The following is a 1,153,433-nucleotide window of genomic DNA, read 5'->3' as shown; positions in this document are numbered from 1 at the left end:
AGGGTTTTGGTATCTAATGAACAAGACTAATGAATCATTTAACCTGCTATTGAATAAAATTTTAAGCTCTTAGAATTAAATATTAGTTAATACAATGCATTTTTGTTTATAGTACCAAAAAGAAAAATATTACCTACAAGAAATTCTACCTTAAGTCTGACTACCCTTTCCCATGGTTGCTAAGCACGTAAGACAAGTCTGTGAATGACCTAGTATTATCTTTACAATGCTGTGCTATGTGAATTCTGAATGCGTGTAAGAAATACATCAAACCTAGTAACACAGACAAAAATTAGATACTCCTAGTCCATAAACTTTAATTAGAAAGTTTAAATTAGACTGAAGGGGAAATTTTAGCCTGGAGATATCAAATAGAGCTATAGTGGCTTAAAGTGAACTATTACCCTACCCTATAGGAGTCAAGTATTTTGGATGGAGCAAATGTTTAATTTAGCAAGCCATTGTTTTGATGGATTCCTCTGGACTTCAGAATAACAAAGGGAATGTTAAAAAAAAAATGAAAAAAGAAACCACCCTTTATCATTGTTCTTGTCCTCATGCATGCTCTGGTTCTCCCTTTACTGCTGGCGTAGAGGAAGGGGACCCTCTTGCAGGTTTACAGCCTGGTGGGTTTTGGTGCAGAGATGTGATAAAGCTGGTTCTGTCTGCGTATAGTAGTTACTCATGTCAGACTGGGTCAGGTGAGCAGGGAGGCAGAGCTACCGTTTAGCTTCAAATCACAGAGTCATAACTCCCAAATCTGCTCCTCCTCTTCTCTTGAATTTCTGCCTTCTTTCCAGGGAAAATGACAATGAGATGGGATGGGTTTTGACAGAGAAATGGGAGGGAGTGTCCACTGACCTAAGGAAAATACTTCATCTCATGAAAACAGGGTTTCTTTTATATAGAGGCATATAAAAATGCATGTAAACAAGCATTTTTTATTGAACATTAAATTTTATTGGTACAGAGCATGTGTTTTGTTATACTGGTGACTAATGCCTTTTAAAAATGAGATTTTGAAATGCCATTCTGCTTATGTAACTGAGATAAAGAGCTTTTAGGACATTGTTCTGCAGTGAACCCCTATAATAATAGCTGATTAGCAACAAGACAACTTGAGGTGCCAAGCATGTTTTCTGTAGAACCTTCTATTAAGTAGGAAAAGGTTTTGTTTTTTGGAGAGATTATCCAGATGGTTTTGCCTGAGAAACCTCTCTAACTGACCTCAAAAGTAATTAGTTTGCAAATATTAGTGTGCAAAAATATTTATTTGCATGTAGATGCCCTGGTTGGTTCCTATTTTCCTGTCTAATGAGGTCACTAGGAGAGTGATTTATTTTAAAACATCTAGTTAAAAATAAATTTATCCATAAGAGAAACAGGAAGAAATATACATACTAAAAGTTGCTCATTACAAAAAAAAAATCTTTATTTCAACACTGAATTTGTTTTTTGTTTGTTTGTTTGTTTTTTGTTTTTTACTTTAAGTTCTGGGATACATGTGCAGATGTGCAGGTTTGTTACATAGGTATACATGTGCCATGGTGGTTTGCTGCACCTATCAACCCATCATCTATGTTTTAAGTCCCACATGCATTAGGTATTTGTCCTAATGCTCTCCCTCCCCTTGCCCCTCATCCCCCAACAGGCCTCGGTGTGTGATGTTCCCCTCCCTGTGTCCATGTGAACACCGACTGTCTTATAAAGCCTTGATGATGTTCTGTAATCATAATTTTTAAGGAAAGTGCTTTTTTGTCTGCAGTAGATTTCTGGATGTTAGCTGCTATGTCCATAATGACTATCACATTTAGGGGAGTATGCTTGTTTTTGAAAATAACAGGAAAAGCCAAAGAGGCAAAGTAAATAAAAATACTTTCCAAAAAAAAATATTGAAATAATGAATGTGTTGGAAGTGAATATTTTCCCAGGCTGGTGATTTTTCTGTACTATAAAGTGTATGGACAGTTGAGTCCTGGTCACATTCACAGGGGCCTGGCTTCTGAGTTCCCCTGGGCTCCCAAACATGGCATCCTTGCAGAGGTGCATGTCACTGCATCATCCCCAGCTTCCGGAAGACGTGGTCTTAGGTCTTTAGGGAAAATCTTTCTACTTTCAGATGTTTTTTTTCTTTTTTCTTTTCTTTTCTTTTCTTTTTTTTTTTTTTTTTGTGATGGAGTCTCACTCTGTTGCCCAGCTGGAGTGCCAGTGGTGCAATCTCGGCTCTCTGCAACCTCCTCCTCCCAGATTCAAGCGATTCTCCTGCCTCAGCCTCCCAAGTAACTGGGATTACAGGCATCCGCCACCACGCCCAGCTAATTTTTGTACTTTTAGTAGAGACGGGGTTTCATCATGTTGGCCAGGCTGGTCTCAAACTCCTGACCTCAAGTGATCCATCCACCATCGTCCTGCAAAGTGCTGGGATTACAGGCATGAGCCATTGCACCTGGCCAGATTTGCATAAGCGTCCTAAGAGCTGCAGGTTGTGTATACTGAAAAATAAAAATGATTAGCTCTCAAGATCACTCTGCAAACTAGTCCTGGTTCCATGGGAAATAGGGTTTTTGCTCATTTGGCAATTTCTAAAGTTGATGTAATTCAGGGCAACTTTAGTCTCCCCAAATTATCCCTGATTCTCAGCTGAAGTGACCACAGACTCGACTTGTGTTCTGTCCTAAAACAAAACAAAGCAAACTTCCTCAATTTATTGTATGGTAGGAAAGCTTATGGGTTCTGCAACATACTAGCGGTGTAACTTTGGGCACATTTGCCTCAGTTTCCTCACTTGTAAATGTGGAAAATGATACCTGCTCTTCCTGACACTGTGAGGATTAAATGAGATAATATGTGGAAATCATCTGGCACATAATAGAAACCCAAGAAATCTGCATCCTCATCCTCTACACCCCTTTTGGGAAAACCTTTCCAGCTTAGATAAATCCAAACTTCCTAGAGACTGCAGGCTCCTGGTCTGAATATCACCCTCAGGGAAGGCTGAGTCCAGATTGGGAAGTCTCTTTGCTCTCTACCTTCATTTGCAGAGATCCTTTCTCTTCTGCATACATCTCTCCTTCACCCCTGAGCTCCTTCTGGGAGGGGCAAAGGGGCTCCATAAACTCAAGAGGATTCTTCAAAAGGATGTTATTTTAATGGCAGAGTTCCAGGGATGGTGAGTCCAAAGGCAGATGGTTGGAGGAAGGGGCTTTTGAGAAGCAGGGCTTTCCCTGAACCCCACAGATGCCCCCATGCAGTGGGCTGCTTATTCTATCTGAACCCTGGGAGAGCTCCAGCTAAGGGCTCACATAGGCTGTAGCAGAGAGTATAAGAAATACCCATCAGTGACCACAGTTAGGGATCTTGGCCTGGTCAAAGTCAAGGTCATTCATTAACATTTTCTGAGCACCCATTCCCCCAGAATATATATGTTTTGCCCATTGTTTCTCAGCATCCACACTAAAGGACCCATTGTTTAGATGGAGATACTAGTGCAGGGCTCCATGGAGAGGCTTCTGGGGGTGGGTGATTCCCTGAAGCTGTGTGCAAAACAGTATGTGCATATGTTTTTGTGCATTTCTGGGGAGAACATCTAAAACTTTCATTACCTTCTCAGAAAGTTAGGAACCACCTGCTGGTTGTGAACTGAATGTTCTCCCTGTACTCCACTGGGACCGGTAGGAATCTTGGCTCCCAGAGTCCCTCCTGGGCCTCCAGATAGATAAAATGTTATGACAGAGGGTGCAGCCATCATTCCTGGGAGGCCCATGCCCAGTGACTAAGCACTGAGCAATATTTGCTGTACCTCCTTCCAACCACGGCTTCCTGGACCATCACCTCATCAACAGTTGGTCTGCATACAGTGAAAGAAAAATCAGTCATCTGGTACTAAGCCACAGTCTGGGCTACAGCTGTAGAATGAGCGTGGAGCTTGGCCATGGAGGGTGGTGCTCTGGGCTGTTTGGCAACCTTGGCCAGGCTGTTTAAGCCTCAGTTCTCCTACAGAGATATTAGCTCCTGGCTGTAAGGCCACGTCTCCCGCCCTCATTGATGTACCCTGCACAGTTGCTGGTACCCTGAAGGCGCTCAACTCATGTTCATGGAGTTGAAGTGAAGAGGAGCTGATAATCCCTGCCCCAGGCTGGGAGGGGAAATCAGACAACATAAATAATCATGAGAGAATTACAGGTCAGGAACTCAGAGGCTGCAGCTTAGCGGATAGCTGACTTCAGCTCAAGGGCTGGGTGGGCGGATGGGGACTCCGAGAAGTCTTTATGGGGGGTAGGCAGGGGACTTTAGAGATAAGGCTTGGCAGAGTGGTGGAAGGTAGACATGGGGGTGTGCAGACAAAGGGCATTTCTGGGAGGTAAGTGGCCTGAGCAGGACAACACAGGTGCAGATAGGTTCTGGGCTAGAGCAAGCCCCCTGGCTGGGCTGGAACCAAGAGTGCCTAGAAGAGAGGGACCAAACTGGGCTGGAAAGTGGGTAACCACCCACTGCTCTGTGCTCACCTCACCCACGGAGAAGAGGACTGAGCAATGGGCCTGGTGATCCCTCGTGGCTGTGCCACTGGGTCCAGGGACACGCTGGCCCCACGTCCTTTGGGTTCAATGACCAAGGCCCAAAGCCAGGACAACCCAACAAGGCTCAGCGCTGTGCCAGGTTATGCTCTTTACAGCTAAAACCTCACTGGTCTCGGAGGAAAGTTCTCCTGCCTGTCAGTTCCCGGTGCTCACATAGATCACTCTCGAAGGCAGGCAGGAAGCAGATCTCTACTTACTGAGGTAGCTGAGATGCTTTTCCCAGGGGCTCGTGTTTATGCTTATAATGTCATCATTTACAAGTTCCGTTCATCTCTGGTAATGAAACGAAGTAGGGCAGTGTCATTAGACTTGACACAGGACTTTTCTTCTCTCATCCCACTCCACCCCTCTCACTTCCCTTCGCCAAATTTCAGCTTATCTGTCTCCAGCCCATCTCTAGTATTTTCAGTGTTATCTCTTCACCACAGAGGGAACATTCAACGAGACAATAAAAATCGGAATTGTTGCTTAGTAGCCTCTGTGAGATTCAAACCTCCTTCAAAAACTAATTTAAATGTCTTTTCCTCCAGGCAGCCCTCGTGGATTGCCCTTCCCTAAGACTTTGCTTTCTTTATGACGGCCTTGCTATTTATAAAAGTGATTCTCTTCTGTTGCAGCTGGTCCTAAAGAAGCATTGTAAATATTTCAGGCTCTGGACCCTTTAAAGCATCATTTTTTTAAGAAAACAAATTCTGTCCCTCATTTAGACAGGGGACAGAGGGCGTAGGCATTCTGATGCCCTCTCTCAGCCTTTGTGTGGGGATTGTCTTCTCCATTAGCCTGTATGCTTAAGTCTTCCCTCCCTTTCTCCCTGGAGCACATATCCAGGGCTTGCTAGGGGGAAGCGTAGGCTGTGCAGTGGATGGGGTAGATGGTATGTGGGTGTGTATACACGTGTGTGTGTCCGTGTGTGTGTACGCATGTATGTGTGTGAGCCCAGGCCCCTTAGCACACTTTCTTGTAGGAATCCAAGCATCACTGGTTAAGGCAGAGGACACTGCAAGGGTCTGTAGCCTGAAAGTCCCGGGGACTCTTTGTCCCCACAGGGATGCCACCTGTTGCTGTCCTCAGCTCACATGGAGGGCATAATCCCTGAGGGAAGGTATGAAGGCAGAGGGAATGATGTGGTCAGGACAGCTCCGGCAAAGCTGTCACGCAGACATGAAGTCCTGGGTGCCCTTCCCCTCCCACATGCCCCCTCCTGGGTTCTATACATGGCTGGGCCACACCAGTTCCAGGCCCTCCGTGCACACACTGTCCTGGCCAGGAGGGGAAGAGGATTCCAGCGAGCGGAGGGCTAAGCCGAGGCTGAGGCAGCGTGAGCACATTGACAACTACATTTTTTTTTAAATCACGAATTTAAATAGTAATCGCAAAAAGTACAATTTCTGGCATACTGAAAATTTGACAGTTATAAAATTGTAATAATACTCCTTAATGGGTCCACTGAAACATAAATACCGTAACAATGTGTTAGCCACCATCACTTGTTTAAAAATTATGCCAACCAGGTCTTCTTTGACCATCATAACTTTTATATTGTTCTTATTTCTCCTCAAATCTGCATTGCCATCCCACTTCCCCCATAGAATTTTATTCTAATATGTCTTCATGCTTATTATACTCACTGTAATAAAACTGTGTATGTATTGAAATTAACTGAAAACCTCCTGTGATCTTTAGCTATAAGAGTTAAAAAACAATTTCTCTATTATTCATTAAAACAATGTTATATTATTGATCAAAATATCATAATATGAATTTTTTTTTGAGACAGCGTCTTGCTATGTTGCCAGGCTGGAGTGCATTGGCATGATCTCAGCTCACTGCAACCTCTGCCTCCCAGGTTCAAGTGATTCTCCTGCCTCAGCCTCCCGAGTAGCTGGGACTACAGGCACACACCACCAGGCCCAACTAATTTTTGTATTTTTAGCAGAGATGGGGTTTCACCATGTTGGCCAAGTTGGTCTCGATCTGTTGACCTCGTGATGCACCTGCCTCAGCCTCCCAAAGTGCTTGGGATTATAGGCATGAACCACCGCACCCAGCCAATATAATATGAATTTTAATAGATAACAAAAAATGCAATGTTATTGGAAATGCATCTCTTAATGACACGAGAGGGCTTTCTTTTTCCAGCCTTCTTCTCTATATAAGCATGAATATTACTTATTGATAAAACGAGACAGTGCTTAGCTTCAATTCTTCTATTTTTTCTTTCTTATAGATGCACATGCTGAGAAAACATGTTCACAAAATATGATCGAAATAGAAAAAGTTTTGTTATATCAAAGATAATCAATTATTTAAACTCCTTCCCAGTTATATACCCAAATCATATGGTCATCTATCATCAAAACTTATTTTTAATGATCTGTCAGCTGACAATTCAATTAGGTGTTCCATCAATTTGAACTTCTTTGAAGAATGGAGAATCAACTAACTGTGAACATTTATTTTTGGTCATTGCACTCATTCATATTCTCAATTTCTAGAAAGTATATTTAAAAATCTCTTCCATGAAAATTATATTGTGTCACTTTTCCACAAGAAGTGCCTCATTTAATTCTGATATACTCTGAAAGGGTTAGAATAATCAAGATATTAATAATTTTGATATATCTTACTAGTACAATTTTTAAAAAATAAGTTTATACGCACACACACACACAAACAGAGCTGCAGATTTAGCTCATTCACTTATAAATTTTGTCCACCATTTAGCTTAATTAGTAAAGCCAACCTCACCATCAATCAAACTGACTCTCAGTAAGAAAAAGCCTGACTTTTTCTGCATTTTTAAATTCAATCAAACATGTCAACATGCATCCTGGAGTCAACGTTCATCACTTATGAATTTTCTTTCTGGTGGAGTGAAAGATAAGGTACAGCGACTTGCCATGAGTTTGTCACCTGCAGGACGTAGGTGCTGCCACCTTTAGTGTTTCTCCCAGCTCTCCCTTTGGTATGCTTTGCTCTCCCACAGAAAGGAACATTCTTTGACAATACTAGTAAGGGAACGGACTCTTCCATTGTTAAATGAAATACGAGGAGTCTTCAAAAAGTTCATGGAAATGTGTAATATAAGGTAACTACACATGAATTTCAGATTTTTTTTGCACCAAAATAAACCCATGCTAACTTGTTATATCTACACAGGATCTAGTTTGAGGCACTAAGAGGGATAAAACATCAGTTTGAAAAGAGCCCCTATCAGAGAAACATGAATTCTGATAAAATTGAAGCAAAAGAAACCATCAAATTTATGCTAAAGCTTAGGTGGAAGAATGGTAAAATCACTGATGCTTTATGAAATGTTTAGGGGGACAATGCCCCAAAGAAATTATGGCTAACTCATTTTAAGAAGAGTTGAGATGATGTTGAAGATGAAGCCCACCGTGGCAGACCATCCACATCAATTTGCAAGGAAAAAATTAATCTTGTTTGTGCCCTAATCGAAGAGGACCAACAATTAACAGAAATGATAGCCAACACCATAGACACCTCAATTGGTTCAGCTTCCACAATTCTGGCTGAAAAATTAAAGTTGAGCAACCTTTCCACTTGATGAGTGCCAAAACCATTGCACCTAGATCGGCTGCAGAAAAGAGCAGAGCTTCAGTGGAAACTTAAATAAGTGCAATCCAGATCCTGAAGAATTTCTTCAAATAATTGTAGCCCCTTTCAGAGCAATATGGCTTTATCAGTACCATCCTGAAGACGTGGCACAATCAAAGCAATGACTACCAAAAGATAAAGTGGCCTAGTCAAAGCAAAAGCAGACCAGTCAAGAGCAAAGCTCATGGCAACAGTTTTTTGGGATGCTCAAGACATTTTGCCTGTTGACTTTCTGGATGGCGAAAGAATGACATCTGCTTATTATAAGCATGTTTTGAGAAAGTTCACCAAAGTTTTAGCAAAAAAGTGCCTGGGAAATCTTCACCAGAGACTCCTCTACTGTGACAATGCTCCTGCTTCTTATTCTCAGCAAACAAAGGCAATTTTTTGAGAGTTTTGATGGGAAATCATTACGCATCCACCTTACAGTCCTGATTTGGCTTCCTCTGACTTATTTTTGTTTCCTAATCTTAACAAATATTTAAAAGGCATTCATTTTCCTTCAGTTACAAATGAAAGAGACTGCACTGACATGGTTAAACTTCCAGGATCCTCAGTTCTTTAGGGATGAACTCAGTGGCTGGTATATTGCTTACAAAAGTGTCTTGAACTTGACGGAGTTTGTCTTGAGAGATAAAGCTTATATTTTTTATTTTTATCCTTTAATTTTATTTTTTCCACAAATTTTTTAAAGCCCAATTGCATATCTTAATGTGTTCCTTCATTTGATACTCTGGAGGTTTTAGTCTCCTGGGAACAATACACTATACTAATTAAGGCTCAAGACAGTTTAGGGGGATCCCTTTCTTTTGTAAAGTGGAATTGCAAAAGGGAAGTGGGAAAGGAAAACCCACAGAAGCCCTGACCATGAGACATTCTTAGGAAAAATAGTCATAGAAGTTGAATATCTAGAATTAGATTCCCTTAAAATGACCTGTCTTTACATATCTTTTGGGAAGTCTTGGGTTACTCCTGGCCAGGCATCATGCCTTGGTGTGAAGACCATTAACCTAACCCCAAGAGTGGCAGTGTGGCCAGATCTGTAAGAAGACCGCATTGCCTCTCACCTTCCACATATAATGCCATTCACCAAACACTGATTGAGAGCCAGGCTAGATCCTAGGGGGAAAAGTATGCTCTATCCCTTCCTACAAGGAGTTGAGGGAGTTCAGTAATATGCTCAAAATACGCTACTTTGGTTCATTGCTTATCTTGAGCTGAAGGCACTTGAAAAGCAGTACACACAGGGAGAGGCCTTCTCTGAACTCCCTTAATCTGCCTGAAGACAGATGCCCCAAAAGGAACTCAAGTGTCCTAAATCCTTCTGCAGGGGTTTCATAAACTGAGGAAGATTTACCCTTATCACAGGAGCAGAGACTAGAAGTCAACACCACACCCAGACGAACTGCCCTAAGCTAACATATCTACCAGCCATTATTCTAAGGGCCCATTCATCTTTCTTAAAAATCATTTACTCTTTCCAGAGTGGCCTATGTCCTCCCTCTCCTTCCCCTGCTGATGGTATATAAACTCTCAAATGTCATCACTTTTTGGGTATTCAGTTTTTTTCCCCTGTGATGATCCCCTGCGTGTAGCGTTACAAATTAATGAATTTTTATACCTTTGTCCTTTTGACCTACCTGTCATCAGTTTATTTTACAGACCCAGTTATTGAACCCTGCAGAGTGAGGAAAGTCTTCCCTCCCTGATATGGTCTAAATGTTTGTGTTCCCTAAACATTCAGATGTTGAAAACCTAAGCATAAACGTGATGATATTAGGAGGTGGGGTCTTTGGGAGGTGGCTGGATCATGGGGGCACACCCCTCATGAATGAGAATAGTGCCATTTTAAAAGAGGCCTCAGACAGATGCCTTGCTCTTCCACAATGTGAGGATACGGTGAGAGGATGCCCTCACCAGATGCAGCAATTTACCTGTGCCTTGATCTTGGACTTCCCAACCTCCAGAACTGTAAGAAATACATTTCTGTTGTTTATGAGTTACCCAGCTTATGGCATTTTGTTCTAGCAGCCTAAACAGACAAAAACGCACCCCTGTAAGGGTCTATTTGTTGGAAGCAAGTCACTAGGTTCTGCTCACACTTAAGAGGAAGAGATGACATAAGGGCATGAATACCGAGAGGCAGAGATCATTGGTCACCATCTTAAAAATACTTGAAGTTTCTTTGGTCTCGGTTTCGTGTCCTGGTTGCTCTATGAGTTAAGAGGAAAAGTCTCACTCTATATGCAGTGACAGAAATTATAAATGTTTCAAAGAAAGTATGTGTAAAAGTGTTCACTACTATGTTGTTGATAATAAAAAATTAGAAATAGCATACATTGCCTTAAAAGTCTGGGAAGTATCCAGGTAGCATGTATCTCCCCTGAAACACCCATCCTCATCAATCCCTGCTCAGCTGCATCAGTTTAGACCCTGAGGCAGGAGAGGACAAAATGTATAGAGAAAAGCTGTGCATCTATTGACACTCCTGTCCTCCTCCACCTCTCTCCACTTCCCTTTGCCAACAAGAATGTATACAGGCTGGATACAAAGGAAGCAAAACCACAATTGGAGCCCGATGGGCTAGGGGAAGATGAAAACATGAAAAAGACTAGAGTTAACAATGGGGACAGGACAGGTTCTTTAGAAATTACCTTCTGTCAAGTAAAGGGAAAGGGAGATAGCTGCTCTCTCTTATGTGTGCCCACTCCCTGTCTCTCACATACATACATACAGTTCATTTTGTTACACAGTTCATTCTGTTACACAGTTCATTTTGTCCTTTTTTTTTTTTTTTTTTTTGAGACGGAGTCTAGCTCTGTCGCCCAGGCTGGAGTGCAGTGGCGCAATCTTGGCTCACTGCAAGCTCCACCTCCTGGGTTCACATCATTCTTCTGCCTCAGCCTCCCAAGTAGCTGGGACTACAGGCACCCGCCACCACGCCTGGCTAATTTTTTGTATTTTTTAGTAGGGACGGGGTTTCACAGTGTTAGCCAGGTGGTCTCAAACTCCTGACCTCGTGATCCACCCGACTCGGCCTCCCAAAGTGCTGGGATTACAGGCGTGAGCCACCACTCCTGGCCCATTTTGTCGTTTTTAAAAACTAAAAGTAGACATATGTGAATCCATATTTCTTCTAAATACCGGTGCTGAGAATTTTTAAAAATCCTGAAAAGCCACATGTTAGAAGAAGAAATTAATGTTCTTTTATAGTCCTTCCCCAGTAACTGTGGAGGATTGGTTCTAGGACATCCCTCCCCCTACCAAATACTGAAGTCCAAAGTTCCTTATATAAAATAGTGCAGTATTTGCATATAACCTAAGTACATCTTCTCATCTACTTTAAATAATCTCTAGACTGTTCACAATACCTAATACAATGTAGATGCTACGTAAATAGTTGTTATGTTGTATTTTAAAATTTGCATCATTTTATTGTTGCATTATTAGTTTTAATTTTTATTTCTTCCAACAATTTTTGATCCCCAGTTGATTGAATTCAAGGATGTAGAATCCACAGATATGGAGGGCTGACTATACTTCCTTCTACCTCTTCCCATCTATTTATTCTGGATGTGTGTGTGTTGTGTGATTGAGATGTGAGGACCCAATGCATTACTATTAAATAACAAACATTTTACATGACTCATATTCTCTCTCAAAAATTAATTACTATTTACACTGGTTTGAAACTATATTTACAATATTTATTTAAACTTATTGCTATGATTAAATAACTTCGCCACCCACCAACACTCCTTTACATTATGACTTGCCCACTCTGTAGCTCATTTTACTTTACCTCTCCATTGGCTGGCATGGATCTTAGAGCAATTTTCTCAGAAAAGTTACACCTGAGAATATCTAAGACTTTTTTTGAAACATTCATACATGAATGGTAAAATCATCATCTGGCTAAGTTAAAAATGTCTTTCCCTTAAGACCTAAGAGATGTTGTGTAATTGATTTTTGCCATAATGTAGAGATGTTTAAAGGCCAGCTGACTCTGTGTAGCTAAAACTACCTTTTACTGCTTGTGTAATTTTTTTATCCCTCTATTTCCAGAATCTTGCCAGGATATGTCTCCCTATCAGTGTCTTAACTGATTTGTTCTGTATAGTAGGTTGAGTAAAGTCCCTCAAAATTAATGTCCACCAGAACCTCAGAATATGACCTTATTTGAATATAAGTTCTTTGCAGATGGAAGTGGTTAAAAGATCTCAAGAAGAAATCACACTGGTTTCATGGTGGTCCCTAAATCCAATAACTGTGTCCTTCTAAAGAGAGAATGCATCAAGAGACACACAGAGGAGGCCAAGTGAGGATGGAGGCAGAGATTGGAGTAATCCTGCCACAAGCCAAGAAGCTGGAAGAGGCAAGGAAGCTTCCAGAAGCTGGAAGAGGCAAGGAAGTTTCCTCCCTAGAGCCGCTGGAGAAGACATGGCCCGCTGATATGTTGCTTTTGGGCTTCTAGCCTCCAGAACCATAAGAGAATAAATTTCAGTTGTTCTAAGCCACCCAGTTTGTTACAACCGCCCTAGGTGACTAATTCAGTCTGGATAAAGGAGTCCCTTCATCAGACCTTTTTAGGTCGGTACTTAATTGTTCTCATTTCTTCTTCAAATCACCTAGAATTCACAAGTATGATTCTGTTTTCTGTCTTTCATCTTTATGTTCTCTCTAATTATTTTGATCTCTTTGTTCTTTATCTCTGCATTCTGAGAGAGCTTCTCCAATGTCAGGAAACATTGCGAAAAACTGAAATGGGCAAAAGATGACCTGGTCTCTTTTCAGTGGAATGTTGGATGTTGTATAGAGCAGCAGTCCCCAGCTTTTAGGTACCAGGGACAAGTTTCATGGAGGACAGAAGGTGGTGGAGGAGTGGTTTTGGGATGAAATTGTTCCACCTCAGATCACTGGGCATTGGATTCTCCTAAGGAGTGCTCAACCTAGATCCTTCGCTTGTGCAGTTCACAATAGGGTTTGTGCTCCTATGAGAATCAAATCCTGCTGCTGATCTGACAGGAGGTGGAGCTCAGGTGGTAAGGCTCCCTGGTCAGCTGCTCACCTCCTGTTCTGCGGCCTGGTTCCTAACAGGCCATGGACTGGTACTGGTCTGTGGCCCAGGGGTTGGGAACCCATGGTATAGAGAACTATTTGTGGTTATCTGATCCTATAAGGTCCTGAGACTTTCATTATTTATTTTTTCATGGTTGTATTATAAATCTGGAATATGTAGAGACTTGGTAGTAATGGAAATGATTCTTGTCCATAGGAATAGGGAAAGGGAGGAGGGATCCAAGGAGGCAAAAGTGTGGCCTGAGTGCCTGTGGGGATGAAGGGTGCCCAAAAAGAGTGTTCACAGCATCCTACCTTTTCGCTAACTACCATTTTTTTGAAGACTGGCCCCATGCTCAGTGGAGTCCTTAATTTCCCTCCAGCATCTTGATTGTTACTCTTAAATGATTCACTGTGTCTTCGTGTAGCTGAAGCATTTGCCAAAGTGTACAACAAGAAAAAAATGGTTCCTGGAATTTTTGTCCTTTAATCATTGCTCCAGACTGGTTCTGGGAACTGAGAGGCACCATCTGCAAAAGGCTTTTGGAGGAAATGGGGTGGGAAGAGGTGTGGGTGGAGTTGTCAGGGAGAAGAATATGTCCCTAGATCCATTAGAACAGTCTGATTTGCCGCCCCTCTAAGCTGTGCAGCCACTTTGAGGAGAAAACCATTTTGTGGTGTCTTCACCAAGTCTAGATATTTTAACTTCATTTCCAGGCCGATCCTTGCCACTCTTTCCTTGATTTATTTTCTGTTTTCTTGGCTGTTGTAACAGGAAAATCTGTTCCCTTTCCAAACAAACAGCACTGAAAAAGATAGGCCAGGAGAAAGTTCCCACTTACAGCCTTACCTCTAGGCCTCCAGAAGATAAGTTGCTTCCTCCACTCCTTGACCCTGGCTTAGTCCTTACAAGCCTGGGGGCAGATGGGAAGGAAGAGGGGCCTTCCTGTCAGAGATGCGGAGCAGGGTCAAGTTCCACCTTCTCTGTAAAGTCCGCCCTGACCACTCAGTCTTCTGACCCTTTGAACTCCTACTTCATTCACCGTTCTATCCATTTTTACATTGAATGCTAGACTTGGGTGAGTTTTACAAATCATTAACTTTCCAATATGGAATTATTCTTTTTTTCTAGCTATAAACTTCTACTCTAGCTTCTTTTCTGTTTACCACAGTCCTTAGCATGAATCTGGACGCATGGTAGAAGTTTAGCAATTACTTGAGTTGACCTAAATTCAAGCCATCACTCAGCCACTAGCAATATAGTAATAGGAACTTTTCCGAGGTATGCTGGGAGGTGATCAGACCCCCAGCTCTCTAGATGTCCTGCAACGATATCATAGGGAATTATGCCAGTCCCCAGAATGTCACATCCAAAACTCCCTGCAGCACCCTGGTATTAGGGAATTGTCCCACTCCCAGGAAAAAAACAGTTGTCTAACCTACTTTATGTCAGTACATTTGCAGAACCTTTCAGTGTGCTTGGCCATGGTGGCTAGTATTTCTTCCCCACTTCCTCAGCTCCTCCCTCTCTTCAAGCAAAGATTCAACTTTTTATTTGCTCTCTTGTCACACTCTCATCACTCTCTCTTGTGTATTCTCTGGATTTTGGAGACAGCAAATTCTAGCAAGCTTTGTCAAGTATTATCTTCTTGTTCCTTCAAGGAATTCTTTTGCAGCTTCCTTTCCCTAAAAAGTCCTTCCTGTCTGGGTAGAGAAGATAAACTTTTCCTTTTCTTCTTGTGCAAATTATTCTACTCTGTTCAAAGCAACAAATACTGAGTTTAGTTGATGATGCATGTGTTCTTTTATAGATAAAGATATTGATTTAATTTCACTTTAAGTTTAGGTCTTATCTGGGTTCTCTGCTTGAGTGTATGTTTCCAATATCAGGCTAAATGGGGATGATCCTCTTGGAATGGACTCTGTATTAGTACATTTTCACACTGCCGATAAAGACATACCCTAAACTGGGTAATTATAAAGAAAAAGAAGTTTAATGGACTCACCGTTGCACATGGCTAAGGAGGTCTGATAATCACGGCAGAAGGTGAAAGGCATATCTTACGTGGCAGCAGACAAGAGATAATGAGAGCCAAGCAAAAGGGGTTTCCCCTTATAAAAACATCAGATCTTGTGAGACTTAATCACTACTATGAGAACAGTCTGTGGGAAACTGCCTCCATGGTTCGATGATTTCCCACGGGGTCCCTCCCACAACATGTGGGAATGGTGGGAGATATAAGTCAAGATGAGATTTGGGTGGAGACATAGCCAAACTATGTCAGTCTCTCTTGGACTAAGAGCTCTGCAGTGTTGGTTTTCTGTGCCTCCGTTTTCTCTTTTTTTGCCCTGGGTGGCTCACCCTCCCTTGGTGGGGTCTCTGTGCTCCCCTGTTCTTCTCCCCTCTCTTATTCATATTGGCTTCTAAGAAAGGATCTGAGAGGAACTGTACCAAGACCCAAATACATTGCTTACTTCTTCAGTGGGCAGGTAATGGAGAGAGAGGCCAGGTCAAATTAACCAACTAAACCCCATAGAGCAATGCCAGAAACAGACTAAGTCTGCTTGTTGGTAAAGGGCCTCCCTGGTGCCCCAGAAGCTCATCTACATGGCCAAGCATTCTCTTAGGCGCCTTGCCAAGCTGAACTGTCCTGACTTATTTAGAGTGGATGTGGCACTGGCCAAGTCTGGAGTATTTGAACTAACAGTCTTGTAACAGAATCAACCAGAAAATTCTAGAGCTGAAAGCAAGGTTAGACATCCTCTAGCCTGGATGTTTTTGCTGATGAGGAAACTGCAGTCCCAATAGAAATGATGAATCGTCCTTCCATTTGTTAGGGCACAGCTGGGCCTAGAGCCCTGGTTTCTTGATTCTCATTCCAAAGCTTGCTCACTATTTTATGACTATACTTGTTTGTTTATTTTTTAATATGAACTTTATAATCAGCTGTTCTAGTTCCATGAAAAAGGTCCTATAGATGTCTTTATTGTAATCATATTGGATTTACATTATTTGTAAAATAACTGAATAGAAAATTGAAATTTTCATGACGTGGAAGCTCCATATCTAACAATATAATATACCTTTTTATTCTTTCCAAGATCCTTTTGTGTCCCCAGGAGTATTTTAAAGTTTCCTTCACATATTTCTTGAAATTTTTAAGTTATTTTCAGGTATTTTATACTATTGTTGCTATTGAAAATAGAGCCTTTTCTTCTACTATATCTTCTGTTACATATTTATTTCTATAAAGGCTATTGTTTACTATATATTTAATAACTGGATTTATTACAGAATTCTCTTGTTTTCAACAGTTTTTCAATAGGTTCTCTTGGGTTTTCAAGATACACAGTCATGTCATCTACAAATCATGATATTTTTGCCTCTGCTTCTAATATCAGACAAAAAAGTTATTCAGAATGCCATCAAAATTAAAAAGTTTTATGCTTCAAAGGATATCATCAAGAAAGTAAAAAGGCAACACACAGAATGGGAGAAAATTTTTGCAAATCATATCTCTAATAAGGTACTTGTATCTAAAATTTACAAAGAACTCTTGCAACTCAATAATAGAAAGACAAATAAGCCAATCAAAAAGTAAGAAAAGAGCCCAGTGTGGTGACTCATACCTGTAATCCAAGCACTTTGGAAGCCAAGGCAGGAGGATCGCTTGAGTTCAAGAATTTGAGACCAGCCTGGGCAACATGGCGAGACCTTATCTCTACTAAAAGTTAAAAAAATAAAATTAGCCAGGCATGGTGGCATATGCCTGTGGTCCCAGCTATTGGGAGGCTAAGGCATGAGGATCACTTGAGCCCAAGAGGTTGAGGCTGCAGTGTGCCATGCTCACACCACTGCACTCCAGCCTGGGTGACAGAGCAAGACCCTGTCTCAAAAGAAAAAAAAAAAAAAAAAAAAAAAGCAAAGCATTTGAATAGATGTTTCTCTAATGAGGATATACAAATGGCCAAAAAGCATATAAAAAGATGTTCAACATCATTAGCTATTCAGGGAAATGAGATACTATTTCATTCTTGCTGGGATAGCTATAATCAAAAACACAGCTAATAACAGTGTTGGCAAAGATGTAGATAAATGAAACCCTCATATGCTGCTGGTAGAATTTAAAATGGTACAGCTGGTTTGGAAAACATTCTGGCAATTCCTCAAATGGTTCAACATAGAGCTACCACATGACCCAACAATTCCACTCCTTGGCATCAACCCAAGAGAAATGAAAACATACATCCACACAAAAACTTCTACATTAATGTCCATAGCAACATTATTTATAGTATTCAAAAAATGGAGACAATCCAAATGTCCACCAACCTATTAACTGATAAATAAAATTGCTATATTTGTACAGTGGAATAGAAGTCAGCAATAAAAAGAAACAAAATACTGATAACGTGCTACAATATGGATGGACCTTGAAAACAATGCCAAGTGAATGAGCCAGTCACAAAGGACCATATATTATGTAATTCCATCTAAATGAAATGTCCAGCTGAGACAAATTTATAGACAAAAAGTAGACTCGTGTTTGCCAGGGGGTAGGGGTGGGGGTGGGGAAATGGAGAGATTGACGGGTGATGGCTAAGGGGTATAGGGTTTTTTGGGGGGTGGGTAGGAGAATATTCTAAAATTGTGGTGATAGCTGCACATCTCTGAATATACTAAAGGCACTAAATTTTACAGTTTAAATGGATAAATTTTATAGTATGCGAATTCTTTCGTAATAAAATTGTTTAAAATTGTGCATGGGGAAACCAGGGACCAATTCTGGATCTAAAGTGCGTGTCGGGGGTGGGTGCAGGGTAGTTGTTCTAGCATTGGCATAATAGGAGACACGGGTGGAGTAGAGGAGTCTCAGCTCAGCAAGAAGGGAACGGTACTACCAGTCAGAAACTTCTCGAGCTGAAAGCAAGGTTAGACATCCTCCAGCCTGGATGCCTTACTTTGCTGCTTATATTGAGAAGGAATCTGGGGCTGAGGCTGACTGACTAGCAATGTCTGTCTGCCATAACGACAGCCAATATAGATAAAATAGGACCTTTGTGCCAGGCACTGGTTTAAATACTTTATATGCTTCATCCCATTTAATTCTCTTAAATACACAAGGTAGGTAATAGCATCATCTCTAGTTTATAAATGAGGAAAATTCAGCCACAGCTTTGCTCAAGATCCGTGGGCTGGTTAGTGACAGAGTCAAGAGTCAGACCCCAGAAGCGGGACACCAGAGTCCTCTCTGTTAGGCAATAGTGACTCTCCTGAGAGCATGGAAGCCTACACTTGAAATCTGTCATCTGAAAGTGGTCTCCCTTCTTGGGATAAACTAGGCATTTCTCCCAGCTGAGTGGAGTCACAGCTCATCTGCAGACATCTGGGTCACGGGCTACAGGGTGCAGGGGGAATGGAATGCTGCAGAAATGTCTCGGGCATGCTGGGTGGGGAGAGCAAGTCATAGATACACAAAAATCCCCTCCAGCCCCCAGAGTCACAGCCTTTGTCATCTGGCAGTTTTGCCTGAGCCTTTTTGTGTGAGAAGTGTCTAAGGTCCTTTGGGGGCAGGCTAATGCCTCAGGTGGGGGCTACAACTGAACATGAGTGAGGCAGTCTGGGTGTGGTTGTGCTTGGCTTTTCTGGGTGACCTGTATGCAAAATGTCTTGTGCCTTGGTGGGAATGGGCACTTCTCAGTTATTTAACCCTTTTCCTGTTTGCTCTGAGAATACTTGCCAGCTGCACTTGCAGCTGCAACGTTTAGCCCGTGATAACTTTGCCACAAAATATCTCACTGTTATTATTATTTCTGCATCACTCTAGTATGTCTTGACTTTGACAACAAAAGACATCATTCTATTTATAGCATTCTGTTTTTAGTAGTGGTGTTTCCATTTACAATGTATAGCAATTCTCAATTGCCGAAAATGTCAAATCCTTGAAAACGTAGCATTCTCATGAGTGATGTTAACACCGTTCTCGGACAATGTTTGACCAAAGATTCATTTGATGACTCTGATTTTTCTGAAACAGATGCTTCCGGTGTTAGTTGTGTTTAGGAATAACTCCAAGAACAGTTTTTATATTTTGTTTTCACATTGAAAATAAGTCTATTTGCTTCAGCCTCAAAGAGCATGTTGATGTAAAATTAAATGAGGCTGGCAGCGAGCTGCACTTTTGTTTTCTGAACAGAAAAAGTTAAGGCGCAAAGGAAGCTCACTGCCCTGACACTACTCACATAGGAGGTCAGCCAAGACTGGGCAAAACTGGTCACCCACCAGGGCCTAGCACCCCATAGAGTCACCCGGCCAGTCTCCCCGAGGTTCTCCTGGGGACAGTCAACCATCAGCCAGCTGCCTCTGGCCTTGGCAGGCCCCTCAGTGGGGGTGTGGGAGGAGCTGGTCACTTCTGGTCCCCTTTAGTGGAGATCTGGGCCTCTTTCCCCCTCAGCACAGAATGAGGCTTCACAGGCCTTGAGCCCCCTCCGACCCCCAAAGGGATGGGAGGCGTCTTGAGCAGACGCAAGGCAGACGCAAGGCAGACGCAGGGATATCAGTGGAGGAATGAGGCAGGAAGGTGTTGCTTGGATGTAAAACAGGGAAGAAAACACACAACGAATGCAGGGAGAAATGTGAGAAAAGATAAACGTGGAATTTGGAATTTGGCGCCTGGCAGGCACAGGTAGGGTGTGGGCTCCATGCCCTGGTTCGCCTCAGCTTGTTCATAGCCTTTTCAGATTGTCCTCCACCTTCCTCTCTGAGTTCGCTCTCAGCATTACCTGGGTGTGTGTGTCCCCTCCGCCACTCACTACCCGTGGGTCCTGAGGGAATCTGTTCCCTGAGCCTTGGCTGTCTTGCCTGTGAAGTGGGTGGCATGACAGGGGAGCTTCCTTCACAGGGTGGCTGTAAAGGTTAAACGAGGAAGTCTGTAAGTCACTGAGCACAGTAGGGTCTTAGCAACAGCTCAATAAGTGAGATCTATTTTATTATGATATTTTTAATATTTATTTATTTGTTGAGACGGAGTTTGATTCTTGTTGCCCAGGCTGGAGTGCAATGGCACAATCTCAGCTCACTGCAACCTCTGCCTCCTGGGTTCAAGCAATTCTCCTGTCTCAGCCTCCCGAGTAGCTGGGATTATAGGCATGCGCCACTACACCTGGCTAATTTTGTATTTTTTTAGTAGAGACGGGGTTTCACCATGTTGGTCAGGCTGGTCTCGAACTCCCAACCTCAGGTGATCTGCCCACCTTGGCCTCCCAGAGTGTTGGGATTACAGGCATGTGCCACCACACCTGGCTAATTTTGTATTTTTTTAGTAGAGACGGGGTTTCACCATGTTGGTCAGGCTGGTCTCGAACTCCCAACCTCAGGCGATCCGCCCACCTTGGCCTCCCAAAATGTTGGGATTACAGGCATGAGCCATCGCACCTGGCCAAAATTCATTTTTAACGTAACACAGCATTTACAATTTCAACCATTTTTAAGTATACAATTCAGTGGCATTAAGTACATTCGTACTATTGTACAACCATCACCACCATCCATTTCTAGACCTTTTTCATCATCCCAAACAGCAACTCTCTTCCAATTACTCCCCCATCCCTCCTTCTCCCCTGAACCTGATAACCTGATAAGCTATTCTCTGCCTGTATAAATTGGTCTATTTTAGATATTTCATATAAGTAGAATCATACAGTATTGGTTCTTTGTGGCTGGGCATGTTTAACTTAGCTTTATAATATTTTAAAGCTTATAATGTTAAAAGCGCATAAACTTGTAATGTTTTCAAGGTTCATCCATGTTGTAGCATGGATCGGAATTTCATTCCTTTTTAAGGCTGAATAATATTCCACTGAATGTTTTGTTTAGCCATTTGTCTGTTGATGGACATCTGGTTTGTTTGCACCTTTGGCATGTTGTGTCTCTTAGAGGTGTTATATAGTCACTCATCTATGAAGAAGAAGTTAGTCTGGCCTGGGGGGTCAGAGCACAGCCTCTGGAGCACACTGCCTGAGGCCCCGTCCTTTCTCTTACCACCTGGGATGTTGGTACATGTTTTAACCTCTTTCTGCTGCGGTTTCTCATCTGTGAAATGGGGATATGAGGCGTAGGGCTCCTGTGAGGAGGAAATGAGCCAACACAGGTAAAGTAGCTACAGTGGTTTCTGGCACCTGTTCAACTTGCAGGAAGGTTAGCTGTCACTCTTGTGTTGGGAGTGTATGTCTTTACTGAGACCTATCTGGGTGGCCTAGAGTTTTCTAACTTGTAGGAACCGGTGGTCAAAGAGAGAGAATTGCAAACCTGGAAAATGATACAGGTGAAAAAGACTTCAAAGATCACCTACTCAAACTTCTTCCTTTTACCAATGGGGAAACTGAGGCCCAGGGAAGAGTGGGCCAGAGAGACAGAGGCAGAACTGGAGGTAGGCACCTGCCCCCAACCTTTAGACCTCAGCTTCAGCTCCAAGCCTGGCTTCACCATTCCCATCCCCTCGCTAGGTTCCCTTCTCCAAAAATCACAAGTTGGGGGATGGGGGCGACTTCCCTGCTACCATACCCAGGTTAGTAAAACTCCCAAGTGAAAAGCTGATAATAGTGACAAGGCCTGAAACTTCCAAGTTTTCCTAACCTGGGTATGGCAGGGGGAGGATTCCCAGGAGCAGGGTTCTGCTCCCTACCTACCCTTGGACCTTGGCTCAGACACACCGCCAGCTGTTTCTTGCACTCTGCACACCACCTATCCTTTCTTTTACCACCTTCTGGGCTGGGGGCTGCAGGGGGTGGGAGATATCAAAAAGCTTTACTCAGGAGGGTCTTTTCTGGCGGGGCCTGGGAGTAGTCAGGGAGGAACCCAGACCTGGCCAGCCATGGTGGCGAGACTTTGGTTGTTTTAGGATTAGGTACCTGCATTCAGTAAGCACATCTGTTGTTCAGCTGTTTGCATTCTCTTTGTCCATTTCGTTGATTTCCTGTGAGGTTATTCTTAGAGAATTCCAGCCTGTCTGAGCTGTACAAAGGGGGCTGGCGGGCGCAGCCCACACCTGGGCAAGAGAACAAGGCGGACAAGGTGACTTAGTGGCAGTGAGAACAACAAGGCAGTGCCAATGAAGACAGAAACCTAGGGAAGATATGGGACTATCTGTCAAACTGTCCCCTTTCCCTGGAAGAACTTCTCTTTGGAGCACTTTGATGAAAGAATTGTTTGTTTGTTGGTTTGTCTGTTCAAAGCCAAAATTCTATGCACTCACCCATCCCCCTCCTCCTCTAAGGAATTAATCTGACATAAGGAAGTTTTACTAACCTGGGTGTGGCAGGGAGAGAATTTACAGTCCATTAGGGGAGGCGTGATGCGGCGGGGAGGGTGCTTCTGGGAGGATGAGGAAAGGGCAGGGGCGTACCACATGAGTAAAGGACTAGGACAGGAATGGCAAATTTGGGAAAGCTAATGTTTATAGCTTTAGCAGAAATCTTGTTTTCTCCTTCTCTATCATTTTCCTCTCCCTCTCTTTTATCTTTCCTGGTGTGTTAGTCATCACCACAGCAAAGACTCTTTTCTTCAGAGACCTCAATCTGCTGGTAGCAAGGACTGGACGGTCGTGACAAAACCCCTTCCTCACCTCCCAGCTCTCACTCAGGACAGATTCATTCTGGATTGGAACTGGGAGGTGAGAGTTGGATTCCAATTTAGAAGATGTGGGGCAGTGTCTGGGGTGGGTCTGAGCAGACTCTTCTCCAGGACAGGAGACACTCACATCTGCACCTGCGGTGAAAACGAACACCCAGCCATGGGGCAGAGGGAGGAAGGGAAGGCTTCTGCCCCTGATCCAGCAGCTGAAAGTGAGAAGCTGATAATAGCGACAAGGCCTGAAATGCACTCCACAGTAATCGAGCTGCGTCTGGCTCGAGCCCTCTGGGAAAGGAGGCCACATCCGGCCTGCCAGGCTGCACCATGCAGACGTGGGGTGTGGCCGGTCAGTGTCAACAGCATGTTCCCAACTGCCCCCTGGAGTGGGGGGTGGGAGGGAGGTCCACTCTCCAGGCCACAAGGCCAATCCTCTCCTCTGGAGTGAGGATGAGAACATCCAAGGCCACCTTTTCCCAGCCCCAGGTCTGTGCAAGGCTCAACTTTCCTGGAGGTGAAGTCCTCAGGAGCCACTACACTAAGGGTAGTTAACAGCCTGCCCTTACAGTGCACTTCCCAAGTGCCAGCACTGTTGAGAGTTTTTGTCTAACTCATCTCATTGAATCCTTATAACAGCCCTATGAGATGGGGATTATCTCCATTTTTCAGATGGGGAGACTGAGGCATGGAAAGGGGGCAGCGCTGGGATTTGTATATAGCAGTTTGGCTCCAGAGCAGTGCCCTTCACTGTTGGGAGGCACTGCCCCGTGTCTCCGTAGCACAAGCCAGGGTGGAGATTTGGCCTGCATCATGCACCAAGGAACCCAAATGTTCTAGAGATGTGATCTGTGGATGTTTAGTTGGCACAGATGATAGCATGGCATCAGAATCAACCATCACCTCACTTGGAACAGGGTGGGAATCTTGTTCAACCTGACACTCTCCTAAGGTTAGGGCTGCTGGGCCTGCAGAGGTTGCCTGGGGTCATGCAGCTAGAAAATGGCAAAGCAAGGATCAGATTCGAGGTCTCCTGGCAGTATCCTGTCAACTGTTCCATATTTTTTTTTTTTGTCCCTGCCGGCCCCCACAAGCCAAAGGCCCCACAGTGGAAGGCAGGGGTGGTGAGTGGCAGGTGTCTGTTGGAGATTTCCTGGGAGAGAGGGGCCGTGTTGACTGATCGCCAGCCCCTGCCCTGGCTCTGGCTCCTCGGTTTCCCCTCCATCTGGTCTTTACTTCCATCTGGTCCACTGTAAAGAGGACTGAGGAGAACTGGAGAGACGTTTGGGTCCTACTCTCCCTGGGGTGAGGGCTGAGCAGTGACCCTGAGGGCCCTCTGGCCGGCCTGGGAACCAGTTTAGGCAGGTCTCACCTCGGGGCTCTCCCAGAGCTCAGCGTGGATTAGACTGGGACCAAGCACGCGGCCAGGTCCCAAAGGGGAGTCTTTGGCCTGGCACGGAACTACCTGTGGATAAAGGAGCCCACTGGGCTGTCATCACAGGTAGCGGCAAAGGCTCTGGATGAAGTGTCCAAACTGGTTTAACACCCTCTTGGTATGCCTCTTATTTTGTGGGTTTATTTCATTCACCTGTTAAGAACCTTCCCTTCCTTAATCTTTGTTACCTGAAGAATGAATGTCTGGATAGGGGTTTCCTTTGTTTATTTTGTTTGTTTAAGGGCTGTACTTGTGTCTCCTGTTGGGCTCAGCTGGTCTGCACTCTGGGCCCCCAGCCCACAGGCCCCCGGCTGGCAGGCTGGAGTTCTAGTGATGTGTGGACCCAGATGCAGAATCATTTCAGCGGTTAGAATATGAGGCCCACTCTTTAGCCCATGTGTGATTAGGGGAACTTGGGATCAATTCCTTGACCCCAGATATTCCTGACTCCACATGCCTGAGGACCCTAAATGCCACCAGTAGATATAAGGTTCCTTCTTCCATCAACTTCTTTTAGACCATTAGTAACCTATTTGTTTATTGTGGCACAAAAATATATAACATGAAATCTACCTTCTTAAAGTTTTAAGTGCAGTATTGTTAACCAAATGCACACTGTTATACAGTAATAAAGATCTCTAGAACTTTTTCATCCTGCATGACTTAAACTTTGTACCCACTGAACAGTGACTCCCTGCTTTTCCCCCTCCAACCCCTGACAGCTACTTTCTGTTTCCAAGAGTTTGAGTACTTCAGATTCCTCATACAAGTGGAATCATGAAGTATTTGCCATTCAGCAACTAGCTGATTTCACTTAGCATAATGTCCTCAAACTTCATTCACGTTGTAGCATGACAGGATTTCCTTCCTTTTTTAAGACAAAATACAATTCCATTGCATGTATGACCACATTTTCTTTATCCATTCATCTGTTAATGGACATTTAGGTTGTCCTGGGCTGTGGACCAGTACTCTCTGTGGCCTGTTAGGAACCAGGTTGCACAGTAGGAGGTGAGCAGCAGGGGAGCAAGCATTACTGCCCGAGCTCTGCCTCCCATCAGATCATCAGCAGCGTTAGATTCTCATGGGAGCAGGAACCCTTGGCTACTGTGAATACTGCTGCAATGAACATGGGAGTACAAATATCTCTTTGCGATTATGATTTCAATTCTTTTAGATAAATACCCAGAACGAGGATTGCTGCTGTATTAGTTCATTCTCGCACTACTCTAAAGAACTACCTGAGACTGGGTAGTTAATAAAGAAAAGAGGTTTAGGCCAGGCATGGTGGCTCACACCTGTAATCCCAGCACTTTGGGAGGCTGAGGTGGGCAGATCACGAGGTCAGGAGTTCAAGACCAGCCTGACCAACATGGTGAAACTCCGTCTCTACTAAAAATACAAAAAATTAGCCAGGCAAGGTGGTATGCACCTGTCATCCCAGCTACTCAGGAGGCTGAGGCAGGAGAATCGCTTGAACCCTGGAGGCAGAGGTTGCAGTGAGCCGAGATCACACCACTGCATTCTAGCCTGGGTGGCAGAGCAAGACTCTGTCTCAAAAAAAAAAAAAAAAAAAAAAAAAAAAAAAAAAGAAAAGAAAAGAAAAGAAAGAAAAGAGGTTTAATTGACTCGCAGTTCTGCAGGCTATACAGGAGGCATGACTGGGGAAGCCTCAGGAAACTTACAATCATGGCAGAAGGCGAAAGAGAAGCAAGCACATCTTCACATGGCAACAGGAGGAAGAGAGTGAAGGGAGAAGCACTACACACCTTTAAACAACCAGGTCTCGTGAGAAGTCTGTCACAAGACAGCACTAGGGGGATGCTGCTAAAAGATTTGGTACCAACCCCATGATCCAGTCACCTCCCACCAGGCCCCTCCTCCAACACTGAAGATCATAGTTCAGAATGGGATTTGGGTGAAGACACAGAGCCAAACTATATCAGTTGCATCATGTGATAATTCTATTTTTAATTTTTTGAGGAACCTTCATACTATTTTCCACAGCCACTGCACCATTTTACATCCCTACTGACAGTACACAAGGGTTCTAATTTCTCCACATTGTCACCAGCACTTGTTATTTTGGTTGTTTTTTTGTTGTTTTTGTTTTTGTTTTGACAATGGCCATCTTAACAGATACAATGCTCATTGTGGTTTTGATTTGCATTTCCTGAGTGATTAGTGATGTTGGCATCTTTTCATGTACTTGTTGGCCATTTGCATAACTTCTTTGGAGAAAAGTCTATTGAAGTCCTTTGCCTGCTTTTTAATCAGGTTATTTTTACTTTTGTTGTGTGGTTATTGAGTTGTAGGAGTTTTTAAAACTCTATATTTTGCTTATTAAGCCCTTATCAGTTATATGGTTTGAAAATGTTTTCTCTCATTCCATAGGTTGCCTTTTCACTCTATTGATTGTTACCTTTGCTGTGCAGAAACTTTTTCGTTTGATGTTGGCCCACTTGTCTGTTTTTGCTTTTGTTGTCTGTTTTTGGTGTCATAGCCAATAAATCATTGCCAAATCTAATGCCATGAAGGTTTTCCCTTATGTTTTCTTCTAGGAGTTTTATAGTTTCATGTAACTTATGTTTAGAACTTTAATCTGAGTTAATTTTTGTGTATAGTGTAAGATAAAGGTCTAATTTCATTTTTTTGCATGTGGTTATCCAGTTTTCCCAGCACCATTTGTTGAGAAGACTATCCTTTCTCAATGTGTAGCCTTGGTACTTCAGGTAAAATCATTTGACTGTCTATGCATAAGTATATTTTGAGGCTCTCTATTCTGTTCCATTGGTCTATATATGTCTGACCTTATGCTACTACCATACTGTTTTAATTACTGTAGCTTGGAATATGCTTTGAAGTCAAGAAGTGTGAGGCTTCCAGATTTGTTCTTCTTCCTCAAGATTGTTTTAGCTATTCAGGGTCCTTTTTAATTCCATAAATTTTAGGATTTTTGCTATATCTGCAAAACAATGGCATTTGGATTTTGATAAGGATTACATTAAATCTGTAGATCATTTTGGATTATATGCACATTTTAATAATATTAAGTCTTTTAACTCAAGGGTTCCCAACCCCTGGGCTGTGGACCAGTACTGGTTCTTGGTCTGTTAGGAACCTGGCCACACAGATCTAGAGATCTGTAGGAGGTGAGTGAGTCTAGAGAGTGAGTGAGATCCAGAGATCTGTAGGAGGTGAGCAGCAGGCGAGTAAATAGTACTGCCTGAGCTCCGCCTCCAGTCAGATCAGCGGTGGCATTAGATTCTTATAGAAATGCAAACCCTATTGTGAACTGTACACGTGAGAGATCTAGGTTGTGTGCTCCTTACAAAAATCTAATGCCTAGTGATCTGAGATGGAACCATTTCATGCTGAGACCATCTCCACACCCCCACTGCAGTCCATGGAAAAATTGTCCTCCACAAAACCAGTTCCTTGTGCCAAAAAGGTTGGGGACCACTCTTTTAACCTATGAAAGCTGTCTTTGCATTTATTTGTGTCTCTTTAATTTCTTTCAGGAATATTTTATACTTTTCACAGTACAAATCTTTAAGCTTATCCCTAAGTATTTTATTTTAACTTGAACACCCAGGCTGTCTGACTAGAGCCTGCATTCTTAACCTACCTCTGCTGCCTCTGCAGACATGGCCTCTGCCTTGGGGCAGCCAAAGGCCAGCATGGTAGTGGGGAAGGAGAAGGGGCCAGCTATGGCCCAGTGGGGCCACAGGAGAACACAGAAGCCAAATACTTTTCCCCAGGGTGACCTGGATTTGATTATTTGTTCATTTTCACTCAGGTTTTCAAAACAAAAAAAAAATCCTTTCAAAAAAAGCTGTTAGACAAATGCTGAAACTCTGACTTGCCTGCCCCTGCTTAGCAGCCGTCATTGGAACCAGGGGAAGGCTCCGGCTGGCTGCTTCTGGTCAGGCCTGCCAGCCTCCTGGGCTGGCTGAGGACACTCACAGGGGGAGCAGGTTCCTCAAGACAAGCCCCCTTCGCTGGCCCTGGCTTGCTCCCTCCTCCCTCCCTGTCTCTTCCACCTCTATGTCCCCTTCCCTTGGACTGCCTCAGGAAAAGGAAGAAGAACGTATTTTAAAAAAAGAAGTTTAATGAAACCAAACACTTGTATTTCCAACTGTTGACATTGGATTTGTGCTTCTCCAACTCTGCCATTTGGGACAAGTCTTTCTCCTCCTCTCTTCACCCGATGGTGTAATGCAAACAGACCATAAAAAAATAAACTTTCCCCCCAAATATTATCTTAGGCCTCATTTTATCATGCTTCCTTGAGCTGTCTCTGTAAAAGGGAAGAAAAAGAATGTGAGTTTTATTTTGCACCAGGCTGGATGGAGAAGGCCCTATAGCTGGCTCTTCCCAGTGTGGACTCTCTCCTTTGACTTGTAGTCTCCTTCCCAGAGCACTCAATGGCTGTTCCATTTCCATTTGTGCCTCACCTAGGTCCCCCACATCAATTCTCCAGTTCTTGTCCATTCATCTGCAAAATGGGCTAATAACACCTACCTACAAGGTTGCTGCAACACAAAGGGACTCAGAACACAGGGTGGGTACAATGCAAGGGGAGGCGGTGGGCTCTGATCTAACTGCAGAGAATATGCCCCTGCCTATATGCAGTCTTGCTCCACTTAAAAGCAAAACAAACCAACGAGTGAAAACACTCTGTGATGGCCAAAACAAAACACAACTGCAAGGTGAATTTGGGCTCGAAGCTACCTGTTTTCAACTCCACAAGGACTAAGTGAGACAATATTTGAGAGAGAGGCCTTAAAATCCACATTCCCTAGAGTGGAAAATGCCCACAATTTACCTCCCAAGGTGAGTGAGCATGAGGACCTTCCTTCCTTGAAGGTGGGCTCTGATGGGATGGGGAGATGGGAAGAAAAACTGAGATTCACAGGGCCTAGGGTGACCTCTCAGGAGGTCAAAGGACCTGGGGAGAGAAGGCTGGGCCGATGGGGCCCAGGTTGGCCTTTACAACAGTTCGACAACATTCAGATCTTAGCAGCTAGTACCTGGATGTGACAAAGCTTTGAATTCTGAAGAAACAAACAAAAAATCGGCGTTTACCCTGATGGTCCCATTTGAACTGCATCACTGGTAACCAGAGTAGAACGGGAGACATTTCAAATTGGAATTTTGCCATTCTGAAACCCCAAATAAATGAATGGGTCTAGGCTGAATCTTGGAATGAAACATCTATGGTTATTATTAAAATAATAATTATTTTAAAAATGATTACACGTTCTGGAGAACAAAGGCACTACCACCTATGATGTTGTCTTGCCAAAAATAATCAAACCCACATTGGATCAAGCCTATAGATCCAACTAGCAACTTACAGGAAATATAGGGGCCAGAGGAACACATCAACAACACCATGGGGGTGCAAGTGGCAAAATCCACGCTGTGGGAAACTCTACCAATGATCCAGTTCTTATAACACATACATTCACAAGGGGAAAGGAGTGTGGTAAAGGGGAAGTCTGTACATTAAAAGAGACTTTAAAATATTTTAAAAGTAAAACTAAACCACAATGTTGAAGAATGCACATGTGGACTGATAATGGCGTGAGGAAAGGAAGGAGGGTGTTTCCATACAAGGCAAGTAAGTGGTCACCTCTAGAGGGCAAAGAGGGAGGGTGAGGAAACAGTCTTTTTCTATTGCTTATAACAGAATACCTGAAACTGAGTAATTTATAAAGAAAAGGAATTTATTTCTTACAATTACAGAGGCTGAGAAGTTCAGAGTCAAGGCACCACGTCTGGCAAGAGACTTCTTGATGGTAGGCACTTTCTGCAGAGTCCTGAAGTGGTACAGAGCATCGCATGGCAAGGGGGCTAAGTGCTAGCTCAGGTCTCTCTTCTCCTTCTTATAAAGCCACCAGTCCCACTCCCATGATAGCCCATTCACCCATTAAGCCATTGGATAACCTTCACTTTTTAATGATTTATTAAGTTATACATTTCTTTTCTGTGTCTGTGCTAAATTTTTTATCATATAAATATTTTTTTTAAGTACATGCCCCTGATTCTTCCTCTACTCCTAGCCCCACAAATTTGGAGCCCTTTTGACTATCAGCTGCCAATTTCTGGGTTCTAAATTCTGCCCAGCTTTCTATCCTCCTTTTCCTAGATTACCTCCTGATTATATTTTATATCAATCATAATGAGTTGTTATGCTATAGAAACAAATAACCCCAAGATCTCAGTGGCTTAAAACAAAGGTTTACTTCTTGCTTATGCTACATGTCCATCATATCTCAGCAGGGGGCCTCTGCTCACCTTTGTTGCTCAGAGACTTAGGCTAACAGAGCAGCCACCTCCTCTGATATCCTCAGGGTCTAGGACGGGATTGATTGTCCATCAAATGGTTTGGCATGGAACTGACACATGTAACTTCTGCTCACAATCCATTGGCTAGACTGGTCACGTGGAACCATCCAACCACAAGGAGGAGGAAGTGCTGTGTTGTAAATATGCCCAGAAATATTTGGTTGGTATACATTAATAAAGCAGTCCTTGCTTTTTATGGAACTGATGTACACAAGTTTCAGTTTAGTGAAATAATACCAGTTCCCAACAACTAGTTCAAATTTCAGTCACCACAGTATATTAACTATAATTGCATAAAGTACAAACTTCATTGCCTGCTTGCCGGTCCATAAATTATGACATAAATAACAGATGCACATCATGATGAACCAATCACATCACTTCTTTCAAAGCCTGTCCATGATTAGTCATTGCACATCTGTTATTCAGTTCATGCCCAGACAGCAAAATGTGAAGTTGTGTTGCTTCCTTGTCTTCCAGTGATAAATCCATGTGACGAAAATGTTACAAAATTGGATCATTGATAGAGGGTAAGCGAACAAAAATAAAAATGCAACAAAGAAACAGAATGTGATAACGCTGGCAGTAAACTGTATGTGATTAGACTGAAGATTTGAAATTGGCAAGAGCAGAGCAAAGATCAGATGCACCATGGCCTGCATGGAGCTATGGAACAAACTGCACTGGAAAAATCCAATGTGTATTAAAAACAAGGTAATGTTGCTTCATCTTTTAGTTTAAATTACAATACGAACAGAAAGCTGCTTATACTTGGAGAGTTTTCCACTTTGGATTGAAGACTGTAATATTTCAAAATCCGAAGTAGTTTGGCTTGCATCCTGGCCAAGGCATTGATCTTAGTTGCCACATTGAAAGAAAATGGTAATTACAAGGATACTGAAGAAGAATCTTTTACTGCCAGTAAAGGCTTGTTTCCCCATTCCAGAATTTCGCATGAACTGATTGATGTCAAGCTACTAATGAAGCTGCTAGCACAGGTAAGGATGTAGCTGGGAAATTTGCATCCAGATCCCAAGAAAATGAAGATGTCCCAATGGAAGTGGCACTGGCAAAAAACTTCATCTTCAAGGAATTCTTACAGATACTTTATGACATTGCAAGAGCAAAGGATAAAACATCACAAGCTGACTTAGAACTAGACTACACTTAGAACAAAGTACGACAATTCACCAAGGCATAGAAAAGTTGCTCCAGCTGTATCATAAGCTATACAGCAAGGGAAAAAAGGCAAGAACTGAGCAAACGATGTTTGATATGTGTTTTACAAAGAAATAAAACACCTTAATTCTCAATGTTTCTAATGTTTTAAATTACAATGTAATAAATAAATATTAGTTTTGTTAATTTTTCATTTCCCTATGCATTTATAACCAACAGTAAGAGAATGTTTAATGTTTTGACAAAAATGTTTAAAGGTCACAGAACAACTGTAATTCTTCCCACTGATTATTAAGATTGCTTTGCGGGGTTTCAGCTTACACAGTCATTTTAAGGGTCTTGCACTACTATGCAAAATAAGGACTTCCTGTATACATAACTGGTTTATGTGGAATTAGATTCCAATTTCCCCATGTCTGTCTGTGCCAATTCACTTGCATGGAGTGTGAGAAAACTCCTGGAAAAAAGAATTTGAGCCATAGGGTTAGGTAGGAATAGGGATTCCAGGTATAGTTTGGAGGCTATTAAACCCTAACCCGATCCAGCCACCTTGATGGCCTATGTGTGACCCTGAGTGAGAAAGAGCTTTGTAGATAAAATGAGACCAACTGCACCCACATAGAGCCCACCACTCTGCTGTGGGATCCAGAGAGAAGAATGTCTACTATGCAAAGGAATGATGTTTTTTTCATTTACTGTATGGAGGTGGGGTGCATAGATATATCAAGCTACAACCGAAATAAGGACTCAAAACCTGGTTTGGGCTGAGCATCCATGGGACCTCCCGGAGCCATCTAGGCCTTCTGACAAGGGTGAAGCTCCCAGAACCTATCTGATGCCCAAGAGCAACAGTGCTGGTGGGAGCCTCTGCTCCGGGGAACAGAGAGGAGGCCATCAACACTGGGGTATAAGCAGCAGCCTCAGAAGAGGGTGGAGAGCAGTGGCCAAGCAGCAGTGTGATCTGTTGAGAATGTGTGGGCTCCTGATGATCACTCAGGTGTTCTGGGGAGGAAGCAGGGTCAGTGTGGAGAGCCCTGCAAGGGGGCTGAGGTTCTGAAGTTATATTTAGTGGGACCTCTAAGCTCAGGACATTTACACTATGTCAACGTACTATTTTTCATGCTGGCAGTGAGGCCTGGGAACATTAGGACTGTTTATATAGGTAGGGTGGCTATATAATTCATTGTTCAAACTGTGGATATTTTAAAAGTAAAAAGCATTGCTACTAATAATAATTAAATCTCTTGGTAATGAAAGTCACAAATGGACTGTCCCAGCCAAACCAGTCTGTAGGGTCATCTTAGTTACAGATGCCATGCAGGTAATTGTGAATTAGAAGTCAAATCAGAATTAGTAAAAATGAGTGAATTTGCTGGTGTTGCTGCAACTGGTGGTGCAGGCAGAGCTCCCTGGAAGTGGACTCTGAGATAGAGATGAGCGTGCAGGACACTTACTAGACAGTGTACCCAGGATCAACATCTATGGAAGAGAAGGGAGAAAAACAGGATTGGGCAAAAGAAGATGCTGGAATGTCTGTCAGTCTCATCAAAGGCCTTAGCTGACCCCATGGGGAACTCTGGGCCGGGATGACCCGCAGAGCTGCCCCAAGTTGGGGTGAGGCGGATGGGCCTCCATTCTCCACATCAACCAGTCTTGGATTTGGCTGCCCCAAGCTCTCTCTCCAGCGGAGCGTAGGTTTCTGGAGAGTGCTGACAGGTGGCAGGACTCCCAAAAGTCCTGAAGAGGGGTCAGGGTGGTATATCACAGCATCCACAGCCCTAAAGGAGAGGAGGGTCTGAATTAAAAATATTGGTATAAAGGTATGTACTTTAAGGTCAGTCATTAGTCAAATCCTGCCAGAGATCCTGCGGCATCTGTTTTGAAAAAGAGGTGAGAGTTGATGGAATTAGCATGCTAGATGCTTATATGCAAATGGTGTTACCAAAAAGGGGGACTTAGTCTCTCAAATCAGTAAAATAGCACCAGTCTTCTTGGTACTACTTGGAAAACTTTTTCCCTAGGTAAACTTCTCCCCAGCTCTATTTGGTAATATCTCTATTTAAGACATGCACGTCAGGCTTACTATGTTCCAGGCACAGTCTGAAGCACCACGGAAGTATTAATCCACTTCATTCTCATAAGAAAACTATGAAGTAGGCATTACAGACAAGGAAACAGAGACCCCTGCGACCAGGTCATCTGCCTCAAGTGGTGGTGCCAGCATTTGGACCCAACTCTCACATCTCCGGAGACTCTGCTTTTCATCATGCCACGCTGGCTCTCTGGTCCACCATTTAATTTAGTAAGTACTATATCGTTGCAATAAAATGTAACAAGTATCCAACTGACAGCTCCTGTCAGTTGCCATATTCAATCTTTGAAGAAAATAAAAATCTCTGCAGTGATACAAAGAAGTAAAATAATAATAACAGAAATACCTAACGTGTTGAGGTTTGACTCTGTGCCAGGCACTGTACTAGCAGCCATCCATGCAGCACACCTCTTTACTATGCAGAACACTTCTTGCTGGCCTTGAAGGAGATTCTTATTTAATTGGGAAGTGAGACCAGAAACAGTTACATAACCATATGCAAGGCACGTGTGATTAACAGCTCTTACGTGCGAGACAGGCTGCCACTTGGCAAAGTGGTCAGAGAGGGACAGTCTGGGTTCAGATCCAGGGGATTTAGAAACACTGAAAAAAATTATGGGGCGCCCTTCCCCATTATTAAAAATAAGTGATAAACAACAAAATTATAGTAAAGAAGTCCAAGAAAGTTCATGTCTTTCCCATTATGATTATTTCAGTACCTTTAAAAGAAAATTTCTCAGAACAAATTCTTGCCAAACAATGCTTTTAGTTGCTCATGCTTTGCTGGTGCAAGCTCTAGGGTGATTTTCAGTTAGTGTAATTCAGCCCTGAAGAAAGAAGAGCTTACTGTGGACCCATCAAGTCAGAATGCTTCATGGACCTCAAAGACAGCGGGATTAAGAAAGGAGAGAAATGAGGAAAGGGTATGTCCAGAGGGAGGAACAGGGAGGAACTGAGAACGTTGTCCTCGCTGAAACACAGGGAGTGTGCAAGGGTGCACCTAAGCTGGGCAGATGGATTAGGGCCACATTTAAAGGCCTTGATTTTCTGGTCATTATGGGCTTGTAATACGTCCCATAAGCCGTGGAAATCTATGGAAGGGTACTGCAATGTTGTCCCTGCCATTGTCTCTCCTTCTGGTAATCTGAACACCCAGGCAGCCAAGGTGCTCAAAGATCTCTGGAGCAGAGCTCCAAGCAGAAGGGGTCTGGGATCCTTGGCCACCCTGTAGGCAGCTCGCCTATACTGTGGCTCTGACACTGCGGTTACTGTAAATTCAGGAACTTCCTCATTGCTCAGTTGCCCTTCCAAGGGGACCTTACCAACTATAGGCTTTGGGCAGCTGCCTAGAGTTGAGGGCTGACCCTAAGGGGCCCTAGGCCTCCCTCTATCCTACTGCCCAACCATTCTCCTGTGGTCTTGCAAACAGCATTCCATCAGGTATAAGTGCTTCAGCCATCTTGGTTTCATCTTTCCGTCCATCCTCTGCTGAACTGTTAAAGCATTTTATTCCACAAACAAATCTGATCTTGCAACTGCTCTGACCTGAAGCTTGCTGCAAGGCAGAAGAATGGCAGGAATGCACTGGGATCAGTGTTACTGTGGATGCATTGCAAGAGAAGGGCCGGGGCTTGGCTATAGCATCAGATACTGGAGGCAGACCCAAATTCTTAAAGACCCAAGGCAGCAAGGCCATGTCTCCGGCTCTGTTTCTCCCAGGAACAAGAGGAACATGATCGAAGTTCGGGAAGGTGCTTCATAGAGTTTTCCCCTCTGTCAAGGAGTTTTAAGCTGCTGGTTTAAATTGCTGCCCTATGAAGAATTTCCAGATTATTGGTGGGGCTTTCTTTTTCTGAAGAAAAATTTCAAACATTGTTTTTCCACCTTAGTTTTATGCATTCAGGTCAAAGTTTCTGGCTCCTGTTTTTGGTAGAATGAAATATCCCAACCTGGCTGAATTCAGGATGGAAATGTTTGTGGAAATTTTGGCCCGGCCCCGCTAAGTGGAGCATGTGGCTAGAGAGGCCCCCAAAACCCAGAGGAACTGGCTACCGACCACCAGCGGGCTTGGTCATGTGTGCATCTGTCCAGACAGCAATTTTTCCTCCCTGGCTTTAGTTCATGCTTTCTGGTTTCACAATATGTTCCTGTCCCTCAAGCCCTTCCCAGTCCTTTCCATGAAGGCTTCCACAAGCTCCTCCAGGCCACAGTGGCTTGTCTCTGCTCATACAAGAGTTAGACTATGTACAGTACGATCCAGGACTTAGTTGAACATTCTCGCTGCTTACCAGTGAGCCTCCTTTCCCTATGAAGATGGAAAGCATGCTGAAAGCAAAGAGCATGTTTCGTCAGCATTGGGCTAGTATACAGTGTAGGTGCATAAAATATTAATTATACTGATTAAAAGATGGGTCAGTCAAGGCTTTTCCCCAGGATGTTGATCTAACACACACACACACACACACACACACGATGGAAAACATATTTACTGGATTCTTCCCAGAGACGTGAAGGGGAAGCAGTAAACTCTGATCTATCTCATGAGAAGCAAAGTGTGGCTGGGAGAGATGCTCAAGGACTCCCAATAGACAGTTGCAACACATTTTTTCCTAAGGGGTTGGCAAGTTTTGCCCAAAGCCAAACTGATTAGGAAGACAGAATGAAGACTTGGCTACTGTTTCCCTTCACCAGGCAAAGCTCAGCACGACCTTTAAATGCATGTGCCCAGATTTGTTTGAAGAGCATTGTCTTCAGTCTGTTTTAGCTGCTATAACAAAATGCCATAAACTGGGTAGTTTATAAACAGAAGAAATGTATTTCTCACAGTTCTGGAGGCTGGGAAGTTCGAGATCAAGGCATGAGCATGTTTGGTGTATGCTTATGTCGAATAGGAGTGGTGAAAGTAGGCATCGTTGTCTTGTTCTAGTTCTTAGAGGAAAGGCTTTCGGCTTTTCCCCATTCAGCATGATGTTAGCTATGTGTATGTCACACATGGTCTTTATTATGTTGAGGTATGTTCCTTCTATGCCTAATTTGTTGACAGTTTTCATCATGAAGGATGTTGAAAAATATGAAATGATTTTTCGCATCTACTGAGATGGTGGTTTTTGTCCTTAATTCTGTGGATGTGATGTATCACATTTATTGATTTGTATATGTTGAATGAGCCTGGCATCCCTGGGATAAATCCCACTTAATCATTATGTATTATCTTTTTGATGTGCTGTTGGATTTGGTTTGCAAGTGTTTTGTTGAGAATCTGTGCCTCTATGTTCATCAGGATATTGGCTTGTAGTTTTCTTTTGTTGTTGTGTCTGTGTCTAGTTTTGGTATGAGGATAATGCTAGCTTTGTAGAATGAGTTAGGAAGAATTCATTCCTCTTTAATTTTTTGGAATAGTTTGAGGAGAATTGGTGTTAGTTCCTCTTTATAAGTTTGGTAGAATAAAGCTTCATTGCTTTATTCTACCCAGTCCTGGACCTTTCTTTGCTGGGAGACTTTTTCATTACTCCTTATGGTTTGTTCAGGTTTTCTGTTACTTCCAGATTCCATCTTGGTAAGTTGCACGTGTCCAGGAATTTTTCCATTTTATCTAGATTTTCCAGTTTATTATCTTGTAGTTGTTCATAATAGTCTTTGAGGGATTTTTTGTATTTCTGCAGTATCAGTTGTAATATTACCTTATTCATTTCTGATTTATTTTACTTTTTTTGAGTCTTCCCTCTTTTTTCTTGGTTAGTATAGTTCACAGTTCATTAACTTTGTTCATCTTTTCAAAAAACAACTTTTGTTGGTCCTTTTTTTTTAGTCTCTATTTGGTTTAGTTCTGCTCTAATCTTTATTATTTCTTTCTTCATGCAAATTTGGGGTTTGGTTTGTTCTTGCTCTTCTAGTTCTTTGACATGCATCATTGGGTTATTTATTTGAAATCTTTCTACTTTTTTTAATGCAGGCATTTATTACTATAAAGTTCCCTCTTAGCACTGCTTGCTATATCTCACAGGTTTGGGTATGTTATGCTTCCATCTTCATGTATTTAAATATTTTTAAATTTTATTTATAACATCTTCCTTGACCCATTGGTTGTTCAGGAGCATGTTGTTTAATTTCCATGTATTTGTACTGGTCCCAAAGTTCCCCTTTGTTATTGATTTCTAGTTTTGTTCTACCGTAGTCTGAAAAAATACTAGATATGACTTTTGATGTTTAGGAGAATTTTTGAGACTTATTTTGTGGTACAACATATGGTCTATCCTGGAGACTGTTCCATGTGCTGATGAGAAGCATGTGTATTCTGCAACTGTTGAATAAATGTTATGTAGATGTCTGTTAGGTCCATTTGGTTTAAAGTACAGTTTAAATCCAGTATTTCTTGGTTGATTTTCTGTCGAGATCATCTGTCTAATGCTGAGAGTGGAGTACTGAAGTCCCCAACTATTATTGTATTAGAATCTATCTCCCCCTTTAGATCTGATAAGATTTGCTTTCTATATCTGGGTGCTCTGGTATTGGGTGTATATATATTTAGAATTATTAAATCCTCTTGTTGAATTAATCTCTTTATCATTATATAAATGACCTTCTTTATTTATTTTTACTATTTTTGACTTAAAGTCTTTTTTATCTGATGTAGGTATAGCTATGCCTGCCTGGTTTTGGTTTCTATTTGCATGAAATATCACTTTCCATCCTTTCACTTTCAGACTATAAGTATCTTTACAGGTAAAGTGAGTTTCTTGTAGCATATAGTTGGGTCATACCTTTTAAAATTTTAATCCATTCAGCTAGTCTGTATCTTTTTGGTAGAATATCTTATGCTTTTACATTCAAGGTCATTGTTGATATTTGAGGACTTATTTCTGTCATTTTGTTGTTTTCTGGCTGTTCTGTATAACCTTTGTTCCTTTCTCTCATTGTTTATCAATTTGGTTTTGTGTTTTTTTGTGTGTGGTGGTAACATTTGAATTCTTTCTCTTCCTCATTTGTATGTTTGCTCTACCAGTGAGTTTTATACTTCTGTGTGCTTTCATGATGGTAGATATTGTTCTTCTGCTTCCAGGTGATGGACTCCCTTGAATATTTCTTGTAGGGCTGGTCTATGATTTCCCTCAGTTTTGCTTGTCTGGAAAATACGTTATTTCTTCTTTATTTTTGAAGGAAAACTTTGCTGAGTATAGTATTCTTAGCTACTAATGTTTTTCCTTCAGCACTTTGAATATATCATCCCATTCTCTCCTACGCTTTTACTGAGCAATACACTCTTATATGTAACTAGATGCTCTTCTCTTGCTGCTTTTAGAATTCTTCCTTTGTCTTTGACTTTTTGACAATTGACTATAATGTGCTTTGGAGAAGACCTTTTTGGGTTGTATCTATGTGGGATTCCATGAACTTCCTATATCTGGATGTCTAAATTTCTTGATAGACTTAGAAAGTTTTCAGGTATTGTTCTGTTAAATAGGTTTTCTGAGCCTTTGTCCATCTCTTCTCCCTGAGAAAATCCCAAAACATGAATATTTGGTCACTTTATAGTGTTGCTTCATAGATCAGTACTCTTTCTTCATTCTCTTTTATTCTCCTCCTACTTTTTTATTTGGCAGGGGAGGGGTCTGATTGGATTGTTTCAAAAGACCTGTCTTCAAGATCAGAAATTCTTTCTTCTACTTGATCTAGTCTATTTTTGAAGCTCTTAATTGTATTTTTTATTTCATTCATTGAATTCTTCTAGGATTTCTGTTTGGTTCTTTTTTATTGCTATCTCTTTGGTGAATTTCTTATTCATATCCTGAGTTGTTTTCTGCTTTCTTTGTACTATTTATCTGAGTTTTCTTGTATCTCACTGAGCTTCTCTAATATCATTATTTTGAATTCTTTTCTAGGCATTTTATAAATTTCTTTTTCACTGGAATCTGTTACTGCAGAATTATTGTGTTCCTTTGGAAGTGTCATATTTCCTTGCTGTTTCTGTTTCCTGTGTCATTACATTGATATCTGTGCATCTGGTGTAATAATAATTTCTTCCAGTTTTTTGAATTGGCTCTCATGGGGAAGACTCTTTCCTATAGATGTATCGCTGGTGTTGGTTGGGTAGAGTACATTAGCTTTGGTTCTGGGTGCATGCAGGTGTGTATTCTCTGTATGATTTCTTTGGCTGTAAACAGTGTCAGTGATGTCTGTGATTTCCTCAGTGGCTTAGGCTGTGGTTGTTAGCAGAGGCCATCTGAGGCTTTGCTGGAGACTGAGGTGCCAGGTAGGCCAGCTCTCAGGTATACCTGAGTAGTGACAGTAGTGGGCCAAATGTGCCTTTCCTTGAGTTCCCAGGTGGTATACATGGACACCACTGTTAGTGGGCCCAAGTGGGCTGATTCTTGGGCTTTCAGACAGCATATTCAGTTGCCATTAGTGGCAGTGGTGAGCCAGGCAGATGGGAAGGTCCTGCGTCCCCTGGGCAGCATGTGATGGCAATAATGGTGGTGGAACAATCCTGACATTCCCAGGTGGAAGGTGCTGGTGTTAGTAGTGGCAGCAATGGGCTGAGTGGGCCAGTCTCTAAGGCCCCAGGTAGCATGTGTGAGTTGGTGCCAGCAGTGGTGGCAGGCTGGGTGGGCCCATCCTCAGGCCCTAGGAGGAGTGCACAGATCCCCGCAGTGGTGGATGGGGCGAGATGATTCCCAGGTCCCCAGGAAGCATGCTTGGGCACTGAGAGGGGTGGTGCCAAGTGGGATGGGCCTGTCCCCAGGCCTACATGGGTGCAGGCTGTAATGGGCAGGGTAGGGAAATGCCCCTATCCCCAGGCAAAGTGCTTGGATGGTGGCAGCAATGGTGGCAGCGGATGGGAAGAGCCTGTCCTCGGGGTATGTATAAGTGTGTAAGTGTGCTGCAGCCCTGTTGCTGGGGGTTGGGGTTGCTGTCAATGGCAGTGTCCCCAGGCAGGTGACTCTCAGGTGCTAGAGAGCATGACATTCAGTTCCCTTTGTCCTGGGGTAGCCTCCCCAGTGTGCTGCAAAGTGCAGGACACTAGGTGTGCTAGAGTGTTGGTGCCCCTGTCATACTGCTGGGTCCAGCTGGCTTCGTGCCACTGCAATCCTCTGGGTGGATGTAGGATGATGTCAGTGGGGCTCTAGGGATGTGAAGACACAGGAGCTGTTGGACCCCAGGACAGGATGCAGTCTGATGGGGTCTGGGCTCTCAAACTGGTGCTGTGCTGCAGCTGTTTGGTCTTAGGGGTATATGAACTCACCCACCATAAGCTCCCTCTCTAGAGCAATGCCATTGCATGGATTCCAGGCAGCTCCATATACTGGACTCAAGGCCTGCAATGAGTCTTTATTGAAACACACTATGTGCCTAGTCTCAAGGTAGGCACCATAGGAAGGAAAAAAGCAGAGGCAGGAATGGCAGGAAAGGGCCCACACTGTGGATTTCAGTCCTACACCCTGCTCATCCCTCCCTGCGCAAGCTCTCACTGAGGCATAAGCTCTTGCCTAACTGCATTCACTGTAGTATAGCTCCTGGAGTGACACCAGTCGCATGGACAGCCCTTGTTTTCAGCAAGAACAAGTTATCAAGATCGAGCTAGCAAATCTTCAGGGAAGACAACCTGGCCCTAACTTCTGTCATAACATTTTTCTTTGGTGATGAAGCATCGCTGGGTTTGTTGAAAGCTCATTCAGTGTTGCTAATGCTCAAGCACTCAGGCATTCCTCAGGTCCAAGCAGAGGATAGGGTGGGGAGTAGGCAGGCAGTTCTTGGCCAATTAGCTCAGAGGCACAGTTGTGCTGTCGAATTCTATGCTCCCTACACTGTATCTTACAAGTAGAGTTGTATTAGAATAGTATGCATAAAATTGTAGATTCTGGAGTCAGACTGCCCTGAGTTCATTTCTAGGCTCTGCCATTTGCTGGCTATGTGACCTGGGCAAGCCTCAATTTTTAAGCTATTAGTAAAGTGATACTTTGCTTCCTGCTTAACTTGGATAAAGTCCAATTTATCTTACTTTCTTTTGCAGATTGTGTTTTTGGTTTTGCATCTACGAAATATGGCCCAAGGTGTCTTAGTCCAATTTGGGTTGCTATAACAGTATACATGAGATTGGGTAATTTATAAAGAAGAGAAATTTACTTCTTATAGTTCTAGAGACTGGGAAGTCCAAGATCAAGGCAACAACAGGTTTGGTGTCTGGTGAAGGCCTGGTTTCCACTTCAAGATGGTGCCTTGAACACTGTATCCTCCAGTGAAAGGAACATTGTTGCTCACATGGAAGAAGAGTGGAAAAGCAAAGGGAGAGAACCTACCCCCAAGGCCTTTTTCAAGAGGCATTAAACCCATCTATGAGGGTGGAGCCCTCGTGGCCTAATCACCTCTCAAAGGCCCACCTCCCAATACCATTACATTGGCAATAAAATTTCAATCTGAGATTTGAAGGGAATATACATTAAAACCATAACACAAGGTCACAAACAATTTATCCTATATTTCATGCTAGATATTATAGAGTCTAAGGTTTATATTTAGGTCTGTGATCTATTTTTAGTTTTGAATACGCTACAAGGTAAGGAGGGTAGTGAGAGGTTCCTCCTCTCTCTTTTTGTCTTTTTCCTCCCTTTCATTTTTTTCTTTCTTTTTTTTTGAGTATATGAACATGTAATTGTTCCAGTACCATTTATTGAAAAGGACATTCTTTCTTCATTGAATTACCCCTGTACCTTTGTTGAAAGCCAATCAATAGTATATTTATGGATCTATTTTAGGACGCCCTATTCTGTTCTACTGATCTACACATCTGTTCTTTGGTCAAGAAGACTATCAACTTTGTCTTTCTTTATAAAAAATGTATTGGTAACCCTAGGTCATTGGTACTTTCATATACATTTTATAATGGACTTATTAATTGTTACAAAGAGAGCCTACTAAAATTTCACATTGAATCTATAGACAAATTTGGGGAGAACTGACTTCTTGACAACATGGAGTCTTGTAATCTGTGAACACAGTCTATTTCTCCATACATTTATGTCTTCAACTTATTTCAGCAATATTTTGTCATTTTCAGTGTATAGGTCTTGCACATCTTTTGTTAAATTTATACCTAAGTATTTTTGTCATTTTTGTAAATTAATGGTTTCCAATTTCATTTTCTAATTTTTTGCTGCAAACTAATAAAATATAAAATCAATTTTTATATATTCACCGTGTAACATGTGATCTTGCTAAATTCATTCATTAGTTCTAATTGTAGTTTTGTAGATTCTTTAGAATTGTTTGCACAAAAAAATTATCGCCTGCAAATAGACACAATTTTACTTCTGTCTTTCTCATCTTTAAAAGCTTTATTTCTTTTTCTTGCCTTAGTGTAATGGCTGGGACTGATAGTACAATGTTGCATAGAAGTTATAAGAGTGGGCATCCTTGCCTTGTTTCCAAACTTGCTAGGAAACCATTCCATATTTCATCATTAAAGATGCCCTTTATCAGGTTGAAGAAGTTCTTTTCTGTGCTAGATTGCTGAGAGTTTTTATTGTGAACATATATTAAATGTTGTCAAATACTTTTTCTGCATCTATTGAAAAATCGTATGGTTTTTCTACTTTATTCTCTTAATGGGGTATATTATATTAATTTTTTGAATATTAAACCAACCTTGTATTCCCAGGATAAGTCTCCCTTGCTCATGATGTTTTATTCCTTTTAATATATTGTTGGATTTAATCTGCTGATATTTTGTTATAAATTTTAGCATCTATGTTCATGAGGGATGTTGGCCTATAGTGTTCCCTTTTGCAATATCTTTGTCATGCTTTGGTATTAGAGTTTTGCTGGTACCATAAACCAAATTGGGAGGTGTACCCTGTCCTCCTCTAGTTTTTAAAAGTTTGTGAAAGTTTGATATTATCTCTTCTTTAAATGTTTGATAAAATTTATCAGTGAATTACCCGGGCCTATAATTCAGATTCTCTATTTCATCTTGTGTAAATTTTGATGATTTATATTTATATAAATTTGTCCATTTCAACTATTTTGCAGAAATTATTAGTATAAAGTTCCTTAAACTATTCTTATATTCTCTTTTAACATTTTAATATCTGTGATTTCTGTGGTGATAAGTCCTCTTTCATTCCTGATATTAGTAATTTTTGTTCTCCATTTTTCTTACAAAGTCTGAAAATTTATCAGGTTTTATATTCTTTACAAAGAACTAACTTTAGGGTTTACTCATTTTTTTAATTGCTTATCTGTTTCTCATTACATTGACTTCTGCTCTTTATTATTTTCTTTGTTTTACTTACTTTGGTTTACTTTGGATTTGAGGTGGAATTTTAAATCACTGAATTTAAACCTTTCTTCTTTTCTAATGTAAGAAGTCAAAGCCATAAAACTCCCTCTAATCACTGTTTTAGTTTATGTTGTAGTTTCCCTATCATTAAGTTTTAAATATTTTATCATTTCTCTATGATTTCTTCTTTCACCTATGGCTTATTTAGAAGTGCAATATATTTATTTGGATTTGTCCTAGATAACTTGTTTTAATTGTCCTAGATAACTTATTTTAATTGATTCCTAATTTAATTACATTGTGATCAGAGGATCTATCCTACTATTATTTCAATCCTATAATTTATTTTAGGATTTGTCTTATAGCCTGGGATATGGTCCTTGTTGGTGAGTATGTACAGCTGGAAAAAATGTGTATTCTCCAGTTGCTGGGTATAGTGTTCTATAGACATCAATTAGGCTGGGATGTTGATATGGCTGCTCAGATTCCCTATGACTTTACTGAATTTTTTGTCCTGCTTTCTACCAATTGCAGAGAGAGTATTCAAATACCCCACAATAATTGTAAAATGTTCTATTTCTTCTTTTATTCTGTCAAGATTGTCAAGATTTGCTTTATGTATCTTGAGGATCTATTCTTAGGCACATATGCATTTATGATTATGACTTCCTTATTAATTGACTCTGTTTTTAAAGTTCATCTCCTCTAGTCAGCATAGAGTTGGATCTTGCTTTTTAAAGAACAGTCTATTCTGGTAATCTCTGCCCTTTAATTGGGATATTTTGTCCACTACCATTTAATGTAATTATTAATAGGATTATTAATAGACTGCATTTCTTTTTTGCTGTCCACTTTGTTTTTAGTTCCTCTGTTCCCCCTTTCCTACCTTTTAAAATTGTTTGAATACATTTTATAATTTTGTTTTAACTTATTTGTTAGATTTTTAGATCTATCACATTGGATTCGTTTTTAAATGGCTGATCTGATTATCACACAAACATCCTTCTGTTTTCACAGTATATTTAGTTAATATTGCATTTCTTTACATAAAATGTAGAAACCTTGAAACAGCATAAGTCCATATACCACTCCCTCACCACCACTGATAGTCCATAGTCATTTGAGTCATGGCCCCATAAGTGATGGGTCATTTTTCTCTGGGTACTTGCAAGATTTTCTCTTTATCTTTGGTTTTCAGGAAGTTAATTATGATGTGCCTAGATAGGATTTTATTCAAAATTATCCTGTTTGGAATTCACTGTGCTTTTGGATCTATAATTTATATCTTTCAACAAATTTGGAAGTTTTTCAGCCAGTATGTTTTCAGATATATATTTTTTCTGCCCCATTATCTTTGTTATCTACATCTGGGACTGTAATTAACTGCATATGGAACATTTGTATATTGTCCCATATGTCCCTGAAGCTTCTTCATTTTTTCAACTTTTTTTTCCTCTTGTCTTTAGATAATTTCTATTGATCAATCTTCCAGCTCACACACTCAGCCATTCATTAGGAGAGTGGACTTACATTCTACCAGGCCTGTTTTCGGTTTAAATTTGAGGCCACAGCTTAGATGTTAAAGTACAATAGAAGTTTATTATGCTAAGATTTAAGAGCTTAATAGAAGTTAAAAGTTTTAAGTTAAGAGTTTAATAGAAGTTAAACTTTTAAAACTATTTAAAAGTTTAATGGAAATATAAAGTACAATAGAAGTTTATAATGATAAGATTTATTAATATTAACCATGTAATAACATGATTTCAAATAACATGATTCAAAATCTATCCTCACCTTGACTCCTCTTTAAAGAAAAGGCTGAGATTTGGCAATGAGTTTGTAACTAGGAGCTAGGGATCTGGTTAGGAGATAGACACTCAAGCAGAGCATACAACATGGTGTGAGCAGGTGCAAAACTCTAGACATGAACAAAGCACCATGGGAGCACAGAGGTGCACTTTGTTGCCACTACCCCAGGGAGTCAGGGAAAGCCTTCAGAAAGTCGGTATTTTATTAGACAATTTAGATAGCAAGAAAAGCCAGGCTTTGCCAAAAAGAAAGAAGAACACTCTAGGTAGAAGGGCTCTGGGAAAGGCCTGTCATGGTTTGGGAAGAGGGAGAAAAGGGAAGGACATGATGCTCATGTCCCCCAAAAGGGCAGTGATGGTGTAGGAGGCCAGAAGAATAGCCTGTGTCAGGCCGCCCTGCACTGAAGACTAAGCAGAGAAGAAGTATGTGCTTGTTGCATCATATGAAGGTTCTGATGGTGAGGAGTAGTGCTCCTCCTTTATCCTGTGAAGAATAAAATAAGCTCTTTGTTCTCAAAGAACTCTCAAACTGCCTTAAAAAAAAACAAATCAATCTACGTGAAACAAAAAGAAGCAGAACACTCACCACCATTCCAATTCTGGCCACCATCTCTCACTTCGGCTGCAATACCCTCTGAAGGGCCTCCCTGTTATTACCTTTGCCCACCTCCAGTTCATTTCCATATTTGCAGAAAATCACCTTCTTAAGACATAAATCAGAATATGCCCATCCATTGTTAAAATCCATTCAGTGGCTTCCCACTACATGTAGGATGTTCTGTGTCCATGCCACTGCCCAACCTCACTCATCACACTTAGTCACAACAGCCTTCTGGCTGATCCCAGTCAGGCCACACTCTCATGGGCATTAGAGCTTTGTGTTGCCTGTGGCATCTGTCACTGTTGCCACTTTCCTCCCAGCTCTGCATGGGGCTGGCTCCTTCTCTGCCTTTAGATCTAGCATAACTCTTCTCCTCAGATAAACCTTCCCATTAAAGCCCATTCTAATGCTCAATGTATTCCATTCAAAGCATTAACAATTTGTGGCCCTTTCATTTATTTGTTTACCTGATTCATGTCTACCTCCCTTACTGGGATTTAAATGACAATGGCAAGAACTTTGTCTGTCTTGTTCTTCATTAAATCCCCAATGCCTAGTATAATGCCCAGAATATAGTACTCAACAAATATATGTGAATAAATGGTTAAAACTCAATGCTAAGGTGGTGTTATCTACTCTGTGTGTCACAGAGAAGGGAAATGACTGGGGGTAAAGGATCAAAGCCGGGAGAGAAAACCCTATTTGAAGCAGGTGGCCCTAGTTGCCACATGATCTTGCTACGGGTTTTGTAGCTCCTTAGGGAGAAGGAGTAGCTTTGCCTGTTAAAATGATGCTTTGGGTAGACATCTAGCTCTCCTGTTTCCCAGGCACACTCTGTTATGCACAATTCAGGATTCCACACTCTCTAGAAGGCCCCTTGGATGCAAGTTCATTCTACCTTCCCCTCTTCTTGCTTCTAAGCCACGGGATCATTTTGAAGAACTTGCATGCTCCATCTACAACCCAACTCCTGGGAGAGGAAAGCAATTCTGTTTCCTGGGGGTTTACTTCTTACTCTTGAAGACAAGAATAAGAGAAAAGACGTCATTCTTGAATCATTGAGTTGCTGTCTTTAAAAAACCATTGCTATTTGTAAAACTGGAATACATTTTTTGAGCTCTCCTGTCTGAAACCCAGGCTGAGAAATGTAATTAGAAAATGCACACTTACCAAGAGTTGGAAGCCTGGGAGAGTGCCTTCATCCATCCATCCAGTGCACTGGATAGGGAGAGACATAAACAGAGCACATGGTGTTGGCGTGCACTTTTATTGAGTGAGATGTGATGTTCAGAAAGTCTACAGCACATACGTACCCGAGTGGAAATTCCTTCAGTAACGGTGCATTAAACAATCCAGCCCTCTCTTCCCACATACCCCTACCCTACTGCCCCCCATCCCTGCCCAACCCTTTGCTCTTTCTTACACATGGTTTTAGAAGAGCATCTCGCCATGGCTGGGTCAGAGTAGGGTGTCACCTTCTTGAACCCCTCAGGGAATGTTTGCAGTATATTGCTATTTTCTCTGCTGGGTGCACTTGTGGTAACACCACAGAAGCCCGCTCTACCCTGCTGCCTCCTTGGTTTGCAGGGCTCATGTTAGATGCCAAGTCTTAGAATATTAAAATATGACCAACTCCTTCCTCCTTCCTTCTGCCCTCCTTTCTCTTCTCCAAGCAAGTGCTTATCTACAATCTATTGGTAAAGGCTTACTCCCTGGAATGGTGAATTTCTCTTTCTGAATGTGTTCTCCCTGCCTCGGGTTCCCTGGGTCTTTGGCATGAAGAGTACATGTCAAGGGCAGATCAAGGCAGCTGGGGTCAGAGGCAGCTGTGCCCGTCCAGCAAATTTTCAAGCTGCCTGGCTTTGTGCCTGGTGGGTCTCAGAGCAGTTTAGATGACAATATGGGTAGCCCCAGAAAGCATTGGCAGTGGTCTTGCAAAGGGCAACAGAGCTCTGGAGGCCCTTCTGAAACAGGCCAGGAAGCCCTCCTTAGGTCTCACACTGGACAGTAGTGACAGAGGCAGAACCATCACTGAGTCAATGTCACAAAGGTCTGCTACTGCACATCAGTGTAGTTACAAGACCTAAAAATGAACGTGCAGGGAAAGAGCCCCCTCTGTGCCTATCTGCCTCCCACTCCCCACCTCCCACTGTGCAAATGATCCGATGATGCTGATATGGTTTGGCTCTGTGTCCCCTCCCAAATCCCATCTTGTCGCTCCCATAATTCCCATGTGTTGTGGGAGGGACCCAATGGGAGATAAATGAATCACGGGGGTGGGTCTTTCCTGTGCTATTCTCGTGATAGTGAGTCTCACAAGATCTGATGGTTTTAAAAAGGAAGTTTCCCTACACAAGCTTTCTTCTCTTGTCTGCCACCATGTGAGGCATGACTTTCACCTTCCGCCATGATTGTGAGACCTGCCCCAGCCACATGGAACTGTAAGTTTATTAAACCTCTTAAATTGCCCAGTCTCGGGTAGACTTTATCAGCAGCATGAGAATGAACTAATACAGATGCCTCTCTGAAATTTTAGAGGTTTGTATACTTGCTAGGAAAGTTAGAAAAGACAACCAATCTTCCCTTTCCAGATTCTTCCTCTGAGTGGACTGCATGAGGAGATGTCTGTAAGAAATTGTGGGTAGATAGCTCAGACAGAAAAAAAAAAAAAAAATGCACTTTAAATTGACAAATCAGTCCAAACCACGAAGGTTATAACTCTTTTTTTTTTTTTTTTTTCCTTTCCAGAAGAACAGTAAAACAGACTTGTTACTGGCAGCCCATTAGTGCTCAGGAGAGGCGGTCTCCAGCATGACATCAGCCGGCCGCTCGACCCAAATCTAGTATTTCACCAGAGAGCCTTGCGCTGCCGGCTTTCCAACTGTGTGGAAGACGTACATGGGGGAGAGGGAAGAAGGCATAAATAAGATACAGACTGGAGACTTTTTGATGTGTTTAGCACATTTTTGTGATTTCCTTTAATACGATAGGCCTTGCATAATCTCCCATTAGGAGAACAAAAGACAAGCCTGAGATGGGATGGAGAGTGGGTAGAGAGGGGGATCCATGCCATAAAAAGTTCACTTTGACTAATTAGCATTTTTAATCCAAATACTTAAAAGGGGAGGTGAATTGGGAAGAGAAGAATGAATGCCACAGCCGAGTGACTGCAGATATAAAAAGTCCCTTCATTAATTCGGTTGTTTTTTAATTCCTAATTGAACTTAAATAAAGAGGACCTAGAGGCAGCTGTTTCTAATATCGAGTCCCCACCGCACATGAAAGACGCATTTATTCCTGCAGCAGCCTCCCTACCCTTGGGTGTTATCAGCTGAACATGTTTTGAACCTACCTAATGCATTTGAGGTAGCTTGGGTTTATTTTTCTTTCAATAAAATAAATGGTTTTGTAATTAAATTTCTGCACTGCCTCTGCTTAATGGTTACATTGACAAGTGCTAATGTATGGCAAGAGAATGAGTTTGAAATGAAACATGCTGTTTTCGAATCTGCAAGCAATTTTGCAGTGGGGCAATCAAACCCCTCATGCCAGCGAAACATTTTCATTAATCTGCTCACTCCGCCCCTGCCCACTCCGGCCGGGCGAGGACACTTTTTAGCTTCCCCTTTGCCCAACCCCCACCCTTGCCTTTTTCTAAACACACACACTCACGCACACACGCGCGCGCGCACACACAAATAGCATGAAGCCAGCCGTTGTTTGAAACCATTTTGTGGTCCCTGGCTGGCGGGCCTGTGGAAATTCGCTGACTTTACACCGTGAAATGTTGCAGCTGTCTCTCTTCTCCAAAAGGAAGGCCAGCCTCCATGTTTCAATCCCTGGCAGCGAGTCAATAAGAAAATCTGTCCTTCTGTTTTCCTTTCCTTTTTTTTTTTTTTTAAACTTTCCTCCCCCCTTAGCTAAATTTATTTTTGAATAAATCTTCTCATAGAAAATAGCGAACAGCTATTACATATCTGGACTCGGTCTGCGTAAACCACTTCAAGCCACAGCAAAGGAGGCGAACTTCCAGCCTTGAGCCTGTAGAAGGTTCATGAATGGAAACCTGGATGGGTGGGTTGTGGTCTTGGCTGGCTCCACTTCTGCCCACAGCCCAGGAAGGGGGCCCTGTGTCTCCTGCTCAGGCTTGCACAGGTACAGACGGGGGACACAAGACTCTTGGCTCTTTCTCTGCTCCTTCCCTGGAAGCCTGCGTTTCGTCTGACCGCTAGAGGGATGGCTTCCCAGGGTGGCGGCTGTCTGGAGCCTGCGAGGCCCCCTCATCAAAGGCCAAGAAGTGGGTACGAGGCCCGGAGCTGACTGGGGCATGGGGAGATGGAGAGCAGCAGGGGAGCCTCTGGTTCCATGGCTGCCCACAAGGTGTGCGACTCAGCATTTTCTCCCTAGGCTGGGGGAGGAGAGCCAGAGGGCTGACCACATGAGTGCTGACTCACCCGTGGGACGGGCCAGAATCACAGGCTGTCCTCCCCTCCGCATGGCTCCCTCTTGCTGCTTTTAGGACGGTATTTAGGGGAAGGGCTTCTGTGTGGTCCGGGCCTCCCTGAATTTATTGCAGGGCAAGATAAAGGAGAGAGACAGTTGCTTATGGCATTCAAGGAGCAGGAGGAAGGATCTCAGTCCCTCAGAATTCCCCTGCCCATTTCCTAAGTCCTGAATTGCCTTTCCTAGGAGACGATGCCTTTCATTTTATCATTCAAAAAGAAGCTTGGATGCAGAAGTCCTTGGGAAGCAGACATAGAGACTGAGATCTCCACTTAGGTGTACATGACGGGCAAGGCAAAGCCCATCATGAGAGGGAGAAGGAAAAAGAACTTGGATTACCTGGTGTGTTAGTCTGTTCTTGCACTGCTATAAAGAAATACCTGAGACTGGGTAATTTATAAAGAAAAGAGGTTTAATTGACTCATAGTTCTGCAGGCTGTACGGAAAGCAGCAGCTTCTGCCTCTGGGGAGACCTCAGAAAGTTTCCAATCATGCCAAAAGGTGAAGGGGGAGTGAGGCTTCTACATGGTGGGAGCAGGAGCAAGACAGAGTGAGCGGGGAGGTGCTGCACGCTTTTAAACAGCCAAATCTTGTGAGCACTCACTCACTATCATGAGAACAGCACCAAGAGGATGGTGCTAAACCCTCGTGAGGAAGCCGCCCCCGTGATCCAATCACCTCCCGCCAGGCCCCAGCTCCAACACTGGGGATTACAATTTGACATGAGATTTGGTGGGGACACAGATCCAAACCATTTCAGCTAGTATCTGAATGGTAGGAGGGGAAATCTTGGCCAGGGCAGAGGGCAAAGAAGTGGGGGAACAAGTGTTAGGGCTAACAGACAACTTCACAGCAGCCCTGTGAAGGGGGCAAAGTTCCTCTTTTAAACGGCTGAAGATTAATGAAAGTCAAGACTTAATCTTATCCAGAGTAAAGGGGCAGAGAGGTCCAGCCCCAGGAGGAAGAATGGACAGCAGTGGGGAAGGGAAGCTGGGAGGGCTGCTCTGTGGGCCTTGGCAGGGTCTTGGCTATGCTCCTGATAAAACTGAGCTATTAATATGTGAAAGTGCTGTGATCTGCCACTCAGCATACCATGAAAGTTATCATAGTTACTATACCCATAAAACAGTGGAGTACTTCATTCATTCCTTCAGCAAATAATAATTTCACTTCTCACATTCATTCATTCATTCAGCAAATAATAAGTTGCCACTATCAAATAACAATAAGAGCCATATTGCTAGGCTCTTTCAGGATACAGGCATAAAAAAGACAAGGATGAAATAAGTCCTGTGATGGAGAGACAGGCAAAATGCTACCTGACTTCAGAGGAGGAAGAAGTGTGCTGTGCCAGGAGGAACAGGAGAAAGCTTCATGAAAGAGGTGAGCCTTACAAGCCAAATAGGATTTCAAAAGGGGAGGATAATGTTCCAAGGCAAGCAACCAGCGAAACACAAAGGAATAAAAGTAAAAATTGTATCTGGGGAATGATGAGTGGTCCCAAATTAATGGAGGAGAAAGTTAGGCACCTGCGGGGTGTGTGTGGGGTGTGTGTGTGTGTGTGTGAGTGTGTTGGTGGGGGTGGAAAGTGGAATTAGGAGTTTTTAGATGGTTTGTTTTGCAAACTGGAGATAACCCTTAAAGGTTTTAGAGACTTGCGGATGGAGTGAGTGGTGATACAACGCAACCTATATGTTCGTAATTGAACCTGTAAGCCATAAAAAGGACAAGCTGAGAAGGGATGATATTAGAGGCAGGTGGACCAGAGGCTATTTCAGTAACCCAGGTCAGAGAGGAGGACTGGCAAGGCAAAGGCAGTGTTCCTGGAGGGAGGGGATGGGTGCTGGGGAAACTGCAGAAGTCAGGGGCAGCCAATCAGGTGTGGGGGAGGAAGGGAAGTGCCATCAAGTAGTCTGCTCTCTTCAGGGTGCCTGAGAAGGTGACCATGGGCAGGACAGAGACTGGGAACTCTGAGAGAGAAGTGGATTTGGGGAAAGGGAAAACACCAGTTCCAACTGGACACATGGAGTTGGAGTTGGTGGTGGTGACTGTCATGAAGGACTATCCAGGAAATAGTAAACAGATAAATGGAACAAAACAGAAGGAAGGCAGAACTCTGAGGAATGCCCACATCGAGGGAAGCCAGTGCAACAGACAACACCGAATGGCAGGGTTAGTAGGAGACGGGCCATGAGGAAAAGGGAGGGAAGTTCCAAGAAGAAAGGCTGGAAGGTATTTCTGGTGCTTCAAGGAGACCCAAGAAGGGGAGATCGTGAGGCAGTTGGGTTGGGCAATAAAGCAGAAGCTGAGCAGGGTTTGGGAAGTAGAGGCAGAAAGATTTCCCACCTGGCTTTAAAGAATTTTCACCATGATGGCTGCATGGAAAGTTTTCTTTGGGTGATGGGACCTTGATCAATATTTAAAGAGGAATCATAAGGAGAGATTGAAAGGCACCCAAAAGGGGACTCTGATGGAGCAGGATTACAGGAGGGGCAGGAAGGGGTGGAGCAGGTGGGCTTGCAAAGCAGCAGGAAGAAGGTACAATAGACCAGAGAACAGTTAAGGTAAACACAAGGGGTGCGAGGGTGCAGGCAGCCTCCTGGGGAAGGAAACAATGAGATCCTGTGCTGAGTGAGGGGTGGGGACAAAGGTGATGGGAAGAGAGAAGTGGCTTGGAAATTTGAGGCAGGGAGGACACGGAATAGAAAGTCAGGCGGGAATGAATAATAGGGCATTGAGAAGCTGAAGATGGAAGCCTGACTCTGCAACAGCCTGGTCTGCACAGTCATGACATTTGCTCCAGCCTTTCTGGGCAGTCTGGAAGCAGAAACAGAAGCAAAGAAGCTAGTGGCGGGAATGCTCCAGCTATGGACAGCACTGCAGCCGCAGTGGACAGCCAGAGACACAGGACCTTAGATGATGATCAGAGAGAATTTTACAGCAGGAAGCCTTTTTGTTGATATGGGTGACCTTCACCTCCAAGACCGGTACAGCCTTGTCTTGGGTTAAATTTGGAGACCAAATTTGAAAAAGTTTTACATAAAAAATATATACCGGCCAGGAGCGGTGGCTCACACCTGTAATCCCAGCACTTTGGGAGGCCGAGGCGGGTGGATCACGAGGTCAGGAGATCGAGACCATCCTGGCTAACATGGTGAAACCCTGTCTCTACTAAAAATACAAAAAATTAACCAGGCATGGTGGCGGGCACCTGTAGTCCCAGCTACTCAGGAGGCTGAGGCAGAAGAATGGCGTGAACCCGGGAGGCAGAGCTTGCAGTGAACCAAGATTGTGCCACTGCACTCCAGCCTGGGCAACAGAGCGAGACTCCATCTCAAAAATATATATACACACACACACACACACACACACACACACACACACACACACACACATCTTTCCCAGAAAGAATTGTGAACCAGGAATGAGAACAAATTCCTGTTGTAGAAGAAGTTGTTTTTCTTCTTTCCTTTGGCTTTCCTGTGCTGTGTGATCCAAGCAGATGACTTAAACTTTTTACTTATTCCTCCTATCTGCCGGCCTCTGGGACACATTCTGCTGATTTAATAACTTTCTGAAAGAAATTGCTGCCTAATCTAAGGCAATTTCACTAAGAAAGTGGTTTCATTCTATAGAATTCTATAGTGTTTGCCCTCTCCTTACAGCAGTAAAACAAAACAAAAACAAACAAATCCAGTTTAGTCAAAACCTCACTGGTCTTTTGACTTGTTCTTGATGTTCAATGGGGTTGTTGAAGCTAAACAGATATTAAATAAATTCTGCCCAGTTTAGTTTGGGAAATTAAACGCTGTCAGCCGTGGTCAGATCTGCACACTCCATGTGGATAGAGAATGCTAGCATTGGTTACGATTGCCTTAAGTGCTTATTCTCTGATCAAGAGGCAGCATCTTAGCCTCTGCCAGAGTGGAGAAAGGACTGTACCATGGGTACCATCCACCATGACCCACCTTACTGACAAGAGGCAGTCATGCATGGGATCTGTTCTTCCTGTACCCCCTTCGGGCATCTCCACATTCCTCCCCAAAGCCCTAAGGAGACTTTTGAAGCCACTCTTGGTCTCCTATTAACTTAAGGCTTGGGTGCTGGCTGTTAGCAAGCCAGGGTGGGGCAAAGAAGACCAGAGCCCGAGAAAGGCCTCCCTGGCATCAGCAGCCCCGGGGCCTGTCCAGTCTAGAATTCATGACTACTGAGACACTCAGGTGTGGCTTGGGGATGGGACTATGAGGAGCCATTTCCACAACCCCAGAAGGCAGAGCGTGGACTGAACATTCAGAGAAACAGCTATCATGGTGTAGCCAAATACTCCTGTGAGCTCTTCATATTTTTCCCTCAGGGCCACATCGAGGAAGAGTTAATTTCATGAATTGACTTCCTACTGTCTTAAGTGGATATATCTTTCTCTCCTAGCTTCCAATGGAGCCATTTTACTTTTACCAACTCGAATTTGATGACCAACCAAAGTGAGAAAGAAGCAAATGACTACTATGAGGAATCTTTGATGCACCCTTTGCTAAATGTTCACCTTTGCTAAATTGTTTCACTGCATGCCTATTATTTAGGGAGTTTTATCTCCATTTTACAGATGGAGAGGTAGGCTGTAATATTTGCACCACCTAAGTTTGTTCTCCACGTTTTATCTGATTGCCTAGCCTATAATACCATTATATGTTGCCCTATTGCAACTTCTGTCTTTCCAAATTAAAGAATCGATACTCCATGTCGGTGTATGTGGGGAAGAGGGATAGATATCTAAACATATTGGCTGGAAACTACTACATCTTTCATCAAGTATTATTAAGACCTATAATATGCTCAGCACTGTAGGGAACAAGTGGAAAGAGGGCTCTCACCTGCAAAGACACTGCTACCTGTTTTGGGATACACAGAAAAACATGTCCACTTGCCTTCCACTTGTCTTCCTTGCAGCTGAGTCCCAGAGGCACAGGTCGTCATTTCAAGATGCAGAACAAGCATCACAAAATAATTCTAAGGATCCAGTGAGCTCCAAGGAGACTGCTGCCACAGCACCATCCCATACTGCTGAGTCCCAGAGTAGTCTTCTTCTGTGGCGAATGTGCTAGGGGCAGAAGGCACTGTTAGGTCCTCCAACCGACTGCCCCTCACTGTGCTTCCTGGATGACTCCACAGGATCCTGGAGGAAGACAGCTAAAATGAGAAGAGCAAAATGGAAGTGGTCTGGTGAAGAGAAGCAAGTTAGCTGAGCGTGCTGAGGCAGTCTTATGTAGGAGAACTCAGTCTCAATTTATGGAGTATCAGAATTCAGCCTCCCTGTGGCTCTGAACTCTGCTTAAAACTTCCAGGAAGGAAGCTTCACAGAGGAAGGAAGGGGAGAGGGAGGACAGCAAGGACAATTCCCACAGTGAGTGGGTGCCTGGCCTGGGATGGTGGAGGGTGAAACTTGAAGGCTGGCTGCTGAAATGGGCAGGGAGGGCTGGGTGAGTTGGGGCTTATGTGCTCATTATGAGAAATGTCTTAATGACCGTGAGTCCTGAGGGAGGCTGGAGAGCAATGCCTGGCGCCAGCCACGCTTGTACAGGGGCTCCTGTCCAGGTGAAAAACATGTACAGAGTGAGCGAGAAGACAGACGGGACTGCGTGGCTGCTGAAGGTGACTGATGGCCTTGGAATGCAACTCTGACTCCTGTGGGATTGGGTTTTACTGGAATGAGACACAAAGATTAGTGACTTTCAGCTGAGAAGGAATCTTAGTTCTTGGTTTCCAGAACTGAGTTTCTTCACGGTTCTTTGGGAGTTTCATTTGTGTTCTCCACCTCTAGACCTCTGCTCAAGACATTTATTCCTTCTTCCCATGAGTCCATATCCTACTAGGCCAGCCCAGGCCTCACCATTTCCATGAAGTCATCCTTGATGGTCTAACTTGACGCCTCTCTCCTCAAACCTACTGACCTGCCGCGGGCAGAGGTGATGTTAGTGTGAGATTCTCCAACAGGGATATGTGTTTAAGGGGAACATTTGTCTTCACAGAACCTTGAAGTTACTCAAAAATTCTGGGAGAACAAACCAGTAAGATTTAATATATCAAAAGATTTTATGGAGTGACATGCAAAGTTAACAAGCATATTTAAATTAAAGCTGAGACTTCAAAACAATTTCATGAGACTGGAGGGCCACTTTGAGCCATACTCAACTGGGCATCTGCTTGCTGTCGTCTCCATGAGAGAACTTTAGCAGATGAGTTTGAGGAGTAGGCAATGTGATGTCAGGAGGCATAGGAGGGCCTCCTCTTCCTGGAGGCTGGGCAACAGGAAGTTGAAGCCTTGCTAATTGAGAGCAAAAGGAAATTGTTTTATTAAATTGCAGTTAAAAATAACAGCAAATACTATTTATCACATACCTCCTATATGCCAGGTACTGTACTAGTTGCATTAGACGTTTTATTTCAATCAATGCTCATAAGTCAATGAGGTAAATATCACTCCCCATTCTACAGCTGATGAAGTCAAGCCACAGTGAGGCAATATAATGTCCCAAGTCAAATAGCTAGTAAGATCAAGGTCCAGGATATGATCCTGAGTCTAATGGACTCTTAGCTTCTCTGCCATGCTGCTGTGGGTATATCAAGGAAGAAACCTGAAGCTTATGTCTCCACAATGCATCACAGGCATTCCCTAAAGTTTCGTGATTTTTATGTTGGCCCCAAATGTTGACCTCTTCTGTTGCACGTCCAGACTCTAGGTCATATGGAGAGCTCGGTTTGCCCTAGCGGTTCCTCCCCATGCAGGGGATCCTGGACCAGGTGTGTGGAAACCTCACCCCCCTAGCAACATCTGGAAGGTCTTGCTCAGCCCCCAGTTGACTTATCTACCAGAAAAAGAGTGGCTGATCTGGTCTATCCTTGTATAAGTTTGGGAAATCACCAAGTCAGATTTCAACATCAATAAGCGGCCAGGTGTGGTAGCTCACGCCTATAATCCCAACACATTGGGAGGCCGAGGTGGGAGGATCGCTTGAGTCCAGGAGGTGGAGGTTGCAGTAAGCTGATATCATGCCACTATACCCTAGTCTGGGCAAGACTCTATCAAATAAATAAACAAATAAATAATAAATAAATAAATAAAGTCCATATACAAGAGATGAGGATCAGATTTGTGGGCAGCCGGGGGATGGCTGGTTGTGATTCTTTTCTGCATAAGGACGTAAGAAAAACTCAGGGTGAGAAATCAAGGCTGGAGTCCTTTACTGGGACAGTTTATCTGCAAGAACTTTTCCATTCAGTAAGCATCCTGGTTGGTATTTTTCACTGTGGTTGCAGTGAGGAACCCTGGTTATTTTTAATAACATATACACATTCATAGCATTCATTCAGTCCTATAGCATTTTATGATGTGTCTGACTCAGAAAAATGTGTGGCCAGTTTAGGGGGATGGGGACGCTGTGTCTTCATTCTCTGCCCGCTTTTAGCCTTCCCTTTCCTTGGCACTTTCCTGCAGGAAGAGTGGGTTTTGACATCCCAAGCACACTTTTCCACTGTCTCTTGGATATTCCTCATCTCCCAAAAGGCCCATGTAACTTTACACTGCACAAATTCATGTTTCAGGGACTTGCCAAATCTTGTCAAGTCCTAAAGTTTTTCTTGGCAGCGACTGCACCACTCCACGGAAATGGATCGGGTGAATCCATCGGGACTTGGTGCCACTTCTCCCGGTGCCGTGTGCAACTGCTGGGTCTTTCCTGACTCCCTTCCCAGGCTCCGTGAGTACTGGCATACCCTGTGTCCGGCCTCTTCCAAGCCCACTGATTTCCGAGAGCATCAGCAGACATCAGCACCTCCCAGGCCAGGGCTTGCAGGAACATCAGTTAAGCAATTGCTTTATCTTTGTCACCTCTGCCCACTCACCCACCACCCCTTGCCTTCACTGCCCCAACCATCTCTTCTAGTGGCTCCAATCTTTCAAATTAGAGGGGAAAGTCAGTCATCCACTCAACTAGTATTTATACAGAGTATTTATGCAACTCAGTTCCTTGCCTTAGGCACTTAATAGTGAACTTAACAGTGAACCAAACAGACAAGGGCCCTGCCCTCATAGCACTTACATTCTAACACATCTAATAATAAAGTTCTAAAATGAAGTTAGGGTGATGTATTTGCAGCTACTGTTCACTTTTCACTTTCACATGTATGATTGCACTTGTTTCTTTTAATAGCCTTTGAAGTAGGCAAGACATTTCACAGAGGAGAGAACTGAGGTTTCTTTCTATCTTTTGTTCTTTTTTCTTTTTTCTTTTTTTTTTTTTTTTTTTGAGACAAAGTTTTGCTCTGTCGCCCAGGCTGGAGTGCAGTGGTGTGATCTTGGCTCATTGCAACCTCCGCCTCCTGGGTTCAAGCAATGCTCCCCACTCAGCCTCCCAAGTAGCTGGGATTACAAGTGCACGCCACCATGCCTGGCTAATTGATTTTGGTATTTTTCTTAGTAGAGACGGGGTTTCACCATGTTGGCCAGGTTGGTCTCGAACTCCTGACCTTGTGATCCACCCACCTCAGCCTCCCAAAGTGCTGGAATTACAGGCGTGAGCCACTGCGCCCAGCTGAGAACTGAGGCTTCTTTCTAATCATCCTCCTCCCAGGATGCCTGCTTCTTAAAAAGAAGAGTCTGGAGAAGTACAGTGAAACCCAAAAGGAATGAGCACCAGCCAGGAGCAGTGGAGTGTGCCTGTAGTCCCAGCTACTCAGGAGGCTGAGGCAGGAGAATCGCTTGAGCCAAGGTGTTCAAGGCTACAGTGAGCTATGATTGTGCCACTGCACTCCAGCCAGGGCAACAGAGGGTAATACAGCAAGATCTGTCTGACAAAAGAGAAAAGAAGAGAACAGAAGAGAAGAGAAGAGAAGAGAAGAAAAGAGGAGAGGAATGGAGTACTGATGGTGAAACTGATGGTGGAAGTTGGAAATCCAGGTCTCTGTGGAGACAATATTTGGGACTGAGAGACCTCTTTGGTCTTTCAAACCTGTGAGCCAAACCTTGCCCAACACCTGTTTTGTATAATCCACAAGTCAAGAATGGTGTTTATATTTTTAAATACTTGAAAAAAATCAGTAGAAGAATAACATTTTGTGACATGTGAAAATTATATGAAATGCACATTTCAGTGTCCATAAAGTTTTACTGGAACGCAGCCATCCCCATCATTTATACATTGTCTATGGTGGCTTTCACGCCTCAGTGGCGGAGTTAAGTAGTTGTAACAGAAATTGCATGTGGCTTAAAAAAGTTAAAACATTTACTATCCGGACCTTTATAGAAAGTTTACTGACACCAGTTCTAGAATCATGTGGTAGAGACAGCTATTTATATTCCATGTGCATAAAACTGGCCCTGTCAGGCAGGGAGGAATCCCTCTGTCTCATTATGCCTGCGGAAGAGAATCATAAAGTGGACTGAATGTTGCAGGCTGAGAACTAGTCACTGACATCTGTTTTCTCTTCAGCACACAGAGGCAGCCCTTCTGGGAAGTGTTCTGACAAACTAAGATTCCTTCCCAGCAGAATTGTCAATGTTATTTGCCAAGTTCAGGAGCAAACCTTCACCTTCGGAGGTTCTGGGCTCCTAGATGGGGGTCTCTGCAAATTTAAATAATAATATTTATACCTATGGAAAGAACATAGGACTAACAGAGGAAGTGGGTTCAAGTCCCTCCCCTGCCACTTAATAAGTGGTGTGGTATTGAGCAAATCCTTAACCTTAATGAGAAAGAAGCCTCGGTTCTCTCCTCTATGAAATGGCCCACCTTGCCTACTTCAGAAACTATTAAGAGAAACAAGTGCGACCATACGCATGAAGGTGTTTGTAAAGTGAACAGCAGCTGCAAATACATCATTCTCTCCCTTCCTATGAGTGGGCAGTAATATTGTTGAATTCTCTTCCTTCATTCTTCTTTGTCTATGGAGACCCAGTCAGAGGGTCAAGGTGAAGGATTCCTGCAACAACATTCTCCTTCCCTTCAGTCTGGGTTTCCGCCTGCCCTGAACCCCACCTCCCACCCCCTCACTCCAGATTCCACCTACTCTCTGAAATCAGCTTTAGGGATTCTCGACCACATGGTGGGCAACCGACTTCACACAATCAAATGAGAACAGCCCTGCAGTTCTTCCTCCATGGCCACATCTCTTAGTTTGCAGGATGCCACAGCTGCCTTCCTTCAAACAGCCGCAAACCCCCTACAACGTATGATGCAACTACCAGCCACAGCCTCCTTGGCCTATTTAGTTATTTCTCCCTGCCAATCTGTATAACCCTCTCAAAGTGCAGTTCGTTTCTATCCCACTGTGTACCCCTGATGATTCTAAACTTAACTACCACCTTCTTTTCGTAGTTTAGGGTTGGGGAATGTGAAATGTGCAGATAGGAGTGATTTCTAAGTCAAAATCCTAGCTGGGCATGGTGACTCACACCTGTAATCCCAGCACTTTGGGAGGCCAAGGCAGGTGGATCATTTGAGGTCAGAGTTCAAGACCAGCCTGTCCAACATGGCAAAACCCTGTCTCTACTAAAAATACAAAACTTAGCCGGGCATGGTGGCATATGTCTGTAGTCCCAGCTACCTGGGAGGCTGATGAATGAGAATTGCTTGAACCTGGAAGGTGGAGGCTGTAGTGAGCCAAGATCGCACCACTGCACTCCAGCCTGGGCAATAGAGCAAGACTCCATCTCAAAAAAATAAATTAATAAATAAAATTTACAAATAAAAGTTAAAATCTTCCTCCCTCACTGGACCATGAGTACTGTCGGGGCACAGACTCTTTCTGTTCTGCTGCTTTCTGTTGTGTCACCAACAGCCAAATGGTACTGGGCACATGGTGGAGGCTCACAAAATAATTCTCTGAGCCTCATACCATGAATGAATGAATGGTATCTTGGGATTTAATAACAATACCTTGGTCATCCTATGGATACCTTGTATGAGTTTATATACAACCCTTCTGTGATAAACACAGCATTCTACACACAGTAAGTGCCTAATACATGTCAGTGGATGATGACAACAATGAATACGAGGTTGAAAAGTCAGTCCCCCAAATCTCAAAGTCAAATGAAGAGAACAAGACATGTGAATGGGGTCTAAGTTTACTAGAAACCTAAAAACAAACAAATAAAAAAACTTTATATCGCAAGAGGGCTAGTATCTTGTACATCACATTTTGTTCAAGGACTGAGTTGCCATAACTTGGAACTTTGACATGTGCCTTGGGGAGTCTGGGTGCATCACTGGTTGTATCTCCTGAGAAAATTCTCAAACCAGGAAAAAATATCCTCACAGTGAGCCACAAAGGTTGGTATTTATAGCTGCCATCCTCAGTGTTTAGGAGAAATAAGTTTTCATTATGGGACGTGGAACAGATGTCAAATCCCCAGCCATCCTTGTGCTGTTTGCTGTTTGTTATGAGTCACCCTGGAGCTTGTCCATCCCGGCACCAATTTTCATGGGAAGCATCAATGTGGGGCCAGAAGGCCATGCTGATGGATGGGCTCACAAGAGGAGAGCTGGAAGGCTGAGCCTCAGGCTTTTCTTGGCTCAAGTCTTCTTAACTTTTTTGACCACTGCGCTCCCCTTACCCCAAGTCCCCCCTCCATCACCTTCATCCTCCCCTCCCGAGCTGGATTCTCAACTCTGTTGCCAGGCTCCCATGCCAGTTCCTGCAGCACTGGTTTACCAGTACAGAAGTGAAGGCTGCAGAAATACCTCTGTGCAAGGCACACGTTTGTGCCACCCATGGGCAGCCAGAGCTCTAAGAAGTGATAGGCCATTTCCTAGACAGTGGTAGAAGGAGGTGAGTAGCTTTCTCAGTCTTTTCCCCTGGGGCCCCATGAGAGAAATCTTGAACCATCCTGACTTGACCACTCACTCTAGGGCTCCACAGTGTTCCCAGGTATTCTTGCTGACTCAGCCATTTCCACCAGCAGACTGGACTTCTCATTTCCCTTACTATTTTGAACGAAGCAGACAATTCCCCTTCTCCTTTAATTAAACCAATATAATGCTGGGATTTTGGAAAAAAAACAAAAAAACAAAAAAACTTTGCTAGAAATCTAAGGCAAAAAACCCCAAACATTTGAAATAGAGTTTCCTAAGCCTGGCAGACTTCATTAGACAAGATTTCTGGTCCTTCTCCCTGTTCTTATTTAACTGGGCCCCTGGACCAGTCACGCAGGGTTCTTGCCTGATAGGCACATGCTTAGCGTTTGTAGATACAGCTGGTTTCCACTATGACTATGCCATTTTTCATTCCCATCAGCAGTGTGGGAGAGTTCCATTGCTCAATGCTTGCCCACCTTTGGTATTTCAGTCATTTCGTGGGTGTGTATTATTCTGTGGGATTGTGGTTTTAATTTGCATTTCCCTGACGAATCAAGATATTGAGCAACTTTCCCTACACTTATTAGCCATTTGGTTATCTTCTTTTATAAAGTTTGAGTCTTTTGCACATTTTTAACTGGATGCAAGGCCTTCATCAGATACATCTATTGCAAGAATCTTTTGCAAGTTTGTAGCTTGCCCTTGTACTCTCTTCATGCTCATATGGCCCAAGTGAAATCCTTTTGTAATATAAAACCAGAGTCAGGAGTGAATCTACAGTATGGCAGTCTGCTTTTACTTGACTGCATTTCCAAATCACTTTTCAGAAAGTCAATAATATTTATAATTCAGCACCACAGAAGGTGCCCTTGTGTCCTCTCCTAATCAATTCCCCACCCTGCAAAAGTAAATTCTATCCTGACCATTATCACCATAGATTTGTTTTGCCTGTTCTCATCTTTCACATAAATGGAATCATACAGTGTATACTCTTTTACATCTGGCTCCTTTTGCTCTACATTATGACTATATGATTCACCCACTTTGTGTGTAGTGATAGTCCGTTCTTTTTCATTGCTATATCATATTCCCATGTGTAAATATTACTGCAATTTGGGTTCTTTCCAGGTTGATGCTATAGTGAATAAAGTTGATAAATATTTATATAAATGAATATTTACATTTATAAATATATAAAATACATACAGCTATATTCTTGTACCTGTCTTTTGGTGGACAAATCCAATCTTGGGCCTATAACTAAGAATGGAGTTACTGGGTCTTGGGCATTGATTTGTGCTGTTTTAGTAGATACTAAAAGCTTTCCAAAGTGGTTATACTAGTGTACATTCCCACCCACACTTTGTGAGTTTCAGTTGCTCCATATCCTCTCCAACACTTGACATCATGAATTTCTATTGTTTTAGTCCTTCTGCAATGTGTGTATTTGAATGAAGGCTTAATTTGCATGTCCTGATGACTAATGACATTGAGCATCTTTTCAAATGCTTACTGGCCATTTGGATATCCTCTTTGTGAAGTGTCTGTTGAGTCTTTTGTACATTTATAATCTTTGAGTTGTCTGTATTTGTCTTTTGGATTTGTAAGAGCTCTTTATATATTGTGGATATGGTGGATATGAATCTTCTGTCAGATATATGTCTTGAACATTTTCCTCCCAGTATGTGGTTTGCCTTTCCATTTTCTTCAATAATATCTATTGATAAGTGAAAGTTCTTAATTTGAATGAAGTTTAAATGATCAATCGTTATTTTGTCTACTCTTCAGGAAGACACTCCTGCTTGGGCTCTCTCTCTGCTCTCTGCTCCCAGGCTTCAGGCTGTTCTGCCCTGATCTACATGTGCCTCTCCCACCCTTACTGCAGATCCCCTCCTCTCTGGGTATTTGCTCTGTTCGCTTGACGAAGACTCCCTGGATGGAGACTGAAGCTCCCTGGATGGAGGCTGAGCTCCACCCTGGGCTCATTCACCAAGCAGAGGTGATTCACTCATCCTTATCAAGTCCTTTCTGGCTTTGGTTACTACTCTCCTACTTTGACAGGTGATTTTGACACTTCCTCCAGTGTCCTCTTATCAAGGGAATGCTTCTCAAGATCTCAACTCTACAGGATTACAATATAAAGTTACTTTTCATCTTAGGAACAAGATCTTATATCACAGGTTTAATGTTGACACTCCAAACTTGGGCCCGGTGTAATCCAATCAAAATCTACTCATATGGCTGTGACCATCTCATTTCATATCTCTAAGGTACTATTAGAACTGCACCCCTCTTCCTCCTTCTAAGGGGTTCTTCGAGACGAAGAGATTTGCAAGTGCAATCAAGGAAAAGCAGAAGTCCATAAACTTGAATGAAAAACTTACATTTTCCTTACTACCAATCATTATTTAAAAATTAGCATTTCTTTTCATTATGAATGTAGACAACAAGCTACAGATGCATTAGCAATACCTGTGACTTTCTCCCCAATAGAAATCACAGATACCTTCATATCACATCATAGTTGTTGAGGATATTTTGAATTTATCATTAACACTTATCATTGTTTCAATATCACAGAAGTTATTAGACTCACCACTAGATCTTGCATTTGATGTGCTAACAAAGAAACAAATATATTACAAACTTGTTTCTTAAAAATATCTTGATAATTTTATTTCTATATATATATTTATGTATATTTTTTTTTTCTGAGACAGAGTCTTGTTCTGTCAACCAGGCCGGAGTGCAATGGCACGATCTTGGCTCACTGCAACCTCCACACCCCAGGTTTACGCAGTTCTCTTTGCCTCAGCCTCCTAAGTAGCTGGGATTACAGGCACATACCACCATGCCTGGCTAACTTTTGTATTTTTTTAGTAGAGACAGGGTTTCACCATGTTGGCCAGGTTGGTCCCAAACTCCTGACCTCAACTGATCCGCCCACCTCGGCCTCCCAAAGTGCTGGGATTACAGGCATGAACCACCGTGCCTGGCCAATTTCAATATAACTTATATGTTTAAAAACTGAGAAACAGTCTGTACATTTTACAGAACTGCCAAAGGGTCCCACGCAAAAAAAAAAAAAAAAAAAAAAAGATTTAAAAATTCGCATCAACTAAGAGATCCCCTTTAAACCCATAGCAACTTAAAACTATTCATTGACCTATGCTGATAAACTAGCAGCCATGTGTCTGGGTTGGGTGGTGCTGAAATCCACTCTATCTTTGTGTTTCCTTGACACACGGCTGTTGGGGAAGGGTGGTGGATCTCAGTGGACCCAGGCACGTGGCTTCAGTTTTCCTTCCCAGTTTTCCAGTGGGCCTGGGCATGTGGCATTCCAAGGATCCTGAAAGAATAGGGCATCTCTTCTGCAGGTCACAGGAAATGGGTAGCTATCCAGCTAAACAGATTTCATGCTTGACTTCAGTGGAATAACTCAAATGATGATCTGTTTGAGAGACTAAATTAAAGAGGTAAGTGGGCGTGCTGGTTTTATTTGGTTTAACTTTTGCTGGTTCCATTGCTCCCCTAAGCATTTTTTAAAAATATAGACCTCTTCTCCCAGCATCCCCCTCTCTCAAATTCTGGCCAGATCCTGCTTCTCAGGTAGCAGTAACTTTGAATTAGCTTGGAGGGAAGGCCTTACCAGGATCTCCTTTCTCTACAAGATAATGAAAACATGACTACTCTTTTCTCACAACTCCAAATACAGTCCCTCGGTATCCACTGGGGATGGGTTCCAGAACCTTCCAAAGATACCAAAATCCATAGATGTTCAAGTCCCTTATATAAAATGATATGGTATTTGCATATAACCTATGCATATCCTCTTATGTATTGTAATTTAAGCTATCTCTAGATTACTTATAATACCTAATACAATGTAAATGATCTGTAAATAGTTGTTATACTGTATTGCTTAGGGAATAATGACAAGAAAGAAAAGCCTACGATGTGTTCAGTTCAGATGAAAACATCCATTTTTTTTTCTGAATAGTTTCCATCCGAGGTTGGTTGAATCCACAGATGTGGAACCCACAGATATAGAGGGCCAACCATACTGAGCCCCGACTTCACCTATTCCTCCTACCCCCATTTCTCCCGATCCTTAACCTTCCTTGCAATTCTTGGAGCAGAATACTCATGAAGGAGTCAGGGGTTGTCTTCCCTTCCTAGAAGCAATGCTACTATGTTCTCATTCGATGTTGAATAAAACATTAAACAGAAAAGGTTTGATAATATCACATAACTTGGTTCACACCATGAAAACTAGTGAGATCCCCAGTTCCTCAAAATCTGGGAACAATATGCTTCATATTGCTATCTAATATGACCCACCAACCCCATCTTCCACCCTCCACCTTCCCCTTGCATCCTAACCTTCCATTTCATCATGCAAGCTGCTAGAGTCGTGAGTTGTTTCTGAGATGAGTGAAGGACCACTGACATCTATGTCTTCCGTAAAGAGTAGTGTAGACGTGGCTATAACCACCACCTCCTCCTCTCTTCCCCATTAATGTCACCTAAATTTTGAATGTTTGACTGTGTTATTTTCAAAGAAACTGTAGCAGATTCTGCACATGACATGCTTCCAAGGCACTGTAAGTTCTCTGTAAAAAGCTAAGGGTGTCACTTGTTATCAGGACCTCTAGCCAAGTTGTTGAAGTTGACACAGTTTTATTAGCTCTGTTTTTGCAATAGTCTGTCTCATTCTGGAGACAAATGGGGAAACTGCCTTCACGCTGGGTTTGTTTTATAGCTCTTAGATGTGTAATGCAAATGAATGATGTTGAGCCATTTCCAACCTGTGGTGATGGGTGTCAGTTTCTTGGACACCACTAGGAAATCTGTAAAACTGAGCCACGTCATAATGATTCAAAGGCAAGCTGTCCTGGAGACAGGGCTGGACTCTGTGACTCACAATTAGAACTCCATGGTTCTAGTTCTGACCCTTCTTATGACTGTGTGGCCTTGGATAGGTCCTTTCATTTTGGTTCCATTTCCTCATCTATAAAGACAGAGACCTGGATGAGCTCTAAGTCCATTCCAGCTCTGTCATTTTATTATTCTAATAAATGAATCACCAAAAAAGTCGTGAAAACATCCAATCAAGAAAAATAACTGTGATTCTGTTTTATATAGTGTTAAAGATTCCCACTTGACTTTTGAGTCTCTTTACTCAGTATGTGTACCCCAAAGTTCTACTAGATTCCCATAAACTAGTCTTTAAAATTGACCCTGGGCCAGTATAAAATCCTGTCTTATTATAAGGCCCAGATTCTGAGTTGTAAGAAGGTCTGTTTAAAATGGTATGTTTTTCTTGCAGCAATTATTAAGTGGTCAGGTTTTATGATGTTTTAACATTCATTGCCATTCATTATCTAAACACTGTTCTATAATCCAGGGAGTGTGAGGTTAATAAGTAGAATGGAATTCATTCTGGGTTTGATTTCATCTGCTGATTCTAGTGGAAGACTCTTTATATCTGTTCCTTCTTTCTCAACATGTTTAAGCAGAGAAGCTCTGGCTCTCTGTTTATGACCTTAAAGCTCTTTGACTTTGGAGAAGGAAAAAATGTTGCTGTTTTCAGCCCCACGTTTAACAACTGTAAAATGTGGTGCCATGTCATAGAAAGAGAAATCCATTCATCCTCACTACATTTTTGGGTGATTTAAATATTCACCATATTGTCATATCGTGAATATTTAAGTCACTTACGTGCCTTTTTACTTTTAAAACAGAGAATTTTTTCACCTGTATAATGTTCATGAGTTCTAATGTTTTAATGTTACATTAATTCATCTGTTCCATTTTATAATGCTCCAAGAGGGAACAGTGGAGAAAGAAAGCTTCAGAGTACATGATGGACATTTCACAGTCCAGTTGCTTCTCAGGCAAAAGGCAACCATGCTGAACCTGCTTCTAAATGTTCTACTCCACCTATTAAGATTATGGATGCCACAGATGGGTTTCTGGAAGGCTGTGTCGTTTTAACCAAGTCATTCTCCCATTCAACAAGGCACTCACTCTCTTACCTTCCCATTTCTGACTCCACCACCACCGCTCCCTCCTAAGTACACACTAATACTTGGACTACATTCACCAAAACATATAGTTTCATTAACTGATTGCTTTGCTGCACTCCAAATGGCCTAACATTTTGTAGCTGAAGGAGTGTAAATCATGCCTTATGTGGGCTACAGTAGGATGTGATGTTTAGAGAAAGGAAAATATGCTTCCTTATAGAAGCAAGAAGCACTAAGCCATCTGGATTGTAAAGAAAAAAATTTTGGTCATTTATTCTGATGTTTTGTCTGCGTAGTACCAAACATCTGGAAGCTGGGTGACAGAATTTTTCACATCCAGATGTTTTTGCATTATACTGAAACATAGCTATATATTTTTAAGAATTTAAATAGTAAAAGCATAAAAGATGTACTAATTTCACATTTTGAGGTAGAAAAGATAAATGAAACTGAGGCAAACTTTTGGCTGGTTCTTCATGTAATACACTATTTTTTTCAAAAGTCACTTGCTGCAACTAAACTCTTAGAATCAAAATAACTATGAAGAAATAGCCCCAGAAATACTGAATGTCTGTCATTAAAAGCACAATTTAGACTGTTGCTTAATAGCTGCAATGTTCACATAAATTCACTGCAAATTCAGGTAACACTTAGATAGTTAAAAGCAATTATTCTGAAATCTAATTAGTAGTTTAAGAGAGTTTCATTCCAAGTGACTCTGAACCCATTTGTTCCTTCCACACAAATGAGAATGCATGATCAAGGTTCTAATGGGACTTGCAAGGAGACTTTTCAGGCCTTTTCAAGAATCGGTTTTGAGAAATGCTTTTCATGATGCAAAATAAAAAACTAAGATTCCATCTAGTGGAGCCACCTTGAACGCTTGTCACAAGAACACAGGCAGAAAGGAGTATTTAAGCATTCTGTAACACGACCATTTGAAAAAAAGTAAAATATTTTGTGTCGTTTTGAGAACTGCATTTTTCTTGTCCTCTCACATTAAGTGGCCTTGGATCTAAGGCTTGTTGGAAGACATGTTCAGAACCTGTTTCCTTGTATTGGAAGACACAGAAATCTGGCTCTCAACTGCCAACAGGCTTCGTGGGCATTGCTATGCCATGAGAATTCTAATATATTTTTCATTATTTCCACAAAGGCATATAGAGTGTGTGCATTACACACAGCAGTATAATTGAGCTCAACTGGCCTGGTGCCGCGTTTTTGCTGACTCAGCACATGGTTTCTCTTTCCCAGATTACTAAAACAACTTTCCTCTGAGGTAAAAGCTTCGCAGGAAAGCAAAGGGGAATAGAAATACAGAGGGGCCTTATTTTCACCCTTAATTATACCAAGTCCAAAGGCAAATGCAAACTCAGACCGAACTTTTTGAGGCTTCAAAAATAAAAAAGGTCCCCCTTTGCTTCTCTTCCCAACCCCTGCACCCGTGGGAGTCACAGTAAATTAGAACCCAGCTTGTTTTTCAACGATGAATTTGCACCGGGCCTCTTCCGCTTGGAGTGGCGTCCTTGATGCGGACTGCCCGTGCCTTTTTTACGCTTTGTCTACAGTATTTTAAGCGAGACAAGCCAACCTCGTTTTGTATGGACTTGCACCAGCAAACATTTAGGAGTTTCGCATCAAGGATACTGTATATCCCAGACACTGCGTACAAATTTTTAGGACTTGGGGTCACAACACTTATTCCCCTTCTCCGCCCGCTTCAGCGCTAGAGCCTGCAGAGATTTAGGGTCGTGTGTGCGCACTGGCCCACAACATACTACTAAGTGGCAATGGCCGGTTCCCAGACGCATCGAACGTCCTTCAAGTTCGGTTCTCTGCTCCCTGACACACTCAGCCATTAGTGCAGCGGGAATCACTGGGCTCCGATTAGCTCGCAGGACCGACGCAGGCGGAATACCGTGAACCTCCGGTCTTGCCCCCCACTTCACAAGGTCCCCATCTCCCCCATGACCCGCTCGCTAATCAGTGCAAATGCCGTAGGAGGCCAGGCCCGCAACTGGCATTCCAGAGAGCGCGGACCACCAGCCGAGCTTTAAATAAGTGCAGATGTGACAGACAGGGGAGACCCAGGGAGGGCCGCCTCTCCCGCCCAGCACCTCCCTCCGGGCTCAGGCCGGTGCGCCGCGGGCAGCAGCCATGCACACAGGGCGCCCGCGGGCCTTAATATCGCCGGGGACTGGGGCGCATACCAAGTGACGGCAAAGGGAACAGAGGCCCGCGAGTTCGAGGGCAGCGCGGGAATGCTGTGAGCCCTGTCACCCATACCTTCCGTGGCCCCACGGCTTCTTCCTGAAGAGGCTGGGGGATAGCCGCCCACCCTCGCCTCCACCGGTTCGACCGTCGAGAAATCCCGAACCCCGCTGGCTGGAAAGCCGCGAAGGCCTGGCTCTTCCGCCGCAAGGCCTAGCCCCACCGCCGACAGCCGGGAATCGCCCCCACTCCACACGGAAATGCGCCCTTCCCGTTCCCAGCCCCGAGCTGGGCGCCTGGTGAGAAGCGAGGTTGTAGGCGCCCCTGCCTGCGGGCGGCGGTGTGCGGTCCTGGGCGTGCGGGCCGCGGCGCGGGCACAGCTCAACTCCAGGACAGCGCCACGCGACCGCCACCGCGGGGTGGGGCCTAACCCGGGGCGAGAGACCTCCCGCGGAACGGCGACCCTCAGCCTCCGCTCCAGCCCGACTGCTGGCTCCGCATCTACAGGGCTGGTGGGAAAACGGAGAAAAGGAGAAAATGGACCCTGGCGCGCCCCGGTGTTTCGTCTGCCCGGAGCCCGACTCCGACTGTCTTCACAACCACCACCCCCAACTCCCCTACCTCGGGCGGCTCCATTCACCCCAGCCCGGGGCGGGGCTCCCAGCCCGCGCGGCCATTCTCGCCTACGGTCTCACCCTCCAAACCGGGCTTGGCTTCGGGTCCGAGCAAACCCGCTTTCGCCCGTCCCCGCCCGTCTCCGCGGGTGCCATTCCGTTCGCCCGGAGGGTGCAGGGGTTCGAAGCTGCACACCACTTGGCTACTGCCCGCCGCCCTCACCCCACCAGACCCCGTCTCCGCGTCCCCCCGGTTCCCCGGTCCGTGGCACTTCCCTCCCTCCAGTCCGCGCGCCCGTCCGCCGCAGGAGCGGCTCCCCGCCTTAGCCCGCAAGCCGCGAGGTGCACGGCCCTCTCTACCGAGAAGCCTGGCCGCCCCGGGCCTCCCCGTCGGCCTCCAGCGCCGACATCCGTTTCGGCGCCCACTCTTCGTTCTGCGCCCCTAGACGCCCATCGGCTGCGGGAGAGGCTCCCGGGAAGCTCGGCGGGGCCCCGCGCAGAGCCCGCCCGCCGGAGCCGCTGTGCTGCGAGCGTTTCCCCGCGCCACCAGTCAGGCAGGTCGCGGCGCGAAGGGCTCTGGGCGGAAGCCGTCGACACCGGCGGGCGCTGCACCCTACACTCCCCGCCGGCCGTCCTCTGTGCGCAGCGCCCACAGCCACGTGCGCGGAGCCCAGCGGCACCCGGCCCGGGGCCGCCCAGCCCCCGGCGCCGGAAGGGGCCGCCGCGCCCGCCCCGCACCTGCAACCTCCTCTCCCACTTGCCTTTCCATCTGCGCGCGGAAATGCCACGGGCTTAGAACAAACTTTTTTTTTTTTTTTCCAGCGACATTCACGAGAGAGACGAAGAGGACACGGTCATTCGAGTGCCGAGGCGCGGAAGCGCGAACTGCGCGGAGCGACCTGGCTTGGCGCACAGACTCATTTACCAAGCTCGAGAGGCGGCAGCAATGCGTGTGCGGGAAGGGGAGCGGTTCTCAAAATACAAAGTGATAAAACAGCTTCCAGTTGTGTTGAAAAACGATGCAAACCCTCAATTCCTTTTTTTCTTTTTTGGACCTGGCCGGACCTGGAAGTGCCGGTTATAAACAAGAACAAAACCTTGAATTTATTGGTGGAAGTCCTATTAAAAGAGCCCAACACAGGCATATGAGACAAACTGCAAGGTGATCAGACGACCATGCTATACATTGAGGGGACAGTCAAATGAATTTTTCTATTATTTTGTAAAGTGCAAAATTTAGCTAAACAATTTTAGCTAGTGCAAAATTTGCTGTAGGTTTCCCTAGAGCAAACGATCTCAGATAATATGGTTACTTTCCTAATGTAAGAATTCTTGATGATGTATCACCTAAAACAGTACTCACAAGGCTTCTGATCGTGTAACATAAACAGCAGGACATAACCAAGCTAAAGACCTTAGTCTCCTTGTGTAAATACTTAATTCCATCATTCAAAAATAGTTGTTGGTTTGTATATAATTCACCGCAGAGCTAAACATAGCTGCCTTTTCATGAATAGTATCCCAGCTTTCCTCCGACCCCAAAGAAGACAAACTCAGTGTCAGTATTTTGTTCTTTAGTGGGGAATGAATTGCCCTCTTCAGCTGCCTGAGGTGCTCCGGAATGAGATGTTCGAAGCGTTCCTGTAAGGATAGCCTGGGTGATGGTGCAGGTGTGGGCTGATTTAAATTACTTGCTTTTGTGTTTTTCCACAGGGTCAAATGTAGGCACTGGTTTTAGGGAAGGCAGAGAGAGTAAGACTTCCTGAGTTAAAATGCCCATGTGCCCAGCCTCAGATAAAAAAGATAATACAAACCTGACAAGGCATTAGCTGATGCATCAAATGATGTGCCTGTCAGCATGAATGTCATCAATAAAAAAATTTTTTAATATTTGCACTCAATTAGTCAAATGATTCCACCATTTTAAGAATTTTCACACATAAGAAATTAGTAAAATAATCAGTCAAATATTCTACACTCATTTAGTGGTAAATTATCTAGCAGCAGTATACTTATTTAATTTGTTGGCATATTTAATAGGGAATTGGTGTGGTTAAAAATGGGGTGCAAGAATTTCAGTTAATTTTTCTAGACTAGTAGAAAATACTAACAAAATTACTCAAGAATTTTTTTAAAAAATCATTTTGGAACAAAAGACAAACGTCAGGAAACAATATCAGAACAGACTTAACATCTGAAGATATTAGGGAACTGAGTATATGGTTTCTTAAGACAAAACCTCTTAGTGGCTTTTTAAAGTCTCTGCTAAATCACATAAAATGGGCTTTAGGTTATTTTGTCTTAGGTAAGTAGAATTTCTTGTATACCATCATAAGAAACTAAAAGCTCTGTTGGTTTTATTCCCTAAGTATCAGTAATTTAAATTCTCTGAATATAATTGACCTCATTATGTTGAATCATAGGACATAAAAGCTACCGGGGAATCTCTTTATATATAATTATGCAGATCAGTAGAAGTTTTTAAGTTACTAATAACTAGACATATAAATTTTCTGGGTTGAAGGAGTGACTGTAAATCTATCTTATATAATTTTCTAGCCATCTTTTAGTATGAGATAAATTATAGCATATAAACATCCTTGGGATCAGTTTTATTATTTATTATAAGGAAATTATTTTCTTTGCTGTCAGGCATTCCCATGAGGGCAAATTCTTATTATATTTTTGAGAGCTGTTAAATTTGATGATTAAACAAATAACTCCACACCAGTGCTCAGAAAAGTTCCCAGACTATTAATAATATTTTACTTTTGAGAAATGCGTTTAAAAATATAAAATTAGTGGCATTAATATTGAATTTGCATAACCAAGAATCTGTGCATAGAACAGGAAATATGTGCAAATAAAAACCAAATATTGAGGTCCAGGTGGAGAAGGACATTAAAAATTATGCTTGGCAGAAAAATAATCTATTTTACCAACAGTTCTTAAGGTCTGCCCTTTACGATGATGAAACTGCCCAGGCACCCCCTCACCAGCCTCGAACAATTGCAGCTGTGTGTATGTGTTGTGTGGTGTTTTTTTCCCCCCCCCAATTTCAATCTCCACTTAGCCTTTGCAGAGTAAAGAAATAAAGGAAGAATGAAAATCTTGAGCTAGCCTGATACCTATAAGGACTTATAGTTTATTAATTGGAGAATTTAGTTTATCCCCCCTCTCTATTCATCTGAAATTAATTAAGTGTGTAGAATTACAAGGTGGGTGTATCCGAGACAGCAGGCCCTGCTCGGACTAATCAAAAGGGCACATGTTGAATGAGTACAATTTAGTTAAGGTTAATCCAGTGAAGATGATACCTCCCTGGTCTTAATTACTCTAGGTGATAGATTGTGGAATGGGAAAGTAGGAAGGAAAGGAAATTCAGTCCTACTGAATACCAGGATTTTCTAATTTAATTTAGTTCTCTGTTTTCACAGAAGCAAATGGTCTCCATTGAGAGAGCAGGACCACACTCTCTGGGTTCTTGTTTAAGGTGGGTCAAAGAAAAAAAATTATTTGCTTGTATGTTTTTAAGAAAAAGACATGGGAACCAAACATGAAGGTTTCAAAGGTGTTTGTGATAACGCGCCTTTCATTACAGACATGTCAGTTTGAGAATTTTGTCACAGCTCAGTGGATTCTTTGTGATTTCTGCTGGTGGTTGCTTACTTTGTTGAACTCTTCTGAGTGCTGAGACTGGTCAATATGCTGAAATAAATCGACATGTTTCTGTACCTACAAGACTGCATTAAAGAAATGAATATATCCATATTATTAAAAACAATACCATCTGAATATCAATAAATACAGAACTAACCACCATGGATGAATCGCAAACACATAATACTAAAAGAAGCCAGACGCAAGAATACGTACTTTATGCTTCTGTTTATATACAGCTCAAAAACATGCAGTAATCCCTAGTGTTACGCTACCCCCACTATAGTGAGGGTAGTGGTTACCCTCAGAGGAGTAGTCACTGATAATGTTCTGTTACATAGGTGTGTTCGCCTTATGAAAACTCATTGAGCTTACACATTTGTGAACTTAAGGCATGCATTTTTTCTGTATATATGTTTTATTTCAATAAAACACATACTTCACAAAATGAAAATAAGGGAAAAAATACTAAGAAGTAAAGGCATGGAATTGTGAACCAATGTATTTTTAAAAGGCAGAGAGGTTGAAGCTGAGGGCTGAGGATATAATTCCCAAAGAGAAAAAATGTATGAAAACATCTGGCAAAATGTTATTAGCAAGGTTTGAATGTGTTCACTTTGCCATTTTAATATCCACCCACCCTCAAACAGAATACTACTCAGTATTCATTCTTCACCAAATATAGGAATCTTTCTTGTTTCTTTTGCATGTGTTAAAGTCAAAGTCTGGATAAGGTGTTTAAGAATCTTATTCTTTGTCTCTAAGACGCAGCACTCCCTGATCCTAAAAAGCAAAAACAAAAAAAGCTTATTTTCTCCATGCACATGCATTAAAAAATCATCAGATGATTTTCTCATTTTCAGTTTTGTGATATATTTTCTTCTCAAGAGGGGATATCTGTTTCTGATTTATTAGCATTTGATCCCCTAGTTTCCTGCCATTGATCAAGCCTAATACTTAGCTCAGCTGATGAGTTTTATATGAAATCTGATATTTTAGGAAGATGGAAGGTTGAACCCATTTTTAATATTTGTTTGCCCTTCATCTCTTTCAGCGTTTGACGTGCACATGAGGCACCTAACAAAGCCTAAAACTAAATTTATTTTTCACTACATCTCTCTGGTATCAAACTTTTGGAAGTAAAACATGTATTTATCAATAAAACAGATGTTTGCCCAGCATCATCCACATCCTGTCTACTGTATGTATACATTTACACTCTCCCGCCAAAACATGCCTTCACCCCACTCTTGACCGGCTGTCTGCCATTCAATCTCCAGTGAAGTCTTGGTCAATAAGGTCAACTCCCTGGAAACATCTGCATTTGATCAGTTTGTACAAAACGGGGGCCTTCTTAATACTGGACTTCCCTGAAGTCAGTTACGACAATAGTTGATTCACCACTCCTGCCCAGGCCTCCCTCAGGAAACCTTTTTTTTTTTTTTTTTTTTTTTTTTTTTTAAATCCCCCTCAGAGACTGTACAATGCTGAGACTAACTCCTGCTCTAATGAGCGGAGGGGCATTTGCAGCTCTGCGTCTCCCAAGCTGGCTTCACACTGGGGGAAGAATTTCACATTAACTGGAAAGATGTTCTGTCTGTTATTGCTAAAGCTAGGATGACTTGCTGTCCTTGATCCATTTCGGTACTGGGAAAGAGTAACAAATGGAATCTGATCAGAAAGTTGTCAACATGTTGTCAGCGTTTCAACCCTTCCAGACCTGGTAGGGTCAGTTCTCTGCTCCCAGGTGCACATCAGGGAGGGATTAGCATTATCCTGTATGTTGTCTTTTCTCTCTCTTTTTTGATCACATTTTCAGCATTTTGTGGTCAACATGTTATTCCAACAGAAATTCTAAAGGATAACTCTAGAACCTCTTTGTCTTTAAAGCAAAAAATAACTCTTAGGATAATCAGATAGCCAAGATTGTATTTTTATAGGCAGAATATAAATTTTTAAACACTTCAGTAGAATGACAAATACAAAAGAGAAATTGACCAAAAGTCTAGTGTAACCTTTTAAATTAAACACCAAACCTATGACAGAATGAAAAGAGTTTCATTAAAATGTGGGGCATCATTAAATTCATTCTACTGGTATATCATTTAGAAAATCCCCAATCACGTTATTTACAAAATTTGCTTGCCACATTTTTTAAATGTTTGGGGTTTTACCGTCCTTCATTTACAGAGAGGGTAGAACAAGAGACTGAAAAGATTAATCAGCTCCGTTTCCAATGAAGGGTTTTTGAGCTTAGTCATAGGTACCAAGCAGGAGGCAGGAGACCCACAGCACAGACCCGGTCTTCAGGAGCTGTTGGTCTAGTTGAGGGAACAAAACATGAATACCTGAAAATATACATATGGAAAAGCAAGAAGTCTCAGGTAGCCAATAAGTGGTACAGCTACAAACATGCAGATTGTCCATCGTTCCCCATGTGAAACACATCAAAACTTGTTTCTAGTTTAAGCCAAGACTGGCTCTTGGTTTAAGCCGTCTCTGTATGTGGTCCCCTCTCAGATCTCGGTGCTGCCTGTCACTATTGCTTCCCCATCACCCCATCCTCAGCTGTGTATTGGGGTTCAGACCAACCTCCATTATACCCCCAGCAGTGCTGGGCTATAGGGCAAGTTACCGCACCACTCTGTACCCTAGGACCCTTACTCATGAGTAGTAGAACTGTCTCACAAGACAGACTGTCAGGAGGATTAAGTGACACGGTGTATGCAGAGTGCTTAAAGCAATGCCGAGTGTGTACATGGTGCTCGGTGCAGTCAGTGATGACCAGTGTTCATATTTCTGCCGTTGTCCATCCCTCTCACATCAGCCAGTCCTGCTGTGGTCAATATCTACTGATTCTGTTTGAATGAAAATGAATTTGTTCTGAAATACTTCCATAAGCTGTATTTTGAATGTTCCCGGCTTTCATGTCTATTAGCTCTCCTAAACACAACCTTCTTCCCCAGAGATGGAAGACACAGGGTGACTCACATCACTGTGTTTTCCTGGAAGTGCAAAATAACAGACTGTACAAATAAAGGGACAACTTTTCCCACCACAACAGGATTAACTTTCAAAGGTCTTGCAATGGATGTAGAAACCCTTCTTGGCACCAAGGCTGGCATTTGGTCCCAAATGTCACCATTCTGGAAAACTCAATTTCTTGCAGTTTTCACTGGCCTTTATTCACGCAACTCAAATGCTTTTTCTCACGTCAGATTTTCACCTCAATCTAGTCCCACAGTCTCTTAGTCATCCCTGCTTCTGAACTGCCTGATGGCCAAAAGACCCTTGTGACTTTTCTCCAGGATTCTCCCTTCTTACCCCTTGGATGGGGCTCTTTTCTTCCCCATATCTTCTGGGGCTGCCTTTTGCTTTTCAAGATAATGTGCATCCCTTCCCCTGACTCAGCAGCTTTCTCCCTGTGGTCCAAGTTACTCCTCGTTCCTTCTCTCTTGGCAATATGCACTTTCCTGCATCACCAGCCTCTGTAACCAACTGGCTTCCAAATAAAATCCTAGTTGTCACGTTTAGGGTTATAAGCGTTGGCCATCCTGGGAGCTCTTCTTTCTGAAACAGCCTTTCCCAAGTTTCTCCCTCAGGCTTTCTCCTCAAACCAAGCTCACTGTACCCTTGGCCTTGCTCTATCTTCCTTCTCAGGCTTTCTTCATACCTGAGGAAAGGCATACTTGTCTGGCCCTGAGTGAAGGTGTAGGGGGTTTCAGGGACTGAGGAAGGAGAGGCTGGAGCCATGACTCCTGGCCTCCCTTGGTTTGTTATGTCTTCCTCCTTATAACGATCTATTAAAACAGTTCTGGAGCCTGTCGTAACCACCTCCTTCAGAATCTCTCCTGGGACACCTGCCTGCCAGCACCATCCAAAAGCACAGTACTTTCCAGGTGAGTGTGTTGAGACTCTCCCTTCTCTGGCAATGGAAACACCTTCCCTTTTGTGTCATGTCCTCAGGGATGTTTCTTGACAAGAGCTGCACCTAATTCAGTTCTTTGTAGAACCTGGTCTCTTGCTGTCATTGGGTTAAAAGTCTCATTCAGTTATGTTAAAAGCAATTAATTTAAAATGTAAAGATAACTTGGGGTTGCTCTTAGCAGTGAAGGATAAAAAAGAGAGGATACTGAATCTCTGCTGCCACAATGGAAAATGAATGTGATCAAGGGAGGTGTTAGGGTGACCAGCCCTAGAGTGGGGAATTCCCCCAGGAGAATTCAAAGCTTGTTATGTCCCAGCAACTTTGGGAGATGGAAAGAAGTGTTCACAACAACTCCTACCTACTTTGATATGCAATTCACTAATCTTCAAGCAATTAAGATTTTGAAAATATTCACACACTAATGAGTAATTAATTACTCAAAAACATCCACTTAACTAGATTCTCCCTAACAAGTAAACATTTCATGCACACATAAGCAATTAAAGTCTTCACAATTCTAATATATCAAATTCCCCTGATTGTTTTAAATGCCTTAACAAATAAATCGACAATAATTTGATGATTACAAAACTCATCAGTTTACTTACACAATCTGTTATAAAAGGGCTAACACCGCACACTTAAATGTGATTCTTCTTTTTCTTTGTTTTTATTCAGGTCTTCTTTTGTCGAGTTGGGTATGATTTCTGCTCAACTATCCTAATGAGCCATAATTACCTTTTCAACTGAGCTAATGTTGCAAATACAGGTGGATGGTCTTAATTCATGACAAGAGACAAGGGACTGGAGTATGCTTTCCAAAATGCTGTGGTTCAAGGGCAGTGTCACACAGGCTGGGAACTTTGTGACACAGAGACTTTGTTCATTACAGCAGAACTATTCAAACTATAGGCTCTGGCCAAACAGATTTATTTATTTATTTATTTGAGATGCAGTCTTGCTCTGTTGCTCAGGTTGGAGTTCAGTGGTGCGATCTTGGCTCACTGCAACCTCCACCTCCCGAGTTCAAGCAATTTTCCTGCCTCAGCCTCCCAGGTAGCTGGGATTACGAGCATGCTCCACCATGCCTGGCTAATTTTTGTATTTTTAGTAGAGATGGGTTTTCACTGTGTTAGGCAAGCCAGTCTCGAACTCCTGTGATCCTCCCTCCTTGGCCTCCCAAAGTGCTGGGATTACAGGTGTGAGCTATCACACCTGGCCAACAGATATGTTTTTATGGTTTTGATCTCAATATTTTCCCCCAGATAATGCTTGTTCTGAATATCTTCCCTTGCCAAACATATAGTCTGATAGAAGTCAACTTTGTAACTGCTCCCTCTGAGTGTCTTCTCTTTGTTTTACAGCAGGCATAAGCCCATTTTGCAGTTGCTGGTTCCCAATGGGCTCTGTCCTGATTCTATTTTTAATTCAGGTACTTGGTAAATTTGGATTACCAAAACTACAGAGTTGCAGTGTTGATGTTCTGTATTCCATTAACTAACTACAAGACAAGTAGTTAGTTGTCAAATAGTTAGTTAGTGATTTGCCTAGGCAAGTTACTTTCCCTGAGCTCCAGTTTCCTGTCTTAGACACCATCTCTGAAGTCCAGTCACATCTAACCATCTGTGATGCTGATGCTTGAATTCTCAGTGGCAAAGTGTATGCCACATATCACATATGCTGAGGCCGTGGACTTTCAGGGGAGGGTGTAACCAGTGCGAGCTGGAGTTAGAAAAGCCCTGTGATGGAGACCACGGGCCAAGCAGAATCTTGAAGAAGGGTAGAATTAGATTGAAAGAGAAAAAAGGAAAGGACAGTCTAGAGAAGGGGAGAAACATGAGCAAGCGCTGGCAGCAAGAATTAGTTGGCCCCATGGAAGTGGCCTGCAAAGTAAAAATATTCAAGAGGAACCACAGTGGGTGCAATTACCACCAGGATGGATATGCTCATTTAGTGATGTTGAACTTGGACATGTCTCTCCTGGCAGCTCTGTTATCTGTTACCTAACATTCTTCCAACTTCACAATTGCTTGTAAGATTTTCTTTAAGGATATAATTTTAAATCCAGACATACCTTCGTAAAAGGGTGTTGCGTCTATATTCTCTGTGCCAGAGGTTGAAGGGGAAGGCTGCCATCTACCAGACCCTGAGGTTTATGAGTGCCACGGCTCTACCACCTTTCCCTCTTTGTACCCAGCCCCTGTCCTCCTGTTGCAGTTTTCTGTTGTGGCATAAGCAATGCCCCCCAACACACAAGGGCTTAAGACAACAATTCATCATCTCTCATGATTCTGCAGTGTGTCAGAGTTCAGTCAGGTGGTTCTGCTCCACTTAGTATTAAATGTAAATGGGGTCACTCCTTGACTACAGTCAGCTGCTAGATGGGCTGGGCTGGAAGGTTAAGGCAGGCTTCTTGCAATGTCTGGTGCCTTGGTGCTTCTCCATATGGCCCTTCCTTCTGTTTGGCTTTCTTCCCACATGGTGGCTCTTTTAGGGTGGTCAGACTTCTTACTCAGCTGCTGACTTCCAAGAGAAAAGAAGCAAAAGTCTTAAGAAAGAACTGTGGCTGAGGGCGGCAACTCACGCTTGTAATCCCAGCGCTTTGGGAGGCTGAAGCAGGTGGATTGCCTGAGGTCAGGAGTTCAATACCAGCGTGGCCAATATGGTGAAACCTTTGTCTCTACTAAAAATACAAAAATTAGCTGGGTATGGTGGTGTGCACTTATAATCCCAGCTGCTCAGGAGGCTGAAGGGGGAGAATCTCTTGAACCCAGAAGGCAGAAGTTGCAGTTAGCTGAGATCATGCTATTGCACTCCAGCCTGGGCAATAGAAGAAGACTTTGTCAAAAAAAGAGAAAAAAGAAAAAGAAAAGAAAAGAAAGGGAAAAGGAAAAAAGAAAAAAGAAAGAAACTGCATTTGGGAGTTTCAGAATGTCATTTCCACGGCATTCTATTGTTAAAGCAAGTCACGAGGCCAGCCCAGATCAAATAGAGATCTTGATGGGAGGAGAAGTATGCCAGGAAGAATATATATATATATATATTTGTGTGTGGGTGTGTGTGTGACAGGGTCTTGCTCTGTCGCCCAGGCTGGAGTGCAGTGGTGCAATCTCGGCTCACTGCAACCTCCACCTCCTGGCTTCAAGCAATTCTCCTGCCTTAGCCTCCCAAGTAGCTGGGATTACAGACAGGTGCCACCATGCCCAGCTAATTTTTGTATTTTTTGTAGAGACAGGGTTTCGCCATGTTGGCCAAGCTGGTCTCAAACTCCTGGCCTCAAGTGATCCTGATGGTAACCATCTTTGAGGACTGTCTACTCCGTCTCCTCCGACTCCATGGTTGTTCATGCAAGTTGCTAGAATAATTCAAACAGCAGTGGGCAAATAGACCTCAAAGCCAACACCAATCCCCATGCCAGGTGTTGGAATTTCCCATCTGTGACCAATGGCAATAAATGCTGGTGGTCCTGCTCATTTCAACTCTTTACCCTACACCTTTGTTACTGCTCTATTTCTTAAGTATCAGTCTTTCCTCCCCCTAATTAGGCCAAAAGCTCACAGGGGTAGGGGCCACCTGTTCTTCTCTCATATGACTAAATTTACCTCAAGTCAGGATGGTAGGTTCTGAAGGAAGTTGAATTTGTATAAAAGTCCATACATTCATATTTCCTGAGCACTAACTAAAGGTGTAGAGTTTAGTTATAGCAGTGAACAAACAAAACCCCCCACACTCATGTAGCTTACACTGTTATTGAGTAATAATAACAGCAATGATGATAATCATATCTACTATGTATTAAGCACCTATTCTTTCTCTACCAGATATTATGCCTGTTGTTTGACATACATTGTGCTCTTGATCCTCCCAACAGCTCTATTGTTGTCTCCATTTTACTGAAGAAGAAGATGAGACTTAAAAGAGATTATGTAATTTTCCCCCAGGCCACAGAGTTTAGTAGTGACAGAGACAGGATCCAAATCCAGGACTATGAGGCTCTAAAGTGAGGTCCATAACTTCTCTTCTGGTACTAGTTAGCAGAGCAGAATGCTGGGATTCTCAGTGCAGTTTTCAGTTATCCCAAGAACATAATGATATTGCCAAAATAAAAATAGTAGGCAGCACATGCAAGCATGCACGTGTGTGTGTGTTCATGCACATGGGTAAGGTGGTTGGTGTTAGGAAGCCTAACAACTCTAACACTATAAAGCAGTGGTTCCCAAAGTGGTCCATGAGTCAAAACTATCTTCATGACAATACTAAGACATGATTTGCCTTTTTCATTCTCTCATAAGTGTACACTGGCATTTTCCACAGCTCATATGATGTGTTATATCACAACACCCTGGATTCAGAAGCATATATGAGAATCAAGCTGGCTTCTAATAAATAAAAAGATTTTCAAAAATTGAAGTCTGTGCTAGGCTTCTCACTAGATTTTGCTGCTATTTCCGAATATGTAGTTATTTTTCATAAAAGTGTTATTTGTGTTAATACATAATGGGTTTATTATTGTTATTTTTAATGAAGTCATAAATGTTCAATTTTTAATGAAGTCATGAATATTCGATTTTTCTCAGTCTTACTTGCTAATATGGAAATTATTGATAGATATAATTCATATAAGCAAAAGTTCATTGGAATCCTTGGTAATTATTAGAGCACGAAAAGAAGTCCTGAAACCAAAGAGTTTGAAAATGCTGCTGTAATGTGTTGCAACTGGGAGAGAAAAAAGGATGCTAAAGATGTAAGTCTTCTTCCTGAGTTTTGGGGAGCATTTTCAGAGATCCAAAGGAGGTGAAATGAGATTCTTCAGGGTTAAGAGGAGAGAGCTTCCTGGAACCATGAAGAATGCTCTGAAAGTTAGAGTCAAGCTGCATGTTCTGTCCTCTCCTACCCCTGCAGTCCAGAAGCCCTGGCAGAAGCTTAAAGGTGAGACATGCTGTGCCCATTGCAGATTATGGCAGTAGCCATTTGCTAAACAGACTGAAGCTGTCTTTTGTGCTGGAGAGCCAATGCTTTAGAAAACACCACACTGGGGGAGAAGTGCATGGCCCTGACATCTGAGAGTGTTGGGTCAGGGCTGATCTTCATACACCCAATATCTACAAACAGATTTGATTCAGAAAAGAACACAGGCAAAGCAACATCTGCTAATCGTCCTGATTCTCCAGAGCAGTTAATCCTTGGCTCTGAATGAGAACTGGAAAAGCAGAGGCTTGGAAGCCAGATGATACAAATGAGGAAATGCATTGCTTTGTCATTGCTGAATGAACCCCCATCTTTAACTCCAGCTCCCTGCATTTGGGGTAAATAATCTCACTGAGCAACTTGATTAGGTCTAAGCCACACATTTAGTTTTTCCTAAACCTTCTTTGTCACAGCTGTGAAGATGTGAACAAAACATCTACACAAGTGACTAGGTGTACCCAGCCCAGCCTCACCTGATGTGACCTTCATCAGAGAAAGCAGAAGATGACTGCAGACTGGCAATTGCATGGAACCAGCCCCAGGCTAAACAGTGACTGTTTGCTAAAAGGCTGTTAAGTCTGCAAAGGAGCTCGTCCCTGAAGCTGGGATTCCAGGCCCTGAGACAAACTGGAATAAAGTGAGTCCAGGGAGAAAAGATTCATAGCTCATGAGGAACAAATCATTGCTTCCCTGTAGAAAAGGGGCACCATAGTTCTCTTTGCTGTCTCCACCATCAGCATCTCCTTTTCCACTCTTCTTTCCTACTCCTTGCTTGTTTCTTGTTTCACACTCTAATTTCAAGGCCATTTTTAATTTCTTCACTCTTCCTTCCTTTTCTAGGCTTGGGGCCTGGAATTCATGACACTTCTGGAGATATGAAGTACCTTCAGTTTCAGAAAATAAGAAGCACGTGAATCTCATCTTGGGTAGGTTTTCTTTAATTTGGTTAGGATAGTGATACTATCTTTACACAACCCCAGTAACGGAGATGCATGTATCTGAATATTTAGTGTCATGCCAACCACATGTTGAATTGTTGACAACGCTTATCTCAAAGGCTCTTAAGATGACAGGTAGTGCACCTCCAATGGCAGGATCCCAGGCAATGAGACAGAACAGTGTGAGTGACATTCAGGGTAGAGGAGATATTCCAGCCCTTCTGCAGTTACACCAAATGGCCAACCATCTAGTTCAATTATGTAAAAGGCAGCCTGCATCAATGTTCATCTGCATATGAGATTTGCTTGTAAACTACAATGACTTCTGATAAAATTAGCTTCTATAGCCAAGAGATATGGGGCCTTTAAGTTTCACAGTAGTAATCTTTTTTTTTTTTTTTTAATTGAGCATTGCTCCAGCAAAAAGGGACCTCTTAAGCTCTTAAGGACCCATCTGTAAGAATGAGTTGACTGGGGACTTAGCTCCATGAACAAAGAGGTAGAGCAGGATTCATTTATTTATGCAACAAATACTTAATAAAGGGTTGGGGGAACTTTCTGGCAGAATGTAGGGAGGAGGCGGATATTACTAGCTTTATTCACACCAGACTGAGCCTCCTGGGCAGCAGGACCTGCTTTGCAACCACAGCCAGAGTCTCTGAGAGAGGCCTCTCTGCCTCACAGTGAAGAATTAACCTCCAGAAATCAAGAGAAGAGGAAGAGAAGAAGAGCCTAGAGGCTCCATAATGTCAGCTTGCCACTCAGAATGGTACAGCAAGCAAGTCTTCCTTCCCTTGCTTTGCCTTCTAGAATTTGGCAGAAAAGAGCCCTCAGAAGCTCTGCATGAGCATGACTCACTTATCTCTTGAGCAGGTCAAGCGGGAGCCCTCTGCTCTGAGGCTGCTTGGAAGGGAGTTGGAAAGGCCCTTCCAGGCTCGCCCCTCAGCCACTCTCTAATGCTGGCTTACTATCCTGGTCCAAGCACTAGATCAAACCCCACTGGGAAAAGAACCAGATTAAGTCCTGTGCAGGCATTAACCCTCAGTGGGGCAGTGGTGAGGAAGCGGCAGCTGGTAAAAAATAAAAGAGAGAAGGAGGAAAGAAGGAGAAAGAAAAGAAAGAAAAGGAAGAGAGAAAGAGAGAAAGAAAGAAAGAAAAGAAAGAGAGAGAGGGAGAGAAAAGGAAGGGAGAGAAAGGAAGAGAGCGAGAGAAAGAAAAAGAAGAAAGAAAGAGAGAGAAAGGAAGAGAGAAAGTAAAAGAGAGCGAGAGAAAGAAAAGAAAAAGAAGAAAGAGAAAGGAAGAAAGTAAAAGAAAGAAGAAAGAAAAGAAGAAGAAGAAGAAAAGGAAGGAAGGAAGGAAGGAAGGAAGGAAGGAAGGAAGGAAGGGAGGGAGGGAGGGCGGGCAAGGGCAAGTCAGGTATTTAGAATGAGAAGACTTGGATTCAAATCTTAACACTTAGTTGCATGATCTGGGACAGGTCACTTAACCTCTTAGAGAGATGGATATTTATTTCCTTCATTACTGGTGAAACAAGGAGAATAATATCACAGGCTAATGTGAGAATTCAGAGAGAATGTTTGTTAAATACATTTTTCTGTTATAGAAAGTTTGGTTATAGTGGCGGTCATTATTAATTGATTTTATCAGATCTTTCTTTGAGTGACAGCTGGCTGGGAGGAAGTCTGGCAGGAGGCCTGGAGAGGAGGGATGGAGGAGGGGAAGGTGAGGCCTCCCCCATGAGAGTGTGGTCCGAGGCAGGCTGGCCTGCAAGGGCTGCTGGGATCTAGAAGGCACAGGAAGCCACAGGGAAATAGAAGAGGAATAGAGGGGAAAAGGGGGATGTAGAAAAGAAGTGAGAAAGATCCCCAAATCAAAGTACTGATCTGGGGACTCACATGAGACCCTTGGGCTTGGCTTCTGTTGGTGAAACACAGACCATTGAAGATGCAGAAGTGATAAGTAGAGGCCTGGGGCCTGCCCTGTGAAACCGCTCAGGGAGGGGGGAAAGGAAGTCATGGGAACCTCAGGCTTCCATTCTAGGGTGACTTGTAGAGAAACTCTTGGGGTTCTCCATTCTCCGGGTGAGGATCTGCCTTGCGCCTTGCAATGGGTTAGAGAACTCTCTAGGCATTGCTTTGGTGGGAGAGGAGCAGTGGGCAGGCGGTTGGTGGTCAGCCTTAGACATTGGGAACCGGCACTTTGCCCACTCACTGGGAACCTAAAGACCAGGATGAGGTGAGCCATAGGACCCCCAGATTTAGCTCACAGCTGATTAAGAAACCACTTCTAATAAAGACCATTCATTTTCTTCTGTGAAATGGAGACAACAATAGAACTGTTGGGAGGATTAAGAGCACAATGTATGTCAAACAACAGGCATAAAACAGTCTATTAAAGTCTTGGGCATCCCAGGTTATCTAGACTTCTGAGGCATTCACAGTTTTACCCAGGGAAGCATAGCCAGTTCCTTGGGGAGGAGGGAGAACTCCTGAAACTAACTGTAAATTAACTTTAGACTGATTCGTATAGGCCCCAACTATGCTAATGCAGCCTCGAGGGTTGAACAGGTCTCCCCAAACATGAACAACCACAGTAAACGCTCTCAGAGTTCACTCACGCTCCCTGGCCGCCAGGTTCTTACCACATTGTAAACTATACATTTGCAAATCTCACAGCTAATCCACAGTACAGCCTGTGTGCAATCTAATATGGGTCTGAGAGCCCGGAGGCACCCATGTGGCACAAGCAGACCCTGTCTTAAGCCTCACACTGAAAAGTACAACCCGTTAGCCAGACTGCAAAGTATGTAACTTGAAGTCCCCTTGCCATGAGAACCGCGTCTCTGGAATTTCCTGGCTTCGGGAGGGGTGGAGTTCAATTTCTAACCTTTGCTTTATGTTGGTGGAGCCCTTGCATTTTATTCCTGGGGTCGTTTCTGTATTCAGTAGGGAGGTGAGGGGGCAGGGAGAAAGGAATGAAAGAATCTCCCTAGAAAAACGAGGAGCCGGAGGCTGCCGAGAGTGCACCATGGAGCCCCATCCGGGCCTCGCACAGTGAGCTAGTGGACCACGCAATGCAGACACAAGCCGTTGATGTGCTCCTTCTGCCCCCTCCCCACAATGCCAGGGTTTTCCCACAGCCTGGTAATTGTGGCAGAGAGTGAACAGCTGTCGTATCAGAACAAGAAGGCCAGGCTTGGGGTCAGAAAACCTTGCTGCCAGCCCTGATTTTGTCATTTGGTCTCTGAGGGACCTTGGGCAAATCACTTTATCTGAGTTGCAGCTTCCTCCTTGGTAAAGGGGCTAATGGACCCTCACAGTGAACTGGAGGATTGAATGAATTAAATGAGGGAATAGAGGGCACCCAGAAGTCAGTCTAGAGAGTTCTTTGCAATATCTAGATGCAGGAATTCTTCTTCTACAATTGCGTACAGAAATAAATGAAATAATCTCTTGAGCAGCCCCTGTGCTCGGAATACTTTGCTTGGTTATGAGGGTGATGCTGAGGAGAATAAGCAAGGCCACCATGAATGCACCACTGAGTGCTGAGGACAGGCCACCAATGTGCTCAGAAGATGACTGACACAAGAAGGCATCTTTTGCTAACAGTCAATGAATGTTAAAAAGAGCTCAGAGAGAAGAACGAGCACTAAATAAAGCATGATAGTTTTTTTCACAGAGAAAAGAGACTTTGAAAATACTTCATCTTGTTCTCTTTGGCCCCCTGGGAATATTTTTCGTGCCCCAGAAGTCTAGCAAAATGTACCCAAATTCGAACAGTCACAAAATGTCCCCAAATTGGAACACAGTGGCAGCAATATGTTTACAGTGGCTAGCTTTGGGAAAATGATAGGGTGGGTGATTTTTTTTTTCATACTTTTTTATGCAGTGAAAATTGGTCGTTAGAAAAATTCCCAGTAACTATTCATTTAAAAATAAAGCAAAATACGAATTTTTAAAAAATCTTAACCAGGGAGTTTAGTTCTGTATGGTCTTGGGCAGGTTATTTAACCTTTTTTAACACTGGTTCGTTTTCATAAGTGGAAAAACAACAGCAATCCCGCTAACGTCAAAGGATTCTTGTAAGGATTAAATAAAGCAAAGCAGGTAAAGCACTGAAAGGAGCACCTGGTGCTTGGTAAATCTCAATCAAGTTTAGTTATTGTTATCGTTGTATATTATCATAATGATCAGCTAGTTCTTGAAATTAAAAAATAATGGAATGAGGTTGTATTCGTTGTTCTTGCACTGCTATAAAGAAATACCTGAGACTGGGTTAATTTATAAAGAAAAGAGTTTTAATTGGCTTATGGTTCTGCAGGCTATATAGGCAGTATAGTGGCTTCTACCTCTGGGGAGGCCTCAGGAAGCTTCTAATCATGGCAAAAGGTGAAGGGAGAGTGAAGCTTCCACATGGTGGGAGCAGGAGCAAAAGAGAGTGAGTGGGGAGGTGCTGCACACTTTCAAATAACCAGATCTCATGAGAACTCACTCACTATCATGACAACAGCACCAAGAGGATGGTGCTAAACCATCGTGAGGAAGCCGCCCCCGTGATCCGCTCACCTCCTGCCAGGCCTCAGCTCCAACACTGGGGATTATAATTGAGCATGAGATTTGGGTGCGGACACAGATCCAAACCATTTCAGAGGAGTTGGTGTCCTCCTTCCTGGATGGCAAAAGAAGAGGAGTATGAGCAGGCTTAGGCAGAACAAGGAAGAATCCAGTTCTCCTTAACAGGAATAACAAGGTCTATTGTTTCTGAACAGGCAGAGCCAAAGTTTGCTAGGTGAGAAATAGTCCTCCCACCACGTGAGAGTAAGCTGGGCTGCCTTTCCATTTTAAAGACTTGCCTTGGCTAGATGTCTTCAGTTCTTCTGGTAAGTAAAATAGCCAGTCTTTCTTTTTAGGAAGGAAATTGAACTGGAATTGGAGACTCTGCATTCACCCTGATAAGAGCAGAGCACAATCCACCCCTTTGGAGTGTGTGTGACAAGCAAAAGAAAGCCTCGTGAGCATCTGACCCAAGTTCTGCAAGGAACAAGGTGCTAAGGGGCAGTATCTCCTCTTTGTTGGGACAGGATGCTACCGAAGGGAGAACAGAAGTACCTGACTCTGGAAATTTAAGATGGTGGCCGAGATCACTAGTTGCTTCCCAATATCCATCTCTGTTTTTGCTTTAGTAACAGATCCCGGAGTTTTAGCCGGGCACGTGGTGCTCAGATTAAAGGCGACATTTCCCAACTCCCTTGTCTGTCAGTGTTGCCACGTGACTAGGCTTTGGCCACTTGGATGTGAGCAGAAGTAATATGTGCAACTTCTGGGTCGTGTCCCTAGAAGGAGGAGCATGGTCTCCCCTTCTCCCTTCATCCTCCTTCCCCCTGCTAGACTGTAGACATGATGACGGGGAAGCTGGAATGGCTCCTAGATCACAAAAAGGGAGCTGTGTGCTGAGGACTGCAGAGCTGCAAGACAGGAGTCAGGGTTCACACACTGCCAAGATGTCTGATAGCCACAAACTGTTCATGCTCAGACTGTTAAAGAGAGAAACACTCCTACCTTATTTAAGCCATTCTTATTTTGGTCTTTATTACTGGAGCTAGACCTATTTTCTACTTAATATGGAGAATAAGATGAATAAAAGACAAGAAACTAGATTTGGAGGAGAAAAGTTGGAAGAGTGAGAATGTTCATGGGGGACCCTCCTTTCAAAAGTCTAAGCCTGGAAGGGCCACTGGTTCAGAACAAGGAAGAGATTGAGACATTCAGAGATTCAGCCCTTGCCCCTCCCATACTCTGTACAACCTCAGGAAAGAGCCGTGTAGACCTGGGCCTTTTTGGTCTGGTGGGATTTTACAGGACAAGTTGGCCCAGGGAATTTAAGTCTTTTCTGCACTTTTAATAAAGCAGTACTTCTCAAAATGTGAACTGCAGACTGGTGTCAGCCCTAAAACTGTCTGTAACCATGAGATAAGTATACAAATTCAGAGTTAGCATTTAACAACTTCTATAACAATTTGACATTGTTGTGAAATCTGAGCATATGATTATTTTTCTAGTAATTCACTTTTATTGTATTTGACAAAAATGTTATTCTGCAGTGGATTGGAGAGAAAAATACTGGTTCTTTATCACAGATAGTTTGAGAGGGAGAAAAGAGCTAAAAATGCATTGGGAAGGTACTCCAAGTATAAATATTTCTTGATTATTCCCATAGATATTGAGGTATGACAGCTGAAAGAGAAAAATAGGAGGCCCTGCATCCACTGCCATTTGTGAGCTCAGGATTATGCCATCACCAGTGGGGAGAAAGTGAAGCAGAAGTCATCACTAGATGCTCTCAGCTAGCCAAACACACTGACCCTTATACAGAAACAAAATGAGCATGTGTTAAATATTTTGTTTAACACATTAAATTAAAGAGCTAGTAAGATGTGAAAACTGATTCAAAGCAGGATGTAAAGAACGGGTGTGTGTGTATATTTTTAAAAATATTTTTTATTTTCCCATAGGTTATTGGGGTGCAGGTGATGTTCAGTTACATGAGTAAATTCTTTAGTGGTGATTTGTGAGATTTTGGTGCACCCATCACCCAAGCAGTACACACTGAACCCTATTTGTAATCTTTTGTCTGTCGCCCCCCCCCCACAATACCCCCCAAGTCCCCAAAGTCCATCGTATCATTCTAATGTCTTTGTGTCCTCATAGCTTAGCTCCCACATATCGGTGAAAACATACAATGTTTGGTTTTGCATTCCTGAGTTACTTCACTTAGAATAATAGTCTCCAATCTCATCCAGGTCACTGCAAATGCCAGCAATGCATTCCTTTTAATGGCTGAGTAGTAGTCCCTTGTATGTATATACCACAGTTTCTTTATCCATTCATTGATGTTTGGATTGGTTCCATGATTTTGCAATTGTGAATTGTGCTGCTATAAATATGCATGTGCAAGTATCTCTTTTGTATAATGACTTCTTTTCCTCTGGGTAGATACCCAGTAGTGGGATTGCTGGATGAAATGGTAGTTCTACTTTTAGTTCTTTAAGGAATCTCCACACTGTCTTCCACCATGGCTGTAGTAGTTTACATTCCCACCAGCAGTGTAGAAGTATTACTTCATCACTGCATTCATGCCAACATCTACTGTTTTTTTTTTTATTTTTTCATTATGGCCATTCTTGCAGGAGTAAGGTGGTATTGCATTGTGGTTTTGATTTCCATTTCCCTTTCCCTGATCATTAGTGATGTCGAGCATTTTTTCACATGTCTGTTGACCATCTGTATATCTTCTTTTGAGAACTGTCTATTCATGTCCTTAGCCCACTTTTTGATGGGATTGTTTGTTTATTTCTTGCTGATTTGAGTTTGTTGCAGCTTCTGAATATTAGTCCTTTGTCAGATGTATAGATTGTGAAGATTTTTCTCTCACTCTGTGGGTTGTGTGTTTACTCTGGTGACTGTTCCTTTTGCCATGCAAAAGCTCTTTAGTTTAATTAAGTCCTAGCTATTTATCTTTGTTTTTGTTGCATTTGCTTTTGAGTTATTGGTCATAAAATATTTGCCTAAGTCAATGTCTAGAAGAGTTTTTCCAATGTTGTTTTCTAGAATTTTTATAGTTTCTAGTCTTAGATTTAAGTTCTCAATCCATCTTGAGTTGATTTTTGTATAAGGTGAGAGATGAAGATCCAGTTTCATTCTTCTACATGTGGCTAGCCAATTATCCCAGCACCATTTGTTGAAAAGGGTGTCCTTCCCCCACTTTATGTTTTTGTTTGCTGTGTCAAAGATCTGGCTGTAAGTATTTGGGTTTATTTCTGGATTCTCTATTCTGTTCCATTGGTCTATGTGCCTATTTTTATAGCAGTACAATGCTGTTTTGTTGACTGTGGCCTTATAGTATAGTTTGAAATCAGGTAGTGTGATGCCTCCAGACTTGTTCTTTTTGCTTAGTCTTGCTTTGGCTATGCGGGCTCTTTTTTTGTTCCACATGAATTTTAGAATTGCTTTTTCTAATTCTGTCAAGAATGATGGTGGTATTTTGATGGGAACTGGATTGAATTCGTAGATTGCTTTTGGCAGTATGGTCATTTACACAATATTGATTCTACCCATCTATGAACATGGGGTGTGTTTCCATTTGTTTATGTCATCTATGATTTCTTTCAGCAGGATTTTGTAGTTTTCCTTGTAGAGGTCTTTAGAATCCTTCATTAGGTATATTCCTAAGTATTTTATTTTATTTTATTTTTTGGCAGCTGTTTTAAAAGGGGTTGAGTTCTTGATTTGATTCTCTGCTTGGTTGCTGTTGGTGTACAGAAGAGCGACTGATGTGCGTACATTAATCTTGTATCTGGAAACTTTGCTGAATTCTTTTATCAATTTTACGAGCTTTCTGGAGAAGGCTTTAGGGTTTTCAAGGTAAATGATCATATTATCAGCAAAGAGTGACAGTTTGACTTTCTCTTTACCAATTTGGATGCCCTTTATTTCTTTCTCTTGTCTGATTGCTCTGGCTAGGACTTCCAGTACTATGTTGAAGAAGAGTGGTGAGAGTGGGCATCCTTGTTTTGTTCCACTTCTCAGAGGGAATGCTTTCAACTTTTCCCCATTCAGTATTATGTTAGCTGTGGGTTTGTTATAGATGGCTTTTATTACATTGTGTTATGTCCCTTGTATGCCGATTTTGCTGAGAGTTTTAATCATAAAGGGATGCTGGATTTTGTCAAACGCTTTTTCTGCATCTATTGAGATGATCATGCAATTTTTGTTTTTAATTCTGTTTATCTGGTGTATCACATTTATTTATTGACTTGCATATGTTAAGCCATCCCTGCATCCCTGGTATGAAACCCACTTGATCATGGTAAATTATCTTTTTGATATGTTGCTGGATTCAGTTAGCTAGTATTTTGTTAATGATTTTAGCATTTATGTTCATCAGGCCTGTGGTTTTCTCTTTTGGTTATGTCCTTTCCTGGTTTTGATATTAGTGTGATGCTGGCTTCATAGAATGGATTAGGGAGGGTTCCCTCTTTCTCTATCTTGTAGAATATTGTCAAAAGGATTGGTATCAATTCTTATTTGAATGTCTGGTAGAATTCTGCTGTAAATACGTCTGGCCCTGGACTTTTTTGTGTTGGTAATTTTTAAATTACCATTTCAATCTTGCTGCTTGTTATTGGTCTATTCAGGATATCTAATTCTTCCTGATTTAAGCTAGGAGGGTTGTATTTTCCCAGGAATTTATCCATCTCTTCTAGGTTTTCTAGTTTATGTGTGTAAAGGTGTTCATAGTAGTCTTGAATGATCTTTTGTACTTCTGTGGTGTCAGTTGTAACATCTCCCATTTCATTTCTTATTGATGTTATTTGGATTTTTCTCTCTTCTTTTCACTTTTTTTCTTTTCTTGTTTGTAATCTTGCTTATGGTCTATCAGTTTTATTTATCTTTTAAAAGAACCAGCTTTTTCTTTCATTTATCTTTTGTGTGTTTTTTTTCATTTGACAACTTTTTCAACTCATCAAATTGTTTCAATTTCATTTAGTTCTGCTCTGATCTTGGTTATTTCCTTTCTTCTGCTGGGTTTGAATTTGGTTTGTTCTTGTTTCTCTAGTTCCTTGAGATGTGACCTTAGAATGTCAGTTTGTGCTCTTTCAGTCTTTTTGATGTAGGCATTTAGGGCTATGAACTTCCCTCTTAAGGTTTTGATAAGTTTTGTCACTATTGTCATTCACTGTGCCAAATTTTTAAATTTCCATCTTGATTTCAATTTTGACCCAATGATCATCTAGAAGCAGGTTATTTAATTTCCATGTATTTGCATGGTTTTGAAGGTTCCTTTTGGAGTTGATTTCCAGTTTTATTCCACTGTGGTCAGAGAGAGTGCTTGATATAATTTTAATTTTCTTAAATTGATTGAGCCTCCTTTTGTGGCCTATGATATCGTCTATCTTGGAGAAAGTTCCATGTGCTGTTGAATAGAATGTGTATTCTATGTGAGCTGTAGTGACTGTCATCTCTCTTCTGGGTCTAGCCACTCAGCAAGTCTACCAGGCTCTGGGCTGGTACCGGGAGTTGTCTGCACACGGAGTCCTGTGATATGAACTGTCTATGGGTCTCTCAGCCGAGGATACAAGCACCTGTTTTGGTGTAGGTGGCAGTGGGGTGAAATGTACTCTTTGAGTGCTCTTAACCTTGGTGGTTTAATGCTCTATTATTGTGCTGGTTGGCCTCCTACCAAGAGGTGGCACATTCCAGAAAGCATCAGCTGTGAAGAGTATAGAGAGGAATCGCGGTGGGTGGGGCCCTAGAACTCCCAAGAGTATATGCCCTTCGTCTTCAGCTACCAGGGTGGGTAGGGAAGGACCATCAGGTGGGGGCAGGGCTAGGCGTGTCTGAGCTCAGACTCTCCTTGAGTGGGTCTTGCTGTGGCTGCTCTCGGGGATGGGGGTAAGGTTCCCAGGTCGGTGGAGTTGTGTACCTAGGAGGATTATGGCTGCCTTTGCTTAGTCATGCAGGTTGTCAGGGAAGTGGGAGAAAACTGGCAGTCACAGGCTTCACCCAGCTCCCATACAATCCAAAGGGTTGGTCTGACTCCCACCATGCCACCCCTAACAGCACTGAGTCCGTTTGCAGGCAGTGGGCGAGCAGTGCTGAGAACTTGCCCCAGGCTATCCGCCTCCCAGCTGGGAAAGAAAAGGGCTTTAGTTCTCCCGCCTGTAGAGTCTGTACACCAAATTCGTGCCCTCCCCAAAGTTCTGGCCAGGAGGCTTCTGGACCAGTTACAATTGTTACAAAGTTCAGCTGGAGATTTCCTTCTCCCTGTGGCGTCTTCCCCACGCCTCTGGCTGCCCTCCCAAAGGATCCCTGTGATGCTGGGGACGAATGGCCTGCTTGGGTACCCAGCGAGCTCCCAGGGCCTTTCTGGCTGCTTCCTCTGCCCCTGCATTTCACTCGGCTCTCTAAATTGACTCAGCTGCAGGTAAGGTCAGAATCTTCTCCTGCAAACTAGACCTTCAGTTTCCCTAGTCGGGGTGTGTGTTCAGAGGCAGAGGATCCCCCTTTCCCACTTCCACAGTTTGGGCACTCACAATCTTTGGGGCGTCTCCTGGGTTCTGCAGGAGCAGTCTGCTTCCTTCAGAGGGTCTGTGGGTCCTCTCGGGTTTCCTGGTTTATTCCTGCAGTAGTTCTGGAGCAAAAATTCACGATGCAAGCCTCTGCATGCCGCTCTGTCCCTCTGAGTGGGAGCTGCAATCTAGTCCTCCCTCCCGTCTGCCATGACGATCGCTTTCGTCTCCTGCTGTTCTTTATCAAACCTCCCTAAGATGTCTGATGATAAAATGAAGATAAACAGAGGGTTCTTCACACGATAGTATTTATGAAGTTTTCAGGGTGGTATTTTTTGACAGGTTTTGGTCTTATCAAAATGATCAGCATACGGATGATCATTTGTCTTCATTTCAGTTTGCCTCTTTTGGCGGTTCTCTTTTCTACACGGCTCCAGCAGCTGCACCAACCCCTCAGCGCTGGCGCGTTCTGTGTATATGTTGTTATACGCACGCACACACACACGTGAAATCAGAACTCTGAGCCAAATTTGCTAAACATTTGCAAAACTGGTTATTATCCTGTAACACAACAAAGTGTAATGATGTTGGAAATCATTTTATCAACCGAGGAGGGAATAGTCGTTATTGGAAAATTTTTATTTGACTCCTATAGATTCAAATCATTGGCATCTAAAAATTTTTTACCACTTAACTTCTACCTCTACAGAGCTGTTAATCTGAATCAACAGACAGACAAAGGAGCAATCCCCTACTGGGTCAGAGGATCCCTAGATGGTCCACTCAGTTACATGCACTGCCCACTCAAAGGTCACCCAGTCATCTCTTTTGCCCATTTTCAAGTCTAGGACAATTTTTCCTGACACTTAAACTAAACATAAAACAGTTCAAACAAACGAACAACTCCTCTTTTTCAGGTAGAGCTTTCACCCACAGCCTGTACTAGAATGAGAACTCAGGAGTAGCTCCCCTGCCTATTCAGCCTCTGTTGAGAGTGTGTAGAAGATCAGCAGATTCTTTCTTTGATCATGGCTCTTTGGGTAGCCCCATGGGTTGTCCCTCTGTCTATCCTGAGGAACCAAGTCATTACTGTCTATGGAGTCTCTTCACTTTGACTCTTTGTCTCCTAATCCTTGCATCCAACAGCCTCTCCCTAGCTTTGATAAATGCTGTCAGCCTTTCACTTCCATCTCATTCTTTTCCGAGTAGGTTCGGGTCTTTAGCTCATAGAGTTGGAACATCTGCAAGACAACCTGAGCATCATTTTGCTAAAGAACTCCAATTGTCTCATTCCTTGAGTTACGTTACCAAGGGCCCTTTCCACAGTGTGTACCAGGTTCCAAGGTGGGGAGAGATGGAAGCAGCATATGGAGAGTAGAAAAACCCCATCCCATCACAATGGACTTTCATTTCCAGAACCCACCCCCACACCCATGCTCTCTACTACAGCACAATGTATGCTTATGACTTAGGAGCATTTAGCACTCTGTGAGGCTAAACTTCTATTTCTTCTCTCTCCATGTGGGCAAAGCTGTTTGCATATTAGCCCTGAAGCTTGTGCAATGAGGCAGGGTAGAGGAATGGGAACAGCTAGAGCCAGAGAGACCTGCTGGGAATCTGGGCTCAGCCACTTTTTACCTGCATGGTTTCTTGCAAGTCACGTGAAACTTCTCAGGACCTCAACTTCTTCAGATTACTTACCTGCAAAGGATACTGCAAGGATGATCAATCACTCGTGTGTGTAAATTGCCAGGCATACCCTTCATGCTCAATACATGATAATTACTATTATTATGAGAAGAGAGAGTTCAGTGAGAGCCAGGATAGTTCTGTAAGCCAGGGGCTTCAACTAGGCAGTGAAGAAAAGGCAAAGAGTAGAGATGCAGAAGGAAAATGGGGCCAGGTATGGTGGCTCACCCCTGTAATCCCAACACTTTGGGACGTGGGAGGATTGCTTGAGGTCAGGAGTTCAAGACCAGCCTGGGCAACACAGTGAGACCTCATCTCTACAAAAAATCAACAAATTACCTGGGTGTGGTGGTGCATGCCTCTAGTCGTGACTACTCAGAAGGCTGAGACGGGAAGATTGCTTGAACCTAGGAGATTGAGGCTGCAGTGAGCCATATTTGCATCACTACACTCCAGCCTGGGCGACAGAGTGAGATCCTGTCTCAAAAAAAAAAAGAAAAAATAAAAGAAGGAAACTGGGATGAAAGAGGACATTCCAGACAGGGGACACCCCGTGAGCAGAGGCAGGTAAGCAGGAATGAACATGCCCCTCCAGAGGGTGAGTGGGAGAGATAAATGGGATTAAAGGTGGGGCAGACAGAAAGCTGAGGTGAGAGGCTTGAAATTGAGGCAGCAGGAAGAAGGGATCTGTGGAAGATTCTGGTGTTCACGTAGGTCTTGTGTTCTACAGTTGAGTCCCCTTCTAGTCTGTGTGCCCACAGTGTAAATACCAGCATCTGTAAAACACCTCCTGTTATTCTCACTTCCTTCTCCACCAGACAGGGGTCTGGTCAAGTCCTGTTGCTCTTTGGTGTAGAGCTGCGCTCCAGCAGCCAGTCTCCTTGCAACTCCTCTAGGGGAATTTAGGTCATAGTACTATTTCATGGTATTTCTGGGAAGATGGTAAGGTCAAATGAGGCTTATTTCACCAAACTTTGAAAGCTTGAGCCAAAGCTGTCACCATAATTGCTTCTGTGTAACACAAACCTGCAACTATACTCTGTTACCATTTCCACAGCACACCTAATAGAAGTGGCCTCCAGGAAAATGGAATTTTTAGTTTTGACCATCAAATTTGCATGTGTGCTAACATTGACTAACCACTCAGCCACAGATCAAGTTTAAAAAACCATGAAGGGGCCGGGCGCGGTGGCTCACACCTGTAATCCCAACACTTTGGGAGGCAGAGACGGGCAGATCACGAGGTCAAGAGATAGAGAACATCCTGGCTATAACACGGTGAAAACCCGTCTCTTCTAAAGATACAAAAAATTAGCCGGGTGTGGTGGCACACGCCTGTAGTCCCAGCTACTCAGGAGGCTGAGGCAGGAGAATTGCTCGAACCCGAGAGGCGGAGGTTGCAGCGAGCCGAGTTCGCGCCACTGCACTCCAGCCTGGGTGACAGAGCGAGACTCCGTCTCAAAAACAAACAAAAAAACAAAACCATGAAGGTACCTGTGATGTACTCCCTACATGTCAGGTGGAGATCATGAATCTGTTGGCAATAAATTCTTAAATAGAGAAAGTGCTTGCAAATCTGACATCAGCAACAGTGTATGTGTTCAGTAGGCTTTATGGGTGAATTTCTATTTCTGAGAACTATTTTATGTCCCAGCACTTCCTGAAACAATATCAGAGTAGGTGATTTCAAAGATAGCAATGTCAACTTTCAAGCAGATTCATGCAAGAAACGGGAGTTGCATTTTATATTTAATTTTTCTTTGGTGCTCTCTTAATAGTGTTGATAGTGTGAAAACATTCTGATGAAAATGGATAACCTAAGTCAAAACTGCAGATATTTTTGACATTGCTATTTAGCCTATACTATGTGGCACTTTGCACATGAACATGTGACACTGGGCAGTCATTCTCATGTTGCACTTGTAGGTATATTTTATTTATCTCAATAGATTATGATCTCATTGAAAGAAAGAAATGTTTTCTGTTTCCTTTAAATCCCCCTGTTAGTACCCAATACAAGGTCCTTCATCTACTCTGTATATTGTTAATTAGTGGATGCTCTTCATTGGGAGGGATGCTCTTAAAACAAAATGCAAGGCCAGGTGTGGTGGTTATGCCTGTAATCCCAGCACTTTGTGAGGCTGAGGCAGGTGGATCACCTGAGGTCAGGAGTTTGAGACCAGCTTGGGCAACATAACGAAACCCATCTCTACTAAAAATACAAAAAATTAGCCAGGCATGGTGGCACGCGCCTGTAGTCCCAGCTACTCAGGAGGCTGAGGCACGAGAATCACTTGAACCTGGGAGGTGGAGGTTGCAGTGAGCCAAGATGACACCACTGCACTACAGCCTGGGTGACAGAGTGAGACACCATCTCAAACAAAGCCAAACAAACAAAAAAACAAAATGCAAAGCCAAAAGCATCTTGAACAACATGGGCATTTAGGAGTTCACGCAGCAAGAAGTGGAGAGGCAGGGCAGGAGCAGGAGTGGGCACTGCAGAGACTTGGTACAACATCAAAGACCCAGGCTCTTGCCATTTCCCTGCTCCATCATCCTCAGTCTGTGCATTTTCTTAGTCACCATGCTCCACATCCAAGTGTAGGAATTGTCGTTTCCCCTTGCTATTCTTTTGAAGGGGGAAATCTTTCCCAGAAGCCCCAAGCCTACTTCCTCTCAGGTCCCACAACCAGGACTGGGTCACATGTCCAGGCCCAGACTGCTGCATGGAACCTTCATGATGGGAGGTAGGCACTATTCACCAGGATGCAATGGAGGGGGTGATACTGGAGAGGCCACCAAGAGTCTGCTCCTCTTTCTGTATGTAGAGGATATCTCTAATTTGAGATGAGTGATAACAGTGGAGAAAACAAATTTCAGAAGTAGTGGGGTGGGTGGAGGTGGGGGATAGGTTGGGAATTATGGATACTAAGTGCCTTGTTTGAAGAAAATCCCCCAACCCCTCCAAACCTGAAAACTTGTAAGTAAAGTCATGACAGAAAGTAGTAGAGTATCTGCCGGGTGTGGTGTGCGATGGCTCACGCCTGTAATCCCAGCACTTTGGGAGGCCAAGGTGGGAGGATCACTTGAGGTCAGGAGTTTGAGAACAGTCTGGCCAACATGGCAAAACCCCATCTCTACTAAAAATACAAAAATTAGCCGGGCATGGTGGTGCGGGCCTGTAGTCCCAGCTACTCAGGAGGCTGAGGTGGGAGGATTACTTGAGCCTGGGAGGCAGAGGTTGTAGTGAACCGAAATTGTGCCACCGCATCCAGCCTGGGTGATAGAGTGAGACCCTGTCAAAAAAAAAGAGAAAGAGAGAGAGAGAGAGAGACAGAGAGAGACAGAGAGAGAGAGAAAGAAAGAAAGAAAGAAAGAAAGAAAGAAAGAAAGAAAGAAAGAAAGAAAGAAAGAAAGAGAAAGAAAGAGTATCAAGTTGGTCCTGTAGCAAGTTCTGTTTACTACTCAGTTCTGTAAATTGGCTAAAACCATGGAGATGGCTGCGATTGTTGTGGTCACCCCTGAGACACTGGCTGCTGTGCATATGTGTTCCATTACCTGCCCCGTCCGTAAAGACATGAAGTACTTTTCAGCTAATCTTCCTTACAGATGAAATGAGTACTGGTAAGCTATTTGCAAAGATAAAGAGCAAATGATAATCTGTTGACATATGCTGTTATGTAATTGTGTCACCTTAAAATGGGATAGAATGCCTAGTGATCTGATAAAGTCACCAGCTGAAAAACTAAACCTCTCTTCTTCAGTGGGTGCCTGTGACATCAAGGCACTGATCAGGACAGAAGGTATTTGAAACTCTGGAAAAAGGAAATCCAAGTTATCTCTAAGTAACTTAAATCAATGAACTACTATCATATATATTAATATATTTCACATATATACCATATATGTGAAATATATTATTTTATTATATTATATGTGAAATATATTATTAATATATAAGATATACAACATTGACATTTAACACATGACATATATGACAATATATAACATATGTATTACATAGAATAAAATAGTATTTCAATTTATAACAAATTACTTTCTTTGTTATGCCTCCTTTATGTAAGTTAGATATATCAGTTTATGTTATCAAAGTAAAACCTGTACAATAATTCCAATACTGTATGTTGATGGGTTTGACATACAGAAATCACATCAGAGGAAATGTATTGCCACAAAGGGAATAGAAGGGAATAGAATGTGAAGGGAATAGAAGTATCTACATACAGCAAAAGGACATTATGTTTTCTAGGCTCCTGCAAACAGGAGGCTCATCTCCCTGTCTTATGTGGCTTTTTTGGGACATCACCCTCAAAAGCAGAGTTTTCTTAGGTGTTGTGCACTCAAGACAGACTGAATCCTTAAGAAAACCTTGGTGCCTCTGTGGGAACTTCACAAAGCTGTTAAGTGCTTATTCCTCTTAAAGTATTTGGCAAAAGTCAACACCTGAATTCCGGCCAGCAGGGTCTGCCTTGAGGAGCTAAGGATGAATGGGTCTCAGGAAGAGCAGATTCTCCTGGGCCCTGGTCACTCACCACCCTCTAGCCCAACTCCTAAGGCCCAAAGTACTTAGCATAAGAGAGTGACCTCCTGGCCTCCGTTCCTCCCCTCCTCTTCTGTTCTGTAGACTGAGCACCTTCATATGGCCCAGAGGCTGAGGGGCAGAGATGAAAGACAAGGTGTGGACCCTGCTCTCCTCTCAAAGAGCTCAGAGGAGACACAAAACACTCACAAGCTCAATGCTCTTGGGCAGATGGAACGAGCATAAGTATCCTCTTCCCCTCCCCGTTCTTGGACACAGTAAAAGTTTGAAGGTATTGGGTCTCCCTGGGTGTTCTCCCATTGGGGTGCACCCCATTCTTGTTTCAAACCAGAACACTCTCAGTGGACAAAAGAAGCTGCTCCTGAGGGTAAAGATCGAGAAAAATAAAGCCCTGCCATTCTCAGAATGTAGAGCTCCCCAGGGCAACAGTGAAATAAATATTGTCATGGCGAGGCCGATTCCTCCTGCGCACACCCAATGTAGAGTTGCAGGCAGGTCTTAGTCACGCTCTGTGACGATGGGGTGGAATAAACACAGACTGTGTTGAACATTTCCATCCGGGGGTGGTGGGCTTCCCCTGAGGGCACACACTCAAGTCCTGCCAGCAAGCCTTCTTCCCACGCTGCTGTTAGCCTGATGCCTCCCTTCCTCCCCTGTCCCTGAGCCCCAGGTGCACTGAGGAGTTCAGATGTATGAGTGGTGAGTTGATGTGCCATGCGCAAGCTAGGAGGAGATCCTGGATTTGTTGCAGAGCCAGCTTCAAGGACATGAAGCCCGGGCAGTACAGGGCCCCACCCTCAGATGGGCCTGCACTTGGCTTAATGCTCTACAGTCACCATCTTAAAATTCTGAACAATTTTTGGTCAAGGAGCCTCACAGTTTCATTTTGCACCAGGTCCCACAGATTATGCAGCTGGCCTGATCTGCTGTGTAGTTGGTCCTTAAAGAGGTTGGGCTCATATGCAGAAAACTGAAACTGGATCCCTTCCTTATGCTAATTAACTCAAGATGGATTAAAGACTTAAATGTAAAACATAAAATTATTAAAACCCCGGAAAACAACCTAGGCAATACCATTTAGGACATAGGCACGGGCAAAGATTTCATGACGAAGACACATAAAGCAATTGCAACAAAAGCAAAAACTGACAAATGGGATCTAATTAAACTAAAGAGCATCTGCACAGCAGAAGAAACTATTATCAGAGTAAACAGAGAATCTACTGAATGGGAGAAAATTTTTGCAAATGATGCGTCTGACAAAGGTCTAATATCCAGCATCTATAAGGAACTTAAACAAATTTACAAGAAAAACAAACAACCCCATTCAAAAGTGGGCAAAAAACACAAACAGAAGACATACATGTAACCAACAATCATATGAAAAAATGCTCAACATCACTGGTCATTAGAGAAATGGAAATCAAAACCACAATGAGATACCATATCATACCACTTAGAATGGCTACTATTTAAAAAGTCAATAACTAATGGATGCTGGCAAGGTTGTGGAGAAAAAGGAATGCTTATACATTGTTGGTGGGAGTGTAAATTAGTTCCACTATTGTGGAAGACAGTGTGGCGATTCCTCAAAAACCTAAAGACAGAAATACCATTCGACCCAGCAATCCTATTATTGGGTATATACCCAAGGGAATAGAAATAATTTTATTATAAAGACACATGCATGTGTATGTTCATTAGAGGACTCATCACAATAGCGAGACATGGAATCAACCTAAATGTCCATCAATGATAGACTGGATAAAGAAAATGTGGTACATATACACCATGGAATACTATGCAGCCATAGAAAGGAATGAGATCATGTCTTTTGCAGGGACTTGGATGGAGCTGGAGGCCATTATCCTAAGCAAACTAATGCAGGAACAGAACAGCAAATACCACATGTTCTCACTTATAAGTGGGAATTAAATGATGAGAACACATGGACATGTAGAGGGAAACAGCACACACTGGGGCCTATCAGAGGGTGGAAGGTGGGAGGAGGGAGAGGATCAGGAAAAAATAGTGAATGAGTACTAGGCTTAATACCTGGGTGACAAAATAATCTGTATAACAAACCCTCATGACAGATGTTTACCTGTGTAACAAACGTGCACATCCTGCACATGTACTCCTGAACTTAAAATAAAACTTAAAAAGAAAAAGAGGCTCTTTCCTCCCACTGTCTCAAAAAAAGCACCCCTGCCATTTCCAACTTTCATTTTCATAGAACCATGAAGTCACCCAAGACACATTCCCAGGCAGACCCTGTGGGAAGTGGTAAATTCTGTCCAGACTGCCAGTTACAGGGATAAAGGTGAGTTAGGTGCAGGCTCTAGGTATGCAAGCTGCACCCTCACCTCTGGGATATTCCCAGCCCAAGACCTTTAATCCCACCTCCCTAAGAGGTCCCTCCTCTCAATCATTCAGTAGGTTCTTTCTGCTTACAGCTATAGGGAGCCCACTGTGTGAGCAGTAAGACAGGAAAGGATGGTGCTGTACCCTCACGGAAGGGAACGTCTGCCTATGGGGACAAGGGTTGGCAGGTAAAGTCGTGTTACATGCTGAGTGCCAACAAGAGCTAGTGTTAGGTGGTCAAGAAACCAGGGAAGGAAGAGCTCACTGTGGGCTGGGGCAGTCAGAACTTCACAGACAAGGCCATGCTCTCCAACTCCTCCCACAGATCATCCCTTAACCCCAGCCAGCCCTCTCACAAAAGCACTCTCCTAATAAAAAGAAGGAAGGGTGAGCAGGGTTGGGAGAGGATCTGAATACCCCCATCCCTATAAATAAAATAGCCACCAATGTACCCCCTGTTGGTGAAGAGAGATGAAAGGAAGCTCCTTGTTATTACAAATAATTAACTCCTTGGTGTCTCATGAAGATGAGAACAATTAATTCTGGTGAGGAGGAAGTGGGAGCCCACAGATAGGTGGTCCTCTAAAGCGTCCGCTGGGCATAGAGGTCTGCTGACCAATAATGTCTTTGATGTTCAATTCTTTATACTAGCAGCCAACACAAATTTCTGTACTGCACAATTTAGGATTGAATTCATTTATTTAGATAGTGGTGAAAATCTGATTCTCTGGAACTTTCTGCATGAATGTGAATACTTCCCCTCCCCCCACCCACTAATTGTTTTCTAATAACAAACATTTATAGAGCAGTCAGTATATGCCAGAGACTTGCAAAGGGCTTTATATAGCTTATGACTTATGGGCCCTCACCACTGTTTAAGTAGATATTATTATCTTTATTTTACAAATGAGGCAACTGAGGCATGAGCAGGACAGTAACTCTGTATAGTAACCAGGGTCTCGCAGATTCAAGGCAGCAGTTTGACACGGAGCTTGCCTCCTAAGCTATTTGCAGCCCCACTGTCACATCATCTGACTTCAAATTATACTGCAATGCTACATAATAAACATAATACACAATAAACACAGAACACAATAAACCATTCAGCTAGGAAGCTTCCCCCTAACTCACACACCTCCATTTTGCCCAGGTTGTGCATAAAATAAATGCTTTAGATTGATTTGTTCACCTGAGAAATGAAAGACAGTTGGAAATTCAGAACCAGCCTGTGCTGTAAGCCTTTGACCACCCTCTGTAGAAATCTTCTTTTGAAAGTAAGATGAGGGTGGGGCTCACTTCAGGATCTTGAACCTGCCCAGAAACTTTCTGTCTCTTCTACTGTCAGTCAAGTTCAATGTGGGATTTGAAAGATTCCACCAAATGCCAAGCATTTGCAGATGCTAAGAAAGCATTTGCAAATTTCCACCAGCCATGTTGCCTGTTGTTTGCAGATTTATTTGCTCCAGGTAGAATGTTCTTTGGGTAAGGCCAGCCAGCTCAGGACCTTCCCTTCCCTTATTGTCTCAGACTTTCTTCAGCCAGGTTCTCATCTGATGGGTGAGGAAAAAGAGCAATGGAAGAGTCAACAGATCCCTCATGAATGGCTTGGTGCTTCTTGCTCAATTAGTTCCCATGAGAACTGGTTGTTAAGAAGAGACTGGCACCTCCCCGGTCTCAGTCACTTCCTCTCTCTTGCTCTGTCTCTGGACTTCCTGAACCAATATAATCATGAAGGTAGCAACCATTTAGCAGTATCTAACTTTAGCTGCAGACAGCCCTCGATATGCATGGAAGTGGGGGACTGTAAAAATGAAGTATAAGCTGAAACCCTGCAAGACAATCTTAACAATCATGGGGGAGAATTATAACTGTTGTGACCTTTAAAATTTTTGTCAAACATTAAAAACTCTCTTACCCTCAGTTATAAAAGTGTAGTGAAATGAAAACTATAGTTAAACCAATATTTACTCAATACACTATAATTTAAAACATTAAAAACATAAAAATTAAAATGTTTTTTTCTTTGTTTTAAAAAAACCTAGTAAATGTAGACAGTGCTTGCTGGCTTCTCATTGTAGAACTTATGATACAGAGTAAGCCCCTTTTATATGCCTTGCAAACTGTCATGTATTCTCTAAGTTTGGATAAATTTCCAACGTTTTCTTATTTATGCTTTCAATGTTGTAAAGAATCTCTGAGATTTCCTTTCATGGGAAGATTTTTGCTGGTGTCACTTCCTCTGGGACATTGATATAGTTTGGTTTGTTTGACCCCACCACATCTCATGTTGAAATCTGATCCCCAACGTGGGAGGTGGGGCATAATGGGAAGTGTCTGGGTCATGGGGTGGGTCCCTCATGAATGGCTTGGTGCTGTCCTCAAGGTAATGTGTGAGTTCTTCCTCCATTCGTTCCCAGGAGAGCTGGTTGTCAAAAAGAGCCTGGCACTTCCCCTCTCTCCCTCTCTCCCTCTCTCTTTCTTGCTTCCTCTCTCCTGCCAACTGATCTTCATACACCTCCGGCTCCCTTCACCTTCCACCATGAGTGGAAGCAGCCAGAGGCCCTTACCAGAAGCAGATGCTGGTGCAATGCAGAACCATGAGCCTGCAGAACCATGAGCCAAACAAACCTCTTCATAAATTATCCAGCTTCAGGTATTCCATGATAGCAACACAAAATGGACTAAGACAGATATCATCATCCTTTTCATCACAACCACTCTCATTTATGTCACTAAATTCACCTTCACTGAGTTTCTTCAGTTGCATACAGAGTCTTTCAAATAATGGCAAAGTCAATATTCCCATGGTCATTTATTCTATAAACTCCTTCAATGTTGGATTAAATTTTTACTTCCATTATTATAACTTTTTTTCTTTGCTACACTTTCATCTTTCTTGTCCAGTTCTCTCTTTGGAGTATCCTTTTCTGTAAACTATCATGTGAGTTCATTATTGGGACACAAGAGGCAACACAGCTACATGCTTTGCTGTCTGTGCATTAAATGAATAGCAGATGCACAGTAAGTGATATAATTGGTCACTGATCATGATGTGCCTGTGTCATCTACACAGAGATTTGTGGATTGGAGAGCTAGCAGAGAAGTTTGTACACTTATGTGTTTACTCACAGGTAATGCACATGGTTACTGAAATTCGAAGTATGTTGTTGAGGACCAGGGTTATTGAACTAAACCATGATAACTGAAATGCACGCTTATTTGAACTATGCCAAGGGAGACTGCCTGCTTTTTATCTCATTTAATTGTCTTGGTAACTTTACAAAGAATGAAGGTATTGCTATTATTGTACCCATTTATAGATCAAGAGGCTCAGGGAGGCCAACTAACTGGCACCCAGGGGCACACAGCCAGGCAGTGATGGAGCAAAACTTCAAACTCCATTTACCCAATCTAGGAGCCTGCACTTCTGACTGCCACTCCACTGAGTCTGGATTTGGAAGGAGAAAGGTAGTTGTGTCTTTTCCTGGAAAGCACACCTCATCATGCAAAGGGGCTTTTGCAGCTCCTTGCATTTCTTGTCCTTAGGTTACATGGAATCTTCAAATTAGGTCTAATTTTAACTTCCTTCCCTTTCCCCCAATGATTTAGGAATCCCTTGTATACTGCTGATGAATGGGTTGGCTCATCAGTCATGAAGGCAGGTAAGATAAGGACTGCCATGACCATTTGAAATAGGAAGAAATTGAGTGTCAGGGAAAGGAAGAGCCTAGTCCAAGGCAATTCAGGAAATTGGTGTCTGCATGCAGCGCCTGAAGCACCTTTTGCAGCACCACACTGCCTGGTAGAGCTACAGCTGGAAACCTGCATGGCACTGGTGTGACAGGGCTAAGGATATGGCTGCTGCTTTCCTGTGCTCAGCTCCCACCTCCCCACCCCTCACTGGCTCAGCTGCTGGGGATCCTTCACCCCCTCCCAACTGCGGGAAAGCCTCTTCTTACTCACTTGGCCAAGCACAGACAGGAAGAGTGTTTCTCATTAATAGGCTCAGAAAAGGCATCCCTCTAAGAATGAAAGAAAATGTGGCTTTGTCTGCCAAGGTCGCTTCTCTCGAAAGCCCTCCAAAAAGCATACAAAATTGTTAAATTATCAAAACATTAATTAGATTGTTAAATAAGACCAATGCTAATCCTCAAAGCATGTGGGGCAGGCCTTCTGGTGGATCTGGCCTAATGGCTTTAGGGTCCAGCTGAGACTTCTTTTCTAGAAAGTTGCAGTCTTGGAATGAACAGCTGAGAAAAAATGTAGGTGATTGTATAGAGGCACCATCTGCCCTGGCAGTGCCAGACTTGGTAAAACAGGCTAGGGGCTCCTCTGCCACTGCAGCGGGGATAGGGGTCTCCCATCTTTACCCTGCCTCTGTGTCTCTATCTTCCATTCTGCCATTTGAAGCACTTGATTATATCCTATGATTCTAACTCAGATTGAGAAGTGAAGCCAGCTGAACTTCCTGTCAAGTGGGGACTTGGAGAACTTTTCTGTCTTACAAAGGGATTGTAAAACACACCAATCAGCGCTCTGTAGAAACACACCAATCAGCACTTTGTAGCTAGCTAGAGGTTTGTAAAGTGCACCAATCAGGGATCTGTAAAAATCCATCAAATAGCGCTCTATAGCTAGCTAGAGGATTATAAAATGGACCAATCAGCACTCTGTGAAATGGACCAATCAACACTCTGTAAAATAGACCAATCAGCACTCTGTAAAATGGACCAATCAGCAGGACATGGGTAGGGACAAATAAGGGAATAAAAGCTGGGCCACCCCAGCCAGCAGGGGTAACCTGCTTGGGTGCCCTCCCACCTTGTGGAAGCTGTGTTCTTTCGTTCTTCACAATAAATCTTGCTGCTGCTCACTCTTTGGGTCCATGCCATCTTTAAGAACTGTAACGCTCAGCGCGAAGGTCCGTGGCTGCATTCTTGAAGTCAGTGAGTGAGACCACGAACCCACCGGAAGGAACCAACTCTGGACATAAGATTATTAGGTTTCAGTTTCCGGCTTTAATATAAGAATCTTAAGGCAGGGACCAGATGTTATGTGCTTTATTCTCAACAGCATAGACTTTCAACATCGAATTAAAAAGGAACCTTTTATTTCCACTTTTTTCCTTTCTCTGTCTGCCCCAGCTAACACAGAAGGTAACATGACCCGGATATTGCCGCATCTGCCAGTCCATATCCTGGGACAACATTCCCAGATTAGCCCCAGAATCAAATACAAGGCCTGCTGCAAGGATTTTTTGCACTGGAAATAAAGGCAAGAAGATATTGCAAATCAGTCTTTGCAGCTTTGATGATGAAGATGAAGAAAAGTAATGAAGCTGGAGAAAAGTAATCTTTCTGCTTCTCTGCCCCCAAAATTTCTACTTTCATTTCTTAAATGAAAACTCTGGAGATTGTTTGGACCTATTGGAATAGGGCTCATGAAAGAAAAAAAAAACTGCAAAAAAAACCTACGTCAGACAATGTGAATCAACTAATTTTTGTAAAATCATCATCTATTGGATGCCTATGAAGTGTTAGACACTGTGATAATTTTCTCAAGTCTGAAGAGTAATTCTCAATCTATAAATGAGAAAACAGGATCAGAGAGATTACATAATTTCCCCATGTTTAACTAGAAAGTGTAAGAGGGAGGATTTGAATTTGTTCTGATTCATCCCATGGCCTGTCCATTGTTAACCTCATAGCTGCCTCTTTAACCTCTTTGCCTAGCATAAGTGCAGCTTTCATCATGCAGAAGCTCCTTCCTTCTCCTCCATAGTGTAATTCCAATTCAAATTCCCAGCCAATTTATCCCCCTCACCTCATTTCCCAAGGTACCCTCTGCTTAATTCTGTAACAGCATTTAGAATGTTAAGTTCTAACACATGGAGTTCCCTTGACCCTCTCCCCTTCAAGTCTATAAACTCCTTGAACCCAAGAACTATTTCTTACTCATCTTTATGTCTTCAGTGCTTAATGTAGTATCTGTCACTTAGTAGTTCTAGGTCAGAAAAGGCACCTGTAGTCCCAGCTACTCAGGAAGCTAAACCAGGAGGGTCACTTGAGCCCAGGAGTTTGAGGTTGCAGTGAGCTATGATCATGCCATTTCTCTCCAGCCTTGGCAAGAAAAACAGAAAACAAAAAATCTTGCCCTTAGACCAGCCACAATGTTGTGAGGAAGCTCAGGCCACTGTGAAGAGGCTACATGTTGGTGTTCTGATCACAGCCCCAGTTGAGGTCCCCAGTCAAGGCTACTACAGGAAACAAAGATGAGAGATAGTAGTGACTCGGATGTTGGTGGTAGTAATGGAGATGGTATAAAGTGGTTGGATTCTGGATCAATTTTAAAGGCAGAACTGACAGACTTTGCTGGTAATTCATAAGTAAAGAAAGAGCCAGAGAGAGATCAAGAGATCAAGGATGACTCCAAGGCTTTTGGTCTAGATGCTGGAAGGATGGAGTTGCCATTGACTGAGATAGGGAAGGATGGAGGATGCACAGGTTGGCAAGGATGATGGAATCAGAAGCTCTTCTTTGGACACACTAGGTTTGAGTCCTGTTTATATCCAAACGGAGACACTGTGTTTGCAGTTGATATGTGATTCTAGAGTTCTGGGAGTCATCATTATACAGATGATAATTAAAGCTATGAGAGGGGATGAGTGTGGATAGAGAAGAGGTCCAAGAACTTTCCAGTGCTGTGTCACAGCTCAGAGCTTGAGGAGACATAGAGAAACCAGCACAGGGTCTGCGAGGGCGTGACCAACATAGTAAAAGGAAACCAAGTGGAATCCTAGAAGCCAAGTAAAGAAGGGTGGAGTGGTCAGCTGTGTCAAAAGCTGCTGGGACAAGTAAGATGAGGACTGGAAATTGACCAATGGATTTAGCAACATGAGATTCATTGGTAACCTTGACAAGAAAAGTTTTGGTGGAGTGATAAGGACAATAGCCTGGCTGGAGTGAGTTCAGGAGGGGATGGGAGAACAGGCAGCAAGGATAACCTATTCTTGAGAGGAGATTTGCTATAAAATGGAGCAGATAAATGGTGTAGTAGCTGGAGGGGTCATAGAGTCAAGAAAGCATTTTTCAAAATAGAAGAAATATTACAAGTTGTTGATGTGTTGATATAAACCCAGTAGAGAGAGGAAAAAGTGATGATGATGCAGGAGAGAGGAGAGCTTATTAGTGCAGCAGAGGCCGTGTATAGGAAAAAGGGATGGTATCTAATATATAAGTGGAGGGGTTGTTTTTGGATAAGAGCAGGGACAGTTCATCCACCGTAATGGGGGGAAGGCAGCATGTGAGGTACAGAGGCAGATACATGGGTGACGATGGTGCTGTGAGAATGTGGAAGTTCTCTTCTGACTGCTTGTATTCTCTCAGATAAATAAGAAGTGGGTTCTTACTGGGTATCCCGACAGATTGGTGTCTGAGAGAGCAAAAGAGTAGCTAGACCAGGCTTACCAGGCAGAAGTAAGGGTCCACTTAAAGTTAGCTGCCATGAATGGGAATGTAAAATGTGTCTGTTTTATTCCAGCTGTATTCCACTGCATGGGTGCAGGCATGAAGTAGACAGAAGGTTACATTTTAAAAGGAACAACGATTTTGCCAAAGAAGGGAGGAAGGAGCCAGGGAGTTTGAAAGTATATGCAAAGGAGAGATTCTAATCATGGAACACTGAATGTCAGCTAGAAAAGGAGGAAAGGGCATGAGGGGGATGAGGAGATTGGAATGGTAACGAAAGCAATGAGTCATAGGTCCCAGTGGGGCCAAGTCAGAGCTGGCACTAGTCCAGAGTGTCTTGAGTGAAACAGATAAATGCTTCCCGTCTAGGTGATGCAGTCCTGCAGTTGTGCAAAGAAAAAGCTGCCTCTTCCTCTAGGTGGATGAATCCATGAGCCAGGCAGAGAACCAGTGTCATTCCTAGAACTTGAGGTGAGTTTCAGGGCCCACTTGTCCCTTGGCCAAGGACTTTTGTGCAGTACACAAAATGCACAACTGTTCATGACAACTTGAGTCAAAGAACTGTTTGGGCCAGGTACTAGAGGGTTGAGCTATAAGACAGCAGGGGTGACTTTAGAGTGAAGATGAAATTAACATTGGTCATTGGTCATGGATGGTTACAAGGTGTGAGTGTCTGTGATAGCTGGGAGGACAAGGTCATTGGAGGAGAGATGGGTCAAGGAACAGAGAAGTCCATATGTTGGAAGCATCGTCATCATGAATACTGAAGCCACCAAGAAATATAACAGAAGAGCGTGGAACACAGTGCAGTGAGCCAGGGTTCGGTAGATAAATGTAAGGGAGGCTATTGCAGGATTGTAGGCTGATGGCATGTGCTTCAAAGCAGGCTTTTTGCAGAGGGTGGATGGACAATGGTCCCCAAGCAGCACTGAGGTATCAGAGAAGACCCTACCCCAGCCTCAGACTTAGTGGCATGAGGGAAAGAGGAGAGGAAACATCCTCCACTTGAAAGAGCTATAGAGGAAGCAGTATCCTTGCTAGAAAGCCAGCATCTGGTTACAGCAAGAAGGCAGAGGGAGCATTCAGGGGAGGCGGTGGATGCAAGTATTCTACCTCTGATGGACCATGAGATGGACCGTAGATCATGAGATGAAGACTAGGAGCCTCATGGAGTTGTCTGGAGGTGAAAGTTAGGGGGTAAAGGATAATCTGGGAGCCCTGGGCTTCTTGGGGTGATGGACATAAGCAGAATAAAGGGTATGATGGAATAAGCTTTGATGGCCTGCAAAGCCAACTGTGGTCATAAGCCTGGGAGTGTTGGGGTGGGAGTGTCTTGCACAAGCACCCAGAACACTGGGACTCCTCTTTACTCCCGCTGATGGAGGCAGGGGAGGCCAGGGGAGACACTCTGCTACCCTTGGTATATGTCTGACAAATGACCTTATCAGAAAAATGTTATGTCTTCCAATTATTCCAGTTCTGGTGTTCCTTCACCTCAAGGTCTCTATCTTAATGAGAAGGGTTATTCCCTCACTCGGACTGAGCACAAGTCAGTGATGTCCCAGAAGGCCAGGCTGACACTAGATTAAAATTCTGGAATTCCCATCCATGCAGCTGCTCCCAACCGAAAATTCCAACTGGAATGTCCAGCCTGATGGGCCCTCGTCCTGGCTGCTTTGTAATGTACAGGCCCCAGCTGTTCTGTAAACTGTGGAAGCCATCTTCAGCTCACTCTTAACCGGAAGAACTAGATGTGTATCGGGAGAAACCAAAACACTGTTTGATTAATCGCCACCTTACAAGCCAGAGAGTGGCGGCTGGGCACGAAATGTGGTCGTTATCTAAATGGAGTGCCGGCCTGTCCTCGGGATCCCAAACAAATGGACTCCCCTCTATTTATAAACAGCCCTGAAGGATGAGCAGCTCCGTTTATGTTTAGAAGGGACCATCATTCATTTTTATCCATCATACCTGCTTTTAGTGATATTACACATTCTCCCTGCTTCAGCTAGAATCTCAACAACCCGAGAAGTTTATGTGCTTTTAACACCAATTTTGAGGGTCTCTGTGTACATTTCATCATGCAGAGAGTAATGGTGCGCCTGAAACACAGTGTGTGAGCTGATTTCTTCCTCAAAGATTCATGGAGGGTTCATGATGAAGATGAAATTGGATAAACCACTGTTGGCCCCAAGTCTGTGTTTGCGAACGGGAGGTGATTACACGAGGTGAGGAGTGAGCCATTTAGACAACCAGGATTCTCCTGGCAGGAAGAGGATAGAATGGGGCCAGGTAAGGAAGATGCTCTGTGATGCACAGGGAAGCCAAGTGCAGCCTGGCCCATGGGAAGTTTAACATTTACTGAATGGATAGAAGGAGAGAAGGAGGGTGGGAAAGAGCAGAATCCCTCCACTTTGTGAATGCAAATTATTTCACATTAGAATAGCACTTTCGTTTTTTCAAGCTCTCCACAGATATTAATTCTGGTGTTTAAAATAACCCTAAGAAGAGGGCGAGAAATCTTACTTTCACTTTGTAGGTGGAGAATCTGAAATCCAGAGAGGTAAAGCAGCTTTCTCATGTGTTAACTGTCATGTGTGCTAACAGGCCTGTCTCATGATTGCCATGAAATTGGTGCAAAGTCCCAGTTTTCAGATCCCCAGCTCAAGAGTCATTCCAATTACATCCTTAGTGTGACCATACTCTGTTGAGGATGACAAGTCTCTTCCCTCCTTCCACTTTTAACAAGGAAGGAGAGAAAGATGATTTTATGAAACAATTAGAGACTAGGCAGAGATATTGTGGAGGCCTGGTTTAGACAAAATTTGCTATAGGTGCTAAGAGGGAAATTGCAGGCCAAGGAGCAAACCAGGTCATTCCTGAGGATGAGAGGCTAGTGTCCCCACAGGAGCACTGTCCCTTAGTAATATAACATGAGTTACTTATGTCATTTTACATTTTCTAGCAGCTACACCACAAAAAAGTTTTTTTTAAGTTGAAAATAATTTTAATAATGTAATTTAACACAAAATATCCAACTATCATTTCCTTTAAAAAAAAAAATTTGAATAGACACAGAGTCTTGCCATGTTGCCCAGGCTGGTCTTGAATGCCCAGGCTCAAGTGATCCTCATGCCTTGGCCTCCCAAAGTGCTGGGAGCACAGGCATGAGCCTCTGCACCCATCCTTTTTTTTCCTTTGGCTCCTTCTTCTGAGGCACCAACTATGATTTCAACATGTAATTAAAATACAAAACTATTGAGATATTTTAAATTTGTTTATTTTTCATTAACACTGTGAGATTCTGTTGTGTATTTAAAATCTAATACTCATATGCTAAATTTGCATCAGAAAAACTTGATCCGTATGTAGATTTCATAAAATATCCCTTTGAAAAAGTAGATTCACATATGCAGGTTGTTCCACACAGACTTAAAGGTTTTCTAATGACTTCATCAAGCATTAGGTTTTTACATTTAAGCTTAAATGAACTAATATGAAATACATTTGAAATTCACTTCTTCAGTCACACTAGCCACATTTCAAGTACCCAATAGCTATACACACTACAACATTGGAGAGGACTGCTGTAGAGTAGTGATGGCTGCCACAGTGGCAGAAGTTGCTTTATATAGATAGCATCTCAGGCTCTGGAAAGTGGGCCCAGCTTTCTTTTTCCCAGCATGCACCTGACCTGGCATCCTCTTTTCATATGGTATCCTGTCCAGTTTGACAGCTGACAGATAGGACCAGGTCTCAGTCTATGCCCCCCATTAAGGCATGAATGACTTCAGGAGGTCTTAATGGGTGTGGGATCGGCACACTATGCTCTGTCTCCTCTAACGAGGAATCCATGGAGGCAGATGTGATGTTGTCATGGAACACCAGTGCCCTCTCAGGCCCATGGCAGAACAATGATCCTTCCCCATGGCTGTTAACACACATACACATACACACACACAGACACATCACATCACATCTATTCTTCCAAGGTCTCTGAAATTGAGTGAGGAGCAAGAGCTGTCCGTTACACATTGTTAACCCTCAAAAATTAATTTTTGAGTGATAAGTCTTAAGTACGGAACAAGGAGTTAGGAGACCTATGATCTAGTCCTGGTTCTGCTGCCACTGACTGGGTGTAACCTTGAGCAAGACAATTTGCTCCAGTTTCCTATAAAGAGAGGCTAGATCCATCCCAGTTTGATAGTCTTGTCCAGGGTTTGGCACACTGCTGCCCTTGGGTCAAATCTGGCCACATCCATTCATTTACATATTATCTTGTGGCTGCTTTCACCTACAAGTGCAGAGTTGGAGAGCTGGGCCAGAGACCACATGACCCACAAAGTTGAAAATCTGTGCTTTCTGATCCTTGTTAGAAAAAGTTCACTGAGTTTGTTCTCATATGTGGTTCCAGCTCATTTTAATCATCTCTGCACACTGAATATGGTCTTTATTAACACAACAAATATTTGTTGGTTACCATTATTGCACAAAGTATCATGAAAATTGCGATTATGATGGCGACAGTCATTGCCCTCAGATATTTTACGTGCTTGCTTATAAAAGAGGTTGCTTGCTGGGCGTGGTGGCTCCTGCCTGTAATCCCAGCACTTTGGGAGGCTAAGGCCAGTGGATCACAAGGTCAGGAGTTCGAGACCAGCCTGACTAATGTGGTGAAACCCTGTCTCTACTAAAAACACAAAAATTAGCCAGGCATGGTGGCGTGCATCTGTAATTCCAGCTACTTAGGAGGCTGAGGCAGGAGAATCGCTTGAATCTGGAGGCAGAGTTTGCAGTGAGCCAAGATCGTGCCACTGCACTCCAGCCTGGGTAACAGAGGGAGACTCTGTCTCAAAAAAAAAAAAAAAAAAAAAAAAAAAAGAGGGTGCTGGTCCCCAGTGTGATAGAGACTGCTATTGTCCCCAGTATCCGGCTCCACTTCTTCCATAATGTAAAGTTTAATTCCTTTCTTGTATGTGTGATGGTTAATCTTATGTGTCAACTTGGTTAGGCCTTGGGGTGCGCTGATATTTGGTCAAATGTCATTCCAGCTGCTTCTGTGAGGGTGTTTTTGGATGAGATGAACAACATTTAAATCGGTGGAATTTGAATAAAACATATTGCCCTCCATAAGATGGGTGGGCCTCATCCTATCAGTTGAAGGCCTGAATAGAACCAAAAGACCTGCCTCCCCTGAGCAAGAGAGAATTCTCCAGCCGGCCAGCCCACCCTGCGGATTTTAGACTTTCTTACCTGCATAATCATGTAAATCAGTTCCATATAATAAGTCTCTTTCCAAAGACTTGCACGAGCTATTGATTCTGTTCCTCTAGTGAACCCTGATTTACACACATAGTAATCAGAATTTTAGCTGGCAAGCGGCTTTCTGGAATAAAGACTATGTTTCTGTCTCTTGTAGTTAGGCGTGGCATATGACTAAGTTTTGACCAATGGAGTGTAAGCAGAAGTTCATGTGGCACAATCTAAGGACCTTTTTTGTAGTTTTATTTGTTTGTTTATTTAAGATACGGTCTTGCTCTGTCACCCAGGCTGCAGTGCAGTGGCACAAACATGGCTCACTGCATCCTCAAACTCCTAGACTCGAGTGATCGTCTCGCCTTAGCCTCCCGACTATCTGGGACTACAGGCATGCACCACCATGCCCAGCTAACGTTTTATTTTTTGTAACCACAGGGTCTCATGATGTTGCCCAGGCTGGCCTTGAACCCCTGGCCCCAAGCTACCCTCTCTCCTCGGCCTCCCAAAGTTCTGCTTGGCCAGGACCTTCCTTAAGACAAAGCTAGCACATGCCCTGTGCTACTTCTTTCCCTCTTCCTCCTTCCTACTGCTTGAAACTGAGAGCAGTTTCAACAGGTGGAGCTCTGTCTTGGACCACAGGAGGAGGAGGACCACCCCTGAGAATTGGAGTTCCCAAGGCTGGAATGAACACAGCAAAGCCATGGGTTGTTCTAAACTTTGACTCGGGAGAAAAATGAACTTCTTTGTCTAATCTAGTGCTATTTGGATATGTGTTACTAGTAGCAAAATGTAATCCTAAATTATATACCCAAACTTTCCCATGTCCCTCTGCCATGCCTGAGTACAACATCTACTGTAACTAAGGGGACCTGTCACAGAGTCCAGAATATGCTAAATACATGTTGGCAGGTCATGGTTGCACTTACATATCCTGCGGCATTGGTTATGACAAAGTAGGGTTGGGTTCCCAAAAAGTTAAGTTTAAAAAGAAATGAGGGTTGTAACCTAAACATTATAATTTCTCTCATTTCCTTTGAATAGATGATATGTTTAAAAAACAAAACACATATTAAAAATTCAAACAGCCAGTTGAATAAGGTTTGCTTTGTTTCTGATGGAATATGAGGTTTTTTCTCCAACATGACACTAAAGAGTTGAAGTGAGATGTGTAAATTCTTTATCATGTTATTTGGGTATTATTGGGCACAAATATACCTGTGTGTCTTAGACTACGTCACAGTCACTTGGTATTCATTATCAGGTGCTTTCTTCCCATAAAAATAATTTTTTTTCCTTTGAGACAGGGTCTCACTTTGTCGCCCAGGCTGGAGTATGGTGGCATGATTTTGGCTCACTGCAACCTCCACCTTCTGGGTTCCAGTGATTCTCCTGCCTCAGCCTCCCGAGTAGCTGCGACTACAGGCATGTGCCACCACACCTGGCTAATTTTTGTATTTTTTTGTAAAGACAGGGTTTCACTATGTTGGCCAGGCTGGTCTTGAACGCCTGACGTCAAGTGATCCACCTGCCTCGGCCTCCCAGAATTCTGGGATTACAGATGTGAGCTACTGCACCTGGCCAAAAAAAATTTTTTTTTTTTTACATTTGAATAAATGTCAGCTAAACTGGTCAAAACGATGTGTGTAGTCTCACCACAGCCTTCCCTATCAGTGCTGTTCAGAATGATTATTGTAATAGAGATGGCAAGTGGTCCTTGCTTTGTCCACACCCCAACTCATAACCTCTGCTCCTTATATTGTCCACCCCTCTGTGAACTGCCCTCTGGGTGGGTGCCTAACACAAGGGCAACCAAACCATGAGCTGACCAGACCATTAGACCCTGCCCCTCCAAATGATCAAGGCTAGTTGAGCCCTTTATATTTCTCTTAAGAAACTGAGGCTGGGCACATGCCTGTAGTCCCAGCTGCTTAGGAGGCTGAGTCAGGAGAGTCGCTTGAACCTGGGAGGCGGAAGTTGCAGTGAGCCGAGATTGTGCCACCGCACTCCAGCCTGGGTGACACAGCGAGACTCCATCTTAGAAAAAGAAACTGAGAAACAGCCAGATAGCATTGGGGATAGAGGCTAAATGTTGTACAGAGAGTTGCTGAAGTGAAGGAAGCTGGCTGCCGTGATGGGCCCTAGGCAAGGTGAAGTGAAGAATCCATGAGTAAGCAGAGAGAATGAACCAGACAGGCAGACAGACCAAGAGACGTTGGGAAGAGGACTGATCTCCAGGGCTGCCTTGGATTCTTCTAATTTTCTAGTTCCTAGACCATTTCCAGCTCCACTGCACATGTGCCCTGCAACAAATCTTCTACAACTGCAGGGACGCTGAGTGTAGCTCTCTTCTCCTTGCAGCTCAGAGCTGGACCAAAGCAGCTGTCCATCCTTTGCCTCTTTGCACTTTGGAGCCCAGTCCTGATGGGACCAGGTAATCCAGGTCTAGGAGACATTTGTTATGCTCTGGGCTTCTTTAGAGTCAGAGATTGTCTCTGATGGGAACCACATGAAAGAGTTGGGGACACAGAAGAATTACCTTCCACTGAAGTCCACCTTAAAAAGTAGATATCATGCTTTAAACACCCCCAACTTCACCCATCTCCCTTTGGCTGAAGAAGATCAAACCTTTCTGGTTAATCAGAGCTAAACAAAGAAACGGCCTCTGCAGCCTTCTCCTCAATGACCCTCATCCCCACACCAAGCCATCTCAGGACTGAAAGACCCATAAATGTAGGCCTCTGTGGAGAAACTAGTTTTCAGGTCTCTCACTGAAACCCAACCCCCGCCTAGCCATGCAGCATGAGCTCATTCTGCCCCAACTGGGAGAATGAGAAAATGGTCTGTGAATTTCTCTTCCACTCCGTCAAAATAACAGAAAAAACCATGCTTCTGCAAAAAGGTTTTCTTTCAGCTTTTATTTGCACATATTCTGTATAATTATGGTCAGCAAGAGGGCATTTTCCATGGCCACACTGGCAGTATTTTCCACACAAAGGCTTATGCTGGCGGGCAGCCTGCCCTTGAGCTATTTACTTGTGTGGTGGATAGAAAACCATCCGACCTATGGCCAGTTAAACCCAAGCAAAATGTTTTCATTTGGACTTCTCCTGTAACTGGGCATATTATTTTAATTTTCCCTCCACCGCTTATCCCCTTTCCCTAGGTAAAGTGATTCAATATGGTGGAACCACCTTTATGGAGCCAACTCTGTAGTATACCTTCCAGTTAACTGCTAATGTTCACATTTTAAAATGCTGCCTCCTAGCTTTCAAGATCTTAGGAGTTTCTTAGCCAATGTTACTCCTTGGAATTCCATCTCATTCTCTCTCTATCCAAGTAAGCCCTTTGCTTCTCTGGGCCCTCACACACCCAGCCCATTTCTTCCTCCAGGCCATTTTTCTTGCTGTGCTCTATCATCCCAGTCCTGAATGCCTGCCTCCTTCCTTTGGCTCCTCTGAATCCTGCCCACCATTCAACATCCAGTTGCGGCCCCCTCCTCAGTGAAGCCCTCGCTGACTGCTGAAGTTGTCCTGACTCTTCTTTCCTTCACTGAGCCATGAGGCTGTACTGGCTTCTCAGTTGCTGCATATTTTGTAATGAATGAGTCACTAGACAAGTTTATCAAAATGTTGACATTGGTTTCTGCATGAAACCACAACATAAATCAAGTCATTCATTTAGCAAGTATTTACTGAGCACCTAGTCTACAGTCAGCCCTGTAAGCAACATTCCACACCAGAAAACACAGGAATTCATGGGCGAGTTAGGCCTGCCTATCCTACGGGAATTTGAAGAGACTTTGAGAAAACAAGCTACAGGCATGAAAGATAATCCTAGAGCGGACGTCCAAAGGATGATGGTTCTTCAAGGCAACATGAGGTAGACAGAAAGGGGAAGAGGAGCCAACACTATCCACTAGAATGGGACGGGGGTTGAGAGGCAGCTTCAACTGACAAAGAAGTCAACTTTCCACTGCTTATAGGATGCATAGATGCAATAAAGGATAGATGCACACACGCTTGTAAATACAGATGAACCAAAAGATGAGTGGTCCAAAAGGCATCCATCCATCCACCATTAAAGAAACATTTACCCAACACATACTCTGCCCCATTCACAGGGGCTACCCAGATAAGTCAACCTTCAGGGAGACTGTAGTCTAGCCTGGCGGCATGGCAATTCAGTCATAGGGCTACCAACTGTGACTTTAAAAGTTCAAAGAGAAGTCATAATAGCTGCCATTTTTTAAATGTCTACAATATGTTCAGTACTTTTCAAACATTACTGCTACAGTCCCCACTCTGGATGCCAAAGCAAGTTTATAGGGAGATCGTGGGTTAATTTACATTTTTGAGGGAAATATCATGATGCTGAATGTCTGTTAGACACTGTGCAAACTACCAGCTCAAGGTAGTTCACGGTTTCAACATTAGATCATACTGCATTCCTTTTGATGATGTCATATCTTTGTGGACCTATGTAAGTCACTATGTAACAGGAGACGAGGGAAGCAACGTTCAGTCAGATTCCAAGATCTGAGAAGTCGTCCAGTGCCCAGCAGGTGTCTGCATCCCATTAATAAGCAATCATTGCTACTTAAGAATAAAATCAGCCAGGCGCGGTGGCTCATGCCTGTACTCCCAGCACTTTGGGAGGTCGAGGCGGGCAGATCACTTGAGGTCAGCGGTTCGAGACCAACCTGGCCAACATGGTGAAACTTCGTCTCTACCAAAAGTACAAAATCAGTTGGGCGCAGTGGCGCCTGCCCGTAATCCCAGCTACTCGGGAGGCTGAGGCAGGAAAACTGCTTGAATCCAGGAGGCAGAGATTGCGGTGAGCCGAGATCGCACCACTGCACTCCAGCCTGGGTGACAGAGTGAAACTCCTTCTCAAAAAAAAAATAAATAAATAAAATCAAACTATTACTTTTTTCTTTCAATTTATATGTAATTACTTTGTCAGGACATAAATTCCTATTACGTAGTTTGGTTCTAACTTCTTGATAAATGAAACACATTTTTCTTAAGGCCTAGAGACACTGTGAAAAATTACTGAGAGGCTAAAGACACTATGAACCGAGAAAGTTTGGGAGCCTTTGCATTATTGGTAATCCTCCCAGGTTACCCAATGTCACACTGGTAGTAAATTCTAGAGTTGGGGCTTGACCCCCAACTGTTCTAGTGGTCTCTGAAATGCATTACTTTTGCTTATAATACTGATGGGAGCTCAGTGGGCTCATCAGGGGATGGATACATAGGGCAATCTGGTGGGCAGAGGTTGGAGAAAGAGGCAGGACAAACAGATTCATGGAACTGAAAGGCCTTGCTCTGACCTTGAAGGACACACTGCATAGTTACTATTCCCTTTATGCTGAGTTTCCATGAGACCCTGCTGTGATGGGAGGAAGAGAAAACGACTCCTAAGAGGTGTGCAGCAAGCAGGCCTGATGAGTTTTTTTAGTGCCAGGTCACAAGAAGTGGAAGAATGGGTGGGAATATAGAGACCATGGCCAAGGTGTGAGAAATAGGGGCCTGGTCTGCACACATTTTGACGGGGGTCATGTAACTTTTATTGCAGGTGTTTGAAAACCTGAGTGGCTGCTGTCATAATAATATCTCCAAATGACCAGGCTTCTGTCATTTCAGGTGGCAGAGTCCTGCTAAATCTGTGAGAAGGGTGGAAGCAAGTTTCCCTGAGGGGGAAAAAAAAACCCCTCTGGAATTGGGAAAAATTTAGGTCAACATCATTTGAACCTTGACCTTTTGCTCTTTTGTCCCCGGGTGGACATTTCCTTGACCTCCAGAAATTCCTCCATCTCAAAGGAAGACTTCTTGCCCCCCTCACTTCCAGAGGCCTCCAAAGTGGGCTGGGAAGAGATTTAAAGCAGGACCCTGGAAAGCACGGTGAGCCTCTGGAGTGTAGAGAGGCTTCCCTGCAATGCAAAGATCTTCAAAGGCCAAGCCCAAGGCACTGCGACCCCCAGGAGGATCCACTCCAAAGCACGGCAGTGGAGGGAGAGCCTGCATGTCAAGAAGCCCGGACAGCAAGACCCCCTACTGTGGCAGCCAGCCTGCTTGTAGGAGTCCTGAGAAGCCTAATTCAATTACCCTTATCAGAATGCCTCTGAACTTAACAAAGCAGATAATGAGTTCCAGAGACAGATACTGCTTGGGGGGCCAAAATTATTTTGCTTCCCCAAATTGGAGGCTGAAATTTGAGATGTTTGAATAATGGAAAACATAATCCTTCCCTAGGCCCAACCCCCCTCCCAGTACCCACACCTGAGACACTTACCCTTTCAACCAAGGAGGCTGGGATTCAACATCCACACCGTCTCCTCCTGAAGACACCTGGTGATGAACTTGACTTCTTTCCCCCACCATCTTTGTGTCATCGCTGGAACGAAGCTGTGTACAGGATGGAAGTGGGAGGGGAAAGGGATTAACATTTATGGAGCCCTCCCCTCTATGTGTCAGGTGCATAACACGTAGCATTCATTTCAACCACAGAACACGTGTCATTACATTACAGAAGGCAATGGAGAACTGGAAAAGTTAACTTACTGCCTGAAAACCCATCCCCATTTCACCAGCAGCACCCTCAGATTCAGACACAGGTATTCAACTTTGCAACACACTATGCCTCACGGCCTCTCTGCTCAACATCAGAAATCAAATAGAAACTCGCTTATTCTAAGATTCATAGCCATCCTCCAAGATACAGCATAGCAACCTCTCCTCTGTGAATGAGGAAACAGACTGAGAGGCTAACCTAACTCTCCCAAGGTCAGAGTCTCCATTGGGATGTGCAGCGAAGTCAGTCGGCAGTTGAAACAAGGACTGTCTGTGCCATCTCACATCTGAATTGAATTGTTTCCTAGAGACTTCTCACAGCTCTCTAGTCAGGAAATACATCTTCTCACCTTCCCCACTAAGAAAGGCCTCTGTCTGAGCCTCGGTGCTGGGTGGCCAGGATTCCTGCTGAACCATCAGGAGCTTTTCGTCTCCAGAGGTGAGCTCTCAGTTCCTGCTTACCTTAGAACTATAGAACACATAATGTTACCACTGAAAAAGACCTCTCATATAGTTGGATCACACCCTTTACCTATTTATTTAAATGGATTGTTTTAATTATGTAATGTTTGATATGTGCAGGATAATATGTATGCAAATTATAAAGCATAATAATAAAACCTGTGATCCCACCACTCAACCTTAGAACCAGACCATTACAATTGATGTCCCTCCTACTTCCCCCACAGAAATAACCACTATCCTGGATTTTATGTTTATAGCTCCCCCCCAAGGGATTTGTATAGTTTTGCCAAATATGTTAGCATGGTAGATTGCATTCTTGCTCTGAGTTCTTTAAATATCCTTCATTTGACGTATAATTTGGCAGTTCCTCCCATTGGAAGTGAAATACATTTCTCTTCCATGAAAAGAAATGTTAGATTTTCTTTGATCCATAGAATGTTGCAGGCTGTGACAGGGTGAAAATTCTGAGCCCAGGCCTTAAGAGGAATCACCTGTTTCCACGTTCCCCTCTTGTATTTCTGCCTCTGCCATGAGAAAAACGTGCTTCAGGTCACCTGCTGCTCCAAAGAGGATGAGAGACCTGTGGGGAAGATCTGGATCCAATCTGAAGTTAGAACTAAGCCCAGCTGAGCTCAGCCTAGATTAACCAACTAGATTAGCCTAGATTAAGCCAATCCACAGACACCTGAGTAAGAATACATGACTGTTGTCAGCCACTGAGTTTTGGAGTCATTTGTTAGGCAGCATTATTGTGGCAGTGACTGACTGATATACTATGTATCCCTGAACAGCATATTGTTTACTTTTGCTTTTTTTTAGCTTTGAAAGATGGTAATTAATATTGCATGTCATTATCTAATATTTACTTTTCTTTCCCACTCAACATGATATGTCTGAGATCTATGCAGTAGAATATAACACAGCAGTGTAAATGAACTACAGCAGCAGCCCAATCAGTTTAGAGAGGAGGAAAAGCAAAAGACCCAGAGAGTTCATGAAGGGCTGAACTGGCTTGGAAGCCAAGTGTCATTCCTTTACCAAATATTTATTGAACATAAACTGAGCACTCACCTCAGTGCTAAGAATATAAAGGGGAACTGGACACATAAGGTTCTTGTCCTCTTGAGTTATAGAGGTCACTTCATAGAAAGAATGCAAGGCCACATCTGTGCCCCCTATCATATCATTGCCAAAGTTTCCTTATTGCTTCTGCCCTGCCTGCTGTTTCCCCCATTCAGTTCACCACCTCCTGTCCCTGGAGGCAATAATGTAATTAAGGCAATATGTGAGGAGAGCAGGCAGAAACTGGCGTGGATAGCTCTCCTTGGAGATCTGCTGGCAGACTGACTTCCAGGAAAAAGAGCCAAAGTACTTGGGAAATACAGACCCAAAGATTGATCACTTTTGGGAGGTAGGTCTATTTTTCTGCAGATGACACTTGTCTAGAGGGAACTGGCAGTTTTCTGGCTAGAGATGGCCCTGTAGTGGGCTTAGCAGCTCCATGGACTTAGTACCTGGGTGACCACCATCAGCAGTGGAGCATGTTTGGAAGATGGAGAACCAGTGAGGGATGTTTCATACTCTTGAGGAGTTTGCAGTCAAAGAGCAAAGCAGGATAGGCAAACAATGCATGTCCTCAAACCCCAGATAACAAACACAAAACATCATAGATAGAACCAGAGCTGAGGTAGATACACATGGATTCACCATATGCATAAGATGCATATAATCTATGCATCCCTGCATAGATTAGCATGAATGTCAGGCCATCCAGAGTGGCTGAAATGACAGGCCCATACTGTCACTCCATAGACAGGTGTCTATTGTTTCTCTAGAGCATTTCAGTAGTTCCCATGAGTTGCCATTTATTTCGTGCTTTAGAAAAACAGTAAGAATCCCCTCACATTGAAACTAGACTGAACACAACCGCATACTCCCTCAATGATTCAGAAGGTGTTCCAGGGTGTTGCAGGGCCTCAGGGACATCATTAGGAAAATAGGTTACCGTAGAAACTGAAGAAACAGCATCCTGGTAATGAGGTTTCACAGTGATTGGGTCCTGGATAAAGAAGTTGTTTTCAGTAATGAAGGATTAGTAGCTCCTGCCAGATATGAAAATGGCAAAACCAAGAAGAACACGTGGACGCTCCCTGCTCCAGTGCTCAGCTCCAGGGGAGGCTGACAACTGCTCCCCTCCACTCCCAGCACCAAAGCACCTAAAGCAAGTTCTTATTGCTGCAACTGCTCTGGGGCCCCGCCTTCCTCTTCCATTCCAGCTCATAGGGTCAGAGTCAGGCATTTTTGTAAATTCTCTCCTGGATCTCATGGTCCGTTCTCTTCTGGTCAGGGATTGCACCGAGAGTAGCAGCTATGGTCCATCCTTCCTTGAGATGAGGATTGTGTGGGCCTAGAAGGTCTAAGGTCAGGGGGAGTGCACCCTGCTGGGGGACAGAAGTGCTAAGGGCTAGCTTACCTATCTCCCCACCTATTTCCTACTTGAAAATTCCCTTTCTTCTCTGTGTGTGTGTGTGTGTGTGTGTGTGTGTGTGTGTGTTTTAATGCCAGAATAAATTATTATAAAGACATGGTTATATGTGAGGGACCACCCAGGACAGGAAAGCAAAGAGTGGCCTGCAGTGAAGTGGGGAGGTGCCCCTTCATCACCCAGATCTCACACCTTGTGGATGACTGCCAGGCCGGAGGGCAGCAGAGTAGATTGGAAAGAACCAGAAGTTTCGAGGTCAAGTCCTGGTCCTACCACTTCCTAACGGCACCATCTTTGCAATGCGGGACTCCTTTCCTCCCCAAGCCTTGGTCATCCCATCTACAAACAGGGGCTGGGGAGACAGTAGCTTCTGACTGTCTCTTAGCTATAGATACTTTCCACATTCAGGAGCCTATGGAGAAACCAGATACTTCTAGAGATGTGACAACCAGGAAGGAAAAAAATGGCACCAAAGTTGAGAAAATACCAAATGGCTCTTATGCTCTGTTTCATAAAACATGGTATATTTTCTCTCCTGTATTCATTGCTGTTATACATGTGTCTTAGTTTTTTTCCTACAGTCACATTACATGTTTCCTAGGAGAAAGAAAAAGTTTCATAGAACTATTGAATTATAGAGCTGGAGGATTTTCATTATTAAACATTACAAAATTATCCATTTTTTAGTCTCCACGTATTCAATTAGAATAAATATCTGTCAGCTTATGGTATCATTATGGCTATCTCATGTGTTTCTCTATCAATGTTGTCAGATAGGTTGTGTTTCTGTGCCAATTTTACAGATAAGAAAACTGTTGAAAGACTTGTTAAGGTCCACAGAACCAGTAAATGGTAGTGTTGGGACTTGAACCAAAGTCCTCTGACCCAAAACCTCTAGACTTTTCAGAAGTCCTTTGAATCTCTTCTGTATCTCATGCAGCATTCAACACAATGCAAAGTATATGGTAATAAACAATTATGGGTTGACTGACACCATGTAATTGTAAATTGCCCTTAAAGGCTAGAACTGCAACACATGGCTGTGCATGATTTTTTCACTCCCAGGAATACCCTTGAGTCCCTGTGTATGCCCCATGCTGGAGGAGCCACGGCTTTGGCAGGACCCACCTCGACCTGCAAACAGGGCCCTACAAACTGCCCAGCAAAGCCAGCCAGAGAAAAGTCCTCCATTCTGGCCACAGGAACTTCACCAGTGCATCAGCCTGAGCCCAAGGTGCCAGCTCTGTCCATGGGACACACAGAGGTGGTAACCCTGGCCAGGCCAAGCCCCATGGAGTCACTGAATTTAATTTGCCCATCGCGAGACTGGAATAATATTGAAAAGCAAACACCTCATGCGGTTAAGATGGTCATCATAACCACCAAAAAAGACTGGGCATGCGTCCATCCCATCTACTGCAACAGCTGAACTTGGCAACACATTCGTGTACAACTCGCTTGGTGCTAGGTACTTGGTTCTTCTGGGGACATCAGATCTTGATATGGTCACTTTGTTAGTGTAGCCTCTTCTGTGGACTATGTATGAGCGTTCCTCCTTCTCTACTTCCCCCTAATTTGTCATCCTCACAGTAGCCCCTGTCTGGTTCCTCATCCACTAGCCTAGATCTCAGCTCTGAGCCATTTTATCCACCAGCATCATGCTTTCAGCTCCAGCTTCTCAATCACCACTTCCAACCGTCATCCTCTATTTACAAACTTCAAAGACTGCCTAATTCTTATGGTAACAGATTTGGAGCTGGCTTCCCCCTTAGAACCCTGCTAACTGCCTCCTCCAGCCCCCTCACTCCCACCCCTATCCCCTAGCCTTCTCCTGTTTCTCTCGCACACACCTTCTGTCTTACTAGGCTGGGCTCCCCATTGTGGCGACAAATGGCAGACAAATATGATCTCTCCGCCTCTTGTTCACGTAGCTCTCCTCACTTGGAATGCCTTCTCTATACCCTGGGCCTATCCCAATCTCTTCATCCTCCAAGACCCTCTTTCCTGTTGGCATCCATCCCTCTCTTCTCTAAAACCTCCGCAACACGTAATCATATCCTGGATTGCTTTGTGTTAGACTGTTTCACAGCAATCACTATGTGAATAAATATGCTATTTAGTAAATAAATACCTCTCTTAGACCTGGGAACCAGGGCACCTGCACATTAAAAAGCTCTGCTCTGGCCCTCATCTGGCCCTACCCTTCCCAATGGGGTGACGATTCTGTGGGAACAAGTGAACATGCCCATCTTAAGCCTGCATCCTTTCCGTTCCCACTTTTACACCATGCTCCTGATGCCCAGGACCCTGGAATTCCTTCCCAAAAAGCCTTAAGCCTATTTCAGGGCCCATGGAAGCCTCTTCCACAGTCTGCCTTTCTGAGAACAAGGGGAGGCTGTATTCTGGGAGATGGGTTTGTGGCTGGAGCTTGGACACATGTGTTGGAGTGTCCCCATGCATATACACAGGCCTTGTGGTTGGAGGAGAAGTGAGGCTGGGCCTCTGTGGGCTAGGGTCCTTCAGTTATCCTTTTGTCCACCTGTTGGAGGATGAAGCCAAGATAGAAAAAAAAGCAAAGGGAGATTCGGAGACAGACTGAGCATGGATGATGTTGTTGAACCTCTGGATTAAGCCTATGCTTGGACATTTCAGTTAACCAACCCAAACTATTTTCTTTCTTTGCTTAAATTCATTTAAGTTGTGCTTCTGTCACTTGTAACTAAAATTTACTGGTGGATATAATGATGATGATGATGACAGCAATGATGATAGCTGACAGTTATTGGACAACTTGATGTTCCGGGCACTCTGCTTTGTCTGTGTTCGTTCATTTATTCCTCCAACTACTTCATGAGGCAGTAGGTACTATTATCTCAGTCTTCAAGTGAGGAAACAGAGCTCCAGAAAAGCTAAGTAACTTGCCCAAGGTCACCAAGTATTCAAACCCAAGTCTGTCTGGCTCCTAAGACTGTGCTAAGCTTATTTTTCTTGGTCCCCAACAGTGTGAGTTGGACCACATGAAAGGCAGGGGCCTTAGGTGGGTACAGGTAGCTACTATGGGACAACCAAGGCTCTGAAGGAGGAGGTAGTGGCAAGGGCCAAGGTCAGGGTGTACAGGATGCCACTTGTTTAACCAGACACCCACCAATCCTTGTCAAAGAAGAGAGGAGAAAATGATTCTTCTCCAAAATGCATTCTTCTGTACTTCTCCATCTCTACCCCTAGTCAAAGGCTACTCCAGGAAAGCTTTGGAAAGAAAGACAAAATTGTGAGTTCTGGTAGGATATCTTTTAATGTCCCTGCAGAGGTCAGTAGATCATGCTTTTCAGCAAATATTCGCAGTAACTTATACTGTCATTGAGTTAAATCCCAATAATTAAGCACAGATGGTTCTTGATATGGTTTGACTCTGTGTTCCCACCCAAATCTCATCTCAAATTATAATCTTCACATGTTGGGGGAGTGCTCTGGTGGAAGGTGATTGAATCATGGGTGTGGATTTCCCCCTTGCTGTTCTCGTGATAGCATTCTCACGAGATCTGCTTGTTTGATAAGTGTATGGCTCTTACCCTGCTCGCTCTCTCGCTTGCTTTCTTTCTCGCTCTCTCTCTCTCGCTCTCTCTCCCTCCCTCCCTATCCCTCTCTCCCTCTCATCCTTTCCCTCTCATCCCCTCTCCCTCTCCCTCCTTCCTCCCCCTCTCCTCTCCCTCTTCCTCTCCTTCTCTCCTGCCACCATGTAAGATATGCCTTGCTTCCCCTTCACCTTCTGCCATGATTCTAAGTTTCCTGAGACCTCCCCAGCCATGCAGAACTGTGAGTCAATTAAACCTCTTTGTTTACAAGTTACCCAGTTGCAGGTAGTTCTTTATAGCAGTGTGAAGAAGGGCTAACACAGGTCTTAAGGGTGACCAGGCCCAAATTTCCATCATCACCCAATAATCAGTACATCTAAGAAGTCCCAGACACGGTCCATATAGGAGCCCAGCTCACACCCAATGGGTGACTAGAATCACCCAACTTCAAGCTGACCTTTACAAGTGGAGGAGGAAAACGCAAACATCAGAGGACATTAGCTCATGAGTTTTTTATGACCACATACCTAGTTGTGACACTGATCACTGCGTCTCTCCATTAGAGAGAGCCCAATAAGACTAAAAAGATGTACAAATGAGCACAAGAAGGTATATGTGGTGTGCAAGATAGCAGGACTATCATCAGAGGTTCATTGCTGCAAGCACAGGAGAGCTACACGAGACAAACTGCTCTGCTGCATGTGAGAAATGCTCTCATCCCATTGTCACTGCCATAAAATCTTTTTGGAAAAGAGCCCAGACCTCCCCACTGTCAAGCACTCGGTGTCACTCACCAAACACTCATGAAGCACAAAGGGTCTTCCCATTCGCAGGTGTGGGTTTTCAGAATCTTCCAGGAAGGTGAACAGTTTGCAGGATAATCTCCATGGTGCCTCTTGAAAGGAAAGCTCACTGAAATTCAGGCCTCAAGTCCAAATACATTTTATTCTCTATCTATCTTTCTTTAGTAGGAAATATGAATCATAGTAGGCAAGTGCATTTTCTACTGAGCGTCACTATTTCCAAAAATAACACCCATACATGAGCCTGAAACCTACCCCTTATTATGGGGAACTGTTACAATGGTTCCCTGGTTTGCTTATATACTCACCATTTTTTTCTTTTTAATATTTACATTCTAGGGTACATGTGCACAACGTGCAGGTTTGTTATGTATACATGTGCCATGTTGGTGTACTGCACCCATTAACTCATCATTTACATTAGGTATATCTCCTAATGCTATCCCTACCCCCTCCCCCTACCCCACCACAGGCCCCAGTGTGTGATGTTCCCCTTCCTGTGTCCAAGTGTTCTCATTGTTCAATTCCCACCTATGAGTGAGAACATGTGGTGTTTGGTTTTTTGTCCTTGCGATAGTTTTCTGAGAATGATGGTTTCCAGCTTCATCCATGTCCCTACAAAGGACATGAACTCATCCTTTTTTATGGCTGCATAGTATTCCGTGGTGTATATGTGCCACATTTTCTTAATCCAGTCTATCATTGATGGACATTTGGGTTGGTTCCAAGTCTTTGCTATTGTGAATAGTGCCGCAGTAAACACGTGTGCATGTGTCTTTATAGCAGCATGATTTACAATCCTTTGGGTATATACCCAGTAATGGGATGGCTGGGTCAAATGGTATTTCTAGTTCTAGATCCTTGAGGAATTGCCACACTGTCTTCCACAATGGTTGAGCTAGTTTACAGTCCCTCCAACAGTGTAAAACTGTTCCTATTTCTCCACATCTTCTCCAGCACCTGTTGTTTCCTGACTTTTTAATGATCACCATTCTAACTGGTGTATACTCACCAATATTTTTTAGCAGAGGGTTATAGAGGTGAATAGACTGTCATGGAAGTAACAGTGAAGGGGACATGAATGATGCCCATGCATTTAATTACATTTCAATTAATAAATTACATTTGTATTAATGACATTTCAGCCAACACAAGGGGTTGCAGGAAATTTTCAGGGGTCGCAAGAGCATGTAAAGGGGGACAGAAATTAAGCCAGTCCTGGTAGTCAGGAATAAGGGAAGTTTCCCCGTGGAAATGCCATTTAGATGGAGAAATGAGTAGTAATTAAAGCAGCTAAAAAGGTGGGGAAGAACATTCAGCTGAGAACAACAGGCGCAAAGATGCTTGATGCCTCCTTCCTTCTTGAAACACTCTCTTCCATGGACTTCCACAACACCGCAATTACTTCACTCCTTTTCTGGCTGGTGCTCTGTCTCCATCAAAAGCTCATATTCCTCTATGCAGCCTTTAAAGTTGACCAGTCTCAAGCCTTAGTCCTGAATCCTATTCTTTCTCTATATTCTCCCCAGGCAATCTCGCACTCTTACGGCTGAACTACAATTGAGATATCCACAAATTCCAAGCTTGTATCTCTCTCCCAGATCCCTCCTCTTTCTGACCACCGAAAATACATATCCCTGTCTGCTCCTCTTTGCCCTAAGTTAGGCAGAGACAGGGCCCTGTTTGGGGAGGCTGCAGTTGTTGGTTCTGCTTATAAATGAGTGCTCAGTGTGTCTACATCTGGGGCTCGGTGTTGGGAAATCACCTGGTACTAAGCAACTAAGCCATATTTTCCAGTACTGGCTTTATCAGTGATAAAGCTGACAAGAAGATCTTCATCCATATCAATCTGACATCACTGAATATCAACTTGAGCAGAGGAAAGGGACTGTCATTTATTGTACCTCTTCAACACCAACAAGGCATAAGAACAAGAAAGTGCGATTCCCATTTCCAACTCTGGTAAATCAGTGGGTGGTGGTGCCACTTGCTGAATAGGCAACACTGAGAGAAGATCAGACTTTGGTGGAGAAAGAGAAAGCAAAATTTTAGCCTGGGTTATGTCAAATGAGAGGTGCTTTTGAAACCTTCAAGTAGGAAATTCAGAGAAACTCAGAGGAGAGATCTGTGATACAGATAAAAACTTGAGATTGACAGGAACCTCAGTTATAGCTGAAGCTGTAGGAGTCAAAGAGATTGCCCAGGGAAAATGCAGAAAAAGAATAGATTTGGGACCAAAACTTGAGGCCCATCCACTGTTTTGTTTTGTCTTGCTAATATATTAAAACTTTATTGAGATATAATTTGCATACATAAAATTCATTTTTAAGTGTACAATTCAGTATTTTAATATATTCACAGGGTTATGCAGCAATCACTGCTAATTCCAGAATATTTTTGTCACCTCAAAAATGAATCACATAGCCATTAGCATTCATCCCGATTTCATCATCTTCCTCGCCTCTGACAACCACTAATTTACTTTGCGTATCTGTGGATTTGCTTAATCTAGACATTTCATATAAGTAGAATTGTAGAATATGTGACTTCTTATGTCTGATTTCTTAGTATAATGATATTAAGATCCATCCATGTTGTAGCATGTGTTAGTACTTTATTCCTTTTGATCACTAAATAATATTCCATTGTATAGCTATACCACATTTTGTTTATCCATTCATCAATTGATGGACATTGAGTTGTTTCATTTTGTGGTTTTTATGAACAAGGCTGCTATAAACAATGATATACAAGTTTTTGTATGGACATAGGTCTTCAGTTTTCTTATATACCTAGGAGTGGAATTGCTCCCTATGTTCAACTTTTTGAGGAGCTGCCAAACTGTTTTTCCAAAGCAGCTGCATTAATTTTACATTCCTACTAGCAATGTATGAGGTTTAGGTTCTGCATATCCTTATCAACACTTGTTTTTTTATATTCATCCTAGTGGACATGAAGTGACATCTCAGTGCGGTTTTGACTTGCATTTCCCTAACAATGTAAGTATTTTCTCATGTGTTTTTGACCAATTATACATCTTCTTTTGAGAAATGCTTATTCCAATCTTTTGCCCATTTTAAAATTGGATTATTAGTCTTTTTATTGTAGCATTGTGTATACATTTTTTATTCTGGATACAAGTCCCTTGTGAAATGTATGATTTACAAAATTTTTCTCTCATTCTGTGGGTTATCTTTTCACTTTATTGATTATATTCTTTGAAGCACAAAAGTGTTTTATTTTGATGAAGTGCAATTTACATTTTTCTTAGTAACTTGTGCTTTTGGTGTCATGGCTAAGAAACCATTGCCTAATCTGAGGACATGAAGATTCACATCTATATTTTCTTCTAAAAGTTTTGTATTTATAGCTCTCAAGTGAAGGTCTCTGGTCCTTTTCAGTTAACTTCTGTACATAGCGAGATAAGGATCCAAGTTCACCCTTTTGCATGTGGATATCAGTTGTCTCAGCAACATTTGTTGAAATACTATTTCCCCCATGTCAAAATCAATTGACCAAAAATGTAAGAGTTTTTTTTTCTGAATTATCAATTCTATTCCATTGATCTATATGTCTATTTTTATGCCTATACTACACAGTCTTGATCACTATAGCTTTGTGTTTTTAAAGTAGAAAGTGTGAGTCTTCCAAGTTTGTTCTTTTTCAGTATTGTTTTGGTTCCTCCGCGTCCCTTGAATTTGCACATGAATTTTATAATGAGCTTACTAATACCTACAAAAAAGCCATCTGGAATTTTGGTAGGGATTGCCCTGAATCTGTAGATCAATTTGGGGAGTATTGATATCATAACAATATTTTAAATGTTCCAATCAATGGTAATAGAACAACTTTTCATTTTTTAAAGTCTTCTTTAATTTCTTTCAGTGATGTTTTATTGTTTTCAGTGTATATGTCTTGAACTTATTTTAAATTTATTTCTAAATACTTTCTTCTTTTTGATGTCATTATAGATTAAATCATTGTCTTATGTTCTGATTGTTCTTGCTAGTTATAGACATACAATTAATTTTTGCATATTGATCTTGTATCCTGCAACTATTCTGAACACATTTATTATGCCCAATTTTTGTGATTTTCTTAGGATTTACTCTATGCAAGATTATTTCATGTGCAAATAGAGCTAGTTTTACTTTTCCATTCCAATCTGGATGCTTTTTATTTCTTTTTCTCACCTAATTACCATGAATTAGATACCCTGAATTAGATGTTGAATGGAAGTGCTGCGACTAGACATCCTTGTCTTATTCTTGATCTTAAGGGGGAAATATCCTGTCTTTCACCCTTAAGTTGTTGTTAGGTGTGGGTTTTTCATAGACGGCTGTATTATTATACTATATTATTAGAGTTTTTCATAGATGGCTGTATTATAATAGTTTTCTATTGCTTCTTTATGATAAATTGGCTTAAAATGACATAAATTTATTATCTCCCAGTGCAATGGATTCAAAGTCCAACATGGTGTCACCAGGCTAGATTGGAGTGTGTTGTCAGGGATCTGCTCCTTTCTGGAGGCTCTAGGGCAGGTTCCATTTCCTTGCTTTTGTCTAGCTAAGTTCCCTTCTTTTCCTAGTTTATTGAGTGTTTTTAACACGAAAGAATGTTGACTTTTGTTAAATGCTCTTTCTGTGCCTCTTGAGATGACTGTGCGGTTTCTAGTCTGTCAGCATTTAAAGACTGGGTAGAGAGAAATGGGCCTGCAAAAAAACACAGGAGCAGCCAGGAATAGGAGGGAGAAAAAGTGAGTGTGGTGTTATTGAAGTCAAGAGAAAAAAGGGTTTCAAAAAGGAGGAAGTGATCAAAAGCATCAATACTGGTGAGAGGTGAGATGGAAACTGGAAAATGTTCATTTTGTTTGGTTTTGTGGAGGTTGTTTGTGACCTTGGTGATAGCTACTATAGTGGGATGATATGAGGTAAAGACTATTGGGAGTGCAATGACATTACCTAAATTTCAGGCAGTCTAGGGGTAAAAGCTAGAGGACAGTGATTACATTGGAGAGGTTAATATCAGGAGAACTTAATGGGCCTTTGTATAGCAGATTTTTTATACATTTTGGTTGAATCAGAGAGGACTAGAATCATGTCCTCAGTATCTGAGATGCTGGTATAAGATTCTTAGCTTTTTCTAAAATCAAGAAAGGACATCTCCATGCCTCAACTTCAGGAACCAACTCCCAACATTTGAGAAGGCATAGTGAGCTCTTGCCTACTTCGCCCTGTGAATGAAACTGAGTGGAGTGTAGGAGGTTGCCCCATCTTGGTAACACACCAAGGCTTGGCCTCCACAGTTGAAGATGGGATGAAATCTACATATGGTATCTAGTCTTTTGACGACTCTTTAAAATTGAAGTTTTGGGGAGGGGCAGGGGAAGCAGAAATTCCATGCCTTAGGGAGAGACATTTCCCATCAGCAGCAACGTCATCTTCTACAGTGAGAAGAAGCCAGCTCCACCCAGTTCTCTGGTCTCAGCCTTTTTGCTGCACTCCTGGATGAGGCCTCTCAAGTGACAGGACCCAGGAGACCCCAGCGCCCTGCTGCAATGCTCATTTCCTTCTATCTGGCAGTCTCATTCCATTGAATGCTTCCCCGGGATATTTATGTGGAAAGCAAAGAAAATACTCCAGGGTCGTTTTTAATAAGTGCCAATCCCTCCTAGGCTCTTTGCAGCCATAAACATTTACGTCTAATATCCCAAAGAAAATGTTGATGCAGTCTGATGTGGGGGCGACAGCACACAGATTAGTCTAAACAAAAACACAAGGGTGACAGTTAGCTTTTTTCTGCATGAAGCTGCATTCACTCATTTTTGACATAAAAGTGCAATTTGCATATTCTTTCAAGTCTGTTTAGCTGCAAACACATGTGTGTTTGGGGCAGAGAAATTTAAAATTTGTAAATTATTCAGAAACTACTGCCAAATTGTAATCAAGTGGTAGGAAAAACATTCTACACTGAATAGTTGTAAGTACAGAGGGGAGCCTTCTCAGGCTTGGGAAACATTTTTAAATATACTGGTGCTTAATCAACTCAGAGAAAACAGGGGGAGAAATGTTTACTTTCTTAGCAACAATTTAATATAGACGTTAGGCTAGGCGGGTTTTTTCTGTTTATTGAACATTGCAGAATGAAATGATTTTAGTATTGTGACATTAAATAAATAATGTGCCTTCCGACAGAAAACTAAACATTGTGACTAATCCAAGGTAGGAATTGCTAATGCCTCTCTCAAAACCATTATAAACCCAGAACCATAATTACTAGGAAACAATCCAATGTAATTTAATGTGTATATACTATACCTTGCTGATTGTAACACTGAGTGTGTATTGGTTATATCCCATCTTTGATGTTTATGCGTCTTCCATCTCCTCTTTTACTTTGTGCATTTAGCAAGTGTTGTTCCAAAGTTCTACTTTCTGCAAAGCACTACACTGGGACCCTTGGGGTCTAGGGAAATTATAGAGAGAGACGATCATGTACACGGGTGAGTGAGTAAACTATTATGGGAATAGAGGGCTGATAGACATTGGCAGGACTGTTGAGTGCAGACACAGAGTGGGAGCACCTGTCACAATGTAGATGGAGGGGCAATGGGTAGAGAGGTCAGAGCACGTAGATGGTGGATTGAAGCTGCATGATAATTATAACATAACTTCTAGGACCATAACTGTACAATGCATGCATAAAGATTGCTACAACCAAATTTAGTTTTTTTAAAAAGTCAAAATCTAACCTGGCACGGTGGCTCACATCTGTAATCCCAGCACTTTGGGAGGCCGAGGTGAGTAGATCGCCTGAGGTCAGGAGTTCGAGACCAGACTAGCCAATATAGTGAAACCGTCTCTACTAAAGAAAAACACAAAAATTTAGCTGGGCATGGTGATGGGTGCCTGTAATCCCAGCTACTCAGGAAGCTGAGGTAGGAGAATCACTTGAACCCAGGAGGCAGAGGTTGCAGTGAGCTGAGATCGCGTCATTGTACTCCAGCCTGGGTAACAAGAGCAAAACTCTGTCTCAAAAACAAAAAAGTCAAATTCTGTCCAATCTACTTTTTCTAATTCTCTGTTTGACTATTACCAGGGGTAACATCTGAGAAATAGGGTAGACATGGCAGGTGGGGGCAAAGAGATTGTTGCACAATCTTTCAAAACAGTTTATTACAGCTGGGAACATTCCTTTAATGGAAACAAGTTGTAAATGGGAAACCAGATTATCTGAACAGCATATAGAAAACAGCAAATAAGGCCGGGCGTGGTGGCTCACGCCTGTAATCCCAGCACTTTGGGAGGCCGAGGCAGGCAGATCAGAGGTCAGGAGATTGAGACCATCCTGGCTAACACAGTGAAACCCCGTCTCTACTGAAAATACAAAAAAAAAACTAGCCGGGCGTGGTGGCGGGTGCCTGTGGTCCCAGCTACTCAGGAGGCTGAGGCAGGAGAATGACGTGAACCCGGGAGGCGGAGCTTGTAGTGAGCCGAGATTGTGCCACTGCACTCCAGCCTGCGTGACAGAGCAAGACTCCCTCTCAAAAAAAATAAAATAAAATAAAATAAAATAAAATAAAATAAAATAAAATAAAATAAAATAAATTCTAAGTCCAATAGGGTGAGTTATCAAAGAGAACTGAAGATTGGGGCTGAGCTCTCTCATCCACTCATTCATTCTTTTCATTTATTCATGCATTCACTCATTCAAGGAACGTCCATGGAACACCTAATTGGCAAAGTGCAACTTAGAAATAGAAGACAGAGATCCTACCCTTATCTTATGTGTTTATGTGGATAAATATAGGGAAAATTTCTGTCTAAAAAGTCCTGAGACATAAAGAGGCAAAGTTTGATAGAAACGAAGTTTATTCTAAGACTTCTGCATTCAAGCTCTTGAGCATTTTGCGGTAACTCCAAAAGAATTTTCCTTCAGGCAAAGTTATTGGTTTTTGGGGGTTTTTTTTGGTTTGTTTGTTTCTGTGTGTGTGTTTGTTTTTTGCATTTGCTATGAAGGCGATTCACCATGTGGTTGTTAATATACATATTTATTATGTATGTACATTACATACATTTTTGTGTGTAAACATTTTCTATCAACAGGGGCATTCAGTGAGAAATCATATTCAGATCATTGCTTCAATTAAATTATCCAATATTCTTTCCAGAGAAGCCTTCCTTGTCCTGGCACTTTTTATAGCCATTTTACATATGACTTCAATTAGGATCATCAGGCTACAGAGAGAATATTTGGAAGTCCTTTTTAAAGAAAAATAAGAAACCATAAAAAGTAGAAAGGAAAAAGTAAAACTGTCTTTATTTGCAGATGCCCTAATTTTGTATGTAGAAATTCCAAAACATCTATAAAAAAACTATTAGAACTAATAAGTACATTAATACAAACTCAACCTATAAAATTGCATTTCTATAAAATAGCCTCAAACAATTGGCAAGGAAAAATTTTAAAGGTCTATGCCATTACAATGGATTTTAAAAATGTAAAATAGGCCGGGCCCAGAGGCTCATGCCCGTCATCCCAGCACTTTGGGAGGTCAAGGCAGGATGAACACACTTGAGGCCAGGAGTTCAAGACCAGCCTGAGTAGCATACTGAAACCCTGTCTACAAAAATTTAAAAAAAAAAAAATAGCTGGGTATGGTGGTAGTCCCAGCTACTTGGGAGATTGAGGTGAGAGAATGGCTTGAGCTGAGGAGTTCAAGGCTACAGCAAGCTATGGTTATAGTGCACTCTAGACTGGGTGACAGAGTGAGACCCTGTCTCTAAATATATACATAATATTTATAAAAATATATATTTATGAAATACTTGGGAATAAAGTTAACAAAATATGTGCAAGACTTGTATATTGAAAAAACAACAATAACAGCAAAATTACTGGGAGAAATTTAAAAAGAGTTAAATAAATGAGAGACACACATGTTCACAGATTAGATGACTCAATATCATTAAGATATTAATTCTTCCTGAACTGATATATAAGTTCAATGAAATCACAATCAAAATCCCAGAAAGTTTATGGTTGTTGAAATTGACAAGCTGGTTCTGAATTTTACAAGGAAATGCAAGAGACCTAGAATTGCTAAGACAGCCTTGAAGAACAAAATTGGAGAACTGACAGTACAAAATGTTGAGTCTTACAAAAATGATAAAGCTATAGTAACTAAGAAAGCACAGTATTGATGAAGGGATAGATCAGTGTTACAAAATGCAGTGCAGAAATAGACTCACATATATGCTCACCTGATTCACAAAGACAATACCAATGTAATTCAGTGAAGGAAAGAATTATTTTTTCAAAAGCTGGTGCTGAAACTTGAGATATCTACATAGGGCAAAAAAAAAAAAAAAGAAAAAAGAAAAACAACTAAGCATGAACCCCTACCTCCTACAATGCACAGAAATTAATGTGAGATGGATCATAGACTTAAATATGAAAGATAAAACAACAAGGTTTCCAGAGGCAAACATAAGAGAATAGCTTCAATACCTTGGAAGAAGCCAAGATTTCTTAGGACACAATAAACCAGTAGCCCTAAATTTAAAAAACAAAAAACCTGATTAATTGAACTTCACTAAAATTGAAGCCTTCTGTTCATCATCAGAAATAATTAAGAGAATAAAAAAGCAAGTACGAGACAAATACCTTTGTACAGATAAGACAAAGGGCTCATATCTGAAATATATGAACAACTCCTACAAATCAATGAGAAGACAAACCAATTTTAAAATGTGTAAAAATATTTCACTTAAAAAGAGAGAATATCCAAATGGCTAACAAGCATGTGAAAAAATACTGCATATTATACTACTTATCAAGTAAATGCAAACTAAAGCCATAATGAGATGCCACTATACACCCACCAGAATGACTAAAATTTAAAAGCCTGACACTACCGAATGCTAGTGAGGGTAGGAAGCAACTGGATCTTTCAAACATTGACGATGGGGATGTAAAATGTCACAACTACTTTTGAATATCATTTGGTAGCATCTATTAAAGTCAACAGGTGCACACCCCGTGACCCAGCAAATTCACACGCAGTTGTTCACCCAACAGCAAACTGCACATATGGGCACACACAAAATAACATGTACAAGAATATTCATAGTAGCTTTATTTGTAATAGCAAAAAACTAGAAGCAACCCACAGACCCATCAACAGGAGAATGGATACATCAACCACAGAATATAGGTGTGTGTACATAAATATTTGCATGCATGTGTACACACAAATACATACACACATATGCACCCACAAGCATACAATAGAATACTACAAAACAATAAAAGGTACAAAGTACTGATAAGTGCAACAAAATGAGTGAACCTTAAGATATTATATTAAATGGAAGAATCCAAACACTAAAGTGCATACTGCATGATTTGATTGATATTAAGGTCATAAGCAAGCTAACCTATTCCCTGTTGATAGAAATACACACTAGTTACCTCAGGTGTTGGTATGGGTGGAAGTGGAACATGAGGGGGGCTTTTGGGGTACTGGAAAGAGCCATATCTTGACCTGATTATACAGATGCAAAAATTCACCAAGATGAACACATAAGATCAGTACCCTTGCACAGTTTACTGTATGTTATGCCTCAATAAAAATAGTTAAACAGACTGGGCATGGTGGCTCACGCCTGTAATCCCAGGACTTCGGGAGGCCAAGGCAGATGGATTGCCTGAGGTCAGGAGTTCGAGACCAGTCTGGCCAACATGGTGAAACCCCATCTCTACTAAAAATACAAAACCCATCTCTACTAAAAATACAAAAAAATTAGCTGGGCATAGTGGCAGGCGCCTGTAATCCTAGCTACTTGGGAGGCTGAGTCAGGGGAATTGCATGAACCAGGGAGACGGAGGTTGCAGTGAGCTGAGATTACACCATTGCACTCCAGCCTGGGTGACAGAGCAAGACTCCATCTCAACAAAACAAAACAGTCAAATAAAAATAAAGAAAAAGAATCTTAATGCATTACCATGTTTGTGAATTTTTAAAAAGAAAAACCTTGTTAATACTCTATTCATTAAATACAAGGTCAAGACAAGAAAACCTATATATATGATAAAGAGATCTTGTTCAGCAAAACAGTTACTGGAGAGGGATGGAGGAATATCCTTATGAAAAAAATGGACAGAACCTGCATGAAGAAAACTGCAAAACTTTATTGAGAGACATTCATGCCTTGAATAAATGAAAAAGCATGTCATGTTTCTGGGTGGGAAAATCTAAGACCACTTAGAAATCAATTCTTCCCTCAAGTAATACTACATCTTTAACATTATCCCAAATAAAATCCAAACAGAAAATGTTTTAACTTGACAAAATTATCCTATAGTTCATCTAAGTAGAATAGCCAAGATGTCTGGAATAGGGGTGATAATACAGTCTTTTACCTGCAGACGCTAAGACTGAATGAAATAAGGTAAAGCTGAAATAATGTTAAGACTGTACTACCAATGCAAAAACAGACAAGCATGGTGACAGAGCAGAAATACAGCAATGCACCCAAACGTTTGTAATCAGTGGAGGAAGGCTAGGTTATTTAACAAATGAAGGCAATGAGCCAATCATTTGTAAAATAAAGTTAGAAACTTACCTGTTAGCTTAAAACAAAATAAATTCAGCAGGGATGCATTATTTACATTTTTTAAATAAAGCTGCCAATATCATAGACTGAACTGCTGCAGAAAGCTCCCAGGTTCCCTACCCTACCTCCAAACACATGAAAGTTATGCTTTAATATATATATTTAAAAGCCGGGCTCTATGGCTCATGCCTATAATCCCAGCACTTTGGGAGGCTGAAGCAGGCAGATTGATTGAGCCCTGGGGTTCAAAATCAGCCTGGGAAACGTGGCAAAACCCCATCTCCACTAAAAATACAAAAATTAGCTGGGTGTGGTAGCGTGTGCCTGTAGTTTCAGCTACTCAGAAAGCTGAGGTGGAGGGATCGCTTGAGCCTGGGGAGATCGAGGCTGCAGTGAGCCATGATTTTTATATATATGTATGTATACATACATATATATGTGTATATATACATACATATATATGTATACATACATATACTATATATGTGTATATAATTATGTAAATATTATATATTTATTTCTTTATTTATTTAAAAACAATTCATATTTAGCCTATCTCAAAAATATGCAAAAGAAATCCATAAGTACCAGAAAGTAGAAAAAGAAAGCTAATACCAGAGCAGTAAAAGGCAACTAAAAACCAAACTGACCATGAAGTTAGAACCAGATATGTGCTCAAGGCACTGAGGTTTTAATTTAAGTGCTTAGCTTCTTTGCATGTATGTAATTATTGATAAATAATTATCTTTGATTACATCTACTGTCATGTTATTTGTTTCCTATTTATTTCCCCCATTTTTGTTCATTTTTTCTTCTTTTCTTTCTTTGGGTTATTTCTTAGTATTTTATTTTATCTCCTTCATTGGATTTTTAGTTGTGCCTCTTTTTTGTCTGTAGCTCTTACTCTAGAGATTGCAATATGCAACTTTAGTTTTTTACAGACTACAATTTATTAATATTATGCTACTTCACATGTAATAAAAACTGTACAACAATATACTTCATTTAGCTCCTTCTGTACTTTGTAGTGTTATGATTACATATTTTACTTTACATATGTTATAAACCCCATGGTATATTGTTATCATTCATTTGCTTTAAATTGTCAATTGCACATTCAGAAAATTAAGGAAAGAGAAAAAAGCCTTTTCTATTTATCCCCATGCTTACTATTTCTGTAACTCTTTGTTTCTTCCTGGTCATATGTGTTTCTACCTGGCATAGTGTCCCTTAGGTTTGAGGAGCTCCCTTTAGCACTTCTTGTAGTGAAGGTCTACTGGCTGTAAATTCTCTCAATGTTTGCTTATCTGAAAATGTCTTTATTTCACCTTGAATTTTTTTTTTTTTTTTGAGACAAAGTCTCACTCTGTTGCCCAGGCTGGAGTGCAGTGGCACAGTCTCAGCTCACTGCAACCTCCACCTCCTGGGTTCAAGCGATTCTCATGCTTCAGCCTCCCGAGAAGCTGAGATTACAGGTGTGTGGCACCACACTGGTAAATTTTTGTATTTTTTTGTAGCGATGAGGTTTCACCATATTGACCAGGCTGGTCTCAAACTCCTGACCTCAGGTCATCTGCCCACCTCAACCTCCCAAAGTGCTGGAATTACAGGTATGAGCCACTGTGCCTGGTCTTCTTAATTTTTTAAGGATATATCACTTCACTGGCTCTAAGATTTAAGGTTGAAGGTTTTTTTCTTTCGGCAATTTAGAGATGTTTTTCCAATGTCTTCTGGTTTCTGTTGTTTCTAATTTTAAAACCAACAGCAATACAAATACTTGTTACCTTGTATATAGTTTTATTTTTTCCCTCTGGCTCCTTTTAATATTTTCTTCATATCATTTTGAACAATTTGACCATGATGTGCCTAGGTGTCTGTATTTATCCCATTTGGGATTTGTCAAACTTCTTGGATCTGTGTATTGATGTTTTTCATCAAGTTTAAGAAATATTCAGTCATCATTTTTGTTTTCATTTTATTTCTGTCATGTTCTGTCTTCTGTGACTTCAATTACATATGTCAACTACTTGATATTATTCCACATGTCACTAACAGTTTGTTCATTTAAAAAAATATTTTTGTTTTCATTCTGCTTCAGTTTGAATAATTTATTTTGCCCTATCTCCAAGTTCGCAGATCCTTCATTCGGAATACCCCAATGTCCCAGCTGCCATGAATCCCATCCGAAGACATGATTTCAGATATTGTATTTTTCAATTCTAGAATTTTCACTGGGTTTTATAGTAGTGCTTCCATTTCTTTTCTGAAATACTCCCATATAATTCTTTACTCATTCTATCCGTCTTTTTCTACACATTCTCTAACACATTCCTAATAGTTATCCTTGTCTGATTCCAAGCTGCAGAGCATTCATTCTACAAGTTGCAGAGCATTCATTCTACAAATCGCTCAATAGTGCTCTTCAAAGTGTCAAGACTTCCCGGGCGTGGTGGCTCACGCCTGTAATCCTGGCCCTTTGGGAGGCCGAGACAGGCAGATCACTTGAGGTCAGGAGTCCGAGACCAGCCTGGCCAACATATTGAAACCCCATCTTTACTGAAAAATACAAAAATTAGTCCACCTGGCAGCGGCCACCTGTAATCCCAACTACTCAGGACGCTGAGGCACGAGAATTGCTTGAACCCGGGAGGCAGAGTTTGCAGTGAGCCGAGATTGCGCCGCTGCACACCAATCTGGGCGACAGAGTGAGACTTTGTCTCAAAAAGAAAAAAAATAAAAGTGTCAAGGCCATGAAAAGAAAAAAAGACTGAGGAACTAATCCAGATTGGAAGATACTAGGGAGACATGACAATGGAATTCTGAGTGGGAATTCCAGATGGGATTCTGAGCCCTCTTCGTTCCCTGCTGTATATACCCACAGCCGCAGCTGGGAATACACTGGCCCCAGCCACACAACCTCAGGCTAGTAGGCCACTGTCCCCACCCACTCACCTGTAGCTGGCATGGTCACTTCACCAACAATGCCCCTGGTTATGGGCTTTGCCCACTGCTCTAAATCTGGTGAATTCCCTACAATCCTCTCAGAGAAGCTGCCAGTATTCCTAACCTGCCTAGGTCTGGCAAACTTCACATCAGCTAAGCTGGGGAGAGGAGCAGCCTCAGGCCAAGACGTTACAGATTCCCACTGTCCGTACCCGAAGTTCAGCAGTTTTTCAAGCATAAAAGCTTCTCAGGTGGTCTGCCTTTGATCAGTTTCCAAAATACTGAAAGGGTTATTTTTATCCATTTTTGTCTGGCTTCATAGTTGGTTTTATGGGAAGAGAGGTTGGCAGTTTCCTCATTAAGCCATAGCCAGAAGTCCTGCATGAATATTTGTTAAAGAATAACTGGAGAGAGAGAGAAATGTATTAATAAAGTTAGTCTATTAGCAATATTATCATAGATGAGTGAAGGACAGATCATTTGCAATTAATGCACATAAAGACGCCAGTCTTGCTTGGGACGAAGATAGAATTTGTTAAGTTAAATAAGCATATTAAAAATGTAAGAACAATCGCTTAAAAGATAGAAATAGAATATACAATTTCAAACTAATCGAGAGAGAAATAAAACCAAGGGAGAAATAAAGAAAACTCAATGGATCCATTAGAGGACTAAAAAGATGGAAAGAAAAAGAAAGAAGTATTGTAAATTAAAAACGCAAAATTATGTATTGGGACAAAAGTCCCATTATGTCGGTAAATGTAAAAGTGAAAGTAAAAGTAAAAGTAATTGAATTAAGTTTTCTTTTTATGATAGAGTATTCAGATGAGTAAAAAGCCAAAATCTAGATACACATTGATTACAAGATGTAAATCTAAAAAATAAAGACACAGAAATATTAAAATTAAGGAATATAAGAACTATATACTATGCAAATATTAACCAAAAAAGAACTGGTATAGCAATATTAATAAGAATTACTTAACTATAAGGAAAGCAATCCTGTGAGGAAGCATAGCTATTATATTGCTTTCAAGGGATTGTAAATTGCTACAAACTCTGGGAAGTAATTTGTTAATATGCCCCAAAGGCCTTAAAATAGGGTTTTTAAAATATGAAATTCCATTTCTTGGAATTTATCCTAAAGAAATAGTCATATGATGAGCAAAACTACATATAAAATGATGTACCATAAATAGTAATTGTTAAAGCAAAGGGTTTTGGAGTCTAGGCTTTATCTCTGCACCACAGTTTTCTGATTGATGACATTGGCATAATAGTTATACCTATTCCATAGGGGTATTATAAATATTAGATAAGGAAATATACATAGCACATGTAAAAGAGTAGCTGGCACATAATGATAAAAGCTAATGCTTACACGATGTTTAATATATTCAAGTTCTAAGGCATGGTTCTAAGAGAGCTAGACCTTTATACTCGTTTAATTTAATGAGTGTAATATATGAGTGTAGTGATTTAATTGGAATAGAATCTCTTCTGAGATTGTACTAGTAGGTGCTATTGCTATTATCTTCATTTTATGGATTAGGAAACTGAGGCACCAAGAGGTTAGTTAACTTGCCCAAGGTTATACATCTAGTTAGTGCTTCGGTCAGGATTTGAACCCAGGGAGTTTAGCTCCTAAGTCTGTGCTTTTAACACCGTGCTACTATTAGTAAGCTGCAACACTGAAAAGAATACAAATGGGGATTTGGATAAATATTTGATTCATAAAATGGACCACTGTACATCCATCTTAAATGCCAGTATAGAAGTAGAGAAAAAGAGCTACATTGTATTGGATACTTTACTATGTGACAGACACTATTGTAAGCATTTTACGTAGATTATCTCCATTGATCCTTATAAAAACTTCGAAAGGAACTATTATTATTTCCTTCCAGATGAGGAACCTGGGCACAGAGTTTGGGTAACCTGCCCATTATCTCACAGTTGCCCTGGCACAGGCAGGACTAGTACCTTGCTATCTGGCTCTCCCCCATTCTTAACACCACACCAGCGTTATGTAGACAGTGATCACAAACTCCCCAGCCTGCGTTCCTCAGCCTGCCCCACCCTCACTTCATACCACAGTGCTGCCCAGGTTGCAATTCTTCTGAGGGAAAAGCCAGGAAATAATTCTTATAGTTTCCCTCTTTTTCTCATCTCCCACCTTGGATCCACAATTGAGTTTTGTCTGCCTCCAAATTTATCTCAAATCTACCCACAGTTTTCCATGTTCCCGAGCACCACCCCCCGTTCCAGCCATGTCATCTCAGTGACCATTGCAGTAACCTCTCTACAGATCTGATTTACCCGCTTGTCTGCTCAAGTCTACTCTTAACCAGCTGCCAGGAAGATCCTTTAAAAACGTAAAGAAGTTTTTTAAAAAATCATTTTAATCCCCTGCTTAAAGTCATTGAAAGTTTTTGCGTCAGTTTGCATGCGTTCTACACATGCCTTCACACCTCCTGCAAGGTACCCCACAACCTGCTGCCTTTGTCCAAGGCTTCTTTCTGGGCTCACTTCACCTCAAACTGTCTTCCAGTTCCAAGGCCCTCCATGCTCTCCCCTACCTGAATGGCTCCTCCCAATACAGTTCACAGAGCTGATTCCTTCTGATTCTCAAAAACCCATCGAGATGTCACCTCCTCAGAAAAACCATCTCTGACCACCTAGTCTAAAGCAGTCATCCACTAGCTCCAATGTTCTCCCTTAGACATTCCCCCACTCTTTTTCCTCCTAACACCTCATTGTTTCGGCCAACAAGTATTTCTTGAGCATCTACTATGTGTCAGGCATTATTCTAGGTGCAGAGAATACAGCAGTAAACAAAACAAGGCTTACCAGAGCGTGTCATTTTATTTTTATTTACTCCTTTATGCAGTGGGATCAGTCACTTAGATATTAATTTTTGCCTTATTCCCATGGATACAGAAACCCCAGGAAGGAAAATGTAATTTCCCCTCTCCCAATTCTCAAAGCAGCTGAACCTTTGTGTTCTAACCAGTCTAGGCTCTTTGGAAGGGTCATATCTCCCAGGTATTGGTGAGTTTCTGGGGAAGGCGCTAGCACTGGGCAAGGGAAGGAAGGAGTGGAAGCTGGTGTTTTTAAAAAGAATACTGCACCAGGGAACTGAGTAAACTCCTGGGTGCAGAATTCAGTGGGAGCAGGGATTTCCTCTGAGCGTGCAAAGCAGATGTCTCCATGGTGGGAACCCACCTGGGGGTTGATAGAACAGAAGAGGGCTTTGAGCAAGCGTTCTCCAGCCCCCCAGGGAGCAGGTCCACCAAGGATAACCCCAGAAACTGTGATAGCTGTGGGCTGAGGATGTGAGAGCTGCCTCCTATTTTCTGGCCACAAAACCCTAGGATTTTGGTACAATCCATGGGAAAGGAAACGACCCTGGCAGCTAATGTTGAAGTTAGTGCAGACTTTGGCAAGGGTAGAGCTGAGATCCAGATTTGATGGGATTTAGGGAGAAAATTTCACACCTAAGTGACGTGGAACAACTCATAACAGTTTCTCTTGTCTACTGGGTGCCTATCCCTCCATTCTAGAAGCCAGCTTTGTGCAGCGCTATTGTGTTCAGGGCCTACTAGAACACATAGCCCATCGGTAATTCATATATGTTTGTTAAATGAGTGATTTTGGAAAATTATACATAAAAATGTTAACATGACCAACACTGAAGAAGGGATTATAGGTGATTTTAAAATGAAAGTGTAGGTCAGGCACAGTGGCTCATGCCTGTAACCCCAGCACTTTGGGAGGCCAGGGAAGCAGATTGTTTGAGCCCAGGAATTTGAGACCAACCTGGGCAACATGGCAAAACCCCATCTTTACAAAAAACACAAAAATTAGCCAGGTGTGGGAATGTGTGCCTGTAATCCCAGCTACTCAGGAGGCTGGATGGGAGGATCACTTGAATCTTGGAGGCGGAGGTTGCAGCAAGCTGAGATCATGCCACTGCACTCCAGTCTGGTTGAGACAGCAGGACTCTGTCCAAAAAAAAAAAAAACATAAAATAAAATGAAAGTCTAATTCATCACCACTATTACAAATGCTCATATCTTTGACTCTAAAATTTTTTTTTTTTTTGAGACAGTTTCACTCCTGTTGCCCCCGCTGGAGTGCAATGGTGTGATCTCAGCTCACTGCAGCCTCCGCCTCCTGGATTCAAGAGATTCTCCTGACTCAGCCTCCTGAGTCGCTGGGATTACAGGCATGCGCCAACACGCCCGACTAATATTGTAGACTCTAAACTTCTGTTTCAAGGAATTTCTTGTAAGGCAATCCAAGCATGTGTAAGGATATGCATATAAAAGGTACTTCCCTGAAGCCTTTTGGTAATCTTAACACACTGGGAACAGCCCAAATAGCTATCAGTAGGGGACTTACTATATAAATTGCAACAAAATATTAAAGAGCTGAAAAGAAAACTCTTTGTATAGTGAAAGAGAATTGCCCCAGGATATATTGCCAAATGAAAAAACAACAGACAGTGTGTGTGATATAATAGGTAAAAGGGAAAAATAATAGGCAGGAGTGTGTGTTTGCTTATGCACCACATACCTCTGGAAGGGTAAAGACACGGATTGCCTCTGGGGAGGGGAACTGTGTGTTTGTGGAGTGGAGTGGAAGGGAGAGTTTTATTGATTATCTTTCTGACTTTTTTGGCCTTTTAATCATATTAATATGTTTTCTATGTTTAAAAAATAGTTAAATATCCAAATAAAATCCTTGTTTTCTTTTCTGGTTCTTTTTTTAAATTTTCTCATAAATGAAAGACTATTTGCTTTTCTTAATTTTGAAAAAGGAAAAAGAGGGTGGTGACTCCTCAAGGATCTAGAACCAGAAATAGTATTTGACACAGCAACCCCTTTATTGGGTATATACCCAAAGATTATAAATCATTCTACTATAAAGACACATGAACACATATGTTTACTGCAGCACTATTTACAATAGCAAAGACTTGGACCCAATGAAATGCCCATCAGTGATAGACTGGATAAAGAAAATGTGGCACATATACACTATGGAATACTATGCAGCCATAAAAAAGGATGAGTTCATGTCCTTTGCAGGGACATGGGTGAAGTTGGAAACCATCATTCTCAGCAAACTAACACTGGAACAGAAAACAAAACACTGCATGTTCTCACTCATAAGTGGGAGTTGAACATTGAGAACACATGGACACAGGGAGGGTAACATCACATACCAGGGCCGGTCGAGGGGTGGGGTCGACGGGAGGGAGAGCATTAGGACAAATACCTAATGCATGCGGGGCTTAAAACCTAGATGATGAGTTGATGGGTGCAGCAAACCACCATGGCACATGTATACCTATGTAACAAACCTGCACATTCTGCACATGTATCCCAGAACTTAAAGTAAAATAAAATTTAAAAAAAGGAAAAAGAGGTAACAAGGGAAACCCATTGATAGAAAGTAAGGTCTAATTGAAAAGGACAAGAACTCTACACCATTTTTCTCCTGGAAATGTGTTTTGAGGTGCCCCTTTGTATGAAAGATGTCAAGTCAAATGTGGCTGAGCCTTTTCATCAATGAAACTAGTAATATAATAATGTGGGAGGGTGTATTTTCTTAAAACATGTCCTGTGGATTCCTCTAAATAGAAGTGATTTTAAAATTCCGTTACATTGCAGTCTTCTCTTTAGACTTTATTGTCATCAACATCTGTTTTTTAAAAGAAAACAGCTTCTACCCAAGGAAACCGCTGAGCTCTGTCAAAGCTATTTACAGGAGCCAAAAGTGTCTAAGTCTGGGGCCTGAATGTATGCCTGTGTGCAGCTGTGGGGCTGATGCAGAACCGAATGAAGAGCTGGGTACAGATCACATGGGAAATAAAATCAGTGTTGGCAGTGGGTGAGAAACCAAGCACTTTAGAAGCTCGGGGGTTTTAAGCTGTCTTTAGTTTCTTAGCCGAACAAATGAACACCCTAGATGAGATAAGAACCCAAACATCCTCGAAATGTATCTCCCTGTACTTTTCTTATGCCACCTGCCCTCGTGGGGCTTCCAGAATTCAGAGGCACATAATGATGGTCTCCACTGTTTGGGAGCTGCACACTGTAGATGTCCTCACTGGACAATCAACAGGTAACACCTTCTTTAATTAAGTCCCCGCCACACAATGTTTTTGAGCTGGAAGGGCTGTCTCTATCTTTTCTGTTTCCCAAATAAAGAAGCCGAGTCCTAAGGAGTGTAAGTGGTTTGTCTAAGATCACCCAGCAAGTTAACGGCGAGACCTGAGCTCTTGATACAGCACCTCCTTCTATTGTTTGTTGCTGTTGTTGTTACCGTAGCATGGATGCATCTGTAAGAAGCAGATCAGGGTTGGGGACTCCTTTCAAATGCTAGTGGCTGGTGGTGCCGCTAATTTGCTGGGAGACGGTAGACAAGTTCCTTATACTCTCTGAGTCCGTTTCCTTGTCCCAAAACTAAAATAAAACAAGAACAATCTCACAGTTTGATGAAATGGCCTGGCAAAGAGAAGATTTGGGGTAAATACAAGTATCCCATCCCTACTCTTGGTCTCTTCACAGATGGACTCTGTTTCTTTATTTGCAAAATGGAGAAAATGGAGATGTCCCTACGGTCCCCTCCAGCCCAAACATGCTGTGAAAGACCTTTGTACACAGAAGGTGCAGGGAAAAGTGTATTAATTTTAATTGATTGCAGTACTATTTACCCAATTGGTTTCCAGGCTTTTTGTTAGCTCAGAGACTGGAGTTGCTTCCAGTTTTACCCCTGAGCTTTTGTTGGGACTTTTCGGCTGTCTGCTGTGTATTTTCCCTTCCCTGCTGCTCTGGGGTGTGGGCCTGGATTCAACTCATGGACTAGGGGCAGTCAAGGGTTTTCATTTGCCACAGAAAGATCATGGGCAAGTGAGCAGGACCCTGTCCCACATGAAGGACCATAGGTTTTTTAAATTCAGGGCTTGAGCACAAAGATGGCAACCAGGGAAGAATACCCTTTCTCCCTCTTTCCCGGTCCTCCTCCCCAGCCCACCAGCTTTACTGGTTAGTCCGTAGTCATGAACCAGGAAGTGGGGGGCACCAGAAGCCCACCAATCACTTCTACGCTCTGGCCCCTTGGCTCTCCTGCCTGTTCCCATCCATCTGGCACTTGTCTCAAAGGCAACAGTGAAGTCCTGAATATCCCCGGTTCCTTTTTCCCTAAGGAGAGGACAAAACAGTAAACTGAGAGACGAGAAGGGAGGTAGAAGAAGATACATTGAGAGGCAAATGGTTTAAAGCTCACCAACCATTTCAGAAATGACTGAGCCTGTGCTGAACAGCCAGATTCTACTCTCCAGGCTTATACTGAGGAATAAATGAAATTAAATAAGACAGTATATATAAAATACCTGGAACAGTGTCTGGAATGTGGCATAAGCTCAATAAAGGGCAACTGTTATTGTTATTGAGGAAGTCCTGGATTTAAAGCCAGAGACTGAAAGCTGGAAGAATGTGGTGAGAAATTTTAAAAGCCACGCACGTACATCAGAAGAGCTAAAATATAAAATAGTGACACCACTACATGTGGGCACGGATGCAAATCACTCATCCATTGTGGGTGGGAATATAAAATGGCACAGCCATTCTGGAAAAGTTTGATAATTTCTTATAAAACGAAGCATGCAATTACCATATAAACCAGCAATTGTACCCTTGGGGGTTTATCCCAGGAAAATGAAATGTTTTATGTTTACAAAGAAACTCTATATAAATGTTCATAGCAACTTTATTCCTAATAGCCAACAACAGGAAGAACCCCAGATATCCTTCGATGAGTGAATGGTTAAACAAACGGTGGCACATCTGTATCATGAAAGACTACAAAGAAACAAAAAGGAGCAAACTATTGACACATACAACAATCTAGACGAATCTCAAGGGGATTATGCTGATTTCTAAAAATCAAGTTCCAGGAGGTATCATATATTGTATGGTATGGTTCCATTTACATAAGACTCTTGAAAAGACAAAAGTACAGAGAATTAGGACAGATTGCCAAAGTTCCAAGGTTGCCAAAGGTTAGGGACAGGGTAGGGGTGGAGTGGAGGCGGTAGCTGGTGGGTGGGTGAGCAGGGAGGTGGGTGTGGTTACGAAAGGCCAGGAAAAGGGATCCTTGTGATGATGCAACTGTTCTAACTTGACTGTGGTGATGGATGCTACAGCCTCTGTACGTGACAAAACTGCATAGAACTTAATACACGGAAAAGTGGTGAAATCTGAATGAGTTTAGTGGGTTGTATCAACATTAATTTTCTGGTTGTGCTATTATTATACATAGTTTTGCACCCAGTTAGGGAAAACCAGGTAAAGGGTATTATTTCATATAACTGCATGTGAATCTATAATTATCTCAACATAAAATGTTTAATTTAAAAAACAAAACTGTAAAGAATTGTGTGTGTGTGTGAAATACTATTTCTTTTTTTGTTTGTTCGTTTCTTTTTTAAAACATTTTACTTTAAGCACTGGGATTCATGTGCAGAACGTGCAGGTTTGTTATATAGGTATACATGTACCCTAGTGGTTTCCTGCACCTATCAACCCATCATCTAGGTTTTAAGCCTTGCATGCACTAGGTATTTATCCTAATGCTCTCCCTCCCTTTGCCCCTCAACCCCCAACAGGCCTCGGTGTGTGATGTTCCCCTCCTTGCGTCCATGTGTTCTTACTGTTCAACTCCCACTTACGAGTGAGAATATGCGGTGTTTTGTTTTCTGTTCCTGCGTTAGTTTGCTGAGAATGATGGTTTCAGCTTCATCCATGTCCCTGCGAAGGACATGAACTCATTCCTTTTTGTGGCTGCATAGTATTCTGTGGTGTATATGAACCACATTTTCTTTATCCAGTCTATCATTGATGGGCATTTGATTGGTTCCAAATCTTTGCTATTGTGAACAGTGCTGCAGTAAACATATATGTGCATGTGTCTTTACAGTAGAATGATTTATAATCCTTTGGGTATACACCCAGTAGTGGGACTGCTGGGTCAAATGGTATTTGTGGTTCTAGATCTTTGAGGAATCGCCACACTGTCTTTCACAATGATTGAACTAATTTACACTCCCACTAACAGTGTAAAAGCGTTCCTATTTCTCCACATCCTCGCCCGCATCTGTTGTTTCCTGACTTTTTAATGATCGCTGTTCTAACTGGTGTGAGATGGTATCTCATTTTGGTTTTGGTTTGCATGTGAAATGCTATTTCTATGGTAAGAATTCTAGAAGCATATTTACAGTTGCTTAAATATCAGATAATTCATTATAGCACTGCTTGTAATAGCAAAAGACTGGGAGCAACTTAAATATATCTATCAATAGGGTACCAGTTAAATATAATACAACCATGAAACGGAATGCGATGTAATTTTTAAATAAAATGGAAAGGCGTGGCTCACGCTTGTAATCCCAGCACTTTGGGAGGCTGAGGCGGGTGGATCATGAGGTCAGGAAATCGAATCCATTCTGGCTGACATGGTGAAACCCCATCTCTACTAAAAATACAAATTAGCCAGGCGTGGTGGCTGGCGCCTGTAGTTCCAGCTACTCGGGAGGCTGAGGCAGGAGAATGGCGTGAACCCAGGAGGCGGAGCTTGCAGTGACCCGAGATTGTGCCACTGTACTCCAGCCTGGGCGACAGAAGGAAACTCCATCTCCAAATAAATAAATAAATAAATAAATAAATAAATAAATAAAATGAAAAAGCTCTTTATGTACTAATATAGAAAGAGTCCAAGGATATATTGTGGCTCGTGTGGGGAGAAAAGCAAAATGAAGAACAATGGATATGGAATGATATAATTTGTATTTTTAAAAAATTACTTGGATTTATATATATTTTTGAATCTCTAGAAGTATATACAAGAAACTAATAACAGTGGCTACCTGTTTTGTTCTGTTGTTTTTGAGGGGACGTGCACAAATTAAAAAATTAAATGAAGAGAGATTAAGCTTGGAGGGGGGTGGTGAAGAGGGCCTCACTGTATGTCTTTTTCCAGTAGGCAATCAAGAAGGACTTGTTTGAATGAACTTCCTCTCAACCGATGCAACCCCGAAAAAAAAACCCTTGTGTCTTTCACATTCATTTGACAGTTACCACCCTCTAGGATATGCACTTCTGCTATTTCCCTGAATTTTTAATGAACGTTGTGTCTGTGGAGCTGGGACTTGGCTCCTTCACCACCTCACTATGGCTGCCTATCCATCTGCTTCCTTTCATCACCCAGCCTGTGCCTGAGGTCCCCAGGGACAGTCCTCTTCATCTCTTCCTTGCGTGTCCATCCCAGTCCCTTAGGTGAACTGGGCCCTGCTTAGCCTTCAGCTCCTGCCCTGTCCCAGCAGGAACATTCACGTGTATTAGAGCATCGTTTTCATGGTTTAGAATAGGCTCAACCAACTTATACCTCCAGCGGGCCATGCTGTCCCCCTCCACCTTGTACCTTTGCACACATGGCCCTCTCACCCTAGAACCACAATGTAGAGCTCCCTCTCCATTGATTCAGTAGATGTTTTTTAAGCACCTACTATATGTCAGGTACTGTGTAAGAAATGGTATGTACTGGTGAACAAAACAGACAAAAACACCTGTTCTCATTGACTTTATAATAGTTTTAGGCAAAATGTCTGTTTCAGAAAAACTTGACCTCCTGAGCGGTGTGAATGCCCCTCCTCTGTAAATGCTGTGGCCCTGTACTTCCGCATCTCCCTGTGGGACAGGACTCCCTGGGTGGATCTAACTGGGTGACCCTTTCACATCATGGAGGGACCATCCTTCCACATACTGGCCCAGCTGGCAGCCCTGCCCAGGCCCTGGCCAGGAGATTAGCTCATTTCATAGAATTATTTGGAAGATTAAGTGAGATAATTGGTTGCAAACTGACCAGCACAGCGCCTGAGGCCAAGAAGACTAAACTTGTATTCACTGTAGTGTTGTATAGGGATTACGTACAAGGATTTGGAGGTCAGGCAGGGTTCAAATCTTAGCGTATCACTTACTGTGACTTTGTGCAAGCTACTCAATTACTCTAATTCAACTTCCTCATCTATCAAATGGGGACTCATTATAACAGCTAAAACGTTGTTAAAATGCAGTATACACATTTTTAAGCTCATGCATCATCGTCTCTTCAATTCTCAAAAATATCCTGTGACTTAGCATCCCAATTTTACGGTTCTGTGAAGGCACATGCTGAAAATCACATAGCTGGAAATGGTGAACCCAAGCTGCCCAGTAGCAAAGTGTGGGCACTTACAACCTCCACACACGCCAGTCTTTCCAGCAGAATCTACCTCTACAGGCTGTGGTAGGAGTTAGACGAGATGACACATATGAATCACTAGGGCACCATGTCCAGCACGTGGTAAGTGATCCGTAAATGTTCACAGTGCTCGGTACTATTAATGCTATTAATTTGCTTAGTGGTGAAATAGTTTCACCGTCTATTTGGATAAAGATGGATTGATAAAGATTTAATTGAGGGAGTAAAGCCTTTTGTCTTACCCAGTCGGAGCAGAAGAAAGAGCAGCGCAGTGTCAGAGAGCTCTATCAAGGCTGGGTCCAAGGCAATTATTTTTCCACAAATGTTTCCACAGTGGCCTGCACTGTCTGAGACACAAAAGTGGACACAGCAGAACCTTGGTGGATATTTTATCACCTGGGCAGAATGGGATCAATCTGGAACTTTATAAAGCAAGCTGACCTCCTGCATAGGTCATCAGTCCGCCCAACGGCAGGTATTTCCTGAGACCCTCCTAGGCTGCCATGCTGCAGGGAGAAGGGAGAGGAGAGTGGCATGGGTGCTATCATAAGCCTCACAGAAGCATGAATGATAGATGGGCCAGCACTCAGAAACACTCCAGATACCACATGGGTGTGAGATGTTAAATAATGCCACCTGTCATGCGTGCACCTCCAAACCAACCACCAGCTCTGGGGCCTAGCTTGCAGATTCATTTTATCCTTGCTCTCTCTATTCAACCCCACCCTCCACCATGGCCCAACATGCCCCCAAACATGGTGGTGGATGATGTTCAATGTGGCTTCAATTCCTGTGACCATGGGGGAATGCTCTGTGTTTCTGAACTGGTCTCCTTAGTCTAACCATCTAGAAGGAGCTTTTGCCTGATGTGGTGAAGTTTGGCCAAACTCCTTGCTCTAGTCTCCTTCATCACCCAGTTAGTCTTTGCCACTCCCCGAGGTTCACCCAGAAGCAGACAAAGCCAACAGGCAGGCTCAGACAGACGAGGTGTCCTGGGCAGGCTCACATTAGGCATTCCTTGAAACTGGTGGCTTAAGTATTCATTAAACGTCTGGAGGAAACAGCAAGAGCAGTGGGTGAAAGGCAGGGAACACTGCTCAGTCTCACCCCCCACCATTCCACAAATCAACAGATCTGCAGTGAACAGACGCTGCCACCACTGTTCGTAGCCACCATCACCACCCAGAGACAGGATAGCAACCGCCAGCTGCAACTGAAGCACGTGCCTTTTGTGGCTTATCAAACTATTCCTTCTAACTGGTTACGAAGCCTTCCATGAGAGCACTTCCTTCATTCCACAAATATTTATTGATCACCTGCCAGGGGCTGGGAATACTGCAGTGAATCAAATAGTCAGTAGCCCCTTTGAAAAATTTTATTTATTTAACAAACATATGTGACAAGCACCATACTAAATACTCTTCAAGATTCACTTATTTTAGCCTCATTTATGGCCCTTTGAAATCGGTGCTATTATTACTCCCATTTTCCAGATGGAACAACTGAGGGACAAAGTTAAATAACTTAAATGGTAAAGCAGGATTCAGACCTGGGCAATTTGGCTCCTTAGTCTATATGCCAAACCCCAGAAGACAAATATCCTTTTCCCTAGTCCATACCATTTGTTGCCTCTTGTGAATTGGCACCTCTTAACCTAGAAATGCCCTCAGAGCAGGGCTGGGCTCTCAGTTTTCCTCTAAATGAGCAGACAACAGGGCCGGAGCTCCCTCCTCGACCCCCTCCATGCCGACTGGGCAAAGATGGAGCAGGCCTTCGCTTCCACATCTTGTGGGCTCAGTTCTTTCTGGGGAAACTTTGAACTGGGGGGCTAGCATGAAGTGGAAATTCTGGGTACCCACCTGAGTCAGGCTCCATTCCTAGAAATCTGACGTGACTGGGTCCCTGGTCCATACCCTGGCAGGCTCCAGCCCTCCTCAGGTGGCAGAGGGCCCCCCAGGACCTGAGAGGAAGGGGCTTCCCCTCCCCCTGCTCTTGAGGGTGGCCTTCTCCTCCCCCTCTTCTCAGTCTCTACTTCCAGGTCACCTTCTAGCTCCTCTGAGCTCACTGCAGGCCTGGGCGAGCTGACCAAAGCTGGGTTTGGAGAACCTGGCAGTGAGGGGTGTCCTTGGGGTTTGAAATTCATCTCCTCGAACTGCTCAGAGGCATTTCCCCAGACCTTTACCCTAAATGTGTTGTGTCCATGCTGCAGCTCAACCCCACCCCACTCCTGTAGCCACTGCTGACCTCATATCCACAAGTCGCCCATCCTCTCATGCTCTAACACACCTTCCACACTCTGTACTCTTCTCATGTTCCCTCCTTCCACAATACTCTGTTCCTGAACAAAACACACCTTTCTTTTTCCCCAAACCCCATCTTTGGTTTAGTCTATAAAATTTGTCATTTTTTTTCCCCAATAAAAAAAATCCCTCAAGAGCATCAAACGAAATAACAGAGATGGTTTAATTTATTAATAAGCTATTAAGCTAATACCACATTGTGCTCAAGAAACACATGTATCCACTTTGAAGCAACCTGACAGAGGGTATGTGTTTACTAATGAGATATTAAAATAATATTGCATGTGCATAAGTTTTTGTGGTGCTTTTTGTATCTGATTGGCTCATCATAACAGCCTTTTGCAATGTCTGGTATAAATACCATCATCCTCTTTTGATGGATCAGTAAACAGAGGCTCATAAAGGTAGGTTGACTTACCTAGAGTCACATAGTCTCTTCGGGATACTGTGTTCACCAAGTCAGCACGTGGGCTCTGTGGCCTCTTCTCGAATTAAGTCCTAGGTCAAAGAGGGAATGAGGGAAAACTTTATTGTCTAGACTGTTAAGAGGAAAGGACGGGCCTAATATGAGTAGGTAAATCAGAGCCAGACATCTTGAAAGCAGAGGGACAGTGGTCTTGCCTGGCTTGGAGACCACTGCCCAGCCAGTAGGATGTATGGAGGGTCACCAGTTAGAGAATTTCAGTGATCTGCTTAGGTTCATTAGATGGAGAGCTTGGGGCAATCCTCTGTTTCCTTCACCCACTTATTCTGCAAACACCCTGTGCTGTGCTGATGAGGTCCTGTGGTGGAGACATTATTACCACCTTGTGCCAAATCCCTCTTATCCCAGCCCCAGCACAACACTGAGTAAGCAAAGGCTGCCTCCTAAACAGCCATGCCCAGAAGGTACAGCTCTCCAGAATGCACCTAGAGGCAGCAGGAAGGGCAAGGGAGATGGAGACCAGAAGCACTTCTGCAGGGGCACCTGGAGGAGCCCTACTTGTACATTTTTCCTTCAGTTTTTATTCTCTGTGTCTCCAGTTATAACTCTTTCACCATAGGAACAAATTGAGGCAGGAACCAGGCCTTGTGTACCCCAAAAGACCCTAGATGAAGGGGACATCACGGATGGGAGGCCTCTACTGCCCAGCTGAAGTTGTTTTCCTCCCCAGAGACCCCCCACTACCATGGTTACAAATCACACAAGGCCTTTCAGCCCTTTGTCCAGAGTGAAGAGAGCAAGTCACAGAGCCTGCACCTGGGTTCAGAAGCCCTGCACTTTGCCCTTTGTTTTTCTCTACACACGCGATGGGCAAGTCACTTAATGTCCTGAGCCCTCTCTAAGTCTCAGCTGCTATGAAGATCCAAAAGAGATGGTGGCCAGGAAGGCTTCTCATAATAGATAAATGCCAAGGGCTCGGATTATTGTCTTACCATCAATATCTCCAGTAAATACTTGGATTTGTCTGGTCCCTTTCCTCCCTACTAACTCATACTGCATCCCTGGCACCCAGGGCAGCAGCTGGTAGACAGTGAGTACTGGTATGCATTTGTTCTTGAAGGAACAAGCAATTCTCTGTACACACCCGTCCCCACACCACCCTACTTGCCTCCCACCACAATAGAAACAAGCTGAGAATGTTGCCAGAATCTCTGTTCTTGTAAGTTCCTTGTGCCTGAGATTCCTACAGCCAGACACCATTCTCCATGCTAAGTCCTCCCCACAGCAACCTCTAGACCTGCGCTGTCCAACACAGTAGCTGCATATGTCTCCTGAGCACTTGAAATGTGGCTGGTGCACCTGAAGAACTGGAATTTCATTTAATTTTAACTTATTTTACTTTAAAAATTGATACTGGTTTCAGTTACTGGGAAGTTGTATGGCGTAGCTTGGGTATATGGATCTACCTTTTCAACTGTCAATTTGATGAAATCTAAATATGATCAAGTATTTCAGATGGCAATCTAGTGCCTGAATTGAAATGTGCTATAAGTAAGATATACACAGGATTTCAAAGATTAGTAAAAAAAAAAAAAAAAAAAAAAAAAAAAAGACAAAATATCTCTTTCACAAATCTTTGTATTGATTACATATTGAAAGGATGATGTTTTAGAAATATTGAGTTAAGTGGAATATGTAATTAAAATTAATGTTACCTGTTTATTTTTTAATGTGGCTTCTAGGAATTTTTAATTTCATGTGTGTTTTGCATATTTCTATTGGACAGTGCTGATCTAGACCATCTATCTCAGTCCTCTTGGGCTGCTTTAACAAATTACCATGGACTGGGTGGCTTATAAGACAAATATTTATTTCTCACAGTTCTGGAGATTGGGCTTTCAAGATCAGGACGCCAGCACGGCCGGGTTTTGGTGAGAGCCTTCTTCCAGGTTGCCGACTGCTAACTTCTCTGTGCCCTCTCATGGCAGAGGGAGAGCTAGAGAGCTCTCTGGGGTCCCTTTGATACAGGCACTAATCCCATGCATGAAGGCTCCACCCTCATGACCCAGTCACCTCTCAAATGCTCCACCTCCTAATTCTGTCACTTTGGGGGTTAGGATTTCAACATATGAATTTTGGGGGGGACACGAACTTTCAGTCCACAGCCCATGGCACCCTTCTTTCCTCCAAAACAAATAAAAAGGTGGAGGGGAGATTTGGAAAGCAGCAAAAGGAACTCTAGATGAAAGAAAGATCCCAACAGATCTAAGACAGGATCTTTATTCTGTTATAACGCAGCAAGAATGTGCTTGCCATGTGCCAAGCACTGTCGCGAGAACTCACTGAATCCTCACAACAGTTCCATAGAGGAAGTCCATTATTATCTCTGCTTTACATACGAGGGAGATGAGGCACAGACAGGTTGAGTAATTTGCCCAAGGTTACTGGGCTGGTAAGTGGCCGACTCAGAGTTTTTCACCCAGTCTGTCTCTACAGCCTGAGCTCTGAACTCCCCCGTAGACCGCTTCTAATTTTAGGCTATTGCTATCAATCCAATCCTCCTGTGTATCAGTGTCAGGTTGAATTCCACTCTCCCTCTGTCTAAGTATTCATGGCTTCACTTCCCTCTCCCGGTGTCTCCTGTGAGTCTCACTTTCCTCCCCACAGCAGCTGACTCAGTCCCCACGTTGTCTGGGGTCACCCACCAATCCACTCGCCAGGGCACAGCATCCTTGGCATCCCTGAAAGAGCCTTCTGGATGAAGGCTAGGGGCTTTTCTGAGCCCTTCAGAATAAAATGCAATCTGAAAAAATGAATAGCCATGACAAGTCGCATTTAGGGCAGAGAGGGGGTTGGCAAGGGGAGATGAAGGGGAACAGGGGAGAGAGATTCTTTACCACTCACAAAGTATTACAGATGCAGGGGCTGCAAGCTTGTCCTTTGGACAAATGAAGAAGCAGCGGCCAGAACAGTGAGTAAGGGGCCTTCTCTGAGCTCTGTGCTGCAGCATGGGGTAACTCCAGGTGAGCAGGATGGGGCAGGGTCTGTAATTTGGCAAAGTGGACACTATGCTGGGGACGTAACCCCCCAACCAGGTTTACCTGCCAGGACAGAGAGTCACCCTGTGTTAACACACACTTCCCTTCTACTCTGCTCACCCAAATATCTGTTCCTAGGCATCTCGACACCACTCCTTCCCTGCCAGGGCCCCACACCCAAGTTTTATCACCTGTGTCTTCAGGGAGCAGAGCAGGCACACATGATATCCACTTCCACCAGGGAGTCAGATAAGGCAAAGGGATCCCTCGCCAGGAGGTGGCTTGCAAAAACGTCTAAGTGGATGGGTGAGAGACTGGCTGAGGCCTGTTCCCACTCAGGTTCTCCTTCTCCTGCCAAGGGCAGAGGGAGGGCCCTGCCCGACAGGTGTGGCCCAGCCAGCTGCCACAGAGGGGCCAGGATGGGAGATGGGGCTTGGCCAGACACTCTGAACACCACTCAGCTCTGGTTGAGACCACTCAGGCCTTCAACAGGGAAGGTTTCAATGTGCAGAAACTTAGGCAAGATGAACTCCAGCTTGATCGGAAGAGAGGCTTAGAGCTGAGTGGAGCAGTTCCTGGGTGCCTTCCCAGAAGGATCCCTCACTGTTTACTGAGCCACAAAGTCCTGAAGCCTTTGCTCACCCAGGGACAGCAAGCAGTGACCATCATGGGGATAACAGATAGTGTGGCCAGATGACCCTACCAGCTAGAAGTAAGGTTGAAATAGAAATTCAAGTTGGCAAACACAGATTGAGCACGCGCTATGTGCCGAGCTCTGTGACCAAGAACGAGATTTCCCATCATGCAGGGCAGAGCTGAGGGTACTGTTTCTTATAAAAGATACCACACTGGGGAAGAGAGGCAGGAAAGAGACCCTGTGCCTGAGGAGCTGAAATGCCTGTTGTGGAGACAGCATCAGAGTTAGAACTTGGGGAACAGGAGCCTTCCAACAGATGGAGATAAGGAAGGCATTGCAGACAGAGGGAACAGTGCAAGCAAAGGCAGAGAACTGGCAAGTCATGGACACAGGTCAGCAGTGAACAGTCAGTTAGCAGAGATGAGTGGGAGACGCAGCTGGGATGAAAGGTGGACAGAACCTTGTAGGTACCTGCATGTGTCTTACAAAAATCTGAAATTTCTTCTGTGGGAAATACAAGGCATCACAGGTTGATGTGAAGGGGGACTGAGTGTTGAAGGAAGTAGCTAGAGATCAAATAAAGAAAGGTAGGTGAGCAGGGGGAAGAAAGCAGGAAATGATGCCCCCAAGAACTCCCATAGTCACCATCCCTCAGTTAATAGCAATTGGACGAGGCCTCAGATTTCAAATGTTGACATATGTCCTTTGGTGTTCCCTGTATGAGACCTCTCTAAAGGTTCCATATTTTGTGGCACTTGAGCACCTGGCAGGGCTTGGTGCTCTAGCACCGATTCTAGCTTGAGAAAGCTAGAATCAACTCCAACCTGAAGCAGGACCCAACTGTCCTGCCAGGTGGATGGCAGCAGGTGACCCTCGGCACAAACTCTTCACATCCATTGTTCTCCACCAGCTGCATGTAATTCCCCCCAAGTTCCACTGAGCTGGCCTCTGATGGTTCTGACAGCAAAGGTTTGCTGCATGAAGCCCAAATTCAGCCTATTTTAAATAAGGAGGGGAAACAAAAAAAACTACATAGAACCAGAGAGTGAACAGGTCATGCGAAATACTCAGCAGCTCTTGTCATGTTCCTAGTAGACAAAGCCATCATTCTGAAGAAGGAATCAAAGATTTCATGGTTTTGTTTTATTTCAGTTATTCATGTATTTATTTTAGGAAACCGAATGTGAATTCAATGCTAACTTCCCTCAATTCTTCTTTGGTCATTTGCTTTAGGAATACTTTGGAAGAATAAAATAATTCTGCAGTTTGGTTGAGTTAAAAGTTCCCTAGGAGGGCCATTTTCGTCCTCTCCCCTCACTGCGATTTCTAAGCCCACAGCAGCAGGCCTGGGGGAGGAGTTGAGGCATTTGGGCATCTTCTCTTCACGACTAGCACCAGCAGCCAGGGTCCCCCTTTCCCCCCCTTTCCGTTCTGTTCACCGTGAATGGCAGATTCCTCTGTCCAGGTCGGGTTTCCAATCACCATAGAAACAAACTCGAGGCAGTTTCATTAATCATTTAGAGCACAAGAAGTCTAGGTCAGTCTGATTGCAGCATATAGGGTATCATCTCCGGGCCACATGGGACTCAGTCGATTTGAATTAAAAAAGATTAAGCTGCCCTGGGCTGCCTGGCCCCATCAGTTTAAGTTCTCATGTAACAGTGGTCTCCGGAGCCATATGGATTAGTGAGTGAAGCTATGCATTTATGTGGCAGGATTCGGTGAAACATTAGACGGCTGCAGGTGTCTGAGGGGAAGAGGACAGGGATCACATACAGGTTTTTTTTATACTTGTTGCTGTTCTTTTGAAACTGGAAACAATAACTCAGTTTTATTTCTCTAGTGACAGTTACCGCTCTTGCTGACCATGAAATGGTACATTTGTTACCCGGGTGGGGTTTATGGTTCACAACGAAATGGTCTGTGAGGAGCCGGGGATGGCTATGTTCCATTCCTTCTCCAGGGTGGCGGATGAGAATGCTGACTTTTTTTTTTTTTTCTTTTTCTATGGAGTGGCAAGAAATGCATCAAATAAATATTGATGACATTTTAGTTTTGCTCGAATCAAGATTTATGAGCCCCAGGAAATTGACTTAGAGGCAGCTACAAATCAATGTGGCTCTGAAAGAGTTGCGTGGGGACCCCTCAAAATGAGTGCCCCTCATCCAAAGTACCTACCTTATTTATGGGTCTCTCTGGGACTTCAAAGAAGCTCAGTAACTTAGGCCAGACTGTTTTATTGCTTCATGGAGCTAAGATGTTTTAGGAGGAAGATGCGGGTTACAATGTATTAGGAAGCCTCTCTTGGGCGGTGGGCAGGAGCTTTCTGCGTATTGAACTGTCGATCTAAAGCTTATCACACTCTGGCTTCCAGTAGAATCATTACTAAATCTTCTCAGCAGACTCGCCTTGGCCGGAAGTCCCAGGTGATAAGCCCAAAATAGAAAGAACTTTTTTACTCTTCTCCCCCATCCCTCTTTGTTGGAGCAATTGCCTTGGGCTACCAAGGAGGCAGTGGGGCCTGGTAGAAATCAGTTACAGAGTTCTGCGCAGCGTTTCCACAGGCCATCTAGTTACCATTGGGCATTTTGTTTCTTTCTTCCTTGTGACAGTGATGATCCTGAGTGCTTTGCTGAGAATGCCTGAAAGCAGGGACCAGCCTGGAATCTGTGTCCAGCCCATCTGAATGGTCCTTGTTCAGTAGGGACAGCTTATGGTGGTAGAGAAGCCAGGAGTTGGGAAACCCAGGTTCTCAAGCCAGCCATGCTACTGCCACCTGGCTGTGTTCCCTTAGGCAAGTCATGCTGCTTTCTGGGCCTCTATTTTCCTATCTCCGAGTTAAGAAACTTGACCATCTTCTTCCAGTTCTAAGGTTCTAAAATCCCTTCCCGTGTATTGAACACTTGAAGGGTTCTGAAAGAGGAGAAAATATGACTCCAGCCTCTGGAGTCTGTGTGGTGGGAGCAGCGGGGGAGCTGGCATGAGTGCAGACCTTCTCATCCAGCCTCAGTGAACCTTTCCTTCCTCTGAACCCCACAGCACATCCAGACAGGACTCACAAGGCAGTATCCAGTACTCCTCTGTCTGCTGCAATCACCAACATTGCCGTTGGTGATAACCTTGGCTCGCCAAGTGGCCTGCAATCCTGCTGGGGCAGGACCGTGCCCTCAGAACCCCATTCCACCTGGTAGAGGGCTGAGCCCCTAGGAGATCAGAGCTCTATTAACTGCCAGACCTTGTTTAGAGAGAAGAAAGAAAATGGAACACAGGAAACAGGGCAGTAGATTTCCCATGAGAAAGTACCAACAGGGACTCTAGGGAGATGATGTAGTAAACTGATTTAGAACCCACAGGAGGGTGCTGGGATTATGGATTTGACTTGCTAGTGGTGACTTTCAGCAAGCTGTTTAACTACTGCAAGCCTCAGCACAGCAGGAAGATCCCAACTGCTGGGGTCAGATGTCCTGGGTACTAGTCCCATCTCTGTCACCTGCTACTTAGTGCAAGCTTAGTCAAATGGCTTCATGTGGGGGGCTCTCTGATCCCTACAGGATTTTGTTTCAAGAAGGAAGGACTTAAATTTGTAGCCATCAGGAGAGCTGCCTGCAGAAAGTCCTCAGCTGTCAGCCTCCTAGAGGGATTGCCTCAGTCTGAGAGAGTGATTTGCCCAGGGTCAGGCTCCCTTCCAGGACAGCTCGTGTCCAATGAGTGATCAGCACAGGGATCCCCCCATGCCTTGGAACAACTCTGCAAGGCAATCCTAGCTCCAGAGGTCCCTGGGGAGTCAGCTGAGACCCTTATTTGAAATGAATGGAAGCTCAACTTTTCCCTCTGCCCAATCCTGCTTCCATGCCCTCTTCCTTTTTGCAGGTATTAATCCCCCAAAGCACTCTCTAATACACATCCTGCCTACTCATTGCTAATTTCCGTCTCAGAGTTGCTTCACAGGAAACCTAAGCAGTGACATTTTACAACTCCGAGCCATATGTCCTCATCTAGAACACTGAGACAATGATGGTGTCTAGCCCACAGGACTGGGGTGCGGGTTAAATGAGATCATCCACATAAACATTTCACTCATTTCCTGGCATAATGAAGCCGTACTATGGACGAGCTATGTATTTGCCTAATACAAACTATTTTGCAGATAAACTGAACTTGATTTTGAAGAATGATTATGAATCAGAACCTTGATTTTTTGCTGGGCACATGACCACTCAGAATAAAAACCATTTTTGCCAGTTTCTTTGTGTTCATATGATTAAGTTCTGACCAATGAGATATATTTTTAAATGGCATATGTAACTCCCAGAGAATGTCCTTAAAGACAGGAAGCCTGCCATCTATCTTTCCTTTCTCCTTGCTAAAATACGCATGTAATGGCTGCAGCTCCAGCAGCTATCTTGGGTCATAAGGTGACCTTGGAAATGGCAACGAGGCACACCAGAACATCAAGATAGAAGAATCCTGGGTCACTCTTACCAGCCCTGGAGTGCATCTAGACTAGCATATGGGAGAGAAACACACCACTGTCATTTTGAGTTTTTTGTTAACTGGATCCAAACCTAATCCTAACTTTACATAGAGAGACTTCCAAGTGCATAAAAAGACCTGGAGCAAAGTCTCAAATGGTTATGGAGCATTCACAGAGCAGTAAAGAGACTGACCAATGGATAATAACAACAACAATAATAATTCTTTATGTTCACATCGTGCTTTGCAGTTAATGTTCATAGTATGCTTTGAACTTTCAAATTCTTTACCATTTCATCTCCACAATTCCGCAAAGAAAAAGAAATTTATTATCTCCACTTTGCAAATGAGGTCCCAAGGTCACACAAATAGGAGCCAACAGAGTCAAAGCCAGAACTCAGATTTCTGAGGCCAGAGCCTGGGTTTCCCCCAATGCATCAGATATATACCTTTGACAATTCACTCAAACCAATTTAGGTAACAATGCTCTTGCCTAAAACTTGTATCCAGCAAATGTACACTGGTTCATATGCAATAGGATGGTTTACACTGCTTTTAAGGCATCTTGCACTCTTTAACGTTCTGTTACTGACATTAATTGTGCATCTACAATGTGATAGGCACCATGCTTTATCATGCCAAGTGCTGTGACACGTGCTGTTCTCCCGTCTTCCTCAAATTATGTCTTTATCCTACATTTCCAATTTCTGTTTTCTGCCATGCTTCCGCCTCCATAAGTCTTTTCTGGTGGCCTCGAGAAGAATAGATCATTTCTTCATCATGAGGCGAGGCAAGATCATCTCTTGCCTCATGAGGCGGCTCCCAGATGGATTCATACAATACCCCCTTAACCAAATCCAGGTGGGTCCCAGAGAGAAGAAACCAGTGGGTTTCTGAAAGAGTCCCCTGTTTAGGCCAGGAAAAAGAAACATTCTTCTTACAATAAAGTGAATGCGATGGTTAATGCTGAGTGTCAACTTGATTGGATTGAAGGATGCAAAGTATTGATCCTGGGTGTGTCTGTGGGGGCAATGCCTAAGGAGATTAACATTTGACTCAGTGGGCTGGGGAAGGCAGACCCACCCTTAATCTGGCGGGCACAGTCTGATCAGCTGCCAGTGAATATAAAGCAGGCAGAAAAACGTGAAAAGGTGAGACTGGCCTCCCAGCCTACATCTTTCTTCCATGCTGGATGCCTCCTGCCTTCAAACATCAGACTCCAAGTTCTTCAGTTTTGAGACTCGGGCTGGCTCTCCTTGCTCCTCAAGCTTGCAGACAGCCTATTGTGGGACCTTGTGATCATGTAAGTTAACACTTAACATATATATATATGGAGTTTATTAAGTATTTATATACATATATATTGAGTTTATTATTAGTCAGGGTATATGTATATGTATATATACCCTGATTATATGTAAATGTATATATACCCCGACTACTACAGTGAGGGATAGGAAACTGTATTATTTTCCCAGGGCTGCCATAACAAATTACCACAAACCAGGTGACTTACAACAACAGGAATTTATTCTCTCACAGTTCTAGAGGCAAGAAGTCCAAAATAAAGCTGTTGGGTGGGGCAGTTCCATCTGGGTGCTCAAAAGGAGCATCCATCCCATGCCTCTCACCCAGTATGTGGTGGCTGCCAGCAATCTAGGCATTTCTGAGCTTGTAGAGGCATCGCACCAATCTCTGCCTCCATTTCCGCATGGTATTCTCCCTGTGCCGCTGGCTCTGTGTCTAAACATTCTCTCCTTATGAGGACATCAGTGATGGGATTAGGGTTTACCCCCAATCCAGTATGACTGCATCGTAACTTGATTACCTCTGCAAAGACCCTAATTCTGACGAAGGTCACTTTCATAGGTACTAGGATTAAGACTTCAACATTTCTTTTTGGGAGATACAGTTCAACCCACAACAAAAACCTAGCAGAAACTCCGGAGCCGGAGAGATGTGTTTCTAATCCTGCTTGGTCCACCACCCTGAAGACCCTGGGAAACTGAGATAACCTATCTGAAACTCAGGCTCCTTCTCTATGTGGAAAAGCATAACAATACATAGGAGAGATATTGAGAGGCTTAAAAGAAAAAAAAAAATGGTCAAACACCCAGCTCATTGTCTAATATGTATTGAATGTTTTTCCCTCCTTTCTCCAGATGGGTACCAAGAAAGAGCTGGGAGAGGGAGGGAAAAGGGCTAAAGAGACTTTGTGTGATGGGGAGCTGCCACCTTGGTCAACAAGATTAGAGTCATGGCCAAAAATTAGAATCATCCCAGTAAAGCAATGTCAGGGGACCACTTAACCCGAGGGGGACTATGCTGCCTGAAGGACAGTACGGAAGCTGGAAGTGACTGGTTTTCTGCAGCTGAGACAAGCTGGTGAATTCAGAGAAGGTATCATCAAAGTTTGTATACAAAGTCCATGGGAGTTTGTATACAAACTCCAGAAATGAACTAATTCCTCCTGGCCCAAGACTTCTGAGGAAAGGAGGAAAGCAATGTCAGGACAAGGGGAGAAAACCCAGGATCCAGAAGGACAGGCCATGTGAGAGGACATGAGGAAGTGTGTGCTGCTTAGCACTGGGCCACATCAAATGGGCCCAAGGGGCCATCAAAATCAGACCTGTTTAGGCTGAGCCATTCCAGATTCATTCTCCTCACATCTAGGGGGCAACTCCTCAGTGGGGAAGAGCAAGGACCAGTGCTAGGTCAGTCCACAGAGCCTCCCTCTGCTCTCAGCACCACCTGGGTGGGCATCCTGGGTATGCTGGCATTCTGGACGCTTCCCACAGAGCCCCATGGTAAATAACCGAACAAGTCCAGGGTAGACGGTCAGATGTCAGGGAAAGACGGGGCAGGGGAAGCAGAGAATTAGTTATTAATAGATGTCAGGCTGCACCCTCACCTGACCAGACCATACCAGGGTGCATGAGAAACATCAAACATTCCAGGGGCTTGGACAGAAGTTTTTATTGCCATCTTGCTTTGCCTAACCATGGGTGATGCTTGCTCACCCTCAAAAGTCAGCCTAGGCAAACCCTGATCCACTTTCCCCAAAATCATCACCTTTCCTCATCCTTGTCCCCCATCCATCAAACTCCCCACCCCTGCTCAGGCACTCATAGTCCCCAGGCATGGGGCCTTATTGCCATCTTTGAGTCCTCCCCACACTTGCCCACAAGCCCTACACTCCATCACTTTAAACCTTGTGGCTCTGCTGTGCCACTCATGAGCTCCGTGAAGACAAGGACCATGTCTTATTCACCTTCTGTCCCCCACAGGTGTGCCTGACACAAAGGCCTGCCCATAGTAGGTGTTCAATAAAGCAAATGCAACCTCCCAGTTTCCCCAGCCCCCCGCCACAAGACCTCCCCCAAAAGAAAAACAACTCTGTGTACAGGGCAGAATAAGAGGAGTGTTTCCTCACAGGTTGAAGTTGAGGGAAGAGGGGGAAAAAAAAGAAGAGAGGAGGTGGGGAGAAGTGGAAGGCAAGCAACTCAGTGGAAGGAGTTGGCCAGTTTACCCAGGATTCAAACATGTCAGAGTCTTCACAACATATCCTTCTACATCTGAGGGCATGTGTCTTGGTCTGTTTTGTGTTGCTATAAGAAAAAAATTCAAGACTGGGTAATTTATAGTGAACAGAAATTTATTGGCTCACAGTTCTGGAGTTGGCAATTCTGACTCTAAGATGGTGCCTCAAACACTGCATCCTCACGTGGTGGAAGGCAGAAGATCAAAGAAGCAAAAGGGGGCTGAACTTGCCCTTTTATAAAGACATTAATCCCACCCAAGAGGTCAGAGCCCTCATGACTTAATCACCTCTTAAATGTTCCACCTCTTAACACCGTTACTATAGCAATTAAATTTCAACATAAGTCCAGGCAGGCAAGCAGCTCTTGTCTCCCTTGCTTGTAACAGAGTGTGGCATCCAGCCTTTCAAGTTTACTGTGAACAGTCCCCTCCTGGATAAGTCTTATTCCCAGATTGGAGTCATGCCTTCTCTTCATGCCTCAAACACACACACACAAATATGTGCCCACACACAGGTCTACACACACACACACACACACACACACACACACACACCAGATACTCAATTAGCAGGCAATCAAGACAGGTTGATTCATATGTGGTTGTCCCTCAGTATGTGTGGGGGATTGGTTCCAGTACTCCCACATATACCAAAATCCACATATACTCAAGACCTGCAGTCAGCCCTGTGGAACCCAAGTGTGCAGAAAGTCACCCCTTCATATACACAGGTTTATATCCCTCACATACAGTGTTTTCCATTCACGTTTGGTTAAAAAAAATGCATATGATTGGACCCAGGCAATTCAAACCCTGATGTTCAAGGATCCACTGTGCTACCAGACCCCACCATCAGCACAGCAGGCACTGAGTGCAGGGATAATGTAGCTTTATTTTTCATCCCAACGTCCCTCTTCAAAGTCAGGGAGCTGCCCGGAAAACTGTAAGTGGACTCTCTGACCCTCTCCCTCAGATGACACCTCCCCACCCTCACCACCCCACCCCTGTCACACCTCCCAGTCCCAGCGTGGCCAGATTTATGCAACATCTCAGGAGGCCCTGGAAGGCCAGAACAGACTCCATCTCCCTGCCCCAATCTCCCAACCCCTGGTCAATAACAGTGTTTAACCCCAGGATAACACTGTTTGGGGTAAGCATGCCCTTTCTCCAGGAGGTTGTTTCACTGCTTGAGCTCGCCCTGGTAACCCTTGGTGGGACATGTTGAAAAATGTGGTCTCGGGCTCCAGGGCCCTCAGTGCACAGAGCAGGCGCACTTGCCCTCTGGCTACTCTCCCTACCACTTGGTTTTGACACAGTTTTGACCTGATTCCTCTTGCCTAAGGGACCTCCTGACAGCGTAAGAAGTTCAGAGCTCAAAGACTTTAACCTGTGCAAACTTCAGCACTAAGCGGGACAGATTATGCTGTATGACCTTGGGAAAATCACTTCACTTCTTGGCCTCAGTTTCCACACATGTAAAATGGGGATAAAGAAAGAACCCAGCTCCTGGGATCGATATGAAGATTGCATGAGATGATATGCAAGACACCCATAGCACAATGCAGGGCATGCAGTAAGAGCTCAATAAATGCCACCTGCTATTTTTCTATATGTGTGTTTAGCAACATTTTTGAATGGAATCACATTGTGCATTACTTTTTGTAACTTTTTTTCACTCCTTTAGTTTGATCATTTCCCTAGATCATTAAATATTTTTCAAGGCATTTTTAATGGCTGTAATATTTCATCTCAGGAGTTATGGTAATTTATTTAACCACTCTCAGAGAGATTATTCTATAAACTTTTTTTTTAAACTCAGGCTCCCAGGTCAGAGTCACAAGGGTAGGGTGGGGGTGGGGGTGGGTCCTTCGGAGCTCCTGACCCACCTGCCCCTACCCCCAGTCATCATTACCCTCTGCCTGTGCCTGCCTCCCCATCTTCAGCTGGAATTAATCGCGCTCCCTTCCGGCCCTTCCTTCCTGCCTCATAACATCAATCAACCAACAGCCACCACTGTGTGCCCAGCCTAGTGCCAGCAATACCGGAGCATCTGGAAGAAGAGAGGTTGCCCTGCCTTCAAGGACCCTGTTCTCTGTCTGGAGAGGCAAACTATATGCCTATCAGACAATCACAGAACAGAGAGGTAGCCAGAGAGGAAGGCATGGCGGGAACTGGTGTTCCTGGGAGCACTGGCAACAAAGAGGACACTCCAGAGGAGAGAGTCGGTGGGGGCAAGGTGCCCAATGACCGGCTGGACACTGAGTTGGGAGAGTGTGGGGAGGGGGCTGGTTAGAGGTTATAGTTAGACAGGAGCACAGCTGTGAGCCCTTGTGGGGTTACAATCCTGCTGGGGTCTGGGCTGATGGAGCATGCCGGATTGCGGGGCCCCAGCTCGGAACTAATGCCCCCAGTGGCTAGGGGCAATCATTTCAAAATGAAGGTAATGATCCAATTAGTGGTTATCCATCAAGTTCAGTTATCTCTCCTCGGGATGGGGAGCAGAGAAGCTGAGTAAACACGTGCCTTGGACTGTGACATAAAACCAGACTCCCTCGTGCTGGAAAATGAGTTCAAGATGTGGGCTGAGCCACCTCTGGGGCCTGCAGGTTAGCGTCTCTGTGGCCGAAAGAGGCAGGGAAGCCATTGGCACTCATGAGGGGTGGGGTCTCTGAGCCGGCAGCTCCCTCTCTTACCTCCCCCACCTCCCAACCTGGGCCCCTCGCCCAACTGAGAAGTGGGAGAGGCCACCAGTGGCTGCGGGCCTGGGGAAGAGCTCACAAGCACAGTCAGAGTCTGACCTGGCTCCCAATAAGAGGCTTCTGTGCAATTTGGCCTGAGCCCTGAACCCCCAGCCCCCAGCTCAGAGCTTCTGGAAGCCTTCACTGGCCTCCCCAGCTCACCGCCACCACCCCCCAACCCCGCCCGGACATTTACTGTCTATGCAACACATTTACAGACTGGTACGTTCTATCTTGAGCCTCTTTATTTAGATTCCAGGTTCCCTAAAGACAAGGGCTTTGTGCGGCTTCTCACAGGACCAACTCTGTAGTGGGAAGGAACGCAGGGGAGTTACCTATTCCATGTGTCATTTTAAAATGAAGAAACTGAGGCCCAGGGAGGGGAACTGATTGGCCCAATAACACATGGTTAGTTAATGCCTTATTCAGGATCAGAGCCGAAGTCTCCAGCTCAATAACTAGTTTTGAATGCTACTGTGTGCCAGGCACTGCTGTACTGAACGAAAACAGGCAATAATGCCTGCCCTCATGTGGTTCACATCTAGTGGCATGACGCAGGCAATCAGCAAATTAAGTAAGCAAAAATATATAGCACACCACATGCTGAAAAGTGCTACAGAGAAAACTAAAGCAGGGAAGGGGGTGTTAGAAGGAAGGGGGTTTTGGGGGAGACCTTTTGACAACAGATGCTGGGAAGGTCTTCTAGGAAGGTGGCATATGAGCAAAGGCTTTGAGGAGGTGAAAGGGTGAGTGATGTGGCTGAGGTGCAAAAAGGCCCTTAGGCAGGGGAATGCCTGGCAAGCTGCAGAAACACTGAGAAGGCCAGCATGGCCGGAGCAGAGTGAGGAGACACTGTGGGGAGGTCGGGGAGGCTGTGCAGGGCAGGAGTGATCACAGAGTGCACGGCTTCGCAGGTGCCTGAGGACTCTGGCTTTTGCTCTGCATGAGATGATTGCAGGGATGGGGGAAGTTGGGAGTGGGGGGTGTGGAATGGCTTGATCTGACTTAAGTTTTAAAGCAATCACTCTGGCTGTTCTTCCCCCTGTGTCACACAAGGGTGTCCATATGACATGCCTGCCTGATGGAACATAGCAGACATGCTCAATAAATGCCAACTAAATGAACAAAGAGACAGACGGGAATTCTACGCATAGTGAACACGAAGCAACCTTCAGAGTGGCTAGACCTGCAGGCATGTCTACCTGGAGAGCGCTGGCCATCAAGGAGGGCCTGGACACAGGGATAATGGGAAGGGCATGAGTGGGTGGGATGGGAAAGAGAAAAGGACGCAAGGTCTGCCACATCTCCAAGTCAAGAGGGACTTGGGGCTGAGGTCCTTCGAGAAGCCTGAAATACACCTGGAAAAAAAGTCCATGCTTATGTTCTACTCAAAGGACAGGGGATGTGCAGCCCCTCAGGAACTTGAGCCAGGGTGGGGAGTACTCAGGGAACAAGGCTTCTCACCCTCAGGATACCTCTCAAATCTCTTTCACTGGAACATAAGCCATTTATCCTCATCTTCCCCAGAGGAGGGTACCAGCCATCATCTCAGACAACCACTGGCCAATCATCCACACTGGGCAGCCATTCGTGAGCCATTTTCTGATTCTGCCCTTCATGCAGAAGGCCCTGAAATGCTCTTAGCGACATGTTTGGAAGTGGCCTCCAATTTCTTTACCCACTGCTCATGGGACCACCCACCACTGCCCCCTGTCCCCTCAGGCATTTGAAAGGAACACTTCGGGGTTGTCCTGCTCAGTCATTTCCCAATGGAATTTCACACTGTCCTTTATCCCCCAGCCCCTGCCCGCAATGTTCAGAGCTGCCTCAGGAAATTACTTTGCAGAACAGGCTCTACCTCCCATTAACTTGGCTCAGCCTGACCTGGTCACACCAACTCACCTCTTAGTAGCTGGACTTTTATGGGCCATTGAATGAGACACCCCTCTCAGCTTCTGACCTGGAGAGATCAGAGAATGACATTACTAAAGCTAGCACATCCCTGGTTCCACCAGGACACCACCAACCTCTCTGCATTCTATTCTCTACTCTGACCACAAAGAGGCAGGACCCTTCTTCGCATCCTGAAATGGTGAGCCCTTTTTCCGTCCTGGAACCTGCCTATCTGGACATTGCTGGTCCTCAGACTCATCTAGCAGAGGCAGCACACAAGCCCCGCACTGAGGCCTGCCCCCTTCTGTAGCAAGAATGCAGAAATTGAGGCACTGGCCTTCCAGTCTACAGAAGTTTCCTTGGGTATTCCTTGATTCTTCTTCATGGCCTGGGTGAGCACTCAATGACCTTAGGTGACTCTCTCTGCTCTGGGATATACAGGTCTGCTTTCAAATGGGCCAGTTACCCTGTGTGCTCATCTCATGCATAGATCAACAGCATATTAACTACAGTACGTTTTAAACAGTTACCTAGTTCTACCAAAAGACACATTCACTTACAACAGTATTCACAATAGCAAAGACATGGAATCAACCTAGATGCCCATCAATGATGTACTGGATAAAGATAATGTGTGTGTGTGTGTGTGTGTGTGTGTGTGTGTGTGTGTGTGTGTGTGTGTGAGATTTAAAAAGAAAAAAATTGGCCGGGCACGGTGGCTCACGCCTGTAATCCCAGAACTTTGGGAGGCCTAGGCAGGCGGATCACGAGGTCAGGAGATCAAGACCATCATAGCTAACATGGTGAAACCCCGTTTCTACTAAAAAATTAAAAAAAAAAAAAATTAGCCAGGCGTGGTGGCAGGCACCTGTAGTCCCAGCTACTCGGGAGGCTGAGGCAGGAGAATAGCGTGAACCCGGGAGGTGCAGCTTGCAGTGAGCAGAGATCACACCACTGCACTCCAGCCTGGGCGACAGAGCAAGACTCCATTTCAAAAAAAAAAAAAAACCATGTCCTTTGCAGGAACATGAATACAGCTAGAGGCCATTATCCTGAGTGAATTAACACAGGACCAGAAAACCAAATGCCGCATGTTCTCACTTACAAGTGGGAGCTGAACATTGAGCACACATGGACATAAGGATGGGAGCAGTAGACACTGGGAACTCCCAGAGAGGAGAGGAGAGGAGGGGGCAAGGATTGAAAAACTACCTGTCGGGCGCCAGGCTCACTCCCTGGGTGATAGGGTCATTCATACGCCAAGCCTCAGTGTCACACAATATAGCCATATAACAAACCTGCACATGTACCCGCTGAACCTAAAATAAAAATTAAAAGAGAAATAAATTAACAGTTAAATACTTTCCTTTTTTCTGGGTCCTCTTCTGCCCTTCCCTCTACTTCTACCTTGAAAATCCATCATGGTTTCAAAGATGAGTCCCAGCTCTGACACTGACATGCTGTGTGACCCTGAGCAAGTGATTTTTTTTTTTTTTTTTTTTTTTTTTTTTTGAGATGGAGTCTCACTTCTGTTACCCAGGCTGGAGTGCAGTGGCATGATCTCAGTTCACTGCAACCTCTGCCTTCAGGGCTCAAGCAGTTCTCCTATCTCAGCCTCCCAAATAGCTGAGACTACAGGCACACACCACCATGCCTGGCTAACTTTTGTATTTTTAGTAGAGACAGAGTCTCACCACATTTGTCAGGCTGGTCTTGAACTCCTAACCTCTGGAGATCCTCCTGCCTTGGCCTCCCAAAGTGCTGGGATTACAGGTGTGAGCTACTGTGCCTGTCCTGTGCAAGTGATTTAACTCCTCTAAGTCTCAGTTTCTTTACCTGTAAGATGGAAAAAATAACAACTACTGTACCTGAAAATGTTGTTGTCAGCACTGATAAGTTCAAGGGCAGACTAAGTACCTGGCATGGGGCAGGCCCTCTGCTACATGGAAGTGGTTATTATTACTGTTTAAATAATCATATTTCAAGAGCCACCTTTTCCATAATGCCATTTCTCATTCTTCATCCAAAAATATTTTTATCCACTGCACTTTGTATTTTTCTTATGGAACTTCCCTCAGGGTAACGGTCAGTGGGGAAACTAAGGAAATAGGGGAGATGGAAAAATGAATTGTTTAAAGAAGAAAATAAAGAAGGTTATTAAACAATAGCTTGATGATTGAATGAGTATACCTGGGTGGCAAATGGGCTTCATCTTATGTGGTAACATGATTTGGGAAGGGATTGTTTGAAGCACAGGAGAACAGTGCTGTGGTTAATTAGTGGTGTCCAGGGCCTGTCGGGAGGTGGGAGGCAAAAGGAGGGAGAACATTAAGACAAATACCTAATGCATGTGGGGCTTAAAACCTAGATGACGGGTTGATAGGTGCAGTAAACCACCATGGCCCATGTATTCCAATGTAACAAACCTGCACATTCTGCACGTGTATCCCAGAACTTAAAGTAAAATTTTAAAAAAATGAATGGTGTCTGCTACAGATAGTGGACCCTATATAACATATTTGCCTATGATAGAATACACTATAGATTTATAGACTATTATCTTGTCAGAGTCATTTGGTCAAAACTCCTCATTTCATAGGTGAAGAAATTGCCGTGTATGCTAAGGTGGACAGTTGTGTAATATTTATTTACTTATTTTTCATTTGACTATTTCTTTAAATAGCCACAGCCCATAGCAATTAGGATGTAGTAGGTTTTCTAACTCTCAGTGTACAGTTCTTACTGCACTTCATTGTTTCTTCCTCCAGTGAGACCTCAGAACATTCTAGAAACTTGTAGCCTAAAAAGAAGTATGTTGCTCCCAGACATAATGAGTATTTACAGTGCACTCAAGAAAGACAAATTAAGGTATGAAACCATGAAATAAATAAAATGTGTGCTACTTCTACATTTTATTGGAAGAGGGGTAGAAGGAGAGGTTACAAGGGAGGAGAGAATCCTGGCCCATAAAGAATCTAAGGTCCTCCTGCATTGTAGCTGGGAGAAGTCCAATGTCAGCACTCAGTCAGTCAATATCATGACCATGGGTTCAGGGGTGAGGGATGCAGGGTAGCAGTAGGGGACTTCGTTGTCTTGAGTTTGGGTTTCCTTGGGAGTTCAGGAGCTTCCAGAGGCAAGATTGTGTTACAAGAAAGTCATTCACACTTGCCTCCCTAGGCTGAAGCTACCATCTGTCTATGCAGCACTCAGGGATGACCAACACTTTACTGCATTGTCATCTGGACATCCCAACAACTTTCTGCGGTAGATAATATTATTTTCATTTTACCCATAAGGACTGAGGTTTAGCTAAATAAGTTGCACAGGACAACACAGTGGCAAAATCAAGACTTGCACCCAGGACTCCTGACTCCAAATCCTTACACTATTCCACAGCGCTTGATGCTCTAGGTCCTCTTTTCAGGTGTGGAATAGTTTGAACAAAGACCTGCTTCAACTGTGAGCATGGAGTCATCCTCTTGAAGTCTGACCCTCTTTGATCCCGCCGGGGACTGGTTTCTGAGAGTTGCTCTGGCCAGGTCTCTGTGAAGAATGCCGCCACTGCGACTGCTGCTCATTATCACATGGGAGAGCTCCCTGCTCCCTGAGGCAGATGAGAAGAAAACCCTGCTTCTGGCAGGCCGGCCACGGCCCTGGGCAGCAGGCTGTCCACAAGGCGTGAGTGCTGTGGTGCCCCCAGCAAGCCAGCTCTCACTTGTTGACTTTCTGTCAGTATGCATCCTCTGCGGGATCCAACCATATTAAATTGCTTCAAGCAACCTATAAAATAAAGACAATTGCAATGCCATAAGGAATAGCATATCCCCAACCGTAAATAAATTAGGGCTCTAATTCCATCAAGGCATGTGGGCGACATCACACACCGTGAGAGCCGGGCTTGGAAGGGCTGTTCACATCACCGCAAATCTGAGATGGAATTACCACCTTAATTTATTTACATCTTCTGGTGGCCAGGGTGCTGTGACAGATGATTTCTGAAATGTCTGATTCCTCCAGATTATGACCTCGGGTTCTGTTCTTGTCTTTCCTTCCCGCCCACCCCCCGGCCGTGCCTTTCTCACACCCCTGGGCCACATTTCCCTCATCATATTTTGTTTTCTTTGTGTTCCTGGTAAAGAACATAAGAAGGGAAGGCCTGGTACTGAGAAGAAATGGCAAATTCCAGACACCGAAGACAGGCCTAGGAGAAGCGGGGGAGGTACGGGAAGGAGGAGCCCCTCCCGCACCATGATGCCTTGCCCAGGGCCATTCATCCAGGGCCTCTCTGGAGACATATAGCCTTTCCTTGCTGGAAATTTCAACTTAATTAAATCTACTAGGTGTGCTCTTGAATGTCAACCATGTCCTAGGCAACGTGTAGCAGTCAGAACCATATGGAACCAAGGAATTTTAGAGGCAGACAGACCTTCAGAGGTCTCAAGTTAGTTTGACTCATTTTACAAATGAAGGACCCAAGAGAAGGGAAGTGATTTTTCTAAGATCATGTGGCAAATAAATGGCAGGGCCACGTCTAGACTGCAGAAAAAGTGGGAAACATTAACACTGTCCACCAGGGCCTCACACCTTAGTTGGAGAAATAAGACAGATATCTTCAAAAGGGTTATCTAAAACCAGGACGGAGTGTATAATCAGAGCCAAACTGAGGGTTACAAATGCTGAATTCAGGGAAGGACGGCAGCAATACCGGCTGCGAGTTTGGGGCGAATTTCATAGAGGAACCAGTGGAGTTGGATACTGACGTGTGGGTGGGCTCTCACTTGGCAGAGATTAGAGGGGGAGGCATTCTTTACAGGCAGAGAAATGGCCGGAGCAAAGGCCTGGGAGCTGGAATAAGCATGCTGACACAGAAGGTCAGTGAGACCCCAGTGGAAAGAGGGGTCAGTATCTAAGTGCCATTATCTAATGGGGCCACAGGACTCCGCTTAACCCTCAGGTCAGCTGAGGGTACTGTCATTCTTGAATAAAAGCAGTAAATGAAAGCACTTTTTGAACTTGGCTAAACAAACTGTGGTCTGGAGACTACTAATATCAGCTTTACCTCACTTGAGACTTACTGAATCCGAATCTGCATTTTAACTTGACCCTCAGGTGGTGTGACTCATGGGCACATATTAGTATCTGAGAAGCCCTGCTTTAAGAAACCTGGCATAGTTTGAATATCATTTCTTCATTATTCCAGAAGTTGTTCCTTGGTGTTGCTTTTTTTTTTTTTTTTTTTTTCCTGACCAAGAATGACCCCTTAGCCAACATTATTATACTCAGAAATTCTTGCAAAGTGAAATAAACAGCAAATTGTTTTCAAATAGAATGATGTTTTCAAGAATATTAAGTTTAACAATTAATGAAGATGACAGTATTAGATTTTGTAAACACAATTAAGCACGTGTTTATTTCCATTTCGCAGTTCTCTTTTTAAATTTTGAAGCCCATGGACTTTCTTCCAATGATCAGACATTTTTTAAGCCCTTGCAAAGCTCTCGGGCTTTAGTATCTAATGGATAAAACAGGCCATGGTGTGTCTTGCGGCAGCGGGGTCTCCCACATAGCTCAGGGAAACTTCCTAGGGAGGTGGTAAGATCTCAGCAGGGAAAACTGAGAGTCCTTGCCCTATCCAAGACCCCTTCCTCATGCCGTGAGATTTCAAGGGAACGCTCATGCCTGGAGTTTGATTCACTAAGGGTTGGAGGCACTTCCTCTTCTCCAGACACCACATAAACTTCCTAGATCCTCATGCTGCCCAAGGCCAGGTGGTAGGTGGAGCCCATAAGGGATTTCCCACCAGCCCACCGGATAAGGGTTTAGAGTTGGAATTAAGTTGATTTAAAGAAAATATATAAAGTGATTTCTGTGTGTGTGTACCTGAGTTCGCAGATCAAGATGAATACTTGCTATATTTTCTTTAAAAAAAAAATACAAAATTTCTCCTCCCAAGACCTCCACTAAAGGGAGGAGAGGATGTGCGTGTGCTGGAGGTAAAGCCACAAGCAAAGCTGCAAAGCGTCCAGGCAGCCTTTCAAGTCCTCCACACTAGACTAGGGCTGACATGAGCATGGTGCCCTTCCTCCCACCAAACCACAAGCTATGTGCCCCGTCTAGGTCATGGTTTTCTCTTCCAATGCCCATCTTAAAGTGCTTGGGGTGGACTTTCAGAGGCAGGAATTCCCCCCACCCCGTGTGCCCTCTGCCACACTGACATCACTTTGGTCTTCTGGGGACTGTTGCTCAGGGAAGACCTGGCCTCAGGCCTATCTGCCTCTCTTCCCACAGGCCATCTGTGCCAGGGACCTGTCTGTGAATCCCCCTCAGAGTTGCCCCCATCATACCCTACAAAGGGTTACCTTCTTTGAAGCTCTGGGTCCCTGTAGTGTCCCCTCCACTCAGAGGGACATCCACAATAAGGAAATCTCCCACAACAATAGGAACCTTGCTGGGGGCCTCCTCTCTTAACTTTTATAAAATTGTGATTTAATTCATATACCATAAAATTCATCTTTTTACAGAGTACTGTTCAATCGTTTTTAGCATATTCACAAGGTTGTGCAACCATCACCACAATCTCATTCCAGAATATTTTCATCACTCCAAAAAGAAACCCCATACCCACAGCAATCACTCCCTCTCTCCCAGCTTCTGGTAACCACAAATTGGTTTTCTGTCTTTGTGGATTTGCCTATTTTGTGTAAATGGAATTATAGAATATGTGGTCCTTTGTGACTGTCTTTCCTTCTCTTTTATCTTACCACAAGCAGGCTTGCCTCACTAATTTCTTAAGAAGGCCTAGAAGTCACTAGTCTGGGAGAAATGGTAACAGTCCTGGAGCAAATTCTCCTGAGGAAGCCCATTGGTTTCTCTCTTCCTGAGTGTTCCTCCAGTGGCTGGTCCAGGCCCCAAGACCTATGGGGACTCAGCTTTATCAAAGGGAATGGGTCGACGCAAGTAGCTACAGTTTGGTTGCGGACTGTGGTCCAGGCCTGCGCTTACAGTGCAGACCAAGGGCTGGCCACTGCTACAGAAGTCAGTTTTGCTCAAATTATGTCTCACCTGGCTATGGCCATTTCAAATGAAATATCCAAATGGCCTTTCACAGTATACAAGATGCCTTCTCAAATGGTCTACATAACTGCGGAAAGAGAGGATAAAGGACTTGCCCAAGGTTATTCAGGTGGGAAGTAGTAAAGGCAGGACTCAAGTTCAGGGCTTGAACCTAACAGCCTCCACATTCCTTAATGACCCATGCTTGTGGTAGACTATTCTCCTGGGTAGACTATTCTCCCGTACTCTCCTCTTGAAACTTCTCCCTCCAGAAAGCCATTCTGGGTCAGTTGTGAGCAGACATGCAGGCTCTTCCTCCTCTTTCTCCTTCCCCCTGAGCTCCTCTCCTTCCACATCCCACAATGGCCTGAGTGGTCCACTCACACTGCTTATGGTTCTACTAACATTGAAGTTGATGATTTTGTTTTCCGCCTTTCTGACTGTATGATTGTTAGAGACAATGTTGGTGTCCTCCCTCCCAAATTTATATGCTGAAGTCCTAACCCCCATTGTGACAGCATTGAAAATGAGGCCTTTGGGAGGTAATTAGGATTAAATTAAGTCATGGGGGGGGGGGGGGCTGTCAAAATGGGATTAGTTGCCTTGTAAGTAGAGAGAGAGATCACTCGATGAGGAAACTTCATGTAAGCATGGAGCTAGAAGGCAGCTGTCTGCAAACCAGGAAGGGAGCCCTCACCAGGAACCAAATCAGTTGCACCTGATCTTGGACTCCTCAGCTTCCAGAAATAAATGCCTGCAGTTTAAGCCACCTAGTCTATGGTATTTTGTTATGGTAGCCCCTAGCAGATTAAGACAATGATCTTGAGAAAGTCATTGATCCACTTCTTTACTTTTTTTTTTTTTATAAGAGAGGATAATATTAGTACTCACATTTAAGGCCATTGAGAGGATTAACTCTGATATATGTAAGAAGCTTAGAATAGCACCTAGGACACAGAAAGCCTTTATTAAATGTTGGATTTATTGTACTACTGTATATATTTGTATTTCTTATGCTGTTGAATAAAAATTCTATTTATGCATACTCTGACTTACACAAAAGGGATGTTCACAAATATTGGAGGAAGGAAAGAAGTAATGAAGAAAGGAAAAAGAATAAAGGAGGAGAGGAAGAAGGAAGGAAGAAAGGAAGGAAGGACTTTGCAGTCGCTTCTAAATACAGAATAAAGGTTGATCTATAACTATTTGTTTTTTCCTTTTAAAATATCTCCATATACATATTCAGAGAAAATTCAGGCATTGCAAAAAGGAGCAATTCATTGGTAATTTATGAAATTCACTTGAAACTGCAAATGGAAAGGCTAGGATGGTGTCCCTTCTGTTGGTCAACACTGTACTAGTCTTGGAAAATCAATACTCAGCCTTTTAAAATTCATTCTCACATCTAAAGCTATAGGTACTCTTGATTACATCAATTCCCATTTTATTAGATTCTCCTTTCAGTATCCTGAGGGCCTGGCTTCTCTCACTATCTGAACTGGCTAGGAATTGAGTTCATGGCTCTGTCTATCTTCTTTTTCTCTCCTTGTGATCTTCGTAGTGGAGACTGATGTTCTCACTTGTAAAATTCACAGCACTTCCTCACATTAATATTAAGTCTGCTCAGTTTGCTGATTTTCTTCCATCTTGTCCCTCTTTACACATCTCATGTCAGGAAACACTCTGGTGAGGGTGTGTATTGGGGAAAGGAAGATGTGATGTTGTGAGATGATAGAGATTCCGAATGACTAGAAGGTTCTTTCTCTTGACCATTCCTTCATTTACTTCTGCTCTGGTTCCCAACATAGCAGCAAAAGACAGCCCTGGAGGATATCCCCAAACTGGACAGACTCAGTCTCAGAACGCCCGCCACACCCTCAATGCTATTCTGAAAGAAGTTACTTGTGTTATGCATAATCTTTAAGAAGCTACGGTTTTGCACTGAATGACTGGCCCTTTCCATATCTTGAGCCCCGGAATTGCTGATTGGACCAGGGGCAGACACCTAGATCAAGGGCAGTTAATCCCAAAGATGAGCTGTGCCCATCCTAGTCTCTTTCCGAGGTATTTGAACCAAGGTATGCCAAGTGAAGGATGTAATCACCAATGAGGCTAAAACAGAACATTTGTAACAGATGAAGAAACCAGAGAAGCCATGATAATCTAGCAAAAGCCAAAGTTACATGGGAACAGAAATTATTATAAGTAAACAGAAGCTAGACTCAAAGAGTTAGCAGAAGGAGAATGGAAAAAACACACAAAAAGCAGCAGAAACATGGGGATACAAAGAGACCAGGCCACCTACGGGAGAAAACTCTATGCCAGCTTCCTTGGTTCTACATCACATTCTGGTCTGGGCCATCCTCCCTTCTCCTGAAGTTACTTGAGTGAGTCTCCGTTTCTTACAGCCACCAGAACCTAAGGATCATCTTCCTGTTCCTCAGGCCTCTCCAGAGATTGGGAGTCAGGTATAATGGGGACCCCCAAACCAGAAGCAGTGGCAGGGACAAAGTTCAGCTCATCTCAATGCATTGCACTTGAAGTCTGGTATCCAAGTTAATCCAACAAGTATGCAATGTGAGGCCCTGTGCAAGATTTGCAGAGGTAAAAAGTAAAGAAAGAGTAAGAAAGCCCTTGACTTCAAGGAGCGTATTACCTAAATAGGATGTAAGAAACACAACTAAGTCAGTACAAAGCTGAACAAATGTGTGTGTCAAAGAGGAGGAAACACAGTGCTTTGAAGTTTCAGGGAAGTTGTGGTCGTATTAAGATACGGGGTTCAGAAAAGATTGGTCAGCTTTGCTGTGGATGCAAAGGAAAAATGTAAGAAATACTGAGGTTGAAGCTGGGCATGGTGGTACATGCCTGTAGTCCCAGCTACTCAGCAGGCTGAAGCAGGAGGAGCATGTGAGCCCAGCCTCAGCAAATGGAAAGGAAAGGAAAGGAAAGAGAAAGAGAAAGAGAAAGAGAAAGAGAAAGGAAAGGAAGAAAGAAGAGAGACTAAGGAAGGAAGAAAGGAGAGAGGGAGGGAGGGAGAGAGGGAGGGAGGGAGGGAGGGAGGGAGGAAGGAAGGAAGGAAGGAAGGAAGGAAGGAAGGAAGGAAGGAAGGAAGGAAGGAAGGAAGGGAAGATGCACAACTGCTTCTTTTCTTCCTACAGGTTTTATGAGACCAGAGGTAATTCCCTGCCACTGTTTAGGGTTGCTGTGACTAACAATTCCATCCTTCTGAAGTGCCAGCTGGTTGGGGCTCTCTCTCTGGCAACTGATTAGCCCATAAGCCCTGCCTTGCTGATCCTGCAGCGTTCTCCAGTGCAAGTGACTGAAAACATGCCTTTCCCAACAAGGAAAATATGTAAGATTTAGTTCCCAAGTTATGTTTCATGTTTACAACGGTCTTCTCATCATCGTTAGTTGGATTAAATTTAGTGATTACAAAGATTTTTGTTTTTATCAGTAATACCCTTGATCTTGAGAAACAAGAGCAATTTAAACAGACCCAGATGCTCTAAACTCCACCACATGTTTGTTGTATTTCTTTTAATTGCATTGTATTTGAGGCTGTCATTTAAATCAATTAAATATGAACGTTATTCCTATGGCCATGATTCCCTGGCTTCTCATACTAAACCTTTGCTGGTTTTTGTTACTCAATTGCAGAACCTTCAAAGAAAAATGTTTAATATTAATTATTATGTTATCCTCCACTCTTGTGAAATAGGTATGTCCCCTTACCAAAGTCACTGCAGAAGCCAGAATGTAATACCATGGAAAAATTACCCTGGGCCCACAAAGTCATCAGATTTTAAATCACTGCTGTCTATTCCTTTTCAGAAAGACTTTGCCCCCTTTAAAATGGATCATTTAGTGGCATTATTATCTCTACGATTATCAACAACTCTTTCTGTCAATGTCATTCAACCGAGACTTATTGAGTGTTCACTGAGTTTCTGTAAATGTTTTCTCCGTCTGTAAATCAAAGTAGTTCCAAGAACTTTAGTCATGGGACAGTGAATTCTGGGGGAAGAGAGGAGAGAGAAGTGGGGAAGGCAGGCATGAAACAATACAATCTCAGGGTGAGTGTATAAGGTAAAGAGAACAAGGCTTGCCCTCGGTGGACATGAATTGAACCCTAATTTCAACATCAGTCAGTGACTTTGGGCATGTCATTTAACCTCATTTGAATTTTAGTTTTCCAATGAAAGAAACAGGTACCTAAAACCTCTGTGAGAAACTAGCCCTCTGGACTTGGTGGGTAATACTTAGATAGCTGCTGCCTCAACAGCAGACCTGCATGGAGCCGGGGTTGCCTCCAGTCTGTGGGAGACAAAGCCTCCTCTGAAGAGCTGAGGTTTTTCCTGGGGTCCTTCCAACCTTACATACGAAGGGAGAACTTAGTAGGGCTAAGCTGTGCAGGAGAGGCTGCCCGGGTAGGGATGGTGATTTAGTGCCCACTCCCTGGAGAAAGCCCAGAGGAAGCTAAGAAGGAAAGCCAGCAAGCGCCTGCAGAGGTGGCCCAACCCTTTGGGACATGAAGGGAAAAATAGATCTTTTCTTGGGACCCTCTGGGAATAAAACAGGTGGGCAGGAGGTCCCTGTTCTCCTGAAGCCAGTCTGGTTTTTACTCTTCTTCTACTCTGATTTTCTGGGTCCTCCCTTAAGATTTCCAGAAGATTTTGAGAAATTCCTGCTGCCACAGCTGAGCTAAAGGGAGATAAGACAAAGGGTTTGTGCCCGGTTGGACTAGGGCATTGAAAGTGCAGCCTCGGGCTAGGTGCGGTGGGGCACGCCTGTAATCCCAGCACATTGGGAGGCCAAGGCGGGAGGATTGCTTGAGCCCAGGAGTTTGCGATCAGCCTGAGCAGCATAGTAAGATCCTGTCTCTACTAAAAAAAAAAAAAAAAGAAAAAAGAAAAAAACACAGGCATGGTAGCACACATCTGTAGTCCCAGCTACTGAGGAACATCATTTGAGGCCAGGAGTTCCAAGCTGCAGTGAGCCATGATCGTGCCACTGCACTCCAGCCTGGGCAATAGAGCAAGACCCTGTCCCAGAAAAAGAGGAAAAAAAAAAAAAAGAATAAAATAGCAACCTCAGCCACTGGGCCTAGGAAGGTAGCGGAAGCCAAGGGGTGGTAGTGAGGTGGGTGGTGGCAAGCCCCAAGAATGACTAGCATTGACATACAAGGGCCACTTGGTCCCAGTTGTTTTTCCCACATCAAGAAAGCCCTTGCAGAGCTAAATCTACTTGGAGTTTTATTGTATTACAAGCAGCAATATTCTCTCACACTATCTCCAAGTCTCATACCCCAGACACCTCAGTACCTGAAACCCCAGTGGACTAACAACCCCTGCCAAACACTCAGCTAGGGGCAAACATTCTGGACTCTTTCCAGCAGTGGTGAGGGGTTCCATGGAGCCAACCACACTCTCCTCCAGGTGAGAAATACTTTTCCAGGCCGTTGACTGCATCCTCACTGCACATACTGGATGGCTAAAAAGGGGGTACAGTCTATGGCCTAGAAAGTACTTCTTCAGCTTATATCCTCAAGCGTTGACCTCATCAGTTCAGACTCTGCTCCAGTCCACAGAGCTGGCCAGCCCACATGACTGCCCTTTTGATGTAAAGAGCTGGATAATCCAGAATAGACACCAAGCCTGGGACGCTGTTCTAGAAATTAATCTGCTGTCAGAGGTCAAGTGCCTTCCACTGAATGTCAAAAGGCCACTTAAAAATCAGCGTAGCCCCCTTTGTCGTCTGTGTTTGTTATCAATGTGCTACACCAAGCATGGTAAATGGGAACTCCCAGTTCCAGGGAGCCTACTTGCAACCCTTTAAACTCAAATTGTAATATAACAGCAGCTAATGGTTTGGTTTTGTTTTTTTCAGAATGTAATGCATGCCAAGCATAGATTATCTCCAAAAATCTACACAATTAATCTATGCATTGGGGCTTATTTTCGTGATTTTGATAAGGAGACTGGGACTCAGAGAAAAAGCAATGTGCCCAAAGTCACACAGCTGGTGAGTGTGATGGCAAGATTCAAGTGCAGGCTTGGCCTCTTCAGCACTAAGCCATGCTTCAATTGTGGCTGGTATTGGTTAAGGTGATTGTGGTCACTAGTACTGGACACCAACAGTGGTTGGCTAAATAAATAAGAAAATAAACAATCCAGAAGGCAATGAGAATATTTTATATTTACTAGAAGATTTCTAGAAGAACTATCAGAATGCAATAAAAGCTGCACCCCGGGTGAAAAGGAAGCAGGGCAGTGGGGCCTGAGCAGCAGGATTTGTGGACTTTCCAGGGCACCTAGTGCCAACTTATGGCTTCAGTGGATCAAAGTTACAAAACTCCTGGGGAAGAAAAATCAGACTATCCCAGCTTGATTGGGTGTAATCCCAAGGTCAGTCAGCTTGGCCAGCAGGTCAGGGGCAGGAGCAGAGACAAAGATACCAAGAAGGGGCAAGGGAAGAAGTTTCTAGAGAAGGGGGTCATTGAGCCAACAACTACAGCACTTAATCTGCCCCTCACACCTGGTCCTTTCAGCCATATTCTGTACTATTTGCTGTTATTTTCTGTTTCTTGGTCTTCTCCCTTCCAACTAGAATAGATTCTTTGACAGCAAAGACCTTATCTCCTCTTTTTTGTATTCTCCTTATATAACCTAATGCAGGACTAAACCTGATTGTAAAACTAGCCACAAAAATAATAACTATCTTTATATCACCTTTTCAAAGGCTTTCTTGTATATAGTTGCATTTGTACCTCACAGCAACCCAGCACATTTGGAAATGAAGGTATTATACTCCTGACTCTGCTGCATGACATCTGGGCCCTCAGCTAAAAGATGGAGTCCCCTACAGGTTGGTGCCCACTGTCAACTGAGACCTTGGCTGGGCACATTGGCCAGAGCACCTACACATGGCCTCTTCCTGTGGCTTGGGCTTCCCCACAGCACGCCGGCCTCAGGGTATTTGAACTTCTTCCCTGGTGAAGCTCCAAAGGTGAGTATCCCAGAAGAACCAGGGAAAAGCTGTGTGGTCTTTTCTAATTTTAGTCTCTGAGGTCATGCAGTGTCACTTTCAACTGCACTCTATTGGTTTCAAGTGAGTCACTAAGGTTGGCCCACATTCAAGGATGAGGGACATTGACTTCCACCTCTCAATGGCAAGAGTGCCCAAGAATTTGCACAACATATTTTAAAATTGCCATGATTCCCCATTGAACAGATAGAAAAATTGAGGCTTAGAAAGGGTAAGTGAACTTGCCCAAAGTCAGGCAGCTGCCAAGAAAACAGCAAGTCAGAAGTAATCCCAATTTCCTGTGCAGGGTTTACTCTCCTATGTGGCATCTGCTGGGTGATACCTTGATGATTTCTACAGAAAGGTGGCAGCAGGGCCAAGAAGAAGGGAGGTGAGAAGGAGAAGGGACCCTTCCTGGTCCATGTCATCTCTGCTCTGGTGGGCTCCTTGGACCCCTCTAACCATTTTGGGCTCTAAAGACAGTTTGAGAGGTACCTACCCTCTCAGCACTGAGAAATAACTCTCTGTGATAGCTAGGAAGTAAATAAAATGAGGAGATCCGTGTCAGACATGTGTGTTGTATATTAATCAAAACATAGAGAGCAGGTATATCTGTGGCCTATTTCAGGGGGCTAGCCATCCAATCATATAATGGGGCTAGGGGCTGGAGCTAATGCTGGGGCCTAGGACTGGGGGCTGGAGGCAGGGGCCCAGGAGTGGAAGTCTTTGCCCCACTTTCCACTATGATCTGTACTCAACCCAAAGCCTGCACGCCTATTCACACATCTGTTCAGCACTTGCCTGCAATCATTTAGGTTTTATTATTGGACTTGTCACCATATTAATGTAGCTGTACATTTAAATTGATTGTAATTGTACATTTCCTGAAAAACCTTGGGTTTTTTGCAAGTATTAATTAACTGATGCATTTACATTAAAAACAATTATGTAACCACAGACCTACCTTCTTGGCTCTGCATGCCAAAAATGAAGGTTTCATGTAATGCATAAAATAAGTGGATTAATATTTCACAATTAAGGTCAATTTCCATTTGGAAAGGAAAGATAATGAACCGACTCTCACCTGTAATCCCCTGACATGTTTCCATAAGAATTCTAGTCTTCATGAATTTTGTAATCTGGATGTTCAGAGAACATGTTAATAAAGCTGCTGATAAAAGGAAACATTAACAGAATAAATCAGGACCCCTGGCTGCAAAGCTCAGGTGGTATCTGTTTTCATGTTAAGCTAATGAGGCTAGAATTTAGAAAAGCTCTTGCAAAGTCACAGCAGAGTCATTCAGTAGCAAAGAAAAAGAGAAGTAGAATTCTTGTCCTGCCCTGAGATGAGGTCCTCCCACAAGAGTAGAGTCAGGTGCAGGGGCTTCTCTGTGTGACTCTGGGTAAGGAACTTGATCTCTCTGTTTCCTTGTTTATTAGGTGGAAATAGGAAGTAGTATTAGCCTCACACTACTGTTAGAATTATACATAAACTAATATATACAATGTACTTAGCACTATAGCTGCTGTCTGCCGGGACTCAGTAAAAGGGAGATGCTGATTTTTTTAATTTGTTTTGGTTTTGGGGTTTTGTTTGTTGTTTGTTTTGTTTTGTCTTGAGACAGGATGTTGCCCCAGTCTGCAGTGCAGTGGCACGATCATGGCTCACTGCAGCCTCGACCTCCTGGGCTCAAGCAATCCTCCCACCTTAGCCTCCTGAGTAGCTGGGACTACAGGCATGTGCCATCACACCTGGTTAATTTTTTTTTTTTATTTTTGCAGGGACAAGGTCTCATTATTTTGCCCAGGCTGGTCTCAAACTCCTGGCATCAAGCAATCCTCTAGCTTAGGCCTCCCAAAATGCCAGGATTACAGATGTGAGCCACCACACCAGGCCTTGTTGTTATTTTTATTGATTCCAAGAGAGGAAGCTAAGAGAAGGAAATGGGGAACCTCCTCGGACTGAGAAGGAATAGGCCCCATGCTCTGGCTCCCCAACCCGTGAGATGTGCTCTCCAGAAGGTTCACCTCGCAGTGAGTTCAATGGGGTAGGCGGTAAAGCAGTTCTGGGAACTATGTCCGGTGCCACTGGAAGCTGGTGGGGATGGCAGAAGGGGTTCAGCCCTCCCCGTGTGAGATCGCCAGGCCAGCAATGACTCCCAAGCATGAGAAGTAAGAGAAAATTCCCCATCAACTCTTTTCAACTCTAGTCCAGACCTCTTTCCAAGACACATTTGCCTCTCTACTCTCAGCAGACAGCAGCGCTATGAGAAGCAACTGCAGTTGGCTGAGTTCTCATTACCGCAGAGAGAGCTCCCGCTCCACACACTCCTCCCTTCTTTCTCCCCTCCTGGGAGTCATCTACTCACTCTCCTGCATGCCCCCAAAGCAGCTGGGGCACCAAGAAGGACGGTTGGGATTTAAGGGCAAACTCCAAGGGCGGCCCTTCCTCACTCCACCCTAAAACTCATCCTCACACGGTCCCCAAGGAAGCTGTTGCAAGCAATTCCCTCTCCCCAAGGTGAATTTGGGCAGTGAAGAGCTGATGGGGAAAGCCAAGGGCTCCTAGGAGAAGAGCTCCTGCGGTGAGCTAAGCTCCGGGTTCTTTCATTCCTCCTTCAACAAATATGTACTTCGAGCCAACACAGGGCCAGGCCCTTTTCTTGGCATTATGGACACAGATGTGAACAAAACAAGTAAGATCCCTCCCATCATAGAGGTTATATGAGACAGAGAGAGAGAGAGGAGGAGGAAGAAGAAGGAGGAGGAGGAGAGAGAGAGAGAGAAGAAAGAAAAGAAAGAAAGAAAGAAAGAAAGAAAGAAAGAAAGAAAGAAAGAAAGAAAGAAAGAAAGAAAAGAAAGAAAAGAAAGAAAGAAAGAAAGAAAAGAAAGAAAGAAAGAAAGAAAGAAAGAAAGAAAGAAAGAAAGAAAGAAAGAAAGAAAGAAAGAAAGAAAGAAAGAAAGAAAGAAAGAAAGAAAGAAGAGAGAGAAAGAGGGAGAAAGAGAGGGAGGAAGGAAGGAAGGAAGGAAGGAAGGAAGGAAGGAAGGAAGGAAGGAAGGAAGGAAGGAAGGAAGGAAAGAAGGAAAGAAGGAAGGAAGGAAGAAAATATGGAGAAAATGAAACAGGGAAGGTCCTCTGGAATGGGGGATGTGCAATTTTAAATTGAGAAGATCAGAGGTACCCTGATTGAGAAGGTGACATTGGAGCAAAGACTTGAAACAGAGCAGCTTCCAGTTCCAACTTGCACTGGCTCCCTGGGTGAGCTTGGGAAAGTCACTTTCCTTCTCTGAGTTTTCCTGGAAAATAATAAAGTAACTGGGCTGACCTAAATCAGTAACATCCAACTGTCTGTTCACTCTGCACAATCCCTTTAGTCCGATGAAGAATTATGCAGAACCCTATAGGTTAGACTTCCCAGATAAAATGTAAGATACCCGGCCGGGCGCGGTGGCTCAAGCCTGTAATCCCAGCACTTTGGGAGGCCGAGACCATCCTGGCTAACACGGTGAAACCCTGTCTCTACTAAAAAATACAAAAACCTAGCCGGGCAAGGTGGCAGGCACCTATAGTCCCAGCTACTCCCAGGCTGAAGCAGGAGAACGGCGTAAACCCCCAATTCAATTTGAATTTCAAGTAAACCAATGAATAATTTTTTTGAACATAGGTATATCGCAAACATTGCATGGGACATACTTATACTAAAAGGTATTTGTTTATCTGAATTCAAGTTGAACTGGGTGACCTGTATTTTTATTTGCCAAATCTACCACCCTCCTATAGGTGACACAGGAATGGGAGCAGGAGAAGCAGCCCTCAGAGCTCAGGAGCTCTACAACTAGCCCGTCTGAGCCTTGGTGTCCCCAGGGGCAGGGCTGGAAGGCATCTCCGAGAGACTGTGATGGATCCCACTGGGAAAAAGAGTGATTGCTGCGTTCCAAAGTTCAGCCTGAGGTCAATCCAGGGCCAGGTGCCCCCGGATCTCAGGGAGCCTTCAGTTAAATACCTAAGGAGAAGGCAACCAGTTCAGCACCTGGCAGTGATGGGTGCCCAGAAACCGTTTACTGGGGTCTCTCACTGTCCAGACTTTTCAGAGGTAAACTCCTGGTCCATTTAGCTCAGATGGTCCCTCCACCCCATAGGGCCAGGAACAGGTTGACGGAGCATGGTACTGAGTCTGGGCAAAGGGCCCAGGAGGTTTGGTGGTTTTCTCCCCAGAGGTTCATTCATTCCTGGGTTGGAACCTGAGCTTGGCTCAGAAGCTCTTTCACCCTCATTTGTCTCAGAAGGGCTGGCCCTAGGCTCTCCCACCCAGTGAGAGTTAAATTGGAGAAAACAGTGCCTTTTTTAAATGAAAAGGAAAAAACAACCTTCAGAACTAGATAAAGAGCAGAAATGCGAATGGCAACATATCTGAAAGCTCCTGACAGGTGGTGGAGGTAGTCTCTCACCAGCATGAAGTAGAAGCAAAGCCGCCAGCCTCTCCGGAGCCCACAGGTTCAGAGCATGCTGTGAGCAGCTGGGACTTCTCAGCCGGTCACAGAACTTGTATTCTCCCTCGGGTAAAATCAGCAGCCAAGGCAGTCTGCTCTCAATTTTCTGTCTTGTGGCTTATCTGAGCTGGGATAACTCCAGGATGAGGGAGAAGAGAACTGGGGACAGAAGGAAAGGAAAAAGGGGGCCCTGACTAGAGGCAGGACACAGCAGAGAAACCATGGCATGTGTTCGCGCCAGTTCCGGTGTCTATTGCTGTGTAACAATCACCCCCAAAACAGTGGCTTAAAGCAATTTATTTAAATTTCTTAGCCTGGTGCAGTGGCTCATGCCTCTAAACCCAACACTCTGGAAGGCTGAGGTGAGAGGATAGCTTGAGGCCAGGAGTTGAAGACCAGCCTGGAAAACATAGCAAGATCTTGTCTCTACAAAAAAAAAATTTTTTTAAATAGCAAGATCTTGTCTCTACAAAAAAAAAAAAATTTTAATTAGTTGGGTGTGGTGGCACATGCCTTTGGTCCTAGCTACTCAGGAGGCTGAGGCAAGAGGACTGCTTGAGCCCAGGAGTTTGAGTTATGCAGTGAGCTATGATTGTACCACTGCCCTCCAACCTGGGCAGCAGAATTTTAAGAGACCCTGTCTCTTAAAATATTTTTTAATTTTTTCATTTAAAAACAAAATTAAATAAATACATTTCACATGGTTCTGGGGGTTGAATAGGCTCAACTGGGCAGTTCTCACTTTGGGTCTCTTCTGATGTCAGCAGGAGCTGAAGACATCTGAAGCCTCGGTTAGGCTGAGTGTCCCAAAAGGCTTCTTCACTCACATGTCTGGCACCTGGGCAGGGATAGTAGGAACACTAGATGATGGCCCCCACACATCCCACACATTCTTGCCACATGGCTAGTTTGAGCTCCTTCACAATATGGCAGTCCAGAGTAGCAGACTTCTTACACATGATATGGTGGTCTGGAGTATCAGACTTCTTACACAGTAGTGGCTTTTCCCTGAACTCCTGTCCAAGGCTGTCTATGACCCAGTCTCGGAAGTCACAAAGTATTACTTACTTCTGCTGCATTCTGATGATTAAAAGGGCCAGCCCAGATTTAGTGTAGTAGAGATGGGTGTGAATTCTGGGAGGGCTGACCCATGGTTGAGGGGCTTTGGGGGAGACTAGCTACTACAGTGCCCTTGCTGTGTGGCTCAGGCTGTGCCCATCAGCCCAGTTGCCAGGCAAAGCAAAAGCTGAAGCAACAAGGACAGTCACTTTGCTGACTGGTGCAAATGATGCCTTCTAAACATTGGTGGGTAGGGAATGCGGTATAAAGAACCGAGAAACCTAGGGCCTGGCACTGGCTCCGGCTTTCTCGGGCTATGCACTAGTGGGCACTGGTGTCTTCATCTTAAAATTGAGGCAGTTGGATTAAATCACTTAAGTTCCTTCTCCCCTCTGAGTTAAGAACTATAACATGGCTGGGTGCGGTGGCTCCCGCCTGTAATCCCAGCACTTTGGGAGGCCAAGGAGGTTAGATCGCTGGAGGTCAGAATTTCGAGACCAGCCTGGCCAACATGGTGAAACACTGTCTCTACTAAAAATACAAAAAATAGCCAGGCGTTGTGGCACATGCCTGTAATCCCGGCTACTCAGAAAGCTGAGGTAGGAGAATTGCTTAAACCCAGGAAGCAGAGGTTGCAGTGAGCCAAGATAGCGCCACTGCACTCCATCCTGGGCAACAGAGCGAGACTCAGTCTCAAAAAATAATAACAATAGAAGTAAGAAATATAACATGATATATGAGTTCATCACAGAATCCAAGTCTCTCAAGAGGCAAGGGGACCAAGTCCCAGGGCCATTCTCAGAAGCAAGCATGAAAATTAGAAGTGCCAAGTTATCAGCCACCAATCTTTGCCTCTTCTGAAGCAACAAAATCCTTATGGCCGAATGAATATGTTCAATTCAGGGGATCCTGCCCTTCCCTTCCTTACGGTGTGTGCACTTGTGCATATGTGTGCACTCATGCATGTGTGTGCACGTGGGGAGGTGTAAACGTCAGGCAAGTGTCCCACTGCACATTGTGTTTCTGCTCCAGAAAAAAACTGCCAAATCAGTTTATACTGGAGGAAACGCCCAAATACTTCAATTTATATAACTATGTGTTGTACGGTGTTTTAATTTAGCCCTCGTTCCAAATGCATGGCACGTCCTTTTGACACCTTGAAGAAATGCTTCAGATGACAGGCTGGGCACAGCAGCTCGAGGCTGCAAAAGGAAAGCACACAGCCCTGAAAATTAAAAGGGATTTAGGTCCTCCTTGGAAATACCCAGCCTCAGGCTACTCGATGTGGTCATTTATTAAGTGACTTAATCAGGAAAAGGAACTCAGTCTCAGAGCAATTAAGTTGCTTTCTGGGCACTCCTGGATTCTCCCAATTATGAATGGGGTAATGCATTCATACTGGGACTACCAGAAGAGAATTCTATTCCAGAGCTGAATAATGCTTAGCTACTCAGCTATGGAGACTCCGTGTTGCTGAGAAACACATTAACTTGCTGAATTTGGGGAAACTTTCCTTTGATTGAATCCAAGCAGGTTTGTTGGTTTTTGCTTTGTTTTGTTTCTCGTTTCTGAGACTCTGTCTCACTGCAGCCTCGACCTCCCTGGCTCAAGTGATCCTCCTGCCTCTGCCTCCTGTGTAGCCGGGAGCATGGCTGTGCACCATCACACCCAGATAATTTTCTATTTTTTGTAGAGACAGGGTCTCACTTTGTTGCTGAGGCTGGTCTGGAACTCCTGGCCTCAAGCAATCCCCCTGCCTCAGCCTCTCAAAGTGCTGAGATTACAGGTGTGAGCCACCTTGCCTGGCTTCCAAACAGTTTTTTAACATAGTTTTATTTGCCCTATAATGGGAAGGATCAGGGTTATAGAATTATGACCTGTCAGAGTCTGAAGACTCTTAAAGCTCTCTTGTCCCAAGCTTATTCATTTCTGTGCCAAAGAAACAAGGGGAAAATGATAGTGCTCAAGGCCACATACTTTGTCTTTGCAAAACTGAGACTAGCCTCCAAGTCTGCCTTCTCAAAGCTCAAGGCTGTTGTCTAAACTCGTGGGGAAAGGATCTTTCTAGGACTTTGTGGGGAAAGGATCTCTCTAGGACTTTGTTGGGATACTGAAGAAGCATTCTGGGACCCCTCTCAAATAACCAGCTATGGCTCCCCCAAAGAGTAGAGCAGAATGGACTCAATATCCTGTGCAAAGTGTACATGTGTGAGTGAATACTTAGCGAGAGAATTTGCTCAAAAATATTTATTGAGGGCCTACTATGTACCAGGAACAATGCTAGAAACCAGGAATATGGCGGAGAACATAATGTCTCTGCCCTAGAGAAGGATCTTACACTAGAGGCTGGTGAGGAGGAAAATAAGGGAACGAGTGGATGAACAAATAGATGGATGAGTAATTAATAGATGGATAGATAGATTGATAATAAATGAATGGATAGATGGATGGTTGCTACATTTAGAAAGACAGGAGAGCAATAACTCAGGATTAAGTTACGGCTTAGACTCAGAAACCTGGGGAACTGCATCCTCCTGCATGCCTGCTATGCAGCCAAAATCAACTCTATTCAGATATTCTCCTGCTCAAAAGTCTTCGGTGGATATCCAGTCCTCCATAATCCATACCCTACACTGCTCCAGTGTTTGCCATTTACTTCAGTCCTGGTTAATCTCATCACAGTGTCCTTAACACCACTACTAATCCAAATCATTCCTACTCATTTGCTCAGACTATCGGCTTTTCCTGGAATGCCCTCTGCTGTGTCCTCTGCCTCTTCTCCAAGTCCCTCTCCCTTCATCCTGCTCTCCCCACCCTCTCCGGGCCTGCCTGTAACACACACCAGGCACTGAGCACAAACTCTTCGGGAGGTGCACTGTATCTGGTGAGCTACACTTGTCTCCCCTACCCTCAGCTAAATGGTCAGGCCATCTAGGTTAGGAACTGTATTCCCTTTCAGGGCCCCCATAGACAAGCACATGGCTCGGCACACAATAGATGATGAATAAAGACTCTAAGAATAACACAGAATCTGAAGAAAGTAAGTACATGTGGTCCCCAGGACACATGCCTGGCTTGGGCTCACCACTAGGAAACTCTGAAACCCTGGTTTTCCTCCCAGAATCTACTTCATCCAGCCCCGCCCTGCTTTCCCGGAGGCATCCCCTCAGAATTAACAATGGGGCGAGGCCCGAGTGCTGGGCAGGGATGTGGGGAGGGGCCTTTTGGATTGTTTTACAACAAAACCTCCTCTTCTGAGCTGGTGAATGACTCAGCATCTTGGATCCCAAATGAAAAAAAAAAAAGGGAAAAAAAGCCATTTTCATTCTGTCATGTAGGAAGCACAGAGGGTCCAGCTGACTTTGTGATGTCACTGTGCCAGGCTCAGAGCCCAGCCATGTCAAATCTGGGCACCTGAACTGTGAGCTGCTCTGCCAACCTTCTAACCAGTCAGGGATGGAGAAAGAGCACCTCCTGTTGATGGACTTGGCAACCCCATTTTATTGATGAGAAAGTTGAGACCAGATAAATCAAAACCTCTTAGGGTTCCCCAAATTGTCACTCTTTCTCCCTGATGTCTGCCCAGGACCTCTCTGAGCAGGTGAAAGACGAAAATTAATTCTTCCTCAAAACAGCTGCAGCTCTATCTTAAAGGAAGAATCTCCAAATACACAGCTTCTCTCGAGCCCCCACACCACAGGTGGCTGGTGGGGAGCCACCGTGCCTGCTCCCACTCTTGCATCCCGCTGGTTCCTGAGAGCCATGGGCTCTTCAGAGAGGGGCCTTCTTCTCATTTGAATATGTTGGGAAGCAGAGGAAGGTGTAGATAACAGGCCCTGTGACTGCTGGAGGGAGACCTGGGCCAGCAGCTGCAGGAAACATTCAAGAACAGTTCATCCTTACAAAAATATCCTCCCTCTGACACCAACCAGCTCCGGAGATGCAGGAAGGAACACTGGGAAATCAATCTCCGTTCCAGAATGAGCCAGTTCTGCCAGTGAGGCGGTTTCCTTCCTGCCCTGGCTACCACTGATATAGAGTACCAGCAAGGCAGGCCAGGCACGGTGGCTCACACCTGTAATCCCAGCACTTTGGGAGGCCGAGGTGGATGGATCACGAGGTCAGGAGATCAAGACCATCCTGGCTAACATGGTGAAACCCCATCTCTACTAAAAATACAAAAAAATAGCCAGGCGAGGTGGCAGATGCCTGTAGTCCCAACTACTCGGGAGGCTGAGGCAGGAGAATGGCGTCAACCCGGGAGATGGAGCTTGCAGTGAGCCGAGATGGCACCACTGCACTCCAGCCTGGGTGACAGAGCAAGACACCATCTCAAAAAAAAAAAAAAAAAAAGAAAAGAAAAGAATACTAGCAAGACGTCATAACATCCACTCGTCCCTGCATCCCAGATCGGGTGGCCCGAGCTCCAGGACCCGCCAGGAGGAGGGGAGAAGCATCCTGGCCTGGCAGCCTTGTTCAGTCATGTGGGCATCGACTAGCCCACCTGGCCACCAGGCAGCACCTGGATTCCCCCTTCCTCCCTCCTGCTCCTGCCGAATCCAAAGTATCGTCAGTGCATTCAACATGAACTCAACAGTCCTGCTGCTTAGGGTAGCAATACAGGACAGTGGCCACATGCCCAGACTCTGCAAGCAGACCTTGCTTCAACTCCCTTCTCTGTCCCTAGTTTAACCTCCCTGCACCCCTAGTACCCACTTTCCATTATGTAAAATGGACCTAATGGCAGTCTCCACCTTAGAGAGTTGTCAGGGGAGTCATAAATTCTTCTTCTCAAGCCCCTTGTTCAGTGTCATAGTGAACACTCAATAAAAGACAGCTACTATTTATAAATTAATGAAAGGACTTTTTAAAAAGCTTCTGCTGGGTACAAGTTGCCATGCTAGATGCTGGACCATTTCTGTGTTCATTATGGCTGGGCAAGGGAAGGGAGGGAGAAATTATTTAATCCAGTAAATTATGAACAGTTATGAGAGAGGAAAAGTGTTTGATGTCTGAGGAGACCAATAGTATTGACTAAAGGCTAAGAATGGCATCTGCCCTAGATGAGATGGGAGGCCCCTGATGTGGTAGGATGGGGTGAGTGAGTGCAAAGGTTCTTTTCCATTCTCATGCCTGTCATACTAGTGGCTATGAAGGGACACAAACGCCCTGTTCTGGAACCTAAGGGATGCTAGGACTCTCGAGGAAAAAGCAGAAGGCCTTCTACTGGCAGATCCAGGAGCTCTGTCAGCCTGCCCACACCATGGATCCAGGGATGAGTTCAGGGCTGGTGGAGGGACGCTGGGTCTGTGAGTCCCTGCATTGAAGGCCGCCTTTCATGGCTATGCGTGTGTGAGAATTTGCTTGGGAAGACACATTTTCTTCATGTTTTCAATGGGGTCCCTGACCTCAAAAGGTTTAGAACCACTGCTCTATGGATTAACTTCATCCTGTCCAGCGTGATGATATCATCTCAGATGATATTTTGAGCACCAGTCCTCTCTCTTCAACCAGTCTGTATTTGCCATCCGTCACCATCATCTGATATGGCCAGAGTAAATGTGTATGGTTGACTCTGTATATTTCTATATATTTTGGCTTTTCCCAGAAATCTCTCACTTTGGACACCTGGAGGGAGATAGGCAACAAACACAAAGCCAGGAGGCTTTCTCAGGTATGGCTAAGGTAGGTCAGGAAGGCAGCAGTCCCTCCTCACCTGACCCAGGGACTGGAACTGAAGCCTGCAGTCATTTACAAGTCATTGTGCACCCTAATACTGCTAGCCATTCCTTTCTTCAACAAACATTTATTGAGGACCTACTGTGTGCCATGTACTGTTCCAGATGTTGGAGATATAGCCATGAGTCCATCACGCAAAGTCTCTTTTGCCATGCGGTTTATACTCTAAGAATGAAACAATCAACAATAATCGGACAAGCACAATACTTTCAGATGGTGGTAAATGTGAAGATAAAACATAATTATATAGTGGAGAGAGTAGGGGACACTCAAGGTAAAAGCCTAGAGGTGGGAACAAGTTTGGCACATTTGAAGAACAGGAAGGACGCTAGGGCAGCAGAAGCATAATGAGAAAAGAGACAGAGAAAGAGTATCAGAGGCAGTGAGAGAAAGAAGCAGGGGCTGGATCACCTTCGCCCTTGGAGATCTCCGTAGGGAGTTTGTGCTGGGTGCAGTGGGGAACCATCAGATAATTTTAAACATCAAAGTAATGTGACACATTGTGAAAGTCTCTGGGGCTGCGGTGGAGAATTGTGGAGAAGAGAAGAAGCAAGGAAGCCACGTACCAGGTGCCGAGCCAGACCCAGGGCACCCCACGATGAACAAGACAGCCACACACCCTGACCTCATGGAGCTTATAGTCTTAAGTAGGAGACTCTGGGGTTCCCTGTCTCCTTTGATCCAAAGTCAGATGCAAACACAAGGCCAAGATGTGGCTGGTCTCTGAGCTGAGAAAGGAAATAGCATGGTTTCCTCCTGTTCGCCCAGATCCGTTCAGCCTCAGAGGCACACCTCCTCTATCCTAATTCTCCTTGTTTGAACCCCAGACCAAGACCACCTTCCCCATCCAAGAAGCCTTCCTTGCCCACCTAGGCACACCTGTGTCCCAATCATGGTGGTGAGGAGTGATGGGTGGTTCTTGCTCTCTTCTGCTTTACACAGGTGGGTTTTGTTGACCAGTTAGACTTCTCCCCCTGACAGCCTAACACAGAGCTGGGTATAAAGACAGTGTAAATACTTCTCAGATTTATACTGTGGGAAAAGAAGTATATATTTGTCCATTGACTGGAATAGAATGAGATTAGATTGTATTGAATTGCTGGTGGGCATTGTAAGTACTGATGTAGGTGACATATGACCTCCTAGAAACTTCTCAGATTAAATATAGGCTAGAAAGAAGGTAGTAGAAATTATAGATTCCTTGTGAATGACCACAGCCCCAGCCACGTGCTACAGTAGCTACAAAGATTATAATGGATTGAGCTTACAAATTTTCCCAATTAAGAATGCTAGCTATGAAGAAGGGGGAAATAAGTAACTGAGTTTGTTTACTTTTTTTTTTTTTTTTTTTTTTTTTTTTTGAGATGGAGTCTCGCTCTGTCACTAGGCTGGAGTGCAATGGTGCGATCTTGGCTCACTGCAACCTCTGCCTCCCGGGTTCAAGCGATTCTCGTGCCTCAGCCTCCTGAATAGCTGGGATTACAGGCACATGCCACCACACCCAATTAATTTTTGTATTTTTAGTAGAGACGAGATTTCACCATGTTGGCCAGGATGTTCCTTGTGACATCAACTGGGACACCCTGACTGGAGGTGGAGGATCCCCTTTCAAGACAGCTCACTGACATGCCTGGCAAATTGGTGCTGGTGCTTGCTTGAGAGTTCAGGCCTAAGGGGTCTTAATTCTTTTGCACATGGGCCCCTTCACAGGCTATTTGGGCTTCCTTACAGCATGGTGTCTCGTTCTAAGAACAAGTGTCCCAAGAGAACTAGGCCAACACTGCATTGCCTTTCATGACCTAGCCTCAGAAGTCACATTGTGTTACTCCTGCCATATTTACAAGCCCACCCAGATTTAAGGGAAACACACATACACACACACACACACACACACACACACACACCCCTCAACTAGAGCAATGTCAAAGTCACATTAAAAGAAAAGCATGTGGGGCCAGGTGCGGTGGCTCACACCTGTAATCTCAGCACTTTGGGAGGCCGAGGCAGGCTGATCGCTTGAGGCTAGGAGTTTGAGACCTGCCTGGCCAACATGGCAAAACACCATCTCTACTAAAAAATACAAAAATTAGCCAGGTGTGGTGGTGTGTGCCTGTAATCCCAGCTACTTGGGAAGCTGAGGCATGAGAATCGATTGAACCCAGGAGGTGGAGGTTGTAGTGAACTGAGATTGCGCTACTACGCTCCAGCTTGGGTGACAGAGCTAGACTCTGTCTCAAAAAAAAAAAAAGAAAGAAAGAAAAATGGAAAAGAAAAGCACATGGGATGGGAGATGTTGTAGTCATCTTTAGAAAATAAAATCTATCACACAGGTAGAAGATTACTCATACAACTAAGTTCATTCCTTTTTCAACAAATATTTTTTGAGGATTCAACAGGGGAGAAGTGGGGAACGAGAAGGATATAGTCCCTGCCTTCAAGGAGCTCCCAGTCATGGTGCCATCGGGTGTAAAATCAAGGGGTGAGAGCACTGTGACATAAGTCTAATGCTGGGGGTGAGGACAGGAAAGTGCAATGCTGGGGCTGAGGACAGGGAGGTGATATGGGAACTGGAGTAGGGCCATGGCCTGACCTGGGGAAGAAGAATGTCAGGAAAGTTTTCCAGGGAAAGTAACGTCTAATCTGAGTCCTGAAAGATTACGAGACTGGGAAAAGAGGGAGACATTTCCAGGGAGATTTGAGGGGAGAGAGGGAAATACATTACTCAACTTTGCCATATTAACCAACAATCCCCAAACCTCAGAGGTTAAAATCATATACATTATTCCTCTCTCATATTGAATATAGGCTGCAGGGCATCTGTGACTTTGCTTCAGGATGGAGCTCTGTGCCACCTTCCTTTTCATTCTGTGACACAGGCTGGAGCAGCACCTATCTGGGGTATGGAGGACAAAGAAGGAAGCGTCTGGTAGCAACTTGCAATGTCTCTAAAAGCTCCTGCTCATCCACTCACATTTCGTTGATCAAAGCCTGTCACACAACTGAGCCCAGAGTCAATGAGGCTGGGGTTTCTGCTTGTCTACAGGAGCATAGCTAGTGGTGATGCACAACTACAGAAGGGGTGGAAGAGTTCATGAGCTGCAAATTATTCAGGCTGACTGAAGCCTTGAGGAAGAAGTGGGCAGTGAGGAGAGGTAGGCTACTCATATGTGCAAAGTCCAATAGCAAAGGGTCCCATTAGCCATGGTAAGGAGGCTAAATTCCATCCTGAGGTTAATAGGTGCCATTAGAGGAATGTAAAGACAGAGTGGCATAATCTTATCTGTGCCCTAAATTGGTTGCTCTGGCTGATTTGTGATGGGCAACTTGGAAAAGGAGTGACATTAGAGAGTGAGGAGGAAGGGGAAAGAAAGGAAATCAATATTTATTGAATACCTCTTATGTACCAAGCACTAGATTCTCGCATTGATAGCAGACATGAATTGCAGTGGTACAATCACTTCATTCTTCCAAGTCTGGGCTCACAGTCCCTGTTGATTGGGCAGTGGGTCATAGAATCCCTCCCATCCACCCACCTGAATATCACTGATCAGAGTGGGAATCACTGACCCAAGAGGAGCCTATAAGATTCTCTTTCTGTCCACCCCCGTCCCCTCCCTCAGGAATTTGGAACAAGGGCAGAGATTTCTGAGTGCCTCTGGAGTGTCTGAACCAGGAGGACACACAAAGACTAGGGAAGCACCCAGGACAAGTTGCTCTTCAGAGAGAGAAGAACAAAGATGCTTGGAAGGGAACTCAGAAAAGAGACCATTCTCCCATCCACATTTGGGGAAAGTGTGCCTGCCTTGATTTCCAACTATTTCCCAAGTTCTGTTCCACCTCTCTTAAGGACAATGGTGTTCCTTACTCTTGAATGCATGTGCTACCCATGAATCCTTAAAATAAATTTATTTTTGTTTCTCCTGTTTGACTCAGTGGATTTCTATGACTTGTGCTTCAAAGTACCTTGACTAAGACACTCAAATTCTCTGAGTCCCCCAGGCTCACCCCAGGCATAATGGACACCAACTCAATGGGGCCATGAGCATGTCCAGACGTTCCCAGCTGTGGGGCTAAGGATGCTGTACGATGGTTTGCCCTGGTCACATGGGCTTCTTCTCAGCAGGAGAAAACAGGGACTGAAGGTCACCAGTCTCAGAAAATCTCAGGGCCTGGGGGGCTGAGACTTGAGGAGGACAAGGGATGGCATTTCCTAGAACCTAGACCTATCTTCCTGATACCTGGAAGGAACTCTCAAGCATTGGAAGCTGGAAGTGTCTGGGAACCCAAGCTCAGAAAGAGGAATGGCTTTAAGGGTGAAGGAGGAGAACTTGGTAGAAAAATAGGCCCCAGTGCAGTAGGTCAGAGCATGCACTCTGCAGCCAAACGGCCTGGGTTCGAGAACTCAGCTCTGGCATAGCTGCCAGAGTTACACTTTACCTCTATGAGCCCCAGCGTCATCACCTATAAGATGGAGATACTAATCACATCCAGCTCATACCGGTATTTGAGATTAGGTGAAATAGCACAATGCCTAGCACATAATAAGCATTCAGTAACTTCTTTCTATCATTACTTTTGCTATTACAGAGAAATTAAGGGCAGCAAGGCTTACGGTTTACACCATGTGTTCTGGCATCAAAGACTGAAATTCCAGAGGCTCCTAACCAGCTGTATGACTGTGGGCAAGTTGCTTAACCTCTCTGAACCTGTCTCCTCATCTTAAAGACTGATAATATCCACATTACAGGATTATTGTACCCACTCTACCTTAGTATACCATTTTGTGCATAGAAGATACTCTATTAGTGGAAGCTATTTTTTATTTCAACAGATATAGCTGGCTCTATCTCAGGGCTCAGAAGGCTCAGGGTCTGATGAGAATGGAGTTAGGCAAGGGAAGAGGAGTCACTTTGTTTTCTCTTGGTCACAATCACAGTCCACACACACCTACAGAGCCTTCAGTATGAATTCTGCTTTGTATTCAGTCCTGGGAACAAACACAATGGAAGCAGAAAACTTCATCTCAACCCCATCGAAATATGTAATGCCACACTGGTAAGCTGCCTTTTGCTTTCTGAGAATTATTCTAATGTGACCAAAATTCTGGAAATACTATCAGATAATGTAAAACATGATGGCAGCTGAAGTTCTCCAGTTTGTCTCCAAACAGGGAATCCAGCCTTTTCACATACACTGGCTTGATTCCTCTTCTCAAACTCCTGGAAGCAAGGTGTTGGTTACACCTCTTCTTTTTTTTTTTTTTTTTTTTTTTTTTTTTTTTTTTTTTTTTTTTTTGAGACAGAGTCTCGCTTTGTCACTCAGGGTGTGATCTCAGCTCACTGCAACCTCCAACTCCTGGGTTCCAGCAATTCTCAGCCTCCCGAGTAGCTGGGATTACAGGCATGCACCCCCACACCCAGCTAATTTTTGTATTTTTAGCAGAGACGGGGTTTCACCGTATTAGCCAGGCTGGTCTTGAACTCCTGGCTTCAAGTGATCCGCCTGCTTCTGCCTCAGAAAGTTCTGGGATTACAGGCGCAAGCCACCAAACCCTGCCAGTTACATCTACTTTTATTCCCTCTCCCATCTATCAAGACCAGGAAACTGACTCCATAAGATAAAGTCGCTTACCTTTGGTCACACTGTTATTAAGTGGCAGGGACAGTATTTAACCCAGATAGCCTGACTCCAAAGCCCATACTCTCTCCAAGGTTGCTGTGGATGGTGAACCATAGATGCCAAGGTGGTCTCCTGTTGTACCTATTCCTGTCTTTCCAACTGCCCCCAAGGACCTCCAGTCACGTATCTCAGCACTTCCCAGGGTGCTTAGTCCAGGTCTGGGCATATAATACAGTCTTGATAATAATTTTCACCTTGAAAGACCATCTGTTTTTTGACATTGAAGTCAGGTGCTTTCTGAAATAACACTAATTGTATGCAACTCTAAACACACTATCATGATCACAGCCCTAGTGACAATAGTGTCAATTACTGAGGATCTACTACTTACCAGATGTTTCATAAACTTTCTCTCTAATCCCCAAAGTGGTTGTATTCAATTCAACAATCTATTTATTGAATGCTTACTGCGTGCCAAACACTGGGCTCTAAACTCCCCATTTTACAAATGCACAAAATAAGGCTCCAAGATTGAGTAACTTACAAAAGGGGTGGGTCTGGGTCAAGAACCCAGGCCTGCCTCACACCAAACCCCATGTTCTCCACTTTACTCACCCTACCTTTCTCTGTGCGTGTGAGCATTTATAATAGCGTGACTATATTACAAGAGCTGGAACAAAGAGAGCTGACCATACCTGTCACCACAAACCAGAATACCACAGCGCTACCAGAAAGATACCTCTTTGCAGCTCTGACCAGGTCCCACTGCAGCAGGCTCATGCACAGGTTTCCCTGAGCAATCTGCCCGCCCCAGGAGGGCTGTATCTTGTTTCTACCTACTTCATTAGAGTGTTCTCACAGCACTGTGCATAAATTAATTAGCACATATTCTTCTGTAAGAAACAGCCCCTGGGTTTTAGCCTTAATTCAGAGACAACAAAGTAAAGCATTGGATTTCCAAGTTAAGAACAATGCTGGCTTTTTCTAGGTTCCCTTTAAAAATGTAGAACTCAGTAGAAACCCTTCTGTGGCTGCCTCCAATGGCCGGGTGGGAGTGGCCTCTTGCCCAGGCGCTACCCAAATGGGTAGAGCCAACGGCAGTCACCAGCCAGACAGGAGGGGGTATCACTGATGAGTCGGGCTGATGCATTGTAATTAACGGTAATAAAAATAGATACCACAAGAGAGAGAAGTGCAAAGCCAGGAATCCCTATGACAGGATAGAGTTTCTTTCAGGTAATGGAAAGAAGAAGAAGGAAAAAAAAAGTCACTTCTAACAGGAAACCTGATCTACTCGTTGCCTACAGAGGATTTTTGTAAAGTAACTGAGGAAATGCAACGGAAGACGGCAGCCCCAGAAAAATTAGAATAACTCTACTTAGAAAACTTCCTTTAATGCAGAAAGCGGTGGGTCTGGGTCGAGAACCATGGGAACCTGGTGATGCTATAGGCAGTTAGACCTGGAATTTCTAAGGGCAGTGAGTTCAGTCTGTAGCTCCTCGGGCCATGGGGAGACTCCAGCACCCAGGACTCCTGGTTGAAGGAAAGCGTCCACTCTCTGAGACTTAAACCCTCCAAGGAAGGGGAGGCTGGGAGAGAAGAGCAGGAGGAAAGAGGAGGAAGAGGGCCATTCTCCTATTGGCCTGGTCACTTCCCAGCTGTTGCTGTCAGTCAAACCCGATTGGTCATTCAGGCATCCATTCAAACATTTCCTGGGCACCCAGACGTTGCAGGGGAAACGTGAGATGGAGAAAAGCCAGCGTCTATCCCCTGAATAATCCTGTGATCAGACCGTCTGGCAACCTAGTGCACCTCTGGGTTCTGTGTGTTTCTGTCTCCGAGGTCTCGCTCTTCACAGGCGCGCCTAGCTTTTCGAACCCTCCGTGCCAGCACAGGCGGGTCAGTGCTGGGGTGAGGAGGGAAGAACAGCGGGCCCTCTCCCCGTCCTCTCCCTCCTGGGCTACAGGCCTGCGGGGAGCAGAGCGCGCATTCCCTCCGGCCTGAACTCTGGGCCCGCCGCGTGGGGGCGCTGGCTTGAAGACCTGGTGGAGCTACGGGGCCCGGGACGCGCAGCCCCTCCACTGCCCCGCTGCAAAACAACCCGGTGGTGGAGTTCAGGGGCTCCCTGAACCCAAAGCCGCGAGCCCGGCCCCTCGCGCCATGGCCCTGCCCGCCACGCTCGCGCCCCTCCGCACCCGGGCGAAGGGGCCCAGGAAGGGACTCCAGGACTAAGGCGGGACCGCGGGCGGGGACGCAGGGCCGGGGGTCGCAGGAAGGCTGCCAGCGCCCGAACCCAGATACCCGCCCCAAATCCCGCCTGGTCCCGGCGCCGCCCGGGCCGACTCGCCTCTTTGCGGGTCTCCAGGCTGGCCCCGAGCCCCTGTGCTCATTATTTTCGTTTGAACAAGATCCTCCGTGAGCCTGCGGCCTCTAAACCGTTGTATCGTGTGGGTCCTCCAGGCTGCCGTGTGGGTCTCAAGGTAAAGGCCCGGAGGGCAGAGGAGTGACGATGACCCCAAGGGACTCCGTTGCTCCAGCTCTCCGGGCCTGTGACTGCGCCAGCCACGTGCGGCGCGGGCGACGCCGCTGTTCGCGCGGTTCCAGGAGTGCGGCCGCCCCAAGCCCAGCGCCTCGCAACCTTGCCCGGGCTCGGGGCGCCGCGGGGCTCGTTCTCGACTTGGAGAATTCGTGTGAGCCGACTGGCCTCGCCCTGACCTGCCCCTCGTAGGACAACACAGAAAACCGCGGGTGCAGGGTTTGCGAGTCAGACCCCGCAGGTGCGAGGGGCGGGTGGGGAGGCACCGGAGCCTCAGCGCAGCCCCGTCAGGCACCACCTGCCCGCTTTCAACGAAACGCGTCGCCCAGGCCCAGAGAACTCGGGGACTGTCTGGGGATCGCGCCCGGCCCATCCCGGCTGGGGCGCTCGGAGCTAGGAGAGGGCGGAGAGCCTCCACCCAGGCCGGGGCATCCCAGAGCCCGAGGTGCGGAGCTGCATGGACCGCCCGAGGCGGGCGGCGCCAGGGCCGGAGTCTGCCTAGGGGATTTCTGCTGCCTTTATAGGCTGGAAAAATAAAGATAAAAAGCAAAAAAAAAAAACAAAAAAAAAACAAAAAAAAAAACTCTGGTTCCCTGACTTGGCACCGGGCATCCGCCCCCTTCTCTTTTTCCCTCTGTCACAAACAAGGTTTCTGGTTTGCCCAGAACAAAGGCCTTCCCATCCGCTGGCCTTGGAAATAGCCAGAGAGCAGCTCCTTCTTCCTAGATTACCCTATTCTTTCCGAAACGGCCCCATCCCAAAACCAGGGAAGCCCTCGGGTTGCCAGTGGGCTGCCTTCTCCCTTTTCCCAGAAATGCCCCCGGTGGGCGCGGTGTGCCAGCCCTGGGCTGCTCAATGGGCGCCGGACGGTAGGTGCCTTCGGGCTCTGTCCTGGGAGCTTCCTGCCCAACTCCAGGCACAAAGACCCCAAACTGTCCCTGACAATTTATCTGAGACAAAGCTATTCCATCAGCCTGAGATCACTGGGGAGCACCCACCCACCCCTGCTGCTGCTGCTTTCCAGAAACTCTCATCCTCCCAGGGACTTCAGGGAAGCTTGGAGGTGAAAGGAGGCGTTTCAGTAAAGCCCAAATTTCCATGGTTCCGAAAAGGTTTCTCCCCCTAGCCATGGAGTTTTTCCCGTTTGTGCTGGATAAAAAGCAAGTGCAAGCCTCTTGGGAATGGGTCTTGGAACAGGAAGGAGGACAGGGATTCCGGAGATTGGAGTGAGGTAGACCCGAAAGTTTCGGCACCCCGTAGGCCTCTCAGCAACTGCTTTGGGCACTGCAACTAAGGGGCTGAGATTGTCATTGGCTATTAAATCCTCATCCAGACACCTCCCAAGTATTCTGTCCTGTGGCAAAGACTACTGGGGAATGGGCCAGGCAGGGAAGGGGCTGGGGAGTGTGGGGAGACCCTCATTCAGCATGTAACCTTTTTAGGGCAGGCACTCATCTACTGCTGCTACTAAGAGGTTCTGGCCCACACCTGCTGGAACCGGTTTTTTACATACATGGGGGAAGAGGAGAACCAGGGGCATATTGACACACACCCATACATCAGGTAATGGTGCTCCAGGTTTTCAGTGCTTCCTCCGTAATGACTTTTCATATGGCACACACTACGTTATCCACGTGGACACTACGTTATCCACGGTGGCAGGCCCTATGTCTGTTCTGTTCTCCCTGTGCTGCTGAGCGTTGCCTGGAGGCTCTTGGCAGGTCTGACTCGGGCTTAGGGCCCAGAGGCTGCAAAGAGGGCAGCACTTGGAGGAACAGTGAGTCTGAAGCTCCAGAAAAATCTGCTTTCACTGAACATGGGCGGGACCCAGTCCTGGGGGAAGTTTAATCTTAAAGCTCCATGGGTCGGAGGAGTGGCACATTCATGGTGAAGGCTGTGGCTAAGGTTGCAGAGATTGTACGCTTTTTCAAGGTTACTGTTCTTAGACCCACCCCAGCCCAGAACCAGCAGGAACTTAAGAGGTTACCCAGGCTTCAGTCTAATACTGGAAGAGAATGAAGAACAGTGGTCCGGGGACTGGTCCAGGGTCTCAAACCAGGAAGTGACTGCCTGGTCTCACTCACCCACACCAGGCCAGGATGCTCCTCTACAATCCCAGCCTAAGCACGCTAAGATGTAAGATGGCCATTGCCAGGGCTGGGCCCAGCCAGTCAGCTGAATCCTTTTAACCAAGTAGCTGAAGAAGAGGAGCTGAAAAGAGTAAGTTGCACTTTTGTTGGAGGTCAGCAAAGTAGGCTTTGAACCTCATCACAGTCTGGGGTAAATTCTTCTCCATGTCTCCCAGGGTCCTTAGATCCAATTCTGGGGCAGCCCCTGTGCGGCAGTGCACAGGACTCTGGACAGGGTGTCCTGGACACAGCAGACCCCCTCCCAGCCTACAGATGCAGACTTGAAAGATGCCACCTGGATTTCTGCAGAAAGCTGCCCCTTTCTGCACCCGCACTGGCCTTGGACCTACTTCATCAGCCCTGTGGCCTCATTCAACACGCCGGGGTAGGCCCCTGGAAGCTAAAGTCTTAAGGGGAGTCCCAGGGTTCCACTCTCTCATGCCTACAACACTCCCAAAGGACTTCCGGAATGCTGGAGCAGAGGGAAAATTTTTGAAATCTTGCAGAGAAGGAAATAAACACAAAGGAATAAATATATGCCTTACCATAGACACCAAGCAAAGCCAAAAGTTGAACCCAGGGCTCTAGACTCCCATTCCAGTGCTCCTAGCACAAACTCACTAGAAAGTACAAAAGGGTAGGAAAGAAGAAACTGGCCTAGACTCGAGTTACATAGTCCTAGGCTGGCTGAGGGCAGAGCCGAGGATTTGTGCGGGCTTGGGTCTCCGGCACCGAGAATGGCCCTGGGAGCTCCTGGCTTGCAGCAGCTGAGGGGGGAAGAGGAGGAAACTGAAGTGGAAAGGACATGTCCGGGAAGGAGCTAAGCCCCAGGCTTTTCAAAACGTAGAGCAAGAACACACCCACCCTCAGTTCTCCCACCTTTGTGCGAGCCCTTTTCCCACAGGATCAGCACCACATGTTTCCACTGGCTCCCTGACAGAAGCAGAAAAACAGGACCCCCTTTTAAAGCACCTCATTCCAGATTGGCGTGGCCAGGAGCCGAGCTGAGCCCCAGCGGAGAAGCGGGAGGACTGAAAATCTTGCCTCCGTTCTCCTCACCGACCACCCACCGGGGAAGCGCCACTACCGTCCTAGAGTCCCTGCCCTCGCCCCTCTCCCACGCCCCGGTGGGCAGACTGCGGGTCTGCGCCGTCCCACTTTCTGCGTCGCAGCTGCCGGCCGGAGTCAGCTTCCATAGAGGCCACACGGAACCGCCTGGCGCTCCTCGGGCTGTGGGACCCGTGGGGTTAAGTCTGAGTCCCCGCCCGGCAAGCAGCAGAGAGCGCAGAGTTGGGGCGGTACAGGCCACCAGGCAGCCAGCGGGGCTAGGAGAGGGAGGAAAGGCGGGATCCTCCGGGAAGTCGAATCTCCGGCGTCCGCCTGCGGCCACTGCCAAATCTTCCCCACTTCTTTCTTCTACTCCCTCCCCTTTTCCCTCGAGGACCGCTGGGTCCAGAGTTTCTAGGATGGGGGGTGGGGCGCTGTCAGCAGAAAAAACCAAGTCTTTGGGCGGCACCCGAGCACGTCCAAACTCTCCAATCCCACTGGCCTGCGCCAGGGTAGAGTGTGCCCGGTGAACAGAGAGCCTGGGAGGGACGCGGCGACCTGGGGAGAAGAGGAACCCGGCAGGGCCTGGGTGAGGCTGCAGAGCCCTCTCCTAGCGAAAGCTGCCCAAACTTTCTTCCCCTGGAGGGTCCTTCCACCCCTCTCCCTCCCCTTCCTCCCGGACACCCCCTTAAACGGTCTCCGCCTTCCCTGCTCTCCTCTTCCCTCCCCACCTCGACCCACCCCTTTTCGTCTTCGCCCGCTCCCCCCCCCCCCCCCCCCCCGCGCTCTCCTGTCCTCCTCCTCCCTCCCTCTTTGGGCATCCGCCCCGTCAATCTCCGCCGCTGCCGGCCCCAACCCGGCCCCTCTCCGCCTCCCAGGCTCTCAGAGCACCCCAGGCTCCAGTCGAGCCGCCCTCCGTTTTGCGCAGAGCAGGGCGATCTGTCAGCGGAGCCGGCGGGGGGGAGCGGCCCGGCCCGCCGAGGCTCGGGTTACCAGTGACTGACAGCGTCTCTATGGCGAATAATTTGACTCCGACTATTGTCTGGCACTGGCAGGCCCCGGGTCAGATAACCGGACCAATCAGGGCGCGGGCCGCCGCGCCTCATGCCCGCTTAGAATAATATTATTAAAAAAGCTGCGAGCGAGCTAGACCGGAGGGAGAACGAGCGAGAAGCGAGCGAGGGAACGGCCGGCGGGCGCGGAGCATGCGGAGCGGCGCCCCGGGCGGCCCCCGGGCTTGGGCGAGGGCTTGGGCGAGGCGCGCGGGTGGTGGGGGCGCGGAGCTGCGCGGGACCCGCGGCCGGCGCGGGGACGTACGACAGTGACTCGGGGCTCACCGGGGGCCAGCGCCGGGCCACGGGGCCCGCCCCGCCCGCCTCTCGGCCCGGACGGCCCGGCGGGGAAGCTTCCATGCGGGACCGCGCGGCCCGGTGAGGACGCGCGCGGGCGGGCGGGGACGCAGCCGGCACCATGTCCATGCTGCCCACCTTCGGCTTCACGCAGGAGCAAGTGGCGTGCGTGTGCGAGGTGCTGCAGCAGGGCGGCAACATCGAGCGGCTGGGCCGCTTCCTGTGGTCGCTGCCCGCCTGCGAGCACCTCCACAAGAATGAAAGCGTGCTCAAGGCTAAGGCCGTGGTGGCCTTCCACCGCGGCAACTTCCGCGAGCTCTACAAGATCCTGGAGAGCCACCAGTTCTCGCCGCACAACCACGCCAAGCTGCAGCAGCTGTGGCTCAAGGCACACTACATCGAGGCGGAGAAGCTGCGCGGCCGACCCCTGGGCGCCGTGGGCAAATACCGCGTGCGCCGCAAATTCCCGCTGCCGCGCTCCATCTGGGACGGCGAGGAGACCAGCTACTGCTTCAAGGAAAAGAGTCGCAGCGTGCTGCGCGAGTGGTACGCGCACAACCCCTACCCTTCACCCCGCGAGAAGCGCGAGCTTGCGGAGGCCACGGGCCTCACCACCACACAGGTCAGCAACTGGTTCAAGAACCGGCGGCAGCGCGACCGGGCGGCCGAGGCCAAGGAAAGGTACGAGTAAGTAGACCTTCTTCGGCGCCGGCTCACCGGGGCACAAGGGAGGGGTTCGCAGGGCTTCTGCCGGTTCCCCGAAGAGGCCTAAACTGGGCCCCCAGGCCCAGCCACAGCCCAGCTGCAGCCTGGCCTGACTCGGACGATGCTTAGGCCTTTCTATGCCGGAGACCCGGCGAGCAGGGATTTGTCTAAAGCGGGCAGAGCAATTCAGGAAGTTGTCAACTAACCACTCGGTCGCTACAGGAAAAGGGTGGAGAAGCAGAGAGCTTCGGGGCAGCGCAGGACTGTAGGCCTGGATCCCCTGTGAAGCAGGCACAGTAGGTCTGGTCCTCCTCAGAACGGAGGGGTTTGGGCCCAGGTGAAAGCAGATTTTGCAGATTTCTTCCTGGTGGTGCTTCCCGGCATTTCCCCCCAGCCTTACTCAGCTCCAGACCAAAGTGTCATGGGGTTGGGACTGGGACTGGGACTGGAACTTCCCTAGTTTGACCTGGATGGGGAAAAGCCTGGCCATGAATTTTCCTTGTCAGATGTGGGAGTTGATAGCGGGTCCTTTATCCCCTTAGAAAGGATCCAGAGGTGAAAGGGAGGAAGTGTCAGTTCTGGGAGAGAAGAGACGCATGCCGTGTTTTCTGCCTTGCTAGAGATAGCCGCCCTTCCCTGGCACTCCAGGCCCTTGATGCCTCTCTCCTTGGGCCCTACCTCTGGTGGATAGGTCAGAATGTCTGCGGTGAGCTGAGAGCCACAGAGGGGCTGGGAGTTGGATGTCCTCAGGTAAACCAAGACTTCCTGAACCAGCCTAAAGGTTGATCATTAGGCCCTTGCCACTGCCTGTCCTATAACCCCTCAGGACCCCAAATCTGGAGAGGAACTGATTATGGGGAAAGAATCCAGACTGGGGTAAGAGGAAAACAGGACACCTGGGGTTGGTGATATGGGGTGTGTTCCACCCTGAGTTTGAATGATCAGGGTCAGAGGTGGGGGTGCTGAACCAGAAACATCTTAGGGGGAGTGCTGCACGCTCAGATACTCCCAGGTATCTGAGACCCTGAGATTGGAGTATCCACAGTGGTGAGGTCTCAGCTGCCAGCCCTGTGGGAAGTTCCCTCCCAGGAAAGCAGAAAGAAAAGCCCTCCTGGAAGCTGGTGACAAGAGATCATATCCAGGATTTTAAATATCCAAATCTGGGGAGGAGCTGTCAGTCAAAGGCGTAGAAGGAGGTGGGTTCTCTCTGCTGGGTCCCCCTCCATGCAAACTGGCATGTGTTCAGACTCCTGAAAACCTGGGTTCTCAGACCAGGCCCCAGATGAGAGCTGCAGATTCCCGGAGTGGCTGGTTACAATGGAAAAGTCTCGGCCTTCTCCCAGGGGCTGCCCTTTATCCCCCAAGCTTCTGGTCCCCCAGCTGATGTTTTCACTGTACCACTATGGAAAGGGAGTCCTTCATCCTTGGACCCTTGTCTCTAGGTCCAGCAAGGAGAGCCCTCACAGGGCTGCACAGTTTGGAGCTACAGGGAAAGTACGCTTAACCCCAGGATCCTATCTCCCAGCCAGGGCCTCGGGCAGAAAAAGCAAAGGGAAATGAAGGCTTGTGAGAGGCCCTAAATCCCTTGACCTGGGATCCAGGGTTCCTTAACCTCCTAGGCCCACGTCTACTCAGCAAACCTGGCTTGAGGAGCCTAGAGTGATCTGAAAATCCAGGCATCGTCACCTCCTCCCTGCTTACCCCACAACTTCAGGGAACCCTGTTCCCCTGCCCCTCTGTTCCTGAAAAGAAATATTGGGAAGGAGGGAAAGAGGAATACAGAAAAGATATTGATGAGATTGAGAGCATGAGATGTGGGGACGATAAGGGGAGAGGGGCAAGAGAAATTGGGTGTTGAGAGATGAAGAGAATGGGCAGAAAGAACCCAGACCAGATCGAGGAAATGGTAGAAACCGAAAACACCCGCAGGCCACAAGCCTGGGATCTGTCTCCTGAGGCTGGTGGCTGGCTCTGACTGCGACTGAGATGGCTCTGGGTGGTCTCGATGTCCCTGCTGACCCCGCTGCTTTGCTCCCGCACTTGCAGGGAGAACAACGAGAACTCCAATTCTAACAGCCACAACCCGCTGAATGGCAGCGGCAAGTCGGTGTTAGGCAGCTCGGAGGACGAGAAGACTCCATCGGGGACGCCAGACCACTCATCCAGCCCGGCACTGCTGCTCAGCCCGCCGCCACCTGGGCTGCCGTCCCTGCATAGCCTGGGCCACCCTCCGGGACCCAGCGCAGTGCCAGTGCCGGTGCCAGGCGGAGGTGGAGCGGACCCACTGCAACACCACCATGGCCTGCAGGACTCCATCCTTAACCCCATGTCAGCCAACCTCGTGGACCTGGGCTCCTAGAATCCGTTTGCCTTGATGAGCTTGCCTTTTGTGGCTTGACACTGGGGACCTGAGAGTGGCAGTGTCCAGGGGTGCCCCGCCCCTGTGGCCCTACCAGGTACTGAAAGACCCTCAGGCTGAGCGGGTAGAACAACCGGGTAGGGTGGATAGCTGTCTATGTTGGTCCTCGTTTGGGATTTATTTTCAACAAGTTACTTTTGGGATCCTTTTGGGGCTGGAGACTAGGTCTTAAACCACAGAAGGGAATAAATTATATACCACTGTCATTCTCTCTCTCCCTCTGTCTCTTCCTTTCTTTTCCCCTCTCTTGCCTTGCCTTTTCCCCCTTTCCTCTTCCTTTCCCTTCCTTCTCTTTTCCTTTTTCTGCTTTCTCTCCGTCTTTCTCCCTCTCTTTGTATTGCTTGTCTCTTTTCTTCTAGATTTCTGGCTTGCCACCCTTCACTCTCTCCTTCTGTCTCTCCCTTTCTCTCTCCCTCTCTGTTTCTCCCCTCTTCTCTCCTGCCAGTCTCTTGTACTCTGTGTCCTGGTCCCTCCATCTGTACCCCTGTCCTTCTCCTCCTGTCTGGTGGTCTATCTGCCCCTACCTCTGGCCCTCGCTTTACCGGAGTCAGCGGTGGGAGAGGGAAGAGGAGAGAAAAGAAAGGGCCTTTGAACCTAGGCCATCTCCAGAGGCCCTTTCCCTTGCCCTTGTGGGTCAGTGGGAGCTGCAGGTGTCAGCTTTTCGCCTAGTAACTTAAGTGAGAGAGAAAGGGCAGCGCCACAGAAACCCCTAAACGCCCCTCGTCGTCCGCCCCTCGTCCTCCTCTCTTGGCGAGGCCCCGCCACACCGCTCTCTTCCTCCCAGGACTGTGGCCACAGCGCTCCCGGCTGAGCGCGCCCCCCTCCCCCCAGCCGCTGACTTGCCGTCTCCCCGTAATGCCCACATGTGAATGTTCTTCGGGAAATATTTCTGCTTTTATTTTATAATAAAATTAGAAATCATAAATATATAAATTGTTATATGCCACAAGGCCCGCGGGCCAGGAGTGCCGCAGTGTCTGATTTCCCTACCAAAACTTGACACCCTGGGTGGGCCGTTCTGGTTGGCGATGCTCTCTGGTGAGTCCCGAAAACAGCGAGACGCCTTCCCACACACACGACGTATGTTAGTCGCTAGGTGAAGGCACTGAAATTCCTGAAACAACCCCCTCCCTTTTCCTGGCTGGGAAAACTCCCTGCAGAAGCGAGGGGCAGCCTGCTCCCCTCCCCACACCAGCGACGCGCAGAGCCCTTGCCAGCCTCTTTCTTCACCTCGAGGTCGAAGTGGAAGACGAGAGAGCTTGTGCCGAGGGCAGGTAGTGCCTTCGGGGATGCCAAAGCTGGGGAAGAAATTGGGCAGCAGAAGTTTCCTGCCGCTCGTACTCCAAGAGTTGCAGTCTCCGAGACTGGGCGCGATGCGCTGCGCCGATTTGCCGATCCCAGGCTCAGACCCCCAGACCTAAGCTCCAGAGGCGCAGCCCCGGTGCTGCGTGTGGCGGTGGAGCAAAGGTCTTCGAGCTCGCAAACCTGCTTCTGTGGATTTGCAGTGGAACTGAAGGGTCAGGGAAGGAGGGAAGTCGGACTCTGGGCGGCCAGGCCGGCGGGCGCCTCGGTTCTCCTGTTTCTCCCTTTCTCTGTCCCTCTCTGTTTCTCTCCTCTTCTCTCCTGCCAGTCTTTTGTACTCTGTGTCCTGGTCTCTCCATCTGTACCCCTGTCCTTCTCCTCCTGTCTGGTGGTCTATCTGCCTACCTCAGCCCTCGCTTTCCCGGAGTGAGGGGTGGGAGAGGGAAGAGGAGAGAAAAGACAGGGGTCAGACCGAGCTGGCGGTTCCGGCTCCGCCCATGGGGCGCCTAGGTGCTTCGGTGGCTATCAATTAACCTGCAGCGCCCCCTCCTCTCTGGAGTGCCAGCCCCCTGTTTAAACGACGCATCTGAGCCTGTCCGGGCAGATCCGGAGTGGGCAGGACTCCGAGAGGAAGACGTTGAGGCTTTCCCTTCTCGGGTCGCAGTGGCTGTAGGTACTCACCGCGTCCCTCCGCAACCAGGGTACCGCGGCTGGGTGGAAGGGAGGGGATGAGTTGCTCGTGGCGCCCCGAGTTCCCAAAGCACTGTGTCCTCTAGGGGCTTTTCCTTTCAGCGTTTTCTGGTAAAACCGGGATAAAATCAGAACACCCTTTCGCTTGGACTTTGTAAGCAACAAGAATTCCTTCCTAGTTGAGACTGGAGCGGCTGCAGGCTGTTAGGCCGGCTAACTTGGCGCGAGAGCCTGCACCTGGGTCTTGGATCTGTGCAGGCCTGGAGGTCAAGGGGCTACCCGAGAGGCTGGGACTGCACGGAGTGGCTGCAGTCCTCCGCCTGGGGTCGCACAATGTGCCCCTCCACCTTTGCACCCCAAGAGGAATTCCAGTCAAGGCAGCTCCTGCGGCCTCTACTGGAAGCTCTGCTCTCGCGGATAGCTCAGGTCCTCCCGGGTACTGGTCTGTGTTTCTAAGGCCTGAGTGGGCCCAACTTCTGCTGACTGACAGGGTGAATGGCAGGCTACTGCCTGAACGTCCCCAAAGACTCAAGAGATGCCTGAAGCCACCTTGGGACAGCCTAGCCAGTCACACAGGACTTGGTGATGTCCCGTGAGGTGCCAGAGCCAACTCTTCTATGTACTTACTTCTAGGGAGGAAGCAAACAGTAGCCTCTGTATCCTGTCTCACCCCTGCCCATCCCCCGTTTTCCAATCTCACACTCACAGGAAAACAGGCTCTATACCAGCTTTCACAAGAATGGGAACATACACATTTAACATTAATGAAACTCAAGATTCTTGAGATCCTGCTATGTGCCAGGCATGGTAGACAATACCAAATCCCCTCACCCTCTCACACAGCCACCACTCAGGGAAACACACAGACTCTGTCACCCCTGCACACATTAGCACAACAGACCCTCCGCCCATTTTCAGACACACAAACACATCCTGAGGCACTCTCCCACACTGATATATACCAGAGATACCTGCACAAATGAACCCTTCCTCATGCCTGTGCCCCCCTCCACACACACACACACATACACATAATGCTGCTCCACAGAAGCACACAAATCCACAGCCACACACTGGTGCCCTGGCTAAGCAACCAGTCCCTGCCCATCAACCTGCTAGGACAAGACCCAGCTGTGCAGCATGGATTGCTGGGAAGGCCTTGACACCTGGCTGCTTGATCCCAGAGAAAGAGATGGCCCCAGGGCTGAGGTGGCAGCTGCTGAGGGATGCACCCCAGGCACTCTCTCAACCAGCCCAGGTGGGCTCTCAGGAGTCTGCCTGGAGTTTTCACCTGCCAGTAGGGGACAGGGTGCTAGTCCCAGGCTTTACTGTGGAAAATGAATCCCAGCATAGCAGTGCTACTTGTTGCAACTCCCCTCTTTTCCTCCCTCTTGGAAAGCTAACCACAAAAATACTTAAATAAATAAAATTTTTAAAATGTTTAAACGGAGAGGCAGGTACTACGTGGAAGTTCTGAAAATAAATTTGAAAGCTACTCACCCACTGCATAAATCTATACAAGCTGGTCCTCAGTTCCTCACCTGGGAAGACCGAACTGCTATCCTGACCTATTCGCACAGATGTTGCTTGGTGATTACAACCACTCCCTGTCCGGTGTCCCCACTGAGTAGGAGTCCCAGTGGCTTGTCACCTCTCTGCCACCCTCCACCCCCCTCACCCTGTAGCAGTCACAGAAGCCACCAGTTTTGCTCCAGCCACCTCAAGTGACCAAGTGACTGGAAGTGCCCAATCTTGTTTTCTGCTTCTCTGACTGTGTTTGCTACAAGACACCCTTCATTTGTTCCCAACCAGGTCCCATGCCCATGGGGCCCTTCAGGGCAAAACCCCACGAAGAAATAAAATCCAGCCCTAGGGGCAGCTGGCTAGACCAGAGAAGGGAAACCTGCTTGGGGTCATTAAAGCCCCGGGCTACAGGGGGCAGAGGAGAGTATGTGGAGCTTGCAGTGTGTCCTTGTCAGTCTTCTTCCCACCCCGACCCCAGAGCCCTGCTGACCCTCTCCAGGACTCAAATCCCTACCCCAAATTGTACCTTGAGGGAGTGATGCCTGCCTGGGGAGCAGGTGGTGACATCGCATTGCACCAGGAAAAGTTAAACAGAGCCAGGGCAATCTGGTGAGAGAACAGGGCTACTCAATGCTTGGTTATCTTTAGTCGTTGTACCAAATACAATTTTGGCAAATGAAAAAGGCAGGACCAGCATCCTGGGAATTTGGCCTCCACAACCCCCTAGGACCCATCTTCTGCCGAAATCCGCCAAGGCGCTGGGACAGAAGTAAATGTTTTTGTGAGGGATAGTTGAAGAAAAACCGAAGAGGAGAGGACTTTTGACTGGGCCCCTTCCTTTTTCATCGTGCTCCCATCCTAGCACTAAGACTTCAGTCCTCTGGGCCCTCAAAGCTGCCTAGGAAACGCTGGAGGGGCAGGTAGACACAGTGGGTGTGTACTGGAAGATGTGAGCTGACCTGAGAGAAAACACGTGCACCATGAGAGGGTGAAAAAATGCCCCGATGAGCGCCGAGGGGGTGGACGTGCACCTCGGGAGGGCGGCAGTGCTTTAGTACACAGGCGTAAGGGTGAGCCCAGAAGCCCAGGAGCCCATCAAGCGCCCGGCGGAGTCGGGAAAGTCAGGCTGAACCTCTGGGCTCAGGCACCTAGGAGTCGGGAAAGTCAGGCTGAACCTCAGGGCTCAGGCACCTAAGTGAATGCGCCGGGGCTAGAGGAGGACCAGCCTCTGCATTCCTGCCGCCTGAACCCACCCCAGCGCGGGTTGGTGCTTATTCCTGGAGCCGCTGCCGGCGGCCGGCTGGTGAGCAGAAAGGAAAGGAGGAAATCCCGGTCGCGGCGATCGGGGACCAGGTGACTGAGCCGAGACTGGTCCTGAAAGACCTCGCGTCCAGGTGTCAGGGTCAAGGTTCCGAGCGACCTCGCGGGAGTCTCTTTTGGAAACTCCGCGGGTGCCTGTGCGGCTGGAACTCGGAAAGGGTTTCTCCTGGGTTGCAGGATGGAATCGGAGTACGGAGAGGCAGATTGGGTGCCCTCGGATGGGGTGTCTTCCACGTCGTTTCCCCACAATCTCGGCGGCAGGGCAGCTCCCTCGCCTGGCAGATGCCCACCCCAGGCCGCCCTGCAGTGGAGAAAGTCTCTGTAACACCGCTGGCGATGGGTTCGAAGAAGGTCTGTCGCCTCGCCAGACCCGAGAGATGTCCCCAGCTGCCCTAGAGAACTCTTTCTTGGAAGGACCCACAAATCGGAGAGGCTGGTACAAAGGCGGACATGAGGCTAAATCAAGAGCTGGCAGCGGCCCAGCCTACCCTGAGCACGAAGCGCGTCCTCCCTCCTTAAGTACCGGGTACCGACCTCACCGCAGGCCGGCTCCGGGAGGGATGCAGGGCTCCGCCTGCTCTAGGCGACCTAGGCCTCCAAAGACCACAGTGCCGCAACTCCCACTTTCCCCGGCGAGGGCCGCTTTCCAGGGAGAGTAACCAACGCACTGCTGGGGTAATGCGAGGTTCTGGGCCCTGAGGTCAGGGGAGCTTGGGACCTTAGGACTGGTCAGCCCGATTCCCTTCGTCCGTTGAGCCGACGGCCTGGCCGTAGGACAGAGGTTGGGACCCAGGACACTTGAGCCGCCCCGCGGACGACAAAGCCATCTGCAACTCTGTCATTCCCGTGGCCCTTAGGCTCAGAAGACTCCACCACTGCCGATCCAGGGCCCCTAGGCCCACATCCAGGATTCTGTGGTCCCGCGGGGGAGCGCTGTCTGGGCTGCTCCAGCCGGAGATTCAGACTTAAGCTACTCGAGATCCTCTAAAGAGTAACCGGTCTGTGGGGCAGGAGGGTAAGAGCAGCCGCAGGCGGACGTTTCAGAGCGGCCAGCCCTCGATTTCCTTCCTCCAGGGCTTTACCAAGAACCCATGCCTGTCCGCCCAGCAAGGTGCTCTCACTTCCTCAAAAGCTCATTGTCAGCAGGAATTTTCCCAGTAACTTGCCATGGGCCATAAAGACACTGCTCATTGGTGACTTCTGGACCCCCAGAGTAACAGATAGTGACTACCATTTCTTTCTTTTTTGTTAGAGATAGGGTCTTGCTCTATTGCCCAGGCTGAGGTGCAGTGGGTGCAATCATAGCTCACTCAAACTCCTGGGCTCAAATGATCCACCCTGCCTCAGTCTCCCCAGTAGCTAGGACTACTGGCGCGTGACCACGCTTGGCTAATTTTTTTAGTTTTTGTAGAGATGGGGTCTCCTTACATTGCCTACCCTGATCTTGAACTCCTGGGCTCAAACAATCCTCCTGCCGGCCTCCCAAAGTGCTGGGATTATGAGGGTGAGCCACTGCACCTACACTATAACTACCATTTATTGAACATATACTATGTGCATAGAGCACTTTAGACACCTGGTATCTGTTTAATTCTCACAGAGCCCATACAAATAAATTATTATTACCAGTATAAGAAATGAAGGTGCCAGGTTCAGGAACTTGCTGGAGTTACACATTAATTACAAGCAGCAGGGCGGGCATTTGAACTCAGTCTCAGAGTTTGCAGCCACTTTCTTCCCATGATGCTGACTGCCTGTGAGTGAGCCCAGTGCTTGAGATTGGACCCTCACATGGTCCAGGAGCTCTGGATAGCAGGGAGCTATCACCATGTGGTGACTCTCACGGGGCGGTGGAGGTGGGGGGATCAGACAGCTCTTAGGTGTGGGGAGAGAACACAGGGCTACTCAATCCTCAGTCCTTATAGGAAATACAGTTTTGGCCAATGAAAAAGGCAAGGACCAGCAGCTCCGGGGCCATGTGAAATGTAGACCGAGTGGTGGTAACAGAACTCACAGCCTCAGTGATCAGCTTAAATAGCTTAAATCCTGTGAAAGAGTTTATATCCTCAACAATTGACAAAATTACTGTTTCCTCACTTGCCCTCTACTGTGTAGATGTGACTCACGGTCCAGCAGCCCAGAGGTGGTTTCTACCAGTGCTGGCTATTCCAGAGTAAAGGTAGAACCGTGGGACCCCAGGGGCAGCCTGCTGCTGTCTCCCTCTTTGCCCTCCTTCTTCAACCCCTGCCTGGTCTCAGCCACTCAGCTCAGGAAGATGAGGCTGAGGCTGACACAAGGACCCTGAGGGCTGAGACATTAGTTCTTGTGGGATGTCCTCCTCTCCCCACCACACCCCATTAATCCCACACTGGTGGGTTGGGGGCAAAGCTCTCTGTCTGGGGGCCATTATATTAAAGCATCATTCCAGTCACCCTGGTTTACCACTGCAGAGCAAGGAGGCCAGGGAGGGAGGAGGAACCCAGACCCTGCTCTCTAAAGACCAGAACAGAGCTGGCCATCTCTGCTCCCCCAACCTTACACAGGCCCCACTGGAAGCTCTCATCCCGTTCTCCACCTGCAGAGATATTGGTGGTACAAGCTCTCTGATTCCACCAGAGCTAGATGATTCTATCAGTTTTAAAATAAAGTGTATGAAATAGGCTCTTGTCCTGTGAGGCAAAGCTTTTGGTGACCCTGGAAAGCCACTACGAACTGATGAAGGAGGTCACCCATCTAAGTCTAGGGAAGTGAGCTAAACTTAAGGAGATAAACCCAGAAGTATGAGTACTCCTCCTATTTCCTTCCCAGGGAAGAGCCCTGGCCCTGATGGGGTGGGGAAGGTGGCCAGAGGGAATTAGAAAAGCAGAGAAGGTGAAGCTGAATCGTTTCTAAAAGCAAAGTAATATGAATAACTCCTAGCATTCTTTATATGGTACTTTGAAGAATTTCAATGGTTTCACAAAATTCTCATTACTTAATATTCAAATTATATAGGTAGGCAGGAAAGTAATTCTGATCCACGTTTGGCAGATGAGGAACTGAGGCTCAAGACGTTACGTGTGCCTCTCCTGAGGTCCTAGAGCTAATGGAGGCTCTTTCTTCTACACCCTATTGTTGAGGTGACTTGTTAAGTTTTGGGGAAAGAGCAGATACCAAACCAGCCCAACGAATAAAGATTGCTCCCCTGGGATTGGGGGAAGGATGTGGAGAGATGGCAGCCACCATGGAGGTCTAGATGATGCCACAGAGACTTAAAGTAAAAGTGTCTCAAAATCAGAACAATCTGCCTCTGAAATAACTAAAAGGAATGCCTCAGGCCATTTCCATACAAGGGAAGCTTAGGGAAGTGGATAGAACTGAGAACCAGAGCTTTGTTCTGTCACTGGACTCAAGACCTGTCAGTTAAAGCTTTCAGCCAATGAGCTTGGAGCCAGAGATTTTCTTAGAAGGCGAAAGTTTTGTAGGTGATGCCCAAAGAGCTATAGGTTTTGTAACTGGAGAAAACAAGAAGGGACTCAAGGCTTTTGTTTAATCTGAAAGCCTAGACCCTGATTAGACCCTGATGTTGGTCTGGAGCCTTAGGTGTAGAAGTCAAGAATCACTTTTTTTTTTTTTTTTTTTTAAGGCAGAGTCTCACTCTGTCGCCCAGGCTGGAGTATAGTGGTGCAATCTCGGCTCACTGCAACCTCCACCACCTCCTGGGTTCAAACAATTCTCCTGCCTCAGCCCCCTGAGTAGCTGGGATTACAGGCATGCACCACCACGCTCAACTAATTTTTATGTTTTTAGTAGAGATGGGATTTCACCATGTTGGTCAGGCTGGTCTCGAACTCCTGACCTCAGGTAATCCACCCATCTCCACCTCCCAAAGTACTGGGATTACAGGTGTGAGCCACTGTGCCCAGCTGAGAATCACTCTATAATGTATTTATTATTCCTTAAAGGAGTAGGTAAATCAATTGCCCTGAAAGGCGAATAATATCCAATGGCAATGGGAAGGGAATTAGGGACAAGGAATGAGTGAAGATCAGAGTGATGACAAAGGGTGAAGGAGGTGAGAGTCCAGGATATCTGGAGCCAAGACACAAACTTGGAGTCAGGCAGGTGTTAGCCGGCAGCACCTTCCTCCCTAGAGACCAGGAAGGAGCCAGGGAAGGCACAAACGTGTAGCACCACATCCCCTAGAGACAACTAAGATGTGTTGGGCACCAAACCAGAGACCAGGAAAGACTAAAATCCCACCATACCTAGTAGCATGTCAACAAAAACCTATCTAGAACTCAAAATCTGCCCAACACAGGTCAGCTTCCAACCCAGATGCAGCTGAGGCAAAGAACAGGAAAAGAGACTACATAAGGTATCACTGTAACAAATAAATTCCAAAACAAAAGCTTATTTATCACCCACCCAAAAGTTTAAAGGAGTGTTTCCGGTCAGCAGGTGGCTTCCCACAGGGAGATTTGAGGACCCAGGCTCTTACAGCAAATGGTTCCATCCTCACCTACGACCTTAGAATCCTTTGCACTCAGTTACTGGATAAGTAAGGAGTGTGGAGGACAGGCATGGGAGGTGTGAGGTTGGGGCCAGTTTAGAAGTGGTACACTTTACTCTTTTTTTTTTTTTTTTTAACAAAGAATCAACTTTATTGAACATTCAGGGTCAATGTCTCTTCTTGCTCTTGCCTGTGACCTTGGCTGGTGTGAGGACTGGAGCTGCTGCCTGATGCAGAGTGGAGGAGATCTTGTTAATGTAGCACAGACCAACCACGGAGAAGATGAAGCAGGTGGTGACACAGACTCAGTGGCTGAGGCCAGATACAAAGAGAGCCAACAGAAGGAACAGGAGAATCTCAGGAAAGGTCTTTGCTTGGGATCCTTTGCCAAACACAAGATTCTCCAGAATCCTGAAGGCAGTGAGGGAGAACACGAAGAGATGTGAGCCAAGCAGGCTGTCCTGGATGGTAAGCCACTCGGTGGAGGCCAGCTGATGGCTGCACATCTGCATCCCAGTGAAGGGCGACAGGGACAGGAGGCAGGAGATCGCCAGTGAGGTGCCTGTACCCACCACCATCATGCCCTGCATGTGAGTCAAATCGTCGCCTCTGGCCAAGAAAAGGGCACTTTTATTCAACTGGCTGGAGCTTAGTCACATGACCAGCCAACTGCAAGGGAAACTGGAAAATGGAGCTACCTGTGTGACCAAGGAAAAACATCCCAGGAAAAGGATTTACTGAGTGTGTATGAAACATTAGTCAGTTCTCAGTGATTTTAGAACAGAAGCAACTGTGCTCTGTAAATTTCCTTTTTCTATGCATGTGTAGTTATTGGTGTTGCTGTTTTTACTATCATGGTGTTTGCACAGTGTTTGGGGGATTGTATTTTGTTTGTTTTGCTTTGGGGTGGGTTTTTTTTTGTTTCTTATCTTGGTTTTTCTGTAGTGAAGAATGTACGTAGAGGTACTGCATGAGATCCAATTCCTACAAGTGACCACAAGTCATTTCATTTCCTCATTGTTGCATAGGATAATAATTTGGGCAAGTTGCAGCTGGAAGTAATTTTTTTAGAAAAACCCAAATGAGAGGTCTCAAGCAAAATAGAAAATTATTTCTCCCACACATTAAAGTCTAGGTAGGCAATCTAGGCTTGGTGCAAAGTCAAGCTCCTCCTACTTAGTTGCTCCACTGTGTATAACTTCAATCTCATGTCCCAAGATGGCACTAGAAAGGACTGAAGAAAAAGGTAAAGTCACATGCATTGTCTCTTAAGTAAGATTCCTAGAAGCTACTATAAAACATCCCATTGTCCAGAACCTAGCCACAGGATCACACTACACTTACAGGAAGACTGAAATATGGGCTTTATCTGGGACAACCATGTATTAATACAACTGAAGTCCAGCAGTTCTATTGCTGAAGAAGGAAAGAACATTGTGTCTGAACTCATTGGGAATTGAACTTGGTTATCTCCAAGGACCTTTACTGATGTTCTGAGTTTCTATAAAACCAATAACACAAACAACAAAAACAATAGTAAATTGTAAATTTTAAAAAGTTGCTTAAAAAAACAGCACTACGGCCGGGTGTGGTGGCTCAAGCCTGTAATCCCAGCACTTTGAGAGGCCAAGATGGGCGGATCACGAGGTCAGGAGATCGAGACAATCCTGGCTAACACGGTGAAACGCCGTCTCTACTAAAAAATACAAAAAATTAGCCAGGCGAGGTGGCGGGTGCCTGTAGTCCCAGCTACTCGGGAGGCTGAGGCAGGAGAATGGTGTAAACCCGGTAGGCAGAGCTTGCAGTGAGCTGAGATCCAGCCACTGCACTCCAGCCTGGGCGACAGAGCGAGACTCCGTCTCAGACAAAAAAAAAAAAAAACAAAAAAACAAAAAACAGCACTACAGCAATTTGTTAACAATAACCCATGGCTAATTTATTTGTAAAGTTTAAAATCACATCAAAAAGAATATCTCCAAATATATATAATGTAGTTTCAGAATTCTATCCACTGAATTTCCTTAGAGTGGGACAATTGTTAATTATTTTCCCATGCATTCATGTGACAATATTTTCTGCAAATGTGGAGAAATATTGGGGGGATCTGTAACCTCTTTCATTGCTAATAAAATAGTAAAGTCTGCAGAAAAATTCCTGTTAACTAGCTGTGCAACCATGGAAAAATCACCCCACTCCTTCATTCATTTATTCAACCTTTCCCTTGTTCATCTATCCCATAACTTAATAAATATTTTCTAAGTACCTGTCTGCTCAGTACCAGATATGAGGAAATAAACATCATTTTTCCATCTTCACTGGAAACAACTATAGCCTAGCATATGGCTGACCAACTATATGACCTTTCCCAGCCTCTTTTGCTGTTAAGTGTGGCCCTAGGACCATGTTTTTTCTAAAGAAATGTGAGTGGACACAATGTGAGCCACTTCAAGACCCAGCCCATAAGATCTCCAACCTGTGCTTCCCCATACTGTTTTTCCCTTTCCATTTCCTTGTTGAATGGCAAAAACCAGAGTCACCTTGGAAGTCATGCTTCGAAAATGGCAGCACTATCGTCAGCCTGGGTCCCTAAATTACTACATGGAGTAGAGAACTGAGTGACCCCCCTCCCGCAACCTGGGATAGCTGTCCCAGATAAAGGAAGAGACAAACTGCTTTTGTGTTTGAGCCAACATGTTTTGGGATCTATTTGCTACAGTAATTTAGTCTAATTCAATTCCGGAGTATCACCAATCCCAGTAGGCACCATTCACACTGTGCTTTATCTGCCCCTGGAGCACAACAGCCAAATTAATAAACTAGATAAATGTGATGTGCATTCTAGGCAGAGAGTCTCCAACGTAGATAGCTGACTGGATCTGTGTCCTCATTTACAAAGTGGAAAGGCATCCTTTCCAACTCTAACATGTGTGATTCTCTGGGATAGACCACAGCAGGCAGCAGACTCTAAAAGAGTAAACTCTTCTGGAGTCAATGCTTTCAATGAGAATGTTCTTTTCCTGAAAGCCAGAGAGGGTAGCAGCCTGTCAAAGAGTCCTAGGAATTCTTTTCTTCATGATCGATGGAAATGGGGGAGTGCGGTAAAGAGGAAGTGGGTATAGGGAGAGATCAACTGAGGCCAACACTTAAGGCTAATGGAAAAGATGAAATTCTGATTTACTCACAGAGCAACCTGCACACATCTCCCATCTTTATCTCATGGAGAGAGCATTAGATGGGGAACCAGAAGGTCTGGAATTTTACCTCCATCTTCACCTTCCTGTGCAACCTTAAGCAAGTCAGCAAACTCTGTGAACTTCAGTTCCCTGATAATAGTGGGAAAGAGGACTATCATAGCCTCTTATTTCATAGATGTGACAGAGGAAATATGATCACCATGGAAAGCAACCTAAAATCTTTGGAAGAAAGACCTTGAGAATGATCACATGGATAAAAGCATTGGTCCTTTAGAAGTCACATAAGTAGAGCAGTGCTCACACTAACACACTAAATGCTGGGTTGGAGGATAATTAGTTAAACCTACTGTCTTTGAACTGCTGTGCTGGGATTTTAAAATGAGTTTTTTGGGGAAAATCCTCCAGTTTAATGGTAGTGAAAATGGCAGAAAAAGGAATTTCCAAAGCCCACCCTTCCATAAAGGCAAGTTTTTTAATTAGCAAAAACTGTCAGAATCAACCTTTCTAAAACTCTGGAAACTAGATAAAAGCTTGCAGCAACCCAGGTAGCACTTATTCAAGAAGCCAGCTGAATCTCAGTAAGAACAAATAGCTTTGTGGCCTTTTGACTTACCCCTAGTCCCATCCCATGCTCACCATCTCAGCAGTAGTCTTGAAAATAATAACCCACATCTTCAGAACTAATTCAGGAGGGAGCAGACGGACCTCATTTACAAATTGTCCTTAGCTGATGGTGGTGGCTCCCAGAAGTCCTGTTGAAAAGATTTGATTTGATCTTGTCAGCCTGACTAAAAGTTGCCTTATGCCAAAGTCACTACCAAAGGGCATTTATCAATAACAGTTACAGGCAAATGTTTTAGTGTCTGCTGCCTGAGACAATGGATAACAGTTGGGCACACAATAGGGTGACCCAAAATCTTGGGAGGAAAGGCTGGGGAGTAAGATGCTTTGGGAAATAAGAGCTTTGTAAAGATTCAATATATTCTTGGGAATCTAGAAGCCACCCAGAGTTGTGTGCATGCCCAGATAAGACCTGAGGAGGCTCTAAGCTCTTATCTCTGGTTGACTTTGAGGCTGTGCACAAGCAGAATGTAAAGGCAATGTTGTTAAATTCCTATCTGAGTGTTGAAGACATGCCCAACATACACACCTAATCCTTCTGCAAAGACTGGGTGTTTTTGTCATTGCCAGTGTTCCAAGTGTTTAAGGAAATCTCTGTCTAATTAGCTGACTACTAAGCTAATGGAACAGAGACTTCAGTGGCCACATATGACAAAGAATACAGAATTTACTAAATTAGTTTAGAAAAGTCACTGAGCAAACAGCAACAATAGCAAATGCTAGAGAGGGGGTAAAATCTGATTTCCAGAGTTGCCACATAATATTCAAAATATCCAGTTTTAATAAAAAATTACAAGGCACATAAAGAAATAAGAAAAATTTCCCATACACAGAAAAAATAGAATCAATAGAAACTGACCCTGAAGAAGCCCATACATTGGACTTACTAGATAAGGACTTTGAGATCAGTTCAAAGAACTAAAGGAAACTCTGTTTAAAGAACTAAAGGAGGCCAGGGACAGTGGCTCATGCCTATAATCCTAGCACTTTGGAAGCATTGCTTGAACCCAGGAGTTTGAGACCAGTCTGGGCAACATAGTGAGGCTTCATCTCTATAAAAATAAACAAATGAATAAATAAACTTTTTTTAAAAGAAGAACTACAGGAAAGCATGAGAATGATGTATCACCAAAATAGAAAATAGCAATAAAGAAATAGAAACTGTAAAAAGGAACTAAATTGAAATTCTGGAGTTGGCCGGGCATGCATGCCTGTAATCCCAGCACTTTGGGAGGCCGAGGTGGGTGGACCATCTGAGGTCAGGAGTTCGAGAGCAACCTAGCCAACATAGTGAAACCCCGTCTCTACTAAAAATATAAAAAATTAGCTGGGCATGGTGGTGGGCACCTGTAATCCCAGCTACTCAGGAGGCTGATGGCAGGAGAATTGCTTGAACCCAGGAGGCAGAGGTTGCAGTGAGCTGAGATGACGCCACTGCACTCTGACCTGGGCAACAAGAGCAAAACTCTGTCAAAAAAAAAAAAAGAAATTCTGAAGTTGAAAAATGCAGTAACTGAAAAGTTTTGCTAGAGGAATACAGCAGAAGATTTGATCTGGCAGACAAAGGAATGAGCAAACTTGAAGATAGGTCAGTTGAGATTATTTAGTCTAAGCAACAGAAACGAAAAAGAAAGAAGAAAAATTAACAGAACCTATGAGATCTGTGCGACATCATCGAGCATACCAGCATAAGCATAATGATAGTCCCAGAAGGAGAGAAGAGAAAGAAAGGGAAAGAAGGAAAAAAACATTTGATGAAATAATGAACAAAAACTTCCCAAATTTGATGAAAAGCATAAATGTACATATCCAAGAAACTCAATGAATTCCAAGCACGAAAACCTCAAAGAGATCCATGATGATACATATTATAATCAAAGTGTTGCAAGATAAAGAGAATCTTGAAAACATCAACAAAGAAGCAACTCATCATGTACAAGGGACCCTCAATAAGATTAACAGCTGATTTCTGATCAGAAACCATGGAAGCCAACAGACAGTAGGATACATATTCAAAGTGCTAAAAGAAAGAAAAATAAACACTTCTCAACTGAGATTCTACATCTAACAAAACCATCCTTCAGAAATGAAGGAGAAATTAGACATTCCCAGGTAAAGTGAGTTTGCTATCTGACAGTATTCTCAAGTGCTACCAAATGAGCCTCTAGTTTACACTGAATACTATTTTACAAAACCGTGACTCTCCTATCACGATGGGTAAAGGCCATGGGCCTCAGTTTGGTCATTGTCCTGAACTGCCAATTAGTAGTCACTAATCTTCACCTCCACCATTAGAGATGCCACTTTTGCCCCCTCTCACCCCAAATAAAAACAAACCCAGGGCTAGATTCAGAGGGACTGGCCCCTATACTCCTTTCCCAGATGTCCTAAAGGGCCATAAAAGGGCCCTGGAAAAAAACAAACAAACAAACAAACATATAATCCACCTCTCAATTTTTCGGTTGAGAAAGCTAAGGTTCAGAGAGATGAAGTGACTTTCCTGAACCCACCCAGGTGGCTGGTTGTCCTGGCTCCACAGGCATTGTAGACCTCTCCTTCCTCCACCCTCTGTAATCATTTTTTAAATCAAGCTCAAATCTATATAGAAGAGATAGTTTAGTCAGACATCTATGAAATATCAGAAGAAAGATAAAAGGAGATGGAGAGAAGAGAACATGAAGACAGAGAAGGAAAAAACAGAATGACGAGAAATGAAGAGACTAGGACAAAAAAAGGAAAGGAGAAAAGAAAAGGCTTACAGGAAAAAGAAGACAGAAGAGGAATCAAAAGGAATATAAGATAGGAAGGAAAGGAAGATATAGGAGGAGTCAAAGTGAGGAGTCAGGAAGCCCAGGGATACCTGGATTTATCCATAATCAACTCACAGTTTTCCTAAATTGAAGATGCCACATTCCCATACCTCAGAGAAGTTGCAAAGAAATGTCACCTTCTTTTGCACCATGAAATATAGAGGTCAACATGAGAGGTAGAATCTCTTGGTGGCACAGGGTCTTGGCTCACAGAACCCTGGCCACATCCCTCTATACTTTCTTTTGCTGATTAACACTATCATGGTAGCTCCAAGGGCCAATTCAGGGCTTGACACTGGCCCAGCAATAAACTCTATGTTTGTTTTGGTTTTTGGTTTTGCTTCTGTTTTTTTGAGACAGAGTCTTGCCTGGGCTGGAGCACAGTGGCACCAGCACAGATCACTGCAGCCTCCACCTCCAGGGCTCAAGTGATCCTGCCATCACAGCCTTCTAAGTAGCCAGGACTACAGGCACACATCACCATGCCCAGCTAATTTTTTGTATGTTTTTGTAGAGATGAAGTTTTGCCATGTTCCCCAGGCTGGTTTCAAACTCAAGGCGATCCACCTGCCTTGGCCTCCCAAAGTGCTGGGATTACAGACGTTGAGTCACCACGCCCAGCCTTACCCTTGTTCTTATAACACAGCTAAAATTTTGCCAGAACTTCAAAAATGGTTCCTTGCAATATTCCCTGCTACCTTCTTGGTTCTGTGCCCACCTGGCTTCATCCTCCAATCTAGAGCCCTACAGCTGCCTCAGGCCACTACCCTGGTTTCGTTGCTCATCTGGACTTCTTCCCTTCCCACTTGACAGTCCTTTGATTTGAGTAGAACCCAGAAATAAGATACCCTGGTAGGGTCATTTATACCAGATACCATTCCTTGACTTCTATCTCTTCCTAACAGCACACAGATTTTCCTTTGACTACCCATCTCTCCCCCTTGCATAGCGGCCACGTAGGTTTGGCTGGTACTGACCCCAGCCCCAGCTTCAGGGGAGGATCCCGATTGTCTTAATACCAGCAATATGACTCCACCCCTCTTGCCACAGTAATTGCTTAAAAGGATGGTCATGTAACCCAGGCCTAGATCAACATGGCAGTCTGCACGCAGTCATGATTGGTTTAGGTTTGTTAAATCACAGAGAAGTGCAGAACTTATGGACCTAAGTCCATTAAAGGAAGAGAAGATTGCTTTCTCTCTCTGTTTTGACTGAGTGATATGAGGTTTGTGATCTGGAACTGCTGCAGTCATTTTGCTACCTAGAGGGAAGATAGCCTGAGGGCAAGGCCACCACACTGAGGAGGACTACCTTTTGAGAATTCTGGAGAAAGTAAGCCAGAGCCTTGATCCAATTACACTTGAAGGTTGCCCTACCTCTAGATATTGCATGCATGTGAACCAAAAACATTTTCCAATCATTGGATATTCTGTTTCTTGGGACCAAAGGCATTCTACTGACACTACATTCCACTGGCATCAATCCTGTCAGAAATCACAGACCATTACCCCATATTTCCTTTCATCAATGAAAGGGGTGTAATTTACCCAGGCTGACCTCCTGCAGAGTGCTGGGGGTGATGATTCAAATAAATACTAATGGCAAACAGGGAATTTTATCCTAGAACAAGATCACTTGAATTCTTAGCTCTGATGCCTGCCAGCCAGTTTCCTAAGCCTGGAACCCTCCTAGGCAATGCTTCTGCCCCCATGCCCGTTATTTATAAATATCCTACCCACTTCTGGAATGTGCTATAGTCAGATACCATATGATGTGTAATGAGGGCATTGCTTACAAATGAGGACTTGGAAAATCCACATGTGGGATATTTAGTTTCTCAGTAATTGAGCAGGGATAATTACTTTATCTCCAAATCAGGAAAACAGAAGGAGATCTTTGATGAGATAGAAAAAAAGTGACAGAGGCTGGGCACAGTGGTTAATGCCTATAATCCCAGCACTTTGGGAGGCTGAGGCGAGCAGATCACTTGAGGTCAGGAGTTCGAGACCAGCCTGGCCAACATGGTGAAACCCCATCTCTACTAAAAATACAAAAATCAGCTGGCGTGATGGCAGGCACCTGTAATCCCAGCTACTCATGAGGCTGAGGCAGGAGAATTGCTTGAACCCAGGAGGTGGAGGTTGCAGTGAGCCAAGATCATGCCATTGGACTCCAACCTGGGTGACAAGAGTGAAACTCCATTTCAAAAAAAAAAACAAAAAAGAAAAGAAAAAAGTGATAGAGGCTCAGTTATCATAGTGTTCTCTAAGAAGCAATCAGTATTAGCAACATAGTAGTCTGTTTTGCTGCTGTGTTCTATGAAGCTGACCTGGGAAGGACTGTCTTCCTGCATTTCCTAGGCCAGAGTGATGATTGACAGCTGGAGCTAGAGGCTAAGAGGAGGAAGAATTAAGACTTTGAGAGAAAAAGCAGGGTGTAAAAAGATGGGGGGGAGTGGTAATGAGGAGGGAAGAAAATAAAAGATCAGAAAGAAGAAACTTCTTGATGCTCCTCTAAGGTGAATCCAGTATAGACCCATTAGGTGACCCAAGGTGATAGGGTTTGGATCTGTGGCTCTGCCCAAATCTCATGTCAGATTGTAATCCCCAGTGTTGGAGGTGGGGCCTGGTGGGAGGTGCTTGGATCATGGGGGTGGATTTCTGATGAATGGTTTAGCACCATCTCCTTGGTGTTGTTCTCATGGTACTGAATGAGTGAGTTCTCATGAGATCTTCTTGTTTAAAAGTGTGTAGAACCCCCACCCCTCACTCCTGCTCCTGCCATGTGAGACACTTTACTCCCCTTTTGCCTTCTGTCATGATTAGAAACTTCCTGGGACCTCTCCAGAAGTAGAAGCCACTATGCTTCCTGTGCAACCTGCAGAACCGTGAGCCAATTAAACTTATTTTCTTTATACATTACCCAGTCTCAGGTATTTCCTTATAGCAGTGCAAAAATGGATTAATACACAAGGGGGAAAAGCAATAATTTTCATATTTCTTAGTACTTTGTGTATGTGCTTGATAGGCTATTAGTATGACTTTCTTTCTGGCAATGAACTACACTTTCCCACCTCATAGACTGCTGTTAGTCCCCTTTATTTAGTCTCCACTTCTTTCCTAATAATAAAACTTGCAATTTGTAGCTGGGTACAAGCTGCTCAAAATAAAACTGCGTTGTCTAGCCTCCCTTGCAGCTAGATGTACCATGTAACTAAGTTTCAGCTAATAAATATAATTGGAAGTGTCGTATGCAAATTTCTAGAAGTGTTCTTCAAGGAAGGAGATTCCTTTCTTCTCCATTCCTCTCTCCTGATGATAGGAATACAGATATGATGACTGGAGCTTGCACAAACACCTTGGATCATGAGGTAGCATGCTAAAGTTGGTGGAGCAGCCAGACAGAAGGAGCCTGAAACTTACATGGTTTTGAGTAGCTATCTAGCCCTACACTTCTGACTCCAGACTTCATTTAAGTAAAAGAGATAAACTCTGATCTTATTTTAGTTACCAATTTCTTGGGTTTTCTGGCACATGTGCTTGCATCTAATTCTAACTTCAAAACTACTTTTCCATATTCAAAAAGCATAATCTTTATTCCTGGAACCCTACAGTCCTTTTATGTGTGTAATTTGCATTCATTCTCTTAATATTTCCTTGGGGTATAGTATTAAGTCTGACCATTCTTATTTCAAAAAAGGACAGAAAAATTATATGACTCAGTTGAAAGTACAGCCTAAGGCAATGAATGAGCTTAGCCAAGAAGGTGCAGTGCCTCGTTTCCCAGTGCATGCTGTTCCCACCAGAGGGTATTGTGGAAAGGTAAGTTGCAGCAGTACAGCTAGGCACTGGATGCAGGAAGTGTTAAGCCACATAGATCCCCAGATGAATCTGTGTGAACTCAGGAGGCTTCCAGAGATATTCTCACTTTTAGTTCAGATTTTTATCAGGCTGGCTCTCTCAGGAAGAGCCAAGAAGCAGAAGAGGTATGTTTAAAACCCATGGCTGTTTTTTTTTCATAGCTAAGGAGGTGATAAGCTATTGAAAAACAGAGAGAGTTTAATTTTTCCACTTCCCAGCCTATGAATCAGTACCAGAAATATTTTTACCTAATTTTTATAAATAATCTGGAAGAATATGATGAAATCTCCAGATTTTCAGATGACACTATGCTCTTGAGGGAGTGAAGGACCAAAAGGATGTAAACAAATTCAGGAAGATCTCACAAAGCTTTGTGAACAAAAGACTGGTAAACTGAGGTAAGCAATGGCCAGACTGGAGATGGATAATAACTCACCTAAATGTGTGAGTTGGGAACTAAAGGTGAAGGCACAGAGATTATTCTTAGCTATTCTCCAAAGACATTAACTAATGAACTGGTGTAGTCAAGAAGTCCAATGCAATTCAATTGTACAACATTAATCAAGAGCCTATGATGTGCCAGGCATCATACTCTGTGCCAGTTTGCAAATATGTGCATAATGTGGGCTCTGCCATCATGGGGTGCATAGCCTATTTCCAAATATCAACAGGAAGGGGTTTGGAAATACTCTTCTTCCCTGTTCTCTGAAACACTGTGTGAAAAATGGATCACTATGCTCAAAGGAAACCGTAACAGAGCTGGAGAAGGTCCAAATAAGAGGAAGAACAAGAAGGCAAGTGTCTGCCACCATGCACTTATTACATATGTCACCTCCTCTGTGAAGTCCTCCATGATTGATTCCCCCAGGTAGAACTGACTTACTTTTTTTGTTTTTGTTTGTTTGTTTGTTTGAGATGGAGTCTTGCTCTGTCACCCAGCCTGGAGTGCAGTCGTAGGGTCTTGGCTCACTGCAAGCTCTGTCTCCCGGGTTCACACCATACTCCTGTCTCAGCCTCCCAAGTAGCTGGGACTACAGGTGCCCGCCACTGCACCCAGCTAATTTTTTGTATTTTTAGTAGAGACGGGGTTTCATCGTGTTAGCCAGGATGGTCTTGATCTCCTGACCTTGTGATCCACCCGCCTCGGCCTCCCAAAGTGCTGGGATTACAGGTGTGAGCCACCACGCCCAGCCCAAATTGACTTACTTTTACTTGAGTGTTTCACAATACTTTGTGAACAATTCTATTATGACACTTTATTTCAAGTAATTTTATTATTTTATTTTATTATTATTATTATTATTATTTAGATGGAGTCTCACTCTATCACCCAAGCTGGAGTACAGTGGTGTGGTCTTGGCTCACTGAAGCCTCTGCCTGCTGGGTTCCAGCGATTCTCCTGCCTCAGTCTCCAGGGTAGCTGGGATTACAGGTGTGTGCCACCACATCTGGCTAATTTTTGTATTTTTAGTAGAAACGGGATTTCACTATGTTGGACAGGCTAGTCTCGAACCCCTGACATCGGGTGATCCACCCACCTTGGCCTCCCAAAGTGCTGGGATTACAGGTGCGAGCCACCACATCCAGCTGTAATTTTAAAAAAACATATCTTCCAAAATACATGAAGGCAAAGACCTTACTTATTTTTGTATCTTTAATATTTAGTGTATTACATACATTCATATGGTACATGCTTAATAAATATTTGCTAAATTAATGGAAAGATGGAAATAGATTCCATTGGTCTCCAAAGTTTTTGTTCATATGCTGAATCAGAAAGAATATTTGAGCATGACCCATATGTGTATTTTAAATATATAGTATATGATATTATGTACATTATAAACCACATAAAAATTATTAAAATTGAATAAGGTATAAAATTAGCCCTAACATTTTAATATCTTATTTTTAACAGCAATACCAATAGTAGATGTAAATTTAACAGCAATACAATAGTAGATGCAAATTCGTATTTGAAATAACCTCCATAATTTTGAATATTTTTTTGGTCTGGCCTTGTCTGATCTGATCAGGGCATTATTGTTTTCATCTCATAACATGATAGATGAAGTGTCCAAGTCAGGAGGTGAAATGCCCACTCTGTCATTTTTTTCCCCATCGTTTGCTTGTATTAATTGTCTAGTTTTTCAATCTAAAGATTGTTTACAAAAATCCTTGAAAGTTTCTTAACCGTTTGGGGATGGGTAATTTTACTGAAGCTAGATCCCATTGTCTTGGCACCCTTAAACTCAAGCATTTCTGTAACATGAGACACACAAATGGCTCAAGCCCCCACTCGCAATCCTGTTGGGGAACACCCCCTCTTCCCTTGGCATAGCTTGTATATAGCTGGTAACAAATAGCCGCCTGAAACACAGCCTGAAGGTGGGTGCCAGTGTCAAATCTTATATAAAACATTAGTAAAGGCTCACTTTACACTCTATAGGTAAAACTAAAATATGAATGAAAGTTCTGTTATTTTTGTGTCTCGCCCCAAGGCATCACTTTGTGGACTGAGTCATCGACCTTAGGTATCTAGAGAGGCTCCCTTGAACCTTGACAAAAAGGTTTGGAATAGAGAAGACAGACTAGATTTAGAAAGTGTACAGCTAGAGGCTGATACAGAAAAGCTAACTTCAATTAAATAACGTGGTTTCAAAGCATGGCGGCAAAAGTTCTTATACTTGTCACATCAAGAGGCAGAATTTATCTCCCTTCTCTTCCAACCTGGGCAGGCCTCTGACAATTAGGATGTGGTGGAAGTGGTTTTATGTAACTTCCAAGGCTAGGTCATAAAAGGATATGCAGGTTCCACCTCATTTACTAGAACCCTCACTCGCTCACACGGGGAGTTCTGAGCCTCCCTGAGAGAAGCCCAACTGCCCTGAGGCTCATGATGTGCTCTAGTTGATAGTTCCAGCCCAGCCCAACCTTCCAGCCCTCCCTGCCAAGGCACCAGATGTGCAAGAGACACTGTCTTGGACCCTCCAGACCTCACGCACAAAATCATGAGCTATAAGAACAGGGTCGTTGTTTAGGTTTGGGTTTTGGTTTTTTGGGTTTTTTGGTTGTGATTGTTTTTATTTTGAGACAGGGTCTCACTCCATTGCCCAAGCTAGAGTGCAGTGGCGCAATCACGGCTCACTGAAGCTTCAATCTCCTGGACTCAAGCCTCCTACCTCGGCCTTCCAAGTAACTACAGGTGTGTGCCACCACACCTGGCTATTTATTTTATTTTATTTTATTTTATTTTTTTGAGACGGAGTCTCGCTCAGTCACCAGGCTGGAGTGCAGTGGCGTGATCTCGGCTCACTGCAAGCTCTGCCTCCTGGGTTCACGCCATTCTCCTGCCTCAGCCTCCCAAGCAGCTGGGACTACAGGTGCCCACCACCACACCCGGCCACTATTTTTTTTTTTTACTTTTTGTAGAGATACGGTCTCACCATGTTGGCCAGGCTGGTCTCAAACTCCCAGACTCAAGTAACCCTCCCACCTCTGCCTTCCAAAGCTCTGGGATTACAGGTGTGAGCCACTACGCCCAGCCTGTTGTTTTAAATCACTAAGTTTTGGGGTAAGTTGTTATGCAGCAGAGGATTACTAGACAATAAGGAAAGTGTTTCTCAAAACCCGAGCTCTCAAACAGTGGGACACACCACCTTGGGAGGGAGTAATTGTGGCCATTGTGTCAGTATTCAGGAAGAACTGGATGGGCCGGGTGCCGTGGCTCATGCCTGGAATCCCAGCACTTTGGGAGGCTGAGGCAGAAGAATCGCTTGAACCCGGGAGGTGGAGGTTGCAGTGAGCTGAGATGGCGCCACTGCACTCCAGCCTGGGTGACTGAGTGAGACTGTGTCTCCAGAAAAAAAAATATATGTGTGTGTGTGTGTGTGTGTCTGTGTGTGTGTGCGCGCGCACCCTCCAACCGTGTAGGTCCAGATTTCATCTTTCCAAAGACTGTTCAGAGTGAAATCCAGATGAGCATCTGTCTTTCGGCTTTACCTAACCCCTGAGAGGTGAGAGGGTTGGCCAGGCAAGCTACCTTATGATGAGGCTGACAAAGTAAGCAAATCATAGACGCTGCAGATCCTGATGGCAGACCTCTGAGAGAAGGCTGAGGGTCTGGGGACAGTCCCAGAGTGTGGGAGTGGTGGAGAGCATCATTTATGACTTGCCCAAACTCTTCCGCAGTGTTCCAGGTCTGGAAGGACCGTCAGTATTTCTGACATGTTTATGAAGGATTGTTCACGATGCTCAGATAAAGAATCAGAAATGTCGAGGGTTTGAGGAGGAAAGTGGCATGGAGAAGGTCAGTTGGAGAAAAGATGATGTGGGTTTCTATGAGATATTAAAGCCCTAAATATAAAGGAGAGGATTCCCAGACAGCTGCCTCACATCCCTGCTTGCAAACTCAGCTTCCATCACACGCCACGGAGACGCGGAAGGTAAAGTTATGGCGCCACCTGCTGGAGAAATGTAGGCTCGGATTCCCTCCACTTGGAGATTCCGTTCCTCCCTAACACTCAGCCCTAAAGCTCAAGCCTCCAGAGACCCCCAAACCCTCAAGGGTGCCATGTACCAACCAGGTGGAAAACTACTGTCCTGCTTACCAATATGATTTCAGTTTTTCAAAGTTTGTGCTTTGGGGTCTGAAAAATGCAATGTTACAAGCCTAGCCGTCTTTCCCAAAGGAGACTGGGATAGAATAAACACGCTCCAAGCCCCTTAAAAAGGTAGGACCAGAGGAGGTTCACCTATTCGTAAATAATCAGCCCCCCTTGTCAGCCCACCACAGTGAGGGTCCTCGTCCCAGACCAGGGACAGATGCTGCCGAGGTTCCGGGAAGGGTCATGGGTCCATGAGAGATGAACGCCTTTCCTGGCACATGAGTCATCAGAGATCCAAAGCCAGTACAGGCACTGATGAAGTGCAAGCGCTCCACTCTGCGTAGACCGGGTCTGAAGGGCTCCATAATGACCCAATCATGGCAGCAGATGCCCTGAAAATGGCTCCCTCCTATAGGGATCATTAGAAAGCTATTAAGGGTGTCTAATTATTTCCTAGTGCTTATAAAGATGCCAATAAGCCAGGCAAGTTTTCTCACTTTTATGGAGATAATTAGAAGGCCAATTATTTTTTATGTCCATAAAAGAGTGAAACTTTAACCGCTGTCCCAGCAGCTGTATTTTATACCACCCTTATGACAGAAGCTGCTTTGTAGCACTTCATTACGCATTAACAAGGATCGCGGGTTTTTAAACTCCAAACCACAGTCTACCCCAGATTCAGAGTTAGTCTGAAGGAAGCGGAGCAGGAAAATAGGCAATAGATCATTCTCCAGGCCCTTTGGGGGAAGGGGTCATCTTGGCCATGCATTCTGCTTCAGAGGTTGTATCCTACCCAACTCTAAGACAGTGGTTCTCAAACTTGAGCTCATAGCAGACTCACCTGGAGGCTTATTCAAGCACAGATTGCTGGGCCCCACCCCAGAGTTTCTGATTCAGTAAATCTGCTGGGGTGGGGGGCAAGAAGTTACATTTCTGATAGTTTCCCAGATAATGCTAATATTGCTGGTGCTGGAACCACACTGCGAGAAACGCTGTTCTAAAACAAATGCTTTTAACTTGGACTCCACAGACACCCCCTTCCCTTCACCAAGAGATTAATAGGTAGAATTCAAAGGGGTCCATGACTTTGGTTAGGAAAAGGCTTACATCTTTGTCTTCACTAACTTCCAACTGAAATTTAGCTTTTTAAAAAATGATGAATGTAGGTAACAGACCACAGTAGTATTAGCAGTGATAACAGATATTTTCCAATCCCATTACGTAGTGGCAGGTTTCTGCAAATATCATCTATGCTCATCCGTGTTTTAAAAGTGGTTGCTAGTCCTGCCAGTAGATTTTATTCTTTAATCCATTAATGGAGAAGCACATATTACTATATCACTGCTTTAAAAATATTGTGATAACTGTATTTCAAAATGATTGGTTTCCTTTGATGTCCTATGTATTATCTTTTGTGCATTTGAAAGTGTTATTCAGACTGCCTGGGGAGGAGGGGGGAAGGGAAGTGGGACTCATGGCACACAAAAAAGTGTAAAAATCTTGCTCTAAAGGTATTAAATTAATCCTCAAGAAAAACTCAGAACTTCCTTCAAGGAAAAGTTTAAAAGAAGTGATAATGCTTGGATAAGTGAGGAGAGGATGGACAGGGAGGTAGCCTAGAGGCAGGGGGATGGATGACTTGGCCAGATTGTTTTACCTCGGTGATGAATGGAGAGCAAGAAAGGTCCACTTGGTCTTCCCTGTGCTCTTCACAAGAGGTTAGGTCAGGCCTCTTAAAACACCACCCCTCAGCCAGGTGCGGGGGCTCATGCCTGTAATCCCAGCCCTTTGGGAGGCTGAAGGGGGGGGGTGGATCACCTGAGGTCAAGAGTTCGAGACCAGCCTGACTAACATAGTGAAGCCTCATCTCTACTAAAAATACAAAAATTAGGGCAGGGTGTGGTGGCTCACGACTATAAACCCAGCACTTTGGGAGGCTGAGGTGGGTGGATCACCTGAGGTCAGGAGTTCAAGACCAGCCTGGCCAACATAGTGAAACTCCATCTCTACTAAAAATACAAAAAAAAAATAGCTGGGTGTAGTGGTGGGCGCCTGTAATCCCAGCTACTCTGGAGGGAGGCTGAGGCAGGAGAATCACTTGAACCCAGGAGGCAGAGGTTGCCGTGAGCTGAGATCACACCATTGCACTCCAGCCTGGGCCAGAGTGAGACTCCGTCTCAAGAGAAAACAAACAAACAAACAAACACCACCCCTCAATTCTCAATTTGGTGTGAGCAGTGGCAATAGCAACTATAGCATCAATATTTTAAATATGAACTTCTATCAGGAGCCATATGGTTATTAAGGACTTAGGTGTATCATACATTTTCTCTGGGAGATCTGATTTTGTTTGTTTTTTTTTTTTTTGTGAAGCAGGTCATCACTCTGTCACCTGGGCTGGAGTGCAGTGGTGCTATCACAGTTCACTGCAGCCTTGACCTCCTGGGCTCAAGCGATCCTCCCACCTCAACCCCCTCAGTAGCTAGGACTTCAGGTGCATGCCGCCATACCAGGCTAATCTCTGTATTTTTTGTAAAGATGGGGTTTCGCTATGTTGCCCAGGCTGATACCAAAGCCCTGGGCTCAAGTGATCCACTTGCCGCAGCCTCCCGCAGTGCTGGGATTACAGGCATGAGCCACTGCGCCTGGCCTGACAGCGGACATGATTTTATGAAGTGCAGAGATAGAAAGGCTATCCACTCAGTAATTCAGAGATGAACCTGATCTCTTAACTCCAAATCCTGCACTTTCCAGCCAGTTGAAGGAATGGGCGTGTGTGCGTGTGTGTGTGTGTGTGTATGTGTCTGGTGGAGAGAGTTGGGAGAGATGACCCCTGTCATGAAGTCCTTCTTTACCCCTCAGGCAAACAAGCCCTGTTCCTGTGGTCCCTAGACGCAACCCCTAAGTTCTCTTTTATGTGAACAAAGGAAAGAGCCTGGGATCTGCAGTCAGAGAATTGAGTTCCACTGCTAATTCTGCTATTGTGATTCCAGGTGATTTACTCAACCTCCCCTAACCTTAGTCTCTACCTCTGTAAAATGAGTTTACCATCCCCCTGGCATCGCTGTGGTGCTCATTGGGTACTTAGTAAATGCCAGTGGCCATCACTCTTACACCTTCCCCTGCTCCAGTGGCCCCATACCAGCACCGTCTCTCTACTTCCCTGTCAATGCCTGTCATTTTGGCCTGGCCACACTTCTCTTCCCTCCTTTTCCAACTCACCCCAATCTTGCTTACACCTAAATCTCCTAACTCTCCCAGAACTGGGCATCTCAGTATAGCTCACTCGGTATCTCCAGCTATGCAAAAGAGGGCCTGATTATGTCTCCTTTAAAGATTGCTGCTGGTTGTTGCCTGAACAGAGGAGTGAGTGCCTAGTCAGAAGAGAGAGATGGTTTCTTCCAGCAAGGCGTCCCTAGAACAGTTCAAATCTTTCTAGCATATTTCTTAGCCACAAAAAGTCTGGGACTTGTTTTGACTTTGTCCTTCCACTCTCCTGTGTGTGTTGAGACAAGTCCCCTAAACCTGTGGCTTTGAGTGCAACCCCCATACTTCTGCATCTTCCTCCTTCTCAACCCACCCACCCTTTGTGGATGGCGCCAGAGAAGCACACTGACGCTTTGTTTAAGAAGTGGGAGGAACTGGCAGTGTCAACACCTCAATGTCTTGCATTCAAATGTGGTAATCCTTTTATTTGCTCTGCATCCTTAGGCAAGTCGCCTAACCTTTCTGGGCTTAGGATCAACATATCCTGGTGGAGGGAGGGAATGGTTGCTTCATTTTCCTGAGTGTCTAGAAAGAGCAAGAGCAGATTCAGTTTAAGCACCGCAAAGAGGGGTCGTTAAAGTTTAGAGAGAATGATAGCTATGTCACTAGATCCAAGATTCACAGTGTTTCCCCACATTCTGTTTCCTATCCAGCCGTCCTTGATACCTGCCTTGTAAAAGAAACAGAAAGCGTAACCCTTAGGCATTCTGTACAGGGAAGATAGGCTTAAAAACAAAAATGACAGCATATGTGACAAGCACTACCCTGGCCTTATGGAAAAGCACTCCAGGTGCAGGTGAGTGAGTGACTGACTCCTCCTGGAATGGGGTAGCTGGGCCCAGATGTGATTTGCACACTAGCTGAGCACAGTGAGCTGAGGGAAGGGAAGGACATGGAGGGGACGCCATGCATTAGGGGATAGTGTGCCATTCACCAAACTGGGGCATTCAGGAGGAGAAGCAGGTTTGCCTTTTTTTTTTTTTTTTTTTTTTGAGATGGAGTGTCACTCTGTCGCCCAGGCTGGAGTTCAGCGGCACAGTCTCAGCTCACTGCAACCTCCACCTCCTGGGTTTAAGCAATTCTCCTGCCTCAGCCTCCCATGTGGCTGGGACTACAGGTACGTGCCACCACACCTGGCTAATTAGTTTTGTATTTTTAGCAGAGATGGGGTTTTGCCATGTTGGCCAGGCTGATCTCGAACTCCTGACCTCAGGAGATCTGCCTGCCTCGGCCTCCCAAAGTGCTAGGATTATAGGCATGAGCCACCGCACCTGGCCTCCAATGCATTCTTGAGGGAAGTATGTGCCCAAAGGACAAGCAAGAATAATAACCACAATCTTTGTAATAATGATGATGATAACTGCAATAGTAACCTACATTGACTGGGAACTTACTAAGTGCCAGGCACTTTCTCGGTGTTTTGATTTGTTGTTTAATCTTCATAACAAACCCATAAGGTGGATATTGTTGCCTTCATTTTACAGACAGGAAAACTGAAGTACCAAGGGAATGTGTAACAAGCTTATTATCACACATCACTATGTGCCCAAATCCCAACATGGTGCCCTGGCGGGCCAGATGGGCCAGACTCCATTTACTCCCAACTAATGACCACAGCCTTACAAGCCACCATGGGCCAAACAGTCACTATGCCTGTCCTTCCCAAATTGGCTGTGATCTTCAGCAGCTCCAGTGGTGAGAAACAGGTCATCTAGTAAGAAAGAATCAAGGTCCACAGCTGAGCAGGCCCAGGCTGCAGGCCCACGTCCGCCTCACCTGGCCAAGGGTGCGTGAGCAGCTAACAAGCACTGAGGCTGAGGAGGCAGCCGAGAGAGCAGGAGGCGGCCTCTCCCTCATCAGAACTGGCCTGGCTCCTCCCACCCCAATTTCGCTTATTTAGATCCCTCTTCCTACTTGATTAGGGAATTCCATGTCTAGGCCAGGATCCTGACCCACTACTGAAGGGGGATGGAGAAAGGGTAAAGAGGTGGGAACAGAGAAGAGCCTCAACATCCCCCTGCCCCCGGCTACTGCTCTTTCTCCTGTTAAGTCACCGGGTTCAATAGGCAAGCCTGGGAGCCTGACATCACCCCCACTTCCACCTCCCACCTCCAGGGAGGAGTCTTGCTATGCATGTGTGTCTGTGTTTGTGTGTGTAGGGGTCGGGGAGGTCCCCACCACACCTTACCTCTGACTTTCCCTGAGCTCTGGCCCCAGATCAGTTCACAGATATGCTGGACACAGGGCTGAAAGTTAGGCAGCAACCAGGACAGCTGGATCCGGAATCCGGGAGAGGCCAGGTTGAGGCGCTTTCTGCCTCCAGGGCCTGAGAGGCGGGGCTCAGCCAGGGCCGGGGACTGCATAGATCCACAGCAGCCAGGGTCTTGCCCACAGCCCAGCAGCTCTGAAGCACTGGAATCCCTCTCAACCCCTCCCAGCTCAGGAAGTCCCTTAGGTAACTGAATATAAAGACTATCTTCTCCCTCTGCTTTTACCTCCCAGTTTGAGCAAATAGGAAGCTGTTGCTGCTGCTATTAGAAAAGTGATTTTTGTAGCGACTCTTGTTTACACAAAACTTTTGTTAAGCATCCTAGAACCTTAACTTCTTTCAGCCTCATCGGTAAAGTGGGACTAATAGCTTAAATGGGATAATACATGCAAAAAGTTATCTTAGTCCCCTCAGGCTGCTATAACAAAACGCCAACCTTACGAACAACAGAAATGTATTTCTCAGGGTTCTGAAACTGGGAAGTCCAAGATCAAGGCGCTGGCAGATTGACGTCTTGTGAAGGATCCCTTCTGGTTCATCACATGGTGGAAGGGGCAAGAGATCTCTCTGGGGTAACTTTTATAAAAGCACTAATCCCATTTATGAGGGCTCTGTCCTCGTGACCTAATCACCTCCCAAAGTCCCAACTTCTTAATACAATTACACTGGTGATTAGGTTTCCCAGATGAAATTGGGAAGGTCAACCAGGCACCAAGGCTCAAGCCTGTAATCCCAGCACTTTGGGAGGCCAAGGTGGGTGGATCACCTGAGGTCAGGAGTTCAAGTCCAGCCTGGCCAACATGGTGAAACCCCATCTCTACTAAAGCTACAAAAAAAAAAAAAAAATTAGCTAGGCATGGTGGCACGTACCTGTAGTCCCAGCTACTCAGGAGGCTGAGGCAAGAGAATCGTTTGAACCTGGGAGGCAGAGGTTACAGTGAGCCAAGATCGCACCACTGCACTCCAGCCTGGGTGAGAGAGCAAGACTCCATCAAAAAAGAAAAGAAAAGAAAAGAAAAGAAAAGAAAAGAAAGAGAAAAAGAAAGAAAGGAAAGAAAGAAAGAAAGAAGGAAAGAAGGAAGGAAGGAAGGAAGGAAGGAAGGAAGGAAAGAAAGAAAGAAAGAAAGAAAGAAAGAAAGAAAGAAAGAAAGAAAGAAAGAAAGAAAGAAAGAAAGAAAGAAAGAAAGAGAAAGAGAGAAAGAAAGAAACTGGGGAGTTCACAAACATTCAGACCATAGCAAAAGCCTAGCACAGAACATAACTCCACAACTGCCGGCACTCAACAGAGGCTGGTGTTTCTCCCTTCCTCCCCCACACCCTCCTCAGCACTGGGGCTCAGCACTGGGACTAGGAGAGGAGAAGGACCAAGCCACCTCTGGCGAAACAGGCCCCTGTGGCTGTGGCTGTGGCTGGACTGAGATTCTGTGGTCAGGTCTAGGCAAGGGACACCTCAGACCAAAACGCAGTTCTAGAAGGATGATTTTCCAAAGCCAGGATGTTACACTTGGAAAAGAGAATGCCTCAGAGTGACTGAATGCTGGTCTCCAATTCAAGGAGTACCTCACTACTTCTAAGAATGGGATGGGATTCATCCTAAGGAAGCCCCAGGGGTAGATAAGGGACACATAGAGGGCGCTATAGGGAGAGATTTTGAGTCAGGAAGAAAGAACTCTTCATAGGTGAGTCCAGAGATGGCTGGGCTGGTTTGGGAGTGGCGAGTTCCCAGTCACTGGAGATGATCAGGCAGAGGCTGGGTGAGCTCAAGAAGATTTGGGACTGGAAGAGGGACTAGAGTAAATGACTTTCACCTTCCCTAATCTGGGGCTTCTGAGTCTATCAAAATAGGTGGCTACCAAGAGGTATGATTTGAGGACCCTTCACCCCAAATCTCTCTTTTGTCCATTACCGATGCCTGACATTCCCCAGTTATAGATTCATTGCTTTGGGTTAAGACAGTGTCTCTTGCAAAATGCCAGGCTCCCTGGTTGGTGTCACCCTGGTTTATCAGAGACCTGATCTTGGACTTTCCAGCTACCAGAACTGTGAGCCAAATACACAACTTTTCTTTATTTATCACCCAGGCTCAACTATTCTGATATAGCAGCAGAAAACAGACTAAGATAGATATCAAATTTTATGTTGTATATATTTCATGATAAAAAAATTACACCCTCCAGAATTGGGAGATTCAGAGAGGATCAGTGAGGGAGGCTACAGATTCTGTTTCCACAGACACAGCCTGCTGGCCCTTTGCCATGGATACCTGTGCACTGCCCACCCCCTGCCCCAGTGCCTGCAGTTGTGGCCAGGCCCCAGGCCCTATGTTCATGGGGGAAAAGGTGCTAGTAGGGCTTAAGGGAAGGAACTCCAAGGCTTGCTGAGTGAGAGGCTCAAATATCCAGTAGCCCCACTTAGGACTGAACACAGGGGCATGGAGCTATAGAAAGCTAGTTGGAGTGATGGCTGAGTGAAGCAGTGAAGTTGCCAGGAGCCTGAGGGCAAACCAGGGGGAACAGGAAGTGGAGGAGTAGGAAGCTCACTAGGGACAACAATCCTGAAAATATCCTCCCATTAGAAAGGGGCTTCATTGTCCAAGTGGGCATCCTGTGGTCAGTGGCAGCTACAGAGTTCTCGTGGAGCAGGACCTTAGCGTAAGCACTCTTTGGGTACTTAGACAATAGGCTATTTGGCGCCCCCACCTCTCCTGGAAAAAGCCCAGGCTTTGCTCCGTGACGCAAGGAAGAAACAAACAGCAAGCAGACTTCTTCTGAGTCGGTAGAAGGAAGAACTTTCTAACACAGCTGCAAATGGATTGGGCTTCCTTGAAAGGTGATGAGTTTCCCATCCCAAAGGTTTTCCAAGATAAGCTGTCCTCTGCAGATTCAGAGCTCCCGTATGGGAGAGTGGGAGGAGATGCCCTGAAGAGGAGGTATTGTGTAAAGGAGTGGCCGCTGCTTTTCAAAGAAGCCACTAGTCCTCGCGGGAGACTCTCTGGCTCAGGACTCTAGAAAATCCCCAACTGCCATTCTGGAGTTTCCTTCCATCCTGCTTGGCATGAGGGGCCAGGCAGCAGAGCCCACTCCCTGACACTGCCTGGAGAAAGTGCCAGGTGGGGGCACAGAAAGGCTTTCTGTTCCTTTGCCTTAAATGCTAGGGTGGAGAGAAGACTGGCAGGAGGAAGGGCACAGAGAGACATGGCATGTCACCCTCTCCCTCTCAAAGGGCTACTTCAGAACCTAAGAGCTGGTGGCCCTGGACTGGGCTGGGCAGGAGTGGGAGGACTCTGGGATCCCAGAATGTGGCAGGTATGAGGTCAGCCCACCCCACAGGCAGGATGTGTCCTGGCCCAGGTGACCTGGGCAGTTTTTGCAGCCTCTATCCTTGGGGCAGAAGCATGGACTCTCCAGAGAGAGCTGCATTTCTTTTTTCTTTTTTATTTTTTTGAGACACAGTCTAGCTGGCTTGTCAGGCTGGCGTGCAGTGCAGTGGCACAATCTCGGCTCACTGCAACCTCCGCCTCACGGGTTCAAGTGATTCTCCTGCCTCAGCCTCCCAAGTAGCTGGGACTACAGGTGCGTACCACCACACCCAGCTAATTTTTGTGTTTTTAGTAGAGATGGGGTTTCACCATGTTGGCCAGGATGGTCTTGATCTCCCTTTTTTTTTTTTTTTTTTTTTTTTTTTTTGAGACAGAGTCTGACTCTATCACCCAGGCTGGAGTGCAGTGGCGCGATCTCGGCTCACTGCAAGCTCTGCCTCCCGGGTTCATGCCATTCTCCTGCCTCAGCCTCCTGAGTAGCTGGGACTACAAGTAGCTGGGACTGCAGGCACCTGCCAACACACCCGGCTAATTTTTTTTTTTTTAATTTTTAGTAGAGACAGGGTTTCATCGTGTTAGCCAGGATGGTCTCGATCTCCTGACCTCGTGATCCGCCCGCCTCGGCCTCCCAAAGTGCTGGGATTACAGGCGTGAGCCACCGCACCCGCCAGTCTTGGTCTCTTGACCTCGTGATCCGCCCACTCAGTCTCCCAAAGTGCTGGGATTACAGGGGTGAACCACCATGCATTCGTAAGAGGTTCTGGAGAGGACAGCACTCAGCCCCAAAGACTTGAGTGATCCCTCATGGTGGGATTGAAGGTGGGATTGGCAGGTTAGATGAGGACATCTTTGGGGGCAGAGGGGTTTTCTGGCACTTTTTCACCCCACCTTGCTCCCTGTCCCACCTGGGGACTCATTTAGATTACAGGCAGGAAGGTCCGGGTACACTTGAAGGTCCCAAACCGGCTGCACATGAGAATCACCTCCAGGGCATGTTAAAAACACAGACTCTTAACTGTGAAGCTCCCTTGCTTCAAGGAGCATCTCAGTAAAAGCACAAAATCCTATAGCAAGTGAATATATCCAGGAACAACAGCTGAGAGGAGAGAGTGCCGTCTCTGCTGGAGCTTTTGCCTGACAGGGTTAAGGATCCGGTGGCAGTGAAAGTCGTGCTTGCCTGGCTTCATAGGCATCCCACATTGAGCACTTACCGGCATGTGCGAACTGCCCGCAGCCTCGTGAGACAGCCAGCAAACCGTCTGATGATTTCCACAGTTGTCTGGGTCCCAAAAATGGCCCATGAGTCCCCACTGCAGGGTCCCCAGAGCCTGGCAGACAACCACACAGCAGCCAAGCTCCAGAGATGGCCTCAGGGGAGAATGTGACTTTCTGGGAGCGCCTCCCCAGGCGCTGCTGGAACCTTTGCCTCCCCTTGCTTCAGCCGCTCCTCGGTGTCTACGCCCGTCTGAGTGTCTGTGGCTGGGTCACGGCCCAAGCTGATGAGTGTTTAGAAAACCCAACAGGAGCTGTTTTCTCCTGGTGACAGGCAGAGACGAGGGGGAGCTCAAGTGAGCTGTCACCTCAGAGGATGCGCAGACCTGCCTCCAGTCACACGTCACCTGATCCCCAGGTCAAAGGCAGAGGTCAAAAGGGGTCCAGGGAATCATCTGACAGCTCAAACCGGGGAACAATACCCAGCACCAGCAGAATTGTGTCCTGCCTGCAGATTCCCCACCGTGGGGAATGCAGGGGGCTGGAAGGAGCAGAAAGGTCCGGTCCCTAAATCTGGGACCTTTTTCTCAGGGCAGAATTGCTTTAATCTGCGAGTAGCTAAGCAAGGATGCCCCTCTATCAGACTCTGATTGACTGTAGATTCTTAGCCGTGATAATCTGATTAGCAAACAGCTCATTTCTCTGCCAGGCCTTCCACCTTCCTCCACTCACGCAGTACTCACATAATACTACTCATATAGTAATTCAAATAACAACGATGGCTGGGCACAGTGGCTCACACCTGTAATCCTAGCACTTTGGGAGGCCGAAGTGGGAGGATTGAGACCAGCCTGGGCAACATAGTGAGACTCCCATCACTACAAAAAAATTTAAAAATTAGTTGGGTGTGTTGGCACATGCCTGTGGTCCCAGCTACTTGGGAGGCTGAAGCAGGAGGATTGCTTGAGCCCAGGAGGTAAAGACTGCAGTGAGTCGTGATCGCATCACTGCACTCCAGCTTGGGGACAGAGCAAGACACTGTCTCAAAAAAAAAAAAAAAGTTATCACTTGCTGAGTTCTTCATATGTCCAAACCCTGTTAGCCCTGCACGTGCATTCCTGTACATTCATCATGGCAGCCCTCGGCCTTCCTGTACTGCGTTGACTTCTTGGACAACACTCTCTTGGTTTTCCTCCTGCGTCCCCGGTCACGCGTCAGTTTGTTTTGCTGGTTGTTCCTCGTCTCTCTTCTCCCCGGCCCATAACAGTTGGAGTGCCCAGGGCTCCGGTCTTGTTCCTTTTCTCTTCTCCTTCTCCACTCTCCCTTAGTGAGGTCATCCCAATCTGTGGTCTTAAACATCATCTCTATAAAATCTGCCGACAACTCGAACCTGTCCACCTCTTCCGAACTCCTATTCATATACCCAACTGCCCACTCAACCTCTCTATCTGGATGTTTCACAGATGCTCAGACTCAACATGTCCAACCTGAAATCCTGGTTGCTCCTGTTCCTACCCCAAACGTGCCTCACTCTCACCCTCAGCTCTCCCAGTTTCCACCAATGGCAGCTCCCACCTTCCACTTGCTCAGAACTTCCTAGGGTCCCCATTTTCCTTGAGTGTGAGGCAATTCCCTGTGATGACCTGTAGGGCTTGGCAGGACCTGCACCCTGACCCAACGTGGTTTCTGTGCCTTGTGCTTCAACTTACGCTGGCCCCCTTGCTGTTCCTCAAGCACAGCAGGCATATCTTCGGCCTTCACTGTAGCTGTTCTCTCTTCTTGGAACACATCCCTTCCAGATATTTCCTTGGATCACCTTCTTCAAGTTTTTCTCACATCTCACTTTCTAACAGAGGCCTAAACTGACAACTCCATTTCTTGCCACTGCTTTCCCCCACCCCACCCCTCCTGGTCCCCTTACCTGACCTCACTTTTTATTATTGCTTGTTACCTTCAAACACACTACATGTTTTACTTATTGATTTTGTTTCCTTTTCATGTTTCTCTTTAGAGATGAGGACACATCTTTTTTGGGTCCATTGATGTCACTCAAGTTTCTAGAACAATGCCTGATACATAATAGGTGCTTAATAAACAATGCTGAATTGACTCACATAAGCTGCTGAATCTCCTCCAGGCCAATTTGAAGAGCTTCAGAGGCTGCATATCAAACACACTAAAATGTTGCCACGCTCACATTAAGTTTCCTGCTTACAATTTCCTTTCTATAGAATCTTGACACATTTCATTTATGATTGGCTTTGATGTCTCAATCATTAGGCATATTTGGGAAATATGAGATCCTAACTTACAATCTGATTTCAAATATTTTACAAATATTAAATATTTATTTATTTATTAGTGACAGCATTTCGCTCTGTTGCCCAGGCTGTAGTGCAGGGAAGGGATCATGGTTCACTGCACTTGAAACTCCTGGGCTCAAGCAATCCTCCCACTTCTGCCTTCCGAGTAGCTGGGACAACAGGCAAACACAACTGCGCCCAGCTAATTTTTATCTTTATTTTTTGTAAAGATGCAGGGTCTCCCTATGTTGCCCAGGCAGGTCTGAAACTCCTGGCTTCAAGCAATCCTCCGACCTTGGCCTCCAAAAGCACTGAGATTACAGGGGTAAGCCACCACATCCAGCACAAATATTAAATTAACAAACTTTGGTTATGCCAATAAAATGTGTATCAATGGGATTTTTATAGTTGTCATTTCATATTTGAACCCATAATGTATTTTCAAGATCTGAAATATTGTCATAGGCCCCGCGACTCTGGTGCCTACAGGAAAAAGTCTGATGATGTCAGTGGTGGAGTTGAAGAGTGGACAAAACCCACCTGCTAAGAGGACAGCCTTAAAACCTGGTTCCAGAGATGTCCTCAGTCTTGAACGACCTTCTGATTTTTAAACATTCACTCTCCAGTCTCCATGAGGCATGGCTGGGCAGCTTTCCTCAGGTTCCTGGAGGCCCAGCCTTATGATCAAGACTCTTCTTGCGTTCATGTCCATACGCATGCATCCTGTGAAACTTGCTTTCTGGGAAACCATGTGACTCTGTATTCTGAGAAGTCAAAAGAACCCCACCCACCCTCTCTCCAATCTCTAGGTCCTGTTTTCTTTGTCATTTCTGCACATGTGGTTGCTAGATGGATCCTAGTCTCCCTCATTACCTTCTTACCTGGGATCTTTTCAGTCACGAGTGTCTACAGTGGGCAGAGCATACAAGAAGAAGGGCTCTTGTACATAGCTGGTATAAGCCTCTGCAGAGTCACAGTTTAAAGAACCTTTGTTCAGTCTCCTGACTGTAAATAGCTGGGCATGCAAACAACATTAGCCTGTCTCATGAAGCCAGGACATGGCCTGCCCCCACCTTCACTGTATGTTGTCACTCCCTGTCCATGCTGCCTGCACTCACACTGAGTCCCAGGAATGTTGGTGGCCCATTAGTCCCCCATCTGTGTGGTGGCCTTTGGGTTTGCGCTCTGAACTTGCACCTTCACACCTTCAGTTTCGGGGTAACCTGTACTTGCTCTGCAGCTGTCTTGGCCCTCTTAGGGATCCCTCCGGTTTCTGGCTCCTGTTAACAACAACAACAACAACAACAAAAACTCTTTATTCAACACCTCCAGATTCACCAGGCTGTGGACAGACATGTCTCAGCAACCTTGCCGGCACAACATTCCTGCACCAGGATGTTCCTTCCCTCAGACCTCTAGGGAGTCTCATCCTGCCTTCTGTCTGCTCTTTTTCCCCACCCCTAGCCCTTGACATTGGGGCTACACATGGCATGTGGCATAAAAGGAACATGAGCCTGGGAGGTGTTGGTGTTACAGATTTAGTTTCCAATTCTGAATGTGCCACTCTCTATCTCAGTGACCTCAAGTATGTCATTTAGTGCATTATTTAACCTCTGTGACCCTCAGGTTTCCATTAGTCAAATGGGTTTTATAATAATATTTATATCTCAGAAGCTCTTTAAGAATTCACGTCAAGTACCTTGGATAGCGCCCGGTGCAGGGTAAGTACTCACTTAACCTTAGGCTTCCTCTGACTTTGCCTTTCTGCCCTCTAACATCTGTAAGTGCTGTTTTTGAGGGAGGGGGTCTTGCCTTCAGTCTTAATTCATGCCGTCTTCCAACTCGGGCTCACATATGTCAGCATAGGCAATGTGCTGCTTCTCCGTGTCTTCTGTCTTTCGCCAGGCCTTCTTAGAGTTCTGCCTAGTTCCTTAGTGCGATAATGTGCACCAGGGTGGGGGTTGACCTCCGCTATACCAGGGCTCTCTGTGACCCTGTCTGTGCTTGCTTCACAATTCTTCTGAAGTGCCCCCTTTGCTCTCCCCCCACTAGACACGCATTCTGTGGTCAAGAGAAAGAGAGGTGAGAGGCTGGGTCTTTTCATACAGTTTTTGACATTAATCCTGAGTCTTTCAGAAATGGCGAATTTAAAAAGCACTCCGCCTTGATAGGAATGAACACACCACATTTTTCTATTGATGTACTGGGTCTGCATTCATACATCATCTAGGCAGCCCCCTAGATTTCTGCAGAGCCCATCACTTTGCTGGCTCCCCACCACCCTCACTGAGGCACAAATGCTTGCAAAGAATGTTAGTCTCCAGGAGTGTCAGCAATGGCTCTGGCCTCTGAGTCGTCGGATGTCAGATTTCTTTTCGGAGATGATTATTTGTGATGTCATTTATCCCGTGTATGTGGCTCAAATTTTACAATATATGTTACAATATATCCCTCTGTCCTCTGTCCTGACTACCAAGGCCAACTGAAGAAGATGGGCCCATCTCTGAAGACTGGAAGCTGCTCCTCCAGCTGGCTTGGGATATAGGTGGCCTTGTCTGCAAACAGAGAGAGGGATGAAATCAGTGGGTTCTTAGGCTTTTGCAGACCTTGATCTCCTGTGACAGACAAGAGCCTCTCTGCTGCTGCTACAGTTGTCACAGTGGAAACCTCTTCCCCAAAAGGCAAGTTGTCACCAGCCTGGCTGCCCACATGGGGGCCTGGGTGACGAATGTCTTGCAATTATTCTTCAGTTGATGCCAGAAACAAAAAGTATATATCCCACACTCTAGGATTTGAGACCAGCTCCCAGGACCCCTCTTAGCACGGTGAGTCTTGGGGAATGCAGGCTCTGGGCTCATCTCTTACCACATGCCCTTCCCCCACCCCACCCCTATTTCCCTGCAGATGAACCAAATTAAACTGCACAGCCTCAAAGGGAGAGGTTGCCAAAAGACAGTCTGAGGGGAAATGGGAAGAAGCAATCCCCCATTCTGCTTTAGGGCGGGGGACAAAAGGGTTCCTTCTTCCTTGAATACTGTTAATCACAGGCCTTTTGGGGGCCCTGCTGGAGGAGATATCCCATGGGCTGTCCTCTAAATCACATGAGATGACTCGTCTCCACCCACATCAGCCACCCTGCTTTCCACACTGTGGAAATTTCTCTGTTCTTCTCTGACAATTGAATGCCAAAATTTTTGAGGTTCTTTCCTGCCAATAAATTCTGTTTTGTTCCAGGGGAAATAGGAGTCTACCATAAATGCTTTATTTGTATACAGTATTTATAGTGTTCTTCCACCTAAGTATGATCAGTGTTTTCCTTTTCACATCCAGCCAGCCATCCTGGGTCTTCTTGCAGGATGGACAGTCCGGAGGCACTGAAACAGGTGCAAGAGATAGAGAGGATGTCCCCTGGCACTAAGACAGATGGCATTTGACCCCACTGTTCTCTGTCAGTCGATGGGGAAGGCACATTTTAACAAGAGCGGGGATCCCTCTCAGGTTCTTTGAGGTGCCGCCACTCCTGCTCTACCGGCAAACCTAACACCTATTCAATATCATGCCCGTAAGGTATGAACACTGGGGACTAATCGAGAAGAGCAGTGAAGGGGAAACTGAGGCAAGGGCCAAGGCCAGGCCGGTGGGTATTGCTGCTTCCAAGGCAGCTGGGGAGGAGAGATCCCATTTCCTGAGCTAAGCTTGTTCCATTTCAGTTTGAACAGATGGAAATATAGTTCAATGTTTCAACATCATTTGCCTTTCTCGTGCTAAAATATTGATAAGTGCTGCCCGGGCTGATGCCCCCGCAGTTCCGAGCAGTAACTGGAGCATGATGTGTACTGAAGTGAGACATGGCAAAGCCTTTAACGAGTGTTTAAAATTCCTGGAATAATGCTCAACACTGGCTCGGCTCGTTCGGCTCCTGAAAACTGCCCCCCCTCCGGGTCGCCCTCTAATCGGCAGGAGGAGTGCGAGCACAGCCCGGCCCCCCTGCTGGTGGCAATTAGTGCGGCAGCTGCTCGTCTTCAGGACGGGAAACAATGCAGGGGGTGCCTGCATCTGCCCAGGCGGCTGAGCCAGGCAGGGAGGCTGGCGCACCGGGGAGGCGAGGACACAGGGAGCTGGCTCCTCCACCTGCAGGGGGCTGTCATACGGAACTCAGACCCCAGGGAGAGGGAACACTGGGTGGGGCCCTCCAGAAAGGCAGATGAGGGAAGGGCAAGAAAAGAGGGAAGAACACCGGGCACAGTGGCTCACGCCTGTAATCCCAAGACTTTAGGAGGCCGCCATGGGTGGATCACCTGAGGTCAGGAGTTCGAGACCAGCCTGACCAGCCAACATGGTGAAACTCTGTCTCTACTAAAAAAAAAAAAAAAAAAAAAATTAGCTGGGCATGGTGGTGTGTGCCTGTAATCCCAGCTACTCTGGAGGTTGAAGCAGGAGAATTGCTCAAACCCAGGAGGCAGAGGTTGCAGTGAGTCAAGATCATGTCACTGCACTCCAGCCTGGGCGACAGAGTGAGACTCCATCTCAAAAAAAAGAAAGACAGAAGAGAAAATGGAGAAAAAGGGAAAAGAGGAAGATGAAGAGGGTAGGGACTCAAGAAGGAAGGGGAGAGGAGGAAGAGAGGAAGTAGCCAGGAACAGCAAATCCCCTGGGAAGAGCTTGCCAAGCCCCGAAAAGAGAATCCAATGTGTGGCTGTAGAAAGGGAAAAAGAACCCTCAGGAGGGCCTCAGCCAGTCCTAAGACACCTCTTTGCAAGTTGCAGCCATGACAAAGGCCCCCAGACCCAGAGCTGAGAGGAAACCTACAGTGTGGACCTGGGATGTCACTTCAAAGGTTTAGAACAATCCAGGCTTCCCAGGCAAGGCTCTCCCAGGATCACAGTATCCCCCGTGTGGCGATCAGGTGGTCTAATTGTAGAATGTTAAATTTCTCACATACTTTAAGGTGCTGGGTTTTTGGTTCACAATTTTTGAAAACTCTTGGCTGGGTGTGGTGGCTCATGCCTGTAATTCCAGCACTTTGAGAGGCTGAAGTGGGTGGATTACTTGAGGCCAGGAGTTCAGACCAGCCTGGCCAACACGGTGAAACCCCATCTCTACTAAAAATACAAAAATTAGCCGGGCATGGTGGCGGGCACCTGTAGCCCCAGCTACTTGTGAGGCTGAGGCAGGAGGATCACTTTAACCTAGGAAGTGGAGGTTGCAGTGAGCTGAGATCATGCCACTGCACTCCAGCCCGGGTGACAGAAAGAGAATCCAACAACAACAAAAAAAAAACCTCTTTATAGATCTTTGTGAGATTGTTCAGAATAATGTTTTCCAGGAGGCCTACTTGAATCAACAAGGTGATGTCAGCTCTTTTCAACAGTGACATGGTTAAGAGAGAAAGCAAGACTGTGAGAGAAAGCAAGGCTGTGCCCCAGAAAGCTTTGGGGTATCCCCATTGGAAGGAATTCCAGGCTGGTGAGTGTATGGGACTTAAGTCAGTAGAACTCAGAGCCACTAACTGAAAGTATAAGCATTATTATTATACATGATCATAGATTGATTAATATTTACAACAGGAAAGAAAAAATAGGGCCGGGCGCGGTGGCTCACGCCTGTAATCCCAGCACTTTGGGAGGCCGAGGCGGGCGGATCATGAGGTCAGGAGATCAAGACCATCCTGGCTAACATGGTGAAACCCCGTCTCTACTAAAAATACAAAAAATTAGCCGGGCGTGGTGGTGCGTGCCTGTAGTCCCAGCTACTCGGAGGCTGAGGCAGGGGAATGGCGTGAACCCAGGAGGCGGAGCTTGCAGTGAGCTGAGATGGTGCCACTGCACTCCAGCCTAGGCGACAAAGCGAGGCTCCGTCTCAAAAAAAAAAAAAAGAAAAGAAAAAATAAGAAATCTACAACGGGTTGGAAAGCAAGGCCCAATGAACTCATTACTTATGCTCTTACCTCTGCCTTCCACAAAATAAAACTCAATGAAGCAATGTAAATATAACAATCCTATTTTCTGAGACCAAAAAAAAGGGGGGACATGTGATCTGACACACAGGAGGATATTTATGGAAGCAAACAAGGTGCAGTATAAAATGGAAGGAGTCAGGCCAGGAAGGTCTAGGATGTGAATACAGAGAGGCTGGGGCAGACCATGGGCCTCCAGAGGCCCACCTAGGGCCGCTCTGATTGGACAAATCTGCATAGAGGAGGAACTGTCTGGGGCCAGGAAGTGCTATGGGGTCTGGGCGTCTGGGGAAGCTGGCAGCAGCCTCATCTTGTCCTTCATCTGCAAGTCAGGCCAGCTGGGTGGGGAATGCCTGGCCCAGTGGCACAATGATACTTCTATCTATACACATTAGTTCCAGGCATCTTTCCTCACCCCTATGATGTTTTAGCAGCTGGCCCCTGTCCAGCCACCCTAACAAGGCCAGCCCATCACCCAAACCATTTCTACGTGGGCTGTTTCTGGAACCAGCACAGTCCCTCTGGGCTGAGGCCTTGGCAATGGGTCTGTCCCTCTGGGAAGGGGGCTCTGTCTGTGATTATTCTCCAAGTTCTTCTTCAGCATCTGTCCATTGAGTGACTGGGGCATCTGGTTTCCATGACCAGAGGTGGGGGTGGGAAGGAGGGTCTGTGGTTGTGGCCAAGGCGGAGACCCCCCCCCCAGAGGCTGGCCATCTTCTCAAGAGTTTATCTGCAAGAGTTGAAGAGCCCTACCTTCAGGCAGCCAGCCTAAGCACTGCGGCCGGGGCTGGCGGGGAGGTCAGCACCTGTGAGAAGACAGACGTGATAGGGAGTCCTGGGGTGGCCAGAGTGAAAGGAGTAGTAGCCAAGCACAAGGGCCAGACACCAGGGGCAGTCCACATCTCTAAACTTGGTGAAATGTTTCCAGCCCCACATCCAATCTGGTTATCACAACCAGTGCCAACTGTTATTACCACGAATTCAGAGAGGAGCAAGACCAGAGCTCAGATTGCTGGAATAACAGGACCAAGGTTACAAGGCCTGAGTTTTCCCCCAATGCACAGTGTTACCTTGAAGAATTTCGAACCCAGAGACGCCCCGGTTCCTACAAATCACCTGGGATCTTGTTAAAATGCATTTTTCTTTTTCTTTTTCTGAGATGGAGTCATCACACAGGCTGGAGTGCAGTGGTGCAATCTTGGCTCACTGCAGCCTCTGCTTCCCAAATTCAAGCAAATCTCCTGCCTCAGCCTCCCAAGTAGCTGGGACTAGAGGCCAGCACCACCACGCCTGTTAATTTTTGTATTTTTAGTAGAGACGAGGTTTCACCATATTGGCCAGGCTGGTCTCAAACTCTAAAATGCATTTCTAATGAGTCCCCAAGAGATACCAGAGCTTCCAGGACCCCTCCCTCACCCTTGCACTGAAGAACAAGGCCCTCAGGCAGTATTTTCCCATCCTACCTGTTAATAAGAATCACCTCCAGCACCTGGGGATTCCAACGCAATAAGGACTCAGAACTGTGACCGTTTGACGAGAGCCTCAGGTGCCCCTCATGTTCAGATAAGTTTGGGAAACACTGCCCCAGACGTGTGGGAGAGATGTGGCCCCCACTGGGAAGCTTTAGCAGGGCCCCAGGGATGGAGACCTTTTTCACGGGCATCCCGGGTCTCCCAGGGGCCCTTCGCTCCCGCAGGAGAATACCTGCCTTGGCCCTGAGGGTGCTTCAGTGTTCAGCCTTGGCAGGCTTCTTTCCCTCTCTCTGCCTCCACCTTCTCATCTGCATTATGGGAAGCAACATCCAAAGGCCAGGACAGATGGAAGGGGCCACCCAGAGAAAGGGGGCATTTGGAGAAGGGGTCTGCTGGAGCTGCTAGGGACAAGGCAGTGTCCATCCTGTGAGCAGGAGGGAGATGGATAAAAAGACAAGGCAGCAGGAAGGGGGAAGTAGGGGAAGCCAGAGTCGTGCTAGATGTAAAAAAGCGAAGATACCATACATTGCCCCTACCCCTTGGCATTAGAAAAAATGCAACCAAACAACCAAGGAGGAGACTAACGGGCAGGGATGAAAGGGGGACTCCAAGGTGGTCTGCAGAGCCCATCACTGTGGTCTTCTGTGCCACAGAGCAGCAGAGAATCAATGTCTGGGAGGCTTGGTGTGGGACTGGCAACCAGAGAGAATGGCCAGGAATCCTGAAATGAAACGAAGGCAAGGAGAAGGAGCTCATCTACCATGTGGCCAGATAGGAGGAGCCCATGGGCAGGAGAAAGACCCCTGGCTTCCCACTCCCTAGCTCCACCCCCATCCCAGCCACCATCACCCCACTCCACAGCTGCCACCACCAGGCCTGCTTCCTCTCTAGAGGCAGTTGTTGAGCATGTGTCTATGTGGAGAACACGGGAAGGTCAACTTGATCACATCAGTTATTCCTTTTTTTTTTTTTTTTTTTTTAGATGGAGTCTCACTCTGTTGCCCCAAGCTATAGTGTAGTAGCCCGATCTTGGCTCACTGCAACCTCTGCCTCCCAGGTTCAAGCAATTCTCCTGCCTCAGCCTCCTAAGTAGCTGGGATTACAGGTGCCGGCCACTACACATAGCTAATGTTTTGTATTTTTATTGGAGATGGGGTTTCACCGTGCTGGCCAGGCTGGTCTCAAATTCCTGACCTCAAGTGATCCACCCACCTCAGCCTCCCAAAGTGCTGGGATTACATGCATGAGCCATCGTGCCTGGCCTGTTTTTTAATTAAATGCTAGTTCCCTCCACAAAGTTTCCACTCAGAAAAACACCTGCTGCTTCCACAGAGAAATCTTCTAGGCAACTGTCACAACTCTCTTTTCTTTCTACTCAGGGTAGGCCTGTGTTTGCAAGTCAGGCAACTGACTACATCAAGTACCAAGAGAGGGCATGAGCCACCACACCCGGCCCAGTTGTTCCTCTTTACACTGAGATAAATAGACAAGAAGACTCGTGTTCAAATGCTTGATGTTTAAAATCAAAAAGAAGCAGGGAGAGATGGAAGGGTTACTCTAAAGTTTGTCAAAATATGATGAGTACAGATAGCACCAGGGAATAACTTTCAGTACTAGGGTACAAATTGACCCCAGGTGAGAATGTTCTGTCTCAATTCCAAGTGCTTCATGGTGACATCATCACCAAGGCCGCCGTTCTTCCTCTGCAGCATGCAGTGTTCCTCCAGGGCACTGCCTGTTATTCTCCTGCCCTTGCCTGAGTGGTACTCCCCCCTTGTAAGTTCCCTGACTGCTTCCCTTTCAGCTGACCCTAGAGAGTCCTCCTGTTGCTCCAGGCAACAGACAGTCTGCTCAGGTTCTCTCCCATCCCCTCCTTTTAGGTGATTTCCATGGCTCTGGGTTCTGCATGCCCCATCAGGGTCATCTGTAGATTTCTGTAGGCATATTCTGTGGAAGGCTGGTAATGCCTGTTTTTGTTTTTGTTGTTGTTGTTGTTGTTGTTGTTTTGTTTGTTTGTTTTCTTTTCTTTTTGAGATGGAGTCTCACTCTGTCACCTAGGCTGGCATGCAGTGGCATGATCTCAGCTCACTGTAACCTCCGCCTCCTGGATTCAAGTGATTCTCCTGCCTCAACTTCCCAAGTAGCTGGGACTACAGGCACATGCCACCACATCCGGCTAACTTTTTTGTATTTTTAGGAGAGACAGGCTTTCACCGTATTAGCCAGCATGGTCTGCATCTCCTGACCTCGTGATCCACCCACCTCGGCCTCCCAAAGTGCTGGGATTACAGACATGAGCCACTGCGCCCAGCACTGCCTGGTTTTTAAGCCTATGGTGCTTATTCATTCACTCACCCATCCATTCAACAGAGTCTGGCTTTGTGTTAGGTACTGTGGGCAATACAAAGGTGCATTTAACACAGTCCCATCCCCAGTCTAACAGGAGAAATAACCCATGCACCGCAATCACAGTAAAGCCAGGCAGAATGTGGTCTGGGGCTCTCTGGTGGCCAGGATAGCTCCATGAGGGCATCATTTTCTGCACTGTAACTTCCCCCACCACCTGAGGTGCATCCTTCCTCCCGCTACCTGAAAACTCCCAGCTCCCTCTGGCCCATCTGCAGGGTCCCTGTTTCCTCTACTTCTGGACAGGTCATGATGATGCTGGTATCTCTGAGTCACTCTTCCCAGTTCAGCTTACTGTCCCCACCCTGTCTCTAAGCTGTTCTCCAGTGACTCAAGAGCCCAGATGTTCCTGAGGCATGCAGTTCCAAACTCTCATCACTGCAGGTTTTTAGTGTTACAATACTTTAAATAAACATGGAAAACAATACAGCCGACCAGGCGCGGTGGCTCATGCCTGTAATCCCAGCATTTTAGGAGGGCAAGGCAGGCAGATCACTTGAGGTCACGAGTTCAAGACCAGCCTGGCCAACATGGTGAAACCCTGTTTCTGCTAAAAATACAAAAATAAGCTGGGCGTGGTGACGTGCACCTGTAGTCCCAGCTATTCAGGAGGCTGAGGCAGGAGAATCGCTTGAACCCAGGAGGCGGAGGTTGCAGTGAGCCAAGATGGCACCACTGCACTCCAGCCTGGGCGATGGAAGGAGACTCCATCTCAAAAACAACAACAACAATACAGCCAAAGTTCTCACAAAGAGACAAGGCGGGAGTGTTGACACAGAAGGAAGAGCTGAACAGCTGCAGACGGAGGTGAGCCCCACTGGGAAGGGAGCAGCCTTCCCTGGAGGGACAAGGGAATATGTCACCATTCTGTTAGTCTGTGATGGAACTTTGGGAAAGGAGCACCACAGGGTTAGCCTAGATTATCCCACAGAGCTCAGGGCCCCCAGCCACTCCCTTCCAAAGGACCCACATTCTCCCCTCCAACACACACTACCAGGGCTCCAGTTCTCCACTGTCCTGGAAGGTGGAAAAGAGGAAAGCTTGGACTAGAACTCCTTACCCTACTGCGGGGGACTTCAGGGGGAGCAGGAGGGCTAGCAAGGATCCTACAACCTCGCAGGCCCTCAATTCCCTCAACTATAAAAATGAGGATGGAAATACTGATCTCCCAGGATGCTGCAAGGATGAAAAAAAAAAAAAAAAAAAAAAAAAAAAAAAGCTGGTGTAAGAACCTAGGGCACTGCTGGATGCCTAGGAAGCATTCAATCATACATGTTCACTTTCTTCCTCCTTCGCAGCTGTCTCTCTCATGTAAAGTTTTCGCATTTTAGGCACTTACCTGTGGCTTTCTGATAGAGATGGATTTTCCCCCAGGGCTTCCAGGGGATAGAGGGAGCATCTGGCTGCCCCTACCTGACTGATCTGGAGAGGGTGGAGTTAGATGTTCCCTGGGTTTGGAGAAAGGGAGAATTCTAGCATCAAGGGGAGAGTCTGACTCTGGGAGAGAATGGCCATGAAAAAATGCCTGGAGCCAGGATCTTATCTACCTTCTCCAGCTTGTGTAGAAATCTAAGGGCTGGGCACAGTGGCTCATGTCTGTAATCCCAGCACTTTGGGAGGCCAAGGTAGGAGGACTGTTTGAGCCCCGGAGTTTGAGACCAGCTTGAGCAACATAGTGAATCCCCGTCTCTAAAATAATACAAAAATCAGCTGGGCGTGGTGGTGTGCACCTTTTGTCTCAGCTACTCAGGAGGTTGAGGTGGGAGGACTGCTTGAGCCCTGGAGGGTGAGGCTACAGTGAGCTGTGATTATACAACTGCACTACAGCCTGGGTGACAGAGTGAGGCCCTGTCTCAAAAGAAAAAAAGAAATTTAAGACCCTAGGCCCTGAGGCCCTCCAGGATGCCAGCAGCTTTGCTGGGCTGGCCCTGTGACCCTGTCCCACAGCCAACTTGACCTACTCTTTCTGCAAACTACCGATCATGGTTTATCTCATTACATTGTTTAAATTCCCACTCTCTCCTGACTTCCTCTCCCACCACGAACCTCTTTATCAAAAGACAATCCAGGCTCAATCCCAAAGGACCACAATCCCTTTCCAAAAACTTTGAGAAATTCATAGTTTTGGAGATTTTAGAAAGGTAAATATAATGGTCCGTATATTCTGTATTACATGATACCACCCAAGTGGGTCCAGAGCAGTACCTGTAATCCAACACATCAGCATTTCTGCAGTGAAACATCTGATATCTATGCCAAGCAGGATAAATAAAGACTATAAATAGCTTCATGCTGTTTAGGTCAGGTTTGCTGCCAAATAGTTTTGGCAGCAAATATACCAAACAAACAAAAAACCCCAAAGCTTTTAGAATGATTGCATCTGTAGAGAAGAGAGTAAGGGTTAGTATTTATGCTGCCTAAGAGAGAAGCAGGCAAGCAAAACTGTAGCTGAGAAAAGGAAAAGAGCCTGTGATGGCTCCTCTTGCCCCCTCCCCACCACCACCACCTTCCTCTTTCCAGACTGCCTGGCATTGGAACCCAGCCTCCCTTAGGCACCATGGTGGACTTTATAGAGCGATCGGCCCCCTAACTAGCTGTGTACTTAAGGACAGAGACTTAGCCAGAGTCTTGGTTTCCTTGTTTATTTAAATGGGAAAAGAAGCAATTCCAAATATTCCTTTCACGGCTGCCACTTGATACTCTTATCAATACATTCGCCCAAGCTGGCTGGCTATGCTGTCCAGAGCAAAGCAATGTCTTCACCATCAGACTGTGGAGCACCCCAGGAAACAGCTGTCCCTCTCAGCACCCCATGCTCTTTTGTAACCCAAGTGTCTTTGGACACACACTTCCCAGTCCCTTGACTGTCCTTCCCTCCTCACTAGCCTGGAAAACTCATGCTTATCCATCAAGATCTGTTTCAAAGGCCCTCCTCGGGCTCCCACTTTGTCCATACTTCCATATGGCAGCTTCAATGATAATTTGGGTATTGTGTTTCTCTGCTTGCACTAAACTATAATCGCAGGGGCAGGGTCTAGGCTGCCATTGGCTGTCTCCAAGGTGTGGCAGCGTCAGGCACATGGAAGGCCTTCAGCAGACGGTTGTGGAGAGGAGAGGGCGCTAGCGTGGCATGGCTTCCCACGGACAGCCTATCACGGTGGAAGACAGCCCCATACGCCCTCTGTAGGAGATCTGGAGGCATCTATCCGCAAGACAGGAAGTTAATAGTGCAGAAGAAGGGAAATATTAGCATGAGACCTGTTGCAAGTCCAGGTGGACAGCTATGGGATCAAGTAGTAACGCAAGAGAAAGGAGCTAGAAAGGTGACCCTAAATCCCACAGGCCAGGATGGAGGGTCCTACCCACGCAAAATGGTGGACTTTGGCATAAGACAGGGCGCAGTCCATCGCAGACCTCAAGAGGAGAAGGAGGCTATCCTGGTGGAAGAAGTGTTGTGAAAACCCGAGCAGAAAAGGACAGCGCGGCAGGGCAAGGCCCCCCAAACCACCCGCGTACATGGCAAACGCCCGCGGCGCGGAGGGTTCGCATGCTACGCACCACCGCCGCGAGGTGGCAGCAAAAACCCGCCAATGATCCCAGAGCGCGCTGCCTTCCGCCTCCAACCTGCAGTGCTTTGCGCCTGGGTGCGCACAGCCAGCGCCGAGGGGCGTCCGGCCGCGGAACCGCTGGGTCCAAGGCTGAGCACTGCGCCCAGGCTTCGGGGTCCTCGGAGGCCGAAGAGGGGACTTCCCTGGGTCTCTGGCTCTTGAAAGCTCCCCAACCGGCGTCTGGCAACTTCTTGAGGGCATCATGGTATCTAGCTACCCGACCTGCAGCCTTCCTCTGCTCTCCCATCCCCGGGGGAAGTGATCCATTCTCCTGCCTCCCCGCTGGCCCGGCATGCGGGGTCGCATCCTGGACTCTTGCTGGCGCAGAGCCCTTGTCTGTCTCAATCCTTCCTCACATACCTCCTTCTGCTCCTACCCACCGCTCCCGCCAGCACCCGAGAACGGGTCTGGAAGCTGAGGCTTCCTTCCCTGTCCTGCTCCCGAGTACCTGCCACACACGCTCCCACACACTCGGAGACAGTTGCGGGCGTGGAATCACCCAAAGGCCACGCACGCAGACACGCACTGGTGGTCGCACCTACACCCCAAGCTCGCGACGAGCGGATGTGAAAGGCAGCCCAGGGGTGCAATTGAAATGGAAGGATCGCAGGACTAGGGGCCGAGCAACTTGAGTTTGACTTTGACTCATTCCATTTCTCTGGGTCTCTAAACCCTCGCATGTCCAATAACAAGATCGCCAAGCTGCCTGGGAGCCGTCGCCTCCTCTGCGTGGAAGCGCCGCGGCAGCCCGTAAAAGCCTCCCTGAATGTCGCAATAGTGCAAATGGAACATTCCCGCTCTGGGTTGGCTTCATCCCTGGAGCCCGAGGCAAAGAGGTCGCGCGAAAACGATGTGCAGGAGGCTGCGCGCATTGAAGTTTCGCAGAGCCTGCAGCGGCGCTCGGACGAATACTCAGGGTTTCGGAGGCGCGTGCGTCCTGGGTCCCTTGCACCACCTCTGACCCTCGGTACCCTTCTCAAGGGCCACGCTGCCACTCACCCAGTACGCTGCTCTCCTCGGGTCACCCCCGTTACTCCTGGAGGACTTGCAGCCTGGGACTCAAGCTTTCACCGTCCTCCCGCACCCCAGTGCCAGCTGTTATTGTGCAGTAGAACAAAGGCCGAAATGGGTGGGTATGGGAGGAGACCTGGCCCTACAGGACTCCCATTCTGGTAGGGAATGGGTTTTGGAACAAAGTGCATGGGTTTTATTGGTTCGCGGCGTCCACCGACAGACCCCTCTAAGGAGCACGTGTGAGCATGTGAGTTGTGAGCGCACGTGAAGCTGGAGGTCACGATGCTTCTGGAGGAATTGAGGTCAGAGAGTGGAATCTAGGGCCAAGTCACAGATCCTTGAAAAGGGGACAAACACTGAAATCAGGTCATCGGAGGGCAGCCTGTAGGTCTGCAACTGGTCATCAAGTCCTCACCATTTCTCCTTGGAAATGCCTTTAACACATTCTGGTGCCTTAGCTCAGTCCTGCCTATTGGAATAGTTTCCTAAGGGCCTTCCTGTCTACAGCCTCACTGCTCCCAGCTAAAGTCCTTCAGCAGGACGCTGGATATTCCCATTTAAGCTTTCATACAGTTTTTTGTTTGTTTGTTTGTCTGTTTTGAGACAGAGTCTCCCTCTGTCTCCAGTCTGGAGTGCAGTGGAGCAATCTCAGCTCACTGTAACCCCTGCCTCCTGGGTTCAAGTGCTTCTTGTGCCTCAACCTCCCAAATAGCTGCGATTACAGGCATGCGCCACCAGCCCCAGCTAATTTTTGTATTTTTAGTAGAGACAGGGTTTCACCATGTTGGCCAGGATGGGCTCGATCTCCTGACCTCGTGATCCTCCCGCCTCGGCCTCCCAAAGTCCTGGGATTACAGGCGTGAGCCACCGCACCCAACCACTTTCATACAGTTTTGTTTGACTCCCCAGTACCCTTGGGATCAAGGCCACACAACTTGCCTGATCTTGTAATTAATCCCTACTCCCTCTTCCCTTAGAATCAATTAGCAACCTCTCAAAAACTCATAGGCCGCATACTAGGGTACTCTGGGGGCGGGGGGAGCCACACTGCACTGCTCCCCACTGGACCTGACTCCTCCATGCTCCTCCATGCCTTCCCGCCTGCCATTCCTGCCTAGAATCTCCTCCACTCAATCCCATTCATCCTTCTGGGTCAGTGCCATCTACTCAGAGAAGCCCTCTCTATCCCTACCGCCAAAGTTGTAGTAATTAATTGCGAAATTGCCACGCCACCGGGAAACACTGTGTGCAACTCCACGGGGTTGGTTTGTTTTTAAGTGGTGACCTCAACTGTCCCTCCCACTGGCTCATGAGAAACTTGAGGACAGGGCTAAATTGTGCTTGTCCCTCTCCTCTCCATTCTTCGAGAACTTAGTTGATATTTCTGCATCACGCCCACAAGCACTGGACAAGCCCCCAGGCTCATCTGTAGGTAGACGCGTCATCCGTACAAGGTAAACATTTCTCTTGCAATGCATGAGAATCTGCACAACAATCTCACTGCACACTCAACAACGTTCACATGTATCCACACACTTCACATCCTCGATTCCCAGCCCACTGGGAAGCACTGGTGGTTTAAGCGGAGGCCTGTCCGCTGTGGGAGGGGAGGCCCCTGAAATCCCCGCTCTTTCTCCGGCTTGGTAGGGGCACCTGCATGTAGCTGCTTGCTGAGCGCTTCTCTTGGGTCTGGTCCTCCTAGGCAGCGCGAAGGAGGCGCGTTCCCGCAAAGTCCTAGTGCTGGTGGTGGGAGCGATGGCGCGCCCAGAAGGGCAGAGTCTAGGGCCGCCGGCTCCCCACCCTATCCCACTCCCTTCTCCCGCTTTTGCCTCATCTTGCGCGCCCAGAGGGGCATCTCAGAAAAGTATTTCCCCGGCTATCGGGAGCGCACGGCGAGGAAGACAAAGAGGGTCATCGAGTGTGCAGGTGTAGCCGGGTGGAGGTGAAGGTTGGCTGTGTGACAGTGGCCAAATTATGGCCTTCTCTGAACTTCCGTTTCACCTCCCGATATAAGCGGAGCCGCTTCAGCTCAGACACACAGGGGAAAGGCAGCGGTGGCCGGGGCTGAGTTCCGTGCGCCCGCACATGTACACGTGTCCGTCGGTCCTCTGTCCTTCCTCCCAGTCCAGCTTGGCGGGGCGGCGCCAGTGTGTCCTGGGCGAGGTAGGGGCAGGCAGCTGCACCTGTCCAGGGCTGCAGAGGGAGAGGCGCACACGCTGGGAATTAGCAGCGAGTCCAGTCGTTAAGGGGCCTTGCTAAGAAATTTTGTTGAAAGGTCGCAAATTAATTATGATGGTAAGTATCGCAAAATCCAACAAACTAAAGCCAGTGCGGGCCTGTAAGGGCTCCAGGCCGCCCCCAGCCACAGGCCGGGCCATTGCCTGAGGCAGCCCAGCCCCGGGGGACCAGGTTCGGAGAAAGACAGCGCGGCGGGAGGACCAGGGCATCAGGCTGGGAGAGGCCGGAGCTTCGGCCACAGCGCCTCCCAGCGGCTTGAAAGAAGAAAGACGGAGTCCGAGCCCGAGAGGTGGGGACAAAGGCCCAGGGAGAGAGCGCCGCGAAGGCCGGAGGGCGGAGCGGGGACCAAGGGGCGCGCGCCGCACCGGGCCGCGTCCACAGATCCTGGACCCCTGCCCCGGGGACTGCGTCCCCACGCCCCACCGCGCCCCCTTTCGCATCTGAACCCTGCGTCGGTCCCTCAGACCTCCTGTTTCGGTTCCTGGGCCCCGCACACTCTTCCTGCATTCACCTTCAGGGATCCGAGAAGTCCCCAGGGAACTCGCCCCTCTTGCCAAGCCTCATCTTTTCAAAAAGAGAGAGAGAGAGAGAGAGAGAGAGAGAGAGAGAGAGAGAGAACAGCCAGTGCTTGACTGGTCTGTAGCCCCTTCAGCCATACAGCCATTTCCATCCTCAGGCAGAGAGGGGCTCCACCCTGACTGAGCCCGCCGTGAGCAGCCTGGCGGGGTTGGAGTGTAGGCAGAGCCTGGCACATGCGTGTGTGTGTGACTTGCTTGTGCCCTCCTTTCTTGCCAGCACATTCTGTAAAGTCCTCGACGTCTTGACGGGTTAGACTCCTGCAGGTTAAAGTCCTTTTCTTTTCCAGAAAGAGTGTGTGTAGAAACCAGTTAGAGTCGTGGGTTCATTTGTAAAAAGTCGGGAGTTGTTGCTAGGAGTGGAGATGTGCTTCTGTCCCTTACTGCATCCCTGTGCAGAAGGGGGTGGTTGCCTGTGCCCACTGTAGAAGGCAGAGGTGTGTGCGCGCGCGCGCAGAGCGGTGACTATGTGTGTCTTATGAATGGAATTGTATTGGGGGCATCTCTAAGCGTGTGTAGTGTGAGGGGAGAAGCTGCCGCTGAGTCCAGGGAAGGGAGGCATGGGAAGGTGAGTGCTTTCTTGAGTGGGCCTCTTCTGTGCAGAGGAAGCTGCATGACCTCCCCAGCCCACAAGGGGAATGGGTGCTCTTGAGCCCCAAGCTGCTGTGCACCCCCAGTATTCGGCTAACTTCCCAAGTCCAGCCAGCCACAAGTCAATGTGCTCCCCTAGGCACTTTCTTGGAGAAGGAATTGCTCTCCTGCTGCAGTGGCACCCTCTCCCCAACCAGTCTTGACCCGCCCTCACCGAAGCCTGGGAAGCTGTTCCCCATCTTCCCTCAGACCCTTCCGGCTCCCGCCCCTTCCCTGTTCTCTCCTCTCCTCACTTTTTGTTTCAACTCTCCTCTCCTTTCTCTCTGCTTTTCCTTTTTGCCTTTATCCCCACTCTATAATTTATCTCCCTCTTCCTCACTCTCCCTTCTTGCTCTGCAAAACAGCGTATCATGGGCATTTAGGGGTGGATTGTAACACAGAGGCCTCTGTTTACCTGCTCGCTCCCAACAGCAGGCATGCTTCTGTCAAGATGCTTATCTAGTTCCCTACCTATCTTTGGGGACCTAGCCTTGTGTGTGTGTGTGTGTGTGTGTGTGTGCGCGCGCGCGCGCGCGCACACACACACACACGTGTAACGAATGGGTGGTCTCTGAGTCCCTAGAGTCAAACTCTGTAGTTTGGAGGTTGGCATGCCTCTGGGTGACATATCTCATGTCTTTGGGTTGGCTCACAGGTATGTGTGTGTGCCCGAAGCTTTCCTCTGTCTGTCCTCTGTGTGTTTGTGGTGGTGACTGTGTAGTGGCTGTGTTCTCTGACTGGATTTATTGTTCATTTGCTCCCTTTCTTGTGTGTAAACTTTTGGTGAGCCCCAGCACACTGTGTATGTACAACAGGCTGTGCACTAAATGTCTATTGGTGCTAATGCCATTTTATGCAGATGTGTATTTCTATTGTGTGAATCTGGGTAGCTCTGTAGGAGGGTGTGATTGTGAGCCTGGGCATTTTGTGCGTGCGTCTTGCAGATTTGGAGTGCGTGCATCCTGGAGAGTGTGCCTGCAGGAGAGGCAGATGAAGGATTCTTGTGTTTGTATCTGAGGACCGGTGTAGAATCCATAAGGGGGAAATCAGAAAGGCAGGCCTTACGTTGTGTAGGGAAGCAGGTCTGTGGGTGCTGGGAAACTGCTCTGAGGGCAGGTAGGCGCCTGAAGGAACGGACTCGGCTGCGTTTATGATGGCACCGCTGGGGGGTGAGGTGTGATATAACATGGAAGGCATGTTTATGTAGATGAGATGAATTGCACTTACGTGTGTGTGTGTGTAGCCTCTGTCAGCCTGGCTGTGCCTGCCCCCTCCCGCCGAGCCCCGCCCGGCACAGTGGAGCTCAATCAGCCGCTGCATGAATACACTCGAATGGAAAGTTGTGCTCAGCTGACCGGAGAAATCGGAGCCGGACTAGTACTGCTCCCCTCCTCCATGGCTCCCTCTCGCCTGCCCCCGCCCTCCCTCGGGCCAGACGGCCACCGGGGCCCGCACACTGGGGCCAGGGAGCTTCGGCTCAGCTGGGGCCGGAAAGGGCCGGAGCTGTGGGAAGCCGTGGGCGCTTCAGCGCGCCTACCGGGAGGTCGAGCGTCCCGGTGGGCCGGGCATCTCAGCCCCAGCGCTGGAGGGACGGAGAGGACAAGGGAAGGGCCCGGGAAAGCCCGAGGCACAGCCGGTGCTCCAGGTGACGGCCACACAAAGGCTTAGGCGGGACTGACAGGGCCACAGAGGCAGAGGAAGAAGAGAGGGAGAAGAGACTGCTCCAAGAGGCCGAGTGCATCCAGTGCGCCACAGGCCTGGGACTGGGCTTCGAGCTCCGGGGGCCCGGGTGATGCGCTGGGTCGAGAATGTACCAGGCTGTCCCATTCTCCTTGCAGAAGAACCTGAGGGCCACTCCACCATCACAGCCCCCTCGGCAAGCCCAGGCACGGGCCTTCCCACTGCCTCACTGAACCATCTCCACGCCCAAAGTCTCAGGCACCCCCCAGGCTGGCCCTCCGTCTTCAACCCCATTCCCAGCCGGGACTGGCCAGACTCATGTGCCTCCAGCCCCACTATTGATCGGCATCTCCGCCCCGCGCCGTGGCAGCTTCCGGGTCATTTCATTTTAATCAGTTGTGTGTCTCGCCGGGGATAATCAACTGCACTGGCACTGGGCAGTCGATTCCGCAGGATTCAAGGAGGGCAAGAAGAGAGGCCAGGTGGGGGCTCAGGGCCAGGGCTGGGGGCAGGGACGGAAGAGAGCTGGGTGGGGGGACAGTGAGCAAGCCAGAAGGGGTAGATGGGCCTCGTCCCTCAGGCAGGCACTTCTAGGGGTCAAGGATTTTGATACAGATTTGCCCAGTTTCACACCCCATTCTGCCTGTTCAGGTTTCCAATGCAAATCCTGGATTGTCATTATTTTTCTTTGAGAAAACAGCCAAGTTAGCTATTATTCCTCAAGCCTCTCGAAACTTAGGGTAGGTGACTCAGGTACACAGGAGGCTTCAGCACGCAGGGAGGCTCCGAGCCAGAGCACTCCGCTGGGATGCCAGGCAGAAGTGTGCTGCGTGCAGGGTAGTGGGTGAGGACTCACTGGAAGGCCAGAAGCAGAGAAGCCAGCCTACTGGCTGCTGCATGGCCCAGACATAGGGGACAGATGGTTAGCACTTAGGCCTGCATATTGGGCCTGACCCAGGCTCACAAGACCTACGAGAGAGCACACACCAATGCACACATTCTCCTGGCCGAGGCACAACCTGCGACATTCCCAGGAGGTGGGGGCTGTGCACAGTGACTGAGATGGCTTTTCTGCAGGTGGAACTTCAGCCTGGCCTTGCCCTCAAGCTCTGTCTGAGTGGCCTGTAGGGTGTTGACCGCTTTGGCCAGGGCTTTGAGGGACCCAGAAAGAGACTAGGCCAGCAGCTGGTAAAAGGCAAGATCTGGCCAGAAAGGGGCCTCTATTCTCTCACTCCGATGTTTAAAGGAGCAGAGGCCAAATCAACCATAATATCCCCAGTAAATCAAACAGAATAAAGGATGGACTGGGATAGCCAAAGAGCCCAATCCCCCTCTGCCCTCCAGCTGATGAATACCCATTGAGATCCCTTGTGTCTTAAAGGGACAGGAAGGCCTGTTAGAGGTGGGCAGCCTGGCAGTCATATCTAGGGAGAGTCTAGAACAAGGGAACCCACATATGTCTACACTAGAACCAAGACCCACAAGACACATGCCCAAGTACCCTGTAGGTGTATTGGAGCCCCCCAATATGCACTCCTTGCAGAAATAAGGACAGGGAAACTGCCTAAGCCATACACCAATACCTATGTTATGCAATATACATGAAAACATACTGGACACACACCAATGCACTGTACACACATTTATACCAAACATCACACACACATATCCTTTTGTATGCAGACCTTGACTGAGTGTTGAAAGCCCAGCATCCAGAATTGCACACATATACACACCCACAACACACACACGTCTTTCCTGCAGGGAACCTATATGCAAGGTCAGAAAGTACAAAGCATAGAGTATTAGTATTCGTGCAGACCTGGATGGAAACACAGGAGATGAGAGAGTGATACATGATAGATAGCAGGATAGACAGACAACAGGCTGCTGACACGCAGTAAGGCCCAGGCCCTCCAAACTAAAGGCTGCTGTGGAGTCTGATGGACAGTTTCCTGCAATGCAGGAGTGGGCACTGGATGCCCCAATCTGCTTTCTCTGCACTGTGTGTTGAGATAGGAAATCATCTTAACTTCCATGTTTGTCTCCTGTCCCTTAGACAAAGAGGCACCTGCTCCCTGATGTCCTCTATCTAGGCAGGCCCTTCCAGGAGTCACCCTCCAGCAGTGCCACTTCTTGCCTTTCATCCGTCAGTTCTGGTCAGTTGGCTGAGCAGGATCCATCCAGACTCTCCCCACTGAGGCAGGAACTTCTTTGGGCTTCTAGGCCCAAGCTCTGTGTGAAGTATGTGACTGATTATCTAAAAGCAAAGGTGGGTGACAGAGCTCCTCATCCCAGAACAGAGGCTCAAGTTGGGTAGAATCCACACAGTCCTTTTCCCAAATTCCTACCACCTGGGTCAATATTGCCTGAAATGTGGCAGGACAAGGAACATTTTCCTGAGCAGTGAACACACACAGAGATTCTGACACCATGTGCCAGGCCACAGAACTTGGGAGCTCTGAAGGTCAGCTGGATGCTCTGGTTCTAAGTAGGGGCCCGCTCAGGAACCTTCCCTGTCTGGCAAATGCACGCCCCGGACATGCAAGGTCCCACTGGAACACTCAGGGCACCTCTGGGCCAGACAGCCTCTCTGCCCAGCCTGGCCCTCCTAACCCCCCTGGTGCTGCTGGGGATGGGGACAAAAGGAAATCGGAAGTCAAAATTAGTTTGGAAATGGATGCAAAATTCCAGGCACGTTTCCCCCCTAATCCTCCATGCTTTGGAAATTGGCCTTTCAAGTAAAGGCAAGTTTTCTGAAATTACCTCTTTTGCTCCTCCTTGGGTGCAGGCCACCCTGGCCCAGAGCAGCAGAGGCACGGCCAGCCAAGCCATCCCAGGGAATTGTGGGGGCCCTGCCCAGGGCTTGGAGGCCTGGGGCCAGTGGGAACATGGTTAGTAAGAGGTGGTGATTTTTTGGTTTTCATTTTAAAATGTAAACCAACTCTGAAATGTCTTAGGGGCTCAAGAGGTTCCAGCTGAACCCCAAAGATGGAAGGAAATTTCAGGGAGACAGAGAGTCGCAAGGCAAATCACACTGTCACACAGACACACACTCAAGAGGTAAGGAGGGGAGTCCATCCTGATTCCAGGCCCTAAACTCTCAAGAGGCCTCTTCCCTCACTCCTCCTGCCTTCCCCACTCAGGCCACTGTCCCCCGCCCCCACCCCACCCCCAAAAAAGATGACAAAACCTGTCAGCTCTACTCGGGATGGATGCTGGGGTTTGGCGACCTTGTATGTTTCTTCTTTTAAAAAACAAAGCAACAACAACTGAAAGACGCCCAGCACACCCCCAAAGACCCACAGGGTCTTGGCAGGCTACAATTCCGGCTGAATGCATACTGCAGTGAAGTGAGTCTGGCGTCTCACTCTGAAGAAGCTGGCGGTAGCCTCCCGCTCCCAACCCTCGAACCCTCTTTGCTTTTTTGCTCAGGATCCAGCTTTGGCTCCTTTCCGGAGGGTCTGTTCTGATCTTCCCAATGCCCTCAGGGGAAGAAAAAAAAGAAAAAAAAAAAAAAGCTGAGATCCAGCCTTGAAATTCTGCCCCAGCTCAGGTGAGCAGCAGTGGAAGTGAAGGCCGAGCACCCCGCGGCTACGGGCCAGGGGCGGACAAAAACACCAGTCTCTGGGAGTGATAAGAAAATGGAGAATACTGTATTTGCTTTAGAAAGTTTTTACATATAGATAAACACGCAGTTTAAGATAACAGTAAAAGCGCCCTACAGGGAGTGAGAGATACCTCTGAAGCTGCTAAGAAATACTGGAAATAGCTTTTGCATAAGAATACTACAATCTCACTCTCCGCTTTCGCTAGCGATGGGGTCCCTCTTCCTAACCCAGGCCACCATGCCTCTTCTTGACTGCCAAGACGACACCAGGAGCACTGAGTGGGAGGAGAATCCCAAAAAGAAAAGAGACAGGTGAGCAGGGAGGAAGACAGAGAGAGGGACAAGAGAGAAAGAGAAAGGGAGAGGAGAAAAAAGCAATATCATATACAGGCAATTTCTACACATATATTACAAACTGGGAAAATGACCGATCATTAAGATATACATAATTCATATAAAATTTTGAAATAAAAATAAAAATCTGTTACAGTCATAACTATTCTTTTTCCACATTTATAACCAGTACCCACACAGGCAGTGACAGAGTGGAGAGAAAAAGGTGCTTACGAAGAAAATGATTGTCTGCTGAACAAAAAACAGAAGATTGCATTTTGTTTGACCAATACTTGGACTTAAAAACAGAGAGAGGAAGAGAAAGAAAGAGAGTGAGAGAAAAAAAGAGAGAGAGAGCAACAAAAGGCGAGAAACATTTGCTATTTCCCTCTCCAGGAGTTCTTCCCCCCCCCCCTTTTTTTTTTTTTTAACAAATTCGGAACGGAGATGGCGATTTTTTTTTTCTTTTTGTCTGTTTTGCTTTTGTCCTCTTGTCCTCGTGGTGGTGATTGGTTTTTGTATAGTCGACTCTTTAAATCATTTTTAACTAGAGAGAATATTTTCCCAGATACAAATAAATCGTCATGCAGGTGGGGTGCCGGGTCCATGGGAACCGAAAGGAGAAGCCGTGCTTGTCCTAGAAAGTATACAATTGTCACCTCTTTTATGTTGTCTGCCCGCAACATCAGCGTTTGACTGTCTGTTGGCGTCGGGGTCCTTTGGGGTGGCCGTAGTGGTAGATGGTGGTTGGGGGTTGTTGATAGTTTGTGGTTAATTTGTTATTTTCTTGTTTTTTATATATTTTTGACTGGGGTGGGAGTGTGTGTGGACTTGTATGTGTGTATGGTTGGGTATCCTGATTTCGGTTTGTTCTGGGGATGGAGGAGGAGAAGGAAGAGGAGGAAGAGGAGGAGGGCTAGGAGGAGGAGGAGGGGAAGGAGTGGGGGAGGAGGGGAAGGAGGGGGAGGAGGGTGGCCTTGGCTATCATACATCACATTCCGAGTCGCTGGAGGTTACCGAGAGGATGGAGGTGCCGGTGTCCGCGCGCTCCGTCAGGCTGGACACGCTGGTGGTCGGGCTGGCCGCCGTGGACGGCGACTCTGCCGAGCCGTGCGTGGGGCAGCCGGGCTCGGCCAGCGAGCGCATGCCGCTCGGTCCAATGGCCTGGTGCTGGAGCCTGCGGGAGAAAGAGAGCCGCGCCCGCCCTGACACAGAGGCCCGCCACCCGGCTCCCCCGCGCCACCGCTCCCGACTCTGCTTTCGGGAGCGTCCCAAGTCTTCTCAGATAGAGGTTGGCCTCGGAGGAGAGGCAGAACCCGAGCCCGGCCGTCTGGGGAGGCCTGGGTGCAAGCGGCAAAATACTGCAAGCCCTGGAGCAGCAGAAGTCGGAGGAGAGCCAGGCGCTTCTTCCCTCCGCAGTCCCTGGGGCTCTTCAGACTGAGCCGGCTACCCTGCGACCGGTCGAGTTCCCTCAGTAACCCCGTCCCTGATCCCTCAAACACACACCCGGAGCTGCGGGTTCCTCACCGGCCGGCCCGTCTCCGGGTAGAACCGCATACTTTGCTCTCTGGATCCCAGCGCAGAGCGCAGGACCGAGGGTTGAGAAAATAGGAAAGCTGGCGGTGGAAAAGTGGGGAAAGAGCAGGGAGACAGAAAAGGGGCAAAAGAGAAGGCAAGAGAGGAGCACAGAGCAGTCTCCAGCTGCCCCTTTCCTCCACCGGGAACCTTCTGCCTGGACCTGGTGTCTGAAATTCTCTCCACAAGGAGGCCTTGGCTTGACCCTGGGCGCTCCCCTCATCAGACGAAAAGGAGCTCAACAGCAGGGGTGAGAGGGCCATGGGCTCAGGTCCCGGCCGCCTAAACTCAAAACACACCTCCAGAAACTCACACCCACCCCCCACCCACAGGCAGCTGTCAGCAGCTGGGGGGTCCTGCTCCCTGAGGTACACCAGGCCCTGGGCCTTCCTGGCTGGATAGAGACACAGGCTCCACATCAGGGCTTTCACCCAAGTTCCTCTCTTCCTTCTCCCTTCTCCCCCCACTCCTTTCCCCTATCCACTTCTTTCCCTCTGGTTCTTTTTCTCCTTCCCCCAGGCCCAACAACTCCTGTGATGTTGGTCAAGCCCTATACAATTTTGTGACTTTGTGGCCAACTTGCCAGCAACGAGGCTGCTCCTGCCCGCTTCCCAACTTAGAGGACCAAAGGCATTCTCCGTGGCTGGGGCAGGAGGGTGAGTACATGCACACGCCCGTGCACACACACATGCACACGCACACACACTAGGCCTCTCCGCTCCCAGCCCGGCTCTCCTGCTCCCAGTTAGGCAAAGTGCAGTGTTGCGGGAAACAGGCCCGCTGTGCAGTGGCCTCCGGCCTTTTCCCCTTGTGATAGGGACCCAGGTTAATCTTCCTCTCTCTGACGCTCCTGGCTTTCTCTCGGGGTTTTGCAATGCACAGAAATAAGAACCAGATGGCAAGGAGTGCTTTCCTTCCCTCCCTGTCTCCAGGCTCCAGAGGATTGCCGAGCTGGCGACAGGGCTGAGGAGGCAGGCACGGGTGCAGCGCAGGGCTAAGGCTCCCAGGGGCCGGGATCAGGGGCTGCGGGCACTCGGGTCGCAAGCACACACTCTCCACCCTGACGAAAGCCCCTCTTGGTCAAAGCAATCAATACACCCACAGCCCGCCCGCCCCCTCTTCCGCGCGCCCAGGACAAGCGGAAACTTTCTCCAACTGGCCAGGAGTCACGGCTTCCCTGACGCTCAGCGGCCGCTCCGCTAGCCCCTTCTCAACCCCTCTCCCCTTCCCAGGCCTTTGAGGCTGTAGCCAGGCCGCGGACCCCGCCACTAACCTGTTCTTGGCCGCCGCGGCGCGGTCGCGCTGCCGCCGGTTCTTAAACCAGTTGCCTACTTGTGTGGGAGTGAGGCCGGTGGCCTGCGCCAGTTCGCGTTTCTTGCTGGGGTTGGGGTAGGGGTCCTGCAGGTACCACTCCCGCAGCAGGCTCCGAGTCCGCTCCTTGAAGCAATGCGTCTTCTGCTCGCCGTCCCAGATGGTGCGTGGCAGCGGGAACTTCTTGCGCACGCGGTACTTGTCCACCGGGCCGAGTGGGCGGCCGCGCAGCTTCTCGGCCTCCTGGTAGTGCGCTTCGAGCCACATGGCCTGCAGCTTGCCGTGAGACTCCTTGGTGAACTTGTGGTTCTCGAGGATGTGGTAGAGGTCTCGGAAGTTGCCCGTGTGGAAGGCGACCACGGCGCGCGCGCGCAGGATCGACTCGTGTTTGTTGATGGCCTCGCACGCCCCGGGGGCCACGGGCAGCGACCAGAGGAAGCGGCCCAGCCGCTCGATGTCGCCCGTCTCCTCCAGCGTCTCACAGACGCTGGCCACCTGCTCCGGCGAGAAGTTGAGGGTGGGCAGCTGGAACATGGACAACTCTTCCGGGGGGGCCCTGGAGCCGCCGCCGCCGCCGCCTGCTCCGCCAGCACCGCCGCCTCCCGCACCGTTCCCTCCGCCGCTGCCGCCTCCCGCGCCGCCGCCGCCTCCCGCACCGTTCCCGCCGCCGCTACTCGCCAGAAGTATGGAGCGGTGGTGAGAATCGGCGAAGTTTGGCAACAAGAAGTGGGAGGAATAGAGGTCTAGGGGGGAGCGGAATACCATGGACTGACCTGAGAGGAGAGGAGAAAATTCAGGGAGAGGAAGAGAGAGGGGAGGAAGAGGAGGAGAGGGGCGATGAGGACCAGGAGGAGGGAGAGGAGAGGGGGGAGGAGGAGAAGGAAAGGAGGGGGGAGCAGGAGGAGGAGGAGGGGGAGGAGGAAGGGCGTAAAGGACACCCACACCCCACACACATCCACACACACACACACCCGCGCAGCCACATAGAGAGGGAGGAAGGAGAGCGGCCCGGTGCGCGCGCGCAGAGAGAGAACCCGAGACGGAGAGAGAGAGGGAGAGAGGAGAGGGAGAGCCAACCACCGCCGAGTCAAGATTCAGCGATTCCACCGCAATCGCCCTAATGACAACAGCCTCATAATATCTCCCCTAAATCCACAGTGAGTGCAGCATTGAAACATTTTGTTTCGCTTTTCTATTGGTCTGTGGCGTGTCGTTGTGGCGTTGCCACGGCAACCACTGCCAATCACTGTCAGCCCTGCCAATCAATACCGAGAACGTAAGGACGGTTTTACCACTTAGCCAGAGGGCGGGGGGAGGGGGAGAGCAGGGAAGGAGGGAGAAGGGGGGGGATAAAGACATTTTTTTTTATCTTTGCAACTCTTAATCTCGCTACTTCCCCCTCTCTCTCTTCTCTCTTCTTCCTCTCTCACTTCTTTTCTCTACCGCTGTCTCTGAGCCGCCTTCTTCCCTTTTCCCCAAAGAAGTTGATCCAGAAATTCGAAAAGCCCTGGGCACAGAGTTGTTGAATGGGATGTGCAATTAGAGCGGGGATTTTGTTGGGAGGCAAGAGGGTCCCCCAGGCTCCACATAGGCCAGGTCGGCGGGCAAGGAAAGACGGCTGACCAGCCCAGCGGGCGCGGTTTGCACATGGTTTGCACGTCGGGTCGCCTCTTTCTGCCTATGTGAGCACTAATAGTGGCAAGGAAGAAAGGAGAGATGAGATCATGGGGCCCACCAAGCACCGACCTTGGCCCAGCGGGCCATGGCGCCAGCCAGGGATCCCGGATTCCGAGGGTATCTGGCGCCAGGGAGCCTAAGCCCAGTTCCCAGGGTGCGGGAGGCCGCTCTTGCTTCCCCCATCGGTGCCCATGGACCACATTCACCTCAGCTCCCTCTTCATCAGTTAGGCTTCTCTTTACTCCCTCCCCAGCCAAGGAGCCTCGATTTCCCCCACCACCCATTTTAAAATAATAGTCCAAACAGTACAGTTCTTTCCATCTTAAGAAGCAACTCAACTCTTTGTTTCCTCCCAGAATTCAGCAGCCTCTGTGAGGAGTGGTGGAGGAGCTGCGGGAGCCGAGAAGCCCAAGAGCCCTCTGGACCCGGAAAAGTCCCACAGATGCCCACTCCTCACCACACAACAGAAGGATTTCTGGTCCTGCCTGCCAGCCCCAGAGGGCACTCAAACTTTGGAGGCCAGCCACCCGGATGAAGTGAATAAGGCCTGAAATTGCTTGTTTGCTCGTATTGTAAAATAATAATAATTACCATTATTATTTTAAAACTGCCTAATTTCTCTAGGGAAAGTAACATTGAAAGCCTAAAACACACCCCAAAAGGCCCATAGAACACAGAGGGCCCTCTCTGTCTCTGGCCACTACAGCCCCCAGGCCAGGCATGGGTATTTATTCTTAGGTATGTTGCTTTTAAGAAGATGTAATCAGCATCTTGAGCCGGGCCTCCCTTTGTGAGGCTTCTGTAACTATGGAAGTGTGATTTACGCAGATTTGTCGGGGTCAGAGACGTCTTTCCCTGAGCGCTGTGTATATTTAGACAGGACTCGGTTTGGTGTTAAAAAGTGTATATGTTGAATAGATTCACACACAGTAGCCAACAATGACCACATTGTCGGCCCGTGTACAACGCGTATTGAAACGCAGCGCCCAGACTTCAACTAATCTGCCCTCAATAAAGCTGAAATAATTATCCTAAGCTGCCTTTCCAGAAGAAAAATCATTGAGGAATTCAAAACTTTTTTTTTTTTTTTTTAAAAAAGATCTTTTCTGCATTCCGATGCAGATCCGGGGGCAAGGCGCCGGGTCCACACCACTTTGGTGATCTCAATGAGGGAAGAGAGAAAGAGAGGTTGAGAGAGAATTTAAATGGGAAACCTAACGTGACTGGGGCTGCGAGTGTCCCAGCCCCTAAACTCCGAGCTGGAGCCCTGCTTAGGCCTTGACTCCCGCAGTGCCAGGCCTCTGAGGGCCGAGGGGAAGAGCAAGCCGGCAAGTGCAAGCCTCCTTGGAGGCTTCCCGGCGGCAGGGAGGCCCTGGGACCGGCGAGGGGCCAATACTGGCTCACTTAGCCAGAGGCAGCCGTGGGGTAGCAGGTCTTAAACACGACGACTGGGGCAGAAAAATATTCCTCCAAAGGGAAGACCTGCCAAGCCCCATTTCAGTGCTCTCTCCACTCCTGCCAAGCCCCATTTCAGTGCTCTCTCCACTCCACATATATTTCCTCCCCTCCCGGCCATGAGTCCTCCTCCATTGCAGCTGAGAAGCTCTGGGCGGTCGTTCACTGAGGGCCCAGAAAGAGCCCAAAGGTTGGGACTCAAAAACAGACACTTCATGTTTTCTTCCCGATCCCTTTCTCTCGTAGGGGAAGGATTATAGGCTGAAGGGTGGGAGGGGGAAGGGGCAGAGGAGGAAGCGGGGGAGGAAGGAATGAAAAAGGGGAGGGGAGTGGGTATTGTGCCGCGTGTGGGGGGAGAATTCCTACGGGTGGGTTTCCGAATATTGTGTTCAACTTTTTGAAAGCAGCTCGTGACCCCGAAACTGCATCCCCCGGAGCCAGGGACCCAGGCGCCGGGCGGGCGGGTGAACCCGGTCAGTCCCCTCCCCGTCCCCGAAACCCCCGCCTCCGGGTGGGGGCGACCTGGCCTCTCCCTGCCACTGCCGGGCCAGCCCCGGAGGGAGGCTGGGCAGGTGCTGCGGGCTCTGCGAAAGCGCTGAAATCAAAAACCATCGCCACTCAGGGAGAACTGAGGCAAGTGGGGCTGAGACTCTGGCGACACCCCCACTGCCCCCCTCCCAGCCTCTGCCCCAGCGCCTGCCGCCCTGCCGCACCCCGCCTGCTCGGGTGGTGACCGCGGCTCCGGAGCGCCAAGCAGGGCAGAGGGCTGCAGCGAGGCGTGTAGCTTTGTGCGCCGGGACCCGGTGGGGCGGGTGGCATCCCGCGCTGTCCGCGCCTCCCAGCAGAGCCGAGCTCGGCGCCGCCCACCGAGCCCACCGAGCCCACCTCGCGGTCCAGCCGCCGCCAGCGCCTCTCGACTCTGGCCTGAAGCACTACTCCCGCCGCCTGGAGCCGGTAAGTTGAGAGTCCGCAGAGCAGGGCAGGGAGGCGGGGCGGCTGGTCCCAGAGCGGAGGGCCGTACTGGATCCTGGCCGGGCTGTGGGTGCAGGCTCCGTAGGGGTCTGAGTGTGTGTTTGGGTGGGAAGCTGGGCTGTGGAGCGCCAGAGCTTCCCCTCCCAAATTCCCAGGCGCTGGGCACTGGGGAGTGGAGCAGAAGCAGAGGGACCTTGGGTTCCAGGGCCCACGCCGCCTTCCTCGCTGGTCTGGGAACCAAGCAACCTCTAGGGCAGTGCGAGGACTGGGAAGGCACCCTGGGGGACTGCTAGAGGAGGTGGCACGTGGAGGGTGCCCGCATCCTAGGTCGCTCAGAGCGGAGAGTCTCGGGTGGATAGATCAGCTTGCAGATCCCCTACGTCTCTTCTCTGCTCTCTGGCCACTCTGCGGGATCTGGGACTTGGCGCCCGTACAGGCCGGGTCACCTGTGCAGAACAAACTTGCTGCCATCATCCCCGCTTCAATCCTGGCCTCGGGGATCGAAAAGATCGCCTTCAGGTGGGGCAGGGAGAAAAGATGTCTTGGGGGTTTAGAGAGTGTTCTCCTTGTACCCGGACCTACTGGCATTTATTTACAAATGTCAGCCGCAATCCCAGCACTGGGAAAGTCTGAACCACATCTGGAAAACGCCCGAGAGACCTCCCACTCTCTCCTTGTTTTGGGTTACAGGGAAAGCCAACGGGTCTGCAGGCCTCCGGGAGAGGAGGATCCGGAGGGTTGGGGCAGCTGCACCCACTTGGCCTTGCTTGGCTCTAAACAGTCGACCCAGGAGGCCGGGGGAAGGTTTGCCCTGTGGGGGCAACGCCCCTTCCGGCTCCCAGGATGTCGGGAGGCGGGGGCTGGCCGGGTGGCCCATAGTCTGGGCCTCCCCGCAAGCTGCAAACTGAGGCGCTTGGCGCGGGCGGCCTGGGAGGGCGCAGGGGAGCGCAGCACGCAGGCGGGGAGGCCGCGAAGCCCTTCAAGGACCCCGATTACTTTCCTTTGAAAAACAACAACAACAACTGCTCCCTCCCCGCACCCCCGCCCCCGCCTTAGCCTCCGGGGACTGGCGCTCCAAGCAATTGTCGCCCCGGACAGTAAACACAGCTCAGTTGCCTCAACTTTCTCCATGCATAAAAGTTCCTGGCGTGCGGGGAAATTTGAATATTTGATCAGCCCCTTTGAGTGACCCTCATTAGTCCGGCGCCCTGCTAAGGCCGGGCATTGCAAGAAAGCTGCTGGGCTCGGCATTTGTACGCCTTGTTAGCGCAGCTTAATGAAGCCGCCCCGACGGCTCAAAGGCGGCCTCAGGGGCCGGCGGCGCGCACCTCTCCGCACCCTGCTCCGCCTAATGAGCCCCGCCGCCCTCTAAAGGCCCTTCCCCCCGCCCCCCACATTCTCAAACAAGGGAAGTTTGACTCTGTCTTGAACCACGGCACCTCCCACTGCCAGGCCCAGGAAGATGGGCACAAACCCAGACTAGATGCCTGCAGTGACCCAGCCCCAAGAGAGAGGGGCGGGAGACTTGGGAGGTGAGAGCCGTACCGGTTGGGGGAAGTGCGGGGAGGGTGGCTGGTGGCGGGAGAGGCTTTTGCTGTCTAAGGATCCAGCCCAGGGAGTGCACTGTCAACCTTTCCCAGGAGGACCAATTGCAAATCAATCACTCCAGTTCCTTAAAGGTGCATCTGGACTAATGGGGTGGCTGAGGGTCAGCCTTCCATCCTCCTATCACCTCAAGTTTCCTTGGCTTCCACTACCTAGAGGCCACACACTTCTTCCCAAGGTTCCCCTTCTGAACAGCCAGACCTGGTGTGCCAGGACTTGGATTTGAGAAAGGGTGGGCAGCTCCCCTCCCTAACCCATCATTGCCTCCATCATTCACAGAGCCCAGTCACATGTTATGACAAGGGGCAGTAGGGAAGGCAGGGGACCACAGCCTGTCCTGCACTCCCCCTCAACAGAGGTATCCCTTCTTTGGCTTCTAGTGCCAGGGAGGCCTAGCAAAAAAAGTACTATAGGCAGGACCACCCTGCAAGTCTGGCCTGGCAGCCTGGCAGAGAGGCAGAGAGCCAGAGCTCTGGAAGCAAGGGAAACCAAAGCAGTCATCTACTTCACCTTTTCTTAGTGGGGCAGCTGACATGGCTGGCCCGTAAATTTAAGACACCCTCCCTCAGGAAGAGTAGCCTTCCTTCCCTTCCTGTCTCTCCTCTCCTCTGATGCCCTTTTCCCGGAGCGGTTGGAGGTCAAGGTCCTTCACTCCCTCCTTGCATACACAGCTCTTGGACCCTTAAGGGTTACTTTTGGGGGGAATTAATGCTCTGGGCTTGGGAAGCAGGCTGCTCCAGATCCACATTCAGGACTTTCTGGACCCCATCCCCCAACACACAAACACAAACATGCCCAGGATCCTTCAGACATACAGTGGGCCTGGTCAGGTTGGTAACCTCAGGACCCCATGCCAGCTGTGAGCATCTCTGGAGGTCGTGGGAAGGAGCCAAAAGGCCAGGTAGGCCCTAGGATACAGAGGGCCCTCCAAGTGCATCTCGTTTGCTCCTCTTCCTTTTTCTCTCCCTAGCTCCACTAGCATGCCCTGCCCCATTTCCCATCCCATAACCCCCTAACTTAACCCTAAACTAGCAATCTTTAGGCATCACCTCTGAGCTGGGCAAAGGTGGTGCCCGGGGCTTGATCGACCCAGAGGGCTAAAGTAGGGGCGGGGAAGAGAGGGGTGGGCGCTGCTGGTGAGAAAGGGGACCTGAGGCGAGGGTAGAACTCAGCCCTGTGGCCTCGAGGCCAGGCCCACCGGCTGCTCAGGGGAGGAGGCGAGGGGAGGGGGCTGGGAGTCCGCAGGCATCGGTCGGGGCAGCAGGGACCTCAGGCGTCGGCGTGGGGGGCTAGATCCGGAGGAGAGGGGAGGGGAGGCGGGGGTCGGGGGATCGCGCAGGGCGGAGGAGGGGTGCAGCTCTTTAAGAGCCACACGGCTGGCAGGAGAGGCGCGCGGCCCGGTGCTGGTAGAGCACTGACCCCGAAGGGGATTTAGCGGGAAGAGAGTGGCCGGGCTCTGGGGGTTTTGTCCGAGGGGGCCGGGAGAGGCCGAGGCACAAGAATAAGGAGCGGCCGCGGCATGAAAGGCGGCGAGGAGCAGCAGAGCTGCTGCTCTTGACTTCTGAGCAGGGCTTAGAGAGCCTGCCCCGGCTTAAGCCGAGCTGCTGGTGCTGGCCCTGAGCGCCAAGTCCGCGAGCTCTGAGTCCCGACCCTCCCAGCCGTGGAGCAGTGGGATGAGGGGGGCGTTGGGGGACAGGGTAAAGTCGATCTTGGTTGTACAGCCACCCGATCCTAGCGCGGAGCTGAGAGCCTGACGGCCGGTGAGAAAAAGAATTTTCTTTTTCCAACTCCGGCTTTTGGTTTTGTGTGTCCACCTTGCGTAACTCTGGAGCCTGCCGACCCCACATGGATTCTCAACAGGTGGCCGGGTAAGTCCGTTTAAATAATTCTGGTTATAAGGTCAGCCCCACCCCGACCTTCTTCCTTTTCCCCTCCCTCTTTCCCCCTCGGCTGGGCCGGGTTCCCCGTGCTCCTCCCGCAGGCGAAGGCTGGGGTGGTGGTGGGGGAAGAGGCACCCTTCCCCTGGGGGTCTCTGGGCTCCGAGTTGCAGCCCAGGAAGCCTGGCGAGCGGCCCCCAAGGAGTTCCACCCGGTACCCCCAAGTCCCGATCACTCTTAGCTCCTTGGTCTGGGCCCTGGCGCCCTGAGGGAGGGAGAAACAACGCGCCGCAGCACCTCAAAAGCCGAAGTCCCCAGGAAGGGGGACAGGGGACCCGGTGGCCGGGCAGCCTTTGTGTAGGGGTTTACGGCGGAAACAGAACTATTCATCTTGTATGAGAGGCCTGGGATGCGGCCCGGGGGAGCCCGCGCCAGCCGTACAATAGCCGGCAGAAGAGCGCCTCAGCAGCCGGGGTAGGAGTGGGGTAGGGTGGGGTAGACCGGGGTGGGGGAGGGGAGGGCGAGAGAAGGGGGAGGGGAAGCAGAGAAAGGCAAAGGCGAGAAATCCAGGGCGTCCGAGTGAAAAGTCGGAAAATGTTTCCAGAGCGCGCCAGAAACAGGCGCGCTTGCTTGCGGGCGCATAGTCTGTCTCTCTCTCGCATACACACACAAACACACTCTTACATGCTCACGCTCATTCCACACAAGGAGCCCACGCACGCGGTTCCTAGTCGTGCAGGGTCGCATGCCCGGGCACCCAGAGTGAACGCAGAATAGAGCCGCCCTCCCACCCCTACTGACGGAGAGCCCTCCCACCCAGCCACAGGCACCCCGATTGAGGAGCTAGGAGGGCCCCCGGGGCTGGGGCACAGGGAGGATCTTACCTGCAGAAAGGTAAGGGAAGCCGGGAGCACCGAGCAGCGGCGGATAAATATTCATTAGTAAGTCTCTCCTTTTAAGCCGCGCGGTGCGCTCTCTGGCTCCCAGCTCTCTTTCCCTCCCTCCCTCTGTCCTCTCGTGAGGCTCTCTCCCCCTCTCGCTCTGTCTTCCCCCCACCCCTTCCTGCGAAATGCCGGGTGGATCCCAGTATAGCTAACCTGTTGGGAAGCCTGAGTCGCGGGCAGCGCCTCCACAGCTGTTTGCTTTCGCTCTTGGGGCGCGCATTTCCCCATCCTCTCCCCTCTCTCCTTTTGCCCAGCCCCTCTCCCCCTCCTAAATTACTACATCATTAGCTTTATTTGGGGGGGGGGCAGCTCAGCCAAACACACCTCCCTATAGCAGGGTGAAAAGCCGCTGCTCTCCGAGGCAGCACCAACTCCACCCCTACCCCAGCCTCACCCATCTCCTTGTCCCTACCTAGTTTTGTTTATTTTTTCTCTCTTTCCATCTTCACTTCCGTCTTGTACCGACCCAACTCCCTTACCATTCCTCCCTCCCTTGGCACTGCCAATACGGATCCCAGACGGGGTTGGGGCAGGGAGATGCCAAGTGGGTGGGCCCAATATGCCAAGGTCGGGACTCCACCCTGCCATGGACTTGGGGGTAGCTCTCCAGGTCCCCCTTTCCCACGTAGGCTTTCCACCCTGACCCTAAGTGGGCACGGCGCAGCTTGGGCTTTAGGATCAGAGCACCAGGGCGCACAGCAAGGGCCTCAGCGACCTGGGGCCTGGGTCCTCTGACCAGGTCTGGGAGACTGCATGGGGGAGGGGAGGTGGCCTCACTCTATACGTACGAATGCTCATGAGAGACACAACCACCGACCATCGGACTGACATTCTCCCTTTCCAAACAAACTGACCTGAAGTTAGCAGTAAGTCCGCATCATTCTCACGAGAAAACACATCTACAAGATTCTAGAAATGCACAAGGAACCGCTTCCAGTCGCGCGCGAACACGTGCACACACACCACACCCCTCACCCCCACACACCCGTGGCCAGCCTTCCCGCTGGCCTCTGAAACCTGTAGGCGCGCGGCCCCGAAAGGCTAATTCTAGCGGAGGAATACATGGCAAAACCGCCCCCAGGAGAGCCCTGGCCACTCTTGTTGGCCCCCATTCTTCCAGATCCAGGCCCCTAGGATGCCCCAGGGACCCTGAGGGGTGGTGAGGTCCCAGGGTGTTTGGGGGTAGTCCGGGAAGCGCACTCTGGCAGCCCGCTGAGCGCTGCGTGTTGAGGTAGGGGCTGGAGGAGGGGCCAAGGGAGGCGGGCCCAGGCCAATTCCAAGTTACAAATACAGCTGCTCCTGGGAGGCCTAGGAGAGTTTTGCCCCAAAACGTGCATATCATTCGCCTCGAGACGCCATGACCTCCCCAGACAGAGCCCCAGGGCGCACTCGACCTCGAGGTGGCTTGGGTGATGGGGGCAATCGAGAGCAAGGAGGAGACCTCGAGACCTCCGCCCACCCATTCAGCCCAGCCCAGCCACAGTCCACCGGGAGACGTCCTAGATGATGGTCCTATCCTTCCCAAAGGGTGGCAGGGCGCAGGATCGCGGAGGGTCTCCCTCCTTGTTCTGAAAGGTTAAGAAATTGGGCAGATGAAGGTATTTAAGAGGGGCCTAGAGCGCCCTGGGACCGAAAGCCATATCAACCTCACACTCCACCCAAAGTCCCGCATTTGCACGTGTACACCTCCTCCTCCCCATGCAGACATGGGGTCGCACGTTTGAGCTCAGACTCAAGCTGAGTCACCTGACTATGCCTGGAACGTACAGGCAATTGTACCCGAATACACATCGGAGAATTAAAAGAACACTAATAGAGGACTTTGAGGAATAAAGAAGTGTCCACAAGCATAGTTATTTGAATGAACGGGTGCACACCCAGTTGTCCAGATGCAGACAAAAACCACAGTGCCCGTGAGGAGTGACCCCAACCACAAGGGCAGATGTACAGGAAGCCGTGAACGGGGAGAGTTTGCAGAATGAGGACGCAGGCTGCAAGGCCAAGGGGGCTTCCTGCTAGAGGGACGTTGGCTCGGAGGGAGAAACTTTGTTGAGCCGACTGGGGGAAAGGTTTCAGGTCAAGTCCTGGCCACTAGAAAGAACCAAGGCCTTATCCACCCAGAGCCAACCTTTTAGCCTTCCTCTCAGCTCTGTTGGAGATACCCAGAAAACGACAATCCAGGAAAGATTCATTTTGACCGAGATTGTTTTTATTGTTTATTTGTTATTTTTGACCTAGGGGTTTGCATTCTGAAAAAGGATTTGGGTGGAACGCATGCAAGTTCTCACCCACTGCTGGGAGATTCATAATTCTTAATAGGAACATTTAGCTCTAACCATGCCCTGAGAAGCTGAAGGGCCCTTATTTTGCCCCTTTCACCCTTCTTATCCTAAACTTGATCATTCACGCGGATCCACACCCTCCTGCCCCCATCTCCACCCCAGTACCCTGTATGTCAAATACATTTGCAAAAGAACACACTTAAGAGTCAACCAAATTACATAGTTCATTTTAAATTTTTTTTGTGTGATATATCGGGAAGTCCTCACCCCCTGCTGTCTGGTCTCTGGCTGAGCACCTTGTCCAGGGCAGAGGTGGGGGGTTGCAGAGAGGGGTTTCCAGAGTGGCTCTTGGGCAAGGCCTGAGAAACTACTCTACATAGGCTTGTTTTTACTGTGAGCTCCCTTGGCCTAACCAGTTCTAGTGGCCACCTCCGGGTTTCCTGCAGCAGAGGCTGCCTCCCTGGGAGTAGGGGTGCCCTCACTTCCACTTCACCTCCCTTCTCAACTTTCTCTCTTTTGAGCACATCTGAGCCTCCCTCTCTCATCTGAAAGTGGAATGTAAGTCCGAGAAGATTCATTTAGACAAAGAAGGTGGAAGAAAAGGACTTTCTGGGCCAGCAACTCGGATGACCACCCTCCAAGGGGCAGAGGAGGGTCCACTTTGTGAAGAAGAAATGAACCACCCAGAAAACGCCACAAGAGGACATGTTTCTGCAGATGTAGTTGTCCTAGAAACAGAAGAGTATGGGGATGTGAATTTCTTCTCTTTTGGGGGCAAACACTATGTCCTTCTCTTTTTCTAGATAGTTAATTCCTGGACATTTTAGCGAGTTTGTTCCTGTGGATGTTTTGAACAATAAAGAGTGAAAATCACTTTGGAGTCACTTAAATCTTCGTTGGAAGGGCAGTTTCTTCCAGGGCCATTTTCTTTCACCAGATTTGTTTTTCCTTGTTCCCAAATTCCTTGTTTTAAAAATCACAGTCCACCTGCTAACTCACCTGGGAAAGAGACTGTGACAGAAGGAAGAGAAACAAATAGACATCACCCTCAAACTCAAAGTGTAACTTTCATTCCCGGCAGCTGAGATTCAGAACACAAACTCGTTTACCTTGAGTATTTCCCCCGTGTGGGTAATTTATCTAGAGTTTTCCCAACAATCACAACATCCTGAAGTTGGAAATGTTTGCTATTATTTTCAGCCTTACAAGGTTCTTCAAACTCTGCTTCTCTGGTTTTAAAAACTGTTTGCGTCTACATAGCTATGCCTGTTGCAACATTTATCACTCAAGCAGAAAAGCAACTCGTTTTCTCATAGCCCCAAATGCCCCGTGTACAGCCACTGGAGCGAGTTTATTTTTCTCTGTCTTTCCCAAATGCCCTTGTCACTTCTGCCAGGGCCACAAGGCTCGGGGCAAAACTTCGGAGGTTTGAGACCTCTTGAGCGTGGGTCGCTATTATTGTTAGTTTTTTTGTTGGGAGAAATCGTGCTCAGTGATTGCGTGCGGTTCTCTCTCTCTACGCCGACTAGGGTTGCCTGCGCCTTCCTCAGCACAAACTCCTAGATGAAGCTAACCATTTCCGCTGCCCAGGGCAAAGGGCTGAACGGTGGTGTCGGGTCTAGGGTTGGGGTGGGAAAGTGAGGAGGGTATGCGGGTGGGGGAGGGGGCAGTCATCATCTTCAACAATAAATTAAAATAACCTGATACTCCTTTAATCCCTTCCATCAACAGTGTCAACGCGCTATAGAGGCCGTCTCACCTCCAAAGGTATCTTCACTCCGGGAGGGCCCGGGTTACCAGCCACAGTCCCACACTGGGCCCGCGCGCCGGATAGGAGGTGCTCCGACGGCAAAAATCCCATACATTTTTAACTACAGTGATTACTAAATTAATAGCAGGCACTAAGACAGATGTCAAAACGTCTTGAAAATGTTTATCTGTGAATAATTGAGAAGGTGGTGGGACGCATTATCTGATTGTGTAATGAAATATGTATGAGGAACAGCTGTTTGCAACAGTCCCCTCCCGCCGCCTCCTCAACCAAGGCCCTTCTTTAGGAAGCAGGAGTCGTGGCGAAGTTGGTCGCCCACTTCCGTCCACTTGGGAGCCCTATCGGCCCTTCCCCGGCTGCTGGCAGAGTGGTGGCTCCAGCGCGCCCCAGAGTAGCCCGGTTTCCCGACGGACAATAACATAGAGTCCTCCTCAGTCTCGCTCTGTGGGCTCCGTGGCTGGGTGAGGCTCCACCGCCGGCCGCGCTGTCCCTCGCGCCTTCGGGGCGGGCCGTGGGCTCGGCCTATGGGGACCGAGGGGAGCACGGGCCCGGGCGGCCGCGGAGGCCTGGCGTGCGCCCACCGAGCAGTGCGGCCTGCTCGGAAGCGAGGCCTGGGAGCCCCGCGGCTCAGCAGGACGGGCCTGGGGTCACCGAGGGGTGACGAGAGACTCCCGAGAGGGCTTTGTTCGCGCTTTCGCCACACTGCGCACTTCCTTCCAGCCCCCTCGGCCCCCACCCCGAACCTCCGCGCCCCGGCCCTGTTTGTTTTTCCAGCCCCGCGCCCTCCACTCCGGCACGCAAACAGCCCTCGGGGCTGCGTCAGCGGCCCGAGGCCGTGGCCCAGGGCAGGCCTGAGTCCAAATGGGGCCAGCACGGCAAGCCCTGGCCCTGCAGGAAGCGATGTGAGGGGAGAGGGAGCTCCAGGGCCTTCCTGGCGCGAGAGGGGCAGGCTAAGGCCGGCGGGAAGGTGGTCCAATAGGGCGCACGGCCTGGGCGGGCGGCGAAGGCCGGAGGTCTGGGCTCGGAAGGGTGCGGGCGGCCTGCGCGGCTGCCCATCCCCTGCCGCCGTCCCCAGCCCCAGCCGGACAGGGGAGGCGCGGCGGAGTGGGGGTGAGGAGGACGCCCGGAAGGGCCCCATCACCCCTGGGCCTTGAAGGCAGTGTCAGCCACATGCACAAATCCGGTGCCCCGTGCGGGTGTGCGGGTCCCCTCGCCGCCTTCCCTGCGCTTCGTACCGCTCGGAGACCGCGTCCCGGGCGCAGCGCTCCCGAAGCTCCCAGCCGGGCCGTGGCGTGCCCGCACCTTCCGCCTCCACGGCCTCTCAGCCCCTCATCTTCCGCAGTTCCGGGGACCCGTCCCTAGCCCCTGACGCCCGGGAAGCCTGGCTCCAAAACCTTCAGCCGCGTTGGCCCTTCCAGCGCCGCCGTCCTAACCGCTCTGGGGTCGGGGCCGGGAGCGGGAGCGGAGGAACCGAGTCCGGCTTGGCGGCGCCATGGCGCCCTGACACCCTGCGCCTTCCCGGTTTCCCTCGGCTGACTCAGTCGAGATGCGCTCGGGCGTTATGTCTCGAGCGTCGCCCTTTTACCTAATCCCTTATGCTTTTATTCTAATCCTACACATTACAGTTAATCTGTAATGATACCGCTTCGGAGGAACCTGTTGCATACGAGACTCGGCAATTTGTAACCTTGGAAACAATTTTAAATAAAGATTATAAGAGTGATGTCAACTGTGTTTATTCTCCACGCGGGGGGTGGGTTGGGGGCAAGGCGGTGAGGACGGAGTTTCTGGAGAAGGGGGCGAGGGGCGAGGGGCAGGGCCGAGCGGCGGCCGGGGTCGGGGAAGCGGAGGAGCAGCCAGAGCTGGCTCTAAGTGACTCCAACCCGGCGTCTGGCATCTTTTGAGTTTTTCTTTTTGGGAAATCGCGTGGTCTTAAACCGCGAGGCATAGGGAGAGGGAAAAGGATTTGCAAAACTGCGGAAAACTCAGTGAACTTGAGCTCCTGTGTATCCCAAATTAACATTCAGCCGGGCCCTGCGAGCCTGGATCGCTGAAGCTGCGGAGAGAGAATGGGCGGCTTGCAGGACCCTTAGGCTGCAAGAAGGCAGAGCCGCCTCCGTCCGGTTGCTTTGCGCTTCCAGCTTCCTACTCTACTGAACGCACTGGCAACAGCAGCAACAACCAAAAATTGCCGGCACACCAAAAGCAAAATTAAACATAATTGCTTTTATTTATCTATTGCTTTTATATCATTAAAATATTTTTAGTTACATTGTATAAAATGGCATCCACTCTGATTATTACCTGCCATATCTGTTGATCTGCTCCTTGTGTATTCAGCATAGCAATATTAACAATTAAGAAAAAAGCACATCTTATATATTGTATCTGTCAAGATATGTTACAATTTCCATTAACAAAAAAACATTATTCTTGTTGAAGAAGCTATGAAGCATATCTTTCACAAGCACTTTATTAATAATCATAGTTGTCAGAAAGAATTAGATATGCATAGATTGTAGATGCAAAGGAAATATTAGATGCACAGAATAAAATATACAGTGGGATTCAGGCATAACTATTTTTCTTTTTTAAAGTAAATTTTACGGAGGTGAAAAAAAAACCTGTGCTATTAAGCTTACTTAAAAGATGGCTTTGTTGGTTTAATTATACTGTAGTTATTTTATAAATATGTTTCAAAGGAAGCTTGCCATATTGCATGTCAATGAGGACTGTAAAGAAAAGCTCACAAAAGCTAATGCATACCAAATACTAAATTTTAGTCATTAGCATTCCTATTTATTACAAACTAAAGGAACCTATTAACAGACAAGAATTTCTATTTAGCTAGCATTACAATGTTTGGCTATTAAAATAAAAAGGGCAAAGTATATATGTATTTCCCCCCCCTTGGAACTATATGTTCTTTTTTTCCCCCTAAAAGCTTACGGAAAGATTGGGAGATGTTTCTGATTGGGGAAACTCGATTCTCTGATGGGAATGGGCCAGAGGGCCCAGAACACCTCGCTTTAGTGGTGCAGCTTAATGCTATTCATTCGGAAGCTACAACCGTTCGGCGCTGGGACTCTGCAGCCTGCGGAGTGCTGTGTAGTGCCCACAGCCTGTGAGGGGCCCTTTGTCTTTAATTTGTGTCATGAGCATATGCAAATTATTAATTGTTTTTCCTCGAAGGGAGGGAGTGGGTAGTGATGGTAATACTGCTTTTGTTTGGATATTAAATTTTCCTTAAATGCTCCCAAGGCGGGGATACTTCTCCCAATGCGGATTCCCCTAGTAGAAAATCCCACCGCTACAGTGAACAGATGGGTATTAATTCTAGAAACATGCACATATAGATTTGTATCATTTCAAAAACTTTCTTTGAACAAAGGTAGCATTGCTGCTCTCACATCAGAAGTAAATGAATATTGAAATTTATTTTTTCTGAATGTCAATTTAAGAGGGGAAAAAACTTTTCAGCTATCCTTACTTTTAGAAACTTTGTATTTTGCTTCTTAAAATAAAAGCAGATTTTTCCCCCCTAATTGGGCAGGGCAACAATTTAAGGAACTGAAATGAAATATTTGAAATAAGAAAGGGTTACTATGAATTATGTTAAGTGAGTTTTGTGTATTTTTAAGGGAAAAAATAGAGCTTGTTAAACTCTGCGCATTTGCCAAGTGACTCAAAGCACAAGTTCTTCTGGCCTGACATTTGGCTCTGACAGGATGTATTCTGCCTGCTTGGGGGACTCTTTGCATTAAAAGATTGAAACTTTTAAAGATTCTTCCCTGAAAGGCCCACATGAAAATAATTGGCATCACAAGGAAGGAAGGGAATTTCTGAATCCCTGATTTAAAAATGAAAATCTCTTCATCACAAGTCATTAACATGTGCAGATCTCATGCAAAATCTTAGATTTCAATAGCAAAATGGGCTGTGTGGGGTTGGTGAGGCTAGGTATTCTTTCCCCTGTGACTACCTGGGCAGAAACAAGAGAGGGAAGATGTAATGATTCCTACACCAAACTCTTCCCACTGGGAAATAGTATAAGTTACTTTAGTAGGAAATAAGCTCGGATGCCTCAAGGCTGGCAACTGTAGAGCAAAATGTGAATGTTCTCCGTTTCTCTCCCACTATATCTGGATGCGGCGTCACCTCCCAAATCTCTAAAGCATATTTGATACAGAGGTGGGGAAAATGGCTTTGCCAGCAAAGGCTGCATCTACACAATTGTTTGGATAATTCAGCTCCTATTCCTCCAAATTAACCAGTCTGATGTTTCCTGCATGGTACCCAGATTATCCAGATGGACCCATCCGCTTCCTTCCCAACCTACATTGTTGGTACGACCTTCATTGAATACTGAATCCAGACACTATCAGTAGCCAAGGAGGAGAAGGCTGCTTCCCATGTATTCACACCAAAGTGGTTTAGATCTCAGTGTGAGTGAGAGATAACCCAGTTTTCAGCGCCTTAAATCTCATTTTAAAGAGTAGATTAGGAAAGACTATCTCAGTGATGCAGAGATAAGATAGAGACCCTTTTTTCTAGGAACTAACACTTGTTGGGGAGGAAGATGTACCCAGTTCAGGACAGCACAGAACAATGCTGTTTTATGGGTGTCCTGGTTGGGCGCACACAGGGAAGCATGGGAGAAATCTTAGAAGGCTTCCTGGAAGAGATGGGGTTTGAGCTGAGCATAGAGAGTGTGATTCTAGATGGCAAAGAGTATGACTTCTAAACAAACTTGGTATCCAGGTAAGATATTATGTCAGGTCTGACATAAGGTAGGCATTTAAAAGTGCCTACTTGAATGAATATGTTACGTGGAAGTCTGATAATAAATTCCTCTAAACATTTCTCCTTAGGATGGCCTGCCTGCAGCGTTAACCTGAAATTTGCTTATTAATCTCCCACTTTAATGTATCTTTCCACTCTTTCAAGGACAGGGGAGCTCAGTTTGAGATGGGAATGTCTAGAGCCCATTAAATGATGCCCATTGCTACCATGCAGTGGGTGAAGTTTCTTGCTCAGAGGAGACTTTTCCATGGGCAAATGTTCCCTGAACTGATGTCCTGTTTACATTCTTGGAAGAATGAGGGGATTACTGCAATTCTAAGGAGTTTTGTATTTTAACAAATCTTCCTCTTGTGGTAGCAATTTAACATTTTGTTTGAAACATCCCACAATGCAAAATGGTTAAAGGGGGCTTGTTAGGTTTTTAAATAGAGCAGAGAAGAATCCACTGTAAACAGCTTCTGGATTAAAAACAAGGAAACCTGCTACTGCCACTAATTAGTGCGTAAAGTACCTCACCCAAACCAGCTTTGCTTTTTCTCACTGAAAGACAGAGACAATATTGGCTACCCTTGTCTATACGACAAGGTTTTTGTTTTTGTTCTTTAAAGACAAAACAATAGGAAGGTAGGATTTTACATAGCTCTAGCCTCCAGCAATTACAGGATTCGTGTGATATTAATCAATTATGAACAGTTTCTTTTCACACCAGGGAACAGATGCTTATTAGCTTGAGCTTTAAGACACAAATTTTAAAATTACAGCAACTAAGAAAATAAAGAATACTGGCACAATGAGAAATCTGTACCCATATTGTCTGTTCTTTAGAACATGTTTTTATGCTTTAATAGCTTTTTGGGTCTGGGACACAGCAGAGATTTGCTCTTCAGAAAGTGCCTTAACTGAGTAAAGTGTTGCCAGGCTATATTATGGGTCCTGCCTCAAGCAGAACATTGCACATCTCATTCTCCCTGGAGGATCGCTTCCACTTTTCCCTCACCTCCACCGCTGATCCAGAGATCTGACTTTCATCTTCTTCTCCTTTTTTCTCTCCTAAACATGCCACTGTTTCTTCCTAAACTAAACTTGTTGATGTGAAAGTCAACAAGTTGAGGGTAATTCAATTTCAATAATAAGCAGATGGCTTGTGAGTTCCTGAGACCCAAGTAAAGGCCCTTCCATGGGAAGCACCTAATTCGAAAGGAGGAAACACTAAGAATTAAGAACTCTGCAAGGAGTCTGGCTGAAGAGGAGCTAGCTTCCAACCCCTCCTTCCTGTACCATCCCTCCGAGTTCATCTGAGGGAAGCTCACTTTCCCAAGAGCCCATCTTTTCCTGGTTGTAAATGTGTTCATTTCCAATGTACACAGGCTAAACATATGGCAGAACAGTGTGAAGAGGGAAGTGTGTCCATTAGCACATTGAGGGACACAGTCTGAGATGTACATTCAACAAAGAGCTTCTTGTATCTGAGCCCTGTACCACAGCATTGCACCAATGAAAGCTGAATTGACCTCAGTTTGTGTGGGCAGTGTGCATGCATGCGTGTGTGTGTGTGTGTGTGTGTGGTATATTTCACAAGGCCAGACAAATTCAGGCTACTCTGTTAAAGTCTCTTGGTATAATGGAGGAAAAAAGTATTAGATGACCTCGTGTGTGTTAAAGAGGAGAAGGAGCTCCCAGAGATTAGAAAATGAAGAGGGGCTGGAATTTTATTTTAATTAGTCTCACATTCCCTGGAGAGCTTTTCTGAGAATATGATCTTCTTTCCCATTTACTTTTCTGCAGCAAAGTCTGGAGACTCACCAAGCTGAGGAGGAAGAGGGGAACATCTCAACTCAAGCTGAATTCTGAAGAACACTTGGCCCCACCTTCCAGAAATCCTAAATCACATAGAGGGAAAGTTTCGGCCAGGTCACCAAGAATGAACCAGAAGCTGAGTCCATTACTCCAATTTTCACATTAACCAGGAGACACATTGAAAATTATTTTCTTGAGTGAGAGACTGAAATTTTGGCTCAAGGGTGTTTCTGTTGGGTCTTCTCTTGATATGGCACGTGAGGACTGCATCCCAGGTCACATCTGCAGCCACTCCCAGATTACACTGCAAGGGAGGGTAGATTAGGAGTAGATAGGGAGTAGAGGGGTCTGCAGACACAGTGAAAGCAGCAAGCTGGTGTAGGAAAACCCGGAAAATATGTCTCAGAGACAGCCAGTGGCTGCACATACAAAAGGAAGGCACCTACCTGGAAAAGAAGGGGTTATGAAGTTCTGCCCAGAGTCACAGCGCGGACGTCCTCAGAAGGTCTCCAGGCTTCTGTAGCAATCTATAGTATGCGTCAGTATGGTTGAAAAAGCTTCTTCTATCAAGTTTAACAACTTTCTGGTGTAACTTCTGAGAGGGCTGATTGCTTATTCATGCGGAAGCAGGACGCCCAGTTCATTTTGCCCGTTTTTGCTACTCTTTGTTGGGTTTGGGAGGCTGTTATGGTAGCTGCAAATGGCTTCTCAAGTGACATTTGCTGACATTCAGTGAAGTACATTTATCAGTATTCGCCAGCTCACCTCTCTACACATGCAATCCATTTTGTTTTGTTCTTCATAGCAAACTCCTTCCCAACACCCGTGCCCTGAAAATGATAAATGGCAAGGTGGCATATTTCTCAAGCTGCACTCAAATGTCACTGTGAAAAATCTTTAATGGACTAAGTGTAGCTTTTCACGTTACAACTTGTCAGGTACTGAGAAATTCTAGAGTTTCTCTTTAATCCACAAGTCTTTGGAACCACACATCTGCAAGCAGAGACTAATTATAAGCTGCACCAGTCAGACCTGGGCAAGCAGAAACCAAGGAGAAAACATCTGATATCAGCTAATTCTTTATTATTATTATTACTATTATTATCATCCTCATCATCATTCCATTTTTGCTCCTTCCTTTCCTACTCAGGATATTTGAGGTATGAGCAATCTGTGACCAGGCCACCATGCAGGCCTATCATCTTCTCATACACCCAGCTTTCTCCATAATGGCTTTATTCTTTTCCTCCAAGGTTCAAAATCACCATGACTTCTCCCCCGCGGAGCGGGGGTGGCGGGGGACTGACTCTGAATCATAAATCCTGACTCCCAAATATTGGCCATAATTGGGAAGGTGAGAGGTATCTCGTATGTCTGGGTGGAAGAGTCTCCTTTCTCCCTGGTGATTCATTTTCAGAACACATGTCCATCTTTCCAACGGCTTTGAGTTTCACATCACCACTGGAAAGACCTGCCAGTTTCTTCCTGTGTGCCTGTCCACTGCCATGCTACTCACAGGATTGTGGCTTATGGGCACTCACTCACCCTTCAACATGACTTGTTCACTCCAGTTCTCCCTTTCCAAATGTTCTCAATCCCCTGGTCCATGCCCCAAGGGGGATTCGGCCTTTGCCCACCAGCTATGTTCTGAATGTTTGTGTCTTCCCCAAATTAATATGTTGAAACTTAATCACAAATGTGATGGTGTAAGAAGGTGGGGACTTTGGGACTTTATTAGGTCATGGAGGGAGAACCTCATAAAAGAGGCTGCCTTGCCCCCTCCATCATGTGAAGCATCATCTGTGAACCAGGAAATGGGCCCTCACCAGACAGTGATCCTGCTGGTTCCTTGATCTCGGACTTTTCGGTATCCAGAACTGTGGGATACACATTGCTGTTGTTTATGAGCCACCCAGTTTAAGGTATTTTGTTATAGCAGTCCAAATGGACTAGGCCACCACCATAGTCAGGGAAGAGCTGGCTGATTTGTGCATGTCTGTGCTGTGTCCCAATGAAAGCACAATAATTAATGAACACTGATTCTGCAATCGATGTTTGAAGGTCAAAGGAGTTGGGAAAGGGGGTCTCCTGAAGCCAAAGAAAAGCATTGTACTCCCCAAAACTGTGCCAGCCAGGTTTACCTTTCACAAGATGCTACAGATTGAGATGCATTGGTTTTACTTCTGGCTCTTTAAGCCCCACTCAAGCTCTAATTTTGATATCTCCTTCAAGACGCTTTAGTTTGGGCCCCTCCCAGGCTCCCTTCTGTTTTTGTTCTTTTTTTCTAACATCATCCTTGGCTTTTCTTCTCTTTTAGGTTTGACCTCCTGTCTCTTGGGTTGAGAAACCGTCCGCTCTGACTCCTGGCCTGCTGTGACCCCTCCAGAGCCCCCTGTACAGGTCTTTGGTCACACAGAGACTCAACAATCTAATAATCTAAAATTGTAAATGCCACAATTTGTGTGTGTGTTTATTGTGTCTCAGTTTTGAGTTCTTTTTGAAATCTTTTAGTGATTCCAGAAGGGATATGATAAAGAAAAGAAATCAGTTATACTCCCAGTGGCCAGGCATGGTAGGGCAGAAAGAGTGTTGATGTTCGCTACCCCTGCAAGGGCAGAGGGCAGAGGACCCTAGGTTAACTACCTAGAGATGAGACGGATCCTGGATTAACTCAGGCCCTGGGATACCTGCACCAATTGTTCTCAGCAGGTCGAGACATCACAGAAGAAGAGAAGACATGTCAACTCTCTACCATAGTGTCTTAGCCCTGGAGATACTATTGGAGAGTGACAAGAGGCAGCAAACAGGGTTCTATTCATAGTGGCCATGGTTTCCCCAAGCAGAGACCATATTCAACCAAAGGGACTTCAGTGAAGCTTTTCCTAATCTGTGCTCTGAAATGGCTAAGTAAAAGAGAGCTGTCTAGAGTGTATGAGAATGTCTTTAAAGGCAACCTTGCATTAACTATTGCATGCAGACTGTAATTATGGGCTAAAAATGAAGGCTGTTTTATTTGTTGGGTGAGACCCTTCCAGAGCACCCCCTGCACATGTACACACACACTCTCTCTCACACACACACACCACACACACACACAAAACCAACCCTATCCCAGGGAACCGAACAGTCACAGATCTCATCTGGAGTCCAACCCCTAATCCAGGTGTTGTGATCATCACGTGAGAGATAGCAGAATCTCCACCAATTTTGGAAAGAACTGCTCAAGTGTTTTTTAAAAGAAATAATGGAAAAAATTAAACAGCCAATTGAACAGCCAATAATAAAAATAGGACACGGCTATCTCCTATATTTTGCCATTTATATCCAAAATAACTTATGGACATGCACAAAACATTCATGAAAATAAAAACATATTTGTTATAGCAGCCCAAATGGACTAGGCCACCGCCGTAGTCAGGGAAGAGCTGGCTGATTTGTGCGTGTCTGTGCTGTGACCCAATGAAAGCACAATAATCAATGAACATTGATTCTGCAATCGATGTCCGAAGGTCAAAAATCACCCTGGACCCTGTACATTCTCACCTCCCTCCCTGCCAGCTATCTGGCTCACTGAAGTCTTGACCTCCTGGGCTCAAGTGATCCTCCCTCCTCAGCCTCCTGACTAGCTGGGACCACAGGCACATGCCACCACGACTGGCTAATTTTTTTTATTATCTGTGGAGGCATGGTCTCACTATGTTGCCCAGGTTGGTCTCAAAGTCCTAGGCTCAAGCAGTCTGCCACGTGGGCCTCCCAAAGTGCTAGGATTACAGGCGTGAGCCACCGCACCCAGCCTCCATCATAATTTTGTCGACAGAGCACATGGTTGTTAAACCCAGTAACAGGCTACATACTATACTTGATTAGGCAAACTATGGCTCATGGAACAAATTCATTCTCATGCTACCTGTTTTGTAAATAAAGTCTTATTGGGTCAGAGCCATGGCCATTCATTTATACACATTATCCATAGCTGCTTTCCTGCTACAACCACAAAGCCGATCGACAGAGACCGTGTGGCCCATCAAGCCTGAAATGTTTACTATCTGGCCCTTTACAGAGTTTGCTAATTCCTGTTTGAGATTATAGGGGATGTTTGAATGGTCCAGTAGAGATGACAAACTGATGATTCTAGTGCTAGAGGGGCAAGGCGGGGACGGCAGGAAAGAAATCCACCGGGAGGAAGCAGGCAACAGGTTCCAGAACACAAATGAAGGAATGGGTCTTCACTAGTGAGGACACTTCATCCACTGTAATAAGCAGCAAAGCAGAAAATGAGAACAAATGCAGGCAGGAAAAGGATGGCATTTCTACCTCCTACCTTTTTTTTTTTTTTTTTTTTTAAGACTAAGTCTCACTCTTGTCACCCAGGCTGGAGTGCAATGACACCATCTCAGCTCACTGCAACCTCTGCTTCCCAGGTTCAAGTGATTCTTCTGCCTCAGCCTCCCGAATAGCTGGGATTCAGGCATGTGCCACCATACCCAGCTAATTTTTGTATTTTTAGTAGAGATGGGGCTTCACCGTGTTGGCCAGGCTGGTCTCGAACTCCTGACCTTGGGTGATACGCCCGCCTCGGCCTCCCAAAGTGCTAGGATTACAGACGTGAGCCACTGCACTCGGTTTCCTACCCATTGTTTCTATTAGCTTTGTCTTAATGAAGTGTGAAACAAGCTAAAAGTTTCGGTGGGGAGTAATGGAGATTTAAGGACCAAGGGGAAATCGTAGAGAGTGGAGAAATGAGCAAACGAGGACATTTTGTTAGGATGCTTGGGCAGTGCTGTGGTCATGAATTTAACGCGCATGCAGTGAGCAGCACCATGGTGTGACATTCTTCATCAATGTTTGTGGGCTCTGGTGCAAGCATAGAGTGAGTCAGAGGTTGGGTTTAATCATTGCTGGGGTTTTGCCAGGCAAGTACGATAAAGGGAGAGAGAGGTAGTGGACTTAAGTGGGCAAGGGGTGACTAATGATAATGGTGAGTCATGAAATCGAAGCTGGTGAGAAGGGTAATAACGAAAGAGGAAGGTGAAGGACAGTGGGAGAATGTGGTGGAGTCAATGAATGGATTGCAGGTCTCCCTAAGAACAAAGCATTTTCGGAGAATAAGAGAGCTCAAAAGATAGGAGCTCAGACAGTGAGGTGCCTGCTGTCCAGATTCCAGAGGTGGGGCAGTTTCTGGTAATGGCATGGTCTGGGGGCAGGACTGTGGGAGAGGAAGGCTGAGATAAGTGAGGGAGTCAAGGGGGCTAAGACACTGGGAGGCCACCCAGATTGTGACGGTCTATACCATGGAGAGGAAGTGATTCAGGTCTAGGTCCTCAAAAGCTAAGGACTCTGAAGGAGAGAGGAGATTGGTCTTGAAGTAGTAATGGGAACAAGACAGCCCCATTGCACCTCCAGACCCACTGGTTTAGGAGATGTGGGAGATAAAATAACCTCCACCTGACAGGGTGGCAAGTCCTCAGAGCAAATGGGCTTCAGTTATGTGAGAAGAGGAGAAAAGCATGCAGGGAAGTTGCTGAAGCAATAGGAGCTGTGTTGATTTCCAGTGTGCCTAAGTGGAAGGGTTTGGAGGGTTGGAAGACATGGGTAGAACCTAAGCCAGGTTAGGATGTACATAGCTGTGTCAGGTGAGATCTGGGAAAGGGACTGTGTGGCTTGAACTCCTGGGGTTGACCAGGTTGGTAAGGACATGTAGACATAATGGGATTCAGCTGGGAAAGTCTCGGCAGAGAGCAGGCTGGAAGGACTGGGGCTCCAAGACGACCCCAGTATCTACTGCAGCCCAAGATGGTGTGCAGTCAACACGAATTGGGGGTTGAGAGTCTTCTCTGAGTGTCTGCCAGCATAGGCAGCATGCAGGGATGAAGGAGCAGTAGGTGGGGGTCTTTGTCAGTTGCCTGGCCCTTCTGCAGAGGGTAGGAGGGTCACGGTTGGGATTTCTCACATAGGAATGTTTACTGATCATCCCTATCAACATCCAACCCGCTTCCATAAAAATACACAAAACCTGGCCAGCTGCGCTCGTTCATGCCTGTAATCCTAGCACTTTGGGACACTGAGGCGGGCGGATCACTTGAGGTCGGGAGTTTGAGACCAGCCTTACCAACATGGTGAAACCCCGTCTCGACTAAAAATACAAAATTAGCCAGGTGTGGTGATGCATGCCCGTAATCCCAGCTACTTGGGAGGCTGAGGCAGGAGAATCACTTGAACCCGAAAGGCAGCAATTGTGGTGAGCCAAGATCGTACCATTGCACTCCAGCCTGGGCAACAAGAATGAAACGCTATCTCAAAAAAAAAAAAAAAAAAAGCCCACACACAAACCAGATCACCACAACAGATTCCTCCCTTGATGACCCCCTCCAGTTTCCAGCCCATTTACCTGCTTCCCTTCATCATAAAACAATTCCAGAGAACTAAGGATGTCGTCACAGTCTGCCACCTGCCCCCAACCCTCCCCTAAGATTGTTCTTCTCAAGGACACGCACATCTAGCCACACAGGCCTCTGTTTCTGAACACACTAAGTCCACCTCTGACTCCAGAGCTTTACCCAGGCCCTTCTCTCAGACGGAATGCTCTTCCCTCACATTCCAGAGCTGGCTCCTTCCTGTTCAGTTAGCTCAAATGGCACCTCCTTAGAGAGGCTCTCCCTGAGGAACACATCTAACTTGGCTCCTAAAGTCACTCTACTTCAGATCACCCAGCACTTCTTGCCTTTGGAAATTATGTTCTTCACTTATTTGTTAACTTGTTTATTTTCCATTTTCTTGATCTACAATGTAAACCTAGGGATGCAGGAACCTCATCTGTCTTTTTCACCGTTAGCATCTAGAACATTGCCTTGCCCCAGTAGGCACCCAATAATTTTCTGTTAGTAAAGTTATCCTTTACAATAGAACTCTTTAACTCAAGAACACATAAAGTAAGAATCTGTCTGCAACTAGAAATCTCTTTATCCCTCTACTGGGAGCCCCAAAGAGCATGATAAAAATACAAAATATGCAGGGCCCAGAGAAGAAGGTGTGGGTTAGTCAACCACAAGTTAGGAATTAACAGCTAGCACTAAGGTACGAAATCATCAGCTTAAATCTTCCAAGGGGGTGGAAATCGCAGCTTTTACTGGTATCTACCACCTGTAAGTGAATGAGTTTATCAAGTTCTTTCCTAAGGATAGGTCTCAAGGAGGTGTGGCAATAACTGTGAAGGCATTGAGTATCCAAAGAGTTTGCTATCAGCATTGGAAAGATCACCCTGCTCTTCTGTGGGGTCTACAGGCAAGTAGACAATCAAAGATAAGGGACTTGGGTAGCTGTATGGCATGAGAGCCATTTGAACTTGAGGTTCAAAGAACATAAGCTCCTTTAGTGGTTGGATCTATGTGGATTGATACTTTCAGTTGCTTGCTTAGTTCATAGAATGTAACAGGATCAGGGACCCAGGAACTTTCTCAGAAGCCTGTTACTCATGCCCTGGGAGATTTCCTTTTTTGTTTAAAAACTCTTGAACACTGTTTGCCTTCCCCTTCTTCTCATTTCAGAAAGGGTCAGCAGGCCGGGGCTGGGGCACCGAGGCAGCCAGGGTTACTTCACCCAGATCCAGGCAACATGGCTTTACACGTCTGCAAATGCAATCTTTGAGGACCGACTCTCTCTCTCTCTCTCTCTCTCTCTCTCTCTCTCTCTCTCTCTATCTCCTCTCTCCCTCTCTCTCTCCCTCCCCCCACCCCCACTTCCATGGCTTCATAGGACCTAGTAACCGAACCTGAAGACCCACCTTCCTAGGACCCTCGCCTTAGAAATCTCTTTTTCGATGAATTGGATCTCACTTGAATTCTCCCCATTCACACTCTGAGCTGAGCTTATTAGTCACGGAATCTAAGACCCAGGCAGGGAGCCTGATTATGCCTCACACAATGACAGGATCTATGAAAGCAGCAGACACAATTCCTAGTGGGGCATGGGCTTGGTGAAACCACTGGTGAAGGGACAGTGAACCAGACTGGTCCATGGCTCGGGAGCAAGATCGTAGGGGTAGAGCTGCCATCCTCCAACAGGACAGGCCACAGACACAATGTTTCAAGCCTCTTACAAAGCAAGAACCAAGAAACAGTTCTTCCCCCATGCCTCCATCCTTCCCTGGGGCAAGAGAAAGCTCTGGTGGAGTGAGTTAGGATTCAGAGATGTTGTTTCTAGTTCTGGCTTATTCATTCCCTTATTCATTTATTCAGCAAAGATTTACTGAGTGCTTACCACAAGCCAGGCCCTGTGCTGAACTTGGGGGATGCACAATGAGTGAAACAGGCACAGTTCCTGCTGTGACCAGAAGCATAGACTCTTGCCAGGCCCCAGTTTCCTCATTTGTAAAATGGAATGCTTGAACTAGATCAGTGGTTCTCAAATTTCAGCCTCCATCAGAGCCACCTGAAGAGTTTGTCAAAATGCAGGTTGCTGGGCCCTACCGCCAGAGCTTCTGATTCAGTAGGCCTGAGAATATGCATTTCTGACAAGTTCCCAGGTGTGGCCGATGCTTCCGGCCCAGGAATACACTTTGAGAACTACCGACCTAGATGATCTCTCAGGCCCCTTTCAGCTGGGACAATTTGTGATGCAGACCGATGGGCAGTTGCTGGAGTAGCCCACGCAGAAAGGGATTGTGGGGATCCAGGGCTGGATGCATAAAAGTCCCGTGAGTTTCCCAAGCTTAGGGGCAAATGGATCAGAGATAAAGCCCAACAGAGCCACTAAAGCATTTGCCTCATTATTTTTTAAAAAATGATTAAAAAGTAATTCCCCAACATGAAAGTTCAATCAGATGCTGGAGAAATTACTTCAACTTTCCATAGGGGAAAAAAAAGGCTCCACTAAAAAGCTACCAGGGTATTGATGTCTATTAAATATTTGCTTTTCTCCCTAGCCCACACTAGACTGAGTAATTTGTATTTGGCAGAAACCAGCTGCAATTACATTAGTCAATCCAAAAGCCCAACTTGCTCATACAAAATGCAAACAAATTAGTTAAAATGGCCTAATTAGTGGACTGTAAAAATACAAACTGAGGCTGGCAGCCTGATGTGTATTAGACAAGGGTACTGTCTCCCCTCACAGGGAGGCCTGGAGCCGAGCAGGCCATGGGACCCAGCTCACACCTGACTGTGGGTCTTCGGACCTTTAATAGCCAGTGGTGCAGCTGAACCCAGTGGTTTTGCCTTAGGTAACACTGTCTTCTCCTGGCCAAGTCATGGCCCTAGCTTTGGCCAAGTGGGTATAATGGAAAGAACATGGGGTTTGGATCCAGAACCTGAGCTTGAATCTCAGCCCTAGTTCACCAATTACTGCTTTATTAAAGTTGCTTAACCCTCCTGAACCCCTTGTTTCCTTTGTAGTTTGAAAATAATATAACCTGTCTTGGAAGGTGGTTGTAAGGATTAGCAATTATAGATGTATGTGCCTGGTACATAGCAGTTGTTCAGTTATTAGTTTAGGTCTGGTTTTCCTGTGCCTTAAAACACCAGAGTGACCTTATAAGTCAGGATTCTGACTCTGGTTAGGGGCACCAGAGGGCAATTCTGTAGAGATTGAGGGGGTCTGGGATACTGACTCTCAGAATGTTGACCAAAGTGAGTGCATTGTGTTCACAGCATATGTGGTGTGACTCACACAACTCATCTTGCTGCATCCCAACGGGTTACAGGCTGCAGCCTTCTAGATACGTGGGTCACAGAATCAGAGAACTGGAAAGGACCGCAGATATCCCCCAGGCTGGGGTTTTGAGCCCTGGCCATGCATCAGAATCCACTGGGGAGCTTATAAAAAATACCAGAGCCAGGGCCCCTCACCCAGAGATTCTGATTCAACCAGCCTGGAAGGGGCCCAGGTGACAGTGCATTTGAATGCCTCTCGGGTGATTGTAAATGAAGTGGAATTTAAGAATTATTCCTCTGATCCAAATGCTTTATTTTTATGGAGAAAGGGGATAAACATAAACAACAACAACAAAACAAATAAGCAAAACAACTGCAACTCAGAGACTCAGAGGGATGTGAATTCTTTCAGGTCACAAAGAATTACATTTTCCTAACTTCACTCCTTTTTCAAATTGTTGGATCAGACCATTGGGTCTGACAGGAAGGAATGTTTGCAGGACACCAGGAGAGAGTTGGGGCTTTCTGCCAGGCTCCCAAAGGAGGCTAGGCTTTGGTGACGAACAGCATCATGGTTTTTGTTTGCTTTTTGTTTTCTGTCTTTTAATTTTGTTTTGAGATAGAATCTCTCTTTGTTGCCCAGGCTGGAGTGCAGTGGCATGATCTCAGCTCACTGCAACCTCCGCCACCTCCACCTCCCGGGTTCAATTGATTCTCATGTCTCAGCCTCCCAAGTAGCAGGGACTACAGGTGCACACCACCACGCACAGCTATTTTTTTTTCAATTTTTAGTACAGACGGGGTTTTGCATGTTGCTCAGGCTAGTCTCGAACTCCTGAACTCAGGCAATCTGCCTGCCTTGGCCTATCAAAGTGCTAAGATTACAGGCATGAGCCACCGAGCCTGGCCAGCATCCTGTATTTCATAAACCTTCCCAGCAAAGCACATTTCCAGCTCAATTATAGTTACAACATCAGCCAGACTGAGACTGGGAGTCCCAGGGAAGTGTTGCAATTTGTTTCAAGATCACATGGTCAATCAGTGTCAGACACAAGACTTAGGAGCCCAGGGGAGTGGGTGTTAAACAAATAGCCTCCATCAACTCTCACCACCAGACGTTGTGAGTTACGTCAGGATGATTCCCATCCACTCGTGGATTCCCTCCAAAGGCAGACAGTAAAGTCACATCCTTCTTTAGAAAGGACCAGAGATAGATCGATGTTTTCTTGAGTGTAGTGAAAAGATGTTTAGTTTCCTTACGTGCAATCCTTATCTCAAAAAGGAAATTTCACCCTTTAGGAACTGTGCCTCATTTATATTTGTACCCTGCATTCAGGGAGTGTTCTGAATCATTCTGCCTCCACTCTCACGGGCCTCTGCTGGCTCCTGCAGAGCGGGACACCTGGACTCAGGGAGGCCAGGACACAGGCAGAATCTAAGGGCCCCTCACCCTGAGGGAAGAGCAAGAGAGTTCTACTTCTGCCCCCATTTTTCAAGTTCAGGTTCTCCTTATGTCCATCCTTGCCACTCCAGTTCCCAGAACCAAAATGTTTGGGAACATGAAAATACAGTGTCATCTCTTACTGTGTGGGCTTCCATCAGTTTGTCACTACTTATGCTCCAACCCCTCTAAGTACTCTCAGACATAGTTATCTCAGATTGTGGCAAGGACTCAGGCTGAAGTCAGATCCATTGCTTTGCCCACCTCCTTGAGTCAGATCCTTAGCTCATTTCTAGTATGATCATTTCAGGTTAGAATTTTCCTCCTAAGAACTACCTTGGCTGTGTCTCACAATTTTTGAGACGTAGAAGTTTATCTTTCAGGATTTTCTAATTTTTCTTAGTGAGATTCTGTTGAAATAAAAATTAGTTTGTCTGGAAATGCATTGAAATATACTTTTTCTAAGTATAGACTTTCAGGTTGCCAAGTGTTTTCTTTCAGCACATTGAAGGTATTTTTTCCACTATCTTCTGGCTTCCATTGTTGCTGCTGGGAAGGCAGTCACTACTCTAATTATCATTCCTTTGAAAATAATACTTTTTTCTCTCTGGCTGCTTTTTGTTTGAGACAGAGTCTTGCTCTGTCGCCCAGGCTGGAGTGCACTGGTGCAATCTCGGCTCACTGCAAACTCCGCCTTCTAGGTTCAAGCAATTCTCCTGTCTCAGCCTCCCAAGTAGCTGGGATTACAGGTGTGCACCACTATGGCCAGCTAATTTTTGTATTTTTAGTAGAGACTGGGTTTCACCATGTTGGCCAGGTTGGTCTGAAACTCTTGACCTGAGGTGATCTGCCCTCCTTGGCCTCCCAAAGTGCTGGGATTAAAGGCATGAGCCACTGCACCCAGCCTTCTCTGGCTGCGTTTCAGATTTTCTCTTTGTCTTTTATGTTCTGCAATTGCACTGTGATGTGTATGGGCATGTACATGGCCCCTGAATTGAAGACATCAGCAGTGGGTTCAAATTGGTAGAAAAACCAGACGTGTACATCACACAGATAATTCAGATGAGGTTTGCTTATCTATATGATACAGATAGGGGTCAGCATAGTGAGAGTACACAGCAGAGAAAGACAGAGGTGTAAGCTTCTGTGATGTGGTTGGGCTCTGGGTCCTCACCCAAATCTCAGGTTGAATTGTAATTCCCTGTGTTGAGGGAGGGACCTGGTAGGAGGTGATTGGGTCATGTGGGCAGATTTCCCCCATGCTGTTCTTATGATAGGGAATGAGTTCTCATAAGATCTGATGGTTTAAAAGTGTATGGCACTTCCCTTGCCCCTCCTGCTACCATGTGAAGACACTGCTTGCTTCCCCTTTGCCTTTCCACCATGACTGTAAGTTTCCTGAGGTCTCCCAGTCACGCTTCCTGTTAAACCTATGGGACTGTGAGTCAATTAAACCTCTTTTCTTAATAAATTATGCAGTCTCAGGTAGAGAACAGACTAATACTTTCTGGAACCAAATTTTCACAAAGGAGTACACTGCTGTGGATGACAATTTCTAAGTGAGCAAAGGTCATATTAGACTTTCTAGAAAACCATCTTCCCCTTCTAAGACCAATTTTGTGTACAATCTTGGTGCTATACAATATGTAATATGACCACAAAGTTCAGTACAGTATAATATAGTCTTCTTGTGCATGAACACAATTCTTATTCATCACTCCCAGCTTGGTCTTAAATGTGATGTGAGACTTGAACAAGGTCAGAACCCAGATATCTCTGGAAGTCATACTAATTTGTAGAGCCTACTCTGCCATCTAATTTCATCTTTCATTTATCCTTCTTGGCATTTTGGAGGCTTTAGAATCTGTGAAAAATTCTTGTTTTTAAAACATCACCTCTGCCCTATTCTTCCTCTCCTCTCCTCTGTAATTTTCTTGAGATGCATGTAAGATATGTTCACTGTATTCTACATGCTTCTTAACATTTCTTTCACATTTTCCCTCTCTTTGTCTTTCTGTGAGTGGCATTCTGGATTTTTTTTCAGATCTAGTTCATTATCCTTTCAGTATGTCCAATCTTCTGTTGAAGCCATCTATTGACTTTTTAATTTCAATGATCATATATTTTTTATTGATGAAAGCTCCATTTGAATCATTTCCCAATCTCCTTGGGAGACTATTCTTACACCTATCACTATTTTTTTTTTATCTTTCCCCGCTCCCCCTTTTTGTGGAGAACGGGGTCTCACTATATTGCCCAGGCAGGTCTCAAACTCCTGGGCTCAAGCTATCCTCCCACCTCTGCCTCCCTAAGAGCTGGGATTACAGGTGTGAGCCACTGCACCCAGCTCAATAGACTTTTCTTATTCATAGTTTTAATCCTTTTATTTCTTTAAATTTGTTTTAAACATATTATTTTATATTTATATCTGATACTTTCAATACCTGACATTACTGTGGATCCAGTTCTGCTGTCTGCTGGCTCTTGCTCATGGTGCTTTGCTTCCTTGAGTGCTTTAGGATATTTGACTATGAGTTCATATCTTTGAAATTTTATCTGTGGGAACTCTTTGAGGTTTGGATTAAAGTTCCTTCAGAGAGATAGCACCTTATCCCCTAGGTACCTGGGCCTACTATTAACTTAGAGATTCACTTTCTCAAATTCTTAATTTGAGGCCTCTTGGACCCAGGGAGTATGAATTTGAGTGCAATCCCATGGAAGGGCTGGTGTATGGTTATAAACTGTCAGAATAATTTATTTAGGGTGAAAGTCGGAGAGGCATGATTTTCTTTATAATCCCTGTCATGAGAGTACAGTCTGGTTTATTTCTCCTCCATCTTTACATTGATAGTGCAATAACTTTGGATGTCAGCTTTATTTTTATCATTTATTTTTATTTTATTTATTTATTTTTTTGAAACAGGGTTTTGTTTTGTTTTGTTTTTTGAGATAGAGTTTTGCTCTTGTTGCCCAGGCCGGAGTGCAATGGCACGATCTCGGCTCACTGCAACCTCCACCTCCTGGGTTCAAGTGATTCTCCTGCCTCAGCCTCCCTAGTAGCTGGGATTACAGGTGTCTGCCACCACACCCAGCTAATTTTTTGTATTTTTAGTGGAGACGGGGTTTCACTATGTTGGCCAGGCTGGTCTCAAACTCCTGACCTCAGACAATCCACCTGCCTTAGCCTCCCAAAGTGCTAGGATTACAGGCCTGAGCCACTGCACCTGGCCGACAGGGTCTTGCCTCATCCCTCAGGATGGAGTTCAGTGACGCTAACATGGCTCACTGCAGCCTCAACCTCCCAGACTCAAGTGATCCTCCCACTTCAGCCTCCCAAGTAGCTGGAACTACAGGTGCATGCCACCAAGTCTGTCTAATTTTTGTATTTTTTGTAGAGAGGGTAGTCTCCCTATATTGCCCAGGCTGGTCTCAAACTCCTGAGCTCAAGCTATGCTCCCACCTTTGCCTCCCAAAGTGCTGGGATTATAGGTATGAGCCACCATGCCTGGTCAGTGTCAGCTTTATGGATAGGGAATATCAGCTATACTCCCCACCTTGGGTATGTACTAGGCTTTTTCTCCTTTCCCTCTGGCCTTGTGAACTTGTGAAAACTAAAAACTAAAGTTTACCTGGTTTGGCAAATATCCTCAAGACCAAGGTGAACTTTAGTGCTCCACTTATTTCTGTGGATTTTCACTTTCATCTAGCTTCTGGATTCTGAGTATTTCTTAGTTTCTTTCCAATTTATTAGTACATTTAAAAATGTTCTTTCACCTACTATGTTTCTGACCCTGGGCAAACAATTGATCTCTCCAAACCTCAGTCTTCTCACCTATAAAACTGTCTATTTTGGAGGGTCATTTGAGGATCAATTGAGATGCTCTATGCGAAAGTTTTTTTTTAATTGTTTATTTTTATTTATTTATTTTTGAGATGGAGTCTTTCTCTGTTGCCCAGGCTGGGGTGCAGTGGTGCGATCTTGGCTCACTGCAACCTCCAGCTCCCGGGTTCAAGCGATTCTCCTGCCTCAGCCTCCTGAGTAGCTGGGATTGCAAGCGTCCGCCACCACGCCTGGCTAATTTTTGTATTTTTAGTAGAGACGGGTTTAACCATGTTGGTCAGGCTGGTCTTGAACTCCTGACTTCATGATCCGCCCACCTCAGCCTCCCAAAGGAAAGATCTTTTGAACTAAAAAGTATAGCAGTATACCAATATTAGAGCATTTTGTGAAACTGTGTCATGTTAAAATATATTTTCTTCGTCATTAAGATGAGTGAAAAAAGCCAGCAAAGGCGATTTATAATTCAGGTCAATATTCAGCCATTCTTTCAACAAGAATTTGCCAAGCACCTTCTATGTGGCACTTCCCTAGCCTGGGGTTACTTGGTTCAATTGTTTCCAAAGGTGTTGAAGACAAAATTATGGTTTATTTAAATTTAAAAAAATAAATCTTGTGCTGTTTGCTTATACAGCCTTTTTCTTCTAAAGGATTGACATAAAACTAACGTATATTTTCTTTCTTTTTTTATTTATTTTTTTTGAGACGGAGTCTCGCTCTGTCGCCCAGGTTGGAGTGCAGTGGCGTGATCTCCGCTCACTGCAAGCTCCACCTCCTGGGTTCACGGCATTCTCCTGCCTCAGCCTCCCGAGTAGCTGGGACTACAGGCGCCCGCCACCACACCCGGCTAATTTTGTTTTGTATTTTTTAGTAGAGACAGGTTTTCACTGTGTTAGCCAGGATGGCCTCGATCTCCTGACCTTGTGATCCGCCCGCCTCAGCCTCCCAAAGTGCTGGGATTACAGACGTGAGCCACCATGCCCAGCCTCTAACGTATATTTTCTAGCACATCCTCATTTCCCTTGCTGGTTAAAAAAGCCTTAGTTCCTTTAGCATTTTTAAACAGCCTAGACTGACAGTTAGGAAACCTATGTTCTAATTCCCCTCTCCACTTGGATATCTGAGCTTGGGAAAGTCACTCCCCTCAGCTCCAAAGACCACACATCCTATTTCTATAAAGCAGGAATACTAATCACAGGAGTGTTGTGAGGGTCAGGTGAGGTAATGCAGATGAGAATAATGTGGAAATTTGGAAACTTTTATAATTTGTGGGCAGGGAATTATTATTGCCCAGTATTAGAAATGATTTATTCTCGGCCAGGCATGGTGGCTCATGCCTGTAATCCAGGCACTTTGGGAGGCCGAGGTGGGTGGCTCATCTGAGGTCAGGAGTTCGAGACCAGCCTGGCCAACATAGTGAAACCCTGTCTCTACTAAAAATAAAAATAAAAATAAAAAAAATTAGCCGGGCATGGTGGTGGGCACCTGTAATCCCAGCTACTCAGAAGACTGAGGCAGGAGAATCAGTTGAATCCAGGAGGCGAAGGTTGCAGTGAGCCGAGATCGCGCCCCTGCACTCCAGCCTAGGCAAAAGAGCGAAACCCCGTCTCAAAAAGAAAAAGAAATGATTTATTCTCAACCTCTCCCCAACTCATGATATCCCAGGCCAGAAAAAAAAAGTGCAGGGATTATTCTCTCGGAAGCCACGGTCTGAGAATGCTCAAAACTGTGTGTCATCACAGGACACATCCCTGTTTGGCGGCAGGCTCTGGCTTCAGGGAAGAATCGCATTCCTGCCGTCTCTGGCTGCAGCACCTGTGTCCTTGCACCTCCTTAGCTGGGCTGCCTGCCTTGCTGGGGCTTCAGCTCCCTGGAGAGGAGAGCAGCCCTCCCACGGCGCCGAGGAGACCTGCCCCTCTGTGCTGGGTGCAAAGTGCCAGGGCTGGCTGCTCTGCAAAGGGCTGAGGCATCAGGGGTCAGTGTCAGGACGTGCTGACTGCAGAGGACACAGTGACAGGCTGAGCTGGGGCAGTAATTAGACAGTGAGAGCTTCCTCCAGCAAGCTACAATCAATAGGTCCGCTTACCGAGGAAAAAAGATTAAAGTAAAGCAGATGGCGGAAGATAATAACATCTCCCACTTAACTTGCATTTTCACTTGTCAAAGTACTTTCACCACCATTTTCTCATTTGGTCCTCAGAACCTCTTTTCTCAGATCCTCTGCTGGGTCCGATTTTACAGGCAAGAAAGCTGAGGCACAGACTGGCTGCTGGCTTCCTCGCCGTAGCAGCTGGGACACACACTTCCCTTCTCTTTTCACTGACCCTCCTGTCATCGGCATCTCAGAGAGTATGAACATACTAAATAATTTAACAGATTTTCACTGGGCATCTACTATGTACCAGCTATTTGTGGATACAGCAGTGAATGAGACGAAGTCCTAATCTTGTAGTGGTTTCCTTTTCTTTTTTTCCTTTTCTTTTCTCTTATTTTCTTCTTTCTTTCATTGTTGTTGTTTTGTTTGTTTGTTTGCTTGTATGTTTTTGAGACAGGGCCTCACTCTGTCACCCAGGTTGGAGTGCAGTGCTGCAGTCTCAGCTCAGTGCAGCCTTGACCTCCTGGGCTCAAGCAATCCTCTCACCTCAGCCTCCTGAGTAGCTGGAATTACAGGCATGCACCACCACATCTGATTAATTTTTGCATTTTTTGTAAAGACGGGATTTCACCATGTTTCCCAGGCTTGTCTCAAACTCCTGAGCTCAAGTGATCCCCCAGCCTCTGCCTCCCAAAGTGGTGGGATTATGGATGTGAGCCACCATGCCCAGCCATGAGGTTCCATTTTCTTAGGAGAAGAAAACAGTACCCAAGTAAATGGACAAGATAACTTCAGACAATAGTGTGTGCTCTGGAAACAATAAAACAGAATGATTTGATAGAAAGAAACCAGGAAGGCTAATTGAATCTGCAAACAGGTGAGCAGGTGATATCTGAGCTAAGCTAAGACCTGAATATCAAGAAATTGCTTGAATGTCAAGAAGAGGCAGAAGAATGAAGGAAGAGCTAGGTGCAAATGTAAAACGACAGCAAGTTAATAGTGCTGTAGGTCTTTCTGGTCTCCGGGGATTGAAAAAAAGGAGCTAAGGAAGAAGTTGTTCTCTTGTGAAGCACGGAGATGTTGTCCTGAAAAGCTAGAACTTATTTCTGGAGCTCTTTTCCCAGGCTACCACCTTTTCTTTACTCCTGGTTCAGTGTTCCCATCTATGAAATTGACACAACGGTTGTCAGTCACTGTTACAGACACTTTTTTTTTTTTTTTTTTTTTTTTTTGAGATGGAGTCTTGCTCTGTTGCACAGGCTGGAGTGCAGCAGTGCAATCTCGGCTCACTGTAACCTCCGCCTCCTGGGTTCAAGTAATTCTCCTGTCTCAGCCTTCCCAGTAGCTGGGACTACAGGCACCTGCCACCATGCCTGGCTAATTTTTGTATTTTTAGTAGAGATGCGGTTTCACCATGTTGGTTAGGACGGTCTCGAACTCCTGACCTCAGGTGATCCACCCGCCTCAGTCTCCCAAAGTGTTCGGATTACAGGCGTGAACCACCTTACCCAGCCTATAGACACTTTTGACTGTGGGCCCCCTGAGGAGTTGCAAAGTGCTAGAGATATGCTATCCAACCGTATCAGCAAGGGGTTACAGATTCTTTAGGCACTTAGTGAATATTAAATATTTCCTATTTTAAATGACACTACCAAGATAGCAAAAGGGTAAGCCAATCTAATCTGTTCACCTGGATTAAACTCAATTGTTCTAGTTGCTACATCAGCTTCCTAAGGTCTCCTTTCAAGGACACCACTATCTCAACTTAATATGGCACATTCCACTGTGCTGAGTACTTTTATAGCTCTTACTAGACATTTACTAGATTCTAAGACTCTTGAAGGCAGGCACAATTTCTTACTCATGTTTATTTACATACTAAAGATACAATGAATGTTTGTGGAATTAACATGTGAAAGACAGCTTTATCTCCATCACAACCCTTCTCCTCAAACTCTACTTCCAAGTGGGCACATTCATTCCTAGCATCCTAACATGTATCAGGTGAGGAAACTGAGGCACAGAGAATTTAACAGACTTACAGTCTCTACCCAGACTCATTTGATTTAATTGGGAAAGTCTCTTGGTACCTATATCCACAGCAGCAGCAGAAGCATCAATCAAGTTTTCAGAAACAGACACAAAAGTAGACATTTCTCTCTGCTTAAAAAGTCTTAGTCAGGGATTTCCAGTCTTAGGATCTAAGTGGGATTTCCTAAAGAGAATTTACAGACCCCAGACCTCACAAGTTCTGCACAGGAAGAGCCTGACAAGACTTTGGCCTTGCTTTGAGAGTTACCTGGGTTTGTCAAGGTCATCCAGGTAGCCAGGTAATTATTTTTAGGGCAGCCATCACCTACCTCCCCTTACAAAAGGTCCCCTGTGGCAGGGCCTCAGGGTTTCATGTCATTTGCATTCGGATTGCCTAAGATGTCAATCAGTTTTAGCCATATGCCAAGAAAGTTAGAAGCCTAAGACTTTTTTTTTTTTTTACCTTTAAGGAGGAGAAAAGGGAGCAATAAAACCAGTCTAGTTATTTTAATGAGGTCTTAAAAATGCAGTCAGTAGATTCAGTTAGAAACACAGCACATTTTTGGCCAGACACAGTGGCTCACACCTGTAATCCCAGCACTTTGGGAAGCTGAGGTGGGTGGATCACGAGGTCAGGAGATCGAGACCATCCTGGCTAACACAGTGAAAACCTGTCTCTACTAAAAATTAAAAAAAAAAATTAGCCAGGCGTGGTGGCAGGCGCCTGTAGTCCCAGCTACTCAGGAGGCTGAGGCAAGAGAATGGCGTGAACCCAGGAGGCGGAGCTTGCAGTGAGCCGAGATCGTGCCACTGCACTCCAGTCTGGGCGACAGAGTGAGACTCCATCTCAAAAAAAAAAAAAAAAAAAAAAAAAAAAAAAGAAGAAGAAGAAGAAGAAAAAGAAACACAGCACATTTTTACATCATTCATTTTACCAAAACACAGACTTCCTTTGAAGCATCCAAGATAGCTCAGGCTGTTGAACAGATACACCCAAAGGGAGCCCAACCTTAAGAGCTCCTTGAAATCCCTTCTCCAGTGCACTGGTCCTCAACCCTGGGAACACATTGGAATCACCTGGAGAAATGTATAAAGCACTGCTGCCTAGGTCCTGCCTCCACAGAGCCTGATTCAGTTGTTCCAGGATCAGTACCATACACCGAGATGATTTAAATCTTCACAGATGATTCTAAGGTGCAGCTAAGGTTGAGAGCAATGATTTCTAAAGCACTCTTCCAGGTGAGCAAGGGAGGAAGGCGTTGATATTACATGGAGGAGACAACATCATCTCTTTATATCTTGCCCTACCTGTGCTAGGATAGTCACCTCTCAGGTGACCCCAATCTAGTTTGTTGTCCCAGTTTTAGCATGGAAAATCCTATGCCCCAGGAAACTTCTCAGTCCCAGCCAAATAAGGAAGGTTGGTCACCCTATTATTGCCCACCCACATTGGCTCAGTTCTTCTGCATAATGGAAGGAGGGATGAGCTTCCAGGCATTTCAGGAGAGAGAACAGGAAGGAGCTAAGGGAGTGAAGAGACAAAACAGTGGAGGATGGGGCCTGTCGTCCCTCCATAGACAGTGTACAATTAATGACTCCCCTAATTTCATGGAAGTCCATTAATTCAAAAAACACTTGATATGAATAACTTTTTTCCCTTGGAAAACTCAACAGGTGAGTTTCATTCCAGGGTTGAAATAGTGTGGGATATCAGCACATCTCTTGAGGCTGAAGGGCCCTTGAGATGATAAGCTCCCCAAGAATTGGCAGATATCTTGTAAGAGGGCTTTGGAGTTGGTGGACCTGGTGTGGTTTGATGCCATTATTATCTTAGACCTTGGAGCAAGGCAGCTCCAGATGACAGCTGAGCCCTACTAAGGAAGAAGAAAAGGGTCTGGAAGCAGAGAACCTAAGGCTGATTCATGCTGACTAGATATCAGAGGCTCCCCCTTTTCAGCACCTTCTTTTTCTGCAGGGCTGTTGCTGCTGGCAGTTGCAACCCCTCCTTTTTCTGTGCAGCAGTTGAAAAATGGAAGTACTTCTGATTGGTCCCCTCCCACAACCAATCAAACTGGTCGTGGGCCAATGGGAAACCTCTAGAGGGTATTTAAATCCCAGAAAATTCTGTAACCAAAGCTCTTGAGCGGCTTGCTCTAGCCTGCTCCCACCCTGCAGAGTGCACTTTCCTTTAAAATAAATGTCTGCTTTCACTGTCTTGCTTTGTTTTGTGCGTTTTTGTCCAGTTCTTTGTTTAAAATGCCAAGAACCTGCACAACTACCCTCAGTCGGTAACACTACTGACATCCATCACACACTCAGCCTTTTATTGGACACCTGCTATTTGTCAGACTTTGTGCTCACCCTCATTTCCTAGGGGGATGAAGACTGTGGGGGTGGTGGAGAGTACAAAGTTACTGCAGAGAAGGTACTCTTAAGCGCTTCACTGGGGTAGGGGCAGGACTGGTGGTAGCTAGGTTTGCACAGATGGGGCCTCTGGAGAAAGGAAACAGGCTTAGCTAGATTCACAGAGGTCAGGACACCATTTTATATCACATTATATGTCATAAATCATGCCAGCTTGAAAAGTGGCTATTGGTCAGAAAATCTGACATAATTAAATGTGCAGAAATCACTTACAAAATGAACTCAAAGGCCCCCAACCATCCCCAAAGTTGACGAGATTTGTGGTTGGAAGCAGTTTCATTCTCATTTATTTTTTACATAAGCCTCCGTTTCCACATTGCCCTTGCCATCCCCAAGGAACCGAATTTGAGAAGTTCCTGATTGGCCTTTGGTGCTCTGATTTTTGAGAGGGAAGGAAAACGCCTATTAAAAATGTTCGTTCCGGGCGGATGGTTGCTTCCAGCAGCCTCCGATGCCAGAGTAATGAATCTAGAATCCCCATTCCTTGCCCAAATCTCAATGGCTAGTAATTAAATTTCCACTAACGGTTTGTTTTATCACCTCAGTTAGCTTGTTGACATATAATAGGTGCTGCTGAGAGCTACATCCAGTTAATGATTTTCTTTTACATATTGATATTAGTACCTGGAGTGGGAACATCTCCTCTTCAGAATATGATTACTATTTTGAAATCTTAAGCACAGGAGGAAAATCCGTTTCTATAAATTAAACAAGAAGTTCTGAGAACTTCTATCTTCAGTTCCCATCCAGACACTAATGCATCTCATTTACTTTGTGCTGTTCCCCTGAGTTATCTGTGTCACGCAGACGACTCTTCCATGTCACGTTAACTATCTATTGAAAAAAGCTCGAAGTGTGCTTGTAGCAGTACTCTGAGCCAGGATGCAAGGTGGGGAGCAGAACATGAAAAATTCATCACTGTTACATTTCAAGTTGCTTGGATATTTTAATTCGAAGAGGAAAGAACCCATGTCAGCCAAAGATGGAGCTATAATTAAACTGATATGGCGTTCACAATTGCCTCCAAACCCGTTCCAGTTGTCATTTGTTTCTTTTCGCCATCTTTAAACGACAAGAAATCAATTATCTCCACAAACCAGTGGCAAGGATTGTATGCCAACCACTTACTCCTGATGTGAATAACTTATTCAAAATTCATTATTGATGTGAATAACTCTTCAGAGGGAAAGCCCGTCCTATTATCTGGGTGTGTGGACTCAGGAAGGCACAATCCTTGGTCTCTGTCTTGGATGCCCAGGGCAAGGATCTTTCTGTCACAAATGCCCAGGCAGGGGAGCAGGGCAGTACAAAGCAGGCTTCACCCTCAGAGTGGCCACCCCTTAATGTGTGCAGCTTTACACACAGTGACAAACAGGTTCCCAGCACACCAGTGAGTGACAGCTATAGGGTAATGGGGGACAGACATCCTGGTCTGAAAATACCTCTTGTGCATCAAAGATGCCAGCCACCTGGAGCGGTGATAGGCACTGGTGTGTACAGGATCTGAAATGGAGTTGATGCGATGTCATTTTGGCTCTCTTATAATCTGGTTATCTCTTGCCAAGACTTCACATCTGATTAGTCTACTTGGAAGGGACAGCGGACTTTATCAGCCCCACTTCCCGACACTTCCGTCAACTTCAGAAATGTGGTGAAGAAATTTAAGATGAGGTGTCACATCTTCCTATCAGATTCCTCTGTGAGCCACCTCTGAGTCAGGAGCCTTCTTTGGAAAATGTTAATAAAGGGGGAAATTGAAGTTTTAGCTGGCTTCACTCAGGCAGTGCGTTCTGCAGTTACATCTTCCTGAGGCAACATCTACTGGGTGGCGCTGGGCTGGCCCCCATGAGTTCTCTTTGTCAGCCAGGATAGTAGGAGGTGACCACAGGCAGTGCTGCTTTGCAGGTTGCCAGAAAGGAGAGGCCTGCTGGAGATGGACGAGGCTGCTCCCAAGGATACCTGGTCTGAGGATGGGGAAATCTTCCAACAAACTGTTGACAAGTCAATCCTCCCCAGCGGTTGCCTCTTTACCTAGTCTGGTAATTTTGCTGTTTCCAGCTCCCGGGTCCCTGGCAAGCCCTGGACCACACAGGGTTTTCTAGGGGCCTAATTCTGCCAAGCTTCCTGGCAAAGGAAGGAGCCAGGCTCCTGTGCCAGTTCACACTCTCAAATCCACCCCTGAGTCCTCTAGCCCAGCTGCCATAACAGTCCCTCTAGCAGATCCATAACATTCTCCATCCTGAAGAAGGAAGATAAATGATAGCAGGATTTGCCCTTAGAAAAGTTATGAAGAGCGTCCAAGAAATATGGCATTGAAATTTCTCAGCAAGCGTCTTCTCAAACTCACCCCGCGCCTACTCTGTAGGCGTTGAGTGCTTCTATGACGCCACATCCCTTTTATCAAGGACAAGATCATAAACTCATTGATAGTGGCCTATTAGGAACTCGATGTATGGTCTTTGAACCTAGAAAACTGGTTTTAGAAGAAGAACCTGTAGAGACCAGTGCTTAAGCCAGAGGAATGAGCCTCCAATGGTGGAATTGGTAGACATGGAAAGATCTGGCGTTTTGGACTCCGGTGAGATATCTGTCAGGTTCCCTTGGCTCATATTCTCTGAAGAATGGTGTCTTAATTGGTGAAATGGGGATTGTAACATCAGGCTTGTGTTTTAACTTCTGTCAGAATTACAGAATATGATGACTGATTGGGGACATGCAGATGAAACGCCACACAAATGATAAAGTGTATAAAATCGTGTCCCTATTGTCTGTAAGGGGATGCCGATTTTAGTAAACAAAGTCCAGACCTTCCGTGGATGTGGTCTAGGAAGGAAAATCTGCCAGCTGGTCTCACAACACTGATTTTCTCCCACTGAATTCCTTGTAGGCACTGAGGAATGTTTCTGTCCTTTGATGCTTGCTTCAGCAGAAACGTTATGTTCACCTTTACTTCCTCTATCAGGCAGAGTTGAGTTACACGAGAAATAAGACATTTTATATATTTTAAGCCGAGTATGACACAAAGCACTTGCGAAACCATGAGAAGGGCTGCAGGAGCTGGCACTACCCTGGACTCCAGGATCAACTCCCAGAACACCATCACAGAACTGACCCACCAAGGAGCTGCTGCTTCTGCACATCAGGAAGGTGGAGGTTCTGGCAGCCAGCACCAGAATCAGCGTAAGAACACGTCACCAAGATGTGATCCAGGAATCAGGGAGAACCCTCCAACCCAGCTGCCTCTTACTCTCCTGCTAGTGCCAGGAGGAAGGAAGATGCCCCTGCCACTTCATCTTCTGTGTCTCACGAGAGTGCACATAACTGGCAGAAAGGAATTGACACCCAGAACCCCAAGAGCAAAGAAATCTATTGTTTTTGGTTTTCCAGCTTCTCCAGTTTGTGAAGAAAGAAACAGGAATGGATGCTGTGCAATTCACCATATATCTTCTGTTTTACGCCTTAGCATATCTGAGTCAGGGAAGCACCCTAAAGACTTCAGTAAATTTGAAGAGGACAAAATGAAAATTACCACAGAAAGTGTAAGGAATTAAAACAGCCAACATAGCCTGCCTGCCTGCCTGCCTTCCTTCCTTCCTTCCTTCCTTCCTTCCTTCCTTCCTTCCTTCCTTCCTTCCTTCCTTTCTTTCTTTCTTTCTTTCTTTCGAGACAGATTCTCGCTCTGTTGTCAGGCTGGAGTGCAGTGGCGCAATCTTGGCTCACTGCAATCTATGTCTCCCAGGTTCAAGCGACTCTCCTGCCTCAGCCTCCCGAGTAGCTGGGACTATAGGTGCATGTCACCATGCCCAGCTAATTTTTATATTTTTAGTAGAGATGGGGTTTCACCATGTTGGCCAGGATGGTCTTGATCTCTTGACCTTGTGATCCACCTGCCTCAGCCTCCCAAAGTGCTAAACAGCCAACATAGCTTTCTCGTTCACATTTCCAAGTAAGGCCCATCTCTTCATTTTTCCATAGGATAGCTATGCTTCTTTCTTAGGTGTTGCCAGCCAGAAATGACCCATCCTTCAGGTGAAACCCAGAAGTAAGTGCATAGGAAACTGGCGTATATCAGCTAGGATGCCTTTTGGTTGCAAGTGGAAAAAATAAGCCAATAGAACTAGCTTAAAAATGACTTGGATTTATTGCCTAATATAAAGCTCAGAGCGGGTGAGCTTTAGATGTTCTTTGATTTTTATGTTTGCTTTTTGTTTCTTTGTTTTGAGACGAAATCTCATTCTGTCACCCAGGCTGGAGTGCAGTGGTGTGATCACGGCTCACTACAACCTCTGCCTCCCAGGTTCAGGTGATTCTCCTAGCTCAGCCTCCCAAGTAGCTGGGATTATAGGCACCTGCCACCAACTCTGGCCAATTCTTTTTGTATTTTTAGTAGAGATGGGGTTCCTCCATGTTGGCCAGGCTGGTCTCAAACTCCTCACCTCAGGTGATCCACCACCTTGACCTCCTGAAGTGCTGGGATTATAGGCGTGAGCCACTGCACCTGGCCTAGATATTCTTTGATTAAGGCTTCAATCCCATTTCTCTGCATTTCTCTGGGCTTTATCCTTCTCTTTGTGTGGGTGTGGTATATAGGCTGGCTACTCTGATGGCCATAAGATATCTGCAGGAACAAGGAAGGCAATATACTCTTCATTCACTCCAGGGAAAAGAAAGGGTAGCTTTTACCACGCAAAGGTTCTGAATTTCTCTCTGACTGAATTACTTCCACTTCCTAACCAACCGTTGAGGTCTGACCTAGCCCTGCTGTCCTCTGAACTCCTTGTGCTGCGGATGCAGTCAACTTCACCCAATCAGTTTGTGTGTTACTCCCCGGGGAGGGGTGGAATTTAGATGTGAATGCAACAATGACTGGGTTTAATCTTGCAGGCCTGGGAACCAAGCTGCACATGAACTGCACTTTAAGCCTAACAAGAATAACTACAGACCTGTGCCTGGGCGTCAGGGGCAGGACTGCCATCTACTGTTCATGGATAAGGCTGGTTTTGGGAGACAGAGTCAAAAGTTAAGTTCATGGGGTTCCTAGACAGCTTGTGTCCTGGCCACCATTTGCCAGAAACACATATGACATCAGGACACAGGAGCACAGGTTTCAATTTATGTGCAGCACCCCAGTGTTGAACTTGAGATTCCTTCGTTTTTCACCCACGATCACCTGCAAGAAACAGCACAGAGAAGGTCTGTGTTTGTAGCAATGTAGACTGAGGTTAAATCTTAGATCTCTTAAGTGACACAGCCACTTAAGATTTGAATCCTTATTGATGTATCTACCCTCATAATCTAATTACAAAATAACAAGTTTCCTAAGCCTCAGTTTCCTTATCTACAAAAGGGGATCATGGTACCTAGCTCATAAGATTGCTGTGAGAAATAAACACATAATGGTCACAGATGACTGGGAACAGTGTCTGGCATATTGGGTGTTTCTTAACCATCTCTCCTCCTCAACTCTCCAAGGGATCAAGATGGGTGCCAACCTGTTGACATTATTTGGCTGCCTTTAATGCACCAGTTACCCTCTGTTAGAAATACAGGACACCTGCTCTCATTTGGAGGAATATGGACACTGAGCAACTGGTAAATACTGAACACTATTATATCTGTGCCTAGTACTATTTAAGGTGCTGTAGGGATGGCAGAAGAATGAGAAATCATTGATCTTTGCTTTGAAGGAACTCAGCTTGGTTGGCATAATAAGATTTATGCCAGTGAGGCTCCAGGGAATCCTGTCTTTGGGTCTCCATGGCCTCCATAATCTTCTGGGTCAATGTCAAGGTTAGAATTGTAATGTCCGGCCGGGCTTGGTGGCTCAAGCCTGTAATCCCAGCACTTTGGGAGACGGGCGGATCACGAGGTCAAGAGATCGAGACCATCCTGGATAATACGGTGAAACCCCGTCTCTACTAAAAAATACAAAAAAAACCTAGCCGGGCAAGGTGGCGGGCGCCTGTAGTCTCAGCTACTTGGGAGGCTGAAGCTGGAGAATGGCGTAAGCCCCGGAGGCGGAGCTTGCAGTGAGCTGAGATCTGGCCACTGCACTCCAGCCTGGGCTACAGAGCGAGACTCCGTCTCAAAAAAATAAATAAATAAAAAGAATTGTAATGTCCTTGTAACTCTGCAGAAGATAGTCATGTGTGAAGTTGGTAACAGTATACCCTTTGAATACTTCCTTTACTTTGGACAGAACTGTAAAGCTGGCCAAGTTTGATGGCATGGCTTTTGTCTGAGATCCATGCCCTCAGATCTCTGCCTCCAATGGGCTTCTCTTTCATCTCTTATCCTCCAGCCTAGTTCCCAGTGTGCTGCTACCTGGGAAAATTATTTGAGCATCAAATTATTGGACTAAACTATCAGAAGTCACCAGGCACAGCGGCTCATGCCTGTGATCCCAGCACTTTGGGAGGCCAAGACGGGCGGATCATGAGGTCAGGAGATCATGTTAACCATCCTGGCTAACATGGTGAAACCTCGTCTCTACTAAAAATACAAAAAATTAGCTGAATGTGGTTGTGGGTGCCTGTAGTCCTAGCTACTCGGGAGACTAAGACAGGAGAATGGCGTGAACCCGGGAGGTGGAGCTTGCAGTGAGCTGAGATCTATCACTGCACTCCAGCCTGGGCAACAGAGCGAGACGCCATCTCAGAAAAAAATAAAATAAAATAAAGTATCAGAAGTCAGACACTTAAGATGTTCTTTGCCTGTGATATTTGGTTGAAAGACTTGAATCCTTATTGATATATCTACCCTCATAGCCTTTGAGTTGAGAGACACTCTTGTACCTGTGACCCAGATCTAGCCAATAAAATGATAATGAGAATGGTGAAAATGTTACTAAAAATAATAGCTGACATGTATTGTATATTTGCTATATACCAGGCACTGTTCTAAGACCTTTATATATATTGGCCCTTTAATTCTCATAGCAACCTTAGAGATAGACACTATTATTTTGATGATTTTATGGGTACAGAGAACTTGCCCAGGTTCACACAGATGATAAGAACCTGGATATGAGTCTGACCTCAGAACTTCTGTCCTCTCCCCTGTCTCTACAAGATGTGGAGGGAAATCTACTGGGGCTTCTGTGAAAATATTTCCTCCCTGGCAAAAGAGCAGCACAAGGAGGAAACCTTTTTGCTCCCTTCCTTTCTTTCCTTGCATGTCTTGTTTTAAGAAGCAGTGGTAGCCATCTTTTAACCATGAGGCAACAACTTGAGGAAAAAAACCAAGATATTCAAGACAATGGAATAAAGGATGCCAAAAGCCTGGTCCCTGATATCACTACTGGGTTGTTAAAACAACCCCTGGACCACCAACCTCTGGACTTATTTTAAATAAACGATAAACATTGTTATCATTAAACTACTGCTAGATCTTCTGTTACTCGAAGTTGAAAGCTTACTAATGGATATGAAGGTCTCCCATGTTACACCTTAAAAACTCTCCATATGGGCCTCCACATCCCCTGTACCTTGCCAATAAAAATACCAACTGTGTTTGGTCATTAGGTTACCAACACCAGTAAAGGTCCATTATTTTAGCAAGCTAGGCAACAATAATATTATCTTCAGGAATAAGAGAACTTTCTTGCTAATGTTTTCTCTAAGCTTCTGAGTCATTACCCAAGAGCACAAGGCCAGAAAGAATTCTAAAGAACTTTTGGCAAACGGGCTCTTCTTTAAATTTCAAGATTCTTATCTGAAGATTCACCCTCTTTGGTTGAAAATGGGAATATCCACCTGCTTTACACCCACATAGAGGACAATCTCAAATTCAGCACAGTTCAGTGAAATCCAGCCAAACCCACACAATTCAATGCAACACAATGTAATACAATACAATGAACCCAACAATAAAAACTAGAGCAGGTGAGTGCATATGTGTGTGTGTGTGCACAAATAAACCTTGTCATGGCTGCATGCTCCTTATTACCTAGGTGATTTTCTTTTTCTTTTTGACGAAGTTTAACTCTTGTCACCCAGGCTGGAGCGTGATGGCACGATCTCAGCTCACTGCAACCTCCAACTCCCAGGTTCAAGCAATTCTCCTGTGTCAGCCACCTGAGTAGCTGGGATTAGAGGTGTCTGCCACCATGCCCGCCTAATTCTTTTTTTTTTAAAGTAGAGATGGGGTTTCACCATGTTGGCAGGGCTGGCCTTGAACTCCTGACCTCAGGTGATCCACCTGCCTTGGCCTCCCAAAGTGCTAGGATTACAGTGTGAGCCACTGAGCCTGGGCCCTAGGTGATTTTTATTATCAGAAGATGACCACCTTCCCCATGGTTTTTTCCCCCAAGGTACTAGAAAGAAATTGCAGCTAACAGAAGAACGGGCAAGTTCTCTCCCAGTGGGCCCTTCCCAGGCTGGAGTCCAGGATCCTCTCAGCCTGGATGTAACTCTATCATAAGCTGATCACTCATCTTTTTATATAGACATTTTTAAAACATTTGACTTTTTATAATATAACACATCATTCAACCCCCTTTTTTCCCATTAAGACTTTATTCTGGGAACGTCTCTTTGCTATTTTTAGGACCATTGATTTCTTTTTGATTCATTCTGCCTGCGTTATTCGTGATGTCCTCAGACAATACTTTCAGTCTGACTCTTCTATCGACACCTAGCAGAGGCATCCTGCTGATCAGTCAGCAGACACGGCAGGAGGGAGGGTGCTGGGGAAGGAACCTCAGCTCCCCTGGCTCCTCCTCTTCTTCCCCTGCAGAAATAATCATGATAACAATAAAGACACCACTGCCCTGTATTTATACGGAACATTGTACTTTTCAAAGAGCAAGCACCTTTCAATGAGCAACACATAATATCTTTCAAAGAATGAGAACAGAACAGTGTGCCAGAGGAATAATTTTTTATTGGGGTAAGGAGACTGGGTAGCAATACATGCATCCTGGGCTTTCTTTCTTAACAGTTCAACATCTCTCTTGAGGAAGGGAAATCTATTCTGTTGATCACCTTATTTACTTCCAGCCCTGGTCCTTTTGATTATGCCAGTACTCTGTTTTCCTTGACCTCAGTGGAGATATTCACCCACCAACCCTCAACACAGCTGAGAGCCTAAAGTTTTCTTAAGGCACCATACTCTTAAAGCAAGAAATTTCTGTCCTTACTTTCTAGATAACTTGGATTGTCATCAAATGCAGTGTGTTGAAACAATACTTGTTTTAGGCACTTTGGAAGAAGGTTTTTATTGGAAGGTAGCTGTGGTATAGTAGAAAAGGAGCAGGATTTGGTGCCAGGCAACCTGGGTTCAAATCTTAACTCTGCCACTTACCAGCTGTGTGACACTGTTAAGTGTTTGTAATGAAAATTAAATGACACAAATATCTTTTGTAATTAAAATTAAATGACACAAATGTCTAAAGAAGTGCTTGGCAAATTGGAAAGTCACATATAAATGCATCTTGAGGTAGAGAGAGCTTGGGTATTTTAGGAGGCACTTTGGGCCTGAATCTCGGGGTGACAGATTACTAAGTGATATGATTTGGCTGTGTCCCCAACCAAATCTCATCTTGAATTGTAGTTCTCATACTCTCCCCTGTTGTGGCAGGGACCCAGTGGGAGATAATTGAATCATGGGGGTGGTTACCCTCATGCTTTTCTCATGACAGTGAGTGAGTTCTCATGAAAGCTAATAGTTTTATAAGAGTTTTTTATAATAGTTTTATAATAGTTTTCCCCCTTTGCTTGATACTTCTCTCTCCTGCTGTCATGTGAAGAAGGACATGTTTGCTTCCCCTTCTGCCATGATTGTAAGCTTCCTGAGGCTTCCCCGGCCATGCAGAACTGTGAGTCAATTAAACCTCTTTCCTTCATAAATTACCCAGTCTTGGTTATGTCCTTATGGCAGCATGAGAATGGACTAATACAGTAAATTAGTACTACAGAGAGTGGGATGTAGCTATAAAGATACCCAAAAATGTGGAAGCAACTTTGGAACTGGATAGCAGGCAGAGGTTGGAATAGTTTGGAGGGGTCAGAAGAAGAGAAGATGTGGGACAGTTTGGAACTTCCTAGAGACTTGTTGAATGGCTTTGACAAAATTGCTGATGGTGATATGGACAATGAAGTCCACACTGAAGTGGTCTCAAATAGAGATGAGGAACTTGTTGGGAACTGGAATAAAGGTGACACTTGCTATACTTTAGCAAAAAGATGCAGCATTTTGCCCCTGCCCTAGAGATCTGTGGAAATTTGAACTTGAGAAAGATGATATAGGGTATCTGGCAGAAGAAATTTCTAAGCAGTAAAGCATTCTGCCCTTAGAAAACTGCTTAGGACAGTGACCACATGACTTGAGTGCTATTAAAGGCTTTCAGTTTTATGCATTCACAAAATAGCTTGGAATTAGAACTTATGTTTAAAAGGAAAGTGGAGCATAAAAGTTGGAAAATTTTGCAGCCTGACAATGTGATAGAAAATAAAAACCCATTTTCTGAGGAGATATTCAAGCCAGCTATAGAAATTTGCATAAGTAACGAGGAGCCAAATGTTAATCACCAAGACTATGTGGAAAATGTCTCCAGGGCATGTCATAGACCTTCACGGCAGCCCCTCCCATCACAGGCATGGAGGCCTAGTAGGAAGGCCCAGCCATGACTAAAAGGAGCAACATATAAATAGCTTAGGGTCAATGTACAGTTCAGGCCATGGTTTCAGAGGGTGCAAGCTCCAAGCATTGGTGGAGTACACATGGTATTGGGCCTGAGAATGCACAGAAGTCAAGAATTGAGGTTGGGGAACCTCCGCCTAGATTTTCAGAGGATGTACGGAAATGCCTGGATGTCCAGGCAGAAGTTTACTGCAGGGCAGAGCCCTCGTGGAGAACCTCTGCTAGGGCAGTACAGAAGGGAAATGTGGTGTTGGAGCCCCAACACAGTGGAACTGTGAGAAGATGGCCACCATCCTCCAGACCCCAGAATGGTAGATCCATTGACAGCTTGCACTGTGTGCCTAGAAAAGCCACAGACACTCAATGCCACCCCATGAAAGTAGCTGGGGCAGGGAGGGGGCTGTACCCCACAAAGCCACAGGGGTGGAGCTGCTCAAGGCCATAGGAGACCACCCCTTGCATCATTGTGACCTGGATGTGAGACATGGAGTCAAAGGAGATCATTTTGAAACTTTAAGGTTTAATGGCTGCCCTATTGGATTTTGGACTTGCATGGGCCCTATAGACCCCTTTGTTTTGGCCAATTTCTCCAATTTGGAATGGGTGTATTTACCCAATGTCTGTACCTCCATTGTATCTAGGAAGTAATTAACTTGCTTTTGATTTTACAGGCTCATAGGTGGAAGGGACTTGCCTTGTCTCAGATGAGACTTTGGACTTAGACTTTTGGGTTAATTCTGGAATAAGTTAAGACTTTGGGGGACTGTTGGGAAGGCATGATTGTGTTTTGAAATGTGAGGACATGAGATTTAGGAGAGGCCAGGGACAGAATTGTATGGTTTGGCTGTATCCTCACCCAAATCTCATCTCAAATTGTAGTTCCCATAATCCTCATGTGTCATGGGAGGGACCTGCTGGGAGGTAACTGAATCATGGAGGCAGTTACTCCATGCTTTTCTCATGATAGTGAGTGAGCTCTCATGAGATCTGATGCCTCCACAGCCATGTGGAACTGTGAGTCAGTTAAACCCTCTTTCCTTTATAAATTACCCAGTCTCTAGTATGTCCTTATAGCAGTGTGAGAACAGACTAACACACTACCAGTTTGGCCCTTGGCAAGTTATTTAGCCTTTCTGAGACTGAGTTTCCACATTTATGAAAATGGAGCTACAAGACTGCAGGTAAGCAATGTGAGATGCTTTACACAGTGACCATGCTTAGTAAAGGATGGTGTTTCCATTACTACTGTTACTCATCTCTCAAACTCTGGTCCAAATTCCCTCTTCTCACTAACAGAAGACAAAAATGACAATGACATGTCTATAATTAATAATTAAAGATTTTTCATATCAAGTCATGTTAGGTACTACAGACCAGATAATACAGGAGCATTAGGCTGTTCATGAGGCCTCTGCCCTTGGATACTACAGACCAGATAACACAGGGGCATTAGGCTGTTCATGAGGCCTCTGCCCTTGGAAAATTGCTTAGGACAGTGACCACAATGAGTTCACTAATAATAATAATAAAACATAAAAGAGGGCTTTGCTCCAGGGGGAAGAAGTTCGACCACTGCTTTCACCTTGCTCTCCACCTGCATCAATTTAGTGAGGGTTTATTCAGCTTTGATCTCCTTTTATCCACTCAGGATTTTGTGGGTCACATTCAAAAGTTGGTTTTAGCAGGCCAGTTAAATCTCAGTGTGAAAAACGACTTTCTGCCCTGATTTTTAAATGGCGCTGAGTCTGATACAGCACAGAGACTCAGAATTCTGAATGTGACTGTGTGAGGTAGACTACACATTTCCTGAGTATATGCTGGGTACTATTATGCCTATGAAAAATTGGTTGTGGTTTCAGATATATAGAATAGAATAGAAGAAGCATGTGAAGTCTTTGAGCAGAATGGCTGCTCAGGTACTAGACTGTAAAACTTGTGGAATCCAAAGGTATTTGCCTTCACCTGGGAATATAGGTATTGCTTGAATTAAGTGGCCACAAAGGCCCATTTCAGGTTGATAAAGTTAACATTGAGTGAGTATACACTTGACATAAATGAGTTCTTATGTGAACAAGAAGACATGTATCAGAATATTTATAACAACTGTATTCATAGTGGTCTCAAATTGAAAGCAACCCACATGTCCATCAACGGTAGAAAGGGTACATAAAAGTGATGTATTCACACAATGGAGTATTACACAGCAATGAAAAAGAACTACTGATATATCCAATGACACGTTGTTAAGTGAAAGAAAGCAGACATGAAAAGAGTACATACTGTACAATTCTATTTATGTGAAGCTCAAGAACAGAAAAAATGAATTCTTGGTGATAGAGGTCACCTTTTGGTGGTAAGGGGAGTATCAATTGGAAGGGTACATGAGGGAAGCTTTTGTGGGACTGAATTATAAATATGATTGCCTTTCTGAAAAGTAATTTGGAAATGGAATAAGTTTAAAGTAGCCAAACAGTCCCTCTAGTTCTGTGGTTTCACATTTAAAGAAAGATTTCACTGTAGCCACATGAGCATAGGCTGTGAGAGAAGCCCAGTATTCTTATTAACATTCAGTCATTAGCTTCTAAAATTCTATGACATTTATTGGCAGATAGTTGTTGAAAGAACAAATGAATGAATGAATTCTTTTTAATTATTCATATAACTTTATAGTGAGACAAATAATTTGCTGACCAGCCACTACTTTGATTGATACTTGAGTCAATCAAAAAATTAGTGGTTCAGATTCAATAGTGAGATCCAGTCACAGTCTTCTCAGAAGCTAAGGTGTCTGGGAAGACTTAGAGGCCCAGGGCTAGACCATTCAAACATTCCAGGCCTTGGTTCCTGACTCCAGCTGAACTTACTCTGCTCTTTGGACTTGAGGCCTTTGAACTAAAGCGTGCCCTTGCAAGATTTCCCGGCTTCCTTGTTTGTACTGGAGAGGAATGAGAAACACCATTCTTATGGTATTTCAGGATCTTGTCTTCCTGTCCAGTCCCTAAAGAAGGAAGTTCAGAGAGGGGCAAAGGTTCAATCCAGTCTCAATATTTACAGACCATCCGGCCACCCCCTTGTGCCCCAAGCACGTCTCCCCTGAGAGTTCATTCCCTCCACCCACCTGAGCCCCCTTTGTAATGTTTTTCCATGGCAGTCAAGGCCTCTATCTCCCATCTACCCACCCCAAAAAAAGCTCCCCAAAATGATTTTTCTATCCTGGCTTGAAATTTTAGCATCTTTTTGAGAACAGATCATTATTACAATAACAAAAATCTTGGGCATTGAGTGAATCCTGCTATTTTCAAACTCCTTGTGATCCTATGAACAACAGGCATTATTTCCTCCATTTACTAAAGTGCAAACCAAGTGGGGCTCAGAGAGGTTCTTTCAAGGTCTCATGGTAGTACCAGGGAGGTGCTGGGGAGGGAATCTGGGCTTTCTGATTGTGAGCCCGTTTCCCTCCTTCTCCTGGGCTATCCTCTGTCTGACAGCCAGTTGACAGCTTCTGACCCTCACCTTCCACTTTGGAGGTGAAGACTTATCCTGAGAATGAGAAGGTCCAATGTTACCAGGGAGATGGAAGCTAAGAATGGGCTTCAGGACAAGGGTCCAAAGTGTCCCCTGGTGCCTTTCCTGTATCCCCAGGGCCCATCATGGAACTTGACACCAAAGGGTCCTCAATAAAAGGTGCTGATGTGAGCTAACCTCTGGTGCTGCAAGCTTAGTGCTCCAGAGGTCTTAGCCAAAGCATGGCTAGGAGGTCAAACCATAAAGCAGGGAGGACTGACTAGAGGCCCTCCTGCCCACCTGGCATTTTCCAATAATTACAATTATTATCATTCATTGTGAGCTTACTGTGTGCCAACAACTTTAGGATTTTGATATGGATTATCTCAATAATATAATGATTTTATGAAATAGGCAATTTTCATCAGAGTTTTATAGGAGGGAAAACCAAGGCTCAGATAAGTGACTTGACCAGCATTACTCAGGCAGTATGTGGGGGTGTCAGGATTCAAACTCAGGCATCTAAGTCCAGAGCCTCTAAGCAGGTCCCTCCAGAGAGAACTGGTCCCAAGGCCAAGGAGATTCTCAGTCCGCTGGAACCTTCTGGTTGCCTATTCCCTGGGCTGATATGTCACTTTCATCAACAGATTTGCCTGCCTTAGGCATTTGGTGACTTTCCATCTATTCCTTTCACCTCTTCTCCTCATTTATTTAATTTTCTCATCCTTCCTGTTTCCCATATTTTAAAAGGTGGTCCCTCTCTTTTTCTTCCTTTCCTTCCTCTCTATCTCTAGCTTTCTTTTCTCACTTCTACAAATTGTTCTCCATCCTCCTCCTCCTCCCCACTACCTCATTTCTTTCCCCACTATCTTGTGGGGAAAGATCTTGAGATCTTTCTCTTGCAGCAACATTGGCACAATCTGAAGTTAGAATAGAGAATCATCTTGAGGAGGGCTTAGGGTGCCCCCAGAAGCCATCAGTTCTTTCTCCCATGCTGGATGAGTGAACCAACCCAGGAGACCACCCATTCATTCAACACATATTTACTGGACACTGCTCAGTGCCAGGCACTGGTCATACAATGATGAGTAGAAGCAGACGTTAACCAAACACTCACACTACAAATGGAAAAATACCACTGGGTTAGTTCCATCAAGGAGAGAGAACTCTTTCAACAAAACAATAGTGGCCCCTGGGCTAGCCTGGAAGTAATACTAGCTAGGTACATCTTAAGGAGGGCCTACCTCTGTGTCTGATTATTGTAGGTGACATTAATCAATGTCTCAACATGTTTAATATTCACAATAGTCCCATGAAGTGGTGCTATTTTTGGTCCCATTTTACAGATAAGGAAACTGCTGCACAAAGAAGTGAAATGTTTTGCTCAAGTTCAGAAAGCTAGTGAGTAGCAGGGTCAAAATTCAAGCCTTGACGGTGGACTGTGAGCCTGTGCTCTCAAAACCCAGGCTACGTTGCTGAGAAGGCAGGGAAGGCTTTCCTGAGCAGGTGACCATTGAGGTGAGATTTAAGGATAAACAGAGCTGCATTCTCAATATATTGCTGTTCCCTCATGCCCAGTTAGTGATGTCCATAGCAGAAATCACTAACTGATTATGGCACCCCTTTTCTCCGATCGGGACTCAACTTCAGATACCTCAAGAAGAGTACTCCAAGAAGTCCCTCCTGAATGATCCAAATTGGTCCAAGATTTAAAACCTACTTGCCACCCTGGGATTTGCTCATCTGAAACCAGCAGGCAACCTCAAACCACTTTGATGTAGCTTTGAGGTCCCTTCTCTGTGACAATGAGGCAGCAACCATTGATCAGGCACTTACTGTATGGAGCAGTGTGGCTTTCCCAACATGATAGTGACTTATCTAGACTGGGTCTTCATTTTCTGGAAACAGAGTGACAGAGAAGGGCAGGAGAACTGGATGTTGTGTGAACTTCGATGGGGATTGCTTGGGGAATGAAAATCAGCTGTGGACCATGCATCAGGCAGACGACTCACAGCCAAATAGAAATGATGCCAAGAACGGCAGTCATGGCCAGTCCTAAACATCAGCTTCCAGGCAGAGAATTCAAAACATCTGCTGAAGTGCTGACCTCCACACTGCATTCCTCATATTCCCGCCCTGCCCAGCTGTTTGTCGGCAGGCAGAGACCAGCTCCCTGTGAAAACCCAGAACACAGGGCAACATGAGATGGGGTAAGGGTTGGGGGGAAGGAGGGCACAGTCACTGAAACAAGGCTCCTAAAATCACTTACACCTTAGACTAGTTCCTCCATTTTACTTAGGTCCCACCATTGTTTCAAGCATTCACACTATGGATTGTCTTTTCAAAAAATATACATGTAATGTGGTTATACTTGTATGAATAGATCAGTGTGATATAAGTGATATTTAGTAACCGATAATTACTACATGTTAGCCATCTGCTATTCCTGAGGGTTTCACCAGACCCTTTCATAAAAGCAAAATGATACTCCGCAGCCAAATTATATAACATTAACGGAATATTTTATATGCGAAATGCTGTATTTCTTTACTTTTCATTCAACCGAAAATGTACACAGTTAGTAACAAGCCATTTCAGCTGCATATTTATCGAAAACATTTCATAGGCAAAAAAAGTCAAGTGAGAAAAATAACAGTTCAGCCACATGAGGGCTAGGAAAACACATTAGAAAAGGGATCCTCATTACAATAATAAACGAGGGTCCAATTAAGGCTGCCACATGCAGGGCGGGTCCGTACTTGGCAGGGAAAGCCACGCTGAGAAGGTTTTGCCCTTGACTTGGAGAGTGTCCCCAGCACCCTCACCAGCATTCCCAGGCTGGGGGCTGCTACAGCTGCCTCTGCCACCGAGACAACAGCCACAACTCCAGCCATTTTTCAGTCTCACATTTTGGAAAGTGCTTCTTCTATGTGAGCAGACGTCACTTTCCAGGCATGTTTGGGCTGCCACTTTATCGTGCAATAAGCCTAACTACCCCCAGAACTTGCAGCAGGCAAGTAAGCAAGGAGTAGGGCAGAGGGATGCCCAGGCGCCGAGTTCCACAACACAGCCATCAAAGACACGTCTCAATATTCATATATTCATGAACTTGGGCCTGGAGGCCCCAGGACTAGAAGCTTGGGGTGGGGACTCTGACTCCCAGTTGGTCTTGCAAAATGAGTGTGATGTGCACAGTCCAGGGTCAAAGGCAAGCGAAGAGAGCTGGGACAAAGGTATAGTGTCATGCTCAGACATTTATTTACCTTCTCTAAACTTCAGTTTCCTCATCTGTAAAATGGGAGCATCATCTTTACCTTACGAATTGTCTGAGAATTAAATAACATTATATTTGCCAAGTGCTAAGCACAGTGGACGGTTCGTAAGAGTCACTTAAATGTTTGTTCCTCTTATTCTTAAGCTCATGGTCTAGTTGGGTAAGTAAATGAAACATAACCACATGAAAGAGGAGGGAATAATCACAGAACAACATGGCAGCAAATGCAAAACAGTGAAGTGTGGATTAAATGCAAGGCATTCAAACACTCGTATGCAAGGAGGGTCACAGAGAGAAAGTGGGGCTGAGCAACCAGCGCTGCCTGGAAGAGGCAAGTTTCACGTAAGAATTTCTCTGTTTCAGATCCTAAAGGGTGCTGGTCATTTCCAGGCACTGGCAAAGGTTGGGAAGCCTCTGGGGCAGATTTATTCCCTGTTGCTCCAACAGTCATGTCAACAGTGGGGACTATTTACGGTAACTTTGGCCCAATAGAATAGGCTTTCTCCCAGGGTGGATGATTGAGAAGGGCAGGAAATTCACAGAGGCACTGAATATCCCTGTGTCAGCAGTTTACTTCTAATCAATCTTCTCAGAATTGTTCTATCTTTGCTTGCCAGAGCTTCCAATATTTACCTCCTGACTTCTTAAAGGGGCCAGGGCCTTTAAAATACATATATGAACATTTAACAACTGCCCAACTAATAGAAAATCTATGTTAAACACTGTTACATGGCCATTTCCCATCTCCCATACATAGTCACAGAGAGAGGGTGATGGAGAGGAGGGTAGAAGGGAGAGGGAGAAGAAAAGAAAAGAGAGCCTGGGAATAGAGCAAGGAGGACACCAGGGAAGACCAGGATGAGCAAAAGAGACAGGCAAGGAAAGCAGTGGGGAGCGTGTTCAGCTGGAGCCTCCCTTGTGGAGGCAATCATGCTGCTGCAATGCTTGAGCAAGTGCGGGAGCCGTACCCCAGCTGAGTAGGGCCCCATTCTGACCCAGCTGCCTCCCACCTTTTTATCTGGAGACTCAGTTCCCCAGCGTTCAGGTCCACATCTCTACCTCTAGCAGCCCATGCTTCTGGCCAGCCTGGGTTTGATGATGACTCACCAAGTACAGTTCAGATTCAAAGACAAATCTGTTGGCCTCTGAGCTCCTAAAAGGATCCATTTTGTTTGTAAGGCAAGTGAGGTACAAGAACACCCTATTCTCTACAGTTTCATAATGTGGCCAAAAAGTTCAGTTTACATTCAAAGTGTTCAAATCCAATCTTATCATAACTATAGGAGCTATTTAAAGGAGCTCAGCTTTTTAGAATGAATAATTCATGTTAGTTCATCTGGTTTAGGAAGCTGGCATATTAGATTTTCTTAAAGTGGAATTTCTCTTATGTTGTGTTGATTGTTAATACGGTCAATTAAAATGAGTTCTTGGCAAAAGCTTGTATCACAGATTTCATAGTAAATGATGGAGGAGGGCTGAATCCAAACAGATGGGCTTGGTATTTATTGAGCATTTACTAAGTACTCATCCTATGCAGGAAGTCACAGGGGATACAAAAGAAAACATATACCACCTGGACTGCCTTCAGTGTCCTCATCTACAAAATGAGGTGTTGGATAAAATCATGCCTAACAAGACTGCTAGCCCTAGTAGTCTATGATTCCATAGTTGATCTACGCTCAAGGGGGCCTCAAAATCTTGCAGGAACAAAAGCACAACACATACCTCTCAATGAAATAACAATGTCACAGTGACCTGAGGTCAGGGAGGGAGACACCATGGCGGTTGGAGGTCGAAAACGCTTTTCTCCAGTCCGTGGGACATGGTGGGGCCTTCAAAGATGGAGAAAAATATCCAGAGAGGACCAGTGGAAGGCTAAGTCAAGGTGGACATGCTCGAAGAGGGTTGGGGGCATGGTGAGGACAGCAGGGCAGTGAGGCCAGCAGGTACTGGGGGAGGAGTGAGACGTCACATAGAGAGGCACCAAGCCAGGCTAAGGAGTGAGACTTTTAAAGGACAGCAAAGGAACTACGTAGGTTCCTATAGAAGGCGGAGACAAGATGGGTCCCAGCCTGGCAGCAGCATGGAGACAGGGCTGCCATGAGGAGGCGGCTTCCCCTTTTGACAGACGGCACCCCTAAGAGGTTCCCACAATGCTGCTAAGGTCTTCTGTGTGGGACCTTCTCATGGGCTGGGTGACCTGAGGACCTTTTCCTTGAAAATTAATTCATTAAGCAAGCTTTTGCATCTTTGAGTGCAGTGTTCTGGTAAGGTGTCACCTTGAAAGTATATAATGTTATGTCTAAGTTTTCCTGTTTGTTTGTCTGAATCTCTTTTTCCTTTTTTACCCCTCACATAGGGGCTCCGTCTCTGCTGCAGTAAACTGGTTTTGAACTTGCTTGTCAATACTAGCCCCTTAGCCTTGGGCAAATTACTTAATCTTCCTAAGTCTCAGTTTTCTTATCTGTAAAATGGGATAATAACAGTACCTGTCTAACAGGGTTGTTGGATGATTGAATGAGGTGAACAGTCTAGCATATGTGAAGAGTCTAGCATAGTGCCTGGGATAGACAGAGCACTTACTACACATCCCAACAGGACTGCTAGTAAGTGATTGACACATTGGATTATCTCCTGCTTAAACCTTGTGTGTGCAAGGAAAGGAGGAAGGAATCTCAGAGGAGCAGCTGGAAAGGGCTTTGGAAGTGGAAACATGAGGGCAACTGGACTGAAGGATGAGTGTCCCAGGAAGATGGAGAAGGGGGCGGGTCTGGCACCCTCATTCATCTCTATTTAGTTGTTTTTGCACAACAACCACTTGAGAGGTGCGTGTCAGCAGCAGCTTCAAGACCCTGGAGAGCTTTGCAGACAAGCTTTGCGTTAAACTGACTTCCTGGAATGCTTAGGAAGAACTTCATTTCAAAAAACACATTTTGTACCTTTCTTGTTTTATTATCATCAACTGAGGCACAAAGTTGTTTATTGAACTGTCTGTTTTCTTCATGCTGTTCCCGAGAGGTGAGTGGGTCCAGAAAACACCAAGTTTCTGAAGATGTTCCCAAAGCAAAATGCCAAGAGGCCTTTTAAAGAGCTAGCCTAGTCTTCTATGATCAGCTCTCACAGATGCTCTTTGACTACGGATAGATTCCCAACCAAGGATATTCACACTGATATCTCTCTTCTCTGAGTTTCAATTAACAGCTTTGTTAACATAGCTATCATTTATTGAGCCTTTACTATGATCAGGTACATAGAGAGATTATTAAATCATCTCATAAAATACCTCACATCGGTCCAATGAAATAGATCCCATTATTATGTCCATTTTTGCAGATAAGGAAACAGACTCAGAGAGGTTAAGTAACTTGATCAAAGTCACACAGCAGTCAAGTGGCAGAGTTAGGACTAAAACTCAGGTTTGTCTGATTCTGATTCTGATTCTCATCCTTAATAACTACACCCTCCTGCCCCCTAGATAACGAGGCAATTGGGTACTGGGAATAAAAAAGGCATATAAGTCAGATGGATAAGGAAAGAATGGAAGAGTTTTTAATGGTACCTTGGGAAAGATAAAGGAAGATAAGGGGAACAAACACAGCTGCAGCAGCACACATCCTTAGCTTGTAAGGCAAGGGCAGGGGGCACAGGCGTCAAAGGAACTGGTGCCATGAGCTTTGGCAAGATGGTACCGTGAAGAGTCTACATTTGATAGTTCTGAATATTTAGGAGCCAAGTGGAGTTAAGAAATGCTTAAACACAGGGTACACCCCCCACTCCCTGCCTTTCCTGTTTCAAGGATCTGGATCCACTGGAGTCTTGGGGGAGGGAGAGGAACTCCCGCCTCAGGGGACTCAAGGCCCCAGAGTAGGAGGCAGCTGCCAAGGACTGGAGAGTCTTCAAATAGGAAAGCTCCGGACATTTGGAAGGAGGACAGATGCAGAAAATAAAACCCCTCCTAGGTGTGCATTATCTGCAACAAAGTCAAGCAAATTTACAAGCATATTATGGAAACTGCAGGAGAGGGAAATCATAGAAAGCTTCTAGTGAACAAGGAAATTGGAAATGGAAATTGGAATCTCCCAGTACAGTGCTGATGATTATTAATTTGAACTGTGTAAAATGTTATTGATAGTGTCTTTGTTACTGTCTTCTTTCTGCTTTATCTTAGTGATTACACAAATATTCAAAAGGCTTCCAAGGGTTCATTGTCAACCTCCTTGTCCCGATCCTATTTTTCCTATAACATCTTAAATTCCTTAAACCTCAGTCCTCCTCCATTGGAAGCTCTCTTCATGCCTGGAGAGAACCTATATGTGATGTGGTCCTGGCTGGCCACAACTGTGCTTTCCATCTCTGGAATTCCTACCAGGCTAAGGCTAGTCAAATCAACACGTGCTGTGTGCTGAACACTTCTCAGTTTTCCCTGCTCTGGTTGTGTGACAATTCTGCAACTCACATTGAAAGGCGGCAGGAGAAGGCAGTTGCTCCTGGTTTCTGCCAAGATGGGGTGCCGAGCAAAAGCCTGTCCCAGTGTGTGTGGGGGGGTCTAAAGCAAGCAAAAGCCTGTACCAGTGTGTGGGGGGGGGGGTCTAGAGGGTGGGGGAAGAGCCTGCTAGGATTTGCCTTAAATCTCTGCATTCTCCCTGGGTGGCAAGAGTTGGAGGTGGGGGTATAGGAAGCCCAACATGTCCAGGACAATGAAAATAAAGAGTAAGCATGCATATCCTGGACCAAGACGACCCCCTGCAAGATACAAAGATGGCTCATGGCCTGCCTGGGAACAATTCCCTTGGTGTGAACCCCAAACTTGGGAGGAAAATTGAAGAGCAGAACAATTTCCATTCAGGAAGAAAATGAGGAGGCCGAGTATCTTTTCAGTGAGTCAGCTGTAGGCAAAGGGATTTATTTATAATATTATTATTTGGTAGAAAAGAACTTACTATGGCCAAATGTAAAAAGTATTTTTTTTTTGTGTGTGTGATAAGTTAAAGAGATTAAGAAAAATCGGGCCGATTTTGACAGAGAATGGTGTGTAAACGAGAGGTGTTATCAGGGAGAATCTGGCACCAGCTCCATTTTGTTATGGTGAAAAATATCAGTATTATTTACTAAGAAGATTAGGGTTGAATTGGAAGAGAGGCTGGTTGTTGTGTGCAGATGGAGATAAGATAAGGATTTTACCTTCTCTGCAAAGCCAAATGCAGCACACACAGCACTGTTATCTCGGGGCTGGCAAGCAGGGGGATATTAAGATGTACGTTGTAATTACCAATGGCAGGAGCAAATTTCATAGCGACTATTTTAAACCCTAATAAAATGCCGGCCTTTAATTATACAGCTTTGAAATATTTTTTTCAGTTAATTGCAACCGGGGAAAATAAAATCAACCTCATATTTGAAACTGATTCTCACAGGGAAAGCCCTCGGCCTGGCGCTCCATCTGCCTCTGAGCGCCGCGCTGCTGAGCGAGGGGCTGCCTTGGTTCTGAGTGTGCAGGTTGTTTCATGGATCCTCTCCCTCCCTGCCCACCGCTAGTCTCGAGTGGGGAGAAGGAGTTAGAAAGGGTGAAGCCTTTCCGGGTAGAATTCGATTCCCCAGGAGGCCACATGCTCATCCCACTGGGAACGAAGCCTGATTTCTAGAAGCAGGAGGCAGGTGGGATGCGGAAGGGGAGAAAGGAGGGCTTGAGACCAGGGAGGGGTTTCTACTCTGCAGAGGAGAACCTAAGGACTCTGGCCTGGGGAACATTCAAACCCACCACACCTCCCCACAGGGCACACTGAGACTGTCCATCTCTGCCCTAGCCACCATCCTGTCCATGCATCTCCTATTTCTCAGGCTCACAGATCCTTAGTCTCATGTCATTAACCTCTGCCTGTCTCCACATTAACAAAAGTAATAACAACAATAGCAGTGGTACTGGCAACAGTAATAGCTGCAACAGGCCAGGCACTGTCCTAAGCACTCAGTATGCTTTGTCCCATGTAAATGTCACAGCAGCCCTCTGAGGCAGGTATGTACCTGGTTCAGAGTGTAACTTGCCTGGGATCACACCTGGGGTAAAGTAACTTGCCCAGGATCACACCTGGGGTTGCCATTCGGGTCTCTCTCTTCATTACCAAGCATAAACTCACTTCTCCTTTACCTCCACTGTACCACGGCTCTTGCTTGGCGAGGGTTTCGTCAACTCCTTCCTCTGATGTCATTTCACGCCTGGCCTCTGTGCCGCCATCATCTTCTGAGTCCTCCTTCTACTCCACTCTCGTGCTGGCAAACATCAAGACCCTCTCTGTCACCTCCATAGTCTGGCCCCAACTACCTTTCCTCACTCATCATCCACTTCTTCCTCACAGGACCCTTCCGGTCTCAGAAGGTGGACCCGTGGCTCACCACACCCACTTATCTTCTTCCCGTCTGCAACCCCAGAAGGCCTCTTTCCACTCAGCTGTTAGTCCAAGCCCAGTTCAAACTGTGCTGTCTCCTGACTCCCCCACCTCCTGCAGGCCCTGTCTGTGCCCCGTCCTGTCCACCATCTGACCCTCTTTCCACACTTGCCTGCAGTGCCTTCTTTGGATAATTTAGAACATAACTAATAATAGAACTCCTGAGGGCAGAGCAGTGGCACTTGTTGTATCCCCAGTGACAGATCATTTGTGTGAGACTCCAATAACTTACCGAGTCAGTTGTCTTTTAACATATGTGTGTTTTATTTCACCTGGGGACTGCAAACTGCCTGATGGCAGGAACGACATGTGAATTCATTTTACAATCCCAGCCAGACTGCCTGTGATGGGAAAGGGTCCGGATATATATCTTGGTCCAAGTGGTGGGAAAACTGCTAGCCAAGAAGCTGAGAGATTGCATCACCTTAACTGGTTTGTGTCACCTTATATCCCGTAACCCTAACCTCTTATGTAAAATGAGGCCAATAACCCCAACCCTGCAAAGTGTGGGATGTAGGGATTCAATGATAACAAGGGATGAGAAAGACTTCCGATTTGATGGTAAATAACTACCTCCTCCCAGGGGCTTCTGGATTCTAAAGTGTGTTTCGTTGGCTGGCACAGAAAAGAAAATCTCTCACCCTACACCACTGGCCCCTGAGCTCTGGCCACACAGTGAGCTGCAGGCAGGCAAGAGAGCACTACCTCAGGGAACCATGGTTGGGCTCTGAATGAATTGGGAGGGTTCTTCCAGAATCTTCCCTGGGGCTGGCAGGAGGCAGGGAGAGTGGAACACTGAACGTTTTCCCCACGGAAATGAAACAACTCAATCAGAGACTCCCCTACTTGGATCACTTTTATTTGGGACATCAGGCCTTCATTTAATCTTTACAAGACCCTCAGAGGTGAGCAGTATTATTATCCCTTTTTTACTGATGAGAAAACGGGCTTCGAGCAGTTAAGTAACTGTCAGCTAACTGTTGAAACCACTCACCCTAAAGCTGCGCTCTTTACCACTATGTCTTACAGCTTCGCGTGAGGCCAGCCTGCACAAAGTGTGTATCCACAAAAGAGATATTTGACTATGCAGATTAGTGCACACTGGCATGGTATATGGGTATCTTTGCAGTAATCCCACATGCCTGTCCCACTCTGGCCATTTCCAGCCTTCCTGACGGTTAGCAATGACCAGGGTTTTGTGAGTCTCCAGCTTTGAGGGGTTGGGACCCACTCAGCTGCAGTGCCTGGCAGTAGCCTTTTAGTCAAATATCAGGAGCCAGTCAGCACATGCTCATGGTCACAGAGCTCCGAGATTGTCATGGGTGGCTGCAGCTGGCCCTGGGGTTGCAGTCTTTGTGGGTGCTGGCTGGTGTTGGGGCTCTCACTGTCCCAGAAATGATTAATACCCTGATACTATCTTGATGGCTTTAGGAGACACCTCTCAGTGGACGGGGATGCTACTGGTTGATACAAAATGATATATTTTTTCAATCTATTTCACGGTGGCAGTAATTCAGACAAGCAAATGTCTTTGCCTTCTACTGGAGCTTTAGGCTGCATTTTAAAAATCACAGAAAATGATGAAGGGAATTTTTCAGAGAATTTAATACATTAGTAACTAGGAGCTCAGAAAATGAAACACTTTCTAAATTTCTGATATTGAACAAATAGCTTTCCCTCCCTCCTGAACAACGATTCTCTACCCATCTTCCAAAAGCCACGCAACCCGCGGTAACTACAGAAAGATAGAACACAGTTAGAGGAAGGTTTGACAATATGACACCGTTTTCCTGATTTTTCACCCAGGAGCAGCTATTTATTGGTTTCCTTGAGCAATTACCCATTATTTTTGCAGCCTGTTTTGAATGGATAGAATGCATCATTGTATGCCACAGACTAAAATTAATTTATAGAATGTGTTATATCTTTGTTCCTCCCACATTTACAATGTTCTTAAGGTGCTTTGTCCCCAGCTAAGGTATGTAATGACCAAAGCGGCTCTTTAGAAGGAAAACATCTGTTACTACTGTGGGCTTGCTTTCTTCATGCCATTTTTTGTCGTCCCTTGGCTGCACGCGACAAGCTGAGGTCACTGGTAATAGTCATGTTTTCAGAGATTCCTGAAGCTTCTGATTTTGCAGCAAATACAGAATTCAACAAAGTCTGAGCTACCCATTTGCCAGCGGGAGGCTGTGGTTTGATAGAAATGGCCAGCAAGTAGCTGGTAGCTAGTAGATAAATGGGTCTGGGGACTCGCAGGGATTGGTGACAGGAAAACCGTGATTGGAGAATTAAGCTTGAGCATTTACTGTAAACCTTTGCAAAACATTATTTTTATCAAAGTTAAACAGTACGTAGTTTAAAAGTTAAAAAAAAAATGTGATTCTAGAAGGATTTACCCAACTCCTTTTTCACATTTTCCAGAAGCCACCATTTCACATTTTTAGCAGCTTCTTCTATTATTTACTTCTATATAGCTAAATGACATGTTTGTGCTATTATTTCTAGAATTTCCAATTTTAGACACTGTCTACTAGCTTCCTACTCAGGAAGATGAGGAGTTGGCTTTCTTACATCCCTCTGCCATACCATTCACCTCTGCTCCCTCTCTACCGACACTCTCTCTGGCCTGGTGCTTACAACATAGTTGTATCCTAATTTCCCATAGAGTCAATATTTATCATTTATATTGCTATGATTATGAAAATATCATTTCCTGTGGAGCTGTGTGTAGTCTCTGATTATATTTCCTTTCTTTGTTTCCAGTAGAGTTAATAATTTTCGGCCTTTTGCTCAGTTTTCTAATATACTTAAATTAACACTGATTCATCCCTAAATGATGTAAATCTTCTCTCAATATGTTCAAAATATTTTATCTATTTTATTTTTTTTCCTAGAGACTTGCATCTTAGAGCTCTCTCTGCTCCTGCTTCAATCTGGACAGGTTATTTCCTAGGCTATTGTACAGTTATTGTCCTGGGATTGTTCCTGGGATTATTCTGGTGATTCTGTCAGCTTTTCTCTTGTATTAGATACCCTGTTTTTTGGTAAACAATGTCTTCTTTTTTCTTTATTTTTTCAGAAGCATCATGGTAAAAACATATGTAAGATAAGGGGGAGGTGAATTTTTTTTGAGCTCTCATATGAATGAAAATGTCATTATTCTACCTATATACTTGATTGATAGTTTGGCTAGGTATAGAATTCTAGGGTAGAAATCATTTTCCTCTAGCTTTTTCAAGCATTTCTCTATTTTTCAGGATTGCATACTAATTCTAAATATATGAAGCCAGTAAACTCAATATATTCATCCAGGAAACTCATATCAGTGATTATCATAGTAGTAACCTACTGATAGATTTTAAGAACTAGAGAAAAGTTGAACAGTAGAGATCACCACTTAATAGGTATAGACTGATTAAGATAATAGGAATGGTAGCACTAACTTACAATCTTCAAACTCCCATGTTTAATGAACTTCAATATCTCCTCCACTCTCTTGCCTAGAAGATCAAGTTCAGTCTCCACTAAAGAGCCCTCTCAGTTCCCAATCTCCTCATGCCCTCCCAGCATGCCCACTCCAGTCCAGTTCAGCTAAGCTATTCTTATTATCCCTATTTAATTTTCCTCTCTACCCACCAGGAATTCCCTAAAAGAGTCCTTCTTAAAGCAAATCCTACACATCTCGGAGGTGTATTTCAAAGCCCATCTTCTTCATAAGACCGGGGTACACTACTGTGCCATACACTCTGGAGTGGCTCACTCAGGCTTCCCTCCAGCCTCCTTGTAGTTTGAGAGATTCAAAAGCTAAAATTGATTTATGAAATTTTCCTGCAAGTAGAGTTCTGGATTTGTTTTTGTTTTGAGACAGGATCTTACTCTTTTGCCCAAGCTGGAGTGCAGTGGTACCATCATGGCTCACTGCAGCCTTCGAATTTCTGGGTTCAGGTAATCCTCTCACCTCAGCCTCCACAGTAGCTGGGACTATAGGCGCATATCTTCACGCCTGGCTAATTTTTTGTATTTTCTTTTTTTTTTTTTTTTTTTGTAGAGATGGTGTTTCACTATGTTGCCCAGACTAGTCTCAAACTCCTGGGCTCAAGTAATCTGCCCATCTTGGCCTCCCGAAGTGTTGGGATTATAGGAGTGAGCCATTGTGCCTGGCCCGGCTCTGGATTTGAATTAGGTTCTGCCTAACTAGATACACTCACACAAGATTTGGAAATGAATTGGACCGACTTGGAATTTGGAACTGATGTATTCACCATAGTACCTGAAGAAAAAAAAGAAAAAGTGGATAAGGTTGAAAGTAGAAGAAAAGAGTTTCCCTCCAACCCATCAGGGAATAGGCTTGTCACCCTCAAGGCTGACTACTTGGGTGAACCAGGATCTGTCTATTTCATACAGTTACTCAATATATGTTTGCTGAATGAAGAATTATTGATCCCTAGAAAGCTACTCAAGGACTGAGGTACTTATGACTCCCACCCCTAAATTAAACCAAAAAACAGAGGGAAAAAAAGAAATAAAAAAGATAAGGAAAAGAAAATAAGTTCCGAGTAAACTAACCTTGCCCTCAGGAGTTCAGAGTAATCATCTACAGTGGTGGCCAACGTGGCAGTGGCAGAAGTTGGGGGTGGATGGTTAATTAACCTGCACATCCCATCTATAGAATTCTCTGCCCAGTTCTGCCTGGCTGCAGGCCTTTTTGTTTTGTTCACTTTGGAGGAAAGTTTCTCTCCCCTAAAATTCCCTCACTTCCTCTGGTATCCAGTTCATTTTCCACTTGCAAGTGTGACGAGACTATCACTCTATAACAACAACACTTGTGTGTTCTCCCAAATTGAGCTCTGTGAAGTCCCTCATTGTTCTCCAGAGAACTCATGCATATCTGCCATTATGTCACTTCTGACACAGAGAAGAAAGGGAGGACTCCGTTGAGAGCAACTGACAAGCCAAAAACAACATATTCCCGAGTCAGACAAGTTAATTTTACAGCTTGTTCACAAGGAGTCCTTTGGAAGATGGCATAAATCTACATACCACCTCTAATTCTATCTCTAAAGGGGCAACAAATAGATAGATAAATATTTCAAAACTACGTGCAGCAGTTAATGAAATGACCAGGGACTACCAGTGTGCTCAGCAAGAATCACAGGGAACCGGAAGGGACCAATGAAAGCAAGAGAACCAGAAACAGAAGCAATAACTAAGTTACATTAAGACATACAACCGTGATTGAGCATCTACCATGTGCCAGATGATTTCAAGTACGTTATCTCACTTCATCCATAAGCTGTGAGTTATATTACCAAGCCCACTTGGCAAAGGAGGAAACTGAGGGCCAGAGAAGTTAAGTAACTTGTCCAAAGTCACACAGCTAGTGCCTGAGCTAGAATTTTGACTCTAGGTACTTGATGCTGAGTCATGAGTTCAGTTTCAGTCTTTATCTGTGAATTTACGCAGGTCCCAGAATGCAAACAGATGGTGAGAACCAGGGAAGGAGTTAGGAGACGGACAATGTCTATTAATGGTTTTAAGATGAACATCAAGGGGAAAGGTAAATGGATGGGAATTACTTGTCCTAGGAAAGGGAGTGTCTTATGATTTGTGGCCATCTCTTTACTACAGGGACATAGATGGAAGCTAGACAAGCAGAAGTTCCCGGTAGCCAGGGAAAGTCCTTTGAATTTCTTAGGGGGGCTTGGATCCTAGAAGACATTCTCCAGTCTGGAATGATTTAGGGAGGCTTCCAGAAACTTAGAGGCAGAGGTGGTATCAGTTCCTCCACCCTGGATCACTCAGAGCTTCTCCACTGTAATCAGTTAGATACACTGGCTTTTCCCTTATGAAATAGAGTTTGGTGGCCGGGCGCGGTGGCTCAAGCCTGTAATCCCAGCACTTTGGGAGGCCGAGATGGGCGGATCACGAGGTCAGGAGATCAAGACCATCCTGGCTAACCCGGTGAAACCCCGTCTCTACTAAAAAATACAAAAATCTAGCCGGGCGAGGTGGCGGGCGCCTGTAGTCCCAGCTACTCGGGAGTCTTGAGGCAGGAGAATGGCATGAACCCGGGAGGCGGAGCTTGCAGTGAGCTGAGATCCGGCCACTGCACTCCAGCCTGGGCGACAGAGCGAAACTCCTCCTCAAAAAAAAAAAAAAAAAAAAAGAAAACCAGTATGGCACTGCACAGTCTTGAATCAACTGTGTCATCGAAATTTCTGTTATTTATTCACATATTCATTCACTCAGTTGGTATGTTTTAAATTCCATTTAAGTACTCAGTTCTGTTCTTAACCCTATAACTCATGAAAGAAAGAAGCACTTACTCTATCTTGAAAAGCTTACCATCTTAGAGGAAAGACTAGAAACATCCATTATAGAACAAGAACAACCTAGAATAGGAATGATCAAATGCCTAAAAGAATGATACAGGCAACTTACATACTATTTTGTATTTATTGAAAAAGTAAATGAAATGGCTAAAATTACAAATTTTATGTTATATGTTTTTCACACACACACACACACACACACACACACAGAGTAAATGGAAACATTAAGTTCTTTCAAACCAAGACAGCAATTTTTCATAGAGACCAAGCTGGCACCATCAGTCATCCTAAAACCATCATAGACAAAAGACAATTTTAATTTGGAGTCCCACCATGCATCATATCCAGCATATTAAAATGCACTCACACTCACACTACACATGTGTGTTTTGTGTATGAAACATTTTTCACAAAAGTTTTTTAATACTTTTAAACTTTTGCCTTTAAAATTAACTGGCTAAGAATAACCTGATTAAGTCATAACTGACAATTAAAATGTCAATTATGTCTGGCAATATGGTGTCTACCCAGGAATTCTGGAAAGGGGCAAATCTATTTTATGAATAATTTTCAAATATAATATTTTATGAATAGTAAATTTAACAATGACAAATAAGAAATATGACATAGATATTTAATTTAGCAAATATTAATTTTGATTTTGTGAGTTTTTTTCTTTCTCTCTCTCTCTTTTTTTTTTTTTAAGACAAGGTCTTACTCTGTCACCCAGGCTGGAGTGCAGTGGCACGATCACAGCTCACTGCAGACTCAACTTCCTGGGCTCAAGGGATCCTCAGCCTCAGCCTCCCAAGTAGCTGAGACAAAAGGTGGGTGCCCCCATGCCCAGCTAATATTTTTAAAATTTTTTTGTAGAGATGCGGTTCCACTATATTGCCCAGGCTGATCTTGAACTCCTGGACTCAAGTAATACTCCCACCTCAGCTTCCAAAACTGCTGGGATTACAGGCATGAGCCACCACACGCGGCTTTTAGAATCAAGAGCCAATAAATATGTTGCATCTGATGGTTGAAAAGAAAACATGTAGACCCATCCGGATGCCCCTGGATAAAAATGACCTGGATTTGGTATAGAGAACAAAAATAAAAGGAATGCTCGCTGTCTCTCTCTGTCTCTCTCTCTCTCACACACACACACACAGAGAGAGAAAGACACACACACATATAATACATATGCAATATGAAGTGAAAGCTTCCTCTACTCATTTTTGATTCCTCCACTGAGAATCACACAGAAAGTTAGAAGCACAAAAAGTATGGTGGGTACTGGTTTGCTCCACCTCATGTTCTTGGAACTAAGTTTAGATGTAGCATCAGGGGGATGGATTTTGTGGCCACCGAGGAGATCGGGTAGTGCCCATTTGAGTGAGGATACTAATAAAAATGGACACGCTGTGCATTGCTTGGTCATTACCAACGAGCCTCCAGTTTCCAACAAGGAGATTGGGCTCTCTTCTCCCCACACTTATCCATCAACTCTCCATCAGTTTTGATCCCCACTGTAATCAAACTCGTATCTTCTAAACACAAAATGTTCGCTGTACCTCAGTAGCGCCTGGCAGCTGAAATCTTTTCTTTTTAGAATATCCCACCTTTCTATCTTGGAATTTTGTCCAAGCTAAATGCCTCCTACCAACCTCTTCATACCTGCAGGAAGACAACGTGGCTACCACGTTGGCTACCAGGCCTACAGGGAAGATTGTCTCAAAATCCTCTCCATTTATCACAGAAAGGGAGGCGGGGAGAGGAAGAAAGTAGGCTATTGCCCTGAGGCTCAAGGCTACTGGATGGCCAATCTGTGCTAGGTTTGCAGGCCGGAAAGTAGGATGATATGAACTGATATATGAGAGAAATATAGGGTACAGTTTCTACCCTGAGGGGCTGTATTTTAGTTGGGGAGATACATGCAATGATTGGACACCACCGCCAAGGATAACGAAGTCCTGGATTGTGTGAAAGCCACAGCAGTTCAGAGAGGAGAAGGAAAGAGACTCCGTGGAAATGATGGGAATCGAACCAGGCTGGGGCTTTCCCCGTTTCAGGCACACTGGAGGCTGTTTGCCTACCCTGTTGAATCTCTTGGCTTTTCCAAGATTCTGTCTTATTACAGACTGTTCCTTTCCTCCTCCTCCTCCTAGAAATATTGGCAAGCTTCTTTAGTCATTTGTGTTTCTTTACATTATAGGCCAGAGGTATATCTTCTCTGATAGATAATGGCCCTCAGTTAAGACTAGCAAAAGCTATTTTGCTTGCTGTATTAGCGCCCTATTTTAGAATAATCCTATTCCCTTGATTCTTTAGTATTTACAATTTTTCTAAGTACCGATTATATTTTCTAAGTCAAAGTGGGGTAAAATTAGTGCATTGTATCCTGTTGTTGCCGCTTTCTGGAGTAGTCAGTCTTACATATTTGAACAATACCACCCTGGTGTAATTTTAAAAAGTGAGAGCTTGATTCTTTAAAAAACACTTAGCCGGGCAGTGTGAGCTCTCTCTGAGGATCCTCACATTAGGAGTGTTTTACATACATCACACAAAAGGAAAATGCGTTCTGAGGGGATCGGGGCTCCTCTGAGCTGAGAGCTGGACCTGATGAATTGTGGCAAATGGGCCTGTTTCTGCCAGCGGCACATTCTCAGCCAGGTGACGTCTAAGGCTGCCTGCCAGTAATGGCTTGTGGTTTGGGGAGCAAGAGGGAGGCCCTGGACATACTCACCAGCGGGGAACAGGAAAAAGTCAGGTCCAATCAGAAATCGTAACTCTCCTCAGTGTTCCCCAGCTAAGTAAGACGATGCATTTACCATGCAGTCCCCATCCTAAAACTCACAAAATGAAGAAGTAGTGAGATGCTAGGGGAGTAGTGGCTTGAGCGGTTCTGATAGTTCAGTAGAGGGAGAGGTGACTGTGAGCTGGAATAGTCCAGGTAGGCTTCCTTGAGGAGTGGGACTTCAGCCGGGCCTGAAAAGATAACCAGGATTTAGATAGGCAGAGCAGAGGGCACAACTTCTTGGCTGCCAGCTCCTTGCTTGTTGTGCCAGACTAATCACTTTGCTGAATTTTTGCCCATGGGTCATAGACTCTGTCCAACTTGCCCATAAAATACACAGCAAAGCATAGAGGATAATATAACAAATGCTCTGTCATGCATTGCAATGGTGGTACATGTCACCCCAAACAGTAAAATATTTTATATTTTTTCCATGTTAGATCTTTTTTAATAAGATGAATTTTTTCCATATAACATTGATTCTATGTTCCTCTCCAGTTTCATCCTCCCCGTAGGCAACTACTATAATCAATTTGGTTTGCATCCAGTTAATGTTTTCATAATTTGTGTGTGTGCATGTGTGTGTATTTTTTATTGGCCTATGCCAAAATAATTTCCCTTTTTTTTTATTAGGAAGTGGGTGCTGCAAGTATCAGACTCTAAAACGTGGAATTGGTTGAGTGGAGGTGGTAGGAAAGAGGAGGCTGGGAAGCTGGAGACCCTTGATTTGTAACAAGCGTCCCTCCTTGTTCCTTGGGACTTAGGCCGCGTACCTATAGGGGCTGTAGTATTAGGAAAAAATTCAGTATCATGGTATGTGTGTTGGCTACTGCTTACTGCTTTTGGTAAAGTCCTCCAGTATATAGATGGCCACAGGCATCCCTATAGCAGAGAGAAGAGGAAGACTCAGCAAGGGTCACAAAGCTCCCAGTCCTCTCCTGACACATTGGGTCTTGGCACTCAGGACTGTTTAGAATTGCCTTAAGACAATTAAGACAGAGGCCAATAGATAGAAGGACAGGGGTTGGACATGGCTAGGAAAAAGTATTATCAGGACCAAAGATTGCGTCCAGACAAGATTTTGGCTTAAGATTATTGACCCATATAACTCCCTGAAGCAAAAACACGAGAAACCTGCTAAAAAAACTGTATTGCCAAAGAAATGCCAAGACTACTCACGGCAACCAATGACTGTTCAGCCTCTAAGGCAATGCCTAAGCTCCTGATCTGGCACCAAAAGTAATGTGTTCTTAAAACTGTGTGGCCCCAATAAAGAGTTACTCTCCCTAGTGCCCATCTCAGATGTGGCCGTAAGGATGAAGAACAAGAGAGATTCTCCAAGGGAACAGAACTGAGGGCTACCAGATTAGCTGACAAAGGATCTTACAACATTTACAGCACATGGAGCCCAGCAGACTATGATGATATATGCTGTGGACCCTGGATCAGTGATTACTGTGCGTGTGCATGTGTGTCTACCTTTTTCCCTCCTTTTCTGATTGGGAGTTTTTATTCTATTTTGGGTATTTTGAACATGGATATCATTGGACCATAGTCACAACTGTTTGGAAGGTAGACAGAATTAAGATGCAACCTACTTTGCAAATGTTTTCCAATCTCCTCTCCCCCAGTACCACCTGGTCCCACCATATTGGGACTTGATGGACAAGAGTTTACCCCACTCAGAGATCCTGGACCTGGATCTGGATGCTGTAACTGAAGGAGATTTTGAGTCATCTCTTTCTTGTGAGGGGGATGAATGTATATAATGTAGGTATGAGCATTTTTTATGCTGAATGTGAGGGTAGGCAAAGGGATGGACTGTAGTAGACATTATTTCTTGCCATGAAGGACTAATCGATTGATACACAGCATCCATCCTCACCTCTTCCCACATGCCATCCTCTACTGCAAAGGCTGGAAAGTTAAAACTAAATTTCCAGGACTCTTTTGCAGTTAGGGTTCTGCATGAAAATTAAGTTCTACCAGTTATGTGCACTTAACATGATATTTAGAAAATAATTCTGCAACAGCACCCATCTTCCAAGCTGTTTTGGTCTTTTCTCCTGGCAAGCAAGGTTGTAGAGATCCCAAAGTCCAGGATCCAGCGTGTGTGTGTGTGTGTGTGTGTGTGTGTGTGTGTGTGTGTGTGGTGGGGGTTGGCAGTACTGAAAGATATTTGCAAAGTTGGTGATAGCTGACAGTTGTGACTAGGACAATGTTTCTGGATACAAGCTTCCTGATCCCTGGATCATAGCTATGGCTGTGTATTATTGAATCAAGAGCTCCCCGGTGGCTGCCTGATGCCATGCTTTCCTTTTTATGACAGAAGTAGTAGCAACTGGACTATGATGTTCTAGAAGTCATTAGAGGCTCAACCCATAGCCTGCTCCCTCAACCCCCCAGAGATTTCATAAGCATCTATTTCTCTGTGTTGAATATCTACAATAGATTTTGTTTCCTAATCCTTGGCTGATATCATTGCCTAGGCATCAAAATTTCCCCTTTCTTTTATGAGGAGCCCCAATTTTGTTCTGCTGACCTTTTCCCCATTGCAACCCAATGATCTAAGCCAGTCCTGGTGATCCTGTTTCCCTTGTAATTGGTTTGGGCGCACAATTCTGGCCAATGGAGATGTCTAGAGGGGAAGTCTACTGGGTGGTCTGGTTAAGAGATCTTTACTTTATGACAGAGATGTACAGCAAAGAAGTGCTCTTTTCTCTTTCATTGGATGTTGTTGTTCTGCATGTGGTGCCTGGGATTATGGTAGCCATATGGTGTACAAAAGAGGAGTTAGGCTGAGGAGAACACATTTTAAATTGCTGAATGAAAATATGGACAATCCTAAGTCCTTGGTAAGATGTTTAAACTGCTGGATTAAATACCTTGGAACTGTCCTACTTCTGGATCTCTTGTTATGTCAAGATAATAAATCTCTTCATCATTGAAGCCATCTTGAGCTGGGGATTCTTTTACTTGTATTTAAAAGATCTTAACTGACAGGATTTCCACAATAATTGTATGTTTTATTACACACATGTAAAGTCATAACCAGTATCATATTGATTTATATTTTTTAAAATTTACTTAAATGAAAGTATATGGTTTGTAGTGTTCTGCAATTCTTTTTTCCTCTATATTTTTTTCTATCTATGTTGATACTTTTAAATACAGTCAGTGAATTTTAGCCCTATTACACATAGTTGTTTAAGTCAACGTAGTACGATTTATATTCCTTTTTCTATTAAGGACATTTGGATTGTTTCTGGTTTTTTGCTATTACAAACAATGCTGGAATGAACATTCTTATAACATCTTCTTGAACACATATGCCTGTGACATCCTGAATGCATGTGCGAGTGTTTTCTAGGGTTTTTTACTAGAGACAGATCTGCTGGGGCCTAGGATATGCACTTTACACCTTTTGCTAGATATTGCCTAGTTGATCTCCAAAGAGGTTATGCCAATTTGCATTCCCACCAGCATTGTGCAAGACTTCTGTTTCCCAATATCCTTTCCAACAATCAGAATTTATTTTCTGCTAATCTTAGGTGTGTGAAGTGATCGCTCATTGTGATTTTAATTAGCGCTGCTTGGATTCTAGTGAGACCGAGTGTTTTTAGGCTATCCAGGTTTCTTCTTACATGAATCACGCATTTTCCTATTTGGTTGTTAGTAATGCTTCATTCTGAATGGTAATGTTTTGGTTGTTCCATATGATGTAAATACCTTCTTCCGGTCTACCACTTGGCTATTAGTTTTGTTTATGGTGTCTTTTATTCCACAGAGCTTTCAATTTTGATGGGTTTTTTTTGTAATTTTTCTTTCATGATTTCTTTTATGATTTCCCCATGTTGTGTGTGTGTGTGTGTGTGTGTGTGTCTTTGAAAATAATCACTCCTGTCTACCTTCATACCACCCTGAACGCTCGCACCAGATCTTGTCTGATAATAATGACTCCTTATTTGAGAATGATAAATGTATTTATCTATATTTTCTTTAAATAATTAAAAAATGTGTTCTATTTTATATTTTATCAATAAACTATTTTTTTAGATCAGCTTTAGGTCTATGGCAAAATTGAACAAAATGTAGGAAGTTTTCATATACTCCCTTGTCCCCCTACACCCACGACCTCATTTAGGGTTAACATCCTGCACCAGAATGGTACATATATTACAATCACACCTACATTGACACGCTATTATCACCCAACATCCATAGACTAACTTAGGGTTCACTGCTGTTGTTGTGCATTCTATGGGTTATGACAAATGTGTGGCATGTACCCCCCACTGTAGTTTCATATAGAATAGTTTCACTGCTCTAAAACTCCTCTATGCTCTGCCTGTTCATCCCTCCCTCCTCCTAACTCCTGAAAACCACGGATCTTTTTTAAAGTCTTCAAAGTTTTGCCTTCTTTGGAATGTCATGTTATTGGAATCATACAGTGTGTAGCCTTTTCAAGCTGGCTTATTTCAGGTAGTAATATGCATTTAGTTTCTTCAATGTCTTTTCATGGCTTGATAGCTCATTTCTCATTTCTTTTTAGTGCTGAATAATATTTCATAGTCTGGACATATTACAATTTATCCATTCACTTGCTGAAGGACATCTTGATTGCTTCCAAGTTTTGATAGTTATGAATAAAGCTACTATAAACATCTACTTGCAGGTTTTTGTGTGAACATATGTTTTCAGTTCATTTGGGTAAACACCAAAAAGTATGATTGCTGGATTATATGCTAAGAGTATGTTAGTTATGTAAGACAGTCAAACTGTCTTCCAAAATGGCTGTACCATCTGGCATTCCCACCAGCAATGAATGAGAGTTCCTGTTGCTCCACATCCTCACCTGCATTTGGTGCTGTCAGTGTTTTGGATTTTGACCGTTCTAATAGGCGTGTAGTGGTATCTTGTTGCTGTTTGAATTTTTAATTCCCTAATGATGAATAATGCTGAATATCTTTTAATATACATAACATCTGTATATCTTCTTTGCTGGGGTATCTGTTTAGGTATCTGTTCACTTTTTTAATTGGGTTGTTTGTTTTCCTATTTTTGAGTTTTAATAGTTCTTAGTATATTTTGATTAACAGTTCTATATCAGATATATTTTGCAAATATTTTCTCCCATTCTGTGGCTTGTCTTCTCATTCTCTTGGCATTGCCTTTCACAGAGCAGAAGGTTTTAATTTTAATGAAGTTCATCTTATTTCTTTCATGGATTGTGCTTTTGGTGTTATATCTAAAAAGTCACCACCATACCCAAGGTCATATAGATTTTCTCTTATCTTCTAAAAGTTTTATAGTTTTGTATTTTACATTTAGGTCTGTGATTCATTTTGAGATAATTTTTGTGACACGTGTAAGGTCTGTATGTAGATTCTTTATTATTATTATTATTATTATTATTTTATTTTGCCTGTGGATGTTCAGTTATTCCCGTATCATTGGTTGAAAAGACAGTCTTTTTTTCCATTGTATTATCTTTGCTCTTTTGTCAAATATCAGTTGACTGTGTTCACATGGGTCTATTTCTGGGCTCTATTAGGTCCCATTAATCTATTAGTTTATTTTTTTTTCACCACACTGTCTTGATTACTGTAGCTTTATAGTAAGCCCTGAAGTCAAGTAGTGTCAGTCCTCCAACTTTGTTCTTTTCCTTCAATATTGTGTTGCCTGTTCTAAGTCTTTTCCCTCTCTATATAAACTTCAGAATCAGTTTGTCAATATCCACAAAACTGATATTGCTGAGATTTTGATTGGGGTTGTGCTGAATCTATAGATCAAATTGGGAAAAACTGAAATTTTAACAATATTGAGTCTTCCTATCCATGATCATGGAATATCTCTCCCATGTATTCTGTTGTTCTTTGATTAGAGTTTTGTAGTTTTCATGATCGTATTTTTAAAACTCTCAAAAAACTAAGAATAGAACTTTATTTCTAAGAATAGAAGAGAAGTTTATGAAGAACATGACCCTAATGTTCCCCTAATTAAATGGACCAATTCCTTAAAACACACAGTCTGCCAAAAATGCACACAAGAGGACATAGACAATCTGAATAGGCCTATTTCTATTATATAAATTGAATCAACAACTAATAACCTTGCAAAACAGAAAGCATCATACCTACATGTGTTCACTGGTGAAATCTACCAAAAATATAAAGAATAAATTGTACTTTTTTCATATTTTATTAGATTTATACATAAGTATGTCATTTTGATGGATACTAATATAAATCATAATGCATTTTTAATTTCAAATCTCACTTGTTTATTGCTGGTGTATAGGAAAGTGATTGACTTTCATATATTAATTTTGCATCCTGAAACCTTGCTATCATCTCTTATTAGTTGTAGGAGTTTTTAAAAACTGATTCAGATTTTCTACACAGACAATCATACCATCTATTTCCAATCTGTATACTTTCTATTTCCTTCTTTTTTGTCTTGTTGCATTAGCTAGAACTTCTAGTATAATGTTGAAAAGTAGAGGTGAGAGGCGACATCCTTGTCTTGTTCGTGATCTTAGCAGGAAAGCTTCAAGATTCTCACTATTAAGTATGATTTTAACTGTAGGGTTTTTGTACATGTTCTTCATAAACTTGAGAAAGTTCTCCTCTATTCTCAGTTTTCTGAGAGTTTTAAAAATCATTGGGTGTTGGATTTTTGTCAAATGCTTTTTCTGTATCTATTGATATGATCATGAGACTTTTCTTCTTTTATCTGCCAATGCGGTGAATTATATTAATTGATTTTTGAATGTTGAACCAGCCTTGCATACCTGGGATAAATTCCACTTGGTTGTGGCATATAATTCTTTTCATATGTCACTGGATTCAGTTTGCTAATATTTTATTCAGGATTTTTACATTTATGTTCATGAGAGATATTGGTCTATAGTTTTCCCTTCTTATAATATCTTTGACCCACAGAATAAATTAGGAAGTACTCCCTCTGATTCTATCTTCTGGAAGTGATTGTAGAGAACTGGTATAATTTCTCCTTTAAATTTTTGGTAGAATTCACCAGTGAACACATGTGGGCATGATGCTTTCTGTTTTACAAGGTTATTAGGTATTGATTCAATTTATTTAATAGAAATAGGCCTATTCAGATTATCTATGTCCTCTTGTGTGCATTTTTGACAGACTGTGTGTTTTAAGGAATTGGTCCATTTTATTATGTTATCAAATTTGTGGGCATAGAATTGTTCATAATATTCCTTTATTATCCTTTCAATGTCCATGGGATCTACAGTGATGCCCCCTCTTTCATTTCTGGTATGAATAATTCATGGTTTTTTTTCTTTATTTTTGGAGACAGGATCTCACTCTGTCATCCAGGCTGGAGTGCAGTGGCATCCTTCTATTTTTTTCTTACACAGGTGTAGTCTTACCAGTTTCATTGATATTTTTGAAGAAACAGCTTTTGGTTTTGTTTATTTTCTCTATTGATTTCCTGTTTCCAATTGTATAAATTTCTAATCTTATTATTATTATTTTGTTCTGCTCACTTTGCATTTAATTATTTTTCTAGTTTCCTAAGGGAGAAGTTTAGATCGTTGATTTCAGATCTTTCTTCTTTTCTAACACGTTTTCAGTGCCATAAATTTCCCTCTATGCACTGCTTTCACTGCATCTCACAAACTTTGATAAGTTTTATTTTCATTTCTGTTTAGTTCAAATATTTAAAAATTTCTCTTGAGATTTCTTCTTTGACCCATATGTTGATTAGAAGTGTGCTATTTTTATTTCCAAGCATATGGTGAGTTTCCAGCTTTCTTTCTGTTATTGATTTCTAGTTGAATTCCATTGTGTTCTAACAGCAGACATTGTATGATTTCTATTACTTCAAATGGGTTAAGATGTGTTTTATCATCCAAAATGTGGTTTATTTGGGTAAATGTTCCAGGTGAACTTCAGAAGAATGTGTGTTCTGCTATTATTGGATAAAGTAATCAATAGATGTCAATTATATCCAGTTGATTGGTGGTGGAGTTCAATTATGTCCTTAATGATGATCTGATAGAGGAATTTTTTTTTTTTTTTTTTTTTTTTTTTTTTTGAGACAGAGTCTCGCTCTGTTGCCCAGGTTGGAGTGCAGTGGCCGGATCTCAGCTCACTGCAAGCTCCGCCTCCCGGGTTTACACCATTCTCCTGCCTCAGCCTCCCAAGTAGCTGGGACTACAGGTCCCCGCCACCTCGCTCAGCTAGTTTTTTGTATTTTTTAGTAGAGACGGGGTTTCACCGGGTTAGCCAGGATGGTCTCGAACTCCTGACCTCGTGATCCGCCCGTCTCAGCCTCCCAAAGTGCTGGGCTTACAGGCTTGAGCCACCACACCCGGCCAATTCTTTTCTCTTCTATAGTAAGGGGCTTTTTTACTTCTTTCAAGATTGTTTATCTTTGATTTTCTTAAGTTTGAATATTGTCTTGCATTGCTATAAAGAAATACCTGAGACTGGGTAGTTTATAAAGAAAAGAGGTTTAATTGGCTCATGGTTCTGCAGGCTTTACAGGAAGTATGGTACTGGCATCTGCTTGGCTTCTGGGGAGGCTTCAGGAAGTTTATAATCATGGTGGAAGGCAAAGGGAGAGCAGGCATCTCACATGGTAAGAATGGGAGCAAGAAAGAGATTGGGAAAGGAGGTGCCACACTTTACAACAACCAGATCTCGCAAGAACTCACTATCATGAGGCAGCACCGAGAGGATTATGGTAAATCATTCATGAGAAATCCCCCCCTCCTTGAGCCAATTACCTCCCACCAGGCCCCACCTCGAACATTGGGGATTACCATTCAACCTGAGATTTAGAGGGGACACATATCCAAACTATATGAAATGTGATATGCCTATGTGTAGTTTTTGGTTTTGTTTGTTGATTTGTTTGCATTTACTCTACTTGGTGTTCTCTGAGCTTCCTGAATCTGTGGTTTGATGTCTGACAGTAGTTGGAGAAACTCTCAATCATTATTGCTTGGAATATTGCTTCTGTTCCTTTCTCTCTTTCTCCTTCTTCTGAGATTCTCATCATGCATACATTACACCTTTTGTAGTTTTCCCACAGTTCTTGGATAGACTTTTCTGTTTTTATTCAGTCATTGTTCTCTTAACTTTTCAGTTTTGGGAGTTTCTTTTGTCATATCATCAACTCTATCCAATCTAATAAGTCCATCAAAGGCTTTCTTCATTTCTGTTACAGTGTTTGGGATTGCTAGCATTTCTCTTTAATCTTTCTTAGAATTTCCATTTCTCTGCTTACATTATCCATCTGTCTTTGCATGTTGACTATTTTTTCCAGTAGAGCCCTTAACATAGTAATCATAAATTGTTATAATTCCTGGTCTGAAAAATACAGCATTGCTGCCATATCTGATTCTGATGCTTGTTAAGTCTCTTCAAGCATGTTTTTGCCTTTTAATATGCCTGTAATTTTTTCTTGAAAGGCAGACAGGATGTACTGGGTAAAAAGAACGTTAGTAAGCAGGCTTTTAGTAATGAAATGGTAAGGTGTTAGGGAAGAAAAAGTGTTTTATATGTGTATAATTAGGTCTCAGTCTTTTGGTGAGCCTATGCCCCTGGACTGCCAACTTCACTAGTGTTCCTCAGTACTCCCTACTTAGGTGGGACAGATAGCAGAAGGGGACTAGAGTTGTGTACTCTCCTCCCCTACGTGGAAGTCTAGAGGAAGCTAGAGTTGGGGATTTCTCTTGCACCATGTGAAAGGCTAGAGTCACCTGGATTTGTGTATCTTCCTTTCCCAGCAGGTTAGGTTCTGTTAAAATAATTTCTCTTGAGGGCAGGTCTTGTTACAAAGAACAGAATATGCTGGCATGTTTCAAAATGATTCCTTTTCCTCTCCCCACTGCCAGAAGCACAAAGGTTTTTTTTTCTGGTATTTACTTATCCGAGGACCTGGGAGAGCTCTTGCAAGCAAAACTCAATAGTGCGAGGCTTCCCCTGTGACCGGGTCCACCTGGAGTTTTTCTCTCTTAAGCTTGTCCACACTGAGCCTCCAGCAATTTGTCAATTACAGTTAACGTGTTTCTATCCCTGTACTGGTTCCCTCAGAAGTTCCCACTCATAAATTTTGGCTCAAGTAAGTTGTGATTTTCTGTATCCACTTGTCTGTCTTTCCAATTTTGGGAGCAGTGGTTTCCCTGTGATGTCACTTCTCTGACAGATCTAAAAAGATTTGTTGATATTTCACTAAGTTTTTACTTTATGTTAGGATAAAGTAAAGACTTCTAGGCTCTTTATATACTAGGCTATAAACTGGAAGTCTAGTTTTATTTTTAACAATTAGCTTTTTAATAAATCTAGAGCTTAATTTTGTGTCTAATGTAATAAAGATATAAAATTTTATTTTCTTTTTATATGGTTAGCCAAGTGGTACAACACCAATTATTGAATAGTCTATTCTTTCCCCGCTTACTGTTTAATGCTATCTTGTTAATAGATCAAGATCCTACACATACTTGAGTCTGTTTCTGAGCTTTCTATTCTACCCTATTGTTCTTTTCATCTACTCCTGTACAAACATCACACTGTCTTAATTACTATATTTTTGTAATAATAGTCCTAGGTTAATATACCAGCAATCAATTTACTAAAAGCCAATTTTTCTCTTCTTAACAGCTTTATTGAGTTATACTTTACACACCATAAAATTCAACCATTGCATGTGTGCAATTCAATGATTTTAGTAAATTTATAGAGTTTTGCAATTGCTACAATTCAGTTTTAGAACATTTCCATCACCCCATAAAGTTCCTCCATGCCCTTTTGCAGTTAATCTCCACTCCTCTCACCCCTCCCCCAGCCCTAAGCAACAGCTGATCTGCTTTTCATCTCTATAAATTGGTCTTTTTTAGACAAATCGTATAAATGGAATCGCACACTATGTGGTCTTCTGCATCTGTGAAAAGCCAGTTTTAAGTCACTCTATCTAATGTTCAATTTGCTAAAGTTATTAAATTTACTAACATATCAAAAATTTTAAAGCACAGGCTTCTCGAATATATTAGAAGCATGACAATATTCTTAAGACCATATTCACAAATAGGTTATATATATTCTAACTTGCATTTTTCTTAGCAGCACTGAACAAATAATTTATCAAAGGTTGAGTTATGAAGAATATGTTTCAGAATATATCTAATGTAGTCTTGAATATATTTCTGTATATATTCAATCATGCATATTGCTTATAAGAATATGTTAATAAAGACTATCTTATTATGAAGTCATTGGTTATACAGCCGTGCGTTGCTTAATGATGAGGATAAGTTCTGAGAAATGAATCAGTCAATTTCATCCTTGTGCAAACCCATAGAGTGTACTTACCCAAACCTAGGTCGTATAGCCTACTACATACCTGGGCTATGGGGAATAGCAAACTGTTCCTAGGCTACAAACCAGTACAGCATGCTACTGCTCTGCATACTGTAAGCAGTTGTAACCCAACGCTAAGTATTTCTGTATCTAACATATCTAAACAATAAAAGGTACAATAAAAATATGGTATTGTGATTTTATGTGGTCCATCATTGACTGAAATGTCATTATATGACACATTACTGTATTCATGAAGAATATATTTTGAAGTATACAGTCTTGAATAGATCCTTGACTGTCTACTATGTTGAATATATTCTTTCTTAGAATTTTAACTAAAGAATAACTAGAAGTCAATAATATTTCTTAAAACACATTTGTAGCTATACAGTACATCTTGTAAATTCTGTGAATCAGTCATTTGTGAAGTCAATTCATTAGCAAATTGACTTTTGGGAAATTGGCCTTTGTCAAACTGGCCATTCATTGAGTCGGCCGTTTGACAAATTGGTGTTTGGCGAATAGGTCAACTTCATGATATGTCTTGATAGTTTATAGAGTGAATCCTTTATCTTTCCTCCTTTTCAGATTTATCTCGGTTACTTATGCCCTTATACTTTTATGTTTTGATCAGATTACGTTCTGTAAAACATCCTTTTGAACTTTGAAATTACATTGAATATCAAGTATTGGCTAATAGGTTATTATTTGTGTCTAGAATTTTTGTATATTGGTGCTGTATCCAGCAGCCTTGCCAAATGCTCTGATTAGTTTTAATTGTTTGGTTTTTGGATTTTCTTTTTGTGGGGAAAGGGGTCTTTATTCACATGGAAGGCTATATGTGATGCCTGGGAAAAGCTCTCAGTGTGGTCTGTGCTTCTGGGTGCCTTGGGCTCCAACCTCTGCTTTCCAGTTTGTCATGGGCTGTTAGCTGTATACACCCTGTGCTCTGCTGGATGCCACCTTCTTTTTTTTTTCTCTGGACATGGAGTCTCACTCTATCGCCCAGGCTGGAGTGCAGTAGCACGATCTTGGCTTACTGCAACCTCTGCCACCCAGGTTCAAGCGATTTTCCTGCCTCAGCCTCCTGAGTAGCTGGTATTACAGGCACATGCCACCATACTCAGATATGTTTTTGGATTTTCTATGTAGATAATTATGTTTTCTGCAAATAATAATTTTTTTCTTTCCTTCCTTCTATCTACTTTTTCCTTGTGTTATTGCGTATTCTAGGACCTCCAGTATAATCTTGTGTAAGAGGAGTAATGATGGGCATTCATGTCTTGCTCTTGACTTTAAAGGAAATCTTGCTAAAATTTAAACATTAATGGCCAGGCACAGTGGCTCATGCTTGTAATCTCAGCACTTTGGAAGGCCAAGGTGGACAGATCACTTGAGGCCAGGAGGTCCAGACCATGCTGGCCAACATGATGAAAGCCTGTCTCTACTAAAAATACGAAAAATTAGCTGGGCATGTGTGGTGGTGGGCACCTGTAATCCAAGCTGCTCGGGAGGCTGAGGCACGAGAATCTCTTGGGAGGTGGAGGGTGCAATGAGCCAAGATTGCACCACTATACTCCAGCCTGGGCAACAGAGTAAGACTTTGTGTCAAAAAAAAAAATAAAAAAAAATAAGAAAGACATTATTGTAGATTTTTAGATGCTACTCTTTATCAAATTAAAAGAAGTCCTTTCTACTTCCAGTTGAATAAGCATTTTTCTTTCTTTTAGTTATGGAAGAGTAATGCATTTTATCAAATATTTTCTGCATCTACTGAGATGATCACATGTTTTTTCTCCTTTAATCTGATAAATGGTCAATTACATTGATTTATTTTCTGCTAATGAGTGATACTTCGATTTCTGGGAAGAATCCTACTTGGTCAGGACATGTTATTAGCTTTAAACAATTCTGAGTTTAATTTAATTCAGTGTTTTACATCTATGTTCATAAGTAACATTACCATATGATTTTTCCATTAACCTACTATCCTTGTCCAGGTTTAGCACCAAGGTGAAACTAACTTTATTCAATGAGTTAGCTTTTCCTAATTTTCTGTTTTCTTGTATAGTTTGTTTTGATAATGGACCTAGGTACTGCTTTAATTTATTTAACAGTGATTATTACAGGGCCCTGAAAATGATCAGTTTTTCCTAAGTCAGTTTTGATATTTTTTTTTTTTTTAAGATGGAGTCTTGGTCTGTCACCCAGGCCAAAGTGCAAGTGGTGCCATCTGGGCTCACTGCAACCTCCACCTCCTAGGTTCAAGCAATTCTCCTACTTCAGCTCCTGAGTAGCTGGGACTAAAGGCAAGCACCACCATGCCCGGCTAATTTTTTGTGTGTTTTTAATTGAGAGGGGGTTTTATCATGTTGGCCAGGCTAGTCACGAACTCCTGACCTCAGATGACCCACCCACCTCAGCCTCCCAAAGTGCTGGGATTACAGGTGTAAGCCACCATGTTCAGCCCAGTTTCAATAATTTTTTATTTATCTAAGTTTTAAAATGTAATGGCATAAATTGCCAATAGATTATGATTTTAACATTTCCATTGCATCTGTAGTTATGTCCTCTTTTACCACCAAATATTATTATTTAAATACTCTATTTTCTGCTTAATCTATTCATCTGACAGAGGTATACTAAAATTTCCCATTGCAATTTTGGATTTATTTTTCATTGTAATTATGTCTGATTTTTTTTTACTTTATATATTTTGAGGTTTTTTCCTCTTTTATTGATATATAATAATTTACATATTTATGTGAGGCTATCTTATGCACATACAATTCTATGATAATCATATCCTTTTAAAATTTATTTTTTATTATACTTTAAGTTCTAGGGTACATGTGCACAACGTGCAGGTTTGTTACATATGTATACATGTGCCGTGTTGGTGGGCTGCACCCATTAACTCGTCATTTACATTAGGTTTATCTCCTAATACTATCCCTCCCCCCTACCCTACCCCATGACAGGCCCCGGTGTGTGATGTTCCCCTTTCTGTGTCCAAGTGTTCTCATTGTTCAATTCCCACCTATGAGTGAGAACATGCGATGTTTGGTTTTCTGTTCTTGCGATAGTTTGCTCAGAATGATGGTTTCCAGTTGCATCCATGTCCCTACAAAGGACATGGACTCATCCTTTTTTATGGCTGCGTAGTATTCCATGGTGTATATGTGCCACATTTTCTTAATCCGGTCTGTCATTGATGGACATTTGGGTTGGTTCCAAGTCTTTGCTATTGTGAATAGTCCTGCAATAAACATACGTGTGCATGTGTCTTTATAGAAGCATCATTTATACTCCTTTGGGTATATCCCCAGTAATGGGATGGCAGGGTCAAGTGGTATTTGTAGTTCTAGATCCTTGAGGAATCGCCACACTGTCTTCCACAATGGTTGACCTAGTTTACAGTCCCACCAACAGTGTAAAAGTGTTCCTATTTCTCCACATCCTCTCCAGCACCTGTTGTTTCCTGACTTTTTAATGATTACCATTCTAACTAGTGTGAGATGGTATCTCATTGTGGTTTTGATTTGCATTCCTCTGATGGCCAGTGATGATGAGCATTTTTTCATGTGTCTGTTGGCTGCATAAATGTCTTCTTTTGAGAAGTGTCTGTTCACATCCTTTGCCCACTTTTTGATGGGATTGTGTTTTTTTTCTTGTAAATTTTTTTGAGTTCTTTGTAGGTTCTGGATATTAGCCCTTTGTCAGATGAATAGATTGCAAAATTTTTCTCCCATTCTGTAGGCTGCCTGTTCACTCTGATGGTAGTTTCTTTTGCTGTACAGAAGCTCTTTAGTTTAATTAGATCCCATTTGTCAATTTTGGCTTTTGTTGCCGTTGCTTTTGGTGTTTTAGACATGAAGCCCTTGCCCATGCCTATGTCCTGAATGGTATTGCCTAGGTTTTCTTCTAGGGCTTTTATGGTTTTAGGTCTAACATTTAAGTCTCTAATCCATCTTGAATTAATTTTCATATAAGGTGTACAGAAGGGATCCAGTTTCAGCTTTCTACATAAGGCTAGCCAGTTTTCCCAGCACCATTTATTAAATAGGGAATCCTTTCCCCATTTCTTGTTTTTGTCAGGTTTGTAAAAGATTAGATGGTTGTAAATGTGTGGTATTATTTCTGAGGGTTCTGTTCTGTTCCATTGGTCTACATCTCTGTTTCGGTACCAGTACCATGCTGTTTTGGTTACTGTAGCCTTGTAGTATAGTTTAAAGTCAGGTAGTGTGATGCCTCCAGCTTTGTTCTTTTGACTTAGGATTGTCTTGGCAATGTGGGCTCTTTTTTGGTTCTATATGAACTTTAAAGTAGTTTTTTCCAATTCTGTGAAGAAAGTCATTGGTACCTTAATGGGGATGGCATTGAATCTATAAATTACCTTGGGCGGTATGGCCATTTTCATGATATTGATTCTTCCTATCCATGAGCATGGAATGTTCTTCCATTTGTTTGTGTCCTCTTTTATTTCATTGAGCAGTGGTTTGAAGAGGTCCTTCACATCCCTTGTAAGTTGGATTCCTAGGTATTTTATTCTATTTGAAGCAGTTGTGAATGGGAGTTCACTCAGGATTTGGCTCTCTGTCCATTATTGGTGTATAAGAATGCTTGTGATTTTTGCACATTGATTTTGTATCCTGAGACTTTGCTGAAGTTGCTTATCAGCTTAAGGAGATTTTGGGCTGAGACGATGGGGTTTTCTAAATATACAATCATGTCTTCTGCAAACAGGGACAATTTGACTTCCTGTTTTCCTATTGAATACCCTTTATTTCTTTCTCCTGACTGATTGCCCTGGCCAGAACTTGCAACACTATGTTGAATAGGAGTGGTGAGAGAGGGAATCCCTGTCTTGTGCCAGTTTTCAAGGGGAATGCTTCCAGTTTTTGCCCACTCAGTATGATATTGGCTGTGGGTTTGTCATAAATAGCTCTTATTATTTTGAGATACGTTCCATCAATACCTAATTTATTAAGAGTTTTTAGCATGAAGGGCTGTTGAATTTTGTCAAAGGCCTTTTCTTCATCTGTTGAGATAACCATGTGGTTTTTGTCTTTGGTTCTGTTTATATGCTGGATTACATTTATTGATTTGTGTATATTGAACCAGCCTTGCATCCCAAGGATGAAGCCCACTTGATCATGGTGGATAGCTTTTTGATGTGCTGCTGGATTCGGTTTGCCAGTGTTTTATTGAGGATTTTTGCATCGATGTTCATCAGGGATATTGTTCTAATATTCTCTTTTTTTATTGTGTCTCTGCCAGGCTTTGGTATCAGGATGATATTCGCCTCATAAAATGAGTTAGGGAGGATTCCCTCTTTTTCTATTGATTGGAATAGTTTCACAAGGAATGGTACCAGCTCCTCCTTGTACCTCTGGTAGAATTCAGCTGTGAATCCGTCTGGTCCTGGACTTTTTTTGGTTGGTAAGCTATTAATTATTGCCTCAATTTCAGAGCCTGCTATTGGCCTATTCAGGGATTCAACTTCTTCCTGGTTTAGTGTTGGGAGAGTGTATGTGTCCAGGAATTGATCCATTTCTTCTAGGTTTTCTAATTTATTTGCGTAGAGGTGTTTATAGTATTCTCTGATGGTAGTTTGTATTTCTGTGGGGTCGGTGGTGGTATCCCCTTTATCATTTTGTATTGCATCTATTTGATTCTTCTCTCTTTTCTTCTTTATTAGTCTTGCTAGTGGTCTATCAATTTTGTTGATCTTTTAAAAAACCAGCTCCTGGATTGATTTTTGAAGGTTTTTTTGTGTCTCTATCTCCTTCAGTTCTGCTCTTAGTTATTTCTTGCCTTCTGCTAGGTTTTGAATATGTTTGCTCTTGCTTCTCGAGTTCTTTTAATTGTGATGTTAGGGTGTCAATTTTAGATCTTTCCTGCTTTCTCTTGTGGGCATTTAGTGCTATAAATTTCCCTCTACACACTGCTTTGAATGTGTTCCAGAGATTCTAGTATGTTGTATCTTTGTTCTCATTGATTTCAAAGAACATCTTTATTTCTTCATTTCATTATGTACCCAGCAGTCATTCAGGAGCAGGTTGTTCAGTTTCCATGTAGTTGAGTGGTTTTGAGTGAGTTTCTTAGTCCTGAGTTCTAGTTTGATTGCACTATGGTCTGAAAGACAGTTTGTTATAATTTCTGTTCTTTTACATTTGCTGAGGAGTGCTTTACTTCCAACTATGTGGTCAATTTTGGAATAAGTGCAATGTGGTGCTGAGAAGAATGTATATTCTGTTGATTTGGGGTGGGGAGTTCTGTAGATGTCTATTGGGTCTGCTTGGTGCAGAGCTGAGTTCAATTCCTGGATATCCTTGTTAACTTTCTGTCTCGTTGATCTGTCTAATGTTGACAGTGGGGTGTTAAAGTCTCCTATTATTATTGTGTGGGAGTCTAAGTCTCTTTGTAAGTCTCTAAGGACTTGTTTTATGAATCTGGGTGCTCCTGTATTGGGTGCATATATATTTAGGATAGTTAGCTTTTCTTGTTGAATTGATCCCTTTGCCATTATGTAATGGCCTTCTTTGTCTTTTTTCATCTTTGTTGGTTTAAAGTCTGTTTTATCAGAGACTAGGATTGCAACCCCTGCCTTTTATTGTTTTCCATTTGCTTGGTAGATCTTCCTCCATCCCTTTATTTTGAGCCTATGTGTGTCTCTGCATGTGACATGGGTCTCCTGAATACAGCACACTGATGGGTCTTGACTCTTTATCCAATTTGCCAGTCTGTGTCTTTTAATTGGAGTATTTAGCCCATGTACATTTAAGGTTAATATTGTTATGTGTGAATTTGATCCTGTCATTATGATGTTAACTGGTTATTTTGCTTGTTAGTTGATGCAGTTTCTTCCTAGCATTGATGGTCTTTACATTTTGGCATATTTTTGCAGTGGCTGGTACCAGTTGTTCCTTTCCATGTTTAGTGCTTCCTTCAGGAGCTCTTGTAGGTCAGGCCTGGTGTTGACAAAATCTCTCAGCATTTGCTTGTCTGTAAAGGATTTTATTTCTCCTTCACTTATGAAACTTAGTTTGGCTGGATATGAAATTCTGGGTTGAAAATTCTTTTCTTTAAGAATGTTGAATATTGGCCCCCACTCCCTTCTGGCTTGTAGAGTTTCTGCCAAGAGATCTGCTGTTAGTCTGATGGGCTTCCTTTTGTGTGTAACCTGACCTTTCTCTCTGGCTGCCCTTAACATTTTTTCCTTCATTTCAGCTTTGGTGAATCTGACAATTATGTGTCTTGGAGTTGCTCTTCTGGAGGAGTATCTTTGTGGCATTCTCTGTATTTCCTGAGTTTGAATGTTGGCCTGCCTTGCTAGGTTGGGGAAGTTCTCCTGGATAATATCCTGCAGAGTGTTTTCCAACTTGGTTCCATTTTCCCCATCACTTTCAGGTATACCAATCAGACGTAGATTTGGTCTTTTCACATAGTCCCATATTTCTTGGAGGCTTTGTTCATTTCTTTTTACTCTTTTTTCTCTAAACTTCTCTTCTCACTACATTTCATTCATTTGATCTTCAATCACTGATACCCTTTCTTCCAGTTGATCGAATCAGTTACTGAAACTTGTGCATTTGTCATGTAGTTCTCGTGCCATGGTTTTCAGCTCTATCAGGTCATTTAAGGACTTTTCTACATTGGTTATTCTAGTTAGCTATTCATCTAATCTTTTTTCAAGGTTTTTAGCTTCTTTGCAATGGGTTTGAACTTCCTCCTTTAGCTCGGAGAAGTCTGATCCTCTGAAGCCTTCTTCTCTCAACTCGTCAAAGTCATTCTCCATCCAGCTTTGTTCTGTTGCTGGCGAGGAGCTGCATTCCTTTGGAGGGGGAGAGGTGCCCTGATTTTTAGAATGTTCAGCTTTTCTGCTCTGTTTTTTCCCCATCTTTGTGGTTTTATTTACCTTTGGTCTTTGATGATGGTGATGTACAGATGGGGTTTTGGTGTGGATGTCCTTTCTGTTTGTTATTTTTCCTTCTAATAGTCAGGACCCTCTGCTGCAGGTCTGTTGGAGTTTGCTGGAGGTCCACTCCAGTCCCTGTTTGCTTGAGTATCAGCTGCAGAAGAGTAAATGTTGCTGAACAGCAAATGTTGCTGCCTGATCGTTCCTCTGGAAACTTCGTCTCAGAGGGGTAACTGGCCGTGTCAGGTGTCAGTCTGCCCCTACTGGGGGGTGCCTCCTGGTTAGGCTACTCGGGATTCAGGGACCCACTTGAGGAGGCAGTCTGTCTGTTCTCAGATCTCAGACTCTGTGCTGGGAGAGCCACTAGTCTGTTCAAAGCTGTCAGACAGGGACATTTAAATCTGCAGAGGTTTCTGCGGCCTTTTGTTTGGCTATGCCCTGTCCCTGGAGGTGGAGTCTACAGAGGCAGGCAGGCCTCCTTGAGCTGTGGTGGGCTCCACCCAGTTCGAGCCTCCCAACCGCTTTGTTTACCTACTCAAGCCTCAGCAATGGCAGGCGCCCGTCCCCCAGCCTCACTGCTGCCTTGCAGTTAGATCTCAGACTGCTGTGCTAGCAAGGAGGGAGGCCCTGTGGGCGTAAGACCCTCCGAGCCAGGTGGGAGATATAATCTCCTGGTGTGCCATTTGCTAAGACCCTTGGAAAAGCTTAGTATTAGGGTGGGAGTGATCTGATTTTCCAGGTGCTGTGTGTCATGGTTTCCCTTGGCTAGGAAAGGGAATTCCCTTACCCCTTGCGCTTCCCGGGTGAGGTGATGCCTCGCCCTGCTTCAGCTCTAGCTCAGTGGTGGGTGGCACCCACTGTCCTGCACCCACTGTCCAACACGCTCCAGTGAGATGAACCCGGTACCTCAGTTGGAAATGCAGAAATCACCCATCTTCTGTGTCACTCACGCTGGGAGCTGTAGCCTGGGGCTGTTCCTATTTGGACATCTTGGAACCACCCCGATAATTGTATCTTATTTGTGAATTGTTCTTCCCATTATGCAATGTCCCACTTCATCATATTTATGCTTCTCGCCTTAAATTATATTTTGTCTGACATGGTTATTTTGATGAGTATTTGTCTTGTATACCTTTTGCTGTCCATTTGGTTTTAATATTTCTATCATTTTGGTTTGGGTTGCACCTGCTAGCTAACACAGTTTTGGAGGCATTTGTCTTCTGCAGCAGCATTATTGGGGTCCCAGGGTCTGGTCACTTGTCTTCAGGGTACAGGGAATCCATTTGGCTGATGTAAACCAAAGGGGCAGCTTCCTGATCATGATGGCTTCAGATCATGTAAGAGGCAGCAGCTATCTTGGTGGCCCAATTTAGGGTGACTTTGGGGACTGTTTCTGAAAGCTCAACCTTGAGTCTGTTTCTTTAGTGCAATGATTCTGTGAGCTATTTAATACCCTCCAAGAAACTCCTTTCTATTGAACTTGCTACAGTGAATTCCGTTCCCTACAATGCCCTAACCAATAGACGAAGTTGTTTTTATGGCTATTTCCCTAGAATCAGGGTACATTATGTTTTTAGTTCCCTTTCTGTAAAAGTCCACTTAAAAATGTTTACCTATCTTTAGTATGGATCATCTTAAAGTTTATTCAGTGCTTTTAAAATTGTTTTTGAAAAGGTAATAGATGAACCTGTTAAGCATTCAAAAGGCACTAACGGGTACACAATGGAAAGTAGGTTTCCCTTCTTTCTATAGAAAGATCTCTGTCCTCAAGTAGCTCAGTTCCCCAGAAGCAAATTCTGCTATCAGTTGTGTGTCTGTCTTTCAGAGTTATTTTAAAGCATAGGTAAGCAGATATGTTTATCTTATTTTAGAAAATGAATGATATAACACAATATACATAGTTCTGCACCTTCTTTTTGTGACAAAAGTTATTGGAGAAAATAATGCACACATAAAATGCAAAAACACATATATGGTTTAGTTAATAACTAAAAAGTGTACACCTATGTAGCTAGCACCCAGATTAAGAAGCAGAACATTGTCAGCACTCCACAAGCTTCCTGTTTGCCCTTCCTTCTCATTGGTTCCCTCCTTGCAGATAGAGCTTTATCTTGACTTTTGTGATATTAATTTCCTTGCTTTTCTCTACAGTTTTGCCTCCTCTGAATGTATCTCTAAACAATAAAGTTTAGCCATACCTGTTTTAGAAGTTTATATTAATGGAATCATATTTATGTACTCTTTGTGGTCTTATTTTTAAAATTTTTGCAGAATATTATATTCTTAGGATTCATTTATGTTGAATAGAATGCACTTCACTCTTTTTCACTTACAAATACAGTTTGGAGATTGTTTCACAGCCCTGCATGAAAGAACAATAATTTATTCAACCAATGTCAGGGATGAGCATTTAGGTTATTTCCCGTTTTTGCTATTATAAATATACTTCAATAAATATTCTTAAATGTACTTGTGCAAAGAAACCAATAGAATAAATTCCTAGATACTAAATTCCTGAGTCAAAGAGAATGTTCAATTTGTACTTTTTATGGACATTTCCAACTTGCTCTTCATAAGGATTATATTAATTTTTACTCCCATCAGCAGAGTTTCTATTTCCCTAAACTTTTTCCAATACATTTTCAATTTTTTTCCTATTTGATAAGTGAAAAATGGTAATTTGTGGTTGTTTCATTTCGTATGTCTTCTACTATGAGAGCCATTAGGCCTCTTTTCACTTTTAAAAATTATTTATGTTTTATTTTTTGTTAGTTGGTCTTCTGCTCTCTGACTTACAGAAACTTTTCATATTAAGGTAATTAGTTGGTGGAACCTGGTGGCACATGCCTGTTATCCCAGCACTTTGAAAGGCCAAGGTGGGAGGATCACTTGAAGCCAGGAGTTCAAGACCAGCCTGGGCAACATAGCAAGGCCCCCATCTCTAAAAACAAATAACAATAAGAATAAAAAAGGTAATTTGTCCCTTGTTTAGAAGATATGAGTTGCAAATCTTTTTTTCCAGCTTTCTGTTTGTTTTTGACATTATTTGTGGTGTTTCTTCCCATGCATAAGCTTCCATTTTTATACAATTGCATTTATCAATCTTTTTCTTTTTATAGTGTCTGGGTCTCATGGCATACCTGAAGATGCTTTCCTCACTCCAGGGTCATTAAAAAACTTGCTCTTGCTTCCTTCTTGTCCCTTTAAATTTTATTTGTAAGATCTTTGACCTATCTGGATATCTGGATCTTTAAGTCTAAGATCTAAGACAGGAGTACAAATTAATTTTTATACATAGTTTCATTGATCTGTCTATGTGCCAGTACTTAACTGCTTTAATTTTGCAGTTTTATATTTTAATATCTGGCTGGGCCACTTCTCCTTATCACTTCTATAATTTTTTTCTGGCTATTTTTACTTGATTATTTTTCCATGTGAAATTTAGTGTCTGCTTGTCTGGTAACTTTCCTTGCCCTAGCCAAACAAACAAACAAACAAACAAAAACAAAACTCATTGGGATTTAGAGATTAATTTAGGGACTATTAACATCTTTATGATGTTGAATCTTTCCTTACAAGAATATGGGGTTTGTCTGTTCACATCTTTTTTGATTTATGTTGCCATTCATTAGCATTTCAAATGATCCAGCTCTTGAACCTTCCTTGGTTTATTCATAGTATCATTTCTTGCATTATCTCTAACTTTTATTTAGAAATGCCATAAATTTCTTTATAATTAACTTTATAACCAGCTACATTACTGAATTGTAGCAGTTTTTTAGTTGATTGTCTTATTGGTTTAGTCCCTCTTGTAAAAAAAAATAACATCATAAGTAAAACAAATGATAATTTCATTTATTTCTTGTCTCATTGTGCTGGACAGTTCTTCCGGGACAGTATTAACTAATGGCAATCAAAAAGACCATCCCTGACTTGTGTGTGTGTGCGTGTGTGTGTGTGTGTGTGTGTGTGTTTGTTTGTTACAGAGGTCTCACACTGTTGCCCAGGTTGGAGTGCAGTGGCACCATCTTGGCTCACTGCAATCTACATCTCCCAGGTTCAAGCGATTCTCCTGCCTCAGCCTTGCAAGTAGCTAAGACTGCAGGTGTGCACCACCATTACCAGTTAATTTTTGTATTTTTAGTAGAGACGGGATTTCACCATGTTGACCAAGCTGGTCTTGAACTCCTGACCTCAAGTGATCTGCCCGCTTTGGCCTCCCAAAGTGCTGGGATTACAGGCATGACCTGTCACACCCGGCCTCTGATTTGTTTTTGACTTTAAAGGAGGTTGCTCCTACTGCTTCATCCAACCACTTGAGGTTTTGCTCCAGTAAGTTGGAGGAAACTGAGGCTAAGAGGAAAAGATGGTGGCAAAGTCCATGACCCTCATTAACACTCCATAACTTTGTCCCATTGGCCAGGCTGGGTTGCAGGCATGACTCTGCTTTGCTCTGTTGCCCATCTTACCCCTTCCTCCAGACAAGGGCAGAGAGAATCCTAGGAGAGATGGAGACCAGGTGAGAGGAGCAGTGGATGGAGGACCTCAGATAATCCAATGACTTCCTCTTAATGGCCAAAGCTGCCCATGGACAGTTCCAGCTGTAGCTGGCTATTACTCTTTCTTTAGTATCTCATCGGCTGTGTGTCTCCTTTCCACTCTAAGGGTTGGCTGGGAAGCTGCTTAGCTAATGGAGACAGGGAAGAATAAGAGGGGAAGGAACATCCACTTGCCTTTCCTTATAGTGCACTGTAAGTTGAATATTTTTGTTTCTTTGCTGTTAATAACATAACAACCTATTTATATTTATCATCACTTCTCCCACATTACAGAATCTCCAGCCCCTCCCCCAGGTCATCACGAGAACATTAGAGTAATACTCTTTCCTCTGTTAACCTTTCCTTCCAGGATAGTTTATTTTCGAGAGGAAACATTTGATAAAGCTCAGAGTAATTTTAAATACATGATTTGCCATGTTAACACTTGTCACTTATCATATGCACTTCAGTCTGACCTCCCTGCCATTCTGTTAACCTTCCGAGGCACCGTTAAAGCAAGCCATTTGCAGCTGCCCTGTGAAAACTCAGCATTTAAATTGCTTTTCCTCCCTTCCCCAAAGTTTTCATAACTATAAATAAATTTAATTACCATTCCAAGAAGTGTAAGCAAATCTTCTATTACATTTTTAATCTTTTATCTCCTTCTTGTCCCTCCACCAAATATACACTTTATCAGGCGGCCACCCTGCATCTAGTAGCACTTGGCCCTGTTGGCTTCCCTCCTACTCATAAAATCTGAGTTTGCTTTCCCTTCTGTACAACTGAGTTTCCCAAGAGTTACAGCCCAACCCGGCACTCCAGAGCCTACTCTTCAGACAAGAGTGTTTCTGTGGAGGAGACAGGGAAAAATCAGCATGTAGGTCTCCTAAGATGCCTTTTTGTGCCTCCCTCCACCGGCGGCTAAATGTGGCACAAACAAGGTGGTGTCCTCACCACATCAAAATGCAGATTTCCTTCTATCACCATGGGGTTAGGTCCAAATGGCATCTTTTAAAGCCTTCGTTCTTTGCAAAGCACCTTTTTCTTTCTGATACAGGGCCTTGCTCTGTCACCCAAGTGGGAGTGCAGTAGTGCAATCTCAGCTCACTGCAGCCTCGACCTTCTGGGCTCAAGCAATCCTCCTGCCTCAGTCTCCCAAGTAGCTGGGACTACAGGCATGCATCACCACACAATTTTTTTTATTTTTAGTAGAGATGAGATCTCGTTATATTGCCCAGGCTGATCTCAAATTTCTAGATTCAAGTGATCCTCCCACCTCAGCCTCCCAAAGTGCTGGAATTACAGGTATGAGCCACTGCACCTGGTCTGCAAAGCACTTTCTAATGCATGAATTTGTTCTTGACAAAATCCTCCTAATATAAGAAAGGCAGCCAATTTTTTTATCCCCTTGATGCAGATGGAGAAATTGAGACACATTTCTTTCTCTTTCTCTCTCTCTCTCCCCGCCAACCCAACACACACACACCCTTCTCTCCACCTCTAGAGTTGCTTCTTTAACTCCTACCCTCTACTCTTTAAGGCAATTTTCTTATCCTCTCCTCCTTCCTTAGTCACATCTGTAGCTCCACTGTGACAACAGTGGGCTGTTTAGACCCCTTTCCCAGAGCTGCTGGAGGCAAAGCAAGTGTGTCTGGGTCTACACCCCAGTCTCTGGAGCTTTCTGTGCCTGCTGATCCTCCACTAGTTCACCCACCAGATTCTTGCTGCATCTCATCTCCTCAGATTCCCAGACAGGTGGCCAAGGGGCCAGGCTCACTCTGCTCTTTCCCATCCATGCACCCGCGTCCAATACCATGACTCCAGTACCTCCCTCCTTGATCCCACCCAGCCTTCTGTCCCCAGCACCAGCCACCTCTAGGCTTCTGGGACCTGAGACCTCTGGGCTGGTCCTTCCAGAATTGAATGGCGAACAGGAGGAAGCTGGACATGTTGCTCAGATGGGAGCAGAAAGACTCAAGTAAGAAAGACTGAGAAGGCCCAGAATCTTCATTCCAGGCAGAGCAACAATGGATGACAGCAGAGGTGAGCCATTCCAGATCCTCCAAATGCTAAAGGTAGGCTGAGTGTAGGACAAACTCATGCAGGCCATTCAGGGAAAGCTGCTAAAATGGCTTGCCTGCTCATAGCAAAGAAGAAGAAAGGAGATAAAGGAGAAGAAGGGGGAAAAGGAGAAGGGGAAGAACGAGAACAGGAAGGAGAAGGAAGAAGAAGGAGAACAGGAAGGAGAAGGAAGAAGAAGGAGGAGGAGGGGAAGAAGAAGCCAAAGAAGAAGGGGAAGGGGAAGAAGAAGGAACAGGAGGAAGAAGGAAGAGGACGAGGAAAAAGGAGGAGGAGAAAAAAAGAGAGGAGGAACTATGTGCCAGCCACCACCCACTTGGTTGTTTATATGTAATAACTCAGTTCTCCAGCAACCCTATGCCACAATAAATATTATTGTTCACATTTTACAGTTAGGAAAGCTGGTGTACAGAGAGGTAAGCACATTATCTGAGTTCACACAGCTAGTAAGTGGTAGAGTGAGGATGTAAGCCTAGGGGTTTGGGCTCCAGCGTCCATGCTCTTAGCCATTACACTTGAGAGTCAGTGATGGCAAGACCAAATTTAAACCTTGATTTGATGGGTTTATGACTTGTGATGCCTTCAGTTGCAAGTAACAGAAAACCCATCTCAAAGTGACTTACACGTCCTACAATATGGATGAAGCTGGAAGACGTGACGCTAAATGAAAGAAGCCAGTCAAAGGAACAAATACTGTAAGATTCCTTTTATCTGGGGTACCTAGAGTAGTCAAATTCACAGTGTGAGAAAGTAGAATGGTGGTTGCCAGGAGCTGGTGCAAGGGGGAATAGGAAGTTAGTGTTTAATGGGTACATAATTACAGTTTTCGAAGGTGGAGGTTCTGAAGATGGATGGTGGTAACGGTTGTACAGCAATGTGAATGTACTTACTAAAGTACTGAACTATACACTTAAAAATGGTTTAAATAGTAAAATTTATGTTATGTGTATATTTTACCATAATTTTTAAAAAACATGACTTACCAGGGAAATTTAAAATAATCACACCTCACACAAGGTCTACAGGTAGTCCAACTGCATAGTTTACGCTTGGTGGCTACCTCATCGACAACTCGGGTCATTTCATCTTTCTGCGCTGCCTTTGCTGAGTATATATCTTGCTCTACTTGTGATCATAGGATGGACACTGCATTTGTAGATATCACACCCAAACATGACACATTATAGAGGTAAAAGAGACCCTTTCCTCCTGGGGAAAGAGGATGCTATGATCTGAATTTTATTCCCCACCCCACCCCCCCACATTCTTATGATGAAACCTAACCCCCTATGCCATGGCTTACACCTGTAATCCCAACACTTTGAGAGGATCACTTAAGACCATGAGTTCGAGACCAACCTAGGCAACAGACTGAGACCCTATCTCTAAAAAAAATTTTTAATTTTTTGAGAAGGAGTCTCACTCTATTGCCCATGTTGGAGTGCAGTTGGCATGACCTCGACTCATTACAACCTCTGCCTCCCGGGTTCAAGCGACTCTCCTGCCTCAGCCTCCCGAGTAGCTGGGACTACAGGCACACACCACCATGCTTGGCTAATTTTTTAGTATTTTTAGTAGAGACAGGGTTTCAGCGTGTTGGCCAGGCTGCTCTCAAACTCCTGACCTCAGGTGATCTGCCAGCCTTGGCCTCCGAAAGTGCTGAGATTACAGGTGTGAGCCACTGCGCCCAGCCAAATTTTTTTTTTTTAATTTAGCCAGGCGTGGTGGCATGCATCTGTATTTCCAGCTACTCAGAAGGCTGAAGCAGGAGGACTGCTTGAGCCTAGGAGTTTGAGGCTTCAGTGAGCTGTGATTGTGCCACTGCATTCCAGACTCCATCTCCAAAAAAAGAAGGAAAGAAAGAAACCTAACCCCCAACGTGATGGTATTAGGGGAGGCCTTGGGGAGGTGATTAGGTCATGGGGCCTCCTCATGAACAGAATTAGTGCTCTTTTGCCCTTCCACCATGTGAGGACACATAGAAGGCACCATCTATGAGGAATGGGCCGAATCTGCTGGTACCTTGGTCTTCGACTTCCCACCCTCCAGAACTGTGAGCCATACATTTCTAGTGTTAATAAGTTACCCAGTCTAAGGTATTTTTAAATAGTAGCTCAAATGGACCAAGACAGAGGTATTTCCTCAGGAGACAGGGAACATTTCCCAGAAGGCTTCCAGCATATCTATCCATGTTTTATTGACCATTTCATTACATCACCCACCCAGGCCCAGGGGACCATATGACTAGCTTGAACCAATCAAGATTTGCCCTTTGAGGCTAAGACCCGAGCCAGCTTCCCCAGAAGCAGAAGGCCACAGTGAGTCAGGCAGACACCTCAACTAAATCATCTCTGTTAGGGAGATGGAAGGTAGTAGAGAGGATGCTGAAAAGACCCCCAAGCATGTCTGCTATGACTTTGTAAGAGTAAATTCAGTAGGGTCATTTACAAGTCAAGCTCACCATGGCAGGAGTACATTCAGCTATTTTAAGTTTCCTTTCTAATATGTTACAACACAATCTCTTCTGTAGTTCATTTGGCAATATCACCTTCTCGTAACAGCTTTTAACTATAAAAGTAGCTGGGGTTGCCACTGCAGTTTTGATAATATGCCATCCAAATTCTTTTTCAGTGGTGAAAGTTTAGGGAAAGGGAAGAAAGAAGGAGGCACATGAAAGGGCAGGAGGACACGGATTAAAGGAGTGATTTGCTGCCCCCCGCCCCGCAAACACACACACACACACACGCACGCACACGCACACAGACACACACACACGCACACAGACAGAAGAGCATAGTGGGCAAGAACCAGCCTTGGCTACAAAGCCAGAGGCTTGGTTACAAACCTGACTTGGAGAAAAGACAAGTTACTTGACTTTGAGCAATTGACTCAACATTTTTGAACTTCGATTTCTTTATCATAAAAAAAGAGGTGAAAGTGGCATCCACTGAATGACACATAAGGGGCTGAGTCATCCTGGACTCCTCCCTTTCCCTCCTCCCTCTGCATCCTGTCAGCTGCCAAGCTCTCCGTCGCTGCCTTCCATCATCGTCCTGCTCACCACCTGCAGTGGTACTAGCTGCAATTGCCCCCCAACTGGCTTCTGGTCTCCAATCCTCAGTCCCTCCAATTCATTTGCCCTGCAACTCTCAAAGAACCCTTTTAGAAACATGCTTCTGACCATGCTGTCCTTCTGTTGCTGACAGAATTAAGCCAATGGTCCCACGACTGGGTCTGACTACCTCGCTGGCTTGCTGGTCACACACGTGCCTATTTGAACCCCCAACGGTTCCTGCACTTCCTAGGACATGCCTCCAACTCTTACCTGCACTCCTCCCTTCACCTCAAATGCTGTCCCTCTTGCACAACAGGCAAACACATTGTCCTTTTTAGTGGAGTTTAGATCCAACGGGATCCAATTGTAATCTTAGCTCCACTGCTCACCAGCTATGAGACCTGGAGCAAGTAGCTTTACCTCCCTGGAGCCTCAGCTTCCTGATTGGTCCAATGCTGCTTGCGGGATTGTTGTGAGAATCAGACAATACACGAGGAACGTGCCTAGGACAGTCCCCTGCTCCTAGCAAGTCCTCCAAAAAGATGGTTATTATTATGAGTTCAGGCATGCCAGCTCAAGTATCATCTCCTCTAGGGAAATTTTCCAAGCCCTATGGCTAGAACAATCCTTTCTTCTTTTCTACATGGACCCTTTGGATAGGCCTCTTCCGCCATCTGACACATGTTTTTTACACCCGTTAATGTTCACGGCTTTCCTCCATCCTCGCCCCTGTACATTCTAAGCTCCTGGGGCACTGGAAGCAGGTTTATTTATTTTTGAGTCCTCAGTACCTGCTCCAGGGTGTTTCAGAGGGCAAGTATTTACCTAAATGTGTGCATCCGGGGCCAGTCACCAAACCAGCAACAGCTTTCATGGAACATCCCCTTGCGCCCAGTCCCATGCCAGGCTCTAGCATGAACTTTGTGGAAAGACCACAAAATCAGGGCTAGATATGGGGTAAAAGTCCATTAGGCACAACAACCCTGACTTCCAAGAGTCCGTGTCCCCTGGGCAGCCTCACTGGGTCCCCCCAACATGCCTGGGTGACCCCAATGTCCTCCCTCACCACCCACATCCACAACTGGAGGGGGACTTATTTAAACACACACACAAACACCCAAATTGCTTTCCCCTCTCTCCTTTTCTCTGGTGAAAAGAAAGTAGCATTCCAGGGCCATTGTGTGTACGAGATATCTCCCAAGTCAATTTGTCAGTCTCATTTTCAGATGAGGCAAGTACTTAAACACATGACTAGGCCTACAGAAAGGTCTCTGGCAAGGTGGGGTGAGAGGATCCGGCCGCGGTGAGCCGGGGTCAGTTTGTTGCACAGGTTTCTGAAAATAGTCTTCGTGTCCAGAACTTTTTTTTCTGAGCCTGTCAACAAGGCTAGCCTGAAAGTCTGGCCTACCTCCACACCTCCCCCCAAGCCCACTCCATTTTTATATTGCTCCAAGGTTAATAGCCATGTCGTGTGGGGTCATAGAAGACATCTGTGTCTCAGATAATATGCTTACGGTGATTACCACACATAATTGACTGACCTCCCCTCATTCTTTCCCTGCTGCAGGCCGCGGCTGATAGGATGAAGCAAGCCACAAGAGTTTATTTTCCATCAGACACCATTGTGCTGCTGAGCAAATATTTTAGCAAGCTTTGAATGAACCACCTTTTCAAGCTCTAGGTTTTCGGTGTTAAAATAGGAAGCCACGACCAACCTAAGAATATTAGATTTTAAATCAGCTTTGGGCCACCCTACTTTAGAGCACTCTTGTGGGCATCTCAGGGAACCAGGCTTGGGGCATGAACATCGCGGGATGTTCCCTTCCACTTCATCTTTCACTTTGCCTTGCAGGGGGTGGTGGGGGGTAGAAGGGATTTTTGATACTACTCATTGCAGCATCTGGGTGTTTACAGGGAGGGAATAATTAGCCCTTGGTGGCCAGGCAATACCCCCAAAGGGTAACTAGAGTCCAGCCTTTTACGGTCAGCTCATCCCGTCACGTCACTGGCCGCACGAGATCCAGCTCCTAGCTCCTACATCCACCTGCCCTCACAGGGCCACCTAGCCTTCATAAAGGACATACTGAGCTCCCAACAAATGGACCCTTCCTTCTGCAAAGACAACTAAGACTCCTGATCCCAGAGAGAATGGAAAAGTAGGAGACTGAGTTGAAAAATAATCCCCAAAGCAAACTTCAAAATGTTACATTAAGATTTTAAAACTTTTTAATAATGTTTTACCTTAGCTCTATTCCATCTATCTAGCAATTAATCCATCAGTCTTCACATAATACACACCTACAGGAAACGCAATTACACATCTCTGGGCTGGATTCCATTGTGAATTACTAATGTGTTAACACTAGGGAATTCCAAGCTCCCTTGACTTTCAGCATCCCCTCTCCCCATCCCATTCCTCCCAAATAAGCTCTTGTGTGTCACAGAGGACAAGCCGGGGTTTGGTGACTCTACCGGGGTTTTGGCCCAGCTGCAGAGAACTAACCAGGTTCCAACTCAGTGAGATCACCTCACCCAGGTCTAAAATCTCAATGCTGGCACTCTAAAACTCACATCAACATCCCAAACCTCTATAGTGCTACATCTCCGGAAGATTAGCTGCAAGGCAAGTGTCAAGGAGAAAGTTTTCTGCTATAGTTTTCACATGAGTGCTGCTTCAGAGTCATTTTAGTTTATGCAATAAACTAAATTGGGTTCTATTTGCCACTTACAGAGATCCACCTAGAATTGTCAATTCACCAATGTTTCATGTAAGTCATCCATGTCTTCCGTTGCTGGGGGAGGGACCAAGGAAAAAGGGGTGGAGGGGAGGTTGCCACTGCTTAACAGAAAAATTATACATATTCTAAACATATGGGTGATCTTTAGAAAATCTCAGCATCACTTCATAATTATATACTACAAGTTTTAATTAACTAAAGCTCTGCAAATCATAATGCCTTATTAAAATGCAATTAATCCTTTGATTAAAAAACAAAAAGCACAAGTATTTACAACAAAAACACAAGTAGAATAATTACAAATATCATGTACCCATTTCTTTTATTTGGGTGTCACTTATGATGTTGCCTGCTCCCTTCATTAATTCAAACACACACATTATCTCGCATCCACAGCAGCGTGAGTGACAGTGGCCACCAAACACACAGCACTATATCCTATTGATTTCGGCAAATCCTGAACAATGCCATTTGCATGCTTGTTTCTGTAATAATAAAGATATGCCATTCAGAATTAAAGCCCGGCCAGGCTAGTGGCAACTAATTGTGTTGTATGTAATGAGTGCAATTTCAATTTGATATCACCCTCAGCTTTTCTTGCCGCACTCGCTAAGTACTTTCAAGTCTTTGTGGGGAAATAATTGATTTTTTTGTGCTGTGGGCACAAGAAAATTATTATGATCTTTTGAATAATGCCAAAGAAAAGACCATGAATGATTTAAATTGGTATATGAAGAAGGCTTTGCCGTGGACTACGGCTTGACTGACATCCTGCTAATGCAGTATCTAGATTAGCAGTTCTTAAGGAGGTAGCTAATATGAAACTGGTAAAACAGAAAAGGTCGCTACCAGCATTGGGTGGTGGTGGGCTACTGGTGGTGGGGATTGCTGCTCCATTTTATTTGTTATCCAGGGAGGACCAACAATCTGGGGATTTAAGGCATGACACGATTACATAATTGCCTGGCCCTCACCACAGAGGGTATGTTTCAACTGATAAATTACACATTTGAAATGGGCAGATAGGAAAGGGTTGAACCAGGATTGTTAGCACGGCTGCAGGCTGCAGCTCAACCGGGTGGACCCACCTGCGGTGGGCATATCCCTATGTGTGGAACATGAAAGTTAGTTGGCATCTCTTTTCCTGACATTCAACTCCAGGAAGAAATTGGGAGTAAGGGAGCTACTTTATTTATTCCTTAATCTTCCCATTAGGAACAATGGCTCAGTCCCACTGTGGGCAAGGTTTGGGTCTTGCAGAAGAGCTAACGTCCCCTTTTCGCCTGGGATGATAACAAGGAAGGAAATCTGAACCCAAGACAGGTTTCTTTTGTGCCCGTAAAACCTTGTGTCTACAAATCCAGCAAGGACAACTGGTCTCCCTCCTGTTCTACTTACCTTCCCACTCCCCGGCTGAGCCTTCCATGCCCAGTGTGGCAGCCTGAACTTTAAGGATGAGGACATAAACACCTTAGAAGGATGGATCACCAATTCAAAACACGATTCCACCTTAAAATGCATCCACCTTCCAAATCTCATTCTTCAGAGGAGGGAGTGTTGTTAATTTAGTTGGTCATAACTAAATAGTTTCTAATCTGGAGCAGGAGGCTGCTGGGAATATTGGACAGTTTAAAGGTTAATCACCATCGCCTGGTTACACAAGTGAGGCAGAACTAATTCCTCCAAAGGCAAATGGCTTGCAGTTTTATCAGCAGTGCAGATTAGAAGTGTTAATATACAGAACAGAATGGACGCTTAAGGGCCGGTTTTCCCCTTATCGGCAAACTTTGCAACAGAACTCAGCTCCTGCACAACCTCTGCACTTCTATAATAAGGCCCCTTATTTTGCCTCTCGAGCAGAACTATCAAACAATCCTGTCCAAACCACTGCCACCAAAATCAGGGTATTACAGACCACGGCTAATTGGAAGATCACTATAATGAAGGAAAAGATAAAATACTCTGGCTGTTGGCCTAAAATGTGGATCAACACAACATAGGAAGCTATCTTGCTATGTCACATTCTGAGAGATTTACATAAACAATAAACTCAATCCAACTGCCCCCCCACACACCAAAATACATCTTTGTTTACAGTAAATGCAACCTAAAGCCAGACTCGTGGAGGCAGGAGAGGTTCTTTACATAAGCAATATGATTAGGCCAGCAGTTTTGCAACTGTGCAGGAGAGCAGGACTGTGTGTATTTCTTCTCTTGCAATCAGCAGGGAGAAAATGGTTTTTAATGTTCTCCACGCTTCCTATATCATAGATATTTAAATATTTGGACCACTCAATATGCTAAATCGCTTGCACCAGCCGCACAAATTGACTTCCATGTTTTTGCTAGGGCTGCAGGTGCCTTTCCAGGGGAGGAGAAAATGGAGGGCGTGGAAGAGAAGAGCTAAAAGGCTGCCAGAGGCTGGCACCCAAGCGCCTCAGTGGGTATTCCTTTGGAGACTGGGGGGAGGAGGGCAGTCGCAGGTGGAGAGGGTAGTGTTTGAAGAGAGGAAATTGGAGACAACCAACCTCATCCAGCAGGGACTGAAATGTTTCTTTGGTGGGAAATCTGCTGTTATAACCACAACCAAACATTCCAAACACAAGAGGAAAAAAATATTTTAGGGGAATGCGCTCAAAGCAGGCCCATCCAGGTGATGTATTCTGGGGTCAGATTTCTTATATTTCCAAGATATCAGGCAGCCTGATGACCCATCTCCCAAGCATTGTTCAGTGATTTTTCACTGAAGGCTGCTGGTTCTCCCCGGAGCCCCAAATATCTGTTTTTCCTGAGCCCTGGGGTAGGTCAAAAGGTGGGCTCCTCATCATCCTCAACAAACTATCACGGGAACAGAAAACCAAATACCGCATGTTCTTGCTCATAAGTGGGAGGTGAACAATGAGAACACATGGACACAGGGAGGGGAACGTCACACACCGGGGCCTGTCAGGTAAGGGGAAGGAGAGGGAGAGCATCAGGACAAATAGCTAATGCATGTGAGGCTTAAAACCTAGATGACGAGTTGAGAGGTGCAGCAAACCACCATTGCAAGCATATACCTATGTAACAAACCTGCACGTTCTGCACACGTATCCCGGAACTTCAAGTAAAATAAAAATTAAAAAAAAAAAAAAGGTGGGCTCATATGAGGCAACAATAGGCCTCTGTCATTCTTCATCCAACCCCTCATTCTTTTATTGTGCAAACTCCTACAAGAAATAGCCATGTCTTTTGTTGGAATGGCCCACTGTACTTGAAAAAGTGTACCAATTAGAATACTTCACAATTTACACCAGTGGACGGACGCATTCCGCCATGCCACATATATTTATTGACTGCTGTGGATGCCATGGAAGGCACAGGCTGCCTACAAGGCACTAGCGAGCTTTATGCAGGAAGGCTAAACCTGGCGCCTGCGAGGTAGTATACCATTGGAGATAAACAGCCACATAGGAATAGGGAAAATGTGACACGGAAGTGTGGCTAAGTGTCACCTACTGAGCCAGGGCAAGAAGTGCTCCAGAAGTTCAGAGGAGGGCAAGGCCTGTGTGGCCAAAGTGGTCACTTTGAACTGGGCCTGAAATTTATCCGTGTATTTGGTCATGTACTCAGCAGATACTGATTGTGCTCCTACTATGTCTCTGGCAATATCCTGGACAATGGGCATGCAAAGATGAGCAGAGCAAGGCCCCGCGGCAAGGATTTCATAGCCGGAGGTGAAAAGGACTGAGCCCAATTCATCAGGCCCCTGGCAACCCCAGCTGTAATATGGGAAGCACTGGCTCACATTAGGAGTCAGCGTTAAGGCCCATGACATCCAGCTCGCAGTGCTGACGCTGGAGGCCGGGAAGCCAGTATGTAGAGAAAGTACGACCTGGCCAACTGCTAGTTTAGCTCTAAAGACAAGCAGAGAGATGGAGCAGGAGCTGAAGGGAAAGTGGGGCCTAGGAAGGATTTTCATTTTTGTTTTTGAGACTGGCACCTCACTCTGTTGCCCAGGCTGGAGTCCAGTGGCCTGATCATGGCTCACAGCACCCTCGACCTCCCAGGCTCAGGCAATCCTCCCACCTCATCCTCCCGAGTAGCTGGGACTACAGGTGCACACCACCATGCCTGACTAACTTTTGTATTTTTTGTAGAGTTGGGGGTCTCCCTATGTTGCCCTGGCTGGTCTCAAACTCCTGGACTCAAGTGATTCTCCCGAGATTTCCAAAAATGGGTAAATCCATGGCATGTCTATGTGCTAATAAGACTCATTGAGACAAGAGAAAAAATGGTGGTGTGGGAAAAAGAAGACACAATTACAGGAGCCGAGCACCCGATTCCATGATGAGGTGGAATCTAGTGCACAGGGGAAGGTAGGGTGACCAACTCGTCCCCATTTGTCCAGGACTTGCCCATTCTGAACGTCCCACCTCCCAGACAGTCCCTCACACCCAAGCAAACTGAGAGATTGGTCGCCATACTGGAGGCTCAGCCTTAGAGACCCGGGATGCAGGGATGGGGGAGGCCGAGCAGATGACGCAGATGTGGGTGGGTTGGCTGATTGGTGACAGGATGAAAGATGGTTCCCTTCTGATGCTTCCACTTTTTTCAGTGAAATAAACAATATCATATTAGCCGAGACTAATGAGCAAGGGGGAAGGATCTAAGGTTTGAGGAGAGCAGAGAAGATACAGGGCACTCGTTTGGAAGAAGGGAGAGGAACTCCCGTGGAGAAATGTGTGAGGACTTCTAGACAGTGCTGAGTGCCTACCTGAGACTAATGGTGAGGAGTTGAAAGTGAGGCCAGTCAGTGTGGCTGTGTGCTTTGCTCCAGCCAGATTCACGGGACCATGGAAGAGGGGATTGCATTTCTCCAGAGCAGACAACCCTTGGTGGAGAAACTGAGGCCGCACAGATAAGTAAATTTCAGAGCTGAAGCAAAACCTAGGGCCTTGCCTCCCAATTCAGTGCTTTCTGTCTGTCTAGAATCAGTATCCAGGCCTCACTGGCACCTCGGCCAAAGGTATTTCCATGATCTTCAGAGGCCCAGCCTGGGTGAGCTGACAGGCTACTCTGAGCAGCAGGGAAGAGGTGACCAGGAGATGACAGAGAAGGAGATCAGGGAACAGGAATGTCCAACTGGCAAGTGTCAACCACAAAGCAGAAGGACCTCAGGAACTTCTCCCTGTGGATAGGAACAGTGGTCTGCCAAGGAATTTCATCTCATGCGCCTATGAAAGCTTTCAAACATATAATTATGTAATTTACTTCCTCAAACTGGTGCAGGGACGATGAGATGGCAGCCTGCTCCATCTCTGCTGTGCCCCACAGCTTTCCTGGAATTCTTTTTCCGAACTCTCTAGCACAGGGTTGGCCATTTCTTGTACATCTTCTCAGCAAAAAGGGCCCAGATACCCTAGGAACATCAAAAGAGGGACCTTAGACAAGAGAATTTTATGCTTTACCACAGGGAGCTGTGCAGCCACCATTGAAAATGTGATCATTCAATCAACATTGATTGGCACTGTGCTGGGAGCTGTGGAAAATACAGGAAAAACCAAAGATCACAGCCCACCATGCCAAGGGTAGGGACAGCTGAGGAGGATCGTGTGGATCTATTGAGAACAAAGCACTGGAGAGAGGCTGAAAGTCACCTTACCCAGGCTGGGTGAGTCATGGACAAAAACCTAAGTAGCATCTTCACTTATCTACACTGTTGTCATGAGCCACAGCTGAATTCAGACGTCGATTTCAGTTTTTCTCAAACTGGGCTGGGTGAGTCATGGGCAAAAACCCAAGTAGCATCTTTACATATCTACGCCACTGTCATGAACCACTGGTGAATTCAGATATCGATTTCAGTTTTTCTCAACCCAAGGTTTCTGAAGAGGCCCATGACACTCTTAGTAATGAGTTATAGGGAAGTTATTTCAATTTTTTTTTTTTTTTTGAGACAGGGTCTCACTCTGTTGCCCAGGCTGGAGTGCAGTGGTGCCATCTCAGCTCACTGCAGCCTCTATCTCCTGGGCTCAAGCAATCCTCCCACCTCAGCCTCCCGAGAAGCTGAAACTACAGGTTCATGCCGCCACTCCAGACTAATTTTAGCTTTTTTTTTTTTTTTTTTTTTTTTTTTTTTTTTTTTTTTTTTTTAGAGATGGGGTTTCACCACATTGCTCAGGCTGGTCTCAAACTCCTGGGCTCAAGCGATCTGCCTGCCTCGACCTCCCAAAGTGTATTTCAATTTTTTTTTTTTTGAGATGGAGTCTCGCTGTGTTGCCCAGGCTGGAGTGCAGTGGCACGATCTCAGCTCACTGCAAGCTCTGCCTCCCAGGTTCACGCCATTCTCCTGCCTTAGCCTCCCAAGTAGCTGGGACTACAGGTGCCCACCACCACACCAGGCTAATTTTTTTGTATTTTTAGTAGAGATGGGGTTTCACCATGTTAGCCAGGATGGTCTCGATCTCCTGACCTCGTGATCCGCCCGCCTTGGCCTCCCAAAGTGCTGGGATTACAGGCGTGAGCCACCGCGCCCCACCGTATTTCAATATTTTTAAAGCCAGGTAGAAACAATATATTTAAGTACCTTAAGAAGAGTAAATAGCAAGCTTCTTTGCTTTTGGCTGGAATAGAGCAACTCCAAGTGGCATTTCTTGGTGGTCAGAAGCTTGATTGGCAGTTCTGTATCTCTGATAATAATGGAAAAGGAGTTACTAAAAATGCCACTTCTCTGGTGGACGACAGTATCTTTTAAAATATAGAGGTCAGGGGGTAAACTAATAAAAGGAGGGAGACAAAAAGTTAGGAAAGCAATGATCTGTACATATGGCTTTTTGTATAACTTATTTATTTGACCCAGCGTGACAACTAGCAGTGTTAGTAGCACAGTAATGAAGCAAATGACTTCTCAGTACTTTCATGTAAGTAAGTGCAATTGCATAATACATATATCTCTTTTTATTTCCAGCTGCGACATCTCCTTGATCCCTCCACCAATTCAGCCTGATCCTCCAAGGCCTAGAATTGTGAGTGCACATAAGCGCTCCTCTAACTGAAAGCGAATGGTGGCCTGTACTCACCTGTCTGCAATGATGAATGCTCCCAGGTCCTACCTGGTGTCGACTCCTTTCTTCTCAGCTGGATCCCTTCCTGCAAGCTCAGCGTCTGATAGGACCAAGTCTCATCAGCAGGTAAGCTCACTGAGAATCAGATACAGTTCCTACTACTATTAGCCCAGCACAGACTCTCGAAACTGGGCTTCCTCCCTGCCTGGATGATTCTTTCGTCAGATATTTATTGCGTGACTCTGAGGAGCCAGGTGCTGTGCTAGGCACTATGGCTACAAGAACTAATAATTAATAATGCTCTCTTCCCCAAAAGGACTCTGATTCTTTTGGGGAGGAACACGTTTGTAAGGAATTATACCACTAGCATGGTAAGTGTTCTAATGCTAATACAGAAACAGATAGTGAGGGAGAACCACTGACTCTCTGGATTTTCAGCAAAAGCTTCACTGAGGAGGTAGTGCTGGAGGCAAGGCTGGAAAATGAGTAGATGTTCACCAGCTCTCAGGGTATTAGGGGGCAGGGCAAGTTGTAGAAAGAGTGTGGGGAGGGAGGATTGGAAAAGATACTCAGAGAAGCAGCAATAACATGTAGCAAGGCTCAGAAGCATAGGAGAGTACAAGAAATTGGCAGGAGTCCTCAATGATCCTGTCTATGGGGGTCTTCTAGAGAAAATACATTTATTAGATGAACTGTTCAGGTGAGTTATTGCATTGTTGGCTGTGAATTCACTATTAACGAGGCAACAATATATACTAAATAAGACATCTTGAAGCAAAACACACACAAAATAAGGTTATGTACAGACCTGTTGGTGAAAAGTGACCAGAGGCCTGCAGGAACCTAACCCTATATTTCTCCTGGGAGCAATGGTTTAGTGTTTGCTAATTCAGCATTGGAGGCAACTTTATAGAATATAGCTACTGCAAATAACGACAATAAATTAAAAAAATATAAAGTATTTGTGGAGTGAGATAGAGGCCCCAGGCACTTTGCAGTTAGAGTTCAAGTCCTCCAAAGCTTGCAGGAAATGACTCGGCATTAGCCACCACTTTAAATAAAGACACCAACTGTGTGGTGCCTTTAGAGACACTTACAAAGATGTTATTTATTTTTTTAAGAGATTTTTTTTTTCCCCTATAAGAGTCTTTAAAAGATAAGGCCCAAGCTCTTGGCCCCTGGTTCTGGTTACGGGATCCATTTGGGTGAATCCCTACCCAGTATGTCCAGAACTAGAACCCAGCTTTGACTTGACCAGTTCCCTTCTCCCTTCCTGCCCTTTCTTGTCCCTCAGCCTGGGACCCAGTTCTCTGACAGTCTCTTTTCAGATGCCGATTGCTCATCTGTCCAGATTTCCATATGGAAACTGCCCCCGATTTTGTTTAGTCCCTGAAACTGGCTGTGTCCCTCCAGTGCCTGTTCCACTTGACAGAGCATGTCCAGTGGCAGATTCCAACTCTCTCAAGTTGCCCCATCCTGCTACAAGGCTAAGATCATAGCTTGAGTCAGAGCTCAATGGTTGTGAGAAACAGAAACTTAAAGAAACAGGTGATTACTAAAAGGATATAGAATCATGTTACAGAAATAGAAATAAAGACACACCTTTCAGAAACTGAAGCTGGTAATGGAAATGCCACAAGAAGCCAGAAAGATTTATTTCCCTCCTCCACCACCTCCCATGTCTCTCTCTGTCTCTTTCCATTTCTCTTTCCTTCTTTCCATCCTCTTTCCCCCTTCTCCCTGCTTCCCATTTTTCCTCATCCTTGGATTTTCTTGCCTGGTCTGCTTTATTCTCTTTGCAAACCATCTTAATCCACTTCCTCTGGCCACCCTCTCCCCTCCAATTTTGTCTTGCATGTGGCTTGGATTTTCCCTGGCATTAACTCCAACTTCCATTCTGTGAGGCCTTTCTCAAATGCCCACCACCAAATACACTTAGTTTGTATATGCAAGCGAGAATCTGATTGACTGAACTCACCAACTTACATAAGCTTCTCTGAAATCAGGTGACCACCCCTGGTCCAATCAACTGCAGCTGGAGGGGAGGGGAAAATAACCTAAGACGAGTCATGGCCATCTAAACCTGCCCCTGCTAAGGGACTATGAGCAGAACTTAGTTCCCAGAAAAGGAGGCCAGCCCTCCAAATATGTTACCTATGGTTACTTCATAACTAAGGCCATTTTCTGAAATAGGAGGCAGTCCTCTGGTTGGTTATTAGGGATCTTTATTTAATCATCTATGTTGCTTATTGTCTAAAGGAGAGAGAGTGGGCAGGTCATTTATGAAACTTGACTTTGGAATTAGTTCTGTGTCCTGGGGAGAAAATTTTTTTTTTTTTTTTTGGAGATGGAGTCTCACTCTGTCACCCAGGCTGGAGTGCAGTGGCACAATCTTGGCTCACTGCAAGCTCCGCCTCCTGGGTTCACGCCATTCTCTTGCCTCAGCCTCCCGAGTAGCTGGGACTACAGGCGCCCGCCACCACGCCTGGCTAATTTTTTTGTATTTTTAGTAGAGACGAGGTTTCACCATGTTAGCTAGGATGGTCTTGATCTCCTGACCTCATGATCCGCCTGTCTAGGCCTCCCAAACTGCTGGGATTACAGACCTGAGTCACTGCGCCTGGCCGCCTTCTTTTTTTTTTTTTTGAGATGGAGTCTGGCTCTGTTGCCCAGGCTAGAGTGCAGTGACATGATCTCGGCTCACTGCAAACTCTGCCTCCTGGGTTCAAGTGATACTTGTGCCTCAGCCTCCTGAGTAGCTGGGATTACAGGCATGTGCCAGCAAGCCTGACTTTTTTTTTTTTTTTTAAGTATAGATGGGGTTTTGCCATGTTGGCCAGGCTGGTCTTGAGCTCTTGGTCTCAAGTTGCCCGCCTACCTTGGCCTCCCGAAGTGCTGGGATTACAGGTGTGAGCCACCACGCTTGGGCCCTCACTGTCTTTCATCAGCACTTCAGGAAGTGTGACAAGATTGGCAACCAAGAACCATTGTCTCCTGAGCAGGTTGAGGGCTTCCCAGGGAGTGGCTGCAGAGTCCCTGCTGCACAGACAGGTCAACCTAGGGAGCTGGAGAGACAAGGCCAAGCAGGTCTCCAGGCAGGAAGAAGATATTGGGAAGGTCTTTCTAAGTCAAGGCAGGTCAATTAGAACAGGAGAGATTAGGGATGGTCTGGACACAAGGGTGGGATGAATGAGGGTGTCTCAAGGCTGACCTTCAGTCCTTTTCTTTCCATCAGGTGTGGCATTGCTATTGAGAGAGGAAATTTCTCCCTCTCCTCCCCATGTTTCTGCCTTTGTCTGTATGGAAGACAGAACTTCTCTCAGCCCTCTTCCCCCATGGGGTGAGTATTGGGAAACCATTCATGTTCCCTTGTCTGGGGTCTCTTCCTACAGGGGGAGGAAAGGCTGCCAGAGATGAACTGTCACTGTACATGAAAGGTTCTTGACTACTTTGCTCCTTCCTGTTTCACTCCCTGCCTTGCATCTGCCTGGCCATGGTGTTTGGGTAGCCAGCTGGCTTATCTACTCCACTTTGGAGGCATAGACGTATTTACTGTCTCGCCTTGCTCTTTTTTCTCTAGCAAGTGTGCTTCAAATTGGCCTTTCCTAGCACCACATCCTTGGGTTCTACGGAGAGAATAGGCAGAGGTTTGGGGAAAAGGAATAGCAGCTGCTACTTTGACGGGAAGTCTAAGGCCATGTTCTCCAGCCCTGCTTTTGTTAGAGCCCTGTTTTGGGGGAAGCCAGTATTGGCCCAGAGACTCTTTTTCTTGTCTTTCTTTCCTTTTTTTTTTTTTTTTTTTTTTTTTTGAGATGGAGTCTTGTTCTGTCGCCCAGGTTGACAATCTTGGCTCACTGCAACCTCCACCTCCTGGGTTCAAGTGATCCTTCTGCACGGGCCACCATGCCTGGCTAGCTTTTGTATTTTTGGTAGAGACAGGGTTTCACCAGGTTGGCCAAGCTTGTCTTGAACTCCCGACATCAAGTGATCTGCTCGCCTCAGCCTCCTACAGGCATGACCCACTGCGCCTGGCCCCGCCCAGTGACTCTTAAAGCCACACTTTGTTTCACAATTGGTCACTAGTCCTTGGGCTACTTTTCGGTCTATCAGAACCTTAGAAAGGAGGTATTTACTCTAATATGCTTGGGAGGCCCAGCATCTAAAGATTCAATACATGTGGAAAGGAACTATACATTTGTTCACCAATGATTTTATCCTGCACGACCCCTAAATTATCACAAGTGAAAAGGTGAGATGCCTTAGAGACTTCTGTCTTGGTTAGTCCTTGGTGGATGAAAGAAAAGTTAACAGAGGCACTGGGATCAAAATATTTTGTTGTTGTATGCAAAAACTTTTTTTAATGCTTGTCGGTTTCATCACAAGATTTTCTCTGCTGGAACATCAGACAAATTTAGTTTATGCCATTTATTCTCTATTTCCCTCCTGCTGTTCCCACATTTCCCCTACCCATGACCTGGGCAGCATGATGAGAGCCTGGGAGGGCTTCCTGGCTTCCCCTGAAGGCAGGGGGACAAGTGATTCAGGACCTCCGCCCTGGTGGACTTTTTCCATCTCTAGAGGAAAGGGGAAGATGGCTCAGAGCCCCTGAGGATTTTTTGGAATTAGGTTGGTCCCTCTACCAGAGCTGCCTGCACTATGTAATGAGACTGTGTCTCCTGATGGTCTTTTGGGAAGGTGGATTGAGCCCTGCCTTGCTGTGCTCAACAATGAGGAACAGCAGAGCTAAGACCTGACCAGCAGTAGACCTAGGTTTTCCCCACCTTACCCTTTAAACACTGCACAAGTAAATATATACTTATTATAAAGAATGGGCTTGCAAAAAGAAAAACAACCATCTGAAACCCTAGCATGTTGAATGACCACTGTCAGCAGGTCATATGTATCCTTCAGACTGTTTTCGTGTATATGTGTGATATTCATTTGTTTAAAACAAGAGGAATTACATCATGCAATGCTGTTTTGTAATTGGCTGTTTAAAATCCAACATGTTGTAAATATGTGTCCGTGTTGACTCATATGGAACCACAGCATCATCCTGAATGGTGATCTACTACTCCAAGGCATGGCTATACCCTCAGTTACTAACCAACGCTTTCGTGGATACCGAGAGCTTTCCCAGTGTTCTGATGCTGTTACAATGAACAATACAAAAGCACCCTTGTACATTCACTTTCAAATGCTGTTTGATTATTTCCTGTGAATATATTTTTTGGGAATGCAGTTGTTGGGGCAAAGCGTTGCCTGTTTAAGGCTTTTGTCATATATTGCCATATTAACCCCCACCGGAGTTTACCAATTCATACTTTTGCAGCAGTGTAAGAAGGCCTGTATTCTCATACCAGAGGCAATGTTTCATCTCTGCTCCCATGTAACAGTGGTTGAAGAATCACACACATATAAGAGGAGGTGAGTGTGGACAGGGAATCGACTACAGTCCTAGCAAGTCATGGCTCTCCTCTGGGCACGAATCTATCTTGCCGAAGAATCAGATGTGTCCAATAACAAGTGAGTCCTCCTGCAACTTGGGCCCATGACCGTGGGCCTCCCCCAGAGGCCTGGCCCCACTCTGAGGGTTTGGGATCCTACAACGATCAAAGTTGGTCTCACCCCCGTTGCACCCCTGTCTCCCTCCCTGACTCTTCTGGTCAAAGTCCCTGTCACCCTCTGGGGTGAGCCAAGGCTGGCCAGCCTGCAGCAAGAAGCAGTCGGAGAGAGAATTACTAACACCTGCATCTCAGCAGCTTCCCCAGAGAGCCAGGCGTTTTTAAACACCCTTGTGGCTCTCTCCTTGGGTCCCAGCTGGCTTCCGTGGCAGGTTTATTGGAAGTTTGGAGCTTCCTTGTCAGTAAGTCAGAAAAAAAAAATCTGTTAAATCACCCAGCAAGCCACAGAGCTAATCAGAGACCCCAGAACCTAGAGCAGACGGAACGAAGTGGAAAAGCAAATGGCCCCCACTGTTCCGTTGATCTGTGTCTCTCTTTATGCCGCTTTTTCTTATCTAGCGCCACAAAAAACACTGTCTCTCTCCAGCTTGCAAGGAGGATAGCTTTCCCGCCAATCTACATATTATTGTCCACACAGCCTTGAGCCTCCGCAGAGAAGGCAGTTGATTTATGGGAAATGGATTTTCAATCAGCCTCATTCCAGCCTTCTGAGGCTCTCCATCCACTCTCATTTGCTGCCTAATTCATTAATCTCCCCCCTCCACTTGCTTGATCCGATTATTCTTGGATATAATGTATTATTTTGCTCCTTTATGTACCACTGACTACTCATTTGATCATAGGTGCTCCTGTACCTTGTACCAGGAGATGTGAAGGGGCCGCCATGGAGCCTTCTCCACTCCTGGGGTCTTGCCTGACTCTTGGGGATGCAGGGATGAAGCAGCAGAAAGAGAAACAACAGTGGTGGGGAGGCATACGGTCTCACCGGGGTAAGGAAGCATCTCGTTTTCTGGTTCTTTTTTCATTACAGAGAAGTTTTCAAGCTTCCCCCAGCCATATCTTCAGAAAGTGCTGTAACTGTTAGCAGTATCTGTGGGGTTTCTGTTCTTCTGTTAGGATCATGCAGTGGAAAATCCGCAGAGGGAAGCTGCTTTGTCTACAGAACATGCAGCAAACACTTCACTTAGGACACGATGACCAAGAACTTTTCCAGAAAACTGGGCCAGCATTCAGCACAAGTGAAATGAGATTTGCTAAACTCCAGAGCTGGCAAGGACTTGAAGATTATTCTTGTCCAACTGTCTCATTTTATATTCCCTCCCTCCCTTCCTCCCTCCCTCTTTTTTCCTTTTTTTTTTTTTTTTTTTTTTTTTTTGAGACAGGGTCTCACTCGGTCACCCAGGCTGAAGTGCAGTAATGTGATCTCCACTCACTGCAACCTCTGCCTCCCAGACTAAAGCGATCCTCCCACCTCAGCCTCCTGACCACAGACATGTGCCACCATGCCCAGCTACTTTTGTATTTTTTGTGGAGATGGGTTTTCACTGTGTTGCCCAGACTTGTCTCCAGCTCCTGAGCTCAAACGAACTGCCCACCTCGGCCACCCAAAGTAGTGGGATTACAGGCGTGAGCCATGCAGTGAAAAGAATACTGGCCTTAAGGCCAGGCACAGTGGCTCATGCCTGTAATCTTAGCACTTTGGGAGGCTGAGGTCGACAGATCCTTTGAGGTCAGAAGTTCAAGACCAGTCTGGCCAACATGGTGAAACCCCGTGTCTACCAAAAATACAAAAAACTAGCTGGGTGTGGTGGCACACATCTGTAATCCCAGCTACTCAGGAGGCTGAGGCAGGAGAATCACTTAAACCCAGGAGGCGGAGGTTGCAGTGAGCCAAGCTTGTGCCACTACCGCACTCCAGCCTGGGTGAAAAACCAAGACTCCGTCTCAAAAAAAGAAAAAAAAAAAAAAAAAATTGGCCTTAGATTCAGAAACCGGGAGCTTGAGTACTGGCCATGTGAGTTTCGATGGGTCACTTGATCTCTAGCCTCAATTTCAGCATCTATAAAATAATGGTATTAAAACAGATGATCAGTGACCCAAGCAAAAAGGGCAAAATCAAATTCTAGGAATGGACAGCATGATCATTTCCATTTTATAGGTGGGAAACTGAGTAATGCAGGTTGGCGGATGAGGTGCTGGGACCAGTCAATGTCGGTTCTCATATTGGTCCTGCTACCGATTGACCCAGGAACTCAGGCAAAACACACATCTTCCAGTCTGGTGCTGTCCTGAGCCTTCTCCCATCACAGCATATGGACAGGGTCCCAACAGGGCCATCTCTGTGCTTCACTGGAGGTGCTACAGAATCCCAGCCACCACTGTTACTTCTCAGGCTACACAGAGCTGACACCTGGACAACGGTTCAAATCTCCCGTTTCTCAGCCTTCAGCCTCCCCGTCTGAGATTCTCCAATGGTCCAGCAGTCTAGGACGCCAACCAGGGTTAGAGAAAGAATAAAACGGAAGGAAGCTACAAAGTTAGAAGAAACTTTTGGAATCTTAGAAGGGTGGAAGAGTTATTTCCAGAATTCACTAGAACGGCAGTTCTCAAAGTGTGGTTTGGAGACTCCTGGGTCGGGGTGGGGGCCTGAGATCAAAATTATTTTCGTAATAATACTAAGATATTATTTGTTTTTTTCACTTTCATTCTCTCGGGAGTATACACTGGTGTTTTCCAGAAGCTATGCAATGTGCAGTATGGCAAAAGACCGACTACAGAAGCAGGTAGAAGAATCCAGCTGTCTTCTATTAAGCCAGACACTGAAGAGATTCGCAAAAGTGCAAAACAATGCCAGTCTTCTCACTGAATTTTTTTTTTTTTTTTTTTGCTGCGGAAAATGTAGTCATTTTTCATTAATATATGCTATTTGTGCTAACATGTAACGCTATTCTTAGTGTAGATCAATACATATTTTAAATATTCTCAGTTTTACTTTCTAATGCAGTAAATATCAACAGATATAGCCCATAAAAACAAAGTTCTTGATTTTATTTTATTGGGTTCTCAATCATTTTTAAGAGTGAAAAGGTGTTCTGAAACCTAAAAGTTTGAGAATCTTTTCATGGGAATATAATATTATTTGCTTGCCAGGAGTCAGTGCCCCTTCACCCTACCCGCCCATTTTTCATCTCTCTGTTATTCCTGGGTCCTGTGTTCGTGAATTTTGGGATTACTCTTAGCTCCAGATAATCCATAAAGTGTGGCTCCCAGCGGCCCTCAGCACTGGCATGCTAATGCGGGCAAACCAGCTGTGTGCAGAAGGGAGCTTAGCAAGGGTCCCTGGGCATCCTCCCCGCAATGTCCAGCAGCCCTTTCCTTTTTTTTACTTTGAGGAGGCGCATGAGTCTCTCTTATCACCTCAGAAATTACTTGTCTCATTCCACACAACTTGGCCAATCCAGCAACCAGACCTTCTCAGCTCACAGACCCTTTTCCCAAAGAAAGAGCTGAGGGAAGTTTTCTTCAGGATTAGCTGAATCCCAATTTTCACTCTCCCTTGGAGATGGTGGGGAGAGTGGGAGAGAAGGAGGGAGGGAAAAGGGGATGCCCTTGTCAGAAAGCCTCCATTGGGCTAAGGGGCCTGGCGCTGCCAACCCCCACTCCACCTCCGCTCAATGACACAAACCCCAGAACCCCAGAGACCGTCTGACCCAGGAAACTGTCTTAAGGCCCAGACTGAAGCATGGTTTGTCTGAGCTGGTGTTGCCATGAAGAGGTGGAATGACATGCTGCCAGTGTCAAATCAAGGAAAGCATTTCAAGGCCTGGAGGGTCGAGTCACAAAGGAATTGAGATTTGTCTGGAGGGCAGAAGGCAGAAGGAAGAACTCGATGCTAGAAATGCTACCACCCACATAAATAATAATAACAGTAAATGTTTATGATTAGCACAAGCCCACTCACGCACTTTCCACAACAACCTAGGGAAGCAAGTACATGATTATCTCCCCTTTACAGATAAGGATGCTGAAGCTCAGCAAGTTGAAGTAATTTGCCACCTAGGAAGTGGCAGGGCTGGATTCTGGCTCCAGAACCCTCGCTCTGCAGAGCAGCTATTTAGAGAATAAGTGTTCCGGGGGAGGCCTCAATAGGCAGTTGTTTCTCTTTGTTAATTATTGCCACAGGGAAAGGAAATAGAGCAACTCTTCTGAAAGCCACATAAACCCATTGTCAAACGTCAGCTTCACACCTCATGCTGTCACAGTGGAGTTCATTTCCCAAGCAGTGCACCCAGGGGACACACCAGGAAGAGTGGGGCATCTGGGCAAACATTCTCAAATTCTTTTTTTGGCAGAATCGGTAGGGGTAGGGGTGGATATCTGGTTACGCCTGCCTTAAACATTTTTCAGGCTAGACTGTCCTGGAGTAGACCCCAGGTGCCTCCATCACCGTGTGTTTGTGGGATAGAGCCAACTCCATATGCTTCCCAAAGACAAACCTGGTAGAGCTGTGAGTCCCCCTAGGCTCCTCTTGAGAGGCAGTGGGATGGCAGTCTAGAGAGGCAGGTCCCCAATCTCCTGAGCTTTCACAAGGGTGCAGCCAAGCCTGCTCCCAACTTGGCTGTCTTAACTTACAAGGGGAAGAAGATACTGGTTACCTCCCAGGTGCCTGCCAGGCAGCACAGCCCCCCGGCTTACCACTCCTCTGCCTCTGTGGCAGGCTCAGCCAAAAGGAGGGATATCTTGTTTGTATTTGCTTTAAGGATGCATGTCGTCTTTACTCTTTCAGGGGCTCAAAAGGCCACCCCTGGGCCAGGCTAGCTCAGCAGAGAGCTGGGGGGTCTGCCCTACAGCAGTCAGGCTTTAGAGATTGAGCCTTGCTGGATACCATTTAAATAAACTGGTCGGTGGCAAGGCTATCAAGGGGAGGCTGTTCGTGACGTCACACAGCAGCAGAACCAAAGGTGGCCCTCACCTGAGCCTTTCTTACAAACAAGTTTAGGTGAAGAGCTACACAAATGCAGATTCCTAACACACAGCCCCGTCCTCCATGCACACGTACTCCTGAATGCCCAGGGGGTGGCTTCACACCCTCTGTGTGGACATTCTAGAGCTGCCATTGCTTCTGGGGTTCTTAGTACCAGGATAGCTAGGCTCCCAAAGCCTGGATCTCTTTCCACACTGAAGACACGCATGACCTGACCCTGGGAATTATACAACTGACCCGGTTCCTTCCTTTATATTGACTGTTAGACAGCTTAGAGACAGGGCCAGGCACAGTGGCTCATGCCTGTAATTCTAGCACTTTGGGAGACTGAAGCAGGCAGATCACTTGAGCCCAGGAGTTCAAGACTAGCCTGGGCAGCATGGCAAAACCCTGTCTCTACCAAAAATACAAAAAATTAGCCAGGCTTGGTGGCGTGTGACTGTAGTTCCAGCTACTCAGGAGGCCGAGGCAGGAGGATAGCTTGAGCCCAGGAGGTGGAGGTTGAAGGGAGCCGACACTGTGCCATGGCACTCAGCCTGGGCGACAGAGTGAGACTCTGTCTCAAAAAAGCAAACCAAACAAACAAAAAAACAGCTTAGAGACAAATGAGTGACTCCCTAGGGCAGATAAATACAGCTTTGAGATATTTGTTCAAATCTTTTTCTACTTCTTTCCCTTTTTTTTCAAACCGGAGAAACTTTTCAAATTTCAATATATAAAATAATACTATACTTGATCGCTGGCATACAAAATGGACAACTGTTACTATTTGATTTGCTTCAAACCCATAAAACATTACATGAACGCCATCTGTCTCCCTCTAAAACTATTCCACCACACCCCTACCACCCCGGCAGCAACCACTATTAAGTTTGGTTCTAATATTTCCTTTTAAAGTAACAAACATTTCTATGTGCTTATAGAGATCTGTGGCTAGATTTTTTCTGTGAGTTGTATATGTGATCACACGGTGTGCATTATTTTACAATGTGCTTTTTATTATTGTAACAATACGTTTTGTTTTGTTTCTTTCCCACTCTTTATACTTATTCTCTGTTGTATTTTGTGGTTTCTTTCTTTCTTTTTTTTTTTTTGAGACAGAGTGCCACTCTTGTTGCCCAGGCTGGAGTGCAATGGCACGATCTCAGTTCACTGCAACCTCCACCTCTTCACCTCCCAAGTTCAAGCAATTCTCCTACCTCAGCCTTCCAAGTAGCTGAGATTACAGACATGTGCCACTATGCCCGGCTAATTTTTGCGTTTTTAGTAGAGCTGGGGGTTTTACCATGTTGGCCAGGCTGGTCTCAAACTCCTGACCTCAGGTGATCCACCCGCCTCAGCCTCCCAAAGTGCTGGGATTACAGGCGTAAGCCACCACGCTCGGCCCATGGTTTCTTATTAGCCATGCTGTATCCTTTTTGGAACAAGGCAGAGTTCAAAAGGAATTAATAAAATAATAGTTTTTGGACATGATAGTTGTCATAAGAAAGATCTATTCATCTGCTATCCATCTTCACGAAAGCCTAAAATAAACAAACAAAAACAAGTCAATGTTGCAGCAGGAGAGACTTGAGCTAGATTTCAGGAAGCCTCCCCTATAATGGATGGCTTTGCTTCTATTTTACCTGGAGTCAAGGGAATGCATGAAGTCAACTGATTCATTAGATTTTAAATCAGAGAACAAATACTGGCCTGGAGCTGACAGACCAACTATGAGGCTAAATACCAGGGAAGATAAAAGTGGTAGAGCCTTCTGGGGACTCTACCATCCTGTTAGGGAGATAAGGCTGATTATGGGTAACAGTGCAGAAGCAGGTGGGTAATGTGCTTGAGAGGTTAAGGGCACAGAGCCCAGTTGCCCAGGTTTGAATCTCTACTCTGCACTTCCCAGCTTTATGAGTTTACTTAGGCTTTTTGGGCCTCTATTTCTTTATCCATAAAATGGGAATATAAGGTTATATGAAAATTAAATGTACAAATATATGTACTAAATTAAATGTACTAATAAATGTACTAATACTAAAGCTCTGAATAGAGTGTCTTGCACTTGGGAAGCACTATGTGATGTGTCTTTTAAGTAAAAATAACTGTTATTTGAATGGCAGATATCATAAGCTGGAATGATCTAGAAATAGCTTTGAGCTGGAGATGATTAGAAATGGCTTCACAGAGCAGGTGTCAGAGAGAGCATGATCAAAGGCCTGCACAATTTGGATCTCTTGGCCCAGGAGAACTTCACCAACACTTGCCCAAAAAGTTATGTGTGGGGCGCAGTGAGGAAACAAGTCAATCAAGACACAAAGAGAACTGCAGGATCTAAGATGAATGGGTGCAAGGAGTAGGACTTGATACCAAGACCAAGAGTTCAGGATTTATCCTGTAAGAAACAGGGAGCCGATGAAGGTTCTGTGCCACAGTGTCATGTCACAAGGAAATATCAATCAGGATAGGTTGGGCAGCACACACTCCTCCCCCATTTCTCAGTACTAAACCAACAAAATTTATTTCTTGCTCAAGTTACAGGTCCTCTGTCTGTTGGCTGAGCCTTTGCCCCATTTAGTTTCAGTCTGGGAAATCTATCTAGAACAGGGTTGTCCAATCTTTTGGCTTCCCTGGGTCACATTGGAAGAAGAAGAATTGTCTTGGGCCACACAAATACACTAACACTAACGATAGCTGATGAGCAGAAAGAAAAAAAATTGCCAAAAAAAAAAAAATCATAATGTGTTAAGAAAGTTTATGAATTTGTGTTGGGCTACATTCAAAGCTGGTCACAGGCGGCCAGCCAGTCGCGGGTTGGACAAGTTGGATCTAGAATATTGCTGTGCTGTTGTTGCAAAGGGACAACAAAAAGCATATGGCAAACCATGCAGGGAGCCCCTGACTCTTAAAACTTCCACCTGGAAGCGACATGCACTGCATTGGCCAAAGCACGTCAGAGAGCCAAGCGGGCTGTCAGTGGGGCTGGGATGTATGTCTTCCAGGCAGGGGCAGCAAATATTCGTGAACAATAATGTAACCTTCCCTAGGGCGTTTTAGGACCCTGCCTAAGATTATCGCACAGCTTTCTGCTATGATATCCCCTCAGCCCAGTAACGTTGTTTATCACTCATTATTACAAATTTTTCTTTAGACCTTGACGCTTTAGAATTTGCCTTGAAATCAACATGGATCTCACCCCCACCTCAGGAAGTCTCCATTAGCTGATTAAAAGGAAAGGATTCTTCTAAGACCTGTTTTTCTCCCCAAGCTTGAGAAATGAATATAATGTTTCTGTTTTTGAGTTACTCAGGCATCTTGGTTGAGGTGAGCCTCTGTGGTTCTCCAGTTTGCCTAGTTTTATAATTTTGTAGCCTGCTGCGATTTCTGGCCTATTGATTAATGGGTCTCTCTCTCTCTCCACCACCAGCGACCTTAATCTTTTCTTAATTGCTTTAATGGCTGTTCGGCTTCCCTCTCGTGCCTTCCCCCACAATGTTGTTGTTGCTAAGCTTTTGTGCCTTAACTTCATTCTCCAACGGAGGACTTCGCAGGCAAGTGAAAGGTGAATTATCTCTTTGTTTACCCTCTTTTCCTTGTTTTTCTCTTTTGCTTTATTTCTTCTTCAGCTGTTTTCACATATCTTAGCCTGTGTGGGGGCATTGTCTGAGGTAATTGGGCAAAAACAGAAAAATAAACAAAAATATAATGAGGGGAGGTCAATGCCAAGGTCTCCCCTCAACCCCGCAAAGTGACCCCTGCACCTACTTCATCCGCATCCAGTCTGGTCACTGCGCCTCCCTCTCTCTCTCCCCTGCCCCTCCAAGGCCAGCAGCTCCTCCCCTAGACAGAGGGTGTCCAAGGTCTTCCTGGAAGCCAGACTGGGGTGGGCTGACTTTCACCTGACCTGGTTTGGGGCTGTCTCCTTCATTAGGAATAAATTCCCAGAGTTTCTTCAAATATGCTCTATTCGTTTCTTCCTTCATCGGTTTATTTGCAAAGACTTACTGAATGCTACGGTGTGCTCAGCACTGTGCCAAGTACCATGAGAAAGAACAAATGAAGCCCAGGCCTTGAGCTGCAGTCACGCACAGGTCAAACTAGCAGAGGGGAAAGCGTACAGAACCCAGCAATGCATCAGGAGCTTTGAGAGCTTTGAATAACAAATATTGTGGGAGTTCTGAGGTGAGAGGCCACTGTGGGCTGAAGATCTGGGCAGACTTCCTAGAGGAGGTAGGCTTTTAAATAGGCCTTAAAAGATGGATAGAACAGACAAAGGAGACACAAGAGAAGGCATTTCTGGAAGTGAGAGGCATGTGGGTGCTGGGGAGAGTAAGGGCTTAGGGGCAGGAACACTGACTCCCATCTGTCCTGGGCCTCACTGTCATGGCCCTCGAGGTGAGGTGTGGTGGGAGGAGGGCTTTGTATACACACCATGCCCAGGGTCTGTGTGCACTAGCAGGAGCCCCGTTTCCCATTTGGTTCCCCACTCTTCTGAGAGGAAAAGGATAATAGGAATGGTTGGTGGGTGCCATTTTGAAGGGGAGACGAGAGGAAAATACTCTTTCAACGAGGACTCAGAAAACAAAATTTCTGGAAGCTTCTTGGATGGCTCCACAAAGTCGAAAAGGACCCATATGGAGCCCATGCCTCCACATGACCCTAGGCCATTGTCTTCATACCAGGCCTCTTGAGATGTCAAGGTTACATTTAGGCATCTTGTCATATTCTGTTTGCCAGGCATCTTACGTTGCCTTTTTTTTTTTTTTTCCAAGACAAGAGTTTCACTCTTATTACCCAGACTGAAGTGCAGTGGCACAATCTCAGCTCACTGCAACCTCCACCTCCTGGATTCAAGCAATTCTCCTGCTTCAGCCTCCTAAGTAGCTGGGATTACTGGTGCCCACCATCACGCCCAGCTAATTTTTGTATTTTTAGTAGAGATGGGGTTTCACCATGTTGGCCAGGCTGGTCTTGACCTCCTGACCTCAGGTGATCCACTTGCCTCGGCCTTCCAAAGTGCTGGAATTACAGGCAGGAGCCACCGCACCTGGCTGTTGCAGTGTCATCTGATGGACCCTATGGTGTCAGTGAACCCTGGGGGCAGGCCTGAGTCCTCTTCTGTACATGAATGGACAGAACCCGGGAAACTGCTGAGGACTGGCTGAGCGAAACTGCCTGACACCAGCAGGGCCTGTGGGGAACACTGGGTCCCAGGGACTCACTTCTACTCTTGTTTATAAACTCTCAGATGAGACACAAAGAGAAAGACCATTAATTGAATACTTATGTCAATAAATTAAGGGAGACATAAGATGTGTGGTTATGAGTTTATCTCTGGGGTCTGACAGACTTGAGTTCAAATCCAACCTCTTGAAATCTGCCTCTTCCCAGCTGGGTGACTTTAAGAGGTTAATCTCTTTTTTCTTAAAATGTCTCAGTGTATTCACAAAATATTTCAGAGAACTATATAACAAGTATTTATATATAATCTTTACATTTATATATGAGGTACTTATGTATTTTCCACCGCATTAAAGACATAAACATTTCATTATAGTTACTTCCTATCACCCTTTTTTTGAAAGAAGAAATGAAAGGTTAACAATTAGCTAAAATAATCCTCTTCTCTTCCCCTTCCTTCCTCTCCAAAGGTAACCAGTTTCTTGAAGTTGGTGTTTATTATTCCAGTGCATTTTGAAAAACATTTACTGCATATGTGAGTATCTATAAAACCAGGAGTCCCCAACCCCCAGACCACAGACCAGTACCAGTCCATGGCCTGTTAGGAACTGGAGTGCACAGTTCATACATGAGTATCATACATGCAAGAGGTAAGTGGCTGGTGAGTAAGCAAAGCTTCATCTGTATTTACAGCCACTCCCCATTGCTCACATTACCACCTGAGCTCTGCCTCCTGTCAAATCAGTGTCAGCATTAAATTCTCATAGAAGTGTGAACCCTGTTGTGAACTGTGCATACAAGGGATCTAGGTTGCGCACTCCTTATGAGAATCTAATGCCTGATGATCTGTCACTGTCTCCCACCACCCCCAGATGGGACCATCTAGTTGCAGGAAAACAAGTTCAGGGCTCCCACTGATTCTACATCATGGCGAGTTGTATAATTATTTCATTATATATCACAATGTAATAATAATAGAAATAAAGTGTGAAACAAATGTAATGTGCTTATATCATCCCCCCATCCCTGGTCCATGGAAAAACTGTCTTCCACGAAACCAATTCCTGGTGCCAAAAAGGTTGGGGAAAACTCTGCATAAAAATATATGCTGCTTTCACAGGCTTAAAGTTTTATATGATGGGTACCATATTTTATAGATCCTTTTGAAAATTCCTTTTCTATTGGATTGTAGATCATTTCCTTGTTGATTTGTAGGGGTTCTTTTAAGCCTCAGTTTCCTCATCTATGAATGGAAGTACTAAAAATCCCTGCATCTCGGAGCTGCTCTAAGGGTTAACGTAAATGAGTATCCTACATGCAAGTGTTTTGGGCCCTATCACACAGAGTAAGGAAAAGCCGAAAATCAAGTTCCACAGAATTCCTCTCAGTGAGAGCCTTGTGCCTGCTTGGAGGAAATCTGCTAGATGACATCAAAAGGCTACATGACATCAAGAGGAGGGTGAGGCAGGAAAGGAAAACTCAAGAGCAAAAGCTGCCTGCGAACTGGCTGCAGAGTGTGAAGTGCTAGATTTGCATCACCACCGCGAGGGAGTGGGAGACAGAGGCGACCACCGCACGCGGAAAGGGGAAGAGTTAACAAAGAGAGAAAAAGCAATAAAGAAACCTCAAAGAGTGACACTGGAGGAGACATAAGTCTCCTCGAGTTTTGAGGTTGGTTGCAAAGTAAGTGGTATCACTGGTTCTCGTAATGCAGTCTCCACTACTCACAAATGGTGCTAGGAAAAGCCTCTTTGGGGACTATGAGAGGTGCCAGGTGTGCGCTTGGGTTGGGATAAAAACAGACAGCGCCTGTGCACATAAATTTCTGAGTTTGAGAGGAGAGCTGTCAGCTCAAAAGCTGTTTGCTGGTTTAATGACATCAACCTCCATAACTGGCCTTTTCCTTTTTATATTACCTCGCTTAATCCTAGCGGTGGCTTCACGAGGCCTTACTATCATTTCCATATTACTTAAGGGACATGAAGCTCAGGTAAGTAAAGTTACTTTTCTAGGATCATGCAGGCAGTAAATAGGGAGGCAAAGATTGTGTTTGGGTGTGTCAGACTCTAAAACTTCTGTTCTTGGAGAGAGAGACTGGGGGAAGGGAAAGAAAGGAAGAAAAAGACAGGAGGCAGGGAAAGGAGCAGGAAATGGAGAGGTGAGGGGCAGGGATAGAAACCATTGCTTATCTTTATGGAAGCGCCATCTTGAAGGAAAGGAAGGCCGAGCAGGGCCCTGGAATTCCAGGCTGCTCACAGCTAGAGTTGCCAAATTCAGCAAATGCCAATACAGGATACCCACTTAAATGCAAATTTTTGATAAACAATAATAATTATGTTCCATGCAATATGTGGGACATACTTATACTAGAAACTCACTTGCTGTTGATCTGCGATTCAAGTGTAATGGCGCATCTTGTATTTAATCTGGCAAACCTACTCACAGGGCATCCTGGGCCAAGCTCGGGAAGAGACGAGCAGCAGCATCTGGAATGAGGCATCAGAGCAGATCCTTCCTAATGCTTGGGATGTTGCAGCTCACACATCCTGGGTAGCAATGGCCTCCTTTCAGAGCAGCCTCCTCTCAACCTCCTGAGCGAACAAGCCAAACATGGCAGAAAAGAGAAGTGTCCGGGAATTGTAGGCAATGCCATGCACACAGCATCTGTACTGCCCACCAAGGCCTTGAGGGACAGATGGACAAATTGGGAAAATGGAAAAGTTTGCCTTTGTAAAGTTTCACTTCCTATTTCTTCATCCTTCTCCCTTCTTCCAGCACGTGCTCTCCAAGCCAGGGTCCCTGAGAGTCCAGGCTGCTCTGGTCCTGCCAAAGTATTTGATAAACTAGTCCACAAGAGGTTGCAGTGATTCAATGTGGGGCTCCTCCTGGAGAGCCTGCAATGGAGAGGAAGAGCCCCAGGAAGGATGTGTTTCAGTCAAAGGCATAAAACTCAGATGGTAACATTGATGAGTGCTGGAGGGAAATTTGGGAACAGAAGGGCTCTTTTGGTACCTTCCTCCCCTCAAATATCAACTATGAACCACCTAGAGTCCATCTGCCCTATAAAGCCAGCCCTGCCTGAATGAATCAATAAATCAACACAATGATGTAGCATCAACTCAACACGCTATTCCAGCCTGATTCAAACCCACTGGGGTTGTCCTGCTTCAGGCTGCTTCCTTCTGTCCTGGGGAGCTCTTGAGGGGCTGAAAAGCTTTCTTTGTACAGACATTGCCAGCCCTGAACACCTGAGAGGGTCTCTAGTCCCTCTTGTTCTCACTTCTGCTCTTCTCCTGTCCTTGGGTGGTTTCCCACACCGAGAGCAGACTCAGAGGCCAGCTCCCAGAGAAGGGGGCTCCAGACCAGCGTCTCCACATGTACCCCTGTCCTTGGCTTGCTGTGGATACCCCAGAAAGAGTGTCAGGCTGGCCACCCGACCCTCCCACATCTCAACAACCTCCATGTGCTGTTTCCATGACAACTGAAGGCATCGCTGTCCTTCCACACCTGTAACACAAATCCCAACACACAATGTTTTGCCCCCACACCCAGGATTCTTACTAAGACCCTCTTATGGTCCCATGGAGCATATGCACGCTCTACCTAACAGACCCCCTTTCTGTCAGCTTCTAAGAATTTTATTGCCAGGAATGGTGGCGCACACCTGTGATCCCAGCACTTAGGGAGGCCGAGGTGGGTGGATCACCTGAGGTTAGGAGTTTGAGACCAGCCTGGCCAACATGGTGAAACCCCATCTCTACTAATAAAAAATTAGCCAGGCATGGTGGCGCACACCTGCAATCCCAGCTACTCAGCAGGCTGAAGCAGAAGAATCACTGGAACCCGGGAGGCAGAGGTTGCAGTGAGCCAAGATCATGCCACTGTACTCCAGCCTGGGCGACAGAATGAGACTCCATCTCAAAAAAAAAAAAAAAAGAATTTTATTAATACTCCCATGTTTACTCAAAGACATCCACGGAGGGCCTTCTCTTTGAAGATTATTTCTTTAAAAATGTGTGGTAAAAGTTAAATATGTAACAGGGTGTGGGCAATTACAAAAATCCTGGGTAGTGTTGAAGCTGTGATAGAAACTTCAGAGATGTGAGGGAAAACTCGGCCCAAAGGCCTGTATGTGGAGATGTGATCATTCCTCTAGTAAGAGTTAATGGGGAGGCAGATCTCCAAATATTTCATACACAGATTATGGCCAATTATCAGATTATACAAGAGGCCAGCACACTGGCTCCCCTCTGGCCATCCCCACATCATCAGTGCACAAGTGGCAAGGAATAAGGGGACCCGGGAGAGAGGCCTGGGCTGAGGGGAATGAGGAGTGGAGACCTCAGGGAGGGATCTGCTCCCTTCCTCAGCCCCCTGCCTCCTCTCCAGTTCCACTCACAGTGGCATCCTGAGGGACCACACCCCACCTCACACAGGTGGCCCCCCAGCCACAAACGTGGCTTGCTCACAGCCCCCCTCCATACCAGCCAGACCTTCTGTCCCATAGGCCACCAGCAAACCCACTCCTGATACTAATTTGGAATGAACATAACGTTCCACAAAGGGAAGAGAATGGAACAGTTGGAATTGTAAAACCTCATCATCTGATTTCTTAGACCTTTGCAAAACAATCACATTTTGTTGATCCGGTTAGAGAGGGTCCTGGCTGGGAAGGGACCCTGAAGTCCAGGAATAGGACAGTGTTTGTCTTTTGGATTCAGGTTTCTGGAGGACTGAGACCTGGTCCATTCTTTGGCCCTTCCTGAGGGTTCAGAAGTCTCTCGATGGTTCCTGTGTGTCCACCAGAGGCCCCTCCTGATGGGGCAAGGGCTGTGGGGCTTAACAGTCCCCAGAGACCCTACCCTGCCATCTCCCCTCTTACTGATCTTCCCTCTTCCTCTCTGCCCCTGCCTTGGGCAGCTCACATGTCAGGTCTTCTATGTAATCCCATAAGTGGTTGTAATCAGGGGGTGAAATCTCCATGGACCTCCTTTTGTGGTCTCGTGATAGCAAAATTAGTTTTTTCAGTCATAGATTCTAAAACCAGCCCAGGGCTATTTTACCCCAGATGACTCTCCCCTCCAGAGATGGGATGGAATGGGGCATCGGGTGATGAGTTCCCCATGGGGTGCTCTGCTTCAGCCTCAGCCCTGCTGTTTGGGACATTCAGGGATTTTGTGACAAGTCCCATAGGGCAAACTAATTTCTCTGGACTGCCTTGCCCCACATCAGCCAGGTCCCACCAGGTCCCCTCAAATGAGTGACAGCCCAAGTGTAGCTGGCATTTTAAGTTACGAGGCAAATTCCATTTCCTGGTTTCAGAGGGGAGCAGAGCTTTCACAGAATAACTCAACCTTCACAGCACCACTGTACATTCTGGCCTTCCCCACCCCATGCATGGCTCTGGAAGGGCATTCTCCACCTTGTTGACTTTGGACCTATTCCAACTCTACTTTGGATGATACCTGTCTTGCTAAATATGCAAAATGCCAGTCCCTCTTGCAGTTCCTGCCGTGCCCCCTCACCCTGGCCAGATGACAATGGAAGGCTGTCCTCTACACTCAGAGCACAAGGGAAACTGAGGCCCTGGAAGTTCAATCCCTTAGCCCAGGAACTTCCTAAGATCAAGACACCAAGTTTGGATGTTAAATAACAGGGACATCCCCAGGTTGTGTGACCTCTCTGCCCTGTCCCCACCCCACCACTCTCTGGGTGGAACCCCAGACTTCTGAAAGTGCCTTTGAGTTGCAGAGCAGCTGCAGTGTCTGCTGGATCCATGCTCTTGGCCACTCCATTCACCTGGCTGCTGTTCACAACGCCCTGGGTGAGCCACCGCCACCTTCTTTCCACCACTCCCCCACCCCAAATGTGTGACTTTCCACTAGCCCAGCTGCTTCTAAGTCTGAAAAGCTAATGTTTAAAAAATAAAGTCCCCGAATCAGCAGACGCATAAGTAATTGCCTCCTGGCAATATTAAATTGGACGAGTTAGAAAAGCAGCAGGGAAGAGTGATCATTCACTACTTAGGAGGATACTCCCTGAGTAAACACCAATGCAAGAGCCTCATTTCCTCCCTTGGGTTGTCCTGACAACCCTTTCTGCCATCACCCTGAGTCTCAGCCCCTTAGATCCCCAGCCCCCAAAGACACCAACCTGGTCAAAGCAACAGTGACTGTGCACCTCACCTGGAGCCCTTCACTTCCTTCCTTCCCAGATGTCTGAGACACATCCGGTGAGAAGAACTGATCCCAAGGGTCTCAGGTGAACTTGAGAGGACCCTCAGGGAGATTAGGCGGCATCTCCAGCCAGTGCCACAATTTGAAACAAGCTTATGGGGAAACCGAGTCAGGTTTCTAATTAAGTCTTGGTCAGGAAGTTCTGGATTATAGAACGGACAAGCCCAAAAGATCTGGCAGAAATTGGAGTGTAATAAATTCCACACATCAGAATAGTAGTGAGTGGAGGGGGACCCCTGTGTGCCAGCCTTCAGGGAATGTCCCAAATAGCCACAAGCAGGTACCTCCCCAGAGTGAATGGCTTGGGTGCCAGAATTAGCCAAAGCATGGCAGACACTATTTTGCCACCAGAGCAGAGCTATCTGGGAGGCAGCAGAAACTGCAATTTCAAATGGGAATTAAATCACTGCAGGTGTAGAATTATTTTCCATTTAGGAGAAAATGGCCCCCCCATCATTTGCATTTTGTAAATTAAAAAGTAGTTAGCAATTCAGCTTTGGAAAGCCAGTTTCCTATTCTTCCTCAGCAGTTCTAAGGATTTTGGTGACGTGACAGTAAGTAATCAGTACCTAGTGATTAGGGCTGCCAGTATAGCAAATAAAAATACAGGATGCCCAGTTAAATTTGAATTTCAGGTAAACAATGAATACATTTTTTATATAAGCATGTATTATACTAAAGAAAATTATTCATCGGTTATCTGAAATTCAAGTTTAACAGGGAGTCCTGTATTATCTCTGATAACCTTCCCACTGGTGGCGGAGGTCACTGCGGGTGCAGAGAGCAGCTCCACCTCTCTGTCTGGGGTGGAACAGAAAGGTGCCATGAAGCCTTCTGGGGCATTCCTCCCTCTTTTCGCCTCCCTCTCCATCAAGAACCCACTCATTCACTTATTCATTCAACTGACATTCATTGGGAGCCTATTATGTATCAGCCCTTGCACAGTATGGGAGAGACAAATAATCATGACACAGCCCCTGTCCTTGAGGTTGACAGCCTGGCAAGGGAGTCAAGACACGTTCATAATCATGGTGACTTAAGGGTCACTCCAGTACTGGGATAAAGCAATGAGGGAACATTATACGGTAGCATGCAGCCTTGGAAAGCTTATGGCAGCACAGTCACACAATTTTACTTTGAGGGAAAGTCCCCATCAATGTGTTCTGTGACTCTGATCAAGTCACTGAACCTCTCTGAGCCTCACTTTCTTCACCTGAGTAAAGGTGATGTTAAGGACAGTACTTGTCAAACAGGCTTGTTCTGAGAAGCCAATGGACCAGCCAGCACTTGGTAAACCATAAGGTGCCATGTGAATGTGAACTATCGTGTTCACTCTCAAAATGATTATTGTTTGGAAGCTCCTCAAAAAGTTGAATATCGAATTACCATATGATGGAGCAATTCCACTCCTAGGTATATACCCAAAAGAACAGAAAACAGGGATTCAAATTTGTATACCAATGTTAATAGTAGCATTACTCACAACAGCCAAAAGGTGGAAACAACTCAAATGTCCAGCACATATGAATGAATACACAATATGTAGTACATACATACAAAGGAATATTATTCAGCCTTAAAAAAGAATGAAACTCTGACATATGCTACATGATAAACCTTGAAGACATTATACTAAGTGAAATACATGGCCAGATGTGGTGGCTTACACCTGTAATTCCAGCACTCAGGTAGGCCAAGGTGGAAGGAATGCTTGAGCCCAGGAGTTTGAGACGAGCCCAAGCAACATAGTGAGGCCCCATCTCTACAAAATATTTAAAAATTAGCTGGGCAGGATGGTGTGAGCCTGCAGTCTCAGCCACTCAGGAGGCTGAGGGGAGGATCACTTGAGCCTGGAAGGTCGAGGCTGCAGTGAGCCATTAGCACACCACTGTACTCCAGCCTGTGCAATAGAGTGAGACCCTGTCTGAATTTTTTTTTAAAAAAGAATATGCTAGACACAAAAGGACAAATATTTTGATTCTACTTATATAAGATCCCTAGAATAGGCAAATTTATAGAGACAGAGAGCAGATTAGAGGGGACTAGGGGCTTGGGTGAGGGGATGTAAGTGTTTAATGGGTACAGGGTTTCTGAATGGTAAATTTTGTGTTATGTATTTTTACCGCAATTTTGGAAAAATGATTGTTACCCAGAGAAGGCTGGAAAGGTCAAGTGAGGCATCATGGAGGAGGTATGACTTGAGTAGGATTTGGCTGGGGGAGATGGAGGAAGAACTTTAAGCAGAATAGGCTAAGAGCAGGAAGGGCAGGGCTCCAGGAGCCTCACAGGCACAGTAGCTCCGCAGGAGACGCAAGGGAGCAAGGGAGGGCCTGAGGCTGAGTGGCTGCATGGCCACCTGCTGTGGAGCTGTCCTGCAGGCCAGGAAGAAAGTGCGGACGCTGCAGAGAGTAACATGGGGCTTGAGTGGGAAGTGGGTGGAGGGTGTCCCATCATGGAGCCACCACCCCAAGAGGCAATGGGCTGGGAGGGGAAGTGCAAATCACAGGAGGAAGTGAGTCCAGTAGAGTCAGAAGAGCAGCCCACCTGGGGGCGGGAGGGGGCGCTGCTTCAACCAAGGTGTGTAGGGAGTGTGGCCAACAGGAGAGGGAGGGAAGGCGCAGTGTAGTGGAGACATCCTCCAAGTTCTAGAAGAGTCACAAGGGAAGGGTCCTTGGACAGAGTAACCCAGGCAGAATGGACGGCATCCAATCTAAGATGACGGTCACACCAAGCAGGGACCCTTGTAATTATTCCAAATCTCTTCCCACATCTCTTTCTGGATCTCTTCTTGTACTTCAAGGGAGACTGCTCCTGTGCCCACCCATCCCCTGGGCTAGAAAGCACAGATAATATCAGTTCCTTAAGGGCAAAGTTTCAGCTGGGTACGGTGGCTCATGCCTGTAATCCCAGCACTGTGGGAGGCCAAGGCGGGTGGATCACCTGAGGTTGAGAGTTCAAGACCAGCCTGACCAACATGGAGAAACATCTCTACAAAAAAAAAAAAAAAAAAAATACAAAATTAGCTGGGCATGGTGGTGCATGCCTGTAACCCCAGCTACTCACGTGGCTGAGGCAGGAGAATCGCTTGAACCTGGGAGGCGAAGGTTGCGTTGAGGCAGTATCACAGCACTGCACTCCAGCCTGAGCAACAAGAGCGAAACTCCATCTCAAAAAAAAAAAAAAAAAAAAAAAAAAAAGGGCAAAGTTTCAGTGCCCTTTGCTCCTCACTCACACACCTACCCACCAACACACACACAGGAAATCTAGTTTTCCTCCAATTCAGGTCCATTTCAGCCAATTATAAATTCTGCAGATAGACTTCTTCCCATTTTGTAACCCTCAAACCTCTCAACCTCATTCCCAGAAAAGGGGCTGGTATTGGGCACCTTACATCCTTTTGCAAATTCAAACTTTGGTGTTCCTTTTTCCAAAAATATTTGCATTTCAGTCAACTCTACTGTTAAAAGATTTTGAACATAAGGGAGCAGGCTGGGGAGGATTTGAGAGCCAGGGTGGTCTTTCTGGCTCCCACGCAGCAGTCACTCCTCCTCTAACCTATAAGAGACACTCTCCTGATGAAAGGGTCACCTCTCCCCACTACTGGAAGGTTGTCACCTCTTCCTTAAGTTTGTGTCAGGCATTGGCTAAACAGCAAGGTTTCCGTTTAATAATAAAACATCTTAACATCAAACAGAAAATTCTCTGTAAATAGAGATCATTTAAGATGACAGTGGATTAACATTTTAATTAAACATGGCAATTGCAATCATTTTTATCATTATAGAAATACCCAACATTTTGACACATTTCAGGTATAAATTGATGGTTCCAGTCTGATGGCAAATTGATGTAATTTTTCAGGTGGTATTTGTAAGCTTTCAGTGGCAGCAAGAGACGGTATTCAACAGAGGTACAGATTCTAACATTCCCATTCAAAATACTAATTCTGAAGCCTCCGGGCCTCCATTCATAGTCATATACACTATGAGAAATTAATTTGATGTTTTATGATTTGCAAAACTCACACCAAAGGGTACTTTGTTTGTCGTGGTGGAATGTCCTACTTTGTTCCGTGGTTGAAAGGCATGGCAAGCAGACCTGGTATGTGTATTTGTTTCAGCAATTACTGATTTATTGAGAATGGAGGATGTCCTTAGCATCATACTACTGCTGATCCTCATAGGGGACCATGCAAAGCAGCTATTACTGTCCCTCCAGATGAAGAAATCGAGGCTGAGAGCAGACAAGTAATTTGCCAAAAAGTACCCAACTAGAAAGTGGCAGAACTAGGATTGGAATCCCCAAGACCAAGCTCTTTTCACTACTGCGCTTATTCCCCCAAAGGAAGCTACGCACGGTTTGTCCTGAAAGACGACTCAATTAATATTTGTCCATTTGTTACTTTCTTCCTATATTAGAGGCCAAAGAAGACCCTTCACTAACCAATCACACAGAGTTGTATCAACTAGCCTGAATGAGATGAGGTCTTTGTCACGTTTCCTTTGTGCCAACTCCCTTACCTCAGGACCAGCACCACTACCACTATCATCACCGTCATCAAAAGTCAGATTCTACTTGAAGGACAGATACTTTCAAGGAAAACATAAATGCTTGAACAGATACAGCATTTTTTTTTTAACATTAAACAATTTCAATCTTTAAAAACTAGTTGTGGCTAAACACATTCTTGGGTTCATTACCTATATTACTATCCTTCTAGTGTGCTGAACCATTTGCCTTAGAGTCCCCGGAGAAACATGCATGGCTTTTCCAGCAAAGTTAAGTGACTTATATCCTCTTGGAGCCTCCTGCTACCCTCTTCCAGCCACATAAGCTGGAATTTGACCAAAAAACTACACAGAAAATTTCACTTTGAATAATAGACCTACCCAAACAAAGTCAATGCCCATCAAAGCAAACATACTGAACCAAGTCCAACTTACATATTATAAGTTTTGAAAACTCTGGAATGTGTCAGACAAAACAAAATCACTCTGAGAAATATAGTACAGTAAATATTCTCAACCCTTTGTAGGTAGTTTAATTATATTGGCTATTGTTGCTGAGAAATATTTAGCAATATTGTGATGTTTTAGAATGATAAGACTCTGTGGGGCTGAATAATATTTATTAATAAATTCAATAAATATTCCCAGACTAAAGTTGTTGATGCCTTTAGTACAACCTCTCATAGATTTAAAAAAAAATTATTAAGGATATGATAGTCCTTTTTCATTTTTATAACCCCCACGGGGCTTAGCCTAGTGGCACTCTTGTAACAATTTGCTCAATAAATGTTTGTTGAATGAATATTAATATTTAATAACAATTCTACAAATACTTGTTGGTGATTCTGTAACTAAAATTATAACTAAACTACAGATACAACATTGTGAATATACTAAATAACACTGAATTGTACACTTTGAAATGTTTAATTTGATGTTCTGTAAATTTCACCTCCATTTTTAAAAGAACTGCACAGACTAGCAAATAGCAACCTTTCATTAAATTCAACAAGGTATATTTTCATTTTTTCAGATCCACTGTAAAGTACAAAAGAGCCCATAAGCGTTTTTATGTTTTTTATTTAAAAAATTTAAAAAACATAAAGTAGGAAGTTTTTAATTTAAAAACGAAAACCAGTATTTAATAGATAAAATTTAAAAGTTACAACAGAATTTCCAGAAATTGTGATGCAAATAATAGCCTGAAATATGTAAAGCACTCATGGCTTAGTGAGAGGTGTTTACAGGGCTTTGCAAACCCCTCCCTGGCTGCTCCAGTTTGTGCCCCTGCCACGTCTCCATCACATTGTAAAGGGAAGGAAGAGAAAGAAGTCTCCGGGTTTCTTCCCCATCTGAGAAATGTTCCAAGTGCCAGGAGACAGACGTGCGGTCCCTCCACTCCCATCCTTTCACTAACTTTAATCACAGTTCCAGATTCAAGGTGGTATTTCTGAGGACGTCAAACTTGTAAATAATTTCCAAAACGAGACTTCTCTCCTTTTATGACAATGTGATGACAGGCTATTTTTTTAATGCAGTAAAGAAAAAGCCTCTTAACAATCTCAATTCAGTAGGGTTGAAAATATAAATGTCGTTTCTTCCAGTTTAGAGAGCAATCTTTTCGTTTCCGATTATTGACAAAACAGTTTTTCTTTTCCGTTAAAGGGCTGTTTATGGAGATAAATGTTGCCTTGCACACAAACATTCTGAGGACATTGTACAAGGTTTTCAAGCTTCATTTTTAGTCATTAAAGGCCAGTGATTACACACTTGTTCTCAAAAAGTTAATACATTCTGAGTAACCTGCAGCCTGGAATCTGGTCTGTATGAAATTTTCCTTTCTGCTTTCTGATAAATCACAATGTGACAGCCGAGGAGCCTGCCTCCCTCCTTAGGTCTTTAAAAGAAAATGCAAATCCTCATCTCTTCATTAACCCATCTTAGAAAATAACTCAGATGTTCCTAATTTCTCGTCTGATTTATCAGACTGGTCTCTGATAACTTTTGTAAGAAGTCTATTCAACATTCTCAAGGACAAAGGACGCTTTATAGAAATAAATAAAAAGAACTCCTGACATCAACACAAGAGGAGAAAAACATTAGTAAATGTTGCTTGCTTGCTTGAGAATTACTTCAAGTTCTACTCAAACCCACAGATACATACTACTGAAAATGTTTCATTCAAAAACTTCTCTGATATAATCTATGAAAATAACCAAAGGACTCTCCGCATCACTCTACAATATGGATGCCTGGTGAGCTAAAGGAAATCAACAATCTTTCCGTTCAGAGAAAATAACAGCAGCAACAAGTAGAGAGAGATCATAGAATCTGAATGAATCAAAATACGTTTATTCTTAACTCCTGAAACTCTTCTCACTATGTGATTGTATCTACATATATTTTTTAAAAACCTCTCCGAAATTAAGTCGTTTTTGTTTTTTTTTTTTTTACACATCAGCACTAACTAAATCCTAGGGTCTTCTCAGAATGTCTCCCCATGATCAGATGGCTTTAAAAAGAATTCTATTTACCAAAATCATTATGCCACTGTTTATTTTCCTCACAGGGGGCCTGGAGGAGGGGCAGGAGGGGAAAGAGAGGACAGCAGGTGAGTTTTTGTGTAAGAGGTGACCGTATCACGCAAATAAACAAGTGTATTTCTTTCGGGATATCTGTTATCAAAGACATCTCCAACCCTTAACTGTGTTTCTCAGTTCCTCACCAGAAATAGAAAAAATAAGTGGAGGCACCAGAGATGATGAACTAGTGACCCCACCAAAAGTAAATGCGGATCTTCCTCCTCCTGCCCAAGACACAGCAAAAGTAAGAGTGCTTGTGAAGACATAATTTTCTTGAACACTGCACCGGGCACATTTTCAGCCACTTGGGCACAATCTGGGCACCTCTCTCTCCACCGTCTCCCTCCCTTGGGACAGATCGCAAGGACAGACCCCCATGCTCCCCAAATTTCCACCGTCCAGCCCATAATTTTTTTTATGTGTTTGTTTTTCTAAAGTTCTCCGTATTTATAGGTCTCCAAGTTGGGAAGGGGCAGGGTGGAGCTTTTCCCAACAAAGCCAAACTCCAGTTTTCAATAACAAAGCAGGATGGATCTGTGCACGCGGGACAGGTAGGGCAGGGAGGGGGAATGATGTTAGGTTTATTTTTCTTAGAAGAATGAAATGGAAGATAGGCAGCCCAGATTCCCGAAGTCAGATTCTGAGGTCAGTAACACTGGGGAAGAAAGCATTTGAGAAGCTCCCTGATGGAAAATCAGGGTATCTCCCTCCTATCAGAGGGAGAAAAGAGAGCGTGAGGTCTTCTTTAAGGGCATCCAATGGGCGCTTCTGCACAACTAACTGTTTCCTGTCAGAAAGATTTAAAGACACCCCTCAGGTGGGAGAGCACTGTCTCCTCTCCTTAGCTAGAGGGGCGCTGGTCCTCTCCGGTGGCAGGGGAACAGGGCGTTGGAGAGAGAAGAAAGGCCAGTCTTCCCCAAGGGCCCACAGGACTGTATCTTTACTCGCTGGACTGTTTTGCCTTCTCTTCCACCTGGTTCCCGGCAGGGAGTCCTGGCCCTCCTTTGGGGGGGCCCGTTGACTAATGCAACAGTGAAAGTGTAGGTCAGCCATCAGGCAAATAATAAACATATTTGCCTCGCACGTCTGTTAAGCCTGTTTAATGGGTTGTCCCTACATGTAAATGGGCTTCCTACCCCAGCCCCCATCACTCCACCTGTATCAACAACAATGCCTCCGCACAATTATCTTACCTTAATGAACTTAATCTTTAATTTCCCAGCTTGGCCCTGGTACTCAGCCTCCTAACAAAGGAAGTGGAACTGTTTGAGTCCCAGTGAGCCGCCTTCCTCCAACAGCTAGGGAAACTTTAGCCACGACAAGGATTTTTGCCCCTTGTGGAACTGTCAAAAGCAATAAATATTTTTCTTTTTATTCCATCATTAGACCCTCCTAAGAATGCCTCCCCATTGTCCACTGTAATTCCCAGAGCTCTCTGGGCAGGGGCGTTATTGTGGAAAATGAATCCTGAAGTGTTAACAATCCTGCCAAAGCAGCTACACTTTTTTTTTTTTCCCTGAGGGCGTAACCGTTAGGAATGTGTCGCCTCACCATAGCCTGCTCGGCGAAAAGAGCACTTGTGTTTTTTAACACTGGTCTTTGAGAAGGATGCTCAAGTTAAAGCATTGTGGCCACTGTAAATAGATGCACTCAGCAGAATAGAGCTTCTTCATTCCTAATTAGGGAAGTAACTCTAGAAAGACAGAATGTCACTTGCTAGGCTGTGCATATTGTTGAGTTTGTGCTCGCCTCCACAATGTGAGGTAATTGGAGTTGTACCTTTTAGAAAGCTGCTAATTTCACATAGGAAGTGCTAACAAGACCTTTCTGGGCCATGTTTTCCTTCTTCCTTTTTAAGGAAGTTACAGACCTTCAGTAGTGGGAATGGCTGAGCCCTGGCCTGGCGGAGGAAACAGCAGTAATGAACCACTTCAGCCCGCAGTTAGAAAAAGAAGGCCTCATTTTGGAGTCCTGAGAATACTAGGCACAACAAAAGGTTCTGTTTAAGCTTGTTATCCAGGACATTCTTACAGGCTACACAGCTCTCCCTGCAATGACCCTCTTCAAACAAGTGCATCAAGTTTGAGCAAATAGAAACACGCAACTTTCAAGGTTTGGAGTTATAGTTTTCTTTACAAAGCCATTTATATAATGTAAGCTGCAATTAGCATGGGACAGAGCGAGGAGATTTAGGCTGGAAAGTTCTTTTAACAAAAGATAGAAATTAGTGGAATAAGTAACAGTTAAATATCAGCTTCAGATAACTAGCTGAAAAGACCTTTTAAGTCATTTACTAATAAAAAAAATGATTTTGCCTCAGACCTTGTTCCAACCAAAGTGTGGTCTTTTAAATCACTGAACTGATTAATCTTACTAATTTTAAATTATCCAGCAAGAATGGATCGGAGCAAAAAAAAAAAAAAAAAGTCCACATATCCCCAAATGAAAAGCACTACAGCTTTTAAGCCTGACAATTTCATCAGAATGTCCATAGGAATTACATAAAAAATTCAGTCCGTAATGAAATAAATTGCTACTTACATTATGAAAAGTCTGCAAAAGCTTTTTATAGACTTGAAATGCAGAAGTTATATAAACTGCACAGTAAAAAGAATTAGAAATTGACCTTTACAGATCAAGGGCTAAAATTAACAGTCTTCAGGGGAAAAAAAATTCCCAGTTCACAATGGCTTTTAATGCCATTTTTTCCCCTACACTCATTTATCTAATAACCATGGCAAGGTTAGGATAAACAATGAACAGTATGTTTTCACATTTTCCACCTTTTGTGTCCTCCCTATGAATCTCTAAAACACTTAAGAGAATAGATACATAAACCTGTGACCTTCAAATGAGCTTTTTGATACTCTCAACATTTTGAATAAAAAGATCAGAAAATGGAGCCACTTTTACACAGTAATGAATTCCATTCTGTTGGGTAAACAAAGCTAAATTTTAAAACAGAGACCTGACATTTGTATAGCTCAAGAAGCTATTCTGTTCTTTTGGGGGTGGGCAGACGGAGGGAGGGGACATTGTCAGTACTTTATGTGGGCTAGATAATGACCAAATCTACAATCCACGTCAGGAACAGACAATCCATTTGGCTGCGTTCAACAGAGAGCCACCGTTTCCAAGACAAGGACAACAAAAATGCCCAATTTTTATGACGATTTCCCCCCACCCCATGAACAATTGATCCATCTCACACACACACACACACACACACACACACACACACACACACACAAAGTGTGTGTTGTGGGGGCGGAATTGGTGGCGGAGGCCCAGCCGCCATTATGGGGCTGACGCTTATTGACGGCAGCTACAAGGGCCTCCAAAAGTTACTCCAATTTCCGTCGAGCTTTTGTGCATCCGTTGTCCTGTCTGAAAGGCTCAGTTAGGTATTGTTGCAAAAAAAGTCTGCATCCACATTTGTTCCCCTCTAATTCATACTCGGCATTGTGAAGTTTTGCTATTCAGGGGCTGATTGGACAACAGCCCTGACAATGGCCCAGCGATTAGTCTCTCAGCATGGGCTGAGGTTGCGGGTATAAACCTAGGGATGGGGCTGGAATGCACTGGGGCATTCAGCTTCCTCTCGGGGCCTTCCTGAGAGGCCGCGCCTCCTTTGCTGCAGGTAATGCATTCCTTCAGAGCAGGGAAACCGAATCCATGTAATTAGCGGGTCCCGGACGGGGCAACCGCCCCCTCCCCGCAAGGCGGCCCTCGGGGGCCCCCGAAGCTTTCTAAGGAGCTCAGCCCCTGAGACGCTGCAGCCTCGTCGAATTGAAAACTTTCTTGGGCGGCTCGGTGGGCCTGAAAATCAGCACGCAGGGGAGGGGAGCCGGGAGGGCTGCGAGCCGCGCCGCTTAACCCTTGGTACGCCGCGGCGCCGCAGCAGGGCCTCCCCCGGCCCCGGCCCGCGAGTCTGCGGAGGGACCGCGCGGGCCCCGCCACCGCGGCTGAGCGAGTCGCTAAGTGTACAGATGTCAGTCTGGTGTTTTACATGTCAGTAACTTGAATTCATTTACATTTATTTTCCTATTGTTTTATATCACTTTATGACAATGTGCTGCATAATATAATTTAAATCTTTAATGTACAACTAATTCTCTACCATTAATTTGTCAACATGATTACTGGATACGCCACCCGGAAAAGCAGGCTGACTTGAAGTCTGTGTAAGACGTTCCTGTGTTGTTTCCTGAAGGTTTACAGAGGAAATGACAAAGACGTACCGAGCTGTTTTTCTTGGACTGTCTGTAATCTTAGGAAAACTGCAATTTCAGTGGGAGTCCCACTTACACTGAAATTCCAGACATCAGTTGGGAAGGAGACGCACACACAGCCCCCTTAGAGGAGAAATTAGGCAGCGCCCGTCCTCGCAGCAGTAGCCGGAGACGGGCGGTGGCCCAGCCTTTGGGCCCCGAGGGATCCCCCAGGACTGGGCCCGGGCGGCGCTGGCGCTCGCAGGTGGAAGAGAAGGAGAGTCGGCGCCGGGTCGCACCGACGGCTTTGGGGAAACTTACAAAGGAAAGGGCGGTGGCTGTGGGCAAAGCGTTTCTGGGCCTCCCCGACTACGGGGTCCTCCTAACTGCCCCCAGACCTTGGCCTCGCTCTCGCGCCGGCGGCCAGAGCCCGTCTTGGAAACGCTGGTCCTTCCCTCCGCGCCCCAGGAGGACGGGCCCCCTGCAGCTCCAGCCAAGGGATCACGCCCAAGCGGCCGCACCGTCACAATTAAAAGGAAGCTGCAGTACCCCAAACCGTATTAAACATTCAAATAGAAAAATTAAGATATTCTGGGCAAAAGAAGTGTTTAGACAAAGGCTGTCTGCTTCAATTTCCCTGTTAAGCGGGGAGCGGGCTGCTCGGAGAGAGAGTGACGGTGGATTCCATAAATTAACTGAAAATCCCTCTTCTCCGGAGCCTAAGTTATCTCTCCTTTGCCTGCAGCTCTGATTTAGAATGGGAGCCGGCTTGTTTACCGGTTTAATTAATGCTCCTTTTCAAGCAGGGAGGAGGGGAAGGGAAATGAAGCGACTTGGTGATAAACAGGTGTAGCCGGGCCTAGAGCGGGGCTCACGAGGACCGCAGCCGCCTCCTCTGGCTTGACTGGGCCTGACCTGGCGAAAAGGTAGATGGCCCAGTTGGAAGCGCAGTAGGTGAGCATTATTTTAACTGCGAGCCTGTGATTGAAATGGCTTAAAGGGACAATCAGCGCTTGTAGGTTTTTTTTTTCTTCTTCTTCGTCCAGAATGCATTCTGATTCTTTTACGTTGCTGAGCGGAGAAGAAACAGATCTTGGCGATATAGGGCACAGGCCTTTTCGCTTCTCTGTCGCCTCCTCTTCCTCAGCCTTCACCTCCAAATGTAAGGGAAGAGCCACTTGAGGAGGGAACCTGGCTTCCGCGTCACGCTGGGGACCGGCTTTCTGCTCTGAAAAATCCCTGGGCGTTCTCTATTTACTTATTTCAGCTTTTAATTCCGGGAGCCTAATATCTGGGATTGGACTGTCCGCGGCCTACGTGTTTCTGTGACCTTACAGATAACAGGGAAGCTTGGATGGAAAATGAAATTCAAGCGCCAGCTAATTTTAAAAACATAACGAAAAACTCATTCCCGAGGGGGGAAATGGCAGTTTCTGTAACACAAGCTGAAGATGTTTTTAAATTAATAACTAGCCCTGGTATTTGCTAAATGATGGCTGTATCAGGGGAAAAAAATTAGTCATTAAAAACAGCAGGTACCCAAAGTGAGAATATATGTTTCAGGACTGAAAGTCACCTGTCTGCGTTGCCTGCTGCCTTTCTGTGCGCCAGCATCTCCAAGGGCAGAAGTGAGGACACATGCTGGTCTGTCAGCCATACCGGCCTTTTGGAGAAAGGAGTTTTGTTGTTGTTTTTAAACTACCATTAATTGAACGCCTCCTTGATGCCTACTGTGTGTCACTGCTAATTCTTTCAGCTTCCCGACAAAGTGGTTGTGCCCGTCCACATTTCTCAGAGAGTTTAGACAGCTCTCATGATTTGCCCAAGGCCACAAAGCTTATCAAGTGCCAGCGCAGGGATGAGAACAGGGTTGTCTCTGAGCCCAGGGCCTTTTCCACTTTTTTTCCACCCTTTGTGATGTAACAGTGACCCTAGGTACCTACAATCTGTAGAAAAGGGGATTCCATGCTAGATAAAGACTGGTTAAATCTGTGGTTACAGGACAGGAGCTCTTTTTGCCACGGATGAATTCTACCCACGTTCTGGTTCAGGTCTATGGGGACCCAACAGACAAGCGCAAAGTACCTTGCAGAACACTCAGAGATTTCTTTCTGGAGAGATCTCTAGACTGGAAATTAGGATCTTTCAGCATCAAGGCTGGTTCAGCTGCCCATTAATGTGGGACCTCGAGCAAGTCACCTACTACATCTGACTGAAGGCTTCCCCGTCCCTGAGTGGGCACATTGCCTATCCTGCCTGCCTCATAGTGTGGGGTGAGGCCAAAGTGAATGGAAGTGGTTCACATGCATCAGTCACTGTGAAGAGCTGCACAAATGTAGTTTTATTGCTGACTTACCAGAATTATGAGGTCCTAATGTAAGATTATATGTGCATGTGTTCTGAAGGGAGTGACTTACTGTGTAAGTGGAAGGATTTTTCTTATTATTAAAGACAAAAGCCTTTAACTCCTGATTTCTAAACATGAAAACTCTGGCTACATTAACAATGGTGCTAAAAGTTCGAATGCAGGCCGGGTGCAGTGGCTTACGCTTGTCATCCCAGCACTTCAGGAGGTCGAGGCAGGCGGATCACCTGAGGTCAGGAGTTCGAGACCAGCCTGGCCAACACAGTGAAACCCCATCCCTACTAAAAATACAAAAATTAGCTGGGCGTGGTGGCAGGCGTCTATAATCCCAGCTACTTGGGAGACTGAAGCAGGAGAATCGCTAGAACCCAGGAGGAGGAGGTTGCAGTGAGCTGAGATCACACCACTGCACTCCAGCCTGGGTGACACAGCAGGACTCCATCTCAAAAAAAAAAAAAAAAAAAAAAAAAAAACAACTTCGGAAAAAAACAACAACTTCGAATACATCCTAAAATCATAGAATTTTGATGGAAGAGACCATTCGTTATAATAATAATGATGTTAATGGTGGCGGTATGCCGGGCACTGCTCTACTGGATATGCAACAATTAGTTCTCACCATGCTATGCCATAGGTACTGTTATCGTACCCATTTCACAGATGAGGAAACTGAGACACAAGGCAGTTTGGTCACATAATTCATGAACAGGAGAACTACCATTTGAACCCAGACAACCTAGCACTGGAATCCACATGCTTAATCATTGTGTTACACTGCATCCCACGAGAGAGTATCTGTTATCCCTGCTTCTCTAATGCACATTTTGAAGATGAAAAAAGTGATGCTCAGAATGATTAAATGATTTGCCCTGTTTCAAGGCAGAGGTGAGAGTAGAGTTTGGATCTCCTTATGTCCATGGGTGGTTCTATTTATGATGTAATTGCTACTCGGTTTACTCAGCCTTCAGGCCCTCTCTGGAGATCAACTGCCTGGGTTTAAACCTTGGTTCTGCAAGCTCCTTACCCTCTCTAAGCCTAAGATAATAGTATCTTCAGATGTCTTGGAGGAAATTTAATTTAAAAACCTCATTGTTTGGCGGATTACACGAAATAATGTACAAAAGTATTTAGCACATTTCCTAGCATATAGCAAACGCCCAATAAATCCACCTCAAATTTAAAACCCTGGTTCCAGGAAAAGAAACATGAACAGTGGGAAGGCCTTGAATTGGATGTGACTGCCCCTACTCAGTGAGCTGGCTCAAGCTAAGCTGAAGGAAGAGACAAAGGACAAGCTAACAAGCTGGTACATGGCGGGAAGAGGGCCAGAGCCCGCCACTTGTGGAGGACTTGGAGGCCAGCCCCCTCAGCTATGAGAGGGTCTTCCAGAGTGAGGCCTGAGGAGACAGGACAGTGAAGTCATTGGCCAGCCTGAGGGACAGAAGGGAGGTACTGACCGAGGAAGACAGAGGGAAGGGAAGGGGAACAGTATGCGGGGCTGGAGGAAAGCAGGCTGAGGAAGCCAGAGTAGGAACAATGGCTGTCTAAGCACCACCCATCATGGGGTTTCTTCATGAGATGCTCCCTGGAGATGTCAGCCACGGCTGTTTCAGCCCCATGGGGAGGAGGAGGAGGGTGGCACAGTGCTGAGTGCTGAGGAGGAACCACAAAATGCCTGGCTGACAGGAGGCTATCCAAGGAAGAGAGACAGCTGGAGAGGCCTGTGTTTACGGGATGGGAGGAGCAACCTAGCTGAGGTAAGAAACCCTCCAGCAATCCAGGGAAGTGGGAGCTGGGACTATTGCAGTGGCGGGGTGGCCGCCTGTCAGGTGCCTAGGGGCCAGGTCCTAGAGTGCTTGTTGCCCTCGGGCAATGGGGTACTGCCACATGGAAGACAGCAGCAGACCAAGGGGGTGCTCAGGTTCTGCTTTGGGGGCCTCCAGTGAAGGTCATGGGGAAGATGTTCTTGTCCCAAGCATAGGTTCCTCCCTGCCCTGCTGGGTCTCTCCCCAGAGGAAAGGACAGGAATTCCAGGAGTCAGAATCCTGCCCTGTGATTTGGTATCTAGGAATGAGCTAAGGCTCTTGGGTATGGGCTGGGGCTAGGCCTGTGGTTTCTATCTCTCTAGGGAGTTTCTAGTTAAAGGGTCTTCAGATTTGGGGCAAAATATCCCATCTGATTTTGGAAAAATATCTGAAGAACTGGAAGTAGGAAAAATATCTGGTATCGTATCTCTGCCACCCTGGAAAGTGTGACCAACAGCAGATGCTCAACAGCTATATGTTGAATAAAGAAACAAAGCGGTGCCAGAAGTACTTATTATTGAGCACTCAGAAAGGTAAAATATTTTGTAAGCCATGAAGGTATTTCCTGCCACCTAAACTCCTGAGAGAGGAGGGAGAACCTCTCTCCAAGTCAGGCCCTTCGTGTGCCTTTGTCTTTCTGTTTCCTCATCAGTAAAATCTTCCTAAATGCCCAACTTGAGTATTCCAGGGATCACGAGGGTAATTTGATGTAAATGTAAACCGTACATGCTAAGCAAGTCTAAGGGACTGTTACCTATAGAGAGAGCAAGGACTATTAAGTGAGGAATTTTATTATTGACGATTTTAAACACATACTAAAAGTATAAAAATTTATAGCCAATAATTTTAACACACAACCCCCTGCAACAAGACAGCATTGGATTATACTAAATTAATCCTCAAATATTTAGGTGTAAGTATTTCAGAATATTTAAAGTCTCCTTTAAAAACACAACCATAGTTCATTACTTTAAAAAATTGACAGTAGTTTCTCAGTCCCACCAATATTGAGGCAATGTTCAAATTTCCTCAGTTGACTTAGAAATGAACTTTGGCAGATGGTGTTTCAATTCAGGATTCGAACAAGGTTAACATCTCCCACTGAGTTGATCAGGGAAGTGACTTTTCCCTACGGGTTAGGCTCATCCTCTCAGCCCACCAGGCCTGGGAGACCTCTAGCCAGGGTTTGCTCAGACCCAGCCAAAGCAGTGGTTTCCCATCACCTGTTGACCATTGATTCATCACTTTGGAAGGGCTCTTAGACATCCACTGGCTGAGTAGCCTTTTGAAGGTTTAGAGACCCACAAAAAGTGTGTGCTTGTTGGGGTGCATTTGGGAGAAGTTGGGGGCAGGCAGACAGCTAATCCTTTGCTAAGGTGTTTTTTGTTTTGTTTTTTGTTTTTTGTTTTTGTTTTTGTTTTTGAGATGGAGTCTCACTCTGTCACCCAGGCTACAGTGCAGTGGCGTGATCTTGGCTTACTGCAACCTCTGCATCCTGGCCTCAAGTGATTCTCCTGCTTTAGCCTCCCAAGTAGCTGGGATTACAGGTGAGCGTCACCATGTGCGGCTAATTTTTTGTATTTTAGTAGAGACAGGGTTTCACCATGTTGTCCAGGGTGGTCTCGAACTCCTGAGCTCAGGCAATCCACCTGCCTCGACCTCCCAGAGTGCTGGGATTACAGGCATGAGCCACCACGCCCAGCCCTGAGGTGTGGTTTAAATCAGAGTCTTTAAAAGCAGGCACTGGAATTCCTCCCTCTTTTCCAAACCCTCCTCCTCTTCCTCTTCCTCTTAAGTCTCATCTTCATCACCAGCCCTGTTCTGCTTTTCTCATGCTCCCTCAGCTCAGCCCCTGTAGCACTTAGCAGTCACCACCTTTACCACCATTTCCCCCAATCATCTGACTTCAAGTAATAGAAGCCAACCTCCCTTAAAGAGTTAACTGTTCTGTACCCAATATATATCTTGCCTCTTCATCTAAATTTCAAGTTCCTAGACTCAGCCACCTCCCACAGCATCTGGCACATACTTGACCAAAGTACCTAAGTCTTGTGACAGGCTTACAAATGGAATCCCTGCAAACTAATATTCTTTAAATACTTGCTTAAAATGTACTAAGTGGGGCAGGACAAGGCTGATTTAATAAATATGACTCTTCCTATATATTTAAAATAAGGGATTGATTTCCTACATGCACTGAACACATCTGAAATTTTTTATTCTTATCAAAATAATGCAAACCTACAGTTACAGATCAAGTAGTATATACATACCTTTTTTTTTTTTGAGACGGAGTTTTGCTCTTGTTGCCCAGGCTGGAGTGCAATGGCGCGATCTCGCCTCACGGCAACCTCCGCGTCCCAAGTTCAAGTGATTCTCCTGCCTCAGCCTCCCTAGTAGCTGGGATTACAGGCATGTGCCACCCTGCCCGGCTAATTTTGTATTTTTAGTAGAGACGGGGTTTCTCCACGTTGGTCAAGCTGGTCTCAAACTCCCGACCTCAGGTGATCCACCCTCCTTGGCCTTCCAAAGCGCTGGGATGACAGGCGTGAGCCACCACGCCCAGCCGGCATACTTTTGATTTTTAGTTCCTCTAGTGGATCTAGGGTTGCCAGACTTAGGACAAAAAAAAATACAGGATGCCCTGTCAAATTCAAATTTCAGAAAACAATGAATAGATACGTCCCAAATACTGCATAATATTGTATTTTATCTGGCCTTAGGTGGATTCCCCCATATAACATATAGAGTTACACACATTATATTTGTGATATACTTTTATCTCTACTTCTTCATTTACCAATTTTTCAGGTATCTGTGGAATTCTGAGTGTGAATTTCAATGTTCAATATTTAGATATTCCCTTCTTCTATGGTTTGCCTTTGTAACTTTAATCAAATATTTAAACCTATATTTATGGATCCATCAACTTTCCCCAGTGCCTCTTGACTATCTGCTTTGCAAGTTGAGGATATTATTACAAATATCCTCTCCTCTAACCTTTCTTTTCCTTTCTACATCCCACCTTCTGCCACTATAGTTGTACTTTCACATTATTAAGGTTGTTAAAGTTTCTATTTTCTCCTGCCACACATCCTAGTTTTTAAAATTTTCTTTATTATACTTTAAGTTCTAGGGTATATGTGCACAATGTGCAGGTTTGTTACATATGTATACATGTGCTATGTTGGTGTGCTGCACCCATTAACTCATCATTTACATTAGGTATGTCTCCTAATACTATCCCTCCCCCATCCCCCACCCCACGACAGGCCCCAGTATGTGATGTTCCCCACCCTGTGTCCAGGTGTTTTCGTTCAGTTCCCACCTGTGAGTGAGAACACGTGGTGTTTGGTTTCCTGTCCTTGTGATAGTTTGCTCAGAATAATGGATTCTAGCTTCATCCATGTCCCTACAAATGACATGAACTCATCCTTTTTTATGACTGCATAGTATTCCATGGTGTATATGCACCACAATTTTTTTTTTTTTTTTTTTTTTGGAGACGGAGTCTCGCTCTGTCGCCCAGGCTGGAGTGCAGTGGCCAGATCTCAGCTCACTGCAAGCTCTGCCTCCCGGGTCCACACCATTCTCCTGCCTCAGTCTCCCAAGTAGCTGGGACTACAGATGCCCGCCACCTCGCCCGGCTAGTTTTTTGTATTTTTTAGTAGAGATGGGGTTTCAACCGTGTTAGCCAGGATGGTCTCGATCTCCTGACCTCGTGATCCGCCCGTCTCGGCCTCCCAAAGTGCTGGGATTACAGGCTTGAGCCACCGCACCTGGCCGCACCACAATTTCTTAATCCAGTCTATCATTGATGGACATTTGGGTTGGTTCCAAATCTCTGCTATTGTGAATAGTGTCGCAATAAACATACGTGTGCATGTGTCTTTATAGCAACATGATTTATAATCCTTTGGGTAGATGCCCAGTAATGGGATGGCTGAGTCAAATGGTATTTCTAGTTCTAGATCCTTGAGGAATCGCCACACTGTCTTCCACAATGGTTGAACTAGTTTACAGTCCCACCAACAGTGTAAAAGTGTTCCTATTTCTCCACATCCTCTCCGGCACCTGTTGTTTCCTGACTTTTTAATGATTGTTATTCTAACTTGTGTGAGATAGTATCTCATCGTGGTTTTGATTTGCATTTCTCTGATGGCCAGTGATGATGAGTATTTTTTCATGTGTCTGTTGACTGCATAAATGTGTTCTTTTGAGAAGTGTTGGTTCATATCCTTTGCCCACTTTTTGATGGGGTTGATTTTTTTCTTGTAAATTTGTTTAAGTTCTTTGTAGATTCTGGATATTAGCCCTTTGTCAGATGCACACACCCTAGTTTTCTAAGCTTTGTCTAAAGGTTGAGTCTTAAAATGGGAAACTGATCACATTGGCTTCATTGTATTATTATGTAATTCTTACTTATTAATAGTAATGTTAGGATTATACTTCCTGCTCTTCAAATTCAGTGTCATGATCCCTGGACGTCTAAAAAGAGTGTATTTCCAGCACCAAGTCAAATGGATTCTTATTCCTTATACTTTGTCAATTGCTTCATATCATGTCTCCTAGTTTGCTTCATATTCAGAGCTTTTTTTAACCCAATTTTTCTCCATAGGGTTTCCAGATGCCTTTATTCTTGCTTGCATTATTTGCTATTATGTTTGTTTTCTTTTCTTTTCTTTTCTTTTTTAGAGGCAGGGTCTTGCTATGTTGCCTAGGCTGAGCTTGAACTCCTGGGCTCAAACTATCATCCCACCTTAGCCTCCTGAGTAGCTGAGACTACAGGCACATGCCACGATGCTCGGCTCTGTGTTATTTTAAATCTGAATTTTAAATGAATTGTGTTCTCTAATCTACTGAGAATTGCCTTTCCCCTCTTCCTCTAAGTCTTCTGTGATCCCACTGCAGTATGGCTGGCTGCCCTCCAGGGTGCTGCACAGCTGTCCCCTTGAGACTCTTTATGGCTTTCCTAGGTTCAATCTCAGATTTTTGGTATTTTAGACATGAAGTCCTTGCCCATGCCTATGTCCTGAATGGTATTGCCTAGGTTTTCTTCTGGGGTTTTTATGGTTTTAGGTCTAACATTTAAGTCTTTAATCCATCTTGAATTAATTTTTGTATAAGGTGTAAGGATCCAGTTTCAGCTTTCTACATATGGCTAGCCAGTTTTCCTGGCACTATTTATTATATAGGGAATTCTTTCCCCATTTCTTGTTTTTGTCAGGTTTGTCAAAGATCAGGTGGTTGTAGATGTGTGGCATTATTTCTGAGGGCTCTGTTCTGTTCCATTGGTCTATATCTCTGTTTTGATACCAGTACTATGCTGTTTTAGTTACTGTGGCCTTGTAGTATAGTTTGAAGTCAGGTAGTGTGATGCCTCCAGCTTTGTTCTTTTGACTTAGGATTGTCTTGGCAATGCGGGCTCTTTTTTGGTTCCATATGAACTTTAAAGTAGTTTTTTCCAATTCTGTGAAGAAAGTCATTGGTAGCTTGATGGGGATGGCATTAAATCTATAAATTATCTTGGCTAGTATGGCCATTTTCACGATACTGATCTCAGATTTTCTTCTCTCTCCCATCTATGTCCTGCTTTTGCTGGAGTAACTTGCTCCTGTCTGAAAACTCTTCTGTTGTCCTCTACTTGGTGGATAGTTTGTGTATAGGATTCTAGACTGAAAACCATTTTCCCTCGGCACCCATTATCTTCCAGCATCTAGTGTTGCCGAGGAGAAGTCTGATGCCATTCTGACTGCTGCTCATTTGTAGGTGTTCTGCTCCTTTGCTTTGGAGACTTTTACAATCTATTATTTTTACTTCATGTTTTGAAATTTTACCAGGATTATGTCTAGTTGTGGATCTTTTTCATAGGACTATTCTTATTCAGCCCTAGGAAATGTTCTTCTGTGCTTTGAGAATTCTCTCCCCTTTAATTACTTTTTTTTTTTCTTTCTAGAATGCCCTTTAGATTTTGGACTATTCCATATGTCTTTTATTTTCCCCCTCGTATTTTCCCATTTTGTTTTTCTGCTCTATGCTTTGTGATATTTCAACTTTTTAGTCCTTCTACTATTTTATTCCACCAGTTGCATTTTAAATTTCCAAGAGCTCATTTTGTTCTCAAGATCCCGTTTTTAGAATGTATTATCTTCCCAATTCTGTTTGAGAATTCTGAAGAAAATTTTGAGTAATCTATTCTTTAAGTTCTGTTTCCCCAGGAGTGATATTTTTCTGCTTTTTTTTTTTTTTTTTAAGAGATAGGGTCTTGCTACATTGCCCAAGCTGTCCTCAAACTTCCAGGCTCAATTGATTCTCCTGCCTCAGCCTCCAGAATAGCTAAGACTACAGGTACATGCTTGTTTATTTTCATATATTTCATCATGCAAATGGTTCTCCTCATTTCTCCATATATGCCTCCTCAATCATCACAGTAAATCTAAATTTTAGAATATAAAAGCACTAGGGCCGGGCGCGGTGGCTCAAGCCTGTAATCCCAGCACTTTGGGAGGCTGAGACGGGCAGATCACGAGGTCAGGAGATCGAGACCATCCTAGCTAACTTGGTGAAACCCCGTCTCTACCAAAAAATACAAAAAACTAGCCGGGCGAGGTGGCGGGCGCCTGTAGTCCCAGCTACTCGGGAGGCTGAGGCAGGAGAATGGCGTAAACCCGGGAGGCGGAGCTTGCAGTGAGCTGAGATCCGGCCACTGCACTCCAGCCTGGGCGACAAAGCAAGACTCCGTCTCCAAAAAAAAAAAAAAAAAAAAAAAAAAAAGCATATAAAAGCACTATAGATGGTGTGGATTTACTGTGCAATTGTGTACATACCTTCCCTGAATCTTTCTGAGGTTTCCTGGGTAAACTGGCTCCCATCTTCTCTGTTACCCCACCATAGGGCATTTTATGTGGCCGTCATCAGCTGTTTCCTCTAATAACATCTCCCATACACTTCACATATTCCAGAATCTGCTTATATCTCTTATCTGTGGATGACCTCCTCCTCCTCTCCTTAGTATTATGGGTTTGTCTTTTTGTAATTCTAAAACTATTTCAGCAAGATTTCTGGAAAGATGGGAGGCAAATGTGTGTACTGGGTTTCCATCTTGAACAAGTCCTAACTTGGCCTATTTCACTTAGCTCAGTTTGTGGTCCTTGTGAAACAAGATCATGTCTATTTTCTGTTTCACCTTAATGTCCTGAGTCTTTGAACACAGTGCCTGGCACATAGCAGGTACTTGATAAATAGCTGCTCAATGAAGAATGATCATTGATATGGTTTGGCTGTGTCCCCACCCAAATCTCATTTTGAATTGTAGCTCCCATAATTCCCATGTGTTATGGGAGGGACCCAGTGGGAGATAATTGAATCATGGGGGCAGTTTTCCCCATACTGTTCTTATGGTAGTTAATAAGTCTCATGAGATCTGATGGTTTTATAAGGGGTTTCACCTTTGCTTGGCTCCCATTCTCTCTTGCCACCGCCATGTAAGAAGTGCCTTTTGCCTTCCATATGATTGTGAGGCCTCCTCAGCCACATGGGACTGTGAGTCCATTACACCTCTTTTTCTTTATAAATTACCCAGTCTTGGGTATGTTTTCATTGGCAGTGTGAAGATGGACTAATATAATCACGAAGATGGCCACAGAGAAACATTCCTTCAGCTCATTATAATTTCAGAAATAACTCACACTTACCCCACCTACCCCCCACCTTACAGGCCTGAAATTCAACAGGGCACAAACATCTGGGCCCTCAGCAGCTTTGACCAAGGGCTGGATCACAGACTTCCCAGGACTCTTTCCTGAAGCCTCAGCTACATCCATGATGAGCCCACAGGTCAGGGAGGCGGATTCTGGTGCAGCCCACAGGGCTGGCAGCTCATATGGCCTTCTGACCACCCAAGCCTTCTGCAGGGACTTTATTCAGGCAGAGTTGTGACTTGTCTCTGGACAAGGCCGGTGAAGCCTGGCAGGAAGGAAAACAACAGACTCCCCCAAGGGGCCAGGAGGTATTTTCTTAGCTGAGGCCACAGACCCCCAGGGGGGTGGGCCCAGAGGCTGCTCAGACAACCAATGGCGACATCCCTGGCTGAGAACAATAGAGCCCCACACCTCAGCTACCTTTTGGGCTCTGGCTTCCCAGTGGTGAAGCCTTATTAAATTTGGGATTACCATGTGTAAAGCACAGTCTGAATTTTGTTTGCTCTGCCATGTAACTTGCCTTTCTAAACACTCAGTCAGAGCTGCAGTTAATCTACTGACCATGGGCTTAACCGGCAGGTGGCCAGGAGGCCCCCACCAAATTCCTCCTGACCCTTTGTTACCTGGCCTGGAAGGGGGAGACTTCTTGTTTGGGAAGTGTTTCTCCTCCCCCCGAACATTTTCAGTATTAAGAGTCTTTTGTCACCATAAATCTGGAGCGGGGATTATGACGGGCAGGCTGTCACCCAGATTGTTTCCTCCAGAGGATAATGGGAAAAGTTTGCGGGCTGGCCTAATGAAACCTTTCTTCCAGGGACAATGCCATTTCCATTAAATTAAAGCTCAAGCCTTAACAATGCCCCAGAACAAACCCAATTTGAATATTTAATTTGGGATGGAAGGAGCTGGGTAAACACCTCACTCCCATCAGCCCCTTTCTGGGGACCTCTTGCAGCAAACTCAAGGAAGAGTCCTGGGTCACTGATGTCAGGTTAGCCCCCATCACTGCCAGTATTAAAGGTGGAAAATTCCAAATCGTTAATATTCAATTGACAATAAAGAATGTTAGTCCTAACTGAAAAGAAAAAAAAAAAAAAATATCTTGGAAGTGAATACTGATCAGATAAGCAATGAACTAAAATCTGTTTGTTCTGAGCCTTGCAAGCTACAAAGCCTTTAGGATGGGAGGGAGCTCTTTTCCTCAGCCCACTGCTCACGATGCACGGGCAGCCCAGAGGGCCTCTCAGAATTGTATGCTGCCTCACACCGCACCCAAATTCCTCCCTCTTTGCTTCTTCAAAGAGAATGTCTAAAAGGAAGAAATGTCTAAATGTGCTTGATTTAAAAAAATTACTGTAGTGACGTCAAGTGCACTGTCAGGGAACAGAATTTTTTGTATCTTCCTTCTCTACTTGGCAACCAGGCAGCCAGGCAACCGGCACCTGTGAGACAGAGTTCTGTGTGGGCTCCTCTGCATCAAGAGTCAGAATTACCCAGGAATAATGTATCTGCAGATTTTCTGTGCAGTTTTCTTGTCCCTACTCACAGCACATCAGCTAATTGTTGGGCTTCTTTTTGTCCCTTGCTTCCTGGTGAAGACCCATCTTTTGTTCTGTCCTCCCGAAGATGGAAATCAGCCCTAACATGTTGATGTGCTGGCCTATTTCCTTAACACTTGTTTTCCTGAATTTTCGTAGTCTTTACATCTAGTGCAGATGATCAAAAGCAGCTTAATCACACTGTAAGGGGGTGAATCACTGACACATCTAATTTCTCTGTCAAAAATTTGGTTTCTACCTTGCCAATGAAGAATGGAAGGAAATATGGGAAAGGAATATCTTTTGGCATTGCTGTCCTGGAGATTCTAGAGCCTTACCTTGGTCCTACTGTGCAGGCCGCAAGTGACCCCACATGGGTGGGTGCAGCTGCTGGGGTAATGCTGATGTCACAGGAGAAATTCTCACCTGCTCCCAACACCTATTTCAGGGGCTGGCAATCAAGTCCCAAGGCAAAGGGGACATTTAAGGTGATTTTAGAGATGGCCACCAGGATCACCTAACCATTGGCTACTGCCTGGGGTCTTGGGAGGCCAGAGCCTAAAGTCCAGGGAAAGCTCCTTTTCAGGCAGGGTGTGGGTGTGGGGGGGTGTGTGTGCATGAGCACCATGTGTAAGGCAGGGAATGAAGGCTTGACACGCCACTTTAGATGGTGGCTGAGACCCAGATGTACCTGCATCTGGTGGGATAGACTGTCTCACATCTGCCCAACTCATACACATCACAGCCCCAGCTCTAAAGGCTCATTGCTCAGACACAGTTTTCAACTCTTCGTTTGCTTTAACGGCTACCAGGCTGAGAACCAAGCGTGGGCGATGCTGCCCTTCTTTTCCTTTGTATTTGAATTCACCCGGAAGCCTTCTTTTTAGGTGGGCCTTTCCTCTGAGCAAGAAGGTCACAGGCAGAGTGGCCAGGGTTCATCTGGGCAGAGGTGGTCAGGCAGCCAACTGGCCTCTCCTTGGGGAGGTCGCCTCGCCTCTGAGCTTCATTTTCCTGATTTAATACAGTTAGGTGCCAATGAATCTGAGCTCCTCTTTCCCTTGGGGTCCTTCCAATCCTCAGTCAGCGTTTTCTGTCCTTTAAATAGTCCCATGATTATAAAAAATGTGACCTCCGAAGACAACTTTTAGAGTCGCTCTTAGCAGGCTTGTGACATTTCACCAACTCCAGAATGCAGCTCAGAAAAGAGTGTAGAGATGGAGCCGGAGATATGTCTTGAGTGGGCACTTATCCAGCCTCCTCCCTCTGGCCTTCCCATCAGTCAGCCATGCTGTACGGACTGCTCACCAGGTGCCAGGTGCTGCCACACCTCAGCGAGTGAGGCACTGCCCCCGCCCTCAGGGGCAGCACATTGGCCTGGGGCTCTCTAGATCCAGCAGAGAGCCCTAGGAAAGTCCCTCACTCCTGCATTCGGCACGCACACCAAAGACAGACCTAGGACTCTGCTTCCACATCTGCACCCACCAGCGCAGGAGCATCATCACTCCAGGTCCCTGGATGGGTCACATCAGGTTAGCAGCCCCCAGGGCCCCCCACCGTTCCCAAATGAAGTCCAGCCCTCTCACTCTCCTTTCTCACTCCCCAGCCCTCAGCTGGCTCTGTGGGTCCTCCTGTCCCCGCCACAACCTGCTAGAATGGCTGGAACAGCCTCACACTGGGCCTTCTTCCTCACCCATTCTCCTCACAGCAGCCAGAGTGAGCTTCTAAACGTAAGAATCAGGCTGGGCCATGTAAAAATGCAAAATCAGCTGGGCGTGGTGGCATGTGCCTATAATCTCAGCTACTCAGGAAGCTGAGGCAGGAGAATCACTTGAACCAAGAGGTGGAGGTTGCAATGAGCCAAGATCACACCACTGCACTCCAGCCTGGGCAATAGAGTGAGACTCTGTCTCAAAAAAATAAACAGGCCAGGTGCGGTGGCTCACGCCTGTAATCCCAGCACTTTGGGAGGTCGAGGTGGGTGGATCACGAGGTCAGGAGTTCAAGACCAGCCTGGCCAAATGGTGAAACCCTGTCTCTACTAAAAATACAAAAATTAGCTGGGCACAGTGGCGGGTGCCTGTAATCCCAGCTACTCGGAAGGCTGAGGCAGGAGAATCGCTTGAACCCAGGAGGCGGAGGTTGTAGTACGCTGAGATCATGCCACTGCACTCTAGCCTGGGTGACAGAGCAAGACTCCATCTCAAAAAATAAAATAAAAAGTAAACATAAGAATCAGACCATGCCACTCCCCTTCTTAGGATCTTCCAGTGGCTTCCCATTGAAATGAAGTCCAGCTTCCCCTCCATGGCCTACAAGGTCCTACGCCACTGGGCCTGCACACTCCCTGGCAGATGCCTTGCTCTGCTCCCTGTGTTTCTGCAGGTTTGCTCCTGCCTCAGGGCCTTTGCACTTGCCACTGCCTCTGCCTGGAATGCCCTTCCCCTCAATCTTGAAAGGTTGACTTCATTGTCATGTAGGTTTCAACTAAAATGCTGCTGCCTTAGAGAGAGCTTCCTTGACCTCGGATCCAAAGGAAGCCCAGTCACTTTCTAAAATATCACCTCGTTTTATTGTCCTTGCTGCCTCTATCCCAATTTGAACCAGTCTTATTTGTTTACATTTCTGTTGCCTTTCTCCCCCTACTAGAATGTTGGCTTCTTGAGAGCAGGAACTTTGCCCATCTTGTTCGCTGCTTTCCCCTGACTGTCTGATACCTCAGGCATTCAGGGAGTATCTGTGAGATGAGTGAATGGATTAATCTTTACCCCATTGAACCTCACCTTCCTGCCAAGTTGAACATTTCCTAAAATCTTCCCGTGAGCCTCAGCTCATGAGCTCCGTGCCCCTTTCTTTCCACTTCCACAACTTTCGAAGGCTAATACCAATTCTGCCTCCTCTCCCATTAGGTAGTTGCTCCTTCTGATCTCTAACAATCCTCGGCCAGTCACCTCCTCTTCCATTGATCTGGCATATTTGAGGACATGCTCTGTCTCCCCTAATAGATTATAAGCACCACATGGGCAGGGCCTTCCACCTGCTTTGTTCTCACATTCCTTTGTGCAGGAAGGACTTGCAGAAGGTATGTGCCAGGTTGAACGAAGGTATGTGCAGGGTTGAACCCTCCTGGGTTCAAGCAGTTCTTCTGCCTCAGCCTCCCGAATAGCTGAGATTACAGGCATGTACCACCATGCCCAGCTAATTTTGTATTTTTAGTAGAGACAGGGTTTCTCCATGTTGGTCAGGCTGGTCTGAACTCCCAACCTTAGGTGATCCACCTGCCTCGGCCTCCCAAAGTGCTGGGATTACAGGTATGAGTCACACGCTCAGCCAGTAGTGGTTTTTTGACACTAGAATTCTCCCATTTCTGTTCCTTTGCCAGTTCTTGGGGTCCCTTTACTTCATCTGGGTTCCCAGTGTTCTCTGCTCCCCTCCCCCACAGTGACGCCTATTCTCAGCTCGTGTGCACCAAGGATCATGACAGTATTACCTCTCCTGAGGAGAGCCTAGTTCACAGCAACCCCTCACTAGAGCTAAGGGGCAGATGTTCTCTTGGTGGAATTTTCACATCAATGACACATTTTTCCCACTCAAGAGCTTTCCTGTGCTCCTGAAATCTTGACACATCAGCAAGTACTTGCTCTGCATCTCTCCAGCTCTGTGGGGTACCACGACCTGGACAGAGGCTGGCTCTGACCTCCGTGGGCCTTTCCTTGAGAAACCCTAAGAGCAGACATTTCCACTGCAGTGCTGGATGCCCAGAAAAACAATGTGAATCAAAGCCTAAGGTTTCTATCTATGGAAAGAGCAGAAATGGACTTCTTATCCTATGGCCCCAACCTGTTTAGCCACTGCCACCTTCCTCTCCGAAAGTATAAGAGGATGTTAGACAGGGCCTGTCTGGGGGGTCAAGAAGGCAATAGGATACGAAGACCCCCCACACTCCATGTTCCCAAGTGCTGTGAACTTGCAGCTCGCGCAGCAGGAAGTGGAAGCATGTGGAGGGTCCATCCCCTCTCCAGGGCCCAATCTTTCACATCTCTGCCTATCCCAGGCCTTAAGGTGGGGCGGGGTGGGTTGGGCTGAGGCAGATCACAGGCAAAGGGACTTAAATTCCTACAGCATTAGGTGCAGACAAGGCTGACCAACCTTATCTTCACCGGAAACTTTATGAGGAACCGCCAGCAACTCCTGTTACTTTGGGGTCAAACACACACTTGGAAGTAGTTTGCGCCCCCTCCCCCATTGTCACTCACATCGCCAGTCCAAGCTGCAATTTTCTCTCACCAAGACTACATGATAGGAGCCTCCTAACTGGACTCTCCACTTCTACCCCAATCTCCATCCAGCACTGAGTGACCTCTAAAAAATGTGCACCTCATTATGTCATTCTCATGACTATGAACCCTTCAATGGCTGCTCGGCCTCCAAATAAAATCCAAACTCACTAAATCCTGCACATTCTGGCCCTTGCCCATCTCAAGTCCCTCCGCATGGGGCCCCCACCACCCTGGCCGGCTTCCCATGCCTCAGAGGCAGCAGACTCAGCTCCCCCAGGGCCTCCACCGCCCACTCCGTCTGTCTGGGCTCCTCCCCCCACCACCATCTCTTCACAGGACTGGCTCCTTCTCACCAGTTGAGACATTCCTCAGGGAGGCTTTCTCTGACCATCCTGTCTGAAGTAGGCTCCACTATTATTCTCTACCAATAGGACCTTACCTGTTTTTCATAGAATTTATCATGTAATTTACTAATGTAATAATTATTATGTTTTGAGATAGTCTCACTCTGTCGCTCAGGCTGGAGTTCAGTGGCTCAATCTCGGCTCACTGCAATCTCTGCCTCCTGGGTTCAAGTGATTCTCCCAGTTCAGCCTCTGGAGTAGCTAGGACTATAGGCGTGCGCCACTACAGCCAGAACATTTTTTTACTTTTCATAAATACAGGGTTTTGCCATGTTGCCCAGGTTGGTCTCAAATGCCTGGGCTCAAGTGATCCACCTGTCTTGGCCTCCCAAAGTGCTGGGATTACAGGTGTGAGCCACCACACCTGGCTGATACTTTATAATTATTTTATAAATGCACTAGCACATTTATTTATTGCTTCAAATGTAAGCTATGTATGGGCGGTCATTCTGTCTTTCTCACTTGGCTCTAACATGTAATAGGGTTTTTTGTGTTCAGTATTAGGTTCCCCCCAGGGTGCCTAGCACACAACAGACAGATACTGTGAGCTTGATTCCAGACCACCACAGTAAAGTCAATGTCACAATAAAGTGAGTCACATGGATGTTTTGGTTTCCCAGCACACACAAAACTTACATTTACACTATACTGTAGTCTATTAAGTTTACAATAGTATTGTCTTCAAAATGTACATACTGTAATTAAAAATAGTTTCTTGCTAAAAAATGCTAACATTCATCTGAGCCTTCAGTGAGTCACAGTCTTTTTTCTGGTGGAGGGTCTTGCCTCGATGTTGATGGCTGCTGACTGATCAGGGTGGTGGTTGCTGAAGGTTGGGGAGGCTGTGGCAACTTCTTAAAATAAGACAATAAAGTTTGCTGTATCAGTTGACTCTTACTTTCAGGAAAGATTTCTCTGTAGCATGCAATGCTGTCTGATAGCATTTTACCCACGGTAAAACTTCTTTCAAAATTGGAGACAATCCTTTGAAACCCTGCCCCTGTTTTATCAACTCCGTTTATGTAATATTCTTCATTTTTTGTCATTATTCAACAGCATCTTCACCAGAAGTAGATTCCATCTCAAGAAATGACTTTTGTTCATCTCTAAGAAGCGACTCCTCATTCACTCAAGTTTCATCATGTGATTGTAGCAATTCAGTCACATCTTCATTCTAGTTTTCTTGCTATTTCCACTACATCTGCAGTGACTTCCTCCACTGAAATCTTGCACCCCTCAAAGTCATCCATAAATGCTAAAATCAATCTCTTCCAAATTCCTGTTAACGTTTATATTTTTATCTCCTCTCATGACTCAAAAATGTTCTTAATGGCATCTGGAATGATGAATTCTTTCCAAAAAGTTATCAACTAACTTTGCCCATATCCATGAGGAATCACTATCTATGGCAGCTATAGCCTTCCTTAAGGTATTTCTGAAATAAGACTTGAAAGTCAAAATTACTCCTTAATCCATGGGCTACCAAATAGATGTTGTGTTAGCAGGCATGAAAACATTAATCTCCATCAGAGCCCTCAGGTGACCAGGTGCATTGTCAATGAACAGTCGTATTTTGAAAGGGATCTTCATTTTGAGCAGTAGGTCTCAACAGTGGGCTTAAAATATTTAGTAAACCATGCTATAAACAGATGTGCTGTCATCCAGGCTCTATTGTTCCATTGACAGAACACAGGTGGAGTAGACATAATTCCTAAGGGCCATAGGGTTTACAGAATGGTAAATGAGCACTAGCTTCAGCTTAAAGTCACCAAAAGCTGCATTCACCCCTAAAAAAACAGAGTCAGCTTGTCCTGTGAAGCCAGGCATTGGCTTCTTCTCTCTAGCTATGAAAATCCTAGATGGTATCTTCTTTCAATAGAAGGCTGTTTCATCTACATGGAAAATCTGTCGTTTAGTGTAGCCACCTTCATCAGTGATCTTAGCTAGATCTTCTGGAAAACTTGCTGCAGCTTCTACATCAGAACTTGCTGCTTTACTTGCACTTTTATGTTCTGGAAATGACTTCTTTCCTTAAACCTCATGAACCAACCTCCACTAGCTTCAAACTTTTCTTCTGAAGATTCCACACCTCTCAGCCTTCACAGAACTGAAGAGAGCTGGGGCATTGCTCTGGATTAGGCTTTGGCTTAAGGGAATGTTGTGGCTGGTTTGATCTTCTATCCAGACCACTCAAACTTTCTCCCTATCAGCAATAAGGTTATTTTGCTTTCTTATCATTCCTGTGTTCACTGGAGTATCACTTTTAATTTCCTTCAAGAACTTTTCCTTTGCATTCACACCTTGGCTACCTGGTACAAGAGGCCTAGCTTTCAGCCTATCTCGGCATTTGGCACGTCTTCCTCATGAAGCTTAACCATTTCCAGCTTTGATTTAAAGTGAGAAACATGCAACTCTTCCTTTCACTTGAACAGCTAAATGCCATTGCAGGGTTATTAACTGGCCTAATTTCAATATTGTTGTGTCTCAGAGAACAGGGAGGCCCCCGGAGAGGGAGGGAGACAGGGAACAACCTTCCACTGGAGCAGTTAGAGTACCCAGAACATTTATTAAGTTCGCCATCTTATCTGGCTATAGTTTGTGGTGCCCCAAAACAATTACAATAGTATCATCAAAGATTACTGGTCACAGATCACCATAACAGATTTAACAGTGAAACAGTAAATATTGTGAGAATTACAGAAATGTGAGAGACATTTAGTGAGCACATGCTGTTGGAAAAATGGAGCCAATAGACTTGCTTAAATTGTCACAGACCTTCAATTTGTAAAAAAAAGAAAAAAGAAAAAAATGCAATTATCTCCTAAGTGTGATAAAATGAGGTATGTCTGTATTGATTAGGTCAGTGAATAAAAATGGAGGAGTTTGGGCCCCCACTGCTCCTCCCTTCCCCCGCAGTGGTACCTGAGGTAGCCCTGCAATGTTTAGCCTGGGACAGAGGAAGGTGAAACATTGGGACCCACCCCAGAACCTCATGGGAGAAAGACCCCTGTGATGTGTTACATATTCTCTAGGGCCAAGCTAATGTCTGACAACACTCTGATAGTACCAGAGAATTCTAACTCCCTGAGGTGGCCAATATCTCTGGTCCTCATAATAGATTGTTTTTTAATCTCAAATACTTCAGAAGTTAGCATGAACTGGGAAATCAAATTATGTCGTTCAGCTCTCCTATGTTACAGAAGAGGAAACTGATGCCCAGGGAGATTAAGCAGCTTGCCTACAATCACCAGCTTGGTACTGGTAGAGTCCAGGCTGGACTAGGTATTCTGATTCAGGGTTCATTGTTCTTTCCCCTCTAGCCCACTTTCTCTGGTGTCCTCTCCCAATAGCCTGAGAGTGATGTGCCGCTGTAATAGGCTGAATTTCTGAAGGGTAAATAAGGCCTGAGGTACCCGCATCCTATTTTCGTGTTTTTGAAATGTTAGTCACTATGTAACTCACCACATTTTAGGCAAAACATTATATCAGAAGTTACACTTAAGGCCACAGAAAAGTACCTCCAGAGAACAGATCTAGGACTGCATGAGTTATCGATTTCTCATCACTTAGTTAACAGACTGCCCCAAATGCCGTTGCTTAAAAACACCACCATTTTTAGCTCATGTTCTGTGAGTAGGCAATTTGGGCTGAGCTCACCTGGCCCACTCACACAGCTGCAGCCAGAACTGCATCTCCCAGGGGCTGTTTGGTCCTGGTTTTCTGTTCACTCCCAGGAAAAGAGTTTAGCCTGCAATATTTTATCTGTTAGGACAAGTCTGAGACTACCAAGTGGGCCAACCCTCGCCATTCCTGGGAGAGCCACTGCCATTCAGTGGCTTATGGCTGAATAATGGGGGTGACTGGGCCACATGTCTCCACTGTCTAGCAGCACAGCCTGGGCTTTTTCACATGGTAGGTAGGTTCCAAAAGCATCAAGACAGGGCAAACTTCAATGCACAAGTGATTTCCAAACCTCCGCTTGTACTCATGTTTACTAATGTGTCCTTGGCCAAAGCAAGCCAAGTGAAGTTCAGAATCAAGGAGTGAAGAAAGATTCCATTTCTTGATGGGAGGAGCTGGAAAGCACTGTTGCTATTCCCCCACCCCCACCCTGCAAATCTACCATAAGGGTAAAGCTGGATAAATACCTACAGTATCATATTCATATTGAGATTACTGTAACCACTGATGGTTTATCTAGTCTCTTGGGGGTGAGGGTGTGTGTGAGAGGACCCAGAAATAGCACCTGGCTGTGAGATGAGGGAAAGCCACTAACAGCTGGCAGAAATGCAAGCTGGAGACTCAAAATCTCTGTCACCCAGCCCAGAGCCGAGGTTCTCATCTTATGGGGCAGGAGGTGGGCCAACCAGGAGTACCCCTGGAGAGAGGAAAGATCTCTGGACACTCAGGAGCTGTGAGTGGCTTCATTCTCCTCCGAGCTGCTTCATACTTGGCATCATGAGATGCTGTTTGAGAGAGAGACAGGGAAAGCGAGAGATCCACTCAAAATGTAGGCTGGATCAGGGATGCGGCCTCTGCTCCTAAAAATAAAGCCTGTGGAGGAAAATGAAGGCTAATGTACCTGGAGGTGGAACCATAGGTCAGGTGGGCAAAGCTTTTAAATGTACTGCCTTCTGGGTTGGGAATAGCATGGTGACATTCCCTCAGGCTCAAGGAGAGCTCGGCCATCAGAAGGCAGACTGAAGATCAAGACAGTGATGGCTTGAGCTCACTTTCCGACCTAGTCTGACAGTCACATCTGTTCAACTTCCACCTTTCTCACATTGGTAGGCTGCAAACCATCAAAAAATAGAATTTCATATACAAAGCCGAGTCCTTATTCTAGATTGCACAGGTGATGCCCAGACAACAAGCCAACATTTTCAGATCCCACCGCCCAGCTTTCACCGTGGACCTGGCCTGGGATGGTGCGGCCTCGATGCCCACCGGGAAGGCAGAGTGGCCCAGCGTGGGCGGCAGAGGTGAGGGAGGGAACGCTGCTCTGAGGCCTTTTTCTTGTAGCTCCAGACAAATTAAAAACCTCCTTACCGGCCATTCATTCTGAGGAGGCCTCTTCCTTCCTCCACAGGGGGGCTGCTGTGTTGGAAGCCGATCGGATTCAGGGAGGCTGGGCCTCCCAGAGCTCTCAAGGAGGGGGAGAGGCAAGAATGGAAAGAGAGAGGCCCTAACCCTGAAGAGATTGGCAGGCAGGGAGTGGGGGCAAAGTGCAGCCCAGGTCACTGGGAAAAAAGAAATCTCAAAGTAAGGGAGTGGGGGAAAGTTCCACTTTCAGCCTAATTATGAAAGAGGCCTGGGTAGAGAGGGGCGGGAGAGCCCAAAGAAGAGAGAAAAGGGAAGTGAGATGTTGCAGAGAGCAGAAAGATATTTTCAGGGCGCACGGGCTACTGAAGGAGCACGGGCAGGGAAAGGTGCCGCCTCTTCAAACGTGGGTCTGTTATAACTGATTTTGAGACCTGGAAGCACGTTTGCCTGGGACTCCCAAAGAGGGAGGGCAAAATGCCCTATTAAGGGTGGGACGAATTGATTTCCCAAAGAAGCACAGCACCATTTCCTCCAAATGCCCTCTGCAGTCCTCCTTAATCTGCCCTGGAGGCAGCAGGTGACCTCTGCACAGGCCCCTGGAGGCGCCTTTGTTCCGGGGCATTCTGCGGCCCGCCCCGCCCCCTCCCCTTGCACCTGGGCAGCAGTCTCAAAATGCACTTGTCCACCCTTGGCCGGCTCCCGTGGTGGGATGGCGGATGCCTTTGTATGTGAAAAGCCACGAGCCCTCCAACTCCTGTTTTCCTTTCGGCTTGACACATTCACTAATGTATTTCCTGTTCACTCCCAGGAAAAAAAGAGTTTAGCCTGCACTACTTTATCTGGTAAGACAAGTCTGTGACTGAGACTACCAAGCGGGCCGACCCTCGCTGTTCCTGGGAGAGCCGCTGCCATTCAGAAAGCTTGGCTCTGCCCTCGAATCCCCAAGTGTTCCCTGCCGGGTTCTAATCCAAGCCCTCTGAGGTTTGCTAATTTAATTGTGTAATGGTCCACACCTGAGACATTCCCTGAACTATCTTTAGGACACTACTTAGCCTAAAAGAAAGACAAATAAGAGTATTAAGACAGGGACTTAGACATTGAAAGCTTTTACCATCTCCAAAACATCTGAGTCAAGTAGAAGAAAACGGGGTGGGAGGATGGGGGGTGGCCTCCAAGTCAGAATAAGCAACAAGAAGTAATTAAAGTTCCTGCTAAGTGAGTCTGAAATATGTATTTAGCCCTTAATAACCCTGGGTTTTTAAAGAGCGATTCTCCAAACATCTATTATTCACATCAGTAGGACAGACGGTAAGCCACTGTAAGATTTATAGAAACTAAAAGACTTCCCATGCTAAAGGTTAATGAAAGTGTAATTTGAATCATGAAATCTTTATGTGTCGGCTCAATTTACACCGAGGGCTCATTAAGGATGCGTTTGGTACAGCGGGCGGCAGGTGACGTCACATGAGTATTTAAATGGGCGGGGCCAGGCTGCTCTGCATGTAATCCTTTAAAAATATAACAGCCTCTCCCTTGCCTTCTCTGTCTCTCCAGCTGTAACAACTTCACCAACTGTCTGGGTTCCACCCCGAGGATTTCACTGAGAGAACACGTTAGAGGGAATCAGGAAGCAGAAAAAAGGTCACAAATAAGCACCTCAGGAACAATGAAAGCTTTTCTCTATGCAGCAGTGGGAGAGTTGCTAGAAAAACTGGAAAGGTATTAATCAGAAGTGGCTATAAATCCTCTGGAGTTTTGCTCTTATAAAACTCCTCAGAGAAAGTCTTGAAGGAAATGCAGGTCAAAGCCCAAAAAAGCTCTTGATCAGAGATTGCTGGAGGAAAATCTTCCCAGACGCCGTTTAATAGGCAGCAATCACCCCAGGAGTGGGGAAGCCAAGTACGCTTGAAACATGGTTGCAATTCCTAATAGGTCTTGTCACACTTAAGGCACTGCAAGCTCCATCCAACGAACAGCTGAAGCTAGCTGGCGATTCATAAAGCCAACAGTTTAAAGTTTATTATGATGAAAGCACTTAATGACAGCCATCGCTAGGGGCCCATCATTTATAAAGCTGTGCTGAGTATTAGACATGTAGCATGACCACCAATTTTATGTCACAATTGCTACCATAAAATGACCTTTGGTGATTTTTGCTGCATGTGGTGGACAGCTCTTCCTTCACATTAGTGCTCTGTGGCTTTCTTTGCAGACTATTATGCTGTCTAAAGCTTATTTGGCACTGTCGTGAGCCTCAACCCTTGTTATTACCCCGAAGGCCTGTCTAAAAAAAAAAAAAAAAAAAAAAAAAAAAAAAAAAAAAAAACTCATGCTCTATTACGCCACTCCAATAATTTACAGTTCTTACCAGCCTTGGTTAGCATAATATTTTAATGCAAATATGCTTTACCATTGGATTTTATTTTAAGCACACACACACAAAATTTCCCATGCTTCTGGCTAGCAAAATATCCATTTTATGGGAGTTCACTGAAATCAGCCTCTTATTCCCTGGTCAGGTCTCATTGAATGAGCAGTTTCCTTAAAACATCACCAGAAAAAAAAAAAAGTTACTTAAACTTCTGTTGAGAGAGATTTTTTTTTTTTTTTAGATCCTATATATGTTAAATCCACCTAAGGCAGAAACACCAGTTCTTATTTCCCTGCATCCAGTCGCAATGCAAATTTACATTTGAGTAACATTATTTAATTAGGCTTTCATTTTTCCACCTTCTCTGTGTAGTTAGCAAATGTTTGAATACACGGCCACTTTACTGCTCCAATGTAAACTGCTGCTAAGAAAGTGGTCTGTCCACGCTACACCACCTTTAAATTGTGTATATAATTTTATAAATGATATAAAATCTGCTTCTAGCCCTGAGGGAAAAAAAAAAACCATAAGCATGGCACACTGCAATTTTGGAAGGATTTAAAATATGTGATTTCTGCTGGTACCTACTGTATTGGGTTTTATATAAAGCTTTTTTCAATAAGGTAAATTGTTACATGACAAACTCATCTTCCACCATTATCATCTGCTGTTTGTGTTTAACAACAGGAGTCCCGCTCTAACAAAACTGTTGTAATGGCTGTACAAATTACTCAGCTGAAAGCTTTTCACCAAACAAAACAGTATTAATCAGCAGTTCTTATGAAGGTGCTAATTAAAAACAATTTTCTTCCTCAGTTTGCAATACTAAAGCCATCTTCACTTGCACAGTTTCCAATATACAGCTACTGTATTTGCTCACACTTCAGGCCCTCTATTAACTATTGAATCTCCTATTAGCCATTTTATTACATTTCTGTTTACGAGCTTGTTGACATTTTAAAAGTCACGGTATGATCTGTTTTATCTATTAAAAAATGTATTAATTGAAAAGTCAGGGGGACAAAAAAGGCAAAATACAGACTCCAAATGCACAGACTTTCAGGGCAGAGAACACTGTGAGCATTTAGCCACAGCCTGGAAGGTAAGCTCTCTGGGTAAAATGAAATCTGAGAATTAAAAGTGGCATTTCAGGCTTAATGGTGTGATAAACACTAACAGGCTCCTTCCTAATTTGGAAATAGTCCACTCAGGAAAACATATTTACCCTGCCTAAAATCAGCCTGACTTTCAAATCCATTTTTTCTCTGTGGCATACACTCAACATAATTATGTTTCATACAGCCTGAACTCAGGGGATTTTGATCTGGGATGGGGATGTACCTGGAATCTGGGGGCTGGAGCCCACATCTCGGATCTAAATAGCTTAATGTTTCCTGTGAGTGTGTGTGTGTGTATATGTTTGTACATACACTTTGACTCTCTCCCCCATGTGGGCATTCTGCCCCACCCCCGCAGAGTCCAATGAAAGGTTCTTGCCGGACAATGTGAATGAATTGTCTGGCACAGATTTGAAACAAGTCAAATGCTGACTAAGCACAAAGACAAAAATCCATGGAAGCTGGGTTCGTATTAAAAATCAAAAACCACCTAACCCTCATGAGAAGGTATGTCCCACTTTGGTAGTGGAGAGATGGAAAAAAACACCACCACCTCCTGCCTCTGGTATTAAAACCAGGTTCTTCAGCTGTCAAAAGCAGTTAACTAGTTTAGGACAGACACCTGGCTGTTGAAATAGGGCTCCGGAGGGCAACTAATCCTTCCATTCACTCAGTTAACTGCTGGATCCCCCAATTTGATTCAACAGGTATGCAGTGGTAAATTCAGCCCATACTGAAGCCAAAGGGAAAATCAGCAAGGGGCGGGCAGCTCTTCTCTGAAAACACCCGAGGAACTAGCCAGAAAAGCTTTTATGGCCCTGACAAGTTTTCTGCTGAATACTGAGCACCTAAATTACCCTTCCCTAATGGAACTTACATTTTCATGCTCAGTCAAAAAGCCAACAAAATACACAATTTATACAAAATAGCATCAACCTCTTAGGTAGTCTTTTCTAGCACTTTTATCCCAATTCACAGCATATGTCTTGCTATAAAGTAAAATGTATTTCTTATAACCAACTTGTATGTAGCTATTCATCTCACAGCATTAGAACTGACCATCGGCAATATTAGAAACATTTGTTCATCCAACCAAATCTACTTAGTATGACAAAGGAAAATCATGAGTTTTATCAGAAGATAAAGGTACACAAAGAAGAGAAATATCATTATTCTTAGGATTTCCTAAGCAGACAGGCTTCCTTTCTGAAACAAACACATGCATAATTACATAGGCAATTATGGAATGGGCCATTTCAATTGCAATTGACACAGAGAAATATAAAGTTCAAAAGAAATGTAAATGGATAAACTTTTAAAGCTGGTCTATTTCACTTTTCAATATCGGCATTCCATTAAACTTTGGGAAAATAAAAACTGTAAAATTATTCAATAATATAGAACATTTCTTACAAACTTTCAAAGAACCTGGTCTAGAGATATTTCCAGGTGAGGATCCCATGAAGAACAGATCTATGAAACCCTTTATATCATATAGGAGATTCTCTAGGTTTCAATTACATAATAAGTGAATTTCCTTACTAGGTATCTCTTGGTAGCAACAGTTCAATTCTGAAACACTGTTCTCAGATATTTTAAAAAAATGCATTCCTAGTTTACTTTTTAAAATACAGTATCTCCCAGAGACATAAACACTGGATTTCTCTACCCACAACACACAAATGCAAATTGAATTCTTGCCAATTCGTGTATTTTCTTCAGAGAAAAAGAAAACATTCTCATAATCCTGCTGTTCCATATTTAAAAAGAAAAAAGAATAGACCATCTTAGGTGCTACTACAGGGATGCGTGGGTTTCTTTGTCTGGCAGGTTTAGTTGCAGGTTTTACAGAGGAAATATTTTTGCTGTATTTTCACCAGTATAAATGGAATGGCTTGTGTTGCCTTTTAAAACATGCCAAATTCTAATTTTTAAACAAGAAAATATGAAGCCAGTGTGCAACCTATACAGTCGCCAAAGGAGAGCTGCCACTAGCTGAACTACTCAGCTAAATGGCTGGTTTGCATTGCCCTGGTCTTTATCTAGCACTGAGAATAGACTGCTGTTTTATCCAAAGAGGAATAAATTGCTGTTATTGTGATGTTAGCCCATCACTTGGCATTGCAATTCAAGTTTTTGTGAGAAAGAAATGTATGATCTAACTGCGACTTGACCTATGCCTTCTGAGATCCATCTAGGTGCTCTAATGGAGCAGAAAAAGTGGTGAATACAAGGACATGCAAACTGATGGTGAAAAATTTGTTTGATGATAGAAGTGAGCAGAGAAGACATTTGAGAGTCGCTGCTTTTATGACAGCTAAGTTTGTTTAACATGCAAAAGGATGGACCCCCAGTCTCTCACCTATCACTTTAATTGTATCACACTGAATACATGTTTTTGCCTCTTCTAAAGATATGAGGATATATAGCTAACCTACTAATGACATTACTGCTAAAGTGGGCACAGATGATTCCTTACAGATAAACATCTGAATTTCCACAAAAGGCATTAGAGCATCTCATGGATGCACTGGGCAAGGATAAGCTTGGGTTCCCTGCAGAAAAGTCATTCTCTCTTAATCCTAGGTAGCACCTATTAAATGTTTACCATACACTTGAATCACAGCATATAACAATATATACTTACTTTAAATAAGATAATTGTGTGATTGAGTTTTTAAAAAACTCCCCCTGGTTGCAATCTAGTTTATCAACCATTTATTCAAAATTTCTCTGGGAAGGACCTATTTTGAAAGAGGCCTGGAGAACAGCAGCAGTCAGATTTAAGCCCTGATAAAGGCTCACTTTTCATTCATAGTCAGAGCCTAAATGTGCTCTTCTTGTACCTAAACAGATAATAAGCACTCAGCACACTCCCCCTCCTTGACACAGCACACTGAGACTAATCACACATAATTGGGGAGGAGGAGCAGAGGGCTGGCCACGCTATTGTGTCCAGAGGACAAACGGTCAGTTTATGAGGCTTTGGGCTGATGTAGTCATTTCTTATACGTCTATAGGGGAAAAAAACATACTGTTTAAAAGGAAAAAAAGGAGAGACAGGGATGGAGAATGGGATGGCAGATTTAATACAATTAATTGGAGGGAGATAAAATGATATGCTTTATTTTTTTAACCAGGAAAGAATCATGATATTTGCTGGGTTTACTGATTAAAAACTACCACCACCGAAACAGAACAAAGACCCCAAAAAAAAAAAAAAAAAAAAAAAAAAATTTAAGGAGGGATGGGTATCATCAAAAGAAATTCTCAATTAGAGGGAAAAATATTTAGGTCGTTCACCAGTCAAATTCAAGTCACAGATAGGCGGCTTATACATATTTAAAGACAAACAAAGGTTTAGGGCAGGAAGAGCAACAAGCAGAGTGTGAAAAGAGGCGGGGGGGAGCTGGAGAGGGCAGCTGGGGAATAACGTGGGTGAGGACAGGTGGAGGCCATAGCCCACACGTGAAATGCTGCAAAGGGGGCAGGCGGGCGATTATACCCATTACAGATTGCTGTTTTTGTAAAAATATTCCCTGTGCACTTGATATTTTTCTTCGTCTTTGAGAAGCTTAATCTTCTATCCGTGTTTGGTTAAAAGAAGCAGAAGCGGGTAATGAAGGTTTTCTTCATATATGTCCGGGTTTTCCTTTTTCAACTGAAAACAATAATAGAAAAAAAAAGGGTAAGGGGACTCCAATTAGGGATCTTTACCAGTCATTATTCATGTTACGTATCATGACTTTTACACCAAAATATATAGTTCTGGAAAAATAAATCACAGAAAAGAAACTCAAAGTGGTTCTCAGTGGCACTAGTGTCACAATTCTATATATTAATATGGGGATTGTTTTTGGTGGGGGTGGGTAGGGCGTTTTTTCATAAATACCCCAGCTGCATTTTGACCTGTATAAACTGTGAGGCACTTGACCGAAGGCAGAGCTGGGGCTCATTCATCGTCACCTGACTGGTCATTTGACACAAGTCTCTGCTCTCTGTGCCCTCTGCCTCTGACCAATGCCACACTATTCAGGCAGGTGGGCATTTCGCATCACTGCCTGGAGTCCGTGGCAACATCTGGGCACAGGCAAAGGCTTGTGGGGCCCAAGACACTGCAAAGGCTCTCCAGGTGCTTCTTAGGGGTTTTAACATTAATCATAAGTCACTCAAAAATTCTTTTCTCTGAGGAGAACATATTCCAACAATTAGACTAGTGACATTCCTGTCGATACTGCGCAGGGAGGTTCTGAGGATCTTTCTGTGATTTTAAAATCCAGTCAGGTTTCTCACGTCTAAAGTACACTTTCTCTTCATTCAGCTGGAATAGTTTTAAAGTTATATTTACATTTATCCTAGCAACTAATCATTTGCGATTTATAAAGACAAAATTAATATTTTTGAAGTTGGAATTCATGAGCCAATTATTAACTCCTTTTTAGATTATAATAGTAAAAAAAAATTCTTTTAATTATACATGGAGCCAATTCCTTTATTGTTTAAATTAGTCAAACACCACCCACCCCACCCACCCTAAAGCAAAATGAATGGCCTCAACATCACACTCTCCCAGGGTGGTCCCTCTGGGGCATGTTAACTTGAATCTTTTCGAAGTGCATGTTCCTTCTGAATCATATTCCCAAATCGTGACATGGACAGACTGTCACTATTAAGGACAGGAGTCATGAGCCCACTTCCCCTTTTCCACTGGGGAACGTAAAGCTAATTCAGCCTTTACTTTCCAATCCACTTTCCCAAGAACTGACGGGGGTACAGTCACTGAGGTGACTTCATTCTGTTTTCTTAGATGGAGTTTGTTCTGTGTACAGATGATTTGTTGTCTATTTAGAAAGATCCTTGTGGATTTTTGCTGCTACCAAAGTAGTGAGAGTGTTAAGCCTAAACACAGGTCCTCCAACCTTACTATTTAGTCTAATTTTAGAAAATGCCGAGAAAATGGCTTCACCAACTTCCCCGTCCATACCCACTGACCAGGACTTCCCAACTGTACATACCTTTGTTGCCAGTTGCCCTAGTGATAGAGGGAGCCCACTGAAGTATTTTATAGAGGGAAGAGAGGGCCAAGCTAGCTCAATTCTTTCCTCAGGGATTGGGGATAAGGGAAAGTTGATTACTCAGTGGCAGTCAGCTGACCTACTCACTCACAATGCACTAATATACAGAGACTCAAATGAGCTCTTTATAAAGTCCCTGAGGTAATATGTGGGATAAATAATTCTTCTGTAAATATGGGTTAGAAATCACTTTTAACTTGGATTCTGTGCTGACCTCTGGAGGCCAAAGCAGAGGCTTCGTTGCTGAAAGGGGCCAGGGGCCAGCCCCGTCTTGCCTGTGAGACCTTTCCACAATGGGGAAGAGCTGACAACCCTCAAAGGCAACACTATAACCCAGCCCCAGATCATTTCGGAATCAAGCAAGTCTGTTACGTGAGGGTACTTGAGCACACACAAAGCGCTTAGCCAATACTTGCTTCGATGGGGGAATGTTATGAGCTTTAAGAATAATTCCATTTACCCAGGCTGTACTTCCTTGCCCAATTAATAATTACAATTTTAACAAATATCAAAAGGCACCTTGAAAGAAAATGAACAAAAAGCAAATCATGAATAAAACAATTTTTCAATTTCATAGGTTAAAACAGGGTCTTTGAGGACTAAACTAAATTATATAGCTGCTATTAGTAGCATTATGCTTTACTTCATAATTGGATGTAACACGCTCAGCCTTACTACGGCGCGAACAGCAGCAGCACGAGTGGAGTTCAGACTGTTTACCCTTTACAGTATCCACAATTATCAACAGCACACCACACAGATTATAAGCACCAGCCACTTGTAATGTGGCATTTTGAATAGATAAGGAGAAGTGCAATATGGCCGTGTTTTTAACACAATGTACTGACTTCACAGCCCAGCCCAAGCCTATTTTCAGAGCAATGTACAAAAATACAGAAAAATAAACACTTCAGGGTGGTTTTGCGAAAGTTAAAAAAAAAAAAAAAACCACGGCATGTAAAATTATATTTCAAAGAACATTTGCATGAATGAGAGTATTTTTACCAACTAGTGTCAAGCCAGCTGTAATCTCGAAGTCACATCTCTGCCTTACAAAACGATTTGCTATCTAACTATCCGAAAGGTTTTGAACCACACTATGAGGGCAATGGATTTCATTCTCAGCCTTGAGGAGACCAAAACGCTGGGGAGGAGAGGGAAGTGTTTTATTTTTCTCCCTTTGCAAGGATGGACTGAAAAGCAGTATTTTTAAAACATACTACACCTTTGGCTGCCTGGTTCCCGAGCACACTGGCTGCATGGTGTGGGCACAGTTTAACAAAAGCACTGGCAGAAAAGTGCAGAATGGCACCGTTTTGATTACAGGCTTGCTTTTTAACGGAAATAAAATTTCACAGTTAACAATGAGAGGTGAAAAGTTTAAGAGGCAAAGCTGTTCCTCCTGATCACTGACTGTTAATCAGCTTCATGGGTGGTTGCCTAAATCTGTAGATTTTTTTTTTTTTTTTTTTTTTACCTTGCACTACTGCCAAGTAACTAATTTTTTCCCCTGTTGTAAGAGGAGGAGTGAAAAACTCGGCTTCGAAGGCAGCTGTGTATGAGTGACGCGAGGCACTAATGCAGAGGGCAAAATTAAAATTCATGAATCTCTTCACGACCATTTGTGTAACAAGATTAAGACGGGACAGCGGAAAAGAGCGGCATTATCAGGCGTCTTACAGTCCTCCAGCTGGTTACGCTCTATTCCAACACAGTAGGGCTAAGAGGATAACACGCAGCCTGAAGGAAAACGCCGCTCCTCCATTGGGGAGCAGCGCGTCCCAGGGACGAGGGGGCTTTGGCCAGAGATGGAGAGGAAGAAAGCTGATTGCCGCTCAAGATGGAAAACTTTTAAGCCCTGGCTATTAGCACGCGGCCAACAAAAGCCGCCAGGGTGGAGGCTCCCGGCGGCCGCATCCCGGAACCCCGGGCGGGCGGGCAGGGCTGGAGGGGGCAGGGGTGCTGCCTTGGGCCTCCGCCTTCGCGCCCTGCTGCAGGGCATGGGGCTGGGCGAGGAGCAGCGACGCTGCCCGCTCCCTCCAGCGTGGCCCGCGGCTCACTGCTCCGGCCTCTGGGCGAGCTCCTTCTCCTGCAAAGGAGCACAACTGCACGTGCCAGCCCGGTCAGCACACAGTATCCCTGCTGTTGAAGCAGGCACAGGAGGGGCCAGTGGCATTCTTTTGCTGGAAGCAGAATACCACACCAGCTGAAACAGCTCTCATTATTAAAAATATATATATCTTGGGTGCCCGTTTATACCTTTTATCCAGGATGTGCCAACTCTGCAGAATATTCTCCTAGGGTTCTACACTCTCCCCACCCCCAACAATGAAGAGAACTATTTCTTAGTCCGATGTACCAATGTCAGCAAACTGAATTTGACTTTTCAGCAATTATGACCAGATTTATGTGCTTCGCTTAGCAGGAGTAGTGTACAACGTTGGAAATAAAAAGAGGAGGTGTGCTGGCCACCAGGCGCTAACACTCTAAAGTTCTAGACAAAGGAGAGGTGGGCGTGCCTGGCATGTCCCAACACTTCTCTGATCTTTCAGGGAGGAGACAGAGGGTATCAGGCACAATGCTGAACATCTTTGCTGGTGCAGAAACCCACGCCTTTGCTCTCCTGAGCTGTCACTGGGAAACTAAAAGCATTTGTTGTTCTAGGGGGAAAGTGAATGGCACGACACTGAAGCAGCTGTCAGCTGATCCTTGTAGTTCTAGCCCGACCCTGGAGAGAAAGCCACATTATTCCTTTGGGTGGAGGAGTCCAGGGAGCCAGGAGGGACCCTTTTCCTACCAGGTAAAGCCCCGCTTTTTTTAGGGGAAGGGGTTGAAAAGGGGAAAACATCATTCTAGGCCGGTATGATCTGAATCACATACCGTTCTGTTTTTATTTTCTGATTGTGAGCAACGGGCCTGACTCCACCAGCGAGAGGATGTGATTTAACTCTTTCAGTTCACAAAGCACCATTTTTCCCCAGAGACTAAATGGAACCTTAAAGATTCAAATAAATAAGTTCATTTCCAGAAAGTGAGAATTTCTTTCTCTTGCTTGGAAGATCAGATTAATTTTGCATATATTTTTCCAAAAGCCAACACACTTCTACATTATATTATAGTCCTGGGCAATAAAGGATGCTGTTCACATTGTCCCAGGAGAAAATTAAGGTCAGGCCTTTATTTTTCTGCAGTTACAACTTGTGAAATCATGACAAGTTAAAGTCTCTTGCCAAGGTCAGACTAGCTCAGTGAAGGGAGATATCCGTAAGGCACAAAATTACTGAAATAATACATGTTATACTAGTCACTGTGACATGTATTAGCAAACGTGAGAATCCTAAAAAGTTTTCAGTGAAATACTTGCCTCTCAGTGTCCTATATTGCTCTATACCTATAAATAATAAAAAGGCTGATAACATTGCTTTATGTAAGCAGGCTTAGAAATCACTCTCAGATAAGTGCTTTTGACCTAAATCTTGTAGCGCCTCGATCTGACATATAACCCCACAACTGTGAAATTCTGTATGAGATTTAACAGTCTCAAACTGCCAACTGACCCAGCTATAAAGCAAACAGAGATAAAGATTTACAGTCCAACATGATACAATTAGACATTCACCTTCTATTTATTTCAGTGCGGCTAAGCATTTAACCTACTTAAAAGCTGAAGGTTTTTCATTAAAATATAAATGCATGTTTATCATTCATTCTATGCCACCTCCCCTTGCATCCTACAAATTAGTCTATTATGAATGAAAAGATTAGTTTGTTTCAGAGAAAGGAGTAAACAGGAACGGTTTCTGTAAAATCCTTCTAGACATGCAAAGATAAAAGATGGCTTTACCACACAAAATAATCAGATACAAATAGCTGTTCAGAAGCAACACACCTAAGGAGTACTTTAATCAAATATTTAGGTTACCTGCCAAAAAGACCATGATCTCTTCAAAATGCAATGCGGATTAAAGTGTTATCTAACACAAGCAGAAAACTAACCTTGGAGTGGAAGTTTGAAATGTGTTCATCATAATTTTCATGTCTTTGGATAGAGAAACCAGCTTTTTCAGCTAGATTGCAAAACTGGTTTAAAGTATTCCCTCGGCGTGGGGCAAATACCATTGCTTTCCCCTAGAACAGTAAAAAGGAAATTCACACATTTTAAAACTGGAAGGTAACCAAACATAACAGACATTGGTCAAAGCATTTAATGTACTGCCGTCAAGTAGAAAAACTCGATTGTTCTTGAGATGTCTACGCAGGATGGGCATTCACAATGAGAAAAATTTCCAGGAGAGATATATATTGAATAAGAAAAAAAAAAAAAAAAAGATTTCACATCCAAATGGCCAGTTGCTGTGTTTTATCTTTTTCAAATAATGCTTATAAAAAACAAAATGTGGTTGAAAGCTGGTGTTCCGAACAATATGCATTGTCTCAGGTCCAATGGGTTAAGCCATTGACTAGATTTTAGAATAACTGGTCCAGGGCAATGCCACTCACCTTGTGACTCCTTAGCACATGCCAACACTTCCCCAACACAGTCCCGGGGCATGTGACAACAGATGCTTACATCTGCTAGTTTATTGTGCCCTGAAAATTCAGTACCAAGAAATCCTTCATAGAGACAAGTAACCACAATTTCTCTTGGAGAGTTTTCACATTTCAGTCCTGCCCCTAGCCTTTTCTGTGACCATGCTGTCAGAGAGAGGCTCTAGAATCTTGGTTTCCAACTTTATTGAATCCTTCATAATGGTCATCACTATAGCAAAGCAGTTCCTCATAGTATTCACATGATTGCTTTTCAAAGAAAGTGGTATAATGAGGGTAAACAGGCTTTTCTAAATAATCCACACAATCTTATGTGATTGTTGCAGTGGGGAGAATGGGAGGACCTGAATAAAGTATGTACTGGATTTCAGAAGACCATCTGACATGAAACTTCACAATGATCATTTGCTAACTATTGGATGCACGTGGATTTTTCCTCCCTCTCAGATGTGTACAGAATGGCCAAACTTCAGACTCTTCTTTCTTTTTCTTTTTTTGTAAATAAAGATGGCTATATGCTTCTGTTACTCTCAAGGTTACACTTCACCTCTGTGAAATGCCTCTTTAGGTTTTGAGGGAATCATGAAAATATATCTGAGTTTCTTATGAAGGGTGGTTTATCATTCACACTAGCCAGCCATTTCTTGAGCACCTGGTAGTCAGACACTGGGCATTCATATAAATATTCTCTCCTTTAGTTTTTAAGCCACCCTATGTTGTAGGTATAGTGTAGCATTCATATTAACATCATCTCCTTTAGACTTTTTTTTTTTTTTTTTTTTTTTTGGAGACAGAGTCCCACTCTGTCACCCAGGCTGGAGTGCAGTGGCACGATCTTGGCTCACTGGAACCTCTGCCTCCCAGGTTCAAGTGATTCTCTTGCCTCAGCCTCCCGAGTAGCTGGAATTACAGGCACAGTCCACCATGCCTGGCTAATTTTTTTTTTTTTAATTTTTAGTAGAGATGGGGTTTCGCCATGTTGGCCAGGCTGGTGTCGAACTCCTGACCTCAGGTGGTCTGCCCACGGCCTCCCAAAATGCTGGGATTACAGGTGTGAGCCACCACGCCCAACCCTCCTTTAGTCTTTAAACCACCCTGTGTTATAGGTATTATCAACTCTGTCAGTGAATGATCAGAAGCCCCAGCACCAATGCTCTCTCCACTCCACTACATGTCTTCTTATTAGTAACAGTGACGACAATGATAATGATAGCTACCACTGTGCTAGGTGCTTCACAAGTCCTCCCTTTAATCCCCTCAACGATCTTCTCAACAACCCTGTACAGTAGACATTGCATTTTATAGATGACTTAACATGCAGTGAAAGGTTTGAAGAATATAAGGAGGAACTGTGGCAGAAAGGACTTTGGATTTAAGGGGAGTCTCTACCATTAAACAGCTGTGTCACCTCAGGACAATCTGAAAATCATTATAGAACTTTTGAGTTAGAGGGAACCTTGGAGATAATGTAGTCCAATCTCTCCATTTTGTAGATAAGAACCTTAACCCATCCTCGCTGATCCACTGAGTTTTCTCATCCATCAAATGGGAGGAACAAAGCCTGCCCTGCCATTTTCCCCCCAACAAATTGTGAGGATCAAATGCAGAATGTGAAAATAATCAGAAAGATTATACTGATGTAAGATTAGAAAGCTCTACACCACCTAACAGTGCTCTAAAAATTCTATAAATCCCCTCTCCCTCTCCCCTTCGCCCTCACTTACCTGTAAGAAAATATGCGGCTACACTGTCCTGGGCATCAAGTGTGTTTTCATACTGTGTTTACATCGGCCTGTACACACGCAGGCACACAATTAGAGCAGCACCAATCATGCCACTACACTTAAGGTTCTGTCAGCTTTTTCAATATTAATTGCTATTTTCAGGCAGTTTTCAAACTTAGCAGCAAAAATTCATTTTTATGTGAAACTAGATATAATACACGGTCTCAGCAGGACAGCAGAAGTTTCCATTAGAAAAAAAACCGACAACAACAGGGAATGCTGGTAGGTCATTTTAGTCATTTCTAAGAGCTGGTTGCCATTCTGGATTTTTGAATAATGGAAGCTGTTTTATTTAAAAGTCACCTGCAAAAAATTGTCTCGCAGTAACACCTGAAGAGTCGGTTTTTAACAGCTATTGTCTAAGCTGCATATCATCATGTTCACAAGGTTATAGGGTTCTAGGTTGGGCTGATCCTTGCATTGACAAAGCAATGCATCTCCACATGCCTTGGTTGGGGTGAGCTGTAAGGGACAGCAGCTAAGCATGTGACAGCACTCTCTGCCTAAACATCCCTTTCCTCCTTCAGCTCTCAGTTGACCCGTCCTTCCCTAACCACACTGTCCAGAACGCAGCCCCTGTCCCATCACTCTCCAGTCCCTCGCTGGGCTTCATTTTTGTTCTTAGCACTTATCACCAGGGACACACACTGTATCCTTGTTGGTTATTGCCCTGTCTTCTCTGGCTGGAATGCATACTCCATGACAACAGGATCTTCTAATGTTTTATTCACTACATGTTCTCAGTGCCTAGCACATAGTAAGCACTCAGTCAATATTTGATGAGACACTGAACTAAATCCAGAAGTTGAGTAATCTAAAAAATTTGAGATTTTGGGAATTCAAAAGCCATGTTCTATTGCTTATTCATTTGAAAAGATTTTCCCAAGAAGCTTTGACAGAGTCAGCTGCTATGATGGGGTTTTAGAGAGCAGCATTCTGTGCACAACGCTGTACCACGAGAAAGAGAAAGACTGGGCAGTAGTTTTAATCTCTAACTACTCGGGAGTTTGTTTTCTTTGTCAGTTCATTGAATACAGACACCTTTAAGATGTGGACTAATAGTTAGGATGGAAAATAGCCCATCATCCATTCATTCACTGAGCCGTGCCAGCATCTCTCCCTCCCCATAATGAATGGTTTTAGAGGACCCCAGTATCCCCAGGGGAGAGAACACGTCACAGGTGGAACAGTACAATCAGAGGAATATGCTTTACAATTTCAGCTGCACAAATCAAAACAAGAAAAGGAATATGGATTTCAAATTAGCCCATCACTTTAGAAAAATTATTTTCAATTTGCCAAAGCACAACTTTCTAAGCATTCCATTGCAGAATTATTTTAAACTCAGAATGAATACTCAATTGAATGTAACACTTTGACTGATGAGCAGAAATTTCAGAGAATTCATTTATTCCTGGAGAGAAGAGGGAGAAGTTCCACTAAACAACAGTGATACTGTTTACCTTGTGAGCTCAGTTGTTGTTATTTTGCTAGACTAATCTATACTTATATATTAAAGGGATTGTACTTCTGGAAAAATATCGGTATGCTGCAGATTTATTTTAACAGGAATATGCTATGCCAACAAAATGCATTAGGGGAGGGAGACCAAGGCAGAGGAAGCACTATTCTCACATTTAGTTTATTCCTTTTTCATTTCCAGGCAACCAAACTAATAATACCAATTCCATGTTTAAGCGTATGCTTAGTTTCTATTTCTTTGTTGTCGTTTATAAAGACGAGGTCTTGTTATGCTGCCCAAGGCTGCTCTTGAACTCTTGGTCTCAAGCGATCCTCCCACCTTGGTCTCCCAAAGTGTTGGGATTACAGATGTGAGCCACTGTGTCCAGCCTATTTTCTTTCTTTTTTTTTTTTTTTGAGACGGAGTCTCGCTGTGTCACCCAGGCTGGAGTGCAGTGGCGCGATCTCGGCTCACTGCAAGCTCCGCCTCCCGGGTTCACGCCATTCTCCTGCCTCAGCCTCCAAGTAGCTGGGACTACAGGCGCCCGCCACCACGCCCGGCTAGTTTTTTGTATTTTTAGTAGAGACGGGGTTTCACCATGTTAGCCAGGATGGTCTCGATCTCCTGACCTCGTGATCCACCCGCCTCGGCCTCCCAAAGTGCTGGGATTACAGGCTTGAGCCACCGCGCCCGGCCCAGCCTATTTTCTATTTCTTTACCTAGTTTCTGAAATTCTGCCTTCACTTGCTTCCTCTCCTGGCATCTCTCTCAGTCTCTCTCAGTCCCCTTTTGTAGCTTCTCTTCTCTGACCTGTCTTTTAATTGTCAGTGGTCCTCAGGGCTCTGCCTACTTTTTCATCATGTTCCATCTAATTCTAGGCAATTGTACTGATGTCCATGGCTTCAGCTATCACCTATACACCAATAACTCCTAAGTCTGTAACTATAGCTTTCACCACTGCCCAGGGTTCACACCTACATTTTCAAGTGCCTACTACATCTCTGCATGTGGGTATTCTGAAAATACCTTTAATCCATTTTGTCCAAAATAAAACTCAATATTCTTGACTGCTAACCCCTGCCCTTCCCAGGGCAGTACCCATCAAATGCAGCACACACATACACATACACTCAGATATGCAAGCTGAGTACCTCTTAGGTACCAAGCACTTTCGTATCTGTCACTTTCGAAATAAAGCTGGAAGCTTGAGAACCACGGCATTGCCCTTCGAGACCTCTCAGTGCCACATCCCCCTACCTGCATCACTGTCACTTGCTTCACTTGCTGCAGGTGGTTCTCAAACTGTGTTCTGCATTGCTTCAGGGGTGGCCTGGAGGGATGAGGAAGACCAAGACAGAGGAAGTACCAGTCTCACATTTAGTTTAAAGCTGTATCATTTTTATCTGTTTTGTAATTGGGGTGCTGGCTAAAAAGTTTTGACCAAAGCATTCTGCCATTTAAACAGAGTTTGAAAACCTTGACTTAGGTCCCACCTTCTTGGGACGGCAGGCAAAGCCCCGCGTGACCTACCCCATGCCTTTATTGCAGCCTCATCTCCTGCCACTCCCTCATACACATCTTGGGCTCTAGTCAGGCCAACCTCAGCACAGCCCCCATCTGTTCCTTTATGTATCCTGTGTGTTCAAACATGTACATGCTCCCCTGGGGTGGAGTGCCTCTCACCTCCAGTTCTCTGTCTGCCTGGTTAGTCTTCCTCATCCCTCAGCACCCAGGGTAGACTCCCTGCCCTTGTGATGCCTTTGCTGACTTCTCTGGCCTCCATACTGTGCCTCCTCCCCAGTGAGCCACCTCCACTCCCTGTCCCCAAGGGTTGCCCACACCTCTGCTGTGCCAATCACACACCACCAGGTGATCGTCCCTTGCTTGTCTCTAGACTGTGAGCCCCTCCAGGGCAGGGTTAGGTCATATCTCAGTCTATCCCGGGGGCCTGGCACAGTGACTGGCATCTGAGAGGCACTCAATAAATGTTTGCTGAATGGTACTCTCAGGGAATATCCATTCGATGTCCTCTTCTAAATTTTCAGGTCTTCACTAACTCCTAAATGGATGATTCCAAGTGGATATTGATCCACACTGGACCTCTGAGGAGCTTCATTGCTTTCAAGCTCTCCCTTACTCCAATCTACCCTTTATGCCATGGGCAGAGTGATCTTTCTAGAAGGTACACCTGACCACACCACTGCTCAAAAACTTTCAATGGCTCTCCATTGCCATACAGTAGAGCCTGGTCTCTTCATCACAGTATTCTTGGTCATTCATAACTCTTTTTTTTTTTTTTGAGACGGAGTCTCGTTCTGTCACCCAGGCTGGAGTGCAGTGGTGCTATCTCTGCTCACTGCAAGCTCTGCCGTCTGGGTTCACACCGTTCTCCTGTCTCAGCCTCCCGAGTAGCTGGGACTACAGGCGCCTGCCACCACATCTGGCTAGTTTTTTGTATTTTTTAGTAGAGATGGGGTTTCACCGTGTTAACCAGCATGGTCTTGATGGCCATTCATAACTCTTTAACTTCATCTTCCTGCCCTTCCCCAACCCTAACCGCAAAACCACAGACACTCTTACACTCCAGCCAGAGCAAACTTCTTGTTGATCCCAAAACACATCATGATTTTTCTTACTCCACAGACTCAAAGTGCCCTTCTTACTGTTTAAGACCAAAGTCAGACACCACTGCCTCTAGGGAAACCTTCCTCAGGCAGTCACTCTTGGTGCTTTCTCCTGGTGCCTCTTTCCTGGCACCCACCATATTGTATCGTAATTCCTGGGAGTTCAGTGCTTCAATAGAATGAGTATCTCTCATTCTATTGAAGGCATAAATTTGAAAGATTCACAAAACAAATAAAAACAGCACCGGGCTGTATTTTACGGTGTCTGCTATAGTTCTACCTGTGTTTTTGTTACATCTCCACAACCAGACTGCAACGTCTTTGGGGGCAGAGATTCTACCTCATGTCTTGGTATTCTCTGCTAAGCACACAGTACTGTATATGCTGAACAGCATCTGGGTAGATATTAGAAAAGGACTTATCAGGGCTGGGCCCCTGCACTGAGGGTCTTAAAACCATCTGAGGACTCTCTATAAACTACAATCCTTGTGTCAAGGGCAATCCTACAACTGTAGGAGCTAACTTCTCACCAAGAACTGATGAGGAGTTGCTGGGTCTCTGACTCAGTAAGCAGATAAGAACCCAAGTGTCTCAGCACCATTTCAGTTCACAGTACTGATCCCATATATACAAGGCAACTTCCTTGAAACAAACAAACAAAGAGGTTTGTACAGAGGTGGGCAGAGATGTTAGATTTTTTTAAAAAAAAGATGAGAAAGTCTCTCAGCAAAAAGAACTTGGCGGGCATAGTGGCTTATGCCTGTCATCCCAGCACTTTGGGAGGCCAAGGAGGATTGCTTGAGCCCAGGAGTTCAAGACCAGCCTGGACAACATGATGAAAGCCCATCTCTAAAACAATACAAAAATTAGCCAGACACGGTGGTGCATGCCTGTAGTCCTAGCTATTTGAGAGGCTGAGGCAGGAGGATCACCTGAGTCTGGGAGTTCGTGGCTGCAGTAAGCGGTGATGGTGCCACTGCACTCCAGCCTGGGTGACCGAGTGAGACCCTGTTCCCCCACAAAAAATTGCTTTTCTAATATGAGAGTTTATGATTTACATTTATAGCACACCTTGGATATAGGCAGGACTCTGGGAATCTGGTGGTCGGTTAGGGCCAATTTCTGAAGAAGGTTAAGTGAATTCTACAGTGATTATTTCTGAATTCTTGACAGTTGGTTAGCAGTGGTAACAAGCTGGATTACTGTCAATATTCTGTCCTCTGGTTCTGAGTAAACTCACCCTGTCTGGTCGGCTTGGCTCCCCTCCCTGTACCCAAAGCCATTTCAGAGGAATATTAGTAGATACCATTTGTTGGTTGTCATTTCTGGACGAAAGTTCAACTTGCAGGCTGCTGCGCCTGTATTTTAAATTACATTTGGGTCCTCTGATACTGGACACTGCTGTTGTCATGGACTTTTAAGGAATACAATGACAGTGAGTCATCCTATCAATCATCAGTAACAAGAAGCCACTCACCAGAGGGAAAAGTGGGTGGGTGATAGGGGGGGTTGGGGATTGCTTCTTGGAATGGATAAAATGTGCTGATTTCATTCCTTTTTCACACCTATTCTATTGTTTTCATCTATTAAGTTTGCTGGAGAGTCCCTTGTAGTGTTATGACAGGAGTTAACTATCTGTACAGTTTATTTAGACCAGCAGGTTGAGGAAAGCCTGCATTTCAGGTGGTAACAAACATTCCCTGCTAAAATTTGGGGCCTCCTGTAAAGACTTTTCAGGCACAGGTGGCTGTTTGGTTGAGGATCTAAGCTCAGCCTGGGATGTGACATCACCCCTGGGCCAAGCGAGGAGCCCACCCAGGTGGCTAAGCTCTCTCTGGGGACCTCTTTTCATTCAGAGCCCCAGTATAGAAAATGAAAGGCAGGGACACTCCCCCTCTCCATCTACTTTCTTTGCTTCTGGACCCTCTGACCCCAGACAACTGATTTGCTCAAGGTAGAAATCAACCATACTCCCCTAAATGGCAGAATTCATTTGTTCCCATAGCTTGACACTTGAACCTTCATTTTGCAGTTACTTCTGTCTTGCCAATGTAGAGTACTCTCCCCCACTCGGTGGGGACTCTCTGTAGTAAAGTGTCATCTTCGTCCAGGTAGACAATCCTCCCAGAACCAGTACAGGACCTGCTACAGGTGTTCAGGATATATGTGCAGGGGAGACGCCGTGTGCCAATTATGTGCAGAAAGTTTCAAAGTCCAAGTCAAGAGAATCATGTCTTCGCCTCCCACCAGCATTTCTCCAGGAAAATGCTTGGAAAAAGGCCCCCATAAGGCTGGGCATGGTGGCTTATGCCTGTAATTCCAGCACTTTGGGAGGCCAAGGCGGGCAGATCACGAGGTCGGGAGTTCAAGACCAGCCTGATCAACATGGTGACACCGTCTCTACCAAAAACATAAAAATTAGCTAGGCGTGATAGTGCATGTATGTAATCTCAGCTACTCAGGAGGCTGAGGCAGGAGAATCACTTGAACCCAGGAGGCCAAGGTTGCAATGAGCCGAGACTGCACCACTGCACTCCAACCTGGGCAACAGAGCGAGACTCCATCTAAACAAACAAACAAAAAAGGCCCTCATAGTCTGTATTTCCCAAAGTAACCAGAGCTAACCTCGAATAGATACTCAGAGCCAATCATGTGCATTACAGTGCATCGGCTTTTTCACTCCCCATTTTACAGATGAGAAACTGAGACTTCCAGACATTAATTCAGTCAATGGCAGAGACCAGATTTGGGCCTAAGCTCTCTGCCTCCACGGCCCATGTATACCTTCTCTCTGCGAGGAGAATGTAGGATTTCAGAGCTGATAGAACTCTATGAGAGCACGGGTGAACTCCCTCATTTTCCCTCTTTGGGGAGAATGGAGCAAGAGGTGATTCCAGGGCCTGTTAGGGCCACACTGGGCTTGGAACTCAGGTGTCCCATCAGCCAAGCCAGCGTCCCCCTGGATAAACATCTCATGTGGATTAACCTTGATAAGTTCTACAGCAATAAAAGAGAAGCAGCTCCCCTTAAGGAGCACCTCCTGTAAGCCAGGCACAGACCAAGGATTTACATATGTAAATATTTCACACCAGCCCACAAGGTGGGCATTAGTCTTGCCTCTTGACAGGTGAGGAAACTCAGGCTCAGAGAGGCAAGGTAGTTAATGTAGACTTGGGGTTTGTATGCAGATTTTTCCGACTCTTTCCACCCGCTACACTAGACCTTCAAAAACCGCGGCCACGCTATGAACTTGAAGCATTTGCTGGAAGTACAGTGTTTGCATTTGCTGGAAGTGCACAGAGAACTTGCTGTATCTTGCACTGAATCATCAAGAATTCAGGGTCCACTATGTAGCCCCCCATGTTGTTTCTCTGTGGGCTTCTTGTGACACCTTCAGCCTCTGGGCCACAAAACCATGGAAGAGTTGTCTGGGCTCAAGAGAACACTAAAACCAGCTCTAATTGTAATGGAATAAAACCCTGACCATTTTCTTAGTCTTGGACTGTATACTCAGCAGCGGGAGGTCCTCCAGAAGCCAAACAGCCAGCCCTGAAAGCTAAGAAGAAAAGTCCAGTTGTCCTCTGGTTACTCCCATGCTCCTAGCCTCCTAGCCCATCAGCACAGGATGTGGGACTGGGCTCTTCACTGGCAAGCCCACATGATCCTTCTGTGGTCCATCTGGGTGGAGGCTCAGGGAGGACAAGTGCTCACCTCCCCAGACCTCTTGATGGGGATGAGGTTCCTGGGTGGTAATTTTGGTAAGTCCATGTGCCATCCACAACTGGGATTTCCCCTCTGATGGTGGGCTCCTTACATTTTAGGCTAGAATACCTGGCAGCCTTGGGTATCAGCCATTCCAAGAGGGGCCTAAGTGAGGCACCCCCCACTGCCATTCTAATGCTACAGGTTAGTGTGAGCCCCTCTGACTTGGCCTCATTGTTCCTCACATAGCAGGAATAAGTGCCACCTTGCCTAGGGCCCTGCCCCAACCTTCTCTAGGCTAAGGGTGAGTATCAGCTGTCAGGAGGAGGGCTGCTGTCCTTGCTCAGAGGGGGCTGCCGCGTGTGGCCATACTTCAGACAGAGGGAGTGTGTTCAGGGTTTATTAGAGGGTACAGAAGAGCTGCTGGATTCCAGTCCAATCTGCGTTTAGATCTATTCATAGCTTAGGCACTTTTCTATTGTAAATCATGCGAATGATTTACAGTGGATCCTAGGTAAATCATGCAAATCTGCTGCAAAATGGAGTATTTGCCACAAATGGGCTTTGAAGGGGTATTGGTGATGAGTGAAGTACTGTTTGTGCAGTGTGAGATCCGGAGTCCTTGAAAGCATTATATTTATGTATGATACATTTTCATAGAGGCTTTCATATTCAAGAACCTTGAGCCATCCTTGAAAATCCTGGTCTTGCAAATGCCCACAAGAATCACCCAAGGCCAACAGGGGTCGGGGGGATGCAGACGCCCAAAATTCCTTCTTTGGTCGTCAACTCGGGTGGCCATGCAGTGGCCATCAATAGCTTGGAATATGCCCCTTCCTTGCCTCAAGATCTGCTGCCCATTTCACAGGGGGAACTGAGGAAGCCAATTGAATTGGACTAACTATCACTTAGGAAGCTATGGCTACTCCTCCAAGAGACCTATTTTAAGTTTCTGAGCTACATAGAGATAGAAAAATAAAAAGCAACAGTGTACGGCAAAGGGTGATTATCAGATTGCTCTGGGAACCACTGAAGGTTATGATAAAGATATAAAAGAAAGATTGAAAGATATTGGTCTGTAAGTTTCACTGAGTCAGAAGACTAGAGCGGACCTTTAAAAAAAATACTTTAGAAACACACACACACTTCAGTGTTCTCAGATAAATATGCATTCCTATCTTCGACTATATTAATACTGTTAACCTATTTTAAATTCCTATGGCACAGCAAGAGTCTTACATAGTTATAAGGTTTTTTTTTTTTTTTTTTTTTTTTTTTTTAATGCATGAGCTTTAAACTCATTTTCTTACTTTAAATAGATGTATATTAACTCTCTGTTTAGGCTGCAGGACCTCCCAGCTTAGTTTAACAGTCCAACAAAATAAGAGTGGATACAAACTCTGTAATTTACTCACAGGCATAAATGGATATATAAATGTAAAAATGTGCACAATCTTTTATGCCATGCTTGGTTTCATTGTGACCTAATGTTTATAATATGTAAATAATGGCTTCCTTTTAAAGCAAAGAACTATTAATATACAGACTCATCTGAAGTCCTTTTCTTTAATATAAACAGAAATAAAAAGAAAAAAGTATTCTTTTGCAATAAATAAATAACCAACGAGAAAGGTTGCCATTGAAGGAATTAAAAATGACAGAAGTCAACAGAAAACTTTCAATATCATACTTCAACTTTAATATGAAGATATTGTTATCAAAGGAAAAGACTCAAGAAATTCTTTGATAAAAATAATCTCACACTATCTTTGAAGCGGTTGCATTTATTTTACTACCCACTGTGTTTCTTATCAGAAGGCCAAGGGTATGAAGTTTCCTAGTTATGATTAGGAAAGAATCTAATAGATCAGAAGACCCAATTGAAGTTGGACATAATAAGTATTAAAGTATTACATGACATTAATCCTGCCATTCCATTACTCTCTCCATCTTTGTGCACAGACTAATTATTCCGTAGCCAGTGTTCAGGAGAAAATAGAAACATACTTACCCTGGGCTGGAGTAATCTCTTTATTGCATCAACAAGGCTGGCTCTGTACTGGTCCAGAAACAGGCTGACATTGAGAAGAGAGCAGAATCCAGATTAAACTGGGTTTTCAAGTCTAATGATACTAATGGAGATAAGTACAAGGCTAATTACACATGTTTACCCAACGCTAAAAAAGAGAAATTGTTTCCTACCATTCAAGGGTCTCACTGGAGGGGGTGGGAGGGGAGAAGATATTGTGGTCAGTGTTATCCAACTAAAGCCAAGTTGTCAACATGCAATGGGCCAGGATTCACACATGATTGGGCCATGTGTTAATGTTACAGGGACGATTTCCAAACTGCTGTTGGGGATAGCCATCTGGTTGAGATGAAGCACTCTGGCCACTTCCTGTCATTAGAGCCTAGTCTCCCTTAGACCTGGGCCCTCTGCCCACCAAGGGTGCTGTGTGGCTGCCCTCAGACAACAAACCACCAGCCCTATGACACCCAAACCATGAAATATATCTCAGGAGGTAACAGAGTTTAGTGACTAGAAACAGCACTGAGGTTAGACTCAACCTCTGACTTAGGAGTGAACAGCTACAAAAACAAAGAATAAACTCAGACAATATATCACAGAGACCATGGCAAGTCTGGATTTTCCTCTCTGGGCCTCCACATTGATTTTTTGTTTTTTTTCTTTTCTTTCTTTCTTTTTTCTTTTTCTTTGAGACAGGATTTTGCACTGTCATCCAGTTACTGCAGCCTCGAATGCCAGGGCTCAAGCAATCCTCCCACCCCAGCCTCCCAAGTAGCTGGGACTACAGGTGTGCACCACCGTGCCCAGCTACTTTTTTTTTTTTTTTGGTAGAGACAGGGTCTCACTCTGTTGCCAGGGCTGGTCTTGAACTACTGGGCTCAAGCAATCTTCCTGCCTCAACCTCCCAAAGTGTGGGGAGTACAGGCACGTGCCACTGTACCCAACCCAGGTTAATGTTTTTATAGTTCACTTTGATTTTTCATTTTCCATCCCTGATCTTTAGAGAATTTCTGTTCACGCTGATCTGCCTGTCACCCCTTTGCTTGGGTCAGTCTGACTTTGTCTTCACCAGTTATTATCTTGGAAGCTTGGGACACATTTTCCTTATCTGAAATTGCATGTCCCAGACCTTTGAGTTTGGGTTGCTTGGCAGTAGGTGGCAAGTTACTTAACTTGGCCATACCTGATGCTATGGTCTGAATGTTTCCCCCAAATTCATGTGCTGGAAACTTAATCCCCAATGCAACAGTATTGAGAGGTGGGGAGTTTGGCTCCTTTTTCCCCTTCTGCCTTCCGCCACGTGAGGACACTCGTTCCTCTTCTCCAGAGGATGCAGCATTCTAGGTGCCATCTTGGCAGAAGAGACCAGATGCTCAGCAGACGCCAAACCTGCCAGTGCCTTGATCTTGGATTTACCAGCCTTCAGAACTGTGAGAAGTACATTTCTGTTCTTTATCAATTACCCAATCTGTGGTATTCTGTTATAGCAGCAGATAATGGACGAACACAGCTGGATGTTTATTAAAACCAAGGAAAGGATTCTGTGGGTGGGGTTGGGGTGGGGACAGGTGAAAGCATTGAGTGCCGAAGGCACGCAGAACAGAGCTGGCCGCCAAACACCAGGGTAGTAGTCCAGCCTCTGTAGAAGGGCTCCGGGGCATTGCTAGAGCACTCTGTCAAGAGAAAGCAAAGCTGCTAGAGGCTGCCAATGATAGCTATTGATAGGGACTTTTTTTCTGAACCCCATATTGGGATACATGATCTGATATTATGTGGGTGCAAAAGTAATTGCGGTTTTTGCCATACCTTTAATGGCAAAAACCGCAATTACTTTTGCACCAACATAGTAACTATGAACTGAGGTCATAATAACCGAGCTTAGAAAGTACAGCTGAATCTTTGAAATCTGAACAGTACTGGAATATCCAGGATGCCGAAACCATGGGGCCCGAATTGTATATACAACACCAAAAAGCAGTGATACTATTTCGATGTTTATCCCCTCCAAATCTCGTGTTGAAATGTGATCCCCAATGTTGGAGGTGGGGCTAGTGGGAGGTATTGGGTCATGGGGGTGGATCCTTCATCCGTGTCTTGGTGAACTCCCCGTGGTAATGAGCTCACGTGAGATCTGGTTGGTTGAAAGAGCCTCTCCTGTTTCTCTCTATTGCTCCTTCTCCCTCACCACGTGACTGCCTGCTTCCCCTGTGCCTTCTGCCATAAGGAAACTTCCTGAAGCAGAAGCAGATGCCAGCCATATGCTTCCTGTACAGGCTGCAGAACCATAAGCCAATTAAATCTCATTTCTTTATAAATTACCTAGCCTCAGGTGTACCTTTGTAGCAGTGCAAAATGGACTAATACAAGCAGTAAAGAGGTAAGGAAGAAGGGGGCACTATGCCTGTCCTTATGGAGGTTACAGTATAAAAGGGAGGTGAGCCAGGCACAAGGACATGCGTTAAATACAAATGGCAGAAACACACACGTTTTAATAACAAAACAGTTAATACTCACTGAGCTGAGTACTAGGTAACAGATATCCTCTAAGAGCTTTTCATAGTTCATTTAATCCTCACATCAATCCTATGAGGTAGCTTTTACTGTTAGCATTATTATTATTGTCCACATTTTACAGCTAAGGAAACAGAGGCATAGAGAGGTTTGGAGTCACACAGCTACTAATCGGCAGGACTGGGATTCACCTCTGTACCATATTGACTTCAGAGTCTGTGCTCTGAGCCACTGCTCGGTACCACCTCTCACATCTAATTGTAATTACTCCTGAGCATGAAATAATGCACAGAAGAGAGCACTGACCAGTTTAGGCAAAAGGGGGAGGTCATCAGATGACTAGAGTTAGGCGGGATTGGTCAAGAAAGCCATCCCTGTTTACTTGCATCCATAGGGATCTCTCCTTTTTCCAAGCTCAGTACAAGGAGAGCATTTGGAAGTTCTCCCAGGTTCCTGCATTTCACTGTTGTCCTCTCATCCAGCTGCTGTGCTTCTTGAAGGCAGACAGCATCTGCGTTTCTTTCTTGTGGTTTTTTTTTTTTGAGACCGGGTCTCACTCTGTTGCCCAGGCTGGAGTGTGCAGTGCCGTGATCTCAACTCACTGCAACCTCCACCTCCTGGGTTCAAGCGATTCTCCTGCCTCAGCCTCCCAAGTAGCTGGGATTACAGGCACATGCCACCACGCCCAGCTAATTTTTGTTTTTTAGTAGAGACAGGATTTCACCATGTCGGCCAGGTTGGTCTCAAACTCCTGACCTCAGGTGATCTGCCGACCTTGGTCTCCAAAATTGTTGGGATTACAGGCGTGAGCCATCGCACCTGGCCTCGTCTCTGCATTTCTTTGCCTCTCTCACAACATTTAGAAAAGAGCTGAGGACATAGTAGATGAAAAGGTTGATTCCTGGGGAAGAACAGCTGTGCTGTAGAGGTAGTCACTATGGTGACAGTGTATGGCTTGAGAAGTGTATGAGACATACATCTCCAGCTTTAGAGCCATCAGTTCTAGGCTGTGTCTTTTGCAAAACAATAAATAAATAAAAGGACTGTTTTCTACTTAATAAAAATGGACAATTATGTCTTTTTAAAAAGCAGGGACAGCAGGCCGGGCATGGTGGCTCACGCCTGTAATCCCAGCACTTTGGGAGACTGAGGTGGGCGGATCATCTGAGGTCAGGAGTTCAAGACCAGCCTGACCAACATAGTGAAATCCCGTCTCTACTAAAAATACAAAAATTAGCCGGGCGTGGTGGCATGTGCCTGTAATCCCAGCTACTTGGGTGGCTGAGGCAGGAGAGTCGCTTGAACCTGGGAGGTGGAGGAGGAGGCTTCTGTGAGCTGAGATCGCACCATTGCACTCTAGCCTGGGCAACAGAGTGAGACTTTGTCTCAAGAGAGACCAAAAAAAAAAAAAAAAAAAAAAGAAAGAAAAAGCAGGGACAGCAAAACTGCATTTGAAACCTCTGAACTCAGAACACCATTTCAAATGCATTTGTTTGGAAAGTAATATGGAAAAGTGTTCCATTCACAACTTGAATTTCTTCTCTAACAGTGGGTCCCTTACCTTAAGCTAGAACACTCAGCAACCTTGTGCATCAGCCATCTCCATGAGGGGCCTAAGCAAGGCCCCCTACTCCCATTTCTAATGCTGCAGGGCAGTCCCCTCTGATTTGGCCTCCTGTCTCTTCACACAGCAGCAGTAAGTACTATCTACTCTAGGGCCCTGCATCATTCTTTTTAGCTAAGGGTGAGTATCAGCTGTCAGTGGGAGGCCTGCTGTCCTCAATCAGAGGGGGCTGCTGTGTGGAGCTACACTTCAGACAAGCGAGGAGCTTGGTTCAGGGTTTTAAAGAGCTCTGGCTTTGATGTTACTGCCATGTGACTTTGGGCAGGTCACTTCATGTGAAGCCTGTTTCCTTGTCAGTAAGCACCCAATTATATGACTATGTGGACATGAAATTAATAAGATATGTTAGTTGATAAATATTTGTTGAGCATCTACTATATACTAAGGGAAAATTTAGGCACTGGGGATTAGCTGCGAATAAGACAAAGTTCCCATCCTCAAGGAGCTTCCATTCTGTCTTCATTTTGCTTTACTATTAATAGTTCCAGCACAGCATACACACAGAAGGTGCTCAATACATGGTTACTTGTGGACTCACTGGCAGATCATCACAGTTCTTGGAATCGAGGAGCTTATGTAGGGTGTTAGTTTCAATGTCCCTAAAGTTCATACTCCTTTGAACTGATATTGTCAAGGATGAATCAACTTTCAGGTAGGATGTTTCACCAGACTAGGTTCTCTTCCAATTTGATGATTTTCTCCTCTGAGGAGAGCAGCTTATAAGAAGTTTCCAAAAAGTCATTGCTTGAGTTTCTTTGGTTACCACAGGTTCCATGGAAGGTTCTTCTATGGAAGGTCGCTTTGAGCAATGGAAAAATAATCCTCAGATGGGCTAGAAACCATGTCCAGAATGGAACCTCATCCCACTCCATCCATCACTCAGGATGACCTGAGTATTACCCATGGAAAAACTTTACCTTTCCTAAAACTACATTCTTAAATCTTGGAGCACAGAATGTATGTAAATTAAGTGTGACAGAAATTTGCCATTAAGTCATATTAAACAGTGATTAATAACCATTAAGAATTAATGAGAAATGAATCAAACTATAAGTAAGTCTTTAAAATGTTCACTCTTCAGGACTCTCTATTTTATTCCTTAGTGAGGTAATAATATCTTGAGGTTGCTTTTTTTTTTTTTGAGATGTAGTCTCGCTTTGCCGCCCAGGCTGGAGTGCAGTGGTGTGATCTCAGCTCACTGCAAGCTCCACTTCCCCGGTTCTGTAGGAAATATCTCTGTAGGATTATGGCTGTAGGAAAATATCTCTGTAGGAAAATACCCAGGCCTACGGGAAACCTGGCTGGTTGGGACATGCAGCATTTAAGCAAAGGACCACACTCGGTTTATATCTGTGCATCCTAAAACTGGTAAGATTGTTAGAAAAAAATAAATAAACAGCACCTTAAGAATTTAGCTTCAAACATACCCTTATAAAATGCTATTTCTCCTTAAAGTTGGTCAGGGTGACAAAGATGTTAACATCACAGCTTAACACATGGCACACATTCCAAACACAGTTATTTGAAAGGTAATGCTGTCTACTCCAAGTCTCCAGATCAAATGTCTCAAAATTAATTCTTTGTAGTTCCCTAATAGATCTTTATTCCAAGTATGCTCACTTGCTACTTAGCTCTGATCCAGAATTTATAACACTTTGTAGAGTATGTCATCTGAGCAATTTCAATGTGTTTTAGTGCGAATGATATATAATCTCCTGAAAATTCACCCCTCAAACAAGTCCTAATGGGCTGAGAGAACAGCAGTAGCTTAAGTGGATCTATTAAAAAAGGCTGAGTGGGTCAGTGATGGGGATGGAGATACCATTTTAACTCTCCCTTTAGTTACTGATCAAAATACATTGGCAGTCTAGTTTGACCATTAAAGGGCGCACACACACACACACACACAGACACACACAGACACACACATGCACACACAGACAACACACGTGTGCACACACACATGCATATGCAGACACGCACACAGACACACACGCACACACATGCACACACGTGTGCACACACGCACACACAGACACACACAGACATGTACACACAGACACGCACACACACACCTCTATATAATTCACTTGTGGATCAACACTTGCTTTCTTCCATTGATCAGAATCACAGATTTTCCAACAAAGGAAAGGTGCCAGACCATTTTCATCACCTCCCTTAGAATCAGAGTTTTATGCAGACTGCAGAGCATCTGTAATTCCTCTCAAAGGGAAGTTAATTAGTGCAGAGAACAAGGAGACATTTTTCTCTGTCAATAGCCACAGAAAGGAAGACCCCCTATGTAATTTTCAAGGTGAAATGTGCTGAGTTAAAGTCACTGTTTTAGATTTAACTTCAGCAAAGGAATGACCTTTCAGTATTTACCAGCTGATTTTTATGAGAGCTCAGAATGATGCCATATTCTAATTTTACTTGGCTCTACCCCTTTAGTTGAGCAATCGTGGGCGATTCATGTATTTTCTCTGGGACTGAGTCTTTTCGGGTGTCAGGTGAAAGGGCTGACTATATTTGGGCTGAATATATTTTCAGATGTAAACGTCTGTGAGTTGTGATTTGGAGCTATCCATGATCACAGCATCTGAAAGAAAACAAATTCTAGAGCCTACAGTGTTTCCATTTTGAGGGGAAAAAATTTCACAAAATCAGCTTAAAAATCAAACATTTTTCATCATTTAGAGTAAAGTAAAAAGGACTGAAAAAAGAGAAACAATTTAGAGTATATAGCAAGCGCGAAACTGCTGAGAGGGCAAGCGGGGTGGGCTGCTGCGGGCCAGTGTACTTTCCGCCATTTCTTTCCGAAGTCTCGGGCTGCAGGCACACAGATGTGCTGATCGCCCTGCATACCCAGCTCAATGGGCCGGTCAGGGTATGGGTGGCATTTCAGATATGCTTTCTAAGCCTTTTGAGAATTCAAATGCACAGAGTTATTTCTATTTTTGCAGAGCTACAATAAACTGGAGGGCCGTCAAACACTGAATGAAAGCGTTCATTGGATAAAAAAACATCTTACTTCCAGACCCTTAGATTATATTGTGATTGAACAGGAGTCTGGAAAGGCAGGCTTAAAATTAACAATCACTCACTATTCTAACTCAGCAAGGACCAGGCTGGACTGCATTCCAGCAGAAAGGAATCCTTATATTAAACTCAACATTAAACAAGTCAACTGAGGAACTTAATAGGCAGGTTTTTTTCTACACCTGTGGTTAAATATTCTAATATTTTGATGTTTGTCAACAGCATCCTTTTGCAGGTATGGCTGCACCTCAATTTTTCCTTCTGTTTATTTCAAAGTTGACATTTTACAAGTTATTTAGGAACTGTTGAACCATGAAACTATTTTTCATTGTCAAAAATGCTGAATGGTGAAATAATGACTAGCTTTCACAGTTTGCCTCTTTATTTTATAATCTAGTTGAGCTACTAAATTTAGTTGTGAACTAACAGACTGTCTCTTCTGGGAAATAAGTTATTTCCCCCACTGCCTACAGGTTTTTGAATGTTTGAATGTAAATATCTGAATATATGAATGATTTAAGAACATAAACATATCACCGTTTGTTGTAATCATGTGCATTTTACTTGAACCACAATGTGGGTTTGGAATAGGTTTGTGAATAGAGCTTGTTTTCATGTAAATGGGATCAAGCAGTACCACTGGTTAGCTATTCAGGGAATCAGACAATGCCACCCTTGCTGGAAATGCTTCAATAAGATTTTAATCCATGTACCTAATATTTGAACTCCGACTCTTGCTTCATATTCCTGTGGCCTAATCCAGATCTCATTGCTGACAATGACCAAAGGATGGTGTGAGACTTAATGTGATCTATTTATGTGTGGCACCTCTTTCTGACACTGAGGATTTCAGGTTTCGTCTTGGAGGTGGTGTCTAAAGAGAGCTTTCTTTTCTCTCCTGTGACATTCTTAAAAAAATGTAGCACGGTTTGCCTGCCTGCCTGCCTGCCCCTAGAAGCGGCATCCATGCAATAACTCTTACAGAGAAACACCACACCAACCGGACATAAAGAACTCGTGGAATCCTGTGCTTCACTGCTACATGCACAACGTGCATATTAGAAATATTACTGTACTTTCTAAGTTTCTAAGCAACTTACCCATCTCCACGAATATGAAGAGAGACCATTACCAAAGCCTTTCTTTTGGAAATACTATCAGCATCACAGTGAGAGTAGCTTAATGTTCCACATTTACAAATGGGAAATTATAAACAGGCTGACATTCTGGCATTTACAACACCCAGAGGAAAAAAAACCAACAACAATTCATGCATGGAAAAGCCATTTATAAAATGAAGCTTGGTGTATTTAGTTCATTTGAAGCCATAAATTCTCACACAGCTACCAGATATGTATCTATGTGTGTGTGTATACATATAATATTGTATTATGTTATGTGCGTGTAATGTAAGTCTTAAACTGAATATGCATTATGTATATCAGTGGACGTGACCCTGTTGTCAGCTACGGAAAAAAGACTGTTTTTCAAACATGTTGTGTGGCTATTTTTAACCTGAGAACATTAATCAGAAAAGAGCTTAAATCTTACTTCCTCTGCTTTTCCCTCTGGTACAAATAGGATGACATGGTGATGACATGGTGAGAGTGTCCATAACACAAGGTATGACAAAGCCAGGCTGTTTTGATATTTGTGTAAGGGACAAATTTAACTCTAAATCTCTTGGCCAGACCTGCCTTCCCCATATAATCAGAGCCTGTCCGCGTGTGACCCTCTTCTAAAGCTTCAGGAAGACGCTGCCCCTTCCCTCTTGCCGCTGCTCTCTGATCTGACTTTCATGCTTAATCTGATCTAATCCTGCCAGCATTATCTTCATCTGTGCAATGAAACCTGGAGGATTCTTTCTCATATTTGGTGAGGAAAGGCATTTACTAAATTACTTGCTCGAATCATACCGTGAGGTTTTAGCTCCTTATTTTTGATAAGATGATGGCTGCGGCATTGAGGCACACTATCAGTGATTAGTCAGAAATCTAGGAGAAACCTAGATCTTTTTGGAACAAGATTTTCTGAAACTGGGTGCAAAAAGACTAAAAGGGCTCTGAAAAACTAGAAACTCTCAGCTAACAATAGAACAAAATATTTATTTTTCATGGAGAAGTATTTTTTTTTCCAAAGAAAAAAAGCAAACCTAATTCCAATGACTTTTGCAGAAAAGTTATCCATTGAAAATCTTAAAATAATAATAATAATAACGAAACCCACTTCCTGAAAATTTCATTCAACTCTCCTCTAGGGAAAGTCTTCTCTGAGTTCTGGATCTCATGATTGGCCCTATCAATGTAACAGAAGTTCTTCAGAATCTGAACTTAAATGTGTTTTAAAATCTAAAGTGTCCTGATAAACATCATGATAAAACTACAAACAAGATCTTACTCTTAACAGGGAAAATACTTGTGAATTGTCAATGTTTCCCATAAGCTGAAATAATTATTATTCAAATTGCATGAAGAAATACATAAGATGAGTTGAAATAATTATTAAGGTCTGATGCATATTTATCCTGTAACTTATGATCAGACTTTCATTAACAAATAAGTAGACTGGGCTAAAATAGAAGGCAAAATACCTAATGTAAATTATTTTTAAAATGCAGGCACCTGACAGAGATTGTCATGTTATTATCTGCATAAGAATAAAATGAAATTTTATAATTTTTGTTTTATGTATCATTAAATATTATAATTGAATACACTGAAAACATTAGATAGCAAACATATATTTTAAGAAGAGCTATTTCCCCAAAGATATTCCACAGATATGTTTATTTGCTAGAGAGTATGTGTGTGTACACACACATATATATTCCCTTATATCAATAGTCAGATCTCTCCTAAGAAGTAAGCTAATTGAGCTGTTTGTGTTGATAAACTCCTTTTTCTCCAGACTATTCCTCTCTGAGCCATAATTATTTGCAATTTGCCTAAGTCGTCCATTTACTGATACGTCAAGCATGAAACAGAGGCAATTCCAGAAAATGGAAATGCTTCTCAAAATCAATCTTTGGGAAATAATGTGGTAGAAGTTACTGTGTGATAGAAGACTACCTTATAACTGTCATATGGAGATGAATATTAATTTGTTGAGGTTAAGGTGGCTTTGTGCTTCATTTGTTGACTTTGCTTAGCCGTCAGCAAAGCAGCACAGCCCAATTACTCCAGCAAAGCTATTTTTTTCTAACAGGAGTTTTATGATTTTTATGTACTTACCAGTCAGCACACATAACAATGTCAAAATGTCCTTCCAGTTGAGAGACATCTGTCTCATTATCCCATCGTAAAACGCTTGAGGAGAAAAAGATTTTAAAAATTATACATAGGGGTTTTTTTTTAACTTTTGATTTTGAGCTATTAACATTATTTTTTGTGGCACTTGAAATTATTTAAAAGGTATATACAGATTATTTCAAAAGGTATGATAAAAAATAGGATGTAACCGTCTTCTGTGTTTTATTTAGTATTCAAGTCTAGAAGAAGAATTCTCTACTTAAATACAATAGTTAACCTTTTTGCTAGTTTTTATAGGTTTTTGTAGACAAACTAGAGAAAAATATGTTATCTTTACCATAGTCATTATAATGATTCTAGACCCTTAACATCAATGAGGTACATATTGAAACCAAAGTATTCCACATTTGACTGGAATACAAATTTATAAAAATAAATGATGTGAGACAGTTTGTATCTATACTGCCTGGCATGTCAGTTGCTTTTCGTATTGATGAAATGAGCAATTTGGCAAGATGGAAGAAAAGAAGAGTCAAATTTCATTTGGTAGTTGTTGGTTTTTAGGCATAGCGAAAAATTCACCTACACTGACACTTAGTCTCCCAAAGGGGATCAGGATTAAAACTTCACATTAATAACAATAATTAGTAACATGCATTTGAAAACTTTAGTATTTAATGCTTATGAGGCCAACCAGAGGTTTTTAGTTACTCTCAATTAATAACTGTGATGATTAGCATTTTACCATATTCAAGTTTTTAAATGATTCATCTTACCACAGCACCAAAACTGTGATTTATGGTACGATTTTTCAAAGTAAAATTCTGTTCCTATTTTCTATTTTGATTCTTTAGACCTAACCGGAGTGAACATGTCCTACCCTGCCCAGTTATATTTGCTTGTTTTGGTGGATTCATTTCTTCTACATCTTTCCTAGGTGAAAAGTCATGTGTCTGAATATAATAATAAGTCTTATACTAGTCATCTCAAAAGATCTTTTCATATACAATACATTAATATACATTAATGCCAGTTAATTTCTCAAGGTAGAAAAGATTAAAGACATCACTACAAAAATACCTCCACAGGCTGGGCAGCAGTTGTTCATTGACTTGTCCAACTCGTTCTTACTGAGCCACTCCTCACTGTGTGTCAGGTCCTGTACTGTGCCATAGACCATGCCTTCACAGGGGCAGCCTGATGGGCCATATGGACACATAAACCCCCAATTCCTATGCTGTATCCTATGTGTTGGGTGAGTATACAGACTTGGAGCATGGGAGGGCTTTCCAGAAGCTGTGGGTTACCTCAGTGTTCACAGGTCCAGTAATACCCAGATAAGCTTTACAAATTAACTTTAGTGTTGCTGTACTTGCTGAGGCTTACTGGATAGGCAAGAAATGAAGGAAATTAGGAAATCCCTAAGAGATCAATGCTTACTTTGTTTACGGATTTCTCAGAAACTCCATGCACCTGGGGAGAGCCGGAAGCAACCAACACCAACTTCTCTGGAAATGCTGAGGCTCCCAGTGTACCTGGGACTCAGGCTCAGTGAGAAATGGGGCCCGCTCAGCCCTTTTAGAGTCTAAGACTTGAACCATGAGTAAGATGGTTTAAAGTATACATCTATACTAGACGTTCTCAGATCAGAAAAGTAATGTATCCATCCATCACATGAATCTTGAAAAAGATTAAAGTATTAAAATTATTCATAATCTTACCATTCCACAAATGTCTCTTTAGAATTTGCTTTTAATACATATGCAATTACTAAAGCACAAGAGCAGACTGCAGGAAATCCTGCGGTGATGGTGGATGTTGTATTCCTGAGGTGCTTCAGTCCCTTGGTTCAACAAAGACAAACTGGAGAGATAGGGATCTAAGCAGCCACTGGGTATGGATTCCCACAGCAGCTGTAACAAGTCGTGACTCTAAAATAAATTGAAATGCCCGGCTAGGTCACATGGACCGTAACACATTCCCAAAAGGCATTTTTCCCCCAGTTCTCATGAGGCTTATGGCTGTGCTATAAGCATGTGACAGAGAGAGGGGTGTTGTGGACAGAGTTCAGCTTTAGCACAACAGACAGACCTAGGTTCAAATCTTGGCTCCTCCCCTTAGTAGCTGTATGAGTTTGGGCAATTATTTAACCTTTCTGAGCTTGTTTTCTGATCTGTAAAATGGGGTTAACACTAGCTCTCTCCTTGAACATTCTAAGAGCACCATTCACACAGTACCTGGAGTTGTATTGTTCATAACATATAATGAGAATGGTGCTTCCTGGAGCTGTGCAGTCAGGCAGCCTGCTATCTTGGAAGACTAGAGATGATGGGGAGTTCACTGTTCCCTCCTCTCCTCCGTGACCTTGTCCTCCACCTTTGGAGAGACACTCCCATGCATGCTCGTGAGAGCATGTGCTTCCGCTATGGGGAAGGACCAGACTTTGTTTGTATCTAATCTGTTGCAGACCAATGCTTTTGTAAAATATAGTCACAAAGGAATAGACAAATGAGATTAAAAACACAAAGGCATTCCCAATACAAGTCCACTGATCATATGCTTGGATGTCGCAGCAGTGTTTCTAAACATTTATTTTCAATTTCTGAACTTATCTCCTTGCAGATCAGTAACATACAGTTCACAGACTGGCACCAGTTCATGGTCTACTCATTGAGTAGCACTCCTCCAAACCTATCTTTACCAGTTACTGCAACTCTAGCCACTCTCCGACCAACCCCTCCTATCTTTCACAGCTCATTCCTTCTAGAAGGTACTCTTTAGTCCCACTGGCCCACACTGATCCTATCACCATGTCACTGTCCCACTTCCCTATGTTTATCTTTCTTTCTTGTTCAGCTTAAATTCCATGGCCTATCATTGTAACTACTCCCTTGCATACACCCTCAACTTCCTCATCCCTCTCTTACTTCCTTATATTTGTTAAATCCAGTTCTCTGCCTGGCCCATGACTGCACCTGTGCACCTGAATGTGGCTAGAGACAGTACACAAGCATCCTCACTGGCTTTGCTTTGAATTCATGACCATGAGCCTCAAGTGGACTCTTAATGACATCTGGCAGTTATACTTACATTTCCTTTGCCCATTTAGCCTCCCACTATCCTAGGTCATTATTTTGCACTTTCTACTCTCTCTTCAAAATTCTGACACTATTCCCCTCCTCCTCACTTTCAGATGATGACCCTGCTTCTTTCTTTACTGTCAAAATTGCAGCAATCAGGCTGGGCACGGTGGCTCATGCCTGTAATCCTAGCACTTTGGGAGGTGGAAGCAGGTGGATTGCTTAAGCCCAGGAGCTTGAGACTAGCCTGGGCAATATGGCGATACCCCCCTCTGCTAAAAATACAAAAAATTAGCTGGGTGTGGTGGTGCACACCTGTGGTCTCAGCTACTCCGGAGGCTAAGGTGGGAGGATCATCTGAGCCTAGGAAGTCAAGGCTGCAGTGAGCCGTGATCTAGCGACTGCACTCCAGCCTGGGTGACAAAAATGAGACCCTTTCTCAAAAAAAAAAAAAAAAAAAAATGCAGCAATCAGTTAGGAACTTCCATAAACTCCTACCACCACACTTATGTTCCTAATAGCATCTGAACCTACATACGCTGCCTTCCTGCCTATTACCATAGATGAACTATCTATACTCCTATCTATAGCCAGTACCTTCTCTTATGCCGCCTAGACCCAGCCCCTGTGATCTATTCTAGGACATGCTCTAGCATTTTCCTTTCTCTTTCCTATATCAGCTCTCTTCTTTCTCTGGATTATTTCCATCAGTATCCAAACATGGATTTATTTCCCCCCTTGTAAAATATCCTCTCCTGGCAGTTACTGCACCATTTCTCTATTCCTCCTTTGCAACAAAACTCTCTGAGAAAATTGTTTGACACTCTGTTGCCAGTTCCTCTCCTCTCATTCTCTTAAAATTCACTCTAGCCAGGTTTTTGTCCCCACCGTTCCACCAAAAATGCTGCTGTCAAACTCACCAAAGATCCCCACATTGCTAAATTTAGGTCAGTTCTTAGTCTTTATCTTACTTGATCTATCAGCCTGAACCTCTCCCACGAACTCTAGATTCATATATCCAACTTCCTATTTTAATATTTCCGCTTAGACATCTACTAGACATCTCAAACTTAACATGTCCAAATTTGAATTCCCAATCATTTTCCCCAAAACTCACTTCATTTAATCTTTTTAAAATCTCATTAATGGTAATTCCATCTTTCCAGTTGCTCAGGCCAAAACCCTTGAATATATCCTTGACTCTTCTTTTTATAGTCCACATTGAATACACCACAAGTGCAGTTCATTCTACCTTTGAAATATATCAAAATCGAACCACTTCTCTCTATCTCTACTGCCCTTCCCAGTCTAAACTACTATCATCTCTCATCTGAATTATTGGATAGGCCCCTAATTGGTCTCCCTGCTTCCATCTGTCACCCAAAAATCTCTGCTCAAGAGACCAGCCAGAGTGATTCTTTTAAAACATGTATCAGATCATGAGCCTTTTCTCTCTTCACTCAGAGCAAAAGCCAAAGTCTTTACAATGACCTGAAAACCCTTATACAATTGGGCCTGGTTACCACTCTGTCCTTATCTCCTATTACTCTCCTCCTTGGTCTCTTTGCTCTAATAACACTGGCCTCCTTATGCTTTCCTGAATACACTGGCATGGTTCTGTTCTAGGGTCTTAATACTGGCTGCTTGAGCAGCCAAAATGCTCTTCCTCCAGATACTCTATAGCTACAGCTCACTCTGTCACCTCCTTCAGGTCTTTCCGTATAAGTCTTACCTTCTCAGGGAGGCCTCCCCTGACCATCCTCTTTAAAACTGCAATCATTTATTTTCAGTCCAGCACTTCTAAAACCCCCTTATCTTGCCCTTTATTTTTTTATAGCAGCTATTACCCTTTAATGTGCTATATAACTAGATTATTGATTTTGCTTCTTCTCTCTTTCCCCACTAGAATATATGCGCCACAGGGATATAGATTTTTAAAATCTGTTTTGTACAGTGATGTATTGCCAGTACCTAGAATAGTCCCTAGCACCTAATAGCTGCTCAGTAAATAGGCCATATGGATGAATTGTGTGTGAATGTACCTAGCACAGTGCCTGGCATGCAGAAGGCCCTGAAGAAATAGAGGTTTCTATTGTTAAATTACTCTCTGAATAGAATGTGTAGATTAGCTAGACATGAAGGCCACTTAAAATGCTTTCCAAAGATTTCTGCTTCCAGCAAAGATGGCATAACAAGGCCCCATTTAGCTTTTTGTCTGAAACAACAACAGAAAACCTAGACAAAACATATAAAACAATAGTTTTCAAGACACTGAACATCAGCAACACAGGACAGTAATCCTTAAGAAGAGAGAAAGAAGGCTGAGGCAGGAGAATGGCCTAAACCTGGGAGGCGGAGCTTGCAGTGAGCTGAGATCCGGCCACTGCACTCCAGCCTGGGGACAGAGAGAGACTCTATCTCAAAAAAAAAAAAAAAAAAAAGAAGAGAGAAAGAAATGAAATGAGCCCTACCTTTACCCCAGCTTACTGCCTTGAGAGTTTCCAGGCCATAGCATAGAGGAGGGAAATGAGATAGAAGCAGGTGGACTGCCTGAGTTAAGAAGGTAGGGCCAGGCATGGTGGCTCGCGCCTGTAATCCCAGCACTTTGAGAGGCTGAGGTGGGTGGATCATGAGGTCAGGAGTTTGAGACCAGCCTAGCCAAGATGGTGAAACCCTGTCTCTACTAAAAATACAAAAATTAGCTGGGCACGATCGTGGGCACCTGTAATCCCAGCTACTTGGGAGGCTGAGGCAGAATTGCTCGAACCTGGGAGGCAGAGGTTGTAGTGAGCCTAGATCACACCACTGCACTCCAGCCTGGGCAACAGAGTGAGACTCCATCTCAAGAAAAAAAAAAAAAAAAAAAAGAAGAAGATGGAACTGAGAGTCTAAGGAAACTAAGGTAGTCAGAGTTCCCAGGATAAAATACTGAAACGGAGAGCACTGGAGAGAGACAGACAGAGAGAGAGAGCACTCTGGAGATCTGTGGATGGTCCCCCTAGAATATTCTGTGGATGATTGATTCATGCATGTGTGTGAAGAAACTATTTGAAGTTGGTAAAAGATCATGTCAAAAAATTGAGGGGAAGTGGATCAGTGCTCACACAGAGCCAGGAATAGTGCCTGTTCAACCAGCCAGATTAGAAAACTGCAGAATTTACAAGCATTGTATAGAGTCCTCAGAAGGGTCTTGTCTCAGTAGTAGGGAATAATTAGCCCTAGACTAAATGCTGCTCTGGTTCTGCCTAGCAAATCTTAAAAGCAAGACCCAAACATATCAAACTATTTCAAAGTAACTTAACTGTATCCCAGAACAAAACTCAAAAACACACTTTGGGCGGTCAAGGTGGGAGGATCGCTTGAGGTCAGGAGTTCAAAAACAGCATGGGAAACATGGCAAGATCCCATCTCTACAAAATGTACAAAAATTAGATGAGCATGGTGGTGCATGCTTGTGGTCCCAGCTACCTGGGGGGCTGAGAAGGGAGGACCACTTGAGCCCAGGAAGTTGAAGCTGCAGTAAGGTGTGATTGTGCCACTCCACTCCAGCCTGCATGACTGAGTGAGACTCTGTCTCAAACACAAACACACACAAAATCTCAAAAACATTTACAGAAATATAAAAACATTCAGATCCCAACAAAGTAAAATTCAAAATATCTGGTATACAATCCAAGATGGCCAGACATATAAAAAATTGAAATAATAAATACCATAATGAGAAGACAAATCAAACAATGGAACTCAATCGAAAACTGACAGAGATGTCAGAATTAGCAGACACGGGCATTACAATAGTTACCATAATGGTCTTTAATATATTCTAAGAATCAAGTAGAGACATGAGAGATATCTTTTAAAGCCCCAATCAAACTTCTAGACATGAAAACTACAATGCCCGAGAAGAACAATACATTGGATAAGATTAACAGCAGATAAGACACTGCAGAGAAGACTAGTGAACTTGAAAACATAGTGATAGAAACTATCCAAAATGAAATATATGTAGGGAAAAAAAGGAATAAAAATAAAGAGTGAGCTGTGGGACAAATTTAAGTGGGTCAATACATGTGAAACTGGACTTCTCAAAAAATAGGAGAGAGGAGATAACAGAAAAAATATTTGAAGAAATAATGGCTGAAAAATGTCCTAATTTAAGGAAAACTGTTAACTCAGAGATCAAGAAATTTCAACAAGCCCAAACACAAGAAACATGAAGAAAACTAGCAGGCACACAGTAATAATCAAATTGCCCAAAAGTAGTGATAAAGAGAAAATCTGAAAAGCACCCAGAGGAAAAAGATGTTTTATATACAAATAAAGATAAGGATGACAGCATATTTTTTTTTTGTGAGGAATATGCACATTAGAAGACAGTGGAGCAGCGGGGACTGGGAGCGGTGGCTCAAGCCTATAATCCGAGCACTTTGGGAGGCCGAGATGGGCGGATCACGAGGTCAGGAGATCGAGACCATCCTGGCTAACACAGTGAAACTCCGTCTCTACTAAAAAATACAAAAAATTAGCCGGGCGAGGTGGCAGGCGCCTGTAGTCCCAGCTACTCGGGAGGCTGAGGCAGGAGAATGGCGTGAACCTGGGAGACGGAGCTTGCAGTGAGCTGAGATCCGGCCACTGTACTCCAGCCTGGGCCACAGAGCGAGACTCCGTCTCAAAAAAAAAAAAAAAAGAAAAGAAGACAGTGGAGCAGCATCTTTAAAGTACTGCAAGGAATAAAAAACAACTGTTAACCTAGAATTGTATAGCCAGTGAAAATGTATTTCAAAACAAGGTGAAACAGATGTTTTCAGACATACAAAAAGCTGAAGGAATTAATCACCAGCAGACCTACATTGCAAGAAATGTTAAAGGAAGTCCTTAAGGCAGAAGAAAAATGATATCAGATGGAAATGCACATGAAGGAATCAGAAATAATAACTACATAGGTAAATATATATATGACTGTTTCTTATTTAAACCTTTAAATATAATTGGTTAAACAAACAAGTATTGTGGGGTGATAATATATGTATAGATAAAAAGTAGGACAATAGTAGCATAAAGACTTACAGGAGAGAAATGGCAGTATACTACTGTAAGGTTTTATTTTGTTTTGTTTGAGACAGAGTCTCACTCTGTTGCCCAGGCATGAGTGCAATAGCACGATCTCAGCTCACTGCAACCTCAGCCTCCCAGGTTGATGAGATTCTCCTGTCTCAGCCTCCTGAGTAGCTGGAATTACAGGCACCAACCACCATGCCTGGCTAATTTTTTTTTTTTTTTTTTTTTTTTTTTTTTAGTAGAGATGGGGTTTCATCATGATAGCCAGGCTGGTTTCAAACACTTGGCCTTAAGTGATCCACCCACCTTGGCCTCCCCAAGTGCTGGGATTATAGGTGTGAGCCACCATGCCCAGCCATAGGTTTTAATAATATACATGAAATGGTATATCATTTGAGGATAGTCTGTGATAAGTTAAAAATATATACTATAAAATCTAACCACTAAAATAAAAAAACGAGGAGTTACAGCTAATAAGCGAACAAAGGAGATAAAATAGAATAAGAAAATCAACTCATTTAATCCAAAAGCAAGCAGAATAAGATGAAAAGGGGAACAAAGAATAGATGAAACACAAAACAAATAGTAAAATGACAGATTTAAATCTAACCCCATCAGTAATTGTACTAAACAAAAACGGTCTGAACACTTCAATTAAAAGGCAGAGTGCATCAGACTGGACAAAAAGCTAGATCCAAGTACACGTGGCTTACAATAAATGCATTTTAAATATAAAAACGCAAATAGGTTAAAAGTAAAACGATGGACAAAGATATACCAAGCAACACTAGTCGAAAGAAACCTGGAGTGTCTGTATTAATATCAGACACAGTAGATTTCAGAGCAAAGAATGTACTAGGAATAAGGAATATCACTTTACAATGTTAAAGGGTCAGTTCAAGAAGCAGACATAACAATTCTAAATATTCATGCATTGAATAACAGAGCTTCAAATTTATGAAGCTGAAATGGATAGAAGTACAACTGCAAAAAAACACAGACAAAACCAAATTATTGCCAGAGATTTCAATACTCCCCTCTCAGTAACTGATGGAACAAGTAGACAGAAAATAAGCAAACCTATAGATGACTTAAACAACACTATCAATAACTTGACTTAATTGATATTTATAGAATACACTCAACAATAGCAGAATAGACGTTCTTTTCAAATAGACAATTTACCAATATATGCCTATTCTGGGTCATAGTGTAAGTCTCAATAAATTTAAAATGATTCTAGTCATACAAAAAATATGTTCCCTGGCTGGGCATGATGGCTCATACCTGTAATCCAGCACTTTGGGAGGCTGAGGGGGGTGGAACACTTGTGGTCAGAAGTTTGAGACCAGCCTGGCCAATATGGTGAAACCCCCTCTACTAAAAATACAAAAATTAGCCTGGCATGGTGGCATGTGCTTGTAGTCCCAGCCACTCAGGAGGCTGGAGCAGGAGAATAGCTTGAACCCAGGAGGCGGAGGTTGCAGTGAGCTGAGATCGCACCACTGCACTCCAGCCTAGGCGTCGCAGCGAGACTCTATCTCAAAAAAAAAAAAAAAAAAAAAAAGAAAGAAATCAATAATCTCTGTAAAATTCTCAAATATTTGGAAAATAAATAATGTACTTCTAAATAACCTGGGGTTCAAAGAATAAATGAAAACATAAATTGACAATTATTTTGCATTGAATGAAAATACATCAAAATTTATGGGATGCCACTAACGCAGGAGATAAAAACTTAGAGGAAATTAATAGCACTAAATACCTTTATTAGGAAAGAAAGGTCTCAATTTTTGAACTCAGTTTCTAGCTAAATATACAAGAAAAAGAACAGTAAGTTAAACTTAACCAGAAAAAAAGAAGTAATAGAGATTAGAGCAGAAGTGAATAAAACAGAAAAATAATAAAGAAAAATCAATGAAACCAAACACTGATTCTTTGAGATCAGTAAAATTGATAAACCTGTAGCCTGACTTATCAGGAAAAAAGGGAGAAGATATAAATCACCAATATCATTAATAAGAGATGTGCCATCACTACAGATTCCATAAATATTAAGAGGATAATATTTATGGAATACTAATACAATATATCCAAAGTTGTCGTTAATATACATATGAACATATATATGGCAATGCATCATGATCAAGTGGGGTTTATCTTAAGAATATAAGAAGGTTGGTTTAACATTTGAAAATTGATCAGTATAATCTACTATATTAGCAAGCCAAAAAAGAAAAAACATATGATCATCTCAATAAAGGCAGAAAATGCTTCTGACAAAGTTTAATGTCTATTCCTGCTAAAAACTTTCAGTAACCTAAAAATAGAAAGGAAATTCTTTGGCCTGAAAAAAGTCATCTATGAAAAACCTATAGTTAACATGATACTTAATGGTGAAAGACCTGATGCTTTCTCCCTAACATCAGGCATAAGAAAAGTATGTTTTCTTTCATTCTTCAACACTGCACTGGAAATTACAGTCCCTTTTTGTATAAAGAGATATACAAAAATAAGCTTCTAGAACTAATAAGTGAGTTTAGTAGGATTGTGGGATACCAGATCAATGTACAAGAATCAGTTGTACTTCTTCATAAAATCAATAAATAATTGGAAGTTGGAATTTCCAATTTTATACCACTTACAACAGCATTCAGAAACCATTCTGTTTATAATAGCATAAAAATATGAAACACTTAAGATAATTCTGACAATGGATGAGAGAAATTAAATAAGACCTAAGTAAATAGAGGCAATTTGGTGAGCAAAGGATGAAATGATGTTTTAACAATTGAATCTCCATTTTTTTAAACAGAACTTTATATCTCAGACCATATGCAAATATTGATGCAAAATGAGTCATAAACCTAAATGTAAGACCTAAAACTATAAAACTTGTAGATGAAAATGCAGGAGAAAATCTTTGTAACCTTGAGTTAGGCAAAGATTTCTCAGACACACACAAGAGTCATGATCCTTAAAAGAACAAATTGGTAAATTGGACTTTATTAAAATTAAAAACATTTGCACTTTGAAAGATCCTATGAGGAGAATGAAAAGACAAGCTATCAGCTGGGAGAAAATGGCAAATCATATACAGTATCTGATATAGGGCTTATATCCAGAACATATAAAGAACTCTCAGAGTATGTCAATGATAAGAAAAATAAGCAACCCATTTTTTTTTAAATGGGCAAAGCATTTGAACAGACACTTCACCAAAGAACATATGTGAATGGCAAATAAGTACATGAAAATATATTCAACATCATTAGTCACTAGGGAAATTCAAATTAAAACTCCAAGCTGGGCATAGTCCCAGCTACACAACTGTTTTTTAAACAAACTAAACAGAAAATGCTTTCTGAAAAAGAGCAGGGCACATATAAGTAGGACCCTTACCTATATAAGTTTTACCATCTAAGGCATAACATTCATGTGTGAAGACATGTAAAGGATGGTTCTACCAGACATCAAATCACGTCAACATGTTGCTCGTAATTGTACTGACACCAAAGTAAAATTTGTATTCTCTCCATTTTATTTCATCATAATATTAAAATCTTATTTCCATTCAAAATTCATTACAAGGTGAAATACAATTTTGTAGGCAGAAATATTACACAATCAATAATCATTATAGAATTCTCCATGTTTTAGAAAAATCTTGGCTGGGCACTATGGCTCATGCCTGTAATCCCAGCACTTTGAGAGGCCAAGGTGGGAGGACTGCTTGAGGCCAAGAGTTTGAGACCAGCCTAAGCAACATAGCGAGACTCCTCTCTCTACAAAAAAATTAAAAAATTAGCCAGTTGTTGTGGTATGTACCTTTAATCCTAGCTACTCAGGAGTCTGAGACAGGTGGATCACTTGTGCCCAGGAATTTGAGGTTACAGTGAGCCATGATCTTGCCACTGTACTCCAGCCTGGATGACAAGGCAAGATTCTGTCTGTAATTTTAAAAATAAAGAAAAATCGTAACAGCTATGGACATGCCAAACCTGCGAAGTTTAACAGGTATAGTATAGCAGAAAGAATACATGGGCTTTGTAGCTAGATAGCTTTGAGTTCAAACACAAGCCAGTGAAGATGAGAGATGCTGAGTATCATTGCCCTCATCTGTAAAAAATAGACAGTAAGAGTTGCATCACAGGTCTCATTAAGAATTGAATGAGATGGAGTAAATGAAACCACATTATAGGTGCTCAAGAAATATTAGTTTCCCTTCCCTTATTCCTGTACTAACTTATATCATTTCATTCTGGCTTTGAGTTTGGGGTTTCAATCTGAAAAACAAAACCAAGTCAATTTCGGATAGGATGTTACCTGTGATGCAAAACTCACACTAAAAGAATTTCTCAAACAGATAGTCTCTGTTTCAAGTTTGTAATAAAAACTAATGTCAAACAGATTCACCCTAATTTGTATTTCATTGCAGTGATCACAGATAACTCTCCCTATAGAGATTTAAAGAATTTATTTTCTCATATTCTCATGTTTAGTATTCTTTGTTTATATTTTCAGACTCCTGGTTGTAGGGGAGTGAGTCCTGTTTTTTGTTTGTTTGTTTGTTTTCTGAGACAGGGTCTGGCTTTGTCGCCCAGGGTGGAGTGCAGTGGTACAATCTCAGCTTACTGCAACTTCTGCCCCCTGGGTTCAAGCAATTCTCCTGCCTCAGCCTCCCTAGTAGCTGGAATTACAGGCATGTGGTACCATACCTGGCTAATTTTTGTACTTTTAGTAGAGACGGGGTTTTGCCATGTTGGCCAGCCTGGTCTCAAACTCCTGGCCTCAAGTGATCCGCCTGCCTCAACCTCCCAAAGTGCTGGGATTACAGGCGTGGGCCACCGTGCCTGGCTGAGTCCTGGTTTTAAACTCTGCTATTAAAAAGGTAGTTTCTTGTGTATTTGTGAAAGAAATGCACTGATAGAACTCTTGATCGTGCTTGCTAAATGTAATGAACCTCGAAAACAAGCTATCTTACCAGCAGTAGGGAAGGCAGGCAGCCATGCTCTTTGCATGGATATCATAGGCATTCTTTACAGAGGATTCCAGTATCCTTTCCCAGTTTCTTTTATGTCACTTCTCAAAGTCTATGTTGGCACAGCTCACTCTTGTAGAGGGTCATTTACAGTGTTTACCCAAACCAGTGAATCACTTCTCTTCTTTCAAATGATTTCCTATTTGCCACTTGCTCCTCTGCTTTTCCTTGTCTTTTATAGAGTTTTAAACTTCCATATCGTAGAAGCCTCTCTAAGAAAGTGTTTTAAACACTTAGAGAAAAGGACAGCATCTAAATCTGGAATTGAAAACTTGGAATGAAAGGGGATATCGATCTGTTGACTTTCTAATTTGGGAGTCATTTATCTATAAATGTTATTGAAACCTCAGTGGATGCTGTGAGCAGCAGTACAATGAGGACATGTTCCTCGAGTAGCAAAATTATAATAGTCAAAAGGAACATACGATCATATTCGGAAGACAAGACATTCAAATGAAACAAAAGAATTACAGATGGCCCTGTGTAAGTAAGGTACTACCAAGGGAGTCATCACTGTGGACTGGACAAGTTGGGAAAGGTATCCTGAAGAAGGTAGAACTGCATGTGATCTTACAGGCAGGAACTGGATGGGGAATGAAGAAGCAAGAGAACATATTAGACAAAGCCTAAAGAAGAGGCTAGGGTTTGGAGGCTGGATTGAATACATTCACACTTTAAGCTCCCCAAATATCCCAAGTCTTTGTTCTCAGCAGGTGACCTTACAGAAAGCCTGAGGCTATCTATCTGATACCATCTTTCTCCTCTTCTTCTTTTTCTCCTTTCCTCTTGTCTAAAAGGAAGTCAGGTCACTCTTCTCATTAAGGAGAGCTTCTCCATCTGTGTGCTGGATAAAACCACCCCTTCCTCTTCCCTAGTGGTTTTCAAACTTTGGCATACATCATAATTCTTAGACAGTCTGTTGAAATACAAATTCCTGAGCTTCAACCCCAGAGTTTCTGATTGAGTAGGTCTGGGGTGGGGCCTTGGAATATGCATTTCCAACAAGTATACAACTGATGCTGACGGTGCTGGTCGGGGGCCACGCTTTGAGAAGCCCTGATCTAGATCCTTGCCTCATCAAACATCTCCCTTTCTTGTCTCCACTTCTTTTTTCTTTCTTGGCTATACTGGCTTTGCCTGGTCACATGCTCAACTCTTCCACCCCAGCTTCCCCTTAGCACACACACAACTTCTTTCCCTTTGCCACCAATATTCTTATGGGAGTGGACGCTCCCATTGCTTCACCTGTCCTTGTGATGTGACCTTTCTTTCGACAGTCATTGGACTGCTTTGCAATCTGCCTGACCTACCTTTGGTAATCTGCAGCAGCCAATCACACTCTCCTTGAAATGCTTTCTTGGACTTCTTCCATTAAGAAGTGGTATTGGCTGGGCGCAGTGGCTCATGCCTGTAATCCCAGCACTTTGGGAGGCCAAGGCGGGTGGATCACAAGGTCAGGAGATCGAGACCGTCCTGGCTAACACAGCAAAAACCCGTCTCTACTAAAAATACAAAAAATTAGCTGGGTGTGGTGGCGGGCACCTGTAGTCCCAGCTACTCAGGAGGCTGAGGCAGAAGAATGGCGTGAACCTGGGAGGCGGAGCTTGCAGTGAGCCGAGATCTATCACTGCACTCCAGCCTGGGCGACAGACCGAGACTCCGTTTAAAAAAAAAAAAAAAAGAAGTAGTATTATACCATACCACCCCAAGCCATCAACCTCGCTTTCCAGTCCCTTCTTAGTATCCCTTTCTGGCTCTTTTTACTGCTCCTGACACACAGACATTTTTTAAGATTCTGTCCTTGGCCATCTTCTCTTCTGACTTTCCAATTCCCACAGTTATGTTCTGATCACTTGTTTTTGAACTCCAAATCTTCTAGCACAATATTTTTCGAGATTTGAACTTTTATTTCTAACCTCTAGTAGTTACCGTCACATATCTGTTCTACTGCCACCTCAAATGTAAATTTCCAAATGGCTATCTCTTACTCTGCCTCTATTTTACATTCTATATACAGTCACTTCTCTGGAATGACCCCATATTTGCTCACCATTTTCCACTCTCATTCAGGTCAGGGCTACCTCTTTTTCTCTCTCTGAAACTACTGAAATGGCTTTTTTAAAAAAACAAAAGACATGTTGTATTGTGAAATAAGACACAGTAAACCACATGTAATAAATACATGCCTTAATTATTATCAGGCAAACACCCTTCTAACCACCACCCAGATTAAGAAATAGAAAATCCATACAAAAGATCAATGAAACCAAGGGTTGGTTCTCAAAAAAAAAAAAAAAAAAAAAAAAAAAATTGATAGACCCCCTAACTGTCTTAACAAAGAAAAATAAATAAAAGATTCAAATAAGCACAATCAGAAATGACAAAGGTGACATCACAACTGATCCCACAGAAATAGAAACGATCCTCAGAGACTACTGTGAACAACTCTATGCATACAAATTAGAAAATCTAGAGGAAATGGATACATTCCTGGAAGCACACAGTCTCCCAAGATCGAATCAGGAAGAGATGGAAACCCTGAACAGACCAATATCAACTTCTGAAATTAAGTCAGTAATAACCTACAACCAAAAAAAGCCCTGGACCAGATGAATTCACAGCTGAATTCTACCAGACATGCCAAGAAGAACTGATACCAATCCTACTGAAACTATTCCAAAAAATTGAGGAGGAGGGGCTCCTCCCTAACTTATTCTATGAAGCCAGCATCAGCCTGATACCAATCTCTGGCGAAGATCAAAGGAAACTTCAGACCAATATCCCTCATGACCATAGACACAGAAATCCTCAACAAAATACTAGCAAATTGAATCTAGCAGCACATCAAAAAGTTAATACCCCATGATCGAGTAGGCTTTGTTCCTGGGATGCAAGGCTGGTGCAACATACACAAAACAGGCGGGTGCACTGGGTCACACCTGTAATCGCAGCACTTTGGGAGGCCGAGGCAGGAGAATTTCTTGAGTCCATGAGTTCAAGACCAGCCTGGGCAGCCAAATTAGACCCTGTCTCTACCAAAAAAAAAAAAAAATTAAAATTAAAAAAAAAATAGCCTGGTGTGGTGGCACACACCTATATTCCCATCTACTTGGGAGGCTGAGGAAGGAGGATTGCTTGACCCCAGGAGGTTGAGGCTGCTGTGAGCCATGGTCACACCACTGCACTCCAGCCTGGGTGACAGAGTGAAACCCTGTCTCTAAAAAACAAATGAACATATGTAAATCAATAAATGTGGTTCACCACGTAAACAGAATCAAAAGCAAAAACCATATGACCATCTCAATAGATATGGAAAAAGTTTTTCATAAACTCCAACATCCCTTCACGATAAAAAACCTCAACAGACCAAGCATAGAAGGAACATACCTCAAAATAATAAAAGCCATCTCTGACAAACCCACAGCCAACATCATCCTGAATGGGCAAAAGCTCAAACCGTTTCCCTTGAGAACTGGAACAAGACAAGGATGCCCAGTCTCACCACTCCTATTCAATACAGTACTAGAAGTCTTAAGCAGAACAATTAGCAAAGAAAAAGAAATAAAAGGTATCCAAATAAAAAGTCACACTATCTCTCTTTGCTGTTGATATGTTTCTATACTTAGAAAATCCTAAAGACTCTGCCAAAAGGCTCCTAGAATTGATAGATGACTTTAGTATAAAGTTTCAGGATACAAAATCAATGTACAACAATCAGTAGCATTTCTTTACACAATGTCCAGGCTGAGAGTGAAATCAGGAACACAATCCCACTTAAATTAGCTACAAAGAAAATGAAATACCTAGGAATACAGCTAACCAAGGAGGTAAAAGATCTCTGGATCTTTTACAAAGATGACATTACAAAGGTCACCTTTTACAAAGGTGACATTACAACGGATCCCACAGAAATAGAAAAGATCCTCAGAGACTACTATGAACAACCCTATGCATACAAATTAGAAAATCTAGAGGAAATGGATACATTCCTGGAAGCACACAGTCTCCCAAGATCGAATCAGGAAGAGATGGAAATGCTGATCTGAGAGCTGACTTTAAGTCAGGTCCTTTCCTTTCTTTGTAAGTGCATAACATCTAATAAAATAAGCAAGAAAATACAGTGGATGGAAGTGGCTTTACTGAATGGAAATCTGAACTTTATTTTTTATTTATTTATTTATTTTATTTATTTATTTTGAGATGGAGTCTTGCTCTGTCACCCAGGCTGGAGTGCAGTGGTGTGATCTCAGCTCACTGCAACCTCCACCTCCCAGGTTCAAGCAATTCTCTTGCCTCAGCCTCCCAAGTACCTGGGATTACAGGCACCCGCCGCCACACCCGGCTAATTTTTCTATTTTTAGTAGAGGCGGGGTTTCACCATGTTGGCCAGGCTGGTCTCGAACTCCTGACCTTGTGATCCACCCACCTCGGCCTCCCAAAGTGCTGGGATTACAGGCATGAGCTACCATGCCTGGCAAGAAAATCTGAACAACTTTAAATCTATGGAACACTGCAGAATTGAATGAGAAAATATCAGAGAGAACTCTAGTTTGGTGCTTCCCATGTGAGGGCTCCAGACCAGACATCAGAGTTACCTGTTAGAAATGCAAAACCCCAGGCCCGCCTCAGTCTCTCAGGGTGTGGGGCTCAAGAATGTGTGTCATAAGAAGCTATACAAATGATTCTGTGAACAAAGTTTGAGAACTGTTGTTATAGCGTATCACTTATATTTTTCTGGACTGACTTTAAAACTGATCCCAGCTCTGTGTTTTTGTTTGGAATTTAGCGGAAATGAACTTATTTCAGAGTCCAAAAGAGGGATAGTTTCCTAACATTCAGACCCCCTTCATGTTGGGGACCAGTATATTCTACACTGGTTAAAGAAGACTAGAAAGGGTTTCAAGACCTTGAAATGAAAGGTACTAATTATTTTACTAATGGTATTTTCCATTTCAAGTATCTCTGATCCTATGACAGCTGATTAACTTACACAGTTGCAAAACAAAGTGGCAACAAAATATTAGAATGAATGGACTAGAAATTACAATTATATACTGTCTCAGATGAAATCACAAAATTATTTATTGCTTTTTGGTGTTTTCATTTATTTTTCTTCCTTTTTTATGTTTCAAACTTACATACTTTCAAGTGCAGTGCATTTTTAAATGTAATTTTGTTCTTTCTTGCCACTATATCTCCAAATATCACATACAAAATAATGGGGTAAAAATTGTTCTGATCTAGAATTATGATCTAGTGTAGGGCAACCCACTAAGAGGTGGTTCAAAAGATAAGAAAAACTTCCAAATTATTTTAAATAGCTATCACGTCAATGCTATTTAAAATTGGACAAGTTTGCACAATAAAGAAAATTCTGGACCAATTTTACTGATGAATATCAATGCAAACAGCTCAGAAAACATCATATACTTTTCGGTAGAAAATTTAAAGTGGTTCAGCCACTTTGAAAAATAGTCTGGCAGGTCCTCAAAAGGTTAAATATAGAGTTACCATGGGACCATATAAACCCAAGAGAAATGAAACTTGTCACAAAAATGTGTACACAAATGTTCATAGCAGCATTATCCAGAATAGCAAAAAAAAAAAAAAAAAAAAAAAAAAAAAAAAAAAAAGAAAAGAAAAGAAAAAGAAAAAGGAAACATCTCAAATGTCCATCAGCTGATGAATGGATAAAGTGTGGTCTATCCATACAATGGAACAGTACTAAAAATGACAAATGTCCTGATACATGCTATACATGAATAACCTTAAAAACACTATTTTAAGTGATAGATTCCAGATGTGAAAGACCATATATTATACAGTTCCATTTATGTGAAATGTCCAGAATAAGCAAAGGCGTAGCAACAGAACATAGATTAGTGGTTGCCCAACCCTGGAAGGGAGGAGGAGTGAGAAAGGGGGATGAGTATGAGGCCCTCCCCTCCCCTCCCCTCCCCTCTCCTCTCCTTTTCTTTTCAATGGATGGGGTTTCACTATGTTAGCCAGGCTGATCTCAAACTCCTGGGCTCAAGCAATTCTCCCACATTGGCAACCCAAAGTGCTAAGATTATAGGTGTGAGCCAGCACATCTGGCCAAGTATGAGCTTTCTTTTGGGGGTGATGAAAATACCCTAAAATGATTGTGATGCTTGCAGAACTCTGTGAATATACTAAAAGCCATTTAATTATATATGCTTTCAGTGGGTGACTTGTATAGTAAGTGAATTATACCTCAATAAAGTTGTAATTTTTAAAAATCTCAGATAATTTGTTGTTAGAACACAGAAGCATATTAAAAGAAGAATTAAAACACTGTGACCAAGTAACTACTAGAAATGCAGAGATGTTTTAATATTAGGAAACCTGTTGATATAATATGTCATAGTTATAAATAAAATAGGGAAAGCAATTTGAACATCTCCATAGATGCTGAAAAGATATCTGCTAAAGTTCCATATTTACTTATGATAACATCTCTTAAGAAATTTTAAGAAGATAAAAAATATCATATATATCTCAACTCAAAAGCTAATGCGTACTTAATGGGGTGAAAATTTAGTAGATTCCCAACAAAGTCAGACTCAAAGATGCCTATTATTTAATAATCGTTGTGGAAATTTTTATCCAATAAAATTATACAAGAGACAGAAAAAGGAGGTATGAGAATTAGAAAGCAGTTACAGTTGTCATCATTTGCAGATGATGTGATTGTTTGCTTAGAAAACTCAAGAGGATAAACCTGCAAAATATTCAAAACAATAACCCACTGAGGTGACTACACATTTACTATACCAAACCCCATAGTAAAACATAATGGAAGTAGAAAATATAATGGAAGAAAAAATCTTATTTGTAAGACCAGTAAAAAATCTCTAAAAATAAACTTAAGAGAAATAAAAATGCTGGTGAAACACCTTAAAAAACTTAAAAAGAGAACACCTGTTCTTGCATAGAAAGACTCCAAGTTTATTAAATGTTGTCTTAGTAAATATGAAATATGAAAATATATTACAAAGTTATACTGACAAAAATGATGCAGTTTGGTAGGGTTGTACAAATAGACGCAATCCACTTCTGAAAATTTGTTGTATAGACACACTTGCAAATGTGTAATTTATGTAAAGATGTGTCTCACTGCAGCATTGTTTATAATAGCAAAATATCAAAAACAAACTAATGTCCATTATTAAGGTAAAAACTAAATGATTGTTTAACAATGATTTATCATGTGACCATTCTCTAAAAAATTTTTTTAAGATGGCTCTATTTTTAAGTGAAGAACTCCTTTGAAAACAAAAATATTTTTATTGATATGTAACTTCTGTGATATATAATTCTGGGAAGGGAGAAGGATTTCTCTCTTAAAACCAGAAGACATTTTCACAGAGAATACAGTAGTCTGACTTGCATACCTAGCTATCAATACAGAACCTGGCCTATTTTTGGTAGTGAGATTTTGACCTTGGTAAAAAATAGAAGTGGGCAAATCCAAAGAATCAATACAATGTTATTCTAAAATAAAAGGCCTTAATTTTTAATTGACTGTACTTTAAGAGGGTCCCTAAAAATACAGCATCCTCCTATTTTAAAATCTGGCTCATTTTAATACAAAAAGGATAACTCTATCAAAATAGCTGAAACTGGCTAATCTTATGGGAGTTGGTGTCTTCAGTGCAAAACACTAAATAGTAGGGATATGAGCCCATCTATAAACTTGTTAAGCAAATCAACAGTGTTATGTTAGTAACAGAAAGTACACATGATAATTTCATTTTGTCATAGCCAAGATAGCAACAGAAGGAAAACAGGAGTGTGGCATCTCTAGAATTCTCAGCGGTCTTCAGGATTCTGTTACTATAATTCTAGCAAAATTCACTAACAGGTATATTTTATCAGAAAGTTTCTTAAAGGGAGCCCTCAGCTTCCTTATCTCAGTTACCTTCTACTAACCTTCCTCTTCAACCTGACAAAGAACAGATAAATGCCTACTCACACTGTCAGTTTGTCTACAGACATTACATGTGCATGCCTGAGAAGAGGCCAACACTGAAATGAAAGTCAGCTATCTGATGTAGAAACGGATGTCTGATTCTCTAGAGCTTGACTTTCCTCTACTAAAAATGGTTTGGTTCCATAAGCTTTATGGGTTCATGTCTTTCAAAATATTCTCTAAATACCAATTTTAAAAGCTTTCATATACCAAGGATAAAGTGTACTAACTGCTTCAGGGAGTACAAAAACATACGAAGCAGAATTCTTGCCTTCAAGAAAATGATCTGTTTCCCTCCCTAGGACATAAACTCCAAGAAGGCATGGCCTTTTCCATCTTGTTTACCACTCCATCTCTAGCATCTATATTGGGACTTGGCAAACAGAAGGTGATCAAAATATTTGTCAACAAGTTGATAAACCAGTGAACATGGAAACAAAGCCAATATGCTTTGAACAATAAGAGACTATGCCATGTTCAACTGTATTCAATGTTCTAAGAGCAGCAGAAATTAAAAAGATTAGGGTAGGCTGAGATAGTCTGAGAAGGCAGGGGGAAAATGGTAGTGGTGCCATCCTAGAAGGAGGGATTTAGATGGAGAAGAGGAGGGAAACAAGAATGGCAAAGACGAGAGATAGAGACATCATATCTGTCAGAGGCAAGCGAGGGGGCCTGGGTGGCCAAAAGAGGAGGCGGCAGCTAGATGAGATGTGGATACAAGGGCAGACTGCAGAAGGCCCAGGAATATCAGTCACTGGATTCCACTTGGTCGGAACGTACCTTTCAAAAATCATTTTCCACATCCCCATTTTAACCTCTAAAGGAAACTGAGTCTCAGAGGAGGTATAAATCTTTAAAAAGCAATGGGGCAATGCGACCAAAAACCAATCTTGGGGGCCTACATAAAGGTAAAGTTTGGGTTATAAAAAAAAGTCTTAACATAAGTTCCATAGTTTACTAAAATTCATGGTTTATCAAAGAATAATAAAGGTCATAAACCTGAATTCACTAGCAACTTTCACACAAAGATACATACACTGTTAAGTGAAACTTACTTTCATCATCACAGCAGGGTAAATTTAATATATTTTTTAGTAACTCTCAACTAATATTAACCAGAGAATGACGCTATTCACTAATTCTGGAAGAACTAGAAATACGTAGACGTCAAAAGCTCCAAATGGTTCTTTGTTAAACAGTCACAATTTTGAAGACGGCTTTAGATAAACCCAACAATTGAGATACTGTAAATATCCTTGCTCTTTCATCAATCTCTAGCTATATTTAGTAGCATGGTTTCCTTTGTTCAAGAATTATTTCTGATAACTGCATATTTATATTCTCCAAAGCAGAGTACTTTGGGCATATTTGTTAAGTGAATGGACGGCTGCATGGATGGACAACAAATAAACCAAATAACTGTATTAAGCTGAAAAGCAATGAATGTAATGCTTCATATAAGTGGATCTTAGATTCAGCCAGGGCTAAGGCTTCCAGACTTTCACCAACACATCTTTCACATTTAGCTACAATCAGACTATGGTTAAAATAGATAGAGGGAGCAGAAAAGTTTGGTAGCTAAGAGAAGAGTTACCCTAGGCAAGGATGGTGGTGCTTATGAGAGCAGAGGTGGATTGACTGTGAAGCTAATGAAGGTTCAGCGTCAGGGCCTCTTGCAAGGGCCCTTCCAAGGCCCTTGGAGAAGCCCTCGTAATGTGTTCACATGGTCATATATTTCTGTAAAATTTATCAAAGTAAGGTATAATAGAATTCATTCTTCTTAAGTGGGCCCTCAAAAATAAGTTTCAGGCCCCACACAACCTGGGTCTGCCCCTGTGTAAGAGGTAGGAAGAGGTCAGTAGTAGGAGAAATGCTGATAGTTATGGAGAACATCATCGGAGTAGTGGGAACAGGGGCTTAGATGCCAGTCAAATTTCTGGGCAGCTTTTTTTTTTTTTTAAATATATACCATTTCTTAGGCTCATAGTTCTCATATCACGACTTTCCTTTCAGCTTATACATCTTTGCAAATGCAGTCATAAGAGACATTCAGCTGTTACAAACTTCATGTCAAGCTTTGAAGTGCTTTTTAATAGCAGAAATATTTGGCTCACGTGTGGGCTTTATAGCCATGGTAAATACCTCTTAGTTATCTGTCGCTACTGTTATTCCACACCTCCAATTTAGGGGAGAAATTCTGCATATGCATTAAGGCACTAAAAAAGAGTATTGAACTCTATCTTAGCGCTTTTGTGAATGGCTTCCTTTTATTTCTTCTCTCGTGGAACGAATACTTTCATCACATTGTACTGGTTATGGGTGGGAAGGCAGTGGATGGAAGGAGAATACTGACTATTACATCAGTGGCTGGCCGTTTCTCTTAGCTTCTTGACAGTTAAGTGATCAAGTTGCTCCTTAATATAAGATCAAGGCATTTCAAGGACTAACTCAATATATCTATTCTCTAGAAAGTGCTTTGGTAGACTTTGAACAAAATGCTTCCAGGAGTCAAAAGAAAAGAAACTGACTGCAACTAGTATGAGATAAAGATGGGGGGGGAAACCCACTCTTATCTTGGAGGTTTCTATATGACTATTATTGTCACATAGTCTATATGTCCAGGTACATATCAGAACAATATATCTAGAAATAGCAGTTTTGAGAACAGAAAAATAGAAACAAAGGCCATGTATTAAGCATTTGGGATATGTCCTTTGTTGAACAATGACATTTTGCTTCTTTATGTAACTTAATTATTTTATGAAGAGATGACAGAAAATACTATTGCACTCCATAAGTTAAACACTTGACATTTTTATTCCTCAAAATGCAACATTTTAGAAGTCTAGATATGTTTATTAATTAGTGATTATTAACACCCAGTAAACAACATTATGTCTTGTAAAAACACAATCTCTCTTCACAGCATGAAGCTGAAATCTATTATTCCCTGATTCCATATGCTGAAATACACTCAAATGGTCACAAATGACCTTAAACATTAAATAAATGTAAATGAGGACAACACAGAAAATGCACTTTTGATTGATAACTAAAAGACCAGGTTGAAAATCATGTCCAAAAATGAAGTCCTCTCCAGAAGGATAAGGCCGTCTGCACTGTGAAGGAAAGGCTGTCCTAACAACGGGGACCCCACAGGTAACGGCAGACCCTTTCTCTTTCTCTCAGCCTACCCCAGGTTTTCTGGGAAACAGAAGTGGTTTGTTCATTTATATGAGAAACACAGAATATGCTGTCCCCTGTGCCACTAGCCTACTCCCAACATTTTAAGCAGGATTTAAAAATACATATATGGACACTTCATTACATTCACCAATTAATATAAGAGAAAAAAATTATTGCTATTCCATAGCCTCACACCAATATGTGTCGTCACTTTGGTTTTTAAGCATTGTAGCTATTTTTGTTTCTGAGGCCAGCACACCCAGACCACTGGCCGCCAGGGCTGTACCGTGGGTGTGTCCAAGAGAAATAAGTCTGTAGGCCTTGTCTGTTAATGAATAGTTTATATAACTAATACAAAAAATCAAACTGGGAAGTTGGGGTGGGAAAGTGTCTTCACAATAGGGAAAATTCAAACTACCAAAGGATGACAACTTCACAGTAATAAAGAAAACAATTAATTTAACATGGAGTTATTCTAATAAAGGCTGTGGTTAAATGAATGAGAAACAATACACAAATACAGATATTTCATGTGAAAACTATGAAATGATTACTCACTTCTCTAGATCCATTACCAACAGGGCAAAAATAAAATGTAGCATCATAGTACACACCATTGTTTTGGTTAAGAGCAAGCATTCCTCCTAGTTTGTATAAGAATTAACAGAATGTAAAAGGGAATGGACACCTAGACTATTTTAAAATCATGGAACAGAGCAGGGTTTCTCAGTGTTGGCACTATTGACATTCTGGGCCAGATGTTTCTTTGTTGTATGGGGGCGTCCTATGCAACATAGGATGTTCAGTGGAATCCCTGGTCTCTACCACTAGATGCCAGTAGCAACACTCCCCGCTCTCCTACCAAGTCATGACAACAAAAAAAATGTCTCCAGGGAATGCCAAAAGTCCCTTTGGGGACAAAACTGCTCCTAGGCTGAGACTCACTGGAAGAGAGCCATTTAAGGAGTTCCCAGGGCTGGCTTCTCCCAACCTCATACTGTCTAATCATAAATCATCCCCTACCCAGTGTTTAATATACTTATCTTGTTTTCTCATCTCTTAATTGGAGATAATGAGAGTGTTTGTCTGCCTCATAGTATTCTAGCGAGCATTAAATAATACTTGTAAAGTGCTTAAAACAGTGCCTGACACACAGTAAGTGCTCAATAAATGTTAGCTGTTATTATTTTTAATAACCATCCATAGTATCAAGAAAAACAATTTCAATCAGAGTTTTTTTTAGTGCAGAAAGGTATCTTACCAGCTTGATATTTTCCGGGTCTTAAAAACACCAGCCTTCTGATTCCTTGTGATGATGTCTTGCACATCTACAGGACACAGTTAAGAAAATGTCTGCAGTGATTGTGAACTGACCGAAAAAAAAAAAAAAAAAAAAAGGTCCAGAAACTGTTATCTCACTCTGTTGCCCAGGCTGGAGTGTAGTGGCATGATCTCGGCTCACTGCACCCTCTACCTCCTGGGTTCAAGTGATCCTCCCACCTCAGCCTCCTTAGTAGCTGGAACTACAGGCATGAGCCACCACACCCAGCTACTTTTTCTATTTTTAGAGAGATGGGGCTTCACCATGTTGGCCAGGCTGGTCTCAAACTCCTGACCTCAGGTAATCCACCTGTTTCAGCTTCCCAAAATACTGGGATTGCAAGCCTGAGCTACTGCGCCTGGCCGATCTTTTTATCATGCATGGGATGAGTACCATGAAAGGAGAAGAGCTGCATGTGGGGTGGGAAGCAGGATGCTGACTTGCCATAGGCAAGCTCTTTCGCTTCCCTGGGCTGCATTTTATCACCTGAGATGGATCATCATGGCAAGCCCCAGAGTTATGAGTGCTGAAGGGAAATGACTGTCCCATAGGTGCCATGTCCTACTTGCTTAAAAGGGCAAGGAGTCCAAAGGCAAGCCTCTCTGTCAGCAGGGAGGGCAATGTCAGTCTCCTGAGACTTTCCAGTGTGAAGAATTTCCAATCTCCTAAATGCTACTAGGGAGGGGTGGAGAGGAGCAGCAGGATGAGACTTGGGAGGAAATGAGAAGAAAAAGATGGAGAAAATCTTGGAGAATCTTTGAGAGAAAATGAATTACTGAAGAAAGTCAGTTCAGTGAAAAGTCCCCTGAAGAACTGTCTTTACAGACTTACGCTATGGCCTTCGGCATAGAAGGACTTGTACAAAAGAGCCAAATTTATGGAAGACATGTTTTCAGGAGCTGGTTCATTACATCACCCAGCGCCATATTTACAAGGGCCCATCGGAAAAAATTGTCAGGTTTCAGCACCAGGAAAAGCTGGTCTGCAGATCAAGGGATGTTGCTTCCACTTCCCGGCACGATAACTCTTAGAGTTGATCCTCTCTCTTTGCTTCAGCACCTGTGCAACTCAGAGCCAAATGTGTGGCCTAACTCTAACAACCACAAGAGACCCTGTTGCATATACTTTCTCTACTGACCTCTATTCCTGGCTTCATCATATTTTCCTGGCTTTCCAATTTTCCAACTGCCCTCACTTTCCTATTCATTTTATATGGTATATTCTATGTGTCACGGTAACAAGCCTCAAAATCCCTCTTTTGGAATAAGGCAGGTTTAAATAGTCAAGAAATAAAATAATTCCAGTGAAGGCTACAAGCTGAACTAAATTGGGCCCATGGGGAGGACACCAAGCAGACAAGCGATGTTCTCCTATTGCTCAGAAAAACAGGTTTCCTGAATGCTCAAAGCAAGCATTGACCAAGATCTCCCTGCAAAAACAGAGCCACAGGACTTTTTAACCCAAATCTCTGCTTGAACCACCAGGCACACCCATTTCTTCTCTGAGTGAATAAGCAGGTACTGTGATAGCTTTCTTCCCCCAGGGGTGGGTAGGAAAAATCAATTAGGTCTCCTAATGAAGGGCTTTGTTGAGGTTTACAAAAGTGCTATAATGCAGACTTTTTTTTTTTTCCTGGGTGAACTTTCCTGTATGCAAATTAAATACTGTTAAATTACATTCATTAAAAAAATAAAAGAGACTAATTTGCCTACTTGTTTTGATTAACTAAAATGACACATCGGCCTACAGTTCTGTCTATTTCAGGAAGAAAGTATTTCAGGAAAGTCTTCTAAATGAAATGTCTTGCAGAAAAGGACAGCTGACATCTTTATTCTGAGAAGAACAAAATTAGTAAAGAGTCAGCTGACAACTGTTTTTGATTAAGTTCCCCCACACTCTGGCCACACCCTCCTTAGAGTTTCCATGGCATCCAACTGCATGCCATAATGTGCCCGGTACACCTGTAGAGTCGTATGAGTACATGACTAATCTATCAAGCAAAACATATTATTTTGTTAGTGGAGGTAATACTTTTTATAAAATAGTCTCAGGGAAGTTAAATTATATAACTCAGAAAACCTATTAATAATTTTTAGTAAACATCTTAACACTATATACTTTTATACAATTTATAAACCTGTGACTCCAGGTGGTCAGGCTGAAGCAAACATATGTATTTATATTCTAGAAGCAATTTTTTAAATAAAAAAAAATCCACAGCAGTATTTAGGCTGCTTTATTTTTAGAACTGGACGGGAAATATGTTTTGTGGTTTAAGAGGTTTTTTTTAAATATTAAAATGAGCATGAGAAGAAAAAATGTCAACAGTATTTTAAAATATTACCTTAAGAGATAAACTCAGATCTCCTGCTCCCCACGCTTTACTTTAGGTCAGATTTTGATGGTTCTTCTGGATGGCACTGTGTCCAATAATAGATTTTATCATTCTTCTGTGTCACCTCAGGGTAATAAAGGAAATCCAATCACACTGAGTCAATATGTCCAGGATAGTGTTCAACACAACGGGCCAAATTGTGTTCTCTGAACCGCACCCACCTTCTGGAGCACTTCAGTGGGAGGGACTGGGTGCAAAGAAAGCCTCAATGTGATTTCTGATTAAATGAATACAGAGTAATTGCCTCCAATCCCCTTGTCTAGGCAACTGGACTTCCAGAGCTACAGGATATATGTTTGTGGCTAAAAGGAAACCGGAATTCTATCTCTAGGTTTTCTTCTCAAATAAAGCCCTGCTCAGAGGTAGGGCTCCATTTCAATTTTGTTTCAGTTGATTTTTATTCTTAAAAAAAAGTTTTATATAATAGTAATTTAAACAAATTATATACATGTTATATGTATGTATCATATTGTTAAAAATATCAGCCTCCTCCTGCAATTAGCAATTATTTACCAGTAGTTATATATACATTTTGAGAGTCGTCACGTTCTTTAAGCAATTTTAAAAATAATAACACTGTGATTCACAAAGCACCACTTTCTTGGTTTATGTTATCTTTATTTTCATTGGAATACCAAAATACCAAAAAGGAGGGTAGGAAACTATGAGATTATAATATAAACCCTATTCATTTTGATCTCTCAAGGTTTTTCTTTTTAATGCTTAATGTGGCAATATTTGCTAATTTAAGGCTGCAAAATATTCTTAAATGTGCTTATTACTCACATGAATTGAGAAGATGCCATAGAGGTACTATAAACTCTGTTAGCAATGCCAATTGTTATGTTTATGGATGAGAGGCCTTTATTTCCAGAGTATGGTAAGAAAATGCAAGATGAGGTTCACCAAATCATTTTAGCTTTTGGTGACCCGGAATGGTTTAAGTGGAAAAAACATAAACTTTGAAGTCAAATGAACCTGGCTTCTAGTGCTGGTTCTGATACTTGGTGGCTGTGTGTCCTTGGGTAAATTAATCTCTCTGAGCTCCATCTCTAAAACAGAAATAATGATACCTATTTGTTAGGCTTAATGGAGTATCACATATGATAGGCCTGGCACATAGTAGGTGCCCAATTCATGTCAATTCATTACCTTAGTGTATAATTTAGGAAAAAGCTTTGGTAGGATGAAGAGGCTGGTAAAGTAACTAACATGAGGTTTGGCAGTTACACTTTATTTTCTTTCCCTGCTGCTTAGAATTAATTACCTGAACCGGGCACAGTGGCTCACGCCTGTTGAGCCCAGAAGTTCAAGACTGCCTGAGACCCCATTCTCCACAAAAAGGAGAAAAAAGAAAAAAAAAAAAGTTAGAATTAACTATGTGAACATTTATACTGTAGAATTTAAATAACCAAAGTTATCAAAGGACTTCTGCCCTTCATGTGTATAAATGTATTCTAGCCAAGGATAGGTACTAGACCTATCTTGTTCACTATTGTATCTTTAGCACCTGTAATGACATGCCATTAATATTGGTTGAATTAATTTTAATTTAATTCCAAAAACAGATATTTGTTGAGTTGCTACCCAATGTGAGGCACATAGAGTTTACTTATGACTCATCAGTAGATGGAAGTACAGCCAGCATTGGAAGAAGAAGCCTGGACACAGGAAGATGGCCCGGGATTTCCACGTTGTCAACCATCTATAGTACAGGCTGCACAGTCCACACGAAGCTTCACTCATTAGTTACTCAAGTCAGGGATTCTATTAAATAAAAATAATGTTAAACCAGGGGTGTCTCCTTTAAAAAGCACAGGAGATTTACCCATTTTTGGAGAATCCTAAGTTCACTATCTGTGACCCACACTGTGCATACTATGGGGATAAGATGCTTACAGAGAAATGGGTCACCAAACATTGGAATCTTCTGCATAGAACTGCCAGATGTTTATTAAGGCAGGGCGCCTGTGCTGGGCACATTAGTGATTGTAGCCAGAGAGGGATGCTCACCTTCAGGAGTTCTACTTTTATTCATCATAATTTAGAAGAGGCTTAGTATCAATAATAGCTCAGTATACCATGTGTCTCTCCTATTCCTAGGTCATTGTCATCACAAGCTACAAACCTTATGGAGTAATTATTATATGTGGGCTGTTGAAGATTTCTTTCTTGACACTAAGGGGGCATTACCAAAAAAAAAAAAAAAAAAGAAAGAAAGAAAGAAAAAGAAAAGGAACACGTTTCACACTATTTTGGAATAAATTTCATAACTGGACAAACGAAATGATCCTGTTTCTAATTTATCCTTTGTTCTCTTGGGGTACAGATAAAATGGAATCTGTAGGGAAGAGCAGCTCTTAGGTGTGGGGGCTTTGGGTTCATAGACCCGGCAATGCAGTTTAAGGAGACCAAGGAGACCTTAGGGAAAACTACCCATGAATCTAAGAAAATATTTGTGACTTAAAGAATTCATTTTTACCTCAAGTCTTAATATCTTTCCAGACATCTCCATTTCATAAATCTCAGATCAACATCTAGCTTTTCAGAATCAAGATGGAAAACTCAAGAAGACATAGGCAATCCATTTGATATATTTTAGGGAAATAATAAATAACCTCAAAACTAGTTGACATGCTTCTGTGATATAAAGATTCAGAACCAATCCATTCATTGCCTCACATACTAAAATAAATAGAAATAATATAAAATTAAAAGGAAATATCACAAAATGCTATTTTTAAGAGGTAAAAATCAGAATTTTAGAAGCTTAAGAGACTAAGAAGATTCAGTTGGATTCATTAAATACAGAAGCCAAGAACAACAAAAACAATTTTTAAAATGATAAGAATAATATACAGGCCAATACTCAGATGTGATATGCCATTGCCAGGTCGATTTTCAATTACATTTCACTGATGTATTCATTTGTTTCTTAATGTGCTCATCTTGCCCATTAAGAATAATTAGCAGCTTTACTAAGAGATTTTCTGGCTTCTGGCAATGTTTCTCCCCCTTTTTTTGTTGACATCCACTTTTACTTTTTAGAAAGTAATTTTTGAATAATATCCTACAACTGCTATATAATTTAGGCTTCCTAAAATTTTTAAGGAAAGATATAAACAGTAATTTTAAAATAAGTTTGTTTCAATCTATATGCATCAATAGTATGTGATTCAGTGAATTAGTTATTCTTACAGAAAGTGGGCACGCAAATAGAAAAAAAAAATCATTCATATTAACCTCAGTCAGTGAAACAGATGACAACGAATACCAATTGTAAGCTCTGTTAGCAAATCAAGAATAGCATTAGTATTAAAAGCAGGAAAAACACATTGCCAATTTTAAGGCTTTATGCATGCTTTTTCTCTTAATTAAAAAAAATTAGATCTAGTTACAACAGAAAAAGGCACACAAACATAGTGTTCTATGTTCTAACAACTGCATGGTAAAAACTGAACTCCATCAGGAAAGTCCTAAGAGATGAAATAAAACACACTACCAATTTTGGTCTGCATCCTGAAAAGACCTACTTTATCTACTTTGTAAAGTTCTTCCCCTCCTACCCTTTGGCACCCCGCTATATTAAACCCATTGTAAAACCCAGCACAATAAAGCAGTCTCAGGGCTGAGCTTCTGAGGACCAAATGTTAAAAATCCATTTTCTTGGGAGGGGGCTGTACCAGTCATTTCTTTGAAAGGCTGGCAGAATGAATACAGAATCTGAGATTTCCTCTCTGATTTCAAAAGCTGGCATGGCATCTTTGTTGTTTAAAGCAAAGGTGTGTTAATTAATGACATTAGCATTGCTTCCTTTCTTTGGAAGCTCTGTAGTTTAGCTCAATAATAATTTTAGAACAAATAGATTTACATACTGACTACAGATGTTTCCCATAGTTTGATAAAAGTTCTAATTGGTTTCTGATGCTATTAAATAAGACACCTGCTGACTTGAAAAAAACCTTAGGTTACTGGGCCCAAGCTGAAAGTTTCTGTGGCTAAAATAATCTTCTCTTGTCCAATAATCCTGTTCCCCCCACCCTCTAAAAATGCGCTGGGGCTGAGCTGGCATACTTGAGCTTCCTCTTGCTCTGTATTCCCTGACATAAGGAGGAGGAGCACAGTGAAATGATACATGGATACGTGCATGAAATAACTCAGAATAAAGCAGAGTGAATGAAACAACATCCGCTCATCTTCAGGAATATTTTGAAAAACTTGAGACAGTCTCAAGAACGTGATTAAAATCCTGCATTTTAAAAAAGGAAGCACCTTTTGTGATCTCTTTCCCTTGTGTGAAAGGCCAAGATTGTGATTGGCTGTTTTTCCTTCCTGAATTTTTTTTAAGTCTGTCAGGCAATTAGCTGGGTGGGGCTCGGTAGAGCATACAAGTGTTACTGAACAATATTAGCTACTGTGCTTCTCGTACCTCCTTTCTCCTGTTTGAGCAGCTTGATGAAGCTGCCACATATTTTCAAAAAATCATATGGCAGAAGTCGAAAAAGAAAATCCAAAATAGATTGTATGTAAGATGCCACAGAAATCAAAACTGCTTTGGCAGTTTAGGAGCTTAAAATTCAAATAAGTAGATTGTCTCCCTCATAATGTAAATGTAAGGCACACCAAAAAAAAAAAAAAAAAAAAAAAATCCAAAGCAAACATATCTTCCACTTTTCCTCTCAGTTTCTAACGGCTGTTAACTGCCCCTGAACAAATCAGCTCGACTGCTAAAGTAGCCACAAATTATGCTTACTTTCTTAAAGTACAGTTCAATTTTCATGAACTCTGTGTACATATTAGCAAAGCATAATCTAATGGAGTTTGAACTGTAATAGCATAGCAGAAAAATAGAGATAGCATGTATAATCCTAAATAAAATCCTAAATAAAAGGAAATAATGAAGAACTGACAGCTGTTTCCAGTGGGGGATATAGGTAACCCCTCAGCAATTAGAGCAGGCACAATATTACACAGTACATACAATATCAAGTGCATAAAGGTAATAACAAACATGAAGCTGGAAGTTAATATTTGCCAGCAATATCCAAATACAATAAATACCAAATAATTTATTTTACACTGGCAAATTCCAATGGAAATAAAAGAACAAGAATGCTTGGAAATTATGAAACAAATTTTCTTCTTGCGTCAGGAGGTCCACAAAACATAGGCCCCTTTAATGAGAGATGTCTATAAAAATCCATGGAAAGAAAAAAACCCACGGAGTCGTATGCAAGGAATTCATATATTTCTACTTTTTCTTAATTACTTATCATGTATGTGGGGGAGGAAGCTCTCTTTTAATACCCCATGCTGTCTTTCTTTATATCAATTGTTACTCAGCCGGGAAAAAGGAATGAGCACAACAAACCCGTTTTCTATCTGAATAAGGATACTTCTGATGGCCTTTTCATTCCCATCAGTTAACAGAACTTCTTTGACATCTGCAGAAATAGCAACCTGAAAAAAAAAAAGGGAGCACAGCAAACAATGAGCAAATATGCTTGTCTGTGTGGAAGTGAAGACAGGAGTGACAAGCCTTCAGTATCATGCTTCCTCACCTATTTCTCTGTAACAATCTTCAATCTTTTTTCATTTTATGTCTGCATTATTTTAATCATTCAATCAAATCAGTCAATACTTTTATCATTCCATTTGCGGGAGCCTCTATCTTGCTATCATTCTGTTCGGTAATTGCATTGTGACAGCGGATGATGGTATTCTGAGAGGCTTTCATTTGTGGGCTTCTGTTTATCTAGTAGAGCCATCATACAAGGCTGTCACTCTGCCTTTCAGCTTGCTTCTGTCTGACTGCCTGATGCCCTTCATATAACTTTGCATTGCAGGCAGATGGCTTTGTGAGGGTAATTTTTTTGTGAGCTTTGACATGCTCGCACATTGGGCTGTAACCTCGACACATTGTATAAGAGCGACAGGTTTGTCAAATGCCAATCAGTGTAACAATATGCTTTTATTTGTAGAGACATAAAAACTTGTCTAATGCACTGTGCTGCTACATAATATCTCCTGAATACATGACTCAGAACCCAGAGAATGGGGAACGACGTTCCTGAATGGCCAATCTAATTCAAAAGAATCTAATTACTGAGCGCTCTGGATCATGTTTGTTGGTGTAATAATGCAGGCAAAACATTAGCAGCTATATCATGGTGCTCCAACTGTGATTCGCCGGGCTATTCCTGTATCTTAGCAAATGGGACTATAATCTGAAAAAAAAAAAAAAAAAAAAATGCTTTCGCTATGGCAAAGAAAGACTGTGCGAGGCCTGGAATGTCACAACAAGCAATATTGACTACACTGAGGTAAAATGTTTCTGCTCATCGAGGCAACCATAAAATCAATATGATCCGAAAGTAAGTCAATCTAGAAGGTCTCTCAAGACCCGGCAGCTTGACCGCAGCTGATGCTGTTGACGGTTCTCTGACCCAGCAGTTGGAGGCCCTGGAACATTTTTCCTTTTGTTCCTCCCTCTGAATGGGATTGGAATGGAGAAAAGACCTACCATGAGTCCAGCCAAGCATGTCATGCCACCCCCTAGCTCACACACAGCAAGGGCCCTGAAAGAGAGAAAAGAAATGGTAGAACCCATACAAATTAGATGAAAATGGTCAGAGAGAGATATATGTTACAAGAACAAATTGCCATCTGCAGTAAGAACGGCGCTACCAGGAAGTTGTAGAGACATGACTAGGCTACCTCATGTCGTTTTGCGTTTTAAAAATAATTATGAAATAGAAAAGTCACAAAGCAGGCAAATCAGTGGGGGTTCCCTCATTAGTGTTCACTGCAACATTACCACCGCTGAGCTGAAAAATCTGAGAAGGTTCCCTTTTTTCCCCTTGTCAATGGCGCTGTCTTTTAGAACTAAACTAGCTAGAGTAGCGAAAGATAATTGTTAGGAAAGGATAACACTGTTAATCCACATTCATTCCTTCAAAAACAGTTAGACAAGTAAATGAAGAATATATATGAGTGTGTATATACCTATATTATAGACACATACACACAACATACACAAAATAAATAGATGCACTCCTGAATTTAAAAAAAAATTCTAAAACAAACTGAAACATTTTGGAAAGCTGAACAGTCTCCATAAAGAACAATTACACAAAGAGTATTTAGCAATTAACACTTAAATTACAATTGACCCCAACACAACACAGTGAATAAACAATGCAGGGACATAATATGGTTAAGCCAGCAAACCCAGGCTAAAGTAATGACTGGGCTCTGACTTCACAGCTCAAAAGTAGAGCGGCTCAGAGTTAAAGCTGACAGTCTAGGGGGGCACTCTGCACTTACCTTCCCCTTTGTGCCTAAATATCAGCCCTCAGTGTGTGACATTCTCGCCCTGGCCCACTGCTCGCTGATTGGAGCTCCAGTCAAGCTTAAGCACAGCGAGATGAGCAAACGCCAGACTTCCAGGGCAGCTCTGCAGCCCACATTCAAAATTGCCCTGTTCTTATTTATATGCTTAGATTCTTAGGACTGTTTCCTCTTCCCAGTTTGGGAAGTTTATTACCTCAAGAGGAGAAAAACAGCAAAATTAAAAGGGAGGGAGAGGTGGGAAGAGGGGGAAAGGGAAGAGAAGGAGCCAAGCAAGGACATTAATATTTCAAAACACACTTAATGAGTGTTTGGTTGTTCAAAGCAATTATAGACTGGTTGGTAAATATGGACCCACAGAGCTTAAAAAAATACATATTACTGACCCAATCTTGTAAGTACATACTCTTAAAACACACGCTATGATCACTAGTGACTTATCTGGAATAATAATGGGCTATTCAGGAAGTATATATTGAATGACTTCTATAAAATGATAATTAAAATGAAAAACCTATATTTTCTGGGTCTACCAAACATCTTCAGAATTTTCAAATGATTTTTTTTTTCTTCCTGAATTCCATCCATGGGTTTGATCTGTAATGCACACTAACAGTTGAAAACACTTATTTCTGTAGCATGAATCCATAATGCTAATTTATAGTTCACAAATACATATTGTTAGATATATAAAAATACTTTTAAAACCAGGGGTGGGATGGCATCTTTAAATAATAGCTGTGAGGTATTTATTTATCAGATATTCTGTAGTGACTTCCCTGGCAGAAGTTTAAAGAATGTCTTTGGTTGGTTTTTTTTTTGTTTTTGTTTTTTTTTTTTTTGACCTTCACAATCAGTAAGGATTGATTGGAGCTTCACTTTTGTTTCCCCCAAATCAAAGTGAAATAAAATGCCTTGAGTGGAAATCAAAAGCCTTTGACATACAGCAAAAATCTTGCTGTGCAATATTAGTACCCAAGGCGATTCAGATTTCATTTGAGAAGCAACATGTGTTCACTGTGAACTTTTCCCCCTTTCTTTCTGTTTTCCTTTTCCTCCTTTCTGTTTTCCTTTTTTCTTTTTCTTATTTTTTTCTAACAATTTAATTTGAAGAATGTAATCACGGCAATTTTTAATATGTTGATTCAATATCTGTGATGGGCTAAAAAATATCTTAAGTGCAGCTCTGTACCTGAATATATTACTGTGCTTGAGGCAGTAGTAAGCCAACACCTCTTCAGATGGCCAGATACCTAGAAAACACAAGAGGATAAACCTTTTGATTATAGAAGTTATTCTTTTAAGAAATGGCTTTTAAAAATAATGTTCAGTACAAGCTATTTCAACTCGAATCAAACAACATAGTTATTACAATAATGTCATGAGTGTCTTTTATTGTTGTTATTTTTATAGTGGTGAGATTTATAACTCTTTCCCCCAGGATAATAGAAAAATATCCTAAATAAATTATACTAAATTTTGATCACAAGACAGCCAAAACAGTAACAACCAAAATCACAAATATCAAAAGTTAAATTTTGATGGTACTTCAAATAGATCTTCATCTTGTGCACATAAAATTAATTAGTATCAGTTGAAAACTTACTTATATATGCAGCCCATATTAGGCAAAAATAAATGGGACAATCACACACAGGAGCAAATAAAACCACTGAAGTCACTATATTTCTTTGTTTGATTCCATGCTAATATTTTTAAACATGCACAATTCTGTCTTTTTTTTTTTTGAGACAGAGTCTTGCTCTATCATCAGGCTGGAGTGTAATGGCAAGATCTCGGCTCACTGTAACCTCCGCCTCCCGGATTCAAGCAATTCTCCTTCCTCAGCCTCCTGAGTAGCTGAGATTATGGGTGCACGCCACTAGGCCCTGCTAATTTTTGTATTTTCAGTAGAGACTGGGTTTCACCATGTTGGTCAGGCTGGTCTCGAACTCCTGACCTCATGATCTGTCTACCTTGACCTCCCAAAGTGCTGGGATTACAGGTGTGAGCTACCACACCTGGCCACAATTATGTCTTTCTTCAGTTAAATAAAATCAAACTGGAGTATAAGATTAAGAAATTTTAATTTCACCAACTTTGGTACATCTTTAAATTTAACAATAATTCTACCTGCTAAATTGCATGGATGGACATTTTCTAAAATTAGCATCCATAAATCACTGATTTCAAATACTTAGTCTTCATGAATAGATATGAATTGCTTAAAGAGAAGACAAACGTGCTTAGAAATTATAGTTTCTAGTTGTTATCACAGGATGGTAGGATTATAAGTGTTTTTAATTTTTTTCTTTATGCCTTTTTGTATCTTCCAAAATTTTACAATGAGCATATATTACCCTTATACTTAGAATAAATTGTAACCTTATAAAAATTATGTTTTCCCCCAATTAATCAGACCCAAAGATCAGGCAGAGCACCAGACATCTTGCACTTCCTGAGGCTGAGAGCACCATGCAGTCCTGGGCACAGGTAGCAAATGTTCTCTGACTCAGCACCAAGCACTCTGCTGATGGATCTTAATGCAAGATTGAAACATCTACAAAAGGCTTAATTCTTTCCCCCCTAGATGATCCTCCAACTTTGAGGAGTAAGAAATCCAAACATTTCAGAGAAGAGGATGTCAAAGAAATGTTAAGTAAACTCCTAAGAAATTCAGGGGGTAAATATATAAACAGCAAAGAGGTGTCTCCATAGAGCATTTGTTGCGGGAAAGCCCAGTCAAGTGTACACACTACCTCAGCCTCTCTGGCATTTCTGGTAGGAATGACAGCTTGGGGGAGAAACAAGGAAAACCCCCAAGAAGTGTCTGGAGTCATATTTAGGGGGAAAGTCAGAGAGGCAGTGGAGTGTGGCAGTTTAGATCACAGATATTTTGGAACCAGACTTATTGGGCTCCAGTGCCAGCTCTGCCATTCCCTTGTGGAGTGACCTTGGACAGGTTACTTAACCTCTCTATCCCTCACGCTCCTCATTTGTAAAATATCACCGCAGTATTGTCAACCTCACAGGATTGGCCTGAGAATTAGATGAGTAAAATACATGCCTATGTTTAGAATGGTTCCTAACACATAATAACTCAAAGAAAAAGAAAACTGTTGTTAATGTTATTCTCCAGCAAAGAGGGATGGAAGAGTGGAAGAGAGAATATGTGAATCCAAAATGGTTATCCCAATAACCAGAAAGATGGAAAACCATTTTGACCTGTTCCTGTTATTGGAACCCCAAATCCTAATACCTGTCATATCTCCACATAAAAATAACTCTATAAAGACCAAAGTATAAATAAAAGTCTCTGAAGGAAGAGCATAAGACAATGCTCTACACCAAGTGAATATAATCACTACTATAGTGAATTTCTTTATGCGTTTAGCTTGAGTTTTAAAAAGAAATGATAGGGAAAGAGTATCTAACTAAAATTTAAGCCTTGATTAAGTACAAAAATGTAACTTCTAAAATGCAGTCTTTTGTAATAGTTTTATAATTGTCTCAAAAAATTATAGAGGCTGATTTTCAACAAAATTAAATACAAAGAACAAAGTAAAAAAAAAATCATGTAAAATTTGACCACTACGATATAATCACTGTTAACATTTTGGACATCATCTCAAAAGATCTTTCTAGGCAAACAGGTATTTTACACCAGTGGGATCTTTTCATGAAGATATTCGATAACCTGATTTTCCCTCATTCAATATGTGGTAGATAGCTTTACATGAAAATAAAAATATACTTTACCTGCATCATTATTTATAATGATTGCTTAGATATTCTATGTGTGCATCAGAATTCATTTAACCAGTTTTCTCTTGATAGATATTTAAGTTAGTTTCAAAGTTGTTGATATAATGAGATTATTGTGTTGGTGCAAAAGTAATTGGGGTTTTTGCCATTAACATCAACAGTAGAACAATATGACAATACATGTTTTCCCAACATATGGTTTTCTCCTTAGGTCAAATACTAGGAAATGGGATATCTGGTCAGAGGTTACATATATTTCACATTTTAATATATCAAACTGACCTCCATAAAATGTGTACCAAGTTACACTCCTAATCAGAGTGTTTGTTTCCTCAAAGTCTTGCCCAGATAGGGTTTTTTTCAACATACTAATTTTTGCTAATCTAAGTTTTTAAAAGTTATCTCAGTGAAAATCAACACCTAAATGAGATACCACTTCACACCCACTAGGATGGCTACAATCTAATAGTCAGATTATAACGAATGTTGGGTTGGTGAGGATGTGGAGAAATTGGAACCCTCATGTGCTGCTTGTGGGAATGTAAAATTATGTAGCCACTTTGGAAAATAGTCTAGCAGTTCCTTAAAAGGTTAAATGTAGATTATAATATGACCCAACAATTCCACTGCTATGCAAGAGAAATCAAAATGTGTCCAACAAAAACTTGTACACAAATGCTCATAGCTGCATTGTTCTTAATAGCCCAAAAGTGGAAACAACCCAAATGTCCATCAACTGATGAATGGATAAATCAAATGTGGTACGTCCATACAATGGATTATTATTTGACAATAAAAGAAGAACTGATACATGCTACAACATAGATGGAACTTGAAAACATCATACAGGCAATACCCCATTTTATTGCAGCTTTCTTTATTCTGCTTTGTAGATGCCGCATATCTACAGCTTTACAAATTGAAGGTTTGTGGCAACCCTGCACTAAGCAAGTCCACTGGTGCCATTTTGCCAACAGCATGTGCTCAATTAGTGTCTCTGTGACAGATTTCAGTCATTCTCACAATATCTCAAAATTTTTCATTATTATTATATCTGTTATGGTGATCTGTGCTCAATGACCTTTGATGTTACTATGGTAATTGCTTTGGGGCGGCATGAATTGCATCCATATAAGACAGCTAGCAAACTTAATCAATAAATCTTGTGTGTATTCTGACTGCTCCACCAGTTGGCATTCCCTCATCTCTCTCCCTCTTCCCAGGCCTCCCTATTATTAGGCTAATTAATAAACCTACAATGGTCTCTAAGTGTTCAAGTGAAAGGAATAGTTGCATGTCTCTCACTTTAAATCAAAAGCTAGAAATGATTCCACTTAATGGAGAAGGCATGTTAAAAGCTGAGATAGGCTGAAAGCTAGGCCTCTTGCACTAAACAGACAAGTTGTGAATGTAAAAGAAAAGTTCTTGAAGGAAGTTAAAAGTGTTACTCCAGTGAACACATGAATGATAAGAAGGTGAAACAGCCTTATTGCTGATATGGAGAAAGTTTAAGTGGTCTGGATAGAAGATCAAACCAGCCACAACATTCCCTTAAGCCAAAGCCCAATCCAGAGCAAGGCCCTAATTCTTCAGTTCTATGAAGGCTGAAGGTGAGGAATCTGCAGAAGAAAAGTTTGAAGGTAGTGGAGGTTGGTTCAAGATGTTTAAAGAAGCCATTTCTGTAACATAAAAGTGCAAGGCAAAGCAGTAAGTGCTGATGTAGAAGCTGTAGCAAGTTATCCAGAAGATGTAGCTAAGATCACTGATGAAGGTGACTACACTAAACAACAGATTTTCAATGCAGACAAACATTGGAAGCCTTCCATTGGAAGAAGATGCCATCTAGGACCTTGGTAGCTAGAGAGAATTCACTGTCTGGCTTCAAAGATCCAAAGGACAGGCTGACTCTCTTGTTAGGGGCTAGTGTGGCTGGTGACTAAGTTGATGCCAATGCTCATTCACCATTCTGAAAATCATAGCACCCTTAAGAATTATGCTAAATCTATCCAGGCTCAGTGGCAGGTGCCTATTGGGCTACTCAGGAGAGTAAGGAAGGAGGATTGCTTGAGTGAGCCCAGGAGTTCAAGGCTGTAGTGGGCTATGATTGAATATGTGAATAGCCACTGCACTCCACCCTGGACAACATAGTGAGACCCTGTCTCTTAAAAAAAAAAAAAAAAAGAAGAAGAAGAGAAAAGGAATTATGCTAAATCTACTCTGCTTGTGCTCTATAAATAGAACAATAAAGCCTGGATGATAGTACATCTGTTTATAGCATGGTTTACTGAACATTCTAAGCTCACTGCTAAGACCTACTGCGCAGAAAAAAGCAATTTCCTTCAAAATATTATATACTGCTCACTGACAATGCACCTGGTCACCAAAGGGCTCTGATGGAGATATACAAGGAGATGAATGTTGTTTCCATGCCTGCTAACACAGCATCCATTCTGTAGTCCCTGGATCAAGGAGTAGTTTTCACTTTCAAATCTTATTATTTCAGAAATACATTTCTTAAGGATATAGCTGCCAACTACAGTGATTCTTCTGATGCATCCAAGCAAAGTCCATTGAAAACCTTCTGGAAAAAAAAAAAAAAAAGAAAACCTTCTGGAAAGGACTCACTATTCTAGATGCCATTAAGAACATTTGTGAGTCATGGGAGGAGGTCAAAATATCAGTGTTAACAGGAGTTGGAAGAAGTTGATTTCAGCATTCATGGATGATTTTGAGAGGTGGAAATAGCAAGAGAACTAGAATAAGAAATAGAGCCTGAAGACGTGACTGAATTGCTGCAATCTCATGATCAAACCTGAAAGGATGAAGAGTTCCTTCTTATGCATGGGTAAAGAAGGTAGTTTCTTGAGATGGAATCAATTCCTGGTGAAGATGCTGTGAACACTGTCGAAATTACAACAAAGGATTTAGAATATTACATAAACTGAGTTAATAAAGCAGTGGCAGGGTTTGAGAGGAGTGACTCCAATTTTGAAAGAAGTTCTACTGTGGGTAAAATGCTGTCAAATAGCATCGCATGCTACAGAGAAATCTTCCCTGAAAGGAAGAGTCAACCAATGTGACAAACTGCATTGTTGTCTTATTTTAAGAAATTGCCACAGCCACCCAACCTTCAGCAACCATCACCCTGATCAGTTAGTAGCCATCATCAAGGCGAGACCTCTACCAGCAAAAAGATTACAACTCACAGAAAGCTCAGATGATCATTAGTATTTTTTAGCAATAAAGTATTTTTAGTAAGGTATGTGCATTTTTTTAGACATAATGCTATTGCACACTTATTGCTACAGTATAGTGCAAACATAACTTTTATATGCACCAGGAAAGCAAAGAATTTGTGTGACTTACTTTATTGTGACATTCACTTAATTGCAGTGGTCTGGAACCAAACCCTCAATATCTCCAAGGTATGCCTGTACTGAGTGAAAGAAACCAGTTACAAAGGACCACATGTTGTATGTTTTTATTTATATGAAATATTCAGAATAGGTATATTCATAAAGATGGAGTGTAGCATGGTAACTGCCTAGGTTAATGATGGTTAGGTGTAAATGGAGCATGACTGCCAATGGGTATAAGGTTTCTTTTGGAGGTGACAAAAATGTTCTAAAACTGTGGTGACAGTTGCACAACTCTGTGAATACACTAAATACCATTGGATGAATTGTATGGTATGTGAATTATATCTCAATAAAGCGGCTACTTTTTCTTTTCCTTTTTTTTTTTTTTTTTTTTTTTGAGACGGAGTCTTGCTCTGTCGCCCAGGCTGGAGTGCAGTGGCGCAATCTCGGCTCACTGCAAGCTCTGCCTCCCGGGTTCACACCATTCTCCTGCCTCAGCCTCCCAAGTAGCTGGGACTACAGGTGCCTGCCACCATGCCCGGCTAATTTTTTGTATTTTTAGTAGAGATGGGGTTTCACCGTGTTAGCCAGGATGGTCTCGATCTCCTGACCTCGTGATCTGCCCACCTCGGCCTCCCAAAGTGCTGGGATTACAAGCGTGAGCCACCGCACCCAGCTAAGCTGCTACTTTTTAAAGTTTTCTCATTCTTATTTGTGGGAATAAAATGGCCTTTCAAAAACATTTTCTTTTTAAATTAGTTATACAGACACATGGTTTAAAGAGCCATTGGGATCTATTAGAATGGTTAAGACAAACAGTACCCAGCCCCTTTCCCCAGTATTTCTGCTTCCTCAGAAACTATTACTTTCAACTTTTTTAGCTAACTCTTCTGGTAATTGTGTCTATATTTCCACATAATATGTTTGTATTGTAGCTTCTTGATTTTTCAGTTTCAGGCAATATCTGTTGAACCCCCGCTGTGCAAAATTAGCATTTTTTTTGCTTTTATCTCTATTCCTCTTCCCACATCACACATGTGTGCCCCTTATCTACCCCACATCATCTGCTTAATATTATATTTTAATATTACCATAATAGTTATAATGTTAACATTTTGGTAAGATCACTCCCCAGTTGATTTTATTATGACTATGAAATATGAGCTATGTAGTAAACTATGATTGTTTTTTCTTTCATGCACAAATTTTTGTTTTCTCTGGAGTTTATAAAGGTCTTTCCCTCTCTCATTTGCTAAGATTTGTATGCAACCTCAGACAAAACCTCAAATGTGTTCACTTCTCCTCTCGATGCATTCATTCACAATGGGTGTTCTATCAACTTTATGAGGAAGTATCTCCTGGTATCTTCTGACCTGCCTTAGTCTGGACTGAATGCCCTCTATGCTTGGTACACAGCTGACAGCCTAATCTGCACTACCATCCCAAGCTCCTTTTGCCTTTCTCCTGGGTTCCATCTCTTGTTTCCTCTACCCATTGTCTTCCTCTTTCTTGGTTCATTCCCTCATTTTAGTGTAACACATCCTCCAGTAGTTTCTTGAAAAAGGGGGTATGAGAGGTGAATGTTTAAGAACTTGCATGATTCAGTGGGTAATTTCAATCCAGAAACTCCATGTTCTTCAGTCCTTGGGAAGTTTCTTACAAAGTATCATCGATTATTTTCTTATCTCCATATTTTCCTGTTCTGTTCTTCTAGAACTGTTATTATTTGGATGTTGAATCTCCCGAACTCATCCTTTTATTTTAAAAAATCTTTTCTTTCTTGCTTTGCATCTCTTATTGTTTTCTACTTTCTTGGAAATGTCCTCAACTTTATCTTCCAACCTTTTTATTGTTCTTCTAATTTATGCTACTGTTATTGATGGTCATTCTTTGAATATTTCTTTTATATAGCATCCTATTCCTGTATCAGAAATGCAATGTCTTAATTATTTGAAAATATTAATTATAGTTTCTTTTAAGTTTTCTCATCTTTATAAAGTGTATTTTCTTCAAGTTGTTTTTTTTCTGTTTCTTGTTTTTGGTATCTGTTACATTAAAAGCTTTCCTCAGGTATCTGGTAATTCTGGAAGTAAAGAAGGCTGAGTGTAGGTGAGTGGGGTGAGGGTGTGGGGCTCAGCATTCGGTCTGCGTATGTTCACTTAGTCACTCCACCTGCCTTTTCATATTCTCTGCTTTCAACTGTGCCTGGTGTCTCCCAACCCCCAAATCCCCAGTTTAACCCTCTCCAAAGAATAAACCTCCAGTTTTCTGTCAGAGTAGAGGGGGAATAATTGCCCAGTGGCCTGAAATGGGGATATAACTGCTTCTTAAACAACTCTCAATCAATTCTCCTTAGTTTCATCCCCTTCAACTCCTTCTTTTAGAAGTACAGTTGCCCCTCAGTATTTATGGGGGATTAGTTCCAGGACTCCCCCACTCCAGACCAAAATCTGCAGATATTCAAGTCCCTTATATAACATGATGTAGTATTTGCATGTACATCCAATGTAAGTGCTATGTAAATATTTGCTATAACTTTTTTTATAAATTTTGGCCGGGCGCAGTGGCTCATGCCTGTAATCCCAGCACTTTGGGAGGCTGAGGCAGGCAGATCACTTAAGGTCAGAAGTTCAAGACCACCCTGGCCAACACAGTGAAACCCCATTTCTACTAAAAACACAAAAATTAGACAGGTGCGGTGGCGCACGCCTGTAATTCCAGTTACTCGGGAGGCTGAGACAGGAAAATCGCTTGAACCTGGGAGGTGGAGCTTGCAGTGAGCTGAGATCATGCCATTCCACTCCACCCTGGGTGACAGAGCGAGACCCTGTCTCAAAAAATAAAATAAAATAAAAACTTTTGTGTTACTTTTAGTATTCATTTTTTTTCAGAATATTTTGGATCTGAGGTTGGCTGAATCCTCAGATGTGGAACCCATGCATATGGAGAACTGGCTACATCTGATTCCACCAATTTTTGAGCCTTTCAAGGCTTCGGAAGTTTAAACTGGGTTGATTCGCAGCTTTTCCAACTGCTGGCTTTCTCATATCTGCTAAGTCGATCACTTCTCATGCATTTGCCTTCCAGCTTCTGAAATTTATTGTTATTTCATGCTGCCCCTTCAAACGGCCATTCTGTCATTCATGTGGGTTTATACCTTAAAAACATCCCTATATAGAGGTTTAGTGAGGGTTCTTAAAGGAATGCATTGATCAGTCTCCAAGTTTACCTGAAACCCAGAAATGTATGGTCTTTTGAATATAGCTTTGTAGGACAGTTCTGGAATCCAAGACATATTCTTATCTCTTCCAGAGTACATTTTAGCATCAATGCTTTAAGCTCAGAGTGGTGGGATTTCATTACTCATTCTGGAAGAACAGTGAGTAGGGGGACTTCCTAGACTAGAGAGAAATTCACTGGAAAGGTGGTGAGAATAATTTTTGGAAGAAGGACGTACAAGACGAGAACACTAATGGTGAGATCCCATGGTTCTTATGTTCCCTTAATAATATTATAGTACTATGGTTATTAACTGGGTGATGAAATAATCTGTACACCAGACCCCTGTGACATGCAGTTTTTCTATATAACAAACCTTCAATGGACCCCTGAACTTAAAAGTTTAAAAAATGGATTATAATGCTTTATCCGAAAATTAGAGCACTTCTGCTACATTGCTGACATCACTCAATGAAGTGTTGCAGAATGCCCAAAGTGGCATTTATAGTAGCTAAAGTGTTAATCTAAAAAAAGCATCCCCAAACTTTTAAATTAATAGTTTATTCTAGAAAAGTATTCTCTAAATACATGCTATAAAAGTTGTTAAGAAGCACATCATTTCCTATTCTTTAGTGCTTTCTGTATAAATCAAATGAGTTTATTTCATAGGAGGAAAGGCCTCCTTCATCTTTTGGGCCTCCATAAAAGCACTGGCTAGGTAAGAGTTCTATCTGGAAATGGAAGACTACTACACTATACTTGCATATCTATGGTCGTTTTGTTTCATCACATTTTCTTTTGAACAAAGGCTTGCTTCCCTGCAGATGTTTCTGTCAGAACTGGGCCTGTTGAACTCGTCAGACTCCAGAAAGCCTATAACCAGTCAACACGAAAACAGGAAAAGTTAGCTGTCTGTGTAGCAAGAGTAATGTGGAAAACTGGCAATGTGATCTACTTAATGTATGCAACCACTTTGTTGTTTTTATTGTTAGTGAAGTAGCAAGTTTAGAATTATTTTATTTTATTTTGGGAGGTAGGATCTCACTCTGTCACCCAGGCTGGAGTAGGGTGGCACCGTCATGGCTCACTGCAGCCTCGACTTCCTAGGCTCAGGTGATTCTCTCCTGAGTAGCTGGGACTACAGGTGTGCACCACCACACCCAGCAATTTTTCTATATTTGGTAGAGATAGGGTTTCATGATGTTACTCAGGCTGGTCTCGAACTCCTGGGCTCAAGTGATCCTCCTGCCTCAGCCTCACAAAGTGCTGGGATTACGGCATGAGCCACCGCACCTGGCCTAGAATTATTTTAAATGTCAAGTTTCATAGTTAATCTGGAAACAAAACACAACTATGATTAATCTGAAGACCGAGCAAATCCTAAAATTCAGTAACCTGAGGATCCAGCTAAGCATGGGGCCTTCTAGATCAGTTCCATTTGTGAGCTTTTCACTTCTCCTAGCTTGTCCTGGAGGGCAGTCCTAAGGCTTTGATCAACAGCATCCTACAAGCAGCACCGCTGGCTCCCTCCTCCCCACGAACTGCTCTCACAGCAGACATACGGCTTTTCTGTGATCAGCTGATGTCCATCGAAGCAGCACCTTTCTCTAGCTCCCTCAAAGTAAGTGATCAAGCCTATCACACAGAAGTCAGGGGAAAAAAAAAAAGGCCTCTCTCAAATCTGAGACTCAAGTGGAGAGGCCAACACACACTTAGCTAAGCCATCAAACCTCCTGGAAGAAGAAATGCACTGGTAGATATTACTAAAAAGAAAAGCTGCTCATGTTGGAATGAGTATGGAAGCTTCCTGGGCTTGTTTCAGTGTTTGTACCCTGTCTCTTCTTTCAATCCAACTCATATTTCTGTCTTGTCACTGATGTATCAACCCAGTGCAGAAATACACAAGAGGACTACAGAACGCTCCACAAATATTTATTTGGCATCTACAGTGTTTCTGACCTTTGGATTAACAGGGATGGAGATAGCGTGGTCACTGGGGCTTCAGTCTAGTTTGAGACCCAGAGAGGGGAAGAGCCCAATAGAGAAGGAAGAGGAGGACAGAGTGGAAGAAGTGGTCCATAGAAGAGGAGCTCCATGAAACAAAGTTTTATGAAGAGGGATTAATTTTGTAGGAATGGAAATAAGGTCAGTGGAGCTCTAGAATAGATGAGAAAGGAAGAGAGTAATACAAGATAAGACTGGAGGAGGGGTGGTTAGGGGCCAGACCCCCTAGGCCCAGATGACATGTTAAGAATTTTACATCACACCTTAGAATAAATGATATGTTTTAAGCAGCATAGTGGTATGACCAGATTTATAATACAGTTTAGAAGATAATTCTGGCTGCTCTAAAAAATTAGAGGAAGCAGGGAGAAGCTAGGCAGGAGGCTACTACTAATACCCAGATGAGAGCTGGTGGTGGCTTGGGTGATGGTTAGCAGAGATGAAGAAAAGTGGAAAGATTTGAGATATATTTAGAAGGTACACTGACAAGACTTACTAGTTAATTAGATGAAGGGGGTGGTAAGGGAGAGGGAAGTGTCAAGTATGACTTAGGTTTATGGCATGAATAAGTGGGCGGATGATGTACAGCAGACGCATATAGGATTTTCCTTCAATTTTATATGAAATGAAGAGGCTGAATTCATGGTGCAAAAAAACACTACCTAGGGATCTGGGGTCTGATTCTGGCTCTACCACTAACAAACTGTGAGATGTTAGGAAATAATTTACCCTTTCTGAGCTTCAGTAACCTCATCTGCAAAATGATAGCGTTGGGTTAGATTATGTCTAGGGGGTCTTCAACTATAAAAAGCTACAGTAGAAAACCAGCTCTCGTCCTCCAGGGTTACAGTGCAGCTTGAATACTGGCTCTTATGGTTCTGTGATCTTGGGCAAGGTATTTAAACTTTTTAAGCCTCATTGATTCATGCAACATACAATTATCAAGGCAGCCAGGCCTGTTCTAGAAGCTGGGGATACAGCAGTGATTAAAACAAGGACTTTGCCTAAATAACTTTAGGGAAAATAGACACAAATAAGATAATTTCAGACAGTGATTCGTGCTGTGAAGGAAATAAAACATGTTAATGAAATAGAGAATAATTATGGGACTGGGAGGTGGCTACTTTGGCCAGATTGTTGGGTAATGCCTCAGTTCTCTCATTTGTTAAGTACAAGCAATAAAGGTACCTTCTCATGGTGTGTTTTGGGGATTAAATGAGATAATGCATGTAAGACATTCAGAAGTGTGCCTAACATAGAGTAATTTTTTTTTTACTATTAAAAATAGAAATGATGCTGCAGCTATTACTATTATTATTGTGACAAGTTTCTATTCAGGGAATTTTATCAACCTGAATTACATTTTTGTGGTACTTTGAGGGATATTATTATTCCTCATTGATAACCCACAAAATCAAAACAAAAATGAACTTTGGATAAATGTGCCCTTGTTATGGGAGCTTTGAAAATCGATCCAGGCCGGGCGCGGTGGCTCACGCCTGTAATCCCAGCACTTTGGGAGGCCGAGGCGGGCGGATCACGAGGTCAGGAGATCGAGACCATCCTGGCTAACGCGGTGAAACCCCGTCTCTACTAAAAATACAAAAAATTAGCCGGGTATGGTGGCGGGCGCCTGTATTCCCAGCTGCTCGGGAGGCTGAGGCAGGAGAATAGCGTGAACCCGGGAGGCAGAGCTTGCAGTGAGCCGAGATTGCGCCACCGCACTCCAGTCTGGGCAACAAAGCAAGACTCCGTCTCAAAAAAAAAAAAAGAAAGAAAATCGATCCAAAACAATCATTACATGTGTATGAACAATACATGTTCTATACTTGTCTACCTGCTTTGACCCATGAGCAGACTCACTCTGTACAATATATGATTAAATGTAGGCCTCCCTGTGTTTGTGGAGCCAGGTCACAAAGAACATCTGAGTAGGAGAGAAGGTCTGAATATTCCAGAATGGTGGGCAGATGGAGGCCTGCCCTGTGACACTCTACCATTTATGGAACGTTGATGCTGCCCAGGCACTATGAGGCTGAGAAGGGAATCAAAGCACAGGGAGGTTTGGAAACCTCCCCAGTTATACAGATACTGGGTCACAGAGCTGGAATTTGAGCCCAGGCAATCTGATTCCAGACCTGTTACTCTCAACCTCTGGGCTCTGCTGCCTCTCACTAGATTACAAGAACAAGGGTCCAAATGAGTTGTTTTTCAATGTCGTTTCTTTCCCTGCTCCTGGAGAAGCCAACTGACCTGAGCTGAGAGAAAGGCAGATAAGGAGCATGTGGAAGCAGAAGAAATGAAGGGACATAAAAAATTACTCAAGTATTGCAACAATAAATTCTTCTAGAACTATAGGATGGCCTGTTTATTATGGGTATGATTTGATTTGATTTGATTAAAAATACATTAAAATTTAAAATGTCCATTTAAATTCAGACTATTAATGTGATGATTAGGAGGTAAAGAAAAGATGGACAAGGTCCCAGCCGTGTCCTGACACTGAAGCAGGGAGGGGAAGACAGCCTTCAGGCAACATTCCCCAGGGGCCCTGGCTGTAGGACTGATGGTCAGGTTTCCAGCAGATGCTGGGAAAGCAGCTGAGTGACAGATGAGAAATGGAGACAGGACCAGAAGATATGGAAGCACTGCTGAGAAAAAGGAATGCACGGCAGCCATAGCCATCGCCGCAGTGGCTTAGAGGGTGAAGACATGAACTTGGAAGACACCTCTCACACTTATTATCTCTGTGACCTCAGCAAGTCATTTAACCTCTCCTTCCCCAATTCCTTATCTGAAAGTAATAATACTACCTACTCCATACTATAGACTAAGGATTAATCAGAATAGGAGCTAGTAAGTGCTCAGTTAGTGTTTGCTAGTATTTTTTAAATTATTATTATTATTATTATTATTATTATTGAGATGGAGTCTCACTTTGTTGCCCAGGCTGGAGTGCAGTGGGGCGATCTCGGCTCACTGCAACCTCTGCCTCCTGGGTTCAAGCAATTCTCGTGTCTTAGCCTCCCGAGTACCACACCCAGCTAATTTTTATATTTTTAGTAGAGACGGGTTTTCGCCACGTTAGTCAGGCATCAGGCTGGTCTCAAACTCCTGACCTCAGGTGATTCACTCGCCTCAGTCTCCCAAAGTGCTGAGATTACAGGCGTAAGCCACTGCGCCCGGCTATTATTATTGGCAGTGGCAGCATCACTTGTTGAACTCTTACTACTTGTCAAACACTGGGCTGTGTACTTTACATGGACGATCACATTTAATCCTTAAAACAACCCTATAAGATATGCATTATCCTTATGACCAGCTAAACGGCACAACGAAACACAGCATAAACAGAACAGTGAGCTGAAGCGGCACAGCCAGGGTTTAGGCCCACACACTCTAACTTTAGAGCCCAGTCTCTCATCACTACATTCTCTGCCCCAACCCTGATGGCTGGTCCTAGAATCAAGAGAACTAGTTGCTAGTTCTCATAGCTCTGTCAATAACTAATTTGGGGACTTTGGACAAATCATATTTGGGCTCTCACTTCAAGAATAAAAATGGAAGAGTTGAATTGATTTCTGAGGCCTCTTTCAACTCTAAATCCAATGACTAGAGATCATTATATATGTACACTTCCAAATGAAAACTATAAAATTACAAGTGGGCTCTAGCCTGAGACATTTTAAAGAAATTAGATTGGTTAAAATATTTTATTTTCACTATAATATCAAATTTAAACCTCTACCAGGAAATATTTTAGATGGGTTTCAAAATGGTCCTAGAAGTTAAATCTTCATTACATGTCTATTTCGATGGAATTAGAACTACATTTGTTAATGAAATCTCAGAGCTTCAGAAATTAACTGCTCTACATCTATATACACTAGATGTGAATGCTTATTTAATCAAGCATATGAATAACAGAAAACATCTTCAAGTATGATTTTCCCTCTCCAATACTGAGCATAGCTCTCTGCTATATTTTTTTCCTCAGAAGAATTTCCTTCTCCTCAGTGTAACAAAACTACATAAGGGCAGAAGAGATGTTCCTGAGGTCTCAAAGCACAGGTGGAAGAACATCTCCCGATATGAGCTATCTGGGCCTATGTGAGAACATGCTCCATCTCCATTGGTCAGAGAGGATGTCAGAAAGTGAGAAGAAACATGTCCAGGACAGGTGAACCCAGGAAATCAGACCAGAGAGTTCCTAGCAGGAGGGAAAATATGACATGGATTTCCCCAGAAACACTGCATGTCCTTCCCACAGTGGAAAAACGAAAAAGAGAAGAAGAAGAAGAAGAAGAAGAAAAAGGAAGACTTTCATGGTCAGTTTTATTCCTTTACTTGGGGGAAGTAATGCCTTCCCTCAAGGCCCTGCTGTGCTTGAGTGTCCTCAGGGTGAGATGATCAGGCCATCGTTCTGATGAGATCACCCTTTTCCCTTTTAAAATTGTGCTGTGTTACAGGAGGCTGAGGCAGGAGAATCGCTTGAACCTGGGAGGCGGAGGTTGCAGTGAGCGGAGATCGCGCCACTGCACCCCAGCCTGGGCAACAGAGCGAGACTCTACATAAATAAATAAATAAAATAGCACTGTGTCCTGTCTTGAAAAGTCATGTAAGAGCAGCAATGTGCCAAATGGATCGGAAGAAAGAAAGTATTAGGAATAACCGTTATTGTTCCCTGTCTTAGGTGTTAAGCCACGTCCTGAACACAGACACATATTTGTTACAGGGCATACCAAAATAGCAAAAATGAGCTTCTTCCCTGGCATTACCTGTGATTCATGAATTTGATTTCTAAAGCATTTTCCTGCCTTGGAGTCCAGCTTTATCTCATTTGCAGGTAAACACTATGGTTAAATTCCAAACAAATGGAAAGCCACGTGTTCCATGTGGAATGCATGCTCTACACATTTATGCAAGCTTTCCTGGAGAGTTAATAGTATTTAGGAGGTGCATGTTCCAGGTGCAAGAACAGAACACATTTATTAAACAGTCCTGGTGTCAGGCTTGTTAGGCGGCATAACTTATTTTAGCAATGTTGTTTGGAAGGTGCGCGTCCCAGCATATCACACTGCCTTTATTCCAAGTTCCCTCTCTTAGGTCTTGAGGAAAGAATCATTTCTGTGTGGGGAAGAGGGAAGGAGGAGAACTGCCTCCCCTTCTTACAGCAGGAATTGCCATTAGCAAGTTCCAAAAGATAAAACACTACTCAGCAAATTGACATGGTAAGTAGGGCAACATCTCATTGAGGTTCAGTCTAAACCTACTTTAAACAAACCTCACTTTGCCATGCCATCTGAAAGTAAATGTATGACATTCAGATTGCTTATATATATATGTGTGTGTGTGTGTGTGTGTGTGTGTGTATACACATATATATGTATGAGAGCTGGCTGAGAATCTCAGCTGTGCAAAATGGCCAGGGCTCTGTCCTTCCTGTATCTCCACTCATCATTATTCATTGGTATGAAGGAAACATGACAGTCTGCTCTCCAGAAATTTCTGCTGCTGCACTAACTTGGACAGCTCACTGCAACTAATGTGGAAATGTAGTGCTAAGCACGTCCCGGCTGTAAACACAGCGGTCTTGCTCTGTCGGGGCCATCTACAAATGTCTCCAACCAACTTGTATGATTGTCTTTAACACCTTTTTTTTTTTTTTTTTTTTTTTAAGAAATGAATTTGATTTCATTTTCCTTCCCCAGTTTTCAAATAGTCATTAAAAATTAAACAACACCGGGAAAAGCCTTTTGTGATTATAGCCTTCATTCTCCTGCAACAAACTGGATCTATAAATTTACGTACCATTGTAGATGTAAATTACAAAATTTATATTCAACTATATTAAAACATCTATTCCAAAAATGATTACCAGTTGTGAAAAGCAGACAGGCTTATCACTTGCTGTCAGTTGTTCATGTCTAGTTAAGCAATAATGTGCTAAAACTGCTCTTTTGTTTTGTGTAAGAATTTTGGCAATAGAAGAAATGAACACTCGGTTAATAAAAACTCAGGCTGCTTTTTGCTTTGATGGAGGAAGCAGCTGCCTGTTTTCATTTGCTGCAGAGCAGCAAAACCCATCAATATAATAAGCAGCTTAGATGCATCCATCCACAGCATCTGTAAGGATATAGGGCTATTCGCTCAAAACCAATCCCTGGTTTAATTTTAACAAAGATGTGTCTGACATATTTGAAAATGCATTATAATAGGTTTTGAAACATGAACAATTTCTCTTTTTTTTAAATACTTTTTACAGATTTGAAAGGTTAGTATATGTAGCTGAATGATAGCAATGATAAAAACCAGTCCAAACTGTGAGGCCACCCTAAAACAAGGGCAGTGAAGAGAGCAAATTGACTGGCAGCTATTTGGTTCCCTTCAAAGGGAAATAATGCATTTGAATGTGATTTCATTCATTTATTCATCCAAACAAATATTTACTGAATCCTTACTATATATTGCACTGGGTGAGATACTAAGACCACAGCCCTTACTCTCAAGGAGTTCACTCTTTAAGGGAAAAGATGAACACAAAAAAAATCAGTAAAACAATATGGTAAGCACAGTGATACAGACACACATTTTTATATTTGTCTTTTATTGTAAAAACTCAAATGGGCATACAACAGTGGAAACCATTTAACATAAAAATTAAAAATCAAATACTGTCTCCTCTATTATACAGTCACACACTTCATTAGACATACATTTAAGAAAAGACGATCTGATAAAAAAAAATTGAATTATGTTTAAACACATGTCAAACTGTTTACTAGTGTAGCCAAGAAATATCATACATTGGAGAGAAAGTTTTAGGATTTTAAGTTTTGTTTGGACAGCCTCTAATTTTACAGCAACCATTAGACACTTTTAGATGATCGGGAACACACCACACAGTAAGCTTAATAGAAAATACAAACTTTAAAGCAACTTACAATGTGATACAGTACGTTTTGGCTAGTAAGCATGCTAAGGGATTATTTTATTTTAGTGCTGGGTAACAGTCCAAGAAGTCAGCTAATTTTAAGTTCTCCTCTCTTTCTGACTCAACATCGGATAAGTGAGCATTTCAGCCTGATCAACTAGTGACCTGTCTGGTGGTATACATGAGCACAGGGTTAGTCATCAGCTTCTCAGGATATCAAATTTAAATGAGCATTCATTTCCAGAAAGATTAAGAAAATGCTCCCATAAATGTAGCACTGAGGGCTCCCTTATTCAAACACGTTCATGGCAAAGCCCATATACATGGTTGGGTTTTTTTCTTTAAATAAGCTTTTTATTCTGGAATAATTTTAGGTTTACAGAAAAGTTGCAAAGATAGTAGAGAGTTCCTAGCATTTGCTCAGTTTCTCCCATTGTTAACATCTTACACCTCTCAAAACTAAGAAACTGACATTGGTTCATTACTATGAACTAAACTAAACGGTTTGTTTTCAATAGAAGAGTCACTATTCAGATAAGAGCTGATGAAGGTGTCTGTCAGAAAGTCATAATTCGAACTTAAAGGACAATACTATCGTCCATCATACATTGCCTTCCCTTAATTTTATTCCATCTTCTTAAGTTACTCTAAAGAAATTCATGTCAGATTCAAGAGTTAAAACAGGACACAAAATATATATACCTCAGAGTTTAAAAAAAATCTGACCTCATCAAAAGAACTGTGTAGCCAGGTGAAGCCTTGGTTCCCCATTCCATTGTTGAACTGGGCAGAATATTATTTCTAAGTCATTATTCACATAGAAATCCTGATTGCCCCTATTCAATTAATACTTTCATATCACAGTGTGATATGGACCTTATAACCAATCTCGTGGCAGCATGAGTTAAGAACCACAAAGAAGTCAGAGGTCATTATTTCCCCCCATTTAGAGTGTTTATAAAGCATTCACTATGTTCCCTCTCCTCTCTGTGCCTGCTTTCTTCCCTTGTCTGCCGCACTGTTTTAATGGCTGAGCACAATGCTTCCAGAATCCTGCAGAGATTCATGGGCTTTGTACTGGTTAATGGTGGTCTCTCCAAGAGCAAGTTGGAAAAGACACCTGTGGGAAGACTCCCTCTAGCTACAACTGGTGGTCAAACCTTGGTGGCTGAAGTTTGGGCGAATACTCCCACTCCAGCCCCAATGTATTCCAAGCTGAAAGAACTCCCTCCCTTCACTTTGCCCATTGCTTTCTCCCTCCCTTGATTCCTTCAGTTTTCCCTCTGTCCATCTCATTCTCTCTCCTTCTTTTCACTTTCACCCCACCCCCCCGTTTTAGTGCCCACTTTTTCTATTTGAAAGAATTCATAACAGAAGAGCAAACCTTTCTTTTAAAACGCAAAAATCAATCATACTTTGATAAAGAAAATTTGCTGATCCCACATTCAAGGTTTCATTAAAATACTTTGATCTCTTTCTTTATGTTGTTTTTGAACATAAACTGCTTGAGGACAGGGACCTCATTGTTTTCTTCTCGGGGGCATGTTTACACGACACATGAAGTCATGCTGCATTCATGGAGAACAGCAACAAATTGTTCTAAACCTAGAACTCACAGCAATAAAAAATGAATCCCTCTTCTTTTGCAAGATCTATTTGCTGAGCTTTATATGCTGTCTCTACTCCAGACCTGATTCTACCTATAAATGCAATCACAGGTCAATTCTTGTGTGGATAAGTTTCTAATTGCACTCAATCCACTTTCACTGGCTTTCTTATCTATATCCACAATCTGTAGACCTGGCAGGACAATTATCACCAGTAGACAGGATAGATCCTCTGGGGAGTAGGACTGCCCTGGGCCTGAAAGGTGCATGCTTACCAGTTTCCAGGCCAGCAACATGGAAGAATTCACATTCAATAGGCCATCTTTCTCTAAACCAATCCTTTTGCTTCATTCAGCAGAGCCCATGTTATGGGTGCTCATATCTGTGGCTTATCTGGGGATATCTACAAACATGCAGGTCTCTAATCATAGGAGCCTGGAATGAGTCCCAGAATGGTCTCTTTAAGTGACTTATGAGAGAGAAATGATTCTGTCTGGGTTTTTTTTTTTTTTTTTTTTTTTTTTTTTGTCTCCTTCTCTTTGCTATGATAAAATTTGTAACCTTAACCCATATAGAAAATTGTTTTCTCTTAGAATCACAACTCCTCGAGAAAGGTTTTCAAAATACACTATTTAAACCGAACTATTGCTCTGAACTTGACACCACAATTATCTTTCTGTTGGGAAAAATACAAAAATTCTAGAGCTGTTATATTGTTATCAACCCCTTCACACCAGGACACACAAGTGTTCTTAAGTTGAGATCAAAGTGCACGGGCTGAGTTGTTGAGAATGGAGAAGTCATCACGGTCTCTATGGACTCATGCTGGACTTCTCAGGACAGAAAACAGATTTCCTTCTCTCTCCAGCAGTAAAGGGTTCATGTTATTGTGAACTCCATCATTTCTCCTCCTCGGCCCCACCCTCAACAAATGATTGAAACAATGGCTTCAAACCCAGAACGTTGTATTTAGGCTAGAATATGTTTCTCATCTGTTTATGCTGCCCAGCAGCACTGAAGAGATTTTGGCTGAGCAAATACTATGGTAGAAGTCTACATTCATACCATTAGTGACATGAAAAACAATAACCTTTTGGAAGAATATGAAATCGTGTTTACTCATCAGGAGACTAATTTGTTACTATTTTTCATAGGTGCTTTAGAGACATTGCAATTTATGAAGTAAGGTCTAAATGATCCAGGTGCTTGCTTAGCACACAGAGGCTAGCTAGTTAATGGCCGAGTTTGGGCTAGAACCTCAGTCCCCTAATACCTCACTATGGTTCTCTTTTCAGAGTATGAGACTTGAACTATAGTGTGGGAAGGACATGATTTGAGTTTGCATCCTGTGGAGAGATTTTACCTTCCAGGTGGAAATCAGCGTTTGAAGAAATGAATCGTACTCATTCCAATTTCAACATATTCACAGATGCTTAGCAATTAAATATAAATCTTTTTAAAAAATTTCTATTTCTCAATAAACAGTTTTATAGAAACCGTGCCTCCTTTCCAAGTTCCAATACACTGGCTGGTGGAAGAGGCTACAGATACATTCAACCGCAGCTTACCTAATATCAGAATCTCTGAACCGAGGCCAGGAAGCAACATACAATATTTAGAAATAGTGACCCCCTTCTCTAGAATTATAATGATTGTGTGCCTTGCTTTATATAATTGGGCTTCTGTTTGTTTTCAGGAAATTTATTATCTACACGGTCATTAGTCTTACTTATTCAAATGTCTACATGTAATTTGTCTTGCAATTAAGAGTTTGTAGCAGATTTCAACAATTCTTTTGATCACCAGCATTCTAATCATAATAAAAGTAATTTTATTTTACATTGTTGTGTCTAGGGAGGGAGAATCATGTAATACATACAATTTTCACATACAACAGTGTTGAGAAATGTAATTTTCTGTGTATTCTCTTCTAAGAATATTTTCAACGTTTCTGGATTGTCTCTGCACTCAGGAACAGGATTGAAATCTCCACTTTGGTATTTATCTGAGGCTGTGATAGCTTGGTCGTCTGCCGCCAAATGCCAAGATAGGGGGAATCTCATCATCCAGAGACCAGCTGCATGATGGGCAGTTAATAGATATATCAAACCTTAGGATATATGCTAAGCTGAAGAGATGATTGGTTGGTTGATACACTGATTGATTAGCATAGGGAGAATGGGTTTCTTCTTGACAACCTAAGATTATGCTTCAGCTAAGCTCAAATTGCTTACACCTCTTCTATTGGGTTTAAAATTACAGTCCTGTCATCTAAAATCTCTCTTCAATGAAATTTTTACCATATATAAAAATTAAAGGGAAAAAGAAAGTAGGAGCACTGGATAAGAGTAAATGGAGTAGATACATTTCATGCTACTGTTGTTGATTCCACTAGGAAAAGTTGATATGTAAATCCCCTTGAAAAATGTTACACATTTCATAAACGATTACTGAATATTACACAATAATTCAGGGGAAAAAGTTCAGTGTATTTAAGTCAGTGAACACGTATTTTCAAATACATTACAGTTAGATCTCCTCTATGTAAAAAAGGGAATTAAAGGAAAGCCCTCTATTAATCAGGTTTACTCTCTAAGGCACATCGACCCCATCTTTGGACTTTTAATATTTTTAACTGCTGGCATGCCTTTCAGGGGCAGAGAAAAAAAGGGCAGACTTATTGAGACTGAGGATTAGCTTTGTATTTGAAGCTGCTTAACACAAGTAGTAACTTCTTTAATGAGCAGTAACGATTCTAAAGACAGTCACATGTACATCTTGAAATATTTTAATATTGTGCCCGTTTCCCATGCATGCAGAATCAGATATGCTTTAAAATGAAACAAAAACCAGATAACCAGATAAATGAAGGAGACATAACCCTGTTCTATCAAACTCTAAACTGATATTTAAGTGGTATTGAATAAAATTATCAGGACTTTGCACAAAGGGCCAACATTTAGGGCTCTACAAACATCTGATCGTCTTAGTTTACAACAAATTCATTAAACATAAGCTTGGTTTCTGATGTCCTGTTTAAATATTCAATCTCATTGTATTCCAAATGATCAGAGACTGGCTAAAGAAAGGACCTTGCTCTTGCTTCTTCCTCCCCATTCCCCTCCCCCTCCAAAAAAAAAAAGCTGGTAAAAGCTTTAATTCAACACTTTAAGAACACCCCCTCCTCTGCCTGAGCAAATAAGGATTTGGTTGCCGAATCACACTGGATAAGTGGTTCATTGAGAATGTTAAAATCTGCATTAATAAATAGGACTGGGCTTCTCGGATTTTCCCCCTTCCTATCAGCTATGAGCGGTAGGGGATCAGCTGCGACTAAAATCCCCAGCTGAACAACCCACATACAACTCAGTGAGCAGACTTAAAACAAGGCCATTTATTGGTGACTGTTATGCAAACAAAGCGTCCAAGTCTTAGAAACAGATGTCAACTGAAGCATATGCTTACTGTAAACTGGAATTTGATTCTCTTTATAAAAATAGACATAAATGGGCCTTCAGAAAGTAGACTGCCTCTTGTTGTCTACCACTGCCTAACTTGATTCAGCCTAAAGCTTTTAAAGAGATGAATAGACTGATATGTGAGGGCAAAAGAATAAGAGTTTAAAAAAAATTAAATTGGAAATAAATGATAACATGTTGGAGCAGTTCCCAGAAGCAATTTTACAGATTTTTCTCTAAAAACACAAGACAGGAAGTTAAAAGCTCAGTGCAGGTCACCCATGGCATGTCGAGTTATCATTTCCTACCACTTAGGGTGGAAAAGAAACTGCACATTCGGGTGGCAAGTTTAGTAGCGCATACTTTTTACCCTCCTCTCTCTTTCTCTCTCCCTTACCTCTTCTCACATCTTGATGTCTTTTAAATGTCACTTATTTTACATGAGGCAGTTGGTGGAGACATGAGTCAACAGCAATCAGAACCATTATCCCCTGCAGCGAGTCCTGGTCTTAATGCATTGTGACACCTTTGCTGGCCAGCCACCGATTTACCTTTCTGCTTCTTAGGGAATTAAGTGGCATCATGTGAAAATGGTTGTGATATGAACAGCATGGGCATAACTGGTATTAAATTTACCTCTCAGCCTAAGTGAATTTTCCTCACATGTGACTAATCAAAATGAAAGCCTGTGGACCCAGGCTGCGCTGGCCAGCACTTCCCCACCCCTGGGACCAGGGCTATTTTGTTTTATCTCTTTGTACAAGCTGGCAGAAGTTTAAAGTGAAGGGGATAATCCAGTACTGGTGTCTTTATGAAATAACATCCTTACATGAAGAGGCTTTTAACTGTCTGTCGCTGTCCTCTCAAAAAAAGAGTGTGACAATCTCATTTTGCTGAGCACACTCCCATGAAAAGGGAAAATAATAGCCATGGCCGCCATGGCTAGCACTGACCTTACATGATCTATTATCCACTAAACACTTTAAAAGTCAGTTTTACATACACTGCGGGGGAAAATGAGGGAACTATCACAGTCATTTTCACTTTAGTGAATTTGCCATCTATTTGAAGTCCGTCACTTGATATCCCAACACATCCAGCCAGTGACACAGTATCATGCAAAAGAAAACACTGCTGATTAAAAGATGCCAAGCACAGACACACTGGCACCCTGCTATTTCAGACATGTGCAAGGAGTAACAGCAGCCGTGGAATGGCTTGGCGTGAACTTTCTTCAAACTTAAACATAAGAAAAAGAACAATCACAAACGAAGTCCTTCAAATTTTTAGAAGTGCTTGACATTCCTTCAAAAATATGTTTTACTAACCACTTAGCAGAGATCAGTAGGTGCCAAAGGAAGTGCAGGCAGAGCAATTATCATCCTGCACAGTCAGCCTGATGCTTATTCACAGACAAGAGTGGCTTGCATTCTGCCATGAACCAACTGTGCATGTTGCTGATAATAGAGCAGAGGTATTGCTAAATTGGTACTGAAATAGCACACCTCGTTTACTTCCAGCAACTTATTTGTGGAAGGCAATGAAGGCTGGAATATTTTCTCATAACTACAAGAATACTCAACTCATTGTTAACATTAAAATTAGTTTTCTGACATGGCACAGGCTATGCATTTACTTTTCCTTAAATAGGAACTTCCGTGCCGAGGGTATAACATTAATGGCATTTCTTTCCCCTCGTGGAGAATGCACTGCTTCATTAATAAACCATCTAGAAGCCTGACTAGTAATCAAATTCTTGGTCACTTTACAGTTCTCTACTCAGAAGTTCAAAGACTGTTTCCCTTCTTTTTGGTAATGCATTTATTCCTGAACCCTTCACTCGGAGGCAAGTACTCAGAGTGGAGAAAAATGAGGGCAGAGATGCCTGAGAGGATGGCTGCAGTCCAATATCAAATATAATAATTGTCAAATTTTGAGCCACATTTATAAAATTTAATATCACTATGTTGAGGTGCTGGGCAGGGACAAAAGAGAATAGGCACAATATTCTTGGTCACAATATTCTTCAAGAATTGATTCACTCACAGCCCCCAAAACACTGGAGTTTGACTTTCTGAGTTAATACGTTCACCCTGAACTCCATGACCCAACTCTAACAGTCAGCTCAGAGGAAACCGGGATGGTTTATTCAAAAGAGTTTGGGGAATTTGATTCATAAGAGTAGAAAGAAGATTTTGTTAAGGTTCTTTTGGGACCAAACCAAGTTAACAACCAGTCTGCTGCTGGGTTCCTGGGGACTTTCAACTCAATGTAGAGAGAAGAGAACCAAAATTCTCAATTAGAATGGGAGAAAAATAGGATTTGGGCCAAGATAGTTAATTATGAATAAAGGAAAGTGAGTAGCAGAGTCTGCTATTTTCACAAAACATGTACATGAAATACCAGGGGCTCCTATTTACAGGACTCATAAGAGACAGACTGAGAAAAGATGAGAAGGAAGGCTATCAGGAGAAGAGAACACTCAGAAGACAATACGCAAACATTCACAATTACAGTCTTACTCATGAGATAAAAATACAACAAGCACAAAACATAACATGGCTTGTGAACTGCTAAGTTACCCATTGAGTAGTACTGTCCATTTTTTGCTGAGTAAAACCTGCTGTAGGAAAAAAAAATATGAATATCAAGCAATCGGTCTTTAGAATTTGATTATGCACTTCAGGAATGAGGCAGGAGTAATGAATTCAACCCAAGTGTTTGGAGAGATTGGTCATTTTAGATACGCCCGAACCATTAGCTTGAAGCTGGAGTGTGTACCAAGGGTGGTCATGCTGTTCACTGATGAGTAAGCAGCCTCATGATCTCAGGTAGACTCAGCAGCAATCTCAGTGAATACACACGTCAAGTTTAGAGAAGTACAGGCATGGCTAGACCTGGATGTCTAACACAAGATGAAGAACTAGTGCCATCCCCATTTTCACTACCTATTTACTTAACATTTCAAAATGTTAACAGAAAGAATTAATCTGAAGTGCACCATCACAAGTCTACTTTTTTCATGCATTATAAAATTTTTTTCCAACCTACTTATAAAGATTGTTTGGGGTTTTATTGTTATTGTTTTTGTTGCTAATGGGTTTTCGGAAACACAGCAACCCAGCTAGGTAAGGAACACAGTTAGTTTAGGATCCATACATGGAATTCCTATCTCCAATGTGGCTGGATGTGGCCTGGCTACTCTGGACAGCTCCCCCCGAGTACAGATTGCTGATGAGGAAGTTGGGATTTAATTGCTTGCATGCCCTTACTCCACGAACTGAAGGCAATCTTCTACCCAGATGTCCCTTCTGCTGAAAAATGTATAAGTTTGCCTATCTTCTTGCAAAATAATACGGGGGACAGGGAAGAGATGTTTGGTGACTCCACTTATCCCAGTTAAAACTCCTGACACACTCAAAGTTAGGAATAAGCTCATGCTGCCTCTCCATTAATCCCTCCAACTGCTCTTAATCATGGAAATGCTATTCCACTGACTTTATAGCTGTCCTTTAAAAAATGAGGTTGGGCTCAATAAATTTTGCAGGTCACAATTGTTGTTTATAAAACAATATTGATAAAGCAGTTCAGGAGATGACAATTCCCTTCAAGATGGTTGAAACACAAATATAAAGGGTCAATAAAGTCACTGTCCTCTGATTCAAACACAGAATCAAGGGCATTATAATATAAAACATAAGGCTAAAACACAGTAGTTTGTTTCCGGCAGAGAATTCTGAGAGAGAAAAAATCCTCATGAAGGAAGAAGGCTAGTGAATTAGAAGAAGGAAGACAGAATTTTTTTAAAAAGAAGAAAGAATTACCGTTTACTTAGCATCTACTAAATGCTGGGCACTGTGCTGAACTATTCATACATAATATTTCATTTAAGGATCAATATACCTTGTTCATTAGGTTCTCTCCCTCAGATGAGGAAGCTGAGGCTCAGTGAGGCCAGGTGACTAACCAAACACTTTCTGTCCTCTCCATGCCAGCGAGTGGCTGGGCTGGGACTTAAACCCAGCCCAAGCTCTTAGACCCAACAGACTGTAGGACTGCTTCTGCAGGCACAGCAAGGCTGGAATGGGCATGAAGATGATTAGGGAGACCCAACTGACAGGACTGACTTTAGGATTTATGGAATTTGGGAGATGTGGAGAAAGAGGCTCAAGGATGACTCAGAGGTTTAGGGTCCAGATGACTGGGAAATTTGTGGTGCCATTAACAACAATAGGGGTGTGAGAAAGTCAAGCCTGTTTGAGGATCAGATGATGATGCAGTTGGGTTTTATACATAGTGAGTTGAAAGCAACAGGGGAATATTCTTGTTGGATCTACTGGAAATAGGGAACTAGATTCAGTACCAAGGATATATTTGAGATATATATTTAAGAAACACCCACATGGATGGAGATTAAAATTAAAAATATGGGAGCAGATCAGCAAAGAGAGGGAAGAGAGAGAGGGGGAGAGGGGAAGAGGAAATAAGACTAAGGATAGAATTTAGAAGAATGCTTCCCCATAAGGAAAAGCTGTGCAATCTCAATGAGTTTACTGCACTAGTCTGAGCCACAGTTTCACCATTTATATGGGGATGATTGTAAGTTGAGTGGATAAACAAAATGTGGTATGTGTATGCAATGGAATATTATTCCACCTTAAAAAGGAAAGAAATTCTGGCACATGTTACAACATGGATGAACCTTGGGGGACATCATGCTAAATAAAACAAGCTAGCCACAAAAAGACAAATACTGTACAATTTTACTTATTTGCGGTACCTGGAGTGGTCAAATTCACAAAGAAAGAAAGTAGAATGGCGGTGGCCAGGGGCTGGAGGAGGGAAGAATGGAGAGCTATTGTTTCATGGAGACAGAGTTTCAGTTTGGGAAAATGAAAAGAGATCTGGAAATTGATGGTGGTAATGGTTGCACAATGATGTGAATGTACTTAATACCATTGAACTGTACACTTAAAATGATGTGTATGGTAAATTTTACATTATGTGTATTTTACCACAATTAAAAATAATTTTCAAAATGGAGATAAGAATATCTATATCCTAGGGTTGATGTGAGAATAAAAGATGTTTGAAAACTTGGCACAATATCTGACATATAATTTGTCTTGCATATCAATAAATATTAGTTTCTTTTCCTCTCACCAGAAAGGAAGAAGGAGAAGAAAGAAGGAGAACAGGGAGGGTGAGAAGAGTAATAAGAGAAGGAAGAAGAAAACCAGAAAGGTAAAATGTCATGGAAGTCACAAAAGGGCATAGTTCTACCAAAGGGGCAGGTCAACCATGTGAAAGATTGCAGAGATGGAGGCAAATAAAGATTCTGGAATCTGACAATTAAGAATTATTTATAGCTTCTGAAAGAGCTTCATTAGAGTGGAGAAACCAGGAGAAGTGTTTAAGGGAATAAACAGCAATCAGTCATCAAGTTGAGGAGGCAAGGAACACAGATTCCTTTTCCAAGAGGTTAAGGGATACAGAGGAGAAAGATGGGAGAGAATTTAGGGAATGTAGAGTAAGGGAAGATTCTCCTACTATCATTTGCTGGCTTGCCTTTTTTTTTTTTTCCTTAAGGTTGGTAAGTCCTGAGCACGTTTGTAAACAGAAAAGAAATTCATGGAGAGGGAGAGGTAAAAGATGTAATAGATAGAAGAGAGAGAAAAGGATCAAGACCACAGGGAGAGGATTTAGCTTAAGAAAGGGAGTCACACCTTATTCAGGATGGGAGACAGGAGGAGAAGATTGATAGTTTGTGTGTGTGTGTGTGTGTGTGTGTTTCCCTTGTGGGGAAGAAATCATTACATGCCAAGAATAAGAGGCTATTAGCAGGGTAGAGAAACAACAAAGCTGTATAATCAACTCTTAATTATCAGCATTTTGGTTTATCAGCTTCAAATCTTGCTTTCAAGCAAGTTAGCACTTACTCAGCTTAATTACTTGCTTTGTTAGCATTTCAAACTCAATGTAATATAACTTTGTATGTGGCCTGCAGCCCAGCAGGGTAGCATTTTGACACCTGAACACTTAACCACTTCCGTTATTCTGGGAGAAGATTTACAGTAGGGCACTTTGGTTGAGGTTGGGGGCTTCGCAGCAGTCTGAGAGACAAGCAGTTAAGCTTTCCAGGTGTTACTGAGTGTTTTCATTGTGTGGAGGCATTACTTTGTTTGCAGTGATTTCTCAGATCAGATACTTCTTTTTCTTCAATCGTTTATCTAACATTTTTCAAACCCCAGCTATGTGCCAGAGACTGTGCTCTAGGTTTTGGATACTAAGATGGTTCCTGCAGTCAAGATGCTGATGGTCTAGTGGAGGAGACCGATGGGTAAACAGATTGTTATAATACAAAGGAGAGCCGGGCGCGGTGGCTCACGCCTGTAATCCCAGCTCTCAGGGAGGCAGAGGCGGGAGGATAGCTTGAACCCAGGAGTTTGAGACCTGCCTGGGTAATATAGCGAGAACTTGTTCTCCACAAAAAGGAAGAAAAAAAAAAAAAAAAAGACAAAAAAAAAAAAATAGTAATACAAAGGAGAAAGTTTATAGTATCAAAATACAAATGTAAATAACCAAGTAGAAATCACAGGGGGTTGCATACCCTTTTGGATTATCAACCTTTCCTTTTTACATCATTCAAACAATAATGAGTTGACAGTATTCTAGTTGACTCTTACATATAGTATGATGAAGTAATGAGGTATCCCGATAAATCCGGGACAGGAACGTCAAATTTAGTGAGCCCTGTCAGACAGTGAGTGATTCCACACAGACTTTCATTACAGGGAAAATTAAGCAAACTTCTTTTTTTCTTTAGGTAATTTTGGAGGTTTGGGTGATGAAAATAGCAAACATGATTCAAACTTTTCTTCATCGAGAAGGAGATTTGCTATGAAGAGCAGTTACTGGGTATGAACTGGTATGAAGTGAGGTGTCTGGAGCTCTGAGGGCTGCGTGTCCTAAAAGACTGTTCCGTTATGTTGGCCTGTTCCCACCCTGAAGAAGTATTTAATTTTTCCCAATTTCTTTGTAACTTATGCTGTCACTTTCTCACATCAGTGTTGAAATCTTCACTTCTCTTTCCAATCATCTCCCTTCTTTGTCTTCCAGTCTTTATATTTTCTTCTTCCCCCTTTCCTTAATGCTGATTTTGCTTGGCTCCTTTATTTGTCATTTCCCCAGGTTTCTAGGTTTTGTAGCAAGTGCCTTGGTTTAGATAACTACCGCCACCAAATGAGAACCCCTCTTCTCCTTTTGATAAGCAAGGTGGTCACGCTCGTCAGGGATAATGTTTAGGTCTTTGGGTGTATAGATTTCTTTCTCTTTCTCCTTCCTTCCTTCCTTCCTTCCTTCCTTCCTTCCTTCCTTCCTTCCTTCCTTCCTTCCTTCCTTCCTTCCTTCCCTCCTTCCTTTTCTTTCTCTCTTTCTTTCTCTCTCTTCCTTCCTTTCTTCCCTTCCTTTCTTCCTCCCTCCCTTCCTTCCTTCTCTCTTTCTTTCTTCTTTCCTTTTTTTTTTTTTTTTTAAAACAGGGTCTCATTCTGTCCCCCAGGCTGGAATGCAGTGGCATGCAATCATTGCTCACTGTAGCCTTGACCTCTGAAGCTCAAGTGATCCTCCCACCTCAGCCTCCCAAGTAGCTGGACCCACAGGTACACGCCACCATACCCAGCTAATTTTTTGAAATTTTTGTAGAGATGGGGTCTCCTTATATTGACCAGGGCGATTTCAAACTTCTGGCCTCCAGCAATCCTCCCGTCTCAGCCCCACAAAATGCTGGGATTACAGGCATGAGCCATTTCACCCAGCCTATGTTTTAAAAACCATTCATTGCCCCAAAGTTTCTTCCTTTGCCCATCGTGCCAATTAAAAAAAAATCAAACAAAATCATATATATGGAGGAATTCTGTCATTTACCAAGAAATACACAATTAAGATCATTACTCCTTATTTCAGTGCTATTCCAGTGTCTAAAGTTGTAGTAAGAGAAAATTACAGATAACCAAGGCATTGACTTATTTTGATTAGTGGTTATGAAATGTCTATTTATAAGAACTGCTACCTAGGAAAATATAGCTACAAATAGAATTCATCTAATCCTCAAACTAATACAAAACATTGTTATTGCTTAGGCTTTTTTTTTTTTGGATGATTAATAAGGTACTTGTACATCTTACAGTACTTCAGGGTAGTTGGTATTTATCTCAGCTAAGACAAAATTAGAAATGTACAAAAGTGCCTGGTACCCAGAGCTTGCTTGATATCTGGTAAATAAGCAACTCTGAGTTTCTGAAATTAGGAAGCAGACACAAAGCTCCTTATACTCCAGAGGCATAGTCTCTGGCTGTGTCATGGTGTTCCCTTTGAATGAATAGGTGCTCTGCTCATGTAGAAAGAGACTGAATTGGAGAAGGTCCCTAAATGCAACTAAAAAGGAGCAGTGGCCTAATGGTCCAAATGGTTGGGGTACAAATAGTCTTGTTCTGCAAAAGTAAATTCAAGAAGGGCTCAGCAAATGTCAAACTAAGAGCAGTTGAAAAAAAAAAAAAACCCCCACAAAATTATTTACTATTTTAGCCATAAAAACTAGAAAAGTGGCATTTCAAATTGAAATTGTAAAAAGCTCTGCCCACTCCACTTGTGAGTCGCATTCAGTTTGGGCAGGTTGTTCTGAGAGTGGAATGCACTCTTCCCGAGTACGTCTGTATTGCTGCCATTCACCAGACCTCCTTGCTAGTCTGCAAGCAGCTATCTCCCCATTATACATCCAAAGAGTAATGAGGGTGAAAAGGACAGTCAGTGTAAGAGGAAATAATTGCAGCTTAAACTACTCTTACTCATTAAGAAGCAAGACTATTTGGGGAGTGAGGCGGGTGGGGAGGGTCAGGGAGAAGGGTATTGAGTTTTCATCATCCTGTCAGGGCAGGTCAAGTTTTAGCTCTAGCAATTTTGGCATGATTTTCTCTAATCGCATTACAGTTAAAAGTATATTAATCATAGTAACTACCACCATCCTATGGTGAGAGTAATACTTGCAGGAAGGGCAGGAAAAGAATCTGAAGTGTGTCCTGGGGTCTGCTTCCCTGTGTTTGGTGGGAGCTGCCCTTTGTCTTGGAGAAATGTGATGGAGAATCAGTTTTAAAAAAAATCATGAAAATACAATGCCCTCTTTTAGCCAGAAACAAAGAGAAGTATATGATAAAAAAGTGATGGAGGAGAAGATTAAAAGGGCTTGGGGAGTTGAAATTTTAAAAGGCCCAAACCAGCTGACAATATTTCACACCAAAAAAAAAAAAAAAAAACCCTGATAATTCAAGTAAGGCATGAGATGTCTCTAAATCAGTGGTTCTCAACCAGAGGAGGTTTTCGTCCTCAAAGGACATTTGGGATGGCCACACGGGGTGAGGTGGAGTGCCACCGGCATGGTGAGTAGAGGCCACCGCTGCTACTGAACACCCTCAGTGCACCAGGCAGGCCCAGACAACAAAGAATCATCCACCCAGAAGGCCAACAGTGTCACTGCTGGGAAACTTGGCTCTAAATAAACTACAAGGAAGGCTTAAATATTGTAATTTAATTTTTACAGTGTATTCCTGTTACCCATCTGAGGCTTTATTATTAAGATGTTTGAGGTTGTTATTCATGTCCCAGAAAAATACATGGGTATCACAAATAGGAATGGGGATGTAGGGGACTAACTGACGACAGGAAAGGATGCAGATCTGAAGTGCAATTTTGAAGGAAAAAAGGGGGTAGGGTTTTGGGGAAGGAGACTAGGTACTGGAGCATGGCGGGACAATGAGTTTGATTCATGACTTAACGTTGTATCAGAATAACTTCAGCACACTTATACTCCCAAAGGAGACTACAAAGTCAGCTAATCAATAATACTAGGCCATTTTAAAAGCTACCTATTAACTTTGAACAAAAAGGTAGCATTTATTAATATTGCAAGCATTCCTTAGGCAGCTAGCTAACTGTACCCAGGACTGACAAGACTTGGTAAAAAGTCAATTAAGGTGACCCAGGGCCCAAAAATTGATAGGTCAAGAGCAGAAGAGGTGGATTATGTTTTAGGCAATAGAGTGTAATCTCTAAGGAACCATGCAGAGTGGATAGGCAAAGATGTTCAGAAGACAGACCTGGTCGGGACAGGGTTTCTTAAAGTGTGGTCCTGGATCAGCAGCATAATCTAGGGACTTTCTAGAAATGCAAATTTTAAGGCTCCATCCCAGACCTACCAAGTCAGAAACTCTGGAGGTGGGGTCCAGCAATTTGTGTTCTTAAATTTTTATTATTTATTTATTTATTAGAGACAGGGTCTCACTGCCACCCAGGCTGCAGTGCAGTGGCAAGATCATAGGATGATCATAGCATGATCATAGCTCACTGTAGCCTCGAACACTGGGGCTCAAGTGATCCTCCCACCTCAGCCTCCTGAGTGGCTAGGATCATAGGTATGCACCAGCATGCCCAGCTAATTATTATTATTATTACTATTATTATTATTATTATTATTTTTAGAGACAAGGTCTTGCTCTGCTGCCCAGTCTGGAGTGCAGTGGTGCAATCACTGCAGTCCAGTGATTTTTGTAGAGATGGGGGTCTCCCTATGTTGACCAGGCTAGTCTTGAACTCCTGGCATCCAGTGATGCTCCTGCCTCAGCCTCCAAAAGTATTGGGATTATAGGTGTGAGCCACCAGCCCCAGCCCCATCTATGTTTTAATGAGCTCTCCAGGAGCCACATGGAATAGTCTGTGTAAGTCAAAATGATCACATATAAGCAATTTCTTATAGTTCAAGAAATTTCTGTTCATTAAGGCACCATAACAACAGTAAACAGACAAGCTAAAAACTGGGAGAAGATAATTGTAACATATAACTGATCAAGGATTAGTATTCAGAATATATAAGAAATTCTTACAAATAAATAAGGAAAAGACAATTAGCCCAATAGAAAAATGGGCCAAAAATACAAATAGGCATTTCACAAGAGAGAAAACATGTAAGTCTATAATTATTGAAAAGTAGCTGTTTAGTAAATAGGGAAATACAGATTAAAACCATAATAAGCCAGGTGCAGTGACTCACACCTGTAATCCTGGCACTTCGGGAGGCTGAGGTGAGCAGATCACTTGAGCCCAGGAATTAGAGACCAGCCTGGGCAACATGGTGAAACCTCGCCTCTACAAAAAATGCAAAAATTAGCCAGATGTGGGGGAACATATCTGTAGTACCAGCTACTTGGGAGGCTGAGGTGGGAGGATCACCTAAGCCCAGGAGGTTGAGGCTGCAGTGAGCCAGGATTGTGCCACTTCACTCCAGCCTGGGTGACAGAGCGAGACCCTGTCTGAAGAAAAAGAAAACAAAACAAACAACAATGACAACAATAAAAACCCATAATGAGATGCCATTAATTAACTAACAGACTAGCAAAATTTTAAAAAGTCAGATAGCACCAAGTTTTGACAAACATGGTGGAATGGGAACTTTCATCCAGTGCTTCTATTAGTATAAATTGATACAACACTTCAGAGAATAATTAGGTAACGTCAAGTAAAGGCAACCCACTAATTCCACTCCTCAGTATATGCCCTACAGAAATTACTGCACACATGTGCTAGGAACCAAGTACGAGGATGTCCATAGTAGCTTTGTCTGTAATGGCAAAAAATCCAGAAGTGACCCAAGTGTCCATCAACAATACAATGGAAAAATAAACTGTAACATCATACAGTAGAATACCATATTGCAGTGAAAATGAATTATACACAATATGAATTTTTTAAAAATCTAAAGGTGAGCAACAGAAGCAAGTCATAGGAGAATATATAATAAGATTCCATATAGATAAGTCCAAAACATGCAAAACAAAAATGTAGTATTTAGGGATACATACATATATTGTAAAATTACTAAAAAAAAAAAAAAAAAAAAAAGCAAGTGGGGGTCAGGCACAGTGGTTCATGCCTGTAATCCTAGCACTTTGGGAGGCCGAAGTGGGTGGATTGCCTGAACTCTGGAGTTCAAGACCAGCCTGGCCAACATGGTGAAACCCCGCCTCCACTAAAATACAAAAATATTAGCCAGGTGTGGTGGCGGGCACCAGTAGTTCCAGCTACTTGGGAGGCTGAGGCACAAGAATTGCTTCAACCTGGGAGGCAGAGGTTGCAGTGAGCCAAGATCACACCACTGTAGTCCATCCTGGGCAATAGAGCAAGACTCTGTCTCAAAAAAAAAAAAAAAGAAAAGAAAGAAAGAAAGAAAGAAAAGACAAGCAAGTAAATGATGGCACAAATTCAAGAGAGTGGTTACTTAAGCAGTGGAGGCAGGGGCACACTATTGGGAAAGGATGCACAAGGTGTTAAAAACATTGGTAATACTCTATGAATTATATATGCTGTCTTGTATGTGTATTTCAAAAAAGTGAAGAAAAATAAGAGTGAACTGGAGGTGAGGCAATAGAACACTATAGACAACTCGAGGTGCTTTGCTGTGAAAAAGAGCAGAGAAACAAGATAGCTAGAGGGCACTGCGGAGTCAAGAGGGGTCTTGTCTTTCCTTTTCTGAAGATGAGTGATATTGCCACATGATTTTATGGTGATAGGAGTCAATCAGCAGACAGAGGAATTTGGTAATGAGGGAAAGAGAGAATAATTTTGGGAGCAAAATACTTAATCTGGCGAGGAGAGCTGGGGTCTAAAGCATAAGCAGAATGCCTAGCCTTAGAGAGGAGCAAGGGTGGTCCATTCATAAACTGTTACCAAAGGAAAGGAGGAGACACGACACAGACACAGGTGGACAGGTGGCTCTAGTGATGAGAAATGAAGTAGTTCTAGTGTAATTGCTTCTGTTTCCTCAATGCAATATCAGCCAGGTCATCAGCTGAGAATAATAGAAGAGGAGATATTGGAGGAGTTTGAAGAACAAATTTACCAGGGAAATGTAGCAAGATTTCTCAAATGCTGATTTGAGACCTGTGGTCATTATTCAAACCAAAGCCAGTCAGTGTGGTTGACTGCCACAGTCAGCTGCTCAGGGACAGGCTCAGAGTTTAATTAGAGTTGGACTGTTGAAGTGAGAGAGGAAGGGGCATAGAGGCTGAATGTCGAGGGTGAAATACCTAGTCATGGGCATGGAACATAAATAGGGAAGAAGAGAAATGAGAACCTGAGGCGGGCAGGGAGGAGAGAGTGATGGGCAATGAAAAACATACAGGGTGTTGGAGTGGACGTCCAAAATTAAACACTGGTGGAGTGGAGCTATCCCAGTATCTGAGCTGTAGAAAAAGAAGGTGGGGATCAGAGAATGGGACACTTGACCTGGAGATTTTAGAGGTGGTGTGGTTGTTGGTGACGACAAGATCTAGGGTAGGACTATGGGGGTAGGTAGCTAAGAGGGTGTGCAGGGAAAGAACTATGGAGATAAAGTGGAGGAATAATCAACTACAGACAGATGATCTACCTACGTGGATGTTGAAGACTTTGAGAATAATGACAAAGAGGAAGATAGTGAGCCAAGTTCTAAAATCTTCAGCAAATAAGAGGGAGTGTCTTAAACATTAGTGGATAATAGCAACTTGTGCTTTAAAGGGTCTACAGCTCTTGAGACAGGAGAAATGTGTGAAGGTAGCAATGTGGAGCCACAGTAGGAAGGATGAAAGAAACCTCTTCAGCTGCTGAGAGGGCTGCGGGGGGAAGCAGGATCCTCAGGAGAGAGCTGGATGGGGATATCATCTGCTGGTGATAGAGGTAAATACGGGGTGGATGGAATGAGTCAACACAGTCCTTTATGGGAAGACAGGAAATCAATCCATTTAGTCAGGAGACTTTAGCTAGAAGCTAAGGCCCCTTAGGGAACTGTTGGATCCTAAAGCTCCCAGCGATGGGTGGTCTGAATTGGAGGCTCTCTTTCCAAGAACACAAGCTGATGCAAAGGTCTCTGGGGTTTTGCCTCCCTGCAGCTAAAATGTCCATTTCAGAACATTTTATCAAATCCCTAGATGAGTATGGCTATATCTTTAGATTCAATATATGACCAGACTGCTGTACAAAGATTTAAGGTTTATAAGTACAGAAGGTTTGGGGGTAGGCAAATTGGTTACTTCTCCTTCTCTAAGGATTCTTAACAAATTAAGAACATGGCCGGGCGTGGTAGCTCACGCTTGTAATCCCAGCACTTTGGGAAGCCAAGGCGGGCAGATCACGAAGTCAGGAGACCAAGACCATCCTGGCCAACAGGGAGAAATCCCATCTTTACTAAAAACACAAAAATTAGCCGGGTATGGCAGCGCGCGCCTGTACTCCCAGCTACTCGGAGGCTGAGGCAGGAGAATCGCTTGAACCCAGGAGGTGGAGGCTCAGTGAGCCGAGATCATGCCACTGCACTCCAGCTTGGATGACAGAGCCAGACTCTGTCTCAAAAAAAAAAAAAAAAAGATTCCAGGAGCCAAAAGGAAATCAAAATAGAAGTTCAGTTTTATTACTAAAAAATTTGGACTGGAGAATGTGGTGGCTTCTCCTTCCTGAACTTAGATCTTGGGGTCTATCACCCTGTTTGCAGGAGGAGAAGTTAAGGACACCAGGCTGGGCTTAGGCTGCTTATCACATTCTGGGGGCCAAAGGGCTCAGGGAGGTCCCAGAATTTTTCATCAAGCTGTGAACAGATAGTGCAGTGGGAAAATGTTGATAAAGAAAAAGCAGAATTTAGTTATATTTCAGGTAAAGAACAATAGAAAGTCCCAAATTATTATAGTATTTATTTTTAAGAAAATCAATGACTTGATGAAACTGTCTGAAATTCTGCTCAGAACCACTACTTTCCATCTCCCTATTCAGGTCGAACAATTTTTTCCCTCACATTTCATTTTTTCCTTATCTATGCTTAAGTTATAAATGTAAATCTCTTAACCTCTTTCCAAAGATCAAACCTACATTTCCATCTGCCTGAGAAACAGCTCAATCTGGATGTATCTCTGAAGTTTCAATGCAAACAATTTAAAATCTATCTTCTCCTAAATTCACATGGCTTGCCTATTTCTTTCATTATCTCCATGTTTTTCCTAGTCCGCTTTAACTCTGAGTCAGTTTGACGGGTGAGTGATTTGGCCACCTTTAAAGGACAAAATAGAACCACTTCGTCTACAGTAGGTATTACGGGTGTCTTCTCCCCAGCCCTGATGCCAGTGTTCTTACTCAGGTGCTCATATTGCAACAGTCTCCTGATTTGATGTATGGACCCCAAATCAAATTGCAGCTCTGATCCTTGACTAATTCATTCACTCATTCAACAAACACTTATAGGTTATATAAATGTAAGTAAGTATATAGATGTTAGGTACTGAAGAAGACGGAAAGATACCAAAGATCACCTTTGGTATGCTTATAGGGCATACAAGAAATGTACCCAAATCACAGTAATACAATGAAGACAGGAGCATTGAGGGACAAATGCCTTAAAAGTCTGATCAACCATCCAGGAAGCTCAGAAGTGGTCCAGCTATCATTCCCTGATTCAAGGGCAATGACTTTCTAAATTAAAATCAAATTCCTTAATCTGAAATAAGACCTCTACAATATGGCCTCAATGTATGGTTCTTGGCTGATCTTGAACCTCTCCCCTATACTATACTCTGGCCCAGGAGGTCTCAGCCCATGGCTGCACATTAAAACCTCTTTGAGGCCCGACATGGTGGATCACGCCTGTAATCCCAGCACTTTGGGAGGCCGAGGCAGGCGGATCACCTGAGGTCAGGAGTTCAAGACCAACATGGCCAACATGGTGAAACCCCATCTCTACCAAAAATATAAAAATTAGCCAGGCATGGTAGTGGGTACCTGTAATCCCAGCTACTCAGGAGGCTGAGGCAGGATAATTGCTTGAATCTGGGAGGTGGAGGTTGCAGTGAGCCGAGATCACGCCACTGCACTCCAGCCTGGGCGACAGAGCAAGACTCAGTCTCGAAACCAACCAACCAAGCAACAAAAACCTCTTTAAGAACTTCTTCTTCTTTTTTTTTAAATCGACAATATTTAAGTCCCATCCTAGACCAACTATATCAGAATTCCTGGGGAGTAGTAATGAATAGCAGTATCTTTTAAAGGGCCTCCAGTATCTACTCTACAGCCAGAGCTGAGAGTCACTGTGACCCACACTGAACCACCTGCCAGTCTCTTGAGTTCTGAAGGCTATTTTCCATCCACTAGTTTCTGCTCATTTTCTGTCTGCTCTTTTTTTTTTTTTTTTGAAATCTCCTTTAAAACCCTTTCAGAAATTTAGGACACAGTTCCAATGTCACCTGTTCTTAAAACTTTCTCTCCACTGAGGAGGCAATCTCATGTGAATACCAATATCACTTTGTGCCTGCCTCTTACTGTATTTGTCTTTACTTTTATCTTTACATTCTAGCTTAATTTATGTGTTTATTTTATTTCCTCTATTAAATTATAAACAACTTAGGGTTGTATTAATATTCATAGCCCCTTATATACAGAAAGTGCTTAGTAAATGTCATGTGAATAAATTAATGAAATAAAAGCTGAACCAATAATAGGACACTGATTACTGAACATGTCTATTACACATCTATTCTATGCCCAGCACTGAACTAGCTCCTGTGGGTGACACCAAGAGGAGACAATAGGATTCCACATGGAGGAGATAATAGGATTTCTAACATTTGTTAAATTTAACATTTGTTAAATTTCTAACATTTATTTCAAGCAATGTTAGATGCTACATTTTTGCTATTTCATTTAATCCTCTTAACAAACCTATAAGGCATCATTAGCCTCATTTTATAGATCATAAAGGCATAGTCTTAGAGAGGTTATATATTTTATCCAAGTTTACATGGCAACTAAATCTATATTCAAACTTATGTCTAATTTCAGAACCCGAGTGTTTTCCACTCTGCTTTTAATAAACAGATTATCATGAAACAATTATCACCCAATTGGTTAATTGAGATTAACTACTTACAGACTGAAGAATTTAGAGAAATCAGAGTTCAGAGGCTTTGCTGCAGTGATGACTTATGCAAGCTTCCCTGGCCACCCTACTTAAACTGTACCTCCCCCATGAGTCCTTATCTCCCTTGACTATTTTTTTTTCTCCTCAGACTTATTACCATCTCACTTACCATACATTTTATTTACCTTATTTATCTTCCCCCACAAGAATGTAAGCGTTATAAGGCAAGACTATTTGTGATTTGCTCACTGCTGTACTCCCAGCACCTAAGAACAGTGTTACCACTTAGAAGGTGACCATTTGTTATAAGAATGAATGGAAAGATTCATGAACAAGAGGGTACATTGAGAAATAAATAGAGTTTAGGAGGCTGAAGAGGGTGAACAATAAAATGTTATAGGCAATTAAAACCCCATGAGAATAGGCATCGGGGCATAACTGACATGGGAGCCTCAGGGCAAAAGGACAATCTAACAGCCATGCCACATCTGCAGGAAGGAGAAGAAAGGCTAACTGAATGCAAAGCTTCTGAAAATGAACTTGAGTGGAGAGTAATGAACCTTTTAAAAGTTATTGTTCTCTGATGTCCACATTGAAATGTCCATAGTCAAGATGCTAAACAAGATTTCACAGAAGGGGAAGCTCAAAGATGAACAGATTGATTTATTTGTTTTTGTTTTGCTTGAAGATGGTAGTTGAATGTTTGCAAATCAATGATGTAGAAGCTATGGACAAAGGAGTGGGTAATCCCCACAGCTACTATCCAGTTTTTGAAGGATAAGAACATCTCTTCTCAGGTGGAGAAATTAGCAGGTATATGAATGAAATGCATGATCCTAGATTGGATTCTGGACCTGTCACTTCCAAAAACACTATAAAGGACCTTAGTGGGATAATTGGTGAGACTTGAGTATGCATCGTGGATTAGATAATGGTATCATACCAATGTTAAATTTCCTGATTTTATAATTATACTATGACTGTTTAAGAAAATGTACTTATTCTTGGTAAAAACAAACTGAAATATTTAAAAGGGCATGATAATCTGCAATTTACTCTCAAATTATCCAGAAAAAAACTTATATGTAACTATTTATATGTGTATCTAATCTATATTTATTCATTTAGAGAATGATAAAGCAAATGACATATAGGAATCTTTCAAACTATTCTTGAAACCTTTCTGTAAATTTAAAATTACAGCAAAATAAAAAGTTAGGCCAGTAACAATAGCTCACACCTGTAATCCCAGCACTTTGGGAGGCTGAGGTAGGAAGATCGCTTGAGCCTAGGAGTTCAAGACCAGCCTGGGCAATATGGCAAAATCCCATCTCTACAAAAAATTTAAAATTTAACCTGGCATGGTGATGCATACCTGTTGTCCCAGCTACTCAGGATGCTGAGGTGAGATGATCACCTGAGCAGTGAGCTATGATGGCACCACTGCACTCCATCTTGGGTGACAGAGTGAGACTCCCATATCTAAAAAAATTAAATAAAATGTTATTTCCATTGACAAAAACAGAAAACAAAAAAGAACACCTTCTCGTGAAACTTCAATGGATTCAGTTTTGAATGTGCATGTCCAATTGCACAAATGCAGGATGAGGAAAATATAGCTTAATAGTTTGATGTGACTAAGACACAATTTCCATTGACAGTAAACACAGTATAAGTCCCTGTGATACAACTGCCAAAGAAGCCAGATCTTCAGCTTCATTAGCAGACAACGGCGGTAAGGAAGTAGTTGGCCCCACTCTCCTCTATTATGGCCATTCAACATCAGAAGCACTGAGTGTCATTCTAGCCATCATACTTTTAAGATGGACACTGAAAACTGGAGCAGGACAACAGGAGAGAGAACAAGGTTAGGAAAGGGACTGGCAACATTTTCATATGAAGAACAGAGCTGAGGCTGGAGACGAGAAGGCTCATGCAGATACAAGAGTAAAACATGAGAACTGTCTTCAAACATTTTAGGTACTAGTGTGGACAACAGTATCTGTTAGTCTCTGATCAAGTTGGGAAAAAAGCTTTCCCAATAATTGCATCTGTCCCAAATCATGAGGGTTGCATACAGTGACAGATATAGACTCATATGGGCAAGCTATTTTTTAGGTGATGGCATAATCTAATCTTCCATGAAAAGTCTGATGTGATATAAAGGAGATTTGCAGGGCCCAGCAAGGACTCATGTTGTCATTGGAGATAGTAGTTGATACTTCTTGACCTTGTCTGTTTTACCACCACCTGTCTGAAACCCAAAGAAATTTAGGTGTCTATTAAGACTACTTAATACCTCTGCCACTTCAAAATATCCTAAACCTAACTCTAATGCCACTGTTGGGCAAGTGATCCATTTTCTCCTGGGGAAGTGCTTGATAGTTTAAGACTGTTCTTTCATGGAAAGAGAAACAGAAAACACAAGTAATTAACGAAACTAGCAAAATCACACTGTAATGGAGATTCTATCACACTGAAAGTGGAGCTGCTATCCTTAGTCTTATAGCAATACCAAGGCTTAAAGGCTGCTCACCTGAGGTCAGGAGTTCAAGACCAGCCCAGTCAACATGGTGAAACCCTGTCTCTAACAAAATACAAAAATTAGCCGGGCATAATGACGAGTGCCTGTAATCCCAGCTGCTAGGGAGGCTGAGATGGGAGAATCACTTGAACCCAGGACACGGTGGTAGCAGTGAGCTGAGATCACGCCACTGCAGTCCAGCCTCAGCGGGTGAGTGAGATTCCATCTCAAAATAAATAAATAAATAAATAAATGCTGCTCACAACCATTATTGTTATTACCTAAATAAAGAAAAATAAAATAGAGCAAAATAAAATGTGTTATTCTTCTATACTAACTCATTCTGAACCTAATGCCACTCTGTAAATTAGGCAAGTCATCTACCTTTCATTGTGAACCATCTCACGGCAGGAATAAGAAATCAATTTGTTCTACTCTCATTATTGAATGGTATAAAGATGATATAAGAAGCAACACACACAAATAAAAATAATGGTTTAATAAAGCTAGCTTTACCACTATAGATTGGAAGGGTAAAAAAGCTAAGTTTTCTTATATACCACAAGTAAAAGGATCATCCCTGTTCAATACATATATTTTTAAAAAAACTATTCCCAAAAACATAACATTGATGCCATATATTGCTAGTACCTTTCAAAATACACTGGCCTGGCCAGGTGTGGTGGCTCATGCCTGTAATCCCAGCACTTTGGGAGGCCAAGATGGGAGGATCACTTGAAACCAGGAGTTCGAGACCAGCCTGGGCAACATAGTGAGACCCTGTCTCTACAAAATATACATAACATTTGCCAGGCATGGTAGTGTATGCCCATGGTTCCAGCTGCTCAGGAAGCTGAGGTGAGAGAGGATCACCTGAGCCCAGAGAGCTGAGGCTGCAGTGAGCCATGATTGTGCCACTGTACTCCAGCCTAGGCATCAGCGTGAGACCCTGTCTCCAAACAAACAAACAAACAAACAAACAAAACTAAAATATATTGGCCAGATCTTCAAGGAAAAAATCTAAACATTCCTGTCAACCATAGTTCGACCTTAATGTTTCTACAGACTTTGGAAGAAGGATTAAGAGGCATATTTTTAAAAACTTAGTAGCTCATTGAAACCACTAAAAATTAAAATGTGAGCAAAATATTATTTCCATTTCTTATGTTGCAATATGTATTGGCTATCTTCTATAATACAGCAGCAGTTCTCAAAGTGTAGTCCAGACCCTGGACCATCCCCTTGACACTTCCAGGAGACCTATAAGGTCCAAGCTATGTTAACAATATTAATAATAACAATAATAATAATAATACATATTTGCCTTTTTCACTCTCATTCTCACATGAGGTCACATAACATATGTTATGGCAACAGACTAAATGCAGAAGCAGGTATGACAGTCCAGCTGTTTTCCACTGAGACAGGCATTAAAGAGGCTTGTAAAAATAATGACTCTCTTCTATAAGAATGTCTTCCCTTTATTGTTGTTTTGGAAAATATAATTACTTTTCATAAAAATATGTTATTTATGTTAACATATAATGAGTTTAATGTTATTTTGAATGAGTTTGTAAGTATTTTTAAAATTCTCAGTTTTAATTTCTAATACAATATATATTGATAGCTATAACTCATATAAACAAAAGTTTTTTGGGTCTTCAATAATTTTTAAAAGTGCAAAGAGGTGTCCAGGGATCAAAAATCTTGAGAATTACTGTTCTATAATAATAGGATGAGAGACAGCAATGTGTGCTATTCTTCAGATTTTTGCTAGAAAATAGAAATAAATAATTTATGTTGAAATAACTCTATAGAGGAGTATTTTAGGTAAAATATCATCTTAGTGTTATTGTCATATTTCCCCAAGTAAATGATACAGTAAAGATCTAATACTACCATGAACAGACAGTATAAATTAAGGAAAAAAAGTAACTTTGCCACCTACAGAAATAAATACTATAAAGTACCACAAAGAGAATGGAGCTTTATTCTTTTTCTTATTTTACTTATTTAATTTCCATCTAATTGTTCTTTTTTTTTTGGTAGAGATGGGGTTTCCTTATGTTGCCCAGGTTAGTCTCGAACTCTTGGGCTCAGAGGATCCTCCCACCTCAGCCTCCCAAAGTGCTGGGATTATAGGCATGACCCACTGAACTCTGCCCTCCACCACTTTTTCTTTCTTGAAACTGGGTCTTGTTCTGTTGCCCAGGCTGGAGTGTTATAATCATGGCTCACTGTTGCCTCAACCTCCTGGGCTCAAGCTATCCTTCCACTTCAGCCTCCCAAGTAGCTGGGCTTACAGGTGTGTAGCCACCAAACCTGGCTAATTTTTTTATTTTTCATTTTGTAGAGATAAGATCTTACTATGTTGCCCAAGCTGATCTTGAACTCCTGGACTCAAGCAATCCTCCTGCCTTGGCCTTGAAAATGTTGGGATTACAGGTGTGAGCCACTGTGCCCAGCCTCATCTTCTTTTTCTAAATGATTTGAGATAATCATTTGACCAAAAAAAATAAAAAACCACACACACACACACACACACACACACACAAAAGTGGTTTTATAATAAAACCACAGGATCACCAGGACCAATAGCTAACAACATGGGATGAAAGACCAAAATTTAGCAGTAAGGGGGAAATGGAGGAGGGAATGGAGTGAGGGCAAACTACAGTATTGAAACCCTACTTTAGGAAAGCCACAGCAATTAAGCTTGAGTACTTAGCTCCATGTTTGCTAGCAGTCCAAGTGAAGAGTAGAGCGGCATGAATGAAATGGCTCCCACTGGAAGGAAACAGACTAGCTTTTAGAAGGCATAATTCTTGGGGACCTGAACTCTGAAGACAATTAGAGTTACCTGTTACAAGATTCTCTTCATTAAGAGTGGTGAGGAGAATAAATGCAATAGTAACCTTCTGGAAGGCATTTCACAAGTTATCTTATCCTATAATTGAGGAAATGGGGTCTGCCAGAGGGTAAATAGATTGTCTACGGTCATACAGCTGTAAGTATAAAAGCCAAGATGTGAACTGGAGTCTGTCTGACTCCAGAGTATGCATCTCAACCGCTTTGCTAATTCTGTCAAGGTCTTCACGTGACATCATATTTTTGTAAAAAACTTCTTCAGAGGGTCAACATGCAACTGTGCAAAGAGTCAGCTCTACTCTACAGCCAACTAGCCCACTGTGTAGGGCGGTGGTGAGCCACTCTAGCACATCCCGTGCCCCCTTTTCATACCAACTATCTCGTATTTTTCTTTGCTGTCCTGAAATAAAATTCATAAGTAATATCAACTACCTGCAAAGATATTTTTAGTGCCCTAAACGAACATTGTTCAGGAAAGTAATTGATAATAAATAATGTGTATCTTAATATATAAATTCTCAGCAGCACTAGAAGACATGGAAGCAGTTGCAGGCTCACTCCTATATGTAGAATCACTCTGAATACAGTGATGACAACTACAGAATGACATCGGTGCTTTACACAGGAGGCTCAGTGACCACAAGTGGCTTTGCTGTCAATTGACATGATTTTCTGGAATAGAAAAGTTCTGAGCAAAACAAAATACCATCTTCCTTTGATTTAAAAGTATCTACATTTCTGGAAAATTCAGGACAGTAAATCTGTGTGAAAAATAATTTGAGGAGAGAGTGACACCATTATTTTCTATAAAAACAGAGTATGGAGGAAAATGAGACATTTATATGAATTTTAAAATGAACACCTATCTAAGATGTTAGATAAATGTTGAGTATGCCATACTATTTTGGACTCCAACTCTAAAGGATTACAATCTCATTTTCCTTCTTTGGTTAGCAGAAATGCTTGAGAATTCATCATTGTCAGTTATTCTGTTACCAAAAGAAGCTTTTTTTTTTTTTGTCCTAAAAATCTACAAAGTAGTAAGCATGTACCTGGCAAAGATGTAGTTTGAAAAACAGAATTGCCTTGCTTTTGCTGTTTTAGTGAAGTGGTAAGCTGCTTTCAGAAGTGGCCTCAGGAACACTTGTAGTCAGGACATAGTTGTTCAGAAAAAAGCTCCATGTTCATCTATTCATGAACTTAAAGACTTAGTTTAATTCCAAACTTACATACCATAAAGCATGGAAGGCATGACCTTGGCCAGAAATATCTTGATGGTACATGTAACCAAATTTCTGATCTGCCAATCCTTTCATAGGGAGGGTGGAAGAGTCATTTTGGACTTCGGGTTCACAATATTCATGGGAATCCTCAATGCTAAGACTTTTAAAGCCCTCTCCAAATGAGTCAGGTTAGACATTGACATATGTAAACACTGAAAATCAATTAACTTGTGCAACACTCTTCTGGCATTTCTTTAGTTCTTCAACATACCAGGAACACCTCAAATTGAAGAAGTTGTCTGAATCTTCTAAAATTCAACTCCGAGAGGTCCTGACCTCTCCACAGGATGGCCTTCATATGGCTCTCACACAAATTGGATTTCAAGTGGGGCTGCACTCTGACCAGCACATTAGAACAAATTAGCAACTGCCTGTATCCTCAGATATCTGAAGGATATTTGAAACAACCTGTTAAACACATTAATGTCACCCAGTCTGGATGTCAGAATGTCCCTGTCAAAAATCAATCATTTTAGTTTTGTGGTTCTTTCTGATAGTAGGTGCTTCTTGAGAGCACTTGTGGCCCTGGTGTATAAGGGGATGCTTATCTTTCTGCTTGCAGTGTCAGAAAAACATTTATCCAGTGTATTTGACAGCGATCACATTGTTCGAATATAAGTTTAAGTGTGCTACCTCATTTAAAATAGGAACTTTTTTTTTCTGTCAGAAGGTCATCTCTGCCCATCTGACTCTTGCCATAAGCTTTTTTTTTCCTTATTTTGGGAGTAATAATGAGGGATTTGTTAGTGACCAATTAAAAAAGGTGGGGTGGGCGGGCCTTTTCCAGAGGGCTTTAGTGTCATAATTAGAGGGCACAATGGGTTTCAGCGTGCTCAGTGAAACAGAGCGACTGTCATTGTGGAATGGAGAAGGGAGAAATAACTCACCTAGAATGTCAACAGCTAGTTGTATTTATATAATGTGCTTCATTGCAGTCATGCAGCCATGGCCCAGAATTTACATTTATTATCCACATTCTTATTATTAAATTCTTTTTGAGAAAGGCTGTAATGTACCTGAGTTTACATTCCTTATCCACTCTTATTGCGAAGCCAGGGCCTTCTAAACATACTTTCAGAAGTACCATTATTTTTGTTCAGAAAAAAAAATAATTTTTTTTTTTAAAGAAAAACATAATTCCTTTTGAGAAAAGTTTCTCAGAGGATTTAAATGTACTGTCTTATGAATGAAGAAATGATTTGGTAAAACACACATTCACCTCTTTCATCACAGCCTTACATAAAGACAGTTAAAATATTACCAATAAATAACGTTCCCTTACTTTCTTCAAGCAAAAACTACTTGTAGATAACCTGAAATTATTTGGGGGATTATGCTTCTCCGATGCTTCAGAAAGAGCTCTTTTCACAAAACATAATCTTTACTCTTCTCATAGTGCTGCAATCTCTTTTTACTTATTAATAGATTATTTTCTCCATAATACCACTTAAAAGAAACTAATGTTTTGCCTACCCTCCCCACTGCCCCACTTAAATCAACAACACTGGAACGGAAAGCCTTCTGACCTATTTTTTATTTCATGTCTCTTTTAGTTAGCACAAAATATTGTACTAGAAGAGGCTGATGTTTGCTACATGGTAAATGAGGTCCTACTGGCTTCTCCAGATTCCAAGGCCATTAAATTGAATATAAAAAGATAAAGGTTATTGCAGACTTTATCATGAAAACCATAACGTCATCAAGTTGAACAAGCTCGGTAAGCATGGCCTCATTCCCCGCCTACCCTGTCTCCTTTCCCAATTGGGTAGCCCTGCTCTTACATCCTATTGCGTGCAAAACTGGAGAAGACTCTCTGCTCCTTGCTTTAAATGCTCTTCTAGAGTGGCCTTGCCTGAATAACCATATTCTCATTTGGGTATAGATAATGCAAGGCCTATTTAGGAGATAAGTTCAGATAGTAGAAAAGCACCTGTAATGAGTCACTTTCACTTAATTAAAAAGACAACACATTGTTTATATAATCAGCCTAGAAATGGGTAAAATGGGGAGGGGGAAGGGAGATTAGTGCATGGTCCAATGACATTTTGCCTCCAGCAAGAAACTGCCTCATGTCAACTAGCCAAACAAAGCACCCAGGCTTTGAAAATAATGAGGAAACTGATCAGCATAATTTATCATTATTATTACTAGAAGAATACCACCATTTAAAGCATTTAAATGTTTAAAAACCATCTAAAACAATGCATTTGGGAGCTTATCATTTATTAAATACAATTGTATTAATGCATAATAAAAATGTGTTTATTATTGCCATGAAGAGCCAAAATTAAGTACTAAGTCTCTAAAAGCCTGCATTTCAAAGTCTACATGAAAGTGATCTCTTTGACACCTAAAAATTCCTATTTTCCACTCTTAATACTGGGTATATTTTAAATTCAGCAATTGTACTCTTCAGAATGCATTCTAAGAATATCACTCAACACGTGAGTCAAGACGTATAATAAGAAAGTTCATCACAGCAGCATTTATAATAGCAAAAAATGGAAAATAACCTAAATATCCAAAAGCAAGGGGTTAGACAAATTATGGTACATGTACGTAACAGGATACTCTGCAACCATTAAGAATGGTTCCTAGAAATATTTACTGACACTGAGAAATATTCCTAAGACATGAAAAAAGTCGTTTTAAAATGGCGTGTAGGCCAGGCACAGTGGCTTACACCTGTAATCCCAACACTTTGGGAGGCCGAAGCAGGCAGATCAGTCGAGGCCAGGAGTTCGAGACCGGTCTGGCCAACATGGCGAAACCCCGTTTCTACCAAAAATTACAAAAAATTTGCCGGACGTGGTGGTGCACATCTGTAGTCCCAGCTACTCAGGAGGCCGAGACACGAGAGTTGCTTGAACCCAGGAGGTGGAGGTTGCAGTGAGCCAAGATAGTGCCGATGTACTCCAGCCTGGCTGACACAGCGAGACTCTGTTTCACAAAAAAACAAAAACTAAAAATGTTGTGTAGCATATGACCCCATTAATATGCGTAGAAAAAGGTCTAAAGTTTACACAACTAATTCTTAACAGTTAATCTTTGGCTCCTAGGATTAAGAGTGGTTTTTTTCTTCTTTACGATTACCTATATTTTCTAATTTTTCTGTACCATGAATATGTATTATTTGAGTAAAAAATAAGTAAGTAAAAAACTTAAAGAAAACAATAGAATTCAATTTTGCCTTCATGTAAAGGTTCATGAATTACAGAATTCTAAACCTAAATTCTATGAAAGTTACATAGAATTACATTCCCCCACAACCGGAATTGGAAATGTTATCTGATGTTTGAGATTCGCCTTGGAAATTTACATGAATCCTATTTGAAATGTTCAGGCTAAGATCATAAAATGTTCAATGGACATTTCATTGGTAAGTGACAGGGCACTAGCTTTCTCTGGTAATTTACAGCATCCACAAACAGGTATTTATAAGTTCACTGTAATTAATGGCTGAATTATTTATCCAGAGTCAATTAAAATACACGGCAAACTAAGAAATTTTTCATTCAAAGAAAGACTCTAATGGTTTTCATAAATGGGTTTGATTATACTGGAACTGAACAATACTCCTAGTCTTTAGGCTAAAATGTGACAGTTCTGGTTTCATCCTTTCACTCAACAAATATTAACTGATGCCTACTACGTGTCAGTTTTGTTCTAGGCACTCCATGAGATCTTTTCAATTCTTGTTTTAGATCAGTCATTAAAATGAATAAAAATATCTCCAAATTATTGCTATCATATCTATAATCCCAAAAGATTAATTTACTTAAAAGGAGGATACAATTTTTCATTAATCTTGGTTAGTTACCTGTCACTAATATAGACTCCTCCTCCTGAGAACCTAACCTAAGCCACTCCTTTTCTGCATACCTTCTGCATAACTCCATTTCTGTATAATCTTTGGATGACTGTAGTATAAGAGAAATGCGCTCTAAAGAAGTGAAGTCTAGTCCTAGCTCTGCTACAAATGCTCTGGGTGACCAAGGACAAGTTACTTTACTCCAATGAGATAAAACTATATCTAATGTTCCTTCCAATTCTAAAAGTCTGCAATTCTCTTTTGGTTGATTTTTACAGCAAATGGCACTTTAGCTTACTGCTCCTCTCTGTTGTGACTTTCTCATTCCTTATCTGTTTGAAATGACAATGAATAGTACTCAGCCAACAACACTTGTCCCATACCTGCCTTGTAAAGAGGAGCTCTCTGGGCCAGTTGAAGAGGATATTAAAAGCAGAGGAGATGTCTCTTGCTTTAAAGGAGCTCACTAGCTAGTGAAGTGATAAATAATAAAAAAAAGACTCTTATGAAGCCAGGATCAACAAGCTCAAGACTGTATGTTAGAAACTAACCAGTGTGTCCTGGGAGGAATCAGAATATGCCAAGTGACCAGATTTGACCAGGATGTGCACAGAATAAGCTTAAAGGGAGGGCTGATAGAGGTAATAGAAAAGGTTTGGCAGAAATGGACTGAAGTATTTTGACTATTTTCCATGTTAATAAGAAGGGAAGCAGGCAACTGGCCAGATGGCAAAGGAGGAGAAGCATATGGCCTGGATAATCCACACTTTAGATGATCGGTCTGTGAATAACTGAGGGCAGGCTGCATTTCACTAGGGAGTCAGTAGATGTCAATCGTCCAGGACTGCTTTGCAGGGCTCCTCATTGTCTAGCCTTTATTTTGGAGACACGGATTAACTCCTTTCCATCATCACTCCCACTCCCACAGTCCTCTCACTAGACACCGCCTTTTCTCTTAAAGGATATGTTGATTGTTTCCCATTAAACCTGTGTGCAAGAGCGTGTGTCTGTATGCACGTGCGTGCATGCGCTTGCTCCTTTGGAGAGGGAGAGGCAGTGGTGGTGAGATGCACTACCACCCAACCTTAATATTCAGATAGTAAATTCAGACCAGTGAATTCAAAGCCTAGTCAACCATAGAGGCATAATCAAGCCTTACCAGTGGAGAGCCCAGAGGGGTTGTCATCCCTGGTTACTTCTCACACCCCCGAAGAGAGTCAGCACCTGTGTTCCCTTGGGGATGCTGAGCAGTTCAGCAAGCCTAGGGAACATCCTAGGGGTGCCCCACCAGGAACAAGGAACAGGGCTAATGATCATGTTTTTACGGTTCTTATAAACTCTGCCTCCGAGAAGCGAGGGGAAGTCCTCTTTATAAGAACATAAGTAAAAGAGATTGCTAAAATAGTATCAACTACATTGATCACCTACCATTAAATCCACACTATTAAGTCATAACTAGAAAGTCAGAAGAGATAATTTGTCATGGTGAAAGTAAAACAATTTCTCTCCAGCCTATGGGTAGAGTTATTTTCTTTATAAACATAGTTTTAAAATCTCAACCACAAAACCAAAACTAAAGTGAATGATGAGACAGGATTAAAATAATTACTTCACCAGTCAAAAACATCACCATTAATCATATAATGCACATATACTGTATTAAAAAGCTTTCTTCAAATGTCACTTTTTCACATTAGAATAATCCCACTACTTAGTACAAGACTTTTTTATGACAGAAAAACATCTGGTGTGATTTACAATACTACTGTGAGCTAAATTATTTTTTTTTCCCAGAAAGCTCATTAAATTCTTCTTTCCTTCTAATGGTTTCATTAACATGCAAAAAGTACAGGAGGATTTTAAACTCATTGTAAGTTGAATACATTTAAATATTTTTAAAATTATACGAAAGTTGGGAAAAGGATTCATAATCATTCAACTTAACACAACTCCAGGCTCCCTAATACCTTCTACACACTTCACTATCTCATTGTTGCTGACTTTTTCCATATGCATACTTTTAAATTTGCCATAATTGCAATCATAGTTGCCACTTTTTAAAAATATGCAACTTTATTTATTTATTTAAGACAAAGTTTTACTCTGTCACCCAAGCTAGAGTGCCGTTTTTTGTATCTTTAGTAGAAACAGCATTTCACCAAGTTGGCCAGGCTGGTCTTAAACTCCTGACCTCAGGTGATCCACCTGCCTCAGCCAAGCAAAGTGCTGGGATTACAGGCATCTGCCACGGTGCCTGGCTAAAAAACATGCAACTTTAAAACACAGGTATTTCTTCATGTTGCCACAGGTCATTACAAGACCTTTTGATGTCTGCATATTCCAACAAAAGGATGCATAAGTCAGTTGACTATTCTACTTTCAGATAACTAGATTGCTCCCAAGTTTTTACTTTATTACAAATGATTCTGCAATTAACAGCTTCATAAACACAGCTTTTTTCTTCTTTGGCCTATTTAGTTAGGGTAAGTTCCCAGAAACATCAATTGAATGAACATTTTATAGCTTTATTTTATAGGTCTGCATGTATTTGCCAAATGCTTTTCAGAAGGATTATATCCATTTATATCACCATCAGCAATATAATAATTTATCAGTCACGCTGCACTTTTAAACTATTACTGAACATTTTCCCATATGCTTGTTTAACAAACATGGTGTTTTTAGATTGGTCACATTCTTTGACCATCTAGCTATTGGGGTCTTAACAGTTGTATGAATTGTTCATGTCTATTGTCTGAATTATTCGTCGTAATATTCCCAGTCTGTCATTTCCCCACTGCTTTTTTTTTTTTCTTGTGCAATAAGTTTTATATCTTTATACAGTTAGGACTTAGGAATCTTTTATAGTATTTACTGATTCTTATAACTACACAAATATTCAAAAGACCAATTCCTGCAATTCTATAAAATATTTAACTCTTTAACACATTCGTGCATTTTTTTTGGCATACAGTATAGTCTGGATTTTTAAACTTTCTTCTAAATTTGTAACCAGTTATTTGAAAATGGTTTATCAAGTAATCTTTTCTATTGCCACAGTTTTGTGGTTAAAATAATTGTTTCTCAAACTAGGAATAAAAATAAGGCTTTTAAAAGTTCATTACTAATCCTAGGTATAAAGAAACGTCACTTGGAAATAGAGCATTTCTTGTTTACACACTAAGCGCAAAGCAATGATATTATGGATTGATCTCCTTCCCTCTACCTAACCCACAATACCTCAAAATATGACCTTATTTGGAAACAGGGTCACTGCAGATATCATTAGTTAGGTTAAGATGAGGTGACACTGGAGTACAGTGGGCCCGTCGTCCAATATGACTGGTGATGTGAAGACAGAGAGACACCCAGGGAGAGTACCAGGTGACGACAAAGGTGGTGACTGCAGTGATGCAGCTGCAAGCCCAGGGACGCCAAAGATTGACGGCAGAAGCTACAAGGAGGCAGTGATGGACTCCTCTAGGGGTTTCAGATGGAGCATGGCTCTGCACCTTGATTTTGGACTTCTAGCCTCCAGAACTGTGAAAGAATTGTTTTGTGGTTTTAGGCAACTTAGCGTGTGGTACTTTGTTACAGAAACCCCAGGGAACTAAAACAAATGGCTACAACTATAAAAATAAGACCAAACCAGCTAGGAATGATGGAGAAGTTGTATTTCTTGCTCTGGCAGGAACTGTAGTTTTCTAGATTAATTTTCAGCCTCCCTCACAACTTATGGTGACTGCGTGACACCATTCTGTCTAATGAGACGTAAGTGGAAGATTTGGGGGAAAGACTTTCCTTCCCAATAAAATTACAAAGCTTCACAGGGAGAAGGCCTTGGTTAAAGGTACAGTGACCCACTTGATACTAAGAATGAAAGCCACAGGGTAAGGACACGAGAGCAGGAATGGGTGAGTTTGTGTCATCACATCTCCAACATATCTGAATAATTACTTGTTTGGTTTTCCATAAGTACAGCCAAATGTTGGGAAAAAGAGAAGCCCAAATTTACTGTCATTTCAGCTTTACGAACAGTCATGGAAAATCTCACAACCCACATCAAGCAGCGTCTGCATACATCACATGACAGAGGATTTCTACTCAGCAGATGCCTGTCTTCCCTTCGAGCTCCAGTTCAGACGTTTCTTCCTCTAGGATGCTTTCTCTGGCTCCCTCAGACTGACCTCGGTATGTTTTTCTGCTTGCTCCATTAATATCATTTACAGACCTTTATTATTTTTAACCCAGATCACATCATATTGCAATTATCCAACTTCCTTCTCTTTCTGACTGGAGCAATCTGAACACAGAGTCCCTGTTTTTTCATCTTGGTACTGCCAGCACCCAGGACTGAACCTGGAACTCAGTAGGTACTCAATAAATGGTGGCTGAATTAACAAAAGAATGAGAAAAGTCACCGAACCTCAAGGGCAGGAAAACTGAAAGGAAACAGGATCCAAGAGCAACAAGAGTTGGCCGGGCGCGGTGGCTCAAGCCTGTAATCCCAGCACTTTGGGAGGCCGAGACGGGCGGATCACGAGGTCAGGAGATCGAGACCATCCTGGCTAACACAGTGAAACCCCGTCTCTACTAAAAAATACAAAAAAAAAAAAAAACTAGCTGGGCGCGGTGGCGGGCGCCTGTATTCCCAGCTACTCGGGAGGCTGAGGCAGGAGAATGGCGTAAACCCGGGAGGCGGAGCTTGCAGTGAGCCGAGATCTGGCCACTGCACTCCAGCCTGGACGACAGAGCGAGACTCCGCTTCAAAAAAAAAAAAAAACAAAAAACAAAAAACAAGAGTGTACTAGGCTTTTAATTATCAAACCATTTTCCCCCTACTCACTGAAAGGAAAACCTGTTCAATATACCCCTGGTTAAAATGTGATCTCACTTATAACATGATTTAGTGGGTTTATGTGTATGTGTGATTTCTGTTTCATTAGTATTTACTGTGTGCTAGGCATCACACTATAAGTCTTATATTAATTATCTCATTTAATACTCTTAATACCTTCTGAGGCAGTGGCAGCTCTAGATGACTTTTTATAAAGAAAGGGTTTACAGTAGTAATTTGATTAGAAGTGGATGACTATAGTACTTGTCTGGAAGCTGTGTTCACCTAGCTGGCCCATGTTTCTGTTTTTGTTTTTTACTTAGCTTGTATATTTATTTGGGGGTAGTCTAGGGGAGAGTTGATGGAGATCATAGAAGGGTTATGAAGCAACACTAACTCCACCTTGAAGATATCACTGCTTTCAAAGGTAGCATTAGTTTGATTACTCATTTCACAGATATAAAAGCTGAGACCTAGAAAGGTTAAGAAATATACCCAAGGTTAGCAAGTGATGGTGAAGGAGTTAAGACTCAGGCAGTCTGACTGAAAGCCCTGTGTATGGTCTTTATAAGGATTTTACATTTCTTATAGTTTAAGAAATGAGTTTATTACATCCATTGGTCCCATTTCAGCTGTTCAATATCTTTCAGAACAAATGTAATCTTTCTTCCAATGACGGCCCTTCAAGTGTTTGAAGAATGACATCATGTTCTCCATGACATGCAAAACATCTTAAATGGTTCCTCATATGAGATTTTAAATTTTTGTACATTTTTTGAAAAATTAACAAATAATCATGCATTTATTGGGGAAAAAATTATTAAAAAGTGTGAGAATACAATGTGAAAGTCTGCCCACCACCAAACTCCAGTCCTCAATTTCTACTCTTTAGGAGTAAGTGTTGCTGACAATTAGGTGGGCCTTCCAGAGCCTTTTCTATGAAATCCAAATATAAAAATAAACAAATATACATAAATATTTCTTTTTTATATACGTGGTATTATACTATACATAATGTTCTCCAACAAGCTTTTTTCATTTCATAACACATCATTGGACACCCTTCCCTGTCAAAACATATAAGATTGACCTCATTCTTTTTAACAATTTCATAGTGTAGATGTGCTAACTTTTACTTAACCATTTCTTCACTCAGGTTTTTAATCTCCACTTTTTGCTAATACAAAGAATAGTGTAGTGAACATCCTTATACAGGCAATCCTTGCTGTTCATGGTTTCAATATTCACAAATTTCAGTTATCACAGTTGTTCCCCCAGCAATGCAGTTCAAGTTTCAGTTACCACAGTATGTTAATATGAGTAACTGCATAAAGTACAAACTTCACTGCTTGGTCTCCACAAATTGCTACGTAAATAACACATGCACATCATGATCAGTGACCAATCACATCACTTCCTTCAAAGTCTGTTGGTGATTGTTCACTGCACATCTGTTATTCAGTCCATGCACAGACAGCAAAGAATGTAGTTGTGCTGTTCCCTGTCTCCCAGTGATAAACCAACGTGACACGTTACAAAAAGGGGTAACTGAAAAAGGAAAACCGACCAGCAAAAAGGGAGGTACAACAAAGAAACTAAAAGTGATAACTGTAGAATTAAAATTTGAATTGAATGTCAGTGGAGTTATTGTAGTTGACCAAAGGAATGTTGACAATTGCTGCCACTGAGGAGACTCTAGCTAGCTATGTAGCTAGAGGAACTTAGTAAAGGCAAACTTACTAACATAAAAGAAGAAAGTGATTGTAATAAAAAGGATAAAGAGGTCCCAGAGGAAGTAACACCAGTGAAAAACTTCACATTAAAAGAATTCTTGAAGATACAACATCAAAAGTGCAAAGGATAAAATGTTAGAAACTGATAGAAACTTAGATAGGAGTATGATAATTCATTAAGGCACAGAAAAGATGCTTCCTTTATATGGTAAGCTATATGATGAGACTCTAAAGGCAAGCATTGCTCAAACTACTCTTTTTTAATTTTTAGATTTTTTTGTACTCTTTATGGATATATCATAGTTTTACATATTTTGGGGGTTCATGTGATATTTTGATATATGTATACAATATATAATGATCAAAACAGGGTAATTGGGATATTATCACCTCATTCATCTTTGTGTTAGGATCATTACCATTCTTCTCTTCTGGCTATTTTGAAATATATAATAAATTACTGTCAACTGTAATTTCCCTACTGTACTCTCAAATACTAGCATTTATTCCATCTAATTATTTTTGTACCCATTAGCCAACTTGTCTTCACCCTTCTGCTTCCCCCTTCCCTTCCTGTTTAAACTGCTCTTGATAATTCTTTTACAAAGAGATAAAATACTTTCATTTTCAATGTTTCTAATATTTTAAATTTCAGCAAACTAAATATTAGTTTTACTATTTTCCCCACTTTCCTATACATTTATAACCAATAGTAAGAAAGTTTTAAATGTTTTTGACAAAAATTTTTAAAGATCATAAAACAATCATAATTTTTCCACTGATTATTAAGATTGCTTTGTACAGTTTCAATTGGCACTGTCATTTTTACAGTCCCACACTACCATGGAAAATGAAGATAGTCTGTACTTACATTCGTGGACATTTAATGTGAAAATTTCTGTTGGATAGATTCTTAGAAGTGGAATGTTAGGTCAAAGGGTGTGTGCATTTTTAATTTTGATAGGTACTGTCAGATTGTCCTCTAAGTAGTATTCTCATCCAGGGGTGCATTAGTCCATTCTCACACTGCTATAAAGAAATATCTGAGACTGGGTAATTGATAAAGAAAAGAGGCTTGGCTGGGTGTGGTGGCTCACACCCTTAATCCCAGCACTTTGGGAGGCTGAGGTGGGTGGATCACTTGAGGTCAGGAGTTCAAGCCTAGACAACATGGTAAAACCCTGTCTCTACTAAAAATACAAAAATTAGCCAAGAGTGGTGGCGTGTGCCTGTAGTCCCAGCTACTCAGGAGGGTGAGGGAGGAGAATCGCTTGAACTCAGGAGGCAGAGGCTATAGTGAGCCAAGATAATGCCACTGCACTCCAGCCTGGGTGACAGAGTGAGACTCCATGTCAAAACCAAAAAAAAAAAAAAAAAAAAAAAAAAGACAAGAGGCTTAATTGGCTCACAGTTCTGCAGGCTGTACAGGAAGTATAGTGGCTTCTGCTTCCAGGGAGGCCTCAGGAAGCTACCAATCATGGTGGAAGGCAGAGGGGAAGCAAGGGACTTCACATGGCTGGAACAGGAGGAAGAGAGAGAGAGTAGGGAAGTGCCACACACTTTTAAACAACCAGATCTCATGAGAACTCACTGTTGCAATGACAACGCCAAAGAAGATGGTGTTAAACTATGAGAAATCACTTCCATGATCCAATCATCTCCCATCAGGCCCCATGCCCAACACTAGGGATTATAATTCTACATGAGATTTGGGAAGGCACACAGATCCAAACTATATAAAGGGGGTATCATAGTCTCCTTTTGTCCATATAATTAAAAACTGTAGCTCAAGGAATTTAATATTGCTTGCCAAGTGACAGGGAATTGAGTCCTTTTATTGCCCTAGTCAAGAAACTTTGAAAGTGATTATCTATCTCTCTCGTAAGGTATGGCCCTCAGAAGTGAAGACCATACTCTTAAGAGCTAACCCAGGACAAAATAGCAAAGAAAGATTCTGAGATTAATACTTTGATTAATATAGCTACAATGCTGTTATCTTTTGACATGTTACCTCAAACCCTTCAATATTTTACCCATGCTGTTATAAAACCACATATTTATCTTCTACTAAAATAGTCAGTTCTAGGGGCCCTAGTTTTAGGCCTTACATTTATGGCTTTTAAAATTTAATCTTATTATGTTTAGTCCTTTGCTCCACTGTCTAATCTGGGATTCAGGTTCTGCCCACCAATGCGTTTTCTCATTATCTGTATGTTAGGTGAGAAGACCTATATATTTTTAAATCATCATTAATAAAATTTTAAATTAGAACAGGATGGAAGATACAGTAAAACATAATGCAAGAATCCTCTCTTCAGCACTCCCAGGTACAGTAATTAGTTAATAATACAAAAATAACTAATAATGTAATATTCACTGTGGGTACCATTTCTCAACACTTAAAACATATGCCAAGTATTGTGCTAATGGTTTTCAGGTTATGTATGATTTAATCTTTACAATTCTATGAAACAGATACTTTTACTATTTCTGTTTTACAAATGAGAAAACTAAAGCTCACAGATATTAAGTGACCTTCATTAAAATCCTACAACGGCCAGGCCCACTGGCTCACACCTGTAATCCCAGCACTTTGGGAAGCTGAGGATGGGGAATTGCTTGAGGCCAGGAGTTCAAGACCAACTGGGCAACACAGCAAGACCTGGTCTCTAAAAAAAAAAGAAAAAAAAAAATTAGCCGAACATGATGGTACGTGCCTACAGCCCTAGTTACAGGAAGGTTGAGGCAGAAAGATGAAAGATTGTTTCAACCCAGGAGTTAGAAGTTACATTGAGCCACTGCACTCCAGCCTGGATGACAGAATAAGACCCTGTCTCAATCAATCAATCAAATAAAAATCCTAGAGCAAGAAAGAGGTTGAATCTAGATTTGAACCGAGGTCTACTTTTGCGACTGCATCTCTGAGCCACAGTACTAAGCAGTTATGGATCTAATTCTCTTAGATAGAGACTAGACTCTCCATTAAGCTCTTGAGGCTTAAGCTTCATGGACCTTCACAAGCATAGGCCCCTTCTAAGAGCCTGGAAGAGGCCATGAAGCTTAAGCTTTCCATAAGCTGTCAAAAATTGAGAAAACATTTGCCCATTTTTAGTGTTGGGGCACCTCTTCCAGTCTCAGTGATTTTGTAAAGATTTTATAAAAGATGAGTCATGTTAGATCAGTTATCACATTGCTGCCTGCACCTCCTCGTTCACTCAAAGGAATGCTTTCTACCTTCACCTCTGCATTAAACACTAAGATCATCAGTGACCTCCCAAGGGCCAAATCTAATGGCCGTTTTTCAGTCTTCTTTCTACTTTAAATTATTTGCAGCACCTGATGTTGTTCTATACACCTTGTAGGTTCAAATTCTCTCTCTCCTTTATTTCTGAGAGAATTTTGCTGCTTCTCCTCTTCACATGGTTGTTACCATGCTCCGTCTTCTTATTCTCTCTTCGCTCTTCTCTCTCTCTCTCTTTTCTGTCTTGGCCAGGTCATCGCTTTGTGCTCTACTGGCTTCCAGGTGGGTAATGTGTTTCCCAGGACCCCATCTTTCTCACTCTATATGTGTTCCCTGAATAAAGGCATCCTTTCCAAAGATTTGACTATGATTTCTTTTTTTAAATTTTTATGGGCATATAGGTGTATATATTTAGGGAGTACATGAAATATTTTGATATAGGCATATAATGTGTAACAATCACATCTGACTATGATTTCTGCATCAGTGAAGGCCAAAACTTTATCTCTAGTCCAGAACAAAAGCTTCCAAGTGCTTATAAGACATCTCCACCGAAGTATCCTAAACTCCTCAAATTTAACTAGTACAGAATGAATGCATCTTGCCTTCATAGTCTCCCATATTCTCTTTATAAACAAATGGCATCACTACCCACCAAGCTGCTGTCATCTGTGACTCACATCCCCTTCTAACCAGCCACCAAGCTCTAGTGGCTCCGTCTCTGAGACCCTCTCATCTCATTCCCTTTGCCCTGCCTCAGGTCAGGCCTCAGCCTCTGCTCTGGGCTGGGGAGACAGCCTCCTCACCAGACTCCTCCCTGCTAGGCTTCCTTGTCATTTGTCCTCCATATGTTCAATGGAGGGAGATTTCCAAGTCTGGATTTGATGGGGTAATTTCACTGTTTGAAAATCCATGGCATCCCAGGACCAAACATCACTTCTCAGACTTCTCTTCTGCTACTCCTCTACTCAAACTGTATGCTTTAACTCCCACAGAACTGGCCCTTTCTAAGTCTATGTCTTTGCCTGGAATGCCTTTCTAACTTTTCCCACCTACTCACCCCTTTAAACCCACAGCCTGAGTGTCACCTCTTTATAGTCTCTCCCAGTTTTCCCAGGCCAAGGAAACTGCGTCCTCCTTTGTGCTCACATGGCATTTTGGATACTGCTCAGTTGTAGCACTTTTCACACTGTGAGTTCCTAAGGGGCTGGATTATGTGCTCCTTCCCATGTGTGGTATCCAGTACAGTGTCCAGTGTTAAGTAGATGCTTAATAATATCCATGAAATTAATGAAAAAAAAGAAAAAAAAGACTATTGAGTTAGGCACTGTGTTAGATGTGTACATATATATCATTTAGCTTTAAACTCTGAATATTTTCAGTTAGTATTACTTTCTCCTTTTGATGGATAAGGAATGTTAGGCTCTCAGGGATTAAGTGCTCAAGGTCAGATTTTGCTTTAAAATGCGCACTAAGACCCAAACTCAGGTCTATTTGACCCCAAAGCTCAGGTTTGTTCTATCAAGGCAAAAGCTGTGGTAATCCTCCTGAACCAAAATCCAATAGTGGATATCATTTACTTTCACAGTAAGAGGCATGAAGCAGTAATATGATATGTATAGATGAGCTATTTATTGCAATTAAGTATAAGAGAACTTGAGGAATACTTTTAAAATATACCATTGGTAAGAAAAGTAAGCAGAAAAATATACTTTCCCTAATAGCCTTTTCATGTCACTTTCACCTTCCAACTGGAGAAGAGCACAGACCCATTGACTCTCAGCCTTCTCTCATCTAAGACATTAACCATAGTTTACTAACCAGAGACAATGTGCTCTTTAAAAAGCACTAATATACCTTCCTGGAGAATCTAGTGTCTCTAAAGTCTTTGGCTTCTCACTAGGGAAACTTGGGGACCTGGTAGTGGTTTTCTTTGAAGCAATTTGAATAAAGTGTTTCCAAATTATAATCAACGTAAGATTATTGAGATTCATGGTTTTGGGGAAAAAAGATAGAAAGTTTCTTGTGGGAAGATGTTCTAGGCTAGCTTAAAGAACAGGCTGGGCAAATGTTCACCTTAGTATAAAGTGCACAGATTGGTGAAGAGATTCTGACAGGACTTCGCACATCTAGGCAGAGAAGATTTGAAATAATCTACCAAGTTTTATTGCAGTCAGTACTAATTCAGCTTCAGAATCACTGGATGGAATTGTAAGAAGTTTGTTGAACTTTCTCTTTCCCTCAGGCTCATATTTTTCTACAACATTATGAGACAGGTAAAGTCACCCTCCTATTAAGGTGACCTTCAGAACCAGTATAGAATTCAGTATTGTTTTTGGGGAAAAAAAAGATTTCTAGCAATGCCTAACAGCCAACCTGAGTTGAAGTATTCTTCTGGTAGCTGGAATCCATATTCTCACACAAACTAGAAAGGCTAAACTGTTAATAGCTTCCCCTTGATTTGTTTTTTGCCTTGATGCCTCCAGAGATTTCATCATAATTTAGGCAGACTACTATATCACTATTAATGTTCACCAGCACAAAGCTCTCTGACTGTTCTACAATCAGTTTTCTTCTCAGTCTAGTTCTCAATTTTTTTTAAGAAGAGAAATTATTAAACATGCAATGGGAACACATGTAGGATTATAATGGTCATAAGTGTTGCTATAATGTTTACAATGCTTTATAACAGAATAGTTCAACACTGAGCAAAGATAATTTCTTTTTCTGGTCCTTCAGTAGGACACTGTCTTCCAATCACAGTCAGTCTTAATACCCTATGGAAGAGAGTATTTGGAGTCCAACATTTTTCCGCTTTTTAAATGATTATCTTAGACTTAGACTTTGACTCCTCTTAGATTTTTTTGTTTTTGTTTTTGTTTTTGTTTTTGAGATGGAGTCTCGTTCTGTTGCCTAGGCCAGAGTGCAGTGGTGTGATCTCAGCTCACTGCAGCCTCCGCCTCCCGGGTTTAAGTGATTTTTCTGCCTCAGCCTCCTGAGTAGCTTGGATTACAGGCACCCACCACCATGACCAGCTGATTTTTGTATTTTTAGTAGAGACAGGGTTTCACCATGTTGGCCAGGCTGGTCTTGAACTCCTGACCTCAAGTGATCTGCCTGCCTCAGCTTCCCAAAGTGCTGGAATTGTAGGTGTGAACCTTTGTGCCCGATCTAGATTCTTTTTGCTAATGGATTTTAATAAGGACCTTTTGGTTTTGTTTGACACTACTTTTCATCCTGCCATTCTAAAACCTCTCCAAAACTTCCTAGAGCCCAGGGCTGTGCTACCTTCCCCTTCTCCTTGGGCTCACCCTCACACTAACCCTTGCCCTAGCCTCTCTGCTGTGGTTTGTATGTGGCCTGAAAGTGCTGCCGGGTGGCATTCTGAGAAAAGGTGAAGCTAGAACAAATATGCCGTCTTAAAGCTCTCCATGTTATGTGATGCCACGAAGGCAGGACCAGGGGTAAAACTTCATATTTAGCTAATGGTTACATTATTCTCATTTCTTTCTGCTTTTACCCCTGGCCTCCTACTCATCACAACCTTCCATCTTCCTTTCCCAGCCTTCTAGTTTCTTCCAAATCAAATCTGGACTAAGCTTGGGTTATCTGCTTGTACTCCTACTAGAACAGTGTGATGCTGGGATTGTACAAGATGTAAAAATAACATAGACATGAACCACTTTTATTGATGGGGAAAGAATGTTAGAATAAAGCAAGCTTTTTTACATCTTTCAATACAAGTCTGTTTGAGAGAACGACAGAACTCTTGCTTCTCCAACTCAGGGTGAGTTGGTAATTATATATTTCAGAAGAATACCACATACAATTAAAAAAATCATAAAAAACCACTAGCATAAAAATGTGACATGACATGAAGCTCAATATAAAGTTGTTCAATGCACATACAGTAATTGCACCAATTACATTTAAAATATTTATTTGCTTACCAAAACCCCCAAGATATAAAAGGCTAATTATAAAAAATGACACCAGTGAACAGTTTTTACCCAAGCTAACCAAAAACAGAATAATATTAACAGTGCAAAGAAATGAAAAGAAACTTCAGTTTACATTTTGAATTAAGATGTCAACGAAATAAAACAGCAAATTCATAAGCCTTGTTCACACACATGGCTTTAACATTTGAAGAAAATACAAAGAGCCTTTTCAGCTTTGATAATCACTTTTGACTCTTCGGAGTTGATTGAGAAAGGAAACTATGTCAAAACTTCCATATGTTAATACAGGTTAAATGCATAATTTGAAAACATGTGATAATTTTTTAGAGAACACAGAAGCCAAGTGTTTACCATTGCATCTGAGTACTTTGATAAAACAACATATAGACTTACTTGTTGTAGGGTCCATTTTCATTTCTAAGCATAGCATAAAATGTTTTAAATGGGACAGTTCTTTTGGTACATTTTACACGAAATTTCTTTCATAGTTTTTTAGGCCTAAAATTAAACAATTATACGGGATGACACTAAGGGGGCAATTTACTGAAATGACTGACATTCTCCACTGACAGCTCAAGACTGGATTCAGATTCCTCGGCACTTGTACAATTTGATTTCTGTGAGCAATTAGATAATGGCACATAGACGATCATAGTCACGTTAGTTAAAAACATCTCTGCCTATATTTATGCTTTGACTTAAAATGAAGAAATATGAAGATATTGTCTTTTGTCACAAGGGGTAATCACTCTATGAGTGGATTGCTGCAACTCTCCTGCAATGGGCAGAGATATTTCATCAATACCACCATCTCAACAGTTTGCCACTAACTCTAATTAGTCTATTTTATTATAATGTATTAATATCAATCATATCTACACAGTATAAAAATGTTAATTGATCTCAGGTATGATACCAGCATCTTATCTTTTTTTAATATTATTATACTTTACGTTCTAGGGTACATGTGCACAACGTGCAGGTTTGTTACATGTATATACATGTGCCATGTTGGCGTGCTGCACCCATTAACTCGTCATTTACATTAGGTATATCTCCTAATGCTATCCCTCCCCCTTTCCCCCCACCCCACAACAGGCCCCGGTGTGTGATGTTCCCCTTCCTGTGTCCAAGTGTTCTCACTGTTCAATTCCCACCTATGAGTGAGAACATCAGCATCTTATCTTTCCAGGCTCACAGGGAAAAGATGTAACTAAAGTTGCAGTGGTATTTACATACAGAAACATTTCTGATTCACACCAGGAAGGCTGAAGGTCACTTTTAAATAGAGTATTTAAATTTTTTCTGAGAAAAATACAGAATATTTCTACAATTTTTTCAAACACTCAAATTCTTTTGGAAATATTTTATTCTTTCCCAACAAGCAATAAGTAAGAATGAGTACGGCTTTTACTATTAAAATTTTAAAAACAATTTTACAGGTTAGTTATTTCCTTTAGCCAGAAAACTCATCTCATCTTTACCCATCTAGCTCCTACCTGTCTTTTAAGAGCTATTCAAGCCCTTTTTCCTCCATCTAGACCTCTCTTACTTTTCCAACCTATCACAATATTCCATTCATTTGGATAACTTCAATATAGTCCATTCATTATACTTGCATAGACTTATATATCTTTTCATATTATTTGTTAGTTGTTCCATACTGTTTCTTTAATGTTTTGATAAATTAATTTGAGTTCCCTCATCTCTCACCCTCTCCATGCCTTACACAGTGCTCCTGGATTTACTTGACTAATTGGAAAATCTTATTTTCATTAATGTTTCCGAAGGAATATTAAATAGCCAAACTCTTACAAATAAAATAGAAGAGCTTTCAATATACTCAGAAAATAATTGGGAGTTTTTTAAAAAGTATAATGCATGCTAAACAAAAGTAATGTAGTAAGACATGTCACTGACTGATATTATAATACTGATTTATAGGGTTCTATGTATGTGTTTCCTGTCAGTCTGCCTCCCCCCTCCTCTATTTTACTGTCTTTGCCTTCAGAGTGAGGATTAGGTGTTCTTAATTATCCATTAGGCTTACAACTATGCCATAAACACAGCGGACACTCAATACGAGCCTTTGCCTGAGAATCATCCATGGGTAATTGTATGTTCTATCTTTATTCAGACAAAGAAAAATTAACTGTTTCATACCCTGGAAGATGTCCTTTACCAAGCCCTCCCTGAGCCTCAGAGTGACTGGATCCCAGGGGGGTGTCACTTCTTTTTATGCTCTGGGAAGGCTGGACCCAGGGGCACCCCCTCCCCACCCTCACAATTCTCTCCCCCAGAGTAGTTCAGACATGTTCACCGGGCTTGCCAACACCCCAGCCAGGGCACACCTTATCTCACAAGCAGGAGGATTTGTGTAGAGAGAAGGTTGGATACTACTCTTAAAGTCACACACATAATCACAGACACACAATCCAGAGAAGCAGAAGGAATGCTTCCTGACAACCAGTCTTCTTTTCAAATACCTGGACCATGTTCACTCCCTAAATTACAATAAATGTGTATGATAGACCTGTGCCCTTTTCAGCAGCAGGAAGTAGTGGAGATCAGGAAGATACTCAGCTTGACTCAAAACAGCTGCCTATGGCACCAGTGCCACTAGGAAGCACTTGAGACACTTTCAGAGGGCACTTTATTTCTTTCTACCAGATGAGCCTCTGTTTTCTCTGCACCCTTATCCTCTCTCCACCCATTCTTTGCTTATCTTTTAGGTTTGTTCCCATCTATGCCCCAGGCCTGCCTATACCATCCATGGCACTATTCAGACTGGCAATCAAGATAACTTTTAGCCAACAAAAGTAAATGTATCTTCCTTTACAATAGTTTCCACTAATTATTTTTATATAGGAGGAAAAAATATAAAATAGCATATTCATTACCATTTTACTATTTCTGTATGATAAAATACAAACAAATAAGGTAAGGGGTCTGGAAACAACCCAAGCCTTTCAGAATAGTAAGCCAGAGAAGACTTTCACCCAAATTTCAGGATGTCAGGTGGCAAGATGGGTGACGACAGCTCAGTAGATGCTGGGAAATGTGATAGTTAATATCAGTGCAAGGATGGCATGTCTCTTCTAAAGTCCTGGTTCATGCTGGGGATCAGATAAAAATATATCACAGCTGGGAGCGGTGGCTCACGCCTATAATCCCAGCACTTTGGGAGGCTAAGCCGGGCAGATCACTTGAGCCTAGGAGTTCAACACCAGCCTGGGCAACAAGGCAAAACCCCATCTCTACAAAAATACAAAAGTTATTTTGGTTTGGTGGTGTGCGCCTGTAGTCCCAGCTACTCAGGAGGCTGAGGTGGGAGGATTGCTTGAGCCCAGAAGATGGAGGTTACAGTGAGCCAAGTTTACACCACTGCACTCCAGCCTGGGTGACAGAGTGAGACCCTGTCTCAAAATTTTATATATATATATATATATATAAAAATATAATATCATAAACATTCTGAACAATGGAACTTGGCTCTATAACAGCAACAACAAATGACTGTCACATGCATGTGTTTGAGTCTACTGCCTTAGGTCTGGGGTTGGGTTTTTGCAAGACTAGGACTGTGTTATCATCTCAGCTGGGAAAACTGCTGTTCCTAATACATAGAAGACATGTTTGCCCAAGTCAGGGGCAGACTGAATGGGTGCATAAGACCATCTTTCTCTATAATTATTTGAAAGGAGCTTGAAAAGATGTACATTAGAAAAAGAATAGGCAACTATGGGTTATCTATGCTAGAATCTAGAAAAATTAGAAATGATGATAGAGAAACAACCACTGCCTTACTCTTCAATGTCATTTTACTGGGGGAAAAGTTGCCATTTAAGAAGATATTTATATATTTATACCATTACCTGAAAGATTCTTTAGGCTTAGAAGATAATGTGTGGGATAAAAGGGGGGCAACAGGGATGTATAAAAAATCACTCTCAGTGTGTTTGAAGGAGATCAAAAGTGATATGTTCACCAAGTCTGTAACATAAAAAGGAGGGAGGCACCACTTCATGATGCTGGAACCAAGTGGCCTCGGTCACTCTATGTCAATTTCTGCATAGCCCAGGAAGATCTTGGAACTCATGATTTCAAGAGGCAGCACTAGCTGGACATGTTCAGATGTTCAAAAAGGCTTTGGGAAAATCATGGCTGGTGGATTAACATTGAGATATTAAAGGAAGCTTGAGAATATCTCTAATCTTTTCAATAGCAACATTACAGGGGGCATGTACTCCACACAGTACTTCTTGGTGATTTTGTTAGGGAAAGAAAGCTGGGTTGAATGATGACATTATTATTAGTAGTAATAGTAACAGCAAAGCACCAATAATAGTAATAGTAAAGCAGCAGTAGCAGCAACTAACTTTTACTAACAATTAGGCGGTGTGTGATGTGCTTCATTTATATTGTTAATTGATTTCATTCTCACAACCCTGTGATTCATGAGGAAACTGAGGACTACAGAGGTTAGGTAACTTGGCCAAACCATACAGCCAGAGAGTGGCAAAGCCAGGATATGAGGACAGGCAGCGTAACTCCAAAGCCCATGCTGTTAAATTATGTGCAAGCCAGCGTGTATTCACAGACATTCCTATGTTTTGCACCTGGAGGTTATCCAGGCAGAAGAGCTCAGTCTCTCAAATACTCAAAATGGGGCGTTTCAAAATAACACTCTACATAAAAGGGGAACAAAATCATAGGCGATATTTCTTTGTGTTGTATTGTTAAAACCGGTATTTTTTAAGTATTAAGAACCACTGTTCATTTTTCTAATGATGCTTCTATTTAAAGCACTCCTTCTATTCCATTTAACCAAAAGTCATATTATTGATAGTCATCTTCATATTTGATGACACATCAATAGTAAAATAACTCAAATTGTCTGTTAATGTGAATATTCAGAACCCAGGTATTAAGTGCAAGGATATGTGTTCCACAAGAAAAGCCGTTTTCAAGCAGGAGGGAAATGAGTATTTGCTGGGTACTTGATAGATGCTTCCTGCTGGGCAAAAACCCAAGACTGCTATAAATTCACATGCATTCACTGGGTCAACCAAGTTGGGGTCAAGGGTAGCTGTTCCAACAATCCAAAACATAAACCAATCCCAAATATTTACAAATGTGTTATGTGCTTTTAAGTTACCCTGATGTCCTTATATAATTCATAAAATTAGCTTGTATTTCCAAAGCACCAAATCAACTTTTATTAAATAAGGCACCCTGAAAAATAGGTTGAATAGAATAAAAGAAACCAGGCTTGACATACTCCCCAAATGTCCTCAAAATATCCAATATCCAACCACAAAAGATAGGAGCTGGTGCTAAAAGTTGTTGCAATGACATGTATGTCATATATAAACCACCCACTGCTACCACTCCACTTGTATAGTGCTTTCCCAATATCAGGCACTATGCTAAAGTGCTTTCACACCTAGCAAGTCACTGATTATAACTCACTACAACCTTAGGAAGTAGGTATCACAATTATCCCCATTTTAAAGATAAGGAAACTGAAGCACATAGATTAAGTAATTTGCCCAAATTTACTAGAAAGTGGCAGAGTTGCGATTGAATCCCATGCAGTCTGACTGCAGCATCTGTGCTCTTAACTGCTATGCTAAGCTGTCCATAAGAAGTGAATATAACCCCCCAGGAAATCTGAAAGATGGCATTTGCTGTTTGTGCAACAGGCAAACCATAATCTGGTTATATTCACTACCTTGATATAAGCTCATTGGAAGTTCAGATGAACACAATAAATTAATTCCTTGCCCACTGACTAGTCGTTTCTGTCAGGTATCCTGACCTGAATTAAATTTGTTAATATTCCAAGCTAGCTTTGTCAATACACCCAGACCATTTCATTTTGATTGGAATAGTTCTTAAATACTAAAGAACTGGTCTTGGTTCATTTTCTTGTGTCTTGTTTTCTCCATGTCAAAAAGCCAAAGGAAATCAATGTAACTCAGGATGTAATGAAAAGATCAGACCTGCTGTGGCACAAACCATTTGGGGAGCTAACTTGGCAGTTCAGACAACCCAGAAATAACTTCTTCCCCACTTGAAGGCTTAGTCTTGCCAGTGGCTACGAAAGTGTCGGTTCTACCCCTCTGCCAGTGAAGACAGCAAAACTGGCAGTCCAAGGCCTCTGTCACTGACCACACGTGCTGGAGCAGACAAAGGTCACGGAATGTCAGAGGCAATTAATCAGATGGTATCTGAAAGAGTGGTGCATGCCTCCTACTTGTCTATTTTTCTTCTGGATCCAACAATATTCCTCATGCGAGGACCCACATAGTTATAAACAGGTGGCAAAAATACCATGTAATTTTACTTATAAAAGAAAACAAATCACAAATTATGTTGCACCCTACAATTTTAGAGTATTTCCTTTCCCTCGAGAGGCCTTGGCCCCATTTGAAAGACAATAGATACTCTGAGGAATTATTATAGAAGAAACACTGTTTTTGCTTTGGTTTCCCACTAGGAGAGTTTTCACGTAAAGCAGGTGGCAGGATTTTAGACTTCTTGGTAATTTTTTATGACACTCTAAGGTAACTTCTGTTTCTTTCCTTCTGTTTTTAACCTGCAATAATGCCTGCAACAAAGGGAAGGTAGCTTTCAGATTTTACGAGGGGGAATCTCTGTGTATTCTCTTCAGATCTTGGGGAAAAAACACCCTATTTCAAATAGAAACTGAGCAATATTAACTGATAGTCTAACTTTCTTAACACTTCCCTGAATGTTGAATGAAACAAGAGAAATAGTTGCCAAAGACATGGTTTCTCCCTTCCAGAAGACGAAACCACAGTTGAAAAGAAAGCATATGTAGTTTGATAGGCAAAACATAAATATCCATGTAAATTTAAGAACACTTTAATTTGGGGGTTTTTCTTCTTTCTTTCTCTCTCTCTCTGTCTTTCTTTCTTTTTTTTTTTTTTTGTTTTGATGGAGTCTCGCTCGGTCGCCCAGGCTGGAGTGCAGTGGCATGATCTCAGCTCACTGCAAGCTCTGCCTCCCGGGTTCAAGTGATTCTCCTGCCTCAGCCTCCCGAGTAGCTGGGACTACAGGCGCGTGCTACCATGTCCGGCTAATTTTTGTATTTGTAGTGGAGACGGGGTTTCACCATGTTGGCCAGGATGGTCTCAATCTCTTGACCTCGTGATCTGCCCGCCTCAACCTCCCCAAGTGCTGGGATTACAGGTGTAAGCCACTGGGCCCACCTGGTGGCTTTTCAAATACCGAGGAAACTCTGCAAACACATGGGAAACTTACAATTATTTTAAACAATCACTGTCATACTGGGTTTGGGATTACTGATAGGCTTCTTAACAATGCAGTCACATCTGACATAGGAAGAGGTTCACCTTTTCTAATACAGCTTGTAGTAGAGAAGCCACTGGGTAGCCCAGAAAAAAAAATTAAAATTATACATATTTTTAAAATTTTAAAGGGAAATTTGCTATTTTAGGCTGAAGTTAATGGTGGCAGGGACGTGAAGTAAAGACTAGTTTCCTAGTAAAAATGTAGACTGATTAATTTCTTTAAAACTAAACTAACATTGGGGAAAAGTCTGACTTTAAAAAAAAAATGGATAATAAACTAAAAAGCTTTCAGTGCAAAAAAATTCTTCTGACAGACTAATAAGAACTTTAATATGATAATCTGGTGTTTATCTGCACTTTGCTTGTGCAATTGCAGTTTTCTCGGCTATTATTCAAGAGCTGTAAAATGAAGAATACCTAATTGCCTCCTGTAGAAAAGCATTACTACTAAAATGACTTAAGCAAACATGTTCGAACTAACAAAGTATTCTAAAATAATTTGAACTGGAAAATGAATGAAAGCTAAATGACTGTCATTAACTATTCTACAGGTGCCTCTAGCCATGGCCCATTTCGGTTTTAGCGAACACCCACTAGCCTTAGGACAGCTTTCAACAGCAGTGTGTCAAATTGGTAACCCATTTTTTTTTCCCTCTTACCTGCTACAATGGCTGTCAAGTTGGAGTACTGTTCTATCTACTGCCAAGTGAACTCAGAATGAGAATGTTCTCGGCTTGTGATGTGATGTTACCTCAGTTGTTTGAGAGAGGTGAGGTAAAGTGGAGCAAGAGAAAGGTGCATGTGCTACAAAGCAATTACAGTATTTAGGCAGGGAACAAAATCAAAGCTGGGGGGAAACCGACAAAAACAAACCGAACCCTCTCCTACCTAAGTTTTCCTGTCATAGTTTTCCAATTGGTAAAATGAGTTTATGTATTGTTGCTCTTAAACTGCACAGAAAATGTATATATAAAGATACAGTTAATACATTCTCATATAATTTAGGAAGAACACTTCCCTTTATTCTATGAGAGAATATTTTTAAAACCATAAAAGAACTGTTGGAAGTTCAGAAATAAGTAATATAAATGTTTCATTAGGAAGATGAATTTGGGGCACACTGACTACTTGCAAACCATCTTTCTTTCAGCCTTTTTGTGTCCCATTCCAGTCAGGTTCTCAGCTGCACCTAAGTTACCCTGGTAACCGCCTTAGTGTTTGCACAGAGACCTGCTGAGCTGAAGCAAGCCGCCTCTTCAGTCATTGAGGTTTTCCTTGGGGCTGATTCTTTACATGCATTCTCCAAACTCTTGCACATCTGGGTCCTAACTCTGGTAATTGTGTCTTCCTGATTTGGAAGTAACTGGTCCTAATTCTGTCTTCCCAGTTACTAGCCTTCTAAACAACCTGGCATCTCATCTGCCTTATGTCTTCAGCTGCCCTACTGCAGCTTGCCTGCTACCCTGTACCACGGATTTCTGGAACCTCTAAAACTGCCCAGTTCTGCTCCCTTAGTCCAGCTTTTTGGATTCTGTGCCCCACCTTTATTTCTCCACTTCTAGGTATAATATGGATGAATCAAAAAGTAATTTGCCAAAGTTTATTTAGGAAAAAAAATATTCCTGTCAGATTTATTACTTCCATTTAAGAAGCACTGCCTTATACAAATCAAGTTCTTTGGTTTTTTTTTTTTTTTTTGAGACAGAGTCTCACTCTGTCGCCCAGGCTGGAGTGCAGTGGCGCCATCTCAGCTCACTGCAAGCTCCACTTTCCGGGTTCACGCCATTCTCCTGCCTCAGCCTCCTGAGTGGCTGGGACTACAGGCGCCCGCCACCATGCCCGGCTAATTTTTTGGGTTTTTTTTTTAGTATAGATGGGGTTTCACCATGTTAACCAAGATGGTCTTGATCTCCTGACCTCGTGATCCACCCGCCTCGGCCTCCCAAAGTGCTGGGATTACAGGCATGAGCCACTGCACCCCGCCGGTTTTGTTTTTGTTTTTTTTTTTTAAATAAAAAAAGTATAGCATATCTATGAAAACTGAGACCTATCCCACTGAAATATCTATATAGGAAACCAGTTGGATTGTTTGCTGTGACTCATTTATTTATAAAGTGGTGGCTTGCAAGTAACAAAGTCAGTTTCTCTGCAGGGAATACCAACTCCATACTGAAGAGTCTATTTTAAGTCACTTGGTTAGTTTAGTGTATTGTATCTTAATAACACAACTAATCAACAACACTAGGTTAGATTGCTAACCTCTTCTAAGGAGCACCCCGAGCTATAAAACTCTGGAACTGGAAGGAATCATGTGAGCCTAGCTTCTCCTATGCTTTTAAAAACATTATTCAGCACAACTAAAATAAAAGTCATATTCAGAATCTTTATGAATCAGAATTCTGATCAAATCCTTTTGCTGCATAAGAAGCTTGAATGCTTTCCATTTCCTACTAGTTTACAAAGTAAGGTGCGTGAACCCAGGATATGCAAGATGGCGCACGGAATGCAGGAAGAGAATACTAGCGTGTCTATTTACATTTAAATTATCCCATTTATATTTATTTTCTGTATATTTTACAGTGTATATATCAGTACAGTAGTATACATTATAGAGTTTATTAATAAATATATACATATGTTGGGGTAAATATGTGAAATTTGTATGGAGGCCAGTAGATTTCAGAACAATAACTAGCCCCTTAGGACAGTATTTAAGGTAGCTTACAATCTGCATTGAACTAGGCATTCCTGCCACCTTGTCCATAAATACCATCCTTATCTAGGCACCTTATGCTCCATTCATACTAAACAGTAGACTGTATGCTCTATGAAGGCAGAAGTCATGAACATCTTACTCCCCCTTTGGATGCCCAACATTTAACACATTGCACAGCATCTAATATTTATTGTTTTATTTATTGTTTTTGAAACAGTGTCCCACTCTGTCATCCAAACTGGAATGTAGTGGTGCAAATATAGTTCACTGTAACCTCAAACTCCCAGGCTCAAGCGATCCTCCACCTTGGCCTCCAAAAGTGCTGGGATTATAGGCATGAGCCACCGCACCCAGCCCTACAGATACATTTATTAAATGAATGATTAAAGAAACTAGCTCTATAAACACATTGTGCTATTTTATAACTCTGTACCTTTCCATTTATTGCTCTGTCTGACTGGAATGGCTTTTTTTTCTTTTTGCCAGCCCTCAACCTGGAGAACACCTATAACACCAGACTAATTGCTTCATAAATACCTCTACCCCACACCATATAGTTACTTATGACCTCATTTGAGCTCCCAAACACCTTTCTAACTATTTATATTACATGTTTGTCCTCCCTAATAGACCGTGAGCTTCCCTGAAGATAGAAAGAGTTATTCCTTTGTATCCCCAAATCCTGACATGGTACCTAGCACATCATAGGTACTCAATAAATCACTGCAGTATGATGTATAAGTAAATTTCTAAACAATAAACTATTACATTTAAAAGGCAATAAAATGCTTCTGCTTCTAGTGATGACTGAAAGCTGGTACTAGAGTTGACCTCCAACTATAAACAATTAGAAAATTGGACAAAATGTATGGAACCATTGTTTTCAGCTATTGGACAACAGGCAGCAAAGGACTGTGATCTCTGATAACAGGGAAACAAGTGAAGTGAGCCTTAAGATCACTCCAAGCAGAAAGTGGATGACTCATTAAGTTGATGAGGTAGAGATGAAATTAGGGGAGGCTGAGGTGGCTGAAATTTTCAGGGCACAATACCAGAGAAGAGGGAGCTATACATAAGTAGAGTTTCAGAAACTGGCGTAGAGTCCTCCTTGAATCTTTGCCTGAGCACTAAGCTGTGTGTTGCAGTGTGAGACTCCATGAGGCTAGGCAGAAAAACAGTAGTTTGTAAGATGTTCCAGTTCCTTCTAGCCATAGCAGAGAGATATTATTAAATAACAGCGGCATTCAGTGAAAACACCAAAAGGTAAGGTTTTAATAGTAGGGTTAAACTAGCATAAAGTAAAGGTCACACTAGACATGTCCCCCAAAAGCTTAAGAAAACCCCAAAAACCAAAACCAAAACTAAACCTTGAAAGAACCAAACTGATCCGCAAGTAGCTTAACTGACTACCAAAACAAAAAATAAATTCAGACCCTCAACAATGTAATGTTCACAATATCCTGCATCCTCAAAAACTTACTAGACTTTTAAAGAAGAAAAAAAGTATGATAAAAGAAACTCAGGAAAATGTAACCATAGACACGGACTCAGAAGTGACAAAGATGATGGATTTAGCAGAACAACAAGTATATAAAAGGATAATACAAACATATTCAAAGATTAAAGGAAAATAGAAACAAAATGAAAAGAGAAGTGAAAAGCAAAAAGAAAGAAAATAAATGAACTCTTAGAGTAAAAAATATATAATAACTGGAATGAAAAGTTTGTTGGATAGGCTTAACATCAGATTAGTTAGTTCAGATGAAAATATTGGTAAGAGTGATAGAAACTAACCAAACTGAAAGAGAGAGAGAGAGAAAGGGGTAAAAAACGAAGAACAACAGAGCCTTGGTGACACACTAGATAACATCTGCCTAACATATACATAATTGCCCCACAGGAATGGGGAAAGAAATGGCACAGAAATATATTCAAAGGAATAAGCCCAAAACTTGGTGAAAATCATAAAACCAAAGATACATAAGGCCAGCAAACCCAAAGCAGAGTAAATACAAAGAAAATAACATTAAGGCACATCATAATCAAATTACTGAAAAGCAGTGACAAAGAGAAAATTTTACAATCACCACTCCCCAAAGACAGTACATTCAAAATAACAAAAATGAGTGTACTTTTGACTTCTCGTCAGAAATAATAGAAGCCGGGGACAATGGAATGAAAATTTTCAAGTATTAAAGAAAAAAAACAAAGTAAATTCCTTATCCAGTTAATAAAATTGTACTTGTATTGGTCAGGGTTCTCTAGAGGGAAATAACTAATAGGCTAGATATATATAGAAAGAGGAGTTTATTAAGTATTAACTCACATGATCACAAGGTCCTACAATAGGCCACCTGCAAGCTGAGGAGAAAGCAGAGCCAGTCTGAGACCCAAAACTAAGGAACTTGGAGTCTGATATTCGAGGGCAGGAAGCATTTGGCATAGGAGAAAGATGTAAGCTGGGAGGCTAGGCCAGTCTAGTCTTTTTGTTTTTTGTTGCCTGCCTTATATTCTAGCCACACTGGCAGCTGAGTAGATTGTGCCCACCAGATTAAGGGGGGGGGTCTGCCTTTCCCAGCCCACTAACTCAAATGTTAATCTCCTTTGACAGCACCCTCAGAGATGCACCCAGGATCAATACTTTGCATCCTTCAATCCAACCAAGTTGACACTCAGTATTAACCATCACTGTACTGTATTAGGAATTTTTGTTAGATACGTAGAAGTTTAGTTGCTCTTGTCACACACAAAAAAGTGACTATATGAAATTATAGACATGTTAATCTGTTTCACTATTGTCGCTACTTTACTATCTGTGTATCTATAACATCATGTTGTAAACCTCAGATACATACAATAAAATTTATTTTGAAAAATAAACTTACTAACACCTCAAAAAATAAAAAATAATTTATCCAGAGAAAAGTGTTTAAAAAATGACATCAACTCAGTACTATGTTCATTGAAAAGATACTACAATGATAAAGGAAAAAATAAAACTTTTCCTGACAAACAAAAGATGATATTATGACTTGCACAGGGAGAAATAATTAAACAAGGTCTTCAAGTGAAAGGAAAATGATATTAATACTACATAGAAACTCAGGTATATATATAAATCAATGAAGAGCACTGAAAATGGTAAATACATGGGTAAATACAAACATTTTTCTTTTTTTAAGTTGCTTTCAAGGAAAATTACAGAAAGAATAATGCCTGTGTATTGTGAGGTTTATGACATCTGTAGAAGTAAAATGTATGATAACAGCATAAAGGAGAGGGTGGGGAAGTGGAAGTACATTCTTAAAGCTTCTAATATTATATGTGAAATGGTATCATATTATGTGAAGGTGAATATAAGTTAAAGTTATATAGTTTAAACCTTAGGGAACCCCTAAATTCTAAACAGAGAGTTATAGCCACTAAGCCAAAAGTAGAGAAAACTGAAATAAAAAATAATACAAAAGAAGATAGGTAAGAGGAAAAAAGAACAATGAACAAATAAGACAAATAGAAAACAAATAGCAAGATAGAAAACTTAAACATAACCATATCAATAATTCAATTCAATTCAATTAAGCAGTACAATTAAAAAGAAAAATTTGTCAGATGGGCTCAAAATCCAAGACCCAACTATACAACTGTCCACAAGAAATGCATACACGGCTGGGAGCAGTGGCTCATGCCACTAATCACAATTTGGGAGGCTGAGGCAGGAGGATTGCTTAAACCCAGGAGGTCAAGACCAGCCTGGGCAACAAAGTGAGACCTCATCTCTACAAAAATAAAAAATAAAATAAAATTGTTAATTAGCCGGGCATGGTGGTGTACACCTGTAGTACCCACTATCTGGGAGGTCAAGGTAGGAGGATCGCTTGAGCCAAGATTGTGGAGGTGGAGGTTGCAGTGAATCAACATTAGGTCACTGCACTACAATCTGGGTGACAGAGTGACACCCTGTCTCAAAAACAAAACAAAACAAATCAAAAAAAGAAAGAAATGCATACACAATATGATGAGATAGGTAGGTAAAACATAAATGAACGGGAAGAGATATGCCATGGGCACACTAATCATGAGGTTAGTGTAGCTGTGTTGATATCAGACACAGCGGACTTCAAAGAATGAATATTACCAAAGATAAAGAGAGACGTTTCATAAAGACATAGGAGTCAAATCATCAAAAAGACAACATAACAATCATAAATATGTATGCAACAAATATGAGCTTCAAAATACATGAAGCAGAAGCTGACAGAAATAAACAGAAATATAGACATATACATATATGTTATATAGATTGCACCACTCCTCTCTCAGTAATTGGCAGAGCAAGTAGACATAAAATGAGCAAGGATGTAGAATATGACAATAACACTATTAACCAACTTGTTTTAACTGATATTTACAAAACAGTACCTCAAACAAGGGCAGAATATAAGTTTTTTTCAAGTGTACATGAAACATTTACCCAGATAAACCATATGATGGGCTATATAACGATTCTCCAACAACTTAAAGATTAAAATTATCCAGACTCTATTCTCTGATCAAACTAAAATTAAGTTGAAAATCAATAACAAAAAAGATGTCTTGAAAACTCTCAAATATTTGGCAGTTAATATACTGCTTTAAAAATGTATAGGTCAAAGAATAAATCATAAGAAACATTAAAAATATGTTGAACCAAATTAAAATATAGCATATCCAAATTCGTTGGATAAGTAGGGCTTACGGGGTCGATTTGCAGCTTTGAATGCTTACATTAAAAAAAAGATTTGACGGCTGGGCGCGGTGGCTCACACCTGTAATCCCAGCACTTTGGGAGGCCAAGGCGGGCGGATCACGAGGTGAGGAGATCCAGACCATCCTGGCTAACATGGTGAAACCCCGTCTCTGTTAAAAATACAAAAAATTAGCCGGGCGTGGTGGCGGGCGCCTGTAGTCCCAGCCACTCGGTAGGCTAAGGCAGGAGAATGGTGTGAACCCGGGAGGTGGAGCTTGCAGGGAGCAGAGATCGCGCCACTGCACTCCAGCCTGGGCAACAGAGGGAGACTCCGTCTCAAAAAAAAAGGAAAAGAAAAAAGATTTGACTGAGGCAGGCGGATCACTTGAACCCAGGAGCTCAAGACCAGCCTGGACAACATAGTGAGACCTTGCATCTTAGAAAAACAGGTTTGGAATCAATGACCTAAGCTTTCACTTTCAGAAACTAGAAAAATTTACATTAAGCCCCAAATAATTAGCTTTTGGAAGCTAGAAAAATCTACATTAAACCCCAAGTAATTAGAAATAAGGAATTAAAAAAGATAAAAGAAAAGAAAGATATAGAAAACAGACAACAGAGAAAAACAATGAAATAAAAAGCCAGTTCTCTGAAGAAATTAATAAAATTGATAAACCTTAAGCTAGAAGCTAGACTGCTCAAGAAGAAAAAGAGAGATGAAACACAAATTAATGATGGGCACAGTGGCTCCTGCCTGTAATCTCAGCACTTTGGGACCCCAAAGTGGGAGGACTGCTTGAGCTCCAGAGTTTGAGACTAGCCTGGGTAACATACTGAGATGCCACCTCTACAAAAAAATATAAAAATTAGCCATACATGGTGGCATGTGTCTGTAGTCCCAGCTACTTGCACTGTTGGGACTGAAACAGGGAACACTGCTACAGTTCCTATAGACATTAAAAGAATAAAAAGGGGCTAGGCATGGTGGCTCATGTCTGTAATCCCAGCAGTTTGGGAGGCCGAGAAGGTGGGTGGATCACCTGAGGTTGGGAGTTAAGAGATCAGCCTGGCCAATACGGTGAAACTCTGTCTCTGCTAAAAATACAAAAATTAGCCAGGCGTGGTGGCACGCACCTGTAGGCCCAGCTACTCGGGAAGCTGAGGAATGAGAATCGCTTGAACCTAGGAGGCAGAGTTTGCAGCGAGCTGAGACTGCACCACTGCACTCCAGCCTGGGTGACAGAGTGAGACTCCATCTAAAAAAAAAGGATAAAAAGGGAACATTATAAATAAGTTTATGCTAATAAGTTTGAAAAATTGCATGAAATAGATAAATTCCTTGAAAGATATAAATTGTCAAAACTGACACAAGAAGAAGTCAAAAATCTGAAGAGGTCTATGTCTATTTAATTGAATCTGTCAATGAATTTTTTTTCCCAAACTCACTCCAGGTTCAGATGGCTTCACTGATTAATTCTATCAAGCATTTAGGGAAGAATTACTAGCAATCTTCTGTAAATTTTTCCAGAAAAGGTAAGAACGGAGAACATTTGCCAATGTATTTTATGAGTCCAGCAATACTCTGATACCAAAACTAGACAAAAAGAAACTATAATAACTTTAAAAAAAAAAAATTGTAACTAGTATGAACATAGATGACATCATCCTTAACAAAATAATATAATCCTAAACAAAATAGCAAATCAAATCCAGTAATATCTATAAAGGATAATACCCTTATGATAAAATAGTATTTAATCCCTATTCTGTAAGGTTGAATTAACATTAGAAAATCGTGTAATTTACCACATTAACAAAGTAAAGAAGAAAAGCTATACAATCATCTCAAAAGAGGCTGGAAAATAATTTCACAAAATTTAACATACATTTATGAAAAAATTTCTCAACAAACTAGAAATAGAAGGACATTCTCTCATAAAGGACATTTACCAAAAAAAAAAAAAAATCTATACTTAACATCTTAATTAATGATGAAACACTAAATCCCTATCCTAAGATCAGAAACAAGGCAAGGATATTCACTGTAAACACTTCTATTCAGTGCTGCACTGGACCTCCTAGCCAGTGCAATAGAGCAAGAAAAGGAAATCAAGACATACAGTCTAGAAAGGGTGAAGTAAAATTGTCTTTATTTATAGAGGACATGATCTCGCCTGAATGTTGTGTCCCCCCAAAATTCATATGTTAATCCTAACCCCCAAAATGATGAATTTAGGAGGTATGGCCTTTAGGAGGTGATTAAGTCATGAGGGTGAAGCTCTCATGAATGGAATTAGTGCCCTTATAAAGAAGACCCCAAAGAGCTAGCTAGCACCTTCTATCATGTGAGGATACAGTTGAGAAGGAATGGGCCCTCATCAGACACCTAATCTGCTGGTGCCTTGAGGACCTCCCAGCTTCCAAAACTGAGAAATAAATTTCTGTTGTTTATAAGCTACGCAGTTTATGGTATTTTGACATAATAGCCCAACTGGACTATATCACTGTTATACATAAAATATTCTATAAAATCCTTTAAAAAGCTATTAGAATTAATAAGTGAATTTAGCAATGTCACAGCATTAAAGGTTAGTATAAAAATCAATTGTATTTCTATATACTAGCACTAAACAATTGGAAAATGAAATAAAAATACAATACCATTCACAATAGCATTTAAAAAGTAAACAAAATAATAGGAATAATTATGCACATCGGAGTGGGTGTACAAGACCTGTTCACTGAAAACTACAAAACACTTCTAATAGAAATTAAAGAAGGCCTAAATAAATGGAATGAGATATCATTATTATGGCTCAAAAGACTCAATATTATTAAGATGTGAATTATCTTCTCTTTAAATTCATCTATGAATTCAATGCAATTCCAATTAAAATCACAACAGCCTTCTTCTTTTGATTTTTTAGAGGTTGCCAAGCTGATTCTAACATTTATATGAAATACGAAGGACCTAAAATATCCAAAACCAATGTGGAAAAAATAGAACAAAATTAGATGACTTACAGTACCTGATTTCAAGACTTGGAAATCTACAGTAATCAAAACAGTATGGCATTGGCATAAGGGTAGACATACAGATTAAGGGAATAGAAAAAAGATTCCAGTGAGAGATCTGGACATTTATGATCAATTAATTTTCAACAATATGTAAAAGTAATTCAATGGGGGAAAAGTTGGTCTTTTCACCAAATAATGCTAGAACAACTGGTATCAGTGTGGAAAAAAATGAACCTCGACATTTACCTCACACTATATTAAAAATAATATTCAAATATATCACATTCCTAAACATAAATGCTAAAGCTTTAAAATATCCAGATTAAAACATAGGAGAAAAATCTTCATGATGTTTGTGTGAGCAAAAAATTTTAGAACACAAAATGCACTAGCCATAAAAGAAAAAAAAGACGGCCGGGCGCGGTGGCTCAAGCCTGTAATCCCAGCACTTTGGGAGGCCGAGACGGGTGGATCACGAGGTCAGGAGATCGAGACCATCCTGGCTAACACGATGAAACCCCGTCTCTACTAAAAAATACAAAAAACTAGCCAGGCGATGTGGCGGACGCCTGTAGTCCCAGCTACTCGGGAGGCTGAGGCGGGAGAATGGCGTGAACCCGGGAGGCGGAGCTTGCAGTGAGCTGAGATCCGGCCACTGCACTCCAGCCTGGGCGACAGAGCGAGACTCCGTCTCAAAAAAAAAAAAAAAGAAAAAAAAGACAACTTATATTTTATAAAAACTAAAATCTTCTGCTCTTAAAAAGACAGTATTAATAAAATAAAAAGACAAGCCAAAGACTGGAAAAAAAATCTGCAATACATACATTTAACAACTGAATACAATTCGGTTGTTAAATGTATGTATTTATTAAATGTATTTGTACAGGTTATTTAAAGAATTATTGCAATTTAATAAAAAGAAGGCATCCAATTCAACTAAAAACTGTACAAAAGATTTGAACATGTCCCAAAAAATATATACAAATGGTCAATAAACACATGAAAAAAATTCAACATCAACATTCATTAGGGAAATGCAAATTAAAATCACAGTAAGATACTATTACATAGCCATTGGAATGGCTAAATTTAAAAAGACTAACCATATCAAGTGTTAGTAAGGATGTGAAGCAACTGAAACTCTCATACACTGCTAGGGGGATGTAAAATGGTACAATCACTTTAGAGAACAGTCTGGCAGTTTCTTACAAAGTCAAACATATACCATACATACCATAAAACCCAGTCATTCCATTCCTAGATATTTGCCCAAGAATAATGAAAATGTATATTCACAAAAAATCTTGTGCACAAATGTGCCTAACGGCTTTATTCACAATGGCTTCCAGCTGGAAACAACCCAACTCTTTATCAACAGTAGTTTTCATTTTTCTCCCATTCTGTAGGCTGCTTACTCTGTTGATGGTGTTTCTCTTGCTGTGCAGAAGCTCTTCAGTTTACTTAGGTCCCACTTGCCAATTTTTGTTTTATCAACAGTTGGGTTGAATGGATGAACAAATCCGTGGTGGTAAATTAATACAATGGAATACTACTCCAAAATTCAAAAAGACTAAACTACTAATAGAAAACAAAGAACATGAATGGATCTCAAAAATTAATGATTTGAGGGAAAAAAGGCATCCACAAAATATTACATACTGTATAATTCCATTTATATATAATTCTATAACAGTCTAAACTACAGTGACAATACATGGATCTGTAGTTTCCTGGGGGTGGAGTTGGGGATTGCCTGAAAAGGGACATGAGGGAACTTTTCAGTGTAATACAGCAGAAACACTAACTTGATTGGAGTAGTATTTACGCCAGTATATACATTTGTTAAAACTCATTAAAATGCACACTTAATACTAATGGAACAGATTAAAGAACACAGAGATAAAGCCACACACCTACAACCATCTGATTTTCAACAAAGTTGACAAAAATAAGCAACGAGGAAAAGACTCCCTATTCAATAAATGGTGCTGGGGTAACAGGCTAATCATATATGCTGAAGAATGAAACTGGCCCCCTAGCTATCACCATATAAAAAAATGAACTCAAGATGGATTACAGACTTAAACACAAGACCTCAAGCTATAAAAATCTCAGAAGAAAAGCTAGGAAATACCCTTCTCTATATCAGCCTTGGCAAATAATTTATGGCTAAGTCCTCAAAAGCAATTGCACCAAAACCAAAAATTGGCAAATGGGACCTAAGTAAACTAAAAAGCTTCTGCACAGCAAGAGAAACACCATCAACAGAGTAAGCAGACAGCCTACAGAATGGAGAAAAATATCTGTAAGCTATACCAACAAAGGCCTCATACCTAGAATCTATAAGGAGCTTAATTCAACAAGAAAAAACAACCCCATTAAGAAGAAGGCAAACGACATGACAGATGTTGGTAGGGGCTGCATAGAAAAGGGAATGCTTATACACTGTTGGTGGGAATGCAAATTAGTTCAACAATCATGGAAAGCAGTTTGGAGATTTCTGAAAGAACTGAAAATTGAACTACCATTTGACCCAGCGATCCCATTATTGGATATATCCTCAAAGGAAAATAATCATTCTACCAAAAAGACACATGTACTTCTATGTTCATTGCAGCACTATTCACAATAGCAAAGACATGGAATCAAACCAGCCCATCAACAATGGACTGGATAAAGAAAATACGGTACATATATACCATGGAATACTATGCATCCATAAAAAATAAATCATGTCCTTTGCAGCAATATGGATGTGGCTGGAGGCCATTATCCTAAGCAAATCAGTGCAGGAACAGACAACCAAATACTGCATGTTCTCACTTATAAGTGGGAGCTAAACACTGAGCACACACAGATTCAAAGATGGGAACAACAGACATTGGGGAACAGAAGAGGAAGGAGGGAAGGAGGTTGACAGGGGTTGAAAAACTGCCTATTAGGTACTATGCTCACTTTCTAGGTGATGGGTTCAAGTGTACTTTAAACCTCAGCATCATGCAATATACCTTTGTAACAAACCTGCACATATACTCCCCAGAATCTCAAATAAAAAAGTAAATAAAAAATAAAAAAATAAAATGGGTGCATTGATTATATGCAAATTGTACCTCTATGGAGTTGATTTTTTAAAAGCTAAAAAGACACTAGACATAATAAATAAGTGGAAGTTTTCCTCAAGATTTACCAACCTGTGAGGAATGAGAAACTAAGGCCATTTTGAAACCAAAATGAGTAACTTTGTAGTTGACCTTGTATTATTCCTTACCACTATCTCTGGGTACCTGGACATTGTTGACTCTACTAGGGAACGATTTATGTAAATTAAACCACTATCAGCCTTATTGTTCAAGCCAATAATTTATAAGTTATACTTGATTCTTATCTTTTCTTCAACATCCCTCACATCTAATCCATCACCATGTCCTACCTTTTACTTCCAAATTACATCTTGAATTCATCTGTGTCAATCCATTACTATTGCCACCACCACAATCCAAATCTACTATCATCTCTCGTTTGAATAATGCAGTAGTCTTTTATCAACTTTTCCCCATTTTACTCTTGTCCTAAAAATCTATTTTCCATGGAGCAAAAAGAATAATCTTCACAAGATATCAATTAGATCATGCTATTCCTTTGGTTAAAACTCCCCAGTAGCTTTCCATTGCACTAAGAATAAAATCCATACACTTTACTGTGCCCTACAAGGCCATATATGATCTGGACCCAGCTAATTTCCCCAACTTCATCTTGAACCATTCTCACCCTTCCTGCTACACTTCAGCCATAACTAGTTTCCTTTCATTTCCTCAAACATACTAAACAAATTCCTTCTTTCAGGGCCTTTGCATTTGTTTCCTCTGCCTAGAATATGTTCTCCCAGCTTTCCCCTTGACTGGTCTATTCTCATCCTTTAGATCTCAGTTCAAATGTCACTTCCTCAGAGAAGCCTGCCAGGTCATCCAATGTGAAGCAGCCTCCCCCATGCCTTTGTTGTATGCTACTTTTCACAATTAGAACACAGGTAGAGCCTTGGAAAGACACTGAGTCAGGAACATCAGTAGAGTTTTGGAAATATAACTGTAACAACAACTGTTACATGGGTTGTGCTGTTTTACCTTCCAGGGTCTGTTCTAAGAACTTCACATATATTGCCACTTTATCTTCTTAACAATCCTAAAGACAAGAACTGGAATAACTGTCATTTTACACATGAGGAAACTGAAGCACAAAGGAGTTGAATAACTTGCCCAATGACACATAGCTAAGAAGGGGTGGAGCCTGAATTCTAAACAGGCAATCTGGCACCAGAATCCATGGTATTAAACATTAACTGTTTTGGAAGAAAGAATATGTTTGTTTTGAAACAGAGGGTAGGAATTAAAAATAAATAAATATAGAGGAAGGAAGAAATTTGAAATAACTCACAACTATTGTCCTTTCTCACGGATTAGAAGTTCAAGTCATCTATGATGCCTGATGAAATTGGCTAGAGGCCAGGTTGAGGAATTAAAGAAAGAGGTATGGATTTGAAATAGTTCCTGTGGGGAATGGGTAAAATGACCACCAGGTGGTACAAAGGGGCCACCTGAGGCTGAAAACCATAAATGTGTAATGGTGCCATCAACAGTTATGCATTTTTCTTCAATAGCATTTGGCAGCCCAGATGCAGAGAAAACCAATTTTAGCTTTATATAGGGTTGACGATAGGATGAGTAAGCATAAAAGAGGATCAAGGGGTGAAAGAATTAAAGGTAGTGATAAGAGTATGGTTGAAATGCCCAACAATGGGGTCCTGGCTGGGCAAGATGAAAAGGAGTTTAAAAAAAAAGTATCAAAGGACAATAGGATAACAGATTTGGGAGGAAAAATAGGTGTGTTTAGAAAAAAATCTATCAAAATCTTAACCACTGGTAATTCTGAATAACAATAAGTAACATCTGAATACTAATTCTACCTTAATTAGTCTTTTTAGATGTGTTAATGGTATTGTGGTTATGTTATCTTTTAGAGATAGACAATGAAATATTTATGGAAAAAATGATATGATTATCTTGGGTTTACTCCAAAACAATATAAAATAAGTACTGAATGGGATTTTCAATGGGCAAGATTGGCCATGGGTTGTTGCTTGTTGGGACTGGGTGATGATTACATGGGGTTCTGGCCAAATGTGGCTATCTTAAAAAGCATCTAGAAGAATCCACTTTGAAAACATGATTCTAATGTTGAAATATTTATTTCCTACATATCATCATTGCTATCCACAGCATTGTATAGGTACGAAACCATAGGGTCAGAATTCTAAATCCAATGTTAAGTGCACACACCAAGAATGCCCTGTTTATAAATCAAGCTCTTCAAAAAGGACGTAACCATTGTAGGTTGCCAAGGAGCTAGCTATAATATTTCAAGTCTAGTTTAGCAAAAAGTACTCTCTAGTAGCCTGAAAGAATTTATACATGTAAAATATTTTCATTTTCATGTCTTTTGAAGGGTCAGCAATTGCTAAGTGATAGCACCAGCATGTAACTGTAGAAAATATAGAACTTTGTTACAAAACATGAATTATTTATATATACGCACACATGTGTTTGCAGATGCATATATATACACATAATCAGCTAAAATTATTCTCACTTATAAAAATGTACAAGAGGAGGTGCAGTGAATTACACATTACTATAGATAAGTTATATACCAGGTAACCCTGCTAAATACCAAAAACTTTAAATTTGAGAATTTAAAATCTCAATTATTTATATAATATAGAAGTACACTCATAACAATTTCCTGATATTAGTAGATGTTAACACTATTCAGTAATCTTTAAGTTCAAATGCAGACTTGAGTGTTTTCAATACCTCAAATAAGTATCCTGTAGAACTTTTTCAAGGCCAAAAATGAAGCTTCTCAAAGATATCCTGTTTCCATCATTTAAGGCAATCTTACGTGTATTTATACTACATCTGTGTTTCCATCCTTCTGTTTATATTCCTTCCATGAAAATCTGCCTCAGTCTTCTTGGACCAAAGGTCACAGAATAAAAACAATAGTGCCCTTCCTAATCCCCAGTGATTCCCAAACTATTTATGAGTAGATCTGAATTTACACTAGTCTGGGAGAAATGCATGATGTCAGAAAGGCTTTTTAAGTTTATCATAAATGAAGTTATCAATAATTACATGAAACATTGTCATCAATTATACATGAAATAGAATAAAAGGTAGTTGTACAAAATAACTGCTTAGGGAAGCAAAAAATAAAAAATAAAAAGTAGGTAGAAGCACTGAGAGCCTTACTGCTGAACTCTGCAGAAGGCGCCTTCAAATAAATATTTCAAACCTTCATATGAATATTTTAAGCATGACAACTACACATAAACACACAGCCAAAGTGCTCAAATCCACTCAAGAAAGACTATTAAGTCATCAACTTGCTCCTGACAGGATCCACTGAATATGGCAACAGTGAGAAGTCAGGAGACAGTTGGAATCATTTCAAGACTGCTAATTTAACTTGTCTTAAAACCAACCAATGCTCAACGTGTCATCATCAATGTCATCTCATCGCAGTCTGAAAAGCCTTCGACCTAAAGCAAAAAGGTCCCCAAGTGCCACCCTTCTTGTCTACTGGTTGAAAATCTAATTGGTTCTGCTGACAGGCTTGGGAATTGGTAGGAAGGCTGTTCAGTTAATCTCCAAGGGCCAGCAAAGAGCTCAGTATCCATCTCTGAGCTTTGCTCCCTGGCTGTCGTAAAATGACTCTGATGGCAGTGCAAGCTCTTATGCTTCAGCTGTCTTCTGACTTCTGTTAAGTCAAATTCAATAAAGTTTGTCACTCAATAATCTGAGAGCTACCCAACAAAACCTCTTTGATCAATAACAGCTTGCCTGCTTGCACTTGGGAAGGTGACCTATTAAAGATTAAAAACACACCTGCTGCTTGAAGCAGAGAACATCTTTTTTTACTTTTAAATGAAAATTCATCCATTAAAATTAGTTTAACTATTAGAAGTGTATATAAAGAAACAGGAAGGAGATGAAAAAATAGCTCAGATATGATGCTTTCTTGATGTCTGAATAAAGTTTGATAGTTGTATGCTTCTGCTATATTTGGCTCTTATATAAGCCATCGATATGCTATTTTTTTCATTTCAGTATCACACACTCATTTATTTGTTGCCTGTGAACAGACAAAGCATTGGTATTGTAATATTAATTCAATCTTCAACCAAAACAAAGTAATCTGTTGTCCAATGTCATGTACCTTCCTGCAGAAAGTCATGAATGCTCAGAGAAAATGCACTATATTCTTTAAAGCCACACTCTTCATTTAAGTGGTTTTCCTTGCTCACTCATGCACACCAGGCAAGGCTGTGACCAGGCAGAACTCCAGGTAACTTCAAAGTGAGGAAATAAAGCTCAGTGAGCCCATCGTGCAGTATAAACTATTGGATAAAATTAGAGAAACATCTGTGCTTACATTCCCACATTCAAGCCTGCCATCTTGAAGATTAGAGCTTTTATAGTTTGAATTATTCCAAAATAATTTACAATTGAATCAATATCATCAAGATCTTGTGACTGGTTTTAAGAAAAAGATGATTGGATAACTCTTTTTCACTTGTTTCCAATAGCAGAGAACAGCATACATGGGGTCTCTTCCCTTACCTAAGGAGTGTGTGTTTAGGATGCATTTTGTTGGCAATTCAACAATAATACTTTTGAAATGTGTTATCATATTACAAAAGACACTATATAAATACAATGAGATTAAAAACTCCTGTAGCACCACAATTACGGGTCAATATTAATAAAAAGTTCTGCTAGAATGTGACTTTGAGTTTCCTGATTATCAGCTGCTCTCACCACATAGCAGATGAATTTCCCTGTAGAGACAAATGTGTCCACCTCTGAATGTATGTATATCAGTCTCTTGTGTGGGTATTTTTCACAAAGTTTAAACATGTTTATTTTGTAAGGCACTAATTTTCTCCCATGACATTCATGGCACTATCACATAGGACACATGTGACAAGGAGATATGGATTACATCTCCAACAGCCCCTAATAATTTCATCATAGTCTCTTTGAACTCTGCAGCTTTTTCTCCTGATCTGAATTAATCACTTCTCCCCTTCATTGGCTATTATCTCCTCAGTTTTGTGCTTTTGGTTTTCTGGTTTCTATTTGAAATGTCTTCATCAAAGAAGCTGCATATAGAAACATGAGTTCATTTCTGCTTTCATTTGTTTTCTCCTGATTTGTGTGATATGTGTAGATCAAGGTTTTTAACTCCTGTATGTAGCAACACATAAAGCTCAGAAAGGCCAACCTAATCTAATTAAGGTTTTCTGACTAAAATAAGGTAATTCCCCATGTCAGTTGAACCCTGGGATGAGGTGACTCATTTCAGAGGATATCTTAGTTTGTTCAAATATATAGTTATAATGAGGTTGAGCTGAGGACAAGAAACCTGACTGCTTGTGATCAAGAAATGATCACCTTTTCTGGTGAACAAAAAAAAATGTTGTTAAAGGTTGTTCTATTAGTATATATATGGCTTATAATAAAAAGCTTTTAACTCGTCTAAATCAAATGACAATTGTAAAAAAAAATGTGGGTTTTGGAATATTAAAATTAGAGACAACAAAGGAACAAAGTAGTCACTAGAGCTCTTCTTCCATGGGGAACAATTGCTTGGCAGATAAATGCAATTTTTAAAGGTCTAAAAGTTGGTACGTGACTAACTATCTTAGGATATGTTTGTAAAAATACATTGCCACAGGGAATGACAGGAGCAAACTTGTGTTTTTCAAACATCACTCAGCTGAATATGGAGATTGGGTTGGAAGTGCACAAGAATGAAAGCAGGGCACCAGCAGGGGGCTGCTGCACAGTTCAAGAGACAGAAGATGGCAGCTAGGACAGGATGGAGGCAGAGTGACAGTCAGATTTCAAGGGCAATCCTCAGGACTTATGACTGGAGATCGGGGGAGAAGAGGTGTCCAGGCTCTGGGTTTTTGAAGTGCACGGTTGGCTAGATGGAAGGTTTCCACCCTGATCTAGGGAAACTAGAGGGAGAGCAAGGGACATGGAATAGGCTGTAAATTCAGTTTTCAGCATTTGCTGAAAATATACTGTATGTTTTGGTGACATGGGATGAGTGCCTGCACGCCTGCTGTGCCCCTGCCTGGAGTCTTCCCTAACTGCATAGTCGGTACCTCTCATCTTTCAGATCCCACCAAAAGGCTACTGCCTTTGAGAGGCCATCTCTGAGTGGGTCCCCCCTATTATTCTCATTCTCAAGATCCTATTGTTACTTAAATTATAGGGTGTGGTTAAAAAAACACATTACAATACTTAAAAAATAGTGACAAGAAATTAATCTGTATGGTATACTAACCGAAATCATGCCCAATGCCCCTCAAATGTAATATTCCCCAAACCACATTCATCATCTCACCTAAATGCCTCCAAAATTATATCCTTCTCAGTGAACTGCATCATCATCCAGCCAGCTAACCAAGGCAGAAACCCGGGAATTACCTTGCATCTCCATTCTCCTTTGGTTACCATATCCAAGCAGTCACCAAGTTCTAGTAATTTTTTTTCTTCTAAATCTCTCTCAATCTGTCTACTTTTCTTGATTCCCTTAGTCATAGCCATAATTCAGTTGCTAATCATCATTTACCTTGATTATTGCTCTTCCCCGACCCCAAATGGTTTCTCTGACTTTGGACTTACATCTTTCTAATTCATTCTCTATTTTACCAGCCAAATGCAAACTCCCTGATATGAAAGTCATCAGGAGTGTTCATAGAATAGCAAGGAAACCAGGCAGGGCACAGTAATTCAACCTGTAATCCCAGTGCTTTGGGAAGCTGAGGTCGGGGGGATCACTTGGGGCCAGAAGTTTGCCACCAGCCTGGGCAACATAGCAAGACCCTATCTCTAAAATAACTTTTAAAAATTAGCCAGGTGGGTGTGGTAGTGCACCTGTAGTCCCAACTACTCAGGTGGCTGAGATGTCAGGATTGCTTGAGCCCAGGTGAGCTATGATCTCACCACTGCACTCTAGCCTGGGCAACAGAGCAAGACCCTGTCTCAAAAATAAATAAATAAATAAATAAAAGCAAGGAGACCAAATTGCTGGTTAGAGTGAATAAGGGTCAGTAGTAGCAGACTGGGTGGTGTATGGGACAGTAGTAGCAGACTGATGATGCAAAAGGAAAAGGAGCAAACTGCTGGTGTGTGTGAAGCATACTGAGACAAGACTCTGGAGGGGACACAGCTTTCCACCTGGAACATCTTTCACTCTAGAGTCACAGGACTTGCTACCTCTTTGTGGATTTCAGCATTTTATTCAAATGTCTCCTCAGTGAGGCTTTTCTTTGACCTCCGTATTTAAAATTGCAACTCATTTCTCCCAACTCTAGCAGATTTCATCCCCTTCCTTGACTTGTTTTTCTCCAATGCACTTATCACCATCTGTTATACTCTATATTTTATTTATTTATGGTCTGCTTATCTTGCTCATAAGCATATAGGCTTCATGAAGGCAGAGATTTTGGTCTGTTTTGTTCTCTGGTATATCTCTAGCATCTTCCATGTTCCTGGAAAACAGGCACATTCAATAAATATGTGCCTTCAACAAATATGAAGAATGCAATGCAACTTTTCCCCAGTCACAGTATCATTACTATTGGCTTACTTCTCTGTCATTCTCACCAGACAGGGAACTGTATTTCAGTCAGTTTTGTGTTCCTTGCACTTAACACAGTCCCTGGCACAGGGAAGACACTCAAGTTTCCATAAACCCATCTCTCTCTTTCGCTGTGAAACACTTGCTGGTTCATGCTATTCTCTTTGCCCAAAATGCCTTTCTTCTGTTTTTCACTATCAATATCTAGTCCAAATGCGACCTTTTAAAAGAAACTATAGGTGATTTTTTTCTAAGAATTATTTTAATTGAAAAGGAGAAATGGGAGAAAGAAAAGCATGATAGGTTTTCTGGAAACAAATTATCTTCTACATTTGTATTCATCTATTTTATAGGGCTTTTCATATTCTGCCTTGAGTTATGCTTATGATTTCTGCCCTTAATTAATATTTGTCTTATCACTCTTATGGAATCATAGGTTTTTAAGACTGTTAGACATCATGTAATTGAACCTCTTCATTCCATAGAGGATGGACGTGAAAAATCAAGGGGATCACATGACTAGTGACAAATTAGAACTCCATGTGCTTCCTCCAATACTCTTTAAGGAGTCAGACTGGCTGATACGGACTTAATCTCTCTATACCTAAGATTTCCCCTCTGTAAAAGATAAAATAAACTCCTAAGGATATCATGAGGGTTAATGAGATGATATATGAAAAGTGCTTAGAACAATGCTGCTAGTAAGTGCTCAGTAAATGTCAGCCGTTGGTATAATTATTACTACTGATTCATCTGTGAGCTCCTTGAGAGCAGGGGATGTGACTTATTCACCTTTTTATTCCTTGATGAGTTAAGCACAGTGCTTTGCATATAGCCAAAGGTCATATTAAATATTAAATATTTTAACAACTGGCACAGCACAGAGTCCTGACCAATCAGAATGACGTTGCCCTGGCACTAGATGAGGGTCCTGAAGCCCCACTGCTGTGCTGTTCATTTTCCTTTTATTTTCTGGGTCATAGGAAGATCTGGAGGTTTCTGGAGGAGAATCTAGGACTTCCAGAGAATGAGAGATGGGGTATGGCATTCAAGAAGGTGCTATTTCTCTACCAGTATAGAAATATTTCAATATTTTAACAACTGGTATCCTTGTTCTGCTGTATACCAGCTGACTGCTGCATATAGTAGACACTCAAATGCTAATTCCATACATAAAAAACAAACATAAGAGTTAAAATTTTCTGTCATTGACATTTCCATGTTATCAAAATAATGTCAAATACAGAAATCTTTTACTACTTTCCAAAAGACTCATTGAAATCTCATGTAAATTTAAGAGAATACCATAGATTCTTTATATTCTTATACCCATTCATCGTTTCCTTTCACCATTACCCATATTGCCAGACAATGTATCTGGAAGAAAAGTGCATGCAGACAACAGAAATTGTAGACTGGCAAACACCTATTCAAGTCTAGAGAAAATCTTGACCTAGGCTTTAAAAGTCAGTGACATCAATGAGTGAGAGAGAAAAAGAGGAAGGAAAGGCGGGGGATTGAAAAGTAAGCTTAACAATAATTAAAATAGTCTTACTAGTTATTAGTTCAATGAGTTTTTATATCACTTTTGAGTCCCTGTTACAATTTAATAAACATGTTACTTAATAAACTTTGCATTTTAAACTCCAGAATCAACCTTTCATCTGCATTTGGCCAGTGTCATAACTGATTTTTTGGTGGGCTGGTCCAAATCCAAGTAAGCCATTTTCTATTCATGGATCTTTTAATGATAGGAACTAATAAAGCATTGTGCTGTATTTCCAAAGCTATATAACTACTAAATAAGTATTTAGTCCTAAGAGTAGGTAAATATCCATAACTGTAATATGATTCAGAGTGAGAGGAAATTACTACTACTAATACTAAAATTCCGTAATCACTACTTCCTCAAAGTTAACTCTCCTTTTTGCCATTTCAAAGTGCTGCATTTAGTCAATAAATACATCATTTCTGACAACTAAAGCTATGGTGATAACTGTGATGCTATCTTTATTGATTGGCAGGGAGATACTGAAAATTTTCTGGAAACCTTTATTGGTAACACATGTTGACAGCTACTCCTCTTTTTTTTTTTTTTTTTTTTTTTTTTGAGACGGAGTCTCGCTCTGTCGCCCAGGCTGGAGTGCAGTGGCCGGATCTCAGCTCACGGCAAGCTCCGCCTCCCGGGTTCACGCCATTCTCCTGCCTCAGCCTCCTGAGCAGCTGGGACTACAGGCACCCGCCACCTCGCCCGGCTAGTTTTTTTGTATTTTTTAGTAGAGACGGGGTTTCACCGGGTTAGCAAGGATGGTTTCGATCTCCTGACCTCGTGATCCGCCCATCTCAGCCTCCCAAAGTGCTGGGATTACAGGCTTGAGCCACCGCGCCCGGCCGACAGCTACTCCTCTTTAAGACAACAATATATGCTGGTTATTCTATTTCCTGAGGGATTATTCCCATAAATTAACTTTCTCTTTTGTTTAATATTATCAGGTTTTGATCATTCTAATGATAACAGCTTCCTGTTAAGTTTAAAACACAATTCCAGTGCATAAAAGTTAAGTAAAAGGCTTTTAAAATTACATATGGTAATTACATAGGACATTGCATACATAGTTTATTAGAAAGTTATCCAGATGATACAGTTTGGATGTTTCCCCACTGAAATCTCATGTTGAATCATAATCCACAATACTGGAGGTGGGGCCTGGTGGGAAGTGTGTGAATCACGGGGAGCAGATCCCTCACAAACGGCGTGGACCATCTCCTTGGTGATAAGTGAGCTCTTGCTCTGAGTTCACACAAGAGCTGGTCATTTAAAAGTGTGTGGCACCTCCCCCCACCTCATTTGCTCCTGCTTTCACTATGTGATGTGCCTGCTCTCCTTCGCCTTCCACCATGATTAGAAGCTTCCTGAGGCATCTCTAGGAGCCAAGCAGATGCTGGCACCATGCTTCCTGTAAAGCCTGCACAATCATGAGCCAATTAAACCTCTTTTCTTTAGAAATTACCCACTCTTAGGTATTTCTTTATAGAAGTGCAAAAATGGCCTAATACACCATGCTTAAAGGGCTGAAGAAAATATTATTTAAACTCCCTTTTGTGGGTGCTCCAGAACATAAGTTCTTAAATTAAAACTGCTAGGAATGGTGTGACTTACTTTGTAATTTTTCTTTTTTTCACTATGAATTGTAGTCAAAATTGTTCTATATTCTCCTTAAAGTATCTGAGTAGATACTCTTTTTTTTTTGAGACGAAGTGTTGCTCTTGTCCCTCAGTCTGGAGTGCAATGGTGCGATCTTGGCTCACTGCAACCTCTGCCTCCTGGTTCAAGTGATTCTCCTGCCTCAGCCTCCCGAGTAGGGGGGATTACAGGTCCGTACCACCACACCCAGCTAATTTTTTGTATTTTAAGTAGAAATGGGGTTTCACCATGTTGGCCAGGCTGGTGTCAAACTCCTGACCTCAGGTGATCTGTCCGCCTCGGCCTCCCAAAGTGCTGGGATTACAGGCGTGAGCCACCGCGCCCGGCCCTGAGTAGAAACTCTTTAAATGGACTCAGCCTAATCATAAAATATGCCTTCAGGAGCAAATTGGGAATAAGAAAACCCAATCTCAGATACTATCTTGAGACTATTATCTTCCCTGGACCACTCCTGCTTTTGCTCTGATGAGCCCTTCTGTACCTACTTCTCTTTTTTCTGCCCACTAACACTGTTTCTTGGGCCCAATTTGTTAAATGTCTATAGCTTTAAGCCCTTCTGTTCTCACCACTTGAGGGAGATTAGAAAGTTTGGTTCTGTTTTATTCTTATATGTCAAAATTCTCAAAAATTGAGTAAATGGATCAGTTTTAAAGGGTCCATGAATCCCTGAAATATGTACAATATTCTGTACGTAAATATAAGTATTTTTCAGGAGAAGAGTTCTATATCTTTCATCAATTCTCTACAGACTCAACACAAAAAGTTTAAGAACTCATATGTTTTTAACTTCACTTAAATGACACAGTTGGGACTTACTGCTGATACTTATTTTTATTTTGAGATATTTCATTTATTTTTAGCAAATATGTTACAAATGTAGCTTGTCAGTTTAACTGAAAGGGTTACATTATTTTGGTCATACTGACAGTTTTTGTCCATTGAAACTTTAGATTTTGATAATATTCTAGTATGAATCACAAATATGGAAGAAACTTAGAGGTTTTGGACAGGGTCATCCATTTCACTCCACATGATGAAAGTGTCACCTCCTAAACAGGAGAGACCCCAGACTTCTTCAGAAACCCTCTATGGTCCTTATTCTTCCCTTTATTTTGCTTCCTTAAGACTTTATCATCCCAAATTCTAATGCTTAATCTAATCGTATCTTTCATTTTTATTTAACTCTTTTAACCCTATATGCCTTTCTCTTCAACTATGAATAGACTATAAGCTCTCATGGAACCAAGAGACACTTCACACTGTCATTTCCTTTTTTCCTCAGAGACTTACACAATGCAATTAAATAGATGCTCAAGAAATCCCTTCTCAGTGAACACATTTCTATATTCAGAAATGTGGCCTCTTCCCTAATAATCTAGGAATATAATATAAATCTGCTTCCTTAGTGGGGAAAAAGAGTTCATTATGTTCTGTGATCCTTTTATTTTCTTAACAGTCAATGTCTTAGGCTAAGATGCCTTTGAAAGTCAACTAGGTGTATTACAACTTTATACAGCAACTTTCTCATGAAAGTCTTAGACTGTTTACAGTGGTTTTCAACTGTTTTTCCACCCCAGCACATCTGAAAGATGTTTTATAATTCCATTAGTAGCAGTGGGTCACTCCAACAGTAATCATCAATTCAGCAGGAGGCGTTAAGAGCCCTATGAGTGATTCCAATCCACCCTTCTGGAAATGAGCCATTTTTCCTCCATCCCTCCCTAGCAAGCAGAAAAACACTAAATTAGAAGTTATGAAGAGGAGAGAATGAGTTCATCAGAACAAAGTTCGTAATTTCAGAAATCAAATCCTATAAAATTAGAATGGTCAAGAAGCACTTAGTAATGAAGAATTTATGACCACATTAGGAGTCAGTTTTGAAGACTTTTACTCACAGGGATTAAAATGGCCTTTGTATTCCTTGTAGCAGTTTATGCCACTCACATGTGGCATAACTTAATAAACTCAAATTTTTATTGATTAAACTCCTATTTGTTTCTGTTAAAAAGTGTTTTTAAAAAAAAAACTGACAGAAAATTGTGTATATACACCTTATGGGATGGTTAGCTAATTAACAAATGGATTACCTCACATTGTTACCATTTTTGTGATAACAGCACTTAACATCCACTCTGCATTTTTCAAGAATACAATATATCATCATTAACTATGGTAACCACACTGTACAGTATGTCTCTTGAACTTATTCCTCCTAACTAACTGTAATTATGTGTTCTTCGACCAACATCTTCCCATTCTCCCTCCACATTAACCACCCCAGTCTCTGGCAATCCCCATTCTACTCTCTACTTCTGTGAGATCAACTTTCTTAGGATATGAGGGAGATCATACAGTATATGTCTTTAAATTAATCTCTCTGAGGTCTAGGAACAAGTGGAAAAGCAATCTTTTCATATGCAATCTTCTTTTAAAATACTGCAAATGTGATTGACTGGCATGGCAAGAAAAAGGTAGATTTTGGATTAGACTTGAATAGAGATTTAAATTACTTGAATAGAAAAATGAAGACAGGTTGAGATTTACATTCAAAATAAAAATTGGAAAATAATCTTAAAATACTGAAACTAACAGCTTAGAGGCCCCTATTAGCAATACCCACAAGGGAATATAATCAGGAAAATCCAAAATATGGGAATTTTACAGGACAAATGACCCTGTTTTCTTAAAAAATGACTGGTAAGAAAATAAAAGAGGCAGGAGGAGGAAACCTAAGTTTAAGGATTCAGGAGAAATATCAGCCAAATACAATAGATTCTGATTGGATCTAAATTCAAACAAATTGTTGAAAAGAGAAAGAGAGAGAGATAATCAAGAGGGAGGAAAACTTAACTCTTTGAATATTTGATGGTATAAAGAAAATATATTTCATAATACATTATATAGTTTCAAATAGCTAGAAAGGGATACTAAATGTTCCCAACACAAGAAAACGATAAATGTTTGAGATGATGGATATGCTAATACCTGATCTGATTACTATACATTACAGATATTGAAATGTCAATAGGTACCCCGTAAATAAGTACAATTATTGTTTGTCAATTTTTAAAAATAAAACTTAAAAGTACAAAAAAGGAAAATATATTTTAAATATCTGTTGGTATATAGTTTATGTATGAAAGTATTTAAGGATACAATGATACCCGGTATGTGATTTTACACAATCTAGTGGTGGGAGAAGGTTGGTGAATGGAGATATAAGTGGAATAACATCAGCTATGCTAATGGGTATATTGGGTGATGGGTACATTGCTCTCACTATACTATTTTCTTTACTTTTTTGAATCGTTTACATTTCGTAATAAAAAGTTTTTAAAAATAAAGTGCTGAGCATATATAAGACTATAACTTGGAAAAAAGTAGAGGACAAAAAATCAGAATATATTCAAATTATAATTACATATGCACAAATACAGACTTCATTTAAAATGCCAATAAAGCACCTAATTGCATCAATTACACATTTCTGCACTCAAATCACTGTAACCAAGTGTTTACCTATTTTGATTTTCATTATGGTACATAAAACACCGTATTTCACTAAAAAAGGTATCAGTAATTCATAGTATTTCCTCACCTACAGCATAGGTAGAATTGAAAATATCTTTTTTTGAGTAAATTACTGGAGCTTTTATGTTCACTACTAGAACCCATAGTATATGCAAATGTGATACATGCAAGAGCAATTTAGTGTTCAGTTAAATAATAAACACCGGTACAGATAATTTAAAAAATACTTTTTAGACATTCATATTACCAACCTTCCTTCCCCAAATTAGCTTCCCAAAGAGAAAAACAGATTTCTCTACCATTTCCACTGTGATAAACATTTTAATGTTATTGGAGATGATAGAAAACATGAGGAAAATGTTCTTAAGAGTTAGAATGATCTCATCAGCATTACTGGGGCATTCTGAATGTAATCAAAGAGGTAAATGGGAATAAAAAATATTCTTTGACAGATGAGCCTGCCCTGTCATGGGAATTTGCAGCCTGTCTGCACAGAATGCATTTCCTATTGTAGCAAAATGTTCCTTCCGATCATAAAGGAACTGCTACCAAAATAACTTCTTGAAACCACAGAATAGTGCAGTAAGAGGTGCTACGTGACAAATCACAATGTTAATTATGAGCTACTAATACTGACAAAACAATTCAGACTCTATGTAAGCAGCCTGAGCTTCAATGAAAGGTTCAGGATGGTCATGAAAATGGAAGGGGAGTAGGGAATCATTACTTAGAACCAGCTGCAGTAAACTTTTAAAGATAAGCTATAGATAAACCGAACTCTTGCAGTAATCTTGGTGGGGGGGGTGTCACATTAAGAAACTTGTAAGTCATTTATTCTACTTTTATAAAATAACTCAAATTCTGTAGCAGGCACTTTGTTATTATCACTACCATTTCAAAAATGATATTTCAATAATAAAAAGCTGGATATATTTAGTTTTCTAATAAGCTCACTATATCATCTTCTTTTTCCTCATTTCACTACTGATAGGCTAAAATGCTGTCAGAGATGCCTTGTCACAGGCTAGTACCAGTCTGTGGACCTGGTGTTTGAATGCCATTACTCCAGCCTTTCCAACATTGATTGGGAATCATAAGGTCTAAAAGACCTTTGACTCTCTAAATGTTAGACTGACTAGGTTATTTATATGGAAAAAGATATTTGTCATTTTGAGAGGTAATTGTTTCAGCCAGTCCATTTCTCTGAATGATCATATATTATCATTTAATTTCCTCACGAGCTGTTTTCTTTTCCAAACAAAATAGGTATTTTAGATACATAGTTTATGACAGCAATGGGGATCACTTTTGGTTAATATTTTAGTGGCTATTTTAGAAATCCAGTTTGGGGAAAATAGTAGACAGCTGATTTTGTAAAAGAAATATGCTTGCAAACACAGCTACAAACACTCACAAAACACAAAAACATTTAACTGATGTTCCTGGAGTAGTTAATTTTGAACAATACTCATGAATTATTAGGTGCAGGCTCAGATTACTCAAATGGTTCATGAACTATATAGAATTCTTACTTTCATTAGTATGTTTCTGATTAAAAGGAAATTTTGCCTATAGATTATTATAATTCTATCAATAAAATTTGGAGCTTTTAAAATATTTTAAAGAACCTCTATGTATAAGTGGTTTTATTTCTTCTATGCCAACATAATAATTTCCTAGGAATCTCTACATGCAAGACTCTAATCTGTATTCCCTCAGAACTCACTCTCAAAGGAATTAGGACAAGCAAGATATGTGATCATCAACAAAGAAACCGAAATCTAAGGAGTTCTCAATCATTGCCCATGAGACTTTGACAAGTCATTCTCCTGTTCTGTGTCGTAGTTTCCTTGGGGTATTTAAATAAATGACCTCCAAGGCTGTTTCCGTTCTTTTTGATTCTTAAAAATAAAAAATGTTGTCCCCAAACACTTAGGAAATGGCACTTTTTCAATGATAGACAAACTCTGAGTTATTCTCATTACTTTATATATGTGTGATGATATGCCTGTGTGTATATGAATGTGTATATGTGTAGACATATTATGCAGCATGATTCCATCTGCCGAAATCACCAATTTTGATAGTAAATAACTTGTTTACAAAACAAAACTCACCCTCAAGAAAGACGTGCCACCATCAAGTATGTTCAAAAAACTGTGCTACAGTTTGTAAAGGCCATAACAAAAACATACTTTGAGCAACAGCAGCAGAGTTGGGCTAAGATAAAAAATGTGAAGAGGGCAACACTCATTTGTATGGAGAAGTGCCATTAGATAATAATTTCTCGACCTTGATTTCCCCTTAGTGAAATTCACTTTTATTTGTGGCTTCTTCATCCTCAAGAGTTTTGGTCTCCCTATTACACAAATAATTATGAAAAAGAAAAGGGAAATAAAGGAGAAGAGAACAGAATTACTACCACAAATTTCTGGAAGAGAGACAGAAGGTGAGAAGAAGTATATGAGGGTTTTGTAATTGCATGTCCTCAACTTTTTAGCTCAGTTCATCAGGGACTGATGGCACTCCATTTGGAACTAAGGCAAAATAACACATTGAAATGGGGAGAAAGAAATACTTGTTCAATGGTTAAAGACAGTGAGCCACAAATAGCTTATTCGTTCAGTTTTCTTTGTCTCTGAGACCGCGGTGAGAATCAGATAATGGAAGTCAACAACTCTGTGTCATAAAATTTTCTGGAGGATTGACAATTACATTCAGCAAAAAAAGCAAAAACCTTTAGTATAAGCACCCTCAACAAAAAAGCAACCTGAACTTCTAAGCGCAGAGTGGAAATCAAGGAAGATAGACAGCCTGAAAGTTTACAGTGAAAAAATAGTAAATGTATACTAATGGTTCAGAATCTCATTGTAACTATTTTACTATGTGTATTTAGGGTGACCAAATTGATATTTTACTTTAAAAAATGTAAAAAAAAATTAGATTGGCTTTCATAGGTTTGCTTATACCCATAACCCTCCCTTAACTATTTCCTCTAATATGTTGAAAATCTTCCTACTACATGGAGTTTTCAGATAAGGGTTTCTGAATTTGTTCGAGAAAATGGGTTGTTTCCCTTCTAGTCACACCTTGTATGATAAAGGATGGTCAGAAATTAAAACATGGTACTTTGGCAATCCTAGTTATGAACCCAGTAGGGAAATATTTAGCAGATAGTCTTGTGTTTATAGTAAACAAACAAGAAAGGTAATTTCTAGCCATACATACAAAATAAAACAGATTTAAAGTAAATGATTACTAAATCTGTATGCCTTTCCTTGTTCTAATTCTAAATTGTACCTCTAATTCAAGGGCCATATCAAGGCCTACCTCTTTAACAAAATCCCTCATATCTAGAGGACTTTAACTCAGAGCTTCTCTTAAATTCAGTGATAAACACTAAACAATTATTTACTGAATACTTATTAGATGTCAAGTAATTAATATAGCCTGTCCCGTGAGAGGAGGAGAAAGAGGTCAGCAATTTGACAACTGCACCAGGTCTTACAATTCGATTTGACTATCTTATTAGTGTTGGTGTTATATACACAACTAGATTATAAATTCCTGAAGAACAGACAATATCTTGTATTGCTTTCTCTTATATCCTTTTCAATACTTAGCCAAGAGATACTCAATATATTCATTAAAATGAATCCAGCCAGCATCTCAAAAAATTACTGACTTTGAGTGGAAAGAATGCAAATAGCATCTGGGGTAGGGGAAAACATTTTAATTAATTAAAGAGGGCAATTTGACTATGTGTATGTATACCTTTTTATTAAGTAACTCCAACTCCAGGAATTTATCAAGTGAGACCATCTTGCTCCATCCAGCCTTAGTGAAACAGCCAGATGACTATTATTGCATTAAAAACTCTAGTGAGGCCAGCAGAAAAATCACTCAGCTGACCTTAACCTATGTTGCTGACCCACAGAATCAAAAGCAAATAAAGTATTTGTTTGTTTTAAGCCACTAAATTTTGGGGTATTTTGCTGTGTGGCAATATATAGCTGATCCAGTTATATTAATAAATAAATATAATTAATAAATGTAAAAGAATCCTTTAAAATACAGGTTGGGGGTCCAGTTGGTGGCTCATGCCTGTAATCTCAGCACTTTGGGAGGCTGAGGTGGGTGGATCACTTGAGATCAGGAGTTCAAGACCAGCCTGGCCAACATGGCGAAACCCTGTCTCTAGTAAAAAAAATACAAAATATTAGCCAGGTGTGGTGGCACATATTTGTAATCCCAGCTACTCGGGAGGCTGAGGCACGAGAATTGCTTGAAGCCAGGAGGCAGAGGCTGCAGTGAGCCAAGATCATGCTGCTGCACTCCAGCCTGGGTGACAAAGCAAGTCTCTGTCTCAAAAAACAAACATACATGTACATATATATATATATTTTTTGATATGTGTATATATGTATACATATGTGTATATATATGTGTATATATGTGTATATATATAGGTTGAGTACATAAGCATATACTGAAGTCTAATGATGCTTAAATACTTGGGTGGGGGGAGTATATTAATGTCTACAACTTACTTGGCAATACATAAAAAATAATGGAGAGATAGCTAGTTTGACTGCTATGTGATAAAACAGGTGATATGATTTGGCTCTGTGTCCTCACCCAAATCTCATGTCGAATTATAATCCCCAGGTGTCAGGGGAGGGACCTGGTGGGAGGTGACTGGATCATGAAGGCAAATTTCCCTCATGCTATTCTCATGTTAGGGAGGGAGTTCTTCTGAGATCTGATAGTTTAAAGTATGGCACTTCCTCCCTTGTTCTCTCTCTCTCCTGCTCTGCCATAGTAAGATGCGCTTGCTTCCCCTTCACCTTCCACCATGATTGTAAGTTTCCTGAGGCCTCCCAGTCATGCTTCCTGTTAAGCCTGTGGAACTGTGAGTCAATTAAACCTCTTTTCTTCATAAATTACCCAGTCTCAGGTAGTTCTTTATAGCAGTGTGAGAACAGACTGATAGCAAGTATAATAAGATGTTAGTTGTAAAATCTAAATGGTGGATATATGTGTGTTTGTCATAAAATTATTTTAACATTTTTGTTTTCTCTTAAAAAAATGTTGGAAAACAGGTTGAATAAATTATGGTACATTCACACTATAGAATACTAGGTAGTCATTAAAAATAATGAGTGGAGGAATGTTTATTAACAAAATTGGTTAATAAATTTTTCTAAAAGCAGGGCCAGGCATGGTGGCTCACACTTGTAATACCAGCACTTTGGGAGGCTGAGGTGGGCAGATCACTTGAGCTCAGGAGTTCGAGACCAGCCTGGACAATATGGTGAAACCCCATCTCTATAAAAAACACAAAAATTATCCAGGTGTCAGGGTGTGCACCTGTAGTCCTAGCTACTAGAGAGGCTGACGTGGAAGGATCGCTTGAGCCTGGAAGGTGGAGGTTACAGTGAAATGAGATGCCACCACTACACTCCAGCCTGGGTGACAGAGTGAGACCCTGTCTCAAAAAATAAACAAATAAATAAAATGTTAAAAAGCAAACTACAATATAGTATATGCAATATGGTATCATTTTTGTAAAACACAACTTAAACAGTACAGATATAGAGAAAAAAGAACCAAAGGACATAGGCTAAGCTATTACCTCTAGACATGGAATTACGATTACTTTTCCTTCTAGCTTTGTGTTTTCCAAACTGTCCTTCTTAATAGGAAAAATTAAAAAGTAATTAAGAGAATTGAGAGGAAATGTTTAATAGTAAGTTTAAATCCTCTGGTTTTAAAAATAACGTTAAAGAAAAACAAAGATATTCAATGCTTTAGAGCAAGAAAAAAATAAGATAATAAGTGGAATTTAGAGAATAGTAAGAAAGAGTTTATTTACATATATGGAATTATTTGATAACAAAAGTCACTACATGTTAGAAGAGAGGCTATAGCTTTCCTCTTTCCAGAAACATCGTATCTCCAAGAAAATAAATTATACTAGCGACCTCTTTAGGTTTCTTCCAATTTTATGACTTTATAAAATTTTGTTATTATTTATTTATTTATTATTATTGTTTTTTGAGACGGAGTTTCACTCTTGTTGCCCAGGCTGGAGTGCAATGGCATGATCTTGGCTCACTGCAACCTCCGCCTCCGGGGTTCAAGTGATTCTCCTGCCTCAGCTTCCCAAGTAGCTGGAATTACAGGCATGTGCCACCACGCCTGGCTAATTTTGTATTTTTAGTAGAGACGGGGTGTCTCCATGTTGGTCAGGCTGGTCTCAAACTCCTGACCTCAGGTGATCTGCCCACCTCGGCCTCCCAAAGTGCTGGGATTACAAGCGTGAGCCACGATATGACTTTTTTTTTTTTTTTTTTTTTTTTAAGAGTAATGGCATACCTTTATAAATATTAAGTGTAACATCTGGCTATATTTTGGTACTTTTAAACTGATACCAGTTATATATTTCAATTAAAAAGTACCAAAATATAGCCAGATGTTATACTTAATTTGGAGATGAATATTATTCCCTGCCTAAATTTAGGATATGACAGAAACATGGTAATTGGAAGAAGAAAAGACAATATCAAAGAAGGCTCATTGTCTTAACACACTCTAATGTACAGTTATCGAAATTGTTAGCCACATCTTACACAAATTCCCGAGTCTACTCAACATTCTACTATAATTACAGTAGTTTTAATCTCCATCTGATAGAAAAGAAAGGGAAAACATTTTCTAAAAGTCACCATAAAACTCTCTAAAGAAATTTTTAAAATTAATTTTGTTACCAAAAAACTATGGGGATGACAAATTAATTTCATCCAACAACCTAGGGACAGTTTGTGCAGACACATATGTGTGTGTGTCTATATCTGTGTATGTTAACTGAACAACCTTGCCCAAGTTGAAGCACCTAAATATGAAAGTGCAAAACATTTGCAGAGAAAAGATTTCTGTCAAAAACTTGATCTTGGCCAGGTACCATGGCTTACATCTGTAATCCCAGCACTTGGGAGGCTGAGGTCGGGGGATGGCTTGAACCCAGGAGTTTGAGACCAGCCTTAGCAACATAGCAAAACCCTGTCTCTCTATCAAAAAGACAAAAATTAGCTGGGCGTGCTGGCGTGCTCCTGTAGTCCCAGCTACTAGGAAGACTGAGGTGGGAGGATCACCTGGGCCCAGGAGTTCGAGGGTGTAGGGAGCTATGATGGTGCCACTGGACTCCAGACTGGGCAACAGAGTGACACCCTGTCTCAAAAACCAAAAAAAAAAAAAAAAAATCTTGGTCTCATGATAGTGGTGGTGTGTAGTGGAATAGTGAAGTTGAGGAGAATCTCTTTTATCATTTGTATTATGAGCAGAGTTTTAAACTCTGAATCTGAAAAAAAGATCAATATCTTTTCCCATTTCAATTCAATGATAAATGTAAATTTCAGAATGTAGAAATAACTAACAGCCTTTCCAAGAAAATTCTTCAGCCAACACGGGTTTTTATGAAGTAAAGATAGGTTAGAATAAGAACATTGGAAACTTTCCACAACTTTTATTCATTAACTACAAAATAAAGTATTTTAAAATCATTAGTTATTCAAAGTCCATAGAGTACCAAATTGTTTTGAAAAAAAAAATCATAAAAAATCCCACATTGGAATGAATTGCTTCCTAGTTTCTTAAAGCAAACAACAAGAGAAACATACAAGTTTTTTTTTTTTTTTTTTTTTTTTTTAACCTTGCTGAGGTGTCAACTCCGCTGTTAACATAAACTCCTCTCAGAAATAGCCCAATCCAGGCTTGGTTATTAGACTAAACACGTTAGAACTCAGATTAGAAAATAATACCTAAAAATGTGTGTGGAATCTAAGCTCTAAGTTCCCATTTCTGAGACTCTTAATGATTATGTTTGAGGTTCTTTTTTAAAAAAACTATGGTGTCTTTTATTTAAGAAAAATTTACATAGATTGATCTTTAAATTTTAAAAAACGATTCTGATAAATTACTTTTCATTCTCACAGAAGATAATGGCCCTATTAAACAAAATAATAACAGGGCATGGATTAAATGGGCTCTAAAGGAACATGATATTGATGTATCTACATTTTTTCCAGCTCATTCATTGAAAGGATTAGCTGTAACCAGTGTAGTAGCTATAAAATGTTGACAGAGGTTGGTTCCTAAGAACTGCCAGATGGTCAGAAGAAAATATTGTACAATAGTGTTACTGGAGCTCTTCAGGCAAAGACAGATATAATCTAGTTTTGAAAGCTGCCAGGTATTAGGAACTGTTACTTTCCATTTATAAATAAACTGTGAGTTATGGTCATAGTATTGAGAAATGGAAAACAGAAATTTCTAACAAAGTTCTAAGGCTTCTCATACCTAGGCAATTCACACTAGGTTTAAATATTTTTCCCATTCCATCTTACATGTTACAGCTAATTGTTTAGTAAATAATGATCAGGAACTTACATGTGTCAAGATCCACAGAAAATATAGGATTTTACTCTCTACCTTGCTAACAGATTTATAATTGGTCAAAGTTTTAAAGATATACGAAATAGGTGAGCCCTACACAGACAAAAATGAATATATTTTTCTTAGGTAATCACAGCTTTTTACCGACACGTGCAATTACTCAATCTAATCATGCAATTCCAGTTAGCAACTTGTAAATATGAGGTTTGCTATATGTATTGAACACCTGTGATAGCGTATAGCCTTTTTGAACTTCACATTGTGAAATCCATGACTTTATTTATTCCTTCTTTTCATTTTCTTGTATCTCCTCACAACCACCTCCCCACCCAGAGCCTTTAACAAGTAAGTTGCTAAGACAGGACCCAAAGGACTTCTGATTTTAAAGGTCCTAAGTTTGCTGCCAATCAGGTTCTTCTGAGCTAAGATTTCATTATAGTATATACGTCTCTCCTTATATCATTATATTTCTACTTTGTGCTAACATTCTGAGTAGGTTTCATAGATTAAAAGTAGTGTATGATTAAGTCATACTTGTCAGGCTGTTCATTAGTGACTCATTGAAGAGGACAATGCTAATTCCAGCAGGAAGTAATGGAATGTAAAAAAAAAATGCACAGTGTATGTATCTTAATGTTGAATAAAGTCTTTCAACCAATTCCACGAGAAAACTGGAACTTCATTTTTTTCTCCCACATTCCTTCATAATCTACTTTTATAACTTGGTTTTGTGACTAAAATCTAAATTTTCATTAAAAATTAACAGAAGGAAGGCAAAGGTTCTTAGGATTCATAGAACGAATTCAGGGGGTTCGGGAACTTGCAAGGAAAAATATTCTTATTTTTACTAAACTAACCAAATTTAGCATTTCCTTATGTTACAAGTATAGGCTATGAACAGTAATAATTTCATCTAACATTATAATTTTTGCCATTGTTTGTTTGGAAATGATATTTAGTAGCTCATTCTTAATGAAAAATTATAATAATTATTAGAGCTACAACTAGACCTTATTATTTTATGGTATTAATAAGGAAGCACAGGCTAGGTGCAGTGGCTTACACCTGTAATCCCAGCACTTTGGGAGGCCGAGGCGGGTGTATCAAAAGGTCAGGAGTTCAAGACCAGCCTGACCAACATGGTGAATCCCTGTCTCTACTAAAAACACAAAAATTAGCCCGGCATGGTAGTGCATGCCTGTAATCCCAGCTACTCAGGAGGCTGAGGCAGGAGAATCGCTTGAACTTGGGAGGTGAAGTTTGCAGTGAGCCGAGATCATGCCACCGACTCCAGCCAGGATGAAGAATAAGACTCTGTCTCAAAACAAACAAACAAACAAACAAACAAAAAATAATAAGGAAGCATATATGTTACCATACCACAATTGTATTTTAAACATATTTTGATAACTGTATTTCAACGTAATTGGTTTTTTGTATTTTATTTAACACACTTATAACATTATTTTGAGAAAGGATCCATAAGCAGAATCACAAGATACCAAAGGGGCTCGTGACACAGCAAGGGTTAAGAACTTCTGAGCTAAAGGGATTATAATATGCATACTTACACACCATCTACCACATAATATTATGTTTCCATTTTTACTGGAATGTAAAATAGGATTAACAAAGGGTTCAGAAAGTGACATGCTCCCTATGTAAGTTGGTATATCACTGGCTAATGTTATTATTGATTGTGGATTCACTGCAAATAATTGTGGACAGATTTCTTAAATGATTCTATATTTAGTAAACCAAAATGGAGGTATGGAGGTAGCTAAGGGAAATTCATTATTCACAAAATAATCCATCTGCCAAGGATGGGACGGAACTTAGTTATACAGAGAGTTAACTAGTCTATGTGGAAATTGGACCTGTGTAAAGACAGTCAAATCACAGTTCATCAAATCTTTCGTGGCTACATCAACCCAACAACCAACATGCACTTAGGGGATTACCACTACTGACAACCCCAGACAGAAAGTTGTTCCCAAGAAGAGAACATGACGAACTTGAAACTACACTGCATAATCAACTTCTAGGGTAACTTAATCAAAGGAAATTTTGCAATTATTGAAAAGGATTTTAATCATTCCAAAATTTAAAGCTAAGATCTAATTGGTAACATGGAACAACTCATTTTCCTTATAAAAAGATCATTTTTCTCTAAAAGTTTTGATTTCATGAAGGTTGAAGCAAATGTTCAATTTTCTGTTGCTAGTGAAAATAGAAAGGAATCTATTATATATGCATAATTTTAATGACTGAGTAAACCTTAGAATTTTTACAACCAGTAGTCTCCTGACAGAGTTTTTTGCATGAGATTTTCTTGGGGTGAGATTTCCACGGTTCACTGGTGTAGGTCTGTGATGATGCAAGCACAATTCAGAGTTGAAACTGAGAGACTGATCATGACCTCATTGTCTCTTGAGAAATGCTACTGCCCTGGCTGCTTGATGAATTGGACTGGACTTTAAGAGATCACATTTGATCAAATCAGTGGTTCTAAAATGTTTCTACTGCAGAATCAGATGGGGAGCTTGTTACAGATTTCTGGATTCATCCATAGACTGAATTTCAATAGGTCTGTGGTGGACTTAAGAATTTGTCTCTTTCTCTCTGTCTCTCTCTCTCTCTCTTTTTTTTTTTTTTTTTTGAGAGAGTCTCGCTCTGTTACCCAGCCTGGAGTGTAGTGGCACATTTTCAGTTCATTGCAACTTCTGCCTCCAGGGTTTAAGCGATTCTTCCATCTCAGCCTCCCAAGTAGCTGGGACTACAGGCATATACCACCATGCCAGCTAATTTTTGTATTTTTTGGTAGAGACAGGTTTCACCATGTTGGCCAGGCTGGTCTTGAACTCCTGACCTGAAATGATCCACCCACCTTGGCCTCCCAATGTGCTGGGATTACAGGTGTGAGCCACTGTGTCCAGCCAAGAATTTGTCTTTTTCTTTCTTTTCTTTTTTTTTTAAAATTATACCAGTTCTGGGGTACATGTGCAGAACATGAAGGTTTGTTACATAGGTATACACGTGCCATGGTGGTTTGCTGCACCCATTAACCCATCATCTACATTAGGTATTTCTCCTCCCTCAGTCCCCCACCCCCCAATAGGCCCCAGTGTGTGATGCCCCCCACAATGTCCATGTGTTCTCATTGTTCAGCTGCCACTTACGAGTGAGAACATGCGGTGTTTGTTTTTCTGTTCTTGTGTTAGTTTGCTGAGAATGATGGTTTACAGCTTCATCCATGTCCCTGCAAAGGACATGAACTCATCCTTTTTATGGCTGTATAGTATTCCATGGTGTATATGTGCCACATTTTCTTTATCCAATCTACCATTCATGGGCATTTAGGTTGGTTCCGAGTCTTTGCTGTTGTGAACAGTGTCACAATAAACATACATGCGCACATGTCTTTATAGTAGTTTTTAAAACTTTAAAGTAGCTTTTTCCAGTTCTGTGAAGAAAGTCAATGGCAGCTTGATGGGGATAGCATTGAATCTATAAACTACTTTGGGCAGTATGGCTATTTTTACAATATTGATTCTTCCTATCCATGAGCATGGAATGTTTTTCCATTTGTTTGTGTCCTCTCTTATTTCCTTGAGCAGTGGTTTGTAGTTCTCCTTGAAGAGATCCTTGTAAGTTGTATTCCTAGGTATTTTATTATCTTTGTAGCAATTGCTGGGCACAGTGGCTCAAACCTGTAATCCCAGCACTTTGGAAGCTGAGGCGGGCAGATCACCTGCGGTCGGGAGTTCATTTGTAATCCTTTGGGTATATACCCAATAATGGGACTATTGGGTCAAATAGTATTTCTAGTTCCAGATCCTTGGGGAATCGCCACACTATCTTACACAATGATTGAACTAATTTACACTCCCACCAACAGTGTAAAAGTGTTCCTGTTTCTCCACATCCTCTCCAGCATATGTTGTTTCCTGACTTTTTAATGATCGCTATTCTAACTGGTATGAGATGGTATCTCATTGCAGTTTTGATTTGTGTTTCTCTAATGACCACTAATGATGAGCATTTTTTCATGTTTGTTGGCCGCATAAATGTCTTCTTTTGAGAAGTGTCTATTCATATCCTTCGCCCACTTTTTGATAGGGTTGTTTTTTTCTTGTAAATTTAAGTTCTTTGTAGATTCTGGATATTACCCCTTTGTCAGATGGATAGATTGCAAAAATTTTCTCCCATTCTGTAGGTTGCCTGTTCACTCTGATGATAGTTTATTTTGCTATGCAGAAGCTCTTTCATTTAATTAGATCCCATTTGTCAATTTTGGCTTTTGTTGTCATTGCTTTTGGTGTTTTAGTCATGAAGTCTTTGCCCATGCCTATGTCCTGAATGGTATTGCCAACGTTTTCTTCTAGGGTTTTTATGGTTTTAGGTCTTACATTTAAGTCTTTAATCCATCTTGAGTTAATTTTTGTATAAGGTATAAGGAAGGGATCCAGTCTCAGCTTCCTGCATATGGCTAGCCAGTTTTCCCAACACCATTTATTAAATAGGGAATCTTTTCCTTATTGCTTGTTTTTGTCAGGTTTGTCAAAGATCAGATGGTTGTAGATGTGTGGTATTATTTCTGAGGCCTCTGTTCTGTTCCATTGGTCTATATATCTGTTTTGGTACCAGTACCATGCTGTTTTGGTTACTGTAGCCTTGTAGTATAGTTTGAAGTCAGGTAGCGTGATGCCTCCAGCTTTGTTCTTTTTGCTTAGGATTGTCTTGGCTATACGGGCTCTTTTTTGGTTCCATATGAAATTTAAAGTAGTTTTTTCCAATTCTGTGAAGAAGGTCAATGGTAGCTTGATGGGTATAGCATTGAATCTATAAATTACTTTGGGCAGTATGGCCATTTTCACAATACTGATTCTTCCTATCCATGAGCATGGAATGTTTTTCCATCTGTTTGTGTCCTCTCTTATTTCCTTGAGCAGTGGTTTGTAGTTCTCCTTGAAGAGGTCCTTCACATCCCTTGTAAGTTGTATTCCTAGGTATTTTATTCTCTTTGCAGGAATTGCCAGGCACAGTGGCTCATGCCTGTAATCACAGCACTTTGGGAGGCTGAAGCAGGCGGATCACCTGAGGTCGGGATTTCGAGACCAGCCTGACCAACACAGAGAAACTCCGTCTCTACTAAAAACACAAAATTAGCCGGGTGTGGTGGTACATGCCTATAATCCCAGCTACTCGGGAGGCTGAGGCAGGAGAATTGCTTGAACCCAGGAGGCAGAGGATGTAGTGAGCCGAGATAGCGCCATTGCACTCCAGCCTGGGCAACAAGATTGAAACTCCATCTCAAAAAAAAGAATTTGTCTTTTTCAAAAGTTCCCCAGGGAGACTTCTACTTTTAATCAAGATAGAGCAACAGGGACCAGATTTACTCCCTCACCTAAAACAACTACAAATCAAACATAATAAATGAAACTATGGTATTCAAGACAGTGGGCAGCAGGCATGAAGGACAGTTATCCCTGGGAGACAGAATACAAATAAGGTGTGTGAGCCCAACAATTGTCTCAAGTTTAAGAGAGATTCTGGGCTATGGCACTGTGACAGGAAACCCAAGTGGAGCCCTGCAGAGTACCAGAGTTGAAAGTCTGGAAAAAACAATATGGCTAGAGTTCAAAGGACAGAGTATCAGAGAGTAGAGAGCTGCAAAGAGATAGAACCCAGCAGATCTGAAAAGTGCCTCCCTTTGAGTATTCATCAGAGTATTGATAAGCATATGTATCTGAGAAAACTACAGGAGGCCAGGGAAAGACCTATCAGAAAGGATTAGAGGAAATAGTATCCAGTGTTCACAAAGAACTGGAAATTGTGCATGTTTCTGCCAGTCTGACAAGAAAAACTTCTTAATTCATTGAACATTGAGTTGAGTACACAAAAGAGTTTTGCCTCAGTGGTGTGGAAAAATTTGTCCTACATAAATATTGCTGGCCCCACCTAACAAATCTTAAAAGCAAGATCTCTGAAAGGATCAAGCTGTTTCCCAGTAACACATCTGCTTCTCAAAACTCAAGAATATTTATTATAAATACTTATCATTATAGTCAGAGATTTTAGCATGTTATAATTGATATAACAAGTATATAGAAACCAATAAGGACACAGAAGACTTAAATAACATTACCAACCAACTTGACATTTATAGAACACACCACCCAACAGAGCTGAATACAGTATTCTGAAATGTCAATGGAAGCTTTACCAAGCTAGACCATATTCTAGGCCACAAAACAATACACTTAAAAAGATTTAAGCCATGCAAAATATGTTCTCTGATCACAAAGTATAGTAGTCCCCCCTTATCCTTGGAGGACACATGCCAAGGTCCTAGTGGATGCCTGAAATCGCAGATAGGACTGTACCCTATATATACTATGTTTTTTCCTATACTTACATACCTATGATAAAGTTTACTTTATAAATTAGGCATAGTAAGAGATTAACAATAGCAAAATAAAATAGAACAATTATAACAATATGCCAGCATCACTGCTCTTGCACTTTGGAGCCATTATTAAGTAAAATAAAGGTTACTTGAACTCAAGCACTGAGGACCGTTAATCTGATAACCAAGACAGCTATAGAAAATATAAAAATGACCAATATAAGGAATAAGAAAGATGGTATCACTATAGATGCTAGAGATGGTAAAAAGATAATAAAGGAAAATTATAAATAACATTATGCCAATAAATTTGACAACTTAGGTGAAATGGAAGGCACAAGTTCTTTTAAAGACACCAACTATCAAAGATTATTCAAGAAGAAATAACCTGAATATAGCAGTACTCATTAAAGAAAATGAATTTATAGTTTAAAAACTTTCCCACAAAGACAATTCTAGGTCTAGCTGGCTTCACTGGTGAATTCTACCAAATATTGAAGGAGAAATAACACCAATTCTTTCTCAAACTCTTTCAGAAAGTTGAAAAGGAAGAATATTTTCCGACTTACTTAATGAAGATAGCATTACTCCAATACAAAAACCAGACAAAGACATCAGAGAAAACTACAGACCAATATCCTGCACAGACAGATATTCTGTTACTGCTTCTATTAAACATTATACTAGAGGTTCCAGCCAATGCAGTATAGGAAGAAAAGAAATAAAAAGCATCTAGATGGGAAAGGAACATCATAATTAGCAGACTACATGACCATCCATGTGGAAAATTTGATGGAATGTACAGAAAACTGACTAGAACTAACAAGTATGTTGAGTGAGGTTGCAGGACACAAGGTCAATCAATACACAAATAGCAGTTGTATTTCTATGTACCAGCAACAAACTATTGGAAATTCAATTTTTTAAAAAATAAAATTTACAATAGCATTTAAAAATATACAATTCTTAGGGATAAATCTGACAAAAGATATGTAAAACCTGTACTTTGAAAATTGCAAAATATTGCTGAAAGAAGTTTAAAATTTAAATTAACAGCAAAATCTGCCATGTCCATGGACTAGAAGACTCAATATTGTTAAGATGTCACTTCTTCCCAAATTAAGCTATTGATTCAATGTAATTCTCATCAGAATCTGCTAAAGGACTTGTATTCAGATTAAATAACTCTCAAAATTCAATTATGAGAAAACAAATTATCAAATTTAAAAGTGGGCCCTGAATGACACTCCACCAAAGAAGATGCATAGATGACAAACAAGCAATGAAAAGATGATCATTTGGGAAGTTTAAATTAAAACCACATTGAGATTCTAATACATCTATTAGAATGACTAAAACAGAAAGGACTCACCAACCAAGTGTTGACAGACCTGTCCCACAATGCTGCTGGGAATGTAAAATAGAACCACCCCTCTGGAAAACAGTTTGGCAGTTTCTTTAAAAATTAAACATATGCCTATCATATGATCTAAGCATTTCTAGTCCTATGTATTTACTCTAGAAAAATAAGAGCAAATGTCTAAATAAAAGATTGTACATAAATGTCACAACAGCTTTATATATAATAACCCCAAGCTGGAAACAACCCAAATGTCCATCAGTGGATAAATGGATAAATATATTGCATATAAATCCACACAAAAGAATACTACTCAGCAATAAAAAAGGAATGGACGACTGAAACACACTACAATATGCATGAATCAAATATAAATAATTATGCTGAGTGAAAGTATGCTCAAAATAGTTATGCTGAGTGAAAGAAGCCAGATGAAAAAGAATACAATTTGTTTGCTTCTATTTACATAAATTCTGGAAAATGAAAAAGAATCTATAGTGAGAGAAAGCAGGTAATAGTTGCCTAGGGAAAGGTAGGAAGGACAACAAAAGAGCAGGGGGAAACTTGGGGGTGATAAATATGTTCATTATTTTGATTGTGGTAAGTTTCATGGGTGTATACATATGTTAAAACATTAAATTGTACACTTGAGATACGTGCAATGTAGAGTGAATCAATTATACTTCAGTAAAACTGTGTTTCAAAAAATTCTATCCAAGTGATCCTGAAACCCTATCAGATTTTGGAACCCTCAAACTAAACCAAGCCTTTAACACCTATGCCACCTTGGGCAGAAGGCTGCCTATTCTGTTTCCAAACAGCTTTCAAGAAAAAGCATTTCAGGGCCGGGGGCAGTGTCCCACGCCTATAATCCCAGCACTTTGGGAGGCTGAGGCTGGTGAATCACCTGAGGTCAGGAGTTCAACACCAGCCTGGCCAACACAGTGAAACCCTATCTCTACTAAAACAAAAAAGAAGAAAAGAAAAAGCATTTCAGAAACTCTTTGATGACATGTTTTGGTGCTTAATGACTTCAATAGTAAGAGTTCCTCCTTTACCTAACTAAAGTCTTGCTACATTTAAGCTTGTTTGCTCTATATTCTTCACTATGAAAATTAAAACAACAAAAAACAATTGCCCCATAAACTTATCATGACAAGCTGAGATACAGCTGGCTACACAATAAATGACTGTGAAATGAAATGATACCTCTGTACAATTTGAAGAGTGGTCTCTCTTCTCTAGTCTGAACTTTAAAGAAACATTTATTTATCTTCTTATATATTTAGAATGTTTTTCTCTGGACCCTCTAGCTTCCCTGTAGCGTAAAATTAGAATAGTCTGAGAGTTGTAATTAAAATTGACTATTGCAGAATAATGACCTTTGGTCTCCATATGCTTGCAAATCATATTCCTCTTTACACACTCTAAAATTATGCATTGTTTATAAATAATACCACAGAATTGTCAGCAGTATAACGGATTGAATTCCACTATGACTCCTAAGTCTCTTGTTGTCTTATTTATGGCTTAGCCATTCCCATCTTGCATCTATCTTCGGTAAAGCTTAGGATCACCATAGCATGTTACTTGAACTTGATCGTGCAGCCCTTCATAAAGTATACAACTGTCACTTTTATGGTTTAAGATCATTTCATTTAATTTATAACAATCTTCCAGAGTACTCATATCAAGGTTTTCCTTTGCCAACATATGAGTTTATTTTCAATTATGTATCCATGACACAGAAACTCAGAATAACTCCAGCATTTGGATATGTATTTATGAAACAAGATTCATGGTTGACACTAAGCCCTCCATAACACTTTTCAAATATAACCCCTCAGAGAAGCAGTCTCCTTCCTGCAGGAATATGGTCTGGACTATACCACATCCTTTGAGTTAGTGCTAAAATGTCATGTGTGGCTGAATCCAAATCCTTTCCCAAGTTCAGATGAATTACATATCCTGCTTCCTAAATGTCTGTATAACCTGTCAATCTCTTGATGAAGGAAATTAAATTGATCTGGTACAATTTGCTCTTTGCAAAGCCAAGACAGTGACTACCCAGTGCTTCATGCTCTCCTATGTGGTGACTAATTGATTTTTCAATGATTTCATCTAGCGCAGAACCTTTAAAGGTATCAAAATTAACTTGACTGGCTTACAGGAGGTATAATTTATTCCTTTTTTAAAAAGCTGGGCACTAAAACTACTTCGGTTTAATCAACAAGCCTTTTTACTTTTTTTTTTTTTTTTTTTTTTTTGAGACAGAGTCCCACTCTGTCGCCCAGGCTGGAGTGCAGTGGCGTGATCTCGGCTCACTGCAAGCTCCGCCTCCCGGGTTCACGCTATTTTCCTGCCTCAGCCTCCAGAGTAGCTGGGACTACAGGCGCCCGCCACCACGCCTGGTTAATTTTTTGTATTTTTAGTAGAGACGGGGTTTCACTGTGTTAGCCAGGATGGTCTCGATCTCCTGACCTCATGATCCGCCCGCCTCAGCCTCCCAAAGTGCTGGGATTACAGGCATGAACCACTGCGCCTGGCCTACTATTTTTTTTTTAAATAATTTCATGCAGACACCCAATTTACCTACCACTTTAGATCACTGGACCTCCAAGGAAGGAACTCCATCTTGCTTATCTTCTATTGCCTTGTAGAACTGAATGCCATGCTTTATGTATAGCAGATATTCACAAATTTTTTTTTTACTTGAATTTGAATTCCAAAAATAATTGTTGCATTCTGTAAGTAGCCCACAATACATAGAATCAGATTAATTTCAGCGTTTTACATGTTAGTTCAGCATTCCACTCAACAACTTAGGAAGCACTTAATATTATCCATAAATTATCAATGAAATAGTTTTTTCAGGTAGGACATGTCTTTATAACAGACTCATTTGGGGATAAAAATTACTTCAATGTGGGCCAACAGTATTCATATATGGTGAATATAAGGTAATATCCCAGGTCCTCTGGTACATTTTCACAGCTCACAAATAAAAATGTATCACTACTTTCATCTCACCTTATGAGCAATAGATTAAGGTTTATTTTTGTCGATCAGTAGATAAATGAATAAACAATCTGTGGTATATCTATAAAATAAAATGCTATTCAGTAATAATAAGGAAAATACCAGTGATACACATAAGAACATGGATGAATGTCAGAAACATCAGGCTGAGTGAAAGAAGTCAGACACAAAGAGTACATACTATGTGATTTCATTTATCTGAAACTCTAGAAAGAAATCTAGGAGCCTGGGGAAAATCATGAGTTGTACTCAGGGAAAGAGCACAAAGGAAGCTTTTTGGGGTCATGTAAACATCCTATATGTTGAATGAGGGGATGTGTGGGTATGCATACAGTTATATATGTATATGCTTATACATATATATATATACTCATCTCTACCTATATAATATATTCACTTATATATGGATATTTGTATACACTTGTCTAAATTCATTGAAATGTACACTTGCAATGTGTGAATTTTATTTTTTGTGTCCTTTCTTCCTTCCTTCTTTTTATCTTTCTTCTTTTCAGAGACAGGGTCTTGATCTGTTGCCCAGGATGCAGTGTAGTGGCTCAAACACAGCTCACTGCAGCCTTGAAATTCTGGGCTCAAGCCATCCTTCCCCCTTGCCCTCCCAAGAAGCTAGGACTACAGGCATGCGCCCTCATACCCAGCTAATTTTTAATTTTTTGTAGAGACAGAATCTCCCTATGTTGCCTAAGCTGGTCTCAAACTCCTGGTCTTAAGAAACCCTCTTGTCTCAGCCTCCCAAAGTAATGGGATTACAGGGTGAGCCATGGCGCTCGGCCTCATTTTATTTTTAAATGTAAAAAATTGAGTTTTAAGTGTTGATTTTTAAAGGTCCCTGCCCTGGAGAAGCATAAACTTGATCTGATTTCTTACTGAAGAAACCTCTAACATTGTGAATTTTGTTTAAGCATATAATATTAAAGTAAAACCTGTATTAAAAATTATGCAATTGGTCACTTAATGCCTGTCTTACATCTTTCTAATCATGAGCTCTTTGAGAGCAGGAACTGTATGTGTGTCTTGCTCATTGATTACTGTATCTGATGGCTCCCACCAAGCCTCACATCTAGTAGGCATCCAATAGATACTTGTTGAATGAATATCCAGTCCATTTTAATCAATAAAGTTCCTTCTATACACAAAGCATAGTAGTAAGCAATGCAGGAAATACAAAAATGGGTCAGATATGAAGAGCTAACCGTATAATAGGATCAGTACCCAAACAATGACTATTACGTATTATAGGTATTTCAGCATTTTTTGTGGAGAGTGTCAGAACAATTCAAATTTCCAAAAAAGATCATCATTTTTGTTGAAATACTATGCTAATAGTATGTATTTCAGCAGCCAAAAGATAAAGGAAGGGAATATATACACACAAATTTAGGCTTCTCTCAAAAAGCTTAGAATGCTAGAAACTGGGAGTCACTTTCTTAGTTATTTGCCCAGATTAGGTAAGCAACGTTAAGGGAGTACTCAAACAGCTGTGTTTTTTCGTATTCACAGAGAGGAAAACTACCAAATATCTCAACTCTAAGCCACCTCTGCATGTAACTTTCATGTACTCCACCCATTATCTCCTCCAATATTTTGGGTAAGAGATCAGTCACTTAGTCTTTTAAAAGTAAGAACATCAAGTAGCTTACTAGGAGGAAAAAGAAATCATTGCCCAATCATGATTCAACAGCTGCAGAATTTAAGACCAAAGAGGAATGTGGTACTGCTGGACTTGCTTATTGGACTATCTGCTGTGAGTGTGCCTTTAAAATACAATGAGCAAGTAACCACTGACCTTCATAAAACAATGGTCCAGAAGTTGGCAGAAAGAATGAGATCGCTTACCAGGCACAACTGAGTGCATTTAGAAATGGAGAATTATGTTTAAGTATTGCTTCATCTATTTTACTCTTTGGGAATTTGAATTATCAGCACCAAAACATTAATATCTTTATGGCATTGCACTGTTAGTGAGGTACATCCTTTTTATGCTCTTTTCTTTTCAGAGAGAAAGAGCAAAAATGCCACTGTGAACACTGTCAAGTTCACATATATGTATTTGTGAAGCAATCTGAATGTCAAAATAGACTAAAGACATTCTTTCTGTTCTTCCATGTAGTATCAGAAAGGCCCAGTTTAGGTATTAGAATGTGATGCCATCCTGTACTTAACTACGATGGATAGAATGATCCTAAAATGCAAGGAAAATAGGACATGGTAACATAAATAACGTTTAAGAATTTTCTCATATAAACAAAACATTCTGTTAAAACCATCTAGTTTCTGTTTTTGTTTTTAAGATAGAGTCTTGCTTTGTCGCCCAGGCTGGAGTGCAGTGGTGCAATCTCAGCTCACTGCAACCTCTGCCTCCCGGGTTCAAGCAACCTCCACCTCCCGGTTTCAAGCGATTCATCTGCCTCATCCTCCCAAGTAGCTGGGACTACTGATGCGTGGCACCACGCCCGGCTAATTTTTGTATTTTTAGTAGAGATGGGGTTTCACCATATTGGCCAGGCTGGTCTCGAACTCCTGACCTTGTGATCCGCCTGCCCTGGCCTCCCAAAGTGCTGGGATTACAGGCGTGAGATACTGCGCCCAGCCAAAACCATCTAGATTTTTTAAAAACAGCCACCAGCTATAAAACTTACATTGCTCTTTAAAAAGATTTTGTCTGTAAAAATAATCTCATGTTAGACCTTGGGCTTTGGATTGTTATAATTATTTAATAGTTCAAATAGTCTCAAAAAATTACCCAATGCAATAATTTATTTAAGTAACATTGAGGTCTTTATTTTTCAATCCAGTTGGATGAAACCTTAGATCTCTCAGCACACACATATTTAATGGTCAGCCTGGATAACCTAATAAGAGCAGTAGAACATAACAAACTTGACTTGTACTCAGAAGAAACAGATTTCATTCCAAGCTCTACTGCTCATTGACATGTGATCTTAGCTCGTTTGCTTAGCTTAATGTAGGCTTCAGTGTTCTTACTGGTAAAACAAAATATTAAGTGATTTGTCATAATCCTGAGCATATGATAAAGTGCTGTATACATAAAGGTTTCATTATTATCATCAGCTAGATACACATAGGCTTTTTATTATTATATTCTTATGGAGAGACAAATTCTGAAAAGGTAAAGTCTTTGAAAATTTCTCTTTTTGATCTCATCTGAAACATACTTGTACTGCCTAGTTTGCAGACTAGCTATATTCTGACATTTGTGTAGTCAACCACAACCACAGCAAGCAGGATGGCATTTATCTTTTATAATAATACAGAGTGCTCTGTCATAAAGTAGGGTCACTGAAATGAGTAATAATCCCACCAGCATCTAAGGTACAACCAGCAGGGTCCAGGTCAACAGCCAAGCAGCCGATAATTTGCCCAACAACACTGAATTTCATCTGCCCACAGCCTCTATCTACTGATTATACAATCAATACACCTCAGATGAGAAGAGCTAACAACTGACCGGGGCAGATCAATGCTAGCAAATAAGCGCTTCATGACAAAAAGTTTGATAATTACCATTCTGAAGCCGTGTAAATGTTGTTTCTATTGTAACGACATTCATGATGATACTGCTATGATTGCACTGTTATTATAGGTTTAATGTTAGGCAATCAAGCTACAGTGGTCTAGATATCAACAAACAGCATCAAAAGAAAACATCAAATTGTCCCTATTCTTTTGACACTGTAGCTGAGAAATTTTTCTATGTTAGTGGCCCTAAATGAACAATAATAAGTGACAATTTAGTGAAAAACACTATTTTCACATCTTACAAAGTCATGCAATATAGATTGATACAAGTATGATTATTTCTAGGACCACTTGAACCAGGGGATTAAAATAAATTCAGTCCTGTGACCATGGTTTTTCCTTCTTTCTTTTTTTTCCACATACATCATTTAAAGAGGATTTATGTAAATTTTCTCTGTACTCATAATTTTTCAAGCATTAGTGCAGTCATAAGTATAGGGCACCTTGGCTTGATTTAATTATTATCGTTTCTAATTCAGCACACTTTATTTTATTTTATTTTATTTTTGAGCCCTGATTGCTAGTTCATTCTCAATCATTAGCATTTAGAAGAACTAGTCATTACTGGTTTTCAATAGCTGCTTGGGTTCCTATAAGCACTTAGAGTCTTAAAACACAGAAATGGAAAACAGACATTTCAAAGGTAGAACAAATCATGACTCCTAGAGGTAGGGTACAAGAATCCCTGGGTGCGTGGGCACTGAAGCACACAAATTCTTAACTTTCCCATTTGCTTTTTAAAAACCACAAGGAATTGGGTCTAAAAAAAACTAGGACACCTCATTTCTGTAAGATGCTTGCTCATATAGAAAAGTGGGAACTGATTCCAAATGAAAGGCTTTCCAAAAGAATGGCAGTCACTTTGGACCACAATAATCATTTCTACAAGGGTATGTCTGACTTGCAATTTGTGCGACATACACTTTTAATTGTCACATCCATAAATACATCCCCCAGCTGCACCCAGACAGCAATAAAGTTACCTGTCTAAAATTTGGTCTCCACATCCCTGAGTGGCCAAACCTCTCACTGTCTGGGGTAAATCAGCTGCCTTTCCATGTAGATAAGAGACACAGAGCCAGGGAGGGCAGCAATGCTGAAGAGTTTGTCACTAGCTCAAGAGAGAAAGGGCAAACCAAAAACCTTTTGTGGGCAGTAGTGCGAGCAAGATTTTCAGCATGCTCAGAGGTTGCTGTTAAATGTCTTTTTCAACAGCATTCTCTTTCTTTCCATGCAGCTTCCACCTCGCAATAGAGTCAAAGAATGTGATGTATATTAAAATGCTTTGCCTCTCAGATGGGGTTCATTTTTATTCAGGGACAATTTTGCTGACTGACAGGTAAGCGTTTGGTGCTGAAATTGGACCTGTAGAAGAGCTTTGCATTTCATTTGCTCCATTACACCAGTGCATGAATTACTGGGCTTCCACGTTGGCATCTTTCCATTACTTTTAAATATCTGACATGAGCAAAATGACTCATCTGACATTTCATGTAACAAATTTGTTCCAAAAAATTAGAACATTATTATACTATTTTATATATGTGGGTACCACAACCTTCTGCCCTAATCTGACCAGAAATTGTAAGTGTATAAATGGTAGCTGATAGCAGTTTAAGAAAACACACTGCCAATGACAGTTATAAAATATCATGGCAAGAAATATGTCTGCTTTTCCTATTACCCACTGTCACTTCAACCTACTTCTTGAAATGTTAGCAAACTTCAGTCATAAATGGAGCTTTGTATTTTGGTTTCACTTCCACCACTGCGTAAACTTTGAGACATTATTTATTCCAATGCACAATGAATCAACTTTTCCACTTTTAATCAGTGCTAACAGAGCTGAGGAGTTAAGATGCCTGTACCAAATAGTCATTTGTAGTCATAATATTACTGTTTGCTGACCAGTACAAAATTATTTGGTCTTCAACTTCTTGTAACTCTCACTTTCCCTTTGATTGCTTTTTGTTGCTTTTTTATTTTTAAGCAACAACTTAAAAACAATACAGACCATGACTCATAACCTTAAGATATCTCCTCACTCCAAACCTAACACCACATCCTATTACCCAATTTGCCTTGTAGAACTAGGAAAGTGTTTCAGTTCTTTGCTAAAGGCCAGTGTTATCCTAGACGGCTTTGCTCCAGGCAGATTAGGAAAGAAAGAATCCTCATCTTTATGACTCAGCCAGGAGTTTTTACCACCTCTTCACTTAAAAATACCTCAGTAACACATTACAACCTGCCATCTGAGGCTGAAGATCGCAGATCTACACTCAAATAAGGGTTTTTCTAGGTGACAGTATAACATTTCATAAAGCAGCAGCATAATTATGTGACAGCAAAATTTAAAATATCATGTTCACTGTTAGTATGAATACATCAAATTAATACAGTATTATTTCCATATGAAATTATTAGCCTCATTATTATATAATGGTATTTTCTTTAATAAATGGTCTCATATTATAAATGTTAAAGTACTTTATGTTATGGTGTATTCTTTTTAACAATGTTAATTTACCCTCAAGCATTATTCATATGCTGAATTTATATAACATGTAGGTAATGAGAGATCACCTCCAACCCCCCTGAGCTCTTATGTGGGCCCTTCAGCTGGATCTAGAAACCAAATTGACACAAGGCAGAATAACAAGAGAAAAGCATACACATTTTATTAGTTTTACATGTACATGGGGATCTTCACAAGAGAGTGAAGACTGAAGAAGTGGCCAAAGCAAGATGCTTTTATACTTTTTGAATGAAGAGTAATAAATTTAAGAAGAAATGATAGGACAAAGGCTATCTGTCTAGGGGCAATAAATTCCTAGGGGATCACTAGGAGATATATGGGGAGTGTAAAACTAATAGAAGATAAGAGTTACTTTGGGAAATGTATTTATTTGGGTCCACTGCAGCCCCCAGTTCCCAGTCTCTGGTGATAAGAGCGATTTCCTGGCTCTGGTAAAGGGAGGATCTCATCCAGAGGAATCCTCTCCCTCTCCGTCTCCCTCTCCGTCTCCCTCTCCATCTCCCTCTCCATCTCCGTCTCCCTCTTCCTCTCCTTCTCCCTCTCCCTCTCCCTCTGCCTCCCCCTTCCCCTCTCCCTCCTCCTCCCCTCTTTCTTTCTTTCTTTTTTTTTTTTTTTGAGACAAGGTCTCACTCTGTCTCTCAGGCTGGAGTGCGGTGGTGTGATCATAGCTCACAGCAGCCTGGACCTCTCAGACTCGGATGATCCTCCCATCTCAGCCTCCCAGGTAGCTGCCACTATAGGCATGTTCTACCACACCTAGCTAATTTCCATATTTTTTGTAGAGATGGGGTCTCATCATGTTGCCTAGGCTGGTCTCTAATGCCTAAACCCAAGCAATCTTCCTGCCTTGGCCTCCCAAAGTGCTGAGATTACAGGCATGGGCCACAGAAGAAGCTTGATGGCTTGCTGCACGCAGGTCAGCTACCCCTTTCTGAAACTACAATTCTCCAGTGTTTTCAAAATAATTAATGTACCAGTTTGACATATTTTGGGATGGCAAGTCCTTCACCCCTTTGAAAGTTATAATGTAAAAATAAGACATTCAAAAAGTTGCATTACCTTTGTCATTATAACCTACCTGTATTTTAAGAGCATCTGGGAATTCATGGCATTTCCCTTGTACAACCAGCAACAAAGTGACTTTCCTATCCCGGGGAATTATTTAACCAGAATGCTTGCAGAAGATAGTGCAGATTTGAATAATACACACCTTTGAAGAAATGGCATTTCTTCGTTGGATAAATGGTCCAAGAAAGTAAATTTTTTAGAAATGAGCTACTTGAAAACAGTTCTAGTATCTAACACAGGTATTCTTTCCACAAAAAAAAAAAAAAATGGAATGAATGAATGTTCCTTGCAGTATTTTTTTTTGTTATGATTTTTTTTTGTTATGATTAGGGGCTATGTAATTGTCAATAATTATCTTTTGAGTTGCATTTTTAAAACTGTGCAAGTGAGGCTATTTCTGAGCAAATGATAGCACTCTAGCCTCAACAGTGCACTTACTTTTATTTTTGACCTTTCTCTCACTAATCCTAACATGCCACTCCTCAGACCTGAATAATCTCACCAACCACACTGTCCTCACCTGCTCCTGTGACTGCTGAATGCTACCAGCGTAAGTCACAAAATCACATTGACTTTGACCACTGATCACATTCATGCTGGACCCTCATGTAATTCAAAAAGCGGCTTTTATTACAACAAATTATTCCCTACCATGAAGACTTGTACCTGCCCTCTCATTTTTAGCAGATGACTGCTTCCCAAGTTATTGAAATATATTGAGGCTACTGAACACTATGTCTCACAACTTCTATACTCTTTATTTCAGATTCCCTGTGTCTTTCTTTGCTTCTGATTTTTCTCCTTTCTCCCACCTGTGTTCTTTTTCTCTTTTTTCCTTTTTTTTTTCTTTTTTTTAGACAGAGTTTTGCTCTTGTTGCCTAAGCTGGAGTGCAATGACGCAATCTTAGCTCACTGCAACCTCCGCTTCTCGGGTTCAAGTGATTCTCCTGCCGCAGCCTCCTGAGTAGCTGAGATTACAGGCGTGCGCCACCATGCCTGGCTAATTTTTTGTATTTTTAGTAGAAATGGGGTTTCACCATGTTAGCCAAGCTGGTCTCGAACTCCTGACCTCAGGTGATCTGCCCACCTCGGCCTCCCAAAGTGCTGGGATTGCAGGCATGAGCCACTGCGCCCGGCCTCCCACCTGTGTTTTTGAACCCATGTGTTCTCAACTTCTCTGAGACAAATTTCACCACCTGTGCCCTCTCTATGTTCAGCATCTCCCAGTTCAGGATATAATAAGTCACTAGCAAGCGGACTGCCTAGTGGCTACCTTAGAGTCTGACTCATACTTTACAAGCACTTAACAATTTTTTAAATTTTTTTGAGACAGAGTCTCACTGTCACTGAGGCTGGAGTGTAGTGGTGCAATTACATGGCTGACTGCAGCCTTGACTTCCGAAGCTCAAGCAATCCTCCCACCTCAGTCTCCTGAATAGCTGGTACTAATGCCAAGCTAATTTTTGCATTATTGGTAGAGAGATGGGGTTTCGCCATGTTGCCAAGGCTGGTATCAAACTCCTAGGCTCAAGAGATCCACCTGCCTCAGTCTCCCATAGTGCTGGGATTACAGGTGTGAGCCACTGCACCTGGCAACAAATATTTTCTGGGAAAATAAATGAACAATTGAATATTGAACAAGATCTCTAAGGGTTTCATGTTTGGTGAAGCCATAGGGAAAAAAAGAATAGCAATAAAAATCTTAGGAATATTTATAAGAATAACAACAACGGACAAGATCCATATGAAGAAAAATATGTAATGTTACTGAAAATATAAAAGAATATCTAAATAAATGGAGAAGGGCTGGGTGCAGTGGCTCATGCCTGTAATCTCAGCATTTTGGGATACCGAGGTGGGAGGATCACTTGAGGTCAGGAGTTTGAGACCAGCCTGGCCAACATGACAAAACCCCATCTCTACTAAAAATACAAAAATTAGCCAAGAGTGGTGGTATGCGCCTGTAATTCCAGCTACTCAGGAGGCTGAGGCAGGAGAATCACTTGAACCCAGGAGATGGAGGTTGCAGTGAGTTGAGATTGCACCACTGCACCTCAACCTGGGGAACAGAGCGAGTACCTCTGCCTCAAAAAATAAAATAAAATAAAAAATAAATAAAAGGAGAGACATGGCCAGGCGTGGTGGCTCACAATGTAATCCCAGCACTTTGGGAGGCCAAGGTGGGTGGATCATTCGAGGTCAGGAGTTTGAGACCAGTGTGGCCAACAGGGTAAAACCTCGTCTCTACTAAAACTACAAAACAAACAAACAAAAATAGCCGGCTAGCTGAGTATGGTGGCTCATGCCTGTAGTCCCAGCTACTTGGAAGGTTGAGGCAGGAGAAATGCTTGAAACTGGGAGACGGAGGTTGCTGTGAGCCGAGACCACACCACAGCACTCTAGCCTGGCAAACAGAGCTAGACTGTCTCAATAAATAAATTATTAATTAATAAGACATATCATTTTCCTAGATGGGAGCACTCTATGTGGTAATGATGTCATTTCATTATCAAATTACTCTATAAGTCAATGCAACCTCAGTCAAAAAAAATCATAGCTTGTTTTGACTTTTTTTTCCCCCATATTCTTGATACTCTGGCATTGTGGAGTCTTCATCTTAGATTGCCCCTCTCAGGGCTAGCTAATTCCTACACCTCTGATACTTAAGTCAACCAATCCAGAGCACACATGCCCAACCATCTCCTGTATCTAACTCTCACACACCAAGCCAATATTCCCGCTGCCCTAAATCTGCCAAGGGCTAGATATCAGATAACTAGGGGCCACAGCTATAACCCAGAGCCCACCAAAATTACTCAAACTCTCCAATCCTAAACTTACTCAACTTACCTACCCTGCCTCACCCATTCAATCCTGTGAAAACCCCAATAAAGGCACTGGGCCATGTTCCCTGGTTCTGCCTCTTGCCCAATCTTGGTCTTCCCCATGTGGCTCTGAGTGGCATTGTGTAACAGCTGTTTCTAGGGATCTGTTAAGTCTAAACATTTCCTTCATGATAATTATGTCCATGTCTTCATGACTTACCGAACCTGATTAAAACAAATCCTGGGTAAACTGTAATATACTACTATATTTCTAAAAATCCAATATGTAGATTCAAATGTTCATCTGGAAGAATAAATAAAAACACTCAAGAAAAAAATTTACATAGAATAATCAGAAGGGACCTGCCCTATCAGAAATCAAAACATAACTATAAAATAATTAAAGCAGAAACTGACAAATCAGTGAGACATAATAAAGTATTCAGAAATAGACATACTTACATATGTGGATACAATATATGGTAAAGGTTGTATTTCAGAACAATGAAGAAAAAATAAACTATTTAATATATTTGGTTTGAACAAATGAATATCCATATAGAAAAAATAAATTTGGAATTTTACCTCACATCATATGCAAACCTAAATTCCAGATGAGATTATAGAACCAAATGTTTAAAAAAATTACAGGCGTATTTGAAGAAAATTTAAGAGAATATTTTTATAACCTCACGATGGAGATGGCCTCCCTAACAAAACACAAAAGCCAGAAGACTTAAAGGAAACTACAAAATGAAAAATACATATGACACCAAAAGCACAAGCAGCAAGAAAATTAAAAAATTAAACTTCATCAAAATTAAAAACTTTTGTCCATCAGAAGACACTATCAACAGAGTGAATGAAATCCACACAAAGAAATAATGAGCACAGGCCGGGCGCGGTGGCTCAAGCCTGTAATCCCAGCACTTTGGGAGGCCGAGACGGGCGGATCACGAGGTCAGGAGATCGAGACCATCCTGGCTAACACGGTGAAACCCCGTCTCTACCAAAAAAACACAAAAAACTAGCCGGGCGAGGTGGCTGGCGCCTGTAGTCCCAGCTACTTGGGAGGCTGAGGCAGGAGAATGGCGTAGACCCAGGAGGCGGAGCCTGCAGTGAGCTGAGATCCCGCCACTGCACTCCAACCTGGGCAACAGAGCAAGACTCCATCTCAAAAACAAAAAAAAAAAAAAAAAAGAAAGAAATAATGAGCACTGATTAAAGTAATTACATAGGTAAATAAAAAATAATATGCACTAAAAGAAAAAAACAGTGAAAAAGCAACCTACAGGAAGGGAGAAAATATTTGCAAATCATATATCTAACAAGAGATTACTATTCATAGTATTATAAAGAACTCCTACAACTCAACAAAAAAGCCTGATTGAAAACTGGACAAAGAATTTGGATAGACATTTCTCCAGAGAAGATATACAGATGGCCAAGCAGCACATGAAAAGATTACTATTACTAATAACAGCACATGAAAAGATTACTATTACTAAGATATACAAATGGCCAAACAGCACATGAAACGATTAACATTCCTAATCATTAGGAAAATACAAATAAAAAACCACAAGAGATACAATTGGAACCCTTGTGCTCTGCTGGTGGGAATGTAAAAGATGTAGCCACTGTGGAAAACACTATGGTGGTTCCTAAAAATAATGAAACATAAAATTACTATATGATCCAGCAATTCCACTTCCAGAGATAGACCCCCAAAAATTAAAGCAGAGACTCTAGTAGACATGTGTACACCTGTGTCCATAGCAGCATTACTCATAACAGCCAACATAGCAGCATTACTCTTAACAGCCAATTCCACTTCAAGAGATAGACCCAAAAAAATTAAAGCAGCGACTCCAACAGACATGTGTACACCTGTGTCCACAGCAGCATTACTCCTAACAGCCAACAGATGGAAACAACCTAAATGTCCATCAGTTAATAAATGGACTGACAAAATATAGTATTAATATATACACACAATAGAATAATATTCAGCCTCAAAAAGGAATGAAATTCTGACACGTTACAACACAGATGAATCTTGATGCCATTATTTTAAGTGAATTAAGTCATTCACTAAAGGACAAACCCGTATGATTCCTCTTATATAAAATTCATAGAACCTAGGCATGGCAGCTCACGCCTGTAATCCCAGCACTTTGGGAGGCCGAGATGGGAAGATTGCTTGAGCCCAGGAGTTTAAGACCAGCCTGGGCAACACAGGGAGAACCTGTCTCTACAAAAGAATTAAATTTTTTAAAAACGAAATTCATAGAGACAAAAGTAGAATGGTGGTTACCAGGGACTGGGAGAAGGGGAGATTGTGGAATTACTGCTTAATGGGTAGAGTCTCAGTCTGGGGAGATGAAAAAGTTCTAGAGATGGATGGTGGTGATGATTGCACAATAATATAAATGTACTTGATGCCACTGAATTTTATACTTAAAATACATAAAACATTATATATGTTTTACCATGATAAAAAATATTTTAAAATAGTGGAGGATTTTTGGTAATAATTCATGAAGGTAGTTCACAAATGAGTGATGTGTCAGTGTTTGAATTTATTATTTCATATGTTAATATCATCTCAAGTATAAGCTCTGCAAGTAATAACTTTTGTTTTGTCTCATTTTTTAGTTTTTAATTTTTATTTTTTAGAGACAGGGTTTTACTACATTGCCGCCAGGCTGGTCTTGAACTCCTTAGCTCATGTAATCCTCCTGCCTCAGTCTCCAGGGCACCCGGGACTACAAGCATAGGCCACCTCACTCAGCCTGTTTTTGTTTCTTTATACCCAAGACCAGATCAAAGAAGGCCTTAGAATAATACTATGTACATAATACTGGTCATGAATAACGTGCAAACAAGTGAAACCCACTACATATGTGGATTTATAAAATATTTGTTATTAAGTCTGAGAAATAAGAGAACATACAGGATTGCTATTTATCAATATTACATTTATTTAAAAAATTTATGATGTCCAGCTACTAACACTGTAAAGAGCAGACTAGATTTAAACGAAGAAGTTTCTAGTTTAATTCGCATAGATCATTTACTTGAACACATATTAAAACCTTAATAAAACCTGTTTTCAAATATTACTACAATGGGACAAATTCTTTCCTTCTCTCAAGGAGACTCCTCTTTTAAGGAGACTCCTCTTTTACCTCACCCTTACAAATTCTTTATTCTTCTGTCTGGAAAACAAACAAAACAAAACCCTCAGTTAAAGACCACACCTTTGTAATTACTATACAAATCTTACCTTTTTATTCAAATTTTATCTCTTAAATTCCATTACATTGGTAAAACTGACTAGATTTAAAATATCAGCTCGAGTTTCCCCAAAACAAAAAGACTGCATTCAACATGGTTTGTTTCTTGATCCTAATAAAATCTCTTTTAACCTTGCCATGCTCTGAATCTAAGTTCTCATGAATTCAGATTATCTAACCTTTAAATCAAAATGTTTCTTGTCCTTTGGGTTTTCCTTTTTCCTTTATTGTGGTGTTTTTTGGTATCAATAAGTGCCTGTCTAAAAAAACAACAGCACTAAAATACAGTTGACTGTCTTTTGAAGCTAAAATATGTAACAACACTCTGAAATACTACCAATCCCCCAATGATCTTCTTAAAACACGGTCCCCAAATTTGTGCTTTCATAACCTACATGTAGCCACAACATACAGTGACACAGAGTGCTTTCAAAATAGCCTATAACCTGTTTTTTATTGGTTTGCTTTTCATCTTTTAAAAAGTAAAATTATTCAAACAGAAAAACTATCTAAAAATTAGGCAATTTTGATCAAGTTTGAAGAAACAGAAGCAGATAAGAATAGCTAACTGCATTAGTAGTTTCTGTCCTACATTGTTTCTGTTTTGATTAGTATCAAAAATAATAAACACCAATTTAGTTCTGACTGCACAGAAGGAATACTTCCCCGTGTAAATGAATAGATATCTCTGTTATGATAAGATTCAGATAATAGTATTTTTGTAAAGTTCCTGGAATGTAATTGTTTGAAAGAAGATGATAAATCTATTCCTCTAACAGATTTAGTATTGCCACTGGGATTTCATCATAGTTCAGTCATAAATTAATTGCACAGTAGATTTATTCATCTATCATTCTCCCATAACAAGTCTGATCATGATTGCTTTGTATGTCTCCATTTGGCACACTGGGGTTTTATTCATTTAACAGGATTATTTATTAATCAGGCATTTATTGAAGAGAGTTTAAAGAAACTCAATGGGTCTGATACAAAGTGCATTAGATCTATCATTAGGATTATTTTTATTTCAGACATTCATTTAAATGGACCTCATTGTATTTGGGGGAAATATTACTTATAAGATGGATATTTTCTCTTAAATACATTTATCCTGGCTTTATGAAATACCTGATATGGGGATAATCTAGTTAAAAAGAAAAAAATTAACTATGTAGCATCTCTATGAATTTGGTATTTAGAGAAAAAAGGCTAAGTTAATATCCGATAAAGGAATAATCCTAGTTAAGAAATAAAATCCTCCTTGATCCAAATGGCAACTTAAAAAAAAGGCAACCAACAACTATAAAAACTCCTTACACAAATAAAATCTGCCAGTTGCTATAAAATCCACATCATCAGACTGATATGCCATTTTGCCTTATACTAGAAAAAAATTGTCATTGCAACAAAGAGCATTTTATTTGAGGACTAAATGAGTAATGACTGCACTTGAAGCTAATGCACAGAGGAAATTGAGGACAGAGGACTGGCGATGACTAGGGCCCAAGCTTCCCTTGATAACCACCCTTCCTGAGCATTCTAACTTCCATCTATCATGCCAGCTACTACCTCCACAAAGAGAGAAAGACAGGACACTGAGAAAAGAGAGGGAATGAGAGATAATAAGAGAGGCAAGGACAAAGGAAAATCATGGAATCTGAGAGTTGGAAGACATTTCACAGAACTACTGAAGGAGAATGACAATAGTAATAGTACACAGATTGGAAATGTAAGGTTATTAAACAAAAACTCGTTTTTAAAACAAAAAAAGGAAATGATTTTCAGAATCATTTGCAATGAATGTATTCCATTGGATTACATATGCAAATTTAGTGAAATAACTCCTAGAAAATAGCCATTCCTATAATATGCTGTAAGAAGCCCATGATATTTGCATCTTGATTTATAGACCTTTACCATGTAAGCAGAAATATTGCAAGTAACTGAACTTAGAACTTTTGAAAATGAAAAACATTTATTTTGAAGAAGTGAGATGATATTATCACCAGTTATTAATAGTTTTCCTATTGAGTTGTCTCTAGGTACAATTGTTCCATGAATAAAAATCACAGGACAGCATGATTTTTATTCATGAGGCAGTCTCTCAGAGCACAAACTTAAGTTTGGGGCTCTACCTGTCTAGCATTAACCCGAACAATCCAGAAACTGAGAAGTGGTGGCCAGAGCTGTCAGGTGGAATTCTGACACTGCCCTAGAGACTGACATTTCAATCACTGCCATTGCATCTATGTCAAGACTTGACCCTTGTAACTTGGAAATGTAGCTTGCATGCTCCCACTTCTCTTCCACTGCCATATCCCTTGTTCCTGTTCTCTGGTCTGGGCTTCTCCACTAGCTTCCACAGGGCCTCTCAGAGCCCACATCCTATTCTAACCCTAGTCTTTGTACCCTCTGTAAGGAGGGGCTGCATATGTCACTTCCCCAGCTTTGTACCTTCAATGTCTTCCTGTTGTTTTTAGGATAAAGTCAAAAACCCCTGCCATGTCCATGAGGTGCTGCACAGTCTGACCCCTTCTCCTTCCTCTCCTGTTATGCTGACCTGCTTTAGCCAGGGTGGCCTTTTTAGACCTTCAGTTCCTCTAAAACCAATCTCCTTGCTACCTGTCAGGCTCCTGTGACATGTCCAATCCAGCCATCAGTCAGTGGCAGATTAAAATGCTCTCCACAGGACCACAGAGCTGTGGGTGACCTCTGCATGGACATGATGTTTGCTGAGCAAGAATACTCGTATTTCTGCCCTAAGCTGCCCTAAGCTCAGAGCAACAGCTATCAACTGTGATCAAAAAATTATGTTCATTCAGGAGAGTCTGGAAACACCTTGCTGCTCTCCTATGGAAGTCCTTGTAATAGAGTAAGGGAAAATACACAACACATATACACTTTTGAATAACAGTTTCCAGACAAATGCACTGGTGAAAGTAGGGTCCCATTTGGAGGAAGCTCAATTCAGGCTCAGCTTGTTTTGCTTGTTTTGCTCATTTCAGGACTTTGCCTATGCTCTTCCCATTGTTTAGAAGACTTTGCCCTACTTCTTCATCTCTCTCTCCAGTGCGTCCTTCAGATTTATGCTCGACTGTTACTTCCTCAGGATTGCATGCTTTGATCACCCACTCCCACCCCGGCCCCTGGCAAAGTTAGAGCTCCTTATTATAAGCTCTAAGAGCAACTCTTATCATAACTGCAAGTAAACAATTAACCTTGGTCCCCAGTACTACTTGTAAATAGGAGCAGGAATAGCGTTTTCTCTCATTCACCAGTTTCCCCAGTGCTAAGTAAGCATCCGATAAATACTTGCTGAATGAGTGACTCTCAATCCAAAGAGAGCAGTTACTGTTAACTTTGAAATCAGCTTCTATGACTGAGCTGTTGAAGAAACATTGTTAATGCCTAGTTTGGCTCCCAAATTTTGGATTCTGCCAAAAGTTGTGCTAGCAGGATGTGACAGGGCAACAGACATAACTGCAGAAGAAACCTGACAAGGAAAAGCCTCTCTTTTTATCTTCTTTCAATTCTCATCCTTCCCATATCTGTCTCTGTCAAACAGCAGTCTTTTGCTTCCAGAAAACAAGCTGAGCCCTGAACTGAGCTTCCTCCAAATGGGACCCTACTTTCATCAGTGCATTTGTATGAAAACTGTTACTCAAAAGTGTACGTGCTTTTCCCTTACTCTATTACAAAGGATTGACATGGGAGAGAAGCAAGATGTTTCAAGAGGCTCTTGAATGAACATAATTTTTCTATCATAGTTGATAGCTGTTGCTCTGTGCTTAGGGCAGAAATATGAGTATTCCTGCTCAGCAAAGATCATGTCCATGCAGAGGTCACCCACTGCTCTGTGGTCCTGTGGAGAGCATTTTAATCTGCCACTGACTGATGACTGGATTGCATATGTGACATAAGCCCGACAGAGGGAGTGAATTAACGTTAATTAGGACAATCTGAGCATTATTTGGATAACCCAAGGCCGAACCAATACTACTGAAAGAACTGCAGAAAAATTATTGTTCCTCCATTACATCATGCCAGTAATTCCATACTGAGAATGCTAGATCTGACATTCTTTACAAACCTACACAGGAATCCCTTGGTCAACTGATAACTCTCATAAGCAGAACTTGCTTCTGAAATACTGGTTCCTATGGTAGCTATTCTTTTCCCCCAAGCTTCTGAATTGGGCTATACAATGACACCAAATTCTGCTACTACTACTACTACAACTACTTTAACTTTTTAACCAGTTTAACCATAGACTCTCATCTCCCTGAGAAATATTTACAGATCAGAGCCCAACTCCCCAAAACCACATTAACAGTAATCCTTCTCATAAGCATAAGAGACTGTGTCAACTGAAATGTTTTTACAGGTATGTTTTCAGGTTATCTTAATTTTTTTAAATTAAAAGCTTCCTTTAACTTATTATTCTTACATAATTCCTCAAACGCATCCACTCATAAATGTCAAGCAGGGTTCTCAGCTTGTCAGTTGAGAGACCTAGATTTGTTTCAATTCTGCCACAACTTCTTAACCTCCTTCCTATGGCTAATTTTTTTTAAAAAAATGATGTCAACATCATGTTTCGCTGCTGTGGCAAAGAGGGCTGCTAGATCCTTCCACCATCAACTAGAAGCCCCCACGGTGGCCTTATGGCTCATAGGCCTTTAGGACAGCCCCTGTGTGAGTCAAACAATAGTTCACATACGATCCAGCAGGCTGACTGAAAAGAAATTCCAAATTCTGCCCCAAAGGACTAATTGAACTTAGCAATTTGTTCTTTTTCATAAAAAAATACTTGTAGTACCTTTTTGTAATACAACAATAAGCTACCATGTGGATTTCTGCAGAATTCTGGAACAAAGCCAAAGCAACAATAGCTCTTTTTCTTTAGGAATAAGACCCATATGTCAAAATTTATCTAGAAACCCAATTTGGCTTGCTGCTTCATCATGCTAGGAGAATAACTACAAAATTATATTACTGTTCATTATGTCCAGGGGGATCCCAATTTATTACAATTCATGCCAGAGTAGTACAGTAGCCTTAGCAATGGCTCTTGCTGTATGGAGATGTGCCAGTCTTGTAATAGTTATGAGTAGATCATAATACTATACTTGGTTTTTGCAAATGTTTAATTGACATAAAATATTCAACAGCTGGTAGAGATAATTTGTAATCCTCAATTACTTTTCAGCGCCATCTAATCTACCCCACAGATTTACAAGCCACGTACACATGCATGTGCAGTTACACAAACACATGTTGTGGCACGACAAAACAATATTGGAGGGCAAGCGACACCTGTGTGAAAAGATCTGAAATAGCATCATCAACTTTAGAGCAGTCAGCCTTCCTATTTATTTTTAGGGTCAAAATAATAATACCTGGGGCAAGACCAGTAATTGATCACTTGTGAATAAGACAATGGGGAAATCTTTTAAAACAGTGGTTTTGGCTCCACAAAGAATCACCCGGGGAGTTTTTTTTGTTTGTTTGTTTATAATTCCAGACTCAGACCACTCTCCAGGTCACTTAGATCACATTCTCTGAGTAGGATCCAGGCATCATTTTTTTGTTTTGTTTTATTTTGTTTTGTAGCTCACGTTGTGCACATGTACCCTAGAACTTAAAGTATAATAATAATTAAAAAAAGAAACTAATGACTCTATACTCTCCCTTGATACTATCATCTTTACTGTTTTTCCCCACAAGACAGTGTCAGAAGCACAAATGGTAATATCTACATAATGCAAAACAATAACACTATTAAAATAATATTGTCAAAGACAATTTAATCACACTGAAAATATTCATAGTATATTTTGAAGTAAAAAAAAAAGTCAGGTTATAGAACAGTACAGGTAGTATAATCCATTTTTTAATAAAGAAACAAAAATTTTTATATAAACCTATGGGAAATATATCCCAAAGAGAGAAGAGTAGATACCTCTAAGTTGTGGGATCGTAGGATGATTTTTATAATAATAATTTAAAAATTAATTCAAGGGGCGGAGCAAGATGGCCGAATAGGAACAGCTCCAGTCTCCAACTCCCAGCGCGAGCGACACAGAAGACCGGCGATTTCTGCATTTTCAACTGAGGTACTGGGTTCATCTCACTGGGGAGTGCCAGATGATCGGTGCTGGTCAGCTGCTGCAGCCCGACCAGCGAGAGCTGAAGCAGGGCGAGGCATTGCCTCACCTGGAAAGCGCAAGGGGGAAGGGAATCCCTTTTCCTAGCCAGGGGAACTGAGACACACAACACCTGGAAAATCGGGTAACTCCCACCCCAATACTGCGCTTTAAGCAGACAGGCACACCAGGAGATCATATCCCACACCTGGCCGGGAGTGTCCCACACCCACGGAGCCTCCCTCATTGCTAGCACAGCAGTCTGTGATCTACCGGCAAGGCAGCAGCGAGGCTGGGGGAGGGGCGCCCGCCATTGCTGAGGCTTAAGTAGGTAAACAAAGCTGCTGGGAAGCTCGAACTGGGTGGAGCTCACAGCAGCTCAAGGAAACCTGCCTGTCTCTGTAGACTCCACCTCTGGGGACAGGGCACAGTAAATAATAACAAACGCAGCAGCTCTGCAGACGCAAACGACTCTGTCTGACAGCTTTGAAGAGAGCAGTGGATCTCCCAACACGGAGGTTGAGATCTGAGAAGGGACAGACTCCCTGCTCAAGTGGGTCCCTGACCCCTGAGTAGCCTAACTGGGAGACATCCCCCACTAGGGGCAGTCTGACACCCCACACCTCACAGGGTGGAGTACACCCCTGAGAGGAAGATTCCAAAGCAAGAATCAGACAGGTACACTCGCTGTTCAGAAATATTCTATCTTCTGCAGCCTCTGCTGCTGATACCCAGGCAAACAGGGTCTGGAGTGGACCTCAAGCAATCTCCTACAGCTACAACCTACAGCTGAGGATCCTGACTGTTAGAAGGAAAGCTATCAAACAGGAAGGACACCTACACCAAAACCCCATCAGTACATCACCATCATCAAAGACCAGAGGCAGATAAAACCACAAAGATGGGGAAAAAGCAGGGCAGAAAAGCTGGAAATTCAAAAAATAAGAGCGCATCTCCCCCGGCAAAGGAGCGCAGCTCATCGCCAGCAACGGATCAAAGCTGGACGGAGAATGACTTCGACGAGATGAGAGAAGAAGGCTTCAGTCCATCAAATTTCTCAGAGCTAAAGGAGGAATTACGTACCCAGCGCAAAGAAACTAAAAATCTTGAAAAAAAAGTGGAAGAATTGATGGCTAGAGTAATTAATGCAGAGAAGCTCACAAACGAAATGAAAGAGACGAAAACCATGGCACAAGAAATACGTGACCAATGCACAAGCTTCAGTAACCGTCTCGATCAACTGGAAGAAAGAATGTCAGCGATGGAGGATCAAATGAATGAAATGAAGCGAGAAGAGAAACCAAAAGAAAAAAGAAGAAAAAGAAATGAACAAAGCCTGCAAGAAGTATGGGATTATGTAAAAAGACCAAATCTACGTCTGATTGGGGTGCCTGAAAGTGAGGGGGAAAATGGAACCAAGTTGGAAAACACTCTTCAGGATATCATCCAGGAGAACTTCCCCAACCTAGTAGGGCAGGCCAACATTCAAATCCAGGAAATACAGAGAACGCCACAAAGATACTCCTCGAGAAGAGCAACTCCAAGACACATAATTGCCAGATTCACCAAAGTTGAAATGAAGGAAAAAATCTTAAGGGCAGCCAGAGAGAAAGGTCGGGTTACCCACAAAGGGAAGCCCATCAGACTAACAGCAGATCTCTCGGCAGAAACTCTTCAAGCCAGAAGAGAGTGGGGGCCAATATTCAACATTCTTAAAGAAAAGAATTTTAAACCCAGAATTTTATATCCAGCCAAACTAAGTTTCATAAGTGAAGGAGAAATAAAATCCTTTACAGATAAGCAAATGCTTAGAGATTTTGTCACCACTAGGCCTGCCTTACAAGAGACCCTGAAGGAAGCACTAAACATGGAAAGGAACAACCGGTACCAGCCATTGCAAAAACATGCCAAAATGTAAAGACCATCAAGGCTAGGAAGAAACTGCATCAACTAACGAGCAAAATAACCAGTTAATATCATAATGGCAGGATCAAGTTCACACATAACAATCTTAACCTTAAATGTAAATGGACTAAATGCTCCAATTAAAAGACACAGACTGGCAAACTGGATAAAGAGTCAAGACCCATCAGTCTGCTGTATTCAGGAGACCCATCTCACACGCAGAGACATACATAGGCTCAAAATAAAGGGATGGAGGAAGATTTACCAAGCAAATGGAGAACACAAAAAAGCGGGGGTTGCAATACTAGTCTCTGATAAAACAGACTTTAAACCATCAAAGATCAAAAGAGACAAAGAAGGCCATTACATAATGGTAAAGGGATCAATTCAACAGGAAGAGCTAACTATCCTAAATATATATGCACCCAATACAGGAGCACCCAGATTCATAAAGCAAGTCCTTAGAGACTTACAAAGAGACTTAGACTCCCATACAATAATAATGGGAGACTTCAACACTCCACTGTCAACATTAGACAGATCAACGAGACAGAAAGTTAACAAGGATATCCAGGAATTGAACTCATCTCTGCAGCAAGCAGACCTAATAGACATCTATAGAACTCTCCACCCCAAATCAACAGAATATACATTCTTCTCAGCACCACATCGTACTTACTCCAAAATTGACCACGTAATTGGAAGTAAAGCACTCCTCAGCAAATGTACAAGAACAGAAATTATAACAAACTGTCTCTCAGACCACAGTGCAATCAAATTAGAACTCAGGACTAAGAAACTCAATCAAAACCGCTCAACTACATGGAAACTGAACAACCTGCTCCTGAATGACTACTGGGTACATAACGAAATGAAGGCAGAAATAAAGATGCTCTTTGAAACCAATGAGAACAAAGATACAACATACCAGAATCTCTGGGACACATTTAAAGCAGTGTGTAGAGGGAAATTTATAGCACTAAATGCCCACAAGAGAAAGCAGGAAAGATCTAAAATTGACACTCTAACATCACAATTAAAAGAACTAGAGAAGCAAGAGCAAACACATTCGAAAGCTAGCCGAAGGCAAGAAATAACTAAGATCAGAGCAGAACTGAAGGAGATAGAGACACAAAAAACCCTCCAAAAAATCAATGAATCCAGGAGTTGGTTTTTTGAAAAGATCAACAAAATTGACAGACCACTAGCAAGACTAATAAAGAAGAAAAGAGAGAAGAATCAAATCAACGCAATTAAAAATGATAAAGGGGATATCACCACCGACCCCACAGAAATACAAACTACCATCAGAGAATACTATAAACACCTCTACGCAAATAAACTGGAAAATCTAGAAGAAATGGATAATTTCCTGGACACTTACACTCTTCCAAGACTAAACCAGGAAGAAGTTGAATCCCTGAATAGACCAATAGTAGGCTCTGAAATTGAGGCAATAATTAATAGCCTACCAACCAAAAAAAGTCCAGGACCAGATGGATTCACAGCTGAATTCTACCAGAGGTACAAGGAGGAGCTGGTACCATTCCTTCTGAAACTATTCCAATCAATAGAAAAAGAGGGAATCCTCCCTAACTCATTTTATGAGGCCAACATCATCCTGATACCAAAGCCTGGCAGAGACACAACAAAAAAAGAGAATTTTAGACCAATATCCCTGATGAACATCGATGCAAAAATCCTCAATAAAATACTGGCAAACCGGATTCAGCAGCACATCAAAAAGCTTATCCACCATGATCAAGTGGGCTTCATCCCTGGGATGCAAGGCTGGTTCAACATTCGCAAATCAATAAACATAATCCAGCATATAAACAGAACCAAAGACAAGAACCACATCATTATCTCAATAGATGCAGAAAAGGCTTTTGACAAAATTCAACAGCCCTTCATGCTAAAAACGCTCAATAAATTCGGTATTGATGGAACTTACCTCAAAATAATAAGAGCTATTTATGACAAACCCACAGCCAATATCATACTGAATGGGCAAAAACTGGAAAAATTCCCTTTGAAAACTGGCACAAGACAGGGATGCCCTCTCTCACCACTCCTATTCAACATAGTGTTGGAAGTTCTGGCTAGGGCAATCAGGCAAGAGAAAGAAATCAAGGGGATTCAGTTAGGAAAAGAAGAAGTCAAATTGTCCCTGTTTGCAGATGACATGATTGTATATTTAGAAAACCCCATTGTCTCAGCCCAAAATCTCCTTAAGCTGATCAGCAACTTCAGCAAAGTCTCAGGATACAAAATTAATGTGCAAAAATCACAAGCATTCTTATACACCAGTGACAGTCAAACAGAGAGCCAAATCAGGAATGAACTTCCATTCACAATTGCTTCAAAGAGAATAAAATACCTAGGAATCCAACTTCCAAGGGATGTAAAGGACCTCTTCAAGGAGAACTACAAACCACTGCTCAGTGAAATCAAAGAGGACACAAACAAATGGAAGAACATACCATGCTCATGGATAGGAAGAATCAATATCGTGAAAATGGCCATACTGCCCAAGGTAATTTATAGATTCAATGCCATCCCCATCAAGCTACCAATGAGCTTCTTCACAGAATTGGAAAAAAACTGCTTTAAAGTTCATATGGAACCAAAAAAGAGCCCGCATCTCCAAGACAATCCTAAGTCAAAAGAACAAAGCTGGAGGCATCACGCTACCTGACTTCAAACTATACTACAAGGCTACAGTAACCAAAACAGCATGGTACTGGTACCAAAACAGAGATATAGACCAATGGAACAGAACAGAGTCCTCAGAAAAAATACCACACATCTACAGCCATCTGATCTTTGACAAACCTGAGAGAAACAAGAAATGGGGAAAGGATTCCCTATTTAATAAATGGTGCTGGGAAAACTGGCTAGCCATAAGTAGAAAGCTGAAACTGGATCCTTTCCTTACTCCTTATACGAAAATTAATTCAAGATGGATTAGAGACTTAAATGTTAGACCTAATACCATAAAAATCCTAGAGGAAAACCTAGGTAGTACCATTCAGGACATAGGCATGGGCAAAGACTTCATGTCTAAAACACCAAAAGCAACGGCAGCAAAAGCCAAAATTGACAAATGGGATCTCATCAAACTAAAGAGCTTCTGCACAGCAAAAGAAACTACCATCAGAGTGAGCAGGCAACCTACAGAATGGGAGAAAATTTTTGCATCTTTCATCTGACAAAGGGCTAATATCCAGAACCTACAAAGAACTCAAACAAATTTACAAGAAAAAAACAAACAACCCCATCCAAAAGTGGGCAAAGGATATGAACAGACATTTCTCAAAAGAAGACATTCATACAGCCAACAGACACATGAAAAAATGCTCATCATCACTGGCCATCAGAGAAATGCAAATCAAAACCACAATGAGATACCATCTCACACCAGTTAGAATGGCAATCATTAAAAAGTCAGGAAACAACAGGTGCTGGAGAGGATGTGGAGAAATAGGAACACTTTTACACTGTTGGTGGGATTGTAAACTAGTTCAACCATTATGGAAAACAGTATGGCGATTCCTCAAGGATCTAGAACTAGATGTACCATATGACCCAGCCATCCCATTACTGGGTATATACCCAAAGGATTATCAATTATGCTGCTATAAGGACACATGCACACGTATGTTTATTGCAGCACTATTCACAATAGCAAAGACTTGGAATCAACCCAAATGTCCATCAGTGACAGATTGGATTAAGAAAATGTGGCACATATACACCATGGAATATTATGCAGCCATAAAAAAGGATGAGTTTGTGTCCTTTGTAGGGACATGGATGCAGCTGGAAACCATCATTCTTAGCAAACTATCACAAGAACAGAAAACCAAACACCGCATGTTCTCACTCGTAGGTGGGAACTGAACAATGAGATCACTTGGACTCGGGAAGGGGAACATCACACACCGGGGCCTATCATGGGGAGGGGGGAGGGGGGAGGGATTGCATTGGGAGTTATACCTGATGTAAATGACGAGTTGATGGGTGCAGCACACCAACATGGCACAAGTATACATATGTAGCAAACCTGCACGTTGTGCACATGTACCCTACAACTTGAAGTTTAATAATAATAAATAAATTAAAAAAAAAAAAAAGAAAAAAAAATAAAAATAAAAAAAATAAAAATTAATTCAATAAAAGTTAAGCCCTGTAAGTTTGAATTTAATCTCTCAGCCTTATTTTTCTCTTCCATAAAATAGGAATGATACTAGTTATGGCACAGGATTGTTAGTTAGATCAAATAATGTAATGTCTGTTAAAAAAGAAAAAACCTTTACATATTGTGAAATACACACTTAGTTATCATTTTCTCCATATCTTACCACAAATACCACCAGTACTGAGAGAGTAAGGTCCTCTTAAGCAGGGGAGGCAGATAGGAATATGATATTAAGAGCATGGCTTTGGGCTGGGCACTGTGGCTCACGCCTGTAATCCCAGCACCTTGGAAGACACAGGCTGGCGGATTACTTGAGGTCAGGAGTTTGAGACCAGCCTGACCAATATGCTGAAACCCCGTCTCTACTAAAAATACAAGAATTAGCTGGGTGTGGTGGTGGGCACCTGTAATCCTAGCTACTCGGGAGGCTGTGGCAGGAGAATTGCTTGAACCCAGGAGACGGAGGTTGCAGTGAACTGAGACTGTGTCATTGCACTCCAACCTGGGTGACAGAGTGAGATTTCATCTCAAAAAAAAAAAAAAGAAGAGTATGGCTTTGAAGATATGGCTTACTAGCTATGTGACCTTAGGCAAGTTACCCAACCTCTCTAAGCTTTGGTTTCCTCATCTGTGAAATAGAAATAATAATACTTACCTCCCAGGGCTGTTGTGCGAATTAAATGAGTTAATACTTGCATTCAGCATATAATGAAAGCTCATAAAGTGTTAGCTATTATTGTTGTTAATGGTTATGCTTCTGTTGTAATAATAATTATAATATTAAGTAAATGGATTAGAAAAGAAAGAAGGGTAAACAGAGACTACGGATAGTGCCAAGAAAAATAGAATTTTTTTCTTGTAAAAACTGCCCTGGATCTGAAATTCTGATGTAGAACACAGAGTAGAATAGGAAGGGGGGCATGGCTGTTAGACCCTCTCACTGGCTCACCACGTCAGAGGACTCTACTCAAAGACAGCAGCTGGGTGGCAAGTTACAAAGCCCTTGGCAGAATACCTCAATAAACCTCCTACCCAGTTTCCAAGCATCAGCTTGATCTTCTATTTTCATTTTGTACAAGTTCACCACCTGTCACAAGCAAGTCCACCACCACAGCTGCTTCACACCACCACCATCATTCTGAATGGAGGCTCACTTTTTTCTCCCTCTTATATTCTCCAGCCCTGTCCAGGGCTCACTTCCCTACTTGGCCATCGCCTAGTGATTTCCTCGACTTTTCCTAACCCATCCATGTCCTCAAAGACTCTTACAGATAATTCCACCTCCTTGTCCATTCAGCAGTATCCGATCTACTTTATTTTCTCTATCAGAAATGAGTGAGGGGATCCAATGTGACCAGATCTTAAGGTACCTCATCAATGTCGTAGGTGCCACTTGCTCTAAACCCCATAATATTGCTTTCTATCTGCAGCTTAAGCTGGCAGATTGAAAAACTCCTAATGAGAGATATCATTCACCTCCTGAAAAGGGAGCAGAACATTTTTGACAAAAAACCAGCTGAATTGATTGAGAGTAAATGGGAATATTAATAAAAAGGCCTACAGGTATGACTTAGAAGAATTATATTAGGAAATGTCACCAGGTCATCCCAAGTGAAAGCAACAAGGAAAAGAAAGTCACATGCTTATATATCAATTGATAATGATGAATAGTAAGTAAACTGTATGTTAAAAACATATTTATCTATGTAAAAATCAAACACAAAGAAGGAAAGAAAAAGTGGAGATTAAGAAAGGAAAACAGTAATGGTAGTCTTGTGGAAGTATGTATACTACAAACCACCAGCTAGATGGAGAATTCAGATAATCTATTTCTAAGTCTAGATACAAAACCATCATTTTGGTAAGATATAGTAATGTTGAGGAGCTTCACCTCACCCGGTGTATGCTGTCAAGTTGGTAGGAACCTACAAAACACAGTGTCAGAAAGGCTAAATTCCAGAATGCTGAGGCATGCAAGAAGAAAGAAAAAAAAATGATAAAGATTATAAGAAGGTTGTTTGGAATAAGAAGATAAACAAGAATGTTACAAAACCAGTGGTCAGGCCATATGACATAATAATAAAGGGTGACAGGAAGGCAGCAGTACTTATCAATTCCTGTTTTGCTTAGATTTACTTTTCTCTCTGGAAATGGTAGAACAAGAATCAAAAAGAAAGACCCAAAGATCCATCTAAGGTGTAAGATAGTAGGAAAACAGCATGAAGTCACTTCAAGTGAATTCAAGCTTAGACAAATTACACCCCAGGGTACTGAAAGAACTTGAGGGCAAGTGTGCAAAATCAATATTAGTAACTTTGAGAAAACCCAAAGAACGGGGGAGCTGCCAGGAAAATGGAGATGGGCATAGGCTTTGTTCAGATGATTTTTAAGGATAAAATTAAATTAGGTTAACTATTGTCCAAAGAGCTTAATTATACCACCTCAAACTATATAATATTAGATATTAATAAATGAGAGCATGCTTTTTTTCTTTTTAGACTGATCAATCAGGCTGTCATTAGAAGGATGCCACCTGCTGGGTACGGTGGCTCCTGCCTATAATCCCAGCACTTTGGAAGGTCAAGGCAGAAGGACTGCTTGAGGCCAGAAGTTCGAGACCTGCCTGGGCAATATAGCAAGACACTGTCTCTAGAAAAATAAAAATAAAAAAAATAAAAAATTAGCCGGGCATAGTGGTATGCCGTTGTGGTGCTAGCTACTTAGGCGGCTGAGTGGGAGGATTGCTTGAGCCCAGGAGTGAGCTATGATCATGCCACTGCACTCCAGTCTGAGCAATAAAGTGAGACCCTATCTCTGAAAGAAAATAAATAAATTTTAAAAAACAAGTATGTTAGAGTATCTCTTAGTTCCAAGAAGACATTTAGCTAAGCCTCAGATAGATTCTTACGGACAAAACTAAGAAAAACTGGCCAAGTCAGTTGATGGATGTCAGTTTTTCTTAACAGAAACTCAGTGTGTTGTGTTTAGCTCTAGCCTATTTAAATATTTTATTGACAACTTGAAAAGAGACTTCAAAGGCAAACTTACACATTTCCCAATAGCCAAAGCAAGAGGGCTAGTTAATAATACAGATGATGAATAAAGGTTTGAATTGACTTTGATTGGCATAAAATGAGTTTAAAAACCAATATTATTCAAAGTCAACATAAAAATGAGTTTAAAAACCAGTATTATTCAAAGTCAAATGAAATTGAGAAGGTCAAAATATAGAGAAGCTTATTTATCTTAAACAAAAAATTAAGTCCCATGTACAAATTGGAGAAGACCTAGTTTGCTAGCAGTTCAAATAAAAAATGTGATTTTGAATAGTCATAAAGTACTTTATCATGAACCAATTATGTAAATTTAAATCATTAACTGTTTCAGGCATTGGGCTAGACTCTTTTCCCTCTTCCATAATTATCCTCCATAAGTAGATAGAGGGGTTAGCTCTACAGACATACTAGTCTGCTCAACTAGACCCCGTGTAAGACACATCTTTCAAAGGGATAACAGATTTGGTAGAGAAGAGGGTGAAAAATCCGAAGACCACATTAAAAAAATAGGTTAGGTAAAACAGAAATTCTTAGTTTGCAGGAATAAAGATTTACAAAAGTCATGAGAGTTGTCATGAAATACTTGAAAGACTGTCATGAAAATAAGGTGGTGCTCTAGAGAGCAGAGCAAGGAACGTACACTATCACCGAGAGGAACATATAGGCTCTTGATGAAGAACATTTCTTCATACCTGTAACAGTTTAACTGTGGACCACCTCGAAAGGAATGCACTTCCTGTTAGTGAAGATGCTCACAAGTCTGTGACAGATGCTCTCAGAGGAGTTCCTCAACTGGAGGGGAAGCTGCAATAGATGACTATACAGTCCCTTCCAACACCATCATTTCGTGATTCTGCAAATAGTGTGTCCTAATTAAAACAGCACCACCACTAAGTTGTGTCCTTAATCCAGTAGTGTTCAAGTTGGATAGCTTTTGCGGTTCTAAGCCTTTGAAGAATCATCTGCTGTAGAAACTGGGAATTAATTTTATTTTGGATTCTAGATAGATAGATAGATAGATAGATAGATAGATAGATAGATAGATAATGTCTGTCTATCTATACACACACACACATTTTTCAAACTTTTATTTTAGGTTCGGGGGTATGTATTCAGGTTTGTTACATGAGTAATTTGGGTGTCACTAAGGTTTGGTGTACAAATAATCTCATCACCTGTGTTCAGGTAGTGAACACAGTACCCAATAGTTAGTTTTTGAACCCTCACTTCTCTTCCACATCCCACCCCAGGAGTCCCAAGTGTCTATTGTCCTCATCTTTGAGTCTGTGTGCACTCAATGTTTATCTCCCACTTATAAGTGAGAACATGTCATATTTGGTTTTCTGTTCTGGCATTAATTTGCTTAGGATATCCATGTTGCTGTAAAGGACATGATTTCCTTCTTTTTTATGCCTGTATAGTATTCCATGGGCATATGTACCACATTTTCCTTATCCAATCCACCTCTGAGAATTAATTTGTCTCTCTGAACTCTATCTATTGAAGACAGACTTCTGCCTTAGGAACTATCTTTTGAGGCTACAACAGATGATAAAAGCATTCCCTGCATATTCCCATATATGTAAATTGGTCCACCCAAGGTCTAAACTTAACAAGTACCAAGGAAGCTGGGGCAATGCAATAGAGCTCTTAGAAAACTGACAATTATCCAGGCACAGTGGCTCACTCTTGTAATCTTAGAAATTTGGGAGGCCAAGGTAAGAGGCTCACTTGAGCTCAGGAGTTCAAGACCAGCCTGGGCAACATAGCAAGATGCCATCTCTACAAAAAATTTTAAAAATTAGCTGAGTGTGGTGGTGGGTACTCAGGAGGCTGAGGCAGAAGGATCACTTGAGCCCAGGAGTTTGAGGCTGCAGTGAGCTATAATGACATCACTGCACTCCAGCCTGGGCGACAGAGCAAGATCTCATCAAATGAATGAATGAATGAATGAACAAATGATGAATGAATAAATAAATAAAACTCACAATAGCATTGCAGTTGATCATCCCTGGGTGAAACTCATTTGTAAGTTTTCTTTTAATGCCAATCAGGGTCCTGATAACAGATATTTCAGACTGACTGACATGTGGGGTGGGGAGGGGAGACCAACCTAAATTGATACAGAGCAGAGAGCAATGGTTAATCTTAAACTTCCTTCTTTGTCTATTCCTTATATTTTAAAAATAGCAACGTGAAGTTAGAAAAATGTAGAAAATAATACAAAGTGCCTTAAAAATAATTTCTCCACAAAAAGTGATCACCTCCTGGTAACAAGAAAATGGACAAAGACTCAGAAATATGGTGCTAACCATTCTTCTATTTATTTAGAAACTTTTTTTCTCAAGCTTTTCTAAAGAGATTATTACTGCTGTTACTGTTTCTATTTCACACATAGAAGAAGGGAGGAAGGAAAGAAGGGAAGGAGGGAGGAAAGAAGGAAGAAATAAGTTAATTGACTCGTTCAAGACATTCCCTCAGGTCAAGATGAGGAGCAACACCACCAGACCATTCCACTAATATTCCCCTTCCTCAAAAAAGGACTGCCCTCTCAACAAAGAAACCAACCAGGCCGGGCGCGGTGGCTCAAGCCTGTAATCCCAGCACTTTGGGAGGCCGAGACGGGCGGATCACGAGGTCAGGAGATCGAGACCATCCTGGCTAACATGGTGAAACCCCGTCTCTACTAAAAAATACAAAAAACTAGCCGGGCGAGGTGGCTGGCGCCTGTAGTCCCAGCTACTCGGGAGGCTGAGGCAGGAGAATGGCATAAACCCGGGAGGCGGAGCTTGCAGTGAGCTGAGACCCGGCCATTGCACTCCGGCCAGGGTGACACAGCGAGACTCCGTCTCAAAAAAAAAAAAAAAAAAAAAAGAAACCAACCAAAGACCTGCCCTTATAGTACCACAAAATTAACTACCTTCTCAAGCACTGCTTATTTTTGTTTCCTATTTGTTTCATGTGTTAAGTCTTATTTCCTCAAATAAGAGAATGTACTAACATTTTTAAATGGAAAAAAAAAAAAAAAAAAAAGCCAGAAACAAAAGTAGAAAATGTACCAGAGGTTTATCTTTCAGCTCCATCCTCCCACAGAGCTAGGAGTAAGATTAAAGTGATGGCAGAAAGAGGACACAGTTAGTACCAATATCATTTCTAGTGGACATTTCTCTGACAAATGATCCTTGGAAACCACATTATCATTAATTATGAATGAATCCAATGTCTAGAAAAGTTAATAAACAAGGCATTTCCTCCGTGAAAAGAATTGAAGCAAACCACATAGGCGAAAGTAAAAAAGATGAAAGTTTTGTATGCTGTTGCATTCCAGCGGGGAGTGGGTAGTTCCTGTGCATTTTCTCCCTGAAATAAACTTACATCATCCTCACTTGTATCAATTTTTAATTTTTTTTTTTGTAGAAATGGGGTCTTATTATTTTGCCCAGGCTGGTCTCAAATTCCTGGGTTCAAGGGATCCTCCTGCTTCGGCCTCCCAAAGTGCTAGGATTATAGGCGTGAGCCACTGTGCCCAGCAGATTAGTCCTTTAAAAAAAAAAATTTAAAAACTGGCTGGGCACGGTGGCTCATGCCTGTAATCCCAACCCTTTGGGAGGCTGAGGCAGGTGGATCACCAGAGGTCAGGAGTTCGAGAACAGCCTGGACAACATGGTGAAACCCTGTCTCTACTAAAAATACAAAAATTAGTCAGGTGTGGTGGCAGCTACCTGTAATCCCAGCTACTTGGGAGACTGAGGCAAGAGAATCACTTGAACCCGAGAGGTGGAGGTTGCAGTGAGCTGAGATGGCGTCACTGCACTCCAGCCTGGGTGACAGAGCAAGACTCTGTCTCAAAAGAAAATGAATAAAAATAAAAAATAAATTGTAGGTATTTTAAAATAGCCTTTCACTTTGCAATGAAGATTCTACCTATAACACAGACAGGTACAAGCCTGCATTCCCCTTTCTGCTGACCCATGTCTTGATTTTCCTTTACAGACAAGCTATACTTCCGCTCCTCCCATTCACTCACCTCTTAGCCCACTGCAATCTGGCTGCCACTCCTTCTTCCCTGCTGGAAGCCTCTCTGGCCAAAATCAATAATGACCTCTTTGTTGCTAAATTCAATGGACACTTTTCTGTCCCCATCCTAACCAAAAGCTCTGCAGGATTTGACATGGTTGGCCACTCTCTTGCTCTTGAAAGTTTCTCCTCCTTTGGTTTCTATGACAACAACTTCTGATTTTCTTCCTCTCTGGGCATTCCCTTTCAGTCTGTTTCAGTCTATATACCCAGTCCTCAAATTAGTGATCACCAGGAATCTATCCTAAATTCTATTATATTCTTTCTTTATTCCTCTTCTTAATCTCACCCACTCTCATGGCTTCAACTCACATTCATTTGAAGACGAATTCCAAATCAATTTCTACAGATGAGAACACTCTCCTGATCCCCAAACCTTCTCAGTAGCCAAAGGCCTATTGGGGAAGTTCTTCTAACTGTCCCACAGGCTCCACCCACTCAAAAATATCTAAATTGGAACCCATCCTCCCTCCCCATCCTCCCTCCCCATCCTCACCCTAATCCATTCTTCCTGTAGTCCCTGCTTCAGCAATACGTCAAACAAGCCGGAAACCATGACTCACATCTGACTCCCACCTGTCCCTTGTCCCTTATCCCACACTTTCGACAGCTTTCAAATCAATTTCCTTCTTCTCTATCCCTACCACCAATACCCCTAGTTTAAGGTCTCAATCTTTTTTCTATCTGAACCACGTCAACAGCTTCTGACTGGCTACCCTGCTCCAATCTATCCTCCATGAAAATATTGTAAAAATATGAATCTGAATGAAAAATGTACGGAGCTTGCAGTGAGCTGAGATCCGGCCACTGCACTCCAGCCTGGGTGACAGAGCAAGACTCCGTCTCAAAAAAAAAAAAAAAAAAAAAGAAAAATGTAAATTATTGCCATGCTTTCAGATAAGACTGTGTAATATGGTTTCTACTTACTTCTGTTTATTCTCTTGCTGCTGCCCCCTTTCTACCCTTTTCAGCAGTTCCAAGATCCCTCTTGCCAAGGTCTTCCATACATGCATTTTCCTCGAAACCATCCTATCTTACCTAATCCCACCCCAACCAAAACCCCCTTCATCTGGTTACTTCTTATTCATCCATTCTGCTTTAAATATCTTATTTAACAGACCCTAGTGCAGTATTTATTGTGTTTTCGTTTCATTTTATTTTGAGAGAGTCTCACTCTGTCACTTGGGCTGGAGTGCAGGGTACAATTATGGTTCACTGCAGCCTTGACCTCCTGGGCTCAAGCAATTCTCCCACCTCAGCCTCCCAAATAGCTGGGTCTACAGGTATATGCCACCACACCTGGGTAATTTTTTCATTTTTTATTTTGTAGAGACAAGTTCTAACTATGTTGCCAAGGCTGATCTTGACTTCCTGAGCTCAAGTGATCCTCCCAGCTCAGACTCCAAGTAACTGGGACTATAGGCATGTACCACTATACTCAACCAATTTTTTAAATTTTTGTAGGAACAGGGTCGCACTATGTTTCCCAGGCTGGTCTTGAACTCCTGGTTTCACGCAATCCTTCTGTCTTGGCTCCCAAACTATTGGGATTACAGGCATGAGCCACTGTGTCCTGCAAATATTTATTGTGTATCAAGTACTGTTCTAAGGGCTGTATGAAACATGAAGCACAGAAAGGTCAAGTAACTTGTCCAAGACCACACAGTCAACAAGTGGCAAAGCCAGGATTTGAACCTAGGCAATCTGGGTTACTAGGAAGACTTTTGTGCTCACACACTATCCAGTACATACCTCTATCATAATGTTTAACTAACTACTGGATTTTCCTCCTCCCTTGTCTATCTCGCTCACAAAACAGTCAGCTTCTCGAAGGTACAAACTCTATCTTCGTTGTCTTTGAATGTCTAATTCTTACCCCAGGAACTGCAACTGAACATACAGACATTAAATGTCTACTGAATGAATTAATGAGTTAGCAAAAGGTCATAATGGATAAAGCAAACATTTCTAAAACTGTGTTCTTGAAAGAGACAAACAGGCAGCCGCCTCCTAAGAATCTCCATACTTCTTTATTTGCACGTCACTTAATATTAATGCCTACAACCTCTTTGTAAAATGTTCTGTTTTATAGAACCAGAATACTCAACAAAACAATAAAAGTAACCAATCCAAGCTACCTTATGAGAAGGATGTCATACATTTTAAATTCACCAAAATAGCTTCATTTGATAAATTATTCTTCTTATTTTAGTGGTAAAATTACAGTTAGAAATTCTACTAGAGCCATGACAATAATTAGAATAGAGAGAAAAAGAATACAACAGTTGAATATCTTCCCATCCAATGTTGATTAGTCACAGAGAGGAAATGCCATTCTCAGAGCACATTTCTAATAACAACAAAAACATGGCCAAGTACAGTGTCTCACAACTGTAATTCTAGCACTTTGGGAGGCTGAGTTGGGTAGATGGCTTGAGGCCAGGAATTGAAGATCAGCCTGGCCAATATGGCAAACCCCCATCTCTATTAAAAATACAAAAATTAGCAGGGCATGGTGGCGCATGCCTATAGCCCCAGCTACTCAGGAGGCTTAGACACAAGAATCACTTGAATCCAGGAGGTGGAGGTTACAGTAAGCCAAGATTGCGCTACTGCACTCCAGCTTGGGTGACAGAGTGAGAGTCTGTCTCAAAAAAAAAAAAAAAAAAAAAAAGGTGTCTCACTCTGAATGAAAAGATGTCATACATATCCTCTTAATGGATAAAACTATATATAACAGAGATTAAAAGTCAATTTAGAGCACTTGTATGAGAGAACAGAGTATAAAAAGAAGAGGGTTCATATGCTATCAACACATGTGACCTTCTGGGTCAACAGTGAACACAGCGCCAGTAGTACGGTATCGTATTGGTCAATTACAGGTACTTGAATAGTGTCTACTACTTGTTGAAGATGTTACAGGCTTTTCAACAAAACACTTTAATGTGCCATGAAACTTTAAATCATAGCACACATCTAGTACTTCATTTCTGTCACAAGGGAGCATTCTGACTTTGAACTCTTTGGCTAAGCCTCCTTTTGCCTTATGTATACTTTCACAGTACCCACTTACTTTCTTTCCAATTCTTCTATTCCCTTCCTCTAAAATATTTGTCTCTTTCTTTTAAAATTATTGCTGATTTGTCCAATGATTATCAGGGGGAAGGGTCCTGACTAAATGACATAAACTTATCCTGTCCCTAAGGCTGAATAAATAAAGTAAATAGCCCAATGGTAAGAGGCTAGCTTGGTGGTCAAACAGGCTGGTTTTCATATCTCAGCTCTACCATCAGATACCATGCAACTTTAGACAAATTACTTAAGCCTCTCTGTATCTCAGTTTCCTCATATGTAAAATGGAAACAATATTCGCAGAACAGTTGTAAGAATTAAATAAGATGATGTATGTAAATTGCTTAGCATGGTTCCTGAAACATAAATGCTCAATAAATGGAAAATATGGAGGTGAGTGGTTACCTCAGACCTCACACCAGATTATGAGCACTGCCACAGTATTTTGTATTTTGTATGAAAGGACTCCATTTGCATAAACTTCCAGGATTTTGGAGTTGTTATTGACTGTAAAGATCACCAAGTAAAATCTTCCATTTTAGAAATCATTTCTAGGATTTCTTAAATCCTCCATGTCAAGCACTAAATAGGTAAGTGACTTGGTTCGGTTTGCCTGTCTTGTTAATGAGAAAGCCACAGTTATAAAAAAAAACTTTATCTTCTGAATTTTATTTAAAAGATTCAAAAGTAGTAATGAGTACAGTGAAAATATCATTGTATATCACTGTGAACACACATTCAAACTGTAGGTTAGTGTTCTCAGTTACAAACGGGAGCTAAATAATGCACACCTACGGGCATAGAGTGGAATAATAGACACTGGAGACTCGGAGGGGAGGATGAGAGATGAGAAATCACCTAATGGGTAAAACAATGTACACTATTCAAGTGATGCTTACATTCAACACCCAGACTTCACTACTACACAATATATCCATGTAACAAAACTGCACTTGTACTCCTTAAGTCTATTAAAAAATGAAAAATTTTAAAAAAACAACATATGTTAGAAAACCATATTACACTTCACCCTGAGTAAGCTAAACTGGTTCTGGTATAATGCCAACAAAGGAAAGTTCTCCATAGGTATACAAAGTAGGTCATATATAGGCCTCAGTTTTCTCTTGTGTAAAATGAGAAGAATAATTGTGTGATTCTCAGGACGATTACGAAGATGAAGTGAGGTGACATGTACAAAAGCACTTATTACAGTGCTTCACTCTGATGTCCCAAAGTTTACTGGGCTGATAATGATCTCTATTGTTCAGAGCAAATTCATCTATAGTGACATGAGTTTTCGACAAATCTTTTCCACGGCTGCCATTTAAAAAGCATTCTTTGGTTTAGAGCCCAGCCAGGATGTTTTGAAGAAAGCATGGCCTCAATGCTAATGGACTGGCTGTGTTCCAGCATCTTTTTGTTGGGGACTCTCCCTTGCAACCAAATATTAAATACAGATCATAGGTGACCCTAATAAAACTACTCAAGAAGGCAAATTTGACATCTTTCTTTCTTATGCATAAAACTCCAGGGAGTTTCAAGGCCTGTTGGTAATGGCCTATGGAACACAAAGGGCAACACGCACAATTCCCTTTAGAACTTCCAATCCTTCCAATCGTATGCATAAGCCATCTGCTTAGAGTCACCTGAACAATGAGAATTTAGAGTCTTCATGCTCAGGTTTCTGGAGTAAATTTATAAATACAATTAATGTGACATATAAGGCATGCCCACCCACTGCACGACACTGTGTAAAGCCCTATATCCAGTTCTTTGTCTCAGCAATCTGAGAGAATAAAGATCTTGCAGATGTGGGTTTCTGCCCCAATTAAACAGGACTGCATAATCTTGTGACTACATTATTGCCACATACTCTACCCTAAGCCCTAGAACACCACCTGGAATTATGTGGCTAAGTAGAATAGATGAGACTTTTTACAATAAAACACTGAAGAAAACTATTTTAAAAACAGTTGGTTTTCAGGTCTTGTAAGTTGTCATACGTTGTGTACAGAAGTTTAGGTAGATGAACATTCATGAATGAGTTGTTTAAAACTTTAGTCTCAAGCCCCATTCTTGGCAGTCTCTATGAAGATATACAGAGAATATACAGAACACCCACAGTTCCTTTGATAACTTGCAATTGTTCTCACTTTAAGTATTAAATGCCTCCTCAATCAATGTATGATACAATGTATCACTGGTTTAATCATCACAAAACAACTGGTAAAGAGGAACCTACAGAATTTGACTCATCCAGTCACTGCAAGCTTTTAGAGTATGCCTTTGGTTCAGAAAACAGTGGATAGATGGTCAATAGATCTTGGTAACTGACTTCTCTCATACCACATGAAATAGAAAAAAGATACAAGGAGCCTATAAATTCCCTGGGTTTGGTGTCTCCCTAAGAGCTCAGCTTAGTGATAACTTTATAGTAGACATTCTGTAATTGATTTAATTCCTTTACTATCCATCCATCTTCATATAAGAAATATTCCATTTATGCATTTTATATGTAAATGTACTCTTACATGACTGTTAGTCTTTTGTTTTGTTTTGTTTTGTTTTTTTAAGACAGGGTCTCACTCTGTCCCCCAGGCTGGAGTGCCACTGCACCACCATAGGTCGCTGAATCCTCAATCTCTCAGGCTTAAGCCTCAGCCTCTAGAGTAGCTGGGACTACAGGCATGTGTCACCAGGCCTGCCTAAATTTTTAATGATTTGTAGAAACGGAGTCTCCCTGTGTTGCCCTGGCTGTTCTCAAACTCCTGGGCTCAAGCAATCCACCCACCTCGGCCTACCAAAGTGATGGGATTATAAATGTGAATCACCCCACCCGGTGGCTGTCAGTCTTAAAAACATATATGCTGATGTTCTCTGTGCTGGTATTGGCTCTTTAGCAGTGTATTTCTGTGAATATGACTACACACACATTCCTTTTCTCCATAGTTCCCTTCCCCATTCCCTGCCCACATTTTAATATGACCTTCAATTCAGGCAGGTCAGAATGAATCTATCCTGTTTCAAAAATCCTAGAATCTAAAGTCTATCAGAACTCTACACTGAATGACGGAAGAATGGATAAAGACGCTCTTCACATAACACCATGACTTTTAACACAAAGAAGCTGGGTCTGGGACAAAAATGTATGACCAGAGTTGAAGAAGCCCCGAATGTCCTTGTTCTAGGATGTAAGTCCAAGAGGGAGCGGAGTTTACGGACATCATGTAGGACATAGGCTTACTTACTGAAGTCTGAGACTTTGGAGATCCCTAAGCCAATAAATAAGCAAAAGTATCATAATCTTCTGCCAAGAAGTATTTCTAAAATATATGAGCAGTTCAGGAGTTCGAGGCTGCACTGAGTTATGATCACCACTGCACTCCAGCCTGGGCAACAGAGTGAGACCCTGTCTCTAAGAAAAAAAGAAAAAAAAAATTTATATATACATTTTAGGTTGGTGCAAAAGTAATTGTGGTTTTTAGTTCAAGAGATTGTCGCAAGTGACTGGATGGGAAAAACTGAGTCTTCCTGCTGTGTGAGAGAGGTTCTTCTCTTCCCTTGGGGTGAATTATGTTTGCTACTCTGTACATTTTCAGGTCTTTTTTTTTAGGATTATAAAACTATAATCATAGTAATCTGGCAGAGAATTCCCCTGGGGGTTGGGGAGGCGGATGCTTGAGTGATTAGTCACCAAAGAGAGCCCAAAGAAGTGGACAGAGCTGGAAAACTAGTGAGAGAGCCTTAGGCATTCACCAGCTTCAGAAGATTCCAATCATCTCTTCTGGCAAATGAATAGAGAACATTTTTCTCCAACAGAAAGAAGAGCTTGGCTGATGTACCAGAAAGAGACATAAGATTTGAAAATAGAAAAAGGGGACCATGTTTCCATCTGATCTCGGAGGAAACAAATGTGGAATAGGCAAGATGTAAACAAAGATGTATTAGTTTTCTATCGGTGCATAACAAATCACTACAAATTTAGCAGCTTAAACCATCACTCATTTATTAGTTCACAGTTCTGTAGGTCAGAAGTCTGGTATGGCATGGCTGAGTTCTCTGCTCAGGGAATCACCAGGCTGAAATAAGAGTGGCAACCAGATTGAGTTCTCATCTGGAGGCTCTAAAAAAATTCTGCTTCCAAGCTCATTCTTGCTGGCAAAATTCGGCTCCTTGTAGTTGTAGAATCGAGGTCCCCATTTCCTCGCTGGCTGGCAACCAAGGGCCACTCTCAGCTAAAAAAATTCCTTGCTACATAGCTGCCTCCATCTTCAAGCCAGAAAATCCTTCTCCTGCTTCCAGTCTCTGACTTCCTGTCTCTGACCTCTAGACCCAGATTTAAAGGGGTTACATCATTAGGTCAGATCCACTCAGATAATGTCGCTGCTTTATGGTCAACTGATTTGGGACCTTAACTACATCTGCAAAGTCTTTCCAAAGCAGTATCTAGATATTGTATGGCTAAATACCTGGGAGAAGGTATGTGTACAGAAGGGCCAGAAATCTTGGGGGCCATTTTAGAATTCTGCCTACCACAGGAGACACCTGTTGTCAGGGCTTGTGGTTTCATGTGAGACCATGGCTTTCTAGCTTAGAAAGATAGACAAAGAACCAGTAAAGCACTTACAGATAAGTGGGTCTTGGACAATGGCAGAGCTTTTAAGGTTCTGGGTTCACAGAGAAATATAGAAGGGGCATGTCTTTGTCTAACATTCATCCTATGCCACCCAACAGAGTCAGGAAGGAGGCAGGAGGGGACTTCGAGCTGGTTGTCCCCATAAACTTTGCCAACACACAGAAAGCACATAGTAGGATGCTAAGGAAATACTTGTTGAATAAAAGAACTAAGCCCATCTGAAGGCAAGCATTAATTAACATTAGAATCACAAATCTGAACTCAGTATATTCTGTGCTTTTCTCTTTCTTCAGTTTCCCTAAATCTGCAGGAAGATGTCCAGGGTCAAGTTTTTCCCCACTCCTCTACCAGGATATTTAGAGTGATTAGTGTGCTTCTGGTGGCCTAGCAGCCAGTGGCAGACAGTACTGCAGGAGGGACAGTCAAGGACAGCTATCGTGATGATCCCTTTGCACTGCCATTTCAGCTCAAAACTTGCCCTCCCTTTTGCATTATAATTAACCAAATTTAGGCCATTAGAGACAAGGAAAGAGAGAAGGAGAAGTAATATTATTTGAACTTCTATGTGCCAGATATATTACATAAGCTCTTATTTAATTCTCACAATAACCCTATGAAATGGTTATTATTTCAAATGAGGAAACAATAGTACAGAGATGGCATTTGAACCTGGGTATTCCAGATCCCAAGACCCAAACATTGTACTAATCTTGTTCCATACATTGCTAACTTTTACACCTGTGATGATGATTTTTTTCACTGCCTTTTAAGTTTAGGTTCATCTTTCACCTATCGTATCTTTCTTGTTTTTTAGAGATGAGGTCTTGCTCTGTTGCCCAGGCTAGAGTGCAGTGACTATTCACAGGCTTGATCATGGTGCACTCCAGCCTCAAGTTCCTGGGTCTCAGGTGATCCTCCTGCCTCAGCCTCCGGGGTAGCCCCACAGGCATGCACCACCACGTCAGTATCATCTAACATTTTGTAAAGCCACTTCTCTTACTTGAACCCTGAATTCCCAGCTTGACCAATCCCTGCTGAGGTACTGTCTTTCCAACTACCAGCCTAGAACAGTTTTCACTCTTACTTCCGCTGAGCTTATTTCCAAGTGATTGCTAGAGGACCCAATAAGACTATTGATAATGTTCTACTAGAGGTTTGTGTACCTGGACACTGTCCTCTGAATCCTAGCACATTCACATTTTCTTTGAGGATACAGAAAACAACAACAACAAAAAACGTGAGCTTGAGATTTTTCTGCTCAATCAAGTTCTTCTCAACCCTCAAGACCCCTCAACACATTTTGGACACATTTTGCAGAGCCAAGCAAGCCAACCCAAGGGATTTATACTAACTCACCCTTAGGGATTTATGGTCTACGTTGTAAAGTAAAAACCGTCACTAAAAAGGCAACTTTACTGAGGGAGAGATGAAACCAACACGAAGTCATATGTCATTTTGTGGTATGGTCAGTCTCTCAGTGTGCACTACACTGTATCAGCATTAGGGAAAATTAAGTGAGAAAAACATTACAACAGCCCAGGGACACTTCTACCTAAATTTTGTGATTACATTTTAAGTGCTCTCTGTCACAGATATCATAAACTGATTAAATCATTTCATGCCTGACCCCTACTGACTATGCTAAGTGAAAAGAGAGGGCTATTAATAACTACCCATTTCTGACAGCTGCCCAGGGGCAACGCAGCCTTTTGCAGCAGTGAAATGACTCCCCAGCTCACTTACTGAATGCTGAATATTGATTCATATTATGAGTGTTGTCAAACACAGAGTGCAGTGCTGCAGATCCGTAGTGGCAGGTCATCAGGAATAGCATTAGCAAATGTCAGGTCAGGAATCAAAGGCCTGCTGGACTCTTTAGGGATGAGATTTATCGATTCCATAAAACGTGAAACAGATCAAGTACTTGTGATGATGGAAATGGTCGTGGCAGAATGAGGCTGAGCCTGCTCTGATGTAGACCTCAGGAGAGACACATCACACAAGTGACCACTGAAGAAAATACTAAAAGTTGGAATGCCCAGGACAAGGCCAACAGCGGCTTTGGGCTAAGAAGGAGATTTTAGGGCTAAATGTCAGATCTTAGATGTGAAATTGGTCATAGGTGTAGGGGTATGAGTGTGTGTGTGTGTGTGTGTGTGTGTGTGTGTGTGTGTGTCCTAGCAGTCTAAGATAGCCAGATCCAAAAGAATATGATCAGATACTGATGAATGTTACACACAAAAGATAACTCTGTATATAAAAGATACAGTTTGCTAATCTTACCTCTTAAATAAAATTTTTAAGATAAATTTACTTATAGTTTATTTTTTCTATTCTTTAATCTTAAAGTCTAAATTTCCCTTTGATAAGAGAAGGCAAAAAATATTAGAATCTTATAGCCTGCCGATCAAAGGATAACTCTAGTCCTGTTTTAAATGGGTTGATGATCCCTCCTTTTGAAGATACTTAAATTATATCTGGCTTCTGGATTTTCATCATTAAAATTAATATTTAATCAAAGGCTCCCACACTGTCACTCCATGCTTGTATTATTCTACAAGGTGTCCATTAAAACTGTGCTTTCATAATCCCCTTCTCCCCTCTGGTATCTTCATCTCGATACAGTTAAAAAAAAAAGACCGAGTCTATAAGTTAGAACACTGGATTCTTCTAATCCTTACTCTGCCACTTATCTTGTGACCTTAGACAAGTCACAACCTCCCCGTATCTCAATTCCCTCACCAGCAAACAAAAACAAAAACAAAACAAACAAAAACTGCATGTGTATCAGCTCTGAGAAAGGTTTTATACAGAGGATCAATAATAGATCATAAGTTCCATGAGGAAGAGCAGGGTACACACATATTATGACTCATTTTGATGTTCTCAATGCCAAGTAAAGAGACAGGCCTCAGAGTAGTAATTTACTTTTTAATTTAAATAAAAGATGGATATACTTGGGGACTGTAAAGGTTTACTAAATTTTATGTTTCTCTTATTATTACATGTTTATTTGCTAAGTGTAGTACTTGGTCTAGCATCACTGGGAATGTTTTGCTAATGGTGGTTTGCAGAAGCAATCCTTTCCTTTCACCTCTCCTAAGAGCAGGCCACGATGTTTTCTTTAATTTTGCCCCATACTGTGACAGAGCCTTGAGCTCTATATAAGGGAAAGCTAGCAGCTGCTAAGTTCTAATTCTGTTTATTATATTTGAATAGGTAAATGTAAGTTGGTTGTCATCTAAAGCTTGAAAGAGTTTCTGCTCTCTACGGAAAATTTGCTTTTTGGACCACTGTAGTATGTCCTCATTGATTAGTTTTTATCTAAAAAGTAAATTTCAGAAAATTAAACAAAATTATTCTTTAAAAAAAATTTATAATAACCTAGTCATCATTGGATTACATCAGATAATTCTACCTCCTAAATACAATTTTTAAAAGAAATGTACTTATAGTTTATTTTTTCTATTCTTTACTCTTAAAGTCTTTCCTCCGATAAGAGAAGGCAAAAAAATATTACAGTCTTATAGCCTGCCCATCAAAGGATCACTCTAGTCTTGTTTTAAATGGGTTGATGAGAGAAAATGAACAGGTGCTACAGGTTACTTAGCTGATCTAAAATTAAAGATTGATATTTTTCCTCTTGTTCTATTAGCCGACCTTTAGTGACATGTTAGCACTGGATAATGGTTGCAGCAGTTTAAGCCTCATGCTGTGATTTTTAACAGAAAGCCTAGCTAGAGCAGCAAACAATGACATCTCCCCAAAGCCAGTAACCTAATAAGGAAGCAGTTGCAGCCTTAGGCAGTTTGACTAAACAGCAAGAGAAATCTGACTTGCAATGTACTGACTCCACTTTAAAGACAATGGCCTGACTTAATTAACACTGTATTCGTTTGTAACTCAATCAATTGTAGAATTTCTGTCCTTTAACCATTGACTCTACCAGCTCAAAAAGAAAAAGAAAAAGAAGGCTCAAGCTGCTGGAAGTCTTGATTTGTATAAACAGGCATTTTTGAACCAGTGACAAAATAAATAACCCTTGGCATTAATTGCTAACTTTCCCAAATGTCCAGGTAATCACTGAAATAATCTTTGACACAGGAAAATAATTTCATTGACTATTTTAGGTCTAAACATGGGATGTATTTAACATAATAACAAAATTTAAATGTTTTTCTTATACTCTTCTTTTGGGGAGCACTAAATTAAGAACATTAAGCCTACTCAAAAACATGTCTTTTTCAAATTATTTTTCCAACAGTAGCCTAGTAGATTTTTGTCCAGAAAGCATATGGAATCTCATAAACTTCCTTTGACCTATCTTATTCCCTGAGCTTTGGTTTAACCAATATTTGCTACCTTCTGAACAGAAACTAAAATAAATGCTAACTCAACCAGGTTATCCTACATTAATTTTGATTTTCTAAATACATCAGTCAACAGACAATGAAAGTTAATTAGATAAGATGCTACTAAAATAGTATTCTGATTTTCACAAGTGAGGATACAATTTTCAAAGAAATAAAATACATGATTATCGCATTACATCAATTATGTTGTGTAAAAATTTGGTATTTTCTAACTTTATATCTTGTAAAACCAACCACCTAGCTTTGCTGAAAATCTTTGCATTCTGAAAAATTATGCACCAAAAAATAATAATATGGCTTATGAGAAAAATAGGGTTGGGTTGAACCACTCAAAACTCTTTACCCAGAATATAAAGAAAAAAAATAACAATCCTAATAAAAATATTAGCATAGTTAATCTCAGCTGTTGTTTACATTGAACACCACAGTCAGTTCTTTGTAGCCTTAATCCTGGGGGCTCATTCTTCCTCCTTCTAGATATAGGTCCCACAGAGCATTTGATTCTAAAGAGACCATTTTATATTAAAATTAAAAGCATAACTAATCCAGAACAGAGCTCTCTTTATTAATTCGTTGTTTTAATATGGGGAAATGTATTTGCATCCTCTTCATTTGTGCTGGTGGCTACACTTAAAACATGGCAGAAATCATACTGGAAGAAATAGAGGCTCTAAAAGGCACTAAATGAGCCACTATTTACACTAAAAGAAGGCACTTCTGTAGATTCTCAGCTTTTCTCTTAAGGTCTTCATTAAGTACTGAGATTTCTCCTTAATTGGGAGAAAGCTTGCCCCGATCACTTCAAAGCATTAATTTAAAAAGCAGGAAAATCAAATATAAATGAACATAATTTCCAGGTTATTCCTACTTTATTCCCCTAGTTAAAGACGCTAGTAAAAGATAATTTGCAACAAAGAAGCTATATGATACATAAACTCGGTCTTCTATTTTAATAAGTAAGTATAACTGCTAAAAGCTTAATAATAATGAGGAATGGAGGATGAAGGGAAGTAAAGTCTAAGCTCTCTAACCTGACCCCCAGGATCTCCCGCCATCTGACCTAAATTAGTCTACGTTTCCAATTTTATCTCCCACACACAGCTCACCAGAGGAAGCCATGCTGGCATGATCTTTTATCTGGCCCCTGTCTTAAGTATCCCACCACTGCTATCCTGAGACCCCAGTTTCTCGGAATGCTGTCTCTGCTTCTAGGCCTGACTGGTTCTGCCTCTTCCAGGAAACTTCCCCTCTCCCTCTTCCTTTTTCCTCTGACCTCCTTCTTATTTTGCTATTAACTCATTTAGATCTTTCTATATAACGCCTTGAACTGCCAGCCAAATTTCTTTATACCTGTATAGAAATATACACATATATGGAGAGAGAGACAGAGAGAGAGAGAGAGAGAGTGTGTGTGTGTGTGTGTGTGTGTGTGTGTGTGTCTTATCTCCTGAGTTACACTCTAAGCAACTCGAGTGGAGGTCTTTGCTGTCAGCATCTTCCATTTTTTTTGTTGCAACACCCAAATGCCTAGCAGTGTTTATGTATGGAAATAGTAAGTATTGGTTTGAGAATTTTCCAGTTGATTTTTGAGGGACCTATACGGAAAATATATATTTGTACAATGACAACTCTGTGCTTACTGAATACACTCCAAATGACTTGAAAGAAATTATGTGCCTACTTAAGCACCAAACAGTATCTGAAAATAATTTATGTTCACAGCGGAGGACTTAGATTTTTTTTGAGCTGACTGTATTGATAGAGACAAAGACATGGCTGGGTTTTTTTTGGTTTGTTTGTTTTTGAGACAGAGTTCCACTCTTCTTGCCCAGGCTGGAGTGCAATGGCACAAACTTGGCTCACCGCAACCTCCACCTTCCAGGTTCAAGTGATTCTCCTCCCTCAGCCTCCCGAGTAAGTGGGATTACAGGCATGCACCACCATGCCCAGCTTATTTTGTATTTTTAGTAGAGACCGGGTTTCTCCATGTTAGTCGGGCTGGTCTCAAACTCCCGACCTTGGGTGATGCACCCACCTCAGCCTCCCAAAGTGCTGAGATTACGGGTGTGAGCCACCATGACCGGCCAATATGGCTGTTGTTATAGCTTTTCTGAAGTAATAGTCTTAGTAAAAATATATATGTATCCCTTTTTTTTTCTTTTTTTGAGACAGAGTTTCACTCTGCCACCCAAGCTGGTGTTCAGTGGCACACTCATGGCTCACTGTAGCCTCAACCTCCTGGGCTCTGGTGATCCTCTTACCTCAGCCTCCCAAGCATCTGGGACTACAAGGATGCACCACTATGCCCAGCTAATTTCACCATGTTATCCAGGCTTTTCTATATATGTATCCCTAAACAGTAAAAATTCAGTGAGGTAGCAGGATATAAGGTTATATTCAGAAACTGATAGCCTTCAAATACTGTACACACATAATAACCAGAAAATCTCCTTTTAATAGCAACAAAGAAAATGAAATATAGATAAACATAACAAGAAGTGTGCAAAATCTAAGTGAGGAAAAATTTTAAAGACTCCTGAAAACCCCAAGAGTAGACTTGAACAAATGGAAAGATATCTCCTACTATAAGACAGAATGACTCAACAGCACAAAGATGTCTGTTCTCTCTAAGCTAATTTATAAATTCAATGCACTCTCAATAAAAATACCACTTTTTGGTTTTTTTTACCAGAACTAAGTTGGTACTAAAGTTTGTATGAAAAAACAACATGCAAGGTTAGTCAGGAAAATATTGATAATGAAAACCTATGAGATGGGACTAGCCATACCAACATTAAAACATCAAGTTTCTATAACTAAAACACTGTGATACTGGCACACGAATAGACAGACTGACCAGTAGAATAGAATAAAACGTACAAAGTACATATGGAAATTATATAATAAAATGGCATATCAAATCATTGAGACAAAGATGAACTTTTTAGTAAATGATGCTAGGATAATTGCAGAGCCATTTGGAAAAAATGTAATTAGACACATATCTTACATCATGCATAAGAATAAACTTCAAATGGATCACAGATTCACATATATAAATATAAATTTTTTTAGCTTTGTCCCCTGTGGGGGCATAAAAGCAATTACATCTCAGTAACAATGAGTATATCTAGAACCCATATCTGAGTTTCTTTTTTGAGACAGGGTCTTGCTCTGTTGCCCAGGCTAGAGTGCAGTGGCGCAATCACAGCTCACTGAAAGCCTTGCCCTTCCAGGGTCCAGCATTCCTCCCACCTCAGCCTCCCAAGCAGCTGGGACTACAGGCATGTACCACCATGTCCGGCTAATTTTTGCGTTTTGTTTAGAGATGAGGTTTCACCATGTTGCCCATGCTTGTCTTGAATGCCTGAACTCAAGGGATCCGCACATCTCGGCCTCCCAAAGTGCTGGGGTTAAGGCATGAACCACTGGCCTGGCCTCGTATCTGAGTTTTTAAATAACACCTTCCACTGAAAAGAATCAGTGTTCCTTGGTTGCTGGTTCCATGGCTATGTCAGAGAAAGTACAAGATGATCCAGGAACACATTGTTGTATTAGAAAGTTTAAAAGTATACAAAGAATCGTTAGACAAAAGGACAAAGGGACCAGCTTGAAAGAGTTCTCACAGACAAAATCTGGGACAATTTGAACATCAGAATAAATAATGAAAGCAAAGATTTCAATCCACTGAATAACACAAGAATCAATTAATCCGTACTAAAACATATGTACATACATATATATATATGTATATACATATATGAGAGGGAAAATGGGAAGCTTCTCCTTATAACAGAATGCCAATTAATGAACGTAGAAGGGACAATATGGCAACCATTATATTAATAATTGATTCGGGCATGATTATTTATCAATGTATGCTAAAACTGAAAGTTTAATGAGGAACAGTATGCTTCAATAGTTTCAAAGTATTGCCTCATGATTGCTTATTAGTTATAAAAAGAAAAACAGTAACTGTACACTGGAAAACCTGGAAGTCATCCACCTTTGTGATCACCAGTTGATCATAGTCAAGATCACCAATAATGAGACAAATGTCATTCCCTGATATGACGTGCCAATAAAGTGCATCATCACTTCTGGTAATATACTTGCCAAAAGTGCCTAACCCGAATATGATCATGAGAAAACAGAAGACAAATCCAGAATGAAGGACATTCAACAAAATAACTGGCCTTTATTCCTCAAAACTGTCAATGGCAAAAGAGACCAAAGAAAGGCTGAAGAACTGTTCAAGGTTAAAGGAGACTAAATAGACACGACAAGCAAAGGAAAGGCATGATTGTGAACTGGACACTAGTGTAAGAAAAATAGCTATAAAGACTATCATTGAGGCAACTGATGAACTCTGAGTATGGTTTAAGGATTAGATCACAGTTTTGCACCAACATCAAATTTCCTGATTTTGATAACTGTAGTGTGGTTACATAAGAGGATATTCCTGTTAGAAAATTCACACTGAAGTACTTATAAGTAAAGGGATATCATGTCTGCAACTTACTTGCAAATGGTTCAGAAAAACAATATAGACAGATAGATTAAAATATATTTAAAAGATATAAAGAGATATAGAGACTTTTTTGGGGTTTTTTTTGTTTGTTTGTTTGTTTGAGATTTCTGGAGTGCAGTGGCATGATCTTGGCTCACTGCAAACTCCACCTCCTGGGTTCAAGTGCTTCTCTGGCCTCAGCCTCCTGAATAGCTGGGATTATAGGCATCCGCCACCATGCCCGGCTAAGTTTTTGCATTTTTAGTAGAGACGGGGTTTCGCCATGTTGGCCAGGCTGGTTTCAAACTCCTGAGCTCAGGCAATCCACCCACCTCGGCCTCCCAAAATGCTAGGATTACAGGCGTGAGCCACTGCGCCCCGTTGAGAAGTATTATACACTTACACACACACGCACACACACACACACAGAGACAGAGACAGAGAGAGAGAAAGAGACAGAGAGAGGAAAAAAAGGGTAGATGCAAATAATTGGTATGCCAATTATTTGGTATAAATGGGGCAGATGTAATAATTACTATTATTATAAAGGGCATACAAGTATAAGTAAATGGTATGCAACTTTTCCTTAGGTTGGAAGCTAAAAACAAATTTTTAAATGATTATTTGAATAGCTTTGGGGGTACAAGTGGTTTTTGGTTACATGGATGAATTCTATAGTGGTGAATTCTGACATTTTAGCATACCCATCACCCAAGCAGCATATATTGTGGCCAATATGTAGTCTTTTATCTATCACCCCCACCCCAACCTCTCCTCCTGAGTCCCTGAAGTCCATTATATCACTCTGTATCTTCGCATTCTCATAGTTTAGTTCCCACTTATAAGTGAGAATAAACCATATTTGGTTTTCCATTCCTGATTAGTTCACTTAGAAAAGTGGCCTCCAACTCAATCTAAGTTGCTGCAAAAAACATTATTTCATTCCTTTTTATGTCTGAGTAGTATGCCATGGTGTATATATAACCACATTTTCTTTTTTCTTTTTTTTTTTTTTAATTGTTTTTGAGACGGAGTTTCGTTCTGTCACCCAGGCTGGAGTGCAGTGGCACAATCTCGGCTCACTGCAACCTCCACCTCCCGGGTTCAAGCAATTATCTGCCTCAGCCTCCCAAGTAGCTGGGATTAGAGGTGCCCACAACCACACCTGGCTAAGTTTTTGTATTTTTAGTAGAGACGGGGTTTTACCATCTTGGCCAGGCTGGTCTTGGAACACCTGACCTCATGATCCACCCACCTCGGTCTCCCAAAGTGCTGGGATTACAGGTGTCAGCCACTGCGCCCGGCCACATTTTCTTTATCTGCTCATGGATTGGTGGGCACTTAGATTGGTTCCATATCTTTGCAGTTTTTAACTGTGCCGCTATAAACATGTGTGTGCATGTGCCTTTTTCACATGATTTCTTTTCCCTTGGGTAGATACCCAGGGGTTGAATGGTAGTTCTACTTTTAGTTCTTTAAGGAATCTCCATACTGTTTTCCATAGAGGTTGTACTAATTTACACAGCACAGTGGTTCACGCCTATGACCCAACACTTTGGGAGGCTGAGGCAGGACAATCGCTGGAGCCCAGGAGTTCAAGAACAGCCAGGGCAACATTGTAAGACTCTGTTTCTACGGAATATAAAATATTGGCTGAGTGTGTTGGCACATGCCCGTAGTACCAGTTACTTGGGAGGCTGAGGTGGGAGGATCACTTGAGCCCAGGGGTTGAGACTGCGGTGAGCCATAACTGCACCACTGCACTCAGCCTGAGTGACAGAAATGAGATCCTGTCTCAGAAAGAAAGAAAGAAAAAAAGAATTCCCTTTTCTCGCCATCCTCACCAGCATCTTGTTATTTTTTGTCTTTTTAATAACAACCATTCTTTTTTTTTTTTTTTTTTTTTGAGATGGAGTCTCGCTCTGTTGCCTAGGCTGGAGTGCAGTGGCATGATCTCAGCTCACTGCAACCCCCACCTCCTGGGTTCAAGCGATTCTCCTGCCTCATCCTCCTGAGTAGCTGGGATTACAGGCACCCGCCACCACACCCAGATAATTTTTGTATTTTTAGTAGAGACGGGGTTTCACTATGTTGGTCAGGCTGGTCTCAATCCCCTGACCTTGTGATCCGCCTGCCTCAGCCTCCCAAAGTGTTGGGATTACAGGCATGAGCCACCGAGCTTACACATTTTTTCATATACCTACTGGCTATTTGTATGTCTTCTATTGATAAGTGTATATTCATGTCCCTTCTCACTTTTTAATGGAATTATTTGTTTGTTTGTTTTACTGTTGAGTTGTCTGAGTTCTTTGTATATTCTGGATATTAGTCCCTTGTCAGATAAATAGTTTGCAAATATTTTCTCCTATTCAGAAGGTTATGCCTTTACTCTGTTGATTGTTTCCTTTGTTGTGCAGAGGTTTTTTATTTTTTATTTTATTATTTTTTATTTTTTATTTTTTTTGAGACGGAGTCTCGTTGTGTCGCCCAGGCTGGAGTGCAGTGGCTGGATCTCAGCTCACTGCAAGCTCCGCCTCCCAGGTTCACGCCATTCTCCTGCCTCAGCCTCCCGAGTAGCTGGGACTACAGGTGCCCGCCACCTCACCCGGCTAATTTTTTGTATTTTTTAGTAGAGACGGGGTTTCACTGGGTTAGCCAGGATGGTCTCAATCTCCTGACCTCATGATCCGCCCGTCTCGGCCTCCCAAAGTGCTGGGATTACAGGCTTGAGCCACCGCGCCCGGTGCAGAGGCTTTTTAGTTTAATATTGTCCCATTTGTACATTTCTGTTTTTGTTGTCTATGCTTTGGAGGTCTTAGCCATAAAATCTTTCCTAGACCAGCGTCCTAAACTGTTTCCCCTATGTTGTATTCTAATAGTTTCATAGTTTGGGATCTGATATTTAAATCCTTAATCCATCTGGAGTTGACTTTTTGCTACATGCAGAGAAATATGGGTCCAGTTTCATTCTTCTACATGTAAATATCCAACTTTCCCAGCACCATTTATTGAGGACACTGTCCCCCAATGTATATTCTAGTTGCCTTTGTCAAAAATCGGTTGGCTATAAATATGTGCATTTACTTCTGGGTTCTCTGTTCTGTTCCATTGGTCTATATGTCAATTTTTATACTGATACTATGATGTTTTGGTTACTATATCCTTGTAATATACTTTAAAGTCAGGTAGTAGGATGATTCCAGCTTTGTTCTTTTTGCTCAGGATTGTTTTGCCTATTCAGGCTCTTTTTTGATTCCATACAAATTTTGGGATTATTTTTTCTACTTCTGTGAAAAATAATGTTAGAGGCCAGGTGTGGTGGCTCACACCCATAATCCTAGCACTTTGGGAGGCTGAGGCGGGTGGATCACTTGAGGTCAGGAGTATGAAACCAGCCTGGCCAACACGGTGAAACCCCATCTCTACTAAAAACACAAAAAAATTAGCTGGGCATGGTGGCAGGCACCTGTAATCCCAGCTACTTGGGAGGCTGAGGTAGGAGAATCGCTGGAACCCAGGAGGCAGAGGTTGCAATAAGCCAAGATCACACCACTGCACTCCAGGCTGGGGAACAGAGCGAGACTCCATCTTAAAAAAAAAAAAAAAAAAGTTGGTATTTTAATAGGGACTGCATTGAATCTATAGATTTCTTTGGGTAGTAAGGTCATTTTAACAATATTAATTCTTCTGACCCACAAACATGGAATATCTTTCCATCTGTTTGTGTTCTGTTCAATTTCTTTCATCAGTATTTTATGCTTTTTCTAATAGAGGTCTTTCACTTCCTTTGTTAAATTTATTTCTAGATATTTTATTTTCTTTGTAGCTATTGCAAATGGGATTGCTTATTTGATTTCTCTTTCAGCTAGTTCATTATTGGTGTATAGAAATGCTACTGATTTTGTATGTTGATTTTGTATCCTGCAACTTTACTGAATTTAACAGTTTAATGAGTTTTTTTGGCAGAGTCTTTGGTTTCTCTAAATATAGAATTATTTTTGTCTGCAAAGAACAATTTAACTTCCTCTTTTCCAATCTGGATGTTTTTAATTCTTCCTCTTGCCCGATTGTTCCTATGTTGAATAGGAGTGGTGAAAGTAGGCAACCTGTCTTATTCTAGTTCTTACAGGAAAGGATTTCAGCTTTGCCCCCACTCAGTATGATGTTACATGGGCTTGTCATATATGGTCTTTATTATGTTGATGCATGTTCCTTCCAGAGCTAGTTTGTTGAGAGTTTTTATCATGAATGGGTGTTGAATTTTATCTAATGCTTTTTCTGTGCCTATTGAAATGGTCATATGATTTTTGTCCTACATTCTGTTGGTGTGATGAATCATGTTTGTTGATTTGCATATATTGAGCAATCTTTGCATCCCTGGTTTAAATCCCACTTGATCATGGTGTATTATCATTTTGATGTGCTGTAGAATTCAGTTTGTTAGAATTTTGTTGAGAACCTTTGCATCTATGTTCATCAGGAATATTGGCCTGTAGTTTTTGTTGTTGTTGTTTTGTTCTTGACTGGTTTTGTTATCAGGGTAATGCTGGCCTCATAGAATGAGTCAGGGAGAATTTCCTCCTCTTGCATTTTTTGCAACAGTTTGAGAAGAATTGGTATGAGTCCTTCGTTATACATTTGGTAGAATTCGTCAGTGAAATCATTAATCCTGGGCTTTTTTTTGCTGGGAGACTTTTTATTACTGATTCAATCTCATTACTTGTTATTGGTCTATTCAGGTTTTCTATTTCTTCCTGATTCAATCTTGGTAGGTTATATGCCCCAGAATTTATCCACTTCCTTAAGGTTTTAAAGTTTGTTTGAATATAGTTGTTCATAATAGTCTCTGATATCTTTGGTATTTCTGTGGTATCAGTTGTAATATCTCCTTTTTCACTTCTGATTTTATTTGGGTCTCTCTCTCTCTCTCTCTTGCTCTCTCTCTCTCTCTCTCCCCCCCTCCCCTTTGGTTATAGCAGTTTTTGGTTATAGCCATTTATCAACTTTATATTTTTAAAAAGCCAACTTTTCATTTCACTGATCCTTTTTACTATTTTTTTTTTTTTTGGTAATCTCTATATTATTTAGTTCTGATTTCATCTTTACTATTTCTTTCCTTTTAGTAATTTTAGGTTAGGTTTGTTCTTGCTCTTCAAGTTCCTTGAGGTGCATTGCTAGATTATTTATTTGAAATCTTTCTACTTTTTGATGTAGGCATTGAATGCTATAAACTTCTCTTAGCACTGCTTTTGTTGTATTCTGAAGATTTCATTATGCTGTGTTTCTATTTTCATTTAAGATATTTTTTGATTTTCATGTTAATTTCTTCATTTAGTCAATGGTCTTTCAGGAGCATGTTGTTTAATTTCCATGTATTTGTATAGTTTTCAAATTATCATTCATTTCTATTGATTTCTAGTTTAATTGTGATCTGAGAAGACACTGATATGACTGCTATTCTTAAAAATTTGTTGAGATTTGTTTTCTGGCCTAACATATGTTTTGTTTCTGGCCTAACAACAACAACAAAAATCTGTTATTATTACTATTTTTTAATGAGATTACTGGATTTGCCCCTCAGAAAAAAGATGCAGTTATCTGCCATCTTAAAGTTGTATTTCTAACACAAATATGTGATCTATCACTCTGTTTAAAAATCTTTAGGCCAGGAGTGGTGGCTTATGCCTGTAATCCCAGCACTTTGGGAGGTAGAAGTGGGTGAATCACCTGAGGTCAGGAGTTCAAGACCAGCCTGGCCAACATGGTGAAATCCCATCTCTATTAAAAATACAAAAATTAGCCAGGCGTGGTGGTGCACACCTGTAATCCCAGCTACTCAGGAGGCTGAGGCAGGAGAATCGCTTGAACCTGGGAGATGGAGGTTGTAGTGAACTGTGATCATACCACTACACTACAGCCTGGGTGACAGAGCGAGACTCTGTCTCAAAAAAAAAAAAAACAAAAAAACAAACAAACAAAAAAAACTTTAATGGCATACAGTTACCTTCAGGATAAAAGTAAAATTGTTTAACATGACTTTACGAAGTCCTCATAAATTTTTTCAGCTTCATTATTTCCATTTTGTGCCTCCCTTACAAATGTGCCTTACTGGTAAAGTCATTTCTGGCTTCCACATAAAAATAAATTTGCCCCTTTTTGCTTTCCCATTGGAAAGTATGCATCCTATTACAGCTATTACGCATTGTCCTTGTTTATTTGCATGCCAGTTTTCTCCAGTATGCTTTAAAGTGTTTGAGGGGAAACAAATTGTCATACTCATCTAATACACCAAATACAGAAGCTGACTATAGTAGGAACTCAATGTCTGTGACACAGGTCTAAATGTATTTCAAGTGCTATAGCATGCAAGCGGATATTCAAACTTTCCTTAACTTTTGAATTCACTCCAACTGCATAGTTCCCATAACTATTTTCTGTTTGCAAGTCAACAGATCATCAGATTTATTCCCTTTTGAATTCACACGCCCATGTATTTTGTCAACATAATCCATATATGGTAATAGTGATTGTGATCTCCTAGACATTTGTACATTCTTTGATCAACAAAAAAATGTGACTGTTCCAGCATTTTTGTTGACACTTTAAAAGCCTCTCTCTACATTGTAAGTAGCATTTTAGTAACAACTAGATTAAAATGTTGATTAAAATGACACTATACCAGCAAGTAGCCGTATCCAGAAAATACGTGTGCATACCTACATAAACACATTCTGTACAGAGGTCTATAGGAGAGCACTACAAGGAATGGAATCAAGAGTCCTAATCCTCTAATCCTCAATTACTAGGATATAATATTTGTTTTAATTTAGTTGCATAGTTCCTAAAATTGTCCTTTCCTGCCTTTTGTGTTGTAATGCTTAACCTCCTCTAGAAGAAGCTTCAGATTTATAGCACTTTAAAACTGTGATAAGACAAAACATGCAAAAATTATTTCTTTTTAAATGTATTTTAAAATATTTGCCTTGGTTTTCTTAAAAGGAATCTGTATATAACCAAGGAAATACAAGTGTAATATCATGAGATTCAAAGGTGTATCAAAATTACCATAACATAGACAATCCTCAAGTAAAACAGATGCTGATTTGTACCACAGAGATTTGCAGTATCACTATTTATTTACTTAAAGGGTGAAATGTTAACAAACAATAATCATAAAGTGGAAAGCCCTATGAAAAAAGGGATACAGGACCAGAACAAAGTATTGGCTTCTATGACTAATAACACTATGGCCTCTGATAAAACTATGAATATAATGTCAGCTGTCCTTCTCATTCAAATGAAATTTCTTGTACCCACGTCAGCACATCAGTGTTAGTTGTGGCTGTAAGCCAGGACATTTAAAGAACCTTAAAACAGCTGGATTTTACAAAAAAGTCCTTAAAATGGGATTGTACAGACTCAAATTATTCTACAATATATTAAAGAGGGAAGTTTTTAAAAGAAAAACCACATAAAACATTGTGTAAGTAGAGCCATATATTTCCAGGATTTGAACTCTATGTGACCCTGGTGTATTAGACCCATTATTTAAAAGGCGACCTCTTAAGAATTGTGCTTAATTTTTAATCTTAAAAACCGGGTGGAACAAAAACTATTAAAATTCCTTGAAATAATCTTTAAAAGAATAGGTTTATTAACTACATAACAGCATAATCCAGGAAGGGAAGAATTATCCTCAGTTTGTCTTGTGACTAGAAAATGAGATTTTCATAAGCCATATATTTAAAAAATCAGCCTGTGTTCCTCATATTAATACATATATATATATATCAGGCTCCCAGCAAGTTCATATGCACCATGGGGAAGATCTTTGTCATCATATCTTATTCCTTCTAAGGCTACCACACTATTAAATTATTAACAATAATTGTTTCTAAACCCCTAGATTTAGAAATATTATGAAATTTTCACAGGTTAATAGTGGACATTTTTAATACTTTCTAAAATTAAAATTTCACAATGATATTTTAGAAAATCAGAATGTTAATAATTTCTTAAAATGCATCAGATATCCTCCCTTTTCTTTCTGCTAATATATAAGACAGGAGCATTGTGGAGGCATATCACCCAAAACCATAAAAAACCTAAATAATTCATCAATAAAATAATTCATCAAATAAAATCAGAATGTTAATAATTTCTTAAAATGCATCAGATATCCTCCCTTTTCTTTCCACTAATATATAAGACAGGAACATTGTGGAGGCACATCACCCAAAACCACAAAAAAAACCTAAATAATTCATCAAATAAAATGTCTCTCGTTTTAGTAATAGTGATATTGCACATGCTTTGGCCCTTTAAGAACCTTAAAAGTACCCGATTGGGGAAAATGCACTGGCTGAACATTGACAAAGTACAGTGCTGTTAGGATCACTCATATCAAACACATCAGTGATTTTCTGGATAAAATGCCAACAATGTAGCTAATCTTTTCAGTTAAACAATGCTTTTAGAAGTGCCTTGAGAGCTAAAATGAATATCTAAAAATTATTTCAAATGCTATAAGGCCATTATAGACTAACACATTTGTCAACAATTTAATTAAATATTTTTAAGTCATCTCAAAGTCACATAGCGGTAGAGTTTTTTGTTTTCAAAGCATCACACTTGTTATTGATATGCTATATAACAGATAATACATTCAGAATTTTTCTTTGTTTATTAACAAGCCCTTGTAATTAACTTGCTTTTAAATCATAAGTATGATACTATTTTAATTTCCCTCACATTCACTACCCTATCATTTGAAATCACATTAAGCTGACTCTTAGAAGGCCACCTGGTGTAATACTATGACATTGAAGTGAGCTGTTCTAGTATGCAGGAAATACTGACAGTCTTCCATGCTAAAATCCATTTCTCTAACTGATGACAGAACTAGGGGAAATTAATTTTTGCTATTCATAAATATCTGACAGGTTTAATGTAAATGTTTTGAAAAAGACCTCAGCATATGCTGCACATACATTATATATGCGGCACTGCACTGGAATATTGTATTTGAAACCCATTTAATTTCTAGATCACTACTGCTGAAAGTGTTGAAATTTCTCAAATTACTCACAGATTGCAATTTTCTCCATATACAGTAAATAACAACAGAAGTCCCCATGAAACCTTTTAGTCATGGGAAAAATCAGCAATTTGACACTTAGGACAAATTTCTTTGATAGAAATACTATGAAAATGCAGGTAAATCTGACAAATCACTGAGCGTTAGCCCAGCTGGTCTCCTGTGGTCAGAGCTGAAGAATGTGTTCCAAGGAGATTGTGCTGGTTTTTAAGGTACAGAAGGGCTGCTGCAGAATGGCTGCCACCTCAGAAGCAACCCTAGCTCAAAGCACATGACTCAAGATTTCTTGTGTAAAGGTGAACACGTATTCATTCCTTAGAGTATCATAGACTGTCTTAGATATACACACTAACACATTTATTTCAGTGTATATGCATAAATAAACCCCTGTGAAAGTTTAACCCGCTTTACGTGGTAGATATACTCCTCAACATTCATGTGTAACTACACAGGGAAGCTTTTCATTTTCATAAATTCTATGGGTGTTATAATAAAATCACCTTTAACTGATATAATTTTTAAATTTTTTGTTGATTTTCAAGTTTGAGTATCAGTAGAATAATAACTGTATTTGATTGAAACACATCAAATAGGTTAAAAAATCTGCGTTCATAATGATATTAAAGAAACAAACCAAACAAAACCTGATTGGTCTCCTTTGGAGGATGCTTGTGAACCAATTCATTCTTCTGAAAACTAGCAGTTAAAGGGAAAGAAATCAAGCATTTAATCTGCCTTTTCTATACGAACTATACCTCAGGTTATTGATAAAAAGTTTCTCTTTATAAAAATAGTCCAACTAATAAATGAAAAAAGATAAACACATTAGAATATCACCACTTTGCAAACCCCTAATGAAATAATGGCCACTAACATCATAAAACAGACAAACAGAAACTTAGTAGAAATTAAAATGCAGTGTACCATCAATGAAGTATTCTTACCAAAACAAAACAAAACAAAAAAACACCCCAGAATCAGATCAAGCTTCTTAAGTAAACTGCCAATTCACAGGAGAAAAATGCAAAATGCATTAAATACCACAGAGATACAATAAGCAAATCCTGAGTGCAAGAAAAAAGATGAATAGTCCAGTTTCTTCAATAAATAAGAAGTAAGGCAGAAGCAGCAAACAAGGGAGGGAAGCTGTAGATTGAAAGAGACAAATGCAATGTGTGGATATTGTTTGGATGTGATTCAAACTGACAAGAAAAAGTTATGAAGCACTGGGGGAATTTGAATAATGATTAGCTATTTGGTGATATTAAGGAATTAGTATTACAGTATGATAATGGTTTTCTATTAAAGTGTATCTTTTAAAATACACACAAATAAAATGGTATGTCTATAAATCATTTTGAAATAACGCAGTTAAGGGGGTGGCAATGAGTGGAAGGATAAATGAAAAGAGATTGGCCAAGTGTTGGTAACTGGGGAATGAGTAGCTATTTTTGTGCTCTCTACTATTTGTATATTTTTAAATTTTGCTAATATAAATAACTTATTTTTCATAAAACAAGAACTAAGGAAATACTGTTTTCTTGTTAAATTCTAAAATTTGTTGCCTTGCTCATTCTAAGTTAGGAAATGACCCTTTGTGGTAAGAAGGGGGAAACTACAAAAAAAGAAAAGAAATTTTATATTTATGACAATCAACAAAAGAAAGCAAGAGACAAGTTCAGCTGAAGAGACTGAGAATTTTGACTACATCCTTCCCCACTGGTTTGCTGCACCAAATAATCTCTCAATACCTTTCCACAACGAATTTCTCTAATTCTGTAGTTTTTAAAAGAACTACAAGGAATGAATAGGTGAAGAACAGAAGATTTTTAGGACACTGAAACTATTTTGTATGATACAATCATGGCAAATACATGTCATTTATATATTTGTCAAAACCCAGAATGTCAAAAGAGGAAGAGTAATCCCTAATGTAAACTACAGACTTTGGGTGATAATGTGACAAGGTAGGTTCATCAATTGTAACAAATGTAACAAACATTGAGTATATTGATAATGGGGGAGGGCTGTACATATGTGGGAGGAGGGGATCATGAGGATGCTTTGTACTTCGTGTTTAATTTTCCTGTGAACCTAACACTGTTCTAAAAAATAAAGTATTTTTAAAAGAAAAAAAAGGAACTGTAAAACACTCATGAACATGTTGCACAAAATCAGAACACTGTGATTCTTACAGTGTGGCTGTAAGCTCTTAAAGCTCTATTATTGTGGCTTCTTAAAGCTCTATTATTGTCTCTGTGAATAAATTTTTAAAATATTGTAGGATATTAAAGATTTGACATTAAACAAGAGTGGTAGCTCATGTCTGTAATCCCATTGACAAGCCAAAACTGGATGGCTTGAGCCCAGGAGTTCAAGACCAGCCTGGGAAACAGAGAGAGACCTCATCTCTACATATATATATATATATATATATATATAGCCAGGCGTGGTGGCATTCACCAGTAGTACCAGCTACTACTAGGGAGGCTGAGATGGGAGGATCACTTGAGCCCAGGAAGTCAAGGCTGCAGTCAGCTGTGATCATACCACTGCACTCCAGCTTGGGTGACAGAGCAAGACCCTGTCTCAGAAAGAAAACAAAAACAAAAACTGGGGGTGGTTGTCAAGGAATAAGGGGGCTAGAGAAAATGGGTAGTGACTGCTAATGGGTATAGGGTTTCTTTCTGGGTGATGAAAATGCTCTATAATTGGTTGTAAAATTGTTTTAAAACTGCACAACCTTAGGAACATACTAAAAACCACTAAATTATACACCTTAAAGGGATTAATTGTATGATATGTGTATGAACTATATCTTACTAAAGTCCTTATAACAAAGAAAATATTTGGGGGCTTTTGTAATGGTTAATTTTATACATCAACTGGATTCCCAGATAGCTGATAAAATACTATTTTTGGGTGTGCCTGGGAACCCTCCAGAAGAGGTTGGCATTTGAATCAGTAGACTGTAAAAAAAATTGCCCTCACCAGTGTGGGTGGGCATCCTCCAATCAGTTGAGGGCCCAAATAGAGGGAAAAGACAGGGAACAGGTGAATTTGCTCTCTCTCTACCTGAGCTGGGGCATCCGTCCTCTTGCTCTCAAACAAGACCCCTGGTTCTTGGACCTTCGGACTCAGACCAGGACTTACAGACTTATACTGCTGGCCCCCCGGTTCTTGGTCCCTCGGGCCTGGACTGGAACTACACGACCAGCTTTTCTGGGCCTCCAGCTTGTAGACAACCGATTGTGCCTTCTCCACCTGCATAACTGCCTGAGCCAAGCCTTCATAATAAATCTCTTTCTGTATATCTGTCTATATATACTCTACTGGTTCTATTTCTCTGGAGAATCCTAATAGAAATTTTATATCTACATGTATAAAAATAGGAAATTACTTGTGAATGCTCTTAGCATTATACATCTTCTAGGCAAACAATATTAATTTCATAAAATTATTCAGATTATATTCAATTTATTGGGACAAAATTTCACTTTGAAATCTTGGGAAAGAGGCATATTGCTTAAGAAATCTTGGGAAAGAGGTATATTGCTTAAGAGGCTTTCAGGTCTGATAGATCCAGATTTGAATCTTAGCTCAGCTACTTATTAGCTGTTGACCTCAGACAAATGAATTGTCTTCCAGCCTCAGTTTCTCCTCTATAAAATAAGTACACTAATTCCCACCTAATAAGATGATGATAAGAACTGCATGATATATGATGGTATAAACCAACTTATACTCAAAAAACTAGAAATCATTAAAATTTATTCTGTGAAAATGTATAGTAATATTTTCAAAAGAAAATAATATCTCAGTCCAGCATGGTGGCTCACACCTGTAATCCCAGCACTTTGGGAGGCCAAGGTGGGCAGATCACGAGATCAGGAGATCAAGACCATCCTGGCTAACATGGTGAAACCCTGTCTCTACTAAAAATACGAAAAATTATCTGGGTATGGTGGCATGCACCTGTAGTCCCAGCTACTCAGGAGGCCGAGGCAAGAGAATCGCTTGAACCCAGGAGGCAGAGTTTGCAGTGAGCCGAGATCATGCCACTGCACTCCAGCCTGGGCATCAGAGCAAGACTCCATCACACAAAAAAAAAAAAAAAAAAAAAAAAGAATATATCTTTAGTATTTTTAGGACAATTTTATAATAGTTACTGTTGGATTTCAGTCATCAACAAGCTAAACATGAACAGTTCTAAAATAATAATCTAACTTACTATATATTGTGTGTCATCTAACCTATAACATTTATATAAATGCCTGAAAAACTTCCAGTATTACTACTACTATAACTACTAATGTGTGCTATCTTAATCTCACTTACCCTTATATAAAATAAAAGGCTTTAAATGAATATTTAATGAAAATAATACAAAGGGACGATTAACAAGCAAAATTGGTTATTTATGAACTTTGCACTTATGGAGAGGCTCTTAAACTGCTCAAAGTAAAAAGAAAAGATCTTAATACGTCTATTGTATAGAGGCATAATCTCTATTGTATAGAAGGTAGGCAGAAAAAAAATCATTCAATGATTTAACCATTACAAAAACATTTGCTGGATTCCAAGTAGTGTGCCAAGGCCTGGGGGATTAATGATGAACAGGACATGGCCTTTGCCCATCAGGAGTCCCAGTGTGACATACAGGTAAATACGCAAATAATTCCAACAGAATGAGATAAAGGCTAACAGAGGGATATAAAAAGTATTTCTGGAGCATAAAGTAAGGCATAGCTAACTGCAAAACTAAGAAATCCTTCAGCACCATGTAGTGGTAATGATTAGGAAAAGGGCAGAATTCTCAAGTCTAGATGTCTAGTTCATTTATTCACCAAACATGTACAGGTGCTGATGATACAGAGATAAACAAGTTAGATCTAATGTCCCCAAGGAGCTTCCAGTATAACATGGAAAGTAGGCGATGTAAATAATTACATTAATGTCTTAAGACATAATGGGCGTTAATGAGAGTAGATGGCAGAAAAATCTCAAGACAATACATTTGCATTAACATTTTAAATTATTGTGGAGTAGATTTTCTTTTTCTTTTTTTTGAGATGGAGTCTCACTCTGTCACCCAGGTGGAGTACAGTGGCGTGATCTTTGCTCATTGCAACCTCTGCCTCCTGGGTTTGAGTGATTCTCCTGCCTCAGCCTCCCAAGTAGATGGGATTAGAGGTGTGTACAACCATGCCCAAGTAGTTTTTTGTATTTATAGTAAAGATAGGGTTTCACCATATTGGCCAGCCTGGTCTCGAACTCCTGACCTTAAGTGATCCATTCACCTCAGCCTCCCAAAGTGCTGAGATTACAGGCATGAGCCACCGCGCCTGGCCTATTGTGGATTTTTAACCTCGGCATCTTAGGGAGACCCCCACCTCTACAAAAAAAAAAAAAAAAAGTTTTAAAAATTAGACATCATAGTGTGCACCTGTGGTCCTAGTTTCTTGAGTCCTGAAGTTCAAGGCTGCAGTGAGCCATGACTGCACCACTGCACTCCAGTCTAGGTGACAGAGAGAGATCTTGTCACAAAAATAAATAATGTTAATTAACTATTTAATAAGTTATTGTGGATTTCTGTGAGCAAATCCACTAATTGTACTATCAGTTTAAAGTTTTAAATATTAAGATGATGACTGATTACTTACTTGCTATATAGACAGATCCTAGTTTACTCTTTACACTATAAATTGACATGGGTTTGAATAATGTAAAGCGAGCAAAACATAACCCTCATGTAGTCTAAAATGAAGGTTTCTTTTTTTTTTTTAGTATCCATGCCACTATAATCCTCCATTAGCATGCATGGCTGACAACTGACTCCATTAGGAGCTCAAGGAAGGTGTAGTATAAATTTATGTTTTTCTATACTTACAGAACACTCACAGATTCTTCTGGCCAATACACTTCCCTCAATTCTATTTACATTTTAAATGATCTCTACTGATAGAGAAAGAATATCTGTGTGAAGTTAGCAGTTTCCTTCTCTCATTTGTACCAGAAATATTGTGTACTGGCTACCCTTGGGAAACTGGGGAGTCCAAACAGCTTCTCATACTTTATCTCCCTGGAAGTTAAAACAGCAGACTATATATTGTTTTATAATAAGTTCCTTCAACTTTACTCCTTACTGATACAGTGCACTTACAGAATGAAAATACTCTCCAACATTCATTCTAGCTTTTTATTCTATTTATTTTCTCTACTGTAATCTTGTCCTCTTATCAAATTTTTCAGCTTGAGGTATGTTACAGATTTCAGATTGTCTTTAAAGCTAACCACAGCCGAAATGAAAACAGATGCTAAGGGATGTCCAGTGTACCCTGCTTGATGATGAAGATGAGGGAAGGGGAAGGAGGAAGAATGGCAGAGGAAACAAGGAGGAAGAAAAAAAAGAAAGGAGGAGGAGAAGGAAAAGAGAAGAAAGAGGAAGAAGAAAAGAAAAATAAAAAGGAGAAGACCATTAGCAAAATGGAAAACAATAATAATAATGCACATTTGGGTAGAAATGTTCCCATTCTTAATAAAATAGTATCTCCAAGTATCCAAGGTTAGTCCTGGAAAAAGCAACTCCTGGTTATGGGATGGGGGGATTGGAGAGTAATGTTACTGGCTACGAAGATGGGCTATATTAGGTCCTTGAATTTTACCACTCCTGTAGTGGTTTTAAAACATGAGCCCCTAATTTTTTTATGTTCTATGTTCCCATCCCTTGAATCTAGGCAGACTTGTGACCGCTTTGACCAATAGAGTTCAGTGGAAGTAATGCTCTGTGACTTCTGAGGCTAGGTCAGAAAAGGTTATACAACTTGTATTTGATCTTCTTAGAATACTTGCTCTCTGGGCTGGGCGCAGTGGCTTACGCCTGTAATCCCAGCACTTTGGGAGGCCGAGGCGGGCGGATCATCTGAGGTCAGGAGTTTGAGACCAGCCTGGCCAACATGATGAAACCCCATCTCTACTAAAAATACAAAATTAGCCAGGCGTGGTGGTGCATGCCTGTAATTCCAGCTACTTGAGAGGCTGAGGCAGGAGAATCACTTGAACCTGGGAGGCTAAGGTTGCAGTGAGCTGAGATGACGCCACTGCACTCCAGCCTGGGTGACAGAGCGAGACTTCATTTCAAAAAAAAAAAAAAAAAAAAAGTTTGCTCTCTGGAGGCTCCTCTCTGAACCCAGCACAATCATGCAAGAAGTCCAAGCCCCAGAGAGGTCATATATAGGTACTCTAGTCTATAGTCCCAATTAAACCTTTAGGTCATCCTAGCTCAGTTACCAGACATGTGAGCAAAGAAATCATCTTAGAAGTGGGTCCTCTTGGCCAGGTGCAGTGGCTCATGCCTGTAATCCCAGCACTTTGGGAGGCCAAGGCGGGCAGATCACCTGAGGTCAGGAGTTCAAGACCAGCCTGGCCAACATGGTGAAACCCCTTCTCTACAAAAAATGCAAACAGTTAGCTGAGTGTGGTGGCAGGCACCTGTAATCCCAGTTACTCAGGAGGCTGAGTCAGGAGAATTGCTTGAATCCGGGAGGCAGAGATTGCAGTGAGCCGAGATTGTGCCATTGCACTATACCTTGGGCGACACAGCGAGACTCCGTCTCAAAAAAAAAAAAAAAAGTTGTGACTTTACACAATTAATATTGGTAGGCTTTTATTTTTTTAATGCAGTGAAGCTAACCAGAACAAACTTCATTACTAAAAGTTTGGTGCTGTTCTAACAAAATCTAAAACACATGGCATTAGTTTTGGAACAGTACTCTAGACGCTAACACTGAAGCATAAATAAAAAATGTAACAAAGATGTTACTGGAACTTAGGAGAAAGAAGATCCTTGTGTGACAGCTTGAAATTTGGTAGTACTGTGGCCTGTGGTAGTATGAAAAAAGGAAGTGTACTTAATAAATTTGTGATCTAGCTAAGGAATTCTGCAGGTGGAACACTGGAAGTGCTACCTGGCTTATTCTTGCTGCCCATAATAAAATGTCAGAGGAGAAAGATGAACTGAAGAATGAACTATTCCATTTTAAACAAAATTTAGAGGTAATGTAAAGGATCCAGGACTTGCCGGGTTAAAAAACTAAAGTTGTTTCTCATTCCCAGACTCTTCAGACAGGAAATACTTCTCAAATTAAGAAATGCCTTCAAGGTAAAAATAAAATCCCAGGTCCTATCAAGAAAGCATCTCAGAGTGTGGCTGTAAAACCCTCAATGACCCCAGAATGATTTCAGGTAGTACATTATAAACCCTTTCAGACAGACAAAAGAACTTCTGAAGATCTTAAGGCCATGTGTAGAAGACCTCCTGTGATAACAATAGGGTTTCTAAGTATCTTAAGGGGATTGCCCCACAGCAGCCTTACAGGGAGCCCAAGAGAGAGAAGGGCATATTAGTGAGTGTGGTTTTTGTCGAATGTAATAGATTGTAACATACACAGTAAACCTACAAAATTTTTAAAGGAATTGTATCAGTTTAGACAGAAAGGGACAGATAGCATATAAAATAAAAAGAGGGGTCGGGCTTGGTGGCTCATGCCTGTAATCCCAGCACTTTGGGAGGCCAAGGCAGGCAGATCATGAGGTCAGGAGATCGAGAGCATCTTGGCTAATACAGTGAAACCCCGTCTCTACTAAAAGAATACAAAAACTTAGCCGGGCATGGTGGCATGCACCTGTACTCTCAGCTACTCGGGAGGCTGAGAAAGGAGAACTGCTTGAACCTGGGAGGCGGAGGTTGCAGTGAGCCAAGATCGTGCCACTGCACTCCAGTCTGGTGACAGAGTGAGACTCCAACAAAAAAAAAAGAAAAAGAAAAAGAAAAGAGAGGTTGCATAACTGTGAATGTATTTAATACTACTGAACTGTACACTTAAAAATGGTTACATTGGTAAATTTTATGTTACAAGTATTTTACCACAATTCTATCTTATTTTTATTTTTAAAGACAGAATCTTGCTGTATTGCCCAGGCTGGAGAGCAATGGTACAACCATAGCTCTCTGCAGCCTCAAATTCCTGAGCTCAAGGGATACTCCCATCTCAGTCAGCCCAGTAGCTGACATCATAACCTATCTTTATGGAAGGCTGAGAGCGAGGGCTCTGGAGGGAGATTACTACATTCAAACTGAGTGGCTCTGCCACTTACTAACTACATAATTCTAGGCAAGTTGCCTAACCTCGTTATGCCTCAGTGTTCTCAACTATAAAACTGGGATACTAGACTGGGTGTGATGGCTCAGGCCTGTAATCCCAGCACTTTGGGAGGCCGAGGCAGGCAGATCACGAGGTCAGGAGATTGAGACCATCCTGGTCAACATGGTGAAACCCCATCTCTACTAAAAAATATAAACCATTGGCCAGGTGTGGTGGTGCACACCTGTAGTCCCCAGCTATTCAGGAGGCTGAGGCACTGGAATCGCTTGAACCCGGGAGGTAGAGGTTGCAGTGAGCTGAGATCGTGCCACTACACTCCAGCCTGGCAACAGAGCAAGACTCTGTCTACTAAAAAAAAAAAAAAAAAAAAAAAAAAAAAAAAAAATTTGGGATAATAGTGCCTACAATATAAAGTCATTCAAAATAAAAGAGATAAAGTGTAAAATGCTGTTAAAAACAGTATTACCTGGAGCGGAGCACGTAATAAATGTAAATCCATACCATTTACCACAAGCCATATTCATCTACATTATGTCACTTTCAACTTCAGTGTCAACCTTGTGGAAGTAGGTTGTGCTGATATTATTCCCATGGTACATGCTGAAGATACCAAGTTTACAGAGTGTATTAGTCTGTTCTCACTCTGCTATGAAGAAATGCCCAAGACTGGGTAATTTATAAAGAAAAGAGGTTTAATTGACTCACAGTTCCACATGGCTGGGGAAGCCTCAGGAAACTTACAGTCATGGCAGAAGCCACCTCTTCACAGGGCGGCAGGAGAAAGAAAGAATGCAAGCAAGGGAAATGCCAGACACCTATAAAAGCATCAGATCTCATGAGACTCACTCATTATCACAAGAATAGCATGGGGGAACTGCCCCCATGATCCAATTACCTCCACCTGTCCCTACCTTGACACTTGGGAATTATGGGGATTACAATTCAAGGTGAAGATTTGGGTGGGGACACAAAGCCAAACCACATCGGAGAGATTAGGTGCATAATTCAGGATAATACAACTAATAACTAATAGAGTCAGTCTTTGAATTTATATTCTCTGACTCTAAATCCATTGCTTTTCCGTTGTATCGTGTTGCATTTGAAATAAGAGGAGAAGGTACAATGACCATCACTTAATAGGGAAAGAAATTACTTCTCTCAAAGCCTAAGTAATTCACTCATGATGATATAACCAGTTAATGACAGAGGGTTGATGAATAGAAGTATTGCATAGTAATTTAAAATGCTTTGAGGGCTGGATGTAGTGGCTCACTCCTGTAATCCTAGCAACTTGCGAGGCCACGACAGGTGGATCGGGAGGCTGAGATAAGAGGATCTCCCTTGAGGGTAGTAGTTCTAGACTAGTCTAGAACTGGGAAACATAGTCTGGGCAACATAGCGAGACCCCATCTCAACTAAAATTTAAAAACTAGCTGGGAATGATGCTGCGCACCTGTTATCCGAGCTACTCAGGAGGCTGAGGCAGAAGGATCACCTGAGCCCAGGAGTTCTCAGCTATGATCATACCACCATGTACAAAATTAAGATAGTACAACTGTCTCACTGGGTTGTTGGGACCAAATGAAATCATGCATGTTGAGTTTGAAGCACAGTGCCTGGCATATAGTAAAACTTTTTAGTATTGTACATCTCCGGTGTCCTATATCACCCTTTTTTGTTTTGTTTCATTTTTAAACATACCATGCTGATTCAACTCTTTCCTTTCTGAAGTCTTTGTGATAGAAAGAAGTCACTCAAGGCTTATGTTTAATTATCTTTATGAAATTATCCTTAATCCTTCCTTTGCTACACCTTGTACTAAGGCAGAGAGGGAGAGGTACTTAATAAAAATAAACATAAAATATTTTCACTTATTGCATGGCCTTTCAGTTCAGAGGGGAAAATCATAATGAAAATTATACAGGTTCAAAATTACGACCTGGAAACCTGTTTTGGGGGAAAAAAAAAATTAAGTGATACATACAATGCTCTCTACAAACACATATCTCTGCTTCAAAATATGTTCCAATGGAAAAGTTTATGTCACTGTTTGTTTACTAACACATGTATAGAGGGAAAAAGTTCAATTTCCACCAGTAGAAGGAAGCAATCTATTTCACCATGAGTCTGGAACAGCTTTAACAAGTCTGAGATACACAATAGCAGCAATTTCAACTTTGCTAGCACTCTATCATGCTGAAGCATCTTATGGTACTTTGTGATAGCTTTAAGAGTTCATCTATCCTAGAGGTTCAATAGTTAAAAATCAGTTCCGTATCACTTTCATTATATTTGGCCCAAAAACAGGTTAATAAAGTAGTGGTACCTGTTTATTTTTTAGACATCGTTATAAAATAAGAATAGACAACAGGGAAAGAAGTATCATATGGGAGGTATATACTGGACTACCTTTCCTCCAAAAGCTGGAGCCTATCTTCCCCTTTTAATATTCAACCTTCAACACTTCAGCATTGTCTCTTCAGCATGACATGTTCTAAGACATTCTTCCCACTCACATGTGTCACGAATATGCACTCACTTGATTTCATCTGGGTACGTCTACCTAGCTAAGCCCCATCCATCAGAAATATACATCATCATCAGGTAGTTAAGGACACTTGTACTCTGGAGAATACAGAATATCATTTACCTTCATGACCTACAGGTTGGAGTGGGAGAGAAGTGGCTTTTCCACACAGGTTTTTAGAAAACTCTGCAAAGGGAAGCAGCTTAAGGTAGGGATTTGGGGGTTTTTATAGAGGTAATTAGAGTAAACAATTGAGTTGACTAATTTTTCAAAAGTCTATTTTTATCTGTGAGAATACACAGTAGATTCATGCTTTCTATTGTCACATTGGATTATTCCTCCTACTTTCACAGCAGCTGTTTTAGAAGTGACCTTTGGCAAACATTATGTGTTTTATTTTCAAAAATAACATTGCAGAAATCACATTAATGTACAAAATATCTTGAAGGTGTACAGAAACCAATAAAGTCAGTAATATATAAAGAATAATGCAAACAGTTGCGCCACATGGCAGGCAATGACCACCCATAATGGCTCCTTCCTTGATGATTCTCCATGACTAGAATGACCAGAGAGACAAGACTTGCATTTTTGGCTAACAATAATGCCAAAAAGTACAAAATGTTCTTGAAAAAAAAAGTGTTTTTGTTTTCCTTTTCTATACTCCTACATTATCTCTCCTCCAAAATTGAGTAGCAGAGGAAGATCTGTAGCACTTCCTCAATTTCCCCACACTATCCCTACCCCCTAAGCCCCACAAAACACTGGCTGGCACCAGAACCAAGATGGGTAGGTAATTTGTTAAGTGAAAAGGAAAACTAACTGGTTTCTCCAAGAAAAGCAAAATAAAAAAATTCAAGTGTATGGAGACGGCATATTGAAAAATCACAGTGTAAAACATCATTCACTTTAGGAAACAAATTAATTAAACTGCTAAATGTCAAACAAGACCCCTTATTATTCATGTCAGTGAAATTTCAACTCAGTAATAGGTGTGATAGAGATGTCACCTAATTGTTGATGATCTTTCTAACTAAATTGTTCTCACACAGTAGCATCAGGGCCTTGAGAGATGAAATATTTATGGCTGTCAAAATCTTTCTCTTAGGGTTACCAATTTGGCCTGTAACTTGAGGATACTGCCGTTTTCCACTTTGTTCCCATTACACCTTTCAATACTTTCCGATTACTTGGAGATTGCAAAAAGGCTGGACAGTCCTCACTATAGGCTTCAAGTTAAAATAAGAAGCACCACTCCCTGTTGAGATAGTGACAGAGGTATTAGAGAGTTCTGTGCAAAAAGAAAACCATCTTTTTGACTTCGGTTTCTATTCCTTCAGAATAAAACCCCATAATTACAAGAGCACACCCCTTGAAAATTACAAGAGTCTGCTGAACAATTTAGTGAAGAAAAATTATTCTTGTATTTTACTCAACATATTGCATTAATTCTTAAGTTGCTCATAAAACATATTAATCAAAATTGAAGACTTCTTTCTAGACACAGATTGTTTCCAGACACAGTGTATCCTCTCTGATACATTTTTGCATTGTCTTCATTCAACAAAAAATTTTTGAAACAATTATTTTTGGTCACTTTAACAAATGCTTTTAGTTTTTAAAAGAATGTGGTTATAGTTCCTGGTTTTTTTTAAAGGAAATACTAATCAGAAACTTGATTAACAAACACTCATGCACATTTATAATATAATAATAATTTAATTCTCAAAATGATGATTCAAGCTCTTCAAAATCACAAGAAGACCAGACAGGGTGGCTCATGCTTGTAATCCCAACACTTTGGGAGGCTGAGACAGGTGGATCATTTGAGGTCAGGAGTTCGAAACCAACCTGACCAACATGGTGAAACCCCATCTCTACTAAAAGTACAAAAATTAGCTGGGCATGGTGGCACATGCCTGTAATCCCAGCTACTCAGGAGGCTGAGGCAGGAGAATCGCTCGAACCCAGGAAGCGGGGGTTGCAGTGAGCTGAGGTTGTGCTGTGGTACTCCAGCCTGGGCGACGGAGCGAGACTCCGTCTCAAAAAAAAAGAAAAAAAAAATCACAAGAAGCTTCCTTAATTAGAAAGATTAAACTATATTTAAAATAATCTTATGTTTTTAAGTATTTTAAAAATAGTATTTAATAATACTTTTCTTGAAAGGTCATATAATTAAAATTAAACATATAGAGCTTTACTAAATATTCAAGGGTAATGAGTTAATAGTATCTCTTTATAGCTATCCCAAATACAATTATTTTGATATTTAGAGATGCAATCCTAAATATATTTAGAGAGGGACAAAATTTTTTAACCTTTGGGGAAAAAAGGAAGCTTCCTTTAGTTATATTCACTAGGCAGTAAAGACAAACCTCCCCTTCATCCATGTCCTCTGTCCCCTGAATCACACTATCTGGCTAAGACTCAAGCCCAGATCAAAAGAAACCAACAAAAATTAAACTAGAAAATGCATGCTAAAAATAATTTAACTGCATGGCTTCCCCCTGACCTAACACTGTGGCATTTACTTCATTAAGTGTTTCTAAAAAACTCGCAGTGGGAAAGGTACTTAATTTATTTACTGCATGAGTCTAACGAGAACTGTGAAAGAAATTTTAAGTAAACTGGCATGGTTTGGAGCAGGATTACTGGAACATTTGATGTTTCATATGAGGCGCTCTTTTTCGCCCATCAGCCCCCCTGATGCATTTCACCATAAGCAATGAAACAATTTTGTTTGGCTTCTAGTATATATTTCCTGATAGAACCTTGGTAATAATGAGAAGTTCTCAAAAAATAAAAAAAAAAATTAAAAAACAGCAAAGAAACTTGCTTCTCCGTGACTCTCGTTCTTTAGACTTGTTCTTTCTCATAAATAGAAGCCACTGCTTGTGCTCTCCCAGTTCATGTATCCCAGCAATGTCTTGACAGTCTTAGACTACAAATAGGTAAAGGGACTAAAAACCAAGTAGCCACAGACTAAAGCTGGTATCTTTACTTTCTGCTTTCTCAGAGGAGTTGGACAAAGAAGAAAACAGAGCTAGCAACCCCTAATTTGTCTTTTCACCTAAACTTCCATTAGTTCCTCCCAGCTGTCTACTACAAATTTCAATATGTGCTGTAGCTTTAAACTCAGAATTTCTAAAACCAAAATGATAATCCTTCTACCCAAACCAGTTCCCCCTCCCAAATCACTGACTCACTCATTGGTGCCATGGTTACTCCCATTTTTCAAGGTCATATCTTTGATTCATGTAACAGAGTAAGTCCTCCGATTTCAGATTTTCCCTAGAAGTAAGATCTCTGTGACTGACGGGTGAAAGAATTGCCTATTCCATTGATCATTTACCTCCCCTAGTCCCATCTGTTCAAGGATATTCCACAGAGGTTACAGATACCCTTACCGGAGCCTGAAGAGCTACCTTTGCCAGATTGTAAGCATTTTGACCGAGTTTTACAAGTCCCTTTACACCCAAATCCAAAGTTCTACCTAACTCCTCCCAGTCTCACTGAAAAGCCTCTACTAGTGACAAGAGCCACTCTCCCAAAAAGCTTTCAGACACCAAAGCCAGCACTAATCCGGCAGTAGATCAAACCCTCCCTTATGGAAATTCAGAACACAAATGAGGCTCCAGTTACTTCTAGGTAAAATCTTTGTAGATGATATTATGATGTTAATCCTAAAACTTCTGTCTTTCCCTAGCCACTGGCTTCTCCTACTCCTTAAAGTAAAAACATAGAGATTAAGACACAAAAGTATATCAGGTCAGCTTTATTTGCCTCTTGGCCTGATACAAATAAGTGAGTGATCTACACAGGATTACCCAACTTCTCAGAGGCTATGCAGTTCCCTTGCTCATAAATATACCAAGTTGTCATTTGTCCCATCCCATAAGTCATAGCAGCCATATCCTATGATTTATGAGTATCCATCATATTCCTTTTATATATACTTAATTATCTTAAAATATTCAGGAAGGATATGGGGAAGAATCTAGGCATGAATATCATTGCTATAGCAACAACCGTTGCATATAATTGACCTTGCATTTTATCTTTCAAAAGTTTCTCCTATTAATGTAGTCATTCAAACCTACTTACTCTATCTACCATGTGTCAGGCCCTAGTCTAGGAGCTGGAAACAGAGCAGTGAACAAGACAGAAAAGGTCCCTGCTCTCATGGCATTTACAGTCTCAATAGTTCTTCCTTGGCCTTTCTTGTCATCTCAGCATCCTTTGTTTTGGAATTGGACATCCTTGATCAATCCGTGCAGCCTTCCCTCTTTTGCCTTTCTGCCTAGCACAAACTAGCCACCGTAAACCAATGTCTACCTGCTCCCAAAGCAAAGAAGCACTAGGCTTGGTTAGTTCTTTGAGAGCAAAAAGCTTGGGCAAACTTGAGACACCCTGGGCCCCCTATATCATGCCATACTAAAAATGCTTCATTCAATAGGCTCACCTCTCTATCAGCCCCTGTATCTAGTCAGTCACCAAGGTCTGGCAGAACTTATTTTTCCTACATTATCTGGCATAAACATTAAGTTTTATCTTACTCCTAAACACATTTGCCCTTCTTGGATATAGGTCCTAGCCCTGGACAATTAATTCAGATTCTTCACCTCCTCTAATGATGCTTTTCCTGCTGGCCTCTATATAACCATTCACCCTCTGATTTCTCTAAGCACTGAAGGATTTCCTTTCTTTTCTTTTCTTTTCTTTTTTTTTTGAGACAGGGTCTTGCTCTGCCACCCAGGCTGGAGTATAGTGGCGCAATCTTGACTCACTGCAAACTCCACCTCCCAAGTCCAAGTGATTCTCCCGCCTCAGCCTCCCAAGTAGCTAAAACTACCATGCCCAGCTAATTTTTACATTTTTTTTGTAGAGATGGGGTTTCATCATGTTGCCCAGGCTGGTCTTGAACTCCTGGGCTCAAGCGATCTCCCCACCTTGGCCTTCCAAAGTGCTGTGATTACAGGTGTGAGCCACCGTTCCTGGTCAGGATTTTCTTAGTAATTTTTTCTCTTCTTTATTGGAAGTTGGGGGAAATGTCTGCCCAGATTTTATGGCACACTGCTCTACACTGTCAGAATAAGTCAACGTCCATAGTGATTGAAGTTGTCCTTTCCAGTGCTCCTACCCAAGAAGGGAAAGAGAAGTAAGCTCTGTGGGCTATGATTAGAAGAAGGCGCATTTGGAACTGGCCTATGGTCCTGAGAGGAGCTCTCCTTGCTTGGGTACCAAGAACTTGAAACATCTTTCTTAAGTTTCATAGTCCAAACATGGGAAGGAGCTTATCATATTAAAGCATCCATAAACAGGATAATAAAAATTTAAAAACAACTAGGAATAGAGATAAAGTATATCAGACACTATCCTAGTTGATGCAATGGAATAGCAAATTTAGCTCTGACCTTACTAGCAGTCATATTGTACTGGAAACATAATTCGTTCATCTGTTAATTCATTAATTCAACAACAGTTATGGAATTACTACTATGTACTAGTCACACTCCTATGTTCCAGTTCCCCTCTCCTTTGGCCATTCTCTAATTCTGTGTGAAGAATAAGGTATTGGGTGGGTGGGGGTGGGTGCAGGAAGGGGCCTGTCAGTGGGGTAATTTGGCTGTCTGCAGTAGGCCACACAGAAGAGCGGCCTGAGGGCATTTCTCCCTCTCCATGGCTTGGAAATTACGGTCAATAGCTAGCAGAGATGTGAAAATAAACACATACAGCAAATTAGCAAAGCTCTCATCAGAATGTTTTATTACCAAAGCTCTCATCAGAATGTTTTTTAATTCCATGAAAATGCATGACTGCTGGTGAATAAGATTAACACCAAATGTAATTAAACAGATTTTTTGTTTTTGTTTTCCTGAACTGGCCTCATACATACAGATGGGGGACAGCATACATCATATCATTCCAAGCTCTTCAGGAGATCCTAGGAATACTGACATTTATTTTATTTGCTTTGAGAATGGAAGTCGGTTTGCATTTATCTTAAGAAAAAAACATTGAAAATATAAATCAAATAAAAATTTAATTTTAAGCAAGTATAATGAAGTCCATTGTGAGTTGATAATACACCATGTCTTTCAAAATTTCATACAGATTTAGGTATAGATACTTTGATGTTGTCTTTAACCAGCTGGCCTTCCAATAGAGAAGAAGTACTAGCTTTAATTTATTGTAGTTTAGAAATATCATACAGGAATTGAGAAAGTAAAAAAAGTAGGAGACTCTTGAAAGACTAGCAATAATGAAAGGGTAGGAAAAATTGTTCTGTAAATTTAGGTACATGTAGGTCAGAAGAAGAGGTATACTGTCAAAATGAGATAAATAAAAGTACAATTTTGTGCCATGTGTAAAATACATCCATAAAAGCTAGATAATAATAATAATGGCTGCCACTCATTGAACGCTTACAACCCGCCAGGTGCTATGCTAAGTGCTTTATGTGTTTTCTTATTTCATCCCTACAGCAAACCTATGATTTATTAGCCTCAGTTTATAAAGAAAGGTGAACTTATTTGTCCAAAGTCAAAATGTTGGCTAAGGGGAGGAACTAGTAACTTGGTGCCCCTTTTTCATCTTGTGTACAAAATTACATAGACATGGTCAAGCATCAGATAATATTGTCCTGCAAGGTAGTGGCAGCCTGGAGACTGAGTTCCTTGGGAAGTGGTAGCAGCAGTGACTACAAGTGCCATGGCTGACGTAAGGAAGATGCAATGGGAAGAACAATTTCACTGTGCACTCCTTCCTCCACCCACAAGCAGAGAAAGTTCTCAGAACATTTTCATTCATACCTTGCTGTTCTAAAGTCTGAAATTACAAGGAGCTACAAGAGGGACAGCCTCGGTAAGCGCCAAGTACAGTAATATTAGAAGATGGGGGTGGGGACAGTAAGCAGGTTAGACAGATTGGTTTGCAGTATTATTAAATAGGGTGGTCAACAAGGTCCCACTAACAAGGTCAAACTGGTGTAAACACTTGAAGTGAGGGACCCAACCAAAATATAAAATCTGAGGGAAGAACAGTCCAGGAGGAGGGAACAGCTGGAGGGAGCAAGAGCCCCAGATGGTTTTAGGAGGCAGATCTCTCAGCCCTCAGTTGAAGTATCTTTTTACTTTCAGATAATTTACAAAAGTATAATGTAATGATTAAGAATGTAGGACATGAAATACTAGTCAACCATAAAAAGAAATGAAATAGGTCGGGCATGGTGGCTCACATCTTTAATTCCAACACTTTGGGAGGCTGAGGCAAGCAGATTGCCTGTGACCAGAAGTTTGAGACCAGCCTGGCTAACATGGTGATACTCTGTCTTTAATAAAAATACAAAAATTAGCCAGGAGTGTTGGTGCACACCTATAGTCCCAGCTACTCGGGTGGCTGAGGCATAAGAATTGCTTGAACCTAGTAGGCGGAGGTTGCAGTGAGCCGAGATGGCACCAAACTGCACCCCAGTCTGCGTAACAGAGTGAGACTCTGTCTCAAAAAAAAAAAAAAAAAAAAGAAAAAGGAGTGAAATAATGTCCTTTGAAGCAACTTGGATGGAGCTAGAGGCCATTATTCTAAGTGAAGTAACTCAGGAATGGAAAACTAAATATCATATGTTGTCACTTAAAAGTGGGAGCTAAGCTACGGGGACGAAAAGGCATAAGATTGATATAATGGGCCAGGCACAGTGGTTCACGCCTGTAATCCCAGCACTTTGGAAGGCCAAGGCGGACAGATCACTTGAGGTCAGGAGCTCCAGACCAACCTGGCCAACATGGTGAAACCCCGCCTCTACTAAAAATACAAAAATTAGCTGAGCATGGTGGCACGTGCCTGTAATCCCAGCTACTTGGGGGGCTGAGGCAGGAGAATCACTTGAACCCAAGAGGTGGAGCATGCAGTGAGTCAAAATCGTGCCACTAAACTCCAGCCTGGGCAACAAGTAAGACTCCATCTCAAAAAAAAAATACAAATAAAAAAGTGATAGAATGGACTTTGGGGACTCGAGGAGGAAGGTTGAGAGGGAGGTGAGGGATAAAAGACCACATACTGGATACAGTGTATACTGTTCAGGTGATGTGTGCACTAAAATCTCAGAAATGACCACTAAAGAACTTATCCACGTGACAGAAAACCACCTGTACCCCAAAAAGTATTGAAATAAAGTTTTTTTAAAAAGAATGGATGCCATAGAATCAGTGGAATGTAAAATCTGAAAGGGAAAGTATAATGAGAAATGGGATAATTGTATAGTCTCAAAGTATCTCCCAACAAGCTATTTATTAATATTAATTAGAAAGGGGAAAATAGTAGTGTTGTAATGGAGGATCCTAGGATCCACCACTTCAGCCAAGTGATCAAGGTGAACATTACCAGTTATTGAGTCGTGTTAGAATCATGTAGCCCCAGTATAATTCACCGAGAAGGAGCACATCATTTCTGTGATATTCTAGTCGAAACTTTAAAATCTCAATGTAATCATGAGAAGACATCAGATGAACTCAAATTAACAGACATTCTACAAAATAATTGACTAGTACTCTTTAAAGTATCAAGGCCATGAAAGACAGAGAAAGACTAAGGAATTACCACAGATTTAAAGAGACTAAAATAAAATGACAGCTAAATGCAGTATGTGCTCTTGGATTGGATCATGGACCAGAAAAAGGATATTAATAGAAAAACTAAAATTCTGGTGAAATTTGAATAAGCTCTGTAGAGCAGTTAACAGTATCAATGTCAATTTTGAGATTTCAATAATTATTCTATGGTAATGTAAGATGTTAACATTCAGGGAAGCCGGGGAAAAGTATTTGAGAACTGTCGTAGTCCATTTTCTATTGCTATAACAGAATACCTGAGCCTGGGTAATTTATAAAGAAAAAAGGTTTATTTTGATTCACAGTTCTGGAGACTGGGAAGCCCAAGATTGGGTGGCCGCATCTGGTTGGTTTCTGGTGAAAGTCTTGTCCCACCTTGTAACATAGCACAGAAGCCAAAAAGGAAGTGGGCAAAACACAATGGGTAGCCTCACTTTGTAACAACTTGCTCTCTTGGTACTAATTCAGTTCCACAATAGCGACAACTCACTCACTCCCATGAGAATTAACCGAGTCCTGCAAGAGCAGTCTTAATCCCTCTTAACCACCTTAAGGCCCCACCTCCCAACACTGCCATACCAGGGACCCTATTTCCAACACATGAATTCTGGTGACATACTCAAACCACAGCAGGAATTATACTTATCTTAAAACTTTTATTTGGGAGGCCGAGGTGGGAAGATTGCTTGAGCTCAGGAGTTCAAGACCAGCCTGGGCAACATGGTGAAACCCCGTCTCTACAAAAAACACAAAAAATTGGCCGGGCATGGTGGCGTGTGCTTGTAGTCCCAGCTACTTAGAAGGCTGAGGTGGGAAGATCACTTGAGTCCAGGAGGCGGAGGTTACAATGAGCTGAGATGACTGCACTCTAGCCTGGGTGACACAGAGAGACCCTGACTCAAAACAAAACAAAACAAAAAAACAAAAACAAAACCAAAATCCTTTTTTTTGGGTATTAGTCGAAAATAACTAAAAGTTAAAAACAAAGAAAAATAATTAGGCTATTGGAGACAGTTCACGGAGCTGAAACCCTGGTTGAGCTGAAACCCTGGCTCAGTCCCTCATTAGCTCTTGTCACCTTTCTGTGCTTCAATGTTCTCACATTAAAGCTACAGGAATTTGAGACATACAATTTTGTTTTTTTTTTTTTTGAGATGGGGTCTTGGTCTGTCACCCAGCCTGGAGTATAGTGGCATGATCTTGACTCACTGCAACCTTCACCTGTCAGGTTCAAGCAATTCTCCTGTCTCAGCCTCCCGAGTAGCTGGGACTACAAGTGTCTGTCACCACATCTGGCAAATTTTTGTATTTTTAGTAGAGACAGGGTTTCACCATATTGGTCAAGCTGGTCTCGAACTCGTGACCTCAGGTGATCCACCCGCCTCGGCCTCCTGGAGTGCTGGGATTACAGATGTGAGCTACCGCACCCGGCCAGGACATACAATTTAAGACATACAAGTTATATCATATTTTTTCCACTGCCTTTAACATAATAATATAGAAACTGAGAAGGATATTCTATCCAGATTATTTATATATATATCATAGGATTATTTACCTAAAAGAAAAAAATCCCATAGAAAGTTATTCAATCTATTTAGGCCAAACTTTCATTTTACTACATGTCTTACATATACACATACATATTCCTTTGGGATAAGGTAAACAGCCACAGTACTGGAACCTCTAGGTGGATGTCTACAATGGTCTCTTATAGGATGTTCACAATCTTTGAGTGTGAGGGAAGGAAAGAAACATGCTTTCATTGTGCATGAAAGCTCCGAATTTTTAAGCACTGTAGTGGGGGACTCCCTTCCTGTGACTGGTTCTATACTATAGGTATACGGCCTACTCACTCCCTTGCTGTGACTGGGTATATGCAAACCAGATAAACCTAAGGTGCTGATGCCACAGGATCAATACCTAGATATTTGCTCTGCTATTCCCCACCAATGTGGCCATAGGTTTACATTTATGCAAATTAGGCCACTCTCATGTGTTGATGCTGAATAAGACACTGTGATTCTCCCTAGGATCTAGAATCAATCACAATCGATACACTACTTCACTCTATACCAGTGCTACTCAAAACAGGGTCTACCTATGCCAGTCCTTAAAGTCACTGTTACTCATTCAAGACAAGGTAATTACATTAAAGTAGTTAGAAACTTTTCACATTACCACAACGTTTTTATTGTATGAAAGTCTCAGCCCATAAGTGCTGAACATTTAAACACATGCATAAAAGTCTTTTACCACAGATAGTTTGAGAAACACTGTTCTGGAATGGTGCTACTCAAAGTTTGATGTCTAGGCTGACAATGAATTGTTTGTTGCCAGTTTGTGCTGAGGTAAATTTCTTGCATCAGAATGCAGATCATTAAGCACATTGTTTAGTTCCGCTGACAATTTTTTCACAGCATGACTTTCTTGATGAAGGAAGCAGTAAGTTGATTTAATTCTGGTACAAGCTGCTTAACTCCTCTCCGTCTAGTGCTTTGAGTAGCACTGCTCTACTTCATCAGTAAAATGGGGATAATGACAGGACCTATCACAAAGGGATGTTAAACATTAAACTTAATGTAACATGTAGGGTGCTTATAAACAGAACTAAATAAATGTGAATAATTATTACTTTTACTATTATCACAACAGGATTTCTAAAATGATGAGGAGATCACTGCAGATAGAAAATAGACAAGAAAAAATGAGATGAAATCAGGGTCAGTACAAAAAAGGCATACTACATGGTACAGTACAACAATTAGAAGTAGGCCACGAATTTGGTTCAGTGCTTTTTGGCAGTCAATAAAAAGGAGAAAATGTGATGTGTTCCATGACGCATACTATCCATAAGATTTTTTTTAATAAGTGCTCCAAAGAAGTACAACCAATCCTGGTTCTGAGTGAAGGTCACTAAAGACTTAAGGTCTGCGTTTCAAAATTGAAATTAAACCTACTTTGCCTTTTGCCTCCAATTTGTAATGACAAAAAGAATTTACTGAAGCAAGGTAGAAGTTCTAACAGACTTGCTATAGAAGAAAATTTAGCCATTAATCTGTCATTTCAGTCAAAGCTAAGCTCATTAATAACTTCTATTCAGCTCCAAACTGCCTTCAATTTTTCTATTCCTTTCTGATAAGGACACACATTCAAATTTCAAAAAAAAAAAAAAGATTGCACAAATTTTATGAATTCCAAAATGAACAGGTAAATAATATTGAAGATAAGAATATTCTTGTAGGCACTACCTTTCTAAATGCCTTGTGAGCTTTTCGAATTAAAACGTTTTAAAGAGTATGTTTGCCATTCTGTCACATAGTCATTTTCATAAACATTTCAAATTTGAAGATTTTTTGATCAGCATAAATTTGCAAGATAAAAATGATACCTTGATTATTTAAAGTAATATTAGCTAACACATTTTGAAATATGACAAAAAGCAAGAACGGTTTAAACAGAGTTAATTTTGAAAGAAAATTAGTCAGTAAAGCACACTTATTACAGAAATCCAATTTGGTATAAGGAGATGGATTTCTTGAACTATATTTATACCATGTGAAATATCTCAGGTTATTATTCACTATTAGCACTAAAAATCTGGGTTTACCAGTATCTGTATTTATAGACTACCCCTACAGTGAGAAATGTTTATTTCTGTCCGACCAGAACATAATCAGGATTTTAACATATCAATCCCAAAAGATAAAGAATAAATTATACAGATATTGACTAAAACCAACCACTACTATCCCCAGATGTTTAAAAAAGTATAATCAGAAAGAAATATGAAAAATAACTTACATATTTAAATGAAAATCACTGAAAACTGTCTCACGTACAAGGAAGAGAATCACCCCTTTATCTTTGTTTACAAAATCCTTAAGGCATGAGAAAAATTCTCGAATAGAAATAAATATATTGTGTAGAAGGGATGAGGTATACAAGTAGTCTTCAACTAATTCTCCTTGAATTTCAACTTTCCTTATTTCATTTTCTCACTTTTATACCCCTACCACTTAGCTTAGGAGCGCTTACCATCTGCTCCTTCTTTCCTTGAAACAAACACAGATTTAAACTTCTAGTTTCACAGGGTGTGGTGGCTCACGCCTGTAATGCCAGCACTTTGGGAGGCCAAGGTAGAATGAATTTTTTGAGCCCAGGAGTTCGAGACCAGCCTGAGCAACATGGTGAAATCCTGTCTCTATAAAAAATACAAAAATTTGCCAGGCATGGTGGTGCACAGCCACTTGGGAGGCTGAGCTGGGAGGATACTTGAACCTGGGAGGAGGAGGTTGCAGTGAGCCAAGATCATACCTCTGTACTTCAGCCTGGGTCACAGAGTCAGACTCTGTCTCAAATAAATAAATAAATAAAAGTGAATAAACTCCTTGTTTCTCCTCAGTGTAACTGGAACAAGTTCACATTTTAAAAAGGAAGTACAGCTGACTCTTGGACAATAGGGATTTGAACTGCACGGGTCCACTTACACATGGATTTTCTTCCACCTCTACCACCCCTGGGACAGCAAAACCAACTCCTCCTATTTCACCTTCTCCACCTCAGCCTACTCAATGGTAAGATGATGAGGATGAAGACCTTTATGATAAAGAATAGAGCAACTGAACATCAGCAAAAAAGTGAATCTCCACCAAAAACTCGCACCTTATATAAAAAATTAACTCAAACTGGATCACAGACTTAATATAAAACGTAAAACTATAAAACTTTTAGATAAAAACAGAAGAAAAGTTTTCAGGACCTAGAGCTATGAAACTAGTTCTTAGAATTGATGCCAAAAGCACAACCCGCAAAGAAAAATAAATTGGACTTCATCAAAATTAAAAGCCTTTGCTCAGCAAAAGACCCTATTAAGCAGATGAAAAGAGTAGCTGCAGACTAAGAGAAAACATTTGCAAACTACTGCATATCCAACAAAAGAGTAGCATGCAGAATATATTTACAAATTCTCTAAACTCAATTATTAAAAAAAAAAACAATTAGAAAGTGGGTGCTCTAGTTTCGATATGGTTTGTTTGACCCCTCCAAATCTCATGTTGAAATCTGATCCCCAATGTTGGAGGTGGGGCCTAACGCGAGGTGTTTGGTTCACAGGGATGGGATCATTCACAAATGGCTTGGTGGCATCCTTGCAGTAATAAGTGAGTTCTTGGTCTATTAGATCCAGTGAGAGTTAGTTGTGAAAAAGAGCCTGGCACCTCTCCTCCCACCCCTCACCACATGACCTCTGTGCATACTGGCCCTGCTTTGCCTTCTGTCATGAGTGGAAGCAGCTGGGGGCCATCACCAGAAGCAAATGCTGGTGCCATGCTTCTTGTACATGCTGTAAAACCATGAGCCAAATAAACCTCTTTTCTTCATAAATTACCCAGCCTCAGACATTCCTGCATAGCAACAAAAAATCAGACTAACACAATGGGCAAAACACATGAACAGGTATTTCTCAAAAAAGGATATACGGATGGAAAATAAACACATTAAGAGATCTTTGACACCATCAGCCATTAAGGAAACGCAAATTAAAACCATAATGAGATATCACCATACATCTATTAAAATGGCTAAAATAAACATAACAGCAACACCAAAGGCTGGCAAGGAGGCAGAGAAACTCAAAGGCCTCACCTCAATTCTGCCCTTGTAAGAGGTATAGGAAATTGAACAAACCCCTAGACACAAAAAATCAGAAATAAGCACACCATTGGCATCCATTAAACAGTTGTTGGTCAGGCGTGGTGGCTCAAGCCTGTAATCCCAGCACTTTGGGAGGCCGAGACAGGTGGATCACGAGGTCAGGAGATCGAGACCAGCCTGGCTAACACAGTGAAACCCCGTCTCTACTGAAAAAAATACGAAAAACTGGCCGGGCGAGGTGGCGGGCGCCTGTAGTCCCAGCTACTCGGGAGGCTGAGGCAGGAGAATGGCATAAACCCGAGAGGCGGAGCTTGCAGTGAGCTGAGATCCGGCCACTGCACTCCAGCCTGGGCAACACAGCGAGACTCCGTCTCAAAAAAAACAAAAAACAAAAAACAAAAAAAAAACCGTTGTTAAACAAACAAACTACATTTGTCTAAAGCTAAATATTCACTTTTATGGAATCTAAGGTAAGCCTATTATGAGCTCTCAAAAAGCTCATTTTGAATAAAGAATTAAACATAAATTCAAAAATATCTATAAATACTTGAAATCTGAACTAATACAACATATGACCCTAAAGGGAGCACCTTAAGTTAAGTCTGGACTAAGTCCTAAGTCATTTGAGCAGTGTATCTTATCTTCTAGAATACTAGGGGAAGATAGGGAATTCAGGCAAGGGTGGGACTGGCCATAACACAGATGAGTTCTGGGTTGTGTTATGGTCGAATGTTTGTGTCCCTCAAAATTGATATGTTGAAACCCTAAAACCTAATGTGATGGTATTTGAAGATAGGGCCTTCGGGAAGTAATAAAGCTTAGAGAAGGTCATGAAGGTGGGGCCTTCATAATAGCATCCGTGCCCTTACAAAAAGAGGAGACAACTCTCTCTCCCCCTTCCCCTTTCTTTCTCTCTCTCTCTCACCACCCCCTCTTCCCCTCTCTTCTTTCTTCTCTCTTTCTCTCTCTCTTGACACAAGTAAATTCATCAAGGAAAAGCCACATAGAGGACATAAGGAAAAGACAGCCCTTCTAAGACAAGCCAGGAGATGAACTCAGCAAGAACAGAATTTGGGGGCACCTTGATCTCAGATTTCCCAGCCTCCAGAAGGGTGAGAAATAGATTTCTGTTGTTTAAGCCAACCAGTCTAGGGTATTTTGTCATAGCAGCCTAAGCTCTAAGAACAGGGTGCTTGAAACTACAAGTCTGTCCACTGGGTTTGGACAGACTTCATGTGAACAAATGAGGAAGCCTAGAAGCGATTTTTTTTTTCTCTTTTTCTCAGTTTGTTGCATGTATCATCTTTGGGCTGAGAATTCTGATAGGAATATTTTAAGATTTTCATCTCAAAGGTCCTCTTCCCTTTTATCTGTCCACCAAAGTTTAGTCTAAAACTTCTATGACATCTCAAGCCTGCTGTAATTTCTCTTTTCTCTCTGAAGACTGATACTGTTAACTTTTTCACACATCTTAGAACTTAAAATTAATCTGCCTTGCTGATAGTGTGTCATATGTGGTTATCTGATTTCCCAATAGACCATCAATATCTTAGGACAAGGCAATCTCTTTTATATATTCTGTCCTCTTTACTCTTACTTTCCCTCACACTCCTGCAAGCAATGATTTAGATATGCAAAGTTTCTAACAAAGGTAGATCAGAAGTACTTCCATTGTTTGCTTTTGGGCCAAACCTGAATGACACAAGCAGGAGAGAGGTTAAATTTCTGGAAGAACAAATTGGTTATTACACTAACAAAAGAAATATGGAATATGGGAAAGAGTTTTTTAAAATAATGAAATAAGCTTTTTTTAAATAGACTTTAGTTTTTTGTTTCCTTTTTTTGGTAAGAAAAATAACACAGAACAGAATAAAAATGCCCTCTTCATAATATAACAAGCAAGCATTTGGCTATAATATATGCTAATAAAACTGTGACGAAGAATTACACATAGCACAGGACAGATCAGTAGTCATCATCACAAAAACTAAAAATAATTAGATGAGTTAAAAATGTTTTCTAGCCCCCAAATTACAGATCCTATTAATATATAATATTTTCCTTTAATTGGCTAAGAATAAGGAACTGTAATATATTTTATTATGGATCATAATTATTGAATAGTTTTACCTTCTCTCTTCTAAAATCAGCTTTCCTTAAGGGACAGTTGAAATCTCATATTATTAAATCTTGAAGGTGGATATGCATGCTGGGCTCTCAGTGTTCTTTTTCCTTTAAAATAAACACCTTTATGAACCAGCTTGAAATATTATCGAAACCCAGGTCCAACAATCAAGGTGGTATGTCTTGAAATGCTCTTCTCTAAAAAGCTAAGTTAAAATTCTAATTAAAATGGCAAACCAGATCAAGGCAAGACATTATCAAGCATTATCAATTTAATGGTGATTAGTGCATCAGATTAATTTCTGGAGAATGGACACAGTGCGACTGAAATGAAGCACTGGCCATTTTTAAAGAAAGTGAAAGGGTACAAGGGCATGGGAGGTAGGGAAGGCTTGAAGTGCAGAAAGGGAAAAGGAAAAAGAGCAGACCTGGAGTGACAGAGACAAGGATACTAATCAGTCACAGGGCACACAAGAGCACAGGCCAGGGGTTAGAGGAGAGATGAAACAATTCAAATCTAAGTTGGGAAACACTAATGATAAATGTGCATTTATTCGGTAATTTTTGTTTTTTTTAAAGACAGAGTCTCAACTCTGTCGCCCAGGCTGAAGTGTAGTGGTGCGATCTCGGCTCACTGCACCCTCCGCCCCCTGGGTTCAAGTAATTCTCCTGCCTCAGCCTCCTGAGTAGTTGGGATTACAGGCACCTGCCACCACGCCTAGTTAATATTTTGTATTTTTTGTGGAGACAGGTTTCACCATGTTGGCCAGGCTGGGATTACATGTGTGAGCCACTGTGCCTGGCCTATTTGATCATTTTTGCCTGAGGCAAGACTTACATAGCCTTTACATTTTCTCTTTTTGTTGTTTTGCTTTTTTGTTTTTGTTGTATCATTTTCTTCTTGTTTCGCCTCCAACCCACCCCCCTACTCTATTGCCCAGGTTGGAATGCCGTGATGTAATTATAGCTCACTGCAACCTTCAACTCCAAATCCTGGGCTCAAGCAAAACTTGCCTCAGCCTCCTGCTGGGACTACAAGCACAAGCCACCATGCCCAGCTCCTTTACGTTTTCAAATGTTACGTCCTAATTCAAACATTCGAACTGCACCTATAAAAATATTCCCTGAGTAGATCCAGTGTTTCAATTTGTCCAAGTCCTTTATTAATTAATTTTTTATAGGACAAAAGATATACAAATTCATTTAACAGGTATACATGAGAGACTTTACAATGAAGACCCAACCTCCCAATGAGTTAGGAGATAGGAGATAGGAAACTTAAATTCCACAAGTCTCTTTCTTCACTCCTGCTCCAAATTACAGCTCTATATTCTAGTAGAAACATGTAGCATTTAAAATAGAACCTTGCAAAATTGTGATGGGACATATCTGCATTGTTCCTTTATATTCTCTGGCACACACATAATGTACAGTCAACAACAGTTCCATTTCACCCAATGAAAGTGTTTAATAGCAAGAGTGTCAATGCTTTCTCAAAAGAAAGATACCATACATGGCTATAAATAAAGGTAAATAAAATACTGAATTAGTCTTGAATTGAAGGAAAAAACTGACCGTTGCAGAAAGAAAAAGAACACCGCCATATATTTGTATATAAAAATTAAGATTTGTCATAGGTATGTATATAAATTGTTCACATTGGATATATAAATATATATTATGCAAACTGAAGTTAGTACTAAGTACAAATCTCCGGGAAAAAACAAACAAATAAATATATCAGATTTAAAAAAAAAAGCTAAGAAATTGCTAATAAAACATTCTCTCTATATCTTTGATCTTCAGTGAATTTGAGGCTGGGCATGGTGACTCATGCCTGTAATCCCAGCACTTTGGGAGGCCGAAGTGGGAGGATCATTTGAGGTTCAACACGGTAAAACCCCATCTCTACTAAAAATACAAAAATTAGCTGGGTGTGGTGGTGCATGCCTATAATCCCAGTTACTCGGGAGGCTGAGGCAGGAGCATTGTTTGAAACCAAGAGGCAAAGGTTACAGTGAGTCAAAATTGTGCCACTGCACTCCAGCCTGGGCAACAGAGCAAGACTCCAAAAAAAAAAAAAAAAAAAAGGAATCTGAGAAAAGGGCAAAATGTGGAAATGATGGAAAACTGAGTCAATTAATATGTGACAAAACAAAGTAATAAATTCATAGAATTTAACATATATAATAACTTGGGTCAAATTTTTATGATCTAATCAATGTAAATATATAAATTCTCTTTATATTGCCTTATTTTAAAAAGTTGTTTTTTTCCTACAATAATCCAGGAAAAAATTAATCTCATAAACTGGATGACTACAACAAAAATCTTTGAAATAATTATAAATATCAAGGAATTTTAAATTACAGCACAAAAATGGTTTTCAAAGAATAATGTTTTTGAAGTCTGATAGTTCATACTTCAACATGTTTTGAATAAGACAAGCTCAAAAGAGTTCTAAAAAGGGAGGCTAATTCAAAATGTATCACAGATTTAACTGTATATTTATATTTATAGTCCGATATGGAAAAACTTCAGTAGATAGTGTAAAATCTACTTAGATACTGTAAAACCCTAGTGAGAACTAGATTAATGATACTCTACAGACATGTAGGGACAGCTTTGAACTTATATTCTGTGGTTCTGTGCTTATATTTTAGTCAACAGTTTCGCAGGATATTGTCCTTTTCGTGTATGTTAATATTTTCATCAAGTGAATCTTGTATTTACTTCTTGAAGCTATTTAAAATGAAGAGTGAAATTTCATAAGTCTAGAATAGATAATAAATACGTACATGAAATTTAACTCAAGTATTGTTCCAGTACATAGTACAAAGCTTTTTATATTCAATTCAACCCAAGGTGTAAAGCCAATGTTATCTCTATGAATGAAACATGGAAAGACTAATCCTGAGTAAGAACTATGACCATTCAAAAGTATCAAAAAACAGATTTTACTCAGTGCTATTGTGCCAAAAGCCTTTCATGTGAGACTCCTACAAAATTCTCATGGTTCCACAACACAGAAATCATAAACAGTCACACTTCAGAACCTCATGTTCACTCAACTGGAAGATCTGGGATACCCTGAGTAATATTAGAAGAATTTCATCAATGCTCACCAGACTTGTCACAGGACAAGTACCAAAGAACAGTGAATTCCTGTTTTGTTGTAAGGACATGAGATAATAATGTGTGATCTCTATGATTCACAATAAGAATTTAAAAGATGTACAATAAAATTATAAAGACAAATTTCCATTTTGTAAGAATTGTACTTATTTTTTAGTATGTCCTTCACGCTAGAGAGCAATTACAAAGTATGATATGAATACACTAGAACTTGAGCCTGACTATATTCAAAGCTTCAATTAATTTTAAGTGATCAAACAACTGTACTGCCAAGAGACAAGAAACCATAGGTCTTTTACATGATCCTTCAAAGTAATAGACAGAAAAGAGGTCACTCTCCAAGGTCAGCATATGCACTGCTAGAAACATTCAAGTAAAGAACCTCAAATAAATGGCTGCAGACACTTCTGAAGACAGTCCTTGTTAGCATCATTCAAATAATACTTACAAGTTTCTCCGTATATCTGCCTATTCTTGAGGATAAATTATTAGATGTATTATATTTTCTTACAGAAATCAAAGAATTCATTTTTAAAAAAAAGATTGAACATAGGTCACTTATTTCAGAACTGCAACTGGTCTTAAGTAATAAGGTCTCTTATAATAAAAGAGGTTTTGCAAATATCATCTGTATTTTTACCCTCATAAACATAGTGCCCACACTATGCCAACCCAAATGGGAGATATCTGATTATATACTTGAGAGAAATCCCTCCCCCATCCCCTGCCATTACCACAAAATTCAAGACTTGAAAGTGCTCAGGATAATTTGGTTATTTCCAACAATCAAAAGAGACCAATCTCATTTGGGAATATTGGCCAATAATTAAGGAGATATCAGTTGCCTTAGCAACAGATTCCTTCCCAAACAAGCACTGTTTTCATTCAGCAGCCTTTAGCCAAAAGGGGAATTAAATCACTGAAATCAACAATTCCTTTGTTTAGCAAACAGAACAGCTTTCCAGGTCTCAAGAAAACAGTCCCCTCGCAGTTGGTCCAGTATTGCCCAAGGTAGCAGTTGTTTAGTTGAATAAGCCAACCTCTTGAATTACAGGATTTTATCATCAAAACCACTGCTAACAGAACTGCTAGCTTTTGCCAAAGAAACATGACAAAAGAAAGAGCATCTCCTAAGTGATACTAATGAATATATTTAGCTACACACATCTTAACCTTACACAGAGAATGTACATGTGTGTTGATGTAGCTCCTCATATTTACTCTAGCAAAGGATTAGTCGACCTACTCTGTTAATAAAGAGCTTGTTTTACTTCAGTTTCTCAGTGTAAGAGCCCAATCTCATATTAGCCAATTTAAAAAATATTTGACATGGGTCAACACCAAAACTGAATAGCTACATTTCTACATGTTCACATAACTGGCCAACTCTACAACATGAAGTCATGTCACTGCATGAAAGCTATCTAGAGAGGTTAAGCATTGCTCATTTTCTAATAAATAGTAATAATAAATACATAAAGGCTACGATGGGTCTCTCTCAATAGACACACACTTGAACTCTAAAGGGCTCCCCAGGGTAAAAATATAAAGGAAACAAGCATCAAACTCTTGCACAAAATGCTTATATCCTAACTACACTCCATGATCACTGATGTCTTTATTTCAGACTATCTCCATAATGAATGACCTTACCTTTCCAGTCTTACTCTACCACAACATTCCACTTTACAGACCTACTCCCTACCCCACACAGGTCCCCCCACTTCCCCGCTGGCCTGGGCTCCAGATTCCTCTTCTGGTAGGAAGACTTCACCCTGCCCCGATGCCCAGCAGGTGTCTGAATTGCTCCCCATGTCGGGATCCAGCTCTGATGCCCACTTGGTCTTTGCCTTTCTCGCTCTTCTGCGGCTGCCTATAACCCTTCATATACTATCTGTCTTTCTCTCTCTCTCTCTCTCTTTGCCTGGTTCCTTAATTTTTTTTTAATTACAGGGATAATACATGCTCCTCAAAATAAAATCAAATAATAAGGAGGCATAAAAATTTTTAAAAAGAAAAGGTCCCTGGTTAGAGGTTTATTCCCCCAAAAGAACAGTTAATAATTTGGTATGTAACTTTCAGGTATATCTTTACTATATCTATACAAATATGTTTGCTTTTTTACAAAATGGGATTTTTTTTTACTCTCTCTTTTGTCATGCCTACATAAAAAAACGTTTAGAAAAATGAAATATGAAAGAATGAATTTCCTGAATCCACCCCACTACACATACTGAACTGTACACATTCATTTTTATTTCTTATCCCAAGTACTTTCTTCCAACCCTGGCTAGTAAAAGAACAATGTACTTTTCCATTTATGAAAAATGAACACTGTCCAATCTATAGTATTTATTTTTCTGATAATAAAGAATAAACATACACAAAATATTTCTAGTGAAACAGTGATGTCTAGTTATCTTTCAACATTTCCAATATTAATTGAGGTAAAATACTCAATCAGCTAATAAAATTTTTGGAGATGTATGAAATCAGTTTCCTAATTTACTCTGGAGACTTTAAAACTATATTTGCCTTTAATCTTGTCACATTTTTAACAAAAGAATAATAACTAATATACTGTAGCTATGAATAATAAATGAGGGTATCCTCCCACTTCCAATTAAAAAACCCCTAAATGCCCAAGGTCTTTGACTAGCAGATTATTTCAGCCAAAGGTTGACATTTAACCTCTAAGTCCACTATTACACTAAAAATGCAACAAACGATCCCAACAAAACACACTGCCAGCAGCTCTAAAGGTTTTTACCTACAAGTAAATCAGTGTATCAGAGTCCCCAGACGCCTACACATTAGACTTAAACATCCAGTAGAACTAAGCATTTCTATTACCATGGATTACCATTATTCATTTAAACTTCATTTTCCAAGCCCAAAACTGGAACACTACATTTGTGACTACACATTTATCATGACGAAGAGAGAGAATTCAAAGTCATATTCCCTTAGGAACGTAGAAGACGACCAGATATTAATTAACTCTACCTAAAAGGCTTGGTTATCTCATGTTCAGAACTGAAAAGCAAGGATATTCATCTCTCATCATCAGCTAATATTTACTGTGTGCCTGCAGGACATATGTACAAGTCACCTACAAGGATGAGCTCTAAAAACTGTATTAGTCAAAAGTGGAAAATCCTTTTGTTACTCTGTGAAACATACATTAAACGGGCAATACTCTGCTGAGCTCTACTTACAAATACATAATAAATAGGGTGTCTGTGTTTCTTTGAATCGGTAGGGAGTGTTTACCTTTAACCTTCACTCCCGAGACAACAGTTGTTCTTCTCTTCAAGTATTGACAATATTGTGCAATAGTATCGGAAAAATATGACTGCTGAATATGCTTTATTGTTATAAGACAGTAAGGGATCAATTCATTTAAAAAGCCCTGATTTATTCCAGAGGAAAAGTACAATAATGCTGGTTAAATTAATAGTCAAATCTTTAGGTTGGTCAATATAAAGGATAGTGTAAAATTGTACTGAGGACTTTTACAACAGAAATCTGAAAAGCTTCAAATGCTTTGGCATTTTACAAATTATTAACTTGGGTATGGCCTAGTGCAACCATGGCCTTATTCTGAATGCAGGAGGGAAAAAACTAAATCCTCTGTATTTAAGGGTTATTCATTGTTCTTTACTTTGAGTTACTAGGTATTAGATTTCATAAGAAAGTAAGAGATTCTGCCAAAGAAATGTGATTATACATGGAAGAAACTGAATCACTAATAAAAATGAAACTGGATCTACTCAAAAGCAACCCAATAGAAGGAGAATAAAACTTTTAGCTGGTCCTGTTCACTGGTGGCTTTCTTTGTGGGCTCATAATGCGGAACAAGAAATGTACATCCCACTGCTGGAGCTACACTGTGACAGCTGCTAAAGAATGGAGCCTGACTAGAGATTTCAGCCTGGGTCCAAATCTCCCTTGCTCATGTAACTTGCCAACAACTAGCAGTAAGAATTGTTTCCAACTGACATCCTTGGCCACCAATAAAGGACAGTATTAACATTAACACTACAAAAGCTTTTAGAAACCCAAAGTTAGGTTATCAGAATTGTGATGACATTTTTAATAATATATTTTCAGGGTTTTTTTTTCACATATTACAAAACTGCAATGAATTTTTTTAAATTTTAAAACTTCTAATCAGTCCTCAAAATAAATATCAGTTATTGGTTGTGCACGGTGGCTCACATCTTTAATCCCAGCACTTTGGTAGACCAAGGCAGGTGGATTGCTTGAGGCCAGGAGTTTAAGACCAGCCTGGGCAACATAGCAAGATCCTCACCACTACCAAAAAAATTTTAAAAATTAGCTGGGCAGGTGGCATGCACCTGTAGTCCGGGCTACTCAGGAGGCTGAGGCAGGAGGATTGCTTAAGCTCAGGAGTTCAAGGCTACAGTGACCTATGATCACGCTACTACCATTCTAGCCTGGGTGACAGAGCAAGAACCTGTCTAAAAATAAAAATCAATTATTTCAGAAAGACTGCAGAGGCATTTATTTCTTTAAAAAAGTAGTGAGATTATTTTCAAACCTAAATATATTGCTCATTTTATTACATGGATGTGGACATAATTAGGGTCTATCCATCATCACTCTACACCTGATGTTCATTCAACAGATACTTCCTGAGCAAATACTGTGTGAGATGGATGAGAAAACTAAGCCAAATAAGATACAGTACCTGCCTTGAAAGAGCTCACGGACTAGTGAGGATGTGCTAAGCATAGTGCTCTGATTACTTGAGCTTCACGGAGTGGCAGGCACCTAACCCAACAAGGACAGGTGGTGAGAGGTCAGAGAAAGCTTCCTGGGGATGTTTTTAACTTTTCTAATTTACTAATTATAAATTCTATCTAAACCTTACCTGTCATAATAGAGTCTCTCTTTCCTGTGCTAATTGGTAGGTTTTAACTAACTCTAACCTGTGTTCTTTAAAAGAATCCACGTTCTCTTGGTAAAATTTAAGATCCTAAAGAAAAAGGGCTTTAAAAAATACTTCCTCATTAATTTAAAAACAATCCAACACTTTGAATTGCATCTTAGCACCGAAAATGTTTCCATTTTTAGGTCTTAGTTTTTTATGTTATTAACATTTCACATTCTGTATGACCATTATCCCTTAGCAACAGTTTTAAAATTTGGACCAAATTCTAGAGAATGAGAGTATCTCATTTTTGTACATAAACAGAGGGAAGAGGGGGAAAAAAAGTGAGGTGGTCTTTCTCTTTTGCCCACCTAAAACATAAAAGAAACACATTAAAATACCACTCACAAAATTTCAAAAGGACACAATTCAAAGGATAATAATAAATGCAAGTCACCAAGAGTTGACATTTCCATGACCTAAGTTTGTTGTATGCGGTACCTCCCGTTCATGTCTACTGACATCCAAGAGTAAACCCTAAGGGAGTTGTTTTGAGTGAGGGTTTCTGTATGTCTCTTTGAATAGGAATACAAAGTGACAGAAAAATAACTCAAAATTGCTATAAAATGAATGGTATTTCCAAATGCGCAGGCAAACAACATGCACTTTAATGTAACACATTTCTTCTTATTTGGCAGTAAGTTAAAACATACGTTGTTTGAAGTTTATATAAAATGGATGAAAAGGTGTTATTTGTGTTAAAAATGAAACCAAATTACTACGTAGTTTAAAATCCATGGCTTTTATTATCCAAATGTAGCCAGTTAAAAGTAATGTCACTTGAAGAGTAAAAATAAATTAGGGTTAACAGTTACTGGTTTGCTTATTTTTTTGATGAAGGAAATAAACAAAGTAAAACCTTCAAAAACATGCACTTAGTCATTACAATTTCATAATTTTCTTTAACACAATTCCAAAAAACAAACAACAAAGAAATTTTGTTACCCCTTAAAATCAAGTACAAATATTTTTTCCAAGGCTTTTTCTTCTATGAATTACCAAAGAAGGAGCTCTCAAAGCTTAGTCACACTTCAAAAAGGAAAAGTCAATGGCAACAGGCAAAAATCAGGTGGCCAAAAACATCTTCATCAACTTGCCCCAGGAAAAAAACATCTCATGAAGAAGAATAAAAACAAAAAGCAAAATCATTATTGTCAAATAATTTTTAAACCATCAATAGTTTGGTTAGCACTTCATAAAGCAAATAAAAACAACAGTACCTCCTCTGGGGTTGTTTAGACTTGAGAGACAGAGAGAGACAGAATGATTTCTAATGGGCTAAAAGAGTAGAAGTCCAGAACTAAAATTTAAAAACAAAAAGTTTTGCTACTTTGTTTTCAAATATACAGTATACAGGCAGATATCTGTTTCTGAGGCCTCAGGTACCCGGCACAGGTGACTTTAGTTCTGAAGTCATAACTTATTTAGGATTCAAAGCAAATTCATGTTTTTTCCTGTTGACCAGTGTTTAATACAGCAAAATATTAAGGCCGGGTGCAGTGGCTCATGCCTGTAATCCTAGCACTTTGGAAGGCTGAGGTGGGTGGATCATGAGGTCAGGAGTTCGAGACCAGCCTGGCCAGCATGGTGAAACTCCGTCTCTACTAAAAAAAAAATTACAAAAATTAGCTAGGCGTGGTGGTGCGTGCCTGTAATCCCAGCTACTCAGAAGGCTGAGGCAGGAGAATCACTTGAACCCAGAAGGCAGAGGTTGTAGTGAGCTAAGATCGTGCCATTGTACTCCAGCCTGGGCGACAGGGTGAGACTCTGTCTCAAAAAGAAAAAAATAAAATAAAATAAGATACAATATGTCCCCAAAAGATCAGATAACTTAGCTTTTTGGATAACTTAAAATCCAAGAAGCATATTCTGCTACAATAAATTCTTAAAGTAGGAACAAATGCCTTAGGAGAAAGCCTTTATCTTTAGAAAGAACTGTATCCCATTTTGAGTGACGATAAGTATTCAACAAAAAATACTTTGTCATGGATTGTATCATCATCACTGATTGACACCGAAGATAAACCAAGCAGTGAAGAAGGCCCAACCCACAAACCAATATCATCAGTGACACTGGGTCCAAGAAAGATTTGTCAAAGATGTCAACACAATAGTGTTTTTGCCCTATTAGTTAAGTTGGGCAAACGCACTCTCAGATGCAAATCACCTTACCTACACTGCTTACTTCCAATATGACTTTTTTAACTTGTAAAATGTTTTTTACATTTTTTATTCTTACCTGGAAATAAGAGTATGTGAGAAACCTGGAGTACCTCAGAAACTTTACAGCTTAATATTGTCCATGTCGGAAACAAGTATTGACCATCAAAAAATATGAAAATAAAACTATATAATTTACATCTATGGAAGCTGATAACAATTTTAAGAGGAAATAAACTATTAACCATAGACTAAATTTCATTTTCAAATATGATCTGCTTCTGGTGACATTTTAAATGTTAGAAGACACTGGTGAATATCCTCCTTTATTCTCACATGCTGGCATTCTACTAAAAAACAACTCAAATGTTTTATAAGGGACATAATTTCATTAATCCTCATATAGTCTCTGAGATTTAGGTTTAACCCCTGCCTTTTTTTCTCTGTCCTTCAAATGAAGTGAACAATAAAATCATAACTAAAATCTAGATGAGTCTCACACCTGTAGTTCTCAAACTCCTAACCAGCGCATCACATTTCAAAAAGTTTATCAGCTGGAATCTGGATTTAAGGTAAATCAGTAATATTAGTAGAACTAAATCTAATTACTTAATTGATTAAAAAAGAAAGAAAGAAAACATTTCCTGAATTTCATGCTCTACAAACTTTTCTTATAAATTTGTTGATAGCTTCAAAGAATGCTATATTCTTAACATACCTTTAAGGCAATTAGTTACCAATTAAAAAGGGCCTATTCTGGTTAAGGGGGTGCAATAGGTAAAAGAACAGCAACAAGAAAAGTGTATGGTCTGGCCCCACAGCCATAAAGAAAATCAAAAAAAGGTCAGATATATAGTCACAAGAGATACCCTGACAGGGCTGAAAGTCAGGCATTCATCATAGTACAGTATAAGTTAATATTTCTATATTATATAATTATCCTATGAATAGCTCAATTAAATTGCTTTTGTACAAAGAGTTACTTTATTAAATTAAAACATTTAAAATATTCCAAAAATTTTTTAACCCTGTTTTTGGCATTTTCTTCATTTTTTAAATATCCCGGAAGCCAATGGTGTACCAAAAGCAGGGCATGGTAGGAGTGGTCTACATGAATAGGAATAGGGAGAGGTATTTTACCACTGGCATTTAAAAAAACTTTTAGGCACATGGTGATAATTAAAAGCAGAACAACTTTCAATTTTATTACTTTTTAAAAAAAACTATCTAACTCACTTCATTGCCCTAGAATGGACCACCTCTTCTATCCCCTCCAGCCATTGGCACAACTTTGCTGGAAATCTCAAAAACATAGAAATGGCTAAGAGTTTGTCACAATCTCTGGAATACCCTGCATTTACTTTTTTTTTTTTTTTTTTCCAGACAAGGTCTGGCTCTAGTGCTTAGGCTGCAGTGGAGTGGCATGATCTCGGCTAACTGCAACCTCTGTCTCCTGGGCTCAAGCCATCCTCCCACCTCCACCTCCCAAGTAGCTAAGACTACAGGCATGTCACCATGCCCAGCTAATATTTTTTGTATTTTTTGTAGAGACAAGGTTTTGCCATTTTGCCTAAGCTGGTCTCAAATTCTTGAGTTCAACTGATCTACCCACCTCGGAATCCCAAAGTGTTGTAATTACAGGTGTAAGCCACCTCACCTGGCCGCATTTGTTTATCATTCCTAAATGACTTCATCCCTGTTTTCTTCTCTTCCTTTTTCTCCTCCTGTTTGTTAAATTTTAAGCCTTTTATAAAGAAAATAGTAAAGCTGAATTTAGATCTTATTGAATTATTTAGGCTGGAATGGAGAGAAATAAATACTGTTCATCTAGTATAATACTGCTCTCAGAACATAAGTTATAATATTCATGTACTTGAAATCTAGAATACTTCAAAATGAAGACAAATATGTGGAGATTTTAGTTTCTAGAAAAATGATAAGGCTGGGTGCAGTGGCTCACGCTTGTAACCCCAGCACCTTGGAGGCAGGCGGATCCAAGGCAGGCGGATCACCTGAGGTTGGGAGTTCAAGACCAGCCTGACCAACATGAGGAAACCCTGTCTCTACTAAAAATACAAAATTAGCTGAGGGTGGTGGCGCATGCCTGTAATCCCAGCTACTCAGGAGGCTTAGGCAGGAGAATCACTTGAACCCAGGAGATGGAGGTTGCAGTGAGCCAAGATCGTGCCATTGCACTCCAGTCTAGGCAACAAGAGTGAAACTCCATCTTAAAAAAAAAAAAAAAAAAAGAAAGAAAGAAAAGAGAAAAAAAGAAAAATGACAAATGAGCTACTGAAAATTAAATAATTAAACACTTTGGAATGGTCTGATTCAAGAGTACCTAACTATTGTAAAAGTCTATACACATTTCTAACATATCTGTATGGAAAAGGATTTTTGCATTTGTCTGCATTAAAAATATATATAATACTATAACTGGATGTTGCATCTGGTATGCAGATCCAACAGTGAAACATTGCCCATTTGTGTGTGTGTGTGTGTGTGTGTGTGTGTGTGTGAATCTAATATATATATTAGATTCAGGAGGTATATGTGCAGGTTTTTTACATGGGTATATTGCATAATACTGAAGTTTGGGCTTCAAGTGAACCGTTCACCCAAATAGTGAACATGGAACTCAATAAGTAGTTCTCCTTATATTAAATGCATATGGATAAAACATAAAAACACTGCTCTCATTGAAAGTGTTTTTAAATTTCATTTTAAATTAGGTTTTTCTTGTTCTTTTTACAATAATCCAACATTTCTAATATGTTACCATTATTTTTTCCATTCTGTTAAAGTTTTCAAAGCGTAAGAATCACAACTGCTACTTCTCACAGCAATTAGTTTACAAGGCTTTATTTTTCTGTCAATTGTAATCCAAGTATTGCAGTATCCTATTATAACTCATTATTTCATTTTAGAGTTCTTCCATGACATCAGAATATAAAAAGTATTCTGGCCAGGCGCGGTGGCTCACACATGTAATCCCAGCAATTTGGGAGGCCAAGGCAGGTGGATCATCTGAGTTCAGGAGTTCGAGACCAGCCTGACCAACATGATGAAACCCCGTCTTTACTAAAAATACAAAAATTAGCTGGGCATGGTGGCAAGTGCCTGTAATCCCAAATACTCGAGAGGCTGAGGCCGGAGAATCGCTTGAACCTGGGAGGCAGAGACTGCAGTGAGCCGAGATCGCGCCCTCGCACTCCAGCCCGTGTGACAGAGCAAGACTCTGTCTCAAAAAAAAAAAAAAAAAAGTATTCCATGGACAAATAAATATGAAAACCATTAGACTAGAGGAAGAATAAAAAATGTCAAAAATTAAAAGTCCAGGGTTGGTGGCTCATGCCTGTAATCCCAGAACTTTGGGAGGCTGAGGCAGGAGGAGGATTGCTTGAGGCCAGAAGTTTGAAACCAGCCTGGACAACACAGCTAGACTCCATTTCTAAAACAATGTTTAAAACTTAGTAGGACATGGTGGTACATACCTGCAGTCCCAGCTCCTCAGGAGAGGGGACAAGGCTGCAGTGAGCTATGACTGTGCCAGTGTACTCCAGCCTGGGCAACAGAAAGGGACTCCATTTCATAAACACACACACACACACACACACACACACACACACACATACATACCCCCTAAGGCTTTTCTAATATTTAATAAGTATCCTTGTGCTTAAAAAAATTATGACTTCATATTTTGTAATAATGCAACTGAACATCACTTTAAAAATAAGTTTGGGTTTTTTGGGGTGGGTGTTTTTTTGGTTTGAGAGAGGATCTCACTTGTCACCCAGGCTGGAGTGCAGTGGCACAATCTTGGCTCACTGCAACCTTCACTTCCTGGGCTCAAGTGATCCTCCCACCTCAGCCTCCTGTGTAGCTGCGATCACAGGTGCACACCACCATGCCTGGCTCATTTCTGTATAGAAATAAGTTATTAATAACATACTCAAAATTTTTAAGACAGAGTTTCCCTCTTGTTACTCAGGCTGGAGTGCAATGGCGCAATCTCAGCTCACTGCAACCTCCGCCTCCTGGGTTCAAGTGATTCTCCTGCCTCAGCCTCCCAAGTAGCTGGGATTATAGGCGCCACCACATTCAACTAATTTTTTTTGTATTTTTAGTAGAGATGGGGTTTCACCATGTTGTTCAGGCTGGTCTCGAACTCCTGACCTCAGGTGATCCACCCACATTGGCCTCCCAAAGGCCTGGGATTATAGGCGTGAGCCACCGCACCCGGCCAACACACTCAAATATTACTGAATTATATACTGGCAAACTTACACATTTCATATCCCTAAAGATAGACAACTGATACATATGGAGACTTAATGCCATTGATATTGGTATGAGACACATACTTCATGCCATTCTTCCATAAGTCTAAAATATGTCTCATTTAATTACATATGCCTCAATTTTAGTTATCTTACATACTACAGAAATCTTTACAAAGCTAGTATGAAAATGAGGCAGAAACTACCCCAAAGCCAAGTGTGCTATGACATAAAGAAAATACTAAAGAGCATTTTTGCAATCTGGCCTGTAGGCCATGAATATGAAAATCTACCTGCTTGAAGCAGAATTACTTCATTGAGGAAGATGTGGTGTCAAAGCCTTTGGAAAAGGTGACAACTCAAACTAGTGGAAAGTCACTTTATTGAGAACTGTGGGAATTTCTAAATTAGGGAACTTATGGGTCTTCTGACTATCCATTTGAATGCAAAAAATGGTAACATTTGAGGATGTGCATCCATTTCACATATCTCGTCCCAGGACACAGGTTGTGTCTATGGTTGCCTTCACACAATGACCAGTACAAAAGGAAGAATTTCATTTGTCTTCACTCCAGTTGCCTGGCTTAGGCGTTGTCACTAAATTAAACAGTTTATATTTGTAGTATGATACAGATATCTGTCCTTATGAATCCAGTGTCAAAACTTTATTTTTAAAAAACCTGTTAATTGGACGGGAAAGCATATTAGTGGTAGAAATACAAAATTCAAGTCTGACTTCTCTATTTGATTATAATTATCATGATAGTACATATTTCAATTTTATATAATAAATACGAAAAACTCAAACAAAACACTTGAGAAATCATTACCTATAATGACTTTGCTAGAAAGTTCTTTTTAAGCTGTAGATGGTTTAAGAGCAACTTCAAAACATCACTAAGCACTATCTTATCAGGAAAAAAAGCTGATTTCACAGTTTTATAAAGTAGTTCAAGATAAGCACACTGTTACTCCGAGAAAAGTAGTTTGTTCTAAAACCGGGAATACCAGGCCTTTGTAAGTTTCTATTTTATCGTAAACTTTTTCTTTATTATTTTGACAACTTGTCCTCAAGTTTTAGTTTATTGTAAAATTTAACTACAATAACAAAAGGCTAGTGCCTACAAAACGGTCCCAAATTCCTCATCCTACTATTCAGTGCTGATAAGAATTGCATGTTCCAAAATGATCGAATCTATCTATAAAATAGTTAAACACATATTAAGCACATTCCATGTTATGAACGACTGACTTACAAACATTCATTCATGTACTTATTTTATTCAGTACTGGGCACAATGTTAGGCACTGGAATCTAAATTATAAACAATACAGACAATGTCTCTCAGGACAGACAACTTCACTCAGGAAGCTTACAGTTTCTTGGGAGTTACACCAAGGATTTGTGGGAACATAGGAGGAAAGCACTTGGCCCAAACTGATGGGCCTGGGAAGGCCTTCTGTAAGAAGTGGTATCTGTGCTGAGCAATATATCGTTCAATGGCTTTCAGCTCTCTGACTAAAGTTCCTTTAACAATATTCAGGTTCATAAACACTATCCTGTGTAGGTAAGGAACCACAGTCCAAAGAACCTTGCAACATCGAGGCATTCTATGACCAACATCAGTACACACTATGAGTTTGTGGCTAAGTTAAAAATATTTTTCTCATCTGTGAACCACCTCTTTCAAATCAGAAAAAGCTTCCAGAGCTCCTTATCCACATTCCAGACTGCTTTTCCTCTGCTCTGTATTGGAAAGGCTAAAAAACAAACAAACAACAAGCAAAACACAGCTTCTGTTACCTCTCTTTTTTGTTAAACTTGTTTACTGAAGTACAACGTACATACAGAAAAGTGAAAAAATAAGATCATGGCTGAAAGAATGATCACAAAGTGAACACATCCAGGCCAGACATGGTGGCTCACACCTGTAATCCCAGCACTTTGGGAGGCCATGGTGGGCGGATCACTTGAGGCCAGGAGTTCAAGACCAGTCTGGCCAACATGGTGAAACTCCATCTCTACTAAAAAAAAATACAAAAATTAGCCAGGCGTGGTGGTGCGGGAATGTAATCCCAGCTACTCAGGAGGCTGAGGCATAAGAATTGCTGGAACCCAGGGGATAGAGGTTGCAGTGAGCCAAGACTGCACCACTGCACTCAAGCCTGGGCGACAGAGTGAGACTCCATCTCAAAAAATAAAAATGAAAAAAGTGAACACACCCACATAGTCATCACCCAGTTTAAGAAATGGAATATTACTAGCACTCCTGAAGCTTCCCTTTTTCCCTTTCTCTCTTCCCCAGAGGTAAGCATTTCTTTTTTTTTTTTTTTTTTTTTTTTTTTGAGACGGAGTCTCTCTCTGTCGCCCAGGCTGGAGTGCAGTGGCCGGATCTCAGCTCACTGCAAGCTCCGCCTCCCGGGTTCCCGCCATTCTCCTGCCTCAGCCTCCCGAGTAGCTGGGACTACAGGCGCCCGCCACCACGCCCGGCTAGTTTTTTGTATTTTTTTTAGTAGAGATGGGGTTTCACCTTGTTAGCCAGGATGGTCTCGATCTCCTGACCTTGTGATCCGCCCGTCTCGGCCTCCCAAAGTGCTGGGATTACAGGCTTGAGCCACCACGCCCGGCCAGAGGTAAGCATTTCTAACACCACAGATTGGTTTTTCCATCATTTGGACTTTATACAAATGGAATCATATAGTATAGTCATCTGCTGCATAAGGATGTTTTGGTAAGTGAAGGACCACATATATGGTGGTCCCTTCAGATTATCAGTTTTTTATTGTACCCTTCCTATGTTTAGATACATAAATACTTACCATTGTGTTAAAGTTGCCCACAGTATCCAGTACAGTAACACACTGAACAAGTTTGTAGCCTCAGAGTGGTAGGCTATACCACATAGCCTACGTGTGCAGCAGGCTATACCATCTAGGTTTGAGTAAGTACACTCTATGATGTTCGCACAACAAAAGTGCCTAAGGACACATTTCTCAGAACGTATTGCCATTGTTAAGTGATGCGTGACTATATGTATTATTTTGAGTCTGTCATCTTTTGCTCAACATTATGTTTGTGAGATTTGTACCGGATATTGTGTGTGGAAATAGTTGATTCATTTTCTTTGCTTTTAAAATATTCCATTATATGTATAAACTACAATTTATTTGTCTTTTCTAATGTTGATGGCCATTTGAGTTATGTCCAATGTTTAGCTATTATGAAAAATACGATGAACATTCTTGCATGTGTCTTTTGGTGCACACATTTCTGTAGGGTCTACTATACCTGAGAATGAAATTGCCAGGAAACAGGACGCATATACTTTCAGCTTTAAGATGTACTGTCAAGCAGTTTTCCAAAATGGTTTTTCCAATAGTAGTGTATATGAGTTTCAATTGCTCAACGATATTATCAATACTTGGTTTTGTCAGTCTTAGTTTTCACCATTCTGTTGGAAATATGTTGGTGTCTTATTTTGGTTTCAATTTGTATTTACCTGGTGACTATTTCGGTTTAGTGTCTTTTGCTGTTTATCGGCCATTTGGATATACTCTTTGTGAAGTGCCTGTTCATGTTTTTCACATTTGTGAAATTAGGTTCTTTTTTTTCCTGTTGATTTGTAAGAATTTGTTATATATTCTGAAAATAAGTCCTTAGTTATATGCATTGCAAATACCTCCTCCTACTCTGTAACTTACATTTCTACTTTCAAATAGTATCCTTCAGTAACAGAAATTCCTAATTATAACATGGACCAATTTATCAATCTTTTCTGTACAGTTATTTTTTGTCCTATTTAAGATATCCTCACCTAACTCAGGACAAGGAAGATATTCTTATGCACTTTACTGCTTTACCTTCTATATTTAGATTTATAGTCTAAATAGAAATCTGAAATTGATATTTGTATATGGTATGAGGTAGAGGACCACGATTTTTTTCCATGAGGTTATCCAGTTGGATCAGAATATTTTATTAAAAATGCCATCTATCTTCATTGTTTTTGCTGTGCTACCTATGTTATAAAATCAAGTTTCCACATATATGTGGGTATATTTTTGGACTCCATATCATTTTATTAGACTTTCATCAATCCTTACACCAATACCATGCTATCTTAATTACTGTAGCTTTATAATAAGCCTCAATATCTGGTAGTATAAATCTTCCAACTTTCTTCCTTTTCTTCTAGATGATTTTGATTATTATTGGTTCTTTACATTTTCATATAAATATTAAAATCGTTTGTCAGTTTCTACAATTAAAAAAACAAAACCCATTGGCTCTATCCATCTATTTGTGTTTCTGCTCTGCTAATAGTATCTCTTCTGTCTCCCTGCCAATGGCTTCAGATCATTTTGGAGTATGTTTCTCCCCATTAGGACTTAGGCATTCATTTCTGCAAAGAAGGTATGAGGTACCAATATGAGGTAGTTCAGAGTAAAGGCTCATGGTAATGCTTTAAGAGCATGCCTGTGATTCTAAGAAACTTCTTCAGTTCCTTAGAGATTTTGCAAGAAAACATAATTTTTAAAGAGTCAATTATTCAGACTTCTCTAGAAATATATTTTTGTGATAATTGCCAGTATCATATACTTCTAAAATCTCAGGGGATATTCAGAAGTTCCATTCATATCACTTTTTAAAATCAACGGGAATCACAACATTGCTAGAATTTTACAACGCAAAAGGTCTTTAGGGGTTACTCCTTTTTTAATTATGCCCAGTTTTACCTGAAGATCAGTTTTCAGAATGAATAATTTCTCATATAATTATTTTTTTTATATTGAGAACAGAAACAGCATTATTTTCCCTTAGACTTTGAGCTATATGATGGCCTTTGTACGTTCTTGTCCTCTAAATTCTTAATACTCAAATTACAAGCAAACTTTAGAAGTACAATGGTCTAAAATTAGAAGTCAAGGATTTAGGATACCAGTTTGGGTTATGCCATCAAGAATTTATGACTACTCATGTACACTCTCTAAACAAAGGAGAGCAATTACACTGCCTATGTATAATATATTGCATTAACTAGACGACATCTTTAAGGCTAATAAAGTCCATTAGACTAAAATGAACTTCAGAACAGGTACTGTTGGATCCCTATACCTCAAAAATAGTAAAGTTTAATAATTGTGGTAACTAATGAGTAACTAGTTTTTATCTCATCATTGTTTTTCTGAAAGCATGGAAGAAAAAAAAATGAGTTAAATGAGAAGTTGACTTTAAATGTTAAGGAAGCTAAATTTCACATTCAGCTTTATTCTCCCCACACGGACAGAGAGTGACATATCTATTTAGGTAAGAGAGTAGATAGGGCTGAATAGTCAGGCCTGAATGGGAAAACGTCAGTTGTAGGAGCCTTTACTGTATTTTTATACCGTGCAAAGCACATGTCTTGCCCACAACATGCATGCTATGTGTACTTGTTGATTCAGTTTGAGAGCACTCAAAGCTACAGCATTGGCATCATAATTATTTATAATACAGATGGTGTCTTTATAAGAAATGTTGGCTTTAAGCAGAACCTGATTGTACATGCCCATGGCTCAGAAGTCCCCTCTTGCAGGTCATGAAATTAGATGCACACGAAGACAATGGATTCCATGAAGTGATAGAATAATTTCTCCCATATGTTGAAATTTCTGGAGTGTTTATGATACTAATTTACCTTTTCAATCATCATTCTCCCCTCTACAAAAAGAAGCATATTCATTAATAATATCCAACATGGATTCTACAGAGTTTCAGGCCTGTGAAAAAAAGGGCCTCCTAGGGTGAATGATAAGGCCATTTCTAGGGCCCAGAAATCTGTAGAAGGCCACTCAGAGAAAAAGGTGCTTATGGTCCCAACATTTTATTTACTCAAAATAGAACTATGTTTAATAATAATATTTTATTAAATGTTTATAAGTAAATCTATTTACCTAAATGTACAGAATTAGTGTTAACAAACTCTTATTTATCTAGTACCCAAGTAATCAGAAAGCCCAATCATTATCAAATTATTTTTCCCCATAAGCAAGACTCTAAAATAGCAATAGATGCTCACAATGATAATCATTCAAACTAAAGATTTCAATAGACCTCCTGAAGAATTTTTGGAAGTAATTGTTTTGGGTGTATGTTTAAAATTAAGTTTATTATATTCTAATGCTTACAAAACTAGTCATATGTACAATATGTACATATGGACACTAAGTTAAACAGAAAAATTCAATTAGTGAGAAATTCCATTTACTACTCATTACATAGAATCAGGCATTTATTCTATCTGCTGCTTTCTCAAATTCAGGCATATCAGTCACTATACTCCCTCTCCTGAAAGTCTTTCCCTATCAGTCTATTACGTAATTCTCTAAGCCCTAAAATTCCCCTCAAAATGCATGAGTTAATCATATCCTATCCTTTCAAACATGTCAACAGTTTCTGTGAACATCTTTTAGGTAATATTTTACTAATATTAAAATTTACTATTGTTAAATATGGGAAAGTTAAATGCATACTCAGTTTTAAATAGATCAACAGAATTTTTAATTTTAAGGAATTGAAATTTCGAAAACCCAGGTTTAAATGAGTCTAAGCTGTTGCTCAAACTTAACTATATATCTCATTTTTTCCCCGTATGTATGATACCTAAAATAAATTTTAGCTTATTTTTTAAACCTACATACACTGAATTTCTGAAAACTCCAAACTTTGATAGTATCTGATTCATCAAAAGCTTTGTCATTCATCGAAATGATTTTACTTACAAAACATAAATATCAACTTTATCATTAGGGAATATGTTATTAAATAGCAATATGAATTCACTGAAGGACATATATCATTTTACTAAAATACTTCGTAAAAATTTACAAATTAGAGCGAAGTGATCATCCTTACGTGTTCATAATTTACATAAGAAAATATAAACTGAAATTAATTTTAACATAAGGTTCTGAAAGAGAATTGCAAAAATAAAAATGGAATTTATTTTGTAATATCTTGGTGTTCAAAATATTTTTAAAGAAAGGACAGACACAATGTTCACAGATGACCTGAAGAGCCTTGCCTTAAGTGATGATTTTTTCCTATTCAGCTAGCTATTATAAATATGCTAAAAACAATAGCAAGGACAAAAAAATTGCACATAATTAAACTGTCATTATGCCATCAAAAATAGATTTTATATAAACATATAATATTAGAAGTATTCAAAAATAACTTGATTTGTATTTTGTTCCTAGTAGTTCCTTTAAAAACAAATAATTTGTTCGGTAGCAGACAATGCACAAAATAATTACTAAGAGCATGTAAGGCTCCTAGCAAACATTTTTGCTTATATAATTCTGTTTCCTTTTCATATCCACCAAATGGGAAATGGAATTATATGTGACACTAATAATTCTTTATGAAAAACGTCATTCTGAACACACAATTGAATAAATGTATTCATATATACATACACACACACACACACATATATGGATGATAGAAAGTATAGGCATGTATCTCCTACTTACATGATCCAAATGTTCTGTAACCCTAAAACCTACATTTCCTTTATCTTCAATAAATATATATATGCATCTCTATGTATGACATGTATAATACATATAAATATGTATGTTTTAATTTGAAATACTGTATTCATTTCATAGCTTTAGATTAGTTCCAAAAATATGGTTCAATAGAATTTACAAATGTACCTAATGGATACAAAGAGATCAGCTCCAAAAGAATAATAGTTTAATCTATTCCCGTCAAAATATGCTAAGATACTCATACATTGCCATTAGTTTGTTACTTTGTTATCTTAAATGATAAAGAGAATCTAGCCTTTCTTGAATTTAAAACAAAGATAATGTTCTCAGATTTTCATAATAATTTGAGGAAACGATCATCATAAAGTCTCTGGATAATTAATTAGAGCAGTAAGACAAGGGTTGCTGAATTTCTGAATAAACATTCCTAGAGGTAGGCTTAACTCTATTTTGACTTGAACCAAAAAACTAGTTTTATTTAGCATTTTGCATCTCTCTGAATTAAACACAATAATTAGCAGGGAAAAATTTTTTAATGATCATTTGACCATTAAAACTGAATGAATTACAATTATTATACCTAATATGGAGTTTATTCTGGATGGGCGGAGGGGGTGTTTGTGTGTGTGCAAGTGACCAACTGAAGTAACGACGACTCTGCTGCTTGTCAGAGGCAAAAGGTGAGTTGCTCTAAGAGTACAGTACTTACATCCTCAGTTCTGTGTCGCCTAACAGAAACTACAGTATGATTCAAATCTCTTTTTTCTTAAAGAGAGTTACAAAACCTCTCTTTGATAGGTGCTACAATTTGGTTCAAAGCCTCCTAGAAGTTGAATGGCAATGTTAAAACCATTAACCACTCAGCTCCTGAATATGAAGAAAATTATGCTTGTATAGCAACTAGGATTTCCTTCTCAAGACTGCAGCAGCAGTCAAAATTAACAATGGATTATTCTTGTAATTGGGGTGGAAGGCTGGGGTGGGGGAGGAAAAGAAAAAAAAGTTTACATCATATCTTTCCCTGAGATTACCTAAAAATTTATACTTCATAATTTAACACCATAAAATTATGGCTGTCAATACTTGTTTGGGGACACAATTTCAAATACACAATGGAACTTAAAAGAAAGATAAGCTACTTAAATCTTAAAAGGGAAACTAAAAATTAATGGTAATTTTCTCATGTATCACATTTCAAAGAAGAGCCCTTACAGTATAAAGATCCCATGAGTTCATGACAGCTTTATTCTTAGACCCACAAATCGAGCCATTGTTATGCTCTGAAACTGCAGGAACTGCTGCCACCTATAGGATCTGAACAATAATGGCAATATTTTACTCAGCAGTACCCTCTATTGGAGATAGAAATGTGCTGAATGTGTAGGTACTTTTCTTAACAGCAGGTGGCCTCACTTTTGCTACAGATTTACCTCAAAGATGTTGGTTTAAAAGCTTTTTCATGTTTTGTAAAATAAACTCCAACCTCTGCCTGAATCTAAAGTTGCTAGGTGATTTGAGATAGGAAAAAAAGCCCCATAACCTTGAACTCTGAAAATTCACTTCCATAAACACAGTTTCACAAAGTTGTTCCCCAGTTGCTAATCTAATGTCACTTAGTGCTATGCCATACCAACCAAGACACAAAAGCGAGGTATTCTGCTGAGACTCCCTGCATAGGGGTGAAATTAAGGAAAGTTTTTATTAAGTATAAAATGTCAGTTACCATAATTAGTCCCATCTTTCTAGAATGTATTTCACTCTGCAATATAAAGTAACTATAAAGATGCTAGTTTCTTGTGGCATTCTTAGGTAATTAATATTAAGCAAGGTTATACATTTTTAAAGATTTACTGTTGAGGATTAGTAAACTCAAACCTTTAAGAATAGCAGTATGTACCAAAGATGTCAGCATAATTTTCTTAGAAAAGAAAAGCAATTAACTTTTATATCTTTTTATTGTAACCAGAAAATGACAGCTTCCCTTTGGTTTTATTCCATCTATACAAATTAATTAAAATAACTAATGCCTTTATTATTGTTAAAGATTTGAAAGCATTTAAAATGTTAACAAATAAAAGGTATTATAACCAAGGGCAGAAGTAAAGGATTTCAGCATATTCAGAAGCCAAGGTAAAGCAGGCCTATAAACCAAAGAAAATCTTGTAACAGAAAATCACTCCGAGTCAAGAAGCCCTCATATATGAAAATAAAAAATATTATCCACTATACTGCTGTAGATATGCCATCAACTGATGATATTGCAAAGGCTAAACTCTAAACCTCTATCTGTAATCACAGCAAATGGTGGCAAGAAAAAAATATATAGACTTAGGACAAAACAAAGAAACAAAATAATACCCAATTCAAAGCCATGAAAAAGCAAATAAAATTATTATTGAAATGTTGACTATTCCAGAAATATTGGGTGAATATTTCAAAATGTAGCCAGCTATACAGATATTTATCACGTTTCTTTAGAAAAAAATTAGGATTTGTTTTTAAGTATATTCAGACATTTGGTCACAAAATCACAGGTTCCTAGAAAATATTTAATATACATTGCTCTTAATTTTACACATTAAATCTAGGTACAGATAGGTATTTTTAGGGCCACTGAAATAAATTGTCACTGCAGCCTTACATAGGCTGTTTGTCACTGAAATCTTAGAAGGGAATGTACATGGAGGAAGTACCATCCGTCCCTTTGTGTGAAGTAGCTTCGTTAATTCCATAAGTTCTCACACTACTGCCTTTCACCTGTGACCAGGCTTAGCCTATACTTGTACCATTGTGAATATGCTAATAGTCTGGAATTTAGGCCTATCACCTTCCTTTTTTTCTTTATATATCTTTACATGTCTGGCCTGGCACCATTTTCTTCAAATGACTATTCTTTGCTGCGAACAAAAGCTCTGATGGACTTTTCAATTCCTTTCATAGTTAAGAAATGGCAGCGAGGCAAAGTGGAGGAACAGAAAAAGCTAAATGTGCTCAATCAAAAATGTACTATAACCTTACAATTCTAGATAACTGGGCTTTATCTTAAATCTATACTTTTGAGATTTATAATCTTTTCCAGCTACCTATACAACTTATTTTTAAATTGTTTATTGAATCATTATAGTTTATGTTTTTCAGCTTTAAACTGTTTTATCAATTTCCAAACCAGGGTCAGGAAATATGGTTTAAAAATAGTTTTAATTTATAATAGGGCTTAGCAAATTTATTTGATACATAGTTGTATATAAATATCATTGTACTGAAAACATTACACCAGACTTATATAGATCCACTGGTTCTCAGGGTGGGTACATGTGCACACTCCAATCCTGGGCTTCTCCAAAAGTTCTGATAACATCATGGGTTTGCTCTACTATCAAGTGCATTTTATTAGATCAAATCTCCAAGCTCCTATTACCTCAATAATGAACTATAGCAAATTGAACTTTTATTGTGTGTTTTCTAAAAGATAGTGATTAAATACATAGGTAGGCAGATATAATTGTATGCAGTAATACAGTCCTACAGTGTTTTTCAAATTTTGTTTAAATAATTTTTTAAATTTTCCTAAATTCTCTATATCCTCATAGTAATGATGTCTCTGAGTCTATAACCCAGAACTACCTTTGATATAACTGTATAAAAGCTTTCTTTCATTACTTTAGTAATAAGCCATTTGGATAATAATAATAGCTGGGATATAGCACCCACCATGTGTCACGTACTAGGTGCTTTTTATTCAAAAGCATTGATCCTTAGACCAGTCCTTTGAGTTACTATCCCCATTTTACAGATGAGGAAATAGAAAGAGAGGGAAATTACGTGACTTGCCTAAGACCACCAGGTCTGTGGATTACAAATTAAGTGCTCTTTCTGTTAAGCAACTGTAGATATAATTTAATTCAATTCCAGAAAAAAATATTGAGCAACTGCTACATGGAACATACGATTCTAAGCATTTTTTTTCACAAAATAATTTAGTTTATAAAATTAGATAACTCAATATATAAAGTTGTTGGTTTTTTGTTTTTTGTTTTTTTGAGATGGAGTCTCGTCCTGTTGCCCAGGCTGGGGTGCAGTGGCGCGATCTCGGCTCACTGCAAGCTCTGCCTCCCGGGTTCGCGTCATTCTCCTAACTCAGCCTCCCGAGTAGCTGGGACTACAGGCGCCCGCCACCACACCCAGCTTAGTTTTTGTATATTTAGTAGAGACGGGGTTTCACCGTGTTAGCCAGGATGGTCGCGATCTCCTGACCTTGTGATCCGCCCGCCTCGGCCTCCCAAAGTGCTGGGATTACAGGCATGAGCCACCGCGCCCAGTCGTAAAAAAACCTTTATACATTTTTAAGAACTCTAAAACCCTGAATGTGACAAGCTTTAATATTTCACTTATATTCTTGATATATGTTAATATCACACAATAAAATGAACACATTTCACAGCAAGAAAAGGACTCAGGAGTTAGAAAATTTAAATAGTTGATGCTACAAAATCACTATATATCCCATTTTAAGAATATGTTGTAATATGCAAAACTGTAGAAGGACCCCATATTGATAATGAGTGAGATCTTTTGAATTTGCAATATTCTTTACCTTTAAGAAATTAATAATCTCCTACTACTTTTTTTTTTCCAACTACATGCTTTCACCACTTTAGTAGTGTCTTCATTTTCAAAGCACTTGGAATAAACAGTTTAAAAACTGTAATTTTCTTTGTAGGTACAGTATTAAATTGCAGTATCAACTCAAGCACCAAAGAACTACAGTGCTACCCTGAGGACAAAAGGCATTTTAGATGTCATAAATATATTATGAAGAAGTCTTTTCTTTAAATTGTCAGCAAGATAACCTCATTCTTTCCTTTTTAATAGTGATTTAGTGTTGCTTCACACAAAAATCAAATGCAATGGTATTTATGGTACCATACATTATATTATAAGAAACAAAAAGGTTTCAAAGGATATCCTAAAGCTTCAGTTTTAAGGGACATAAATAGGTGAGCAGATGGTTCTCAGAGAAGGCAGTCACAGGCTTTCCCCTTCAGAATATTCCTAAACAATGATGCATTTTGATTTGAAGGGTCCTGTTCGTAAGTCCATCATATGCTTCTAGTAAATCAAAACTGAAATGAGATCATGCATAAGATTTCTTTTTTAAATAAAATTTATCTTTAAAATAGTGAGGTATCCAACAGTCCTCTGCCTTTTGAAGCCCATCCTTGTAATATACACCAGGTTGCTAGCTCTACTTTGGCCACACCAGTTACTGCTTTCAAAAATTTCTACCTATAGGCCGGGCACAGTGCCTCATGCCTGGAATCCCAGCACTTTGGGAGCCAAGACGGGCAGATCACAAGGTCAAGAGATAAAGACCATCCTGGCCAACATGGTGAAACCCCATCTATACCAAAAATACAAAAATTAGCTGGGCATGGTGGCATGCACCTGTAATCCTAGCTACTTGGGAGGCTGAGGTAGGAGAATCACTTTAACCCAGGAGGCAGAGGTTGCAGTGAGTCAAGATCACACCACTGCACTCCAGCCTGGGTGACAGAGCAAGACTCATCTCAAAAAAAATTTCTACCTATATTCTTACTATTTAAAAACTTCAACTTTTCAAATAAGGTCCATTCTATATTCCTTTACTCAGAACAAGTCCAACCACTTACTAAAAGTTTCCATTTGTTTTTATTAAAGCCTAATTTATCTACTTTAAAATTTAAATTAGATATTAATAAAATTTATTAAATACTCAAGAGGATACAAAAGAAATAATAGAACATGGATATTAAACTAAGTCACATGCTATAGAAATATTATATTTTGACTCTTTTCAACTATATCATTTTCGTAAATATTAGAATCAAGTTTGTTCAAATAATAATACATTCTCGAGCTTCATCTATCACTATGTCTCAGTTCTTATCATTCCTGTGCCCGGACAGTCTTTCACACCGAATGTCATAAATATTACTCAGTTCTATATGCCAGGCACTGGATAAAGAAAAGTTATTCATTTGAGGAGCTTATATTTTAGCAGAGTAGAGAGAAAAACGGAAATAGAGAATTTCAATATACAGGGTTTCAATGTATTTACAGTGTTGTTAGTGCAATTAAGAGAGATATCACGCAAGAGTACAGGGAGGAGCATTTGGTCTGGCATAGTGAGGAAGGTCAGGAATAACATTTAACACAGTTGTTTGCTGAATTTGAGTCTGAAAGGAAGCAGTCACTGCCTTAGAGATTATAGGTCTAGTTGGGTTGATAGACATATGGGGATTAAATAGTAACAGAATGATTTTCATGTTGACTTCGTTATATTTCCTTTGAAAAAAGTTACTCCAGCATTTTGCTCTCCCTCTTTCTCTCTCTCTCTCTCTCTCTCTCTCTCTCTCTCTCTCTCTCTCTCACTACTTACCTCTCAATACTTACTACATTTCTTTTTTTTTTTTTTTTTTGAGACAGAGTCTCGCTCTGTCACCCAGGCTGGGGCGCAATAGTGCGATCTCGGCTCACTGCAACCTCTACTTCCTGGGTTCAAGCAATTCTCCTGCCTCAGCCTCCCGAGTAGCTGGGATTATAGACACCTGCCACCACGCCCAGCTAATTTTTTGTATTTTTAGTAGAGCTGGGGTTTCACCATGTTTGCCAGGCTAGTCATGAACTCCTGACCTCAAGTGATCCGCATGCCTCAGCCTCCCAAAGTTCTGGGGTTACAGGTGTGAGCCACCATGCCGGGCCCAATGCTTACTAAATTTCTATTAAGTTCGGAGGATATTTCACAATTCCAAAAAAGAACTGTGATGTTTATTACGATGCACATATACCATGTATATGCACACAGGTATATGTGAATGGAGATTATATTCCTTCTTCTTTGCCTTGTGCTGCAAATAGCCAAATAATCACTGCTATAAATAATGTAATTACTGCTTAGTAGTATTCAATTTGGATGGTGCCTCATGGGTAATCTCTAAATAGAACAACTGGTCCCAGTTTGCTTATTGAAAGGTTTGTAAAAGAAGGGCAGAGATAAATGACAGGTATCCCAGTAATAACCAAAGATCAGGCACAGAAGACAATGATTCTAGAAAGTCCACAAGTCTCTAGGCAGTTGAATTCTCGCTGCATAAACTGTTTTAACTTTTGTCAATTGGGTTTCTACCATACTTATTCTACATTAAATGTGGAGTTTACTTATTCTACATTAAACTGTAAATTCCCCAAGGAGAGAGGATTGTTTCTCTATTTTGTAACTTCAGGTATCTACTAAAAAATTCCACATAGAGTAAAGTCATGGATGGAAAGGTTTCATTGTCCAGAGTGGGTAATTACATATTAAACAGAATTTGTGTTTGTTAACTTACACCTTCCCAAGATAATTTATCTCTAAATTCACGCTTATAAAACATATACCATTTTATGGAATTATTTCTAACATGTACTAAACATAGTACTGTTTTTTAAAAAAACTCCGGTACTCAAATCTATCACAATGATCCTTCTCCAATAATGCGTTCCTTTCTTTAGCTCTAATTTGTTAGTGGTTCGAGGTTTAATTTTTAAAACATAGATTGTTAACATTTTGGTACATAAAATGTAAACTCTACTAATGAGGTTCCAATTATTATAAACTACTTGATTTTTTAATGTGATACCTATCCTTTTTCATAAAATGAAACACAAAGAAAATGCCCACAGAAAAACATATTTTGGCCAATAATAATCCATGTCTCTGGTTTTCTTTTTAGTAGCGTTGATAGCAGGTCATAGCATTTGGCAGTTCAGCTACCATTTCACCAATGGAAATATTCCTTTCACCCCTCTCACCCAAACCCAGAAGGAATTGAAAGAAACATCACGGTAGAACTATTTATTTAGACATGTTGTAATGGAAGACAGCTGCTTCACTATCTTTCCTCTCTCCCGGTTTATTCCTCATGCTGGTAACTGAAATGGGCTGGCTGCATATCAATCTCAGGAGAAGTAGAAAGGAAATGCACATAGATTTAAATGCAGCCAGAAAAAAAATGCAACTTGATAGTTATATAAGAAGACATTAAATGTATCTAAATATACTTCATTACTTGATTTGGACATTTAATCTCATCAACATGTAACTTATGTTTTGCTATCTGCAGAATAGAATTCTGTTCAAAACCACACTCCAGAATGCTATTTTCTGGGATGCATAATTTAGGAAAAGCAATTTCTTCTTTCCTATATCTGCCTGTCCTCTCTACCAACTGTGGGCTCCTAGGTGACAGGAACCAAGTCTTACTTTTTTGTATCCTCAGGTTCTTGCTTACATTGTATCATCCATAAATACTTGTTAAAATGAAAGGATATATGGAATATTTGTATTATGAGTGTTTTTAGATAGTATATTTTAGTACAAACAGGATTTTGGGGACTGATGCAAAAGTTCAAACCTTAGACAAGTTATTAGATTGAGCCTCATGGCAACAGTAGTAATAGCTACCATTTATTAGGTGACTACTATGGTATGTACTTTATATACATTATCTCATTTATTCTTCACAATAAAGAATAATCATTCAAATGAACTTCCGAAGTAAATTTCATGCCCTGATTTAAAAAAAAAAAAAAAGCCCATTTAATATCCTGGCTAACACGGTGAAACCCCGTCTCTACTAAAAATACAAAAATAAATTAGCCAGGCGTGGTGGTGGGCACCTGTAGTCCCAGCTACTTGGGGGGCTGAGGCAGGAGAATGGCGTGAACCCAGGAGGTGGAGCTTGCAGTGAGCCAAGATTGTGCCACGGCACTCCAGCCTGGGCAACAGAGCGAGATTCCATCTTAAAAAAAAAAAAAAAAAAGAATTGCCCATTTAATTATTTTAGGAAGAATCATAAATAATTCTTTTGAAAATATTTATACCAACCCCTTAAAGTACTATTTAAAATAGTACTTTAGGCCAGGCATGGTAGCTCATGCCTGTAATCCCAGCACTTTGGGAGCCCCAGGCAGGCGAATCACTTGAGGTCAGTAGTTCAAGACCAGCCTGGCCAACATGGAGAAACCCCATTTCTACTAAAAATACAAAAATTACCCAGGCGTGGTGGTACACATCTGTAATCTCAGCTACATAGAGGTTGAGGCACAAGAATTACTTGAACCAGGAGGTGGAGGCTGCGGACTGGGCAACAGAGTGATACTCTGTACTTTACATCAAGAATCAGAGAAGAGTGATTTGACTCAACTCACATAGCTAGTAAATGCTTAAGCTATGCATCTAACTACTTGACTTCAAAGTCATGTTCTTTCTTTTGTTAGTTTGTTGTTTTCTGAGATAGGGTCTTGCTCTGTTGCTCAGGCTAGAGTGCATTGGCACAATCACGGCTCTCTGCAGCCTCTACCTCCTTGACTCAAGCGATCCACCTACCTCAGCCTCCCTAGTAACTGGGACCACAGGCAACCACCGCCACCACCAGCTAAATTTTGTATTTTTTTTTAGAGATGGGGTTTTGCTATGTTGCCTAGGCTGGTCTCAAACTCCTAGGCTCAAGTGATCCACTGTGCCTGACCATTACATAAAATTTTATAAAACAAGTTTTTAAAGCACCAAAAGCAAACAGCTAGAGAAGAAACATTAGAGCTGGGCATGGTGGCTCACGCCTGTAATCCCAGCACTTTGGGAGGTCAAGGCAGGCAGACCACCTGAGGTCAGGAGTTCGAGACCAGCCTGGCCAACATGGTGAAACCCCGTCTCTACTAAAAATACAAAACTTAGTTGGTGTGATGGCGGGCGCCTGTAATCCCAGCTACTCGGGAGGCTGATGCAGGAGAATCGCTTGAAATCGGAAGGCGGAGGTTGCAATGAGCCGAGATTGTGCCACTACATGCCAGCCTGGGTGAAAGAGCGAAACTCTGTCTCAAAAAAAAAAAAAAAAGAAAGAAAGAGAGAAGAAACATTAACAATACATGAAAAACAAAAGATTAATATTCCTAATATTTAAAGAGCTCTCAAAATCCAATAAGAAAAAGATAAACATAGCAGATAAACTGACAAAAGAACAATTAATTTATAATAGCAAAAAATGCAAGTGGACCACAAATACATGAAAACTGGTTAATCTCATAAGTAATCAATAAATATAAATAAGAACTCAATAAGGTATTACTTTTTGCCAACTGACAATTTCAAAAGAGAGATAATACCCAAGGTTGTTGGAGAAGGAAAAAGCAGACATGCATATATATTAGCAATGACTTTGTCTGGACATCATTTTATTAATGTATAGCAAAATTCAATAATCAGCTTCTTAAATAAAGACAGTAAACATGCTTTTTTAGTAGAAAAACCAAAACCCCCTTGATAATCTACAACAAAGCTATAACAAGGTATCTCCATGCATGACAAAATGGAAACAGGTGGGAAGAAACCACTGACACCTCCAAATTGCAAAGTCCTTCCAAGGTATTCCTTGAGAAGCATGGAGGGTCAATTTGAGAACAGCAACTGAAAATGAGAGACACACTGCCCATTCCAACTCACAGGTGAGAGTATAAAGGGTCTGAAGCTGCCCTCACAAAGGACAAGTGGCTGGTAGTGGAAAGCAAACTGGGCAAGATGGGGCAATAGAGTTAAAGAAAAGAAATGACCCAGGTGAAAATGGGAGAGGAGAAAACCCAGGAAACTTCACAAAGTATGAGGCCATATTTTTAAAAACAGAATTGAGAATTTTAGAACTCGAAAGTTACAAAAGCTATATTGACGCAACCCTCCTACCTAAATATTTAGAATAACTACTTTTACATTAAAATGAGCCACAGGAAATATTACAGTTGAATCTCATGGAAAGTTCCTATTAGAGAGAAAAAAAAAGGATAAAAATAAAAGTAATATCTATGGATACAGAAAATATCTATATAGAAAATCTAACTTATTATGTACAAACAAGCTAGAAGAAATTAAGAAAGCAATAGAAGATATTTAAATACACAAATCAGAATTAGAAAACTCAGAAATAAGGTGATAAAATGCAAAAAAAATTAGAAATGAAAGACTTTTTTTTTTAACCAGAAGGAACATGAGAGCAAACAAATGTAACTGATAATACCTTAAAAGTAATAGAAAAATGCAAAGGAGACAATCAAAGATAAAATAAAAACTGAAAAAGAGAGGAGACAGATGCATGGTGATGAGAGGTGTACAACATTTTGTATGTATTTAATACCACGGAATACTAAAAATGGTTAAGATGGTAAATTTTGTGATAGGTGCATTTTAACACAATAAAAAACTTGGAAAGTAAAGAAATTAAGAAAGCAATTATAAACATGAGATAAAGTAACATATATAGAAACACAAAGAAGATTTAACACACATATAGGAGGAACGTAAAAAGTAATGGATTAAAACAAATGTGGAACTATCATCCAAGAAAATGTTTCTGAAATTTATAAACAAAGAAATATACTTAAAGCTACACATTGAAAGGGCACACACCAAACACACCATCTTTGGATATTCAGACAACATGACCAAATTATTTATAACCAAAAAAATCAGGTTTAATAAGATTCAACAGCCAAATAGATTAAGACACTCAATGAAACAAATAGCTAATTTTTAAAAAATTCTTATTATATTTAACTGACACATAGTAATTGTACATGTTTATGGGTACAGCATGATATTTTGATATATGTGTACAATGTGTAATGATCAAATCAGGGCAATTAGCACAATCTATTACCTCAAACATATATCATTTTTTTGTTAACAATAGTCACTCTATAGTGCTATAGAACACTAGAACTGATTCCTTTCATCTAGCTTTAATATTGTATACATTAAACAACCTCTCCCAATACCTTCCTTCACCTTATTATTCCTAGTCTCCTATTCCCTACTTCCATGAGATCAACATTTTTAGCTTCCACACATGAGAACATACATTTTCTTTATTTTCCTTTTTTTGTTGTTGTTGTTTTTTTGTTTTGTTTTGTTTTTTGTTTGTTTTGAGACAGGGTCTCACTCTGCCATCCAGGCTGTAGTGTGATGAAGCAATCGTGGCTCACTGCAGCCTCAATCTCCCAGCTCAAGCAATCCTCCCACCTCAGACTCCTGAGTACCTAGGATTATAGGCATGCACTACCATACCCAAATAATTTTTGTAATTTTTGTAGAGACTGGGTCTTGCTTTGTTGCTCAGGTTGGTCTCAAACTCCTAGGTTCAAACAATCCTCTCTCCTCAGCCTCCCAAAGTGCTGCGATTACAGGCATAAGCCACCACATCTGGTCTCATATTTTCTTTATCTATCCATCTCTGGATGAACACAGATTGACTCCATATCTTGGCTATTATGAACAGAGCTGCAATAAACATGGGAGTGCAGACAGGTCTTCAACATATTGATTTCAATTACTTTGGATATATACCCAGTAGTGATACTGGTGAATCATATGATAGTTCCATTTTTAGTTTTCTGAGGAACCTCCATACTGTTTTCCATAATGGCTGTATTAATTTACATTCCCACCAGCAGTGTATGAGCTCCCCTTTCTCTGTATCCTCACCAGCATGTTATTTTTTGTCTTTTTGTTGACAGCCATTGTACCTCGGGTAAGAGATGACATATCATTGTGGTTTTGATTTGTACTTCCCTAATGACCAGTGATGTGGAACATTGTTTCATACACTTGTTGGACTTTACTATGACTTCTGTTGAAAAGTATCTATTCAGATTATAGCCTCATTTTTAAGTTAGATTATGTGCTTTTTTGCTGTTGAATTGTTGAGTTCCTTGTATATTCTGGATATTAAACTCTTGTTGGATAGTTTACAAATATTTTCTCCCATTCTTCAGGTTGTCTTTTCACTCTGTTGATTATTTATTCTGTTGTGCAAAAGCTTTTTAGTTTTATATAATACTATTTGTCTATTTTTGCTTTTGTTGCCTATGTTTTTGAGGTCTTAGCCATAAAATCTTTGCCCAGACCAATGCCCTGAAGCATTTCTCCCATGCTTTCTTCTGGTAGTTCCATAGTTTCGGGTCTTATATTTGAGTTCTTAATCCATCTTGAGATGATCTTTGTGCATGGTGAGAACTAGGAGTCTAGTTTCATTCTTCTGCATATGGATATCCAGTTTTCCCACCACTATTTATTGAAGAGACTGCCCTTCCCCTCAACATATTTTTGTAATACCTTTGTCAAAAATCAGTTGGCCATAGATACACAAACGTATTTCTAGGCTCTGTATTCTATTGGTCTACATGTTTGTTTTCATGCCAGTACCATATGATTTTGGTGACTATCACTTTGTAGTATATTTTGTCGTTGGTGGTGAGTTTTTGTTGATTTGGCTTTTTTTTTTTTTTTTTTTTTTTTTTTTTTGAGACAGAGTTTTGCTCTTGTTACCCAGGCTGGAGTGCAGGGGTGCAATCACAGCTCACTACAACCTCTGGCTCCCATGTTCAAGGGATTCTCCTGTCTCACCCTCCCTAGTAGCTGGGATTACAGGCACCCACCACCACGCCTGGCTAATTTTTGTATTTTTAGTAGAGATGGGGTTTCACCATGTTGGCCAGGCTGGTCTCGAACTCCTGATCTCAGGTGGTCTGCCTGCCTTGGCCTCCCAAAGTGCTGGGATTACAGGCATGAGCCACCTGTTTGTTTTTGTTTTTGGAGACAGGGTCTTGCTCTGTTGCCCAGGCTGACTGCAGTGTTATGATCACAGCTCACTGCTGCAGCCTTGACCTCCCAGGCTCAAGCAATCCTCCCACCTCAGCCTCCTGAGTAGCTGAGACTATAGGTATGTGCCACTATGCCTGGCTAATTTTGCTTTTATTTTTTGTAAAGACAGGGTCTCACTATGTTTCCCAGGCTGATCTCAAACTCCTGGACTCAAGCAATCCTCCTCTATTGGCCTCCCAAGGTGCTGGGATTACAGGTGTGAGCCACTGTGACTGGCCTATTTTTATTTCTTAGTGATTCAGTCTTGGTAGGTTATATGTTTCTAGAAATTTATCCATTTCTAGGTTATCAAATGTTTTGCTGTGTAATTGTTCATAGTAGTCTCTTGCAGTCCTTTTTAGTTCTGTGGCATCAGTTGTTTTGTCTGCTCTTTCATATCTGATTTTTGTTATTGGAGTCTTATCTTTTTTTTTTTAAGTCTAGCTAATGGCTACTCAATTTTGTTGATATTTTCTAAAAGCCATCTTAGTTTTGTTGATTTTTTAAAATCATTTTTTATTCTCTTTTTACTTACTTCTGTTCAAATCTTTATTATATCCTTCCTTCTACTAGCTTTGGAATTAGTTTGTTCTTTTTCTAGTTCCTTGAGTATAAAGTTATTTTGTTGATCTGAGAGCTTTCTTCTCTTTTAATGTGTCTACCACTATCAACTTTCCTCTTAGTACTGCTTTTGCTGCATTCCATAAGTTTTAATATATTGTGTTTTAGTTTTCACTTGTCTTCAGGTGTTTTCTAATTTCTCTGGTGATTTTTTTTTCACAGTGGTTGTTCAAGAGTGTGTTGATTAATCACCACATATTTATGAATTCTCCAGTTTCCCTTCTGATGTTGATTTCTAGTTTCATTTCAGTGTGGTCAGAAAAAATACATAAAGTGATTTCAATCTTCTTAAATTTGTTAAGACCGCTTTTGATGGCCTGATGTGACTTACACTGGAAAACGTTCTATGTGCGCTTGAGAAAAATGTGTGTTATGCTGTTGTTGGGTGGAGTGTTCTGTATATCTGTTAGGTCCAATTGAACTATGATGTTATTGAAGTCCTCTGTTTCCTTCTGATCTTTTGTCTAGTTGATCCGTCCCTTATGAAAAGTGAAATATTTAAATATCCTACTGTTATTGTGTTACTATTTATTCCTTCAATTCTGTTAGTGGTTGCTTCATATATTTGGGTGCTCTGCTGTTGGATACATATATATTTATACTTGTTTTGACTTTCTGGAGAACTGACCCTTTTATCATTATATAATGTCCTTGTCACTTGTGACAGTTTTTGACTTAAAGTTTATTTTGTCTAAGTAGGGCTAACCTGCTTTTTCCTTTGGTTGCTATTTGCATGAAGTATCTTTTTCCATCCTTTCACTTTCAGCCTATCTAAGTCTTCATATCTACAGTGAGTGCCTTATAAATAGCATTCATTCTTTTTTTTTTTTTTTTTTTTTTTAAGACGGAGTCTTGCTCTGTCGCCCAGGCTGAAGTGCAGTGGTGTGATCTCAGCTCACTGCAAGTTCTGCCTCCCGGGTTCACGCCATTCTCCTGCCTCAACCTCCTGAGGAGCTGGGACTACAGGACTCCTGCCACCACACTCTGCTAATTTTTTGTATTTTTAGTAGAGATGGGGTTTCACCGTGTTAGCCAGGATGGTCTCAATCTCCTGACCTCGTGATCCACCCGCCTCGGCCTCCCAGAGTGCTGGGATTACAGGCGTGAGCCACCGTGACCGGCCAGCATTCATTCTTTAAGGTTTTTATAATTAAATCACCTACTCTGTTCTTTGATAAAGGAGTTTAAAGTAAGCATTTACACTGGAAGGAATTTCTGATAGAGAAACTCTCAACATTCCCACAGAACTTACTAGTTCTATATGTTTTCCAGTTATTTTTGTCTCTCCTTTTCTCTCTTGCTGTCTCCCTTTATGTTTCATTGATTTTTTTTTTTTTTTTTTTTTTTTTTTTTTTTTTGCAGAGTGCAGTGGTGCAAATTTGGCTCACTGCAGCCTCTGCCTCCTGAGTTCCAGCAATTCTAGTGCCTCAGCCTCCCAAGTAGCTGGGATTACAGGCATGCGCCAGCACCCAGCTAATTTTTGTATTTTTAGTGGAGATGGGGTTTCACCATATTGGTCAGGCTGGTCTAGAACTCCCAACCTCAAGTGATCCACCTGCCTTGGCCTCCCAAAGTGCTGGGATTACAGGTGTGATCTACCGTGCCCAGCCTGTTTCATTGATTTTTTTTTTTAGTGACATGCTTTTATTCTGTTCTTATCTTCTTTTGTGCATCTTCTTTAGGTATTTTCTTTGTAGTTACTATGAGGATTACATAAAACATAGTTATAATGATCTCTTTTAAACTGATAATTTAAATCACATATAAATATTTCATTCCTTTACATCTCTTCCCTCTATGTTACCAGTGTCACAAATTACATATTTTTACATATTTTATATTCATTAACATAGTTTTATAGTTAGCTATTTTCTGTGCTTTTATCTTTTAAATTGAAATTTAAAAGATAATCCAATTTAAAAGATAAATATCCAATTTTAAATTGGAATCACTTTGGAATTAAGTGATTTACACACTCCGTAACAGATTATAGGATTCTGTATTTATCTATATATTTTCCTTCACTAGAAAGCTTTATATTTTCGTATGTTTTTGTGTTGCTGTCTAGCATCCTTTTGTTTCAACTTGAAGGATTCCTTTTAGCACTTCTTGTAAGGAAGGTCTAGTGGTGATAAATGATGAATTCCCTCACCTTTTGTTTATCCAAGAAGGTCTTTATTTCTCCTTCATCTTTAAATGATAATTTTGCCAGATATACTATTATTGGCAGTTTTTCTTCTTTCAGCAGTTTTAGTATATCTTCCAACTCTTTCTGACCTGTAACATTTCTGATAGAAATCCACTGATAACTTATGGGAGCTCCCTTGTATGTATCAAGTTGCTTTTCTCTTGCTGCTTTGAAGCTTCTGTCTTTGACATTTGACAGTTTATAATGTGTCTCAGTGTGGACCTCTTCTGATTCATTATATCTACAGTCTGTTGAGCTTTTTGAATTTGGATGTCCATTTTCTTCCTCAGATTTTGGAAGTTTTTGACTATTATTTCTTCAAATAAGCTCTCTGTCCTATTCTCTCTTCTCCTTCTAGAACTCCCATAATGTACATACCGGTCAGCCAGATGGTATACCATAAGTCCCTTAGGCTTTCTTTACTTTTCTTCATTCTTGTGTTGTTGTTGTTACTCTGACTCGATAATTTCAAATGACTTGTCTTTGAGTTAGCTGATTCTTTCCTCTGTTTGATCAAGGCTCTTGCTGGTCTTCTACAGTGAACTTTCCTAATCAGTTGTTTTCTTCAGTTCCAGAATTTCTATTTTGTCCTTTTTTATAGTTTGCATATCTTTGTTCATATCCTCATTCTGTTCATGGTTTACCTGATTTCATTTAGCTGTCTATCTGTATTCTCTTGTAACACACTGAGCTTCTTTAAGATTATTATAAATTCTTTTTCAGGTAACTAATAGATCTCTATTTCTTTGGAGTCAGTTAATGGAGATTTATTTTGTTTCTTTGACTGATTTCCCTGTTTCTTTGTGTGCCTTGTTATTTTTTGTCATGATTTTTGAATTTGAAAAACAGCCACCTCTCCCAATCTTTACATACTGTCTTTGTAAAGGTGAAGACCCTCACCAAACAGCATAGTCAGAGAATCTGACAGCCTCTCAATCCTTTTATGGGTATGTGTCTTCTCTCGTCCTCCGCACGTAAATTCCCAGTTAGAGAAGTTTGTCAGTTTCTTTTTCAGTTTATAATTTCTTCCTCCGTCTTATGCCTGTCTGTGGTACTTACAGGGTTATTGGTGCTGCAACAAGCTACTAAGCTCTCTTTTGTTCTCTGCAGACCCCAGGTATCCAAGGTATGTTGGTTCAGCTAGCACTCTGAGTGAGGCAAGACTGAAATCAACATTCTGGGGAGCCCAACTCCCACCCAAACCCTTACTTTTTCACCCCCTAAAAAGCTAGTGTATTGCATGTACATTTCACTTTTCTATTTCCTTTCAAGGCAGAAGCCATGAGTTGGGCTTTTCCTCCCTATTATGAGCTATGCTGGCTTAAGAGAGGGGCTGACATCATTAAAATGAAACCACTTTTCTTATCTCTTTCAATAAAACTATTCATGGCTTTGATCCTGCCTAGGGTGCTGTGAATACACAACTGGTGTCTGTAGTTATCCTAAACGTTTTTGTGTCATATATTGTTGTAAGTCAGTGTCTTTGTGGGAAAACAAGGTCTAGGGCTTCCTATTCTTGCTGACATTACTGTAAGTCATTAAGTTTTGAAGTGGTATGTTATGCAAATCCAAACTGGAACAACTTAAAAGACTGCAAAGACATTAACATAGGTATCGATGGCATTGATCAAGAATGCCTGTAAATACTACAATATTACAATAAGACTGATACTGTGGCCTTCTGGCAGAGAAGAAAAACTCTCCCTATGAAGTAGCTTTGAATAAATAAGTAAATAAAATCAAACTTGAATTGGCTCAAGCCTCTAGATTTAACTATCAATGTATAGGAAATACAGAAGATAGCAGTTCATGTTAAATGACAATATGGGATGCAATCAGCAAAACTCAGACTCTACAGGAAAATCTACAGAACAAATAGTTTCTTTAACAAAATGCAAGGAGAAAAAGCAAAAGGAGATAAAGAAGAAATCTTTACATTAAGAGACTTAAGAAGCATTTTTTTTCTAAATAGCTGAGACCTAAGTTATATTTCTATTCATTCATATAATGTTCCTCTTGCACACAGATACTCCCTAAGCAACTAACGCAAGAACTTCAGCACATTTTTGTATAATTTTAAACTGTCAGATTATACATGACCCACAAAATATAACCTTTGACCCAGCAACAATTCATATAGATATATGAATATGTAGTCACTACAGTTTTGTTTGGAACATCAAAAATAAAAGCAAAAAAGGAATTGAGATTTATTATTATAAGGCCAATTAAATAATCATAAATCCAAACAACAGAGTAGGTCATTAAAAAATATAATAATGTTCAATGACATGAAAAAAATTTTCCAAGTTTCATTGTTCAGTGAAAAAAATGCAGGTTATCCAATGATATACATATTATAAACTCATTTATTTAAAATCTCTTGTAAGTCTCTATGTATAGAGTTATTTGAAAGGATGATTACCAAAATGTTAACTGAGAATTAAAACCTTTAAGTGATAACATAAATTATTTTGAGTAATGAGAATATGATTTTTACTTTATTATCCTTTGCTTTATTATTTGAATTTTCTACATGAGTTTTCCTGTGTACCATATTTAGAAAAATTATTTTTCATTTTTATATTCTAAAAACAACCCATGTACAGGAGAAACCCCCATTCATTCAATCATTTAATATCACTTTGATACAGAATAACGTTATTGTCTTCTCCAAAGATACAAGGAGAAAGGAAACATAATTGGAAGTAGAAATATGTAAGCATTTGCTACTTGACATCACACAAAACATTTTGTGAACCAAGGGTAGCAGGTATTATACAAGAACACAATATGAGCTCAATCTGATGTGATCCACCAAGAAATCCCATATACCTAGAGTACATAGGCTATGGAACTGAGGTAGGTCAAGGAATTCTGGCCCTACCCTTACCCCATCCATAGGAATTGATCATATTATCATGCTAACTGGTGCTGGATTACACATATAAGGCGTATACTAATTTAGGGCACCAGCAAAACATGTCGCAAAATAAATTTTTAAAAGAATTCATATGAAATATTACTTTCAATTTAAACATATAATAGTAGTCATTCACACTCACTTATTCAACAAATATTTATTGGCCACCTTCTATAGCTCAGATTCAGTGCTAAGTGCAGGGTTAGAGGTGAACAAGACAGACGCATTCCCTGTCCTCTCAAACCTTGCATTCTAAAGTAGCAATACATTTTCAGCTAAACAAATTTCTTCAGGTTGCCAAAGAGTAACAGCGATTAAGAACACTTACTCTGGAGCCAAACTGCCTAGGTTTTAATCCCACCTCACCCACTTACTAGCTATATAGCTTTGAGCAAGTTATTTAACATTTGTTGTCTCGATTTCCTCATCTGGGAATAATAGTACCTCCTGTAGAGGTTTTTTAAATGAGATATTTAATGAGTAAACTGCTTAGAAGAGAGCCAGCACGTATTAAACACTCAGAAATCCATGCATATAGACTTTTGTTAGGTTTTTCACAGAGATGTCGGTCTGGATTACAACGAGGTATATACAAAAGCCCTTAATTTTTTTTCAACACAAATTTATTTATTATTTTCTTTACATTTAGAAATTTTTGAGACCATCTGGAAACCTGTGATTGAAAACAGCATATTTAATGTTTTAGTCTATTTGGCAAAAACATGGTCAGAGTAGAATGTCTCAGATGGAGAAGGCTCTACTTAACAATCTATCACTCAGGGCAGGCATGGTGGCTCATGCCTGTAATCCCAGTACTTTGGGAGGCTGAGGCAGGTGGATCACTCGAGGCCAGAAGTTCAAGACTAGCCTGGCCAACATGGCAAAACACCATTTTTAGCAAAAATACAAAAATTAGCCGGGTGTGGTGGTACGTGCCTGTAATCTCAGCTACTTGGGAGGCTGAGGCAGAAGACTCACATGAACCCGAGAAGTGGAGGTTGCCATAAGCCGAGATCATGCCACTGCACACTCCAGCCTGGGTGACAGAGCAAGACTCTGTCTCAAAAACAAACAAACAAAAAAAGAATCTATCACTCACTAAAACCGTATTATATCTTTGTTTACTTGTTTATTACCTCCCCTGTAAAGAAAAAAAAAACTAAGCTCCAAGAGGACAACCACATCACCAGTGTCCAACGCAGTGCCTGAAATAAATGGGTGCTCAAGAAATGCTTTTAAATGAACAGAAAGTCCTCACAACACAAAAATATGAATTCAACAAAATTTGAACTAAATGTTTTTGATAAGTTTGCAAAGCCAATATCCTCAATTAAAAGCATAGAACTTTATAAATTATATATGAAAATAATCAGATCACTAAAAAGACACACAATTTTTTGAAACTTTTACATTTCATATCCCCAAGACACTTATTACCCAACCCGTGTAACTGTGCCTACAGTTTAATTCCAAAGAAATAACATAGAGAATCTTTCAATTATACTCTTTTGTTTTGAAACAAGTTATTTACATTTTTATGAAAATTATTTGCTATGATTCAAGACTAACAACAAAATGAAAGTAGCTATGGCTTTTTTTCCCTCTTATGTTAACTGTAGGTGGGAAAATGAGAAGCTTTGATTATGCAAATTAAAGCAGAATCTATTATCTCCTTTCTGATCTATGTCCTGATCATGGAGGGTTTTTAAACAATGTTGGTTTTACATATTAGGAATCACAGTCAGTTAACTATTGCTGCTAACTGATGGACTATATTTGCCAACTCTATCAGTTTGACTCAGCTTCCAGAGCTTAATGGTCCTCCAGGCTAAAAGAGAAAGCTGATCTATCAGGCTTGCATTAGCATAGAATCACACTCAAAGCTTATTGATGTGTGCTCAGCATAACCACCATCCCCAGTACCCAGCTCAGTCCATTATTTTCATTTTATCACAAGTCATTTGTATGGTTGTCTGCACCAGTTAAAGCTCCAGCAAGACTTAAATGAATTTGTGAGAAAGGAGACAAATGCCCCCTGAACTTTCGGCACTTTGCTATCAAGGCTTGCTAACATAAAATATACTAGTACTCGTAGGACCACTTAGTGAGTATATCAAGAATAGCTTATTGCGGGGGATATGAGGGAGTCACTTACTACTCTATTAGCCATCAAGGAGTGTGATGATTAAATGATTTTTTAACTGTAATTTTAAAGCACTGTTCTGATTTCTGCTGAAAGCTATTTATAAAAATAAATTTCATAACAGTTACATCTTTGCTGCTTAAATACCTTTCTCTTTTAAAATACAGAACACACGCTAAAATAAATGTTCCAAATAATAATACATTTCATTACCTAGGGAAATGTTACATTTAATGGTAAGAAGAAAAACAACAATCTATAACAACCAGGCATTTAATGTGCACAAAACCCCATAGTAAGAAGGGATTTAATGTGTGTATAAACCCTGTAATGGGTTTGTATATAATCAGGCATTTGAGGTATACATAAAATCACTTTAATTGTAAATCTTTAAAATGAAAATAAAGTGCTTGTGTAGCTGTTTTGAATATACAATAACTATTGAAATTCTAAAGGTGGTCTTCAAAACTATTTTCTGTGAATTTACATAGTGCTTACACTATAATTCTGAGAGAATCTGAAAAGAGTACTATTCCTAAATCTTTTTTTTTTTTTTTTTTTACCCACTTAGAAATGTCTACAGAGGTATAGCAGCTGGCCGAGATCCCACAATAAGTTAGTGTACCTAAAACTCAGAAAGTTGGTGGTGCATTTTCAATTTGTTTATCTGTCACTTAAAACTTCAGAATGTGATATTTTTGCCTACTTGTCTTATTTTTATACTTAAAAAGTTAAAACCCAATCTGAGAGTCTTTCTATCCCAAGTAGTTTTCCTCTCTATGTACATAGTTATGTAGGGCCTTTAGAAACCTCGTATTACTGCAACTAGAAGAAGAGGAAGAAGAAAAAAAAAACACTTTTAAATAATTTAATCTATCAAGTATTGCTATAGAAGTATTCATCTGCAGTCACCTTTCATCGATTTCTCTCACCTCCCTAGAGAAAGAATGGAAAGTTAACATTTGTAAACTTGTTAAAACGCTACAGAAAAGCTGGTTTTTAGATTAAAAATAGATTCTGACACTTGCATCCTTATAAGATGAATGATTATATAAAAACGTCTTTCTAAATGCTGTTATTAATTCTGAGAAGCACAGTAAGACTGAACAACACAAACCTCTGAAAGTAGACCTTTTCATCTTGAAGGTACTGGCAGAATGGCAAATAAAGAAGCTAACATTTATCAAGCACCTACTTTGTTTCAGACAATATTCACTTACACGATCTCATTTAACCGTCTGAAATATACCACAGGTTTGGTTTGATTATTCTCTATTTACAGAGTCTCATGAGGTGACTCAGACATTTGCTAGAAGTCACAAAGCTGGCAGGGTGCAGTGGCTCACGCTTGTAATCCCAGCACTTTGGGAGGCCGAGGCGGGCGGATCACTTGAGGTCAGGAGTTCAAGACAAGCTTAGCCAACATGGTGAAACCCTGTCTCTACCAAAAATACAAAAATTAGCCAGGCATGATGGCACATGCCTGTAATTCCAGCTACATGGGAGGCTGAGGTGGGAAGATGGTTTGAACCGGGGAGGGGGAGGTTGCAGTGAGCTGAGATTGTGCCACTGCACTCAAGCCTGAGCGACAGAGCGAGACTCTGGCTCAAAAAAAAAAAAAAGTCACAAAGCTGCAAAGTCCTCATGCTAGATCTGTGTCTCCAAACCCAGATTAATCTGACTCCAAAATGGGGGATGCCCTTTACACTAATGTGCAGGCCGTTCCACGCTTCCAAGAGAATCTGAGGGTTCACTATTCATTCGCAGGGGAATGGCTTATCCATCAGCAGCCACACAGGGACTAGCTAATTCAACTTTGTAACATCTGGAATTTCTGTTGAGAATTTCCAAAAGAAGAAAACAAATATTGAGGGTTTCTAATCCATCTTTGCTTTCTCTTCTTACTTATTTCTAGTTTCAAAGACACTTATACACTAGGCAATTCTAAGAAATATAACTTAAGGGCCGGGTGCGGTGGCTCATGCCTGTAATCCTGGCACTTTTGGGAGGCCAAGGCAGGCGAATCATTTGAGGTCAGGAGTTCGAGACCAGCCTGGCCAACATGGTGAAACCCCATCTCTACTAAAAATACAAAAATTAGCCAGGCATGGTGGCACGTGCCTGTAGTCCCAGCTACTCGGGAGGCTGAGGCGGGAGAATTGCCTGGGTGATAGAGCAAGATTCTGTCTCAAAAAAAAAAGAAAGAAAAGAAAAGAAAAAGAAAGAAATATGACTTAAGTTGGCAAGTTGGTACTCTCAGAAGAAATTTATGATCTTTTGCCTTCCAGAAAGTGATATTAACCAAAAAAAAAAGTCATCTCCATTTTTTAAGTATACAGAAATACATGCAACCATACATGTTTTTATTTGTATGCAGAAAATAACTCTAGAAGAATACAAAAGAAGTCATTGCGGTTACTTCCAGAGAGGGAAATTGGGTTGATGAAGGACAGAGATGGGAAGAAGACTTTTCACAGTTTATACTCTTGAGGCCATTTTGAACTTTGAATCATATGAGCATACTACATATTCAAAATACATATAGTGGCATACAAATACAAATAAATCACATTCAACTGTCTTTATGATGAATGCTAACTAGTGTCACTGCAGCTACACCTAAAGCAATAACTGGCTTATGAATACTGTACTTCAATAAGTATTTTAAATAGAATTTATTTTAATGATATAGCAGAGAAACTTGCTTGAATGAGTTAAGAGTTAGTATCCCAGGCCGGGCGTGGTGGCTCACGCCTGTAATCCCAGCACTTTGGGAGGCCGAGGCGGGCGGATCCCAAGGTCAGGAGATCGAGACCATCGGGCTAACATGGTGAAACCCTGTCTCTACTAAAAATACAAAAAAATTAGCCGGGCGAAGTGGCGGGCGCCTATAGTCCCAGTTACTTGGAAGCCTGAGGCAGCAGAAAGGCGTGAACCCGGGAGGCGGAGCTTGCAGTGAGCTGAGATCGCGCTACTGCACTCCAGCCTGGGCCACAGAGGGACTCTGTCTCAAAAAAAAAAAAAAGAGGTAGTATCCCAGACACTAGCTTTGTAGAAAACATAACTGGGCTGGAGAAGGAGAAATCATAAAATAGGAAAATAGGATACCTGATTAATGATCTCCCAGAAAAGAAGAAAAAGAAAAACATTTAGCATGAGGATTTCTGCTATGATTGTAATCAAGATCATGAAGACAAGGAGAGGTAGGCTGCCTTGGCCAAAATATCTTTTCTTATAAGTCCCATCTCCTCAGGCATATTCACCATTTAAACAAAAAAGGGAGAGTTACTGATGGTGATATCTTCATTTTCCCCCGGTTGCTTCCCCTAAAAGAGAAAGGATGACATGTATAGAAAAGGTAAACTTGGCTGTAGTTAAAGCTTTTCATTCCAAGCTCTTTTTGTTCCTTCTTTCACAAGAGTGTACATATTTACATAATAATTCTGAGAATTAGAGGGTAAGAGGGCTAAAAGACCTAAATATTCTTCTACAACAAATAAAGACAGTCAAATGTCACCTGATAACCTATTCTTTACAATATATAGATTCTGTTATTTCTCTTAGGAAAGAACTAGGATGTTTACCAACCCTATAGTCAGACTACTTCTATTTATAACCTATAACTCTTTTGTTCTAATTTAAGTCCTTCATCTAGTGAAAATAATGAACACTTATTTTCATATTCACACACACATAAATAAATCCTTTCACTTAAGTTACATATTAAGTATCTAATATGTACTAGCAATATATTTGGATTTATGTTGACCTGACTTTTACTGAACAAATATTTGAATAACACAAGGCACCATTTAGGTTACAAGACTGGTAGCATATACCATGTTCCCTATCCTCAAAGAGTTTACTAGTAGGGTAGAAGCTATGATTTCAATATTTTATAAATCCCATCCCATGCTACTTAATATTTATGATTGATAAATATTAACCAAATGGAAATGAACTCTCAGTTAGACTTTCCTTTTTCAAAGTTAGGATTCCCGATAACTTTAACCTTCAATTAAGGACCAAGGTCTTTGACACACAGCATTCCAACTACAATGAATTCTGACACAACAATAGATTACACAAATTAAACTCTTTTTGCATTAAAAAATAGCTTTTGAAGAATTTTAAATGTTTAACCCATATGATCCTTATACTAACCCTGGGAGTTGTGATTTTTGTTACAAATAAAGAAACGATGGCACAAAGTGGTTAAATAACTTGGTCAAAGTTATACAGCTAGTGATAGGGCTTAAGTCCAGGCAGTCAAGCTCCAGACAGAATGTGTCTTAACCAGCAAACAATTTTGACTCTCAAGACACTAGTTTGAGAACTTTTCAAACTAGTGTATGCTTCATTAGACCATATCCCATTAAATTCTTGCAGCTGCAATGAATGACAATTGGGTTGGAAACCTTCTCAATATCTTTCAAACCACTGCCATATCACATTTTCCTGAAGCCCTTACAGTGTATCATGGCAACACAATTTCTTCTCTTCTTCCTGCACTGCTCAGACCTCAAAGTTCAAAGTACAAGCAGAAAGGAAAATGAAGTCACATAAAACAGAAAGCATCCACTGGAATTGCTGGTGACTTCTTTTATCTTGCCCATCTTCAGAAATAAGCCTCCTTCTAAAAAAAAATCTATCTCTAGGCTTGGTTCTGAAATCCCCAGTTCTACTTTCACTTTTCACAGTTTCCTCCCCACAAAGAACTAAATGCAACTAATTATTTTGTTAACCCAGTATGTGGGTACCATGAATTTCTTCTCAAGCTATTCTGAGATCAAGAAAGTTAAAATACCTTTCAAGGGCTTATCCTAGCATCTCATGATGCCATAGAGAAGCAGGGCTAATGTGATGATGCCCTTCTGCCTCATACAACGTCCTCTATCCATGGGTAAATTAAGATTTCAAGAGGGTCACTTCACAACAAAATCAAGAGTTCAAAGACCAGGCTACAAACTGATGGCACTGTTGCTAGAAATAAGCTGGATTCTGTTAGATAAATAATATCCTCTCTAGGTTTAAATAAAATGTTTATAGAGGTGTACCAATTCTTTCATGTGAAGAAATTCTTTTGATTCACTAATACAACACAATTCTAAAGAGTACAATAGTGACCTAACATGAAAGCCTCTCCAAAAATGCTTGACTTCTACACAGATTCATTGCTATATTAGGTTTGGGCCATTATGCCTTCCAAGAGATAAGTAAAATAGAGAAATAGATCAGAAATGGAAAAAAATCTATTGGCTATTAAAGATGATTTGCTTTATTATCCTACTTTAAGGCATAGTTACTAAGCAAAGCTAACTCTTAAGTTCCCAGTGCCTTGGGAACCCAGAGGAGGTGCCCTGGAAGCATGAAGGGGTAATGAAGACCCATGAACAAAGCTTTCTGGCAATGCATTTGGAAGGGGATTTCTGATAATTTTAAAATTTTCACCACCACTATATATTTAATTCATTTTACTGGTAGGGTCAGAAACATTATTGGATATTGGGTACTCAGTTTACTTACTTTGTTCACCCAGATTTCATTGAGTAACGTATTTTTCAAGCCACATTTAACACAATGCACAATGTTGAACCTGAAGTCTCTATTTTAAAAGCCCTGGCAATTAGCTCAACTTAGAAAAAATAGCAATTAGAATTCTCAAACAATTTCTGCTGTAAACAGAAAAGAATGAAATAACTCACTCTGACTTACCCTATTATTTTTTATAGTATGAGTTAAAAATATATGTTTTATTTAAGAATTGCAGACGAAGCTTCTTCAACTTATTTCAGAGTTGTCAAAATCAGATGTTACCATCTCCTTATTCCTAGTAAAAGAATTTCTCTAAAATATAGTCAGGCAGGCAGACATTTTCCTTCCCTCCCTCAATGTTATTTTGTCTAATTCTTACTTCCATTAAGACAACACTGCCTCAAGCTTTATATCCATTTCCAAAGACTATCTTATTTCTTAAAAGCTACTTCTTTTAAACTCTGAAAGACTAAAAAGCAGCATTGAAAAACACCTCTTAGAGTTAATCTTATAGTCGTTTTATTAGACTATTTCACCCATGGCAGGAAAGAAAAATGAGAAATTTCATTTTAAACCTAGGTTCTAGAGATGATATTTCAGTAATTCATTAAAATATTCATTAAAAGCTGATTACATACTCTTAACAGTAACATCTGCCCCTCTCTGCAAAATGGACAATAAAATTATCTTTTAATAAAAATGTTTGCCCTATAAACTACATGATACAAATTTGCTTAAACCAAACTGAATCCATTCTCTATACTAAAGATGACAAAAATTATCCCACTAGCTGAATTTCATTGCCAAGCTGTCAACTTGAATTTCTTCTGTTTAAAAATAGCTGTTCATTACATTCAGTAATGGGCTGTCAAAGCACTACAGCACTGAACCTGTATCATACACAGAAGCAATTGGGCAATGTGCATTATTATGTTTAGATTACTTGCATTCTTTACAAGACCCCTGGGCTAATTTTAAATGAGATGGTTCACTTGAACTAAATCAAAACCTATTTTATTTTACCTTAGAGCTAATAGATATTTTCCATTTATGACTCACTAGTACAAACATTAATAGCAGGTAAAACAAAAAACTTATTGAACATATATGTGAGTATAAGTAAACATGCACATATGTATGTTTATGGATTTGTATGTGGTTTTGCTCCCTATAGCCACATCTACTTTTAATACTAGATGATTGAATTACAACACAAGGCACACCAAATTAGACAATAGTGCCAATATGTGAGCAAGCATTGTTGTCTCCATGAATACATGATAAGTTGTTAACTGGAAGCATCACTCCTGCAGCATATAGTCTTTGATATTTTAGCATAGTAAATCAGTTAGACATCTTTTAAACTAGCTAATGTATAATAATTCATCATATGATTTAGCATGGGATACTGTGAACAATGATAAAAAGACACATAAAACCTGCAGCTGAACCATTCTTCCCCAGCATGATATCATAACCCCAAAGGCATCCAATAATGGCTGCAGGATATCAAAGGGATGGTAACTAAACTGATCACAGATGACTTGTAAATATATCTAATGGATGCAAGAACTAGGTTAATGATTTGTAAAATTTTTTCCACTAGTCTTTCATTAATAAAGAGAGGCTACTTGCAGAGTCATGTAAAAAGAGATTATAATACAAAGGTTAAAGATAAATTTTACTTAAAAATTATCTCTGGGTTTCTAACTTTGGAATATCAAAGATAAAATGACTTATAAACTCCTATTTCAACAAAATTAAACTCTGTAAGCCAAGACTGCCATGAAAGATTTCAGGGAAGAAACAATAGTAATATTTTTTGTGTGTTTAATATCTATTTTTTAAAAAAGGAGGTGGGTGGGTGGAGAGCCCACATGTATCTAAACATTATTTCTATGATTCAACAATATATCAGGCACACATGTGGCAGAGAGTTGAATGAAAACAATAAGAAAAGCACCCCCAAAATGCAATGGTTGTTTTTATTTAAGGAAAAAATTCTCTCTCAAGTACGAGATAATGGGTACTATGCCTAGTTAGAAGCTTAATAGGCATTATTTATTGATACTTTTCCCATTCCAAAGTCCACTGGAAAGCATATTCATTCTATGTTAAAGAATACACACCCACATTTTATTCCTAAAACTCTCCAAACACTTCATTTCATCGTGGCTCCTTTAACAAAACGGAAAATTATTCTGGCTAAGAATCTACTTTTGATGTAATTACCCTAATTCAGTTTAAATAATGCCTAAGTTAGCTTTGTAAACCACCAGCTAAAATATGAATGGTATATAGTATACATATTTAACAATTAAAAACCAGTTTTGTATTTTCTAACTCACTAAATGTGTGATATTATCAATATATGTTATATGGTATTTTCATTGTTAGATAAGTAAAAGAAAATTAAAATATCTGGTTTTTTTTTTTTTTTTTTTCAAAAATGGACTAAGGTTTTTGGCTGTGGGCTATTACAATCAAATAGAAAGCTTTTTTTCTCTAAAATTTTAGTACGAAAATTTCAAACACACAGCAAATGTGAGAGAAGCAAATTTTACAAAGAAGACCCATATACCTACCACCTAGATTCTATCCTTAACATTTTACCATGCTTCTTTTATCACATATCTATCCATGTAAAATAGAAAGTTTTGATAAAAAGGTAAATATATTTCACAAGAATAAATGAAACAAAGAATAGCAAAAAGAGGATAATACTTTACTGAATAAAGAATTTATAAGGATAGTAGTTACTGCTTTTGATTACAGCCAGATTCTCATAAATGATCATCTGCATTTTTTAAAACTTTATCACTTTCTGTTAATAGAGACAACTGAATCTAAATTAATTCTATAGTAGATTCTAACTACTATATCTTAATTTGAAAGGCAAGGTTAGGACAGTAAAGGTAGAAACACACCAGCCTCTTGGAAAGAACAGGTCCTCCAAAAAACAAAAACCTTTTCAGTTTGTTTTTGAATTACAAAAAAAAGGATTAGGGCAATGATTTTTCTAATCATTAATGTATCAGAAATGAAAACTATTCAAATTCAACATCGTGTCTACTGTAATACATGTACATTATGAGAAACAACTATTCTACTTCAAACCTCTACTACAACAAAAGAATACCACCCATGGTATTTTCCTTAGGAACTAACTGTGTTTCTTTTGCTACAGTAAAATTATTTTTTAATTAACACACAAGATTCTGGCAGATTTAGGAAGTTTACATCCTTTGTGCTTTTCACTCATTTTATTTACATGGGAAATTAGATTTAAAATTTGAGTTGCAAACAAGAATACCAGTTTAGCCTCTAACTTTCATTTTCTCAGATGAACACTTCCAAAGAATGTTCAGTACTGCTTCCTCAAATCCTTTGATTGGGTACTTCCTGCAAAACTTCAACAAGTCAGAGAGCGCAGAGAGTTGGAAAACAATAGGCAAAGCACATTTTTAATGCTCAAATAATCTTTGATAAATTAAAGATTTAAGTGGGAGAATATCTCCAAATCTCAAAGCCCACTATTAAATCAATTTTTTAAAAGCATTACTAGAGCTATGACATTGTGATTTTTGTTTTACTGAATTATTTTTCACACCCAAAATTACTCTGGACTCCACACAGAAATAGTGAATTGCACTTTTTATTCCTCTTTTTTCAAATACAAAAGAATATGCTAATTAAAAGTGAATAAGCTTTTCAAAATTTATTAACCAAAATTGAAATTAGCTTTAATTTGAATATTTGATTTTGAAACTATATAAGAAAATATATGGGTGAAAATGTACCTAAAAATATATTAGTGTCAACAAGATTCTCGTAATCACCATAAACTATGTTTAAGCAAGTTTAGAATGCTTCATAACCCCTTTTAAGGTTTGTATTTGTTGATGAACCAACAATGTTTGGCATAATTAACGCTAAGATCTTCAAAACTCAATGACTGAAAATAATTGCTTCTCTCTTTTCTTTCCTGAGTACTCTGAAGCTGAACTTAAAGATTTAGAGCTGACTGGACAAACATAAAGGATGTCAAAAACAGTGACCACTGACATGCCATTCAAGGCACATGGAAGAGAGCTCAGGCTTGAATGCCTCTAAACTGCTCATTGGTAAGATCAGCTATCAGTGAGATGCAGTGTAAGTCAGCATTATTCACTGAGCCTGCTATGACCTTAAAATCATTGCTCCTGGGGCATGTTCACCCACCAATTAGTTTATGTGCTCACTGGAAATCCACTGCTCAGTAAAAGCATTGGTCCCTCATTCCACAGTGTTGATGAAGTGTGTGTGATGGCTTTCTCTTCACAACTTCACCCCTAAAGCTGACCCATCTCAAGCTGAAGCATTCAAGTCACTTGAGCATCCTGGGTTATCATGGATTTTGCTACTTAACTTAAAAACTACTATAGTTTAACTTATTTGATAAACACAAATGTTACAGAAATCATGAAAGGACATATGTAAAACAATGTAAAAATTAGAACTGAATTTACCAGTCCTCCACAGCAGAAAAATTTCTAGTACTAATCCCCTCCAAAGATTTACTAAGGAACATAAAATATCTCTTTTACTCATGAAAGTGTTATTTCATGTCAGATACTTAATAGTGTTGAAAGAAGAAATTTCCTTGCTATTTTTAAGCAAGTATTAATTACCATACATCTGCCAATGCTATTGTTTCTAAAACACTGAAGAAATAAATTTTTTTCTCCTTTTGGGCAGTGTAAAATCTAATGAGTAAAAAGAAGCATATTTGAAAAATAATTTTAAGATAATATGATATGACATGATAAAAGGTTGATCTAGAAATGAGAAAAAAGAGATCACCAAGATTTATTGAGATATAAACTACTGAGATATAAAAACCAAAAGGACAGCAGAAATTGGATAACTGGGAAGAAAATTGGTGGTGGGTTAAACAAGTAAAAATATCCTGAAGATAACTAAACAAACAAATTATCAGGGCTGAGGGTAAATCAGCACAGAGATGGTTAGTTGAAATAACATGTATGGGTTTATTTTCAAATAACTTGAGAATAGAGTTTGGGAACAAAACTGCCCCAATTTTTCCCCTTCAGGTTCTCACAAGGGGAGAAAATGTTCCCCCTACATGAAGGGGTCAACATTTAACTCATTTCTAACCTGCTTCTTGGAAACTGATCTGATTGAAGTTTTGTTTTGTTTTTAACAAGTTTATTAAGACATAATTCACATGCCATAAAGTTCACACATGCCATAAAGTTCACCCAGTTAAAGGGTACAACTCAATAGTTTTTTGTGTATTTACACAGGTGTGCAAACATCGCTGCAATCAATTTTTCAACATTTTCATCACCCCAAAAAGAAACCCCATTCCGTCCATACTCCCTAGTTTCCTGCACGAGGCAACTACTAATCTACCGTCTCTACAGATTTGCCTGTTCTAAACAGTTCATATAAATGGTATCTTAAAATAGTCTTTTGTGACTGGATTCTTACACTTAGCACAATGTTTTTGAGGTTCATCCAAGTTGTATCATTAATTCATTCATTTTTATTGCTGAAAAACATTCCATTGAATAAATATACAACATTTTGCTTATCCATTCACTGATTTACAGTAATACAAAATAATGCCTCAGAATAACAGTTTATAACTTGTGCGTATACATAATCATTAGTGAAAAATCTGTTTATAGAGGTGAATTAGATGTCATATTAGTTACACGCATATTCTTAGTTGGGTAGACTTTATTTACAGAATTAGTAAGGTTAACTTACAAGATAGAATACATAATTACTAAACTCTAATAATAAGGCTTAAAAGCTCTGAAGACTTAGTAAAAATATTAAGAAAGCAATACTTAAATAGTTAAATATATGTATGTCCCATGACTCAGCAATCTTATACCTGGGTGTACAGCCCAAAGAAATTCTCGCACAGCACCATTTATTGTAGCACAGAATTGAACACCCTCTAGGAAAGTGGACAGGTAAAGTGTAGTGGATATTTATCATGCAATACTATAGACAGCTGACTCTTGAACAACACAGGTTTGAACTGTGCAGATACACTTATATGTGGATTTTTTTCAACTAAAGGCAGATGGAAAATACAATATTCCCCAGATGCAAACCCGTGCATAAGGAGCAGTGGGTGGTGGGGTGTTTTTCATATAGGGAGTTTCTGCAGGGTCAACTTTCAGACGTAACTGTGTGTGGATTTTGGTATAGAACCGGTTAGTTCCCCACATGTACCAAGAGACAACTATATTCACCAGATGCAACAAACTGGATGAATATGCAGCAACGTGAATAAATCTTGTAATAAATGTTAAGTGAAAAAAAAATCAAGAAACAGAATACAATCTCTAGCATAATACCACTTATAAATTTAAAATTAAAATACATATCCCAAACAATAGAATGCATTTTATAAGAACACATTAAAACAAATAGACAAATGAACTGAAAAATGAAGTGGCCAGACAGTGACCAATGATGATACTGTGCCATAAACTGGAAAAAACAAGTTGCTCAACACTCTGTATCTAAGATCACAGATTTCTTGGGGGGAGTATTATTTTTCAAAAATATTTGCTGCCCCTACCTACAGAAGGATTATACTTTTATGCCCTACTGACAACAGGCTTCGCCATGTAAATTGTTCTGGCCAATAAGATGTGAAAACATTATTGTTTCAGAATTAGTACATGGGTTATCATGCCCTTTTTCTATCCACTACAAGTGTTCAAGAAGTTGCTTATTGATCCCAGGTTGCCGCTTGCAGACAACATGAAACACAGCCACAATAAACCCAAGATAAACATGCAACATGAAAGAAATGTTAGTGTTGTAAGCTACTGAGGTTGGGGGGGATGGGCTGTTTATTATTGCAACATAATCTATCCCACTACGACTGATATATTCACATACATCTACATGGCAATTAAATCTGTTTATCAAAAACTACCATATGCACTAATGTTATAAATATTTGGAGGAGGGGTGTGATACAAAATACAGCTTTTACCTTTAGGGATATTATAAAAGAATTACATAAAATGAGGAGAATAAAAGGAATCAACTACTCTAGTGAAAAGCATACTCGACAATGAGTTATAAAATGTGAGTTTTAATTCTACTCTTTCTATTTACTGGCCAAATGTCCTATGCCAATCTCTTAACCACTAGGAATCTCAGTTTCCTTATCTGAACATTAACAAAGCAATATATAGATGCATCATATCTCCACTAAATAAAACTCCAACTTTAAACAAAGATAAATTAAAATTGATTATTTACTCTTGTCTTAAATGGTCCAATGTACCAAAATGTTGTGTACATAAGCTTGTCAGGAATATGAGTTACGTTAAATAAAGAATACCTGGGTAATCAAGTATAGACTGCCTTCATAAATGCTAACGTGGAAAAGGAATTAGGAAAAGCCCAGATATAAATTATACTATGTGTATGTATAACAACAAAAAAGGTAATGACACAGGTGTGGCCAGATCTTGTGGGTATAATGAGGAATGACAGAAGACAAACTTTAGATGGAAAGACTGTGATGATAAAAGGACTCAATGCTGGACTGAGATGCCTGCTTTGACATCACAAACCCTGTGGCAGCACAACAAGGTATACAGAGTGGTGGAAAACCGAGATGGAGGCCTCTGGGTTGGAAATTACGTTGTTGAAGTGAATGAGAGTATAAGGGAAGAGGATGGGCATGGTGGCTCATGTCTATAATCCCAGCACTTTAGGAGGCAGAGGCGGGCGGATCACTTGAGGCCAGGAGTTCAAGGCCAGCCTGGCCAACATGGCAAACCCTGTCTCTACTAAAAATACAAAAATTAGCTGGGCATGGTGGCATGTGCCTGTAATACCAGCTACTTGGGTGCATGAGGCATGAGAATTGCTTGAACCCAGGAGGCGGAGGCTGCAGTGGGCCAAGACTGCACCACTACACTCCAGCCTGGGTGACAGAGCGAGACTCTGTTTCAAAAAAAGAAAATGTGTGTGTGTGTGTGTGTGTGTGTGTGTGTGTATACATGTGTATATATATGTGTGTGTGTGTATATATATACGTATATATATGTGTGTGTGTGTGTGTGTATATATATAACGGAAAGACCAAATCTGGGAGGCTCTGAGAGTGAATAATCAATATAACTGAACCTGACACATAACTGGCATTCAATAAATATCTGTTGCCAGGTACAGTGGCTCACACCTGTAATCCCAGCACTTTGGGAGGCCAAGGTGGGCGGATCACCTGAGGTCAGGAATTCGAGACCAGCCTGGCCAACATGGCAAAACTCTGTCTCTACTGAAAATACAAAAAATTAGCCAGGCGTGGTGGCACACACCTGTAGTCCCAGAGGTTCTCCAGGGACCCCTTTATACTTGGCTGTCACATTCCCCCCCTCTAAAGTGCATCTAATTGACATTAGAATAAGGACAAAGATAAGGATAAAGACAGATCTTAACTGCTTCCTGCTGACAGAGGGTCTTGTTTTGGGGACAATGGCAGTCAGAGGCCTATCTAAGAGCTCCTGACAGAAGGGGTCATTGTCCGAGACTTCAAGACTTCAGGGGCATGACCATTTGGAGTTTGATGGTCTGAAGGTGAAAAGAGACAAACTGGATTATTAGAAAACATGTATTTAAAACTAAACAAGAGGAGGGGGCTGAGAACAGCTCAAAAATCCTGAGGTCTTTTACCAGTTTGCATGGGGAGAGGAAGACCAAAAGCCCAACTGGTCAAAAAACTACCCTTTTGCCAACATGTTGGACTTCCCCTGAGCCCAATCCTAAGCCAACCAGTTTAAGGTTTGGGAAATTAACTCTTCCCACTTTGGAGGGTGCATCTTAGGGGAATGTCCCGTAGTACGGAGACACAATTACCTCTCTGTGAAGAGAGAACCAAGGAGGAGAAAAGAAAAAAGAGGGCATTTTTCACGGGAGTCCCAGGGGTTCAGGATGCATTCGAAAGGGGTAAAAACTGAAGATGAATGGTTACTCATCTAGAAAAAGAGGAGCAGGAATCCCTGGTTCCCTTTCCTTCCTAGCAAAGACCCGGGGTATGTGAGGGAGAGAAGGAAGTGAGTCCTTTTTCCCTCTTATATCCTTGCATCCCCGAGTGCTGGAAACCACAACAGGTGCCACTCATGGGTGCCAAAGCAGTTTGTACCCATGAAGCAGGGAGGGCCTAGAGAATAGGAGTTATCTGCTCTCACCTATGTCTCTATCCTTGCTACTGTCAGTAGCCTTGGAGTTCCCGAGACCTCATCTATGCCATGGATATTAGCTTGACCTATAGCTATGAAATGGGAGGCTTGGCTTAATCGGCAGAAACTAGCCATGCTCACCTGCACTGTGCCTTTGAACCTCTATCACCATCTGCTCTGGATCCCTTAGATCCAGTTTTCTTTCCTAGGGCTTTGGCCCGAAGTTTGGAATTGAATTTGGGGCAAAAATGTGTCTTGGAGGGTTTCGTGGACTCCTTATCGTAAGCCGAATGCTAACGTGAAGCTGTGGAATTGAGTCCTCCTTGGATGTCTTGTGACATGCCCAGATAACTGGTAGCTATAGTTATGCTTGCTAAGATTTGGGTACATGGTGCTTGGCGTTGGTGAGCTCCCATGCTCCTACTTTCTCAAAACGAAATCTCTAGGTGATGGGTACCCTATTTATTCCCATCACCTGGCAGGATTTGCAGGATAATTGCTCTGAAAGAACTAGAATATTAATCCACATGTGTGTGTGTGTATAACCTGAACAGTAGCTTAACATCCACAATAAAATTTTGTAACAGATTACTAATTTATGGCTTATACACATTTAGAAAATAACGCAGGTTCCAAAGTAGACAAAAAGCATGTGTGAAGAACAAGTATGGGAAGTGTCAGAAGGTTCTTTCTTGCCCCTAACCTAACCGTGGCCTTGACTTTTCAACATTTTTATTAGAGACTTAAAAACATAAAAGGTATGCCTATCAAAAGCTCATGTGACACATCTGGGAATGATACATATAATAACAGAATCAAAATTTTACATGATCTTGACAGCTTATAATACTGTCATTCACATATCCAACAATTCTAAGAAATTATTTCATGGATTTCACTTCTGTCTCCTCAAAAAATACTAAATTCCTCAAGGCAAAACTAAATTTAATGCTCTTTCAAAATCTCCTATGGTATCCAACATGGTGCTGAGAACATAGTAGGTATTTTATCAATATTTAAATAATTGAGTTGTATGTATCAAGTACAAGTGTAGAAAAGTTTAGAATAAATCACTCACCTATGCAACACATCCTCTTACTTTTCCTTCAGGCCGTAACACTTATCTCCCTCAAAGACCTCTTCAAGATGGAATTTTTCCAGCACACCCTTCTTGTGATCTGCCTTAGACCCTTAAAAGACCGCTATAAATAAAATTTTACAAGACCTTTAAAGGCCTTTGCACTTTTTCTTTATTTTTGTTTCATTATTATGCCCAATTCTGTGCCATTAGACTTTAAGCCCACTAGGCAGCTTCAGTAGTGTTTTAAAGCTTTTGCCATACATGTGAGGTGAGAACAGATGCACCCCCTTCGCAGAGCTGCACAACATAACATTTTCTTGTTACAATTCAGTATCATTGCAGCAAGATAAGCACACCCCATAGTCTAATTTAACAGACATGAAGAAGTCAAGCTCTATTGTTCAATGTCACAGCCAGCCAGCCCTGCATGATCAACCTTTATTCTTCTCTGGCTTCATTATGAGGATGATGCCTTTCAACTGTGGTGACTAAACCTGTTAAACTACAAAGCAAGAAATTTATAGAACCTTTAGAAGAGTAATACTGAACAGCTTAAATGTAAAACCTACAATTAAATTCCAAAACTAAGCACTTCACCCCCAAGAAAATGCTAAGTAGTTCTTCAGCAACATTCCTGATTTACATACCCCAAAGATGACAGGACTTATATATATATATGCTGCAGTGATATTAATAGTAATTTTTTTCAAGTAATATTCAATATAAAAAAACATGGTAATATTAACCCATGCACTACAAAACTAATAAATTTCCCTGTAGCATACCAGGGACAGGAACTGTGCTTTTTCATTTTCAAAAAGCCTCCTTTGTCAGATGAAAAGCCCCAAGAGTAAAATATTTCAGTATAGTTCAGTGTTAACAATGGATATGCCATTAGATTACCATACAAGTGAATAAAGCACCAAATGATACGAACATTTTTTCACACTTTAGATTTTGATGTGAAATGAGTCTAATTATTTATTCATAGACTTTTCCTCTAAGGAGTTCAAAGAACTATATTTTAAATCTTCAAACACATATTTCCTAAGCTCTAAAATCTACCAGGTAGGACAGAAGAATGTGCAGAAAGGAAGAAGATAAAGAAAAGCAGCACAAAAGAAAAGGCTGGTTGGAAGAATTCAAGCACGTTTCAAACATGAGGTGGTAAATTTTATTCATTCATTTATTCTTGCAGTCACTCATTTATTGAGCACCTATTACAAAGTCTAGGTCTGTGCTAGATGTTAAGGATATGAAAACAATCCCTGCTCCAGCAGCTCATCAGAGAGAGGGATGACAGAAAAATAAAGTGACAATTACAGCAGGTGCCTAGTGCTGTAACAACAGGACAAACTAAGTACTTTGGGAGCACAAGAGATAGAACCACTGGCCTGAAGGAATTTGGAAACGCTTTAACAAGAAGGTAGCATTTCAATTGTATTTAGAAACATTAGTAGAAGTCTGTGAGAGAATTAAGAGGAGACCTTGAAGGCAGAGGTAACATTATATGGAAATGCAAGGAGTTATCAAAAGGTTTGACCTGAGAATGTAAGGGATATAATATGGCTTAGTAGCAAGAGATGATGTTTAGTGCCTAGAAATCACAGGTTTCAAGTCTGTTCTGTGAAGGACTACAAGGGTGCCATACTCATAGAAAACTTGGCATTAGACTAACAAAGCAAAATGAGCAGACGTAAAATATGTATATGTATATGTATGTATAGAGAGAGATATATCATTTTTATGTATATAGTTTTGCTTCGTGTGTGTGTGTGTGTGTATATATATATATACACACACACAACTCTATAGGAAATGATAACCAATGCTCTTGGGCTTCTGACCTATGCTCCACTAGAGCCACTGATGTGTTTGCAAGGCAAATGAAAGAACTGAGTCATACATACGTCTCTTTCATTCACCTTATCTAAGTAGTTCTTTTTCTCTCAGACTGGAGTCTTGCTTGGGTAAAGATGAGTATTTGGGTCAGACTCTGCTGATGCTCTTTATTCCCAAGCTGCTACCAGCACATCTGTTTAGCAGCAAGGAAGCTACCTGCTTCTCAAGGGCCAATTTGAAGACCAACCCAATATCTTTTCTTTTCTTTCCTTTTTTTTTTTTTTTTTTTTTTTTGAGACGTAGTCTCGCTCTGTCCCCCAGGCTGGAGTGCGGTGGCGCGATCTCGGCTCACTGCAAGCTCCGCCTCCCGGGTTCACGCCATTCTCCTGCCTCAGCCTCCCGAGTAGCTGGGACTACAGGCGCCCCCGCCACCACGCCCGGCTAATTTTTTTGTATTTTTAGTAGAGACGGGGTTTCACCGTGGTCACGATCTCCTGACCTTGTGATCCGCCCGCCTTAGCCTCCCAAAGTGCTGGTATTACAGGCGTGAGCCACCGTGCCTGGCCAATATCTTTTCTTTAAAGTGCTACAGGGCAGCCTATTTTGCTCTCCATCAGCCTTGTATATAGCTGCATACTGCAGGTGCCGAAAGAAAATGAAAAAACAAAAAACACAGCTTAAACCTTAGAAGTCTAGATAAAAGAGGATATTTTCCTTGCCATTATATTATTTCAAGTATAAAAGTTACCATGTCAAAATGCACAGAAAACTGTGGTTCCTTATAGAATAAACATAGAAAAGGCAAGAACGATTTAAAGCTGTAAGGCTCCAAATCACCTTCCACAGTACAACTAGTTATATAAGGAGAATACACACCTACAGAGTGATATGGCAGAAGACTAAGCACTTTCTAAATTTGAAATTATATCTATACATATCAGTGAACTAATCTGAAAGATATTCAAAGGCACTATATTATTCACTCTGTGTTGGGTTAAAAAAAAAAGAAGTATCAAGAGATAGTTAACCCTACCCTAAGATAGTGCAGCCTTTTTATACAGTTAATCATCTACATCTATTGAGTGCACAAGATGAAATGCTTGGTACTATGCCGTGTGCCATGAGAGAAAGCAGATAGAGTCCTAGTTCTAAAGACTCCTCTATTTGCAAGCTTGATGACACAGGCTAAGGATTAATTCCGAGTCATCACTGTGAACCTGTAACTCACTTATTATCCTAGATGTTATCACCCAGCAATACTGATTTAGGCAAATTATTAGTCATAATTTAAAGGTCAAAAAACCTTCTAATCCTGAAAACTCATGATGCAGGGAAAGAATAACTATTTTCCAGCAAGTCAAATGAAAAGGCAAGAACTTCAAGTATCCAGACACCTCAAACTGAAAAAAAGACTTGCATATAAACATATATTGAGTCACAGGAAAAGTGTTCTGATATTTAACAGACACCAAATAAGTTAGGGGAAAAAAAAAATGTTAAGGAAGAGGAACCAAAGGAATATATTAAGGGGAAGAATATGATCTAACAAGTGAATTCCCTCAGGTGCTGGCCAGGTAAGCACAAAGTATGAACTTTCATTTCATGATGTGGAATTCAAATTAGTAGGGGTGGCAAGGCTAATTCAAAACAGGCGATTTTAAGAAAAGAGAAAATGTAAGCTAAGAAGATGGAGAATTCTGACTACACCAAGAAAAAGACGGATTCTGTGAAAAATAATGCCAAGATATTCAAAATGGATAATTTTTAAAAAAGGGATAAAAGGTTCTATAATTACAATCAATACCGATAGCACAGAATTCTAAGAGTATGTGATGCTTCTGTGGAAAATGAATGTCTTGGAAGGGAAGTAGCACTGTCTTAATACATTTTTCTGATAGAAATACTCTATATCATTCCTGTCCAATACAGTAGCCATATGTGGCTACTGGGCCCTTGAAATGTGCATTGAAATGTGAAATGGGGAGCTGAAATTTTGATTTAATTTATTTAAATTAAATTTTATCATAATTCATTAAATTTAGAATTTAAAAAGCCACAGAGTTAGTGGCTACCATATTGGATAGTGCAGCTTAAGACTTCAAGTGTTTCTGTATCTTTTATAGGTAGAAGTGTGGGAAGAGCACATGCTATGAGGTAGGATCTGGTTTTCAAATGCCAGCATTGACATTTACTAGTATTTACTAGCATGGTGCCCTGGGGACAACCTGAATGTTGGGTTCTTCATTCAAAAAATAAAATAATACTGTATTTTCTATTACTGCTATCAAGACCCACTCTTTGTGTGATTTCCCTGAGGTCCCAAGGTTACATAAAGAGCCCAGTTGGCTTTCAGAACCTCAGGAAACTCAAGGAAATCATGGGCTGCACTAGAATCTTGAGACTAGAGGATGCAGCATCCCAAGTCCAGCTCAAATGAGTACATTTTTATAAGACCTGTATAAGTAAAAACAAACAACAACAACAAACAAAACCCTTTCCAATTCAATACTCTTTACCTCTAAGCACTCTCCTTTCTCATTCTGACCTGCACCATAAGAAGCCATATCCCATGAGATGGAGGCACTGTCAGAAAAGATGAGAGGCTTGAGCCTGCCAATGAGACCTTTGTCTCCAAGTAGAAAATGTTTATCTTCAGGGGTTTCATTCAGTAACTCTGTTGTTGGCTCCTGACATTTCCTGACTTATAGCACTCACACGCCCTGGAAAAGTTTTCAGATGGATGTAAGTCATCCCAGCATATTGGCATTTCTTGAATCTAGCATCAGCAGAAAGAATGTGAGGGGAAGCAACAAAACCAACTCTACCAAAAAGTTTTTCTATCAAAAGGAAGCAAAAGAGGAGGTGGCTGGTAGGGAAGTGGAACAACAACTAGATTGGAAATGGGGTCAAGAGAGAATTATTTTTAAGAAGGGAAGTACTACATGTTTGTTTGCTGATGGAAATGACTCTACAGAGAAGGAGGAATTAAGGATGTAGGAGAGAGAGAGAGGATTAATTGTAGGATAGTCACTGGGGTGGTAAGAGAAGGATCTAGGCATACAAGAAAGAATGTAGTATAATAAACTGTGTCCCAATGAGAGTTCTTAATGTTTTAATAACAAGTGATGGTGGTTTCAATTTGGGTTCCAAAAGACAGTGAGAAAAAAAAGATGGTGGCTTCAAGAAAATGAAACCAACTGGCCAGGAAAGTATGGTTACTTTTCACTATAGCTGTTTCTTCTGTACCTGTCCCTTTGCTCAAGTCATCAGTTTAATGAAAACTGGTACAACAATTATAAAACAATATATTGAGTAAAATGAGAGAAGGGTGCACAGGACACTATGCGGTTACCAAAAAAGGGCACCAACCAAGCTCAGGCAAGGGGTTAAGGGGATGCCGTGTCCATTTTCCCAGAAGGAGAGGCAGATAAAAGGAGATAGTCCTATGCAAGGGTGAGTTGAAACAAACAAACAAAAAAGCACACCTGGTATTTCAGAGGCTAAGGCAGGAGAATCACTTGAACCTGGGAGGCAAACGCTGCAGTGAGCCTGGATCATGCCACTGCACTCCTGCCTGCGCGACAGAGTGAGACTCTGTCTCAAAAAAAAACAAAAAACAAACAAAAAAAAGCACACCTGAGTAGTTCAGTGTCAAGAAGTATAAAGGTGGAAATGGTGAGAAATCAAACTGAAGACAGGCAGGGAGCATATCTTTAAGGAACGCTGTACTGTATTAAGAGTCTAACTTTATGTCACAGACTAGTGTTTCCTAAACTTAAGTAATATTATGTAAATGAACAGGAAAAAATTTGTAATTGTTGAGGACTACTCTATTAACTCTTATTATTTTTGTAATTATAATTATTATGTACAAACACAAGTAAAACTTGCTCAAATTTATAGCTTTTATATAACCATGAAACCAAAACAAATTTACAAACTAAACACAAACGAAATTTCAAAACCAGTTAAATTCAAACTGAAGTCATCAATTTAATGTAATGAATAATGTTGTTTTACTGAAACGAATTCACTGATATTGAATTTAATAGTAGGAAGATGCAAGTCTACTGTTATATTGGAGAGAGAGTTTAGAGGAATGGTTAAGAGCATGAACACTGGAGCCGGCCTGCCTGAGTTCAAATCCCAGTTCCCCATTTTACTAGCTGAGTGACTTTGATCTAGTTAAGAAATTACTTAACCTCTTGGTGCCTTAGTTTCCTCATGGGGCTATAAGTACCTTCCTCAAAGAGTTACTGCCAAGGTAATATAAATTAATACGTGTAAAGAGCTTAGAACAATGGAACAAGCTGTCTATATTTTTTACTTTATTAAAAAACCAATAGAGGTGGCAGGAAAAAAAACCACACACATTACTTGGTGGATCTCTGGAGGAGCTAACATAGAAAAGAAGACTCAGAGAAGGTAGCAGTTCTCTGAATCTGAATCCTGTTTGATCGTACTTTTTTTTTTTTTTTTGGTAGCAGGGTCTTGCTCTGTTGCCTGAGCCAGAGTACAAGGGCTCAATCATAGCTTACTGCAGCTTCAAACTCCTGGGCTCAAGCAATCCTCCCACCTCAACCTCCCGAGTAGCTGGGTCTACAAGTATGCACCACCACACCCAAATAATTTTTGTAATTTTTGTAGAGATGGGGATTTCACCATGTTGCCCAGGCTGGACTCAAACTCATGGGCACAAATAATCCACCCGCCTCGGCCTCCCAAAATGCTGGGATTGCAGGCGTAAACCACTGTGATCAGCCAATACTGACTTTTTCAAAAGAATACTACTAATGGCTTGAAGAAAAACAAAGAAACTAGAAAAACATGGACATAAAGGAATTCAATAAAAAACATTTTCAACTACTGGTTTGATGGCCCCGTGTCCCTTGCCATCCCCTATTCCCCAACAGAACAACTATCCCCCGGAAACCCTGCTTGGGGCCTCTTTAAGCAAAGAGATTGAAGCAGAAGTCTGATTCACTTTAGCCTGTCAAAAATAGATTGTTAATGAATTAAGGAGTTGGAAAAAGAAACATTCATATGTATATAAACATTAATCTATCAGCAAAAATCTCAGATAACTGATACCTATTGTTATAAAATACTTTTTCTTAAGAAGGATAAAGAAGCTACTCCTTTGTAGTCTTTTCTCAGCTACTCCTTTTCTCAGCTACTCCTTTGTATTCTTCAGTAAAATATATACTGTTGGGGGTGGGGAAAGGAACCAACAGTTTGCAATATCAAAAATCTGTGGACAAAATAGTAAGCACTCAAATATCAAAGAGGTAAAATTTTTAAAAATAAAATTAAACACTCAAGTATGAAACTAAAATGGTATGTTATAAATTCTGTAACTGTCAAAATCCACTTGTAATAATACCTTTCATTTTATCTGTTATGAAATGAAGTGTTTCAAAAAGTTGAATCTTTCAGGTACCTAAAATATCATTATAAACACCAAAACCTTATTTTTATTTTTTTGATGAAAACCTAAGATGTAATACTCGCAAGCCTTCTTAAATAGGACATAGAGAACCATAATTTATTCATTTTCTTAGTGTTTAAAAGTCACTATTATGGATATAAATTATTTTATTATTTACTATAATCACATAGTCCCGAGAGAATAGATAGCTATAGGGCTGACTGACACTGTCCTGAATCTGAGGTTGGCGAACTAAAGACTTTTGGTCAAATCTGGCCCTCAGAATGTTTTTGTATGGCCCTGGAGTTAAGAGTGGTTTTAAAGTTTGTAAAAAAAAAAAATTAAAAATAAGAATATTTGACAAAGACCCTGTGTGGCCCTCAAACCTAAAATATTTACTATTTACAGAAAAAGTTTCCGAATCCCTGTCTGAAATGATCCCAGCCTAGCACATCTTGAAGATTGGTGTCCCCTTTCTTTATCTGCCCTATCTGAGGAGGCAGAGGCTCCGGAGTGAGAATTGAGTTTGGCCAGAGCGGGGGCTCATGCTGTATATAAACATTTCCCACCACTTTGGGAGGCTGAGGCGGGCAGATCATTTGAGGTCAGGAGTTTGAGACCAGCCTGGCCAACATGGTGAAATCCTGTCTCTGCTAAAAATAAAAAAAAATTAGCCGGGCATGTTGGCACACATCTGTAGTCCCAACTACTCAGGAGGCTGAGGCACGAGAATCGCTTGAACCCGGAAGGTGGAGGTTGCAATGAGCTGAGATCACACCACTGCACTCCAGCCTGGGTGACAGAGGGAGACTGTCTCAAAAAAAAAAAAGAATTGAGTTTGATTCCTAGATTAAGCACAAGCTATCTGTAATGCCCCTGGGTATCTACTTAACCTCACAGAGCCTTTGTTTAATCATTTGCAAAATGGGTATAAACATAACCAATTTCACAGGATTTCTAGGCCAAAAAATGAGGTACTATGGGAGACATTCAGTAAATGAAAACCATTATTATGTTGTGCTCCATTAGACAAAGACTACCTCCAAAAGGAAGATATACAACTTTGTAAACTATGAACTAAAAAGGCAGAATTCAAATAATTTTAAGTTTTCTTTAAAAGGTCCTTCTGCTATGTGAATGAAAACATCATGAACTTTCCTTAACCTTAAAATTAAACATTCTCACTTCTTAAGTAGTAAATTTGACTAAAAGCTAAAGACATACCAAATAATAGCCATGACAGTCAAGCAAGTTGTGAATTCAGAAACATAGTGATTAAGTCACTACTGGAAAGCCAGAATCTATTTTTGATTCACTCAGATCACCTTTATTTCATTATACATTTTATAACATCAAAGCAAAACATGGCATAATTTCAGGCACTGAATCATCATCAAACTGAGTTGTAATTAAGGATAAGAACATCATTAAGTTTTAGGTAATGCTGGCAATTGTAAGTAAGCAGTGCCTTTCTATTCTTCTGGAAAATGTCATTTAGGGGGTTTCAACAATTCTCCTAAATCTAGACTGTAAGTGCCATGCTTGAATTTTTTTTTTGGATGCATGCCCAACAATAAATGATCCACAATGATCTGAGGACAGCACTCCCACCCAAGAACTTAATCAGATTAATGATGTATTTGTTTTATAAAAATGAAGTACATTAAGCCTGAGAATACCTAATTTACATACTAAATGGTTGCTAGGGACCAAAAATACTAGTGGTTTTTATAAAATCGAGGTTACAAAATTGCCTATTGTCTTGAAATCTGTTAGTAAATAGCAGTGAAATGCAAAATAATAACCAAATGTTAATTAGTGGTATTTATGTATGTAAATTCATTAGATGGTACACAGTTGTTCAAAAGAACCTAACGATGCTCATATTTGAAAACATACGTGCCCCAGAGACAATGATGCCATCATATGAAGTTGGAAATAACAGCAAACTTACTTATAATGTTTTCTAATTGACTTGACCTCAAATTGTGATTAACATGCTACTCTGATATTTTCATATAGGGTCCTAGTTTAATATATGCAAACATAAACAGTAAATTAGCAGTCTAGGTTTCTGACCTTTTTTGTTGGAAACCTATTAGCAACCTTTATTTAAAAATGGGAGGAGAGCTTTCACAAAACAACTGAATTTCACCAATCCTTAAATCAGAGGAATTTACAGCATCTCTGGATGTTTCTTCTGGATTTTCGCGCGCGCGCGCACACACACACACACACACACACAGCTACTTCATTCATTCAACATACTTGTGTTAATTGATCTTGGGGAGGCAATAATGAATAAGAGGAAGTCACTACCTTGTTTGCTAAGGACGTTGGCAAGTAAGCAGATAATTACCATACAATAGGACACTATTACAATTAGGGTATAAATGGAGAGCTTAGGTCAGACTGCCAATGAAAGCTTTATTTTAGAATGAAATCAAACCTCAGTCCAAATGTCCTAAATGAGTTAATATTGAAAGATGAAGTTGTTACTTTTAGAAGCAACAAATTCCTACAGAAGAACAAACCTAATGCTAAGCCATCTGCTATTTGCAATACATTTATTAAAGTCAACAGACGGATGTACTCCCTGTGCTTCCGATAAACAGATGGTTTTTTGAAAGTTTAAAATATTATATCAATGGAAACCTCAACCAACACCAAAAAAACAACAACAACAAAAAAAAACCCAAAACCCTCACAATCATACAGCAGCCCACAGTTGAATACTTGGTTTCTTTTCATTCAGCATACACATAATGAAGATGGCACTGCAAACCCAGACTACCATCCTTCTGTTACCATGAGAGCAGCAGCATCTTTTCTTTGTGAAACACGTGTGGAGACAAAGGAGGACTATTCAGTTGAACTGGTTAAACATCTTTTGTACCTGGAATGTTGATAATATATCTAGTTGGCAGGCAGAAGCAGCACAGCTTACAAACAGCTCACCTACTCCATTTGTTTACAAAACACACATTTATTTACAAACCACGGCACACAGACACACCACCAGACAGATGAATGCATTCTGTATGTAAAAGGGCATGGTGGGATCCCACTATAGCAAGATCTTTGATTCTAAAAGATTTCTCTTAAATTTAGGAAAAATAATACTTTTGAATAAAATATTGATACCTGAATTTTAAAAAAATTCTACTCAAAAGCACTTACTTGCATAAGCTATATGTAAGCATGTTTTCAAAAGTTAATCAAATATTAGTGGTTCATGCTATACCAAGTCATTCATATGACATTATCATGCTCAGTATAATTATTTTTTAATGAACAGTTTCGGGTCAGCATATACAACTTACTTTGCATGAAACAAAGGCAAAAATAAAACTTAAGACTGTTTTTTAATTTAGGCTAAGCACAAAGTGTTACAAATTCCCATAATGTCAGACACTTCCATTTTTCTTATGAGAAACATTCTGGCTACAAAACATCTTTTTGTATACAAACTTATGAAAACCCTAAGATCGCGAAACATATCACTGACAACTTGGATTTGAAAAAAAATACTCTTAAAGCTTACAAACTCAGTAAAAGTTTCATGATATGTATTACTTACTATATTAATTAATCTTTCTTCATTTCTATTGCATCAGTCATGAATGTCCAGATCTTGGCTTACCTGAATCAATTACTTGCTTGGAATCAAATAATAGACATTCATATATAAAATATACCCTGGAAAAGGATATATACATATGTATTTCAAGTCCCCAACTGTATTTAATTACTCCCAACTATTTTAACTTGAACTAAAATTTGTAAAAAGATATAAATCAATAGATAGACCAGCACTAATGTAACATAACTACATAAGAAAATGAGCCGGGTGTTCAAATTCCTCTCTGCCAAAAGGACCACATTTGAGATAGAATACAAAAAATATCTTTCTGAGCTTAATGATTACTATGTCATGTTTTAATATAGCTGATATTTACTGAGCATTTACCATGTGCCAACTAGTAAGCTCTTTTCATTATTTAACTCATTTAATTTTCACAATAGCCACAGAAAATTAACAATAACATCTTAGTAAAAGAATGAAACACTACTTGGAAAGCACATGACTTTTTTAAAATTTACATGAAAAGTTAGCTCAAATATAGTCTCTATTAGCAACCAGAAGACCAGTTAGTTTAGGAAATCATCTATTACAAAGAAAGAGTTACCATGTTAAAATTTAAGGCAACTTTGTTTGTTATGTTAGCCTAAGTGAAGACTTAGCCCTGCCTCTATCTGAAGTATCAAACAAAGTTTCAGAGAGCCATAAAATAATACGCATCAATTAATCATCATCTGCTGAGTCAAACATTGGAAAATAATGTCAAGAAGTTACCCTGTAATTACTTCGTGGCTCCTTGAAAACCCATTTGACATAATCACTCTTTGACAGCTGCAAGAGGGAAAATGTTCTATTTCTTCTCCCACCAGTATTCTCTTCTGAGACCCAGGGGCATTGCTTTTCAGCACTTCCTGATCTGCCAAATGTTTATGAAGGAAGTGTGTGGGGTGCCTTCGTAATCAGTGCTCCAAGGCTGGTCAGGGGTTGAGAGTTTCCAATCAAAGCTGTGGATTCAGGCGAGTCACAGTCAGGGGATGGGCAATGGGCTTATTATTATCCGTGTGCAGGGAGGAAAATTACTCAAGTACAAGAGTATCTGGTTTTATCTAAAAGACCACTGGAACATTTCTCTCCCTTGCATCTATGACATTACATCCATTTACAAAAGAAATCCTTAGTAACCACGACATTATAATATTTTAAACATTCTTATTTCTCTGTATATGGGGCAAGAGTTATTTTAAGCTGTGGCTAAACCAGCCAAGAAGTTAAATCATCCTGGTCTTGCTGTCAAGAAAGCCTGTAATTTCCATCCAAGATTTTTGGACCCAGGACCACAGTTGGGTTTTCTGCCTATACCTGAGCTGGTAGGGGCTAAACAAAGCTTGCTCTGAAAGTGAAGCACAGCCTTTTTAACAGCTCATTTCCAGAATGTAAATTTGGTACTTGATTTCTTCTCTGAACACTTACCATTGAGCTAACATCTTAGACTAGAGCTAACATCTTAGACTACTTCCCCATTTCCCAACGGGAGTGTTTTCCAGTTGTCTATTACCACTTGGTTTTCATCAGCGGCATCCACCAGAAGAAAGGCCTAACCAGATAGCACAAGATGGTAGGCCTAAAACCCCAGTACCTCAACAATAGAATGTGGGAGGAGCCTAGAAAAAAAATGTCTGCAAAACAATCCTATTGTAGGAAACTGAAGCTTTATATTGCACTGAGAATACCTAGGTTCTTATCATGAATTTTTCATTTTTTCCAACAGAAGAGATATGAGTTAGGCCTGTGACACAGCAAGATTTAGAAAGTCTATTGCACTAATGAAAATGTCACTGACGTTACCTCTACAGTAAAAAAGGGAAAAATAAAGACCAGAGAAAGAAGAAAGCGATAAAGGGACTAACCAGGCAACACTATAATAAATGGCAGTTTCTGGAGGCCATTTTATCCCACTGACAGTAACAAAAAGGGAAAAAGTCATTTATACAATTTGGTACTTAAAATTGAATTGGGAAGTGCTAATAATATTTTCTTAATTTTCCTAAGTTTCTGAGTTATTCCTCAGAAGTTAATATGAAGATAATTTATCCCACTTCTCAAATTAAGATGAAAACTTGAAAGGGAAAAAAAGTATCGGTTTACCAAAAAATGTTATTTATAATATCTTCAGGTAGAAAATATATATATACTTAATGCAGAGGAAAAAAAAATCTCTCATTTAAAATAATAGGTTAATTGTGCTGGCCTATTTTAAATCAATATTATTCTCACTTTTATCCTGAACCAATGCCACCTGCATATTTGTAAAAGAGTTATGTATGATTACAAAATATGAGTATTTCATAACTGAAATTTTAAAGTAACTTTTTATTTTATTTTTTTTTTGAGACGGAGTCTCGCTCTGTCGCCCAGGCTGGAGTGCAGTGGCCGGATCTCGGCTCACTACAAGCTCCGCCTCCCGGGTTTACGCCATTCTCCTGCCTCAGCCTCCCGAGTAGCTGGGACTACAGGCACCCACCACCTCGCCCGGCTAGTTTTTTGTATTTTTTAGTAGAGACGGGGTTTCACCGTGTTAGCCAGGATGGTCTCGATCTCCTGACCTCGTGATCCGCCCGTCTCGGCCTCCCAAAGTGCTGGGATTACAGGCTTGAGCCACCGCGCCCGGCCCTAAAGTAACTTTTTAATAATGTGCTACAAAAACGATCATCTCACTTATTAAAGCTTTGTTTACAGTGTTGATAGCTCTTACAGTACTTTTGCAAATCTTCACTAATTTAACATCACAACTTCATATCTTTTCCTAATCTCAAGTAATTTACCTTACTTAATTCCTTGCTTCTGGATATGCTACGTTTGCCACCCAATGAGTTTATTTCACTGGTCATTTACTTTTAACAGCAAAGCCAAACTATTTGAAGGAAATAATCTCCCAGCAAATCCAACACAGGAAAAAAAGACTCTTATTTATCCAGCATTTTATGCCATGAATTGAAGCTTTATTGCAAAGAGTAAGCAATAAACAAAAACACCTCAGGGGCCTGGGAGGAGCAATGTAACCAATTACATTTAATTAAATCAAAGGATGGGAGCCCCAGGGTTGAATGAGCTGAAGAACAAATTTGCATTAACACCTAGCAGCCAAACAAGTAGCTCTGGGTCTAGTATGCAAGTACAATTGTTGCCATCTATTCTCTGCACTGAAGGGGGGCCATTAGCTAAATTCTTAGGCATTGTTTGTCCACTGATGAGAGGCTGCCTTCTCAACATTTCACTTCATCACACATGAAAATTGCCTACTAAAATAAACAGCTTCCTCTGAAAGCTCAGAAACAAACATTATTACCTGACTCAGTTTGCAATTTGGTGAAAACTCTTCAGGGCTGTTAAAGGAGACAAAAAGAAAATGAAAGGTGTGATTCCAGGCCCTAACTTTACATTTGATGGAGATCATATGTTTGAGCAGATTCTTTCGTAACATCAGAGACTACAAGGCAGGTTATTTCTTAGCTTCCACCAAGAGTACCGCTGTTTTAGATAGAATACTTTGACTTAATCCAGCACCATGAGAATCTCAAACATTCATAGCTGAAAGCCCATTGAAAATATCAAGAAGCCATAATTCCCCCCAAAAATTCTCTCATCTTTATAGAGAGCTTCTCTATAAAGAGTCCTTGATGACTAATTATTTTTACTATTTAGAGATTTTTGTCTTAATACATATATATACACACATATATATAATCACTATCACAAGCTATTTAACAAGATCATATAATGAACCCTACATAATCGTGGGTAAATTAGCACCTAACTCTGATAGGTTTTATTCTTTTGTCTTATATGTTCTTCTTTTGGTCCCATTAAAGTAACACTCTCAAACAACAACAAAAACCTTGAAAGAGTCATTAGTAGCTCCATTATGGTAAATGAAAATGAAGTAAGTATGATAACAGAGAGACCAGGAAAGAAGCAAAGAGATACAGGTCCAGCTAGGGCTATTTCAGATTGAACAAATGGAAGCAGTAGTAGGAATGTAATATGTGTCAGGCCTCTGAGCCCAAGTGAAGCCATCGCATCCCCTGTGACTTGCACGTATAAGCCCAGATGGCCTGAAGTAACTGAAGAATCACAAAAGAAGTGAAAATGCCCTGCCCCGCCTTAACTGATGACATTCCACCACAAAAGAAGTGAAAATGGCCGGTCCTTGCCTTAAGTGATGACATTACCTTGTGAAAGTCCTTTTCCTGGCTCATCCTGGCTCAAAGAGCTCCCCCACTGAGCACCTTGTGACCCCCACTCCTGCCCGCCAGAGAACAAACTCCTTTGACTGTAATTTTCCTTTACCTACCCAAATCCTATAAAACGGCCCCACCCTCATCTCCCTTTCTGACTCTCTTTTCGAACTCAGCCCGCCTGCACCCAGGTGATTAAAAAGCTTTATTGCTCACACAAAGCCTGTTTGGTGGTCTCTTCACACAGACGCGCATGACAATATGTATTATCTAGAAATATTCGTTTGAATTAACAGTATAATTCTCCATCCATATGACTCAGGAGGTTTTTTATATATATACACACACATATATACATACATATATATATACACACATATATACATATATATATATACACATATATATATACACATATATATATCCATACATACACACATATATACACACACACACATATATATAAAACCTCCTGAGTCACCAAAGCAAACACATTCCACATTGCTTCAAAGTCAGCTTCATAGCTTGTAGGGTTGGGATGTCAGTTTGAGTCTAAGTGAGATCCTGGTATGTCTAGGCTGGTCAGATAAGAACCTGTTTCACTGGTGGGGCTCAAGCAGTCTTGTAAGAAGAGTTGGGCTCTTTGACATGAGCTTTAAGTTCAACACGACTGGAACAAAGATGATTACAACCTATATTTCAAATATATTTCTTAGATTTGAAGCACTCTTAAAGCCCCCAAATGGATGGAGAAATGGCAGGAAAAGGCAAAATAACTGCTTGCTCTGTTCAAATGTGTTACTCCAACAGGCAGAGCACATTGCCTAGAAACAAATGCCTGCTGCCTGTGCTTTGAGATCCTTGAAAATCTGTAACAGTTTTACAAACTCATGGAGTCATCATAAACTTATATTTGGAGTTGTAGCCAGTGGAATTTGAGTTATTATGGTTAATGTGACTGCATAACTCTAAGCTGTGGTATGAAGCCTGAGAAAATTGAAGACATATATACAGACAGACATACATATAAAATATACATATACACAAACATACAAAAATTCAAGAAAAACCTTGGACTATGTTAACTAAAAGAACTGCCAACATCTATAAACCCTATTGATATGGACAGGAGGCAGGGAAATACTGAGTAGAAAAGGGTGAGGTCCCTCAAGCCTGGACCCTCAGCCCTAAATGAGAACTTCACATCTCTGCTTTCCCACCTGAGTGTTGCCTTTTTGCCGCCCCCCACACTTCCTATCATGTGACCATAAAAACCACAACCTCCACTGGCAGAGGAGCAGAGCAGCACAACAAAGAAAGAAAGAAGACAAGATGTGTCTGAACGTCGAGAAGAGAAGAGGCAGCTGAACATCAGAGACTGGTCAGAGAGAAGTTGGGCTGGGAACGACCGAACTCTAGGGAAAAATTATCTTCGCACTCCATCCCATTTCCAGCTCTCTATCCTGCTAAGAGCCACTTCCACCACTCAATGAAATCTCTGCATTCACTATCCTTCAAGTCCGTGTGATCTGATTCTTCCTGGACACCAGACAAGAAACTGGGTACCAAGAGGGCAGGGTGTAAAAAGTTGTCACCCTGACCCTCCACTGAGCTGGTTAATGCTTAGGCAACTGCAGACAGCAAATGCTAAAAGAGCATTGTTTGTAACACACACCCTTGGGGGCTCCAGAGGTTGTGGGCAACCCCTAGAGGCTGCTGCAGGCCAGTACGAGGTTTGTTCCTGCCAGTGCCCAAAGACATTTACCCCAGAGACTGCACCCCCTCACCTATGTGCTCTCTTTCCCATAAGGCGTTTGGGTAAGGCAGCCTAGCAAATGAGCCACCCCTGTCTCAAGTCCCATGGGGGGTCAAAGGAACTCTCCCATCTCACTATCACATTTTTACCAGGCAGGAAAATATATGGTCTGCTTTGGGCCACAAATTCGTTATAATACAAATCTAGTATATTTTGTAGCAGCTGTTTTTTGGCCTCTTGGGCTCCATGTTAATTTACATTTGAAGCCTAACAAAAAAATACATATTTTATGATTCAGAGGATACTTGTGCTGGTTTGTGACATGAGTATATTGTAGGGTGCTAAGGTTTGGTATCTCATTGTGTTTTCGATGTGCATCCCTCTAGATTCACAAAGTTGAGAATTTCTTCATGTTTGGCCACTTGGATGTCTTCTTTTGAGAAGTATCTGTTCATGTCCTTTGCCCACTTTTTAATGGCATTTTTTTTCTTGCTGATTTGTTTAAATTCCTTATAGATTCTGGATACTAGTCTTTTGTCAAATGTGCAGCTTTCAAATATTTTCTCCCATTCTGTATGCTATCTGTTTGCTCTGTTGATAGTTTCTTCTGCTGTGCATAAGTTCTTTTGTCTAATCAAGAGCCAATTGTCAATTTTTTTGTTGCATTTGTGTTTGAGGACTTAGTCATAAATTATTTGCCTAGGCCAATGTCCAGAAGAGTATTTCCTAGGTTTTCTACTAGAATTTTTACAGTTCAAGATCTTACATTTAAATCTTTAATCCATCTTAAGTTAGTTTTGTATATGGTCAGAGGTAGATATCATTTCATTCTTCTGCATATGGTTAACCAGTTTTCCCAGCACCATTTATTGACTAGGGTACCCTTCCCCCATTGTTGACATTGTGGAAGACCAGTTGGTTGTAGGTATGTGTCTTTATTTCAAGATTCTCTATTCTGTTCCATTGGTCTATGTGTCTATTTTTGTACCGGTTCTATGGTGTTTTGGTTACTGTAGCCCTGTAGTTTAGATTAAAATTGTGTAATATGATGCATCTGCTTTTGTTCTTTTTGCTTAGGCTTGCTTTGGCTACTTGGGCTCATTTTTGATTCCATATGAATTTTAGAATCATTTTTCTAATACTGTGAAAAATGACATTGGTAATTTCATAGAAATGGCATTGAATCTGTAAATTGCTTTGGGCAGTATGGGCATTTCAATGATATTGATTCTTCCAGTACATGAGCATGGAATGTTTTTCCATTTGTTTGTGTCATCTATGATTTCTTTCAGCATTGTTTTAAGTTCTCCTCATAGAGATTTTTCACTTCCTTGGTTAGAAGTATTCCTAGGTGTGTATATTGTAAATGGGACTGCATTCTTGATTTGGTTCTCAGCTTGAATATTATTGGTGCATAGAAATGCTACAGATTTTTGTACGTTGCTTTTGTATCATGAGATCTTACTGAAGTCATTTATCAGGTCTAGGAGTCTTTGAGCAGAATCTTCAGGGTTTTCTAGGTACAGAATGACATGGTCAGTGAAGAGACAGAATTTAACTTCATTTTTTCCCATCTATATGCCTTTTATTTCTTTCTCTTGCCTGACTGCTCAGGCTAGGACTTCCAGTACTATATTGAATAGGAGTGGTAAGAATGGGCATCCTTGTCTTGCTCCAGTTCTTAGATGGAATGCCCGAAACTTTTGCCATTACCAATTTTGTTGATTTACCTGCCTTTTCCAATTCTATTTTATAACAACACTGTTATTTTCAAAAATATTTAAACTATATTTTAGTGATAGCATAATTTCCAATTATTTGTATAAAGTAAATTACTTGGGGCCGGGCGCGGAGGCTCAAGCCTGTAATCCCAGCACTTTGGGAGGCCAAGACAGGCGGATCACGAGGTCAGGAGATCGAGACAATCCTGGCTAACCCGGTGAAACCCCGTCTCTACTAAAAAATACAAAAAACTAGCCCGGCGTGGTGGCAGGCGCCTGTAGTGCCAGCTACTCCGGAGGCTGAGGCAGGAGAATGGCGTAAACCCGGGAGGCGGAGCTTGCAGTGAGCTGAGATCCGGCCACTGCACTCCAGCCTGGGCGACAGAGCGAGACTCCGTCTCAAAAAAATAAAATAAAATAAAATAAAAAATAAAAAAAAATAAAGTAAATTACTTGGTAAAGTGATTCTCATGGTATTTTTTTTAAAGTCATGAACAAAGCTATGAAGTTTTCGGCTTAAAAGATACAATCCTGGCTGGGCACAGTGACTCACGCCTGTAATCCCAGCACTTTGGAAGGCTGAGGCAGATGGATCACCTGAGGTCAGGAGTTTGAGACCAGCCTGACCAATGTAGTGAAATCACCTCTCTACTAAAAATACAAAAATTAACCAGGCATGGTGGCGCATGCATATAATTCCAGCTACTTGGGAGGCTGAGGCAGGAGAATGACTTAAACCCGGGAGGTGGAGGTTGCAGTGAGCCAAGATCATGGGCAACAAGAGTGAAACTCCGTCTCGGAAAAAAAAAAACAAAAAACAATTCTGTATAGAACCAGAGAGATAATACACTGGTCTCCCTGAAATAGTCTCCATGTTATACATACAGTTTTTGATTTAACAATTATTTTGCCCTTTGAAAAATGTAACATCAATTACTCATTGTATGTTACAAAAAAGAAAAAAATAATTGAAGGATCAATCTTATAAACCTGGAATTTTCTTATAAATATATGAATGTAAAAATGAGTCATAGCCTTTTCTGTAATCAAAACAGTTCATGTCAAATGTCATTTTTTTTATTGCTCTGTTAACTATCAGTCTATAATGACCTTGTCTTTATACTTCTAGGATAACTTGCAATTGCTATTTCTCTTCTTTTAATCATTTCTTCTAACAATGTAGTAAATCTCCACCAAAATGGTTGCTATAATAATGGTTAGTAGACACTATATAGTCATCTCATTAATGTCTTCATAAGTAGATTTGAAATATTATTGTCTTTTGGTAAGATAATGATAAGATAATGTTTTATTCATTTAAAAACCTGACCATTAACTATTGTTAGATAGCTTTATTTTTTCATTATTCTTTATGTTTATTTTTAATTATTTTATTATTCTGATTCAGAATCTCTAAAGGAGCCCATGCAATTTGAAAATATGCAACATTTTATTCTTTAACTTTGAGTCATAATATTGAATGTGTTCTAACTGTGAATATTACAGGAGGATATGAAATCTTACTATTTATCAAAAGGGGTGCATTCTTGTTTAATGTTCTAGATCATGTATACATATACACACATATATGTATATGTACATACATGTGTATATGTGTGTGTGTGTGTGTGTATATATATATCACAGTTTTTTTTACCCACTCATTGATTGTTGGGCATTTGGATTCGTTCCACATTTTTTTTTATTTTTATTTTTTGAGACGGAGTCTCGCGCTGTCGCCCAGGCAGTGGCGCGATCTCGGCTCACTGCAAGCTCCACCTCCCGGGTTCACGCCATTCTCCTGCCTCAGCCTCCTGAGTAGCTGGGACTACAGGCGCCTGCCACCGCGCCCGGCTAATTTTTTGTATTTTTAGTAGAGGCGGGGTTTCACCATGGTCTCGATCTCCTGACCTTGTGATCCGCCCACCTCGGCCTCCCAAAGTGCTGGGATTACAGGTGTGAGCCACCGCGCCCAGCTCGTTCCACATTTTTGCAATTGTGAATTGTGCTGCTATAAACATGTGTGTGCCAGTATCTTTTTCGTACAATGACTTCTTTTCCTCTGGGTAGATACCCAGTAGATTGCTGGATCAAATGGTAGTTCTACTTTTAGTTCCTTAAGGAATCTCCACACTGTTTCCATAGTGTTTGTACTAGTTTACATTCCTACCAGCTGTGTAGAAGTGTTGCCTCTTTACTGCATCCATGCCAACATCTCTTTTTTTAAATTATTATTATGGCCATTGTTGGAGGAGTAAGGTGGTATCACAATGAAATACCACCATGTGGTTTCGATTTGCATTTCCCTAATCCTTAGTGATACTGAGCATTTTTTCATGTTTGTTGGCCATTTGTATATCTTCTTTTGAGACCTGTCTATTCATGTCCTTAGCCCACTTTTTGATGGGATTGTTACTCAAACAAGCTACAAAGTTCGCACATAAAGTACAGCAGCAGTGAAGAGCAGAAACTGGAACACTGAAAGAACACATTTATCTCCGATCTCCTCTCCCTCTAGAGGTTCCACTAAAGTGATAGTAGAGGAGTTAAAAGGTACAAATCAACACACCAAAGAAAAACAGGGAGTTTATGTGATAGTGCAAAAGACTGCCATACTATGGAAGATGGAAAGCAGATGGAAGAGTGAAACAGGGAAGCAAGGTGAAAGAGCCCAAAAATGAAGAAGGAAAACAATGTATCCTAAGAATCCTAGAGAGTTTCTAGGCATGGATGTATCAGATGTAAGGGAAGAGGAGTAAGATCAGGGCCAAAAACAGAGGGACTAATTTGTATCCCTATTAGTATTTTGGCATACAATCTCTGCCACAATATGTATAGACTACCTCTAGGAAAACTTAAAAAAAAAATAAAGAAAATGGTATAGGGTTACCTCAGGAAACTAGGCTACATGACATTGGGGGCGAAAACTTTTCACTGTACGCTCTTTAATACTGTTTTAACTTTATTTTTATTTTTATTTTTATAGCATTCACATAGAAGGCAGAGAGAAAAATAAGAAACAAAGGATCAACCTAGGACTTGCAATATTAACAGTAGTTCCAAAAGAGAGAACAGAGAAAAATGAAAATGAAAAAATGCCCAAGGGAATAATACACAGAATTTCTCAGAGTGAAGGATATGGCTTTTCAGATTAAAAGCACTCAACCATACCCAGTAGACTTAACAACAGAAAATACATACCTAAGTATTTCACTGAGAAATTTCAGAAGACCATGAACAAAAAGAAATCCTGAAAATTTTCTATAAAACAAACAACAGACTTTCATTAGCCATATTGAGTGCTAGAGCGAATATATAATGCCTTCAAGTTCTAAAGGGCAATTAGTTTCTAACTAATTTATACCCAATCAAATAAAGTATGAAGGTTGAATACTTCTTCAGATAAACAGGGATTTCAGAAAATTTTTCTCTCTTTCTTAAGAAGTTACTTGAGGATGTTTTTCCACAAAACAAGGGAGTACAAGGAGAAAGACACAGACCACAAGAAGAAAACTATGAGATTCAGCACAGAAAAATAAAAGGAAGTCCTAGTTACCAACCATGGTGTGGGCTTAAAGAAAAAACCTAGTCCAGGCTAGAACAGCAGGAAAATTTTTTAATTTCGTTAAAAAAACTATAGTGCTGGAGTAAGGAAGGAGACCACTTCTCCCATTGTCTCCTGTTTCAAAATGGAAGCAAAAAGTTAAAAAGAAGCAGAAATGAGATCAATAGCCAAACAGCTTGGTGCCAAAAACCAGGCCTGGCAGTTAAAGATCAACTCCTGAACTAACCGCTTGTGTTACCTATAGATTCCAGACATTGTATGAGGAAGCATTGTGAAACCTTCTGTTCTGTTCTGCTAGCCCCATCACTGATGCACGTAGCCCTCCACTTGCACAATGTATCACGACCCTTCCACGTGGACCCCTTAGAGTTGTAAGCCCATAGAAGGGACAGGAATCTTTACTTCCGGGAGCTTGGACCTTGAGACACGAGTCTACCTATGCTCCCAGCTGATTAAAGCCCATTCCTTCCTAAAACCAGTATCCAAGAGGTTTTGTCTGTGACCGGTCCTGCTACAGGAGGGCTTGAAAAAAATTAAGAAATACATATGGTACAGAAACGTTAGATAATATATAAGGTATAGAAGTGGTAAAAGAAGGGAAATATAATAGCAAATAGTATAAGAGGATGAGAAAAGAAAGCTGTATAAGACAGAAAATATAATTACAAAACACTACTTGGCTCTGTAATGAATGTAATTTGCATAGCTAAAATAATATACATGCTAATTATTCATAAAAACAAAAACAGCTATATATACACACATACATACATACATATCTCAGGAATGTTGGCAGGTGGTCAATAAATTTTCTTAAATTGATGAATCAAGAAATGCCATGATAAACATATTTTTAAAGAAATATGGAAATAACTGCTAGAAGACTACTTAGAGAAATTAAAAATGTTGGCCTCTAAGAAGCAGGACAGGTTAGAAAAGGAGACTGTTGATTTTCATTATAAAGCTTCAATATATTTTATTTTAACCGTATGTACATGTTACTTTGTTTTTAAAAACTGAGCCATTACTGTGTCCCAACTGTAGTGTTAAGTGCAGAAAACACCAAGACGAATTAAAACTTCCTGCTCTCCAGCAGTTCATAGTGCATGGGGAAGATGATATACAAAACAAAATTAGAATTCATTGTGATAACTAGGCTCATAGAATTATTAATAAGATGGCATCTCTGCAGCACAGGAAAACAGAAAGGAAGGAGACAGGGAACTGATGCTTGAAGTGCTATTTGAGTTAAAGGTCTTGGTCCAGCGCAGTGGCCCAGGCCTATAATCCCAGCATTTCGGGAGGCCAAGGCAGGCGGGTGGATCACTTGAGGTCAGGAGTTCGAGACCAGTGGCCAACATGGTAAAACCCCATCTCTACTAAAAATACAAAAATTAGGCCGGGCGCGGTGGCTCAAGCCTGTAATCCCAGCACTTTGGGAGGCCGAGACGGGCGGATCACTAGGTCAGGAGATCGAGACCATCCTGGCTAACACGGTGAAACCCCGTCTCTACTAAAAAATACAAAAAACTAGCCGGGCAAGGTGGCGGGCGCCTGTAGTCCTAGCTACTCCGGAGGCTGAGGCAGGAGAATGGCGTAAACCCGGGAGGCGGAGCTTGCAGTGAGCTGAGATCGGGCCACTGCACTCCAGCCTGGGCGACAGAGCCAGACCCCGTCTCAAAAAATAAAAATAAAAATAAAAAAAATACAAAAATTAGCCAGGAGTGCCGGGCGCGGTGGCTCACGCCTGTAATCCCAGCACTTTGGGAGGCCGAGGTGGGCGGATCACAAGGTCAGGAGATCGAGACCATGGTGAAACCCCGTCTCTACTAAAAAATAGCTAAAAATTAGCCGGGCGCAGTGGCGGGCGCCTGTAGTCCCAGCTACTTGGGAGGCTGAGGCAGGAGAATGGCGTGAACCCGGGAGGCGGAGTTTGCAGTGAGCCGAGATTGCGCCACTGCACTCCAGCCTGGGCGACAGAGCGAGACTCCGTCTCAAAAAAAAAAAAAAAAAAAAAAAAAAAAAAAAAATTAGCCAGGAGTGGTGGTGCATGCCTCTAATCCCAGCTACTCAGGAGGCTGAGGCAGGAGAATCACTTGAACCCAGGAGGTAGAGGGTGCAGCGAGCCGAGATCGCGCCATTGCACTCCAGCCTAGGCGACAGAGGGAGACTCTGTCTCAAAATAAATAAATAAAATAAAATAAAATAAAATAGAGTCCTGAGGTCTGAATCTGTGCATATGATTACTGTTCACTCCTAGGATAATTCCATTGAAACCAGGATGATCAGTAGAATAAATATTATTCCTCTTGAGGAATTCCAAAAAATAATTGTTTGTGATACTTTTATTACTGCTGCAGGTGGAAGATATAGAGTGAAGATGAGAAGGAAAGAAAAGCTGAGACTAAATGTGTAATGGACATTTGATAAACCAAACCACATTGATTCTGAACAAGGAGCTTACTTTACAGTGATAAAAATAAAGCCATGGGCTGATAACCCAGGGAATTCACTAGTTCTATGTATCTCTTCATCAAAAAGCAGCTCACCTCTTAGAGAAGCTGAACTGGCAACTCCATTAGAATGTCAACTGGGAGACAAAACTTTGTGAGAGTAAAACACTGACCTACAAGATAAAATTTATACTCCATCTGGTTGCTGAGATGTTTGAAATTAAAAAAAAAAAAAAAGAAATTTATGCTCCAACTAATGACCAATATATATGGATAGTCCAATTCTGGACTTTGAATCTTGAGGGAGTAAGGCAAAATACAGATGCAGGTGATAAACTATTTGCAGCAGCAACAGCAGACGTAGCATTAAGAATCCAGTAGTGATAGCACTGATCTGTGTCTGAGAGGAGCATCCCTACAAGACTGATCCTGCAGTTGATCCATGTAGAGGTTCCTGGCTGGGTCTCCCTCTTTATTTCCCAAGCCCCATTTTCTAGCCTTCCCCAGGTTCTGAGAATTGCCCAATATCCAGTAAATTTATTTCTACAAAAGTTAGTCAACATTAATGTGCTAGTCCATTCGTGCATTGCTATAAATACCTGAGACTGGGTAATTTATCAAGAAAAGAGGTTTAATTGGCTCACAGTTCTACAGGCTGTATAAGTGTGGCACCAGCATCTGCTCAGTTTCTGGTGAGGCCTCAGGGATCTTTTACTCATGAGAAAGTGCAAGGGAGGTACTACACACTTTTAAACAACCAGATTCTGCAAGTACTCACTATCACAAGGATGGCACCAAGCCATGAGGAATCTACCTCCATGGCCCAAACACCTCCCATCAGGTCCCACCTCCAACACTGGGGATTACATTTCAATGTGCAATTTGACAGGGACATATATCCAAACTATATCATGCAGTTTGATCTGTGTAGAGGTTCCTGGGCCTAGCCTGCCTTGGTTCCTCTTTATTTCCCAAGCCCCATTTTCCAGCCTTCACCATAGACTCTGAGAATTGCTTGATATCCAATGAATTTATTTCTACTCAAGTTATTCAACATCAGTTTCTATTACTTTGCAACCAAAAACTCGACACAGAATAGAAATGATGAAAAGTCAGAGAGATTAAAAGACTCCTAAATCTTTAAAACATTCTTATCCATTGTTGTTCTAAAAACCATAATTGATTCGTGTACTCTTAAGTTTTCTCTGTTTTTGATCTAGTAAGAAAAAGAGAATGCTTTCAAAACAAAGAAAATTGGGTATTTTACCTGGAACAATTAAGAAGTCTATAAGCCTGTTATGAATATTAAACAAACTTTAGTTATAAAAAGCAAGATAATTTTTTCACCCATCTTTAACATCCTTGATCTATGTTTCAATTATTTTCTTCATTTTGTACTGTTATTGTGAGCAGCAATGTCATCTTTTAATGTGTTTCAGTGACACATTACTGAGAAAATTTGAAGATATGTTTATTAAAGGATAATTGTATTTATACATTTCTAAAAAGGAATTCTTAGCTGAGAGAGGATCTTTAGTTTATAACTTCAATTTTCATATTGAAGTTTTTTATCTTTAAAAGAGAAGCCCATGGATGTTCTTATCAAGCATGTAAATAAAATTTCTTCATATTGCCAAAAAAATTCCAAAGTATTTAACAAAAGACAAAAGTCTTTCTTCAAAACTTTCAAGAACACTGCTCACGAAGAAAGTAAATGAATAGGAGAATATTGTAAACCATGCTGAGGAGACATTAGTCAAGCCTCTTAATGATTTTTTTTCTATTTTCTATGGTTTTGAGATTCAATATTTTTCTGACATAAAATCTTTTCCCACAGCATTAAAAATCACTTCTCAATAAATATTTAATTTTAACCATTGCTACCCTAACAAATATTCAGAGGAAATATATAGCAGATATAAGCAAAGCTGAGAATCAATTTTCTTTGTAAATAAAGATTTAGCACTTCCTTTGTGATCCTCTTGACTACTGTGATGAACAATAGCAAAAAGCTCTGGAAGTGATTAACAAAGATAATGAGGTAATAGTTAATCTCTTAGACAATTAAAAAAAATTACCCAAGGGAAAAAAAAAAGTAAGCTGCTACTAGTGGAATATAGGCTATGAAATAAATGATACTCTATCTTGAATGAAAGGCCTGGGTACAACCCTATCAACTAATATTTTTAAAAATATAATTAAATTATTTTAGCTCCAAATTAGCCACACTATCTTCTAGGGTTTAGTAACAAAGCAGATATTATCTGGGAGGTGCCTCACTGCTCCCAGGTTTTATACATAGTTGACTCCTGGGCAGTTTTCACAAAAAGGAAGAGAAAAAAATAGATATATACAGTTGACTCTTGAACAACACATGTTTGAACTGCACAGGTCCACATATACTTGGATTTTCATCAATAAAAGTCAACTCTAGGTTTACTAACAGTCAAAAGTTATATGCAAATTTTTGATTAGCGAGGAGTCAGCACTCCTAACCCCTGTATTGTTCAAGAGTCAACTTTATTATTTATCTCTACATATATATTCCCTCTTTAGCAACATAGAGAAAAGTATTGGTTGGATTCTAAGATTAAAGAAAGATAAAAACAATATGAAAGCAACAGTAAATATTAACTAGAAAACAGTCTGAGACTTGACCATATAATTATGCAGAAATATACAAATTATACACAGATTAACATGTCACCTTTTTATTTCATATGCCTGGATATGATCCTTAGAAATTTTTCAGATAGAAGCCAGAGATTTAAGCTATATCCTGTTATTAAACTCACATTACATTTATACAATTAATAAATCTTTACATATAATTATCTAAAATAATTGTGTAATTTCCTCTCCTGAGTATTCACCTAAACTTGGGCAAATTGGGATCTTGTATGAGTATTTTTCAGATGGCAAAAAGCTCTAAATATGAAAAAAGGAAACGATGGCATTACATCATCTATTGTGTCTAATGACTGTGAGACGACTCTTCGCACTTTAAAAAAGATATTACAAACCACAGAAGAAAAAAAAATTTTTTTTAAAGACGTAAGGTCTCACCATATTACCCAGGCTAGAGTGCAGTGGCTATTCACAGCTGTGATAATAGTGCACAACAGCTTTGAATTCTTGGGCTCAAGCGATCCTCCTACCTAAGCCTCTGCCTCTTGGAAAAACAACATTTTTAGTATGCGCCTGTGTCCTAGCTACTTGGGAGGCTGAGGCAGAAAGATTACTTGAGTCCAGAAGTTCAGGGTTACAGTGATGACTGCACCACTGCACTCCAGGCTGGGTGACAGAGCGAAACTGTCTCTTAACAACAACAGTGAGTTAAAATCAAGATGTACGCAAACTGCTATCTGTCCTGGAGGCCTAGAGGAGAATCTATTTCCTTGCCGTTACAAGCTTCTAGAAGCTGCAAACATCCTTTGGCTCACTGCTCCCTTCTTTCCTCTTCCAGATGGGGGAGTAGGAGGCCACCACTAGAACTGCTGAGTTCAAGAATACATACCTGAGATTTAGGGATCAGGAAGCTGCCATCATACCCTCCACTTTCACCCATGAAACTAATGACCAAACACTGGAATGCCTTTGTAGAAACATTCAACATGTCCACCACTGTGCCTTCCAGCAGAAAGAGCTGGCCAAGACATTTCAAATCTCATCTAAGTGCATCTAAGTGGTACAACCTAATTCATATTTAGCTTAGCTGCAACAGAATCTGGAAAAGTAGTTTTAGTTTCCCTGCTTCTTCAGATCTCATAAATAGCATATACTTTAAATCAAGAGGGCTTTTTCTAATAATTTAGCTTGAAATATATTTCCTTGTTTTGATAACTGATTTCTAGCAACAGAAACCAGCAAATTAAAATGTTTAAAAGATTATTTAAAATATTATTTTTAAAATGCAATATTTAGGAATAAATTTAACAAAATATATGCAAGACCTATAAAATGAAAAACACAAAACTTTACTAAGAGAAATTAAGGAATACCTACATAAAGAGAGAACCATATCATGTTTATAGATTGGATGGCCAAATATTGTTAAAAGGTCAATTATCCCCAAATTCATCCACAAATTTAGTGCTATCCAATCAAAATTGTAGTAGACTTCTTAGTAGACATTGACAAGTTTAGCCTAAAATTTGTATGGAAATGCAAGAACCTAGAATGGCCAAAACAACTTTGAAAAAACAAAAACGAATTCAGAGGACTTACATTATCCCATTTCCAGACTCACTATGAAGCTGTAATAATCATGACGATGTAATGCTGTTGGCATAAAAGATGGATCAATGAAACAGAGTTCAGACTCTAGAAAAGGCCAATACATATTTGGGTAAATGATTTTCAAAAAGGATGCAACAGTAAGTTAATGGAGAAATGACAGTGTTTTCAATCAATGGTACCAAAACAACCAAATACCCATGCGAAAAACAACAACAAAAGAACCCTAATTTCTACCTCATGCTATATGTATACATTAACTCAAAATGGACCACAGACTAAAAATGTAAAAGCAAGAACTATAAAACTTCCAGAAGAACACATAAAAAAAAATTCATATTTTTTTAGACAGGATACACAAAGGAGGAAATACTCTTACTGCATGCCTGACAAAGGACTTGTATTCAGAGTATATAATGAGCTCTTACAATTTTTTTTTTTTTTTTTTTTTTTTTTTTGAGACAGAGTTCTGCTGTTATCACCCAGGCTAGAGTGCAATGGCACGATCTCGGCTCACTGCAACTTCTGCCTCCCAGGTTCAATCGATTCTCCTGCCTCAGCCTCCAGAGTATTTGGGGTTATAGGCACATGCCACCACACCCAACTACTTTTTGTACTTTTAGTAGAGACAGGGTTTCACCATGTTGGTCAGGCTGGTCTCGAATTCCTGACCTCAGGTGATCTACGCGCCTGGGCCTCCCAAAGTGCTGGGATTACAGGCATGAGCCACCATGCCCGACCTACAATTCATATTAAGAAGACAATCCGATTTTTAAAATGTGCAAAACATTTAACATACACTTCACAGATGAAGATATATGAATGGCCAATAAGCACATGAAAAGATGTTCAATGTCATCGTCATCAGGAATATGCATAGAACCACAATGAGATACACTACACACCTAGCAGAATGGTTAAAGATAATTGACAGTACCAAGCATTAGCAAAAATGTGAAGCAACTAGAACTCTCATACATTATTAGTAGTAATGTAAAATAGTACAACCACTTGGGAAAACAGTTTGGTAATATCTTACAAAGTTAAATGTACGCTTATACAATCTAGCAATTCTACTCCTAGGTATTTACCCAAGAGAAAGAAAAACACATGTCTACACACACACAAAAACTTATATATGAATGTTCACAGTAGTTTTATGCAAAACAGCCAAAAACCAGAAACAACCCAAATGTCCATCAATAGATGAACGCATAAATGAATTGTGGGCATATTTATTTTTTATTTTTAGTTTTTATTTTTTGAGACAAAGTCTTCCTCTTTCACCCAGGCTGGAGTGCAATGGCGCGATCTCAGCTCACTGCAACCTCTGCCTCCCAGGTTCAAGCAATTCTCCTGCCTCAGCCTCCTGAGTAACTGGGATTACAGGTGTGTGCCACCAAATCTAGCTAATTTATTTTTTACTTTTAGTAGTGACAGGGTTTCGCCATGTTGGTCAGGCTGGTCTTGAACTCTTGACCTCGTGATCTGTGCGCCTCAGCCTCCCAAAGTGTGAGCATATTTATACAATGCAATACTACTCAGGAATAAAAAGAAAACAAAGCTAGGCATGGTGATACATGTCTGTAATCCCAGCAACCCAGGAGGTTAAGGTAGGAGGATCACTCGTGCCCAGGATTTTGAGGTCTCAGTGAGCCATGATCAGGCCACTACACTCCAGCCTGGGCAACAGAGGGAGACCCTGTCTCTAAAAAAAGTGAAAAGAATAAAGAAAAGAACAACAGATACACACCACAACATGGATGAATCTCAAAAACATCATGCCAGCCAGGCACGGTGGCTCATGCCTGTAACCCCAACACTTTGGGAGGCCAAGGTGGGTGGATCACCTGAGGTTAGGAGTTCGAAACCAGCCTGGCCAACATAGCGAAACCCTGTCCCTACTAAAAACACAAAAATCAGCCAGGTGTGGTGGTGGGCACCTGTAATCCCAGCTGCTTCGGAGGCTGAGGCAGGGAGAATCGCCTGAACCCAGGAGGCACAGGTTGCAGTGAGCCAAGATCACACCATTGCACTCCAGCCTGGACGACAGAGCAAGACTCCATCTCAAAAGAGAAAAAAAAATTATGCTAGTGAAACATGTTAGGGGAAAAAAAAAGAGAACATATAAGAATGCATTTATATGAAACACTAAGAGTCTAATCTAATTGATAGTGACAGAGAGTAGATCAGTGGTTACCCGAGAAGTACTAATTGACTGGAAAAAAACAGAAGAAAACATCTGAGGTGATAGAAATGTTCCATAGGTTACATGAGTGTATAAAACTTTCAAAACTCATCAAAATGTACATCAGAATTGGTGCATTTTATTTCTGTAAATTATACCTCAATAAAGCTGATATTTTAACAAATTAAAGAGTAAACTAAATCATACATTACTTTTAAATATTTTCAATGATCTATACTTGTTCTGTTAAGATATTAAAATGCCTCTTTCTTCAAACACATGAGCACTCAAAAGATATCCATTAACATTGTTATGTAGACATGTACCTATTATTTTTTTCTTTAAATAAATGCCCTAAACTCAACTATACTTCATAAATTGATATTACTTGATGAAGCATTTAGTTAACTGAAACAATTATTCAGTATCTTAAAAGGATTTTGAATAATATTAGTTCACATTTAGATTGACATGAGAAGAATCAAACCTACAACCATTTACTAAACTATTATGTGCAGCTTAGCCAACATTAGTAGCAATTTCCCTTTAAAAACAATATTTGAATTTAAAACATAACAGAGTATTATGAATCACAGCATGATTTAGTGTGTAGGGGTTAGAAATGAAGTACTGAATATATGTATAAGGGGATGCAAAATACTTTGAAAAGGAATACTATGATTTCTAGCACACTTCCCACCCAGGGATTTCAATTTCCATTCTATGGCAGCCACTTGAAGAAATGTGGAATCATTGTTTTCACAAAATTGAAGACTTTAAACGTATAATTCCTTCTCTAAACTGTGATTTCATTATAGATTTCACTCACGTGCATATACACACACACAACTTGCTCTCTCTGTTTACATCAGAAATTTATACAAGTAATGCAAAGTGACCAACTTAAAGGCCAAGAAAAAGACTCAAAGAAATTATTGCCACTAATTTATTCTTGTGATTATCTTAATTTGTATCACTATCACCAGAGTCTGGAGACAGTGGAAATAACTAGTTAACGTAGGACTGGCAAGACTGATTTGTAACCACAAACTGTCAAAAAAAAACATTTAACCTCTAATCTGGCTGTCTTGCAAAGCAAACAAAATTGTCCTCTGTAGTGAATTAAACTCGAGGCCTATAAAGAAGGAAAATTTAAAAACAAGTCATTTTCTTTAAGTACTCTTCCTAAATATCTCCTACCTACTTGATGAAATATTTTAGCAACTCAGTTGTAGATACCAGGCCTAACACCAAGTGATCTGATAATCTGACACATATCTAATAAAAATAATACCCAGGATTTTTTGTTGTTGTTGTTGTTGAGACAGAGTCTCACTCTGTCACTAGGCTGGAGTGCAGTGGTACCATCTTGGCTCACTGCAACCTCCGCCTCTTGGGTTCAAGTGATTCTCCTGCCTCAGCCTCCCAAGTAGCTAGGACTACAGGCACGCCACCACGCCCCGATAATTTTTGTATTTTTAGTAGAGACGGGGTTTTATCACGTTGGCCAGGATGGTCTCGATCTCTTGCCCTCATGATCTGCCCGCCTCGGCCTCCCAGAGTGCTGGGATTACAGGCATGAGCCACCACACCTGGCGAATTTTTTTGAAATTCAAACTTAGTTCCTCTAGCTGTATTAATCTAAATGCTAGACAGTTCAAGTGTGGCTTTGGAGACTTACAGCCAGCCAGCTAGAGAACCACCAATGATGATATCCATCACGAGGAGTTTGGTGGCCAGCCTCCAAGATGGTCCTCAATGATCTTTGCATCTTCATATTTCCAGCCTGTGTAGTCCCCTCTCTCAGGGGATTAAGGTTGGTCTGTATGATCACCACATGGCTGCAGTGATGGTATGTCACTTCTGAAATCAGGTTATAAAAGACTATGACTCTCATCTTGGGTGTCCACTCTCTGTCTCTCTGATCTTGCACTCTAGTGGAAGCTGCCATATTGTGAATCTCATGGAAGGCCCACACGGTGAAAAACTGAAGCATCTAACCAACAGTTAGCAAGAAACTGAGGCCTGCCAACAACAATGTGAGTGACCCTGGAAAGATTTTCCAGTCCCAGTCAAGCACTGAGATAACTGCAACCTCAGCTGACAGCTTAACTGCAACCTGGTAAGATATCCTGGGCCAGAACCATAGGAATCATTCATACCCAAATTCCTGATCTTCAGGAACTTTGTTAGATAATAAATATTTGCTTTAAGCTGCTAAATTTGCGGCAATGTGCTATATAGCAAGAAATAATACATGGAGATAATATTTTCTTTCCTTTGGAACAACCAGAAAATAGCCATTATATTCCCCTACAAGCAGTCACCTCTGGCTAGCTACTCTAAAATAGAGTTGCCAGAGATATGAGGATGTGGGTCAGGTTTGGGAGAGGGTATCATTCAAGTTATTCTGCCAACATATAGTCAAAAGGCCTACCAACTGGCATACCAATACAATGCCATCCTGAGCCCAGCTATTAAATATCTTGTCTAGAAAGCTAAAATATTACCATGAATCCTGTATTTAGTTCTCAATCAAGGATAAATCAGGCATGAAAATATATTTAATGAGGTCTAAAATTTATTAATTGTGCAACTCATGACCAAATATGAAATCAAGTCTTCTGGAACACTATGGTAGTTCCAGATTTCTAACTATAACTCATTTTAAGCATCATCTTCATTTTGTCTGCTTTTTAAGTGAACAACACAGTAGATATGAGCCAAGTGCTATAATTTTCAATTCAACAAATGTATACATGTCCCGTGGATCCATTTCTTAATTTATTATTATTATTATTATTTTGAGATGGAGTCTCACTCTGTCACCCAGGCTGAAGTGCAGTGGCACAATCTTGGCTCACTGCAAACTCTACCTCCCGAGTTCAAGCGATTCTCCTGCCTCAGCCTCCCAAGAAGCTGGGATTACAGGCGCATGCCACCCTGCCCAGCTAATTTTTGTATTTTCAGTACAGACAGGGTTTCACTACGTTGTTCAGGCTGGTCTTGAACTCCTGACCTCATGATCCACCCACTTTGGCCTCCCAAAGTGCTGGGATTACAGACATGAGCCACCACACCCAGCCTCTTAATTTCTTTACTAATAGTACATGATGGTTATATTTAGATCAAAACGCTCTTCTCTAAATATCTACCTACCTCTTTCATTTGACCTTACATTTTGAGATAAGGAGAAATCAAGCAGAGAAACAGTGTACGCTATGACTTTAATGTACAGGATCACTCAAGTGAAAAACAACAGAGACTATACTGCCATTCAGCACTTGTAATCAGCCTCCAGAGAACTGTACAGAATGGATAACACCATTCGTTTATTATTTATTTATTTTTATTTTATTTTATTTTATTTTATTTTATTTTATTTTGAGATGGACTCTCGCTCTGTTGCCCAGGCTGGAGTGTGGTGGCACAATCTCAGCTCCCTGCAACCTCTGCTTCCTGGGTTCAAGCCATTCTCCTGCCTCAGCCTCCCTAGTAGCTGGAATTACAGGCACGTGCCACCATGCCTGGCTAATTTTTGTATTTTTAGTAGAGACGGGATTTCACCTTGTTGGTCTGGCTGGTCTCAAACTCCTGACCTCAGGTAATCTGCCCACCTCAGCCTTCCAAAGTGCTGGGCTTACAGGCATGAGTCACCGCGCCCGGCCTCTTTAATTTATTTTTAAACTACATTCCAAATTGAATTTTTAGGATATTTTGTGGATGCTTCCTATTGCTCAAGTTAGTGCTTATTTACTTACTCAGTGTCAAAATAGTTTTAGAAGGCTTGTAAGTAATTCAATGCAATGTATTGATTCAAAAGATTTACCTGGCCAAGCGCGGTGGCTCACGCCTGTAATCCCAGCACTTTGGGAGGCCGAAATGGGTGGATCACCTGAGGTCAGGAATTCAAGACCAGCCTGGCCAATATGGCAAAACTCTGTCTCTACTAAAAATACAAAAAATTAGCTGGGCGTGGTGGCAGGTACCTGTAATCCCAGCCACTCGGGAAGCCAAGGCAGGAGAATTGCTTGAAACTGGGAGGCAGAGCTTGCAGTGAGCCTGATGGTGCCATTGTACTCCAGACTAGGCGACAGAGCCAGACTCAAAACAAAAAACAAACAAACAAAAATCTAAATAAACATTACAATGGCCAAAAACAATTTGTGTCAAAGATATGCTAGCCATTATTTTGGTTATTTGCTCATTCATTTAACACATATTTGAAGCCCCATTGTATGTACAGGAGTAGAGTAGGCATTGCAGGGGATGTACAGAACAAATAGACAGACTGCTTGTGGGTTATCACCAGCTATTGGAGTCAATCCATTGAAACATAATACTCATGATAAGCAGTTCCATCTCCTTGTGGTTACTTTTATATGCTGTGTTTTCTCTGATAATGTCTTTATCCTCGAAGAGTCTTGGCAGAAGAATTATGGAGGATTCAGTGCAAATCTATACTGTCTTTAAAAAAAAAAAATTGAAAACAATGGTCATGTTAAATCTTAATTGGCTACGTATCCAAAGCCAAAGTTTCTTGATGATGTTAATGATACTTTGGGCAATGAATCAACAATGAAAGAGAAGTTAAAGAATCAGCTGAAATTGAAGCACCTAGGATGACCATTTAAAAAAAAATTAAAAAGACTACTTTGAATGATGACTTTAAAAAACTAAGGAAACTGGTGCAAACCATTTAAAAAATAGTTTGATGAATGGAATTTTACAAAAACACTTGAGACAAAACTTGGGGAAAGGATACAATATATAAGAGAAAGGCAATAATGTTACATTGTCCAAGGCAATATTTATTTGCATATTCAATATACTAATGAATAAAATAAGAAAAAAAGTCTGGTACTCAGGATTTTTTTTTAATTTTAACCCTTATTCAGAATCATGAGGCACTGACAGACTATTCAAATCTCTTTGAGAATCTGTAGATTACCTAATCCAGATGCATTCACTTCATAAATGAGGGAGCTAAAATCTAGAGATATCATATGACCAAGGTCAAATTTTCTAATACATGCAATTGAGTATAAATTATACATTTCCTTGGAGTCTAAATGTTCAGAAACTTTATAAATCAAATGTGACTTTTCTATAAGACAATGTCTTTTTTTTACCTTTGTATCCCCAGTGCTTAGCCTAGTACTTGCCACACAGTAGTTACTCAAATATGTAATGAGTAAACGAATGAACGCTCAGCTAGCCAGAATATTACTCACAGAAATACCTACCCAAACAAATCTGGATGCCCAGCAGTATAATGTACAAGGTTTTGTCTATGAAGACTGCAAATTATATTTGCTCAAACAAGAGAAGTACTTTAAAAAACTAAATCCAATTTTCAACTTTTAGAAATTCTACAAGTAGGAACCAATGGGTATGACAGTGACTAGGCCATTTCTGTTAACACTCAAGATGGGTATTCAAAAGATTACATTTCCTTTACTTAGGTATATAACCCCAATAGGAACATCTTAACCAAAAGCTATTTATTACTTTAGAACTACCAATTACTTTTAAAAATTAATTTTATACATAATGATACATTTCATTTTAAACAGTAATTGCTTCATTTTCAGGGGGGGAGGTGGGGAGCTAAAATTCACCAATCCTTAAACAGAATTTGTTTGTTTTTAATCTCTTAAAACTCTTTAATCTCTGGGTATATTGCTATCCCATTAGTATCAGACAATTACTCTTTGCCTCAGCAATCCTTCACTTGTTAATGAAGTTATTTCTCCAAATTACTATACCTGTCTTTTAGCATATTAAAGAACAGGCAACTGACACATTGCTTTGAATTAATTAGAGTATGTTCCCTTTAGGTGAAATGACAGTCATCAGAGTCTACACTGGGCTTTGAATAGACTTGGAATTTCAGGGTTGATTGTAGCTCTCAATTTTAAGATCTTACACATTTTACATTGGCATGAAAGTACGCTAATAAATCACAAAAAGAGTCTTGTAAAATATACTGATACCTGACTTGTATTTACTAATCTACTGAACTGATGACATTTCCATTTATGGTTTATGCTCAGCTAATTACTTAAGTTTGTCAGGATACACATATTACTACTGGATTACTTGTTTCTTACATTCTGCTTCTTTGGTAGTACATGGTAAGAAACTGCTGAAAAATACTCCCTACCAGTTTTAGACTTTTGTACAGAAATACAAAAACCATGCTACATAAAGAAAACGTAGTAAAAACTATACACAGCTCTCAGCTCTTCTCTATACTTCCACAGAAGTTATTTCCTATGTTTATTAAAACATATCAAATTCATCAAATTATTCATCTATTTCATTAAACTCTAAACCATTTGAGAACAAGGACCAGACATTATTTCTCTTTATACCCCAGGACCTAACAGATTGTCTAGCATGGTAAATATTGGTTAACTGAATTACTGAATGAACAAATGACCCAGTCCTTACATACATCTCCATCAGATTGCTTCTTTGAATTTTGACAACAATTAAAAAAAAGTGACTTTCCATATGAATTATTTTACTAAAATCTCTATAAATTACAGAGTATTCCACAATTAAAGTGTTTTCTATTACCATAGTAAGACATAATGTATGATCTCACATTTTTACAACAATGACAAGTCTTCTATGTTTTTTTAATATTTAGCCATCCAAATCTGCCACTATAATAGTTGCTAGCCTTACTATAAAATGGCTTTAAGATATGCTTTGGGGCCTAAAAAGTATATAAAAACTTGAGAGAATTCCAAATTTACTTATTTGAGATAACACAATAACATCTACTTTTAGAATCAAACCAAGATTCATGTGAAATTTCAAGAGGAAATGAAAAACCAGTCAATACCTAATTTGTAAATAACATAACCCCACATGATATGAAAGTATAAATGTTTCTGAGCCTGAAGAACATAACAAATGTCATGGCAGATATTACCAGTCAGTCATGATTGTCTCTAGGAGTCTAAATGTCAACTAACTATTAAGATAATACATATCTGCAAGAATGCTGGATTCATAATAAAGGACTGACTGGATACTTCGTTGAATTTTGGCTAGCTGTCTTTATGTAGCAAAATATATATATAGAGAGATATATATCTCGGCTGAAATAACAACTAAAAAAATACAGAAGCAGGCTGGGTGTGGTGGCTCATGCCTGTAATCCTGATACTTCGGGAGGCCAAGGCAGGCAAATCGCTTGAGCTCAGGAGTTCAAGACCAGCCTGGGCAATGTGGCAAAACCCTCTCTCTATAAAGAATGCAAATATTAGACAGGTGTGGTGGTGTGCACCTATAGTCCCAGCTACTCAGAAGGCTGAGGTGGGAGAATTGCTTGAGCCCAGAAAGTTGAGGCTGTAGTGGGCCATGGTCATGTCACTATACTCTGACCTGGGTGACAGAGCGAGACCCTGTCTCAAAAAAAATTAATTAATTAATTAAATTTAATACAGGAGCTTTTTGATTGAATGTTTCTGAATACTAGCTTTCCTTACGAGATCTCTGAGTCTTGGGAGGCAGAGTAATAAAACAAAATGAGTTCAGACTTTGAAGTTAGACTAACCTTGGTCAAAGTCATGCTCTAATTTAAACTAGCTGAGTGGCTTTGAGCAACTCACTTAACCCTTCTGAGATACACAGTTTCTTCATCTGTGGATGTAAAGAAATAAATAGGAAATAATTTATGTATTGCAGGGCTTTAATAAAAGAGGTCAACGCCTAGACAAAAACAAACACACAATAAAAAACAAGAAAACTTTCACAAACTAGAGCTACTATTATCATTTTACTATCATTGCCATTATTTTTACTTAAAATGGCCAGGCGTAGTGGCTCACACCTGTAATCCCAGAACTTTGGGAGGCCGAGGTGGGTGGATCACAAGTTTAGTAGATCAAGACCATCCTGGCCAACACAATGAAACCCCATCTTTATTAAAAATACAAAAATTAGCTGGGTGTGGTGGTGTGCACCTGTAGTCCCAGCTACTTGGGAGGCAGAGGCAGGAGAATCGCTTGAATCTAGGAGGTGGAGGTTGCAGTGAGCCGAGATCATGCCAATGCACTCCAGCCTGGGGACAGAGTGAGACTCCATCTCAAAAAAAAAAAAAAAAGACATGCTCTTCTGTCGTCCTCTGCCTCCAAACCAACCCAGGCCTCAATTAAATTTCCCTGATCATTCCCAGCATACTGGGAAATCTATTAGTACAACTTGCTGTTACAGTTGAGCCATATGCTTCTGAAGCCCCAACTTCCAGTAAAGCACAGCAAGAGACAACGACTGACTAACTGAATGAATGAATGACATTTTGAGGTATAGAATAACTGATTTAAGAAAAAATACTTTCACATCAAATTGCAGCTGCCTATCATTGTTTTATCTTAATCTACCCAAGATGCCCTAATGTCTTTAGTCTGTCCATCTAAGTCCTAATCCTTTTAGCCATGGCTCAATCTATCCCTTCTGCATTAAATATTACCTAATTAACAAACATCTGTATAGTACCAAATAAAGTACACTACATGTTTCACTACTACACCTGATAGTAGTATCATTTCCATTTTACTGCAGAGGTTCATAAGGCAAACTTGGCCAAGGCAATCTCCACCTCATCCTTACCCTGCCCTGACATTAGGCAAAAGACACCTGCTGCTGTAAAAGGGGAGAAAACCCACTCATGCCAATGATCCTGCACTAATACAAAGCAAAAGTGTATTACCATCTGGGAAGAAGAACGAACATTGAAAAAGTCTAACCCTTGAGACTCAGGTGCATAGGGTGTGGCCAAGAATGAGCCCTCCAGGCCCTACTACAAGCCTTGAACCAACTTAACAGTCTACTTCTAGAGGCTCGGGAGCACAGAGAGCTGTCATATGCGGTGCCAAGCCTGCTGGAAGCTGTGAAGGGAGCAAAATTATTGAGAAAAACTCTCTAAGACTCCAGGCTCTAAACTAAGCACAAGGTAATGATAGCCCACCAGAACAACTGAAGATAACTACAGCAACAACAAAACCAAACTCAGTTTCACTACTGACTAAATTCACTTAATATCCTACACTAATGACCTAACAGAAGAGGCATGCCCACTTTTGGGCATGAATCTTATTACCTTAGTCCCTGCTGTCCTTTTATATACAATGTCTGGAATCCAATTAAAAAGCACAAGAGACTGTTTCAGTTAAGTAGACAGAAATTATAAGGAATAGCATAGGTATAAAAAAATAATTTGTCTGGGCACAGTGGCTCACGCCTATAATCCCGCACTTTGGGAAGATGTGGTGTGGTGGGCAGATTGCTTGAGCCCAGGAGTTCTAGACCAGCCTGGCTGAGCAACATGGAAAAACCTCGTTTCTACAAAAAAATACAAAAAGCAAGCTGGGTGTGGTAGTGTGCTCCCATAGTCCCAGCTACTTGGGAGGCTGAGGGATCCAGGAAGTTGCAGATGCAGTAGGCCATGATGGTGCCACCGCATTCCAGCCTGGGCAACAGAGTGAGACCTTGTCTCACAAATAATAATAATTTAATGTTAATAAACATTTTACAATTAATCTCCCCAGAAAACTTACCATTAAAACAACAACAACAACAAAGATAAACAAAACAAATGTGCTAAACACACATACACAAAGACACTGGGGTGGTATTAAAGAGAAACTCAAGGGTGACAATTCTAAAATAAAATATGTAGGTTGAAACTATCTGTAAGTATCTGAATAGGAATATCTCTTATAATAAATCAAACTTATTATAACTCTAAACTCATCATTTACTAGGGCACAATTTAAACAATAGCTGTTACATAAATTTCCCTTTTAAAAAATGGTAATTTTTTTTTAAAAAACAGACTTAAGGCAAAATGACAAAGACACTTGGTTAGGAACATTTGGAGCAAGGCTCTAATTGAAAGCAGAGAATATAATTAGAGGCATACTAAAACACAAAATGAAATGCCCAACTGTCAGGTGAAACATGAATTCTATTACCTGCCTAGTATCTTTCCAATACATTTCTTTTTTTTTTTTTTTTTTTTTGAGACGGAGTCTTGCTCTGTCGCCCAGGCTGGAGTGCAGTGGCCGGATCTCAGCCCACTGCAAGCTCCGCCTCCCGGGTTTTCGCCATTCTCCTGCCTCAGCCTCCCGAGTAGCTGGGACTACAGGCGCCCGCCACCTCGCCCGGCTATATTTTTTGTATTTTTTAGTAGAGACGTGGTTTCACTGTGTTAGCCAAGATGGTCTCGATCTCCTGACCTCGTGATCCGCCCGTCTCGGCCTCCCAAAGTGCTGGGATTACAGGCTTGAGCCACCGCGCCCGGCTCCAATACATTTCTTTTTGTCTAAGTTGGCCAGACTCAGTTTCTATCGCTCACAACCAAAGAACACTAACTGATACAACTAGATACCCCTGGTTACAAGTTAAATATGGTCTGTTGAAAATGGGGCATCTTTAACTATGAAATTGATTGGTTCAGTTACCATAACAAAAAAGGCTTAAAGTTTAGGCAAAAATTTTAGGAGAATACTGAATTAATATATAAAAGGCCAAAGTTGGCCGGGCGCGGTGGCTCAAGCCTGTAATCCCAGCACTTTGGGAGGCCGAGACGGGCGGATCACGAGGTCAGGAGATCGAGACCATCCTGGCGAACACGGTGAAACCCCGTCTCTACTAAAAAATACAAAAAACTAGCCGGGCGAGGTGGCGGGCGCCTGTAGTCCCAGCTACTCGGGAGGCTGAGGCAGGAGAATGGCGTAAACCCGGGAGGCGGAGCTTGCAGTGAGCTGAGATCCGGCCACTGCAGTCCAGCCCGGGCTACAGAGCAAGACTCCGTCTCAAAAAAAAAAAAAAAAAAAAAAAAAAAAGGCCAAAGTCTTCTTTCTAATTATTACCCAGCAATTTCTGTTAGAAGTTTGGGAACAGAATCAGAGTTCAATATATATTTCATAGGTATGAGCTATCAATCCCTTCTTTCCAAAGGCAAATTATGATCTAATTCATCATTTGGTTTCTTATGCATATCACTTTCTGTATCTCTTTACAGCTTTAAACATGCGTTATTATTATCTTGGATGATAATAACTCTTATAATAATATCTTGGATGAGTTGACATTCATTTCCTAAATATTCTATTTTTACATTTTTTTTCAAATCTTCATTACATTTTCCCCCAAAGTAACATATAGTTGAAACAAATTAAGTACAAAGATTAATAGAGATAAAGTTAATTTTTCTTCTACCCCATTCCTTCAAGTTCCAATTTCCTAAAACAACTAACTTTGATAAATTGGTATATATGTCTTCACAGCTTTTTGCACATTCATTGAGTTTCTTAATGAAATTACATTTTATGCATTACTCAACACCTAAAAATACATCTTGGACATCCCTCCAGAATACAGCATATAACTCAATCCATTCTTTTTGACTGCTATATAATAATCCATTGTATGGACACACCATAATTTTTCCAACAATTCCATTAGTAATGGAAGTACAGTTGTCAGACTGTTTCCAAGTTATTTTCCTTTCCAATCCAAATAGTGCTATATTTAACATCCTTGCTCATATGTCTTTACGAGCTAGAGGACTGATACCCAAAAGTGGGATTATTGGGTCAAAAGAAATGAAAAATGATACTTAACCTCTTTTAAACCTTGTATTTAGATAGATTTTAATATGCACAAAAACACAGAGAATAGAAAATAATTAGCTCCCATTTATCTATTGTTCATTTTTACAATTGCCAAATTTCAATGCTCCCTTTTCCCCTTGTCTAAGAAATTTAAACACTACACGTTTTAGTATTTCTATCTCCATGAAAGACTCTAAAAGTTTATCAAAATCCTTTTTGGAGCACTCGTTATATAGTAACCACCAGCATTTATATTCTCTTTAATATTATACATAACTTTTTTTTTAAAAGACACTCTTAATATTCACTTTCTGCTCCCACTAAGCTCTTTGCAATGGAGAAACAGCAGAATCAAAGCATCTAAGATGGTAGAAAAAGAAACTAGGAAAGATCATCCTAAAAGCATAAAAAGACCTTGAGAAGGAACAATATCAGGCAGGCACACAGGTATATTAAGTGACAGAGGCAACAAAGAGAAAGAAAAGAGAAACATTAAGTAGATTTTTAAAAGCTAGCATTAGCTGGTAGGAAAAGTACTTAAGGGATTGCTGGTGGTCTGAGTGGGAAATTTAAGCAAAGAAATAGCAATTCATGAGGAATAGGGCATGCTATTTGAATGTATTTTTGAACTAGTTGCTTAAAATATATTGCACTGATCAAAAAACTACATGAATGGCAACTTAGTGCTCTCCTAGCAAAAGATATCTGGAGGGGAAAATATCGCCAATACATAACATTTTAAAAATAACATTTATGTCTTTTAAAAGATGAGTAACATCCCTACTAAAGAACAACAATGCAAAATGCATACATATGCACACATACATGCAAAAGTGACACTAATATGAGTGTGTTCTTGGAGGGGAAAAGAAAGCCACGTAATGAAATTTTAAACGCATTGTAAATTATTTTGTACAGTGAATATTTCCTAAAATAATCATATCCTAATTTATTTAAAGTGTGGTTTCCTTTTTTAAATAATAAGTTCACTAATCCACAAAGCATATATTGAGTATTCATTATATGCCAGGCACTGTAAAAACAAAACATCACTCCTGCCTTCTGGAAGCTTACAGTCCAGTAAGTGATTTAGACATAGTTATAACACAATGTGATATGTTTTAATGGTATATTAAATTTAAAAATCTACAGGTAAACATAGAAAGGACCGATGAACTGTAGCTTAGGAGAGTCAGGAAAAGCTTTATAGGTGACATTTGAGTTGAATCTTGAAGGCTGAAGAATTCAGAAATGAGGGAAGAAAGAATTTCTAACATTTATGCAAAGCCTTGGTGATTTATCTGAATACATGTAAACTGGAAATGCTGTTCTAGTGTAGATTTGACAAGAACCATATGTAGTCTAATTAAATGAAGTATTAAAAATTTTATTACCTTATTTTTAAGTGGTTATAGCATTTATGTGAAATTAATGCACATGAGTGCATATATGTGTGTATGTGTTAAAGATGGTAACTAAAGATGTTAGAGTGAATCTACGTATCAGCTTCCCCCTCTTCCTGATACCCCACCTAAAATAAAAGTAAGTACATTTAAAAACAAAATGAAGGTTCATAAAGGCACAAAAAACTGAATCTTAAATCAGCAGTCGTGAGAAGCTAAGAAGCAACCTGAGTTACAGGTCTATGAGTAGGGATAAGGATGGACTAAACACAGAAGAATTTGTTGAAAATCTACTTACAAAACAATTAGATGTTGAAATCTCATCTCTTATTCCAAAGATATGTGCAACCATCCCTGCTCCATCCTGTCAGATGTCTTCGGGTCTAGTCTCTCCAGACTGGAGGGCATTTGTGCAGCTCAAGGAGGTTGGTGGTAGGGAAGGTAAAATACTTTTTAATTGGGGGTTGAGTAACTGATTGGGGGGTTGAGTAACTGCGGACTCTTCTTCCTATCCATCTTCCAAAATGCTAGCTGCTAAGGTATATATACTTCCCAAAGCAGCAAGCTCAAAAGGGTTTTCTCTGATAAACTGGCCAGCTCAAGGGAAACACCATATGGACATCCAGGGTTCCCCAAGAAACAACCTAACCAGATCATCCCACAGAGGAAACTGTAGTATCAGTGTCCCTTCCAGTCAGTTTTATAGTACACAACTCTTAAGAAGCACCAGAAATGTAATGAAAGCCTCTACTGTAACAGAGACCAAAGAAAAGAAACAGACAAAGCGATTTAAAGGAAATAAAGACTATAAAGACAGGAAAAAAAAAAAACTTTCAGTAATATCTTCAAAAAATGCAAGAAAGGCAATTAAGAAATGTGAAAAGAATGCTATGGGGGAAAAATCTAAGAAAAGAGAAAAAGAACTTTTGGACATTGAAAAGCATAAAAATAGAAATAAAAAACTCAACAGAAAGGTTAAAAGACAGTAAAGAAAAAGTAAAAAAAAAAATGCAAAAGATGAAAAGATAATTAGAGAACTGTCCAGGATGTACAACATTCAAAAACGGAAGTTACTGAAACAGAGAAAACAGACGGAAGAAAGTCATTAAAAGAATAATTCAAAAAAATTTTCCAGACTAAAAAATATGACTTTCTAAATTGAAAGTGCCCAAGAAATGTCCAACACAATGTTTGAAAATAGAGCCACACAAAGATACTTTATCATAAAATATTGGAATAATGGGAATAACAGAAGATTCAATCAAAGGGAATTAACAAGTTTCATAAAAAAGATAAGTTAGAATAGCATTGGATTACTCAAATGCAACGCTAGAAGCTACGACACATTACTGTAAAACTTTGAAGGGGAAATTGTTTTAAATTCTATCATTTTATATACAACCAAAGTAATACAAGTTCTCAAAAAATTACTTCCCCTTACTTTCTCAGGAAGCTATTGGAGTTTATAATCCTCCAAAAGAACAGAGTAAACAAAAAGGAAGCCATGGAATTTAGAACAAGATACAAAACAAAAGCAATGAAATGAATACTCAAGATGATAGTGAAGGAAGATGTCAAGATGTTTGTTGCAGGTGTAGAGGCCAAACTGGAAGAGGTCAGAAGGTTCAGAAAAGACTCCAAGAACAAGAAATTGATCTACATATAGATAATTTTAACTGAAAATATATTAAACCTTAAAAATGTACAAATAAAATCATGTCCTGAGACAATATGTTCATGCCATTAAATTCACATTTAATGTAGTTAGTCAAGCCATTTTTTTGCCAAAATTCTAAAAATTGTTAGCAGGATAAATTATTCATTGGTGAAGCAATGTAGCCATTTTAATTTTTTTTTTTTTTTTTTTTTTTTTTTTGAGACGGAGTCTCTGTCATCCAGTCTGGAGTACAGAGCAATCTTAGCTCACTGCAACCTCCGGCTCCTGGGTTCAAGAGATTCTCCTGCCTCAGCCTCTCGAGTAGCTGAGACTACAGGCACCCGCCACCATGCCTGGCTAATTTTTATATTTTTAGTAGAGATGGAGTTTCACCATGTTGGCCGGGCTGGTCTCGAACTCCTGACCTCAGGTGATCCACCCACTTCGGCCTCCCAAAGTGCTGAGATTACAGGCGTGAGCCACTGCGTCCAGCCTTTGCATTATTTTTAAAACATGTTTGCTGGTGAGACTTCAGATATAGTTCACAGAAATCATCCAAGTACCTGGATGCATCAGATACTGAGATATTTATCCAAATTTAACATGCAGTAGTTTCTTCAACATGTGTAGAAAGAATGTTTTATTCCTTTGTACTTCAAAGTTGATAAATCATTTGGGAATTGAAAATGCAGGACAGCACATAATAGGAATTTAATAAACACTTGTTGAGATTGCTCTTTCTGTTCCAATCTATAAATAAACAAGAACCAAATGAAGATCAAGTTAACTATGTATTTTATATACATACATATATATACACACATATAAGTGTACACGCACATACACACATATACTCACAAATATTTAAAACTTCTCCAGTAGCTCTACTTTCAATTTCAATTTTTAAATGCATTTCACAATTTTAACTCAAATGAGCATGTTTCAAAAATACGCTTTCTGGAAGGTACTGGCTGTTGAAAAATATTTAAAATAGTGTTAGCTTATTTTTTATTAAATAAAATAATATAAATATTTGTTAATAGCTGTTGCCATTCAAGGACAGTATGGGAAAAAAAATATTTCCCAAAGATTAATGATTAACCTGTTGAATTTTTTAAAAAGGCTTATCACCAAAAAAATTTTTAAGTATTTCATTTAAATAGCTTTGATAAACAAAATGACTAACGAGAACTGGCTCATCTTAAGTAGATAACTAAATATACAAAGTTTAACATCTTAAATGCTTCCAAATATACAATATGCATCAGGGGTTGCAAATTTGAATGTCCTTGGGTAGAGTGGTGAGTGCCAAGGCAAAATAAAGACCCTGCTCATTCCAGATAATGATTACCATGTAAGCTTAGACTCAGGCCACTAGATCATTTTTTTTTCTCTAAAAGAAACTGAAAAATCGACATTTTTATGTGAATATTTCTGATTTTTAAATCCTGGTTGTGATTTTTAAAAAATTATTGTATTACCTAAATAAAATATGTATGTGTTCTAAACTCAGTTTCTATTAGTTTATAGGGCTTGTGGTATATGTCCTCTAAAATTGAAACTTAGATTTACCTCTCTGTTATATACAATATATTAATATATCAAATATAAATACACTTGTGTAGAATGAACAGATTTGTTTGGGTATGAGTTGGGATTCAAATGAATCAATGCATACTTACTGAATACCACTCGGGTCAGGCTTTGTGAAAGGTACTATGCTGGGATAAAGAGGTATAAATGAATATAAATAATTAAGCTTCGAATCTTTCTCTTTCCTTGTCTTCTAAACATACATATATAATTTATCATCCAAATCAGAGCACTTTTGGTAGTGAAAGTAGGCATTGTTAATAATTATGATAAGAACAACTGCGACCATGCCAGGCAAACAAGGCTGTATAGTCACCCTAACTAAAAGAACTTGGTCTGTTTCTGTCTCTTCTTCCTCCAGTCTGCCTACCCCAGGCTCACCTCCTGCAAGAAAAATCCTACCTTGACAGACTTCTTCCTCAGTTCTATCATGACAAAATCAGAAGGAAAGGGGATAAAATGGAAGACAAGAATTTTCTTATGATGGATATAAGAGTTAGAATTGTTTTCTTAGTATTTTTTTTTTCTTGATTATTTTGTATTTAAGAGGAGTAGAACCAGCAGCAATGTGAGATGGCAGTAGGTGAGAGAGGGAAAAAGGAAATGGTAACAAATCTGTGGGAAATAAAAGAAAGATCAAAGAGGGCAATAAGAATCAATGCCCCCTCCCGCAACAAATTTCTTGTTATACTAATTTCTCTGTTAAAGAAATTCAGAGGATAGGCACAAGCAGAGAAGAACTTGTGGTTTTCATCCCACACATATCATTTCTTACTTGTATCTAATGGCAGTCCAGTCAATCCCCACTAAATTCTGATTAAGTCGCCAAATATTAAAATAAAAACAAAGTCCAGGATTAACCAAAATATTATTTGTCTGTGTTTGACTATTACACAATTTAAAACAATACTTTTTTGTAGAAAGTCAATCAGAAATTAAGTGATACAGAAGTCTGATCTTCAACACCCTGGAAGGGCAAAGGCTTAAGACAAACTATGGATTTACCATTCACAGCCAAGACTGCACCTGATCCAGCACACTAGGACAAGCATTTTGTGAGCATGTGGCATATCTATAATTACATAAAACATGCACCTTGTCAATCTCATACACACAGAATGATTGGAAAGTTCTCCTTATCCCTTCCTGCAAACTGTTCCTACCTCCCAGAATATAATGAAAATATTCAGACTCAGGGCTGAGTGGAGAGTAAAAGTTCAGAGAAGAGAATATGTTTTTAACATGGAGTATATACACACAAACACTAAATTCATTCAATCATCAAATATTTTGTTCTTATCAAGCATTGACAAGAGTAGTGCAATATACGCAGTTCATATAAATGTCCAAATATAACAATTCTCCATGGAAAGGCTATCCACAATCCAAACAACTTGGTTAAAATCAAGAATATCCTTTTAGTTGAGCTCTTTGTGTGATTTACGTTTATGTAAGCACTTCTAAAATATATAGCCATAAGTTTGAGATGTACCTTAGAGAAGGGGCTATGTTAAAACGTAACTTGTTATTACTATTGTATTACCGTTACAAAAATCAGCACTTCTCAAAAAAAAAAAAAAAAGAAAGAAAGAAAGAAAGAAACTGAAGTAAAACAAAGCCCGCATTTGGTTTAAGACTATTAAAAGAAAACGCATTCTTTCTCCCCTCTCCTTGCTCCCCAAATCCCTACTCCATTAGATTGTCAACTACCTTGCAGAAACCCTGGAGAGCCCATTTTTCCTTGACCTTTAATCAGTCTCCTCTGAGACAATCTGCTGCACGGAATTCCATTTGCCAAAGTTATTTTCTAGCCCTTCAAGTTACCACTTTCAGTTTCAATTCCCATCACAAACTTTTAAATTTCATTTCTCTCCATTTTGGAGAAATGTAACCTTTAAGAAATAAAGTAGAATAGTTAAATTCCTGTGCCACCACCTACTAAATCTTTAAGCAAATTACTTTGTTCTGGATATCAGTTTCCTCACCCCTTGGAAAGTCATTAAGATTATTAAATGGGACAGTACTTACAAAGTTCCTGACAAATACTGCAAAGGATGCAAAAGTAATGGTAGCTATTTAAAAGACAGACAAAGGAAAACTACTCAGTATTTCTGCTTAGGGGAAAAATAAAAAGACTTTGTTGGCATATTTTGTGCTAAAACTTGGAAGTACCTATATTAGGAACATCCCTTTAGATATTTAAAGGAGGGAGAAACTAGCAGGTTTATGACAAAGACATGGACTACCTCTCTATATTATTGCACTGATTAAGGCATATGAATCTACAAAGGATTATAGGGTTTATTTCAGTCATTTCCCACGATAGCACCAAGTTCTATTGTCAAAGAACTATTCCAATTCTGCGGTTTCTTATTTCAAATAGAAATTTTTAAAATACATTAAAAAGAGACTTCTTGTTCCTTCTCTGATAATTGATAACAAATGTGTAGGGCTCTGTTTACGAATTAGGGGCATGCTAACCCAATTTTGAGCTAAAAGAAAAAACTGTCCTGACAAGTGTGGAACTAAGAAGTTGGAGACACACGGCTAGGGAAACTACCATCTAGCAACCAAAGCCAACCTCCAGAAATTCTAACACAGACTAAGAATCAAAGACTACATGTACATTATGATGCTAAAGAGGGACTAAGAATCCAGTGCCGTGCTGCATAACATCAGTGCTCCACTGGCTTTCAGGTCCACTATAATCCCAGGGCTGCTGACCATTACCCATGCGTTCTAACCACATAATGCATGGATGACCTTATGTATTTATTTTCTAACACAACTTATAAATGTTCTAGGCCCAAAGCTCAATATTCTGCCACTGACTGACTTTAACCTCTTTGTACTTTCCCAACCTAAAAAAGGGCTAAAATGATTTGATCCCTGATTTCTTATCTCATACGTGTAATGGGGGACTAATAACGTTAACATCTAACATGCTGTGAGCTCCTTCAAGAAAAGTATTATTTTAAAACAAAATATTGTATACTTTTTCTTTTTTTTTTTTTGAGATGGAGTCTCGCTCTGTCACCCAAGCTGAAGGGCAGTGGCGCAATCCCGGCTCACTGCAACCTCCGCCTCCTCGGTTCAAGCGATTCTCCTGCCTCAGCCACCCGAGTAGCTGGGACTACAGGCATGTGCCACCACGCCCAGCTCATTTTTGTTATTTTTAGTAGGAATGGGGTTTCACCATGTCGGCCAGGATGGTCTCATCTCCTGACCTTGTGATCCGCCCACCTTGGCCTCCCAAAGTGCTGGGATTGCAGGCGTGAGCTACTGTGCCCAGTCAATATTGTATACTTTTTCACTGGTAAAATGAATTGCTTCTTTTTTTCACAATGCTGTCCTAAGCAATTTGAAATTTTATCATAGCTTTCAGTCAAAAAAAAAAAAAAATACTCAGTTTGGAAATTAAAGAGTAGTTTTTCAAATGAAAATAGCATTATTTTTTTCCAGTTATAAAAGGAATATACGCCAATCCCTCCCAGGTACAAGCGATTCTCTCTGCCTCAGCCATCCCAGTAGCTGGGATTACAGGCACCTGCCACCATGCCCGGCTAATTTTTGTAATGTTTAGTAGAGACAGGGTTTCGCCATGGTTTTTTGTTTGTTTTTTGACACATTGTAATTTGCAATTCCAGCTACTCAGGAGGCCGAGGCAGGAGAATTGCTTGAACCTGGGAGGCAATTGCTTGAACCCGGGAGGCAGAGGTTGCAGTGAGCTGAGATCATGCCACTGCACTCCAGCCTGGGCAACACGGCGAGACAATGTGTCAAAAAACAAACAAAAAACCATGGCGAAAACCCGTCTCTACTAAAAATTACAAAAATTAGCCGGGCGTGGTGGCAGGTGCCTGTAATCCCAGCTACTGGGAAGGCTGAGGCAGAGAGAATCGCTTGAACCTGGGAGGGACTGGCGTGTATTCCTTTTATAACTGGAAAAAAATAATGCTATTTTCATTTGAAAAACTACTCTTTAACTTCCAAACTGAGTACAAAGCCTGGCTAATTTGTGCATTTTTCGTAGAGACAGGGTTTCACTATGTTGGCCAGGCTGGTCTCGAACTCCTGGCCTCAAGCGATCCACCCACCTTGGCTTCCCAAAGTTCTGGGATTACAGGTGTGAGCCACTGCGCCCCTCCTGGTTTCATTTTTTTTTTTTTCTTTTTTTAGAAGGGGAATTATTCGTTGAAAGATATGGATATTTAAAATTATGAAAGATACAATCAGACTGCCTCTGGAAAAGCAGAATTATTTTACCTCCTCCCCACCAATAGTGTATGAGAATACCCAGTTCCCTACAATGTACTGGTTACTGCTTAACTTCTTTCATCTTCGCCAACCTGATAAGCAAAAATTATCTCACTTTTAAAATTCACTCCCTCAATTCCTAGTAAAATAACCACTTGATGTACTTATAGAACATTGCTATTTCTTTTGTGAAATACCTCTTCTTAATTTTTTGGCTATGTTTTTCTCTATCTTACAGGTTTTCACATTGTCTTTTTGTTATGGATTTGTGAGAGCTCTTTACAAAATAAAGAAAATACATCTTCATGTGAATATATGTCATAAATAATAATTGCCAGTGTGTAATTTGTATTTCAACTTTTTTGATGTTGCTTTTTGAATAAAGGGGCTTTATTTATTTATTTATTTATTTATTTATTTATTTATTTATTTTTGAGGCGGAGTCTCGCTCTGTCGCCCAGGCTGGAGTGCAGTGGCGGGATCTCAGCTCACTGCAAGCTCCGCCTCCCAGGTTTACGCCATTCTCCCGCCTCAGACTCCCGAGTAGCTGGGACTACAGGCGCCCGCCACCTCGCCCGGCTAGATTTTTGTATTTTTTAGTAGAGACGGGGTTTCACCGTGTTAGCCAGGATGGTTTTGATCTCCTGACCTCGTGATCCGCCCGTCTCGGCCTCCCAAAGTGCTGGGATTACAGGCTTGAGCCACCGCGCCCGGCCGAATAAAGGGGCTTTAAATCTTAATTTAGTCAATCTATTAATCTTTACATTCATGGTGTTTGACTCACACCTAGAAGGACCTTCTTGGTTTCAATATATTAAAATTATTCATCTGAAATATCTAAGAGTGTTATGATTTTTAATTAAATACTTAACCCACATTAAATTTATTTTGGCATATAGTATATAGGAGGGAGTCAGCTTTATTAGTTTCCTAAATTCCTAGGCAATGGTCCCAATACTATTTATTGAAGAATCCATCCTTTCCTCTCTTACTGAAATTGTATCTTCATCATACATTAAGTCACATATATTTAGGTCTTCGTGAACCTTTTATTCTAAAACATTGATTTATATGTGTATTTCTGCAATAATGCCACACTATTTTAATTATGTAGCTTTACACTGTTTTCACATAACAAAATAATGTACGATATTAAAGCAGAATGGCATACATCAAAAACATCTTCTATCTTGTATTATTTTCCGATAGCAAAGGTACTGAAAAAACTCAAGAATGAGACAGATGATATTATTACTAACCATAAAAAATACAAATATTATTTACAGTTTGTACTTTCACATTATCTAATATTATGTTCACCTCACTATAAAGTAGTTATTGTTTCCTATTCAATTTTACATAAGGGGTTAAGACTTGTACAAAGACTTGTCTACAAATACATAGCTAATAACCAGCAGAGCTAAAACCTGAACTTCATACCCCATGTACCTTCCATAACCACTCTACATTAAAAACAGAGCAATGACCCATAAAAACCCAACTTTTTCATTTTTTAATCAAACTACTTTACTGTGTACATGTATATATCTGTATATAAATATAGATATACAATGCATGTATGTATATGTAGATATATAATGCATATGTATACACATATACTACATAGGTGCATTATATATCTGCATATGTACATGTATACACATATGCTACATATATGTATATATGCATATGTATGCACATATACTACATATATGCATTATATATCTACATATACATACATACATACATATGCACTACACATATAGACATCTTTATTTGAATAAGAATAACATTCGAAAATCCAAGCTGACACTCTTGAAGCTTTGATAATTTCACCAACATTCCAAACCCTAACTTTATAACGTAACAACAATGAAACAGAAAAACTAAAAATTTAGACCATATTTCCAAATAAACTATTACCTTTGGTTTCCTAAATACAAGTAAAAAGTGAAAACATATAATTTTTTTTCCTCTAGAAAAACCAGAAAGATAAATATTTGATTTTCTTTTTTTACAGAAAAAGTCTTGCTATATTGCCCAGACTTGCCTCAAATTCTTGGGCTCAAGCAATCATCCAGCCTTAGCCTTCTGAGCAGCTGGGACTACCCGAACATACCACCACACCTGGCTTTTATTTTAATGAGTCTCTCTTTCAATAATAACTGATACTACCCCAAAAGAGATCAGTTTTAGATACATCACAAACAGACAAACAGATCCTGCTATCAGACGACTAGGAAGCAAAGTCTATAGCTGTGTGCATTAAAAACCCTGGTCAGGCCAGGCACAGTGGCTCATGCCTGTAATCCCAGCAGTTTGGGAGGCTGTGGTGGGTAAATCACCTGAGGTCAGGAGTTGGAGGCCAGCCTGGCCAACATGGTGAAACTCTGTCTCTACGAAAAATACAAAAATTAGCTGGACATGGTGGCAGGCGCCTGTAATCCCAGCTACTTGGGAGGCTGAGGCAGGAGAATCACTTGAACCTAGGAGGCAGAGGTTGCAGTAAGCCGCGAATGCACCATTGCACTCCAGCCTGGGGGACAAGAGCGAAATTCCATTTCAAAAAAAAAAAAAAAATTCCAGTCAGTCTTAGAATTCACTGGGGGAAAAAAAAATCATCATTGTCACATGTGGAGTATATATGGCAGAGGGTCTACAGATTCCTCCAGGAGATAAAGCGACACCAACTACTACAGGGTCCTGCCATGGAGCTCAACCAGGAAAAAAAAATTTTTTCAAAGAATAGTAGAGAAATTTTACCAATACATCCCCCAGACTTAAGCTGCAACATTTGCCAGGAATCCTGTTTCACCATGATAATTATTGAAATGATGTAACTACTGAATTCCTATCCCTTACAGGATTATATACATTATATTGTACATAGTTTATAATAAATTATATGAAGTACTAACACTTCTGTTCATACTACTAAATGAAGGATGTGCTAAAAATGTTCAAATGAATCTATTACAGACCCAAGCATAAGATGAGATGTTATAAACAACAAATAGTTATATTAGATACTATGATATCCAAATTTGGATCAAGTAAGCACTGTGGAGAATTACATTTATAAAAATTCCTTTCAGTAGTGGAAAGAAATGACTTTGGAGAAAAGGAAAATGATTTTGGAAGAGACAGTATGGTGCAGCTTCTTTGACCAGAGGTCAGAGGACTAGCTAGAAAGGAGCCCGTGCCCACAGAAAAAGCAGAAGCAAGAAATTTGCTACAATGCTTATAGAGCACTCCCTTATTATCCAAGGTATCCGAGAGACATATCAAAGGAAACACAGAAGCAGCCAGTACCTAATCTGAGGTGAAAGATGTCATCCTATACTTTTCCCTAGGTAGCCTGCCAGCATGTCTTTCCAGGCACAATGAATCAATAGTAGATACAACCTCCTGACCAAGAAGCTTTGATATCTCAAAAGAAAGTAGGTTCTCAAGTAGTAGAAACCAAAGAATGAAATATACATACCTATTCCTAGTTAAAGGTAAGCACTTTCAAAATGGTTTGTTTTCCACCATAGTAAATATAAATACATAAAAAGAAGGTTGGGGTCGTATATCACACAGCAATAAATCAATACGCAGAAGTGATTCATTCTGTACAAGATTCCTCTTAATTTCTTCCCACAACATTCAAAGAAATTCAAGCAAGGAAAAGTTACCTCAAAAATATAAAACACTTTGCAATTCATACATTTACAATCACAAAACTTCTAAACAAAAAGGTAAGTACAAAAAAACTATCTTTTCTAATAGGAAATAAGCTATCTAGAGGTTTCATTTATTTTCCAAAATTAAAGAGATTTTTCTATGTCTTTTCACTTAGAGCATAAACCAATTCAGAAGGTAAGACTGATATTTTCATCTTTCAAAATTTACAATGAATACAACCATTCCCTGATTTTCAAAATGAATTTAAAATTGAAATTAATGGTTCCACTAAACCATGACCATATCGTTTTTACTTTATCTACACATATCAGGTTTTTGTGACTAGAAAATGTTTTAATTAAGCTGTTTTTTCTATTACTAGGAAGCATTATTAACCTAGAAACAAATTCCTAAAATAAACAGATAATTCCATCTATTGGTTCTCTCATCTATTAGAAACTTTTTTCCTCATTCTAATTGTCCTTTAATGTACTACCATGGTGGTGATTTCCAAACTGATACTCTTGTATGGAACTTTAGCTCTCTATCAAAAGTACTTCTTTATTTAAAGCTAGAAGTAGAAAAATTAAACTGTTATTTTAAAAAATTAAACTAAAAAATCAGCCAGGAAAAATCTATTTTTTGTATTTTTGAATTACTGAATAGATTAGATTAGAAATAAATCAAATAGAAATATTTAGACACATCTTCATATGTCGACATGGTAAAAGCTTAGGGTTATTATTTGAGATATTTATCCTAATTATATTGGGCTATGACAAAGAATTATGATTGTGGCGCCCTCTGCTGGGCTTTCTAGTCACAAACCCAATATCACTATTGGCATAAGAAAATCAAATTTTTGAGGCATCAAGTGAAAAATCACTTTTTCAGTCCATGGTTACTTTACGCCCAAGATAATATAAAAGTCATAATCAATATTTACTTTATTGGAACAGGACTTAACCAATTTATCATTAAATGAAACATATAGATTTTTCCATTAAAATAAAAAGAGTAAACATAAAAAGTACACAAACCAACATATTTTAATAGGTCTTATTTTTGTCACCACTTCTATCACTTAACAATATATTCAGGTTTTTAAGACAATATTTATAATGAGGCATTTTAATAAACAGCTATTTTGCTAATTTTATCTAATTTTTCTGCCTTGTTAGTTCAATTAAAATAGTATAAAACAGAATAACCCTAATAATATTATCTTCTTTATTAGAAAAAAAACAAAAGAGGTTATATAGGTACTCATCGCCACTAATAATTAATAGCTTCCATTTATTGAATATCAACTCCGAGCCATGAGGTATGTTATGTACTTTCTTTATAATATAGCTAGTCCTAAAAGATGAAAACAGTTGAGGTTCATAGAGATGACACAAATTGCTTAAGATGAATTTCAGAGCCAAAAGTCAAATGCAGGTGGGTATCATTCCAAAGTCTTAAACCTTTCTACCAAACAACAGACAACAATAAAAAAAACACCCTTAATATGCAACCTTTCTGTTTGTTCATGCAACAACAACACGGGGTATGGAACAAGTTGACGGGAAAAAATGTTAGAGAAGGATAAGACAGTTATTCATGCCTAAAATAATAATCGATGCCTTTAGGAAATTATTTTTATTTTACATAATGCTGCCAGCTAGGGGCCCTATTTCATACTGAGTCAACTGGGAACAATACTTGACTTTTACATTACTGAATCAGAAATTCCACATTTAACATTCTAGAATCATTTTCTGAAATTACATATGTGTAAGGCTGACTTAATGATATTTAACATTACCCCAGAACTAAAAGAGTATGTATCCTCAACCATCATTGGTATGCTTTGCCCAGTCCTTGCCTAGACCTAATAAAAATATGAGATATGCCTAAGTGGGAAAGAATTCACTAAATGCCAACATGGAGAAACTAAAAGGCATTCTGGTTCAAGTTGGTGTTTGGAAAATTAAAAAAAGAAAGAAAATTTTTAAAAAGGCACATCTGTCACTATCCATGAAAAAGAAACCTATATTATTTTAGGTATTTAGGATAATTTAAGGACATTTATAGATTCCTTAGTGAATCACAAGTATTTTTCTATAAAATCAAAAGCTTATAATGTGGACATAAGAACAAAAGTACATTTGAGTATTACTGAACATAATTCTACGCAAATCTATTCATTTGATAAAGCTGCATTGTTAAGCCAAAGACACTACCTAAATTCAGACAATAGTTAACTTTTCTGAAATTTTCTTTGAGAAAAAGAGTATAAGTACTATTTTCACATTTAAAATGGTCATATTTCATTGACAATTCACTATCTTAAGAGAAATGTCCTATACAAAAAACATAAAAAGTCCATAGCTCTTATGATGGTATTCTGTTTAACTCAGTGACATAAAGGTATTCTTGGCTGATTTCTTTCATCACATGAAATTAATTACAAGAATGATAAGAAATATTTAAGTGATTTTCTCAGTGGACAAATCTATCACCACTTAATCAGAAGCTTGGATGAAAAGGCAATATATTCTGTAATATTGTAATACTGCGTCAAACAAAAGCACTCTGGTATTAATGTATAGTAGCATCAAGAAAAATATGTTCTGGGTTTATTCTACAGTGAAAGTAAAGAAGCAAGAAATGGCAAAGAAAGCACCCAAAACAAAGCAAAGAAAGAAGAAACAGCCCCACTATTAAATTAACTGAGGTCAAAATGTAAACAAAAATAAAAGGGGCAGTACTTCAGTGTCCACTGTCCTTTCTGACCTACATTCTCTCTCTCTCTCTCTCTCTCTCTCTCTCACACACACAGACACACACATCTGCAAAGTGTAAAAACTGCAGTATCCCATTTTGTCGGTGTACCTTATAAAAGGCTTATTTTGCAGCTGAAGACGGTAAAACTTTCTATTTCATATATATGCATACATTTAGTGAGTATAAAAAATATTCAGCACTTTGGGAGGCCGAGACGGGCGGATCACGAGGTCAGAAGATCGAGACCATCCTGGCTAACATGGTGAAACCCCGTCTCTACTAAAAAATACAAAAAACTAGCCGGGCGAGGTGGCAGACGCCTGTGGTCCCAGCTACTCGGGAGGCTGAGGCAGGAGAATGGCGTAAACCCGGGAGGCGGAGCTTGCAGTGAGCTGAGATCCGGCCACTGCACTCCAACCCGGGCGACAGAGCGAGACTCTGTCTCAAAAAAAAAAAAAAAAAAAAAATACTAGTGAGAAGAAAACATCAACTATAAATTCACTTTGTAAAACACTAAATATATTTTTATAGAGTGAATGTATAACTTACAAACATTTCCTGTATTGTCAAAGCTGGTAAGGACATCTTCAACATTCAAGGATCCACTATTATGCCTAGAAAGAAGTAAAGCGTTTGCTTTAATCATTCTGAAAAGTTAACATTTTTAGTTTCCAAAAAAGCTGAGACTGAGACTGTATATTATGATACAGCCAATAGCAATAAATTATTCCATGCTATATTTTAAGAATATTTTCTGCCCACTAGAGGGAGAAGGAAAAGAAATAACAGTATGGTCCTCAGAATATTTAACATAAAGACTTTTTAAATGATAAATCTACATCTTAAAGTACTAACAAATAATATTTACTTGTTGTGTTTTCATTATATAAAGGGAAGTTCTTAACTTTTTTAAAGCCAAAAAACCCACACAGTATAGAGAATCTTCAAGTTGAAAAATCATCACCTTCCAGAACCACACTCAACAATACATAAATTTACTCTATAACAGCACAAAAAAATCAGAACTTCAGTCACAAAGAACTAGCCAATCTTCAGGTCTGCTGTTCCATCTACAGGCAGTTATGAATGTCAGTGAGCAAAGTTTTTGTATCTTTTGCCCACTAATCTGAATTCTAACACCTTTAATTCTAATCCCTCTTCACTTAACTCTTTTAAATATTTGACTTGACATTGATATTTTATTAATACTTATGAAAAATACTCTTTGTTATATACAAATAGACTCAATCGTGCAATAGGTCATAGAGTTTGAGTTTCTCAGGGAAAAAACAAATTAGTGCTAATCCATCTACAATCCTCTACATTCTCTCCCAGCTGGAGTTCTTTAGAATGTTATAAAAGTTTATAATAACCATTGATAATTCATAAACATTTACTTCAACATTCACTTTGTCATTTACAATTTGTCATAAATGATATATAGAATTATGGACTGAAGTGTGCCTCCTACTTCCCCCAAATTCTTATGCTGAAGCCCTAACCCTGGTACCTCAAAAGGTGACTATATTTAGAGATAGGACTTTTAAAGGTAATTTAGTTAAAATAGGGTCATTAGGGTGGGCTCTAAAGCAATGTGACTGGTTTCTTTATAAGAAGAGGGGGTATTGGGAATTTCACCCCCATCCCCGACAGCAGCAGCTACAGCAAGACCCAACCAAGGAGTGTCTGAGCTCACACATGCCTAGCCCTGCCCCTGCCTGATGGTCCTTCCCTACCTACCCTGATAGCTGAAGGCAAAGGGCATATACTCTTGGGAGGTCTAGGGCCCCACCCACCGCCAGTTCCTCTCCATACTACTACAGTTGATGTTCTCTGGAAAGCGCCACCTCCCAGCAGGAGGCCAACCGGCACAAAAATAGAGCATTAACCACCAAAGCTAAGAACCCTCACAGACTCCATTGTACTCCCCTGCCCCACCACCTCCACCAGAACAGGTGCTGGTATTCACAGCTAAGAGACCCATAGACAGTTCACATCACAAGACTCTGTGCAGACAACCCCCAGTACCAGCCCAGGGCCAGGTAGACTCACTGGGTAGCTTGAACCCAGGAGAGACAACAATCACAGCAGTTCTGCTCATAGGAAGGAAGCCACATCCAGAGGAAAAAGGGGAGAGAGTACTACATCAAGGGAACACCCAGTGGGACAAAAGAATGTGAACAACAGCCTTCAGCCCTAGACCTTCCCTCTGACGGAGCCTACCCAAATGAGAAGGAACCAGAAAAACAATCCCGTTAATGTGACTAAACAAGGCTCATTAATACCCCCAAAAAATCACACTAGTTCACCAGAAATGGATCCTGACCAAGAAGAAATCCCTGATTTACCTGAAAAAGAATTCAGGAAGTTAGTTATTAAACTAATCAGGAAGGCACCAGAGAAAGGCAAAGCCAAATGCAAGCAAATCCAAAAGAAAAATATAAGAAGTGAAGGGAGAAATATTCAAGGAAATAGATGGCATAAAGAAAAAACAGTCAAAACATCAGGAAACCTCAGACACACTTTTAGAAATGTGAAATGCTCTGGAAAGTCTCAGCAATAGAATTGAGTAAGTAGAAGAAAGAAATTCCGAGCTCAAAAAGAAGATCTTAGAATTAACCCAATCCAACAAAGACAAACAGAAAAAGAATAAGAAAATATGAACAAAGCCTTCAAGAAGTCCGGGATTATGTTAAACAACCAAACTGAAGAATAATCGGTGTTCCCGAGGAAGAAGCTTGGAAAACATATTTGGGGGAATAATCAAGGAAAATTTCCCCAGTCTTGCTAGAGACCTAGACATCCAACTACAAGAAGCTCAAGCTCTGGGAAATTCATCACAAAAGGATCATCACCTAGGCACATTGCCATCAGATTACCCAAAGCTAAGATGGAGGAAAGAATTTTAAGAGCTGTGAGACAAAAGCACCAGGTAACCTATAAAGAAAACCCTATCAGATCAACAGCAGATTTATCAGCAGAAACCCTACAATGCAGAAGGGACTGGGGCCCTATCTTCTGCCTCCTCAAACAAAACAATTATCAGCCAAGAATTTTGTATCCAGTGAAACTAGGCATCATATATGTAGGTATCATATATGAAGGAAATTACAGCCTTTTTCAGACAAACAAATACTGAGAGAATTTGCCATTACCAACCCACCACCACAAGAACTGCTAAAAAGAGCTCTAAATCTTGAAATAAATCCTGGAAACACATCAAAGTAGAACCTCTTTAAAGCATAAATCACATAGGACCTATAAAACAAAAATACAAGTGAAAAAGCAAAAACAAAAGAAACCAAAGTACTCAGGCAACAAAGAGTACAATGAATGCAAGGGTACCTCACATTTCACTACTAACAATGAATGTAAACGGCCTAAATGCTCCACTTAAAAGACGCAGAACCACAAAATAGATAAGAACTCACCAACGAACTATCTGCTGCCTTCAGGAGACTCATCTAACACATAAGGACTCATACTTAAAGGGGTGGAAAAAGGCATTTCATGCAAATGGATACCCAAAACTAGCAGGGGTAGCTATTCTTATATCAGACAAAATAAACCTTAAAGCAACAGCAGTTAAAAGAGACAAAGAAGGATATTATATAATGGTAAAAGGCCTTGTCCAACAGGAAAATATCACAATCCTAAACATATATGTACCTAACACTGGAGCTCACAAATTTATAAAACAATTACTAATGCCAAAGAAATGAGATAGACAGCAACACAATAATAGTAGAGGACTTCAATACTCCAGTGATAGCACTAGACAAGTCATCAAGACAGAAAGTCAACAAAGAAACAACAGATTTAAACTATACCTTGGAACAAATGGACTTAACAGATATATACAGAACATTTCGTGCAACAACTGCAGAATAAACATTTTATGCAACAGCACATGGAACTTTCTCCAAGACAGACCATACGATAGGCCATAAAATGAGCCTCAATACATTTAAGAAAACTGGAATTATATCAAACGCTCTCTCAGACTACAGTGGAATAAAACTGGAAATCAACTCCAAAAGGGACCTTCAAAACCGTGCAAATAGATGAAAATTAAATAACCTGCTCCTAAATGAGCACTGGGTCAAAAATGAAATCAAGATGAAAATTAAAAAATTATTCAAACTGAATAACAATAATGACACAACCTATCAAAATCTCTGGGATACAGCAAAGGTGATGCTAAGAGGAAAGTTCATAGCCCTAAACGCCTACATCAAAAAGACTGAAAGAGCACAAACTGACATTCTAAGGTCACACCTCAAGGAACTAGAGAAACAAGAATAAACCAAACCCAAACACAGCAGAAGAAAGAAAATAACCAAGATCAGAGCAGAACTAAATGAAATGGAAACAACTACAAAATACAAAAGACAAATGAAACAAAAAGCTGGTTCTTTGAAAAGATAGATAAAATTGATAGACCATTAGCAAGATTAACCAAGAAAAAAAAAAAAAAGAAAATCCAAATAACCTCACTAGGAAACAGGAGATATTGCAAGTGACACCACTGAAATAGAAAAGATTATTCAAGACTACTACATTTATGCACACAAAGTAGAAAAACACAAAGAGACTGGTAAATTCCTAGAAAAATATAACTCTCCTAGCTTAAATCAGGAAAAATTAGATACCCTGAGGCACCCAGCTAGCCCAGTCAGTAAAGCATGAGAATTAGATACCCTGAACAGACCAGTAACAAGCAGTGAGATTGAAATGGTAATTTTTAAATTACCAATTAAAAAAAAGTCCAGGACCAGATGCATTCACAGCAGAATTCTACCAGACATTCAAAGAATTGGTACCAATCCTTTTGACACGATTCCACAAGATAAAGAAAGAAGAAACCCTCCCTAATTCATTCTATGAAGCCAGCATCACTCTAATACCAAAACCAGGGACAGACATAACCAAAAAAGAAAACTACAGACTGATATCCTTGATGAACACAGATGTTAAAATCCTTAACAAAATACCAGTTAACCGAATCCAACAACATATCAAAAAGATAATCCACCATGATCAAGTGGGTTTCACACCAGGAATGCAGGGATGCCTTAACATATGTAAGTCAATAAATGTGATATACCACATAGACAGAATTAAAAACAAAAATCACATGATCATCTCAATAGATGCAGAAAAAGCATTCGACAAAATCCAGCATCCCTTTATGATTAAAACTCTCAGCAAAATTGGCATACAAGGGACATTCCTTAATGTAATGAAAGCCATCTATGATAAACCCACAGCCAGCATAATACTGAATGGGGAAAAGCTGAAAGCAGTCCCTCTGAGAACAGGAACAAGATAAGGATGCCCACTTTTACCACTCCTCTTCAACATAAGTCCTAGCCAGAGCGATCACAAGAGAAAGAAATAAAGGGCATCCAAATCAGTAAAGAGGAAGTCAAATTGTCACTGTTTGCTGATGATATGATCATTTACCTTGAAAACCCTAAAGACTCCTCCAGTAAGCTCCTAGAACTGATACAAGAATTCAGCAAAGTTTCCAAATACAAGATTAATGTACACAAATCAGTAGTTCTTCTATACACCAACAGCGACCAAGTGGAGAATCAAATCAAGAACTCAACCCTTTTTTACAATAGCTGCAAAAAAATAAAAATAAAATACTTAGGAATATACCTAACCAAGGAGTCAAAAGACCTCTATAAGGAAAACTACAAAACATAGCGAAAGAAATCACAGATCACACAAAAAATTGGAAACACATCCCATGTTCATGGATGGGTAGAATCAATATGGTGAAAATGACCATACTGCCAAAAGCAATCTACAAATTCAATTCAATCCCCATCAAAATACCACCATCATTCTTCACAGAATTAGAAAAAACAATTCTAAAATTGATATGGAACCAAAAAAGAGTCTGCACAGCCAAAGCAAGACTAAGCAAAAAGAACAAATCTGGAGGCATCACACTACCTGATTTCAAACTATACTATAAAGCCATAGTCACTAAAACTGTGTGGTACTGGTATAAAAATAAGCACATAGACCATTGGAACAGAATAGAGAACCCAGAAATAAATCCAAACACTTGCAGTCAATTGATCTTTGACAAAGTAAACAAAACATAAAGTAGGGGAAAGGACACCATTTTCAACAAATGGTGCTGCGATAATTGGCTAGCCATATGCAGAGAATGAAACTGGATCCTCATCTCACCTTGTACAAAATCAACTTAGGATGGATTGAGGACTTAAATCTAAGACCTGAAACTATAAAAATTCTAGAGGATAACATTGGAAAAACCCTTCCAGACATTGTCTTAGGCAAGGATTTCATGACCAAGAACCCAAAAGCAACTGCAAAAAACAAAACAAAACAAAACAAACAAACAAACAAAACAAAGACAAAGAGCTGAGACCTAATTAAACTAAGGAGCTTTTGCACAGCAAAAGCAACAGTCAGCAGAGTAAACAGACAACCCAGAGAGTGGAAGAAAATCTTCACAATCTAAACATCTGACAAAGGCCCAATATTCAGAATCTACAACAAACTCAAACAAATCAGTAAGAAAAAAACAAACAATCCCATCAAAAAGTGGACTAAGGACATGAATAGACAATTCTCAAAAGAAGATAGACAAATGGCCAACAAATATATGAAAAAATGCTCAACATCACTAGTGATCAGGGAAAAGCAAATCAAAAGCACAGTGCGATACCACCTTACTTCTGCAAGAATGGCCATAATCAAAAAGTCAAAAAACAATAGATACTGGCGTGGATGCTGTGATCAGGGAACACCTCTACATTGCTGGTGGGAATGTAAACTGGTACAACCACTACGGAAACAGTGTGGAGATTCCTTAAAGAAGTAAAAGTAGAACTACCATTTGATCCAGCAATCCCACTACTGGCTATCTACCCAGAGGAAAATAAGTCATTATTCGAAAAAGACACTTGCATGTTTATAGCAGCACAATTCACAATTGCAAAATCATGGAACCATCCCAAATGTCCATCAATCAACGAGTAGATAAAGAAACTGCGGTATATATATATACATTGGAATACTATAAAGAGGAATGAAGTAGGAGCATTTGCAGTGACCTGGATGGGATTGGAGACTATTATTCTATATGAAGTAACTCAGGAATGGAAAACCAAACATCATATATTCTCACTGGTATATGGGAGCTAAGCTATGAGGACACAGAGGCATAAGAATGATACAATGGACTTTGGGGACTTGCAGGGAAGAGTGGGAGGGGAGCGAGGGATAAATAAATGTGGTACACTGTATACTGCTCGGCTGATGGGTGAACCAAAATCTCACAAAACACCACAAAAGAACTTATTCATGTAACCAAATGCCACCTGTAACCCAATAATTTATGGAAAAAAATTAAAATTAAAATTAAAAATTTTTAAAAGAGGTCAGGTGTGGTGGCTCATGCCTGTAATCCCAGCACTTTGGGAGGCCAAGGCAGGCGGATCACAAAGTCAGGAGTTTGAGATCAGCTTGGTCAATATGGTGAAACCCCATCTCTAATAAAAATACAAAAATTAGCTGAGTGTGGTGGCGTGTGCCTGTAGTCCCAGCCTCTCGGAAGGCTGAGGCAGGAGAATTGCTTAAACCTGGGAGGTAAAGGATCGAGTGGGCCGAGATCGCACCACTGCACTCCAGGCCTGGGCAACAGAGGGAGATTCTGTCTCAAAAAGTAAAAATAAAATAAAATAAAATAAATTATCAACTGAAAAAAAAGAGGAGGTAGGACACAGAGACAACAGGGTCGTGCACACACAGAGAAATGGCCTCTGAAAAGGCAGTGTGAGAGCGGCCATCTGCAAGCCAAGGGAAGAGGCCTCAGAAGAAACTAAACCTGCCAACACCTTGATCTCAGACTTCTAGCTCCCAAAGCTGCAAAAACTAAATTTCTGTCGTTTAAGCCCCCCAGTATGTGGTGTTTTGTTTTGGCAGCCCAGCAAACTAAAACATAGTAAGAGAATACGTGTACATTGTATTACCCTTTCCATAAAAATAGAGCTTTTCTTTATTTCTGCCATAGAGGCCCAGTTCTTTGACAGGGTGATTAAATGAGATGAAAAAAGTTATTTGCAATCTGACTGACCAAATAAGCACTAGGCCCCAAAGTATCGTAATCTAAAGAAACAAGGTCACCAATCACAAATAAAACAATCATAATAACTTAATAATTCTTTGTCTTTTCTGGGCCTATAAGATTCTAGGTATAGATGAGGTTATTTACACTAATATGGAAAACTACAGTAAATACTGAGATAAGATGAAAAGGAGCAAAATACTTAACCTCCAAAATGCAAGATGACTCACACCTATAATTCCAGCACTTTAGGAGGTCAAGGTGGGTAGAATCACCTAACGTCAGGAGTTTGAGACCAGCCTGGCCAACATGGTGAAACTCCATCTCTACTCAAAATACAAAAATTAGCCGGGTATAGTGGCAAGCACCTGTAATCCCAGCTATTCAGGGGCTGAGGCAGGAGAATCGCTTGGACCCGGGAGGCAGAGGTTGCTGTGAGCCGAGATTGTGCCATTGTACTCCAGCCTGGGTGACAAGAGAGAAACTCTATCTCAAAAAAAAAAAAAAAAAAAAAAAAGTAAGATGAAACTATTAAAATTATCAACAATATAGTATAGAAATAAAAAAAAAAAAGTTTTAATACAAAAGCAATATATGGTTCCTTCAAGAAAAAAACTGCTCATAATCCTAACATGGAGAGATAACATTAGAATTTTGGTATGCAGCCTTCAAATCTTATTCTATGTTCACATATTCCTTTTATGAAAGAACGAAAAGCACTTGTCCATATTGTTTTGCAATTTGTTATTCACCAATTATAAACAGTTTTATTATGTTACGTATTATAAACAGTTTCCCACATCGTTAAGTAATATCCCATAACATGATTTTAATGGCTGCCAAGTTCTATGGATGTCTGCAGCATAATTTGTTGAACCAGAACTTTATGTTAGATTTTAAGATTGTGCCCAATTTTGTGCTATTGTGCACATTGCTGCAGTGAACATTCTTGTGGAAAACAGCAAATCTATTTCTGATTGTTTACTTAAGATAAATTGCTAAAAGGGGAATTGTTTATGGCCTAATTTTAATAAGAATATTCTCTTCCTCTTGCATCTCTCTTTCTCTCTCTCTCTCTCAAATATCAGGATGAAAAAAATATTTGTAATTAAATCTGAAACAAGTATAAATAACATGCACATACTTTGTAATAATGGTAAATTTTTTATATTTCTAAAAAACAGATAATAGAAGTGAAGTACATGTTTTAAAAGTTAGAAACACTATTCATAATAAAAAATTTGATTTCCAGACTTATCACTGAAGCAAACCTTGTCATTCTTGAAAGCACTATTTCTTTTTTGAGACGGAGTCTTGCACTGTTGCCTGGGGTGGAGTGCAATGGCGCGATCTCAGTTCACTGCAACCTCTGCCTCCCCGGTTCAAGCAATTCTCCTGCCTCAGCCTCCCAAGTAGCTGGGATTACAGGTGTCTGCCACCACACCTGGCTAATTTTTGTATTTTTAGTAGAAACGGGGTTTCACTATGTTGACCAGGCTGGTCTCAAACTCCTGACCTCATGATCCACCTGCCTCAGCCTCCTAAAGTGATGGGATTACAAGCGTGAGCCACTGCTCCCGGCCAAAAGCATTATTTCTCAAAGCAAAGAAACAGAAAGTTTACCCTATGACCTTTTTAAGTGGGTAGGCAGTGGAGAAACAGTAAACCTTATCTTATATCTCTAAGATACTTATAAAAATGAAATCAATTATCCATGAAATTATCAGGGTTTAAAAACCCTAGAAGATGGCATCTTATGAAAGAATAATGTTAATTATCACTATTTTCAAAACTATAAGAAGTTAGTTCTCCTTATATGAAAACTGCTATCAATGTAGTATGACAAAGATTCAGTTTGGTTACTTCAAGTTCCCTTTCATTTGTTCCAAACTTAAGGACTGTTCTTTTTCACTGAGTCATCTATTTTATTCAAGCATCAACTCTATAAGCTCTTGTCTAGTCTTAGCTTTTCAGCTATTTACCTAGGTCCTGTCTGATCTCTGTGGTTCGATAGTAATGCCTATAACGAAAGAAACTCCTCAAACTTAAATCCTTAAAAACTTCAGTCTTAGCATTATACTTGTAATTAATGTTATGTGACAATGACAATTTTTTGCCAACATATTCAGAGTATAAAAAGTTCACTCTATCTTTGTCCTAAACTTCAAAGCTTTATCCCAAACCATTACCAATGGCCAGATTCTTCTCCACAGGGCCTAACAATTTTTTTCACAAGCACTTAAAGCTATCCTAGAATTGAGAAACTTTGAGTTTCTTCCTAAAAATGGCCTGCTGAGTAAGGACTGAGGAACAAGTCACTGGGGCAGATAATTATTTGAAGAGGGAAAAAGAAAAGCTGCTAGAGGAAAAGTCTGAAGCCTAAATGTGTCAAGAGGGTGAAACTAGAGGTTAAAAGCAAGCCATGGCTAAATATGACATTAAAATTATAGATAACAAATGAAAAAATAGATATGTTAGACCTCATCAAAATTAAAAATTTTGTGCATTAAAAGATACTACATATCAAGAAAGTGAAAAGAAAATGCACAGGCTAGGAGAAAACATTTGCAAATATCACATGTATGGTAGGCTCTAATATCCAGAATATATAAAAATAACTCAGACAATAAAAAGAGACAGCTCAATTAAAAACAGATAAAGGCAGGAGTGCAAAAGTCCCATTGGAAAGAAAATAAAAAATTAAAAAAAAAAAAAAAAAAAAAAAAAAACAAGCAAAGAACTTGAATAGGCATGTCTCAAAAAAAAAAAAAATACGCCGGGCGCGGTGGCTCAAGCCTGTAATCCCAGCACTTTGGGAGGCCGAGACGGGCGGATCACGAGGTCAGGAGATCGAGACCATCCTGGCTAACATGGTGAAACCCCGTCTCTACTAAAAAATACAAAAAACTAGCCGGGCGAGGTGGTGGGCGCCTGTAGTCCCAGCTACTTGGGAGGCTGAGGCAGGAGAATGGCGTGAACCCGGGAGGCGGAGCTTGCAGTGAGCTGAGATCCGGCCACTGCGCTCCAGCCTGGGCGACAGAGCAAGACTCCGTCTCAAAACAAACAAACAAAAAAAAAAAAAAAAAAAAAATACAAATGGCGAATGAGCACATGAAAAGATGTTCAACATCATTAGACAATAGAGAAATGCATATCAAAACCACAGAGAGATATCACTTCATATCCACTATGAGGGTTATAATTTTTTTAAAAGAGAAGAAAAATTAACAAGTGCTTCACTGATAAGCATAGGGAGAAACTAAAACACTCATACATTCCTAGAATATAAAATCGTACAGCACTATGAAAAATAGTTGGCTATTCCTCAAAAAGTTAAACATAGAGTTACCATATGACCCAGCAATTCCACTCCTAGGTACATAGTCAAGAGAATTAAAAGCATATGTTCACACAAAAACTTGTACATGCATATTCATAGTGTTATTACTCATAATAGCCAAAAAGTAGAAACAATCCAAATGTTCATCAACTGATGAAAAAATAAACAAAATACATTAGCCATACAGTGGGATATTAGCCATAAAAAAGGAATGAGGCACCGATATGTGGTACAATATGGCTGAATCTTAAATTTAAAAATACTATGCTCAGTGACAGAAGACAGACATAAAGGGCCACATATTGTAGGATTCCATTTACGTAAAGTGTCCAGAACAGACGATACATAGAGTCAGAAAGTCAATTACTGTTGCCAGGGACTAGGGGAAGGAGGAGAATGAGGAGTTATAGCCAATGTATATGCGGTTTCTTTTCAGGGTAATGAAAAAGTTCTGGAATAGTGATGAAGGCCGAACAACATTGTAAATATACTTAGCCACTGAATTTCATACTTTAAAATGATGAAAATAGTAAATTTTGTTATGTAAATTGTATTGTGAGTAAAAGAAAATTGATCCAAAAATACAAAGTAAGCCAGAGAGTAGAATGCGTCCTAAAAGGCTGCAGAAGAACAAAGAGGAGAGGTTTTCAGAAGGTTTGAAAAACTTAATTCTAGGCTGGGTACAGCGGCTTATGCCTGTAATCCCAGCACTTTGGGAGGCCGAGGCAGGTGGATCACAAGGTCAAGAGATTGAGATCATCCTGGCCAATATGGTGAAACCCCGTCTCTACTAAAAATACAAAAATTAGCTGGGCATGGTGGTGTGCACCTGTAGTCCCAGCTACTCAGGAGGCTGAGGCAAGAAAATCACCTGAAGCCAGGAGGCAGAGGTTGCAGTGAGCCAAGATCATGCCACTGCACTCCAGCCTGGTGACAGAGTGAGACTCTGTCTCAAAATAAACAAACAAACAAACAAATAAACTTAATTCTAGATGCTTTGGAGTTCTTTCAAAAATAAGTGGTTAAAAAATAAAAATTTTTAAAATAAATAGCTAAAGAGATGTTTTCTAGTCTTACATCTACGAGTTGTAGGAAATTAGTAGATGGTTTCTACATGTACTATATTGGAATTTGGAAAATGTTTAAGGGAACATTTCAATGTACTGAAACAGTATATTTATATGTAAGCACACTACGTAAAAAAAATTGTGATGAGATTTAAAACAAATTAGAAAACTAAGTTATAGTAGCCCATATCTATGATTTAACATCCATAAAAATGTGACACAATGGAATTCACAGTTTTCTGGAAAGTATGGATCATATTTTACAGGTCCTAAAAAACACTGTTTTATTACTAACGCTCAGCTCTGTTGTTAATATCACTACTAACATTAAAACTATGCTTTTAAATATAGATGCAGTATTCATATTTGTCTCAGATGCCAGCCTTGCCAAGCTCTATATAGGCACCTAGGTTATACCACACATACAAAAATAATATGTCATACATCTAATTCATAAGCAAACCATCTAATCACTAGTTTTTATTTACTGAACATTCACAAGCTACATAACTAAAATAATGAAGTGAGGGTTTGGTCTTTTTCTTTCCCTAGAAATGGAAGGTATGATCTCGGTGTAGTGCATTTGTTGTAATAGAAAGATGCAACACAGTCAAAGACAAAGTCATTCTTGACTTTTTGCCCATTCTAAGTTCCCAGGACAAGCCAAAAGTCAAGAGTTCTAGCCTTCTAATTCAGCAATTACCATAGCAACAGCAGTCTTATTCAAACAAAGGAGGACAGTTCAGGCCTCTCAGCTTTTTCTATACCTAAGGCATGCATACACTTATAAATGAATAACTCAGGCACTTACATGGTTCCATATATAATGGAAGTAATTTAAAGCTTCCAGAATATGCAAACTCCTGCTGTGCTGAAATTAAGTTGGAATATGAGAGATAGGAACAATTTCTTGTGTCTACACAGCAAGCTTTATACAATAGATTACAGTTTATGAGACAGGGAAAAGGAAATTTTGATTAAAGAATTTTAGTATAAACATCTCCTGGTATCTCTTCGTTTATAAATTTGCATCCATCTAATAACAAGAGCCTCTTCTACAAAGTTCTAAGAAATAAAGTACCAAATGCCAGGCATAGTGGCTCATGCCTGTAATCCCACCACTTTGGGAGGGCAGGGCAGGCAGATCCCTTGACCCCAGCAGTTTGAGACCAGCTTGGGCAACACAGCAAAACTCCATCTCTACAAAATATACAAAACTTACTGGGCATGGTGGCATGTAACTGTAGTCCTAGCTACTTGGGAGACTAAGGCAGGAGGATTGCTTGAGCCTGGGAGGTCAAGAGTTCAGTGAGCTATGATCATGCCACTGCACACCAGCCTGGGCAATACAGTGAGACCATCTCAAAAAAGAGAAAGAAAGAAAGTACCAGAAAGGCAAGAATATTTTGTCAAGAAACAAAATCCAGGAGTCATACCATGGATTTTCATTTTAAAACTCTCTACACTTAATTTGAAACAAAGAGTCGACCATTCACAGGTAGACAAAGACGACAACAAACCTTGGGAGTTTCGTAACCTAACTTTTACATTGTTTAAACCTTAGCTTCAGATAAAAAGTCACTAAGGGAAAATTATTCCTTCATTTTAAGTATCATCATAGAAGGCTGACAGAAAATAATGGTCAAAGTTCTTATTAAGGCCGCTGCTTATATAAACAAGATACAAGTAGGTATTTTGAATTCACAAATACCTAGGTATTAACCCTCTTGGGGGTATTCATTTCAACTCTAATAAAACTTTAAGGAGACAGAAATTAATGGGTAGCAATAGTTTAAGATAGACAAAACTAATAAGTATTTATAACAAGTTCTGATCACCCTGTGTGTGTTATCTCTGTTAAGCTGTGGCAGGTGATCTCAGGCGGTGAGAACTGAGAAAGTGAAAATGGGGTTTACAATTATGATAACATCCCCAGTGTCTCTTTTTGTTGTTGTTTTTTTTGAGACAGAGTCTCACTCTGTCACCCAGGCTGTAGTTCAGTGGCACAATCTCATCTGACTGCAACCTCCACTCCCAGGTTCAAGCAATTCTCATGTGTTAGCCACCGAGTAACTGGGATTACAGGCATGAACCACCATGCCTAGCTATTTTTTTTCGTATTTTTAGTAGAGACAGGGTTTCAGCAGGTTGGCCAGGCTGGTCTCGAACTCCTAGGCTCAAGGGATCCACCCTTCTCAGGCTCCCAAAAGTGCTGAAACTACAGGCATGAGCCACTGTGCCCAGCCCAACATCTCCAATGCTTAGCCCCTTAATAGAACCTGGAGTAGTCTGGGCATGGTGGCTCACACCTGTAATTCCAGCACTTTGGGAAGTCAAGGCAGGTAGGTCACTTGATTTCAGGAGTTCAAAACCAGCCTGGCCAAGATGGTAAAACCCTATCTCTACTAAAAATACAAAAAAATTGGCCAGGTGTGGTGGCACACACCTGTAATCCCAGCTACTCAGGAGGCTGAGGCAGGAGAGTCACTTGAACCCCAGAGGTAAAGGTAGCAGTGAGCTGAGAATGGGCCACTGCACTCCAACCTGGGTGACAGGTTGAGGCTCCTTCTAAAAGAAAAAAAAAAAACAAACAACAACCTGGAGCAGATCCACCATATACTATGTATTGATAATCATTCCTCCAGTTAAAGATTGCAATGGCCTTCTCAGTAGCCTCTGATGATTCTGTCTTGCTCTTTCTCATCCTGCGTATTTTCTAGTACCTTTGCCATCATCTGGGCATCCCCTTCTCCCAGAACTTTCTAGTACTTCCAGATCCAGTTTTTTAAAAAATCATTTCCAAAAATCACTCCTACCTCTAAACTTCTATTAAGTGTGAGTATTCCACTCATTTTAAATGTAGTTATGCACAGCTTGGTGAGAGTTCTTAGACTGGATAGCTAACTTTCCTTATTTAATTATTTTTATTATTTAACTTTTATGTATTTCAGCTCCTTGAGCATAGTATTGTATATTTATATTTCTTTCTGTTTATATATATATATATATGGTGCTATTAAATATTTATTGGTTTGAATTTAACACTATTCATCACTTTTTTTTCAATCATCATTACTGATGATTAAATAAACTTAAAAAATATAGAGGAAGATGAGAGTACTCCACTTCATTTCAAAACTAGTTCTAAACCACTGCTTTGGGCTATTGCAAGTAATATTAAAAAACAAAACAAAAAAGAACCCCTGGCCAGGCATGGTGGCTCAAGCCTGTAATCCCTAAAGGGGTCTCGCTCTGTCACCCAAACTGGAGTGCAGCAGCATGATCATGGCTCACTGCAGCCTTGAAATCCTGGGCTCTAAGGATTCTCCTGCCTCAGCCTCCTCAGTAGCTGGGACTACAAGCACATATCACCACTCCTGGCTAATTTTTAAAATTTTTTGTAGAGACAGGGTCTCCCTATGTTGCCAAGGCTAGTCTTGAACTCCTGGCCTCAATTGATCCTCTTGCTTCGGCCTCCCAAAGTACTGTTATTTTTGCACTAATGTGGACAGATACTAACTAGTTTGAAGAAAAAACAAAACTTGGCAGCCAATGAAGCCAAAATTTTAGCTCAGTCACCATCTTTTTTCCAATTCAACGTCATATTTATATAGACATACATTTACTCTTTCAAAAATGAATATATCACAAGAAGATACATCACAAAGAACACTGCTGTTGGAGAGGAGTCCCAGTTTACTCTATAGCCTGGGCTCCAGAGAGTACTATATGAGGATCATCTCCACAAGTGGATAACCATGACTTGCTTTGAAAGATCTCAAGAAGAGACTATTCCACATTCTCACTGGCTAACCCTTACCAGGGCCTTCAAGATGTCACGAAATTATTCTTGCTACAATTTATACTTATTGTCCCTTTTCACCAGTTGATGTAGAAGATAAGTTTTAGAACTTTATACCTAAAGACCCCTACTGGATCACTCTGTCCTTCCTTGTCTTTAATTTCCTTCTAACTGTTTAATCATTTCCATTCCTGCTTCACAAAGTTATTGTAAGGATCACTTGAAATGGAATATATCAAATTACCTAGCTCTGTATCTGACACAGAGTAAGCATATACCTTTCTTTCCTAACCAAGGACAAAACTGATTATCTCCATCAAAATGCAAAGCAGGGCCGGGCACGGTGGCTCATGACTGTAATCCCAGCACTTTGGGAGGCCGAGGCGGGCGGATCATGAGGTCAGGAGATCGAGACCATCCTGGCTAACACGGTGAAACCCCGTCTCTACTAAAAATACAAAAAAAAAAAATTAGTCAGGTGTGGTGTTGGTAGCCTGTAGTCCCAGCTACTCAGGAGGCTGAGGCAGGAGAACGGTGTGAACCTGGGAGGCAGAGCTTGCAGTGAGTCGAGATTGTGCCACTGCACTCCAGCCTGGGTGACACAGAAAGACTCCGTCTCAAAAAAAAAAAAAAAAAGCAAAACAGTTGGGGCATCCTAATTAGAATCTTATAATGAATGTACAGGTACACCCAAAAATCTGTACGTTTGTATCTTTTATTTGGCATATTCTTTACTTTTATTTGATTTCATTTTTTTTTTTTTTTTTTTTTTTTTGAGGCAGAGTGTTCCTGTGTCACCCAGGCTGGAGTGCAATGACACAATCACAGATCACAGCAGCCTCAACCTCCCAGGCTCAATCAATCTTCCCACCTCAGCCTCCGGAGTAGTTAAGACTATAGGCACATGCCACCACGCCCAGTTAATTTTTGTATTTTTTTGTAAAGGTGGGGTTTTGCCACATTGCCCAGGCTGGTCTTGATCCACCTGCCTTGGCCTCCTAAAGTGCTGGGATTACAGGCATGAGCTACTGTGCCCAGTCGGCATTTTCAGTAAAATAATATTATAAAACCAGATTCTAATTGTTCTTTCCTGCCCATCCTAGTCAATTTTTATCCAAATCCAAAATTTTTAGCTATTATATCTTTTAAAACTTAGATATTCTAAACTAAAATAGCTCGAGAAACATATACTATAAATAGACATCCTTTGTGAAAATTTTTTTCTTAAAATTATTCCTAGCCTCACCTAAACCTTATTCAGTCACATTTCCACTTAAAATGTTTTTTGCTCTTCTTACAGTTACTGTAAATGTGCTCCTCCCTCCCTTTCAAAATGTGAAATCCTGTCAGAAAAGGCAGATTTTATAAAATCAAACACCTACAGTAATATTGCAACATGCTAGAATATAACTGTGAGAGAAAATTAATTCAGTAAAATGGTATCTCGTTACTGCAGTCTGCAACTCTCTTGTCTCTTTTCTAATGATTTTTAAAGTCAGAACAGTCCATATGCTTCTTACAATATCAGTGTTTTCACTTGAATTTTCTCCTTTAGTCTTAAGATTTATTCTATTCTGAAAGTAATAAAAATAAATAAATGGAAAAAATATCAAAGCTTGATTTTTCAGATTACTACTTGAAGGGTAGTTTGGAAAAATTCTGTTTTCACTTTCAGCCTTCTTTGCCTCAAAACAAACGTGGCTTTTTGTCATAAACATATGCTATGACAGAATGTTTAAACGAACCCTTTGATTTGCAACCACCTTATCTTCAAATGCCACTATATTTGTGAGAATTTTTTCCTTTAGTCTGACAATACAGCAAGACCCAGTTAAAACAGCAGGATTTCCTAAAACAAGTTGTAAAACCTAAGTTCTGATAAAGATTGTCTGTAAACTCAATAGAATAAATAATGAGATTCTTATTAGATTGTTTTTCTTATCCAAGAGAAATCTAGTTTTTACAAATCTTAACTAGAATAATGGTTACCTTATGGAGATACTGTATTCAGGACAGAAGATGCTTGTATATTGGACCCATGCACCAACCTCCTTTTCAGTTTCCCTTTCTTTGACTTCTGTTACTGAAAACAGATTAAATGATTCAAATCTTCTTACAGATACATGTCGCAGGCAATCATCCAGGTGTTTTTGCTTCAGAACCTTTGAAATAAAACCAAATATTGCAGTCATGTTTTACAAACACATAGTAAGTTAAGTGTTCAAAATGTTCAAAATTTAAGTGGTAAGGGGACTTTCCCTTCCAATAATAACAGATTAGATAATTCACATATATCTCCTACTGAAGATAACTATAAAAGATGAACAAAATATTTTAAAACATTACTTGAAGACATCAGAGAGCAAAGATAGTGAAGATTTACAAGTCTGATATATTTTTTTTCTTTTTTTTTTGAGACAAGATCCTACTTTGTCACCCAGCCTCACTGTCACCTAGCCTGTCACCCAGTTAGGTTCAGGCGATACTCCTACCTCAGGCTCCCTAGCAGCTGGAACTACAAGTATGCACCACCACACCTGGCTAAGTTTTTAAATTTTTTGTAGAGATGGGGTCTCCCTATATTACCCAGGCTGGATTCAAACTCCTGGGCTCAAGTGATCTCCAACCCTGGCCTCTCAAAGTGCTGGGATTAAAGGTGTGAGCCACAGCACCTCGCCCGCAGTCTGATATCTTTAAAAGGAGAAAACCTACAAAGGTTACTCTGACTTTTGCAACCACTTTTCTCCTGGGGATATTTGTCAATTCCAAAAGAAAGAATCGAGAAGATATACTGCATCTTTAATAGCCTATGGAGTTGGGAGAGAAAAGTTGAATTTCAAAGCTTACCTAGGAATGGGGAGATATATTGAGTATGCAAGGTATGTATGTTTTAGCATAATGAATAATTTTGCTGGTGTTGCTGAAAGACAGATTTTAAAGTGTGGGAGATATCACCCAATGATAATGTTTGGATTTTATTTGGATCCTATTCCAAAATAATCAAATTATAAAGAAAAATTATGACAAAATGAGAAAAATTTGAAAACTGATCAGATCTTTCATGACATCAATTAATTATTTTGGGTTGATGTGGTACTGTGATTTTTTAATGTCATTTTTATAAGTTCATAATGAAACAACTGAAGAAAAAAATGACATGTGAGATTTGCTTCAAAATAATGGTGTGGGGGGCAATGGGAGAAGTGAGATTAAACACCCTTGTTCATGAGTTAAAATTGCTGAAGCTTATCAGTACCTGAATGATTATTGTATTCTTCTCTCTAGTTTTATATATGTTTGACATTTCCCATGATACAAAAATCTTAGATATAAAATAACTTCTGACTCATAAGCAAACAAAAATAAATTAAAAGATATTTAAAAAGCCAAATATATTTGGAAACTAGGCAATGTACTTATAAATAACCTATGAACCAGAAAAATAACATACAATAAAAATTATAGGCCAGGTGCAGTGGCTCATGCCTGTAATCCCAACACTTTGGAAGACTGAGGCAGGAGGACTGCATGAGGCCAGGAGTTCCAGACCAGCCTGAGAAACATGACAAGACCCCATATCTACAAAAAATAAAAATAGGCTGGGCACAGTGGCTCATGCCTGTAATCCCAGCACTTTGGGGAGGCCGAGGCGGGTAGATCACCAGAGGTCAGAAGTTTGAGACCAGCCTGGCCAACATGGTGAAACCCCATCCTTACTAAAAATACAAAAATTAGCCAGGCGTGGTGGCTGGGGCCTGTAATCCCAGCTAACAAGGAGGCTGAGGCAGGAGAATCGCTTGAACCCAGGAGGCGGAGGTTGCAGTAAGCCAAGATTGTGCCATTGCACTCCAGCCTGGGTGACAACAGCGAGACTCTGTCTCAAAAAAATTTAAAAATGGCCAGGCGCGGTGGCTCAAGCCTGTAATCCCAGCACTTTGGGAGGCCGAGACGGGCGGATCACGAGGTCAGGAGATCGAGACCATCCTGGCTAACCCGGTGAAACCCCGTCTCTACTAAAAAATACAAAAAACTAGCCGGGCAAGGCGGCGGGCGCCTGTAGTCCCAGCTACTCGGGAGGCTGAGGCAGGAGAATGGCGCGAACCTGGGAGGCGGAGCTTGCAGTGAGCTGAGATCCCGCCACTACACTCCAGCCTGGGCGACAGAGCGAGACTCTGTCTCCCCCCAAAAAAAAAAAAAAAAAAAAAAAAAAAAAAATTAAAAATAAAAATAATTAGCAGGATATGGTGGTATGTGCCTGTAGTCCTAATTACTCAGGAGGCTGAGGCAAGAGGATTGCTTGAGCTTAGGAGTTTGAGGCTGCAGTGAGCAATTATCAGGCCATTGCACTCCAAACTGGGTGACAGAGTGAGGCTCTATCTCTGAAAAAAAACAAAGGAAATTATAAAGTAATTTTGAATTGAATAATAGAAATACATTTCAAAACATATGACATGCAGCTAAATCCAGGCCTAGAGAAAAAAATATGGAAAGGTCAAAAGTTAATAAGTATTCACTGCAAAAATTTGAAAAATAAGAAAATTAGATCCTTGAAAGAGTACAAGTTAATGAAAGATAAAACAAACATAGGAGAGAGATTCAATAACACTAAAGGTTGTTTCTTTGAAAAGATTGATAAAATTGATAAATCCTTAATAAGACTAATAAGAAAAAAAGGAAGAAGTATCAATATGATAGGAGATTACTATAATATAAATCCTAGACATTAAAAAATAATAATGAAGGGATATTTATGAAAACTAACTTTGAAAATTTAGATGAAATGGACAAATTTCTAGAAAAACACAACTAATAAAACTGACACAAGAAGAAATGGAAAATCCCAATAGTCTAAACTATTTCAAAAACTGAATTCATACATATAAAACTTACCACAAAGAATAATCCAGGCCCAGATTGCTCACAAGGAAATTATATGAATGTCTGAGTAAGAATTAATGTAAGTCTTACCACATTCTTCATTAAATCCTCAAACAACACTATGGGATAGATACCCATTACGTGAGATAAAAAACTAGAATACAGGGCAGTTAAGTAATTTGCCCAATATCAGAGAGTTCACAAGAGGCAAACCCAAAGTTAAAATACAAGCTGCCTGACTACAGACCCTAAACTCTTAATACCTCTGCTTAGAGAATATGATAAACTGGCATCACCTATCCATTCTAGCTTCCAAGATACCTTTCTATTTTATAGAGCTAGAAAGTTAGAAACTGTATTTCCCGGAATCCTGAGCAGCCAGAGTTTCAGGTGTGATTTTGGTTTAACTACTCAGATGCACTAACATGAGATTTGAAAGGAGGAAAGATGGTGTTAACTATAATTCACCAACTTGTGCTGGTTAGAATAGTTGTAAAGATACTTGGTTTTTCTGAAGCAGCTTTAACAGAGGTCCCAGTGTTCACTCTAATTTAATGGAGAGTGAGAGGAAGCACAAGTGGCATCACCTCTCCTGGTACAGATCTAGAAGCAAGGTATGCTTCTAGAATCTGTAGTCATGGCACAGCAGCTTCCTGTTCATCAAAGATCACAGCTAAAGTGATGTAATCCTGGAGACAGCTTCAGGTTCTTCATTGTGGCAGAGGCAGTATTTCCCTCAGCTGGCCAATTTCAGCTTTATACTGTACTGGGACTCTGCTGTTCTGGGATTCATTCTTAGACTGTTTCTCCAATGATTTTGTAAGCACTTAATTCACTATGCTAAACCCCCTTCTGCTTAAAGTAGCTAGAGTGGTTTGTATTTTCTAAAAAGGAACCCTTATTCCAACAATGCATAATTCTTACGTGTAGAAGGGCAAACTGAGATCAAAACAATCGAGAAAATATATCACTATGAATATATCTCATAGGAAAAATATGTTTAAATTTTATATACAATGTAGAAGTTTTAGAAGGTTAGTTTTTTGGTTTTGTTTTGTTTTGTTTTGTTTTTGAGACGGAGTCTCGCTCTGTCGCCCAGGCTGGAGTGCAGCGGCCGGATCTCAGCTCACTGCAAGCTCCGCCTCCCGGGTTCACGCCATTCTCCTGCCTCAGCCTCCCGAGTAGCTGGGACTACAGGCGCCCGCCATCTCGCCCGGCTAGTTTTTTATATTTTTAATAGAGACGGGGTTTCACCGTGTTAGCCAGGATGGTCTCGATCTCCTGACCTCATGATCCACCCGTCTCGGCCTCCCAAAGGGCTGGGACTACAGGCTTGAGCCACCACACTCGGCCAGAAGGTTAGTTTTTTAAATGGAGGATCAGAAAAGGTAGCCTCTCTTTGAAGGTTTTATTTATTTTTAATAGTTTAAAAGCCGTAATCAAAAGCAGGATCCTAGCCAGGCATGGTGGCTCATGCTTGTAATTCCAGTACTTTCAGAGGCAAAGGTGGGTAGATCGCTGGAGGCCAGGAGCTCAATACCAGCCTGGCCAACATGGTGAAACCCCATCTCTACTAAAAATGCAAAAATTAGGCAGTGCATGGCATGCACCTGTAATCCCAGGTTCTTGGGAGGCTGAGGCACGAGAATTGCTTGAGCCTGGGAGGCAGAAGGCACAGGAGGCAGGAGAATTGTTTGAGCCAGATTGCACTACTGCACTCCAGCCTGGGTAACAGCAAGATTCTGTTTAAAAATAATAATAATAATAATACAGGGTCTTATTATTGTCTGTCAACTATGGGCAACAGGAAGAAAAACAAACTACTCAACAGAGTTTACTCTTAGGAAAAAACAAAGTATTAAATTTTTAAAAATATAAAATGTAGATATTATAAATTGTCTTCAATCTTGCCCAATTAAATTCCAAACAGTAAATACCTTTTTATAGTCTAAATTACTCTGATGTCAAGGTAATGGCACCAAGGTACTCTGATGTCAAGGTAATGGCACCATAAACCACTAATGTAAAAAATAACTTAAGTTACCACATGTATAATACTGGAAGGGGCTTTCATAGTTTAGTGTGATCTGCATGATCTACGTGATCTACAATATGACAACAAGCTAATATTCAATGAAAGTAACAGGCAACATATTTAGAACAAATAAGACATTTATATAATCCATGTTAGGTAAAAGTAATTACAATAGGAGATCAAGTCAAATTACTTTTGATGTTTCTTTAAAAAGAAGATGGGCCGGGCGCGGTGGCTCAAGCCTGTAATCCCAGCACTTTGGGAGGCCGAGACGGGCGGATCACGAGGTCAGGAGATCGAGACCAGCCTGGCTAACACAGTGAAACCCCGTCTCTACTAAAAAATACAAAAAACTAGCCGGGCGAGGTGGCGGGCGCCTGTAGTCCCAGCTACTCGGGAGGCTGAGGCAGGAGAATGGCTAAACCCGGGAGGCAGAGTTTGCAGTGAGCTGAGATCCGGCCACTGCACTCCAGCCTGGGCGACAGAGCGAGACTCCGTCTCAAAAAAAAAAAGAAGATACAGTTATTTTAAGGCCATCAATAATATTTGTAGTTTTATGAACTGAGAGGATACTCAAATCTCCCATCAAGTTAACCTTAAGGTAGATTATAACCTTATCATTTACCATTTTTAGAAGACCTCCTTCAAATACCTATGTTATATAATTAAATAATATTCAAATGAAATTATCTGGGGTGAAGGAATTAGTCAAGGCATTTTCTCATTCTCCTAAGTCAGTCAATAAGCCATTTAATCAAATATCAATGCTATGCCAAGTAAGTTCATGTCAAAAGATTAAGTATCAGAAGAAAAAAAAAAAAAGACATCAAGTCCTAAGGTCCCTAAACCCATTAGGTAAACAACGTATGAAACTGAACACAATGGAAGTCGAAGACCCATTTATTAACCTGAAATGTTTGTTTACTTCAGAACTAACTAAACTGATCATAACTATACAGAAACACTTATGAAGACCAGATGTAGCAGTTGGATAGAGGAGTAAGGCTAAACACAAAACTACTGGTTGAAAAACTTTTAGAAGAGTAGCTAGATGCCCTGATTACATCATCAACACCAGGCAACTACACTTCCCCACAATGGAACTTTGATAGGTACATTTCTAGAGAAGATGAGTGACAGTTCTGATCTTAAACATCAAGTACAGCTTAAAGTAGTATAATAGGCTCTTCATTCTGATCAATATCCCTTTCCTTCACTTAGCTTCTAGATAATAGGCAGCGAGTCGTATCTGCCAGAGAGGAGATTGCAACATAGAATGAGTACCCCTTATTCAAAATGGAACCATTAGTGTTTTGGATTTTGAATTTGTTCAGATTTTAAATTTGTTTGGATTTGGGAATATTTGCAAAATATAAAGAGAAGGCTTGGGATGGGACCCAAGTCTAAACATGAAATTCATTTATTTTTCATATATACCTTGTACACATGGCCTGAAGGCAATTTTATATAATTTTTAAAATAATTTTATGCACAAAACAAAGTTTTGATTGTATTTTAATTGCAACTCGTCACATGAGGTCAAGCATGGAATTTTCCATTCATGGCAACATGTCAGCTGTCAAAAAGTTTCAGATATTAGAGCATTTAAGATCTTGAATTTTTGGATTAGGGATGCTTAACCTGGTTTCCTTTCTGGGATACTGGAACGAGAAAAAAAGACTTGTAGATACTGACATTTGGGATCCCCCCAACAAAAATGGCCAATTCCAGTTACCCTACAGTTAGGAGGACAGTAAATAGAACTCTGAATCCCTATATTTATATATGAATCTATGCTCAGGGATGCAAGTAAAAACCAGAAAACCTTATCCTTTATATGCAGAAGCTATATTGTTTCCCATTTTTAAGACATAGCAACAGGCCAGGCATGGTGGTCACACCTGTAATCCCAGCACTTTGGGAGGCTGAGGTGGGCAGAATGCTTAAGCTCAGGAGTTCAAGACCAGCCTGGGCAACATGGCAAAACCCCATCCCTGCTAAAAAAAAAAATACAAAAATTAGCCAGGCGTGGTGGTGTGCACCTGTAGTCCCAGCTACTCGGAAGACTAACGCACAAGAATCGTTTGAACCCAGGACATGGAAGTTGCAGTGAGCCGGGATCACACCACTGCACTTCAGCCTGGGTGATGGAGTGAGACTCTGTCTCAAATAATAATAATAATAATAGCTACTATTTATGGTGAGTCTATGACGTGGCAGATTCCAAGCTAAGCATTTTACAAATATTATGTCAAATACTCAAAACAACCCTCCAAAGTATGTGTTATTGCTCCCATTAAGTGAAGAGAAAACTGAGGTTAGAAAAGTAAAAAAGCTGTCCAAATTCCGACAACTTACAGAAGACTTACATCACACCTATTACCAAAAGGATTTAAGATGGCTTAAAAAGATGAACAATACAACAAGATACCATTTGTGAAAAGTGGATGAGAAAGAAAAAAAGAAAGCAAAAGTAAGGATATAAAACAAAGTCAAGAATAAAGGTGAAACAAAAATACATTCCATAACAATCTAAATACTTGATACAGATCAGTGAAGAGCACACAGCAAGTGGTAGACCTAGGACTGGATCAAGATTTAGATGCATCTGATGCCAGTGTCAAGTTGTATGCTTGCCAAGTTAACTGTGCTTCTTCACAAACCTTTTTATTCTACTTGTTCTTCAAAATAACAAATTAAATTTGTCATCAATGAAATATTTAACTTGTCATTAAATAAATTAAATTTGTCATCAATTAAATATTTAACTTGTCATTAATTAAATATTACAAAACTAATAACATAGAGCTAAAAGGGAGTTGTCGCTACCCTAAAAGCCAAGTTGAATGTTTTAGAAAGATAAAGGTAAGTTGCTTAAAAGTTTACTATCAATTTAGGTGTTGGAAGCCAACTACAAACATTTGAAGAATTATAAATATCTAGAAAGATTTGACACTCAAAAAATAACTTCACTTGGAATATGTATTGTTATTACAATTCACCTCTTAACCAACTTTTTCAATTAGCCAATCCAGGTAAAAGCATCCTGCTTTGATATAAATTGTACTGTGAAATATTCCATAATCAGATTCTTCAGCCAGGTAGTCACACCTCTAGGCAAGATTTTTCATTCGGTAGGTGGTTTGTAAATACATGTGTAACAGTCATTGCTACTCTTCCATCTGCCCTACGTCACCTCCTTTTAGGAACTGCCCCTCCCTCACTCTATGTAATTCTAGTGAGGTTGTTACACCTTACCTGCCACAGGGTGGGCTGATGACCCAGGTTAACCAAAGTGCCCCATTCTGGACATAGCAATTGGTACAACCTTGGCCTATCAGAGTCCTTTGGAGGAAATGATTTGGATGTTGGGGAAAAGAGTTATTTCTTCTGGATTACTAGCTGGATGGATATGAAAGCCTGGAGTTGCCAGTGGCCATCTTTGTCAACATGTAATGAGACTCAACAAAGAGGAAAATAGAACAACATCCATAACCTCTACTGATATTGATTAATAAACTTCCAGACCTCGTCTAATTTAAGTACTCGCTTGACTCAAATTTTGGCAATTTATCATGTAACCTGGAACCAAATGATGCACTAGGTCAACCAGGTTTTCTGTCAAAACCTGTGTTTTGTTAATTACAAAACACAGAAAATACTGAACAGTTAACATAAAGTAAAAGGCCATGAGACAGCACTGGAGTAATGGATAGACAGAATTGTAAAGGAAAAAACAAGCGGACAGAGCAGATGTTCTGCAGATGTCCCACGAGAGAGAAAAGGAGTCACATATCTCTAGCACTGCTTAGATCCCTTATAGTTTTCCAGTACTAGATGCATATAAGATAGGAATGGTTCATTCATTTGAAATACATTTACTAAGAGCTTGTAAATGTTTAATATATGTGATCGATTAAATTATAATAGAAAAAGATTCACTTCCTCTTTGTCACCTCCAAGGAAGGAGTTGTATTTCCCTGCCCCTTGACTTTGGCCAATAGGAAGTAAACACATGATGTGAGCAGGGGTTTAAAATGTGTTTCTGTGGTTGGGCTTGTTCTTATACCTCTGCTATCACCATGAGGACTTTAGCCCACTAGTCCAAAGATTAGAGACATATGGACCACATGTGCATCATAGAGATACCCAGGTGACTACAGCCTATGTCAGTCAGCTCCCAGGTGGTCCCCACATGCACCAACAAAACAAATATTAACTGCTGTATGCCACTGTGATGTTGTGGTTCTTACTGAGCAATACCTTACCGATAAAATACACTAAGGACTAGGTGCTATGCGCCATTTAAAGACTGACCTTACTCTCAGGCTTTCCACAGACACTTAAAAACATCTACTAAAAACCAATTAACCAGGTCCTGTGCTAGATGCAGAGGATATAAACTAATAAAACATCACCTTTTCCCAGGGAGAATGCCCGTTCTAGTAAGAAAGAGAGACCCTGATCACATGATCATAAAATAATATAAGGGGCTCACTGGTAGAGTGAGCTGAGGGTTTAACTTAGCCCAGAGGCATTAGGGGTGGCTTCACAGAAGAGTAGTTTGAAATGGAAGTGTGAAGAATGAACACTCATTCACCAAGTAGAGAAGATAAAAAGACTCTAAGCAGGCAGATGTATACCAAAAGTTTCAATGTCAGAACGTGTGGGGAGTTCATGTAACAGCCACAGCTGAAACTTGTCACTGTTCTCATTTAGACCGCAATTTATAATGAACGTAAATGCTGTAGCTTTTACTACACTAAGAATCACTGAAAGCCAGGCATCATGGCATACCCCTGTAATCCCAACTACTCAGGAGGCTGAGGTGGGAGGATTGCTTGAGCCCAGAAGTTACCTGCCTGGGCAACAAGTAAGACCCTAGCTCATTAAAAAAAAAAAAAAAAGAAGAAGAAGAAGTCGGGGGGTGGGGGGCGTGGGCGCAGCAGGCACAGTGGCTCAGGCCTATAATCCCAGCACTTTGGGAGGCAAGGCAGGTGAATCACCTGAAGTCAAGAGTTCGAGACGAGCCTGGCCAAAATGGCGAAACTCCGTCTCTACTAAAAATACAAAAATTAGCCGGGTGTGATGGTGAGCGCCTGTAATCCCAGCTACTCGGGAGGCTGAGTAAGGGAGAATTGCTTGAACCAGGGAGGCAGAGGCTGCAGTGAGTCAACATTGCACCACTGCACTCCCGCCTGGACGACATAGTAAGACTGTGTATCAAAAAAAAACAAAAAAACAAAAAAAAAAAAAAACGGGAGGGGGCCGGGCACTGTGGCTCACGCCTGTAATCCCAGCACTTTGGGAAGCCGAGGTGGGTGGATCACCTGAGGTTGGGAGTTCGAGACCAGCCTGACCAACATGGAGAAACCCCGTCTCTACTTCAAAAAAAAAAAAAAAAAAAGCCAGGTGTGGTGGTGCATGCCTGTAATCCCAGCTGCTAGGGAGACTGAAGAAGGAGAATCATTTGAACGCGGGAGGCGGAGGTTGCTGTGAGCCGAGATCGCAGCCATTGCACTCCAGCCTGTGCAACAAGAGTGAAACTCCATCTCAAAAAAAAAGCAGGGGGGGGGGGGCCAGGAGGAGGGTTGAGTCCAAGATCTCATTTCAGTGGTCACTATTAAAAACAAACAAAAAAATCAGATGTTTACTTTATTATAGGTACTTCCTATGATGATCTGTGAGGACATGCATTTCCTTATCCTGTAATACCATTTGTAACAATAGCAAAACCAGATCATTACTGGTCTGGAAAGACTGTCAATGCATCAGCAAATAAATTTTAATTAACTCTGATGACCTACTTAACTCATAACTCCAAAAGCACTAAAAGACCACTGTATGAAAAGGTGACTCAAGGCAACTGCAAACAAAGTGACCCTCAAAATACTAAAAGCACAATCTCAAGTAAAGTGGCAATAGCTGGGAAACTCTTCCAAACACAACTGTCAGAAATGGAAAAATGTCCTCCTGAGTAAAGCTTTAGGCAGAAAACTTCAGGCAGAGGCATAACACTGGTATGTAAAAACAATAATCAGACTTAACTTCAAGAAGTGAGCGAATATTGTGAGTGATCATAAATCAGAACTTCCGTCAAGCTTGCACAAGTGAAGTTCTAAGTAACAGCAGAAACTTTGAAGTACCAGAAGATACCATCATTCAACAAACGAACACACTTTGACTAAACCACTTTGGACACGGAGAATCTCGCTGATCACTTCAAACTACAAGATAATCATTGAACTTTGAGACCTCGGTGGGAGAGGAGGTCAGCTCTTCCTACTCCTTGCACGCTCAGCTGTACGGAAGATGCCGAGGGAACGCGTGCCGCATCTCAGCCCCGGCACAGTCAACCAAGCTGGGCAAAAGACGGGGCCAGAGGGTGCAGAAGAACATCGGTAACTAGAACCAGGCTGGAAGTTAAGCTAGAAGAAACCTGGGGAAGGAGGCAAAACAGAAGCAGGAAAAGAGCAGTGGGGAGCGGCGGGCGCACCAGAGACTGGCGAGAAGGGGAAAAGTCCCCCAGACGCACAAAAATGTATAGAAGGGGTTCCTCTACTTCGATCTGAGTTTCCCAGGAGCTCAGCCTTGGCTGTCTTCCTCCTCATCCAACCCCACCTATTCCTCCTCTTGGATGGGACACTTAGGTGAAGCGAGGGGGAGCTTCGCAGGTGGTTCCCGGCAAACTGAGAAGGGACTCCCAGAACTGCCAAGAGGAAAGAGCTGCGAACGGTCGCTCCCCCGGTACGTGAGAGGGGAGTGACCAGAGGCAAAGGTGAGGCGAGCAGGTTCTCCCCTACCTGCCGCAGGAGCTTCCACCGGGCGGCTCCCAGGGGCGCCGAGACTACGGCCCCCCGAGTGGTGCAGCCAACTGCCGGACCGCCGCCCGCTGCTCTCGCAGTCTCACCGGCCCCAGCGTCCGCGACTCGCGACTCCATCTCACTGGAGCCTTCCATACCCGGAGGTACCGCCACCGCAGCTCGTCCCCTGCCAGGACCTGCCAACTTCTTCCCTGTCAGGACCTGTGACGCCCGCCCCCCCCCCCCCCCCCCCACGACCCAGGCATGCGCGCCCTCCCCGAATTCCGCATTTCCGGTACTCGCATCTCCTTGGCAACCAGGGCCGCGCTGTCACGTCATTGCACCATTTTGCCGGTAGCCATCTTGAGTGAGGGCGGACCAGAGGGTTAGAGAAACGTGGCAGGGCTACTGGAACGCTGTCCCGCATTGTCTTAGTCTTCTCTGCTTCATCTCGAGCTCAGAAGGCTAGCAGAGAACGAAGAGTCTTATATATTTTGAGACTAAAGAACCTAGGAACGCAAGAAAAATCCTTGACCACAACAAAGATGGCGAAATCTGCCTGTTGCTCGTGGTAGATTGAGGTTACGTAGCTCGGCGTGCTGCAAACCAGCTCTAGGCGGCTCTGGGTAGGTTGTCGTTCTGTGGGCTGCGGAACGCAGACTTCGGCTGGACGTGCCTGCGGTGACACCTGCTCCTCTCTGAGAGCTTCAGGTTCTCCGGCCTGCCTTCACTGGTTTGTGTCCAGAGCCGGACTGATTCTCTCAATTTGCGTATGTATGGGGAGTGTGCTGGTCTCTTCCCTTCTCCCCTTCCTCCCCACACCCAGCCACCCACCCCTCAGTCCCCAGGTCCTCGCTTTTTGACTCATGGCCCAGCACTGCGTGCGTGTCACCTGGTCCCTCTCCCTGTTGCATTCAGATCGCCTCATCCCTGGGGTGGAGAGTTGCATGGGGAAAACGAATAGGTTCTCCCGAGAACACCCGTTTATCTACCCCACCCCCATCCTAGCCTTGCATACTGTCTTCTCCTTGAGGATGAAGGATGGATAAAGGCTGTGGGGACGTGGGGATGTAGGACCTTTGCAGGCCCTTGTTATTCGGGTCTTTTTTTCCCCTTTTTTTTTTACTAGTGTCAGCTAGTAAAACTAGTGTTGCTTCTCTACCCCCAATCGCCCATTATTTTGCTGCGACATGGAAAGGGATTAAGGGGGGCGGGGGCGTCGTAGCGCATCTGATCTATGGTAAATTTGACGCAGCCTTCTACCTTTGATACCAGGGGGCATTTTGTGGAAGACGTCCATAATGACGTTCAGCTGTGTGCAACAGACCTTGATTATTCCTGACGTAAATCATAGCAACTGCCATTTATTGAGTGGTCACTACGTGCCAGGCACTCTATGGTCTTAACATTAAACTGCCTCATTTTGTTTTTCTAACAACAACCCTAGAAGGTAAATGGTGTCATTTCATTTTTGCAGATAAGGAAACTGGGCCACAGATAAGGCCCAGAGACACAGTTAAGTGTTGGAGCTAAGACCTCAACCCAGGTCTCTCTGACTCTTAACTATTTATTAGCTCTCAAGGTTAATAAAAGCTACCTCCTGACAAACCAGAGATGGCCTCACATTTTATTTGTGCATCTTGCAGGGTTTTTTTGTTGTTTTTAATTAAAGCACTAAATACCTTTTTAACGTTAAAATCCATAGTTGAGTTTTCCAATATTTGGAACCAAAACAAATTGGATTTTTTGCTATATAGCTTACTGTCCCAGTGACCTGGAACAGTTGCTTAGAACCTCCCACAGCCACAGTTTGGCAACTTGTAAAATGTGCATTGTAGTATCTAATTTATCAAGTCCATATAAAATTTAAATTAGATAAGATAAAAGCACCTGGCACTTAGTTAACACTCAACAATAATTAATCTTCCCTCCCCCACCTGTATTAAATAATTAGGCTTTTCCAGTTTATCTTCCACATACATACCAAAGATATGTTCATAATTATGTAAGACCAAAGGCTTTTTACCTTTTACAGCCCTGAGTTCCTGAGATATCCCATTAAGTCTGTGTACTTATTTGCAAATTTTTATTTTGTTTCTTGTTTTGTTTTTTGTTTTAGTTTGCCCCTATGTGTGCCAGAATCAGTGCTGCATAGTTTGAGCCTGATAGGATTAATTTTACAAATGAGACATTTAAGTCACATCTGCCAAGAAGTATGATTTGAATGAAACTTTAACTTACACACGTTTTTAGATTTAGTTAGCCTAAGTTATCAGCTGTCTGAAGTTACTCATAACCTAAGCGGGGCATGGCCCTGAAAAGGAGCAATAAGAACTGCTGATCTTAGATACTCTGAGAACCCACTACTCTGTAATCATACCTATAAAATCATTCGTGTGCTGGCAGCCCCAAAAGGAGCATAAACCAGGGACTTTGGTATCATGCAGCAGAAGACCAAATTATTTCTCCAAGCTTTGAAGTATAGTATTCCTCACCTTGGAAAATGCATGCAGAAACAGCATTTGAATCACTATAACTTTGCTGATCATTATTACAATAGAATAAAATTGAAAAAATATCACCTAACCAAGTGTCTTCAGAATAAACCCAAGATATCAGAGTTAGCAAGAAACATCCCAAGTCGGAGCTTCTCATGTAAGGTATGGACTGTTTAAGTTAACCTATTTGTAGGTCATTAAGATTAATTTTAGTTTAAAAATAAAGAATGGGTAGAACATCAGAGCTACTAATTTTCTCAGTAATTCTAACTTGATTTTTCAAATTTTCAAGTCTCAGTTGTCTCTAGTCAAATGTAAGTATAAACGAGTATATCCATCGAGGCAGGCAGATCACCTGAGGTCAGGAGTTCGAGACCAACCTGGCCAACATAGTAAAACCCTGTCTCTACTAAAAATACAAAAATTAGTCGGGCGTCATGGCACCCACCTGTAATCCCAGCTAGTTGGGAGGCTGAGGCAGGAGAATCTCTTGAACCGGGGAGGCAGTGGTTGCAGTGAGCTGAGATCACACCACAGCACTCCAGCCTGGGTGACAGGGAGACTATGTCTCAAAAACAAACAAACAAAAAAAGAGTGTATACATATATTTGTAGGGCTCTAATGTAATATATAAAAATGTAGGTTTATATAAAATGATTCACCTCAGGACTTCCTTAGTATGCCTGCCAGTGCATTTCAAAGTATAATTCAGCCTTCTAAAATTTCAAGAACACTAAATTATAGCTCTTAATAAAATCTTATGATATGCTCATTGTTTTATGAATCACGAATCAGTACACTTCAGTAAAGGCCATGAATTGTGTTTTATTTCTCTGTAAAAAAATGAAAACCAGTCTTGCGTTTTTGACCACTTGAGTCCTTCAGGAAGACACTGTCGGAGTGTTGTACTTCTGCCAGACCCCAAGCTGTGGGCGTGAACTCAACCTTGAGGACCCGATTGCCCTTATATAGAGAGTGACCACATATCCACTTATGCCTGGGACAACTCCAGCCTACACCTGTTGTCCCTGTGTAATTATTAATAGTGTCCCCTTTCCTCTCAAATATGTCCTGGTTAGAATGGTAAATTATATGGTCATCCTACTTACTTGAGATTAAATTATCTAATTGTGCTGCTGCTGCTTTGACATCCCTCTCCTACCTTTTACTTCTTATGTTCCTTAGGTTCCTTAATGGTATTTGGGGGTGGTGTTCTTGCAATAATTTCACATATTTATGATTTTAATATATTTTTTATTTTTTATTTTAATTTCTGGTTTTGTCGCATACTGATTCTTCTTTTAGTCTGTTTTGCTTCCTCCTTTCTTTGGATAAAATATATGTATAACAAAGTTTTTCCACTTGATCCATTTTAAAGTATGCAATTCAGTGGCTTAGCATAATGCTTTCAAAGTTCATCTGTGTTGTATGCATGTATCATAACTTCATTTCTTTTCATAGTTGAATAATATTCCTTTGTATAAACCACATTTTGTTTATCCATTCTTCTCTTGATGGACACTTGGGCAGATTCTTCTCATTTTAGAAACTTTTTAATCTAATTTTACTCAGTTTTTCTAGTTTTTGTTCAATTTTTGCCCTTATCTTAGCTGATACCTATTTGGGTGTTGTGTGTGTGTCTCTTTTGCTTTTAACTTTTTATATGTTAGCCCCCTAGTCTTCCTAGACTTTTACCCTTTATGTTTTAGTCTTTGAAATTCTTTTCCTTTTCATAGTGTCTTGCCTTAGTTTAGCACTTTCTTAGTTACTCATTTAGAAATTCTTTATATCTTCCTTTTATTTCATTTTTGTGGTTTTTGTACATCTTTCCTATTTTAGAAAGAAAATTTTTAATTTCACCTATTGAACTAAATTTTGGACTTTTAGGTTATTTTATTTTGCATTGTGTTTAGAACATTTTGTCATGTTGTACTTTGTCTTAACTCTTAGTTTATAAATAGTAGGCAGGAATTACCATCAGAGTAACAGCTGTGATGTTAGCTCACGTTCTAAATGGAAGGTTGACTATTTTTTCCCTCCATTTGTCCCTGAAGCAACTTTTCAGTTCTCTTTTATAGATTCCCACTACCTGGAAACTTTAACCTGACTCAGTGACTCCAAGTATTCATAGTTCTTTTAGTAGTTCCTTTACCTGAGACAGTGATCCTGCTTTCGCATGTCATGTATCAACCATTCCCTCTATGAGAAATGATGTAATATAAAAGCCATGGTCTTCATCTTTTTTGATGACTGAGACCTGGGGAAGCTTTATAAATGTCCCTGCAGCTGTGAAAACACCTGTAGACAAGAATGCACTTTTCCTTCTTTCAGCAAGCATTCACTGAGTTCCAACTCTATCTGCTTTTATAGGGTGCAAAAAAGTAGAAAAAGTAGTTAATGCTTTTATGTAAATTAAAATATATCTGTTTAAAGAGCTATTACCTAATATAAGTTAAGGAACAGAAAGTAGCATGTGTAATGGGAATGCTAGAAGGCAAAAGATCTAGCCACGATTGGTGTGACTGTGAACTAATCAGGACTCTTAATCTTCCTGACTGAAAAAAATAGGGAGTTCTGATCAGGCATAGTGGCTCACACCAGTAATAGCAGAACACTGGGAGGCCAAGGTGAGCAGATTGTCTGAGCTCAGGAATTTGAGACCAGCCTTGGCAACATGGCAAAACCCCATCTCTACCAAAAAGACTAAAAATTAGCTGGGCATGGTGGCTCACGCCTGTAATCCCAGCTACTTGGAAGGCTGAGGTGGGAGGATTGATTGAGCCTTGGAGGTTGAGTCTGCAGTGAGGTTGAGGCACAGTAAGATTGTGCCACTGCATTTTAGCCTGGGTGACACAGGGATACCCTGTCTCAAAAAAAAAAAAAGAAAAAGCAAGTTTCAATTTGTCATTCTCTGAAAAGTCTTCCAGGTGCTAAAATTTCATGATTCTATACCTCTGTCTTATTACCTTAGCAGCAAATTATTGCCTATAAGTTTGGGGACTCTTCAGTATCAACTGCTGCAGTCTAACTGTATATCAGAAATCCTGGGGAGCTTTTTTAGAAATGCGGATTCCTGGATCTCACCTCACATCTGCATAATGAAAATCTCTATGGTTGAGGCCTACAGATCTGTTTTTTGTTTGTTTGTTTGAGATGGAGTCTTGCTTTGTCGCCCAGGCTGGAGTGCAGTGGTGTGATCTCGGCTCACTGCAACCTCCACCTCCTGGATTCAGGCAGTTCTCCTGCCTCAGCTTCCAAGTAGCTGGGATTACAGGCGTCCACCACCATGCCCAGCTAATTTTTTTGTGTGTATTTTTTAGTAGAGGTGGGGTTTCACCATGTTGGTCAGGCTGGTCTCAAACTCCTGACTTCAGGTGATCCACCCACGTTGGCCTCCCAAAATGCTGGGATTACAGGCATGAGTCACCATGCCTGGCCCCAGATCTGTTTTTTTGAAGTTAGTAATTCTGGAACTCACAGCTTGACTGACAGTGGACCTGTATTTAGAAACTGGAAATGTTTGATGATCAAGTGTTGCTGATCTAAACCTTATTGAATTCATTCAGTTCTACAGTTCTTATTGGCAAGTACCTCAGCTTTCCATTTTACATTAGCCAGATGGCAAGATGAACCTACTCCATTATACTTACAAGCCAGCTAGTGATATTCAAAGACTAGCATCCATCCAGATATCACATTTCTTTATCTTCCACATCATCCTGCTCTGCTCTGCCTACGAAAATAATTCCCAAAATCTTTAATAGTGATAATTTGAACAAGATACGAAAAAGAAATTGAATAATTAAAGAGAGAAGACTAAATCCTTTGGTCAAACATGTCATTTGCCTATTTCTGTAATAGAGATTAGCAGCTTCTGCAATAGTCTCATATACATACATACATATATATACACACACATATATACACACACACACACATATATACACATATATATACATGGTATCTTGTTTTTTTCTTAAATCAGTTTCCTCAGGTTGAAAAGCTCTTAAATAGATTGGTTGACAGCTGGCTTCTTCACTATGATCTGTGACTTGTAAGAACCACTGGTTATAACTAGTAAGTTCAAAATATTGTCAGGAAAGAAGGAGGAAAGAAAAATTTTAAAAGAAAACTCAGGAATGCCAGAAAGACAAATAAATGGTAGTCTCATTAATTTTTCATAATAATTCATAGAGTGGGACTACCTTACAGGTACAACTTCATTATTAGTTACTTCTTCACATTCCATTTATTCTTTAACCTTCTTAGGTCTGGCTTCCACTCCTTCCTTAAAACTTTTGTCAGTGTCACCCCAAGGTGTTACATATTTTAACCCAGTGGTTGTTTTTCTTTCATCCTCTTGAATAAGCTCTCTCAGCCAATTGGACATATTTGACCATTTCCTCCTTGGAAGACTCTTCTCCTTGGGCTTTATGACTCCACCTTTTTCTGACTTTTCTCTTACCTTAGAAGCTTATTCTCCTCAGTCTGCTTTTCAAACTTTTCCTCCATTTGACCTCTAAATTTGGAGGTTTCTCAGCACTTGGTCCTGGTCCTTTTTCTCTCTTTAATTTCTTCCTAAATAATCTTATCCATGGCCGTGGATTGAAGGGACATAGCAACTACTGTCATCATCCCAGAATCCCCTCTGAGCTACACAGTATTTTTGCTGCTTACCTAACAATCTCCAGGTGGACGTTTCACTGACTTCTCAAACAAACTATCTACAATTGAACTTTACTTCTCCAGCCCCGATTCAGCTCTTCTTTATTTCATTGCTATTTACTCATTTGTTCAAGCTAGAACACTGCTGTCCTGCCATCATGTCCATTAACAGTGTATCCCTAACTAGCTTTGTGATCTTTGCCATGTCTCCATACCACCAAGTCTACTACTTACTTTAATCAATTTGTCTCATCCAAACAATTCATAATCAGTAAATCACTAATTTGATGGTCTAGTTAAAACCTAATAAAATGTTTATACACCCCAAATTATGTATACCATCATGTCATCATGTTTAACATATTTTCAGAAACATGTATTAACCAAAATATATATTGAACCTGTCCATATTTCTCCATCTCTACCATCATCACTCTAGCTATCTTTTACTTGGACCAGTGGTAAAGACTCCTAACCAGGCTCTTGGCTTTCCCTCTTGTTCCTTTCCAACCCATTTTCCATATCATCAGAAAAATGATCTTAAAATATAAATTAAATCATGTCACTTCCCAAATTAAAACTTTTCCAAAACTTATTACAGAAACTTTTATTACAGAAACTTAAAATCCAGTCTCCTAATCATGTCTCCTAAGGCCATGCACAATCTCACCCCTCTCTCATTTCATGCCAATTTGCCCCCATTTACTTTGGGTAGGCCTCAATGGTCATCTCCCAGATTGAAGAACATGACTCTTTCCCATCTATCTTAGTACCTCTGTGTACTATTCCTTAATCCTATTCACCACTACTTGATTAGTTCCTTCTCCTATTTTAGGTCTTGATTAAATGTTACCCGCTGAGAAGTTACTTTGGTTACTATGGTCAGAATTGCCCTTCTTAGGAGGTAACATTTAATCAAGATCTAAAGTAAGAGAAGGAATTAGGCAGAGGGAGCAGCATGCGTAAAAGCTCAGAATTGAGGAGGATATCACTACAATTAGAAGAGCCAAAATGGTCAAAAATGGCCAGGCGCGGTGGCTCATACCTGTAATCCCAGCACTTTGGGAGGCTGAGGCAGGTGGATCATTTGAGGTCAGGAATTCCGGACCAGCTTGGCCAACACGGTGAAACCATCTTAGTGAAACCATGGACTTATTTCACAGTCATGCATGTAACCTTACTGATATTCAGATCTTGTATCTTCTAAAAATACAAAAATTAGCCAGGCTTGGTGGTGTGCACCTATAACTCCAGCTACACAGGAGGCTGAGGCAGGAGAGGCTGAGGAAGGAGAATCACTTGAACCCAGGAGGCAGCGATTGCAGTGAGCCAAGATCGCACCACTGCACTCCAGCCTGGGCGACAGAGTGAGACTCTGTCTCAAGAAAACAAACAAAACAAAATGGTCAAAGATGAGCCAAAAGAGGCAAACTGGGCGGGATCATGTATAGGTAGTTTTGTATATCTTGCAAAAAGTTTGAGCTGGATCCTTTTAAACAATAGTATGTTATTGAAAAATGTCGGCACAATCAGATTTGCATTTTAGAAGAATCACTCTGACAGAATAGAGAATAAATTGGAAGTAGGAAGCCTTGTCGGAAACTCAGATGAGTGAAGATGAGAGTCTTTACAGGATGATTGCTTTTTTTTTTTTTTTTTTTTTTGGAGACAGTGTCTCACTCTGTCACCCAGTCTGTAGTGCACTGGCACAGCCTCGGCTCACTGCAACCTCCCAGGCTCAAGTGATTCTCGTGCCTTAGCCTCCTAAGCAGCTGGCATTATAGGCATGTGCCACCACACCCAGCTAATTTTTTTATATTTTTAGTAGAGATAGGGTTTTGCCATGTTGGCTAGGCTGGTCTGGAACCCCAGCCTCAAGTGATGCACCTACCTCGGCTCTCGAAGTGCTGGGATTACAGGCATGAGCCACCGCACCTGGCCCTGATTACATTTTATTTGAGACATCTTAATGGAAGACTAGAAGAACTTGAGTGATAATTCCTCATCTCTTTGGATTCTAAAATCCAAAAGCCTCTTAGAAAACAAACGATTTTTTTTAACTGATTGGAGGATATTGAGAATGGGCAAAACCTGACCTAAACTGACACAAAGCTATTATGATCTTTATTTATCCCAATTAGTAGATGTTTAGCTCTAAAATGTTACTGCATTTGATTACAGAGTGTTGTTCCCCTGTAAACTGAGATAAGGTACCCAGTTAACATTCCAAAAATCTCAAAATTCTAAAACACATCTGGTTTATGTTTCAGATGGACTTATTTCACAGTCATGTATGTAACCTTACTGATATTCAGATCTTAAGGATGAAGAAGGCCAGGCGTGGTGTCTCACACCTGTAATCCTAGCACGTTGGGAGGCTGAGGCGGGTAGATCACCTGAGGTCAGGAGTTTGAGACCAGCCTGACCAACATGGCAGAACCCCATTGCTACTGAAAATACAAAAAAATTTAGCCAGGCCTGGTGGCACACACCTGTAATCCCAGTTACTCGGGAGGCTGAGGAAGGAGAATCACTTGAACCCGGGAGGTGGAGATTGCAGTGATCCAAGATGGTGCCGCTGCACTCCAGCCTGGTGCAGTGGGAGCGAGACTCCATCTCAAAAAAAAAAAAAAAAAGATGAAGAAGTAGAAAGGATAAATGTAACTCACTAGTAAAGTGGAGATTTTAGTAGCAGTTGGATATTTGAGTCTGGAATTTGGGGAGAGTTGTTACATATGGATAGAAGTTGAAGCCATAGGAGTCATATCACTATATTTACCTCTCTGCTATTACTACATCATTTTAAACTTTTTCTGTCTCCCCATTATTTTGGGAGGTCCTTAAAGACAAGAATTTTATAATACACATCTTGCCAGCACATAACATAATGACTGCCACATCGTAGATAAGCAATAAGTGTTTATAGAATGAATTAATAGTTAATGCATTTTTTTTTCATATAACCATAAATTTTATTGCTAGAAAACATACCTCAGAAATCATCCCATCTGAGCTCTTTCTTTAGGCCTTTGATACTTTTTTTTTTTTTTTTTTTTTTTTTTAAGGTAGGGCCTCACTCTGTTGCTCAGGCTGGAGTGCAGAGGCACAAACATGACTCACTGCAGCCTCAACCTCCTGGGCTCATGCTCTCTTACTGCCTTACCTCCCAAGCAACTGAGACCACAACCATGCCCAGCTAATTTTTTTATTTATTTTTATTTTTATTTTTTGGTGGAGACAGGGTCTCACTTTGTTTTGTGGGCTGGTCTCAAACTCCTAGGCTCAGGTAATCCTCCTGCCTCAGCCTCCCAGAGTGCTGGGATTACATGCGTGAGCCACCATGCCCAGCCCTATGACCCATTTTGAGTTCATTTTGTTTACGGTGTAACGGATTGGGGTACAACTTTATTATTTTGCTTGTGGATATCCATTGTCTGAGCAACATTTGTTGAAAAGACTGTTCTTTTTCCATTGAATTGTCTTGGTATCCCTTCTGAAAATCAACTGACCATAAATTCGATGGTTTATTTCTGGACTCTAACTTTTATCTCATTTTTCTATATGTCTGTCCTTAGGCCAGTATTACACATTTAATTACTATAGCTTTGTAATAAGTTTGTTTGTTTATTTATTTATTTTTGAGACAGAGTCTTACTCTGTTGCCCAGGTTGGAGTGCAGTGGTGCCTTCTCAGGTCACTGCAACCTCTGCCTCCCAGATTCAAGCAATTCTCCTGCCAAGGTCCCCTGAGTAGTTGGGATTACAGCTGCCTACCACCATGCCCAGCTAATTGTTTCTATTTTTAGTAGACACGGGGTTTCACCATGTTGACCAGGCTGGTCTCAAACTCCTGACCTCAGGGTAATCTGCCCGACTTGGCCTGCCAAAGTGCTGGGATTATAGGCATGAGCCCCTGTGCCCAGCCTATAATAAGTTTTAAAATCAGGAAGTATGTGAATTCTTTCTAAACAAATGAAGAAACTAAAGCCACAGAGTCTAAAGTTAAGTAAGAAAACTAGTAGAGTCAGAAGTAGATGTAAGGTAGCCTAATTCACAGTACCTTTCTTTTTTAATATCTTGTAGTACAAGTAGAGCATTCCTAATCCAAAATCCGAAATGCTCTAAAATCCAAAACTTTTTTTTTTTTTTTTTAAATAGAGACAGAGTCTTGCTGTGTTGCCCAGGTTGGTCTCAAGCTCCTGGGCTCAAGCAGTCCTCCTGCCTCAGCTTCCATAAGTACTGGGATTACAGGCGTGAGCTGCCACTCATGGCCAGTGAGCATCTTTTCTTATGTTTATTGATCCTGTTGGGTTTTCTTCTTGAATGCCTATTCTTTTCTTTTGATCTTTTTTTTTTTTTTTTTTTTTAAATACTTTAAGTTCTAGGGTACATGTGCACAACGTGCAGGTTTGTTACATATGTGTACATGTGCCATGTTGGTGTGCTGCACCCATTAACTTGTCATTTACATTAGATATATCTCCTAATGCTATCCCTCCCCCCTCCCCCCACCCCACAACAGGCCCCGGTGTGTGATGTTCCCCTTCCTGTGTCCAAGTGTTCTCATTGTTCGTTTCCCACCTATGAGTGAGAACATGCGGTGTTTAGTTTTCTGTTCTTGCAATAGTTTGCTGAGAATGATGGTTTCCAACTGCATCCGTGTCCCTACAAAGGTCATGAACTCATCCTTTTTTATGGCTGTGTAGTATTCTATGGTGTATATGTGCCACATTAATCCAGTCTGTCATTGATGGACATATGGGTTGGTTCCAAGTCTTTGCTATTGTGAATAGTGCTGCAATAAACGTGTGCATGTGTCTTTATAGCAGCATGATTTATAATCCTTTAGGTATATACTGAGTAACGGGATGGCTAGGTCAAATGGTATTTCTAGTTCTAGATCCTTGAGGAATCGCCACACTGTCTTCCACAATGGTTGAACTAGTTTATAGTCTCACCAACAGTGTAAAAGTGTTCCTCTTTCTCCACATCCTCTCCAGCACCTGTTGTTTCCTGATTTTTAATGATCGCAATTCTAACTGGTGTGAGATGGTATCTCATTGTGGTTTTGATGTGCATTTCTCTGATGGCCAGTGATGATGAGCATTTTTTCATGTGTCACTTGGCTGCATAAATGTCTTCTTTTGAGAAGTGTCTATTCATATCCTTTGCCCACCTTTTTTTGTTTTTGTTTTTTTTTTTTTTTTGAGATGGAGTCTGGCTCTGTCACCCAGGCTGGAGTGCAGTGGCCAGATCTCAGCTCACTGCAAGCACTGCCTCTTGGGTTCACGGCATTCTCCTGCCTCAGCCTCCTGAGTAGCTGGGACTACAGGCGCCCACCACCTCGCCTGGCTAGTTTTTTTGTATTTTTTAGTAGAGACGGGGTTTCACCGTGTTTGCCAGGATGGTCTTGATCTCCTGACCTCGTGACCCGCCAGTCTCGGCCTCCCAAAGTGCTGGGATTACAGGCTTGAGCCACCGCGCCCGGCCCCTTTGCCAACTTTTTGATGGGGTTGGTTTTTTCTTGTAAATTTGAGTTATTTGGAGGTTCTGGATATTAGCCCTTTGTCAGATGAGTAGATTGCAAACATTTTCTCCCATTCTGTAGGTTGCCTGTTCACTCTGATGGTAGTTTCTTTTGCTGTGCAGAAGCTCTTTAGTTTAATTAGATCCCATTTGTCAATTTTGGCTTTTGTTGCCATTGCTTTTGGTGTTTTAGACATGAAGTCCTTGCCCATGCCTGTGTCCTGAATGGTATTGCCTAGGTTTTCTTCTAGGGTTTTTATAGTTTTAGGTCTAACATTTAAATCTCTAATCCATCTTGAATTAATTTTTGTATAAGGTATAAGGAAGAGATCCAGTTTCAGCTTTCTACATTATGGCTAGCCAGTTTTCCCAGCACCATTTATTAAATAGGGAATCCTTTCCCCATTTCTTGTTTTTGTCAGGTTTGTCAAAGATCAGAAGGTTGTAGATGTGTGGTATTATTTCTGAGGGTTCTGTTCTGTTCCATTGGTCTATATTCTCTGTTTTGGTACCAGTATCATGCTGTTTTGGTTACTGTAGCCTTATAGTATAGTTTGAAGTCAGGTAGTGTGATGCCTCCAGCTTCGTTCTTTTGGCTTAAAATTGTCTTGGCAATGCAGGCTCTTTTTTGGTTCGATATGAACTTCAAAGTAGTTTTTTCCAATTCTGTGAAGAAAGTCGTTGGTAGCTTAATGGGGATGGCATTGATTCTATAAATTACCTTGGGCAGTATGGCCATTTTCAGTATATGAATTCTTCTTATCCATGAGCATGGAATGTTCTTCCATTTGTTTGTGTCCTCTTTTATTTCACTGAGCAGTGGTTTGTAGTTCTCCTTGAAGAGGTCCTTCACATCCCTTGTAAGTTGGATTCCTAGGTATTTTATTCTATTTGAAGTAATTGTGAATGGGAGTTCACTCATGATTTGGCTCTCTGTTATTGGTGTATAAGAATGCTTGTGATTTTTGCACACTGATTTTGTATCCTGAGACTTTGCTGAAGTTGCTTATCAGCTTAAGGAGATTTTGGGCTGAGATGATGGAGTTTTCTAAATATACACTCATGTCATCTGCAAACAGGGACAATTTGACTTCCTCTTTTCCTAATTGAATATCCTTTATTTCTTTCTCCTGCCTGATTGCCCTGGCCAGAACTTCCAACACTGTGTTGAATAGGAGTGGTGAGAAAGGGCATCCCTGTCTTGTGCCAGTTTTCAGATGGAATGCTTCCAGTTTTTGCCCATTCAGTATGATATTGGCTGTGGGTTTGTCATAAGTAGCTCTTAGTTTTTTGAGATACGTTCTATCAATACCGAATTTATTGAGAGTTTTTAACATGAAGGGCTGTTGAATTTTGTCAAAGGCCTTTTCTGCGTCTATTGAGATAATCACGTGGTTTTTGTCTTTGGTTCTGTTTATATGCTGGATTACGTTTATTGATTTGCGTATGTTGAACTAGTCTTACATCCCGTGGATAAAGCCCACTTGATCATGGTGGATAAGCTTTTTGATGTGCTGCTGGATTCGGTTTGCCAGTATTTTATTGAGGATTTTTGCATCGATGTTCATCAGGGATATTGGTCTAAAATTCTCTTTTTTTGTTGTGTGTCTGCCAGGCTTTGGTATCAGGATGATGTTGGCCTCATAAAATGAGTTAGGGAGGATTCCCTCTTTTTCTATTGATTGGAATAGTTTCAGAAGGAATGGTACCAGCTCCTCTTTGTACCTCTGGTAGAATTTGACTGTGAATCCATCTGGTCCTGGACTTTTTTTGGTTGGTAGGCTATTAATTATTGCCTCAATTTCAGAGCCTGCTATTGGTCTATTCAGGGATTCAACTTCTTCGTGGTTTAGTCTTGGGAGTGTGTATGTGTCCAGGAATTGATCCATTTCTTCTAGGTTTTCTAGTTTATTTGCATAGAGGTGTTTATAGTATTCTCTGATGGTAGTTGTATTTCTGTGGGGTCGGTGGTGATATCCCCTTTATCATTTTGTATTGCGTCTATTTGATTCTTCTCTCTTTTCTTCTTTATTAGTTTTGCTAGCGGTCTATCAATTTTGTTGATCTTTTCAAAAAAACAGCTCCTGGATTCACTGATTTTTTTGAAGGGTTTTTTTTGTGTCTCTGACTTCAGTTCTGCTCTGATCTTAGTTATTTCTTGCCTTCTGCTTGCTTTTAAATGTGTTTGCTCTTGCTTCTTGAGTTCTTTTAATTGTGATATTAGGGTGTCAATTTTAGATCTTTCCTGCTTTCTCTTGTGGACATTTAGTGCTATAAATTTCCCTCTACACACTGCTTTAAATGTGTCCCAGAGATTCTGGTATGTTGTATCTTTGTTCTCATTGGTTTCAAAGAACATATTTATTTCTGCCTTCATTTCATTATGTACCCAGTAGTCATTTAGGAGTAGGTTGTTCAGTTTCCATGTAGTTGAGCGGTTTTGAGTGAGTTTCTTAATCCTGAGTTCTAGTTTGATTGCACTTTGGGAGACAGTTTGTTATAATTTCTGTTCTTTTACCTTTGCTGAGGAGTGCTTTACTTCCAACTATGTGGTCAATTTTGGAATAAGTGCAATGTGGTGCTGAGAAGAATGTATATTCTGTTGATTTGGGGTGGAGAGTTCTGTAGATGTCTATTAGGTCCACTTGGTGCAGAGCTGAGTTCAATTCCTGAATATCCTTGTTAACTTTCTGTCTCGTTAAGCTGTCTAATGTTGAGAGTGGGGTGTTAAAGTCTCCCATTATTATTGTGTGAGAGTCTAAGTCTCTTTGTAAGTCTCTAAGGACTTGCTTTATGAATCTGGGTGCTCCTGTATTGGGTGCATATATATTTAGAATAGTTAGCTCTTCTTGTTGACTTGATCGCTTTACCATTATGTAATGGCCTTCTTTGTCTCTTTTGATCTTTGTTGGTTTAAAGTCTGTTTTATCAGAGACTAGGATTGCAACCCCTGCCTTTTTTGTTTTCCATTTGCTTGGTAGATCTTCCTCCATCCCTTTATTTTGAGCCTATGTGTGTCTCTGCATGTGAGATGGGTCTCCTGAATACAGCACACTGATGGGTCTTGACTCTTTATCCAGTTTGCCAGTTTGTGTCTTTTAATTGGAGCATTTGGCCCATTTACATTTAAGGTTAATATTGTTATGTGTAAATTTGATCCTGTCATTATGATGTTAGCTGGTTATTTTGCTCGTTAGTTGATGCAGTTTCTTCCTAGCATCAATGGTCTTTGCATTTTGGCATGTTTTTGCAGTGGCTGGTACCGGTTGTTCCTTCCCATGTTTAGTGCTTCCTTCAGGATCTCTTGTAAGGCAGGCCTGGTGGTGACAAAATCTCTCAGCATTTGCTTGTTTGTAAAGGATTTTATTTCTCCTTCACTTATGAAACTTAGTTTGGCTGGATATGAAATTCTGGGTTGAAAATTCTTTTCTTTGCCAGGTGTGGTGGCTCATGCCTGTAATCCCAGCACTTTGGGAGGCCGAGGTGGGTGGATCACGAGGTCAGGAGATCAAGACCATCCTGGCATGCACGGTGAAACCCCGTATCTATTAAAAATACAAAAAATTAGCCAGGCGTGGTGGTGGGTGCCTGTAGTCCCAGCTACTCGGAAGGCTGAGGCAGGAGAATGGCATGAATCCGGAAGGCGGAGCTTGCAGTGAACCAAGATCACGCCATTGCACTCCAGCCTGGGCAACAGAGCGAGACTCTGTCTCAAAAAAAAAAAAAAAAAAAAAAGAAAATTATTTTCTTTAAGAATGTTGAATGTTGGCCCCCACTCTCCTCTGGCTTGTAGAGTTTCTGCTGAGAGATCCGCTGTTAGTCTGATGGGCTTCCCTTTGTGGGTAACCTGACCTTTCTCTCTGGCTGCCCTTACATTTTTTCCTTGATTTCAACTTTGGTGTATCTGACAATTATGTGTCTTGGAGTTGCTCTTCTTGAGGAATATCTTTGTGACGTTCTCTGTATTTCCTGAATTTGAATGTTCAGTGGCCTGCCTTGCTAGGTTAGGGAAGTTCTCCTGGATAATATCGTGCAGAGTGTTTTCCAACTTGGTTCCATTCTCCCTGTCACTTTCAGGTAAACCAATCAGACGTAGATTTGGTCTTTTCACATAGTCCCATATTTCTTAGAGGCTTTACTCATTTCTTTTTACTCTTCTCGCTTCATTTCATTCATTTGATCTTCAATCACTGATACCCTTTCTTTCAGTTGATTGAATCGGTTATTGAAGCTTGTGCATTTGTCACGTAGTTCTTGTGCCATGGTTTTCAGCTCTATCAGGTCATTTAAGGACTTCTCTACATTGGTTATTCTAATTAGCCATTCATCTAATCTTTTTTGAAGGTTTTTAGCTTCTTTGCGATGGGTTCGAACTTCCTTCTTTAGCTCGGAGAAGTTTGATCGTCTGAATCCTTCTTCTCTCAACTCATTAAAGTCATTCTCTGTCCAGCTTTGTTCCATTGCTGGCGAGGATCTACATTCCTTTGGAGGGGGAGAGGCACTCTGATTTTTAGAATTTTCAGCTTTTCTGCTGTTTTTTCCCCATCTTTGTGGTTTTATCTACCTTTGGGCTTTGATGATGGTGACGTACAGATGGGGTTTTGGTGTGGATGTCCTTTCTGTTTGTTAGTTTTACTTTCCAACAGTCAGGACCCTCAGCTGCAGGTCTGTTGGAGTTTGCTGGAGGTCCACTCCAGACCCTGTTTGCCTGGGTATCAGCAGCAGAGACTGCAGAAGAGTGAATATTGATGAACAGCAATTTTTGCTGCCTGATCCCTCCTCTGGAAGCTTCGTCTCAGAGGGGAACCCGGCCGTGTGAGGTGTCAGTCTGCCCCTAATGGGGGGTCCCTCCCACTTAGGCTACTCAGGGGTCAGGGACCCCATTGAGGAGGCAGTCTGTTCTTAGATCTCAAACTCCATGCTGGGAGAACCAATGTTCTCTTCAAAGCTGTCAGACAGGGACATTTAAATCTGCAGAGGTTTCTGCTGCCTTTTGTTTGACTCTGCTCTGTCCCCAGAGGTGGAGTCTACAGAGGCAGGCAGGCCTCCTTGAGCTGCGGTGGGCTCAACCCAGTTCGAGGTTCCGGGCCACTTTGTTTACCTACTCAAGCCTCAGCAATGGCGGGCGCCCCTCCCGCAGCCTCACTGTCGCCTTGCTGTTAGATCTCAGACTGCTGTGCTAGCAATGGGGGAGGCCCCTGTGGGCATGGCACCCTCCAGGCCAGGCACGGGAAATAATCTCCTGGTGTGCCGTTTGCTGAGACCCTTGGAAAAGCACAATATTAGGGTGGGAGTGACCCAATTTTCCAGGTGCTGTGTGTCATGGTTTCCCTTGGCCCAGGTGAGGCGATGCCTCGTCCTGCTTTGGCTCTCGCTCGGTGGGCTGCACCCACTGTCCTGCACCCACTGTCTGACACGCCCCAGTGAGATGAACCCAGTACCTCACTTGAAAATGCAGAAATCACCCATCTTCTGTCCACACTCTGGGAGCTGTAGCCTGGAGCTGTTCCTATTCAGCCATCTTCGAACCGCACCCCTTTTGACCTTCTTTTAATTGTTTATCCTTTTCTTACTGATTCATAAGATTTCGTTATATGTCCTTTGTCTTTCAAAGGACATGTGCTGTAGATATCTTCTCCATGTTTGTCCTATTAATATTTCTTTTCACTTTATGATGTCTTTTGTTTTTTTCATTTTATGTTTTGTGCTGTCTGAATTTTATTCAACTCAGCAAATATTTGTTGAACACCTACTATGCACCATTCTAGGCATTGGAGATACAACACTGAACAAAATAAACAAAAATCCCTGCTTTCGTGAAGCTTACCATTCTACTTGAGAAAGGAAGAGAGAAAGAATAAAGAATTAAATGAACAAGGTTAGGTACAATGGGTCATGCCTGTAATACACTTTGGGAGGCTGAGGTGGGCTCATTGCTTGAGCCCAGGAGTTCAAGAACAGCCTGGGCAACATGGCAAAACCCTGTCTCTACAAAAAATGCAAAAATTAGCTGGGCATGGTAGCACCTGTAGTCCTAGCCAGCTACTTGAGAGGCTGAGGTCAAGGATCGATTGCTTGAGCCCAGGAGGCAGAGGTTGCAATGAGCCCAGATCATGCCACTGCACTCCAACTGAGGTGACACAGCGAGACCTCATCTCTCAAAAAAATAAAAAGTATTACAAGAATGAAATACAAAATATGTCAGAAGTGATAGGTATGGTGAAGAAGAAAAAAAAAAAGACAGGGAAGATGTGAATAGGCAGTGTGGGGATAGGGAGGGTGTTATTTTAGTAAAATGGTTAGGAAAGGGCTAACTTAGAAGATGACTTTTGAGCAATAGCTTTAAGGAGATATTTGGGCAGAGGGCCTAAGTTCTAAGAAACTGATATGGGAGCAAGCTTGATATGTTCAAGAAACATCAAGTATGGATTAACTGGAATAAGTGGGCTTGGCGTGTAGTAGTAGATTAGATCAGCGATGTAATGGGACAAGATTCTTTAGGACTTTGTAGACCATTGTAAGAATTTTTGCTTTTCCTCTTGAGCAAGATGGGAAACCATTGGAGGGTTTTGAGTGGAGTAACGTAATCTGACTTTAGACTCACATAAGCACCTTTGTTGAAAATAGACTGGGAGGCAAGTTCAGAAGCAGAGAAAACTTTGGGCTTTTGCAGTAATCCAAGGGAGAAATGATGACGGTACTAGCCGAGTAGTCCAGTCCAAGTGTGAGAAGTGGTCAGATTCTAGATATATGTTGAAAGTAGAATTGACAGGGTTTAGCAGACGACTTGTTTGTGGCAAGAGAAAAAGACAAAGCCAACTCTAATGCTTTTAAGCCTGAGTAACTGGGAAGACAGATTTGTCGTTTATGTAAATTGGAAAGATTGCCTGGAGAACAGGGTTTTTGTTGTTGTTGTTGGTTTGTTTTTTAATAGGGCAAGGGATATATGGGGAGATTTAAAGTTCAGATTTGGACATTTTTTGGCATATCAGACATCTAAGTAGAAATGTTGGGTAGTCAGTTGGATATACAAGTTCAACTTGTTCAGGGTTGTTCAGGCTACAGCTGTAAATTTGAGAGTCCTCAGCATATAAATAGTATTTAAGGTCATGACTGGATGAGATCACCAAGGGAATTAGTGCAGACTGCAAAGAAGAGAAGCGCTTAGTGCAGGAACTGAACCCTGCCAGTGTTAAAAAGCCAGGGAGATGCCGGGCCCGGTAGTTCACGCCTGTAATCCCAGCACTTCGGGAGGCTGAGGCGGGTGGATCACCTGAGGTCAGGAGTTTGAGACCAGCCTGGCCAACATGGTGAAACCCCATCTCTACTAAAAATACAAAAAAAAAAAAATTAGCCGGCATGGTGGCAAGTCCCTGTAATCCCAGCTACTCGGGAGGCTGAGGCAGGAGAATCGCTTGAACCCGGGAGGCGGAGGTTGCAGTGAACCGAAATTGCGCCATTGCACTCCAGCCTGGGCAATAAGAGCAAAACTCCTGTCTCCAAAAAAAAAAAAAAAAGCCAGGGAGTTGAGAAGGAACCAGCTAAAGATACTGAGAAGGAAGGGCTAGTGAAATAAGAGGAAAACAAGGAGAATGAGGTGTCCTGGAAGCCAAGTAAAGAAAAGTGTTTTTAAGAGGAGGAAGTGATCAATTGTATCATGATGCTAATAGGTCAAGTAATATGAATACTGAAAATTAACTTTTGCACTTTGCAATGTGGTGGCCATTCAGTGACCTTGACAGGAGCAGTCAGTGGCATAAGAAGGGCAAAAGTCTGGGCTCTAGAGAAGGGGGTAAGGAGAAGAATTGGAGGCAAAAGATGAAAGGAACAAGTTTCCTTCATTTAACAGTTGCTTTTAAAAAACAAAATGAGTTAACAGCAAATACAATTAGTTATTTTACATGAGTATAATTAAAATTTTGGAAATCTCTTGCTGTTTCATGGTTGCTAAATACCATGTATGCTAATATGAATTAATTTCAGGCATTTTGATTACAGATTTGGTATATTTCTGTGTAAGATAACTGACAGAAACTATTAAGTCAGGGAAGTTCCTCTCAATTCCTAATATAAGATTTTATCATTTTTTTAAAGCATGGTGATTATTTTTTATTTTTTCCCTGCATTTATTGAAAATGGCTCTAAGATTTATCTCCTTTATTTGTGTTAGATTACATTGATAGATTTTTTTCTGATGTTGGACCATCCTTTCATACTTAGGAAAAAAATCCTTCTTGGTCACATAAAGTTTAATAAGTATTACTATTACTGTTTTTATTTTGTGCTTTTTAAAATTAATTGATTTTATCACACTTTTAGAATAAGATTTTTTAATTGTCTCATATCATCATTGTCTAATTTTGATGTCAAGGTTATATTAGCGTAATAAAATGAGTAGTTTTACTTCTTTTACTGTTTTCTTAAATAGTTGACATATGAAAAGATTAGCTGTTTCTTGAAGATCCAAGAAAGCTACCTTTCTGCATCTGCACTTGGTGTCTCTTTCAAGAAGGGGACACTTAATTACCATTTAATTTCTTTAAGAGTTAGTGACTATCAGTTTTGCATTGTTTTTAATAGGTTTCTAAAAGAACCAACTTTTAATTTGATTGTTTAGTTTCTTTGTTATCAATTTAATTTCAAAAATTAATTTTCTTTCCTTTCTTCTACTTCCTTAAGATTTACTCTTTTTCTGTTTTCCTAAATTGAAATGCTTCATATTGCATTCTGTTTTTCAATTGCTGTGGATTTCTGGTTTTTCAATGTATTATTTGTTTATTATTTATTATTCTTTTTGATGCTCAAATTGTCCAAAATGTGGCCAATAGAAACTCCTTCAGTTGACACTTGTATTCTTTTGACATGTCTCCATTAAACTTTGAGCACGCCTTATTTTCTGGCATAAGATTTCCCAAACCTACCATGTATTTTCTCCCTGCCCTAGCCTTAGAATTAGCCATATTACTAATGGCTAATTAGTCTTTACTGAAGGGCTGTCCATTGTCTTTCTACTTCACCATTTTTCTATCTTTAGAGTTCAGCATCTTTGCCAAGATAAAGTTAACACATAACATTCTCCTATTTTATAACAGCTTTCATTGTTAAAATGATTTAGTGGTGGGCCACTTGGGAAATGGGAAGGAGTGCTGCTTTTTACCAGTAATGGAGTGATAGTGTACCTTCTTAAAATCTAAAGGTAAAGCCATCCTTACCTCAGCTCCGTTGGGGGGTAGTACATGCCTTTGAAACAACTGGACTGCTTAAAGTATTAAGATACCTGGCTAAAATGGATGGCTTTAGCTGTGTACCCTAATGATATTGCTAGCTGAAATTGAAATGAAAGCTTAAAACACTTAGCAGGTGTCCTTGGGACAGAACAAAAACCAAAAGTAACTTGGAGTACTTAATGAATATTATATAAAATATCAGTTTCCATGGAAGTAATTCCTTTGGAAGAGTTACGTAGAAAGCTGTTGAGTTCTGCTTGAATTTCATTAAGGCAGTCAAAAATCCTATTGCTTTCAGAGTTATTTTGGTTCAGATAAGCTCAGTTTATTTGAATTTAGGACAGAAAAAATGTTAATCAGGAATGTAAAGTTAAGAAGATGGGTTTTGGAGCCCGCTCTGTTGCTTTTGGCTCTGTGTTGGCTATGGCTGTCAGTAAGAATGAGTATTTAAAAGTGACAGAACCTAGCTCCATGACCTAGAATGTGCTAAAAGCTACAGGGTAGTAGAGAGATAATCCTGACTCTACTTCAAAAGTTTTAATGGAGATTACAGAACAGACAATCCCGAATCTAGAAATGCAAAGGCAGCTCCTATTGCTATTTTACAGTTTCAGGATAGATTTCTAGTCATCTTCTGACTTATGATGGTGATATGAGGGGATTATTGATATAGATATCATGTCTCACCACTTTAAAGATCAACCATAGATTTTGTAGAAATACTTTAAAAAATGAATGAAAAATAAAAATATAAGCTTCCAGTATTTAATCTTTGAATAATTACTCAAAAAATTAACTGTATGGAATGAGGTGGCACACACCTATAGTCCCATCTACTTGGGAGGCTGAGGCAGGAAGATTGCTTGAGCCCAGGAGTTTGAGTCCAGCCTGGGCAACATAGTGAGACCGTGTCTCTTAAAAAAAATTCAGAATATTATATGATTGTAAGTAGAGGCTAAATGATTGAGACTATTATAACAACCATTATTGCTAATTTTAATCTAATTCAGATAATAATGTATCCCAAAAAAATCTAAAAGGAAAACCTTTGTGAAAATGACTATTTTCCATTTAATTTATTTTGGTGATTTTTCTGTTATATTCTTGTGTTTAATTTTAGATTGTACACTCTTTGTAATATAAACTATATTTATAGCTTACATTCTCTACAATGTTGGTAAAGTATCTTGGACATATTTATGCAGTAAATACTTTCCAGCTGTTGGAGGTCTTTATAAGTCCCCCCTCTGTACAAATCACTGTACAATTGTCATCTTTGGCAGAGAGCTGAAGTAAAAAATCTTGGCCAGAATTCTTTTGCTTAAACAAGGCAAATCATTGAAGTATTGAATTATTGAACAGTTTTTAAATTTGAAAACTGAGGTTTTGCTTTATCCAAGTTGTAATGATTTATATGATATTTATTTGCTTACCAGAACTCAAATAAAGCTCTTAGCTTATTAGTCACTCTTGATAAGACACAGTGAATGCTTATTTAGCTTTCATCTATATCTCCACTCATGTTCATTAATTTTGTATTATTTTTCCTGGCTCTTCCTTTCATAAAGTGAACATACTATTTTTCCTTAAACTGTAAAAGGAGCTCTGTTTCATTAGGCATTATTTCCTCTTTTTTTTTTTTTTTTTTTTTTTTTTTTTTGAGACAGGGTCTCACTCTGCATGCTGGAGTGCAATGGCATGATCATGCCTCACTGCAGCCTCGACCTCCCGGGCTCAGGTGATCCCTCCCACCTCAGCTTCCCAAGTAGCTGGGACTACAGGCATGTGCCATCACACCTGGCTAAATTTTTTTGTATTTTTTATAGAGATGGGGTCTCACCATGTTGCCCAGGCTGGTCTTGAATTCCTGGGCTCAAGTGATCCATTCCCCTTGGCCTCCCAAAGTGCTGAGGTTACAGGCGTGAGCCACTGCGCCTCGCCAGTTCACTTTTTGATTTGATAAACAGTTCTGTTTTGGGGGTTAGTTATTCCCACAAGAAAAGAAAATTATATCCCTTGGTTCTCAGACCCATTTAAATTTTAAAAATTTAAAAAGTAAAAAATTATAGTTAATGAAGTAGGAAACTATTTCTTACCACTCTGGCTGTGAATAAAATAATAGTGAACATTTACTGGTAATGATAATGTCTTCCACTTCTTTGATATTTCCCTTCCTTTAGGAGGTACTTCAGTACTTATAAAACTCCAAATATTTTATTATCTACCTGACTTTGCTATTAAATATGTAAAAGTTCATGGAATTTTATTTTCTCCTTAATTGTGTATAAATTTTCCCCATAGTATTTCTGAACATTTTTCTGAGCTTCTTAGTATTCCTGCTGTTTAAAGACTTACTCATCTAAAATAATAGTATAACCATCAAATGTCTATCTTATTTCCTTTGTTTACTTTTTTTAATGAAAAAGATCTTTTTATTGATGAGCCTAGGAAAAAACATTTAAAATCTGTGAAATGCATACTATTTAATCTTATTTTTTGTACAATATTAGGTCTATACCATAGACCTTATCTTTAAAAAGCAAAAGTTTTTTTCCCCTAGTTTGAAATATTTTGATCATAACAAAACTTTTTCCAGGATCTTCAGCCTGTTAAACAAGAAAACGAAAAACCCCTTCCAGAAAACATGGATGCATTTGAAAAAGTGAGAACAAAATTAGAAACACAGCCACAAGAAGAATATGAAATCATCAATGTGGAAGTAAGATATCTCATGTCTTTAAAAAAAATTTTTTATATTACCAATCGATGCAAATGAGATACCTTGTGGTTTAGAGACATAATCTACATAAAGATTATTACTACTTTTGGCCTTTAAAATATGCTGAAAAACTTAAAAAGCAAAGACTTCACAGATTGTGATCACAGAATGTGATCCTTTACATCTTTCAATAAATGTAATGATCGAAACTAAGATGAATTTTCAACTGTAATATATTAATTCTGGTTTTTGCAAACAGTTCTGATTGAAAAAAAAAAAAAAATTAAGAGACAGGGTCTCACTATGTTGCCCAAGCTGATCTTGAACTCCTAGGCTCAAGGAACCCTCCCACCTCGGCCTCCCAGAGTGCTGAGATTATAGGTGTGAGCCGCCATGCCCAGCCCTGATTTAAGAATTTTTTAATGATTCTAAGGAGAAGTTCAAATGAAACTAGTTCATACTTTGTTATTATTTGAAAATTACTTGATTGTTTTGTCTAAATTTTTTAATAAAAGGAATTCACTTTAAGTAGTATAATACCATGAAAGCCAAGTATCTGTTTAACCATTTTATGGTTATCACAATCATAAATATTCAATCAAAATGAATTGAGGGCCGGCGCGCAGTGGCTTACGCCTGTAATCCCAGCACTTCGGGAGGTCAAGGTGGGCAGATCACCTGAGGTCAGGAGTTCAAGACTAGCCTAGCCAACATGGTGAAACCCCATCTCTACTAAAAATACAAAACTTAGCTGGGCATGGTGGCGGGTGCCTATAGTCCTAGTCACTCGGGAGGCTGAGGCAGGAGAATCGCTTGAACTCAGGATGCAGAGGTTGCAGTGAGCTGAGATTGCACCACTGCATTCCAGCCTGGGCGACAGAGCAAGACTCTGTCTCAAAAAAAATAAAAAAAGAAAGAAATGAATTGAATTTTCAATACGATTGGAAAATAGAACCACAATAGGTGAAAATCACATACATAATAGAATAGAAATAGTAGGTTAAGAATAAGGAACTCCAGGTTCAAATTATGCCACTAACAGATAATAAATGTGTTGTAAGCCACTGAAATCATATCAACCAATCAATTACATTTAATATGTAGGCATTAGACAAGAACACTCTTTAAATTTTGGTAATATTCATTCTCTCAATTTCAAATTGTATTTGTCACCCTGCAGCAGATGAAATAGTTTGTGTTAAATCAAGACTGTGTATAGTTGTTGGTGACAGCATATTTTAAAGGAAAGAGTCTCAGAAAGTTATTGACTGGGTTTTCAGGCTAGTCTGAGCTACAGTTTCCTCATCTGCATCATTTTGGATTATCTTAAAGATACCACTTGATTTTTGTTAATTGACCGCCACTGTACAGGTATCAGATGTTTCTAAAATATAGCAGAAGTGGTTTGTACAGTTGTGAGAACTAATAGATTTTGTTATACCTTTTCTTTATTGCCTCTTGTCTATCTATTAAAAACCCCGCTAGTGGTCATGAACATATGAAAACCATATCTTATCAACTATATTGTAAAAATGGTCAATTTTATATTTCATATGTATTCATTCATATACTTCAACAGGTCTGTTTTTTGTAAGAGGCCTCATTTCATCTTCATCTTGAATAGTCAGACCATGAAAAGGTTAATTAAATTGTTTTTAAGTAAATTGCGTGTTTCTTTTATCATCAGGTTAAACATGGTGGTTTTGTTTATTACCAAGAAGGTTGTTGCTTGGTTCGTTCCAAAGATGAAGAAGGTACACTACAATTTTTCTTTTTACATGCTCTAATTTTCAGATTTCATATTTTTATAGGAAATTTATTAGTTTCTCAAAGATAGAGAAAATATTTTTTTTAAGATTATTTCTGAATTTATTTAAATGACTAGTTTTTAATCTCTGGGTTTGTGTAAGATATAGTTAGACTCAGAAGCTTTGGCAGGGAGAATGGAGATGGCATCTAGCATTTTTTGAGCATCTGCTGTGTCTTAGATACTATGCTAGGCACTTGACATATATTATTGATTGTCATTTATATTCACTTACTTTCTAGATTCTGTATGGTCTGTAAATACTAAACTAGACTATAACAATATCAAATAATGTCTCATAGGTTGATGCACGGAATAATATTGAATAGCATAAGGTAATATTAAATAACTTATTGTCAGTTTATGTGCAAGTTAAGCTGCCATTGTTGAAAGAAGCTAGGATATGACCTCTTACAGAATGGGAATTCTAATTTAAAACACTAAAATACAGTTTTAATTTTTTAAAGTACATCCTGTGAAAGTATCACTTTCATATTTTTCTTTATGCAGCAGACAATGATAATTATGAAGTTTTATTCAATTTGGAGGAACTTAAGTTAGACCAGCCCTTCATTGATTGTATCAGAGTTGCTCCAGATGAAAAATATGTGGCTGCCAAGATAAGAACTGAGGATTCTGAAGCATCTACCTGTGTAATTATAAAGCTCAGCGATCAGCCTGTAATGGAAGCTTCTTTCCCAAATGTGTCCAGTTTTGGTAAGCCACCAACCAAATAGTTCTCTGTTGAAAGGCGACAGTAACACTTTTGAAACATTTTTTTTGGCCCATGTGAGTGAAGGAGAAGGTGAATGCCTGATCCACATATCCCTGTGCAGTATACATCTTCCTATGTACCTCTTATTCAGGAAACCTTGCCTTATTTAACTATATATCTAGATGGGTAATTTTGAAATACTCGTGTTTTTGAAAGAGTTATAATTAGAGTCCATGTTGTATAATACATTTTGATTTATCAGTAATTCTTTGCCAAATTATTATCTAGAATAAATTTTTACACGTAAGTTGCATCTTAATATTTTATTCAACTTTAAGCTTGAATATATTTTTTCAATTTCATGTTATTTTGTAGAACTGTTAACAGCAAATTGCCCAAAGTCACTGCCCTAAGAACTTGGTATGTGTTAAACTAACCTATTTATCAATGGAAGCTGTGATATTTTTAGTAATAGAACTAACTTTAAATTTAGCATCAAGTGGTACATATGTTACATTTTGTCCTCTCTTTTCATATTCTGCCATCATTTTCTCCATTGTTTAAATATTATTGTAGTGAATTGAAATTATACCCTAATTATTGAATTCTAAGACATATATTGTGTACATTTTAACTTGTGAAATCACGGTGCATATTATACAATGATTTACAATCACTGTCAGCCAGGTGGCAGTCATGATGTAATTGTGTGCAAACTTCTGTTGACAGCTTCTGGTAGGATCAAGAATCAGCGTAAAATTGTGTTTGGTAGTTGGAGATACCATGTGGCTTGAAAGCAGACAAAGAAGGTGGTTTACACATGAGAGAAAGATGCAGTATTTCTTCAGACTTACAGTTTCAAGTTGTAGATTGAAAGGGAATTCACCTCCTAAAAGCAAATGTGACTTTATCAATGTATTTGCTAAATATTGAGCATTTAGCTCTTATTTAGAAACTTGAGTGCCCTGAGACTGATAACTACTTGAAACCTTGGAATGGTGTAGTAGTGGTTTATTCTCAGGAAAGCTCTCTGGCTTATATACAGCACAGATTAGATACTGTCAAATATTTAGATTTCCAGGGATAAACTTGTACATGTTCTCATTGGCATTCAGAATTAGAATGTGCTGTGCCTTTTTTTTTTTTTTAAATGGTATGCAGGTGATTATGTATAAGTCTCTCATTATTTTCTTTCAGAATGGGTAAAGGATGAGGAAGATGAAGATGTTTTATTCTACACCTTCCAGAGGAACCTTCGCTGTCATGATGTATATCGAGCCACTTTTGGTGATAACAAACGTAATGAACGTTTTTACACAGAAAAAGACCCAAGGTACTAAAGTAATATAATTAAATCTTTTTCTCCAGAACATTTCTCCAGTTATTTAAAGTACTGACCTTGGTTGACTTAAAATGTTTATTTTGGTTGGAACCAGGAATAATAAGGCTAAAACGATCATTCTTTTATTAGTTGTTTGTATTCAAAATTGGAGTCTGGTAATATTCAAAATCAGAGTAAATACAAATATGTCACCACCATTTTATTAAAAACTGAAATTGATTTTGTGAATTACAACATAGTTCATTCATGTAAATTCATGACGACCTAGAACTGCTAGATTGTGAACAGACTGAGTCTGTTTCACCTTTGCATGTTAATTGATAAGCATGTTAATTGATAAGGGTGCCAGGTTTGTATAGTGCTATTTAGTCAGTGTCTATTGCTTAAATAAATGGTATACTTAGATAGGCATCTCTCTTTCAAACTAAAACTTTACCCTTGTTCCTGATGATTGTTGAGTACCTTTTAACCATTAAATTCTTAGTAATATATAGAAGAATTTAAAGTATGTGTTGTTACTAAATTATAAATTAAAATTCAAAAATGTATTATTGTGCTAGGTGAAAAAATTGAATGTATGTTATGGTTTCAATTGGATATCAAGGAAAAAAGATGCATTTTTTAGAAGATTGAAAGGAAATATACCCAAAGCACTAACAATGGTTTTTTTTCCTACTTTTCTTTTTGTAATAAGCATTATTATTTTTATAATCATAGAGAAAATGCATTTTAAATTTAAAAATAAGTATCAATAGAAATAATTGGAAAAAAGATTAACATCTAGTTCTTTACATTTCTTGTATTCTTTTAGACACATTTTACCCTAGAGCCACTTGTGTTCTCACTTCCTGTAACCACATATCTACCAACTATTTGATCACATAGTGATCAAATATATATAAACAAAAATATATTAAAACAGCAAAGAAAATGTTGAAAATAAAGAGCAAAGTAGGGTAGGGGGCTTGCCCTACAATTATATATTAAAACATACAAAGCAATAACAGTAAAAATAATAAAAATTGATAGACAAATAATAGAGCCTAGAATAAATAACTCTAAAACAGATCTTAGTATATATGAAAATTTATAGGATAAAAGGCATCACAAACTAATGAAAAACGAATGGGTGTTATTTTATAATGCAATGGGAAATACTATTTGGAAAAAAATAATTTTCATCATTGCATATGTCAGCATACATTCCTAAGGGATTTAAAGAATCCATTGAGAAAAATAATTTTTTTAATTAGATGAAAATATAAGCTTTTTACTCACTTTGGTTGGAATATTTTTGAAACATAAAATCAATATAAGAAATTACAAAGGGTAGTAGCAGTCTCGATTAGCTAAAATATTAAACTCCAGTCAAAAACTACAAAAACTATTGTAAATAGTTAAAATCTAGATAACAAAATGGAGGAAAGTATTTTCAACAAAAAGACAAGTTTATATTCTTAATTTTTTTTTTTTTTTTTTTTGAAATGGAGTCTCGTTCTGTTGCCCAGACTGGAGTGCAGTGTTGCGATCTCAGCTCACTGCAACCTCTGCCTCCCAGGTTCAAGCGATTCTTCTGCCTCAGCCTACCAGGTAGCTGGGATTACAGGCACCTGCCACCACACCTGGCTAACTTTTGTATTTTTTGTGGAGATGGGGTTTCACCATGTTGGCCAGAGTGGTCTTGAACTCCTGATCTCAGGTGATCTGCCTGCTTTGGCCTCCCAAAGTGCTGGGATTACAGGTGTGAGCCACTGCACCCAGCCAATATTCTTAATTTATAAAGAACTATTTACATATTAATAATTTAAGCTACATTCCAAGTTTAAAATAGATACAGACATTTCACAAAAGACATACGACTGACAAACATGGTAATGTGATCCAATACAGAAGAAATTTTACCAAACTATAAGCAGCTGTTATCTGGGGACACTGAGATTCTTTCTATTTTTCAGTAGTTTCAGTATAAATTACTTTTATAATAAGGAAAACTATAAATATAACATTTAAAGCCACCCAGTACGTTAGTATAGTGCTTCTAGGATATTATTTGATTATATTCATCAAGTCATAAAAATACACTTAATTATTAAATTAGTATTTCCATTTCTAAAAATTTGTCCTGGGAAAATAATTGTGAAGATCATGGAAGGGGAAAATATCTTCATGAATATGTTCCTTGTTATATTGTTTATTATAATGAAACATTAAAATCTAAATTTTTAAGAATTATCACATATATTAGGTAGCCATTAAACCTGTTATAATATTAGGTAGCCATTAAAAATAATAATCACAAAGACTTTCAACTCATGTAGCGAGAAAATTGATATATGAAATAAGAAATACAGAATCAAAAATTGTATCTATATTATAATTACATCTATTTAAAGACATGCATGAAATATACCTTAGAAGGAAAAATACAAAAAGTAAAATAGCTATGTTAATGTTTTAAATGTGTTACATTAGTAAGATTGTGAGGGGTTTTCTTCCTATTCTATTTTGTCATGAAAACTGGGAGAAAGGAAAAAAAACATCCAAGATGCATACAGTGAAAGAAGAAAATAAAAATAACTCCGTGTCTCTTTTATTCCCTATTTGTGTCTCCTATAGAAATTTTATCTCCTCTTCTCAGCAAAAAGCTGTATTATCTACTCATGTGATTGAGATATGACGTCTGTAGTTTACCTTGAAATGCATCCAAATAAAGATGGATTAATAGATGCACAGATATGTGATAAAGTAAATATAGCAAAGTGTTAGCAATGATAGAATTGAGATGGTTTTTTCAACTTTTCTGTATTTTTGAAAAACATTCATGATAAAATGTTAGAAGTAAATGATTTTGAATGCCCTTTAGGAGAAAATGAGAAAAATAATAGCTAACTGTTAAAGTTACAAGTGATATTCACTAAGGAATTATTTTTATTTCCTATCTGCATTGTAAATCAACATGTATACCGACTCTGAGATACTGTCCTTAACAAGGTAGCATGCATCTGAAATAAACTGTGATCTCATGTTTCTCTCTCTCTCTCTCTCTCTAGCTACTTTGTTTTCCTTTATCTTACAAAAGATAGTCGTTTCCTCACCATAAATATTATGAACAAGACTACTTCTGAAGTGTGGTTGATAGATGGCCTGAGCCCTTGGGACCCACCAGTGCTTATTCAGAAGCGAATACATGGGGTCCTTTACTATGTTGAACACAGAGATGATGAATTATACATTCTCACTAATGTTGGAGAGCCTACAGAATTTAAGGTAACCCTAGATGCTCCTTGTTCCCATTTGGGCTGTTAAGAAGTATCACACTTTGATCAACAACATTTCTTGCTCCCAGAGCTCATTGTTTTATAAATTGATGCCACCTTCCTATGTATAACCAATCCCATTTCTTTTCCCTTAGAGCTAATGCTTCTACATATTTTCATTGTGCCTAAAAAGTTAGTAAATAAAACATATTCTGTCCTGAGTTTATGTTATCAAAATCAAACTTAGTAGCTTAAAAGAGCAAACTTATAAACTCGTGATTTTATGAGTTGGCAATTTGGATTGATCTCAGCTAAGCAGTTCTTCTGCTGGTATCAGCTAAGCTCACTGATGTATCTGTAGTCAATCAGCTAGCTGTCAATGCCCTCACTCAAATGTCCAGTGGTTGGCTAAGCACTGGGTCATACTGTCTCGCCACCCAGCAGGCTAGTCAGGACTCATTCATATGGTGATGGTCACATTTTATCCCTGATGTAGAGTTAGTTCCTTCAGCTCTTCATAAAATAGTGAGGACTAGTATGGTCTAGTTCTCAGTGATTTCATATCTGGATGCTGTAGCCTTCATGTTTTCTTACCTATATGTCTTCTAACTTTGTTCCATGTAGCTAATGAGAACAGCAGCTGATACCCCTGCAATTATGAATTGGGATTTATTTTTTACAATGAAGAGAAATACAAAAGTGATAGACTTGGACATGTTTAAGGATCACTGTGTTCTATTTCTGAAGCACAGCAATCTCCTTTATGTTAATGTGATTGGTCTGGCTGATGATTCAGTTCGGTCTCTAAAGGTATGTTTAATTTTCAGAAGTTAATACTATTAATCAAAATATATATGCAGTTTAGTTTAACAGAACATCACATTTTGAATAGTGGCAGCAGTGTTCTTTTTCTTAAAAGGAATTTAATTTAAAGGGAATTTAGCAAACTCACTGTTGGGTTTAGGAGGGTTATCTTAGAATTACTTAGAGGATCTTGCTTTTTATGCAGTTTTACTTAAAACAGTGTCTTATGGCATGGACTTCAGAAGTAGAGTTAAGTGCTAATATTTCTCTTTCTGTATTTCTCTATACCTCATATATCTCTACAACTTTAGGTATAGCAATAACTCAGGCCAAACTTGGTAACTGGTGCCTAAACACTGACTGCTGCTCCCCCGTCCCACATCCCCAAAGGGACAGTAGTGGTACCCACTGTGTTTTTAGCCACTACATGCTTGTGTCTGCATCATCTTCTCTCTGCCAGTTTTCTTATCCACGGGGAATGCAGCGAGCAAACTTTGGTTTCTTTCAATGTAGGAGTAGCAGTGATCGCTACAGCAGCACAGAAGGGTAATAGTGGCAAGACTGCTTGGCAAGCTGACTAGTTGATACTGCTTGTGGCTACCAGGAAAGATAACCTGCCTTCACAAGTGAACTTCCTAAAATTGGTGAATGACAACCTTATTGCCTAGTTTTAAAGCAGCATTAACATGTGAGTTAAGGTAGTAGGCACTGAAGGGAAGAGGATGGCTTCCATTTTGTTTGATATGAAAAGAGTTATTGAGCCAGTTGATGAGCAAACAGCATAGACCACTTATATGTCCCTAACTCCACATTGTTAAAACTCCTGTCAAAATGCAATTTCAATCAATTCAGTGGCTTTTTATTGAACTTTTATGTGCACAATACTGTATCGGGCATTATAGAGTCAAAAGCTGTTAAAGTAGAATATCCTAGCCTTAAGGAGGATATAGTTAATAAGATTAGACTAGTACACAAAGGTCAAATATATCATGGATTTAAATAAGTAATATCAAAAACATAAAATGTGCTGTGGGGCTCAAACTAGAGAAAGAAGGCCCAGGCAAGCTTTTGGTAAAGTTGGTTGAATGTGAAATAAACCAAAGAGGAGAGATAGGATTTTGACAGGTGGAGAGGGGATGGTATTCCAAGATGAGAAAGCCATCAAATGAAGCGCTATGCTCTGACATTCTGAAAATGTTTGGGGAACTGTTAATTGTTCTGTTTTATTAAAGCGCTATACATTTCTGGAGGATGAAGCCATGATTTGACTTTTTGTGAGTGTCAATTTGAGGAATTTATTAATAAATTATGAAAGGTAACATTTGAAGTTTTTGAGCAAGGGAATGGTTTGAGGAGTGACAGCCATATTAGGATACACTAAACCAAAAAGAAGTAAGCGGCAGGAAGCTAGTTTTGAGATTGTTTTATTGGTATAAATAAGATGTAACAAGGACCTGAAACAACTGAAATTCTCCAGCTACTCCCTAAAATCAGAAGATCAAATGTAATGTCCAATCTCTTAGGACACTATGTAAGTATCCTAAAACCAAAATGGTGATTGACTTGAGGTATCTCCTTATTGTTCATCTGCTGGAGTGCAAAGTATTTCTTTTCACTTGCTAATTTTTAAAATTTTAATATTATTATTTTAGATAGTATTTCTTTTTTTTTAACTTTTATTTTACTTTCAGGGGTACATGTGCAGGTTGGTTTAATAGATAAATTGTGTGTCACAGGGGTTTAATATACCTATTATTTTGTCACTCAGGTAATAAGCATAGTACACAATAGGTAGTTTTTCAGTTCTCACCCTCCTTTAACCCTCACGTAGGCCCCAGTGTCTGTTACTCTCTTCTTTGTGTCTGTATGGACTCAAATGTTGCGCTCCCACTTTTAAGTGAGAACATGTGGTGTTTGATTTTCTGTTCCTCTGTTGGCTTGCTTAGGATAATGGCCTCCAGCTTCATCCATGTTGCTGCAAAGAACATTATCTCTTTCTTTTTTACGGCTGTGTAGTATTCTGTGGTGTATCTGTACTGCATTTTCTGTATGCAGTCTATCACTGATGGACATTTAGGTTGATTCCATGTCTTTGCTATTGTGATGAACATAATGTGTGCTGTGTCTTTATGGTAGAGCAATTTGTATTCCTTTGGTTATATACCCAATAATGGGACTGCTGAGTCAAATCATAGTTCTGTTTTACATTCTTTGAGAAATTCCCAAACTGCTTTCCACAGTGGCTGAACTTAACATTTCCACTAGCAGTGTATAAGCTTTCCCTTTTTTCTACAGCCTCACCAGCATCTGTTATATTTTAACTTTGTAACTACAGTCATGCTAACTGATGTGAGATGGTATCTCATTGTGGTTTTGATTTGCATTCCTCTAATGATTAGTGATGTTGAGCATATTGTTTTCGTATGTTTGTTGGCTGCATGTATGTCTTCTTTTAAAAATGTCTGTTCATGTCCTTTGCCCACTTTTTTATGGTGGTGGGATTTTTTTCTGTTTTTGTCTGTTTTGCTTGTTAATTTAAGTTCCTTATAAATTCTGGATACTAGACCTTTGTCAGATGCATAATTTGTGAATATTTCCTCCCATTCTGTAGGTTATCTGTTTACTCTGTTGATAGTTTATTTTGCTGTGCAGGAGCTCTTTAGTTTCCATTTGCCAATTTTTGGTTTTGTTGCAATTGCTTTGGCATCTTTGTCATAAAATCTTAGCCCTTGTCTAGAATTATATTTCCTAGGTTTTCTTCAAGGGTTTTTATAGTCTTAGGTTTTACATTTAAGTCTTCAATTCATCTTGAGTTGATTTTTATATATGATGTAAGGAAGGGATCCAGTTTTCCATCTTCTGCCTATGGCTAACCATTTAGATGTTAACTGGTGCTAAATTTAGACATTTTCAGTTGGGAAACTGGTGGAGCATCTATTCTTATTTCAATCTGTATGAATAGGAATGGGAGAGGATATATAATTTCTAGCAATGCACTTGTTACAACAAAATTCTATGTCAGGAAAGTTAGAAATGTCATGTGGAGTTTACTCTGCTATATGATTTGACTTCTAAGTAAATAATGACCTTTTATATTTTTTGTATTCTTATTTTAAAGATATGCACCAGTTTCCATGGTTTTAAATTCCATTAGAACAAACATTATGCCTTTAATTTATTCTGTATCTTCTATCTCTTCATTTTCTGACCCTTCCCAAATGATAGTACCTATTATGACTTGTATAATGTTCTAGTCATCATCAAGTGGAATTAAATATTACTTGATCTTTCTGGTTAGTACCTGGTATATAATAAAGAGAATTTTATAGATCAGACCGTTTTTATGAACCTGGATAATATTAATTAATATCCACAGATAGTGCCATACACAAAAGACAAAATATTTAACCAAAGTGTGAGTGCATTATAAAATATTTCTATATGTAATGTCTCTGCCTAGTGGGCACTTGACTAAAAGATCTTTTTAAATTCAATCTCAGCCTATAATCCCAGCACTTCGGGAGACCAAGGCAGGCGGATCACCTGAGGTCAGGAGTTCAGGACCACCCTGGCAAACATGGCAAAACCTTGTCTCTACTAAAAATACAAAAAATATAAAATACAAAAAATACTAAAAATACAAAAACTAGCCAGGCATGGTGGCAGGCGCATATAGTCCCAGCTATTCTGGAGGCTGAGGCAGGAGAGTTGCTTGAACCCGGAAAGTGGAGGCTGCAGTGAGCCGAGATCACGCCACTGCATTCCAGCCTGGGTGCAAGAGCAAGACTCCATCTCTAAATAAATAAATAAATTCTGTCTTAGCAGTAGAAATGTAAAACCCTTCACATACTCGCCTCCTATCCTTGGTCATCATGCCATCAGTATTTTCTGGAAGTATTTTTTTTTTTGGTCACAAAAAGAAGTTATGATATTTAATTGAGGCCAGTTGGGACGTTTTTTGCTGTATGCTAACATCAGTTTTATTTAGAGAAGGAGTCTGCATAGTCAGGCTACTTTTCTTTTGGCATGTAGGTCTTAATCATTCTTTTGATGAAATAACTATAGTTTGCTGTTAGAGTGCTAAAACTGAACCTGTTTCTGTCAGGTATCTAAGGAATGTCTCCCTTTCTCCTGGCCTACATACTCTCTGGTGCTGTCCATTAATATACACAAATACACTGCAGGCTTATCTCAATAGGAAACTAACTTAAGATATCCTTGAGTTAGTTAATACTTATATCTGCATTAGCTGGATGAACTTTTAAAAGTCCATAGCCTTGAAACAGTTTTTATTATGATTAAAACATTAACGTTGGTCCCATTAGTTTTAGAAAAACACCAAAAATACTTTTTGATTTTTTTTGGAACCACTTGGTCCAAAGCTAAGACAGCTTACTACATGGGTCACATAGAGACTGTCCTGAAGTCTCACCAAAGGGCAGAAAAACTTGAGCTTCCATGGGCTAAGGAACCTTGTACCCTCACTCTGAGGCCTGGTTATGAGGTTTGTAGCAATGCTTCTTTTTTTCCCCTCTCAAGTCTCAGTTTGCTTGCTTATAACTGCTACCAGATTTCTCAATTTTTGTTTACATTTTACTCTCCAGTTATGGCTTAAATTTAAATAGACAAGTTATCCTTTAAAACAACCCTCAATGTGAGAAGCATACATTAGGAACTTTTAGAGATTGCAACTAATGTGTTTCATGAAAATGGATTTTTTTTTCTATAAAGAAGAAGAAATTTGCTTAGAGAACATAAACTCTGGCTGTAGTTGCTGCAGGTGGAATGGTATCCTCTTTATGCACAAATCCCCGGCTGCCCTTTTTCAATAGTGCCCACCAGTGATGTTTCTGTGCCTCTGATTTTCTAAGGAATTTGCTCTTTCTACAATTACTCAGGGAAAGAAAGGCAATTTTCTTTTAATATTCTGCCTCTCGGTACCATTTCTAACACTCTGTCAACCTGCTTACCAGAGTTCTTTAAAAGGTGTAAGAGGGATGTTAGTGGAAGGCTTGAAGCTGGACCCTGCTGCTCTAAGAGAATAAATTTTGATTCCTTTCCTTTTTTCTTAAAGTTAAGAACTTTGAGTATAATAGCTGTGAGTCTCTCAGAGTAGATGTGCCAGAAAAGGTTTTGTTCTGCACAATGGTTAGCCTAGGAGCTAAAAGTTAGAAACAAATTGCAAATGCCTTAATGCTGCTGAGCCCGTTTATAGCCTTGAAATAATAACTGTCATCACTGTGGCTATCCAGGCAGCAGGGTAAGAACTGGTGGGTAAATTATGAAAAACACACTCATGTGAGGGATTTCACGTTCTTTGAGAGTGGAGATCTTGGCAGTGTCGGTAGGTTCTGGAATTACTATTTGATTTGCTCTTATTCTTCCATTTTACTATTTTATTGTCCAAGCTTATACCCCAAAATAAACTTTTATGTTAAAGCCAATTTCATGTAAAGCTAGAATCATGATAAATCATTTTCCTACAGTTTGTCTTATTTTATTGGTCATTAATGTACAGTTTTGTTTTTTATTTGAAATATATTTTGTTGTGATAAAGTAATCCTTGAATGAGGCATCATGTGGTAACAAAAAGTAAACTACATATCCACATCATCTTGTTTGGAGAAGACTTAGAAATTTAATTAATGATACTTGGTGGCCTAAATAAAGAATAAAAATAGCTGTTTTATTTCTTTAGCTCCCTCCTTGGGCCTGTGGATTCATAATGGATACAAATTCTGACCCAAAGAACTGCCCCTTTCAACTCTGCTCTCCAATACGTCCCCCAAAATATTACACGTACAAGTTTGCAGAAGGCAAACTGTTTGAGGAAACTGGGCATGAAGACCCAATCACAAAGACTAGTCGTGTTTTACGCCTAGAAGCCAAAAGCAAGGTAGGTCTTGTAATCTTCACTTTCAGCTCCCATTTACTGAAAGCATCCTGTTTGCCAGATGCCATGCAATTGTTGGAGTTACATTAGCACGGTTTCCTAACGTAGATTTCTTAGACCATAGTTAATACCCAAATGACTTTAGGGGTATGTGAATTTTTTTTAACGTTAATACTCATGTTTGTTTTAACATGGATTAGAAAATGTATAGCATGTCAAGCTTTTTATTTTACATGTTTATGTCTGATTTTTTAAAGTTGATTTTAAGAAAAAAGTAATAGTCAGAGTTGGTATGTAGTTATGGTAAAAATTGTGAAGGTGGCTAGAGTAAACTAGACTGATACAGTCCTGCCCTCATGGAGCTTACATCTAGCAGGAAAGATGACATGTTTAAAAAGTCATTAATAACGTACTGACTGCTGCAAAAGAAGACATACTGAGTACAGTGGGAGCATAGAGCAAAGGGATTTTACCTAGTCGAGAGAGATCAGGGAAGTTTTCTCCAAGGAAGTTATGTCTCAGGTAAGACCACTAGGATGGTTAAGAGTAAACTAGAAAGGAGACAGGGGATTCCATTTTGTACAGAGGCCCTGAATTTGGGGAGAAATTATAAAATTCAAGAAGTGTAGGACTGGCCAGGTGCAGTGGCTCATGCCTGTAATCCCAATGCTTTGGGAGGCCGAGGCAGGTGGATCACAAGGTCAGGAGATCAAGACCAGCCTGGCCAACATAGTGAAACCCCATCTCTACTAAAAATACAAAAAATTAGCTGGGCGTGGTGGCAGGTGCCTGTAATCTCAGCTACTCGGGAGGCTGAGGCAGGAGAATCCATTGAACCCAGGAGGCGAAGGTTGCAGTGAGTCAAGACCTTGCCACTGCACTCCAGCCTGGGCAACAGAGCGAGACTCCATCTCAAAACAAAAAAGAAAGTGTAGGGCTAGGCACGGTGGCTCAAACTTGTAATCCCCACACTTTGGGGAGCCAAGCTGGGAGGATCACTTGAGCCCAGAAGTTAGAGACCAACCTGGGCAATATAGTGAGACATCTCTACAAAAACCAAAAATATTAGCCAGGCATGGTGGCATATGCTTGTAGTCCCTGCTTCTTGGGAAGCTGATGTGGGAGGATTGCTTGAGCCCAGGAGGTTGAGGCTGCAGTGAGCTGTGATTACGCCATTGCATTCCAGCCTAAGTGACAGAGTAAGATCCTGTCTCAGAAAAAATCAAATATAAAGGAGGCCATTATGGTCAAAATCAAGTAAAAGAGGGAAGATTGGCAGGGTGAGGAGTAGAGAGAGAAGAGACATAGAAAAGGAAATAACAAATATCCATATTCCAGGTATACTCAATATATAGAATTTACAAATTTGTGCAAGTAGGGAACAAATTAATATATAAACTATAGCCTTGAATTTAAGGAGTCATCAGACTTTAGCATATCATATATCAGATAATTTTATGTGTGCTGACACAGTGAATTACAACACAAGCCTTTTATTCTTAGGAATTTTTTTCTTTAATTCATTTGCTTTTCTCTGAAAATCTTTAAATATTAATATTTTTATATTACAAAAGCAATACATGCTTGTTGAAACAGATGCAAAAATACAGAACAAATAAATCTTAAATGACTGCTTCTCAGTACCATTTGCTTGCTGCACCTCTTAGAAATAATCATTATGGCCGGGCGCAGTGGCTCACGCCTGTAATCCCAGCACTTTGGGAGACTGAGGTGGGTGGATCACGAGGTCGGTATATTGAGACCATCCTGGCTAACACGGTGAAACCCCATCTCTACTAAAAATGCAAAAAATTAACCGGGCGTGGTGGCGGACGCCTGTAGTCCCAGCTACTCGGGAGGCTGAGGCAGGAGAATGGCATGAACCCGGGAGGCAGAGCTTGCAGTGAACCGAGATCGCGCCACTGCACTTCAGCTCTGGGTGACAGAGCGAAGAACAGTTAAGCGCCATGTTCTTGGAGAGCCAAGAGGGGAGAAGAGAAGCAGCTGCTGAATGGAAGCTGCTGTACCTTTCCACAGGCATTTTAGTACTGCTGGCAAACCCAGATCCAGCCCATCACAGGACTAGCTACTATTTTACCTCTTCCTTTCAAAAGTTTTCAACAAGCAAGTTTTTCTGATTGTATAATTGAAGTTGGGAAAGAGGTGGGGGGCAAAAAGACCCATATTGTTTTATAGAAATTAATCTACATCAAGTTTTAAAATGAATCTTACTAAAAGTGAAAGTTAACAATGTCATAACGTGGGTATTTTAAAGAAGAATGAGAGGAGGATTTCCTCCTTATTTGATAATATTTTGATGTCTCCAGTTATTGCCCCAAAGTGAAGTTTTCAAAATGAGAATGAAAATACGGAGAGTGGCTTGGTTATATTATTTATTTTCTTTATGTAAACTAGTGCTATTTCATTAGTTTAAGTGAAAACCAATTTATCTTTTTGCTGTGGAAGGTAGATCAGAGTTAGTTCTTTTGTCTGTTCAGAGACTGCCTAGTTTCAATCAACTGGAATTGATGAGTTTGAGCTACATTGGAGGATGCTTACATAGCCTACAAGTAACTCCACAAATAATTTAACTTACTTTAACCCTACAAAGAATTTTACCTAAAAATTTTAAAAGCACTTTAAATTTTTTAAATTTATTTTATTTTATTTTATTTATTTATTTATTTTTTTAAGACAGAGTCTTGCTTTGTCGCCCAGGCTGGAGTGCAGTGGCATGATGTCTGCTCACTGCAAGTTCTGCCCCCCTGGGTTCATGCCATTCTCCTGCCTCAGCCTCCCGAGTAGCTGGGACTACAGGCTCCCACCACCACACCCAATTAATTTTTTTGTATTTTTCGTAGAGACGGGGTTTCACAATGTTTGCCAGGATGGTCTCGATCCCCTGACCTAGTGATCCGCCCGCCTCGGCCTCCCAAAGTGCTGGGATTTACAGGCGTGAACCACCACGCCTGGCCTAAATTTTTTTTAAATAAAGTTAAATGGGCCTTTGAAGAGGATTGTGGTAGTTATCAGTAACGTCAGTAAGATTTCAAGTCTTAATGGTTGAGAATTCTGACTACAGAGGATAAAAAATTGAGTATTTACAAATATGCTGACTAAAGTCAGATACTCAAAAGTGAGAAATGTCAATATCTAGCTCTAGGCATAGGAAGAATGCTATACTAGGAATTCTAACCTTAGTAAGTATTTTGGTTTCATCTGAAAATTTAAAATTAGAGTTATAGTGGGTGGTGAAGAACTCTTTAAAATTACATTATTGTCATGAAAAGCTACATTTAATAAAATGTTTTCAGGCCAATCTTGCTGCTCTTTTCTGGTTAATACTATAGGACAGCAAGGTAGCTGAAACCAAAAGCCATGATGTATTTTTAGAGACCATCATTCTTTTTCTTAAACAAGTTTGTGCTCAATATCAATAGGTAGCACATAAGTGGGGACACTGCACCTCAGTGTATTTTAAATTGAGATAAAATGTTATTATAAAAGACTCTTCTTTACATACATAGTACTTCTTCATTTCTAGGATGGAAAATTAGTGCCAATGACTGTTTTCCACAAAACTGACTCTGAGGACTTGCAGAAGAAACCTCTCTTGATACATGTATATGGAGCTTATGGAATGGATTTGAAAATGAATTTCAGGCCTGAGAGGCGGGTCCTGGTGGATGATGGATGGATATTAGCATACTGCCATGTTCGGTGAGTCAGCATGTTTTACCTGGCATGTAAGTGCTAGACCATTGTGACAGATGTCAAGAATAGCAATGTATCAGGGAACAAAAGCTTATTTAATATTTCCATTTTTATTACTCAATTTGTGTATTCCTAAACCAGTGCTGGTAAAACTTGATTCTGTAACAGATTAGTTGATCCAAAAAGCAAAAGGATAGGTTTTTAGGATTTTTGCATAGATGTACCAGACTCTATACTTATTTAGTAACATTATTATTTCCATTCAGTTCTCCTGAATTTAGGTTTAAGTAGCCTCTAAATCTGAACTCCTGTTTTCCATTTAACTTCCATTATATTTCAGCTGTTTTCAAGACACAAATATTATTTTGTATTTCTGCTTAAAATTTTCCACCTCCCCATTTCTAGAACAAAGTCCAGATTCCCCAGTATAATACTCCTAATGGTCTGACTGATCTCTGTACTGGCATTTATCATCATATCCTTTTGTTTTTTGAGACAGAGTTTTGTTTTGTCACCCAGGATGGAGTGCAGTGGCACAATCTCAGCTCACTGCAACCTCTGCCTCCCGTTCAAGCGATTCTCATGCCTCAGGCTCCTGAGTAGCTGGAACTACAGGCGCACACCACCACACCGTCTGACTTTTTTTTTTTTTTGAGATGGAGTCTCGCTCTGTCGCCCAGGCTGGAGTGCAGTGGCGTGATCTTGGCTCACTGCAACCTCTGCCTCCAGCGTTCAAGTGATTCTCCTGCCTCAGCCTCCCGAGTAGCTGGGATTACAGGTGCCTGCCACAACTCCCAACTAATTTTTGTATTTTTAGTAGTGACAGGGTTTCACCATGTTGACCAGACTGGTCCCAAACTCCTGACCTCAAGTGATCCACCCGCCTCAGCCTCCCAAAGTACTGGGATTACAGTCATGAGCCACCGCACCAGCCTGATTTTTTTGTATTTTAGTAGAGACAGGGTTTTACCATGTTGCCCAGGCTGGTCTCGAATTCCTGAGCTCAGGCAGTCCGCCCACCTTGGCCTGGTTCCAAAGTCATGTCCTTTCATTTTATTTATTTTGTCTTTTTTTTTTTTTTTGAGACGGAGTCTCACTCTGTCTCCCAGGCTGGAGTGAAGTGGCACAATCTCCGCTCACTGCAACGTCTGCCTCCCAGGTTCAAGTAATTCTCCTGCCTCAGCCTCGCGAGTAGTTGGGATTATAGGCACACACCATCACACCCAGCTAATTTTTTGTATTTTTAGGAGAGACAGGGGTTTCACCATGTTGGTCAGTCTGGTCTCAAACTCCTGACCTCAAGTGATCTGCCCACCTCAGCCTCCCAACGTGCTGGGATTACAGGCATGAGGCACTGTGCCCGGCCCCCGAAGTCATGTCTTTTAAATGACATGCTCTGTCACCTCCTTGCCCTTACACACGCTGTGTCGTATCTGTGTCTTAATGCCTTTTCTTTGCCCTCTGGAAACTCAAATTTTTCCTTCACAACTCAGTTTAGGTATCATCTCCATAAAAGCATTTGTGTTCCTGACTCGTATATGTACCCCTCACCTGGCAGATGGATATTCTTTCCTCTGCTCCTATAATACCTTAAATACACTTGTGTTACAGCAGTGACCACATTGCTGGGGAAGTCATTGTTTTCTTACCCCACAAAATTACTATCTTCTCCAGGGTAGGGGATTTTTGTTTGTTTCTACTTTTAAGGTCTGTACTTAATCCCTAATAAATGGGCAGGCACTCAAAACCTATTTGTTGAATCAATTCTGGATTGCCTATATCAGGAGTTGGCAAACCTTTTTCTCTAAAGAGCTACATAGTCACATTTTAGGCTTTGTAGGCCACATACAGTTTCTGTTGCACATTCCTTGTTTTCACCCAACCTTTAAAAAGCAAAAACCAGTCTTAGCTCCAGGGCCACACAAAAACAGGCCTCCGGGTATAGTTTACTGAACCCAGCCTACATCATTAACGTTTTTTTCCTCTAAAACTTTTTTGCCCTTCAATTTCAGGGGTGGTGGTGAGTTAGGCCTCCAGTGGCACGCTGATGGCCGCCTAACTAAAAAACTCAATGGCCTTGCTGACTTAGAGGCTTGCATTAAGACGCTTCATGGCCAAGGCTTTTCTCAGCCAAGTCTAACAACCCTGACTGCTTTCAGTGCTGGAGGGGTGCTTGCGGGAGCATTGTGTAATTCTAATCCAGAGCTGCTGAGAGCAGTGACTTTGGAGGTGAGTACGCCCTGTCTCTACTGTTTATGGAATGGTGGAGGTGTGAAGCCATAGGCTACTCTAAGAAAAAAAATTTTGTCCTGGCGCAGTGGTTCATGCCTGTAATTCCAGCACTTTGGGAAGCTGAGGTAGGCAGAGTGCTTTCCAGGAGTTCAAGACCAGCCTAGGCAACATGGTGAGACCCTGTCTCTGCAAGAAATAAAATAAATTTAAAAAAAAAAAAAAAACACCACTACCCAGGCTTGGTGGCGGCGCATACGTGTAGTATGTGGGAGGCTACTTAGGAGGCTGAGGTAAGAGGATCGCTTGAGAGGTTGAGGCTGCAATGAACCACTGTACTCAAGCCTGGGCAACAGAATAAGACTCTGTGTCAAAAAAAGGAAAGAAAAACATTTCAGTTACAGTTTTACCATAGCATAGGAGTATAATAAAGCTTTTAAGTTTTAAACTCAGAATTATAGCTTGAGGAGAACTTCTGAAGTTATTTTAATCCAACTATTAACCCTTATTCTTCTCTGACAGTGTTCTTTATTATTTTTAAGGATTTCCACTGAAAGATATTAATGACTATTTCCATTGCTCATTTGTATTTGTAAGCACCTTTAGAATTGGTGAAAAAGCACTGAAGCATATATGAGTCCCAGTTGAGAAAGCCAGACAGAGCATGCTGTGACTCTGGAAGGCACTGAGTCCTTTGGCTCCTGGTCACCTTGACAGGCTACTGCCCATCAACATTTCAGTCCTAGATTTATAGGCTCTTTATTTTTAGATAGTCCATTCTTAATGGTCGTTTGAGCATAGTTTTTCTGTATTTTTATTGAAATATCTTACCCTGTTCTGAAAATGATTATCTTTTCCCAGTGTCAAAAATTATGAAGTAACATTGTAGCAGTTGGTTTCACTGCTATCATTCTCCTACTTCCTGGTTAGATACTCTGAAAAATATCTCCTACTTCCTGGTTAGATACTCCCGTGACTGAGATGGGAGAGAGTAAATTATTTTCAGGATTTTTTATTTTGAGTTTGGGAAGTTTATACTGTGGGCTTGTAAATAAGTGTTAAATAGTAGTAGTCATCTGTAAGTCTATTTTTTAAAAACAGAAAAATGTGGAGAAAAAAGAAACCTGTGCACAAATATAATAATGACAGAATTATTTATAGTTTAAAGAAAAAGCAACTAGCTTTTGACTTTCAGAAATTTAAAGGGAAATAATGAGAAGGATATTTATCCTAGGTTGCTTATTATAGTAAAGAATAGGAGACAACCTTTTATACATGTATAAGTCAAAATTCTTAATTATAAGCACCAAAAATCAACCCTGACTAATTTAAGCAGAAAAGGGATTAAAGGGCATTAGGGAAATGTAGGTATGTTCAGACCAGTATTAGAGGCTACACAGCCAGAGGCATAGAATTGGCCCAATGAAACTATCACTGCCACCTCTGCCAAGCACAAATCACCTCACACTACCAGTGCAACTTCTAGAGCTGGATATAGCTGTGGCACTTTTGCCAGAATAAATTGTCTGTGATCACTGCTTCTTTGAATCACTGACTTCCCGTGCAGAGTGTAGAGCACATGTGTCTGGTTGATAGACCCAAGTCACACATGGGTCACACAGCTACTCCCAAGCTGCAGGGAAAAATGGGAAAGAGGCTGTCTAGCACTTAATATCTCTACAGTGAGAGGTAGGCTGTAGCTGACAAGGTCGGAGGTTTTTCAAATGTAAAATTCAGGTGGTAGGCAGCCAAAAAGAATTACAGATGACTCACTATACTTGGTTAATGTTAATATGAGGGAAAGCTAAAAGCATGTTAACAGAAGAAAACAAAGCTAAGTGAAAAATACAGCCTTCATTTTTGTTGTTTTTGTGGGTTTTGTTTTGTTTTTTTTTTGTTTTTTTTTTTTTTGAGTCAGAGTTTTACTCTTTCACCCAGGCCGGAATGCAGTGGCGCACAGACACAGCTCACTATAGCCTTGACCTCTGGGGCTCAGGTGATCCTCCCACCTCAGCCTCCTGAGTGTCTGGGACTACAGGCATGTGCCACCATGCCCTGCTAATTTTTGTGGTTTGTTGTTGTAGAGATGGGGTTTTACCATGTTGCCAGGCTAGTTTCAAACTCCTGGGCTCAAGTGATTTGCTCACCTCAGCCTCCCAACGTGCTGGGATTACAGGCATGAGCCACCATGCACGACCCAGCCTTCGTTTTATTAAATTTTGTAACACTAATTATAAGCCAATGGGTTGTTTTTTCTTTCACCTGGATATTTTCCAGAGTTTTTTTACTTGGCGTTTTTTACTTTTAATATAAAATGTCCAACTGGTGAAAAAGACTTTATTCCTTGTTGTGTGTTTTTTTTCATTTAAAAGTTTTTAATTATGGTAAAATAACATAAAATTTACCATCTCAACCATTTTTAAGTGAATAGTTCAGTAGTGGTAAGTGCATTCATATGCTTATGCAGTCAATCTCCAGAACTCGTTTTTCATCTTACAAAACTGAAACCCTGTACCGATTAAACAGCTCTCCATTTGCTTCTTCCCACAACCTCTTGTCTCTGTGAATTTGACTACTCAGGCACCTCACATAGGTGGAATCATACAAAATATACCTTTTTGTGACTGGTTTATTTCACTTAGATTATATCCTTGAGGTTCATCTATATTGTAGCATGTATCAGAATTTTATTCCTTTTTAAGGCTGAATAATATTCCATGTAATACTGTGTGTGTATACCACATTTTGCTTATTCATTCTTCGGTTAATAGACACTTCAGTTGCTTCCACCTTTTGGCTGTTGTGAATATGCTGCTATGAACATAGGTATAGAGATCTCTTCAAGACCTTGCTTTCAGTTTTGGGGATTATATGCCAGGAGTGGAATTGCTGGATCATATGGTAATCTTAAGCTTAACTTTTTGATGAACCACCATACTGTTTTCCATAGCAGCTGCCCCATTTTACATTCCAACCACCAATGTATCAGGTTTCTCCACATTATTGCCAATACTTTTTTTTTTTTAATGACTAATCATCCTAATTGGTATGAGACAGTACCATGTATTGCTTTTATATAAGTGAATAAAAGGTACTAAGCTAAAAATAAATATTGTGAAATTAGAAGATAAACCATTTCTTGTTATATAGGTATGATTTAAGGAGTCTGAAGACTTTAAAAGTAGGTCATAAATTACAGGCCCTGGTTAAGGACTAAGTATTCTAGCTCCTGGGAATCTACATGGCTTCTTATTTTCTCTCATATCAGTGTGTATATTCCTAAAATATAATGTTTTTCTGAGACTCACTTACCAACCTCTTACTTGAAGTGTAAGTTTCTTTGCCTTTTTTTTAGGCACCTTTCTTGGATGTTCTCAACACCATGATGGACACTACACTTCCTCTGACATTAGAAGAATTAGAAGAATGGGGGAATCCTTCATCTGATGAAAAACACAAGAACTACATAAAACGTTACTGTCCCTATCAAAATATTAAACCTCAGGTAGTAAAAGACAATTGTGTTAGACTATCCTGAATTTACATAGAAGATAATAAAAAAAAATAACTTATCCCAGCTGAAGCAAAAATAGGAGCTTTAGAGATGTTTCTACTTTTGATGCCCAGATATCTTCAGCACCATCTCTGCTCATGCTCCATTTTTAATACCTCAGGGCAATAGACTTATCATCATGCCTTAATTACTAAATTAACTAAGGTCCTTTAGTCAAGAAAAGGCTATTCCAGATAACAAGTGATCTACTACTGTAATACTGAGGCGCTCTCAAGATAGCAAGTGAGAAAAAGCATAGAGCACTTAGAGGGAAAAATTGGAGGTAATTATTTTTCATGGTCTCTATAGTGGAAAAGGGACCATAAGAAATAATGTAAACTCTTTTTGCGTGTATTTTATTTCAGCATTATCCTTCAGTTCACATAACGGCGTATGAAAACGATGAACGTGTACCTCTGAAAGGAATTGTAAGCTATACTGAGAAACTCAAGGAAGCCATCTCGGAGCATGCTAAGGACACAGGTGAAGGTAGGAGACCCCCTAGAAGCAGGGATCATGGTCAGACTACTACCCACAGCACAGTGACTCAGAGGAATATAATTCAGGCTGCAGCCAAATCATCTGCCCAGGATTTAGGGCAAACAATTACTTTCCTATGTTGACTCCCAGCTTAAAGTGTATGTAACTACATAACTATACATACACTGCCTCCCCTCTTTTTTAAAATAGGCAGGACACAAAGAAAAAAGGAAATTTAAGAATCAAATATAACTTGGAGATGTACTGCCATACAATTATGTATTTCACAATATTTATTGAGCCATTATTCTTGGGAATCTCTAAAAGACAGATTCTGAGATTTTTGTTTCGGGCCATCAGTGCCCTAACTGTTTAGCTGCTTGAATTTCCTCTAGATAGCTGTTTCAGCTTTATGAGATAAGATTCTCTCTTTGCCTTGAAACTACATGCCAAGTCAGTCTCCCTGTATTCATCTCCATTTGTCCCTCCCATCCATTGCTGTAGTTGGTGTTCTCAGGGCATAAGACTCTCAGATTCCACAGGGTGGGTTGATCTCCTGGGTTTCAACCTTCTCCATGTGGCACCATATAGTCTGTTCCATATGGCCTCTTCCTGCTTTCCCTGTGTCAGAAGTTTGTCTTCTGCTGCTTGTCCCCTCCCATCTTTGGTTTTTGCTTTTTATTCCTTTACTATTATTTGAACTGAGTACTCAAAGAAATGGGGAGAAATGAGTCTCGATCTAAGATCCCAAAAAAGATCCCGTACAATCTTCTAATTGTTCTACATGTTAACTCTTTCAGGCTATCAGGCCCCTAATATTATTCTAGATATTCAGCCTGGAGGCAATCATGTAATTGAGGATTCTCACAAAAAGGTATGTTATCAAGGCCCTCTCAGTGGACAGATTCCTGAACTAGATATATGTTGTTTTCAAGTTTTCAGTGGTTGCAGCAGGGTTTATGACAAAGCTACTTCACAAATGTCCTATCTCTGGGTAAGACCCAGGAGGGGAGGGAGGGACACTGTGTCAATCAGTGTCAATCAAGAGAAATGTCTCTCCTGTACTTGATAAGTGAGCTCTGTTAAAGAAAATAATCTTAATTGTTGGAAGCCTTCTGCCTCTGCCCCAAATGAAAGTATTCTTGCCATAAATTGCTGACTTCAGGGTTAGGTAAAGATGAATAAAGAGAAGCTTAAACAGTGGCATTTTACTACAAAGGCCTTCTATTTTATTTTTTTTAATGTGTTTCTTTTAGATTACAGCCCAAATTAAATTCCTGTACGAGGAACTTGGACTTGACAGCACCAGTGTTTTCGAGGATCTTAAGAAATACCTGAAATTCTGAAACACTACATTCAACTGGGAATTGGAAATTGAAATATTTCATAGTCTTGGAGTTAGCAAAAAAAAAAATTAATAACTTGAGATTTTTAAGTTATTAATTTTTTAAAATGTGCTTCTCCATCTAAATTTTGCTTAGTCTACATCTTACTTGCTTATACTGTTCTCTCCATTGATGCACATGCCCATTAACCTAGGAAAGTAGTTTTTAAATCATGCTCCTTAGAAGGACATGGAGTAGAGGGAAGGGAAAGATTGGTGATAGCAGAACTCTAGGCTTCCCTTCCATTCAGAACAGTTGAGCAGTTTACAAATCAGTGTCCTGCCTCTTTGCTAGCAAGTGCTTTTAGACACTGTGGCAGTGAGTCATCCTCTAATTTCTGTGACTGCATTTTAAGGGAAAAGATAAAATTCTTCCCCTTAAAATTCGTTAAAGTTTTTGAATAATCTGGGGTCCTAATGTGTTCTGGTCATCCCTGATTGATGCTATCTCAATAAAGTTATAAGCTCCTATAAGCGATAATTTACTTTTAAAAGTTTTTATTCAAAACATTTGAGAACCTTTCTTAAAGCAGTTACGTTCAAGCTACAGAAATATCAAAGAATGATTGTTCACCAAGCAGCATGCTGTACATGAAGCTATTACAAATGCTTACAATCCCAAAGAAACGCCAGTGTCTTCATCTCTTCATAAAGGTGCCTAACACGAGGTATACAGTATGTTCAATACACTGGAATAGCATGCTCGATTGGAAACAAAGCATCTATCTCTGAAAGCTGTTTGGCGATGAAGGAGATTCTTTGTGTTGTGTTCAAGGATGAGTCCCTCTCCCTTGTCCAGAAAAATACCACTTGTATCAACTTCACTGCCTTTGTTGGCAGAATTGGTACTTAACCTTATTCTCACTGTAGCGGGAAGGCCTGAAATCATATTCTGTAGATTTAACAGTGTTGATTCTCCAAAATTCAGAACCACGATAAAGATTCTGTCTATGCCATCCAGCTCTCTTGTGTACACAACATAGTGACTGTCATTTCTCAAATGGCAAAACCAGCCCCTGTTGAGGAGTAGCTCATTGGCATGAAGTAGACTTAAGTCTTGATATAACTTCAAAGCCGATCTGGGCTGAGTCTTTTGGACCTATTTTTTAAAAAAAGTATTTACATAAGTGTTTGATTCTAAGAATTGTTTGTAAGTATTTTTAATATATTTTAAGGAGTTATTTACCCAAAACACTTGCTTCAATTTTGCCCCTTATAATTGCCAAATTGTAAGCATCAATAAGTAGGTAAGAACAATTTATATAAAAACTAATAGAAATGACAAATTCAGGGTTTCAGCTTGTCTGGGAGTCAATAAGTATGCACAGTGCTCTGCTACATTGTAGAGTTTCTGTAGAGACCAAATTTGACTCCACTTTAGGAATCCCAAAACAAATGTCCACGTCTAAGATGATGAATATTTAACTTGTGTAAAGTCACTGTGTGCTGCATTGTAACTGCCAGATGGCCAGAAGGAAAGCAACAGTGCACTTCTGAGGAATTTGGGTTTGTTCCCCTTTGTAGAATAATGTATAGATTGCTTTTGTGCGAAGATCACGTAACTTTAGCAGGCATGTATTTCTTGCACAGCTAATAGAAGAGAAAGTTGAAAAAAGGATGCAAAATAAAAAGCTGCCTTAGGTGAAAGTTAGAAATTGTAGATTTTTTTTTTTTTTTTTTTTTACCATAATAGTATGTGTTCATTAAAGATGATTTGGGTTTATTTTACAGCTATATAAAACATACCTAATTTGATGATGTACTTCTAACATTTCATGCATTTATTGCCTATATAATATAGCCTCCATAAACATTGACAAATGACAATATTCCGTTGAATGGTTGTACCATACTTAACCACACCCTTTCAATTTGACATTTGTGTTTCTAATATTTTCTATTTTTATTCCCCTCCCCCCATTTTTGTATTATTTAAGATTATCAGAAAGACAGTTACTTTGTCAAAGAGTATGGGCACTTGATACACAATGCCAAATTATTCTTCATAAGAGCTGTTGCCAAATCAGTGATAATGTTCATTTAATTGTATTCTTGCCAGCCATGTTTACTGGGGTAGTAGTTGTTATTGTGGTTGTTACTGTTCTTTAGGGGTGGGTTCCCAATATGTGGTCTTTAAATAATTATCTAATAATGGGTGTTTGAAAAAAATGTTTATTCTGTTTGTCAGGTACAAAGATATTTATGATACATGTATATGACTTGTCAAAGTTAACATTTTCTCTAGCCTTAGGTAATGCATGAAAGCACATGTTTCAGTGCCACTCACATAAGAAGTGCCCAGTAAGTGTTAGCTATTGTTGTCTACTTGAGTTATTACTTTCTAGAAGTATGTTGAAGTCTTTTTCTGTAATTGTGGATTTGTCGATTTTGCATTTGAGTATTTTCTATATTTTGAAGCTGTTAGATGCGTATTCATGATTTTTAGTGGAATGTTTTATCAATTTTTGAAAATTGCCTTTGTCTCATATAATGCTTTTCATATTGAACTATATTTTGTCTGCTATTAAATATTTCCAAGCCTGACTTTTGTAATTTTTTTTTTATTCAATTACAAGAAGAATACATACTATAAAAAGGTTTTCTTCAACACCTTTCCATAGCTTCACAGTTCCCCTCGGAGACAGGCACTATAACTATATGTTCTTTTGTTTTTATGTGTCATATGAAATGATACATTGTGTCTATGCAAACATGTTTACATATTTTTCTTTGCACAATTGGTAACATGTTACCATTCTATACTTTATTGAATACATGTTAGAAATGGTCTCATATCAATGTATATAGAGCTCTCATTTTTAAAAGCTGCATACTGGGCCCATAGTTGATGGAACTGGTTTTCTGTTGATAAAATATTTAAATCATTTCTCATGTCTTCTATTCAAAACAAGTGTTGCAGGCTGGGCAAGGTAGCTCAGGCCATAATCCTAGCGCTTTGGGAGGCCAAGGCAGGCAGATCACCTGAGGTCAGGAGTTCAAGACCAGCCTGGCCAACATGGTGAAACACCATCTGTACTAAAAAATACAAAAATTAGCTAGGCATAATGATGTACACCTGTAATCCCAGCTACTCGGGAGGCCGCAGCAGGAGAATTGCTTGAACCTGGGAGGTGGAGGCTGCAGTGAGCCAAGATCACGCCACTACATTCAAGCATGGGTGACAGAGCAAGACTCTGTCTCAAAAAAAAAAAATGTCATAGTTGAGATCCTTTGAATATTTATTGTGTACATTGTTCACATATTTCTAAATACAAGTATGTAGGAATGGAATTATGAGGTCAAAAGATAACCATTTTTTGTGTTCATAACTAGCTGGGTTGCAAGCTTCCTATTATTTGCTTGCTATATCTTCATTTTAATTCTTTGTGTTTTGTGTTAGCAGTGTCTCTTGTGTCTGTTTTTGTTATGAGTGGTTTTATCTTTTAATAGGCTAATTTAACCCATTCATATTTGTAATTATTGTATAAATAGACATAATTCTGAAGCCCTATTTTATCTGTAGTTATATTGTTTGGGTTTTTTTCTATTAAGCTTTTTATTGGATTGACTGTATAATTTTCTTCTAGTGATCTTTGAAAATTTGAAAATTTTTATATTTTATGTGTAGTGTTCCTTGAAAATAATTCTCTGAAAATCATTTTTATGTCTGTCCTAATTTTACCATTAAAATTATGACCACTTTAAAATAATTTTTCTCAACATCTAGAACAATGCTGGCCAACAGAACTTTCTGTAATGCTAGAAATGTTCTATATCAGTGCTATCCAATATGGCACCTACTGAGCACTTGAAGTGTTAGTATGACATGGAAGTGATTTTTTTTTTTTTTTTTTTTTTTTTTTTAACAAAATCTCCCTCTGTTGCCCAGGCTGGAGTGCAGTGGCACGATCATGGCTCACTGCAGCCTCAACATCCTGGCCTCAAGTGATCCTCCCACCTCAGCCTCCTGAGTAGTTGGGACTACAGGTGTGTGTCATGATGCCCAGGTAATTTTTTTTTTAAGAGCTGGGTTCTTACTATGTTGCCCAGGCTGGTCTCAAACTCCTAGGATCAAGTGATCCTCCCACCTTGGCCTCCCAAAGTGCTGGGATTATAGGCATGAGCCACCATACCCAGCAGGAACTAAATGTTTAATTCTATTTAATGTAATAGTCACAGTGGTTAATGGCTTCTGAACAGCTCAAATCTAGAGTTACTTTTTCCGTGCAAAGCAAACACTGCTCTCTTACTTACTTGCTCCTGTGTGCCCTCTCCCACCCACACACCCTCCCTGCTAATATTTCCCATATAGAATCAAATCACTAAGATTTTTGTTCCAGAATACCTTGTTTTATATTATGTATCAAAAATTATTTAAATCGTTATATTTCCTTTTCCTTTAATACATTGTATCTCTGTTTTGGATTTGTTATGTTTTGTTTTGTTGGATAGTCCCTTGACTATTCTTTCAGAAAGTGGCCATGCATGGTAAAATGTGGGTCCTTGCTTTTCCATCTCTATTTTGCTCTCTTAATGCTAGTTTGAATGGCTATCGAGTATCTAGGTTTATAATTCAGTTTCCATTACAATTTTGAAGATAGAATTCTAATGTGCTGTAGTATCCAATTGAGAAGTCTGATGCTAGTCCAATTCTCAACCCTTTTCTCAGGCAATCTAGTTTCAGGTTTGGTTTCTTTCTGAGTAGTTTTGGAGTTTTCTCTATCCTAGCTGTTCTAAAAGATAAAGTCTTCCTTTATCTCTGGGTTATGTGTTTTATTTCTTTGTATGTTTCCTCCAGTCTGTTCTCCTGTGCAATTGTTGTTGCTGCATGTTGGAATTCTGTATCTATCTTCCATGCATCCCAATTTTTTCTTATGCTCTTATTTCTTTGCCTTTTTCAGTGCATTCTGGACAAGCCTCTGGATCAATTTTTCAGCACACTAATTAGCCCTTATGTTCTTATTAAATGTTTAATTTCATTGACAGTCTTCTACACTTCTGAGATATCTAATCACTTCTTAAAGAATGTCAAGGAGCTCCATTAAACAACAATCTGCTGGGGGTATTTATACTTATATTTAAGTCTTATGTTTGCGATATTTTCTCTGCTTTCTACAGTGTTCTGTCAGGAATGGTGTCTCCCTTTCATGGCCTTGGTTTTTCTCAGATACTGTGTGATTCTTGATCTGTTTGCTTTTGTGTTTTGACCTTCCTTGTTTGCCTGTCTTTGGTTTCCTGCCTCTCATAATGAGAAGCCAAATTGGATGTGGGTCTGACTTGTCTTTGGGACATTGGGTTCTTTTCCTACTTGAAGGTGATGTGCTTGCTAGATTCCCACCATTTTTCTCCTGGCCTCTGTGACTCTGAGCTGAGTAGTAAAAGCTCTCCTTTCTGAGAGCATTCCACAGTGAATTCTCGCCAGGGGACAGCGCTAGAGTTAGGTCTTGTTCTCCTTCTTTTCTTTCTTGATGCACGTGTAGAAGTTTCAGGCTTTGTTCTACTCATTCTCCTATGCATGTGATCACCAAACAGGTCGGGATTTTTTTTTTCCTTAGGGAAATTATGCCACGGCCAATTGCAGGAGTTCAGGAAATTCCTACAGTGCTCTCTCCATTAGAACTGTTTTTCTCCTGTGTGTTTTAGACTCCCACTTCTATTCTTTTTTTGTTTTGTTTTTTTTGAGAGGGTCTTAATCTGTCACCCAGGCTGGAGTACAGTGGGGTAATCACAGCTCACCGCAACCTTGACCTCTTGGGCTCAGCCTCCTATCTGGGATGACAGGCACATGTCACCAGGCCCAGCTAATTTCCCTTTTTTTTTTTTTTTTTTTTTTTTTTTTTTTGGCAGGGGTAGGGGGAAGATAGAAACAAGGTCTCACTATATTGCCTAAGCTGGTCTCAAACTCCTGTGCTCAGGCATTCCTCTGGCCTTGGCCTCCCAAAATGCTGGGATTACAGGTGTCAGCCATGGTGCCCAGCCCTAATTTTACTTTATATATTTTAGAAATTACTTAAATTTTCTGTTCCTTTCCAGGGTCATTTGGATGTATTTTAATTAAAATGGCATTGTCTGGGATTTATGACTTAGTATCTCTCATCACTCATGATCATTTTTAAAGACTTTGTTAATCTGATAGAAAAAAAGTGCCATTGTTGGCTGGGCATGGTGGCTCATGCCTGTAATCCCAACACTTTGGGAGGCCAAGGTGGGTGGATCACCTGAGGTCAGGAGTTTGAAACCAGCCTGCCCAACATGGTGAAATCCTATCTCTACTAAAAATACAAAAATTAGCCATACATGGTGGTGGACGCCTGTAATCCCTGCTACTTGGGAGGCCAAGGTCGGAGAATCACTTGAACCCAGGAGGTGGAGGTTGCGGTGAGCCAAGACCATGCCATTGCACTCTAGCCAGGGCAACAAGAGTGAAACTCCCATCTCAAAAAAAAAAAAAAAAAAAAGTTTTAATTTGCATTTTCTCCATCTTTGCTGGTATGGATTTTTATGTAGGATTTCCTACATATTGTATTCAGATTGGCCTATGGGAATATTTTAGATATAATGAAAATCAAGAGGCATTCAACCCAAAACACAAATGTTAAATATATTTTTTGTGTCTTCAAGACCTACAACTGTATAAAACAAAGCTTATACTGTCCAGGAATTCTCAGTGGTGTTTGTAGCAGGGAGCTGTGGGAGCAGGAGGGTTTGTGTGGCTTTCTATATCTGAATATCCTGGGGAGTTTCCTCAGATTATTCAGTAGACTGGGATATGGGGCATGGTGTGTGTGTGTGTGCGCGTGGCTGGGGGGTGGGGGTTGTGCTATGCATTTCTTAGCATTTCTGAAGTATCTCCATGTGGCATCTATAATTTCATTTCCCCTAAATTGATTTAGTTTGTTTTCCAGTGAAGTTTTGGCTACTGAATGATATTAGTGCTTGATCACTATGGGAACAGAAAAAAGGGCAAAAGCCAAAGTGGTATTAGTATGCCAGAGCAACCACTTCAAGGATCATGTATGGCTTCTGTTTCTTCAGAACAGTAGTGTGGATTTGAGCCTTGCTCTGGGTTGATTGATTGATCTCCTTCCTGCCTGCATGGCTGCCTATCCACCCACCTGCCTCTCTCCCTGCCTTTCGAGGAGAAGAGAAGAGGAAGGGTAGCTGGGCTAGCTAAAAAACTTCTATAAATTTCCTTCATAGCTCAAAGGCCTTAGAAAAGGTCATTCCAATGAAGACTTGTATATTCTATATGATACTTCACTTGGTAGATTTCTACCAGTTTGTATTTTCACAAAGGCATGATTTACAAACTCCTTACAAATTGAAAACTACAAGGGAAGTCTGTGATTGACATAAAGAGTATCTGTGAAGGTTTAGACACATTCAGGGTGAGTGTGTACTTTCAGTAGAAACCCATTTCTTGTTTCTAAAATCAACATAAAATTTTCACTCATACTTACATCAACATTCACAGTGTGGTAATCTGAATTGGTGGGTAACCAGGTGTGACTAGCTTCAGAAAAACCAGCATTTGAACTGTTGTCCCACTGCATTGGTGACTTTGAGAGGAGGGTATTCTATGTCAAAAGACCAGAAAGGGAAAACAGTGGTTTGGTTATTAAAAGAAATGTACTTTGGTCCTGATTTACTTCATAATTATTTAATTCCCTGTAGTTCTTAGCTAGTGTCTGTACTCATTAGCATTTGTGATGAAAAGGCCTTAACACTAGGTACATAAACCAGTTTCACACTTTTAACTGGAAAGTACCTAATAACATTGAGTTTGAATAGACAATACAAATTGAACTTTAATACATGCTTGAAATCTTTGCTGCTTTTTCCTAAAAATCAGTAATATAGGATTTCAAAGTGTGCTATTACCAATATACATGACTTCTATGGTACAGTGATGGTGAATTTAAGAACACTGCCATGTACAAGTGAGTGTGAATTCTATCCTGCTCATTTATTCAGCCTGGTTATTGCTCACGAGTGCACACACACAAATGTAGGAGCTAATAGAAAAAAAAAAAGGCTTCACCTTAATCAAATATTAGGGAAATTGGATCTCATACAATTGAAAGCTAACCAGGCAAATTAAAGTTGCAAGACAGTCATCTACACAGCAACACAATTCTGAAATCTATAGCTACAAAATAAAAAATGCTTGACTTTGAGGCTGTGCACTGCACATGATAACAGAAAAGAAAGGGTCCTTGTGCTATGGTCACCCAAGACCAAAGAGGACAAATGAGAACTAAAGAAATGTGTTCCTAACTCCACATTTCAAGTAGAGGGAAATGAATAATATTCTAAACTAAACCACTGGTTCTCCAATTTTAGTGTGCCTCTCAACACAGTATTCATAAATAAATAAATAAATAAATAAATAAATAAATAAATTTTAATGTGCCTGTCAGGTAGAAAACATCTTTAAAATGCCCTACCCAAGAAATTTAGTTGTGTGACTCCAAAAGCATTTTTAAAATAAGCTCTCAAACCACCAAGAAAGCTGAGAATTCTTACTAACAGTAAGAAAGAAAAGAAAAGTAACCATGATTTTCAACAATGGAATAGAGAGATGGTAAGTTCTCTGATTTGGCAAAAAATAAAAAATGAGTACTTGGTTTTATAGCTGTGATGAATAGTCAAGTTGTATTCAACTTACAGTATCATAGCTTTCATTGAGATTTATGGCTACAATATTTCCCATTCCAATTTCTTCTCCATAGTAAGTTATAGGAGTTCCAGGGAGTGTGAAAAGAAGCATGTTCATCACGTTGACATACTCATTCCCCAAACGAGAAGTCAGCCGGGAACTGTCTGGTCCACCAATCTGAAAGGCAGATATTTTTAAGAACACAGCTCTATAACACAGTTTTCTGAAAGATTTACCCTATTTCACAGAAAGTTCACTAGGTAGCAAAACAAAGTAGATGTGGTACCTTGTTACTAGCAAGCCTGGACTTGAGTCCTAGGCCTGCTATTTGCTGTGTAACTGACCAATTTATTATCTTGGCCACTGATGAGCAAGAAAAGAGTGGTAAGAATTTACAATGATATTGCAAATAAAACTCAGAGGGTACATACATAGTCATATTTTCTCATATCTGGATAAGAGAATATTGACAGGAAAGGAAACAAAACTGTTGCAGAGAGCAAGACAGTGGAACAAGGTGAAAGGACAGGCATGAGAGACTTCTGATGTGTCCTCTTTTAAAAAATTGTTTTGACTTATGAACTATTCAGACAAAATTTTTAAATCAACTTTTGGAAAGAATTTACATAGTCCAAGATGAAATGTTATAAAGTGTTTTCTATTTGTAAATATATTTCCATGTTAAATGTTCTAGCCCTTATTTAAGTAAGAGTTTGTTTAAATAAGAATTTATTTAAATCACCTGACAACTCTCCATAACCCACAACTCAAACCCTCATGTGCATAGGCTGAGCATGGCACTTTACTTTTTAAAAAGTACTTTCACACCTGTATTTCCCTACTTCACACAACAGTGCTAGCAAGTACTGTCTCCATTTTACAAATGAAGAAACAAGCTCTGAGAAATTGCATCATTTATTCAAGTAGTAGTATGAGACAGAACTAGCGTTTGAACTTGAGTCTTAGGATAAGACTTAATTGCTACAATTCAACAAATAGGACGTTGCTTTTTTTTTTAACTTCCTAGGATGTATGAAAATGATCTTTATAATTATGTTTTTATAGACCATTGTGAAGTATTTTTCGATATTTATGGCCAGAAAATTAGGTCAATTTTTGCCTCCATCTTTTTATTCTTTTCTTTATCATGAGATCTTCCGACAAGAAACCCTTTGATTTCTCAAGCCTTCTGGACATAGAGCACAACAAACACTGGGAAAGGAAGAATGTGATTTCCAGAATTGTCATACTACTTAAAATGTCCAGTTTTTAACAACAACAACAAATATACAAAACAGGCAAACAAAACAGGAAAATATGGCTCAAAAAATGGTGGGGGGAGTCAATAGCAAATGTTGCTTAGGAAGACCAAACATTGGACTTACTAGACAAAGACTTTAAACCAGCTAATATTTTGATATTCAAAGAAAAAAGCTGTGTCTAAAGAATTTAAATAAAGTATATGAACAGTCATCAAATAGATAATAAAGAGAAATTATGAAAAAATAAAAATTTTAGAGTTAAATACAATAGCTAAAGTGAGATGTTTACCAGAGGGATTTGACAAATTTGAACTAGCAAAGGAATCAGAAAACTTGAAGACAGGTCAATTGAGAGTATCTGGCCTGAGAACCAGAAAGAAAAAATAGAGAAGAATGAGGCCAGGCACTGTGGCTCCCACCTGTAATCCCAGTGCTTTGGGATGCCAAGGCAGGAGGATTGCTTGAGCCCAGGAGTTCTAGACCAGCCTGGGCAACATGGTGAGACCCCATGTCTACAAAAAATTAAAAATTTAGCCAGGCATGGTGACATGCACCTGTAGTCCCAGCTACTCAAGAAGCTGAGATGGGAAAATTGTTTGAGCACAGGACATCAGGGTTGCAGTGAGCCATGTTTACACCATTGCACTCCAGCCTGGGCGACAGAGCAAAACCCTATCTCAGAAAAAAGAGCAGACTCTCAGAAACCTGTGGGATACTATCATGCATATCAACATATGCAAAGTGGGAGTCTCAAAAGGAGAGAAGGGAGAGAAATGGTCAGAAACAATATTTGAAAAAATAGCCAACAACTTCCCAAATTTGATTTTTTTTTTTTTTAATTGTGTATCTAAGAACCTCAGTGAACTCCAAGTAGGACAAAATTTTTAAAAACCCACACTTAGACACTATCAGTCAAACCGTTAGAAGACACAGTCTTTAAAGGAGCAAAGAAAATTGGTACATCACATGTAAGGAATCTCAATAAGATTAGCAACTGACTTAACAGAAACCATGGAGGCCAGAGGACATGGGATGATATATTCGAACTGATGAAAGAAAGAAATGTAAACCAAGATTTCTATATCCAGCAAAACTGTTATTCAATAATGAGAAAATGAGATACCACTTCATATGTGGTATGAAGCCTAATTTTTGAAAACAAGACAGAAAAGTGTCAGGGAGGATGAAAAGAAATTGGAACCTTCGTACATTGCTGATGGGAATGTAAAATGGAGAAGTCACTATGGAAAACAGTTTGGTAGTTCCTCAAAATCAGAGAAGTATTATATGATCCAAGGCTGGGCACAGTGGTTCTCAAAGTCCTAACACTTTGAGAGGCCAAGGCGGGAAGATCACTTGAGCTCAGGAGTTCAAGACCAGCCTGGACAACATGGCGAAACCCTATCTCCACAAAAAATACAAAAATTGGCCAGGGATGGTGGCATGCACCTATAGTCCCAGCTACTTGGTGGGAGCTGAGGCAGGAGGATTGCTTGAGCCCAGGAAGTCAAGGTTGCCGTGAGCCATGTTCACACCACTGTATTCCAGCCTGGGTGACAAAGTGAGACCCTGTCTCCAAAAAAAAGGCTGGGTACGGTGGCTTTTGCCTGTAATCCCAGCACTTTGGGAGGCCAAGGCAGCAAATCACTTGAGGCCAGGAGTTCCAGAACAGCCTGGCCAACATGTCAAAACCCCATTTCTACAAGAAATACAAAAATTAGCCAGTCATGATGGCACATGCCTGTAATCTGAGCTACACAGGAGGCTGAGGCATAAGAATTACTTGAACCCAGAGGTGGAGTTTGCAGTGAGCCAAGATTATACCACTGCACTCCAACCTGGGTGATAGTGAGACTCTATCTCAAAAAACAAAACAAAAACAAGAAAGAAATATTATGTGATCCAGCAATTCCACTCCATGGTATAGATCCAAAAGAATTGAAATCTGGGGTTTAAACAGATACTTGTACACCATTGATTTGTAACATTATTCTAGTAGCCAAAAGAAGGCAAAACCACAAATGTCACCAACAGATGAATAGATAACGTGTTACATAGGTACCATGGAATGTTATTCAGTCATAAGGAGTAAGATGTGATACATGCTATTGTGTGTATGAAGGGAACTTGGAAACATTAAGCTAAGTGAAATGAGGCAGACACAAAAGGACAAATATTGTTATGATTCCACTTATACGAGGTACCTAGAATAGGCAAATTTAGAGAGGCTGAAAACAGAATGGAGGATATCGGGTTAGTGGTGGGAGTGAGGAATTATTGTTTAGTGGGTACAGATTTTCTGTTTGGGATGGTGATGGTTGTACAACATTTTGAATGTATTTAATGCATTGAATTACACACTTTTGAATGTTTAAAATTATGTTTTATGCATATTTTGCCATAATTTTAAAACAACAAATTCCTCAGGAGGCCGGGCGCGGTGGCTGTAATCCCAGCACTTTGGGAGGCCGAGGTGGGTGGATCATGAGGTCAGGAGACCGAGACCATCCTGGCTAACACGGTGAAACCCCATTACTAAAAATAACGTCTCTACTAAAAATACAAAAAGTTAGCGGGGCATGGTTGCGGGTACCTGTAGTCCCAGCTACTCAGGAGGCTGAGACAGGAGAATGGTGTGAACCTGGGAGGCGGAGCTTGCAGTGAGCCAAGATCACACCACTGCACTCCAGCCTGGGCGACAGAGCAAAACTGCCTCAAAAAAAAAATAATAATTCCTCAGGAATTCACAATAAACTATTAGAAATGAAAAACAAGTTCAGCAATGTTGTAGGATACAAGATCAATATACACAAATCTATTGTATTTCTATACACTAATAATGAAGAATCCAAAAATGAAATTAAGAAAGCCATTCAGTTTACAATAATATCAAAAGAACAAAATACGAATAAATTGAACAAAAGGTGTAATACTTATACAATGAAAAATACAAAACATCATCGAAAGACCTAAATAAGATACATCTGTGTTGATGGATTAGCGGACTTAATATTGTTAAGATGGCATGACTGCCAAAAATGATAAACAGATTCAATGCAATCCCTATCAAAATCCCAGTTGGCTTTTTAAATCCCAGTTGGCTATTCTAAAAATTATATGGAAATCCTAAAATTTACATGGAAATATAAGGTACCCAGAACAGCTAAAACAATCTTGAAAAATAACAAAGTTGGAGGACCCATACTTGTCTATGTTAAAACTTACTAAGCTACACCAATCAACTCAGGGTGTTCAGGCATAGAAACAGACATATAGATGAGCAGAACTGAGGTCTGGAAATCAACTGATTTTCTTTTTTTGTTTTGTTTTATATATATATACATTTATATATTTTATATATATAAATATATAAAAAATATATAAATATATATATATTTTTTGAGACTGAGTCTCGCTTTGCCACCCAGGCTGGAGTGCAGTGGCGCCATCTCGGCTCACTGCAAGCTCCGCCTCCTGGGTTCACGCCATTCTCCTGCCTCAGCCTCAGTAGCTGAGACTACAGGTGCCCGCCACCACGCCCGGCTAATTTTTTATATTTTCAGTAGAGACAGGGCTTCACTGTGTTAGCCAAGATGGTCTCAATCTCCTGACCTCGTGATCCGCCCGCCTCAACCTCCCAAAGTGCTGGGATTACAGGCGTGAGCCACCGCGCGCGGCCTTGTTTTATATTTAGAGATGGGTTCTCACTCTGTCACCCAGGTTGGAATTCAGTAGTGTGATGATCATGGCTCACTGCAACCTTGAACTCCTAGGCTCAACTCCCACCTCAACCTCCCAAAGTGCTGGGATTTCAGGTGTGAGCCACCATGCCCAGCCTACAATCAGTTGAGTTTTCAACAAAGATTCCATGATAATCCAATGAAGGAAAGAATAGTCTTTTTAGCATGTGGTGCTGGGATAGATGGACCAGGCAATGGTTTCTAATATAAAACTAAAAGTACAAGTAACAACAACAACAAAACAATTGGACTTCATAAAAATTAAAAACTTTTATGCTTTTTGAGGGATGCTATCAAGAAAGTGACATGAAAGCCCATAGAATGGGAGAAAATACTTGCAAATCACCTATCCAGTATATATCAGGAATTCTTACAACTAAACAGTAAAAAGACAACCAAATGTAATTATAGGCAAATAATTTGGATAGACATTTCTCCAAATAGGACATACAAATGTCCAATAAGCACATGAAAATACCCTCAACAAAATTAGCCATCAGGGAAATACAAAAGAAAAAAAATTACAATGAGATAACAACTTGACACTCAGCAGGAAGGCCATCATCACAAGGCTTGATGAGATGTAGAAAAATCGGAACCCTCGTAACATTGCTGGTGGAAATGTAAAATGGTGTAGCTACTTTGGAAAACAGTTTGGCAGTTCCTCAAATAGTTAAATGTAGACTTACCATATGCCCAGTGGAGCAGTTCCACTCCCGGATATATACCAGAGAGAACTGAAAACATGCTTTTATAAAAACTTGTACACAAATGTCCATAGCATCACTATTCATAATAATCCAAAAGTGAAAACAAATGTATGTCAGTTCATGAATGGAAAACAAAATGTGCTTTATGGAAGTTATCATTCAGCCTTAAAAAGGAACGATGTACTGATATGTACTACAACATGGATAAACCTTGAAAACACCATGTTAAGTGAAAGAAGCTAGACACAAAAGGCCCATATTGTATAACTTCATTTACATGAAATGCCCTGAGTAGGCAAATCCATAGACACAGAAGGTAGGTGAGTGGTTGCCAGAGACTGAGGACAGAGAGGGAGGGGCCATGCTAATTACTAATGGGATATGTGGTTTCTTTTGGGGGTGATGAAAATGCTCTGGAATGAGATGTTGGTGATAGTTGCATAATTCCGTGAATATACCAAAAATCCACTTAATTATATACTTTAAAAATGGTAAATTTTAGCTGGGCTCAGTGGCTCACACCTGCAATCCCAGCACTTTGGGAGGCCGAGATGGGTGGATCACCTGAGGTCAGGAGTTCGAGACCAGCCTGGTCAACATGATGAAACCCCGTGTCTCTACTAAAAATACAAAAAAATAGCTGGGCGTGGTGGCATGCACCTGTAATCCCGGCTACTCTGGAGGCTGAGGCAGGAGAATTACTTGAACCCAGGAGGCAGAGGTTGCAGTGAGCCGGGATCGTGCCACTGCACTCCAGCCTGGGTAACACGAGCAAAACTCCATCTCGAAAAAAGAAAAAAAAGGTAAATTTTATGGTATGTGAATTGTATCTCAACAAAGTTGTAATTTTAAAATTGCAGTATAGTTTTAATACTTACATTTAACAAATTAAAGCTTTTACCATGCCTAATTGTGAGCCTCTTTCCCCTCACCGGACAGAGAAAGGCTCTGGCAATGGAAACACACATTCCTGCCAATTAAAGCATCAGAAAAGATTGAAATAAGCTTAATCATGGTTCACAGATTCTGCCAGTGTTTTTCTGCCTAGGCTGCATTTTCTCCTTTATCCTTTCAGGTTTTCATCAGGCTGTGTAAGATAGCTGGCAGGATCTGTGCATAAAGTATCAAAATCATACCACTTTTCAGGGCTCAGATCAAACCTACAAGTATTGTGGGGGTACCACAGAAGATATTGACTAGTGTAAGGCAACTCGCTATACGAGAGCAACTCTCTCTGTATATAAGAGAAGGCACACCTTTGGTAAATCGCTGAACTGCGTAAGAATAACAGCACCAGCAACAAACAAACCCTGAGCCTGAGCACCTCAGTGTGAGGTGGGCACCGTATTAGGATGCTGGGAACCTGCCTCTGCCCTTAACCAGTGCACAGTCTAGTGGGGAAAGCAGACATCATGGAAGTGTGTGGACTTTAAGGAAAGGGAATGAAGGGGTGCTACAGTATACAGTAGGTAGACCTGGCACCTCATTTGGGGGCTCCAGAAGGCTTCCTGTGTTGACACTTACCTGAGACCTAAAGGATGAGACCACAGAAACAGCCTAAGGTGGTAGAGATACAGAGAGATGGAAGATTATCGAGACTAAAAAGGTGTTTTAGAATTTACATTTATAATATATTAAAGAAAGGAAGGGCGAGGAGTGGTGGCTCATGCCTGTAATCCCAGCACTTTGGGAGGCCGAGACAGGTGGATCACGAGGTCAGGAGTTCAAGACCAGCCTGAGCAACATGGTGAAACCCATCGCTACTAAAAATTAAAAAATTAGCTGCGCATGGTGGTGTGCACCTGTAATCCCAGCTATTCAGGAGGCTGAGGCACGAAAATTGCTTGAACCCGGGAGGCGGAGCTTGCAGTGAGTCAGGATCGTGCCACTGCACTCCAGCCTGGGCAACAGAGGGAGACTGCGTCTGAAAGAAAGAAAGAAAGAGAGAAAGAGAGAAAGAGAGAAAGAGAGAGAGAGAGAAAGAGAGAGAGAGAAAGAGAGAGAGAGAGAAAGAGAGAGAGAGAGAGAGAGAGAAAGAGAGAAAGAAAGAGAAAGGAAGGAGGGTTGTCTTTTTTTTTTTTTTTTTTTTTTTTTTTGAGACGGAGTCTCGCTGTGTCACTCAGGCTGGAGTGCAGTGGCAGGATCTCAGCTCACTGCAAGCGCCGCCTCCCGGGTTCATGCCATTCTCCCGCCTCAGCCTCTGAGTAGCTGGGACTACAGGTGCCCGCCACCACGCCCGGCTAGTTTTTTGTATTTTTAGTAGAGACGGGGTTTCACCATGTTAGCCAGGATGGTCTCGATCTCCTGACCTCGTGATCCACCCGCCTCAGCCTCCCAAAGTGCTGGGATTACAGGCTTGAGCCACCGCGCCCGGCGAGGGTTGTCTTTTATATGAGAGAAAGAAACTTCCATTTTGTTTCAACCACTGTTACCGTGGGACTTTGAAGCAGCAGGGCTTACATCGATAATACTACAAACATCTTACAGAGGGGCCTAATGTTGATCTCTAATTCAAACCCAAAGACAGAAAGATCAGATCAGGAAAAGCAACCCTGACAGGTGTGGAAGTGAGAATACTGGTTTGTTACCACAGGTATGTATCACTGTATCTTTTTGTTCTTTACTGAAGTAATATATTGCCAGTCTTGAAAAATGTTAGTGCCGGGCATGGTGGCTCATGCCTGTATTCCCAGCACTTTGGTAGACCAAGGTGGGCAGATCACCTGAAGTCAGGAGTTTAAGATGAGCCTGGCCAACATGGTAAAACTCCACTTCTACTAAAAATACAAAAACAAAAATAATTAGCCAGGCATGGTGGCATGCGCCTGTAGTCCCAGCTACTCAGGAGGGTGAAGTGGGAGGATTGCTTGAGCCTCAGAGGTTGAGGCTGCAGTGAGCCATGATTGCACCATTGCACTCCAGCCTGGGTGCAGAGTGAGACCCTGTCTCAAAAAAAAAAAAAAAAAAATTGTTCTGAAGAGTGTAGTGCAGAAGGGGGAGAAATTCTTTCTCTGAGAATCTCTGTAGTTTAAATGTTTTTTGCAGTGCATTCTACCCCACAAGTTGGTGTTTTGTCACAGTTTTATGTTGCCCTGAATTGCGCTGTACCTCTTTCCACACCTGAAATCCTCTTTCTTCCCATTGACATCATAAACTCTGGGATATGTGGGGAGAAATTATTTTTTGATATCCAGCCCCAAAAAGCCTAGCAGTGTTCTGAGCATAGACAAGCACTCATTCAATATCCATTCCATTCAGTGGGCAGTGTCTCTCCCTTAACAAAAAGAACCTGGCAGAGGCTGGGACAGGCCTGACCACTGAACAAACAAGAAATAAGGCAGAGGTGATAGTCACTTAGAGACAAAGGTCCATTGTATTTTAGAGGTAACTAGACAGCAAAGGCAACAGCAGCACATTATGTACTGTGCTGGCATGAGGACTTACCATCCAATTAGGCCATTTTCCTTCTGGCATGTTTTCCATCCAGGATGTGATAACCTCATACACACTGTTCCCAGAAACAGTGTCTAGCATGGTGAGGTAATTGTTGAAGGGAAAGTCGGCTTCTTGGATAAATGGCAATCCGTAGTACATCACGGTTCTGTCAATAGTTTCTGCATAGGCTTCAGTCCCCATGAACCTGTAAGAGTTGACAAGGTTCAGTGTCATCAGGACCTGTCAGAAGACTGGGAAGGCGCTCCACAGCTATTTATCTTGCATGTACAAGATGTAGGGGCTAAATGCACACCATTAACCATATAGGACTAGCACCTTCTAGAAAGCATAATCAAGCTGTCACCAAATGTTAGACTGGATTAAGAAAATGTGGCACATATACACCATGGAATACTATGCAGCCATAAAAAAGGATAAGTTCATGTCCTTTGCAGGGACATGGATGAAGCTGGAAACCATCATTCTGAGCAAACTATCACAAGGACAGAAAATAAAATGCTGCATGTTCTCACTCATAGGTGGGAGTTAAATAACGAGAACACATGGACACAGGGCGGGGAATATCACACACCGAGGCCTGTCAGTGGGTGGGAGGGCTAAGGGAAGGATAGCATTAGGAGAAATACCTAATGTAAATGACAAGTTGATGGATGCAGGAAACCAACATGGCACATGTATACCTCTGTAACAAACCTGCACGTTGTGCACATGTATCCTAGAACTTAAATAATAAAAAATGCAAGGCAGAAAAATCCCCCCCTCAAAAAATGAAACACATTTGACTGCCAGGCATGGTGGCTCACGCCTGTAATCCCAACACTTTGGTAGGCCGAGGCAGGTGGATCACTTGAGGTCAGGAGTTTGAGACAAGCCTGGCCAACATGGAGAAACCTCGTCTCTACCAAAAATACAAAAATTAGGTGTGGTGTGGTGGTATGCGCCTGTAATCCCAGCTACTCGGAAGGCTGAGGCAGGAGAATCACTTGAATTTGGGAGGTGAAGGTTGCAGTGAGCCAAGATCGTGCCACCACACTCCAGCCTGGGCAACAGAGTGAGACTCTGTCTAAAAAAAAAAAAAGAAAAAAAAAAAATTGGATCTCAGTCTATATTGGTTTTTTGAGACAGAGTTTCACTCTCATTGCCCAGGCTGGAGTGCAATGCCATGATCTCGGCTCACTGCAACCTCCACCTCCCGCTGGGTTCCAGCGATTCTCCTGCCTCAGCCTCCCAAACAGCTGGGATTACAGGCGGCCGCCACTAAGCCCGGCTAATTTTTTTTTGTGTTTAGTAGACACGGGGTTTCACCATGTTGGCCAGGCTGGTCTCAAACTCCTGACCTCAGATGATCCGCCCGCCTCAGCCTCCCAAAGTGCTGCAATTATAGGCATGAGCAACCACGCCCAGTCTGTTCTTTTCTTTCTAAACCTAGAAAATCCTAGGAGAAATAATCTCCTAGAATCAAAAATCAGTAACATCCTGACACTAAAACTCATTGACATCCATGAAGACTTTCTTTAGCAATTCTCATCACTCCATTTAGAATCTGAAGTTTATGTCTGCAAATAAGGTGAGGTATTTTCTCCAAAAGAACTTCCCCTTGTATTTGAGTCCCTATAAAGTCTTTCCTTATTATTGGTGTGCACTCTCAATTGCTGAAAGCAAAACACTGTTTGATGAAGACCCATTCACCTGAAATGCTGGCTTTAGCTATGCGAGGCAGCATATTTATGGATAAGTACATGGTCTCTGGAGCCCAACTGCTTCAGTTCAAATCCCATAGTTGCCACTCCTACGTGTGGACATTACCTGCATGCTCAGAGCCTCAGTTTCCTTATCTATAAAATGCAGACAGTAATCGGAGTAGCTACTTTAAGGAGATGAATTTAATTTAATTCCTATTGATTCTGTTGGGTGATCTATATAAACTTAATGATGGGTAATTTTATTGAGTATTTATTATGATCCAGGCACTACTTTAAGTACTTTATATACATTATCTAATTTAATCTCACAACAGCCTTATAGAGGTTACTGCTATCACTTTTTTATTGATGAGAAAACTGAGACTTATATTAATTAACTGGCCCTAGATCACACAGCTACAGAGCAGGACTCCTTCAGGCCTACCTGATTCCAAAGCTGTGGTCCCAATACTTTAGCTGAAACATATGGATTCATGCTGTACAAGGAAACTACATATCCAATAACAATGATAAAAATAATACTACAGAGAAGGAGCTGGTATTTTATTTTTTTTTCTTGAGATGGAGTCTTGCTCTGTTGCCTAGGGTGGAGTACAATGGCATGATCTCAGCTCACTGCAACCTCCACCTCCCGGGTTCAAGCAATTCTCCTGCCTCAGCCTCCCGAGTAGCTGGAATTATAGGCATGCGCCACCATGGCTGGCTAGTTACTGTGGTTTTAGTAGAGGAGGGTTTCGCCATGTTGCCCAGGCTGGTCTCAAACACTATCAGGTGATCCGCCAGCCTCGAACCCCCACAGTGCTGGGATTACAGGCATAAACCACTGCACCCAGCTGGAGCTGGTTCTGTTTTTTTGGTTCTTATTATTTTTTTTTTTTTTTTGAGATGGAGTCTCACTCTGTTGCCCAGGCTGGAGTGCAGTGGCACAATCTTGACTCACTGCAACCTCTGCCTCCCGGGTTCAAGTGATTTTCCTGCCTCAGCCTCCCAAGTAGCTGGTATTATAGGCGCCCACCACCAGGCCCAGCTAATTTTTGTATTTTTAGTAGAGACAGGGTTTCACCACGTTGGCCAGGATGGTCTCGAACTCCTGACCTCGTGATCCGCCTGCCTTGGCCTCCCACAGTGCTGGGTTTACAGGTATGAGCCACTGTGCCCAGCCTGGAGCTGGTTTTTAAAAAAGAAAAAAACAATGGTTCATGGTTAACATATAGCTAATATAATCTCTTTTTAATTAACCTAATTTTCACAAAACGCCTATGAAGAAGTAGTGTGATCGATCTGCATCATTTTACAAAAGAGGAAACTGAAAGTCAGCAAAGTAAGCAAACAGGAAAGGAATATGGCAGGCCCTGGTATAACCAAACTGTAATCAATTATAATTATGCAGGTTTGTTACATTATTACTTGAACCTCCAAATACACTTGGTTGTGAGGGATACACTGCAGATCACACACTAAGCCTGGGAAGAATGAGAGCATGTGCCGTGGTCACCTGTATCTGCCGGGCTCCGTGCTGTATTGGTCCATGGTCTGCCGGAAGCTGCGGACGATGTCATGCATTCCCACCTGCGTGGTGGTGAAGTCATGGTACAGCTCCGAGTACTGTGTGACCGTGTCCTTTGAAAGCCAGGACGACATGGTTATCATTTCATACGTCGCATGCCCACAGCTGGCTCTATGTAAATGTAGGCAACCTCTTCAAAGGGCTCGAGCCAAGCGAGACACACACTCAAACATGGTTTTGTGGATGGAGAAGAATACTTCATTTGATGCTCAAGTTGTTAACTTTATAAATCTACTAAGCAATATTTCTCTAATAAACTGTCACCCATTTTAGCAAATAAATTTTACCAAGCAAAACATTGATTACAAAGTCCTCCTCAACATGTAATTGTCAAAATGTTTCAGACACTTTTAAAGACAAAGAAAATGATCTTAGTGGTTATAGAGCTCATTATTACACTTATACTTTATCTGCTCACAAAAATATTAACGTCATGCACTTAAATTTGTTTCTTTGCCACCACTATCCTTTCTCCTTACTGTTATACTTTTCTCAGGGTTTCAGTAAACTTTTCCTGATTTCTATATCTTTGTAGGATTTCTACGTCAATGTCTCATTTTTATGTCTTTCTAGGATGACAATAATCTCCTAGAATCAAAACAAAAGACAACATCTCATACAAGCCAAGGCCTCCTCACTTGAACTTATGTCAGATGACAAAATTGCAGGAGTAAATGTCCTCTATTTTGTGGCCCTTGGTAGAGGCCACACTGTCCATGTCTTCAGAACCCTTGTCACTGAAGGACTCCAAGGGATCCCTCGCTCTGGAGGGAACCAGTGGAAAAAAAACATCTCGTGCATATGCATTTGAAACTCTTGCGCATTTCCTAAAGAAATGAATCGAGGTGCTTGCTAGACACAGGACAAAACTCATCTTTGTAATTGGTATCTCAGGCTGAGAAAGAAAACACTCTGATGACATTTTCAGAAAAGGCAAAAGAAAAACGTTTAAAATAAAACTTTACCGGGATTTGGGTCTTATTTACTTGGATCTCATCTCTCAGATGCTTTGCTTCTAGGAGAAATTTAACAGCATCAAAGCTAAAACCATCAACACCCTTTGTGAGCCAGAACCGTAAAATTTCCTAAAGATGAAGAAGCAAAATGCTTGGTTACATTAACTACGCTTTATTATCACAATGTTTCATAAAAGTTTTGACTGTTAATGATTTGGCATCATAAAATAGATATCTACATACAGAACAAGCACAGTATTCACGTATTCACATGGCCTATTTTTTATGTATTTAGCATAACTGCCTTACTATAATGCACTCTCAAGTAACTGCATTTAGTGACTCCCACACCTCCTTCATATTTGAATTCAGAATTACAATTAGTTACATTTGTAATGGATGTTATGAGGATGTTTCCAAAGCTTAGAGAATCCACTAGAAATGAAAGAATGAAACCATAATAAAAGATAGGACTCAGGATAAACCGGGAAAGTTTCTTATCTCCCTCATGCCCAACTCCTTAAGTGTCACTGCAAATTTAAAAGAAAATAACACATTGTTCAATAGTTAAATATTTCACTCCTTACTAGGAAGGCAAATGAGAGGTGAAGTCCTTAGGTATTAAAGGATCTCCTGCTAGGAGTAATATGGAAGGAACACAAAACAAAATAGAATCAACCATCAACCGAGTAAATAACTAAGAGTAGTGATGATCCTGTGGTAAAACTCAGATACAACTGTTGTCTCGAAGACACTCAGATAATAAAAGATGAAACAGGCCGGGTGCGGTGGCTCACGCCTGTAATCCCAGCACTCTGGGAGGCTGAGGCAGGCGGATCACCTGAGGTCAGGAGTTTGAGACCAGGCTGGCCAACATGATGAAACCCCGTATCTACTAAAAATGCAAAAATTAGCCAGGCGTAGTGGCGGGTACCGTAATCCCAGCTACTCGGGAGGCTGAGGCAGGAGAATCACTTGAACCCGGGAGGCAGAAGTTGTGGTGAGCCAAGATCAGGCCATTGCACTCTAGCCTAGACAACAAGGGCAAAACTCCTTCTTTAAAAAGATGAAACGTACATTATTCCACTGGCTTTAATTTCACAGAAAATTGATCCCAAGCAAAAATAGTTAAGCCTGAAAATCCAGGTTCTCATACATTGCATTTTATTCTTTGGTGACAGAATTTCTTCCTAAGGTGTGTGCTGGAAATCCAATTATTGTATGAATGCCCCTGGTGCTCTCTCCTCTCCTGCCCTACTCTCCCAACACACCTTGCTAGACAGAAGGTAGTCATTGCCTGCTCAGCCTCTCCCATGCCTCACCTGCTCCTGAGCACATCACCGTGGCCTGCCTGGTTCCCAGGCATTTTTAATGCTGAAGCCAAAGATTAGAGAGATGAAGACTGGTGCAAATAAGTGGTTAGATCGGGTGCGGTGGCTCATGCCTATGATCCCAGCACTTTGGGAGGCTGAGGTGAGTGGATCACTTGAGGCCAGGAGTTTGAGACCAGCCTGGCCAACATGGTAAAACCCCGTCTCTACTAAAAACACAAAAACGAGTCTGGCGTGGAGGCATGCACCTGTAGTCCCAGCTACTTGGGAGGCTGAACATGAGAATTGCTTGAACCTGAAAGTCGGAGGTTGCAGTGAGCCGAGATCATGCCACTGCACTCCAGCCTGGGTGGCAGAAGGAGATCCTGTTTCAAAAAAAAAGAGGGCAGTGGCGGAGGTAGGGGGTGGACAGTGTGGCCAGAGGAGCGTAAGTGAGTAGAAGGAGGTAAAGAGAACTAGCTCATCATGCTCAACTTTGTAGCTAACAGGAAAGATCTGGGATTTGTGTGAGGGTGATGGGAAACCTCTGGAGGGATTTTTAAGCAGAAAAGGCTGTGGGCTGACTTACATTTTTTTAAAGATCTGATGTGTGAAGAATCAACTGTATAGTATGGCATTTCCTCAAAAGGTTAAACATCAAGTTACCATAAGACCCAGCAATTTCATGCATAGGTATATACCCAAGAGAAATGAAAACTTATGTCCACGCAAAAACTTGTTCACAAATATTCATAGCAGCATTATTCATCATAGCCAGAAAATGGAAGCCACCCCAATGGTCTGTCCATATGATGAATATTTGGCCTTGGAAAGGAGCGATGTGCTGACACATGCTACGACATGGACGAACCTTGAAAAGATTTTTCTAGCCAGGTGTGATGGCTCACACCTGTAATCTCAGCAATTTAGTAGGCTGAGGTGGGAGGATAGCTTGAGCCTAGGAGTTCTAGACCAGCCGGGCAACATGACAAAACCCTATCTCTACAAAAAATGAAAAATTAGCTCGGTGTGGTGGTACACATCTGTAGGCCTCTGACACAGCACCTGGTACTTGGTGAACCAATTGTAGCATGAAAGAATGACGTATTGAGCCTGAATAACCAAATATTACAGAAGTACAGCATGTTCCCTGGCTTCAGGTCTATAGAATAGTTGGGGACATGTGGGAAAAGGGATGGTCACCTAATAATGCAGGTCCTCATGAGCAGAGATACCTCTGCCTACAGGGCTGCAAGAGCTTCAAGACATTTCAAAATAATGTGGGTGGGCACAACAGGAGAAGGAAGAGCTAGAGCTTGAACTTGACCTAGACGACCTGGTAGGATTTCAAGGGAGGGTGGGAATGGGACAACATGAGCCAAGCATGGAGGCAGAGGCTGGCCTGGCCTGTACTGGGACAGGTGGGAGGACCAGGTGACCTTGAAAAGCAGAGAGCCTGAGCCTCAGCTACCCGCCTCAACCCCCCAGCCAGCCCCTCCCAGCGAGGCCTGCTCTAGCACCTGCTCACAAGCTCTGCAAAGGAACAGTGGCTCTCCCTACTTTTCTCTTGGCGCATCTGTTGTTGTATGGAAGGTTTCACAGGAATGTATATATCACTTTAGAGCAGAACCATCAGTAAAGTACTAGAGTTAAACAACCAGTTTTCACCTGTGGAGGGGAACAGAGCCACAGATCCCAAATGACAACTGTCCTACAATTCACTCGTGTATTAGAGTTTGTTCTCACGCTGCTAATAGAGACATACCTAAGACTGGGTAATTTGTAAAGTAAAGCTGTTTAATGGACTCACAGTTTCACAGGGCTGGGGAGGCCTCACAATCATGGCAGAAGGCGAATGAGGAGCAAAGTCACATCTTACATGACAGCAGGCAGGAGAGTTTGTGCAGGAGAACTCCCATTTATAAAACCATCAGAACTCACTATCACGAGAACAGGACGGAGGAAACCACACCCATCATTCAATTATCTCCACCTGCTCCCTCCCATGACACCTGGGGATTATGAGAATTCCAATTCAAGATGAGACTCGGGAGAGGACACAGCCAAAGCATATCCTTGTTTGACTTGAAGCGTTTCTTCTATCTGCATGTGAATATGGAGGTTTCAAGTCAAGAGTCTCAACAGCTAAATGCAAGGGTTAATACTGCTCACGTCAATTCACTTTAAGCTGAGATTTTGAACAGTGAAGCTCGAATCAATTTTTTATACCTAAGAGCAGGTTCTGGGGCGAATAACTCTTATCATGGGCACAGGTGACCCAAATAACCTCCAGTAATCTCTACCCAGTGGAATTTTTCTCTGGGGCATAAAAAACAAATTTGTTCTTACTAGTGCCTTTCTCTTTTACCAAATTCATCCATTCAGTAAATATTTGAGCTCCTACTATATACCAGGCACTTAGGCAAGCCCTGGAACTACAACCACAAGCAAAATACAACAGACACAGCCCTAGGTCTCCCGGATTATTTTAGAATCTCCAGCTAGACAAATAGCAACACAAAAATATTTAAATCACAGCTGAGATAAAGAAGAGAAACATGGCAATACAAGAGGGTAAAACAGCAATTCGCCCTGGGGAGGGTTTGCAACTGGCAAGCAGGAAGTGGCAGCCATTCATCAGAGAATGGGCTAGAGAAGACTTGGGGCAAAGCAAGGCACCTCATTTCTAGAACAGGTTTTCAGTGGCTTCAGGAGTGACCTTATTATGAAGCTAACCAAACTTAAGCTTCAAGACCTCTCACTTTCACCCATCTAACTCCCCTTCTTTGCTCATTCTAAATAAATGCCAACTTTTCTGTACTTAATTTTGTGCTCTATTTTAAAAGGCCCTAAATTACTATGAGCTTCAGACCCCACGCAACCCGGGTCCACCCCCAGGTGGTGCTGTTCTTTTAAAGTGTGAACATTGATTGGGGCAGAGCACGAATAACTGAAGGCATCCAAGCAGCCTCTGACAAAAATGTGGGAAAACATGAAGCACCACTCTGTGTAAACATCAAGCTTTTGGGCACTGATTTCCTAAAATAAAGTCAGTCCTTTTCTTTACAGAGTCCAGATCTCAGCATTGTGAAATATTGACCTGACATTAAACATGAGAAACTTGTACCCCACAGATGGTTTATGGTCCTGGCATAATCGAAAATATTATCATTGTTTAATGAGACAAAACAGTAAAAGCTTGATGGATATTTTCTGAAAGTCATTTTAAATGCTGATAATTCAGATTATCACCAAGATAATCCAAAGTTTGCTCTTGAAAAATATTTGCTTCATGCTATTTATTCTCTCAACCAGGAGAGAAAAGAGAGCTTCAGATTTTAATTGTTAACCCTCTTTACTCCAGTGAAGGTCCCCCAGGGTTCCAGATGCAAAAATGGGCACAGAGCCTGAGTTGGCTAGGTCTAGTGACCCACATAGGTGCCGTGGACTCTGGGAACTGGACTGTACACTATGTCCTTGACTCCTGTCTGACTCCCATGACATCACACACTCCTGATTTTTCCGCTGGGAACCTTTTAACTCTTTTCTCTTTAAATAACTCACTGCTCTGAGTGAAAAGAAAGCAAGTCAACATTAAGGAAGCAAGTTAACATATCCAAATGCACAGAACCTCAAGCCAAGTCTTTCCTTTTTAGATGGCTGACATTTGGGGGCCCATTTACCTTAAAAGCCATGTTTGGGAAAAGCTCTGTCTACTCTTACATGTGATGATAGAGAAGACATCCTCTTTGGCCAGGCATGGTGGCTCATGCCTGTAATCCTAGCACTTTCAGAGACCGAGGTGGGAGCATCACTTGAGCTCAAGAGTTCAAGACCAGCCTGGGCAACAAAGTGAGACCCTGTCTCTACTAAAACAAAAACAAAAACAAACAGAAGACATCCTCTTGCAAATGTCATCAATCCCAGGTTGTCCATCTCAAGAAGGAATGAGAAAGGATATTTCAGAGTACAGGGGAAACTATTCCTTTACTTAGAGACAAGAGAAAGAAAACTGACCCTACTCATGTTCAGAAATCTTGGAAAAATTCTTTGCTAACTCCTCCAGAAGCAGGAAGTAGAGGAAAGATCAAGGACTTCAGAATCTGACCCTCTGGGTACAACCTAGCTCTCTTGCTGTCCAGCTGCATGACACAGGGCATCTGCAAGACCGGCTAAGGCTCAGTGTCTCCATCAATAACATAGTATGGAGGGTTTCTGTATGGAGCAAATAAGGTATTGCTGCCAGAGTCAATTGACTTTTCAGTCTTCTTTTTTTTTTTTTTTTGAGCTGGAGTCTCACTGTCACCCAGGCTGGAGTACAGTGGTGTGATCTCAGCTCGGCAACCTTTGCCTCCCGGGTTCAAGCAATTCTCCTGCCTCAGCCTCTTGAGTAGCTGGGATTACAGGTGCCTGTCACTATGTCTGGCTAATTTTTATATTTTTAGTAGAGACGGAGTTTCACCATCTTGCCCAGGCTCATCTCGAACTCCTGACCTCAAGTAATCCACCCACCTCGGCCTCCCAAAGTGCTGAGATTACAGGCATGAGCCACCATGCCCGGACCCCTTTCAGTCTTTATGTTACCCAGTCTCTCTGCATCATTTGACACTGTTGACCAATCTCGTCTTGTAGAAACACTCAGATACCTTAGCTCCGTTACACCCTGCCCCTTGGTTTGCCTCCCTTCTCTGTCTCTTCTGCCGTTCTTCGGGCTCAATCTTACACCCTCTGGACATTTCACTTCACAAGAGTATTTATTTACTTACCAATTTACTGACTATTTAACAAGTACTGTATACAGTAAAAAACACAGCATCCTAAGTGCTTTACAAAGGTTAAACCATTTAATCTTCACGTAACCCCATTAGGTACATACCATTATTGGTCCCCCTTTACCAGTGAGAAAACTGCGGCTCAGGAAGATGATGTGCCTTTGACAAGGTCATGGTTGGTAAGTGGTGGCAGCAGAATTGCAACTGTAGGGCGCTCTGACTTATTTGCTAGGCTGGCTTCCTTTGTGTTTTCTTTTAATGGGAAGCTCTACCAACACCTGGCCCTCATTCGCACGTGAGCAATTTGCTCCAGCTAAGTTGCAGTTGACCCTCTTGCTCACCTTACCCAGCCTACTTCTCTCACCAAACACCTGCCTGAGCTCTGTAGACATCAGCCATGTTAACAAGTCCCAAAATTTTACCTCTAGACCAGACTTTTCCCTGAGCTCTGTGTCCTCATATCTTTTTTTTTCCCCCAAGACAGTGTCTTGCTCTGTCGCCCAGGCTGGAGTGCAGTGGCATGATCTCGGCTCACTGCAACCTCTGCCTCATGGGTTCAAGCGATTCTCCTGCCTCAGCCGCCTGAGTAGCTGGGATTACAGGAGCCCACCACCATGCCCAACTAATTTTTGTATTTTTAGTAGAGATGGGGTTTCACCATGTTGGCCAGGTTGGTCTTGAACTCCTGACCACGTGATCCACCCACCTCAGCCTCCCAAAGTGCTGGGATTGCAGGTGTGAGCCACCGTGCCCAGCCCAGTGTCCTTATATCTCACCGTCCACTGAACACTTGGATGTCTCACAGGCAGCTCCAACTCTCCATACCGAAGATACTTCCCTCTCTCTTCCTGTGTCTCTTGTCCCAGAAAATGGTCCTGTCACCCACCCCACATTCAAATCTGAAACCTGGGATTCACACGGGACTCCTCTCAGAGTCCTGATGATTTCTCAGGACCTCTATGCCTCCATCACTGGCCTAAAGCCACCAGAGTTTCTTTCCCGATTACTGCACCATCCTCCTCCCTGGCCCCAAAGCCCCAAAACCTGCCCTACTCAAACCCCTTCTCCAAAACCAGGCTGATTTCTCAAAATGAAAAAACAACAACAACAAAAACATGTCCATACCTAAGACCTTTTAAACCCATATCCTTACCAGGGCATTCAGTGGTGCTCCTGACCTGGACCCTGGTGACCTCTCTAGTCTCATCGGGTCACTCCCTGCTCTATATATCACATCCCAGTGATATTGGACAACTCCCAGCACCTCTAATGTGTCATAATCCATGCTTTCCTCTGCTGGAAACACTCCCCCCCATGCCTCTTCACTTGGCTCATGCCTGTTCCTCAGGTATTTCACCTCCTCTGCAAAATGTGTCCAGGTCAGACGCTTGCCCTGTGTATGCCTACCTCCTACTGTCATGACCGCTTGGCACATTTTATTGTAATTGCCTGTTTAATTGTCCACCTCCCAGTTCAGAATATAAGCCCCAGGATGGCCACAAGAGGTATCTATCTTACCAGCCCCTACACCCTTAGCATGTGGTCAAGACACACAATACCTATTGTTAAATGAGTGAATTATTATAATAATGTGCCTGGCATAGAGGAGGTGCAATAAATGGCACAAGTATTATTATCAAGCATAGAGCTAGATAATCAAGCAGGTAGTGAGTGAATTGTGTTTTGAATTGAGCCGCTGCCTCCAGCAGTATCATGCTTAGTAGGGAAAGAACAGAGCCTACACCTATGCTCTGGGTTCCTTCTTCAGCTGGGTCTCCCTAGCAGTCCCTACCCTGGGGCTCAGCATTCCCATATGGCAGGTCTAGGATCACTCCAAACCCCACACATGAGGCCAGGCCATCTGGAGTCTCTTCCTTGCCATGCTGCTAACCTGCTGGGTTACTTCACCTCTCTGTGCCTCAGTTTCCTCATTTGTCAAATAAGAAATTTGGAGGACCAGTAAAAACCAAAGTGATTGGAAAAGTATAAAATAGTATACAAATATACAGCCCTGATACCTCAGAGAAGGTTTTCTGACTTCTTCAGGTAAAGCACTCAAGCCCTAAGAGGTTCAGAGCAGAGCCAAGTCCCCTGATGGCCAGTGCAAAGGGGAGGAGAAAGAGACGGAGAGCAGAGGGTGCTCTCCGCTGTAATTTCCCCGCATGCCAGCCTCCCACTGTGCAGATAAAGCAAAATCTGATAGGAGCGGGGAGGAAGTGGGCTCAGGCTCCAGGAGTACAAGTTGGTATGCAAGCAAGTCATTCCAAATGCCTCCTCCACACAAACCCTCTAAGCTGCAAATTATTAACCTGCTTAACTCTACTGCAGAAACACGCACTGCTGGGGGTAAGGTGGGGAGGAGGGTGACAGAAGTCTCCTTCATGCCAAAGGTCCCTTTCCGGGAGCAAAGAGGCTTTCCTCTCAGTTTCTCAGCATTTCTTATTTACTTCTAACAGTAAATCTTCTAAACCAGTCTTGCAAATAAAGTCTAATCTCTCAACCGGAGGCAGTAATGATTCATCACATGAGGGATTTCAGCCAGAGGACCAGTAAATAAGGATCCTATCCACACACTCCAAGTCTTGGGTATCTGGAAGAGCACAGCTGGGTTAGTCAAAAAAATAATTAATGTATTGGCTGGCACATTTTGGCAGAATTTATCACACTTGTCTAAACATCCCCAGACAATTCATCACTGTTGCCACAAGGAGACTGGAAAAATCCACTGCCTGATAAACCAACTGTAAAACAGCTGGTTTACACTCACATTTATCAATTTATAACTGAAAACCTCCTTGAAAAAACTGTACAGAAGAAGCGAAGCATGGAGAAGGAAACACATACATTGCCTACACATACAAAGCAGGTGTAGGATTGTGGTTAAGAGCATGAGCTCAAGTCCCAGTGTCTGGATTTCAATCCTGCACCATGACTCCCAAGGATGGTGACTTTACCTATCTAAGCCTCAGTTTTCTTCTCTGTAAAATGATCACAAAACCTCGTAAATTAGGCTGATTCTGAGCATTAATCTATCCAGGTACAGCACTTAGCACATAGAATGTGTGGGGAGAGCGTGAGGCGTGGGGGGTATGCAAAGGAGTTTTGGTGATGAAGAAGAGGAGAGTCCACAGGCTACCAGAGAAGTTTAAAACTAACCCCTAGTTAGTCTGCTGACCATGTTTACACCCCACAACCCCATGGAGACAAGGTGCCCTCACTCATGGTGCTTACTTCTGGAACAGATTCCAAAACAATTCATACAAATTCTGGAATCACCAAACATATATAGTTTAAAAAAAAAAAAAAAAAAAGGCTTAAAACTGAGGAGTCTGTAGGAATACATTTCACAAAAGAAGTACAAGACATGTACTCTGAGAACTACAAAACATTGTTGAAAGAAATAAAAGAACATGTAAATAAATGGAAAGACATCTCACGTTCATGGATTGGAAAGCTTAATATAAGATGGCTATATTCCCCAGAGTGAACCACAGATTCAATGCAATCCCTATCAAAACCCCAGCAGGCTTATTTGCAAAAATTGTCAAGCTGACTCAAAAATTCGTATGGAAATCTAAAGGACTTGGAATAGTCAAACAATACGGAAAAAGAACAAAGTTGTAAGACTCACACTTCGAGATTTCAAAACTCACTACAAAGCGCTAGTAATTCAGACAGTGTGTGGTACTGACATAAGGACAGACAGATAGATGAATGGAACAGAATTGAGAGTCCAGAAATAACTCATGCATTTATGGTCAATTGATTTTCAACAAAAGTTGCCAGATAATTCAGTAGGGAAAGAATAGTATTTTTAAACATATATTGCTGGAATAACTGAATAGCCACATGCAAAAAAAAAGAAGTTGGACTCCTTACCTTCACACCCTACATAAAAATTAATTAAAAAATGGATCACAGACAACCTAAAATGTAAGAGTTAAAGCTAAGAAACTGAGAAGAAAACATAGGAGTAAATCTGCGTGATCTTGGATTAAGCAATGGTTCTTAGATATGACACTGAAGCCACAAGCAACAAAAGAAAAAAATAAATAAATTGGGCCAGGTGCAGTGGCTTATGCCTGTAATCCCTGCACTTTGGGAGGCCAAGGCGGGTAGATCACCTGAGGTCAACATGATAAAACCCCTGTCTCTACTAAAAACACAAAAAATTAGCTGGGCGTGGTGGCACATGCCTATAATGCCAGCTACTCAGGAGGCTGAAGCAGGAGAATCGCTTTAACCCAGGAGGCAGAGGTTGCAGTGAGCCGAGATTGCACCATTGCACTCCAGCCTGGGTAACAAGAGCATAACTCTGTCTCAAAAAACAAATAAATAAATAGGACATCATCGGCCGGGCGCGGTGGCTCAAGCCTGTAATCCCAGCACTTTGGGAGGCCGAGACGGGTGGATCACGAGGTCAGGAGATCGAGACCATCCTGGCTGACACGGTGAAACCCCGTCTCTACTAAAAAATACAAAAAACTAGCCGGGCGAGGTGGCGGGCGCCTGTAGTCCCAGCTACTCGGGAGGCTGAGGCAGGAGAATGGCGTGAACCCGGTTGGCGGAGCTTGCAGTGAGCTGAGATCTGGCCACTGCACTCCAGCCTGGGCCTCAGAGCGAGACTCCGTCTCAAAAAAAAAAAAAAAAAAAAAAAAAAAAAAAAAAAAGAAAGTAAAAAGACAACCAACAGAATGGGAAAAATTATTTGTAAATCATGTATCAAGAATACATAAAGAGGTCAGGTGCAGTGGCTCATGCCTATAATCCCAGCACTTTGGGAAGCTGAGGCAGGAGGACTGCTTGAGACCACAAGTTCAAGACCAGCCTGGCCAACACGGTGAAACCCCGTCTCTACTAAAAATACAAAAATTAACCAGGTATGGTGATGTGCACCTGTAATCTCAGCTACTTGGGTGGCTGAGGCAGGAGAGTTGCTTGAACCCAGGAGGTGGAGGTTGCAGTGAGCCGAGATCACACCACTGCACTCCAGCCTGGGTAACAGAGTGAGACCCTGTCTCAAAAAAAAAAAAAAAAAAAAAAAAAAGGAATATGTAAAGAACTTTTACAACCCAATAATAAAAAGACAACCCTATTTAACAATGGCCAAAGGGCCAGGTGTGGTGGCTCACACCTGTAATCCCAGCACTGTGGGAGGTCAAGGAGGGAGGATTGCTCCATACCAGGAGTTCGAGACGAGCCTGGCCAACATGGAGAAACCCCATCTCTACAAAAAATACAAAAATTAGCTGGGCGTGGTGGCACGTGCCTATAGTCCCAGGTACTCAGGAAGCTGAGGTGCAAGAATCACTTGAGCCTGGGAGACTGGGGTTGCAGTGAGCCAAGACTGCACCATTGCACTGCAGCCTGGGTGACAGAGCGAAACTCTATCTAAAATAAAATAAAATAATAATGGGCAAAGGATTTGAATAGACATTACTACAATGCAGATATACAAATGAACAACAAGCACATGAAAAGATGATCAACGTCTTTAGGCATTTGGCAAATACAACCAGCGAGATGCCGCTTCATACCCACCAGGGTGATGTAATAAAAAACACACGCAATCACAAGTGTTGGTGAGAATGTGGAGAAATTAGAGCCTGTACACGTGGTTAGGGGAAATGTAAAATGGTGCAGCTGCTTTGAAAAACAACTTGGCAGTTTCTCAAATAAACATAGATATAGATACCTACCAGGGATACACAGATACAGCATGATTTCATTGTATAAAGTGTCCAGAATAGGCAAAACCTATCTAACTGAGGCTTAGGTGGGTAAAAAGATAGAAAGTAGATTTGTGGTTTCCAGGGGGTGGGGGAAGAAACAGAGGAGGCCATAAGGAGTGACTGCTGATGGATATGGGGTTTCTTTTTGAGAAGATAATAGTGTTCTGAAATTAGGCCGGGCACAGTGGCTCATACCTGTAATCCCAGCACTTTGGGAAGTGGAGACGGGTGGATCATCTGAGGCCAGGAGTTTGAGACCAGCCTGGCCAACATGGCAAAACCCTGTCTCTACAAAAATACAAAAATTAGCTGGTCATGGTGGTACATGCCTGTAGTCCCAGCTACTCGGGAGGCTGAGGCAGGAGAATTGCTTGAACCTAGGAGGCACAAGTTGCAGTGAGCCAAGATTGTGCCACTATACTCCAGCCTGGGTGACAGAGTGAGACTGTCTCAAAAAAAAAAAAAAAAAAAAAAAAAAGGTGATGAAATTGGTAGTGATGGTTGCACAACTGTGAATATACTAAAATCACTAAATTACACACTCAAAAGGGGTGAATGTTATGGTATGTGAATTATATCTCAATTAAACTGTTATTTCAAAATAAAACTAAACTAAACCAAGGGTTCTAGGTGCCCCTAGTGACTCCAACATGACAGCTTAGATCCACTCTATCTGGCTGATGTGGCGAGCTGTGGAAAGGCACCCACTGCTCCCTGTTCTGTTCAGGTCTCCTCCCCGCCTACTTGGCTCAGAGGACTCCCCTACTCAACTAAGTTTCTGGCCACTGTAGCCATAGGAGCAGCAAGAACAAGAACAAGAACATAGCTGTTACGTTTTGTGAATTGTATTGTGAGAACTGATCAGCCCCTACTGCTTACTTCAGCGCCCTAACCCATTTCACTCCAGGATACTGGTAGGGTTGCCAGATAAAATACAAGACACTCAATTACATTTCAATTTCAGGTAATCAATGAATAATTTTTTGGTAGCAGTATGTCTCAAATGTTGCATCATTCATTTAAAATTTAACTGGATATCCTGTATTTTTATTTGCTAAATTTGGCAACCCTACACTCTGGCTTCCATGCCATCCCTGAACACACGAACCACACTCTCACCTCGGGAACTTTGCATTTGTTCTTTCTGCCTGAAATTATCTTCCCCCAGATAGTCTCATGGTTCCTTCCCCACTTCAGGTTTTTGTCCAAACAGCATCTCATCATAAGAAGGCGTCTCCTACACACCTTATACAGAAGAGCCACTTTTACCTGGCAGTCCGATGCCCCTTCCCCTTGGCATTCACCACCACCTGACATTTACATGTATATATATATATATATATGTGTGGCTAATTGCCTGCTTTCCCCTCAGTACATTGGAGACTCCTTGAAGGTAAGGCTTCTTTTACTCACTGCTGCATTCCTAGTGCTTAGGACAGGGCCTGGCACGGAGAAGGCAATATGTTAATATTTACTGAATGAGTACAGAAGTGTTGTGCATGGGTTATCCCATCTATTCTTCCAAACAGCCCTATGAAACAAATACTGCCACCAACTGTGTTTCATAGACGAGACAGCTAAGACATGAAAGTCAAATAACTCATCAAGAGGCCCATTGCAGATGCAGGAGCCAGACCCCAAATGACCCACCTCCCTGCACCAGCTCACTGTCACAGGCACTGCACAGCTCACTGTCACAGGCACTGCACAGACACCGCACAGCTTACTGTCACAGGTGGCGGGGCAACTTGGAGCTCGGGTGGCAGGTGTTTCTGACTCCTTCCATTTAGGGTACTCTGGGTTAGATGAAGGAAGGAGCCACAAACACATCTGAGAGTCTACATTTGCACCAGACAGCTGAATCCCGGATTTAATTAAGGCTTAATTTTTGCCTACACAATTATTGTGGAATATAAAGTGTTTCAAATAACTATAGAGTATTTCAAATAACTAAAGGCTTGATTTGCCTACACAATTACTGTGCAATATAAAGTGTTTTAATAACTACCTAAACTTCCATTAATGGAGAAGTCTGTGTGGGTATCTATACTCACTTTTATTTCTTCATGAACATCAGGATTGCGGAAATTTAAATCAGGTTGCTCTTTCATAAACTGGTGAAAATAACACTGGTTTCGCACTTCATCAAAGTGCCAACTGGAGTTTCCATATACACTTAACTGGCAAACAAAGAAAACAGCACATCAGTTACACATAATGGTATTGCCAGCAAATAAAGATCATTGTCCTCCCTGATCCTTTGCAGGCAGAGTATGTAAATCCTGAGAGTTTTCTTTCTATGGACAGCAGCAGGTTAAAGTAACCCCTCCAAATACTCCCCACCCCGTTGGCCTAATGCCGAACAAACAGGATTGCAATGTATTTTTATAGTAGAGGCTGTTTGTAACAACTGTAACAGCAAACCAGTGCTCTCAAATCCAAGACAAGGTCAACCTAAGGAACAGACATTAATAATGTATTTTCTTGAATCTTCTGTACAGGGTCTGAACTCTTGTTTGTGAAGAGAAGCAAAATGGTAGTCAATTTGGAAGAAAGACACATTCCGCTCGTCTTGGAGCTTGAGTCCAGACAGACTGAATATTTAAATTGTATCCCCAGAAAAGTATTAGAATCCTTCACTTAAAATCTCTACCAGTCTCCAAGAATAAAAAGCAACCTCAAGTGCTGGTACTCAGCAATAGTTGACTCTGTCACTGGTCTCCTCTGTCTGGAAATGCTCACATGTATGGCCCCAAGGCGTGACTCTCCCAGCTGCCCTCCCACATCTCTGACCACTCCTTAAGTCAACGCGGTGGGCCCTTGAATGTGAGAGCTTCATGGGGCTCTGTCCTAGGCCTTTTGTCCATTTCATGTTAAAGAGAACATCTGGAAAACATTTAAAAACTGAGAGGTTTCACAGAAATCTTTTTGAGTTGGAAGACGGAGTTATGCTGGGTCCACATGTCCATGGCAACAAGAGGCAGATGCTGAGTAGCAGCTGCTGCCTTTCAAGGACACGTGCACCTTCCAATCAACACACAGCCCGCCTGGACACAACCAGGGCAAGAGATTTTTAGTGTACATAACCAATAAAAGATCAGTATCCAGAATACAAAAAGAACTGAAGAAAGCGATTTCAAAGGGATAAATAATCCAAAAAAAAGTAGGGGAAAGAAACCATAAACAGGTGCTTCGCAGAAATAGACACCCAAGTGAATAAATGTAGGAAAAGATGTTCAACATCATTAGGAATTAGATAATTACTGTATTGGCCGGGCGCGGTGGCTCAAGCCTGTAATCCCAGCACTTTGGGAAGCCGAGACAGGTGGATCACGAGGTCAGGAGATCGAGACCATCCTGGCTAACACGGTGAAACACCGTCTCTACTAAAAAAATACAAAAAACTAGCTGGGCGAGGTGGCGGGCGCCTGTAATCCCAGCTACTCGGGAGGCTGAGGCAGGAGAATGGCGTAAACCCGGGAGACGGAGCTTGCAGTGAGCTGAGATCCGGCCACTGCACTCCAGCCTGGGCGACAGAGCGAGACTCCGTCTCAAAAAAAAAAAAAAAAAAAAGATAATTACTGTATTAAGAATTAGACACATCATCATTAGTAATTAAATAAATATAAAATTAAGACTTCAATGCCACATTGTTTTAAGTCTGGGCTGGGCATGGTAGCTCATGCCAGTAATCACAGCATTTTGAGAGGCTGAAGCGGGAGGACTGCTTGAGGCCAGAAGTTCAAGACCAGCTTGGGCAACATAGTGAGACCCCATATTTACAAAAAAATTTAAAAACTCAGCCAGGCATGATGGTGCGTGCCTGTGGTCCAGCTACTAAGGAGGCTGCGGCAGCGAGGAATGCTTGAGCCCGGGAGCTCGAGGCTGCCGTAAGCTATGATTGAGCCACTACGCTCCAGCCTGGGCCACAGAGAGAGACCCTGACACAAAATAATGATAATAATAATTTTTAAATAAATATTACAAAGTTGGGCAATACCAGGAATTAATGAGAATGTGTATTTTTTTAATACTTCTGTGGGGGATATAAATTGGTACAACCATTTTGATAATTAATTTGACACTATCCTGTAGAGCTGAGCACAGCAATTTTACTCCTATTTACCTTAAAGAAGCCTTTGGTTGGGCGCGGTGGCTCACGCCTGTAATCCCAGCACTTTGGGAGGCCGAGGTGGGCAGATCACAAGGTCAGGAGTTCAAGACCCGCCTGGACAATATGGCGAAACCCTATCTCTACTAAAGATACAAAACTTAGGCGGGCATGGTGATGGGTGCCTGTAGTCCCAGACACTTGGGAGGCTGAGGCAGGGGAATCGCTTGAACTGGGGAGGCAGAGGTTGCAGTGAGCCAAGATCATGCCACTGCACTCCAACCTGGGTGACAGAGCAAGACTCCATCTCAAAAAAAGAAAAAAGAAGCCCTTGCACATGTACCCCAAGACAGATTAATGGGAGTGTTTATAGTAACATTGTTCACAAAAAAAAAAAAAAAAACGGAGGTAGCCCAACTTCCCATCAACGGAAGAGTGGGTAAGTAAACCATGGATTGTTCACTCAGTGAAATATACAACAATGAAAATATATGAGCTACCTGAAGCTACATGAATAAATCGTGAAAAAGTTAGTTACAGAAGACTATACTTAGCATGATACTTTTCATAAAGTTCAAAATAGAGGAAACTAAAAAATAATTTTTTTAGAGTCAAAATCTTGCTATATATGGTTATACTACAAGGTTTTTATCCATCATACACATATACATATTTTTGAACATATTAACTATTACATTAGAAAATGCAACCTTGACTATAGTGAACAACTAACAAAGCAATGGAAAAACTAGATGACAAAAAAGGCAGCTGTGACCATTCTATAAGCAAGAAATGATATGGTTTGAGTATAGCAGCAATTTTTAAAAGCAGACTGTGGAGCTGGAATGACCAGATCCCATCCTTAGCCCTGTCATTTATTAGCTGACTAACCTCAGTCTGCCTATCTGCAAAACAGGAATTACACCTGACTCACAGGATTATAGAGTGGATTAACTAAATTAATGAATATAAAACACTTAGCACAGAGCCTGGCACAGAGTAAGTATTTTGTAAATGTTTGCTAATGTCATTGCAATTTCAACAAGCCAGTGAACTGGAGGAAAAGACTAAAGAGGTGACACTGCCAGGGCTTGCTGACAGCCTGTTCCTCAGGCTGCATGGTGGTACCGTTCACTGAACCTGGAGACAAAAGGTAGGGAGAAGATCACACATCACAAAGTCGGCCTGGAAATGTGTCAATTCTGAGTGTCCTTGGGTCACCTAAAAGTTGACATTTAAATATTTATGGAGAAGGTCCAGAAGAGAGAAGGAGGACTGGAGGAGGAAGGGATGATCTAGAATAAAGGCAGGGGAGAACACAAACCTGAGCAAGGGGAAGCTCTGGCCTGGGACAGAAGCAGAGCTGCCAGATGAAGTGCAGGATGCCCAGTTACATCTGAATTCAGATCAACAACACATATTGTTGAGTATAAGCATGACTCATGCGGCCAGGCACAGTGGCTTACACCTGTAATCCCGGCCCTTTGGGAGACCGAAGCAGGAGGATCACTTGAGCCCAAGAGTTCAAGACCAGCCTGAACAAAATAGTGAAGCCCTCTCTTTACAAAAAAATAAAATACTAGCTGGGCATGGTGGCACACACCTGTGGTCCCAGCTACTTGGGAAGCAGAGCTGGGAGGATTGCTTGAGTCCAGGAGGCAAAGACTGCAGTGAACCATGATCAAGCCACTGCACTCCAGCCTGGGAGACGGAGCAAGACCCTGTCTCTGAAAAACAAAAATAAAAAAGAAGGTATGGTCCACACTAAAAACTTATTTATGCACTGCTTATCCAAAATTCAGATTTAACTGGGCATTCTGAATTTTTATTTGCTAAATCTGTTCACCCCAGAAAGGAGGGATGTGGCCTCTGTTGTAAAAGGGGTTAGTAGGAAGAGGTTGGGAATGGGGCAGGCAGGCTTGATGGCCTCTGTTTTCTCTGTGAAGTCGAGTTTGCTGCTGAGAGTGATCGGGGCAGAGGCAAATACGATGTTTGAAAAGACGGAGAGAAGGAAAGTTGATCAGTTGGAATTAGCAAAATTCCCAAAAAGATTGGATGGCTCAGTTCAGGTGGGGACAATGAAGATGTGATGTCTCCAGAGACTGAACTACCAGGGTTTAGACAAAAAGAAAGTAGATAATTGGGTTCATTCATGGCTAGGGTTTTGTCAGAGGAGACAAAAAGTCAGAAAGGCAAAGGGGGCCGGGCGCAGTGGCTCACACCTGTAATCCCAGCACTTTGGGAGGCTGAGGTGGGCGGATCACCTAAGGTCAGTTCAAGATCAGACTGGCCAACATGGTGAAACCCCACCTCTACTGAAAATACAAAAATTAGCCGAGCATGGTGACATGCACCTGTAATCATAGCTATTGGTGAGGCTGAGGCAGGAGAATTGCTTGAACCCAGGAGGCGGAGGTTGCAGTGAGCCAAGATCGTGCCATTGCACTCCAGACTGGGGGACAAGAGCAAAACTCCATCTCAAGAAAATAATAAATAAGCAAAGGGGTATGGATAGTAGAAACATGGTTATCGAACTAATGGGACATGGAATCCAAGTTGGATCGGGTAGGAAGTGAAGGAAGGGTGGAAGGAGAGAATATAGGTTTGAATTTGCTAGAACACATCACCTCTATGATGAAATCAGAAACCTAAATAATAATTGGAGGCCTGGGTAAATAATAACTGGAAGATTTATTTCTATTTCTTTCAGAAACTTCCCCCTTCCCATAAACTATGTTCATTAATTTTTTCCTCAAAAGGATTTTACTAAACCAGTTCAATCACTGCATACCTGCCTTTTACTGCTTTGTAAATCAGACAGGTTGATACTTACCCAGTTGTTGGGTGGAACGGTTGTGCCATTTTCATGGGTACAGTCATGCCAGATATAATAATCAGTATATTTTCCTGTCCGTGTCCGACTTAATTGAAACCAAGTATGTTTATCACTGGTGTGGTTTGGTATGAAATCGATGATTAATTTTAAACCTAATGAGTAAAAAACATTTCAAATGCTAGGAAAAGTTGTATTAGAATAACATATGACAGGCCAGGCACAGCAGTGGCTCACACCTGTAACCCTAATACATTGGGAGGCTAAGGTGGGAGGATTGCTTGAGCCCAGGAGGTGGAGGCTGAAGTGAGCCATGACTACGCCACTGCACTCCAGCCTGGCAGACAGAGCAAGACCCTGTCTGGAAGAAAAAAAAAAAAAAAAAAGAAGGGAAAGGAGAGGGGAGGGGAGGGGAGGGGAGGGGCAGAAAGGAGATAGGGAAGGAAAAAGGAAAGGGAAAGGAGAAAGGAAAAAAGGAAAGGGAAGGGAAGGAAGAAAGAGAAAGAGAGAAGGAAGGAAGGAAAGAGGGAGGGAGAGATGGAAAGAAGGAAGGAAGGAAGGAGGAGGGAGGGAGGGAAAGAAATAGTACACGACAGTTAAAGGGAAGAAATGCTTTAAGTAAACATTTGAAAAAGTGCTTCTCTCAACCCTCACCCCCATCCTGCCCACTTTCCATTTAACTTACCTTTATCATGTATGGCTGCAACCAGATTCTCAAAATCTTCCATCGTTCCAAAAATGGAATCGACTTGCCGGAAATCTTCAACACCATATCTGAAATCTTTAAGGGACGACTTATAAAATGAAGTAATCCAAACAGTTTTTACATTTAAAGCTGTGATGTAGTCCAGTTTATCTTGAATACCTGAAGAAAAAAGTCAAAGTCATGAACAAATCCTACTTTGTTTTAGTTAAAGGACAAAAAATATAACCAATATGCCTAAGATGGAAATACTTACATGAAGGCAAAAATACATAGAATTTTGTTGAATTTGAGTATAATTCAAATAGGAAGATCTAGCTCTATAAAAAAACAACATCATCAAATTAGGCTGGGTGTTGTGGTTCACGCCTGTAATCCCAGCACTTTGGGAGGCCAAGGAGGGAGGACACCTAAGGTCAGGAGTTCGAGACCAGCCTGGCCAACATGGCAAAACCCTGTCTCTACTAAAAATACAAAAATTAGCTGGGCGTGGTGGCACACGCCTGTGATCCCAGCTACCTGGGAGGCTGAGGCAGGAGGATCGCTTGAACCCGGGAGGTGGAGGCTACAAGGACCCAAGATCATGTTGCTGCACTCCAGCCTGGGCGACAGAGCAAGACCCTTTATCAAAAAAAAAAAAAGAAAGAAAAAGAAAAGAAAAAATCAAATTAGTTACCTAGCAGTAATCGATGATATTTAACATAGCATTAACAAAAATCTGTGACTTACTCATTATTTTATATTTAAAACCAAGACTATGGTATTGTTCATTTATTCTACACATGGTTTTTGAGCAGCTAATCTATGCCAGCTGCTGGGCTAAGTGTCAAGGAACAGAGCAGAGTAACACATGGCCCCGTCGGTCACGTGGTCTACACTGCGCTATTCTAACAGCCAGGTGCCACATGTGGCTACTGAGCACAGGCAGCGTGGCTGGTTGGAATTGAGCTGTGCTGTAAGGGAACAACATGTATTGGAGTTTGAAGACCCTGTACAAAAAGAAAGAATGTAAAAATCTCATTAATATTTTTATACTGGGCCGGGCATGGTGGCGCATGCCTGTAATCCCAGCACTTTGGGAGGCCATGGTGGGCAGATTGCTTGAGCTCAGGTATTCGAGACCAGTCTGAGTAACATGATAAAACCCCGTCTTCAAATCAAAAATAATAATAATAATATGTATATATTTTTATACTGATTATGTGTTGAAATGATACATTAGATTAAACAGAACATATTAAAATCAATTTCACCTGCTTCTTTTTTCCTTTTTTTAATGTGGCTACTACAGAATTTACAATTTCTTATGTGACTCCCATTGTGTTTCTTTTGGGCGGTGTTGGTCTCAGAAGCGTCTGCAGGCAGGGGTGGCATGACGACGAGACTGGAGAAGAGCTAAGGAAGAGCTGCAGAAAGTGCTTTAAGGGCATCAGGGCATTAGCCCCTGGCCCCCAGGGGCAGAGGAAGCTGATGACCCCTGAGGGTAAGGACAGACAAGGCCCAGGATGGTGCGGGCAAGGGGGATCAGAGTGAAGGGCTTCCAGGCACAGCAAAGGAAAGGAGGGAGCAAGCATAGACAGGCATGTCTAAAAAAGGGTGAGAAGCCTGGACACAGTGGCTCATGCCTGTAATTCCAACACTTAGGGAGGCTGAGACAGGTGGATCACTTGAGGTCAAGAGTTCAAGACCAGCCTGACCAACATGGTGAAACCCCATCCCAACTAAAAAATACGAAACTTAGCTGGGGACGGTGGTGCATGCCTGTAATCCTAGCTACCCGGGAGGCTGAGGCAGGAGAATTGCTTGAACGTGGGAGGCAGAGGTTGCGGTGAGGTGAGATTATGCCACTGCACTCCAGCCTGGGCGACAGAGTGAGACTCCATCTCAAATAATAATAATAATAATAACAGTAAATATAAATAAATAAGTAAATACATCAATTAATTTTAAAAGGTGATAAATGTTGTCAGTGCCCGGGGTCTGAGAAGGAGTATAACCGCAACACGGAAGGTAAGTCTGTGCCAGTATTTGAGAAGTCTTTGTTTCCACTCTCAGACTGCCTTTGAACTTGCCACATTTGGACTGTTTCCCTTGTTCACTTATACAGGAAGCTAGGAATTTATACAGAAGAGAATTTTAGGCTTAGCGGAGAAGACATGTGAAAATGAAACTTTGTATTTGGAACTTCGTAGGATAATGAGCAGATAATGTGTTTTCTCCTTCTAGTTCAGAGTCCTAAATGCATATTCAGCAACTTGAGTCTAGTATTCAATCTCCAGTAACTTTCTGTATAATCCTGATGTGGCTTCCTAGAATCAAACTGTCAAAGGCCACACAGCAGGCTGAAGGTCACTAATTCCAAAGCACAGTCATTCCACACCTAGGATCTGGGCTCTTCCCCTGTAACAGGCTGCTTTTCTTTTTTTGAAACGGAGTCTCGCTCTGTCGCTCAGGCTGGAGTGCAATGGTGCAATCTCTGCTCACTGAAACCTCTGCCTCCTGGGTTCACGCCATTCTCCTGCCTCAGCCTCCCGAGTAGCTGGGACTCAACAGGCAACAAAAGAGTTTTGATCTAAGCCAGTACAGCAACACAATATATCTTATGATGAGGCACAAAGGAACATGAGGATGAAAACAAAGTGGCTAGAGAGAGAAAGTAAACAAGAGATCCCACCCCACACTTCAGGGGGAGAGAGGGCAATCAGTAAAACCAGACTCAAAACTGGAATGGGATCTTCATCATAACAACAACGAAATCCCCTCAACCTCAAAGACAAACGCTTATGGATTGCAGAAAGTAAAACATTTCTCCAAGAACAGGTATTGGAAATGACAAACGTCAGAGCTGATTAGAAACCACCGTGTTTACAGGAATGTTGGACCTATCTAGAAGGAGATTATTAGGAAGGCAGGCCCAGGAAGTGGTAAGTGTATCTCTGGATTTCGGGCTTTAGGTCTATTCAGTCAGAACATTGCTTTTGCTGTGTGCAAAAGGCAGCAGGTAATAGGTCATGTGTCGGGGGAAAGGGAGTCACTCAAGGCAGGATTAAAGGATGCTAGAAACACATCCAAAGCCAAAGAGTCTGGGGTGGGGAGCCCATGGTCCAATTAGGGAGGCTAAAGAAAGAGTAATGAAGGCAATGGGTTTGAGCTGCACCGTGAAGGATGGACACACTCTTCTTCAATGAGTGACAATGCAGGACAATTTTTTAAAAGAGAATGATACAGCCGGATGCGGTGACTCACGCCTGTAATTCCAGAACTTTGGGAGGCTGAGGCAGGCAAATCACCTGAGGTCAGGAGTTCGAGACCAGCCTGACCAACATGGAAAACCCTCGTCTCTATTAAAAATACAAAATTAGCCAGGCATGGTGGCGCATGCCTGTAATCCCAGCTACTCAGGAGGCTGAGCCAGGAGTATTGCTTGAACCCAAGAGACGGAGGTTGCAGTGAGCTGAGATCATGTCATTGCACTCTAGCCTGGGCAACAAGAGTGAAACTCTGTCTCAAAAAAAAAGAGAGAGAGAGAGAGAATGAAACCAATGTGAAAGAGAAAATCCTTCTACTAGTGATTAAGGAAAGTTGCAGGTTTCAAGAGTTCATTTGTAACATTTTAAAGATACATTAAGCCCATTTTTACTTTCCACATTCCTATCATCGTGTTTTGTTTTCTTCAAACCAATTATCATTGTAAAACATTAGTTTGTTAATTTCCTTAGTTGTTTCATATTGTTGCCTTGAACTAGAGTGACCATACTAACCAATTTGCTCAGAATTTCCCAGTGTATGCCTGCCATCTGGCAGAATTTTACCCTTAGGTATGTTCTGGTTTGAGCAATGTATTGTAAGGATGTTTTACATATAACCCCCCCACAAGAAATTATTAACTTAGCTTTTAAAAAATAATTTTTCACTTTTTTTTTTTTTTTTGGAGACGGGGGTCTCCCTATGTTGCCTAAGCTGGCTGGCTGAAAGCTCCTGGGCTCAAGCAATCCTCCCACCTCAGCCTGCCAAGTAGCTGCAACTACAGTCATGTACCACTACCCTTGGTTAATTCTTCAGTTTCATACTAATATGGGCATGGTTTTAAACAATCCTTAATTCAAGTAATGACAAATGCATACTGCTACACCTTTTCTCCTTCCCTTCCCTTTTTTAGAATTTAAACTTTAAGACTCAGCCTATACTTTTTACAGATATCACTTGATTTTTTTAAAAAATATTATTTATGCTCTATTCACTAATAAACTCCCAGCCACACAGCCAAACTAGCCACATCGTATACTGGGAAAGCAATTCCCAACTGCCACCCTGACATATTCAACTATAAAGTTCCCAGAAACAGGACATAGATTTTAGAAGGAAGGCTGCTCTATGTAAGAAGTTAGAATTGATGACTGAACAACTATATGTACTTAGTGGGCAATAAATTAAACAACTCATTTGGCTCAAAGGCCTTCAGCAAATAGCCTTTCGGCTAGTAAAAGAACTGCTGGGTTCTGCTGAGTGATTTTCTAAGAATACCATAAACAAGGAGCAACTTGGCATGACCACTCATAATGGAATGTGCTTACTGAACAACCCAGGCATAATTTGGTTCCGAGGAACGAAGAACCATAAACCCATCTTTCCTGGCACCCACCCTGAACAATCTCTGGGCATGTACCTTTCAGATCTCCGTTCCCATCCTTGTTACTGTCCTTGAAAGACCTCGGGTAGATCTGGTACATGGGCCCCTCCTGCCACCAGTCTAGGCACTTTGGAGAGAGGACAATGATGGCTACAGTGGCCGCGATGAGCACCAGGACAGAAGCCACGGCGAGCCAGAAGAGGATCTCCCGGGGTATGCGATAGCGGGCCTGGCCAGAGAACTGGAACAGAACCTCCTTGGGCATCCCCGCGTAGGGCTGGACGCCCTTGAAGTCCGGCTCCTGGGAGCCAAGGATGCTCGTGGTGCTGTGCTGCAGGTTGTCTGCTGAGCTACCTGTATCCGGGGTCTGCTCCAGAATGTCTTCATTATGGACAAACCCGTTGTTTGTCTGGCATCCCTTCATATTCATCCCGATGGAGTCTCTCTTGCTTTTATCTTCAGCCATGTCTCACTGACTTATGCCTTCAGGGTGCCTTACTCCAGTAAGGGAGGTAGAAGAGTGGCTTGCTGAATGCTTGGTCTTGTTAATGAACTTTGTGTGGTTTATAAATAAACCTGGCTGGACAAAGTCCAGCCAAGGAAGAAAGGGTAAAAGTACAGAGGTTTAAAAAAAAAAAAATCTCGGGACGGGCGTGGTGGTTCACGCCTGTAATCCCAGCACTTTGGGAGGCTGAGGCGGGCAGATCACCCGAGGGCAGGAGCTGGAGACTAGCCTGGCCAACATGGCCAAACCCTGGCTCTACTAAATGTACAAAAGTTAGCCCGGCGTGGTGGCGCATGCCTGTAATCCCAGCTACTCAGGAGGCTGAGGCAGGAGAATTGCTTGAACCCGGGAGGTGGAGGTTGCGGTGAGTGGAGATCATGCCATTGCACTCCAGCCTGGGCAACGAGAGTGAAACTTGGTCTCAAAAAAAAAAAAAAAAAAAAAAAAAAGGCTGGGCATGGCGGCACTTGCTGTAATTCCAGCTACTTGGGAGGCTGAGGCAGGAGAATCACTTGAATCCAAGAGGCAGAGGTTGCAGTGAGCTGAGATAGCGCCACTGCACTCCAGCTTGGGTGATGGCAGTGAAACTCTGTCTCCAATAAATAAATAAAGGACTGAAATTCTGACACATGCTGCAACACAGATGAACTTTGAGGACATGACGCTAAGTGAAATAAGCCAGACACAAAAGCACAAGTGTGATTTCACTTAGATGAGGTATCTAGAGTAGTCGGATTCATAGGAACAGAAAATAGAAAGGTGATTACTGGAGGCTGGAGGAAGGGGATAATGGGGAGTTACTGTTCATTGAGCAGAGAATTTCAGTTTGGGATGATGAAAAGTATTCTGGAGATGGACAGTGGTGATGGTTGCATAACAGTATAAATGTACCTAATGCCACTGAAATGTTATATATGTTTTACCACAAGTTTTTTTTAAAGCTTAAAGCTTTCTCTATTTAGCCAGGTATAAGAAAAATGACTTTGGGGGGAAATTAGTTTTCTTATACGTGGTTAAATAGAGAAAGTGGGAAGATAGCTTGAGCTCAGGAGTTGGAGATCAGCCTGGACAATATAGTAAGACCTCATCTCTACAAAAAAAAAAAAAAAATTTAAAATTAGCTGAGCATGGTGGTGCACCCATGTAGGCCCAGTCACTCAGGCGGCAGGCTGATGTAGGAGGATCACTTGAGGACAGGAGGCAGAGGTTGCAGTGAGCTGAGATGAGCCCAGGAGGAGGTTGCAGTGAGCTGAGATCACGCCACTGTACTCCAGCCTGGGTGACAGAGCAAGATTCTGTCTCAACGACAACAAAATTGAATGTAATGATTTATGATGTCCTTTTCATCAGGAGCACATACAGCTCTATGAATCATTTGATCTGATCATGAGATTTTTTTTTTTCTTTTAAATGATGATAGTTATCTGGGGCCCTCATCTTAGTGTTTCTTTTGCAGAGTGGCTTAGAAGCACTATATACTATAGAGGTATAGAGGAAGGAGCTACTTAATCTTGGACAAATTATATTTAAAAATGAGTAAATCCCAGTACTTGGCTCATTGAATGCACTCAGTGATACCTCTCATTATTATTAATTATGCCCACTGAATATTTTTTATTTTTTGAGAAGGAGTTTCACTCTTATTGCCCAGGCTGGAGTGCAATGGCCTGATCTCAGCTCATCCGCAACCTCTGCCTCCCAGGTTCAACCAATTATCCTGCCTCAGCCTGCTGTGTAGCTGGGACTACAGGTGCCTGCCAACATGCCCAGCTAATTTTTTGTATTTTTAGTAGAGACAAGTTTCACTAAGTTGGCCAGACTGCTCTGGAACTCCTGACCGCAGGTGATCCACCCACCTCAGCCTCCCAAAGTGCTGGGATTATAGGCGTGGGCCACTGCACCTGGCACCAAATCATTTTCTAACAAAGAGCAGCCAGTAAAGTCAAACTGCAGATATAGACAAGCAAACTGGGAGCTTGCACAGGTGGATGCGACAGGAAAGAACTACCTGGGCCTAGACATGTTCAAAATGGTGGCTCCATCTCCCCTTCTCTGCCAGCCACGTGTACAGTAAGGAGCAGACAAGATGGCCCCAGCCGAGGGGAGAGTTCATTTGCATAATAAGATTAGGGTGGGGCCACCAGCCTTCCATGTGTGCTATGTAAACATCACACGTGACCCAAAAAACCTGTGAGCCCTACCTAAATCAGACATGGCCTCCTTAAGCTGAACTATCAAGTCTGGTGTGTCCACCACCAGCTGACCTTTTCCTCTTGGAAGTCCCTTCTTTCTCACTAAAGAGAGAGCTATTTTCCTTTCTCTTTCTCCTTCTTTTGCCTATTAAACATCTGCTCCTGGCCAGGCACGGTGGCTCAGGCCTAGTAATCCCAGCACTTTAGGAGGCCAAGGCGGGTAGATCAACTGAGGTCAGGAGTTGGGGACAAGCCTGACCAACATGAAGAAACCCCATCTCTACTTAAAAATACAAAATTAGCTGGGCGGGGAGACTTGTGCCTGTAATCCCAGCTACTCAGGAGGCTAAGGCAGGATTGCTTGAGCCCAGGAGGTCAAGACTGCAGTGAGCTGTGATCACCCCACTGCACTCCAGCCCAGGTGACAGAGTGAGTGAGGCTCAAAACAAAGAAAAGAATATACACCACACTTTATAAGTGGGCATGTGAGATTTTTTTCATTTGTTTTTGGCTATTATAAATAAAACTGCTACAAGCAATCACGTACAACTCTTTCTAAGAATATAGCTTCCTTTTCTCTTAGGAACCAACTAGCAGTGAAATAGCTGGATAATATGGTAAGTGTATAGTTAATTTTTAAGAAACTGCCAAACTGTTTTGGTAAGTAGTTGTATTGAGGCAGGAGAATAGGGTTTGAAGGCAGGGAACGTAAGGCTGTTTCACTCAGCATTCCTAGAACTAAACTGAAAGGAAAACCCTAATTTTCCATGCCTAAATCACAAAAACCAGAGGCTACTCCCTTTACAAATCCCCCACCTTTTCTGCCAGGCATGGGAAATTGACTGTCAGCAACCAATCAGACTGATGGCGGGTGAAGTCTTCCTTTGCAACTTTGTAACTTCACTCCAGCCTCTGAATGGTTGCTGTCCACAACCAGTCAGACTGATTGCGGGCCGAGTCTTCGTTTGCATAGAAGTGTAACTTTGTAACTTCACCCTAGTCTCTGATTGGTTGCTTTCTGCAACCAATCATATGTTTGCACAGGAGTGTAACTTTTGTAACCACGTCATCCTCTGGTTGGCTGCTTTCTGCAACCTATCAGACTGATTGTGGGCTACCACTTCATTTACCTGAGGTGAGCATGAAGTGGCCAATGGGAAACTTCTAGAGGATATTTGGACCGGAGAAGATTCTGTACTGGGGCCCTTGAGCCGCTGCTCGGCCTGCTTCCATGCTGTGGAGTGTACTTTCGTTTTCAATAAATCCCTGCTTTCGTTCTTTTTTTTTTTTTTTACACCAGTTATCAAATGATCCTTTATTGAAATATTTTCCTTTGTGCTTAACTGGCTGGGCATTCTACAGCACCACTGTTGATGTCATCTATGATGTCATGAGGGTGGCACCATCAACATTACAACCCACAGAGTGGGCAGTCCCCAGGATCTCTTTAATGGTTCCAGAGAGTTCTCTGGCTAAGGATCGGTGCCGCATCTGACGAGCAATGTTGACGATCTCATCAAAAGTGATATTCCCACTGTGTTTAAAGTTTTTCTGTTTCTTTCTGTCTCTTGGTGGTTCCTTGAGGGCTTTGATGATCAGGGCAGAGGCAGAAGGTATCACCTCAATCTGGGCCTGTCTGTCCTGAATGGTGAGTTTCACTGTAATCCTCAGGCCCTTTGTCACCTACTGCCTTGGCAATGCCATCACCAACTTTTTTTGGAGACAGACCCAGGGGGCCGATCTTGGGGGCCAGGGCAGAAGTGGCACCGACTTCACCTCCGGTACAGGACTTTGATCTCGTTGGGGTCGAACTTCGGCGGCATGGTGGAGGCGGCTGGTGTCGGATGAACCCAGATTGGGGACAATGAAGAAAGTTACATCTTGGCCTCCTCCGAGCCAAAAGGCGAGACAGTTGCTTTCGTTCTTTTGTTGCTTCATTCTTTCTTTGCTGGGCATTTTGTCCAATTCTTTGTTCAAAACGCCAAGAATCTGGACAATTTGCAGCCACGACCCTCTACCGGTGACAGTATCATTTTGCGTCACCTTCATTGGCCTATGAGAGTGTGAATTCTTCCACATTCTGGCCAGCACATGGTCTGCTGTCTGTTTAATTTCAGTGATTCTAGTCGGTAGGTAGTGATGTCTCATTATGGTTTTAATTTGTACTTCTCTAAAGACTAATGGTGTTGAGCATCTTTTCATGTGCTTATTTGCCATCCATATGTCTTCCTTGGTGGACCTGATGCTGGCAGCCAGCTGGGTGGGGAGTGGGGCTGGGGGCGTCTCTGTTCTCAATACCTGTATTGCTTCAATGTAGTCTCCATGTTGGCTACTGTGGGCGTCTTCATAGCATGCTGGCTTGGTACCAAATGTTAAGTGTCCCAGTTGAGACAGCAGGCAAGGCAGAAACGATATCCTTTTTGTGACCTAGCCTCAGAAATTACATAGCTTGTTTTTGACTGTACTTTATGTGCCAAGCCCAGAGACAGTGTGTGAAGGGACTAAGAAGTTATAAGGCAAAGGGCATAGATACAGGAGGCTACAAATTGGGCTATTCATGCAATTATCTGTTGTGTATTTTTTATTGTAGTAGAAACACATAAAATTTATCATCTTAATCATTTTTAAGTATACAGTTCAGAGTGTTAAGTATATTCACATTGCTGTGAAACCAATCTCCAGAACTTTTTCATCTTGCAATCTGAAACTGTATATATCCTTTAAACAACGCCCCCTTGCCTCCCCTCAGCCCAGGGTAACCAACATTCTACTTTGTTTCTATGAATTGACCATTGTAGATATATAAGTGCAATCCTATAGCATTTGTCTTTTTGTGATTGGCTTATTTCACTTAGCACAATGTCTTCAAGGTTCATATATGTAGCATGTGACAGGATTTCTTTCCTTTTTATTTTTTTTAATAAACAAGATCTTGCTCTGTTGCCCAGGCTGGAGGGCAGTGGCACAATCATAGCTCACTGTAGCTTTGAACTCCTGGGCTCAAGCGATCCTCCTGCCTCAGCCTCCTAAGTAGCTGGGACTACAGGCATGCACCACCACATCCAGCTAATTTTTATTTTTGGTAGAGATGGGGGTCTCACTATATTGCCCAGGCTGGTCTCAAACTCCTGGCCTCAGGCAGTCCTCCTGCCTTGGCCTCCCAAAGTGCTAGGATCACAGGCATGAGCCACTGTGTCAGGCCTTTCCTTTTCAAGGCTGGATAATATTCCATTGTATGTATATACTACATTTTGTTTATCCATTCATCAGTCAAACACTTGGTTTGCTTCCATCTTTTGGCAATTGTGAATAACACTGCTATGAACATGAGTGTGCAAATATTTCTTTGAGACCCTGCTTTCAATTCTTTTGGATATATATTCAAAAGTGAGATTGCTGTGCCATATGGTAGTTCTATTTTTAATTTTTTGAGGACTGTTCATACTGTTTTCTATAGCAGTTACCCCATTTTACAATCCCACTAACAGTGCATGGGGGCTTCAACTTTGCAACATCCTCATCAACACTTGTTATTTTCTGTTTTGTTTTGTTTTGTTTTGTATTTTGATAGTAGCCATCCCAATGAGTGTGAGGTGATGGCTCAATGTGGTTTTGACTTGCATTTCTCTAATGAAACTGGTGATGTTGAGCATCTTTTCATGTGTCCTCATTGGCTATTTGGATATCATCTTTGGAGAAATGTCTGTTCGAGTCCTTTGCCCATCTTTTTATCAGGCTATTGGATATTTTGTTGCTGAGTTGTAAAAATGCTTTCATTTATATTTCCAAGAGGCACTGGTACAGCCTGAGCTGAAAGCTTCAGCCTGATGACAGGCAAGTGTTTCTGTGTATCTCAGACCCAAGTTGGTGACAATCACAGCTAGGGGATTTCAGTGGCCATTTCAACTTCTTCCTGGTGGCCAACCCTCCAGGCTTGACAAATCAACACAAAACACACCCAAACAGAAAAGCATAATCTGATCCTTACATGACGTCATTGGCCAACAATGTAAGTGAATTCATGGTGTAATGGGCTGGGTTATAAAGGATCTTACCCATAGGGTGTCTCAGCTCTTTACTGCTTAAACATTTAGTTCTCAAAAAGAATCCAGAATCACAAAAGAAACAATGACACATTATATCTGGTCTTTAACAAAGTTCTATTGAAAAAATCACCCAACAGCTAAATGCCACATTTAATGCCCTGTGACAAATATTTCTAATTCAGACACATGAGCTGTTCTGGAAAACTTCTAATTAGGAGCATGGATAGACATTGTACTGCCACGAATAGTCTCACTGCAAATTCAAAGAGCATAAATTACACAGTCACATGTTACTTTCAAAATGCTGCCAGTCATCTGAGAACACTGTGTGTTAGAACTTCATCGGGACACAAACATTATTCTCTGCCATCTTACAGCTGGGGAAATGTGGTTCTTGGATGCGGAGTGAATTCCTCAATTCCCAGGCCAGTCCGGTATCCCTGGGAGAGGCCGTATGACTCTCTGACCTTTAATGGTCACTCTCATGGCAAGGCCTGACAAAAGGCCAGGAAAGATTCAGCATGGCTATGGGTGCTGGGTCAGGGACTCTCAGTACACATATCAGAGAAACGCATGCCAATATAGTTTGGAAAGACACAAAATGTGTCATACCTTTAGGAATTTGCTTTACCCACATCTAGGCTTGTGTGTAAAACCATTCTGAATGTGTGTATTTAAAATAAAACCCACTGACCCTACACAATCTGTCAGACTATTAACCTCAAAACACTCATTTCATACCTCTAAAGCTATCAATGGCTTCTCATTATAAAGAGAACAAATGCCAATATCTTAGCTTAGAAATCTAAGCTACAGTTTATGCTCAAAATATATTTCCAATCTTATTGCTTTCTTAGTATTTCCAAATCAGGCTCTGTGCTCCAGCCGGTCAGTGCTGCCGAGGGGTCCCTCACTACAGAACGTGAGCACCTCATTCTGGACATTTTCTCCCTCCTGTCTTTGAGGCCCAGCTCCAGCCTCCATCCCCCTACCACCAACATCAGTCCAGCAGACACTGATCCAGCCCAGTCTGAGTCATATATTTGTACAATCATCCTTACAATAGTAGCTTTTTTCTTTCTTTTTTGAGACAGGGTCTCGCTCTGTCACTCAGGCTGGAGAGCAGTGGCATGATCTCGGCTCACTGCAACCTCCGCCTCCGGGTTCAAGCAATTCTCCTGCCTTGGCTTCTGAGTAGCTGGGACTACAGGCGCACACCACCACGCCCAGTTAATTTTTTTGTAGTTTTAGTAGAGACGGGGTTTCACCATATTGCCTAGGCTGGTGTCAAACTCCTGACCTCAGGTGATCTGCCTGCCTAGGCCTCCCAAAGTGCTGGGATTACAGGCGTAAGCCACTGCGACTGACATGGTAATTTTTTTTTTTTTTTTTTTTTTTTTGAGACAGAGTGTCTCTCTGTCACCCAGGCTGGAGTGCAGTGGCACAATCTTGGCTCACTGCAACCTCCGCCTCCCGAGTTCAAGCGATTCTTCTGCCTCAGCCTCCTGAGTAGCTACAACTAAAGGCGCCAGCCACCATGCTCGGCTAATTTTTGTATTTTCAGTAGAGATGGGGTTTCACCATATTGGCCAGGCTGGTCTTGAACTCCTGATCTCATGATCTGCCCGCCTCGGCCTCCCTAAGTGCTGGGATTACAGGTGTGAGCCACTGCACCCAGTGGTAGCTATTTTAATATATGATTTTGTTCTGTCTTCCCACCCTAGGCACTGTGAGTTGTACCTGTTGCCACAGTTCAGAGCTTTGCCCATGGTCACAGAATCTGGTTGAGGAAAGGATCTTGAAGTTCCAGGTTCTTCTCAAAGGACTTCTCAAACTGTAATATGCATATGATTTTCCTGGAGATTTTGTTAAAACACAGGTTTTGATTCAGTAGATTTTGGGTGGAGCCTGGGATTCTGCATTTCTGACCACCTCCCAAGTGACATCAGTGCTGTGGTCCCTAGACTGCACTTGCATGAGGTTGCAAACATAAAAACCTGCAGGATTGGGATGGCACACTCACATGAATGAAGCAGGCAGGGTGAGATGCAGTAGAAAATGGTGGGGATGATGGCAAACTAGAGGCTCATGCCATGCCCACAGGGCCACAGCCACTGTGCTCCAGCAACATGTGGGCTCAAGACGGCCAGATCTAATTTTTCTAGGGAAGCTGCAAATCTGTATTAACAAGTAAAATTCCACACATTTTAAATGTTGCCAATTCACTCAAATCCACCATTGATTTAAAGGACCTTTTGTGTGATGGAATAATACTCCGAGTCTTTGCTCTTCTGAGGTTATAACTGTCTCTCTATACCAGGGTTTATTTATACAACAGCATTTTTCAAACAGCAACAAAAAAAATTAATTACAAAAAAAGTCTGTGGCTTTATCAATAAATAGTCAACCTGCTAGTTTGTGTGTTCTTTTTTTTTTTTTTTTTTTTTTTTTGAGACAGAGTCTCACTGGAATGCAATGGCATGATCTTAGCTCACTGCAACCCATGCCTCCCGGGTTCAAGCGATTCTCCTGCCTCAGCCTCCCGAGTAGTTGGGATTACAGGTGCCCACCACCATGCCCGGCTAATTTTTGTATTTTTTAGTAGAGACGGGATTTCACCATGTTGGTCAGGCTGGTCTCGAACTCCTGATCTCAGGTGAGCCACCCGCCTCAGCCTCCCAAAGTGCTGGGATTACAGGCGTGAGCCACCACGCCCAGCCAGTTTGTGCATTCAATTAGAACAATGGTTCCCAAATTTTGGGATTTCATAGGCAAGGAAAATTCCCAAAAAAGTCCAACAATATTTTAGAAGCCAAAGTAGGGTGCCTACATCTTATTTTGCTCAATAAAGATATTTACAAATAATCTGGCTGGGTGTGGTGGCTCACACCTGTAATCCCAGCACTTTGGGAGCCTGAGGCGGGTGGATCAGTTGAGGTCAGGAGTTCGAGACCAGCCTGGCCAACATGGTGAAACCCTGTCTCTATTAAAAAATACAAAAATTGGCTGGGCGTGGTGGCTCACACCTCCCAGCAATTTGGGAGGCCAAGGCAGGCAGATCGCTTGAGGTCAGGAGTTCAAGACCAGTCTGACCAACATGGAGAAACTCCATCTCTACTAAAAATATAAAATTAGCTGGGCATGGTGGCACATGCCTGTAATCCAAGCTACTTGGGAGGCTGAGGCAGCAGAATCGCTTGAACCTAGGAGGCAGAGGTCGCAGTGAGTTGAGATCGTGCCATTGCACTCTCCAGCCTGGGCAACAAGAGCGAAACTCTGTCTCAAAAATAATAATAATAATAATAATTTAAATACACACACACACACACACACACACACACAAATTAGCTGGGACCAGTGGCTCACGCTTATAATCCCAGCACTTTGGGAGGCCAAGGCGGGCAGATCACCTGAGGTCAGGAGTTCAAGACCAGCCTGGTCAACATGGTGAAACCCCATTTCTACTAAAAATACAAAAACTAGTCAGGCATGGTAGCAGGCGCTTGTTGTCCCAGACACTTGGGAGGCTGAGGCAGGAGAATCACTTAAGCCCGGGAGGCAGAGGTTGCAGTGAGCCGAGATTGCTCCACTGCACTCCAGCCTGGGTGACAAGAGTGAAACTCTGTCTCAAAAAAAAATTAGCCAGGTGTGGTAGCGTACATCTATAATCTCAGCTACTTGCCGCTACTTGGGAGACTGAGGCAAGAGAATCGCTTGAACCTGGGAGGTGGAGGTTGCAGTGAGCTGAGATCATGCCACTGCACTCCAGCCTGGGCAACAGAGCGAGACTCCGTCTCAAAAAAAAAAAAAAAAAAAAAAAAAAAAAAAAAAAAAAGGCTGGGCATGGTGGCTCATGCCTGTAATCCCAGCACTTTGGGAGACCAAGGCGGGAGGATCACAAGGTCAGGAGTTCGAGACCAGCCTGGCCAACATGGTGAAACACCATCTCTACTAAAAATACAAAAATTACCTGGACGTGGTGGCACATGCCTGTAGTCCCAGCTACTTGGGAGGCTGAGGCATGAGAATCACTTGAACCCAGGAAGCAGAGGTGCAGTGAGCCGACATTGTGCCAATGCACTCCAGCCTGGGCGACAAAAGCAAGACTCCATCTCTAAAATAATAATAATAATAAATAAATAAGGGTGAGAAATGTTGACGCACAGGGTCTGAGAAAGAGTGCAGCTGCAACACAGAAGGTAAGTTTGTGCCAATATTTGAGGAGTCTTTTTTTCCACTCTCAGACTGCTTTTGAACTTGCTAAATTTGGACTTTTTCCCCTGTTCTCTTATATAGGAATCTAGGAATTTATATAGAAGAGAATTCTAGGCCTGGCTTAGAAGACATGTGAAAATGAAATTTTGTATTTGGAACACTGTAAGCTAACAGGCAGTCTGGGTGACAGAGCGAGACTCTGTCTCAAAAACACAATAACAATAAAAATAAAATAAAATAAAAATAATATCTCATCTCCTCCCAGTATCTTATTTTGTGAAGGACATTATAAAACATGCAGAAAAAAATAAAATCTTACATCAAAGGATAGCTCTTTTAAGTAGAATAAATGGTAGCTTTATGGAAAATCTACATTTTCTTTTTTTCTTTTTTTTAAGAAAGACTCTGGCTCTGTCTCCCAGGCTGGGAGTGGCTCAATCTTGGCTCACTGCAACCTCTGCCTCCTGGACTCAACCCATCAGTCTCCCCAGTAGCTGGGACTACAGGAGCACACCACCATGCCTGGCTAATTTTTGTATTTTTGTAGAGATGGGATTTCGCCATGTTGGCCAGGTTGGTCTTGAACTCCAGAGGTCAAGGAATCCACCCACCTCCCAGAGTGCTGGGATTTCAGGCGTGAGTCACCACACATGGCAGGCCTTACTTTTCTAATTGTATGATGGACATGTGCAAACTTTGACCCAAGTCCTGGTTTTGGGGAACCATTGATTATCAGAGCCATCCTATTGACAGGTAAGAAAAAGTGGGACCAGAAAGATTCCATGACCTGCTTGGAGTCTCATGCTTTCAGGGCATAGCCTAGTGCTCCCTGTGCTCTCGCTGATGGAGTTATAATTTCATGATAATTCATCTTCACTCAGCATGTTGAAATAGGAAAGTACAGGTTTTGAGCCAGATTGACATGGGTATGAATCTCAGATCAGCAACTTCCGAGCTTTGTAGTCTTAGATAAGTTACTCAGTCTCTTTATTTTTTTTTCATCTGTTACTTACTTTATTTTTATTTATTTTTATTTTTTGAGATGGATTTTTGCTCTTGTTGCCCAGGATGGAGTACAATGGCCTGGTCTCAGCTCACTGCAACCTCTGCCTCCTGGGTTCAAGTGATTCTCCTACCACAGCCTCCCAAGTAGCTGGGATTACAGGTGCACGCCACCACGCCTGGCTTAGTTTTGTATTTTTAGTAGAGATGGGGTTTCACCATGTTGGCCAGGCTGGTCTCAAACTCCTGACCTCAGGTGATTCACCTGCCTTGGTCTCCCAAAGCGCTGGGATTACAGGCATTAGCCACCACGTCTGGCCTGTTACACTTATTTTATAAGGTTGTTATGAAGATTAAATAAAATACCACATAAAACTACCTCCCAGTGGTAACGGGCTCCTCTTGTAAAAATTGGTCAGCTCCCTCACCAGCAAAGAGCGTTGCATAGCAAGGCCTATATCATGGATAAAAGTTGTCATTGTTAAAATAAGTATGATAATAAAATTACAGTTAAGCTGTAATAAAATTACAGCTAAAATTACAGTTAAGGTCTATATCTCAGGACAATGGGGTCTACTCACTACATTTACAGAACTAAAGGGAACATCTCAAATTGTTCTTTACAAGATAAGAATGATCTCCTTGGAAGTAATTTCCCTTTCCCTTTTCCTTTCCCTTTCCTCCTTTCCTTTCCTGTTACCTTTCCTTTCCTTCTCTCTTTTCCTTTCTTTTTTTAACAGGGTCTTGCTCTGTCACCCAGGCTGGAGTGCAGTGGTGCAATCTTGGCTCACTGCAACCTCTGCCTCCTAGACTCAAGTGATCGTCCAACCAGGGTACTCCACCATGCTTGACTAATTGTTTTTGGGTTTTTTTTGTTGTTGTTGGTTGGTTGGTTGATTTTGTAGAGACGGGTCTCCCTATATTGCCTAGGCCAGTCTTGAACTCTTGGGCTCAAGAGATCCTCACGCCTTGGGCTTCCAAAGTGCTGGGATTACAGGTGTGAGCACCTAGTGGAAGTAATTTTTCTATCCTCACTTATCCCAAAAAGCAGCTAGAAAATTCTCTCATTAATAAGAAATAAATACTAGTTTTACTCGATAGTAAACACTGAGTAAGAGGAGACTAGAACAACAAAACATTATATATTCACCATAATATCTTTTTTGTTTCTCTTTCCTTCTTTCCATCCTTTAAAATATATTTGTTTAATATACTGATATGACTGTGAGGACAAAGACTCTTAGTTCTTCTAAGTTCTATTTATTTTATTTTATTTTATTTTTTGAGATGGAGTCTCGTTTTATCGCCCAGGCTGGAGTGCAGTGGCACAATCTCAGCTCACTGCAACCTCTGCCTCCTGGGTTCAAGTGATTCTCCTGCCTCAACCTCCCAAGTAGCTGGGATTACAGGAGCACACTACCATGCCCAGCTAATTGTTTTTATTTATTATTATTATTATTATTTTCTTTTTTTGAGATGGAGTCTCACTCTGTCTCCTAGGTTGAAGTGCAGTGGCACGATCTTGCTCACTGCAACCTCCGTCTTCTGGGTTCAAATGATTCTCCTGCCTCCGCCTCCTGAGTAGCTGTGACTACAGGTGCGTGCCACCATGCCCAGCTAATTTTTTTGTATTTTTAGTAGAGAGGGGGTTTCACCGTGTTAGCCAGGATGGTCTCAATCTCCTAACCTTGTTATCCGCCTGCCTCAGCCACCCAAAATACTGGGATTACAGGTGTAAGCCACTGCGCCCGGCCCCAAGTTCAATTTAATAATAGTGCCTTTGCTTAAATCATGATTGTTCAGAAGTTCTTAATAATTCTGCTTTAAGTCAAGGGAAATGATCTTAGTACAAGGGAACACGGCAAATTGCATAAATTCTAGTCATAGATGGTATCTGTGTCCTTATCTACTCCTTACAGCCAAGAATAAAAAATTGCAGAGCTAAATCTTCAATAGGAGTCAATCTGATTTGCTGGAATGTTTTAACAAGAATAATTGTCACCTTATATTACTTGCTAAATATAAAAAAGTATAATCTTTTAGAAAGACAAAGTAAAACCTACTCTGAATTTTACATTTGTAGCTAAAGTATACTTCAGTTAGCAACCAAAGTGGTTAATCTGTGAAACATTTCTAAACTATCTTAGATAAATTTATATTTTCTATAAATCAGGATTTTTGCATGCCAGTTAATCATGCAGAGTCCCAGAAAATGCAGACCCTAATTTTCGGATATGGGGACTTCCTGATGGGTATTTCACTATTCAGTATTGGTTCTCTTCATAAAAGCACCCTATGTTATTTCATTGTATAAACAGTCTATCATAACAAGTTGCACGTTTGTTTTCAGTGATGTTTACAATCTACAGCTGGGGTCAACAAACTTCAGCAACTGTCAAATCCAGCTCCAAGCCTGTTTTTGCATATAAAGTTTTATTGGAACACAAGCACTTTAATTTGTTGATGTGTTGTCTATGGCTACTTGTCATAACAGCAGAGTTGAGACACAGAGACCACATGGCTTTCAAAGTCTAAAATATTCACTCTCTGGCCCTTTACAAAGTTTGTTGACTCTGATCCATAGAATAAAGAACAATAACCATATACATTACAGGATCATTACTAACAATGTTACTATTTCCAGAGCCTTAAAGGATGCCATCCTAAGCCTAGAGCATCCCTTTTTACCAGAAAGGTAATCATCTTTGCTTAAAAGGTAGAAGCCTGCTTTCCTAAAGCTTGAAGTGGCATCAAAATAGAAGTCGAAATTAAAATGGAGGCACTCTACACCTTATAAGTAGCAAAGGAAAGTGTGCATGGCTTTGGCAACATTTACTGTATTATTCTGTTTTCATGCTGCTTATAAAGACATATCCAAGACCGGGAAGAAAAAGAGGTTTAATTGGACTTACAGTTTCACATGGCTGGGGAGGCCTCAGAACCATGGCAGGAGGCAAAAAGCACTTCTTCCCTGGTGGCAGCAAGAGAAAAATGAGCAAGAAGCAAAAGCGGAAATCCCTGATAAACCCATCAGTTCTCCTGAGGCTTATTCACTATCACGAGAATAGCAAGACCGGCCCCCATGATTCAGTTACCTCCCCCTGGGTCCCTCCCGCAACACCTGGGATTTCTGGGAGATACAATTCAAGATTTGGTGGGAACACAGCCGAACCACATCAGTTGCATTAGTGAGAATGCCATGCAAAAGGGACTGTTCTAAAAGGTTATAAAACTGTGATCTTGAGAAGCAAAAAAACAAAAAACAAAAAGAAAAAGAACAAGCATCTTCTATAGTTGGATTTCAATAAAGCTTTAGTAACTTTTACAACATTCCAAAGTAAGATTCTATTAATAGGTCTTCCTGATTGTTGGGTGAGGGTATTAGATAGGATTATAAAATAAAGAAGCTGACCGGGCGCAGTGGCTCATGCCTGTAATCTCAGCACTTTGCGAGACCGAGGTGGCTGACTATTTAAGGTCAGGAGTTGGAGACCAGCCTGACCAACATGGCGAAACCCCATCTCTACTAAAAATACAAAAAAATTAGCCGGACATGGTGGCAGATGCCTGGAGTCCCAGCTATTCGGATGGCTGAGGCAGGAGAATTGCTTGAACCTGGGAGGTGGAGGTTGCAGTGAGCCAAGATTGTGCCACTGCACTCCAGCCTGGGTGACAGAGCGAGACTCTGTCTCAAAAAATAACATAATAAAATAAAATAAGGCTTGATCAATTTCATATGACATAATTCAACCTATATAAATGGATTACTTGGCAAAGTATTTTATATTAGCTTTCCTCCTTACTCCATTACCACCATCACCCCAGCAGTTGTTCAGGAAAATCATTAAATGATTAAATAAGTCAGATAATATTTACATTCATACACACACACACACACACGTACGTAAGTACTAAGTAAATAGATAAATAATAAATCTCTTGTGCTACTTACCCTAAGGAGGTCACTTAGAGGTGCTCATGTGAAAAGTAACTCAGGGCATAAAATTTGGAGTATTCTTCTCTTGTGGGTTTCATCTCAAGTTCATATTATTTGGCTTTCGTTTTGTTTTGTTTTGTTTTTGAGGTGGAGTCTCGCTCTGTTGCCCAGGCTGCAGTTCAGTGGCACAATCTCGGCTCATTGCAACCTCTGCCTCCCAGATTCAAGCCATTCTCCTGCCTCAGCCTCCCAAGTAGCTGGGACTCCAGGCACCCACCACTATGCCTGGCTAATTTTTGTATTATTTTAAGTAGATACAGGGTTTCTCCATGTTGGTCAGGCTGGTCTCCAACTCCTGACCTCAAATGATCTGCCCACCGTGGCCTCCCGAAGTGCTAGGATTACAGGCGTGAGCCACCCCACCCAGCAGGAAATTCAGCTTTGTCAGAAGTGAGACTTGAACCCATAACTCCAGGGGAGACTGCGACCTGAATGCAGCGCCTTAGACAGCTCGGCCATCCTGACTGCTTTGGTGTATTTTGAAATAAAAATTACCAAATATAAAGCAGATTTGAATTTTACAATAAATACCAATAAATCCAACATCTACCTTAACATCTTCCTCCTCCTCCTCCTCCTCCTCCTCTTCCTCTTCTTCGATAATGAGGCATACAATGCATACTCACCATTTTTCGGCATATAATTTGATGAGTTTTGATAAATGTAACCACCACCACAATCATGATATAAAATGGTGCCATCACCCCCAACCAAAGATTCCTCATGTCCTTCCCCTAAATTCAGCCCCTGTCAACAATTGACCTGCTTTCTGTCACTCTAATTTTGCCTCTTCTAGAATTTCAGATCATTGGATTCAAATAGTATGTAGTCTTTTTTGTCTGTCGTCTTTCATTTAGTATGATGCTTTTGAGATTCATCCATGTTGTTGAATTAATTCTTGTAGTTATTGATTCCATTTTGTTGCTAAATAGCATTCCTTGTTATAGATGTGATTTATTCATTCACCTGTTGATGGATTTTTGGTGTGTTTCTAATTTTGGACTATTATGAATAATAGGTCTCGTGAACATTTATGTACAGATGGGTTTTTGTATGGGCATATGTTTTATTATTTATTTGGTTTTATTTATTTATTTATTTTTGAGATGGAGTCTTGCTCTGTTGCCCAGGATGGAGTACAGTGATGTGATCTTGGCTCACTGCAACCTCTGCCCAGGTTCAGGCGATTCTCCTGCCTCAGCCTCCCGAGTAGCTGGGATTACAGGTGTGCACCACCACACTCAGCTAATTTTTTGTATTTTTAGTAGAGACCAGGTTTCAACCATGTTGGTCAGGCTCGTCTTGAACTCCTGACCTTGTGATCTGCCCTCCTTAGCCTCTCAAAGTGCTGGAATTACAGGCATGAGTCACCAACCCAGCTATTTATTTATTTTTTGAGACAGAGTCTCTCGCTCTGTCACCCAGGCTGGAGTGCAGTGGCACAATCTCGGCTCACCACAACCTCTGCCTCCTGGGTTCAAGCTATTCTTCTGCCTCAGCCTCCCAAGTAGCTGGGATTACAGGTGCCCACACCCCACACCTGCCTAATTTTTGTAATTTTAGTAGAGACAGGGTTTCACCATGTTGGCCAGGCTAGACTCGAACTCATGACCTCAAATGATCTGCCCGCCTCGGCCTCCCAAAGTGCTGGGATCGCAGGCATGAGCCACTGTGCCTCTCTATGTTTTTATTTCTTTTGGGTAAATGCTGAGGAATAGAATTACTGGGTCATAAGGCCAGTATATAGTATAATGTTTAACTTCACAAGAAACCTCCTTACTATTTCCTAAAATGGTTGGACTTTTTTACCTTCCCACGAACAATGCGTGAAAGCTCCATTTGCTCCACGTTCTTGCTGACAATAGGCAATGCCAGTTTTTGTAACTTTAGGCATTCCAGTGAGCAAAATTATAATTTGTGCTTCCTTAAAGACCAATAACTTTGAACATTAGCATTTATTTGCCATTTGTATATCTTCCTTAGTGAAATGCCCATTCAATTTTGCAGTATTTTTTATCTATTTCTGCTTTTTGTTACTGAGTTGTAAAAGTTGTTCATTCTAGGTATGAGTCCTTTATTAGATATGTGTTGCCTAAGGCTTGCCTTTTAATTTTCTCGACAGTTTCTCTTGAAGAGTAGAAGTTTCTAATTTTTATGAAATCAAATTCACCAGTAATTTCTTTTATGGTACTTATTCTTATGTTTTCTGTATCTTATCTGAGTGTTGTCTAACTCAAGGTCACAAAGATTTTCTCTGCTGTTACCATCTAGAAATTTTAGTTTTAGCTCTTATCATTAAGTCTGTGATTAATTGCTAGTTAATTCTTGTGTGGCATGAGATAAGACGGTCAAGGTTGATTTTGCTGTTAGTGTTGTAGTTGCATATGGCTATGCATTTGTTCCAAAACCATTTGTTAAAAAGACTTTTCAGCTGGGCGTGGTAGCTCACACCTGTAATCCCAGCACTCCAGGAGGCCGAGGTGGGCAAATCACTTGAGCCCAGGTGTTTGAGAACAGCCTGGGCAACATAGGGAAAATGCATCTCTACAAAAAATACAAAAGTTAACCACTGTGGTGGTGCATGCCTGTAGTCCCAGCTACCTGGGAGACTGAAGTGGGAAGATGGCTTAAACTCCAGAGGTCCAGCCTGCAGTGAGCCAAGATCGCATCATTTCACTCCAGCCTGGGCAATAGAGCAAGACTCTGTCTCAAAAATTAAAAAATAAAGAATTTTCCTTTCTGCTATCGAATTCCCATGTCATTTTGGTTAAAACTCAAGTGACCATATATGTACAGGTCTATTTCAAGATTCTCTATTGTGTTCCCTGGATATATAGATCCTGACACCAAAGCCACATTATCTTAATTGCCACAACTTTATAGGAGTTCTTGTAATCCAGTAATATGAATCCACCAATTTAATCCCTTTATCGAAGTTGTTTTGGCTACTCAAGGTCACTTGCATTAGTTAAGATTTAAAATAAATTTTACAATCAGTTTGTCAAACTCTACCCCAAAAAAATGGCTACTAGAATTCTCATTAGATTTTATTTAATCTATAAATTGGCCAGGCATGGTGGCTCATGTAATCCCAGCACTTTGGGAGGCCAAGGCGGGCAGATCACTTGAGGCCAAGAGTTTGAGACCAGCCTGGCAATCATGGCGAAACCCCGTCTCTACTAAAAACACAAAATTAGCCGGGGGTGGTGGCAGGTGCCTGTAACCCCAGCTACTTGGGAGACTGAGGCAGGAGAATCGCTTGAACCCAGGAGGCAGAAGTTGCAGTGAGCTGAGATCATGCCATTGCACTCCAGCCTGGGTGACAGAGTGAGACTCTGTCAAGAATTTTATTTTATCTATAAATCAATTTGTAGATAATTGACATCTTAACAATATTAATCTTGCATCCAAGAACATGGTATCTCTCTTCATTTATCTAGGTCTTCTTTAATTTCTCTCAAAATGGCTTGTAGTTTCCCAGGTTCAGGTCTTGCACATATTTTGTTAAATTTATCTTTAATATTTCATGGGTGGTGTTTTGTTTTGTTTTGAGGTGGGGTCTCGCTGTCACCTAGGCTGGAGTGCAGTGTGCGATCTCGGCTCACTGCAACCTCTGCCTCCTGGGTTCAAGCAATTCTCCTGCCTCAGCCTCCCGAGTAGCTGGGATTACAGGCCCACAACCACTCCCGGCTAATTTCTGTATTTTTAGTAGAGATGGGGATTCACCATGTTAGCCAGGCTGGTCTTGAACTCCTGACCTCATGATCCACCTGCCTTGGCCTCCCAAAGTGCTGGTATTACAGGCGTGAGCCACCGTGTCTGGCCAAGTCTTCTATATCCTTATCCATTTTTTGTCCACTTGTTATATCAATTATTGAGAGAGAAGTGTTGAGACCTCCAATTATAAATGTGAATTTGTCCAGTTCTCTTCTTAGTTCTATCAGCTTTTGCCTTGTGTATTTTGAAACTGTTATTAGATACATACATGTTTATATTTATAATCCTTTTGATTAATTGAGGCTTTTTTTTTTTTGAGATGGAGTCTCACTCTATCGCCCAGGCTGGAGTACAGTAGTGCAATCTTGGCTCACTGCAGCCTCTGCCTTCCAGGTTCAAGTGATTCTCCTGCCTCCGCCTCCTGAGTAGCTGGGACTACAGGTGTGTACCACCATGCCCGGCTAACTTTTTGTATTTTTAGTAGAGATGGGGTTTCACCATGTTGGCCAGGCTGGTCTTGAACTCCTGACCTTAGGTGAACCGCCTGCCTCAGCCTCCCAAAGTGCTGGGGTTACAGGTGTTAGCCACTGTGCCCAGCCAATTAATTGAGCCTTTTATCATTATGATATGTCTCTCTTTCTCCCTGGTATCAGTCATTGTCCTAATATCTACTTCATCTGATATTAATATAGCTACCTAGCTTTATTTTTTCTTGTGATATATGTAATATTTACCATTAGTAACATTTAGTACTTTAACAATGTTGTGTACTTGCCACTACTATCTAGTTCCAGAATCTTTTCATAACACCAAAAAGAAACCCTCTACCCTTTTAGCAGGCATTCCCCTTCCCCACTCCCCTTTCTCCTGGCAAGCACTAATTCACTTTCTATCTTTATGGATTTGCCTCTTCTGGACACTGCATAAAAATGGAATCATACAGCACTCTGCCTTTTGTGTCTGACTTATTTCACTTAAAACATTTTCAAGGTTTATCCATGTTGTAGCACATATTGGTACTTTATTCCTTTTTATGAATGAATAATATTCCATTGTGTGTGTGTGTGTGTATATATATGTGTGTGTGTGTATATATATATATGCTGCATTTTGTTTACCCCTTCATCAGTAAATGAAAATTTGTATTATTTCCACTTTTTGGTTATTGTGAATAGCCAAAATGTTTTCTACAATTTTGGGTAAGCGTGCAGGACTGCAACTGCTGGGCCATATGGTAATTCTATGATTAACTTATTGAGAACCACCACATTGTTTTCTGCTGTGGTTGCACAATTTTCCATCCCTATCAGCAATGTGCAAGGGTTCCAATTTTTCCACATCCTCCTGCTGCGGTTTGGATGTTAGTCCCCTCAAGCTTCATGTTGAAATTTCATTCCCAGTGCTGGAGGTGGGGCCTAGTGGGAGGTGTTTCTGGTCATAGGGGCGGATCCCTCATGAGTGTCTTGCTGCCTTTCTTGCAGTAATGAATGAGCTCTTGCTCTGTTAGTTCCCGTAAAAGCTGGTTGTTAAAAAAATCTTGGAGTCAGGCGTGGTGACTCATGCCTGTAATCCCAGCACTTTGGGAGGCCAAGGCCGTAGGATCACTTGAGCCCAGGAGTTTGAGACTAGCCTGAGCAACATAGGGAGATCCCATCTCTAAAAATAAAAAATAAAAAAAAATTGTTTTTTACTTAGTTGGGCATGGTGGTGTGCAGCTGTGGTCCCAGATACTTAGGAGGCTCAGGCAGGAGGATCACTTGAGCCCAGGAGGTCAAGGCTGCAGTGAGCTGTGATCATGCCACTGCACTCCAGCCTGCGTGACAGAGCAAGACCTTGTCCTTTGTCTCAAACACAGAAACAAACAAAAAACTAGGCATTTCCCCCTCTCTCTTGCTTCCATGTGATCCCTGCACACATCAGCTCAGCTTTACCTTCCACCATGAGCAGAAGCAGTCTGAAACCCTCACCAGAAGCAGATACTGGCACTGTGCTTCTTGTACAGCTTGCAGAAACATGAGATAAATAAGCTTCTTTTCTTTATAAATTACCCAGCCTCAAGTATTCCTGTAAAGCAACACAAATGGACTAAGACATCCTCCAACACTTTCCCCACTTCAATTATAGCCTTTCTTGTAGGTGTGAAGTGATATCTCAATGTGGTTTTGATTTGCATTGTCCTAATGACTAATGATGTTGGGCATCCCTCTATGTGCATGTTGGCCATTTACTATCTTCTTTGGAGAGATGTCTATTCAAACTTTTAACTGGGTTTTGCCCATTTTTAAATGGTGCTGTTTTGTCTTTTTGTTGAGTTGTAAGCATTAATTATATATTCTGATATTAGACCCTTATCAGATATATGATTTGCAAATATTTTCTCTCATTACGTAGATTCTTTCACTTTCTTCATGGTGTCCTTTGTTGCACTAAAGTATTTAATTTTGATGAAGCTCAACTGATCTATATTTCTTTAGTTTCATGTGTTTTGATGTCCTGTCTTTCACTGCCAAATTCTTGATCATAAAGATTTGCCCCTATGTTTTTTTGTAAGAATTTTATGGTTTTAGCTCTCATATTTAAGTTGATCCATTTTGAGTTAATTTTTGTATATGATGTGAACAGGAATCCAATTTCATTCTTCTGCATGTGTATATCCAGTTGTCCCAGCACCATTTATTGAACAGAGTATTGTTTCCTCATTGGATGGCCCTTTCGCCCTGGGTGAAAATCAATTGACCATAGATGTATGGGTTTGTTTATGGACTCTCAATTCTATTCCATTGATCTATATGCTTTTTTTTTTTTTTTTTTTTTTTTTTTAGACGGAGTCTTCATCTGTCTCCCAGGCTCGAGTGCAATGGCATGATCTCAGCTCACTGAAACCTCTGCCTCCTGGGTTCAAGTGATTCTTCTGCCTCGGTCTCCCAAGTACCTGGGACTACAGGCACACACCACCAAGCCTGGCTAATTTTTGTATTTTTAGTAGAAACAGGGTTTCACCATGTTGCCAGGCTGGTCTCGAACTCCTGACCTCGTGATCCACCCACCTTGGCCTCCCAAAGTGCTGGGATTACAGGCGTGAGCCACCACGCCCAGCCTATACGCCTATTTTTATATCAGTATCACATTGTTTTGATTACTGTTAGCTTTGTAAGTTTTTGAAATTAGTAAGCATAAGTCCTTCAATTTTGGTCTTCTCTAGCTTTCCTTTGATTAGTACTTTTTATGGTACATTTTCTCCTATCCTTTTACTTTATCAGTGTCTTTATTTTTAAAGAAGTTTTCTTGTAGGTAACATATAGTTGAACTTTCCATAAATGATTATATTATCTAACTGGATAACCTCTGCCCCCTTTTTTTTTTTTTTTTTTAAAAGAGATTAGGTCTTGCTATGTCAGCCAGGCTGGAATGCAGTGGTTATTCACTGGCACAGTCATAGCACACTGTAGCCTTGAACTGCCGGCCTCAAGCAATCCTCCCATCTCAGCCTCTGAGTAGCTGGGACCGCAGGACATGCCACTGCATCAGGTGATAATCTCTGCCTTTTACAGAAGTGTTTAGACCATTTACATTTGGTCTAATCATGGATATGGTTGGGTTTAATCATAGATATGGTTGGGTTTATGCCCACTATGAATCTATTTGTTTTTCATTTGTTGTACCTGCTCTTTATTTTTTCCTTTTTCTGCTTTCTTTTGAATTGATTTGTATGATTTAATTTTATCTTCATTAAATGCCATATAGCCATACCTCTTTATTTTTTAATCAGTTGCTCTGAATTTTACAATATACACTTTTGTCTTATCACATTCCACCTTTAAATAATATTATACAACTTCATGTATTGTGTAAGAATCTCATACCTCCATTTCCTCTTTCCTATCTTTTGTCATACATTTTACTTATAAATATGCTATACAACCTACATTATTTTTGTTTGAACAAAGAATTTTCTTTTAAATAATCAAAAATGAGAAAAATTTTAAAGTTTTTGAATTTTCTAAGCTTTTGTTTAGCTGAAAGAGTCTTTGTCCAAACAACATTGGAAAGTTATTTTTGGTGGGTCAAGAATTCTATGCTGGCAGATTATTCAGGGCTTTAAAGATGTCTCTTCAGTGTCCAGGTTTGCAAAGCTTCCAATGAGAAATATACTGTCATTCTTTCCTTTGTTCCCTATACATAATCTTTCTTTCACTGTCTTTTAAGGGACTTTCTTTATCACTGGTTTTTAGTAATTTGATTATGATGTGATGTGGTGGTGTTTTCTTCCTATTTGTCCAGCTATGGTTCTTTGGACTTCTCATATCTGAGGGTTTATAGTTCTCAGCTTTGACAAAATTTTAGGTCTTATTTTTTCACCATCTTTTCTTCTGATGCTTCAGCTGCATATATGTTAAACCACTTGATATTTTCTCACTGGTTGCTAATGTTTTCTTCTTTTGTTTTGTTTTTCCTATCATTTTTCTCTGTGCTTCATTTTGGATAATTATTGCTATTTCTTCAAGCTCACCAATCTTTTGTTCTGCAGTATCTAATCTAATGTTAATTCATTCCAATAGATTTTTATTTCAGATATTATATATTTCTTCTCTACAATTTCTAATGCTGTATTTAAAAAATTTTTCTGCAACTCTCCTCATCATGCTTATATTTTCCTCTGTCTTCTTGAACAAAAGGACCATATTTAATAGTAGCCGTGTTAACTTACCTGTTGATACTTCCATCATCTTTGCCATTTCTCAGTCTCTATTGGCTAGCTTATCTCTTGCTTATAGGTCATATTTTTTCTGCTTCTCTGCATGCCTGGTTGTTTTTTATTGGATGCCAGAAATGGAGACTTTTACATTGGTAGTTGCTGGGTTTTGTTGTATTCCTTTAAATAGTGTTAGATTTGGTTCTGGTTCACAGTGGTTTGAACTTTTTGAGACTTGACTTTAAGAATTGCTAGGATGGGTCTGCCGGGCGTGATGGCTCATGCCTGTAATCCTAGCACTTTGGGAGGCCGAGGCAGGCAGATCACCTGAGGTCAGGAGTTCGAGACCAGCCTGGCCAACATGGTGAGACCCTGTCTCTACTAAAAATACAAAAATTAATGGGGTGTGGTGGTACGTGCCTGTAATTCCAGCTACTTGGGAGGCTGAGACAGGAGAATCACTTGAACTCAGGAGGCAGAGGTTGCAATGAGCCAAGATCACACCACTGCACTCCAGCCTGAGTGACAGAGCAAGACTCCATCTCAAAAAAAAAAAAAAAAAAAAAAAAAGAAAGAAAGAAAAAAAAGGAATTGTTAGGATGAATCCAGAGATACACTTAGTCTAGGGCTAACTTCATCCCATTAGTAAGTCCACGCTCTTCTAAGGATTCTTCTCGACGCCGCTTGTCTTATGAAGTTGTTTCACTCTGGTTTATGAGAACACAAACTCCTCCTAGACCTGTGTATACTTTATTCATTGTTCTGCCTACTCCTTTCAAATACAGACACACCTTGGAGATGTGGGTTCAGTTCCAGACCATCACAAGAAAGTATCACAGTAAAGGGAGCCACACAAACATTTTGGTTTCCCAGTGCATATAAAAGTTATGTCTGCACTACCCTGTAGTCTATTATGTGTGCAATAGCATTATGTCTAAAAAAGTACATCTTATTTAAAAATGCTTTTTGTTAAAATATTTTAATAACCATCTCAGCCCTCAGTGAATCCTAAGCTTTTTGCTGGTGGAGGGTCTTGCCTTGATGTTGACAGCTGCTGGGTGATCAGGGCGGGAGTTGCTGAAGGTTAGGGTGGCTGTGGCAACCTCTTAAACTAAGACAACAATGAGGTTTGCTGTATCATTGGACTCTTCCTTTCATGAAAGAGTTCTCTGTAGCATTCAATGCTGTTTGGTAGTGTGTCTGGGAGTGGTGGGTTTTTGGTCTCACTGACTTCAAGAATGAAGCTGTGGACCCTCACGGTGAGTGTTATGGTTCTTAAAGATGGTGTGTCTGGAATTTTTTCCTTCTGATGTTTGAACGTGTTCAGAATTTCTTCTTTCTGGTGGGTTCGTGGTCTCGCTGGCTTCAAAAATGAAGCTGCAGACCTTCACGGTGAGTATTACAGCTCACAAACACAGCATTGGACCCAAAGAGTGTGCAGCAGCAAGATTTATTGCAAAGAGCAAAAGAATAAAGCTTCCACTATGTGGAAGTGAACCACAGCCCCTTCCTGCTGGCGGGAGCAGCCTGCTTTTATTCCCTCATCTGACCCCACCCACATCCTGCTGATTGGTCCATTTTACAGGGAGCTGATTGGTCTATTTTACAGAGAGCTAATTGGTCCATTTTACAGAGAGTTGATTGGTCCGTTTTGACAGAGTGCTGATTCATGCATTTACAATTCTTTAGCTAGACACAGAGTGCTAGACAGAAAAGTTCTCCAAGTCCCCACTAGGTTAGCTAGATACAGAGTACTGATTGGTGTATTTACAAACCTTGAGCTAGACACAGAGTACTGATTGGTGTATTTACAAACCCTGAGCTAGACACAGTGCTGATTGGTGCGTTTACAATCCCTGAGCTAGACACAGAGTGTTAGAAAAGTTCTCCAAGTCCCCACTAGGTTAGCTAGATACAGAGTACTGGTTGGTGTATTTATAAACCTTGAGCTAGACACAGAGTACTGATTGGTGTATTTACAAACCCTGAGCTAGACACAGAGTGCTGACTGGTGCATTCACGATCCCTTAGCCAGACATAAAGATTCTCCAAGTTCCCACTAGACTCAGGAGCCCAGCTGGCTTCACCTAGTGGATCCCGCACTTGGGCTGCAGGCGGGGCTGCCCACCAGTCCCAAGGAGCACCTGCACTCCTCAGCCCTTGGGCAGTCCATGGGACCGAGCGCCAGGAAACAGGGGGGGCCACGTGGGAGCCCACTGCGGAGGGGGGAATCAGACGTGGCGGGCTGCAGGTCCCAAGTCCTGCCCTACAGGGAGGCAGCTGAGGCCCAGCAAGAATTCCAGTGCGGAGCTGGCGGGCCGGCACTGCTGGGGGACCCAGCACACCCTCCACAGCTGCTGGCCTGGTTGCTAAGCCCCTCACTGCCCGGGGCCCACGGTGCCAGCCAACCGCTCTGAGTGTGGGGCCTGCCGAGCCCACGCCCACCCGGAACTCCCGCTGGCCTGCGAGAGCCACCTGCAGCCCCAGTTCCTGCTGTGCCTCTCCCTCCACACCTCCCTGCAAGCAGAGGGAGCCGACTCTGGCATAGGCCAGCCCAGAGAGGGGCTCCCACAGTGCCATGGTGGGCTGAAGGGGCCCTCAGGTGCCGCCAGAGTGGACGCCAAAGCCGAGGCCGCACCGAGAGCGAGGGCTGCTAGCATGTTGTCACCTCTCAGTAGCATTTTACCCAAAGTAAAATGTTCAAAATTGAAATGGGTCCTCTCAAACCCTGCCACTGCTTTATCAACTAAGTTTATGGAATATTCTAAATCCTTTGCTGTCATTTCAACAGTGTTCACAGCATCTTCACCAGGAGTAGATTCCATCTCAAGAAACCACTTTCTTTGCTCATTCATAAAACTTGCTTGATGCAGGGTCTGTGGAGTGCAATAAAGTGAAGTTTGAAACAAGGTCTGCCTGTAGTTGTTTCAGACCTTGGGTGGGGTTTCGTCTCACTCGTATAGGATCTCAGTACTCAGCCACACTTTAAGGAGGCTGGGCATGGTGGCTCATGTGTATAATCCCAGCACTTTGAGAGACCAAGGCAGAAGAATTGCTTGAGCTCAGGAGTTTGAGACCAGCCTGGCCAACATGGTGAAACCCAAATACAAAAAATTAACCAGGCATGGTAGCTGTAATCCCAGCTACTCAGGAGGCTGAGGCAGGAGAATTGCTTGAACCTGAGAGGCAGAGGTTGCAGTGAGCTGAGACTGTGCCATTGCACTTGAGCCTGGGTGACAAGAACAAAACTCCATCTCAAAAAAAAAAGTAAAAACTTGAGGGAAACCTCTGTAGGTTTCTAGGGTCCTTTCTCTCCATGCAGCTCACTGCTCTCTGGCTGAAATATAGCACTGTGGGCTCTCTAAACTCAGATTTCCCTTTGCTAACTCAGTAAGACTACCCATTTCTGTCTGGGTTCCCATACTCTGTGCTATGGCCTGGAAACTGCTTCTAGACAGGAAGCTGGTGAAACCAAAGGGCACACTTCATTTTTTAACCCTCTATCAGCAATCTCATTTTCATATTGCCTATAGCCCAGTGTCTATAAGCCTTTGTTTCACGTATTTTGCCTGGTTTTCCGTTTTTTTTTTTTTTTTTTGAGACGGAGTCTCACTCTGTTGCCCAGGCTGGAGTATAGTGGTGTGATCTCGGCTCACTGCAACCTCTGCCTCCCGGGTTCACACCATTCTCCTGCCTCAGCCTCCCGAGTAACTGGGATTATAGGCGCCCCCACCACGCCTGGCTAATTATTTTTGTATTTTTTTAGTAGAGATGGGGTTTCACCATGTTAGTCAGGATGGTCTCCATCTCCTGACCTTGTGATCTGCCTGCCTTGGCCTCCCAAAGTGCTGGGATTACAGGCGTGAGCCACTGCACCCGGCCTTTGCCTGCCTTCACATTATTTGCATAAAGTGAAAGACTCAATCCAGTTCCTGTTTCTCCATTTTGAGCAGACTGGATGTCTCATAACGTTTTATCACAGATCTATCCATCTATGCATCCCTCTATCCACACAGCCCTCTTATTTCTTTATGCGTTTCAAGATAAATTTCAGGTAATAGTGCATTCCCCCCTAAATACTTCAATAAGCATATGATTAAAATTCATTTATAAATTTTATCCTTTGAGATAAAATTTATATACAATGAAATGAATACATCTTAAGTGAACATGTGCTACATTTTGACAAATGCATCTACCTGTATAGCCCAAGCCTCTTATCACAATACAGAACATTCCGGTCATCCCAGAAAATTCCCTCATGCCCCTTCCCAGTCAACCTCCAGCTCCCCTGCCCAACTGAGACACCCACCATGCTGATTCTTTTTCGTCATAGTTCTGCCTCTTCTAAAAAGTCATGTAGTCATAGTCATATGCTGTGCAATCTTTGTGTAAAGCTCCTTTTATTCAGCTTAATGTTGTGGGATTCATCCATGCCGCTGCATAGAGTGATAGTTCTTTTCTTTCTATTGTTGAGTAGCATTCCATTTTGTGATTATACCGCAGTGATCTATTCTCCTACTGATGGATAGCTGGGCTGTCCTCCTTTTGACACTGTTAAGAATAGGGCTGCTCAGAACACTCCTGTAAAGTCTTTTTGTGGACATATGTTGATTTCTCTCCTTTTTTTTTTTTTTGGAGACAAGAGTCTCGCTCTGTTACCCAGGCTGGAGTTCAATGGTGTGATCTCGGCTCACTGCAACCTCTGTCTGCTGGATTCAAGCGATTCTTCTGCCTCAGCCTCCCATGTAGCTGGGATTACAGGTGCCCACCACCACACCTGGCTAATTTTTTTTATTTTCAGTAGAGATGGGGTTGGTTTTGCCATGTTGGCCAGGCTGGTCTCGAACTCCTAACCTCAGGTGATCCACCGCCTTGGCCTCCCAAAGTGCTGGCATTACAGCCGTGAGCCACCGTGCCTGGCCTATTTACTTTGTTGAGACAGGGTCACACTCTGTTGCCCAGGCTGGAAAGCAGTAGTGTAATCATGGCTCACTGCAGCTTCGACCTCCTGGGCTCAGGTGATCCTCCCACCTCAGAGTCTCTGGGACCACAGGCATGTGTCACCATGCTTGGCTCATTTTTTGTATTTTTAGTAGAGATGGGGTTTTGTCATGTTGCCCAGGTTGGTCTCAAATTCCTGGGTTCAAATGATCTGCCTGCCTTGGCCTTCCAAAATGCCGGGATTACAGGTGTGAGCTACTGCACTAGGCAGGACATATGTTTTTATTTCTCTTGGGTAAATATCTAGGCATGGAAATGATGGGACAAATGCAAGTGTATGTTTTGTTTTATAAGAAATACCATTTGACCCAGCAATCCCATTACTGGGTATATACCCAAAGGATTATAAATCATGCTGCTATAAAGACACATGCACATGTATGTGTATTGTGGCACTATTCACAATAGCAAAGACTTGGAACTCACCCAAATGTCTATCAATGAAAGACTGGATGAAGAAAATGTGGCACATATACACCATGGAATACTACGCAGCCATAAAAAAGGATGAGTTCATGTCCTTTGAAGGGACATGTTTGAAGCTGAAAACCATCATTCTAGGCAAACTATCACAAGGACAGAAAGCCAAACATCGGATGTTCTCATTCATAGGTGGGAGCTGAACAATGAGAACACATGGACACAGGGCGGGGAACATCACACACTGGGGCATGTCGGGGGGTGGGGGGAAGGGAGAGGCATAGCATTGGGAGAAATACCTAATGTAAATGATGAGTTGATGGGTGCAGCAAACCAACATGGTACATCATATATACCTATGTAACAAACCTGCACGTTGTGCACATGCACCCTAGAACTTAAAGTATAATTTAAAAAAAAAAAAGAAAGAAAGAAACCTCAGAACTTTTCCCAACATGATTATGTCATTATGCTTCCACCAATAATGCCAACAGGTCTGGTTGTTACACACCTTTGCCAACATATGGTATCATCAGTCTTTTTAATCTTAGTAATTCTGGTGGGCGTGTGGAGGTATCTCATTTTTGAAAGCTTGTGTTTGAATCTGTCCACAGTGCCTTAATATGTATGCCGCATCTCTCTGAAGTGGTGGACCCTGTTTACCTGCTCTGAAGAATGGTTGTGATGCAGCTACCTACCAGGGATACAGTTTCTCAGCCCCACACTTGGCACCTACAGCGAAGTGTGGCCATGTTCTCATCAATGAAGTGCAAATACAAACAAAGTGCACCACCTTCAGGTTGAGGCTTTGAAGAAGCTGGGGGTCCCCTTCCCTTGCTCTCTTTCCCCTTGTGCTGGTGGGATATATATAACAATAAGGCCCTGGGTGATAGGTCGCCATCAGATGCAAAATGCCTCAAACCTGAGTCACCACACAGAAGAGAAGAAGCCTCTGACCTGGAACACCTAGCCTGGTCTAGAGATGAACAAGAAATAAACTTCTATTATGTTTGAACATTACAGATTTGGTTCCGTTATAGCAGTTTAGCTTATCCTGACTAAACTGTTGCCTGTCTCTTGGAAGGTGTACCCTTCTTCCCTGAAAGTGACTTTTTCATACATGTAATCTATATTTTAATTTATATTCTCCAAAGCATATCCACATCTATCCAACTGTTTCCATGTTTTCCACTAACAGAAACCTCATATAAATAAATATATATGAAGGTGTATTGCATTATCCAAGGTTCTTTAAAATAAAATTTTATTGAAGTATAGCATATATACAGAAATGTGCACAAAAATATACACTATCTATATACACATTATACATAATATGTATATCTGCAGAAATTTACAATGGTATTTGCATCTGGGGCATTCCCTTCCTTTCCACTATTTCTCATTTGCTATTTTTTCAGCCCTGGTGACTGAGGAAGTCAAGAGAATAAAAGGTAGAAGGACATACTGAGTGTGTCACAGGCCCTTCCAAAAAGGCTGAACTCCAGCCTAGGAAACTAAAGCTGGTCCTTTAAGATTTCTCAGATGCTGCTTAATTCCTGTGCCACAGTCCTACAGTGTCAGCTTTTGCCTTTTTTTTTTTTTTTTTTTTTTTTTTAAAGAAAGAGGATATATATCAGGTAGGGGAGAATGTAGGGTGCAGAGCTACCTCGTCTCCTCTCCCAGAGGAATTCAAGGCTCCAGGGCTGCTGCTGGCCCATGTGGCATCTTTTGTAAACTGGAAAAACCACTTCCAAAAAACGCACTTTTTTTTGCAAGTCATGTTACTTCCACCTGTCAGGTATTTGTTGCAATATAACTATACTAGTTTTATTAGAATTAGAACACTTTCTGCCACTTGCTGGAGAGTGGTTGCATCTAAGTCCACGTCTGTGATATGAATGGTGTCTGTGGGTGAGGCACTGTTCTACCTTAATCAACCTACACTGCTACAGTTGGCCTTCAGGTTGCAGAGCAACTTGTAATTTTGATTTTTTTTTAATGCATCGGGGATATTTTAAAAAATATTTTAATTGAAATATAACATACAGAATAAAAAGGCAGAGGCACCTAAATATAATAAAACAACAATAAAAACAAAACCAAGAAATCAGTCGTTACACAGGAAGAATTATAACAAGCTCAGAATTTTAAAAATGCATAAATAATGCAAGCAACACCACAAGCAGAAACCAACACCAGAAATTTGCAAGGACCTAGAGGAATAGGTCAAAGTGAAACCTCCACATAAGTTGGGTTATATGCAAGTGACTTCTGCGAAGAATGTAAAATCCTATTATATCCTTGTAGATAAACTGGAGAAATATGAGCATATAAGTTGATCAGTACATTGCTGAAATTCTTACCTAATGGGTGTTGAGTAAAAGATTGGTCAATTTGCATCCTACTGAAGAGAAGTTTCTGAGGCCTCCCACAGGGCCTCAGTACTTCGACCTGTTTCATTCAGTATGGGAGGTTTATGTATGAAATTTTTGAGTAACTGGAAAGAAGATAGCTAAATATCTTAGATAAATCCACAACCAACTCAAAAGGTTAATGAATTTTACCCAAGAAAACTTAATAGGAACAAATAAACGTCCTGCAAAATAGGTTAACCAAAACACCAACCACACAAGTATGGAATGGAAAAAGATTGCTTACAGGCAGTAAAAATAAGCTTGAAGGACTCAAACAGTAACATGCAGTTACTGTTGCCAGAAAATCTAGTTCAATATTTGGGTGTTAAATAGAAGAACAGAAAAGTATTAATGAGAATAAAGGATGAGACAGTTCTGCTACACATAAACGCTCAGTTCTGGGTTGCATACTTTAAGAATGATCAAGAAAATGAGAGCACATTGGGAGAAAAGGGTCCTGGATGGTGAAGACAGTTGGAGTTAGGATATATAATGGTAATCAATGAAATAATGGGGGACAGAAAAGAGAATAGGCTGGGAGTCATCCTAATAGCTGTGGTTAAATTTTGGCCCTATCAACTGAAAATAATCAAAAAGGTCAGAATCTAATTTAAACAGAGATTATTCAAGCGCAGAGTTTGAGGACAGCCCACCCAGGAGCACCAGCTCCAAAGGAATGGAGTCAACGTGCTGAAGGTTCCATTTACGTAGGCAGAGACAGGAGTTTTTGGCAGGATTGCAACATTTTTCTTACAAGGTTGGCACATAGTTACAGCAATTTGGTTACAGGCAGTGTTTCTCTTGGGAAAGGTACACTGAACACCTTTTACAGAGGGTGTAGTCATCATGGGTTTTCTGTCATCTGGTAAGAGAAGCAAGACAACAAAGGAGAAGTTAATCTATAACAAAGGTCATTAATTAAGAAGGCAGGTGGTTTTTGTACCTGATGTAGTTTTATTCTCTCTAGTCATTGTACAGAACAGGAAGAACAATCAGGGAAATAAAAAGTTGTTACCATATGTGACTCAGATCAGCTACATCTCTCTCAAGGCTCAGTGTTTTTTGTGGGTTCCAGGAGCTTTTAAATATTTATTTTCATAGCCCCAAGGGCTAATAAGACAACTGAGTAGAAGAAGCAGAGATGCAATAGGACAGGCAGAGCTGATCAAAGATGGAAATGAACTCATTCCTGACATTCAGACCAGAGGCTGCTGAAAGATCATCTGGCATTCAGTGTTTTCTCAACTTTGAGATTTTATAACTATATCGTTAAAGATCTGCCCAGCTATAAAATTTATTACTCTATCTTTGAAACACACACACACGATAAATCTTCAGAACTACTATGTTAAAACTTTTGGGGACACAAAACCACAAATCATTCAAAGAGTTTGCTTTATTGGCTGTTCTCAAATGGGCAAGCAGCTGCGTGTGTGTTGTTTTCTTGGTGTGAAAGCAGATTAGAAAATGTAGTTTATTTTGGCATATTTTTTCTAGTGTTAAAACAATCAGCATGGATACGTAAATTGTTGATGGTGAAAGACATTTCATTAGTTTATTATTGTACACTATTACACTGCTATAGGAAACATTCTGTCTCAACTGCCAGATTCATGTGTTCCACCCTAAAAAAGCCAAAAGCCCCCAAAATAAATAATATGTATATGTATATATATACACACATAGCTACACACACACATACACACATATATCTCAATTCACTATACATTTCTAAATATAGATATTAGAAGTCACTAAAGCCAAAAAAAAGAAAAAAAGGTCTAATATAGAAGAGCTGTTCAGATTTGTATTCACGTAGAACAAGCCAGTTCCTTTCATATTAACTATGCACACCACCTCCTTTTGGAAGAGATCTGGGAATGGTAAAAACCATTCAGAAGATGGTCTTAACCATTTAGAAATCCAGTAACTTCTGATTTAAATGATGCTTTTAGGAGAAGGAAAACAATGCCAGATTAAAGCCTGCCTTTAACCATAAGAGTCCCTGGAATCAAACCAAAAGTGCTGCCAAGAAGCCACAGGTGTTTATCACATGGACAGGAAAAAATATGATTTTGAAGGGCACAGTGACAGTTCTTCTCTGTCTCCACTAATGGGTTATAAGATTAAAGGTTAACAAGAGTACAAATACTATAATTATATAATGCTGGGTTTATTTTTCGTTCGGGTTTACAAAGAAACCTTTTTGTCCGCGTGCTTCTGGGTGCTTGGAAGGTCTGCCAGCCACTGCCTTTCTTGTCACCAGAGCTCTCTGCAGGTTTACAAATGGATGTGCCCAAGACTGCCATCTGGTGGAAATGATAGAAATTGAAATAATTTTTTTTTTTCTTGCATGATTGGGGGTGGTAAGTAAATAAAACTAGTTGTCTAAGAAGGTATACATTTAAAATATACTGGGGAGGGGCGTTCATTCATCACAGCAATGAGAAATATAAAATAACAAGGAATTAATTTAAGAAAGGTGTAGACCATATGGAGAAAACTACAAAACTGTACTGGGGACATTAAAAACACTTGTATAAATAGAAAGATGTAGCATCTTCCTGGTGGAACTCACCTTGGCTAAAGATACCAATGACCCCTACATTAATCTACACATATAACAATTCAATCAACACATTAATGAGATTTTTATTTGGCAGGGAAATCTTGGCCAAATTATTGAAAAATTCATCTGGAAGAATAAACATATTCAATTTTTGTAAAAGTAGAATAATAAGGGGCATTTCCCCTATCAGATAATAAAATGTATAATAAAACTATGATAATTGAGATGACATTGTACTGACAACACAAAACGATAAAATAGAATGCTTATAAAAATACAAGCATATACATGAATATATAATAAAGGACAACTTCAAATAATGAGAAAAGATTGGCTTATGTAATAGCTGGTATAAGGGGATAATGGAAAAATCTATAGGAAAACGTTATATTAGATTTTTACCTCAGAAATAAGTTCCAGTTGTATTAAAGTACAAATATTCAAAAGGCCAATGTCTTAAAAGAAAATGTATGTAAATATTTACTTAGGATATAAAAAATTGTCTTTGTATGCAACTGAAGGTTGATGAAACTGTTAAATAAAATTCTGAAAATTCTGAATGTAAAAGTATGACACTTCTTGAAACATATCAAATTTAACACAAAAGGTCTTTGTAGTTTACTGTATGTAAATTTTCAATTCTTTTAAAGTAAAATAAAACAAAATAAACCCTATTTGATTTAAAAAGGTATATGAAGGGTAAAAGGGAATATTTTTGACCAAGGAGAGCTCTCTTACACTCTTCAGCTCTGAGCATCTTAACCCTCTCTAGTACCGCATCAATCATACTGAGTAGAAAGTCCTTATTCTGCTTGTAGGAAAAGCTGGCATCAAAACAAAAAGTTATTGTGTAAGAAAAATCTCAGAAGTTGCATGATGTGATTTTTTTTGGGGGGGGGGGGAACCCTATGAGGTTGAGATTGTGGTTTTTTCAAAAATTAGGTCATTTCAGTATGGCTAGATGTCCTTTGGTCTTAGTGCAATCCGTGAATATCTTTCTTTAAAAACAACAACAACAAACCATAAACAGTATTACAGTATTGAAAGGCAAATGGTGAACTCGGGAAAATAATTCGTGACATATGTAACAGAATAATGGTTAAAATCCTACATATATAAAGAGCTCTCACAAATCAAGAAAAATTATAAATGTGTAAACAGAATATCTTTCATAGGTTAAGAAAAAATGCTGCCAATTAACACGTGTGAACAGGCTTATAATAAAAGAATAACCAAATATGAGAAAAACATTTTCACTCACTAGTAATCAAGTAAGTGGGGATTAAATCAAGAAAATGTAGGTTACAATATTTTACCCTGCAGCTTGGCAATGTGCAACATTGGTGAGAAAGTGAAAAACATGGGTACTCTTGTATACTATTAATTAAGATTGTAGCCGGGCAAGGTGGCTCAAGCCTGTAATCCCAGCACTTTGAGAGGCCAAGACGGGCGGATCACGAGGTCAGGAGATCGAGATCATCCTGGCTAACATGGTGAAACCCCATCTCTACTAAAAAATACAAAAAACTAGCCGAGCGCAGTGGTGGGCGCCTGTAGTCCCAGCTACTCGGGAGGCTGAGGCAGGAGAATGGCGTGAACCCGGGAGGCGGAGCTTGCAGTGAGCTGAGATCCGGCCACTACACTCCAGCCTGGGCAACAGAGCGAGACTCCGTCTCAAAAAAAAAAAAAAAAAAAAAAGATTGTAAATGTGTATGTACCCTCTTCTTGAAAGGCAATTTAGGACACTGAATTTTGTTTTTGTTTTTTGATTTTATGAAAAATTCAAACATACAGAAAATTAGAGAAAATAATACAATTTTACCTATTGCCCAGATTTAACATTTTGACATCTTTACCTTTTTTAAGGAGAAAATAAAAACCTCGCTTTTCCCAATGCCTTTAAAAAAGTAATCACTGTTCTAAAGTTAATGTGTATTATTTTCATGTGTCTTTTATATGTACATACTACATATCCATAAATTGTACCTATCATATTTCATAAACTCTAAGATTCCATTATTTTATGTACCTTTTTTTTTTTTTTGAGACAGAGTCTCACTCTGTCGCCCAGGCTGGAGTGCAGTAGCCGGATCTCAGCTCACTGCAAGCTCCGTCTCCCGGGTTTGGGAGGCCCGTCTCGGCCTCCCAAAGTGCTGGGACCACAGGCGTGAGCCACCGCGCCTGGCCCCATTCTTTTATATGTTAAGAAAAAATACTGCCAATTAAACTATGAAATAATATTTTGTTAACATTTAAGATTATTTTCTCATACTTGTTATAACAGGGTTTTAGGATAGATCTTTTTTTAAATCTTACATATGCTGTTATTTCTGTGTTACATACCAAATCATAATATACTCATTTGAAGACATTTTGAGAGTCTTGCTCTGTCACCCAAGCTGGAGTGCAATGGCGTGATCTCAGCTCACTGAAACCTCTGCCTCCTGGATTCAAGCGATTCTCCTGCCTCAGCCTCCCAGGTAGCCGGGATTACAGGTGCACACCACCATGCCCGGCTAATTTTTGTATTTTTAGTAGAGACGGGGTTTCGCCATGCTGGCCAGGCTGGTCTTGAACTCTTGACCTCAAGTGATCTGTCCACGTCACCCTCCCATAGTGCTGGGATTACAAGTGTGAGCCACTGCGCCTGACCTTGAGGACATTTTAAACTTAAATATAATACATGTATTCCCGACACAGTACAAAACCCAATTGTGAATTGAGATAGACGAAGCTGGTGCAACTATGTCATGATGGCTGCCTTAGTCAATGACAATTGTTAAGATGCCATTGATTTAAGATGCTTCTTGGCCGGGCACGGTGGCTCACACCTGTAATCCCAGCACTTTGGGAGGCCTGGGCGGGCAGATCACCTGAGGTCGGGAGCTGGAGACCAGCCTGGCCAACATTGAGAAACCCCATCTCTACTGAAAATACAAAATTAGCCGGGCGTGCTGACGCATTCCTGTAATCCCAGCTACTTGGGAGGCTGAGGCAGGAGAATCGCTTGAACCTGGGAGGCGGAGGTTGCAGTGAGCCGAGATCGTGCCATTGCACTGCAGCCGGTGTGACAAGAGTGAAACTCCGTCTCAAAATAAATAAATAAGTGAAAAATAAAAAAGATGCTTCCCAATTTCAAAGACATTAAAATATGAAGTGTGTTTTGGAATTAATTTTGGAGACAAATTTACATACAAGACATCCCTTTATAACTTGCTTTGTTTCTCTCAGCATCATGTTTTCAAAGTATTAAAAGACAGCTCACTGCCTAAGGAAGCCAACAGCAACTGGCTGCTGCTGGAGCTTGGGACTCTCTCATCTTAGCGCTCCCTCCATTTTACTGAGCCACCTCTGAAAATGCTGTTTTATGCTAAAGGGTACTAGTAGGCTAAGGAGTTATTCCTTCTTGGTAACATCTGCCTTAAATCAGGAAAATGGTCTTTTCAAAGGTCCGGGAATTCACATATCATCTGGGACTAGGGTGAAGCACTTGCTTTGGGGACAAAATTTAAGGAATGGCAAGCAATCAAGATAAATATTTTACTTTTTTTGATTTTAGATATTTTAATGCAACATTAAAAAAATAAAAACTAATGCAAAATGATGAACATAATATAAAATTTTTAAATAAGACAATCTACGCTCTTCTGAAAAAAAAAGAATCACTACAGAGTTTTCCATTTGCCTTAGGCTCCCACATGGCTTGGCATGGTACAGTTACTAATCCTGTTTTACAGGGGGAGGGAAAGGGAGTGATAGATTAAAATGAGTGAGCAACGTGGTCCCATAGTACAATTAAAAATGTAAATGTACAACAGAAATACACAAAATGATTATAGGTAGGGTGAACAATTTTCAATATTACATCCCCAAATGGATGCAAGCTCTTAATATTAGAATGTGGATTATTAGTTGTATTTTATTAGAAGGAACTAGATTTAGGCCAGGTGCGGTGGCTCATGTTTGTACCCCCAGTACTTTGGGAGGCCGAGGTAGGAGGATTGCTTGAGGACAGGAGTTCGATGCTGCAGTGTGCTATGATGCCACTGCACTCCAGCCTGGGCAACAGAGAACTTGTCTTGAAAATAAAAAATAAAAGGAACTAAATTTAAATATGGTGAAGACAATGTATAGCTGCCAGATGTTAGCACTTATGAGGCTATAGTAATCAAAATGATGTGATATTTCCACAGGGTTAGACAAAAAAACAATAGAGCAGAAGAAACTACAAATGGACCACACATATTTGGGGAATGGGAATTTGGCAGGGGTGGCATGGTGTTGGCACAATTAGTTAGCTGGATGGGAAAAAAAAGATTCCTTAGTTCATACACTATGTAACAAGAAATTCAAGAATGATTAAAAACTTAACCAAGCATACGTGCTTGGGAAGTAGAAGACTTCTAAAATGGCTGGAAGGTAACATTACAGATCCTTCTGTAGTTCACAAGCATGATGATTGGGTTTTCACACTTACGTGTGAGATGTGCCTCCCCTCAGCCTTGTTACTACATTATCCACCTGACATGAAAATGAAAATGTATAAATTTAAAAAATTAGAGACTATATGAACTTGGGATGAGGATGATTTCCTAAACAAGAAAAACACACAGAAAAAAAAAAAAAAAAAGACAAATAGCAAGACTGCATAAACAAAGAAAAACAAACAAAAACAGTCTGAGAGGTTTTGCAGCTCACATAACAAAGGATTAGTATCTAGACTATATAGAAACAGACAAATAAATTAGAAAAAGACAAGCCCAATGGAAAAATGGACAAAAGGTGTGAACATTCAATTCAGAAAAGAGGAAACTCAAATGGCCAATATATATAGAAAAGATGTTCTTCTCACATGTAATCAGAAATGCAAATTATATAATACTATTTCATACTGATCCAACTGGAATTTTTTTTTTTTTTTTTTGCATTAGAGACAGGGTCTCATTCTGTTACGCAGGCTGGCATGCAGTGGCGCATTTGTAGCTCACTGCAGACTTGAACTCCTGGGCTTAAGGGATCCTCCTGCTTCAGCATCCAGATAGCTAGGACTACAGGTGCACGCCACCCAAATATTCTGTTTGTTTTCCTCCTTTCTCTCTCCTTCTCTCCCTCTTCCTCCTCTCCCCTCCTTTTTTCAGTTAGGAATTTTAGTGAAATAATTTCAGTTTACATTAAGGTTTCTGATCATACATGTAAAATATATTATTACAACCATTTAAAATATGTTTTAAAGTTATTGGATTTAATTAACTCCTGGAGTATAGGATCTTTAGGAGCCTACAGAACTTTCATGAAGACTTCACATTTTAAAATTACTTACAGTCAGAAGTAAACTAGAACTCTTAAGAATGTTTATGTATAGTTCAAGCTCCCCCTAAAATGTTTTTTTTTTTTTTTTTTTTTTTGAGACGGAGTCTCGCTCTGTCGCCAGGCTGGAGTGATTTTCCTGTCTCAGCCTCCTGAGTAGCTGGGCCTACAGGCACCCGCCACCATGCTCAGCTAATTTTTCTAATTTTAGTAGAGACGGAGTTTCACCAGGTTGGCCAGGCCGGTCTCTAACTCCTGACCTCAGGTGATCCACCCGCCTCGGCCTCCCAAAGTGCTGGGATTAAAGGCGTGAGGCACTGTGTCCGGCAGAACCCAGTAACTTTCAAGAGTATACTTCAGCCGGGCGCGGTGGCTCAAGCCTGTAATCCCAGCACTTTGGGAGGCCGAGACGGGCGGATCACGAGGTCAGGAGATCTAGACCATCCTGGCTAACACGGTGAAACCCCGTCTCTACTAAAAAATACAGAAAAAGTAGCTGGGCGAGGTGGCGGGCGCCTGTAGCCCCAGCTACTCGGGAGGCTGAGGCTGGAGAATGGCGTGAACCTGGGAGGTGGAGCTTGCAGTGAGCTGAGATACGGCCACTGCACTCCAGCCTGGGCGACAGAGCCAGACTCCCTCTTAAAAAAAAAAAAAAAAAAAGTGTATACTTCAGTAGAACCAAAGTGCCATATCAATTATAAGCAGTCTTAAGTACAATTTTAATAGCAAATATTACATATTTTAAATAAGCTTTATACTGTATCGATTTATTATGATTATTCATAGGCAAAATCTCATGAAAATAAACCCCATGGTGCTCTATATCATGTTACTGTGGAATTTTGTTAAGATAAATTGCATTTCGGTCTGGGCGCGGTGGCTCACGCCTGTAATCCCAGCACTTTGGGAGGCCAAGGCGGGCAGATCACCTGAGGTCAGGAGTTCGAGACCAGGCTGGCCAACAGGGTGAAATCCCACCTCTACTAAAAATACAAAAAAATTAGCTGGGCATGGTGGCAGACACCTGTAATCCCAACTACTCATGAGGCTGAGGCAGAAGAATTGCTTGAACCCAGGAGGTAGAGGTTGCAGTGAGCTGAGATCGTGCCATTGCACTCCAGCCTGGGCAACAAACGTGAAACTCCATCTCAAATAATAAATAATAAATTGCATTTCATAACTTCAAGACTTAGGAATGAAGCAAAACCACCTCTTCATAATCACTGCCCAAAAAAGTAAACGACTCAGGAGAGGGAAAGAAGGTATCAGACCCACTATTAGAATAACTCCTGGGTGGTACTGGTCCTCTTCATCTCAAATGCAAAACTATTTTCTTTTTTTTTTTTTTTCTTTTTTTTTTTTTTTTTTTTGAGACGGAGTCTCGCTCTGTCCCCCAGGCTGGAGTGCAGTGGCCGGATCTCAGCTCACTGCAAGCTCTGCCTCCCGGGTTCACGCCATTCTCCAGCCTCAGCCTCCCGAGTAGCTGGGACTACAGGCGCCTGCCACCTCACCCGGCTAGTTTTTTTTGTATTTTTTAGTAGAGATGGGGTTTCACCGGGTTAGCCAGGATGGTCTCGATCTCCTGACCTCGTGATCCGCCCGTCTCCGCCTCCCAAAGTGCTGGGATTACAGGCTTGAGCCACCACACCCGGCCGCAAAACTATTTTCATGATAGGTGAATGTTACATGGAAAGAATACATTTGTTGTACAGATTTATTCATTAAAAAAACACTGTTGCCAATATTATAGACTAGGCTTATTAATTAAGAAAAAGAAGTAAAGTCCAATCTTTCATTCTACCCTTACATAAAAGGTCTGGCTCTTTTGTGTCCCACTGGAGTTGTGGATACTTATGAGATAACAGAAATACTAACTTCCTAACACTAAGTGCCCCTCACCTCCGAATTAGAAGAGCATATCTACCAGTTACATCTGAGCACAAAACAGTATGCCAGTTAGAGGTGTTTGCAGGCAAAATAAAACGGAAACAGAAAATAAGGGGGAGAAAATACCACAGCCAGAAAAGCCAGCAGGAAGTGAGAAATGGCGGTGATGCTGCCTGAAAAGCAATGTATTCTCTATTAGTAGCTACACTTATTACTTCTAGACCATAATGTAACATACACAAATCATCAAAACAATGGGCAAACACAAACACTTGTTTAGCATTTTCTTTAGGGTTCACAAAATAACTCCCAAAGTTGAATCGAAAAAAACTTAAAAGCAATTTAGCATAAAAACAAGAGTGCAAATTGTTATAATGCCCATTATGAACTAAAAGCAAGTAACTTCATTTAAGTGCATTTTCTAATACAGAATTTAAAAAGTAACTTCAGAATTGCTTTGAAATTAAATCATCGCTTGAATTCATCTTAACAATTATGTCAGCATTTGACTATTTTACATATACAATGGATTTTTTGCACAACTAGGAATTTTCTAATATGTGAAAAACATCACAATTTGCTATTTTTCACTAAATACTATTTAGCTTCTCAAAACGTGTTCCACAAGAAATCTTATCACATTTTCCCTTAATACTTATACCAGATGAACTTCAAAACACAAATGAAGACAATTTGGAAGAGTAAATGTCAGTGTGAGATGTCATTTAAAAAATATAACCTTAAATGCAAGACAAGGAAGAATAATATTTGGCCAGCAAAAGGTATTTGATGGACATGTTCAGGTTAATTTCAATTATTGAAGTTGGATAAAGACTCGGGCACCATATATTGCTCTGGTTTGTGCATTTTCCAAGGTTTCGGAAAATATATCAAGCAGTTTGAAAAGTAAACTAATGAGGCTGTAATTCCTGACTCAAATGTAAGGCTAATATGATTATAGAAACATTTTTTTCCCCAACTAATACTATTTCTCCTGTTATTAAAAACCATTTTAAAGCCTGCATAGAAAGAAGAATGACAACTGGCAAGGCAGTGCCATTATTTTCATATAGGGAGACCAGTTCATTATAACTTTTTTTAGACGGGTTCTCCCTCTGTCGCCCAGGCTGGAGTGCAGTGGCGCCATCTTGGCTCACTGCAACCTCCACTTCCCAGGTTCAAGCGATTTTCCTGCCTCCAACTCCCGACTAGCTGGGACTACAGGCACGCAGCAACACACCAAGCTACTTTTTGTATTTTTTTTTTTTAAGTAGAGACAGGTTTCACCATTTTAGCCAGGCTGATTTTGAACCGTTGATCTCAAGTGATCTGCCCGCCTTGGCCTGCCAAAGTGCTGGGATTACAGGTGTGCGCCACCGCGCCCGGCCTTCATTATAATTTTTTTCAGTGACAATGCAACTCCCAATGGATTTCTACTTTAGCATTAAGAAATATGACTCTTGGTGGTAAATTCTATTCAGGTTAATAAGCTAACGGTGAAGCAGCTTGGAAGCATTTGTTGCTTAAGATTGTTTATTCCTTCACAATGTTATTTTAAAATTTAAGATAATTTTTTCAATATAAAAGGGACATATATTTAAAATTCGAGATGGAGTCTTGCTGTTGCCCAGGCTGCTGTGCAGTGGCTGGATCACAGCTCACTGCAGCCTTGAACTCCTGAACTCAAGCAATCCTCCTGCCTCAGTTTCCCAAGTAGCTGGGACTATAGGCATGTGACACCATGCTAGAGTACTTAAAATCTGTGTGTGTGTAGAAACCAGGTCTTGCTGTATTGCCCAGGCGGGTCTCAAACTCCTGGCCTCAAGCAATCCTCCTGCTTTAGCCTCTGGGATTATAGGCACAAGCTACCACAACATTCAGCTAAGCGGTCTTTTCTTTTCTTTTCTTTTTTGAGACGGAGTTTCGCTTTTGTTGCCCAGGCTGGAGTGCAATGGCACGATCTCATCTCACTGCAGCTTCCATCACCTGGGTTCAAGCAATTCTTCTGCCTCAGCCTCCCGAGTAGCTGGGATTACAGGCATGCACCACCATGCCTGGCTCATTTTGTATTTTTAGTAGAGACAGGGTTTCTCCATGTTGGTCAGGCTGGTCTCAAACTCCCGAGCTCAGGTATCTGCCTGCCTCAGCCTCCCAAACTGCTGGGATTACAGACATGAGCCACCATGCCCACCCTTAACAAAAAACTTTAATCACTGCAGAATAATGGATTCGTATTTAGAACTGCATACTTCAGTGAACCAGTATTTTCCAAATGACCAATTCATGATGTGACAAAATCATGCATAGCCAGAAGGTCCATTCAAAATGCAAGACAGACCCAGTGGATTTTAACATAACAAACTAAGAAAAGTCCTCTAATAAACTTTCCGATTTCACATTGCAACCAACCTTCAAGAAACTATCGGTTGTCAAGTTTTGATATCTACAATTATCTGAAGTTACTAAAATACTCCTGTTTTCCAACTACCTATCTGTGTGAGGCCAGGTTTCTTCACATGCTTCAACCATCGGGCCGCACCACGCTGTAGCAGATTGAACACAGAAGCACAAACAAAAATTCAGCCCAATATTAAAGGGCTCACAAAAATGAAAACTGGTCTTTCTTTTTACACTGCATTTTTGTATCTTAACTTATAAGACAATTATTTTTCATAAAATAGTTTATGCTAACATGTAATCATTTTATTTAACAAATTAAAACAGTATGTATAATTTCTCAGTTTTAATTTCTAATATAGTAAATATCAATAGTACCCACAAAAGCAAAAGTTCGTTGGAATATACAATTTGTAAGAGTATAAATGGGTCCTGAGACCAAAATACTTGAGAATAGCCAGGCTAGGAAATTCAGATGAGTAAACACTGAACATCGGTTTTTCTTTTACTAACTCATACATTATTTCTATTTCAAGCACCAGTAACCCCCAATGAAAAAGGTTGTTTTTTTTTTTTTTTTTTTTTTTTTTTTGAGACGGAGTCTCGCCCTGTCCCCAGGCTGGAGTGCAGTGATGCGATCGTGGCTCACTGCAACCTCTGCCTCCTGGGTTCAAGCAATTCTCCTGCTTCAGCCTCCCGAGTAGCTGGGATTACAGGCACGCACCACCACGCCCAGCTAATTTTTGTATTTTTAGTGGACACGGGGTTTCACCATGTTGGCCAGGATGGTCTCGATCTCTTGACCTTGTGATCCACCCACCTTGGCCTCCCAAAGTGCTACGATTACAGGCGAGAGCCAATGCACCCGGCCAAAGGCAAGTTTTTCAAAAAGGAGTATAAATATTTCTGGAGTAGAGAAGGGGTTAATTAAGATTGTCCTGTACAGTTTGGATAATTCCTATTTGGAATTAAATTTTCACAAGTATGCCAACCACATAAGAAGTTTAAAATAACATTAAAAACTGAATCATACCAAATAGTAATATGTCACACCGTTTTTATCAATTCTTTATTTAGGTAACAAGTTGGTTATGTTCACTGCATTGTATGAAACATCACAATATCATACTGGAAAGTACTATCAGTACAGGGTTGGATCAGAGTGGACAGTTTGAACAATAAACCATTTTGCATTCTTCATTCCCTATCTTTTAACAACCCCCCAAACCCAGTAAAGGGACAAACAGCTTTTCACATCATCATGTAAAGCACTTTAACTTACAAGGCTAAAATCTAAAGAATAAATAAAATATATTGTGGCAATAATTCCTTTTAAGCCAAAAATCAGGTGCACAATAAATCAAATGATCAGGAAAGCTGTCTGTATTAACATGTGGCTCTCCAGAAACAGCTTCAGGAAAATGTTACAGAAAATACCATGAATTTCATTTCACAGAGGACCAGATGATGACTCATTTTAACTATACACAAGGGCAATTACATCCTGCTGAAACACAATTTAAACATATAGGAAAATGTTTACAAAGCATCCACAACATGTAAACCATGTACAAATGGATACATTCATTACTTCTCCTAACCCAGTAACTTCTTTCAGATAAATACTTTACTCTTCATGTTCAGCATTGAATTTAATACATGCAAAACTCAGAAGAATTCAAGGTTACTGTAAAAATAGAATTAAACTAATAAATCTTCAAGTACCTTATGTGACAGCCACTCTGTACCGTGCCCAATGTTATAAAATGAAAGGTTACTGAACCCATGAAAATATCTCTGTAATATTTCCTTAGATCTAAAATAGATAATTTTAAATGTATTTATAGTAATTTCAATGTAATATTCTGAGCTTTTAAAATAACATAAATGATTAAAAATACCAAATTACACAAAACTCGTATCTTAAAAGCTGAAAAAATTAAAACTATAGAAACCCACATGTAAAACAAAAATCACAATTTACATTATAAAGACAAATCTCATCTTTAAAAAATTTCCAACAGTGAAATGTCAAAGCAAATTATAAATAGCCATAAATTAATCCATTTGGTTTCAAAAGATTTTCTAGGGAGAGTTGAAGGATGCAGTAGATACATGCATAAAATTTGTAAGGGTTTTTAATATTATTCCCAAATACACTTTATCTTGAAGCAAGGCAACATTACAATTTGGGCATTATTGGAGAACCCAGTTTGGTAATACAGGTAAAATTGGAAAAAAATTAAATAACAATCAATAATAAATACATATCCTATAGAAATTGCTCAAATGAAATTCCAAGCCACAGAGCTGCAAAAGGCTTCCAACTTGGTGAACTGAAAAAAGGAACATATCATACAATTCTTTACTCTTACATGCTTACATGTTGTGTGTTTTGTTTAAAGAAAAAAACATAATGTATTTTCAGAGTATAGCTAACTATATTTCCCATGCACCTCAGGCACATTGTTGATTTGTGGTGAAATAACTCCACTGGTTTCTAGGGCCAAAAGTTCAATACAGATGTAATGAGTATGCCTGAGGTTGGCAAAAAATACTGTAGTACAGGCAATGCTACAAGTGGCAACTGTCAGAAAACACAAATATGAACAAATGATGGGAAATGCTAATGATTTTCTGCTCATATCACAAAACGTTGGGAATCCGCAAGAATATTTTCCCCTTGTATTGAAGAAAATTGTGATTAAAAGTTTTTTCCCCCAATTTTCAGAATCAAAAGCATTTTAGAAGGTTTTTAAGGCTACCATGGGTCTTCTAGATCTCCAGCACCCTACAGGAAGAGAAAAGGAAGAATATTATTATTTACCTATACCACTTCCAGACTGGATTGAATTTCAAAAGAAAACAAAATTGATGAACAAGTTACCTTCCTTTCTTTGTCTGAAAAGGGTACTTTTACAGAGAGATGTTGTGTATTGTATATTGTGTGTGTACACGTGTATCTAATATAGATAGATAACTGGGTTGGGTTATTTTCCTCCCCTCTCCATCAAAAGCCTTCCTTTCTCAAAGCACTTAAAAATATTCTGGCATTGGAAAAATACATCAAAACATCAGCTATAACATCCAAAGATTCCAAAGTTTCAATTTATGGTAACTTAAAGCAACTTCAGACACATGATATAAATATAAACGTAAAGAAGAAAAGTTAATGTTCTACAGTCATAAAAAATTTTTTAAAAATATTTCCCCCATGTGACTAATCTATAATTTAAAAATCCCTTTAAACAAAAACTCTCATCTGCCACTATTTTAAAAACAGCCCATAATTATTCCATTTATTAATAACTAATAAAAATTTGTAACAAAATGGACAATTCTGCAATCTTTAAAATGCTCACTGTGGCAATTTTCTCACATGTCTATGTGTGCCCATAATCTCCAAAGATTAATATTTTGTACCACAAAAGATGGATAAGAAAAATAATAGATTTAAGTATGTAACACATATATTTTAACATTAAACTTCTTTCCTTTTTATTAATGAAAAAAGGTAAGCCAAAAGTGTTCTAAATGTTATATAAATACAAATGAATTTCTAATGGGTATTCTTCCAATATACCAAACTTGGTTGTTTTTAAAAAATTAATTCAAAAATAAGTACAACATGCATAGATTATTCCACATCACATGCTTTATTTGGACTTAAACACTTATAATTTCATTCTAAACACTTGGTTGACATACATTTTGATGTGTGTAGTTAGGCTATACAGAATATACAAACCAAAGCTGTATGAATAATACATAGGTTTTTCAAAAGTTATGTTTCATAAAGAATACAGAGAAAGGAAAAATAGCCACACATCCAGTATCTCACAACTTCTAAAAATAAAACTACAGAGATGTAAAATATAAACAAATCAAACAACACACAAATTATTATCCTTGAAAGAAAAATTACAGGCCAGCATCAGCCATTCTTTGAAGAACTAAAATTATTAAAGAAAACATAAATTTATTACAAAGCTAACTATGAGTGTACTAATAGGTAAAATAATATGAAGCAGTATAATTCTACATTAACAAGTTTTTCCATAATATAGTGTAATCTCTCTAATCAAAATTTCTAATCCTATCTAGTATTAACTACTGACTGTAATTCATAATTGGTATCCTAATTTCTGGCATACAATGTGAAATGACATATAATTTCATTAATATAAATAGTCAATTTTACACTATCTCATAAAGGTGTATGCAAAGGCCTTTTTAAAAAACAAGGCTATCTGAATATAATAAAACTAATTTTCCAAGATTCAAATAACAAAACGGTTATATAAATGCATACATTACACTTCCTAAGTTAAAAACCATCAAAGATCACAAAAATATTACCAAAAAGAAAAGTCATATTTTTTCACCACTCATCTTTGTCCCTGCATCTTCATTAGAGCTGTCTAATTCAGCAAGACCACTTTCTGATTCAGTATGGCTTTCCTGCATTGTCACTGGGTTTCCAGCATCACTGTTCGAAGAAGTAGCTGTGGCAGCTGGTTCAGCAGGGCTTTCTTCTCCCTCTACTTTAGCTAGCCTGTAACTAGTCAGCATCTCCTCCAGAAGTTGTCGGTAGTTTCCCCTATGATTAATTCTCATTTGCCTGAGAGCTTCCACCAATTTTCCCTGTGATCCACTTTCCTCTGCTTCCTCGGAGGCCTTTTTTTAAGATTCAAGACCCCAGTGTCAGTAGACAAACTAGGATATCACATGTATTTCACAACACATTACAGCAAAATACTAATTTCTCTACTGAAAAGTAATATAGTCTAAGCATGAGAACATTTTATTAAATATCGATTCTTACCTGTATCAATAAAAACTTCCAATTATAATATCTCAAGTCATTTTAAGCAAATTACCATTAACTATTTTATGTCTTATTTCACAGTCATTTAAAATTTAATCTGAAATTTACTCAGCTTTTATAATTCAACAGCAGCACAAGCATTTCCTAAAACTGACTTACTTAAAAAAAAAACAATAATTGGCTATACGATTTAGTACAAAAGAAAATTAATGTTTAAAGCAGTAGGAAAAGGACAGAAAAGCAAGCCATCAGAACAATTTCTTCATCATTTCTGCTAAATGATAAGTAGGAAATACAAAACATAAAACTATATAGATTTAAACAGATCTTTGAAAGACTTTAGAGTTTTCACGGATAAAAATTGTATTTACTTTTTGCCCTTATTTTGATAAAAACATCTCTAGATAAAAATAAATTAAGTATTTTAAGTATGAATAATAAACTACTCAATCCTTTCATATTTTAGTAAATGTTGGAAAATCTACAGGTTTCTACAATAGTAATTACTTTAATACTGTACAGAACAAGCTCTAATCATCCAAGCTGATCACAGTTAAGCTGACAGACTAAAATCAAGATACCCTTACATTATGTGCCTCTTGATATGATGCATTATACAGTCATGTCCTGTATTCGTGCCAAAAAATGTTTAGAATGAATCTAATAATGCTAATTCCCAGTTTACAGGGAAAAAGTGAATAGAGGATCAAGTTATAGCACACCATGAGAAAACAATCATATGAATTCAGAATGCAGAACGTACTATAAAAAACTGGCTCAGGCTCTTCAAAGTCAGTGTCAAGGGGAAAAAAACAGGTGAGGGGCTTGACTGATTAAAAACTTGTTTAATGTGCTTGACTGATAAACTTGATTAGACTGGGAGTCAAAATAACAATTACAATAGTCATTCTGGGGACAACTAGGGAAATTTAAACTTGATATTCGATATTATAAAATTTATTATTTTATACACCTACAATGTACCCACAAAAATTACAAATAAATTTTAAAAAATTAATTTTCTTAGGTATAATAATGGTATTATGGTTATATAGAAAAACGTCTTCATTCTTTTTTTATGAGATGGATTTTCACTCTTGTTGCCCAGGCTGGAGGGCAATGGCGTGATCTCGGCTCACCACAACCTCCACCTTGCAGATTTAAGTGATTCTCCTGCCTCAGCCTCCTGAGTAGCTGGGATTACAGGCATGTGCCACCACGCCCAGCTAATTTTGTATTTTTAGTAGAGATGGGGTTTCTCCATGTTGGTCAGGCTGGTCTCGAACTCCCGACCTCAGGTGATCTGCCTGCCTTGGCCTCCCAAAGTGGTGGGATTACAGGTGTGAGCTACCGCGCCTGGTTGAAACATGTCTTCATTCTTAAGAGCTGCATGCTTAAATGTTTACAGGTAAAATATGATGTCTGCAATTTGCTCTCAAAGGGTTCAGTCAAAAAAAGAAAAAAAACAGTAGATACAGAAAAAAAAACAAAGCAACTATGGCAAAATGTTAAGTTGTTGAATCTAGATAGACAATGTACAGCTGTTCCAACATATCATATCCCCTTTTTGAATACATTTGGAAGTTTTCATCTTAAAATAAAATATAAAATAGGTTACTGATGCAGTTGATCTGACACAAACTCTTAACCTTCTTTAGAGACACTATACTACACTTTTGGAACAAAGATAACACTAATAAAGCCATATAATAAATGGCAATGTTTTATTAGAAAAATGAGAGCAGATGAATGTTATTTTTTAAAAAGTTGTCCCCATTGGCCAGGAGCAGTGACTCATGTCCACAATTTCACCACTTTGGGAGACAGGGGTAGGAGGATTGCTTGAGGTCAGGAGTTCTAGGCCAGCCTGGGCAACACAGTGAGACCCTATCTCTACAAAAAATGTTTAAAAGGAGCATGCCCATAGTCCCAGCTACTCTGGGAACTGAGGTGAGAGGTTGAGCTAAGTCGAGGAGGTTGAAGCTTCAGTGACCCATGATCGTGCCACTGAACTCCAGTCTGGATGACAGAGTGAGACCCTCTTAAAAAAGAACAAAAAAACAAATGAGTGCTTGTTAGGCTGAGGTGGGTGGATCATGACGTCAGGAGTTCAAGACTAGCCTGGCCAAGATTGGTGAAACCCTGCCTCTACTAAAAATACAAAAAATTAGCAGCACGCAGTGGCAGGTTCCTGTAATACCAACTACTCGGGAGGCTGAGGTAGGAGAATCGCTTGAATTCGGAGGGCGGAGGTTGCAGTGAGCCAAGATCACACCACTGTACTCCAGCCTGGGCGACAGAATGAGACTATCTCAACAACAACAACAACAAAAAAGTCCTTGTTTTCTTGCCTCAGACATGTGGTGGGGTGGGGAGAGGGGAACGGGGCGGGGAAGTGTCCTCATGGCAAAAAATGAGATGATACTGGGCCGGGCACGGTAGCTCATGCCTGTAATCACAGCACTTTGGGAGGCCGAGGTGGGTGGATCACCTGAGGTCAGGAGTTTGAGACCAGCCTCGCTAACATGGTGAAACCCCATCTCTACTAAAAATACGAAAATTAGCTAGGCATGGTGTGTGCACCCATAATCTCAGCCACTCGGGAGGGTGAGGCAGGAGAATTGCTTGAACTCGGGAGGTGGAGGAGGTTGCGGTGAACCAAGATCACACCCACTGCACTCCAGTCTAGGCATCTCCCAAAAAAAAAAGAGATGATACTGTGTATCGCCCATGTTTTTTGGGTACATATACGTCTGTGTATCTGTTCATGTTAGCATATGTAAAAATATCTGAAAAGAAAGGAAATACAGCAATACAATGATAATGGGCAGGGAGTTCAGATACTTTATTTTCTTTGAATTTTCCAATTTTGCACGACAAGCATATTAGCTGTCTTTTAATTTGCAAAATTTATTATGTGGACTTAAAACATGTTTCCCTAAATAAAGTTTCTCAGCCAGGGCTGGTGGCTCATGCCTGTAATCCCAGCACTTTGGGAGGCCAAGGTGAAAGGATCACTTGAGCCCAGGAGTTTGAGATTAGCCTGGGCAACATAGGGAGACCCCGTCTCTACAAAACAAAAATTTTAAAAATTAGGTGTGGCAACACACACCTCTGGTCCCAGCTACTTGGGAAGCTAAGGTGGGAGGATCACTTGAGCCCAGGAGGTTGAGATTACAGTGAGCCATGTTCATGCCTCTACACTCCAGCCTGGGCAATGGAGGAAGACTCTGTCATTCATTCATTCATTCATAAATAAATAAATACAAAGTTTCCCATTTCAATCTATTCAGGAAGCGTTGAGATGGAACAATGTGATAAGTATAATGATAAACCTGTCAGTCTTTAAGAGGAAATTTTCTACTTTATGGTATATCACAAAGACTTTTTAATGCAGGGCCTACAACCCTCTCCCCCAGAAAACCCCCAAACCAAAAAAAAAAGAAAAAAAAAAAAAGGATAAAAACCTACCATTTTATTTTTTTAAAATTACAGGACATTAAAACAAAATCTGCTTCAAAGACTTACACATAGAAGTGATTATCAACCCTTGTTCCACATTGGAATTACCTGTGGAGCTTTTAAAATTGCATACACGTCAAAGTTCTATTTCAAAATACACAGATTCAGTGGACTTGGGTTGTTCTTTTAAAGCCTGACAGGCAATTCGGATATAGAGCCAGGGTTGAAAATCACTGATATAGACTAAATGGCATAACTCTATTTGGAGGTGGACTTATTAATAAGGTTGGATGAAAGGTTATTCTATTTGTTGTATTTGGGTCAGTTTTGGCAAGTTCAACATACAAAGTACCTCTCACTTTCCAACTGACACTTGCATTATTAATCACCTGTATTTCTGTGAATTGCTATAGCAGTGATAGTTTGGGAAGGGAAGTTGCTTTTTAAAAGACATACTAGGTCGGGCATGGTGGTTGACCTGAGGTCTGTAATCCCAGCACTTTGGGAGGCTGAGGCGGGCAGACCACGAGGTCAGGAGATCGAGACCATCCTTGTTAAACACGGTGAAACCCTGTCTCTACTAAAAATCAAAAAATTAGCTGGACGTGGTGGCAGGCACCTGTCGTCCCAGCTACTTGGGAGGCTGAGGCAGGAGAACGGCGTGAACCCAGGAGGCGCGTAGCTTGCAGTGAGCTGAGATCGTGCCACTGCACTCCAGCCTGGGTGACAGAGTGAGACTCCAACTCAAAAAAAAAAGGCATACTAAAACTAAATCATGGCCAGGCACGGTGCCTCATACCTGTAATCCCAGTACTTTTGGAGGCCGAGGCAGGTGGATCACTTTAGTTCAGGAGTTCGAGACTAGCCTGATCAACATGGTGAAACCCGTCTCAACAAAAAATACAAAAATTAGCTAGGCATGGTGGTGCATGCCTGCAGTCCCAGCTACTTGGGAGGGTGAGGCAGGAGAATCGCTTGAACCTAGAAGGCAGAGGTTGCAGTGAGCCGAGATTGCACCACTGTACTTCAGCCTAGGTGACAGGGTGAGATTTGGTCCCAAAAAATGAAAAATAAAAAAATTAAAAGCAAAAGAAAACCAAACCAATACATCAAGTAGAGATGGATTTGCAATGGCTGACATTACAGAATCACTAAATTGAGAAGAACTTTAGCTAATGACCACACTTAAAAGTCATTTTATCTTATGGCAAATTGCACTTTCTCATCACTCTGGATAGACAATAGAGGACTGAAATCTCTTCCCCAGCCATTACATTTGATTTTTCCAAACACTGTTACATAACTCTCTCATGGGCTTTCATTAATATTAGAAGAGAAACCTATTATCTAGGTTCCTGCACTTTCTCTATCTGAACTCATACAATTGATATAGCACACCTATTTTTACACATCTATTATAGCAATTAACTCTACCTTGCAACGGTTCACAAGACTCTCCACTTAGACTGCAAACTCTTTGAGAGTAAAGACAATTTCATATTCCATTCTATGTCCTCCTATCATCTAGGGAAGGAAAAATAATATTTGTGCTAAGAACTTTACATACATAATCTTACTGAATCCTCACAGGTACCCTACGAAGTAAGAACTCCAGTTATTTTTATAAGTGAGGAAACTAAGGCTCAGAGAGATTTAAGTTATTTGTCAGAGTGACAATCTTAGTAAGTGGCAGAGCTCTCATTTGTGCACAGGTATAATTAAGATCAATGTCTATCTTTATGCTCTGTTGAATACACTATGGCGAGTAACATTTTTTGCATATGAAGTACCTCATATAGCTAAGACTCTTACTAAAGAAATATTGGTGAATTATAGAACACCACAGGTTATTTCATATTGAAGTTTATATTTCCTTAATATAGTAAAACTAATAATACCATAGAACTCTAGTTATGTTGATTAAACTATCATATCAGATGGGATATTTACAATTATTCTGTAAAGTAAATTGAAGGCAATTACTGAAATGAGAATTTAGGACATCTCCCATCCACCCTAGGTTTTAAGGTTTTACTATCAGCTAGACTAACACAGCTTCAAAATCAAATCTCTCATAATGAAAACACTAACTCACACCAAATAAGACATAGAAATTAGATAAATCAAGCAGAGAGTAGTAATAAGAGGGGGAAGGAAGGTAATCTAAGCACATTTAAAAAAATAAAGTTTAACCAGCTAATATTTATTTGCAGCAATTATTTATCTCTTGAAACACAGCTCTCATAACTAAAATTCTTTTTTTTTGAGATGGAGTCTCGCCCTGTCGCCCAGCCTGGAGTGCAGTGGCGCGATTTTGGCTCACTGCAAGCTCCGCCTCCTGGGTTCACACCATTCTCCTGCCTCAGCCTCCCGAGTAGCTGGGATTACAGGTGCCCGCCACCACACCTGGCTAATTTTTTGTATTTTTAGTAGAGGCAGGGTTTCACCGTGTTAGCCAGGATGGTCTCGATCTGCTGACCTCGTGATCTGCCCGCCTCGGCCTCCCAAAGTGTTGGGATTATAGGCGTGAGCCACTGCACCCGGCCCATAACCAAAATTCTTAAAATGACTACTTATAACAGTAGAGAAAAAGTAAACACTAGTAAAAATATTTCTTGTGGAGTCCTATGCGCTGCTTGTCAGACAAAAAAATTTTAAAACTGAAAATTCTCGAATATGACAAAATGTGATACAATTGATAACGAATGAAGATTCTAATAAATTAGATGTTACTTGAAGAATCATGTCAAAGTTAATAATTTTAGACAGTGTCATCTGAATGGTCAAGACCACACAGCTAAGTGTTATATCAATCATACCCTAAAAACATAGTGACTTAATGTTAGTGCATTTTCAAACAGTATAGGTTTTCTCTATGGCAATGCTTTGACAAGTGAATAAAAAGTAAACGTAAAAAAACTAATATTCACATAGTTCTAAAAACTGTGATATAAAAATGTAAAAGCAGTTATGGGTATTGCATTTATCTGTTTGAAGTAAAACAGAAAAATGCATGCAAAATTTAATAATGCAAAAACAATACAGAGATTCTTTTGGGCTCAAAAAGAGACTAATCTGTCCTGTTTTTTCCTCCCCTTCTCTAAGATCAAAATGCCTTAAACCATTTTTGGATTAAGATAAATATGTGTAATAACTGACAAGGAATTGGGCTTGACTGCTTCAACAACTTTATAAAATATTTACCATTAAAAACAGATTATCTTGTGGTTGGGTGCAGGGGCTCATGTCTGTAATCCCAGAACTTTGGGAGGCTGAGGTAGGAAGGTAACTTGAGCTCAGGAGTTCAAGACTAGCCCTGGCAATGAAGCGAGACCCTGTCCCTACAAAAAATACAAAAAATTAGCCGAGTGTGGTGCTGTGTGCCTATAATCCCAGCTACTCTGGAGGCTGAGCTGGGAGGATCGCTTGAGCCTGGGAGGTTGAGGCTGCAGTGAGCCATGATGGTGCCATAGCACTCCAGCTTGGGACAAAGAACGAGACCCTGTCTCAATCAATAAAACAGAGTATCTTAAGACTATTAAACATGATATTTACGAAAGAATGGGAAATGATTTTTCCTGGATGGTAGACAGAGGTGGGGTACAGACATACATAATCTCTAACTACCTTAAAAAGGCCACATGGAATAATGTAAAGGGAACAGGTTTTGGAGTCAGCCTAATTCAAATTCTGGCTGCATGATTTATTTAGCTTTGTGACCTGTGCAAGCTACCTCATCTCTGTAAGTCTCATCTGTAAAAGAAAGGTACTGAGAAGATTACCTATGACTCTGTGTGTGTATAAATAAGGGGCTTGGCACAAGTAGGAGCTGGGTAAATACAGGTCACCCCCCTGTGCAACTTTACCCTTGGAAAATTACCAACTTATGCAACTACTTGATCAGTGGCATACTTATTCAAAAGCATTATGAGTCTTTTTCAAGGGAAGAACGTTTTGCATGAAAATATAAAACGCTATAAATACAGACTTTCATACCAATTAGTAACCTCAAATTAATTTTTAAATATACGACTTAAGGACAGCCTTAAGCAAATTACTAGAAATGAATAAATACAAATATTTCCTATTCAAAAAATATTTACTCAGCTTTCACAGTATGCCAGGATTGTTGTAAGTGCTTGGACTACAGACATAAATGAATCAGATAAAGTCCCAGATCTCACAAAATTTATATTCTAGTTATAAAACACAAACTAGCATTTTAGAAAAATGGAAGGAGTGTGACCCCAGAGCCCTGTCTAATATAAACACAACTCACAGCAAAATGTAGTTTTGCTTTTGCTGGAGATTTTCCAAAAGATTTCTGGGGATTCGTGAATCCCTAGACTAAGAATCCCTGCTAGACTCTTTGTTACAAATTTGCATTTTAAAAGTTGGGAAAATACCACAATATTGCTTGCGGTAAGAAGATGGAACACATTCTTAAAAGTTAGTTTAGTATGGAACACAGACTAAAAAACAAATTTAGTAAACAAGAAGTTTCCCCTAAATAGTAACCTTTCTGAATATATATTAAAATTACTTAATTTCTGACTTTACTTTCTGAAAAATATTTATTTAAAAGATTTGTCTTAATTACAAGAAAAATGAATGAATCCCTATTTCTAGTGGTACTACTTATAATCATTTACAACAGAACAATTCTCTCCGATATAAAGCAGACATTTCAGGAGCCTAAAAAAACCCTCCGATTTAACTCTGGCTAGAATTCTCTGTTTAAATATCTAAACAAAAATAATTTTTGTTATTTAAAAAACACTTAATTTTTATAATACCTTCCAACTTTCTCCTCTTCTGTAATTCTACCATACTATCATCTTTCTGACCCCGCAAGTTAATATCCAGCTCCTGGCGACATCATCCACACTGTTAAGAAGCATTTATGGAGCACCTCTGTGGCTAGCTTTTCGCTACAGTGGGTCAAGTTAAGAGCTGAGAATGTAATCACGTCTGTATTTTCTTCATTCCTTCTCCTTCTGCGGTATTTTTCAGCACATTTCTGCTACTTGCAATTATAGTTCAACATTTTTCTAAGTTAGTGATTATTGTGAAAGGCATATAATATTTCCCCATTTAGAATTCTAGGCCGCAAAGTCAGTTTTCATAGTAAACAAGGGAAGTTCCTTTAATCCATATATCTATGTAATGATAATAAGTTTACAGTTACCATTTGGTCTCTGTAATTACTTCACAACTACCTGACTGCCTGTATCTCTTTAATACGGGAAATGTTTCTAACAGATTAAAATACCACAGATTTTTTTTGAGTCTATCATTCTTATGCTCCAAACATAAGGTGGTTCATTACCCTAAAATGATGTTCAAAAGGCTGGTCTCTTAGCAAATACCTCTGCAACCTAAATTCTTATTTTTCACCACAGCAGTTCTCTGCTTTAGCCAAAAAAGATGTCCTTTCTTTTGAAGACAGCTTATGCTTTGTCCATGCCACTCCAGTCCACTTGAAAGGTCATCATCCTCATGTCATTTCTACCATTCAAATCATTCTTCAAATCCTATCTTTTCTCTAAGCTGACTTTCCCCCTACTTAGCTGAACTTTCACAGCAATCACTGTCCAATTCACATGGCAATGGTCACATTCTGGATTTTGTCATTTATTTGTTACTAAGCTATGTGAAATATTTTGATCATTTAAGGTGTGTTTATAACTACAGTGTAAGCTGCACTGAGCACACAAGTGGGGTCATGTCTTATGTTTTCTAGTCTTCTCTCTCTGTGAATCCACTATATGACACACTGTCAGTATTTAATCTGCTGATATTAACAGAACATTTATGTATGAAGGTAATTAAGTACATATATCCCATTTCTATAGCCAAATAACAATCTATTTAAGGTAAGGTTTATATATTGAGCATTTCCTCCTAGTTTCATAGTTCCGTTGCCTATTTACTCCCTGTTTATGTAGCTACTATGTGTAATCATTTTTTCTTTTTAAAAAATTTAGGTTACCCTTGGTATATGTTAAACAGAAAACCTTGTTTGGAGTAAAAACAGACTATTTTCTTGAGGGGCCCCAAAATCCAGCAAGGTATATATATATTTTAAGATTACACATGAGGGTTGTACTCTGAAACATCTGAGGAAATGGGAGTACTTCTACGGCTAATAATGAATCAATAACTGTCTTCTGAGGGCTTATTTCCTCTAATCAAGGTAGTGGATGCCCTGTAGAATCTATAATGTAGCTGAAAAGGAAAGATTCTCTTCTCTCAACCTTCCAAATTACCACCATCCTTTTAGTCATGTCAACATCCTATACTCATTTCTTTGAGGGTTCTCTGATGGATCACATAAAATATTTGTATTTTTAAATTAATTTTCACAGCTTTGGGTCAATTCTTTTTCTTTTTTCTTTTTTTTTTTTTTTTGAGACGGAGTTTTGCTCTTGTTGCCCAGGCTGGAGTGCAATGGAATGATCGCAGCTCACCACAACCTCCGCCTCCCGGGTTCAAGCAATTCTCCCACCTCAGACTCCCAAGTAGCTGGGATTACAGGCATGCGCCACCATGCCCGGCTTATTTTGTATGTTCAGTAGAGACGGGGTTTCTCCATGTTGGTCAGGCTGATCTCAAACTCCTGACCTCAGGTGATCCGCCCGCCTCGGCCTCCCAAAGTGCTGGGATTACAGGCGTGAGCCACCATGCCCGGCCTTGGGTACGATTCTTAATACTTTGAGATACCTGCCACAAAAAAAGACTCAGAATTACTGCACTAGACCAAGATATAAATTATAATTAGCAATATATAGCATCACTTTTATATGACTCACTAAAATTATATTAATTGTTAAATTTTCCTTTTTGCCAGGATACTTTTACTGTTAAGGAAAAGAAACTATATTATATTGCTATGCAATAATGAATCCTAGCAAATAATACAACTGAGATGATATATGATTTCTAGCCAATGGATACTGTCTCTCTCAATCTGCCAAGAGGAGCTGGAGACTGGAGGGGGGCTCTTCCTCCCAATCAGTTTCGTTTCTAAGTTTGGCTCCCTTAAAGCTTTGAAGCATATATATTAAAAATTAAGTAATTTATTTTTAGACATAAAAACTTGAAAACCCAAGAGAAAAATACTTATTTGAACTCACTTGGATTAAAAAAAAAAAAGACACTTCTGTCTCATGGTAATAGTACTACAACAAAATAAAACAATATAGAGGAGCAGCTGGCAGCTCGCTGACATTTTGAAGGAAAGCAAAATAAAAGTAAGGGCATAGAGTCTTGCTCTGATGAAGTACAGCAAGGCACAACAGAAACGGTTATCTCAGCTCAACGCTCATATACCCATAACACAACAATAATATTAGAAAAAAACTATCCTCGGGTATTTCAAGTGGGTGTACAAGGGTACTGAAAGGTCTGGTCATAAAATAATAACTCACTCACTATCGCTAACTTCTGGTGATGGCAGCAGCCTGCTGGAGGAGAAATTGAGATATTTAAAAGAGCATTCTTGCCTCAAAATTAAGGTTTAAAGGAGAAGAAGGAAAAGCAGACATATAGAGAATAAAGACAGCGCAAATAAAAAAGGTCATTTGATGCCCAGAAAGTGACAACAAAGCTATCTACAAAACAAAATTTTATCTCTACCTTCAACACATTTTCTTAAACTTTAACTGACACCTTAAAATGAAAAGCAGTAGTAATTTACTACAGACTATAACTTATTATAGACTTCGTTAATGTAAATGTACTCATATTTAGTATTTATATTATGAAATTACTTCAAATGCTTATGAAATAAAATAAAACTTACCCCATCACTTTCTCTATGTGGATTCAGTCTACTATAAACAGCTTCAATTACATTGCGCCTAAAAAAAAAATCATGCTTTAGTTTTATTAAATTACATAGAATTTTAAGCTTGTGAATATCTCAATATTTCATCCTGACTACACTAAAAAAGTAACTGCTACACTCTATACTTGTCAAGAACATACTTTCTACACTTTACTCTCAGAATCTGATTTTGCACAATCCATTTGTACTCATTAGCAAGGAAAGAAGGACCTTCATACTCAAAGAGTATGATAGATTTTTTAAAAAATCGTTTTTGGATGAAGTTTTAAGAGTTCTTCTCTAGCATAAGAAACACTAACCCATTTCACCTCTAGATAATTGATGTACTTCTGATTTAAGTTTCCTTACCCCAAATTATTTAATTACTAATTATAAACGAACTCAAAATTAGCTCTTTTTGTTCTACTTACTTGCCAGCAAGACCTCCCCCAGGAGGCAAATTTGGGATATTTTCTGCAGACAAGATGCGCATGACATGGGCAAGATCAGGCATTCCTTCCTCGCCAGACTTCTCCATAATCTCTGTAGGTTTTTTAAAAAAGTTCCTAAATTAATGTGATAAGCCAGTACTCACCAAGAAGTGAAACAAGAATACTATTTGGTAGTACCTATTTTAAAATATATTAAAAAAAATTATCATCAGCACACAAAAATTTTTTTAAAAGTAATACAAGAAGCTACTTATTGACTGAAACATTGTCATGCAGGGAAGAAAAGGAAAACACAGTTATTTGCACATATATGTTCATTCCAGCATTATTCATAAAAGCAAAAACTGGAACAAACTAAATGTTCAGCAACAAGAGGACAGTTAAAAAAAACTTTGGTGTAGCCATTGAGTGAAATGGTCTATAATCACTAAAAATTACGTAATAGGTGTCTTGATGAATACAGAAACAGCTATATGGAAAAATACTTCTGATCTAATATTAAAAATAATATAAAAGTTATGAATGCTATTACTAAAGGATAACAAAAGTTTAGCTGGATAAGAATTATAAGAAAAAGGGGAGAAATTAAAAATCATTTTTACAGGTTGTTACTTACCTGAAATAGTTACATTCTACAGCATTTTTTTTTTTTTTTTTGAGACTTTCACTCTTGTTGCCCAGGTTGGAGTGCAATGGTGCAATCTTGGCTCACCGCAACCTCCGCCTCCTGGGTTCAAGCGATTCTCCTGCCTCAGTCTCCCAAGTAGCTGGGATTACAGGCCATGTGCCACCACGCCTGGCTAATTTTGTATTTTTAGTAGAGACAAGGTTTCTCCACGTTGGTCAGGCTGGTCTCGAACTCCCAACCTCAAGTGATCCGCCCGCCTCAGCCTCCCAAAGTGCTGGGATTACAGGTGTGAGCCACCGCACCCAGCCCAGGCCTTACTTTTAAAACAAAAAAAGGCAGTGTCTTCAGCAGCCCTTGAGATACAAAATCCAAACTGTTTTACCATGCCTCACAAGACCCTTACATTGACTTTAACATTTCCTACTGAGTAGCCAGGATTACAGGCAGGTCTAAGTTTTCTACCTTAAGTCTGTGTCTTATAGTATAAGGCTTCTCAATATCAACAGCACTGACATTTTACACCAGACAATTTTTTTGTTGTGGAGGCTGTCCTGTGCACTGTGGAATATCAAGTAGCATCCCTGGCCTCCATTCACTAGATGCCAGTGGCACCCCCTCAGCTATGACACCAAAAATGTCTCCAGGCATTTTCACACTCCTCTACTCCAGTCCAATTTACCACTACCATGTATTAATGCATAATTTCTAATTGGTATTTTGACTTCTCTTGTCCCCTTTATACAATCTCTTCTCCATACAGCAACTAAGAGAGATCATTTGGAAAAAAAGAACAAATCACTCTTGTACTCAAAATCTTCCAATGAATTCCCACCACAAGTCAAAGTCCAAAGTCCTCACTTCGGTCTACAGAACCCTACATGATATGCCTCCTACAAACGTCTTAATCTTCCTCTAGTTTTCTACTGGCTCATTCTAACCCAGCTACACTCACTAAGAACATTCCCTCCTAGTCTTTGCTGTTCTCATTGCCTGGAATGTTCTTCCCTCAGGTATTCTCTCTCCATGCAGGTCTCTGCTCAAATGTCCTTCCTCACAGAGACATTCCTAACCAATATTCCTTGCTGCTCTCTGCTTACTCTATTTCTCTATTAAAAAAATAGGTTTTTACTAGAATACAAATTCCATGAGATTTCTTTTTCTGCTATATCCTCAGTGACACGTGTTCAATAAACACTGAGTAAATCTATATGTAGAAAGCAATCATTAAATATACAATTCATCAATTTAGGTGAACTATTTCCTGTTTATTTTAGTATTATTCCTTTTCTACCTGACCAGTCATCACTAAAAGCATATACACAGATTTACCAAGTTACCACAAAATTTAAAGTCATATTACATGATTTAAAACCCCAGAAGAAACACAATGCTCCGGAAGAACACTGCTTTATAAATAAAAAGTTACTTTTTTTTTTTTTTAAAGACATGTTCTTCCTCTGTGGCCCAGGCTGGAGTACAGTGGTGCCATCACAGCTCACTGTAACACCAAACTCCTAGAACTCAAGCGATCCTCCTGTTTCAGTCTTCCAGCAGCTGGAACTACAGGTGTGCACCAACATGCCCAGCTATTTTTAAAAACTTTTTGTAGGTCTATGATGACCAGGCTGGTCTTGAACTCCTAGTCTCAAGCAATCCTTCTGTCTCGGCATCCCAAGGATTATAGGTGTAGCTACTGTGAAGTTACATTTTAAGTACCAACTTAATTTGTAGTGGCTGCTGAGCTAACAATTTTGTTTCCTGATTAATAATAACTATTTGCTACAGGCCCTAGAGATCATATAACATATTTGTTATCTCTCCTATATAATATATACTTTGGAAAGTTACAAACTATGCAAAAGAAAATTAATATTATTAACTCATGTTAAACTGAATTGACCACACCTTTAAGAAATTAAAATGTGGCTATTACAGAAGTTAAAAGTTCATACAAGTTACAGTTTGCTGAGGACTTACATGCTAGGCACCATAATAGGTGCTTAATAAACAAAATTCTCATTTATTTTGACAAAAACTCTTTCCTTGGACCAAACCTTCAGCAAGACTCTTGAGTTCTTTCTGACTAAGAGATCTTTGGGCTCCCTCTCTGTCCTTGTAGAAACCAGGCTGACTGAGAATCCTGCTCAGTCAGTTTACTGAAAACCCCCACATACTTGGTATATGACCACTCATATGATATATGACCACTTGGTATATGACCACTTGGTATATGATATTTCAGCCTGGCCTGCCATCCTATCAAGTCAGTTTAGCCAGAAACCCCTTCCTTATGTTGATGCTTTCTCTTAGTAATAATTTTTCACCCACTGACACTCCCTTCCAGCACTCAGCTCCTTTGTTATAAATTCCACTTATCTTTATGGAACCCCAAGTTGAGTTTAATTGCATTCTGTCACTGCAAGATTCTATCATAGTGGTCCCTATATCTACTGCCATGGCCCCCCTGAAAAAAATATCTGCCTTACCATCTTTAACAATTGTCATCAATAAGCTTTTTCTGCAACAATCTATTAAAAAAAAAAAACTCTATGGGGCCAGGTGGGGGTGGCTCAAGCCTGTAATCCCAGCACTTTGGGTGGCCAAGGTGGGTGGATCACAAGGTCAGGAAATCGAGACCATCCTGGCTAACACGGTGAAACCCCGTCTCTACTAAAAATACAAAAAGAAATTAGCCGGGTGTGGTGGCGGGCACCTATAGTCCCAGCTACTTAGGAGGCTGAGGCAGGAGAATGGTGTGAACTTGGGAGGTGAAGCTTACAGTGAGCCGAGATAGCACCACTGCATTGCAGCCTGGGGACACAGGGAGACTATGTATCAAAAAAAAAAAAAAAAAAAAAAAAAACAAACAAAAAAAGAACCCTCTATGGTTGGTGTTTTTATCTTTAGTTTCCAATAAAGTAACTGGAGCCTTGAGGGGTTAAGCAAGTTGGATAAGATCACATAACAGGCAGCTGACCAAACTTGAGAGTTCTTCCTAAAATAAAAACTACCCGGTTTCTTTATGAATGAGGAAGAATGAAACTGAGAGAATTCCTCCCATCTTCTGATAAACTATAGTCAGCAATCTACAATCCCAATATACTACAATTTATCATTAAACATTAACTCCTATAAAAATAGCTCCTCTTAATAATATTATCAATAGGAATATGACCGTATCTGACATAATCTTCAATGTGTTCTTACATGTTTCTCACGTTTCCATCACCCTCAAAGCAGGACTCACTGAGACTCAAAAGCACTGAGACCTAAAAACAAGATTCATTTAGGGCTGAGGAAATTGTAGGCCCACAAAAAACTTTAAGCACATTGTTTAGGGTGCATAGCTAGATAGTTGTAGAGACAGAAAAGTTAAATCCCCATTCTCCAAATTTGCAAAAGACTCTCCTTGGTTTTATACTTTTAATTGTAATTATATATTGGAAATCACAGATCTTCACAGTTCAAAACTCTCACCAATTACTGTGGCCTACTATATACAAAATGACTCACAACAGGCCAAATTCAACAAGCCCATTACACCATCATCGTTAAGTTATATCATTCAAATGTATTTTCTCCCCCCGCAAAAAAAAAAAAAAAAAAAAAATCAAAACATAAAAGTGTTAGGAGAAAATACAGGTAACTACATAACCTTGAGTGGAAGAGCTTGGTATGATATCAAAGTTCTCCCGCAAAGAAAAGAAAAAAGACTGACAATCTAACTTTATAAAAAGTAATTTCATATCTTAAAAACAGCATATATAAAATCAAAAGGTTATATTAAGATTATGATATTTAGCTTCTCAGGGTTGAAAGTAAAAAAGAAAAGGGCCTTAAGACTGAAAAATACATTCTCAATTTATCAGGGTAAACACTAAATTTTTTTTTTAACTAAATGGAATTTTTTTTTTTTTTTGAGACAGAGTCTTGCTCTGTCGCCCAGCCTGGAGTGTGCAGTGGCACGATCTAGGCTCACTGCAAGCCCCACCTCCCAAGTTCATGCCATTCTCCTGCCTCAGCCTCCCAAGTAGCTGGGACTATAGGCACCCGCCACCACACCCGGCTAATTTCTTTTTGTATTTTTAGTAGAGACGGGGTTTCACCGTGTTAGCCAGGATGGTCTCGATCTCCTGACCTCGTGATCTGCCCTCCTTGGCCTTCCAAAGTGCTGGGATTACAGGCGTGAACCACCGTGCCCAGCCTACTAAATGGAAGTTTTTAAAGAATGTGTAACTAATAAGCAAATCCTAGGATGAACTGGAATACATCTAAAAGAAGGCAAGAATAGAGGATTAAAAAAAAAATAGATGAAACAAGAAAGACAGCAGATTTAAACTCAAACATATCAGCAATTACATTAAAGATAAACAGACTAGCTTCTCCCTTCTCTTGTTCCTGAATAATTTTGTCCAACACCATTAGATTTGCTTAGTTAAGCAAAACAAATCTTTCAGGGAGTGGAGGGAGAAATAGTGGCCACATATTGGTCCAGAATGGGATATTCATGGCTAACCACAGTAAGCATAGCTTTAGGATGGCTACAGGGATGGGCAATGTGGAGTGAGGAAGGCATACGCATGAAGGTTAGCCGTGATATAAGAGAGTCATAAACATGAAAAGGGAGAAAACTACAATAAACCCTGTAATACTGTACAGCTGCGGGCAGGACAAAAAGATGCTGTAACAAGTTTTAAGAGGCTCTCATTGGCTGAAACAGTTTATAATACAATGAATAGAACAAGAATTTGTGAGTCTGTGCTCATATAAATAAACAGGTAGAAAAGAAAATTTTTCCTTGCAGTAAAATGCTAACATATATAAAAAGAATGACTGAGCCAGGCACGGTGGTTCATGCCTGTAATGCCAGCACTTTCGGAGGCCAAGGTGGGCGGATCACCTGGGCGGATCACCTGAGGTCGGGAAGTCTGAGATCAGCCTGACCAGCATGGAGAAATCCCATCTCTATTAAAAATACAAAACTGGCCGGGCATCGGGTGCCTGTAATCCCAGCTACTCAGGAGGGTGAGGCAGGAGAGTCACTTGAACCTGGGAGGCGGAGGTTGTGGTGAGCTGAGATCACGCCATTGCACTCTACAGCCTGGGCAACAACAGCGAAACTCCATCTCAAAAAAAAAAAAAAAAAAAAAGAATGACTAAATCAGAAAATCACCAGTTGGCTATCATTCTTCAGGCAAAAATCACAAATGGATACTAAAACTATCTGCTGAAATCTTAATGAGCAATAGGTTATTAACAATCTCAAAGTGTATCCCCATAGAATACTTATGAGTAAATATAACGTATTTATTAAATACTTATTAGGTATAACATAATTATTAATTAAGTAACCTGAAACACAACAACCCAAGAAAGTCACAAAAGATGTTAACATTATAAATCAACATCGCATGCCTCCCTGATTGTGATGCACTGAGAACAATCTACAATTACTTCCACGGTATTCCTGCCAATGTATAACCTAAATCTTATCAAGAGGAAACATCAGCCAACCCAAGCTGCACATTCCACGAACCTGTCATCTTAAAAAATGTAAAGGTCCATAGAAATAAAAAAAAGACTACAGAACTTTTTCCATTGAGGGAGAGACTAAAGAGGCATGATAGCTAAATGCAACACACATGCTCTAGACTGCACCTGGACCTACATATGACATTACTGGGATAATCAGGGAAATTTAAATGAGATCTGTGGATTACATATTAATATTGTATCAACGTTAATTCCTTAATTCCCACCCCCCCGCCCCCGAGACAGAGTCTCGCTCTGTCATCCAGGTTAGAGTGCAGTGGCATGATCTCGGCTCACTGCAACCTCCGCTTTCCAGGTTCAAGCAGTTCTCCCACCTCAGCCTCCCGAGTAGCTGGGATTACAGGCACCCGTTACCAGGCCTAATTTTTGTATTTTTAGTACAGATGGGATTTCACCACGTTGGCCAGGCTGGTCTCCAACTCCTGACCTCCTGATCCGCCCACCTTGGCCTCCCAAAGTGCTGGGATTACAGGTGTGAGCCACCGTGCCGGGCCAATTTCCTAATTTTTATGGATGTACTACAGTTATGTAGTGTTATGTAATCTTCGTTTTATTAAGGAGTACTGATATATCACATTTGCAACTTTGAATTGATTTGGCTCAGGAAAAAGGTAGTAACATGGGGGGGAAGGGGAGTAAGAGGAGAGAGAGGGGGAGAGGGAAGGAAGGAGGGAGAGAGAAAATGAGAATGTTACAGAAAGTATATATAGAGATGCGCCAAATGTGGTATTACATAAACAAATGAGGAATCTAGGTAAAGAATACTACATGTACAGGGGAGCTCCTGTAATACTTTTGCAACTTTTCTGTATGTTTAAAATTATTAGGCTGGGTGTGGTGGCTCCCACACCTGTAATCCCAGCAGTTTGGTAGGCCGATGTGGGAGGATCGCTTGAGTCCAGGAATTTGAGACCACCCTGGGAAACACAGTGAGCCTCATCTCTACAAAAAATAAAGAAAGCTAGCCAGCTGTGGTGGCACATGCCTGTAGTTCCAGCTACTTGGGAGAGGCTGAGGTGAGAGGATCACTTGAGCCCAGAGAGTTGAGGCTGCAGTGAGCCGAGATCACACCACTGTACTCCAGCCTGAGCAACAAAAAGAGCAAGACCCTGTCTCAAAAAAATAAAAAAATTATTGCCAAATGAAGTTTAAAAAAATATGTAAGATAATCTTTTGAAACACTAATCTTAACTCTATCAATAAAAGGGAAAGGATACTGTAATGAATTCCAATGATAATTAAACCAGGAAGGGAGAATTAGTATTAGTGGAATTAGAGTACTTGGTTTTCATGATATTGTTAAGGGAAATTTCAATGGATTCTCCACTTACTAGTAGGAATGTATTCAGGGAAAGAAGAAGGAAAAGAAAAAAAAAACCCAGCAAGCTCTAACCAACTACCTTCAAATTATGTTTCTCTTTGGTGGTGAAACAGACATATTTGTCTTCTCCCTGTCAATAAATCTCCACACATTGGTCCAAGATAGTAAATTTTAGACAGATGTGTTTTTTCAAGGACTTGTTTTGAAATACTTCTTTGTCCTATGTAATTTTTTTGGGGGGGAGACGGAGTCTCGCTCTGTCGCCCAGGCTGGAGTGCAGTGATATGATCTCAGCTCACTGCAACCTCCACTTCCCAGATTCAAGCAATTCTCCTGCCTGAGCCTCCTGAGTAGCTGGGACTACAGGTGCATGCCACCATTTCTGGCTAATTTTTTGTATTTTAGTAGAGACAGGGTTTCACCATGTTAGCCAGGATGGTGTCGATCTAACCTCGTGATCTGCCCGCCTCAGCCCTCAGCCTCCCAAAGTGCTGGGATTACAGGTGTGAGCCACCGCGCCTGGCCAGGAAATTTTAAAATAATCATTTGATAAACAAAAATAATACTTTCCCTCTCTAAATTTTTTTTTTTTTTTCTTGAGATAGAGTCTTGCTGTGTCATCCAGGTGACAAAAGTGCTAGGATTACAGGCATGAGCTACCATGCCTGGCCTGTCTGTATTTTTAAAAAGCATCTGTCTTACCTTCAACCCGTGATTCCAAGTGCTTATCCAACTCTGAATCTTTTTTCACCGCTTCATCTGAGACCTTGGGAGCATTTGAAAAGCAAACTAGAACAATACTCATGTTATCTCGACTTCCCTGTATATTAAAGAAAAAAAAAGAAAAAAATTGTATTTCTACAGTCTATCAACTATTATTTACTTCAAAATACTTTAAGCAATTATAGTTTATTTAATCATCCAGAACGTTTATGTTCAACACATTTTTATTCCAATGAACTACTGAAAACACAACTTGAAGAAACAAGGTGTCTATATATGGGTAGATCTAAGTATTTTTGTATTTTTAATTCTGGTGAACTATTCTTCCCATCACCATTCCAGTCTGAGAAATGAAGATATCTTCAATACATATTAAATCTTCTAAACTATTTCCCACTCAAAACTGTCTATTCCCAAACTGGCTTAAGTCCACAATGGATCCTCCCAAACACATATGCAAATGTTTTCCAGCTTAGCTTTTAAACTGCATCAGAGCAATGCTCTGATGAATTTAACATAGCTGAAATTTGTTATCCAGTGGAATACCCAAAATGCTAAATTGAACAATTATTATTATTTTTTGAGACAAAGTTTCACTCTTGTTGCCCAGGCTGGAGCCCAATGGCACAATCTCGGCTCACTGCAACCTCGCCTCCCGGGTTCAAGCGATTCTCCTGCCTCAGCCTCCTGAGTAGCTGGGATTACAGGCAACCACCACCATGCCTGGCTAATTTTTTTATATGAGACGGGGTTTCACCATGTTGACCAGGCTGGTCTTGAACTTCTGACCTCAGGTGATCCACCCACCTCAGCCTCCCAAAGTGCTGGGATTCATAGGTGTGAGTCACCACGCCCAGTCCCACAACTATTAATACAAGAAACCATTCAAAGGGCACAGCAACAGTGGACTGTAACTGGACAACTGAGATCCAACTGTAGTCATATAATAACTTTTAAACAAAAGACATCAGATTGTTGTATAGTCGCAAATAGTTTCACAGTCTTTACAAAGTGGCTAAAATAGCTAATTTAAGGACATATTTTATTTCTCCCTTTTAACCACACCCTCACAAATTACCTGCGTTAAAAAGGAAGCACAGGCCGGGCGGGGTGGCTCACGCCTGTAATCCCAGCAATTTGGGAGGTTGAGGCGGGTGGATCACAAGGTCAGGGATTCAAGACCAGCCTGATTAACATGGTGAAACCCCATCTCTACTAAAAATACAAAAATTATCCAGGCGTGGTGGCATGCGCCTGTAATCCCAGCTATTCAGGAGGCTGAGGCAGGAGAATCACTTGAACCCGAGAGGTGGAGGTTGCAATGAGCTGAGATTGTGCCCCTGTACTCCAGCCTGGGGGACAGAGTGAGTCTCCGTCTCAAAAAAAAAAAAAAAAGCAAAAAGCAAAAAACCAGGCACTGTGGCTCATGGTTGTAATCTCAGCACTTTGGGAGGCCTCGGGGAGCAGACTGTTTGAACCCAAGAGTTCCAGACTAGCCTGGGCATAATGGCAAAACCTTATCTCTACAGAAAATACAAAAATTGAGCTTGGTGGTGCACACCTGTAGTCCCAGGTCCCAGCTACTCAGGAGGCTGAGGAGGAAGGATCACTTAAGCCTGGGAGGTGGAGACTGCAGTGAGCCATGATGACACCACTACACTTTAGCCTGGGCAACAGAGCAAGACCCTGTCTCAAAAAATAAAAAAAAGCAAGCACATACTACTCTAGTACCATGAGATTATGTGCAATAAATTAAAACTATCTTCTCATTACTTTTTCTAAAGGTATATTACTTTAACTGAGTTTCTAAGAGCAGGAACAGATGAAACTGTTCTTAGAACAATGATTTTTTTTTTTTTTTTTTTTAACTTTTTCTGTTCACTTTAAAAAACTCAGTCAATGGAGGTGGTAGGCTATTTTGTCTGACAGTGGAGTTTGCCAAATTTGCCAACTCAAGTGAAAGAAACCAAGACCACACCCATTCTAGTCTTTTCAGTTATTATGGTCAGAATCTAGGCAGGTATGGCTTGGTTCAGACTTGTGCCTTTCAGAACCTACATGACACAGCCCAAAAGACAGGTAGCCTTGAATAACTTCTGCCTTCACCTCCTAATTCAATGGGAGTAGAGTCTGAAGGCAGTGAAGGTTGGGTCTTCAGAAGACTTCAAAATAAATTAACTTGCCACAGATTGTTGTGCTTTGGAAGAAGGAACCAACATGAGTATATTTCATTAGATTACCGGTTATCTGGAAAACCAAGAATTTCCAAATTGGCCAAATTAATCTCATTCCTTAATGAAATCCACCAAAACTTTTATATTAGAAATACTGTATGTATTTGGTTATATGAATATACTTGTATAAATGTCATAAGGGCAGGTCAAGTAAAAATTTTTAATTAAAAATCATTTTAAAGTACACCATGGATATTCAAGAATCAAACAGCTGGACATGGTGGCTGCCTGTAATCCCAGCAGTCTGGGAGGCAGAGGCAGGAGGATCATTTGAAGCCAGGAGTTTGAGACTAGCCCAGGCAACATAGTGAGACACCCATTTCTAAAACAAAACAACAACAAAAAAGAATCAAGCATAATTACATTTTATAAAGCAATTTTATGAATAAACAGAATTAATGCCTTACACTTTTAGAAATCTAATTTCTTTAACCCTTTTTAGTTTTGGTAACAACAACGTGAGCATTCTTGAACATTTCCTTATCTAATTTCCATTAGATTTTTGTAAGTTATAAAATACAGATACTTCTGGAAAATTAATTGAAAGAGTTCCAATAAGTTTATGGCTCTCCAAAGACATTTAAGGGAAATAATTTATATTTACACCTCAGGCATGTGTGATTTCAATGATGTTGCTTCTTAGCCACCTTGCCTGGCTTACTTCTATTTCTATGGTAAAGATGGCTTTCCCCTAAACACCAGGTATGAATATGTTTCAGTAGCTGTTATACAGCAACAGAAAAGGTCCTTTCCTTTGTGCCACTCTGTTTTTTAGAGACAAATCATCCTTGTATAATCAGTATAAAGTTTTCACCAAGTCCATAAATAAAACATGTTTTTTTTTTTTCTAAATCCAGTTTGGATAACTAAAGAAATGAGCTCTGCATATAAAAATTGATTATTTCATTACATGTTCTTTTTACTTTTTACAACAGCACAGCGGTTAACACGCTCAATAATTACAGTACTAGATCAAAGAAGTCAGTGCCCCTGCCATAAATAAGGGCACCTAAACTTAAACAGAAAATAATCTGATATAGTTTTTTGTTTGTTTTTGTTTTTTGAGACAGAGTCCCACTCTGTCGCCCAGGCTGGAGTGCAATGGCATGATCTCAGTTCAAGCAATTCTCCTGAGTTTAGAACTAAACCATTATTGAGGGGGTTACATTTGCTGTTATATAAATTAATGCAGAATGATATTGCCTTTGGAAAATAATAATTCCCTCAATTTTATCCAACTATGAGGTACTATCTCATGTTTTAAAATAAATAGGCTTCTGGTAGATGGTATATAAATGAAATTTTGGAAAATCAAATAATATTTTAAAAGAACAATTTAAAAGAATACTGACTTCTATGATTTAAGAAAAACAAAGCAGATGACAAAGTAACAAGCATAGCATGATTTTTTTCAGTAAAATAGAAAAAAAGAAAATCCTACTTTATGTTTATACATTTCTATCAATAATCACAGAGAATCATTTGGAAAGATATACAGCAAACCATAAGCAGTGGTTCCCTAAGGGGGATGAGACTGGAAAGCAGAAACATCAAGGGGAATCACTTTACTTCAAACATCTTTGTATTTGTTACAAAAAAAATATTTAGTCTCAATGTTTCCCTTGGGGAAAAATTTTTCAGACCATGAAAACCGAGACAGACACAGACACACACACACACACACACACACACACACACACACACACACATTCTTTATCACACCCTTCTGGGAAATAATGCTAACAAAAATACTAAACTTGAGTCAGAAAACTAGTCTCAGCCTCAATACTCATCAAGTATATGACTTACGGATATCTTTTAATATCAAACAACCTCCATTTCCTTACTTGCAAATTGAAAAATAAAAACTTTTATTTTTTTCACCTCAGAAAGTTACTATGAGGATTAATAAGTACGTATAATTTACAAGTTATGAAAAGCTATGCAAGTAGCAGTTACATATTCTATATAACCCGAAATTAGTTGGCAGTAAACACCATAAATGCCAGCATTGGAAATAAAATGAGAGGGCTGCTTTCTTAGCTACCATTCTCCCCTCGAGTTAAATACCTAATTTAAATAGGATAATACCTGACCAAGCCAACACTTACAGCTTAATATTAATTGGCAACCCTGAAAAATGCTTATCTTTTTTTTTTTTTTTTTTTTTTTTTTTTTGAGATGGAGTGTCCCTCTGTCGCCCAGGCTGGAGTGCAGTGGCACGATCTCGGCTCACTGCAAGCTCCACTTCCCGGGTTCATGCCATTCTCTGCCTCAGCCTCCCAAGTAGCTGGGACTACAGGCGCCCACCACCACCCCTGGACAATTTTTTCTATTTTTTAGTAGAGACAGGGTTTCACCGTGTTAACCAGGATGGCCTCTATCTCCTGACCTCACAATCCTGACTACCTCATATGGTTGTGAAAATTACATGAGTTAAAATGTGTAAAATATTTAGAACATCGTTTGGCTTACAGAAAGCAACAATTTACTAATACTATCATGATTATGATTATGATAACCTCCCACGATTTAATGAGTTAAGATGAAAGTACTTATAAATTATGAAGGTATGACAAGTGATGGAAATGTTAGAAAAAACTAAGACTTCATTTAAATCTCTTAAAATCAGGGAAACACCTACTTATTAATGTTTCCGCTCCTCTTAAAGCAGGTAACTACTGAGCAATCGCTAAGTGTTTTCCATGCATTTTTAACTTACAATTTTTCTGAATAAATTCAAAGTAATTATATTTGATCTTATTGCTAACCCTTGCTTTTACAATACAAATACATGGAAAGACAAAATTATGAAGTTAAACAGAAATGAAGGTTGTCATAAGTAACTTTCAATAGTTCAAAAATAATTTTAAGTCTGTTTTGTTTCAACTCAAACCTCCAAACTGATTTCAATTTGAATGCAGCTCCATTAGAAGGAACTATGATGGTCAGCTTCCATTAACACTGAATGAATCATGGGCCCCAACCTCTTGTCTGTTATTATCATTCCTCATTTCTGAGATTCTAGGATGCCATCTAGAATCTTTTAACACCATCAACATGAACATTTAATCACTCTAAATTGATAAAAGCTATCAAGTGAAGATATACCACCAGAAATATTCAAACCTCATTCAAAAGGGTTGAGTCAAAATTCTCAAAAACTAGCATCCTTTCAATGGATAAGAGTTAATCTACTAATACAAACTTCTTTCCTTAGTCCAAATTACAGACCTAATAGATTTTTTGGCTATTCCCTCACAACCACATTCTTTCAATAAAATACTATGCAGTCAAGAAAAATTATACAGATCAATACTTATAGGCATGGAGATCTCTCTACAATACATTGTCGGAAAAGGCAGGCTGTAGAATAACAAGTATAATCACCTCGGTTTTATAAAAATACACATACTCACAGGCAGGCAGAAAAGACTGGAAAGATATACACCGCAGCAATCAAAGTAGCTGACTTAGGTGGATGGCAAAATTTTGAGTGTTTGTTTATATTTTTTGTATCATCTGGATTTTTTTCCCAATAATAAGTATAGACTTTTTATATATATATAATTGAGGAAAACGCTGTTTTCATCAGTTAGTCAGGCAACAAACATACGCCTATGCTTGTCTCAAAAATCTAGAGGTCAGAATCGCTTCATTTAGATTTCAAAGACAAATATATTAATTTTAGAGCCACTTACTATTTGATCACCAACAACCATCGGTACTTCTTTACTTAACTCATCCAGAAGTAAAAAGATACAGTGTGTTAAAAATAAAAATCAGAGGAGCTAGAGGTACCATCATTAAAATTCTTTCAGAAAAAGGCTGTCCACTGACAAGAACAGCTTTTACATTTTTTGTTTTTGAAACTGTCTCTTTCCATTCTATTAAAAATAAATCGGTATTTAACCAAAATCTGGGCATTTCCAGAGACCCAGAGATCCTTTCTGAAAAACTGTCTGGTTATGCCCATACCTTCCACAGTAAATTTCGGAGTAGGGAGATAGAATGGTTCTAATCTAGACAGAATAAATAAGTCAAATCCTTTATTTATTTCATATAACTAAAGGTCAGTTTTATCTTGATATCTTTTGTTACAGAATACTTACTCCAGACACTCTGGCCAGATAACTCAAATTTTAATTGAATTATATATAGATGCTGTCAAAAACCTACTTGAAACAACTGAGTATTTTAAAGACATTCAAAGGACTGCCAATTATCTATTACTCTGGACTTTTTTTCTATTACTGTATCAAGCAAATGATTCATAGAAAATTACAAATCTAAATAAACCTCAGTGTTCCACAGGAATTTTTCACAAGATTACATTTTATATGAGCCTTTGGTTTTTAATCAGAAATAATACAAACATCTATATGAAAAGAATTTTATCTTCTACAAAAGATAGTATCCATCAAGTCATGTATTACTTAGAGAGCCACATGTAAATCCTTTTTAGATTGTACTGCCAGGTAAGAGCTGCTTTTAGAAGACAATGAGAAATATACAACCCATATTTTAATTTCAGTTTTTGTCTTCACCACTAGAAGACTCAGAACTAAATTTTATATAGGCTAGGCATCTAGTACATCTGCCAATATTTTACATGGCTCTTGATCTTTTAGTAATATCTAGTACAGAATTCTACTACAGACATATTTTATCAAGCTGCTTCATAATCAGGCACAAGATGGTTACTGCCAATGTCAAGAAACAGTCACAATTCTGTGTAAATGCTTCTGCTACAGCAACAAGCCATAAAGTACTTAAATGACAACAAATGCCTCAAATTTATCAAGCTTAATTTTCAAATTAGAAGGTTGGGACAGACAGGGATGGCAAAGAAAACAATGGTTTCATTTCTGGTAAAGACAGTATTTCAAAATATACAGCTTCTATGAAAATATTAAGTTTTAAAATTTTAAGTTTGCTTAACTTTACCTACCATACCTTTTCAAAATTAACATGTTATTTTAATGACAAAAAAATTTACATACCTTATGTAAACAAGTGTCCACTACCCAATTGCACACATTTTCCAGGTCATCAGATACCTCAAGCCTAGATTTAACAAATTCACAGAGTTCCTCATTACTCATAACATCCCAGATCCCATCACAAGCCAAGATGATAAATTCATCCTCTTCTGCTCTTAAAATTTCATAAACCTCAGGCTCTGGAGAAACAAGTTGTTCTGTAGGGCCCTTGCCATCAACACACTTGTAATCATAGTCCCCCAGAGCACGAGACACTGCCAATGAACCATTAACACGCTGTATCATCACGCTGCCTCCTGCATTTTGGATTCGCTCCTTTTCCCTTGGATTGCAAGGTTTGTGATCCTGGGTAGAAAAGCAGACTTGTCCATTCCTATACAGAACAGCACGTGAATCACCACAGTTGATAAAGTAGATATGCTTAGGTGAAATCATAACTCCCACTGCAGTTGAACCACTCCTGTCCATCCCATTTCTGAGGTCTGAAAAGTTACGCATGTATTCATCAATTTTCAAAAATCCAGTTCTAATACCATTCTTAACATTTTCCACTGAAAGCTCAAGAGCAGATCCTGATTTTCCAGCTGCCCTAAAGTCTTCGTTAGTAGTGATGTGTTCTAATAAATGTGTCGAGCAGTAATTTGCCACTCGGGATCCAGCATGACCATCATAAACTGCAAAAAATGACCAGTCTTCCAAGCCGTGAGGAATACCTACAACAGCTGTGTGTGCATCTTCCATTTCCACTCTCCATCCTTGCATGCTGCTCAGGCCATAACGTAAACCATTCCCAGCACCATGAGCATTATGTTTTTCAGTTTTGGGTTTATCCAAAAATGCACCCATGTTTAGCAATAAATCTGGAAAAAAAAATGCAGGTGTTAAATGTTTAAATTTGACAGAAAGTGTATCTACAATATTCCCTCTATAGTCTAGTAACTCCTATCTCGATTTTTTTTAGTATTATTCTAATTTACAGGAACAACAGCAAAAGCCCAACAAATTTCCTCCCCTACATCCTACAGAACAGTGGTTTCTCAGCCCTAGCACATAAGAATAATCAGACTAATTAAATCAGAAACCCTAGGGACAGGACACAGGTATCATCTTTTAAAAGCCTCTCTGGTGACTTGTATGTGCAGCCACGTTGAGACTGCTATTCTAGGAGAAAGGAAAAACAAGAAATAAAACTTTGTTAATAATTTTCTTCTGATTTAATTTACAACGTGAGTCCAGGGTTCAACATGTAAGTTTATAGAACACTGGACAATGAGAATATTCAAAACAGTGAGTCATCTTGTTCAATAAATCAAGGTAAAAAGGTATGCTAATATATTTTAGAAGACGTTCAAAAGCAAGTATTGAAATCAAGATTTCTCCTCCCAGTGAACCTGAAGACAACCTCAAAATTCAATTAAAACATAAAAATCTCCATTCTACACACATTTGGTTTTACCACTTTTACTATATATCTACAAAACTGAAAACTGTATCATTACTTGGATTCTGTTAAAAACATACCTTTAACATGGTGCTAAAAAATGACTTCACATTGCTGAACTTATAATCCATGAAGTAGCTACCCAGTGTTGACTGACAAAGACTTAAAATCTTCAGAACTGGAAAGTACTACTATGCATCACCCTCTCCCCACCTACCCAACTTTACTATTTTATTGAATAAAGCTTTCCCAATTTCAAATGACTTAGACTAGAGTAATGGTTCCCAAAAGTATGCAAAAGAATTATCTGGTATGTTTTCTACATACAATGCTGACCCTACACTCTAACTAGGTGACCTTGGGCAAATTTCTTAGTCACCTGTACCTATACCTCATAGGGATTCTGTGAAGAATGAGTCAATGTAAAGTGCTTAAAACAGCACTTAAAACACAATAAACACCATAAAATGTTTGCTCTTATGGCTGCTCAAAATGCAGACTCCATAGCCCTATTCCCACACCTAAGGATTATTTTCAATAGATCTTAGATGGAATCATCAAAAAAGCATGCTGGTGATTTAAGGTTTTGAGAGACACTGGTCTACATCAATTTATCTCCATCCAGGTCTAGGTATCTTTGTGAGATTTTTTTCCAGGTATGATCATTACTGAACTTTAAAATAAAATTACATATCCCCATTTTAAAAAATCTGATGAACCACTCAATGTATATATGTAAATATTTATAAGTTATATATCAGTTTTATAATTTTCCTGGGTTATATATAATACTGTATTAATAAATTACAAATGTATTTATTGAAAAGGAGTCCTGAAAGGATAAGATTAAAATCATGTAAAAATTATTTTTCATTCTATCAGCAGAATGTCGCATTTTGTACTGAGAGCAATGTAACAGAATATGCTTGATTACTTTTGAATGTGCTGGTTTAATTCTCTGTGATACAAAGATTTTAAAGCCTAGTTCTAAGTACATTTTTATATGCTTGCTTGTATAGGCTATTTCATCTGAAAAGACAACTTTAAAAGATACTTAAGTGAAAATGAAACAGAATTGTTGGCTGTATTTATTAAGTCACTTTTCTTTCTTTTTTTCTTGGTGGGGGTGGAGTCTCGCTCTGTCGAGTGATGTCATCTCACTGCAACCTCCGCCTCTCAAGTTCACAAGCGATTCTCCTGCTTCGGCCACCCAAGTGGCTGGGACTACAGGCACATGCCACCATACCCGGCTTTTTTTTTTTTTTTTTTTTTTTTTGAGATCTACAGATCTACAGGCACATGCCACCACACCCAGCTTTTTTTTTTTTTTTTTTTTTTGAGATGGAATCTCGCTCTATCACCCAGGCTGGAGTGCAGTGGTGAGATCTTGGCTCCCTGCAACCTCCACCTCCCGGATTCCAGTGATTCTCCTGCCTCAGCCTCCCAAGTAGCTGGGACTACAGGCACCCGCTGCCACGCCCAGCTGATTTTTGTATTTTCAGTAGAGATGGGGTTTCACCATATTGGCCAGGCTGGTCTCAAACTCCTGACCTTGTGATCCACCTGCCTCAGTGCCGGAATTACAGGCGTGAGCCACCGCGCCTGGCCAAATTCATTTTTGTATTTTTTAATAGAGAAGGGGTTTCACCATGTTGCCCAGGCTGGTCTCAAACCCCTGACCCCCAGTGATCTGCCTGCCTCAGCCTCCCAAAGTGCTGGGATTACAGGCGTGAGCCATTGTGCCTAGCCTTAAATCACTTTTCAATCCCATCTATCAATTATGGAAAAAAGTTTTGTTGCAGTTTTCATCTTTCCTGATGCTTCTGCAATTAAGGTACTGCTCTTTTAAACTTTAACAAGCAGGTTCAAAATCCACAAGAACTCTTCATTCAGAAGTTTTTTTAAAAGTTTAGAAATTTCAATTTCCAAATTTGTTTTTCATCTGGGGAGGGATAGCATTAGGAGAAATACCTAATGTAGGTGACGGGTTGATGGGTGCAGCAAACCACCATGGCATGTGTATACCTATGTAACAAAACTGCACATTCTGCACATGTACCCTAGAACTTAAGGTATAATTTAAAATTTTTTTTTAAATAAAATAAAATAAAGGAGAGAAGGAAGGTGGGGTCTTCAATAGAAAGCTATTAGGGTCTCTAAGAATGGGAGGGAGCCTGGAAGGCCAGACTGGAAAACTATCAGGAAACAAAAGAGCCCCTGAGGCTAGGCTGCAAAACCGAATGAAGGTTACACCAACAATGGCTTTGCTTACCTACTGCTCATCTTTGTAAAGACTCCTACATTTGGTTTTCTCTCTGAAAGTCACTTGCTCAAGACACAGAGTCCTGGGAAGTGCTGGGAACGGGCATCTAATTGACTAAGCATATGTCACCAGCACACCTTCTGGGCTGAATCACTAGTTCCATTATTTCGCAAATTGGTAATTTTTTTTTTAAGTTCCACAGTGATCTCATTTTAAATCTGGGGTTGTCCCATAATGATTTTTTAAATATTATAAACTATCACACATATAAGAGTTTAATGTGTTTATATAGTTAAGGAGTAATAAAACAAACATGCATCCAACCACACTGTTTAAGAACTAGAACATTATAGAGCCTACTACTTAGCCTCTCTCCAATCATACCCCTCTCTGTCCCAAGGTGGTCACTATCCTGAATTTTGTAATTAGTATCTCTTGTAGTTTAACTATATTAATGTGTGGTTGTTCTGTTTTATAGATTTGGCACTTTTCAATGATACAAAGTGCAGTATGTAATATTATGTAAATATTTATTTTTCCTGGGCAACATTGTATTTCTGAGATTCATCTACATTGATGCAGAGTTGTAGCTCATTCACTGTATTCCCTTGTATGTGGGTATCATCCATTCTACTATCAATTAACATTCAAGTTATTTCTCATTTTTTCTTTAATGTACAATGCTCTTTTGAACAATCTTGGTGCAAACGTATGAGTGTTCCCAGACAAATAACGCAAATTTGACAGTGTAATAAAGATTATCTTTTTTCCACCAACAAAAATCATGAAATCATGAAATCATTTCCAAACATTTATTTCACAAATGCCCTCTACTATACTACTTTCTTTAAAACAATTACTTGCTTAGTAAGTAATCTTGAGTGTAAAGATTAAGAGAGAGAATGTGTTGGTGGGGGGTTGTCGTGTGTATGTGTAACGGGGGTAAGTGAAAGAACCTACTTCTCACCTTCCAAAATGGGAGATCAATAGATAATTCCCAGAATTGAAAAATCAAAAAGCAGTACCAGAAGCACATTATTTAGAGATACGAAGATAAATTCCAAAGGAATCAGATGTTAAGGGTTCAAAATAGGCCGGGTGCAGTGGCTCACGCCTGTAAGCCCAGCACTTTGGGAGGCCGAGGCAGGCAGATCATGAGGTCAGGAGATTGAGACCATCCTGGATAACACGGTGAAAACCCGTCTCTACTAAAAATACAAAAACAAAATTAGCCGGGAGTGGTGACAGGCGCCTGTAGTCCCAGCTACTCGGGAGGCTGAGGCGGCAGAATGGCATGAACCCGGGAGGCGGAGCTTGCAGTGAGCCAAGGTCGCACCACTGAATTCCAACTTGGGCAACAGAGTGAGACTCCGTATCAAAAAAAAAAAAAAAAAAAAAAGTTCAAAATGGTTGTTTCAGAAGAAAGTTCTCCAAGAAGAGTGCAGAAACCACCAAGTCTATAGAATCATTTAGTTAAATTATGAAAATGTATATTTTAGTTAAAAAAAAAAAAAGAAAACTAAATTTTTAAAAAGCATAAAGTAAAACAACATCCCAGTAACTCCAATTTGGTTATATTAATGTATGTAATTATCACATGTCCCCTGAAAATATACACATCTAACATTTATCAATAAACAAAACAGTCCTATAAATAAGCAAACAGCAAACATGACACAAAAATGAACCAAAAAAAAAAAAAAAAACCCCTCACAAATGCATCTTAAATTATGCCCAACCTTACATTAATATGAGAAATGAAAATTAAGCCTATACCAAAATATCACTTTTCATGTATCAGACTGACAAAGATCAAAGGCTTGGTAATCATTCTCCTGGTGATGTTATATAGAAACATACTAACATTGCTGATAACAACAGACTGGCAGAATCTCAGTGGAAAGCTAAATTAATTTAATAAAAATCTATCAAAATTACATTTGCACGTATCACTTAACAAAATTCTAAAAATGTGCCCGCAGGTTTACTCCTGTCTGTACAAACTAACTATTCACTGCAGTGCTAGCAAAAGTAAACATATAAAACAATATTTGTATTACTCACTTGGGAACTGATTAATAGGATGTTATGATACCTATTTAACATAAAATATCATATGCTACAATTTGTAGAATATATATATACACACACACACACACACACACTTGTTTATTTATATGTGTGTACATATTTGTATTCATTCTCTGGAATTAATCCACAACTAGAAATTTTGAAGAAAAGAAGGCTATAAGAGACAAGAGTGAAAGAGATACCTTCCATTATATACAATTTTGTACCTTTCCATTTTAAACTGTGAATGTAAGATCATTTAGTAAATATTATTTCAACTAGGAAAATTGCTTCAGTGAATCTTTTTTTAGCAATCAGAAGCTACAATCTATAAAAATCTAAACAATTATATCTAAATCATATATCAATATATCAATGCCCCAATTTTTTTTTTTTTTTCTGCAAACAAATCAAAGAAACGATCACTCACACTGGAACAGTGAATGAGCCATTAAGACCCAGTATATACATCCTGTTTTTAAAAATGAATATCATTTCCTTGAAGAAGTAAATTCATCAGTGAACTCTACTTAAAAACATAATAAATAAAACACATGAATTCTACACTCAAGGCAGAATAACAACTGGGATGCAATGGCCTCTGTTAAGTCAGCATCAAACTTTAATAAAGCATATAAAAGAGATGTATATTATCACAGTAATTGAGGGAAAAGTTCCTTTCTGGAAAAAATGTAGAACAAGACTAAATATTTAATGCTGCTAAAGCATCAAATTCTTCCTAACTGAATTGCAATTCTGTAAGAGATGAAGTGAACAAATTTCTTGTAATAAATTTTATAACTTTATAGAAATAGGATTAATCACACTTCCCTAGACAACAATATAAATGCTACAGTTTGAAGTATAATAGCAAAAATCCAACATGTCTAATAATTGAAGACATTTCTTCAATCTAAGACACTGCAGTATGAGCATACTTCAAAGAGCCTTGATACAAATGTGTTATTGGAGATTCTTATGTAGCAACATACAGTTACAGGAAAACACAAAACAAAGTTTCCTTATGGGTAGCATGTAGACTCAAGATTACCCTTGCCAAAACTCTAGAAACAATAAAAGCTAACATTTACAGTCTCTTTATTGTAACCAGGCACTGGAACCTACATTAACTTCATGTGTATCAATTCATTTGCAACAATATTCAAAGGTTTATTACTGTCCTCATGTTATAGATGAAGGCACTGAGTCACAGAAAGGCTAAGCAACTTGTCTGAGTAGGTAGCAGAGCTGTTCTAACGCAGGCTGTCTGGCTCCGAAGGTGATGCACTTAACCACCACCAACACACACAAGGGTAAATACTAAAAGTATGCCAGCCTTTTTCCTCTAGAGTTGAGACAAATCTCTGTTTCTTCACTTGAACAAATATATATGTATTTATAGGTAAGAGCTTTGATTCTGCTTTCTTTTACATACACTATGTATTTCATTAGCAAATTCTATCAATTTTACCTCCAAATATAGCCCTAATTGGTCTACGTCTCTCAATCAGTAGCTGCACCATTTCAGTCAAAGTTGGTATGATCTACTACAATAACCTCTTTAACTTTAGCCTCTCTATTCATTCTCTAGAGTGACCTTTCTTAAGCATAATGTCTCCGGACATCCCAGTGAATTTAGAAGAAAATTCAAACTTAGTATATCTATCTCTCTATGATCTGACCCCTGCTTAGTTCTTCAACCTTACTTCCTGTAACTCTTCAGTTACCATTTACTGCTCTCTAGCCACAGTGGCCTTCTATTCCCCCAATATACCGAACTTGCTTCCCATATCTAGACCCTTGGATTTGCTCTCTTCTTCCTAGAATCACTCTCATCCCTCCACCTCCAGAGCTGCATGGCTAGCTCCTTCCTGACATTTAGATCTCAGCCCCAATGTCAACTCAGAGAAACCTTCCAGACTATTCTCCCAACACCATCACATCTCATTTTCCTGTTTTTATTTTGCTTGTAACTTGCTGAAATTGTTTTTCATCAAATTCTTTGCTTTTATACCCTGATCAGAATGTAGGCTCTACGAGAAGAAGAAGGGCATCTGTCTTGTTCATTATCATATTAACAAAATTACCATGGCACTTAGTAGGCACTCCATAAATATTTGTGGAATAAACAAATAAATGAACAAATGAGCATCAAATGAAATATCCATTTTACTATAAAAAAAAATACACATTCACTACCACTCACATTGCAGAGGCCCACTAGAAGATGAGTAAACCAAGGTTACCAACTCAAGCTCATTACAGCTGAAAAATATAAACACTTCAGTCTAAATTAATATAAGCTCCCTGAACTGCCAAACATATAAAGCACCATATTCAGTTCTGAGAATTACATTTTAACTGACATTGACAAAACTAAAATATATCCTAAAGCAGAACAATGAGAAGAGCATAAAGTTCAAAAAACACTTTCTATAAATAAGGTTTGAAGACGCTGGGACTGCTTAGAATAGAGGTGGTATTAAGTCCTAACAGGGCTGATAGTGAACGCTGAATTCTTCTAAAAGAAGAAAATGGCTTATTCATTTGTTCCAGAAGGCAGATCTAGAACAATGGATAAAAGGCATATTTGCTACATTAAGCAAAAGGCATAAAATATGCTACATTAAAAATGAGTTATCTAGTTAACGTTAAAGATGTGTTTTAAGAAGATTATTTATTAGGGATACTGAAAGAAGGGGTATAATCAAGCCCAAAACTGGAATATAGTTGTCCTTCAATCACTCAACATCTTAAAACTTACATGCTGATTCTCCACCTGACCTCACGAAGGATTTAAAAAAAAAAAAAAAATGGCCAGATGTGGTGGCTCATGCCTGTAATCCCAGCACTTTGGGAGGCTGAAGTGTGAGGACCATTTGAATCCAGGTATTCAAGACCCACCTGGGCAACATAGGAAGACTCTGTCTCTACAAAAAAAAAACTAATTTTAGCTAGGCATGGTGGCTTGGGCCTGTAGTCCCAGCTGTTTGGGAGCCTGAGGTGGGAGGAACTCTTAGGCCCAGGAGATCAAGGCTGCAGTGAGCCGTGATTGCACCACTGCACACAGCCTGGACCACAGAGCAAGACCCTGTCTCCAAAAAAAAAAAAAAAAAAAGCAAAATCCATGATACCTCTATATCAAAGCATATCTATTGTTTATAAATACATGGAAACCAAGATGCATCACCTTGGTATCTACTGCATCATAAAAGCAACAGTGCCCTTTACAAGCTAAAGTTAGAACAGAGCTGAAAAAAAGAACAAATGAACAAAGAGAGGACGGATAAGGAGTACAAAATAGAAATTTTAATCCCCCACTAAAATGATGGATTATCGTTAATACTACTTACAAAAAATACGTTGTATTTGGTAACACAAAGCAGTTATTAATAACACAAAGAAAAACAAAAATATTTGTACTCTTATTTTAAAATATAAAATCTGCACACAGAAAATATACAAAAACCAAAATGGTTGCTGTGAGACTGAGGATGTTATGGAAGTTTACACACTCAATAATATTATCTTTAATTTGCTCTGTGTCAATAATTGTTAAAGTTGATTGATAGGTACACAGAGGTTCAGTATATATTATTTCCACCTTTATGTACGTCTGACATTTTCCATAACAATTTTTTTTATGGAGTCTCGCTCTGTCACCCACGCTGGAGTGCAGTGGCACAATCTCTGCTCACTGTAACCTCCACCTCCCGGGTTGATGTCATTCATTCTCCTGCCTCAGCCTCCTGAGTAGCTGGGATTACAGGAACTTGCCACCACACCCAGCTAATTTTTTGTATTTTTAGTAGAGACGGGGTTTCACTATGTTGGCCAGACTGGTCTCGATCTCCTGACCTTGTGATCTGCCCACCTCGGCCTCCCAAAGTGCTGGGATTACAGGTGTGAGCCACCACGCCTGGCCAGGACCATTTCTTCCTAGTAGCCATATATGGGATACTTGTGATTGTAAAGAAATTTTAAACTGCAAAATACATAGTGAAAAAACTGCTTAAACTAATTTAATCTCCCTTTATTCCCTAGTAATTACAAATGCTGACACTACCTGCACTTTTACCAGCCCTATGACCAAAAGTAAGAATCTTCAACAGTCTTAAGAGCATGATGGGGCAGACTGCAGAGAGGTCTGGTCCGAAACCAAGCCCCTGTGGAGACAACCAGGGAAGTAATCTGAGAGAGTCAATGGCCCTCGTACCTCTTATTATTTCATTTTTGTACCAGAGGCACATTATGTTACGCTTTTATCTTATTTGAGGGACTAAGGAATAAGCAAATACTTCTGTAGTGCTTGTTCTGTGGTAGGCTCTGTCTTAAATGCTTCACAAACATTAACTTATTTAAATTCTACTCTTTAGAAAAACAAATATCAAAAAAGCAAACAATTTTCAGGGAGACCTTTAATAAAAAATCTTTAGGCTGGGCGTGGTGGCTCACGCCTGTAATCCCAGCACTTCGGGAGGCTGAGGCGGGCGGATTACTTGAGGCAAGGAGTTTAAGGCCAGCCTGGTCAATATGGTGAAACCCTGTCCCTACTAAAAATACAAAAATTGGCCAGGCATGGTGGTGGGTGCCTGTGATCCCAGCTACTCGGGAGGCTGAGACAGCAGAATTGCTTGAATCTGGGAGGTAGAGGTTGTGGTGAGCCAGGATCATGCCATTGCAGTCCAGCCTGGGCAACAGAGCGAGACTCCATCTCAAAAACAAACAAACAAGAAATCATAAAACTTCAAAAAAAAAGATGACCAAATATTTCAAAATTCTCCTCCTTACTGTAGTTGGCACACTTTTTTAGAGGGGGTACATGGACATTGGCAAGCCTTGCTTAAACAGCACAATCTGTCATTCCCATCTGCTTCCTATCAAAGAAAATGAGGTGGTGTTAGGGATGCTTCAGGCTCATGGATAAAATTTTTCCCAAAGGTTTCTGAAGGCTAGTATGTTGCTCTTTTGACTAGAAAAGTAACATAAATAGCAATAACAATGCCTCATTTTTAAAGGAGTTCTATATGTCAGGCACTACACTAAGATACTGATATACACTGTATCATTTAATTCTAAAAACAACCTGGTAAGGTTAGAACTATTTATATTCTCATTTTACCATCGAGAAAACTGGGATACTTAGGGTATCCAGACAACACAACTAAGTAGCAAATCAGAAATCGAACCTATTAAGACTAGCCTAGACCTTGCATTCTCAAACTCTGGGCTTCAGTGGCTAATGTATTACAAGCTTTTTTCTTCCTTTTAAAAAATAAATAATAGTTATATAAATGTTCAGGGGCTCAAAAGGCAACACAGTGTCATATCCCTGATTGGATATTGACACAGATAAATAGAATTACTAGAAAAACTGGTGAAATCCAAAGACTAGAGTTTAGTTAACAGAATAGTAATGTTAGTCTTTTTATTTTTGATAAATGCACTACAGTAAATGTAAAAAGTTAACATTAGTGGCCAGGTGTGGTAGCTCATACCTGTAATCTCAACACTTTGGGAGGCCAAGGTAGGAGGATCACTTGGGCCCAGGAGTTCAAGATCAGCCTGAGCAACATAATAAGACCCCATTTCTACAAAAAATTAAAAAATTAGCCAGACATGGTGGCCCAGGAGGCTGGGATGGGAGAACTCCTGAGCCTGGGAGGTTGAGGCTGCAGTGAGCCCTGATTATACCACTGCACTCCAGTGGTATGACAGGTGACAGAGCAAGACCCTGTCTCAGAAAAAAAGTTAACGTTAGTAGAAACTGGGTGGGGAGTAGATGGGGAAGTCTCTGTACTACCTTTGCAAACTTTTCTGTAAATCTGAAATTATTCCAACATTAAAAGTTTATTTAAAAAATGAAAACTAAAAGGTAAGCTTCAGTTAAGTCATTCCACGTACAGTGCTGGATGAAGCAAGGTAGGCTGGCTATGGAAAATCTCTCCACCTGTGATTTTGCCAATCATGCTAGGTGGCTTAGAAATGTATCCTAAAAATACCAAGATTATATAATAATCGGAAACTCTGATGCAGTGATTCTATTTCTGAGATGTTATAACCACTCTTGGTCTACGACAGATCGTTTTCTTTTTTAATGGATAAATAATCTGAACAACAAAATAACGTAATACTGGATTATAACCCATACTACAAATATTCATGAGTCTTTGCTGATAAAAATAAAGGATTGAATATGTAAATGAATGGGGATACCAGATAAATCTTTAATGCAGAAGAATGCCAAATAATTTATGTAGATCTTCCACCTTCAAAGAGGTCAAGCACAACTTCCCACCCCCTAAGCGTAGACTGGGCAGTTATCTTCTTTTCAAAAAGTACAAAATAAAAACGAGGGAGAGAATAACTCTACAGTGGAGAAACCTGACAAACACTACCTCAGCCAGGTAATCAAACTTGACATCAATGGTTCATATTCTTGGTATAACCTAATGAGAAAGGCACTTTACCTCAGTGGTCTTCCTCCAAAACAAAATCCATAATAACCCCAGTCAAATCATAAGAAAAGCATTAGAGCCGGGCGCGGTGGCTCAAGCCTGTAATCCCAGCACTTTGGGAGGCCGAGACGGGCGGATCACGAGGTCAGGAGATCGAGACCATCCTGGCTAACACAGTGAAACCCCGTCTCTACTAAAAACACAAAAAACTAGCCGGGCGAGGTGGCGGGCGCCTGTAGTCCCCGCTACTCGGGAGTCTGAGGCAGGAGAATGGTGTAAACCCGGGAGGCGGAGCTTGCAGTGAGCTGAGATCCGGCCACTGCACTCCAGCCCGGGTGACAGAGCAAGACTCCGTCTCAAAAAAAAAAAAAAAAAAAAAAAGCATTAGAGAAACTCCAATAGAAGGCTATCCTACAAAATATCTGACCAGTACTCCTCAAAATTGTCAAGGTGACAAAAAACAACGAAAGCCTGAGAAACTGCCACAGTCAACAGGAGCCTAAGGAGACATGATGACTCAACGTAACGTGGTACATCCTTAATGGGATCTTGGATAGAAAAAGGATATTAGGTAAAAACTAAGAAAATGCAAATAAATGATGAGCTTTAGTTAACAATGTATCAATACTGGCTCACTAATTGTAAGGGCTCAAGTGGGCAGTTCTCACTTCGGTTTTCTCATATTATTGCATACAAATATTGGCTGGGGAGGTCACCTGAAAGCTCACTTAACATGATTGGCAGTTGATGAGGGATGCTGGCTAGGAATTTAGCTGAGACTGTCCCAAGGATTATCTGTATGTGACCTCTCCAGTTTGAGGATCTCAACACTGTCAGGCTTCTTACATGTCACCTGGTTTCCCAGGCAGAGCTACATGGTGTTTTCTGTCCCACCATCAGAAGTCACTTCTGCTGCATTACTGGTTACAATCAAGTCACTAAGTCCTGTTCAGACTGAAGATAAAGGAACGTAGACCCCATCTCTCAAAGGAGAAGATTACTAAATAACTTGCAGACATGTATTTTTTATTTTTAGAGATAGGATCTTGCTCTGTCACCCAGGTTGGAGTGCAGTGGTACAATCATAGCTCACTGCAGCCTTGAACTCCTGGCTTCCAGCAATCCTCCCACCTCAAAAGTGCTGGAATTACAGGTGTGAGTCACCACACCTCATCTGTTTGGTAGTTTTACTACACGTCTGGGCTGGGCATGGTGGCTTATGCCTGGAATCCAAGCACTTTGGGATGCCTAGGTGGGAGAATCGCTGGAGGACAGGAGTTTGAGACCACCTGGACAACATAGCAAGACCCTATCTCTACCAAAAAAATTGGGGGAAAAATTAGCCTAGCATGGTGGTGTACGCCTGCAGCACCAGCTACTTGGGAGGCTTAGGCAGGAGGATCACTTGAGCTCAAGAGATTGAGGCTGTAGTGAACTATGACCATGCCACTGTACTTTAGCCTGAGTGACAAAGTGACACCCTGTCTCTTGAAAAAAAATAAGAAAGGCCAGGTGGGGTGGCTCACGCCTGTAATCCCAGCACTTTGGGAGGCCGAGGCAGGCATATCACCTGAGGTCAGGAGTTCGAGATCAGCCTGGCCAACATGGTGAAACCCTGTCTCTACTAAAAATACAAAAATTACCCCGGGTGTGGTGGCAGGCGCCTGTCATCCCAGCTACTCAGGAGGCTGAGGCAGGAAGATCACTTGAACCCAAGAGGTGAAGATTGCAGTGACTACGCCACTGCACTCCAGCCTGGGTGACAGAGTAAAACCCTGTCTCCAAAAAAAAAAAAAAAGCAAAAGACTGGAGGTTTATCTTGCAAAGGATGAACTATAGAGACTCTGGGTTTAGAGACAGCAGATTTAGCTGAAGGTCAGAGTAAGAAGCATTATAGAAAACCAGTGATTTAAACTATAAATTTGCATAATGAATGCTGATATGCTCAGTCTTCTTTACCAACTCCCAGAAATCAAAGAAATCACAAGCAGGCAACAGCTCTATTGCTCTCTGAGGAAATTCAATAGTCCCAGAGAAAGCACCCACACATTACTTACACACAGGAATACTCCATAAAACGCTTAGTCTCCACAATCATCCTACAGTGAGGCCTATCAAATGACCATATCCCTGTCAAGGCTGTCAGGGCTACACTTAAATATGAAGAGCTATGCAAAGATTACCAGATACTGAAAGGAAACATACAACATGAAAAGCAAAATAAATCAAACAAAGAAAAAGGAACCCGAACGAAAAAATCATGCAGGGACTAGGGGAAAAAAAATCCTCAAGAGAAATAAGAGAGTATTGTATTCACGAACCAAAAAGATACTAAAAACAAACAAATGAACAAACAAACCAGGCTGGGTGATGCAGTGGTTCATGCCTGCAACCCCAGCGCTTTGGGAGTTCAAGGTAGGAAGATTGCTTGAGGCCAGTAGCTCGAGACCAGCCTGGGCAACAAAGTGAGACTCTGTCTCTGTAAAAAAAATTTTTTTAGCCCAGGCACAGTGGCTCAAACCTGTAATCCCAGCACTTTGGGAGGCCGAGGCGGGTGGATCACCTGAGGTCAGGAGTTCGAGACCAACCTGGCCAACACAGTAAAACCCCATCTCTACTAAAAATACAAAAATTAGCCGGGCATGGTGGCACATGCCTGTAATCCCAGCTACTGGGGGACTGAGGCAGGAGGATCACATGAACCTGAGAGGCAGAAGTTGCAGTGAGCTGAGATCATGTCACTGCACTCCAGCCCATGCAACAGAGCAAGACTCCGTCTCTCAAAAAACAAAAAAATTTAATTAACTGGGTTCAGTAGCAAGCACATGTAGTCCTAGCAACTAGGGAAGCTGAGGCAGGAAGACTGCTTTAGCCCAGGAGTTCAAGACTGTAGTGATGGACCACTGTACTTCAGCCTGCATGACAGAGTGAGAACATGTCTCTAAAAAGAAAAAAAATTCAAAATAAAAAAATTCAGAGGAAAGAAAAGTGCTTTTTAAAATTAAAATGGCATACAAATGGCCAATAGATATGTGAAAAATGCTCAACCTCACTAATCATCAGGGAAACGCAAATTAAAAGCACAACGACATATCATCTCACACCTGTCAGAATAGCTATTAGGAAGATAAAGATAACAGGTATTGGTAAGGATGTGGAGAAAAGAGAACCCTTGTACACTGATGGTGGGCATGTAAATTATTACAGTTATTCTGGACAACTATCTATTCCTCAAAAATCTAAAACCAGAATTACCATATGATCCAGCAATCCCACTTCTGGGTAACCCTAAGGAACTGAATTCAGTATGTGGAAGAAGTATCTGCACTCCCATGTTCACTGTGGCATTATTTACCAAAACCAAGTTATGCAATCAACCTAAGTGTCCATCAATGAATGAATGGATAAAGAAAATGTGGTGTATATATACACAATGGAATACTGTTTAGTCTTAAAAAAGAAGGAAATTCTGTCATTTACAACAACATGGATGAACCTGGAGGATATTATGCTAAGTAAAATAAGCCAGGAATAGAAAGACAAATATTGTATATTCTTACTTGCACGTGACATCTAAAACAATCAAACTCACAGAAGCAGAGAGTAGAATGGTAGTTACCAGAGGCTGGGAGGGTGGTGCAAAATGAGGAGATATTGGTCAAAGGATAAAAAGTTGTGGTTAGACAGGTGGAATAAATAAAAATTATTTAAGGTGACAGGTATGTTCATTAGCTTGACTTAATCATTTTACACTGCATACATATGTTATAACATCATTCTGTACCTAATAAATATGTAAGATTATAATGTCAAGTTAAATAAAACATTTTAAAAATAAAAATGACAGGCCAGGCACGGTGACTCATGCCTGTAATCCCAGTACTTTGGGAGGCCCAGGCAGGCAGATCGCCTGAGGTCAGGAGTTTGAGACCAGCCTGGCCAACATGGAGAAACCCCATCTCTACTAAAAATACAAAAATTAGCCAGGCATGGTTGTGGGCTCTAATTCCAGTTATCGGGAGGCTGAGGCAGGAGAATCGCTTGAACCCGGGAGATGGAGGTTGCAGTGAGCTGAGATCATATCAATGCACCCCAGCCTGGGCAACAGAGCGAGACTCCATCTCAATAAAACAAAACAAAACAAAATAAAATAAAATTAAATTAAAATAAAAATGACAAAATTTTCAATAAAAGGTCAGAAAATCAAACTGAAAAAAAAAAAAAAATCCAAAGTAAAATCCCCCAGACCCTTCCCCCTCACAAAAACCAAACGGACTCAAAGTCGTAAAGAATAAAACTAAGAAAGCTGCAGGATCAGTCCTGAAACTAATAGCTATTACAGAAAGAACAAGAAAAGGAAAGAGAACACCCTAAGTGTCAAGATTCAAAGTGGAATCAACCTCATACACACACAGAGACACAAAAAGCAACTGAAATTTCAAAACACTGGTGATAAAGATAAAACCTAAAATTTCTCAGAGGGAACAAAGGGGAAAAAATAAGTCAAACATAAAGAATTAGGAACCAGAACAGCATGAGAAATCTCCAGAGTGATATTTGGTAGAATAAAAATGCATATAATTTCCTGGAGAATTGTTGGTTATAGAGTATCCACCCAGAGAAATTTTCACATATATACAAGCAGAAGCATACAATGATGTTGACACAATGTAATTCTCTACAGAATTTAAAAGTATGGATTACATTAACTTGTATCCCCATGAGTAAATCAAAACAAAAGTAGCTGGAAAATGATACATACAGCGTGATGTCATTATGCAAAATTATAAAATTTACAAAGCAATAGATTAGTTCACATACATGAATATGTGGCAAAAGTATTTAAAAACATGCTTGAGTAGTACAAACACTAAAACTACTAAGACCAACTTGACAGTACTTACTTCTAGGAAAATAGTGAAGTGGTAATATTTAAAGTTGGTTAACATTTCTCTATGAGATCAATTTGAAGCAAACAGCAAAATGTTAATGTCTGTTAAATCTTAGTGATGAGAACATGGATCCTTATGTTAAGAATCAAAAATGTTCATGCTGCAAGACTATTCAAATAAGCTGCAACACTGATATAACAGTTCATGTCTCAGTAACATCTTATTTCAATACAATAATTGTATACAATTTCTTTTATTATTAAATGGTCATTAAATGCCCATTTCCTTGACAAATATTACAGTAAAACTTAGTCAACAAAAATATGGGTACTTGCTCTGTTCAATTTATGGAGTGTGAAAATGCTATGTAAACACATATGTAGAACAGAAACTGTTTAGCCAAAATAAATGTCACTTCTGCTTTAACAGACGTCTGGTCTAACACTTACAAATAAAAGATCAACTCATTTAAATGTATCTGCCTACTAAATTTTTTGAGAGTTCTTTAAAATTACTTTCAAAAGAAATGGAAAAAAAATGCCTTAAAAAGTGAGAACAAGCAAAAGGGTGAAAAGCTTCAAAAAGTGATATAGGAAAAAAAGACATGAAAGTTTCAATATTTTCTCAAAATCAAATATACTTGGCCAGGCACAGTGCCTCACACCTGTAATCCCAACACTTTGGAAGGCTGAGACGAGCAGATCACCTGATGTCAGGAGTTCAAGACCAGCCTGGCCAACATGGTAAAACTCCATCTCTACTAAAAATACACAAAAAAATTAGCTGGATGTGGTGGCGGGCACCTATAGTCCCAGCTACTCGAGAGGCTGAGGCAGGCGAATCGCCTGAACCTGGGGGCAGAGGTTGCAGTGAGCTGAGATTGGGCCACTGCACTCCAGCCTGGGCAACAGAGCAAGACGGTCTCCAAAAAAAAAAAAAAAATCAAATATACTTAAATTTCTCTACTCGTATCAAACAATAATCTATACACAAATGCCCAATGGTAGCTTAATCTTTTGTGAAATATTTTTGTAATGAAAATATTCACATTCATACACTATAATCCATATAATAAAAGGGTTTCCAGTTCAAGACAGGTGGAACAAAGTCATTTATCTCTAATCCCTCCCAATACACCATCAAAATGTTAGCAAAGAAAAAATTTTACAAAGGTGTAAAACATGAAGCAATGAAAGATTAAGAGCAGGAAATGGGTGCAAGAGGTATGCCATCAATGGGTAGAGATATCAAAAGCCTTTGGAAACGATAAAGCAGATAGAAGCAGTGATTAATAAAAAAACAATGGGCAGGGTATGGTGGCTCACGCCTGTAATCCCAGCACTTTGGGAGGCCGAGGCAGGTGGATAAACTGAGGTCAGGAGTTCAAGACCAGCCTGGCCGACATGGCGAAACTCCATCTCTACTAAAAATACAAAAAATTAGCCAGGCGTGGTGGCAGGCACCTTGTAATGCCAGCTATTTGAGAGGCTGAGGCAGGATAATTGCTTGAACCTGGCAGACGGAGGTTCCAGTGAGCCAAGATTGCGCCATTGCACTCCGGCCTGGTAACAAAGACTCTCAAAAATAAATAAATAAATAAAAATAAAAAAGAATGGAAGGACCAGCAGCTTAGCAAGTTAGAACTGCCGAGGGAATCCTAGACAGGTTGAGAACTCAGACATAGTACGTTCACAGATGTAGGAAAATAGGATCATGCCTGCAAGTAAGAATGAGGGTGAAACTAAGTTATAGAGAACCATCAGCCCCAGTCTCCCCTCAAACACACAAAAAGCAGAAGTGTTCTGTCTTTTCTCAAGAAACTTAACATGAATTCTCTATTCATATTTAAGAATAAGTATAAACAGCTAAGGATAATGAGGCATGTGAAGAAAGAAAGGCAGCATGGCTGGGCATGGTGGTTCACACCTGTAATCCCACCACTTTGGGAGGCTGAAGTAGGTGGATTGTTTGAGCCCAGGAGTTCCAGACCAGCCTAGGCAACACGGTGAAACTTCATCTCTATTAAAAATATAAAAAGATTAGCCAGGTGTGGTGGTGGCATGCCTGTAGTCCCAGCTACCCAGGAGACTGAGGTGGGAAGATTACCTGAGCCCAGGAGGTCAAGGCTGAAGTGCTTGGGGGAAAAACAACAACAGCAAAACTGGCACCTCCCCTCTCTATCTTGCTTCCTCTGTTGCTATGTGATCCCTGCGGAAAGGAAAGAGGGGGAGGGGGAGGGGGAGGGGAGGGGGAGGGGAGGGGGAGGGGGGGAGGGGGGGAGGGAGGGAGGGAGGGAGGGAAGGAAGGAAGGAAGGAAGGAAGGAAGGAAGGCAGGCAGGCAGGCAGGCAGGCAGGCAGGCAGGCAGGAAGGCAGGCAGGCAAACTGGGCATAGTGGCTCATGCCTGTAATCCTAGCACTTTGGAAGGCTGAGGCAGGAGGATCGCTTCAGGCCAGGAGTTGAAGACCAGCCTAGGGAACATAGCAAGGTCCTGTCTCTAGGATAAATCAAAAAATTAAGCAGTCATGTTGGCACGTGCCTGTGATCCCAGCCAATTCAGGAGGCTGAGATGGGTGGACTGCTTGAGCCTGGGAGGTTGAGGCTGCAGTGAAACATGATCGTACTGTTGCACTCCAGCCTGAGCAACAAAGCAAGACCCTGTCGAATGAATGGAGGGGAGGGGAGGGGAGGGGAGGGGAGGGGAGGGGAGGGGAGGGGAGGGGAGGGGAGGGGAGGAAAGGAAAGCAGCAGCACTAAAGGCATGATAAACAGTGGGAGAAGAGAAGGAAAAAACTACTTAAAAAATAAAAGATGTTTTCTTTTAAATCAGAAATCAGAATCCTCAGATTGAAAAAGATACTTCATCTTGCTTCCATAGAATAACAGGATGTTAACAAATGGAACATAGTACAAAAAAACAGCCTTTCAGATTTAAACACGACTGTCTCAATCCATCCCCCTTCTTAAAAACAAACAAAACCCAAAAATTCTTAATGGTTTTTGGAAGTTAAAGTAAGCCAAAGCAATCTCCTGGACTGTATATCAAATTTAAAAATTTAAAAGTAAAGGCCGGGCGTGGCGGCTCACGCCTATAATCCTAGCACTTTGGGAGGCCCAGGCAGGTGGATCACGGGGTCAGGAGATCGAGACCATCCTGGCTAACACGGTGAAACTCTGTCTCTACTAAAAATACAAAAAATTAGCCAGGTGTGGTGGCACACGCCTGTAGTCCCAGCCACTAGGGAGGCTGAGGCAGGAGGATGGCGTGAACCTGGGAGGCGGAACTTGCAGTGAGTGCACCACTGCATTCCAGCCTGGGTGACAGAGCAAGACTCCGTTTCAAAAAAAAAAAAAAAAAAAAATTTAAAGGTGAACATCACAGAGGTTCAATCCAGGAAATGCAATGCTGGACCAAACAAATATTCCAGAAATAGAGAAGAAACGAAATTATCAAAGAAACAATAAAACAAAAATAATTTTTCAGAGCTGAGGGACGATACAAATACTCAGACTCAAAGCCTACTACTTGGCGGAGAGGCAGAGTAGGGGAGAGATCCCATGTTTAGACAGATCATTATGGACTTTCAGATGGCCAAGAATTAAAAAAAACTTAAAAGCTTTTGGAAGCAGTGTGGCGCTTCTTCAAAAAATTATAAATAAAACAAGCATATGATCCAGCAAGCCACTTCTGTGTATGTATCCAAAAAAATTGAGTGGGATCTCAAAGAGGCATTTCTATTTGTACATTCATGATCGTAGTACCCATATTATGCATAATAGCCAAGAGGTAGAAGCAACCCAAATGTTCCATGACAAATGAATGGATAAACAAAATGTAGTATATACATAGAATGAATTATTATTCAGCCTTAAAAAAAAGTGAAGGAAATCTTGTCACATGCTACAACATGGACAACAGGTCAGTCACAAAAAGACAAATACTACATGATTCCACTTATATGGGGTATCTAAAACAGTCAAATTCATAGAAACAGAGAGTAGAGTGATAGCTACCACGGACTGGGGGTAGAAGGGAAAAGGGGAAGCTGTTGTTTAATGGGAATAGAGTTTCAGTTTTGCAAGATGAAAAAGTTCTGGACATCTGTTGCATAATAATGTGAATATACTTAATACTACTGAACTGTATGCTTATTTTTCTTTTTTGCAGCAACCATGGCCTGATAGGAACTGTACACTTAAAAACGGTTAAGATGGTAATGTTATTTTATGTGCTTTTTGTACTACAATTACATTTTATTTAAGCTTTTGGGGGTAAAAGTAGTTAGAAAGTCATCTACACAAAAAGAAGACTCCAAATAGCACGAGACTTCTCATCAACAAAACTAGACCACAGAAAATTTATTTGACATTCCATAGCAGAAAATCAAATGATAATGTCTAAATGCAAAATCATTAATAGTTGTATAAACCTTTTAGTTAAAAATCAGGCCAGGCGCAATGGCTCACGCCTGTAATCCCAGCACTTTGAGAGGCTGAGGCGGGTGAATTGCCTGAGTCCAGGAGTTCGAGACCAGCCCAGGCAACATAGTGAGACCCTGTCTCTATTTTAAAAACTTCAAAAATTAACCGGGCATGGTGGTGTGTGCCTGTAGCCCCAGCTACCTGGGAGGCTGAGGTGGGAGGATTGCTTGAGCCCAGGAGGTGGAGGCTGCAGTAACCCAAGATGATATGACTGCATTCCAGCCTGGATGATAGAGTGAGACCATTTCAAAAGAAAAAAAGCTTGTACACATGAAATACTTAAAATAATATGCTTCTATCTTCAAAATTTAACTGATGCCACATATATTCCAAAGGGTTACCAAGAAATATTTCTATGATACAGCCAAGTAAGTACTCTTCACTTCCAGCCTGTTCTTAGACAATGTGTAGATTAATGGCTTTCATTATTATAAAACATTGCTAAAATAAATGATAGTAGTAATAAAATCTAACAATCAGCTTATGTTCAAAGAGATGCTTGAAAAGTCACATACTACTAACAACATTCCAGGACCTTACAGAACATACTCATTCACAAACACATGCATCAAATACTAAACACTGCTTGAATGAGAAGTGAAAGAAAAACAACTACACCCCATCAGTAAACTCACAGAAACAGAACATGTAGCTTGCATCCTTTCTTCCAATTCTTAGTATTTTCAGAATTAAATTATTTAAGTCCTCTCCTCTTCCAAATCAATTCTGATGAACTGTAGTATCAGTGACATTCGCTTAGAATGTTCAAAATATAACTGATATTCAAACGGGCTTGAATAATTGCTTAAGAGATATTTTACAGTTTTCATTAAAATTGCTGAATAACATTGGCATTGACCACACCCAGGTCCAATGGCAAGGAGATGTTACTGATAAAAATAGGCTAGTCTAATAATTCTCCAAAAGCTGGAAACTACAGCTCTACATTAGAGCAAGATTATGAAAACAAATTTATTCAGCAAATCAGATTCTCTGAAATTATAATTGAGAGACCCCAGATACAAGAATAATTTAGATTTTCTTGTCCTAAATCAAAAGCTCAGCTAGAAATTTCAAACTCAGGACAACAATATAACTTATCCCTCTCCAAGCCTTTCAATAAGAAAAATATAGTTCACAAAATGGAAATAGCTTTGTTGACAGTGGTATTTTGCTTTAGTCACAAATTTAATCTGAGAAAAAAAATCTATCACACTGAATATGTACAGTGTGCTCTAAAAACCAAACTACATGCAGACCTATGAAAAGTATATATTCAGGCTATATCAAAAACAGAAAATTACCACTTCATCAACTTTAAAGTAGCAGTTCTCAACATAGGGCAAGATATCATACAAGAAGAATTAATTTAGCATCACTTGTCATGCTTTTTCAAATTCTACAAGACACAACTATAAGCAGGAACTTAGATGAATCTCATTAACAATGTTGAAAGAAACTAGAAATCAAAGAGTATACAATGTATGATTCCATTTAAATGAAATGTAAAAACAGGCAAAACTAATATAACAGGTTAGAAGCCAGGGAAGCATAAAATGCATACAATAATTAGGATTACTATAAAACCCAATAATATTAAAGTCGTTATCAAAATGTTTTTTAAAACCTGACATAGTAATACATGTCTTCTTCACTAACACAATAATAATATCTAGTGGCAGGTCTAATAAATGTCATAATTCTGAAGTAGTGGTGAGTTTAGTAATATTTTAAGATACTTGCAACAACTATAATATGATATAGAAACATCTGACTTCTAAAGAAGACATGTAAAAAAGTATTGCTATACTACATTGATAATTGAAGAAAACGTTAAATTTCAGTTAGAGATTAGTGAAAATAAAAACATGATCCTCCTGAATTTTATTGATAGATCCCTATGTGAGTCTGTGGGCTCCAGCTTAAGAATCCTTGATTTAGTCTGTGCCAACAGCAACTTAGGGGAGAAGAAGGGAGGCATGATCTATCAAGTAGTCAGTTTTGAACATGTTCAGTTAGAGATGCCTATTACATGTCCAGTGGAGATACTGCAGGCAGGTGGATCTAGAAATAGATGTTCAGGAGTGGGATCAAGAATGAAGACATAAATTTGGGGGCATTTATATGGTAATTAAGTCTCCACTTAAACCCCTTGAGAACAGAGTAAATATAATTTAAAAAGAGAAGACACTAAAGAACTAAGTTCTTGAGCACTCCAACATTTAAAGGTCAAGAGATGAAAAAAAATGCAGTAAAAGTTACTGAGAATCAGTAACCAGAGTTGTGGGAGGAAAACCAACAGTGTGTTACCCCTGACGACAAATATGCCCTTACAGAGGAGGAAGTGATGAACTGCGTCAAACGCTGCTATTCAGTCAATGTCCTATTAAAAAGAACAACCGCTGGATACCTATTAGAGCAGCAGACATTTTCTATGTGCTAGGAATTGTTTCAATGTATTTACAGGCATGAACTCATTTAATCCTCACAATAATCCTATGAGGAAAGTACTATTATAATCACTACATTACAAATGAGGAAACATACAATGAGGTTAAGAACTTGCCAAAGACACACAACTATCAAGTGATAAAACTAAGATACTAACCCATGCAGTCCAATTCCAAAGCCAAATCTCATCTTCAGGCTCACAATTGGGTCAAAAAGCTCTCTGGCTAATTCTCTCCCTTCCTCCTGGGGCTCACTGGTATGTCCTTCAATATACTTAAGTAATAAAGAAGCTGAAGCTTTGGGCTTTACTGGGTGGTGATGAGGCAGCAGGCCTTTTGGATTCCTCTGGTTTTAGGTCATTCAGGCCTACTGAACAACTTATGTAAACCTTATCCCAGTATCCAGCTGTACTTGATTCTGGAGACTGACTCTCCCACCGGTTAGATACCTATTATTCCATCTTACTTATCCTACTCTATCCAGATATTTGTCTCCAAAACCACATGGGAAGAATATTCAAGGCAAAATGTGTATATTCCTCATCTAAATGGCCTGATTTCATCGAATATCACCTGGTAAGTAATACAACACGGTGGTTAAGAACATGCACATGGACAGTCTAAGATGGCAGTGGTGGTAGCAGCAGCAGTTTTTAATGTCCTCACACAGACAAGGCAATCCAACAACAAAGGTATTATTTCCCCATAAGCTACAAATTGTTGTAAGACCCAAGTGGTATTAGCATTTGTGCAAAAGGAAGCAAAAGGAAAACAGGCTTCTGAAGATCCTGAGATGAGAGAAACTCCAACATCACAAATAGCTACTCACTGAAAAGTGTGACAGGACAATCTAGTAACAGCTAAAACTGAAAGGGAATTCTGCAAGACCCAACTGCTGAGGTCATGCAAAGGGACCAATATACAATAAGATCTGATAGTGCTGGAGCAATCTAGAGCCTACAAACTCTGAAATAAACGCTCCCTTGTTAGACAAAGCTCTACACTAAAGAAAAACTGCTAAGAAGAAAATCTAAAAAATCCACACACACCCTACCTTCCTAAAAGTTCAGGAAAACATCACAGTCCAATTCTATACAAAGTACTTATAAGAAAGGAAAAAAAAAAGAATATGACAACTAAAGTCCCTAGAGTCAAAGAAAGCACACTAGGAAAAAAGTGCCTATTAAAGAGAGGAAATCTGTAACCTAATATTTCAAAACAAACTAAAGAGAAAAGTAAAACAAGAAAAGCAAATCACAATTAGAACACTTAAATATCAAGTAATCAAGAACAAAGTAATTATAACAAATTACTAGTATTGGCCAGGCGCGGTGGCTCACTCCTGTAATCCCAGCACTCTGGGAGGCCGAGGCAGGTGGATCACCTAAGGTGGGGAGTTTGAGACCAGCCTGACCAACATGTAGAAACCCCATCTCTACTAAAAATACAAAAAAGTTAGCCGGGCGTTGTGGTGCATGCCTGTAATCCCAGCTACTCAGGAGGCTGAGGCAGGAGAATCACTTGAACCTGGGAGGCGGAGGTGGCGATGAGCCAAGATCATGCCATTGTACTCCAGCCTGGGCTACAAGAGCGAAACTCTGTCTCAAAAAAAAATACATAAATAAAAATAAAGAAATTACTAGCATTTCCTGTATGTCTGGAGTATCACGCATAGAGAATGTTTCTCACGATATACAGCCATTTCAGTACCCAAAACACCAATATTCCTGATAAAACAGCTCAAACACTGATGTCCTGTGTGGTAGAATTAGCCAACTATCAGTCCTAAGAAGAGGCTTCTCAAAATAAGGTATTTTGTGGCACTTCAAACTATTGGTAACTCCTCCGTTCTGGAAACTCTTAACACTTGGGTTGACTTTCAAAACACTCTCAAATCACTTGCCTTTATTCTTTTTTCTGTAGCCTCTGAAAGAGGGAAGTGGGGTCCCAAAATAATATTTAACCTTCAACCCAAAACACAGTATCTGCCCTCTGATGCAATCTCATGGCTTATGCTATGTATATACTGACTTCTCAGATGAATTTTAGTCTAGATTTTAAACATAAAGCTTAGCTGTGCTACATCTCTCTTCAAATACAACATAATCAAAAACTTCAACTGTGCACCCAAGCCACCTTCATATGCCTACCTACCTATTTGTATTGGTAAGAGCATTCCTCTAGTATTAATCCAGGACAGAAGCCATAAATCTTTTGATATATATTCAACCACCACTAAATCACTATGTTCCATCAATCTTGTTTTTCAGTGTCTCTCTTATCCTATCACCCTAAGTTTCAGCATCATCACATAATGCGTTGATTATCTAACTTATCCCTAGTGGATTTCCCTGACTTCAATCTCATCTTCCTCTAATCCACCTACAGATTATCATGTTTTTCCCTCAAACACACCTTAAATGTCCCTAAAAGGCGTAGTGGCTTTTTACACCTTATCAAGAACCTTCTCTAATCTGTCATGCCTAGGCTCTACACAGCCCAACTTCATCATGGTCACTCCCACCTCACAGTCAGTTTTTCCTACTTTATTTTATTTAGCTAGCCAAATCCTTCAAGGTGCCTATGAAATAATATTTCCTATCATGGGTATGGTGGCTCATGGCTGTAATCCCAGCACTTTTGGAGGCCAAAATGGAAAGATCGCTTAAGCACAGGAGTCGGAGGCCAACCAGCTTGGGTAACATAGTGAGACTCTGTCTATACAAATAATTTAAAAATTAGCCAGGTATGGTGGCACACACCTGTGGTCCTGGCTGCTTGGGAGGCTGGGGTGGAACAACTGCTTAAGCCTGGGAGATCGAGGCTGCAGTGAGCTGTGATCTGCACTCCAGCCTGGGCAAAAGAGCAAGCCCTTGTCTCCAGAACAAAACAAAACAAAACACTTCCTTCTCCTTGATGTCATCCCAACTCTTCCTACCACCATCTCACCACTCCTATAAAATCATTTGGATTCCTTTTAACATTTTTGCCCTTCTTAACTCCTTTCCTACCCTAATTTGTGACCTTGGCATCTAGTAGGTACTAAATAAAATGTGTGTTAACTTAAAAGACACTTCTTAGCCAGGCATGGTGCCCCATGCCTGTAGTCCTAGCTCCTCGGGAAGCTGAGGCAGAAGGATAGCTTGAGCCCAGAAGTTTGAGGCTGCAGTGAGATATGATCACACCCCTCGTACTCTAGCCTGGGCAACAGAGTGAGACACCATCTCAAAAAAAAAAAAAAGAGTAATTTAAAAAGATCCTTCTTCAAGAAAGAATGTCCTAGTCAGCTATTTCAACATTCCCAGAAATATTAAATTGGCAGAAACCTAAAAATCTACTGGAATGCTGATTAACCTCTATTATCCACTATAACATTTATTAAGTACAAGCAGTCCTTGATTTCCAGCAATTTTACTTTTGCTGATTCATTTAAAGCACCTAGCCAATTACACCTACTTACTATGGACAAAGGACACACTAATGAATTTATATTACTTGGTGTGTTTCCTGATGATGGGCATAGAGTATCCCCAACTCCCAAAGTCAGTCTAGCCCTGTAGCCCTTTTTGAGAACATCTTTGGCTCTAGATCAGATCTATTCAGCCAACTCTTCCTAAAGGTCTTCAAATGTAGGGCTGAGGAAAGAAAGATGAAGATTAAGCAAAACAGAAGGAGAAATATATGAAGGAAAAGAAATATATACAAAGGATCGTTTGCCTTAAGTATTAAGCAATTGCCCTGTCCCTAACCCTATTGTTACCATTCAAGTACCATCCTTCCAAGCATTCATGTCAATCCAAATACACATTTTGGGTAATATTTTAGAGTTGACTTGAAGTTAAAGTCTTTTTTTTGGTGGCGGGGATGGGGACGAAGTTTTGCTCTTGTTGCCCAGGCTGGGGTGCAATGGTGCGATCTCAGCTCACTGCAACCTCTGCCTCCCAGGTTCAAGCAGTTATCCTGCCTCAGCCTCCTGAGTAGTTGGGATTACAGGCTCCCGCCACCACACCTGGCTAATTTTTGTGTATTTAGTAGAGATGGGGGTTTCACCATGTTGACCAGGTTGGTCTTGAACTTCTGACCTCAGGTGATCCACCCACCTCAGCCTCCCAAAGTGCTGGGATTACAGGCATAAGCCACCATGCCCGGCCAGGTTAGTCTTTAATTAGCACCATCATTTTATAGACACATTATCTAACATCTAAATCTAATATCTAATATCTAAAAACTCTTAAACACAATTAATAAAATAAACACCTGCATTCTAATGGCAAAGTAATTCCATATTTACGCCTGTAAGATTTTACTTTGTCATTAGGAAAACTAATAAGAAGATGTGAAATTAAAGTCAAAATAAAACACCATTTCTCTCTCCTTAGATTAAAAAAAGAGAGAGAGAGACTCTCAATATCAAATGCAGACAAGAATACAGAGCTTTGCTGTTTGGTATAGTAGCCATTAACCACTCAGGGCTAGTAAGAATTTTAAATGAGGCTAATGCAAACAGAGATTTGCTGTAAGTGTAAAATACACAATGGATTTTAAATATTTAATGTATTAGTAGTTTTCACACTGCTGACAAAGACATACCCAAGACTGGGCAATTTACAAAAGAAAGAGAGGTTTAATGGACTTTCAGTTCCACATGGCCAGGGAGGCCTCAGGATCACTGCTGAAGGCAAGGAGGAGCAGGTCACATCTTACATAGATGGCAGCAGGCAAAGAGAGAGCGCTTGTGTAGGGAAGCTCCCCATTATAAAACCATCACATCTCATGAGACTTATTATCATGAGAACAGCACAGGAAAGACTTGTCCCCATGATTCAATTACCTCCCACGGGGTCCCTCTCACAACACCTGGGAATTCAAGATGAGATTTGGGTGTAGACACAGCCAAATCACATCATTTAATATTTTTTAAAAGAATTCAAAATAGCTAATTAACTTCACTGTTTACACATTGAATCATTTTGGAAATACTGGATTAAATAAAATACATTACTAAAATTAACTTTGCCTGTTTCTTTTTTACAATGTGTACTAGAAAAATTTAAATTACATTATATTTATATAGGACAGCACTGAATTAAAACAACAGAAACTTTTGGCTGGGCACGGTGGCTCACGCCTGTAATCCCAACACTTTGAGAAGCCAAGGTGGGCAGTTCATGAGGTCAGGAGTTCAAGACCAGCCTGACCAACATAGTGAAACCCCATCTCTACTAAAAATACAAAACTTAGCCGGGCGTGGTGGCGCACGCCTGTAATCCCAGCTACTCAGGAGGCTGAGGCGAGGCTGAGGCAGGAGAATTGCTTGAACTTGGGAGGTGGAGGTTGCAGTGAGCCGAAATCACGCCACTGCACTCCAGCCTGGGTGACACAGCAAGACTCAAAAACAAAACAAAACAAAACAAAACAAAACAAAAAAACAAAAACCAAAAAAAACAGGCCAGGCACAGTGACTCACACCTATAATCCCAGCACTTTGGGAGGCCACGGCGGGAGGATCAACTGAGGTCAGGAGTTCAAGACCACCTTGGCCAATATGGTGAAACCCCATCTCTACTAAAAATACAAAAAAATTAGTTGGGCATGGCAGCAGGTGCCTGTAATCCCAGCTACTTCAGGAGGCTGAGACAGGAGTATCGCTTGAACCCAGGAAGTGGAGGTTGCAATGAGCCAAGATTGCGCCATTGCACTCCAGCCTGGGTGACAAGAGCAAAACTCTGTCTCCAAAAAAAAAAAAAATACATATATATATATATATATATATATATATATATGTTTCTATATATATATATATATATGTCTATATATATATATATACACACACACACACCACTGGCAGGAGTATAAATTGGTATAGCAACATTGGAGAGAATTTTGGAAATATCTAGTTAAGGCTATAAGGATGGCCTACAGTTTGGCAATTTTACTCCCTAGAGAAATTCTCGCATGTATATATGGCATGTAAATAGTTTTAGACCATTGATTAAAATTACAAAAATAATCCAAATGTCCTTCCAAAAAGACTAGACAAAATGTGTTCTAGCTGTATGTGGTGCTCACACCTGTAATCATAATGCTTTAGGAGGACAAAGGAGGTGGATCACTTGAGCTCAGGAATTAGAAGCCAGCCTGGGCAACATGGTAAAACCTCATCTCTACAAAAAAACACAAAAATTAGCCAGATATGGTGGTGTATACCTGTAGTTCCAGGTATTTGGGAGCCTGAGGTGGGAGGATCACTTGAGCCTGGGAGGTCAAGGCTGCAGTGAGCCAAGATTGAGCCACTGCACTCTAACCTGAGCAATAGAGCCAGACCTTGTCTTATTAAAAATAAAAAAAAAAGAAGAACTGTTCTAATCATACAATGGAATACTATCCAATATATATGCAATACTATGGAAAAAAGGGACTAGAACAAAAAAAAAACTGCAAAAATATTAAGTGACAAGAACAAATTGTAAAAAAAAAAAACATTTTGTATATGATCATGTACATAAGCCTCTTAAAACAGTACTATATGCTATTTAGAAATAGACACATGTAGGCCAGGCACGGTGGCTCACACCTGTAATCCCAGCACTTTGGGAGGCCAAGGTGGGCGGATCATGAGGTCAGGAGTTCGAGACCGGCCTGGCCAACACGGTGAAACCCCGTCTCTATTAAAATACAAAAATTAGCTGGGCGTGGTGCCATGTGCCTGTAATCTCAGCCACTCGAGAGGCTGAGGCAGAAGAATTGCTTAAAACCTGAAGGCGGAGGTTACAGTGAGCTGAGATCATGCCACTGTACTCCAGCCTGGGCAACAAGAGGAACTCCATCTCAAAAAAAAAAAAAAAAAAAAAAAAAAAAAAGAAACAGATACATGTATGAAGATTGTATCTATGAGGCAGGCATGAAATTTAGGATAGTGGCAGAGAAAGAAGATGGAATTCAGGAAGATTACAGAAAAGCTTCAACTACCTAAACTAAGCTGGGTGGTGGGTACTTCATTGTTCAATATTTTTAACTCTATGTCTGAAATATTTCCAAACTTTTAACAGAAGATTTTAGATACCATGTGTAGCACTAACTGGGTATACTTTATGGTTTGGGGGACATAATGAAACAGTAACTGTACAATTTTAACCATGATAAAAGCAGTTATCCCTTGAATAACATCAGAGTACAGGAGATGCAGCAAACACCAAAAATATAAACACCAAATATATAAATACCAATTGTATACCACTACAATGAGAAAAAGGGAACAAAACATACATCCTAGATCATGGGTCAACAAACTTTCTCTTTTACGGTCAAAAGGGTAAGTATTTTTGGGTTTGCAAGGCCATATGGTTTCTCTCTCAAGTACTCAACTCTGCTTTAGTAATGGGAAAGCTGCCATAGACAAATGAACATGGCTATCTTCCAATAAAACTTTACAAAAAGCAGCAGCAGGCCAAATTGGGCTGAGAGGTTACAGTTTGATGACACCTGTCTAGATCCACCTTTAAAAAAGGTATCAGTAAGTCTATTAAGTGAAAGTCTGAAAGGGAAATGGATTTGCATAGTAATGGTATATGCCACGATTATCTGATAATTACAAAAGAGAAAATGTTCCTTCTCCACAAAGACATCTAGCACTTACCACCACCCTTAACCCAGTCATCAAACTTAGCACCACTACTACTGTTAAATTCAGGCATTGGTCAGGTGTGGTGGCTCATGCCTATAATCCCAACACTTTGGTAGGCCAAGGCGCATAAATCACAAAGTCAGGAGTTGAAGACTAGCCTGGCCAGATGGTGAAACCCCATCTCTACTAAAAAACTACAAAAATTATCCAGGTGCGGTGGCTGGTGCCTGTAATCCCAGTTACTCGCAAGGCTGAGGCAGGACAATAGATTGAACATGGGCGGCAGAGGCTGCAGTGAGCCGAGATTGTGCCACTGCACTCCAGCCTGGGCAACAGAATGAGACTCCGTCTCAAAAACAAACAAACAAACAAAAAAACAAACAAAAAAGTCAGGCAGTTTGTGCTTCTGATGCAATATAACATAAAGCAGCATCACCTATAACCTATCCTGGCCAAAATGGTTAACCTAAACTTAACAGTCATTAGATCTAACTTAATAGTTTAAGAAGACACAGAAATAAGTTTTAAACAAAATCTCAAAGAAATAATCAGATGAATTCTGAATATAGGACATTTTACAAGATAATTGGTGCCCTCAAAAAGAGAAAATCATTTGAGTGTTTAAATTTGTAAGAGAACAGAGGCTCAATAACAAACATGATATAATTAATGTACAATCTTCAAAGACCTTGGTTTGTGGGGGGAAAGCTACATAAGACTTTTTTTTTACCCAACTGGGGAAGTCTGAATATGGATTGTGGATCAGATGAATTGGGGAATTAATTTTGTCAGGTAAGATAATTTTGCAGGTATAGAGGAAAACCATTTTTTGGAGATTCATACTTACGTATTTAGGAGTAAAGTGACATGACATCTCTGTAATTTCTAAATGGCTCGTATGGCAATGTTATGGATTGAATCTACGTCCACCCCTCCCCCACAATTTATATGTTAAAATCCTAACCCCCAATGTGATATGAAGTGGGTCCTTTGGAAGGTAATTCGGTCATCAGGTTGGAGCCTTCATGAATACTATTAGTGCCCTTATAAAAAGGACTCCAAAGAGCTCTCTAGCTCTGCCTACCATGTAAGCACACAAAATGGAAATGTGCAGACCAGAAAGACAGCCCTCATCAAACACCAGATCCACCAGCACCTTCATCTTAGAACTTGCCAGCTTTCAGAACTGTAAGAAATACATTTGTGTTTTTTATAGGCTACCCAGTCTACGGTACTCTTTTACAGCAGCCTGAACTAAGACAGGCAAAAATACAAAATACTGTTGAATTTAGGTGATTGGTATATAGACACTCAGGGTACTACTATAATGTTTTGCAGCATTAAAATTTTTCATATTAAAAAGCAAAAAATCCAGTATGAAATGATTTATAATTTATTAAATTTGTTACTCTCCCCCCAAATATTAAAGTGGTCCTAAGTTTCCCCCAGAGTCCTCAAGGTTAAATATCAAAATCCACCTAAAATAAATTCTCCAAAAGTTCACGACCCTGATGTTTTTCCTTTTAAGCATGTGATTTCTAAAAGTGAGGACAAGGCAAAAATAACAAGATACTTTGAATTATCATTGTTCTCCAAAGCGACTAATGCCTATAGACAATATTTATTAAACAAAAATGAATAGAAGGAAATTTGTGTTTACTTATTTATTTATTTTATTTTGAGACAGTGTGTCACTCTGTCGCCCAGGCTGGAATGCAGTAGCACGATCTCGGCTCACTACAACCTCCGCCTGTTCATACATTCAACAACCATCCTTTTCCCTCTCCCTACCCACGAATCCAGGAATCCCCAACCCCCAGGCCATAGACCGGTACCCTCCATGAACTGTAAGGAACCGGGCTGCACAGTAGGAGGTGAGCAGTAGGCAAGCAAGTGAAGCTACTGCTGCTCTCCATGGCTGGCATTATTGCCTGAGCTCCACCTCCTGTCACATCAGCGGCAGCATTAGATTCTTACAGGAGTGCAAACCCTACTGTGAACTGTGCACGCAAGGGGTCTAGGTTGTGCGCTCCTTATAAGAATCTAATGCCTGATGATCAGTAATTGTTTCCTATTCCCCTCAGATGGGACCATCGAGTCGCTGGAAAACAAGGTCGGGGCTCCCAGTGATTCCACATTATGAAAAATTGTGTAATTATTTCATTATATATTACATTGTAATAATAATAGAAATAAAGTGCACAACAAATGTAACGTGCTTGAATCATCCTGAAACCCCCACATCATCTGTGGAAAAAATTGTCTTCCATGAAACCGGTCCCTGGTACCAAAAAGGTTGGGGACCTCTGCACTACTCCTTTCCTCTCCCTAGAAGATGCTGTTTAGCTTATTTACTCATTTATTCAGCTAATATTTGTAGAACACAATATAGATACACGGATAGATCAGCATACAAAACTAACACAGTTATTGCCCTTATGTGGTTCATGCTCTGGTAGAAAATGAGAATCTTAGAACAGGACTCTTGATTTTAGAGTCAAAAGAACCTCAAGATATCATATGGTCCAGGCCTCTCCCTTAACCCTGATAAAAATGTTAAGATTGAAGGTTAAGGCTACTAAATCCTAGAAAGAGTAAGTACACATGCCACAGAACCATTAAAAGCTTGAGTAGGAACCACAAACAGGGTCTTCTGTTTCCAAGTTTCAGTACTCTTTCAACTTACCATATATCATTTAGTAGTATAATAGTAGTAGTATTAATAGTAGTAATAGCAATAGAAAGCATTCAATAAAGGTTACCCGTTATAATGTGCCACTCTCTATGCTAAAAGCTTTACATAGATTATCCCAACCCAACAATCTTATGAACACTCTCAGTTTAGAAATGAGAAAACTGAAGTTTAGAAACATTAAGTAGCCTACCCGTGGTGCAGCAGGGATTCAAATCCAAGAATATGACGTTGGAGTCAATGTTCCCAACCACTATCCTCCTTTTTCCAGAAATATAACCCACTCTAAGTATAAAGGCTTCTTACACTTTATACACTTATAAACAGTGCTAAGCATCCTACAGCATTACCTGCAAGCACACAGTAGCAACAATTCAGAAATATTTCTCTAAATCTGTTGAGAAGATACCTTATCCACATTTGAGAAACAATAATACCATTATCATTACCATATGGACAGCCTCTCTAGCTGACCATCTTTCAAATACACAACTGAAACTACTGCTGTCTAGCATCTCCTGAACTTTCTTTAGCCAAAGTATCTGACAAGCAACTAAATATCAAACTTATTTTTACCTTGAGATTGTTTTCAATCCTCTTAAAAACATAGGTTCAATGTGATTCCAGACGGTTCTCTATAATTATCACTACTCTTTTATATTCAAATATGCCTTATACTTGACTCCATAATTTGGCAATATAAACCTGAACAAAGACAAAAAGACCCAGCTACATGAACTGCCCTCTGTAGGGTGGTCATAAGGTCTGAAAACACAGATTTTTTTGCGACGGAGTCTTGCTCTGTTGCCAGGCTGGAGTGCAGTGGTGCAATCTTGGCTCACTGCAACCTCTGCCTCCTGGGTTCAAACGATTCTCCTGCCTCCGCCTCCCGAGTAGCTGGGACTACAGGCGCAAACCACCATGCCCAGCTAATTTTTGTATTTTTAGTAGAGACGGGGTTTCACCATGTTGGCCAGGATGGTCTCGAACTCCTGACTTCATGATCTGCCTGCCTCGGCCTCTCAAAGTGCTGGGATTACAGGGGTGAGCCACTGCCCCGGCCATAGATATTATTTTCATATTCTGTAACACAACATCAATATACAATTACTGTATACCCACCTGTGTATACAAACTTGGTGGCCACCCTGTACTTAAAAATCAAGTAAGCAAAGACATAGGCAGAAAAAGTAACTCAAAGCAAAAGCAAAAGCAAACTGAAGAGTAAGTAACCTAAACTTAAATATAATCACTGGGAAGAAGATTCAAGACGTAGAGTAAGAACAATAAGGCAGGTCAACATCATCACTAATCTTTCCAAACCTGCCCTTACTAACTAGAGTTAGAGTTTATTAAAAAGGAGGGTGGGAGGGGCATAACTGAAAACGACTACATATATTACATATTAAGCTAAAAGTTATTTCACTGCCAGGCGCAGTGGCTCACGCCTGTAATTCTGACACTTTGGGAGGCTGAGGCGAGCGGATCACCTAAAGTCGGGAGTTCGAGACCAGCCCGATCAATATAGAGAAACCCTGTCTCTACTAAAAATATAAAAAATTAGCCAGGCATGGTGGCACATGCCTATAGTCCCAGCTACTCGGGAGGCTGAGGTAAGAGAATTGCTTGAACCCAGGAAGCAGAGATTGTGGTGCACCAAGATTGTGCCATTGCACTCCAGCCTGGGCAACAAGAGCAAAACTCTGTCTCAAAAAAAAAAAAAAGTTATTTCACCTTCACATTACAATTCAAAATACTCCAGAACAGCTGAATAGAAATAAACTCAATTTCCTTAAGTTTAGGACCAGCAACCACCAAAGATTTAATAAAATGTTAGATTATATAAACAAAACCAGTTACAAGAGATAATTTTCTAAAATTCAAGTAAGGTTGTTTTTGGTTATTTTTAAATCTAAGATAGATGGCCAAATGTTGAACAACTTAATGAATCTGTTCTGAATTATAGTATTAAATTTAATATATTGTAAAAATTCAAGTTCTCTTGCACATCAGCATTTTGATAAAGTAACAGAGTTACAAAAATACATTAAAAATGAAACTAGCCTGGGCACAGTGGCTCATGCCTACAATCCCAGCACTTTGGAAGACTGAGGTGGGCAGATTACCTGAGGTCAGGAGTTCAAGACCAGCGTGGCCAACATGGTGAAACCCTGTCTCTACGAAAAATACAAAATTAGCTGGGCATGGTGTCACAGGCCTGTAACCCCAGCTACTTGGGAGTCTGAGGCAGGAGAATCGCTTGAACCAGGAGGTGGAGGCTGCAGTGAGCCGAGATTGCACCACTGCACTCCAGCCTGGGCAACAGAGCAATACTTCGTCTCAAAAAATAAATAAATACATAATAAAAATACACATACATGCACACACACAAATACACTAGTAATCTGAAGGCATATTTGGGCATAATAAATGAGGAACCTTAAGTCATAAATAGAATATTCATTTTTATATTGAGGCACTGACATAAATGCAAGTTGATTTGCTTTAAAATTAAAAAAATCAATTTTGATTCACTTTAGCAATGAAGATCAAATGAAACTGACTCATAAATGAAAGCAGAAGACCACCAAGCATTAAAATAAGAACAAAAAGATGAAAGATCTTTTATGCTTAAGTTTGCAATGTTTGTATAAACTCAAGAGGCCTCTTTACCAAACCGGTTCAATAGGAAAGCAATAGAAAGAACAGAAAGCAAAAATTAAGCACCTGATTCACGCATCTAAGTGCAACGTGACAATCTCATATGCAGAAAAAACAAAAGCACAACGTTAAGTAATACAACAAAGCTATGGAAGGAGAAGCAGTGATAAATATACAGACCAAGTTGAGCACAATAAACCAAGAGACAAATTGGCTCCATTAGCCATGTTTGCTAAGAGCACAAAAGTATCCATTAAAATCAGTGACAATATTACCAGGCCCTATTGGTCAGTCACTAATCCTTCAGTTATACCCACATAAGAACAGAAAGTTTTTTAAACACAAATGACAACATACATTTTATAGGTACATCCCAATTATTTAAATCAGACTTTAAAAATCCTGTTCACCTTCCTCCTATTGTTCCACCTTTACTCCCATCCTCCTTTCCAGGAACTCATCTATCCAAGGTTGTACAGTAAATGGAAACACCTGAAGCCCCCAGACTTCCCTCACGTCTGTCTAATGTAGGGATCTCTTTTTCTCTCTTTGGGTCATCTTTTAATCTTAAACCAATGTCTTTCTCTAAGGTACAACACTATTTCCCCTTTCCTCTTTTCAGTCTAGTTTTTATCCAATTACAGAAAACCTCTTCCTTTCCTTTTGTTAAAAATAGTAAAGCTGTAATCACAGCTTTTAAGTTTAGTATGGAAAACACACACACCCCAAATTCTCCAATCAAGTTTTTAAGCCAGCCACATAAGGAGTTCAGCTGTAATGTAAACTGGGAGTTGTTGGTTAACAGAATGCAAGATCGTCAAGGACAAGGATTTGGGATTTTGTCTGTTTTTTTCAGATACTAGCATGAAATGGTCCCTTTGCACGCAGAAGGCACTCAGTGAACATAAGAATTGGCTGGAGGGCTACAGACTAAATACTATTAGACTATTCTGAATTCTTTACTTCTCAGTGGGTTGGTAGCTCCGAGGAAATAAAAGCAGAAAGACTCCCAAACCTAAATGAAATCTCCTATATAGTCTAACATTTGTAGTGCTTTGAATTAATTATGTTCCCCCTGCTCTTTCTTGTTTTTTCTTGAGACAGAGTCTCACTCTGTGGCCCAGGTTGGAATGCAGTGGTGTGACTTCGGCTCACTGCAACCTCCACCTCCTTGGTTCAAGTGATTCTCCTGTCTCAGCCTCCTGAGTAGCTGGGATTACAGGCACATGCCGCCACATCGGCTAATTTTTTTGTATTTTAGTAGACACGGGGTTTCACCGTATTGCCCAGGCTGGTCTTGAACTCCTGAGCTCAGGCAATCCGCCCGCCTCGACTTCCCAAAGTGCTATGATTACAGGCGTGAGCCACTGCGCCCAGCCATGTCCTCTTTTTAAGGGACTAAGAAGGGCCACCTATCTTCAACAGATAATGCCATTTCGCCATCTCAGGGATAAATGCTTTAGTCAGAACAAGGGAAAAGAAAAACACTGCCCAAATAGGTTAAACACCCATACTGACACTCCTAGATTCTACTACTCATAAGAGCATCTATTAACTATCCCTTTTCAATGCGAGGAGTGCTCTTAATACCTATACATCAAGAAAATAAAATGTAATTAGATTTAAAAATCAGTGACATTACTCTCAAGCTTAAAAGCGCTTTGCAAGCCTTCAAACTCTTACAAATTACATATTCTTTATCAAATCCGCTTCTTCTCAGGCAAACAACACTTACTCATTTGTTTTATTTTCTTGTATATTATACATTTGAATCTACCTGATAACATAACCGCATTTTAAAAGTTTTCTATAAAAGACAAGGTTTTTTCCTATTTCTAGCACACAAATGTACTCCTCATTCACAAGAGATTCTGAAGTGAAGGACATTCTACGTAGACAATAATCGCAGCAATCCTAGAGACAGGCCTTATCCTCCCTGTATCACTACCAGTAATTGGTACCATCTCTAAGAGAAAGACAAGTTCCTTAATAGTCAATAGATGGCTTCCAAAGTTTGCCTGTCTCCTCTGAGATCGGATTTAACTGGATCTTCTTTTGTTCACAAGGATGCAAAACAATTTTCCAAGAAGTGTTATGTTTCTAAACTTCAAGATTTTTAATTTTCAAGAAATGAATCAATTTAAAGCTAAAAAATACAATCTTTATGATACTTCAACATTCTCCAAGAGAAAACTTTGAATCCATTTTACATTTAGCAACTTAATATTAAACTATGTGATAAATGAAAAGTTTTAAATTAGTAAAGTATGTTTTAAATGTTATAAACCACGTCAAATGTATAATATATGAACTAACAAATTAAAATACTACAATTGATTAAGCTACAAGGTTCTTGCGGTTAAACAAGTTATTACAAAAAGTATTATTATTTTTTTTGTTTTGAGACAGGGTCTCAATCTGTCGCCCAGGCTGGAGGGCAGTGGCATGATCTTGGCTTACTACAACCTCCACCTCTTGGGTACAAGCAATTCTCCACCACAGCCTCCAGGGTAGCTGGGACTACAGGCATGTGCCACCACACCCAGCTAATTTTTCTATTTTTTGGTAGAGACACAGTTTCACCATGTTGGCCAGGCTAGTCTCGAACTCCTGACCTCAAGTGATTCACCAACCTCGGGCTCCCAAAGTACTGGGATTACAGGGATGAGCCACTGTGCCCGGCCATGAAGAGTATTATTTTAAAAGGTGTATGTTATGCCAAGCAATAACAAGATATTGTAGATGTGATCACAAGTTAGTTATAGTAAAACAAAAAGAAAAAATATACTTAAGCACTCTTTTGTGTCATGATTTACCATAATTCAGAAATAAAGTGTTTATGGTTGTTATTAAAGTTAGCCTGAAGGGGAGAAATAAAGCACCCTGTAATCTGAATAAAAACTACAAAGTGTGAGATCTTGAGGGGCAAAATTAAATGAAAAAAGAAAACTAAAAAGAAAAAAAGTATGTAAGTTATCATACAGTATTTATGTTTCCTAGGATGTTATATGCTACTAAAAACTAACTCTCAAAATCTTTAAATACTCTGAAAAATAAGTACACTATATAGATTACGCTTTTGGAAAATTTCATAACATCATCAATAATTTAGTAAAGGGTTCTTTTCATCATAACGCTGATTCAACTATCTGGTCTAACAGTCTTTTTTGGCCAGCCAGTACATCTGGCTAATTTCTGTATTTGTAGTAGGGACTGGGTTTTACCATGTTGGTCAGGCCAGGCTAGTCTCAAGAGATCTGCCCGCCTTGGCCTCCCAAAGTACTGGGATTACGGGCGTGAGTCACCACACTTGGCCACACTTGTTAGTCGTCTACGTAGTCTTTAAGAAAAGGAATATAGATGGAAATGTTCAAAAGTGTCAATCATCTTAAATCAAATGGACACAAAGAGATTAAATCACATCAGAATTTTTTTAAAAATAGAGGCATGGTCTTACTCTGTCACCCAGGCTAGAGTAAACTGGTGCAATCACAGCTCACTGCAGCTTTGACCTCCCTGGCTCAAGTGATCCTCCCACCTCAGCCTCCCAAGTAGCTAACTACAGGTGCACACCACCACGCCCAGCTAACTTTATTTTTTGTAGAGACAGGGTCTTGCTATGTCGCCCAGGCTGATCTCAAACAATCCATCTGCCTCAGCCTCCCAAAACGTTGGGAGAGGAGTGAGCCACTGTGCCTGGCCTAGAAACATTTTACTTGCAAAGATTCTAAAATGGCTAATCAAAGATAATAGCATACTTGAATTAGTCCAAAAGATGAAAGCCCATTTTTTAACTCAATGTTTTGATGTAAATAAGCATCACCAACAAAAACAAAGAAAAAATACAGATTATGAAGCTCACGTATCTTTTTCGTTACCTGTTCTTGTTAGATCAGCCACTAGAAGCTGAAAAGTTCTGTCATTCTGCAAATTTTATGACAGCCAAAACAAACTACAAAAATTAAATATTTCCCAAAACTATTTTACCATCAATGTTTAAGTATAGGATAGTGAAATGTCAGTACTCTTAACCATCCATTCTGCTAATATAATATATAAGATACATTTTACAATAAAACTTCAAAGCTGCTCATATAAATATCAGTATTCCATTTCATTCCAATTCTGAAATTAGTTCAGTAAGGGAAAAACAAAAAGAATCAGGTACAATGTGAAGAATAACTGAAAATCCAGGAATATCATACTCCCAAAAATTATCTTACCATTAATCATGATTTCACATTTTATGCTATTACTTGAATAAATTTTGCTATTATAATTTTGGATTTAAAAACTTTTGTTATTCTGATGCCATCGGTTATTTGTTTGCTGACTAATTTTTATTAAAATCAGTGAATTGTGAAAGGCATATTTCACAGAAAATATAAAATACTACATGCTGTATTTTTAAAAGTGAGAGTTAGAATTATACAACTTAACTACTTTCTATGCTAAGTAATGTCACAAAATACTTTAAAATAGTTACATACAAAAATATTCATGAAATATAGCCTTTTTTTCTTTTTTTTTAAGACCGAGTCGGCTGGGCACGGTGGCTCAAGCCTGTAATCCCAGCACTTTGGGAGGCCGAGACGGGCGGATCACGAGGTCAGGAGATCGAGACCATCCTGACTAACAAGGTGAAACCCCGTCTCTACTAAAAAATACAAAAAAAAAAAACTAGCCGGGCGAGGTGGCGGGCGCCTGTAGTCCCAGCTACTCGGGAGGCTGAGGCAGGAGAATGGCGTAAACCCGGGAGGCGGAGCTTGCAGTGAGCCGAGATCCGGCCACTGCACTCCAGCCTGGGCGACAGAGCCAGACTCCGTCTCAAAAATAAAAAATAAAAAATAAAAAAAAAAAAAGACCGAGTCTTACTCTGTCACCCAGGCTAGACTGCAGTGGCACGATCTCGGCTCACTGCAACCTCCACCTCCTGAGTTCAAGTGATTCTCCTGCCTCAGCCTCCTGAGTAGATGGGATTACAAGCATGCGCCACCACACCCGGCTAAGTTTTGTATTTTCAGTAGAGATAGGGTTTTACCATGTTGGCCAGGCTGGTCACGAACTCCAGACCTCAAGTGATCCACCCACCTCAGCCTCCCAAAGTGCTGGGATTTCAGGCGTGAGCCACCGCACCTGGCCTATATAGCCTCTTTTTAATAAATCACCACAATCACTAAGTGATACTGTGGCCAATTCTACTGTTCCAAGACTGCCAAGACATAATCAGCATCGTATTAATTCAAAAGATTCCATAAAAAAAGTTTGTTATAGCAAAGATAACTTTGAACAAGAGCCACTTTTTCTGACCTTGTCAACCTGTGAATCAGCTGTTCTTAGAAGCACAGTTACTTGGACACTACACCATTCCTTCAGATGATGTAATCTTAAGGAATTTAGTAATTAGGTGAATTACTAACATAAAACAGTATTTACTGACATGACTAAACTGAAAGGCCTTTCACCTATTCCTAGAGTCTTCACAGAAATCAGACACCCAGTGTAAGAAAACAGTGTTGAAAGCTCTGCTGGTCACATCAAAGAGAATAATCACTTCAACAAATCCAGAGGATATCTTAAAGTATGAAATCTTAAAGTATGAAAGCTCAAATAAAACTACTACTGCATACTAATACACAGCAACAAAAAGAACCACTGCAGAAAGTGTTATAAGACTTTATGAGAGCAAAAACAAATGAAGAGGCGAAAACACAACCACCATTAAGAAAAAAAAAAAGACAAAGAAGGCATTGAGAGAAGCAGCACAAAATAAAGATTATCCCTGAAAGAAAATCTGTTGACTAAAATATTCTGTTCTAAATACTTAATTTTACAATTTCGATTAGAACAACACACTGTCCATTTGGCAGACCTACAAAAACATTTCCTTAAAAAATTACCATTACTTCAGCTATATTTTTAAAAGGCCTGTTCACTTGGAAAAAACTATCATAATAATTGAATAACTTGTCTCACTATTTACTTAGAAATGCTCTATTTAAAAGTAGGCCAACAATAGGAACTTTGCTATTGCACAACAGAGAAAGTAAATGAAATAACATCTATTAACATTCAGTGTCCATAGCATGTTTCTCCATCTCCTAGAACATACTGTGACTTACACTGTCTACCCTGAACAATTTACCACTTCTACATCCATGCAGTAGCTCAAATAAAGGCAGTTCCTGTGTTAATCCCACAATAAGCCTCAGTAATTCTCACATCACCGTCGTTGTAAACGTTTGTTAACAGAAAAAGAATGTTTTTCCTAAAATAGCTACATAACACTAAGACTACTCAAATTCCTAAATAATCCTTTTACAACATGCCTGTCAACTTTATTTTGATACATTAAACATGTGGAGCCTATTTTAAAAGCTCTTTAACTGTGACTTTATCAAAACAGCTTCCTAGTTATTAATGTCTCTTTTTTAAAAAAGTTTTCAAGTTGTTCTTAGAACAAATTGAATATTGATGAATTTGGGCTGCTATCAAATGCCTAGGAAGCACTTTTTTTGCCAGATAAGATGGGCAAACGTCCTAGATCTGCTAAATCTGACATGAGAGGTCATGCAATTTTTAAAAAATGAAGAAATAACTATTTCCAACACTCACTGAGTCCTTCATTTAAAAAATCATTTTAGGTGTTATTTTCACACTTTACCTTTAATAATACAATTTTTTTAAAGGTTGTTAGGCTTAAACTATAAAAAAACTGATCTATGGCTAGTCAGTCTATACTCTTAATGGGGCTCCGGTAGATTTGGGGTACTGAAAATAAGTGGCAGTTTCAATTAATAACTTCGCTGTTAGGAATGACATCTGAAAAGGATGGTGCTAGGGAAGGCAGACAAGAGATGCCGGGGGTACGATGAGAAGAGAAACACAATTTAAAGCCACTAAGGAGGGAAGGCGAGGGTAGAACGCATAGACAGCAGAGAAAGACGATTTAACAAGGAAGTGAAGTGGAGCGCAGAGTAGGGCAGAAGCTGATGAGGAAATGAAAGGGAAAAGATAGTGTTTTCAAAGAGGGCATGCACCAGGAAGAGAAGAGCCAAGGCTTGGGGTAGCCCCAGCGCTTTCGTGTGAAAGAGATGCTTGAAGACTGAAGTGGAGGAAGAGGGAATCAGTTGGCGTCCAGGCGTTCGAGCAAACTCCCATTCTCTCCCCGCGCCTCTCCCAGTCCTCAGCTGAGCGGAGGCGGCGGCCGGGGAAGGGGCCTACCCGAGAGCCAGGCACAGCGTTCCCCCGCCTAGGCTCCGCGGGGAAAGCAGCGAGGATTCGGAAGGACAGAGGCCCCGGCCGCGGCTCGGCGGCACCGCGAAAACCTGCCCAGGGCTCCGGGCCTCGGCGGCCCGGCCAGTCAGCCGCTTCCCCTCCGGCGGGGCGCCAGGCGGCCTTACCTGAGGCAAGGGAGGGAGAAGATGTCTAGGGCGCCTCGCTCGCGCCCGCCGCGGTACTCAGCCCAAGTTTCCAACGGAGGCGCGACCCTGACTCAGCCGCCGCTTCCCCCTCGGGGTCTCGACCACCGACCGCCTCCGCCGCCTCCGGGGCTGTTTACACCGCCCGGCCCCTCACGCCGCCGCCGCCGCCGCTGCTGCCTTCTCTCCACCCCAGCGCCGTTGCCGACTCGGCCGCCGCCACCTCCTCCGCCGCAGCCTCGTCTCTCTGGAGCATCTTCCAACCACCTAACCCTGAGAATCAGAGATTCCAGCCGCGCCGGCAGGAAACTCCCCCGCAACTGCTAGGGGAACGAGGCAGTCAGAGCACTGGCGGCTTTTCCGCCATTGAGCAGAAGCCGCTCGGCTCCTTCTGCAACCCCCTCCCCGCACCCTAGTCCTTCCCCGCCCCTCAGGGAGCCCCGCCTCCAGCTCCCACCCGCTGGGATGCCGCGCGCCCTGTCGCGGCCTCTGGTTTGCTGGGAGTCTTGTCAATTACCGCTCCCCCTCCCAGTGCTGCTCCCTCGCACCTCCGTACTTAGTTTACCCCGCCCACCCGGCCCCGCCTCTGAGTTTCTAATTTCCCATTGGACATCAGTGGCTACTTTCAATTGGCAAGGTCGGCTGTCCATCAAACACCGCCCACTAAGTGAGACCCAACCCTTTATTACCATTTACTTTATTCGGCCCCGCCTCCGCTAGGTCCTACCTCCCAAACGTCAGGGACCAGCCCCCGTTACCAGCCATAAGTAGAGCCCGCCGTCAATCAAATAACGCCCACCTGCGCTCCTCCTAGCAAAGCCCCGGCCCCAGCGATTGCCTTCTCTTATTGGTCCAAATCGTGGTCCGAACCCCCAGTCACTGGCTTTCTTTGCGGGTCAGTCACTGAGCCAATTTCCAAGTCCGTCACACCGGCTTTTTTTCAAATGAACGCGGAAAAGGCGGGGAGGTATCTGGAAAGCGATTGGTTCGTCTTAGAAAACGGTCAAACCCAGAGAGTCTGTACGGATCCTTTCCGTTCCGTGAGGACCGTGCCCCCTTGTATTTGACCTCTAAGCCTTGCGTAAATCAAGCGCCATAAGGGACCAACGAGCAGTCCAGCTATAGGGGTGGACGCCTGGTCCCACCCGGAATTGCAAGGGCTTGGCTACTGATTGGCTAAGAAAGTCCTCCTAGGCCCCTATTGGAGGAAATAAACGCCTCTCTTCGGCGTAGACGGGAAGGGATGGCTCAGACGAGGACAAGAAGTGGGCAGGGGAGAGGCAGTTGTTTTGCTTCAGCCGCGGGTGGGGCGCACGCGGGAGTGGGAAACTGGGAAGGCCGGGCTCTGGGGAGGTATTGCGGGGAGGGGAAAGGCCCGGATGTTCCCTAACAATGAAATCATCGCCGACCTATCAGAACCGCCGAGCTGGGATACCTGCCTGACCTGTGCCCCGGAGGGAGAAGAGTGGGCGGGAAATTGGGGTGTCGGAAGAGCCTGGAAAGCAACGTGAGAAAGTGGGACAGGTGTTCCCTTTAGGAGGATTCTGTGCTATTAGAGATTATTTTTACACTAGCCCTTGACATTTCCGTATTTTGTTTCACAGTCAACATTGGTTTTTAAAACTCCCGGCCTAGCCTCTTCACATGGACTCGTTCATTTCGCAGTTATTGAGCACCTGCTGTTTGCCAGGTACTGTATGTACAGCTGGAGATGCAAAAATAAATTAGGCAATCACAGTACAAGATGATAGGTACTATAATTGAAACATGCACAAGGGCTGGTGATGACATAAAGGGTCTTCCTTGTGGATAGGGTTACCAAGAAAGGCTTCACAAAGTCACAGGATGAGTCAAGAATGAATGATACAGGTTTGACAGGTCGATGGGGAAAGTGGACATGACTCCTCCAGGTATCAAATTAGACGATGCTGCCACGTTAATTCTCCAAACGAGAAACAGAAGTGTAATAGAGGTATTGTAATACCTTAGGATATATAATCCGAATGTCCTAAAAGAGAACTTAAACCTAATTCCTACTTTGGTGTAAATTGGTTTGGGCAGACAATTTAAGCTTAGACCCAACAGAGTGCTATTCAGGTTAGGGGCTGTTAATGTTTTATAGAAAAGGACAAATTTAGTAATAGGACAATTGTCCAGGTCGTCATAAGGACGGCAGAAACAAAGACTTAATTGCAATTCGGGTTTTTTTGTTTTGTTTTGTTTTTTGAGCAAGCACATTTTACTTTTTAATGAGACAAATCTGAAAAGCAAACGCGTTCCAAAAAGCTTGTGATTCGGTAAGAAAGATTTTAAAAATCCAAAAAAACTATCTTCTTTTCACCCCAGATCTTATTAACTGTGTTTTCCTCTTCGAGAACGTGCATCGTCAATAACGTCATCGTGAAGCAGTGTGGATCATTTCTGCAATTAAGGCTATGGCCCGCTGGCTGGCTTGCACAGGTCAAATTAACAGAAAGCAATGCTTTTTAAGAGATGCCGCCTAGAACCTTCTCAGCAATCTGCTTGTGAAAACGACATCGGATCGGGAGTTGTTATGATGAATATTACATGCTCGGGCTATTAGCACCCCAATAACTGCTCTAAAGGCTTTTCCTTTTCCATCAGAGTAGTACTCGACATTTCCTTAAGTTCTGTTGTTGATATGAGCAGTTCCTTTCTAATGTCCTCATACAGACCTTTCAAGTCTCTCCAACCGAGTTTGAAAGGATCAGTGATCTGTATATTTCTCACCACTGTGTGTTTTACAGTCCGGGGTTGTGTGATAACACCGTGATATACTATATACATTGGGACAGGCAGATGTTAAATGCCTCACAAGACTGAAATAGGGTATCTGAGACAAAACAAATTCCTACCGCCTGTGAGCCGGCTCGCGGCCCCGGAGGCCCTGCAAGGCTCAAGGAACCAGGCCCGCGTCACCGGACTCCAGGAGCAGCCGCTCGCCCACTGCCACCGGCGCTAGGCCATGGTCGGAGTCTGAAAGTCGCGGCAGGGTGGCGGCTCTGCCTCTGCAAGTCAGGTTTTTAAAACCTACTCATCAGGTTTGTGTGAGAATGGTGTTTCTTACAGCGTAGTGGCACATACTACACGACACATACTATGTTGTAGCCCACTTTAACTATGTCCTGTCAATAGGAGCTGTATTCGCCATCATGGGGGGTTTTATTCATTGATTCCCCTTATTTTCAGGCTATACTCTAGACCAAAGCTCACTTTGCCATTATATTTGTAGGTGTAAATTTAACTTTCTTTCCACAACACTTTCTTGGCCTATCCGGAATACCCCGACGCTATTCTGATTATCCCGATGCCTATACTACATGAAATCTTCTATCATCTATAGGCTCCTTCATCTCCCTAGTAGTGGTAATATTAATAATCTATATAACCTGAGAAGCCTTTGCCTCAAAATGTAAAGTCTTATTAATTGAGCAGCCTTCTACTAACCTGGAGTGACTGCATGGTTGCCCTCTGCCCTACCACACATTTGAAAAACCAACCTATATTAAACTAGACGAAAAAGGAAGGAATCGAACCTCCTAAAACTGGTTTCAAGCCAACCCTATAACCTGTATAACTTTTTCAATGAGATATTAGAAAAATTATTTCATAGCTTTGTCAAAACTAAGTCATAGGTTAAACCCTATATATCTTATATGGCTCACCCAGTTCAACTAGGTCTACAAGATGCCACATCCCCTATTATAGAGGAATTAATCGCTTTTCATGATTACACTTTTATAATCATATCCTTAATCAGCTTTCTAGTCTTATATGTCCTATCCTCAGCCCTCACAACAAAACTAATCAACACCAGTATTACAGACACTCAAGAAATAGAAACCATTTGAACTATCTTGCTCGCGATCATTTTAGTCTTAATTGCTCTCCTATCCCTGCGCATCCTATATCTAACGGACGAGATCAACAACCCTTCTTTTACTATCAAATCAATTGGACACAAATGATACTGAACCTACGAATCATCTGGGATTCTGGGATGGAGATTCCCAGGTCCACTCATGCCTACAAATCAGAGACTCTGGGGACAAGGGTTAGAAAGGTGAATTTTAAAATAGCTCCCTAGATGATTTTTTTTTTTTTTTTTTTTTTTGAGACAGAGTCTCACTTTGATGTCCAGGCTGGAGTGCAGTGGTGCAATCTCGGTTCACTGCAACCTCTGCCTTCCAGTTTCAAGCGATTCTCCTGCCTCAGCCTCCCGAGTAGCTGGGATTACAGGCACCAACCACCACGCCTGGCTAATTTTTGTATTTTTAGTAGAGTCAGGGTTTCACCATGTTGGCCAGGCTGGTCACGAACTCCTGACTTCAAGTGATCCATCCGCCTCAGCCTCTCAAAGTGCTGGGATTACAGACGTGAGCCACCGCGCCCAGCCTGCAGATGATTTTTATGTGAATCAATGTTTGAGACCCTCTGGCACAGGATAATGGAGGCAGATGTAAAGTAAATTCATTTCCTCACTTTTGCATGTTGGGAGAACATATATATGTCTCACTTTTCCACTGTCCTCTTTATTATCAGCCTGAGATCATACAGTCAGCAGGAAGTATTACTGAAGTGACTTATAAAAAATTTTTTCTCCGGCCGGGTGCGGTGGCTGAAGCCTGTAATCCCAGCACTTTGGGAGGCCGAGACGGGCGGATCACGAGGTCAGGAGATCGAGACCATCCTGGCTAACACGGTGAAACCCCGTCTCTACTAAAAAATACAAAAAATTAGCCGGACGAGGTGGCAGGCGCCTGTAGTCTCAGCTACTCGGGAGGCTGAGGCAGGAGAATGGCGTGAACCCGGGAGGCGGAGCTTGCAGTGAGCTGAGATCCAGCCACTGCACTCCAGCCTGGGGGACAGAGCGAGACCCCGTCTCAAAAAAAAAAAAAAAAATTTTTTTTCTTAAATCACACTTCATTGCCTGACACCCCTTATGTAAGCAGAAGGGAGTCTGAGACCTCAGCTTCTAAAATGGGAACCATGCTAAGGATAAAAAAGTGAAGACACTTAGGGACCCTTGTCCTGTGAATATAAGCAACCACAGAAAGGCATGAGAACAGTTTCTTGGCTTGCTTGACTTCCTTCTCACTTTCCCTTGGTTGACCCAAAAACAAATACAAAGCTCAGCCATTTAGGTGGGCTGATAATTCCGTATCATTCACACTTTCAATCACTAAGATAAAAAAAAAAAAAAGTATGGAGACACCCCAAAACAGATACGAAGGTTAACTTTGTTGTATGCTTTATTTGCTTAAAACACCAAACCATTAAAGAAAACCCAACAAGATTTACAACTTTGAAAACTGGTGTTGGCCGGGCGCGGTGGCTCACGCCTATAATCCCGGCACTTTAAGAGGCCGAGGCGGGCGGATCACGAGGTCAAGACATCGAGACCATCCTGGCTAACATGGTGAAACTCCGTCTCTACTAAAAATACAAAAAATTAGCAGGGTACGGTGGTGGGAGTCCTGTGGTCCCAGCTACTCGGGAGGCTGAGGCAGGAGAATGGCGTGAACCCAGGAGGTGGAGCTTGCAGTGAGCTGAGATGGCGCCACTGCACTCCAGCCTGGGTGACAGAGCAAGACTCCGTCTCAAAAAAAAAAAAGAAAACTGGTGTTTACCATCATAAACATAATGTGTCATAAACCTTGAGTACCATCATAATGTGCTCTGCTACTAACTAGCTCTGTGACTTGAGCTAGTAACGAAGCTCTCTGAGCCTTGGTTTGTTCTGCAAAATGGGAATTGTAACATCTTTCTCCAGAGCCACATGAAGAACTTTAGAATCTCTTAGTAATGCTAATCACTCCCCAATATATAGCTTTAAATAAAAACAATATTAAATGTAATGTAGGAAAAGTTGGGTGAGGAAATCACATGATCACCTTTAGCTGCAAGGAAGGCCAAAAAATTAGGGAACTGCGAGGTCACAGGTTGCTTAGGGCAGAGATTCCCACTCTTTACCAAGCATCACAGTCTCTCTTGATGTCATTTACACTCACCACTCTTTTGAAATTATTATAATTATTATACTCATCACTAGATCTTTTTATTTCATGCATTAATAAAGAAGCATAGGCTGGGCATGGTGGCTCACGCCTGTAATCCCAGTACTTTGGGAGGCTGAGGTGGGTATATCATGAGGTCAGGAGTTTGAGACAGCCTGGCCAACATAGTAAAACCCCATCTCTACTAAAAATACAAAAATTAGCCAGGTGTGGTGGCACGTGCCTCTAGTCCCAGCTGCTCAGGAGGCTGAGGCAGGAGAATCACCTAAACCTGGGAGGCGGAGGTTGCAGTGAGCCAAGACCATGCCATTGCACTCCAGCCTGGGTGACAGAGTGAGACTCCATCTCAAAAAAAAAAAAGCATATCACAAATGTACTTAATAGTTTGATAACTGTCTTTAATTATAATTGGTTTTCCTTTGTAATCTTAATGAGCTTTATGTATTTTTTAATGTTATTCTGAGAAGAAATCTACAGGATTCACCAAAGGGACCCTTTGCTTAAAAAAAGGCATGGAGGAGGTAGTACCCCTGCTGTGGACCATAACCTCCAATTCAGCAAGGGCATCGTTTCTTTTGTTGTAAATCATACACAATAGATGCTTGATAAGTATTTCTTGAATTGCATTTGGAGGATCTCAAGTAGTTTGCTGGACATTTTTCCTTTTCTCAGTGCTAGGACCTCAAGCCTGAGCCTGTCCTCCAACCCTACTTCCTCCTTAGAGAGGAAGTTGATCAAGCTATCACCATCTTACATGCAATCCACACAGACTAGGAGGCCAAAACTGGCTTCCTCAGAACCAGAGCCTCCTTTGTGTTTTTTGTTTTTTGTTTTTTTGAGACGGAGTCCCGCTCTGTCGCCCAGGCTGGAGTGCAGTGGCGCGATCTCGGCTCACTGCAACCTCCGCCTCCCGGGTTTACACCATTCTCCTGCCTCAGCCTCCCGAGTAGCTGGGACTACAGGCGCCCGCCACCTTGCCCAGCTAGTTTCTCATATTTTTTAGTAAAGACGGGGTTTCACCGTGTTAGCCAGGATGGTCTCGATCTCCTGACCTCGTGATCCGCCCGTCTCGGCCTCCCAAAGTGCTGGGATTACAGGCTTGAGCCACCGTGCCCGGCCTCCTTTGTATTTTAAAGTGAGTGTCATACACATGAGATGATTGAGATTATGATTATAACACAGTGGGTGGTATCAGGAAAACTATTCACATGGAGCCCAACTATAAATGCTGCAACACTACTAAATGTTTAAATATGCTTGGCTGTGGAAAACTCTAATAACAGCCATTTGTGTAAGCAGTTTAGCATTTATGCCCAAATTCATTTACATTATTCATTCACTTTGTTATGTTTTATTTTCTTTTAACAATAAACTATACTTTTCTGCCAACTCTTCATCTTTTGCTTTATCATAGCATTGCCATTTGCCCATGCAATATGGTGGTTTGCTCATGCTTCAAAAACCTAAAGGCAACATTGCGCTACTTTTCCCTTATGTTCCTTCCACATCTGCAGCAATTCTTCCTGTTTACTTGTCTGAAAGCTCTTTTTCTCCTGCTAGTGAAACTGGGCTCCAGTGCTGATCTTAAGAATCTCAGCAGATTCAGACTGGAGTAGACATCAAGGAGATGAACATAGGAGTAAAATCACAAGTCAATTACTCAACAAGCATGCAGGGATATAGTTGTAGGAAACCTGCAAATGGAAAATTCTTGGTGAAAGAGTCATGCAAGACTTCAGTGCAATTAGTTTAAAAGGTTTCTTATTGGGCCGGGGTGGCTCACGCCTGTAATCCTAGCACTTTGGGAGGCCGAGGCGGGTGGATCACCTGAGGTCAGGAGTTTGAGACCAGCCTGGCCAACATAGTGAAACCCCATCTCTACTAAAAATACAAAAAATTAGCTGGGTGTGGTGGCAGGTGCCTATAATCCCAGCTACTCAGGAGGCTGAAGCAGGAGAATCACTTGAACCTAGGAGGTGCAGGTTGCAGTGAGCCGAGATCACACCACTACGCTCCAGCCTTGGTGATAGAGCAAGACTCCATCTCAAAAAAAAATAAAAAAATAAAAATAAAAAAGGTTTAGTATTAAGGCCCATATTTAATGTCCTTTACATAGAGGCCTAATTCTGGCAAGTAAACAGAGATCCTCGCAATTATAACTGGTCTGGAGGCGGGTATCTTATCAGGACCTGGGCACAGGAAGACTGGAGATCAGGGTTGAAAAGTTCAGGCTCTGAGGCCAGTTAGAGATGGTTACAGGAGAGGATGCAAGAGAGACTTCCAGCTGAGTTACCAGAACCAACCAGCAGTAAAAACGGCTGGAAAATGAGCCAGTAAGAGGGCACACTAGGGCTTCTTATCTTCCCCTGCCTGGGACCAGAACTTGTCCCAAAATATGGGGGTAGATACAAACCTTATACAAGGGTTAAATTACAAGTCTACTAGGCCGGGTGCAGTGGCTCAAGCCTGTAATCCCAGCACTTTGGGAGGCCGAGACGGGCAGATCACAAGGTCAGGAGATCGAGACCATCCTGGCTAACACAGTGAAATCCTGTCTCTACTAAAAAATACAAAAAACTAGCCGGGCGAGGTGGCGGGCGCCTGTAGTCCCAGCTACTCGGGAGGCTGAGGCAGGAGAATGGCGTGAACCCGGGAGGCGGAGCTTGCAGTGAGCCGAGATCTGGTCACTGCACTCCAGCCTGGGTGACAGAGCAAGACTCCGTCTCAAAAAAAAAAAAAAAAAAAAAAAAAAAAAACAAGTCTACTGAGAGGTTAGGAACCAAGGACAGGGGGCTCCTTCAAATTGAGAGAGAGTTTGCAAAGTCTCTGGGATTGAATTTGTTTTTTTCAAACCGTTTTATTCCAAATTTCAGACACACACAAAACTAGAGACAGTAGTGTTATATAATATGCCCTGTGTACTGATCACATAGCTTAAACGTTTATGAACATTTTGTTTTATTGCTTCAACCATCCCTCCCACCAATGTTTTTAAGGTTCAGTTTTTAGCCTGCTGATTTTGATATCATCTTCCTTGGAAATGTGTCCCATTCTCATGACTTCAACTACTGCCTCAATGCATCTGAGCCCCAAATGTGGAGCACCAGCTCCATCCTCTTGATGTGTCCTCAGCTACCTACTGGATTTGTCCATTTCAACATCCCATGGCATTTCTCTCCTGTTGGTTGCCTTCCTGGCAGCCTCCCTAACTCGATCTTATATTCTGCTATAGAGCCTCACTTAACTGAGGTATGCTTTGGGGGAGACTGAGTTTCTCCCCAGCCCCAGAGATTAATCTTAATCTGTCTAAGCTATCCATGATAATATCATTCCCCCTTTTGGATGATTGGTTTAGGAATGTGCATGTGAGGCAAGTCAGGCTAATGACACTTGATAGGAAATATGCTGGAAGTGGAGGATCCTGAATAGTTCCTCATAGTCCTCCTAAGAATGAGGACTATGAGAAAAGATACCCACTCTTCCTTTCTTGGACCCAGATTCCTGCAGTGTATCTCAGTTAAGCCACTCACTACCTAGTGACTCTGGGCAAATTATTTAATATCCCTGTACCTTGGTTTCCTCATCTGTAAAATGGGATAATAGAACCAACTCATAGGGTTGCTGTAAGGACCAAAATAATTAATATATGTAAAGTACTTAGAGCAGTCTTTTGCTTATCAAAAGAACTATGCAAATTTTAGTTATATTATTATTATTTTGTAAGGATGTGATGCTTGGAGCTATGACAGTCATCTTGTGACCATGAAGGGACCAAACTAGAGGACAAAGAGCAAGTCACTATGCATGAAAGAATGAAAATGTGGAAAGGACCTTAACCATTGATGATATTGTCAAGCTATTGGATTAAACAACCTTGGAACCACTCTACTCTTGAATTTCTCATTAAGTGTGATAATTTTCCTTATTACATATGCCTCTTTTGGTTGAATTTTCTTTTCTTTTCTTTTTTTTGAAACAGGGTCTCCCTGTGTTGCCCAGGCTGGAGTGCAGTAGCACGATCTCCAATCACTGCAACCTCCGCCTCTTGGGTTCAAGCAATTCTCCTGCCTCAGCCTCCCAAGTAGCTGGGACCACGCCTAGCTAATTTTTGTATTATCAGTAGAGATGAGTTTCACCATGTTGGCCAGGCTGGTCTTGAACTTCTTACCTCAAGTGATCAGCCTACCTCAGCCTCCCAAAGTGCTGGGATTACAGGTGTGAGCCACTTGCCTGGTGTTTTTGGTTGGATTTTCTGTTACTTTCAACCAAAAGCATCCTGATTGATATACCCCAAACCAAATTTTTTTCTTCCCAAAGCTCACTCGAGTTTATTACCTCTGTCAAGACATAACAGTTTCCCCATTCAGTCTCCTATATAATTCCCCATATCTAGCCAGTTTTGTCAATGTTTCCTTCCAACTTTTTCATTCTCTCCACTAACACAATTACTGTTAGTGGCAAAACCAAAAAAAAAAAGTAGTCCAGCTAGGCTGGGTGCGGTGGCTCACGCCTGTAATCCCAGCATTTTGGGAGGCCAAGGTGGGCAGATCATGAGGTCAAGAGATCAAGACCATCCTGGCCAACATGCTGAAACCCCATCCTTACTAAAAATACAAAAATTAGCTGGGTGTGGTGGCAAATGCCTGTAGTCCCAGCTACTCAGGAGGCTGAGGCAGGAGAATCACTTGAATCCGGGAGACAGAGGTTGCAGTGAGCTGAGATCATGCCACTGCACTCCAGCCTGGCGAGAGTGAGACTCTGTGTCCAAAAAAAAAAAAAAAAATTTGTCCGCCTTATGCCCTGAAATAGCCCTCATTATCTTTGAAGTGGAAAGATAAAATAAGACATTAAAGATTAAAAGAATAGGCGGGGCGCGGTGGCTCACGCCTGTGATCCCAGCACTTTGGGAGGCCAAGAAGGGCGGATCACGAGGTCAGGAGATCGAGACCATCCTGACTAACACGGTGAAACCCCGTCTCTACTAAAAATACAAAAATTAGCCGGGCGTGGTGGCGGGCGCCCGTAGTCCCAGCCACACAGGAGGCCGAGGCAGGAGAATGGCGTGAACCCGGGAGGTGGAGCTTGCAGTGAGTGGAGATTGCGCCACCGCACTCCAGCCTGGGTGACAGAGTAAGACTCCGTCTCAAAAAAATTAAAAAAAAGAAAAAAGATTAAAAGAATACTTGTTGGCCAGGTGCAGTGACTCACGTCTATAATCCCAGCACTTTGGGAGTCCAAGGTGGGTGGATCACCTGAGGTCAGGAGTTCAAGACTAGCCCGGCCAACATGGTGAAACCCCATCTTTACTAAAAAATACAAAACTTAGCCAGGGATGGTAGCGGGCACTTGTAATCCCCGCTACTGGGGAGGCTGAAGCAGGAGAATTGCTTGAACCTGGGAGGCTGAGGTTGCAGTGAGCTGAGACTGTGCCATTGCACCCCAGCCTGGGCGACAAGAGTGAAACTCCATCTCAAAAAAAAAAAAAAAAAAAAAGAAAAAGAATAATTCTTTTCAGGCTGGGCATAGTGGCTCATGCCTGTAATCCTAGTCCTTTGGGAGGCCAAGGATGGGGGATCATTTGAGGCCAGGAGTTCGAGACCAGCAGCCTGGGCCACACATAACAAGACCCAGTCTCTACAAAATATTTAAAAATTAGCCAACTATGATGATGTGCACCTGTGGTCACAGCCACTCTGGAGACTGAGGCAGCAGGATTGCTTGAGTCTGGTTACAGTGAGCTATGATTGCACCACTGCACTCTAGTCTAAATCACAAAGCGTAATCCTGATTTAAAAAAAAAAAAAAAAATTCTGGCCGGGCATGGTGGCTCATGTCTATAATCCCAGCACTTAGGGAGGCCAAGGCAGGAGGATCACCTCAGGTCAGGGGTTTGAAACCAGCCTGGCCAACGTGGCAAAACCCCATCTCCACTAAAACTACAAAAAAGTAGCTGGGCATGGTGGTACGCACCTGTAATCCCAGCTACTCATGAGGCCAAGGCATGAGAATCACTTGAACCTGGGAGGCGGAGGTTGCAGTGAGCCGATATTGCCCCACTACACTCCAGCCTGGGCAACAGAGCAAGAGTCTGTCTCAAAAAACAAACAAACAAAAAACCCAATAAACTGAGTATAATTTTCAAACTCTATCATAGTTGTCTCTACCCATGAAGGACAACTATTTTGGTGATTTTGTCAATACCAAATTCATACAATTTATAGCAAGGAAACACCAAATAAAGGTCATTGTTCATAATTTTATAGGTCAATTCTATAATTATAATAATTTCATAAGTCATAAAAGAATATTTATATTTTTGTTACTTTCTCCTGGTCATATTTCTTTGTGTGCTTTAGAAGATTATATACAAGGCCGGGCACGGTGGCTCAAGCCTGTAATCCCAGCACTTTGGGAGGCCAAGACGGGCAGATCACGAGGTCAGGAGATCGAGACCATCCTGGCTTAACACGGTGAAACCCCGTCTCTACTAAAAAATACAAAAAAAAAAAAAAAAAAATTTGCCGGGCGAGGTGGCGGGCGCCTGTAGTCCCGGCTACTCGGGAGGCTGAGGCAGGAGAATGGCGTAAACCCGGGAGACGGAGCTTGCAATGAGCTGAGATCCGGCCACTGCATTCCAGCATGGGCAACAGAGCGAGACTCCGTCTCAGAAAAAAAAGAAAGAAAATTATATACAACCACTGAAACAATTTTTTTTTACAATAACTTTGCAGTGTTACTTTTATTTACTTACTGTGGGGTGATTATATTATAAAGTTAAGCACTTTTGTGAATTTCAGTTACTACATGAATATGCACATGTTTGTTCATATTTGGGCAACTGTATTATGGTTTGTTTGCTATTAATCACCATCATTCAGGACAATATAGAATAACCAACATAAGGTATTAGACATGATTGCTAATGTTTATTGCAAAATACTTTCTCAATGGGGACAAATAGCTGAATGGCCCCAGGAAACCTAATCTCTGTATATCAAGCAGAAGTGAGTGAAAGTATATTGGATAGAAAATGCTATAAGATTATAGAAAAGAACAACTTCAATTAAAGCAATGTGTCTCATAATTTCCCAACACTTCAACAGAACTCAACACCAACTGGAAGCTAATAATCAGACATAAGAGAAATATTTTAAAGCACATTTCCTACCAATTAACAACCTGAACCACCTTCTTCAATCCTGCTAGTTTGCTCACTATAGCCCCCTTTCTCCCTCCTCTATCATCTTTGCTGATCACAACAGATTACAGGATCTCCTCTCTATTTCCTGAGCTACAGTAGTAATGTTTTTATGCTGTGCAATTTTATACTTAATTATATACTGTTTTGTGCTAGTCTCTAATTGTATTAGGTATGTTACATAGTCTCTTCTCAACTAGACTGTAGTCTCAGAGGCTAGGACCATGTATCATATTTCGGCTATGACTTTTTATGCTAAACATGGTAGGTACCCATTCATATCTTTTGATTATTTATAGGAAAATCCAGAAAGAGCAATTGCTTTTGTACAACTATGGCTAGAGCTCAAAGCAAATGACTTCATTTCTGTGTGGGATAGAAAGGACTCTCACTAGGCTGGGCACGGTGGCTCACGCCTGTAATCCCAGCACTTTGGGAGGCGAAGGCAGGTGGATTGCCTGAGGTCAGGAGTTCAAGACCTGTCTGGCCAACATGGTGAAACCCCGTCTCTGCTAAAAATACAAAAAAATTAGCCGAACATGGTGGCATGCACCTGTAATCCCAGCTACTCCGGAGGCTGAGGCAGAGGAATTGCTTGAACCAGGGAGGTGGAGGTTGCAGTGAGCCGAGATAGCACCTCTGTACACCAGCCCGGGCGATAGAGTGAGACGCCATCTAAAAAATAAAGAAAGGACTCTCACTAGGCATTGGTGTTTTCAAATTCATTCAGATCCTCTGGTTACAGTGAGCGTAAATCTACTTAAGTTGGTTTAGCTACACAGGCATCTATAATAAGCAGACAGGAGGATTTCATAGAACCCAACTACAGGTTAGTGATTAAGACTGCATGGCTCTGTAGCTGGGAACTGGGAGGTCAGAAACCAGTCTCTTTTTCTAAAAGCTGACATAGTCTCTCTTCTCTCCATTTCTCTGTCCAGCTGCTTCTGCCTCACGCATAGATGGAGGCCGGTTTCTCTCCTCTGTATGTGTATCAGCATGGCTACTCCAGCATCCACTTTCTACCTTACCCAAGACCCATGGGTAACTGACTCAGCCTTCACATCCCATTTCCAAATTTCTGGCAGACAAAATATAATTGGCCTATAATGGGTTACATATTAATCCCTGGCCCAGTCAGCTGTCACCTGGATAGCAAGGCCTATGCCATCTGATAGGCTTTAAGAGTTGTGGAAACAACCCTCAAAGTACAGAAAAGACACACAAGGCAGGCAACTTGATCGATGCAACTACTACAGTTAAAATCTGGAGAAAAAACTTTTGTGGGTATATTTCCAGATCATAACCCGCTTCCTCTGAGAATTGTACCCACTGCCCAGTGGGATGGGTCTGCAACAGACACATTGGTACTAAATGACACTGTAGGTCTGGTCATTTGACCAGACCACAGTGGTCACTCTTCCTAAGTCAGGCCAAACTGGTTTTTCTTTTCTTTTTTTTTTCCTGAGAAATTTGATTTGAGACCAAGAAAATGTCCATCAGGCTAAACTGGTCTTTTGAGAGGAAATGCTGTCAACTCAGAGAGCTTTCAGGCCACCTTTCCCCATTCTGTGCCCAGGGAAGGAGAGAGAGCCAGTTAGTTATGAGAGAAGAATAAAGCAGAGAGACTTAAAGGAGCAGGGCTGAGAGAAAGGAGCCAGCTCTGCCTGGATTCTTCAAGGCTGAGAGTTTCTGATTCCAGAAGCTCAACTACTTTACACCCTTGAGTTTTGTGAGATATCTCCATATTCTTTCTTGCTTAAATTAGCTTGAGTTGGTTTCCGTTATTTGCAACCAAAATAGTTGTAACTGAAACATCCAGATTAAAAGTAAGAAAAAGGCTTCCTACACTTGTCCATTGAGACAAGTCAGTTGTATCGCGATGCCACTATTTCACGGCCATGAAAAGCTTCTAAATTTATCTGTAGACTCACGTATCTGCATGGCTATACAGTACATCCGTTGGTGACTCATGAGGATTAAACAGTATGAGAGGCCTTTGTTACCTGATTCTTAGATGGGTGTTAGATTAGTTCTTTTCTTTTTAAAAATGCAGCTGTGAGGGCTGAGTGTGGTGGCTCGTGCCTGTAATCCCGGCCCTTTGGAAAGCCAATGCGACAGGATAGCTTGAGCCCAGAAGTTCGAGACCAGCCTAGGCAAGATTGGGAGACCCTATCTCTAAAAAAATAAAAAATTAGTCAGATATGGTGGTGCACACTTACAGTCCCAGCTACTCAGAAGGCTGAGGTGGGAGGATCACTTAAGCTCAGGAGGTGGAAGTTGCAGTAAGCCGTGATAGTGCCACTGCACTCCAGCCTAGGTGACACAGAGAGATTCTGTCTAAAAAAAAAAAAAAAAAAGGCTGTGCTTGGGATAGATGATTTCTTGAGAGAACAAATTGTGAAGGAAAAATGGCCTTGAATTTTTTGTCATTTAATGTATGTATTATCATATGTGATGTTTGTTATAGGGTTTTTTTTGGCATGCCTACTCATAAACAAATATTTTAGTTTTCAAAGTGCATTTGTACACATTCTCTCATTTGACCTTCACAATAGTCCTCTAAGAAAGTATTGTGATATCATTCCTATTTCATAAGTGAAGAAAACTGAGGCTCAGCGACGTCAACTATGATCAAGTGATCAGTGACACTGATCAAGTTTAATGTCATTAATCTAGGATTAATGATACAACACAGAATCAAAACCAGTGCTGTTTCTGTACTCATATTTCATCTTTGTCTTCTTATAGCAGCGGTTTTAAGATGGTTCTGGTTTTTGTTTTCCCTTTAAAAACTGTTTTTTTCTATTGAAGTATAAAATGGATACCAAAAAGTGCACAAATCATAAGTGTATAAAGCTCAATGAATTATCACAAAGTGTACGTACCATGTAACCACTAACAAGGCATGAAATTGGACATGACCGGCACCCCAGAACTCCCCTTCTGCCCCCTCCCAATAACTATTCTCTCCTTCTTCCCCAAAGGAAATCACTTTCTTGATTTTTAATACCATAGATTTGCCTGTTTACAAACTTTATATAAATGGAATCATGCATACAGAGAAGAGTAGCATGGCCCCTGCGCAAGGATAACATGCAAATTTATGAATCATTCTTTAAAAAGATAAAAAATAAATAAATATATAAATGAATGGAATAATGCATTATGGATACTTTGTGTTCAACTTCTTTTATTCATGTGATATTTGCTTGCATTTAAGTGGGTAACAGTACATTAATTTCTATTACATCCATCTATAAATACTTGGACTGTTTCCAGTTTGGGGCTATAATGAATGATACTGCTATGATCATTCATGAATATGTCTTTTAGTACACCACATATATGCCCTATTAAGTAAATACCTAGGAATGAAATTGCTAAGTCAAAAGTTCAGACTTAATAGCTACAGTTTTTAAAACCTGACAGTTTTCCAATGTGGTTGGATCAATTTATACTTCCACTCCACTGATATAGAAAAATTTCAGCTGCTCCATATTCTCATTAACACTTGGTGTTTTCTGCTTTTAACTTTAGCCATCCTAATGAGTGCATAATGGTATATCTCAATATAATTTAAATTTGCTTTTCCCTGATTTCTCATGAGTTTGAGCACATTTTTATGTTCATTGGTCATTTGACTATTCTCTTTTGTGAAGAACCTGTTCAAGATTTTGCCCATTTTTCTATTAGTTTGTAGGAACTCTTTATGTATTCTGAACATAAGCTCTTTGTAATATGCATTGTAAATATCTTCTCCTCCTCTGTGGTTTGCATTTTTAGCTTTGAATTTTTGACTTCAAAGAAATGGAAACATCTTATTTGCATTTTTCTACTTCCTTTAAAAACATAATGATTTTGATTATTTGCGATAAAATCCAATAGAACCATATGCTCAAATGGCATTTCTCTCTCTGTTTTAGTCAGGCCTCAAAAGCTGAGACCAATCCATTGCGGACTAGTACTCCCACAGTCACTCTGGACCTGTTAAGATCATAAACACATTTATGGCTTTCATGAACCCATCATTGACCTTGAAAGTATGAGGAGGTTGAGGTAGAAAGAGCAAGAGTGAGGATTTCTTTAGAAAGTGCTTTCTCGGCCGGGCACGGTGGCTCAAGCCCGTAATCCCAGCACTTAGAGAGGCCGAGATGGACGGATCACGAGGTCAGGAGATCAAGACCATCTGGCTAACACGTTGAAACCCCGTCTCTACTAAAAAAAAATACAAAAAACTAGCCGGGCGAGGTGGCGGGCGCCTGTAGTCCCAGCTACTCGGGAGGCCGAGGCATAAACCCGGGAGGTGGAGCTTGCAGTGAGCTGAGATCCGGCCACTGCACTCCAGCCCGGGCGACAGAGCCAGACTCAGTCTCAGAAAATGCTTTCTCCTCCCCTGACTTTCACATGTGGTCAGGGAGAAAGGTGCCTCTTCTCCTCACCTCAAGCCAAAGGAAAGGTGCCTCAAGGAGACCTCCCAGCATTTGTCCCATGGAGTTTTAGGAAGAAAGACTTGGGTCTGATCCTTGCCAAAGGTTCACCTGTTTGCAAGGTCACATTGGGTGTAAACTGGACTTTCTTTTCTGAGACAGAGTCTCGCTGTTACCCAGCCTGGAGTGCAGTGGTGTGATCTCAGCTCACTGCAACCTCTGCCTCCAGGGTTGAAGCGATTCTTCCGCCTTAGCTTCCTGAGTAATGGAGACTACAGGCACCTGCTACCACACCCAACTAATTTTTGTATTTTTAGTAGAGACGGGGTTTCACCATGTCAGCCAGGCTGGTGGACTTTCATTTACAGTGGGTAAAGGAAAATATTCCCAGGGAATAAAGTGGAATTCACAAAAAGTGCTGGATGTCTCTGTTTTTTGTTGTTGTTTTTGAGACAGAGTCTCACTCTGTCACCCAGACTGGAGTGCAGTGGTCCAAGCTCTGCTCACTGCAACCTCCACCTCCCAGATCAAGCAATTCTCCTGTCTCAGTCTCCGGAGTAGTTGGGATTACAGGCATGTGCCACCATGCCTGGCTAATTTTTGTATTTTTAGTAAAGATAGGGTTTCACCATGTTGGCTAGGCTGGTCTCAAACTACTTATCTCAAATGATTCACCTGCCTCGGCCTCCCAAAGTGCTGGGATTACAGGTGTGAGCCACCACACCCAACCTCAGTTTGTTGTCTATTGCTACAATAGAATACCACATTGAGTGATTTATGAAGAAAAAAGATTTATTTGGCTCACAGTTCTGGAGTCTGGGAAGTGCGAGGTGGAGAGGCCACATCTGGGGAGGGTCTTGCCATTTTAGCCCCTGGCAGAAGGTGAAAGGGTAAGAGAGTTCGTGAGACAGAGAAAGGGAGTCAAACTCCTGTGATAACAGACCCACTCTTGTGATCTTCATTAATCAACTCATGAGGACTAACGCCTGTTGAAGTTCCCACCTTTCAACACTGTTACACTGGCAATTAAATTTCAACATGAGTACCTGAAACTGGGTAATTGGAAAAAAATGTTTCAACATGAGTTTTGGAGGAGACATTTAAACCATAGCACTCCCCCTGGCCCCTCAAACTTCGTGTCGTTCTCATATACAAAACACTTTCATTCTATCACCAAAGTCCCAAAAGTCTTAACTAATTTCAGCATCAACTCAAAATTCCAAAGTATAGAGTCTCATCTAAATTAGATATGAATGAAAGCCAGGTGTGGTGGCTTACACCTGTAATGACAGCACTTTGGGAGGCTGAGGCAAGTGCATTACTTGAGCTCAGGAGCGCGAGACCAACCTGGGCAACATGGTGAAACTCTGTCTCTACAAAAAATACAAAAATTAGCTGGGTGTGGTGGCATGCGCCTGTAGTCCCAGCTATGCAGGAGCTGAGGCAGGCAAATTGCTTGAGCACGGGAGGTGGAGGTTGCAGTGAGCTGAGATCATGTCATTGCACTCCAGCCTGGGTGACAGAAGTGCAACCCTGTCTCAATAAATAAATAAATAAAATGAAATAAATTAGATATAAATGAGACTCAAGGCACAATCAATTCTGAGGCAAATTCCCTCCAGCTGTGAGCCTGGGAAATCATAACACTATCTTTTTCCAAAATACAATGGTGCGACACGCATAAAATATACATTCCCATTCCAGAGAGAAGAAATAGACAAAAAAAGAGGGTTAACTGGTCTTAAGCAAGTCCAAAACCCAACAGAAAAAAACAACATTAAGTCTTAAAGAATAATTTCCTTTGACTCCATGTCCCACATTCTGGACACACTGATGTGTGGGTTGGCCCCGAAGACCTCAGGCAGCCCCACCCCTATGGCTTTCGTGGGCTCAGTCCACTCAGCAGGTCTCACAGGTTGAAGTCTTGTGCTCATGACTCTCTCAGCCTGGCATTGTACATTTGTAGCTCTACAGTTCTGGGTCCTCAGTGGTGGTCCTGCTCCCATAGCTTCACTAGGCACTGGGGACTCTGCAGTGGCTCAGCCCCATGACAAGTCCCTGCCTGGACCTACAGACTGTCCATGACATCCTTTGGAATCTAGGTGGAAGAAGTTATGCCCTTATAACTCTTGTATTCTGTGCATCTGTTGAATTAGCAGCATGTGGATGGTGCCAAGGCTTACCAGTTATAGACTCTGAAGCAGTGGGTGGAGCCACACCTGAGCCCACTTGAGCCATAGCTGGGGCAGCTGAGAAAGGCTATTGGGATCAGAGACCTGTGGCAGCCCTGGGAAGGAGCTTGTGGAAGGTGTCCCAGGCCTATCCCCTGAAACATCCTACAGCTCTGGGCCTGTGATATAAGGGGCAGCCTTGTAGCTCTCTGAGATGCCTTCAGGGTATTTTTCCCATTGGTTTGATAACTAGCACCTGGCTCCCTTCTATCTACGTAGGCTCTTTAGCAAATGGTTGCTTGGCCACGGCATTGGTTTGCTGTCCTAAAAAAATGCCTTTTCACTCTCTACATGACCAGCCTGCAAGTCTTCCAGATTTTTCTATTCTGCTTCACTTTTAATTATAAATTCCTGACAGTGCACGGTGGCTCATGCCTGTAATCCCAGCAATTTGGGAGGCTGAGGTGAACGGATCACTTGAGGTCAGGAGTTTGAGACCAGCCTGGCCAACATGGCGAAACCCCATCTCTACTAAAACTACAAAATTTAGCTGGATGTGGTGGCATGTGCCTGTAATTCCAGCTGCTTGGGAGGCTGAGGCAGGAGAATCACCTGAACCTGGGAGGCAGAGGTTGCAGTGAGCTGAGATTGTGCCGCTGCACTCCAGCCTGGGTGACAGAGAGAGACTCTATCTTCCAAAAAAAAAAAATTATAAATTTAAGTTCATGTCTTTCCTCTTGCATCTCACTATATGTGACTAAAAGTAGACACATAGCAGCCCAGATGCTTTGCTGTTCAGATATTTTTTCCTGCCAGATATCCTAGTTCATTGCTCTTAAGATCTGCATTCCATAAAGTTCTAGCACACGGACAGAATTTTGCCCAATTTTTGCAACTGCATAATAAGCATGGCCTTTACTTCAGTTTCCATCACCTTCTTCCCCATTTCCTCTGAGACCTCATCAAAATGGCCTTTACCATTCATGTTTCTACCAATGTTCTGATCACAGCCATCGATTAATCTCTAAGATGTTTCCCTATAGCTCTTCTCCTGAGTCCTCATCAGAATCTCCCGTTATGCTCCATTCACAGCAATCCAGACTTTTTCTAGCCTGTTCCTCCAAATTCTTCAAACCTCTATCCATCACCCAGTTCCAAAGATACTTTCAAATTTTCAAGTATTTGTTATAGCAACAGCTCCACCAATTTTTATAATCTGTTTTCCACAGCTATAACAGAATACCACAGATTGGGTAATATATCAGGAAAAGAGATTTATTTGACTCATGGTTCTAGAGGCTGGGAAGTCCAAGACTGAGGGGCTGCATCTGGTCAAGGCCTTCTTGCTGCATTATCCCTTGTCAGAAGGTGGAAGAGCAAGAGAGTGCAAGAGACAGAGAGAAAAGGGAGCCTGCACGCCTATAATAACTAATCCACTCCTGTGATAATGGTATTAGTCCACGACCTAATCTGGATTAATGGCAATTAAATTTCAACATGAATGTTGGAAGGGACATTCAAACCATTGTACCTGGGATGATCTGAAGAGGAATCTTGCCTCCTCGCTCCTCAAGGAGTAAAGGAACCACCAGAAGCCCAAATTGAGGAAGTCATCAAAAGCTGACAGCCAGAGAAGCGTTGTCTGCATCAGGAAACTGTAGTCAGGGTAGGTGGAGAGACAGGGGTGACCTGGGAGAGAGAGTCAGCTTTGGGCATTCTCCATTCCAGAGGCCACTGATGCCAGAGGACACTGTACCAGGTATAGAAGACTGTTTGCCTTTTCCCCTAATCCTCTTTCCTCACTGGTACAGGGTGGAGAGGTCAGAAACAGCAGTTAGCAAGTTCGGGAGGTGGTATGGGAAGAGAGGAGAGGCTGACAAGGCTGCCTCCTCTACCTCTGGCTCTGATGTTTGAGGCAGCCCTGAGCTGGAGAAGCAGAGAAGATTTAGCTTTGAACACATCTGGAATCTTGAAACTGCCCTCTACAAAATTGGAGTTTTGTGATTATAAGCCTGGACTGGACTCTCCTACAAATTATCTTCTCAGCTGTTTCTATTCTGAAGCTTAATCCATCTATTGAGTTTTCAATTTCAATGATTAAAATTTTCATCTCTAGAAATTCTCTTTGGCTCTTTATCATATTGGCTTAACTATTTTTATAGTCTTTTTTTCCTTGCTCATATTTTGAAACCACCCTTTTATTTCTTTAAATATATAAAACAATAAGAGGAATTGATGTTGGATCTGACAATTGTAATATCTGAAGTCTTTGCAGATTTGATTTTGTGTTTAGTTTTTTTTGTTTTTAGTTGTGGTTTTTTTGTTGTTGTTTTGAGATGGAGTTTCGCTCTTGTTGCCCAGGCTGGAGTGCAATGGTGTGATCTCGGCTCACTGCAATCTCCACCCCGCAGGTTCAAGAGATTCTCCTGCCTCAGCCTCCCAAGTAGCTGGGATTACAGGTACCTGCCACTATGCCCGGCTAATTTTTGTACTTTTAGTAGAGATGGGTTTCACCATGTTGGCCAGGCTGATCTCCAACCCCAGACCTCAGGTGATCCACCCGTCTTGGCCTCCCAAAGTGCTGGGATTACAGGCATAGGCCACCTAGCCCACCTGTTTTTGCTGTTTATTTTTGGCTATTTCTTGCATTGAGTGCCTTATTTCCTTATGTCATTAGATCTTTCACTGTGAGCTGAATCACTGGCCTTACGATTTTTTTTTTTTTTTCCTTTGAGATGGAGTCTCATCTGTCGCCCAGGCTGGAGTGCAGTGGCGCAATCTCGGCTCACTGCAAGCTCCACCTCCCGAGCTCATGCCATTCTCCTGCCTCGGCCTCCCGAGTAGCTGGGAATACAGGCGCCCACCACCATGCCCAGCTAATTTTTAAAATATTTTTATTAGAGATGGGGTTTCACCATGTTAGCCAGGATGGTCTCGATCTCCTGACCTCGTGATCTGCCCACCTTGGCGTCCCAAAGTGTTGGGATCACAGGCGTGAGCCACCACACCTGGCCTGCCTTAGCATTTTATTGGCAGGATTTCTTTGAGGTCCAGGTTGAAATTGCAATCCTCTTGCCTATTGACTGAAGGAACTACCCAGCCTGGGACCACTTCAAGTTATATGACTCTATTAGTCTGTTTTCACATTGCTATACGACTCTGAGTCAATTAAACCTGTTTTCTTTATAAATTACCCAGTCTCAGACCTGAGAATATGGCAGACCTGAGACTGTGTAATTTATAAAGAGGTTTAGTTGACTCTTAGTTCCACATGGCTGGGGATGCCTCAGGAAACTTACAATCATGGCAGGAGGGGAAGCAAGGCACATCTTACATGGTGGCGGGAGGTGGTGGGGGCAGGGGTGGGGAGTGCCACACTTTTAAACCATCAGATCTCATGAGAACTTACTATCATAAGAACAGCATGGGGGAAATCTGCCACCATGATCCGATTACCTCCCACCAGCTCCCTCCCTGACACATAGATATTATAATTTGAGATGAGATTTAGGTAGGGACACAGAGCCAAACCATATAAATGATCATTTTAGGTTTTCAAACCTCACAGGGAGCATGCCATTGTACTAAAAATCCACTTAGAGGCCAGTCCGTGGCAGCAAATGCCCAGGGGGGAATTTTTCTATCTTGTTCTCCTTACCCAGAGTCAAGTTCAAGATAGGCAAGATTGTTTGCTGTTCACTTTTTTTTTTTTGAGACGGAGTTTTGCTCTTGTTGCCCAGACTGGAGTACAATGGCACGATCTCAGTTCACTGCAACCTCTGCCTCCTGGGTTCAAGCAATTCTCCTGCCTCAACCTCCTGAGTAGCTAAGATGACATGCACCCACCACCATGCCTGGCTAACTTTTGTATTTTATTAGAGACAGCGTTTCACCATATTGGTCAGGCTGGTCTCGAACTCCTGGCCTCAGGTGATCCACCCACCTCAGCCTCCCAAAGTGCTGCGATTACAGGTATGAGCCACTGCACCCAGCCTGCTGTTCACTTCTAAGTGATAAGGCTATTTCTCTCTGGGATTTGGAGCAGGGAGGTCTCAGCTTTATGGGGATCCTGTAGTAGACTCTCTACTTGGGTAGGCCCTAGGTATTATCTTCTGTCCCCTGAACTCTGTGCAACCATCAGAATAGAAGCTCAAGGTCTCCAGAGTTCTTCAGAAACCTTAGGACTAAGCCATCTTTGGTGCTCGCTTTACCTCTTAGGATTCCTGTTTTCACTTTAATTTAGGCCTCAGTAGGTTTCCTTGTAACACAGCAGTCAGGAAGACCTTTAAAATATTTAAATATTGCTTTTTGTTCATTTGTTCCAGGAAAAACCCCAAGTGGGGATTTATCAAACCTTTTACAGCCTTTGACTACTCACCAAACCTGTGTCACTTTTCTCCTGGGCACACATACTTCTGGAAATCTGAAGTAGACCCCTTCATGTTTGAAAGAGACCCAATGACTTTTGTTATCTTGGAGTAACTGGGTATAATGGCTTAGTTTTCACATGGACAGGGTCTTTAAAATATGATGACGAGGCTGGGCCCGGTGGCTCACAACTGTAATCCCAACACTTTGGGAGGCCAAGGTGGGTGAATCACCTGAAGTAAGGAGTTGGCGACCAGGCTGGCCAACACGGTGAAACCCATCTCTACCAAAAATACAAAAATTAGTTGGGCATGGTGGCGTGTGCCTGTAATCCCAGTTACTTGGGAGGCTGAGGCAGGAGAATCACTTGAACCCGGGAGGAGGAGGTTGCAGTTAGCCGAGACCGCACCATTGCACTCCATCCTGGGCAACAAAAGCAAAACTCTGTCTCGAAAAAATGTATATATATATGCTGACGAATAGGATTACTTTCATAATGACACATGCTGAGCTCAGCTTCTTCTAAAATTTGATCTCATACTCTTCACAATTCAGTGACTACCTATAGATGCCTTTAACATTTCTAAAGAAACATTACAAAAGTGGTGATAATGCTTCTAAATTATTGAAGTTATCTTGCAGAGGAGTGAGTTGAGGCCACAATGAAATGTAGCATTCATCAACATATATTCAAGTAAAAGGTTGTAGCACTCCTCAACATATATTCAATAAATATGTTCAATACAAGTGAAAGTTTGCAGCAGTGAGGCCAAAGAAGTCAAAGACCGCAAAAAACATCTGCCTGGGGATGTTGGGTGACTGCAACTTCTCTGGCATCTGCAGTCCCTTACAGCAATGCAGATAACTCCAAGCGGTGATTTATTTTTATTTTTGTAGAGACAGGGTCTTGCTATGTTGCCCAGGCTGGAATTGAACTCCTGGGCTCAAGCAATCCTCCTCCCTTGGTCTCTCAAAGTGCTGAGATTACAAGAATGAGCCACTATTCTTGGTCTGGCCTACCATAGCTATTACATTAACAAACACACTCAAGTGTCTTAGTCCATTTCTGCTGCTATAACAAAATACCTTAGACTGGGTAGTTTATAAACAGAAATGTATTGCTCACAGTTCTAGAGGCTGGGAAGTCCAAGATCAAGGTGCCAGCAAATTTGGTGTCTAATAAGGGCTGCTCTCTGCTTCAAAGTTGATGCCTTCATGGCGGGGTGCAGTGGCTCACATCTGTAATTCCAGCACTTTGGGAAGCCAAGGCAGGTGGATCACTCAAGGTCAGGAGGTCAAGACCAGCCTGGCCAACATGGCAGAAACCCTGTCTCTACTGAAAGTACAAAAATTAGCTGGCCATTGTGGCATATGCTTGTAATCCCAGCTACTCAGGAGGTTGAGGCAAGAGAATCGCTTGAACCCGGGAGGCAGAGGTTATAGTGAGCCAAGATTGTGCCGCACGCCACCGCACTCCAGCCTGGGTGACAGAGGGAGACTCCATCTCAAAAAAAAAAAAAAAGATGGTGCCTTCTTGCTGTGTCTTTAGATGATGTAAGGGAGAGACACGCTCCCATTCACGAGGATGGAGCCCTCATTACCTCATCACCTTCTCCTAAAAGCTTCACCTTGTAATATGATCACATTGGTGATTAAATTCCAACATATGAATTTGGGGTGACACTTACATTTATACCATAGCACAAGGTCACCCTGAAATTCTAGCAAAATTACCTAATGTGGCTGTAAAACTTGCCTCAATAAAAGCAAGCCAAGTCACCTGGGTCCAGCAATTAGGTTTTGGATATGTTTTATGCAGTCACTAGTTCCCTCTTGCTGTACTGTCCACGGGATGATGGTAATGACTAAGCGTCATAAATGTGTAGCCTAGTCTCATTGCATCCAGGTAGCAATGACCAGTCTGTGTGCATTTGTAATTTGTTTACTTATTTATTTATTTTTTGAGGCCCAGTTTTGCTCTTGTTGCCCAGGCTGGAGTGCAATGGCATGATCTCTGCTCACTGTAACCTCCGCCTCCTGGGTTCAAGTGATTCTCTTGCCTCAGCCTCCCTAGTAGCTGGGATTACAGGCATGCACCACCACCCCTGGCTAACTTTGTATTTTCAGTAGAGACAGGGTTTCTCCATGTTGGTTAGGCTGGTCTTGAACTTCTGACCTCAGGTGATCCACCCGCCTCGGCCTCCCGAAGTGCTGGAATTACAGGCGTGAGACACCGCACCCGACCGCATTTGTAATTATTTAACTAGGAGGCCAAGGAAGGACACAGCTAAGCAAACCTGGCCAGTGCCCACCAGGTAGCCATACTGATAAAAAACGTTAAAGAAAATAATTATATATATCTCTCTCTCTCTCCAGAATAAATGTAGCAGTCCCATGTAGATGGGATGGGCCTTTATGCAGTTAATCACAGTTACAGTCTAAAAGCAGTATTTTGACCCCAGTAACCCTGAAGATAATGTTGCCCTTTACCCTAGGTTTCCCTAAAGCAGTGAGGTAGGAATGCTTTCTCACATTGTAGTGCTCAGGATACTTGGTGGAAAATTCTGGCTAATTCAAGCAAAACAACTAAATTACTGGAAGAATATAGGGTAGATTTTGTACCTAAGAGAATGCTAGTGAACCATACTCAATAAAGTGGCAAGAACTACGGAAAGCTAGGCTACATGAGAATTACAAGCCAGCCACATAGACTACTTATGCCATCTTAAAGTATGATCTCAAGGCCAGGCATGATGGTTCATGCCTGTAATCCCAACACTTTGGGAAGCCAAGGTGGATGGATCACTTGAACTCAGGGGTTTGAGACCAGCCTGGGCAACGTGGTGAAACCCTGTCTCTACCAAAAATACAAAAAATTAGCCAAGCATGGTGGTGTGTGCCTGTGGTACCAACTACTCAGAAAGCTGAGGTGGGAGGATTGCTTGAGCCCAGCCCAGGAGGTGGAGATTACAGTGAGCCGAGATCGCACCACTCCACTCCAGCCTGGGTGACAGAGTGAGAACCTGTCGCCAAAAAAAAAAAAAAAAAAAAAAAAAATCTCATGGATTACTTCCTCCCTTTACCCCCTCTTTATTGAGTTATAATTGACAAACCCATAGGTTACTTATTAACTAAAAAGGGGAAAAGTTACTTTTACAAAGGAAGGAACTGGTAGACCCTACATTAACTAAGTGGTCAAACTTAATATCACTTAATAATGAGACAAACTAATATTATGTTTCTCCTGACGTGACGCAATGGATGGGCACCACAATACCTGTGTACTATATTTGTGAAAGTGTTTAACTTGAAATGAATCAGAGGGAAACAACTGGGCACATCCAGATTGTGGGACATTCTACAAGACAATTTGTTTGTAATCTTCCAAAATATTAATGCCATGAAAAACAAAGACAAAAAAAAAGAGAGGACTTTTCTAAATTAAGGGAGACTAGAAAAACAGAAACCTTGATTAAATCCTAGTTTGGGGAAAAACTGTCTTAAAAGGCACAATGGCTGGTGCCTACAATCCTAGCACTTTGGGAGGCCAAGGTGGGCAGATCACTTGAGGTCAGGAGTTCAAGACCAGCCTGGTCAATATGGTGAAACCCCATCTCTACTAAAAATACAAAATTTAGCCTGACCTGGTGGCACGCACCTGTAATCCCAGCTACTCGGGAGGCTGAGGCAGGAGAATCATTTGAACCCAGGAGGCTGAGGTTGCAGTGAGCAAAGATCACACCACTGCACTCCAGCCTGGGCAACAGAGTGAGACTCTGTCTCAAGAAATATAAATAAATAAATAAATAAATAAATAAATAAATAAATAAATGGTATCTGGGAACAATTTAACATTTTTGAATATGTATTAGATAATACTACTTTATCAATGTGCAATTTTTTGTGTGAGATAATAATATTGTGGTTATATAGTAAAATGTTCTCATTCTTAGGAGGTATATACTTGGTGCTTAGGGGTAAAGTTTCATGATGTCTTTATCTTTAACTTACTTTCAAGGGATTTAACAAAAAAAATACAGATAGAGGCAGATAGATAAGTAAATGCTATAAAAGTTAATGATAGGTGAGTCTAGGTGAATGGTATATCAGTATTCATTGTACTATTGTTTTCAACTTTTTATAGATTTGGCATTTTTCAAAATAAAAAATTTGTAAGGCCAGGTGCAGTGGCTTATACCTGTAATCCCAGCATTTTGGGATGCCGAGGTGGGAGGATCACTTGAGACCAGGAGTTCAAGAGTTTGAGACAAGTCTGAGCAATGTAGCAAGATCCTGTCTCCACAAAAGTGAAAAAATAAAGTTATCTGGGTGTGGTGGTGCACACCTGGAGTCCCAGCTACTAGGTAGTCTGAGGCAGGAGGGTCCCTTGAGGCCAGAAGTTCATGGTTACAGTGAGCTATGATTGTACCACTGCACTCCAGCCTGGGTGACCTAAAAAAAGAAAAGAGAAAACAAAACAAAAAACACTGGAAAATTTGTTAAAATCTGTCATGCTTCTGAATTGTGCATTGGAATTTACACTGAAGATACAAGCAATGAATTACACACTGATGGGAAACTACCACGTTAAATGTTTATGTCATTCTCTTACAAAGTTTGTGATTTTTTTTGTAGGTGTGGTATTATTCAATCAAAAGCTTTTAAAAACAGAGAGAGAGACTGAAAACTACCAAATGTCACGTAACTTACAGGCGGCAGAGCTGAGATAGAAACTCTCATGCTCACACTCCCGTCCTTTATGGACAAGAAAAAAGCCTCCGGCTTGTTATGCTCTGAAATCAAATAACCTACTTCCCAATTTTGCAGAGGGTCGACCTTAAAAATAATTTTGAAACAATTCTTAAATACTAAAGATAGTCACAGAATAAAACGAAAAGAATGCTTTAAAAACACTGCTCCATTGAACCAAGCTTAAAAATATGTTTGAGATTTATAAGAGGATTTGAGGATTGAATAAAACCATGATTTAAAAACAAGAGAACAAGAGGCTCTTTGATATGGATTTAACAAGAGTTTAGGAACAGTTAAGAAAGACTCACTTCCAGGTAGTCTAATTAGTATGAAAAATTTGTGCGGAAAAATTAATCACTGAAGCGAAGAATTATTCTGAAAAGCAATATGATTTTATAAAAGTCACTGCTTTACACTGACTGACAGATCTTTGCATTTCTCCCCCAGCGTTTCACAAGTCTGTTCTCAGACCTCTTCTTCTCTTTGCTCTTTCTCAGCCTCTCATATGCTCCCCTTTCCTTGTCCAATAACTCAATGCCAGTGTCTCCTAAAATCTGTATCTCTGGTATTAAGCTCTAGCTAGGCTTCACAAGTACATTTTCAACTGCCTCTGTATCTGCGCTAGGGTATCCAGTTGCCATCTTAAACTCAAATCAAATTCGTCATCCTCCCGTAAGATTTTATTTTTTTATTTTTTTAAATTTTTTTAGATGGACTCTCACCTCGTCACCCAGGGTGGAGTGCAGTGGCACCATCTCAGCTCGCTGCAACCTCCGCCTTCCGAGTAGCTGGGAGAATGGGCACACGCCACCATGCCCAGATAATTTTTGTATTTTTAGTAGAGATATGGTTTTGCCACGTTGGCCAGGCTGGTCTCAAACCCCTGACCTCAAGTGATCTGCCTGCCTTGGCCTCTCAATGTTCTGGGATTGCAGGCATGAGCCACCATATCTGGCCCCGCCTTAAGATTTGATTCCCCTTCTGATTTCTCTGTTTCTGTTCCTGACACCATCATCTTCTCAGTTATCAGCTCTAACCGTTGGAATTTTTTTTAATCTTGTCTTCTCCTCTGCCCTATATCTATTCAAAATTCTGTGTGTTCTATTTCCATGGTGCCATGCAGGTTTGCTCCTTTCTTTCACTTCCTGTTATCTACTCTAATTACCTCTAACCCAGGGTTTTCCCAAGTAGGGTGCAATAGACACTTTTGACAAGATCATTCTTTATTGTGACAAGCTGTTCCATGCATTGTAGTATGTTTAACAACATCTTTGACCTCTACCCACTGATAATTGCACCCCCCTCAGTTGTGAAAATCAAATATATCCCCAGACCTTGCCAAATGTCCCCTGAGGAAAAAAATCTTCATCCCCAGTTGAGAGCTACTGCTCTAACCAAATAATTGCCATAGCCTTCTATTAGAAAGATCTTCCTATTTGTTGGGGTCCCACCACCAATTCATTCCAGACCTTTCTACTGGTTTAGTCTTCTTAATGTTTAGTTCTAATCCTATTATTTCCCTTTAGTGGTTCTCTCCCGTCTACATAGTAATCCACAAATTCCTTTTACGCCTTTCTACTATATGGCCTTAACCTATACCTCAGTCATATTTCCCACTGCTACTCTCTACATTCCTTGTTCCAGCTTTGTGACCTCTGAAACTTTGCCTATGATATTTATTTATTCCTTATTTATTCATTTGGCAAATATTTATTGAACACTTATTAAGTATTAGGTACTATGTTGGGCATTGAAGCTATTAAGTGAGATACAGCTCCTGCCTTCAAGGAGCTTAACACCGAGTGGTAGAAGATTAACTGTGGTCTTGCCACCAGTTGTTATGGCCTGTCTAGCATCCCCATCTACTTTTCTATTTTGGAAAATACTTTCCATAAGATTCATCTGGGACTGACCTTCCCAAACTCCCTCTTCCCACCATTAAAGGGCTGAACACATAATCCAGGCCTGATCAGTCAAGGACACCATCTTTCTCTGGCTACAGTGATTGGTTCAGGGGTGGGAATGTGACCCAAGCCAGGTCAATCACAATGCAAACCTTGAACTTTTCTGCTGTGCACTAGGGTTACCAAGCTGTTAGAACATGTCTTAGTTGGGTGCAGTGGCTCACACTTGTAATCCCAATACTTTAGGAGGCCATGGCAGAAGGATCACTTGAGGTCAGGAGTTCAAGATTAGCCTGGGCACCACAGTGAGACCTCAATTCTACAGAAAAAAAAAAAGAGCGAGAGAGAACATGTCTTGGACATTTGGTGGCAATAGTCCCTGTCACATGGAGAGAGAGCCTGTCCTAGGGATAGACAGATATAGTGTATTCTACTGTAATTTTTCGAGCCCTTGGAGCCAGTTATTCCTGAGGTAAATCACAAAAGTACCCCCTGTAATTATGAGTTACTTAAGCCCAAAACTCCTTTCTAAGCAACCCTGTGCTCTCCAAGGGTTTTTTGTCTCAGTGAATGTCACTGCTCTCCATACAACTGGCAAACTAGACACTGAGGAGTTATCCTGAACACTTGCTTCTTCCTCACTCCCATCTCCAGTCCATCACCAAGTCTTTTTTTTTTTTTTTTTTTTGAGATGGAGTCTCATTTTGTCACCCAGGCTGGAGTGCAGTGGCAAAATCTTGGCTCACTGCAACCTCTGCCTCCCGGGCTCAAGCAATTCTTCTGCCTCAGCCTCCTGAGTAGCTGGGATTACAGGCATGCACCACCATGCCCAGCTAATTTTTGTATTTTTAGTAGAGAGGCAGTTTCACCACGTTGCCCAGGCTGGTCTTGAACTCCTGACCTCAGGTGATCCACCCACCTCAGCCTCCCAAAGTGCTGGGAGTTTAGATGTGAGCCAACGTGCCTGGCCTCATCACCAAGTCTTATCAAAATCCCTCAACCATCTACTTCTTTCATCACCTGCTAGCGAACCGCTAATCCAAAATCTTCTCATGTATCTTTTGGGAGACTCCAACACACTGATATATCTTCATCATCTCTGGACTCTATCCAATCTCCTTTTCCACCAAAGCTAGAGTAATATTTTTGAAATGCAAATCTGATCAAATTATTACCTCCTCCCTTATTACTTTCCCATTCTTCCTATTGTCCATCCTCATTTTGTGCCTCCCTCTCTTTCGTTCTCTATGCTCCAGCTGCATAGGCTTCTTATAGCCATTTTTTCTCTCTCCAAGCTCTCTCCTAAACAACAGCGTCTTTGCATACACTAAATCCTCTGCCAGGAATATTCTTCCCCTTTCATTTTACTAGTTAACATGTATGTATCTTTTAAAAATCAGCTCAAGCATCGCTTCCTCAGAGAAGCTTCCATCCTTTGACTAAATAAAATCCAAAATTCTTACTATGTTCTATGAATTAATTGGGATGAATTAATCAGGACTTACTTTGCAGATAATTGAGGTGACTTTACTAGTAAATGGTAATACATGAAATGGAACATAATCTAGGGAATGAAGTGCTTGCAAAAATATTGGAAGGGATTGTATGCAGATTCTAGGCTGTGCCTCTGGGAAGGAGTCTGCTATGGTCTAAATGTTGGTGTCCCCTCAATGTTCATATGTTGGAACTTAATACCCAATGTGATAGTAATAAGATATGGGGCTTTTGGGGAGTGATTAAGTCATGAGGGTTTCCCCTGATAAATTAGATTTAGTGCCCTTATAAAAAGAGACTCGAGAAAGCTTTCTTGCCCATTCTATCATGTGAGGGCACAGTGTTCATCTCTTCTGCCATGTGAGGACACCACAACAAAGTGCCATCTTTGAAGCACCTTAAAAAAGGAAGTCACATGAGCAATGGTATAGATATTACAAATCTCTACCTTCACCACCTTCCTGGTACTTTCATCTCTACCTTCTATAATCCCACTCTTTCCCTCTTCTTCACAGTTCTCAGTGAGAAAACTACAAGGGTAAGATCAAGAGTGGGAATTCACAAAGAGTGCCCCAAATAGGTCCAAGTGGGGAGAGTTGGGAAACCTGAGCTGAGTGCAAGGAAAAGCGAAGACCAGAAGTAGGTTGCAAAGTTATAGTGAGCACAGATCCAAAGTCGAGGAAGTAACAGTTCCAGAAACAGAGCTAAAGGGCAGATAACACATGAATGATGTTCTATATAAAGAATCCTACAGGCCAGGCGCGGTGGCTCACACCTGCAGTCCCAGCACTTTGGGAGACCAAGGCGGGTGGATTACCTGAGGTCAGGAGTTCAAGACCAGGCCTGGTGGCAGGCACCTGTAATCTCAGCTACTCAGGAGGCTGAGGCAGGAGAATCGCTTGAACCCAGGAGGTGGAGCTTGCAGTGAGCCGAGATAGAGACGCTGCACTCCAGCCTGGGTGACAGAATGAGACTCTGTCTCAAAAAAAAAAAAAAAAAAAACCTACAAATCATTAAGAAACCCAAACAATACAAAAAAATCTAAATCATGAATAATCAAAGAAATGAAAATTTAAAAAATTAGGAGATACTATTGGTTTTTCCAATTGGCAACAATGAAAATAAATAAGATCGAGCAATGGCAGTAAGGGAAACCACTCTGTTCAAACACAATTTGTGGGTGTGTAAAGTTGACAGATGGTTTCAAATGCTTGGCCTTGGAAACTAAAATAAGGAAATGCTCCTCCAAGGACATACAGTAGCATGGTTTAAAATGGCTAAAGATTGGAAATAACCTTAATATCTGTTAATACTGAATGGTTAAATAAAGCAAAGTACATTTGTCTTATTGGATACCATATAGCCATAAAGAATGAAATTTATCTATATTGAAGCTGTCCTCACAGGGTTAACAAGGATTCTGGACAGAAATATAGTTATAATTAAGCATTAATGAGGCTGCAAGTTGGCCCACTTCTTTGTAAAAGTCATGTAGCTCTAGATACTGATGATTTGGATCCCCATTGCTCCTATAGATAGGATGTCTGATGTTGGAATCATAAGGCTTTTGTTTGAAAACTGCTTAGAGTTGGGTACAGTGGCTCGTGCCTATAATCCCAGCACTTTGGGAGGCCACGGCGGGTGGATCACTTGAGGCCAGGAGTTCAAGAGCAGCCTGGACAACATGGCAAAACCCCATCTCTACTAAAAATACACAAAGTTGCCAGGCGTGGTGGCGTACGCCCGTAGTCCCATCTACTCAGGAGGCTGAGGCATGAGAATCACTTGAACCTGCAAGACAGAGATTACAGTGAGCTGAGATTGCACCACTGCACTGCAGCCTAAGAAACAGAGACTCAAAAAAAAAAAAAAGAGAGAGAGAAAGAAAGAAGGAAAAAAAAACCAAAACCAACTATTTAGAATGTGTTCCAGATTCTGAATTCCAGTGGAACAGCTGATGTCAACCAGTTTGAAGACCCCCATAAATAAACTACATCAGCATGAGAATACAGTTTCTTCTTTTCCCTGTTCCATGACTTTACCCTGCATTCTTCAACCAATCAATGATGTCCACAGTTTGGCCCATTTCAAAACCCTTAAGATCCCTAGCTCCAAACTCCTTGGGGAGATGGATTTGAAGTTTCCTCCTGTCTCCTTGTTTGGTGGCCCTATGAGGAAACCATTTCCTCTGCTGCAACCTGGTGTCTCAGTGTATTGACTTGCCACGCATTGGGCAATGAACCTATTACAGTCACAATATCATCTGACATGGAAATATATCAATGATCTATTGCTAGGTCTTTAAAGCAAATTGCACTGTGTAGTATGATCCAGGTGGGGTGGGGAACTGGACTTACATGTTTAGAAGGATGCACATCAAACTGTTAATAGTTACCTCTAGAACCTGGCATTAAAAAAAGACCTGTTTTAAGAATAAAGTACAAAGGAAGGGGAAAAACTATAAAAACTTGTTTCTATTTTTAATTAGATCTCTGTGAGAGATTTGTTACTCAGATGAAACAATTACTCCTTTTTCTAACACTAGTGCTCAGTATTAAAAATTAAAATTTAAAAATAATAAAATGAATTTTGATTTCTTAAGAATAAAAAATGTCATTTTGAGAATCATCTAGTTATACTGCAATAATTAATATGAATTCCCTTGTCAGAATTTAAATAACAGCTAACATGTTTTTGAGTGCTTACTGTATGCCAGGCACTGCATCAAGCATACGCTGTTTCACCCAACTTTTACAACCACCCTATAGAGTGAGCACTATTCATAATTCAACATTTTAGAGATGAGAAAACTACGGCTAAGAAGAGCTGATGAGAAAATTTAGACTGGGGACAGTTCAGTGTAACATCTAATTGATTGGTACACAGTTACATTGTTGGTGAATCACAGCCAGAATTTGAAGGCAAAGGTTTTAATTCCAGAGTCCATACTCTTGACCACCCATGCTGCACTGATTCTCTATTACTTAGTGAAAACAGAGAGGATTAATGTCATGATTGAAACTACCTGGCATCAATATCACAGCTGCCAGAAAAACTCAGCTCATCCTGTGTGGAGAGAAATATAATTAAAAACAAAATCTCCCAATCCAGAAAACCTCTCCATAAAGGGAGAAGAGAAAGAAAATGAAGGCCAGGCGCGGTGGCTCACGCCTGTAATCCCAGCACTTTGGGAGGCCGAGGCGGGCGGATCACGAGGTCAGGAGATCGAGACCATCCTGGCTTACACAGTGAAACTCCATCTCTACTAAAAATACAAAAAATAAGCCAGGCGTAGTAGTCCCAGCTACTCAGGAGGCTGAGGCAGGAGAAGGCATGAACCTGGGAGGCGGAGCTTGCAGTGAGCTGAGATCACGCCACTACACTGCAGTCTGGGAGACTGAGCAAGACTCCATCTCAAAAAAAAAAAAAAAAGAGAGAGAGAGAGAAAGAAAATGATTTTATTATTGAATAAGCATTAAACCAGAATGTGATGCACAATATAGGAAACCTGCTAAAGGGTTTGCAAAGTTAGAAAGGAATTTGACTCTTTCTATAGCTAAGTGGATACAAACTGTCTTTGTTCTCTGCTGTAGTAACAGAATACCAGAGACTGGATAATTGGAAAGCAAAGACATTTCTTTCTCATAATTCTGGAGGCCAGAAAGTCCAAGAACATGGTACTGGGATCTGGCAAGGGCCTTTGTGCTGCATTATCTCACCAGGGAAGGTAGAAGGGCAAGCAAGGAGGAGAGACAGAGAGGGAATGGGAGCCAAACTTTATCCTTTCATTAGGAACACACTCCTGCAATAATGGCATCAATCCATTAATGAAGGCAGAGCCCACATGACCCAACCACCTCTTAAAGGTCTCTCCTCCTAATACTGTCACGATGGCAATTAAGTTTCAACATGAGTTTTGGAGGAAACATTCGAACCACAGCCCAAACCATGCAAAATGTTAGATAGGTTTTGCAATTTGGAATCAGGTGACAATGTAGGCAGGTCCATCATTTCCTACAAAACTGAAAGATGGGGGTGGCATCAGGTGGAGAGTTATCTTCTTAAATGATAACATTTCAAAGCGATGACTCCAAGTCCTTGAGGAAACATTCCTGAGTTGTGAGACTGGCCAGTGGCTTATTTAGCCATTAAAATAATTTACATACTTTTGACAAGGACAGATAAATAAACTCCAAAAGAAAAGGAAGAAGTAAGAGAAAATACTCTTCCCTTATTTTTCTACTGAAGGAAATTTCGTATTTGCTCTTACACTTCATCTAGCATTAAAGATCAGTCAATATTCTCAGACTTACTTCATATGCTATTTTTCCCCCTGTATTTATTTATGTCTAATTTTATGTTGCTTTGTAAATTTTTGCAAGTCATTTTCTTGGACTGATATAAACTCTATTTATATAAACTTGTAATTCCTTTGCCAAGAAGAAGGACTTAGAAAATCTTATGAAAAGATTACAGCTTTCAGCTCCAAGAACTTAGGAACAAAATGTGAAGTTGTTGGAGTTCAATCCATTGACAACCAGACGAGTCAGGCAAGAGAAAGGGTCTGGGGTCCAAAGATAACACATGAGTCTGCCCTTTTGGAGGTTATGAGCAATTCTGTCCCAAAGAATTTGTGAGCAGAGAATATATTTAAGCTTACCTTAATAGTAGTTCTCAGGCAAGTGAGATAGATAAACCTTTAAATAAAGTTTAGAAAATTACCTACTCAACTATTTTTTTACACTCAGCTCATGGGGCTCAGGACACAACAGCCTAACAAATGTAGAAGACCAGAATATGCCACCCCAAAATATGTCTCTTTAGCATACTGATTGTTTTGAGAAACTATAGACATAGGAGTACCTCTGAAAAGTTATCCTTTTGTAAGAGAAATTTACATCTGTAAAGGAAATCTCCATTTGTAAGACTGTCTCCTTCTCTGCACCAGGAAGAAAAGGATGACTAAATCATAAGAGGCTCTTGAACAATGGAGAAGGCAATAATAAGTACTACCTTTATTTAAGGTGCTTTTCCCCGGCCATCTCATTTTTCCCTTCTTTCTTGGTTTCAGAAAAAGACGATATTTAAGCCTGAAGTTTAAACTTTCTTTGAGATTCATGCTGAAGATGTATTAATTTCTCGGGGTTTTGTGCCACATTCTGCCCCCTGCTCCCACCATGTGTCCATGAGACATGCATGTTAATAAACTTCTGTTTGATTTTCTCTTGTTAATCTGTCTTTTGTTACAGGGACTCCCTGTTAATAATTATGAAAGGTAGAAAGAAAATTATTTCTATTTCTATGGCTCACACCTGTAATCCCAGCACTTTGGGAGGCTGAGGCAGGAGGATTGCTTGAGGCCAGAAGTTCAAGACTAGCCTGGAACATAGGGAGATACCACCTCTACAAACAATAAAAACAAAAAAGTTAGCCAAACGTGGTGGTGCTTGCCTGTACTTGTGAGGCTGAGACAGGAGGATCATTTGAGTTCAGGAGTTCGAGGCTGCAGTGAGGTATGATCATGCCACTGCACTCCAGCCTGGGTGACAGAGCAAAGTCCTGTTTTTTGTTTTTTGTTTTGTTTTGTTTTCAGTCATTTACAAAACTAACTGATACACAATGCAAGAAGTAAAATTAGGAGGCTGAAGGAAATAAAAATATTTTACCCCCAAATATATTTTGAAATGGCTGCTGCCAAGCCAACCAACTAAAGTGGCCCTCGGAAACTATTTTTCACTGGGAAAATGTGCATCTCTAGAGAATCTCCATTATTGCATCCAGGCCCTCCTTTCTAGGCCTTTCCCAGATCTAGGAGAGATTAACTGAGAATCTGACACCTTTCAAAATCTGAAAAAAAAAAAAAGATTTACCATCTATTCTTTCTGAGGGCTGCTACCTAGGAGGCTTCATCTTTATAGTGAGACCAACTTTACTAGTCAAGCCTTTTCCTTTCACCTTCCCATTACCTATCTTGCCACTAAAATCTGTTTTTGGCCACACTCTGAGTCCACATTCTTTCTATAACTCGAAGATAGTATATGAGCTTCTGTACCTCACTAGGGGGTTGGGTCTTCACTGGGAAGGCTCCCATGTATATACATGTTAAATAAATTTGTGTGCTTTTTCTCCTGTTAATCAATCTGTCTCATGTTGTTGGCAGTGGCAAATCCATATAGGTCTGCAGCAACCTCAGTTCTTGCCTCCTCAGAAGAAATAATTCGTCTGAAGGGCATAAGGCAAAGTGAGAGACTGAGGCAAGTTTTAGAGCAGGAGTGAAAGTTTATTAAAAAGTTTTAGAGCAGGAACAAAAGGAGTTAAGTACACTCGGAAGAGGGCCAAGCAGGTGACTTGAGAGATTCAGCTGAGCTATTTGATTTTTTTTTTTTTTTTTTGAGATGGAGTCTTGCTCTGTTGCCCAGGTTGGACTGCAGTGGCACCATCTCAGCTCACTGCAACCTCTGCCTCCTGGGTTCAAGCGATTCTCCTGCCTTGGCTTCCCTAGCAGCTGGTATTACAGGTGCCTGCTACCACGCGTAGTTAATTTTTGTATTTTTAGTAGAGATGGGGTTTCACCATGTTGGCCAGGCTGGTCTCGAACTCCTGACCTCAAGTGATCCATTTGCCTTAGCCTCCCAAAGTGCTGGGATTACAGGCATGAACCACCGCACCGGCTGCTTTTTGACCTCTGTGACTTGGGTTTTATATATCAGCATGCTTCCGAGGTCTTACATCTCTTTTCCCCTTATTCTTCCCTTGGGGTGGGTTGTCTGCACGTGCAGTGTGTTTACTGAAATTGCTTGCATGCTCATTTGAAGCATCTTTCCCTTAGCAGGCAAGTGTTCCTGGAGGAATGTCACATAGTAGTTAAACTCCACCATTTTGCCTCAGTGCGCATGCTTGAGCCCACTTGCCCAGCTCCTGTGATCTTATCGGGGAGTTGCTGATCACCAGTTTCAGGTATTTTCTATCTATTGGGAGACTGCCTTTCCCTGGGACTGGCTGCAACCAATTATTATTTCAGAGAGACAGCTTAACAACCACCTGACCATCACCTGATGGTCACCTGACATTCCTGGGTAGGGCGTCTGGGAGGCTCTCTACTGCCCTACTCCTGTCTGCCTAATTACCTACTTAACAATGTCTGTTCTTTTTCTTTTTTTTTTTTTTTCATTTTTCAATGAAACTTTAGGGGGCTAAGACCTAGGACAGAGACTTGAGATAGTGAGTAAGAATAACCCTATAAGTTAACCTTAGAGTCTGATTTTAGATTGCAGTTTTAGGGGTCTCCTTTGAACAATCTTAAGAGTTAAAATGCAAATATTACTAGCAGGGAACTCACTTTAAATCCTTATCAATTAAGTCTTCCACAACTTCTTGCTGTCAATTAATAATATTAGCAGAGAAGAAAGGTCTCCACGTGACAGGGAGTGGGAGGAAATTACAGCAAATTCAATTCTGGAGGAAAAACAGCCGTACTAAAGGAATATAGACTGCCTGCCAACGATAGGTTTCAGTTACCTCTGTTTTGTTGAAGGCCCAACCTAAGAGAGGATGGACTAAACCAGATGATGTTTCCAAAGTTAGCTCAAGGCCAAATTTGTGTGAGAATGAAGCTCATTTTCTGCCCCTCTCAGAAGCCCGTGTTGATTTTATCCCTCCCTTCAAAGCCTCTAGAGCCCTCAGACTGCTCCTCCTAGGCCTGCTATCCTGGCTGACTCAAGATGATGCTCCATTGTAGGACTATGCAAGACCAGCATTCTTCTACTTCTCATCTTCATACTTTTTTTTTTTTTTGCCTCACATCACAACTTACCTGCCTATTTACTCAGGGATCTGATAAATCAGGAGCTAAAGGAAGCATCACTTTTTTATCTTCAGCATCTGACATAGGATGGCTGTACAAAGGTGATTTTTTTTTTTTTTTGAGATGGAGTCTTGCTCTGTTGCCCAGGCTGTAGTGTAAGGGCACAATCTTGGCTCACTGCAAGCTCTGCCTCCTCGGTTCAAGTGATTCTCCTGCCTCAGTCTCTCAAGTAGTTGGGATTACAGGCGCATGCCACCATGCCTGCCTAATTTTTGTATTTTTAGTAGAGACAGGGTTTCATCATGTTGGCCAGGCTGATCTTGAACTCCTGACCTCAAGTGATCCTCCTGCTTCAGCCTCCCAAAGTGCTGGGATTACAGGTGTGAGCCACAGCACCTGGTCCAAAGGTGATTTTTAAGTGAATGCTGGTCTCGAACTCCTGGCTTCAAGCAATCCTCTTACCTTGGCTTCCTGAAGTGCTGGAATTACAGGCATGAGCCACCATGCTTGGCCCAGTGTTTCCCTATTGATAGTTAATAATTTGGAGGGATATATTTTGGAGGGAGGATGGGTCTTCTATTCCTCTTGTCTCCTTTTAGGAGAACTTCCATTTGTGCATAAGACTATCTGATTGGGACTAGAGATAACTTTCCTGGTCACTGCCTGAGTGTGGATATAGAAGTAGAAAAAAATTTTCCTCTGAACTCTTCTGTTCCTTACTTGGAATATGCAAATCAAACTGACAAAAGCAGATCAACAGTAGAAAAGGCCTGCAAATTTTATTTTATGTGCAAGGGGATTCACAGCAAAGAAGTGAAAACCCACACAGGTGATTAGACCTGGGGGCTTATATACCATTTTAACAAAGGGCAATAAATTGTGGACAAGTGGGCATTTGGGTTATAGAGAGGTAAACTGTGGGAAGGTGACTAGGAAATGTGTGGCAGATAAGGGTTGTTCAGTAAGGTTTGTTATGCAGATTCAAGTTGTCCCTGGTGGTAAGAGTTGTTTCTGGAGTCATTCTCCTCTCCCTTATATGGGAGAGTGGGACACTTTTACAAATGAAAATTTAATGCCCTGCTTTTAGGCAGATGGGGGAAGGGCAAAGAGCTTCTCCTGTTTCTGCTGTGTCTCAATTGTGTTGAACTCAAGTAGTACTTACGCCAAAGTGGCATATTGAGGTGGCATATTCTGATTCCCTTCATTGGTATTTTAAAAAAAAGAGAGCGATATGAAAGCCCCCTTTCCCTACCAAAGTTTCCCACACAGCAGTAGAATCAGGTAGGAAGTTTCATGAAATAATAAAGCAAGCATTGCTCTAGAAATCAGAGCACAGTCAAATTCTCTCTGTAACCTGATTCTAACTTTCACTTTTAATTTAGCCATAATGTTACTGTAAATTTATTAAAAGAAGCTTAAATTATTATTTTGACTATGTGTTTGCTTATACTTAACCAAAATGCTACCCATAACACTCTTAGTAAAAGGAATTTAAGTAGATAGGTTGAATATACCCTTACGTACCCTTAACCAGAATTTGACCCGTAATACTCAGTGTCGTTGTGTCTCACAAAATGTCCTAGATATACTGTGATCTTATTTCTAATAGCTAAATAAGCTAATCCCCATAAAGCCACATGAGTACTCCACTGTAATGTAGTACAAGGAAGAATTAGGATGTTCTCAGTAGGCAACTGCAATAAGCTACATGCTGAGTCACTGAGCTGATCTATTTTTAATCCAATGAGCAAAACTTCTATTTGGTCTAACCTTATCTGAATGATATCTTGTAAAAACTATACCATTCCAAAAAATTAAGAAGATGTTCATTTTCATGACTCTCTGACAAAATAATTATGCTGCTTATTCAGTTAGACATAAATCTTTTATTTTAATTAGATATTGAATAGGTAGTACCTTAAAAAAGGCAGACAGGCAGCCAGGTTGTAAAAACAAAACAAAATGGACAAAAGCTTAGTAAAAAGAACTTTCTATTTTTCTTTGAGAATTTATTTACATAGTAATAATAATGGTAATGTATTGCTCATGGCACAAATTATATGCTTGTTTTACATAGAGTTCTCTATCTGTACAGAAAACCAAAACTAAGATCATCACATGACACTGCTTTTGATAGTGTCAAATTAGGTGAACAAATACTTTTGTTGTTGATGGAAAATGTTCCATCAAAATTGTCAAACTCCTGATGGTATAACCAGGAAAAAACAAAAAACAAAAAACAAAAAAGCCACCAGTATTTGTAAGCCCACTCTCAAATAGGAAAAACAAAATCTTGTAATTGGTAATTGGGTAGCATTTGTTAGTGATTTCCTTTTTAATTTCCACAAGAAAAGAAATAATTTGATGCTAATTGTTTAAAGAGGTTGAGAGAGGTGCTGATGTCTGGTGTTAGTTAATTGTCTCTTGATAAGAAAATCATGCACACGATACTTTTAGATCAGGGACAAAGTCTCATTGTAAAATTGTGCAGGATAAGAGGACTTCAGTTTATCAAGTCTAAGAATTTTTGACTTGGAATCACTAACTGATATTTTTTAGATGAATTTCCTTTAAAGACTTCAGCAAAGTAACATAGTTATTATATGTCTTCCAGGCAACAGACACATCTTCCTAGCAACAGCCTTTGAAGTATGGTTCTGGAGACCATTTCCACTTTCGGGTCATGCCTACCAGCAAGATCTTTTTCCCACTAATTTTCTTCCTTCCTTCCTTCCTTCCTTCCTTCCTTCCTTCCTTCCTTCCTTCCTTCCTTCCTTCCTTCCTTTCTTTCTCTTTCTTTCTTTCTTTCTTTCTTTCTTTCTTTCTTTCTTTCTTTCTTTCTTTCTTTCTTTCTTTCTTTTTCTTTTTCTTTTCTTTCTTTCTTTCTTTTTTTTTTTTTTTGAGACGGAGTTCCACTCTTTTGCCCAGGCTGGAGTTCAGTGGCGCGATCTCAGTTCACTGCAACCTCTGCCTCCTGGGTTCAAGCGATTTTCCTGCCTCAGCCTCCCAAGTAGCTGGGATTACAGGCGTGCCACCACGCCAAGATAATTTTTGTATTTTTAGTAGAGATGGCCATGCTGGTCTCGAACTCCTGACCTCAGGTGATCCACCTGCCTCGGCCTCCCAAAGTGCTGGGATTATAGGCATGAGCCACCATGCCCAGACCTCCCACAAATTTTCTAGAGTCAAGACTATCCTTAAAACTGTGGGCAATAATTTCTCAGAAAGTTAGAGGGTCCTAAGGTAGTTAAGTCTAACAATAGGAAATTCCACCTTTGGGGTGTCTTTCATCTTCCGAAATTCACAATGCATATATGTGTATATAAAATACAAAATATTAGAATACAACATTAGAAACTGGACATTGAAAATGACATTCATCTTTCATTGTAGATATTGGAAGTTGCCTATCCCCATCTACTCTTCTCTTCCTCCTTCCTAACGGAAACTCAACTTGTTCAGATTGGCAGAGTACCCAGTTAAAAATATTTACCTCCCTGGTAACCTTTGCAGCTGGCAGTGGCCATGCAACGCAGTTCCAGCAGATAAAATGTAAGTTGATGTCTATTGGATGGAGTTTCAGAGAAGCTACATTTTCCTGATTCAAAGAGAGTTCCAGAGAATCTATTATTTTCTGGGATCGGAAAACCTGGCTTACTTCTATTGTCCTTCCCATTTTTCTTTTGCCATTCATCCCACCTAAAACACGAATTTGATATGTGGAGGTAGAGCATCCATCTTGCAACAATGAGGGTAAAATCACAAAGAAAGGACGGTAGGATAGAATGAAAAAAGTCTGCAGACATCCTTGAACAGCTGCACCAGCCATGCCTGCTTCCAGGATTGCCAGATAAAATGCATGTTGCCCAGTTAAACTTGTATGTGCAACACACTTATACTAAAAAAGTATTTGTTGTTTACCTGAAATTCAAATTTAACTGGGTTCACTGCTTTCTATTTCCTAAAGCTGGCTACCCTGTCTGCCTCTAGACATCTTGTTATTTGAAAACACTAAAACCTTATTTGGTTAGGATTACCAGTGTCATCAAATTTATTTATTTATTTATTTATTTATTTATTTATTTATTTATTTGAGATGGAGTTTCACTCTTGTTGCCCAGGCTGGAGTGCAATGGCACAATCTTGGCTCACTGCAACCTCCGCCTCCCAGGTTCAAGTGATTCTCCTGCCTCAGCCTCCCAAGTAGCTGGGATTATAGGCATGTGCCATCACGCCCGGCCAATTCTTGTATTTTTAGTAAAGTCAGGGTTTCTCCATGTTGGTCAGACTTGTCTCGAACTCCCAACCTCAGGTGATCTACCCGCCTCGGCCTCCCAAAGTGCTGGGATTACAGGCATTAGCCACCGCACCCGGCCCGTCAAATTTATAATAGATGCACCTGAAGTCAATCTCTCACTGATACATTTTTTGTTTTGTTTTTCTATTTGGTTTTTTTTTTTTTTTTTTTGAAACTGAGTCTTGCTCTGTCGCCCAAGCTGGAGTGGGGTGGCATGATCTTGGCTCACTGCCACCTCCGCCTCCTGGGTTCAAGCAATTCTCTGCCTCAGCCTCCCAAGTAGCTGGGATTACAGGCGCCCGCCACCATGCCCAGCTAATATTTTTTTGTATTTTTAGTAGAGACAGGGTTTCACCATCTTGACCAGGCTGGTCTTGAACTCCTGATCTCAAGTGATCTGCCCACCTTAGCCTCCAAAAGTGCTGGGATTACAGGCGTGAGCCATCGCTCCTGGCCTCTCTTTGTTTTTTTTAGACGAGGTCTCACTCTGTCGCCCAGGCTGGAGTGCAGTGGCATGATCATGGCTCAATGCAGCCTTGACCTCTTTGACTCAAGCAATCCTCACACTTCAGCCTCCTGAGTAGCTGGGACTACAGTCATATACCATGGCACTAGGCTAATTTTTGTAGACAGATCTTCAGCATGTTGCCCAGGTCTTGAACTCTGGACTCAAGCTAACTGCCTGCCATGGCCTCCCAAAATACCTGGATTACAGGTTTGAGCCATTGAGCCCAGCTGCTATTGTTTTTGAGACGGAGTCTCCGGTTCCCAGGTTCAAGCACTTCTCCTGTCTCAGCCTCCTGAGGAGTAGCTGGGACAACAGGTGCCCACCACCATGCCCGGCTAATTTTGTTGTTTAATAAAGACAGGGTTTTACCATGTTGGTCCGGCTTGTCTCGAACTCCCGACCTCAGGTGATCCACCTGCCTTGGCCTCCCAAAGTGCTGGGATTACAGGCGTGGTGGCTCAGAGCACCCAGCTGCTGATACACTTTTTAGAAAGAATTATTTGTTTTAAATTAATTTAGACTTTTCCTTAAAGTCATGGCTTTTAGATAAGCTATTTGGAATTATAAACTATGTACATCTCCTTACTTAGAAAATGCAATCCAGATATATCTTTGAATGACTGCGTAATTGTTCTACCAGCAGCTGGCTCTTGAAACTTAATAGCATTAGTAAATAGAATTCAAATTTGCTTGTCCATATGGTTCACCAATAAGGGCACAAAGATTTAAGGCAGTAATCTAAACACCAGAAAGCTATACACATGAAGTATAAATAAATTAGTAAATTCAAAGGCAAATATTATTGATGGAATAATTGATATATTTATAGATTTACTTATATTCTTTTACATTATTTATAATATCAAATGACTAAATCGTTGAAGGCAAATTGATGAGTTCAACTGAATTACTAACTAATGTGCTTATCGTTAGGCAGAAGAAAGTTTGAAGCATAAAGAAATGGAAAATAACATGGCTTTTGCCCTCAGAGTTAGAATCTTTGAAGAAGATAAAACTTGTACTACAAGTCAAATAAAGATGAAACGTTGAGGAATAATACAAAAGATAAATTTTAGTTAAAATGGAATATACTTGAATACCAAAATATATGATGCATACGATGGACTCTGTTAGGACAGGAAAAGTTATCGGAAATTTCACGGAGGAGGAGCAATTTGTGATGGGTCTTCAGATTTTCCTGATTCATGTCTGAGATATCTATATAGCATCTCTGATGTAGGGTCAAGGCTCCACTTGAGTAACAAATGCTACGGGGATGGCATTACCTCATCTGAATGCTGTCCCCTAAGTTATGCAAGGCAGAGCCCTGTCAATCATTCTCTATCATACCAGGGCTTGGAAGTGCAGGTTCTGATCTGCCTAAAAGCAGTTTGTGGAATGTAATAAATAAAAAGCAGCAATAAACCTGTCATTTTCATGAGTATCCCAGCTGCATACTCTGTTTTCTTAGTCTCCAGTTTTAAATAGTTCCCCAACTTTCATGTACCAGCTACAGGTTTAAGCTCTCTCCTGTTCCTATTTAAAGCACGTTGCTCATGTAAAATAAGTCTCCTCATTCATAAAATGAGGATGGTAATAAACCTTGTCCTACTTTCCTAAAAATAGTTTCCTATCTGCAAAATGGGGCTAATAATACCTGCCCTATTGATTTCACAAGGCTGTTTTGAGCGTCAGATGTGATTGTGTAAAAGTAAGTTGAAACTCAAAGTATGATACATCAGAGGTATTACCATGGTTCTGATTAGCATTGCAACCCAAGCATTTGTGAGAAAAGCACTATTGCTGTCCTTCATATTTTTGAAAATGAGTGGGTCTGATACTTACTAGCCCAGTGGATGTACCAAAATATTTGTGCTGTATTTTGTCTACTATTTTTATGGACGGCTATTTTTAAATGATTTGAGAAAAGCCTATGCCACTGGTGTGACAACATTTATAAGACCACCCATAAGTGGTTGAGTGTTGAAAGTGAGAAGGTGACATTCATTTCCTCCTCTCTTATTCTGCTCAGCTTTTCTGCAGTTTCCTATGTCTTTCCACAAAGAGTGACATTGTTCAGAGCAGAATTGTAGATAGAGTACTTATAGATACTTTCTTTTCACCTCTTAGGCTGACTCCAGTTTGAATGCATTTGGTAAGATCATTGTCATTTTCACCGTAGGAGTGAAAGGGCATTGTATTACCATTCTGGGGGAGGAAATGTACTCTACTACAGGAATTAGAAACCTGCGTTCTTGGCTGAACACAGTGACTCATGCCTGTAATCCCAGCACTTTGGGAGGCCAACGTGGGTGGGTCACCTGAGGTCAGGAGTTCAAGACTAGCCTGGCCAACATGGCAAAACCTCGTCTCTACTAAAACTACAAAAATTAGCTGGACATGGTGACACATGCCGGTAGTCCCAGCTACTCAGCAGGCTAAGTCAGGAGAATCACTTTAACCCAGGAGGTGTGGTTGCAGTGAGCCAAGATTGCACCACTGCACTCCAGCTTGGGCGACAGAGCGAGACTACGTCTCAAAAAATATATATAAAATTGGGTTCTTTTCCCAGGTTTTTGTGACTTTGGGTCAGTCCCCTCATCTCTCTGGGGATCAATCTTCCCATCTATAAAATGATTTCTCGCCAGGCGCGGTGGCTCACGCCTGTAATCCCAGCACTTTGGGAGGCCGAGGCGGGTAGATCATGAGGTCAGGAGTTTGAGACCAGCCTGGCCAACTTGGTGAAACCCCATCTCTACTAAAAATACAATTAGCTGGGCGTGGTGGTATGCACATGTAGTCCCAGCTATTTGGGACGCTGAGGCAGGAGAATTGCTTGAACCTGGGAGACAGAGGTTGCAGTGAGCCGAGATAGTGCCACTGCACTCCAGCCTGGCAACAGAGCGAGATTCCGTCTCAAAAAAAAAAAAAAAAGTTTCTCTAAAAAAAATTTATCGCTAATTTTTTCTATACTGTAATTAGTTTTAACAGCTTTATTGAGATATGAGTCACATTCTATACAATTAACCCATTTAAAGTATACAATGCAATGTTTTTTTTTTTTTTTTTTGATGTGTACAACCGTCTTTTAGATGGTTTAGAACATTTCAATCACCTCAAGAAGAAACCACATATCCCTTTAGCTAACACATTCTCCCGCATGCCCCATGCCACCCTACTCAGAAGTAATCACTAATCTACTTTCTGTCCCTACCGATTTCCCTATTTTGGGCTTTTATATGAGTCGAACCATATTAGTATGTGGTCTATGACCAGCTTCTTTCAGGTAGGGTAATGTTTTCAAGGTTCATCCATGTTGTAGCATATATTAGTACTTCATTCCTTTGTGTGGCTAAATAATAGTTCATTGAATGGATATACCAAATTTTGTTCATTCATTTGTCTGTTGATGAACATTTTGGTTATTTTTACATTTTTGTTATTATGAATAATGCTACCATAAACATTTGTATACAGGTTTTTATGTGGACATATGTTTTCCTTTCTTTTGGGTATGTACCTGGGTATGGAATTGCTGGATCATATGGTAACTCTATTTTTATTTTATTTTATTTTTGAGATGGAGTCTTGGTCTGTTGCCCAGGCTGGAGTGCAGTGGCACAGCTTGGCTCACTGCAACCTCTGCCTCAGGTTCAAGTGATTCTCCTGCCTCAGCCTCCTGAGTAGCTGGGATTACAAGCATGTGCCACCACGTCTGGCTAATTTTTGTATTTTTAGTAGAGATGGGGTTTCACCATATTGGCTGGTCTCAAACTCCTGGTCTCAAGTAATCCTCCCACCTCAGCCTCCCAAAATGCTGGGATTACAGATGTGAGCCACTGCAACCAGCCAGTAACTCTATGTTTAATGTTTACGGAACTGCCAAATTGCTTTCCAAAGTAGCTAGACTGTTATGTATTCAGTGTATGAGGATTATAATTTCACCACATCCTCACCAATACTTATTGTTATCTGACTTTATAATTTCTAGCCATCCTAGTGGGTAGGAAGTGGTATCTCATTGTGGTTTTGACTTGTACTTCCCTCATGATTAGTGATGTTGAGCATCTTTTCATATGTTTATTGACCATTCATATATCGTCTTTGGAGAAATGTCCATTCAGATCCTTTCTCATTAATATAATTATTTTTTATTTTTATTTTTATTTTATTTATTTTTTTTTTTTTTGAGACGGAGTCTTGCTCTGTAGCCCGGGCTGGAGTGCAGTGGCCGGATCTCAGCTCACTGCAAGCTCCGCCTCCCGGGTTCACGCCATTCTCCTGCCTCAGCCTCCGGAGTAGCTGGGACTACAGGCGCCCGCCACCTCGCCCGGCTAGTTTTTTGTATTTTTAGTAGAGACGGGGTTTCACCGTGTTAGCCAGGATGGTCTCGATCTCCTGACCTCGTGATCCGCCCGTCTCGGCCTCCCAAAGTGCTGGGATTACAGGCTTGAGCCACCGCGCCCGGCCAATATAATTATTTTTTAAAGAATAAGTAACAAGAGAGAGAAAACTATTTCAATAATAGATCTTCTAATGCTTAAAAACAAAAAGAATGAGCTAATCTAAATTTAAACTCTCTAAACTTTTACAATCTGCCTCAGACTTCCAGGTAGCTGGGATTATAGGCACCGCCACCACACCCGACTAATTTTTGTATTTTTAGTAGAGACATGGTTTTGCCATGTTGGCCAGGCTGGTCTAGAACTCCTGACCTCAGTTAATCCACCTGCTTCAGTCTCCCAAAGTGCTGGGATGACAGGCATGAGACACCGTGCCCAGCCTAAAGTCTCTAAACTTTTGAATCTAAGTTTGCTTTCTAAGCACATCCACTAGAAAAGCTAAATGAGTACTAAATCCTTTTGTTTTCTTATGTCTGTGATTTTATAGTGTTTATCCTATTAAACGGGCTTGTATAATGAACAGTGACCTACCCCAGTGTTCTATTTCAGATATTAAAGTCTTTGTGAGGAAATACAATTATTTTCTAGCATGATAGTTCTAAAAATATGGTCTGCATCCCCCTCGAGGCCACCAAAACACATTCAGGAAATCCATGAAGTCAAAACTATTCTTTATACTAAAACATTATTTGCCTTTTTCATTGTGTTGATATTAACATTGATGGTACCAAACCAATGGTGGGTAAAACTGCTGGTTCCTTAGCACCAATGAAGGCAGTTGTCCCAAACTGTAATAACAGTCATTACATTGTTTATTGCCAAGCACTAGTAGCAAATAAATACAATTAATCAAATTTAAAATACAAGTTTTACTTAAGAATGTACTTCAGGGGCCGAGCACGATGGCTCATGCCAGTAACCCCAGCACTTTGGGAGGCCGAGGCGGGTGGATCACCTGAGGTCAGGAGTTTGAGACGAGCCTGGCCAACACGGCGAAATCCCGTCTCTACTAAAATTACAAAAATCAGCCATGCATGGCGGTGGGCGCCTGTAATCCCAGCTACTCGAGAGACTGAAGCAGGAGAATGACTTCAACCCGGGAGGCGGAGGTTGCAGTGAGCTGAGATCTCACCACTGTACTCCAGCCTGGGTGACAGACCAAGGCTCCGTCTCTAAAAAAAAAAAAAAAAAAACCTACTTGGGGAAGCAGTAAAATTCTCAATTTTATTAAACCTTGGTCCTAAAATACATGTCTTTTTAATGTGTTGGGTGACAAAATGGGAAGCACACATCAAGCCCTCATACTGCATACTGAACTAGGGAGCTATCTTGAGGAAAAGCACCTGTGGTTAGAGGCGTAAGGTGAACTGTTTTTTAATGGAACACTATTTTGATTTAAAACCATGACGGATGGACAAATTACAGTTTTTCATGCTTGGGTATTTGGCAGATATTTTTTCAAAAATGAACAAAGTGGGCCTGTCACTTCAAGGAAAACAATTGACAGTATTTCCAAATTTACCAGTGATCGAATTGGAGCTTTCAAGTAAAAAATCTGAATTTTAGAAAACTTGTGTTTGCTACTGTGAACTTGACAGCTTCACAGTATTTAAAGACCTTTCCAATGAGATTGGTGGTGATATTAATGAATATGATTTTTTCTGGGTTTTGTATAGTGAGATGTGTCAACATTGGGAAGATCTGTATAACTCAATAAACCAATATTTTCTGAGTGAACAATGTGTGATATTATACAATCATGCAGTGGTGAAATACTCAAAGCATAATAGGTAAGTTGATTTTTTTTTTGAGATGGAGTCTCATTTTGTCACTTAGGCTGTAGTGCAGTGGCATGATCTCGGCTGACTGCAACCTCTGCCTCCTGAGTTCAAGTGATTCTCCTGTCTCAGTCTCCCAAGTAGCCAGGACGAGAGGCATGCACAACCACGCCCACATAATTTTTGTATTTTTAGTGGAGACGGGGTTTCACCATGTTGGCCAGGCTGGTCTCAAACTCCTGACCTCAGGTGATCCACCCTCCTTGGCCTCCCAAAGCACTGGGATTACAGGTGTGAGTCACCGCACCTGGCTGATTTATTAGTATTTTAAATGAATAAATAAACATTGTTAAATTCTCAGTTTTAATTTCTAAGTTCCTCCTTAATAGCTTACTATAGATAGAAAACACCGTGGTCCTGATTTTTTTTTCCTCACTAACACACCTGAGGAAAATACCATAAACCCCTCAGTAATGGTGGTTTGGTCCTATGAGGCAAGGATAGCATCTCTATTGTACCTGCAGTACACAATACAGAGCTTGGCACACAGTAGTTACTCAACAAATACTTTGCTGAATTGAATTGGTTGCAATTAAAGCACTGATCCTCAGCTCATACTATGTTTGCTCATGTTTTGAAATATATCATTTCTTAGGGCAAGAATTTTAACTGGTTTCCAAACCAAAGAGTCACTTTTCAAAGGCATCAAAGAGGAAACGTGACTTAAGCACTGCATGCAAGACATAGGGGAAAAAAAGCAAATCACAAAATCTAACCAGAAAATTCATAGATTCAAAACATTGTTGCTTGGAATTAGCAAAGGCTGTATGTACATGCAGCTCCAGAAAGACTGCCTAGGTTCAAATTCTGGCTTCACCATTCACCATCTGTGTACTCTTGGGCAAGTCTTTAACCCATCTGTGCCTACTGTCCTCATCTGTAAAACGGATAATAATAGCATCCACTTTGTAGGGTTATTTTAAGGCTATAATGAGTTAATGTTAATACATATAATTCACTTAGAGTTTAATGTACTATATTAGAATGGTATATTTTTAACAGGCTTGGCACTGAATTAAGTTCTCAATAAATTTTCTCTGTACTCTATAAAATGGAGGAAGTTCATTATCATATATATGATATGTTCATAATATAACATAAGTTAACATAATATGATAACATGATAACATAACATGATAAGTTCACTTTATCATATATATGATAAAGTATTCATAGTGAATAAAAGTCTTTTATATCTTTTTTTTAAAGAGATGGTGTCTTGCTGTGTTGCCCAGGCTTAAGTGTAGTGGCCCAAACATAATCACTTCTGCTCACAGTCTACCGGGAAGGACTAGTGACATGGCCCTAAACTGACAAGGAGGCTGGGAAGTATTGGGAAACATGAAATACTGGGTGAACAACTACTAGTTTATCTTAGGATCTGGTTAAATAAGTATAGCTCTCCAATCATCCAGATTGTCTCTTAATAAAAATAGTAACAGATCTATTTATCCCTTTATGGAAAGCAAGACTTTATTAATATTTAATTTAAAATGAATGGGAATTATTTTTATTGTTTCAAAATAATACATGCTGATTTCTTTCCTTATTTTACTTTTAACCCTCCTGATGTTTCTTTTATGATTTTTCTTTTATAATTGAGCATGTATTACTTTATACTTCTGTTATAATGTAATTTCCAATAAAAATAAATCCTTGACCACCCTGAGGGGAACATTAGAAAAAACTGAAAAACTTACTAGTTGAATTCATATTTATTTCAGAACACTTCTGTTATTGTTGTTAGAGACTCAGTCTCATTATGTTTTGCAGGCTGGTCTCAAACTCCTAGCCTTAAGCAGTCTTCCTGCCCTGATCCCCCAAAATCCTGGGATTATAGGTGTGAGCCAACATACTTGGCCCAGAACTCTTTTTGTATCTAATTCAAACTCTTCAGACTACCCCTCAAGATCCTTCCTCAATAATCACCCCACCTCTCCCACTACCCCCCACCCCCACACACACGCACACATACATACACACACACCCTTCTTCAGCCTACTATCTTACTTCTCTGAAAATAAGGCTTTTTTTGCTCTCACTGAAACAATTTTTTATGTAAAACAAATTAATACATATTTATTGGAACACCATGCCATTTGTTTTTTTAACCACTTGCTAAATTGTTATTAGTAATAATGTTCCAGGATTTCTGAAACAGTCCTGATTTTAAATGCTGCAGTTTTCTTATTAGCAGATCATAGATAATCACCTTAGCTTTTCACCCATAACTCTCTGGCTAGGGAAAGCTTCTTCTCTTGAATAATTCAAGTCTATTTCATCTACTAATGAAAAATTGAAAACAACATCCATTTTTAGTAGTAAGGACACAGCTAAGCAAGCTATAAAATACTGACTTTATATGGCTGGTGAAAATGCCAGTAAGTAGACTCTACTGACACATAGAAACAGACATAACAACTATATTATGCAGGATGTATTGACTGCTTACTAGGCACATGGTGCTAAGCAGTTTTTATACCCATTACCTTATTTAATTCAGGCCATAATCTTATGAAATAGGTAAAATTATCATGCCTAGTTTACAGATTAAATAAACTGGGGTTCAGATAAGTAACTTGCCTGAGTTCTTTTTTTTTTTTTTTTGGAGACAGAGTCTCACTCTGTTGCCCAGGCTGGAGTGCAGTTGTGCAATCTCAGCTCAATGCAACCTCTGCTTCCCGGGTTCAAGCAATTCTCCTGCCTCAGCCTCCTGAGTAGCTGGTATTACAGGTGCCCGCCATCACACCTGACTTACTTTTGTATTTTTAGTAGAGATGGGGTTTCACCATTCGGCCAGGCTAGTATCGAACTCCTGGCCTCAAGCAATCCACCCACTTCAGCCTCCCAAAGTGCTGAGATTACAAGCATGAGCCACCGCCCAGCCCAGATAAGTAACTTGCCAGAGGTCAAACAGCGAGATTGCAATACTGAACCCAAGACTGGCTGACTCAAGAGTCATGCTCTCAACCACTTTGCTGTGATCAACTCCAGATATAGGAAATGACGTCAAGTTTTTAGAACTACAAGATAACAAAAGCACTGAGATGTGTACAATGACTACTACTAATTGAGCTGAAATGTATATCCACTAAAAAAATGGAAAATATAATTTTTAATTAAAAACTGAGGGGAAATAGAGAAATATGAAACTGGAAAAAAAAACTACCCATTTTTCTATTATCTTAAGCCAACAAATTAATACTTTGGTATATTTCCTTCCTATATGTCTTCTATGTATGTTTGCACACACAATGTTGTCTCCTGCGTTGTTTTTTTTTTTTTTTTTTTTTTTTTGAGACGGAGTCTCACTGTGTCGCCCAGGCTGGAGCGCAGTGACCGGATCTCGGCTCACTGCAAGCTCCGCCTCCCGGGTTCACGCCATTCTCCTGCCCCAGCCTCCGGAGTAGCTGGGACTACAGGCGCCCGCCACCTCACCCGGCTAGTTTTTTTGTATTTTTTTTTTAGTAGAGACGGGGTTTCACCGTGTTAGCCAGGATGGTCTCGATCTCCTGACCTCGTGATCCACCCGTCTTGGCCTCCCAAAGTGCTGGGATTACAGGCTTGAGCCACCGCGCCCGGCCCCTACTGCGTTGTTTTAATTCATCATTATGACATAAGCTTTTCTGCATTAAAAACTAAAAAAAAAAAAGGGCCAGGCACAGTGGCTCGTGCCTATAATCTCAGTGCTCTGGGAGGCCCAGGTGGGAGGACTGCTTCAGGCCAGGAGTTTGAGACCAGTCTGGAAAGGCAGCTTGAAGTTTTGTAAATACCTGTTAGTTTGTATTAGGATTAACTTCAGCTATGAGTGATGGAAAGCCCCCAAACAGTGGTTTATTTGTCTCTCAAATAAAAATAGGCAATATATGTCTAATATGATGGCGTCATGAGACCATCAGGAACCAAGCTCCTTGAGTTTTGCTGCTTCTCAATCCTCAACACATAGCTTCTACATTATGGCCCCAGTGACTTTTCTTACTCCAATTATCAAGTCCATCATCTATCAACAAAAAGAAAATGGGGCCGGGAGAGGTGGCTCACACCTGTAATCCCAGCACTTTGGGAGGCTGAGGCAGGCGGATCACTTGAGGTCAGGAGTTCGTGACAAGCCTGGACAACATGGTGAAACCCTGTGTCTACTAAAAATACAAAAATGAGCATGGTGGCGTGTGCCTGTAATCCCAGCTACTCGGGAGGCTGAGGCATGAGAATCGCTTGAACCAGGAGGCAGAGGTGGTAGTGAGCTGAGATTGAGCCACTGCACTCCAGCCCGGGCAACAGAGTGAGACTCAGTCTCAGATAAATAAATAAATAAATAAGAAAACGGAAGAAGAGCATTCTTCTCTCTAAGGATGCTTCCTGGAATTTCCTTACATTATATTCATACTGCTTTAGCCAAAAGTAAGACATATGGTCACATGTAACTGTAACCTTTTTATTCCAGGTGGCCATGTACTTGGCTTAAAGTTAGGGATGCCACCACTGTAGAAGAAGGAAAGAAAGGATTCTAGAGGACAACTGGCAGTCTCCTTGTAGCTGAGACTTTTTGTGTATCAAAATTAATAAAATTGGTTGATTAATTTGTTTATAATGCTCAATACCCTATAAGCTCTTTCAAAATACTATCTCTTGAATTAGAAAGTATATAATCTCCCTATTTTTTCCCATTACTCTTCCATCTCCAATATCTAACAAAACACTTAACAAACAACAGTAACAATTTAAGTTCCTCTTTTACTATAAAGAAAAGAGAATGATTTTTTTTCACTACCTGCTATTGTCTCACACACTGCATTTTGTTCCGTACTATTTTCCCTCTATGACTGCATATTATCATTCCTTCTGTGCATGTGTAGAAAGGCTTCTCTGACTCACATAATGAGGAAACAGACTCAGAGAAATTTAACTTGCTAAAAGTCACACAGCTAGTGCTTGGCAGAGCTGAGACTGAAATCCAGGACTGTCTAACTCCCAGATCCATCTGTCTTTCCTATAGCACAGTACATCAGAGCTCAGGGCATCCCAGGAAAAAATGAAAAATTCAGAGAAACAGGTATTTTTATCTACAAAACTGTAATCTACGAGTGATCACTATTGGAATTATTGATGCTATGAGTTACAATCAATGACTGTCTACTAGAAAAAAGCAAAATTCCCTGAGTTTAAGAAACTCTTAATTTTTTCCTCTTGTATCAAAGTATGTGAAGATACTGAAGATACTAAGATCTGAAAATTGTACACTTATTTATTCACACATTTACAAATACTTACTAGGAACCACAACATCTGCAGAACTCTGGACAGAGATGAAAGAAACAGTCCCCACTTATAAGCATCTCATCTGGTGGTAAAAGAATCATCACCAACAATAACAAATAGCAATACTCTGTGATAAGGGCAATACAGAAGCTAGTTCCATAGACAGCCTAGCAGAGTCAGGGAAGGCTTCCCGAAGTGACTCTTTTTGTTTTGTTTTTTTGGTTTTTTTGAGACAGAATTTCACTCTTGTTGCCCAGGCTGGAATGTAATGGCGTGATCTCGGCTCACCACAACCTCCACCTCCCGAGTTCAAGCGATTCTCCTGCCTCAGCCTCCTGAGTAGCTGGGATTACAGGCATGTGCCTCCACATCCAGCCAATTTTTTGTATTTTTGGTAGATATGGGGTTTCTCCACATTGGTCAGGCTGGTCTCGAACTCCCGACCTCGGGTGATCCGCCTGCCTCGGCCTCCCAAAGTGCTGGGATTACAGGCATGAGCCATTGTGCCCGGCCTCCCGAGGTGACTTTTAGGGAGGATTTAGAGTATTCTAGAATCACAGTCCAAAGTCAGGTAGGCAAAGAAGCAAGGTATTGGAGAAAGTGATAGCTTTTCCTCACCCATCACAAAATTCATGGCTGAGGCCCCTATAACAAGACAGATTAAGAAGAGAAAAGCATACACATTTATTTAATATAAATTTATGTGACACAGAAGCCTTCAGAAATGAAGACCCAAAGAAACAGGAAAAATTGTATTTTTATGGACAGTGGTGCAGAAATATGATCAGAGGACAGAAGGTATGAGCCAATGGCAATGCACTGTGGGGAGGTAAGCAAGGCCTGTTTGCTCAGAGTCTTCTTGGCATCTCTGTATGTCTTCCAGAGTAAGGATAGTCTTCTCTTCTGGGTATAGGGATGGGCCTATCTACAGAATATCTGGAATGAGGTTTTATGACCTATTTTCAGGGAAGGTCAGCTGGGTTTTATGGCCCACATCAGGCAAGAAGGGGCAGAGGGAATTCTTTCTAGTTTCTATGGCCTGCTTCTGCTGTTTCATTGAATGACAAGGTGCCATATTTTGAGGAAGCATATTTTCAGTCCCATCAAAGGCAAGAGGAAGACAGAATGTGAGGCACTGAAGAAGTAGCTACTAGCAGCTATTCTGTTTTCACGTTGCCTAAGGATTAATTCAGAGGTGATGCTTGTTAACCAGAAAGATTTCTGGATCCTACTTTCATGGTTTCAGATTCTACAGGCCTCAGACAGGGCCCAGTGATCTGTAATTTTATGTATTTACTTAACGTTTTTGGTTTTTTTTTCTGTTTTTTGTTTTTGTTTTTGTTTTTGTTTTTTGAGACAGACTCTCACTCTGTTGCCCAGGCTGGAGTGCAGTGGTGCGATCTTAGCTCATTGCCAGCTCCACCGCCCGGGTTCACACCATTCTCCTGACTCAGCCTCCTGAGTAGCTAGGACTATAGGCGCCCGCCACCATGCCTGGCTAATTTTTTTTTTTTTTTTTTTTGTATTATTAGTAGAGACGGGGTTTCACAGTGCTAGCCAGGATGGTCTCCATCTCCTGACCTCATGATCGCCTGCCTCGGCCTCCCAAAGTGCTGGGATTACAGGCGTGAGCCACCGCTCCTGGCTACTTAATGTTTTTGGAGACAGGGCCTTCCTCTGTCACCTAGGCTGGAGTGCGATGGTACAATCGCGGCTCACTCCAGTCTTGACCTGCTGGGCTTAAATGATTTTCTGCCTCAGCCTCCTGAGTAGCTAGACCACAGGTGCATGCCATCCACCTGACTAATTTTTAAATTGTTTTGTAGAGGTGAGGTCTCACTATCTTGCTCAGGTTGGTCTTGAACTCCTGAGCTCAAGAGATCCACTGGCCTCGGCCTCCCAAAGTGCTGGGAGTACAGGCATGAGCCACTGCTGTAATTTTAATAAGTGGCCATTCTTTTGGGGATGGTCCAAAGACAATACTTTGAGAAATACTGAAGCAAAAGAAGCGGGAGAAGACAGGAGATAAGGTTGGTGAAGCAGGCAAAGACATGGTCTGTCTAGCTCATGAGTTTAAAGTGTACCCTGATGGAAATGATATGGAGGATTTTCAGCAAAACAGTGAGAGGTATGACTAGGTTGCTGTTTTAGAAAAATCATTTCAGCTCAAGTTTGCACGGAAGAAAGGCCAGGAGACAGGAGACCTTAACCAAGGGAGGGGGATGAAGATGGAGACATGAGAATGATTTTGAAAGATATTTTGAGAGGCTGGGTGCGGTGGCTCACACCTGTAATCCCAACACTTTGGGAGGCTGAGGCGGGTGGACCACCTAAGGTGGGGAGTTCGAGACCAGCCTGACTATCATGGAGAAACCCTGTCTCTACTAAAAATACAAAATTAGCTGGGCGTGGTGGTGCGTGCCTATAATCCCAGCTGCTCAGGAGGTGGAGGCAGGAGAATCGCTTAAACACAGGAGGTGGAGATGGAGGCTGTGGTGAGCCAAGATTGTGCCATTGCACTCCAGCCTGGGCAACAAAAGCGAAACTCCATTCAAAAAAAAAAATAAAATAAAATAAAATAAAAATAAAAAAGAAAGAAAGATATTTTGGAGGTAGAATATCCTGGATTTGTTCAATACGTACTTGAATATGGCAGTGGTGGAAGGGACTGAGTAGGGCTTTAAGATACTTTCTGAATTATTGCAAAATGGGAAAAGGGGTGAATAGATTAGTCTAAAAGTAGAACACTCAAGGCTGAGGATCCAGCAAAAATATTGCTGGCAAATTTTAAAATCTTTTTTTAACCGAAAAAAGAAAAAGAAAACCACATTTGATTTGATTTTGTTCCTAAACTTACCAGGTCCAGTCACCATTGAATGCCATGACAGTTTCCTAAAATCAGGCTTTTTTTTTTTTTTTTTTTTTGAGATGGAGTCTCACTGCAGCTGGAGTGTAGTGGCACGGTCTCGGCTCACTGCAGCCTCCACCTTCCAGGTTCCAGTGATTCTCTTGCCTCAGCCTCCCGGGTAGCTGCGATTACAGGCACACGCCACCATTCCCAGCTAATTTTTGTATATTAGTAGAGACGGGGTTTCACCATGTTAGCCAGGCTGGTCTCAAACTCCTGCCTCAGGTGATCTACCTGCCTGGGCCTCCCACAGTGCTAGGATTACAAGCATGAGCCACCGCACCTGGCCAGGCATTCTAACCTCAGGTTAAACACTGGTCCTTGGCCAGGTGCAGTGGCTCACACCTGTAATCCCAGCACTTTGGGAGGATGAGGCAGGCAGATCACCTGAGGTCAGGAGTTCTAGACCAGCCTGGCCAACATGGCGAAATCCCATCTCTACTAAAAATACAAGCATTAGCTGGGTGTGGTGGCACACACCTGTAATTCCAGCTACTTGGGAGGCTGAGGCAAGAGAATCGCTTGAACCCAGGAGCTGGAGGTTGCAGTGAGCTAAGATTGCACCACTGCACTCCAGCCTGGGTGACAGAGTGAGACCCTGTCTCCCAAAAAAAAGACAAAAAGCACACACACACACACACACACACACACACACACACACACAAATCCACTGGTTCCAAGCAAAATCTGTTTCAGGGATTATCTGATCACTCCCTCACTCCCTTTATCACTGCAGGGTGCCTCAAAAGGGCTAATTCTTCCTTTGCTACCCATGGGGGAAGGAAGAAGAAATGAATTATCTGTCCCAAGCAGGCCCTCACACTCCTTGCAGAACTATGTGAGTGCATTGCTAATCTTTTTTTTTTTTTTTTTTTTTCTGAGATGGAGTCTCGCTTTGTCGCCCAGGCTGGAGTGCAGCGGCGCGATCTCGGCTCATTGCAAGCTCCACCTCCCAGGTTCACACCATTCTCCTTCCTCGGCCTCCCGAGTAGCTGGGACTACAGGCGCCCACCACTATGCCAGGCTAATTTTTTGTATTTTTTAGTAGAGAAGAGGTTTCACTGTGTTAGCCAGGATGGTCTCCATCTCCTGACCTCGTGATCGCCCGTCTCGGCCTCCCAGAGTGCTGGGATTACAGGTGTGACCCACCGCGGCTGGCCGCATTGCCAATCCTTTACAGAATCAGTCTACCAGTTTATAACATGAGGACATTTAAAAAATTTAAATTATTTGCATTAGTGGCTCATGCATAAAAAGTACATGGATGAAATCCACTTATAATAGATGTGCATTAAATAGATGTGAATTAAGGAGCTTCTTGGAAATAAATGATATTGCATCTAGAGGCTGGTAGCACTGTTTTCATGTGATTATCTAAGAAAAAAACATTGGAATTTGTAAGCCAGGTTTTAACGCCCTGCCATGATCACAGCTTCAGCAGCAAACAGGAACAGGGTGAAACCATGGTTATGGAGTAATAACTGGCACTAAGAATAAAACAGACTCATAACTGGAAGAGGGTCTCAATTATATCTTTATGAGTCAAACCAGTCGTTCTGGTTTGCCCATTATGTAGCAATAGCACCCTGGTCAGGCTAGCACTCACAGATCTTTAACATTGATCTTAGCAACTGAATATTGTCTCAGGTTCTTATTTATTGAGAGAAATCAATAGCCATTTGCTCATCCTCAAGAACATTTCATTTGTGTTCTTTGATAGAAAATTCTTGAAAATCTGGCTTGCATACCACCTCCTCCTATAATCTTAAACTCTTAGAAGCAGAAATTGCAAAGACTTGATTCTTGCCATCAAGGAGCTCATCGTCTGGGGGGATAAAACAAGTTAGGTACACAAAGTACCAGGTAATATGTGATATCTGATTCCAGAATGATAAAAAGCTAAGTCCTATAAAAGTGAAGGGGAGAAATGGATCGTTCTGGGGTCATCAGGAAGGATTTCACGGAAGATTAAAACTGGGTCTTGAATTGTACAATCTCTGCATATATATCTATATATGCAGGGTCTGGCTCTGTCACCCAGGCTGGAGTGCAGTGGCGTGATCTTGGCTCACCGTAACCTTCACCTCCCAGACTCAAGCGATTCTCTCACCTCAGCCTCCTGAGCAGCTGAGATTACAGGCACGTGCCACTGGGCCTGGTTAATTTTTGTATTTTTTGTAGAGAATGGAGTTTCACCATGTTGCCGATGCTGGTCTCAAGTGATCAGCCCACCTCAGCTTCCCAAAGTGCTGGGATTACAGGCGTGAGCCACCACACTCTGCTTAAATTTGGGTTTTTTTTGTTTGTTTGTTTTTTGAGACAGAGTCTCTCTCTGTTGCCCAGGCTGGAGTGCAATGGCACAATCTCAGCTCACTGTAGCCTCTGCCTCTTGGGTTCAAGTGATTTTCTTTCCTCAGGCTCCCCAGTAGCTGGGATTACAAGCGCCCATCACCACGCCTGGCTAATTTTTGTATTTTTAGTAGAGACAGGGTTTCACCATATTGGCCAAGCTGGTCTCAAACTCCTGGCCTCAATCAAGTGATGCCCCTGCCTTGAACTTCCAAAGTGCTGAGGTTATATGTGTGAGCCACCACATCCGGCCATCTGCTTGAATCTCATTCAGATATCTGTGTGTATTAGTTTTCTATTGCTATGTAACAAATTGCCACATGCTTAGCTGCTCAAAGCAACATTTATTTATTAGCTCATAGTTCTGTGGGTCAGAAGTCTGAAGGGGCTCAACTGGGCTCTCTGCTCAGAGTCTCACAAGGCTGAAATCAAAGTGTTGGCCAGACTGAGCTCTTATGTGAAAGCTTTCAGAAAGAATCTTCCAACTCCATTCAGGTTGTTGGTAGCATCTAGTTCCTTGCAACTGAGGTCTTGCTTCCTTGGTGGCTGTCACTCAGAGGTCACTTGCTGCTTCTAAAGGCCATCCACATTCTTTTTCATGTGGTCTGCTCTATCTTCAAAGTCAGGGATAGTCCAATAAGTTCTTCTCATGCCTTGTCGATCTCTCTGACATCATCTTTTGCTCTCAGCCAGAGATAACTCCCTGCCTCCATATCTTAAAGTCAGCTAACTTGGGACTGTAA

General features: G+C 41.4%; 7 protein-coding genes, 1 non-coding gene and 4 pseudogenes across 20 annotated transcripts; 5 read left to right on the top strand and 7 right to left on the bottom strand.

The window, feature by feature from the left end:
• Positions 1–30,024: 30,024 nt before the first annotated feature.
• LOC103221007 (uncharacterized) lies at positions 30,025–81,553 on the bottom strand. The gene is made up of 6 exons (XM_073022711.1): positions 81,492–81,553; positions 76,166–76,272; positions 72,190–72,598; positions 56,049–56,296; positions 47,791–47,838; positions 30,025–33,624 (listed from the first exon to the last, which is right to left on the bottom strand). Exons 1-4 carry the CDS (start codon positions 81,551–81,553, stop codon positions 56,131–56,133), a joined length of 744 nt encoding a protein of 247 aa, XP_072878812.1. The 3' UTR covers positions 30,025–33,624; positions 47,791–47,838; positions 56,049–56,130.
• A 132,569-nt stretch (positions 81,554–214,122) lies between these two features.
• SIX2 (SIX homeobox 2) lies at positions 214,123–220,396 on the top strand. 2 transcript variants are annotated; one of them, XM_007970762.3, is made up of 2 exons: positions 214,123–215,273; positions 217,338–220,396. In XM_007970762.3, the coding sequence occupies exons 1-2, from the start codon at positions 214,708–214,710 to the stop codon at positions 217,648–217,650; spliced, it is 879 nt and encodes a 292-aa protein (XP_007968953.1). In that variant the 5' UTR covers positions 214,123–214,707; the 3' UTR covers positions 217,651–220,396. The 2 variants fall into 2 exon arrangements, with proteins under 2 accessions (XP_007968953.1, XP_007968954.1); XM_007970763.3 differs by having other exon boundaries at positions 214,126–215,267.
• A 2,398-nt stretch (positions 220,397–222,794) lies between these two features.
• On the bottom strand, positions 222,795–229,398 carry LOC140713322 (dolichyl-diphosphooligosaccharide--protein glycosyltransferase subunit KCP2-like; annotated as a pseudogene).
• Positions 229,399–254,888: 25,490 nt separating this feature from the next.
• SIX3 (SIX homeobox 3) lies at positions 254,889–281,935 on the bottom strand. Of its 3 annotated transcripts, none has more exons than XM_038006883.2 (3): positions 280,871–281,935; positions 279,040–279,199; positions 254,889–257,055 (listed from the first exon to the last, which is right to left on the bottom strand). In XM_038006883.2, the coding sequence occupies exons 1-3, from the start codon at positions 281,671–281,673 to the stop codon at positions 256,939–256,941; spliced, it is 1,080 nt and encodes a 359-aa protein (XP_037862811.1). In that variant the 5' UTR covers positions 281,674–281,935; the 3' UTR covers positions 254,889–256,938. The 3 variants fall into 3 exon arrangements, with proteins under 3 accessions (XP_037862811.1, XP_037862812.1, XP_007968956.2); XM_038006884.2 differs by lacking the exon at positions 254,889–257,055 and adding an exon at positions 277,714–278,659 and having other exon boundaries at positions 280,871–281,932; XM_007970765.3 differs by lacking the exon at positions 254,889–257,055 and having other exon boundaries at positions 277,714–279,199; positions 280,871–281,930.
• Positions 281,936–281,963: 28 nt separating this feature from the next.
• Positions 281,964–302,540, top strand: LOC103220366 (uncharacterized; annotated as a pseudogene). The gene is made up of 4 exons (XR_005243321.2): positions 281,964–282,065; positions 282,942–284,994; positions 288,339–288,485; positions 300,080–302,540. The product of XR_005243321.2 is annotated as an uncharacterized protein (transcript).
• Positions 302,541–456,110: 153,570 nt separating this feature from the next.
• Positions 456,111–874,384, bottom strand: CAMKMT (calmodulin-lysine N-methyltransferase). Of its 2 annotated transcripts, XM_038006250.2 has the most exons (11): positions 874,164–874,384; positions 862,437–862,609; positions 844,675–844,739; positions 521,307–521,367; positions 519,288–519,342; positions 518,161–518,224; positions 510,310–510,376; positions 484,673–484,747; positions 474,251–474,314; positions 462,116–462,247; positions 456,111–456,705 (listed from the first exon to the last, which is right to left on the bottom strand). In XM_038006250.2, exons 1-11 carry the CDS (start codon positions 874,317–874,319, stop codon positions 456,628–456,630), a joined length of 990 nt encoding a protein of 329 aa, XP_037862178.2. In that variant the 5' UTR covers positions 874,320–874,384; the 3' UTR covers positions 456,111–456,627. The 2 variants fall into 2 exon arrangements, with proteins under 2 accessions (XP_037862178.2, XP_037862179.2); XM_038006251.2 differs by lacking the exon at positions 462,116–462,247.
• A 383-nt stretch (positions 874,385–874,767) lies between these two features.
• Positions 874,768–926,519, top strand: PREPL (prolyl endopeptidase like). 7 transcript variants are annotated; one of them, XM_038006244.2, is made up of 15 exons: positions 874,819–874,933; positions 876,570–876,823; positions 898,675–898,797; positions 900,485–900,551; positions 901,115–901,321; positions 902,517–902,652; positions 905,712–905,928; positions 906,543–906,728; positions 912,421–912,618; positions 916,160–916,335; positions 918,342–918,558; positions 921,914–922,063; positions 922,477–922,600; positions 923,392–923,465; positions 923,848–926,519. In XM_038006244.2, exons 2-15 carry the CDS (start codon positions 876,605–876,607, stop codon positions 923,935–923,937), a joined length of 2,184 nt encoding a protein of 727 aa, XP_037862172.1. In that variant the 5' UTR covers positions 874,819–874,933; positions 876,570–876,604; the 3' UTR covers positions 923,938–926,519. The 7 variants fall into 7 exon arrangements, with proteins under 7 accessions (XP_007968961.1, XP_037862174.1, XP_007968962.1 ...); XM_007970767.3 differs by having other exon boundaries at positions 876,283–876,823; XM_073022946.1 differs by having other exon boundaries at positions 874,830–874,933; positions 901,118–901,321.
• Positions 926,520–931,262: 4,743 nt separating this feature from the next.
• On the bottom strand, positions 931,263–970,636 carry SLC3A1 (solute carrier family 3 member 1). The gene is given in 10 exon segments (XM_007970766.3): positions 931,263–931,399; positions 931,402–931,552; positions 932,644–932,811; positions 941,791–941,986; positions 945,001–945,125; positions 946,038–946,157; positions 959,897–960,022; positions 964,787–964,941; positions 965,472–965,651; positions 970,156–970,636. Coding segments are annotated over 10 exon segments (1,692 nt in total). The 5' UTR covers positions 970,586–970,636; the 3' UTR covers positions 931,263–931,358.
• A 3,391-nt stretch (positions 970,637–974,027) lies between these two features.
• LOC103220373 (large ribosomal subunit protein uL11-like) lies at positions 974,028–974,639 on the bottom strand (annotated as a pseudogene).
• A 34,688-nt stretch (positions 974,640–1,009,327) lies between these two features.
• On the top strand, positions 1,009,328–1,009,423 carry LOC119627463 (small nucleolar RNA U13; annotated as a pseudogene).
• A 6,104-nt stretch (positions 1,009,424–1,015,527) lies between these two features.
• Positions 1,015,528–1,091,367, bottom strand: PPM1B (protein phosphatase, Mg2+/Mn2+ dependent 1B). Of its 2 annotated transcripts, none has more exons than XM_007970782.3 (6): positions 1,090,955–1,091,367; positions 1,046,520–1,047,379; positions 1,039,262–1,039,379; positions 1,031,037–1,031,148; positions 1,030,582–1,030,639; positions 1,015,528–1,017,278 (listed from the first exon to the last, which is right to left on the bottom strand). In XM_007970782.3, the coding sequence occupies exons 2-6, from the start codon at positions 1,047,363–1,047,365 to the stop codon at positions 1,017,249–1,017,251; spliced, it is 1,164 nt and encodes a 387-aa protein (XP_007968973.1). In that variant the 5' UTR covers positions 1,047,366–1,047,379; positions 1,090,955–1,091,367; the 3' UTR covers positions 1,015,528–1,017,248. The 2 variants fall into 2 exon arrangements, with proteins under 2 accessions (XP_007968973.1, XP_007968970.1); XM_007970779.3 differs by lacking the exon at positions 1,015,528–1,017,278 and adding an exon at positions 1,018,121–1,019,164.
• A 15,857-nt stretch (positions 1,091,368–1,107,224) lies between these two features.
• On the top strand, positions 1,107,225–1,107,326 carry LOC119627403 (U6 spliceosomal RNA). The gene has a single exon (XR_005243599.1). It is a non-coding gene; the product is annotated as a U6 spliceosomal RNA (small nuclear RNA).
• The last annotated feature ends 46,107 nt before the right edge of the window (positions 1,107,327–1,153,433 follow it).

This window comes from Chlorocebus sabaeus, chromosome 14 (assembly GCF_047675955.1).
Source record: "Chlorocebus sabaeus isolate Y175 chromosome 14, mChlSab1.0.hap1, whole genome shotgun sequence".
NCBI classification, from domain to species: Eukaryota; Metazoa; Chordata; class Mammalia; order Primates; family Cercopithecidae; genus Chlorocebus; species Chlorocebus sabaeus.
The sequence above is the reverse complement of the archived record's forward strand: the minus strand, read 5'-3'. Positions and strand labels throughout refer to the sequence as shown.

Coding starts and splice junctions, on each gene's coding strand:
- SIX3 (XM_038006883.2), bottom strand. CDS start 281,673: ATGGTATTCCGCTCCCCCCTAGACCTCTATTCCTCCCACTTCTTGTTG. Junction 279,200..280,870: donor GCCGCGGCGGCCAAGAACAG/GTTAGTGGCGGG, acceptor TTTCTCCCGCAG/GCTCCAGCACCAGGCCATTG. Junction 257,056..279,039: donor CCGGCACCTCCATCCTCTCG/GTAACCTCCAGC, acceptor CTCTGTTTGCAG/ACAAGGCCACCTATATCCCA.
- LOC103221007 (XM_073022711.1), bottom strand. CDS start 81,553: ATGGCAGCCTTCCCCTTCAACCTCTGGCACAGAGAATATAGACGCAAC. Junction 72,599..76,165: donor AAGAAAGATTCCTATATTTG/GTGAAGAATGAA, acceptor TTCCGCGCGCAG/ATGGAAAGGCAAGTGGGAGA. Junction 56,297..72,189: donor CGGGGCGGCCAGGCTTCTCG/GTAGAGAGGGCC, acceptor GTCTTCCTCCAG/GATCCTGTGGAGTCATCCAG.
- SIX2 (XM_007970762.3), top strand. CDS start 214,708: ATGTCCATGCTGCCCACCTTCGGCTTCACGCAGGAGCAAGTGGCGTGC. Junction 215,274..217,337: donor GAGGCCAAGGAAAGGTACGA/GTAAGTAGACCT, acceptor CCGCACTTGCAG/GGAGAACAACGAGAACTCCA.
- CAMKMT (XM_038006250.2), bottom strand. CDS start 874,319: ATGGAAGGCTCCAGTGAGATGGAGTCGCGAGTCGCGGACGCTGGGGCC. Junction 510,377..518,160: donor GAATGAAAAGGCCATCAGAA/GTATCCTTATTC, acceptor TGTGTCCTGTAG/ATGTGCAAGACATCATCACA. Junction 462,248..474,250: donor AGAGATTACTCCAGCCCAGG/GTAAGTATGTTT, acceptor TTACTGTTCTAG/GGGAAAGCAATGGTATTTGC.
- PPM1B (XM_007970779.3), bottom strand. CDS start 1,047,365: ATGGGTGCATTTTTGGATAAACCCAAAACTGAAAAACATAATGCTCAT. Junction 1,031,149..1,039,261: donor CTTGGAATCACGGGTTGAAG/GTAAGACAGATG, acceptor AAAAACCTACAG/AGATTATGGAGAAGTCTGGC. Junction 1,019,165..1,030,581: donor CACATAGAGAAAGTGATGGG/GTAAGTTTTATT, acceptor TCTTAAAAAAAG/GCCTCCGAGGAAGCAGAGGA.
- PREPL (XM_038006244.2), top strand. CDS start 876,605: ATGCAGCAGAAGACCAAATTATTTCTCCAAGCTTTGAAGTATAGTATT. Junction 876,824..898,674: donor GTCGGAGCTTCTCATGTAAG/GTATGGACTGTT, acceptor AACTTTTTCCAG/GATCTTCAGCCTGTTAAACA. Junction 905,929..906,542: donor GAGAGCCTACAGAATTTAAG/GTAACCCTAGAT, acceptor TGTTCCATGTAG/CTAATGAGAACAGCAGCTGA.